This window comes from Chiloscyllium plagiosum, unplaced genomic scaffold (genome assembly GCF_037043375.1).
Source record: "Chiloscyllium plagiosum isolate Xiang-an unplaced genomic scaffold, Cpla_swu_hap1 HiC_scaffold_5, whole genome shotgun sequence".
Classification (NCBI taxonomy): domain Eukaryota; kingdom Metazoa; phylum Chordata; class Chondrichthyes; order Orectolobiformes; family Hemiscylliidae; genus Chiloscyllium; species Chiloscyllium plagiosum.
In genome coordinates, this window is record NW_028270143.1 from 78998296 (window position 1) to 80151728 (window position 1153433).

Sequence of the window (1153433 nt, forward strand, 5' to 3'; positions counted from 1 at the left end):
TCATGCAAAGTACAGCTGGACATATCCATCATTTCCGGGTTCTGATTTCCAGCATTGGCAATATTTGTCTTTGTAGCACAACGACCGCTTTTGAAGTCGTACACAGCGAAGCAATAGAGTGTAACACCAGCCGGTTTTTGTGTTTCGATGTTGCTATCCTGCGGGGAGGGGTTGGGGAACAATGTGTATGTGTAGACCCTCCCTATGCTTTGCCTGGGTGAGGTCAGACTGTCGGTGTGTCCCTTTAAAGGCAATTCAAGCTGTAAACTTCCGGTCCCGTGGTGTGTGACAGAAGGAAACTGGATGGAGAGCAGCTTGTTTCCCAGTTTCTCGTTGGGTCTGTTTGTGCTGGGAAAAGGCAGTAATGGACACAGCTAGTACTGGGCTCCCAAATACCGGAGGGAGGCAGGGGAAACCAGGTTATTAGCTGTGCGGAATACCAAGCATGTGCAAAGCTAACACTTGCAGGTCTACTGAAAATATTATTGTACAAAGCTGTTGCATATTGCATTGATCCTGATGCACAAGTGCCTCTGGACTACAGCTCATTCTCGTTGGCAGTTCCAAATCATTTGCTTCCCTGTTTGCTGCTGTGTGGGGTTTCTTTGCTGCAGCAGCTGCAGGTTTATTTTGGCTGAATCTGGGCTCTGTTGTGGCTGAAGCCGGCTGCACGGATGAGCATACAGCCTGCTCCCACAATCTGCTCCTGGAGCACCGTGCACCGCAGATCATTCAGCATCCCCCACCGCCCCTCAACTCCTGCCAGAGTTCACTTTGGTTCTGATTCGTATCTGTTTTTTTAAGAGAGAGAATGGCTTCTATCAGCCTGGGACTACATTTCTCGCGAAAGAAGAGCTTGGCGAGGAACGCTGCAGTGGAACGGAAAAACCTCATCACCGTTTGCAGGTAAACCGAGGCTTCCTGCCTGAAACATTACTGCCCTTTGTCTGTCATTTCTCCCGGTGGGATCGGTGGGGCTTGGCTTCAGAGAATCCCAGTGAAGCTAACAGATTGTGTGTGTGTGTGTGTGTGTGTGTACGCGTTACTTCCTTGCAATTTCTGTCCCTTAACATTGGTTTGCTGGCCGCTAATCTGCACTGTTATAAAATAAAGCTCTTGATTTCAAGGGCTATTTTGCATCATTTTGTTGGGTGAATTACTTTGGGGTTGTGTGCAGTTCCTCATGCAGTTGTCCCAGTCTGTTCTATAAGCTGTGCATCGGATACTGTCAAATCATGGAGTGAACCTTTCACAGACACACTGATTGTTCCCACTCTATTTTTTAAAAAAACTCAATATTGTTGAGTTTACTACATGTCCATTTGTGTAGGGCACTTGCCAAGTTTTTTTTTGTGACTGGGACCATCCCACAACCCAGCCCCTTTCAGTGAATCCCAATCCTGGTGCCAGTGTCTTTGTGAAGGACGGGGTAATCAGGAGGCGACATGAGGCGAATGGGACAAACCAGATTCTGGATCAGTGGTGCTGGAAGAGCACAGCAGTTCAGGCAGCATCCAAGGAGCAGCGAAATCGACGTTTCGGGCAAAAGCCCTTTATCAGGAATAAAGGCAGTGAGCCTGAAGCGTGGAGAGATCAGCTAGGGGAGCCAGTTTGTCGAGTCCTGCAGAGGAGGTGCCTGCCTCAGTGGTGTGCACTGGCTGCAGTGTGTTCTCACTGCAAACGAACTGGATCAGGCTAAGAGTCCGCTTGCTGGCAGCTAGGGAACCGCTCGGAGTGAAGAAGGGGAAGAAAAATCATGTGCTGTTAAATTTTCCAATTGGCTAATCGAATCCGATTCAAATATTAAGATTGGATCAACAAAGTTGAGGCTCGGTAGATTAATGTTTAGCCCCTGATTGTTGCAATGACTGTCCACACGGTGCAGGGCCATTTCTATTCCCTGTCTATCAGCTTCCAGCCATAGAAATGTATAAGTGCATTTTGCTGCTGACCCGAGGGTTACACTGAGCACCAGGAGGTGGAAGTGACCGACCGGGAAATAGCAGGGCTCTCTTCTTTCCCCGCCTGCAGCTCGAGGTCGGACAGCTCCCTGTGGGTTTGCTGGATGTTTTTGTTGTCACCTTGCGCTCTCGTTTCAGGAATACTTTATTCCCCCTCCCCCAATTAACTAACTTCATCTAGAAGTTAGAAATATTTTTGTCCCGTTTCATTCAAGGTGTACAAACACTGACTTGTGTTTCCCCTTCCTGCTGTGCACACGCAGTGACTAATCGATATTGCTTAATGTGAGTAAATGGTGCGATTGGAATGCTGTACAAGATACTTAAACCGCTTCCTTTCATAAGTAAAGGACCGGAGGGCTTCTCTGGTAGTGAAAATCCTACTACGGATTCAAATATTTTGTTTGACTCCAGAAAGTATTTCATCCGAAAGCGAAATCTTGTCCATCCAAATCCAAAGATGTGCTGGTCAGGTGAATTGACCATGCTAAATTGCCCATAGTGTTAGGTGTATTAGTCAGGGGTAATTATAGGGTAGGGGAATGGTCTGGGTGGGTTACTGTTGGAGGGTCTGTGTGGACCTGTTAGGCTGAAGGGCCTGTTCCCATACTGTAGGGAATCTAATCTGATCCACTCCGTCAACCTTGGTCCATGGTAACTTTTGGTTCACCAGTACCTCCACTTGAATTTCCCATGGCTGTGTTTAAATCCCTTGGTGACCTTTCTCCCCTATTCTCCTGGTAAAAGTTTTGAAGAACTCTGGAGATCCTGGAACACTGGGCTGTTACACATTTTCACTCAGGCCACTATCAGTTCCTTTTCCTGTAGTTATCTGGACCCGAGTATTTAAAATTTCCTGTCTAAAATTCCACCATCCCTGACTGAGACATTTTCTAATCAACCGGATCAGAGATATTATCACATCTCTTGAGGAAGTGGGTCTTGAACGCAAGCCTCCTAGCTCAAATGTAGGGAGACAACCATTGTATCTCGAGCCCTCCAGCCCTTTTTGTTTATATCCAGACCATGCTCTTATGCACAACTGAACAGTTTTCTCATCACCAAATCGCCAGTAGTTTTATTTTTCATCTAATAACCGTTGCCAGTAAACTCATCAGTGCTTTTCAATTGAATAATTTATGTGCAAAATTTATTAGCTTGCGCTGCTCTTAACAAAGGGAACTCTCTAACCTGACCTATAATATGTTGCTTGTACCTGCCTACTAACTGTCATTTTACACTTGACTACTGTAAATTGTGCATTTAACATGTTCCATTTTGGAAAGGCAAATGAGGGCAGGACTTGTATGCTTAATGGAAAGTTCCTGGGGAGTGTTGCTGAACAAAGACCTTGGAGCGCAGGTTCATAGTTCCTTGAAAGTGGAATCACAGATAAGGTAGTGAAGAAGGCTTTTGATATGCTTTACTTTATTGGTCAGTGCATTGAGTATAGGAGTTTTACCTGCACATCCACCAATATCATTTATGGTATCCATTGCTCCCGATGCGGTCTCCTCTACAATGGGGAGACTGGACGCCTCCTAGCAGAGCGCTTTAGGGAACATCTCTGGGACACCCGCACCAATCAACCCCACCGTCCTGTGGCCCAACATTTCAACTCCCCCCTCCCACTCTGAGGACACGCAGGTCCTGGGCCGCCTTCACCGCCGCTCTCTCGCCACCCGACGCCTAAAGGAAGAACGCCTCATCTTCCGCCTTGGAACACTTCAACCCCAGGTCATCAATGTGGACTCCACCAGTTTCCTCATTTCCCCTCCCCTCACCTTACCGCAGTTCCAACTTTCCAGCTCAGCACTGTCCTCACTGTCCCCACTTGCCAATCTCCCTTCCCACCTATCTGCTCCACCCTCCCCTCTGACCTATCACCTCCATCCCCACTCCCATTCACCTATTGTACTCTTTGCTACCTTCTCCCCAGCGCTTCTCTTTTTTCCCTCCCCCCAATTTATTTCTCCTGCCTGGAGGCTTCCTGCTTCTATTCCTGATGAAAGGCTTTTGCCCGAAATGCCGATTTTCCTGCTCCTTGAATGCTGCCTGACCTGCTGTGCTTTTCCAGCACCACTCTCTTCTAAACTATAGAAGTTGGGAGGTCATGTTGCAGCTGTACAGGGCATTGGTTAGGCCACTTCAGGAAGGATATTGTGAAACTCCAAAAGGGTTCAGAAAGGATGTTGCCAGATTTGGAGGATCTGAGCTATAGGCTGGTACTATCCTCCCTGGAGCATTGGAGGCTGAGGGGTGATCTTGTAGAAGTTTATAAAATTGAGCAGCATGGATAGGGTAAATAGATAAGGTCTCCTCCCAGGGGTGGGGTAGTCCAGAGGGCAGGTTTAGGGTGAGAGTGGTAAGATTTTAAAAGGGTCTTGAGGGGCAACCTTTTCACCGGGTGGCATGTGTATGGAATGAGCTGCCACAGGAAGTGGGAGGCTGGTGCAATTACAACATTTTAAAAGGCATCTGGATGGGTATATCAATAAGAAGGGTTTAGAGGGATTCAGGCCAAATACTGGCAAATGGGATTAGATTAATTTACCATATCTGGTCAGTATGGACAAATTGGACTGAAGGGTCTGTTTCTGTGCTGTACATCTGACTCTTGTAAGATGGCCCAAGGAATGTATTTGGAACATTATCAAACAAAATTTGATATTGAGCCAAAATTTGACACAGTATATTAAAAGGTTTTTCTGCATTGTCATTATAAAATCACATTGACCTCATACAATGCCTTAGACACATTTAAGTTTGTAACCTTAAAATATTGCATAATATCAGCTGTATGTCTCCTTTTTTCTGTAATTGCTCTTGTGAAGTGTCTGAAGATGCTTTGTTACATCGAAGATGCTGTTTAAAGTGTTCAATTTTCAGTCGGATTATCTCCAATTATGAAGTTGTATAAAGTGTATGGACAGAAGATCTGTTGATCTATATAGACCAGGGAGGCCCCAGATTTGTGGTTTGGCTTGAGCTGAACTGGTCAATCTCAGCGGAGTTGGTTGCCCAGATCGTATAACTTACCTCCAGTTGATTGTGTTCTGCTACGGTTCTTTGGACCATGCACATGTGCAAAGAAGTCATCCCTCCTGCTTAACTGTTTCCATAATATACCCTGCCTTTGCTCGTGTAAAGCAATAACATTGTGAAGAAGAGCAGTGGGTGACAGTGTCTAGAGTGCCACACTGTTTATTAGTGTTGTCACCTGTTTGTTTTAACCTGGACAAAAAAAATTAAATGAAATTCTCACATTATAGGTAACAAATTGTTAGGCGGGTTGGATCGAAGGTTCTGTTTCCATGCTGTGCATCTCTGACTCTGAGCTGTAAATTTGCTTTCACTTCTTCTTCTGTTGCTTGTGTGATAGCAATTAAGACAGAAGAAATGGGAAGTAAAAGTAATATGTCCTAATCTTAATCATACGATGGTGGGAAATGTTACCTAATCTTCCTCTTGTGACTTATTTAAAAAGTATAAAAATAGATTAAAAATGCTTTAAATATTCTTATTCTTCCCTTCTCCCCACTTCATTGCAGCCTGGTGATCTATGGCATTATGTAATGTTGGCTCTTATCATCCATGAGTCGAGATTAGAGTGGTGCTGGAAAAGCACAGCAGGTCAGGCAGCATCCGAGGAGCAGGAAAATTGATTTTCCTGCTCCTCGGATTCTGCCTGACCTGCTGTGCTTTTCCAGCACCACTCTAATCTAGACTCAGGTTTCCAGCATCTGCAGCCCTTGTTTTTACCTCTTACCATCCATGAGAATAACTGAAATGACTATGCTGCCAAATGGTTGAATGTCATATTACCTAGTTCATGCATGTTAAGATGTATTGTTCTTGATCGGATAGTTGTGGTTGGACTGGGTTTTGCAGTTATGTACCTTGTGAGCTGTTAGCTGGGTTCCAGTTTTTCCACTCCTGTGACCTTCATGGAACCTCCCTGGTTTGCTTTAACAAGCTTGCAAAGTGGGGGAAACTGCACCAAATACTGTATGGCATCGCAATCTTTTTTGAACCTCTTGAAGGTCTTTACGTAGAAGTGGTGAACCTGTCACTTATTGACTTTGCCCTGGGTGTCTTTCTGGTTCTTTAGGTATGTTACCTCCAGAGCTACAACAATATTTTACATGTTATATTTATATAATGCCTTTAATATTATCAAAAATCTCAAGGGTGCTTCAAAGGAGCATAAAATATAACAGTCAGTGATCCTATTGGACAGATGACCAAAAGCTTATGTCAGAGGTTTTGCGGAAGAGACATGGAAAAGGATGAGGGGGCGGGGGGGGAAAACCACTTGTAAGCTTGGGACCAAGGTGAGTGATTTAGGCACGCACAAGATTGAGAGTTGAAAGAACATTGGGAGTTCTTGGGTTGTGAAAGATTTTTTAAAAAATATGTAGAAAGAAGTGAGTGTGAGGAAGAGTTTGAACATCAATTGTCATTGAAAAACATTATATAACTAGTCATGAGTCATGTGTACCTGATACTGTGCATCTTGTCAAAATGTAATTTGAAACCAGCAAGCTGTAGCCATAATGGCTAAACCTAATCTGTGAGGAAGCCCAAGTTTGTGTCTTATCAAGCATATATACTGCTGTTCACTAAATAGTTAGCTTGTGTACCCTGCTAATAAGGAAAAATACATTATTTTTGCAGGAGAAATTGCTATATGATGTATTTAAGTATGCATTATTCATACCTCAAATATGGTGCAATGTGACATTAAAATATTCTTTTGCTCTCATGTTTCCCCTTATGGTATCTTTCTCCTCTTAAGTTTTGGAATAGTTTCTTTTTGTTTTTCACATTGACAGATCAAACAAAAACAGGACACCAATGAATAGGCCATTCAACCCTTGAACCTGTTCTATTATTCAATTAAATTGTGGCTGACCTGTATCTTGACTCTATTTATGAATGTTTTGATGCATATTCCTTTGGCCTTTGTGTATCACAGTTTTATCTATTTCAACTGATTCAGTATCCCTGGCTCTTTAGAGAAAAGAGAGAAGCCTAGCAAAGCCTGAAAACTAAGTGAGTGTCTTGTCTATTGACTGGAGAAGTGTCAGCAAACGTCCTGTTTGTTTTGTTTGGGATAGGCTCAGTGGAATCAAAAAAGGCACTTGAGTGGCCAACATTTGACCCTCCGAGGACACTAGCAGCAGAAGCCTATTTAAGAACTGCTTTTTGAGGTCTGGCAGCTCCTCACTCTCAAATTGCAATGGGGGATTGAATTCTATGCTGTTGTCGGTAAGGTTTTCGGGCAGAGGATTTGCCAAGTTTGGTTGCAGAGTTGAAGCTGAGCTATCAGGGTTTCCCTGCAGGCTCCAGAATCTTATCTCCATGGCATGTTTGTCTAACTAGATCTGTGCTTGGAAGTCAGTCTGATGGGCTCAGCTTGCTGTTGAACGAGGAATGCTGTAGGAGACTGGCCACGCAGGAGCAGTTAAGGAACCCATTGGTTAACCTTTCAGACAATGAGAACTGATGGATCCCTAAACCTGCAGTGATTTGACAGAGGGGTGGCACAGGATGCGTGATGCTTGGGTGCTGTTCCCTGGCCTGGTGGATGGGAGATTTGAGGAGAAAGTGAGGTCTGCAGATGCTGGAGATCAGAGATGGAAATGTGTTGCTGGAAAAGCGCAGCAGGTCAGGCAGCATCTAGGGAACAGGAGAATCGACGTTTCGGGCATTAGCCCTTCTTCAGGGATGGGAGAGTTGGTAGTGTTGGGGATGGGTATGAATGCTATGTCAGGGAACTAAGAAAGCATCATTGCTCCTTCGGGTCCACACCCAATGCAGTCAAGACACTTGCCTTTTCATTGAAGCTGCCCTTGCTTCTCTGGAAAAGTCAAAGTTCAAGTGTAAAATGTATAAGGCCTCTGATCTCTATATATTTAAGGCATAATAAGCCTGTTAGCAGGTTGGGTACCTGTTCATCTCTGGGGCAGTCCCTGTTAAGTTCTAATAGTTTGAGGTCAGGTTTAAGATTGGTACAATCCACTTCCTGTGACCCCAACCCAACCATATTTGGGGTTAAAGTTAGCCCTTGTTGTCTAGTTCCATAACATCATGGCTACTTTTTAATCACTAGGATGTGTAAGATACTTTTATATGACCTGATATCCCTCTGACTGTACACTGGAATCCCAGTCATCAAGCATAAAAAAGGCTCTTAAGTACATCAAGTCTACACCAGTCGAAAACCATCACTTAACTTATCCAATCAGTTTTTCCAGCACTTGGCCCATAGCCTTATATGCATTGGCATCATAAGAGTGCCCAACTAAATACTACAAAAAAATGTTATCAGGGTTTCTGCCTCTACCACCTTTTGCATTTCTGCTCCCAGGCGGACCAGTTCAAAATACGTACAACACAGATGGCCTCCTTCTTCAAGGACCGCAATTTCCCCCCCGACGTGGTCGACGGTGCCCTCCACCGCATCTCCTCCACTTCCCGCTCCTCCGCCCTTGAGCCCCGCCCCTCCAACCGCCACCAGGACAGAACCCCACTGGTCCTCACCTACCACCCCACCAATCTCCATGTACAGCGCATCATCCGCCGTCACTTCCGCCACCTCCAAACAGACCCCAGCACCAAGGATATATTTCCCTCCCCTCCCCTATCAGCTTTCCGTAGAGACCACTCCCTCCGCGACTCCCTTGTCAGATCCACACCCCCACCGACCCAACCTCCACTCCCAGCACCTTCCCTTGCAACCGCAGGAGGTGCAACACTTGCGCCCACACCTCCCCCCTCACTTCTCTCCAAGGCCCCAAAGGAAACTTCCATATCCGCCACAGATTCACCTGCACCTCCACCCACATCATCTACTGCATCCGCTGCAGCCGGTGTGGCCTCTTCTATATTGGGGAGACAGGCCGCCTACTTGCGGAGCAATTCAGAGAGCACCTCTGGGCCACCCGGACGAACCAACCCAACCACCCTGTAGCACAGCATTTCAACTACCCCTCCCACTCCACCGAGGATATGCAGGTCATTGGACTCATCCACCGCCAAACCACAACAACGCGACGGTCGGAGGAGGAGCGTCTTATCTTCCGACTGGGAACCCTCCAACCACAGGGGATGAACTTGGACTTCACCAGTTTCTTCATCCCCCCCCTCCCCCCACCTTGTCTCAGCTGAATCCCTCCAGCCCGGCACCGCCTTCCTGACCTGCAGTCTTCTTCTTGACCTCTCCGCCTCCATCCTACTCCGACCTATCACCCTCACCTTGACCTCTTTCCACCTATCACATTTCCAACGCCCCTCCTCCAAGTCCCTCCTCCCTACCTTTGATCTTCTGCTGAACACTCTCTGCTCATTCCTGAAGAAGGGCCTGTGCCCGAAACATCGAATCTCCTGTTCCCTGGATGCTGCCTGACCTGCTGTGCTGTTCCAGCAATAAAGTTTCAACTTTGATCTCCAGCATCTGCAGACCTCACTTTCTCCATGTAGTGAGTTCCACCACCTTCTGGGCAAAAAGAAATTCCACACATTCCTCCTCAACCTCCTTGACTAGTCTGTCTATTTGTTTTGGGCCGATTATTCAAAACTGATGTAGTCTGACCAAGCCTCTGTATAATTCACAAAAAACTTACTTCCTTCTCTTTCATCTGTCCATTGACCTTTAGAGCTTATGTACACGTTTGTACATCTGAATAAATCCCTCTGTTCCTGCACAGCTCCTTGTTTCTCTTTAAACTAGTCAGGTTTGTCAGCCTTGATCTGAGCTTAACCATCTTCTACTTCAAGTTGAAATCCACCAGTTTTCTCTGCTTGCCTAGTCTATTATATGACTATATAACTTTATGCTTGAGTCTACACATTGAATCAAAGCAAGTCCTGAAGACTAAGTGGCACAGAGGCAGACTGGCTTGGCAAAACTGAAAAATCTTTGACAACCCATGCTACATTTATCTTTATAAATGCATTTTCTGTATGGAGCTTTAATAGAGCTCCTTATGCTGTGGATGTTTGAATAGGTTCAGTTCCTTAATATTAAATTTTCATAAGCCTGGGATGTGAAGATGCCATCAGCTCAAAGTCCATTCCTGTCAAGAACTAATGCTCCATTCATGAAACTTGGGCTGAGATTTTTAACTCCCTCTAAGTACACTTGCACAGTTGAAATAGAAGTCTTAGCAGCACTTGAATAAACCCAATATATGCCTATCAGGTTATTACAAATGATTCTATTAAAGTAGCTGGGAAATGTTGGATATTTTCTTATTGCACAATGACAGAGGCCAAGGTGAAATCTGCAAGGTTGTAATGCTGAAGAAAGCATGTGTGGTGTACTGGGGGCATGCTGGGCGGACAGGTCAGAGGTTGAAGCCATCTTCTGTTTACATAATTATTGCATTATTGAGATAGTGAGAGTGTCCCCACCTCTGACCTAGGAGGCCTGGGTTCAAGTCCCACCTACTCCCAGATGTGTGAATTAACATTAAAGGAATAGGTTATTTAGAAAATTTATCTGAATGCTAAAAATGTGGGAATGGAATTCTCCTGCATGAATATCCTCCCAGATATGGGTACATTGCATAAATTGGCAGCCCTTTATAGTAAGCTTATGCAAACGTATTGTCCATGTTTTAAAAAGTTGCCTTTTTTCTCTGAATGAGCAAGTGCTTTCACCAGAGAAAACCTTAATTGTAGATTGACACACCTCCTTATTTAACATTGTTGGTATGATTTCTTTCACTGGACTTGACTAGAAATTAATGTAATGTTTCCTTTCCAAAGGTATCATTTCTGTCAAATGCTCAATAGGATTCTCAGTCTTTGAGATTAATATGTAATAAGGTTCGTAAACCAGCTTCTTTCATTCAAATTTCAAACAAACTTTTGTTATTCAGAAATGATTTGTTTTCTTTTCTCCTGAATGATTTTACAAACTGCACATTCAAGATCACTTGCTCCCACTTAAACTAGCTTTTCGCTATATTTATGACTGTTACCCGACACTTCAATTATGGAATACAATCGATCTCACTTAGTCATCGAGATGTACAGCATGGGAACAGACCATTCGGTCCAACTTGTCCATGCCAACCAGATATCTTAACCTAATCTAGTCCCACTTGGCCCGTATCCCTCTAAATGCTTCCTATTCATATGCCTTTTTAAATGTTGTAATTGTACCACCCTCCACCACTTTCTCTGGCAGCTCATTCCACGCACACACCACCATTTGTGTGAAAGTGAGGTCCCTTTTTATCTTTTTTTTTCTCTCTCACCCTAAACCTATGCCCTCTGGTGCTGGACTCTCCCACTCCAGGGAAAAGACATTGTTTATCCTATCCATACCCCTCATGATTTTATAGTCCTCTATAAGGTCACCCCTCCGCCTCCACTCCAGGGAAAACAGCCCCAGCCTATTCAGCCTCTCCCTATAGCTCAAATCCTTGAAACCTGGCAACATTCATGTTAATCTTTTCTGAACCCTTACAAGTTTCACAACATCCTTCCAATAGAAAGGACACCAGAATTGCAAGTGATATTCCAGCAGCAGTCTAACCAATGTCCTCTACAGCCGCAATATGATATCCCAACTCCTATTCTCTATACTCTGACCAGTAAAGGACAGCATACCAAAGGCTGTCTTTACTATCTTATCTACTTCCACTCTACTTCAAGGAACTATGCACATGCACTCCAAGGTCTCTTTGTTTAGCATAGAGTCATAGAGATGTACAGCATGGAAACAGACGCTTCAGTCCAACCCGTCCATGCCGACCAGATATCCCAACCCAATCTAGTACCACCTGCCAGCACCCAGCCCATATCCCTCCAAACCCTTCCTATTCATATGCCTTTTAAATGTTGTAATTGTACCAGCCTCCACCACATCCTCTAGTAGCTCATTCCGTACACGTACCACCCTCTGTGTGAAAAAGTTGCCCTTTAGGTCTCTTGTATATCTTTCCCCTGTCACCCTAAACCTATGCCCTCTAGTTCTGGACTCCCCGACCCCAGGGAAAAGACTTTGACTATTTATCCTATCCATGCCCCTCAATTTTGTAAACCTCTATAAGGTCACCCCTCAGTCTCCGACGCTCCAGAGAAAACAGCACCAGCCTGTTCAGCCTCTCCCTGTAGCTCAGATCCTCCAACCCTGACAACATGTAAATCTTTTTTGAGCCCTTTCAAGTTTCGCAACATCTTTCCGATAGGAAGGAGACCAGAATCGCACGCAATATTCCAACAGTGGCCTAACCAATGTCCTGTACAGCCGCAACATGACCTCCCAACTCCTGTACTCAATACTCTGACCAATAAAGGAAAGCATACCAAACGCCGCCTTCACTATCCTATCTACCTGCGACTCCACTTTCAAGGAGCTATGAACCTGCATTCCAAGGTCTTTGTTCAGCACCACTCCCTAGGACCTTACCATTAAGTGTATAAGTCCTGCTAAGATTTGCTTTCCCAAAATGCAGCACCTCTCATTTATCTGAATTAAACTCCATCTGCCACTCCTCAGCCCACTGGCCCATCTGGTCCAGATCTTGTTGTAATCGGAGGTAACCCTCTTCGCTGTCCACTACACCTCCAATTTTGCTGTCCTCTGCAAACTTACTAACCATGCCTCCTATGTACACATCTAAATCATTTATATTATCTGAAATGGGACTGCAAGTTGTACAGTTGGTGCTTGATCTACTGGAATGGAGCAGATGCGTTCAATCTCCACTGAGAGAAAGTAGACCAGGGTTATGCAAGGCAGTGTTAACAAACTATATTTTGAATTTGGTGAACTTTGAGAGTCTGAGTTTCAAAGAAAACTGTAGGCTTTAAAATGGTGGCAATCTAGTTAAGAATTTTTCTTTTGTTTTAAAAAAAAACTCAATTTATAAAGGTTAGGAATGGTTTTCATTTCGAACATAATGGTATCCCACATTTCAGCTTTATCAACTCCAATAATAGTGCCAGCAATGTGACTGTTCAGTTTGAATATGGCTCAACTCCAAAAAGCCATAAATGTCCTGCAGCTAAAGTAATGTTGAGATTATATGGTGGCCTATTACTTCAAGATGGCAGTTCTCGTGCTCCCAATAAATAAGTATTGAATAGCTCATCCTTTTTCTATATCGAAGTATCAGTGGTTTAATATTTGTCATGATTTCTGGCTGCTTTAAAAAGAAAATCACTTCAGGAAACGCTTATTAAAAGCAAGTTGTGCCAAAATAATGAAGGATTCAATGTCTTGGACAAATGGTGTTTTGGTCTGACATTGTAGTAAAAGGACTAATTTTATTCAATGAACTTGTATTAATTTTGCCTTGAGTACACTTCACAGTATTACATTTTAGACTGAGTCGCAGGTGATCTATCTTAGCTGATGGAAATAACCTTATCATAATTATATTCTTTGTGGAATGTATTATACTCCGAAAGGTATTTAATTTTTTAAAATGAAAAATTAGACTGACTTGGAATCACAATGAAACAGTGAGGTTCTTAGCTTGGCATCTCTACTTAAGCAAATTGAAATACCCCACACTGTTTTGTGTAGATAACATAATACTGGTGATGAATATAAAACTGTATTGAATTAACTCCAGATGTGCATGTGTCTCCTGCTGAATTTCAATCCAAACATCCCCCTTTTTATCCACTTTATACTTGCAGTTATCTTTCATTTTACTGTATACATTTTGAGCTCCAAGTTACCATTACGTGCAGACATGACTGTTCCTGTGCATTAGCAACTGCTTGTTATTCCAGCTAGTCCCCTTTTTTTTTGTTTCCATGCATGGCACACAAAAGGTAAAGTGGCTGTATCTTGTGATTGTGAACATGTGGGCTGTTGGCTTTTTCTCCATTGTCTGCTCGTGGGATAATGTGCTCTCTGACTTGATTTGAAAATCTTTTCAGCTGACTCTGCTAACTTGCATTTGCTGTGTTTGGCAAGGCAGTCTTTTCATTGTATGACTTTTGCATCAAAATTTTGTTTTTCTACAGTCCTTCCTCCTCTGTCTTGCACTTTTTTTTTTGAGTCAGTTGGCGTGGCCTCCAAAACACTGAATCGCATTTTGGAGAATTAAAGATTATCAATTTTGAGATTTTAACTTATTTTTACTCCCAAATAGCTACGCTTTCACATCTAATACCTGAAATTCTGACTGCTAATGACTATTGCAGTTCTGCTGTAGCCAGTGTTGGGACTACAACCATTCAAGTGATACGTTAACGATCTGGACGAAGAGACTGAGGACATTGTTGCAGAAGACACAACGATAAGTGGAGGGACAGGTAATGTTGAGGAAGCAGGGAGGCTGCAGAAGGTCTTCAAGAGGCTGGTAAAGTGGGCAAAGAAGTGGCAGATGCAATAGCGTAAGTTTATCCATGATTGTAGGAGGTATAGAGATGTAGACTATTTTCTAAATGGAGAAGGGATTCAGAAATCTGAAGCACAGAGTCCTAGTTCAGGATTCTCTTAAGATTAATGTACAGGTTCAGGTGGCAGTTGAAGCACATGTAATGTTAGCCGAAGTTTCAAGAGGGCTAGAATGCAAGAGCAGAGATGTACAGCTGAGGCTATATAAGACTCTGGTCAGACCAAATTTGGAATATTGAGTAGATTTGGGCCCCATATTGAAACAAGGATGTGTTAAGGGAGGGGTTCCAGAGGCCACTTTAAAAGAACGATTGCGGGGATGGAGGGCTTGTCATATGAGGAGTAATTGAGGACTTTGGGTCTGTACTTGATGGAGTTCAGAAGAATGAAGGGAGAATCTGATTTAAAGTTAGAATACTGAGCAGCCTGGGTAGAATGAACATGGACAAGCTGTTTCCGCTAGTAGGAGAGACTAAGACATGATGGCACAGCCTCAGTGAAATGATGGGCGGCAGAGTGGCACAATGGTTAGCACTGCTGCCTCACAGCGCCAGAGACCCGGGTTCAATTCCCACCTCAGGCGACTGACTGTGTGGAGTTTGCACGTTCTCCCTGTGTCTGCGTGGGTTTCCTCCGGGTGCTCCGGTTTCCTCCCACAGTCCAAAGATGTGCAGGTCAGGTGAATTGGCCATGCTAAATTGCCCGTAGTGTTAGGTAAGGGGTAAATGTAGGGGTATGGGTGGGTTACGCTTCGGCAGGTCGGTGTGGACTTGTTGGGCCGAAGGGTCTGTTTCCACACTGTAATGTAATCTAATCTAATCATGACCCTTTTAGAACTGAAATGAGGAGTTTCTTCACAGAGGTTAATGAATCTGTGAAATTCATTGCCACTGAAGGCTGTGGCTGTGTATTAAAGACAGAGGTTCTTGATTAGTAAGGTGATTTAAGGGTGACCAGGAGAAGACCGGAGATTGGGAAACACATAAACCATGATTGAATGGTGGAGCAGACTGAATGGCTTAATTCTGTTCTTATATGTTATGATCTTGCTATAACATTGGTCTCTTTAAATTTATTTGACTTCTCTGTGAGCATTGTTCCAGAACTTAAGCTTTGTATTCAAGCTTTTCACTTTTGGATTGGTATCTGATTTAACTTCACACAGGTCTGTGAAGTTCATAACGTTGCAGAAAGCACCTAGTGTCCATCTGGCACTTCAGATTAATTTTGTACATTCTTCATCGCAATAGTTTAAAAACCACTTTCCTCCTTTACACTCTGCCAACCTATGAATCATTGAAATCTTTGTCTGACAGGTCTCCAGTAACCACACATGATTTTGTCTGAATCACTGTCTGACATCTTTATAGGCTTGAATATCTGCTTCCTAGCTAAATACGGTGTACAAAATAATTTAGCTCTATGCAGTTAAACCACTTTTTTTTCCATTCTGGATATGTTTTCCTTTGTGATGACCTCTACAATATTTACAACTTGACTGTCACCCTTGTTTTTTTTTCCTGTTGGCTCATCTGTGGATTGTTATTGCTTTTCTGTACGTTGTACTTGAAAGATGCAGGCAGGTTTTCAACTCAGTGGCCAAGCCCTCCATATTGTAGGGACACTCACCTGTTCTCCCATGTGCATGCTATCGCTGTTGCTTCTACAAGCTCTGACCTTCTGAACATATTTATAACCTGCTTCAAGAGTCAGATTCTTTCTTGTTTTGTTTTGTTAGCACTGTCATGGTAGGTTTCTTATGCTTAAAATAGTTGTCTTTGAGTTAGCTTCTTTTTCTAATTGCCCAATTTCAAGGTTCTGCAAGCTGTGTTAGTGCTGTTTTGTATTAATCAATGGACTCTCTATTGCCTTGGTCCCTATCATTAAGCATGTAAGCTTGTTTGGAGTTCAGAATACCTTCAAAGCTTCCAGCATTTGCATTTTTCTGCTCTTCAGAGATTTAGATCAGAACATACTTTGAAACAGTCTCTTCCCAACAATGAATTTTAAAAAAGTGTTGTGATTTGTACCTTTTTTTAATTTTACTTGACAAATCTGTTCCTATTTCACAAATCTGCTTTTGTGTATGGAAAAGCATTTTAGTTTTGCTTCATGTCCTTCATCATTTGAACAGGAACTGATAGGGGAAAAGAAGTTGCCTTTTTTAAAACTTGTTTTAACTGTAGCTTTGATTTTAATAGCAGCTGACAGCTTTGTATGTTCCTGTGTCCCCTCGCCATTGGCTGTGCTTTCCTATAGCTCAGCAACATCTCCTCAGTGCGATGTCTGACACTTTTTTGAGTATAGCCCTGCACTGAATTTATCATGAGGACTTTGTTGAAGTTAGCTTTAAGATGTTCACTTGCAGTGTATGTGCTTCACGATTAATTTGATTATGACAGACGAAGAGGGACATCTATTATTTGAATGGTGATATGTTGGGACATACAATTGGATTGGGAGTCCTTGTACAACAATCGGTGAAAGTAGGCTGGCAGATGTAGCAAGCAATTCGGAAGGAAAATGGTACACTGGCTATCACTGCAAGAGGATTTGAGTTCAGAAATAGGGATGTCTTATTGCAGTTGTACAGGCCCTTGGTGAGACTGCACCTTGAGTATTGTGTAGTTTTGATCACCCTACCTAAGCGAAGGTATACTTACCACAGTGGGATTGCAGCCTGTGTTCACTAAACTGGTTCCAGGAATGACAGGATAGTCATGTGAGGAGAGATTATTTCTACTGGGTTTGTATTTACTTGAGTTTAGAAAGGTGAGAATGGATCTATTTGGAGCATATGTCATAGGAAACATCCTGCCTGCATCTGGTCTATGATTGGGGATTCTAGAACCAGGGATCACAGACTCAGGATATTGGCAGGTCGCATTTAGGATTGAGATGAGAAAGATTTCTTCACCCAGAAGATGGTCAGTCTGTGGAATTTACTACCAGAGAGAGCTGCTGTGTTCGAGAAAGAAAGAGATTAGATAAACATTTAGAGGTCAGATAAAGCAGAACATGGCTTTGAGCTATAGAATAAACCATGATCATATTGAATGGCAAGTTATGGGAGACTCTGATCTCCCATAACTTTGTATTATAGTATGCTATTGGAGCTCCATTCTCCAGTAACTCCTCCCTAAATTATTTTCCATTACTCCTCCTGCATTCTTTAAAAATCTGCTGAAAAAATGTATCAGTTTGTTTGTTCAGCAATTGTGGGTAAGGTGTTTTTGTGCAGAATTAATATATTCTTTGGGAGTTCCCCTTTTATGTACAAATTACACTTACATTAAAGCAAGTTATTATAGCTGAGGCCAGTCAATACAAGTAACAGATTCAGTAATTTCTTTGAACCCATTGAGTAAAAACAGCTGAGATGACCTGTAAGTATCTCACAGCTGTGTTAATTCATTTAGATTTGTACTGAGCACTAGGATTGTTGAAAAAGCTATGTACTAATAATCTAGTTGCACCATTCAATGTGATCTGGAATGCATATAATTACTGTACTGTTTGGAATAATTATAAGCAAGATTTGCTATTTTTGCAGGATAAACAAACTGAATCACAAAGTAATTCCTGGAATGTTGATAGAAATCCCACGTAATTAGAATGGAAATAAGATGAGTGGTTTACAACAGTGGAGTAAGTTATGTTTGTAATTAATAAATTATAACTAACAATTTTACTGAAAGCATTGATATCATTTTGGGGTGTCTTTTTAAAGTAATTTTGGATTTTAAAAATTGGCTGTTTGAATATATGTCTGGATGATGCAACTGATGTATAATGCCTGCGAAGATTTAATGACGAATTTTTTTTAAATTGAGAATTTGTGATTTAAATTTTGGGAAATTATGATATTATCAGTGTATAATTAGTTCTGAATGAAGGTAATCTATGAAATTGGTTGTGCTATCCTTTTTTCATTTTAAAAAATTGATTATGCAAATAGTAGTTGTAAGTACGTATGACTTGCTGTAGTTGAAAATGAGCCATCGGGAGATTTACTATGCCTCTATTGCACAGACCAATGTGGAACATTTACTTGAGAAAAACTATAATAGGAGAGAGAACATTTATTTTAAGATTGAATTAAGTGTGAGGCATGTTAGCGGGCAGTTGAATAATACAAGAATAGAGTTTGGCTTGTCAAGGATCGATCAGCATAAATTTATTTTCAAATGGATTTTGCTGATTAATTTAATGTGGTGAGCATGACTATACTATAGCATTCCTTTGTCACCTAAATGATGAGCCTCTTATGGTGACTTGAGCTGTTGTTCTGAAGTCTGGGAGATCTTGATAAATGCTCAGTTGTTGGTATTTAAATTTCACTTAGCAGAATGGGCTTTGTGAAGGCTGCTATCTTTCACTCTGATTCATGGTCAAAAGTTGCATGACACCAGGTCATATTCCAACAGGTTTATTTGAAAACACAGGCTGTTGGAGCCTCTCTTTTCCATGTGCTAGTGAGGCCCAACAGCCTGTGTTTTCAAATAAACCTGTTGGACTATAACCTGCTGTCATGTGGTCTTTGACCTTGTCCAACCAAGTCCAACACTGGCACTCCACGGCTGATTCACTTTGTAATATTGATCTCCAGGTTTTAGAACAATAAATCAAGTCACTGGAAAAGTCATCTGGGCCAACCAACTCACCTGCAAAGTTCTGAAGCAAGTTCCCTCCACCTCACTATTGAAGAACTGTTTCTTGGGTGAAGTTTAGTATGCTTTCCGTTTTATTGGTCAAAGCATTGAGTAGAGTTAGGAGGTCATGTTGCGGCTGTATGGGACATTGATTGGGAAAATTTTGGAATATTGTGTGCAATTCTGATCGGTTATGAAACTTGAAAGGGTTCAGAAAAGATTAACATGGATGTTGCAAGGGTTGGAGGATTTGAGCTGTAGGGATAGGCTGAATAGGCTGGGGCTGTTTTCCCTGGAGCATTGGAGGCAGAGGGTTGACCTCGGAGGTTTATAAAATCATGAGGGGCATGGATAGGATAAATAGACAAGATCCTTTCCCTAGGGTGGGGGAGTCCAAAACTAGAGGGCATACCTTTTAGGTAAGGGGCAACCTTTTCACAAAAGGGTGGTGCATGTGAAAGAATGAGCTGTGAAGGGACGTGGTGGAGGCTGATAAATTGCAACACTTAAAAGATATCTGGATAGGTATATAAATACGAAGGATTTAGAAGGATATGGGCCAAATGCTGGCTAATTAGGTTAGGATATCTGGTCGGAAGGGCTCATGCCCGAAACGTTGATTCTCCTGCTCCTTGGATGCTGCCTGACCTGCTGCATTTTTCCAGCAACACATTTTCAGCTAGGATATCTGGTCGGCATGGACGATTTGGACCAAAGGGTCTGTTTTTGTGCTGTACATCTGACTGTAGAGTATTTTGCAGAATTTATGAAAATGCATGACATTCAGACATTTAAAAAAAAAACACATTTCTAATATCAAATGGTCAACTGTGACCACGTTCATTGATTCTAGTTCCTGAATAGCTACGACTCTGAAGAACAGTCTGACTGTGTATGTGACTGATTTTAAACAGTCTTTTCTCAACTGAAGAACCAGCTACTGCACGTACATTACTATCAAGATGAGGTTCAGCAAAGTCCACAATTTTAAAATGATCAAAGCCAAGTGACTTATGAAGCTTGGATTTTATTAGATATGAGTAACACAGAATGATCTTCCACCAAGTTCATGTGCAAAGCTAATCAGCTACTAATTTGACTAATTATTGGACCCTTTCAGATAAGGGGAATATTTACAGATTACAAAGTAAAAGACCAGTAGGAAATTAAAAGAAATCAAATTAAGAACTAAGTAAACAAGGGCAGCACGGTGGTTAGCACTGCTGCCTCAGCACCAGCGATCCAGGTTCGATTTCAGCCTCTGGTGACTGAGTGCGTGGAGTTTGCATGTTCTCCCAGTGTCTGTGTGGGTTTCCTCCCACAGCCCAAAGATGTGCAAGTCAGGTGAATTGGCCATGCTAAATTGCCCAGTGTTATGTGCATTAGTCAGGTGATGTGGCCCTGACAACTGACCAATTCAGGGGACAGGAGAGTGTGACAATGAGAGAGGCAGGTAAAAGGATCCAGGAGGTAATGCTGCCTCACTCTTGACCTTGCCTAACAGGATTGAGGTTCTTGCTTTCTTGGGGGATGCGCAACTGATCATAGCACCATAATACAGGGAGTCATTTGTGGGGGTGTAGGGAGTGTGGAAAGAAATCAGAGATATGGTCAAGGGAACAGACACTTCTGTGTGGCCAGGATTGAAAGTCCTGAAGACTCCTGTTGTCCGCCTGGTGCCTGGGTTCAGGATATCTCAGCTGGACTGCAGAAGGACTTGAAGTGGGAAGGGAAAGATCCAGTTCTCGTGGTCCATGTTCCAATAATATTGTTGGAATGAGGCCCTGTTAAGGGAATATGAGCAGCTAGGTGCTAAATTATAAAGCAGAACTGAAAAGGTAATCTCTGGATTACTATTTGAGTCATGAGCAAATTGAGAGATTTGACAAGATTAAATCAGCAAATGCATGGCTCAAAGATTGACCTGAGACAAATGAATTTGAATTGTGGGTCATTGACATCCATATTAAGGGAGGAGGGAGCTGATCTGATGGGATAGGCTCTACCTGAATCATGCTGGGATCAGAATTCAAGGACTTGGGAGTCCTAATTCACAATTCTCTTAAGGTTGGCATGCAGGTTCAACTGACAGTTAGGAAGACAAGTGCAATGTTAGCATTCACTTCAAGAAAACAAGAGCAGAGATGTACTGCTGAGGCTGTATAATACTCTAGTCAGACCACATTTGGAATATTGTGAACAGTTTGGGCCTTGTGTTTTAAGGAAGGATATACTTGTTGAAGGTGGTCCAGAGGAAGTTTACAAGAAGCATCCCTGGGATGAAGAACTTGTTGTTTGAGGAGCAGTTGAGGACTCTGAGTCTTTATTCGATGGAATTTAGAAGGATGGGTGGGAGATGGATCTGATTGAAACTTACATTCTATCCAAGCCTCTCTGTATTCTGTATGTGGAGAAGATGAGGATCTTGAGGGCACAGCCTCAGAGTGCAAAGACACTGTTTTAGAATTGACATGAGGAATTTCTTCAGCCAAAGGGTGGTGAATTGTGTGGAACTTGATGCTGCAGAAGGCTGTGGAGGCTAAATCCTTAAGTGTGTTTAAGATTGAGACATGTTCTTGATTAGTAGGGGGATCAAAGGTTGTGTGGAAAAAGGTAGAAGAATGGAATTAAGTAACATAGGAATAGATTCCCTATAGTATGGAAGCGGGCTCTTTGGCCCAACCAGTCCACATCGACCCTCCGAAGAGCAACACACCCAGACCCATTCCTCTACCCTACATTAACCCCTAACTAATGCACCTAACACTACGGGCAATTTAGCATGGCCAATTCACCTGACCTGCACATCTTTGGATTGTGGGAGGAAACCAGAGCACCCGGAAGAAACCAACGCAGACACTGGGAAAATGTGCAGACTCCTCAGTCTCCTGAGGCTGGAATTGAACCTGGGTCCCTGGTGCTGTGAGGCTGCAGTGCTAACCGTACCGCCCTATCAACCATTACTGAATGGCAGAGTAGAGATGATCGGCCAAAATAGGCTAATATTGCTTTTAGACCAAAAGATATAATTATCTGGCTTACTTTTCAGTACTTAAAATTATAATATTCCTAGATGTATGTCTTCCATAAGAAGGAAGAATTAAAATTGCCTTACTGAAGGTTGGATGCCAAAATGCACAGTTGCATGTGTCAAGTTTACTACTTTTTTGTTTTTCTCTTTATTTTAGCAGAACATTCCACCTATGATACCAGATGTGTGGTCATTTGAGAATGTGTTGGATGGCTCAGTAATTATGGACTCCCATTTGTAGCAAAGTTGGCAAGGAGTGTGAATTGAAAACTACTGTATGCAAAAAAAATGTTTAAGCTTGGCTTCCTGCTGGAAATGGATGATGAGCTTTTAAGCTTCCATAGTTATGATTTGGGGCTGGGTTTAAATTTGGCTTATTGGGGTGGCTTTTTAAATGGCGACAATTTCATTATTAAAGATAGAAGTGGAAACTTTATCTTGTACCTTAAGATTTGCTAGTTGGACCAGTTATTGGTGAAAACAGTGCGAGTTACTGACTGCAGTTGGACCTCCATATAAAGACGTTGTTACTAATTGTCCACTTTGAGGCCAGAAGCAAGTGAAGTGAGTTTTTTTGTAAAAATGGCTGTTACTATTAACAAATGTAACATGTTTATTGCTGTCAAATACTTTGGCATCTATTAGCTTTCTTTCAGAACATTCTTGATATAACTTTTTGATATTCGAATCTGATTCTATGACTTGACTGAATTGAGCTTCTCCCACAAGAAGAGTCAGTTGTGAGCTAATTGACATGCAATACAGGATTGTTGGATGTTTTGTAAAAGTAAATTTATTGAGTTTCTGATTGAAAATTCTGCTGAAAATGGCATTTGAACTTGAACCAATCAGTTCAATTCAAAAGAAAGTGAGGTCAATGTAATCCTGATTGTTTTGCTTTCAGCAACTCGCAGACATCCAGATGTGCACTTACCTACAGACAAATTAAATTAATTCCTAATTTGAGTGATTTTCTCTCTGGTGCTTTTGCATATTGCTTAATTACCCCACTAATTTGAAATCATTATTTGTTTGCATGAATAGTATTTAAAACTACTTTGGAAACTGTACATATTCTCTGAAGGGCTAACTTATTGCCAGCATGATATTGGAATCTGTAATCACTCCAAACTAATTACTCCACTGGCTGTTTTACTATCCCTTTTCTGCACCCTTCCTTCCCATTTCACTCGTATTGTTGTTGAAACCAGAACTGGACATGATGCTGGACTATTAGGGCAGCATGGTGGCTCAGTGGTTAGCACTGCTGCCTCACAGCGCTAGGGACCTGTGTTCGATTCTATCTCTTGGTGACTGAAGTTTGCACATTCTCCCCATGGCTGCATGGGTTCCCTCCCACAGTCCAGCGATCTGCAGGTTGGGTGGATTGGCCATGGGCAATGCAGGGTTACAGAGATGGGCTAGAGGGCTTGGTCTGGATGGGATACTCTTTTAGAGTGTCAGTGTGGACTCAATGGGCTGAATAACCTGCTTCTACACAGTAGGGATTCTGTGGTTAATGCTGTCAGAATTCCAATGAGATGATGCTATTTGAGCACAAGCATTTCTTAGGTCTCTGCCCCTCTATTGAAGGTTTGAAAGCAGTTGACCAGCAGTTCAAGATTGTCGAAAAAGAATAGTGAACTGTATCCTGAGTTTGAAGCCACAAATGTTTCATGTCTAATTCTGAAACTTAAAAATAAAGAACACGGACTACACTTTGAAAGGGATTAAATTATCCTGAGTTTCTGCATAGCACTTTATCAAAATCTCTTGAGTACTTCAAACTGAATTCCTTTTTTGTTGTTGAGGGGCTGGGGGAGGTGAATGCAGCCACTATTATGTAGTAAACATATCCCTCAGTGTTGACCTAGTTCTAAAAGGCAAGGTTCACTAGCCAAACAATACATCAATGTCACAGCAAAATATGTTGACTCATGTAATACGTGATACAAATGACATGCTTTTTAGCAACTCAACAAACATTATCTACCTCTGGATAGAAAAATCTTGGCCACAGAACCCCTCTAAGTACAGGTTAAAAACTCAAAGTCTAATAACATATGTCCAGTGTTTGATTTTATTGAGAAATATATTCAGTGGGTGCTAGAGACCAGACCAACCATAGTAGTTGCTTGTACAATTGCTAACTTTGCTTGCATATGTTTCTGAAGAATTCACCATGGGGTGACTTGTCATCACAGCCTTGGTCTAATCAAAAAAGCCTTTTACAACTATTTTAGACACATGTTTATGATGTTCCTCCTGTGTTTCTAAGGAATCCATCTTTACTTTCTGCAGATGATTCGGCAATCCTAGCTGACTAGGAGAAAGTGAGGACTGCAAATCCTAGACTGCTGACAATCCTAACTGGTAGCAGAGGGGTTGATATATGCTAAGAAGACCTTTTTATTCTTCGACCCCTAGTTGACAAATTGATTGAATCCATTGCAGGCAGTATGGCTATAGAAATGTTCAGTTGAGAGCACAAACAAGCTCTGTTGAACAATCTTTGTGCGTGCTAGAGGTTGACATTGATTTGGATTCTGGGCATGTCTTTCCAACAAATGAGTAAAAAATATCAGCCAGCCATTTTTCAACCCATCACCTCACTGCAGCCCCAATACAACAATGAATACTGTGTATATTTTCTTCCTACTTTTATGCACATGCAGTATATTACCATTATTAAGCACTGAAAACCAACTTTTGAAAATTGATATTTTAAAATCCTAAAATGTATGACTTTTCCAAATAAAATCTTTATCTGGTCATGTGTAATTACTCCTCCAATCCCTGTATATAAGTGACTGACTCATTTTTTTTTCCCCCTTTTTTTTTGATTGGATGCTGGTGTTAATAGCTCAAAATGCAGCTGCAAGTTGGTTATTTCTGGCCTTCTGAGTAGATTAGCTTTTGCAGTGTCCCTCATCTAGGACTTAAGTGGTGACTTTAGGGGTGAATTTCTGCCCCACTTAATTCCTGTACATTTGGCAGATTTAGTATGGTTGAAATGAGAAAGTGGGCTCATGGGAATCAGTACTAAATCCCTGTTATTTTATAAGGTAAACTCTCTTGACATTTTTCCTCTGGCTACAAACCTGCCTATTTTGTGTAAAATTGTTTAATTTGCTGTTTGTATTGAAATGTGATTTTTCCCATTTGTAATTACCAACTGTTTAACTCTCCGAATCACTGACTCTGTGAAAGTGGTTTTGTTGTTTGCTGGCTGATGTGAAAATGTAGTTCTGAGTTACATTACCCATTGGGGAAAATCCCAAAGGCTGAATGCTTGATTAAAATACAAGATGTCTTTTCAGTGGGAAATACTTAATTGCTTCTCCATGATACTCTTTCTGGGATCTGAAAATAGTCCTGAGTCCTTTGTCGTGCCCAATAGTGTCTCGCAGTGAGATGGCCATGAAAGAAAGAAACAATATGCCTAGTTTGTACAAACCATGCTGATCACGGGCAATACAAGCATATGTATGGTTTGTCTGTGACAATGATATGAGTTAGTCACTCTATTTGCCATCTCCTATGTCTGCTTTGCAGCTGTATGAGGAAGACTTCTTTCTGGTCAAATAAATCCACTAACTCTCAGCTGTCCATTGAAAGTGAAATTCTTGCAGATTCTTGAACCTTAATCAGTCTTTATCAGCATTGTCCTTTTAAGAACTGTGGGAGAAAGAGTGAAGGTGGGTGGCAGACTGCCTGAAATTTAGCTCCTTGTCCTTTATGGTGAGAGGCTCCTAACTCTGACTACTCTGAACAACTGATGTCCCAGTCCCTGGACAGGTACAAGAGGCTGTTCTTGACTTACTGTATGGGACCCCTGACTGTCTCACATGTGAGACCGCGCACTGCTGACAAACATGACAGTCTTCCTGGCATTATGTCTGCACTAAACAGCATAGCATTATGGCAGTATTTTGAGCCTGGCACCTCTAGTTTAGGGGTAACCTAAGGCGGGAATGCTGTGAGCATTCAAATGAGTGATACTAGGACAGCAAGCAAGCAGCCTGGAACTGCAGCCTGGTCCTGTCCATGAACTGGGTGCATGTCTCTGACCATACAATGTCCTTGCTGCAGCACTACAATGATAGTTGCTGGGATGCCCCAAAGTGCAGCATTTTGAAGTGTAGCAGTATACCATACATGGAACAGAGATGTGGCATGAGGATTCTTTGGTGCTAGCCACTGTCTGTGGACTTCAGATGCACATGGCCAGTGCCAGTGTGTGTGCCCTGAGATGTTGATACCTGGCATCTAACATTGCCCTTTCTGGAGCAAGTGATGAGCTGGAGTCTATAGGTGCCTTCCATGTTAAGAATAGCCAGTGTCCAATCAGCCCAAGGTAGTTGATAGGATTAAAAAGTTGAATATTAATGAAGTGGGATTTGGCGTTAATAGGGTTATTTACAAACAAATCCCACAGTTTATACTGCAGGAAATTATTATTTGTATAATTTTTAATGATATTTGGGGTGAATCTGTCTGGTTTTTGAGTTAGTAATTGGTTGATTCTTCTGTGTGACTTGAGTATATCTGTAACCATGGTGATTTAAAACAAAAACGTTTTGAAGCCTGGCTAGGGAGTGAATGGCTTTTTTGGACTTTTGTTTCTTTGTTTGTGACTGAGCTTAGTAAATAATGGGGCCTTCCTCCAAAGGCTTGTTAGTTTTGGAATCTGTAATTTAAAAAAAACTGAAGGCTCATAACAGATTTTTCATTTCAAATTTAACTTAGAGTATTTTATTCCTGAGAAGATCTTGGAAAGGGTGATTGTTTCAAACAGTGATTCTGAGAAGGGAGTTGTAGATTTAGTGAATTAGATTACCTTGGTGTAAAAATCCCAGTCCAGAAGTGTCCGGTTTAAAAACCTGAAAATGGCTATTTAGCTGAGTATATTCAAATTATTTAATCTGTGCTGGCTCCAAGAAGAAACTTTCACAGTTCCAGTCTAGAAGTTGAAGTCCAGTGACTTAACCCTACAGAGGTATTGGGTACTGATATTGGTATAAGTATTATATAAATTGTTTTGAGTGCTGTACCAGGAGTGATGTTTTGAGAACTATATCATAAACGTTTTAGGCATACTACAAAGTCTGTTTTATTTCCTTTTCAATTTATGAAGGAGAGTTGTGGGACCAATGGGATTATACTTGTGTTTAAATCTTTTGAATTGATATTGAGTAAAAGGTGGTAGTCATGTCATCTTAGGTAAAAACAATGACTGCAGATGCTGGAAACCAGATTCTGGATTAGTGGTGCTGGAAGAGCGCAGCAGTTCAGGCAGCATCCGAGGAGCAGTAAAATCAACGTTTCGGATTCCCGATGAAGGGCTTTTGCCCGAAACGTCGATTTTACTGCTCCTCGGATGCTGCCTGAACTGCTGCGCTCTTCCAGCACCACTAATCCAGAGTCATGTCATCCTGTTTTTTTTCCCCTCAGCTGAAGCAAAATGCTCAGACAATGTAGTTTTACCTTTTTATTCCGGGCCCTGGAGGGAGAGAGGACAATTGCCCATGTGCATAGAAACATGAGTTTTCAGTCGTCTCTGGAACACCAGTTTCTTGATGAACTATATAGTTTTTTTATAGGGAGGAGCATCCAGATAAGGCAGCATACATATTGATTGGGTGACCACTACAATCAGCAAGTGTCAATAGTTAAGATTAAGCCATTTGTTATGCAATAAATGTTCGTAACCTTAACTGGCTTCACATAATGAATACTTTTCACCTTGTTAAATTGACCTTGCATACTGAATGCTTCCAGTATTGTTAAATGGCTCTACATAATGAATGCTTTTCCACCTTGTTAACCTGGTTACTCTTGTCTCCAGCACCCCATTGTTAACTAAGTTCTTATCTGATCTGAGTCATCCTCAGCTGAACCTCTTGTTTCACAAAACTCAGAACTTAACTCCTTCCCTGTCTGCTTATACCCTATAAACATTCTCAACCATAGTCTTATTAGAGGCAACTGGTGGTGGTTTAAGCTGAGGCTGTTCATGCCTCCGGTGAGGGAAGAGGTTGAGAAGGCGAGTCCTTCATGGTGAATGCAGCTGGTGTGGGAATTGAACCCATGTTGGCATCACAGTATTTCAAATCAACTGTCTAACCCACTGAGCAAAACCAACTATTGTGGATAGACTGATTGGATAATTCTGTTTTGTCGTCACTTCTTTTGTATTAAACTTCCATTTTATTGTTAAAGCAAAATTTGAAACACTGCATCTTTGTTTTAGGAAGAGACCATTTTGTTAAAATAACCAACAACTAAAATTGTGATCTATCAAGGTGGGATCCTATTTGGGATCTGATTTTACTGATAATATCAGCTAGGATTATAAAATCCCTTTTTAAAATTCAACTCCTCACTACCTAAGAATTCTTGACATTTGAGCTTAGTTGTTGTTGCATTTTTAACTTTGTACAAAAGGTCCAGCAAAGCCTTTTTCAATTCTACACCATTTCTTGCTGCAGTCCATGTTGTTCAGGTCCCTACAGTATTTAGTCCACAGGTTTAGCCAAATAGTTTAGTTGATATGGGTTGGTCTCGCATGCTGTTGCATTAGTTAAGTGTGCCAAGTAAGGAATCACTGATTTGATGTGGTGCCTGTAGAATGAATGGCATCAGCATAGAGTGCAAAGTACTGAATCAATTTGGGCCCATAGAAGTCACTAATGTTATATGACACATCCTTTGTTATATTTTGTAGCCATACTCTGAGCATTTCTTATTGTATGCATTTTTGTTTTACTCATTAAATCCAATTCCAGAAATGGTAACAATGGCAGCAATCATTGATTTGTTCTTGTTTTTTAAAAAATCTGGTTCGCTAAAGCAAGAGAGGCAAAGAAATAGTAAATGGAATATAATGTGCCAGATTGTGAGATAGACTGGTTTCTAAATGGAGTGAGACTTGAGAAATCTGCAGCACAAAGGGACTTTGGCAGTCTTTAATTCAAAATTCTGAATGCGAGCATGTTGGTTTAGTTTGCGGTTAGGAACTGCAATGTTGGCATTCATTTCAAGACTGCTAGAATACAAGAACAGGGACGTATTGCTGATAGAAGTAAATTACTTCAGATGTTGGAACCTGCACTGAAAACAAAACTGCTGGAAATCGGTGGGTCAGGCAGCATCTGTGGAGAGAGATCAAGCTAACGTTCCGAGTTTAGATGACTTTGTCAGAGCGCTGAAGAATAGTGTAGACTCCATGTTAGCTTGATCTCTCCACACGGATGCTGCCTGGCCCACTGCAATTTCCAGCATTTTTTGTCTTCAGATCTGTTGCTGATGCTGTATAAGGCTCCAGTCAGACTGCATTTGGAACAATGAGAGTAATTTTGGGCCCCATATCAAAGGGAAGGATGTGCTGGCATTGGAGGGGATTCAGAGGAGGTGTACAGGAATGACTCTGGGAATGAAGGGCTGCCACATGAGTCGTTGAGGACTCTGGCTTTGTAGTTGATGGAATTTAGTAGGATGAGGGGAGGGGGCAGGGGATCTGATTGAGGCTTGGATACTGAGAGGCCTGGATAGAGTGGCCAAGGAGAATATGTTCCCACTAGTAGGAGAGACTTGGGCCTGAGGGCACAATCTCCGTGTGAAGGGATGACCCTTTAGAACTGAGATAAGGAGAAATTTATTCAGCCAGGAGATGGTGAATCTGTGGACCTCATTGATTTGACCTCCCAAGTCCCTCTGCAGCTTTGTCTCGATCTTGAATACACTCCCAGGTGCTTGATTTGCTAGGGGATCAAGGGAGGAGAAGGCAGGAGAATGGGGTTGAGAAACCTATCGGCCACTATTTTGAATGGTGGACTAAATGGCTGAATTCTGCTCCTGTTTTATAATCTTGAAGTCCTTTTTTAGAGAAGGAAACCAGCTGTCCTTATCTGCTCTGGGCAAAAGTGAAGACTGCGAGTGCTGGAGATTAGAGTGGTGCTGGAAAAGCACAGCAGGTCAGGCAGCATTCAAGGAGCAGGAAAATAGATGTTTCAGGCAGAAACCCTTCATCAGGATTCCTGGATGAAGGGTTCCTGCTCCTTGGATGCTGCCTGACCCGCTGTGCTTTTCCAACACCATTCTAATCTTGACTCTTATCTAGTCTGGTCTACATGTGACTCCAGCTGGCAATATGCCTGAACCTTAATTACCCCCCTAAAATGGCCCAGCAAACCACTAAGTACACAGGAACTTGGGGATGGGAAACAAATTGTGGCTCAGCCAGTAATGCTGCCATCCGATGAAAGGGGTGCCAAGTTAGGATTGAGATGAGGAATTTCTTCTGATGGTTGAGTCTTTGGAACTCCTTGCCACAGATGTGGAGGCAGACTCCTTGGGTATATTTAAGTCTGAGAAACATACGTTCTTAAACAGTAGAGGAATCGAGGATTATAAGGAAAAGGCCGGAAAGTGAACGTGAGGTATATCCGGTCAGCCACAACCCTATTGAATAGCTCAGCAGACTTCGATTTGTATTTCTTATAGTCTTATGAAACTTTTCTCATTCCCCGATGGGAATTGGACAATCTTGTGATTTTCATCAAAGAGCAAGGTCAATTTACCAAAAATTACTTCTAATTGCCTTTATGGAAGCTAAACTTGGGCGAATTGGGCATTATTTTGTTACTGAGATGACTACTTTTAGAGGAGACTAAAAGCAGACTTTGCTCCATTCAGTTTGCGAGCTGGCCATCGATCGTTATAATTCTCTGCCTACTCCCATGCTGATCTAAGTGCCTTCAGGCTCTTGAACTGTCTTGCTGAACCTCAGTGAGAACTTGAAAAACGGCACTCCATTAAGAAAAGCTTCTGGAATTGCTTAAATCTTGTTACATTCCCAACTTTTTTTTTCTATTTCTGACAAAGGTCAAATGTTAGCAGTTTCTATCTCCGCAGGTGTTGCCTGATCTGACTATTTCACACATTCATAGTTAATTTCAGACTTTCAGCATCTGCAGTATTTTATGCCTTTTTTTAGTCGCATTTAATCACATTTATGATTAGATTAGATTTAGATTACATTACAGTGTGGAAACAGGCCCTTCGGCCCAACAAATCCACAGCGACCCGCTGAAGCGCAACCCACCCATACCCCTACATTTACCTCTATATCTAACACTACGGGCAATTTAGCATGGCCAATTCACCTGACCCTGCACATCTTTGGACTGTGGGAGGAAGCCAGAGCACCCGGAGGAAACCCACGCAGACACTGGGAGAACGTGCAAACTCCACACAGTCAGTCGCCTGAGGCGGGAATTGAACCCGGGTCTCTGGCACTGTGAGGCAACAGTGCTAACCACTGTGCCGCCCACCGTTTATGTTGTCTTTCTGCCAAAGCAGTAATATTATTCAAACTATCTAATTTTCACACCTTATTGCTTATTTTTCTGTCGTCCTCCATTCATCCTATCTTGATAACCACCGGTACCTCTAATTTCCTTTCCATAGTATTAGCTATTGCAAGATCCTAGAGCAATTTAGGAATTTGCCAGTACCTTTTTTTTAGTTTGGTTTTGATTCTTGAGCTGGATTGTTTGCCTAAAACAATATCTCCTAGATAAATTGTTCAGCGTTGGACAATTGTAGTGGTTGTAGTGCAACAGAAATCATAGAATGTGGCCTCCAATATACGAATTGAACAAATAATTCCATCTATTTAAAAATAGAAAGAGGACATTCGGCCATTCTCTAAAGCAATAGCCACAACAATGACCATTTCAAAGGAAATGCTTATTCTCTTTTCCCCCCAAACAAGATCACATTGGTGTAATCTGCAGGTTGTGGGAGATCCTTATTTTAGTCCTTTTAAATTCTGTTAATCTTTCACAGAAATGTTATGACTGATTCCCATTGATGGAATCCTGGATTTAAAAACTCTGACCCTGCAAATTAAACAATGAGAAAGCTTTACTTGGTCGCAGGCTTGGGATATCTCCTATTGTGGTTGGATGTTTTCTTTCCTGGGAAAAAAAAATTCTGGGCTCTGTTTTTGCTTGTTGTCATTTTTCAGTTTTCTTCCTGCATGACTTTATGACAGAAATTGTGACTCTCTAACCATTAGTTTACCTTTTTAAACTTCCTGTACCTTCATCTAGAACCCAGGTAAGAGGTGATGTTAATTGTGAAAAACGCCAGTCCCACATTCATATTAATCAAATTCCACTCAATTTGTTGTTCCTAATAAAATGTCTGTCAACTGAGTATCAGTTTAACTGTTATATAACAGTTACTGCTTTCGAGTGTTCAAATTCTTGACCTGATGTGTATTTTGCTGAAAATGTCGCTGGAAAAGCGCAGCAGGTCAGGCAGCATCCAAGGAGCAGGAGAATCGACATTTCGGGCATGAGCCCTTCAGGAATGAGGAAAGTTTGCCAAGCAGGCTAAGATAAAAGGTAGGGAGGAGGGACTTGGTGAAGGGGTGTTGGAAATGAGTTAGGTGGAAGGAGGTCAAGGTGAGGGTGATAGGTCAGAGTGGGGTGGGGTGGGGGGGGCGGAGAGGTCAGGAAGATGATTGCAGGTTAGGAAGGTTTGAGGGTTGGGACTGAGACAAGGTGGGGGGAGGGGAAATGAGGAAACTGGAGAAATGAGTACATCCCTTGTGGTTGGAGGGTGCCTAGGCAGAAGATGAGGCTCTTCTTCCAGCCATCGTGTTGCTATGGTCTGGCGATGGAGGAGTCCAAGGACCTGCATGTCCTAGGTGGAGTGGGAGGGGGAGTTGAAGTGTTGAGCCATGGGTTGGTTGGTGCGGGTATCCCAGAGGTGTTCCTCAAGTAGGCGGCCTGTCTCCCCAATATAGAGGACGCCACATCGGGTGCAGCGGATGCAGTAAATGATGTGTGTGGAGGTGCAGGTGAATTTGTGGCGGATGTAGGAACACGACGGCTGGAGGAAGAGCGCCTCATCTTCCGCCTAGGAACCCTCCAACCACAAGGGATGAACTCAGATTTCTCCAGTTTCCTCATTCCCCCTCCCCACCTTGTCTCAGTCCCAACCCTTGAACTCAGCACCACCTTCCTAATCTGCAATCTTCTTCCTGACCTCTCTGCCCCCACCCCCAATCCAGCCTATCACCCTCACCTTATAACCCTCACCTTAACCTCCTTCCACCTATCGCATTTCCAACGCCCCTCCCCCAAGTCCCTCCTCCCTACCTTTTATCTTAGCCTGCTTGGCACACTTTCCTCATTCCTGAAGAAGGGCTCATGCCCGAAACGTCGATTCTCCTGCTCCTTGGATGCTGCCTGACCTGCTGCGCTTTTCCAGCAACACATTTTCAGCTCTGATCTCCAGCATCTGCAGCCCTCACTTTCTACTCATGTGTATTTTACCTGTATTGTTTTGATTTTGCAGGTTTTCTGTCAAGACTCTAATTGATCGCTCCTGTTTTGAGACCATTGACGACTCGTGTTCAGAATTTACAAACTTTGCAGCTATTCTGGAGCAAGTCCTGAGTCACCGCCTCAAAGGTAACTTTGTCTGCTCCATGCATCAATGTGGGCACAAATATGAATTGCCCAAATAGGTTGCAGTGGTTTATTGTGTAAACATCAAGAGTGGGATCAGGACTTTGTGTGGAGATAAGTACATTACCTTTTGCAACTTGAAGATTGTATTAAAAATTCAGACTGAACAGAAATTGTACTTTGTGAATATAAAAAACATTAACTAGTAACCTTGCTGACATTTTCAAGGTTTTTAAATTTGAGTGAACTTAAGTAAAATCCATTTTACTGCTGGCATACAAGAAATGGCAAGTTCTGGGGGAGGTATAGCATGTCAAACACTTACACTGACTAATGACTGGTACCATTCCCAGTTTATACAATGTGTTTTGAACATTTAAGTGTAGGATGTTGAAAAAATACATTTTATTTTTTTTGTTGATTTGGGTTTAAACATTACCCACCAACTCCTGTAAATCATCTAAAATACTGGAGTGTAACTGTTCATGCCTGTGAAGTTACTGATTTTGGCAGGAAGAAACTAGGAGCTGAATAGATAAAGGAGGCCTGAATTATGGCTGTACATATCATAGTCCCAAGTTCTGGAAGAAATTAAAACAAAGTGGGAAAAGGAATGTCGAAACAGTTAGCAAATATAACTTGCCTGTCCTGACTGAAAAGGTCAGCAGAAAAAGAAAGCAGTTACCTGAATCTGGATGAAGATATCCTCAAGCCAGCAGTAATAACTTGTAACTATCAGAAATGAAGTCCAGTTCCTCTTTGTTAACAAGTACATTGTGTTTGTTACCTTGTTAGTCAGACTTGTTTATACAGCATTTTATTTTTTGGGGAAAACAAAACCAGCCTGATAGTAACCTCTTTCCTTTTAAATACTGTTGTTTTCATGTGTGGTAGGAGAGGGGTTAATTCTATAGTCCACCTATAGGATGAAAATATTTCACAAATAATAAAACTTTAAGACAAATGAGCAGTAGTATGCCACTGGCCCATCGAGACTGTTCCATCATACAATGAGATCACGGCAGATCTGATAATCCTCAACACAACTTTCCTGCCTATTCCCTGTACTCCTTGATTCCTTTTACTGATTTAAAATTTATATCTCAGTCGTGAAAGTACTTTTAAAGATAATGACTCTGCATACTACTTCAGGAAGAAATTCAGTGACTACTCACTGAGACAAGAAATTCCTCTTCCTCTTCCCGACTTTCTTCCTCTTTACCTCCACCTTCTCCCCGCCCCCCCCCCCCCCCCCCCCCCCCGTCTCTGGGTAACCCCTTACTCTGAAATTGTCCTCTTGTCCTAGACTGTTCCACAAAGCAAATCAACCTGTCCACATAAACTCCATCAAGCCGCCGAAGAAACTTACGTTGCAAAAGGTTGCTTTTCATTTCTTCCAAACTCTAATGAGTACAAGCTCAACTTACTCAACCTCCCATTGTATGAAAAAATCTTGGGGCTGAGATGGAGAAAAAGAATTTCAGAATGTTCTTTTTTTAATATATCAATATGCTGAGGAACAAACCAGAGGGCTGGGTACTGTACATTGAGAAAAGGGTAAATAATCTTGTTGTGTGGTACTTTGGGGAAGAGTGACCATATTATGGTAGAATTCATTATTTAAGATGGAAAGTGAAAGAGTTTAATCTAAATATAGGGAACGGAGTGTATGAGGCATAACTTAGCAAGATAACTAAACTGGTTGACTGTGGGTAAGCAGTGGTTCATATGTAAAGATGTGCATGACTTGCAACAAGTATCCATTCATGGCACAAAAATAAAGGTTCAGCAGGTCTGGCAGCATCTGTGAAGAGAAATCAGTTAACGCTTTCATGACAGGTGCTGGTTTCATTATAACCTGTAGGACAATGGTTCAGTGGTCAGCACTACTGCCTCACGGTACCAGGGACCCGAGTTAGATTCCAACCTCTGGCGACTATGTCTAAGTGGAGTTTGCATGTACTCCCTGTGTGCGTTAGTTTGCTCTGGGTGCTCTAGTTTCCATGGAAAAATGTGCAGATCAGGTGGATTATCCATAACATCCAGGGTTGTGTAGGCTAAGTGGATTAGCCATTGGTTATGCAGGGTTCAAGGGATATGTTGGGGAGTGGGTCTGGGTAGGAGGCTCTTTGGAGGGGTTCGTGTGGACCCAATGGGTCGAATGGTCTGCTTCCACACTCTGGATTCTGTGATCACTACTGAGTCTGGCTGTTCAATTTGAAATTTTTTAAAATGGATTTAATTGAATTTACATTTTACATCTCCAGTGGTGAGATTTGAACCTCTATCTGAGCTATTCTTTTGTGACAACCCTTAGTTCAGCACACAGAGTCATAGAGATGTACAGCATGGAAACAGACCCTTCGGTCCAACTTATCCATGCTGACCAGATATCCCAACCCAATCTAGTCCCACCTGCCAGCACCCGGCCCATATCCCTCCAAACCCTTCCTATTCATATACCCATCCATATGCCTCTTAAATGTTGCAATTGTACCAGCCTCCCCCACTTCCTCTGGCAGCTCATTCCATACCCGTACCACCCTTTGCGTGAAAAAGTTGCCCCTTAGGTCTCTTTTATATCTTTCCCTTCTCACCATCAACCTATGCCCTCTAGTTCTGGACTCCCTGACTCCAGGGAAAAGACTTTGTCTATTTATCCTATCCATGCCCCTCATAATTTTGTAAACCTCTAGAAGGTCACCCCCTCAGCCTCCAACGCTGCAGGGAAAACAGCCCTAGTCTGTTCAGCCTCTCCCTATAGCTCAAATCCTCCAACCCTGGCAACATCCTTGTAAATCTTTTCTGAACCCTTTCAAGTTTCACAACATCCTTCCTATAGCAGGGAGACCAGAATTGAACACTGGTTAGGCTACTTTTAGAATACAATGTCCTGTCCAGCTGCAACATGACCGCCGAACTCCAACACTCAATGCAGTGACCAATAAAGGCAAAGACCAATCAAAGCAATGTAATGGGAGTCATCTGCAAAGCTTTCCTGGGTAATATTGTATTAAATCTAGTAATCTGGGTTGAATTGCCAACGCTTCCTTTGCAAACATCATCCACTTCCTAAGCATGAATATTTTATTTTTATTCAAAGTCACAGGGCAAAGGTATGCCCTTGCAATGTGCCTTAATTGAAATCACAGGAAACCTCTTTGCTGCACAGTGTGATTTATTTTTCAATTTGTTACAGCAGTGATATTATGACTGGTATAATTACCAATTGATAAATTAGGGGATAATGTTTTTAGTGACATTGAACTCTCAATGAGGAGAAACTGAATTGAATTTTCCCAAAGCTTTTTTTAAAAAAATGTAGGATCCATAAAACTGTTGGAGAGATGAACCCATCTCCACAAGGCTGGCTAGACTTTGGGCAGCATTTATTCCATTGAGTTAGCAGGTCCCTAAAACATCCTAAGAATTTGGGGTAAGCTACATTGCAATGCTGTCCTTGAAACAGTTGATTTGCTGATCAGCAATTCTGACTTCTTTCTACAAGACTTGTCAATGGAAGACCTGCATTTATGTTTAATGAAATAGAGCTTCCAGTGAAATAAAACTTTAAAAATCAGTGTAGTTTCAAACAAATTTTATAACTGACTTGAAGTTACAGTATTGAGTGAATCATGGCTAATTTACGTGGAATTTTATTTCCATGGCTAATGTACTTTGTCTTATTTTAAAATATAAGCTTGAGGCTGTTCATCTTCATTAATCATGCACAAAGACAGTTTTCTCCTATTCTTTTCATGTAATAGCAATTTATCAGCTTGCTTAATCCAGGTGATGTGAAGGTACTGAAGTTTGGTCCTCTAATTTAAGGAAAGATATTTCACTTTGGAGGCAGTTCAGAGAACCCCTTTGTCTGGAGGGGTTGCCTTAATGAGCAAAGGTTAAACAAGTTTGGACTCTCCTCACTAGAATTTAGATTGGGAGGTGGTCTCATTGAAACAGAGGATTCTGAAGGAGCTTGACTGGGTAAATGCTGAGAGCAGGGTTCCCCTTATGGGAGAGTCTAGGACCAGAGGGCACAGTCTTAATAAAGGGAGACCAATAAAGAAATGTCTTCTCTCAGGGTTGAGAGTCCTTATATATATTTAAAGCTGAGAGATTCTTGATCAGTAGGTGAATCAAGGGTTATGGGCAAAAATGCTGGAAAGAGGAAATGAGTGTTGAATCAGCCTTGATTCTATTGAATTGAGGGGTCAAGCGGCCAACTCCTGTAGCTATTTCTTACAGCCTTCTGGTCTCATTAATCCACAACAAGGTCACAACCATCTCATCTCAAATAATGCTGATTTTGCTAGTGCTGATCTTGCCAAGCACATGCCCTGTGCAATGTAGCCTGTATGCCTCTAAGTCTTTTTGATCTGTACATCCTTGCTTACTATGATCTGCTTGTACTGCTCATAAGCAAAGCTTTTCACTGTGGCTCAGCACATGTGACAATCAATCAATCCCTTTTGCTTAAAATAAGCAAAGTGTATTTTTTGGGCCTGTTCAGTCATAGACATGTACAGCACAGAAATAGACCCTTTGGTCTAATTCATCCATGCCGACCAGAGTATCCTAACCTAATCTAGTCCCATTTGCCAGCACTCTGCCCGTATCCCTCTTAAACCCTTTCTAATCGTATACCCATCCAGATGCCTTTTTTAAATGTTGTAATTGTACTAGCCTCCACCACTTCCTCTAGCAGCTCATTTCATACACATACCACCCTCTGTGAAAGTGTTTCCCCTTAGGTACCTTTCTATCTCTTTTCCCTCTTGCCCTAAACCTATGCCCTCATGTTCTGGATTTCCTCCATCCCAGGGAAAAGACTTTGTCTATTTATTCTATCTGTGCCTCTCATGATTTTATGAACCTCTATAAGATCATCCCTCAGCCTCTGACCCTCCAGGGAAAACAGCTCTAGCCTATTCAACCTATCTCTATAGCTCAAATCCTCCAACCCTGGCAACATCCTTGTAAATCTTTCCTGGACCCCTTCAAGTTTACAACATCTTTCAGATAGGAAGGAGAAAAGAATATCATGCAATATTCCAACAGTGGCCAAAACAAAGTCCTGTACAGCTACAACATGACCTCCCAACTCCCGTACTCCATACTCTGACCAATAAATGAAAGCACACCAAATACCGTCTTCACTATCCTATCTACTGTGACACTTGAGCCAGCACTCCAAGGTCTCTTTGTTCAGCAATGCTCCCCATGACCTTGCCATTAAGTGTATAAGTTCTGCTAAGAATAGCTTTTCCAAAATGCAGCACCTCACATGTATCTAAATTAAACTCCATCTGCTGCTGCTCAGTCCAGTGATCCATCTGATCAAGATCCCATTGTACTCTAAGGTAACTTTCTTAGCTGTCCACTATACCTCAATTTTGATATCATCTGCAAACTCACTATCTATACCTCTTATGTTCGTATCCAAATCATTTATATAAATGATGAAAAGCATTGGACCCAGCACCAATCCTTGTGGCACTCCACTGTCATGGGCCTCCAGTCTGAAAAGCAACCCTTCACACCACCCTCTGCCTTCTACCTTTTGAGCCAGTTCTGTATCCAAATGGCTAGTTCTCCCTGTATTCAGTGAGATCTAACCCTGCTAACCAGTCTCCCATAAGGAACCTTGTCAAACTCCTTACTGAAGTTCATATAGATCATGTCCACCGCTCTGCCCTCATCAATGCTCTTTTGTTACTTCAAAAAACTCAATCAAGTTTGTGAGACAGGATTTCCCACATACAAAGCCCCAGTCCTTGCCTTTCCAAATACATGTACATCCTGTCCCTTAGGATTCCCTCCAACAACTTGCCCACCACCAATGTCAGGCTCACCGGTCTATACTTCCCTGGCTTTTCCTTACCACTTTTCTTAAATAGGGGCACCATGTTAGCTAACCTCCAGTCTCCCAGCACCTCACCTGTGACTATTGATGATACAAGTATTTCAGCAAAGTGTCCAGGAATCTCTTCCCTAGCTTCCCACAGAGTTCCCGGGTACATCTGAACAGGTCCTGGGGATGTATCCACTTTATGAATTTCAAGACATCCAGCACTTCCTCCTCTGTAATATGGACACTTTTCAAGATGTCACCAACTATTTCCCCACATTCTACATCTTTCATGTCCTACACTGTAAAATACTCATTTAGTATTTCCCCCAACTCCTGCGGTTCCACACATAGGCTGCCTTACTGATCTTTGAGGGGCCCTATTCTCTCCCTAGTTGCCTTTTTTTTTTGTCCTTAAATGTATAAAATCCCTTTTGGATTCTCCTTAACCATATTTGCTAAAGCTATCTCATGTCCCCTTTTTGCCCCCCTGATTTCTCTCTTACTCCTCCTGCCTTTATACTCTTCTAAGAATTCATTCAATCTATCCTGTCTATACCTGACATATACTTTTTTTTAACCAAAACTATAATTTCTCTAGTCATCCAGTACTCCCTGCACCTACCAGCCTTTCCTTTCACCCAACCAGGAATATTCTATCTCTGGACTCTCGTTATCTCATTTTTGAAGGCTTCCCATTTTCAAGCAGTCCCTTTACCTGTGAACATCCAATCCCAATCAACTTTTGAAAGTTCTAGCCTTCCTCCAATTTAGAACTTCAACTTTTAGGTCCGGTCTATCCTTTTCTATCACAATCTTAAAATTAATTGAATTATGGTCACTGCCCTGCCTTATTTCCCAAGAGTAAGTCAAGTTTTGCACCTTCTCTAGTAGGTACATCCACATACTGAATCAGAAAATGTTCTTGTACACATTTAACAAATTCTTCTCCATCTAAACCCTTAACACTATGGCAGTCCAGTCTGTTTGGAAATTTAAAATCCCCTATCAGAGCCAACCTATTATTCTTACAGATAACTGAGATCTCCTTAGAAATCTTTTTCTCAATTTCCCTCTGACTATTGGGTGGGGGTGAGGGGTGTATAATACAACCCCAGTAAGGTGGTCATCCCTTTCTTATTTCTCTGTTCAACCCAAATAATGTCCCTGGATGTATTCCCAGGAATATCCTCCCTCAGCACAGCAGTAATATTATCCCTTATTAAAACGCCATTCCCCCTCCTCTCTCGCATCCCTTCCCATCTTTCTTTCTATAGCATTTGTATCATGGAACATTAAGCTGCTGGTCCTATCCATCTCTGAGCCACGTTTCTGTAATTGCTATGACCCCAGTCCCATGTTCCTAACCATCCCCTGAGTTCATCTGCCTTGCCTGTTCAGCCTCTTGCATTGAAGTAAATGCAGTTTAGTCAGTCCTACCTTATTCTCTGCTTTGTCCCTGCCTGCCCTGACTGTTTGACTTGCTCCTTTTTTTTTCTCTACTGTACCAGTCTCGGATTGATCTCTTTCCTCACTATCCCCTTGCTGCGTCCCACCAGTCCCCAACCTTACTCGTTTAAATCCTCCTGAGCAGCTCCAGCAAACCTCCCTGCCAATGTATCAATCCCCTTCCAATTTAGGTGCAATCCGTCTTCCTTGTACAGGTCACTTCTACCCCAAAAGAAATTCCAATGATCCAAGTATATGAACCCTGCACTAGCTCCTCAGCCACACACTCATCTGCTCTGTCCTCCTATTCCTGCCCTCACTAGCTTGTAACACCAGGCGTAATCCAGATATTACTACCTTCAAGGATCTTTTTAAAAAAACTCCTGCTTAACTTTCATTGTTCTCCCTTCCTCTCTTGTGTCATTGGTTCTAATGCGTACAATGACCACCTCTGGTCCCTCTCCCCTTGAGAACATTCTGCACCCTCTGAGACATCCTTGATCCTGGCACCAGGGAAGCAAAACAACACTCTGATTTTTTTGCTTCTGGTTGCCGAAGTGTCTGTCTGTAGCTCTGACTAGAGTCCCCTATCACAATCAATTTTGCTTGGAACCCAATGTGCCCCTCATTACGTTAGAGCCAGTCCTGATACCAGAAGCTTGGCTGTTCATGCTACATTCCCTTAGTTTCCAAAACAGCATTATTGTTTGAAATGGGGATAGCCACAGAAGACTCCTGCACTACCTGCCTACCCCTCTACCTTTCCTGAAGTTAACCCATCTACCTGACTGTGCGTCTGCGGCTTTTCTCCCTTCCTATAACTGCCAACCATCACAGCCCCAGCTCTTGTAAATTTCTTAATGCCTCTAAGTGCCCCTCCAACCCATCCATGTGACCTGATAGGGTTTGCGACTAAAGACACTTCCTGCAAACATAATAATCTGTAACGTGGAAACTCTCCCATCCAACAGGAAGAGCATATCATTCTACTAGAGGCCATCTTTGCTCCTTCACAATCTACAGACTCCGAAAACAGCACTGTCTTTTTGCTCTAAAAAAGTGCTCCAGGCTAACTTAGTATTTATAGTTTGTGTTTTATTGAGATCTGTCTCGATTAAATTTTAATAATATAATCAACAAAGAACCCACTCTACTCACTACTGTAGACTTACAGTAAGGTAACACTTAAAAACTGTGTACTTACCTTTGCTGTAAGCTGTCCCACACAAGCTCCTCCAAGGTCAGCTATGAAATTCACTGTTTGTTTTCCAAGACTCTCACCTTGAACTCTTCCTCCCTCCTGCCTTCAATTAGCAAGAAATGCGTTTGGGCTTTCCATCTCAGCAACTTTAAAGATGTAGATCCAGAATTACCATCATTAAAAATGAATTTGTTTGGTTGATTACCTGTCATTTATTTGCTGCAAATGTTGTCACCAGAATTTGATAAGTGTGTGGAAAAGAAAGGAGCCAGCTAATCTTTATAAATGTGGAAGCAGTCCTATCAGACTTGAAACGTTTTTCTCATCATGGTTGCTATCAGATCTGCTGAGCTTCTCCATCATTTTCTGCTTTTATTTCCGCTTTCCAGCATCCACAGTATTTTGCTTTATTATGGTTTTGTAAGTGGTGGTCATTGCTACTTGCTTAGCTGAGTGATATAAAATTGGGTGTTATCAGTTCTACCTCTGAACTGGTAACTATATATTGGGTGATTTTAGCTATTCAGCTGTCCAATTTCTGCTGGGTGGACAGCTAAATTTCCTGTCTGCAAGTTGAAATGGGTTGAATTTACTTGCTGTGTTAGAAATGGATATCTCTGCACCTGCTGCTACCACCAACCTGCTTACTCCATCGGTTTTCTTGATTTTAAAATACTCAGTTGACTGATATCATAGAATCTCTACAGTGTGGAAATAGGCCTTTTGGCCCAACAAGTCCACACCGATCCTCTGAAGAGTAACTCATCCATACTCATTCCCTGACCCTATTACTCTACATTTACTCCTGGCTTATGCACCTAACCTACAAATCCCTGAACACTATATGGGCAATTTAGCATGACCAATTCACCCAGCTTGCACATCTTTGCATCGTGGGAGGAAACCCACCCAGACACGGGAAGAATGTGCAAACTCCGCACACTGTCGCTCAAGGCTGGAATCAAACCTGGGTCCCTGCACTGAGGCAGCAGTGCTAACCACTGAGCCACTGTGCTGCCCAAAGTATGAAGTGATTTCTGTTCATCCTTGTCAATGAATTGCTTCCTCAGTGCATGGCTGACTTTGCTCCTTCGTCAGTTAAATGTCAGCACACCAGGATAAAAATGTATTTGAACTTTGTTTCTTTACTTCATGGCCCTAGTATTTAGGGCTGGTGCAAGGTTTGGCACTGGAATGGGGTGAAGGGAGGGAATTGACTATAATGATGGGTGGGATTATGCATGGGGGTGCTGGAGGGGTTGTCATGGGGAGTACTGGTGAAGCCACGCCCTTTGAGAGGAAGTTAATGTTGTTCTGGGGTTGCAAGGCTCTGTGCTAATGTGTTTTTGTTAGCTACTGAGCAATGGTCGTGTCACTTCATCCAAATATGGGGCCAGCTTTGCGACCGTTTGTAAAACCTGAGAATAAAGAATAGGACTTTTGTATGTTTAGTATTCACAGTAATAATGCCTGAGGAAGATTAATGGGCTAAAACCCACTAAATCTGGATGAGCTCACTGTAGGAGGAAACCAATCAGCGATTATTAATTCCATTTCAATAATGAAAACCCACCACTCTCTCCTATAGAGCACTGATTTTGTTCTTCAAGCAAAATTACTTTTATTTTCCCCAAACTGTCACTGTCTTTTATTCCATTAACTCAATGCTTGTTTTGTCTTTTGCTTTTCAAATGCAAGGAAAGGTAAATGGGCTGTATCCACTGCTAACCTGTCAGCCAAGATAGGAGGATTTTTTTCCCTGCCCCCAACTTTTGAATTGGCTCTCAACGATCTGATTGATTGTCATATACGTATTAGCTAAATTGAAAGAGCTCATCTCTTTGAAGCTAGCTGTGAACAGTGGGGTGCAAGCTGGGAAATGTGGAGCTGAGCAACTCAGGCAGTTCCGGCTTGATGAGCAGTGAACCTTTCCATATTATTGCATAGTTCAACACAATATCAATTTATCAACGCGATAAAATGTCAATGCTATTTTATTTGTGGAGATATGCTCCTCCTTTGAGCTTCTGTCACCAAGCCCCAAGAACATACTGGGTGGACATAAGTTTCACCTATTCCAATCTGAATTATGACCTTTATTGCATGGTTCATCCATTTTCTTTGCCTCTGTCTCTGGTGTCTTTTCTCCCTCCCCACTTGCTCACTCATACATGCTCTCATCACCTCATTGTTTAACAACCCACCCCCCCCATTCTCCCCTGGTGCCTGTGATTAGCGTTGGTATAGGTGGGTGGCTGCATTACGTGAATCCAAAACGAGCATTTCAAGAGACTAAAATAAAACCATATAATGCAGATTCTGGAAATATGAAGAAAGAACTGAAAATGCTGGAGAAACTCAACAGATCTGGCAGCATCAGTAGAGTGAGAAACAGCTCTTGTTTTAAGTCCAGTATGACTCTTCGGAGCTTTCAAGAACACTTCTATCAGATGTAATGTTCCTCTCTTCACAAATGCTGCTAGACCTCTTTAGTTTCTCCAGTATTTTGTTTTTATAAGACGTGTGTAAGTGGAAATAGGAACAGGGGCCTTAACCCCTCGAGCTTACTATGCCATTCAGTAGACCATGACTGTTCTGCCATTCCTCGCATCCACTTTCCTGCCATTTCACCATAACACTTGATTTCTTGACTGATCAGGAATCTATCTTAACCTCGAATATACACAAGGTCTCTGCTCCCAGAGTTCCCTTTGGCAAAGAATTCCAACCACTTGAGAGAAGAAATTTCTCTTCCTTACAGTTCTTAACTTAGAATCAGAATAAAGGGCACCATGCCCTCTGGTCCTAGACTCTCCCATGAGGGGAATTGTTCTCTCAGCATTTACCCTGTCAAGCCCTTTAAGAATTCTTTCACTCCTCATTCTTCTAAACCCCCGTAAGTACAGTCCAACCTGTTTAAGATTGCTTACAAGCAAAGGCTAAATTCAAGAGATGCCTTGGTGGTGAAATTGGTTTATAAAATGGAAACTTTGTGAAATGATGGCGGTGGGTAGCCTCAGGTAAGTTCCTGTGCTGATTTTGGGAAGTGTGATTTAGAAAATTTTAGATTATACTGCTTGTTTATTGCGAACAAGAGGTAATTGGAAAGATATGTTCTAAGCCAAATGTCTCCAGTTTGGCTGACATTACATTATTATTAATCCTGCCTGCAACAACTGAACCATAATAGTTGCTCAACTCTACTCTCAAGTGTGCTAGCAATAATGGATAAATTGAAATGTAAATTTTTTTTGTGTTAAGGGGGAGATGTTTTACCCTAATTTTTACATCTCGTTCTTGAGATTGAGGCTTTGATGTTTGGAGTACTGTTTGAATATGTGCATTGTTAATAAAGTTTAAACATCCTTGAAGTGATGAGATGGGGTTTAGTGTATTAGAAACTAAAGGCAAAAATTATGCTGTTGCTTGGCAACTATGGTCACACTGCAATACACTGAGACATGGCAAAATAAACCCAAATGGAAGGGTGGTCAATACCCATGTGAATATAGGGGACCGTCTAGTGGAAATTCTGGCAGAATGTTGGAAACTGTGTTTGGGGATTCTTTGTTTGGTTTGAAGTTTAAGTAATAGTGAGTTTGGTTTGCAGTTTCTTTTATCGGAAAGATACCGCTGAAAATGCATCTGATGCACGTGCAGAAATTTACTGGAAGGAAACCGGTTGAAGCTGACAGTCTGAGTAAAAAGACATTGTATGGACTTGGTTGTAGATCTTCAATGGCTATTGATGTTTGTTTGTAAAGATGTTTCTTTTTTTTTAAAAGAAAAGTGAAGTTCAAATTCTTTTCTGATGTATTTAATGAACTATTTCTAATCTATTTTTGTCTAATGCAGAATTGATCATGTTCGTTTGTTTAATTTTTTTTCCTTTTGGGTAAAGGTTTACTGACGTATGACTGGTGTGTGTGCTTAGTAGTTGTTTTTGTTAAAAATAAAGTTGGGTTCATCAAGCCAGCTCTCTAGGATTTGACTTGTCCAGTACTAATACCAGCTAGGATCATTACCTCTACATTGCTAATTATGTTACCAAACTTGTAATTCAGAGCCTTGAGCTACTGTTCTCAGATTCTGGGTTCAAACTACATGGCTGGTGCTAAATTTATGTTTTTTATTAAATTGCATTCAACCTGAGATTCAAGGATGGAGTAATGGCAAACATGTAACCATTGATAATTATTATGAAAAACCATTGAGTTTGCTATTTTTTTTTTTAAGGGAAGGAAATCTGCCATCCTCAGCTGACCTGGTCATCATATGACTCAAAGAGAAAGTGAGGACTGCAGATACTGGAGAGCCAGAGACTAAGTGTGGTGCTGGAAAAGCACAGCAGGTCAGGTAGCATCCAAGGAGCAGGAGATTCAATGTTTTGGGCATAAACCCTTGATCAGAAATGGTCAAGGTCTTATGCCCAAAATGTTGATTCTTCTGCTCCTAGGATGCTGCCTGACCTGCTATGCTTTTCCAGCACCGCACATTTTGACTCTGCTGTGGATCTGAAGTCATACATAATGTGGTTGATTCTTAAGTGCCCTTTGTATTAGCCGAGTAGATCAGCAAAGTATACAAACCACAAGGTTTATAATAAGGAATTAAACTGGATGGATCTCCTGATATCAACCTAGGAGCCAGAAATGCCAACGCAATCTCAGCCCTTGCAACTGTGCAAAGTCCTCCTGTATAATATCCAGGGAGCTAGTGCTAAAGGTGGAAGAAATGTACAGTAGACTCAGGCTGTTATGTAAATCGTGGTCATACTCATGGAATCATACTATACAAACACCAATATATTACCTCTGAGTATGACCTGTCCCATGGGCAGAGGTAGTTGAGAGTGTGTTGCTGGAAAAGCACAGCAGGTCAGGCAGCATCCGAGGAGCAGGAGAATCGATGTTCCGGGCCAGATGCTGCCTGACTTGCTGTGTTTTTCCAGCAACACACTCTCAACTCTGATCTCCAGCATCTGCCGACCTCACTTTCTCCACTGGCAGAGGTAGTGTGACTGATATGTTAGGAAGGAGTTGCCCTGGACTCCTCAACATGGATTCCAGACAACATGAAGTCTTGAGGCATTAGGTGAAAGATGGACAAAGGCATCCCCCTGGTCACCACCTACAGACCCCTTCAGTTGATGAATATGGACTGTTTGGCCACTTGGAGGGATATCAGAATGAGGGCAAGTCTCTATTTGACTGAATTTTCAGTAATCTGCTTGTCACAGACACATCTGATCCATGACAGTAGCAGTGAACACTGCTCCATCCTTAGAGATGAGGTCCCATCTCTACATGAAGGATGCTCTTGATTGTGTTGTGTGGCACAGTTTACTTGTTTGTGGGCATTGCTGGTGAGGCTAGTATTTATTACCCTGGAGGAGGTGAGACTGGTGAGCTGCCTTCTTGAATCACAGCAGGGAATTGTTTTTTGGGGACCTCCATAGTGCAGTGAGGGAGGGTTTGAACCTAGTGGCAGTGAAGGGAAAGTGAGAGATTTCCAAAGGGGAAGATGTGTGGCAAATTGCTGACGATGTTCCTATTCACCTGCTGCTCTCGACTATCAAAGATTCTATTGAAGGAGCTCTTACTCGGTGTGAAATGGGGCAGACTTTGATCAGATCTGGTTACTCAAAACTGAGCATCTTGAAGCACCAGCAGGAGAATTGTATTTGACCCCAAACTATAACTTCATGGCCCACCATGTACTTCACTCTCAGTAACATCGAACTGGGTGATCAAATCTGGCTCAGTGCAGGAAACACGCCAGGATCAGACCTAGGGTATGTCTTTCATATGAGGTCACCCTGGTGGAGCTATGGTATAAGCCAACTTGCATGCCAAATGGTGGGAGTGGCATGCAATAGGCTTAAGCAATTTCACAATTGACTGATCCAATCAGTCCTGCCGTGTCCAGTGGTGGTGGAAATTGAGCAACTGGCAGGAGGAGGAGGAGGCTACCTGTCCTCAGCAGTGGAGCATCTCTGTGCAGCAGTGCAAAAGACAGGGTTAAAACATTTTTGTCCAGTTTCAACCAGAAATTCCAAGTGGCTGATCCATCCCTACCTCTGAGACCCTGAGCATCACAAGATGGTCTTCATCTGTTGCTAAAATGTGGCATAGGAAAGGCACAGCAGGTCAGGCAGCATTGGAGGAGTAGGAAAGTCGACATTTTTGGATCAGGACCATAGAACATAGAACATTTACAGTGTAGTACAGGCCCTTCGACCCTTTATGATGTGTCAACCTGTGAAACTAATCTGAATTCCATTTTCGTCCATATGACTATCTGATGGCCATTTAACTGCCCTTAAAGTTGGTAAGTCTGCTACTGCTGCTGCTACTACTACCCCTTCATCAGGGCTGACTGTTTCCCAGTCTTTAACTAATTTGATTCATTCGATGTGAGATCATGAAACTGCTCATGACAATAGATACTGCAAAGACTATGCACACTGACAACATTCCTGTAGTTGTACTGAAGATTTGTGCTCTAGAACTTGCTGCATCCCTAGTCAAGGTGATCCAGTATATCAGCTACACTGCCTAGCAATTGGAGAGAATTTGGCTTAGTCATACAGCATGGAAATAGACCCTTCTCAGTCCAACTCATCCATGCCAACCAGGTTCCCAAACTAAACTGATCCTATCCCTCTATCCCTCTATCCCTCTAAACCTTTTCTTATTCATGTACTTACCCAAATGTCTTCTAAATGTTATAACTGTACCTGCATTTACCACTTCCTCTGGTAGTTCATTCCACACACGAACCATCCTCCGGAAAAGATTGCCCCTCCATTTCCTGGAAAGTTGCCTGCAGTGAAGCAGGGCCATTCTAATGTGGCTGACTACTGACCTGTGAGCCTCCCCTCCACCTCATCAGCAAAGCAATGCAAAGAGTCATCAACAGCATTGCCACATTATACTTGCTCTGCATAATCTGTTCACGGCTCCTGACCTCATTACAGCCTGGGTCCAAATAATGACGAGTTGAACTCCATGCACTAGTTGAGTGAGTGTCTTGCCATAGAGGCAATATTTGGCCAAGGATAGCATCAGGGAGTGTCAGCATAACTGCAGACAGTGGGCATACCCCAGGCCTAGCGTGCTAACCTTTTGCCACGCCACATGATTCCTTTTGCTGTTGTTCTCAGTCTTGATCTCCTGCTTACCAGGTGTCCACTTCCTGGCTGCTTTCTGTGCCTGTTGAAAACAAGATAAGTGTATTGAAGCTCATTTCAGCAGGAGCTGTAGGAAAGCTGAACTTGTGAATTTTCTTTCTGGAAGTCCAATCAGATTGGAGCCAGAAAGAATGCAAGCATAGGAACCTACCTGTTGAAAAGTGAACTTCAAGTGCTCTCCAATGTTTTCCTTGGAAAAGGAAGAAGGGTAGTCTTGCCTTACCCAAATAGATTTCCTTCTGTAGAATTCTTGTTGATGCTCACTTTGTTGTCTTGGTATTGAACAACTGATACTCTGGTCTGTATACCTTCTGTTTGTGGCTTCAGTCACTGGCATTGGCTTAACAAAAAATAAGGTAAATGAGAAATATTACCACTTCCACCTCCGCACTATCCAAGTGCAATGTTTCCAGAAACATCTGCAGGATTGTCCAAAGAAAGCTCAGTGATGCAACCCATTCTGGCTGAATCATAAAGCAATTGTAGTCAAAAGCAGATTACAAAATGAGGAGAGATTTGACCATGCTCTGAAGTATGTTTGTAGGCAGGATTTGCTGGTGGTTGACCATTCTTCTGAGGAGTGTTGACCCACTGACTGAGAAAATGACCAGGTTGTAAAAACGATGGGCAGAGCTCTTTAACCAGATCATTGGTAAGCCCTCCTCCATAAATGACCAGGTTGCCATCAGTTGTCTTAATGAACCTTCCACTCTAATTCGAAACACGACAAATACAATCAAACTCTCTTGTCTGGTGGCAACGTGCCAAGGGCTGACTCTATTCCCAACTAAGGTCTACAAGGCTGGAGATGACTATCTGGTCAGGAGGTTCACTGAACACTCCATTCATGTGAGGATGAGGAGCTAACCCATAAGAATATGAATATCTCCATTATCCACCTGTAGAAGTGGAACAAAATTGACCAAACCTGACAACCATAGAAGAATATAACCCCTCTCTGTCACCAGCAAAACCAGCACCAAAATCCAGCAGAGCTGCTCAGTGCTACATCTTGATCTTCATCAGGATCTATTGCCAGGGACTGTGTGGTCTTTGAACAGAGCTGGTGTTTGCGATTACAGTGCACACTTCTAGGAGAAATGCGACATTTGATATTTTGACACATTTTGCTTTGAAGACTTTGGAAGGTATTTGTAAAGTATAGCTGCCTTGAGACATTCTGACCACCCGTTCTATGACCATCCTGGATGCTGGTGAATCTTCTGACCCATTCCCAGTCAGTAATTGAGTTGACGAGAGCTACATTCACTTTCCCTTTTTAAATGGGGTGTGGGCATTACTGTCTAGGCAAGCATTTGCTGTTTACCCCTAATTGCCCTTGAACAGGCTGAAGCTGCCTCGGCAGCTTCACAGGATGGTGACAAGTCAAATTGCTGTGGGTTTGGAGCCACATGTAGGCCAGACCAGGTGTGAACAGTTAAGTCCTTCTTCTGAAGGATGTTAGTGAACCAAATGGGCTTTGAAAATTAATAATGTTTACATGGCTGCCATTGTAGCTGGTTCTAATTCCAGAGTTTTAGTTCAGATCTCACCATCTGACTTTGTGGGATTTGAATACGTTTTTGGAGCAGTGGTCTGGGGCTCAGAATTAGCACTCCTAATGGCAGCATCACTATGCTAATGCCTTCCTAATTCTGACTTGCTCCACTCCATGCTTTTCTCCCACCATACTTTCTGATATGCTGTTGTTCTGTTCGCCGAGCTGGAAGTTTTTGTTGCAAACGTTTCGTCCCCTGTCCAGGTGACATCCTCAGTGCTTGGGAGCCTCCTATGAAGCGCTTCTGTGGTGTTTCCTCCGGCATTTACAGTGGCCTGTCCCTGCCGCTTCCGGTTGTCAGTTTCAGCTGTCCGCTGTAGTGGCCGGTATATTGGGTCCTGGTCGATGTGTTTGTTGATGGAGTTTGTGGATGAGTGCCATGCCTCTAGGAATTCCCTGGCTGTTCTTTGTTTGGCTTGCCCTACAATGGTAGTGTTGTCCCAGTCGAATTCATGTTGCTTGTCGTCTGCGTGTGTGGCTACTAGGGATAGCTGGTCATGTCGTTTCGTGGCTAGTTGGTGTTCATGGATGCGGATCGTTAGCTGTCTTCCTGTTTGTCCTATATAGTGTTTTGTGCAGTCCTTGCATGGGATTTTGTACACTACATTAGTTTTGCTCATGCTGGGTATCGGGTCCTTCGTTCTGGTGAGTTGTTGTCTGAGTGTGGCTGTTGGTTTGTGTGCTATTATAAGTCCTAGTGGTCGCAGTGGTCTGGCTGTCAGTTCAGAGATGTTCTTGATGTATGGTAGTGTGGCTAGTCCTTTGGGTTGCGGCATGTCCTCGTTCCGTTGTCTTTCCCTTAGGCATCTGTCGATCAACAGATGCCTAAGGGAAAGACAATGGAACGAGGACATGCCGCAACCCAAAGGACTAGCCACACTACCATACATCAAGAACATCTCTGAACTGACAGCCAGACCACTGCGACCACTAGGACTTATAACAGCACACAAACCAACAGCCACACTCAGACAACAACTCACCAGAACGAAGGACCCGATACCCAGCATGAGCAAAACTAATGTAGTGTACAAAATCCCATGCAAGGACTGCACAAAACACTATATAGGACAAACAGGAAGACAGCTAACGATCCGCATCCATGAACACCAACTAGCCACGAAACGACACGACCAGCTATCCCTAGTAGCCACACACGCAGACGACAAGCAAATGAATTTGACTGGGACAACACTACCATTGTAGGGCAAGCCAAACAAAGAACAGCCAGGGAATTCCTAGAGGCATGGCACTCATCCACAAACTCCATCAACAAACACATCGACCTGGACCCAATATACCGGCCGCTACAGCGGACAGCTTAAACTGACAACCGGAAGCGGCAGGGACAGGCCACTATAAATGCCGGAGGAAACACCACAGAAGCGCTTCACAGGAGGCTCCCAAGCACTGAGGATGTCACCCAGACAGGGGACGAAACGTTTACAACAAAAACTTCCAGCTCGGCGAACAGAACCACAGCAACGAGCACCCGAGCTACAAATCTTCTCACAAACTTTGAACTTTCTGATATCTTCAACTTTGTGAACTTGACATCAAAGTCTGATAATGTCTGGAGTCATAGATGAGCAATTTGCTGTCCATACAAGTATTAGTAGTCCAGGGACACACTTTTCATTTTCCTGTTTGCCAGTGACTGCAATAGTAGAGCGTTCAGAGTTGGATATGCCAAATAGGGTGGACTTGTTCTGCAATGTATGTGACAACTTCAGCTTTATGATCAGTACAGAGAAAGTGGGAATAACGTGCTTACCTCAAGCCCCAGAATTCAGTCTGATCAAACTTGGTCAACAATGGAGAGATTCATTGGTAGCGCACACTTTTGCACAGTCTGTCTTGGTGACAAAACACAATTGCCAAAGCTAGTATAGCTTTTGGCAGATTTTAAACTGCAGTCTGGGAATGTAGAAGAGTAAGAATGCCTATTGAACAGAGTTTACAGATGTACCAACCTGCATGCCCCAGACTATGCATGTGTGACTTTGAACTTGAGTATCTTGCCAACGTCATGCAAATGATCTTAATCATTTTCATTTAAGTTGCCTTTGTAAACTTCTAAAGATCAGATGGCATGACAAAACATCAACTTCTTTCCTGAGCTGGCATGCTGAGTGTCTGTACCATTACTGAGAGTCACAGTTGTGTTGGGCTGGTCATCTAACCAGACTGCCAACCACTTAGCAAAGCAAAGCCTCTATGAAGAGCTTGTGCTGGAATGTGGTCTAATGCAAGTCAAAGGAAGTGAGCTCAGTACCCTGGAATGGAAACAAGTCATCCTCGCCCCCTCGGGCTGCTTTAAAAGAGAAGAAGGAACAAGGTCCTATTCTGTTTGGTCAAGTTGCCCATTACAATAAGGGGCTTAGATTTTAGATTGGTTTAGAGGTGATTTGAAAGTGTTCTTCCCGCCCCCCCGCCCCCACCCCCTCCCCACTTTTCCAGAGGACTGTGGGGATCTGAATCTCTGTCTGAGAGGGTGGTAGAGACAGAAACCTTCAACCTTTGCAAAAAAAAATACCTAAGGAATGACTCTTTCTTGCAGATGGTGGTACGTGTATGGAATGAGCTGCCAGAGGAAGTGCTGGAGGCTGGTGCAATTATAGCATTTAAAAGGCATCTGGATGGGTATGTGAATAGGAAGGGTTTAGAGGGATATGGGCCAAGCGCTGGCAAGTGGGGCTAGATTAGGTTAGGATACCTGGTCAGTATGGATGAATCAATTTCCATGCTGTACATCTCGATGACCCTATGACTTGAAGTGCTGTAACCTACCAATCTAAGAACCAAAACCTGATTGGCAACTTGTTGGCTGTTGTGGGCACAGATAAATTTCTGATTTAGTAAGAAACTCACAACAAACAATTAGAATCGGTTATTAAATATAAACTTGCTATTACCAATATCTGAATGTAGGGTTTCATGTTTAACAGCTAACTGTCCTTTTGTGTGTGAGAGAGAAAGAAACAAGTCCAAAGGACACATTACTGATTTTTATCTGGAAAAGCAAATGAAAATTTTCACTCAAGTGCATATTATGTTTTCATGGTTCTTTTTCAGAATCTGCATTCTTGCTAAACCTGTTACCTACACCTGAACGTTTCTAATGCAAGATCTGGATTCTGCTCCCTGTGGCTGCACAGTTAGGGAGCGTGCCTTCTGAACTTTAGTTTTAGATTAGGTTCCCTGCAGTATGGAAACAGGCCCTTCGGCCCAACCAGTCCATACCGACCTCCGAAGAGTAACCCACCCAGACCCATTTCCTTCTGACTAATGTACCTAGCACTATGGGCAATTTAGCATGGCCAATTCACCTGACCCGCACATCTTTGGACTGTGGGAGGAAACCGGAGCACCCGGAGGAAACCCACGCAGACACTGAGAATGCGCAAACTCCACTGGAATCGAACCTGGGACCCTGGCACTGAGGCAGCAGTGCTAACCATTGAACCACTGTGCTGCCCTAGTTATATAGGATTAATAGCTGTGTGCTAATAGTTGCACCGCATCATCAGTGATTCCAGATCACATTGAAACTTTCCACACAGGTTACAGTTGCAGAGATGTCTTGCTTAAACTTCTTGCATATGGTATAAATTGTAATATAAGTTGTTTTTCTTGAACATTGTGACAGAACAGAGTTTCTGACTAACACCCAAGTGTCAATTCGATGCTAAACATCTCTCACCAACACCCCTGCATCATAAGTGGCTGTGTGTTGGCCTTGTCTGCTGGAAGCTGCACTCGCCTGACTTGATGATCTTGGTCATTGTAGTTGTTTTTGGGCCCAGATAACCATGTTGGAAAGGACAAACTGTGCTTTTGCGTTTGTGCTGTGCTGTTTCAGGAAGGGAACTTGAAGCCAAGAGTGATAAAGCAACAGCTATTGCAAACCAAACTTTCCTTCCCCACCCCTCCCCTCAGCATTCTAAAGGCTGGATTTTCTAAGATAATGATGACCAGTTCACTGTACTAATTGGAATGACCCAGTGGTTAGCACTGCTGCTCAGGTTTGATTCCAGCCTCTGATAACTGAATTTGGGTGGAGATTGAACATTCTTCCTGTGTCTACATGGGGTCCCTCCTGGGTACTGTAACTTCCTCCCACAGTCCAGAGATGTGCAGGTTGAATCGATGGGCAATGCTGACTTATCCTGGGTCATGCAGACAAGGTGGATTAGCCTTGTTAAATAGAGTTATGGAGGCAGGGAATGGGAATTGTGTTACATGCTCTTCGAGGGTCAATACAAACTTAATGGGCCGAATGGGCTCTATCTGCATTGTAGGAACGCTATGTTTTTTTTTTCTTAGATGTAATTTTAACTGGCAAGGACTGATTCAATCAAATTGATTTTTATTTATTTTTCCTCTAGACCATTGAACCTTAATGCCACTAAATGGGCAGATGTCTGATTTTAGAAATTGATATATTCATCATTAAACTTGCATGTATCCTTGGAGACTGACTGACTGACTGACTGGATTCTGGCCGACTGTGCAGACAAGCTCTCAATTGGATTCTGCTCTAGAGCTTTGAACCTAGACAGTTCCTCTTGGAGATGGATTGCACAAATTCATTTCCCATTGCTTTATAGTGGATTTGAATTTTCAACTAACCAAGCTAAATTCATGTAATAATCTGTGAATCTTTCTGGCAGAAGGAAATGTCTTTGCCTCTTGAGGCTCGGAGAAGAATCTGACTCGTATATGCCAATTATTGAGATTAGAGTGAATTTAGAAAAAAAACAATTAAGGTTAAAACAGGGTCTTTATTAGGTAGGCCAATGGGCTGAGAAGTGGTAGATGGAGTTTAATTCAGGTAAATGCGAGGTGCTGCATTTTGGGAAAGCAAATCTTAGCAGGACTTATACACTTAATGGTAAGGTCCAAGGGTGTGTTGCTGAACAAAGAGACCTTGGTGTGCAGATTCATAGCTCCTTGAAAGTGGAGTCACAGGTAGATAGGATAGTGAAGAAGGTGTTTGGTATGCTTTCCTTTATTGGTCAGCCTATAGAGTACAGGAGTTGGGAGGTCATGTTGTGGCTGTGCAGGACATTGGTTAGGCCACTTTTGGGATATTGTGTGCAATCCTGGTCTCCACAACAAAGATGTTGTGAAACCTGAAAGGGTTCAGAAAAGATTTACAAGGGTGTTGCCAGGGTTGGAGGATTTGACCGATAGGGAGAAACTGAATAGGCTGGGGCTATATTTCCTGGAGCCTGAGGGGTGACCTTTATAGAGGTTTATAAAATCATGGGCATGGATAGGGTAAAGATACAAAGTCTCTTTGCAGGGGTCAGGGAGTCCAGAACTAGACGGCATAGGTTTAACGTGAGAGGGGCAAGATATACAAGAGACCTAAAGGGCAATTTTTTCATGCAGAGGGTGGTGTATGCATGGAATGAGCTGACAGAGGAAGTGGTGGAGGGTAGTACAAGTGCAACATTTAATAGCCATCTGGATGGATAAATGAATAGGAAGGGTTTGGAGGGATATGGGCCAGGTGCTGAATTCTATAATGTAACTGTCTAAAATCGTGAAGCTGGTTGTCAAACTCCATTTTTACTCACTATGAATGAAGTTGTCTTTAGATGTTTAATATGGTAGCAAAGATAGGAGAGTATAGACATGGAAAAACACTTGAGTTAATGGCATTACTGGCATTGACTCTAGTTTTCTTGTATGAGTCAGAAGGCTGTGCATTTAATCTCCACTTTGAAATTTGAGCAAATAATCCAGACTGGTGCCTTTTTGCAGTAGTGAGATGTATGATGGAGTAAAAGATTTGCTCCCACTGGTTGGGTGCGTTAATTCATGTTATCCACTGCGGTTGAGGAGAATTGTGTGAACATTGCCTCAAATATCTAAATATAACTTGCAAGATTGGTACAATGGGCAGGGAGAAGATAAGCAAGGTAGTTGGAGAAATGTAGAGAGAATGCAAAATGAAATATCTGGGGTTGAGGTGGGTAAAGAGCAAAATAAAAGGGTTAAGCAGACAAAGTATGAGTAGACTGAAGAATAAATGGAAAAGATGGAGTTTGTGTGAAACATATTCAGGAGCGTAGAAATACAGTGATAGAAAGCTTTCTTTTATGGGGAAAAGGAAATCTGAGGTTTTTTTTTGGTGAGTTCTTGTGATGGGTATCAGCTTGGGTCTGAATGGCTGAGCATATGCTGACCCTTTTAATGTGGTTTACATGTAAAGATGCATTAGATAAGCTGACAGATCAGGTATGGTAGTGGCATACAAGGATGTTAATCCCACCATATAGCATCCTCACTGTGAGTGAGTGACTGGAGGGGAGCGAAGCCTACCCTGCAAGTTGGAAAAAGTGATGCTGGAGATGAGGTCTGTGCAGTGTGTTCATTAGTAGAATAGCTCAGCCTGAATTTCTTTACTGCTATTAAACAGGTGAGAAGTAACATTTTGGCTGAAACATGGTGAGATGCGGAAGCAGGAAGTGATGAGGGAAAGTTGAGAAGTGGCTTCCAGGCTTGAGTGAGAATATAATTGTTATCTACCACTATTGCAGTCAGTCATCAACTAACTAATAACTTTATTAAAGAAACAAATTGTGCAAGCTTGAAGACTTAATAGAAAATGCATGCAAATTAATCTAGGAAAACTGATTAAATTGGGTAAAAACCAGGACTGCAGATGCTGGAAACCAGAGACTGGATTAGAGTGGTGCTGGAAAAGCACAGCAAGTCAGGTAGCATCCAAGGAGCAGGAAAATGGACGTTTCAGGCAAAAGCCCTTCATCAGGAATAGAGGCAGGAAGCCTGCAGAGTGGAGAGATAAATGAGAGAGAGGATGGGTAGGTGTGGGGAGAAAGTAGCAAAGAGTACAATAGGTGAGTGGGGGTTGGGGACGAAGGTAATAGGTCAGAGGAGGGTGGAGTGGATAGGTGGAAAGAAAGATAGGTAGGTAGGACAGGTCATGGACAGTGCTGAGCTGGAAGTTTGGAACTGGGGTAAGGTGGGGGGAGAGGAAGTGAGGAAACTGGTGAAGTCCACATTGATTAAATTACCTGTTTTTGCTTCAGAATAACTTGTCAAACATACGACGTTGTTTCCTCATTTAAACATTAAAATATTGTATTTTGGTGTCAAAGACCACATGGTTTGGGTGCAGGGAAGTGTCTCAAATTTGTGAAATTGGCATTGCGTTCAGAAGCTCATTTTAATATGCTGTCTTCACATTTTAACACCGATTTATGTGAGTTTTCATGCACACAAATAACATTAAATTTCAGTGATACAGACACATTTTTCACTTCAATGTTCAGTCCATGTTTTCTTAACTTCCTGAAATTTGCCAGTGAATCAAGACAGTGTTAATTATGGGGCCGAAGCTTGCTTCAGTAAATATGCTCACACTTGGTGAGTCTTCTCACTTGCAGATTGGTGATTAAAGATTATATTCACAGACTTTGGCTGAGTGCACTGGCCCCTCTGCCAAAACAGAGTGCATCATTTTCAGAGCTCTGACATCATCTCCCTTTCTGCTCATGCTTGACTTGCATTCTTCTGTAAATGTGCTAAGGACACTTTGAAGGCCAGTCAGTAAATAAGACCTTTGTTGGCTGCTGCTCAACAGCTCATCTTTGTCCATTTTGAGCAGAGTTTAGATCAGGTTGTACCCTATCGGAAGGATGTTGTGAAACTTGACAGGGTTCAGAGAAGATTTACAAGGATGTTGCCTGTGTTGGAGGATTTGAGCTATAGGGAGAGGTCGAATAAGCTGGGGCTGTTTTCCCTGGAGTGTTGGAGGCTGAGGGGTGACCTTATAGAGGTTTATAAAATTATAAGGGGCATGGATAGGATAAATAGACAGAGTCTCTTCCCTGGGTTGGGGGAGTCCAGAACTAGAGGGCATAGGCTTGGGGTGAGGGGAAAGATATACAAGAGACCTAAGAGGCAACTTTTTCACGCAGAGGGTGGTACGTGTATGGAATGAGCTGCCAGAGGAAGTGATTGGAGGCTGGTACAATTGCAACATTTTAAAAGGCATCTGGATGGGTATACGAATAGGAAGGGTTTGGAGGGATATGGGCCAGGTGCTGGCAGGTGGAGTAGATTGGGTTGGGATATCTGGTCGGCGTGGACAAGTTGGACCAAAGGATCTGTTTCTATGCTGTACATCTCTGACTTTATGACCCTCTGACTATAACTTGCCTGCTCCAGTCTTCACCAACTGTTCGTTCTTGTGTGAGAAAGCCAGTTGTAAATGCAACTATTCTTACTCTTCTCATGGACATGTGTCTGAGTTTGTGCATCCTCTCTGAGCCATTGATCTTCTCTGAGGACCTGTTGTCAGCAACCCCACCGATGCATGATGCACCAGTGAAGGCACAGAGATAAAAGACATAGGTTTTACCTTGCAAAGTTTTTTTTGAAATTGTTTTTAAAGTGTCATTCAAGGTGATTTAACAGGATCAAAGTACCGTGTGAGATGTGGGTAGCTTTTATTTAATTGTACCATCCAATAGAAATGCCAAGTCCTATCTCCAACCGTTGGGGATATTGAAAATCTACCTCTCCTGTTCTGCTTGTGCTGTGCTCATAAGCTGCAAGATTGTTAAGGATAACCTTTAATTATCTGCCCCTGCCTGGTTGTTCTATGTTGGTACATGAAGAAGCTATGTGCCTAATGTGGATTGAATTGGTGGATCTTGTAATGGTGTGTGTGATCCCCTTAGTTGCTGTGGTTTTCAACTGCCCTGCTGAAATCATTTAAAGTATTTTCTGCACTGAATCCAGGAATCATCTTTTAGTTTGTGCAGCAAACATCCACTGATGTGGATGAATATCAGTGATAATAACAGTGTATTTATGTGGTGTGTTTAATGTAATCACAGATTATTATAATAAGACACTCGGCCACATTAGATATTGGGGCAGGCAAACAATGACTTTGAACAAAGTACAGTAGTAGGTTTTAAGGGGTATCTGTGAAAGAGGTAATTAAGTTTTTTAAACAGCAATGCAAAAGCAATTTTAGAGCTTGTTGGCCCTGACCCGTGAAGGCATAACCACTAATGGTGCAGCGATTTAAAATAGAAGTTATTGTGGAACTAGAGGAGGGCAGGTATCTCTGGGTTGTTGGGCTGGAGAAGGTTACAGAGACGTGTAAAAGGGAGGCCACGATGGTGAGATTTAAAACCAAAATTTTAAATAGGTTTAATGGCTGGAAGCCAGTGAGCACTTGTAAAGGTGCAAGACATTTAGTGAGACTCAGGATGTGGCAAGCAAAGTTTTTTGAATTGCCTCTGCTTAGAGAGAATGGAACATGAGAGACAGGCCGAGTATGTATCAGAATAGTCAAGTCTACAGGTAAGAAAGACCTGGATAAGGGTTACAGCAGCGGTGCTGGAGTCAGGTAATGGAATTCAAGTGGAAATAAACTGACTTAATGATGGCACATTGTGGTTGGAAGCTGAACTTGGGTTAAATATGCCACTGTTTGTGGTGATGTGGAGGGGCTGGTGTTGGACTGGAGTGGACAAAGTTTAAAAATCGCACAACACCAGGTTATAGTCTAAACAGATGGTTTTTTTTTTTAGAAGTACTAGCTTCCAGAGTGCAGAGTGCTTCCAAATAAACTTGTTGGTCTATAGCCTGGTGTTGTGATTTTTGACTGTCAAAAGTCTGATTCAGGAAGTGGGGTTGAGATACCAGCAAGTGAAGAGTTTGAGGGTCTTGTAGAAGCCCGAACAATAGGTGAATTGTGTAAGAAGTCTAATGAGGTCAAAGTCAAACCCGACATATGGAACAATATGCTACATTTTCCAACTAGGTTCCTGCTGTTGAGATGAAACTGTGAATAAGCACTTCGCTGCTGCCTAGCAACAGGGTATTATTGCTTGCTATCGGCCTGACTAAAACTGAATCTTGGCTCATTTACCTACAGCTTCCTAACCTATCACCTGCTGTGAGGAAACTAGACGTTGCTAATTCCTGACCCAGAAGTGTGAACAGGTACCTGATACACAGCCTGCTCCCCTAACGACTGCTGGTGTCTCAAGGTGTTATACATCACCAGCCACATGCAGCCCTCATCCATGGGCAATGGCATCAAAAACCTGCCAGCCTCCCAGGACACGCGTGGCACATGTGTGATCCACTTGCTGGACACTTCTGCACTTTACTGCTGCATCTCTGGGCACACTAGCAAAGATCGTTACAATTCTGTTGCAAGGACACTTTGCACAAAGGCAAGCACTCAGTTCACACACTGGATTAGGAAGCATCTCTGGGCTGTTTGTTCACTGTTTGCTCATGTTGAACCTTTTTTGTATTTTATCCCCTAACCCTACTCCCACCAGCTCAAGCTATTGGGCTGTCAGTGCTTTTGTTTTGTTTGACTTAGACACAAATCCAAGGAGTATGTCATGGTTCAGAGCAGCCCTCAAATCAAGTCCAGGGCGAGACACTTCATTCATGTCCTGGCCAAAACAAAATAAAGGATAGCCTCTGATACCAGTGTAGGGACCAGGACATGGTTAATCAGCCACTTGGAGTCGTTACTGTCAGGATCCTCTCCTCGTAAGGAGTGAGCAATTAAATTGTCAGGCAGCCCACCCTTCTTGGCTCTTTCTATCCAATATGGGACTGTTATCTCCTATAATAGAAAAGGAGGCACTGAATGAAATGAAAATGGGAGGCACAGCTGTCAGTGCTCAATTGCCCCAAGTGAGTGAGTTGATGGTGTTGGGTTTTGGGGTGGGTGAGAATGAGTGAAGGAAGATGTATACAGTAGCAAGAGTGGTAGATCATAAGTCTTGGTGGGAGGTGGGTACAATAGCAGTGAGTGTGTGAGGTATTAGAGGGAAAACAATAGCACTCCGCTGTGACTGAGTGGAGGTGGTCAGTGATCATGTTTCTACACTACCAGGCATTCCTCCAGGTAGCCGAGACTGCATGGACGTGGTGGCGCACACTGTCTGAACTGGCATGGTCTGGCGTTATGGCCTTGACTTTCCCTGGAACAACAATGTTTGACCCTCCTCTGTATCACATCATGCACCAGGACTGAACATTGTAAACTCAGCTTTATAAACACTTTAATCAATTATAACCTCCGGTTTCTGGCTAGGCATTTACGAGGTCAATGCTTTTTTTCAAAATGTGATTAGGTCACTTGTTTCTGAAGACAAATTACCTTTACAGAACTGAAAGCCATCTTGCTCGTTTTAAAATTTTTTAAAAAATTTTGAATAAATTTCAAATTCCTGAATTATGTACTTTATTTTATCACAACCTGCAAGTTAAGTTATGGTGAGGTGACTGAGTGAAAAAGCTGCTGTTGCACAAATTTCAATTGTATCCAGGTTTCCCTCATGTTCCCAGTCTGTCACTGGAATTAAAATCAGGGTGAACGTTCTCCTAGCCTGTCATATGTCCTAGAACAGACATTTGCTGTATCTTAAAATGTATGTATCATGAATTATAATTTTTTGAATAATTTATTATTGCATTTTCTTTGAAGGCTATTTCACTTCACAGTGAGGGACAGTAATATAAATTTGTAAAGAAAAGCAAAATAAAACAAGAATGTAGAAGCTTTTTTTTTCTGACCATATCACCCTTTTTAAAACTAATTTTCTTAGGCAGTCTTGTTTTAATTGAAACTAATATGCCTTTGTCCATCTCAGCAAATTTTGTGTTCGCACAAAGGAAACGTATTTTAATATTCCCTTTCATCACGATTTTGACCTTTCTGCTCAAGGGGAGTCAAAACTGAAGGAGTCTGACACAATATGACGACTCACATGATCAAAAAAGGAACTTTTTGCAATGAACATTCCAGTGATCTCTCCAATCTCATCTCAAACATGAGGCTGTATTGATGTTGCCTTTGATTCTGTTGTAATAGCATTATGTATTGTAGTCTGAGAAAATGATATTATCTTTTTTATTTAAACAAAAAAAAACACTCTCAGCATAAAGGAAATTAAATCTAGGCTGGTATTATGAAATTTCAATTGTTACACTCCTTTTTTAATCTAATTGACGCACATTCAAAGTATCTCATTTATTGTTCTAGCATAAGTCAAATCTGTCGCAGGCAAATTGAGCTTTCAGCAGCTTGTGCTATCTCCCTAAATCATGACCAAAATCTGTTGCTCTGCTTCATTTAACACGGTTAACTGTACAGTTTTCTTTCCCTTTTTGTATTGCAAGTCTTTCTACTTTCTCTCCTGAATTTCTCCCCAATATTATTACTTTTACTGCAATGTGAATTAACATCTGAGCCATTTTATGTAAGCCCTGATGAATAAACCAGGATATACACAGGAACGGCACCATTGTCTGCTCAGTTTGGTTAGTGCTCTAAAAGATATCATTATATCAGTGAATGAATGAGCATGAATAAGATTTTGACTGAAGTTCTTCCCCACCCTATAATCAGAGACACCAAATTATATTCACCCAAAGGTTTTAATGGCGATTTTGAAAGAAAACTCCAGTTTTATAAAATCGATTGAAGCAATTCTATGTCAGCAGCCCATTGCATTATTTCAGTAGCTTCATCATTTAACTCCTTTCATTTTGACCTTCCCTGACTGAAATCAGTCAGTTGGAACTAAAGCAATAGCAATCATATTGCTACAATGAGCAATCAACTGTCATACACCGAACTGAAGGAGAATATTTTCCTGACTGATTGCTGTGTTGCTGGTTTAATGCTTGTGTTGCGATTTCCTTCAGTGTGCTGCTCCTTTTGAGCATCTATAACAGGGTTCTCATAATTACAGATTGTTTTTATACACTCTTCCAGCCATGGTTAGGATCAATGACTCATTCTATGATCCTTTTTAATACATTTCATCATTTCATGGATCAGTAACTTTATAGCACTTGAATTCTTCACCAAATTTTCACTTAAGATGTTGACAAAAGATTCCTGCTCTGAAGTTTATTGAAGATTTCCATTTTTTGCATAACAGCAAACATTAATTTTCGGAGGATTGTCCTAAGCACTCAAGCATTCCGTAATTGCTTCTTTCTCAAGGGCTCTAACAGCCCTTTATAATGCCAGTATTATTATGATCTTTTGCACTTTTCAGAGATGCTTTTCTTACAGGAGTTGGTTTATTAAACTAGAATGATAGCCATCTGCCTGCATTTTTTAAAAAAAACTTTAGGGAAATACTTTAAAACATTGTTTTTAATATCCAAAACAACTTAACCTCATTGGGTTATGAAGTCTGAAGAAAACCTACAAGTGTATTATTTTCATGACCCACCAAATCTGCCTGTGTGCAGTATATTCAAAGTGGACGATGAATTGAGTACTCCTGCCTGTATATTCTATTGCCTGTTCAATCAGTAATATCTGTGGAATAAAATAGCCAGGGTATGCACTTTTATGATGAAATCTGCCTTGTACTTAATTGTATTGTATATCACTTGGCAGCCCTGCTGGCAGAACATGAGAAGAAAATAACTACTAGAGAATGCTGCTGTGTTAACATTTATCAGTACGTTGATATGTTTGATGTATATTGGTTTGAATTCTTGTTTTTAAATTTAGGATAAACTTGGTTTCACCACAGTTGCATACAGGCTTTAGAACTTTGTAATATCATACAGTTGCATTTCATTGTGCATAAGCTCTGTCCAAGACAATGCTATTTTTAAAAAGAGATGCGAGAGCAATGCAGAATCCTGAAGTCTAGCCATATGAATGTTAGTAACCTGTGCAGAGAGCTATGTGAGTAGAATTGAATGGTAGCGTTTATGAAACAGTCTTTCAAAAATCCAGTCGTAAAATTAGACCCTCATATCTCTGCATACCATGTATTGTAGTATTTAGTAACAGTGTTATGAAGATGTCTGAGCTTAAAGACCATTATTAAACCCTTGCCTTCTCCTCCACATGTCTGACTAACTCCATGTATATCTGCTTGGATTTACTAATCCTTGCCTATTTTCCCCAACTCTTGGGTGATTTATTTTTCTCTAAGCCTGCAAGTGAATATTGGCAGCCTAATCTGTACTGGGTGTTAAGTGTATAAATTGGATTGTGTTTGCACATTGGGGGACACTCCATTGGATGATGAGTGCATTTTATAGTGTGTAAAGCGTACAGAACATTTTTGTTTTTAAGCTAAAGATCATTTTAACATTTTCATTGCTCTTGGGAGGCATTATGGGATAGTTTGATATGTTGGGGTTTGGTGCAGTTTCTCTTGCTGTGTTGTGCTGCATGTTTGGGATAAAAGTACATTATTATTTGAGTGTTCAAGCTGCTGACTATATTCTTCATGTCAGCCTGTCAACTCACTATGATACTTTGCAAATGTAATGCAGGCTGAGCATACTAATGGAAATGTGCTGACCCACAGTTCTGAATGTCCAAGAAAAATCTTTGAGCGTAATCAGCCATGGTTGCATTGAATGGCAGAGTAGGCTCGGTTGGCCGTATGTCCTACTAAAGTGAACTACTGCAGATGCTGGAATCTGAAATAAAAACAAAATGCTGGAAATACTCGCCCAGTTCAAACAGCATCAGTGAAGAGAGAGTGTTACTCTTATAGGTTGGAAATTATCCTCCTCCATCAGAACTGAGGGAAGGCAGCACAGGATATTAATTCACTATTCACTTTATTATCTTAAAGAATCTTTCAAGCTTTTGTTTTTATTTGAAAGTGAAGTTGCTAATTATATAGACTGCGTTTTACTTTGTCTGGTTCTCCTATTTCTGTTACAGGTCAGATTAATTGGTTTGGTTACGAAAGCCCTCGAAGCTTCTGGGACTTCATCCATGTGGCATGCGGCAAGGTTCCCCATAACTGCATCAGCAGCATTGAAAACATGGAAAATGTGAGCTCATCAAGGGCAAAGGTTAGAAAGCTGTTGTATTTTTGTTACGTCATCTGCAAACAAGGGTATCAATATCAGTTTTTATATTATGCAAGACCCTGTGATACTGCCTGATTGCGTTTACACAGCTAGTTCCAATCCAAAAGTAAACACGAAGGATGAGGGCTTAGAAGCATGTGAAAATGAGGACAAGACTGTGTTTTGGCTTTTGTTTTAACCTAGATAAGATTTTATTTTATTTGTAAGATAAATGAGTCTCCCACGGATTTCTAATCTTAACACTTCTAGTTTTTAAAAAGGATGTTTGAGAGCAATGCAGAATCTTGAAGGCTAGCGGTATGAATGTCAGCAACCTGAACTTTAATGTTTGATATCTGTGTCATGCAAAGCAAATGACAGATTGGTTGGAGAAAGTAGGAATGAAAGGAGAGCTTAAGTAGCTTTGGGAATCCAAAGAAATCATCGTTGATATAGTGTAGTTGAAAGTGGGTACTGCAGATTAGTCAAGATTAGAGTTGTGTTGGAAAAGCACAGCAGTTCAGGCAGTATCCAAGGGGCAGGAAAATCAACGTTTCAGGCAAGAGCCCTCATTGATGTGGTGTCGGTCATGTCTAATTTTGAAATTTAAAGTTGTGTTGTGAAACTGTACTATTCTTTGGTCTGTGATTTTCATGTTGGTACTTGTCCCTGTGGTAGGTGGTCACCATGCTGCCAGATTACATCAGTTAAAATAATATATTCAAGCCAGTCAACAGTGTAATGCAGGGTGGCAAGATGGCTCAGTAGTTAGCACTGCTATCTCACAGTGCCAGGGACCCAGTTTGATTCAAGTCTTGGGCTACAGTCTATGGTGTTTGCACATTCTCAACATGTCTGCGTGGGTTTCCTCCGGGTGCTCCGGTTTCCTCCCACAGTCCAAAGATTTGCAGGTTAGGTGAATTGGCCATTCTAAATCGCCCACCGTGTTCAGAGATGTGTAGGTGTGATGTATTAGTCAAGGGGAATGCGTCTGGGTGGGTTACTCTTTGGAGGGTTGGTATGAACCTGTTGTGCTGAAGGGCCTGTTTCCACACTGTCTGGATTCTAATTCATGCAGGACAGCATTCTTAAACATACACATAACCTGTTCGTGCTGGGTGACTGGGTTGAAATTAGGTCTTTGAAAATGAACATAGTCGGGGACATGGAATGGACCAACGGGTTTTTGAGGGGGAGGCATTTGATGAGTGAATGAAATTTAATGATTGACAACATACAATTAGCTGTTGTCAAGGGTTAGTTGAACTTTATAAAAGAATAAGTGGGGGGGTGGCATAAGAGAAAATACATCACCTCATGTTGGAAAAGGTTGGCTGGGGGCTGTGGTGAGTGTTTTGAAGGTGGAAGGATGCAGTCTTAATAATGAGGAATGAAGCTTAGTTCTGATTTGTCTTGGGCACCAACGTTTTACCTGGTTTGGTCCCACGGAGCGGTTTTCTGTGGATCAGACAGATGGTGACTAAAAATGGCAATTTACTGTGAGGAACATATTGTTTATTTCGGGGGGGGGAAGAGAGAGAGAGGAGGAGGGGTGGGGAAAATTCCGTTGGAGAAAGTTGCACTATCTATCACTACTAATTAGTAGGCAGCCTGATAGTGAGAATGTGGTCATGGTGTTAACAGACAATCTCAGAATTATTTCTCATCATATTAGATGGAGGTTATTTTGTATCTGCAGTCTTGTCTTCTCTCCATCAATACCAATCATCTTAAGCCGTCTTCCCCTGTTGGTCTCCCTCTTCCCCTCTAGCAATAAGTGCAACGAGATCACTTCAGCTCCCCGTTTTGCTTTGCTTGTGTATGTTTTGCTCACCAGACCCACCTTCTCTACTTGCCCCCTTTTGTGCGAACTCTGAATTAATAATTTTAGCTCTTATCACCCCTCCTGCATGGTCTGGACTACTTTTATTGACAAGACATAACTTTACTGTCTTCCTAAAAGTGCTGTTTTTTTTCCTTAGCTACCATGTTAACTGGCATTACTCATAGTTTCCTCTTTTCTGTTTCTATTCCCCCTCTTTATCAAATCCAGTTTCTCCATTGCCCCTCGTGCTAAAAAAGCTTGACCCCTCCATCTATTGTAAACTCCTGTCCCATCTGAAATGTCTCATTTTAAACCTTTTCTTTCTATAATCATTTGAATGAACTCAGATTGCAAAATCGCTGCCTAATGTTTTCCCAATTTATTGTTTAAGTCCCTCCATGTTCATATGCCTGTCCATTACTGAGCTTTTGTTAACATTGCAAATTATGCCCTGGTTGACTGTGACAAAGGGCAACAATCCCTCTGTGATCACTTTGTTTTATGTGTGGAATTTGATGCAGTTAATCTCAAAATTCTCCCCTAAACTCTGCCAGTCATTCACTGACCAGAGTGAAACTGTGCTTGCCTGTTTTCTATCATTCTGGTCAAAACAAGAAAACCAACAACAATGGCTTCCTTCCCTACTCCCACACCATTTACCTTTGGCGCTACCCAAGGATTTATTTCTCAACTGTATCCTTTCTCTCATCAACATGTAGCCCCTCAGATTCTGAAACCATGACATTAGTTTAGTGTATGCTGAACATACCCATCTCTTCCTCTCTTCCACTTGATCCTTATTAGACCCTATCTGAGGCCAAGCTGGACTCTTGTGGCTGTTTGTATTTTGAGCACACAATAAGCTTCTGACTGCACATCCACATCACTAAGGCTGTCAGTTTGCACCGCTGTTATTATTTGAGATTGACTTGCTGATGATATACCGCTTTGGATACTGTTGGGGGGGACAGCCTAGTAGGGGTAAGCTGCAGTGACCGGGTCTCTGGCACGAGGTCCGGTTCTGAGGCTCAGAAGGGAAAGGGGGAGAGGAGGAGAGCGCTAGTTATAGGAGACTCTATAGTTAGAGGGACAGACAGGCAGTTCTGTGGACATGGGCGAGACTCGGTTGGTTTGTTGCCTCCCGGGTGCCAGGGTCCGAGACGTCTCGGACCGTGTCTTCAGAATCCTTAAAGGGGAGGGTGTGCAGCCAGAAGTCGTGGTGCACATTGGCACCAACGACATAGGTAGGAAGAGGGGTGGGGAGGTCATTCAGGAGCTCAGGGAGTTAGGCTGGAAGCTAAAAGCTAGGACGGACAGAGTCGTCATCTCTGGGTTGTTGCCGGTGCCACGTGACAGTGAGGCAAGGAATAGGGAGAGAGTGCAGTTGAACACGTGGCTGCAAGGATGGTGTAGGAGGGAGGGCTTCAGGTATTTGGACAATTGGACTGCATTCTGGGGAAGGTGGGACCTGTACAAGCAGGACAGGTTGCACCTGAACCAGAAGGGCACCAATATCCTGGGAGGTAGGTTTGCTAGCACTCTTCGGGGGGTGGGGTTCAAACTAATTTGGCAGGGGGATGGGATCCGGACTTGTAGTCCAGCAAGTAGGTTAGCTGTTTTTCAGGATGTCCAAGAATGTAGGGAGACTGTGGAGAAGGTAGCACTGACAGGGAATACTTGCAGACACCGAGATGGGTTCAAGTGTGTATACTTCAACGCAAGGAGTATTAGAAATTAGGTGGGTGAACTTAAGGCGTGGATCGGTACTTGGGACTACGATGTTGTGGCCATCACGGAAACGTGGATAGAAGAGGGACAGGAATGGTTGTTGGAGGTTCCTGGTTACAGATGTTTCAGTAGGATTAGGGAGGGCGGTAAAAAAGGAGGGGGTGTGGCGTTGCTAATTAGAAATGGTATAATGGCTGCAGAAAGGCAGTTCGAGGGGGATCTGCCTTTGGAGGTGATATGGGCTGAAGTCAAAAATAGGAAAGGAGCAGTCACCTTGTTGGGTATTTACTATAGGCTCCCCCAATAGCAGCAGAGATGTGGAGAAACAGATTGGGAAACAGATTTTAGAACGGTGCAGAAGCCACAGGGTAGTAGTCATGGGCGATTTCAACTTCCCAAATATTGATTGGAAGCTGTTCAGATCAAATAAATTGGATGGAGCGGTGTTTGTGCAGTGTGTCCAGGAAGCTTTTCTAACTCAGTATGTAGATTGTCTGACCAGAGGGGAGGCTATATTGGATTTGGTACTTGGTAACGAACCGGTTCAAGTGATGGGCTTGTGATGGGTGAGCATTTTGGTGATGGTGACTACAATTCTGTGACTTTCACCTTGGTTATGGAGAGAGATAGGTGCGTGCAACAGGGTAGGTTTTACAATTGGGGGGGAAGGGTAAATACGATGCTGCATGACAGGATCTGAGGAGCATAAGTTGGGAGCATAGGCTGTCAGGGAAGGATGTCGTTGAAATGTGGAACTTTTTCAAGGAACAGATACGATGTGTCCTTGATATATATGTACCTGTCAGGCAGGAAAGAAATGGTCCTGTGACAGAACCGAGATTGAATGTCTAGTAAAGAGGTAGAAGGAGGCTTGCATAAGTTTGACGAAACAAGGTTCAGACAGTGTTGGAGGGATACAGGATAGCCAAGAGGGAGCTGAAGAAAGGGATTAGGAGAGCTAAGAGAGGGCATGAAAAATCTTTGGCGGGTAGGATCAAGGATAACCCCAAGACCTTTTATGCATATGTGAGAAACCTGAGAATGACGAGAACGAGGGTAGGTTCGATCAAGGACAGTAGTGGGAGACTGTGTATTGAGTCGGAAGAGATAGGAGAGCTCTTGAATGAGTACTTTTCTGCAGTATTTACAAATGAGAGGGGACCGTATTGTTGAAGAAGAGAGTATGAAATGGACTGGTAAGCTAAAGGAGATACTTGTTAGGAAGGAAGATGTGTTGGGCATTTTGAAAAACTTGAGGATAAACAAGTCCCCGGCCTGACGGGATATATCCTAGAATTATGTGGGAAGCAAGAGAGGAAATTGCAGAGCCGTTGGCAATTATCTTTTTGTCTTCACTGTCAACGGGGGTGGTACCAGGGGACTGGAGAGTGGCGAATGTGCCCCTGTTCAAAAAAGGGAATCGGGATAACCCCGGGAATTACAGGCCGGTTAGTCTTTCTTCGGTGGTAGGCAAAGTAATGGAAAGGATACTGAGGGATAGAATTTGAGTATCTGGAAAGACACTGCTTGATTAGGGACAGCCAGCACGGATTTGTGAAGGGTAGGTCTTGCCTTACAAGTCTTATTGAATTCTTTGAGGAGGTGACCAAGCATGTGGATGAGGGTAGAGTAGTGGATGTAGTGTACATGGATTTTAGTAAAGCATTTGATAAGGTTCCCCATGGTAGGCCTATGCGGAAAGTCAGGAGGCATGGGATAGTGGGAAATTTGGCCAGTTGGATAGAGAACTGGCTAACCGGTCGAAGTCAGAGAGTGGTGGTAGATGGTAAATATTCAGCCTGGAGCCCAGTTACAAGTGGAGTTCCGCAGGGATCAGTTCTGGGTCCTCTGCTGTTTGTAATTTTTATTAATAACTTGGGAGAGGGAGTCGAAGGGTGGGTCAGTAAATTTGCAGACGATACGAAGATTGGTGGAGTTGTGGATAGTGAGGAGGGCTGTTGTCGGCTGCAAAGGGACTTCGATATGATGCAGAGCTGGGCTGAGGAGTGGCAGATGGAGTTCAACCCTGTCAAGTGTGAGGTTTTCCATTTTGGAAGGACAAATAAGAATGCGGAATACAGGGTTAACGGTAGGGTTCTTAGTAAGGTGGAGGAGCAGAGGGATCTTGGGGTCTATGTTCATAGCTCTTTGAAAGTTGCCACTCAGGTGGATAGAGCTTGTAAGAAGGCCTATGGTGTATTAGCGTTCATTAGCAGAGGGATTGAATTCAAGAGTCGTGAGGTGATGTTGCAGCTGTACAGGACCTTGGTAAGGCCACATTTGGAGTACTGTGTGCAGTTCTGGTCGCCTCACTGTAGGAAAGATGTGGAAGCTTTGGAGAGGTGCAGAGGAGATTTACCAGGATGTTGCCTGGAATGGAGAATAGGTCGTACGAGGATAGGTTGAGAGTGCTAGGCCTTTTCTCATTGGAAGGGCGAAGGATGAGGGGTGACTTGATAGAGGTTTATAAGATGATCAGGGGAATAGATAGAGCAGACAGTCAGAAACTTTTTCCCCGGGTACAACAGAGTGTTACAAGGGGACATAAATTTAAGGTGAAGGGTGGAAGGTATAGGGGGGATGTCAGGGGTAGGTTCTTTACCCAGAGAGTGGTGGGGGCATGGAATGTGCTGCCTGTGGGAGTGGCAGAGTCAGAATCATTGGTGACCTTTAAGCGGCAATTGGATAGGTACATGGATGGGTGCTTAAGCTAGGACAAATGTTCGGCACAACATCTTGGGCCGAAGGGCCTGTTCTGTGCTGGATTGTTCTATATCGATGCCTCTTGTACCTCGAGCCATACCAATCTAATGCAATCTAAGCAGCTTTGAATGCTCTACTGTGTATAAACCTGCAATTATTCAGAGCTCTGTTGCCGATGATTGAACACTCCAAGCCCTGCTCGCCGATTTCCTGTGCATGTCAATTTAATTAGCTTGTTGTTTGTTGCCTGAACTTTAAAAGTTTGCTTTTTTTTAATCCGTTTTCAAATTGCCTCATGGCCTTTCCCTTCCAAAGTCTGTGAATTCCTTCAGCCTTTTTCTGGTCTTTTGAGCATTTCTGATTCTAAGTTTTCACGGTTTACTGCCGTCTATCTAGATGCTTAGGCATTAAGCTTTGGAATACCCTCCTTACATTTCCTCTGTAGAAACAGCCTCATTTGCTTTTTGTTTAATATTTCCTTGTGTGGCTGGCTGTCAAGTTTTGTTTCATAATGATCCTGGGAGAGCATGTTGGAATGTCCTGTCTTTATAGAGCACCATTTATGTAATGTCAGTTGTTGCAGATGACAGGAAAAAAAAATAGGAAATTAGGGAACACTGGAAGTGATACTTTAAATGTGAGCATTTAGAAGATTGTGATGAAACAAAGTTAATGTCGATCTTGAATAGATGATCATAAAATGGTCAGAGGGCTTGCGCTTTCACACTCTCAAATTCATTTCCATTACTGTTTTGAGCATTAAAATACTTGTTGGTCAGCACCTCATCTTTAACTGGATTTTTTTCCACTGAGCTGAACATCAATCCTTAAGGTGATGGGTTCCTGTTATTATTAGCCATTATAAGAGGGTTGAATTGGCCTGCATGACCTGCTGCTGATGCTATTTGGCAGTCTCCACATGAAGTGTATGAGGATGAAGGTTAGGTTTAGGTGAGGATAACATTGAACTTGGCTGTGATACCTCCATGTTTTAAGAACCTGCTGATTGACATTTTTTGTCTCTCTCAAGTATATACCTGGACAAGTGACAGTTTCATTCATCATGCGAGGAATGGGAAAAATAGATACGGTGACAATTATAATTCCATTGTCAAACTGGATGAATTGTAATGTGTTGCACTAAATGTACATTAATTTGTTCAACCTCGATTTGTCAGAATACTCTTTTACGCATCCATATGAAACAAATTATCAAATGACCAAATGGTTTTGAATGGCACTGTGTCACAAAGCAAACTCGTGCAGCTATTACAATCAGGTTGTTTGACATTCAGATACCACATTTTACAAATGCCTGGGTTTCTGAGCACCTCCTGGTGACAAATCACACCCTAATGAATCATACTGTTGTGGTATTGTTGCACCAATTAGAGCAGGGATTGAACGGTTCTTCTTTCCCACTGCTCATTTGACTACGACCGGTTTATTAAGTATTTGCTAGTTCAGTGGGTGTTTTAACAGTTTTGAGTGCTGTGACTGTAAAATACAGTTGTGTTGTGCAAGGTTTTGCTTTAAAGTTTTTTTTTAAAAAAAAGTTATGCTCAGGATGCATTCGAAAGAAGCTGCTCTGAATCATTCTTTCTAAATCACTCATGTACAGCAAATGTTTTGTAAATAAGCTGCGAAGTGGAACGATAAATTTTTTTTCAAAAGAATTCCAAAAATGTCACCTAGGTACAGGCTTGGTAGTTTTGATGCCTTGCATGGTTTCTGACTGGGCTCATGAGTCTTTCTGGATTGTGTGTATCAGCTTTTGTTCTGGAGTCAGTATCTGTTTGGTTCTTCCAGCACTACCTGCAGCATGTAGAGGGTTACACACAAAAGCAGGACTCTAGCTTCAGCAATGATGGAGAGGGAGAGACTGTGTGCAATTGGGAATCTGACCAGATACTCAACTGTGGTCATAGTAAGTTAATAAAATTAATGCTGGAATAATTCCCTTCTCAACCAGGGTCCATTGTCCAAAATGACTTTTGTGTTCTGGCTGCTCCATACCAAGGAATAAATAATTCATCAGGATGCTTTGCAAATAGGTCTCTGATTCTTCTAAGCTGATTTTTAATTTTCTCCTCATTCATAGGATGTGAGCATCGCTGGCTAGGCCAGTAGTATTGCTGTCCCTAATTGCACAAAGGGCAGGTAAGAGTTAGTTGTGAGTGTGGAGGCACATGTAGGCCAAACCAAATAAGGATGGCAGATTCCCTTCCTTTTAAAAGGCATTAGGGAATCAGATGGGTTTTTTTTTCTGGCAATCAACAATGGTTTAATGGACATCATTAGTCTCTTATGTTGAAAGATTGGAGCGACTGGGCTTGTATACCCTTGAGTTTAGAAGATTGAGAGGGGATCTGATTGAGACGTATAAAATTATTAAAGGATTGGACACTATGGAGGCAGGAAACATGTTTCCGTTGTTGGGTGAGTCCCGAACCAGAGGACACAGCTTAAAAATAAGGGCTAGGCCATTTAGGACAGAGATGAGGAGAAACTTCTTCACCCAGAGAGTGGTGGGTGTGTGGAACGCTCTGCCCCAGAAGGCAGTGAAGGCCCAGTCTCTGGATTCATTTAAGAAAGAGTTGGATAGAGCTCTCAAGGATAGTGGAATCAAGGGTTATGGAGATAAGGCAGGAACAGGATACTGATTTGAGGATGATCAGCCATGATCATAATGAATGGTGGTGCAGGCTTGAAGGGCAGAATGGCCTACTCCATCACCTATTGTCTATTAATTCCAGATTTTTATTTAATTCAAATTCCACAGTCTACTATGGTAAGATTTGAATGCAGGCCCCCAGAATTTTAACTTGGTCTCTAAATTAGTCTAATGATAATACCATCACCTCCCCCTTTCTTTCTGATTTAATTGTTTGTCTTTGATCGACTTTTAAACTCATGGGTCCCCGCAGACTTTTTTCTGGGATGACAGGACTATCTTATGAAGAGAGATTGGGCAAACTGGGCTTACACCCTCCAGAGTTTCAAAAAACAAAAGGTGATCTCTTTGTTAACCTGCAAAATACATAAAGGGATAGACAGAGTAGGTACAAGTAAGATGTTACTCCTGATTTGGGGAGTCTAGAAACAAAAGCATGATTTCAATCAAGGAAGGTGCCATTTAGGACAGAGATAGAACTGGATGTAGGTTTGCTCGCTGAGTTGGAAGATACATTTCCAGACATTTCGTCACCTTTCAGTGGACCTCCAGGCGGCGAAGCATTGTTGATACTTCCTGCTTTCTATTTGTATGTTTGGGTTTCTTTGGGTTGGTGATGTCATTCCTTGTTTTTTTTTTAAAGTGGGTGGTATATGGACTCTAACTCAGTGTGTTTGTTGATTTGAGTTCTGGTTGGAATGGCATGCTTTTAGGAATTCTCATGTGGGTCTCTGGCTCGTTCTAGGATGAATGTGTTGTCCCAGTCGAAGTAGTGTCCTTCCTCATCTGTATGTAAGGATACTAGTGAGAGAGGGTCATGTCGTTTTGCAGTTAGTTGATGTTCATGTACCCTGGTGGCTAATTTTCTGCCGGTTTGTCCAATGTAGAGTTGTTACAGTCCCTGCACAGTCCTTCCAGCTCAGCGAGCAAACCTACATCCAGAACCTCAACCTGAGCTACAAATCTTCTCAAAACTCAGAACTTTTTTTTCTTGAGGAATTATGAATCTTTGAATTTTCTACTCCAGAAGGCTGTGGAAGCTCAGTCTTTGAGCATATTTTAAAGAAATGAACAGATTTCTGATTATGGGTACAGAGACTGGTGTTAGTAAAGCATTGAAATGTTTGATCAACGATGATCATATTAAATAGTAGAGCAGGCTGTACAGGCTGATTTTGTCCACTTCTGTTCCTGTATTCCTGACTCTATTCCAAAGGATTTGGAATATGTAGGATGTAATTATGCAAATATTTAGCCATTTTAGAATCTGCATTGCTATGTCATTTGTAATACTGTTGCTTTACCAATAGTTTCAGCCCAATAAGTAAGGTCATTTTCAATGAATTTATAACAGTAAATTGCTCCTTCATATTCTTTTTTGATTTGCTTGTAGCCTTTGACACAATTAACCACTATCCTCCCCAATGTGTCTCTACTGTTATCCTTCCATGTCTAACTCCATTCGCTCGCAAGTTGAATTTGCGAGCGAATGGAGTTAGCAACTGCAATGATTTATCCAAAAAAAGTGGCACCGGAAAAGCACAGCAGGTCAAGCAGCATCAGAGGAGCAGGAGAGTCTACATTTTGGCCGTGAGCCCTTCAGCAATGTGCAGGTGGCCCAAGGAAGCTGAGAGATGAATGGGAAGGGAGTGGGGGCTGGTGGGAAGGTAACTGGGAATGTTATAGGTGGATGAAGATGGGTGATGGGTTGGTGATAAGATAGTGGATAGGTAGGAAGGAAGATGGACAGGTAGGACAGTTGAAGAAGGTGGTGCTGGGTTGGATCTGGGAGAAGGTGGGGGAAGGAGAGATAAGGAAACTGGTGAAATCGACATTGATTCCGTGTGGTTGGAGAGTCCCAGGTGTCAGATGGCTAGGATTTGGTGGTGGTGGCGGCCCAGGACTTGCTGCCCTTGGCGGAGGGGGAGTTGAAGTGGTTGGCCACAGGTGTGTGTGTGTGTGTGTGTCTTGAAGGGCTTATGCCCGAAACATCAACTCTCCTCCTCCTCAGATGCTGCCTGACTGGCTGTGCTTTTCCAGCACCACATGTTTTGACTCTGGTTTCCAGCATCTGCAGTCCTCACTTTCCCCATCACAATGATTTATTCTCATGTACTCACATCAATATCTCTTGAGTACCTTGGGAATCTATCATCAGAAATGTTCCCCCCATGACTTTTATTTTCACCTATATGAGCTACCCCTCAATAACAGCATTCGCAAACACATATGGTCTGTTTTAGCATACATGCACCATTTTGCTGAGTCTCTCCCCTCCTTCAGATCTGCCATGCTGCTTGTCCAATATCCGGTGCTGCATGAAAATCTCCTCCTGTTAAATATTAGAAAAGTGAAGGCATGGTTTCTAGGCATTGAAACAAATTCTGCTTCCTGGCCCCACCTTTTACCCATTTCCCTTGGAATCACCTGAGGCTGAACTATTATCTAACTTGACACAGTTTCTGACCACACTTGCATATCACCATAACTGTGTACTTCCTACTCCCTATCAGAGCTCAATTGGTCTGTTACTGAAATTCTCACTGATGCCTTTATTACTTGTTGACAGGTCCTCTGCACTCCAGGCCAGCCTGTACTCCTGCAACCTAGACTTCATCCAAAATCCAATTGTTGATACCCCTTATCACATCAAATCTCATCTCTTACCAGCCCCCCACTCCCAATGCTTTACTGGTCCACATGGGCTTCTCTTATTAAAAAATCCTGATTTTAAAAATTTTCATGTTTATTTTCGTATTGCTCATCGTAGCTATAGAGTTTCTTCCTTTCTGCTTTGCAACCCCTCTCTTGTTTATACTGCTGCTCAAAATCCTTTCTCTGACCAAGCTTTCTCTCACCTGTCTTAATGCCTCCCAGTGTGGCCTGGTATCCAATTTAGTTTCAGGATGCACTTGCAAAATAAGTTGGGATGCTTTACTGTTTGACTGCTTTGCTTTGGCATAGCACTGTGTGTGGCAACATTAGATACTTTTCACAGTACTTCTGTTCTTGAGTGCTTGTGACAATAAAATCCCTGATGAATGGCTCCTGCCTGAAACGTTGACTCTCCTGCTGCTCAGATGCTGCCTGATCTGCTGTGCTTTTCCAGCGCCGTACTCTTTGACTCTGACTCTGATCTCCAGCCTCTGCAGTCCTCACTTTCTCCCACCATAAAATCCAAGTCTAAATCTTAAAAATCTGTATTTTAATGCTGCATAAAAACAAATTGTTTTTACAAGTTGTCAATACAAACACTTTGTCTTTTGATTTTTAAAAGTCCTTGCTGTTGGCTGACAATGTTTTGTCCAAATGGGCTTTTGTCAGTCATCTTCTGTGTCAGTCTGATCAGCTATCTGCATGAGGTCAGTTAGACTAATGTAAGGAATCCCTTTCTGTCTAATTAGAACGACTACTTAGAGTTTTGCAGCATTTACTTAAAGCTCTGATGTTTTACTGTCGGTAAGTTGTAGGAATTGTATCCCACGTAGTATGTAAAACACTAGCTCCCAGTTGGCTGCTTTGGATGACTTGTGATCATATGCAGTTGTCAGCTCAATGAACAAAAAAGTGATGTAGCTGTTTGCCCCAATACATTTTTAATTCTGTTCTGCTTCTGTTCTGTCTCTTGTAACTCGACAGGGTAGAGCGTGGATCCGAGTTGCGCTCATGGAGAAGCGTCTGTCTGAGTATATCTCTACTTCCCTGAGGGACATCAAAACGACCAGGTCTGTACAAATTATCCCTGTGATGTGACATCTTTATAGCATGAAAAACTAACAAAATTGAACTTGGGTTGCCATAAAATAATTCCTCTTGTTTGTTCTTTTTATAAAAAAAAGCAGTCTGTAGCCTGATGACACATGATTATATACTATCCATGTTGTTTCATGAACCAGAAAATTCTAATAAGAGGCAGATGTTTAATAGTCCTCTGAATTGTTTAGCTAGAAAAACATTACGTTTCACAGTTGATTTTAAGTATATATATATATAGCATTAAAACTGATTTTTATATATAGCATTAAAACTGTGCTTTAAACTGTTGGTGCCCTACAAGCAATACAGGCCTGAGAAACCTTTGTTAAAATTTCTCTTGAAGGAGATATTATGAAGATGGAGCTATTGTCCTTGGAGAAGAAGCAAACATGCTGGCTGGCATGCTGCTTGGGCTCAATGCTATTGATTTCAGGTAACTGACCTGGTTTATTCCATTGACTTTACCTGAAAGTCTTGAATACAATAATATGTAAAAGATAAGGGATCAAGGGGTGACAGTGGGCGAGTGGTATTTTCACTAGACTCTTAATCCAGGAACCTGGGTTTAAATCCTGATGTGGCAGATGGTGGAAATTGAATTTAATTAAAATTTGGAATAATAATGACCACAAAACTATTGCCAATTTTTTGGGGAAAAAAAATCATCTGGTTCACTAATGCTCTTTGGGGAAGGAAATCTGCCATCCTTACCTAATCTGATCTACCTGTGACTCCAGACCAATAACAATGCTGTTCTCTGAGCAGTTAGGGAAAGCAATAAATACTGGCCTGGCCAGCGATGCCCGTGTGCCATGAATGAATTTGCTTTTTTCTGGTTGAAAAATGTGCACACCTAGTTCACCTTCTGTTCTTCAAATGCAGATTAAACATTAATGTTGACAAGCAGCCAGTAAGTCAATCCATTTTCTGCTCGCACTGTACACATTAACAGTGAAAGTTGAAAAAATCTTTGGCAATTGTGATGTCTGACTGTACCCAAAGGTATACAATAACTAGCAATGTTCCTGCTGAGTTGTAAATGTGCATGTCCATGCAGTAGTTGGAAGGTAGTACATAAACAAACTTTTTGTTTCAGGTTGAGTATCTTGCATGCATGGCCATGCAAAAAACCTCATCTTTTTTCATGGCAGGGTATATTGAAATCAGAGGGTGCATGACACCAGGTTTTAGACCAACAAATTTATTTAAAATCTCAAGCCTTTGGCATGCTGCTCCTTCATCCACCTGACAATGGAACAATACTCTGAAAACTTGAGATTTCAAGTATACTTGTTGGTCTATAGCCTGGTGTGGTGTGACTTCTGACTTTTTCCACCCCAGTCCAACATTGGCACCTCCACATCATGCAAAATAGGGCCGGCACAGTAGCTCAGCGATTACGCACTGCTGCCTCACAGCACCAGGGTCCCAGGTTCAATTCCAGCCTCGGGCAACTGTCTGTGTGGAGTTTGCACATTCTCCCTGTGTCTGTGTGGGTTTCCTCTGGGTGCTGCGGTTTCCTCCCACAGTCCAAAGATATGCAGGTCAGGTGAATTGGCCATGCTAAATTGCCTATAGTGTTAGGCGCATTAGTCAGACGGGAATGAGTCTGGGTGGGTTACTCTTCGGAGGGTCGGTGTGGACCGGTTGGGCCAAAGGGCCTGTTCACACAGTAGGGAATCTATCTATATATATATAACAACGGGGGTCGTATTGACCTGATTCAGATTAGGGGAAACCGACTGGATGGAGAGACATGGGTTCTATTAGTCGGCTGCAATTTGGGGATGCAGTTAGCCTTTATTTGTTCACAAGTATTTGGAGCCATTCAGACTGCTCTAATTTTGCAGTAATAACCACATTGATAGGGAAATGAACTAAACCTGTATAAATCATCATTTTGGCCATAGAACATAAAATAAGAAGCAGGCACAGGAGCAAGTCCTATGGTTGACCTACTGTTGGGAAATAAGGCAGGGCAGGTGACTGAGGTGTCAGTGAGAGAGCACTTTGGGGCCAGCGACCATAATTCTATTAATTTTAAAACCGTGGAAAAGGATGGACGGGATCTAAAGTTGAAGTTCTAAATTGGAGGAAGGCCAATTTTGATGGTATTAGGCAGGAATGTTCAAAAGCTGACTGGGGGAAGACATTTACAGGTAAGAGGACGGCCAGAAAATGGGAAGCCTTCAATAATGAGATAACGAAACTCCAGAGACAGTATATTCCTGTTAGGGTGAAAGGAAAGGCTGATAGGTATAGGGAAGGCTGGATGACTAGCGAAATTGAGCTTTTGGTAAGCTCTGTCAGGTATAGGCAGCAGAAATCGAGTGAATCCTTTGAAGAGTATAAAGGCAATAGGAGTACGCCTAAAAGGGAAATCAGGAAGGCAAAAAAGGGCCATAAGATAGCTTTGGCAAATCGGGTTGAGGAGAATCCAAAGGGATTTCATAAAATATCTTAAGGACAGAAGGGTAACTAGGGAGAATAGGGCCACTCAAAGATCAGCAAGTCGGCATTTGTACAGAATGGCAGGAGATGGGGGAGATACTAACTAAGTATTTTGCATCAGTATTTACTGTGGAGAAGGACATGAAGGATATAGAATGTGGGGAAGTCGATGGTGACATCTTGAAAAATCTCCATATTACACAGGAGGTGGTGCTGGTTGCCTTAAAATGCATAAAAATGGATAAATCCCCAGGACCTGATCAGACATACCTTTAAACCTCTGTGGGAAGCTAGGGAAGTGATTGCTGGGCTCCTTGATGAGATATTTGTATCATCGATAGTCGCAATAAGGTGCCGGAAGACTGGAAGCTGGCTAATGTACCATTGTTTAAGAAAAATGGTAAGGACAAGCCAGGGAGCTATAGACTGGTGAGCCTGATATCGGTGGTGGGTAAGTTGTTGGAGGAAATCCTGAGGGATGGGATGTACGTGTATTTGGAAAGGCAAGGACTGATTAGGGATAGTTTGCATGGCTTTGTGTGGGAAATCATGTCTCACTAACTTGATTGAGGTTTTTGAAGAAGTAACAGAGGATTGATGAGGACAGAGCAGTGAACGTGATCTATATGGACTTCAGTAAGGCGTTTGTAAGATTCCTCCTGGTAGGCTGGTTAGCAAGGTTAGATCTCTTGGAATACAGGGAAAACTAGCCATTTGGAAGCAGACTTGACTTGAAGGTATATCAGAGGGTGGTGGTGGAGGGTTGTTTTCAGATTGGAGGCCTTGGACCAGTGGTGTGCACAAGGATCGGTGCTGGGTCTGCTATTTCATTTATATAAATGACTTGGATGGGAACATGAGGTATAGTTAGTAAATTTGCAGATGATACCAAAGTTGGAGGTGTAGTGGACCATGAAGAAGGTTACCTCCGAGTACAGCGAGATCTTGATCAGATGGGCCAATGGGCTGAGGAGTGGCAGATGGAGTTTAATTTAGATAAATGTAAGATGCTGCATTTTGGAAGGCGAATCAGGGCAGGGCTTATACAGTTAATGTAAGGTCCTGGGGAGTGTTGCTGAACAAAGAGACCTTGGAGTGCAGGTTCATAATTCCTTGAAAGTGGAGTTGCAGATAGATAGGATAGTGAAGAAGTCATTTAGTATGCTTTCCTTCATTGGTCAGAGCATTGACTATCGGAGTTGGGAGGTCATGTTGTGGCTGTACAGGACATTGGTTAGGCCACTTTTGGAATATTGTGTGCGTTTCTGATCTCCCTCCTATCGGAGGGATGTTGTGAAGCTTGAAAAGGTTCAGAAAAGATTTACAAGGATGTTGCCAAGGTTGGAGGATTTGAGCTATAGGGAGAGGCTGAATAGGCTAGGGCTGTTTTCCCTGGATTGTCGGAGGCTGAGGGGTAACCTTAGAGGCTTATAAAATCATGAGGGGCATGGGTAGGATAAATAGACAAGGTCCTTTCCCTGGGGTGGGAGTCCAGAACTGGAAGGCATAGGTTTAGGGTGAGAGGGGAAAGATATAAGAGACCTAAGGGGCAACTTTTTCATTTAGAGGGTGACGTGTGTATGGAATGAGCTCCAGAGAAAGTTGTGGAGGCTGGTACAATTACAACATTTAAAAGGCATCTGGACGGGTATATGAATATGAAGGGTTTAGAGAGATTCTGGATTAGTGGTGCTGGAAAAGCACAGCAGTTCAGGCAGCATCTGAGCAGCAGTAAAATCGACGTTTCAGGCAAAAGCCAAATGCTGGCAAATGAGACTGGATTAGGTTAGGATATGTGGTTGGCATGGACTAGTTGGACCTAAGGATCTGTTTCTGTGCTGTGCATCTCTATAACTCTATATGACACCTTGAAACTGCTATAATGTACATTTAAGATAATCAGGATGTAGGCAATAGGGAATAGAATTAAGCCATTTAGCCTCACATCTGCTTTGATGTTTCGAAGGATTATGGCTGATCTGACCCAGGCCTCAACCCCTCTTTCATGCCAGCTTCTCATAGCCCTCTACTTCTATTTCAAAAATCTATCTAGCTGCTCTTTGAATACTTTGCTATTTAGATCCCACAACCCTTTTAAAGTAAAGAGTTCTACTGTCTGAGAGAAATTCTTTTGGACCTCAATTTTAAATGAATGTCTCTTTATTCTGGTAACTTTGCTTCCTTAGCTCGAGAGATCCTCACTAATGGAAACTTCTCAACCACTCCTGTGTCAAGGCCCGAGAATCATGTGTTTCAATCATCCCTCATTTCTTAAACGTTAATGAATAAAGGCTTGATCTGTTCAGTAGTTCTTGATAAGACAACTTCTTCTCCTAGGAATAAAGCTACTGAATCACTTTGAACTGCCTTCAATGCCAATCCATCATTTTTGAAATTTGGAGACCAAAACTGTGCATAACTGTACAGTCTCACCATCCCCTTAATCAGTTGTAACATGACTTCCTTATTTTTAAAATCTAATCCCCTGGGAATAAAGGCCAAAATTTTATTCGCCACGTTAATCGCTGAAGCAGCGTGCTTGAGAAGGTGGTAGTGAGCTTTTGCCTTGAACTGCTGCAGTCTGGTGTAGGTAGACACAATGCTCGGAGGTGCTAGTGGCAGAGTAGTATTAGTGCTGGATCATTAACCTGCAGACCAAGGAAAGTTTCAGGGGTTCCAGATTAAAATCCTGCCATTGCAGGTGGTGGCATTTGAAATCAATAAAAGATCTTCTGTATAAAAACAAAAGGTGTAATGATGACCATTAAATTTGTGCATGGTAGGAATTATTGGGAAGAAACATCTGGTTCACCAATACTGCTATACTGCTGCATGTGGTGGTAGGGGAGTGAATGTTTGCTGTGTGAATGTTGGGATTTTGGCTAGAACACCAAGAGAAACCTCCTTGCTCCTCATTGTATAGTGCAATGAAGCTTGTATGTCCACCCATGAGGACAGGTGAGACCTTATTTTAATGTTTAAATGGAAAAGTGGCACCTCTGAGTTTGACACCCCTTTAGTATTGTGCTGGAGTGTCAGCCACTGTTGGTTTAGCTTCCTCTTTCCAGTAGAGGGGGTTATCTATTTCTCTTGGAACCAGTCACGCTCTCTCTCTCTGATTCGATCATCTCTCACTCTAAGCTATTCTCTCTGATATTCTCACCAGCTGTTTTTTTGTCCTCTTCCGATTTTTTTTTCTCTTCCTGCAATATTGGGCAATGTGTGAAATCTGTTCTTTACTGTTCATGCATTTTGTTATCCAATTTCTTGCCATTTCTCCTTTTTCTGTCTTTAATCCATTTAATGTCTTTGGCAGGAAGAAAACTGAGAATGCAGTAATCAAGTTTATACTTCAGATTGAACTGGTCTCCAGCCTGATAGTATTTTCCTGGCAGTTTTATTATGATTGCTCATCAAGGCCAATAGTATCTACTTGAGCAGAAACATCCTCAATTTTCTCTTGTACCACTGTGCCATTTACAGATAAATTGCTAGAGTGACTACACTACTCTACACAAAATTAATTCATTGCGAAAAATTACAATTGAGCATTCTTAAGGTATAAAAGTCACTATATCAGTTAGTTACTTTTTACCTTCATAATTTGCATATCAATATGGTCCCCTCGCATAAGTCTTATCTCCAAGATCTTTCAATGTGAGTGTCAGAATTTGCTAATTTGGTGATTAATTTCTGCCTTCAGAGTGGGGGTCGGATCGCTGCAGGAGGATTTATATTGAGCAACTGAAGTTGATGTTTTAGTTGCTCCAAACTAAAGCATGTACTCCGTTCATCTGTGCAGGCTTTGTTGATCCACATATTTATGTGAAGGTCTTTACTGAGGCATTCACTGTGAGACTGCCTCCTCTTGGGGATTGAGCATCACCTAAAAGGGTCTGCCTGCAATTACCTATTTATTCCTGCTACATATGAAACCCCTCACTCCACATGTTGTTATGCCCAATTCCCAAAATGTGTTTGTGTATTTACAACTTCTATGGAAAAGTGAACACTTAAAATTGCACCACATAATGAACAAAATATAGAAATGAAACTTTCAAAAAAAGTCTTTGAGGTGCAATCTGTTAAATAACTGGCCTGGATGTAATAAATAAACTCTACCTTTTTCTTTTAGCTTCTGCTTAAAGGGTGAGAGTCTGGATGGTAATTGTCCTGCTGTTATAGACTACACTCCATATCTAAAGTTCACACAAAGGTAGTTTTATTCTGATTTGTGTATTTTCTTTTCTTCAATGTGTTTAGATCAAGTAATAAGAATTAAAATCTCAAAGCTAAGATTTTTCCTAAAATTTTCAACTTCCATTTATTCGTATTACACTAGTGTCCCAACTGATGGACATAAATATATAATGATTTGCCTGAGATTGTGTACTGATATTTTCTGGATTACATTTGCAGACTAGTTAATCGTGAACCTAAACTATCTTAATTACTTGGACAATAAATTACTGAATTGAGGCATTAATGTTCAGAATCCAGAGTGCTCTGTTTGCTTCTACACTTTATAGTGCCTCCAATCTGGGGATCTCGTAAAATCTGATCTGTTGGTTCTTGGCTTGATCTCTGCAGTTACTGAGGCTGCTTCATTGGAAGTCAAAGTATTCTGCTTGAACTTGCCTATTCTGAGTAATCTCATCAATTAGAAGTCTAATAATGGCCATGAATCCATTGTTGATTGCTAGGAACAAACCCATCTGGTTCACTAGTGTCTTTTAGGGTGGGGAAACTGTCATCCTTACCTGGTCTAGCCTACATGTGACTCCAGACCCACAGTAATTTGGGATGGGCAATAAACACTGACATAGCCAGTGATGCCCTCATCCTGTGAATGAATGTTTTAAAAAACCTCTAGCATCAACCTTGAATCTGAATAATTTGCTATTCACCAAAAATGTCACACTCCGTTGTCAAACAACTGCTTTGAAGGTACAGGTCTGTATGATCTGGACTGGAATCTGTGCCATATTACAGCAGATCTGCTATCAACCTTCTCTCTTTTTTTTTTCCCAAGGAGAATAGGCCCAAAGTCTCCAATCTATTTATGTATGTGAAATTCCTCACCCCTGTAGCCATTCCCTCAAAGCCTTACTATACTCTCTCTAAAGCTTTCATATCTTTTCTGAAGTGTATGCACAGAACTGAATGTTGGGCAGCAGTTGAGGCTGAAACAGTATTTTATGCAGGTTTAATCTAATTTCCTGACTCTTGTTCTCTGTGCCCTAATAGATAAAGTCACTGTTTAATGTTCTGTGCTGTGTCCTGTCCTGCCACTTCCCTAATCTCTCTGCACACACATTTGTGTCTATCTGCTCCAACCCTTCAGAATTGTAATCTTTTTAGTTTGTACTGTCTGTGTTCATAGAATCATAGTCACTACAGTATGAAAGCAGGTCATTTTGGTCCTTCGAGTTCACACCATCGCTCTGTAGAGCATCTCACCAGACCAACCCCCTACCCTATCCCTGTAACCCTATATTTCCCTTGGTCAATTCACTTAATCTGCATATGTGTGGACTTTGTGCCTCCTACTAATAAATCATTTCTCATTTTCTGCATTAAATTACACCTGTTCCTTGCCTGTCCAATCGTTCAACATTAAATATCTTTGAGGTTCTTCGCTGTCCTCGTGTTTCACTATATCTCAAAGTTTTATATCATCTATAATTTTGAAATTGTGCTTTGTACATCAAAGTGTAGGTAATTAGTGCATATTAAAGGCAGCAGGAGGCACAACATCAACCCAAGAGAACTCCAACTATAAAGCTTCCTGCTCTTCATAAAATAACCTTTTTAGGCTCGTCTCTGTCCAATTTCTTCATATTAGAATTAGTACAATCTGTTTTACTGTGAGCACTAACTTTTGTCCAAGGTCTATTGCATACCATTTGACCAAATGCCTTTTGAAAGTCTGTGAACACCCTATCAACCCTCTTTGTAAATAAAATGCAAGCAGTTAGCTAAATACAGTCTGTTATCTTAATTGGTTTTCTTTAACCTACATTTTCCCAAATGACAATTCAGGATAAAATTAATAATCATTTCAAGATGCTTTGAGGTCAAATACTTACAATTTTCTGTCTCTGTGCTGGTAATTGGAGAATTAATTTACTGGTGTTTCAGCTAAATCTAATTCATGAAATATCCTGTTGCAAAGCTCTGACAGTATCAGCAGTGATGAGGAAGAGTTGCGGACTCTCGGAAGCAGCGGCAGTGAAGGCAGCACCCCTGAGAACATCGGTCCACCTTTCATTACTGACCAACACAGTTGGTACAACAAGTGCAAACGAGTGGAACAGAAGTTCAGGCTTGCGCTGGAGCAGAAGGTAATTCTCATCGTTGATCTGGTGATGGTGCTTTTCACTAATGAGGCGTACCTGCCCTAATTCTCCATTTGATCTGTTTCTGATGTAAATGTTTCCCTTCTTAAGGGTGCTGGAGCTTTCTCCATTTCTTATGGCACAAAGGTAGAATCAGCAGTCCCAGTACAAACCTGTAACCTTCCATTTGGGTAATAGCATCAGTGAAATAGAATATGGTCAGGATATAAATAAATTAAATAAAGAAAACGATTAATGATGAGATTCAAACCTCCGTCTGAGTTGAAATTGGAAAGATGAAAAATTTGCTTGTGGGTGAGTGAGGAAGTAACAAAAAGAAGGAAAAGTTGAAACAAATAATCTGAAGAAGTTGATGTGCTAGAACCTTTGGCAAACATTAAGATTGAGAAGTCCCCAGGGCCAGACCAGATTTATCCTAGGCTGCTCCGGGAAGGGCGAAAGGAAGTTGCTAAGCCGCTGGCGAAGATCTTTGCTTCCTCACTCTCCACAGGAGTCGAACCGGAGGATTGGAAAGAGGCGAATGTTGTTCCTCTTTTCAAGAAGGGTAATAGGGAAATCCCTGGCAATTGCAGACCAGTCAGTCTTACGTCTGTGGTTAGCAAAATTTTGGAAAGAATTCTGAGGGATAGGATTTATGACTATTTGGAAAAGCATAGTGTGATTAAATGCAGTCAGCATGGCTTTGTGAAGGGCAGGTCATGCCTCACTAATCTTATTGAGTTCTTTGAGGAGATGTCAAAAAAAGCTCATGACGGTCGAGCAGTGGATGTGGTGTATATGGACTTCAGCAAGGCATTTGATAGGGTTCCCCATGGCAGGCTCATTCATAAAGTCAGGAAGTATGGGATACAGGGAGATTTGTCTATCTGGATTCAGAATTGGCTGGCTGACAGAAGGCAGATTGGTTGTAGATGGAAAGTATGCTGCCTAAAGAACAGTGGTGAGTGGGGTCCCACAGGGCTCTGTTCTTGGGCCTCTGCTCTTTGTAGTTTTTCTAAATGACTTGGATGAGGATGTTGAGGAGTGGGTTAGTAGATTTGCAGATGAGACAAAGGTTGGAGGTGTTGTCGATAGTATTGAGAGCTACTGCAAGCTGCAACGCGACATAGACAGGATGCAGAGCTGGGCTGAGAAATGCCAGATGGAGTTCAACCTGGATAAATGCGAAGTGATGCATTTTGGAAGGTCGAACTTGAATGCTGAACCTAGGATTAAAGACAGGATTCTTGGCAGTGTGGAGGAACAGAGTGATCTGGGTGTGCAAGTACATAGATCCCTCAAAGTTGCCACCCAAGTGGATAGGGTTGTTAAGAAAGCAAATGGTGTTTTGGCTTTCATTAACAGGGGGATCGAGTTTAAGAGCCACAAGGTTTTGCTACAGCTCTACAAGTCCCTGGTGAGACCACCCTTGGAATATTGTGTCCAGTTCTGGTCGTTCTACTATAGGAAATATACAGAGGCTTTGGAGAGGGGGCAAAGAAGGTTTACCAGGATGCTGCCTGAACTGGAGGGTTTGCCTTATGAAGAAAGGTTGAATATGTTTGAACTTTTCTCTGGAGAGAAGGAGGAAGAGAGGAGGCCTGATCGAGGTGTACAAAATAATGAGAGGAATAGATAGAATCAATAGCCAGAGACTTTTCCCCAGGGCAGGATTGACTGGTATGAGAAGTCATAGTTTGAAGATATTAGGAGGGAGGTATAAAGGAGGCATCAGAGGTAGGTTCTTTACGCAGAGAGTTGTGAATGCGTGGAGTGCGTTGCCAGCTGTGGTGGTGTAAGCAGAGTCACTGGGGACATTTAAGCCACTGCAGGACATGTACATGGATAGCGCGAGTTGAGGGGTGTGTAGGTTAAGTTACTATATTTTACATAAGGATTAAACCTCGGCACAACGTCGTGGGCCAAAGGGCCTGTTCTGTGCTGTACTTTTCCATGGTCTAAATTAAAGACGTAAATGCCTTAGACTATTTCAGGGTTAAAATGAATGATGAGCAAAATAAGTTGAACCGAGGTCAAGTTTTGTGGTTCCAAACCAATAGGTCAAATCGAAACTCTACAGGCCTGCCACTGGTGCTGGACAATTAAACCAATCACTAGAGGAGGATGTTCCACAATTATCCCACCTTAAATAATCAGGGAGCTCAGCACCTCACTGCATAACATAAGCTGAAGCATTTATGACCATCTGTAGCCAGAAATGCTGAGTGGATGATGCAACTTAACCTCTTTTTTCAGTGGTTCCCAGTCCTTCAGATACCAGGCTTCAGCTGATTTTACTTAGTCCACTTAATATCGGGAAATGGCCAAAGAGTACTGGACGTGGCAAAAATTTGGGCCCTGACAATAATCTGGCATCAGTACTGAAGACTTGTACTCCAGAATGTACTATATCCTAGCCAACCTGTTCCAGTATAGCTACAACATTGGTAGTAACCAACCAATAAAGAAAATTGCCGATGTATGTCCTATACTTAAAATAGCAAGACAAATCGAACCTGCAATGTCAGCCTTTTCTTGATCAGAAGTCAGGACTGGGCAAGCCAATGAATACTGTGACTACAGGAGTATGATGATGTACTCCACGTTTGCCTGGATGTGTGCATCTCCAACAACAGTCTGGAATGTTGACACCATCCAAGACCAAGCCACCTATTTTATTAGCACCACATAGACAGATGTTCAGACCCTCCACCACCATCACTCAGTAGCAGCACTGTGTACCATCAATAAGATGCACTGCAGAAATTCACCAAGGCATCTCAGAAGGCACATTCCAAACTCATGGCCGCTTCCATCTGAAGGGGCAGGGATATCCTGAACACCAGCACCAAGTTCCTCTCTAAGCCACTCACCATCCTGACTTGGAAATATTTCACTGTCCCTGAAACAAGTTAGAGTTGAGTTTTTTTAAAAAAAAAGGAAGAAGGATTAAAGTATTGCAGGCTGTGTTTTTCAAGCTGTGCGTAAAAGCAAAACCAGGTTGAAATTGCTGAGATACAGCAAGAACAGTATCAAACCATGGACTCGAGAGGTTTGTTTTTAATTGAATCCCCACCCTGTTGTTCTCAATTGCTGTAAAAGCAATTAAGTTACATTACTAATCCTTTGTCTCAAATACCAAATTCCTTGCTCCTGCAGATCCTACTCACCACCAAAGTTAAAAATAGAATGCTCTTCTACACATGCTGAAGTATCTATGTATGAAAACTCCAGTCTTGTGGCTATATGTTGTGAAACTTGAAAGGATTCAGAAAAGATTTACAAGGATGTTGCCAGGCTTGGATAATTTGAGCTATAGGGAGAGGCTGAACAGGCTGGGGCTGTTTTCCCTGGAGTGTCGGAAGCTGAGGGATGACCTTCTAGAGGTTTACAAAATTGAGGGGCATGGATAAGATAAATAGACAAAGTCTTTTCCCTGGGGACAGGGAGTCCAGAACTAGAGGGCATAGGTTTAGGGTGAGAGGGGAAAGATATAAAAGAGACCTAAGGGGCAACTTTTTCGGAGGGTGGTAAGTGCATGGAATGAGCTGCCAGAGGAAGTGGTGGAGGCTGGTACAATTGCAACATTTAAAAGGCATTTGGATGGGTTTATCATTTGCAGGATGAGGGTTTTACTGGGCCAGCATTTATTGTCCATCCCTAATTGCCCAGTCATCCACACTGCTGTGGGTCTGGAGTGACATGTAGGCTAGACCAGGTAAGGTTGGCATTTTCCATCCCTAAAGGACATTAGTGAACCAAATGCATTTTTCCCAATAATCCAAAATGGATTAATCAGTTGGCTCTTGATTCCAGATTTTTATTTAACTTAAATTCCGCTGTTTGCCTTGGTGGGATTCAAACCCAGGTCCCCAGAGCATGTGGGTCTCTGGATTAACAATCCAGCAATAATACCACAAGGCCATTGCCTCCAGTTCTTGAACTGTGAAATTATGTGCCTGCTGTATTTATAGAGCAAAACAAAGTCTAATCACAAATAGATACAGGAAAATAGGCCCTTGTCTTGATATAGTGCAATGTATCCTTGAAGGACCACCTCCATTTTGCTGCTTTTCGTTAACTGTCTTCAGCCTCCAACTGTCTGACCCTCTGGTCTATGCAGTTCCTAACTGGACCCTTGGATGAGGCATTTCAGTTCCCAGCTTCAACTTTTCAAAGTTTGCCATATCTTGAGTTTGAAGCTCCTAGCAGGCTGATTTTGTTGGTCGATCTTAAAATTGGAGAGCTGAAAGTACATTCAGCTTGTTCGTTCTTTTTATTTGTTCCAAGCAATTGGTTTCTGAATACCAAAATGGATAGTTGCTAGATCACACCAGTGTTTTGCACGGTGCGAAAAACATGATTGAATTTTTTGTTTTGTCTTTGTTTTCCCTCCTTTAGTTATCTAAGCTCTGCTCACTTGCTAAGACAACTTGGGCTGAGATCATAAATGAGTTTCAGAGGGGAAGGATCTTGATATCTTTGGTACTTCATGCTGTGTGTAACAATCCGTTCATACCCTTCATCAGCTATTTCTAGTATCTTAAGCTGATCTAATCAAATAGTTGATCCACAGAGCCACTGTTTTATAGTCACAGAACAAAAACAGGATTTACTGTAATATTTAACAGTAATTTAGGAATTGCTTTTTCAACAATGGCTAATAATTGTCATTTGCATGTGGCAGTTGAATAACTGAAATTAGAATAACTTAATTTTGAACAGATTTGAGGTCCGCATTCTACAATTACATATCTCCTCACCAATAATGCAAATCAGTAACTTTGGTATTCAGAGTACAGTGCTTCACAAAGTGTTTTTTCTTCCATTAGGATCTGCAAAGCTCACAGCACTTATGTACTTATATGTAACTATGGTGACATTATTATAATAGTAATAATAATAATCAAATTGCACATAATTATTGAGATTTATTTTAATTTGAGGATCTATGGCTTGTAAACCTTTTCACAGCTATACAACAATCCATTAAATACCTGTATTGGAGCAGAATCTTCTACTGGAAAATTGTATTTTTGTGGCTTCTAATGTTATCAACACACAATTTCAGTCATGATCTCTATTATAGTGGGTTCCTGGAACTGTTTGCTTTCAGTGCAAATCCATCTAAAGACAATTTCACTAGTGAGGAAAGAAATAAACTTGCACTCAGGAGATGAACTTTCAAAGTCACCTTTCATGTTTTATCTGTTTTAACTGCTTTTTAAATTGCTTTCCACATTTCTCACTGTTTGGAGAATGCAAGTATAACATCCGTATTAAATAATGTCCCAGCTTTTGTGGGAGTTGAGAATGATTCCACTCAAATGGCAGTCTGTAATAAATAGGTGTAATTTTGGTTTGAGTATGGATCATTACTTTCAAAACTTGCAGTAAAAGAAATTTCTGAATTTGTCTTAGTGATGTGTGTGGGCACTGCATTTTGAATTGTCATTATCTATTTGATTTGTAGGGTTACCTGGAAGAATTGGTACGCCTGCGAGAAGCTCAACTTGCAGAGTCAGTTGCTCAAAACAAACTTGTTCTACAAAGGATGGAAGAGACTGATCTGAACCACAAATTTGAGAAAGAACAACTGGAGTTCATTATCCTGGAGCTGCAGGATCAGCTGTAAGAAACTAATTGAGCAGCACAATTCCTATTAAAGAACATTGGGTGGCTCTTTATATCCTCTTTTTAATATAGCATTTATCAGAGGCACTTGAGACAGTGCGGAGAAGAGGCAAGAGGCATATTCCTTGTGTCAGGGTTTATAGTTATGAAGATAGACTGAAGAGAATTGCAATACCTGCAGCACAAGCTTTTCGAAGGTGGATTTGTAAAGCTGTGTAAGATAGTTTAAAGAGAAAAAGACAAATTCAGAACACTGCTATTAATTAAATGATATAAGGGGGCAAAGCCTTACTATAAAATGGTTAAATGCATACTCACAATTGAATTATTCAAAGCATGGACTTGCAGATAATGAAACAACTAATTCTAAAGAACAACTTCCTGTAACACAAAATTGGAAAGAATATTAGCTATAGGTTCTTTTCTGGACAAAATGGGACATCTTGAATGGATGATTTTTAATTTTGGATTAATGGTGCTGGAAGAGCACAGCAGTTCAGGCAGCATCAGAGGAGCAGCAAAATCGATGTTTCGGGCAAAAGCCCTTGCCCGAAACGTCGATTTTGCTGCTCCTCGGATGCTGCCTGAACTGCTGTGCTCTTCCAGCACCACTAATCCAAAATCTGGTTTCCAGCATCTGCAGTCATTGTTTTTACCTGGATGATTTTTAAGTTAACTTTTCAAAAAAATTTCCATATATCACTCTTTTGAATGCTAGCTTGGTCAGTAGTAATGCTGCTGAGCCATTCATGGTATTACATATTGAAGTCCTCCACCCAGAATATGATGACCACAAGAGAAAAACCCATATGTTTCAGTAATGTCCTTATGGAAGGAAACTGCTGTCCTTACCTGGTCTGGCCTACTTGTGACTTCAGGCACAGCAATCTGGTTGGCTCTCAATTGTCCACTGGGCAATTAAGGACGGGCAATGACTGCTGTCTTCGCCAGCAAAAACAAATCATTCCAATGATGGGCTACATAGAACATTACAGCGCAGTATAGGCCCTTCGGCCCTCGATGTTGCACCGTCCTGTCTTGCCAATCTGAAGTGCATCCATCTACACTATTCCATTTACATCCATATGCCTGTCCAATGAAGACTTAAATGAACTTAAACTTGGCGAATCTACTACCATTGCAGGCAATGCATTCCATATCCTTACTACTCTGAGTAAAGAAACTACCTCTGACATCTGCCTTATACCTACCTCCCCTCACTTTTTAAAGCTGTGTCCCCTCGTGTTTGCCTTCCCTATGCTTGGAAAAAGGCACTCCCTGTCCACCCTATCTAACCCTCTGATTATCTTGTACGTCTCTATTAAGTCACCTCTCAACCTTCTTCTCTCTAACGAGAACAGCCTCAAGGCCCACAGCCTTTCCCCGTAAGACATTCCCTCCATACCAGGCAACATCCTAGTAAATCTCCTCTGCACGCTTTCCAAAGCTTCCACGTCCTCCTTATAGTGCGGTGACCAGAACTGTACACAATACTCCAAGTGTGGCCGTACCAGAGCTTTGTACAGCTGCAACATAACCTCCTGGTTCCGGAACTCAATCCCTCTATTAATAAAGGCCAAAACACTGTATGCCTTCTTAACAACCCTGTCAATCTGGGTGGCAACTTTCAAGGATCTATATACATAGACACCGAGATCCCTCTGCTCATCCACACTCCCTAGAATCTTACTCTTAGCCCAGAAATCTGCATTCTGATTACTCCATCCAAAGTGTATCACCTCACACTTGGCCATGTTAAATTCCATTTGCCACCTCTCAGCCCAGCTCTGCATCCTATCTGTGTCTCTCTGCAACCTACTACATCCTTCATCACTATCCACAACTCCACCTACCTTAGTGTCGTCAGCAAATTTGCTAACCCATCCTCCTATGCCCTCATCCAGGACATTTATAAAAATGACGAACAGCAGTGGACCTAACACTGACCCTTGTGGTACGCCGCTAGTAACTGGACACCAAGATGAACATGTTCCATCAACTACAATCCTCTGTTTTCTTTCAGTAAGCCAATTACATATCCAAACTGCTATGTCTCCCACAATCCCATTCCTCTGCATTTTGTATAATAGCCTACTGTGGGGAACCTTATCGAACGCCTAGCTGAAATCCATATACACCACATCAACCGGTTTACTCTCATCTACCTGTTTGGTCACTTTGTCAAAAAACTCAATAAGATTCGTTAGGCATGACCTACCCTTCACAAAACCGTGCTGACTGTCCCTGATCAGATTATTCTTTTCTAGATGGTTATAAATCCTATCTCTTAGAACCTTTTCCAACACTTTACCAACAACTGAAGTGAGACTCACTGGTCTGTAATTACCAGCGTTGTCTCTACTACCCTATTTGAATAGAGGAACCACATTTGCTATCCTCCGGTCCTCGGGCACTATTCCTGCAGACAATGATGATTTGAAGATCAATGCCATAGGTTCGGCAATCTCTTTCCGAGCTTCCCAGAGGATCTTAGGATAGATCCCATCTGGCCCAGGAGACTTGTCTATCTTCACATTCTGTAATAATTCCAATACCTCTTCCTTATGAACCTCAATTTCTTCTAGTCTAGATGAAAGTATCTCTGTATTCTTTCTCGCCAACATAGAAAATGACAATGTTGAACACTGTTGAAAAATATTTATTTAGTATTTCTCCTATCTCCTCTGCCTCCACACACAACTTCCCACTACTATCCTTGATTGGCCCTAATTTAACTCTCGTCATTCTTTTATTTCTGACATACCTATGGAAAGCCTTAGGATTAACCCTGATCCTATCCGCCAACAACTTCTCATGTCTCCTCCTGGCTCTTCTGAGCTCTCTTTAGGTCTTTCCTGGCTTCCTTGAAACCTTCAAGTGCCCTAACTGAGTTATCACATTTTGCCCTATCATAAGCCGCCACCGCCTTCTTGACCATAGATTCCACTTTCTTAGTAAACCACGGCTCACGCGTTCTATAACGTCCACCCCGTCTAACAGGTACATACTTATCTCGGACACACTGGAGCTTTTCCTTGAATAAGTTCCACATTTTTAATGTGCTCATCCCCTGCAGTTTCCTCACCCAATCTACGCTTCCTAAATCTTTCCTAATTGCATCGTAATTTCCCTTCCCCCAGCTGTAACTCTTGCTCGGTGGAGTACACCTATCCCTTTCCATCACTAAAGTAAACTGACAGAATTGTGATCTCTGTCTCCAAAGTGCTCACCTACTTCCACACCTAACACCTGGCCAGGCTAGTTACCCAGTACTAAATCTAATGTGGCTTCACCCCTTGTAGACCTGTCTACATACTGTGTCAGGAAGCCCTCCTGCACACACTGGACAAAAACTGACCCATCTGTAGTACTCGTACTATAGTGATCCCAGTCAATATTTGGATAGTTGAAGTCCCCCATGACAACTACCCTGTCTCTCTCTCTCTCCTATCGAGAATCATCTTTGCAATCCTTTCCTCTACATCTCTGGGACTATTCGGAGGCCTATAGAAAACCCCCAGCATGGTGACCTCTCCTTTCCTGTTTCTAACCTCAGCCCATACTACCTCAGTTGATGAGTCCCCAAACGTCATTTCTACAACTGTAATATTGTCCCTGATCGATAATGCCACACCTCCCCCTCTTTTACCATCTTCTCTGTTCTTACTGAAGTATCTGAATCCTGGAACCTGCAACAACCATTCCTGTCCCTGCTCTATCCATGTCTCCAAAATGGTCACAACATCGAAGTCCCAGGTAACAAGAGACAAAAGTTTATTTATAGTTCTTTGAAGTGACATAGCTGCCTCTTTATTAAAAATATTAACTTTCTGCTGCTATAAAATTGATTGTTTTTTCCATTGCTGAATTTTGTGAAGATGAGTATAACCCTTATATATAGTGGAAATAAAGGATTGAAATGAAGTGTGTAGAGCTGTTTATCATGCACATTTCTATGGTGATGTGACAGCTACGTTTCTGCATAGAAATGAAACTTATGGGTATGTGGAGGAGGCACAAGTTTCATTTTTCATGGTAACTACTGGACTGAGTGTACTGCATAATCACATAATTAACAATGCAATAGCATACTCTGTGCACTGACTCATGGAAAACCAACACTAGAAATTGCAGTATGACATCCATTGCAAAGGCTAATTATTTTTAAATTCTTTAACATCTTTTAATAACCTAGATTTTTAAATCGTGTCCAAGTGTGATTTGTGAATGAGTGCTGTAGAAGATGTTTTTTGTGAGTGATTTTAATCTGTGCTAACAGGAAAATGGGTCTTTGCGCAGATACATCACTAGATTCCAGTTTGTCCAGGCCACTGATCCCTTTATAGAGTCATAGAACTATACGTCATGGACACAGATTCTTTGGTCCAACTCATCTGCACTGATTAAGTATCCTAAATTGATTTAGTCCCATTTGCTGATTCTTGGGTCATATCCCTCTAACCCTTCCTATTCATGTACCCTTCCAGATGCCATTAAATTTTGCAATTTTGTCCACCTGCAATACTTCCTCTGGTAGCTTGTTCCATACAGTCACCATCATCTACGTGAAAATTTTTTCCCCTGGTCCCTTTTTAAATCTTTCCCTTCTCACCTTAAACCCATGCCTCCTAGTTTTTGGACTCTCCCACCCTGGGGAAAAAAGACCTTGGCTATCCATGCATCTCACGATTTTATAAACCTGTGTAAGGTCAACCTTCAACCTCCTACACTCACTGGGGTGGGGGGTGAAAAAGCCTCAGCCTGTCCCTATTAGCTCGAACTCGCCAATCTGGCAACATCCTGATGTGTTTTTTCTGTACCCTTTCAAGTTTGACAATATCATTTCCAAAACGGAGACCAGAGTGAATGCGATATTCTAAAAGTGGCCTAACCAATGTCCTGTAACACCACAATATGATATCCCAACTCCTAGACTCCACGTACTGACCAATGAAGGCATGTTTGCCAAACGCCACCTTCACCACCCTGTCTACCTGCCACTTCATTTTCAAGGAACTATGCACCCTGCACCCTTAGGTTCCTTTATTCAATAACACTCCAAGTCCCAATATTAAGTGCTTATGTCCTGCCCTGATTTGCCTTACCAATATGCAGCAGCACACATTTAAACTCCATCTGCCACTCCTTGACCCATTTGACTCATCTGATCAAGGCCTCATTGTACTCTGAGATGACCACCTTCATTATCCACTACAACACCAATTTTATGTCATCAGCAAACTTACTAACCAAACCACCTATGGTCACGTCCAAATCATTTATATACATGATGAAAAGCAATGGACCAATACAGTCCTTGTGGCACACCATTGTTTCCAGTTTAAAAATTACCCCTGTACTATCACCCTCTGTCTCCCAACTTCAAGCTGATTTTACGTCCAATTGTCTTACTCACACTGGATTCCATGTGGTCTAACCTTGCTAACCAGACCTCTGAGGAACCTTGAAAATGCCTTGCTGAAGTTTGGCTAGACAACTTGTACTGCTGTGCCTTTACCAATCTTCTTTGTCACTTCTTCAAAACACTCAGGCTCGTGAGACATGATTTCCCATACACAAAGCCATGTTGACTATCCCTAATCAGTCTTTGCTTTACAAATGCATCCAAATCCTGTCCCTCAAATCCAACATTTTACTCATCGCTGACGTCAGGCTCACTGGTCTATAGTTCTCTTTTCTTTCCTTACAGCCTTTCTTAAATAATGGCACCACATGAGCCAACCTCCAGTCTTCTAGCACCTTGCCTGTGCTTATCGATGATACAAATATCTCAGCAGGAGTCTAGCAATCCCTTCCCTTGTTTCCTATGAAGTTTTAGGATACATCTGATCTGGTCCTGGGGATTTATGTACCTTTGTGTTTTAAGACATCCAGCACCACCTGTTCTGTAATATGGACACTTCTCAAGATATCACTATTTATTTCTTCAAGTTTGCTAACTTCCTTATCTTTGTCTACAGTAAATAGTGATGCAAAAAGCTATTTAATATCTCACCATTTCCTGTGGTTCCAGAAATAGATGGCTTTGTTGATCTTTAAGGGGACCTGTTCTCCTCAGAGTTACTCTTTCCTTTGTATTTGTAGAATCTCTTTGGATTTTCCTTAATCCTATTTACCAAAAATATCTCTCTCCCTTTTTTATATTCTCCTGATTTCCCTCTTCAGTATACTCCCACTGCCATAATACTCCTCTAGGGATTCACTCGATCCCAGCTGTCTACATCTACCATGTGCCTCCTTTTCCTTTGACGCAGCCTCAATTTCTCTCGTCATCCAGCATTCCCTATGCCTGGTGCTTTGCCCTTCACCCTAACATACTGTCCCTGGATTCTCAATATCTCATTTTTAAAGGCCTCCCATTTTCCAAATGTCCCTTTACTAATGAATAGCCTCTCCAATCAAGTTTTGAAAGTTCCTGTCATATACTTGATTGAAAACTGTTCATCTTTCGTTTCTATATAGTAGATGCAGTCTTTGCAGATTTTGTTTCTGCAACATGCTTAATTCCAAACTTTTAATGCACCTATTTGTAAAATTTTATCACCCATCATACTTCCAATAATGAAATAGTTGCTTTATTGAAAATACATACACTGCAATTCCCACTCTATGTGCAAGAGTGGAGTATAGAAATCTCACTGTAGGGAGGCCTGTTACCTTTGAACCAAAGGCTTTCAGCTCTCTATTTGATTGGGTTCACTGGTCAGTGCTTAAGTTTTACCTTGTTTTGGCAGGCACTGCTATGTTAGTGCAGTATAGATATGAGAGATATGTAATTGTTTTTCCAGATAACTAAACAAACAAAACAAGTCAAATTAAATTATTTTGCATTTCCCTGTTCCCTCTATTAGTTCCCCAGTTGCATTCTCGAAGAGTTCCATTCATTTTAAGTACACTCTTTTTACATACGCATGGAGTGCTTGCTGTTTGCTTGTATATTTTAGCCAATTTATTTTCGTAAGTAATTTTCTCCTTTTTATTGGATTTTTAATCTTTCTTTTATAAAATATCCCAATTCTCTGGCCTACTAGTTCCTTTCACTGTTTTGTATTTTGTAAGTAGGAACATAGAACATAAGAACTAGGAGTAGGCCATCTGGCCCTTCAAGCCTGCTCCACCACTCAGTAAGATCATGGCTAATCTTTTCGTGGACTCGCTCCACTTACCTGGATTTTCACCATATTTCTCAATTCCTTTTATTTTTCAAAAAAGTATCTACCTTTAGCTTTTAAAAATTATTGAAGTAGCGTGAACAACTTTCCTGGGCAAGGAAATTCTTAGATTAACAACCCTCTGGGTGAAGAAGTTCCTTCTCAGTTCAGTTCTAAACCTGCTTCCTCTAATAGAACATAGAAGAATACAGCGCAGTACAGGCCCTTCGGCCCTCGATGTTGCGCCGATCCAAGCCCACCTAACCTACACTAGCCCACTATCCTCCATATGCCTATCCAATGCCCGCTTAAATGCCCATAATGAGGGAGAGTCCACCACTGCTACTGGCAGGGCATTCCATGAACTCACGACTCGCTGAGTAAAGAACCTACCCCTAACATCTGTCCTATACCTACCCCCCCTTAATTTAAAGCTATGCCCCCTTGTAATAGCTGACTCCATACGTGGAAAAAGATTCTCACTGTCGACCCTATCTAAACCCCTAATCATCTTATACACCTCTATCAAGTCACCCCTCAACCTTCTTTTCTCCAATGAAAACAACCCTAAGTGCCTCAGCCTTTCCTCATACGATCTTTCTACCATACCAGGCAACATCCTGGTAAACCTCCTCTGCACCCGTTCCAGTGCCTCCACATCCTTCCTATAGTATGGTGACCAAAACTGCACACAATACTCCAGATGTGGCCGCACCAGAGTCTTATACAACTGCAACATGACCTCAGTACTCCGGAACTCAATTCCTCTACCAATAAAAGCCAGTACGCCATATGCCTTCTTCACCGCACTATTTACCTGGGTGACAACTTTCAAAGATTTGTGTACATGGACACCAAGATCCCTCTGCTCCTCCACACTACCAAGTATCCGACCGTTAGCCCAGTACCCCATCTTTTTATTACCCTTACCAAAGTGAATCACCTCACACTTAGCTACATTGAACTCCATTTGCCACCTTTCTGCCCAGTTCTGCAGCTTATCTATATCCCACTGTAAACTGCCACATCCTTCCTCACTGTCTACAACTCCTCCGACTTTCGTATCATCCGCAAACTTACTCACCCAACCTTCTAACCCCTCCTCCAGGTCATTTATAAAAATGACAAACAACAATGGTCCCAAAACAGATCCTTGCAGAACACCGCTAGTGACGGCACTCCAAGATGAACCTTTGCCATCAACTACTACCCTCTGTCTTCTTCCAGCCAGCCAACTCCTAATCCAAACCTCCAACTCACCCTCAATGCCATACCTCCGAATTTTTTGCAGTAGTCTACCATGGGGAACCTTATCAAACGCCTTACTAAAATCCATATACACCACATCTACTGCTTTCCCCTCGTCCACCTCCTTAGTCACCTTCTCAAAGAATTCAATAAGGTTTGTGAGGCACGACGTGCCCTTCACAAAACCATGCTGACTATCCTTGATCACATTATTCCTATCCAGATGTTCATAAATCCTATCCCTTACAATTCTCTCTAAGACTTTGCCCACAACAGAAGTGAGACTCACCGGCCTATAGTTACTAGGGTTATCCCTACTCCCCTTCTTGGACAAGGGAACCACATTTGCTAGCCTCCAATCTTCTGGCACTACTCCTCTAGACAACGAGGACATAAAAATCAAGGCCAATGGCTCTGCAATCTCCTCCCTTGCTTCCCAGAGAATCCTAGGATAAATGCCATCAGGCCCAGGAGACTTATCTATTTTCAACCTTTCCAGAATTTCCAACACCTCTTCTCTACATACCTCAAAGCCATCCATTCTACTTAATTGTGACTCAGTACTCACATTGACAACAATGTCCTGTTCCTGATTGAATACTGACGAAAAGTATTCATTCAGTGTCTCCCCAATCTCTTCAGCCTCCACACGCAACTTCCCACTACTATCCTTGACTGGACCTATTCCTACCCTAGTCATTCTTTTATTCCTGACATACCTATAGAAAGCCTTAGGGTTTTCCCTAATCCTACCAACTAAGGACCTTTCATGACCCCTCCTTGCTGCTCTTAGCTCTCTCTTCAGGTCCTTCCTGGCTACCTTATAACTCTCAATCGTCCCAATTGAACCTTCACGCCTCATCTTTACATAGGCCGCCCTCTTCCATTTAACAAGGGATTCCAATTCCTTATTAAACCACGGCTCCCTCACACGACCCTTTCCTCCCTGCCTGACGGGCACATACTTATCAAGGACACTCAATAGTTGCTCCTTGAACAAGCTCCACATATCAATTACGCCCTTGCCTTGAAGCTTACTTTTCCAGGCCACACATCCTAAGTCATGCCTCACAGCATCATAATTTCCCTGCCCCCATCTATAACTCTTGCCCTGTAGTGCACACTTATCCCTCTCCATCACTAGAGTAAAGGTCACCGAATTGTGGTCACTGTCCCCAAAGTGCTCACCTACCTCTAATTCTAACACCTGGCCTGGTTCGTTACCCAGAACCAAATCCAGTATGGCCTCACCTCTTGTTGGCCTATCTACATATTGTGTCAGGAAACCCTCCTGCACACATTGGACAAACACTGACCCATCTAACGAACTTGAGGCCATATCCTTTTTTTTTTTTGTCCTGGTTTGACCTACACATGGAAACAACCCAGCCATTTCTAGTTTATCGACTTTCCATTCATAATTTTGTTTCTATAAGATCCCCACCTCCAGTGCCAGTACATCCATCCTTCAGTAAGGAGACCAAATCTGCACACACTACTTCAGGTGTGGCCTCACCAGCACCTTTGACAGCTGTAATAGTACTCTCTGCTGTTAAACACAACCCCTTTAGCAAGTAATTTAGGAAGGACAAAATTCTATTTGCCTTCCTAATTACTTGTACCTGCAGACCAACCTTCTGCAATTCATGCACAAAGGCACCCAGGTCCCTATGCAAATTAGCATGCTGCAATTTTTTACCATTCAAGTAGTAATCTATTTTGCTGTTACTCCTGTCACATTTACTAGCATTGTATTCCATTTGCCAGACTTTTGCCCACTCACTCAATGTATCTATGTTCCTCTGCACACTTTGCTCTGCCACTCCTCTTCGTGTCATTGGCAAATTTTGACGCCGTACACGTGGTCCCCAACTCCAAATCATCCATGTATATTGTGAATAATTGTGGTCCTGGCATCAATTTTGTAATGTGCTAGAATGCCCAGTTGTATGCTATACCTTAAAATGCTGTACAGATTTTACATAAGTCCTCCAAGTGCAAAGTCATTCTGGGCATGGTTCTCTCCATGTTGGAGGAAGCCAGTAAGTGAAACCTGCATCACTGACCTGCAGAGGCAGTCTGGTCCATCAAGTGACAAAAATAGTGATCTGTAACATTTACAAATTATGCAGTCTTTTCCTGGGTTGGGGGTGAGCTTTTATACCAGTTCTGTTCCTGTATTAATTATGCAAGCTGTTGGTGAGTCCACCTCCTGAATACTGAAATTTGGGGCACCTTACTTAGGGAAAGATGTCAGTGTGTAGGAGATGATTCAGAAGAGAAGTTAATACCTGAAACAAGCTTATGAGGATTGATTGGACAGACTGGGCTTGCTCTCCCTGAAGAGTAGAAGAATGAGGAATGACTTGTGTGTATAAGATCCTAAATATTCTTGATAAGGTGAATGTGGAAAGGATGTTTCCTCTTGTGTTTGAGTTGACAACTAGGGACCTTGTTTTGAAATTAAGGGCCATCGTTTCAGGACACAGATGACAAGAATCTTTTTCACTGAGGATTGCGTGACTTTAGGACACTGTCACAGAATGTAGTAAGGCAGTGGTCATTAAATATTTTCAAGACCTGAGGTAGATAGATCCATAGGCAGGGGAATTGAGGGTTTTTGGGAATGTGGAATTTGAAACAAACTGATCAGTTGTCATTTTATTGAATGGTAGAGCAGGCTCAAGGAGTAGTAAAGAGTATTTCCTACTTCTATTTCATATGTTCTAAGTAGTTCAGGAAAGCTGTTCATTCTTTTCCTTGGAGGCAGTCATATTTTCTCTTTACAATGTTATTAAGGTTGAGGTGGAAATGTGTTGCTGGAGAAGCGCAGCAGGTCAGGTAGCATCTAGGGAACAGGAGAATCGACGTTTCGGGCATTAGCCCTTCTTCAGGAATGCATTCCTGAAGAAGGGCTAATGCCCGAAACGTCGATTCTCCTGTTCCCTAGATGCTGCCTGACCTGCTGCGCTTCTCCAGCAACACATTTCCATCTCTGATCTCCATTATCTGCAGATCTCATTTTCTCTATTAAGGTTGAGGTGGCTACCAGTGACTGGTGGAATTTACATGGGCTACCAGAGTTTAGTTATAAATAGTTCAAAGCCTCCAACAATGTAAGTGTAGTATTTGCTGCTGTTTATCTTTACTAACTTATGATTGGTTAAAATGTTCACTTCTTAAAGCTATTGTCAGAGATCTGAACCATAAATCAAAAATTATTAAAATCTAGAAGTAAAATAATTGCATTACTAGAAATGAGTTAATGTAGCAATGTGACTGGTAATTATAGATGTTAGTGTTTTCCATTTTGGCTTGTAACAGTGAGATCACAGTCATGCTTTGGAAAGTAAATAAATATTTACTGTTGAAAAGTAGCAGAACCAAGTATCTCACATATCTCTAGGAGTAGCTGCTAGCTATTACTGAGTAATTTTGGTTAATCTGAGAAGTTTGTTTTCTTGCTGCAATCTCATTCCACACCTTGACTTTCAGGGCAGTGTTAAAACATAATGATTTGAGATCAAGACAAGAATTAACTGCACACCTCACTAATCAGTGGCCCTCCCCAGGAGCACTAGACGCAGATGCTGTTGCTTTGGATACACTTCTGTATAGAAAACAGTGTGGACAATGGGATGAGTATGTTTACATTTTATTTTAACACTCCAAGTTTGACTTGTTCTGGTTGTGATTATTCTAACTTCAAAATCACTTGTCTTATCCTGTCTTGCTCTGGTTCACCTGAGGTTTTTATTTGATCATAAAAGGATGTTTTCTTTTCTGTCTGAAAGATTTGGATTTGTAATATTAATATTACTGTCTCCACTACTGTTGCCTGACCTGGGCATTTTCAGCAATTTCTTTTTGTTTTGTGTTTCCCAGCATTTGCAGTATTTTGCTTTTTTTGACATTTAATTGTCCTTTTGTAAATGATTCAACTTAAGACTTGCATACTCTGGACACTTTTGTTTTCATACAAAAATCATACCAATATATTTTAAGTGTATTTCTTCTCTTCCATTTTGGAAGAGTAAACAAAATTTTTCAGATCAGATACTGATTTATCTATCACTGCAACTTGTGGGAGAATCTAAAACTAGGGGTCATTGTTTAAAATTAAGGAAGCACCCAGTTAAAGTAGAGATGGGAACATTTTTTGTCCCCCACAAGATTTTATCTTTGGAATTCCCTTCCTCCAAAAGTTAATGGATGCAGAATCTTCACAGAAGAGGTAGAAAGGTTATTGGTAACCAAGGTAATGGAAGATTATTGGGGATATGTGGGAATTGAGATTAAAATAAGATCAGCCATGATTGAATTGAATGGCTGAGTAGGGTCAAAGTGCTAAGTTGCCTCCTCTTGTTCCTTGTTTGTGTGTTCATACGTCATCACCAGACACTAACCGGCAGTAATATATTCAACTCTTTATTTTTTTTAAATTGCCCTTTTGATATGAGGTATGTATTCTTCGGTTGACAAAATGTCTAGTTGATATTTTGTCATGTGTATTCTAAGTATTGAGTGTTTGTGAAAATGAGGAAATTTTAATTTTAGAAAATGTGAGTTGGTTTAGGGAGCATCGGAGGCTGTTGTAGCAGTTTGAAATCATGAAGGGCATGGATAGACTAAATAGACAATGTCTTTACCCTGGGGTGGGTGAGTCCAGAGCTAGAGGGCATAGGCTTCAAGTGAGTGGGGTACCCAGGGTTAAGTTTTTTATGCAGTGTATGGTGGTACGTGCATGGAATGAGCTGCAAGAGGTGGTGGAGGAGGCTGGTACCATTGCAACATCTAACAGACATCTGATTGGTATATGAATAGGAAGGATTTAGAGGAATATAAGCCAATTGTCGGCAAATTGGCCTAGATTAGGTTGGGCTATGTGGTCGACCTGAATGAGTTGGACCGAAGAGTCTGTTGCCGTATTGTACAGTTCTTTGACTCTGCATTGCATGTTGTTAATGTGTAATAATTGCAAAAACCAACTTTCTGCCCACAACCTGTTTTTCAGAATTTGTTGACAGCTGTTAATTCTCCAATCTTAATGATTACACAATGATTAAACCATCCTCTACATTGCATTGTTCAGTCAACTAGTCAGTTACAATAACAAAAATCTCAGTCGATTTTTCTAATCATTGTATAAAGTGTGGTATCGCAGCATTTGAGGTATAGCCAACAGCTAAACGTAAGTCCAAACTACTGTAACCAGTTTTGAAGGAAATGTCTACTTATAAATTAAGTGTTACTGTTGCTCAGTAAATTCTTGCACGGTCATCAATTATGTAGTATTGAATTCTACAAATGAAATATCTTGTTGGATTTTAGGAAATAAGTGTTCTGTTCGAGAAATTTACTAATCTCACACAAGAATTGGTGAAACAATAATGTTTGTATACAATCTCAAGAAGTAAACAGATAATTTGCATTGGGAGCTAAGTATAATACAGCATACTCCGATCATTTTGCTTCAGAATGCCTAATGGGTCATGGACTTAATGTATCGCATCCCGTTGAGGTATATAATCATTTTAGGCATGAATTATAGAGAGCAGTTAACAATATGCACCCCCCCTCCCCCCCCAAACACACACGCACTTATATGTCACAACACAATATACGATCTGCATGCTTGTGACTTAAAGACATGGTGAATTAAGATTACTTTTACACGTTATTGGCAAGCTTCTAAAGTGATGTTGATTGTTTTTGCAGCCACAGTTTTCAAAGTTTGGAGCAGCTCTCTGCAGAGATCAGTCTTTCTTCAACTTCACTAGATCCGTTACATCCACAAAAAGAGGGGGTGGGAAGGCATGGAAACTCAAAAAGTGAAGGTAAGATTTAAGGCAGGGGAGGGGGGGGTACGAAGTGGCATTGACATCTTGACCCAGGATCAACTCAGCATTAAATACTTACAAGTGCTTACTTTATGGACTGAAATCTATTTGTATTCAGTGTAAACAAGATGTCAACTATACAGAATTTATGACCCAGGGTGTATAGTACAAAGTTATTGCATTTATTGTCCCAGTTAGCCAAACACAACGGAAGCTTATCTGTTTGTAAATACCTACAGCTCAACTAGCTGACTTTTAGTTTTAACTGGGGTTTGTACTTGTGCTGACTCAGAAGCACAAATCTAGGCTGATATTTCAGTCGAGCAGAGGAGGAGTGCTGTACTGTGGAGGTGCTGTTTCTGTTTCTGATTTTTATATACCCACACTCCTAAAAAGAAAAAGGGTTGGATATATTAGCTAATATTCATGCTGGAAGATACTAATTTTTAAACAAAGCTGATATCTGAACATTGTCACTTCGCTGCTGTTTATGGGAGCTTGTTGGGTGCAAACTGTCTGTTGTGTTTCCTGTGTTTCCTGCAGTGACTACACTTCACTAATACTAATAACCTGCAATGCGCTGTGGCATATCCTGACATCATGAAAGGCAGGTCATTCTTTTTTATTCGGACCAATATCTGACAATCCCAGCATATTTGCACATACACTTCACAATTCCTGAAAGGGAGTGGGCTGGGGGAAGATCTGTTTGATGACCACTGAGAGTAGTAGCAATCGTGTTGTAAATTCTTTGTGTGTGTGAGATGGGGTAGAAGGTGACTACCACTTTGATAATGGGGATTTTTTTGGTCACTTTCAGCATGATGTCACCATCAAGTACTTCCCCCACCTTTCCTGGTCAATATTCTGAAGGGACCAGATGAAAGTGAGGACTGCAGATGCTGGAGATCAGAGTCGCATGTGTGTGGTGCTGGAAAAGCACATCAGGTCAAGCAGCATCCGAGGAGAAGGAGAATCGGCGTTTCGGGCATTCCTGATGAAGTGCGTTTGCCCAAAACAACATTTGATTCTCCTGCGCCTTGGATGCTGCCTGACCTGCTGTACTTCTCTAGCACCACACTTTTGATTATACAGGAACCAGTACATCTGCAATCATCTTCTCTTGGATCATTTCCAATATCTCTCTTCTCCCCAATCCACTGCTCCATACCCCCCCCCACCCCCACAGCACTTCCCTGAAAGCACCGAAGATGTAGCAGTTCCTTTTTACCTTCTCCTTTCCCAGTATTCAGGGACCTACATATTTCTTGCAAGTAAGACAACTGTTTATGATTCTTCTTTCACTGTAATATACTGCTCATGATGCAGTCACCTCCACACTGAGATTAAACTTCTGTGAGCACTTTGTAGAATACCTCCTCAAACCTTGGTCCGAGCCTCTGTGGCTGTCTGTTGTTTTAATTCTTTGCCTTGCACCAATTCTGTCCTTGGTCTTCTACACTGATTCCATGAAGCTCAATGTCAACTTGTAGAACGCCATCTCTCTTGGGTACTTTCCAGTCTTTTGGACTCCATATTCTTGAGTATAACAAATTTAGACCACAACCTCAGCCCCCTTTTTTTTTTGACTGGAGCATTGGTGATGCCCCTGCTCTTCCCACATATGGTTTTTTTTAAACTCATTTATGGGATGTGGGTGTCACTGACTGGGCCAACACTTATTACCCCATCTCTAATTGCCCAGATGGCGATTAAAGTGTCAACTACGTTGCTGTGAATCTGGAGTCGCATGTAAGTCAGACCACACAACAGCGGCAGTTTTCTTCCCTCAAAGACATTAATGAACCAGGTGGGTTTTCCTTTGACAGTAGTTTCATGCTCCTCATTTGACTCCTAATTAATGAAATCAAATTCCACCACCTTCCATGGCAGGATTTGAACCGGAATCCTCTGGGTCACTGGATTAATAGTCTCGTGATTAATACTAGTAGGTCATTGCATCTCCTAAAGTCATCGTCGTCCTTCCGGACCATGAGGCTGCGCTCTCATTGGAGAGTGATGACTGACGGGTGATGATTTGACCTAAGGGTTGCCATACCTTGGGTGTGGGTGAGGCTGAGGAGTCCTTATGGCAATCTCAGATGGTGCGGAAATTGAACCCAAGCTGTTGGCGTGACTCTACTTCACAAACCAGTCATCCAGCCAATTGAGCTAACTAATTCCCCCAAGTTCTCTCGGCTCATCTTTTTATTTCTATATTTTTGCCTTGCATCATTTTTTTATTTGACCTATTCTGAAAATTCTTCATCCTGACAGACCAACCCTTTCCCTTCCTATATCCTTGCTTAAAACCTGTCCTTTCACTGAATTTTTCCTAGCTCAAACATTGAAATGAAACTTAGCATCGATGGAAAGAGAAGCAGAGTTGAGTGACCTGAGTATTCCAAGCAATTTTTAGAGTCTTCTACAGCATGGAAAGAGATCCTTCAGTCCAACTAGTCCACACAACATGGTTTCCAACTAAAGTAGTCCTACTTGCCTGTGTTTGGCCCACACCCCTCCAAACGTTTCCTATTCATGTACTTCGCCAAATGTCTTCTAAATGTTGTAACTGCACCCGCATCCACCATTTCCTCTGGTAGTTCATTCCACATATGAACCATTCTATTTTTTTTTAAATTGACTTTTTTTTTTATACAAACTTATTTTCTTCTTTTTAATCTTGCCTCTCACCTTAAAATTATGCTGCCTTCATTTTGAACTCCCCCCATCGAGGGAAAAGATTCTTGCTGTTCATCTTATCTATGCCCCTTGTAATTTTATAAACTTCTATAAGGTCACCACTCAACCTCCTTTACTCCAGTGAAAAAAGATCCCTGCCTATTTTTATAATTCAAACCCTCCATTCCTGGTAACATCCTGGTCAATCTTTTCTAAGTACTCTCTCCAACTTAATGACATCCTTCCTATAGCAGGACAACCAGAACTGCACACAGTACTCCAGAAGAGGCCTCAATGTCCTGTATTATGTCAACCCTGATACTCAAAGATCTGAGCAATGAGTGCAAGCGTGTTAAACATCATCTTAGCCACCCTGTCTACATGTGACACAAATTTCAAAGAAGTAGGTACCTGAACCCCTAGGTATCTCTGTTCTACAGCGTTACCAGGGCCCTACCATTAACTATGTAAGTCCTGCCCTTGCTTTTTTTTAACCAAATGCAATACTGCACATTTATCCAAAATAAACTCCATCTGCTGCTCAACCGATTAACCCAATAGACCAAGAGGTCTTAAGATAACCACCTCCACTGTCCGCTATACCATCAAATTTTGTCATCCGCAAGCTTACAACCATACCTCCAATATTCTCATCCAAATCATTTGTATAAATAACCAACAAAAGTGGACCTAGTACTGATCTCTGAAACACCACTGGTCATGGGCCTCCAGTCCAAAAAGCAATCTCCTCCACCAGCCTCCATCTCCTGCTATCAAGCCAACTTAGTATTCAATTGGCAAGCTCACCCTAAATCCCACGTGATATAATTTTATTCATTTGTCTACAATGTGGAACCTTATCAAACGCTTTACTAAAGTCCATGTAAACAATGTCTACCACTCTGCGCTCTCAATATTTTTGGTTACTTCCTCAAAAAAAACTCCAAGTTCTGTGAGACACAATTTCACTTGCGCAAAGCCATGCTAACTATTGCTAATAATGCTTACCTCTCCAAATGATGTAATTACTATCCTTCAGAATCACCTCCAACCACTTACCTACCACCAATGTCAGGCGCATCAGTGCATAATTTACAGGCTGCTTCTTACGGCCTTTCTCAAAGGCACAACATTAGCCACCTTCCAGTTCTCCAACACCTCACTCGTAGCTATAGTTGATACAGATATTTCTGTTAGGGGTCCTGCAATTCCTTCCTTCCCACAACATCCTGGAATGTGTTTGATCAGGTCCCGGAGATTTATCGACCTTTTTTGTTTACCAAGACATCCAGCACTTGCTTTTTAATGTGAACTGTTTTCAAAGCATCAATATTTATTTCCTGATTTTTCTAGCCTCCACTTCTTTCTCCACAATAAAACCTGATGCAAAATATATCTCCCATCTCCTGTTGTTCAATATATGATCTTGTTGATTTAAGCATCCCTATACTCTATTATTGCTCTTTTGCTCTTAACGTATTTGTAGAATCCCTTTGGATTATACTTAACCTTATCTGCCAAGTTTATCTCATTGCATCCTTGCCCTGATTTCCCTCTTAAGAATGCTCCTACACACTTTGAGACTTATTTGCTCCAAGTTGTGCATATCTAATACAGGTATCCCCAGCTTTTTGAATGTTTGCTTTATGCAATTTTGCTTTGAATGAAAGACCTACATTAGTATCTGTATTTGTGAATCCGAAGAGGATTTTTACTTTTACAAAAAGTGGTGATACTTTTTTTCCATATAAATCATACACATTTATTAAATATTTGCTTGTGAATAGTTTCCTGGGAACACTCTACTTTCGGATAGCGAGGGCTATCTGTATATGATTCCTATTCTTACCAGAACCTCAATATCTTTATTCAGCAATTGTTTCCTACTCTATTAAGAGTGAAGCCTTATCCTTCACACTCAATAGGGACATAATGCCTCTGAATTCTTGTTATCACACTTTGAAAGCCTCCTACTTGTCAGTCGTCCCCTTACCTGCAAACAGTCTAGTCGAATCAATTTCTGAAAGTTCTTGTCTCATACCATTAAAATTTGACTTAGTCTAATTAAGAAATTTCAGCTTTATGGAAGGCTTATCCTTTTTCATAAATATATTAAAACTAATAGAATTATTATCACTAGTTCTAAAGTGTTCCCCTACTAACACTTCAGCCACTTGCCCTGCCTTATTTCCCAAGAGGAAGTAAAGTTTTGCTGCTCCTCTAGTAGATATATTTACTACTATGGTAAAGAAAATTTTCTTGAACACATCTAACAAATAACTCCCCATCCAAGCCTTTATCATAATCGCAGTCCCAATCAATGTTTGGAAAACTAAAATATAATTTTTTAAAAATTAGAAAAAGCATTGTGTAAGATGTCAAATTTCTGGCATTCATAATTTTGTGCTTTTGTATTAGACTGCTAAATGCTGAGGATATAATACTGGAGGAAGTTTTAGATTTTTTGGGGAGGAGTAGGGGGAATTTGTATTTTAAAAGCTAGACCCAGATTTGAAGACAAGTGCTGTAATTTAAATTACCTTAGAGATAGTGAGGATGGGTCAGCAGAAAAGAGATGTGTGCATGCAGAATTTAATGCCAACAAACCTTTTCAAAAACCTTTTTATAACTAATTTTGTAATACAATGACTGGCTCTGATTTGTATATTTTTCCCACAAATTTTCACTCCACAGCGCATAAGTTATGTGCTTGAGTTTTATAATAAAGTGAAAACTGTAAAAATAAAGGCATTGTTTTATTTCTAGGGAAGGAGGACACTCCCTCATTACTTGGTTTGTGTGGATCCTTGACTTCCATGACAAGTTACAAGTCTCTTACAAGCCTCAAGTCAAGTGAATGCCTTGCAAGTCCCAATGCTGAGATTACAAGCCCAGGACTCACCCCATCTTAGGGATTATGTTACCAGCAAAGCAAGGACAAAGCTAGCACCTTGTGCAATTAAGTGACTTTCCAAACATTCAAATCCTGAAAAGCATGGAAACTTGACTTGATAAGTCCAAGCTGATTTTATTTAACTAGAAAACCCAATTGAAAAGACATTTGCTACTCAGTGATATCTTTAGCATCTGCAGAAGGCTTTGTCCTTTTGTGCAGAGTGCTTTACTTGGGCATTTGCTTTGGAACTTATTCTAGATATGCAAATGTAATCCATGCCAGCTTGTGTTGAAATTTCTTTCCCATAAAATGTCTGCTCTAAGATATCCTCCTCCTTGTGAAAGAAAACACAATTCTTGTTGTTTGCGCTGGAGTTACTTTATAGAAACCTGAGATACTCGTGAATTTATGGAGCAAAGAGGTTGTCAAATGTGTAATTCATTTCATTGCTTAAAAAGAAAAGCTGCTACTTTTCCTAGAGAATTTAAAGTGTAAGTATTCTCTGTTCCTTGTCCTAATTAAAATTGCAGACTTCCAGATGTATTTCATTTAGATGTTGCATTTATTATTTTTTTGGAAAGTCTTCATCCAGCTTTACATTGAGAGTCTTTGGATCAAAGCCATTTCCCACAGATCTGCAAGTGAAGGTGATTCCCTAACCTGTTTTTTTGGTAATGATTTTAACTAACTTGATCCAAGATGATGCCTTTAACATTCTGACCGGGCTTAGATGTGTGAAGGTGTAGGTTGGATTTATGAAATGTGAAATTTTTAAGTATCTCTCTCACATGAGAATGTAAATGACGAGCACGTTTGGTGTTAATTTAAGTGCAGTTGCCAGGACATTTTGTGTTCATTATTTGGGAATATTTACTATTAATATAAAGTCAGGAACAAACATTATAACCTAATGCACTGGTTCAAGTACTGCACCCAATATTGTAATTGTTCAATTCCAATGTCATTATATTGACAAAATTATGACCTTTTCCTGTCCCTAAGAAATATTGTGACAGAGTGTCGTGCAACAAACAACAGCAAATTTGAATATATTAACAGATGATGGGTGCAAATTTTGTTAACACTGATTTAAAGAGTTAAAAATAGAACCGCCACAAATACAGATACATTCTTGAAAGTATAGATTGTGAAAACTATTGAATAGTTGTTAATTGTAACTAATAGGTAGGAAATTTTCTAATACTTTACAATTTTAAATTGAAGTCTTTGATCTTGCATTACATGTATGTTTGTAACTGTCGATTTGTGTGATGTTTAAATCAAATTAGCCTAAAGTCTCAGCAGTTCCTCACTTGTTACTTTGAATTATTTATATGCAAGAATAAGTATTCACAATGGGTCATATATACAGGGTCTTTTATTTAAAAGAATGTTGAAGTATAATCCTCTCTCTCTGATTTTAGTGTTTACTTTTAAATACAATCCCATTGTATTTGTAAACATTTTTTGTTCTATATTGAACTAACATGGAGTTGTTGGTACAATGTACATAATGCATGATGAATCTGTTTACTTTCTGTACCAATGGGTGTTTACAGGATCTTTATTTAATCTAATTTAATTAAGGGCAAAGTCAAATTTTACTTGCATATGCTTTAAATTTTGTCTTGATAATTTGTGTCTTAAACTGCATGTATAATAAAATGAAATTAATAACTTCTGTAGTTTGACAGATCAATTTACAGTTGTAACCTAAATATCTGCCCTGATTTTAATATAACTGAGTTTTGAACAATGGACTGAACAGGCTGGATTTTGCAGTTGGCAGCAAAGTAACAACACACTCTCTGTGGGCAGATGCAAGCATAGTGAACAGATTGTTCATAGACTCTCCTACTTCATAACATTGATCACATTTCACCTTATTTTCTGTCAAATGCTTTGAGATGTCCAGTAGTCATGAAAAACACTATACAAATTCAAGTTATTTTTAAAAATGTGCCAATGTACTGTAATTAGAGATTACTTTGTGTGATTTCTTTACAGACAAGTTGCAATAGACAAGGCAAGCAACAGCCTGTCTCTTCAACCATTCAGACTGAGGAATCCTCACAAACATACAGCTGTTAAACCCAGAGTATAAATTTGTAATTTAATATAAATTCATGTACAGAAAACAGGATTGAGGGGGGGCAAGGTGCTTTTTTTTTAATTTTTAAGATTCACCAACAATAATTAAAGCATCTCTGAAGAGGTGAAATAAAGCTGCAGACTATTGGGCATACCTGGCTCATGACCATCCAAAATGGCAAAGGTTCATTTGCAAAACCATCAATCATCAAGAAACGTTTCAAAGAAATATAAAGATGAAGTTTTAAAGAGAGTACACCATTCTCTAAACAACTTATCTCTAACCTTGCAAGCAGCATATGGCAGAGTCTGCAGATCCCAATTGGTCTCAACACCCATCTATCTCAAAGCTGCTTGTTCAGTGGGTTTAAGATTTTGGTTAGGCCATGGTTAAGATTGTGTGTTCAGTTCTGGTTGACACATTACAGGTAGGATGTGGTGGCTTTGGAAGGGGTGCAGAAGGGGTTTACCTCTAATGCTGCCTGGATTAGAAGGTCTGCACTATTAGGAGAGGCTAGAAAAACTTGCGTTATTTTCTCTGGAGTAGTGGAGGCTGGGAGGAGACTTGATAGAAATGTAGAAAATTGAGATGCGTAGGTTGACTGTCAGAATCGTTTTTCCCGGGGGTGAAATGTTGAATACTAGGGGGCATACATTTAAGGTAAGAGAAGTTCAAAGGAGATGTGAGGGGAAAGCTTTAAGAATGTTAGGAGTCTGGAATGTGGTGGTGGAGGCAGATATGATAGGGGCATTTAAGAAACTTTTAGATAAGCACATAAATATGCAAGGTATGGAGGGAAATGGACCAAGGGGAGGCAGAAGGGATTAGTTTAATTTGGTGTGATGTTTAGCACAATATCATGGGCCAAACAGCCCATTCCTGTGCTGTACTGTTCCATGTTCTAAGAGTCAAGGTAAGTCATCCTTGATCCTGAAGTATTCTCGAAGAGGAGGTTAACACAATTGACTAAGGATTTTGCCATTAGGCTTTTAAAGTTTTGTGGTGCAGCTCTTTTTAGTTGAAAAGCATGAAGTGTCAGCCATGTTAATCCATACAAAAAGATCAAATCAAACAACCCACAATTTGTGTAGTGAATATTGTACTCATGGTATCCAGATTTACTTGTATATGTAAAGTAGAACTTCACTGCCTTTCAATGGGTGTCCTGCACAGCTAGTAAAACAATGGGAAAGAAGGGGGAAGATGTTTCTTTACCTTAACTGTGTGCCTTTTTTTTTCTGCATTCTGACAAATTTAGCCTTGGTATAGCTGTACTTATTCATTACTCTAGTAGCAAGCACACTTTCATAATACCATGGTTGCAATTTAGTGAAAATGGCTACGATTTTAGATAATTTGAAGTTTAAACATTCAGAATTTTCAGATGGTTGCTTAGACAGCAAAGGTTATTTTGCACATGGCTGAGGGGTGACCTTTTATAGAGGTTTATAAAATTGTGAGGGGAATGGATCGGGAAAAAGACAAGTCTTTTCCCTGGGGTGGAGGAGTCCAGGACAAGAGGGCATAGGGTTAGGGTGAGGGGAGGAAATATTTAAAAGGGACCTAAGGGGCAACTTCTTCATGCAGAGCGTGGTGATTGTATGGAATGAGCTTCCAGAGGAAGTGATGGAGGCTGGTATAAATATAACATTTTAAAAAAACATCTGGATGGATATGTGAATAAGAAGGGTTTCAAGGGATATGCGCCAAGTGCTGGCAAATGGGACAAGATTAGGTTAGGATATCTGGCCGACATGGAAGAGTTGGACGGAAGGGTCTGTTTCCATGCTGTACATCTGACACTGATATGGTTTATGTATATATTAAAAAGGGGACTTAGTTCTAGTGAGAAAGAAATATTATAATTTCAACTGCATTACATGGACTGCACTGCCAACCAAATTATAATTCAATTTTGTATATACTATTTATTTTATTACATTTTTTCAGCATTTTGTATAGACTAAGCTTCTCCACATAGAAATTGTGCCAGTGTCAACAGAATAGACTGAGAAACCAATTATTCAATAGATGCAGTCCCTGGATTGCAAATGATACAGGGTGATTGGAAAACAGCTGTACATAAGTACAGGAAAAATTAATATGTATCTTTAAAATTCAAATGTGGGATCATGTTTGTAAGTATGAGTGTTCATAAGTTGGACTTCCTTAAATCAGGGATGTTCAGTAGTGTTTGATCTGCTAATGGAGTTATTTTAGGATTCTGGTGGTTGATGCCCTGGGAGATGATAAACCCCAATTCTTAATTTACCAATCAGAAATTAGTATGTCTTTTCTATTTATTTGTGGCGTATGAGGATTCTGCAGCAGAGTGGTAATATCCCTTCTTCTGAACCAGGAGGCCCTGGTTCATGTCTATGTGCTCCAGAGGTATGTAATAGCATCTGAACAGGTTGATTAGAAAAATAGGCTTTTTTAAAAAAAATCTTGCCTTTGACAAGGTACTGCATGGTACATAGTTGAGTAAGGTTACATCTCACGGGATCCAGGGTGAGCTGTCCAATTGGATACAGAATTGGCTAGAATGTAGAAAACAGGATGGTGGTAGAGGGATATTTTTCAACCTGGCAACCTGTGACCAGCAGTGTGCTCTAGGGATCTGTGCTAGGTCCGCTATTATTCATCATTTATGTAAATGATTTGGTTGAGAATTTAGGAGGTATGTGAATAATACCAAGATTGCTGGTAAGTTGGACAGTGAAGGTGGTTATCTGAGAAAAGATCAAGATCTTCATCAGCTGGGCCATTGGGCTGAGGAACAATAGATAGAGTTTAATTTAGATAAATGCAAAGTGTTGCATTTTGGTAAGTCAAACCAGAGCTGAACTTGCACAGTTAATGGTAGGGCCCTGGGGAGTGTTATAGAACAAAGTGATCTATGGGTACAGGTTCATAACTCCTTTGAAAGAGGAGTCACGGGTATACAGTGTGTTGAAGGCTTTTGGTATGCTTGCTTTCATCAGTCAGAACAATCAGTATAGGAGCTACATAAGATGTTAGTGAAGCCACATTTTGGAGTACTGCATGCAGTTTTGGTCGCCCTACTATAGAAAGGGTATTGAACTACAAAGACCGCAGAAAAGATTTACTCGGGTGTTGCTCTTTTGACAAGGTTATTTTATCCTTGGTTTTCCTTTTGAGTTATAAAAGCAGGGGTTCTGATGTGTCTGGTTTGTAAGGGTTTTAGGGCCAATTTGATTATAGCTAACAGACACTGCCTCAGGAAAAAGGCTTTAAAGTTTCTTTTAAAAGATTGTACAATATGGGGAGTAACCATTTCTCCCAGCTCAGCTTTTCTGGTTGGTTTGTTTTTGTTTGTAGTAGCTGCTGCTCAGGTTTTCGCTGGGAACCCAGAGAAGCTGCTGAGCCCAAAGAAACAACTCCATGCTGATCCTGTGTCTCTCTGACATCTCTCCTGTATGAACCTGTGTTTCATTTTATCTTTTTTTTTGCCAAGGGGGTATTTATGGGAATGTTGCAGGTATTTGGAACAGCTTCATTAACTTGTGATAGAGTAGATTTGAGGTTTCAGATAAGTTACTCTAAATTGTTTTCTTTTGTTTGTGTATGAATAAATTCTGTTTTGTTTAAAACGGAGTGGTTGGACCAGCTGCATCCCTCCTAGAATATCCAGTCTACACCTGCTTAAAACAACAAGAAAAGTTAGAGGCTGGGCTACCTCCTTGAAATGTTTTTGGGGGGTTTGGCCTGGTCCATAATAGGTGCTAGCTGGACCATAGGGTTTGAGTTAGAAGGAGAGGTTGGATAGGCTAGGATTTTTTTTTGCCCTCTGGGGTGTAGGTTAATAAGGGGTAACTTTTTAAAGAGTTCTATCAAACCATGAGAGGCATAAATAAGAGAGGTTGTCAGTGCCATTTCCCCGTGGTAGGTGACTCTGAAACTTGAGGGCACAGATTTAAGGTGAGAGGAGAGAGATATAAAAGGGGCTAGAGGGACAATTTCTTTTCCACACAGGATGGTGAGTGTCTGGCTTTGGCTACCAGAGGTAGTTGTGTAGGTAAGTACAGTTTGTTATTTAAGAAACATTTGGATACATAGATGGATGGGATAGGTATGGAGGAAAATGGACCAAACACCTAGAGAAATGGGGCTAGATTAATTATGGAAAACTGGGCACATGGACATGTTTCCAAGCTGTAAACGTATGTGACTCGGGGCATTGCTGGGAAGGTCATCCTTAATTGAACTCCTGATGATGATGAGACATGTTCTTTGAACTGCTGCTGTGTACATGAGTCCCAGGATTTTATCCAGTCACAGCCAAAGAATGGTGATAAATTCTAATTCAGGAGGATGTGCCTGTTGAATGGGAACTCTCAAATTATGATATTCCTGTGCATCCATTGCCCTCTTCCAAGTTTTAGTTGTCAAAACTATATCAAGCAAGCCTGATCAGTTCTGATGATATGTTTTCTTTAACAGAAATAGATTGCTGTCACTGTGCACCAGCAGTGGAGGGACTGAATGTTTAATGTGATGGATGGGATACCAATCCAGCTGGCTGCTTTTCCCTGGATGGTGTCAAGTTTTTTAAGGGTTGTTGGAACTGCACTAATCCAGGCAAGTGGGGACTGTTCTGTCACACTCCTGACTTATGAGTTCAATACAGGTTTTGAAGGGTCAGAATGAATTTCTCACCTTTTTTAAAATCCTCAGCTTTTGACCTGCTTTTGCGTTCATATGGTTAGTCCAGTTATGTTTCTGACCAAAGGGAGCTCCCAGGATGGGGAAATTCACTGACAATAATGCCGTTTAACGTCAAGAGGAGATTGCTAAGTGTCACTCTTGTTAATGTTGTTCCTTATCTGTTGCTGTTGTGGGGAAAATCACCAGTCTGAGTCAGAATCGGGATTCAACGGCAGAGTTTATTGTACAAAGAAACTGGAGGTTTGGTGGGGGGAGACATCCGCCAACATGGCTGTCAGCTGTGAGCCTGCTCTCACCCTCTGAGCACATGTCACGATATTTTATACATTTCATGTTGTAATGGTCTAGATATTTAGTCTGTATTTGTGCAGCATGGTTTGTTTATAGAAAACATTAGAGTCCTTGTCAGTTTCAGCAGCTACGCAGAAGTCCATTGCTACAGTAATTGGTTGTGATCGTTCTTCCTGAGAAGAATCTGAATTATAAACACTTGTATACAGGCAGTCTCAGGTAGTTAACATTTCTATTGAAGGTGGTAGCTGGACTCAGACACTTTGGCGGACAGTAGACATTACTAATGTGTATTCTCTCCCCCAACAGCCTTTAAACTAAATGTGTTCTGTGTCTATTGTGCTGGTATCCTGTTGGCCTCAGGCAGTATCTGTCTGTGCTTTGCTGTATTTTTCCATGTAATAGCTCAGTGGCCATCTTGTGTGCTAAGTGACCAACTTGTGACTCAGCAGCCATCTTGGGGCATACTGACACAGGACACACAGACACATGTCAACTCCCACTTCACTGCGACATGCAGACCTGGCCTACTTTAGTAAGGAATTGTGAATGTGAACATTGTGCAAACATCACTGAAGATAATGGAATTTGTATAGCAATATTCTACAAATACTATTACAACACCAGAAAGGCAACTGATAAAGAAGCTGAATATGCTTTAGCCTAAGACACTACTGCAGAAGTTCCTCAGTAATGTCCTAGGATTAAAATGATTGACTGACCGCCAGCAACTGTCTGTCTTGGTGCTATGACTTCAGTTTTCCAAGTGTTCCTTGATGTTAGAAACAGTCCCTTTTCAGAATTCAACTTTTATACATATTTGGACTAAGGCTGCAATGATGTTTGAAGCAGAATGGCCATGATGGATCCCAGTACCATCAGTGAAACCTTCCATCACTTCGCTGCTCAAATGTAATACATACGTAATCCAGCAGAGGCTAGTGTTGGAGCTCCACTGGAACAGCTTAATTAAGGTGCAGCTAATTCTAGAACACCCAGGCTCCACTCCTACAATGGGGATGTTGTCAGGGCCCATAGCCTTTGCTAAATCTAGGTCCTAATAAAAATAATTTTGTGATATGGAGTGAATTTAATTCATTGCAGGTTGGTATCTGTAATGCTGATGACCTTAACTCCTTGCACTGAACAATGTGCCATACTGACTGCTGAGACGTGGACATGAAAGTCATTTAGTACAGAACAAGATACCAGAGATTTTAGAGAAAAAAAATCAGCAAGGAATGTGTTGGTAGATTCTAGATGCCCAAAGCTAATGAAATTGTGCCAGAGTTAAAATGATTATAGCTTAAGCGGCATAACTCAGATGTACAGTGTGGAAATAGACACTTTGGTTCAACTCGTCCAGGCTGACCAGATATTCCAACCTAATCTAGTCTCACCTGCCAGCACCCAGCCCATATTCCTCCAAACCCTTCCTATTAAAGCTGCCTCTTAAATGTTGCAATTGTACCAGCCTCCACCACCTCCCCTGGCAACTCATTTCATACACGTACCACCCTCTGTGTGAAAACGTTGCCTGTTAGGTCTGTCTTATAGCTTTCCCCTGTCACTCTAAACCTATGCCCTCCAGCTCTGGACTACTCCACCCTAGGGAAAAGACCTTATCTATTTATCCTACCCATTCCCCTCATGATTTTATAAACCTCCATAAGGTCACCCCTCAGCCTCCGACGCTCCAGGAAAAAAGCCCCACCCTGTTCAGCTTCTCTCTATAGCTCAAATCCTCCAACCCTGGCAACATCCTTGTAAATCTTTTCTGAACCCTTTCAAGTTTCACAACACCCTTCTGATAGGAAGGAGGCCAGAATTGTATGCAATATTCCAAAAGTGCATATGGAGCTATGAACCTGCACTCCAAGGTCTCCTTGTTAAGCAACACTCCCTAAGACCTTGCCATTAAGTGTACAAGTCCTGCTAAGAGTTCCTTTCCCAAAATGTAACTCTCATTTATCTAAATTATATTCCATCTGCCACTCCTAAGCCCATTGGCCCATCTGACCAAGAATCTGAGGTAACCTCCTTCACTATCCACTATCCTCCAATTTTGGTGTAATCTGCAAACTTACTAACTAAACTTATGTTCATATCCAAATCATTTATTTAAATGACAAAAAGTAGTGGATCCAGCACAGCTCCTTGTGGCACTCTACTGATCTCAGGCCTCCACTCTGGAAAAGTAACCCTCCACCACCTTCAAATGGCAAGTTCTCCCTGTATTTCATGAGATCTAACCTTGCTAACCAGTTTGCCGTTGGGAATCCTGTCGAACATCTTACTGAAGTCCATATAGATCATGTCCACTGCTCTGCTCTCATCAATCCTCTTTGTTACTTCTTCAAAAAACTCAATCAAGTTTGAGACGTGATTTCCCACACACAAAGCCATGTTGACTATCCCTAATCAGTGCTTGCCTTTCCAAATACATGTACATCCTGTCCCTCAGGATTCCCTCCAACAACTTGCCACCACCGATGTCCGGCTCATTGGTCTACTGTCCTTACCACTTTTTTCTTAAATAGTAACATCACATTAGCCAATCTCCAGTCTTCTGGCACCTCACCTGTGACTATCAATGATACAAATATCTCAGCAAGGGGCCCAGCAATCACTTCCCTAACTTCCCACAGAGTTCTAGGGTACACCTGTTCAGATCCTGGGGATTTATCCATTTTATGCATTTCAAGACATCCAGCACTTCCTGCTCTGTAATATGGACATTTTTCAAGATGGCACTTTCTATTTCCCTAAAAGACCTTTTCCACAGTAAATATTGATGCAAAATACTCATTTAGTATCTTCTTCCCCCCCCCCCCCCCCTCCAATATCTCTTGCGGCTCCACACAAAGGCCACCTTGCTGATCTTTTGAGGGGCCCTATTCTCTCCCTAGTTACCTTTTTGTCCTTAATGTACTTGTAAAAACTCTTTGGATTCTCCTTAACCTTAATTGCCAAAGCTATCTCATGTCCCCTTTTTACCCTCCTGATTTCTCTCTTAATTATACTCCTATGACCTGTCTATAACTGACATATGCTTCCTTCTCTTTTTTCTTAAACAAACCTCCATTTCTTTGGTTATCCAGCATTCCCTATACCTACCAGCCTTTTGTTTCACCCTAACAGGAATATACTGTCTCTGGACTCGTTATTTTATTTCTGAAGGCTTTCCATTTTCCAGCCGTCCCTTTACATGCAAACATCTGCCTCCAATCAGCTTTTGAAAGTTCTTGCCTAATACCGTCAAAGTTGGCCTTTCTCCAATTTAGAACTTCAGCTTTGAGATCTGGTCTATCCTTTTCCAGCACTATTTTAAAACTTAGAATTATGGTCGTTGGCCCCAAAGTGCTCCCCCACTGACCCCTCAGTCACCTGCCATGCCTTATTTCCCAAGATGTACCTTCTCTGGTAGGTACATCCACATACTGGATCAGAAAATTTTCTTGTGCACACTTAAAGGGTTTAGATGGAGAGGAATTTAACACTATGGCAGTCCCAGTCTATGTTTGGAAAGTTAAAATCCCTACCATAACCATCCTATTATTCTTACAGATAGCTGAGATCTCCTTACAAATTTGTTTCTCAATTTCCCTCTGACTATTAGGGTGTCTATAATACAATCCCAATAAGGTGATCATCCCTTTCTTATTTCTCAGTTCCACCCAAATAACTTCCCTGGATGTATTTCTGGGAATATCCTCCCTCAGCACAGCTGTAATGCTATCCCTTATGAAAAACGCCACTCACCCTCTGCTTACCTCCCTTTCTGTCCTTCCTGTAGCATTTGTATCCTGGAACATTAAGCTGCCTGTCCTGTCCATTCCTGAGCCATGTTTCTGTAATTGCTATGTTATCCCAGTCCCATGTTCCTAACCATGTCCTGAGTTCATCTGCCTTTCCTGTTTGGCCACGCATTGAACTAAATGCAGTTTCAATCCTACCTCGTTCTCTGCTTTGTCTCTGCCTGCCTTGACTGTTTGACTCACTACTTTTCTCAACTGTACCAGTCTCAGTTTGATCTCTTTCCTCGCTTGTATTTCCTGATTCCCATCACCACCTTACTAATTGAAATCCTGCCGAGCAGCTCTGGCAAATCTCCCAGTCAGTATATTAGTCCCCTTCCATTTCAGGTGCAATCTCTCCTCCTTGTACAGATCACATCTTCCCCAGAAGAGTTTCCACTGATCCAAAAAATGTGAATCCTTCGCCTATACACCAGCTCCTCAGCCATGCATTCATTTGCTCTATCTTCCTATTCCTATCCTCACTAGCTCATATCACTAGGAGTAATCCAGATATATTCACAGGTAATTAAAGACTGGCACATATCAATGTGAAGAGCACAAATAAGGGTTTGATTAAATTGGCCACCACAGTGAAACCAGGCAAAAGTGAGGACTGCAGATTCTGGAAACCAGAGTTTAGATCATAGTGGTGCTGAAAAAGCACAGTAGGTAGCAACATAGCAAATCCGAGGAGCAGGAAAATCAACGTTTTGGGCAAAAGCACTTCACCAGGAATAGAGGCAGGAAGCCTCCGGGTGGAGAGATAAATGGGGGACGTGGGGTTGGGGAGAAGGTAGCAAAGAGTACAATAGGTGAATGGGGGTGGGGATGGAGGTGATAGGTCAGAAAGAAGGTTGGAGAAGGGGTTGATTGGTGCGGGTGTCCTGGAGATGTTTCCTGAAGTGCTCTGGGAGGAGGTGTCCAGTCTCCCCAATGTAGAGGACACTGCATTGGGAGCAACGGATACAATAAATGACCAGAACCTCATCACCTCAGGAGATCTCCCATCCACATCTTCGGGACTGGTGGATGTTATACGTGGCATTCCAGGCAGCATTTTGTGTGGTGCCACAAAGGTTCTTCCAGAAAAAAAAAGTTTGGTGTGTACAATATTGGCATAGATAGATGGCCAGCTAATGACAGTAGGCGTAAAGTAACTTTCTGACTAATGTAATAAGTTATATGCACTAGGGCCTCAACAATTTACAAATTCTGTGACTTAATGAAGGGACCAAAGACACTTTCTAAAGGTGACAACAACACAATAGGAAAATAGATTTGAACATGATGTAATATACTTATCTTTTTGTAGCCTGCTTAAGTAAGCGGGCAAAGATCTGGCAAATGGAGTATAATGAAAATGTGAAGTTGTGCATTTTTACATGAAAAAAAAGCATACTACTTGAATGGTGAGTTTTCATAGACGTGAGCTGCAGAAGGATTTGGGTGGTCTAAATGTATGAAATTGCACAAGGTTAGTAGGCAGGTACAGCAAGTAATTAGCAAAGATGATAATGTTATTGCTAATTGAGATAAATGGAATGCAAAAGAAAGATGGTTATGCTTCAGTTGTACAGAGCATTGGTGAGACCATGGAGTAATGTGTACAATATTGGCTTTCATATTTAGGTAGAAATATAAATGGAAGCAGCTCTGATGTTTACCAAACTAGTACCTGCACTGGCTTGTATTTGCTGGAGTTTAGAAAAGCAAGTGGAAAATTGATTGATTGAAACAAAGGTCCAGAGGCATTTTCATAAGGTAAATCTAGAAAGTGTTTAATTTTGTGGGAGAATCCAGAAGTTGGTGTCACCATTTAAAAATGGGCAACTTCCTATTTGCAATGAGATTTTTTTAAGTTTTCACCATTCAGGACAGTAAATCTTTGGCACTCAGTTCTTAAAACATGGGAGCAGAATTCATAAATTTTTTTTTAAAGTAGAGATATATAGTCTCTTGGTAAGGAAGGGGGTAGATAGGAATGTGGAGTAATTTTATACAGCATGACCCTACTGCGAATGGTAAAGCAGGTTTAGAGGCATAAAATGGCCTAGATTGGCTCTTTAATCCATACGTTCCTATGAAAGACAGAGAACCTTCCATGACATTGCAGCAAGCATTCAAATCTCTTAAAACTTCAGATTCTTAAATATGTTCCTAATCAACCAGCTAAGATGTTATTAGAGAAGGTGGGACTTGAACTTGAGCCTCCTGGTCTAAAGGTAGGGATGCTACTACTACACTAGAATCTTTGTGATAATTTTAAAAATTATTGTATTGTTCCAAGCTAGTATCTAATTAGAAATAGTAGAGTGCACAATCTATGAACACCATTACTCTTTCCCTATCCTCATTAACCAAATTGTCAAAGCAAGCTCATGTACATCTTTTCACAGCTCAGTTTTTCTCCTTGAACTTGGTGTCTTATCTGCTTTTAGGAAGGTGAAACATAAATTCCTTTGAGAAAAATAAAAGGATAAAAATATTAACTCTCAGATGTACTCTATACATGTGAGTACATTACTAAAACCACAAAGACTTAAGGTGTGTAATATTTTATTTTACAAAAGGTATATTTGGCACCAAGTCACATTTCTCAACAAACAAAATTCCACAAATTAATATTTACTAGACTGGTTTCAAGAAATCTTCATTGCAATAAGTTGACTGTTCTGAAACAATTTTGTTCATCTGATTTGGCAGATTTCATTGCTTACTTATTTGTAATAAGATCATTTTGTGTTAGTATTGCACTTAAATTTCTACAGTTGCATTTTAAACATCCACTTATAATAAGATACAACTTCAAGATCCGCTTCTTACCTCTCTAGGTTGCGAAACTTTAGATGTGGAGTTACAATTGTACAATACAAAATACATAATTGGTTCCTATTATTTTTCTTTAATGGAAATCTCATTATTTCTGCAACTTTCACATCATCGTGACTGGACCTTTGAATGTAAGCCACAACAATGAATGCATTTTAGTGAATGTAAGCGCAAAGAGTCAGAAAATGCATTCTACAAACAATTCATTTCCATCTGCGTACTGCTTGATTTTCCAAGGTCACTCCTTTGTACAACAGGTAGTAGGTCATTTTGAACCTTTTGTCAATTTAACTTGGCAAGAAATGCATTTCCATGTTTTGATTTCTCCAAATTCCAGTTGCATGGATTCTCTCAACTGATGTCTGATTGGAGATCCCCTTTTACTTCCCGCTCTCTGTTTATTTTACGAAAAAATGATTTTCCATATTCATAGGAACTGATCATTATAGCACAAGCTGGTGCTACCTTCATTAAACGAGGCAATAAACCTGGAGAATAAAGTAGAAACGATTTACATCCAGAAGACAATTATTTACTAAAATACTCATTCTTACACACATACTAAATTAGTACAATTATTACATAAGTAGTCATAGAGCCATACAGGATGGAAACCAATGCTTTGGTCCACCTTGTCTGTGGTAAGTAAAGGACATGTATAAAATTTGGATTGATGGGCTAAACAGAGTGCTTCAAGGTGAAACATCCAACAATGAACAAGAGGTCATAGTTTTAGGCTAGATGATGGCAGATTTAAAACAGATGAATTATTTTTCTCAAAAGGGAAGACAACTATTGTGTGTTGGGCACTAGAACACTGAAGTTAAGGAAGATAGAGACATTTTTAATTAGTAATGGTTTAAAAAGTGTTTTTGAGTGCAACTACGTGCTAGATGGAAGAAACCCTTCTGAGTACGGGGTGTACTGATTGATAGGTTATTGCACAAAATTGTGAACAAACTACAAATGAAATAATTATTGCTTATGATTAAAAAAATACAGAAAATTAGTTACTTCCTGCAAGAGCCAAATGTGGAGTACACAACAGAAACATATCCCAATACTGCAATGACCTAATGGTTACAACGCAAACTCAAATTTATTGATTAAACAACTTTAGTCCATATGCAAGATTCATACACACTTACCAACAAATAAACCTCTAAATCCAGACTCAGTTACAATTCTTTCCATTATTTTCCAGGTGGCAGTTAAGGTTTTTTGTGACTCTGGAAAATAAAGTAATCATCACAGATACATGATTGTATGGCATCAGACAGAGATGATACTTTGAAATTAGGAACATGATATCTATATTAGAGGACAATTGAAACCTATTGTTGGCTTCTTTGGCCACGTATAGAGAGTCTGGTGGTGGAATAACTAGTAAACATATCAGCTTGATTCAGCATATGATTTGGCTAGATGATAGATTTCTAACCTTATTATACAACTTGAGCTTAATATCCAGAATGATAGTGTGGGGCTGAGGGAGATGTTTTATAGTCAGAATTGTAGTTTTTTTTGATAGAATTTTTGCTCCATATTTTATATGGCTAGGAGTTATATAGCATAGAAACAGACCCTTTGGTCCAACCAGTCCTTGCCAAACATAATCCCAAACTAAACTAGTCTCATTTAACTGTTCCTGGCCTATTTCCCTTCAAACCATCTCCTATTAGTGTACCTCTCCAAATGCCTTTTAAAAAGGTTGTAATTGTACTTACATCCACCACTTCCTTGAAGTTCATTCTACACACAAACCACTGTTTAAAGATAAATTGCTTTGTGTACTTTATATCTCTCTTGTCTCACCTTAATATTCCACCCCCCCCCCCCCCCCCCCACCACCACCAAGTTTTGAAATCCCTGATCTTAGGAAAAAGACAACTACCATTTGCTCATTATTTTATAAACTTCTATAAGTTTACTTCACCAGCCTTTTGTTTTCCAGACCCAGCAACATAATGGTAAATTTCTTTTGAACCGGCTCCAGCTTAATCACATCCTTCCTATAATGGAGTGACCAGAACTGAACACAGTATTCCAGAAGAGTCCTCACCAAGGTCCTTTACAACCTCAACAGGACTTCCCAATTCCTCTGCTCAAAGCACTGAGCAACGAAGGCAAATGTGCCAGAACCTTTTTAACCACCCTGTCTGTGATGCAAGCTTCAAAGAAATATGTGCCTGCAGCCCTAGGATTCCCTGTTCTGCAACACCACCCAAGGCCCTACCATTAATTGTATATACCCTACCCCTGTTTGTTATACTAAATGTAATACCTCTTATTTATCCAGATTGAACTCCATCTGCTGTTTTTCAGTCCATTGACCCATTTGATCAAGATCCCTTTGTAATCTTAGAAAACCTTCTTTACTGTCTACTATAACACCAAAATTGGTGGCATCTGCAAACTTACTAACCACACCTTCTATACTCTCATCAAAATCATTTATATAAATGACAAACTAAAGAGGACCAGAATTTCATGGGGTTCTTTTGGAGAAGAATTAGACGGCCTTCTGCTATTCTAACCAACATTCCTGCTAACCTTAAAAACTAAGACTGTGTGGATATTTGTTTCATTGTTGTTTGTGGGAAAATGGCTGCAGTTCTTAGAGGACGTGATTGTGTAGTGATATTGTTACTGGACTAGTAGTGGCAATGTTCTGGCAAGTAGGGTTCAAATTCCAGCACAACCAATGTTTGAATTTAAAATTCCTTTTTAAAAAAAATCGAGTGAAAACTTTAAAAATTACCATGGAACCATAGTTGATTATTGTAAAAAATCCACCTGGTCATGAATGTCTTTTAGTGAAGACAACCCCCACATTACCTCAGACATACTGCAACAGGGTCAACTCAACTACCTTCTTAATGGGTTGCTTGGCCATTTGAGTTGTATCAAAGTCTCAAAAGGAATGAAACTGAACAGACCAACTGGCATTGATTTTGGAAATGATGCCCAAGTATATCTTGTACACAAAAACAGAATAAAATTCAAAAGCTCCAGTCTTCTCTTGAACCAGCAATAAAATGATGCAAGGTGTCATCAATAGTGCTACAAAACACCATCTGCCCAACGATGCAGTGTTTATTCCATCAGAGCCATTTAGAGTGGTACTCCAAACATGGACAAAAGAGCTAAAGCTAGAGGTTAAATGAGAGTGACGGCCCTTGGCATCAAGCCACATTTGATAGACATTGACACTGAGGAACCATAGCAGAAGTAAAGTCAATGGAAATCAGGGGAAACATGCTGTTGCCTGAAGTCATGTCTAGCTCAAACTGAAATGTTGTGGTTGAAAGGTCAGTCTCAGGACTTCCCTGCAGGAGTTCCTCAGTATAGAATCCTAGATCCCATCATCGCAAGCTGCTTCGACAGTGACCTAATCTGTGTCATAAAGGTCAGAAGTGGAAATGCTCACTAATCATTGCGGTGTTCAGCACTATTCGTGACTCCTTAGATACAGAAGCAATCGGTGTCCAAATGCAATAAGGTTGGGAAAATATCCAAGCTTGTGCTAACATAGTGCTAGGCAATGAATCTCCCACAAGTGAGAATCCAGCCATTAGTCCACGACATTGCCCTCACCAAATCCCCACTATCAATAGCCTTGGGTTATCATTGACCAGAAACCAAACTTGATGAACTATCTAAAAACTGATATGGAGGTGCCAATGTTGGACTGGGGAGAACAAAGTTAAAAATCACAGTACCAGCTTGTAGTTCAACACGTTTATTTGGAAGTTCAAGCTTTCGGAGCACTGCTCCCTTCATCAGATAGCTAGAGGGGCAAGATCATAGGGCAGAATTTATAGTAAAAGATCAAAAAGTGTCATACAACTGATGTGATGTATTGAACAAACCAAGATTGCTATTAAGTTTTTAAATCACTTAGAATGGGAATGCAGGTTTCGAATTATTAATTTGTAAATCTCAACTTCTTTCAAGTCACAGTCCTGTGATAATTTAAGGTTTTATCAGTATAAAAAAAGGTGACATCTCAGCTCAGACAATGCATTAAAGGTGAGAGGTTGGAGTCTGTCTGTATTCCAACCTTGAGTCAGAGGGAAAGAATGTGTGTATGTGCGTGCATACTTGACAGTGTGTGTCCATGTGCATGCGAGAGAGAATAAGCATATACTCACATGCACACCCTCTCACAGGCATGTACTCAATCACACTCACGCACACTGTCAAGTGTGCACACGCACACACACGTCTATGGGGTGAATTTGCATTTGCAGATAATTTTTGAACAAAATAGAATGTATATAATCTGTAGGCAGTCAGAGAGTCAGAGATATATAGCCCGGAAACAGATCCTTCGGTCCAACTCATCATGCCGACCAGATATCTTAACCTAATCTTAATCCATTTGCCTGCACTTGGCCCATATTCCTCTAAACCCTTCCTCTTCATATATGCAGCTAGATGCCTTTTAAAATGCTGTAATTGTACAAGCCTCCACCACTTCCTCTGGCAGCTTACTGCATACACGTCCCATCCTCTGCCTGAAAACTTTGCCCCTTAGGTGTCTTTTATATCTTTCCCCTTTCATCCTAAACCTATGCCCTCTAGTTCTGAACTACCCCCACCCCAGGGGACAGACCTTGTCTATTTATCCTATCCATGCCCCTCATGATTTTATAAGCCTCTCTAAAGTCACCTCTCAGCCTCCGATGCTCCAAGGAGAACAGCCCCAGCCTGTTCAGCCTCTCCCTATAGCTCAAATCCTCCAACCCTGGCAACATCCTTGTAAATCTTTTCTGAACCCTTTCAAGCTTCACAACATCCTTCCAATAGGAAAGTGACCAGAATTTTATGCAATATTCCAAAAGTGGCCTAACCAATGTCCTGTACACTGCAACATGACCTCCCAACTCCGATACTCAATGTTCTGACAAATAAAGGAAACATACCAAACACTTTCTTCACAATCCTTGTGACATTTTATAAATTCCCACTTTGGAATTCGAACCAGTCTGACTCAAGGTTGGGACACAGACAGACTCTAATCTCACACTTTTAATGCACTGCTCGAGTGGAGATGTCACTTTTTTTGTAAGTATTTTTACTGAAAAGAAAAACATGAGTTTTCTTTTACAAAATTAAGACAAAAATAGTGTAACCACTTTACAGTATAATAACAGCATCAACATAACATTAAGAAAACTAACTAATTAATCTACTCTACAAACCACCAAATACAAAATAAGATATAAGAAAGAAGACTCTATATATAAAAAATAGACCACAGTATTGTACATTACTAATAACAAAAAAGGTAAATAAATAAATATGCATTCAAAATAAAATTATATCAAGTCATAACAAAACCCGTATTTATATGGGATTCTTCCTCCCAGTGGCCCCCCGAACCAACAAACACCACCCTCATGGCTAAACAAAGGCCTTAGGCAGTATGGGCAATACATCTGCATCGGTGTATTCAAAAAGGGCCGCCATGTATTATAAAATAATTCCTTTTATTGATGCACTATATTCGTAAGGAAGTCCAGGGGAATATATTCCATAACCATCCTATGCAAATTTGAAAGTGCAGAGGGAACTTTCCGATACCCAACGTCCTAAAATGTTTTCCTCGCACAAAAGGAAAAGATAGTAAATAGTTTCTCCCCATATGCATCTAGAGAAGGAAAATTTGGAAAGCCCAAAAGGAGAGACACCGGGTCCAACCCGATCTCCATTCCCAAAATCTTTGCCAAGGCACGCGCTACACTGTCCCAATGTCTACGAATCTGATGGCGTGTCCACAAACAATGAGTGAGAGCACCAACTTCTATTTTACATTTTGGTCACATTAGGGATGCTTCAGCCTTGAACTTTGCAAGCCGCTCTGGTGCCATATGAGCCCTATGAAGTATCTTCAATTGAATAGCCTGAGCTCTATTATAGATAGAGATCTTCCTGGCATTTTCCCAGATATCCTTCCACATCTCTAAGGAGATTTCCATCCCTAATTCTGGAGTCCAGTTTTATATAACCATTCCATGTCCTTCGATACCTTATTATCTAGCGAGTGGTAGAGAGTACTGACCGAGGGTGCACCATCGGCCGAAGAACTCTCCTTTCCATATCTGATTTGTATGGATTAGTCATCAATGTGGTCCTTTTTTTGTATGAAATCTCATACTTGAAAATATCGAAAAAGGTCCTTGCAGCCCGAACTTCTGACGCAACTGTTCAAAAGACATCATGATCTCCCCATCGAACAGATCTCCCAAACAGGAGATGCCTCTGGACTCCTAAGTTTTAAATCCAACATCAGTCAAGTCTGGCTGAAATCCCAATGTTCCCACTATAGGAGTAAAAGGGGAGTATTTTGTAAGTTACTCTCATCTTGTCGTATGACCTGCTGTGCTTTTCCAGCACCACTCTGATTTAAACCCTGGTTTCTAGCATCTGCAGTCCTCACTTTTCCGGTCGTATCATCCTCCAAGCTTTGTTTGTATTTAGCACAATCGGGTTTCTACAATGATCCGTAATAACTCTTACCTTATCCATAAATAATACAGTGATGAGGGGACATTTTGTTTGGGAAGCATCAATAACCAACCAAATTGATTGTGGATCACAAGAGAACCAATCAGCCACATGGGATAACAGAAAACTCAGTCGGTACTTTCTGAAATCCTGAAAATCTAGACCTTGTGGGAGCTGCAACTTATCTAATTTAATAAGAGGCTGTCTATAATTCCAAATAAAGGAGCCAAGCCAACCATAAAGCTTACGCAGCACCTATCTCAGCAATATCAAAGGAAACATTCTCATGGGATATAATAGGTGAGGGAGAATATTCATCTTGACCAAAGCTATTCTTCCTAGCCAGGATATTGGCAGATCTTCCCAGCGTTGGAGGTCCTGCCTTATTTTCTCCAATAAATGCACATAATTAGCTTTACATAGCTGACCAAATACTGGGGTAATAAAGCTACCTAAATAGAGAAACCTCCCAGTTACTACCAAAAGGGGAAGCGGGATCCATCCGCAAGATTAGATATGCTGGTAAGACCTCCTAATGGCATGGCCTCTGATTTCATAAAGTTAATTTTGTAACCTGAGAACATACCAAATAAGTTAATCACTTGAATTAATCAGGGCACAGATATCGATGGATCATTTAAGAAAAGGACATCGTCCGCATAAAGAGTGATTTTATGCTTCCCTGATCCTACCTCCGGGGCCATTATATCATGGTCAGTTCGGATAACTTCCGCTAGTGGTTCAATCACTAGTGTAAATAGTAGTGGAGAGAGAGGGCATTCTTGACAACCACTTCTATCCAATCTTATGCCGTTGGTAATCACCGCTGCTTTCGGGTCGTGATATAATATTGTGACCCACTTGGTAAAGACCTCTCCAATGCCAAACTGTTCCATTGTATAAAAAAAGATATGGCCATTTAACCTGATCGAATGCCTCCTCTGATGACTAATCCTGATATTGCTCTCTGCTGGCAGACTTGTACCATGTTTAACACTCTTCGGATATTATTAGTAGATCTGCGACCCTTAATAAACCCAGTCTGATCCTCTTATAATAAATGGTAAGACTCTCCCCAGTCTTAATGCCAACATTTTTGAGAGAATTTTAAAGTCCACATTCAGTAAGGAGATAAGGAGATGGGTCTGTACGAAGTAGAGTCATCTGGGGCTTTTCCTTTCTTAAGAGAGAGAGATATTTGTTTCTCTCAGGGAGGGTGGGAGACTAACCTGACTATGTGAATAATTTTATTTATAGAACTCGGCCTGAAATCAGTCTGGTCTGGGCGCTTTACCGCTCTGGAGCGACCTCACCACTTCGTGAAGTTCCTGGATTGTCCAGGGTGGGGTGGGGGCCTTCAAAAGCGACACCTGCACTGAGGTTAAGCCCGAGATGACCAGATTTTTAAAACAAGACTCTATCTTCCTCACTCTATCCTCACAGCTCTCCGACTTATACTCCGAAGTAGAACTTTCTAAAAGCTGCATTGATCTTTTTAGGATCACAGGTCAGGGTACCAGCACCTTCTTTAATAGACTTAACGGATGGGGGAGCCTTTTTCTTTCTGGCAAGGTATGCTAGATACTTGCCTGGCTTATTGCCATGTTCAAATAATCTCTGCTTCGCAAATAGTATCTCCCTCTTTACTATTTGAGTAAGTGTGGTATTCAAAGTAGCCCGGAGGGCTGTAATCTGCTGTAATTTAGTAATGGCCGATCAACATATGCTGTCTCAGCTGCCTTCAGGCGAGCCTCGAGCAGACGCTGTTGTTCTCCCTTTCGCCTTTTCCGGATTGCAGAATCTGAGATAACTAAGCCATGCACATATGCCTTAGCAGTCTCCCACAGCACCGATGGGTTACTGGCCATACCTCAGTTGATGCCCCAGAAAGTTTTAAACTCCTGTGAGAAATATGCTATGAACGGACGATCCTTCAATAGGAAAGGGTCCATACGCCAATGTCGTGAACCCATCTTGTCATCACTAGTCTTGGCCTCCATATACACTGCTGCGTGGTTGGAAATAGTTATATTCCCCATTTTACAAGACAATATCGAATTCAGAAAGGCTGAGGGGACAAAAGTCAATGATTCTGGTATGGTGCTTGTGTGGGTTAGAAAAAGTAAAATCTCTAACCTCAGGGTAAAGATATCTCCACACATCTACCAGCCCCAACTCCCTATTCAGATCAGCCAACTGCCTTGATTTCAGAGATATACCCGCACAGCTCCTAGGTATCCTGTCCACCTCAGGGTCATTAATATAATTATAGGGGAGATTTTAATTGTGTGACGCACCCTGAGAGCCATCAACGTGGAGAGCGCATCTGTTACAAATTTAAAAGGATGTGCCGAGGGGGCAATATACATTCACAATCCCGTACTCCTCTCCTTACATTAGGGCTTTAAGTAATATATACTGTCCGAATTCATCTTTTATCTGGCTTAGCATTTGGAAGGGAAGATTCTTCTAGATAAGAATGGCCACTCCCCTACTTTTTGAGCTAAAAGGTGAAAAGAACATCTGACCAAATCCTCCCTGCCGCAGCTTCAGATGCCCCTCATCAAGTAGATGTGCCTCCTGTAAAAGGGCTACATCAACCCTCTGCGTTTTAAGACTTGATAGTTTTGTTTTCCTTTTAATTGGCTAGTGGCTCCCTTTGACATTCCAGGGGCATCATTTAAATAAATGACTAGCCATGATCGCTCATGGAAGTCCAAGACTCCTAGGAGGAAAAACCCCACTCAAAAATCATTGAGTAAAGACTATAAACAATTCACATAAATTTAAAAATACAACCTTTAAAACAACTAAATAAAGACTCGTAGTAAAAACATAAGACATAAGGCACTCCTTCCTTCCTGTAACACTTCCCAGCTAGAGCCTTGCCCTCAGCCCAGACATTACAAAGTAAGATAAAGAAATGCCAATGTCTTAATACAAAAATTAGATATGGGCAACCTCTGCAGGTAAGACCCCTGTGGCGTGCGGGGGGGGGGGGCGGGGGAATAAGAGCCTGCCTGTTGCAAACTCCATGATCCTTTACCTTTAGTCATTTTAAAATGTATAAAACTGCTAAAGCTTGATGCAGAATGACTGCAGCTGCTGGGGAAAAAGCTATTTTTAATGGTTTAAAAAGTGAGGGGAGGGTAAGTACCCCACTTTGCCTGGGTCCTGTGCAGAGCTCAGCTCAGCAGACTCAGACCCATGGGATCGCTGCCACCCAGAATCCACCCCCCCCTCCCCAAGATGTCACTTTTAAAAAAAACTGATAAAAAGTTAAATTATCAAAGGACTATGACTTGAAAGAAGTTCTGGGATTTACATATTAAATCAATCAAAACTTGCATTCTCATTCTATATGATTAAAGACTTAACAGCAATCCAGGTTTGTTCAATACATCGCATCAGTTGTATTACACTTTGATCTTTTACTATAAATTCTGTGTCCTATGACCCTGCCACACCTGACAAAGGAGCAGTGCTCCAAAAGCTTATACTTTCAAATAAACCTGATGGATTATAACCTGGTGTTGTATGATTTTTAACTTCATCTAAATACTGTAGCTACAATATCAGGTTGGAGGTTAAGAATAATTCACCTCCTGACTCACCAAAGCCTGTCCACCATCTACAAGGCACAAGTCAGGAGTGGGAAATGTGTTGCTGGAAAAGCGCAGCAGGTCAGGCAGCATCCAGGGAACAGGAGAATCGATGTTTCGGGCATAAGCCCTTCTTCAGGAAGTCAGGAGTGTAATGGAATACTTCCCCACTTGCTTGAATGAGTGCAGCTCTGACAACGCAGAAAAACTTGACACCAACCAGGACAATGCAACTCATTTAACTGACACCACATCAACAAACATTCATCTGTAATATCTTAGCGGCAGTAGTGTGCACCATTTAAGAGAGACCTACTGCTGATATTTACCAAGGATCCTTGGACAGCACCTTCCAAACAAGCAATCATTGCCATCTAGAAGAGCAAAAGCAGCAGATGTGTGAGAACATCACCTGAAAGTTTTCCTTTAAGCCACTCACCACGCTGACTTGGAAGTATATTGCCATTCCTTTGCTACCACTGGGTGAAACTCCTGGCACTCCATACTAAACAGCAATGCAGTTGCACCTACACAAAATGTACAGTCGTAGTTCAAGGCAATGGCTCACTGCTACCTTTTTTAGGAAGACCAGGAATAGGCAATAAACTGCTGGCCCAGCTAGCAAATCTCAAGTCCTCCAAATGAATTTAAAACATAACAGGTCTTTAGTTCCCTAAAGCTATTCTGGTGAATTCTGATGAACGATCAGGGATCTGTAATGTTGACCTGGATTTTTCAATAAGTCAGGGTAACTTGGTAGCTCTTTAAAATGCCAGACGACCCCAATTTCAGGATTTCTAATTTTTGGGAATGCCTTTTCGGGATTGAACGCTGGTTCGGTCGTGAAACTGACCAGGCGTGTCTTGGTCCATCACAAGTTTTAGAGTTGTGCCACTTTTTTCTTAAAAATAGTATGGCTCCCATCGTACCTCAGAGTGGTTGTGGGCCATAGTCTACAAGAAGGAACCTTTTGAAAGTTATGCCTCCGCCGTATCTAATATACCCCCATTACTGCCATTGCTCCTCATGCCAGGCTGTGCCCTGGCACATCCCCATGTCAAGCTGTAGCACATCTATACCCACTCACCACAATATACTTACAGAAAATGTCTCCTATGTGATAAAAGGATATATATAAAAGCTTATTAAAAATGTTAAATCCACTCATCATTTTCTACTTACTACACACCAGTAAAATTGCCGATCATCTGGACTATTAGTTGCAGAAAATAAGTCAAACAAAATTCCTGGGTCAAACATAACTCAAAGTTACATACTCATTGTGTTCAGCTCTCCAAGTTCAATTTGTCTGCGGGTTTTCACCACATCAAATGGTAAAGTCAATACAGCTGCAATCTGAAAGAGATGATCATATTGGCAACATACTACTGCATTCACGCCTATTTTCATACAACTGAACAAGCAAAGTTTTAAATTATTTTGAGAAATTAGATATCAGGTTGTGACTGGTTGTCTTCTTCATAGATAAAAGGGAAGCTGTTGGAAATAAATCTGCTGCAAGGTACATACTCCCATCCCTCTACATATCCCACACTTTAGCCACTATGAAATACTTTGAACAGGCAGAATAATGGCTTTACTGTGGCCTTTCTACCCTACAATAAGGTGGCTTTGTGCACCAAACAAAAGGGCATAGAAATCCAACCAGCCTCTCACTATAATTGTGAAGTATTATTGTCTAACAAGGTGGCAGGGCCACAAAGTGTGGAACGAACACAAAATTTGGATGGGTCATTTGTGCCTGGAGAATGCTCAGTTCCTAGGGTATCATTACATCAAAATGTCCCTCCTACCTATCTCATTGGAGAATGTAATGTAACACATTACACTATCTTATAGAAGGTGCTAATGTAACATGTACTATTAAGAAGCTACGGGTCGGTTAGCCTGACCATGGTAAGATTTGAGAGTCCATTATCAAGGATGAGATTGCAGTGTACTTAAATATGCATGGTAAAAAGAGCCGAGTCAGCAGAGCTTCATCAAGGGGTCGTCATTGATGACAATGAAATTCTTTGAGCCAGTAACAAGCAAGTTAGATAAAGGAGAGCCAGCTCATGTGATCTGTTTGGATTTCCAAAAGGCCTTGGACAAGGTGCTGCACAGGAGATTGCTAAACAAGATAAGAGCCCCTGATGTTAGGGTCAAGAGACTAGTATGGATAGAAGATTGGCTGACTGTCAGAAGGCAGAGAGTGGAATAAAGGGATCATTTTCAGGATGGTAGGCAGTGACAAGTGAAGTTCTGCAGGAGTCCAAGTTGGAACCATAACCATATACATTAATCATCTGGACAAATGAACTGAGGACATTGTTGCTATGTTTGCAGATGACACAAAGATAGCTGAAGGGACAGGTAGTGTTAAGGAAGTGGGTGACTGCAGAAGGACTTGGACAGGTTAGGACAGTGGGCAAAGAAGTGACAGATGTGACACAATATGGGTATTGTGAGATTATGCACTTTAGTAGGAAGAATAGAACCATAGACTATTTTCTAAAAAGGGAAAGGCTTCAAAATCTAAAGCACAAAGGGACCTTAGTCCTAGTTCAGGACTCTCAAGGTTAGTATTTCGGTTTTGCTGGCAGTTAGAAAAGCAAATGCAATATTGGCATTCATTTCAGGGCGGTTAGAATACAAGAGCAGAAATGGACTGCTAAGCTCTGGGTAGACCACATTTGGAATATTCTGAGCAGTATTAGCTCATTGTCTAAGGAAGGATATAGAGGGGGTCCACAGGAAGTTTACAACAATGATCCTGAGAATAGAGGGGACTCTGGGTCTGTGCCTGATGGAATTTAGAAGGATGAGGGTGGGGGGGATCTATTTGAAACTTACAGAACACTGAGATGCCTGGATAGAGTGGACATGGAGAAGTTGTTTCCACTAGTCAGAGAGACCAGGACCAGAGGCCACAGCCTCAGAGTGAACGGACAACCCAGGAATTTCTTAAGCCAGAATTTGTGGAACCCACTGCCACAGAAGGCTGCAGAGGCCAAGTCATTAAGTGTATTTAAGACAGAGATAGACAGGTTCTTGGTGTAAGGGGATCAAGGGTTATGGGAGAAGGAAGGAGAATGGGTTTCAAAAACATAGCCATGATCAAATGGTAGACCAGACTCAATGGACTGAAATGCCTAATTCTCCTCTTACGGTCTTATACATTTCCTCAAGATTGGCAGTAGTAGTACATCCAAGCATAACATAGTCAAGAAAATAAAGAAACAACCAGAATATCCTAAAGCTGGTAACCAGAAGCTTAACTGAAAGTTATTCTAGGACAGGTGACAGTTAGATCTTTAGCCTTAAAACTAGTCCAGGGTCCAAATTACAAAATGTGTCTTTCCTCATATGGTGAATTCCATTTCAGGCATGCTATACTTCAGACATACTCCAAGGAAATTTTACCACACTATGTTTAGCACTGTAGATGTAACAGAATGCAGATTGCATCCAAACTACACAGACAGTTTAAATTTTAAAATCTAATTGCAACCTTTATTCTTTCAACTCATTATTCCAATTATAAATATTCTGATAACTTGCTGATATACTGCAAAAACGATATCACACTTGGATTCGCAGCAGCTTTGTAATGCACTGAGAGATGCAATGTCAGAACTGTTTATATGTGAGCAACTATATTTAACCTCCTCAGCATTGTTTTGAAGATGCAGAAGTTAAAACACAAGCTACATACCCCAACTTAGACCACCACACACTACAGAGTAATCTGACCTTTAAAGGATGAAATTTGGTCAGCAGTTTTAACACTACCTTCTGATATACGATGTTCAGTACCAATTTAAAATAAAAACAAGCTTTTTTTCTAGTTTAGTTAGGGATAGTTAAGTGGCAGCCAAGTACATAGATTTTGAGAAGATTTACTTCAAGGGTATTTGATTAGAAGTGTTTTCATTGGTGATGTTCAGAGCTGACCTTGAACAAAATTGAATACAATTTAGTAATCTCTGTAATATGACTTCTACTTGTAATGTGTGATGTAAGATATATTAAAATATATATAAATAATGTAACTTTAGAGGTTGGATTTTGAATAAGCTACATGAGAGATTTGGTCTGTGTGTTTGAGGGGGTTTAATAATTAACTTGTCAGTTTTTCTGAAGCCTTTTTAAAATAAAAACAGTATGAGAGAACCTTCTTGAAAGAGCAATAGTAAATTGTTTATGTTGGGAGAGTTTTACTAGCAGACAGTAAAATATTGAAGAGCACGAACTTGCTTTCAATTAGAAGAATCTGGAGTTTTTGTGCTCAAGAGAACCACCCACAGTTTATAAAGATTTTAGATTCAGTTCACAGAATATCTACTTGAAGTTGCTTATATGCAAGTTTCTTCTAGACAAAGGAGATGGTTTTGAAAAGTTAGGAAAATGGTTATCGCAGCATAAAGATTTTAGTTTTAAAACTCCAGACAAGAAGCATTTGTTTGAACCCCAAAGGGGTCATTCAAAGCTGAGAAAGTCTAAGCTCAATTATATGTCTATTGGAGGACGAGAAGACTATCAAACTTTCAAGATTGAAAGTTGAAAGAATCAATTCGGTAAAACCAATAATTGTGTTAGAGAAAGGATTTAACTGTAGTGTTTGAATACAGTAAAAGGTACAGTATTGAGATAAATGGCATATTGCACTTTTATTGTATTTGAAATCTTTCAAATGGACTCATATGTAAATCGCTTGGTTTATTCATTTTTATCTGGTTTTTGGATAATAAACCTGTTTTATTATTAAAACATGATCTGTAGTATTGCTTGCCTGTTTTCAATTAAAGGCTATGTTCTTAAATACAAGAAAAACGATCCAGCAAGTTAAACTTCAGTCTAGAATTGGAGTTCTCCAATTATAACATCAGCTGGGATCACAAATCTTGAATCGGATTCTGGTGCTATCTATAGAAAATCTTTATCATCCTGTAATGACGTCACCAAGCAAACTGTCATGAAGCATTTTCAGACAGCAAACCAGAAAGTAAAATGCCCTCATTGTCCTTCATTTCCTATCGTTTTACAATGCAATAAAAAGATGGGTCACACAAATGTGACGAAGGAAGCTATCATATTAAAGTTAATTATTATGATGTTATGGAAAATCTTTACCCTGATGTGGAATGCCAAATTCCCTAATATATAAACTAATTTTACAGGCTAGAGGGGTTACTCAGCAATAATTATGAATTGGAAGACATTAAAAACCAATTTAGACTTCATTCATCAAGTTTTTTTATTTTGTGCATTGAGTGGGTTTAGCAGCAAATTTGAAGCAAACATTTTACGGACAGCAACGTCTTTATTTATACACTAGCTTCACAACTGAAATGATGCCTAAATGGTGATAATTTTGCTGCCATTAAAATGGGAGAATCTAGGCCACTGGTCTTAAATGTTGTGCTTATGAATGATGAGACCATATCTATAAGATACAGTGCAATTTTACACATCCTGGTTCGGAATCTCAAACTTCAAATCAGCAATTTCAGCAGAAATACTAGATGAAGGGTGTAAAAAGATGTTTTGCTATTTATAAAAAGAGCACTTACTTTTTTTTTGTATTTTTGCTGTGGACTGAAATGGAAAATGAAGTTTTGAAAGCGAATTATTGTGCAATGGATTGCTGCACTTTTTAAAGTCAGGTTACTAACACTTATTGCAAGTTGCCTTTATACTGCTGCTAGAAAAGGTTAATAACAGACAAACTTGCACTAGGGGTGTACAAAGAAAGATTTGGCCAACCATGAATAGCTGATTGGTCTGTGGAGTGGTAACCAGTTGTCGATGACAAAAGCTTTCTGCCTGCCAACAACTAACCCAAGTAACCAAAAATAAATAAGTAACCAAAAATAAATACACATGGCTGTGAATGATATGGTGGGGAACCTTTGAAAGAAGGTGATGTCTCTTTCTCTCTCTCTCTCTCTGCACTAAACAAAAATCTAAATCCTGAAGAAAGCCCAGTTGTTTTTCTTTATCAGTTGCTGTAAACTGGGGCTTTCAACCATTTACTGAGAGACTTTGTAATTTTGTGAACCAGTGATTCTGTGCCTCCTACAATAAGGCAAAAATATATAGAGAAGACAGACTCATTAATAGCAGTGTTCTGACAAGCTGCAAGATTAATTCAGTGAACGCTGTGGAAAGTGGTCCAATGAACTTCCTTCCAGTTTTTCCACTCCACCCACAACACCAAGGTCTTTCTGTCTGAATGTTTCTGAATGGAGTGTGCAGGGGCAAGTTTTATAAGGCAGTGAGCAATTTTAATGAATAGAGATGTATGTTAATTGTTAAAATTGTTTACCTGTAGCTAGAATCTTCATTTGTAATAAATAATAATTCTTGTTAAGTACAAAAACCTGGTCCATGCTTTCTTTTAGAATTTCTAACAGACAGGCAAATTGGGGAACTGTGTGAACATTGATAAATCTTCTAACTTTTGCAATGATGCCAGGAATAGCAAAACTTTATTTCCGGTGTAATATCCCAGTGAGGTGTGACATTAGGGATTACAGCGGTTATGGTACACAAGCAAGCCAATGTTCACATATTCCTGGTGCCTATCATTAAACACATTAATTCATTCTCCGAAGTCACAGAAAAGCAGAAAAAAGGATTTTGGGATGAAAGATATACAATTCTGAAACATTTACACAAGAGATTGAAAAAGATTGTGCTGAAATACGGTAATGGCACAGTAGATTTCCATAGATAAAATGGAACAATTATGATCAAGTAATGATAGTATGGACAACCTCTCAAACAACTTCAGTATTCAGATTGACATTTTCCATAAACATCCTTTCAGGATATCTCAGGTTTTCAAATTTCAAGAACAACATGCTAAAAGAAAATACCAAAACTCTTAAGTATTTCACTACAAAATTAAACTGATAATTCTCTGAGTATTAATGGGCATGGAAAATGTTTTATAGGATGTTATATTTTGTTATAGTTATTTATTATTTTAAATTTTTATATAATAAATATTTGTGTAAAGAGCAAATTTAATATTAACCACATTGCAAGAAAATCATGACCTTTAAAATGTTGAATTGTAAATAATTACAAAGACTTTGTTAGTACAGATTTGTGGAGAAAAACATTTGGTTTCAACTGGTCATCTAAAATGACCAATTGTACCCTTCACTTAATATTTACATAACTGGAATCAGACTTACTGCGCCTGATGTTGCTCCTGAGGAAAAACTGATCGTTAATGTAGGTTCATTCTTATTGTATTTCTTGCATAACTGGCTCTTCATCAGCTCATAATTAAACCAGTAAATTGCTGTGGGGGGACACAGTTGTATTAAAACTATTGCAAAGCTCACCATTTCCAGGCAACACACCTTCTCGTTACAAACCAATCATACACCCAACAAAGTGCACGCAGACTAATGTGGAAATCCATCAGTTATTTTTGATTCAGCAACCGTTTTCTTTTCAAGCATCTGCTCAATATAATTTAATTGCCAAGGAGAAATGAAAACATTGTGCAGTTACATTTGTAAATGGCCAACATTTCATTCTTACACTGCATTACTGATCTAGTAACTTATAATAAGCACCTCAGCAAACACAAGCAATGCTGTCATTTGTCTCAATTAGAAATCAAGTGCACTTTTTCCTGATAAAATAATAAAAGACCAGATTGAAAATGGATTTAATTAGTAGGCCTCGAGTGATACTGTAGCTAAATCAAAGTTAGAGCAATTAGAGGCAAGGCACAGAACAGAAGTGAGATTCTGCACAGAAAGAAAAATAAAAAGAATGTACTCTTCTTTCCAAAGTAACCTCAAGTGCGAGATCATACCTGACGAATGAAATGTGCCAAAAACACTGCCACCATATTGTGTATAGCTCATTGCATGGACTACCTGGACCATACGGTATATAACAAGTCTAACTGAGATCCATCAATACAGGATTAAGGGATGTTGCCATTAATTTTAATTCAAGACAATTTATTGCAAAAGAAGGAAAAAAAGAGAAAGTTAGACTTTCCTGTCCATGACTGACTCGTAACCCTGATCTTTTGTGGCTACTGCAGTCAATATTGTGGCGAGACCCTCCCAACTGTATGCCACTGTGACATTACCTCTGATAGGTCTTTCCTGCTGCTGAGACAGGACATACCTGGGGATGGCTAGATATTAATTTTAAGCTAAATTCAGTGTGAATGCCAGTCAGGTTATTACTTAATCGGACAGTGGGATAGCTCTCCCAATTTCTCACAAGTCCTCAAATGCTAGCATGGAGAACTTTACAGGATCAAAAGGGTTGTGTGCATCACCATTAATTCCAGTTCTTTGGTCAATGCTGACTGCTCAGTCTGGTTTCATATCTTTTATCAGACTTTGTAGTGATGAGGTGGAACTGAGTAGGTTACTAGACTATTTCAGAGGGCATTTATGGCTCAACTAAGTTGCTGTGAATCTAGAATCAGAGATGTACAACATGAAACAGACCTCTTGCCCAACTCATCCATTCCAACCAGATATTCTAACCTAATCTAGTCCCATTTGCCAGCATGTGGCCCATATTGCTCTTAAACCCTTCCTATTCATTTGCCACTCCAGATGTTTTTAAAATGTTGTCATTGTACCAGCCTCCACCACTTCCTCTGGCAGCTCATTCCATACATGTATTACCCTCTGTGTGAAAAGGTTGCTTCTTTGGTCCCTTTTAAATCTTTTCCCCTCTCAACTTGTGCCCTCTAGTTTTGAACTCTCCCACCCTGTCAAAAAGACCTTTGCTATTCACCCTATCCATGCCCCTCATGATTTTATAAATTTCTATTAGGTCACCCATCAGCCTCAGCTGCTCCAGGGAAAATAGCTCCAACCTATTCAGCTTCTCCCTATACCCGAAACCCTCCAAACTTGGCAACATGCTTATAAATCTTTTCTGAACTCTTTCAAGTCTCACAACATCATTCTATAGTAGAGAGACCAGAATTGCATGCAGTATTCCGTTAGTGGCCTAACCAATGTCCTGTATAGCTGCAACATGACCTCCCAACTTCTATACTCAATGAGTTGGCCGACCAGGTGAGGATAATAGATATTCCTTCTCCAAGATATTAGTGGACTAGATGGAATTTTATGGCAATTGTCAATGGCTTCCATTGTCATCACTAGACCAGCATTTTAAATCCAGATTTATGAATCAAACTCAAATTTAATTATTTGCAATGGTGGGATCAAATTTATGTCCATAGAGCTTTAGCCTCAGCCTCTAGACTATTAGCAAAGTGACTGGAATACAACTTCATTACCTCCCCAGATACCATTGTCCCTCTACTTCATACAAGTCAATTTAAAGATTGCACACTGTTCACAATAAATCCGTAGCATGCTCCTACATTAGTGAACAACCAAATCTCAAATTAACTTTACGTCAAAAGGTCGAAGAAAATCAAGCTCTTTGTTATCCATATTAAGAATAGCAAAAAAGTTACTGTAATTAAATTTAAATGGCTGACTATAATTAATACTAAATACATTCAAAATTAAATAAACTTGTCTGTCGAGTAGTGGTCTAAGGGCATGAATAGCTGTATAAATATCACCACCTAGCAAAGACAAAAGGATTGTGTAATAGTACATATCCCCATGCAACTAAGATAGAACAAAATAATAGAAGTCCTCTGTTCAATCGTGTGCCTCATTACCTTTACCCAAGTTTTGGATACACATAAATGCTGGTTTGTGGATCTGAGAGATGGTTCAGATACAGGAATGATTAATAATACTTAATCCAAGTAGTGTATTTAGTTTACATGAAAGGCATCCTATGTCTGTTATATCACAATTTATCAAACATCCCTCCACATATCCATGTTATCTGTGAGGAAATGCTCATCTAAATCCACTGCTTCTTAAGATTTTGGGAGAGGTACATCATGTGTGTGTCATGTACATACGTGCCTGTGTGTCGCATGTATAACAGAAAAGGTGGAGTATGATGGAAGCAACCAGGCCCAGAATGATTGTGAGGACGTATGAACACTTTCAACTTCTATTTGGTTACTTTATTGGTGAAAAAAAATTAACAAATATTCTTAATAGAGTAAATTGATGGGATAGATTGCAAAAAATGGATGTGGAAGCATCAAGCTTGATAAACGACTTTTCTCATCCCAACTCTTTCTTACATTGTACAAAGTCATGCTACCAAATAGCAGTAAAACAGTCCCTCAGGAAAGAAAATCACTTTCCCCTCAATAACCAGAATTCATACCCATTATCCTTAATTAAGGAGGTTTGTGGATGGTTGATTATGTTTGTTCCAATTGTAATTTGCCTTTGTTTACCATTTATATTTCTTGCAACAGAAAGGAATATCCATTTCTACAGCAATAATTTAAACAAATTAATTTGAAAGATTAAAGTTGTTTTGGTACTCAATACAAAGGTTTTTGTTACAAATATAGAAGCACAAAAAATAGGAGGAGTAGGCCATTTGTCCTTTCAGGCCTGTACTGCCATTCAAAATCAAGTCTCATCTTCCAATTCAGTACCCTGTTCTGGCTTTCTTCCCATATCCCTTGACCACTTTAGCCCTTACTGCCATATCTAACTCCTTGAAAATTCAATGTTTTGACCTCAACTATAGTCTCTAGCAGAGAATTTCACAGGCATAACCCATAATGTTAGACTGTGACCTCAGGTTATGGACTCCCCTTTCTGCATTTACCCTCTAGTCCCGTTAGGATTTTACAGGTTTTAATTTGATTTTCCAGGGTTTTAATTTGATTTTCCTTCATTCTTCTAAACACCAGTAAATATTAACCTCTCCAGTCTCTCTTCTTACATCAGTCCTGCCATTACAATTACTTAAAGGACACAGTCAATTTCCTGCTGTTTTATTTCTTTTTATCAAAAGACAAAAAAGATTACTAATAGGATTGAAAAAAATGTTTTTTAAATGAAAACAATTTATTTCTCCCACATCTGAATGTACTATTTTTTAGATAAGATTCTAATTAATCAAGGCAATTACAGGTCTAAGTAATTTAATACTTAAACTCAAATACCATAACAAAGTCAAAGGCAATATCTTTTACTGTATTAGACCCTTTGTGTTTAAATAGTAGCCAAAATAAATCAACCAGCATGGATTATGCTGATTTTTTTGGCTTCAAAAAGCCAAACTTTCTTAGTGACTTAGTCAACATTTATTTCTCAACCAATATCAGCATAATAGATTTTTGAACATTTATTTAAATTTGTTTGTGGGACCTTACTGTAATTGCTATTGTTATTCTAGCTGAATGCAATTGTCTGTGAGGGATCAAATCTCTAAATGCAAAGGCTTGGTTTTTCATATATTATGACAAAATGATAATTATAATCTGCATATTCAAAGCTATGAAAGTTTAGGAAACCTCAAATTTCAGTTGCAGAAATGTTATACTCTGATCATGCCTTCCCCCAAGCACTACCTTTATTAAAATGTCTTTTTGGTCAGCCAGAAGGCATTATTTCATCTCCTCCATGGTTTCATTGCTAACGTACGTCATTGCAAGGAGTGGGGCTAAGAAATCAATGAGTGCAAGAGGGCATGGTGAGAATCAGGACGATACAACATAGACACAGAAGTATAAGAAATAGATTCAAGAAATGCATTTTCTCGTCTTTAAAGGCATTAATAGGAATAGGGAAAGAATTAGACTATGGCATTGAAGTAAAGGATGAGCTATGATTTTACCAAATGGCAGGACAGACCCAAAGGGCCGAATGGCCAAATTCTGTTTCTTGTTTCTATGTTAATCACACGGTACAGAAGAGGCCCTTCAGCATAGCAAGGCTGCACCAACAAAAGCTACAAGAAATCTACACTACTTCCACTTTTCAGCACTTGGCCTACAGCCTAGAATGCTAGGACATTTCAAGTGCTCGTGTAAGTACTTTGCAAAGGTTGTGAGGTTACCCACCTCAACTCCTTTCCAGACAGTACATTCCAGATTCCCTCTACCCCAGGTGAAAAATGTTTTCCTTAAATCCCCTCTAAACCTCCTGCCTTTCATCTTAAATTTGTGCCCTATTACTGACCCTTCAAATAGGGAGAACAACTGCCTTCCATCCAGCCTGTCCATGCACTTCAATTTGGTACCCTCTCAACCTTCTCTGCTCTAAATCAAACAAACTGAACTTGTACAGCCTCTCTTCGCTCTTGCAATGGGCATGGTACCTGGTAATAATTTGTGCATGCAGCCAGCAAGCCCACGCTATCAAATGAATGTGTACCCACTGGGATAGGAAGAGTCAAAAACTAAGGCAGCCAACACCTTTTAAAGGTGAAGTGCTTTCAGATAAAGATTATAGAACAAGCGAAAGAAGAAAACGGCCGGAGGAGCAGACATCAAAATTCTCTAATGCGTTTCTGAAAGTTTGGAACAGGAAAAAGGGGGGGTAGACTGTTGTAAGTCAATGGCAAGAGCACAAAAAACATAGCTACAACATAAGGAAAGAGATTTAATTCTTTAACCAAACTTGGTTTAGATGAGAAAATTGCTGAATTACTTTTAAGGCAAATTTCCAATCAACTACTTTATAACAGATTTTACCAGAAGCATTAATTCTTGGAGCAGTTGGTAGTCGCAAATGGCTTTCATTAGACTAACCTGAGAATGGCACATCTCTGAGCACTGTGGGTCCCCAGCCCCTCCAGAGAGAAAGCCATCCATCTTGCGCTACTGCGATCTTAACAACACTACCCAGTTCTCTATACGTCAGCTTACGAGACTGGCTTTTTGTTCTGATTAGCTCCAAGGGACTTATGACAGTTACTGCACCCACTGAAACACAAGTAAGCACAAAGATTAGGAAAATACAATCATTATATTATATAAAATCAGGAGTATTAAAAAGGCAAAGTTGTCATAATCCCAAAGGACCACAGGGCAGCTGTTTTAGAGAGATTTGAAACCACTGATTATAAGACAATTACTATTATTTTACTGTCTCCACCCTGGTTTTTGTGTTAATTGGAGTTAGGCAGTACTACTACTTTACATACAAATTGTCAGATATTAGGTAGCATTCCTATATAAGTATATAGAATTGATTTAAGTATATATGTACGTTGGTTTTAACACTGGGGGATACAGTTGAATTAAAGAAATGAATGTGCAAATAATGGGATAGAATGTAACCATAAAATATTACATCTAATAGGAATGTAGCACGTGTCAGAAACAGCACTATTAAAAAAATGTAATTTCCTACTGAAGTAGATATAGATAAAAAATATTAAAAGCACCTGATTTTACAGCAAAATCAAATTGAAACTTTAAATGTTTCAATATAGAATCATAGAGATGTACAGCACGGAAACAGACCCTTCGGTCCAACCCATTCATGCCGATCAGATATTCCAACCCGATCTAGTCCCAACCTGCCAGCACCCGGCCCATGTCCCTCCAAACCCTTCCTATTCATATACCCATCCAAATGCCTTTTAAATGTTGCAATTGTACTAGCCTCCACCACTTCCTCTGGCAGCCTCATGATTTTATAAACCTCTATAAGGTCACCCATCAGCCTCCGACACTCCAAAGAAACAGCCCTAGACTTATACCACGATATTTTATGTCAAGCTGAAGTATATACTTTGTAAATGCAACAGATGCTTTTGATGCATCAGTTAGGACAAATAACCTTCAATCTGTCATGGTTAAATGATTCAGAAACCCCTCTTTTTGAGATGGTCCCCAATTGAAACAGAGATCAAGTCCAAATGGGGTGGTTAAACAAATTCCCTAATTGTTTCACGAGACTTCTGATAAAGTACCCCTATTTTGGTTGCTAAAGAAATGGAAGCAGATTGGAAAAAAAAAATCAAACATAAGGTGAGATGGTCAAGTTTCATTCAGTAGCACAGATAGAATGTAAAGAGCTATGACAGCAGTACAGGTAGAGCCAGAGCTTCCCATACAATGTACTGGGATATAACGTAGTGATTAGACAAATGCAATTCTGGGGAAACCTAGACATTGAGATGATTGTGAACTGACATAAGGCGGTTCTGCTAAGTGACTATTTTGGTGATAACCATATTCCACAAACTTGTATAGAGTGATGATGGTGTCAGAGGTGACTCAATTACTTGGATACTAGACAAAATTTTAAACAGACCAAAATCTATTGGGTAATTAGGCAGAAAAGTACAGTGGAACTATCCAAAGTAACCAATTCTAATTCACTTTCATGGTGACTCCTCAGGAGCATCAGAAGTTGTTGTTTCTGAAACAATTCCCATGTAGCTCCTTGTTGCAGAATTTCCCTGATGTGCATTTTCTTTGTCTGTGTGGTCTCTGATGACTTACCAAATAGGAGATTTGTCTAATCATCTGAGATCCAGCACTATAATTAAAATTTAATCTATGAACTTTACAATGACCAAACTTTGCCAATGCCTGCCACCCTGTGGAGTTTTCTTGGTCTGATGTCCAATTAGTGAAATCCTCATATCTCTAATTCTAACATTAATCATTTGTAGAACTGCTGTGCAAACAACGTTCTAGACATTGCCCATGAGAATATGAAAGCATACAAGGATAAGCCAAGAATATAATATTTCCAAGAAATCATCCTTTTGTAACTTAGTTAATTGAGCAGCATTTAAGCTAGGTGACGTACACAAAATGCATAATTTTGTTAAAATCAACAGCAACAGAACACATTAAAACAAGTTAATTGTTAATTATTTAACAAGTATCCTTATCAAGCTAGGTTACATTCCAAGGTCATAAGAAGAAGAAGAAATAGGCTATTCAATCCAGCAAGTCTGTTCTGCCACTTTTCTGCCCTATCTCAACTCCTAATTCCAAAACGGATTAAAAATCTGTCTGTCTCATTATACTTAAAGAATCAGCCTTCACAACCTTGTGCAGTTAACAATTCCAAAATGCGACTATACTCAACAAATGTTAATCTGTCTTAAATGGGCAATGCTTTATCAGAGATTATGCTTTTTGGACCAAGATTCTCCCATAAGGGGAAACAATCTCTTCCCAACTACCTGGTAAAACTCCCTACAGATCTTGTATGTTTCAATAAAGGTCTCTTCCCATTCTTCGGAACTTCAAGGAGTACAAGCCCAACCACTCAACCTCTCCTCATAAGAAAATCCGCCAGAGCCTGACTCAACCTTCTCTGGACTGACTCTCAGACAAGGGAAGCAAAGCTACTCACAGTATTCCAGCTGTTGTCTGACTAGTGCCTTGTACAGGCCTCATTCCCATTTGCCCTCACTATTGCCGGTTGAACTCCATAGAATCATCGAATCCTACAGCACGGAAACAGGCCATTTGGCCCAACAATACCACACCGATCCACCAAACAGTAACCCATCCAGACCAATTCTCCTACCTTATTACTCTAAATCTACCCCGACAAATGTACCTGAACACATCCCTGAGCACTATGGGCAATATAGCGTGGCCAATTCACCTAACCTATATATCTTTGGGCTGTGGGAGGAAACTAGAGTACCCAGAGGTGCACAGTCACCTAAGACTGGAATCAAACCCGGGTCCCTGGCGCTGTGAGGCAGCAGTGCTAACCCCTAAACCACCATGCCATCCTTGTGTGCTAGCTTTTTGTTATTCATGCACAAGGAGCTGTGAATCCATATGTGCCACAGCTTTCAGCTCTTTTACCCATTCTGCCAAAGTGCATAATCTCACATTTTCTCACATTATATTCCATTTGCCAAATGTTTACCACACTAACTTAAACAGTCTGTATCCCTCTGTCCACTCATGTCATCCTGTCTACTTGTCTTTGCACCTACTTGTGTTAACTGTAAACATTCACTTTCCTCATCCAAGTCATTAAAGATATTACAAATAATTGTGGTCCCAACACTTATTCCGGTGACATTCCACTAGTCACAGGTTGCTAAACTGACAATACCCTCTTTATTCCAACTTGGTCATCTGTTCTGGAGAAGGGTCACTGGACTTGAAATATAAACTCTGCCTTCCCACCACATAGGCTGCCAGACCTGCTGAACTTTTCCAATAATTTCTGTTTTTGTTTCAGATTTCCAGCTCCTGCAGTTCTTTTGACTTTGTCATTTATTAGTTAGCCAATTCTCTATCCACGTTAATATACTAACTCTAACACCATGTTATATCTACCTACAGTCAGAGAGGTACAGCACGGAAACCATGGGCGGCACGGTGGCACAGTAGTTAGCACTGCTGCCTCACAGCGCCGGAGACCCGGGTTCAATTCCCGCCTCAGGCGACTGACTGTGTGGAGTTTGCACGTTCTCCCCGTGTCTGCGTGGGTTTTCTCCGGGTGCTCCGGTTTCCTCCCACAACCCAAAGATATGCAGGTCAGGTGAATTGGCCATGCTAAATTGCCCGTAGTGTTAGGTAAGGGGTAAATGTAGGGGTATGGGTGGGTTGCGCTTCGGCGGGTCGGTGTGGACTTGTTGGGCCAAAGGGCCTGTTTCCACACTGTAATGTAATGTAATGTAATGTAAAAAAAAACAGACCCTTTGGTCCTGTTCCCCTTTATCTATCTTGTTTGTTACTTCCTCAAAGAGCTGTAGTAAATTTATTAGGAATAATTTCTGAATGAATCGATGCTGACTCTGCTCAAAATAAATTATGCATTTCTACATGATCCGCTACTTCATCCTTTATAACGGATTCCAACACTGGAGTGTAGGAGGTTGAAAGATGACCTCACAGAAGTTTATAAAATAATGAGGTATAGATAGGGTTAACAGTAGTTGTCTTTTCCCTAGGATGGGGTATTTCAAGACAAGGGCCACATTTTTAAGGTGAGAGGTGGGAGACTTAAAACAAAAAGTGGCAAATGCTGTTTTTACACACAGAGGGTAGTTCACATGTGGAATGAACTTCTTGAGGAAGTGGTGGATGTGGGTACAATTACAATATTTATTTGGATAAGTACATGAATAAGAAAGGTTTGGAGTGACATGGGCCAGAAGCAGGCAGGTGGGACTACTTCAGTTTGGGATTACGTTTCGCATGGATTGGTTGGACCAAAGGGTCTGTTTCCATGCTGTAGGACTTTGGCTCTGTGAGGCTACCTGGCTCAGTTACTTATTTATTTTTGTCTCTCTCCCTTTTTCAGTCAGCATATTATATATACAGTTTCCGGTTCTCTCAGACCTTTCCTGAACATAATTATTCATGGAACATTATTGCTCTTCCTACAAGTTCATCCACCATCTCTGTGGGCTATAACTTTTACATTCCTAAGATGCAGTTGACACGATCCAAGGGACTTATCAACTTTTAGGCCTATTAGTTTCCCTAGTACTTTATTTCTAATAATAGTTATTGTGTTTATTGCCTCTCCATTGCGCCCCCCCCCACCCCCCATTCCCGACCCACCCTGTCCCCCCGAATATTTAGTATTTTTGGAATACTTTAAGTGTCCTCTACTAGGAAGACTTGTGCAAATATTTACTCAACTCCTCTGACATTATTCATTTCCCAGGCTTGTTCTCTAAGGGGCTTAAGTTCACTGAGGGCCTAAATAAAAGAGCTGTTACTGTTTTATATTATTGCCAGTTTTCACTCATTTCTTTTGGATGATTCCTTGTTGGCTTTAAAATTTTATTAATCTACTGGTTTAACCACTAATCTTTGTCACACTATATGTGTTTTTATTTTTCAGTTTGATACTTCCCTGAACACTCCAGCTTATCCCCTTAGACTCCTTCTGCCTTAATGGCACATACTTTTGCTGTGAATCGTGAAGTGTTTTCTTACATGTTTGGCATTGTTCCTCAATCATCTTTTTTACTAAACTTCCTTCCCAGTCTACTTGAGCCAACTCATCCCTCATCCCTACATAATTACCTTTATTTAGGTTTAGCAATGTTGTTTCTGATCCAAGTTTCTCAAATCGAATCATTTGAATTCTATCATTTTATGGACATTATTCCCTAGGGGAGCACTTACTTGGAAATCATTTATTAAACCAGCCTCATTGAGGGTTTTCAGATCCCTAGTTGGATCCACAACATATTGTTATATGAAAGAGCTCCGAATACTTTGATTCTTACTCATCGCTACCTTTGATACTTTGATTTGGCTGATCTATATTATGATTAAAGTCCCCCATGTACTACCTTGTTTTTAAAAATATGCCTTATCTTCTGATTTGTTCTCTGTCCTACAGAACATACACTGTTAGAGGCCTATTGTCCATTCAGATTGGTGACTTCTTCCCCTTGTTGTTTCTCACCTTCATCCATTGATTCTACATTATCCTCTTTCTTGTGATCATACTTATCCATCTCTTACTAACAAAGCTACATCACTACCCTTCCATTCCTATCTGTCCTTTCAAAAAGTAATATATCTTCAATCTTCTTGCAACCACAGCTCTGTAACAGATATAAGATAAGCTCATTAACCTCTCTTTATGCAATTAATTCAGTTATTTTGTTCTGAAAACTATGTGCATTTAAATAGAAACATTTAATTTTGCCTATTCCCCCTTGACTCTACGTGCTGCTATTTTCTTTTGCTTCATTACCCTACCAGTTTCTTTCCAACTCTGGGTTTCATTCTCAAAATAACTGCTCTCCATTGCCATGATATCATTTTGCTTTGTAAACCTATGTATCCCCCTCCCAGGCACTAACCCCATGAATTAATTTAAAGCTGTCTATAGTACAACTTATATTTGCAGCCTATAACAGTCTGACAAAATACCTAATTACTACAGGCTAAATTGTAACTATCAGTGGACTGACAGATGGAACACATTACGTGAAGCTGTGGGAGCTGCAGACATTGTGCTGAATTAGGGAGGGGAAAGTCACCTGGACACTCCTCCAGGTGATGCATATACTCTTTAGCTTAGGTAGTTCAAATTTGATCCGTGGCCATAGGTAAAGCTGGTATGCGGATCTAGGGTCAGTGGTGGAGCCTCAGTCCCTTTAACTGTCAAACAGTTACAAGGTTTTTTAAGCAGCTTGGAGGAGAGTGGAGACTGTAAACTGACCATGGTACTGTGGTACAGGAAGTCATTCAAATGCAGGGAGGAAATGGGAATACAACAGTGATGAGGACCGTATAATAGATGGATAGATACAGTTCTCTCGATTTGTGAACGCAAGTCCCGAAAGCTGTGTTCTCTCCACGGTGTCAGGGTTAAAAACACCCCAGGGCTATAGAGGAAACCAACAACATTGATAGGACTAGAAAGGAGGTTTTGTTGAAAGATTTTGAACAGTTAAGAGCTAAATTGAAAACCAGAACCTCTGACAGATACAGTCATGGATGGATGCATTTGCAATTAGGTAAATGGGTAAAGATGAGGTAGGAGTACATTTTCCTCTCATTAGCTCCTTTACTATCTGCCACTGACCAATCAGCTGTGGCTTTTAGGACTCAGATCGATGTTATATGGTACTGTTGAGCCACTGCTGATGGATACTGAAGTCCTCCACCCAGAGTACATTGTGCAGCCTTACCACCCTCATTGCTTCTTCCAAGTGAAGTTGGAGAAATCCTGGTTAATCTGCCAAAGGGAGTGAGCATGAGTAGGTGACAATCAGGAGTGTTTTTTCCCACCCCTCTGTATTTTTAATCTGAGGCCCTGAAACTCCATGGAGTCTGGAGTCAGTATTGAGAACTCCCATGGCAACTCCCTCCTGACTACATGCCACTCTATCATTACCTCAGTTGCAAAACACCAGCTTGTGATATAGTAATAGTGGTCTCTAAGCTACAATTCCTTGAGTAATATTAATCAAGCAACAGCCTCACACAGTTAGTGGGACAACTCTTCCAATTTTGGCACAATCCCATCAGTGTTATGGGTGACTTTACAAAGTTGACAGGGTTGGGTTTGCCATTGTTGTTTCTGGTGTCTAGACCAATTTCAGTGGTTTAATTCCTGATTAATTGTTGCTGTTTAACTGTGTTTTTTAAGAATTAGAATCCCGACAGCGTGGAAACAGGCCCTTCGACTCAAGTCTACACCGACCTGCCAAAGAGTATCCCACTCAAACCCATTCCTCTACATTTACCCTTGACTAATGCACTGAATCTACACATCCCTGAACACTATGGGCAACTTAGCATGGCCAATTCACCTAACCTGCACATCTTTGGACTGAGAGGGGAAACCGGAGCACCCGGAGGAAACCCACACAGGCACAGGGAGAATGTGCAAACACCACACAGACAGTTGCCCAAGGCTGGAATTGAACCAGAGTCCCTGGTGCTGTGAGGCAGCAGTGCTAACCACTGTGCCTGGGTTGAGTGGCTAGTCATGCCATTTCAGAGGACAGTTAAGAGTCAACCACATTGTTTTGGATCGGGTGTCTTATGTAGACCAAAGCAGGCAGGGTAGACAAATTTCCTTCCCCATAGGGCCTAGTGAACCAGGTGAGTTTTTAATAACAATCGACAATGGTGACATGGTCAACATTAGAGTAGATTTTGAGGCCAGACTTTTGTTACTGAACTTTAATTTCATCACCTGACATGGTGATGTTCAAAGGTGTTGGACTTGAAATGTTAATTCTGTTCCTCTTTGTACAAATGCTTTCACATCTGCTGAGTTTCTCCAGACCACCACATAAATTAACAGCCTGTTTCCGCATACTCACTCGTTCTGCTCGGTTTCCCGAATAACAAAACCTGACTCCACCTTCAGGTCTCAGATACAAGTTTGGTAGGAATGGCAATATTAACTGAGTATTGAGTGTAGAATCCTACTTCATGACTTTTTTATTTGAGAAAAAATGTAATACATAAATAATGCACGACTAGACAAGAAAATTCTGGCACGTGGATGAATCAGTTATGAGTTAAGCACTCAAATATCAGACTTGGTGTGAAAATACATAATGTTACTTTGTCCAGCTGAAGTTGTCCAACTATTAGTTGATTTATTAGATAACACTGACACCAAAATTGATGTTAGAATCAGACTTACACCATTCATTTCCTTTTATCTTAAGTAGAATAATGATAAAGACTAAAAACAGTTCAGTAGCATTCACAGTCAATAAAAAAAAACATACCTCGAGCTAAAGCTCCAGCTATCAATGGAATGTAGGCACCATCATATTCTAGCTTGTATTTCAAAAAGGCCCGTAACTGGTCATAACAAGTGAAGTAAATAACTGTTGCAGGTACCGCCATTACTCTGCAAGATAATATATTGTGACAAATAATTAATTAGACTGATTTTAAGTGTGCTAACATAACATCACAGTCAAAAAAATCATTGTAGTGCAGGAGGCGGACATTTAGCCCATCATACCCGCACAGGTTCTTCAAGCGAGTATCATTACCTCATGTCAATCTCCTCTTTTGCCCCCATGCCCTTACATAAAGTTTCTATCCAAATAATCATTCAATACCTTCTTGAATTCTTCATTTGAACCCCATCATATCTGAGCCATGTCTTTCACATTCTAACTATTCACTGTGTGAAAAATGTTTTTCTCACACCATCCTTGCTTCATTTGCACAGCACTTTAAAGCTATGCCCTCTTGTTCTAGTTTCATTTATGACTTGGAACAGCTGCTCTGATTTCCAACCTACTCATGATTTCAAAAACCTCTATCAAATCTCCTCTCAAAAGGAGAGCAGTTACAACTTTCTCGATCTATTCCCATAACTGAAGTTTCGCATTTCTGGAATAATCATGTAAATTGCTTCTCCACACTGACCAATGCATTCATATCTTTCTTATGTAATGTCCATAACTGTACATAATACTCCAGATGAGCTCTAACAAGTGTCATATACCAGTTCAACATCACCTCCTTGCTCTTGTACTCTATGCCCTTATTAGTAAAGCCAAGGACACGGGTTGCACCTGAGCTGGAGGGGTACCAGTATTCTTGCAGTGAGATTTGCTAGTGCTAAGCAGATGCCTGTTAGCTCTTCATAGAACGTCAGCAAGCTAGATAAGCACTATTTCCACTTCAGAAATCCATGCTGACTCTTCCTAAACGACCCACCTTTTCAATGTGAATGCTAATTCTTTGCCAAATAATTGTTTCTAGATGCATTCCTATCATCGAAGTTAAATATATGGGCCTGTAAATTGTTCGGTTTACCCTTAAAACCTTTCTTGAATAAGGCTGTAATGTTTCTAATTCAGCAGTGTTCCAGCATGTCCCTGAGTCCAACGAAGGCAAAGATTATGGTTAGTGCCCCCACAATTTCTACATTCATGCTACTCAAACTCCTTCAGTGTATCTCATCCTGACCTAATAACTTGAAACCTTTAAGTACCAAGTCTATCTAAGACTTCTTCCATATTAATTTTGAACCCTTCTGGTGAGAGGAACTTCTTGCTCATAAGTGTATCAAATATCACCATTCATTTTTCTTCATACTGTGGTAAAGTTATCCTTTAACAATTGTTAAATACAAAACGATTTTCAAAAATTTACTGTACAACACTTCCAAGGTAATGACCAGATATTTGTACAGATCGATCATTATAGCACCAATATATTTTAATATGAAGAAACTATCTGCTATGAGAGATATTAATAGGTTATCAAGTAGAAAAAAAAAAGTAAAAGATAGCTCATTGCATCATAGGCACAAAGGTTCCAAAGCAAAAACAATAAATAGGATTTGAGGGCTCCAACCCCAAAGGCCGGTGACTGGTAAAATGTGCCTTTAGTTTTAGCCAAGTTAAAAGGTAGTGGTAAAGATGTGTGATGGGTCAGTTATTTTTCTCTTAGTTCAAGCATCCTAATAGATTTGAGAGCTACAAGGACAGAGCTATACAAAAATATTTTTTAATTAGCAGCTGAGATTCAAAGCAGTGTATTATATATCACAAAAGACAATTTTAACTAACAGTTTAATTTAGCGAACTTCAATTTAATGCAATTGAAGGCTATTGTAGGTAATTAATAGTAACAACATTGTTGCTTTCTGCTGATAAAAAAATTATTGGGAGTTTTTAACGTGGAACCAATATACTTGTAGAAAATGAATCATGAAGGAATGATAGAGTTTGTGTTGCAATTGAGACTACTTCTGTTCCTCGAGAAGTGGTCCCTATAATATGCACTGTAGAATTCAGTCGGAAACTGCCTTCGCCCTGACAAATTATTTCACTGCGCCATAAGTTGACTGGTTGAACTTGCTGGTTAGCATATTGCTTTATACCAAAAAAAAACAAAATGCATTACTAAATTTGAGGATAGGACATGTCAGTTTGGGCTAAAATTAACAGTTCCCCTCAAGATATTTGTGACTTGGTTACATTAGTTTGTATTGTTGAAAACAGGATACAATATTGTTGACACATCTTGTCCATAATCTAAAGAAAAACATATCATTTGTTCACAATGAAACAGAACTCTGGGAGTTAAAGGAAATAAGAGATGGATGACTTTAATTACAGATGTAGGGTGACACCTTTTGATTTCTACCTGTCGCCAAAAAGCAAAGTTAACTTGGATCATTTCCTGGATAAGGGATGAGAACTGGAAACTCCAGACTTTGTAAGGACAGTTTCACCTATGCTTGTGTGATTTCAATAACATCAGAAATCTTTGACAACACAGCTCAATACTACAGATTATAATCCTAAACCTCCTCTTGCCTAATCTCCAAAAAAATGAGAAGTGCTCATAGATTTCCTTGTCACCAAGGTACAACCTGAGTTCCCCCTTCCACTAAACTGCCTGATCAAACTTCCTTTAATGTCCCTCCTTGCCTTTTGCCATTTTCTCTCATGAGCATTCTGAGCTCACCTTGTCCATGAGACCCACCTGCTATTACCTCGATCCCTGTTCCCACTAAACTATTCATCACCTAAAATACATTTGTGGCACCCATTTAGCCAAAGTTTGAACACCTCTCTTTTCAGGTGTTGTCCCTCTCTCACAATTTGCTATCACCACCCATTTTCTGCTGTTGTCTGGATGGATGGGATTATTGTCAGTGGCTCCATTTTCTTGAGCAGCAGTTTGAAATTAGACCAGTTAGTTTGCAGCCTTGACGTTGAATTTGATTATGAGATAATCTCCTGGCCTCATTTATGGGAAGGGATTTATGAAGGGGAAATCATGCTTGACTAATCTTCTGGATTTTTTTGAGGATGTAACTCTGAAGATGGACGAGGGAGATCCAGTAGATGTAGTGTACCTGGACTTTCAGAAAGCTTTTGATAAAGACCCACATAGGAGGTTAGTGAGCAAAATTAGGACGCATGGTATTGGGGGCAAAGTACTAACTTGGATTGAAAGTTGGTTGGCTGATAGGAAACAAAGAGTAGTGATAAACGGCTCCCTTTTGGAATGGCAGACGGTGACCAGCGGGGTACCGCAGGGATCAGTACTGGGACCGTAGCTTTTTACAATATATGTTAATGATATAGAAGATGGTATTAGCAATAACATTAGCAAATTTGCTGATGATACTAAGCTGGGTGGCAGGGTGAAATGTGATGAGGAGGTTAGGAGATTACAGGGTGACCTGGACAAGTTAGGTGAGTGGTCAGATGCATGGCAGATGCAGTTTAATGTGGATAAATGTATGGTTATCCACTTTGGTGGCAAGAACAGGAAGGCAGATTACTACCTAAATGGAATCAATTTAGGTAAAGGGGCAGTCCAGAGAGATATGGGTGTTCTTGCACACCAGTCAATGAAGGTAAGCATGCAGGTACAGCAGGTAGTGAAGAAGGCTAATAGCACGCTGGCCTTCAGAACAAGAGAGATTGAGTATAGAAGCAAAGAGGTTCTTCTGTAGCTGTACAGGGCCCTGGTGAGACCACACCTGGTGTACTGCGTGCAGTTCTGGTCTCCAAATTTGAGGAAAGACATTCTGGCTATTGAGGGAGTGCAGCGTAGGTTCATGAGGTCAATTCCTGGAATGGCGGGATTACCTCACACTGAAAGACTGGAGCAACTGGGCTTGTGTACCCTTGAGTGTAGAAGACAGAGGGGATCTGATTGAGACATATAAGATTATTAAAGGATTGGACAATCTGGAGGCAGGAAACATGTTTCCGCTGATGGGCGAGTGACGAACCAGAGGACACAACTTAAAAATACGGGGTAGATCATTTAGGACAGAAATGAGGAGAAACTTCTTCACCCAGAGTGTGGTGGCTGTATGGAATGCTCTGCCCCAGAGGGCAGTGGAGGCCCAGTCTCTGGATTCATTTAAGAAAGAGTTGGATAGAGCTCTCAAGGATAGTGGAATCAAGGGTTATGGAGATAAGGCAGGAACAGAATACTGATTGAGGATGATCAGCCATGATCATATTGAATGGTGGTGCAGGCTCGAAGGGCAGAATGGCCTACTCCTGCACCTATTGTCTATCCCTCCCACTGATCATCTCTTTCCAGCTCACAAGCAAACAACTTTGTCCCTATTTCAGCTGATCTGTTGCTGACCCCCCCTCAGCCCAGCTTTCACTTCCTCTTGATTTAACTATTCCGATGGATTTCTTGCCGGCCTCCCAATTCTACCCTTACATAAACCGTAGGTCATCAAAATCTTTATCATGGTCATGCCTTCGGTTGGCCAGGCTCCAAGCTCTGGAATTTCGTTTCTCCACCTCTTCTGTTCATTAAGGTACATTTTTAACCTACCACTTTGACCAAACATTTGGTCATCTGACCTAATATCTCCTTATGTGGGTCACCATCATTTTTTGTCTTATAACTCTCCTATGAAAATAAACAGTTTCACATTTTTGCACATTATGTCAGACCTTTGCCCAGTCAACACTCTGTAGTGTACTTATGCCCTCTTCACAACTTCCTAGCTTTGTGTAATCAGCAAATTTGGCAACAATACTTTCTAACATTTCAGCCAAGTGCAAATTATTTATATATAAAAATTGTTGAGATCCCATCACCAATCCCTGTGGCATGCCACTCATTATCTCTTGCCAAACTGATAATGACACACTGGTGTCTAAATTCTGCTTCCTGTTAGCTAACTAATCTTTTATTAATGTCAGTACAATACACCCTATACCATGATATTTAAATTTCTGCAACAGTAATGGGTGGATTTCCAAAGGAATTGAAATAGTTTCAAAGTCTGTACCTGTTAAATAAATAACTACTCAAAACGTAGATATATCAACAAACAATACATTGGCCAGAAGAAATCTTCAATAACTTGGGAAAATAAATCGTATTTATACACAAAACAGACTAAGTGACTTGCCAAGTTGATACTATGGATGGTTTATGATTTAGAGCAGATCAGGAGGGAGAATATAGATTTTGTTACACACTTTAAATGACAGCTTGGAGAGATGCATGGATCACCTCGTAAATGCTCTAGAAAATACAGTTCAGAGATTAAGGACCATCTACATCAGAGTATGCAAGGGGTTTGCGGTGCAATCCCAGTAGCAAAATATAAAGATCTAAAGGACAATCCTAATACTTGCTCTCAGATGCCACTAACACCATGGAGAGGTAGAGATGTTGTCAATAACCAAAGTGAGATCAAGCCTCTAGTGCAGCTGAGTTAAGCAAAAGCCAAAAGAATACAAATACAAGCCAGGATGCCTTAAAAATTTTCAGGACCATGAATGGTGCAAACAATAGGTTGCAACAGCTGGGGCCTAGAACTAGACCCTACAGTTTTGAGAGAGGAGTGATTAGTATTAAAAGGGAATGTTTCTCCCAGAATAGAAAACATTTAGGGGAGTATTTGAGTTCAGAGAATCAGCCAAGAATATGAATAAATGAAAATATAAACAAGTATATACTTTCCTGAAGTAGAAGAAAAAGATGTTAATTTACTGTATATAGCACTTTTCAAAGCCTACAGACAAAGCATCTTTGAACTGTAGCCACTATTGTGTAAGAGGTTGTGCAATTTCCCAAAAGACAGATTCATGAGATGCTAAATGGGAAAAAGACTCAAAATAATTAATTGATTACAGTACTGGTAGACCTGCTTTGTCAGCAAAGGTGCTAATCACAATTATTAGTTTTAATAAAAAACAATGGGAAACAGTGATTCTGTTTCAATGTCTATTAGAGGTTTAGACAAATATTCAAGAATGAAATTTCTGAACTAGGTAAGACAGGACCTTAGTGGCGGTGAAACAACTATCAGAAACTGCAATACTGACCATGAATTAAGCCAGAATTTAAGAGCTTTCCAAAATATACTGAGTAACTTTAGAGGAAGCAGGGTTCAATCTTTCTCTTGTATTCATTCTCTCGCTTTAAAAAAAATGCAGCTGAAGTACAAAAGTGATTTCAGAAAACAATACCGGTGAAGTCTAATGATATGAACATTAATTAGGATTAGATGTCTTAAGTGATACCAGACAAATAAACTGTTTAACTGTTATGGTAAAAATAGAAATGGCTGAAAAGAATGTAGGTTCTTTATTGGAATTAGAAGAGAAATGCCATCCAAAAATCTTTAGGATAATTGAGGTTCGAAGAAGTTTGATAGGTAGAATTTAAAACAGAATATTTTGGGCAGGGATCAGATACAAAGAAGACAGCCTTTTCTAAAAACAATTATTTTTGTCAGCTCTAAAGGTAGATATACAAAGATGAAGAAGGAAGACAAAGTTAATTCAGACTGATGAGGCAGCAAGTCTGAACATGATTAATTTGAACCAAAATGCAGTATCAGATGCAACAGGCTTTTTTTTTAAAAAAAATGAAAATCACACAACAGTAAAACTGCCAACTATCCAAATCAAACCAAATTGTTTACCCAAGTATTTGCCTTCACAGAATCACAGATTAGCATAGCACAAAAAGGATACATTCAGCCCCTCAAGTTTGCTCTGGCAGTCTTGAAAGGTCTATTCAGCCATGTGCTCACTCCTCTACTACTGCCACATATCTGAAATTATTTTCTCCAAGTGCTTTATCCAATTCCCTTTTGATTAATTGTGGTGCATCTGTTTTCATTAGATGGTCAGGCAATGCATTCCAAATCCTAACCATTCCCCGCATTTTAAAAAAGCTGTTTACCCTCATGTTTGGTCGGGTTTGTTTTTGTCAATCACCTTCAATCTGTTCACCTCTGGTTATTGATCATGTGGCCATTGGAAGCAATTTCTCTCAGTGAACTCTGATTTTCAGATTTGATTAAAATGCCCTCGTAGCCTTTTCTGCCCTAAGAACAAAAGACTCAGCTTTTCCAAGTCTAAGAACAAAAGACTCAGCTTTTCTCATCTCTGCAACAATTCTATTGCATTTCTTCTGTGTGCCCCAAGTATCTTCACGTCCTTCCTGACATATTGTGCCTAGAATTGGACACAATTCTCCAGTTGGAGTTGAATTAGTGCTTCAGAAAAATTTAGTAAAGCTACCTGGCCTCACACACAATGGGCAGGATTTAGCTTTGTTGGGTTGGGTGGGGGAGCAAGCAGCAGCAACTCACCATTTGAAGAACTAGTGGGAACCCACATCACCTTTTAATAGAAGATTATTACTTCAATGCACTCCTGACCTCCCACTGAGTTAAGATCCTCAGTGGGTAGAAATCTTGCTTCAGAGATTATGAGTTGATAAGAGCTTGGGAGCTGAGAAATATTAGGAAAAAAAGGCAAAACAAAAGTGAGGACTGCAGATACTAGAGATCAGAATCTAAAAAAAGTGTGGTGCTGGAAAAGCTCAGCAGGTCAGGCAGCATCTGAGCAGGAGTATCGATATTCCATGGATACACCCTTCACCCTTATTCCTGACAAAGGGCAGAGCCTGAAACGTCAATTCGCCTGCTCCTCGGATGCTGTCTGATCTGCTATGATTTTCCAGCACCACACTAAACAGCTAAGAAATATTGGCTGCATTATTGGAAGCTTGCACAGATGATCAGTGATGGGTCATCCAGATTCATTTAAGTAAGGTGAAATAGCTTCTCAGGGAAGGAAGGAGAGGGGGCGCAGAAAAAGAGTTGAGAGACAGTCAGCCACAAGGCTCGGGATGTTGACATCACAATCACCACAGGGCCTCCTGCCACAATGCTAAATCCCTCAATCAGGCACAGAATGCCCAAGAATAAAGGGACCCTCTGAAGGTCACCAGTAACCTTCCCAGATGATAGGTTGCCTGCCATTTGCTGATTCGATACCAGCAATTGTGGAATGAGGCACTCAGCTGGCCTTTGGGAAAGAAGGATGGCCGAAAGCCTTCTCGCTCTTAACTTCAGAGGGAAGGCAGGAAAGCAGCTGAACCTCCATTCAGAAAGACTCAATCACAGCATGTACATGTCTTTGAACCTGCCTTCCAGAGGTTGAAGTGGCGCTCTGGATTGCATGTATTTTATTACATGTGTTTTCAATCTAACCTGTTATCAGGTTCTTGCTGTAAAGTTATTGCACTTGGCTTGTATTAATCTTTTCATTCCGCCTACCAGGATATATGTTTCACACTTTTGCATGTTGATTTTCATCTACCACATTTCTTTCATATCCACCAGCATTCCTCCAATTCATGGAATTCCTTCTATAACATCATTGTGGGTTGACCACAACACATGGATTGCAGCAGTTCACCATCTTCTCGAGGGTATCAATGGTCAGGCAATAAATGCCAACACAGTCAGTGACATCCACATCCAACAAAAAAAATCTTATTGAAGGTTATTTCTACTTTCAAAAACAAACCAGAACTAAAATCAATACAACTTCATTAAGGAGATGACACTAAGTGTGTGCTCAGTAGAATCCACTCCTCCCAAGAAAATCCTTAAGACCATTGGTGCAATCCTGAAACATGTGGACTTTTCAATATCTTGGGAGTTTGTTCTCAATTAAAGCAGATTCAAGGGGCCGAACAGCCTAATCATGTTCTTATGGTAGTTCGCAAGTTCAGCCTTTGAATGACGAAAGAAGAAAAAAGGTTCAGGATCTCAAGAACAAGACAAAGTTCATGGTTTACCGAGCAATAGTAATCTCTGCAACCTTGTACGCTTCAGAGCGTTGGACAACTTGCAGCAACCAGTTTTTGTACTTTTGAGGTCCCACCAAAGAAGCATCCACAGCACACTCCAAATCTGACAAGAAAGGTTGTTCAACAACAGCGCTGTCTCCCAAACCAACACGCTTGGCATGAAAGAGGCTGATTGCTAAAACCAGCACTGGACAATTTGTTTGCCTAACAACAGAATTCCCAAACCAACTGCTCTGTTTGGAACTTGGTTATGACAAGAGGCTCCCAGAAGAAAAGCAGAAAGTCTTTAGCAAAGTCCTTAACATATCCATGAAGAAGTTCAAATATCCCCACAGACCAGGAACTCCTGGTTTGTGACCAGCCAAAATGGAGATGGTTCATTTGGGAAGGTACCAGACATATCAAGACAGCTCATCGGGAACACCCAGAGGTGTAGTTGAAGATTTGGAGGTGGAAAAACCTTTATTTCCATGATTTTCTTCAGAGGTTTCAGTACCTTATTCTTCACGTTGTCTTCTATATTTCTACTTGATTGAAATAGGGCTATAAGTCTTTGATTGTTTTAATATGCCTCATTAGGTTTTCAATAATGGGTATCTTCTTGAGTGTCTGCTCTCTCCAAATGTACTGAATTTTAAGGGGGTTTGTTGTAGCTCAGCTGGGCTCAACTGCCACACTGGCTGGAGTTACCATGAAGGAATCTCCTTCTCAACCTCTCTCCTTTCCTGACTGTAGTGACCCTCAGGTTACACCACCATATCTTTCTGACCCGATAAGACTATGGTGACTTTACCATTACTAATTACACATACAAGGCAACGCACAGAAATAGACCGAATAGTCCAACCAGTTTATGTTGTGGTCACTCTCAGTGTCAAAATACTGGTCATATTTAGGACTCTTTTCCTACTTTCCTTTTCCTTCATTTTTCTGTACAATCCAAACTTCAAAGCTGGCAGTTTTGGCCTTAATCATTAACTCTCATTAAGTTCTTTGAGAAAGTGACCAAACAGGCAGATAAGGGTAAAGCAGTTGCCGTGGTGTAAATGGATTTCAGTAAGGCGTTTAATAAGGTTCTTCACGGTAGGGTACTGCACAAAATCCAGAGGCATGGATTGAGGGTGATTTAGCGATTTGGATCAGAAATTGGCTAGCTGTAGGGAGACACAGGGTGGCGGTTGATGGGAAACTTTCATCCTGGACTTCAGTTACTAGTGGGGTACCACAAGGATTAGTTTGGGTCCACTGTTGTTTGTCATTTTTAGACATGACCTGGATGAGGGCAAAGAAGGATGGGTTAGTAAAATTGCAGGTGACACTAAGGTCGGTAGAATTGTGGATAGTGATGAAGTATGTTGTAGGATACAGACAGACATAGATAAGCTGCAGAGCTGGGCTGAGAGGTGGCAAATGGAGTTTAATGCAGAAAAGTATGAGGTGATTCAGAAAAGTGTGAGGTTGAGAGATGACTTAATTGAGATGTATAAGATAATCGGAGGGTTAGATAGGTTGGACAATGAGAGCCATTTTCCTCGGATGGCGATGGCTAGCACAAAGGAACATAGCTTTAAATTGAGGGGTGATACATATAGATCAGATGTCAGAGGTGGTTTCTTTACTCAGAGAGTAGTAGAGGCATGGAACGCATTACCTGCAACAGTAGTAGATTCGCCAACTTTAAGGGCATTTAAATGGTCATTGGATAGGCATATGGATGAAAATGGAATAGTGTTGGTTAGATGGGTTTCAGATTGGTTCCACAGGTCGGTGTAACATCAACGGCCGAAGGGCCCGTACTGCACTGTAATGTTCTAACCATTAATTCCTCAGCCTCACAACTCCGTGTAAAGATGATGGATTTCTATTCTACAGCTCCAATGTTTCACCTTGTATCTTTTTTCCATTGTTCTTAGTCATCTACTACCAGAACATCTGGTGTCCCATTCTTTCATTATTTTCAACATTCTAACTAATGTATTCCACAATCTGCACTGGACACAGCACTCTAACTGAAGTCATACTAAATTGTATATGGGTCATCATTACCTTTTAGCTTCAGTACTTCATACCACTTGAGATAAAATATATTTAACATACTGGAACTCTGCCTTCTTCTTTAAGTCAGTAACTGATCTACAGGTTAGCTTTCTCTGTATTTGTTTTAATCATTTCAAATATCTGTTTTAAACAAACATCTGCCCAGGATTTCAAAGGCAAGATTCAGATTAGTTTCTCACTAATTGCAATTTTCATCAACAAGGCTGAAGCACAGTTAGACACATAAATGCCCCTTTATATTTTAAAAATGCAACACTGCAGGTCAAGTTTCAGCATTACATAAGTAACCTTACAATGTTGGAGGAAGTCCACTCCAGAGTGACTTCGGTCCCTCATTACGAACAATTTGAATAAATGCATCCTAGAACACAAAGGAGAAAAAAATCCTTGTGTTATGCCAAACAATAACTTAAAATAAAACAGTCAAAAGCAAATCTGTCACAATATCTAGTAAAGCATGTTGTTTGCTTTTTCATTGAAAACACTTGGTAAAGTGAACATTATTCAGTTGGTAATAATGCATTAGCCACATAGCTTAAATCAGTGGTTTATTTCAAATATATCAGTAGCATACAACATTTGGATGATATGTCAGTCTGATAATAAATGCATATATGTGGAAACAAATCCTATAGATAAAATGGTTAATTTGCTTTGGTAGCGAATCTAAGGGGGTCTGCCAATAATAAGGCTTAGCCCTCCCTATTTAGGCTTTTTAACAGAGTGTTTCAAGAATGCAAGTTAATAACATTGCGAAGAGGGACAAGATATTTAGGACCTGTGTGAACTGGGTAACCAAACATGCATCTCTTTAATTAATCAGATCCAAGTACTGTGAAATTAATGGAACAAGAAGTGAGAAGGAAGTATAAAGCACAGGTGACAAATTTAATGACAAATCAGATAAGAGAAAGAGAAATAAGTGTGAGGTAAAAGATTAGATTGACAGAGAGGATAAGGAAAAATAATAGGTTTGAATTTTTAGGTAATTAGTAATATCACTGACCAGCTATCGAAAAGTCCAGGCTAATGCTGTGAGCACATTGTTTTTTACAACAATTGTGTAACTGTCTTGGTTATAATTCCTGATTAAACCAATTTGCTCACTAATGACCTTTAAATCGGTAGAAAATCTGCTATCCTTGCACGTGCAAGCCCACTTCTGACTCCAAACCTATATAACATGGTGACTCTAAAATGTCCCTCTGAAATGGCCAAGCATGCGGCTTAGTTTAAAGCCAAATTATGGACAGGAAACAAATGCTGTCCTTGCAATGATACCAAAATTTCACAAAAGAATTAAAACTCCAACAATAAGTAAAGCTTTATGAGATGAGATACATACTTGTGTTAATTTTCACTGCCATGGAGGTTATTCAGAAGTAATTAACGCTAATTCCATCATTAATAGGATACTTACAATGAGATAGTATTGCCATAAAGAATTTTGTCTATTTCCAATTCAAACTCAACAGCAAGAAACCATTTTTGAGAAGCCAACAGCAGTGGTGTTTCTTAGTTAGCAACTTTTGGAATTCCACTTTTGAGCATGTGTGAACTTGCTGCAGGATTTGCAGGAAAGAATGGATCTGGGACACATCAATTGTAGAATGAAAGACTGGCAGTACAAATGGGAACTGAACATTGGACTGCTTTTAAAAAATAAACAATGCAGGCCTAGTCAAAGGTATATTTCTCAGTAAGGGGAAAGATAGTGAAAACTAATTCAGGAGTTTCCTGGATAACAACAGAGATTAAGAAGAAGAAGAAAAAAAATGTATTATGAGAAATGTCGAGCAGATAGTACAATGGAGAACGAGGTTGAAAATAGAAACTTCAAAGGGCAAGTAAAAAAGGAAATACCGAAGTTTTTTGTAGCAGATAAATAATAAAGCATGGTAAGGCGAGGGCTGCGGCAGATCAGGGACCAAAAGGAGATTAATTCTTGTTTAGCACATTTAAAGAAAAGATACTTCAGACATTTAGATTTAAAATTAAGAGGGAGGAGGTGATATGATAGGCAGTTTATACTTAAAAAATGATTTGACTCAAGGACCAGACGTAACAACTTCTCTCAAAGTTAATATCACGTTAGGTGAATGCAGGTTAAGGAAAGCCAGAAATGATTTCTTATTTCTGCTATTCACCCAAGATGAATAAAGGGCTTTTGCCCGAAATGTTGATTTTCCTGCTTGTCAGATGCTGCCTGAGCTGCTGTGCTTTTCCAGCACCACACTCTTGACATTCAACCAAGATCATGGCTGATTTGCCCCAGGCCTCAACTCCTCTTTTGTCACCACCTCATCCTGGATGGAGGGACCTTGGGTTCATGTCACATTACAGGTGATCACCATTGCACTACACACACACACATATATATATATATTCCTACACACACACACACACACACACACACAGACAAGGACCCACATGCACACATATATTTTGTGTGGTGAATTTTTTTGGTACTTGCAGAGTAACATTGCACTTTGCTCAAAAACCACATACATTCATGTAGAACTCTAAGCTCAAAAACTGCATGAATTTATGTAAAACTCTGTTATCTCACTTTTTAGATTGGAATCAATCTAAACATCAGGTCATAGACAGAGAACACAGGGGGCTAACACCTTCAACATATTGTCTAGCTATCACCATTGTTAACAGCTAACCAGAGAATGCAACTTTAAAAAAAAGGGTTTTGTGATTTACACATGAAAGAAGTGAAACTATCACTGTATTCTAACAGATGAAAGGCTTAACAGACAATCAATTTTTCAATGTATAATTTCAGTTACATCACACTGCAAATTTTTGCTATAAATTCTGTTACGATCGAGCCCTCCACAATCACCTGATGAAGGAGCGTCGTTCCGAAAGCTAGTGTGCTTCCAATTAAACCTGTTGGACTATAACCTGGTGTTATGTGATTTTTAACTTCATCCTGGAGGAATCTTGATATTTCAAAAATCTACCTTCTCCTTAAGTACCTTCAGTGGCCAAGCCGCCTCAGTCCTAATTTGAACTAATCTGACTTGAAGGAACTTTAGCAAATCTGGGTCAATGGGGATCGGGGGAAAACTCTGTTAATTGGAGTCATATCAAGCATAAAGGAAAATAGTAGTTGGACATTGGTCATCACGACTCTAGGACATCTGTGCAGTCGCTGCTCAAAATAGTGCCTTAGGCCCAACCATCATCGGCAGTTTCACTAATGATCTTCCTCCCATCATAATGTCAAGAATGGGGACATTTGCTGACGCTTGCACAATGTTCAGTATTATTTCTGACTCCTCGGATACTAAAGCAGTCCCTGTCCATTTTCAGCAAAATGTTGATAATAGCTGGACTTTAGCTGGTACTGATACATTATGAGCAACATTATTGAGCAACCACGCTTGCAGGGAACATAAAGACTGACACTAAGAATTTCTAGAGGTGCATGAATTGAAGAAGTTAGTAAAGACAAATGTAGGTCCCCTCCAGACAGAAATGGGAGTATGCATGACAGGGTACAAAATGGCTGAGCAACTAAATACATACTCTGGTTCTGTCTTCATAATAGAGGACAAAAATCAGATACCAGAAATGTTGGAGGATGCAAGATTTATTGAGAGGAACGAACTGAGGGAGATCAGTATTAGTAGAGAAACGGTGCTGGGCAGATTGAGGGGATTGAAGGCAGATAAATCCCCAGGGCCTGATAATCAACAACCCAGAGTACTTCAGGAAGTCACCCGAGAAATAGTGGATGCACTGGTGGTCATCTTCCAGTATTCTTTAGACTCTGGAAGAGTCCCTGTCGACTACAGGGTAGCTAATGTAGAAGGTAGAAATGACAGCCAGACTACTGAGACCCCTCGGAATCCTAGTAGCACACAAACCCACCAACACTCTCAAACAAAAACTAACAAACTTAAAAGACCCAGTCCAACCCATGGACAAAACCAACGTCATCTACAAAATTCCATGCAAGGACTGCCACAAACACTACGAGGAGAAAGTGAGGTCTGCAGATGCTGGAGATCAAAGTTGAAACTTTATTGCTGGAACAGCACAGCAGGTCAGGCAGCATCCAGGGAACAGGAGATTCGACGTTTCGGGCACAGGCCCTTCTTCAGGAATGAGCAGAGAGTGTTCAGCAGGAGAAGATAAAAGGTAGGGAGGAGGGACTTGGAGGAGGGGCGTTGGAAATGTGATAGGTGGAAAGAGGTCAAGGTGAGGGTGATAGGTCGGAGTAGGATGGAGGCGGAGAGGTCAAGAAGAAGACTGCAGGTCAGGAAGGTGGTGTCGGGCTGGAGGGATTCGGCTGAGACAAGGTGGGGGGGGGGGGGGGGGGGGGGAGAAGAAGAAACTGGTGAAGTCCAAGTTCATCCCCTGTGGTTGGAGGGTTCCCAGTCGGAAGAAGGAAAAGATGGGGGGAAAAGATGCCGAGATGAGGTATTCCCATCCACCGCCTCCAACCTCATAGTCCCACAACCCCACACCGCCCGTTTCTACCTCCTGCCCAAAATCCACAAACCTGACTGCCCCGGACGACCCATCGTCTCAGCCTGCTCCTGCCCAACCGAACCCATCTCGGCATACCTCGACACGGTCCTGTCCCCATTAGTCCAAGAACTCCCCACCTACGTTCGTGACATCACCCACGCCCTCCACCTCCTCCAGGATTTCCGCTTCCCCGGTCCCCAACGCCTCATCTTCACCATGGACATCCAGTCCCTGTACACCTCCATCCCCCATCACGAAGGACTCAAAGCACTCCGCTTCTTCCTTTCCCGCCGTACCACCCAGTACCCTTCCACCGACACCCTCCTTCGACTGACCGAACTGGTCCTCACCCTGAACAACTTTTCTTTCCAATCCTCCCACTTTCTCCAAACAAAAGGAGTAGCCATGGGCACCCGCATGGGCCCCAGCTATGCCTGCCTCTTCGTAGGGTATGTGGAACAATCCATCTTCCGCAACTACACTGGCCCCACCCCCCATCTTTTCCTTTGCTACATTGATGACTGTATCGGCGCTACCTCGTGCTCCCACGAGGAGGTTGAACAGTTCATCCACTACACTAACACCTTCCACCCCGACCTCAAATTCACCTGGACAGTCTCGGACTCCTCCCTCCCCTTCCTAGACCTTTCTGTTTCTATCTCAGGCGACCGAATCAACACGGACATCTACTACAAACCAACCGACTCCCACAGCTCCCATCCTGCCCCCTGTAAAAACGCCATCCCATTCTCCCAATTCCTTTGTCTCCGCCGCATCTGCTCCCAGGAGGACCAGTTCAAAATACGTACAACACAGATGGCCTCCTTCTTCAAGGACCGCAATTTCCCCCCCGACGTGGTCGACGGCGCCCTCCATCGCATCTCCTCCACTTCCCGCTCCTCCGCCCTTGAGCCCCGCCCCTCCAACCGCCACCAGGACAGAACCCCACTGGTCCTCACCTACCACCCCACCAATCTCCATGTACAGCGCATCATCCGCCGTCACTTCCGCCACCTCCAAACAGACCCCAGCACCAAGGATATATTTCCCTCCCCTCCCCTATCAGCTTTCCGTAGAGACCACTCCCTCCGCGACTCCCTTGTCAGATCCACACCCCCCACCGACCCAACCTCCACTCCCGGCACCTTCCCTTGCAACCGCAGGAGGTGCAACACTTGCGCCCACACCTCCCCCTCACTTCTCTCCAAGGCCCCAAAGGAAACTTCCATATCCGCCACAGATTCACCTGCACCTCCACCCACATCATCTACTGCATCCGCTGCAGCCGGTGTGGCCTCCTCTATATTGGGGAGACAGGCCGCCTACTTGCGGAGCGATTCAGAGAGCACCTCTGGGCCACCCGGACGAACCAATCCAACCACCCTGTAGCACAGCATTTCAACTCCCCCTCCCACTCCACTGAGGATATGCAGGTCATTGGACTCATCCACCGCCAAACCACAACAACGCGACGGTCGGAGGAGGAGCATCTTATCTTCCGACTGGGAACCCTCCAACCACAGGGGATGAACTTGGACTTCACCAGTTTCTTCTTCTCCCCCCCCCCCCACCTTGTCTCAGCCGAATCCCTCCAGCCCGGCACCGCCTTCCTGACTTGCAGTCTTCTTCTTGACCTCTCCGCCTCCATCCTACTCCGACCTATCACCCTCACCTTGACCTCTTTCCACCTATCACATTTCCAAAGCCCCTCCTCCAAGTCCCTCCTCCCTACCTTTTATCTTCTCCTGCTGAACACTCTCTGCTCATTCCTGAAGAAGGGCCTGTGCCCGAAACGTCGAATCTCCTGTTCCCTGGATGCTGCCTGACCTGCTGTGCTGTTCCAGCAATAAAGTTTCAACTGCCACAAACACTACATAGGACAAACAGGAAGAAAGTTAGCTACCAGGATACACGAACACCAGCTAGCCACAAAAAGACACTATCCTCTCTCCCTCGTAGCCCTACACACGGATGAAAAAAAAACACCATTTCGACTGGGACAACACATCTATTCTGGGACAGGCTAAGCAAAGACATGCCAGAGAATTCCTAGAGCCCTGGCACTCCAACCACAAAACCATAAACAAACACATAGATCTAGATGCCATCTATCAACCCCTCAGAAAACGAACAGGAAATGACATTACCACAAACTCCAGGAACCCCATCCAGGAGAAAGATATAAATAGAAAGCAGGAGACAACAGCTTCGCTTCACTTGGAGGTTGCCACTGATGATGTTACCTAGCCAGGTAATGAAACGTCTGGATATCAAACCTACAGCTCAGCGAGCAAACCTACACCCTAAATGTTACTCCAATATTCAAAAAGGGAGGTAGAGAGAAACCACAGAATTATAGACCAATAAGTCTAACATCGGTAGTGAGGAAAATTCTCAAATCCATTGAGGACTTTATAGCGGAGCATTTTGAAAGCAGTGGCAGAATCAGACAGTGTCAGCATGGATTTATGAAGGGGAAATCATGCTTGACAAATCTGTTGGAATCCTATGAAGATGTAACTAGTCAAGTTGACAAGGAGGAGCCAGTTGATGTGGTATTTTTGGACTTTCAGAAAGCATTTGATATAGTACCGCATAACAGATTGTTGTTCAAGATTATAGCATATGAGATTGGGGGGATGTATTGAAATGGATAGAAAACTGGTTGACAGAGAGGAAACAAAAAGTTGGAATGAATAGGCCTTTTTTAAATTGGCAGGCAGTAACTAGTGGGGTGCCATAGGGATTGGTGCTAGGACTGCAGCTATTCATAATACATATTAAAGATTTGGTTGAGGAAACAAAATTAAACATCTCAACATTTGCAGATGACTCCAAGAAGGCAGATTACTATCTGAATGGCTATAAATTGGGAGAGGAGAATGTGTAGTGGGACCTGTATGCACCAGTCACTGAAAGTAAGCATGCAGGCGCAGCAGACAGTAAAGAAGGCAAATGGTTTGTTGGCCTTCATTGTGAGAGGCTTTGAGTACAGAAGCAGGGATGTGTTGTTGCAGTTATACAGGGCATTGGTGAGGCCACAGCTCGAATATTGTGTGCAGTTTTGGTTTTGTTTTCGGAGGAAGGATGCTCTTGCTTTTGGGAGAGTGTAACAAAAGTTTACCAGGCTGATTCCAGGGATAGCAGGACTGACGTATGAGGAAAGACTGACTAGGTTAGGATTGTGTTTGCTGGAGTTCAGATGAGTAAGGGGGTGGGGAAGTCTCAGAGACTGATAAAATGCTAACAAGAGTAGACAGAGTGAATGCAGGGAGGATGTTCACTATGTTGGGTGCGTCCAGAATCAGGGGGTCACAGTCTGAAGTTTCAGGGTGGATAATTTCGGACAGAGATGAGGAAACATTTCTTCACCCAAAGAGTGGCAAGCCTGTGGAATTCATTACCACAGGAAGTAGTTGTTGCAGGATTAGGCTGTTGGATTGGAAGATCAGTCATGATTGTGATGAATGGCGGAGCAGGCTCGAAGGGCCAAATGGCCTCCTCCTATCTTCTATATTTCTATTCAATCCACACAACTGCTAGTCAATGATCATTTCCAACATCAAATAATCTAACCATCATCCCTATAAGTTCAATAATATTATCCATCACTGAATCCCTAAACTGTAAGCATGAGGATGTTCATTTCAACCAGAAACTGAATTGATCCAGCCAGCAGTTGCAAGAGCAGATGAGATGTTCGGAACCGCGCAGCAAATAACTCAAGTCCTGTCTCAATGCCGGTGTACCATCTGCAAAGCTTACGTGAGGAATGGCTACTCTCTATCTGCTTGTTATGGTACAGCTCATAACACTCAAGAAGCTCGATATCATCCAAAAAAAAAGCAGCCCAACAACATAGACTGCAGCAATTCACAAAAGCTGCTTTTACAACACCTTCCAATCCCAGAATGTCGATCACCACCAAGGCCAAACAGATGCAAGATGACAACATCATTTGCAAGTTCCTGTCCAAGTCATAACCATCTTGGACTTGGATAATATTGACAATTCCTTTACTGTCACGAGGTCAAAATCCTGAAATGTTGTTCCTCACAGCACCTTGGGTGTCACTACACCACAAGGATTGCTACAGTTCAAGAAGGTAGCTCACCACCACTATCTCCAGTGCAATTTGGGATGGGCAACAAAATGCTGGTCTAGACAGTAGAATGAATGAATAAAAAGGAAGAATTAACCTGTTTGAGCTTTTTAAAAGAGGTTGATTAGAGTTCTGGTGTTGATGTGGTATACATGGTTTTCCAAAAGGCTTTTGATACAGTACTACACAACACACTTATGAGCAAGACTACACCTCATGGAATGTAGGCATAGTAGTAATGTGGACATATGTTTGAGTGACAGAAATCAAAAATAAATGATGAACAAATGTCTCCGACTGGAGATAAGCTTGTAATGGAGTTCCCGTGAGTCAATGTTTTACATGAATTCCCTGCTCTTTCTGAAATATACTAATTACTCAGACTTGTGTGTACTCAGGGCACAATTTCAAAATTTGCAGATGATCCAGCAATCAGAAATATTGTGAATTGCATTAGACAGCAGATGAAATTCAATGCAGAGAAGTGTGAGGGGATTCGTTTGGAGGAATAATCTAGAGTGATCATATAAAATACTCATTGGGAAGGGATTAGAAAAGAAGTAGCATGAAAGGGAGAATTAAATAGCAGAAAAGAAGAATATAAAAATGAAGTAAATGAAGAATGCTATAGGGTGCAGGCATTAAGATATTTAATCATGTAGCTGGTGATCATCCTTAAAGTCCAACTATTTTCACAATGGGAAATTAATATAGATAAATGAAGGTGATGTTGCTAGAGTCCAAGGATAATTGGGCTACTCTCTCATTAGAGAGATGAGCAGTAATGAGTTTAAGCTGAAGGTCATCACACCTCAGCCGACGGAAGAGCTTGAAAAGGAGGGACATTCATGGTGAAGTCAGCTGGTGAGGGAACTGAACCTGATAACTGAACCAGCAGCCATGCGTAACATCAAATTCACCAAAAGATTTCACATGAAAATTGCATCATTAAATAAACAAATACATCGGCAAGTAACAGAAAAGCTATCATAAAGCAACAGTCAGGAAATAAATTAAATGCAGATAATTTAATGATTCACAGATGTTGTGAAAATTCATTAATAAACTGCAGCAATTAACTTATTGTTAAGTTTTCCACATTGCAGCAATACATAGAAATAATGATAAATATCATAAATGTGGCTTTAGGAAAGGATATGAACTGTGAAGAATACAGTGAGAAATAACAAGTAGCAAGTTAATGGAACACAATTTGCAAGGCAAACACCAGACTACCACAACCGTTCTTTAATATTAAATAAGTAAACACACACATACAGATTGAAACAGGAAACCTTTAAATAGATAAACGGATGTTGGTTAACAGACAAGAGATAAGAAAGTAAATCAGTCAATAGAAATTAATTAACTGACTGAAGGTAACTATATGAAGCTGTTCCGTACAAATTCGTCCATATTCCACTGCATTCTTCAGGTCCAGCACTACTTCCAAGGACTTTGAACATACCAATCATGAAAATTCTCTTGATGGTTTTTCAGAAATTTCTCACTTCTCTTTACACACTAATTTTCCCAGTCTATATGAAGATCATCAAAACTTCCAGTTAAAATTGACATATATTCCTTTCATCCGTTGTCTACAGCTAATAATCTTCCCAGTATTTGGTGACCTATAGTATAATAGCTGTTTTTGCTTAATTTTAGCGATAAAGTTTCTGTCTTTGATCTCTCATTTGCTTCATGCCTATCTAGTGTTCTCTAATAATATCTTTAATAAGTTCTGTTATCCACATAGTAGCCCTCCCCTATATACTTCCTTTTTCAATAACGTCTATGGGAATGCCAAATGCCCAAACCTCTCCTTTTCCAGTTAGTTCAGTGTTAATTCTGCTGCCTTGCACCTCTGTGCATTTACCTGTCTGAACTCACCCACTACAATCTGCTTTTCTCAATCCTCCTTTTCAGTCTTCTTTCTGAACTGCTCTTGATTCAAATGTTTATCTGGTTCTCCCAGAGATAGAATCAGAGAATGCCTACAGTGTAGAAACAGGCTATTCAGCCCATCGAGTCCACACTGACTCCAAACAGGGTCAGACCCACTCCCTATCCTATCCGCATAATACTGCATTTTCCATGGCAAAACCACCTCATTTGCACGTCCCTGGACACTATGGACAATTTAGCATGGTCAATCCACCTAAGCCGCACATCTTTGACTGCAGGAGGAAACCAGAACACCCAGAGGAAACCCACGGAGAAATGGGGAGAATATGCAAACTCCACAAAGACACCCAAGGGTGAAATCAAAGCTCGGTTCCTGGTGCTGTAAGACAGCTGTGCTAACCACTTGGCCACTGTGTTACCCTGTACCACTCTATACCTTGTTTCTTGTGCTCAGACCATTGTGTATAGGAGTCGGGATGTCATGTTGAGGTTGTACAGAATGTTGGTGAGGACACTTTTGGAGCACTGTATAGGCAGTTCTGGTTGCCCTGCTACAGAAAGGATATTATTAAATTAAAGAGGGTACAGAAAAGATTTACAAGGATGTTACTGGGAATGGAAGGTTTGAGTTATAAAGGAGAGGCTGAGACTTTTATGACTGGATCTTTTTGAATTCCCCAAGAGATTAGGGAATCTTGCTTTCTCTATGGCAATGATTCAGCCAGAGATGATTTTTCAAACTATCAGGTCCTATTTTTCCTATAGTGTAAATTGTTGAAATTTGATACTTTTGCATTTGTCCTAATGAGTGCAAGATTAAAAGCTTCAGATTGCTTTCTTCATGGAGACAAATATTCACTAAATTCAAAACCAAATTTGGATAAATGACAATTTGTTAAATTTATTCTGAGCATATGGTTATTGTTACAAAGCTCACATTGATTGTTCATTTTGAGTCCCATGGAGAATGTAGTAGTGAGCTTTTTCCTCAAAGTACTGAAATCCTTTTATTTTGTAGTGACCTTCTGCATAGTGACTCAGCTGTGATCAGGAAATAATTTACATCCATGTTAAGATGTAATAGGATTTGGAAATAGCGATACCACTGAACTTGTCCCTCTTACGTGCACATCTGAAGTAATCTGTAGTTAGTGTGCCAGGTGAGTTACCAATCAAGTGAACTGTTGCACTTTCGATGATATTGAGCTTTTTAAGTACTGTTGCAGTTACAGCTGGATGAATGATAAACATTCTTGAGGAGCAAGAATTTTTTTTTAAAACCTCTCTATGGCTCATGAGCTACAATGCAGTGCTCTTCTAGGTTAAAAAGATGTGGTTATAGCATTTGTTGAAATGTCCATTACTTGGTAATTGTGCACTAACAACATTACCAGCTGTTTATCAAGGTGGAGATTATCTTTTAGATAAAATATTGCCTGACAGAGGATGTCGAGACAATTTTTATACAGGATATACTTTTAAAAACGAAACTTTTGCACATGTATAGGGGTAGAATGGGTCAATTTTGTGTGTAGCAATGGGTTGATGTAGACAGCAATGGAGACTGGAAGGTACAAAGCAGTCCACTGGACTCAGGAATCTGTGGAGATTCTAGAAAATAATGTTCAAATCAGCAGGAAGCATGGGTTGAGGCATAGAGGAATAGAAACAGTGAGTGTTGGTGTTAGTCCTAGTTGGAGACAATCTGGTAAGCTGTTGGGGTAATATCACATATTAATACAGACAAGACATGAACAATAGGTAAAGAATGAAGAGACCCAGAAGTTGAGAGATAAGGAGGTCATCAACCTATAGCAGCTACAGGAAGTGTTGAGTGATCAAGCCTTCAAACCTAAGCAGTAGGAGAGTAGAGAGAAAACAAATGCAAGGCCATGGAGTAAAGGCAAAGAACCTCATCTTTGGAATAGTGGAATTATCTGAATAAAAGAAGCGGTGAGGAGGATTAGGGAAGCTGCATAGCAACACCTGGTGGTGTGACAAGGTAATTAATACAATTAACTCTTCACATTTTATCAGTGGAATTCCAATGATAATGTTTCCTTTTATGTTGAAAATGATTTATGTTCTCCAGACAAGACTTTGAACAAATAATCCTATGATATCATTTCTGCACCTTCATAACTTTGGTTATTGAATATCTTCTTTTGTCGGATTCATTCATGGGACATGCATATTGCTTGTTAAGCCAACATTTAATGGATGTTTCTAATTGCTCTTGAAGGTGGTGGTGAGTTACCTTGTAGGTCTGCTGCAGTCAATGTGCTGTAGGTAAAGACACCCATTGTACTGTTAAGCAGAGTGTTCCAGGATTTTGACCCAGTGATAGTGAAAGATTGGCAAGATGTTTTCAAAGTAGGATGGCATGGTTTGGAGGGGAACTTGCAGGCGGCAGTATATGTATTTGCCTGCCCCTACTGCCCTTGTTCTTCCAGGTGGCAGAGGTCATAGGTTAGGAAGGCGCTGTCAAAGAAACCTTTATGAGTTGTTGCACTGCATCTTGCAAATTATACTAATGTACACAATAGGAAATAGTGTTTAAAATGTTAGAAGGGCCACCAATTCATCTGACTCATTGAAATGCATCCTCCCAAACCATAAATTCTTCTGTTTCAGTACTGGCTTAAAACTTGTTACATTTCTTAAGTTTTCAAATGCTGATGAAAGACATTGATCTAAGACTAATTTTCTCTCCTCACAGATCTACCTGACCTACTGTGTGTTTCCAGGATTACCTCTTTTCATTTCAGATTACCAGGAACTTGATTTGTTGACCATGTCTATGAAGGATCTTAGCAAATATACAAAGGAAGCTCGATTATCAGAAGTACTTGAGCAGGCAGTATTTCGTTCAGCTAATCAAATTCCGGATAACATAATTTAGCTAAGCATCGGGACCTTGCGATCTTGCTGGATAATCCAATATTCGGATAATCAAATGCCAGATAATCAAGGTTCCTCTGTATTTCTGAGAATACAGTAATTGTAAGAATACCTATAAAATTGTTCTCTCTAATCTTCCGTACAAAATCATTCTTCAGTTTCCAAGTGATATTGCTTTTGCATATAGTGACTGGCAATGGATACCTACATCAATAACGTTAAAAATCATACAACACCAGGTTATAGTCCAACAGGTTTAATTGGAAGCACACTCGCTTTCGGAGCGATGCTCCTTCATCAGGTGGTAGTGGAGGGCTCGATCGTAACACAGAATTTATAGCAAAGATTTGCAGTGTGATGTAACTGAAATTATACATTGAAAAATTGATTGTCTGTTAAGCCTTTCATCTGTTCGAATACAGTGATAGTTTCACTTCTTTCATGTGAAAAATCACAAACCTTTTTTATTTAAAAAAGTTGCATTCTTGGGTTAGCTGTTAACAATGGTGATAGCTAGACAATATGTTGAAGGTGTTGGCCCCCTGTGTTCTCTGTCTATGCCTAACCAATGTCCTGTGCTGTCACAACATGACCTCCCCATTCCTATACTCAATATATCAACCAATAAAGGCAAGTGTACCAAATGCCTTCTTCACTACCCGGTCTACCTGCAACTCCACTTTCAAGGAACTGTGAACCTGCACACTGTTCAGCAACACTCCCCAGAATCTTAATAGTAAGGTGTACAAGTCCTGCCTTGTTGTGCCTTACCAAAATCCAGCACCTCACATCTATCGAAATTAAACTCCATCTGCCACTCCTCAGCCCATTGGCCCATCTGATCAAGGTCCTGTTGTACTGAGATAACCTCCTTTGCTGTCCACTACGCCACTAATTTTGATGTAATCTACAAACATACTAAACATACCTCCTATATTCACATCCAGATCATTTATATAGAAATTGATAAAAAGTGCTGGATCCAGTGCAGATCCTCGTGCACATCACTAGTCACAGGCCTCCAAACCGAAAAGCAACCCTCTACCAGCACAGTCTGCCTCCCATCTACTTAATCTAAGTTCACTAATGAAATACTGTACAAAGTCTGTTGGTCTAATAGGATGGCAATAAATGGATATTGTTGTGTAAGTATAGTAGAATGTCACTGAGTCTGATCATATGACGTAATGATGATGTCTGCCTCTTTTGGTGAGAAACATATTAGTTTAACCTTGTTGCTTGCAGAGTAAATATCTCCTTAATAAAGCTCCTGCTGTTTAATACTTCAGCCTCCTGGTCCTTCTTGAAATGTAACAGTTATAATCAGTCTGAATATGAGAAAAGGAGGGAAGATTTTCTTGCACCATGGCTAACCTTTATCTCACAATCAACATCACCAAACCAGATGAGGAGCTCAGTGATAGCTGTGGAACCTTGTCCTGCAAAGCTGACTGCTGCATTTTCCTGCATTGTAACAGTGATCCATAATTCAACACAAATCCAAAAGGATGCTATGATCCCAGCTGATGTTATTACTGGACAAGTCAGACCCCAGACTGAAATCTGGTTTGATAGATCATAGTGTGTTTTGTTTTGGTTTTAACAGGGTTGTCTTTCACTGAGACATAAGCTTGCACTGGTGCAAATTTTGTTTCAACAATAAAACAGAAATCTATTAACAAAAGAAATGAACCAATTTGTTTACATTAAACACATACTTAAAAATCTTTAAATAAATGGTTAAAAATATAATCTCATTAATCCTGAATCATTTCCTTACAGATCCTCAAAACACCCTTTTACAGCTCCCAGTATCATACCCACTCCAGAGAAAAATCTTTTTCTAATACCTCGTTAGGCTTAATTTAACTGTGACTTCAACACTAAGAAAATCATGCATTTCATAAAGAAACTAATATACTTACAAACGTTCCTTTGAATTGCCCCGGTGCTTTGTACCAAGCAGCATTATTTCCATTCTCACAGACACACAGATGGTCCATCAGACCATTGCAATACACAAAACATTTTCCTAACGATTAAAAGTATTTAAAATTAGTATACATTTACAGATTAATGCCATGTACAAAAATTCATAGCCCTACTGGACCAGAGGGTTGTTCTCTCATCAGGGAGAGAGATAACTGATGGTGGCTTGACTTGACGGTCACCATACTTCAGGGGAGGAGAGAGGTTAAAAAGAAGAGTCCTTCATGACAACTTCGGATGATGTGGGAATTGAATGCAGGCTATTGGCAATATACTGTTATCACAAACCAGCCACGTGAGCTAACAGACCCTCTGAGTAAAGTTACCATAGTCCCAGAAGACCATAGGGCTCATTAGAGAGAAATGACTGGTAGTGATTTAACCTGAAGGTCACTACACCTCTGGTGAGTGGTTGAGAAGGAGATCTCTTCATGGTAACCTCAGCCAGTGTGGGAATTGAATCCATGCTGTTGGTGTCATTCTGCTTTGCAATCTCATTGTTCAACCAACTGAGCTAACCAATTACCTGTTCTGGCATGGGCCAATGGAATGTTGGCAAACACTGGTAGCACAGAATTTTCAACAATTTTAATAGATCAGTAACCAAAGAGAAGAGTGGAATTCATTTCTATTTTTCCCCAGTTCAGTAGCATATAAGTTAAAAATGCACAGCACAGTCATAAATGCTGTAGTTTCAAAACATTTGATGCAGCCTAGACAATTATTTTAAATCATCAAACAAAACATGGTAGTACTCAACTCCTCAATAAGGGAGATGTGAAAAGCTGTACTCTACTTTGTTCAAATTAAATATTTAGCTTGTATTTATTACCTTTATAAAACGGAGTTCTCTGTGCTTGCAGCCGTATTTTAATAACATCAAATGGTGTAACTGAAAAGCATTTTAAGAAGATTCTTCAAGTAATAGACAAAATGATGGTATGTTAACAATCAAAAACAGGTATACATAAAAATATTGCCCAATTCTAAACTTAAATAATGCATTTAAAGACAAAGACAGGCAAATTTAACCATAGAGAATCTGGTATACGTAAGAAAAAAAAAATTGTTTGACATTAAAAACAAATTCTAAAAACTAAGCTCCAATACAGAAATATATATACAGCTGAGAAATACCACATATTGCGAATTCCATCTGTTTAAGGACCCACTCACATCTGCAACTCTAGTCAAAAGTTCAAGAGGAACAAAAATACACCAGCAATTTGCTATAACCATCACAGCACATTGACCAAGCTTTCATCCAAGAAAGAGTACCCACTCGAAATTTTTTTTGAAGTCAAAAAGACTTCAAAGAGATTTGATAATGCATGTTGATACAGCATCTCTGGTAAAGTTCAATATTTGTTATATTCCGTCTCTCCTCAATTTTTGTTTGCCAGTAAACTTCAATACTGCCCTCTCAGTTTCCAAGTCCATACAGACACAGATTATAATTAAACTGAAGTCTATATAGACAAATACTTATATTTGAAATACAAAAATTTAAATAGTAAATGTACATTCTTACCAATCAATGAAGTCATGAAAGCACCTGAACATGAAGCTATCATTTGTTGGATAGGTGTAATTCCATTTGTGCCCAGGTCTGACTGACGGACAGCCATTTTGCTTCAATCTACTGTACTGCAAAGAAAGTATGACATGAGATCATTATTCCAATATTCAAAGAAATAGTACTGGCAATTCAGATGGTTATACTACTATTAAGAATTCTATTTAGTACTGGTCACAGTCTCCACATCTCAAGAGCTTTTGATCTGTCCAGATATCTCCTTAGGTCTGCCAGTGTGAATGTTTGGTAACTCAGCTTTGAAGCACATCGAGATATTTTACTTAATTAAAGATACTAAAAAATATTGCACACATTCAGTTGTTGTTATAAAAAAATGCTTTTTTTTGTTCTATGAAAATATGGCAAGAATTCACAAGTTATATCATACTTGGGTATTAAGTTATCTTCATATGGAAAGTCGAGTAACATGCCCACAAGTAAGGATTGTAAATTTCCAAATTCATTTATTTTTGGACCAGCTAGGGACTAGCTGTTAACAGGGCGCTTGACCTTAACAACTGGGCTACATTTGAACCCTAGTCCCAGAACTGAAAATCCAATAGCAATCCAATCAAAATACAGTTTGAAGTTGTGTTGCAATTTTGTTGCAAAGAAAAAGAGACAAATCAAAATCAGCCAATTAGAGTAGAGTATAGTGGTACAGAATCAAAGCAATATATATTTTTTATAAAAAGCAGGACAAATCTAACCCAGCAAGGTTATAGAAAGAAGTTAATCACAATGAGAGTGGAAAAAGCTCAGCAATAACAGTTCTTAAACACTCATTCCAACTAATACACTATAGATTCAGTGTATATTATTTACAAAATACAGAGTATTAATTCACGAAATTAAAAAAAATCACAACACCAGGTTATAGCCCAACGGATCTTTATTGCCAGTACTCACGTTCAGAGTGCTGCTCCATCTTCAGGTAGCTGTGCAGCAGGATCATAAGATACAGAATTTATAACAAAAGATCACTGTCACACAACTGAAACAATATATTGAACCAACCTGGATCTAGGTTTGTTCAATATATCATTTCAGTTGCGTGACACTGATTTTTGCTAGACATTCTGTATCTTAAGATCCTGCTCCATGGCTACGTGAAGAAGGAACAGCGCTCCGAAAACGAGTACTGGCAAAAAAGACCTGTTGGACTATAACCTGGTGTTGTGTGATTTTTAACTTTGTCCACCGCAGTCCAATACTGGCATCTCTGCATCATTAATTCACTAAGACATTTTCAAACCTTCCCAGAGTTGCAAACTTTACCAATCAAAAGCAGAAGGGCAGTTTACTAATGGAAAACCACCTCCAAATCAAACACCATTATGATTGGATAAATATTTATACATAGAGGAAGTGACAGGATAGAGTTAGATAAAGTGATCTTAGTAACCAAAGAGAATGCTATGCTTGAAAACAAGCAATATGCCAAGCTTCTGATGCAAATTAAGTTGGCCAGCAAGAACAGTGGAGTTAAACCCAGAAAGAGACATGCAAACAGGACTCAAAGGCGACGTATTTAGGTAATTGTATGATTCAGCATTTCCAAATGAAGCAGTATCCATGAGACGTGTCTTTATGGAAACTATGATTAGTCATGGCACCTTAAAAGGAAGGGAAAGCTAGAGTGGTTTAGGTAGAGAATTCCAGAGTTTACAGTGCAATTTAAAACTGGGAATGCTAAAGAGACTAAAGTTCAATGACTGCAGATATCTCAGAGGACTGAAGGAGATTACAAAAAATAGTGAGGAGAGACACCAAGGATGGATTTTAAATCCAACACCTGCTTTTCAAATCAAGGTGTTGCAGATCAGTTAGAACAGGTGAACAGGAACTGATACTCAAAAGGACACAGCAGAGTTTAGATGACTTTAAGTTTATGGAAGGATAAAAGATAGAAGGTTGGCTAGATATACATTTGAGTGTTTAAGATTGTAGGAATTAAAGTATAAACAAGTGCTTTAGCAGCAAATGATGTGAGACAGAGGCAGAATCAGGTGATTTTACAAAGGCGAAAATAAGCAAACACGTGGGTGGAAACTCACTTCTGAGTCAAATATACATATTAATTTCAAAACTCTTTCTCTAATGTTGGTCACTACAAAAGAATATGGATATCTGGCCAATTACATCATCATTTTGATAATCAGCAAAGTAATAGAAGAGGTCATTAAGGCTTTTGAGGCACAGTAGTAGGGACCCTACCTTTGAGTCAGAAAGTTGGGTTCAAGTCCCACCTGTTCCAGTGAAATGCCATAACTTGTATGAACAGGTCGATTCAAAATATTTAGAAGAGGTTATCAACAAAACCATCAACTTATTTCACAAAAACCTACTAGCTGATGCACAGTTTAGATTCCACAACAGCCATTGGACTCATACACTCATTATAGTCTTGGTCAAAACATGGAAAAAGTGCTAAATGAAAAGCAGCATTTGACAAGCATGGCATCAGGAATCAATGTAAAACTGCAGTCCTTGTGTCAGGGGCAATTTGTCATTTGTTGCAGTTATAACTAGCACCAAGGAAAGTGATTGCAGTTGTTATAGATCAATAATATCCCAGGAAATTGTTGCAGCAGATCCTCAGAATAAATGTTATGGGTACAATCATTTAAGCTACTTTATTAATGATATTCTCTCTACCATAAAGTCAGAAATAAGGATTTTTGCAATCATTTGCCACTTCTCAGATACTGAAGCCATATTTGCTTATATGCAGCTTGGTCAAAATTTAGGTTTGAAAATGTGTTGCTGGAAAAGCGCAGCAGGTGGATGCTGCCTGACCTGCTGCGCTTTTCCAGCAACACATTTTCAGCTCTGATCTCCAGCATCTGCAGACCTTACTTTCTCCTCAAAATTTAGGTTTGAGCTTACAAGTTGCAAATAACATTCAGGCTTCACAATATGTCAAGCAATGATCATCTCCACTAAGAGAGAATTTAACCATTTACCAGAGACATTACCATTGCGGAATCCCCTACAAACAACATCCAGAATAAAGCAGCCCTGTTAATCAGCACTATGCCTAACTTTGGAGCTATATCACGTCCTCCAGCACTGGCATCAATGGCAGTAATGTACATCCTGTTTCATTTGCTAGTCAACATTTGCCCGACACAGTCATAATCACAAAATAATATCTTGTCAAATCATGCCTCAGATACCTCATCCTCACCAAAATGTCTGCCACACTCATATCTGTCTTTGATAGTATCAGTTAGGGTAACTATGATATGGTTCTCGTGAAGACAAAGCCCTGTCTTCACACTGTATTGTGTAGAAATACCACCATGCTAAATGGGATAATTTTCAAACAGAGCTAGCAACTCAAGACTGGACATTCATTCGGTCCTCTGGACCTTCAACAGCAGCAGAATGGAACTCAAACAAAATTTACAACCATATGGCCCAACACATCCACCACTACATCATTTCAATGAAGTCAGAGATGAACCCTGGTTCAATGAAGTGTGCAGGAGAGCATGCCAGGAACTGCACCAGGCACACCTTCACTTTCAGTGAAGCTACAACATAGGACAACTTGTGTGCCAAACAGCGAATGAATTGGTAAAGCTAAGCGATTCCACAATGAACAAGTCAGATCTAACCTCTCCAGCCTTGTCACATCAAGGCACATAAACACTAGGTTACCAGAGCAGATCAGAGACTAGAAATTCTGCAGAAAATAATTTACCTATTGACTCCTTATAGTCTATCCACAATCGATAAGGTACAAATCATCCAATTGCTTGGATGAGTGTCGCTTCAATAACACTCAAGACAAATCCTGCTGGATTGGCATCACTTCCAAAAATTTTCATTCCCTCGTCACAGATGCTCGGTAGCAGCAGTTTGTATCATCTACAGGATGCACTGCACAGGTTCACCATTGCTCTTCAGCACCTTTCAAACTCAAGACCACTACCAAATAGAAGGACGAGGATAGCAAATGGGAACACCATCACTTGCAGATTCCTCTCCAAGCAGTTCGCTATCCTGGCTTGTAAATATATTGCCTTCCTTCAGTGCTACTGGGTCAAAATCCTGGGAACTCCATCTCTAGCAGCACAGTTGTATGTTTCAAATGGACTTCATCAGTTTACAAGCACAACTCACCACCACCTTTAAGCAGATGTGGGGATCTGTAATAAATGCATGTTCAGCCAGCAAAGCCCATGTCCCCTGGAGGAATTTTTTAAAAAGTTACTTCATAACCCTCACAGACTAATCAGAAATGTTTGCTGGCTGGAATAGATTCAACTTTTGAACGAGCATAATCTTGTAACAGATTTCAAACAAAGCAATGCTTTTGCTTAGTGTCAGTGTCAACCTTCTTATAGAGATCATTGAAGTAATAAATGTAAAAATCATTGATGAAAACCTGTCTATTTTAGTCAAAAAAATCCAAACAACTTCATTTATATTGAAGCTCTAGCTGTTCACAAACATGAAAGTTTCCTTACAGATAACACAGAATGGTTTGGAAAGATAAATAACTTAATCACTTACTCCTGCTAAAAAGTAGGCCTTCTTTGGCAGACTATACAACAACCAAGGTGACCTTAGTGATATGAAAATATCTGTGCTGTGACATGGGCACAACTCAAAGTCTTTCGCGAATGATGTTGTGCTGTTGTAGTAAGCTGCACAAAATTCATGGTAGTGTTCTATCAGCAAAACCAATAAATTTGAAAAAGATTTTATGTTCACAAAGTTAACTATTTAAATTAGATTATGGTTTGCTTATTAACTTTTCTCAGTTTAAGCATGCTTAGCTGAGTCAATAGGCAACTCTCGGTGCCAAACCTTTAGGCAGAGTGGACATGGATTGCCCTGAACAAGATGGGCTTTCAAGCCAAGGTTTACTGTCTCCCAACTTACACTTTTGTTGTTTCTCCGTAGCAAAGTGTTTGCTCTGACAGTGATTACTATATTCAGGCCTTTTGAGTGAGGCTTCTCCAATGCACTGTGGTGAGAATTGTACAGCACAGAAATGGACCCTTCGTTCCAACTCTTCCATACCAACCAGATATCCTAAATTAATCTAGTCACATGTCAGCATTTGGCCTGTATCTCTCTAAACTTTTTCTATTCATGTATTAATCCAGACGCCTTTTAAATATTGTAATCACTTCCTCTGGCAGCTCATTCCATACACCTACATCCCTCTGCATGAAAAGGTTGCCCTGTATGTCCCTTTTAAATCTTTTCCCTCTTGCCTTAAACCAATGCCCTCCTGTTTTGAACTCTCCTACCCTGGGTAAAAGACCTTGGCTATTCACCCTATCCATGCCTCCATAATGTTACAGTACTCTATAAAGTTACCCCTCAGCCTCCAACCCTCCAGAGAAAGTAGCCCAGCCTATTCAGCCTCCCTGTATAGCTCAAACCCTCCAACTTCAGCAATATTCTTTTAAATCTTTTCTCAGCCCTTTCAGGTTTCACAACATCTTTCCTATAGCAGGGAGATCAGAATTGAACACAGTATTCCAAAAGTGGCCGAATCAAATGTTCGTATACACGTAACATTTCATCCCAACTCCTATACTCAAGGCACTGGCCAATAAAGACATGCATACCAAACACTGTCATCAATACCCTAACAACCTGGGACTCTACTTTCAAAAATCAATGAACCTGCACCTAAGGTTATCTAGAGTACAACAGGACCATCATCAGATAGGCTGAGGAGTGGCACTTGGTGTTTAATTTAGGTAAATGTGAGGTGTTGCATTTTAGTAAGACAAATCAGAGCAGGATTTATATGGTAAGGTCCTGGAAGTGTTGCTGAACAAAGAGACCTGGAAGTGCAGGTCCTTAGTTCCTTGAAAGTAAATATTGTGGGCGGCACGGTGGCACAGTGGTTAGCAATGCTGCCTCACAGCAGGTTCAATTCCCGCCTCAGGCGACTGTGTGGACTTTGCACGTTCTCCCAGTGTCTGCGTGGGTTTCCTCCGGGTGCTCCGGTTTCCTCCCAAAGTCCAAAGATGTGCAGGTCAGGTGAATTGGCCATGCTAAATTGCCCGTAGTGTTAGGTAAGGGGTAAATGTAGGGGTATGGGTGGGTTGCGCTTCGGCGGGGCGGTGTGGACTTGTTGGGCCGAAGGACCTTTTTCCACACTGTAAATAATCTAATCTAATCTAATCTAAATAGGATAGTGAAGATGATGTTTAATATGGTTTCCTTTATTGGTGAGAGCACAGAGTATAGGAGTTGGAAGGTCATGTTGCTGCTTTACAGGACATTGGTTAGGCCACTGTTGGAATATTGTGTGCAACTCTGGTCTCCCTCCTCACAGAAAGATGTTGTGAAACTTGAAAGGGTTCAGAAAGATTCACAAAGATGTTGCCAGGGTTTGAACTATAGGGACAAGCTGAATAGACTGGGGCTGTTTTCCCTGGAATGCCAGAAGCTGAGGATATAGAGATTTCTAATATCATGAGAGGCAAGGATAAGGTAAATAGATAAGGTCTTTTCCCTGAGTTGGCTAAGTCCCGAGCTACAGGGCATAAGTTTAGGGTGAGAGGGTAAAGATTTAAAAGGGACTTGAGAGGCAACATTTTAACCTAGAGGGTGGGGTGTTTATGGAATGAACTGCCAGAGGAAGTGATGGAGGCTGATACAATTACAATGTTTAAAATGCAGCTGGATGGGTACATGAATAGGAAGGGTTTAGAGGGATATGGGCCAAGTGCTGGCAAATGGATTAATTTAGGATACCTGGTTGGCATGCACGGGTCTGTTTCCTTGTTGTACATCTCTATGTTGCAAGTACTGGCTTGCATCTGTTCTTTAAGACTATTTAAGTTGAGTAAGATGATCAATGCTTTGATACCCAATATCTAAATTCACAACTCAGATATGGAAGCTCTCTGTAATGATCCTATTCCCAGGAATGACGCTGGGGCTACAGCTACATAAAATATATTATGCGAGAGCAAGAGAGAATGGAGATGACACTAAGTTAGAAACACAGAAAATCTGCGAAACACAAGAGCTGAAAGCTGTAAATGATTTGGGGGATTAAATGTTTATGTAAAACAAGAGTAGGTGCACATTAACAAAGCATAAGCTAATATGCTTTGAATATAAGAAAACTCTGGAAAAAAGTAAGCAGTGATGTCTAAGAGCTAAAACTATTTTAACTTTAAAGTCCAAAAATTCAAAGTTTGGGTGAAGATTTGTAGCTCGGGTGCTCGTTGTTGTGGTTCTGTTCGCTGAGCTGGAAATATTTGTTGCAAACGTTTCGTCCCCTGTCTAGTTGACATCCTCAGTGCTTGGGAGCCTCCTGTGAAGCGCTTCTGTGGTGTTTCCTCCAGCATTTATAGTGGCCTGTCCCTGCCGCTAACGGTTGTCAGTTTCAGCTGTCCGCTGTAGTGGCCGGTATATTGGGTCCAGGTCGATGTGTTTGTTGATGGAGTTTGCGGATGAGTGCCATGCTTCTAGGAATTCCCTGGCTGTTCTTTGTTTGGCTTGCCCTATAATGGTAGTGTTGTCCCAGTCGAATTCATGTTGCTTGTCGTCTGTGTGTGTGGCTACTAAGGATAGCTGGTCGTGGCGTTTCGTGGCTAGTTGATGTTCATGGACATCGACCTGGACCCAATATACCGGCCACTACGGCGGACAGCTGAAACTGACAACCGGAAGCGGCAGGGACAGGCCACTATAATTGCCAAAGGAAACACCACAGAAGCGCTTCACAGGAGGCTCCCAAGCACTGAGGATGTCACCTAGACAGGGGACGAAACGTTTGCAACAAAAATTTCCAGCTCGGCGAACAGAACCACAACAAGTTCAAAAATCTTTAAAAGAACCAAATGAAAAAAACATATCATCATAGAATCCCTGCACTGTGGAAAAAGGCCCGTCAGCCCAACAAGTCTCCACCGATCCTCTGAAGAACAACCCACCCAGACCCATTCCCCTACTCCATATTTACCCCTAACTAATGCATCTAATGTACACATCCCTAAACACTATGGACAATTTAGCCCAGCCAAGTCACCTAAACAGCACATCTTTGGATTGTGGAAGGAAACCAGAGCACCACATTTGGAGGAAACCCATGCAGACACGGGGAGAATGTGCAAACTCCACACAGTCACTCAAAGTGGGAATTGAACCCAGGTCCCTAGCGCTGTGAGGCAGCAGTGCTAACCACTGAGCCACCGTGCTGTCCATAAAGTGCTGTTCCTTTAGCTCATGAATGAAAACTAAATCAAGTCTAAACTGTTTCTTTTTTGGAATCAAATTAACAAGTCCAACATAATTGTATGCCAAGTATACCTCAAGGCTAAATGCCGACACTGACCTTCAAATTCTTTGATCACTTTACTCGCCTCTTACTAGTCTGTACAATTTTATACTGATGTAACATTACACAACATGGCAACTATCACATTGAAAAGCAAATTGGGAAAGAAATCTAATCAGGCCATATATGTAACCAATTAACTTATGATCAGTTGATCGTTGTGGGATTCAAGTATATCAAGATTTACTACAATTACTGCCATGTAAACTATTGCGTTGTTTCTGAAAGATATGACAAACACTTTGTGAACGGAAAGCTTTCTCTACAACATTAGATTAGATTACTTACAGTGTGGAAGCAGGCCCTTCGGCCCAACAAGTCCACACCGCCCCGCCGAAGCGCAACCCACCCATACCCCTACATTTACCCCTTTTACCTAACACTACGGGCAATTTAGCAGCACTCAAACAATGCTGCAGGAACAAAGACAGAAACAGTAACTAATGCATAGTTGAAACACTTGTCACAACAATACAAAATTAAACTGTAATCATTGAATATAATGTAAAAACAAAGTAGCTGCTGCAACTCACTATCTTCTGCACATGTTGGGGCGGCATAAAAGCTAGCATATTTTGTTATCAGAACATTTTCATAAAATCACACACCCAAAATTGTACTGTAAAGTTGTCCCAGCTTCAATTTATTAAACAAGAATTAGTTTCACAATCACTTATGTAATTACAGATCTAAATAATTTATAAAATGAAAAAGGTTCCCAAACTTAGGAGGCAAAAATATCCAATTTGAGACAGTAAACGTTACTGCAATATTTGGCAGTATGATAAATGTAATCAATTTCAAACCAAAATTGCGGTATAAGCAAACACTGACATATTGCAATATAAAACTATTTTGTATTACATTTTTGTAACTAAAAAAATTAAAACTAGCAATTAGTTTAATGAAAAATATTTTCGTCATAAACTGAAATATCATTCTGGTAAATTACATTTGACAGGCGAGCCGAAGTGAACAGTACTCTAAACACCATATTTCTTTCAATTACTGCCATGTAAACTATTGAGATGTTTCTGAAAGATATGACAAACACTTTGTGAACGGAAAGCTTTCTCTACAACATAACAGCACTCAAACAATGTTGCAGGAACAATTACGGTAACGGTGCAATCACCAAAAACAAGTAGCCACATCAAGTTAGCTGAAGTAAATTGTGTGTGATTCGGTGCGGCAGGGAAGACGAAGGTTGGAAAACGATTTCACCGTCGTGACTTTTTCACCTCAACGAAATGAGAACAGACCAGTCTGGCAGGTCAGTTCAAACGAAATACAACGGGAGCCAAACGCAAAGCCTCAACTTTGGCTGGCTAACAGACCGACGGCATTAGGGGTTGCTTACCGACTCAAGGTGATCACCAGACTGTGGGGATGGGGTTGTTTCCAGAAGAAACTGCGGGGCCTGAGCTGGAATAACCATCCCCCCACCTCTCCTCCCCCCCGCCCCTTTAGGTCGTTCACACACGTGGCTCGGAAACTGTCAGTGTCACAGCCGGAGGCCTTCGTCCCGCTTTATCACCTCAAGCCTGAACCCGGGACGTGCCGAGCGGCCACTGGCGGTCACAAGGCGAACCCGGCACCGAAAATACAACCGCCGGCACATTCGCCATTTGATTCACCTTGGGCAACCCCGCTTCCTGTTCGGCGGACGACCCCCCAACTCTTCATCCGGATTTTCACTCCGCGAGCGAAGCCCTGGATTTACTCGACGCTTTCGTCGGAAACCTGGCACACGTGGTGAGTGTGGAAAGTGCGGGACTGGTAACGGGGGTGGCTTTACTTAGATCGCTGCCATTGCGCGAGCGGCGGGAAAAAGGAAAACAAAAGACCTTGGAGAAAGTGAAAATAGAGCGGTGGAGAAAGAGAGAGAGAGAGAGAGTCAGTGAGTGATTGACAAAGAAGGAAAGAAAGAGAAGGAACCGGAGGAAGGAAGTACTGCCGGTGAGTGTGCTCCAGGCCCGGGGTCTGATTGAAACCGCGAGAAGGCCGTTAAAGGAGATGGCGGCGGCTCGTTTATTCGAGAGCGGTTCTCTCCCGCAGCCACATTGTCCCAACGTTTAAAGGAGGACTTTGGCGGAAAGATAACCTTAGTTCTTCCCTCCTGCGGTGTTTACCTGTGCTGGTTCAACTTTTTGTTTTTGGCGCGGGGATTCTTGGGGAAAGAGGCCACTCGTCCATCGTCCCCTGTGCTGGCTCTTTAAAAGTGTTCTTTCGCCACTCTCACCCCCACCCCCGCCGCTTGTCCCCTTGACTCATACGTTTAGCCCTTCACAAATATATGTCCACGTTTTCCCTTCGTAGGAACATTTGGAAGTTTCTAACCCAGATTCCGTCCTGCTCAGTCAAGTGGTTTTGCACGATCGTTTCGAAGAAGAGTAACCTTGACCTACTCTTGGGAAATAAGGCAGGGCAGGTGACTGAGGTGTCAGTGGGGGACAGCGACCATAATTCTATTCATTTAAAAACAGTGATGGAAAAGGATAGACCAGATCGAAAAGTTGAAGTTCTAAATTGGAGAAAGGCCAATTTTGACGGTATTAGGCAAATACTGATTGGGACAGATGTTCGTAGGTAAAGGGACGGCTGGAAAATGGGAAGCTTTCAGAAATGAGATAAAGAGAATCCAGAGAAAGTATATTCCTGTTAGGGTGAAAGGAAAGGCTGGTAAGTAAAGGGAAAGTGGATGACTAAAGAAATTTGAGGGTTTGGTTAAGAAAAAGAAGGAAGCTGATGTCAGGTATAGACAGGACAGATCGAATGAATGTTTAGAAGAATATAAAGGCAGTAGGAGTAGACTTAAGAGGGAAATCAGGAGGGCAAAAAGGGAATATGAGATAGCTTTAGCAAATAGAATTAAGGAGAATCCAAAGAGTTTTTACAAATACATCAAGGACAAAAGGGTAACTGGAGAGAATAGGGCCCCTCAAAGATCAGCAAGGCGGCTTTTGTGTGGAGTCGCAGGAGATGTGGGAAATACGAAGCGAGCATTTTGCATCAGTATTTACTTTGGAAAAGGGCATGGAAGATATAGAATGTAGGGAAATAGATGATGATATCTTGAAAAATGTCAATATTACAGAGAAAGAAGTGCTGGATGTCTTGAAATGCCTAAAGGTGGATAAATCCTCAGGACCCGATCAGGTCTACCCTAGAACTCCTTGGGAAGTAATTGCTGGGCCTCTTGCCAAGATATTTGTTTCATAGATAGTCGCAAGTGAGGTGCTGGAAGACTGGAGGTTGGCTAACATGGTGCCACAGTTCAAGAAGGGTGGTAAGGACAAGCAAAGGAACTATAGACCAGTGAGCCTGACCTCGATGGTGGGCGAGTTGTTGGAGGGAATCCTGAGAGACAGGATGTACATGTATTTGGGAAGGCAATGACTGATTCAGGATAGTCAGCATGGCTTTATGCATGGGAAACTATGTCTCACAAACTTGATTGAGTTTTTGAAGAAGGAGAAAGTGAGTTCTGCAGATGCTGGAGATCAAAGTTGAAACTTTATTGCTGGAACAGCACAGCAGGTCAGACAGCATCCAGGGAACAGGAGATTCGACGTTTCGGGCACAGGCCCTTCTTCAGGAAGTCTATTTGAAGAAGTAACAAAGCGGATTGATGAGGGCAGAGCGGTAGATGTGATCTATATTGACTTTAATAAGGTGTTCGACAAGGTTCCCCATGGGACACTGGTTAGCAAGGTTAGATCTCATGGAATACAGGGAGGTAAAAACAATGACTGCAGATGCTGGAAACCAGAGTCTAGATTAGAAGGGTGCTGGAAAAGCACAACAGTTAGGCAGTATCCGAGGAGCAGTAAAATCAGCGTTTCGGGCAAAAGCCCGAATAGATCAGGAATAGATGAAGGGCTTTTGCCCGAAACGTTGATTTTACTGCTCCTCGGATGCTGCCTGAACTGCTGTGCTTTTCCAGCACCATTCTAATCTAGACTCTGGAATACAGGGAGAACTAGCCGTTTGGATACAGAACTGGCTCAAAGGTAGAAGACAGAGGGTGGTGGTGGAGGGTTGTTCATCAGACTGGAGGCCTGTGATCAGTGGAGTGCCACAAGGATCAGTGCAGGATTCACTACTTTTTGACATTTATATAAATGATTTGGATGCAAACAGAAGAGGTACAGTTAGTAAGTTTGCAGATGACACCAAAATTGGAGGTGTAGTGGACAGCGAAGAGAGTTACCTCAGATTACAACAGGATCTTGACCAGATGGGCCAATGGGCTGAGAAGTGGCAGGTGGAGTTTATTTCAGATAAATGTGAGGTGCTTCATTTTGGGAAAGCAAATCTTAGTAGGTAGACAGGATAGAGAAGAAGGCATTTGGTATGCTTTCCTTTATTAGTCAGAGTATTGAGTGCAGGAAGTTGGTTAGACCACTATTGGAATATTGCACGCAAATCTGGTCTCCTTCCTATCAGAAGGATGTGAAACTTGAAAGGGTTTAGAAAAGATTTACAAGGATATTGCCAGGGTCGGAGGATTTGAGCTACTGGGAGAGGCTGAACGGGCTGGGGCTGTTTTCCCTGGCACGTTGGAGGCTGAGGGGTGACCTTATAGAGGTTTACAAAATTATGAGGGGCATGGATAGGATAAATAGACAAAGTCTTTTCCCTGGGGTGGGGGAGTCCTGAACTAGAGGGCGTAGGTTTAGAGTGAGAGGGGAAAGATATAAAAGAGACCTATGGGGCAACCTTTTCACATAGAGGGTGGTACGTGGATGGAATGAGCTGCCAGAGGAAGTGGTTGAGGCTGGTACAATTGCAACATTTAAAAGGCATTTATATGGGTATATGAATATGAAGGGTTTGGAGGGCTATGGGCCAGGAGCTGGCAGGTGGGACTAAATTGGGTTGGGATATCTGGTCGGTATGGACAGGTTTGACTGAAGGGTCTGTTTCTGTGCTGTACATCTCTATGACTAACCGTGTTTATTTTGGTGTCTGGCCAATTCCTCATTCAGCATCACAAATGCGTGGATCAGAAATTGGTGTGGGAGAAATGGGTTTCGATTCATAGGACATTAGCACTAGTACTGGGGAAGAAGGGACTTGTTCCATTGGGGCAGTCTTCAAATGGACCATGCTGGGACCAGAGTCTGAGCAAATGGCATAACTCGAGCTGTAGACAAGGCTTGAAACTAATTCGTGGAGGGAGGGCTTAGTTATAGGGGAAACTAGAAAACCCGAATTAATGGAGGAGGTAAGAGTGCAAAAATCAGGAGAGGTTCTCAAAATCTCCAGCACAGACACAAATTGAACAGTATATTGAAAGGCTTAGCAATCAAACTTCAAGCACACTGGGCAAACAAATGACAATGAGAAGAGGGACAGTTAATACAGGACTGATGGTGTTGTATCTGAATGCACGCAGTTTAATGGATAAGATAAATGAGCTTGTGGCACAGATTAAAATTGGCAGGTATGATGTGGGCATCACGGAGTCGTGACTGCAAGGGGATCTGGATTGGGAGCTGAATATTCAAGGATTGAAAAAATAGGCAGGTGAGGTTGCCTTATTCGTAAGAAATAAAATTAAATCAATAGTAAGAAACAAAGTAGGGGGTCAGATGGTGTAGAATTGAGGAATCGCAAAAGGTAAAAAAAACATAGTTGGAGTTACATAGAGGCCTCCAAACAGTAGTCGGGGGCTGGGGTGCAAGATACACCAGGAGATAGAAAATATGTTTAGGAAAGCCAAAGTTACAGTGATCGTGGGTGTTTTCAATATGCAGCTAGACTGGGAAAATCAGCTTGGTAGTGGATTACAAGAAAAGGAATTTGTGGAATGTCTACGAGAATGGCTTTTTGGAGCAGCTTGTGGTGGAACCCACTAGGGAACAGGCAATTTTGGATTTAGTGTTGTGTAATGAGGCAGACTTGATAAGGGAGCTTAAGGTGAAGGAACCCTTCGGCAGCAGTGACCATAATATGATTGAATTTACTGCAATTTGAGAGAGAGAAAACATAAAATCAAGGGTAGTGGTATTATTGCTGAATAAAGGCAACTACAGTGGTATGAGGGAGGAGCTGGGTAGAGTCGACTGGGAGAGGAGCCAAGCAAGAAAGACAGTAGAAAAGCAATGGCAGGGGCTTTTGGGAGTAATTCAGGAGTCAAAGCAGAGATACATCCCGAGGAAAAAGAAACATGCTATAAGGCGGATGAGGGAACTGTGGCTGACTCGGGAAGTCAGGGATAGCATAAATGCAAAAGAGATAGCATATAATGTGGCGAAGAGCAGTGGGAAACCAGAGGATTGGGAAGCTTACAAAGACGAACAAAACAAATGAGGGAGAAGATTTAAATAGGAGGGTAAGCTAGCAAGTAATATAAAGAAAGACTTTAAAAGTTTATTCAGATATATAAAGGGCATTTATTGATAGAACATAGAACAATACAGCGCAGAACAAGCCCTTCAGCCCTCAATGTTGCGCCGACTGTGGACTATTCTCAGCTCGTCCCCCTACACTATCCCAAAATCATCCATGTGCTTATCTAAGGAGTGTTTAAATCTCCCTAATGTGGCTGAGTTGACTACCTTCGCAGGTAGTCCAGGCATTCCACGCCCTTACCACTCTCTGCGTAAAGAACTTGCCTCTGACATCAGTCTTAAATCTATCACCCCTCAATTTGTAGTTATGCCCTCTCATACAAGCTGACATCATCATCCTAGGAAAAAGTCTTTCTCTGTCTACCCTATCTAATCCTCTGATCATGTTGTATGTCTCTATCAAATCCCCCCTTAGCCACCTTCTTTCCAATGAGAAAAGACCCAAGTCTCTCAGCCTTTCCTCATTGATGTTGGAACTGTTTCCCTTGAGAAGGGTAAAAGGAGATTTGATAAGTTTCAAGACCATGAAGGGTCTGGACAGACCTATATATGCTTGTTCCCATTCAAAGGAATCGAGCATGGGAGGGCACAACTTTAATAACTGAATACAGTGAGAAAATAAACTCTTTGTTACAGCTAGTAGTTTGGACTGGACTGCCTGGTGGCACATTCACTTGAGGCCTTCAAGGGCTTGCATAATTTAAGTGGAAACAATATGCAGAGCTGCAAGGAAAATGGTATTTCAATAACACTAAGATACAATGTTCCATGAGTGAAATGGTAGTGTGATGATGCAGAGAACATGGGTCAAATGGTTGCCTCCTGCAACATACAACACATATTCTCATAAGAACATATGAAATGGGGATAAGAGGAGGATGTTTAGCCCCTCAAGCCTGCCCTACCATTCAACAAGATAATGGCTAATCTTCCCCAGACTCCTGTGCTCTTTCATGTAAGTGTCTTATCATCCTCAACTCCTTGATATTTCAGTGAACCGCTTTTGAACTGCCTTAATGTCAGGATATCTTTTCTTGAAAATGGGGACCATCACTTTCCATAGTACTCCAGATGCAGCTTCACCAATACCCTGCACAGTTGTGACAAGACTTCACTATTTTAAACTCCAAGCCCTAGAACTAAAGCTCAAAATTCCATTTGGGCTTTAATTACTCAGCTGCATCTGCATATAACTTGTGTTTCAGGCAAAAAACACCAGAATCCCTCTGAGCTGCACTTTTCTGGCATCTCTCTCCATTAAGTAATCATCTACAATTTTATTGTTCTGACCAAAGCGTGGGACCTCACTCTTGTGTTAAACTCCTTCTGCCAAGTTTTAGCCTATTCACTCAACTTATCCATAACCCTTGTAGAATCTTTGTCCTTACAAAATAGGCAGAAGGGCTGGTTTTAATATTAGATGTATAGATGGATTACCTACAGTGTGGAAACAGGCCCTTCAGCCCAACAAGTCCACACCGACCCTCCAAAGAGTAACCCACCCAGACACATTTCCCTCTGACTAATACACCTCACACTTTGGGCAATTTAGCATAGCAAATTCACCTGACCTGCACACCTTTGGACTGTGGGAGGAAACTGGAGCACCCAGAGGAAACCCACGCAGACACGGGGAGAATGTGCAAACTCCACACAGACAGTTGCCCGAGTCTGGAATTGAACCTGGGATCCTGGTGCTGTGAGGCAGCAGTGCTAACCACTGAGCCACCGTGCCGCCCCCAAATTTATCAGAAAATTTGGGTAAATTATATGCGCTCCCTTCTTCCCGCGACCCTCTCCAAGTCATTAATATAGACATGAAATAATTAAGGACTGATCCTTGTGGCGTTTCACTAGTTACATCTTCCCAACCTGAAAAAAAAGCCCACTACAGTAATCCCAAATCTCTGTCTTTTGTGTATGAACCAATCCTTGATATCTGCTAATAGATCACCCCAGTACTGTGAACTCCTATTTGTGCAATCTTCAATAGGATCATCCAGATATCCCATTAGATTTTATCCCTAATATTCTAGATTTATTCCTGATCCTTTCAACTCCCCAACCATTGTTATACTGATCTGTATGGATAATTATTTTTTTGTTAATTAGTTTTGTCTCGTTTCTAGGGACCCTCAACTGAGTAACTGGATTTTTAATATACTTCTCTCCTTTATCAATTTAGTAATTAGAATGATCTAGAAAACAAAAACTCTGCGATGTGATGGAATTCACCTTTTATACTGTTAAATACAGCAAATCCTTTTTAGCAATTGGCTTACTGTCCTGAAAAATAAACATGGGGTGTGAAGAAATTCATCCAACCATAATTGGCCATGAGTTGATTATTAACTTGTATTTTGATCCCATGTACACATTGTCTAGATATCGCATACAGCATTTCAACAATGAATGCTTGGGATGTGGTTATTGTAGGCATCGTTGAATTTTATTGCCCAACCTTAGATGCCCAGGGAAGACAGTACTGACCCTTTTCCTGACATGTTGACATGAACAGTTGTCATTTTGGTCAGACTGTTGCTTTTTCCTAAAAGAGCCTTTGAGAGTTAGCTGGGTTCCATAACCAATAGCTTCATGAGTGCTTATTTTTAAACCCAATTAAGAGCTTTTATTTTAGAAACTGAATTTGTATTCTCAACTTACGATGTGTTAACCATGTTATCCAGATAATTAGTCCAAAGTTAAGAATCTAGTCATAGAGTCATTGAGATGTACAGCATGGAAACAGACCCTTCGGTCCAACCTATCTATGCCGACCAGACATCCCAACCCAATTTAGTCCCACCTGCCATATCCCTCCAAACCCTTCCTATTCGTATACACATCCAAATGGCTCTTAAATGCTGCAATTGTACCAGCCTCCACCACATCCTCTGGCAGCTCAATCCATACGCATACTACTCTGCGTGAAAAAGTCGCCCTCTAGGTCTCTTTTATATCTTTCCCCTCTCACCCTAAACCTATGCCCTCTAGTTCTGGACTCCCCGACCCCAGGGAAAAGACTTTGCCTATTTATCCTATCTATGCCCCTCAAAACTTTGGAAACCTCTAGGAAGTCACCCCTCAGCCTCCAACGCTCCAGGGAAAACAACCCCAGCCTGTTCAGCCTCTCCCTGTAGCTCAGATCCTCCAACCCTGGCAACATCCTTGTAAATCTTTTCTGAACCCTTTCAAGTTTCACAACATCTTTCCGATAAGAAGAAGACCAGAATTGCACGCAATATTCCAAACAGTGGCCTAACCAATGTCCTGTAGAGCCGCAAAATGACCTCCCAACTCCTGTACTCAATGCTCTGACCAATAAAGGAAAGCATACCAAATGCCGCCTTCACTATCCGATCTAACTGCGACTCCACTTTCAAGGAGCTATGAACCTGCACTCCAAGGTCTCTTTGTTCAGCAACACTCCCTAGAACCTTACCATTAAGTGTATAAGTCCTGCTAAGATTTGCTTTCCCAAAATGCAGCACCTCGCATTTATCTGAATTAAACTCCATCTGCCACTTCTCAGCCCATTGGCCCATCTGGTCAAGATCCTGTTGTAATCTGAGGTAATCGTCTTCGTTGTCCACTACACCTCCAATTTTGGTGTCATCTGCAAACTTACTAACTGTACCTCTTATGCTTGCATCCAAATCATTTACGTAACTGACAAAAAGTAGAGGGCATAGCACCGATCCTTGTAGCACTCCATTGGTCACAGGCCTCCAGTCTGAAAAACAACCCTCCACCACCATCTTCTATCTTTGAGCCAGTTCTGTATCCAAATGGTTAGTTCTCCCTGTGTTCCATGAGATCTAATCTTGCTAATCAGTCTCCCATGGGAACCTTGTCGAACGCCTTACTGAAGTCCATATAGATCACATCTACTGCTCTGTCCTCGTCAATCTTTTTTGTTACTTCTTCAAAAAACTCAAGTTTGTGAGACATGATTTCCCATGCACAAAGCCATGTTGATTATCCTGAATCAGTTCTTGCCTTTCCAAATACATGTACATCCTGTCCCTCAGGATTCCCTCCAACAACTTGCCCACCACCGAGGTCAGGCTCACTGGTCTATAGTTCCCTGGCTTGTCTTTACCGCACTTCTTAAAGAGTGGCACCACGTTTGCCAACCTCCAGTCTTCCGGCACCTCACCTGTGACTATCGATGAAACAAATATCTCAGCAAGAGGCCCAGCAATCACTTCTCTAGTTTCCCACAGAGTTCTTGAGTACACCTGATCAGGTCCTGGGGATTTATCCACTTTTAATCGTTTCAAGACATCCAGCACTTCCTTCTCTGTAATCTGGACATTTTGCAAGATGTCACCATCTATTTCCCTACAGTTTATATCTTCCACATCCTTTTCCACGGTAAATACTGATGCAAAATTTTCATTTAGTATCTCCCCCATTTTCTGTGGCTCCGCACAAATGCCGCCTTCCTGATCTTTGAGTGGCCTGTTCTCTCCCTAGTTACCCTTTTGTCCTTAATATATTTGTAAAAATCCTTTGGATTCTCCTTAATTCTATTTGCCAAAGCTATCTCACATCCCCGTTTTGCCCTCCTGATTTCCCTGTTCGATCTATCCTGTCTATACCTAACATATGCTTCCTTCTTTTTCTTAACCAAACCCTCAATTTCTTTAGTCATCCAGCATTCCCTATACCTACCAGCCTTCCCTTTCACCCTGACAGGAATATACTTTCTCTGGATTCTTGTTATCTCATTTCTGAAGGCTTCCCATTTTCCAGCCATCCCTTTACCTGCGAACATCTGCCTCCAATCAGTTATGTTATTCAATTTCAGGATTTTTTTTATTTGTGGGATGTGGGCATTTCTGTCTGGGCCAGCATTTATTCTTTATCTTCAATGATCTTGAGAAGATGGTAGTGAACTGCCTTCATGAGGTGCTACAGTCTATTTGCTGTCAGGAGAAGTGCGATGCCATGAGAAAGGGTTAATCCAGGATTTTGATGTAGTGCCATTGAATGAACAGTGACATATTTCCAAGTCAGGATGTTGAGTGGTTTGGAGGGGACCTTGTAGATGATACTGTTCCCATGTGTCTGTTGCCATAGTCCTTCCTAATGGTAGAAGTTGTGGTTTTGGAATGTTCTAAGGAGCCTTTATGAATTTCTGCAATGCATCGTGTAGATGGTGTACACTGCTGCTACAGAGAAATCGGTGCTAGAGGGAGTGAACGTTTGTAAATGTGGTGCCAATTAAGTGGGCTGCTTTATCCTGTGTGGTGTCAAGCTTCCCAAGTGTTGTTGGAGTTGCATTCATCCAGACAAGTGAAAGATTCCATTACAATCCTGACTGTGTCTTCAGACTTTAGGAAGAGAAGATAACTCTTTTCTCATGCTTTTCTGTTTAACAGCAAATCTTGAAGAAAGTCAAGGTTCTGATGTCCAAAGTTTGCTGTGATTTACTGATAACTGGCATTGCTGCTAATGTCATGTGGCATTCAGCATTTTTGTTAAATAGATCTTGTCTTAATCCTACCATGGTTCTTTGAATCTAGAAAGTTGTTAGAATGTTATTAATAAAACTTAATTATTCACTTTATTGTTTACAAAGTAACTTCAGAATGTGTTCCATATATTCAGATTGAACCTAGTTTAAAAATATTTTCTGGAACCATAGCATAATTTGTAATAATATATGTGTAAACACCTTTTAGTTAGGTAGCCATGTGCAGAGGATACATGTTGCAGATCGCTAGAAACCTTGTATTATTAACCTGCTTAGATTTGGGGAGGTCTGTCAATTGTTTATCTCACTTGTTTTTTGGTGTAAATGATTTAGACATAGCTATGGGGAGCATAATAGTGAAAGTTTCTGACCACTCAAGTGGGATGTTTGGCTAACAGCAAGTGAACTCTAAGCTACTTCAGGAGGATGTAGATAATTTGTGGAAATTGGCAGATGCAATTTAAGAAGGAGAAATTTAAGAGAAGAAAGTCAAGAATTCCAAGTTTGCTTAAAATTAAATTTGGGGCGTAAATGGCATTAAAGTGGCCAACGTCAATTATCAACTGATAGCTGCACTTCAGAAAGTGATGGGCAACTGCTTCCTTAAATCACAGCAGTCCAAATTTTGAAAATATACTTGAACTTGTCTATCTAGAAAAATTGCAACATTTTTAACAACCAAATAAAACAGGAATAGTGATATATATCCAAGTTGGATGGTTGAGTTGTTCACCTATGCCTTCTGCGTTTTCACTGGTAGATGTCGTGATGCCCAATGGGAAAAAAAAAGAAAGACTATAGATGAACAATGAGCCACTTGGTTTAAATATTCAGTTCTTGTAAATGTTACCTTTCTGGTCTGTTGTGTTTCATAAATAGGGAAATTGAATGCAGCAATTTCTGTCATTCTGTTAGTCCATAACCTGACAACTGAGAAAGGGTTGGCCCAGGAAATCTAGAATCTAGGTTAGAGTGGTGCTGGAAAAGCACAGCAGTTCAGGCAGCATCCGAGGAGCAGGAAAATCGACATTTCGGGCAAAAGCCCTTCATTAGGAATAGAGGCAGAGTGCCTGCAGGGTGGAGATAAATGAGAGGAGGGTAGGGGTGGGGAGAAAGTAGCATAGAATACAATGGGGTGGGAATGGAGGTGATAGGTCAGGGAGGAGGGTGGGGGAAAGTAGTGAAGAGTACAATGGATGAATGGGGGTGGGGATGAAAGTGATAGGTCAGAGAGGAGGGTGGAGTGGATAGGTGGAAAGGAAGATAGACAGGTAGGACAAGTCATGAGGACAGTGCTGAGCTGGAAGTTTGGAACTGGGGTGAGGTGGGGGAAGAGGAAATGAGGAAACTAGTGAAGTCCACATTGATGCCCTTGGGTTGAAGTGTTCCGGGGTGGAAGATGAGGCGTTCTTCCTCCAGGCATCGGGTGGTGAGGGAGCAGCGGTGAAGGAGGCCCAGGACCTCCATGTCCTCGGCTGAATGGGAGGGGGGATTGAAATGTTGGGCCACAGGGCGGTGTGGTTGATTGGTGCGGGTGTTCCAGAGATGTTCCCTAAAGCACTCTGCTAAGAGGCGTCCAGTCTCCCCAATGTAGAGGAGACCACATCTGGAGCAACGGATACAATAAATGATATTGGTGGATGTGCAGGTAAAACTTTGATGGACATGGAAGGCTCCTTTGGGGAGGGAGGAGTCATGGGCGCAAGTTTTGCAATTCCTGCAGTGGCTGGGGAAGGTGCCAGGATGGGAGCTAATTAATAATCTTGTTATGATAGATCCTTCAGGAAAAAGTGGCTATAATATGATTAAATTCATTACTGTGATGGAAATTGAAGTAGTCTAATGTGAAACTAGGGTTCCTAAAGCTAAGCAAAGGAAACCATGAAAATGTGACGAATGAGTTGGCTATGATAGACTGGGTATCTTCATTAAAAATAATGACAGTAGAGGAGGTGCAAGGTAATATTAAAGGAATTATTTAAGCTTTTTATTCTTGCACTCATCTGGATGGTGAAAATATCATTTAAAGGGGAAAACCAACATCAGAGTGTGGTTGGAAAATGGACTCTGGTGAGGTTTTGCCATAAATAATGTGTCAATTAATGTTTGATGGTTAATAGCTAGGTTTAATTTAAACTTTAGAGTTGCTGAACTGACTAATCATTAGTTATCTGAAGAAGGGCTCATGCCCGAAACGGATTCTCCTGCTCCTTGGATGCTGCCTGACCTGCTCCACTTTTCCAGCAACACATTTTCAGCAATCATTAGTTATCACCCACTGTATTCTGTTTTTGAGTCGAAATAGGTGCAATGTGAAAACATGTTCTGCCTACAATATTAATAGTGTGTTAATGTACATAGCTTCCAGAAAATGAAAGTACGCTGTTCTGCAAGCCCAAGTGATGATACTAAATTGGTTATCAGCAAAGTGCTTTGCAGACTTGATATTATCCAATAAATGTCCATTTAGAATATTATACCGTAAAATATATAAGTACAATTGTATATTGAGTCTGTTCTGCTGTTAATGAGATCATGGCTGATCTGATAATCCTCAGCTTCATTCTCCTGTCTTACCTCCATCACCCTTGAGTCCCTTACTGGTTTAGAAACTGTCTATCTCAGAATTGGATATACCAAATGACCCAGATTCTACAGTAAAGAATTCCATGGGCTCACTACTCTCAGTGAGAAGAATGTCCTTTCATCTGTGATTTAAATGGATGACCCCTTATTCTGAGACTATGCCTTCTGGTTCTGGACTCTCCCAAAAGGGGAAACAAATTTTCCACATCTGCAGAACTATATATAATTGTTAGATGGGTATCGCCATACCTTGCTCGTTGTGAACAGCCAAAGGGGCATTCTGTTTGATACAATCTGACAGTCTTTTGTGTATATGGTCTACATAACTGACATTGCAGTGACACTGAAATTCATGTTGCTCATTTGTGTGATAGGCAGAACATCTTTTTGGCTTAACAGCAACATCCTGTTAGTGGCAAATACCACTTGTGTTGCTGCTGTGTTGTGTCAGTGTGGAACATCAAGTTTCACTTGTTGCTCAAATTTTGGAGATACCTTCACCTTGTAGGCTAATATGAGGAGGGGTGAACACTTTTTGGTATAAAAAAATGACTGCCTTGAGCAGAATGGAACCTATTAAGACTTGTAAGGAAATTCTTCTATGCAACTGGAAGTTCAAGTATAGCAAACATATTATTTGCTTGTTGGAAATATGAGAAGTGGAGATTGTGTCATTGTATCAAATGGATTCTTATGGATTCCAACAAAGGTGCTTGCAAGAGGTTGGCATCTTGTGAATTTCATTCAGCACCACCTATTTGGGCATACATGGTGTTTTGAAAATTGAACTCAATTATGTAAGTTGCTCAGTTTATAAGTTTAATGAATACTAACTCACAGGGTGATGGTACTGGGTCCAGAATGTTATGACATAGTCCTGCAATGCACATGTCTATGGCTTTCTTGAGAGTTACATTGACGATGTCAAATGAGCATGTGGAAATTGTTTTGCTATTAACTTGCAAATCCTGTATGGTTTTTACAAATATGAAGGAATCCATCATAATATCAGTGGAAAACTTGCTTAAACCGGTGGCACTTCATATCAAACAACATATCCTTTCGGCTGTCGTGAACTGTTCACAACAAGCAAGGTACTGATCGTGCACAATAAGCTCACAGTTGCAAAACACACAATACAGAGTTCGACAGTCACTGCGATTCAGCAATACAGTAGCAACTTTGTACAAGGCAGTAATTTGGTTATTCATTACTGTAAAGCATAGATTAATGAGAATAATGCTCAGAATAAACAATACTAATTGCACTGGAGATGCAAAGCTTTTAGTATTATATAAAGTTGTAGTAGAGTAATCATTCAAAGACTGTTTGACTGTGTTGTGCATTTTGCAAGCATGAGTTTGTTGGGCACGATCAGTACCTTTCACCAGGTTGGTGACCTGTCTATACAGTGTGTTCAATGCCAAAAGTATAACAGGCTGATTAAAAAAGTTACATGACATTACTTTCAGGCATTAAACCTTGAAATGCTTTGTGGCAGAATTGAGGCTAAAAACATTGTACACTTAAGCAAAGAGCAGATAAATCTTTAAAGCTGAGTAAGAGAGAGAGAACGATTGAGACAGCTGGTCCGTATGATTGAATAGCAAGGAGCTAATACATAGCTGATGCACAAAAGTTATCTCCTATAGTATAAACATGTTCTTTTTTTTAAACTTAAAACATTTTCATGTTTGTTCTAAAACAGGTTTTTGTTTGGACTGGCATGTAACTGAGTCACTACTCATATAGCCAGAGAACATGGAAGGAATAACAAATGTGACATAATTGCTAAATAAACAGAAAGAACTGCAGATGCTGTATAAATCAGAAACAAAAACAGAAATTGCTGGGAAAGCTCAGCAGGTCTGGCAGCATTTATGAAGAAAAATCAGAATTAATGTTTCAGGTCCAGTGGCCCTTTTGCGGAAAGGTCACCGGACCCGAAACATTCATTCGGTTTTTATTTGGTATTTAACTCATGGGGACCTCTCTTCTAGGTATGCCCACCTTAAAGACGTTCTGCTCTTTCCTCTGACACAGTTTTGAGGAAGGGTCACTGGACCTGAAATGTGACATATTTATGTTTGTTTGCTATAGAAGATCTTCAACAATTGTAAAACTGTCTAATAATTATCTGGTTAACTATTTCCAGATACATTATAAACAGCAATGGAATAGAAAAATGTGATTTTTCTTGAAAATGAAACCTCGGATCAAAACTATAGACAACAAGTTAGTGCCCAACCGTAAGTATGTATTTTTAATACTGAATCAGAGGTTTTCTTTTGTGTGATTTTATGATACTGTTGTGTAAAGAAAGTGCAGTTTTATTTTTCAGGAAGCCAATAAATATTTTAAAAACTTGTAATCCTGAAATGGACACCAATATTATATTTCATAACATATCTAGTCATTGTTTATTCCATGGTCATTTACCTAAAAAAAATTCTCAGTATTCCTTGTACGGTTACGAGCAGAATAAAATGAAGATATTGAAGCTACACACTTCACCTATGCTGCTCATATTTTCATGCTTTCACCAGTTGCAATTCATTTTTTTTGAAGACCATTATTTGGTGGGACGTTTTCGTACATTTGTACAACACAAAAAGACAAAACATGAAAGTTTAACATGTCCAACTAGTGTCATCAATTGTTCCATAAACCATAAGATCTAGGACCAGTGCTAAACCATTTCACTGGTTGCGTTTACTCCTCCATTCAATGACATCATGGCTGATCTGATGACATTTGACTCCAGTTTCCTGCCTTTTTCCTATAACTCCTGAGTTCCTTGATTATTAGAAATTTGTTTATCTCAAATTTGAATGTACAACATATAAAACAAGCCAGCATCTGTGGTAAAGAATTGCTTATGTTCACTATCTTTTGAGAAAGAAAATTCATCCTTGTCTGTATCCTAACTGGGCAACCTCTTACTCTGACATCATACCTTCTGATCCTAAACTTTTTTGCTTTTGTCTTACAGACTGGGGTTCTTTCCTTAGAGCTTTCAATAATTTGATAACAGCAGCTTTCACAGCCACATCGCTTTCTACCTTAAAAAAAAGTCTAAACCAGTTAAATCTTCACTTTTTCTTTGTTTCAGCATTCGCTTTGTTTGACTGGCATGGCACCAGCCTTCCTTTGATTACCCCTGCATAAGGCATTTAGTGAATGTTGAGACAAGGTAACAAATTCTGACGTTGGAGAATCGACTTCAATGTCTGTCAGATCAGCATTTTGACTATCTTTTGTCTCTGACATTTTTGTTTTTGAGTGAATGTATGTTGCTTTGGACCCACAACACATGTCCATAGAAAAAATTATTAGAATAATTCCATACTTTGCTTTACTGAAATCCTAGTTTCTCTATCTTAATCATTTTTAACTTTTTGCATGTGCTCAACTAGCCTATATTTCTCAATCGTCTTTTTAAGTAGCTAACGCACATAAGAATAAGCTATTCAATCACTTAAAATCTGCTGTAGTCAATTAGATTATAGTTGATTATATCTCAAATCTTTTTTCCATTCCAAAAAAAACTCCTGAAAGCTTTAATTGTCATGTCACTTGTATTATTTTGCAGAAAGTTACAGATTTCTGTTATTCTTTTGTTAAAGTGAGCTTCCTAATTTCATTCTGGTTGGTGTAGCTCTAATTTTGTTGTTTATAACCCCACCCAAGGAAAGAGATTATATCCTTTTAAAATACTTACGTAGTGAAAACATCTGAATCAGGCCACCTCTCCTCATCTATCTCTGGCTCTCTCTCCTTCTGTTTACCTGTTTGCAGACTTTGACATGGTTATCTACACAATCTTTTCATATGCTGTCCACTGTTGTTGGTTGGGTGGACTTTTGTCATTTAGTTCCATTCTAATTTATCTAATGTAGCCAGAGAATTACTTGAAATTGCTTCCCTTCCAGGTTCTGCATCTCTGGTACACCTCAGTGGTAGATCCTTGGTACTCTCCTGTTTCTCATCTGCATGCTGCACCTCTGTTATCATTTGAGGGATACTGTTAGTTTTCACATGTATGCTGACAACACCTAGTTCTATTTCACCATGATATCTCTTGACCCCTCTGCTATCACTAGATTATTGGTCTGCCTATCATATATCCAACACTAAACGAGTAGGAGTTTCCACAAACAAAATATTGGGAAACTGAAGCTATTGCTTTTGATTGCTTTTATTCTTCTAACACTGAACTCCATCCTCAATTTTGACCCCAGTCTGAGGTCAAGCCAGATCGTTCACATTTGGTCCAGAGATTAGGTCCAGATCTCTCATTTGTGCCATTGCTAAGACTGTCTATTTCCACCTTTTGGAACTTCTTCCTGCCTCTGCTCAAAACCTACATTTATGCTTTTATTACCTTTTAGATTCAATTTTTACAATGCACCTCTGGCTGGTCTCCCACATCCTAACTTCCATAAACTTGAGACATCCAAAACTTTATTGTCTGTATCTTAGCTAATAACTCATATTTCCCTCTTGCTCCTGTGTTTGCTGATTTACAGTGAATCTGGTCAAAAACAATTTTGATTTGAAAATACTCAGCGTTGTTTTCAAATTCCTCCTTAGTCTTGTTCCTCCCTTTCTGTGTTATGTCCTCCATCCCAAAGCCTTCAGATTTCTGATTTTTTTAAATTCCAATTTCTATGGAATAATCTCCTAACAGTTCTCTGCCTGTCTACCTTGCTTTCCCCAGTCAAGGTGGTCTTTAAAACCTGCCTCCTGCACCAAGCCTTTTGGTCATCTCATCTAATATCTCCTTCTGTGGCTCAGTGTTATATTTTGTTTTATACTGCTCTTATGAAGTGTTTTGGTATGTTTCATTATGTTAAAGGTGATAAAGAGATATAACGTTTTGTTGACTGAAGTGAACTTCCTCATTTTTATTCCAGCACTCCTAAGGTAAAGATCAACAATCCATTGTCTTTTTTGATTACTGTTTATTTCCGTCTGCTATCATGCGAATAGAATTTTATTCTTTTCCATCTTATTTTCGAGTTATAATTTTCAACACCCCAATTCCTTAGTCAGAGAACAGTCAAGTGCACAGTTCCTGAGCCTTCATAAGTTGTACTTGGAGCAATGGGCTATGAAAGGTTTCCATATAAAATCTTTGATCATGAGTTAGATGCCTTGATTTAGTTGACACCATGTATCATCATGGCATCAATCAACATTGTGTTACATTTCAATTTCAATTATCATTAAAGCCCTTAATTTTCTTGTAAAAATGTTTAATTGTAGAATTTTCATTATAGGATTAACAGTACATGGAAAATCTGGAAGAATTAAAGGAACGCTGAAGACATCACAACGAGCAGCTAACAAAGTGGCAGATATCAAATTAAAGCCGTTTACAGGGAAAGTTTTTTACCTTGATTTGCCTTCAAATAAAAGTACTCAAAATTTAGAGAGGGATCTACAGAATCTGGGAGGGGTATGTTCACATTACAAAAATTACTACTAATTTTATTATCTAAACTGACAAATTTGATTTCCCAATTTGCAGTGTAAATTATTAACTAACCCTTAATGTTGTTTTGTATGTAATTGTATTAGTAACTCAGCAATTAATCAGCTTAGTTTTGATGAGTCCTTGATTGGTGATTAGTATGTTATGGTATTTACATAGCTCAACTGGCTGCTTGAATTTGTCTTTTAATAGTAATACACTAAAGACATGATTGTTACCTTCCCAATGCGAGTCAGATATTTGTTCGGCCTTGAATGCAATACAGCAGATGGCTGAGTTTATGATCGACATTTCAGCTGTTTTTTTTAAATCTTTGATCTAGTTATTGTAATACAGTAGTGCCTCGACTTACGAACTTAATCCGTTTCGGGACCCGATTCGCAAACCAAAAAGTTCGCGAACTGAATCAATTTTTCCCATTGTTCGACTAGCATAAGAATGCTTGGATGTAGCAACGAACGCTGTTCACAGCACACGCGCCAAAGACGAACTGAATGAGATCACACGGGGCCAGAGAGCTTTTGCGTTCAACAAGCACGTAGCAAAGAACAATGAAACCATGTGGTCGCACATGGGCTTTTTGTGTTCGTATCTTCGTTTGTACCTTGAATTTCGTACGTGCGTTGAAGCAAAATTTTACTTACAATCCTGTTCGTAAACCGATTTGTTCATGAACGGGGTCATTCGTATGTCGAGGCGCTACTGTTCTTCAAAGGCTTTAATTTATTCGGCTGTGGAGTCTTTGCTGAAATAATTGCACAGTGATGTCTTAAATTATGAATATTTGGCTGAGCTCCAAACCATAACAGACTCTGCAGGGGCTGTTGTTACAGATACTGAGGGGAGACTAGCAGTTTTGTTTAGATTGGCAGTTCTATGAGCTCTTAAGGGGATAAGAATATTTTTCAAGTGGAGTTTGAATAATTTTCTTATTATAAGGCTCATTAGTTCTCTCTATAGTGGATGAATTAGGGTTGGGGGAGAGGTGGTAAGGAGAAGGAGGAGGAGAGAGGTTAGGAGGGTTGTGCAGGCTAAGATACTTGCCACTCATTTACAGAATTGTGCTGACGTCCAGCAATTTGAAGCAGACCTTCAAATCTACATGCTTCTGTATCTACCTGCCTCAAGCCAACTTGGGAAGTGGCTGCCTCAACTCCAAACTGCTCCCTTTACCTCACTGTAGAAAGTGTGTGGTGGGTATGACTGATGGAGGCAAAAGCGAGATGCTAAGAAATCTCCTAGCTTACAATCTTTTTCCTTAGAGGGAACACTCAATTCAGACTTTGTAAGGATTGCATTCATATCAAAAAATAAACTTGTAGGTTGAAAAACATGAATGGCTTTCTTATGGTCAGATAATTTCTGATCTGATAGATGTAATGGAGGGCTGGCTGTTGCATATTTGTAGTAGAAGAAACTAACACTCTGATTTCACCGCTGACCAAAAATTAATTGCCACTATGATAATTTACTAGTTTCAAATGAATACTTCACTATTATACTTTTCATGTCATTTCAGTGTTAAAATTGCAGTTTCTGATTTTATTCTGTCCAAGGTGTACTATCTGCTACCTTTGCCGTACTACATGGAATTCTCTCCATAACCCTTTATCTCTTTACTTTCCTTTAAAATGATCTTTAAAAATAATCTTTTAGTAAGGTTTTTGGCTCAGTTGTGTTATCTACTTTAATGGCTTGGTGTTTGTTTATGATCACTCCTTACAAGTGCCTTGGGGAATTTTGTGTCAAATGTGCTACATAAATGTAAGTTGCTCTTGTCAAAAATTAGATCATAAGACATTTGAGCAGAAATTAGGCCATTCAGCCCATCGAGTCTGCTCTGCTATTCGGTCATGGCTGATAAGTTTCTCAAACCCATTTTCCCACTTTTTCCCTGTACTTTGATCCCCTTCACAATCAAGAACCTATCCATCTCTGCCTTATACATATTCAATGACCTGTCATCCACAGCCTTCTGTGGCAATGAATTCTGTAGTCACCACTCTTGGGCTCAAGAGGTTTCTCCTTATCTCCGTTCTGAAGGGCCTTCCCTTTACTGTAAGGCAGTGCCTTCAAGTTTTAGTCTCTTGCCAATGGAAACATCTTCTCAATGTCTGCACTGTCCAGGCTGTTCAGTACTTTGTAAGTTTCAATTAGATTCCCCCCATATCTTTGTAAACTCCATTGAGTATAGACCCAGAGTCCTCGAACATTCATCACATGTTAAGCCTTTCATTCCTGGGAACATTCTCATGAATCTCCTCAGGACCTCCCCCAGGGTCAGAACATCCTTCCTGAGGTATGAGGCCCAAAATTGTTCACAAAACTCTAAATGTGGTGTGACCAGTGTTTTATAAAACATCAGAAGTACATCCCTGCTTTTATATTCTAGTCCTCTCAAAATAAATGCCAATGTTGTATTTGCCTTCCTATCTACTGACTCAACCTGCAAGTTTACCTTAAGAGAATCCTGGACTAGAACTCCCAAGTCTTTTTGCACTTAAAGATTTATGAAATTTTTTCCCCGTTTGGAAAATAGTCTCTGCCTGTCGTCTTCCTCCCAAAGTGCACGAGCTCTCACTTTCACACATTGCATTCCATCTTTCATTTCTCTGCCTACTCTTCTAACCTGAACCTTCCTGAAGAAGAGCTTATGCCCGAAACGTCGATTCTCCTGCTCCTCGGATGCTGCCTGGCCATCTGTGTTTTTCCAGCATCACATTTTTCAACTCTGGTCTCCAGCATCTGCAGTCTTCACTTTCTCCTAACCTGTCCGAATCCTTCTGCAGTTTCGTGCCTCTTCAGTATTGCCCATCTATCTATCTTTGGATCATCTGCAAACTTACCCAGAATGCCCTCAGTTCTTTCATCTAGATCATTATTGTATAAAATTAAAAATTGTCCTAACACTGACCCTTGCGGAATACCACTAATCACTGGCTGCCATCCTGAGAAGGATTGTTTTATTCCCATTCTCTGCTTTTTGCCAGGCAGCCAATCCTCTATCCATGCTAGTACCTTGCCTCTTAAAACCATGGGCCCTTATCATATTCAGCAGCCTCCTGTGCAGTACCTTGTCAAAGGCTTTCTGGAAGTCCAGGTAAATAATATCCATTGGTTGTCCTTTGTCTAACCTGCTTGTTACTACCTCAAAGAATTCTAACAGATTTGTCAGGCATGACCTCCCCTTGATGACACCATGCTGACTTTGCCCTATTTTACCATGCACCTCCAAGTATTCAGAAATCTTATCCTCCACATTGGACTCCTGAAATCTTACTAACAACCAAGGTCAGGCTAATCGGCTTGTAATTTCCAGTCTTTTGCCTTGCTCCCTTTCTAAACAGGTGTGATTACTTTAGCAATTTTTCTGTCCTCTGGGACCCTCCCAACTCTAGTGATTCCTGAAAGATAACCACTAGCGCCTCCACCATCTCTTCAGCTATCTCCTCTAGAACTCTGGGGTGTTGTCCCTCTGATGATTTATCCATCTGCAGACCTTTCAGTTTTTCTAGTACCTTCTCCTTGGTGATGGCCACCATACTCACCTCTTGCTCCCAACTCTCTTAAAGTTTTGATATATTACTCATGTCTTCCACCTTGAAAACTGACACAAAGTACAGAGGAACCTCGATTATCCGAATGACACGGGCAGTGAGTATTTTGTTCGGATAATCAAATGTCAGATAACATAGTTTAGCCAAGCATCAGGACCTTGCGATCTTGTTTGGATAATATGAAATTCGGATATTAAATGCGGGATAATCGAGGTTCTTCTGTATTTGTTAAGTTCCTCCAACATTTCTTTGTTCCCCATTGTTATTTTCCAGTGTCCTTTTTCAGCTGCCCAATGTCAACACTTGCCTCTCTTTTGCCTTTTATATGTCTAAAGAAGCTCTTACAGTCTTCCTTTATATTACTGGCTAACTTACATTCATATTTAATCTTTTCCCTCCTTATTTCTTTTTTTAATTCAGAATTACTTCAGAACCAGGTGCTTATTCTGCAATGATTTAGTGAGCTGCAAATTGGAATGCCATCAGCACATTTCTTAAAAACTCTAATTAGGTTTTCTTTTCTGTTTTATTTAAATACAGACAATTGAAAAATTTCTCAGCAAAGATATTAATTACATAATTTCTAGTCGAAATGAGGCCAAGTTTGCCCAGGCTGCTGGGAAAAACTCTCCCATACCAAGCCCAGATTCAGTTCAAAACACTGGGAACACATCTCCCCATCTGAGCAGTCGGAAAGAAAGCCATGAAGGAAGCCCGCATCGAACTTTGGAAATGGTATGTTTAAGGGTGTGCGCCTAACTAAATTCTGCTAAAATTTACTAAACTTGATAATGGAAACTCAAGAGTTTCCTGAGAACTTGTTAATTTGAGCATTTTAGAGCACTAATATATAGAATGTAATTCAATTTATTTTTATTTGTGGTTAATCAGTTAATGAATATCCTCATCTTTGAACAGTAACATAACATTCTGACTTTATGTTACAATTCATCAAAAGGGAGAACAATTCAAAACTTGGCCATGATTTTGCTGTGACTATGAATGAGTGGTACCGTCATTCATTTAATTATTAAGTGCCCGTAGACTTCGTCTTATATTGGAACATATCGTAATTTGGAATTCATATCAATCATTATTGTAATCTGTTTCTTTAATCAACTGTGTTGAAAAGTTCTTAATGAGGACACAGGATTTGAAATAGAAAGAATAAATTAGAATAGTTAATTTAGCACTGAATGATACACAGAAAGTGAAATAGAAACGGAGAGAAACTTGGAATTAAGAAAGGGAATAGGGGGTGAAGAAGTTACATTTATTATTTATACAATCTTGAATGACAGAATTAAGGAATGATGCACCACATTTGTAACAGTTAATTTGACCTGGGGAGGATATTTGGCACTAATTGGGACTTTATTTCTACATTTCAAGAGCAACCTACTTGAGAACTTTGTTTGGAACTTTATTAATAACCTTTCATGTATTTTAATTGTATCCCCTAAAGCAATATTAAAATACAACTTCTGGACTAGTGTGGCAAGCCAGATAACAATGTACTGATTTCTACATTTTATCATGTGTTTGTGGTTTGCAGTGGTGATTGTCCCATGTACTTTGTTTTTTAAAATAACATTGATCGCTATTTTGAGAGAAGAATCCAGGCAAATATCTTTTCAAAATAATACCACTCTTTAGATGGAAATGATTAATGAGATTGAATTGTGAAGTTCTTTATTCTAAAGTCAATGTGGAAGCCCTGTAGTTTTATCTTCTCTCTGCATTAGTTAGCACTAATTGTGAGGATATACATCTGTTCCATGCAATACTATTGTAAATAACAAGTGTGTAATTTTTTCTGGCCTTAGAACTGCTGTGGCAAAAAAAGAATACAAGTTGTGTTGCCTTTATACAATCTTTGAATATATCCCAAAACACTTATCTCACTGCTTTTGATCACATCGTGATTATCTGATGTTTGCTCCTTTATTTCTTCTGTTTTATCTTTCCTTGCCCCACCTGATGTAAATTACATCGGGACATCATCTGGATCAATGGAATTACATATTCACAAGTTGTTTCTGTTTTGATGCGGAAGTGTTTTTGAATTTGACAATGTGTTGAAACTAAATTAGTCTAAATTTAAACAACAAACTAAATTAATGAATTTTAAAACCATTTGAAGCTTATGATTCTGTGAGAAATATCATCAAAAGTGCAAAATCTGCTTCCAAAGTTGTTGATTCAATAATTTTCAATTGACAGATAAGCAGAGGAAAAAGTTTTGTCAAGAAAGTTATCCAGGAACAGGTAAGCTATTAATCAAGAAGGGCTTCCTGAAGAAGGGCTTATGCCCGAAACGTCGATTCTCCTGTTCCTTGGATGCTGCCTGACCTGCTGCGCTTTTCCAGCAACACATTTTCAGCTATTAATCAAGAAAACAAGTTGAAAAGAAACCAGCTCCTTCATTTTGTTTTAATGCCAGAAGTGATCTATTTTGAAATTAAATGATAAAACAAGTAGTGAGCTCTGATTTCTTTTTTTCTGTCATTGAGTATTTGAATTTGCACAATATATATTGTCTGCCTCCAACTGTGTTCACATTTAGCTTGCTCCCAGTCAGACATGTGCTAGAATTAGCCAATCAAAAGTTATGAGAGCCAGCTGGGGAGTGTCTGATTGGGCATACTGTTAAGTTCGAATAGTATTGCATGATTTTCAGTACATAGAAAGTAATTAACCTCCTATATGAACCTGCTGCAAGCTAATGAAGATGTGTTTAGCTCTGTGACGTTGATGGATTAAAGTTAGTTACACATGAAGGAAAGCAAAAAGAACTGTTGAATTAATTTTAAATTTTTTTTAAAAAGGGTTTTTGCATGTTTTGAATAAACGTATGCTCCTAAAACTAAGTAGTTCCCCCCCCCCTGCCTTACAGATCTAGCATAGATACAGGGAAGAGAAGCTACTGTGTCTGTGGGACAAGAAAAAAAGGGGCTGTATGTATGGTGGGATGAGAAGCAATGGTTGTGAAGTGTGTGTTGGGGGAGGTAGGGTGAGAAACCTCACTATCCTTCAGGGAATATGGAGAGCCTGAATGTTATTTTTTTTTCTGGCATTTAGGGATCTGTTAATTTTCAACAATTCTTTTTTTTAAATATATATTTGAGATGTGGGTTTCACTGGCAAAGTAGTAATTGTTCCCCATCTGCAGTTTCCCATGAGAATGTAGTGGTGACTTAAAATGGGAGGTCACATTAGTAAATAATTTGTGATTCTAGTCTTTGCCTTCACTTCACATAATCAGCAAGGTCATGTCCTGTTGTAAGCATGGACTTCATCCAGGTATTGCATGTATTAAATTTTAATTGAATACTGTAATACTAAGATCACTGGGGATTTGATATAAATAGATTAGCCCACAGTCTTAATGGCAAAAGAAGCTGTAACAAAGGGAAATGTTTCTCTCCATTTGTGTCTAACAATTCCACCCATCTCAAGTGCCCTAGATGTATTCATATTTCACACGTCATTAAAAAATTACATGATTCCTTGATGCAGACATTCAGACCCATCTGTTTTTGAACAATCTTGTTCTTGTCCATACAAAGTCATTACACCAACCATCGTCCTTCTCCCCCCCGCCCCCCCAACGCCGTTCTCTACTATCTCCCTCCTTTCCCCTTGCTGCCCACATACTTCTTTCTTCTTTGCTTTGTTATGAACCGGACCGAACTCCTTAAAATATATTAGGAAACGTTTAGGGTCTAGACTATCTTCTTATTTTAAAGGCAAGTTCCAGGCGTTCGCTTGGGGTACAATTTGGTCAAACTACCAGCCTGTAGTCATACACTGTCGTTAAAATGCAACAAAACAAAGAAGAAATTGAAATAACTTAATTCTGTTGGAAAACTTAACAGAATACTAGATTATTTAACTACTAAACTGAAACTGTTACAATGTAGTAACAATCCACAAACACACCTTTGGCAAAGGCAAATTTAGTAAAATAGATTGTCTCGTGCAATTCTATAGTACAGGAGGAAAAACATCAAGAGAAAACAGAGAGACACATAGAGTTGCATAACACAGAAACAGACCCTTTGGTCCACTTCGTCCATACCAATCAGATATCCTAAATTAATGTAGTTCATTTGCCAGCATTTGGTATGTATCTCCTTACACTCTTCTCTTTTGTGTACCCACCTGGATGCCTTTTAAATGTTGTAATTAAAACAGCCTTCACCACTTCCTCTGGCAGATGTAGCAGGGAGAAATTCCAAACGCTGGTTCTAGGCCCCAGCAACTGCTCCTGAAAGCAAAAACTAAAAATCCTGATTCAGTAGTAGTTGACCCCATCCATTAAGGTTGCTTCCATTGTTCCAACATTTTTTGTTTTGAAAACCCAACTGTTTACTTTATTGGCTTTGGAGCTGACGACCCATCACCTCTGTAAAAAACCTTTCTTCATTTCTTAAAAAAAGAGACAAAATACATGTCTTAAAACCATAATATCAACACAGCTGTCATTGTGAAGTGTGGGAGAACTGTACAACAAATAATTAAGATCAAAACAAAAATTACTTATAGTCAATATAAATATTGATTTTGTAAACAGTATCTAGTCATTTCATTGTATGTATTTGAGATGAATTCTGATGTTTGTTTAGAGGTAGCTTTTGTCTGAGGGGTGATTCCAATTTATACTGAAAAGGTGTTGCTATTGCACATATCTAGTAAATATTTGAGACATTGTTTCAACAATATGTTGTATCTTATTTAATTAAAATTCATAAATGTTTGTAGTATTTATTTTTGTTGTACCATTTTATGAAATATTTGTGATAGATGTTTACACTTTTTGCTTCTTCCAAATCCATATCCTTCCTTTCTTCTGCCCCTCAATACAGGAATTTGTTCCTGGAAACAACATCCTTTCAAATGCTCTCGCTTGGGGAGTGCGAATACTATATGTAGATGATATCCTTTCATTACATTTTGTTTTGCAGTGGTTGATATGAGTTGAAATGTAAATTCAATGTGAGATTATTGCTATAAAAATGAGAACTGCCTGGATAGAAGATTATTGGTGACTTTATCCCAACCAGCAAGATTTTTAAATGTTCAACTCAGTTATTCATTAAGAATTCTAAATTCTACTACCATAATATTTTTGATGATAAGTGTCGTGTATGGATTGTAAAGGTTTGAATGAAATGTATGATCGGTGCATTTCCAGACTAATTCTTGGCATAGTTGTGTTTCTGAATGCCTATCCTCCTCTAATTCTTGCTTAAAAAAATTAGCGAATGATTTCACTGTGACCATCAGGTTGGCTCCTTCTGACAGTTGTACAAACTAAACTTCTGTTATCTTCGTTCACTACAAAATGAGGTACATGGAGTGTGCTACACGTGGGCACATATAGTAATTCTGTTGCACCATATCAGTTTTCTGACCAGAGTTCATGAAATTAAAAATGCATTTAATGAAACCTGACGTTATAACAGAGGCCTAAATCATGCAATCTTTCCATAGTTAGATTCCAATTTTGCTATTTGAGTTTATTTTTGATTTATGAGACCTTAACATTAATTTTAGATGTGAAAACTTATATTTCAAGAAAGAAGGAGTCATTTGTAACCACAAACTCTGTTGCGACAATCAATGGGGTAAGAAGGCAACAATACTTTGCACGCTTGGATGGTTAGCCTTGATTAGAGCATTTTGTGGAAAAGTTTCAGATTTCTAGTGTCTGCAATATTTTGCTTTTATTAGAAGATTTTCTATTTTGTTTTCTCACTTAATAATGGTGTGAAAGGCAAGAAAAGATTATGACAAAGTAATGCAGTGTGTTAAGATTGCAGTGTCAAATAGAAAATGCAACTTCAGGCATCTCCACCTTGTTTACACATGAGTATATTTACTAGTGAACTTAAAGAGATTGAAAGGACTGCTTCCAGCTGTTTTTTCACTGATGACTGAATCCAGAATTCAATTGCCAAGGCTTAGTATCACAAGTTTGAGAACTTGAAGTTTGAAATGCATGTTCATTTCTAATTTTGCAACCAGTATAACAGGCAAGCCATGTTCATCCAAATATGTTGAATATGGACAATAAATGAATTGCTTCTTTGTTTTGCTTTGAAGAGCAAAATTTATCGAATGTTTTGTTTTTATTTAGGCCAAGTCTAATCGAACTACCCAATCTAATAGTCATAGAACAAAAGGTACGTATTTTACTCCCAACACTTCTTGCATAGGCTAGATGCATAATTCTTTATCAGGATGGAAGGAGAAATGGGTGGTGAGTATTATTGAAGAAGCAGTTTAATACAAAATTGTAAGGACTGAAAAGATTGTACACCACTCACTAAGGCTCTTTTGCCAGCAAATACTAAATCTGTGACTTTACCACCTAGAAGGACGAGGGCAGCAGATACAAGGGAATGCTACCATGTTCATGTTTCCCTTCAAGACACACACTATCCTGACTTGGAACTATATTGCTTTTCCTTCACTGAAACTGTTCCAAATAGGATTGTGGATATACCTGTGCTACATTGACCAACTGTAGCTGTACAAGAAGGTGGCTCATCACCACCTCAAAGCAGTTTGAGATGGACAGAAAATGCTCCCCCAGTCAGTGATGTGCACATCTGTGAAAAGAATCGGTTGTTTTAAAAAGCAGGAAGGAAATGTTGGAATGTTCAGTTCAAAAAGACCAATATTGTGGAAGCATTTGAAAATTGATAAGGGACTTGAGGACATTAGGGTATGAGTAAAATTTTCCTGAGGGAAAAAAAATGGAAAAACTTCCAGCTAAGGACTTAATGAATGTGTAAAAAAAAACACAGAGGCACAAGGTACTCACTAAATCCCACTTGCCATCTCCAGTACCTCTTCCCTTCCCCATAACAGCAGGCATTTCCAATTAGTGCATCCTGTGAACAATCTTGCTTGGTAACCTTGACATTAATACTATATTTTTTAAAAAGAAAGAAACAAACTTAAAATAAATTCCATTCATTCATAGTTTTTGCAAAATAATGAATAAAGTGTGAAATACAATCTCAAAATGCCTTGTAATGAGAACTATTTTTATCATATTCAGTGTCTGTTAGTCAGTGGCATCCCATTGTGTACCACTCCTTTCTATGATGTATTACACCCTCCAACTCTGAGCAGTGCTTTTGGAGAGCTAGTCAAGAATTGAAAGCTGACATCTGCTACCTTCTCAACATTATATTGGCAATACATCTGTATAGTACACGTTTCTGTCACCAGTTCAGTGGCTGTGATTGTGAATAAACTATACTACTTTGCTACTATTGATCTGTTTTTTCTTCTCAATTAATTTAGGTTGTTCCTCTTTAATTTTGTTGAACTCTGTCTGTTACCAGATGGTATACTGACTTATCCTTGTTCTCCTTTCACTTTAAACCCTACATGACATTGTCCATTATAGCCAATTGTTCCTTTCAGTTACTTATTCGACTTAATTTCCCAAAACTAACTGCCAATCAGTGTAATCCCTGTAATAAAACATACTAATTTGGGAATCTGATCAGTATATGATCTGAAGGATATTTCGTGACACTTATTATTTCTGCCACACATTGACTTGGTATTAAAAAAAGGTCACCCATGATTGGATGGTATGCCATTTTTCTGAAAGCAGTTTCTTATCTGATTTATCAGAAGCACCATACCAGAATGTCCACTAGTATTTTTAGGCAGTTTGATAATCTGGTATCCCATTTTGCATGGATTTTAATATGCTAATTCCTTTTTAATTTCATTGTATATAGATTTCTTAACATGTGGAAACTATCAATTTAAACTGATGTTTGAGACAATTGCTTACACATTCAGGAGAAAGTGTTAGAAAACTGTTTTTCATTAAAAAAAGTTCAGAAATAATATAGAAAAAACATGATATCAAAGTAAATAGAGATCATTCATTTTGCTTACCAATTCTCAAATTTTGATTACTTTGAGGATAATGTTTTGTGGATTTGTATTGTATATCTAAAATGTTTTTTAATTTAAAAAGCAGGAAAACTGAGGAAACCTTTTATCAAAGTCGAAGCAATGAACCGGTAAGCTAATTGTATCACGATTAAAGTATGTTCCTGATTCAAACACTCTTCTCAATATCAGATTGACATCGCATTAATAGTTTGAAATGTGTTTCAGTTTAGTGAAGCAATTTACTGAGTGAATTTAACCCTCAAGAGAATTTCTGTTTGTAAATTCTAACAAATAGTTCACGTAATAACAGAGTAAACAATGCTACAATAGCCATCTAAGATAAAAAATTAATAACATCTTTTAAAGTAAATTTTTTTGTTTTCTGCAACCACTGTGGGTGTAAATCAAAAATGCTGGTCTTGGATGTTAATACCACAACAACAAAATTTGCAGAGGTGAAAGATATGTGCATTAACATTTGTGGTGATGCTTTTGAATACCTTTGAAAGGAAGAACTGATGGTTGTAGACAATAGAGTTAAGCGATGTTTGGGGGAAAGAAAACAAGTTAGCTGCATTCCTGCTAAAATACTTTGACTGATGGCACGATTATCTATCAAGTTAAAGACCAACTTTCTGCCATTAAGAGACAAAAATACCCCTGGACTGTTTTCTGACAGATACACAAAGCAAAGGAGAAAAAGGTTAGTGAGACCGATGTTTGCAAATTCATTCTAGATAGTGTTAAAATCACAGCACCGGGTTCTACTCCAACAGGTTTATTGGGAATCACTGGCTTTCGAAATGCTGCTTCGTCAGGCAGTTCATCAGGCATAACCATCTGATGAAGCAGTGCTTTGAAAACTGTTGATTCCAAATAAACCTGTTGGACTATAACCTGATGTGTGATTTTTAACTTTGTCCACTCCAGTCCGACACCGGCCCCTCCAAATCATTCTAGATAGCAGTCTCTACTGTTTCCTTAAGCTTGATGCTTAAACGGCAATCCGTTGAAATTTTCAGTGCTAATGCAATGTAAGAACTCATTCTAACAATATCTTATGGGAACTTCAGCAACACATCCTCTTGGCTAAAGAAACATAAATGTAGAGAATACAAATAAACAGTTTTAAACTAGAATATCACCTCACAGAGAGTAAGAAATACAAAGTGTATGCGATTTGCACTCTTAGAATTGTTTAGAATGTTTGTTTGGCATCCCAATTCAGTTAATTCCTGACTGAGACTGAAGTTTTAAGATAGCAAGACTTGTTACTATCTAATAATTTATTTTGCATTGAATTTCACGTTCCTTTCTTTGATTCTTCTGGATGTTTATTTTGTTTATGCCATTTGTACTGAATATTGGTGAATGCACGTTTTTATGAAGGATATTGGTGATTCGGGCTTGTGATACATTTTGATTAGTATGGTGTTGGATAACTTGAATTTTACTGCATATGAAATATACTTGGAAGAAACATTCCCGATATCACTGAATCTAAAACCATTGACCTTTATTTTCATGGTGTCGGAGGAATGTGAAGTCTGCACACCTGACCCGTAATGAACAAATGCAGGTCCTCCAAATCTTAAAAATATGGCTTCATTTGGATAAAACCTCGTGGAAATTTGGATGCAACTGGGTACCCATGGGAACAGTCCTGGGAGTTGTCTGTAACCTTCTGGCACAGGCAGGAATGCTACCCATTGAGCCACTGTTCATATTTGAAATATAAAGTTTTAAAACATTGCATGCACTATTCTTTCTGGTCAGCTCCTGTGCTGAACCATGTAGAACTTTGAGCACAATTTTTTAAATGTTAAGGTTTTTTCCAGAGATTAGTCCAAGACTTGAGTTGCCATTGACAATCTTCTGGTGGCAGAGAATGTCATGGGTTGGAAGCTTTAAAACCATTCTGGTAATAATCCTGAAGACTTGTGCTCCAGAACTTGCTGAGCCCCTTGTCGAGCTGATCCAGTATAGCTGCAACACTGGCATCTGTCTGGCAATGTGGAAAATATGTCCTGTGCACAAAAAGCGGGATAAATCCAACCTGGCCAGTTACTGGTCCACCAGTCTGCACTCAATCATTAGTAAAGTGAAGAAAGGTATCATCATCATCATGATAGCAAAAACCACTGACACTTATTTTGGAATCTGCCACTCACCTCCTGACCTCACTACAGCCTTTGTTCAAGCATGGACAAAAGAGCTGAATGCTTGAGGGGAGGTGAGTATGATATGAAGGTTCATTTGATCATTTGATTAATGACCCTTACCAAAACTAGAGTCAATAGAATCAGGGAAAACTGCTGATGCAGCATATCTAGCACAAATAGATATGGTTGTAGTAGTCTGAGGTCAGGCATCTCAACTCCAGGATGTCGCTGCAGGAGTTCCCAGAGTGGTGCTTTGGACCCAACCATAATCAACTGGTTCATCATTGACCTTTGTGTCATTGTATAGTCAGAGGTAGGGATATTTGATAACTGCTTAATGTTCAACACCAGTCACAACACCTCAGATACTGAAGTAGTCCATGTCCAAACGCAGCAAGAAATGGACAATATTCAGGCTTGGGTTTAGAAGTGGCAAGTAATATTCATGGCACACAAAGTGCCAAGCAATGACCATCTCTAACAAAAGAGAATCTAACCATAGCTCTAAATTATAAATCTAATCATAAATTTAAGTACCCATTATTTTCCCCTCCACTTTCTCTGCTCTGTGGAGGTTGAAATAGAGGCAAGTAAATTGGGTCTGATCAATGGTCTTTGGACAGTCTGCGCTCTATTTGCTTTTTGTGTAAAAAGGGATTTTAAAGATCCTTGATCTACCATCAGCTGCTAAAGGTTAAGATAGTAAACTTATCATTTTCTTAATTATTTGAAATTTCTGTTTTATTCAGTCATTACAGACCATTGTATGTACAATTAGATTACTACCCAGAGATCAACTACCTTGGTTCAAACCCCTGGAGTCCTTTTGATATGGACAAGAAAAGCAAGACCAATGATAAGCAGAATAAAGGAAGGGCTAGGTAATTCACCTTGTTGTTTTCAGTTAATTGAAAAACACAGTAACAATAACATTTCAGCTTGTTTATTAACATATAATCAAAAATGTTTGTTGTTATGATTTTGTTTTAGTTTTCTACCTATGCATCAGTAATCTACCGTTTATGTGTGTTTGAATTAGGAGAATCCAGTTAATAGTGAACCCGGAAGGAAGAAAAAACATTTTTTAAGCTTAATGATATTTACATGTCACAAATTGGAAACATGGATGAAAAAATATTCCCTCTGTCTGTTGCTTAGGCTGTAAACCATAACATAGTTTTTACTGAATATTGAATAAATAACTAAATATTATACAAGCTCAATAAGTGGTTTACAGTTATTGCCGATTTAACTGAACTGGAATTTGGAAAACAAAAATGATTCTTCTGCCCTGACCCTAGTGATTTGTCGCTTTCTGACCTCCCTATGTTGTCAACTTTAGAATAACTGGTTGGTGAGCTGAATGAGGTGCGCAAAGTAGGCAAGCAATATTGTCATTGGCCTAAATGTGATTTTGTTTCACAGCAGTGTAGTTGACTGTTGGCCTAGGAATACCCCAGCAAACCATTCAATTCAAGAGCAGTCAAGGATGTGCAACAAAGCTAGCATTGCCAGTGAAACCCACATCCCTTTTTTTTTAATTGTTTTACACTAAAGATGAGGTTGTGATAAGTGCCCTTATTAATAAGTGCATGACATTCTATGAAATATGAGCAGAAACAGGCAATTCATCATTTCAGACTAGCTCCGTACTTCAGTGAGATTGATATTCTGGGGAAGGTGCAACGTAACCTAGTTTTTCTTCAGTTTTTGAAAGTAAGCATGCAGGTGCAGCAGGCAGTGAAGATGACAAATGGTATGTAGGCATTCATAGTGAGAGAGTTCGTGTACAGGAGCAGGGATGGCTTCCCCTAATTGTATAAGGGTGTTGATGAGACCAGACTTTGAGTACTGCTTACAGTTTTAGTCTCCTTATCTGCGGAAGGATGTTCTGGCTTTGGGAGAGAGCGTAACAAATATTTACCAGACTGATAGATGTGATGACAGCTGATATATGAAGATAGACTGGAGTTGAGAAGAGTCAGGGGCACATCTCATAGAACCCTGTAAAATTCTAATCAGATTCACTGGGTAAACGCAGGATATTCCTGATATCTAGGGATATAGGACAGGCCATTTAGGCCATCATTCTTTTCACCCAGAGAATGGTGAAATTTTGGAATTCTCTGCCACAGAAAGCAGTTGAAGCTTGTTTTCAAAAAGGAGATATATATAGCTCTTAAAGCTAAAGGGGAATGGTGGCATAGTGGTTAGTCCTGCTGTGTCACAGCGCCAGGTTCGATTCTAACCTTGTGCTACTGTCTCTGGAGTTTGCACATTCCCTGTTTCTGTCTGTATTTTCACCAGATGTTTTGTTTTCCTCCCATTGTCTAAAGATGTACAGGTTATGTGAATTAGCTGTGCTCAATTGCTCTGTGGTGTCCACTGATCTGCAGGTGAGGTTGATTGGCCATAGTAAATGTGGGGTTACAGGGATGGGATGTATCTAGGTGGGATGCTCTTTGGAGGATCTGTGCAGACCTGATGGGCCAAATCTGCACTGTGGGGATTTTATGATTTTGTGAAAGCAGAGACAGGGTACTGAGTTGGGTGCTTAGCTGTGATTGTATTGAATGGCAGAGCAGGCTTGAAGGGCTGAATGGCCTATTCCTGCTCTTATTTTCTCTGCTGTTTTCCCTTTGTTTTTAATGTTTAGAAATCCACCATACTTAATGACTGGGCCTCCCCTGTCTTCTAGGATAAAAGAATTACCAATATTCACCAACCTCTTAAGAGAATGAAAACTAAAATCAGGAGGATTTCAATGGCCTGTCCTTTAATCTGAGACCATGTTCTAGACTGCCTTTCCCCAATCAAGGAAAACAGTCTCCCTGCATTTACCCTATAACAACTTTGTATTTTTGAGATCACCTTTCATCCTTTTAAAGTCCATAGAATATAGAACAGGTCTACTTAATTTCTCTATCCCAGGTATGAGTTTGGTGAATCTCTTGTGACAAGTATATCTTTGGGGAGACCAAAACTGTATGCAATGCGATACCAAAATGTGACACTAACAATATGTAAGTAATCAAATTTAAGAAAATGGTCTCAATTAGATGTCAGGAAGTGTTCTTGGGGTTAATCTTTTGAAGTGACTGTTGAGCATTCAACTTTGTATAATTTCTATAACTTGAAGTGTTTGGATATATCCATCATTTAACTAATTGCCAGAGTATGTCAAAAATATAAAAACAATGTTTTAAAAATGCTATTATTTGAAAATAAACACAAACTGTCATGCTTCCTTTTCTATTTATCTCTTTGGAAGCAGAAGTAAATGCCACAGAATAGCATGCAGTGAAAAGAATGGCAAAATGGATGCAAAAATCACAGAAACTTTGAAAGAGAAGAAAAAGAAGGGTTACTGTGAATGCTGCATGATGAAGTATGAAGATTTAAAAATTGTAAGTTTTAATTTCCAACTGTGTTCATTATTTTTGCATAGCTTGCACGATGTAGAGGTGTTATAATAGTTTAGGATCAACAGATTAAATAATTCTAGTTAACTAATTCTGAAAAAGGAAAGTGAGCACTTTAAAAGTCAGATGAACAGGGATAAAAACAGAGAATTGCTTTAACCATCATCCTGTGACCATGTCAAAAGTGGCATAGTAAAAAGCAGAATTGCTACTATGGTTATGGATACCATTATATCAAAATCCCTTGTGACCTTTTGGGTAATTTGATACATAAAACCACCAAGTACCTGTTTAAACTAGTCATTTGTTCATATTAAATAAGGCCACTGGAGGGAGCCAGAAAACCTAAGTAGCTCAAATTTAATCTTTGAATATACATTGTGTTAAAGGTGTAATGTTAAGGTGAGATGGCAAAAAAGGCAGGGAGCCATCATTGTTGTGGCAAAGAAAAAAGCTTTTGTCCAGAGTGAGTGTGAGTGGCAGAACAATGTACAGCTCTGCCTGAAAGCAAGATCATGAAACATCAGTCAAATTCATGGCAAAAAAAATGTAAAATACGGGGCAGTGTTTCTGATTTGGAATTGTTAAATTCGCTGTTCCTTGCTTTTGTGTTGAGGTTCAGTGGAACACTGCAGCAGGCAACGAACACACTTTATCACTTAATTTCTCCTGCCCTTGGCCAGATGTTTTCCTTTCTTCTTTCTCCCCTTTTCTCCTTTAATGGCATAAAGCACACCACATTTTCTTTCCAACTCTTATTCTCTGCATTACCTTGCTTTCACATTAATTCTTCTGTACTCTTTTCCAGCATCTGAAAAGTGAACATCATAGGAAATTTGCGGAGAGCACAGAATTTAATGTTGTGGATAAAATAATTTCTCAGTTTGATTGTGATTTTATAGAACTCCAGAGAGACAAGCTGAAAAGGTAAAAATATTATTTTTTCCATCCCATTAATTGATACACGATGTAGATTTCAATTATATTCTGAAAAGTGGTTTTTATTCTGGTCACACCTTTCTGATTTTCAGGTGCATCTTTTCTTTGTACAGAGGAATTTCTAGGAACTGCACAAGCTGATGAAAATATGTTGTTACTACCTTCCCAAATCATAGTGTGGTTACAGAATAAAAGGAAGCCACTTGCTCAGTTGCATCTATCTCAGTCCTCTACAAGCAATCTGCCATTCCAGTGACTAACCCTTTTCCCTTAACAATGCATTTTTTCCTCCTTTTGTTCCCTTTTGAAAGGCATGGTTGTGTCAGCCTCCGTCACCATTTCTAGTTATGACCTCTTGTCACATGTCACCTTTGATTCTTTAGCCAATAAAAAGTTATGACATATTACCCCAAGGATCACTGCATAACTGTCTGCATTCAGTAGAATTGTTTTCCTTTTTCATTCCATTAGGGCCAGCTTTCAGTTCTTGTGACATTTCTGGATATTAAATATGTCATCATTGATCATATTTGGAGTTGATAGGAAATTCTTTAACTGATATTTTTAATAAATTAAAGGCATTTTAGTAGATTTATCAAACTTAATTTTAAATTATGGAACTGGTTCTCACATTTTTTTATCACAACACTATGGTAACCTCAGCAACCTCTTATGCTGTGTTTTTGTGGTTGCTTTCCTACTGTCCAAGTAAAACAGGTACACCACCAGCAATGGGTTATCCTCCAACTGAGTAGTCATTAACTTTATCAATGCAGTGCTCTTCCCATAGGCAGTGCTTCACAGAACTTAGTAAAGGAACAAATGCTGAGCTATCTTAGTCTGATCAAAGGAAAATCAGCAGTCTTGATGGTAAATGGACTCTAAAATAAGTGACATTCAGGAGGGCTGCTTGATATGGATGATTGAGAAAATTGACAAGACTCATGTTTTGGCAGTTATCAGAACATTGTACTTGCTGTTGAAACCCCTTCTCTGGACATTCTTTGAACAAAGACAGAAGGTGCACGTTCTTTGCATTATGTTCAGCCGGTACCTGAGATTTAAACTGTCTTCTGTTCTCAATATGACTGCAATATTTTCCATGTTTGCTCTTATTTTAATTATGGTATCATTGCATCCTTTATGCACACCTTTGCTACCCCCATACTTTGTTTTTCCATAACTTGCTTCAGCGATCTTCTTTAAAAGTTCATTCTTTGTATGTAAGTGTTTTACTGCACACACAGACTTCATTTTTGTGGATTCTAATTGCCTAGATAATGAGGTGATGTTGAGCTGTTGCCTTAAACTGTTGTTATGATTTGATACAACTGAGTAGATTTGCAAACCATTTCATAAGACAATTAAGAATCAACTATGTTGATCATGAGTCTGGTCCATTATGCCTGTACACACATTGCAGGGTTGAGTCCAAGGATATACCTTTTAGAATTCTGACCTGTTACACCTCTGCTCCAGGATAATTGGAGTGAATTGTAAGAAATATGGCTCTCTTGTCTGGATCACACTTCTTAAACTTCACTGCTTCACTCCTTCTGAGTGAAGTTTAAGAAGTGTGATCCAGACAAGAGAGCCATATTTTTAATCTCCTTTCGAATTCTCCTGTAGCCAGGAATATTAAATCAAATTTTAAGAGCTCTTGCAAGCATATACAGACAAGAAGAATAGGTCGCTTGAGGCAGAAAGAGGAGAGATTGCCATGTGGAATAAGGAAATACATGTGAGAGACAACGAACAAATGTTATTTTGACTTCGAGTTGGGAGCCAAATTTAAAAACAGAAATAGAGGGTGATCTAATGGTTAATAAGAGTGTGGAAGAACTACTGGAGAAACTTGCAATTGTAATCTAATCCCCTAGACCCTATCCTCTGTATTCTAGGGTTCTACAAGATAGCTGTAGAGATAGTGAATGAGTTGGTTAGGATTTTTCAAAATTCCTTGGATTATAGAATGGTCTCAGTTGATTGGAAATTAAATGTAACAGCTACACAAAAAAAAGAAAGGGAACTATAGGCTGGTTAGCCCTACATCTATTGTCAGGAAATGCTGAAGTTGTAACAATGTGCTTACAAAAGCACTGTGTGCTCAGACCAATCAACATAGTTTTATGAAAGGAGATTTGTATTTGACAGATTTTGAGGATGTAACTGGTGGGGTTGATAAAAGTGAATCCTTAGATGCATATATTTGCATTTCGAAAAGGCATTTGATATGGTGCCACATTAAACTTCAATACACAAAATAAGGGTTTATGTAGTTGGGGGTTAATATATCAGTATGGATGGAGGATTGCTTAACTGACAGGAAACAGAATGAATAGGAAAACGTTCAAGTTGGCAGGCTTTTACGAGTAGAATATAGCAATGGTGAATGCTGGCTGTGCCTGTTTGCATACAATAGTATTGACTTTGGCAACAGACAGTTACATACCTAAGTTTGCTGATGAGGCAAAGCTAACAGGAATGCTAGCCTTAAGGAAAACACTGAAGTTGTGACTGCAACAAGCTGGCTGAAGGAACATGATATGGGTTGTTAACTTTACACATGATGGAAAAGCAGAATATTTTTGAAAACGTACAAAATTTGCAAATGTTAATTTAAGAGGGAAATTACCTGTATAAGGAGCACAACTTTAACATGCAATACAGCAAACAACTAACCCAGTAGATTCTATGTTGATCTTTATTGCAAGGAGATTGGAGTATATGAATACAGAAATTTTGCTCCAATTGTAAAGGGCTTTGGTGAGACTGCATCTGGAGTACTGTACAGTTTTGGTTCCCATATTTAGGGGAAGATGCTTTTATATTGGAGGTAGTACAATAAAGATTCAAAAATTGGTGTTGGGGATGAGAAAGTTCTCCAACGATGAGATGCTGAGTATATTGGGGTCTTCATTTTCTGGAGATTAGAAGAATGAGGGGTAACTTCATTCAAATGCACCAGATACTAAAAGGACTTGACCAGTAGATACTCAAAGATTATATGGCTGAAAATCTAGAATGTGGACACAGTTTCAAGATGTTGATCATTTAGAACTGAGATAAGGAAATGTTTCTTCACGCAGAATTCTAAATCTTTAGAATTGTCCATTCCAGATGTTTGTAGATGCTGCATCATTGAATATATTTAAGGTTGAGAGCAGATAAGAAAATGGAACGTAAGTTGAAAATCCGTGACGATCATATTGAATGGCTGATCAGGCTCAAAGTGCCTCTTGCTCCAACTTATTATTAAGTTCTGATCGTGTTTCTTAGCCCTTTCATTGTATTTGTCTTTCTCCTCTGAAAAATGTTTACTGCATTAAAGATTGTATATAAATGCGATTTTTCATTCTAGGTTATGTCCTCTGTGGTTCCATAATCTCATACATATTAATCTCTTGGGATTCTTCATCAAACAGAATTTAATAATCCATTTAACATGATGGGAAGAGTAATTTTACAGAACGGAGTCTCTGGCAAGGAGCTTCTTTCACTCAACTCGGAAAGCTTGTGGTTAAAAATCCTGTCCCAAAATGACTGCCATTGTAATTTGTTCTTAGTCTTTATTTACGTTGACTGTTGTGAGAAAATACTTTTAACAGATTTTTCAATTGAATTTAGTGCTTAATGTGCCTATATGACCTTTAACTCGCTATAGATTTAATGTATAACAGTTTTTTTCCTGCCTACATTTGGTCTTTCTGTACTCATGTTTCTCTTTCTAATATTGGTTTTAGTTGCCAAAAAAAGAAAATGCTGGAGCAACGCTGATGTTATTCATCTTCTAAAGAGAAGATGCAGATTGCTTCAATTACCTTTATATGATTCTTTATTTAAAAGAGTTGAATTTATTGATATGTTTCAAATCAATCTATTTATCCACTGTGCCTTTCATAGTAGCAAATCAGATCAGTAAGTCTAGTGTGCCATTTTGTGATTAAATCCATAGTCTGTCACTTTTTATGAATATTTAATTGATTAAATAATTGGAAAACTTAATTCTCCTATTTTAACAAAAGTGTTTTGTTTATATTTAGGTCAAAGTGCAGTATTGGTGTACACACCAATGATTTCACCAAGATAAGTATTGCGGGAACATGTGAAGAATTTCGAAGACCATATAAGGAGCACATGGAAGGAAATAAATCTTCAATAATGTGCAACAGAAAGGATAATGAATATGTCAGTGGATGGGAAACTAAACCAAGTACTTTGTCTTTCCAAGGAAAAGAAATTGTTTCTTCAGGTATCCTAAATTCACCTAGCCAGATATTGCCTTTGTCTACACCAAGTCATGTTAGCATTTCTGAAATGCTGCTTCTATCCACTTCTGTTAACAACAAGTTCGTTGGGGAAGGAACACCTGCAGTTAATTTTGAAAATCAGAAGAAAGAAACAACTTGGCGTAGTTTATCTTTGTGCCAAGACAATGAAGGTGGTTCCATAATTTCAAACGTCGGTATGTCAGAACATTTGCATCAGCTTGGAAAGTTATCAGTTGATAAGTCTCCACCTGTCACTGAAGAATCATCATGTAAGCACCTGTTTGATCAGAATGTGTGTGAGATTAGACCACAACTAAATTCCGCTGTGTGTTCTGACAGTGATGAAAACAAAACAAGGCTACATATGTCATCCAAAAATAATTTGCAAAATAAGCGCAAAGAACTGGAAAGTCCAATCCTAAATGTTCCCAAACATTCTAGGGTAAATGATCATGATGCACATGAGACTACAGCAGCTCTTGTTGAATGTTCTTGCAGCCCTCTGCAGACACAATTGGCTTTTGATAAGGGAGGGAGTGAAGAATTGGTACATGAAAAAATAGCACCTTCGTTTAATATAGCTGCACATCAGAAAACTGAACTGGGTTCAATTTCTCGAACTATATTTTCTTCACCCTGTACAAAACTGCATCGAAAAGTGAGATTTTCAGCTATTTCTGGAAGAAATAAAAAGAAGGCTCAAGATCATAAAATGAAAATAAGTTCACTTGCAAAGGAGAGATGCTTAATTGAGGAAGGTGAAGCTTCCAACTTGCCATTGAAAAATTTACTGGAGTTATTTCAAACTAGTGAAAACAGTGGTTCAGAGTTTTCGGGCTTTACAGATCATTCGTCACAGAGAGTGTCAGGGATGTGGGGTAACCATCAGCCAGAGAACATCCTTTCACTATTTGCCCAATCATCATCGTTGTCATCTTTTCTTGGTTTCTAGTGCAATGCTTATTTGTTTAACGAATGACATGAAGGAACTACAATTTTATTCATGTTCTACTTTTACCATGGGTCTACTCTGGTTATATGTAGGTTTTTCAATTTGATGACTTTAATGTGTCTATTAGGACTGAAAATGAAAAATAAATGCTATCTACCTACCAACCACTTGAAGAACAATGAGCCCATTTTACCATTTTTTTCATTATTCTATATAACCATCTTGTTTTTAACCAATAACATGATCAATTTGACCTAAAATTTTGTCCTAGATACCCAACTTTGTCAGTAAAATTCAAAAATTATTATTTTTTTTATTTGTTCATGGGATGTGGGCAGCACTGTCATTTGTTACTCATTCCTGATTGCCTTAAAAAGGTGATGGTGAAATGCTGCTTCTGCCTTGCATTACACATAATTGCAAGGTTTTTTTAATAAAAGTGTATAGCCATTGCTGAATTAATTTAAATTCTTATCAATACAAAACTTTTAAATGCACCTATAGTTGCAATTGTTCTTGGTGTAAAAACACAACCTCAAAACATGGAATCAACAATTAATACAAAACTACAGAGGAATAAAGTGACTGAAGTTATAGGCAGTCCCTGGGTTACAAATGGTAGTATGTTTGTAGGCCAATTTGTGCACAAATCAGAATGCATTCAGGGCAGTATAATACATCCATTCATAAGCACAGCCAAATGTTCACATGTTGATCCTAAATATTAAAAATCAATATGGGACCATCTTCATATGAATGAGCGTTCTGAAGTCAGGAACTGCCTGTTAGCTTTTTCTTTCGTGACTTGGATCTGGATCTGATGGGACATCTGGGATCTGTGACTGATGAAAACCTTCTCAACTATATAGAGCTAGTTTGGTTAATAGCCAAATTCAGGCTCTGCCTGTGAAACGGCAATGCAAAGTTTGGCAATCTTACTTTAATGAAAAGCATAAGAGATGGGGATTTCAAATGCCACATTTATATTGTATGGAGCTCTTCTTTAAGACAGAATTGAGTGGCGCTCAGTTCTGAAGAAGGGTGATTGGACCTGAAACGTTAACTCTGATTTCTCTTCACCGATGCTGCCAGACCGGCTGAAATTTTCCAGAAATTTCTGTTTTTATTTGTAATTGAGTGACATTGTTACAATTGGATACACACTTAGTCTGAATGTAGCCTCTTACCTCAGAATATTGATGGTAACACTGGATCCTTAAAAATGCACAATGATCCATTCACAAAGCTAATATCCATGATTTGTGATCATTTAAAATTAATAAAGGTGGAACTGCTATTTAATCCCTTTGAAAGAGATGGCTTCCGCAGAAGTGCATGAAAAATAACAATTTTCATTTGGAGGTGCCGGTATTGGTCTGGGGTGTTCAAAATTAAAAATCACACAACACCAGGTTATAGTCCAACAGGTTTATTTGGTTGTCAACCGCCTGATGAAGGAACAGTGCTCTGAAAGCTAGTGCTTCCAAATAAACCTGTTGGATTACAACCTGGTGTTATGTGATTTTTAAGTTTTTCAATCTTTGTTTGTATACCCTCTTTTAACATGTAAATATAGCAAGATGCTTTACAGGAGGAATTATTAGAAAACGTTTGAAGTCAAATCTCAGAAGGAAGTTTTCGTATTGATAGCCAGGGAATCAGAGAGAAGGATTTAAAGGGACTTCTTAGGTGACAGATGGACAGTTTTAGGGAAGAAATTTCAGAACTTGGAGCCTAGATGGCACTAGGCTATAGAGGCTAGAATATTTCTTTTGAGCTACCAAATCTTAATCCGATTATTAATTTGAGCTCTGTTTTTGGGAGGAGAATAAAATCTAGCTCAAGTCCCTTTTGGTTGTTTCTTAGAAAACTGATTATTTAGTTCAACACAGTTCAATGTGAAAATATAATAATGAGGGAACTCACTAAGTTACCAGAGCTTGTATCCCATCAAAGGTGAAGTGAGAAACTGAGCAAAAAGATCTAAAGACAACAGGGTAAGTTGGTTGTACGCTGAGAATAATTTTTATGCTCTAACCTCTGCCATTAAGTGTATTTGTTTAAATAAACTGCACTCTATGCCTTGTGGCTATCCAGATTTTAAGTGTACTTCACTATATCTGAGTGAATTGCATTGTGCCCTTCAATTTTATGGTCCAAATAATAAATTCTTAAGATTGCTATAAAAACATCCAAGTACCAAAAATCAAAGATACTTTCAACTGTTGCTTCAACCAGAATAAAACATAATTTGGCACAAATTAAATTTAATGCAGGTAAAGCAATTGGAAATCCAATCATAACAATAGTTGTCTGACATCTGTTGAAAGTTGTGCTCTATTTATCACCAATCCTGTAATGCATTTGATTTATCTACTTTTTACTTAATGTAATTGAGTTATTCATGGTTACTTTAAACATGTTATTCATGTTTTTGAATTAGAATAAAATATTGGATATTTTAAAGCTGTAATACTAAATATTTTCAGCTCGTTGTGTAATTAACTAATTGACAGAAAAGTGACCACAGGACTCTATGTGCATTTAAATATTTCTCCAAAACGGTGTCAGCAATTATAAAGGATTGAATTTTTAAAATCTGTTTTCAGAATGGCTAATATCATCTACTTGGTTAACCATTTGCACCAAGTTCTCTAAATCTATAGAGAATGAAAGTATTTGGTAAGGGTTCTCTGGGATTTTGTATAGCAAGGTGAAAGCATGAATATTTTGTTTATTAACAAATGAGTATTAACACTCCTCTTTGCAGAAGAGCCCTACCTGAATGACAAGTGCAAGTACAGGTCTCTTAGTATGAAACAAACATTCTATTCAGTTTCTTACCTATATGAGGACTGGATCCCTTACAATATCTATAAAGCAAATTGTGATGTTAAAATCATCGGTAAGCATCATGTTGGAAGATGTCTCAATTTATTATTACATAAATTTGTCCAAATATAGTAGCTGTGAGCATTCTAATTTGTCAACCTATTTATATATTCTGTTCTGTTTTGTTCTGTATGCACCTACTTTGCTGCTTGGGCTGAAGGTTGATATCTGTTATAAAACTGATTTTTAAAAAATAAATTCGCTAATGGGATATTGCACTGCTGGCTGGGCTAGCATTGCCTACCCCTTTCCCTTGAGAATGTGCTGGTGAGCTACCATCTTGAGTGTCTGCAGTCCACTTGCTGTAAGGAGACCCACAATGCTGTTAAAACAATTGCAGGATTTTCACCCAGTGATACTGAAGAATGGTTATATATCTCCACATCAGGATGATGAGTGGCTTGGAGGGACTCGTGTAGGTGTTGGTATTCCCAACATATCTGCTGTGCTTTTCCTTCGGGATGGAAATGGTCGTGCGTTTGTAAGGTGCTATTGAAGGATATTTGGTTAATTTCTGCAGTGCATCTTGTAGATGCTGCACAGCCTAAATACTGAGTGACGGTGGTAGAGAGAATGCATGTTTGTGGACGTGGTGCCAGTTAAGCGTGTTGCTTTATTCTTGACAATGCAAAGTTTCTTGAGTGTTGGAGCTGTACTTGTCCACACAAATGTGGTGTATTCTATCACGATGAGAGCAAATAATAGTACAGCACAGGAACAGGCCCTTTGGCCCACTAAGATCATCCACACATGCCTTTCTGAACTAAAAGTTTTGCCTCTGTGTGGTCCATATTCCTGTATTCCCTGCCTATTCATGTACCTATCAAGATGCCTCTTAAACATTTCATTGTCATTGTATCCACCTCCACCACCACCTCTGGCAGCGTATTTCAGGTACTTACTACCCTCTGTGTAAAAACCTTCCTCATGCATCTCCTTTGAACTTACCTCCTTTTAATTTAATCCTATGTCCCATAGTAATTTAAATTTCTACCCTTTTAAAAAGACTCCGATTATCCATTCTATTCATGCTGTCATATAATTTTGTAAACTTCTATTAGGTCACCCCTCATTCTTGGATGTTCAAGCGAAAGTGAACCAAGTTTGTCCAATCTCTCTGTAGCTAATACCTCCAAACCAGGCAACATCCTGGTAAACCATTTCCGTACCCTTTCCAAACCCTCCATATGCTTCTGGTATTGTGATAACCAGAAGTGTACATATATTCAAAATGTGGCCTAACTGAAGTTCTGTGCAACATGACTTGTCAATTTTTATACGCTATGTCCTGACTGATGAAGCCAAGCATGTTAAATGCCATCTTGATCATCTCATTCACTTGGGTTGTCGCTTTCAGAGAGCTGCAGACTCCTGACTTGTGTCTTGTGGAAGGTGGGCAGGCTTTGGGGAATCAAGAGTTGTGATAGTTGCTGGAAGACTCCCATCCTCTGATTTGCTGTTGTAGCCGCAGTATTTATGTGGCTAGTCCAGTTCAGTTTCTAGTCAATGGCAACCCCCAGGATGTTGAAAGTTGTGGGTTTAGTCATGGTATCACCATGAATGTCAAAGGCACTGGAAATTGTCATTGCCTGGCGTTTGTGTGTCATTAATGTTACTTCCCACTTGTCAGCCTAGGCCTAGATATTGTGCAGGTCTTGCAGCATTTGGACATGGACTGCTTTTGTGTCTGAGGACTCCTGAATAGTACTGAATATTGTGTAATCATTGGTGACCTTGCCCACTTCTTACTTTTTAGTGGAGGGAATGTCAGTGATGAAGCATATGAAGCTGGTTGGATAGAGGACTCGATCTTGAGGAACTCATGCAGAGATGTCCTGGAACTGAGGTAACTGACCTCCAACAGCCATCTTCCTTTGTGTCAGATGATTCCAACCAATGGAGAGTTCTTTCCCCTAATTGCCATTGACTCCAGTTTTGCTAAGTCGTCTTGATGTCACACTTAGTTAAGTGTGGCTTGATGTCAAGGGGTGTCACATTCACCCGCACCTTCGGAATTCAGCTCTTTTCTCCAGGTTTGAACCAAAGCTAATGAAATTAGGATCTGAATGACCTTGGCAGAACCCAAAGCTGAGTGTCACTGAACAGGTTATCGCTGAACAGGTGCAGCTTGATAGCACTGTTGATAGCACCTTCCATCAATTTACTGATATTTGAGAGTGGACACATGGGATGGTGATTGACTGTGTTAGATTTGACCTGCTTTTTTGCGTACAGGACGTACCTTGGCAATTTTCCACATTGGCATTTGCCATCAATGTTTAGATGTACTGGAACAGCTTTGTTAAAGGTGTGGATGTTATGGAACATACATCTTCAACACTGTTATCAGACCCCTTTGTTTTTGCAGTATCCATTACATCCACCCATTTCTTGATATCATGTAAAGTGAATTGAATTTACTTGGCTGGCATCTGGGATGCTTCGATGGAATACCAATCATCCATTTGGCACTTCTGGCTGAAAATTGCGGTGAATGCTTCAGGCTTATCTTTTGCATTGATGTGCTGAGCTCCCCCAGTATTGAAGATGGAGATACTTGTGTAACCACCTCCGCTAGGGAGTTTATTGTCCACTACCATTCAACTTTGGATGTGGCCGGATTGCAGTGCTTAGATCTGATCCATTGTAATCACTTAAGTCTGTCCATCTAATCTTGCTGTTTATGCTTTTATGCAAGCAAAAAACCCTGTTTTGTAGCTCCACCAGGTTGACACTTCATTTTTAAGTATGCATGGTTCTACTCCAGTCATACCCTGCTGCATCATCATCGAGCCATAATTTATGTTGTGAATTTCTTGCAATTTTTAAAATAAAGGCTCCAACTTTGATTTATACATTTAAAATATTTTAAAATATCATTTTTGTGTTGGAAAGTACCTAAAGGACTTTTAAAATATTTGGTATTCTTAAACAAAAACCACAGTACTTTATTTCTTTGTGTATTGATAGTTGATTTGAAAACTAGCATGTTAAGGCAGTGCTGTTTTCTGGTATTTTTGATGTGTTGTAAATTTGTACACAAATATTTCTCTGACAGAATTTAAACAAAAATAAATGAACCCTGTCCCAAATGAAATGGATTTTTTTATCTTGGTTTGACTAAACCTTGAATAATTATTTATTTTGTGCTGAAGTTTGTATCTTTACTTAAACCTAGATGGCTGATCTCCAAGTGTTGATCAAATTGAGAATATGCAGAATGAAGACCTTGACTTCAAAAGCTGTTCGAACTAAGCTTCTCTCGATCTTTCTGCTGTAATTGTTTTTCTTTTCATGGTCACATGCTGAAGTTCATTCCATTATACTCTGAAAACAAACTTTTAAGCTTTTTATTTGCACGAGGCTTCAGCATTGACCCGTCTCCTGATCAGGTGTATCCCTTGAACTCTGGTTCTGTTCTAACTTTGAGTCTTTTATATTCACTTCTGTATTTCTCCCATATAGCATTTGAAAATCTTCCTGTATTTTCTTGATTCTTTGTTATATATGTAGAAAATTAAAATTTGCCACTTCTTTTGCTTTCTTGCATTAATAGTGACCTTGGTAGAAACCAACTCCTTAACCCAGTCAATCTATTAGCACTTTAAAGAGACCAGAAATTAAACAAGAAATTTAAAAATCTGAAAAACAAAATACACAGTTGCACATTTTGTTCCTTATAGTTCATGTAAATGAATGGTTTGCCATTGCCTTCCAAAGAGATCAAGGGTATTCTACTGCATTCCTAACTGGTGCCTTGTAGGAGTGGACAGAATTGAACCCATCTTGACTTTGAGCAGCAGTGAACAGCATCATTGTGAATTCCTCACTCTTAGCTTCCTGGAGGCCATCATTGACCAGAAACTAAACTAGCCACACAAATTGCAATGGAGTTCTACTGTTGTAGTGCTGGCATCCCTGTTTTTTTTTTATTCACTTCATGGGATGTGGGTATCGCTGGGTAGACCAGCATCCATTTCCCATTCTAAGTTGCTCTTGAAAAGATGGTAGTGAGCTGCCTTCTTGAGCCGCTGCAATCCATTTGGTGTAGGCAGACTACAATGCCATATGAGAAGGATTACAATATTTTGACCCAGTGACACTGAAAGAACAGCAATCTGTTTCCAAGTCTGGTGGTATATGACTTGGAGGGAACACTTGGCGACACGTACCTAACTAGTTACAGATCTTGCATTTCTAATGTGGCTGAACTGGTTGTGTATCAACTTGTAAATCCTTCCAATATACCTGATGTCAGGCCACAAGAATGGAAGTATATGCTGGTCAGCCACCCACCAGAAGGCAATTCAAATTGTCACAGTACTTCTACCACTAGCATAAGCAAATCCAACTGAAGACCATGGTCCAAACAGCAGAAAAAGGTGGAAAAAGGGCAATTTTAATGGTGTGATGAAAAGAACAGGTCAAGGGCTGGAAATTACATGGTGAGTACCTCATGTACAGACTTCCCCCAGGTATTGATTCACCAAATTCTGTCCACTGCCTACAAGGCACCAGTTAGGAATGCAGTAGAATACCCTTCATCTCTTTGGAAGGCAATGGCAAACCATTCATTTACATGAACAATAAGGAACAAAATGTGCAACTGTGTATTTTGTTTTGCAGATTTTTTAATTTCTTGTTTAATTTCTGGTCTCTTTAAAGTGCTAATAGATTGACTCTGTTTCAGACCTCTGGATCCACTCAAATGTCTTTGTTCTCAGCCTCAAACCATTGCTTCTTTTCTCCTCAGCTTTGTTCCACCTTCCTCTTCAATCCACCTATAAATATTCTACCTTCCCCAGCCCAAACTCCTCTCTACATTCTAATTCTTTCAAAATGTGAATTCAAGCTTTCTCATACCTAGGCTCTCATTTCTATCTCCTATTACCACTCATTTCAGCTCTACATGTTTTACTTGTATCCGTTTAGTTGTTACACTTCAAACCACCTCCTAGATGCCTCTAAGTCACCTCTCTGACCCATACGTTGCAGCCATCTTCCAGCACCAGTCCATGTATCCCTCATACTCTAACCTCACTCAATTCCATATGCACATACCTAAAACACGTTGACTAATAATTCACAAATAAGGAATAGCATTTAATCATTCTGAACTAAAGAATATTAATTCTAAGAAAGTTATTTCATGTTCTTTATGGGTATTCCTCTTCACCGTTGATCTTAGAGGTGGCGTACTGATACAAATGTCATTAGGGCTACCGATTTGCAATTTAAATTTGTTTTTCCATAAACTGTCATTGATTCAATTTGGTTGTTTATTTTTCAAAGCTGGCATGCCGATGCCATCTATTGGCCATATTGTGTATAGACTGTTTTCATATTATCTATTGAAGTCATGCGCCACTATTGCATTCAATGAATATTGATTGATTTTTTAAAAAAATATGGTGATGGCATGAGCAAAGTTTAAAAATAGAAAAGCATTTCTCAGGAAGCATTCAGTAAAATGGCATTTGGATGGCAGCATGGCTCAGTAGTTGGCACTACTGCCACACAGTACCAGGGACCCAGGTTCAATTCCAATCTTGGGTGAGTTTCTGTGTCCATACATTTTCCCCGTGTTTATGGGTTTCAGATGGGTAATCTGGTTTCTTCCCAAAGTCCAAACATGGGTAGGTTAGGTGGGTTGACTGTGGTAAAATGTGGGGTTATGGGGATAGAGTAGGGAACAGGGTCTGGATGGGATGCTGTTTAGAGGGTTGTTGCTGACTTGATGGCACAAATGACCTCTTTCCAAACTAGCAGGTTTTGAGAAGATTTGTTGAGGTTCTTGATATAGGTTTGCTTGCTGAACTGGAAGGTTCATTTTCAGACGTTTCGTCACCATACTGGGTAATGTCTTCAGTGAGCCTCCGGACAAAGCACTGCTGATGATTCCTGCTTTCTGTTTGTATGTTTGGGTTTCTTTGAGTTGGTGATGTCATTTCCTGTTCTTTTTCTCAGAGTACTAAATGGGGTCTAAGTCAATGTGTTTGTTGATAGCGTTCCTGTTGGAATTCTTGTGTGTGCCTTTGTTTGGCTTGTCCTGGGATGGAAGTGTTGTCCCAGTCGAAGTAGTGTTCTTCCTTATCTGTATGTAAGGATACTAGTGAGAGAAGATTATGTTGTTTTGTGGCTAGTTGATGTTCATATATGCTGGTAGCTGATTTTCTGCCTGTTTGTCCAATGTAGTGTTTTTAAACTGTTCTTGCATGGCATTTTGTAAAGGACATTATGTCTGTATAGGGGCTTTCAAGTTCATTAACTGCTGTTTTAGTGTGTTGATGGGTTTTTGGGCTACCATGATGCCAAGGGGTCTGAGTGGTCGAGCAGTCATTTCTGAGATGGCTTTGATGTAGGAGAGAGTGGCTAGATGTGTTTTGTCTGCTTGTTTGGGTTTGTTGCTGAGAAATCGGCGGACTGTGTTCATTGGATACCTGTTCTTTTTGAATACACGGTATAGGTGATTTTCCTCTGGGCTGCAGTGTGTGGTGGCTTGTTGAAATAATGATCTGATGCAGCTTCCTTTGTGGATGTTGGGATGATTGCTTTTGTAGTTCAATATTTGGTCTGTACGTGGTGTTCTCCTGAAACCCAAACATACAAATAGAAAGCAGGAATCATCAGCAGTGCTTCATCCGGAGGCTTGCTGAAGATGTTTCCCTAGTATGGTGATGAAACGTCTGAAAATGAATCTTCCAGCTCAGCGAGCAAACCTACATTCTCTTTCTAAACTTCGGGATTCTATGAAAATACAGTGTTTAAAATTCAATGATTCTTGTCAAGTTTTGAAAATTCAGAATGATCTCAATCAGTAATCTGCATAATATACCGTATTACTCAGGTACACAAACACATGCAAAGCATAATTTTGAAGAGGTATTCTGCCACTCTACTTGAGGCTTGAGGGCTCTGGGTCTGGACTCTTTGGAGTTTAGAAGGATGAGGGTGGTGGGATCTGTTTGAGTGTGAGGCCTAGATAGAATGGATGTGGAGAAGATATTTCTGCTAGTAGAAGAGCCTAGGATACGAGGGCACAGAGTCATAGTGAACGGACGACTATTTGGAACTGCACTGACAAAGAGTTTCTTCAGCGACCGGATGGTGAATCTATGGAACTTGTTGATGGTTGTGCAGGTCAAGTTATTGAGTGCATTTAAGACCATCATAGGTTCTGATTAGAAAGGGGATCAAAGGTCATGGGGAGAAGACAGGAAAATAGGGTTGAGAAATATATTAGCCACAATCAAAGCCAAATGGCCTAATTCTGCTCCTATGTCTTATTGCATTCATTGCAGGATAACCTTTTACAAGTCAGTCCTGTTCACTCATTCAGATCTTGAAATTGTGCTGTTCATTCAAAATCAATTTTTGCAATTGATGTAAAAAAAAATCCAGACTAATGGAAGAGGTTCATCTGAAAAATTTAAGTCTTGTAACATTTTTGCTCATGAGGTGTGGGCATAGGTAGCTGGCTAGCATTTCTTGCCCATCCCTAGTTGCCCTTGAGAAAGTGATGATGAACTGCTGCCTTCATGTGCTGAATTCCACATGCTGTAGGTTGAGCCACAATGTCTTCAGGAGGGAACTGCAGTATCTTGACCCAAAGACAGTGAAGGAACAGTGATAAATTTCTGTGTCAAGATAGTGAGTGGCTTGGAGGGGAACTTGCAGATGGTGGTGTTCCTATATATCTGCTGCCATTGTTCTACCATATGGATGTGGTCATGGGTTTGGAAAGTGCTGTGTGAGGATCTTTGGTGAATTTCTGCAGTGCATCTTGTAGATAGAACACACTACTGAACTTTTGTGGTGGAGGGAATAGATGCTTGTGGATGTGCAATGACGCGGGCTGCTTTGTTTTGGATGGCGTCAAACTTCTTGAGTGTTGTTGGAGTTGCACCCATTCAGACAAAGGGAGAATATTCCATCACACTCCTGACTTATGCCTTGTAAATGGTTGACAGGCTTTGGGGAGTCAGGAGGTGAGTTACTCTCTGCAGTATCCCTAGCTTCTGTCCTGTTTTTGTAGTTAATTGCGTTTATGTGGCAAATCCAGTTGAGTTTCTGGTCTATGTTACCTCTCAGGATGTTGATAGTGAGGGATTCAGTGATGGTAACACAATTGAATGATATGGGACAATGATTAGATTGCCTCTTATTGGAGGTGGTCATTGCTTGGCTTTTGTGTGGTACAAATGTCCTTTGCTTTTTGTCAGCCCAAGCCTGGATGTTGGCCAGATCTTGTTGCATTTGAACATCGATTGCTTCAGTATCTGAGGTGGCATACAGTGTTAGTGGTGGTAAGAACAGTGATTAGTTGAGTAAAGGTTCTATGAAATATTTGAAAGCTCACCTGCATATAAAGATGTAAAAACAGCTCTCAACAAGGGTAAAATAATTTTTTCTTAAACATTCAAACCCATTGTTTGTTGTAACTATGACTTCAGCTGCGTGGCACTTGCTGTTGAAACACCTTTTGCTCCACTTTTAAGAAGTAACTTAAAACCCTTTAACTCTTTGACCAAGTTTTGATCACCTTTTCTGATGAAAAATATTGTTTGTTAACACAATTGTGAAGTAGCTTAAGACATTTTACAATGTGCTTTATACATTCAAGTTTTGGCTGTTAACCATTTTAGCTGTGCTCTTATTGCATTCTCATCCAGGGGCAACTGTGTTCTGGGCTGAATGCAACACTAGCCATTAAAATTATGCTTATGGTAGTAATGTGTGTGTGTGTATATATATATATATATATATATATATATGCATTGATATCATTTTTAAAAATAAATAGAGCATATTGCATCAAATTTTACTTCATTGCCTTTCAAAATGAAGGCACAGGATTTGAGTTGACATTGCTGTTCATTTTGATAAATGCCAGTGACCTGAACTTGAAAGCCCATGTTGAAGACCAAAACCCAGTTTTGTCCTGCATTAAAAGTTTCTCCAAAAGTTTCCCCACTACAGGCACTAATTTTCTGACCTGTAGTTCCCAATTTTTCTTTTACCTTTTTAATATTATTGTAGGATTAAATTTCCTCATTCCTCATGGACAATTCCTTTATCTAAGGAGAATTGAAAAAGTGTGATCAGAGTATCCATGATTTCAATGTTTACTTTTCTCAGCAAGCTAAGATATATTACATCCAAATGAAGATAGTTCTGTTTAATGAAGTGCCAACTTATTTGAGCTCCTCTCTTTTTAAGTTAGACAATAGACAATAGGTGCAGGAGTAGGCCATTCTGCCCTTTGAGCCAGAACCACCATTCATGCTGATCATCCTCAATCAATGTCCTGTTCCTGCCTTATCCCCATAACCCTTGACTCCACTATCCTTAAGAGCTCTATCCAACTCTTTCTTGAAAGTATCCAGAGACTTGGCCTCCACAGCCTTCTGGGGCACAGCATTCCAGACACCCACCACTCTCTGGGTGAAGAAGTTTCTCCTCAACTCTGTTCTAAATGGCCTACTCCTTATTTTTAAACTGTGTCCTCTGGTTCAGGACTCACCCATCAGCAGAAACATGCTTCCTGCCTCCAGAGTGTCCAATCCTTTAATAATCTTATACGTCTCAATCAGGTCCCCTCTCAGCCTTCTAAACTCAAGGGTATACAAGCCCAGTCGCTCCAATCTTTCAACATAAGATAGTCCTGCCATTCCGGGAATTGACCCCGTGAACCTACGCTGCACTCCCTCAATAGCCAGAATGTCTTTCCTCAAATTTGGAGACCAAAACTATACACAATATTCCAGGTGCGGTCTCACCAGGGCCCTGTACAGCTGCAGAAGAATCTCTTTGCTTCTATACTCAATTCCTCTTGTTATGAAGGCCAGCATGCTATAAGTTTTCTTCATTGCCTGCTGTACCTGCATGCTTGCTTTCATTGACTGATGTACAAGAACACCTAGATCTCGTTGTACTGCCCCTTTATCTAACTTGACTCCATTTAGGTAGTAATCTGCCTTCCTGTTCTTACCACCAAAGTGGATAACCACACATTTATCCACATTAAACTGCATCTGCCATGCATCTGTCCACTCACCTAGCCTGTCCAGGTCACTCTGTAATCTCCTAAAATCCTCCTCACATTTCACCCTGCCACCCAGCTTTGTATCATTAGCAAATTTGCTAATATTACTTTTAATGCTATCATCTATATCATTAATGTATATTGTAAAAAGCTGCAGTCCCAGCACTGATCCCTGCGGTACCCCACTGGTCACAGCCTGCCATTCCGAAAGGGAGCCGTTTATCACTACACTTTGTTTCCTGTCAGCCAACCAATTTTCAATCCAAGTCAGTATTTTGCCCCAAATACCATGCACCCTAATTTTGCTCACTAACCTCCTATGTGGGACTTTATCAAAAGCTTTCTGAAAGCCCAGGTACACTACATCCACTGGATCTCCCTTGTCCATCTTCAGAATTACATCCTCAGAAAATTCCAAAAGATTAGTCAAGCATGATTTCCCCTTCATAAATCCATGCTGACTCTGACCTATCCTGTTACTACTATCCAGATGTGTTGTAATTTCATCCTTTATAATTGACTCTAGCATCTTTCCCACCACTGAGGTCAGACTAACTGGTCTATAATTCCGTGCTTTCTTTCTCCCTCCTTTTCTTAAAAAGTAGGACAACATTAGCCACCCTCCAATCCGCTGGAACTGATCCGGAATCTATAGAACATTGGAAAATGATCACCAATGCATCCACGATTTCTAGAGCCACCTCCTTCAGTACCCTGGGATGTAGACCATCAGGCCCCGGGGACTTATCAGCCTTCAGACCTAACAGTCTCTCCAACACCATTTCCTGGCAAATATAAATTCCCTTCAGTTCAGGTCCTTCAGCCACTAATAATTCTGGGAGATTGCTTGTGTCTTCCCCAGGGAACAAAGATCTTAAGTACCAATTCAACTCTTCTGCCATTTCTTTGTTCTCCGTAATATATTCACCCGTTTCTGTCTTCAAGGGCCCAATTTTAGTCTTAACCATTTTTTTGCCTTTCACATACCTAAAAAAGCTTTTACTATCCTCCTTTATATTTTTGGCCAGTTTACCTTCGTACCTCATTTTTTCTCTGCGTATTTCCTTTAGTTGTCCACTGTTGTTCTTCAAAAGCTTCCCAGTTCTCCATTTTCCCACTCATCTTTGCTATGTTATACTTTTTCTCTTTTGACTTTATATGTTTCTTAACATCTCTCGTCAGCCACGGCCATCCCTGCTTCCTCTTAGGATCTTTCTTCCTTTTTGGAATGAACTGATCCTGCATCTTCTGCATTATACCCAGAAATACCTGCCATTGTTGCTCCACTGCCATCCCTGCTAGGGTATTGCACCATTGAACTTTGGCCAGCTCCTCCCTCATAGCTCCATTGTTCCCTTTATTCAATTGAAATATTGTCACTTCCGATTGTACCCTCTCCCTTTCAAATTGCAGATTAAAGCTTATTGTATTATGGTCACTACTTCCCAATGGCTCCTTCACTTCGAGGTCCCTGATCAAATCCGGTTCGTTGTACAACACCAGATCCAGAATTGCCTTCTCCCTAGTAGGCTCCAGCACCAGCTGTTCTAAGAATCCATCTCAGAGGCACTCCACAAACTCCCTTTCTTGGTGTTCAGTACCATCCTGATTCTCCCAGTCTACCTGCATGTTGAAATCCCCCATAACAACTATAGTAATATCTTTCCGACAGGCCAATTTCAGCTCCTTATTCAACTGACACCCTACATCCAGACTTCTGTTTGGGGGCCTGTAGATAACCCCCATGAGAGTCTTTCTACCCTTAGAATTTCTCAGCTCTATCCATACTGACTCTACATCCTCTGATTCTCGGTCCCCCCGCGCAAGGGACTGAACATCATTCCTTACCAACAGGGCCATCCCACCCCCTCTGCCCGTCAGTCTGTCCTTATGATAGCACGTATAGCCTTGAATATTCATTTCCCAGGCCCTGTCCACTTGAAGCCACGTGTCCGTTATCCCCACAACATCGTAACTGCCAATTTCCAAATCAGCCTCAAGCTCATCCATCTTATTTCTAATGCTTTGTGCATTCATATATAGTATTTTTAATTTGTTACTGCCCTCACCCTTCCTATCAATCCCTATTTCACTCAACCTTGCGGCATGATCCCTTTTTGAGTTTTCTGCTCTTTTGATACCGTTGTCTATCTTGACTTCTCTTGTTCTAACTTTCCCTTCAATTTCCTTCTTAAACTTCCAGTTTGTCCCCTCCCCCCGCTATTTAGTTTAAACGCAGCTGTGTTGCAGTAGCAAACCTGCCTGCCAGAATGCTGGTTCCCCACCTATTAAGGTGCAACCTGTCCCTCTTGTATAATTTATCCTTACCACAAAACATACCCCAGTGATCCAAGAATTTAAATCCTTGCTTCCTGCACCAGTTCCCCAGCCACACATTCAAATCCATTATCTCCCTGTTCCTGGCCTCTCCAGCCCGAGGAACTGGAAGCAAACCGGAGATAACCACCCTGGACGTCTTGCTTTTCAGCTTTCTTCCGAGTTCTCTGAAGTCTCGCTGTAGAATGTCCCTCCTCTTCTTCCCGACATCATTTTGTGCCGACACTACCACCACCTCTGGCTCTTCACGTTTGCCCTTGAGGATTTCCTACACTCTGTCTGCGATGTCCTTAATCCTGGCACCAGGAAGGCAACACACCATCCTCAAATCCCACCTGTTGCCACAGAAACCCCGTTCAGTTCCTCTCACTATGGAGTCCCCTATTACCACGGCTCTGTGTGATGTCTGACTCCTCGGCTCTGCCTCCACGCCAATGTTTGATTGGCAGACCTGACTGCCTCGCGGACTGACACTGTCGTCTGTCTCTACTGTTTCCAAAAGATTCAACCTGTTCCTGACAGGTACCTCCACTGGGGTCTCTTGCACTTGTCTCCTCTCAGCCTTCCTCATCGTCTTCTCCCTTCTACTCTCTTCTGGTATGGTCGGTGTAATAACCTCGCTGAAGGTCCTGTCCAGAAAGATCTCGTTCTCTCGGATGAGCCTGAGGTCATCGAGTTTTTTCTTCGGTGCTGCAATATGCTCTGTCAGAAGTTGAACGTGTACACACTTTCCACAGTTATACGAGCCAGATACACCAGAGTCCTTGACCTCCCACATCATGCACGTAGCACACTGAATCAGCTTGGCAGTCATGTCTTCACCCTCTTCAACTGTGGCGTAATCACTTCACTCAACCTCCTTGTCGAAGACTCCAGAGCTAAAGACTCGCTCTTTTCTCAACAGAAACTTCCCTGGACCCCGTTTTTCTTTTGGTGCAAGTCTGCGGACTTTTAATTTAGGTTAGAGGAGGAGGGTAGGAGGGAGGCCCTACTGTGTAGGACCTGGGGTTTAGAACACAATCACTTAAATAACAATCACTCACCTTCCCAACTGCCTCTGCACTCCGACTTCACTTTCGCCCAGCTCCCACTGCTCTCTGCTGCAAAAAGTTCTCCGTTTTCTCTATTCCTACTCTATTTACAGTGGCATTGTCAATATCCTCCTTAGTGCAGTCCTCGTTAAGCACCTCAACTTCTACAAGACAACCTTTTTTTAAAGTATTAGAAATGTTGAAGCACAGAAAGACGCTATAAGTATCCTTGCAAGTTACTGTGCTTCAGCTGCAGCTCTAGGTTTCTCTTAATGCTGAGTTTGGAGGAATTTTGCCTAAGCCTCCAAATTGGACAGTGAATTTCAGATAATACCATCCAATGGGAGCAAAGGTTTTTTTTCCTCATCCCATCTAATCTCTCTACCAGTCACTTCAAATCTGTGGTCCTGGTAATTGGTCTCTCCAGGGAAACCAGTCAATCCTAACCAATGTATCCAGCCTTATTATGTTTTACATCATAATTAAATCCACTCTCGGCCTCCTGTTGTATGGGAAACAGCCATATCCTATCCAATCTTCCATAAATAGTTGCCACCTTCAGCCCTGGCAACATTCTTATAAATTTCTGTACACTCTATAAGAACGAAATTATGGCCTTCCTGTTAAGACCATAAGACATCGGAGTGGAAGTAAGGCCATTCGGCCCATCGACCCACTCCGCCATTCAATCATGACTGATGAGCATTTCAACGCCACCTACCTGCCCTATCCCCATATTCCTTAATTCCTTGAGAGATTAAGAATTTACAATCTCTGCCCTGAAGACATTTAACGTCCTGGCCTCCACTGCACTCCGTGGCAATGAATTCCACAGGCCCACCACTCTGGCTGAAGAAATGTCTCCTCATTTCTGTTCTAACTTGACCCCCTCTAATTCTGAGGCTGTGCCCACGGGTCCTAGTATTTCTGCCTAACAGAAACCAATTCCCAGCATCCACCTTTTCTAAGCCATGCATTATCTTGTAAGTTTCTATTAGATCTCCCCTCAACCTTCTAAACTCTAATGAATACAATCCCAGGATCCTCAGCCGTTCATCGTATGTTAGGCCTCTCATTCCAGGGATCATTCGTGTGAATCTCCGCTGGACATGCTTCAGTGCCAGTGCGTCCTTCCTGGACACAGTATTCTAAATGGGGCCTAACCAGAGCTTTATAAAGTCTCAGTAGCACATCGCTGCTTTTATATTCCAACCCTCTTGACATAAACTACAGCATTATATTTGCTTTCTTAACCACAAACTCAACCTGCAAGTCAACCTTTAGAGAATTCTGGACCAGCATTCCCAGATCCCTTTGTACTTTGGCTTCATGAATTTTCTCAACATTTAGAAAGTAGTCCATGCCTGTATTCTTTCTTGCAAAGTGCAAGACCTCTCATTTGCTCACGTTGAATTTATCATTGGACCACTCTCCTGAATTGTCTAAATCGTTCTGTAGCCTCCCCACCTCCTCAGAACTACCTACCTGTCCGCCTAACTTTGTATCATCAGCGAACCTCGCCAACATGCCCCCAGTCCCTTCGTCCAGATCATTAATATGTAAAGTGAACAGCTGCAGCCCCAACACTGAACCCTGCAGTACACCACTTGTCACCGGCTGCCATTCTGAAAAAGAACCTTTTATCCCAACTCTCTGCCTTCTGTCAGACAGCCAATCCTCGGTCCATGCCAGTAGCTCTCCTCGAACACCATGGGCCCTCATCTTACTCAGCAGCCTCTCGTGAGGCGCCTTATCAAATGCCTTTTGGAAGTTTAGGTAGATAACATCCACTGGGTATCCCTAGTCTAACCTACTTGTTACCTCTTTAAAGAATTCTAACAGGTTTGTCAGGCACGACCTCCCCTTATTAAATCCATGCTGACTTGTTCTAATCTGACCCTGCACTTCCAAGAATTTAGAAATCTCATCCTTAACGATGGATTCTAGAATTTTACCAACAACTGAGGTTAGGCTAATTAGCCTATAATTTTTCATCTTTTGTCTTGATCCTTTCTTGAACAAGAGGGTTACAACAGCAATTTTCCAATCATCTGTGACTTTCCCTGACTCCAGTGATTTTGGAAAGATAACAACCAATGCTTCTGCTATTTCTTCAACCACCTCCCTCAGAACTCCAGGATGCAGCCCATCGGGGCCAGGAGATTTATCAATTTTTAGACCTTTTGGCTTTTCTAGCACTTTCTCTTTTGTAATGGCTTCCATATTCAACTCTGCCCCTTGACTCTCCTTAATTGTTGGGATATTACTCATGTCTTCCACAGTGAAGACTGACACAAAGTATTTATTAAGTTCTTCAGCTATCTCCTTATCTCCCATCACTAGCTTTCAATTTGGAGCAGCCCAATGTCTACTTTTGCCTCTCGTTTGTTTCTTATGTATTGAAAGAAACTTTTACATTATTTTTAATATTACTGGCTAACTTACCTTCATATTTGATCTTCTTCTTCCTTATTTCTCTCTTTGTTGTCCTCTGTTTTTGTAGTCTTCCCAATCTTCTGATCTTCCAGTGCTCTTGGCCACTTTTTAGGCGCTTTCTTTTTCTTTGATACATTTCCTGACTTTCTTTGTCAGCCTTGGCTGTGTAATTTGCAACCCCCCACTCCCCCAATGCCAGGTAATCTCACTTTTCTTATCTAATGCTGTTTCCCACCCCCCCCCCCCCCCCCCCCCCCCCCCTCCGAACCTAGAAACTTCTGCCATTGTTGCTCCACTGTCTTCCCCACTAGGCTCTGCTTCCAGTTGATTTTCGTCAGTTCCTCGCTCAGGCCCCTATAATTATCTTTATTTAAGTGTAACACCATTACATCCAATTTTGCCTTCTTTTTCAAACTGCAGACTGAACTCAACCATATTATGATCACTGCCTCCTAAGTGTTCTTTTACTTTAAGATCTTCTTTAAATTCTGGCTCATTACATAGAACTAAGTCCAGAATAGCCTGCTCCCTTGTGGGCTCCATCACAAGCTGTTCCAAAAAGCCATCCTGTAAGCATTCCATGAATTGTCTTTCTTTGGATCCACCGGCAACATTATTCACCCAGACCATTTGCATATTGAAGTTTCCCATGATCACTATGACCTTGCCTTTCTGACATGCTCTATCTATTTCCTGGTACATCTTGTGCCTCTTGTTCTGGCCACTGCTGGGAGGTCTATACATAACTTCCATTATGTTTTTTTTTGCCTTTGTGATTCCTCAACTCCACCCACACAGACTCCACATCATCTGACCCTATGTTATTCAATGCCATAAATTTAATTCCATTCTAAACTAATAAGGCAACACTGCCCCCTCTGCCCATCTCCCTGTCTTTTCAGTAAGTTGTAAATCCTTGGATGTTTAACTGCCAGACCTGAACCCCCTGCAACCACATCTCTGTGATGTTTACCACATCATAATCATTCACCATGATTTGTGCTGTTAATTCATCTACTTTGTTACAAATACTACGAGCATTCACCTTAATGCTAATTTTCTTATCCTCATGATTTCCATCTCGTCTAGTAGTATGTCCTAAGTTATCCTTCCTTTTTGCTTCAGTCCTAGCCTGCCTTGAACTTAAACCCTGAACACATGCTAACGTACTACTTATCTTTCTACTTGACTCCATACTCCCTGTTGCTTTCCCTTTCCTTCTCTGCGACTCTCAAATTTGAAGCCTTAGTGACCACCTTATTTATACTTTTCGCCAGAACACTGGTTCCAGATTGGGACGGTCTCCACCTGAACCATCAATACAGATCCTCCTGGTTCCAAAAATGATGCCAATGTCCCATGAAATGGAATGCCTCTCCCACACCAATCTCTTAGCCACTTGTTTACTTTCCTAATTTTCTTATCCCTATCCCAATTAGCATGTGGCTTGGGCAGTAATCTGGAGATTATGACCTTTATGGCCCTGTTCTTCAATTTCTTTCTTAGTGCGTGATATTCCACAAACAGGTCCTCCTTCCTAGCTTTGCCTATGTTGTTTGTGCCAACGTGGACCACAACAATTGGATCCTCTCACTCCCACTCCAATATCCTTTCAAGCCGGTCAGAGATGTCCTGCACCCTGGCACAGGCAGGCAGCACACCATGCGGGACTCCTGATCCGGCTCACAAAAGATACTATCTGTCATCCTACTTATTGAATCCCCTATAACAACTACTTGTCTTTTTGCTCCCCCCCTCTTGAATGGCCTTCTACACCATGGTGTAGTGGTCCGCTGGCTCATCCTGTCCACAGCCCTTTTCCTCATCCATACAGGGAGCAAAAATCTCATACCTGTCAGATAAGGTCAAGGACTGAGGCTCCTCCACTCCTGAACTCATAATGCCCCCACCTGCCTCACTTATTGTCACACTCTGTTGTTCCTGATCACTAACTGAATTTGAATTACTTAATCACGCGGGTATGTCTGCCTCCTGAAGCAAAGCATCCAGGTAACTCTTCCGATGTGCCATAGTGTTTGAAGCTCAGATTCCAGATCATCAACTTTGAGCCGGAGTTCTTCCAGCAACCAACACTTGATGCAGATGTGTTCACAGTGGGATCAGCCAGCTCCCACATCATACAGCTACAGCACATTACCTGTCCAGCCACCTCTACTTATTTAATTAACTTTGTACAAATTTATGAGTTAAATAATTTCTAGTACTTCTGTTATCTTATTCAATTAACCAACTAATGGTAAACTTTTCTATGATGCACAAGAAATATCAATTGAAACACCTTACCTTAGCAAGACACGAGAATCCTTATTTTTGGTTAGGGGAGGTGGGAGACAAGTGTAGTGTCTCAAGATTCAGCTGCTGCCAAAATATATACCTGAAACTCCCAAGCTAAGTTTTTATATTTAAAAATTACCTTTCTGTCGGGCCACTCCAACTGCTGCCGATAAATTAAGATAATGTGATAACTGTACATGCAATTTCAGTTATTAGTTAGACAATGTTTTCGTTCCAACATTGCATTCCTACTCGTGTATCCGGTACTTTAGCCAATGTAGTAAAACACCCCATATGCCTTCCTCACGACCTATACCTCCCAGCCCTGTCACCTTCAAGGATGCCAGATATGCATTCCAAGGTCTCTCACTCAACCCGTCTCAATACCCTCACATCAATGGACCTTCAAAGCCAAATGCAGCTACTCTGAGGTTCCCCACACAGCAATCGACACCTGCAAGCCAATCACAGTGTTATCTTTCAGTTCCAGAAGTCGTGGCCACGCATGGATATTGGAAGCCCCTGCAGTCAGAATGAAACTTAAAGAAAATGCTACTTTCATTTATTGTGCATTTTATTTTTCCCTCCCAAATCCATAACCTTCCACTCCTCTGGATTAAATTATGTTTGCTACTTTTCCTCCCAATCATCCAAACCAGTGCCATCTTTCTGCAGGTGACAACTATCTTACTTGGCGAATTTTTGTGCCATTTGCAAATTTCCAAATTGTGCTTTCCATACTTAAGTCTAACTGATTACCTTATCATTGTTTGTGATATATGGTATTGTCATTACAAAGATGGGGAGACAGACGACTGGTGATGGTTTAACCTGAGGGTTTACATACCTGAGGTGGAGTGGAGGTAGTCTAGAACTACTCGGCATAGGTTTAGGGTGAGAGGGGAAAGATATAAAAGAGACCTAAAGGGCAATGTTTTCATGCAGAGGGTAGTGCGTGTACAGAATAAGCTGCCACACGAAGTGGTGGGGAGGCTAGTACAATTGGAACATTTAAAGAGCGTCTGGATGGGTACATGAGGGAAATGCTGGCAAATGGGACTAGATTAGTTTCTGAAATCTGGTCGGCATGGACTAGTTGGACCGAAGAGATTGTTTCCGTGCTGCACATCACTATGACTCTAGCTCTCCTCCAAACCACTCACCAGCCTGACTTGGAAATATATCGCCACTCCTTCAGTGTCACTAGGTCAGAAGCGTGGAATGCTCTCCCTGTGGGCATTGTCAGTCTGCCTAGAAGCAGATGGACTGCAGCGGTTCAGGAAGGCACCTCACCATGACTTTCTTGAGCAGCAAAGTATAGGCAATAACTGCTGGCCTGATCAGCAATGCCCACATCACATGAATGATTTTTAAAAAATAAAATCCAACCCCTGAACCCTGTGAAGCACCACTAGAAACTGTTTTCACTTCACAAAAACAGCCATCGCCGTTCCCTTTTGATCTAATTCATTCAATGACAGGGAAAAAAAAAATTTGTCACGTTCTCCTGTATCTTATGGATTTATTTGTTCTGTCCATCTGGTATGTGGGATCCTGTCAAATGCCTAACTCAGATCCATCTAGAAAAAAAAATCTCTGCATTACCCGGATCAATTCTCATTGTTATTTCCTCAGGAAATGTAATTGACTTACTGATGACATTTCTTTTATGAAACCATGTTGTCTATACCTTATTAATCCAGAAATTCTTTCTTAGTAACAGGTAATCCTGTTAGTGTTGATTCTGGTCATTTGCCCACCACTGGCCTATTCCTTGCACTATTTTTGAATAATGGTGCAACATCTGCAGACCTCCAGTCTTCTGGTATCTCCCCTGCATCTACAAAGAGAACAAAGAATAGTACAGCATAGGAACAGGCTGTGTGGTCCACCAAGTCTGTGCCGACATGATGCCTTTCTAAACTAAAACCCTTTTGCCTCTGTGTGGTCCATATTCCCTTATTACTTGCCTATTTATATATCTGTCAAGGAGCCTCTTAAATGTTGTTATTGTATCCACTCCATCATCTCCTTTTCAGCACATTCCAGGCAATACTACCCTCTGTTAAAAACTTGCTTCACACATCTTTAACTTAAGCCTATGTCCTCCAGCATCTGTCATTTCTACCGCAGGTAAAAGTCTCCGACTATCATTTCTTCTATCAGGTTGTCCCTTGTTCTTCAACATTCAAGTGAAAACAAATCAAGTTTGTCCAATCTGTCCTCATAACTAATACCCTCCAAACCATGCAATATCCTGATTTCTGTACCCTCTCCAAAGCCTCCACATCCTTCTGGTTGTGTGACGACCAGAACTGTCCACAATATTTAAAATGTGGCTGAACTAAAGTTCTACACAACTGCATCATGACTTCCCAACTTTCATACTCTGTGCCTTTACTGATCAAGGTAAGCATGCTATATGCCTTCTTGATCATCTCATCCACTTGTGTTGTCACTTTCAGGGAAATGTGGGATCTGTATGACTAGATCCCTTTGTATGTTGATGCTACTAAGGGTTTTGTCATTTACTGTATATGTCCCTCCCGCATTAAATCTTCTAAACTGCATCAACTCACATTTGTCTGGATCAAACTCAATCTGTCATTTTTCCATCCAAGCCTCCAGCCTATCTATTATCCTGCTGTAACCTTTGTGTCATTTGCAAACTTACTAATCAGGCCACCGCCATTCTCTTCCAAATCAGCGTCCCACCACTGGTTCCTGCAGAACGCCACTAGTCACAGACCTTCAGTCAGAGAAACTGCTTGCTATGATTAAGCCAATTCTGTATATCTCTGACTAGCTTGCAGCTGAACCCATTTTGTATCAGCTTGCTATGAGGGACCTTGTCAAAGGCCTTGCTAAAGTCATATAGACAACATTTACTGCCCCTCCCTCATCGATCATCTTTGTCACTTCCTCAAAAAACTCAAACTTGATTTTGTGAAACATGACCTTCTGCACACAAGGCCATGCTACCTATCACTAACAATTTCATCTAGTAAGGATTTGAAAATCATCCTCCAAGCATCTGCTATTTCCTCCCTGCCTGGCTTTTCAGCATACATTTCATCTGGCTGCATTCTTTATCTATCTTCAAGATCAGTTTCTCCAGCGTTTCTCTTTACGTAATATTTCGAAGTCCTCCCTTGAATTAGAATGCTTGCATTGTCTCTTCCCTTTGCATAGACTGATAAAAGTATTTGTTTAGAAGTCTGCCTATATTTTCATCTACATACAAGTTACCATGTGCATCTCTGATTGGCCCGACCCTGTCCATAGTCATACTCTTGCTCATAATGTACTGATCTTCTGACTTTCTTTAATTTTACCGGACAATATATTTTTGTACTCTCATTGTTCTCTCTTTTTTTCATCATTGGACATACCTGTACTCTTGGCTGGGTTTGAAACATGTAGGACGGAACTTCGGTTGGAATCCAAAGCCGGAGATTGAGACAGTCATTGAGGAAGAAGGTTGTGAAAGCATTTTGGCAAACACTTTATTAACCACCGATCGAAAAATGGAAAGGAATGCAGGTGAACAATCTGAAAGATTAAAACAGAAATCCCACGGGAGAGAAAAACAAAGCTGCTTAAAGATTGGTATACTTGGAGGAGAGGTGGCTGTGATTTAAATAATCGAGAAGCAAAAAAATGCTGCCATGGCTGGAAATCTGCAATAATAAAAACACTCATTTGATACTTTGTTCAGTAAACCATCCCTCTTTAAATTGTAATTGATTCTTAACAATGCTACATCTCTCATTTTTATTCCCTTCTCAATCCTGCTTGAAAACTATCCATTGTGCTGCCATCGTTGACCCACTTGAGCCAAGGTTCTACCACAACAACGATATGCTGCTGCGTGGTTGTATGTCGAGTGAAACTCCCGGGACGCTACCTGCAAATAATGAAGTTCTCAGAATTCCCACAAAAAATAGGGAAAAAATCCAGTCGACCATCCAATCAACCAATTGTCAATTGTCAGCAAAGTGATACAAAACTGCCCCTTCTCAATAATATCCTCAGACCAGCCAGCTCTGGAACTCATTACAGCCTTTGTTCAAATGTGGATATAGAAGCTGAATTTGATGATTGACGGAAGTGACTGTCATTGATATAATTGCAGCATTTGAGTCAATTTGGGACCAAGTTTTGCAGTCAAAAGGAATCATGGGGGAAGCTCTCCAGTGTTTTGATTTACAGCACAAAGGAAGCTGAACATGGTAATTGAAAACAATCATCTAGTTTCAGAATAGCACTATAGGAACTCCTCAAGACTATAAAATAGGCAAAATTATTTTCAGTTGCTTCATCAGTGATTCTTTTATTTATGAGGACAAGAATGAAGTTGTCTGGCAAGACTTGCAATTCCTCAAATAATGAAGTAGTTCATAGTCTTGTGCAACAAGACCTACACAATCTTCAGTTGATTGAAAAGGAAACTAACTTTCATGTTACAGACACGATGGGCAGTCATCTCAAAATAGGGAGTCTAACTACTTCCTTAGAGTGTCAATGGTGTAACCATTGTCAATATTCCAATGTTAACATCACAGAAGGCGATTTTTATTTACCCAAAATTTACTGGACGAGCCACATAAATGTGTTTAGAGGCTTGGGGGTGGGGGTGTTCTGCAATGATTAGCTCATCTACTGAAGAGCAAATAAGGTCTGTCACTTCCATGGTCTGATTCAGCTGAAACAGTATTTGAGAAGCTGAACACTACTCAGGCCAATGCATTACAGTGATCAACAATGCATCCACTAACCTAAACACACTTTCTTGCCTGTGGAATGCAGGCAAGTTATAGAGTCATAGAGATGTACAGCATGGAACATTCCCTTCAGTCCAAATCATCCATGCCAACCAAATATCCTTACCTAATCTAGTCCCTACATGGCCCATAAGCCTCCATACCCTTTCTATTCATATACCCATCCAGATGCCTTTTAAATGTAACTGAACCAGCCTCCATCACTTCCTCTGGCAACTTATTAAGGGTTCTTGGAGAGTACTTCCAAATCCATGGCTTGCAACCCAAAAAGATAAGGGTAGCAGGTCATGGGAATGTCATTACCTCCAAGTTCCATCTAAGTCATCCATCGTCCTGGATTGGATAAATAATGCTATTTCTTTCATGGTCATGGGGTAAAAATTGTATCATTCCCTACCTAATGGCTCATGGGACTAACCTTAACATATTAGTGGCAATTCAAAATCAAGGTCCACCAATACCTTCTAATGAGCAACAGAGTTGGGCAATAAATGCTGGCTTTTTGTGAGCCCGTGTCTTAAGGATTAATTAAGAATAGTTGTGATTATTTTAGTTATAGATCCCTTTATCTCTGTTTTCTCCCTTCACATCCTAGCTTGCAAAGCATAACACGGTACACCAATGTACCTGGTTTAATAGATAACAATATCTGGAATTTCATGAAGTTTAGTGATGCTGGAGTTTTAGAGGTTCTCATCTGGGGTTTGACAGAAATGCTTTGGGAGGCTGGCTTTATTGTGGTGTAGCATGGGGAGAAGATTGTCAGGGAGAGGGGTGATTAGATTAGATTCCCTACATTGTGGAAACAGGCCCTTTGGCCCAACAAGTCCACACCGACCCTCTGAAGAGTAACCCACCCACACCCAATTCCCTCTGACTAATATACCTAACACTATGGGCAATTTAGCACGGCCAATTCACCTGACCTGTACATCATTCAACTGTGGGAGGAAACCGGAGCACCCGAAGGAAACCCACACAGATACTGGGAGAATGTGCAAACTCCACACAGTCGCTTGAGGCTGGAATCGAACCTTGGACCCTGATGCTGTGAGGCAGCAGTGCTAACCACTGAGCCACGATTTGGATGTTATGATTAGGAGGTGCCGCCCTGTGATGTAGGGAGTAGATCTTTGATTTGACAGTACTTGATCCATTGAAATGGTTGGAAAAGTCCAGATATTTAACGTTACTAGTCAAACAAACTAGAAGTGTGTGCATTTAGAGAGAGATGGTCACCACAGAGACAGGATTATATTATTATCCCTGTAATTTCAATTCAATTTAGTTTCCTGCCTCTTTCCAAATGTTTCCTTCGTTTCTATTACTGTTGCACTGCCCCTCTTGGAAAATTATTGTTCAGTTGGTGATACATCAGACTTCTTGAAGTTCTAGTTGTGTGTTTTTGTAGCCTTGGTTCTAAGTCATGATTTGGAGGTGCCACTGTTGGACTGGGGTGGACAAAGTTAAAAATCACACAACACCTGGTTATAATACAACAGGTTTATTTGGAAGCAGTTACTCCTTCATCAGGTGGTTGTGGAGTATAAGATCGTAAGACACAGAATTTATAGCAGAAGTTTACAGTGTGATGCAACTGAAATTATATATTGAGAAAGACCTGGATTGTTTGTTAAGTCCCTCATTTTTTAGAATGACTATATTGATATAGGAGCAGCACTTGAAAGCTAGTGCTTCCAAGTCAACCCCTGTTGGACTATAACCTGGTGTTGTGTGAATTTTATCTTGGTTCTAAGGATACTGGGATTGTCTTCCTCTCTCACAACATTATGGTTTGGATGCACAAGGATCAGCAAATGTAAAATTTAACTCCATGTTTACATTATTGCACTTAACTCTGAATTTATTGACAAGAGATCCTGTTGTTCTACTTGAAGATCTCTGTACTAACAGTATAATAACAATTCTTTTCATATTCTCCAGATCCACAAAATAAGAAACAGTAAGGCAGAAAAAAACTCCCATAATATCATTCCATCAGGACTTCACAAACCACCTTATAACCATGAAAGATTTTTAAGTATCATCATTGTTATAATAAAGGAAAAGATGACTGAATTTCCTGAGCTTCAGTGGTTCGCTTGACAGGGTTTGGAATTGAAAGATGTTTGAGGTACAGGTATCCAGAGCTTCAGATTTATATTAAGCTATATTCGTTAGCTGTGTATTACAAATGACAACACTTAATTTATCATTTTGGCTTGCTTAATCAACAGGAATCAAAATTCCCTTATTTATATAATGATTGGAAAACAGGAGTAGGCCATTTATCCCTTTCAGCATGTTCTGTCTTCAATTAGGAAATGGATGATCTGCACCTCAAGTCCATTTATTTGCCTTGTCTCTGTTTTCATAAACACATGTAGCTAAATTGACCAAATCTCAACAGTTTTTTGGGGACAATGTTCCAGATTTCCATAACCCTTTGTGTTAAGAAATGCTTCCTGCCATCACTCCAGCTTAAATCTTGGCCTCTTCTGATGGTCTCCAACATCACCGATGTTGGTCTTCAAACAATTTGATACGTCAATCGTGGGGAAAAAGCTAGAGTCCATTACAAAAGAATTACTAGCATTTAGAAAACAAGGGCAAGATTTATCAGAGCATGGATTTATGAAGAGGAAGTCATGCTTAATAAATCTACTGGAATTCTTTGAGGATGTAATCAGTAGAGTTGATGAGGGGGACCAGTAGATGCGGTTTATTTGAACTTTCAGAAGGCTTCGGCAAAGACTCATATAAGAGATTAGTGTGGAAATTTAAAATGCACAGGATTAAAATTGTGTATTGGGATGGATAGAAAACTATTGTCAGACAGAAAACAATTAGTAGGAATAAATGGGTGTTTTTCTAAATAGCAAGCATTGATTCATGGGATACTTCAGGGATCTGTGCTAGGATTCCAGCTATTCACAACATATGTTCATGATTTGAATGAGGGAACTAAATATTTCCAGATTTGCAGGTGACACAAAACTATAGGGAGGATAAGCTGTGAGGAGAATGCAGAGATACTTCAGTGCAATTTGGACAAACTGAGTGAGTGGGCAAAATCATGACAGATGAAGTATAACATAGATAAATGTAAGGTTCTCCACTTCAATAGCAAAAACAGGAAGGTGTCAATATCTAAATGGTTAAAAATTGAGAGGGTCAATGTTCAATGAAATTTGAGTATCCTCATACATGAGTTGTTTAATGTGGCCATTCAGGTGCAGCAGGTGGTAAAGACGGCAATAGTATGTTGGTCTTTGTAGCAAGAGGATTCAAATATAGGGGCAGGGATGTCTTGCTGAAATATGCAGGCATTTGGTAAGGTCACACCTGGAATATTGTGTGCAGTTTTAGTCTCCTTATCTGAGGAAGGGTGTTTGTGCTGCAGAGGGAATGCAGCGAAGGTTTACCAAATTGATTTCTGGGATGGTGGGACTCACATGAGAGATTGAATTGGTCAGGATTATATTCACTGGAGTTCAGTAGAGTGACAGGAGATTTCATAGAAACCTATAAAATTCCAACAAGACTAGATAGGGTAGATGCAGAAAGGAAGTACCCAGTTGCAGGAAACTCCAGAACCAGTAGTCATAATCTATGGATGTGGAATAAATGAGGAGAAACTCCTTTACTGAGTGAGTGTGGAATTTGCTACCACAGAAAACATTGACAACCAATACATTGTATGATTTCAACAAGGAACTGAATACAGCTAAAGGAATCAAAAAATAGGGAAAGATCAGGAACAGTTTATTGAGTTTGATGATCAACCATGATCATATTGAATGGCACAGCAGATTTAAAGGGGCTGAATTAGCCTACTGCTGCTACTATATTTCTAGTACATCTGGACAGAATTTGATTGAGTACATTATTATGAAGCTCGAACAAAACTGGAATCATAGGGAAAACTGTTCACTGTTTAGTGTCATATCTATCTCAAAGGAAGATATTTGTGGTTGTTTGATGTCAATCATCTTAGCTTCCTGGACATCTCTACAGTTCCTCAGTCTGCCATCTTCAGCTGCTTCATTAATGACCTTTCCCCTGTCATAAAGTCAGAAGTTGGGATGTCATTGATGATTATACAATGTAAAACAAAATTCACAGTTTGTCAGTTAATGAAGCAGTCTCTAAATGCAGCAAGATGTGGACAATATCCACACTTTACCGAGAAATAGCAAGTAAAATTCATATCACTCAAGTGTTATGAAATTACCATCTCTGACAAGAAAGAATTGATCCATCACTTTTTGGTGTTCAATTGTATTGCCATCTCTGAATCCCCTACAATCAACAGCCTGGGGATTATCATTGAGCAGAAACTCAACTGTATCAGCAATATGCATGCTGTGGCTGCAACAGCAGGTCAGATGCTAGGAGTTCTGCAGTGAGTAACTCACCTCCAATTCTTCCAAAGCGTGTCCACAATTTATAAGGCACAAGTCAGGAGTGTGACTTGCCTAGACAGATGCAGGTCTAAGATCACTTACTCTCATCAACTTCGCTAGCATTAAGTCAAAATCCTGGTTCTATCTATTTTTCTATCCTTTCAGTACTTCGGGTAGCTCTATACCCACAGGAAATGAGCGATTCAAGAAGACAGCTTAGCATCACCTTCTCCAGGCCAATTAGGTGTGCGCAATAAATACTAACCTGCCCAGTGCTTCCCACATCCAACGAATGAATAATAATTTTAAGATTGTGCTTCCTTGTTCTGGAACTCACTATAAGATGAAAAGCTTTCACATGGGATCTGCTCTGTCAAATTCTGAAAGCATCATAAATGTATCAATTAAATAAGTCCTTAGTCAAGGAAATACAAGGCTAGACTGTGCAACTTATCCTCATAAAAACTCGCTAAGTCCTGGTATCAATCATGAATCTGTGCTGCATCCCCTACAAGGTCAACACACCCTTTCTAAGGTGCAGACTGATACCACATTTAGGAGAAAGTGAGGACTGCAGATGCTGAAGATCAGAACTGAAACTGTGTTGCTGGAAAAGCGCAGCAGGTCAGGCAGCATCTAAGGAGCAGGAGAATCGACGTTTCGGGCGATTCCTGAAGAAGGGCTCATGTCCGAAACGTCGATTCTCCTGCTCCTTGGATACTGCCTGACCTACTGCGCTTTTCCAGCAACACATTTTCAGCTCTGATACATTTAGTCTACTTGAGAACAATAGCAGATTTTGGTTCAATGTATTATTTAAACACACTGACCTGTCATCATTAATATTCTTGCAGCACAGTCCAAATCAATTTGAATGCTTAGGAAGTGATCTGCAAAAATAAATTATTTTGTGCACAGAATGGTACTAAATAAATTTCAGAATCTTATTACATGAATTATACACACTGCTAACAATCGAATTTGGATGTATGATTGTTCGAGAAATCTTTCAAAATTAAAAAAAAATCAGAAAAATTGGACTTTTAGTTTTTTGCATCTCAGGGTGTGTTTGTATCATGAAACTATTGATGAAACTACCTGCAGTGCGCTGCAAAATCAACACTTTTGGCCTTCGAAGTGAATTCACTTTCTCAGTAATGATCTTTGAAAGGGTTCAATAGATTAAAATATTAACACCAGCGTGTGATATGTCCTTTCATATTACTATTACCTCCTGCTGCAGCTTTGCCAGTCAGTGCATCCTCTAAACCCTGGTTTGGGTGCTGCTGCCCATGCTCAGTGAGGGCCCTGAGCTCTGCAGCCGGCGAGATGTTGCGATGAGATTGACGTGGACGTGCGGGAGCAGGAGTGAGGAGGATCTGGCTGTCTGCGAGCGACCAGATAGAGAAAGGAGGAAGAGGAGGAGGGAGGGCAGGAACGCGGGGAACCTCTACAGATGCTCACTGCCATCTAGTACTGCAGCCTGCACTCCGAGGGAAGCAGAGCAGAGAGAAAAAAAGATACCACGGGAAACAATACGAATGAAATTTGAAGTAGATCCAGTTAAGAAATATTGCGACAAAAAAGGGGAAGATTGCATTGTGTTATTTTCTCCTACAGGGCGATAAAGAATATGAAATATGAAGCCTTTGCCATCTCAGATCGTTTTATATCTGTATGGAGTAGTCTATCTCCTTCATTGTGGCAGCGCCACTAGCAAACCCGGTAAGATTATCAAACAAAAATCTGCGTCTTCTCAATATTTGCACGTTAGGCATTTTCCTGGGCGGGCTGTTTTGTGTATATGTGTGTGTGTGAGAGAGAGAGAAAGCAGGAAAGGCTGAATGACTGATTAAATATGGAATTATCCGAGCGGTTTTGCGACCTCATACTGTCTGACTTGGTTTTATTTTAACTTGAGCTGAGTGAGGGGTTAAGGAGGGAGGGGATACGGGGAGGTTAAACATAAAACACTGCCGGTCACTCGAACAGCACTGACAAACAAGTGTGTTTTCCGGGAAACCGTGCAGGTTCGCCTGAAGGTGACAACGCCTGGAGGAGAAAGGAGGCGGCGGCAGAGCGCATCTTGGAGCAGCCTGAGCGAACCACGCCGCTCCGGCTCCTCCAGCGGCCGGTCAGCGGGCAGCAGCTCGGCCTGGATACCCGAGTGACCGGGGCACAGCAGCAGGCAGCCTCGCAGCCGGTAAGGTGCCCGTTCAACGTCCAACCCCGTTGATTTACATTGATTCAAATGTGCACACACAAACAGAGCTCTCTTTCTCTCTGCATCTCCATTCCCCAGAGAGCTTTGCATTTTGAAAAAAACAAGCAAATTAAAAACCCCTCTGCATCCAAAATAGGCTTCACTCAATTAATTATGATTTTGTTTTAAGAGCATATAATTCCCGAGCACGCGATTTGCATTCATTATTTCATTTTTAAACAAAAATATCGTCCAGCCTTTGTGAATTGAGTTTGCAGAACATTTCAATGCGTTTTTTTTCCAGACTGCATTGCACTTTTTTTTTGCTGACGGCTGTCTATTACCTCAATTGACCGGTTTACTAAATGTTGCTGTTTGATTTTTTTTATTGCAGTCCACTCATATTGCCCAGGCTACCTTCCAGGTTGATGCATTTAACTCATCCTTCATTCTTGACGTTGAACTAAACCAGTAAGTATGCCGGGGGAAAAAAATAAACGACTCTTTAGTAACACAGCCTACTCTGAAAAGATTATTCTGTTTTTAAGCTTCAAATGTCTTGGTTTTGACACGGACAGTTGTTTCAGGGGCAAGTTATATTTGGAAGTTTGTGATTTGTTGTCGCTCTTCTGTTGCGATAATCCTCACTGATTCAGTTTTCCGCATTAATTAGTTAAATTTCCCAATGATTCTCACTCCTTGTTACTGTGGGCTTGTCCAGCTCCTGTTGGCACAGTGTTGAGCTCGCTTGCTGTGGTCCAGTGTGATCGAAAGTTCACGGTGAGGGATCTGTGGGAAAACTTTAATTCCGGGGGTATAAACATTACAGATGCATTGTAAAGCTTCCGTGGAATCGATAGAACTTTTAAAGTAAACCTCACTGAAACTTTACTGAATAGTGTGATTTTAAAAAAAATAAGCACATAAGGAATAGGATCAGAAGAAGGCCATTTGGCTTCTTCAGCCAACTCTGCTATTCAACTGGATGATGGCTGATCCGACATTCCTCACACCAGCTTCCCGTCTATACCCCAATAACACTTGATCACTTGATTTCCTACTGATCAAGAATCTATCTATCTCAGCCTTCAATAAACAAGCACTCTGTCCCCACAGTTCTCTGTGACAAAGAGTTGGAAGACTCACAACCCTCTGAGAGAAGACATTCATCCTCATCACAGTCTTAACTTCGTGCCCCTTTATTCTGAGATTGTGCGCCATAGTCCTGGACTCTCCCATGAGGGGAAGCATCCTCTCAGCATTTACCCTGCCAAGCCCTTAAGAATCTTATATGTTTCAATGGGATCACCTCTCATGCTTCTAAACTCTGGTGATTAGAGAACCAGGAGAAAGTAAGGACTGCAGATGCTGGAGATCAGAGTCAAGAGTGGGGTGCTGGAAAAGCATAGCAGGTCAGGTAGCATCTGAGGAGCAGCAGAATGGACGTTTCGGACATAAGCCCTTCCTGATGAAAGGCTTTTGCCTGAAACGTCGATTCTGCTGCTCCTCGGATGCTGCCTGACCTGCTGTGTTTTTCCAGCACCACACTCTCAATTCTGATTAGAGAACCAACCTGTTTAGTCTTTGCTCATAAACCATCCCTCCAAAGAAGGGATCATCCTACTGAACCTTCTCTGAACTGCCTCCAATGAAGTGATATCATTCCTTAAATAAGGGGGCCATACTGCTCACAGTACTCCGTTTGTGGTCTCACCAGCATCTTGTACAGTTGCGGTAAGACTCCCCACCCCTTATTCACTAACCTGCTTGAAATAAGAACCAGGAGAAAGTGAGGTCTGCAGACGCTGGAGATCAAAGCTGAAACTTTATTGCTGGAACAGCACAGCAGGTCAGGCAGCATCTAGGGAACAGAAGATTCGACGTTTCGGGCACATGCCCTTCTTCAGGATTCCTGAAGAAGGGCATGTGCCCGAAACGTCGAATCTTCTGTTCCCTAGATGCTGCCTGACCTGCTGTGCTGTTCCAGCAATAAAGTTTCAGCTTTGAAATAAGAACCACTATTCCGTTAGCCTTCCTGATTACCTGCTACACCTTTGTGCTAGTTTTTGGTGTTGCGTGCACTTGTACCCTTTTTGATGTGGCTTCTCTCCATTTAACTAACTCTGTTCTTTGTTCTCCTCTCTAAAATTAATGACTTCAAATTTTCACCAAATTTTCACACATTATATTCTATTTGCCAACTTTTTAGCCACTTACTTAATCTATCAATATCTCTCTGAATCCCTTTCTGCCTTTCCACCCACTTTTGTGTCGTCTGCAAATTTGGTTACAGTACATGTGTAACTGTACAGGACATCCTCCACGTCATTAATATGTATTTTCAACAGTTGTCCATTTGGAACCCCACTGGTTATAGGTCACCAACCTGAAAAAGAACCCCTTATCCTCACTCACTGTTTCTTGCCCATTAGATATTTTAAAAATTGATATACTACCTCCAATACCATGGGTTCTTTTATTCTACATTTTTTGTGAGGTACCTTGTTAAATGTCCAAACACAGCACATCCAGTGATTTCCCTCCAGCCACTTTGGTTGTGATCTCTTCAAAAAACTCTAATAAATTCATTAAACATTAATTCCCTTTTATGGAACCAGGCTGACTCTGCTCTGCTTGATTAGATTATGGCTTTCCAAATGTGCTGCTGATACTTTCTTAATTGTTGATTCCAACATTTTTTCCAAAAATAGATGTTAGGCTAATCAGCTTATGGTTACCCGCTTTTTGAGTAGGGATGTCACATTGGCAGTTTTCCAGTCTTCCAGTACTTCTCTGGAATCCAAAGAATTCTGGAAAATTACAACCAATGCATCCACTACTTTTTTTAGGATCCTAGAATGGGGGAAGCCATCTGCCTTCAGCCCAATTTATTTGTCAGATGCTACTTTTTTAGCGATGGTAATAGTCCTTAATTCTTCTCCCATATTATTTTGTATTCATTTGAAAAGTCCTTGAGACCTCTGCATATATTATTTAAATTACATGTGTCCACAACCGCAATAAAAATGTGAGAGAGCACCAAGTTCTAAGACTTTGAAATATAAGACTCGGCAGCAGGAGAACACATTTGGCCTTTTGAGCTTGCTACATCATTCAGTAACATCATGGCAGATCTAATCAAATTTTCCTGTTTGTACTCCATAGATTTTACTCCCTTGTCTTTCAAAAATAAGCAATATGCATCAGATTAAAAAATAATTGAAGAGGATTACATGAAAATGCCCAAATAAATAACTCTAATAGTGTAATACTGTAAAATATACCTAGATGAGGTGCTAAATAATTTTGACATAGGGTATGACACAATGCAAGTGTTTGAACCTCACTACATAGTAGCGATACTCCTGGCCTTTCATTGACATGTCTGATATTCAGAAATAACGTTGAATCTTCAAGGCAGAATTTCAGGAAGTTAGCTTCTAAAATTGGTAGGATTCTTCCTCAATATTAATTGTTTTCATGCATTCCAATATACATATTGAACTGGTCTCAGGAGAGCCCCTGCTCCCACTTCTGAAAGGCAACTATCAAAAACAACATTCTAACTACTTAAAATATTCTATTATAATATAGCATGAGAGATCCTGTGCTATAAATGTGTAAAATATAGAATGCAGAATTACCAAGATATGACCTTTAAGGAAGGGGCAGCAGAAATAGTGTATTATTTATAACTTATTTATAATGTTTCAAAATTCCCTGGATGTGGGCAAGGTTCTAGTGGACTGGAACAATGCTAATATAACGCCCTTATTCAAAAAGGCAAGGAGGCAGGAAGTAGGAATCTACAGCCCAGTTAGTTTAACATGTGTTGTTGGGAAATTGTTCAAATCCATTTTTAAGGAAGCAATAACAGGACATTTGAAAAACCAAACACAATCCATCAGAGTTAGCATGGTTTTATGAAGGGTAGATCATGTTTGATTTTTTTTTAAAGTTCGGTGAAAAGGTAACAAGCAATATGGATAAGGGGAGGTCCTGACTTGCAGTAATCCGGATTTCCAGAAGGCATTTGATAAGGAACTACCCAAAGTTACTACGCAAGTTAAAATCACATGGAATTATGGATAATGCATTAGCTTGGATTGACTAATGACTAGAAAGCAGAGAGTCGGGATAAATGGTTCTTTTTCTGGTTGAAAAGGCACAGCCAGTGAGGTGCCACAGAATCTGGTCTTCAGGCCCCAACTATTTACAGTCTATATTAATGATATGAATATGGGATAGAAAGCATTATAGCCAAATTTGCACATGACACTAAAATAAGTGAGAAAATAAGTTCAGTGAAGAAATAAGGATTTACAACTGGATATGGATAGGTTAGGTGAATAAGCCAAAGTTTGTGGAATTTGCTACATGGTGGATGCTGGGACATTGAGTACATTTAAGGAAGAAATAGGCAGCTTTTTAATTAGTAATGGGTTGAAGAATTATGGAGAACAAGCAAGAAAGGGGAGTTCAGGTTGAGATGAGATTAGCCACGATTGCATCAAATGGTGGGGCAGGCTCAAGGAGCTCAGTTGCCTACTCCTGCTGTCTAGTGATTATGTTCTTATAGTGTGTGAGATATACTTGGACCTAAATGGATAGGAATCTAATGATTGTCTTTCCATGTGTCAAAATTGAAAATATTGTTATGCATTATCTCCAACTCAAGTGATTTTTCTGAAGATGAAACATCATTTGTTGAATGCATTTGAGATAATTAAAAAATGACTAAGCATTTAAGAACCAGTCTGTTTCGACTTTGAAACCAAAGGACACCCTCATTCCTACTCAGGTTCCCTGATGTTACTACTATACCTCTTAGTAAGCTGACATTTTAGGTGTCATGTCTGAAATTTTGAAAGAAAGTTGTCTCAGTTTGCTCACCAAACGGCAATAAATGGGAAATGACAATAACAGTTTCATTGCAATGTTTTTTTCAGTAGATCATATTATAGTAAAATCATGATAAAGGCAGCAGATTTTGCTGTTTATTACTATTCTAATTTTGTACAGACTTTAATTTTGTTTTGAAGAGGTTTGAGCATATTTCTAATGGATTTCTTTAGAATGAAAATGATAACAAAGTGTTCATGCGTATGTAGGTGGAATAGTCATGAATGTAAACTGTATGAGGATAGTTGATCATGGTTTAAAAGAATAGTCAAGACTTTAATTATTTGGAAATAGCCTAGGTGTTTTGCATGAGAATAAAGGGAGGAGATTGTCAGAACAGACATTAGACTTTTTGGGTATTGCTGAAAAAAGACACATCTTGTCCAAGCTTCTCATCTTGTATTAATCAGCACAATTCGCAAGACATACAAAAGTAAAGGGAGGCATTAGTACTATATGAGAGGAGAGTGCTGATTGATTGGCAAGTGGATTCTGATTGGTCGAAGCATTCCCATGTGGAATGATGACTGACAGTAAACGTCCAAACTTTGTTTAAATTTTAAACCATGAAGGCTGATATGTTAAGGCATTGTCCTGAGAAATGAACCAAAGAATGGTGGTTATCTATTTGTTGAGTTGGAATAGGTATAATCTGTGTAGATATTCTGTCCGGCTGCAAAGTTCAGGGCCCTGGTTATTAATATATGCGGCTTGGAGTACAGCGAGTGTTTCACACAGTGAGCCTGCCCAATATTCCTAAATTTGTTGTCAATTTCATTATTTGACAACGTCAGGTTACTTAGCGAATGGTGTCCAATCACAGAATCAGATCTAATGCTGGATAGCGTTGTGAGATTTTCAAGCATGCCCTGATTATGTATGGTCAGTATCTTGCTTGTTATTTGATACAATCTACTAGTCTTGGGGAACAGATGGCCTCCATACCTAGTTTCTCACTGGCACTGAAATTCATACATCAGCTACTCATTTATCAGATAGGTAAAATGTCTTGATGGCAGCATTCCTTTTAGTGTCAAATGCCACTGTTATTGCTTCTGCAAAGTAGCAGTGGGAAACAACTAGCTCAATATGATGTTCAAACATGCAATATAACTTACCCTTCTCGTATAATCTGAAGTAGAGTGGGTACTTTTCAGTACCAGACTGATAGCTTAGGCTTGGAGAAAGTGAGGACTACAGATGCTGGAGATCAGAGCTGAAAAATATGTTGCTGGAATAGCGCAGCAGGTCAGGCAGCATCCAAGGAGCAGGAGAATCGACATTTCGGGCATAAGCCCTTCTTCAGGATTGCTGAAGAAGGGCTTATGCCCGAAACGCCGATTCTCCTGCTCCTTGGATGCTGCCTGACCTGCTGCGCTTTTCCAGCAACACAGTTTTTAGCTCTGATAGCTTAGGCTTGATCATATGTTTAAGCAATACACAGTGAAAAAGTGTAGCCATGATCCTGGAGGATGACTTAGATACACCCTATTTCAGCACCATATAGAATAAATACCTTAAGCCAGGTTGCTGATAAGGCCAATATAGTCATTATTAAATGATGACTTGGTCATTTAAATTTTGACTAGGTTGTTATTATGGTATCTAGTTTGGCTTTCTTTTGAGTTACTTTGTCTAACCTTAGTTCAGAGATGAAATGTCTGAACATTGACTTTTAAAGATTGATGTTAAACAAATATGTATTTTATTCTATATTTGCATACTTAATAATAAGATATTTATCGAGTGTTGATGATTTTTATTCACTGTGACGTGAAGTTTGTGATATATGTATAATGATCATTTATTTTGGATTTTTAACAAGTGGCATGTGGGCTTAGTGTGTGAGTTTAATGTTTAATTTGCAAGTATTTTAGAAAGGCTTTCAAAAAGATCCATCATGGTAGGCTCATCCAGAAGATTGTGATGCATTGGATCCACGGTGACGTGGCTGTTTGGATTCAGAATTGGCTTGCCCATAGAAGGCAGAGGGTAGTAGTGGAAGGGTGTTGGAGGTCCATGACTAGTGGTATTCCACAGGGATCCATTCTGGGACCTCTGCTGTTGTGATATATATAAAAATGATTTGGCTGAAAATGTAAAGGATTTTCCAAGCAATCATCAGGTTCGTAGTACATCAGGTTCCAAGCGATTTATTGTGATAGTGATAGGAGACGCTCCAGTCAGAGGCACAGAGAGTGAAAGGTGCAGTTACCAAGGGAAGATAGTTAATTGAGGAAAAGGAAATTATGATGCTATCAGACAGGAGTTGGGAAGCAAAGACTGGGAGCAATTGTTCCACAGAAAGGGCACAGCAGACATGTGGAGACTATTTAAGGAGCAGTTGTTGCGAGTGATGCACAAATTTGTTCCTCTGAGACAGGTAAGAAGGGGTAAGATTAAGGAACCATGGATGATGAGAACAGAGGAACTTCTCGTCAAAAGGAAGAAAGTAGCGTACATAAGGTGAAGGAAGCAAGGATCTAGCACAGCTTTAGAGGATTACAGGCTTGCTAGAAAGGAGCTCAGAAATGGACTGAGGAGAGCCAGGAGGGGGCACGAAAAAGGCTTGGCAATAAGGATTAGGGAGAACCCAAAGGCATTTTACTCGTACATGAGGAATAAGAGAATGATCAGGGAGAAGGTAGGGCCGATCAGGGATCGCGGAGGGAACTTGTGCGTAGAGTCTGAGCAGATAGGAGAAGCCCTAAATGAGTTTTGTGTTTCGGCTTTCACCAAGGAAAGGGACCTTGTTGTGAATGTGAACTTTGAGGAGCTGGGATACAGTCTTGATCAGATCAAGATTGATGAAGTCGATGTGCTGGAAATTTTGGCAAACATTAAGATTGATAAGTCCCCAGGGCCAGACCAGATTTATCCCAGGCTGCTCCGGGAAGTGAGAAAGGAGGTTGCTAAGCCGGTGGTGAGGATATTTGCCTCCTCGCTCTCCACGGGAGTCGTACCGGAGGATTGGAAGGAGGTGAATGTTGTTCCTCTTTTCAAGAAGGGTAATAGGGAAATCCCTGGCAATTACAGACCAGTCAGTCTTACGTCTGTGGTCAGCAAAGTTTTGGAAATAATTCTGAGGGATAGGATTTATGACTACTTGAAAAAGCATAGTGTGATTAAAGGCAGTCAGCATGGCTTTGTGAGGGTCGGGTCATGCCTCACAAATCTTATTGAGTTCTTTGAGGTGTCAAGACAAGTCGACAAAAGTCGAGCAGTGGATGTGGTGTATACGGATTGCAGCAAGGCATTTGATAAGGTTCCCCATGGTAGGCTCATTCATAAAGTCAGGAAGTATGGGATATAGGGAGATTTGGCTAGTTGGATTCAGAATTGGCTGGCTGACAGAAGGCAGAGAGTGGTTGGAGATGGAAAGTATTCTGCCTGGAGGTCAGTGTTGAGTGGGGTCCCGCAGGGCTCTGTTCTTGGGCATCTGCTCTTTGTCGTTTTTCTAAATGACTTGGATGAGGATGTTGAGGGATGGGTTAATAAATTTGCAGATGACACAAAAGTTGGAGGTATTGTTGATAGTATAGAAGGCTACTGCAGGCTGCAGCGCGACATAGACAGGATGCAGAGCTGCGCTGAGAAATGGAGATGGAGTTCAACCTGGATAAATGTGAAGTAATGCATTTTGGAAGGTTGAACTCGAATGCTGAATATAGGATTAAAGACAAGATTCTTGGCAGTATGGAGGAACAGAGGGATCTGGGTGTGTAAGTACATAGATTGCTCAAAGTTGCCACCCAAATGGATAGGGTTGTTAAGAAAACATATGGTGTTTTGGCTTTCATTAACAGGGGGATTGAGTATAAGGGCCGCAAGGTTTTGCTACAGCTCTACAAGTCCCTGGTGAGACCACACTTGGAATATTGTTTAGATTAGAGTGGTGCTGCCTGAACTGCTGTGCTTTTCCAACACCACTCTAATCTAAACTCTGGTTTCCAGCATCTGCAGTCATTGTTTTTACCTTGGAATGTTGTGTCCAGTTCTGGTTATCCTATTATAGGAAAGATACAGAGGCTTTGGAGAGGGAGCAAAGAAGGTTTACCAGGATGCTGCCTGGACTCGAGGGCTTGCCTTATGAAGAAAGATTGAATGAGCTCAGACTTTTCTCTCTGGAGAGAAGGAGGAAGAGAGGAGACCTGATTGAGGTATACAAGATAATGAATGGAATAGATAGAGTCAGTAGCCAGAGACCTTTCCCCAGGGCAAGATTGACTGGTATGAGGAGTCATAGTTTGAAGATATTAGGAGGAAGGGATAAAGGAGACATGAGAGGTAGGTTCTTTAGGCAGAGAGTTGTGAATGCATGGAATGCATTGCCAGCTGTGAAAGCAGAGTCATTGGATACTTTAAGCGACTGCTGGACATGCACATGGAAAGCAGTGAGTTGAGGGGTGCGTAGGTTAACTTATTATATTTTACATTAGGATTAAACCTCGGCACAACATCGTGGGCCAAAGGGCCTGCTCTGTGCTGTACTTTTCTATGTTCTATGTTCTATCTCATGGAATAGAGGGAGAACGAACCATTTGGATACAGAACTGGCTCAAAGGTAGAAGACAGAGGGTGGTAGTGGAGGGTTGTTTTTCAGACTGGAGGCTTGTGACCAGTGGAGTGCCACAAAGATTGGTGCTGGGTCCTCTACTTTTTGTCATTTATATAAATGATTTGGATATGAGCATAAGAGGTATAGTTAGTAATTTTGCAGATGACATCAAAATTGGAGGTGTAGTGTACAGCAAAGAAGGTTACCTCAGATTACAATGAGATCTTGATCAGATGGACCAGTGGGCTGAGGAGTGGCAAATGGAATTTAATTTAGATAAATGCGAGGTGCTGCATTTTGGAAAAACAAATCTTAGCAGGACTTATACACTTAATGACAAGCTGCTGGGGAGTATTGCTGAACAAAGAGTCCTTGAAAGGGTTCAGAAAAGATTTACAAGGATGTTGCCAGGGTTGGAGGATTTGAGTTGTAGGGACAGGTTGAATAGGCTGGGGCTGTTTTCCCTGGAGTGTCAGAGGCTGAGGGGTGACCTTATAGAGGTTTATAAAATCATGAGAGGCATGGATAGGATAAATAAACAAGGTCTCTTCCCTGGGGTAGGGGAGTCCAGAACTAAAGGGCATAGGTTGAGAGTGAGAGAGGAAAGATATAAAAGAGACCTAAGGGGCAACTTGTTCATGCAGAGGGTGGTACATGTATGAAATGAGCTGCCAAATGAAGTGGTGGAGGCTAGTACATTTGTAACATTTAAAAGGCATCTGGATGGGTATATGAATAGGAAGGGTTTGGAGGGATATGGGCCGGATGCTGGCAGGTGGGACTAGATTGGGTTGGGAAATCTGGTTGGCGTGGATGAGTTGGGCCAAAGGGTCTGTTTCCGTGCTGTACATCTCTATGACTCTTTGATAAATTAAACTGCATTTATGTCAATGCAAGAGGCCTAACAGGGAAGGCAGATGAACTCAGGGTATGGTTCAGAATGCTGGGATATCATAGCAATTACAGAAACTTGGTTCATGAATGTACAGGACTGGCAGCTTAATGTTCCAGGATACAAATGCCAGAGGAACGATAGAAGGGGAGGCAAGACAGGAGGGGGAGTGGCATTTTTGATAAGGGATAACATTACAGCTGTAATTAGGGAGGATATTCCTGGGAATATGTCCAAGGAAGTTATTTGGGTGTAACTGAGAAATAAGAAAGGGATGATCACCTTATTGGAGTTGTATTACAGACCCCCTAATAGTAGGAAATTGAGAAACAAATTTGTAATGAGCTCTCAGTTGGTGTAAGAATAATAGGGTAGTTATGGTAGGGGATTTTAATTTTCCAAACATAGACCGGGACAGCTGTAGTTGGAGAGGAATTTAAGTGTGTACAAGAAAATTTTCTTGTTTAGTACATGAATGTACCTACTAGAGAAGGTGCAAAACTTGACCAACTCTTGGGAAATAAGGCAGGATAGGTGACTGAGGTGTCAGTGGGGGAGCACTTTGGTGCCAGCGAACCATAATTCTATTAGTTTTAAAATAATGATGGAAAAGGATAGACTGGATCTAAAAGTTAAAGTTCTAAATTGGAGGAAGACCAATTTTGATGGTATTGGGCAAGAACTTTCAGAAGTTGATTGGGGATGGATGTTCATAAGTAAAGGGACGGCTGGAAAATTGGAGGCCTTCAAAAATGAGATAACAAGAGTCCAGAGACCATATGATTAGATTACCTACAGTGTGGAAACAGGCCCTGCAGCCCAACAAGTCCACACCGACCCTCGGAAGAGTAACCCACCCAGACCCATTTCCCTCTGACTAATGCACCTAACACTATGGGCAATTTAGCATGGCCAATTCACCTGACCTGTACATCTTTGGACTGTGGGAGGGAAACTGGAGCACCTGGAGGAAACCCACGCAGACACGGGGAGAATGTGTAGACTCCACACAGACAGTCGCCCAAGGCTTGAATCTAACCTGGGACCCTGGTGCTGTGAGGCAGCAGTGCTAACCACTGAGCCACTGTGCCACCCCTTATGTTCCTGTTCCTGTTCCTGTTCGGGTGAAAGGAAAGTCTGGTAGGTGCAGGGAATGCTGGATGACTAAAGAAATTGAAATTTTGATTAAAAAAAAGGCATATGTCAGGTATAGACAGGATGGATCAAGTGAATCCTTAGAAGAGTATAAAGGCAGTGGGAGTATACTTAAGAAGGAAACCAGGAGGGCAAAGGGGGACATGAGATAGCTTTAGCAAATTGGATTAAGGAGAATCCAAAGGTAGTTTATAAATATATTCAGGACAAAAGGAAACTAGGGAGAGATGAGGACCCCTAAAGATCAGCAAGGCAGCCTATGTGTGGAACTGCAGGAGATGGGGGAGATACTAAATGAGTATTTTGCATCAGTGTTTACTGTGGAGAAGGACATGGAAGATATAGAATGCAGGGAAATAGATGGTGACATCTTGAAAAATGTCCATATTATAGAGGAGGAGGTGCTGGATCTTTTAAAACGCATAAAAGGTGGATAAATCCTCAGGACCTGATCAGGTGTACCCTAGAACTCTGTGGGAAGCTAGGGAAGTGATTGCTGGGCTCCTTGCTGAGCTATTTGCGTCATCGATAGTCACAGGTGAGGTACTGGAAGACTGGAGGTTGGCTAACATGGTGTCACTATTTAAAAAAGGTGGTAAGGACAAGCCTGGGAACTATGGACCGGTGAGCCTGACCTCAGTGGTGGGTAAGTTGTTGGAGGGAATCCTGAGGGACAGGACTTACATGTATTTGGAAAGTCAGGGTTTAATTAGGGATAGTCAACACGGCTTTGTGCATGGGAAATCATATCTCACAAGCTTGTTTGAGTTTTTTGAAGAAGTAACAAAGATCATTGATAAGGACAGAGCGGTGGATGTGATCTATATGAATTTAAGTAAGGTGTTTGACAAGGTTCCTCATGGTAGACTGGTGAGCAAGATTAAATCACATGGAATACAGGGAAAATTAGCCATTTGGCTATAGACCTGGCTCAAGGGTAGAAGACAAAGGTTGGTGGTAGAGGGTTGCTTTTCAGACTGAAGGCCTGTGACCAGTAGTGTGCCTCAAGGATCGGTGCTGGGTCCACTACTTCTTGTCATTTATGTAAATGATTTGGTGTGAAGTAAGTACGTTTGCAGATGACACCAAAATTGGAGGTGTAGTGGACAGTGAAGAAAGTTACCTCAGAGTCACTTGATCAGATGGGCCAATGGCTGAAGAGTGACAGATGGAGTTTAGTTTAGATAAATGTGAAGTGCTGCATTTTGGGAAGGTGAATTAGGGCAGGAATTATATACTTAATGATAAGGTCCTGGGGAGTGTTGCTGAACAAAGAGACCTTGGAGGGCAGGTTAGTAGTTTCTTGAAAGTGGAGTCTCAGGTAGATAGGATAGTGATGAAGGCATTTAGTCTGCTTTTCTTTATTGGTCAAAGCAATAAGTACAGGAGATGTGAGGTCATGTTGCCGCTGTACACGGCATTGGTTCGGCCACTGTTGGAATATTGTGTACAATTCTTGTCTCCTTCCTATTGAAAGGATGTTGCGAAACTTGAAAGGGTTCGGAAAAGATTTACAAGGATGTTGCTAGGTTTGGAGGATTTGAACTATAGGGAGAGGCTGAATTGGCTAGGGCTGTTTTCCCTGGAGCGTCAGAGGCTGAGGGGTGACCTTATAGAGTCTTTTAAAATCATGAGGGACATGGATAGGGTAAACAGACAAGGTATTTTCCCTGAGTTGGTGGAGAGTAGAACTAGAGGGCATAAGTTTAGGGTGAGAGGGGAAACATTTAAAAAGGACCTAAGGGGCAACTTTTTCACACAGAGGGTGGTGCATGAATGGAATGAGCTGTCAGAGGAGTAGTGGAGGCTGGTACAATTACAACATTTAAAAGGCATCTGGATGGGTATATGAATAGGAAGGGTTTTTGAGGGATTTGGGCAAAGTGCTGGCAAATAAGACTAGATTAGTTTAGGATGGACGCATTGGACCGAAGGGTCTGTATCCATGTTGTACACCTTTATGACTCTATGACTCTAATCAGCATGCAGACAACATAAAAATTGATGGAATTATGGATAATGTAGAAGGTTGCCAAAAGAAGGAACTGAATATAGATCGGTTGCACATATGGGTGAAGAAATGGCAGATGGAGTTTAATCTGGGTAAGTGTTAAATGCTGCAGTTTGGGAGATCAATATTAAGGAAAAGTATACAATTAACAGCTGGATCCTGATTAGCATTGATGTATGGAGGGATCTTGGAGTTCAAGTCCATAGCTCCCTGAAAGTGGCCACACAAGTAGTTAGGGTGGTAAAGAACACGTGGTATGCTTGCCTTTATTGGTTAGGGAGTGTCATACAACAGTTATGTTGCAGCTTTATGACACTTTGGTTAGGTCACACTGAGGGTATTGGGTTCAATTCTAGTTACCATATTACAGGAAGGATATGAAGGCTTTGGAGAGGGTGTAGAAGAGGCTTCCCAGTGATGCTGCCTGGATTAGAGGGTCTGAGCTATAAGAAGAGACTGGAAAATCTTGGATTGCTTTCTCTGGAGTGGCAGAAGCTGAGGGGAGACTTGATAGAAGTCTCTAAAATTATGAGAAGTTTAAGATAGGGTTGACGGTCAGAATCTTTTTCCAAGAGATAGAATGTATTCAAGGCGAGAGGGGAAAATTCAAAGGAGATGTGAGGGGCAAGCTTTTTACACAGAGAGTGGTAGGAGTGTGGAATGCATGGTCGGTGTGGTGGTGGAGGCAGAAATAATTGGGGCATTTACTAGACTTTCAGATAAGCACATGAATATGCAAGAAATGGAGGGAAATAGACCAAGGACAGGCAGAAGGGGTTAGTTTAATTTGGCATTATGTTCAGCACAGTATCGCGGGCTGAAGAGCCTGATCAGGTCCTGGGGATTTATTCATCTTTATGCATTTTAAGAGATCCAGCACCTGCTTCCCTGTAATATGGACAATTTTCAAGATATCACTATCTATTTCCCCACATTCTGCATCTTCCATGTCCTACTCCACAGTAAACACTGACACAAAATACTCATTTAATATCCCCCCCATCTCCTGCAGTTCTACATGTAGGCTGCCTTGCTGATCTTTGAGAGGTCCTAATCTCTCTCTAGTTACCCGAAGTATTTCTGTTGCCACGGTGATTTCTTTTAGAAAGCAGTCTGAGGAATTGTTCTTTTTAAATGTGACAAAGTAAACAGGCAGCATGATGACTCAGCAGTTCGAACTGCTACCGCACAGCCCCAGAGATCCAGGTTTGATTCCTGCCTTGGGCGACTGTCTGTATGGAATTTGCATATTCTCCCTGTGTTTCCTCCAGGTGCTCTGGTTTCCTTCACAGCCCGAAGATGTGCAGGTTAGGTGAATTGGCCATGTTAAATTGCCCATAAGTGTATTAGGTGTATAGTCAGGGGTAAATATAGGGTAGGGGAATGGGTCTGGGTGGGTTGCTCTTTGGAGGGTTGATGTGGACTTGTTGGGCTGAAGGGCCTGTTTCCATACTGTAGGGAATCTAATCTAAACAGTTGTGCATTCAACTATCAGGTTAGAAAGTCGAGAATTGATTTTCTTTTCCTTTTGATTAGGGGAAATCCCATAGCTTGGAAAAAGTAGTTTTCAGGTTTTGATATAGCAGTTTTGCAGAAGCCTTGCTAAAATGTGCACATGTGCATTGAAAGAAAGGAGACTGTTTAGAGAAGGGGTTATTTGAAGCTGATAAAGTTGAAGCTTTGTTTGAAGACGCTAGGAAGAGACTAACAGAAATTGAAACCACAGTTAAATTAAGCCCTTTAGATATCAAAGAGAAGAGAATCCTATCCACCAAAATGTGAGAATTTTGGGATAATGGGATTATTGTTTACTGTGTTTTGAAATCCTTAAACTTGCATAATGTGCAAATAGTTTGGTGGTTTATTTTGATTTAACCTTATTTTGTGTAATAAACCACATCTGCGGTGTTGCATGCTTGTGTTTCAAGTGTGTATGGAATAACGTGCCAGAGGAAATTGTAGCGGCAGGTACAATTACAATATTTAAAAGATATTTGGAAAGGTACATGAATAGGAATAGAAATATAGCCAACTGCAAGCAAATGGGATGAGTGTAGTTTAGGAAACCTAGTCAGCATGGATCAATTGGACCAAAGGGTTTGTTTCCATGCTGTATGACTCAATGACTGTATGTGAGACCACCTTGCTTAAATCAAGCTAAAGTTCAGTCTAGGATCTGACTTATCCAGAAATAATATCAGCTGGGATTATAAGATTACCATTATTACTGCATCAAATAGTACTTCTTTTGAGTTGTAACAGGAATATAATAATTACACATTATTCAGCATATTTCATTTCAAAACTGCAATGTTACAACTTCAGCTGGGTCTGATTTGGTTTAGGTAGTAGCAATGGTCAGATGATTGACAAAGTTCGATGCAGTTAATTAGCAGTGGCAGTCAAGTTCTTCCTGTTTAATGTTTCAGTTAAAGTTAATGTAACAATAACAATATCACATCTTTTACTTAGGGAACTGTTTTATTCCGAAAAGAGAAACAGCTATTTCTATACTGGATGATAATTCTGTTTTCCTCTGAAATATACTGGTTTAATTTTTCCTCTGGTACACCCAGTGACCAAAGAATCAAGCTTATGAAATTTTGTCAGCAAGATATTTGTAAGGAAAGTTAATGAGCTCAATGTCATCCCTCTGCACTATATCCATTCTATGAAGTTATGCAGAACACATTCTAGAACAATCAGCATCTATAGACCCTGCAGACCCTTGGTGATTATTTACTGAACCACAGGAGAGGGCTGTAAATTTCTACTATGGGCAGGGGAGAAGGAAGGAGAAATTGAGGACTGCAGATGCAGAGTTGAAAAGTGTGGCACTGGAAAAGCACAGCAGGTCAGACAATATCTGAGGAGCAGGAGAATCGCGTTTCAGGCGTTAGCCGTTCATCAGGAATGTGGGGTGTGGGGAAGAGGGATGAAAGATATCTCGGAGAGTAGGGATAGAGCTGGGGGAAGGTAGCTAAGAAAGTGATATGTCAATGTAGGTGGGGGTGAAGGTAATAGGTCGGGGGGGAGGGTGGAGCGGATAGGTGGGAAGGAAGATGGACAGAAGGAAGAGCGCAGTGCCGAGTTGGAGGGTTGGAACTGGGATGAGGTGGGATAAGGGAAGATGAGGAAACTGATAAAAGCGATGTTAATGCCGTGTGATTGGAGGGTCCCGAGGCAGAAGATGAGGCATTCTCCCTCCTTGTGTAGGGTGGCTTGGATTTGGTGGCGGAGGTGGCCCAGGACTTGGATGTCCCTGGTGGAGTGGGAGGGGGAGTTGAAGTGATCGGCCGTAGAGGGGTGGGGTTGTTTGGTGCGTGTGTCCCAGAAATATTCCTTGCAACATCCCGCGAGTTGGAGTCCTATCTCCCCAATGTAGAGGAGACCACATCAAGAGCAATGGATAGAGTAGATGAGGAGAAGGAAGATCCTGAATCTACCTCAATTGAAATGTGGATTGAACCCTATGCATTCCCCACAAATCCAATCCATATATTCGCTGTCTTGCCAGCTGAGGCAAGCAACCAGCCAATGAGAAAATTATTGATAATTTTGATCTTTTCAACATAGCAGTACTATGAATGATAGTGCAGACTAAAGTGCAAGTGTCCTGTGTTTCAATAAAATGACTGCCAAAATTACAGATGTGATGGACAAATTCAATTACCATGCTCCCATTACTAAAATATAACTGCGATGATTACCTATTATGTTATGTTATAAATGTCAATGTTCCTTTTGGTTCTGTAAACCGAAGTGCTCATAGAATTAAAACTGACTACAGAATATCTGCTTGCAATGTTTGTAGACCTACCATTATCATTATGAATATTCAATACTGCATCCATCGAAACTTTTTAAACTCTCTTCATCTTTTAAGTAGTTTAATGTATCTATTATTTGTAAAGTTAAAAATCACACAACACCAGGTTATAGTCCAACCGGTTTAATTGGAAGCACACTAGCTTTCGGAGCGCCACTCCTTCATCAGGTGATTGTCAAAGTCATTTCTTGATCTGCTAACTTTTATGAGGTCCCAGGTCCTGCCTTTCAGTAATTTGTTATACCGTTATAGTGTAGACTGCTGGAGTTGAAGCATTCATCAGTGACAAAACAGCCTGACAAAGTTCATGGATTGATATTATATTCAAATATTAGAATGTTTAATATCATCAAAGGTGAGTGCCATCACTACACGATGGTACATATCAAATCATCCACAATAGATGCACTTTTGTCAGTGCTTTTTCATAGAGATTACTACAGAAAAGAGAAACAGACTTGCCATTATCACACAAGGTTACAGATTTTCTCTGACAGTTTTATTTGCCTCAACAACCCCAGGTCCCTGTGAACCTTAGTCAGGCTTTTGATTACCCATCAGTAAGGACATAGAGCACAAGACCAATGAAGTTATGTTAAACTAGTATAAATCACTAATTCATCCTAAAACTGAATTATTGAAATGAATCTGTTTTTTGGCTATTGAAACAGTTTTGTTCAGTTTTTTGGACCATAACATGTAGGAGCATAAATAGGCTATTTGGCCCATTGAGTCTGCTCCACCATTCAATTGGGATCATGGCTGATCTGTTAGTCATCAGTTTGTCTTTTTTTTATTGAAGGCAAGTCCAGTTTTGCTGTCAGCCTTTATTTTGTGGAGTTTAGTGTCAAGGTATTGTTGTGTGACAACTGACACCAAGTGTTCCATTCTTTGGCGTGGTAATGTATATGAAACATAAAATTGCCAAAGAATATTTACTGCAGATAATTTTTATATATATTATCACGGAGGGTACAGTTTGCTATTAGCATTTACTTGACATCAGCATTAAGATAATCAGTGATGCCTTACAGGGTAAAACCTGTACAATTCTGTATTTGCATCATTTGAAAAGCATCTTGAATCTTTTCCTTTTGCACACACTGGGCAGGAGATTTCAGATGACATGTTTCCCGAAGTGCCATCTGAAGAATTGGCAGAGAGTGGACCTCACCAATCATGGCAGCCTCATAACTTTCCTAATGCTATGAGATGTGTCAGTTGACTAGAGACAGGAAGTGGAAGTCTTGCCTTTAGGTTTAGAAATGCCTGAAAGAACAGTGGCCATGGCTGTGTCCAAAACCAGGAGTGCATGGTTTTTGACATGAAGGGAAGTAGTGGCCTGGAAGAGTAGTGGGGTGGATGGGGAAGTAGGGGTTTTGGGGACAGGAGTGTAGGGGGTTCTGATGGAGTGGCAGTGAATGAAGCAGCAACTTGGATTGAGGAGGGTAGATGGGTTTACCTGAGGCCCTTCTCTTGTTTTCTCCTCTCATCAACTACATAGTTAAGGCTGCATGAGAATAGTCATTAACCCTTATCCACCTCCCTCATCTGTAAAATTCCAGCCAGGTCTGGAGTGCTTTGGAAAGGTGGCCAGAGAAATTTTACTGCAAGTGGGGCCATAAAGGTCTACCCCCCCTATTTTTGTGCTAAGAATATACCTTTTAGGGATGAGAAAAGCGTAGCTTGTATTTAATTGTTCTTTAGGATGCCTGTGAAAGCATGTTTGAATTTGATTTCGAAGTTTTTGCCATATTCAGGGAGTTTCTTTAACTCAAGAATGTAATCTGCTCTAGTCTTGTTTGATATCTGCTTCCTTTTTGTCTGAATGCCACTCTCAATGTAACTTGATTCTTAATATGCCATAATTCATGGTTAGAAACAAAAAAAACTGCAAGATGCTGGAATCCAAAATAGACAGACAGGAGGCTGGAAGAACACAGCAAGCCAGGCAGCATCAGTAAGTGGAGAAGTCGACATTTCGGGTGTAACCCTTCTTCAGGACTGTATAATGATCATATATTATTCAAATTAGGGGAAGAAAGTCATTTAGCCCTTCAAACCTTGGCCATCAGCCAATATGATCATGGCTGCTCTGTTTGTGCTCAACTCTATTGTCTGTTCCTGATAACCTTTGATCCCCTTGACTAACAAGAATCTATGCATCACTGTCTGAAAAATATTCAGTAATCCTGCTTCCACTGTCTTCTGAGGTAGCAGGAAGCTAGAAGGACAAAGCAAGCCAAGCAGCATTGGGTTATACCTGAAACATTGACTTCTCCACCTCCTGAATGCTGCCTGGCTTGCTGGGTTCTTCCAGCCTCCTGCTTGTCTGCCTTGGATTCCAGCACCTGCAGCTTTTTTTTGTCTCGACTGCCTTCTGAGGCAGTGAGCTTCTAAGTCACACAGCCTTCTGAGAGAAAAAATATGTTTCCTTATCCCTGCCTTTAAAGGACAAGCTCTAATTTTAATTTAGTGTTCTCAAGTTATGGATTCACCCACAAAAGGAAATATCTTTTCCATGTCCACCTTGTCAAGCCTATTCAGGACCATATAAACTTCAATCAATCACCCCCTACTCATCCTAACTCTAGTGAAAAAAAGACCATTCCTGAAGAAGGGCATGTGCCCGAAACGTCGAATCTTCTGTTCCCTGGATGCTGCCTGACCTGCTGTGCTGTTCCAGCAATAAAGTTTCAGCTTTGATCTCCAGCGTCTGCAGACCTCACTTTCTCCTGAAAAAAAGACCAGCCTGCCCAATCTTTCATCATTAGATCACCCATTCATACCAGGTATCAATCTAGTCAGCCTCCTCTAAACTGCCTCTAATGCATAATTTGAATCAAGAATCAAATTAATTTTAGCATATTCTAAACTGCAAGGGCAGCAGGTGCATAGGAATACTACTTTCTGCAAATTCTTTCCAAGCCGTAGATCATTCTTAATTTGGAACTTTATTGCTGTTCCTTCGCTGTTGCTGGGTCAAAATCCTAGAATTCCCATCCTAACAACAGGGTGGATGCATCAATACCCAAAGGACTGCAGCAGTTGAAGAAGGCAGCTCACCATCACTATATCATTTATTACAAATGGGCAATACATGCCGATTTGGTCAATGAAACTCTCATGCCATGAACATTTCCATGAACATGTACATCAAGAACATTTCTGAACTGACAGCCAGACTACTACGACCACTAGGACTCATAACAGCACACAAACCAACAGCCACTCTCAGACAACGACTCACCAGGACAAAGGACCCGATACCCAGCATGAGCAAAACCAACATAGTGTACAAACTCCCATGCAAGGACTGCACAAAACACTACATAGGACAAACAGGAAGACGGCTAACAATCCGTATCCATGAACACCAACTAGCCACGAAACGACACGACCAGCTATCCTTAGTAGCCACACACGCAGATGACAAGCAACATGAGTTCAACTGGGACAACACTACTATTATAGGACAAGCCAAACAGAGAACAGCCAGGGAATTCCTACAGGCATGGCACTCATCCACAGATTCTATCAACAAACACATCGACCTGGACCCAATATACCGGCCACTGCAGTGGATAGCTGGAACTGACAACCGGAAGCGGCAGAGACAAACCACTATAAATGCCGGAGGAAACATCACAGAAGCGCTTCACAGGAGGCTCCCAAGCACTAAGGATGTCGCCTAGACAGGGGACGAAACATCTGCAACACAAATTCCCAGCTCAGCGAACAGAACCACAACAACGAGCACCCGAGCTACAAATCTTCTCACAAACTTTGAATTCTCATTTGATGTTTGAACTGAATATGAAAAAGCAATGGGGAAAGATGAAACGTTTACTTTGTTCTCATTCTAGGCTGCTCTTTCATTTATGTGAAATTACATTATCTTGTATTCCATTTGGTGAACATGATTTTTAACTCATTTGCAGATTTTACCACATTTACATTGTTGCTGCTTTAATTGACAGCTTGCCAGTTACCAGAATTAACAATATGGGAATCATACTACTTAAAGGGTAGTTACATTATAACATTAGCATTATAAAACCAATCACAGCACCATCATCCTCCCCCCAAACTGAACATAAAATAAACTCATGCTACAGTGTTTTTAAGTGAATTATTAAGGAGGAAAACCAATTTTAATAACCTTTTAAACTCTTCATACCTCCAAACTCATTTACCCCCCTATGCTATAGCCATTAGCTTCTAAAATTCACCCATCTGCATGAAAAACATATCTGCGCAGGATCTCAAGAAGCTCACAATGCTGTCAGTTTCTCCCTACACAAGATTGACTGGATTATGGACCCTATTCCCTCTCCGATATGAAAATTATTGACAATGGAAGCGGAGTTGAGAATTCAGGCTCCCTTGTTTAGTGGCCACTATTTTCTGGTCTCTTCTCTATTTGGTCCAAATCAAGACCCTGAAAATTTGAGGACCTACTGTTAGAACTAAATTCTGACAAGCGATGATTGAGCTGATGAAGCATTGACTGTTCATGGACTGTATGCAATATAGGGAAGGCAGTGATCTTGGAGGGGTATTATCATTACACTATTAATCCAGCAGACCCAGGTAATGCTTTGGGGATCTGGGTTTGAGTCTTGCCATGGTACATGGTGGAATTTGAATTCAGTAAAAATTTGGAATTACAAGTCTAATGATCAGTGGTTGGGGGGAAACCCATCTGGTTCACTAATGTCCTTGAGCGAAGAAAACAGGTATCTTTACTTGATCTGGTCTACATCTGACTCTAAACCCATAAGAATTTGGTTGATTTTTAAATGCAGTCTGGGCAAGAAATGATGGCCTGGTCAGTGATACCCACATCATGTGAATAAGTAAAAGAAAATACCATATCTAGTTAATCTTCTCAAGTAAATTTCATTTCGACAACTAAGTCACTTTAAGATAGAAAATGTTTTTCTGTGTTTAAGGTACAGCAAATGCTGCCAGTGTACTGAACAGCTAAGAGACAGGCTGTTTCAAAATCTAACAATTGGCTGTTAAATGGATATCTGAGTTCTGGTTGCTGTTTTGACAACAATTCAAATTTAACCAAAAGTTTAAATTATGCCCAGGATACCAGAAACCAATTGAAATTGAATTTATTGAATTGGCAATATCGGACCTATGAGAGGGTACGATTTTGGGAATATAAAAGGGAAGGACCTTTTGTAAGTTAGTTAAAGCAACCGCCATCCAAAGGAGTAAACATCTTGCTCTCAAAGTAAATCTCAGAAGGCACTATCCATTGAAGGTGCCTTTTCCAGTAAAACGTAAGAAGATGACCCAGAGAGAAGATAGCAGAATCGGAAGGCTGGAAGCAAGCAATAAATTCAGAAGACCGGAAGAAAGACAACATAAGAGACAGTCTGGACTTGGAGAGATTAAGTTGATTTAATGTTTAATAATTGTGTTATTGGAACATCATTTTATAGAGTTGGAGTCAGATAGTGATTAGCTTGGATTTATTAATAGCTTTTGTTTAGTGTTCATTTTTAGAGTTAGAAAAATAAATGGCTTTTTTTTCTTTTAACAGTAGAAATCGGAGTTTTCTTTCACCCACTCACTTTAAGCAGATTACGAGGTGAGGCCAGCTTCTCTGGGTGTTTTAGTTTTAATTAGCAGAGGGGTTTGACACAGGCCGACCTTAAAATGTCTCTTTTGTACATTTCTATTTTATAGCTTCAGTTAATCCCATTCTGTGTTTTCAACAGTACTGAAGCCATACTGTCTTCATTTTTTTGAGGATTCAATCATTCCAGATCCATGCATTTAGCTAATGCCCAAATACATATTCCAATTCCAATGCTTTTAACTTAGTATCTTAATCTATATTTTATTAGCATCACTATTAATAGTTTGCACTTATTTCATTATATGTCATTTTTTATACTGATGAATCTCTGCTGAAAATATTTAGACACAACTACAAAATGATCGTATCTCAACGCACTGCTAAAGACATAAGATGTAAATGGTGGTTCTTTGTACTGTCAAGTTGTCTTGTCAGGTAATAGACTTTCTTGCATATTGGTAGATTGGGCTGGTTCAAACTGCAATGTCTGGTCCTTTGGCCTAATAGTCCTAATTTGGAGCCAGGTTTTGGCAGTCAATAAATTTATAGGTTCCATTTGGTTTGAAACCAGGAAGATTGTGGGGACACAGAGAAGTTAAAATGATTGCAGAGTGGAGAAAAGATAGAATAGCAAAGCAAAGCCAGATGAAGCCAAAAGATGCTTTTCAAAATATTTCTATTAGAACTTTCCATTTCAGAGGCATGAAATGGACAAGATTGGATGACCACTTGATTATTAGTTACATTGTGGAAACAAATTTATTGTGTATATCCTGTTGAAATGATCTGGTCTTTCTTACATTCCTACTGAAGTTGAAAGTTCTACCCTTATTTTTAATTATGAATTTTAAAATAGTTTATTTTAATCATGCATCATTAATATTATTTAGTATAGGACTGATATCTGAGAAGCATCATTACAGCATACCAAGGCTTTATTGCATGGTTTACAAGTAAAGATTCAGTCAGCTTTCATCTACCATTAATCTCGTCCCTGTACATCCGCAGTGTAGTGTATTGTTTGAAAATTTGCCAGTTTTAAATGATTATTCATCAAAATTAGAAGAACTGTTTCTTTACATCATGAGAAAGCTTTTCAAGAAAGCAAATCTGTGATTCTTCCTGGTGACTTAGTCCATTTCTTATTGCTTCACTCATCTTTAAAAGACTTAATTACCAGGTCCTGATTATAGCCCAAGACTCTGTTCATACATAAATATCCCTTAACAATGCAGACCTCTGTTGAAGGTGAGATCCTCAACACTACTATGATTTCACTACCACGGATAATTCAGTAGAAGTAGGCTAAAGCTTTATAATTAATTTGCAAATTGTCAAAGAGATTTGACATCAGGATTCTGGTGCCAGCTTATTCTGTCTAAAACTGTTTTAACAGTGGAGTTGCCAATCCGATGAAAAGATTTTCACGATGACATGTCTGGATTAACAGAATCATTTTACTGATTTGCATTCATTAGAAAATTGACTGGAATGTCATTAAATCTCAATGTCAATAGGGCTAATCGAGTCTGTGGAACTTGAAGGTTAGGTTGCAGTTGGTTGTACATGCATGCCATTAAATTAGTACCAGTTAATTTATAGAAAATAGTTGCAAATTAAAGTATTTATTCAGCTGTTTGTATTTTCTAATAATAATATTTCTGCTTCGAGTCCATGATTTGCATATTAGTTAACTGTATTTTAATCTCTGTGGCTAGAAAAAAGGGAAAATATTATGTACTGGCATTTATACAGGCAATAAATTCACAGTATTTTATCTTAGGCATAAAAATGAAATTTTGACTAATTATGACAGTAAAGGTAAACAGCAGGTGCTACAGGTAGAGAAGTACAAATATTGAGGGGCAATTTTAACTTAATTCACCTGACAGAAAATGAATAGAATTGAGTAGAATTGTGGCTTCTCCTCCCTCACAGTCCACAGTGCTTTTTGTTCTTTTCTCCAATGAGTTTGATGATGAGGAGTGATGATTGAATCATGTGGTAAGTTGGCAGGTGACTAACTCATAGGAGGAAGACTGGCCTGTGATTGTCCTTTCTATCCTATCCTCTGTTGAAGCCCTGAAGTGGGTATTTACTTAAGAGCTGCATCCCACTTCTGCTGGTTTTATCCCACTGGTGGGCGGATAGACATACTGTGCACACCAATCCATGTAGGCTTGCTTATGAGAGTTTCAGTTAGGGTAGTTACCATTGAGGGTCCTCAGGCCTGATTAAGGGAATTGGCATCCGGAAAAATGGAGCTTGCTAAAAGCCACCCTCTTTCCTTCTCTGCTGACTTTTTTAAGCTCCTATCTCCTGCAACTCTCACCCACAAAATTCTTTCCTGCCATTAAAACCTGTGACCTGGGTTCCAACAATGATACTAAGCCTTGGGTTGTTGTACCAGTACCAGCTCTGCCTCCTCCTAAGTGGCCCTGCCAGTTGTTGAGCTGTCCTGGCCAGTCAGGTAAAGTACAAACACGTAGCAAGCCTCTACAAAAATCGATGATGTGGAGCTCTTTCCAACTCCCAAACTGGCAAGCAAGATGTATGATGGCTGTATTAAGTTTGGCTCAATTTTAAATTGTATTTATTTGAATGGAGAAGAAAATTGGTTAGGATCAACTCCTACCTGATCTTGCTGTTTTTCCACTACTGAGTTAAGTGAAAACACCTCATTGTATGATCAGCAATATGTGTCTGCTATTTCTGAGAACAAACTAAGCATCATTCAGAACCTAAAATTACAACTTACATTAATCAAGCTTCCAAAGCTCCAAAATGGTTCAAATAAGATCATAAAGCATGGGAACATTTAGCCCATCAAGGGCCGTTTAGCCCATCAAGTCTGCTCTGCCAGGGATCATGGCTGATCTGATAATCCTCAATTCCGCATTCCTGCCTTTGCCTCATAACCCTTGTTTCAATCACTGATTAAAAATCTGACCACCTCATTTATACAGGCAATAAATTCACAGTATCCATAACACCAATTTTTCTTGTGTCTACGTTTGACTGTATATCTGTGTAGGGGGCATTCTATAAAACTGTTAGAGCTTTCACTAGTAGAGTTATATGTTGACAGTTCATTATTGTTTACCTCTAATTAGAATCTATTTATTAGTAATTAAGTGCAGAAACCTAGTCTGTGCTTTCTGTCAACTTGTGAATAAAAAGGAATTTTGAGCTCTTCAACAAAATCTTGAACTTTTGTGATGTTTCCAGGAATAGTGGGGCTTGACTTCCAGCATGCTACCCCAGTGAGATGTGACAAAATGAGGAGAATGTTCTGTCTGTCAGTCATCAGTATTTAGAATTCTCTTCCCCAATGATCAATGGAGCTGCGTTGATCAAATTCATTTTAGTCAGAATTGAATTATCAAAGTTAGCTCAGTTGGCTAGATGGCAGGATTGTGATGTATAGTGACACCAACAGCATGAGTTCAGTTCCAGTACTGGGTAAGGTCACCATGAAGGTCCCACCTTCTCAACCTCACTCCTTACCCAAGGTTGCTGACCGTCAGGTTAAATTCAACACCAGCCACCTCTCTAATGGGGGTGCAGCTCTACTACCCACTAAAAAAAGGCAATTTGAACTTAAATTAATAATGCAACATATGTAAACACAGATTAGAAGTATGTTCAAAAAGATAAAAATTTTAAAAATATAGAAATCAGTCACTGAATTGTTTGTGAAGTTTGGATAGTTGAACACTGCAGTGGTGATAGAATTAGTACTACAGTGTACTAATGTTCAAACCCAAACTGGTACATGTAAAAATGTTCAATACCACTAGTATACTCCAGTAGAGTTGAAACTATGATCTGATATCTTTGAGTCCAGAATTCTCAACATGAAATTCACAGCAGCTCAACATTTTCTCCAGAGGACTTCTATATTGGATATTTGGTAAAACAAATGCCAGGGCACACTCCTTGGGCATCAGTCACATGCACCCCACATTCATGAACTTTGGCATCTGACAGGTGCTTCATGGCACATCTCCAATGTGCTTATAGTGCGCTTTCATACTTTAATGCTGCACCTCAGGCTGCATCAGCAACTATCATTGTAATGCAGCAGCAATGACACTGGGTGCTCAGGGACACAAACCCAGTTCATGGACTGGACCAGGAAACATGTGTGGCCAGTTTACTTGATGTCATTGCACTGACTCACTTTAAGCCTACCTAGACGCTCACAGCATTCCTGCCTTGTATTGTCTTGTCTTCCCTTTTTGTGCTTTGTCCCCTCAGCTGAAGTTATCTGGCCTACAATACTGCTATTTTGATGTGGTATTTAGCACAGGCACCAACCCAGGAAGCCTGTCATAGTTATTGGTCAAATCAAGGGAGATAGCATTCACTCAGGGGTTCCAGACCAGGGGCAGCCTCGAACGCCGGTCCAGGGCTTAGACATGGTCCGAAGTTTCTTTTTGTTAAAATTGGCATTTCATTGATAATTAACAGGCAAGTTTCACGCCTACTTTTACAAATGTTCAACAGACAAGGATTTGTAAGTGAGGTAGTTCAGGGGAATGCAAGTTTTGCACTTTGCAAGCATCTATCACTCTTAATCCATCATGAGATAAAATTGGTTTAGATTGGTACTCCGAAACATGCTCAGTAAATTAGCAGACTTCAGTAGGGAAAGAATCAGCCACAGAATGGAATCCGCTACTAACTTGCTGTGAAACCATCTTAGAAGCATCAATGCATGTAAATGGGCCTTTGCCATGGCTTTGGCAAAGTTAAATTGTTGAAGCATGAACAGTTCTGAGGAAATTGCAGATCAATCATTCCTTGGTAGCTTTCCTAACTCGGTTAATCTGTTTTCCCACACCTTTTGCTCTTCCCCACAGTCCCATGGCAAATCATTCATAATAATTGCTGGCATGCTACAAAAATATTAGTCATCAACTCACTTAGAGACCTGCTTACTGGGAAAGTATGATAGGAACATAATAATTAGATATTCCAACTATATCCCTGGCTGTAAACAGTTGCATTAAATTTTAAGCCAATTACTGCATACATTGGAAAGCTGAAATATAAACTCAGCAGGTCAGAGAAAAACAGCTGAGAAAAACAGTTGATGATGTTGCAGATCTGCTGAATGGTCAAAGATTGGAGTTCAGACAGTGTTCATTTTAACTAATTTTTTTTAAAATCAAATGATTCTCAACAATTTTAGCGAACTTGAATTCTACTTCGCATTTTTTACTGGTTGATTGGTCATCTTGTCTGGTGTTTATACTTTTAAATCTTGCTAACTGAGGATGTCACTACTCCGTTGATAGATACCTAGGAGCATAATAGCATTTAACCCTGAATTACTGAAAACCATTTGTTTAAGGCAGCAGTTACTATAAAATGTGTATTACGTAATGTTTATAAAAGCAAAAATCTCTTACAATAAATAATTAAAATGCTTTTAGCTTTCATTCATGTGCAAATGTGGGCTTTGACTAAATATTTCAATTTTATAAAACATATACTATAATAGTTACACTACTGATACAAGGACAGTAGAATATCACAACCACTCCCAGATGAGGTTCCCCAGTTTGCTTACAGATGGGACTCCCCAAATCATTTAGCTCCTGATTGAAGATGGACGAACTGGTTCCACACTCTTGGTCACAACAAGGTTAATTTAAGAAGGATCTCTTCCCTTGTGAATACCTTTTTTACAAACCAAACAAATTTGTTTTAAAAGGAAACAATTTAATGAGCCTTTCCTCAGTGACAAAAGAGTGAGTTTATTAGTTCCTAAATATGAGAAGAAATAATAATGCAGCACACGTCCACACAGATTAGAAATAAAACGTACGTCTAAAAGAAGATAAAACTTAAGAAAATCAAACAGTCTCTAATTATTTTGTGAAGTATTAATAATAGAATGCTTCCACTGTTACACTGGATGGTACAAGAAACGTTGACATTGATAATTGAATGATTAGTTTTGAGATCCTTGCCTTATTTGTGGATAACTGAATATTTTTGTCCTGGTCCCTTTTGATAATGGATATCTGACAACACTCAGGCCGAGAGATGCAATCTTCTTCTTCTCCCTGCAGTACATGGTTGTTTAATAGCTGCTTTGAACTGTGACCTTCACAGCACGCTAGTTCACACAAAACGACATTGGGCCACCAACACAAACAGACCAGAGGTTATAATCCATTTTGACCCCTATTTCATGTTTTGCTGGAAGGTTAAAACACAAACTGTCTGCAGGAAACAGCTTCCCTGTTGAGAGGATGTTCTTGCTAACTCTTTCTTCTTGGTCGTTCTGTTTGAATCTTTCCTCAATCTGTACATGTGTGACATTCTGTGTGTCTAAACAGGGTCTTGCTAGATAATCACTGAATTTACATCTACAATTATCGTTTGGCTTTAGTGATCTTCCTTTGAAAAAGACTCATTTTGGGATTAACAGTTTAATATGTCCATAAGTACTTTGAGGTTCTAAACTACCTCAAGATTCCTCTCTACCATCGTTGTGGCAGAGTGTTCCCTTTGTCAGTTATTCAATTCTGTCACTCCTCTATCATAGTCACATCTTTACTGAGAAGAGAGTACTTTTCACAAGGATATTAGAATTTATACATCTTTCAGCAACTGCTCTGGCTCAGTGGAGTACCAGATCACTGAATCACCTATATTGGAGATCCATGAAATACTATTTGCAAAATTCAGTTCTTCACCTAAACCTCAATGTAGGTCCAAAGCAGGACAGTGATGGTCACAGTGGCAGCTGAGTGCTGAGGTGGGTTAGTTGAACGATCCACTTTGATCCTTTGAGACTTTATCCTAATTGGTTGGTTAGCTTTTGGCCATCTAATTATTACATCTCAGACTTTTCAAACCCATCCATTGACCATGCTGCTTCCATGCCTCCATGCCAATTTAATGCCAACTCATGTCTCCATCCACTGATAATGATAACTCATTTCCTCCATGCCAGTTCACACTTATTTACACCATGTACAAAATGTGTGGATCCAATGAATCTAACAGTAGTAGCAACAAGTGTGAATCCACTTAGTGTTATCATGAAGTTGGAGGAGTGCACTCTTTTCTGCTGTTCCCACTCACTGGATAAAATAAATTTTAAATATAAATATAATCAGATGGTGATACATCCAGTTACATAGATTTCAGGCTGTGTCAGGTCCAGTATTAGGAACATATCAGCCAGGTTTCTTTATCAACAACAAATATTTGGATATTACCAAAGATAAAATGCGCCAACAAAGATGCAGATTATTGATAAACAGTTTAGTTCATGCATAAATGTATAATGATATATGACCTACCACTTTAATATACATTCTTAACACAGTTCCACCTCTGAGAAGAAATGAAACATCTGCAGAAGGGTAACTTTAAAGTTCTTTGGCCAAGTGTTATTTAAGCTAATGAAAAAAGAACAAGTCCCTCATTGTCCCAAATAGTGTTCTGATGTCAAAATTCTGCTCATACCACCTACCAGACAATTACATCCATTTTATACAAAGCTCGAACTGCCATTAAATCAGAATTTTGCGGAATTATATTTGAGTACAAAAGATAAAGATTGAGCATTTTAAAATTTGGCACAATTAACATTTTTGCAACAATGCAAGGATTCTAGAGCCATTTTAAAGTTGCAGACAGGACCTAAGTCTGGATTTGATGGTTTACCATAAGACTGCAGATAGTGATTCCACAACCTGCACTCTCAACCTGGGTCCATAGTAGAAGCAGGTATCTCCGAGCTCCCCCTGTCTGTTTTTAAGGCAGGGCAGTTGCTACAAGTTGACTAAATGGGAATAATCACTTTTTAGGTTCATATTCATGAGAACTTGCCCCCTAAGGCCCATGGGCAATCACTAATTAATTTCTTTGTGGAGCTCAATGAATGTGTGTGCCCTTGATAACAGGCAAGGGTTTGCTCAGTTGGAACTCATCACCTGAGTCCTCAGGTCCTTTAGTGGTGCATTTGTAGTGCCTCAAACCCCTGGACTTGGAGGCCCAGGTTCAAGTCCCATCTGCTCCAATGATATGTAATACAATAAATGGGTTGATTTGAAAAATAGGCTAAATAAACACATTTTATAAAGTAGACACAGTTGCATTTAATGAGCTTTGTATATAAATATCTTTTTGGCTAGGTGGGTGATGGGTGGTAGTTTGTAGTTTAAAAAAAAAAGAATAAAAAATTACGATTCTTTAGTGGGAAGGTCACTTAGTTGTGTGTGATAATACTTCTGGGTGTAAAAGTGAAAAACAAGCCGACCCAGGTGGTGCTTCATAGTTTAAAAAAAACAAAAACAAAAGTCACAGTGATTTACTAGTGGGAAAGTCACTCAGTTCTGGGTATAAATGTGGGAAAAAAAGCAGACCCAGGAATGGGTCTCCAGAACTGTCTGTCCTAGGCTGGAACTAGCCTACATGTGCTCTATTTTGATGTTCAGCAGTAAATGATGCTGCTTTCCAGTCAGGTTTACTGAGTCATTACAAGGAAGCTGAGTGAGTAAGAAGTGGATGTAGCCATTTACAGGACAGGAATGGTAATGTTAATATTTTATGCAGGAAACATAATGGTTGAGTTCTATAAGGTTATGTTTATGGTGTAAAGCCTCCCTGGAGTAGGCAGCAGACAGAAAATCCAAACTCCTTCTACCAAAATCTTTGGCAGAACAAAGGGGTCATCCAGCAAGATCGCACGTGCCTCATCTAAATGAAATATTTTTGTAATTCAAACCTATGTTTGATGTCTCAACTTTGGTTGAACCTCCCCTTTTCCATAGTAGTTAAAAGGAATTGGCCAGGTCTGCAGCAGTGTAAATCTTCAGTACTGTCCTCTCAGTTACTGCTAAGTTTGGTTTTAATCATTGAGCATTTCTCTAATTGTTCACTAAGCCAAACAGAATTGACTTTCAAGATTAAACTTGATAGTTATTTGTACATTTATAACCTAGTTAACAGCTTTTAATGTGGATTCAGAAAAGGAACTGAAATTGCTGAAAGCACTCAGCAGATCAGCAGGCATCTGTGGAGAGAGAAGCAGATTTAACAGGCTGAATTTTACAGGCCACCAATGGGCAGGAAAACAGGCAGGAAGACCTTTAAAATAAGGTGCATGCTTTTGGAGGGGTATATCCTGCTGGCCAATCCACTCCACCACTGTCATCCCACTCTCTCTGATGTTGGTAAGCCCCTTGCTCCATTGCACAGTACACCCTCAGCACCAATGACTGAGTGAAAGTCGGTGGCTGAGTGTAGTGAGTAAAAATGAGTAACAGTGATTGAGGCTGAGTAATTGGGAGAGGGTAAATGGCTGAGAGAGGATGAGTGACTGACTGAAGGTAAGTGAGGGTGAGTGGCTGACAGAGTGAGCCTTGGTGGGTGTGAGGGTGCCCAGATGCAGCCCATTCAAGGCATTCTTTATCCAAGTGATTTTCTGCATACTGTTATCAAGGCCAATATTGGGAGCTCCTCAATTCAGCATTGCAATCTCCATCTCATTGATTGTGTATTGAAATGTCGTAAGCTTTCTGTATAATACCAGCTGTTGTCAGGCAGCAGTGTAGTTTACTGGTGTCCTGTGAGTATCCTAGTTACTTTACTCATTGCCCCATTGATGTCAGTATTAGGTGTTCCAGGTGACCATACTTCGTTCTCCATACTTTTTGTATCTTTGTGTACAGTTCAATATGTAGAGATGTTGGCTGTGTTATATTGTTTTGTGCAAAGGTAATTGAGAAATGGAATACTGAACATACATGTGCCTGGAATGAAATCAGTACCTTCAAGCCTGTGAAACATGTACTTGGAATGGAAACAATAGTTACTATCACTGTGAGCCTGTGGTTGTTCGAGAAAAAATATTTACAATTCAACACCAGTACCAAAACCAAAGCAGAATAGCCATAACCATAACAATGTTCATGCAATGCAGAAATATTGCAGTAGGCCTTGTGCCAGCTGACTGAGTTCACATGCTAACCGTTTCTTTGATTCAAAAAAAATTATTAACCCATTTTCTAATCGATCTATTCAAAGTTGTTATTACATACTTCTGGAGCAGGTGGGACTTGAACCCAGGTCTCCCTGGTCTAGGGGCAGGGACGTTACCTCTGCATCACAATGGGGCCCACACAGGTTAACTATTCCTTGTAAACCACTGAATTGGAATTAAATGCAAATTGATTCAGAGTCATAGATTCATACAGCACAGAAAGAGACCCTTCGGTCCAATCAATCCATGGCGAACAAAATCCCAGATTAAACTAGTCCCACCTGCCTTCTCCTGGACCATATCCCTCCACACCTTTCCTATTCATATATCCATCCAAATGTCTTTCGAAGGTTGTAATTGTGCCCGCATCCATCACTTAGAATCGTAGAGATGTACAGCACAGAAGCAGACGCTTCGGTCCAACACGTCCATGCTGACCAGATACCCTACACTATATTAATCTTGTCCCATTTGTCAGCACTTGATCCACATCCCTCTAAACCCTTCCTATTCACATACCCATCCAGATGCCTTTTAAATGTTGTAATTGTACCAGCCTCCACCACTTCCTCAGGAAGTTCATTCCACATGCGAACAACTCTCTGACTTAAAAGGTTTTAAATCTCTCTCCTCTCCCGTTAAAATGCGTCCCCTAGTCTTGAAATTCCCCATCTTAAGGAAAAGACAACCACCATCACCTCTATCTATACTTCTCATTATTTTATAAACTTCTTTCAGGTCACTCTCAACCTCCTATGCTCCAGTGAAAAAGGCCCCATGCTATCCAACCTTTCTTTATAAATCAAACTTTCCATTCCTTGCAAGTTCCTGGTAAGTCTCTTCTGAACCCTCTCTTTGGCTTAATAATATCCTTCCAAAATTGAGCGAACAGAATTGGACGCAGTATTCGAGAAGAGGCCTCAGTAATGTCCTATACAACCTCAACATAACATTGCAACTCCTGTGCTCAAAGGGCCATATGCCTTGTTAACCATCCTGTCTGTATGTGATGCAAACTTTAAATAATGATGTACCTGCACACCTACTCATCTATTTTCTACAACACTACCCAAGGCCCTACCATTAATTGTATAAGCCCTATCCTTTCCTAGTGTCCAATAACTGCTGGCCCTTCTAACTATCTTCTTCAACAGTTCCAAAAACTGAATATCTATGTGATGGAGGTATAGCCACCGAAGACTTCTGAACTACCTTCTTACCTTTCCTGACAGTCACCCATTAATCTGACTGATCCTGCTGGGTAATAACTTTTCTAAGTCTACTAGCCATCTCACTCCATGGCTTCAATAACATTAAAAGCAGGATGTTTCAATAACACTTATATATAAAATAAACTGCCCTCATTAGTTACAGAAAATAATGTTAAAATGGAAAAAAAATTAAAATATGTGTATCAAACATATAAAATATAAATAAAATCAACTACTTAGCTGATTAACTGAATAAAAGATGATTCCTCTTCAGTAAATTTCTCGAAGAGAATTCTTTTCCAGAGCGAACCACGTGTAGCATTCTCCAGAATGAAAACACAACTCCTTATTTTAAAAAGAAGCTATTTGGTTTTTCAACAAAAAGCTTTGCAATGTGAAAAAAACCTCAAAAATGCTTAATGACTTCTCTAATTTCTGAATTTAGAAAAACAAATACTTCAGCTGTGCACTGTAGATTCTGCAAAGCCTGTTTTTAAAAAAAAAGTCTGTTTGAAAAAAAGTCTTTTTTTTGCTTTTTTGAATGTTAACAGAATGGAAAAGAAAGTACTAAATTAGTAAACTATTATGACTATAATAACTGTAAAAAAACTATAATAAATCTTTAATTAAGCCTGCAATCCCAGCAGTAGCTGCAAGATCCACACTGCTCATACCAAGGATTATCTGGGTGAATGTTTTAGTTGTTCCTGGCACACATCAGTTATTCCAGTTTGATGCAGGACACATAAAGTTATAGGTTTCAACCATCTTCACATGATTGGTTCTTCTGAGAATTTTTTTGATGGACCATGTACAGCGAGTTTTGAGAAGATTTATAGCTCTGGTTAAGGTTCTGGATGTAGATTTACTTGCTGAGCTGGAAGGTTCGTTTTCAGACATTTCATCACCATACTAGGTAACATTTTCAGCGAGCCTCTGGATGAAGCATTGCTGATGATCCCTGCTTTCTCTTTATATGTTTGGGCTTCTTTGGGTTGGTGATGTCATTTCATGTGATGATGTCATTTCCGATGGTGACATCAAATCCTATTCTTTTTCTCAGGGGCTGGTAAATCAGGTCCAAGTCAATGTGTTTGTTGATAGAGTTCCGGTTGGAATGCCATGCTTCTAGGAATTCTCATGTATGTCTCTGTTTGGCTTGTCCTCGGATGGATGTGTTGTTCCTGTTGAAGTGGTATCCTTCCTCATCTGTATGTAAGGATACTAGGGAGAGACGGTCATGTTGTTTTGTGGCGAGTTTTTGCCTGTTTGTCCAATGTAGTGTTTGTTACAGTCCTTGCATGGTATTTTGTAAATGACATTAATTTTGCTTGTTGTCTGTATAGGGTCTTTCAAGTTAATTAGCTGCTGTTTTAGTGTGTTGGTGGGTTTGTGGGCAACCACGATGCCAAGGGGTCTGAGTAGTCGGGCAGTCATTTCTGAGATGTCTTTGATGTAGGAGAGATTGGCTAGGCTAGATTTCTGGACGTGTTTTGCCTGCTTGTTTGGGTTTGTTGCTGAGAAATCTGTGGACTGTGTTCATTGGGTACCCGTTCTTCTTGATTACTAGACTGCCAGACTACTTAGACCCCTTGGCAGTCAGAGACCCCTCATTCCTACCCAACCCCCCCCTCCCGTATCTACCTCATGCATTGTTCCACTTCCAGAAGCGAGAGTGTGATGCTGGAAAAGCACAGCAGGTCAGGTGACATCTGAGGAGCAGGAGAATCGACGTTTCAGGCATAAGCCCTCCATCAGTCCTTGTTGATATTCACCCATATTTTGCATTTGATTTCATAGTGTCACTTTGAATTTTCCAGGCAGAATTTACTTTTTGCTGTAACAGATGGCTGTGGATGCATTCCTTAGTGGGTTAGGAATAGCTGGAGAAGAAATTTGCTGAGAATAAAAGGCATTGTAATTAGAAAACTTAGTCTCCCTGTTTGCTGTATCATAAATGTTGTGAAGGAGTAAATAAATTAATAAGCAACGATGACCATTTGTGGTCATAGGTATATTGAATGGTGTTTATGCTACTCTTAGGCCTTCTCACGCCCAACTTCATCTAGACAATAGACAATAGGTGCAGGAGTAGGCCATTCTGCCCTTCGAGCCTGCACCACTATTCATTATGATCATGGCTGATCATCCTCAATCAGTATTCTGTTCCTGCCTTATCTCCATAACCCTTGATTCCACTATCTTTGAGAGCTCTATCCAACTCTTTCTTAAATGAATCCAGAGACTGGGCCTCCACTGCCTTCTGGGGCAGAGCATTCCACACTCCCACCACTCTCTGGGTGAAGACTTTTCTCCTCATTTCTGTCCTATATGGCCTAGCTGTTATTTTTAAGCTGTGTCCTCTGGTTCGGGACTCACCCATCAGCGGAAATATGTTCCCTGCTTCCAGAGTGTCCAATCCTTTAATAATCTTATATGTCTCAATCAGATCCCCTCTCAGTCTTCTAAACTCAAGGGTATACAAGCCCAGTCTCTCCAATCTTTCAACAAGATAGTCCCGCCATTCCAGGAATTGACCTCGTGAACCTAAGCTGCACTCCCTCGATAGCCAGAATGTCTTTCCTCAAATTTGGAGATCAGAACTGCACACAATATTCCAGGTGCGGTCTCACCAGGGCCCTGTACAGCTGCAGAAGAACCTCTTTGCTTTTATACTCAATCCCTCTTGTTATGAAGGCCAGCATGCTATTAGCTTTCTTCACTACCTGCTGTACCTGCATGCTTGCCTTCATTGACTGGTGTACAAAAACACCCATATCTCTTTGTACTGCCCCTTTTTCTAACTTGACTCCATTTAGGTAGTAATCTGCCTTCCTGTTCTTGCCACCAAAGTGGATAACCATACATTTATCAACATTAAACTGCATCTGCCATGCATCTGTCCACTCACCTAACCTGTCCAGGTCACCCTGTAATCTCCTAACATCCTCCTCACATTTCACCCTGCCACTCAGCTTTGTATCATCAGCAAATTTGCTAATGTTACTATTAATACCATCTTCTATATCATTAATATATATTGTAAAAAGCTGCGGTCCCAGCACTGATCCCTGCGGTACTCCACTGGTCACCGCCTGCCATTCCGAAAGGGAGCCGTTTATCACTCCTCTTTGTTTCCTGTCAGCCAACCAATTTTCAATCCAAGTCAGTACTTTGCCCCCAATACCATGCGCCCTAATTTTGCTCACTAACCTCCTATGTGGGACTTTATCAAAGGCTTTCCACTGGATCTCCCTTGTCCATCTTCAGAGTTACATCCTCAAAAAAATCCAGAAGCGTGATTTCCCCTTCATAAATCCATGCTGACTCTGACCTATCCTGTTACTGCTATCCAGATGTGTCGTAATTTCATCCTTTATAATTGACTCCAGCATCTTTCCCACCACTGAGGTCAGACTAACTGGTCTATAATTTCCTGCTTTCTCTCTCGCTCCTTTCTTAAAAAGTGGTATAACATTAGCCACCCTCCAATCCGCAGGAACTGATCCTGAATCTATCGAACTCTGGAAAATAATCAGCAATGCATCCATGATTTCTAGAGCCACCTCCTTCAGTACCCTGGGATGTAGACCATCAGGCCCCGGGGACTTATTAGCCTTCAGACCTAACAGTCTCTCCAACACCAATTCCTGACAAATATAACCTGGTGCACATGACTTTTTCTTCCTTTCTTATTTGTTCATCCAGATTCCTTTTAAATCTACCACTGCTGTTCACTTCAACTAGTCCTTACAATAATGAGTTTCACATTCTGCACATTATTGTCTATCGTACCTTATTGAGAAAAATAAAGATAGGAAGGCTGATGGGCAGGTTGTCAAACTAAACACTGTAATGTTGGGCATGTGTGATTAAGGAACCCTTATAGTGTAGTATAAGATCTTATACTAAAACCTCAGAATGTTCACTATTTAAATATATTGATGGAGACTTACCCCACAAAGGCAGTTGCAGCAGCAGCAGTCTTGTTTTTAGTGTCCAGTCTGACTGCCCCGGAGAGGGGGTGGAGGTGGATTGGCTGGCATGGGGGCAGTATTGAACGGGGTTGGGGGTGCAGGCAGGGTCCCGGGTGGGGTTGGGGGGTGGGCACTGTTGGATGTGGGTAGGAGGTTGGGGGGCGAGGGGGGAAGTGTTGTGGGAGCGGGGCTGGACGGTGTTGGTGGGCGGGGTAAAAACAATGACTGCAGATGCTGGAAACCAGATTCTGGATCAGTGGTGCTGGAAGAGCACAGCAATTCAGGCAGCATCCGAAGACAGGCAAAATCGACGTTTCGGGCAAAAGCCCTTCATCAGGAATAAAGGCAGAGAGCCTGAAGCGTGGAGAGATAAGCTAGAGGAGGGTGGGGGTGGGGAGAGAGTAGCATAGAGTACCAATGGGTGAGTGGGGGAGGGGATGAAGGTGATAGGTCAGGGAGGAGAGGGTGGAGTGGATAGGTGGAAAAGGAGCTAGGCAGGTCGGACAAGTCCGGACAGGTCAAGGGGACAGTGCGGGCTGGAAGTTTGAAACTAAGATGAGGTGGGGGAAGGGGAAATGAGGAAACTGTTGAAGTCCACATTGATGCCCTGGGGTTAAAGTGTTCCGAGGTGGAAGATGAGGCGTTCTTCCTCCAGGCGTCTGGTGGTGAGGGAGCGGCAGTGAAGGAGGTCCAGGACCTCCATGTCCTCGGCAGAGTGGGAGGGAGAGTTGAAATGTTGGGCCACGGGGCGGTTTGGTTGATTGGTGTGGGTGTCTCGGAGATGTTCCCTAAAGCGCTCTGCTAGGAGGCGCCCAGTCTCCCCAATGTAGAGGAGACCGCATCGGGAGCAACGGATACAATAAATGATATTAGTGGATGTGCAGGTAAAACTTTGATGGATGTGGAAGGCTCCTTTAGGGCCTTGGATGGAGGTGAGGGAGGAGGTGTGGGCACAGGTTTTACAGTTCCTGCGGTGGCAGGGGAAAGTGCCAGGATGGGAGAGTGGGTCGTAGTGGGGCGTGGACCTGACCAGATAGTCACGGAGGGAACGGTCTTTGCGGAAGGCGGAGAGGGGTGGGGAGGGAAATATATCCCTGGTGGTGGGGTCTTTTTGGAGGTTGCGGAAATGTCGGCGGATGATTTGGTTTATGCGAAGGTTGGTAGGGTGTAAGGCGAGTACCAGGGGCGTTCTGTCCTTGTTACGGTTGGAGGGGTGGGGTCTGAGGGCGGAGGTGCGGGATGTGGACGAGATGCGTTGGAGGGCATCTTTAACCACGTGGGAGGGAAATTGCGGTCTCTAAAGAAGGAGGCCATCTGTTGTGTTCTGTGGTGGAACTGGTCCTCCTGGGAGCAGATATGGCAGAGGCGGAGGAATTGGGAATACGGGATGGCATTTTTGCAAGAGATAGGGTGGGAAGAGGTATAATCCAGGTAGCTGTGGGAGTCGGTGGGTTTGTAAAAAATGTCGGTGTCAAGTCGGTTGTCATTAATGGAGATGGAGAGGTCCAGGAAGGGGAGGGAGGTGTCAGAGATGGTCCAGGTAAATTTAAGGTCAGGGTGGAATGTGTTGGTGAAGTTGATGAATTGCTCAACCTCCTCGCGGGAGCACGAGGTGGCGCCAATGCAGTCATCAATGTAGCGGAGGTTGCGGGCAGTGTCTCACATGCTGTGTTCTGCTGCAGTCTCCTGAACGGGGAGCAGACTTTTAAAAACTCCGAGCCCCAGAGGAAAGGCATTTAATCGATTAACCGAATAATCAATTATTCGAACAAAATACTGCCTGCCCAACTCATTTGGATAATCGAAGTTCTCCTGTGGGGATATGGTATTCAGGCTGTTGTGGCACAGTGAAAGTGTCCCTGCCTTGGGATAGAAGGCCCAGTTCAAATCCCACTTGTGCCTCAAATGTGTCACATACCCAAACAAGTTGATTAAAAAGTGATCAAGATTTGATTGCCTGTTCAATTATAGTGCTAGTGAGCAATTAAGGACTCTTGTAGCACAATGACAATGTCCAGAAGACCTGTGTTCAATTCCTACCAGCTCCAGGAGTGTGTCAGAACATTTCTAAATAGGTTGATTAAAAATATCAACTAGGAGAAAGTGAGGACTGCAGATGCTGAAGACCAGAGTTGAAAAATGTGGTGCTGGAAACCACAGCAGGCCAGGCAGCATCCGAGGAGCAGGAGAATCGACGTTTCAGGCATAAGCAAGGGCTTATGCCCGAAACTTCGATTCTCCTGCTCCTCGGATGCTGCCTGGCCTGCTGATTAAAAATATCCACAAGGATTTTAAAAGGGGGTGCTTCTGGTGCAGTGGTAGTATTGTACCTTGACCAGAAGGCCTAGATTCAAATCCAAGTCACACCTGTTTCAGAGATGTGTCAGGACATTCAAATAAAGGAAAATGTATTGTGGATGCTGGAAATCTGAAAAAAAACACCAAAAATGCTGGAGAATCTCAGCAGATCAGACATTTCTGCCTCAGAGTAGTCATATCAAACTCAATGTTAATTATTTCTCTCTCCATGGATGCTCCCAGACTTGCAGAGTTTCTCTAGCATTATCTTTGTGTCATAGCATATCTGAACAGACTGATTGAGATGTCAATAATGGTGGAGTTGGTAAATTGAGTTACATTGGTCCTGTTTTGCAGGCAGCTTGAGGACCCAAAATTGCACATAAGAAGCAGTCCCTTAAAGGACAACAGACATATACTCCATGCCTGTAAGGTCGTGTGGCTATGGGAAAATAGAACTTCAGGTATCACTGTGACAGTAATACGATTAGTCCAACCTACCAAACCATTGATGATTTATGAGAATGGTTGATTACAGTATGCCAAGCTGAGCTATATATTTGGAATCGTATCCTTAGCAATAGAGATAGATACACATTCTCAAAGGAATCATGTGAAGGGCAAAAATCTTTTGCAAGTTGAGGACATGTTGGAAAGGCAAGACCAGAATAATCTGGAGAGGTTAACAATGGATTAACAATGGTTAACAAAAGATTACAGTGAAGCATGGATTAAATTTATTATCAGATCATGGATTCATTCTGTATAAAGATGCATAAAACAGAGGCTGAGAGCTTGGTAAGGCAGCATTTGAATGCTTTTCAATTAGTGGGGCAAATCAGTTTTAAAGAGCTATTTGATGCTTCATGCTCTTTTATAACTGTGCCCATTAATTTATTATTCTCTGGGTGAATGTTATTTCAGAGGACTACTGCTTCGATGCAAATGATTGTTGCAGCTTAGATAATGATCATGATGAATGATGGAATAGGCACGAAGGGCTGAATGGCCTCCTCCAGCTCCTATCTTCCATGTTTCTATGATAACAATTGGTTATCGTTAAAATCGACCAGTATTACTCAGTAATTACAAGACATTCTGTTCTCTTCCTTGAATACTTGGTACAATTTAAGTCTAATAAGCTTATTTGATTTTGAGCACTGATGATTGCTGGCAACACATCAAAACTGAAACTATTCCCAATTTAACCTCCATTGAAGCCATATCCTGTTGGAACAAGAACATACTGGGTCATGAAGAAGAAGGGACTGTGAGAGGTTTAGACCATGGATATCAAGTAGGATTGAGACCGGTGGATTGTGAAAGGGGAAATCAGACCAGGTTATGGATTGAAGTTGAAAACAGTTGTGTGATTTGGAAGCAGCTGGGTGATAAAAACCGAGGGAACAGAGAGTGGCTAAGGAGAGTTTCGAATGTTTGAAACTAGGAGGTGATAGCATTCAGATAGAATTGCGTATAACCACATGAAAGTAACATGTATCTTTTTTTTATCTTTTCCACCCAGTGTCACTATTTATATCAGTAAACACTGAATTATTTCACTATCGGACTTTTTTGCAAAGCCTTTGCGTTTGGTCTGAAGCATTTTGCCACTTCTGCTGATTGTAGGGACATTATACATCCTTCATTCTAAATTGAAATTTTAATAATAGTTAAGCCAGCAACTCGTTTATTTTCTTGGTAAATGTAACCATGCTGTGCACTGAAGGAGTTGAGACCCAGGAGTGGAAGGCAGAGAAGGCAGGGGAGTAGTTATGCAGAAATTGGGGATTGATTAGACATCAGATACAATTGCACAATTTATAACTGGCAGCAGTAACTGAAGGACTCAGCATGCGAAGCTGAGCTACATACTTGGAATCCTACCCTTAGCAATAGTGATAGATACACATTCTCAAAGGAATCAAGTGAAGGGCAAAAATCTTTTGCAAATTGAGGATGTGTTGGAAAGGCAAGACCAGAATAATCTGGAGAAGTTAACAATGAAGAACAAAAGGAGAGAATTATATCTGTGAGGAGTAAGATTGTGATAACATTTAAAAACAAAACGGTTATTTTATGGGTAACTAATAGTATTTGTTGAAATGGTTATAATTTAGTCCATTTGCTTTACTATAAATAATTTTTGAGTGATTTTAAAATTCTTTGATTAATTGTTTTATTTGATGATTTGACTAATCAGTTATGAATTTGTGGTGTTCTGATTAATTTTCAGTCCTGTAAATAGGAATAGTCACTGTTAATGGTGTCACACGAAATAGTTAGAGCACATTATCATCAGAACGTGCAGTTTTACATCTGGATTTGCAAAATTCATTGAAAATGCTGACTGATAATTCCTCCAGCTGTCAGTTTTCTTTTCAGTCTGAAAGTTGTAATTTGCCAATCATAGGTTGGCAAACAAAACAAGAATGACTCATCTAGTATCTAGTGATTTGTCTTTTGTACCCTTCAGGGCAATCCGTTATGTAGAATCTAGTTTGGTTGTTTTTGAAGTTGAATTATGAAAGGACATATAGCCTTTTTGAGTGAAGCAAATAGGAAGCAAATGGAAGGCAGCAGACAAAAGGGCTTGGGACATGAGGACTATTCTACTCATTGGTGTCTGGATGCTAATCCTTGCAGGAAATGAGAAGAACTGGCAGAGGTTTCAAGAAGGATTAAAAATAAAGGGAATGACATAAGAGAGAGGAAGATGCAGAATTTGAATGACTCACCCAGAAGGGAAGGGATATCCTAATTGGGCAGGATGATTGGAAGGGGACTGGCTGGTGGGAATGTGAAGCCACAGCAGGGTGTTCAATGGAAGAAAATACTCATGACTTGGGATGGGAGATCCTGAGGACCACATTTCCCCTACAGCATCACCATTCTGTAGACTGCAGCTATTAGCATTTCTGATTCTTGCCTCACATTGGCAAACTATCCACCACTTCCTATGCAAAACACAAGAAAAATATTGCAGATGGTAGAAGCAGAAAAATTGAAGGAGAGGAAGGAGTGACAGTATGCCACCAGTAGTGGAGGGAGTAACTAAAGCATCTGAGTGTTCCACTCATCGTTACTCACATTACATCAAATGTGCAACACTGAAACAAGCAATTGGCTGGTGTTGAGACCACACACAGGCCTCCTCGCACCCATCTTCATTAACTTTTATTAGCAAAATCTTCTCTTCCTTTCTCACTTGTGTTTACCTAGTTTCCATTTAATGTATCTTGGCTGTTCACTGAAAGCACTCCTTTGTGTAGTAAACTTCATATTCCGTTCATTATCTGGGAGATATTCTGTTGGATTCAGTATTAACAACTATGTCTAACTGCTATTGTTAAATATTTTTATTTGCTCTAAATGTTTTGTTGATTAACTGCAAAGTTTTTTGAATTAAACAGTTCTGATTTCTTTGTGACCCAAAAACGACTGTGCACAAACGATTTATTTGTTTTGTTTTTGACCTAGATTCAGTAAAAGTTAAAACCCTAGATTGAGAAAAAGCTATTTATTTTCTTTTGAGCATGTAGGTTGCTTTGTTTGGCAGCCAGCTCTGAAAGTTGTCTAGTGCATTGTGGAATGAGAAAGTGATATATGGGGTGAATTTGTCTGTATTGCAAAATGAGTGATTTGAGAATCGGCTTCTGCTTTTACTTTTCCATCTGCTTTTCTCCTGTGTTGAAGTCAATAGGAAAGAAAGTACGAGCTGGTGTTAATCAAAAAGTTAACCATTTTATATTACTGCCAAGGTCCTGTTTATAGAATCCCTACAGTGTCCACACCAACCCTCCAAAGAGCATGCCACCCAAACCCACCCTTCTACCCTATCCCTGTAACCCTGTATTTCCCATAGCTAATCCATCTAGCCTGCACATCCCTGGATACTATGGGCACTTTAGCATGGTCAGTCAACCTAACCTGCATATCTTTGGAAGAAACCAGAGGACCCAGAGGCAACCCATGCAAACATAAGAGAATGTAACTGTTTGATATGGAGGAAATAGCCTCTGTGGCCTTTATCATCACTTTCCTTTTGTCCATGTCTATATTTGACAAGAGAAGTAGTTGTTATAATAGCAGTTGCACAAAGCCTCATGACTCACAAGAAAGACAAGAAAAATTCTGTTTTACAGGGATTTCCAATTTCTATCAGAGCCACCTTCATCGCTATGCCCTGATTAAGTACGGAATGGGAAGGCTCTGAGGTAGTCTTTCTATCCAATGTCATTTCACAGCATTATTACTTTCCTGTTGGTATACACAGAGTTGTGAGAGCATGGAATGTGTTGCCAGCAGCAGTTGTGGAAGCGAGGTCATTGGGGATATTTAAGAGACTGCTGGACATGCATATGGTCACAGAAATTTGAGGATTCGTACATTAGGTTTACCTTACATGAGGATCAATGGTCGGCACAACATCATGGGCTGAGGGGCCTGTTCTGAGCTGTACTGTTCTATGTTCTAAGTGGGTTGATAGGGCCTAGTGGGGGAATGGGGTGGGGGTGAGTAGTTGTTGCATGAAAAGGCTGAAATGCAAACCCTGTTGAGTTGCTTGAGGGAGCCCATTTGGGTGAGATGCTCACTCACAGGCACAGAGTGATCGAGAGACCCAGCAACTGAAGGTGGCTTCACTGGGAGCTTCTCCTGTCCTTTCTTCTGATATTCTCACACCCTCACAGCAGATCATCTTACTAGCAATCCTGTCCTTGCAACCTCTTTTCTGTCTCTCATCCACCTGTGGCCATGGACCTTTGGTGAGTGACTTGCCAGCAGTGATCATCATCTCTCACCTGTTGCGCTAATGTCAGGAAGAAGCTGCTGGCCAGTCAGAGGCTTGCATATTTCAAGGGGAGGGGGTTTCTGCCCCAGGTTCCGTGATCCGGGGGAAGGTACAAGGCTGGCTACCTCGGCCTCTGACAGGTACTTAACACATTGGGTGTCTCCTGCAATGATGTGACAAAGGTCTCTTCTGCTGGTGGGTGAGACCCCCCACCTGTGAGACTGCTTGGATTAAACTCTGACCTTTGTTTCCAACCTTTTTCAGGTTCAATCAAAATTTCCTGAAGTCAGTCTCATATCAGCCAGCACTCAGCATCAAGGCATCAGCCTGTAAAGTTGGAGAGACGTAGGAGCAGAAGTAGGTCATTCAGTCCATCGAGTCTGCTCTGCTACTCAATGAGATCATGGCTGATCTGATAATCCTTAACTCCACCTTCCCACCTTATCATTGATTATGTTACTAAAGAAAAATCTGTCTATCTCAGCCTCGAATCTACTTAATGGCCCAATTTTGATCACCATTTTTGGTAAATAGTTCTGCAGATTCACTATCCTCTGAGAGAAGAAATTCCTTCTCAACTCTAATTTAAATATGCAACCCCTTATTCTAAGATTATGCTCGCAGCTCCTAGACTCTCCCACAGTGGAAAACAACTTTTCCGCATTTACCCTGGCAGGACCCTTAAGAATCTTGTATGTTTCAACAAGGCCACATCTCATTGTATCATATTTCAATACGTCCAGCCTACTCATCCTCTCATCATAAGACAGTCCCCCATGCCTGGTAGTCTATGTTTTTCTGCTTTAATTGCACTTTTCTTAAGGTAATTACTGTGTTTCCACTTTTCTTAAGGTATTCCTTCCTCCAGTTTAGAAATTCTGGGACACAAACAGTGGGATTCATTAACAAAAAAGATGTATTTGAAGTAATTCTGCCTTGGCTTGACATGAGCATTTTTGACTTTTGAGTTCACAGATTGTGGGATTCAAGCTGAATTTCAGAATTTGAACTCTTCATTCAGGACTGAATGTATCCTGATGAGCCACTGTGTTTCATATGAGATGCTAAACAAAGGGTCCAGGTACACGCAGCATGTAGCATGACACTACTGTATTTAAAAAAGGATGGGAAAACTTCTGGTGTCCTGGCTAACCTTTACCCCATAATTAGTATGATTAAAATTGATGAAATTGTTATTGAATTCAGTGGAGTTTGTGGGGCCCTATTCTGGCAAACAATGTTTAACACCAAAAATTAAGAAACTAAATTAGATTTTCATGTAACTACTTCCATAAAAGAAGACAGGGAAACCATGCCCAGTGGAATTGGTCAGATTTCTAAACAGTTTTCATGGTTGGACTGCTTTATAATTCTGATCAGAAAGGATAACAAATCTGCTGCTGCCTAGCCAGTCATATAAAGCAAAATTGTGATAAGGAAGCAAATTCATTGAAAAACACAGATGATCAGATTTTCGAAGCTTGGAGGAGCATTTATTAACTCTTTGAAGTGGCCTACATTATCCTTTGTTTAATGGTAGGCTTATCCACTTAGTGGCATGTATCTGTAATCAGAACATATATTATATTGCTATTGGTACTTCAAAATGGCATCACGTGGTGTTAGACAATCGAGTTTTATAATTCTTATATTTTAGGTGTTTATATTTTTAGTTGTGAGAATATGACATTTAGGTCAGGGATTAAAGTGTGGAGTACAAAACCTGATTAGGAACTTTGCAAGTCACCCTTATCTAAATGCAAATGAAACAGCCTTGCGTTAATTACATTTAAACGTCTTACAAGGTCAGAGTTGGAAGTGGGAAAACAAGGAACATTACTGTAATGACCAACTGAAATCTTAATGGAACCAGAAGGTCAACACTTATCTCAATAAAATATTTACATTATTCATGTAGTTCCCAGGAGAACATAAGTTGAAAATTAGTTGTAAACAATAGTTCCGTGCCAAGGCCAGCAAAATTTGTAAACTTCATTAGAAATTTAAATTATTAATATAGTGACATAATTAATGAGAGTGTTTTGCATATAAAAGTTGATTTACATTTTTGTTTGGAACATCCTAAAGTAATCCACGTTGCCATGTAGATGGACTAAAGAGGCCACAGAGTTCTTTCTGCATATCTGAGTGTATTTCATACAAGACATTTGCAGGTTTGGACTTGGGGCAGTTGTAGCACCTGGAGAGAGAGAGAGAGAGAGAGAGAGAAAGGGAGAACTGCTCGCAGAGTCAGTTTGGAAAGCTGTAAAGATGCCATGCAAGCGACTGAAAAAGAAGCAGTCTGTATTTCAGTTGTAGAAAAAGATAAAGACAACTGTACCTCAAAGGGAAGAGCAATACAGTGAAGCTTGTATCTTAATTAGAGAAAATCCTATTACAGTAGGTTTGCAGATGACACCAAAATTGGAAGTGTAGTGGACAGTGGAGAAAGTTACCTCAGAATACAATGGGATCTTGATCAGATAGGCCAATGGGCTGAAGAGTGGCAGATGGAGTTTAATTTAGATAAATGTGATGTGCTGCATTTTGGAAAGGCATATCAGGACAGAACTTATACACTTAATGGTACGATCCTGGGGACTTTGCTGAACAGAGAGACCTTGGAGGTTCATAGTTCCTGAAAATTGAGTCACAGATAGATCAGATAGTGAAGAAGGCATTTGGTATACTTTCCTTATTTGGTCAGAGCATTGAGTATAGGAGTTGGGAGATCATGTTGTGGCTGTACATGGTATTGATTAGGTCACTTTCAGAATATTGTGTGCAATTCTGGTCTCCCAGCTATAGGAAGGATGTTGTGAAACTTGAAAAGGTTCAGAAAGATTAACAAGGATGTTGTTGGGGTTGGAAATAACAGGGGCTATTTTCCCTGGAGCATCAGAGGCTGAGGGCTACTTTGTAGAAATTTATAAAATCATGACAGACATGGATAGGGTGAATAGCTAAGGTATTTTTTCCATGATAGGGGAATCAAAAATAGAGGGCATATGTTTAAGGTGAGAGGGAAAAGATTTAAAAGAGACCTAAGGGGCAACTTTTTCATGCAGAGGGTGGTGCATGTATGGAATGAGCTGCCAGAGGTGGTGGAGGCTGGTACAATTACAGCATTTAAAAGGCATCAGGGCTCAGGAATGGGAAGGGTTTAGAGAGATATGGGCCAAATGTTATCAAATAGGACTAGAACTGATTAGGATATCTTGTTGGACCAAAGCGTTTGTTTTCTGCTGTATAACTCTATGACTATGACTCTAAGTTATTAATAATAAAGACATTATAAAAAGGTGCAAGTCACATGACTCTGAAACTTTGTGCCACCTTCAACAATAACATGTATCTATATGGCACTGCTGATGTAATAAAATATCCTGGGGTGCTTTAGAGCACCGTATAAAGCAATAAATTGACCCCAAGTAACATAAGGAATTGGTAAAGCTGTTGACAAAAAGCTTGATCAAAGAGGAAGATTATAAGAACCATCTTGTAGAAAGAAACAGAGATAGGCAAACCAAAGAGGTTTAGGGAGAGCTTCCAGAGCTAAGTACCACCTTATTCAATGCAAATGTTTTGATGTGTAATAGCGTATCAGGCAGTTTTAGCAATACACTAGTGAAGGGATCTTCATGAATCATCAGACCTTCTGTTTCAAAATCATTTTATTGGACATTTGTTTAAATAAACTACATTCCATATATCCCCACTAACAACACCCTGAGTTTACCATTAGGAACATAGGAACATAGGAACATAGGAACATGGGAACATGGGAACATGGGAACATGAGTACATGGGAACAGGAGTAAGCCATTCAGTCCCTTGAACCTGTTCTGTCACTCAGTGGCTGAATTGTGGCCTAATTCCACATAGCTGCTTTTTGGCCAAACTCTTAATACCTTTGCTTAACAAAAATAAAATCTATCTTAGATTTCAATCTAACAATCTGTTGCCATTGTGGAAGAAGGTTCCCTTTGTGTGTGGAAATACATCCTAACATTTCCTTATTGGCCTGGCCCTAAATTTTAGACTATGCCTCTTTGTTCTAGAATCCCCAAACAGTGTAAATAGTTTATCTTGTTAATATTTTGAAGATGTCAATCATATCACCCCTTATCATTCTAAATTCTAGAGAAAACATGCCCAATTTGTTTTAATCTTACTTCATGACTTAAGCTGTTTATCATTCTTGTAAATCTACGTTATTAGCCTTCCAAGGCCAATATATCCTTCCTAAAGGATGGTATCCAGATCTGCTCACCATCCTCCAAATAGGGTCTAACTAGGATTTTGTAAAACTGCAGCATAATTTTTGCATCCTTAAAATCCAGTCCTCTACATATAAAGGCCAGAATTCCATTAGCATTCTTTATTATTTTCTGCACCTGTTTTGTGGCATTTTATAGAACTATGCACCTGAACCCCCAAGTCTCTTTGAATATCCATGGCATTTAACTTCTAGAAAAGTATCCTGATCTAGCCTTCTTTCAGCCAAAATGGATAACTTCACACATCCATATGTTGGACTCCATCTGCCACAGTTTTGCTCATCCACTTAGCCTGTCAATATCCCTTTGTAATGTTATGCCATCATTAACACTACAATGTTGCATAATTTTGTGTCATCAGCAGATTTGGATATATGACTTTTTATACCATTATCCAAGTCATTAAAAAATAATATGAATAATTGAGGTCCTTCTGGGACACCACTGATCACATCTTGCCAATTTGAGCCTCTACCCTTTATCCCTATATTTTGTTGCCTGCCACTCAACCAATTTCCCAAGCATGTCAGTAATTTGCCCTCAGTTCCTCAGTTAACAGTTTCTTATGTGGGATTTTATCAAATGCCTTCTGGAAGTCCAGACCAACAACATCCATTGGCATTCCACTGTCCATTACCTTAGTCACCACTTCAAAACATTCAGAGAGGTTTGTCAGGCATGAGCTGTCTCTCAAATCCATGCTGGGTCGTCTTGATTAACTGAATTTTCAAGGTGTTCAGTTATCCCATCCTTGATTATAGATTCCAACAATATCTCCCCCACTGATGTGTCTAGGAACTGATCTGGACTAGCCATACAAATGCAGTGGTTACAAGAATAGGTCAGAGACTAGGAAATCTGCAGTGATAACTCACCTCCCAACTCTCCGAAGCATGTCTACCATCTGCAATGCACAAGTCAGGAGTGTGATGGAATACTCCCTACTTGCCTGGATAAGTGTAGCACCAACAACACTCAAGGATCTTCCAGGACGAAGCATCATATCCACAGACAGCTACCCTCCCCCACCCACGCTCAGTAGAAGCAGTACGTACCATCTACAAGATGCACTGCAAACATCCTTACTCGACACCTACCACGCTCCAGACCACTTCCATTCAGAAAGACAGGAACAGCAGATACATGGGAACATCAGCATCTTCAAATTCCAGGCATGTCACTTACCATCCTGATTTGGAAATATATCTCTGTTCCTTCACTATCATTGGGTCAAAATTCTAGAATTCCCTCCCTAATGGCATTGTGGGGCTATCTCCTATAGTACATGGACTGTAGCGGTTCAAGAGCACGGCTCATGATTACCTTCTTAAGAACAACTAGGGATGAGCAAAAAATGCTGGCACATGGAACAACACCCACATCTCATGAATGAATATAAAAAAGAACCTACATGCATAGTTTTGTTAAATTCTGTGGCAAGGAAATGTTTAAATACAGTGCACTAATAGTTCCGCGAGAACGCTTTGACATTCAGGAGCGATTACTTAGAGCTCTTTCCTGTGGCCTGAAATTTTGCATGTATTCTGTAATTTATTAAGCAGATGACTGCAGCCAATTCCATGGGCTTCAGAGCTGAACAAGGTGCTTTGCCCTGAGCTGAAGTAACATCCCTCCATAACTGCACGGAAACCTTTATAGAATTATAAAATCTGTTTTTATGCTGAGGTATATTTTTAAACATGACACTGAAATTAAGACTAATGTCCACAGTCATAGATATCAAAAAAGTTGACAAACACAGCAGACTAGATAATTAGAGAAACACTGATCAAACAGTCAGAAATTGGATGTTTACTGATGATTATGTGGTTGTCAGTAAAATTTACAACTCTTCGAATACTGCAACAGTCCAACCTGCATTCAGCAAGACCTGGACAACATTTGGACTTGACTTACTTGCTGGCAAGTAAAACTTGTGAAACACAATTGACAAGCAAATGCCCATTCTCAGCAAAATAAATTAACCCTCTCTTCTCGAGGCTCAATGACATTGCTTAATCCCTCATTGTCAACATTCTAGTGTATTACCATTGACCGTAAACTACCCTGACTAGCCACATAAGCACTAGGATATAAGCAAAGACCTGTGGCCACTAATTCACCTTCTAACTGACTGAAACCTGACAAAATCTAAACGTTCCAAGCCGGTAATGTGATGGAGTACTTTCAACTTGCCTCAATGAGCGCAGTTCCAACAACACTTAGGGAATTTGAAACCATCCAATACAATGATTTGGAGATGCCGATATCACTTGATGAAGGAGCTTCGGTCTGAAAGCTAGTATGCTTCCAATTAAACCTGTTGGACTATAACCTGGTGTTGTGTGATTTTTAATCCAATATAATAGTAGCCCATTTGATTGGCATCCCATCTACCACCTTAAGCATTCATTCCATCCATTGCTAACTGCCAGTGGGAGCTGTGTGAACCTTGTACATGATGCACTGCAGTAACTCACCAAGGTTCCTTTGACAGCACTTTCGAAACCCCAAGTTCTACCGCCTACAGGACAAGGACAGGTGCATGGAAACACCACCACCTACCAGCTACGTACTCACCTGACAATATTGCCATTTCTTCACTTTCACTGGGTCAAAATCCTAAAATCCCTTTCTGACAGCACCATGTAAACCTATAACACATGGAGTGGTATGATTCAAGAAGTCAGGTCATGGATGCCCACATTCCATGAATGAATAAAAATAGATAAGGTTGCATTTTAAACCTCTAAAGTGATAGGACAAAAACAACTGAAAACAGTAGGAACAATACAATTCTGAAATCCTGGGAATGAACAGGTTTTCATTTTGTGATGAGTCTTCAATGTAGTGAGTTTACATTTGAAGAGAGACTTTCTGAGCTTTTGCCTGTTGATGTGCCCATGTGCTTTGTGAAAAATTGTTGGCAATGTCTGTTATTTTCTAATGACCCTGCCCATGCATAAGGATATTCTACACATGTATGATTAAAGATATACGTGCTTTCAGGAAAATTTTAAAATTTAAATGAACACTGACTAATGTAGTTTTGTTGAAATTAAGAAGGATCAAGGGAATGAGTAGAGATTTGCCTTCAGAGATGTTTTGAGGTAAGCAGTCCTTTTGTGCACTTTTCTAGAATATTATATAAATTTTCCAAGTAGAAATTGGAAAATGAAACTTATAAACAAGAAGTAGAACATAGAACAGTGCAGCAGAGGAGCAGGCCCTTCGGCCCACCATGCGCCATTCTAAACTAATCACATTGGCCTGCACATGGTCCATATTCCTCTATTCCCTGCCTGTTCATGTGTCTGACCAAATGCCTCTTAATTATTCCGTTAAATCTAATTCTAAAATTACACTTGTTCAGTACAAAATTAACTGTGACTGTTTTGATTAAAGAACAATTAACTTAGTTTCATAATACAAAATTATTGGTCAGTTTAATAAACCTTATTTCCATTGGCTCATGGCTTAGTGCCTGTACAATCTGTCCACAAAACATATTGACACCACTCAAAAGTTGTGATTATATAATAGGGGTCTTTTGCCTGAAGCAGTTTCCAATCCTTTAAATCTTGCTTCAGTTACCAAGTTCGAATGGAGTATCGAATATAGCAGGATAGGACAAAAGCAGTTTATTTCTATTCATCTAAATTAGGCAGCACCAAACCATGTAACATATGCCAGTTGAGTGTACTTGGAGAAATTTTGCAATCAATTTCTCTCAATTACTCTGTGGTAAAATGTGCATGGGTGATTGAAACTATAGCTGAAATCTTTAATGTCATATTTCTTCTTGGCCAGAAATGTACAATAGCTTGGTGTTAATTACATTTACATTATGGCTGTTGAAATAATCTCATAGTTTCCCAGCTTAGCAAGCAATTCGGACAGCAAATTGGTATATTGGCCTTCATTGCAGGAGAACTTGTTCAGAAGTAGGGAAATCTGACTGCAGTTATACAGGATCTTGGTGAGACACCATATCTAGAGTATTATATGGCATATTTGTCTCTCTACCTAAGAAAGGATATACTTGCTTTAGAAGGAGTGGAGTGAAGACTCATTTGGCTGAGACCAGGAATGGCAGGACTGTCTTATGAGAAGAGATTGGTCTGACTGGGCTTGTATTCACTAGAAGGACAAGAAGGGATCTGATTGAAATGTATAAAATTCTTACAGGGCTGGACAACCGAGTTGTGGGGAGGATGATTTCCCTGATTAGGATCGTAGAACCAAGTAAGGCGGAGTGAACTGGCTCCCTTGGTAGTTCATTCTCTCTCTTCTCCCCCCCCCCCCACCCCCCAACTTGGTTGGATACAACAAAATTGATTTTAGATGGATCCTTCTCTTGTGAATACCTTTCTTCCAGACCAGAATGAACTTATGTTCTAAAAGGAGCCAGGTTTTCTGGAATTAACAAAATGAGAGTTTAGTAATGACTAACTCCAGGAAGAAATCCTTTATTGGTCAGAATATTGCATACAGCAGTTGGGAGGTCATGTTGTGGCTGTACAGGACATTGGTTAGGCCACTTTAGGAATTTTGCTTGCAATTCTGGTCTCGTATTAGAAAGATGTTGTGAAGCTTGAAAGGGTTCAGAAAAGATTTACAAGGATGTTGCCAGGGTTGGAGGTTTTGAGCTACAGGGAGAGGCTGAACAGGCTGGGGCTGTTTTGCCTGGAGCATTGGAGGCAGAGGTGTGACCTTATAGAGGTTTATAAAATCATGATGTGTAAGTACACAATATCTCTTCCCTGGGGTGGGGGAGTCGAGAACGAGAGGGCATAGGTTTAGGGTGAGAGGGGAAAGATATAAAAGAGACCTAAGGGGCAACTTTTTCATGTGTGTATGGAATGAGCTGCCAGAGCAAGTAATGGAGGCTGGTACAACTGCAACATTTAAAAGGCATCTAGATAGGAATATGAATAGGAAGGGTTTGGAGGGATATGGCCAGGTGCTGGCAGGTGGGACTAGATTGGGTTAGGATATCTGGTCGGCATGGATGAGTTGGACCAAAGGGTGTGTTTCTGTGCTGTACATCTCTATGACTCTAGTAATGCAACACAGAAGCAGTTAAGTTAGAAATAAGAGGTAAGTCTAAAAGATACAAGGTAACAAAAGATATAGAGATCAGTCTCTGACTTGTTCATGAAGAATGGATAGTTGAACATTGCAGTGTTGCAGTGGGTGTTTCTGGCATTGTTGATGTCAGCAATTGAGCAGTCGATTTTGAGCTCTTGGCATTACAGATTGATTAAAACCCTTTTACCTGATTCCTTTCAGCTGTGGCTGACTGGTGGCACTCAAGCTGAGTTTCTTTTTAATTCCTTACCTGGAGGGCAGGGTGGTCTCCATACAGCACTACACTACCTGTGGTCTCCATACAGAGAGAAAACCAGGCACCTGGAGAGAAACAGAGAATGCTGGAGAAACTCAACAGGTCTGACAGCATGTGTGGAGAGAGAAAAACATGGTTAATGTTCTAAGTGCAGTCTGACGCTTCATTGGAACAGGATCTCCCTCCAGCTGCCCCTTCTCTAAGGGAGGTGCCAATGCATTCAGAGGGAGCAGGAGCATATGCCTACGACTCAGAGGCTTCCCCTGTGCCGTTCTGCTACTGCATGCTGCTGGCTTGTGGACTGTGATGTTGACCAGAAACAGCCCTCATGCATCACACCCTCCCTTTCTTCTCCAGAGGAGGCAAGGATTTTGGATATGTCAGACCGATCTATTAAACGTGTAAACATTGACCTGCTCTTGGGAAATAAGGTAGGGCAGGTGACTGAGGTGTCAGTGGGGGAGCACTTTGGGGCCAGCAACCATAATTCTACCAGATTTAAAAGAGTGATGGAAAAGGATCGACCAGTTCTAAAAGTTGAAGTTCTAAATTGGAAAAAGGCCAATTTTGACGGTATTAGGCAAGAACCTTCGAAAGCTGATTGGGGGCAGGTGTTCGCAGGTAAAGGGACGGCTGGAAAATGGGAAGCCTTCAGAACTAAGATAATGGGAATCCAGAACAAATATATTCCTGTCTGGGTGAAAGTAAAGACTGGTATGTATAGGGAATGCTGGATGACTAAAGAAATTGAGGGTTTTGTTAAGAAAAAGAAGGAAGCATATGTAAGGTGTTGACAGGATAGATCGAGTGAATCCTTAGAAGAGTATAAAGGAAGTAGGAGTATACTTAAGAGGGAAATCAGGAGGGCAAAAAGAGGACATACGATAGCTTTGGCAAATGGAATTAAGGAGAATCCAAAAGGTTTTTACAAATATATTAAGGACAAAAGGGTAACTAGGGAGAGAATAGGGCCCCTCAAAGATCAGCAAGGCAGCCTTTGTGTGGAGCCACAGAAAATGGGGGAAATACTAAACGAGTATTTTGCATCAGTATTTACTTTGGAAAAGCATTTGGAAGATATAGACTGTAGGGAAATAGATGGTGACATCTTGCAGAATGTCCAGATTACAGAGGAGGAAGTGCTGGATGTCTTGAAACGGGTAAAGGTGGATAAATCTCCAGGTCCTGATCAGGTGTACCCGAGAACTCTGTGGGAAGCTAGAGAAGTGATTGCTGGGCCTCTTGCTGAGATATTTGTATCATCGATAGTCACAGGTGAGGTGCCAGAAGACTGGAGGTTGGCAAACGTGGTGCCACTGTTTAAGAAGGTGGTAAGGACAAGCCAGGGAACTATAGACCAGTGAGCCTGAACTCGGTGGTGGGCAAGTTGTTGGAGGGAATCCTGAGGGACAGCATGTACATGTATTTGGAAAGGCAAGGACTGATTAGGGATAGTCAACATGGCTTTGTGTGTGGGAAATCATGTCTCACAAACTTGATTGAGTTTTTTGAAGAAGCAGCGAAGAGGATTGATGAGGGCAGAGCGGTAGATGTGATCTATATGGACTTCAGTAAGGTGTTCGACAAGGTTCCCCATGGGAGACTGGTTAGCAAGGTTAGATCTTATGGAATACAGGGAGAACTAGCCATTTGGATACCGAAGTGGCTCAAAGGTAGAAGACAGAGGGTGGTGGTGCAGGGCTGTTTTTCAGACTGGAGGCCTGTGACCAGTGGAGTGCCACAAGGATCGGTGCTGGGTCCTCTACGTTTTGTCATTTACATAAATGATTTGGTTCCGAGCATAAGAGATATAGTTAGTAAGTTTGCAGATGACACCAAAATTGGCAGTGTAGTGGACAGCGAAGAGGGTTACCTCAGATTACAACAGGATCTTGACCAGATGGGCCAATGGGCTGAGAAGTGGCAGATGGAGTTTAATTCAGATAAATGCGAGGTGCTGCATTTTGGGAAAGCAAATCTTAGCAGGACTTATACACTTCATGGTAAGGTCCTAGGGAGTGTTGCTGAATGAAGAGACCTTGGAATGCAGGTTCATAGTTCCTTGAAAGTGGAGTCGCAGTTAGATAGGATAGTGAAGAAGGTGTTTGGGATGCTTTCCTTTATTGGTCAGAGTATTGAGTACAGGAGTTGGGAGGTCATGTTGCGGCTGTACAGGACATTGGTTAGGCCACTGTTGGAATATTGCATGCAATTCTGGTCTCCTTCATTATCAGAAAGATGTTGTGAAGCTTGAAAGGGTTCAGAAAAGATTTACAAGGATGTTGCCAGGATTGGAGGAAATGAGCTACAGGGAGAGGCTGAACAGGCTGGGGCTGTTTTCCCTGGAGCATCAGAGGCTGAGGTGTGACCTTTTAGAGGTTTACAAAATTATGAGGGGCATGGATAGGATAAATAGACAAAGTCTTTTCCTTGGGGTTGGGGAGTCCAGAACTAGAGGACATAGGTTTAGGGTGAGAGGGGAAGATATAAAAGAGACCTAAGGGGCAACTTTTTCACACAGAGCGTGGTACGGGTATGGAATGAGCTGCCAGAGGAAGTGGTGGAGGCTGGTACAATTGCAACATTTAAGAGGCCTTTGGATGGGTATATGAATAGGAAGGGTTTGGAGAGATATGGGCCGGGTGCTGGCAGGTGCGACTAGATTGGGTTGGGATATCTGGTCGGCATGGACGGGTTGGACCGAATGGTCTGTTTCCATGCTGTACATCTCTATGACTCTATGACTCTAACTGTTTGATGAAAGTAAGCAGTGATATCAGCTCCTCAGTGTTCATAGCCCTCATTGTCACTGCAGATGTACAATGAAATATTCAAATCACTCATGGGTCACTCCTAAAACTCTCACTCCTGTCACACCCTTCATGCTATCCTCAACTTGGACTGGCTTAATCATCGGTTAATAGTTAACAATTAGTAAGATACAACAATGGAACAAGGATCCAACTTCACCTGGCACCACCTCTGTCATCTTCAAGCCCATCTGAACATCACTATCTGCCTTCTCTCTGTGATCCTTGAGCCTCCCACAATGAATTTTGAACTTGTGATAAGTGGATGTATCATTTTCCCCCTTGACCCTAATCTCTCCCTCATCAGAGAGTTCCTCCTAAACCTTCCCTCACCATTCCTCACCAGCCCTTTCAGAGCTCCCATTACCCTTAACTGCAACTGAACCTGTGCTCAAACTGTGTTGAGCTCCCTCAGACCTATGACCATGGACCTAATCATGACAGACAGCTTCCTCCTGCTGACGCCCAGAACATAACAGAACTGAATCTGACTTTTAGCTCCTCATGTGAGATCTCAAAACTGCTGACCCACACTGACTGAACCCAAGATGCTAGACCCTTGCTGTAAGTTTTCATGTCCCAAACCCTACGTGGTCCCCTTCCTTGAAGATCTCTGTGTGCTAACGCTACAGGTCTCTGACTCACCCCTCCCCTCAAATCACCCTTGCTCATTCTGACCCTCCATCCAAGCTGGCAGTCTCCTGCTTCCTTGTCCTGTGCCACAGGTGTCCATAAAAACAACCACCTGTGTCAGATCCAAACAGACAAACTCCACTTAAATAACCATGAACCAGGAAGCACAAGTTGACTATGTTTCTGCTGATATGATGTTGAAGGTAAGACTGAATTTGAAAAGATTGTAAGACAGTGAGTATTCATGGGATGTAAATGTGATGAAGATAGGAGACAATCTTCAGATAGTATGTGGCCTCACTTGCTGCCAACTTATTCTTCAGACTATGGCACACTCAAACATTAATTGTTTCTCTCTCTTAAACTTGAAAAGGTTCAGAAAAGATTTACAAGGATATTGCTGGGGTTGGAGGGTTTGAGTTATAGGGATAGATTGAATAGGCTGGATCCATTTTCCTTGGAGCATCAGAGGCTGAGAGGTGACCTTATGGAAGTTTATAAATCATGAGGGACATGGATAGGGTGAATAAGTCAAGGTCTTTTCCTCAGAGTAGGGTAGTCCAGAACTAGAGGGCATAGGTTTAAGGTGAGAGGGGAAATATTTAAAAGGAACCTAAGGGGCAACTTTTTCACGCAGAGGGTGGTGTGTGAATGGAATGAGTTGCCAGAGGAAGTAGTGGAGGCTGGTACAATTACAATATTTAAAAGGCACCTGGATGGGTATATGATGAGGAACGGTTTAGGTGGATATGAGTCAAGTGCTGGCAAATAGGTTTCAATTAATTTAGGATATCTGTTTGGTATGGACAAGTTGAACCAAAGGGTCTGTTTCTGTGTTGTACATTCTATGTCTCTATGACCGCTACCAGTATGCTATGTTCTGAGTATTCCGTTTTTTTGTAAGCACATCTAACATATACCGCAAAGATTGGATTCTTGTTGAGACAGATGTCTTGAAGTTTGTTAACAACATTAACTGTTTACACTGTTAGAAGATCATAGAGATATACATGGTCTAGGTTCTATGCTTCTGATGTTATGGCTACATTACATGACTGTAACACTACACATAGATGATTGCAATGACTACATACTATGCTGACTGTTGCACTATGCTGCTAAATGTGAGATGAGGGCATTCATGATGCAATGTCACCTAGTTTCTTAAATATCCATTGCATTTCTGGGATCTGTGAAAAAATGCAAAGTGAAGTGACAAGTGTGGGAGAATCTGTGTTCATATTCTATTATGTGAAGCAGTAACATTGAAGAATGCTGTTTGTGTTAATTCATGTTCAGCACATAAAATATCATCCTGTAGCTCAGGCACTGTTTTCCTTTACATATTGTATCAATCCAGAGCTCAGTTGTTTTCCAAAGTGTTAGCAACTTCAGCACCACCTTTCCAAAAGTTCAAACTGTGTTCAAGTGTTCATTAAAGTCCTGGAGACTAAATAAAATAAAGTCTGACAAAGCTTGTATCTGGAACATTACTGTACGCAGAAAATGGATGATCTGCATATAAGATCATTTGAAATCTCAACCATTGTCTTTCCAGAGCTTTAATTAATTTCTTTTCTTTAAATTGAGACAAGTTACAATGTACCAATAACTTTTATATTGTGGTATGGAAAAATTTCTTGAGGCTAATTGTGGTGTACAATAGAGGAAGTTGAATTTGAAAAACTTAGGAAAGAAATCTGTGTTCTTATTACTAAAAATGTAGAAGGAGTTAATTCTTTTGGGAATCAAGATGAGTAAGAGATGGCTGCTAAATGGCATCTTGCCAATAATGTTGCTTTTTATAACAGTATTTAAAATGAATGGATTAGAAAAGGCAGTGTGTGCACACTTACATTCCTAATATCCACTCTCAGAGGATGAACTCTACATCCACTGAATATCAGTCATTGTGATTTGCAATGAGTTATATTGTGAATGTTTGAGAGTAGGTGGTATAAATATGTTTGCTGATAGTTCACATAGCCTTATAAAAAGAAAGGATGTCTTTAGAATAATGATTCAGTGTTTTTATGCTAAACTCCTCTCACTTATCACTCCTACTTTCCCCACCAATATGGTTGAATCTTAGCAAGAACTGGAGTGTTGAAATAACTGTTCAGAGGCTGCCATCCCATCACTAATTACCTTTTATTTACAAATGTGTAGCCTTTGACAATTACCCTGACTCTCTTTGAGTCAGGCATTCAGGGCCTCAGTATTTCCAGTATTTATCCTTTTTATGTCAACCAGGTCTCCCTGAATGGACCAGGTGAACAGCCACAATTAGGGAGCTTATATTCTTTGATGTCCAGCTTGTTGACCCCGTTACAATCACTACAAATGTCATTTTTGCTGGGTTTCGTGGAAGGTTTCTCTCCATGAGGCCAGGGAAGTGCTCTTATGCTGTTGTGCCAAACTCATTTCATTAACAAGTACCACACTGCTATGTCAGCTCTCTTGTCAATGCTAGCTGGAGTCTCCCACTCACTTTATGCAGAGGTACTCAACACTGCTGGGATATATCAAGAGCCCTGGCTCCGGTGCAATGTTTAAGAGGCCATTGTTTGCCCAGTCAAATGCCTGCACAATTGGAGACATTTGCCCAGATGCAGCAGATGATTGGTTCTCAGCTTTGTGCTCAGGGATAGAGAAGTGTTGATGGATGGAACGGTGCACAAGTGGGTTGTCCTCTTTCCCCCAGGACCAGCAGAGGAGGCACCAAGGATTATGCTCTGCCACTCTCACTGTTGAATACAACACCTTCCTTTTCTTGAAATTGCCACAACCCACCCCCAGGTCTCCCCATCCTGCTGACTCTGCATCCCACTGTGCTGCCTGCTCACCCACTTGGGATGCCTCACATCTGCGCACACACACACACACACACACACACACACACACACACACACACACACACACACACACACACACACACACACACACACACACACACACACACACACACACATGTCACCTCACTCACTTTGTCCCATTCCAGGAGAAAAGAGCCCAGAATAGGGCTTAAAGAGGCAGGACGAGTGGTTAGGTGCCCAACATTCATCTCCTCATCCCCTATCAGGAGAAGAATCTGACCCTGATCTCTCTAAGGGGACGAGTGACTTTGCCAAACCTTTGGACTGATATCAGTGGCTGTACTTGACTTATTGTGTAAGGATCCCTTGCCTGCGGGGGTTATCCCCAGACTTGACTGACAGCTATTGCCCTTAGACTTTGAGATATGGCTGTTTGCTTGAGCAAATGTGGTGACTTTGGCATGCATGTAGCTGGCATAAGGCACAGATAATACACTGACATAGCATGGTGCCACACAGCAACATGTCTACCCCATTGACTGGTGACTGCTGACAAACATGACAGCTTGTCTGACTTGCAGCCTGCCTTTTAGGCCAGGTTGAGGGACCAAAGTGGGAAAATGTGAGGTAATTTAAACACTTAACTGTAAGGATCGCGATCAATGCAAAGGAGACTTCAGCTGAGTGCGACAAATGTTGAGTGAGTAAACTGGAAATTTGGTTAAAATGAGAATTTGTTGCAAATGGGGACAGAGATGCTTGAATTAAACTGTCCAGGGTGAGATGTGAATGGGAGAGGATAAAAGGTATGGATCAAGAGGCCGATCTGCAGTGAGACCAGTCATGGAGTGACTTCACAAACCATAGTGTCAAATGAGAGGAAGGATAGAAGCTGCTTAGTGAGGAAGCTTGGTCTTTAAACTAAAAGTAAGTGTGTTTAGATCAAAACAATTTTCCTTTTTATTTAAAAGCTAATTAAATATAGGATTGATACTGGTGATTTTTTAAAAAAAACATTATCATTACAGTAAAGTGTAAAGAGTAATTTAGAAAATAAGCCAATATGATAGTGATGTTAGGACAGGTGATGTGTGGCTCCTGCATTATGTGGAGGCTGCTGGACTCCAAGGTGATCCAGAGCAAACCTAACACAGTAAATGTTAGGACTTTGGATCCGAGTCGAGGAGCTGGAATCCAAGCTGCAGACATTGCACCAGATCAGGGAAGGGTGAAAGCGAGTGGATATACTCTTCGGGGTATGCAGTTTAGATTTGGTCTATGATTATACCACAGGTGGATAAGACTGCAGCTGAGTTATGAGCACCGAATAGCTTTCATTTTAGGAGCTTTGGTCCTGCAATAGTCCAACAATAACAAGACTCCTGCAAGCTGTGTGGACAAGAGAGGGGACTGCAAGGAATTGAGCGAACACTTTATGGCACTATGGTACAGGCAGCCAGTGCGATGGAGGAAGGAAATAGGAATATAGTAGTGGTAGGGGATAATATAATTGGGGGAATAGATACTTTGAACAATTAAGAATTAAATTAAAAAGCAGAACTTCCAAGGTAATCATCTTAGTATTACTACCTGAGCCATGGTTACTCTGGCATAAAATATTTAGAATCAAGCAGTTAAATTTTAGAGGTTGCTATGGGTAGAATAGATTTCAGTTAATGGGGAACTGGCTCCAGTGCTAGAGAAGAGAGCTATTCCAGTGAGACAGGCTTTATTTAAACCATGCTGGGACCATTCTGAATTAAATAACTAGGGCTGTAGAAAGGGAGGGGAAATGTAGGCTTACAAATGTGGTGGCACTACAGGGAATCTGTCTGGTTGATGATATCCAAAGTGGGACAGAACGGGACAGATTGTGTTAACATAGAGAAACAACAAAGGTAAAAAGGAAAAATTAATGGCTTAGAGTTTTGGGACTACAGTGACACAGGCATATCAAGTAGGGAGGTTTTACTGAAAATATATACGTACCAGTCAGACAGTAACTGGAATACTGTGAACAGATTTGGGCCACTTATCTGAAGAACGATGTGCAGTTATTGGAGGCTGTCCAGAGAAGGTGCATTATGCTGATATGAAGTATGGAGGGACTTGTTTATGAGTAGAGGTTATGTAGGTTAGGCCTGTACTCATTGGAATTTAGAAGAACGAAAAGCAACCTTATTGAAACTAACAAGATGCTTAGGGGATTTTACAGGCTACGTGCAAAAGGTTTGTTGCCCTTTTTTGGAGGATCTAGGACTGGAGGGCATAATCTCAGAATAAAGGGTTGTCCAAAGATCACAGAAATGCGGGGAAATTTCTTTGCTCAGAGGGTAGTGAATCTGTGGAATTCTTGACTGTAGAAGGCTTAAAGTCTGGATCATTAAGTAGATTCAAAACTGAGATTGACAGATTTTTAATCAGTAAGGTAATCCTGGGATATATTGATAAGGCAGTGAAATGGAGTTGAGGATTATCTGAGTTACTCAGTGGGCTAAATGGCTTACTTCTGCTCTGGCATGTTATAGTCTGTTCTGAAAAGCTCCTTTCTAGGAGAGAGATGGTACTGGCTTCTGATCCTAATTCGGACTTCTCCAAACTGCACTAAAAACATGCAGTGCCTAAACTTTAATCACTCTTGCTTATCCTGAACTGAAAACAAATTGGTGTTCTTCAATGTTTACTCCACCTGTCATTAACCACCCCAGTAGAAAAAAATTTCTGTTAACGCTGCAGGGATTTATTTTCTCTCTGACATACACTGGATTGGACCATTGTTCTGAAAAGATTGTCTGGCCTAGTTTGTTTTAAAAACTTTTCTCAGAAATGTGCCACTATTTTAAAATCCAAACCCTAAAATATGATAGATCACACACATTTCATTGTATTGTTTCTTTCTCTGCTAATTATTTGAGTGGTTCTGGAGAGGAGTAAGACTTAGAATGGCAGAACAAATGGTTGAATATAAGATTTTTTTTTTATTTTTAACAATCTTGCTTTCATGTCTGTGTATGCCTACTATTTTGTTAGAATCAATGGAATAAAGTGTGGCCCTTTGTCATCACTATAGAAGTTGTATTTGAAACATGTGAAGGATTGTGTTTTAAAATGCAGAACATCAGCCAATGTATAGATTTTTGGAAGCAAATAAAGCGTTTTGGCATTTAACCAGCCAACATCAAACAGCATTTAACATTTTATGAATGATTCATGCTTGATAACTGTGCTCCATTTCTCTGGATGGTTGAAGACTTATAAAAGGCTTCATGTAATTACTGTAATATTTGAAATGTCCCACTTACATTAACCCAATGTATAATTCTGTAAAACAAATGTGTTTGTCCTCAAATGTACCACAAATGGTAAGTCATTGTTTGCTTTAAATTTAAACGTCAGTAGACATTTCTGGTTAATCATGTGATCTGCCTATACCCTACAGTATTTGACTGATTAACTAGAAGGACAAAGATGAATGCCTTTGTTAGAATTACACAATGAAGAAATCTTGTACAATGATTGCTTCGAATCTCAATTACTTACCTGAACCATAATGTTAAAGCCATTACAGAAAAATAAGTTTATTTTTTTCTCATTGGTGACAGATTAAGGCCTTGATTTCAACTTCAGACCACTTTTAGCCAGTTCAGCTGTATCTCCTGCTCCAGGAGTGAATCCAGCTACTACACTGTTTCAAGGCATCAAATTATTAGTACAGTGTACTTCACTTTGACATCTCCTCAACATCCCAGATTTCAAGCATATCTTCCCATAAGTACTAAATAAAAATGTATGGACCTGACACAATCCACCTCACTTGCTATTGTCTGAATCTGACATAATCCACCTCACTCCCTCTGGGCTAGACCTGTCACAATCCACCTCACTTCCTATTGCCTGGCCCTGTCACAATCCACCTCACTTCCTATTGCCTGGCCCTGTCACAATCCACCTCACTTCCTATTGCCTGGCCCTGTCACAATCCATCTCACTCCTTATGGCCTGGCCCTGACACAATCCACCTCACTCCCTACTGTCTGGCCCTTTCACAATCCACCTCATTCCCTATGGCCTGGCCCTGTCACAATCCACCTCACTCCCTACTGTCTGGCCATGTCACAATTCACCTCACTCCCTATTGTATGGCTGTGTTACGATCCACCTCACTCCCAGTTGTTTTATTCAGTCACAGTCCACCTCATGCCTGTGGTCCGCTCCTGTGGTCTGCTCCCACCTCACTCCCTGTGATCTGATCCTCTAGTGGCCTTGGTTGCTGTTTTTCCCACTAGGCTGTCATTCCAGTGAGTCTGAATTTTAAATTTTGAGTCTGACATACTGTCAGGAATCAAGTGTTCTCAAATGCAAATGAACTAATATTGAAATTGTTGGTTGTAAGTTATTCAAAATAGTTATGTAAGATGTTCAGGACAAACTGCACAAGTCATTGCTCGTAATCATTTTCTAAGTCGAGCTTTTATTTGTCAGTTTTAATGTGGTACGCCTGTTGTATTTGTTGCAAAAAAAATCAGTATCAAAGTAATATTGTGCTGAACTAAACATTACTGAGACATAAATGGTCTGGATATTGTGTAGAATGATGCAAAACTGTCAATGTTCAACATCATTATTCCTGTGAAACTGAGAGCAACGTTTGGGCCATACACAATTGCAAATCCTGAAGTCACATAGAACATAGAACATAGAAGAATACAGTGCAGTACAGGCCCTTTGGCCCTCGATGTTGTGCCGATCCAAGCCCACCTAACCTACGCTAGCCCACTATCCTCCATATGCCTATCTAATGCCCGTTTAAAGAGGGAGAGTCCACCACTGCTACTGGCAGGGCATTCCATGAACTCACGACTCGCTGAGTAAAGAATCTACCCCTAACATCTGTCCTATACCTACCACCCCTTAATTTAAAGCTATGCTCCCTTGTAATAGTTGACTCCATAAGTGGAAAAAGGTTCTCATGGTCAACCCTATCTAAACCCCTAATCATCTTGTACACCTCTATCAAGTCACCCCTAAACCTTCTTTTCTCCAATGAAAACAACCCCAAGTGCCTCAGCCTTTCCTCATACGATCTTCCTACCATACCAGGCAACATCCTGGTAAACCTCCTTTGCACCCGTTCCAGTGCCTCCACATCCTTCCTATAGTATGACGACCAAAACTGCACACAATACTCCAGATGCGGCCGCACCAGAGTCTTATACAACTGCAACATGACCTCAGGGTTCCAGAGCTCAATTCCTCTACCAATAAAAGCCAGTACGCCATATGCCTTCATTACCGCACAATTTACCTGGGTGGCAACTTTCAGAGATCAAGATCCCTCTACTCATCCACATTACCAAGTATCCGACCATTAGCCCAGTACCCCATCTTTTTGTTACTCTTACCAAAGTGAATCACCTCACACTTACCTACATTGAACTCCATTTGCCACCTTTCTGCCCAGCTCTGCAACTTATCTATATCCCGCTGTAACCTGACACATCCTTCCTCACTGTCAACAACTCCACCGACTTTCGTATCATCCGCAAACTTGCTCACCCAACCTTCTAGCCCCTCCTCCAGGTCATTTATAAAAATGACAAACAGCAATGGTCCCAAAACAGATCCTTGCGGAACACCGCTAGTAACTGCACTCCAAGATGAACCTTTACCATCAACTACTACCCTCTGTCTTCTTCCAGCCAGCCAATTCCTAATCCAAACCTCCAACTCACCCTCAATGCCATACCTCCGTATTTTTTGCAGTAGCCTACCATGGGGAACCTTATCAAATGCCTTACTAAAATCCATATACACCACATCTACCGCTTTACCCTCGTCTACCTCCTTAGTCACCTTCTCAAAGAATTCAATATGGTTTGTGAGGCACGACCTGCCCTTCACAAAACCATGCTGACTATCCTTGATCACATTATTCCTATCCAGATGTTCATAAATCCTATCCCTTACAATTCTCTCTAAGACTTTGCCCACAACAGAAGTGAGACTCACCAGCCTATAGTTACTAGGATTATCCCTACTCTCCTTCTTGAACAAGGGAACCACATTTGCTATCCTCCAGTCTTCTGGCACTATTCCTGTAGACAACAAGGACATAAAAATCAAGGCCAATGGCTCTGCAATCTCCTCCCTTGCTTCCATGAACTCACGACTCGCTGAGTAAAGAATCTACCCCTAACATCTGTCCTATACCTACCACCCCTTAATTTAAAGCTATGCTCCCTTGTAATAGTTGACTCCATAAGTGGAAAAAGGTTCTCATGGTCAACCCTATCTAAACCCCTAAACCCCTTGCTTCCCAGAGAATCCTAGGATAAGTGCTATCAGGCCCAGGGGACTTATCTATTTTCACCCTTTCCAGAATTTCCAACACCTCTTCCCTACATACCTCAAAGCCGTCCATTCTAATTAATTGTGACTCAATATTCACATCGGCAACAATGTCCTGTTCCTGAGTGAATCCTGACGAAAAGTATTCATTCAGTGTCTCCCCAATCTCTTCAGCCTCCACACGCAACTTCCCACTACTATCCTTGACTGGACCTATTCCTACCCTAGTCATTCTTTTATTCCTGACATACCTATAGGGAAAGCCTTAGGGTTTTCCCTAATCCTACCAACTAAGGACTTTTCATGTCCCCTCCTTGTTGCTCTTAGTTCTCTCTTCAGATCCTTCCTGGCTACCTTATAACTCTCAATCGCCCCAATTGAACCTTCACGCCTCATCTTTACATAGGCCGCCCTCTTCCATTTACATCGTGGACAGCATAGAATTGCTGTCACTGTCAGCAATTCTATGCTTCTGCATTGCGTATTAGTTTTGACTAAAAAGGCAGTCAAAGATTGATCAGGGATAGGCAGGAAAGTGAAATTGTGGCCACATGCAGATCAACTATGAAACTATTGAATGATGGAGCAGGTTCAAGGGCTGAATGGCCTATTCTTGCTCCTAATTTAGATATGTAAAAGCCCTTGAAAAGTTACACTTTGTCCCTGCCACTGTCCAGTTACGTGTCTGAGTACCCACACTACAGAGGATCCACCCTTAAAGAGGAATTGAAGGGCTGTCACTGGCTGTGCACCAGTGGGTGAGATCCCTGTTGCCTTCGTTAAATCCTTTCCGATTGTTTCTGAGGTTCAAAGTTGCTGGAGAGCTTTTCCTAAATCAACCCCCTGCTGAAAAATATTATGGATGCTGGACATTTGACAAAAAGAAAATGCTGGAAAAATTCAGCAGGATTGACAGCATATGTGGAAAGTGAATTGTTGTTAACAGGTGGAATTCTATCGGAATGGGAGGGTATCCAAATGTCAGGATGATACACTATACCTGAACCCATGAAGTAGTGAATAGAGTGTACCGTATTGAAAGAAAGATAAGCAAAGCACTATTACTTATGGAAATAATTTACATCTATGGAGGCAGAGTAGGGAAAAGATAAAAGGAAAGGGTTAACAGGGCAGGTTTGGGAAGATGCAGTGAGACAGTTTGTTGGGTCGGTTAGGAATGGATCAAGGTGTCAGAGAGAGAACAGACCATTAGCAGCTGAAATTCGGGGGTGGGGTGGGGGAGACCTGTTTGGTGGTGGCATTCTCCTAGAAGTGACAGAAATAGCGGAGGATGATTACTTGAATGCTGCACCTGGAAGAAATTTAGGAACTGGAACAGATGGACTAAAAGGTCTTGTAAACTACAGTCAGGGACCAGGGAGATGGAAAATGGGCCTTGAATTTCTTTTCTTTTCCAAGCTACTTAACAACTTCCCCCCCCCCCCCCACCCAACCCAAATCCTGTGTGTTACTTTTACCATTTAAGATTCACTAGTTTATTTTCTTTAATTGAAATATTACATTCATAATACAGCTTCCATGTACTTTGAATGTTTATGGTTTTTAAATATCTGTTACTGAAAGGCTGTAATGGTGCAGGGGTAGTGTCCCTACCTTTGATCCTTGAGGCCTGAGTTTACCTGCTCCACACATGTATCATAACATGTCTGAATAGTTTGATTCAAAATATGCTCATCATTACCAGAGAACTCTTTCTGCCACAGTCCTAGTGTCCCTGTCTCTGAGCCAAGGTACACAGGTTCAAGTCCCACCCGTTCCAGAGATGTAACATAACATCTCTGAACAGGTTGTTGAGAAAATATCTTCATCCATTACTGACACCATGACAGTGTGTCTCAGTTTCAATGATAAGAAGTGAATGTACTGAAAGAAGCTTATTTTAAACAAGCGTATCTACAAAATTAATTGGCTTGAAGTTGAAAAACAAACCTTTGTTCTGACTTCCATTGAGACCAGTAAGTTTATTCACAAGACTGGACAGTGAAACAGGGAGTAAACCATGGGGTTCATTCCCCCAGTCCAACAAGGGCCATTGTTTACATGGAGTGGTTAAATCCAATTATCAACTTGAAAGAAGCTAAGAAGACTGACTTCTGATCATTGATGTACTACTGTGCATGTTTAAAATATGTAAATAGATATCTTGTTCACACGTTTAAAAATGCCAACCGTGACATACCTTCATGAAATTATGGCTCTCCCAAAAATGACAGAAATTCTCTGGGTGGCTCAGTGTCTCGTGGTTAGCACGTTGCTTCACAGCACCAGGGACCCGAGTTTGATTCCGTCCGTGGGCGACTGTCTGAGTGGATTTTGCACATTATTTCCGTCTCATGGGTTTTCTCCCATACTCCAAAACTGTGCAGATTAGGTGGGTTGGCCATGCTAAATTGCCCATAGTGACCAGGGCTATGTAGGCTAGGTGGATTAGCCATGGGAAATGCAGGGTTAGAGGGATAGGGTAGGGGGGGGTGGGTCTGTGTGGAATGTTGTTCGGAGGGTTGCAATGGTCTCAGTGGACTAAATGGCCTGCTTCCACACTGTCGGGATTCAATGAAACAAATACTGAAAATCTCAAAAGTAGGGACTTGCTGTAGCCTGATGAGAAGTCAGAAACTGAGTTTCAAATCCACACTAAAGTCTCACTTCCAGTATCAAGGGACTTCTGCAATGCCAGAGGTGCTGCCTTTCAGAATGTGAAGGCCTGGTAGTATGCAAACACTGCCGATTCACATATACACTCACAATGTTGTTTAAATTTAATTCTCCAAGGCTAGAAACTAACTCAGCAAACTGCGTAAGGGACCATGTCAACTGTGTGTTCAGTCACATTGTTTCAGCTACAGAATTAATTTCATCTTGGGATTTTTTAAAAATATAATGATAACTTGCTTAAATTGTTGTTAAGATTATTATGTTCCATTAACATAACTACTCAAGTAATACTCAATATGTTAGTGGAAGAAATAGATGCCAAGACTCTTAAACTACCTACTGTCTAAATCTAAATCTACAACTATGATGGAAAATGCTTCATGTGCTTGATTTTTGTCATTATATTGGCAGTAAAATCCCTCTACCACACAAAAAAAGTTATTTCTCAATACAATCCACAAAACTCACTCATCACTTGTATTGCTTGGAACACTTCTTGTGACCACCTCTGTAGTTCATCGATCAGTTTAAAGAGAGAATTTATCAGTTAAATCATTGGTAGACAGTTACAGTGTTGGATGTTGCAGGAGTCGATATGTTCTTCCCTAGATCTCTTTGCATCTGCCCAAAGATAGGGAGATATCAATTTCAGAAACCTTGATTGTATGAGTCTTGATACAGTCGTTCCAGGTTTTCCCAGGTGAATGATCAGTATACAGCTAGTTAAAATTGCACATGTTTTATATAGAACAGGAAGATTTCCCAAAATGGTATGTGTGGAATATATTTGCTCAAGCCCTAGCCCTGGCTTGCTGTGTCTTAACAATGGGGGATTGGTAAAGTATCTCTGAAGAAGAGGACACTTGGAAGATATCGCAACTTTCCTTCCTCGGAACAAGAGAATCGGGAGAGCAACTTTGAGATCCATACAAATAATTTAGACCTCTTTTGTCAAAATCTTCCAAATTATGAAATTGTCCTCTGGAGCATCATCCATCCTGTAAACACTCCTATTGTAATCTGGTGCCTGTGAGAAATATAGTTGTAAAGCTGTCTGAAATTGATCAGAGCTCTCATCCGGCTGCTTTGGGTTCTAAAGAAATTATGTCGTGGATTTAACATAGTTGGGTTTCATCAGATCATGTCAAGCAAATTTATGTTGACATTGTGTACCTGTACCTGAAAACTGCTCACAAAATCTCCACACTGCCCCCCAACCCCATCATGTTAAATACTTCAATGGGATGATCATGTGCAGAATAAACTTTTTAAATTGCTGCAACACTTCACAACAAACCTGCAAATATTTGCACTTGGCACAAAATATTACCATCTGTACTCATGTAAAAGTCAACCCCTTATTTTTGGCCAAAATATCTTGCATTTTCCATATATCTCATGCAAATGTTAACCTTACTATATCGCATTATAAACCTCTTACAAAGGAAACTACATGTTCCCATTAATCCACTTCAACGAAATCACATTCATTCATTCATACTAGTAACTCTACTCATTGCTCTCTTTACTATATCACATCTCTATTCATTCGTTTATTCATTTATAACTCTACTTAGTCCTTTAGGTTTACGACAGCACGTTTTGATGAATTAATTAATTATTTCAAACTGAAACTAAGTCTATCAGTATTATTGCACTTTGTTTACTATACATCCAAAAGTTAATATCATTAAAAAGTTAATTATTTTAATTGCGCCATTATATCTGAATAAAAATGAGATATATTAGCTACATATATCTTTAATTCTTTGACAAATTTGTGAATGTTGCTAAGGTTCATTACATATGAGAGTAAATGGGAGGGAAACGGAAGAGTTTGGCGGGAAAGTTTAAGATGCTTACACATTCAGACTTTAATAAATGTTTCATTTTAAGTGTGCCATTATACCAGGCCAGGATCATCTTGAACAGTGTGATTTTGCATGATTTCAATGAATCTTTGGCATGTTAAATTTTCGTACCCGGTGTATATAAATAAAATTTACTACCTTCTTGTTTCACTTGCTTTTATCCGGTAATTACCTTTACCATAATTCATTATGTTTTTCTTCTTTGCCCGAGATTAGTTGTGTAATCAAATCGACTTCTGTTAATAATACAGTATTTCAGCATGAATTTCAGCCCCTCAAAATTAGTGCCAGTGTAATAGTCGACCTGAGAATTTAACCTTAAAAATAGTCTAAAAAATTCGACTTTTACATGAGTATGGTATTTTACATAAACTCCTTGTGGTAATGAAAATATCACTTTGTAAGTAGATCTCATTAATGTAAAATTCTTCACCATATTAAATATTTCACTATCGACTAATTTACTTACTTTTCTTAATTCCTAGTGATTTGCTGTCCTCCCAGTATGTGGAGCACACTGTTGATGCAAGGGGAAATTCTGTTCAGTCTAGGGTAAGTCTGACATGAATTGGGTTTTTTTTGTGTTAGCTTCAAAATATCACACGCTGTACAAGACTTCTCAGATTTGATCGGATCTTCAAATGTTTTTGGGAATATTCACAGACTGTCTCCGCACTAGAGGCATATATTGTCTAAAATGAAGCAAAATTAAGCAGATTCAGCAGTGTCCACTATTATCTTGTGTTTTCAAATGCTTTTAATCCAATGTTATTCTTAAGAATGCTCATTCACATGTGTTTTATGAAGACATAGTATCTATAAATGCGTATTAATACTGTTTTTCATTCCTTTAAATGTATTTTACGAAGCTATTGTACATTTATGTGCAATGTATACATATATTTTAAGAGTGTAAAATTTACTTGGACATTTTATGAGTCAGTGGTCTTCTGATTGCACAGTGCTATGGTAGCAGTGATATATTCACTCAAGGTATGACACTGGAAATAATGTAGGCACCTTGCTTAATCTTGGCTTCTGGTGTCATTTAAGATTGGGTTCAGGTAGGAAAAGTTTGTCATGGTCATTGTCTTTCATATGAAAGCAGAAATTGCTGGAGAAACTCAACATCATCTATGGAGAGCAAGCAGAGTTAACATTTTTGTTAACTGAAGTTCACAAAAAAGAGGTTATTGAATCCAAAGCACTGACTTTGGTTTCTATCCACAGATGTCAGACCTGCTGAGTTTCTCCAGCAATTTCTACTTCTGTTTCAATTTTCCAGCATCTCCAGTTCATTGTTTTAGTCTTTCACATTTACTGAAGAAGCTACATTGTTTTCTTTAAAGAGAAGATTGAGAAGAGATTTGATAGAGTTGTTTAAATTCTTGGATTAAACAAAGTAGGTAGAAAAAAAATTGTTTCCGTATGCAGAAAAGTCAAGAAGTGATGGACACAGTTTTAAAGTGATGAACCTAAGATAATGAGGAAAGCCTCATTTTTTTTATGCAGCAAATGGTTACAATCTGGAATGCAGTTTCTGAAAGAGTGGTGCAAGCAGATTTGGTTGTGGATTTAGGGAAAAGAATAAGAAAACAAAATCTAGGGCTTCTGGGAAAAGTTGGAGTATTGGGACTAGCTGTATTGATCTTGTAGCCTTATTTGTTGTTGCTGTTCAATGAACCTATGAGTGGAACATTCATGAGGCACAGGGAATTTTGTTTTGTCAGCCAGCGGAGAGCCAGCATAAGACCAATGCTGCCTTTGCCAGGGATGGTTCGTTGACTACATGCCATCCAGACATTGATGGCACTATCAATGGGCTTTCACCTGGAATCAGGATCCTAAGAAAGTAAATCCTGCCCAGTGAGAGCTGCCAACCTGGCAGTTCCATAGAGAAGGCCATGTTTGATGCAGGATTTACACTCCATCAGAGTGTTAGGTTAATAGGGGGTGTGTGAAACAAACTATTAATATGGGGTTCCCCAGTTGCTGGTTGCAGGAAGGTGAGGTGGGCGGTGGTTCAGGATTCTGGCTCCCAGCAAATACTCCCCTACCTGTTTTGCAGGCCCTCAACCAGGCAATGATTGCCTTTGATTGTGAGACCTTCTCCCCTCTATATCCCCCACCGCGGCCCCGATGTGACAAGTTGCCCACAAGACGCCAGTAATCATGCACCTCACATGATGACAGGCCCCAATTCCAACTGGGTTAATCCCAACAGTAGTGAGCTGACACCCATTAGTCATCCTTAAGTAGACACTCAAGGGCCTCAGTTGGCAGTGAGGCAGGTCAGTTCATAGAATCATAAAATCCTTGCAGTGTGGAAATAGGCCATTTGGCCCGATAAGTCCACACAGACCCTCTGAAGAGTAACCCACCCAGACCCATCCCCTTACCGTATCCCTGTAACCCCCAAGGCTAATGCACCTAATCTACACATCCTTGAACACTGTGGGAAGTTTAGCATGGCCAATATACCTAACTTGCATATCTTTGGATTGTAGCAGGAAATCGGAGCACCCGGCAAAAATCCATGTGGAAAAGTCAGCTGACCATGGACTTTCCACTCCAGAACTTAATTTCAGTGGAGGGGAGAAGATTGTGGGGGTTTGACTGCACCACCAGTTGGCCTTCCCAATTCCAAATTTACCAGCTCCAGGACTTCTATGGTTTCAATGCTTGGGGAGAAGGCAGTGCACCTGAGAACTGATCCGTAACATTTCTGGTCCATGTGGACTTGAATCAGAGGCACAGAACCAAATCCCAACAGTCATAAGGTTTCAGGAATCATAGTATGTGTTGGGTAATACAGGTTCATGACTATAACTATTCCTGTAAATCATTCATCCACTGTCCCATGCACGAATTGCATATAAAATCTCTGACTTCCTGATTTTTGCCAATAAACATCCAATTATATAGTTAATCTAATGATTATTTACATTTACACATATATTATGTGATGTTATTATACATAGAATCCTAGAACTTACAGGACAGAAGGAGGCCTTTGATCTATTATGTCTGGACCAGCTCCCGAAAGAGCTGCCCAGCTAGTCCTGTTCTCCAGCCCATCTCCATAGCCCTCTAAATACACCACTTGCTAATATATTTCCAGTTCTCTTTTGAAACCTACTGTGGAAGCCCCGCCAGCACTCTCACAGGGAGCACATTCCAAATCCTAACAACTCTGAGTAAAGAAGTTTCTCCCACTTTTCAGTCCTAGTTCTCTTGCTGACAGTGTTGAAATTGTGACCCCTGGTTACTAGTATCAAGTACTAATATCAAGTATCAATATTAGTATCAAATACTAATCTCAAGTATTGGAACCAGAATATCCTTCTTACCCTGTCAGTATTGTTCATAACTTTGAACACCTCAATAAGGTAACCTGCTAATCTTCTCAGCTCCAAGGAGAATAAACCCTAATCTTTCCTTTTTTTTCCAAAATCTATCATTGGTGGTCATTTTAGTAAATCTCCTTTGAACTCTTTTGAGTGCTTTAATATCTTCCCTTAAATAAGATGCCCAAAACAGAACACAATATTCCAAATGTGGTCTGACCAATGATTTGTAGAGATGTAGCATCACTTCCTTGCTTTTTTACAGGTATGCCTGTATTTATAAACCTAAGGATCCAATAAGCCTTCTTAACAACCGTTTCAACTTCCGAGCCACCTTCAGAGAATCATGCTCCCGTACTCCCCTGAAAGCTATACCACTGAGCCTGTGTTGTCTCTCCATGTTTCTTCTGCCAAAATGCATTACCTCACATCCTTCTGCATTGAAATTCACCTGCCAGGAATCTGCCCATTTGGCCAACTTGTCAAGTCACTCAGTATCATCCTCATTATTCTCCCTAACTTAGTATCATCTACAAAATTAGATATTTTGTTCTCAATACCCATCTTCAAATCGCTTATGTAAATCAGGAAAAACACGGTCCCAACACTGATCCCTGGGGAACACCACTTTCAGTTGATCTCCAATTTACTGTCTGTTTCTCAACTTCTAATCCATGCTGCCAAGGACTTACAATCCCAAACATTTCTCTTTTGCTAAACATGTGGCACCCAATCAAATGCTTCCTGCAAGTCCAAATGTGCAACATCCACAGCAGTGCCCTCATTCACTATCCGTGTCACCTCATTAAAGAACTCAGTGAAATTTGTCAGACAGGACCTTCCCTTGACAAAGCTATATTGACTGTCTCGTATTAACTTAGTTTTCTCTAAGTGTATATTTGTTTTATCCAGTATTCTTCTCTCTATCCGTTTTCCCAGTATTTTCATCAAGCTGACAGCTCTATAGTTTCTTGGGTTATATCTTGTCCCTTTCTTAACGGTATCACATTTGCAATCCTCCAATCCTCCGGGACTAATCCTATTTTTGGAGACGCCTGGAAAATTTATGTCAAATGCTTCACCATTTGCTCCCTTATCTCTCTCTGCAATCTAGGATGCATCCCATCTGGACCTGGTGACGTCTGTACCTGGAGTATTGCCAGCCTTTTTAGTACCTCTTCCTTATTAGTAAGTTTGCCTTTGCCTTTGCTTCAGTGAGCAGCTTGCCCTCCTTGTTTCTTATGGGCCCCATTCTATCCTTCACTAATCTTTTACTATTAATATTTATAAACCTTTTGATTAAGGCTTTCTAATATAGTGCAATTTCTAAAATCTCATGACTTTGTAAGTTGTTTGGAATTTGCTAGCATGCCCCTTTTTCAGCCACTAATGGAGCCAGTAGGAAGATTTTTTCTGTACTGTCTTCAGCGACACTATATTAGCTGGTTATGGGCAGTGTCAGAAAATTAGGGGGACATGATTTATGCCTGCAAAGGAAATTCATTCTTTGGTTATGCAGGTTGCTGGCAATTTACCACTCAGATATATTGGCTACTTGTGCACTCCATTACTATCCAATGAAAAAAGTTCTCTAAGTCCTCGTGCTATTACAGCTTATCTTTTTTTTATCTGGTTAATGGTTTCTGTAAAGCATAAGATCCTTGAATACTGCCAGAGTAAGAACAGATATGTTAAGATGACTCAGCAGAACTAGCTGAACTGACTATGTCTTACTTTATACTGAGTCTGCACAATGCCAGATTACATGTATCGACAATATGTCACTGCAGGAGTCCTTGGAAAAGACTGATAGTACTATCCTTATTTGTATATGTAAATTAAAAGCAGCGTCATTTAATGTGGTCTTTCTGATTCCTAGGTAATCCTATCTCATTCTGCTGATAATAGGTAATTGAGCCTTATGCACTGCCCACTGCCACTGATACCACCACTAGCAAACAACCTGAGCACTGTACAGCACAAAGTGCAATTTAATTGATCAATATAATCACTACAAAAGGAATAAGCTCCTGAATTTTGGCAGGCATTGACTGCTAGTTGCTTTAGAAGACAGAAGAAGCAAATGCATATAGGGATGAAGTAGCTGGATTCCTGCAATGTTAGATTTGGCTGATACAAATTGATTGTCAGGATGATTGGAAGTAGTGGTGTGGACTCCACCTTATTCAAAGCAATGATTGTGGTGTTGCTGGCAATTTGTTTCTTGATAGCACAAAATGTTTCAGCTGCTTATCAGGCTTTTTGGAATATGGAAACAGGAGATAACTTGGAGAAGACCAGATGATAGAATTGTGCTAAAGCATTTACCATTACCTTCTAGGACATGAGTTTGATTATATTTTAAATTGAGGAGAGAAAGATCTCTTCCATGTTGACTGCAGAAGTTTGAAGTGAAATGTGCTTTGACCAGCTTCTCTCTCGTTCCTAATTGGGTGGATGGTCCCACAGGGCAGCCAAGCAACAGTTCAACATAATTTAATCTTGAGTACTCCATTACCCATCTCAGCTATGTCCTATTCTACCAGTAGAGGTGGCAGTATCAGCAGAAGGAGTTCCTTGGGAATTGTCAACATTGACTCCAGATTCTATGAAGTTTTGTAGTATGAAGTTTAACATAGGCAAGGAGACTCCTGCTTATGACCACCGACTTTCTGGAATAGAGTGGAGCTCCTCGGATGCTGCTTGAACTGCTGTGCTTTTCCAGCACCACTCTATTCCGGAATCTGGTTTCCAGCATCTGCAGTCATTGTTTTTACCTATGACCACCTACTATCATCCCTCAGCTAATGAATCTGTCCCATGTTAAATACTACTTGGAAGAAGTGCTCAAGAAGCATTAGGCAAAGAATTTAGTCTGGATGGTGAGACTTCAGTGTCTGCTGTCCAGAGTGGTTTGGTCGTACCATTGTTTCCCAAACTGGCCTTGTCCTTAAATGGACTAGAGTCAGTGATGATTCAGTGGAACAAAATTGGACATCCCTGGGTCACTGTGAACTATCAGCAGCAGAATTTCTTACAGCCACAGCTTGTAAGCCTATTGCTTGACATATCCCCCCATTCTACAATTACCATCAAGCCAGGAATTGGATAGGTGGAGGAGGAAATGAGGTGCTAACCTGGTAAAGCAATAACATAGCTACTTTGACTCATACCAAATACAAAGGAAATTGACTATGTTTGTTAGAGGTCAATCAGCTCAGCCCTAGAACATCGTTGCAGGAATGCCTGTGGCCCAGCTGCTTGCACAATAGAACCATTTATGACTTTTCAGATACTGAAGTAATCTCTGCCCATGTACAGCAGGACTTGGACAATTTTTAGGCTTAGGCTAATAAGTAACAAATAACATATGCACCATTGAGTGCCAGGCAATGACCATCTCCAAGAAGAGAAAAATCAGCGCTTCCTATCACATTCAATTTCAATGTCATTACATCACTGAAATCCCCACCATAAAAATATTGTGGATTGCTTATTGTGTTTACTGAACTGGACCAATAATATAAATACTGTGACTACAAGCCAGTGAGAGGCATGGGGATTCTGCAGTGAGTGACTCACCTCCTGACTCCCCAAAACCAGTTCACTACCGACAAGGCACATGTCAGCAGTATGATAGGATAGTCTTCATTTGTTTGAATTACTGAGCTGTAATGAACTCAGGAAGATTAACAAATTCCAGGACAAGGAAGCCACTTAATCACCACCCTATCCTTCACTTTAAATATTCACACTTTCCAACACCAGTGCACATTGTGCATTATACACAAGAAGTATTGCAGTAGGTTGACCAGAATCCTTTGACAGCTCCCTCCAAATCCAGGTGGAAGGCCAACAGTATAAGAAGCTTGGGAACACCATCAACTGCAAGTTCCGCTCCCAAATCATACGTCATTGGAACTAGATTGCCATTCCTTTACTGTCACTGCGTCAAAAACCTAAACCTCCTTTCCTAACAGCATTATGGGTGTCCATACAACTGCACTGATTCAAGAAGGCAGCTCACCACTAACTTCCCAGCAGCAATTCGGACAGACCAACAAATGCTAGACTTGCTAGCAGCATTCACATTCCATGAAAGAATTAAAAAGAGTGGGCACATTTCTGGATTGTCAGAGTGCCTATAATTCAACACTGTCAATGGAATCTGATCCTTTGGAGATCAAAAAGATGCTGATACAGGAAGTAAGATACACGATTAAGTGCTTTTTGTATCTGTTGGTAAGCTAGTGGTGATGGAATTTTACCTCTATTCAAAACAGTGTGGTCACTGGAATGCATACTTATAAAATATAATACAAGCAGTACAGCTTCTCTCATATTACCAAGCACAAGTTTAATAAAATAAAAAGTACATACTTCTGTATCCATTTTATCTGTTGAACAGTTTGCTGAAATTTGATTATTTGAGAGATCTGCATTGCTGAAGCAGCGTTTTATTGATCTGAACGACTAATGTGATTTGATAACAGTTAACCTTATGCCAGGATGAGACTTATTGCATAAATAATTCAAATAATCCAGTAAGTGTAATGTTACCAGAGGTTTTTCATAGTGAATGCCCATGCTCTCAGAGTAAACAAGCTATGTTTTGTCTCCAAAATAATTTTTGATTTTGTAATTTATGGTTGATAAGATGGAAATCCTCTTTGAAAAGGCATAACAAACTCTCAAAATGTTATAAGGGGCATTGAAACTCCTTCCAATGTAATTAAAAGATTATTGGGGCATACTGGGAAATTCTGGAGTCTGCACATGCTCAGAATATGACATCTTTTATTTTTCTCCTTTATTTTCTGGAAATGCTACCATACACAACTGAATAATTTTACCCCATCACCAAATCACCATGACTTTTTTTCAGTTAAACACTAACCATCACCAGTAAATCACCTATGTAGCCAATTAGATATTTACATGCAAGGCCTGTTACAGGCAATGCAAGCTGTCAAAGGAGGTAGGGAGAGGAGGAAATCAAAATTGGAGTTGGAGAGGGAAATAAAACACTGTTTCCTCCATGTTGCCCACCTCTCTCTAAAGGCATCGGGAGTATTGGTGGACACTACATGCTCTCTAAGAAGACCTGGGCATGAACATAACACAGAAGAGGGGCAGACAGCCAGCAGGCATCAGATTAGAGTCCATACAGTGTGGAAACAGGCCCTTCGGCCCAACCAGTCGACACTGACCCTCTGAAGACTAACCCACCCAGACCCATTTCCCTCTGGATGATGCACCTAACATTATCGGCAATTTAACATGGACAATTCACCTGACCTGCACATCTTTGGACTGAGAGGGGAAACCGGAGCACCCGGAGGAAACCCACGCAGACACGGGGAGAATGTGCAAACTCCACACAGACAGTCACCCGAGGCTGGAATCAAACCTGGGACCCTGTTGCTGTGAGGCAGCAGTACTAACCACTGATCCACCATGCCGCCCCCTTCCACAGGCCCACTGCCTGAACCTGTTAATAGCCAGTCTGGCCAGGCCCAGGTGCAGATCCACAAGGAGGTTCTCTGATCTGCCCACATCCCTCCGCACCAGATGCCAAAGATCAAGAGTGCAGGCTGAAGTGCAATGAGAAATGCAACAAAAGATTTTTCAAATAACTAAAACATGGCTGCAAATGCCCATCATCTGTATATTCATATATGGTCCATGGACTCCAGAGTGCTGCAAAATGAACAGTTGATGCTGCATCTTGTATGTTGAAATTAGTGATTAATGACTTGTGAACATCATTAAAGAGATCACATTTTCCCCCTTTTCTGTAAAAAATAAACTGTGACAACATTTGTCAGGTGAAATTTAAAAAGTCAAATTAAAATTTGATCCTGGACTTGGGTTAATGAAGCTCTCTGCTCCTTTAAGTGTCCATTGAGTTTGAAATGCCTTAATGTAATAGCGGACACTGGCTGCTCTATTTCCAGGGACAGCTGAGCATGAGTATCACCACAGGAACAAGGCAGGCATTCTGGTCTGAGATCCCAGTTGACTGTGCGCTGCTTGGACCTCTGACTGATCACCATGCCAGGCCTAGGAGCAGCTCCAGGAGAAAGTCTTTCAGTTTGACCACTCCCCTTTGTTGCTGGTCAGATACCTTGTCTCTCTGATTGAAGGGTGACCAACTATTGAGGAATAGCCCCTTTGAGCCATGGTAGAAGGGCTGGCATACTTCAATTAGACAGGAAAAACTGACAGAGTTGAGAGTGTGGTGCTGGAAAAGCACAGCAGGTCAGGCAGCATCCGGGTAACAGGAGAATCAACGTTTCTGCAATAAGCCCTTCATCCAGGCAGTAGAATTTGCAAGCAAGATTGGAGTCTGTGAATCTGATTAGAGCTTGTTGCATTGGAGTGTCCTCTGCAAACTTCTGTGCCTCAAATCTTCAATACAAATTGGGAGGTTTTTCAAATAGTGAAGCCTGAGCTACGGTCCTCTGCCTTTTCGGGATGGTGACAGTGTGCCAGAGTATCTATGGATAGTGATACCGCGCCGGAGTATCTCTGGATGGTGATACCGTGTTGGAGTATCTCTGGATGGCGATAGCGTGTCGGAGTATCTCTGGATGGTAATACCGTGTCGGAGTATCTCTGGATGGTGATACCGTGTTGGAGTATCTCTGGATGGTGATAGCGTGCCGGAGTATTTCTGGATGGTGATAGCATGTCGGAGTGTCTCTGGTTGGTGATAGCGTGCCGGAGTATCTGTGGATGGTGATAGCGTGTTGGAGTATCTCTGGATGGTGATAGCTTGCTGGAGTATCTCTGGATGGTGATAGTGTGCCGGATTGTCTCTGGATGGTGATAGTGTGCCGGAGTATCTCTGGATGGTGAAAGCGTGCCGGAGTATCTCTGGATGGCAATTTCGTGTCGGAGTATCTCTGGATGGTGATAGCATGTCAGGGTATCTCTGGGTGGTGAAAGCGTGCCGGAGTATCTCTGGATGGCAATTGGATGCTGGAGTATCTCTGCATGGCGATAGCTTGCCGGAGTATCTCTGGATGGTGATAGCATGTCGGTGTATCTCTGGATGGTAACAGCGTGCCGGTGTATCTCTGGATGGTGACAGCGTGCCGGAGTATCTCTGGATGGCAATAGCGTGTCGGAGTATCTCTGGATGGTGACTGCGTGCCGGAGTATCTCTGGATGGCGATAGCGTGTCGGAGTATCTCCGGATGGCGATGGTGTTCCGGAGTATCTCTGGATGGTGATAGCATGCCGGAGTGTCCCTGGATGGTGATGGAGTATCGGAGTGTCTCAGGATGGTGATTGCGTGTCGGAGTATCTCTGGATGGTGATAGCATGTCGGAGTGTCTCTGGTTGGTGATAGCATGTCGGAGTATCTCTGGATGGTGATTGCGTGTCGGAGTATCTCTGGATGGCGATAGCATGTCGGAGTGTCTCTGGTTGGTGATAGCATGTCGGAGTATCTCTGGATGGCGATAGCGTGCCGGAGTATCTCTGGATGGCGATAGCATGTCGGAGTATCTCCAGATGGTGATAGCGTGTCGGTGTATCTCTGGATGGTGATAGCGTGTTGAAGTGTCTCTGGATGGTGATAGCATGTCGGTGTATCTCTGGATGGTGGAAGCATGTCGGAGTATCTCTGGATGGTGATAGCGTGTCGGAGTATCTCTGGATGGTGATACCGTGCCGGAGTATCTCTGGATGGTGATTGCGTGTCGGAGTATCTCTGGATGGTGATTGCGTGTCGGAGTATCTCTGGATGGTGATACCGTGTCGGAGTATCTCTGAATGGTGATTGCGTGTCGGAGTATCTCTGGACGGTGATAGCGTGTCGAGAGTATCTCTGGATGATAGCGTGTCGGAGTATCTCTGGATGGTGATAGCGTGTCGAGAGTATCTCTGGATGATAGCGTGTCGGAGTATCTCTGGATGGTGATAGCGTGTCGAGAGTATCTCTGGATGATAGCGTGTTGGAGTATCTCTGGATGGTGATACCGTGTCGAAGTGTCTCTGGATGGTGATAGCGTGTCGGAGTATCTCTGGATGGCGATTGCATGTCGGAGTGTCTCTGGATGGCGATAGCATGTCGGAGTGTCTCTGGATGGCGATAGCATGTTGGAGTGTCTCTGGATGGCGATAGCATGTCGGAGTATCTCTGGATGGCAGTTGCATGTCGGAGTATCTCTGGATGGTGATAGCGTGCCGGAGTATCTCTGGATGGTGATTGCGTGTCGGAGTATCTCTGGATGGTGATAATATGTCGGTGTACCGCTGGATGGTGATAGCATGTCGATGTATCTCTGGATGGTGACAGCGTGCCGGAGTATCTCTGGATGGCGATTGCGTGTCGGAGTATCTCTGGATGGTGATAGCGTGTCGGGAGTATCTCTGGATGGTGATAGCGTGTCGGAGTTTCTCTGGATGGTGATAGCATGTCGGAGTATCTCTGGATGGCGATTGCGTGTCGGAGTATCTCTGGATGGTGATAGCATGTCGGAGTGTCTCTAGTTGGTGATAGCATGCCGTTGTATCTCTGGATGGTGACAGCGTGTTGAAGTGTCTCTGGATGGCGATTACGTGTCAGAGTATCTCTGGATGGTGATACCGTGCCGGAGTATCTCTGGATGGCGATTGTGTGCTGGAGTGTCTCTGCATGGTGATAGCTTGCCGGAGTATCTCTGGATGGTGATAGCGTGTCGGAGTATCTCTAGATGGTGATAGCGTGCCGGAGTATCTCTGGATGGCGATAGCGTGTCGGAGTATCTCTGGATGGCCATGGTGTTCCGGAGTATCTCTGGATGGTGATAGCGTGCCAGAGTATCTCTGGATGGTGATTGCGTGTCGGAGTAACTCTGGATGGTGATAGCCTGTCGGTGTATCTCTGGATGGTGACAGCGTGTCGGAGTATCTCTGGATGGTGATAGCGTGCCGGAGTATCTCTGGATGGTGATAGCGTGCCGGAGTATCTCTGGATGGCGATAGCGTGTCGGTGTATCTCTGGATGGTGACTGCGTGCCGGAGTATCTCTGGATGGTGATAGCATGTCGGAGTATCTCTAGATGGTGATAGCGTGCCGGAGTTTCTCTGGATGGCGATAGCGTGTCAGAGTATCTCTGGATGGCGATGGTGTTCCGGAGTATCTCTGGATGGTGATAGCATGCCGGAGTGTCCCTGGATGGTGATAGCGTGCCGGAGTGTCTCTAGATGGTGATAGCGTGCCGGAGTGTCTCTGGATGGTGATTGCGTGCCGGAGTATCTCTGGATGGTGATAGCGTGTCGGAGTATCTCTGGATGGTGATAGCATGTCGGAGTATCTCTAGATGGTGATCGCGTGTCGGAGTATCTCTAGATGGTGATAGCGTGTTGGAGTATCTCTAGATGGTGATAGCATGTCGGAGTATCTCTAGATGGTGATAGCGTGTCGGAGTATTTCTGAATTGTGACAGCGTGCCGGAGTATCTCTGGATGGTGATAGTGTGCCGGATCGTCTCTGGATGGTGAAAGTGTGTCGGAGTATCTCTGGATGGTGATAGCGTTCCGGAGTATCTCTGGATGGTGATAACATGTCGGAGTATCTCTGGATGGTGATAGCTTGCCGGAGTATCTCTGGATGGTGATAGTGTGCCGGAGTGTCTCTGGATGGCAATTGTGTGCCGGAGTATCTCTGGATGGTGAAAGCGTTCCGGAGTATCTCTGGATGGCAATTTCATGTCGGAGTATCTCTGGATGGTGATAGCATGTCAGGGTATCTCTGGATGGTGAAAGCGTTCCGGAGTATCTCTGGATGGCAATTTCATGTCGGAGTATCTCTGGATGATGATAGCATGTCAGGGTATCTCTGGGTGGTGAAAGCGTGCCGGAGTATCTCTGGATGGCAATTGCATGCTGGAGTATCTCTGCATGGCGATAGCTTGCCGGAGTTTGTCTGGATGGTGATAGCGTGTTGAAGTGTCTCTGGATGGTGATAGCGTGCCAGAGTATTTCTGGATGGTGATAGCGTGACGGAGTAACTCTGGATGGCGATAGCATGTCGGAGTATCTCTAGATGGTGATAGCGTGTCGGAGTATTTCTGGATGGTGATAGCGTGCCGGAGTATCTCTGGATGGTGATAGTGTGCCGGATCGTCTCTGGATGGTGAAAGTGTGTCGGAGTATCTCTGGATGGTGATAACATGTCGGAGTATCTCTGGATGGAAATAGCGTGACGGAGCAACTATGGATGGTGATAGCATGTCGGTGTATCTCTGGATGGTGACAGCGTGCGGAGTATCTCTGGATGATGACAGCGTGTCAGAGTGTCTCTGGATGATGACAGCGTGTCAGAGTATCTCTGGATGGTGAGAGCGTGCCGGAGTATCTCTGGATGGCGATAGCGTGCCGGAGTATCTCTGGATGGCGATAGCGTGCCGGAGTATCTCTGGATGGTGACTGCGTGCCAGAGTATCTCTGGATGGTGATAGCATGTCGGAGTATCTCTAGATGGTGATAGCGTGTCGGAGTATCTCTGGATGGTGATAGCGTGTCGGAGTATCTCTGGATGGTGATAGCGTGTCGGAGTATCTCTGGATGGTGATAGCGTGTCGGAGTATCTCTGGATGGCGATAGCGTGTCGGAGTATCTCTGGATGGCGATAGCGTGTCGGAGTATCTCTGCATGGTGAGAGCGTGCCGGGGTATCTCTGGATGGTGATAGCATGTCGGTGTATCTCTGGATGGTGATAGCGTGCTGGAGTATCTTTGGATGGTGATTGCGTGTCGGAGTATCTCTGGATGGTGATAGCATGTCGGAGTATCTCTGGGTGGTGGTAACGTGTCGGAGTGTCTCTGGATGGTGATAGTGTGTCGGAGTATCTCTGGATGATAGCGTGTTGGAGTATCTCTGGATGGTGATAGCGTGTCGGAGTATCTCTGGATGGTGATAGCGTGTTGGAGTATCTCGAGATGGTGATAGCGTGTTGGAGTATCTCTAGATGGTGATAGCGTGTCGAGAGTATCTCTGGATGGTGATAGCGTGTCGGAGTTTCTCTGGATGGTGATAGCGTGCCGTTGTATCTCTGGATGGTGACAGCGTGTTGAAGTGTCTCTGGATGGCGATTACGTGTCAGAGTATCTCTGGATGGTGATACCGTGCCGGAGTATCTCTGGATGGCGATTGTGTGCTGGAGTGTCTCTGCATGGTGATAGCTTGCCGGAGTATCTCTGGATGGTGATAGCGTGTCGGAGTATCTCTAGATGGTGATAGCGTGCCGGAGTATCTCTGGATGGCGATAGCGTGTCGGAGTATCTCTGGATGGCCATGGTGTTCCGGAGTATCTCTGGATGGTGATAGCGTGCCAGAGTATCTCTGGATGGTGATTGCGTGTCGGAGTAACTCTGGATGGTGATAGCCTGTCGGTGTATCTCTGGATGGTGACAGCGTGTCGGAGTATCTCTGGATGGTGATAGCGTGCCGGAGTATCTCTGGATGGCGATAGCGTGTCGGTGTATCTCTGGATGGTGACTGCGTGCCGGAGTATCTCTGGATGGTGATAGCATGTCGGAGTATCTCTAGATGGTGATAGCGTGCCGGAGTTTCTCTGGATGGCGATAGCGTGTCAGAGTATCTCTGGATGGCGATGGTGTTCCGGAGTATCTCTGGATGGTGATAGCATGCCGGAGTGTCCCTGGATGGTGATTATGTGCCGGAGTGTCTCTAGATGGTGATAGCGTGCCGGAGTGTCTCTGGATGGTGATTGCGTGCCGGAGTATCTCTGGATGGTGATAGCATGTCGGAGTATCTCTAGATGGTGATCGCGTGTCGGAGTATCTCTAGATGGTGATAGCGTGTTGGAGTATCTCTAGATGGTGATAGCATGTCGGAGTATCTCTAGATGGTGATAGCGTGTCGGAGTATTTCTGGATTGTGACAGCGTGCCGGAGTATCTCTGGATGGTGATAGTGTGCCGGATCGTCTCTGGATGGTGAAAGTGTGTCGGAGTATCTCTGGATGGTGATAGCGTTCCGGAGTATCTCTGGATGGTGATAACATGTCGGAGTATCTCTGGATGGTGATAGCTTGCCGGAGTGTCTCTGGATGGTGATAGTGTGCCGGAGTATCTCTGGATGGTGAAAGCGTTCCGGAGTATCTCTGGATGGCAATTTCGTGTCGGAGTATCTCTGGATGGTGATAGCATGTCAGGGTATCTCTGGGTGGTGAAAGCGTGCCGGAGTATCTCTGGATGGCAATTGCATGCTGGAGTATCTCTGCATGGCGATAGCTTGCCGGAGTTTGTCTGGATGGTGATAGCGTGTTGAAGTGTCTCTGGATGGTGATAGCGTGACGGAGTAACTCTGGATGGCGATAGCATGTCGGAGTATCTCTAGATGGTGATAGCGTGTCGGAGTATTTCTGGATGGTGATAGCGTGCCGGAGTATCTCTGGATGGTGATAGTGTGCCGGATCGTCTCTGGATGGTGAAAGTGTGTCGGAGTATCTCTGGATGGTGATAACATGTCGGAGTATCTCTGGATGGAAATAGCGTGACGGAGCAACTATGGATGGTGATAGCATGTCGGTGTATCTCTGGATGGTGACAGCGTGCGGAGTATCTCTGGATGATGACAGCGTGTCAGAGTGTCTCTGGATGATGACAGCGTGTCAGAGTATCTCTGGATGGTGAGAGCGTGCCGGAGTATCTCTGGATGGCGATAGCGTGCCGGAGTATCTCTGGATGGCGATAGCGTGCCGGAGTATCTCTGGATGGTGATAGCGTGTCGGAGTATCTCTGGATGGTGATAGCGTGTCGGAGTATCTCTGGATGGCGATAGCGTGTCGGAGTATCTCTGGATGGCGATAGCGTGTCGGAGTATCTCTGCATGGTGAGAGCGTGCCGGGGTATCTCTGGATGGTGATAGCATGTCGGTGTATCTCTGGATGGTGATAGCGTGCTGGAGTATCTTTGGATGGTGATTGCGTGTCGGAGTATCTCTGGATGGTGATAGCATGTCGGAGTATCTCTGGGTGGTGGTAACGTGTCGGAGTGTCTCTGGATGGTGATAGTGTGTCGGAGTATCTCTGGATGATAGCGTGTTGGAGTATCTCTGGATGGTGATAGCGTGTCGGAGTATCTCTGGATGGTGATAGCGTGTTGGAGTATCTCGAGATGGTGATAGCGTGTTGGAGTATCTCTAGATGGTGATAGCGTGTCGAGAGTATCTCTGGATGGTGATAGCGTGTCGGAGTTTCTCTGGATGGTGATAGCGTGCCGTTGTATCTCTGGATGGTGACAGCGTGTTGAAGTGTCTCTGGATGGCGATTACGTGTCAGAGTATCTCTGGATGGTGATACCGTGCCGGAGTATCTCTGGATGGCGATTGTGTGCTGGAGTGTCTCTGCATGGTGATAGCTTGCCGGAGTATCTCTGGATGGTGATAGCGTGTCGGAGTATCTCTAGATGGTGATAGCGTGCCGGAGTATCTCTGGATGGCGATAGCGTGTCGGAGTATCTCTGGATGGCCATGGTGTTCCGGAGTATCTCTGGATGGTGATAGCGTGCCAGAGTATCTCTGGATGGTGATTGCGTGTCGGAGTAACTCTGGATGGTGATAGCCTGTCGGTGTATCTCTGGATGGTGACAGCGTGTCGGAGTATCTCTGGATGGTGATAGCGTGCCGGAGTATCTCTGGATGGCGATAGCGTGTCGGTGTATCTCTGGATGGTGACTGCGTGCCGGAGTATCTCTGGATGGTGATAGCATGTCGGAGTATCTCTAGATGGTGATAGCGTGCCGGAGTTTCTCTGGATGGCGATAGCGTGTCAGAGTATCTCTGGATGGCGATGGTGTTCCGGAGTATCTCTGGATGGTGATAGCATGCCGGAGTGTCCCTGGATGGTGATTATGTGCCGGAGTGTCTCTAGATGGTGATAGCGTGCCGGAGTGTCTCTGGATGGTGATTGCGTGCCGGAGTATCTCTGGATGGTGATAGCATGTCGGAGTATCTCTAGATGGTGATCGCGTGTCGGAGTATCTCTAGATGGTGATAGCGTGTTGGAGTATCTCTAGATGGTGATAGCATGTCGGAGTATCTCTAGATGGTGATAGCGTGTCGGAGTATTTCTGGATTGTGACAGCGTGCCGGAGTATCTCTGGATGGTGATAGTGTGCCGGATCGTCTCTGGATGGTGAAAGTGTGTCGGAGTATCTCTGGATGGTGATAGCGTTCCGGAGTATCTCTGGATGGTGATAACATGTCGGAGTATCTCTGGATGGTGATAGCTTGCCGGAGTGTCTCTGGATGGTGATAGTGTGCCGGAGTATCTCTGGATGGTGAAAGCGTTCCGGAGTATCTCTGGATGGCAATTTCGTGTCGGAGTATCTCTGGATGGTGATAGCATGTCAGGGTATCTCTGGGTGGTGAAAGCGTGCCGGAGTATCTCTGGATGGCAATTGCATGCTGGAGTATCTCTGCATGGCGATAGCTTGCCGGAGTTTGTCTGGATGGTGATAGCGTGTTGAAGTGTCTCTGGATGGTGATAGCGTGACGGAGTAACTCTGGATGGCGATAGCATGTCGGAGTATCTCTAGATGGTGATAGCGTGTCGGAGTATTTCTGGATGGTGATAGCGTGCCGGAGTATCTCTGGATGGTGATAGTGTGCCGGATCGTCTCTGGATGGTGAAAGTGTGTCGGAGTATCTCTGGATGGTGATAACATGTCGGAGTATCTCTGGATGGAAATAGCGTGACGGAGCAACTATGGATGGTGATAGCATGTCGGTGTATCTCTGGATGGTGACAGCGTGCGGAGTATCTCTGGATGATGACAGCGTGTCAGAGTGTCTCTGGATGATGACAGCGTGTCAGAGTATCTCTGGATGGTGAGAGCGTGCCGGAGTATCTCTGGATGGCGATAGCGTGCCGGAGTATCTCTGGATGGCGATAGCGTGCCGGAGTATCTCTGGATGGTGACTGCGTGCCAGAGTATCTCTGGATGGTGATAGCATGTCGGAGTATCTCTAGATGGTGATAGCGTGTCGGAGTATCTCTGGATGGTGATAGCGTGTCGGAGTATCTCTGGATGGTGATAGCGTGTCGGAGTATCTCGAGATGGTGATAGCGTGTCGGAGTATCTCTGGATGGTGATAGCGTGTCGGAGTATCTCTGGATGGCGATAGCGTGTCGGAGTATCTCTGGATGGCGATAGCGTGTCGGAGTATCTCTGCATGGTGAGAGCGTGCCGGGGTATCTCTGGATGGTGATAGCATGTCGGTGTATCTCTGGATGGTGATAGCGTGCTGGAGTATCTCTGGATGGTGATTGCGTGTCGGAGTATCTCTGGATGGTGATAGCATGTCGGAGTATCTCTGGATGGTGGTAACGTGTCGGAGTGTCTCTGGATGGTGATAGCGTGTCGGAGTATCTCTGGATGATAGCGTGTTGGAGTATCTCTGGATGGTGATAGCGTGTCGGAGTATCTCTGGATGGTGATAGCGTGTTGGAGTATCTCGAGATGGTGATAGCGTGTTGGAGTATCTCTAGATGGTGATAGCGTGTCGGAGTATCTCTGGATGGTGATAGCGTGTCGGAGTATCTCTGGATGGCGATAGCGTGTCGGAGTATCTCTGCATGGTGAGAGCGTGCCGGGGTATCTCTGGATGGCGATAGCATGTCGGTGTATCTCTGGATGGTGACAGCGTGCGAAGTATCTCTGGATGGTGGTAACGTGTCGGAGTGTCTCCGGATGATGACAGCGTGTCAGAGTATCTCTGGATGGCGATTGCATGTCGGAGTATCTCTGGATGGCAATTTCGTGTTGGAGTATCTCTGGATGATGATAGCATGTCAGGGTATCTCTGGGTGGTGAAAGCGTGCCGGAGTATCTCTGGATGGCAATTGCATGCTGGAGTATCTCTGCATGGCGATAGCTTGCCGGAGTATCTCTGGATGGTGATAGCGTGTTGAAGTGTCTTTGGATGGTGATAGCGTGCCGGAGTATTTCTGGATGGTGATAGCATGTCGGAGTGTCTCTGGTTCGTGATAGCGTGCCAGAGTATCTCTGGATGGCGATAGCATGTCGGTGTATCTCTGGATGGTGACAGCGTGCGAAGTATCTCTGGATGGTGGTAACGTGTCGGAGTGTCTCCGGATGATGACAGCGTCTCAGAGTATCTCTGGATGGCGATTGCATGTCGGAGTATCTCTGGATGGCAATTTCGTGTTGGAGTATCTCTGGATGGTGATAGCATGTCAGGGTATCTCTGGGTGGTGAAAGCGTGCCGGAGTATCTCTGGATGGCAATTGCATGCTGGAGTATCTCTGCATGGCGATAGCTTGCCGGAGTATCTCTGGATGGTGATAGCGTGTTGAAGTGTCTTTGGATGGTGATAGCGTGCCGGAGTATTTCTGGATGGTGATAGCATGTCGGAGTGTCTCTGGTTCGTGATAGCGTGCCAGAGTATCTCTGGATGGTGATAGCATGTCGGTGTATCTCTGGATGGTGAAAGCATGTCGGAGTATCTCTGGATGGTGATAGCGTGCTGGAGTATCTCTGGATGGTGATTGCGTGTCGGAGTATCTCTGGATGGTGATAGCATGTCGGTGTATCTCTGGATGGTGACAGCGTGCGGAGTATCTCTGGATGGTGATAGCATGTCGGAGTATCTCTGGATGGTGGTAACGTGTCGGAGTGTCTCTGGATGGTGATTGCGTGTCGGAGTATCTCTGGATGGTGATTGCGTGTCGGAGTATGCCTGGATGGTGATAGCATGTCAGAGTATCTCTGGATGGTGATAGCATGTCGGAGTATCTCTGGATGGTGGTAACGTGTCGGAGTATGCCTGGATGGTGGTTACGTGCCAGAGTATCTCTGAATGGTGATAGCGTGTCGGAGTGTCTCTGGATGGCAATTGCGTGTCGGAGTATCTTTCGATGGTGATAGCATGTCAGGGTATCTCTGGGTGGTGAAAGCGTGCCGGAGTATCTCTGCATGGCGACAGCTTGCCGGAGTATCTCTGGATGGTGATAGCGTGTTGAAGTGTCTCTGGATGGGGATAGCGTGCCGGAGTGTCTCTGGATGGTGATAGCGTGTCGGAGTATCTCTGGATGGTGATAGCGTGCCGGAGTATCTCTGGATGGTGATAGCGTGCCGGAGTATCTCTGGATGGCGATAGCGTGTCGGAGTATCTCTGGATGGCGATGGTGTTCGGGAGTTTCTCTGGATGGTGATAGCATGCCGGAGAGTCCCTGGATGGTGATTACGTGCCGGAGTGTCTCTGGATGGTGATAGGGTGCCGGAGTGTCTCTGGATGGTGATTGCGTGCCGGAGTATCTCTGGATGGTGATTGCGTGTCGGAGTATCTCTGGATGGTGATAGAATGTCGATGTATCTCTGGATGGTGACAGCGTGCGGAGTATCTCTGGATGGTGATCGCATGTCGGAGTATCTCTGGATGGTGGTAACGTGTCGGAGTGTCTCTGGATGGTGATAGCGTGTCGGAGTATCTCTGGATGGTGATAGAATGTCGATGTATCTCTGGATGGTGACAGCGTGCGGAGTATCTCTGGATGGTGATCGCATGTCGGAGTATCTCTGGATGGTGGTAACGTGTCGGAGTGTCTCTGGATGGTGATAGCGTGTCGGAGTATCTCTGGATGGTGATAGCATGTCGGAGTATCTCTGGATGGTGGTAACGTGTCGGAGTATGCCTGGATGGTGATTACGTGCCAGAGTATCTCTGAATGGAGATAGCGTGTCGGAGTGTCTCTGGATGGCAATTGCGTGTCGGAGTATCTTTCGATGGTGATAGCATGTCGGAGTATCTCTGGGTGGTGAAAGCGTGCCGGAGTATGCCTGGATGGTGATTACCTGCCAGAGTATCTCTGAATGGTGATAGCGTGTCGGAGTGTCTCTGGATGGCAATTGCGTGTCGGAGTATCTTTCGATGGTGATAGCATGTCGGAGTATCTCTGGGTGGTGAAAGCGTGCCGGAGTATGCCTGGATGGTGATTACCTGCCAGAGTATCTCTGAATGGTGATAGCGTGTCGGAGTGTCTCTGGATGGCAATTGCGTGTCGGAGTATCTTTCGATGGTGATAGCATGTCGGAGTATCTCTGGGTGGTGAAAGCGTGCCGGAGTATCTCTGGATGGCAATTGCATGCTGGAGTATATCTGCATGGCGACAGCTTGCCGGAGTATATCTGGATGGTGATAGCGTGTTGAAGTGTCTCTGGATGGGGATAGCGTGCCGGAGTATCTCTGGATGGTGATAGCATGTCGGAGTGTCTCTGGTTGGTGATAGCGTGCCGGAGTATCTCTGAATGGTGATAGCATGTCGCTGTATCTATGGATGGTGAAAGCATGTCGGAGTATCTCTGGCTGGTGATAGCGTGTCGGAGTGTCTCTGGATGGTGATAGCGTGTTGACGTGTCTCTGGATGGGGATAGCGTGCCGGAGTATCTCTGGATGGTGAAAGCATGTCGGAGTATCTCTGGCTGGTGATAGCGTGTCGGAGTGTCTCTGGATGGTGATAGCGTGCCGGAGTGTCTCTGAATGGTGATTGCGTGTCGGAGTTTCTCTGGATGGTGATAGCGTGCCGGAGTATCTCTGGATGGTGATTGCGTGTCGGAGTATCTCTGGATGGCGATGGTGTTCCGGAGTTTCTCTGGATGGTGATAGCGTGCCGGAGTATTTCTGGATGGTGATAGCATGTCGGAGTGTCTCTGGTTGGTGATAGCGTGCCGGAGTATCTCTGAATGGTGATAGCATGTCGCTGTATCTATGGATGGTGAAAGCATGTCGGAGTATCTCTGGATGGTGATTGCGTGTCGGAGTATCTCTGGATGGTGATAGCGTGTCGGAGTAACTCTGGATGGTGATAGTGTGTCGCTGTAAATCTGGATGGTGACAGCGTGCCGGAGTATCTCTGGATGGTGACTGCGTGCCGGAGTATCTCTGGATGGTGATAGCGTGTCGGAGTATCTCTGGATGGTGATAGCGTGTCGAAGTGTCTCTGGATGGTGATAGGGTGCTGGAGTGTCTCTGGATGGTGATAGCGTGTCGGAGTATCTCTGGATGGTGATAGCGTGTCGAAGTGTCTCTGGATGGTGATAGGGTGCTGGAGTGTCTCTGAATGGTGATTGCGTGTCGGAGTATCTCTGGATGGTGATAGCGTGTCGGAGTATCTCTGGATGGTGATAGCGTGTCGGAGTGTCTTTGGTTGGTGATAGCGTGCCGGAGTATCTCTGGATGGTGATAGCGTGTCGGAGTATCTTTGGATGGTGATAGCGTGTTGGAGTATCTCTGGATGGTGATTGCGTGTCGGAGTAACTCTGCATGGAGATAGCGTGTCGGAGTAACTCTGGATGGTGACAGCGTGCGGAGTATCTCTGGATGGAGATAGCGTGTCGGAGTATCTCTGGATGGTGATAGCGTGTCGGAGTATCATTGGATGGTGATAGTGTGTCAGAGTATCTCTGGATGGTGATTGCGTGTCGGAGTAACTCTGGATGGAGATAGCGTGCCGAAGTATCTCTGGATGGTGATAGCGTGTCGGAGTATCTCTGAATGGTGATAGCGTGTCGGAGTATCTCTGAATGGTGATAGCGTGTCGGAGTATCTCTGAATGGCAATTGCATGTCGGAGTATCTCTGGATGGTGATACCGTGCCGGAGTATCTCTGGATGGTGATAGCGTGCCGGAGTATCTCTGGATGGTGATAGCATGCCGGAGTATCTCTGGATGGTGATAGCATGTCGGAGTATCTCTGGAAGGTGATAGCGTGTCGGAGTGTCTCTGGATAGTGATAGTGTGTCGGAGTATCTCTGGATGGTGATAGCATGTCGGAGTATCTCTGGAAGGTGATAGCGTGTCGGAGTGTCTCTGGATAGTGATAGTGTGTCGGAGTATCTCTGGATGGTGATAGCATGTCGGAGTATCTCTGGAAGGTGATAGCGTGTCGGAGTGTCTCTGGATAGTGATAGGGTGCTGGAGTGTCTCTGAATGGTGATTGCGTGCCGAAGTATCTCTGAATGGTGATAGCGTGTCGGAGTATCTCTGAATGGCAATTGCATGTCGGAGTATCTCTGGATGGTGATACCGTGCCGGAGTATCTCTGGATGGTGATAGCGTGCCGGAGTATCTCTGGATGGTGATAGCATGCCGGAGTATCTCTGGATGGTGATAGCATGTCGGAGTATCTCTGAATGGTGATAGCGTGCCGGAGTATCTCTGGATGGTGATAGCATGCCGGAGTATCTCTGGATGGTGATAGCATGTCGGAGTATCTCTGGAAGGTGATAGCGTGTCGGAGTGTCTCTGGATAGTGATAGTGTGTCGGAGTATCTCTGGATGGCAATAGCATGTCGGAGTGTCTCTGGATGGTGATAGGGTGCTGGAGTGTCTCTGAATGGTGATTGCGTGTCGGAGTATCTCTGGATGGTGATAGAGTGTCGAAGTGTCTCTGGATGGTGATAGGGTGCTGGAGTGTCTCTGAATGGTGATTGCGTGTCGGAGTATCTCTGGATGGTGATAGCGTGTTGAAGTGTCTCTGGATGGTGATAGTGTGCCGGAGTGTCTCTGGATGGTGATAGCGTGTCGGAGTGTCTCTGGATGGTGATAGCGTGTCGGAGTGTCTTTGATTGGTGATAGCGTGCCGGAGTATCTCTGGATGGTGATAGCGTGTCGGAGTATCTTTGGATGGTGATAGCGTGTCGGAGTATCTCTGGATGGTGATTGCGTGTCGGAGTAACTCTGCATGGAGATAGCGTGTTGGAGTAACTCTGGATGGTGACAGCGTGCGGAGTATCTCTGGATGGAGATAGCGTGTCGGAGTATCTCTGGATGGTGAAAGCGTGCCGGAGTATCTCTGGATGGCAATTGCATGCTGGAGTATCTCTGCATGGCGATAGCTTGCCGGAGTATCCCTGGATGGTGATAGCGTGCCGGAGTATTTCTGGATGGTGATAGCATGTCGGAGTGTCTCTGGTTGGTGATAGCGTGTCGGTGTATCTCTGGATGGCGATAGCATGTCGGAGTATCTCTGGATGGCGATAGCATGTCGGAGTATCTCTGGATGGTGATAGCATGTCGGTGTATCTCTGGATGGTGATAGCATGTCGGAGTATCTCTGGATGGTGATAGCATGTCGGAGTATCTCTGGATGGTGATAGAATGTCAGAGTGTCTCTGTATGGCGATTGCGTGCCAGAGTATCTCTGGATGGTGATTACGTGCCGGAGTATGTCTGGATGGTGATTACGTGCCGGAGTATTTCTGGATGGTGATACCGTGTCGGAGTTTCTCTGGATGGTGATGTCATGCCGGAGTATCTCTGGATGGTGATAGTGTGCCGGAGTGTCTCTGGATGGTGATAGCGTGTCGGAGTATCTCTGAATGGTGATAGCGTGTCGGAGTATCTCTGGATAATGATAGCATGTCGGAGTATCTCTGGATGGTGATAGCGTGTCGGAGTATCTCTGGATAATGATAGCATGTCGGAGTATCTCTGGATAATGATAGCATGTCGGAGTATCTCTGGATGGTGATAGCGTGTCGGAGTATCTCTGGATAATGATAGCATGTCGGAGTATCTCTGGATGGCGATTGCATGTCGGAGTATCTCTGGATGGTGATAGCGTGCCGGAGTATCTCTGGATGGCGATTACGTGCCGGAGTATCTTTGGATGGTGATTGCGAGCCAGAGTATCTCTGGATGGTGATAGCATGTCGGAGTAGCGCTGGATGGTGATAGCGTGTCGAAGTGTCTCTGGATGGTGATTGCGTGACGGAGTATTTCTGGATGGTGATAGCGTGTCGGAGTATCTCTGGATGGTGATAGTGTGCCGGAGTATATCTGGATGGCGATAGCATGTCGGAGTATCTCTGGATGGTGATAGCGTGCCGGAGTGTCTCTGGATGGTGATAGCGTGTCGGAGTATCTCTGGATGGTGATAGCGTGTCGGAGTATCTCTGGATGGTGATAGCGTGACGGAGTATTTCTGGATGGTGATAGCGTGTCGGAGTATCTCTGGATGGCGATTACGTGCCGGAGTATCTTTGGATGGTGATTGCGAGCCAGAGTATCTCTGGATGGTGATAGCGTGTCGGAGATCTCTGGATGGCGGTTGCGTGCCGGAGTGTCTCTTGATGGTGATTACGTGCCGGAGTATCTCTGGATGGTGATAGCGTGTTGTAGTGTCTCTGTATGGCGATTGCGTGCCAGAGTATATCTGGATGGCGATTGCGTGCCGGAGTATCGCTGATTGGTGAAAGCATGTCGGAGTATGTCTGGATGGTGAAATCATGTCGGAGTATCTCTGGATGGTGAAAGCGTGTCGGAGTATCTCTGGATGGTGATAGCGTGTCGGAGTATCTCTGGATGGTGATAGCGTGCCGGAGTATCTCTGGATTGTGATAGCGTGTTGGAGTATCTCTGGATGGTGATAGCGTGTCGGAGTATCTCTGGATGGTGATACCGCGCCGGAGTATCTCTGGATGGTGATTGCGTGTTGGAGTATCTCTGGATGGTGATAGCGTGTCGGAGTATCTCTGGATGGTGATTGCGTGTTGGAGTATCTCTGGATGGTTTATTGCGTGTTGGAGTATCTCTGGATGGTGATTGCGTGTTGGAGTATCTCTGGATGGTGATAGCATGTCGGAGTGTCTCTGATGGTGATAGCATGTCGGAGTATCTCTAGATGGTGATTGCGTGCCAGAGTATCTCTGGATGGTGATAGTGTGCCAGAGTATCTCTGGATGGTGATTGCTTGCCAGAGTATCTCTGGATGGTGATAGTGTTCAGGAGTATCTCTGGATGGTGATAGCGTGCCGGAGTATCTCTGGATGGTGATAGAATGTTGGAATGTCTCTGGATGGCAATAGCGTGTCAGAGTATCTCTGGATGGTGATAGCGTGTTGGAGTATCTCTGGATGGCGATTACGTGCCGGAGTGCCTCTGGATGGTGACAGCGTGGTTGAATATACCTCGATGGTGATAGCGTGTTGGAGTGTCACTGGATGGCGAATGCGTGCCAGAGTAACTCTGGATGGCGATTGCGTGCCGGAGTATGTCTGGATGGTGATTACGTGCCGGACTATCTCTGGATGGTGATAGCATGTCGGAGTATCTCTGGATGGTGAAAGCATGCCGGTGTATCTCTGGATGGTGATAGCATGTCAGAGTGTCTCTGGATGGCGTTTACGTGCCGGAGTATCTCTGGATGATGATAGTGTGTTGGAGTGTCTCTGGATGGTGATAGCCTGTCGGAGTTTCTCTGGATGGTGATAGCATGCCAGAGTATCTCTGGATGGTGATTACGTGGCGGAGTATCTCTGGATGGCGATTGCGTGCCGGAGTATCTCTGTATGGTGATAGCGTGTTGAAGTGTCTCTGGATGGTGATAGCGTGTCGGAGTATCTCTGGATGGTGATAGCGTGCTGGAGTATCTCTGGATGGTGATAGCGTGCTGGAGTATCTCTGGATGGTGATTGCGTGTCGGAGTATCTCTGGATGGTGGTAACGTGTCGGAGTGTCTCTGGATGGTGATAGCGTGTCGGAGTATGCCTGGATGGTGATAGCATGTCGGAGTATCTCTGGATGGTGATAGCATGTCGGAGTATCTCTGGATGGTGGTAACGTGTCGGAGTATGCCTGGATGGTGATTACGTGCCAGAGTATCTCTGAATGGAGATAGCGTGTCGGAGTGTCTCTGGATGGCAATTGCGTGTCGGAGTATCTTTCGATGGTGATAGCATGTCGGAGTATCTCTGGGTGGTGAAAGCGTGCCGGAGTATGCCTGGATGGTGATTACGTGCCAGAGTATCTCTGAATGGTGATAGCGTGTCGGAGTGTCTCTGGATGGCAATTGCGTGTCGGAGTATCTTTCGATGGTGATAGCATGTCGGAGTATCTCTGGGTGGTGAAAGCGTGCCGGAGTATCTCTGGATGGCAATTGCATGCTGGAGTATATCTGCATGGCGACAGCTTGCCGGAGTATCTCTGGATGGTGATAGCGTGTTGAAGTGACTCTGGATGGTGATAGCGTGCCGGAGTATCTCTGGATGGTGATAGCATGTCGGAGTGTCTCTGGTTGGTGATAGCGTGCCGGAGTATCTCTGAATGGTGATAGCATGTCGGAGTGTCTCTGGTTGGTGATAGCGTGTCGGAGTGTCTCTGGTTGGTGATAGCGTGTCGGAGTGTCTCTGGTTGGTGATAGCGTGTCGGAGTATCTCTGGATGGTGATAGCATGTCGGAGTGTCTCTGGTTGGTGATAGCGTGCCGGAGTTTCTCTGGATGGCGATGGTGTTCCGGAGTTTCTCTGGATGGTGATAGCGTGTCGGATTATCTCTGGATGGCGATGGTGTTCCGGAGTTTCTCTGGATGGTGATAGCATGCCGGAGAGTCCCTGGATGGTGATTGCGTGCCGGAGTATCTCTGCATGGTGATTGCGTGTCGGAATAACTCTGGATGGTGATAGCATGTCGGAGTATCTCTGGGTGGTGAAAGCGTGTTGGAGTATCTCTGGATGGTGATTGCGTGTCGGAGTAACTCTGCATGGAGATAGCGTGTTGGAGTAACTCTGGATGGTGACAGCGTGCGGAGTATCTCTGGATGGAGATAGCGTGTCGGAGTATCTCTGCGTGGTGAAAGCGTGTCGGAGTATCTCTGGATGGCAATTGCATGCTGGAGTATATCTGCATGGCGACAGCTTGCCGGAGTATCTCTGGATGGTGATAGCGTGTTGAAGTTACTCTGGATGGTGATACCGTGTCGAAGTGTCTCTGGATGGTGATAGCGTGCCGGAGTATCTCTGAATGGTGATAGCATGTCGCTGTATCTATGGATGGTGAAAGCATGTCGGAGTATCTCTGGCTGGTGATAGCGTGTTGAAGTTACTCTGGATGGTGACTGCGTGCCGGAGTATCTCTGGATGGTGACTGCGTGCCGGAGTATCTCTCGATGGTGATAGCATGTCGGAGTATCTCTAGATGGTGATAGCGTGCCGGAGTATCTCTGGATGGCGATAGCGTGTCGGAGTACCTCTGGATGGCGATGGTGTTCCGGAGTTTCTCTGGATGGTGATAGCATGCCGGAGTGTCCCTGGATGGTGATTACGTGCCGGAGTGTCTCTGGATGGTGATAGGGTGCCGGAGTGTCTCTGGATGGTGATTGCGTGCCGGAGTATCTCTGGATGGTGATAGCGTGCCGGAGTATCTCTGAATAGTAATAGCATGTCGGAGTGTCTCTGGTTGATGATAGCGTGCCGGAGTATCTCTGGATGGTGATAGTGTGCCGGATTGTCTGTGGACGGCAATTGTGTGCCGGAGTATCTCTGGATGGCAATTGCGTGTCGGAGTATCTTTGGATGGTGATAGCATGTCAGGGTATCTCTGCGTGGTGAAAGCGTGCCGGAGTATCTCTGCATGGCGATAGCTGGCTGGAGTATCTCTGGATGGCGATAGCGTGTCGGAGTATCTCTGAATGGTGATAGCATGTCGCTGTATCTATGGATGGTGAAAGCATGTCGGAGTATCTCTGGATGGTGATAGCGTCCGGAGTATCTCTGGATGGTGATTGCGTGTCGGAGTATCTCTGGATGGTGATTGCATGTCGGAGTATCTCTGGATGGTGATAGCGTGTCGGAGTAACTCTGGATGGTGATAGCGTGTCGCTGTATCTCTGGATGGTGATAGCTTGCCGGAGTATCTCTGGATGGTGACTGCGTGCCGGAGTATCTCTGGATGGTGATAGCATGTCGGAGTATCTCTGGATGGCGATAGCGTGTCGGAGTGTCTCTGGTTGGTGATAGCGTGTCGGAGTGTCTCTGGTTGGTGATAGCGTGTCGGAGTATCTCTGGATGGTGATTGCGTGGCGGAGTATCTCTGGATGATGATAGCGTGTCGGAGTATCTCTGGATGGTGATAGCGTGTCGGATTATCTCTGGATGGTGATAGGGTGCCGGAGTGCCTCTGGATGGTGATAGCGTGTCGAAGTGTCTCTGGATGGTGATAGCGTGTCGGAGTATCTCTGGATGGTGATAGCGTGTCGAAGTGTCTCTGGATGGTGATAGCGTGTCGGAGTGTCTCTGGATGGTGATAGCGTGTCGGAGTGTCTCTGGATGGTGATAGCGTGTCGGAGTATCTCTGGATGGTGATAGCGTGTTGAAGTGTCTCTGGATGGTGATAGCGTGTCGGAGTGTCTCTGGATGGTGATAGCGTGTCGGAGTATCTCTGGATGGTGATTGCGTGTCGGAGTAACTCTGGATGGAGATAGCGTGTCGGAGTATCTCTTTATGGAGATAGCGTGTCGGAGTATCTCTGGATGGAGATAGCGTGTCGGAGTATCTCTGGATGGTGATAGCGTGTCGGAGTATCTCTGGATGGTGATAGTGTGTCGGAGTATCTCTGGATGGTGATTGCGTGTCGGAGTAACTCTGGATGGAGATAGCGTGTCGGAGTATCTCTGGATGGTGATACCGTGTCGGAGTATCTCTGGATGGTGATACCGTGCCGAAGTATCTCTGAATGGTGATAGCGTGTCGGAGTATCTCTGAATGGCAATTGCATGTCGGAGTATCTCTGGATGGTGATAGCATGTCGGAGTATCTCTGGATGGTTAGAGTGTGTCGGAGTATCTCTGGATGGTGATAGCGTGCCGGAGTATCTCTGGATGGCAATAGCATGTCGGAGTATCTCTGGATGGTGATAGCGTGTCGGAGTATCTCTGGATGGTGATAGCGTGTCGGAGTATCTCTGGATGGTGATAGCGTGCCGGAGTATCTCTGGATGGTGATAGTGTGCCCGATCGTCTCTGGATGGTGAAAGTGTGTCGGAGTATCTCTGGATGGCAATAGCATGTCGGAGTATCTCTGGAAGGTGATAGCATGTCGGAGTATCTCTGGAAGGTGATAGCGTGTCGGAGTATCTCTGGATGGCAATAGCATGTCGGAGTATCTCTGGATGGTGATAGCGTGTCGGAGTATCTCTGGATGGTGATAGCGTGGCGGAGTATCTCTGGATGATGATAGCATGTCGGAGTATCTCTGGATGGTGATAGCGTGTCGGAGTATCTCTGGATGGTGATAGCGTGTCGGATTATCTCTGGATGGTGATAGGGTGCCGGAGTGCCTCTGAATGGTGATAGCGTGTCGAAGTGTCTCTGGATGGTGATAGCATGTCGGAGTATCTCTGGATGGTGATAGCGTGTCGGAGTATCTCTGGATGGTGATAGCGTGGCGGAGTATCTCTGGATGATGATAGCATGTCGGAGTATCTCTGGATGGTTATAGCGTGTCGGAGTATCTCTGGATGGTGATAGCGTGTCGGATTATCTCTGGATGGTGATAGGGTGCCGGAGTGCCTCTGAATGGTGATAGCGTGTCGAAGTGTCTCTGGATGGTGATAGCATGTCGGAGTATCTCTGGATGGTGATAGCATGTCGGAGTATCTCTGGATGGTGATAGTGTGTCGGAGTATCTCTGGATGGTGATAGCGTGTCGGAGTATCTCTGGATGGTGATAGCATGTCGGAGTATCTCTGGATGGTGATAGCATGTCGGAGTATCTCTGGATGGTGATAGCGTGTCGGAGTAACTCTGGATGGAGATAGCGTGTCGGAGTATCTCTGGATGGTGATAGCGTGTCGGAGTATCTCTGGATGGTGATAGCGTGTCGGATTATCTCTGGATGGTGATAGGGTGCCGGAGTGCCTCTGAATGGTGATAGCGTGTCGAAGTGTCTCTGGATGGTGGTAGCGTGTCGGAGTGTCTCTGGATGGTGATAGCGTGTCGGAGTATCTCTGGATGGCAATTGCATGCTGGAGTATCTCTGCATGGCGATAGCTTGCCGGAGTATCCCTGGATGGTGATAGCGTGCCGGAGTATTTCTGGATGGTGATAGCATGTCGGAGTATCTCTGGATGGCGATAGCATGTCGGAGTATCTCTGGATGGCGATAGCATGTCGGAGTATCTCTGGATGGCGATAGCGTGTCGGAGTATCTCTGGATGGTGATAGCGTGTCGGAGTATCTCTGGATGGTGAAAGCATGTCGGAGTATCTCTGGATGGCGATAGCATGTCGGAGTATCTCTGGATGGCGATAGCGTGTCGGAGTATCTCTGGATGGTGATAGCGTGTCGGAGTATCTCTGGATGTTGATAGCATGTCGGAGTATCTCTGGATGGCGATTGCATGTCGGAGTATCTCTGGATGGTGATAGCGTGTCGGAGTATCTCTGAATGGTGATAGCGTGCCGGAGTATCTCTGGATGGTCATAGCGTGTCGGAGTTTCTCTGGATGGTGATAGCGTTCCGGACTATCTCTGGATGGTGATAGTGTGCCGGAGTGTCTCTGGATGGCGATTGTGTGCCGGAGTACGTCTGGATGGTGATTGCGTGCCGGAGTATCTCTGGATGGTGATACCCAGTCGGAGTGTCTCTGGATGTTGATAGCATGTCGGAGTATCTCTGGACGGTGATAGCATGTCGGAGTGTCTCTGGATGGTGATAGCGTGTTGGAGTATCTCTGAATGGTGATAGCGTGTCGGAGTATCTCTGGATGGTGATAGCGTGTCGGAGTATCTCTGGATGTTGATAGCATGTCGGAGTATCTGTGAATGGTGATTCCATGTCGGAGTATCTCTGGATGGTGATAGCATGTCGGAGTGTCTCTGGATGGTGATAGCGTGTTGGAGTATCTCTGGATGGTGATAGCATGTCGGAGTGTCTCTGGATGGTGATAGCGTGCTGGAGTATCTCTGGATGGTGATTGCGTGTCGGAGTATCTCTGAATGGTGATAGCATGTCGGTGTATCTCTGGATGGTGACAGCGTGCGGAGTATCTCTGGATGGTGATAGCATGTCGGAGTATCTCTGGATGGTGGTAACGTGTCGGAGTGTCTCTGGATGGTGATAGCGTGTCGGAGTATGCCTGGATGGTGATAGCATGTCGGAGTATCTCTGGATGGTGATAGCATGTCGGAGTATCTCTGGATGGTGGTAACGTGTCGGAGTATGCCTGGATGGTGATTACGTGCCAGAGTATCTCTGAATGGAGATAGCGTGTCGGAGTGTCTCTGGATGGCAATTGCGTGTCGGAGTATCTTTCGATGGTGATAGCATGTCGGAGTATCTCTGGGTGGTGAAAGCGTGCCGGAGTATGCCTGGATGGTGATTACGTGCCAGAGTATCTCTGAATGGTGATAGCGTGTCGGAGTGTCTCTGGATGGCAATTGCGTGTCGGAGTATCTTTCGATGGTGATAGCATGTCGGAGTATCTCTGGAAGGTCGATTGCATGTCGGAGTGTCTCTGGTTGGTGATAGCGTGCCGGAGTGTCTCTGGTTGGTGATAGCGTGGCGGAGTGTCTCTGGTTGGTGATAGCGTGCCGGAGTGTCTCTGGTTGGTGATAGCATGTCGGAGAGTCCCTGGATGGTGATTTCGTGCCGGAGTGTCTCTGGATGGTGATTGCGTGCCGGAGTATCTCTGGGTGGTGAAAGCATGTCGGAGTATCTCTGGATGGCAATTGCATGCTGGAGTATCTCTGCATGGCGATAGCTTGCCGGAGTATCCCTGGATGGTGATAGCGTGCCGGAGTATTTCTGGATGGTGATAGCATGTCGGAGTGTCTCTGGTTGGTGATAGCGTGCCGGAGTATCTCTGGATGGTGAAAGCATGTTGGAGTATCTCTGGATGGCGATAGCATGTCGGAGTATCTCTGGATGGTGATAGCGTGTCGGAGTATCTCTGGATGGCGATTGCATGTCGGAGTATCTCTGGATGGTGATAGTGTGCCAGAGTATCTCTGGATGGTGATTGCTTGCCAGAGTATCTCTGGATGGTGATAGTGTTCAGGAGTATCTCTGGATGGTGATAGCGTGCCGGAGTATCTCTGGATGGTGATAGAATGTTGGAATGTCTCTGGATGGCAATAGCGTGTCAGAGTATCTCTGGATGGTGATAGCGTGTTGGAGTATCTCTGGATGGCGATAGAATGTTGGAATGTCTCTGGATGGCAATAGCGTGTCAGAGTATCTCTGGATGGTGATAGCGTGTTGGAGTATCTCTGGATGGCGATTACGTGCCGGAGTGCCTCTGGATGGTGACAGCGTGGTTGAATATACCTCGATGGTGATAGCGTGTTGGAGTGTCTCTGGATGGCAATTGCATGCCGGAGTATCTCTGCTTGGTGATACCGTGCCGGAGTGTCACTGGATGGCAAATGCGTGCCAGAGTAACTCTGGATGGCGTTTACGTGCCGGAGTATCTCTGGATGATGATTGCGTGCCGGAGTATCTCTGGATGGTGATTGCGTGCCGGAGTATCTCTGGATGGTGACTGCGTGCCGGAGTATCTCTCGATGGTGATAGCATGTCGGAGTATCTCTGGATGGCGATAGCGTGTCGGAGTACCTCTGGATGGCGATGGTGTTCCGGAGTTTCTCTGGATGGTGATAGCATGCCGGAGTGTCCCTGGATGGTGATTGCGTGCCGGAGTATCTCTGCATGGTGATTGCGTGTCGGAGTATCTCTGGATGGTGATAGCGTGCCGGAGTATCTCTGAATAGTAATAGCATGTCGGAGTGTCTCTGGTTGATGATAGCGTGCCGGAGTATCTCTGGATGGTGATAGTGTGCCGGATTGTCTGTGGACGGCAATTGTGTGCCGGAGTATCTCTGTATGGTGAAAGCGTGCCGGAGTATCTCTGGATGGCAATTGCGTGTCGGAGTATCTTTGGATGGTGATAGCATGTCAGGGTATCTCTGCGTGGTGAAAGCGTGCCGGAGTATCTCTGGATGGCAATTGCATGCTGGAGTATCTCTGCATGGCGATAGCTGGCTGGAGTATCTCTGGATGGCGATAGCTTGTCGGAGTGTCTCTGGATGGTGATAGTGTGTCGGAGTATCTCTGGATGGTGATAGCATGTCGGAGTATCTCTGGATGGTGATAGTGTGTCGGAGTATCTCTGGATGGTGATAGCATGTCGGAGTATCTCTGGATGGTGATAGTGTGTCGGAGTATCTCTGGATGGTGATAGTGTGTCGGAGTATCTCTGGATGGTGATTGCGTGTCGGAGTGTCTCTGGATGGTGATAGCGTGCTGGAGTATTTCTGGATGGTGATTGCGTGTCGGAGTATCTCTGGATGGTGATTGCATGTCGGAGTATCTCTGGATGGTGATAGCGTGTCGGAGTAACTCTGGATGGTGATAGCGTGTCGCTGTATCTCTGGATGGTGATAGCTTGCCGGAGTATCTCTGGATGGTGATAGCATGTCGGAGTATCTGTAGATGGTGATAGCGTGCCGGAGTATCTCTGGATGGTGATAGCGTGTCGGAGTGTCTCTGGTTGGTGATAGCGTGTCGGAGTGTCTCTGGTTGGTGATAGCGTGTCGGAGTATCTCTGGATGGTGATTGCTTGGCGGAGTATCTCTGGATGATGATAGCGTGTCGGAGTATCTCTGGATGGTGATAGCGTGTCGGATTATCTCTGGATGGTGATAGGGTGCCGGAGTGCCTCTGGATGGTGATAGCGTGTCGAAGTGTCTCTGGTTGGTGATAGCGTGTCGGAGTATCTCTGGATGGTGATAGCGTGTCGAAGTGTCTCTGGATGGTGATAGCGTGTTGGAGTATCTCTGGAAGGTGATAGCGTGTCGAAGTGTCTCTGGATGGTGATTGCGTGTCGGAGTATCTCTGGATGGTGATAGCGTGTCGGAGTATCTCTGGATGGTGACAGCGTGCCCGAGTGTCTCTGGATGGTGATAGCGTGTCGGAGTATCTCTGGATGGTGATAGCGTGTTGAAGTGTCTCTGGATGGTGATAGGGTGCCGGAGTGTCTCTGGATGGTGATAGCGTGTCGGAGTGTCTCTGGATGGTGATAGCGTGTCGGAGTATCTTTGCATGGTGATAGCGTGTCGGAGTATCTCTGGATGGTGATTGCGTGTCGGAGTAACTCTGGATGGAGATAGCGTGTCGGAGTATCTCTTTATGGAGATAGCGTGTCGGAGTATCTCTGGATGGAGATAGCGTGTCGGAGTATCTCTGGATGGAGATAGCGTGTCGGAGTATCTCTGGATGGTGATAGCGTGTCGGAGTATCTCTGGATGGTGATAGTGTGTCGGAGTATCTCTGGATGGTGATTGCGTGTCGGAGTAACTCTGGATGGAGATAGCGTGTCGGAGTATCTCTGGATGGAGATAGCGTGTCGGAGTATCTCTGGATGGAGATAGCGTGTCGGAGTATCTCTGGATGGTGATAACGTGTCGGAGTATCTCTGGATGGTGATACCGTGCCGAAGTATCTCTGAATGGTGATAGCGTGTCGGAGTATCTCTGAATGGCAATTGCATGTCGGAGTATCTCTGGATGGTGATAGCGTGTCGGAGTATCTCTGGATGGTGATAGCGTGCCGGAGTATCTCTGGATGGTGATAGTGTGCCCGATCGTCTCTGGATGGTGAAAGTGTGTCGGAGTATCTCTGGATGGCAATAGCATGTCGGAGTATCTCTGGAAGGTGATAGCATGTCGGAGTATCTCTGGAAGGTGATAGCGTGTCGGAGTATCTCTGGATGGCAATAGCATGTCGGAGTATCTCTGGATGGTGATAGCGTGTCGGAGTATCTCTGGATGGTGATAGCGTGGCGGAGTATCTCTGGATGATGATAGCGTGTCGGAGTATCTCTGGATGGTGATAGCGTGTCGGATTATCTCTGGATGGTGATAGGGTGCCGGAGTGCCTCTGAATGGTGATAGCGTGTCGAAGTGTCTCTGGATGGTGATAGCATGTCGGAGTATCTCTGGATGGTGATAGCGTGTCGGAGTATCTCTGGATGGCAATAGCATGTCGGAGTATCTCTGGATGGTGATAGCGTGTCGGAGTGTCTCTGGATGGTGATAGCGTGTCGGAGTATCTCTGGATGGAAATTGCATGCTGGAGTATCTCTGCATGGCGATAGCTTGCCGGAGTATCCCTGGATGGTGATAGCGTGCCGGAGTATTTCTGGATGGTGATAGCATGTCGGAGTGTCTCTGGTTGGTGATAGCGTGCCGGAGTATCTCTGGATGGTGAAAGCATGTCGGAGTATCTCTGGATGGCGATAGCATGTCGGAGTATCTCTGGATGGCGATAGCATGTCGGAATATCTCTGGATGGTGATAGCGTGTCGGAGTATCTCTGGATGTTGATAGCATGTCGGAGTATCTCTGGATGGCGATTGCATGTCGGAGTATCTCTGGATGGTGATAGCGTGTCGGAGTATCTCTGAATGGTGATAGCGTGCCGGAGTATCTCTGGATGGTCATAGCGTGTCGGAGTTTCTCTGGATGTTGATAGCGTTCCGGACTATCTCTGGATGGTGATAGTGTGCCGGAGTGTCTCTGGATGGCGATTGTGTGCCGGAGTACGTCTGGATGGTGATTGCGTGCCGGAGTATCTCTGGATGGTGATACCCAGTCGGAGTGTCTCTGGATGTTGATAGCATGTCGGAGTATCTCTGGACGGTGATAGCATGTCGGAGTGTCTCTGGATGGTGATAGCGTGTTGGAGTATCTCTGAATGGTGATAGCGTGTCGGAGTATCTCTGGATGGTGATAGCGTGTCGGAGTATCTCTGGATGTTGATAGCATGTCGGAGTATCTGTGAATGGTGATTCCATGTCGGAGTATCTCTGAATGGTGATAGCATGTCGGAGTGTCTCTGGATGGTGATAGCGTGTTGGAGTATCTCTGAATGGTGATAGCATGTCGGAGTATCTCTGAATGGTGATAGCGTGTCGGAGTGTCTCTGGATAATGATAGCATGTCGGAGTATCTCTGGATGGTGATAGTGTGTTGGAGTATCTCTGGATGGTGATAGCGTGTCGGAGTATCTCTGGATGTTGATAGCATGTCGGAGTATCTGTGAATGGTGATTCCATGTCGGAGTATCTCTGGATGGTGATAGCATGTCGGAGTGTCTTTGGATGGTGATAGCGTGTTGGAGTATCTCTGAATGGTGATAGCGTGTCGGAGTGTCTCTTGATGGTGATTGCGTGCCGGAGTATCTCTGGATGGTGATACCGTGTCGGAGTGTCTCTGGATGGCGATAGCATGTCGGAGTATCTCTGGATGGTGATAGCGTGTCGGTGTATCTCTGGATGGTGATAGCGTGTCGGAGTATCTCTAGATGGTGATAGCGTGTCGGAGTATCTCTGTATGGTGATAGCGTGCCGGAGTATCTCTGGATGGTGATAGCGTGCCAGAGTATCTCTGGATGGTGATTGCTTGCCAGAGTATCTCTGGATGGTTATAGCGTGCCGGAGTATCTCTGGATGGTGATAGCGTGTTGGAGTATCTCTGGATGGCGATTACGTGCCGGAGTGCCTCTGGATGGTGACAGCGTGGTGGAATATATCTCGATGGTGTTAGCGTGTTGGAGTATCTCTGGATGGCGATTACGTGCCGGAGTGCCTCTGGATGGTGACAGCGTGGTGGAATATATCTCGATGGTGTTAGCGTGTTGGAGTGTCTCTGGATGGCGATAGCGTGCCAGAGTATGTCTGGATGGCTATTGCATGCCGGAGTATCTCTGCTTGGTGATACCGTGCCGGAGTGTCACTGGATGGCGATTGCGTGCCAGAGTATCTCTGGATGGCGATTGCGTGCCAGAGTATCTCTGGATGGCGATTTCTTGCCGGAGTATGTCTGGATGGTGATTACGTGCCGGACTATCTCTGGATGGTGATAGCATGTCGGAGTATCTCTGGATGGTGAAAGCGTGTCGGAGTATCTCTGGATGCTGATAGCATGTCAGAGTGTCTCTGGATGGCGTTTACGTGCCGGAGTATCTCTGGATGATGATAGTGTGTTGGAGTGTCTCTGGATGGTGATAGCCTGTCGGAGTTTCTCTGGATGGTGATAGCATGCCAGAGTATCTCTGGATGGCGATTACGTGCCGGAGTATGTCTGGATGGCGATTGCGTGCCGGAGTATGTCTGGATGGTGATTACGTGCCAGAGTATCGCTGGATGGTGATAGCATGCCAGAGTATCTCTGATGGTGATTACCTGCCGGAGTATGTCTGGATGGCGATAGCGTGTTGGAATGTTTCTGGATGGCGATTACGTGTCGGAGTGTCTCTGGATGGTGATAGCGTGTCGGAGTATCTCTGGATGGCGATTGCGTGACGGAGTATCTCTGGATGGTGATAGCATGTCGGAGTATCTCCGGATGGTGATAGCGTGTTGGAGTATCTCTGGATGGCGATTGCGTGACGGAGTATCTCTGGATGGTGATAGCATGTCGGAGTATCTCTGGATGGTGATAGCATGTCAGAGTATCTCTGGATGGTGATAGCTTGCCGGAGTATCTCTGGATGGTGATAGCGTGTTGGAGTATCTCTGGATGGCGATTGCGTGACGGAGTATCTCTGGATGGTGATAGCATGTCGGAGTATCTCTGGATGGTGATAGCATGTCAGAGTATCTCTGGATGGTGATAGCTTGCCGGAGTATCTCTGGATGGTGATAGCATGTCAGAGTATCTCTGGATGGTGATAGCTTGCCGGAGTATCTCTGGATGGTGATAGCGTTTCAGAGTATCTCTGGATGGTGATAGCATGTCAGAGTATCTCTGGATGGTGATAGCATGTCGGAGTATCTCTGGATGGTGATCGCGTGTCGGAGTATCTCTGGATGGTGATAGCATGTCGGAGTATCTCTGGATGGTGATTGCGTGCCGGAGTATCATTGGATGGTGATACCGTGTAGGAGTGTCTCTGGATAGTGATAGCGTGTCGGAGATCTCTGGATGGCGATTACGTGCCGGAGTATCTCTGGATGGCGATTGCGTGCCGGAGTATCATTGGATGGGGATAGCGTGCCGGAGTGTCTCTGGATGGTGATTACGTGCCGGAGTATCTCTGGATGGCGATTACGTGCCGGAGTATCGCTGAATGGTGAAAGCATGTCGGAGTATCTCTGGATGGTGAAAGCATGTCGGAGTATCTCTGGATGGTGAAAGCGTGTCGGAGTATCTCTGGATGGTGATAGCATGTCGGAGTATCTCTGGATGGTGATTGCGTGTCGGAGTATCTCTGGATGGTGATAGCGTGTCGGAGTATCTCTGGATGGTGATAGCGTGTCGGAATATCTCTGGAAGGTCGATTGCATGTCGGAGTATCTCTGGATGGTGATAGCGTGTCGGAATATCTCTGGAAGGTCGATTGCATGTCGGAGTATCTCTGGATGGTGATAGCGTGTCGGAGTATCTCTGGATGGTGATAGCATGTCGGAGTATCTCTGGATGGTGATAGCGTGCCGGAGTATCTCTGGATGGTGATAGCGTGTCGGAGTATCTCTGGATGGCGATTGCATGTCGGAGTATCTCTGGATGGGGATAGCGTGCCGGAGTATCTCTGGATGGTGATAGCGTGCCAGAGTATCTCTGGATGGTGATTGCTTGCCAGAGTATCTCTGGATGGTGATAGTGTTCAGGAGTATCTCTGGATGGTTATAGCGTGCCGGAATATCTCTGGATGGTGATAGCGTGTTGGAATGTCTCTGGATGGCAATAGCGTGTCAGAGTATCTCTGGATGGTGATAGCGTGTTGGAGTATCTCTGGATGGCGATTACGTGCCGGAGTGCCTCTGTATGGTGACAGCGTGGTGGAATATATCTCGATGGTGATAGCGTGTTGGAGTGTCTCTGGATGGTGATAGCGTGTTGGAGTGTCTCTGGATGGTGATAGCATGCCAGAGTATGTCTGAATGGCAATTGCATGCTGGAGTGTCTCTGGATGGTGATACCCTGCTGTAGTATCTCTGGGTGGCTATTATGTGCCAGAGTATCTCTGGATGGCAATTGCGTGCCGGAGTGTCTCTGGATGGCGATTGTGTGTTAGAGTATTTCTGGATGGTGATAGCATGGCGAAATACCTCTGGATGGCGGCCAAGGCTGAGAAAGACAGAATATGCAGTTAACAGCCCATGCAGATGAAATGAATAGCTCTCCATGATCTTGTCCAATCCCTTCACAGATTGAGAGCCTTGAGCCATTATGGTACATTGAGCTGCATGCATTTCTTCACCCTGTGTTCATGAACCCTGATTCCCACTGCCTCAATGAACTTCTTCAGTTAATTATTGGGAAAACCAAAGTCATTGTCTTTGATCCTTGCTTCAAACACCATTCTGCTGCTGCAGGCTTGACTTATTTCCCTGGCAACTATATGACACAAATTGTTTCCAAACTTGGTGTCATATTTTACTACATTTTGAACTTCCATGCTGTCACTGAAATCATCTATATTTTCACATCTGCACCATGCTGCTGATAACATACATTGTTATGCTCACACTTGACTCTTCCAACAATGTCAACTTTCCACATTCTACCTTTTGCTAACCTGAGGACATTGAAAACTCTGCTTTCCTACTTGCATCAAGTTGCATTTGCTTAACATCCTTGTGCTCTCCAAATGAGATTAGCTCCTGATTCAGCCACGCCTTGATTTTAAAGTGGTTGCTTTCAAATCATTCTATGGTCTTTCATTTGACATTTGCAATTTGTGTTTCAGCTCACAACTCAAAGCTTCTTTCTTAAGAAACCTGATCTCTGTCGTCTCCTGCAGCCCCACGCCTGATGAGAACTCCTGAGATTAAATAGAGAGGTTGTTGTTCTGGCCCCATGAGCACCTTTCATTTCCATTGCTCACCATCAGTGACCTCCCTTTAGCTCCCAAGGCCTGAAGCTTCAGATTTGCCTCTTTGCCTCATTACCTGTACTGTCACCTTTAAAATGCTCCTTAAAACGTGCCTCTTTAGAAAAGATTTTGATCATCTGGTATAATATTGTCTGATGCAATGCAAAGTCTTACGTAATAAACCTTACCTGAAGTGCTTAGCAACTTTTTAAAAATCAAACTAAAGGCATTATATGAATGCAAAATGTTGCTATTGCTACACCTACTGCCTGAAAGTTGATTCAGCAAGGGAAATGATGCACGGAGACCCGAGGTGTCTTTGAATTGCAAGTTGTCTGTTGACAGGTGAAGAATGGGCATTTGTCAGTTGAAGGTCTTACAGTGAATTCTAGTTCTTCAACCTCTCCCTGCAGCATGCCACTGTCCCTGCCTGTTTCACGAGGGCCAACATCATCCCTGTGCCCAAGAAGCATGTCTCAATGACGACTGCCCAGTGGCCCTAGCTTTGGTGGTCATGAAGTGCTTTGAAAGGCTGGTCATGGCATTGATCAACTCCAGCCTCCCCACTACTCTTGACCCACTCTAGTTTGCCTATCGGACCAACAGATCCATGTCAGATGCCATATCACTTGCCCTTCACTTCTCCCTTGAAACATCTTGGCATCAAGAACAGCTACGTAAGAATCCTACTCATCGACTACAGTTCAGCCTTCAACACTATTATCCCCTCGAGACTGATTACTAAACTTAGTGATCTCAGACTAAGCTCTACTCTCTGCAACTGGATCCTCAGTTTCCTGACCCACAGACCACAATCAGTGAAGATTGGTGACAATATTTCATCCTCACTAACACTCAATACTGGAGCCCCTCAGGGGTGCGTACTCAGCCCCCTACCGTACTCACTGTATACATGACTGTGTTGCCAAATACCAGACTAATGCCATTTTACAAGTTTGCTGATGGCACCACATTGTCGATCGACTCAGACCAGCGACGAAACAAACTACAGATAGAAGGTGGAAGATCTGGCAAAATGGTGCATTGAGAACAACCTCGCTCTCAATGCCGGCAAAACCAAGGAACTCATTATTGACTTTCGGCGGGATGTTACTCATGCCCCCCTACACAGTCCAAAGATGTGCAGGTTAGGTGAATTGGCCATGCTAAATTGCCCGTAGTGTTAGCTGCAGGGGTATATGTAGGGGAATGGGTCTGGGTGGGTAAGCTTCGGCGGGTCGGTGCGGACTTGTTGGGCCAAAGGGCCTGTTTCCACACTGTAAGTAATCTAATCTAATCTAAATCTACATATTAACAGCACAGAGGTGGAACGAGTAGAGGGTGTCAAGTTCCTGGAAGTGGTCATCCACAACAAGCTTTCTTGGACTCTTCATGTGGATGCACTGGTTACAAAGGCCCAACAACATCTCTTCTTCCTCAGGCAGCTGAGGAAACTTGGCATGACGGTGAATACCCTTGCCAACTTTTATAGGTGCGCCATCGAGAGCATTCTGTCTGGATGTACCACTACCTGGTATGGCAACTGTACCACTCGAGGTCGGAGACGGTTATAGAAAGTGACATCATCCTGACAATCACAAAGGCCAACCTCCCATCTATAGAATCCATTTACCGGGCCCGCTGTCAAGGAAAGGCCACTAGCATTCTCAAAATTCCATCCCACCCTGGCAATGTTTTTCTCCAATCTCTACCATCAGGGAGAGGTACAGAAGCCTGAACACATGCACCAGCCGGTTTTGTAACATTTTCTACCCTACTATTGTTAGAATACTGAACGGACTCACAAACTCTTAACATTCGCCTGTACCTGTGTTTTTGTTTTTGGCGGTGTATACCTATTATTTACTTAACTATGCTACTTAATTCTGTAATCTGCCTGTATTGCTCACAAGGCAAAGCTTTTCACTGTGCCTCAGTACGTGGCAATAAATTCAATTTAATTAGATTAGATTAGATTCCCTACAGTGCAGAAACAGGCCCTTTGGCCCAACCAGTCCACACTGACCCTCCAAAGAGTAACCCACCCAGACCCATTTCCCTCCGACTAATGCACCTAGCACTATGGGCAATTTAGCATGGCCAATTCACCTAACCTGCACATCTTTGGACAATTCAGATCTTGTGAAATAATTTGCCTAGAACCTGACCATAAAAACGATTCACATTTAAGCCATTCTTCATACTTGTCTTCTCTTAAAATCTAATTTATTATTGCCTTATTTGCCACCAGTGTATTCCAAAAATATGTCATCTTGTTGAACTGCCTTTCTGAGCCTGATCCAGGTGCATTTCATTCCCTTGGGAATGTTTCTGTGAAAGTGCAGTTCTATCTTTCACCAAGTGTGCATTCTGGACACCAGAAGTTGGGAACCTCAAATGCTTAAGGACATTGTGATATCTCTTTCTTTGATTCTCATGCTTGGTTAAATTTAATTTTGATTATTCTCATTAATTTGTGGTTATATAAATGTCAGAAAAACCAAAACTACTTTAAAAAAAAAAATGCAAGCAAGTAACTGTATTTTTTTCTCACAATTATGTAAAGATCATCATAAATGTACATGCATGGAGTGTATGTGAGTACAACTGCAATTAATATTGTATCCTCAGAATTTTTACAGCTGAGTAAATGAACAGATTTAGGAAGAACAGTCACACTGTATAAGCTTATTGTAGGCTCAACTGAATATAAGATCATAACAACATTGGAGCAGACGTAGACCAGACAAACCGTTGACCCATAATGGTTGAACATTTATATCAGCTCTACTTTTCCACCCTGTTCCATATCTCTTTATTTCTTCAAAAGACCTCAGTCTTTTGTGTGTATATGGAATGAACTGCCAGAGGAAGTGGTGGAGGCTGGTACAATTGCAGCATTTAAAAAGCATCTGGATGGGTATATGAATAGGAAGGGTTTAGAGGGATATGGGGCAAGTGCTGGTAAATGGGATTAGATTAGGATATCTGGTCAGCATGGACAAGTTTTACCTAAGGGTCCGCTTCCGTGCTGTCCATCTCTATGACTCTAAATATATTGGTTGACTAATCAACCACAGCTTAGAGGTTAGAGACTTCCAAAGCATCACAATCTTTTGAGCGTAGAACTTTCTCTTCATCTGAGTTCAAAATGGCCAACTCTTATAATTCCCTGGTTCTAGACTCTCAATCCAAGCAGTTCAGGCAGCATCCGAGGAGCAGTAAAAACAATGTTTTGGGCAAAAGCCCTTCATCAGGAATAGTGCCTGAAGGGTGGAGAGATTTATCTCTCATTTATTTCTCCACCCTTCAGGCACTCTGCCTGTATTCCTGATGAAGGGCTTTTGCCCGAAATGTCAATTTTACTGCTCCTCAGATGCTGCCTGAACTGCTGTGCTTTTCCAGCACCTCTAATCTAGAATGTGCAAACTCCACACAGACAGTCGCCCGAGGCTGGAATCGAACCCAGATCCCTGGCGCTGTGAGGCTGCAGCGCTAACCACTGAGCCGCCCACCTTGATGTCTTCAGTCAGATCACCCCTTAACTGTATAAGTTCTCGAGCAAAAGCAGGTACAATTTTGTATAATCTGTCCTCATAACTTAAACCCTGAAGTGGGGTATCATTCTTGGACACCAAGTTGTACATCCTCCAAGGCCAGTATATCCTTCATAAAGTGTGATGCCCAGATCTGCTCACAGTACACCAGTTGGGATCTAACCAATTTGCATAACTGCTGTATAACTTCTGTATCCTTACACTTCAATCCTCTGGATATTAATGCCAAAATTCCATGAGCTTTCTTGATTATTTTCTGCACCTGATTGAGGAATTTTAAAGATCTATACACATGAACCCCCACCCTCAAGTCTCTTTGGGCATCCACTGTAATTAACTTCGTACCATCTAGAAAATATCCTGATCTGTTGTTCTTCTGTCCAAAATGGATAACCTCACATCTGCTGACATTGATCTCCGTCTGCCACACACTTAGTCTATAAATATCCTTTTGTCACTTTATGCTATTAGCTACATTGTTTACAATGCATAATTTTGTGTCATCAGAAAATTTGGATATGTGACTTTTCATGCCATTGTCCAAGTTCTTAATAAATAATGTGAACAATTGATGCTCTAACACAGATCGTTTTGGGACAATACTGGTTACATCCTGTCAATTTGAGTACCTACCCATTATCCCTACTTCCTGTTACCTACCATTCAGCCAGTTCCCCAGCCGTGTCAGTAATTTGCATTCAATTCCATGGGCATCCATCTGAATTAACTGTCAGTTAAGTGGGACTTCATCCAAACGTCTAGATAAACAACATCCATAGACATTCCCCTATCCACTATCTTATTCACCTTTGCGAAAGTAACATGTTTCTTTAGAAATATTTGAATATGTTTACTTCCATAGCTGCATTTATTCCCAGAACACACCAGATGGCCTCCTTCTTTAGAGACCGCAATTTCCCTTCCCACGTGGTTAAAGATGCCCTCCAATGCATCTCGTCCACATCCCGCACCTCCACCCTCAGACCCGACCCCTCCAACCATAAGAAGAACAGAACGCCCTTGGTGCGCACCTTCCACCCTACCAACCTTCGCATAAACCAAATCATCCGCCGACATTTCCGCCACCTCCAAACGGACCCCACCACCAGGGATATATTTCCCTCCCCACCCCTATAAACACTACTTTTAGCTCTGCCCCACCAACTCATTTGTCATACACTGTTTCCCTCATTCCCCATAATCACGTATTTATTTCTGGTTCCCTTTTTAGCTCCTTCCAGTTATGATTAAAAGTCTTGTTTCTCTGCCCACAGATACTGCAAAACCTGTTAAGCATTTCCAGAATTTTGTATATTATTCCATGACTTTTCAAGAGCTCTTTTTGCACTTCCAGGAACAATATGTTCCCTCTACCCAATGATACCCATGAGTTGAGAACCTGAGTCACTCAGTCTTCTGAAGGATTAGTGATTTTATAAATATTCACAATGTTATCTGTATGAAGGCACAATACTGCTATAAATCTGAATCAAACACAGGGAATACTGGAGAAACTTAGATGGTCTGGCAACAGCTGCAAGAGAGAAACAGAGCGATTGTTTCGAGTCTGGTATGACTCTTCAGAGAAGTAGCTAGATTAGATTACTTACAGTGGGGAAACAGGCCCTTTGGCCCAACAAGTCCACACCAACCCGCCGAAGCACAACCAACCCAGACCCATTCCCCTACATTTACTCAACACTATGGACAATTTAGCATGGCCAAGTCACCTAACCTGCACATTTTTCGGTTGTGGGAGGAAACCGGAGCACCCAGAGGAAACCCACACAGACACAGGGAGAATGTGCAAACTCCACACAGAAAGTCACCTGAGGCGGGAATTGAACCCGGGTCTCTGGCGCTGTGAGGCAGCAGTGCTAACCACTGTGCCACCGTGCAGCTGTTCCGACTGCCTTCACCTACCATGTCTCATCCAACTGTGGGCTAAGTCTTTCAATAAGATTGATTTCCAGGCAATGACCTGATAGATGACAGCAGCATATGGGATAGTTGCATATTTCAGGGCCCGCTTAAGTTTCTGACTGATCTGCTCCCTGTGGGCCAGGGAAGTGACAACTTTTCAATCATATCTATTACAAACTGTGGTGAATCTTGTCAAGTATTAAATATTTTGGAGAAAATGATCTTAAATGGATAAATTCTAGGATCAGGAATCCTGTCATATGATCTCTAGCTGGACTTTGCATTGTAAAAGGTTTGAGAACCATATTTCTTCAGCACATAGATTCGAACGATAAAAGCAAATGCCCCTTTCCTATTGCGCTAAAGGATACAATGTCAGGCTGGTTTTTTAATCACTGCCTGGGATAGTCATGTAAATATCAAAAGATGAGGTCCTTATTTAAACACATATATGTCTATGTCAATTGATTTTTAAATGCATAATGCTGAGACAGTCACTGTTTCAGTGATTAATACCTTCATGGCTGTGTGTTGATTGCCAAAATTTATTTTAAATTTGAAAACTTTTTATCTGGTTGTTACACCAGCAGCTTCTTATAGCCCAGGTAATGCTTTCTGATAGCTATTTGCAGATAGTACCATATGCCATAGGACCACGTGATGTTACCTGGTGGCTGCAGTGATAACTGAAGAAATCAGATTATACCAGTTGTAACAATGAAGTCAGTTTAGAGCAATGAGAGACTGGCCTGTGTAGTTCATCTGATTAATACTGTTTTTAACCTTTAGTTTTGTTTTTTGGTATGAGGTAATGCCTCAGATATGAACATTAGGGTCTACTGAATGCATGCAACTATGTATTCTCTCCTCAGGTACCTGATATATTATGAGCATTTAGAAATAATTTTGTGCTTATTTCCTTTTGGGTCTAAGTATTCCATTCCTTCTTTTGTGATAAACCCTTTATTAATATTATGATTCATTGTCGACAGCTGGTCTTCCTTACAATCTGTTTTTAAATGTCCCTTAAGAGATCACAATGTTCTCAATGTCAGAGCCAGTAGAAGGAACAGACTGATTTTAGTGAATAATTATAACAGCTACCTGTGCTTCTTTTAAATTTTACTATTAAATATAACCTCTCCAGTTGGTTCTGTGATAAACTGTTGTCTCAGAATTTACTTTTTTTCCCAAAAGTCACGAGTGTTGATTATATTGAGACTGTCACAATCAACTGTAGATGAATGCACTATTACTTTAGCCTCTCCACACTATGGGTCAAAACATAAGCTGAATAAAATGTTTTCTGCGTTGCTGAGATGGCTGACAAAATACTATCAGGTTTTAAATAACAAAGATCTATCAAACATGTTTCTTAATAAGTGCAATTATTCATTTATTATCAAAACAAAACTTATTCAATGAAGATGCAATAATTGATTAACATCCCCTGTCAGTAATATTGAAGTATAAATGCATATCCCTCGAAATAACCCCAGGACACAAACACACTTTAGGAAAAAAGAAGAAAAAAGTTTTGATTTCTCTGCAGAGGTTGAATTTCTGAAAATAACAACAGTTTTCTAATGAGGCAAAGGAATAAAGCATAGAATATTCTAATGTCTGTTCCTCTCTGATGTTCTGGTATATGTGGTCGAGACACTAATGCACAGTTGACTCTAAGAGTCCTGGTGAACAGCTTGCTCAAGAGAAATGATATTGAGAAGTTCCTGCTCGCACTCTTTCAAAAGAACAACTCGGTTTCTCCCTGAAGATGGGGTACTGGGCTAATGGTCAGATACTTGGTAGTGTGGATGAGTAGAGGGATCTTGATCTCTGAAAGTTGCCACCCAGGTAAATAGTGCGGTAATGAAGGCATATAGCGTACTGGCTTTTATTGGTAGAGGAATTGAGTTCTGGAACCCTGAGGTCATGTTGCAGTTGTATAAGATTCTGGTGCGGCCACATCTGGAGTAGTGTGTGCAGTTTTGGTTGTCATACTATAGGAAGGATGTGGAGGCACTGGAACGGGTGCAAAGGAGGTTTACCAGGATGTTGCCTGGTATGGTAGGAAGATCGTATGAGGAAAGGCTGAGGCACTTGGGGCTGTTTTCATTGGAGAAAAGAAGGTTTAGGGGTGACTTGATAGAGGTGTACAAGATGATTAGGGGTTTAGATAGGGTTGACCATGAGAACCTTTTTCCACTTATGGAGTCAACTATTACGAGGGAGCATAGCTTTAAATTAAGGGGTGGTAGGTATAGGACAGATGTTAGAGGTAGATTCTTTACTCAGCGAGTCGTGAGTTCATGGAATGCCCTGCCAGTAGCAGTGGTGGACTCTCCCTCTTTATGGGCATTTAAACGGGCATTGGATAGGCATATGGAGGATAGTGGGCTAGTGTAGGTTAGGTGGGCTTGGATCGACGCAACATCGAGGGCCAAAGGGCCTGTACTGCGCTGTATTCTTCTATGTTCTATCCCTGAGAGTCAACGTCAGATGTTGACTATAACAAACAGAGAAAGGATATCTGTTGACCGGTTCATAATTACATTCTATCAAACAGCATTCACAGTCTCAAGGAACAGGCTTTGCTATTTTTTACTTTCCAGACTGACTGTATTTGTTATGACTTATCTGAAACTGTAAAGGAGTGCAAACTGTAACATATTTGCAAAGCAGATCCTTGGTACTTCTGGACCTATGTCAGACGGCAGTGAGTTTAAATTTAAAGCTTTCTCATTCAATTAAACGCAACTCCCATTGGGAGAAAGTGTGGTCACATCTTTGTGTGAGTCGCATGTGAATGTGTCATATTTATTGAATATTAGGGGCTGAATTTTCATCCTCAAGGAGGGTAGTGGGAGTCAGAATTTCCTGATTGCCCTACCCACCATGGAAGCTAGTGCCCACAAGAATGAGATCTTCATTTCTGGGGGAACACATGCCTGTTGGAAATAGGCCAGCCTGATCTAAGAAATAGGTGGCATGGTGGCTTAGTGGCTTAGTGATTAGTACTGCTGCCTCATAGCTCCAGAGACCCAGGTTCGATTTTCCCCTTGGACAACTGTCTGAATGAGTTTGCGCATTCTCCCTGTGTCTGCGTGGGTTTCCTCCGGGTGCTCTGGTTTCATCCCACAGTCCAAAGATGTGCAGATGAGATGGATTGGCCATGCTAAATTGCCCATAGTGTCCAAGATGTGTGGGCTAGGTGGGTTAGCCATGGGAAATGCAGGTTTACAGAGAAAAGGGTGGGGAGCGGTGAGTCAGGGTAGAATGTTCTTTGGAGGGTCAGTGTGGACTTAATGGGCCAATGGCCTATTTCCACGCTGTGGGGATTCTATGAAAGGTAATAAAAAGAGCTGTGAGGTGGGCTATTTAAAAGGCCCAGTAACAATAAAACAGAAAGACCCTGTAGTCCTCACCGTTCACACTACATCACACCCACGTGCTGCTTATCTCCTGTCCATGCAATCTCATGTCTCCCTCATTCCACCTTCCCCTCTCACCAATACCCAGGTCACCACATGACAGTCTATGTTCCTCCACCAAACCCTCGTGCCACATGTACTTCCCTAAGCCATGTGGCATTATGATACCCATTCACCCACCATGCATTGTAAGGATGCAATGATCCCCACAGTGACAGGAGCATGTGTGCAAAAGAACTTTTAAAAAGTCATTTATTGATAAACTGTCACATTATTGAAAAAAAATATCAATTCTGAGCACAAGCCTATACACTTGACACTTCAAAATGTTAAAAGTGCGTAATGATGTCAGAGAGCCCAGACAACATTATACTTGGAGTACCTGAGTCTTTGCTTGATAAACAGCTTTCGCTGTCCTATTCCTGCAATGAAATTTATAATGTTTATTTACACAAGATTAAGTAGTTTCAAGTGCTTTTTAAAGCTTCCTTTTAACACTTTGACTTTCACAACAGCACTCATTGCTTTTATAAAACATTTAGTAGGTGAACGGATATGCAGATAACATACCAAAAGAACTGTGATTGCTTTGAATCAGAAACAAAAACAGACATTGCTGGAAAAGGTCAGCAGGTCTGGCAGCACCTCTGAAGAGAAATCAAAGTTAATATTTTGAGTCCGGTTACCCTTCCTTTGAACTGATACTCACAATGGGGTCTCCTTTACATTGGAGAAATGAAGGGCAGATTAGGTGACAGCTTTGCAGAACAGCTACATTCTGCCCACAAAAAGGACCCTGAGCTTTCAGTTATAGAGTCATAGAGATGTACAGTGCGGAAAACAGACCCTTCGGTCCAACTCGTCCATGCCAACCAGATATCCCAACCCAATCTAGTCCCACCTGCCAGCACCCAGCCCATATCCCTCCAAACTCTTCCTATTCATATACCCATCCAGATGCCTTAAAATGTTGCAATCATACCAGCCTCCACCACTTCCTCTAGCAGCTCATTCCATACACGTACCACGCTCTGTGTGAAAAAGTTTCCCCTTAGGTCTCTTTTATATCTTTCCCATCTCACCCTAAACCCATGCCCTCTTCCCCCACCCCAGGGAAGAGACTTTGTCTATTTATCCTATCCATGCCCTTCGTGATTTTATAAAACCTGTATAAGGTCACCCCTCAGCCTCTGATGCTCCAGGGAAAACAGTCCCAGCCTGTTCAGCCTCTCCCTCTAGCTCAAAAACTCCAACCATGACAAGTTTCAAGTTTCACAACATCTTTCTGATAGGAAGGAGACCAGAATTGCATGCAATATTCCAAACGTGGCCTAACCAATGTCCTGTACAGCCACAACATGACCTCCCAACTCTGACCAATAAAGGAAACCATATCAAACACCTTCTTCACTATCCTATCCACCTGTGACTCCACTTTCAAGAAATTATGAACCTGCACACCAAGGTCTCTTTGTTCAGCAACACTCCTGAGGACCTTACCATTATGTGTATAAATCCTGCTAAGATTTGCTTTCCCAAAATGCAGCACCTCACATGTATCTAAATTGAACTCCATCTGCCATTTCCCAGTCCATTGGCCCACCTGATCAAGATCCTGTTGTAATCTGAGGTAACTTTCTTCACTGTCCACTATACCTCCAATTTTGGTGTCACCTGCAAACTTACTAACTATACCTCTTATGCTCCCATCCAAATCATTTATGTAAATGACGAAAAGTACTGGACCCAGCATCGATCCTTGTGGCACTCCACTAGTCATAGACCTCCAGTTTAAAAAAAACCCCTCCACCACCACCCTGTCTTCTACCCTTGAGCCAGTTCTGTATCCAAATGGCTAGTATTCCATGAGATGTAATCTTGCTAACCAGTCTGCCATGCTCCAGTGAAACACAGCAGAAGCTGGGAAAACAACACCTTATTTTGCACTTGGGGGCGCTGGACTCTCTGGACTCAATATCGAGTTCAATAATTTTAGAGCCTGAGCTCCTCCATGTCCTAGCCTCTACCATTCACCTTGCTATCACCGAGACTGACACTACATATTGCTAGCCACTAACAGTCTCCATTAACTGTTATTCACCCTCCCAGCCAGGTCATTATCAACTCATTTGTCTGTCCCACTGTTCTCTCCTTTGGGCTCTATCCCACCTATTGTTTACTCCTTACCCCATCCCTCCACCCTATCTTCTGTGTATAAACTGACATTTTCTTAGCCACTATCAGTCCTGAGGAAGAGTCACTGGATCTGAAACATTAACTTTGATTTATTTTCATAGATACTGCCAGACCTGCTGTGCGTCTCCAGCAACTTCTGTTTTTGATGCAAATAGCATATGTTGGCATGTAAAGCATGAGGAGGACCTTTGAAACTTAGCTCTGATATGCTGAGAACTACGACTCTTTAAGAACAGGCTTGGCTGCGTGAACATTGTGGAAGATTTGGCCATGCCTTTCTTCAAATTAGAGCTGGTCAGGTCAGGACCCCTAGTTACAGGCTGGTGGCCTGAACCAACCTGCACCTTCATAATTGAAACAGCAAAGCATAAATCAGAAACCCCAAGAATGGGATTTAGAATCTGGTATTTGGAGTCTTTCTCCGTTTTTTAAAGCTCCCGAGTCATCCTGACTCAGAGAAAATTAAGGCCTTCGTAATTGTCAGCATTTCACGACATAATGAGTTCTATTTTAAGACCATAAAATATAATAGCAGAATTAGGCCATTTGGCACATCAAGTCTGCTTCACCGTGTCTGATATGTTTCTCAGCCCCATTCTTCTGCCTTTTCCACGTAACTCTTGATCAAGAACTAATCAAGAACCTATCTATCTCTGTCTTAAATACATTCAGTGACTTGCCCTCCACAGTCTTCTGTGGCAATGAGTTCCACAGATTCCCCACCCTCTGTAAGAAGAAATTCTTCCACATCTCAGTTCTAAAGGGTCATCTCTTCACTCTGGGCCTGTGGCCTTGAATCCTAGTCTCCTCGTAGTCGAAATGTCTTCTCCACATTCACTGTACCAGGCCTCTCAGTATTCTGTAATTTTCAATGAGGCCCTCCCTTCATCCTTCTAAACTCCATCGAATACAGACCCAGAGTCCTCCTCATATGACAAGTCCTTCCTCCCTAGGATTATTTGTATAAATATTCTCAGGACTCCCTGCAGGACCAGCGCATCCTTCCTTAGGTCTAGGCCCATAACTGCCCACAATATTCCAAATGTAATCTGAGCAGAGCTTTGAAGAGCCTCAGCAGCGCATCCATGCTGTTGTATTCCAGCCTTCTTGAAATAAATGTCAACATTGCAATTGCCTATTGAACTGCCAACTGAACTGTATGTTAACCTTATTAAAATCTTGAACCAGGACTCTGAAGTCCCTTTTGTGTTTAAGATTTCCAAATCCTTTCCCCATTTACAAAATAAACTATGCCTCTACTCTTCTTACCAAAGTGCATAATCTCACACATTGTTATCCATCTGTCACTTCTTTGTCCACTCTCCTAGCCTGTTCAAGTCCTTCTACCGTCCCCCACCTCACTTGCTTAACACAGTCTGTCCCTGCACCTATCTTTGCGTCATCTGCAAACTTGGTAACAGTTTGTTTGTCCAGATTGTTATCATATACTGTGAGCAGTTGTGGTCCCAACACTAACCCCTTTGGATCTTGTCACTGGCTGCAATTTATTAACATCATTACCAAATGAATTTTCTTGTAACTATTGATTTTTTTTGGTGGCAAGCTAATGTAGCTTTCTTAGCCGTGTAATACAATTAAATATTATTTCACTGCAGACTATTTATAATGGAGGACTTTAATTACCTGAAACATCAAGTATAAAGGGAAAAGAGAAGCAAGATTTCCAAGTGTTCATATTTGATCATAGTATCATAAGCGGTGGAACAAGATATGGAGAAATGCAGAGTAATAATGATTGACGGGTAATTCAGTCAGGTAACAAAGAATCTGGCCGAAGTAAATCAGAGTCAAAAGACTGGGAGATAAAACTGTGGACTAACATTCTAAATCTGTGGAGTAAAACTGTAAAAAAAAATTCTCTCTCTCAGTGAGGTGAAAATGAGGGTGGTATATAGATGCCATACAGAATTGTATCAGCACTGCTTACTGCTGAATTTGTATAATGAATTGGATGAGAGCCAATTTAATTGAGTTGAGAATTGATCTCACCCAGTAAATTGAAATTAAAGATTGGCATGCAGAAGTGCAACTAAACAAAGTGCTGCCTTTACAGAAGGAGATAGTTTGGATAAAGTATTGTTTGGAGAAAAGGTATTAAATACAAGGCCAGAGATCCCTAGATGATGAAATGGATAGCAACCAATATGAAAGTACAAAATGGTGAGTATCACACAGACATCAGATTGATAATGTGAGAAACAAGCTGAATATAGAAAATTTAGCTGAGAAGAGAAAATAAAATAAGAAAACAGCCATTTGATAAGCAAAAATAATATTTACAGATTAGTAGAGAGAACAGTTGTACATGCACTGCATCCCTTTCAATGCAACAAAATACATGAGAACCATTTGCTGGGTTATTTCTCAGGGCAATGCCTTGACCTAACAGACTCAGCCTGTTTAGTTTAAAATTTAAACAAAATTTGGCAATTAACTATCAGTCATTATTGACTAATACATGTTCCATGGCAACAACTATCCATCCGAATCCACTGCCAACCAATCAGCAGTCACCACTCATACAGTTGGTTTCTGTTTAAATTGGTATTGGTGGAATTTTCCAAATGCAAGTTGAGAAAATGTGTCATTTATTTTACTCTAAATAAAAAAAGTGAAAAGAGGGGCGGCACGATGGCTCAGTGGTTAACACTGCTGCCTCACAGCAACAGATTCCCAAGTTCGATTCCAGCCTCGGGTGACTGTCTGTGTGGAGTTTGCACATTCTTCCTGTGTCTGCGTGGGTTTCCTCCAGGTGCCCCGGTTTCCTCCCGCAGTCCAAAGATGTGCAGGTCAGGTGAATTAGCCATGCTAAATTGCCCATAGTGTTAGGTGCATTAGTTCAGAGGGAAATGGTTCTGGGTGGGTTACTCGTCGGAAGGTCGGTGTGGACTGGTTGGGCCGAAGGGCCTGTTTCCACACTGTAGGGTATCTTATCTAATCAGTATGAGGAGAGACAGGCAGTAAACACAAAAGGGAATCCAGAGGTCATCTCATTCTTTTTTTATCTACATATAAGAAAGGTGGATCAATCAAGGAAAGCTAGATTTATTAACAGCAACTTGTGTTCCATGAATCTGATTGAGATTTTCTGTGAGTTAACCAATGAGTTAGAAAAAACTTACAAAAAACATTGGAACTGGTAGTACATAATGGACTTGTTGACGGTGCAGTCTTCACTGCCTTTCTTGATCTCTGTTAGTGACTTAAACTTATGCCTGCAAAGCACAATTTCAAAATCTGTGAATGGCACAGAATCTGGAATCATTGTGAAATGTAGAGAACATATGATAGACTTCAAATGGGCACAGATTTCTTGATGAATGAGCACACATGTGGCAGAAGAGACTTAATGCAGAGACGTGAAGTGATACATTTTGGTAGGAAAGATGAAGAGAGGAAATAACCACAGAATTATTATGGTGTGACAGGAGGCCATTCAGCCCATTGTGATTTTGGTTTAGTGATAATCTGCCTTTTTCCTGTCATGCTGTGCATTATTTTTATTTAGACAATCTCTGAAGTGCCTGAATTGAATGTGCCTTCCCCACATTTCCAGAGAGTGCATTTCAGAGCCTGACTGCACATTGTGTGATAAACTCTTTCTTCACCTAGCACTTATGTCTTTTGCAAAGCATTTTAAATCTGTGCCCTCTGGTATTTGATCCACTTATGAATGGAAACAGATTTTTCCTATCTAATCTGACCGATTCCCTCAAGACTTTGAAATTCTCTATCTGATTTCCTCTTAGCCTTTCCCTTCCCAAGGAATACAGTCCCAACTTCTCCATCTCCAATCTACTTTTTAAAAAATCAAGGATTTTCTTCCATACCTTTTCAAGTAGGTATTTCCAAAGACTCAAGATCTTCGAAGAGAAAAGTAATTCATCTCTGTCTTAGCTCCTGATTTTTAAACAGTGACCCCTAGTTCTAGATACTCCCATAGGAGATACCCTGTCTATATTTATACTTTCCTAACTCCTCAGGGTCTTATGTGTTTCAAACAAATCATCTCTTATTCTACTCAACTCCAATGAATACAAGCCTAGCATATCCCAACTTTCCTCATAAGACAACCATCCTCCCACTCAGTTATTAGTCTAGTAAACCTTCCTTGAACTGTCTCCAATGCATTTACATTTTTCCTTTAAAAAAGGTGACCAACACAATGCACAATGGTCCAGATGTTGTCTCACCAATGTTTTGTGAAGGATAACCTCACAAATTTTGTACTGTATTCTGGTCCCCATTGATAAATGATTCATGATATTTTTGAATAAGGGAGTAACTTCAATATCTTCCAATCTAATGGGATCATCCCAGGATCAAGGGTGGTTTGGAAAATTCAAATCAATATGTCAACCATCTCATGAGGCAATTCTTTTAACACTCAGGATGAAGTTAGCCAGGTCCCATGCACTTGTTATTACCATAGTTTCAACAATTTACTCACTACCACTTCTCTGGTTATCCCCTTGACAATAAACAATAATATTCTACTAAGTGAGTTTTGGGAAGATTTGTAGCTCAAGTTGAGATTCTGGATGTAGGTTTGTTCGCTGAGCTGGAAGGTTTGTTTTCAGTCATTTCATCATCCACCAGGTAACATCTTCAATGAGCCTGTGGATGAGCCCACTTTCTGTTTATATGTTTGGGTTTCCTTGGGTTGATGGTGTCATTTCCTGCAGTGACATCATTTTCAATTGTGATGTCATTTCCTGTTATTTTTCCCAGGGTGTGTTAAATGGGATCCAAGTTAATGTGTTTGTTGATAGAGTTTGGTTGGAATGCCATGCTTCTAACATTCTACTAACTTCCTAAATACTTGTTATACCCGCAGACGAACCTTTTTGTGATTCATGCATGAGATTAACCAAATCACTCTGCATCTCAGAGTTCTCACTACTTAGATGAAGCTTTTTTTTTTGCCAAAATAGATGAATTTATATTTTCCCATGTTATGGTCCAATAGTTATATCTATCCTCCTGCAACCTCCAAATGCCCTTTTCACAACTTATTTCCCTATTTAGCTTTGATGACACCTTCCCAGAATCTGAGGAACTTTGGAAAATTAAACCCAACACATCAGCTATCTCACTGGCCATTTCTTTTAAAATGCTAGGATGAAGTCCATCAAGACCCCAGGACTTATCAACGCACTGCTTCAACAATTTACCCTGTCCTGGTGATTGTAATTTTCTTGAGCTTCTCCATCCCTTCCATTTCTTGATTTACAGCTATTTCTGGATTGTGACTTGTATCCCCCACACCATTGCAAAAAATAGTTCAATTCATCTGCCATTTTTTCTCATCACTAATTCCCCACTTTCTATAGTTCTACACTCACTTAATCAGTTTTTAAGCAGCTGTTAATGCATTATCTATTTTTATATATTTCTAGTTAGCATTCTCTTCCAACATTTCCCTTATTCACTTTGTAGTCCTTCTTTCACCTCTTTGTCAATCTTCTGACTTGCCACTCATTTTTGCAAAATTATATGTTTTTCCTTTATATTTAACATTTTAGTCAACAATGGATGATGGGTTCTCCTCTCCCTTTAAACTTTTTCCTTTTTTTGGAATATATCTGTTCAATAGCATATCTGTTTTAATACCTGTCACTATATCTCTATTGACCTATCCTTTAATATGATTTGCTAGTTCACTTCATTTAGCTGTGCTTTCATGACTTCACAAATGTTCTTATTCAAGTTAAAAGTCGAATAAAAACATAAAGGAGCAGAAGTAGGCCATCCAGCCTATCGAGTCTACTCCACCATTCATGGCTGCTCTGATATTCCTCGATTCCATTTTCCTGGCTTTTCCCCATAATCCTTGATTCTCTGACTGATTAAAAACTGCCTGTCTTAGCTTTGAATATAGAAGACCAAATACATTGGTGTAGAAACCTAAGACTCATTTTGTGTCCATCAAACTGAATGTAAAAGTCAGTCATATTATCAAGTTGCTACCTAGTGTGTCTTCACTACAAGGTCATTAAATAATCCCTATTTGATGCACAATACCAGATCTCATTAAGCTTGCTCAATGGTCGGGTCCAGATGTGTTGTTCTATGAAACCATTCCAAAAATGTTTTAAGAATTCTTCATCACTTTTGCTAATTTGATTTTTCCAGTCTCTATGTAAATTAAAATCCTCCATGATTAACATTGTACCTTTCTGTCAAGTTCCCATTATTTCTTCCTTTCTATTCCATGCTACTATGTGTTTACTATGAGGGGCCTGTAAACCATTCTTACCTTTCTCATTCCTTATCTCTACCAAATTATCTCTTTGTCTTGATTTCCTTAACTTGGGTCAACCCTTTCTATTGTGCTAATACCATCTTTAATTAATAGAACCACCTCTCCAGCATTTTCTAGTTACCTATCTTTCCTAAATATCCTGCATCCTTCAATGTTCAGCACCCAACCAAGTCATTCTGCAGCCATGTCTCTGTCATGGTTATTTGATCATGCTTATTTATAGCTATTTGTGCTTTCAGTTTATCTGCTTTGTTTTGAATGCAACATGCAACAGAATATGTTAGATTTGTCTTTATGTTAATTTTGTAACTTCAAGCTTTGTTGTTTAACTGTTGCTTTACCCTTAGGTTTATATTCTGTAGTGTCATGGTCAGTTTATTTTTTGCTTTATAAATATCTGTTTGTATCTATGCAAAATTTATTGAAGATGGGACAACATAGTCAGGACGTGCTTAATAAGGCAGACGGGTTCCCGGATGTTTTTAAAAGAGGCATAGAGCGAAAAAGCAAGGAGGTTGCATAGAATGAAAACGCAAGGGAAGTTTGGGATACTTCATTAACTTCTTGTTCTGCAGTCAGCTGGAGTATCGTTGGACCTGAAGCCTGGGATTCTGTATTTTTGTTTTATTTGTTTCCTAATTCAAGACCCTGTCAGGAGGACCGGCCTTTGCTCAGCTGAAAATGATTCTGTTCAACAAACTGGGAGTTTTGAGTCCTAAAGAGATTAATGAAAGTTGGGTGCACCTAAAAACATTATATCTTGGGTTTTGAGTCACTGGCACTGGATTGAGAGAATGTTGGAGGGTAATTATGATCCGATAATTTATATTTGTTTCTGCCACTTTCTGCTAATTTTCTGGAGTTTTTTTTGTAGTTATCTTTTGACTGCTGTTCTTAGCTAACAGATATTTGAAAACACAAGATGGTGAAGGGTAGTACTGGACTCAATCTTTACACATTTTTACCAGCAATTATTTACAAGGATACACATTGCAAGCATGTGTTTCTCAACCCAACAATCACAGTTTCAATCTGTTCCTCATTATACCTCTTTTGTCGTAGAAGTAAATCCCCAGTTAATGCCCATTACCTGCAATTATTATATACTTGGAGGGAGTTCCAGGGTGTTGATGCAACAATGATGAAGGATGTATTTCCATGTCAGGATGTGTTTGATTGTAAGGAACCTTATAGGTGGTAGCTTACCTCCTTGCTTGTCTTCCTTGTCCTTCAAGGTTGTCAAATTCACTGGTCTGGCAATTGTGGTTGATGAAGGCTTGGTGAATTGCTACAGTGCATCTTGTAAATGATAAACACTGCCACCACAAGGTGCTGGTGGCAAGAGTAAATATTTGAGGTAATGGGTGAGGTGTAAATAAATTGGAGATCTTTGTTCTAAATGATGTCAAGTAAGTCATCTTCAGTGTTTTGTACTTATATGTACTTATCCTATTATCTAATTACACTCCTGACTTGTGCATTGTAGATGATGCAATAACTTCTGTCTGTATTTGTAGCCACGGTATTTTTGTGGCTCATCCACCAGTCACTGCGCTCTGGTGGAGGTAATGGATGTTTACACTGGTGGGCAAGGAGCTGATCAACTGGCCTTTCTTCTCATTCATACATGTTGGGCTGAATCTTAGGATTTTTAGTTGAGTTGTATTTAGCCTTCCCAAGGGCTTTTCACACAAGGCCTTGCAAGTTCTTACGCTGGACCTTACCAAACTCACCTCATTAGCTACCTACCCACCCACGGATCCTTCATGTCTGATTGTAGTCCCATTTTATGTTACATTATTCCTGTAACATATTGTCAGTCAGCAGATATCCTGGAATTCACTGGCATTCCTCGCATCTGCATCATATTTAAAAGTCTGTTGTGCACACGGTCAAAAACTGTCAGTGTGGAACTGTCCTGCACAGTTCCTGACACAGCCCCGGATATGGCAGTCAGGGGAAATGGGTGATTTAATTTGTGGGCAGAGTCTGGAAGGTCCTGCTGGATGGGGCGGTGCACAAGGCAGGACTTCCTCTTCCTCCAGGATCAGCAGATGAAGCCATGACACTAGACCATATCAGTCTGGTCTGAGGTTACTACCTAAGTCAGTGCAGTCTCTGCTGTCTGGAGGAATGCCCAGTACTGAAGGAAGAAGGTCATTTCTCCACTTTGCCATACTCTTCCCCCGAACTTCACATTCGGCTCCTGTAACAAAATTGCTGGAAAAGGCCAGCAGGTCTGGCAGCATCTGAGGAGAGAAATAAGAGTTAATGTTTCAGGTCCAGTGACCCTTCCTCAGAACAGTTGGTGACTGAGAAAAAATTGTTTTTAATGCAGAAGGTAGTGTAGAGGGGGAGGGGGTAAGGAGTAAACAAGAGGTGGAGATAGAGCTCAAAGAATGAGAAGAAAGCTGGACAGACAAAGGAGTGGATAATGATCAGCCTTAGAGAATGAATAGCTACTAATGAGGACTGCTAGTGGCTAACAATAGGTAGAGTGTAAGACCAGACCATGTGATTACAAAGCCTGGTGTATGGGTTTGGGGTAAGGACATGGGAGAAGGGAACTCAAGCCATACTAAGTGTAGATGGGTGATTTCTTTGCAGAACACCTACATTCTTTCCAAAAAAAACCCCTGAGTTCCAGTTGCCTGCCAATTCAACACACTGTGTTCCCTGGCCATCATCTCTGTCTCAGGTTGATGCAGTCCTCCATCGAAGCTCAGTGCAAGCTGGAAGAACAGCGCCTCATTTTTCACTTGGGAACTCTACTGCCTTCTGGACTCAATATCAAGATCAACAATTTTAGGGCATGAGGTACCCTCTGTCATGGTCTTACCCCAACAGATGTAAACATTTGTCCATATCCATTTCTCTACATTGAGCAGAAATGCATTTCTCCCCCAGTTGCCCACTGTCTATTCTATTCACTATATTAACAGCCCTTGAAATATAGTGACCTGTTTCTGAAGCCTGACATCAGCCAGATTTGATTTTACATCTACATAAATAAATTAATTTTGATTGAGTTAAAATCTTGCTGTAAAATCTCTGACCAGTACTCCTGCAGAGAACCTGCTCCTATATCTTTACTTGTATTTATTGACTGTCATTGTCCTTCTGAGATATTTTCAGGTGTTTCCTGTTGCCTTCACCATCAGCTAGTTTAGCTTTCAAAACCAGATTTACTTCCACTCGTTTAGCATACGTTCCAAGAGCTGCTGCAGATAGTTGCGAACCCATTCATTTAAGTGTGAAATTTACCTTCCCAGCAGTCCCCGGTCCCTGGTTCTGGAACATTCCCTGTAACATGTTTGGACTGCGGTAAACTGCAGGTAACTGAAACCATGGAAGCTGGACCCGCGGATACGGCGGTTGTCCTGTATTACCTTCAACATTCCATACTTTACTTTGTTTGGTATAGCAGTCAGTTTTCCATTGTATTTACTACTGTTCCTCATCATTGATAGCAAGTCTGTCAAGTGCTCTGTCTCCATAAACACATGATGGTGCAACCTGAGCTGTTTTATGACCAAATTTTAAACAATTGAGTACTTAACCATCCGGAAGGAGCAGCAACTGTGTATAGTTCTAAGCGAAGCACATTAGATTAGATTAGATTCCCTACAGTGTGGAATCAGGCCCTTTGGCCCAACAAGTCCACACCGACCCTCCGAAGAGTAACCCACCCAGTCCCATTTCCCTCTGACTAGTATACCTAACACTATGGGCAATTTAGCATGGCACATCTGACCTGTTCACTCCAAGCAAAAGTTTGTATTCTTTGTATATTTGCAAAAGTAAGTACTGCTATTCAGTCTCCTGCAAGTCTTATGTTGGCAAATGGTGCTTTTGAGTCCTCCGCTAGCAGGAAGAGAAATTATGCTGTGCACTGCCACATACCTTAGACTTACAGAAAGAAGATTTGTGAACAACATCTAGGGAAAATGACTGAAAGTGCAACATGGTCTTATATTTTTAATACCTTGGGACGCCTCCCTAGGACTCTTGGGCAAGGCTCCTGTGAGGACTGCCATGTAATATTGCCACAATGTAATTGACCCTTAAAAGCCCTGTGAATTGGTCTAGCAATCCAATCAATTGTATCAAATTGCTCCAGATTCTCATTAAGGAAATGAGATTGGATTGGCCATCAATATTAACCCAAATGACATTGACAAACCAACGTTAGAGCAAAATATTGGGATTGCTGAAGATCTGGAGTCAAAACTGAAAGTACTGGAGAAACTTAGCAGGTCTAGTTCCAAAGCAGAGTCTTTGGCCTCCAAACCTTAATTCTGTTTCTCTACAAAGACATGCTGAACGACTCCTGCAGAGTTTCTCCCTCATTTTCAGTTTTCATTGGCAGCATTTTTGCTGCCAACACAGGTCAGACCTGTCAACACTGACACCGGGGTTGTGCCAAACTTGGGAGAGCTGTCTCACAAAGAAGTCAAGCAGCAGCCTGAAACGGTTATCCTTACAGAATGATGCCTTAGAAAAAATGTCCCAGTCACCATCATCAGCTTACGTGGGCATACTTCAACAGAAATAGCAGCATAGAGGGTGGAAGGGAGTTGTCCTGTGAATCCTGAACATTGATTCCGGATCCTATGAAGTCTAATAGCATCAGAAACCAATGCTGATTGATCAGTCATCCCCTGTTTCCCAACCCTCAGCTGAATAGGATTCCATATTGAATACCATTTTGAAGAAGCGCAGAGACTGATAGAGGCATACAATGTACTTTGAGTGGGGGACTTCAACATTTATCACAAAGCGTGGCTTGGTTTTTCCATCACTGTTAGAGCTGACCGAGTCTTAAAGGACACAGTTACTAGACTGTATAAATGGCATTTGCTAAGGGAACCAACATGAACAAAATCTTACTTGACCTGATCTCCACATTTTGAAGATGTACCATACCTGGGGGCGGCACAGTGGCTCAGTGATTCGTACCGCTGCCTCACAGCACCAGGGATCCAGGTTCGATTCCCTCCTCGGGCGACTGTCTGTGTGCAGTTTGCACATTCTCCCCATGTCTGTGTGGGTTTCCTCTGGGTGCTCCAGTTTCCTCCCACAATTCAAAGATGTGCAGGTCAGGTGAATTGCCCATGCTAAATTGCCCATAGAGTTAAGTACATTAATCTGAAGGAATGGGTCTGGGTGGGTTAATCTTTGGAGGATCAGTGTGGACTTGTTGGTCAAATGGCCTATTTCCATACTGTAGGGAATCTAATCTAATTACAGTATTAGCAAGAATGACAACCACACATTCATTGGAGATCAGAAGATTTGTGAGAAGATTTGTATCTCAGGTGCTTGTTGTTGTGGTTCTGTTCGCCGAGCTGGGAATTTGTGTTGCAGACGTTTCATCCCCTGTCTAGGTGACATCCTCAGTGCTTGGGAGCCTCCTGTGAAGCGCTTCTGTGATCTTTCCTCCGGCATTCATAGTGGTTTGAATCTGCCGCTTCCGGTTGTCAGTTCCAGCTGTCCATTGCAGTGGTTGGTATATTGGATCCAGGTTAATGGGCTTATTGATTGAACCTGTGGATGAGTGCCATGCCTCTAGGAATTCCCTGGCTTTTCTCTGTTTGGCTTGTCCTATAATAGTAGTGTTGTCCCAGTCGAATTCATGTTACTTGTCATGAATTCATTGGAGAGCTGGAGTCCTATTCACATAGAAGATACTGTCCCTCATGTTGAATAAGATTGTCATTCTGTTAAATGAGGTACAATTAATACAGATCTAGCAAATCAAAAATAGGCATCTCCGGGTCACTGTGGGCCAGCAGCAGTAGAATTGTATTCAACCACAATCTGTACCTTCATGCCCTGTCATATCCCTCACTTTACCATGGCTAAATAGAATATACTGTGAACAGTCTCTCGCAGCTCTGCTTTTTTTAGAAAAGCCCACAGTTTTCATCAACCTGTTCAGAGGTGTTATGACATACCTCTGGAGCAGGTGGGACTTGAACCCAGGTCTCCTGGTTTTGCATGTCTGCTTTTTGCTTTGATACCCAGAAGAGCTAACACAGCTGAGCTTTCCCACCACCAAAGTCAGTGTGATTCTTTTTCTTGTTTTTTTTGTTTTCCTTTTTAAACACGAACCACCACCAGCAAAATGCTCGTGTAGCCAATTAGATATTTCCATGCAAAGCATGTTAAGAGCTCATGTATTTTTTTATTCTCAGAATGCTATCACATACGACTTTCCCACCACCAAATCATTGTGACTTACTTGTATTTTTTTAAACTACTAACTGCCACTATCCATTGTAGGTAATTAGATATTTACAGGCAAACCCCGTTAAGAGCAACGCAAAACATTCAAAGGGAGGGGGAAGTAGGGAGAGAGGGAAATGAATATATCTGCTTTAAAGTTTGTGAGAAGATTTGTAGCTCGGGTGCTCGTTGCTGTGGTTCTGTTCGCCGAGCTGGAAGTTTTTGTTGCAAACGTTTCGTCCCCTGTCTAGGTGACATCCTCAGTGCTTGGGAACCTCCTGTGAAGCGCTTCTGTGGTGTTTCCTCCGGCATTTATAGTGGCTTGTCCCTGCCGCTTCCGGTTGTCAGTTTCAGCTGTCCGCTGTAGTGGCCGGTATACTGGGTCCAGGTCGATGTGTTTGTTGATGGATGTGAGCTAGAAGTCTGTCTAGCTCATCATGTTGGTTGATTTAGTGAGTTCACCATCTTCTCATTACTGATCCATTACTGTCCCACACAGACCCGGGACCAATTCTGATCCACGGTCACCAGGGTTTTCCTCCATCAATTCACTTTAGGCACATTTCATGTACAGTTCAGATAGAAGCCATTTCGCCGATTGAATCTGTGCTGACCCTCCGAAGAGCATCTTGCCCAGACCCATCTCCCCACCCTATCCCCATAACCCCCACATTTAGCCTGGGCCAAGCTACCTAACCTGCACATCTCTGGGAAGAAACCCCCCATGCAGACATGGGGAGAATGTACAAACTCCACACAGACAGTCGCCTGAGGTTGGAATTGAACCCAGGTCCCTGGTGCTATGAGGCAGCAATGCTAACCACTAAGCTACCATGCTGCCCCAAATGTGTCAGCTTTATTAAGCTTTTTTTTATTATAACCTATTTTCTAATAAGCCTGCTCAGTTATATTGTTACCTCTGGAACAAATAGAACTTTGAACTTGGGCCTCCTGGCTCAACAGTAGGGATATTACCACCACAAGAGCCCATGTGTCTGTTTCTTTTTATATTCTTCAGTGTGATTATGCCCAACTGAGTGAGCTTCCAACCACCAAAATCACTGTGATTATTTTTTGCTTCTTTTTGTACTAATAACCACACTGGTAAAAATACTCATGTAGCCAATTCACTTTGTACATGCAAAGCCCATTAAGGGCAATGCAAACCATTAAAGATGGAGGGGAGGTAGGGAGATATTGCAGGTTATAGAGGGTCACAGATAAGCTACAGAGCTGGGCTGAGTGGTGGCAAATGGAGTTTAATGTGGAAAAGTGTGAGGTGATTCGCTTTGGAAGGAGCAACAGGAACAAAGAGTACTGGGCTAATGGTAAGATTCCTGGTAGTGTAGATGAGCAGAGAGATCTCAGTGTCCATGTACATGGATCCCTGAAAATTGCCACCCAGGTTGATGAGGATGTTAAGAAGGCATATAGTGTGATAGCTTTTATTGGTAGTGGGATTGAATTTTGGAGCCACAAGGTCATGCTGCAGCTATACGAAAGTCTGGTGCGACCGCATTTTGAGTAATGCGTACAGTTCTGGTCACCGCATTATAGGGAGGATGTGGAAGCTTTGGAAAGGATTCAGAGGAGATTTACTAGGATGTTGCCTGGTATAGAGGCAACGTCTTATGAGGAAAGGCTGAGGGACTTGAGGCTGTTTTCGTTAGAGAGAAGAAGGTTGTGAGGTGACTTAATTGAGACACATATGATAATCAGAGCATTAGATAGGCTGGACAGTGAGAGCCTTTTTCCTTGGATGGTGATGGCTAGAACAAGGGGTCATAGCTTTAAATTGAGCGGTGATAGATATAGGACAGATGTCAGAGATAGTTCTTTACTCAGAACAGTCGGGACAAGGAAAGCACTGCCTGCAACAGTAGTAGACTCACCAACTTTAAGGGCATCTAAATGGATGTTGGGCAAACACATGGATGAAAATGGAACAGTGAAATTTAGATGGGCTTCAGATTGGTTCCACAGGTCGGCGGAACATTGAGGGCTGAAGGGCCTGTACTGCGTTGTAATGTTCTATGAAAGAGAGAGAAGACTAAATCAAAATGGAGTTGGAGGGAGAGATAAAACACTCCCTCTCCCTAAATGCTCCTCCTTGAGGGTGGGTCTGCTTTGTTTTATTTAACTTATGAACAGTAAATCAACCAGAGATTTACTCCACACCTCTAAAGCTGGTGGGACTTGAACTTAGGCCTGCTGGTCCAGGGATAGGGACCCTACCACTGTGCCACAAGAGAGCTCATGGTCTCGTGAAGAGTTCTAATTGGACAGCGCCTGTTACGATGGGACCTCATACTCAGTAAGCTTCACAAAGAGCTTAATTAATGATTCCCCATGGGCTTTAAAGGGGTAATCACAGTTCAATTCTAGAACTTCCTTCACAATAGTATGGTGCCAGTACCTCAACACATGGACTGCAGCGGTTCAAAAGGCAGCTCTCTATCGCCTTCTCAACAGTTAAGCCTGGGTAAGTAATTACTGGTTAAGCCAGCAATGACCACATCCTGTGAACACATAAAAAAAACGTAAGAGCATGAAATATTTTCTTGAATAAAATATGGGGAACGTCAGCTACATTTCAGTTTCATACATCAAATTCATATGCTGAAAGTATGCTCAGAGGAAGCTATCATGCTAGCAACTGAGCTGGAAGCATTCTAGCAGAAGATTTCAATCTGTCTTCATGAGAGAGGAGGACAGTTCCTGTTACAGAGCAGATGTCTTCATCAAGTGTTGAGCCAAATTCTGTTGTATGGAAGTATGGATTGTATACATGAAAAAAGCTGTGGGCTTAATTTTTCATTGTATTTCGATCTAGAAAATTAATTTGGACCTTGGATTTTCGACGTAGACATTAAGTTTGTCACGTTTTATATGGGGAATTCATTTCTCAAAGTTAATCTTCCCATAAAGTTCTTAACGTTGTTATTTTATATTGAGGAAATTCAAGGAAATATTTTGTGGATTGCTGTGACTGACTGTGTACAAGTTGTATTTGCTATTTGAGAACCTGGGGATTTGTTTGTTTCAGATGATTTTAATTTTGTGAGCTATAATTGTTAATTGTAGTTCAGATGCATCTTTCCATTTGTAATTTTTCGACCTTAAGCCAAAAGTCATCTTCATATTCAACAATTGATTTTTCACATTTAAAACTTAACAGGACAGATTTGGATTAGAAATTCAGGGGATGATGTAAAGATCACTCCATCCTCTGAGTATTCCTGCTGAATCTGTTTAGTAACAAAGATGGTGCTGAACTCTTCAACTTTCGTGGCCTTGTTGCCTGTCTGTCAGAACCTCCATCAGAACTTCTTCCTCCAGGTGCCTTTATAATAGTTGTTGTCACTAAACTCCCAGGTGTACACACCTGCCACATGATGCTCTGTGCCAGGAACACAAAAACACAACCCCCTTATTCCTTTAAACATTTGTGATGTTTTAATTTTCATTTACAGATCTGTATCAATATATTAAATGTTTATTTCTACCACTCGTCCCAGTCCCACCCTCAGTGAACATGAGGAGGTTGGAGTGGTGAAGACCCCTTGATAAAGAATTGCATCAGTTTAGAGGCACATTTCATATTCGGATGATGGGTTTCTTTGCCCTCGGAGTATACCTCTGTGGTGGTTTTTTAGTCAATTTGGGCTCGTACAGAGGCTTTGGGAGCCGTATTCATATTCAGTAGATCCCCACTGATTTTCCAGGATGGAATTCCTGGCAGTGATATGGAGACAAGAGTTCCTGGTTCCAGAAGTTCAGGTCTTTATATGGCACTCATTATGAGCCATGGAGAAGCGTATTTACTCCAACCCCTCACACAATCTCAGGCTTTCTTTCTTGCATTTATTGCTTCCATCTCGCTCTTGTTGTGAACAGTAACCATCTCATCCATTGCCCAATCTGAAGCCTGCTCTGCAATCCGCTATCTCTCACTGAATCAATGCCAGAGATTGTTCTCAAGGTACCTCAGTTGTAACTTATTGCTGCTGGCTTTCCTGGATAGTAACCGGCCAAGTCTGTAGGTTTGGCCAGCTTTTCGGGATTAAAATGGGATTGGCTGTAGTAGAGGGAGCTGTGGTTGGGAGCTGGGACGAGTGGTAGGAATAAACATTTAAGATATAGATACAGCTCTGTAAACGAAAATTAAAACATCACAAAAGTTTAAAGGAATAAAGAGGTAGTGGTTTTGTGTTCCTGGCACAGAGCATCATGTGGCAGGTGTGTACACCTGGGAGTTTAGTGACAACAACTATTATAAAGGCACCTGGAGGAAGACGTTCTTATGGAGGTTCTGACAGACAGGCAACAAGGCCACGAAAGTTGAAGAGTTCAGCATCATCTTTGTTACTAAACAGGTTCAGCAGGAATACTCAGAGGATGGAGTGATCTTTACACCAACCCCTGAATTTCTACTCCAAATCTGTCCTGTTAAGTTCTAAATGTGAAAAATCAATGAGGTGGGGTGATTGGGCACACACACAAAAGAGTGCAATTGTCATAACGTCTCGCGTTGAATTTTTCCCTGTGCTACTGCACTCTGTCACCACCTCACTGTGGATATTGGAGTCTGAACATGACTGAGGCTGACTTTTAGACTGCCCTTGCTGTAATATTTAACCTTGTATTATTCTTCCAAACGTCAGTGCTGAATGATTATTGTATGGCTAATAATTAAAAGCCAAGTGATTTCATACATTTCTCCAACGGGTTCTCACAGCAGAGAGAATTTATTTTCCTACATTTACAAGTGTTAACAGAAAAATTAGCAGGAGTATTAAAAACCTATTTCAAAGAACAGCTATATTGGACTTGAACCGTTAATGCTGTTTTTCTCTCCACACATAATGCCAGGTCTGCTGAGTTTCTCCAGCACTTTCTGTGCTTGTATTAAACAACCTCCCAGATAAGTGTGTGCTGACCAATTGAGCATGATTCATGAATACAGGAGAACAGACTCTGAGTAACTAAAACAGTTTTGAAAGATTTATAATGAAATTGTGAAAATTCTGACCTTTAAAAACTTACCATAGATGTATTTGTGGTGTAAAAATGCCTGTAGGATTGCACAGCCATACTTTTGAAGCTTAGAAGCAAAGAGTGACATGTATATGAAGAGATCTCAATTTTAAAGTGGAATATAATAACATGCTCCATATTTGCTTACTGTAACCACAAGTTTACATAACTTGAGCATTGCACAAGACACATTTTATCAAAGTTTTTCATGTTGTACCCATCACAGCAATTTGCAAGAAATACCAAACTAAAGGGAAAACAAGATTTATACTGTCTGAGTGGAGAATGTTCATTGTTTAGCAAGTTGACTCTGATTCTTCAAAGTATTTCTATGAGATATGAACCAGAGTATAGCTGCTAGCTTTTTGTTGAGGTTGAACAAGTGCAGTGCATGTGCATGTACTTTATGTCTGCAAAGAATAGGGCTGTGTGCATTGAAATATATAGGTTCTACTACCTGCAAGTATGCCACATTGTAAGTCTGAATGATGATCCTGAATTGGTTTTCAGTGTAACTCCACATGAACTGTAAACAAAACTCTGCATTGCTTTCCAACAATTACTTGAAATACAGTTAGTGGATTCTTATTTCTTTTTCTGCATTCCTGTGTCATCTGTCACCTTAACATAGAACATAGAACAATACAGCACAGAACAGGCCCTTCAGCCCACGATGTTGTGCCAAACATTTGTCCTAACTGATCATCTTATAAACCTCTATCAAGTCACCTCTCATCCTTCGCCGTTCCAATGAGAAAAGGCCTAGCACTCTCAACCTATCCTCGTACGACCTATTCTCCATTCCAGGCAACATCCTGGTAAATCTCCTGTGCACCCTCTCCAAAGCTTCCACATCTTTCCTACAGTGAGGCGACCAGAACTGCACACAGTACTGCAAATGTGGCCTAACCAAGGTCCTGTACAGCTGCAACATCACCTCACGACTCTTGAATTCAATCCCTCTGCTAATGAACGCTAATACACCATAGGCCTTCTTACAAGCTCTATCCACCTGAGTGGCAACTTTCAAAGAGCTATGAACACAGACCCCAAGATCCCTCTGCTCCTCCACCTTACTAAGAACCCTACCGTTAACCCTGTATTCCGCATTCTTATTTGTCCTTCCAAAATGTACAACCTCACACTTGACAGAGTTGAACTCCATCTGCCACTCCTCAGCCCAGCTCTGCATCATATCGAAGTCCCTTTGCAGCCAACAACAGCCCTCCTCACTATCCACAACTCCACCAATCTTCGTATCGTCTACAAATTTACTGATCCACCCTTCAACTCCCTCTTCCAAGTCATTAATAAAAATTACAAACCCAGAACTGATCCCTGCGGAACTCCACTTGTAACTGGGCTCCAGGCTGAATATTTACCATCTACCACCACTCTCTGACTTCGACCGGTTAGCCAGTTCTCTATCCAATTGGCCAAATTTCCCACTATCCCATGCCTCCTGACTTTCCGCATAAGACTACCATGGGGAACCTTATCAAATGCCTTACTAAAATCCATGTACACTACATCCACTGCTCTACCCTCATCCACATGCTTGGTCACCTCCTCAAAGAATTCAATAAGACTTGTAAGGCAAGACCTACCCACAAATCCGTGCTGGCTGTCCCTAATCAAGCAGTGTCTTTCCAGATACTCATAAATCCTATCCCTCAGTACCCTTTCCATTACTTTGCCTACCACCGAAGTAAGACTAACCAGCCTGTAATTCCTGGGGTTATCCGTATTCCCTTTTTTGAACAGGGGCACAACATTCACCACTCTCCATTCCCCTGGTACCACCCCCGTTGACAGTGAAGACGAAAAGATCATTGCCAACGGCTCTGCAATTTCCTCTCTTGCTTCCCACATAATCCGAGGATATATCCCGTCAGGCCTGGGGTACTTGTCTATCCTCAAGTTTTTCAAAATGCCCAACACATCTTCCTTCCTAACAAGTATCTACTCTCGCTTACCAGTCCGTTTCATACTCTCCTCTTCAACAATACGGTCCCCTCTCATTTGTAAATACTGCAGAAAAGTACTCATTCAAGACCTCTCCTATCTCTTCCGACTCAATACACAGTCACCCACTACTGTCCTTGATCGGACTTACCCTCGTTCTCGTCATTCTCATGTTTCTCACATACGCATAAAAGGCCTTAGGGTTATCCTTGATCCTATCCGCCAAAGATTTTTCATGCCCTCTCTTAGCTCTCCTAATCCCTTTCTTCAGCTCCCTCCTGGCTATCCTGTGTCCCTCCAACGCTCTGTCTGAACCTTGTTTCCTCAGCCTTATGTAAGCCTCCTTCTTCCTCTTTACTAGACATTCAACCTCCCTTGTCAACCAAGGTTCCCTCACACGACCATTTCTTTCCTGCCTGACAGGTACATACATATCAAGGACACGTCGTATCTGTTCCTTGAAAAAGTTCCACATTTCAACAACATCATTCCCTGACAGCCTATGCTCCCAACTTATGCTCCTCAGATCCTCTCTTGCAGCATCGTATTTACCCTTCTCCCAATCGTAAAACCTACCCTGTTGCACACACCTATCTCTCTCCATAACCAAGGTGAAAGTCACAGAATTGTGGTCACCATCACCAAAATGCTCACCCACTAACAAGCCCATCACTTGTCCCGGTTCGTTACCAAGTACCAAATCCAATATGGCCTCCCCTCTGGTCGGACAATCTACATACTGAGTTAGAAAAGCTTCCTGGACACACTGCACAAACACCGCCTCGTCCAATCTATTTGATCTAAAGAGCTTCCAATCAATATTTGGGAAGTTGAAATCGCCCATGACTACTACCCTGTGGCTTCTACACCTTTCCAAAATCTGTTTCCCAATCTGTTTCTCCACATCTCTGCTGCTATTGGGGGGCCTATGGTAAACACCCAATAAGGTGACTGCTCCTTTCCTATTTTTGACTTCAGCCCATACTACTTCCAAAGGCAGATCCCCCTCGAACTGCCTTTCTGCAGCCATTATACCATTTCTAATTAGCAACGCCACACCCCCTCCTTTTTTAACCACCCTCCCTAATCCTACTGAAACATCTGTAACCAGGAACCTCCAACAACCATTCCTGTCCCTCTTCTATCCACGTTTCCGTGATGGCCACAACATCGTAGTCCCAAGTACCGATCCACGCCTTAAGTTCACCCACCTTATTTCTGATACTCCTTGCGTTGAAGTATACACACTTCAACCCATCTCTGTGTCCGCAAGTATTCCCTGTCAGTGCTACCTTCTCCACAGCCTCCCTACATTCTTGGACATCCTGAAAAACAGCTAACCTACTTGCTGGACTACAAGTCCGGATCCCATCCCCCTGCCAAATTAGTTTAACCCCCCCCCCCCCCCCCCCGAAGAGTGCTAGCAAACCTACCTCCCAGGATATCGGTGCCCTTCTAGTTCAGGTGCAACCCGTCCTGCTTGTACAGGTCCCACCTTCCCCAGAATGCAGTCCAATTGTCCAAATACCTGAAGCCCTCCCTCCTACACCATCCTTGCAGCCACGTGTTCAACTGATTTTAGCTTAGGGAGAATCGTTAGGCAGGACTCTGTTCCCTGCTCTTCTTTGAAATAGTGTCTCGAGATCTTTTACATGAGTCGACAGATCTGAAAGGTTGCACCTGTAACAATGCAGAACTCCTTTAGTGCTGCACTGGACTGCCAACCTATCATTATCATGCTCAAAACCTCGAGTGCAACTTCTTCTGACTCTGAGGTGGGACTACTATCAAAAACACTTATGCAGAAAAAGGCAAGGCCTAACAACAGGACAATTTAGACTTGAATGTAAGGATATGTGGTGCTGTATGTTTGCTGAATGTAACATCTTCTGATATGGAAGATATCCTGGGTAAGTTTTTCTTTAAGCCGTTTTAGTGTTTGTGATTTGTGAGCATTTCTTCATTTACTTGTTCACTTGAATTTTTTGTCATTTTGTTGGGCCAGCAGAAGGCTAATCATGAGATGCTCTAAATTAAATGAACACGTATGCAGCAAGTGAACCAAGCTCATAGTAGATGATTATACAGCTCTTTCTTGACGCATTTCCCTGTGTTGCCAATAATAGTCATAGAGCTGTACAGCACAGAAACAGACCCTTCAGTCCAACTTGTCCATGCCAACCAGATGTCTTGAACTAATCTTGTCCCTTTTGTCAGCATTTGTCCCATATCTGTCTAAACCCTTCCTATTTATATACCCATCCAGATGCCTTTTAAATGTCGTAATTGTACCAGCCTCCACCACTTCCTGTGGCAACTCATTCCACACATGCACCACAATCTGCACAAAAAAGTTGCCCCTTAGGCCCCTTTTAAATCATTCCCCATATCACCCTAAACCCATGCCCTCTAGTTCTGGACTCCCCCACCCCAGGGAAAAGATCTTGGCTATTTACCCTATCCATGTTCTGTAACTTCAATGCCAGTAAACTAAATCTTTTCATTAACGGCTTCCATTTCATTAAGGAGGCTACGAGCAACATCACATGCTGCAAAATTTGCTCAAGTTTTAACAATTGTGATGAATTTCACCCAGAGTGGCTGAAACAATCTTCAATATTTTAGAAGAATCAGCAACATTGAAATCAAACAACTTACATTATTTTAAATCAAGTCAATTTACCTATCTCCCATTTTAAACAGATCCGTAAACAAAAATTCCAGATCCAGATGTGGATCCTCAGCTTTCATTATCTGTGCACCATTGCATTTCCTTGATATCTATCTATGAGGTTTTGAGATTTTCTCTTCTTGACAGATTAACAGCTGAAAACATTACCATGTCGAACTTCAACACTAAAGGAAATTACAGGCATGATTGAAATGGATACTAACTGTGTCAGTGACAGTGCATGATACATTAAGGTTTCATTACAATGGTTTACAATGTGTGAAGCCATTGAAAAGTGTAAATTTAACTAAGCTTTCAATTCTACATTACATCTTTATTGTCTCAGCCCTTGCTGAGTTCTGATTTTGTTTGAGATGTAGCAACCGAGCTGTAAGGTTTGGTGAGACCTTGGCATGAGCAAGCAGCAGATGTCGAACAGATTGAAAAGCGACATGTTGTGCCACAGAATCTGACACCATCTATCTGGTACAAAATAGAGTTGAGTAAAGTCCATAATGATTTCTTATAGTGCATGTTTCCTGTACATTGGGCTGTAATTCACTGTCAGCCCTAGAGTACTGTTGTCCTCAGGGAGAATGCTTTTGAGATGTACATAACTGTTTTTCAAAAAAAATGTACTGTGTATGTTTAGAAATCCAAAACAAATGCAGAAAATACTGGAAGAAATTTGGTAGGATTGGTAGCATCTGTGGAGAGAAACAGAATTAACGTCCAGTATGACTATTCTGAAGAAGAGTCTGAAGAAGACACATTAATCCTCTTTCCACTTACCTCATGATTCAAAACATCCATTTCATCAGAACTTGAACAGAATGTCTCCTGTGGTGTTGTTCCATTACTTGTACATCACAAAGACTCCATTTTATTTCTCTAAGTTAACCTTCTCCATGTTTCAGTCTTTTTGAGCTTTCTACCTGCTCAGTTGAAACAACTTTTTTATAATGTTCAAAAAACAAGAGCTGACAGATTTTCTTCTTTTCTTCAAATGTGGCATAAGTTCCCTTAACTCGTTGCATCATCTTTAAGTTGAATCTGCTGCATTTCAAGGCTGAACAATCCCACTATTTTTTCCTCTCCCCATGTTCCACAGAGGCCCCTGTAAATATAATTACATTCTTCATGTAAGGTATCTCCTTAGAAAGCTTTCCTTAAATTATATGCATGTTGGATGTATATTTGCTTGCTGAGCTGGAAGGTTTATCTTCAAATGTTTTGTCACCATACTAAGTAACATCATCAGTGAGCCTCTGGTGAAGCACTGGTGGTATGGCCCGCTTTTTCTTTATGTGTTTAGGTTTCCTTGGGTTATACAGATGAGGAAGGACACAACTTCGACTGAGACACCACATCCACCCTAGGACAAGCCAAACAGAGACATACATGAAAATTCCAAGAAGCATGGCATTCTAACCGGACTTGGATCCCATTTACCACCCCCTGAGAAAAAGGACAGGAAATGACATCACAGGAAGTGATGTCACAAACCTAAGAAAACCTAAACACGTAAATAAAAAATGGGGTATACCACCAGTGCTTCACCGGAGGTTCACTGATTTTATTACCTAGTATGGTGACGAAATATCTGTAAACAAACCTTCCAGCTCAGCGAGCAAACTTACAACCAGAACCTCAACCTAAGCTACAACTCTTTTCAAAATTGGCTACTATATGCTTGTATATAAAATGACCACTATAACTAGGTTATATTAGAGATATTACTTTGCTGATGGCGTACATTAGTGTAATTATAAAATGTTTAAATACAGTATATAAAGTCAATTCAAAAAAGATAAATATTTGCATTAAGATGTCTCCAGAAATTAGCTTGATAAAGGTTTACAGTACTGAATAGTATGCTGAATAGTAATACTTGGACTTTAGAATAAATAAACTATCTAAGTTAAGAAGCTTTCAGTGAGATACAAAAATTTCTTTTTCTGGAAATACCACAACTCTTGAAGCTGGTTTATGCCATTGTTACTTCTACATGTGTAGAAATATGGAGAATTATTAAGGAACCAAAAGCTTGGCAAGTTACATTGAATGCACACTTTTTTTCTTTCAGTTGACATTATTTAGATCTGTGTGTCAGATGGATGCTTGCAAATTATATTAGCAGCGCTATAAGATGTCGTTGTATTTACTCGACTGGCAGATCAGGCAAGTAAAAATTCAAACTAGAGGAAAAAGTGAGGACTCAGGTCCTTGGATGCTGCCTGACCTGATGCGCTTTTCCAGCAACACATTTTCAGCAAAAATTCAAACTAGTCAATCCAGTCTAAACTTCTTTTGGAATTTTCACACAATTGCATTGTAAGGGATTTCTACCCCAAAATTTAGAGAAAATATGTATTTGACCATTAATAAGCTACACTCATAGGGCAACATCTTCTCAAAGCTTGAGTTTGCAGGAGAGAAACCTGTAGTCTATGATGATGATAATGCCCAATGAATTTTCAGGCTGCTGATTTTCTGCCAGTCGGCTTTCCACTAAAATTCAGACTAGTCATGTAGAAGCCCTGACTGCCAATAGCTGTTAAAGGACAGCAGCTCCAGAACTCAGCACTGCCTTGCTGCTGGTTATGTGTGGATGGTTAAGGACAGAGTGTGGAAAGTATCCGCTGGCACAGATTTCAGGGTCGGGCTATTTTTCTTGTTTCACACCATTCACTTCTCAGTTCTCCACATGGGAAGCTAGTGGGAAATTGCAGATCTCTATGGTTGACCACTAAAACAGTGCCATTTGCAGGATCAGAATCATTAAATATCTCCAATCTGGGAAGGGATGGGCATTTGGAGCACAGGAAGTCTGAAATTTGCTTGCAGAGTGTGAAGAGACATTGTTGGTTGGTTCATTGTTCATGAAGAAAACCTGTACTTTGTCATTTTTTCCTCCCAGCTAGTTCTGACTGACCTTCAACTTGTAAGAAAGCTGCATTAAATTGTGTTCAGGTCTAAGGAAAATTAGTCATATTGGACTTGAAATGTTAACTTGGTTTCCCTCTCCATGGAGATTGCCAGAAGTGCAGCATTTCTCCAGCACATTCTGTTTTCATTTCAGATTTCCAGCACATTTTGTCATTATTAAGCTAATATATGTTATGCCCATGCCAAAATGTGATGGGTGCTGGGGAAAAATATTCAGAGAAAGTCGTGCCAGATGTTACAATATTGTCACAAAGGCAGATGAAAATGCTGCAAATGGTTCTATGGCTGGCTTTTGCAGAAGTGTCTGGAGAAGATCCTTAAGGTTCCTAGTTTGGAAAGTTGATAAAATTCATTTTGAGCTTGCACTGAGAGTTAGTTGTCAGGGACCAGTGCCTAGAGATAGCTGTTAAGTGAATTTCCTGCACTCCAGTATTAAACTCAGGTTGGTTTCTCAATTGGGTGTCCTGGAATAGGCTCCAGTAAGGGAAAGAAAGCGGAAGGAAACTGGCTAGGGGGGTGTGTACCCTGCGGTTCAGAAGATCTGAAACCTGCTGTTGAGAAAGAGACTGCAGAGGAGAGCAAACAACAGCAGACAGTATGAGGAAGGCAAAGGCACGAACCAGTCAGCAGAGTGTAACAAAAGACGGCAAATTTATATGTAAGATTGCCAGTGCCTGGGGAGACAGCCACATCAATCTCTAATGTACTGGCTGAAGAGATCGCAACAAATTGTGTTGGTGAACATCAATGCCTGTAGCGTTGAAGGTTACAATGGCCCTGAACATTTTTGCCTCAGTCTTGCTCCACATCAGGTAGAGAATTCTGTGGGGTATTACATTATATTGTCCATCGTTACATTAAGATTTTTGTAGATGCTGTATTTAGGCTGTCATGAGTTTATTTCATTGAGTAAGGGCAACACCAGTCAGGCAGACCAAGTTAGAGGCCTTGGCAACATTGTTGGATTTCCAAAGGGGCAAAAGGTCATCCATATTGTGTAATGTCTCACAGCTAGTACGCACATCAACTTTAAGAAATATTTTCATGATAGCAAGCTACCAGATAGTATCAAGGTTTCAGTCACCACCTAACAGGGGCCACTTGGAAGTCTGACATGCTGAGGAAAATATCTTGCAGTTGTAACTGGGTTGTCAGTCCTGGTCCAGATATGGCAGTGCCTGTGATTGTAACGTATATGTCGAAGTAATAGAAGTCTATCTCAAATAATAGCAGTCTATCTGTAATAGAACTCTGTCTACAGTACTACATATTTATGGTTTGGGAGCAAATGTGAGTATTGCCTCACCAGGAATGATCATCCTGTTGACAGTAAAAAACAATTTGTGACATCTGTAGCAGATCATGAGAACAGAACATACATTGCATTCATTCATAAAGATACAATTCACAAATCCCAGATATCAGATCAATCCATTACACCCACGTTGCAATACCAGTTCCTCCTGGAACGTCAGGGGCATTTGGAAAGAGGGACATTCTATCAATATCCAAGTTTTGTGTGATTCAAAACTAAGAAGAATCCAGGTGTGTGGACATTATCCGAGGACAAATGACAATGGATACACACTTAGACACTCTCAAGTACAGGGATGTTCACCAGCCAGGAACCAATGCATAGCAGGCTTCTGGGTGATAAAAGGAGATGGCTAGTGACCAACAAGGAAGCCACACATTAAGCCTGAGGATGTATAATGACAGTCACACATCATTGCGCACACCAGCGATCTACTCAGAATGTGCCTTAGATGTTTACACAAATCAACTGGCACTCTGCAATCTGAACCTGCTGGAGTGTCACACCTGGGCATTTTCTGCTGTACTTTATACAACCTGTCCATACACAGAGGGGTAGCCCTGGCACAGGAGGATAGATGGAGTCCACCCTGCCTCTGATGTCTATTCTGATGTTGAGGAGGACAAACCATGACAGACTGCTGCACAAACTGGTCTGCAGGAGGCTGTAGATAATACTGGGAGACACAAGATTCTTATATACAACTAAAATTCGAATCCTGAAGAAGGGCTTATGCCCGAAACGTCGATTCTCCTGTTCCCTGGATGCTGTCTGACCTGCTGCGCTTTTCCAGCAACACATTTTCAGCTAAAATTCCACTAGCACTGTCTCTTGCTCAATAACACCATCTTGGCTACAGTCACCTTTGTCTGTTATCTGCCTCTCAATAACACCAGAGCAATGTATGCAAAGGTCAATGTAGAGTCCCCACCTAATGCTGAACAGAGGGATGCAGATGAACACAAACTCCCTCAACAGCATTCAATCAATCCAATTCAAAACCATAATGTCATGCCTATGTAGTGCACGTATGTAGCCAGAGCATCACATTACAATTATTTAATAATAAAATGATAACTCTCAAATATCAAAATCACCCATATAGCCCCATACATGACTACATGTCCTGTACTTAACTCACTGAGTGTGAGACCAGCTCGGTGTATGGGACAGTGCTGAGTGTAAGACCAGCTCGGTGTATGGGACAGTGCTGAGTGTGAGACCAGCTCGGTGTATGGGACAGTGCTGAATGTGAGACCAGCTCGGTGTATGGGGCAGTGCTGAGTATGAGACCAGCTCGGTGTATGGGGCAGTGCTGAGTGTAAGACCAGCTCGGTGTATGGGGCAGTGCTGAGTATGAGACCAGCTCGGTGTATGATGCAGTGCTGAGTGTGAGACCAGCTCGGTGTATGGGGCAGTGCTGAGTATGAGACCAGCTCGGTGTATGATGCAGTGCTGAGTGTGAGACCAGCTCGGTGTATGATGCAGTGCTGAGTGTGAGACCAGCTCGGTGTATGGGGCAGTGCTGAGTGTAAGACCAGCTTGGTATATGGGGCAGTGCTGAGTGTGAGACCAGCTCGGTGTATGGGGCAGTGCTGAGTGTGAGACCAGCTCAGTGTATGGGGCAGTGCTGGATGTGAGACCAATTTGGTGTATGGGGCAGTGCTGAGTGTGAGACCAGCTCTGTGTATGGGGCAGTGCTGAATGGAAGACCAGGTCAGTGAATGGGGCATTGCTGAGTGTGAGACCAGGTCAGTGAATAGAACATAGAACATAGAAGAATACAGCGCAGTACAGGCCCTTTGGCCCTCGATGTTGCGCCGATCCAAGCCCACCTAACCTATACTAACCCACTATCCTCCATATACCTATCCAATGCCCGCTTAAATGCCCATAAAGAGGGAGAGTCCACCACTGCTACTGGCAGGGCATTCCATGAACTTACGACTCGCTGAGTGAAGAACCTACCCCTAACTTCAGTCCTATATCTACCCCCCCTTAATTTAAAGCTATGCCCCCTTGTAATACCCGACTCCATACGCGGGAAAAGGTTCACACTGTCAACCCTATCTAACCCCCTAATCATCTTGTACACCTCAATCAAGTCACCCCTAAACCTTCTTTTCTCTAATGAAAACAGCCCCAAGTGTCTCAGTCTTTCCTCATACAATCTTCCTTCCATACCAGGCAACATCCTGGTAAACCTCCTCTGCACCCGTTCCAGTGCTTCCACATCCTTCCTATAGTATGGCGACCAAAACTGCACACAATATTCCAGATGCGGCCGCACCAGAGTCTTATACAACTGCATCATGACCTCAGGACTCCAGAACTCAATTCCTCTACCAATAAAAGCCAGTACGCCATATGCCTTCATTACCGCACTATTTACCTGGGTGGCAACTTTCAGAGATCTGTGTACATGGACACCAAGATCCCTCTGCTCATCCACACTACCAAGTATCCGACCATTAGCCCAGTACCCCATCTTTTTGTTATTCTTCCCAAAGTGAATCACCTCACACTTAGCTACATTGAATTCCATTTGTCACCTTTCTGCCCAGCTCTGCAGCTTCTCTATATCCTGCTGTAAACTGCCACATCCTTCCTCACTATCAACAACTCCTCCGACTTTCGTATCATCCGCAAACTTGCTCACCCAACCTTCTAACCCCTCTTCCAGGTCATTTATAAAAATGACAAACAGCAATGGTCCCAAAACAGATCCTTGCGGAACACCGCTAGTGACGGGACTCCATGAAGAAACTTTGCCATCAATTACTACCCTCTGTCTTCTTCCATCCAGCCAATTCCTAATCCAAACCTCCAACTCACCCTCAATGCCATATCTCCGTATTTTCTGCAGTAGCCTACCATGGGGAACCTTATCAAACGCCTTACTAAAATCCATATATACCACATCTACCGCTTTCCCCTCATCAACCTCCTTCGTCACCTTTTCAAAGATTTCAATAAGGTTTGTGAGGCACGACCTGCCCTTCACAAAACCATGCTGACTATCCTTGATCACATTATTCCTATCCAGATGTGCATAAATCCTATCCCTTACAATTCTCTCTAAGACTTTGCCCACAACAGAAGTGAGACTCACCGGCCTATAGTTACTAGGGTTATCCCTACTCCCCTTTTTGAACAAGGGAACCACATTTGCTATCCTCCAGTCTTCTGGCACTACTCCTGTAGACAAAGAGGACATAAAAATCAAGGCCAATGGCTCTGCAATCTCCTCCCTTGCTTCCCAGAGAATCCTAGGATAAATGCCATCAGGCCCAGGGGACTTATCTATTTTCACCTTTTCCAGGATTTCCAACACCTCTTCTCTACATACCTCAAAGCCATCCATTCTACTTATTTGTGACTCAGTATTCACATCGACGACAATGCCCTGTTCCTGAGTAAATACTGAAGAAAAGTATTCATTCAGTGTCTCCCCAATCTCTTCCACCTCCACACGCAACTTCCCACTACTATCCTTGACTGGACCTATTCCTACCCTAGTCATTCTTTTATTCCTAACATACCTACAGAAAGCCTTAGGGTTTTCCCTAATCCTACCGACTAAGGACCTTTCATGTCCCCTCCTTGCTGCTCTTAGCTCTCTCTTCAGGTCCTTCCTGGCTACCTATAACTCTCAATCGCCCCAATTGAACCTTCACGTCTCATCTTGAGATAGGCCGCCCTCTTCCATTTAACAAGGGATTCCAATTCCTTATTAAACCACGGCTCCCTCGCACGACCCTTTCCTCCCTGCCTGACAGGTACATAATTATCAAGGACACTCAATAGTTGCTCCTTGAACAAGCTCCACATATCATTTACACTCTTGCCTTGGAGTCGACTTTTCCAAGCCACACATCCTAAGTCATGCCTCACCGCATCATAATTTCCCTGACCCCAGCTATAACTCTTGCCCTGTAGTACACACTTATCCCTCTCCATCACGAGAGTAAAAATCACCGAATTATGGTCACTATCCCCAAAGTGCTCACCTACCTCTAATTCTAACACCTGGCCTGGTTCGTTACCCAGAACCAAATCCAGTATGGCCTCACCTCTTGTTGGCCTGTCTACATATTGTGTCAGGAAACTCTCCTGCACACATTGAACAAACACTGACCCATCTAACGAACTTGAGCTATAGCTTTCCCAATCAATATCAGGAAAGTTAAAGTCCCCCATAACAACCACCCTATTACTGTCACTCATCTCCTGAATCACCTTCCCTATCCTTTCTTCAATGATTCTAGGACTATTAGGAGGCCTGTAAAAGACTCCTAACAGGGTGACCTCACCTTTCCTATTCCTAACCTCAGCCCAAACTACCTCAGATGGCAAGTCCTCATCCATCGTCCTTTCCACCACTGTAATATTATCTTTGACAAGCAATGCCACACCTCCCCCTCTTTTACCCCCACCTCTGACCCTACTAAAACATTTAAATCCTGGAACCTGCAACAGCCAATCCTGTCCCTGTTCTAGCCATGTCTCCGTAATAGCCACAACATCAAAGTCCCAGGTACCAACCCACGCTGCAAGTTCACCTACCTTATTTCGTATACTTCTTGCATTGAAGTATACACACTTCAAGCCACTTTCCTGTTTACAGGCACCCTCCTTGGAAATTGATGCCATGTTCCTAACCTCCCTACACTCCAGGCCCTGCACCCTGAAGCTACAATCTGGGTTCCCATGCCCCTGCAGAGTTAGTTTAAACCCTCCCCAAGAGCACTAGCAAACCTCCCCCCAAGGATATTGGCAGTGCTGAGTGTATGACCAGCTTAGTGTATGCGACAGTGCTGAGTGGGAGACCAACTTGGTGTATGACGCAGTGCTGAGTGTATGACCAGCTCAGTGTATGGGCCAGTGCTGAGTGTATGCTGAAAATGTGTTGCTGGAAAAGCGCAGCAGGTCAGGCAGCACCCAAGGAGCAGGAGAATCGACGTTTCGGGCATGAGCCCTTCTTCAGGAATCGCAGAGTGCTGAGTGTATGGCCAGCTCGGTGAATGGGGCAGTGCTGAGTGTGAGATCAGCTCGATGTATGGGGCAGTGCTGAGTGTGAGACCAGCTCGGTGTATGGGGCAGTGCTGAGTGTGAGACCAGCTCGGTGTATGGGGCAGTGCTGAGTGTGAGACCAGCTCGGTGTATGGGGCAGTGCTGAGTGTGAGACGAGCTCGTTGTATGGGACAGTACTGAGTGTATGACCAGCTCAGTGTATGGGACAGTGCTGAGTGTAAGACCAGCTCGGTGTATGGGGCAGTGCTGAGTGTAAGACCAGCTCGGTGTATGGGACAGTGCTGAGTGTAAGACCAGCTCGGTGTATGGGGCAGTGCTGAGTGTAAGACCAGCTCGGTGTATGGGGCAGTGCTGAGTGTAAGACCAGCTCGGTGTATGGGGCAGTGCTGAGTGTAAGACCAGCTCGGTGTATGGGGCAGTGCTGAGTGTAAGACCAGCTCGGTGTATGGGGCAGTGCTGAGTGTGAGACCAGCTCGGTGTATGGGGCAGTGCTGAGTGTAAGACCAGCTCGGTGTATGGGGCAGTGCTGAGTTTAAGACCAGCTCGGTGTATGGGGCAGTGCTGAGTGTGAGACCAGCTCGGTGTATGGGGCAGTGCTGAGTGTGAGACGAGCTCGTTGTATGGGACAGTACTGAGTGTATGACCAGCTCAGTGTATGGGACAGTGCTGAGTGTAAGACCAGCTCGGTGTATGGGGCAGTGCTGAGTGTAAGACCAGCTCGGTGTATGGGACAGTGCTGAGTGTAAGACCAGCTCGGTGTATGGGGCAGTGCTGAGTGTAAGACCAGCTCGGTGTATGGGGCAGTGCTGAGTGTGAGACCAGCTCGGTGTATGGGGCAGTGCTGAGTGTAAGACCAGCTCGGTGTATGGGGCAGTGCTGAGTGTAAGACCAGCTCGGTGTATGGGGCAGTGCTGAGTGTAAGACCAGCTCGGTGTATGGGGCAGTGCTGAGTGTAAGACCAGCTCGGTGTATGGGACAGTGCTGAGTGTAAGACCAGCTCGGTGTATGGGGCAGTGCTGAGTGTAAGACCAGCTCGGTGTATGGGGCAGTGCTGAGTGTAAGACCAGCTCGGTGTATGGGGCAGTGCTGAGTGTAAGACCAGCTCGGTGTATGGGGCAGTGCTGAGTGTAAGACCAGCTCGGTGTATGGGGCAGTGCTGAGTGTAAGACCAGCTCGGTGTATGGGGCAGTGCTGAGTGTAAGACCAGCTCGGTGTATGGGGCAGTGCTGAGTGTGAGACGAGCTCGTTGTATGGGACAGTACTGAGTGGATGACCAGCTCAGTGTATGGGACAGTGCTGAGTCTGAGACGAGCTCGGGTGGATGCTTCCTTTCAGTAAACAAAGAGGGTTGCCAGAACATTTCAGAGTTACGGAAATATGTCCCACCAAGAATACCATGCAAAAAAGTAGTGTAACTATAATTTTTAAAAAAACATCAGATGCTATTTAAGAGTTCCCTTAAAACTTGCCTTATATTCAAAGCACTTACAGCAAATCTAGCAATGGTCCTGAGTTATAGACGATGCTCCTTTAAATAATTTTGTGGTAAATCTGGAAAATTAATGATGTTCATGCATGAAGTGCATGCAAGCACTTGTTATAGTGTAAGTTTCAGAACTTTTATAACCTTTTTATGGATTGAAAGAATGAGCCAAAAGTCTGTCTGGAATAAAAGGTTAAGGGACAAGGATAAACAGTTATTCAGAGATAGAAAGCAATTAGCCATATCTCGGAGAAGAAGGAGTTGAAATTATGTAAACAAAACTGTTTTAACAATGTTCTGAGGAAGTATCACTGGACCTGAGATGTTAACTCTGATTTCTCTCCACAGATGCTGCCAGACTTGCTGAGCTTTTCCAGAAATTTGTGTTTTTGTTTTAGATTTCCAGTATCTGCAGTTCTTTTGAGTTTTTTTTCTGTTTTAACAACAGCTTGATAACTGGCTGCCTTATACCACAAGGGTAAATGATTGCCCTGCAGAAGAATTTAAGGAGTTAATAATAGGCAATGTTTCAAACAGACAAGCCTATGCCAAGTGTAACAAGGAATAGGGAAGCTACTTCTGATGTGAAAGCAAGCTGCAGTTTGACAGCCCCATAGGAGTGGTCAGTATTTTAGATGAAAGAATCTGAAGGATCATCAATAATGTCACACCATAAATGTAAAAGAGAAAAAGTAGTATAAGAATTCGACTCCAGGAATGTTCAGCAGCAGAACTTCAAAGAACAACACTGCACAAGGATTGAACCTTGACATCCAGAGACTGGCAGTGTTTATTGGAATCATAGCAACATTCCACTGTTAATCGGGTAATAGCCAAGTTAGGGTGTGAAGCTTAACTTGCTTATTTGAAGAGTCTTATTTTGGTTGCTACATCTAATAAGGTTTAAATAATTGCTTCAGAATTTGATTGTAAGTGCAGTTTCTTAGTAAGTAGCCAAATTAAAGGTAATTTACCCACAACTCACATAAACTAATTTAAAGTGTGAGGCTTAATTTCATCTTGATAAAGTATTACCGTAAGGTTGTCACTTCCAATTCACTGTATATTACTTCCCAGCACACATGGCTGGGGAATTGGCCCTTTAATATGTAAAATGTAAGTGATGCATAGCAGAACATGAACACTGATGTTTTTGCCCTCAACAGATGTACGTCCATTGAAAAATATGGAAACAACAGATTGGGTGTGCTAATTGGCCATTTGCTGAGAATCTCATTATGGGAAGAGGTGACTTGAAGGAATGTTTAATTAATTTTTATAAAGATTCAAATGACATAAATCATGCAGTGTAGCTGTTTATCAAATTAAGCTGTGGCCACAATGCTACATTGCAGATGTGACTGGAATGAGGAGATTCTGTTTCCTAATTTGTGGTTACCATCGAAGGCGGGTGATCCATCAACTTATTCAAAAAATTTGGTTAAATATCCATTTAGTAAAGGACTGAAAGCTGTAAAACTATTTATAGAAGCATCAGTGATTCAATAATATATGAAATGCTATGGCTGTACTTCGGGGGGAATTATGAGATTATGTATAGTTGAAGAATTTTAGTTGTAATATTGTTTTGATTTACTGCACTTTTGCAAAGATCATCTGACTGAAGCAAAAAAATGTTTTTAAATGTTGTCTTATAGCAATTTTACTTGCATAATTTGCCTCATCGTGGAAGCTTAAATGAGTTGAAGGGAAGGTACAGACTGAAGAAAACATACAGTTGATCTTTTGTAGTACTTGAATATTGAATAATGCTGAAAAATATTCATGTTGTCAAAGGTTTTTGTCTTATACTCATTAAAACATTGCAAGTACAGGTTGACACTACTTTATCCGAAATCCAAAAAGCTCCAAAATTAAAAGTATTTATCCTGAACTTTTTTCTCAATAAGCATGTTGTTTGGCATGCTAACAGTTAACTCAACTCCACACCCACTCAACCCATGTCACTCAGGCATGACATAGCGGTGTGGCCCAGCATTGGCAGGCGTCAATTCTGTCTCAGTGCTTATAGTAATCACAAGTGCGTCTGCTCTTCAGTAATTTTTAAAAATTTTACTATAAAAATGTCATTTAATCCTTTATCTGAAAAATTCTGAAATCCAAAGGATAGCTAGTCCTGAGGGTTTTGGATAAAGGATTGTCTACCTGTAAAACCAATTTAAATGGAACAACATTTGTATATTGCATGGGAAGAGTATGTTGATTGGTTGACAAGTGGATTCTGCTGGTTGGATATACCATCAGAGACAATGTAGCAGTGAGAAGATGACTGACAGCTAATTGCCAAGCTTTGTTTAAATTCAAATCTGCAAAGTTGATGCTAACTTGGTAAAAAACTAGTGAATGGCTGTCATCTATTTTATTCAGTTGAAACAGGCACAGTGTGTATACAAGATCTTTCTGTCTACAAAGAACAGGGTCCCTTGTTTTAAAATATGTAACCTTCAGTACACACATGTACACCATGTTGTGAGCCAATTTTCAATCTGAAATTGGTTGCCAGCATAATTCTTAGCACAGTTGTGATTAATGAGCAAATGTTGGCCGATCATGGAATTATATATAATGAGCATTGTTTAGAGTTTTGCAAGGTGCTCATAAGGTGTAGTTATTACTTTTCCTGTTGGGAACAGTTGAAGAGACAATGCTGCTTGGTATGCTCTGCTGGTCTCTGCAACATAGGGCCTATATACCAGCGTAGACATTTCTATATCACCTTACTCATTTGTGTGGCAGGCAGATGTATTTTTCAGTTGATGATGGCATCCCGTTAGTGGTAAGCACCACTTCTGTTGGTCCAGGATATTCCTTTGGCTGTTCACAATAGGTAAGGTGACATGGGGCAATTAGCCTTTGACCAGCATTTTACATGTGACCATATTCAATCTGTATGCATTGCATATGGGCGAAGAAGATTGCAGATGAAGTATAGCTGCAATTTCCAACTGCATGCTTCATGGTATGTCCTTCAATGTCCTGGTGCCCACCAGATGTGGATCCTGCACTTTCACCGATCACATTGATGCTGATCTGATCCTGACATCAAAATGGGCCTCATTGGACTTATTGGCTGACGCTGCACAGATTTTGCCATTAGCCCACATAGCTCAGAATCCTTTCAGATACCGCCTACAGTGTCCTTCATTAGATGTGATTCTGCAATTGGACAGCATTTGTTAAATAATCCTGATTGTTCCAGTACCCTTACACTGTGACACACTTGTACATATTTTAAAATAGCTCCCTGTTCTTTGCAGATAGAAAGACGGTATACATACAGTACGCTTGTTTCAATGGAACAAAATAGGTGACAGCAATTCAAAAAAGGTAAAATTATTTAAATTTAAACGAAACTGCAAGCTAACTGCCAGCTATCATCCAACTTGTGCATTCTTTACAACATTGCCTCTACCAATCAGCATCCACTTACTAGTCAATTAGCATACTCTTCTATTATAGTTTAAAAATGCTGTTCCACTCGTACTGGGATTATTGTGAACCGTTCTAAGAGTGCAAGTTGAAGTATTTTGACAAAATGTGCCTTTTTTCACCAGTACTCAAGTTGATCATTTCTTGTTTCATATTTCTGTTAATCATGAATTTATTACAGGAGACATAAACTGTAAATGCTTCTGGTGGTCATTTAGAATTTAGGTCCCATCTTATAGTCAGTGGCTTATCTTAATTAATTTGTGGGACGTGATTGTCAATGGCGAAGCAACCATTTATTGCCTACCTCTATCTGTCCTTGAGAAACTTAAATTGGTTAACACATCCAATTGTATAATTTCTAGACCTCAGAAATCTGTTCATAAACATTCTTAGTACTGTGGTGCTTGAAATCAATTTCTGGAATTTCACAGCTAATGTTTGGAGTGTAAGAAGTATAATTCTTAAGCCTGTGCATGTATTCAGTTTCATGTCGATATTATGGAATAGTCTGAATTGTTTACATTTTTAACAATCTTCAGCGCTTCCTTTATTAAATGAAAGTGGTTTAAACTTGCAGGACAATCAGTAAATAAAATAAATGACTTGAATATGTAATATCTTTTCCTGCAACTACTAGAAAATTAGTCCTTTTGAAATGCTAAAAAAAAAAGCTGGCATAACTTTTTCCACCTCAGACTAGCTGATTATTATACATGTTAAACTGTGATTTAGATTAGTTTAGGTATTGTAGCTATAACCCAAATAACTGGGTAATCCAAGATGGAAGACAGGATAAATTTCTGGCTGTAACAGGCTGCTCCTTTTTTGAGGTATTTGAGTTGTTGCAGGTGATTTCCTCAAATTCCAGGAGCAGCAATTACTGTTTTATATGGTGTTGCATTGTTTTGGAACTTAGGAGAAAAAAAAAGTCAAACAACGGCACTTTTAAAAGGGAGAGGAACAGGCAAAGGTAGCATATGGTGAGGTTAGTCCAGGAGAAAGAGAGAGAGAAACTCACACTGCTAACTGACACAGCAATGAACCTGTGCAGTTATTGCCTTTGCTGTTGAATTCATGTATTGCTGGACATCGGAGTGCGTCAGGGAAAATTAACAAACAGCGAAATTTACAATTAATCTTGGAGGAACCTATTTGGGAGAGATCACAGCACAGAGACAGATAAGTGAATAGTTTTGAGTGTGGCCTTGGGGCCTTGCCTTAAGTCTGCAATAGTGAATAGAGTGGGTTCTTTCTTGATTATATGTTTTATTGAGATGATTAAACATAAAAATATAAGTCATAAGTATTGAGTTAGCCTGGAGCAATATTTTGTAGAGGAATAAGACGGGGCTATTTTCTGGGTCTGCAGATTGGAAGAAGCAAAAATGGCCCTTGGTAGAGTGATATGCTCTTCTTGTCCAATGTGGGGGTTTAGGGAGAGTTTACTTGTTACTGAGGATTACATCTGCAATAAATGCCGTCGGTTGTGAATCCTATCAGATCGAATGGAGCAGTTGGAGCAACAGTTAGAGGCAATGGGGAATTTACAAGAGCAAGGTGGTGTGATGGATGGCAGTTATAGTGAGAGAGAAAAGTCACAGATACAGTCACATAGATGAGTTAACTCTAGGAAAGGTAAGAGAGACAGGCAGGTAGCGCAGTAGTCTTCTGTGGCTTTCTCTATTTGAAACAAGCATGCTGTTTTGTAAAATCTACGGGTGATGGATTCTCAGGGGAATGTTGCACGAACAGCCAAGTTTCTGGCTCTAATGCAATGAGGGGTATCTGTGTTCTAACAGATTGATTGTGTTAGGGGAGTCTCTAGTCCAAGGCACAGACAGATGTTTCTGTGCCCAGCAGCAAAAAATCTGAATGGTGTGTTGCTTCCCTAGTGCCAGGATCAAGGATGTCTCAGAGAAGGTGCAGAATGTTCTCAAAAGGGGAGAGGGCCCAGCAGGAGGTCATTGTACACATTGGAACCAACAACATAGGAAGGGAAAAGGTTGAGATTCTGAAGGGAGAATACAGAGAGTTAGGCAGGAATTTAAAAAGGAAATCCTTGAGAGGAGTAATATCTGGATTACTCCCGGTGCTACGAGGATAGAGCAGATGAATATGTGGCTGAGGAGCTGGAGTATGGGAGAAGGATTCACATTTTTGGAATCTCTTTTGGGGTAGAAGTGACTTGTACAAGAAGGACTGATTGCGCCTAAATCGGAAGGAGACTAATATCCTGGCAGGGAAATGTGCTAGAGCTCCTCGGGAGATTTTAAACTCGTAAGGTGGGGTGGGGGTGTATGGGGGAGGGTGGGGGTGGGATCCAGGGAGATAGTGAGGAAAGAGATCAATCTGAGACTGGTACAGTTGAAAAAAGAAGCGAGTGAAACAGTCAGGGCAGGCAGGGACAAAGCAGAGAACAAGTTAACTAACAGGGAATGCAGATGAACTCAGAGCATGGTTAGGAACATGGGACTGGGATATCATAGCAATTACAGAAACATGGCTCAGGAATGAACAGGACTGACAGCTTAATTTTCTAGGCTACAAATGCTACAGAAAGGAAAGAAAAGGAGGCAAGAGAGGAGGGGGAGTGGTGTTTTCAATAAGGGATAGCATTACAGCTGCACGCAGGGAGGATATTCCCGGAAATATTACATCCAGGGAAGTTATTTGGGTTGAACTGAGAAATAAGAAATGGATGATCACCTTATTGGGATTGTCTTATAGACCTCCTAATAGTCAGAGGGAAATTGAGAAACAAATTTGTAAGGAGATCGAAGTTATCTGTAAGAATAATAGGGTGATTATGGTAGGGGATTTTAACTTTACAAACATTGACTGGGACTGCCATAGTGTTAAAGGTTTAGATGGAGAGGAATTTCTTAAGTGTATACAAGACAATTTTCTGATTCAGTATGTGGATGGACCTACCAGAGAAGGTGCAAAACCTGACCTACTCTTGGGAAATAAGGCAGGGCAGGTGACTGAGGTGTCAGTAGAGGAGCATTTTGGGCTCAGTGACCATAATTTTATTAGTTTTAAAGTAGTGATGGAAAAGGACAGACCAGATCTAACAGTTGAAATTCTAAATTGGAGAAAGGCCAATTTTGAGGGTGTTAGGCAAGTACTTTCAAAAGCTGAGTGGGCGCAGATGTTCACAGGTAAAGGGACGGCTGGAAAATGGGAAGCCTACAGAACTGAGATACAAAGTGTAGACAGTATATTCCTGTCAGGGTGAAAGGAAAGGTTGGTAGGTATAGAGAATGCTGGATGATTAAAGAATTTAAGGTTTTGATTAAGAAAATGGAAGAAGCATATGTCAGGTATAGACAGGATAGATCGAGTGAATCTTGAGAAGAGTATAAAGGCAGTAGGAGTACACTGAAGAGGGAAATCAGGAGGGCAAAAAGGAGACATGAGATAGCTTTGGCAAATAGAGTTAAGGAGAATCCAAAAGGTTTTTACAAATACATTAAGGACAAAAGGGTAACTAGGGAGAGAATAGGGTCCCTCAAAGATCAGCAAGGCAACCTTTGTGTGGAGCCTCAGGAGATTGGGGCAATACTAAATGAGTATTTTGCATCACTGTTTACTGTGGAATAGGACATGGCCGATATATAATGTGGAGAAAGAGATGGTGACATCTTGAAAAATGTCCATATTACAGAGGAGGAAGTGCTGAATGTCTTGAAACGCATAAAAGTGGATAAATCCTCAGGACCTGATCAGGTGTAGATTAGAGTGGTGCTGGAGACGCACAACATGTCAGGCAGCTTCCAAGCAGCAGGACAATCGATGTTTCGGGCAGGAACCCTTCATCAGGAATGAAGGGCTCCTGTCCGAAACGTCGATTTTCCTGCTCCTCGATGCTACCTGACCTGCTGTGCGTTACCAGCACCACTCTAATCTTGACTCTGATCTCCAGCATCTGCAGTCCTCACTTTTCCCTAGTTGATTTTAACCTTACTGCAAATCATCTTGCAAGGATGCCTACCTGATCAGGTGTATCTTAGAACTCTGAGGGAAGCTAGGAAAGTGATTGCAGGGCCTCATACTGAGATATTTGTATCATCAATAGTTACAGGTGAGGTGCCGGAAGACTGGAGGTTGGCTAACGTGGTGCCAATATTTAAGAAAGATGGTAAGGACAAGCCAGGGAACTATAGACCAGTGAGTCTGATGTCGGTAATGGGCAAGTTAGTTGGAGGGAATCCTGAGGGACAGGATGTGCATGTATTTAGAAAAGCGAGAACTGATTAGGGATAGTCAACATGGCTTTGTGCATGGAAAATCATGATTCACAAATTCTTGACTGAGTTTTTTGAAGAAGTAACAAAGAAGATTGATGAGGGCAGAGCGGTAGACATGATCTATATGGACTGGGAGACTGGTTAGCAAGGTTAGACCTCCTGGAATACAGAGAGAACTAGCCATTTGGATACAGAACTGGCTGAAAGGTAGAAGACAGAGGGTAGTGGTGGAGGGTTGTTTTTCAGACTGGAGGCCTGTGACCAGTGGAGTGCCACAAGGATCAGTGCTGGATCCACTACTTTTTGTCATTTACATAAATGATTTGGATGTGAGCATAAGAGATATAGTTGGTAAGTTTGCAGATGACACCAAAATTGGAGGTGTAGAGGACAGCAAAGAACGTTACTTCGGATTACGGTGGGATCTTGATCAGATGAACGAATGGTCTGAGGAGTGGCAGATGGAGTTTAAATTAGATACATGCAAAGTGCTGCATTTTGGGAAAGCAAATCTTAGCAGGACTTGTACACTTAATAGTAAGGTTGCTGAACAAAGAGACTTTGGAGTGTAGGTTTATTGCTCCTTGAAATTAGAGTTGCAGGTAGATAGGATAGTGAAGAAGGCATTTGGTATGCTTTCCTTTATTGGTCAGAGTATTGAGTACAGGAGTTGGGAGGTCATGTTGCGGCTGTACAGGACATTGGTTGGGCTACTGTTGGAATATTGCATGCAATTCTGGTCTCGGAAGGATGTTGTGAAACTTGAAAGCATTCAGAAAAGATTTACAAGAGTGTTGCCAGGGTTAGAGGATTTGAGCTTTTGGGAGGGATTGACTAGGCTGGGGCTGTTTTCCCTGGAGCGTCAGAGGCTGAGGGGTGACCTTTTTGAGGTTTATAAAATCATGAGGGGCATGGATAGGATAAATAGACAAAATCTTTTCCCTGAGTGGGGGAGTCCTGAACTAGAGTGAGAGGGGAAAGATATAACACAGACCTAAGGGGCAACTTCTTCTTGCAGTGAGTGATATGTGTGTGGAATGAGCTGCCAGAGGAAGTGATGGAGGCTGGTACGATTGCAACATGTGAAATGCGTCTGGGTGGGTGTTATGAATAGGAATGGTTTGGAGGGATATGGCCGGGTGCTGGCAGGTGGGACTAGATTGGATTGGGATATCTGGTCGGCATTGATAAGTTGGACCGAAGGGGTCTGTTTCCATGCTGTACATCTCTATGACTGTATACCTAATGTCAATTCTGACAATTTCCAGTGAAATCTCCAAAAAAACATGGTATGATGCATAGTGACACTGATTTGTTTTAATTACAGGTTGGCGAACACTGTTATTACCATGGCAAAATCCAAGGAAATCCAAAATCCTCTGTGGCCATTTCAACATGTTATGGACTACAGTAAGTGGCAAATGATTTAGAAATTTCACATTGAATGTTGTTTTGAATTGCTTTGTTCTGGCTTCATCCTGGAATCTGTAGACATTATAACATGGAATCAGTCGGGTTTTGGGGTCTGTGGGGGTATCATTTATAAAATACGTTGCATATATTGGGTACGGTGGCTCAGTGCTTAGCACTCCTGCCTCACAGCACTAAGCGATCAGGTTCAATTCTCCCCACAGGCCACTGTCTGTGTGGACTTTGCGCATTCTCCGTGTCACTGTGGGTTTCCTCCCACAGTGCAAAGATATGCAAGTTGGGTGGATTAGCCATGGAAAATACAGGATGAGGGGTAGGAGGGTGGGGGTGGGTGTGGGTGACATGCATTTTGGAAGATTGGTGTAGACTCGATACACTGAAGAGCCAGCCACTTGGAATTCTATATCAAGACTTTATGCATTGTACAATGCTTGTGAGGAATGGGAGCGGTTCTGTATCTTGAATTCTACTCTGTTGTATTGAGAGGCTGTTAAAGTTATTTGATCTTATCCTTGCTTCTATCTTCCTTCAGTATTTACATGGGTGTGGGATAAAATTTTGATGTTACTCAACTTACATAGATACCCAGGATGAGGCAGTGGATATTTCTAGGGGAAAAAAAAAGAGTCAAGGATAGTTACTTTCTAATTTCACAGGAAGTTTTCCTGAATGAAGCAAGCTTATCAAAATTTCAGGTAAATCATAATAATTTAGTTCCCCATCTTTCAGAGTCATGAATGTTGTAAGAATGGATAATAATTTTAAAAGCATATCAATCGCTGTTGCTTGTGTCCACGTCGAAATGCTGAGAGATCTGTGAACATTTTGGAGACATTATTCTAATCACTCTGTCTTATGAAGAATGATATCAATTTCCCTTTACATCTTGTATGAAATACACTTCAAAGTGAGATGGTAAGTTGCACATTTATAAAAAAGGTAACTCAGCAGAATTTTGTTTGGTTTACTGTAGTTTGAACTCAGCAAGCAGGAGATGTAGGGAAAAATGATTGCATGCAAATTTGAAAATTCAGAAGTTCTCTTTTTTTTTTAACAAACATTGACCAAAAATATGCCTGTCTGATTTTATAGGAGATACACAGTGAACATTGATAAAACTTTTTAAAAAATCTCATTGCACTGCAATACACAAGCAGCATTGTTCTTGTAAATCACGCATTATAAAGATTCATTGTAAAGGTTCATAAATTTAAAAATAACTCTTATTGCATGGGATTTATATTTAGGACACTACCACTAAGATGATAAACAATAAAAGTGCTCTGTCTCGGGTAAATCACTGACGCACACTTGCTGAGTGTGCCCAATGCATTTCTGAAGACACCACTTGGACTGCAGCTGATATCCCATTCAAAGATCTCTGAGCTACCAATGCCACAGTCCAGTCTGCGCTACACAGTGTCTCATAGACCTAATGGATGTCCGTGTACAGTTTGTGCATCCATGTACCATGATGTTGCAATGTTGCACATAGCTATGGAGAAGCGTGTCAGTGCAGTGATAATCACCCTGTGCCACCATATCTAAAATTGCATGAGGATCCACCTAGGGGAGAGTATTTGCACTGTTACCTCATAAGATGTGAAGTTAGTTCTTCTTCCTCATGCACCTGAGGGCCTGTAGTGGTAGGAGGATAGGGTGCCCTTGGTTGGACATTTGCACATGCTGCACACACAAGAAGTGATGATGAGAGGGGGCCGAGGAAAGTAGAAACCTCTACAGCATTGAAACTGTCCAGTGTCACTCAGTGTGCAACACAACAGAAGATGTGAAGTCCTCAACAATTGAAGCTTTGGTTTCATCAGGCCTTGCAGCCTTCACTCCCATTATCATGGTTATCTTCAATGCATCCCAAAATAACAAGGACCCATACCAATGCTGCATTCTAACACTTGACACAGGCTTCCAGTCACCATCTGCTTCCTGCCACTCAGCCAATTTGGATCCAGTTCCCCACATTACCCTGCAACCCATGGATTCTAAGTTTCTTAACCAGTCTCCCACATGACACCTTGTCAAAAGCCTTACTGAATTCATGTTGACTACATCAACTGCACTAGCCTGATCTACACATCTCGATACCGCTTTGAAAAATTCAATCAAGTTTGTTAGAAATGATCATCCCTTGACAATGCCATGCTGACTGTTCTTGGTTAATCCTTGTCTCTCCAAATGGAGTTTAATTCTATTTCTCAGAATGTTTTCCAAAATCTTCCCTGCCACTGATTGTAGACTCATAGGCTTACAGTGTCCTACCCCCATTCTTATATAATGGTACCACATTTGCTATCCTCCAGCATCTCTCACCTTTCTGTTGGTCTAGAGTCACGTGTAGGCCAGGTAAGAATGGCAGTTTTTCTTCCCTAGAGATTCTTAGTGAGTCAGATTTTTTTAAACAACACTTGATGATTGTTTCCATGGTCACCATTACTAAGACTAGCTTAATATTCCAGATTTATTCACTGAATATGAATTTTTCCAGCAGCTATGATGGGATTTGAATCCTTGGCCCAAAAGCATTAGCCTTGGCCTCTGGATTGTTAATCCATTGATGTTACAATGACACCCCAGTCTCTTTCCACCCTGCTAGGCCTATGACTACCTTGAGTCATCAAACCTCCCCTTGGATCAATGGAAAGCTTCAGGACAACCAGCATCCTCAGTGTCACCATCTGTGCGAGTTCTGCACTTGACTTGACGCACTTTCTTCACATCCCTACTGGCTCTAATTGGACAGAAAACAAATCTTCATACCAGTCAAAGGCTCACCTGAAAACTTATCCGGATCTTTTTTCTTGCCTCCATGGTGAAATCTCAAGATTCCAAGACTTATTGAGGTTTCTTTTTCCAGCTGCTGTGAAAGTAATGAAACCTGGCAATCGCAATTATTTGTTTTATGATTAGATGTTTTGTTCTAATTTAGCTTCTGATAATTAAGGTTTACCTTGGTCGACTATGATATTTGTAATTTTAATCATTTTCTATAGTTAATTTTTTTCAATTAACAGTCAAAACGAATGAATTTACTATCTGCAATTATGAATTGTAATCTTAACTTTCTGTTTTCAATTTTTCCTAAGTGCAGTATGCTAGACAGCAAAGCTTGATAAATTGTTTGGGAGAAACTACTGAACACATCATTGTGAGGGAGAAGAATTAACATGAGTAGTTTACAGTTATTAACACAAGCACTTCACAAAACTTGGCACTTCAACCATATATGTTAATTCAGCTCCTTCACACTCTGGTACAATGACTTGCTTAAGACAGTTCACTAAATGATGTAATCAGCAGTCATTCTTCCAATAAAGGGGGATTGAGTCAGTGCCACAGTGAGTAGGGAGAGCAGGTGTACAACTGGTCCAGTGGGAGGAGGAGGAGGTTTTGCAACCAGTTCCTAGAAATATGACATTTATCACGCTTCTGTGTATAGTGAGCTTAAGAATGAAATTGTGACTATATTTTAAACAGTTTGGTGCCCCCCAAAGAAAAGTGAATGCTTTGACTAAGATAATGAAAATAATTTTTTAAGTATTTCAAGATAGGATCTTTAAGGGTCTGCAGGATCAAATTGATACCATCAGGTTTGCTGTCCTGCTGATCAGTGAACATTTAGATCCAAGACTCCATTCAAATGCTGTAACTGGATTCCACTTTCATCATATGAGCTATTGTGTACACTCATATCACTCTTGTTCTGTATCCATTACAAGAACATACATGACAAAGCATATAGGGCAGGTTTGCAATAATAAAGAGTTGGAAGGAATTCTAACTCCAAATGCAGCTTGTAGATTCTTCTTTTAGTTGCACATCTGAGAAGATTTCTACTTGTTACTTTAAAGCTGATGTTTTGGGCAAAGTCTGTGGACTTGCAAAGCCAATAAACTAAATCCTTCTTGTTTGACCAGTCATGTGAGTAACTTTATGAGCTGCAATTCTGGGGATAAGATTCTGATTTCAGTAACCATGTGATTTGCATACTTGCATACACATTGCATGTGGGCACATCTTCTTCCATAGGCTCATTCTATTCATAATTTAGTCTTCATTTTCAAGTATAAATTCCTTTGGCATGTTTGGTTTACACCTGAAATTAAAGTGCTCTCTGCCTCAAAATCTTTACATCAAAATAGTGTTGGAAATTTAAGTCAAACCTTTTCTCAAAATGTCAAAACTACAGAAACCCACAATGATGGGTTCCTTTTTCCCACTGTCCATAGGCCTTTAAATTCCATGCATGAATAATCACAACAGTTTGATATACTCATTTAATCTTGTTTGTGTCCTACGAACTACTGCATGGTGGGATTGATTTCAACATGCAAAGAAGAGGATAATTATGTAAGTTATCACTGGATCTTAGAGATGTGTGTCCTACCCTTTAGTCAGACTGAATGGCATGTCATTCTACAATCCTGTGATAAAGAGCAACAGAATGGATTGCAAAAAGAAACAATTACAGACCTTTGCTATCTTACCTTGTTAATGCAAATTTAATAGAAAACAACATTTCTGATGTTGTTTTTCACTATAGTCTTTAATGATTTTCTAATTGATCCAAGTGATTTCAATTAAAAATTATATTAATTCAGTTTAGAATGAGGGATTTTTGGTGTGGAGATTAAATTCAAGAACTTTGTACACAAACAAATTCTACATCATATGTCAGTGCATCTGGTTGTGCTCCATTAAAATATTTGTACAAATAATATTCTCTAAATGTGGTGCCTCAAATGTTTGGAAGGTGAAAGATTGTTGAATTACAACTGATATGCAAAAGCTTTTTGCATAATTGTTTTGTTATTATTTATTATATTATTTTGCTTATCATTTACACACTATTTCTGTGCGTCTCTGCATGGTTTCAGAACCATGAAATGGTAGGAATCTGTATTGCATTTCAGAATAAGCTTATTCAGAATAGTACTAGTAGCAATAAATGATTAACTTTTATGAAATAGAGCTTCAAAATATAAATTATTTGGATAACACTGGTAGAAAGCTCGTGTGGATTACTTCAATACTATAGATGTAGAAGACTAACCTGAAGTATGGGGAGGATACTAACTAAGTTTATGGATGACATGAAGATTGGCTGGATGATCACCAGTGAAGAAGAAGAACTTAGGTTACAAGAGGATATAAACAGACTGGTCAGATGGATAGATCAGTGACAGAATTTAGTCCTGATAACTGTGAAGTAATGTACTTTGGAAGACGTAAGGGAGTACTCAATGAATAGCAGGACCCCAGGACGCTCAGAGGAACAAAGGGATCTTGCAGTACTTGTCTACAGATCCCTGAAACCAACAGAGCAGGCTAATAGGGTAGTTCAGAAGGAATGAGAAAGTGAGGACTGCAGATGCGAGAGATCAGAGTCAAAAAGTGTGGTGCTATAAAAGCACAGCCAGTCAGGCAACATCCGAGGAACAGGAAAATTGACAATTGGAGCATAACCTCTTCATCAGGAATCCTGATGAAGAGCTTATGCTCAAAACATCGACTCTCCTGCTCATTGGATGATGCCTGACCAGCTGTGCTTTTCCAGGATCACACTTCTTGACTCCACTTAAAGGCAAATGTCCCATATTCCTACTTATCAGTCATGGCTGAGATTATAAGAGCAGGGAGGTTATATTGGAACAGGACTTAGATTAGGCCACAGCTAGAGTACTGTGTGCAGTTCTGGTCACCCCACTATAGGAAGAATGTGATTGCATTGGAGGGCGTGCAGAGGAGAATCACCAGGATGTTGCCGGGGTGCAGCATCTTAGCTATGAAGAGAGACTGGTTAAGCTCGGATTAGTTTCTTTGGAGCAAAGAAAGTTGAGGGGGGGACCAGATGGAGGTCATAAGATTATGAGAAATAATAGAGAAAACTCTGAAGGAAAGGGTAGATAGAAAGAACCTGTTTGCCTCAGTTGGAGGATTAATAACAAGGGGCCATAATTTTAAAGTGAAAGGCAGGAGGTTTAGAGGGGATTTGAGGCAAAGCTTTTCCACTAAGAGGATGATGATGGGGTCTGGAATGCCCTGCCTCTCTAAGTGAGGCCAGAAGCTTCACAATGTTTAGAAAGTGTTTGAATCAAGTGTCATAATATTCAATGCTATGGGCCTAATGCAGGAAAGTGACAGCAGTGTAGGTAGTGGTGTATTTTTGCTGATACAAACACTGTACTGTATGATTTGATGATTCTATGACTTAAATTTCTGATGGGGACATTAAAAATGTTGTTTCTGATTTTCTATTCAAATACATTGTACAACTTGAGTTATGTGCTTGCAATTTTTGCATGGTTTCCTTCTGCCATAGGTGCTTGGAAAAACCCCTGGTACATTTTAACTTAATCCAGAACCACAGTTTTGATATTATGGTTTGTTAATTTTTGAACATATAAAATGAATCTAACAGGACAATACTACAGAAGATACAGTGCAGAATTTCAAATCTGAAGGCAAAACTCAGGCACTTTTTTCAGACTTGGGAGTACTTATCAGAATTCTAAGTAACTGACAAGATTTTGGGTGCAAAATGCAGTGCCGGTGGGTTAACTCTATGTAACAGGTTAGCTGGAAAGGAGGTAGGAGTGGAAGTAATTGGATAACACTTTCAAGGCATTGGCATATGAATGATGGGCCAAATGGTCTTATTCTGCATTCTAAAATTCCAAGTAAAGTTTAAATGAAATTTCTAGTCTTTTAAAAACCCCTGCAGATTTGCAATAATTAAGACTTGTTGTGCTGTATTGCTGTGCTTAACAGCCAAAGGAGTGGTTCCGTAGCTATTTAGAATGTGATCCGGCTTCAAAATTGACATTTTTAATCAATGTGTTCCAGTACCTCTGGGGCAAGTGGTACTTTCTGGCCTCGAGCTAAGTTCACCGCTGCACCACAAGAGCAATTACTTATAGAACATAGAACGTAGAACAATACAGCACAGAACAGGCCCTTTGGCCCTCGATGTTGCGCCGACCTGTGAACTATTCTCAACTCGTCCCCCTACACTATCCCAAAATCACCCATGTGCTTATCTAAGGATTGTTTAAATTTCCCTAATGTGGCTGAGTTGACTAAATTAACAGGTAGGGCATTCCACGCCCTTATCACTCTCTGCGTAAAGAACCTGCCTCTGACATCTGTCTTAAATCTATCACCCCTCATACACGCTGACGTCATCATCCTAGGTTATCTACATTATATACTTGCTGTAAAGGATTGCAGTGAAAGTTAGGCTTGCTATTTTATGTCAATGTGGAAAATTTGGGGATATTTTTAATCTGCGCATCCAGTTTAGCTTAATTGGTTAGATTGATTAGAGTTTGAACCAGATTTCCCACAACAGCTCTGCCCTCAACCTTACTCAGTAAAAATAATCGCAGCACTTGGCCATTAGAGTCCTGAAGAAAAACTTTAATGTAAGCCGCTAGTTGGTAAATTGATTAGATTGGCTGCCTATTCTACATTCTATACATTTTTCAATTGTGTGGATTAGGTTGAAATGATCTCCATAGTTTGTTTAGAATATTAAAAATATACTGGAAAGACTAAGACATTTTTCACCAGAGTATAGGATGTTGAGGGGTGACCTTATTGAGGCTTATGAAATCAAGAAGGGCATAGATAGTTGAATGACAAGGGATTTTTCCCCTATAGGTTGGGAGAGTTTAAAACTAGGGAGCATCTTTTTAAGGTGAGGGGAGAAAGATTTAAAAAAGGACATCAGAGGTAACTTTTTTTACACAGAGTTGTTAAAGTGTGGAATGAACTTGCCAGAGAAAGTTTTGGATGCAGGTACAGTTCGTGTTTAAAAGACATTTTGATAAGTTCATGAATAAGACATATTTAGAGGGATATGGACCAAACACAGGCAGTGGGACTAGTTTAGTTGTGGACTAGTTGGACCGAAGGATCTGTTTCCTTTTGTATGATTCTATAACTATATCACTTTCGCACATGAGATAGAAGATTACAGTTAAGATTTGATTATTGGATCATTTCAGGTCAGCAGTGTTCCATGCTGATGAGATTTTATCACCATTATTTAGTATATTCACATCCATTTATAGCAGCTACTTCTTCAAGGAGATTTGTTTTTGCTAGTTGGACACATTCCCAAAATTCCCACTGTAAAAAGGTGTAAACATATCATTAGCTTTGGGTGAAAAGAAGTGTCCAATAGGCATAATCCTCTCATACCTCTCACATTGCCTTGAATAGTTCTGTATTTGATGTAAATGACATTGATTGCAGGTCCCATATTATTGCTGTTTAAGTAAAAGAAAGGCCCTCCAACTTTGAGATATCAAGTTTGGTTGTTGTAACAGAAACTTGCAACTTATTTAAGAGGAAACCTGGCTCTGCCCCTGAAACAGTGTATTCTACAGGGCTATGGACCATTTGCTAAAATGTAGAGTTAGAATGGGCAGCTAGTTGGTACATGATGGGCTGAATAGTTTCTTTCAGTACTGTCGCATTTTTGTAGTTTGATGATGTTATCGCCTGAGAAAAACAAAAACTGCCACTTGCAGTGAGACTTAATTTGCAGTGTTTTAATCTATGTTTTGTTTTCTGGTGCATCTGAACATTAGGATCTTGGAGTTACCAAGCTTTAAGTTGTTGCCTGAAAAGGAGTACTCAAATCTTTTACCTAGCTATTCTCTTGAGTGACAGACAAAAGGCAAGGAACCGATCCGGAACTTAATTAAACAAACCCTTCTTTTAAACTTTTAACTTTTTAAGTACCAATACTCAATATAAAACATACAGTCAGTGTAACATTTACTTCATCTAACAACTTCAACTTCATCTCATCTCATTTAACTTCACTTTACCTCACTTTAATTTAGTTCATGTTTAACCCTAACTCTTAATTTGATTCAATATGTTTGGCATCATTCAAATACTGCACTACATTCGAGTGAAGAGTCAACTTTGTTCTCTATGAAGGTCTCACTTCATGGTTCTTTGTCCTCTCTGAAGGTAACTTCAGAGCACATGCTTTTCTATTCTCTTCTGGAAGCTTCTTTGCCTCTGAGAAAAATTCCTTTGCCCTGTTTATTTATTTGAAAATGTGCTCCATTCCAGAAAGATCTCTTGCTCCCAGCCAGTGAATTGATAAAAGCCTGATCACATTGTTCAGGCTTGTGTCCCAGCCAATCAAACCTACTGGTAAACAATTCCCAAATGTTTACGGCAAGTTGTAAACAGAGATATTCCATACACCATATAAAGATTTAGATTTTAGATTTAATTACAGTGTGGAAACAGGCCCTTCGGCCCAACAAGTCCACACCGACCCGCCGAAGCGAAACCCACCCATACCCCTTACCTAACACTACGGGCAATTTAGTATGGCCAATTCACCTGACCCTGCACATCTTTGGACTGTGAGAGGAAACCGGAGCACCCGGAGGAAACCCACGCAGACACGGGGAGAACGTGCAAACTCCACACAGTCAGTCGCCTGAGGCGGGAATTGAACCCGGGTCTCTGGCGCTGTGAGGCAGCAGTGCTAACCACTGTGCCACCGTGCCATCCACAATAGCAGTGGTGGCAGTATGTCTAGACGTGGAGGTACTGGGGTAAAACTGGGGTGGATAAAGTTAAAAATCCCACATCACCAGGTTATAGTCCAACAGGTGTAAGACATATCATGACCCTGCTCCACAGCTACCCGATGAAGGAGCAGCACTCTGAAAGCTAGTACTTCCAAACAAACCTGTTGAACTATAACCTGGTGTTGTGGGATTTTTAAGTATGTCTAGAGACCACCATGTCACTTGCCTTATTTGGTCAACACAGGAAGCTACAGGCCATGATCAGAGTTTAAACCAGCTTGACCAGAATTCCCAGCATGCTTAATTATAGCTCTTAACTAGTCTTGTCAGCATTTCTGCTGCTGGCCACCTGACCACAAAGTGGTACTTCCAAAGTCCTCCTGTATCTTTCATTTAAAGAATTTTACACTTGGACATTTTGTCATATTCTATTCATTGCTTGAATACCTGACAATGTTTAATTAACAAATTGGTAGCACTTTACTCCTCCTGCTGTGGAAAATGGAATAGTTGCCCCATTTACGAAGGTGATGAGTCAATTATTCTGGAACCCATTTGTTCATATATCCTAAGGTTAACTAATTTATTGGAAGCCATATGCACATTAAGTAACTCAATTATTTAAAAATAAAATCATTCAAGGGGCATGCATGATGCTTATATAGTTGAGTTGATTGCCTGTACCTGATGGCCCTTGAGAAGGTGGTACTCCATTACATTCCTGATCCAATGTGAAAAAAATGTTCCTACGGTGTTGTTAGATGGACAATTCCAGTTCTGAGTCAGATCTAGGGTTCTGAGTCAACAAGAATAAAGGAATGGTGGTATGTGGTTAAGTCAGGATAGTATGTGGCTTAGAGGGATCTCTTATCAAATAAATCACCAAATGAAATGCTTCCTAAGGCAAATTTTCACCTAAAGTATTTTGTTGCAGTTGTCTGCAGTTGGGAGAGCTGAGAAGAATAATTTACTCACTAATTATTCAAGTACAATAGCATGGAGTTGAAGGGAATTAGAGTGGTTTCCATTTGGTTGTCCAGCCCAAAGGTAACCTGGAAAAAAGATGCAGAAAAATTATGAGACGCTTAAGTATGCATGAAAATTATTATTAAAAATAAGAGTCAGGAACATAAAAGGTAAATTCCAAATGCACTTGTACTTGGGGTTGAACTAAGAAACTACAAGCTACAGCCAGAGTATTCGACTTGCATCTATCCAGTTTTGTTTTCAGTAAGTTGGGTCTTTGTTCTTTCATTATTCAGATGCTACCTTTTATTTGAAGAACAGACACATTAAGGCGATAATTGTAGAGGGCTTCCAGATACCTATACCAATTGCTGCAACCTTCAAAGTTAACAAAGATGTATATAACTGATGTCAGGGAAGGTGAAAACCTATTAGCAAACTTTGGTGGAACAACCAACACCTAATTTTGAGCTAGTGGACAGTCAGGAAGATGTCAGGCTGGCACATGGTCATGATGTTTCCCTTTTGAGTTTCTGATAATGGATCAGTGTCATTTTTTTCAGCACCAGAAGTGTTAGAACATCTTTTCGGTGGCCCAGGGCAGCTGATGGCATAAATGCAGTCAGCACATTATCAGGAAATCATAGCTGCATGCATCACACTTATAATGGAATTGTGCTTGGCAGCATTGATTGGTTTTTATTTATGGACATTTCTGAAGAAAATTCTGTTCTCTTTATAATGCCTGTAATGGAGTTTTGTGTCCTGTTCCTGGCACAGAAGCGAATGTTTGTGAAAGTTCCCCAGGTTGGGCTTCATAACCTCTGTCAGAATTATGTTGAACAAGTGGAAGAAACTTTGTGAAAATCCCAAAACCTTACAAAGAATTTTTCTCATTTTGTATCCTCAGTGGTATGTTCTATGATGGAAACTACACTTATTTGGTTGAACCAGCACAAAGAAATGATCAAAATACTTTGGTAAGTCTTATTTCTTAGACTATAAGAAATTAGGTTTTGGATTAGTGGTGCTGGAAGAGCATCCGAGGAGGCTGCCTGAATTGCTGGGCTCTTCCAGCACCACTGATCCAGAATCTGGTTTCCAGCATCTGCAGTCATTGTTTTTACCTATGAGAAATTAGGTATTGTATTATAAATTATATATTAATTTTGAGGTACAAAATTATTAATTGCTCCTTTTCCTGCTAAAAGCTCTCCTTTCAAGAGAAATACAGGTGTCCATATAAAATGGCAGTCCTGAAGTCTTTCTGTAATAATAGTGTCAAGGTTTGAAGGTTTCTGTTTTCTTCAATTTTGTAAAGTTACAACTTCTGATAATGAAGTAAACCAGTAGAATTATGAAAATCAAGTTAGTTAGACAAATTGTGGGTAATGCCCAAAATTGATCTGTGATATATGCTGATACCTCTGTTTTGTATTATTTCTTCTTGGACTCTTCATGCCTTTTCTCTTGAAAGCACTCTTTTTTTAGCTGGGAAATCACTCCATGGGTGGTATTTGCCTGTGGGCACATCATTCAAATAGCCATTTTTCAGGTGTCAGCCCAGAAAAGGCAGTCATTGTGCTATGTTCCCATTCAACATTTACTGTGGGAAGCTCACTAATAATCAAGCAAGAGCACCAAGCCTGGAAACATTCCCCTATGAGGAAGTTGCAATCAAATGTAGACTTTCTACAGAAAGAAACAAACTCAGTCCACATCAAGTACTGAAATGGGGACGTCACTCTTTTGTGTTTCATCGAGATGAACACCGCCCAACAGAAGGTTGTTGGCGAATCTGCTCTACTCCAAGGAGTGTTACTTGTCTCAAGGGAGGACGTCCCACCTCCAAGAGCTGCTGGCCAGTTAAATGGCTGGCAGCTATCTGGTCCCAGCAATGTCACTGGGTAATTGCGACTCCGTCCAGTCCCCAACTAGTGATCGTAGCACTCTCAGAGGGTTGTGAGTCTTTACAACTCCTTGCCACAGAGAGCTATGGGGAAGAGTCCGTGTATATATCTAAAGATGAGATAGATAGATTGGTTCTCGATAGTAGGGAAATCAAAGTTATGGAGAAAGGGTAGGAAGGTGGACATGAGGAATGTTGGATCAGTCATGATTTAATTGACTGATGGAAAAGGCTTAAGGGGCCAAGCAGCCTACTCCTCTTCCTGTTTCTTATGTTCCACTGGGGAGATTTTTGGCAGGTCCGTGCTAGAGTCCTGGCAATCGAGGGTGGAGCGACAGTGCACAGGCCACAGGGGAGTGGGCAACTCTAAGGAGAGATGGCCCAGTTACCAGATCTTGGTGTGGCGTTGAGGGAAAAGAATAAAAGGGAACCTGAGGGGCAACTTTTGTACACAGAGGGTGGTAAGCGTATGGAATGAGCTGCCAGTGAAAGTGGTTGAGGTGGGTACATTAACAACACTTAAAAGACATTTGGACAAATGTGTGGATAGGAAAGGATTGGAAGGATATGGGCCAATTGTGGGGAAGTGGTGTTAGTGTAGATGGACATTTTGGTCGGCATGGACCAGTTTGAGCCAAAAGGCCTGTCTCTATGCTGTAGGACTGTATGACTCTGTGATAAAAGACTATTTGAGTGTAGCAGAAATTGGCCATTCAGCCCATTGAGTTTGCTCCACCCTTCAGTGACATACTAACTGGTCATATAATCCTCAACTTTACTTCCTTACCTTTCCCCGAACCCGTAATTCCCTTACTGATTAAAAATGTTACCCTTTTTGCTTGTGTTGGAAGAATCCCTTCCTTCATGACTGTAATGTAGACATTTCCATTTTTTGGAGCTTTAATAAAACATTTCCCAACATTTACACTTTAATTCTCTCCTGAAAAATGTTTGCATTACACTTTAAATTAACTGAAGCTGAGACAACCTTATGTTGTCTCTGACTCCTTGATCCTGGATTACATGAATTTCTGTATTGGCCCTGTTACTTCAGTAGCCATGCATCATAGCATCTGGCCGTTATGAGGCAAGCTCGATCTGAGTTGTAATTTATTTTTTAATTTCTCATCCTTTCAGCCAGAAGAACCGCACCATTTAAAGTTGCCCTTTTTACCAGCCACATTTAGTTTTAACTCACGCATGATATGTGTTCAATAACTAACTGACTTTGGCCTTAGGACCACTTTCACAGACTCCTGTTTCACAGAGCAATCTGTATTCCTGCACTGGAGCCGCAGATTTCTGAAATGGTCTGAAATGCTTTAATTTGTTATTTGAACTATTCTTCAGTATTGAGTGTTGCCGTTTTCTTGAGGTTCACTGTCCTCAGCAATCAGCAGTATCTGTTTTACCTTGAAGGTTGACAGCATAATTTGCCTCATTGAGTTGGTGCTGCTAATTTAAATCTTTAGATCATCATGTTGTATGTGCTACCATCTGTATCTTCTCAGTGTGTAGCTTTTCTAGGGGATTACATGGCCTCATGTGGAAGAAGATAGCCAAACAAAATTGCTTTCTGCAATTATTTACACTTTATAAGAATAGTTACTATAAAGATGGTTAAGAGAACCTCGCCTTAGCTCTTTTCCCTCGAACCACAAACTGATCCCCATTAGTTCCTGATTCCTCATTCCATACGCTTACCACCCTCTGTGTACAAAAATTGCCCCTCAGGTTCCCTTTTATTCTTTTCCCTCGAACCACAAACTGATCCCCATTAGTTCTTGCCTCCCACATTCATCAAAGCAGCTTCCGCACATGGCACTCAATCAAATGTAACCCTTTCTTTTTTTTAGACCTATGTAAAATATGACAGTCCTCTGACTCTGTGCAAAGAATTTGAATTGTTCATGTAGGGTAGGGCTGTCATATCAACTTTCCATCAGCAACTCAGGACATGCACATTTATAGATGTTACCCCAGCCCTGATTAATAACTTGCCTTTTCCTGGGCTTTGGGCCAGCAGCCTAGATGGATATCAATGGAAGTCCCATTGTCCCACTTCTAGTGCTGCAATGAGGACCTGCTGTTTGTCAGGTTTTTAATAAGGCAGCTCAGAGCTGATCTCCTTGGTTGGTAGAAATGCGCATCCATTCCAATGATTCAGCTAAAGCATTTTGATTTCATGCTGATTTATTGCACACCCACAGGTTGCAGGCAGAATTGAAAGTCAGTGAACATTTTTGAAGTTCTGCCCTTTCAGGCTTCACATGAATATTTGACATTTTTCTCAAAGGTATTTCAAATTTGCTTAAAAATTTAATATATGTGCACTCCAGATGTGTCGGTGTTAAAGCTTTTCAAAGAGGTCAGCAAGAGTTAAACATAAACAAATTTATCCAAAACATACATAGGAGCATCTGCAAAATGATATATCAGTTTTGTTCTAGTTTGTCATTAGTTGTATCATTAAAATTGCATTATTTGAATATTGCTGAAAAGCAACTCATTTTGTCGAAGTTGTCCAACAACAATTCACAAGAAATACCCAATATTTATGCGGTATTAGGGGAAAGTACTCAGCCCAATGTTGTTTTCACTTTCATAAAAACCAACAGAACTACAGATGCTGTAAATTAGAGACAAAAACAGAAATTGCTGGAAAAGCTCAGCAAGTCTGGCAGCATCTGTGAAGAGAAACCAGAGTTTTATTTTAGATTAGATTCCCTACAGTGTGGAAACAGGCCCTTCAATCCACACCGACCCTCTGAAGAGTAACCCACCCAGACCCATTTCTCTCTGACTAATGCACCTAATACTATGGGCAATTTAGCATGGCCAATTCACCTGACCCGCACATCTTTGGACTGTGGGAGGAAACCGGAGCACCTGGAGGAGACCCATGCAGACACAGGGAGAACGTGCAAACTCCACACAGACAGTCGCCCGAGGCTAGAATCAAACCTGGGATTCTGGTGCTGTGAGGCAGCAGCGCTAACCACTGAGCCACCGTTAATGTTCAGGGTTCAGTGACCCTTCCTCAGAACGAATTTCTCTTCACAGATGCTGCCAGACCTGCTGAGCTTTTCCAGCAATTTCTGTTTTTGTTTTTCCTTTCCATGGGTATTGCTTACAAATTGTCTTCAAGAGTGCAAGACAAAAAGTTTCAACGTGTCTTTTTCAGCACTATTCTAATTCTGCACTACCAAGCAACTAAAATTACATTCATAATTTCTTTTGCACCACAGATAAATTGGCTTCTATCTATGTTGTAAATGCCTGTGAATTGGTGGTTCTAACATGTTCTCAATATCCTGTAAGAGTTAAATTCCTAGCAGATGTTTTCCGTGCTTCTCTGTGGATAAGTTTTATGAGGGAAGAGAAAAAATGCATTTTTCCAATTAAAGATGAACTTTGTAAATAATTAAAAGCACCAGGTTCCATCACATTTTTTTAAACTGTAGAATAGACCTTTCATTGAGGTTTCCCCAACATTGAATAAGATCATTGCTGATCGAACACTTCAGTGCTTTATACCCAAACCATACAACATTCTGAGTAAAAATATTTTGTCTCATCTCAGACCTAAATGACATCCTCCTGATTTGTAAATTGTGCTCCTTGGTTCTAAGCTCCCAAACCAGGGGAAACATCTCACCTGCATCAACCCTGTCTATCACTTTAAGTGTTTTGTAGGTTTCAATGAGATCACCTCATTTTTTGCAACTCTTTGAAAAAGATAATACAGGCTTAGTTTGCGTAATCTGTTTTCATAAGACAGTGTCACATCCTGGAAACAAGTCTAGTGAACCTTTGTTCACTCCCTTTATGACAGTAATAAGGGGATCAAATCTATACACAGTACTCCAGATGTAGTCTAATCACACTCCTATACAATTGAAGCAAAACTTCAATTCTCCTGTTCTCAAGTCCTCTTGCGATAAAGACTAGCATTCCACTAATTTTCCTCATACCTTACTGCATATTAGCCATTCGTAACATAACCACAAAGACAACTTTATATATTTATACTTTCCAACCTTTTACCATATATGAAGCATATCCTACTAAAGTGGATAACCTCATTTTTTCACATTTTGTTCCATCTGCTGTATTTTATCCATTCACTAAGCCTAACCACAACCTCCTGAAGCTGCTTTATATCTAATCGTAAGACACAGAATTTACAGAAAAAGTTTAGTTTGATGTAACTGAAATTATACATTGAAAAATATCTTTATTGTTTGTTAAGTCTCTCATTTGTTAGAATGACCATGTTAGTTTCACTTCTTTCATATGTAAATCACAAAACTTTTTTTAAAGGTTATGTTCTCAGGTGAACTTTAACAATTGGTGTCAGCCCAGATAATGTGTTGAAGGTGTTAACCCCCTGTGAGCTGCTGTCTGTGCCATAATGTTTAGGCTAATTCTAATCTAAAAATGAATTAACAGAATCTTACATGGATTCATGCAGTTTTTGAGCAAAGTACAATGTAACTCTGCAAGTACAAATTTGCCCTACAAACATATTTGTGTATATGTGCATGTGGGTTTGTGTGTGTGTGTGTGTGGGGGGGGGGGAGAGTGGAGTGAGAGGTTGTGAGTGTGTGTGTGTGTGTGTGAGAGTGTAAAGGGGTCGAAGTCTGTGAGAGGATGCATGTGTGAGTGTGGGAGTGTGTGTGTCTGTAGGAGTGTGTGTGAGTGTCTGTGTGCGTGTCTGTGTATAGGAAAGTCTGTGTGTGTGTGTGTGTGTAGTTAAGTTCGGTACCCAAGGGAGGGCCTCAGCCGGGGCCTTAGGTTCATGTCACACTCCAGGTGACATACGCACACACGCACACTCCTACACACACACACATACATTATTTTACACACGTATACACACACAAACACATATACGTTTGTGGGGTGAATCTGTACTTGCAGAGTTGCATTTTACTTCGCTCAAAAACTGTACGAATCCATGTACGATTCTGTTAATTCATTTTTAAAATTAGAATCCGTCTAAACATTAGGGCACAGACAGCAGCACACGGGGCTAACACCTTCAACAAATTATCTGGGCTGACACCAATTGTTAATGTTCATCTGAGAATGTAACTTTTAAAAAAAATGTTGTGATTTGCATATGAAAGAAGTGAAAATAACATGGTCATTTTAACAGATGAGAGACTTAACAAACAATCAAGGTATTTTTCAATGTAAAATTTCAGCTACATCACACTGTAAACTTTTACTGTAAATTCTGTCTTACAATTGTGTACTCCACAACCACCAGATGAAGGAGCAGTGCTCCGAAAGCTAGTGATTCCAACTAAACTTGTTGGACCATAACCTGGTGTTGTGTGATTTTTAACTTTGTACACCCCACTCCAACACTGGCATCTCCAAAAAGTTACAAATTTGGAAATATTGCTTTTTGTCCTCACCTCTGAATTATTGATATGTATTGTGTACAATCATTCCACAATGCAGGATTCTCTCAAGGTCACACACCTCTTGTACTAATGGCTATAATTAATGTTGATAGGAAGCGTCTGGCCCAAACTATCTGTGGAGTAATTTTGAAGCAAGGCATGTCTGGACCCGAGTGAATTTAGGACAGGAGTCAACTAGATTTCAGGGCCAAAACTTTGCAGAGATTAGTACAAGAAAGGAAGGTTCACATGTGGGACTATCTTTCAATCACTGGTCAATCTAAAATCATTTTCCCATAAGTTTATATGACTGCAATAACAATCAAAACATTTAGCATTGTGGCATATACTCTGAGAAATATGCTTGTAAAATGATTGTTGATTGACAGCATCATTTATATCCTCTTACTTTACTCATACCCTAAGTTTAACTTATCCTTTCCCTCCACCCTGTTCTCAACTTTTTTTAACTCCTTCAAATGTATTTGTTTGTACAACCAAATTATGAGTTGGTGATAAGATTATGCCACTTCCAAAGTGAAACACATAGATTTTTGATCTGTTCATTTCCTTTCAAATTTGAATAAATGTATATTTAGGGTGTAGGTTTGCTCACTGAGCTGTAGGTTTGATATCCAGACATTTCATTACCTGGCTCGGTAACATCATCAGTGGCGACCTCCAAGTGAAGCGAAGCTGTTGTCTCCTGCTTTCTATTTATATCCTTCTCCTGGATGGGGTTCCTGGGGTTTGTGGTGATGTCATTTCCTGTTTGTTTTCTGAGGGGTTGATAGATGGCATCTAGATCTATGTGTTTGTTTATGGTGTTGTGGTTGGAGTGCCAGGCCTCTAGGAATTCTCTGGCATGTCTTTGCTTAGCCTGTCCTGGGATAGATGTGTTGTCCCAGTCGAAATGGTGGTCTTTTTTTTCCGTGTGTAGGGCTACGAGGGAGAGAGGGTCGTGTCTTTTTGTGGCTAGCTGCTGTTCGTGTATCCTGGTGGCTAACTTTCTTCCTGTTTGTCCTACGTAGTGTTTGTGGCAGTCCTTGAATGGAATTTTATAGATGATGTTGGTTTTGTCCATGGGTTGTACTGGGTCTTTTAAGTTTGTTAGTTTTTGTTTGAGAGTGTTGCAAATGTATATTTTAAAAGCAGTTTAAAAACTTGGCAGAAATGAAAATTGGACCTGCTTTTGATGAAAAATGCGAATGTTTTAATGTGGGTTCTTCCGTTGTTCATTTAAGTTCAATCTAGACTTCAAGGTTTCTTTAAACCTTATTTATAATCAATACATACATGATGATACAGCAGCAGAATCCTAGCTGTAAGCTGCACTGGTTCCTAAAACATGACTGTTGAAGTCACAGTTATGATGTAGGCTTGAAGGGCCTAATTGGCTTATTCCTGCACCTATTTTCTATGTTTATATCACCATATGCCTCAGAGGCTATCTGCATATTCATTAAACCCTGTCTCTAGACAAAATGTTGCACTGGGTGCGATTCCACTGGATCCATCAAGTAAGAAAAACATGCCAGAGTAAAAAATGTCCTTCATGCTTACCCATGGAACATATTGTATTACTTTCACAGTTCAATAGCTGTCTTTACAACTCTTTTCACTTAAGTGGTGCAATATTTTTAATTAAAAGGTAGTAAACTACCCATTGTAATGATTGCAAACAATCAGTATCCCAAGACTTGGGCTTCAGTTGGACCAGAACCAAAGCCTGCTTCCAAAGTGTGTTGAGTATCTTTTTAGATTTCCAATGAGGATTCAAAAATGAATTTAAATATCCTTACTGTCAAATAGAATGTTCACATCATTTTGATTGCCAAAACTACTTCTAAGAAGCTATCTCATGAACAATACTTCTTGAACCACTCTCCCCTCCCCAACAGTGACTCTCAACTATCTGTAAAAGGCAGATTCACGTAGAATTTGAATACTGTCTTAATTTCTTTTGTACTGCTTACATAGATGTACATGAAGTGGCACTGTGAAAAATCATTTCTAGTTCTTAATTCTCTCTCTTTTTCTCAGTCTCATTTTTTTTGACATCATGTAACACACATTTTTCCTTCTAAGTGTCAAATATACAGGGTTACATATCTTTCCTACAGGGCGCATGCTGGAGATTAAAGTCAAGAGTGTGGTGCTGGCAAAGCACAGCAAGTCAGGCAGCATCCAAGGAGCAGGAAATTCAACATTTCAGGCAAAAGCCCTTCAACTTATTTTGTTAGAATGAAGACCCTTGCACAGATCACCTATTCTGACTCAGGACCTCAAAACTGCAGTGATTACTACCTCCCCTAAATTTCTTTCGTGTCAAATAGTTGGATTTGGAGTTACATAATCTTTAGTTCTGATCTGTGGAGGTTCTGGTTGAACTTCCATCAAGTCAGTGGCACCTACATTTGGAGCTTCTGTGCAATAGAGAATGATAGACATTTGCACATTCCAGATTTGGAAAAAAATAATGCCAGGATTTCTTTGGAATTCTGTCAGTCCCCCATATGATTATGACAACAGTGAAATTTCTGGAAAGTGGTAGCAATTCAGTCATAAGAGTTATCCAATGTTTCTAGGAAACTCCTTCCATCCCTTTTAAGATAAACAATGACAAAGAGGAAAAAACAGGATTAATTTATTATACTGAGACATCCCGCTCCTTTGATGAAGTTAGGGGCTGAAATTTTACTGGAAAATTATTTAAGGGAATATATGGTACATCAGAAACAGTGATTAAATGATGACTGATAGAAATTTTAACAGGCTTTTGAAGAAAGGAAGATGATATAACCATCAGAGTTATGGTTTCTGTGAAAGAATGAAGTTTAATGTAGGCTACAGTGGCATTGCCCACTGTTTGGAGATTCAGGCAGATCCCCACAATGCCAACTTTCAGGAAGGCCCATTGGATGCAATTCCAGTCTGGCACTTAACTGTGAGCCACAGGCCTTCCCTGGGATCAAGGACGCCAGGGTTAATATACTGCCCGCTGTGAGCAGCCATCTAATCGGAGGCCAGTAGGTCTTAGTGTGTGATGGCAGGCAGGAGGTCACAGGATTCAACGGGAAATGCAGAGGGTGGCTTTCAGTTGACTGTTCCTTTATATTGAGTGTCCAACAGGCGGTGGCATACTGGTAATGTCACTAGACTAGTAATCCAGAATCCCAAGCTAATGTTCTGGGGACGTAGATATGGATCCCACTATGACATAATGAAATAAACTAGTCTAACAGTGCAACAGTGTCAATTGTTGAAAAATCCATCTTATTCACTAATGCCCTTTAGAGAAGGAAAGCTGCCATTTTTACCTCATGTGACCTATATGTGACTGCAGAGCCACAGCACTGTGGTAGCCTTTTAACTGCCATCTAGACAAATAGGGATGGGCAGTAAGTGCTGGCCTAGCCATTGATGCCCACATGAACAAAAAAAAGAGACCACTGCCCCTACCCGCACCTGCCCTAGACGCCTGCAAAGGACAGTCTGTTTCTTCTCTATTATAGATTTGATGAAAATTTCACTCCTGTTATTCCAGTGAAAATAATGACCACATTGAATTTGCTCTGATCTCTGACCTCAGTCAAATTGTAAATGTAAATTGTACTTCTGTCGCACTATATTATAAACAAGGCTTTCAAAAAATGACTCCTACTCAGTCTGGGAGATATTTCACCCACAAGTTGAATGATAATCAGTTTGAGTTACAACATTTTCTTTATTGTTACTGCAATGCTTCGTGATTCATTTGGAATTTTTTTAGCTGCTAAACAGTGGTCAGTTCGAAGATTAACAATCTCTATCTGTAATTTACATCTATTACTGTACAGGCGCAGCATTTTAACCTTGAAGAGGTTTATACTGCCAGGACCTATAAGTTACTTTTATCACTCTTGAGATTCAGAATCAAACCTGTATACTTGTGCTAGTTGTTAAGTCATGAGGCACTTTGCTGTTTAGTGCTTCATTTGAGTCAACACCAGCTGCTGTTGAGGCCTCAATTCGGTGCTTAGAATGATCTTACCCAATTCTTTTGTGCCTTACATTAATTTATCACTCCCAAATGATTTTATGATTCACCTTATCAAATAATATGCTCTTCAATTCTGTAATTATGTATTTAATTTACCTTCAGTGCGGTGGACTGAGATTGGCAAAGCCCAAATTCATTGCCCATTTTGAATTGAGTGGCTTGCTAGATGACTTAAGACAGCAGTTACGTGTCAAGAGTGAGTCAGGAGTTACATATTGGCCAAACTAGCTAAGGGTAACAGATATTGGGAAGGTAAATAACTTTTTTAGTTCTGAAAACTGGTCACTGGACTCGAAATGTTAACTCTGTTTTCCCTTTGGAAAGAAAGTGGAGAGTCCACTGGAAATCCATGCAGACATGGTAGAACATGCAAACTTCACAGTCACCCAAGGCTGGAATCAAACCCAGGTCCCTGGAACAGTGCTAACCACAGAGCCACCGTGTCCTGATCAGAAAATTCACTGTGAATTTGCGAACTGGTGAATGGGCTAAAGACCTAAAAACTGTCCCATTAATTCTGGAGAAGCAAATTATCTAAAAATTTGAACAGGCTCGGCAACATGTTTAAAGCTGCAACTATTCAGCGGTTACATTAATAGTATTGTTCACTAAAAAGATGCTGCCATCTGTCTTAAAAAGATACTTTGCCCACACACAATTGAGTAATGGTGTGCATTAATTTTAGTACCATTGTAATGTCAGGGACTTATGCCATGTGTTGCAGCAATGGCTGATTGAATCGAATTGCAGTTTTCATTTGTTATTTGTAATAGGGAGAGTACTGAATCTTTTCAATCAGCTGCGCTTGCAAAGTACAAAACAAAAATCTACTAATGGATGTAATTCCATGATTAGGCTGCACTTGCTGAACATTCTTGAGTGCACGAATTGCTAAAATAACAACCAGTATAAGATAATCAGTCAAGCTTATTTATGCTTTCCAGAACTAACATGCATTCATAGATAATGACGCATTCTCTCTAAAAGGAATGTCTTCCAACCTTGCGATCATTTAATTACCTGGAAACTTGGAGAACCTACAGTTGCTTTCACCTTAGCTAATCAGAGTTAACTTGTCAATCAGTCAGCATTCCTTCTCTCCTGTAATATAAATTCTTGTGACTGTTAGAAATTTGGCATTCTTGCATTTTTCCTTAAAGGCTTCACTGACATATCTCAGTTCAGCAATGCCGAATAAATTTCTTCTCTTTTCTGACCTAAGTATTTGACCTTTCATAATAATACTGTGGGCCCCATTCATGTTATAGATACTCCAGGCAGAGAAATCAACCTTCCAATGTCTACCATTCAAAGTCTTGTATATTGAAAATGGGATGATCTATCATTCTTCTGAACTCCAACTACTCAGCCTGTCATCATTAGAGAGCCTCGTAATTATAGGAGCCACTCTAGTGAATCTTTGCACACTAGAAACCAATTCAATTCTATTTCAGTATATTCTTTCGTATAGGTATGGTCCAAGCATTGTATATTATTCCTAGCAGCACTGCTGGGACTGCCTCCAATTGACCTTCAGCATTTGGAGACGGGCTGACAGACCATATGACAGAAATAGGAGAAAGTGAGGACTACAGATGCAGGAGATCAGACTCGAAAAGTTTGGCACTGGAAAAGCACAGCAGGTCAGGCAGTGTTCGAGAAGCAGGAGAATCGATCTTTCAGGCATGAGCACTTCACCTCGATCCCAGGGCTTTACACTCAAAATTTAAGAGGTTTTATGTACTTTTCCTGCTTTGTGCTACCAATTTTTCTTAGGGGTGGCTAATTGGGAGGGGGAGGAGGATGGTGGAGGGTGGGGGTGTGGTGGAAGTCAACCTTGCCTGGGGTAACACCACAGGAAATGACATCATCAACCCAAAGAAACCCAAACATATAAATAGAAAGTAGGAATCATCAGCAGCGCTTCATCCGGAGGCAGACTGAAGATGTTACCTAGTATGGTGATGAAACGTCTGAAAATGAACCCTCCAGCTCAGCGAGCAAACCTACATTCACTGCTTCAGCTGTCATCACACCAAAGCCCTGTACAAGTATATCCAGACATTCTTATTCTGGTACTGTGGATTTTCAGGAGGTTTCTAATAAATTTCTGCACAAGAGATTGATTAGCAAACTTAGATTAGATTAGATTACCTACAGTATGGACACAGGCCCTTTGGCCCAATAAGTCCACACCAACCCTCTGAAGAGTAGCCCACCCAGAACCATTCCTCTACATTTACCCCTAACTTATGCACATCACACGATGGGCAGTTTAGCATGGCCAATTCACCTGACATGCACATCTTTGGATTGTGGGAGGAAACCCACACAGACACAGGGAGAACGTGCAAACTCCACACAGACGGTCGCCCGAGGTTGGAATCAAACCCAGGTCCCTGGTGCTGTGAGGCAGCAGTGCTAACCACTGAGCCACCGTGCTGGCCCGGTTAGAGCACTTAAAATGAAAGGAAAATACTGGTATGGATTAAGCATCAGGTGGAAAACCAAGTGTTGGAATTAATAGAACATTCTCATATGAGCAGGTTGTGACTAATAGGGATCAGTACTTGGGCCCCAGCTGTTATCAATATATATTTATGATTTAGATGTTAATCCAGAATGGATTATTTCTAAATTCGTGGATGAGACAAAGCCAGACGGGAATGTGTCTTGAGAGGAAAATGTAAAGTGGCTTCAAGCGGATTTGGACAGATCTAGTGTGTGGACAAGAACATCATGGTTGTAATACAATGTGGAAAAAATGTGAGGTTATTCATTTTGTTTAGAGGACCAAGGTGCAGAATATTTTGTAAATGGTAAGAGGTTGAGAATTGTAGGTTGAAAAGTGTGCATGTACAAATGGAGCTTGATATCCTCATCAGTACACCACGGAAGGCTGACATACAGGCATGACAAGCTGTTAGGAAGGCTAATGGAATGATAGTATTTATCTCAAGAAGATTTGAGTACATGAGTAGTAAAACCTTACTTCATTTTTCCTTTAATCTTGGTTAGAACACATCTGGTGTACTATGTGAAACTTTGGTCTTTTCTCAGGAGAGGGAAATAGTGTCTGAATATTCTAAGATTTCAAAGGAGGAAGGTAATCTCATTGAAACCTACAAAATACTTAAAAGGATTACACAGGGCAGCATGATGGTTCAGTGGTTAGCAATGCTGCCTCACAGCACCAGGGACCTAGGTTCAATTCCAGTCTTGGGTGACTGTATGGGATTTGTACGTTCTCCTCGTGTCTGCGTGGATTTCCTCCTGCAACTCAAAGATGTTCAGGTTAGGTAGATTGGCCATGCTAAATTGCCTATAGTGTCCAGGGATATGTAGATTGGATGGATTAGCCATGGGAAATGCAGTGATAGGGTAGGTGGGGTGAGTTTGGGTGGGATGTTCTTCAGAGAGTCAAGGTTGACGTGTTGGGCCTAATGACCTGCTTCCACTCTGTATGGATTTTATGGCGTATGCTGGTAAGGTGTTTCTCCATATTGGGGAGTCTGGGACCATGGGACAAAATAAGGACTAAGTCACTTAAGAACAAGATAAGGAAAATTATTTTTGCTCAGAGGGTTGCGAGCCTTTGGAATTCTCTATCCAAGGGACTATGAACAATCAGTTTTTGAATATGTTTAAATTAGAGATTGACAGATTTCTAGACACTGATGACATATAAGGGACAGGACGATAGTGTGGGGTAAAGGTATTGGATGATCAGCCATGACAATGTTGAATGATATGTCAGGTTCAATGGGCTGAATGGCCTAATCATTTTCCTATTTTCTTAATCAGAAAGAGGAGCATCTTACTCTGATCAAATAATCATCATGGGAGTGACCCTTTTCAGGGAAGGAACAAGCAAATATGAGACAAACTGACAATGATAGCTTGCATGCATGTTATTAAACAACCTGAACATATGAGAGGTAATGGTTGAAATGCATGTGCAGACTTTGATGAAAGTAGGACTCAAATTAGGACAGTTCTGGTCATATGTTATAATTTTCTTTGTTGACCATATATATTGTCATGGGTAACTGGAAACAGAAAATGATAATGTAAGTACTTTTTTGGTAATTTTATGTTAAAAAAAATGCCTGGAGAAATACATCCATACACACCATACTAGCTAGCTTGCTGTAGTTATGTGACCTCTTTCTCTGCTGTAACTTTCTTTTAATTTAGTTTATGGCAGCTATTAACCACATTAGTTCAAACACAAATGACAGGTGGACATGGGAAGGTGTTGCTGGCTGATGGGTGGGATTGCAGGCAGAACTGGGCGAAAGGGAGGGGATAGCCCTGATTGGTGAGCCCTCCAGATAACAGATCACTCCATCAGGCCCTGATGCACACCCCCCACTGGGATATCCTCATGGCAACTGGTGGAATGGCGTCTTCAAGACAGCATTAATTGCAATAGGCATAGAGTTGAGAAGGTCAACTATAAGCCTTCTCCACAATAGACTTACTTAGGCAGGATCGGAAAGCGGCGGGGACTCATGGCTCACCACCCTGTCTCATTCAACAGGGATGATAGGACGGTTGGTATGGGGGTGGCATGAAATTCCATCCATTTAAGCTCGAGGCATGAAGGTTTTTTTGTTTTCAGAAGGCTATTAATCTTTGTAATTCTGTAATCTCAAGAGCAGTGAACACCAAGCATTTAAATGTATTTAACATTATTGGACTTTTCATCCATGAAGAAATCAAGGGTTATGGGGATCAACTGGGACGTGGAGTTAACGCCATGATCAAATGAGTCATGATCTGATTGAATGGTGTAGCAGGCTGAAGAAAGCAAAGATTTACTTCTGGTCCTATTTGTTCTGTTCTTCTTTTGATCACACAGTGTTATATACAATTGTGCATGTGGAGGCGGAAGATATTGGGGAGACACTGAATGAATACTTTTCTTCAGTATTCACTCAGGAACAGGGCATTGTTGTCGATGAGAATACTGAGGCACAAATAAGTAGAATGGATGGCTTTGAGGTATGTAGAGAAGAGGTGTTGGAAATCCTGGAAAAGGTGAAAATAGATAAGTCCCCTGGGCCTGATGGCATTTATCCTAGGATTCTCTGGGAAGCAAGGGAGGAGATTGCAGAGCCATTGGCCTTGATTTTTATGTCCTCTTTGTCTACAGGAGTAGTCCCAGAAGACTGGAGGATAGCAAATGTGGTTCCCTTGTTCAAAAAGGGGAGTAGGGATAACCCTAGTAACTATAGGCCGGTGAGTCTCACTTCTGTTGTGGGCAAAGTCTTAGAGAGAATTGTAAGGGATAGGATTTATGCACATCTAGATAGGAATAATGTGATCAAGGATAGTCAGCATGGTTTTGTGAAGGGCAAGTCGTGCCTCACAAACCTTATTGAATTCTTTGAAAAGGTGACGAAGGAGGTTGATGAGGGGAAAGCGGTAGATGTGGTATATATGGATTTTAGTAAGGCGTTCGATAAGGTTCCCCATGGTAGGCTACTGCAGAAAATACGGAGATATGGCATTGAGGGTGAGTTGGAGGTTTGGATTAGGAATTGGCTGGATGGAAGAAGACAGAGGGTAGTAGTTGATGGCAAAGTTTCTTCATGGAGTGCCGTCACTAGCGGTGTTCCGCAAGGATCTGTTTTGGGACCATTGCTGTTTGTCATTTTTATAAATGACCTGGAAGAGGGGTTAGAAGGTTGGGTGAGCAAGTTTGCGGATGACACGAAAGTCGGAGGAGTTGTTGACAGTGAGGAAGCATGTGGCAGGTTACAGCAGGATATAGAGAAGCTGCAGAGCTGGGCAGAAAGGTGGCAGATGGAATTCAATGTAGCTAAGTGCGAGGTGATTCACTTTGGGAAGAATAACAAAAAGATGGGGTACTGGGCTAATGGTCGGATACTTGGTAGTGTGGATGAGCAGAGGGATCTTGGTGTCCATGTACACAGATCTCTGAAAGTTGCCACCCAGGTAAATAGTGCGGTGAGGAAGGCATATGGCGTACTGGCTTTTATTGGTAGAGGAATTGAGTTCCGGAGTCCTGAGGTCATGATGCAGTTGTATAAGACTCTGGTACGGCCGTATCTGGAATATTGTGTGCAGTTTTGGTCGCCATACTATAGGAAGGATGTGGAGGCATTGGAACGGGTGCAGAGGAGGTTTACCAGGATGTTGCCTGGTATGGAAGGAAAATCGTATGAGGAAAGACTGAGGCACTTGGGGCTGTTTTCACTAGAGAAAAGAAGGTTTAGGGGTGACTTGATTGAGGTGTACAAGATGATTAGGGGGTTAGATAGGGTCGACAGTATGAACCTTTTCCCGCATATTGAGTCGGGTATTACAAGGGGGCATAGCTTTAAATTAAGGGGGGGTAGATATAGGACTGATGTTAGGGGTAGGTTCTTCACTCAGCGAGTCGTTAGTTCATGGAATGCCCTGCCAGTAACAGTGGTGGACTCTCCCTCTTTATGGGCATTTAAGAGGGCATTGGATAGGTATATGGAGGATAGTGGGTTAGTGTAGTTTAGGTGGGCTTGGATCGGCGCAACATCGAGGGCCCAAGGGCCTGTACTGCGCTGTATTCTTCTATGTTCTATGTTCTATGTTCTATGTGTCCTAATGCTGTCATGAGAAATATAAAATGCTTCAAATCAAAACTAAAAACAGAAAAGTCAAAGAGTGTGGTGCTGGAAAAGCACAGCCGGTCAGGCACCATCCAAGGAGCAGGAGAATCAACGTTTCAGGCATAAGGCCTTCCTAATGAAGGGCTAATCCCAAAACGTCAATTCTTCTGCTCCTCGGATGCTGCCAGACCTGCTGTGCTTTTCCAGCACCACACTCTTTGACTCTGATCTCCAGCATCTGCAGTCCTCGCTTTCTGCTAAAACAGAAAAGCACTGACAAGACGTTAACCTCAAGTTGTTAATCTGTTTTCAGATGCTGAGTGACTTGCTGTGTACTTTCAATGTTCTATTTTTAATGCAGACATAGTGAAGGTATTGATTTCTGTTCAGAATTGTGTTTCCCTTTTCCTTCACAGGATGACACTGAGCAGCATTTAGTTTACCAGATCATTGGCCATGACACTACTTTGCAGTTTCTACAATTTGGTAAGATCACCAGGATGTGCAGTATCTTTCAGAATTATCAAACAGAACCTTAGCACATTTGTGAAGACTTAATTGGCATGATAGAGTAATTTTGCACCAAAGTCACATGAGCACATATATGAGATCAAAGTTGATTGGGTATGTTGAAATTCTGGCATTACATATACTGTATTTGATATTATGTACTGTAATACAGTGGCTTAACCCAATAGGAATGTAACAGTCTAGTAATATCACTAGGTTATTAATGCTGAGACTCAAGTAATGTTCTAGCGACATGGGTTCAAATTCCACTATGGCAGATGCTGGTGTTTGAGATCAATAAAAAAAATCTGGAGTTAAGAGTCTAATGATTATCGTGAATCGGTTCTCAAATGCAAGGAAGAACCCATCTAGTTCACTTGTGTCCTTCAGGGAAGAAAACTGTTGCCCTTACTTGGTCTGGCTGGCATGTGACTCCAAACCCACAGCAACGTGGTTGACTCTTAACAGCCCTCTGGGTAATTAGGGATGTGCAATAAATGCTGACCTAGCCAGCAATGCATCTATCCTGTATTTGAATAAAAACGAAGTCTATATCATGGCTTCCTTCCAGATAGGTGAAATAAACTGCTGTTTTATTATTGGCATTTTACACCACTGCACAAAGTCAATAGAACCTTCACAGTTTCTCATATACTCGCTTAAGTATTTGCTGACTTTGAGTAAACAGCTCTTGGGGGTAGAACGGCTTCAGTGCTTTACCATGCAGTGTGCACCGCACCAGGAGGCTGGAGGATGCTGAAAATTGGGGCTCAAGCCAAAGTAATAGATCTATTTTGGCAGTCACTAGAAGGTTTATAAAATGCCCCTGACTCAATAGCAGTGGCCTAAATGCTCATGCCAGGCCACCCAATGATAAATTGATCAGTATTGCACAAAGGTTTTGTTTGAAGCACAGGCCTAATGCATACAAAATTTCTTGCTCTTGGAAAAGCAGAGAAAAAGGAACCATACATTTGTCCATCCACTTGGTAGGGACATTATGGGAGGCAGATACTTTTTTTTAAAAATAAGCATTTTTGCCGTGCATTTTCAAATGATACATTCTTGAAAATTATTAATTTATACAACTAGAAATTACTGTTGCTAATACTGGAAGACTAACTATATACAGCATTGTATCCCAATTAGTGAATATTAGTAATACTTCCACTTAATAGACAGATGCTTTAGCTACCAGTAAAAATAATTGGATTAGAGTTGCTGCAGAGTGGTAATGGAGTGAGACACGGAGCAACTCAATTTTAACTTTAATTCCTCCTAGCAATTTCTCTCATTTTGAAGAAAGAAACCATAAAGTAGTACTCTTTGAAATAACTATTATATTAAAATATTCTAGCACTGTTTCAAAGTCATTTTCAGAAAAAAACTGCTTCATATACCACCAGCAGTATGTTCAGCAGTTGATCTCAATGACAGATGTGATTGATAATACTGATTCTGATTCTGATTCTGATATGACAGCTACTTTAAAAGCTGACCACTGACATTTCATTGAGTAATTAACCCTAAATATTGATTAAACGTTGTTAATATGAAAAATGTTTTGTAATGCATAGGTTTTTCAGAAGATACTGAGAGGAATGATCACTTTGATGCTCGGCGTACTATCCTTTTTAGGAAGAAAAGACAGGTATGTTCAATATGTTTAGTAATGAATTTATCAATGTCAAATAGGAAGAGTACAACAAGAATAGTCTTCTCTTTTGATATGTACCTGGAATTTCAGTTCATTTTTCCTGTTTGATTGGAACTTTGAATTACAAATTACTGTGGTTGGAAATGAGAAAGGCTGTGGCAGTATTCACGCAGTTCTGTGGCAGTATTCAGCAGAGTCTGTCTGAATGGTTCGCATGGCGATAGATCAAGGTTGGAAAAAATCATTGGGCCAGTTTTCCTAACCTCTGCCCCTGGTGTGGGTTGACCAGTTTTTCAAACTGGGACATTTGAAGAAAGCAGAGCTCCATCCATGATGGATATGTTAGGAATCTGTGTACGGAATAATCGAGGTTATTTAATTACAACAAATTGGCATAAACACTATGTCATATGAGAAGAAAATTACTAAGCACCACTCCCATCTCTACTGCTGCAGCATATAGACCAAGAATTTGGGCTACAGCATACAGTTAATGGGGAAAGTAAACTTGTTTCTCTTTGATTCACAATTCAGTTTATCAAAAGGTTGGATCATGGAGAGAAGGTCCTTTGTAATTTGCATTAGCAGCAATGAGAGTTGTGCTTGCTTTCAATGTGCAACTCATTAACAGTGTTAGAAAAGACTTGCAGTATGCAAGCACCAAAGTCTCACTACATGCTGTGGTTCTACCTGCCTCCAGTGTTGTGAAGGATGGTTTGCTCTCTATGCCACGGTATGCTGAAAGTAGTTGGATTGTGCCTTGCAGAAGGTTTTGTATAGAAAAGCACCTTTGACCACAAGCCCATCAGGGAGTGGTCCGCACATAAAGGCGGGAAAGGAGAAGGCCAATCCTGTTGGATAGTTCCCTTAGGCAGATTGGCAAAATCATTTGGCAAAATGTCTCATTGCCCAAACTTTCCAACAAGTGCTAATGCATACCCTAGCTGGTAGCAAGAAGGGCACTACCTGTCTGGCGTTTCATGCGTATATTGACCCTGCCACTGCACCTTGCCCTTGAGATGGAGACTGCCACAGTCTCTTTGGAATGTACTTTCACAAACGTGTTTTTTTGTTGGAGTTCATCTCTAGCAGCTCCATGACACAGGACTTTGTGCTCTACGGGCTGTTCCCTGGGATGCACACCGAGACAAACATCAAGACCATCAACTCGGTGAAGACACTCTTTGCTCTGCCGGAAATTTGATAGTCTTCCATGCAAAGAGTTGCCTTTGAACAAATGTTGCAAACTGGCAAATTACAAGGTCCAGAACTTGTGCTGCGGAACTAAATCTTGGGACAGCCACTGCTGAGGCGCAGTGAAGAAAGGCCACTTTCTGCTATAATGTACTGAGGGACTTTTAACCTATAGAAGCCCTCTTAGCTTTTGTTATAATATGTAAAATAAATATGATCAGAAATTATAAATATGTTCCAATTTTGCATTTGAAAGGAGACACCTAGCAGTGTAATTCTCAAATTAAAATATGGTATTTTTGTTGTATTTCTTTTAATGTACTTATAGAAATTTATGAATCGAATATATTTTTTGCAAAAGAAAATGTAGACAGTGCTAAAATAGTATTACCTCTGTCTGTTCCCATGAACCTGGTGTTAAACTTGTAAAAACACAACTCCCTTTGTTAATATTTAGTTTTGTAATGTTAAAACCTAAGCTGGCTCTTAGTGGCCTTGTGGTTTATCCCTTCCTACTGTGGAATTCAGAGAATGAGTCACTAAACACTGCACACACTTGTTTCTTTGCATTTTAATATTTTCTCAGCTGACAGTTGCCTGTGGCTCCTTATTGCAATTGCGGCCAAATAATTAGTAGTTGCATACCATCAATGTCTATGATTGCAAGCATGCGCTTACTTCTAGTGAATCTTTTTTTCATCTTCCCTCTGGTTTTGGCGTACATCCCAAAGGAACACAATACCAGTTGCAGTATTTGATTCTACATCTAACATATCCTTTGCCCAAATATAGCATTCTCATTTATTTCTGTACTCCACGCCTTTTGATATAAAATTCAGACTCTCATACTTTTTCCATTACAACTTTATTAGTTTGTCTTCCACTTCTAAAGATTTACGTTCATCCATTTTTAATTCTCACTGCTGCTATATTCCTGTGAATAGATTAGATTAGATTACTTACAGTGTGGAAACAGGCCCTTCGGCCCAACAAGTCCACACCGACCCGCCGAAGCGTAACTCACCCAGACCCATTCCCCTACATTTATCCCTTCACCTAACACTACGGGCAATTTAGCATGGCCAATTCGCCTAACCTGCACATTTTTTGGATTGTGGGAGGAAACCGGAGCGCCCGGAGGAAACCCACGCAGTCACGGGGAGAATGTGCAAACTCCACACAGTCAGTCGCCTGAGGCAGGAATTGAACCCGGGTCTTTGGCGCGGTGAGGCAACAGTGCTAACCACTGTGCCACGGTGCCACCCACTAGTATGAACCCATGAATATTAAAAGCTCCCTTTTTACATTAACTTAAACCTGAATCGTTTCTCCCCTTTATCGAAAAGCTTAGGAGAAGCAGTTTATATATACAAGGCAACGTAGCAGCTCATGAGATTATACTCTGCAGAGTGCTGCCTCTGTTATAATAAGAAATTTTTGCTGGATGTATACACAAGACTTATGCCCGTTTAATGCCTTTCCACGCCTCTGTTCCTGTCTTACCGCACAGTTAGTCCATCTCTTGGCTCCTAGTAAACATTAACCCAGGACATCCATTCATTTCTTGAAATTATTTCCAACCTGCTTTGCAGAAGAATAATCTACATTGAACAGTGAGGGCAGTGCTTAGTTGAGTGTTAAGAGAAAATATGTATATACAAAAAGGTGGATCAAACTCTGCCATTTGCCAAGCTTTATATGATCGTCAAACTTCATAAAATCACACAGTGATTCTGCATCATCCTCCAACACCATTTCAAAATAATGTTCAGAGTCCAAAGCTCAGATATCAGTTTCAAATTCATTATCCACAAACCATTAATATATCAAAATTGGTATTTCTGTGCAAGAGTATTTGTAGCAGTGAGTAGGATCTGCAGGAGACAGCACTTGGACTTTCTGTTACAGAGGATACAGTTTTGCCCCATCTGTTAGTTGTGAGAAGGGTATATAATGATTTTCTGCATTTTAGAGCTTATCAGTCTCTCGTCATTTCAATAATGGAGAGATACTCACCACTTTCTTGCCACCTCAGCCATTAAATGCCAGGCAGGAAGGTCCTTGTGAGACATTCTCAACTCATCACCAATTTAGGCCCTAACGTAGTCAATTCAAGGGCCTCAATTTATCAGCAACCAAGTAACTTGCCTGCATAGGAGATGAGAAACAAATTATTCTTTGTCCCCCTTGGATCAAAGGTCTGTTCTCCTTGCGAAGACTAACCTGTTTGGTAATCTGCAATGGTTTTAGTAATGTGAAATCTTCTTTAGATTGTAAAAGTTCAGATAAAGCTTCATCAAGTAACCCTAATGCTATATGGTCCCATATGAACTTTGTTCAATGATCCAAATTAACAGTTGTCTGTGAGGTGATACATATTTATGAATGAATCAGTGGTTTCCTTAGCTCCTGGTTGCTCTGTTTAAACTGTGGTGTACAAGGGTGTTTTAATTACCTAAAACAGGAATCAAAAGCCTGTTATATATCATGATATTTTTGCCCTATTTAATAAAAATGGTATTGCCAATGCTGACAGTCATACACAACGGTAAATTGATCTGTCCTTTGTCCATGTTTTTACTGATACTTGAAGCAGTGTGCTATCAGCTAAACCATGGGTTCCATTTGTTCCAATTCAAGGCCTGGTCTGGGATCTGTGCATAATCCAGAGGGTCTGATAAAGTTTGTCCATGGTCAAGTGTACTCAATATGTGGACAAATATGACTGATTTTTTTTTACTGCACTTTTTCTAGTATTCCTCTCGTACACTTTTCTCTCTCTGTAAAGATCTCCAACTACAGTAATCTATTGGTTGGCTTTCTTACAGCTTTTTGTGTTCCTTTCTGCATGCTTTTTGCACATTCTGTCAGTATTGTGTTGGTGTCCCTCACTATGGTACCTAGGTGGTCCTTGCTGTCCTTCATCTACTACTCCCTGTGGCTGATAAGCCATTTTTCTGATTTTTTTTTCCCACGTATTCCTAGGCTGGATTTACTTTGTACTTTGTATTATCTTTGTATTACTGCTGGGCTTCACTCCACACAATATTTGGGGCAACATGGTGGCTCAGTGGTTAGCACTGCTGCATCATAGTGCTGGGGACCTGGGTTCGATTCCCCACTGAGGCAACTGTCTATGTGGAATTTGCATGTTCTACCTGTGTCTGTGTGGGTTTCTTCTGGTTGCTCCAATTTCCTTGCACAGTCCAAAGGTGTGGAGGTTAGGTGGATTGGCCGTGGGAAATGCAGGGTGACAGGGTAGGGTGGGGGGTGGTTCTGAGTGGAATGGTCTTTGGCTTCCACATTGTACAGATTCTGTGATTTGCTATTTGCCTCAGGTTTTGTTTGTGTTGTCAACATTACCACCATGTAGTAAGATCAGGTCCACCATCAAGTGAACATTGATGGGCTTTATTGAACATCACAATATAAAAAGAACATTTCTGTAACCTTACAGACCAAGGATCCTGTACAATGTAATCTGATGTCACGATAACATATCATCTTATGCACATGTTCAGGAGCTATATTTAAAGTTATAATTAACCCTTAACCCCACAAAGGGAGAAGATAAGTTTACTGCTTAAACCTTGCCCCATTACTTGTCCTTTTGTTTACCAAGATAAGCTCAGCCACAGCCAGTGTTATGAAAGTAGGCGTGAAGAGGACACTTGAAGGCTACAAAGGCATATAGCTAGGTTAGGTAAGTGGCCAATGATCTGACAAATGGATTATAATATGGGAAAATGTGAAATTGTCCTTACTGGCAGGAAGAATAATAAAGAAGCATGTTATTGAAATGAGAGATTGATAAGCTCTAAAATGCAGAGAATCTGAATACATTTGTGCATGATTCGCTAATATCAAGATAGATAACATAAGCTTCTTTCAATATATGAAAAGGAAAAGAGAGTCCAAAGTAAACATAGCTCCCCTTAGAGAATGATGTTGGGGAAATGATAATGGGGAATCGGAAAATGGCAGAGAAATTGAATAGGTAATTTGTATCGGACTTCATGGGAGAAAACACTAAAAGCATTCCAAAAATACTCAATAATCAAGATGCAAAAAGGGAAGAAATGCATATGATAACTATTACTAGAAAAAAGGTCCTAGGGTAACAAATAGGGTGAAAGACCGATCTGTCACCTGGTCCTGATGGGATGCTTCCCAGGATGTTAAAAGAAGTGGCTACAGTGAGATGGATGCACTGGTAAAAATCTTTCAAGAATCCTTAGATTCTAGAACAGGGCCAATGTAACTCTGTATTCAAAAAGAGAAAGAGACAAAAAGCAAGCAATTGTAGGCCAGTTAGCCTGACAACTGTTATTCGGAAAATGGTAGAGTCAGTTATAAAGGACGTAAAACCAGACCATTTAGAAGTATGTAATATAATCAAGCAGAGTCAACATAGCTTCATCAAGGGAAAATTATGCCTTGCAAATTTATAGAATTCTTTGAGGAGGTAACAAGCAGGATACAGAAAAGGGAAACAGCGTATGTAACATATTTGGATTTCCAGAAGGCATTTGATAAGGTACCGCACCTTAGGCTGCTTAGTAAGAATAGAGCCCATGGTAGTCTGGAAAAGTTATTATCATGGGTGGAGAATTGGCTAAGGGGAGGCATTTTCTGGTGAAAACCTGTAACTCGTGGAATACCACAGGGATCACTGCTGATGTCACACTTATTTATAACATATGTTAATGACTTGGATCAAAGAAGTAAATGTACGACAGGCAAGCCAGCTCCTTTTCCACCTATCCACTCCACCCTCTCCTCCCTGACCTATCACCTTCATCTCCTTCCCCACTGACCTATTGTACTCTATGCTACTCTATCCCCACCCCCACCCTCCTCTAGCTTATCTCTCCACGCTTCAGGCTCTCTGCCTTTATTCCTGATGAAGGGCTTTTGCCCGAAACGTCGATTTTGCCTGTCCTCGGATGCTGCCTGAATTGCTGTGCTCTTCCAGCACCACTGATCCAGAATCTGGTTTCCAGCATCTGCAGTCATTGTTTTTACCTCGTTGATTTTAACCCTACTGCGAATCCTCTTGCAAGGATGCCTGCCTTGAAGAAGTTTTCCTCCTCTCTCTACAAGAATCTCAGGGAGTCTCTCTCTCACTGCAACTCCCAGGTCATTTCCTCAGCCCTGAAGCTCTTCCGACCTGCCCAGCTCCTTTTCCACCTATCCACTCCACCCTCTCCTCCCTGACCTATCACCTTCATCTCCTTCCCCACTGACCTATTGTACTCTATGCTACTCTATCCCCACCCCCACCCTCCTCTAGCTTATCTTTCCACGCTTCAGGCTCTCTGCCTTTATTCCTGATGAAGGGCTTTTGCCCGAAACGTCGATTTTGCCTGTCCTTGGATGCTGCCTGAATTGCTGTGCTCTTCCAGCACCACTGATCCAGAGGCAAGTTTGCAAGTCATGCGAAAATAGGTGAGTAGGCAAGTGATGAGGATGATACAAAGAGTCTGCAGAGCAAGATAGACGGTTAAGTGAGTGGCAAAAACTTGGCAGGTGGAAAATGTGTGGGAGGATGTGAGAGAATACAATTTTATAAAGAATGGAGGAGTTGAATATTACATAAATTAAGAAAGACTACAAAAAGCTACTTGGGATAAATCACAAACAGCTAGCATACCAGTTAAACAAATAATAGAGAAGGTAAATGGAATGTTGGTATTTATTTCAAAGGGAATAGAGCATAAAATAGAGAGAACTTGCTAAAACTATGCAAGACACTTGTTAGACCATGAGTTTTGGTCATTGTTTTGGTCCCCTTTTCTAATAGATATATACTGGCATTGGGGGGCGGTCCAGAAAAGGTTCATAAGATGGATTCTGGGTATGGAGAAATTATCTTAGGAGGAGAGGTTGACTAGGTTGGGTTTATACTCATTGGAATTTAGATAAATGAGAGATGATTTTAGTTAAATATGCAAAGTTCTTAGGGGACTTAATAGGATGGATGTGTAGATGTTGTGTTCCCTTGTGGGAGAGTCTAAGACCAGATGTTATAATCTCATAGTGATGAGACACCTCTTTAAGGCAGAGATAAAGAAGAACTTCTTCTCTCAGACTGTAGTGAATCTGTGAAATTCTTTACTGCAGAGGGTTGTTGAGATTGGGTGGTTAAGTAAATGCAAGGCTGAGACAGACTTTTACTCAATAAGTGAATCAAGGTTCATGGGCAGGAAAGTGGAGTTGAGGATTATCAGATCAGTCATGATCTCATTGAATAGTGGAGCAGATTTTATGAGCTGAGTCACCCACTTTGCTCCTACATCTTATAGTCTTAATGTCTAAAGTTTAGTATGTTGGCACAGCAAATAATTAGGAAAATTATTCGAATGTTATCTTTCATTGCAAGTGGAACTAAATACAGCTGTAGGGGTTTATGCTTTTGTTATCCAAGGCATTGCTGAAACCATATTTGGAGTACTGTCTACAATATTGGTCTCCTTCTTTAAAGAAAAGTGTAAATGTATTAGGAACAGTTCAAACAAGGTTTACTAAGCTAATACCAGGAATGAATGTGTTGTCTTATGGCAAAAGGCTGGGCAGGCTACACTTGTAGCCACTGGAGTTTAGAAAAGTAAGAAGGAACTTGATTGAAGCATAAGATCCTGAAGGGCTTGACAGGATGCATGTAGAAAGGTTATGACTTGTGGAAGAGTTGAGAAACTAGAGGTCACTGTTTAAAAATCAGAAGTCACCCTTTTAAAACAGAGATAAAAAGTTTTTGTTTTGTCTTACAGAGGATCATGAGTCTTTGAAACTTCCTTCTGCGAAGGAGGTGAAGTAGAGTTGTTGAACATTTTCAATGCAGACTTAAATAGATTCTTTATAAGCGAGGGGATGAAAGGTTATTTTAGAGAGGTGGGAATTTAGAGTGATCAGATCAGCTATGATCTTATTGAATAATGGAGCAGACCATGTGGCCTTTCCCTAATTCTGATTTTCATATGCTGAGTTTTTCCTTGACAGTGTTCTTTTTTACCAATATTAATGAGTCTTCCTGGCTACCCACTTTATTCATCATGGCCCAGATGCCCCAAAGGCAAACCTGATGCAGAATCTTTCATTGAAGGAGTGCTTAGGTGGCAAGGTAAAGAGATTCCTGTCATTATTTCCAGGTATTTTTCAAGGTTTATTTTGTTGAGTATCTTCTTATTTTGCACTACCAAAATAAAATTGAATTAATTACTCTGGCATGAGTTTCTTTTTATAAACCCTTGCTGGCTCTTCACGTTATTTTATCTGAAATGCCCTGTTAACTTTGTCCTTGGTAACTAATTCCATCATTTTACTGGTAATGATGTCAGATTAACTGGGCTTCAGTTTTACTGGATACTTACCAGATCTATTTTGAAATGAATGCTATTATTCAGGACTCTAGCAGCAGCTTTTTATAGTGAATCCCTAATTAAACCTCTTCATTCTATTGCCTGTATATCCTTGTTTTATTCTTTTAAAAAGGTTTTGAAAATTCTTTTGGGTTTTCCCTCAATTGTCCCTTACTATAATTTTATATAAACAACCTGTAATATTATAATACCTTATTGTAATCTATTGTAGTCATTAAGAGAGCTTGTTTCCAATCATTGAGCTTCTGTGCTACAAGTAATCAATAAGCAGTAACTAACAAACTAAATCACATACAGTGAGCAAAAACAAAGTGCAGTTACACACTCCACTTTATGCCTATCCATTTTACAGCTATTCCTCTTCTATTAGGTTCATTAGAATTTCCTTTCTTATCCATTCCCTTTTTTGATGACGACAATTATTTTGCACATTTGGAAGTCTGTGACTCTTGTTGCTCTTAACAGTAGTAATTTATTGGTGGCTTAAATCCACGTTATGAAAGCATTACCAGTCTTCTTTGTGAAATACTTGATCACTGACATTTGTTTGACCTAGTGTGTGTGGTGAATTTTCCTGAGTAGTTTCTTTTCGCTTCTCTCATTTTATACTTTACACCCTTTCCTGTGGCACCTTTCCGTGCATACGTAGGAGATCTACACCTGCCCTTTCACCTCCTCCTTTCTCACTATCTCAGGCCCCAAATGCCCCTTTCAAGTGAAATAGCAATTTTTCACCTTGCAGTTTTCTATACTGTACTGATTGCTCATGATGTGGCTCTCACTACATTGGGGAAACACAGGACAATTGCTTCACAGAACATCTTTGTTCTGTCCATTGAAACTCCCCGACCTCCTGATTACTTGTTATTTGAATTCCCTACCTTGCTCCCATGCTGACCTTTTTATCCATGTTTCTGATAGTGTTCTACAAATACTTAGTGCAAGCTCAAGGTATTTTTCTTATTATTCAACTCAGCACACCAACCCTCTGAACTCAACATTGAGTTCCACACCTTTAGATCCTAACTTGTACACCCTTGCCATTCTGTGCATTAGCTTTTGTCTTTTTTTTGCTGTATCTTTGTTTTGCTCAGATGGCCTTACATGTTTTCTTTCTTTATCTCCTCATGTTACATTAACATGATTTTATGTAGAAAATCCCAGGTCATTTCAACACAGCCTTTGTTTCTTCACTATATCCTTTCTGGCTGTTGCATCATGAAATATTTTATTGTTTAATTTCCCTGGTCTGCACCCTATACTGATCTTTGTTCTTCCTGCCCCTTCCCTTTACCACAAGATTAAAAACTCTTGTATTTATATATATATTTTTTATATTCACACATGGGATGTAGCTGTTGCTGGTTGGGACAGCATACATTGCCCATCCCTAGTTAGCCTTACAGAGGTGGTGGTGAGCTGCCTTCTCTCAATTCCTTTTGTTGGACTTCTGGACTGCACATGTTTCTGTCACTAATCCAAATTATACTTCATCCACTATAGCTTGAAATATGTAGCTTTGTATCTTGCATTTGTTTTTTTTAAGTGAGAGTGGTAACGGCAATATTGACATACAGTTTATTACTGAGCAGTTCTGTTTCTCGTTGCAGATACGTCGAATTCGCCGGAATGTTCAAGACGAGACAAAGTACATTGAGCTGATGGTTGTTAATGACCATTTTATGGTAAAGGCCACATTTAATGTGGTTCAGGATTATTTGACCTTTGATTCTTCGACACAGTTTGTAGAATAATAATTTACTGGAGTAAATTGTAGCTTATTAATAAAGTTATAAGGAGTGAGTTATAGCTTTCCTCAAACAAAAGGACAACACAGGAGCAAAGCTGATACCAAACTGTAAGTGACAAAGTTCAGGAATCAACAGTGAAGAGATTGTTGAAGATGTTGCTTTTTTTAGAGGTTACAAAGGGCTCAGTGGTTAGCGCTGCTGCCTCACAGTGCCAGGGACCTGGGTTCGATTCTAGCCTCGGGTGACTGTCTGTGTGGAGCATTCTCTCCATGTCTGCGTAGGTTTCCTCTGGGGGCTCTGATTTCCTCCCACAATCCAAAGATGTGCAGGATCGGTGAATTGGCCATGCTAAATTGCCCATGGTGTTCGGGGACCTGTAGGTTCGGTGCTTTAGGCAGGGGTAAAGATAGGTCAGGGGGAATGAGTCTGGTCAGTTATTCTCTGGAGGGTCACTGTGGACTTCTTGGGCCTAACGGCCTGTTTCCACACTTTAGGGTTTCTATGATTCTAAGGTGAAATGATGGGTAGCGGGGAACACTGGATCAAGAAGGGACTTCCAGAGAGGAGGGCTGCAATGGTTGACAAATTGATCTTTGAATTTGCACGCAGAGAAAGCAAGGAATGACAGGCTGCAGGATGACTGCATTGTTAGAAAACATTCCCTAAGGAAAGTGAGAATGAACAAAATGATCTGTTAGTGCACCAACTGGAACTTTGACAAAGATAGGATCAATAAAAATGCAAGGTTTACTGTCACAAAGAGATCAGTGAATGATGGTGAAGAGATTGATGATTAGAAAACTCGTTGTCTGAAGTACTCAGGGTACTGAGATAAGAACTTCTCAGGACTGGAACTAAACTGGAGAATTTTAAAAAGTTAATGGAAGGAAGTGTTGGACCGAATCTGAAATGGATTTGAAAGCTCAGTTCAGAACTAAACAAGACACCCTGGTAATGTAGCAACTGGTATATGCTGGGTGTCATAATGTCCCATTAGTGTCAATCAGCAGTCCATTTCCACTTTCAGAGGAGGCTATCATGAAATGGTCAAAGTGCCTTTCTGTTTCAGGTGGTAGGCTCCTTTTAATATGCAGATTAGGATCTCATTACTTAATAGAAATCAGGCTCCCAAGTTAGGATAGATCTGCTTAGATCTGGTGAATGAGGCCTGAAAATATAAGATTTATTTTTCTGGGGCTAGGAAAAGTAGGGACATTCCTTTGGGATCCCAATATCATCCCTTTGATCGATGTTATTAAGCAAATGCCCTCCTGGACTAATTTTGTTGCTGGCATGCCCCTGGACTAATTAATATTGAGCTGACTTAAATCCAGCAAGCTGCAGTGGTCCATCTCTTGGAACTTCTAAATACATCCGTTGAACTGAGTGGGTTGCCAGAACAGTGGGCTGCAGTGGACACTCTGAAGTTAAAGCTGACTGAAAATTTGGAGATGAATTAAGATTCAAATTATTAGTGGATACATTTGGATCATGAAGGATAAGCATTGGAACAAAATGGAATAATGCAGTCCAGTGAACAGTGAGATAGGTCAAAGATGCCTGAGAAGAAAAGCAAGCTGCTGTTGTACTCACAGAAGACGTCATCATAGTTTATTCATGAGACAGATGCATTTTTACACAGTACCAGTAAAGGCAATGAGCCCTTTATCTCTTTTGTTTTTGGGATTGCAACAATATCTGTAATTATTTTAGCTGAAACATTCCTTAAAATATATTCATTGTTAGCGAAACTACATTTCCAATATCATTGCAAAATGATCCCTTATGAATTCTAAAATCGTGAATATGTCCAAATGTATTACATTGGACATTAAAGAGAAAGAGGGCATTTGGCCCACTGTGCCTGTGCAAGCTTTTTGAAAGAACAGTTCAATTAGTATCACCTCAGTGTTTCAAACCAATTGTTATAAGACCAAAAATGTCAGTGGCCTGAACTGTGAGGCCAGAGCCTTTTCTCTGAACAGGGAGTTCCAGATTATCTTGTTGAGTAGGTTCTTGAACCATTTAACTGAGCCGGCTGGACAGCTGGTTTGCAGTGCAGAGTGACACCAACAGCATGGGTTCAATTCCTGCAATGGTTGAGGTTACCGTGCAGGACACTCCTTCTCAACCTGTCCTCTTGCCTGAGGCATGGTGCCCCTCAGGTTAAACAACAAGTTGTGTCTCTCTAATGAGAGTCTGGTAGGATTTTGGCGACTTTACCTTTAGCAGAATGTTGGCACATCTAACGAGATGAGATTTAAAGTTTGGGGGAATTGCTGAGAAATCCGTGGGATCTGTCTTGATCGCATTTCCAATTTATGTGCACTGCAGGTGTCCAGCATGTATATATTTTTTCTGCATGTTTGGATATAAGTTGTGTGTATATTTAAGTTGTGTTACTGCTTTAAAGTTGTGAAGTTTATTACTATTTGTTCAAAACTGTGGCTATTGTGGCTTTATTCTCTCAGTAAATCCCCTAGATCTCGTGTTTTTTACCTTGATTTATTTATTGTCATGTGTAATTTGCTACAAAATACAGTGAAAAGTGTTGTATAGTATCACCACCCTTTGGTACCACAGAAAACACAGAAAAATAAATCAAAACATGGAATATAAAGGCAAAATAATAAGGAAATACATAAGTGTTCAACTTTACAGTCCTTCTTGTTAAGTGCTCTGTTGTGGGCCATGGGCCTGGTGGCCAGGCACGAGTCCCTTCACTGCACCACTAAGGCAGGAATGAAAGTCACCACTGTTTGGTGCCATCTCACCTCCACTGACACTTTCACCACTATGAGTCCTTGCTGGACCTTGCCAATGCAGATGGCACAGTGCTGCCAGTTACTACTCAGATTGGAACATAAATCTGGTAGTTTGGGCTGAGATGTGATTGCAACAGTTTATGTGTTAGTGAATATTTTTCCATTTTGTCCTTCCTCCTGATAGTGATTCCCTGTTAAAGCAGTAGAAATACATTTTAGCAAATGGATAACATTTTAAAAATTAATTGTGTGGCATAGTTTGGTAAATATCTGTGGACTACTCTGTTACTTTACAGTTGATGCAAGATTTGAATTATGCAAGTTAACATTTTATTTCCCTTTATAGTTTAAAAAACATCGTTTGTCGGTGGGCCTTACAAACAATTTCGCAAAATCAATTGTGAACATGGTGGATATGGTAAGTGTTGATCACTGTTCCCACAAAACACACAAACAAAGAGTCGGAGCTGAGGATGAATCACAGCAGGTTTATAACAAGGAAGGAAACAGCACAGTGACCTCACAGCACCAGGGAACCAGGTTCAATTCCAACCTCGGGCAACTGTCCGTGTGAAGTTTGCATGTTCTCCCCGTGTCTGTGTGGTTTTCCTCCGGGTGCTCCAGTTTCCTCCCACAGTCCAAAGATGTGCAGGTTAGGTGAATTGGCCAAGCTAAATTGCCCGTAGTGTTCAGGGATGTGTAGGTTAGGTGCATTAGTCAGGGGTAAATATAGGGTAGGGGAATGGAGCTGGTTGGGTTACTCTTCAGAGGGTCAGTGTGGACTTGTTGGGCCAAAAGGCCTGTTTCAACTCTGTAGGGATTCTAATTCAGAAACTATTTGGCATGTCATGTCTGTGCTGGTCCTCTGAAGGAACAATTTGCTTAAACCTATTCCCTGATGTTTTCCCACAGCCCTGCAGATTTTGTCTTTTCAGATAATGATCTAATTCTCATTTAAACCCTTAATACACCCCACCTTTACCACTGTAGCAGGTAATGCAATCCACATTGTGACCACTTGCTGTGTGAAAAAGCTCTTTGCATGATGCTCTTGCTTCAGTTTCCAATTACTTGAACTAGTTGTCCTCTCATTCTTGAGTCTTCCATCAAAGGGAACAATTTTCTGTGCCTATTCCATTCAGACTCCACTTGAATTTGAATACCTATGTATGAATCTCCCCTCAATTTTCTATTCTCCAAGAGAAACCGTCCCAATTTCCACAATCTCACTAAGTAACTGAAGTTCCTCATTCCTCAAATCATTCTCATGAATCTTTTCACACTCTAACGCATCTGTGTCTTTCCTAAGGGGTGCTGTCCAGAATTCCAGTTGAGGCTTAACCACTGTTTATACAACTTTAGCATAGTTTCCATGCTTTCGTATTCTGCGCTGCCATTGATTAAGTCAGGATGTTGTATTCTTTCTTAATCACACTCTAATTCTAATTTGCCACCTTCAATGATTTATGCACACGTACACTGAGACCCCTTTCTTCCTGTATACCGTTTGATATTGTATCCTTTATTTTAAAATGTTTCTGAGCATTCATCCCATCAAATAAATCACTTCACATTTCTCTGGATTAAATTTCATCTGCCACTTGTTGGGGGGGATGACTTACCAGGGGAAAGCAGTCGGGCACCTGCTGCTCAGAAGGGAAGGGGGAAGAGGAGCACAGCAGTAGGCATTGGGGACTCGATAGTTAGGGGGACAGATAGGAGGTTCTGTGGGGACTAGAGAGACTCACGGTTGGTGTGTTGCCTCCCGGGTGGCAGGGTCCGTGATGTCTCTGATCGTGTTTTGGGGATCCTTCGGGGGGAGGGAGAGCAGCCCCAAGTCGTGGTCCACATTGGCACCAACGACATAGGTCGGAAGAGAGATGGGGACTTGAGGCAGAAATTCAGGGAGCTAGGATGGAAGCTCAGAGCTAGGACAAACAGAGTTGTTTTCTCTGGTTTGCTGCCTGTGCCACGTGCTAGTGAGGTGAGGAATAGGGAGAGAAACGTGGCTACAGGGATGGTGCAGGAAGGAGGGTTTCGGGTTTTTGGATAATTGGGGCTCTTTCTGGGGTAGGTGGGACCTCTACAAGGAGGATGACCTTCATCTGAACCAGAGGGGTACCAATATCCTGGGTGGGAAAGTCACTAAAGCTATTAAGGTGGATTTAAACTAATACAGCAGGGGGATGGGAACCAAAATTGTAGGACAGATAAAGAAGAGGATGAGAGTAGGGAGTTCCAAAATCAAGTATCTGACACTGGCAAGCGAGAACCTGGCTTGAAGTGTGTGTACTTCAATGCGAGGAGCATCCGAAATAAAGTGGGTGGACTGGCAGCGTGGGTTGGTACCTGGGACTTTGATGTTGTGGCCATTACGGAGACATGGATAGAGCAGGGACAGGAATGGCTGTTGCAGGTTCCGGGATTCAGATGTTTCAGTAAGAACAGAGAAGATGGTAAAAGAGGGGGAGGTGTGGCATTGTTGATCAGGGACAATATTAAATTTGTAGAAAGGATGTTTGGGGACTTGTTAACTGAGGTAGTATGGGCTGAGGTTAGAAACAGGAAAGGAGAAGTCATCATGCTGGGAATTTTCTATAGGCCTCCGAATAGTCCCAGAGATGTAGAGGAAAGGATAGGAAAGATGATTCTCGATAGGAGTGAGAGAGACAGGGTAGTTGTCATGGGGGACTTCAACTATCCAAATATTGACTGGGATCACTATAGTACGAGTACTATAGATAGGTCAGTTTTTGTCCAGTGTGTGCAGGAGGGCTTCCTGACACAGTATGTAGACAGGTCTACAAGGGGCGAAGCCACTTTAGATTTAGTACTGGGCAACGAGCCTGGCCAGGTATTAGATTTGGAAGTAGGTGAACACTTTGGAGACAGCGATCCCAATTCTGTCAGGTTTACTTTAGTGATGGAAAGGGATAGGTGTACTCCACTGAGCAAAAGTTACAGCTGGGGGAAGGGAAACTATGATGCAATTAAGAAAGATTTAGGAAGCGTAGAATGGGGAAGGAAACTGCAGGGGATGAGCACATTAAAAATGTGGAGCTTATTCAAGGAAAAGCTCCTGTGTGTCCGAGATAAGTATGTACCTGTCAGGCAGGGAGGAAGATATAGAAGGCGTGAGCCGTGGTTTACGAAGGAAGTGGAATCCCTGGTCAAGAAGAAGAAGAAGAAGGCTTATGTTAGGACAAAATGTGAAAACTCAGTTAGGGCACTTGAGGGTTACAAGGAAGTCAGTAAAGACCTAAAAAGAGAGCTCAGAAGAGCCAGGAGGGGACATGAGAAGTTGGTAGATAGGATCAGGGTTAACCTTAAGGCTTTCCATAGGTATGTCAGGAATAAAAGAATGACGAGAGTTAAATTAGGGCCAACCAAGGATAATAGTGGGAAGTTGGGTGTGGAGTCAGAGGAGATAGGAGAAGCACTAAATAAGTATTTTTTGACAGTGTTCACTATAGAAAATGAAAATGTTGGCGAGGAAGATACAGAGATACTTGCATCTAAATGAGAAGAGATTGAGGTTCACAAGGAAGAAGTATTAGAAATACTGCAGAATGTGAAAATAGACAAGTCCCTGGGCCGGATGGGATCTATCATGGGATCCTCTGGGAAGCAAGGGAAGAGATTGCCGAGCCTTTGGCATTGATCTTCAAATCATCATTATCTACAGGAATAGTGCCTGAGGACTGGAGGATAGCAAATGTGGTTCCCTTGTTCAAAAAGGGTAGTAGAGACAACCCTGATAATTACAGACCAATGAGTCTCACTTCAGTTGTTGGTAAAATGTTGGAAAAGGTTATAGAGAGAGGATTTATAACCATCTAGAACAGAATAATCTGATCAGGGACAGTCAGCACGGTTTTGTGAACGATAGGTTGTGCCTAACGAATCTTATTGAGTTTTTTGACAAAGTGACCAAACAGGTAGATGAGAGTAAACCGATTGATGTGGTGTATATGGATTTCAGCAAGGCGTTCTATAAGGTTCCCCACAGTAGGCTATTGTACAAAATGTGGAGGAATGGGATTGTGGGAGACATAGCAGTTTGGATCAGTAATTGGCTTGCTGAAAGAAAACAGAGGGTTGTAGTTGATGGAACATGTCCAGTTACTAGCGGCGTACCGCAAGGGTCGGTGTTGGGTCCACTGCTGTTCGTCATTTTTATAAATGATCTGGATGAGGGTTTAGAAGGGTGGGTTAGTAAATTTGCAGATGACACTAAGGTCGGTGGAGTTGTGGATAGTGACAAAGGATGTAGTAGGTTGCAGAGAGACATAGATAGGATGCAGAGCTGGGCTGAGAGGTAGCAAATGGAGTTTAATGTGGACAAGTGTGAGGTGATTCACTTTGGACGGAGTAATCGGAATGCACAGTTCTGGGCTAATGGTAAGATTCTTGGGAGTGCAGATGAGCAGAGAGATCTCGGTGTCCATGTACACAGATCCCTGAAAGTTGCCACCCAGATTGGCAGGGATGTTAAGAAGGCATACAGTGTTTTGGCCTTTATTAATAGAGGGATTGAGTTCCGGAACCAGGCGGTTATGCTGCAGCTGTACAAAGCTCTGGTACGGCCACACTTGGAGTATTGTGTACAGTTCTGGTCACCGCATTATAAGAAGGATGTGGAAGCTTTGGAAAGGGTGCAGAGGAGATTTACTAGGATGTTGCCTGGTATGGAAGGAATGTCTTATGAGGAAAGGCTGTGGGCCTCGAGGCTGATCTTGTTAGAGAGAAGAAGGTTGAGAGGTGACTTAATAGAGACATACAATATAATCAGAGAGTTAGATAGGGTGGACAGGGAGAGCCTTTTTCCAAGTATGGGGACGGCAAACACGAGGGGACACAACTTTAAAGCGAGGGGAGACATAAGACAGATGTCAGAGGTAGTTTCTTTACTCAGAGAGTAGTAAGGGTATGCAATGCTTTGTCTGCAACGGTAGTAGTTTCGCCAAGTTTAAGTGCATTTAAGTCGTCATTGGACAGGCATATGGATGTACATGGAATAGTGTAGGTGGGATGGGCTTCAGATTAGTGTGACAGGGCAGCGCAACATTGAGGGCTGAAGGGCCTGTACTGCGTTGTAATATTCTGTGTTCTACTTGTCTGCACATTCCACTAAACTATCTATGAACCTTTGAAGTTCTACACTATTCTCTTCATGAATCACATTATCTGCAAGTTTTCAATATCTAAACATTATGAAATTGTATCCTATATCCAAGATCTGGGCCACTAATATAGATCAAAAAGAGCAATGGTCTGAACATCAAGCCCTGGGGAACTCCACAATCCTTCAGTCTGAAAAATGCTACCACTGTATTGTTTGTTTCTCGTCACTCATCCAATTTTGTAGCTATTTTGCTGTTGTCCTTTTTGATCCATGCATTCTGACTTTTTCTGTGTGCTATTTTATCTAATATCTTTTAGAAATCCATTTGCACCACATCAGCAGTTTTATCCTTCTCAACCCTCTCTGTTACTTTATCAAAATACTCCAGCAAGTTAGTTAAACACAATTTCCTTTAGCAAATCCATGCTGATTTTGCTTAATTAACCTGCCTTTGTTCAAGAAACTGATCATTTTCTCTTGAATTATTATTCCTAGCAGCTTCTCACCACCAAAATCAAACCAACTGGTCAATAGTTTGGGTTTAACTTTATTCCCTTTTTTGGACAAGGGTGAAATGTTCACAGTTTTTGAATCCTCTGGCACTGCCTCTGATTCTGAAGAAGATTGGAAAATTGTGGCTAGTACCTCCACAATTTCCAGTCTCATTTCTTTCAGTATTCTTAGATACAGCTCCTCTGTTTCCATGTAAAAAACCACTTATGGGCGCCTAATCACTCCTCTGTCCTCCTCTTTCAATACTTTCACTACTTATATAGACATAGAATTCTTTTGAACTCCTCTTTCTGTTAGCTGCCAATCTTTTCCATACTATTCCTTTGTTTTTCTATTTTTTTGAAATCCCCTCTGAACTTTCTTTCTTTGGCCTGTTTCTTAATTGTATTATCCACCAAACATATGTCAGAGGAAAAAAACAGAAAGTGTTGGAGAAACACAGCAGATTTGGAGGCATCTATGGAGAGATAAACAGAGTTAACATTTTGAGTCCAGTGACCCTTCAAGACCTTTTGAATTTCTCTGGCACTTCCTGTTTTTTTTCTTGATTTCCAGCATCTGCAGTTCTTTTTTTATCCTCCTTTTCTGCATTGCCTTAAGCTGTATCGCCCTTGTCATCCAGAGAACCCTGTATTTCTTTCCCCTTTGTGGGAATACAATGGGACTATACTTGAAGTCTCTATTCTTTAAAGGAAGCCTTTTTTTAGTTACAGTATTGCCTACTAATCTTTGATACCAATTGCACTAGCCCCTTAATTCTTCATTATTTCTGGGATATTTTATATTTCCCCCGTGAAAACAGATATATAGTATTTGGTTAGTTGCTCTGCCATTTCCTTATTCCCCATTATGAATTTTGATGCATTTGTAATGGATCAGTATTTGCTTTTGCTAATCTTTGCCTCTTTATATACTTATAGAAACTTATACAGTCCATTTATGTATTTCTCATTATTTTATCGACTTTCTGTTTTCCTTTCATTTGGTCCTTCTTTTGCTGAGTTCTAATGTGCAAAATCCAAGGGCTTACCTTTTTCTTTGTAACTTTATATAATCAAATGCAATTGTTGATTTTTTCACGAGTCATGATCGTAACACTTTGTTTCCTGGCTTTGTTTTTGCATTGAAGGAATATATTTTATCTTAAACAACAAGATTGGATATTGTAAACTTTGTATTGGTTGTTTAATTATTAGTCATTGCCCGTCTAATGTCATACCTTTTAATGTAGTTTCCCAATCCATCATCATTCGGTGGAAAATCTGTGAACATTCAGGAAATGCTCGTTATTTGCCACTTGCAGCACTTTCTACTAATTTTCTTTGACCAAGTTAGAACTGATGAGTGATCAAGAGATAGCCCTGAAAAAGTAGTTTCATGTAGTTTTAGTACCTTGCAATGTATCCTTCAATGATATTGCATTTGGTTACGGAATGTACTTTGCACCACATGTAAACATTTTTAATAAGTATATGTACATGTGTTGATTTGTATTGTCATATTGTCATATCAGATATTCAAGGAAGAGCTCAACACCAGAATTGTACTAGTGGCTATGGAAACGTGGTCAGTTGACAACAAGTTCACCATAGATATGAACCCTCAAGTAACTCTACGAGAGTTTATGAAGTACAAGAGAGATTTCATTACAGTGAAGAGTGATGCAATTCATCTATTTTCGTAAGTAGCATATTCAGATATTTCATCAAAATACTGTGAGATTAATTTTTATGTAGGCTGCAAAGAGTTAAACGCTGATGTCATTCAGATATCATCTGCTTGAAACATTATTTGTAACAGCAGTAAACAATCACTTTGTTAGTGAATTTGTTTTTTTCTTGTGATTGTACATTCACTTAAAAAAATGGCCTTCTGTCTGAGCCGCTTTTCAGAAACCCAGGGTCAGCAAAAGAGCATACTACCAGCAAAAGAGAACTTTGAGGAAACAACTGTCATGTTAATGTGGAAGTTACCAATTCACTCTGGGATTTTGGAGGGGATTAGGAGCAACAAATTAGACATTTTCCTTAGATAATGCCCAGTGTTTTTGTGATGCCTTGAGCCAAGTATCAATACCCAACTCAGAGCAACCTTCCCAGCATTCACTCTACAGCTAACAAATAGTTTTGGAAAGTGCTGAACTTGTGAAACAAGTTTGACTTATGTACATGTTTGTAACATAGAAGATGTAGAAAGTTTTTTTTTAAATAAAGAAAACCTAACAATATCTAACCTTGGAAAGGAAATTAGAAGAGGCAACAATCTGTTGATTTTAAATCTGAGATAGATAATATTTTATTAAGCAAAGGTTTTAAGGGATACATGCCAATGACAGGTTTATGGCGTTAGGCCACAGATCAGCCATAATTTCATTGAATAATGGAATAAGTTTGAGGGGCTGAATGGCCTACTTCTGTTCCTATGATACTATAGCAGAAAGTTGGATTTGTGGGTTTTGAGGGGTTTCTACAGGAATTTCAAGATTTATGGAGGTAAAATGATTTCAGGAGGGAGCTCCAGAGATAACGTGAATAAGATATATGAGAGGATGGAGTCGTAGGACTGAAGAGCCCAGAAATGAATGAATCATTTAAGGAGTTTACAAAAGTTAGGAATACCTATATTGAGGATTGATTTTGAGCCTGACAACAAAGATGTAAAATCGAATGGGTTGGAAAATAGGTATCCACCAGGATTAATGGAGCTAGGAGTGATAGGCGAGCAGATTCTTAGTACAGAGCTGAATACCAATGGCTATATTATGGATAGAAGGCCAAGAAGGAAGCTATTAGTGCAATGGACTCTTGCAATTGGAAGTGACAAAAATGTGCATGAGGTTTTTGGCTGGAGTGCAATCGAGGTGAGTGTGGAAGCAGACAATGTTACAGATATATACACAAGTATATTTGCAGATGACAGCAAGGTTGGTGGTGTAGTGGCCAGTAAAGGTGGTTATCTGGAAATGCGGTGAGATTTCGATCACCTGGACCAGTGGACTGAGGAATGATGGGTGGAGTTTAATTTAGATAAATGCAAGGTGTTGCATTTTAGTGGGTCAAATCAGGGCAGGACTCACACAGTCCATGGTACAGCCGTGGGGAGTGTTATAGAACAAAGAGATCTATGGGTATAGGTTCATAGCTCCTTGAAAGTGGCGTCACCGGTAGACAGGATGGTCAGAGCACTGAGTATAGGAGTTGGATTGTCTTGTTGCAGCTGTACGAGACGTTGATGAGGCCACATTTAGGGTACTGCATGCAGCTCTGACCACCCTATTATTGAAATGATATTATTGAATTAGAAAGAATACAGAAAAGACTTCCTAAGATGCTACCTGGACTAGAAGGTTTGATGTACAAGGAGAGGTTTGATAGGCTGACAGTTATTTTCACTACAGGATAAGAGACAGAGGGTTGACCTTAAAGGTCTATAAAATCATGACAGGCTTAGATAAGGTAGGGGAGTCTAAAATTTGTGAACGTAGGTTTAAAGTGAGAGGGGAGAGATACAATAGGGTCCAGTGGGACATGGGGAGTGTCTGGAATGGGCTGCCAGAGGTAGTTGTGGAAGCAAGTACAATTCTGTCATTTAAAAAATATTTAGACAGTTACATGGATGGTGTAGGAATGGAGGGATATGGACCAAACAGAGACAAATGGGTCTAGTTTAATTGTGAAAACTGGGCAGCATGGGTAGGTTGGGCCAAAGGGTCTGTTTCAATATTGTAGACCTCTATGACTATGAGTCTAAGTGTACTTGGTGTTAGAGAGTATGTGAAGTATGAAGCTCAGCACATGCACAGCCATGCTGCCAAGTTTGTGCATAGCTTTGTTATAAGTGAGTGGCTTGGACGAGAGTTGACATCAGCGGCAAAGCAACAGAGCTTATGATTGACAATGAAAAAATGCTTGTGGTTTCCTAATGTTTAACTGAAGGAAATTATGGTTCATTCAAGATTTTATGTCAGATTCAAAGAGGGCAGCTGTCTACTTTCTGCCATCAGTGATGTCAGGTTTATCGAACTCTTCCAGCCTCACAGTTGCCTTTGTAACAGACTTCTGGATGTGGATTTAGGAATCCTGTGCTTACTCATTGTGAGTTCAATACAGGGCAATTTCTCCTCTTTCAGGGAAGGGTAGAATCTTCACGGCACATAAATGGTAGTATTTGTTTGGTGAAATGTTTAGGGGTCTGAGCACAGTGAGCTATGGTGCAATTTGTGGCAGAATCAGAACAAAGAGACTTTGGAGTGTAGGTTCATAGCTCCTTGAAAGTGGAGTCACAGGTAGATAGGATAGTGAAGAAGTCGTTTGGTATGCTTTCCTTTATTGGTCAGAGTATTGAGTACCGGAGTTGGGAGGTCATGTTGCGGCTGTACAGGACATTGGTTAGGCCACTGATGGAATGTTGCGTGCAGTTCTGGTCTCCTTCCTATCAGAAAGATGTTGTGAAACTTGAAAGTGTTCAGAAAAGATTTCCAAGGATGTTGCCAGGGTTGGAGGACTTGAGCTACAGGGAGAGGCTGAACAGGCTGGGGCTGTTTTCCCTGGAGCATCGGAGGTTATAGAGGTTTACAAAATTATGAGGGGCATGGATCAGGTAAATAGGCAAAGTCTTTTCCCTGGGATGGGGGAGTCCAGAACTAGAGGGCATAGGTTTAGGGTGAGAGGGAAAAGATATAAAAGAGACCTGCGGGGCGACCTTTTCACACAGAGGGTGGTACGTGTATGGAATGAGCTGCCATAGGAAGTGGTGGAGGCTGGTACAGTTACAACATTTAAGAGGCATTTGGATGGGTATATGAATAGGAAGGGTTTGGCAGGTGCTAGCAGGTGGGACTAGATTGGATTGGGATATCTGGTTGGCATGGACGAGTTGGACCGAAGGGTCTGTTTCCATGCTGTACATCTCTATGACTCTACAACAAGGCTGATCTTGACGTTGAGAGCCTCTCACTGTCATAAAGTAGCATTGAAAGTTTCTTGCTAGGCGGCAGGGAGTTGCCAGTGAAGGTGGGTTATAACTTGCTAAGTACCTTGTTAATGGCCCAATTTACCTCATGAATATTCAGCTTCATAAATTACCAAACGCGCCAAATAAGAGGAACCCTCCGTGGGAATCAGAGTGGGTACTTGGTGACTTCAGCTCACTGCTTGCTCTGAAGGTCCTTTATGTTCTGCATGACCAAAAAGCATTTCAGGACCTGATCGACAGTGGTCCAACCACATGCACCCCTTGACCACAGTCATTGGCATTCAGCACTTGTCAATCCCTCACAGTCATTTTGGCGCCCATTCAATACAGTTGCAGGCCACTCAGGAAGCATTGGCTTACACTGCATGTTGCATTGCAGCTAGCATTGAAAGGCTGCAGCAGGGAGAGGCACATCACTCATGGATGGCTTATCTCTGTCCAATCTCAGGGTTGTTCACTTGCTGCCTTAGCACTTGACCACTTAGTGCCTACCTGCATGCTCACAGCATCCAAGCTTTGCCTTGCGATGCCGTACCATGCCTGTTAGTGCATTGCTGCTTCAGTTAGAGACAAAGGTGCTCATTATTGCTGTGCTGCCATGCTCTTTTGTACAGACACACAGATGGACTGCTTATCTGTAGGGATCTGTCTACGGGTGAGCAGAGGGGTTAGGCATCATCTTGCTATATGGCACGAGACTTCAATCTGATACCTGCACCATGTAGCAACTAGCTGTACAGCCAACACAGTGCACATTTATTCAACCAAGTGGACAATTTGGAAACTGATGGGGTCCACTGCTGTATCTGGTCACCAGGCAAAGCCCAATGCTTTCAGTGTCCACCATGAACTGTGTTCCCTTCCATCACTTGCCTTTTCTAGATGTGAAATGCAACTGGAAAATGGTTGGGACAACACCAGGAGAGAATCAGTGTCACTTTGACGGTTAAAGTGCGTGATCCACATCTCAGGGAGAGGTCAAAGACTTAGGGCCCCTCAGGATGCATGGAGTGTGCAGAAAGCCCAGAATTTTCCAGCCTGACTTCATTTCCTGGGATGAAGAACTTGCAGTACTTACATTGGCTCTATATTCCCAGGATTCTGTGATGGTACAATGCCGGATGCTGAAGCAGGTCCTGAAGGCTGTGGGAGTGGGAGGCCATCCTATCCTGGTGACTGTGAAGGTGACAGCTGCTGTGCATTTCTGGCTGATAGGGTTTTTTTTTTTAGATTAGATTACTTACAGTGTGGAAACAGGCCCTTCGGCCCAACAAGTCCACACCGCCCCGCCGAAGCGCAACCCACCCATTCCCCTACCTTTACCCCTTACCTAACACTATGGGCAATTTAGCATGGCCAATTCACCTGGCCTGCACATCTTTGGACTGTGGGAGGAAACCGGAGCACCCAGAGGAAACCCACGCAGACACGGGGAGAACGTGCAAACTCCACACAGTCAGTCGCCTGAGGCGGGAATTGAACCCGGGTCTCTGGCGCTGTGAGGCAGCAGTGCTAACCACTGTGCCACCGTGCCGCCCACTAAGGTTCTTCTAGGCAGTGATGGGTGACCTGTTTGGGACCTCTCAGTTGTACACTCACAAAAACATGGTGACAGTGGCTGAGGTCATCTGTGGAAGATCACACCGATGTCATGGTCAGTGCTGCAGCCCAGGCAGTAGGATTTAGAAACATAGTTGGCTTCTCCCAGGTGCAGGGTACCATTGACTGTAAACACACGACACTGAGAGGGCCATATCACAACCCTGCAGAATTCATCAGTCGGAACGGCTTCCATTCAGTTCATGTCCAGGTGATCTGTGATCACCATTTACCAGTTTCTGGAGTTGTGTGCCCGCTACCCTGCCATCTGCAACGACACCTACGTCCTAGAGCACTCTTATATACCTGCTGAATTTGAGGGTGATGGTGCCTTACAAGACTGGTTACTTGAGGACAAGGGCTCCCCAATTTAATGACACCATTGTGCAATCTCCATCTGTTACAGAGCACAGATACATGCTTTGACCAGGGCTGAGGTGAAGCAGACAATGGTGCTGCTGGAGATGTAATTCTACTGCCTGGAATCCAGTCTGGGGGAGCCTTCCAATATTGTCTGAACAGAGTGTGTTAGTCATTCCTGATGAAGGGCTTATGCCCGAAACGTCGACTCTCTTGCTCCTCCAGTGCTGCCTGACCGGCTTTTCCAGCACCATACTCTCAACTCTGAACAGAGTATGCTGCTTTGTATAAATGGAGCAGGCAAAGTGGTGAAGTGCTGGATGCTGAGGAACTGGGCAATTGGAGAACTCTTCTATGGAAGATGACAAGGTTATTGGGAAGCTCTGCTTGTAAGTAACAGAAGTCAGCTACAAGCCAGACATGATCTTGTTGACACCTGGTTCCTGTAGATGAGAGCTGGGTGCTGTAGACCATCGGAGAGTGTAAAACAGTCATTGGTTGTCACACCTTTCTTTGGTTTGCTTTGTGAGGTAAACTGCAGCCTCTACTGGTTTTGTTTGTGTTCACTTTTGCTGGCTGTAAATAAAAGCACATGTTTGGATTTGACGGATTGTCACTGTCCAGAAAACAATTGGTGGGTCTGCAGTGTAACCTTGGGAACAGAGTAGTGGTGACTAAGGGAAAGTGTTCAGATGGGATGTAGCTACAGATAAGGACAGGTAGGACGTGTTGCCTGAATGGTGAGAGAATGGGTTTGTATGAGTGAGGGACTGTCAGCCATGTTGGCTGTGTGGCTGTTGGACAATGACCTCGCTAGCCAAGGGCAATGTCAGATTGCCAACACTCCTCCATGTGTACAGTGGCCTTTCAAAATGGCAAGGACACAGGCCCAAAATCAATGGATTGGACATCCACCGAGTGGCAAGTTGTGATTGGAATCAGACTTGGCGGATGCCATAGGGTGGCGTAGCAAGTTAATGAGGTGTATTTGTTAAGATGCAGCGAAAAATTCTTGCTGCAATAAGCCTCTCAGTGAAAATCATTCCAAAAACTCAACAGAGCTCATACATACTGAGAAAAGTAAAATTCAGTCCATTGTTAGATTTCATAAAGACTGCTACGATCCGCAAGGATATTTCTGTTCCTTGCAGTGTTATATATTTTCCAAAATAAGGTTTCTCTCTTTACTCCCTTCCTACATCATTTCCTTTCAAATACTTCTTTCATTTTAAATATTAAGTTGACTGTTCATCTTGCTTTCTCAATACTTAATAAAAAAAAACCTCTGCATCAATAGGAAAGAGATACTATTATTGTTGAGTCCCATATGGGTTTCTGTGATAAATTGACATTGCTAAAGTGTGATACTCTGAGGAAGATATTGGTATCCTAAGTATAGCCTGATTGATAAATAACCTCCAAATTTTGGAAAGTTGGTTTATGGTTCAAGTTAGAACTGTTTTTTTAATTGGTAACTAATTAGGCTCCCTACTCATTAAATAAAACAACCCTTCAAGGGGATATTAATGCTAATAAGACTGCTGAACCCAATAAGCTCTGCTGTTATGAATTAGTGAGATGATTTGTCAAAATCCCATAGATCTCGCTTCTTCTGCCCCATGTGGTATATCATTCCAAGTATTCATTATTTTCTTGAATATAATGAAAGATAAATCTCAGGATTATGCAATACTGCTTTACTTTAATGTGACATTGTACTTGAAACAAGAGCTGATCACAGCACAAAGTATCAACAATTAACAAGATGATGATCCTGACGATTTTGTACTGTACCTTTATGTAATGTGGTCTGCTTTTTAAGTTACGCATCAAATTGTCCAGATTTGGAAAATGATCATTTAGCCATCAGTCTGTATTTTCCCTTTGCAAATTCAATTATTTTCATCATATGCTTATGCTGGTTCTTAATGAGAATACAGTTAGATATGTTCGGTCTGTATCCTCTAGAGTTTAGAAGAGTCAGAGGTGACTTAATTGAAACATGTAAGATCCTGAGGGGACTTGACTGGGTAGATGTTGAAAGGATGTTTCCTCTGGTGGGAGAATCTCAAACTAGTCATCATAGTTTAAAATTGAGGGGGCTGCTCTTTAAAACAGATAAAAAAAACATTTTTCTCTCAGAGGATTGAGAGTCTTTGGAATTCCCTTCCTCAAAAGGCAATGGATGCATAATTTTAAAATATTTTTAATGTAGAGGTAGACAGATTCCTGATTGACAAGGAGATGAAAGATTGTCGGAGAAAGGCAGAAATGTAGAGTTGAGGATGAAAGCAGATCATCCGTGATCTTATTGAGTGATGGAGCAGGGTCAATGGGCAGAGTGGCCTACTGTCATTCCTTGTTTGTGTGTTTGTTTGTACATGTGCAGAGGAACCTCGATTATCTGAATGAGATGGGTGGGCACTATTTCATTCGGATAATCAATTGTTTGGATAATCGACTTACCTTAAACAAGGGAAACTATACTGTTCTAACGCTGTGCTGCACCAGAGAATTTGTTCAAATCTATAATTTTAATGAGTCTGCCACTTAAACAAACTAATCCTTGCAGTCTGCAAATTACAGGTTAGAATGTGAAGGACTTACCATCGCATAAATACTGTATATCAAATCCCAGCATTAAACAAGGTCCTGAACAGCTCCTCTGATCACAAGAGCATTTGTCAGTTTCCAGGAACACAGTCTCATGATAGGAAGACAGAAGCTCTGCCTCAATCATGTGTTTATGTTCTCGGCCATTTTTTTTTAAATGAACGGCCCAAGAAAGTGAGGGAAATACAGTTCTGTGAAACATTTACTTTTATAAAGGGCTGTGTGACAACCCTTACCTTAAAAATATCCAGTTGCTGACGCTTGAGCTGCTTGTGTTTCTTTGTTTTTGCCAGCATTTTCACATGTCCTTCAGTACAAGTAAATCGAATACACTTACCTCTTTGATGTAACATTTTTGTGGGACCTTGAAATTCTACTTTGGATAATCTGAAATTTGGATAATCAATATTCGGATAATTGTGGTTCCTCTGTATGTGAAACTTAATCTACACTTTATCTACCTATCGATATTCTTCAGTAAAGCTTGTAGTTACATCTATCCTTTTAGTGGCCCTGTTTAGATTGCATCAGTAAAGTTGACAACTATGTTTAGTTTCTAAAGGCAAATCATTTCAATGAAACAGAATCAGCATGACTCCAAGCAGTGACACCTTAAGGATTAGAACCGACCACTCAACAATTAAGCTACTGTATATGAAATAGCAAACTGATATTTTAGTTACCCTCTGCTCAGTACACTCTGTGTACACTCTGTGAAAGCTGCTTCTTTCACAGTCAAATGCATCAATTTATGAATAAAACAGCAATGAAATCACCAGTTTGCACCTAATTTAAGGGCTGGCATCTTTAAATCTTTTGAGCATCTGACTGCAGTTGTCATATGAAAGCCTTTCAGATAGACTGTCTCTTTCTTTAGTAATGCTGCCAGTTTGAAGCCTGGCATTATCACAGATGAGAAAAAGAACATTCTTTCCAAAGATTACTCATGTTGTTGTGTTATACTTCACGGAAGTCAACAATGGTTTTGCTTATGATCCCAACAACGATTTTGCTGTTAAGGAGAAAAAAAATGCAATTGTTAATAATCTGAAATAGTGAGCATTCATAGCAAGACTATGTATTGTGGTCTATGAAGAAGAGTCATTTTCACCTTGAGTGATGAAGACCTTTGAAGGTAATACAGTTAATGACAAATAGATAGCAGAGTGGGTTAGAATGGCAGTGTCACAGAAAGAAACTGATTTCAGATCCAACCCAGACTTCTACACGGAAGTATTTATCCTTTAAAGCATGTTATGAAACGATTTTCAATCTTAATCTACTTTCTGTTGCTTCACCCATCAGATGCAAACTCCTCTAAGATGCGAAAAGAACAATTTTATTCAACAAGCTTAAAATATTGATCATTGTGAGAAATGGAGTGACAGAGTAGCAGCAATATTGTAATGAGATATATTGTTATTTTAGGGTAGAGAAAACCCTCATTCATTGGAAAATTGTTGCAAGAATGCTTCATGCTGACATTGTGCCATAGTTGAACCTGCTCCAATCTAATAAATCTGGTAAAAAGCATTTTAACTCCCTCTCGGAGTGTATTTCTATTTGAATTCTTGCTACCCTTAATAGAAGGAGGTAGTCGAGGAAGAAACTGAAGGAGAGGTTTTGACAAGATGGGTGAAGAATGACGGAGACTATCTCATTGGGGAAACTGCCACATTCTAAATGAGAGAAGAAAAGGGGGGTGGAAAAGAGATAGTGAATAGGGAGAAGGATAAAGAGGAATGGAAGTGGAAAAAGCAACGTAGTAAGGGAAGGGGGAAGAAAAGGGTGCTTTAGGAGGGAAATGAGATGAAAGAGAAGGGAAACAAGTGAGGGAAACTGTTGAGGATCAAAGGTGGCAGATATCAGTGAACTCCTGTATGGCAAGCGGTATAGCTTTCTTTTCACGTTACCTAGCTATCCTGGTGGGTCCCAGGTTTTGTCTCAGTCAGGTGGAGAACTAGGGAAGTCTTCTGAATAGAGGACACAAACTTAAGCCCAGTGAAAAGTTTTGGTGAGAGTAAGCTTCCAGTGAGGGGAAGGGCTGGTGGCAGGCAGATTCCAGTGAGTGAGAAGGCACTAGAGGCAAGATGACAATACAGGGCTGGTTTCAGTATTAAGGCTGATAGAAACTGGCACACCGGGGATAGCTTGAATCATAATGGAATGAGATCAGGAGAATATTGGCTTAAGAAGAATTAGCTGGCAGAATTTCAGGTACTGCAGGTGGCTGAGAATGATTTGGAGTGTCATCAACAAATGATGCATAAAATGCAACTTGTATACACATAATTTGTATTCATTATATGATAAACCTCTTCTGTTGATACAATTCCTGTCTGTGCTATTTAACAGTTTATTAATCTTTTCCATTATAAATCTCTATGTCTGCATGGATTATATTTTATACTCAATATATGAGGCTTGTTTTGTTGAAACCTCATCAAGTGCCTGAATGAAATTAGACCATGTATTGTGGTCTACGAAGAAGAGTCATTTTCATCTTGAATAATGAATACCTTTTGAATGAGGTCGAGAAAGGCTCTACAAAAACTGTACTTGGGGTGCAAAATGTCTCCTGTTAGAAAAAACGGATAAAACTTGATGGGGTTAAAAAAAATTTGCCTTCTACAAACGATTCTGGGTAATCCAAGATGGAGGATGGGAAAAATTTCAGGCTGTAACAGCTGCACCTTTTTTAAGGTATTTTAGGTGTTGGAGGTGATTTCCTCGAATTCCAGGAGCAGCAATTACTGTTTTATATGCTATTGCGTTGTTTTGGAACTTTGGGGAAAAAAAAGTCAAAACAACAGCAGTTTTAAAAGGGAGAAGAACAGACAAAGGAAGCACATGGTGAGGACAGTCCAGGAAAGAGGGAAAGAAACCAACACTGCCTTTGCTGTTTGAATTCATGGATCGCTGGACATCGGAGTGCGTCTGGGAAAATTAACAAACAATGAAATTCACAACTGATCTTGGAGGAACTATTGAGTGAAGTTCACAGCACAGAAGCAGATAAATGTATTGTTGTTTTAAGTGTGACCTACAGAAAGTCTGGAGGAGTAAGCAGAGTGGGTTCTTTCTTGATTATATGTTTTTGGAGATATGTCTCTTTATTAAACTTAAAATATAAGCCATAATTTAACCTGGGGCAGTGTTTGTAGATGAATAAGACGGTGTTATTTTCTGGGCCTCTATATTGTGAAGAAGCAAAAATGGCTTTTAGTAAAGTGAAATGTGCTTCTTGTCAGATGTGGGAGTTTAAATAGAGTTTAAAGGTTACTGCGGATTTTATCTGCCAAAAATGCTGTTGGTTGCGAACCTTAACAGATCGAATGGATCGGTTAGAGAGACAGTTAGAAGCAATTAGGAATTTGCATTAACAACAGTATATGATGGATGGCAGTTATAGGAATGGGGGAAAGTCTCAGGTACAGTCACATAGATGGGTTAATTCCAGGAAAGGTAAGAGAGGTAGGCAGCTAGAGCAGGAGTCTTTTGTGGCTATACCCATTTCAAACAAGTATGCTGTTTTGGAAACTGTAGGGGAAGGATGGATTCTCAGGGGAACATAGCACGAACAGCCAAGTTTTGTGGTATTGAGACTGACTCTAATGCAACGAGGGGTACGTAGGCTTCAAAGAGATCAATTGTGCTAGGGGATTTTATAATCATCTAGCAAGCAACAATTTGATTTCAGATAATCAACATGGTTTCGTCAAGGGTAGGTCGTGTCTCACAAAGGTCATTGAATTTTTTGAGAAGGTGACCAAGCATGTAGATGAAGGTAGGGCAGTTGACGTGATATACTTGGACTTCAGTAAAGCCTTTGATAAGGTTCCACATGGTAGGCAGTTGGAGAAAATGCAGAGGCATGGGATTGAGGGTGACATAGCAGTTTAGAAACTGGCTTTCTGGAAGAAGGCAGCGAGTGTTGGTTGATGGAAAATATTCAGTCTGGAGTCTGGTTACTAGTGGTGTGCCACAAGGATCTGTTTTGGGACCATTGCTGTTTGTCATTTTTATAAATGACTGAGACATAGGCATAGGTAAGATGGATTAGTAAATTTGCAGACGACACTAAAGTCGGTGGAGTAGTGGACAGTTTGGAAGAATGTTACAGGTTGCAGGGGGACTTGGATAAACTGCAGAATTGGGCTGAGAGGTGGCAAATGGAGTTCAATGCAGTTAAATGTGAGGTGATGCACTTTGGGAAGAATAACAGGAAGGCAGAGTACTGGGTCAATGGAAAGGTTCTTGGTAGTGTGGATGTGCAGAGGGATCTTGGAGTCTATGTACATACATCCCTGAAAGTTGCCATCCAGGTGAATACTGCTGTTAAGAAGGCATACAGTGTGTTAGGTTTCATTGGTAGAGGGATTGAGTTCCGGAACACGCAATATCATGCTGCAACTATACAAAACGCTGCTGAGGCCACACTTGGAATATTGTGTACAGTTCTGGTCGCCCTGTTACAGAAAGGATGTGGAAACACTGGAAAAGGTGCAGAGGAGATTTACCAGGATGTTGCCTGGTCTGGAGGAAAGGTCTTATGAGGAAAGTCTGAGAGACTTGGAAAGAAGAAGGCTCAGGAAGGATTTGATAGAGACATATAAGATGATCAGAGGATTAGATAGGGTAGACCGTGAAATACCTTTTCCTAGGATGATGATGTCAGCTTGTATGCGAGGGCATAACTACAAATTGAGGGGTGATAGATTTAAGACAGATGTCAGAGGCAAGTTCTTTAACCAGAGAGTGGTAAGGGCGTGGAATGCCCTACCTGCTACGGTAGTCAACTAGCCACATTAGGGAGATTAAAAGAATCCTTTGCTAAACACATGGATGATATTGGGATAGTGTAGGGGGGTGAAGTGAGAATACTTCATAGGTCGGGGCAACATCAAGGGCCGAAGGGCCTGTTCTGCGCTGTATTGTTCCATGTTCTATGTTCTATTCTCTAGTCCAAGGTATAGACAGACGTTTCTGTGGCCAGCAGCAAAAAATCAGAATGGTGTGTTGCTTCCCTGGTGCCAGGATCAAGGATGTCTCAGAGAGGGTGCAGAATGTTCTCACGGGGAGAGGAGCCAACAAGAGGTCATTGTCCACATAGGAAGGGAAAAGGTTGATAGTCTGAAGGGAGATTACAGAGAGTTAGGCAGGAATTTAAAAAGGAAGCCCTCAAGAGTAGTAAGATCTGGATTACTCCCGGTGCTACGAGCTAGTGAGGGCAGGAATAGGAGGATAGAGCAGATGAATGCATGGCTGAGGAGCTGGTGAATGGGAGAAGGATTCATATTTTTGGATCATTGGAATCTCTTTTGGGGTAGAAGTGACCTGTACAAGAAGGACAGATTGCACCTAAATTGGAAGGGGACTAGTGTACTGGAAGGGAAATTTGCTGGAGCTGCTCGGGAGGATTTAAACTAGTAAGGTGGGGGGGGGGTGGAACCAGGGAGATAGTGAGGAAAGAGATCGATCTGAGACTGGTACAGCTGAGAACAGAAGTGAATCAAACAGTCAGGGCAGGCAGGGACAAGGTAGGACTAATAAATTAAACTGCATTTATTTCAATGCAAGGGGCCTAACAGGGAAGGCAGATGAACTCAGGGCGTGGTTAGGAACATGGGACTGGGATATCATAGCAATTACAGAAACATGGCTCAGGGATGGGCAGGACTGGCAGCTTAATGTTCCAGGATACAAATACTCAGGAAGGATAGAAAGGGAGGCAAGAGAGGAGGGGGAGTGGCATTTTTGATAAGGGATATCATTACAGCTGTTCTGAGGGAGGATATTCCTGGAAATACATCCAGGGAAGTTATTTGGGTGGAACTGAGAAATAAGAAAGGGATGATCACCTTATTGGGATTGTATTATAGACCCTCTAATAGTCATAGGGAAATTGAGAAACAAATTTGTAAGGAGATCTCAGCTATCTGTAAAATAATAGGGTAGTTATGGTGGGGGATGATAACTTTCCAAACATCGACTAGGACTGCCATAGTGTTAAGGGTTTAGGTGGAGAGGAATTTGTTACGTGTGTATAAGAAAACTTTCTAATTCCATATATGGATGTACCTACTAGAGAAGGTGCAAAACTTGACCTACTCTTGGGAAATAAAGCTGGACAGGTGACTGAGGTGTCAGTGGGAGAGCACTTTGGGGCCAGCAACCATAATTCTATTACATTTCAAATAGTGATGGAAAAGGATAGACCAGATCTAAAGGTTGAAGTTCTAAATTGGAGAAAGGCCAATTTTGACAGTAATAGCCAAGAACTTTTGAAAGCTGATTGGGGGCAGATGTTCGCAAGTAAAGGTACGGCTGGAAAATGGGAAGCCTTCAGAAATGATATAACGAGAATCCAGAGAAAGTATACTCCTGTTAGGGTGCAAGGAAAGGCTGGTGGGGATGGGGAATGCTGGATGACTAAAGAAATTGAGGGTTTGGTTAAGAAAAAGAAGGAAGGTCGAGTGAATCCTCAGAAGAGTATAAAGGAAGTAGGAGTATACTTAAGAAGGAAATCAAGAGGGCAAAACGGGGACATGAGATAGCTTTGGCTAATAGAATTAAGGAGAATCCAAAGGATTTTTACAAATACGTTAATGACTAAAGGGTAACTAGGGAGAGTATAGGGCCCCTCAAAGATCAGCAAGGCGGCCTTTGTGTGGAGCCGCAGAAAATGGGGGAGATACTAAACGAGTATTTTGCATCAGTAGTTACTGTGGAAAAGGATATGGAAGATATAGAATGCAGGGAAATAGATGGTGACATCTAGCAAAATGTCCAGATTACAGAGGAGGAAGTGCTGGGTGTCTTGAAACGGTCAAAGGTAGATAAATCCCCAGGATCTGATCAGGTGTACCTGAGAACTCTGTGGAAGCTAGAGAAGTGAGTGCTGGGCCTCTTGCTGAGATATTTGTATCATCGATAGTCACAGGTGATGTGTTGGAAGACTGGAGGTTGGCTCACGTGGTGCCACTGTTTAAGAAGGTGGTAAGGACAAGCCAGGGAACTATAGACCGGTGAGCCTGACCTCGGTGGTGGGCAAGTTGTTGGAGGGAATCCTGAGGGATAGGATGTACATGTATTTGGAAAGGCAAGGACTGATCAGGGATAGTCAACATGGCTTTGTGCGTGGGAAATCATGTCTCACAAACTTGATTGAGTTTTTTGAGGGAGTAACCATGAGGATTGATGAGGGCAGAGCAGTAGATGTGATCCATATGGATTTCAGTAAGGCATTCAACAAGGTTCCCCATGGGAGACTGATTAGCAAGGTTAGATCTCACGGAATACAGGGAGAACAAGCCATTTGGATACAGAACTGGCTCAAAGGTAGAAGGCAGAGGGTGGTAGTGGAGGGTAGTTTTTCAGACTGGAGGCCTGTGAACAGTGGAGTGCCATAAGGAGCGGTGCTGGGTGCTCTACTTTTTGTTATTTACATAAATGATTTGAATGTGAGCAGAAGAGATACAGTTTGCAGATGACACCAAAATTGGAGGTGTGATAGCGAAGAGGGTTACCTCAGATTATAACAGGATCTTGACAGATGGAGTTTAATTCAGATAAATGCGAGGTGCTGCATTTTAGGAAAGCAAATCTTAGCAGGACGTATACACTTAATGGTAAGGTCCTTGGGAGTGTTGCTGAACAAAGAGACCTTGGAGTGCAGGTACATAGCTCCTTGAAAGTGGAGTCTCAGGTAGATAGGATAGTGAAGAAGTTGTTTGGTATGCTTTCCTTTATTGGTCAGAGTATTGAGTACAGGAGTTGGGAGGTCATGTTTCAGCTGTACAGGACATTGGTTAGGCCACTGTTGGAATATTGCATGCAATTTTGGTCTCCTTCCTATCGGAAAAATGTTGTGAAACTTGAAACGGTTCAGAAAAGATTTCCAAGGATGTTGCCAGGGTTGGAGGGTTTGAGCTACAGGGAGAGACTGAACAGGCTGGGGCTGTTTTCCCTGGAGCGTCGGAGGCCGAGGGGTGACCTTATAGAGGTTTACAAAGTTATGAGGGGCATGGATAGGGTAAATAGACAAAGTCTTTTCCCTGGGGTGGGGGGAGTCCAGAACTCGAGGGCATAGGTTTAGGGTGAGAGGGGAAAGATATAAAAGAGACTTAAGGGGCAACCTTTTTACGCAGAGGGTGGTACGTGTATGGAATGAGCTGCCAGAGGAAGTGGTGGAGGCTGGTACAATTGCAACATTTGAGAAGCATTTGGATGGGTATATGAATAGGAAGGGTTTGGAGGGATGTGTTGGGTGCTGGCAGGTGGGACTAGATTGGTTTAGGATATCTGGTCGGCATGGATGGGTTGCAGTTGCATAAGACTCTGGTGCGGCCGCATCTGGAGTATTGTGTGCAGTTTTGGTTGCCATACTATAGGAAGGATGTGGAGGCACTGGAACGGGTGCAGAGGAGGTTTACCAGGATGTTGCCTGGTATGGTAGAAAGATCGTATAAGGAAAGGCTGAGGCACTTGGGGTTGTTTTCATTGGAGAAAAGAAGGTTTAGGGGTGACTTGATAGAGGTATACAAGATGATTAGGGGTTTAGATAGGGTCGACAGTGAGAATCTTTTTCCACGTGTGGAGTCAGCTATTACAAGGGGGCATAGCTTCAAATTAAGGGGGGGTAGGTATAGGACAGATGTTAGGGGTAGGTTCTTTACTCAGCGAGTCGTGAGTTCATGGAATGCCCTGCCAGTAGCAGTGGTGGACTCTCCCTCATTATGGGCATTTAAGCGGGCATTGGATAGGCATATGGAGGTTATTGGGCTAGTGTAGGTTAGGTGGGCTTGGATCGGCGCAACATCGAGGGCCGAAGGGCCTGTACTGCGCTGTATTCTTCTATGTTCTATGTCTGTTTCCATGCTATACATCTCTATGACTCTAATTAAGATCTACACATCCTTCACAGTTTGGCAGAATATAACCTATTATGGCAGTGAGTCTCAGTGCTGCTCCACACTACCATCCAGTGGCCAAAGTGCAGATGTGCAGGCAGATCCAAACAATTCTTCATGTATTCTCCAGCATCACATCTTAATGGAAATTCGATGGATGTATTTCTCAGAAAACATTAAAATCACTTTTTGACTTATACTTCAACTCCAAAAATTCTGAAACTTCTGAAAATTCTGAAAGAAAAAAACATTTTGTCAAAAACGGAATCATAGGTTGCTGAAAAATCTCAGCTGATCTTGCAGCATCTGTGAAGAGAAATCAGAGTTAACATTTCAGGTTTCCTCAGAACCCAGACCTGAGGAAAGGTCACTGAACCAAATGTTAACTCTGATTTCTGTCCACAGATGCTGCCAGACCTGCTGAGCTTTTCCAGCAACTTCTGTTTTTGGTCCTGATTTACAGCCTCTTCAGTTCATTTGGGTTTTATTTAACGTTTTGTCAAAGTCTTTTTTTTTTTACTATACTCAAAATGGATCAAATGATTATTTACATAAATTACCTAAGGTTTGTTTCATTGAATTTGCAGTTTTCTATATTTTTGATATCATAGATTTACCAAATTCCTGGGATTAGTACAGGAGTTTGGGAGAACCTGTGCAGTGATTCTAGTGAGAAACCACCAACTCTTGCAGGTCACACAGAGTGACACCTCTAACAACACCAATATCAATTACTGCGCCACCATTTGGAAGTTCAGGCACTTGATGAGGTTTCAACAATACAAGTCTCACATACTAAGTATAAAATATAATCCATTTGGACATGAGGATTTGTAATGGAAAAGATTAATGATCTGTTAAATGACACGGACAGGAATTGTATCAGACAAAAGAGGTTTATTATATAATGAATACAAAATATGTGTATACAAGTTGCATTCGTGAAGAACATAAACAAATCATACTCTGGTTGAGCTACAATACAGCCGCATGGAACTGTCAGTGGTTCCATTCATGGATCTGCTGTGTGTTCACCACATTTTGTGTGTCCTTGAAAGGAATCATACTTGTAAAAGTAACGGCACCAGCAATGTAAAGTTGTTATTTGTTTGGTACATCTTTTGAAATACATCTGAAATTAAATACTGTTTTCTTTATTTTAAGGGGAACTATGTTTAAAAGCAGCCAGAGTGGAGCAGCATACGTTGGTGGAATTTGCACACAGTCTAAAAGTGGCGGGGTGAATGAGGTAATCTTCTGTTCTGATAAATGTTGACCTGGGAAGTTGCAAGAAGGACTGTGCCGATGAAATGGTGAGATGCAGGTTCACTAGATTTCCAAACTGGTTTGTGATCTGCTGGATGTTAGAATTGAGACCAGCTGCCTCCTAATGTGGAATTGATAGAAGCAGTCAGGATATAAATACAGAAATGGGACATATAGTTCTTCAAGCTTGTCCCCCCATTCAGTAACATCATAGCTACTACACAACTAACTCCATGTACCTTTGTCCAATGTAAACCCATCCATCTCAGGTCTAAGATTAACACTTGAGCTTTGATTACACTTTGAAGTAGAGTGAGCAGTCTATAGTTTTCAGAAGGGAGCTTCAGACTTCTTTAACCTTTTGCATAGAAGGTTTTTCCAAACTTAGTGCTTGAAAGATCTGGCTCTGAGTTTTAGGCTGTCAATTTCAGAAAATAAAGAGCCATGGACACGTTACATCACAGAAAGAACCATTCAGCTCAGCATGTCTGTGCTATCTGAAAAAAGACTCTGTCTTCAAATCCTACCTTCCTTACCGTGTCTGTGACCTTGCAGGTTAGAACCCTTCTGGTTCAGGTTCTTCATAAATGAATTGAGGGTTTCTACCTTCATCACCAAACCGAGAAATGACTTCCAGACCCTGCACCTGCTGTGGAAATGTTTTTCTTCCTGTCTCCTCTAACCCTTTCACAAATCGTATTATATATGTGCCCCCATGGAAGCAGGTTATTCTTGTCTGCTCTATCTATGCCCCTCATAATTTTGGACATCGAAATAAAGTAATTTTGATGTAGGTTTGCTTGCTGAACTGGAAGGTTCATTTTCAGATGTTTCGTCACCATACTAGATAACATCATCAGTGAGCCTCTGAATGAAGTGCTGGTGGTATGCCTGGCTTTCTATTTATATGTTTAGGTTTCTTTGGGTTGGTGATGTCATTTTCATTGATGACGTAATTTCCTGTTCTTTTTCTCAGGGGGTGAAATGGGATCCAAGTCAATGTGTTTGTTGATTGAGTTCCAGTTGGAATGCCATGCTTCTAGGAATTCTCGTGCATATCTCTGTTTGCCTTGTCCTAGGACGAATGTGTTGTCCCAGTCGAAGTGGTGTCCCTCCTCATCTGCATGTAAGGATACTAGTGAGAGAGGGTCATGTCGTTTTGTGGCTAGTTGATGTTCATGTATCCTGGTGGCTAGTTTTCTGCCTGTTTGTCCAATGTAGTGTTTGTTGCAATTCTTGCAAGGTATTTTGTAAAAAACATTAATTTTGTGTGTTTGTTGCAATTCTTGCAAGGTATTTTGTAAAAAACATTAATTTTGTTTGTTGTCTGTATAGGGTCCTTCAAGTTCATTAGGTGCTGTATTAGTGTGTGGGTGGGTTTGTGGACTACCATGATGCCAAGGGGTCTGAGTAGTCTGGCAGTCATTTCCGAGATATCTTTGATGTTGTGGAGAATGGCTAGGGTTTCTGGACGTGTTTTGTCTGCTTGTTTGGGTTTGTTGCTAAGAAATTGGCAGACTGTGTTCTCTGGGTACCTGTTCTTTTTGAATACACTGTATCGGTGATTTTCCTCTGCTCTGCATAGTTCCCCTGTGCTGCAGTGTGTAGTGGCTTGTTAAAATAATGTTCTAATGCAACTTCGTTTGTGGGTGTTGGGATGATTGCTTCTGTAGTTCAGTATTTGGTTTGTATGTATTGTTTTCCAGTAGACGCTGGTTTGAAGTTCCCCATTGGCTGTTCGCTCTACTGTACTGTGCTTGTCGATTCATGGTCTGTTGCATGACTGAGTAAAGTTTCTTGGCATGAAATTTCCTGATTGTATTTACGAAGTCTTGTGGGCATCATTAATCATTGCTTTAAGAATTTTGTGGCCATTTTGCTCTGCTATTCTTTTGGCTCGTGGGGTGTTAAGGGGAGGGTTGTATTTGAGACATTTAAGTAGTACCTGTTTCCTTAGGCATTCATGCAGGAGGTACAGCTGTTTGCAGGTGGCGCTCTCCAGCAGTCTCTGTGTTTATGTTAGGTTTATAGCAGTTGCAGTATTTTACCTTTGCCCTGGATATAAAGGTCAGCCTTCTGTTAGCCTTTTAGTTTATTTTCTCTGCTTGTTCTTGATATTTTAACAATCCATAAACACTGACACCCCCCAAATTTTCTTTGGACCTCCACCATTTTTAAACTCCAGAGGTGAAGTGGGAGTGACTGTGTTTGATATCAAGGCTGCATTTGACTGAGTGTGACATCAATGAGCCCTAGTAAACCGACAGGCAATGGGAACTGAGGGAACACCCACCTGGAGTTAGAGTCATACCTAGCACACAAGTAGGTGGTTGTAATTGTTAAAATCAATCAGCGGCATGGTGGCACAGTGGTTAGCACTGCTGTCTCACAGCGCCAGAGATCCGGGTTCAATTCCCACCTCAGCCGACTGACTGTGTGGAGTTTGCACGTTCTCCCCGTGTCTGCGTGGGTTTCCTCCGGGTGCTCCGGTTTCCTCCCACAGTCCAAAGATGTGCAGGTAAGGTGAATTGGCCATGCTAAATTGCCCGTAGTGTTAGGTAAGGGGTAAATGTAGGGGAATGGGTGGGTTGCGCTTCGGCAGGTCGGTGTGGACTTGTTGGGCCGAAGGGCCTGTTTCCACACTGTAATGTAATCTAATCTAATCAGCACCAGGGCATCTCTTCAGTAGTTCCTCCGGATAGGTTCCGAGTCCTAACCATATTCAGCTGCTTTATCAAGACTTGTCCTTCCATCTAAAGTCGAAAATGGGTTGTTCACAGTTAATTGCACAATGTTCAGCACCATGCGCGACTTCTCAGATACTGAAGCAGTCCATGTCCAAAATAGCAAGACCTGGAAAATATAATTGGGCTTGGGTTGACAAGCATAAATCAGGAGTGAGATGGATTTTTCACAACTTCCCTGGATGAGTGCAGTTCAACAACACTCAAGATACTTCACACCATCCAGAATAAAGCAGCCCACTTAGAGTCATAGAGGTGTACAGCACAGAAACAGACCTTTAAGTCCAACTCGTCCATGCCGACCAGATATCCCAACCTAATCCAGTCCTATTTGTCAGCACTTGGCCTATAACCCTCTAAACTACTTCCTATTCATATCCCCATCCAGATGTCTTTTAAATGTTGCAATTGTACCAGCTTCCACCACTTCCTCTGGCAGCTCATTCCATACACGCACCACCCTCTGCATGAAACACCTGCCCTTCGGTCTCTTTTATATCTTTTCCCTCTTATAAACCTATGTCCTCTAGTTCTAGAATCCCCCACTCCAGGGAAGAGACTTTGTCTATTTATCCTATCCATGCCCGTCATGATTTTGTAAACCTCAGCATACAACACTCCAAGGAAAATGGCATCGAGTCCACAGATACTCACTCCCTCCTCCACCGATACTCAGTAGCAGTAATGTGTGCTAACTACTGGATGTAGTGCTGAAATTCACCAAAGGGTGCTTTGACAACACTTTCCAAACCCATGACTGCTACCATCCAGAAGGACAAGATAACAGACACATTAGAACACCACCACCTGCATGTTTCCCTCCAAGCTACTCACCATCCTGACTTGGCAATACATCACCTTCACTGTCACTGGGCAAAATCCTGGAGCAGCTCTGCAATGGCATTGTGGGTGTACCTACACTAAATAGACAGCAGTGGTTCATGAAGGCAGCCCCACCACCTTCTCAAGGCTGACTAGGTTTGAGCAATAAATGCTGGCCCAGACTGTGATGCCCGCATTCCATGCATTTTTTTTTAAACAAAGTGAAGCTGGGAGTAACTTTCACACATGCATCCTTTTTTGTGAGTAGATGTTAGCGAAAAAAACCAGAGACCTGAGGGAGAGAAATTACCAAGCAGCCATACTCTAAAACAGTTCAGTAAAATCTATTAAATAGACTTAGCGACTTAAGAAAATGTAACCTTGTTATTTTGATAGTGTATAGTTTGTTAAAATATTCCTTTATTTGTGACTAGTTAAGAAATTAATGATCAAACGTTCAGCATCACTTCCCTCTTAAGTCAGTATGAGTATGTACCCGCATGTCTATTAAATCCTCTGTGACAGTCAGCAGGTGGCAAGATTCAGCTGGTATTCCTTTCTCACTTTTAATGTTGTGTGTGGCATTATGCTGTTTTGTTTCTCATTATTACTTTTACGTTAAAGCTTCTAAGTTGTTGATTATTGCTGTTGCAGTTGCAATATCAGCAGTTCACTGCTAAGAGTGCCAAAAGAATGCATCCATTTTCTGTAAGTTAGTGGTAGATTACAGGCTGCAAGGGAATTCCAAGTATTTTATGATCCATTTAACAGCAACAGACAGTTCAGTGACATGTAACTGAATTGTCTAAACATAAACCAGGAAACATAAGTATTCTCTCACTGTAATAGAAAAAGTTATGTAAACTGCACAATTGTGGTAAGTGGCATTGCTTGCAAAGTTGCTTGCTGTAAGATTCTGCAATTTACAGTCTAAGCAGATAAAGCTGCTGTTATGAGTAGAATACTTGAAGTTGAGAAATGAAATGATTAGCTTGTTAGCATTTTGACATGAAAGTATTTGTAGAACTTCAACTTCCAGGTAAGGAAGGACAAGCGTTATGCTGCACTAATGTTTCAATATTTTAAAAATTTCAGCTATGAATAAAGTCTATTCTGAGAAGAAAATCATTCACACTGATCATTTTGATGGATGCGCATTTTCATTATGACAGCTGTGAATCAGCTTCCTATAGTATCTGCCCAAATCGTTTTGATTTAATGGTTAAGATCCTAAAAGATAAATGACAAGGAAAATGAATTTCATATTTTAGAGATTCTATGGGTATGATTTTAATCCATTTAAAATCATTTGCTTACAGAGTTAAAATCAGACCCTGTGTTTCCAGACTTCAAATATTCGTGAAAAAAAACTGCAAGAACTGCAGATGCTAGAAATCCAAAACCAAAACAGAAATTGCTGGAAAATCTCAGCAGGTCTAGCAGCATTTGTGGAGAGAAATCAGAGTTAACATTTTGGATCCACTGACCCTTCTTCAGACCTGTTGGATCCAAAATGTTAACTCTGATTTCTCTCCACAAATGCTGCTAGACCTGCTGAGATTTTCCAGCAATTTCTGTTTTTGTTCAAGTATTTGCCCTCTGATTATTAACCTTTGTTAATGGAAATACATCCTTCCTATATGCTGTGTCAAGTCCGATGATAACAATATATACCTCAATTAAATCCTTTCAGCCTTACTTGATCCAAAAAGAACAAGCACAGTCAATCTTTCCTCAACTACAATGTTCCATTCCTGGCAACACCTTTGTAATCCTCCTCTATATCTGGCTACTTCAATCAAATCCTCCCTATAATACGGTGAACAGAATGTTATCAGTTCTCCTCCTGTAACTGGTGTGACTCTTTTTCACATACTTCTTACCTGCTGCTATTCTCTAGGTGTCAATAAACAAAAGGAATCTCTCATGCTTTTTTGCCCACATTATCTCTCTGTCCCACCCTCTTTAGGGATCTGTGGACATGTTCTCTCAGAGTCACTGTCATACAACATAGATACAGGTCCAACACGCCTATGCCGACCACAAACACCAAACAACATTAATCCCATTTATTTGAACTTGATCCATAGCCTTCAATACCTGGGCAATTTAAGTGCCTATCCAGATGCTTCCTAAACATTGCAGGAATACCTGCTTCCACCACCCTCGCACTCAGCTTGTTTCATATTTCTGTCACCATCTGGATGAATTTACTTTTTCCTTAGATCTCCTCTAAACCACTTACTTTTCATCTGAAACTTGTGGCCTCAAGTCTGGACTCCTCCACCTTGGGCATGTTCATCTTAACCATGCCTCTCATGATTTTATAAACCTCTATTATGTCACCCTTCAGCATCCTAGGCTCTAGGGAGGCAACTCCCAGCCTATAGACCCCCTCCTTACAACTCAACCCTCCAGTCTTCTTCATGCCCTTGTACCCTTTCCAGTTTAATGGCACCCTTCCAAATATTTTCTCACCCTCTTTCGAGATTTTATGCAGAATCCTACTAATTATTGTGTATTGTCTTGTCTGTTAGTCCTCTCTGAAATGCATTATGTCACAAATACCTATTAAGACCTTCTGCAGTAAAGAAAACTGAAAAGTGAAGACAGATTTTTACTGATTTTTGACGATATCTGATGCTTTGTTTCAGTTTGGAGGTGCTGGTGCAATGACTGTCACACTTGCTCAAAGCCTGGCACAGAATCTTGGCATCTTTCCAGATAACAAAAGAAAGAATGGTAAGCTTTTGCATTGTTAACATATTTAAAAGGGATCTTCTGCATGCCCCAGATCTTTATTTCAGAGAAATAAATCTCAGTATAGTATATTGGAAAATTGTCGATCTTATTCTTATTGCTATCTCAATTTTAGATGTGCCGATAATTTTGCCAAGAAAATGGAACAATCCTGTTTATTAAAGGAAGGAGTAAGGTATATAAGGATAAGTCTGTGCATTGCAACTTACAAAGAATTGTCTAGCAAATGTATGAGGTCCAGCAGTGCTTCCACTGTCCACCTCATTTACTGCCCTTAGCAACTGTTAATAATGTTAACTCTTGAGCCAAATGAAGCTGCAGGAATTATAATCCTTAATAATTGGAAGAAAAAGTCAGTGAAATTAGAACCTGACTATGTAAGACAATTAAATATGCTGCAGGGTACAATGATTATTCATGATGCATCGCTAAGCTAATTTAATTAATCCAAATGCTCCCGAAAGACCAAAATGTCCTAATTCAACAACTTGTCCAATATCTTCTCAAAACATGTAGTGATCCTGCACTTCGCACATCCATCTTCATATCTCCCAGCAGAGGATAAGGTTCTAAGAATGTTTGTACTTCCTGACAGCTGTTTTGACTCTAGCCATTTTAGAAACATACCTCCAGATCTACAACAAGCATCTATTTCAGATCTCTAAATCCAGTACATCTCTTACTTTCATACTTCTAAAAACTTAAATCACATGCCCAGTGAACCAATGTTTCTCCTTAGTAAGCAATCACAGTCACAAGAACTAGGCCATACCCTTTGCAGGATCTAAGTGTGAAGGTGTTATTTCTTTTTCAGTCTTCCAAAGGATGTGGACATCACTGGCTAGGCCAGCATTTATTGCAGGTCTTTTATTGTCCTGGAGAAGATATTGATGAGTTACCTACTTGTAACACCCACAGTGCTGTAGAGAGGGAGGTTCCAGGATTTTAACACAACAGTGAAGGAATGGTAATATTGTTCCAAGTCAGGATATCGTGTGGCTTGGAGGGCAACTTGCAAATGGTGGTGAGCTGATGTATTGGTGAGTAACTGCAGTGCTGCCATTGTGCATCAGTGGTGAAAGGAGTGACTACAGGCAAAATGCTACAGATGCTGAAAATCTGGAACAAGCACAAGGAATGCTGGAGAAACTCAGCAGGTCTGGCAGCATCTGTGGAGAGAGAAACAGAGTTAAGGTTCTGAGTCCAGTATGAGTTCTTCCAAATTTCAGTTTCTCCGGCATTCTTTGTGTTGGTTTGTGCAGGGAGTGAATGTTGACAGTGGTTGCTGGGGTCCCAAACAAGCTGTTCACTTTGTCCTGGAATGAGCACAGAAAGTGCTGGAGAAACTCAGCAGGTCTGACAGTTTATGAGGAGAGGGTTAGTTCTTTGATGTTCCAAAGAAGTGTTATTAGACTCAAAACATGAACTCTCCTACTCTCTTTGCAGGTGCTACCAAGTCTACTGAGTTTTTATAGCATTTTGTTTTATTTAAATTCTCCACCATCTGCAATTTGTTTTTATTTGTTTTGACCTAGATATTGTCAAGCTTCTTGCGTGTTCTTGATGCTTTTATCCAGGCACAAGGAAAATATCCAATCACATTCCTGACTTGTCCTTAGTAGATTGTGTACAGGCATTGGGCAGGGGTGGTGAATTGGACACTGCTGAATTCCTTGTCTCTGACCTACTCTTGTCAGCCCAGTTAATACAAGGATGGTCCAGGTCAGCTTCAGGTTGATGGTAAGCTCAAGGGGTTGGAATTCAGACGTAGCAGTGTCAAAGGTCGAAGGGTAGATTTTTTCTGATTGAAAATGGTAATTGTCTGGATGTTCCTAGGTTAACTGTGATAGCCTCTGTTCAGAATCTCAATAACATCACTGGATACAAAGTCCAGAACTGTTCAAAAGATGGATTAAATCTGCTGTCAGTGATAGTACAAATGGGTAATGGTAAATCAACACTCTATTTTGCATTCACCCAATGTTATTTTTCATTTTAGGTAGTGTAAAAAAAAATTGGACAGAGTATTAAATAGACTACTATTTTCTAGTTGCCTGCATTCGCTATGGCACAGTACTAACGTCACCCCTACTGCATCGGTACAGGTATATCAAAACCTTAGTTACCAATTGTGGTGCTCATAGTATTGTACTTTAATTCAGCATAATCTCAATAACATGCATACTGTCCCTATAGCTATCACATACTTCTTAACTGCTCTATTTTCCTAACTGATGCTGGTATCAGAAATAAAAACAGAAATTGCTGAAAATACTCAGCCAGTCAGATACCATCAGTGGCATGAGGATCAGTCGCTGGATTGTGTAGCCCACCAACCATGTGTAAGCAAATGAAGCAGAGAATCCCTAGTGTGGAAGCAAACTACTTGGCCCATCAAGTTCATACCAGCCGTCCAAAGAGCATCTCACCCAGATCCACCCAACTACCCTCTCCCTGTAACCCTGAATTTCCCATGGCTAGGCCACCCAACTTGCACATTCTACTATGGGCAATTTAGCATGGTCAGTCCACCTAACCTGCACATCTTTGGACTGTGGAAGAAAACCGGAGCACCCAGAGGAAACCCACGCAGACACAGGGAGAATGTCTTTATGGAGTTTGCGCAATCACCCGAGCGTGGAATTGAACCTGAGTCGCTGGCGCTGTGAGACAGCTTTGCTACCCACTGAGCCACCGTGTCACCCTGAAAGCTAATTTAACGTGATAACAAGCTGCTTCTGCCAAAATAAGACCATTCAAGCTTTCTTCTGCATCACTTGCCTGACACCTCCATCTGTAGGTGATGACCCTCTTAGCTGACAGCTCCTGAGGGTGGGACTTTCTCTCGAGTGAGGATGCCTGTAGGACAGGCTTTTAATGGATGACTTGGTTTCCATGAATTTTCTTTCAGAGGTGGATGAGGGTGGAGCCATTTGATCCCTTCCTCCTTCCAATTTCTGATCAAGGTCAAAACTGGAGATGGCAGAGATATATGGGCTTTGCAGTAAAGTAGGAGGGCAAGATCATGGAGTCATACAGATGTGCAGCATGGAAACAGATCCTTCGATCCAACTTGTCCATCTGACCAGAGATCCTAAATTAATCTAGTCTCATTTGCCAGCACTTTGGTAAGTTCCTGGCGAGTTTGCTGAACAAAGAGACCTTGGAGTGCAAGTTCTTAGTTCCTTGAAAGTGAGGTCACTGGTAGATAGAATAGTGAAGAAGTGTTTGGTCTGCCTTCTTTTATTAGTCAGACCATTGGCCAGGATTGGAGGGTTTGAGCTATAGGCAGACGCTGAATAACCTGGGGCTGTTTTCCCTGGAACATCGGAGGCTGAGTGTTGACCTTATAGAGGTTTATAAAATCATGAGGGGCATGGATACGGTAAATAGACAAGGTATTTTTGCTGGGGTGGGTAAGTCCAGAACTAGAGGGCATAGGTTAAGGGTGAGCGGAGAAAAATTTAAAAGGGACCTAAGGGGTAACTTTTCACATAGAGGGTTTTGTATGTCTGGAATGAGCTGCCAAAGGAAGTGGTAGAGGCTGGTACAATTACAGCATTTAAAAGGCATCTGGATGGGTATATGAATAGAAATGTTAGAGAGAGATAAGGGCCGAGTACTGGCAAATGGAACTAGAGTAGGTTAGGATATCTGGATGAGTTAGATTGAAGTGTTTGTTTCCGTGCTGTACATCTCTATGACTCTATTTGGCCCAGTCTCTACCACTTACTCTGGCAGCTCATTTCATACACAAACTATGAACCTGTACTCCAAGTTCTCTTTGTTCAGCAGCAGTCCCCAGGACCTTACCGTTGAATGTCTAAATGCTGCCCTGATTTGCCTTTCCAGTGGGCATTGAATAAAATAGAAGATCTATGATCAGGTGGATCAAATGGCAAATGGAACAATCCCGCAAGCTAACAGGAAACTATTATGGGATTGCTCCAGAAGAGCACCTCCCTGAAGAAAAGGCAGCAGAGTTTATGATCTGAAACTGGGAGTTCAGTGAAGTCAATGAAGTTCTAAAACAGACAAGCAGGTACTGGCTGTTCCTCAAGATTACATTACGTCTCATTGTGACAGGGATGCAGAGTAGATCGAGGGGAACCAATAGATGTGTCGTATTTGGACTTCCAGAAGGCATTTGACAAAGTACCACACAAGAAGTTGTCATAAGAGAAGAACCTCGATGTTGGAAGTTCTATATGAACACGGATAGAGAATTGGCTATTGGGCAGGAAACAGTGGGTGGGGATAAGGCATTCTTTTGCAGGTTGGCAGATGATTGCAGTAGGTAGGAATTAACTCAAACAGGTGAAACTATTTTTACTGGAGTTTAGAAGAATGAGAGGTGGTCTCATTGAAACATATAGGATTCCTGACAGGGTAAGTGTTGAGAGGATGTTTCCTATCATTGGTTTAGGACCAGAGGACACAATAAAGTGGCATCAGTTTAAGACTGAGGTGAGGAGGAATTTCTTTGCTCGGAGGATTATGAGTCTTTAGAACTCCTTGTCATAAAGTCCTTGTGTATGTTTAAGGTTGAGATAGATAGATCCTTGATCAGAAAGGGAAAGGGCAGGAAAGTGGAAGTGAAGAATGTTGATCAGCTTTGATCCTATTGAATGACTGAGCAGGCTGGAGGAGCTGAACGTCCTGCTCCTGTTCCTCCTCTTTCCTCTAGTTATTTGGTTAAGAAGCTCAGAGTTATATTTGTGGTTCAGAAGGAAGTATTCTGCAATGTGCTCACCCAATCTGTGTTTAGCATCCCCAATGTAATGGAGGTTGAATTGAAATAGTGAGTAGACTAAACAAAGTTGAAGGACATACAGGTAAACTACAGTTTTACTCGAGTAGATTGTTTAGGTTCGGGAATTGGAAAAGTCCAAGGTAAAAGACAGGTGTTATAATGGTTGAGCTTACACAGTAAGGTATCATGAGAAAGAGTTGGTATTAGGAATTATTAAGCTGTAGATCATAATTTCACAGTTAAATACATGTTTAATGTTTGCTTTTGCTTCTTCTGTATTTATGTAAAACAACTATGGTAACAGTGATAGCCAAATATAAATCCATACCAATCAGTACTCGGGAATCATTATAAAAGAATGAACAAAAGGAGCCATGTGGCCTCATGTATAATTGAATAATTAATTGAGACTGGAAATGTGTTGCTGGAAAAGCACAGCAGGTCAGGCAGCATCCAGGGAACAGGAGAATCGACGTTTCGGGCATAAGCCCTTCTTCAGGAAGGGCTTATGCCCGAAACGTCGATTCTCCTGTTCCCTGGATGCTGCCTGACCTGCCATGCTTTTCCAGCAACACATTTCCAGCTCTGATCTCCAGCATCTGCAGACCTCACTTTCTCCTAATTAATTGAGACTACCAAATGAGAGACAAGTGAAATACTGTAAAACAAAAACTAATTCTGTATGCAAAACAAAGAATCAAGCTGTAAGTTTATGAGCAGAGCGTGAAGCACTGTGTAGGAAATTGTCATCTTTTATTCAAGAGCCGAGCGCAGTAAGGTATACAATTATAATGCACCAGTGTTTCCCCAGCAGACATTTTATTGATTGCTAAATGCAAGAATAATATGGACATAATGTAGAGAAATGCTGTGGTCACCAAGTGAATGTTTCCTTTATTCATTTCTGGGATGTGAAGATCTCTGGTTTGATTGCCCCTCAGAAGGAGGTGATAAGCCACCTTCTTGAACATTGCAGGCCATTCAAGTGTCTTTCTGTCTGCTTTTCTTCTCTGATTTAATGCTGTCCCTTTTATTTATTTATAAACCGTTTGCTATTGTTTATTTTTTTGCTTTCTCATTTCATTAGGAAACGTGTTGAGCATATTTTGTAAAGTCCCTGATTCGCCCTTCTTTTGGAATCAAATTTACAGAAACCACTGACCAGGTCCTTCAGTAAACAAGCACGGATATTTATTACAAAGAAGTGAATTCTGATCACAAGTAAACAGCTATGTACTACCAACGTATGGTTTTATCAGTTAAAACTCTAAGTCCCTTTTATAACCCAACACAAAAATACAAACACAGACAAACAAACAAAAAACATCAGTTTTACTGATGAGGGAAAATAAGGGTAGGAGCCAGAGTTCACCAGAAACAGTCCACAGGCATTGCTGAGGTGGTCATTTTGCCTGTCAAGATTTTCTGTACTTTGACCACTTTCTCCAGGTTTTTTTAAACTTCTTTACAGGAGACATAGGCCAATTGGTATATTAATAGTAAAGTCTCTTAGTTACTGTTGAAAGGCAACAACTTACAGCAACTGGTGGCTTTCTTCAGGCTTCAGGTATTTTTATTGCATAGAGAGAGGCAGAGATTGAATAGAGGGAGACAGAGAGAGAGAGAGAGAGAGAGAGAGAGATGCACCTTCCCGTCCAATAGTCTGAAGCTGGCCAATGTATGGTTCACACCCACAAGCTGTCAACTGCCAAGGCATCATTCAGAGAGTTAATATTAGGCTGATGCATCCATGGTCAGAATTGCACAAACCAATTAGCTACTTGTTGCTCGTCAGATCTCACTCTGTATACTCACCCCTGGTGCAGTTGCCACAACTCCCTTCTCTCCAACTGCTTGAACAAAGTAGCAGGATAAACCACACAAAAAGTGAATTTTAGTAATTTTTTAAAAATGCGTTTATTCCTTCCACAATCGTTCGGTTTTAAAACAGTCCTTTTTCGATTTCAGTCCACAAGTAAAAATGCAGAAAATGAAATTATATGGTCTTTACACGGCAATATATTTCCAAAACAGGATGATGTGTGGCTTGGAGGGAAACTTTCAGGTGGTGGTGTTCACATACATCTGCTACCCTTGTCCTTTTAGGTAGTAGACCTCAAAAGTTTGGAAGGTGTTGCTGAAAGAGCTTTTATGATTTGCTGCAGTCCGTCTTTTAGATGGTACATATTGGAACTATGTAGATTTAATGCTGGAGGGTGTGTGCCAGTCTGCCAAACTGCTTTAGCTTGTTCAGCTTCTGAGGTGTTACACTTTGCCAGGAAAGTGATGAGTATTCTTTTTGTAATGGTTGTCTTGAGTTCAGTTTTACAATTATTCCTTCAGACATTTGCAGGGAGAATCTATCCTAGAGTAGCTAGAACAGAACTTCTGAATACAAGAAACCCATTTTTATATACAACTGGGAAGATAGGGACAGGAGAAGGCCATTCAGCCCCACCACCCTGCTTCATCATTCAATAAGACCACGGCTGATCTGTGGCCTAACTCCATATGCTTGCCTTGGATCCACATCTCTGACACATGCTTAAAAATGTTTGCCTATCTCAGACTTAAATTTAACAGTTGAATTAGCACTGACTGCCATTTGAGGAAGAGAGTTCCAAATCTCCATTACTCTTTGCATGTAGAAGTGTTTTCTAATATCTCTCCTGAATGGCCTGGCCCTAATTCTTATACAATGCCCCTTGATTCTAGGGTCTTTAACAAATGAAATAGTTTATCCTTATCTTCTCTGTCTTTCTCTGAACACCTCGGTTAGATCAGCCTTTAACCTTCTAAACTCTCGATATTAGAGGCCTAATTTGTCTAACCTCACCTCCACCTTAACCCCTGAAGTCCAGATATCAGCTTTGTAAACTTGCATTGAATTCATTCCAGGATTGAAACATCCTTCTAAAGTGTGGTGCCCAGATCTGCTCACAGTACTCTCAGTGGGGTCTAACTAGGGTTTTGCATAACTGCTACATAACATTTTCAACCTTAAACTCCAGCCCTTTAGATATGAAGGCCAGCATTCCATTAGCCTTTTTGACTACTCTCTGCACCTGTCTGTGACATTTTAAAGAGCTATGCACTCAAACCCCCAATATTTAACTTTGTGCTCTCTAAAAAAAAAACCCTGATCTATCCCTTTTCAGTCTGAAATGAAAAGCCTCATACTTGATTATATTAAAATTCATTTGTCACAGCTTTGCCCATTCACCTCATTTATTAATATCTTGTTGTAATTTTATGCTGTCATCTACACTGTCTACAATGCCCCCCAGACATGTCAGCAAGTTTCGATATTTGACTTTATATGCCCTTATCCAAGTTATGAATGAAAATTGTAAATAATCGAGGCCCCCAAACAGACTCCTGCGGGACACCATTAGTCTCATCCTGCCAATTGGAGTATTTATCCATTATTCCAACTGAGTTTTGTGCCACTCAAACAATTTCCTATCCATGTCAGTAACGTACTATCAATTCTGTGGGCTTCCATCTTAGCTAACGGTGTCTTTGTTTCCCTTAGTCACTCTTTTTAAAGAGTGGAGTAACATGCGGAAATTTCCAATGTAGAGTTACAACTCATAAGTCCAGGGAACTCTGAAATATTACGTTTAGGGCATCAAAAATGTGCTTTCCTACCTCCTTTACCACCTATAGATAGAAACTCTCAGATCCTGGGGGTCTGGCACCCTTCACTTCCAATAATTTCCCCATGATTGATGATTTACTTAAACTAATTTTGTTTAGACACAGTCCAATTCTCTATTAATTTCATCGGCACTTCTATGAATACTGAAAATAATCGTTCAGTATGCCTGCCATTTTCCCATGGTCATGAACAATATCCCTGCTCTCAGCCTTCAGTGAGCAAATAGTATTCTTATCACTTTCCCTTTATGTAACTATAAAATCTCTTCTTAAAGTCTTTTATGACCTTTGCAAGTTTCCTGTCATAATCCTTTTTGGTTGCTCCTGTAAACCACTTTGTTGGCCTTTATTAGTCTTTGCATTTGTCCCATTCTGTGAGATCTGTACTGTTGTTTATGTTTTAAAAGCCATTTCTTTTAATTTTATGCTGTGCCTTACTTCCTTATATCCATGGCTGTTTATTTTTGTCAGGTGGAGCTTTTCCTTCTGATTAGCATTACATGTTTCCAGTCATGTACACCATTCATTATTCGAGTTCCAGTCATGTCCATACATAATCACGTGAAAAATAGCTGTCTCCAGTCTCATTGGGTTGATCACTCAGCACAGTGTTAGAAAAAGGGATGTGCCAGGTTACAGATTGAGGTCAAATACAATTCTTCTTCTGCTGATGAGCTCACATTTTGAACTGCTAAATCTATTTCAGAATCAAATTACAGAGAATGACATTGTAATTGTGTGCTCCTAACACAGAACCTTCCGTACTGAGGTAAATCTGGAATCTGGGGTGCTCCCATGGTGGTAACTGATATTGAAGTATTGGTAATTTAGACATGGAAAGTATCAATCCACACAGACTATTAATAGGCAGATTGTGAGGAACATTTGCTTGAATTCCCAAAATAATTTCCCAGCAGGTAAGACTTGCAAATGGAACTGTAATTTTCATAAAATTATCCATATTACTTTTAAAGAAAGAAATACTCACATTTATATCATGTCTTTCATGATCTCAGGTCATTTTCAAATGCGTTACAGCCAGTAAAGTCCTTTTGAAGTGTTGTCAGTGGTGTTAAATTGGAAATGTGTTATAATATCTTAGAGTTAAATTCTATTATGTGCAAATAAAATTATATAAACCTTTAACACTGGTGCATAGTATCAATATGTTAGATGGTAATTCTCCACAGGTATAAAATAATTCTGGTACAAAATATATGAATCTGTAACATATTGTTACAGTAATGGATTATTGTGGCTTATGAACTTCATACAGGAAATCACTTAAAACAGTGACCCAGTGTTGACATGGACTGGTTGCAAGTGGGTTTCCCTCCAATTTGTGTACAGGACCCATGCCAGGATGCCAGCTTGATTGAAGGAGTTAGCTTCCTGCTGGGCAGGTAGTTCAAAGTCAGAAACCTGTTGGTGTAGTTGTGGGAATATGGAGATAGTGCGACACTAGGGGTGCGCATGGAATTGGGTGAGCTGTTCCATCTGATTTTGTCTGATGGAAGGGGGAATGTAAGATTGGTAGGTGTGGAAAAAGCATTCCTGCTTCTCTTGCTCCACTGACAGTGCATTAAAGGGCAGTCATTTTTACCAGACCACTCAGTGTTAAATTTGCAAGGTAGGTTAACTGTGATACTGCCAAACTCACTATAATATTTAAGGGACTAGTCCATCTTGTGACAATGCTGTCACTTTAAGAGGTTATTTTGTCAAGAGAGATTGTATGGTAGAGGTATCCAGTTGTCTGTTACAAAGTAAACAATTTGAGAGGCCTTGGGGTGTTTTAAAGTTGGAACATTGGGGTGTGGCCAGCTCTGACAAACCAAGCTTTCTAGTGTTTTTTTTAGCTTTTAGGTTTAGTTTTGAGCAGAAGCCTTTGGGTCTCAGAAAAGTTGGACCTTCAGTGAATGTCTCCTGGATGCTATTCTCTCTGAATCTTTTCTTGATTTTTTTTTTCCCCTACTGGTTTGGAGAACTACAAATGAGAACCTGTGTTTGAATTTGCCATTTTGCCAAGGGGCATGTTTATGAGATATTACTATATTGTTAACAGTTAATTAGTATTGTATCTATTATTTGGTTGTTTTCCAAAAGTTAAGTTATTCTAAATTCCTCTTTCTTTTGTTTGTATTTTAATTGTAGTATTTAACTAAATTGTGTTTTGCTTAACGAGAGTAGTTTGACCAGAGGCATTGTATCTGAAACACAGCACTTTACATCTACCTTTAAAATAAGAAAAAGTTAGGGTCTACGCTACTTTCCAAACATATTTTGAGGGGTTTGGTCTGGTCCATAACAGTCTTCTAGGAGTAAGTAGGCTAAAAGCTCTAGTCCCACTTCAATTAAATCAGGAAGTAGATAGGTCCCAAACTATTCATTTGTACAAAACATTACCGTATCCCAAACTTCAGCATTGGGTAATAGTGCTATGAAGTTAATGACTCCAGCTTACATTTTCACCTAGTCAGGCCAGTACAAAGAAATAAAAAAGAATATTAATGTAATTCCAGAAGAATTTGACAGAAGATACACTTTAAAAACAAATTTTAAACATCATAAGGACAACAGGTTAAAGTCATCATTAAAAAACTGAAAGATGTAAAGGGCGCTGACATCCAAAATGAATCTCTTTTACCAGCTCTGAAAGGCAGACTCCAATACCTATTGCTGAAGACTACAGTCTATAGTGTATTCGACTTATAATGCAAATCATTAACTCCTTATTTAACATTATTCAATATTCATTGACACGTGTAGGATTGCATTAATCTAGCAGTAAATGAGGCTGCATTAACATTGAAAGCTTAAAATCCCCATTCCTGTGTGTATAGTATTCATATCACATTCTGAAATAAACATGTTTTAATATCATCTCCAGTAGCCACATTCAAGCCATATGTGAATATAAAGGAAATGACAGAGAAACAATGCTGAAAAGAGTCACATAGGATTGTCATGGAGGTTATTAATGACTGTTTCATTAAAGGTAGAAAGTACAGTATGATCAATAGAAGGAAGGGATCGACTTTTAGACTAATGTTATGCATTTCCAAAGTTTGATTCTATTGTGTGGATATAAATTAAGAGTTTCAGCGTTGATTACAATTTGAAATGTTTGTTCTTTGTTCTAACTTGTTTGGTGGCTGCAAAGTAAATAAGGTTCTGTAGTGTCATCAAAGATGAAGATAAGTATATTAAATGATTAAGAATCCACTCTAATTTATTAACCTGTTTTCTTAACAGAATTGTGAAACAAATGATGGAGATTCATTTATAACTGAGCTTTTTGTATTGTCCAGGGTATCTGTAAATTGATGTTAAACTGTAAAAAAGGCATGCTGCCTATTTGAACAAAAAGAGATTTTTAATATAGAATATCATTCTTCATGTCAGTCTTTGAAATGATTAGAGCTATGTTACATATATATTAAAATATAAGTAGTCTTTTTTTCTTGCAGGTGATTGCAAATGTGAAGACCAATGGGTCGGGTGCATAATGCAAGATTCCGGGTAGGATATTAAACAAAGTATACCTGTATTAAAATCCTGTAAAAAGAAAACAGTAACCATCCTAGTGTCTGATTTCTGAGAAATAACCTGATCATTATATTTCATGTTCTTACGGTATGGTAATTATTGCCCTATAGAAATTGTGGCAGCTGATTTGCAACGTCCCACAAACAGCAATTTCTTTTGTATTCATTCACAGGATTAGAAGTCACTATCAAGATATCATTTATTGACCTAATTGCATTCAACTGAGTGACTTGTTTGACCAAATCTGATTGCAGTTAGGAATTAACCACTTTGCTGTGGGTCTGGAGTTATATGTAGGCTAGACGTGATAAGGACAACAGATTTCCTTACCTAAAAGACTGAAGTGAGCCAGATGACTTTTTGCAATAGGCTGAGTTTCATTGTCATCTTTCCTGATACTAGCTTCTTAATTTCTGATTTATTTGAATTGCATGTGGGGTATAGATAAGGTGAATGGCAGGTGTCTTTTCTTTAGGGTGAGGGATTTCAAGATGAGTATATTTTTAAGATGAGGAAAAAAAGATTTCAAAAAGACATGGGCTCAATTTTTTTAAACAGTGGTTCATATGTGGAATGAACTTCCAGAGGAAGTGGTAGATGCATGTACAGTTGCAATGTTTAAAAGACACATAAAAGATAAGTACATGAATAAGAAATATTTGGAAGGATTTGCGTCAGGAACAGGCAGGTGAGACTAGTTTAGTTTGGGATTATGTTCGGCATAGACTGCTTGGACCGAAGGGTCTGTTTATGTGCTGTATGACTCTATGATATTGAAATAACTCAAATTCTGTAATGAGATTTGAGCTCATGTCTGTGAATCAATAATCCATTATTTTGCATTACTAGCAATATAACTAATCCACTACTAATCTTTAGCCCAAATGGTAATAACACAACAATCTTTTCTTCTGAAGTTCAATATTAGCAAAACATGGAACAGGTCAAATGGCACTCATTTTAATTTCTTATCCAAGCATCTCCAGCAATGTGGAACTTCCTCGGTATCAGTACACATGTTCTCTCTTTATGATAAATCCTTACTGTGTAAGGGCTGCTCATCACAGCTCATTGATGACATGATTTCATAACAAAGCAAGTTGCAGAATTGGATCCCAAGAAGTACCTTAGCCAATATGAGGATTAGATCTGTGCTTTTAACATTATGAAGCACCACACTGCAGTCAAGTGAGCTGACCCACCATAATAGCCTAAATGACATCTCTCTGGTGTAGGATGTATATGTAGAATGGCAGGAGATGGGTGCGGTCCTCAATGAATATTTCTCCTCTGTGTTGACCATGGAGAAAGATATGAAGACTTGGGAACTTGGGGAGTTAGTGGTGATATCTTGGGGACAGTCCATATCACAGTAGAGGAGGTGTTGGATGTTTTAGAGTGTATGAAGGTGGATAAATCTCCTAGTCCTGACCAGATATATCCATGAACACTGCAAGAGACAAGACAAGAAATTATGGGCTGATATTTTTGCATCATTGTTAGCCACAGGTGAGGTCCCGGAAGACTGGAGGGCAGCAAATGTTGTGCCATTATTCAAGAAGGTCTGCAAAGAAAAACCTGGGAAGTATAGACCAGTAAGCTTCACATCTATGGTGGATAAGTTACTTGAGATAATTCTGAGAGGTAAGATATACATGCAATTGGAAAGACATGGTTTCATTAGGAGTAGTCAACATGGCGTTGTGAGTGAAAGATCATGACTCACAACTTTGTTAAAGTTCTTTGATGAAGTGACCAGGAAGGTTGCAAAGCAGTAGACATAGTCTGGATGGATTTCAGTAAGGCCTTGGATAAGGTTCCACGTGGTAGGCTACTCTGGAAGGTTAGATCACATGGAATCTGGGGTGAGCTGGCAAATTGGAAACAAAATTGACATGATGGTAGGAAGCAGAAGGTAATAGTGGAAGGATGCTTGTTGGACTGGAGGCCTGTGACTAGTATGGTGGCTCAGGGGTTGGTGCTGGGCCCATTGCTGTTTGTTATCTGTACCAATGATTTGGGTGAGAAAGTACAAGGCATGATTATTAAGTTTGCAGATGACACTAAAATAGGTGGTATTGTGGACAGTGAAGAAGGTTATCAGAAATTGAAGCAGGACCTTGATCAGCTGGGGTAGTGGGCCAAGAAATGGCAAATAGATTTTAAGATAGATAAGTGTGAGGTTTTGCATTTTGGAAAGTCAAATCAAGGTAGGAGTTTCATGGTGAATGTAGGACCTTAAGAAGTGTAGTGGAATAGAGGGATCTTGGAGTTCAGATTCACAGTTCTCTGAAAGTGGAGTCACAAGTAGAAAGGGCAGTTAAGAAGGCTTTTGGCACATTGGCATTCATCAGTCAGGGCATTGAGTATAGAAGTTGAGAAGTTATGTTGTAGTTACACAGAATGTTGGTGAGGCCACATTTGGGGTATTGTATTCAGGTTTGATCACCTTGCTTTATGAAGGATGTTATTATTGTGGTTCTGTTCGCCGAGCTGGAAGTTTTTGTTGCAAATGTTTCGTCCCCTGGCTAGGCGACATCATCAGTGCTTCGGAACCTCTTGCGAAGCGCTTCTTTGATGTTTCCTCCGGTGTTTATAGTGGTCTGTCCCTGCCGCTTCCAGTTGTCAGTTTCAGCTGTCCGCTGTAGTGGTTGGTATATTGGGTCCAGGTCGATGTGTTTGTTGATGGAGTTTGTGGATGAATGCCATGCCTCTAGGAATTCCCTGGCTGTTCTCTGTCTGGCTTGCCCTATGATAGTAGTGTTGTCCCAGTTGAATTCATGTTGCTTGTTGTCTGCGTGTGTGGCTACTAAGGATAGCTGGTCGTGTCGTTTCGTGGCTAGTTGATGTTCATATATGCGGATTGTTAGCTGTCTTCCTGTTTGTCCTATATAGTGTTTTGTGCAGTCCTTGCATGGTATTTTGTACACTACATTAGTTTTGCTCATGTTGGGTATCGGGTCCTTCGTTCTGGTGAGTTGTTGTCTGAGCGTGGCTGTTGGTTTGTGTGCCGTTATGAGTCCTAGGGGTCTCAGTAGTCTGGCTGTCAGTTCCAAGATGCTCCTGATGTATGGTAGTGTGGCTAGTCCTTTTGGTTGTGGTATGTCCTCGTTCCGTGGTCTTTTTCTTAGGCATCTGTTGATGAAGTTGCGCGGGTATCCGTTTTTTGCGAATACCTTGTATAGGTGTTCCTCTTCTTCTTTTTGCAGTTCTGGTGTACTGCAGTGTGTTGTGGCCCTTTTGAATAGTGTCCTGATGCAGCTTCGTTTGTGTGTGTTGGGGTGGTTACTTTCATAGTTTAGGACTTGGTCTGTGTGTGTGGCTTTCCTGTATACCCTTGTAGTGAATTCTCCGTTCGGTGTTCTCTGTACCATCACGTCTAGGAATGGGAGTTGGCTATCCTTTTCTTCTTCTCTCGTGAATCGGATTTCTGTGAGTGTGGCGTTGATGATCCGGTGTGTTTTTTCTATTTCCGTGTTTTAATGATTACAAACGTGTCATTGACATATCTGACCCAGAGTTTGGGTTGAATTTGTGGTAGGACTGTTTATTCTAACCTTTGCATAACTGCCTCTGCTATGAGTCCCGAGATTGGTGATCCCATGGGTGTTCCGTTGATTTGTTCGTATATCTGGTTGTTGAATGTGAAGTGTGTTGTGAGGCACAAGTCCAGTAGTTTAAGTATGCCGTCTTTGTTGATAGGTTCAGCGTCCTGTTTTCTGTTCTGTATGTCCAGTAGGTTGGCTATTGTTTCTCTGGCTAGGGTTTTGTCAATCGAAGTGAACAGTGCCGTCACGTCGAATGATATCATGGTTTCTTCTTTGTCTATGTGTATATAGACTACAAGTGTATACAGGAAAGCCACACACACAGACCAAGTCCTAAACTATGAAAGTAACCACCCCAACACACACAAACGAAGCTGCATCAGGACACTATTCAAAAGGGCCACAACACACTGCAGTACACCAGAACTGCAAAAAGAAGAAGAGGAACACCTATACAAGGTATTCACCAAAAACGGATACCCGCGCAACTTCATCAACAGATGCCTAAGAGAAAGACCACGGAACGAGGACATACCACAACCAAAAGGACTAGCCACACTATCATACATCAGGAGCATCTCGGAACTGACTGCCAGACTACTGCGACCCCTAGGACTCATAACGGCACATAAACCAACAGCCACGCTCAGACAACAACTCACCAGAACGAAGGACCCGATACCCAACATGAGCAAAACTAATGTAGTGTACAAAATACCATGCAAGGACTGCACAAAACACTATATAGGACAAACAGGAAGACAGCTAACAATCCGCATACATGAACATCAACTAACCACGAAACAACACGACCAGCTATCCTTAGTAGCCACACACGCAGACAACAAGCAACATGAATTCGACTGGGACAACACTACTATCATAGGGCAAGCCAGACAGAGAACAGCCAGGGAATTCCTAGAGGCATGGCATTCATCCACAAACTCCATCAACAAACACATCGACCTGGACCCAATATACCAACCACTACAGCGGACAGCTGAAACTGACAACCGGAAGCGGCAGGGACAGACCACTATAAACACCGGAGGAAACATCAAAGAAGCGCTTTGCAGGAGGCTCCCAAGCACTGATGATGTCGCCAAGCCAGGGGACGAAACGTTTGCAACAAAAACTTCCAGCTCGGCTGTGTTACATTTCTGATACCAGTGTTAAAGATGTATCCTCAGATCGAGAGAAAAACTTGGAATACTTGGAGTGGAGGAAATCAGTTGTCATCATTCACATATGGGAAACGTGAATATATTTTACCTAGATTTCCAGAAATAATTTAGTAAGTTAGCAATGCAAAGCTTATTGCAGAAAATAAGAGCGCTTGGTGTTGGGGTTATATATTGAGATAGATAGAAGATTAGCCAGCTAACAGGAAACTTTTTCATTTTCTGGTTGGAAAGATTTAAAGAAGTGGCAATGATCAGTCCCGAGACATCAATTATTTACAATTTCTATAAATACTCAGTGAAGGAACTGAAGGTACGGTTGCTAAATTTGCTGATGATACAAAGGTATTTACTTGTGAAGAGGACATAAGGAGATTATAAAGAGATAGAGATAGTTAAGTGAGTGGGCAAAGATCTGATAAATGGAATAGAAAAGTTGCAAAACGGTTAATTTTGGCAGGAAGATTTAAAAAGCATTTTATCTAAATGGAGAGATTTTGCTGAACTTTATAGTGCATGAATTGTGAAAGATTAGTCTGCAACCATGAAAGGCATTGAAGAGGCCTCACCTGGAATACCATGCACAATGTTGGTTATCTTATTTAAAGAAAATGCTAGTTCAGCAGAGGTTTATGATGGTATTTGCTGGAATTTGGCATATTGTCTTGAGGAAAGGTTGGAAAGGCAAGGTTTGTATTCACTATAGTTCAGAAGTGTAAGAGCCAACATGATCGTACAAACCCTGTGCACTTGTGGAAAGGTATAACCAATACTACATTGTTACTGAGGACAGTGCCCTACACAGACTAAGCGGTGGACTAAACCACCTTAAACGTTGCAAATGAGGAGGCTGATACTTGCCTTCGGGGATTTGCATTTATTAATTGAATAAATAATCACTATCTGGTAAGGCCATTTTAAATAACTTTCCAGGAATTTATTCAGACATGTCTGTCATTATGTATAGAAACTTAAAAGAAGTCACCTGACTGTCCATAGCCCCCTTTACTGAAATAGGTCACCTGACAGGCTCCTTTGACTTCCTTTTAGGATCTAGCACCACTGTCTAGTTTAACAGACATTTGGATTAACTCCTCCAATTTGCATGAACTCTGCACCACAAAAAGCCAGGCAAAAATGCCCACATTTATGTTGGATTGTTAACCTTTAAATTGCTGGAGGTCTGATTGTAAGAATACGTTAAATGGACCTGCACTGTATAAAATTGTAGAACTCACACTAAACCAGAGTGAACAGTCTGTTAGATCACAATCTGCCCAATCTGCATGTTTCCAGTCCTTTTTTTTATTCAGTTCATCTATACCATGGAACCCAATTTCAACTAGTTCAGTTTTTTTTAACAGATTTGGATGTATAAAATTATCATTTGGAAGCATGTTTAACATTTGAGGCAGGATGAAACATTTTCAGATTACTTGCAAACAAAATGCATGGATATTCTTGTTGTGTGAGGTAAAAACCAGCAGGTGGCAGAGTATCCCTTTTTCTGTGTATAAAATTTCCCATTCCCTGTCTAAGTTATTAAAGGGTAATTATTGTATTCTACTCTTAAGTGCTAAATCGACTGACTGTCTACAATTGCCAAGTGACAGAAGGTCAGAAATGATACTTTATCTGATGCCTTTTTAATGGAAAATGAGGGTGCAGTTACCCACTAGGATGAACCACAGATCTGATCACCTCTGAATAAAGTACAGAAGAAATTTACAGTATTGCTTCAATGCACAGAAACATCAGACAGATTAGTGAGGCATTATTCATCAATCTGAACGTGATGTTTGCAATGGAAAACTGTCACCCATTTGACAAGATACTGCAGTTCTTCCACACTGCCAGATTCCCTAGAGTTGGTGACTTCATTAATGATATCCCTGTAGACATACAGGTCTCAACTCTCAAAGTCTTATTATAAATGCACTGCATAGGGTTCTGCTGTACCAGTGAATCTCACTACTGAGGCATCAATCAAGATTTCTTTATTCTCAGAAAATTTGTGGTGTCTGTCTTTTGTTTTATTCTTCAATTGGATGTGTGCATTGCTGGCTCGGCCAAAATTTATTGCCTTTTGCTCATTATCCATGAGCCGTGAGCCACCTTCTTGAACTACTGCAGTTCATGTGGAGTACGTAAACTTCAATGCTTTTAAGAATGGAGTTACAGGACTCTTACGAAGCAACAATGAAGGAATGGTGTTGTAGTTCTAAGTCAGGATGTTGAGTGACTTGTAAAGGATCTTGCAAGCAGATGGTGGTGATCCCATGTACCTGTTGTCCTAGTCCGTCTAAGTGATAGAGGATACAGATTTAGAAGAGGCCTTTGAAGGAACCTTGGTAAATTTCTGCAGGGCAAATTTTAGATGGTACACACTGCTGCTACTGTGCATTGGTAGGGAATGGAGTGGATATTGAAGATTTTAGCTGGGGTGCCAAACAAGCGGGCTTCTTTGTCCTGGAAGGTGTCAAGCATTTTGTGTTGTTAGTGCTGTGTTCATCCAGGCAAGAGAAGAATTTTGCATCCTGACTTGTGCTTACAATTGCAACATTTAAAAAGTATCTGGATGGGTTGTCAGGCTTTGGGAAGTCAAGAGGTGAGTTTGTAGCCCCTGATATGTTCTTGTAGCCACAGTATTTAGGTGAATCCAATTCAGTTTCTGATCAGGGTAATGCCCGGGATGTTGAAATTGGAAAATTTCAGTGATGATAATGCTATTGAATGTGAGAGGGAGAATAATAGACTCTCTCTTGATAGTGTTGGTCATTGCCTGGCACTTGTGTGATACTAGTGTTACTTGTGTTGTCCAGGTTTTATTACATATGGATATGGACTGCTTCGTGTCTGAACAGTCATGAATAATGCTTACTGTACAACGTTGTAATCCAGATACCAAAATAACGTTCTGGGGAGTGGGGTTCAAATCCTGTCACAGCAGATAGAGTCATGGAGATGTACAGCACGAATGCAGACCCTTTGGTCCAACTTGTCCATGCTGACCAGATATCCCAACCTAATCTAGTCCTATTTGCCAGCACTTGGCCCATATCCCGCTAAACCCTTCCTATTCATATACCCATCCAGATGCCTTTTAAATGTTGCAGTTGTACCAGCCTCCACCATTTCCTCTGGCAGCTCATTCCATACGTGTACCACCCTCTGTGTGAAAAAGTTGCCCCTTAGGTCTCTTTTATATCTTTCCCCTCTCACCCTAAACCTTTGCCTTCTAGTTCTGGACTCCCCCCACCCCTGCGATAAGCCTTTTTCTATTTATCCTATCTGTGCTCCTCATGATTTTATAAACCTCTATGAGGTCCCCCCTCAGCCTTTGACAGTATGGGAAAACAGCCCCAGCCTATTCAGCCTCTCTACAGAGCTCAAATCATCCAACCCTGGCAACATCCTTGTAAATTGATTCTGAACCCTTTCAAGTTTCACAACATCTTACTGATAGGAAGGAGACCAGAATTGCACACAGCATTCCAAAAGTGGTCTGGAATTTGAATTCTATAAATATCTAGAATTAAGAATCTGATGATGACCATGAATCCATTGTCGATTGTTGGAAAACCCATCAGGTTCACTAATGTCCTTTAGGGAAGGAAACTGCAATTCTTACTTGCTCTGGACTACATGTGACTCCAGACCCACAACAAGGTGGCTGACTCTTAACTGCCCTCTGGGTAATTAGAGATGGCCAATGAATCATGTTTAGCCAGCAACGCCCTCTTCCTGCAAATGAATAAAGCGAAAAGCTATCAATTAACACTCTGTTCTTCTGACCTTATGTTGGAAGGAAGTCATTGATAAAGGAGCTAAACATGGTTGGGTCTCGGACACTACACTGAGGAAATCCTGCAGTGATATCCTGGATTGTCATGATCAACCCCGACTTCATTTGTGCTAATTATGACTCAAACCAGTGGAAAGTGTTCCCCCAGTATCTCACTAGCTGCAGTTTTGACAGCGTTCCTTGATGCCACACTTGATCAAAAGCTGTCTTGATGTTAAGAACAGTCATTCTTACTCCAGCCCTTGCACTCAACTCTGCTGTCTATGTTTGAGCCACAGCTGTAATGAGGTTAGGAGCCAAGTGGCCCTTGTGAAACTGAGCATCAGAGATTTCCAGCTTCCACAGTTCTTTGTTTTATATCAGCTAGCTGGCTTTTACTGAGCAAGTGCTGCTTGATAAGTGTGTCCACTACCCCTTGTATCACTTGAAGTAAAAATGAGAATTGAAAAATAACTTCTGCCTTAGCTTTGAACATTAGAGAGCCACAGTAATATAAATTGATATTTGAAACTGTGGATATCTGAAACAATGCAACAGATGAAATAAGATATTGTACGACAGATGCAAAGAGGATATTCCTGATGGTGGGAGTGTCCAGAACCAGGGGTCACAGTCTGGTTCTGGACAGAGTTGAGGAGATATTTCTTCACCCGAAGAGTGGTGAGCCTGTGGAATTCATTACCACAGGAAATAGTTAATGCCAAAACATTGAATGTATTGAAGAGGCGGCCAAATGTAGCACTTGGGGCAAACAGGATAAAAGGTTATGGAGAGAAAGCAGGATTAGGCTATTGAGTTGGATGATCAGCCATGATCATGATGACTGGCAGAACAGACTTGAAGGGCCAAATGGTCTCCTCATGCTCCCATCTTCTTTGTTTCTATGACAGCGGTACCTAAGCTCATCATTGCTACACACTGCACTTCATTTGAAGAAGCTTTACCTCAGAACAGAAAGAGAAGGTGTTTTGATGACTCCTAAAGAAGAGGAGACAGCTCACTACCATAAAGATAATCCACTGAAACACCTTTATAACAGCCAAATAGTACACCAGGCTCTCATAGATAAAAGTGTTCTCATAGCTGAGTGCCTGAGATATCCTTTTTGTCTAACAGCTGCACTATTCTCTATGTTACTTCAATTACCATGTCTATTCAAGCTTTGATCTACTGGGATAAAGTGAATCCAGATTTAATATTCTAGCACTTATGAGTTATACGCACTTAGAGGACTCCAAATTACACACACCCTTTCTTGTGTGGCAAGGCATTATTTCTGCCTGTCACTTTTCAATGCTGGTGACTCTATCCCAGATATAAGGATTGGAGCTGTTTCAGAATTAGAAGCAGATGGCCTGTCAACCAGCCAATAAACTCTCGTAGCACAGTGCTGGCTTTAGGGTGGAGAAGGCCTTATCAAACCGAAGACAACTAAGCCTCAAAATAACAGGTAACGGGGCACATGGGAGATGTTAATTTGTTCCTTCCAGGAGTAATTACAATATTCCTTCACTTCTGACCTTATATAAGGCCCACAATTGAATGCATGTTTACTCCAAATACAGGATTGCAGGGGAACAGTGTTAGATCTCTGAACCCAGTCATCCCTCAGCAACAGTTGCTGGGACATGGTTGAACATGTATAAAGAACCACCTGTACCCCAGATTAATATTTCTGTTGCAAGGTCAATTGAGGGGAAAGTACCAACTCAGCAAGGTCAAGCTGCACTTCCACCCTCCTTGGCCACCAGACTAACTGTTTCTCAGTGTTTTACTGTAGTGTTTCCTCTTGTGAGGTTACACAAGATTTCCCTTCTAGGAGCTAATCTGATGTACTTTGGTGCCTCTAAAGTGAGAGGACAAAGTTAAATATCTGGTTTCTGGGTTTCAGAGGAAGAAAATACTCTTTTGTTTTACCTTTAAATATTATACCTACTTGTTCTCGGCCATGAGATGGATAAAGACCTGATCCTGGGTCAATAGATGTGAAACTAGAAAAGCACAGCAGGTCAGACAAGTATCCAAGGAACAGGAAAATCAATGTTTTGGGCCAAAATCCTCCGTCAGACCTGATCCTGCTGCGTTCAAATGCCTGGTGACAGGCTTCTGACTGGTTTCTGTCAGATACATTATCTGAGGAGTAAGTGGATAGGCTTGAAGTTTAGCCTCCTAAGAGACAGAAAGCATATATGTATCGATTCCAGCAATACCAATGCTGCTGTCATTTGCACGCCATGTGCACGAATCTTTGTGGAAGTGGGTCGTTGGGAAGCATTCATATTTGGAAGGGTTGCATTAATCAGTCTCAATCCCATCCCACAGATAAAGATAGACAAAAACATCGAACATGCATTAGTGCCTAAGATCTTCTCATCCTCATACACATCAGCATATCTGTACTATAAGAATGAATTCTTTTTCTCAGTGGGGCATCTGTAGGTGTTGTAAATGTATCCCACCAGTGAACTGCATTTGCCATTAGTTGCACAAATTGAGGCCATGCTGTTCTTCTTGACTGTGCCTGCTCTCTGCAAGAGCAGCTGAGCTTGTTCCACTCACTGGTGCTTAAATAAGTCTCTTTCGAACTTATCCACCTGACCCTAATATAGTGTATTCCAGGGGCTTAAGAAAGCTTTCACCCTGTAGTGATTGTAACAAAGTCAGCAGGTGGACCTCATGGAATATGAGTTCACTGATTGGGACTGTTAACCTGGTCCGATTAGGGAGCCCTGGCTGCCAGAAACAACCAGGACTATCAGATGTGCTGTTCAGTCAAGGAGCTGGCTCTGAAGTAGCTGAATTAGTTAGGTAAAAACAATGACTACAGATGCTGGAAATCAGATTCTGGATTAGTGGTGCTGGAAGAGCACAGCAGTTCAGGTAGCATCCAACAAGCATCGAAATCGACGTTTCGGGCAAAAGCCCTTCATCAGGGATAAACTCACCACGTGGAAATAAAGGGTGACTTGGTGATGGGATACTGGGATCTGTGAAGTTATTTCACCCCCCTTGTCGCCATTTTTTCCTTTTAAATCAGTGATCCCTAGTTGTTGAACCTTCTCCCAATAGGGAGCAACTTTGCTCTTTATCCGCTATGTCTAGACTCCTCATTTGAGCACTACTTTCAAATCTCCTTTCAATCTCCTCTTCAAAAATGAGAACATCCCCAATTCACTAGTCTGTTCACAGTCATCGGGCACCCACCCTGCAACCAAGGATGGTCAGGATCTGAAGCAATTGTCAAGCTTAATTTAAGTACTCTCAGCCTCTCTAATACCTCCTGTTTCGCAAGTTTTAGCTTGTTAAGTGTCTGAGCAACTTCCTATTGCATTAAGACTTTGACAACATTGGCTTTGTTCATAAGGACAGATGCAAAGCACAGGCCTTCAGCCTGTGTAGCAGAAGTCAACGATTCCCTCCTGTTTCCACACTGAGGATATTATTTTGAGACAAATGGCAAACTGTTCAAAATTCAATGTTGCATAACTGCCAACAATTGAAATTCCATGCCATATGTGCCATCATCTTATGAAAAGCACACACAGTCAGCATTTTTTTCTGAGCCATCATATATGACTGTTATATGACTCCTAGAAATGAAGGACTAACTGAAGGCCTATCCCATGAAGCCATTACTTCACTCTTTGCTTATATCCTCTTCAGCTTACTGCATCGGAGAGCAATTGAATGATTTATGAAAACGTTAACCTTGCCCCAGCACAGAAATGTTGTGATCCATTGCTGTCTGGATTATATGTTCAGCAAATTCCCTTACATAACTGTAGTCACCCATTACTTTCTGAACTCCATATGACCTGTGATGCTGGTCGTACTGTGTTCACTTTTCTCTTCCAGCCTAACATTATTTTGCTTTTCAACTGGATTATGACTGCCTGGATCACCAACTAAAATTTCCTTCAACCTTCTTGTAAAGTTTCTTCACGACGGTTGAGACTTTCAACTACACTATGTTGCTAATATTTACTTCAGTCCTTAAGTTTTCTGAGAGTGTCTTTGATTCCAACCCTCACATTGATCTGCAAAGCTACACAACGTCATCCTTTTTTCAATTAGAATATTTCCCTAGCTTTAGAGCCCACTTTTGAAATTATGCCATACAAATATTTCAAAAAGCTCAATGATCTGAGGAGGGCCAAATACTGCTAAACGTTGTGCAATCATCAGTGAGCATCCTCATTTCTGACCTTAAGATGGAGGCAAGGTAATTAATGAAGCTGCTGAAGATGGTTGGCTGGGGACACTGCCCTAAGGAACTCCTGCAGAGATGTATTGGAGCTGAGATGACTTAAAAATAACATAGCTATCTTCCTTTGTGATCAGTATAACTCCAGCTAGTGGAGAGTTTATCCCTGATCCCCATTGACACCAGTTTTGCTTGACATCCTTGATGCCATAATCAGACAAATGCTTCCTTGATGTTAAGGGAATTTACTCTCAACTCATCTCGGGAGTTCAGCTCTTTTGTCCCTTTTTGGACTAAGCCTGTATTGAGGTTAGGAGCTGGGTGGCCCTGGTGGAAGCCAATCTGATATCAGTGAGCATGTTATTCTTTTGCTTTTGCCACTTAATATTGTTGTCAGTGGCCATTTCCATTACTTTGCTGATATTCAAAAGTAGACTGAAAGAGCAGTAATTGGTCAGGTTGAATTTGTCCTGCTTTTTATGGACTGGATATACCAGGGTAATTTTCTACACTCTCCTCAGAAAATTAGCCTCAAGCTCTGGAATACTAAATCTTACATGTGCCACTTCCACCCCGCCCCCCCCCCCCCCCCCAGATTGATCATGTTAAGATGTAACCCATGTCAAGACAGCAGGAACTTGGTGGGTAAGTCAAGTCATTTAAGCCATTATGATTGTCCACCCATTGGGTTCCTGCTCAACAGGCAGGATTAAAGTCAGGGCAATAACGCCCCTCCCCCAAGTCCCTCCTCCCTACCTTTTATCATAGCCTGCTGGGCACACTTTCCAACGCCCCTACCCCAAATTCCCTCCTCCCTACCTTTTATCATAGCCTGCTGGGCACACTTTCCAATGCCCCTCCCCAAGTCCCTCCTCCCTACCTTTTATCTTAGCCTGCTGGGCACACTTTCCAATGCCCCTCCCCAAGTCCCTCCTCCCTACCTTTTATCTTAGCCTGCTGGGCACACTTTCCAACGCCCCTCCCCCAAGTCCCTCCTCCCTACCTTTTATCTTAGCCTGCCGGGCACACTTTCCTCATTCCTGAAGAAGGGCTCATGCCCGAAACGTCGATTCTCCTGCTCCTTGGATGCTGCCTGACCTGCTGTGCTTTTCCAGCAACACATTTTCAGCTCTGATCTCCAGCATCTGCAGTCCTCACTTTTTCCAATTGCAATTAATAGGCAACATGCATCTTGGAGTGGTCCTTACGAATATAACTATATAAATTAATGAAGCAAGAAAGAATAGGATAAAGTAAGTATTCGCCATTATTATGTGGGGAAGCGGGAAAGTTTCTTAATTTTGCTCTACTTCAAATATGTATTTAAATTCCTGGAACTTTAACAATGACCTCTTCAGTTTTTTAAGGACAGAATGTTTATAGGTCCTTTCCCCAAGCTGGGTTTCCCTTCCCATTATGTGCTATGCTGTCCTCCAAGAAAGCAATCATAGAGTCATAGCATGGAAACAGACCCTTCGATCCAACTCAACCATGCCGACCAGATATCCCAACCCAATCTAGTCCCATCTGCCAGCATCCGACCCATATCCCTCCAAACCCTTCCTATTCATATACCCATCCAGATACCTTTTAAATGTTGCGGTTGTACCAGCCTCCACCACTTCCTCTGGCGGCTCATTGCATACATGCACCAACCTCTGCATGAAAAAGTTGCCCCTTAGGTCTCTTTTATATCTTTCCCCTCTCACCCTAAACCTATGCCCTCGAGTTCTGGACTCCCCCACCCCAAGGAAAAGACATAGTGTTAAAGGTTTAGATGGAGAGGAATTTCTTAAGTGTGTACAAGACAATTTTCTGATTCAGTATGTGGATGTATCTACTAGAGAAGGTGCAAAACCTGACCTACTCTTGGGAAATAAGGCACGGCAGGTGACTGAGGTGTCAGTGGGGGAGCACTTTGGGGCCAGTGACCATAATTCTATTTGTTTTAAAATAGTGATGGAAAAGGATAGACGAGATCTAAAAGTTGAAGTTCTAAATTGGAGAAAGGCCAATTTTGACGGTATTAGGCAAGAACTTTCAAAAGCTGATTGGAGGCAGATGTTCGCAGGTAAAGGGATGGCTGGAAAATGGGAAGCCTTCAGAAATGAGATAACAAGAATCCAGAGAAAGTATATTCCTGTAAGGGTGAAAGGGAAGGCTGGTAACTATAGGGAATGCTGGATGACTAAAGAAATTGAGGGTTTGGTTAAGAAAAAGAATGAAGCATATGTCAGGTACAGACAGAATAGATCGAGTGAATCCTTAGAAGTGTATAAAGAAAGTAGGAGTATACTTAAGAGGGAAATCAGGAGAGCAAAACGGGGACATGAGATAGCTTTGGCAAATAGAATTAAGGAGAATCCAAAAGGGTTTTACAAATATATTAAGGGCAAAAGGGTAACTAGGGAGAGAATAGGGCCCCTCAAAGATCAGCAAGGCGGCCTTTGTGTGGAGCCTCAGAACATAGGAGAGATACTAAATGAATATTTTGCATCAGTATTTACTGTGGAAAAGGATATGGAAGATATAGATTGTAGGGAAATAGATGGTGACATCTTGCAAAATGTCCAGGTTACAGAGGAGGAAGTGCTGGGTGTCTTGAAACGGTTAAAGGTGGATAAATCCCCAGGACTTGATCAGGTGTACCCGAGAACTCTGTGGGAAGCTAGAGAAGTGATTGCTGGGCCTCTAGCTGAGATATTTTTATCATCGATAGTCACAGGAAAGGTGCCGGAAAACTGGAGGTTGGCAAACGTGGTACCACTGTTTAAGAAGGGTGGTAAGGACAAGCCAGGGAACTATAGACCAGTGAGCCTGATGTCTGTGGTGGGCAAGTTGTTGGAGGGAATCCTGAGGGACAGGATGTACATATATTTGGAAAGGCAAGGACTGATTCGGGATAGTCAAAATGGCTTTGTGCGTGGGAAATCATGTCTCACAAACTTGATTGAGTTTTTTGATGAAGTAACAAAGAAGATAGATGAGGGCAGAGCAGTAGATGTGATCTATATGGACTTCAGTAAGGCGTTCAACAAGGTTCCCCATGGGAGACTGGTTAGCAAGATTAGATCTCATAGAATACAGGGAGAACTAGCCATTTGGATACAGAACTGGCTCAAAGGTAGAAGACAGAGGGTGGTGGTGGAGGGTTGTTTTTCAGACTGGAGGCCTGTGACCAGTGGAGTGCCACAAGGATCGGTGCTGGGCCTCTACTTTTTGTCATTTACATAAATGATTTGGATGAGAGCATAAGAGGTACAGTTAGTAAGTTTGCAGATGACACCAAAATTGGAGGTGTAGGGGACAACGAAGAGGGTTACCTCAGATTACAACAGGATCTGGACCAGATGGGCCAATGGGCTGAGAAGTGGCAGATGGAGTTTAATTCAGATAAATGCGAGGTGCTGCATTTTGGGAAAGCCAGTCTTAGCAGGACTTATACACTTAATGGTAAGGTCCTAGGGAATGTTGCTGAACAAAGAGACCTTGGAGTGCAGGTTCATAGCTCCTTGAAAGTTGAGTCTCAGGTAGATAGGATAGTGAAGAAGGCGTTTGGTATGCTTTCCTTTTATGGACAGAGTATTGAGTACAGGAGTTGGGAGGTCATGTTGCGGCTGTACAGGACATTGGTAAGGCCACTGTTGGAATATTGCGTGCAATTCTGGTCTCCTTCCTATCGGAAAGATGTTGTGAAATTTGAAAGGGTTTAGAATAGATTTACAAGGATGTTGCCAGGGTTGGAGGATCTGAGCTACAGGGAGAGGCTGAACAGGCTGGGGCATTTTTCCCTGGAGTGTCAGAGGCTGAGGGGTGACCTTATGGAGGTTTACAAAATTATGAGGGGCATGGATAGGATAAATAGGCAAAGTCGTTTCCCTGGGGTCGGGGAGTCCATAACTAGAGGGCATAGGTTTAGGGTGAGAGGGGAAAGATATAAAAGAGAACTAAGGGGCAACGTTTTCACGCAGAGGGTGGTACATGTATGGAATGAGCTGCCAGAGAAAGTGGTGGAGGCTGGTACAATTGCAACATTTAAGAGGCATTTGGATGGGTATATGAATAGGAAGGGTTTGGAGGGATATGGGCCGGATGCTGGCAGATGGGACTAGATTGGGTTGGGATATCTGGTCGGCATGGACGGGTTGCACCGAAGGGTCTGCTTCCATCCTGTACATCTCTATGACTCTATGACTTTGTCTATTTATCCTATCCATGCCCCTCATAATTTTGTAAATCTCTATAAGGTCACCCCTCAGCCTCCGACACTCCAAAGAAAACAGCCCGAGCCTATTCAACTTCTCCCTATAGCTCAAATCCTCCAACTCTGGCAACATCCTTGTAAATCTTTTCTGAACCCTTTCAAGTTTCACAACATCTTTCTGATAGGAAGGAGACCAGAATTGCATGCAATATTCCAACAGTGCCCGAACCAATGTACTGTACAGCCACAACATGACCTCCCAACCCTGTACTCAATACTCTGACCAAAAAAGGAAAGCATACCAAACACCTTCTTCACTATCCTATCTACATGCGACTCCACTTTCAAGGACCTATGAACCTGCACTCCAAGGTCTCTTTGTTCAGCAACACTCCCTAGGACCTTACCATTAAGTGTATAAGTCCTGCTAAGATTTGCTTTTCCAAAATGCAGCACCTCACATTTACCTAAATTAAACTCCATCTGCCACTTCTCAGCCCATTGGCCCATCTGATCAAGAACCTGTTGTAATCTGAGGTAATCTTCTTCACTGTCCACTACACCTCCAATTTTGGTGTCATCTGTAAACTTACTAAGTGTACCTCTTATGCTCGCATCCAAATCATTTATGTAAATGACAAAAAGCAAATCTTATGACTCTAGAGGACCAAGCACCGATCCTTGTGGCACTCCACTGGTCACAGGCCTCCAGTCTGAAAAACAACCCTCCACCACCACCCTCTGTCTTCTACTTTTGAGCTAGTTCTGTATTGAGATGGCTAGCCCTCCTTGTATTCCATGAGATCCAACCTTGCACACCAGTCTCCCATGGGGAACCTTGTTGAACGCCTTACTGAAGTCCATATAGATTGCATCTACCACTCTGCCCTCATTAATTCTCTTTGTTACTTCTTCAAAAAACTCAATCAAGTTTGTGAGACATGATTTCCCACGCATAAAGCCATGTTGACTATCCCTAATCAGTCGTTGCCTTTCCAAGTATATGTACATCCTGTTTCTCAGAATTCCCTCCAACAACTTGCCCACCACCGACAACAGGCTCACTGGTCTATAGTTCCCTGGCTTGTCTTTACCCCCTTTCCTAAACAGTGGCACCACATAGGCCAACCTCCAGTCTTCCGGCACCTCACCTGTGACTATCAATGGTACACATATCTCAGTAAGAGGGTCAGCAATCACTTCCCTAGCTTCCCACAGTTTTGAGATATTTGATGTAATAATCAAGGCCCATCCTGCATCCCCGCATGTGTATGGAAATCAACATGCAACATGCATTTGGATATTATTAAAATATTCTTAGTTGACTTAGACATGTAAATGTAAAAGTTCCTGTTGGAAGATTTCTTCCGATTGGAAAGCAGAAATTTTGCCCTGTAGTGTGTATATGTTAGAAAAGCTAGTAAACACCTCCTGTACAAGGTTATGTGAGTATTTGTCAAGTAGTCTTGGTCTAACCAGGATACCCATGTATATCTTATCCATCTAATGTTGAACTTTAAAAGGTGCTAACTTCCTTCCTCATTGCTTCTTGTTGCTCTGGATGTTGAGCACAACTTTGACCCTTTCTCACTCCTTCTCTGTCAGTCTTTCCTTCAGTCCTGAAGAAGATTGCCTTCCAGTGCCCAATACTAAAACCTCATTTGTCTCAATTGAAGAACAAGCAGCAAATCTTTGGTATTGAATGAAGAAATTCTTTCCAGTTTCTGCCATATTTGCCTACTTGCTTTAAATCTCCTCAATGCAGGAAAAACAGTCTCCCGTTTAAGATTCACTGCTGTGCTGGACATGGTGGCTGCCTCTTTGTGAGCTCACAGGTGAAGACCCAGAACACTGCACTGTGTAATCAGAGTAGTTTCAGTCCATTATTCTTATTTCTTATGAGTATAAAAATTACAGATTTCCAGTCCTCTATTTGGTGGGTTGGGTCAGCATACCCACACTGAGCTGCAAAAAGGTGCAAATGTTTCTCAGAGGAAAGGCATATTTTTAAAAAAAAACTGCAACAGAAGCTGCTGGAAAAGCTCAGCAGGTCTGGCAGCAACTGTGAAGACAAATCACGTTTCAGGTCTGGTGACCTTTCCTCAAAGCTGGTTATTATGTTAATTAGTTATTATGTTAAAAAAAGATTTTTGACAAGCTTTCAATGTTGTCAAGGTTCAGAACAAGGTTGTTAATTTGCACACAGTAAATTTCCACAAATGTATTCAAATTGATAACTTGGCTGATATTTAATTGAGTCGTATTCTTTTTGAGCAGGAAAGAATTCTCTTGCTTTTTCCCTAACTTATGCAATGAGATGTGTTACATCGTATGGAGAGGACAGTTATATTGTTGGTTAAATTCCTCATCTGAAAAATGAGATACTTCCAAAATTGAAACTCTTGCTTAGTACTGCATTGAAATGTCAATGTAAATTATATACTTGAGTTTCTGCTTTGCTGTATTTAAGAATTATGTGATACTGAGGACAGTGTAGACAGAACTTCATACCTATTAGTTAGGATCTGAAGACAGACTCTGGATGTTTCTTCCCTCTGCTGTTCTTACGACCCAAACCTTGTAATCACTGATCAGAGGGCTGTTGTCAGACAAAACCTCCGTAACTCAAAACATTCTTGGTAGTGCTCATTTTCCTCTTGTCCCTCTTACTACTTCCAAAAAGTAACATTTTGTTGCTCAGCTCAAGAACATGCCATACTTGATTTTCAAGTTGCAAAGTTGTCCTGATATCCCAGTTATAGTGGTCTGATTTACATTTCAGTTTATTGTCCCAGAAATGTGTGGCTCTCTGACACAGTGTAGAGTTTTGAGAATAAACATCCCAGAATTGCAATAAAATCATTACAAACCTGTCACTTGTGTGGTGACTAATGATAGGGTTTGAGGAAGACATTGTTTAGCACTGCTCATTTACAGCAAATCACAAGTACATCCACCAAATTGCTGACAACAAAAGATGGTAATAAAATGCATTTGAATATGAAAGGAACAAACATGAAAGTGCATCACTGTGATATCACTTCATGTGTGGAATAATCATTTATGATTTCAGTTAGAGAGGACTAATTTCAAAATTTGCCTAATAAATTAGGCCTGATTATCACAACTACTTAATATGCTATTATCTGATCTTCAATAACTCAATTTACATATAAGAATTAATTTAAGTAATAAATTCATTAACATTCTATTCTTATTCATGTAACAGTTATATCCTTCTGAATATGTAACTAGAATTAGGATCACAGAATTATTTACTGCGGGGATAGGTGAATTGGTTCATTAAGTGCATACTGATTTCTTTCTACACATAAGTGTCCTGGTCTAATCCCACTGTCTTGATCACACATTAATTTTTTTTACTTTTTGCAGCAGTCTCAACATTTTAAGAAAGTATTTTATATGTGATCTGCTTCAGCAATAGTTTATAGCAGATCTAACCATGATTTCCATCATCTCCATGTCTAGGGTTCACTGGATTGTTTCCAGAACTGAGGGGTTTGTGTTAGAAAGAGAGATTGAGTGGTTTAGGCTTGTCCTCTCGAGTTCAGAAGAATGAGGGGAGATCTAATTAAAGTACATAAGATGCGAAAGACAAAATAGACTTAGAAATGATGTTTCATCTTGTGAGGAAATGTAGAAAGAGAGTTCATAGTTTTAAGAAATGGGGCAGATTTAAAATAGAAATGGGGAGAAATTTATTCTCTCAAAAAGTCATGAATGTGTGAAATTGACGACTTCAGATTGTGGTGGATGCTGGGACATTGAGTAAACCTAAGCAGGAGATACAGAGATTTTTATTTACTAATGAGCTGAAGGGTTATGGAGACAGGCAGGAAAGTGGAGTTGAGGCCACAAAGAGATCAACCACAATTGTACTGAATAGTGGGGCAGGTTCGAAGGGAATGAATTGTTTACTCCTGCTTTTAGCTGCTAAGCCCTTTTGACTATCTACACAGCAGAAGGAATGTGATGAAATACTGGAGGAGTGCTGCTCTAGTAACAGTCAAGGATAAAATCAACACATTTGATTGACACAAATCATTCAACTGATTTTCTCCTTGCAGCACTAGCACCACTGTGACATGAATATATACTGTCCACAAAATGCACTACAGCATCTAGACAAGGCTATAGTGACAGCATCTACTAAACCCACAAGCTTGATCACTGAAAATCATAGCGGGCACATGGCAGCTTCACTGTCTGCGACTTCCTGTCCAAGGTACACAACAGGACTCGATTTTCTTTTCTCTCGTGTAATCTTGAGGTTTTCCTAAGGACTGCTTTTTGATTTTTGGTAGCCATGTTTGATTTTTCATTCTCATTGACTCATCATTATGCAATGCCATTAGATAGTGACAATGCTGTCTGTAGTTGTGTTGACCAGCAGAGTATTTGAATTCACAGTGAAGTAGAATGAGAATAAAATGTCAATATCTTCAACAATTATCAATCTTCTGTAAAATTAAAACCTGTAGTGCATAAGGAAAACATTAATTTCTAAGACCCACTGTACAGAAATGGCAACAGGCATAATTAACACTGTAAAATGAAACAAAGAACTGCAGGTTCTGGAGATCTGAAACAAAAGCATAAATTGTGAGTAAAACTCAGCAGTTCTGGTAGCTTCTGTGGGAAGAAAGCAGGGTTAACGTTTTGAGTTCAGTAACTCTTCATCAGTGTTGTTTTTTTTCAAAACAGCTGACAAATTATACATATAAAGGGCTATTGCCTTAAACATATCTTCTGCACACTGGTGAATTCACTGTTATTGCATTTGAATCACATTTACACAAAGTTGAAACATTTTAACCAGACAGTTTTCTTTATTGCATCACACACCTCAATCTCAGATTTAAAATAATAATTAACTCTCTGTATTCATTATCATAGAATTCATTGCATTTCCACTTCCTCTGTCCACCTTCTTGCACCTTCCCTCCCAGCCCTCCTCCAATTTCCAGCACATAATAGCACATTGAACTAGAGATTCCATATTTGTTAGGATCTTACTGCCTCAGTGATTTCAACATAGCTAATTATCTCTTTGCTAATCATGTCAAACTATTCTCTTTCTTTTGCAGCCCTCCCTTGCAGCCTCCCTCTCCACCTACCCCTTTTAGGAACAGAAGTAGGCCATTCAGCCCCTCAACCCCATTCCACATTCGATGAAATTATGGCTGATATGCAGCCTAACTCCATATACCTGTTGTTTATCCAAATCTCTTAATAACTTTGCTGAACAAAAACTTAGCTACCTCAGATTTAAAATTAACAACTGATCATGCATCCATTGTCGTTTGTGGAAGAGAAATCCAAGCATCTACCACCTCTTTTGTGGAGAATTTCTCCCAAACATCTCTCTTGAATAATCCGGCATAGTCTAATTTGCAGACTATGCCCCTAGTTGCAGAATTCCCAACCATTGGAAATAGTTTATCTTTATCTACCCTGTACTTTCCTGCTAAAATTTTGAAGATTTTGATCAAGTGACCCCTCAATCCTTTAAATTCTAAAGGAAACGGGCCTAATTTCTAAGATATTTCCTCATTATTGAATTCCTGAAGTCCAAGTGTCATTCTTGTAACTAACTTCGTTCTTCCCTCTGCACTTGCAACCCCCTTATCCATCATGTAGTTCTCTCTCCCTCCAACACCTCTTGCGATCTCCTCCATCTCCACCCCTTTTACAGTCTTCTCCTCCTTCATTCTTGCAGTTTCCTCTTCTGCCACCACACACCTCCATCCTTGCCACAGAGCCTTTTTCTCCTCTTCACCGCATTTATAACCTCCTTCATCCTCTTTCATCCTGCTCAAAGCTGTCTTCCTCAAAAGACACAGTCCACAGCAAAACAGTGGCTGTAGCTCCCTCAGTGATTGTCACCACATACATTCCTGGCTGCTGACTTCCCCTCCAATTGCAGTGTGTTTATCTCCCACATTTGTTGATGATAGAATCACTTGTGGTCCTATTAGCAGACAGCATGGCAAAGGACCACGCTGTGATTGGAGGAGCAGCTCCTCATTCATTTTATCAGTTTTGTATATGGCAGCAAATTTCTGCCATGGATTGCATCCGTGGTTGAATTTCCCTGGATGTTTAGGACTTTTGTGGAAGAATTCACCTGCTGCCTTTTGTATTTTGAATCCTCTTGCACAAATTGCAAATTTAAAAGGCATCTGGATGGGTATACGAATAGGAAGGATTTGGAGGGATATGGGCCAGGTGCTGGCAGGTGGGACTAGATTGGGTTGGGATATCTGGTCGGCATGGTTGAGTTAAGCGAAGGATCTATTTCTGTGCTGTACATCTCTATGACTATGACTCTGTAACTGTCCTGACTCAGAAATATGTCTCTGTTCCTTCACTGTGCCTTAGGGAAGATACTGGAAATTTGTCTGTAACAGACGCAACATTGATAACAGTGTTCTATAAAGATGGTGCTTCACTAACTTTTCAAGGGAAACTAAGGAACAGACAATAAATTTTAGACTTGCCAGGCACCCACAGCTTATGAACAAATATAAAAAAAGTGGACCAAACAGCTCCACTCCTAACCTGTCTTTTTCTAACTGATATCATGGAGGCAGGGGTTCTTTGCCTGGATGTACAATTCCTGCTCTCAACCCTGTGGCCCACCTCTAACTGGGCTGGTCTTCCTGATCAGATAATTGGTAGCTAGCAAGCCCGATAATTCTGATGAATTCCTGATGAAGGGCTTATGCTCGAAAGGTCGATTCTCCTGCTCCTTGAATGCTGCCTGACCGGCGGTGCTTTTCCAGCACCACTCTCTCGATTCTGATACTCCAGCATCTGCAGTCCTCACTTTCTCCTAGGTAGCAAGCCTGCCCAGCCAACAGGCTGCTTCAACAATACTCAGCAGCAAAACCTATCCCACTCATCTTCTTAACATTTTAGAAATGCATTGATTCATGAGATGTGCTGTCACTAGCTAGCACAGCAATTATTGCTCATTCCTAGTTACCCTTAAGAAGGTTAACTTGAACAATTGTGGTCCATATTGTGTAAATATGCACACAGTTCTCTTAGCCAACAAGTTCCAGGAGTCTGACCCAGCGACAGTAAAGGAACAAGGATGCCCCATGTATAGTACCAGTTCAGGATGGTGTGTGGCTTCAAAGGGAATTTTCAGGTGATGGTGATCTCATGCATCTACTGCCTTTGTCCATCTCAGTCGCAGGTTTGGAAGGTCTAAATGAAGAAGCCTGTATGGCTTGTTGCAGATCATGTATATAATACTTGCTGTGTGCCAGTGATTGAGGGAATTAATATTTCAGTTAGATGTTAATTTACTTTCTGGTAGATGGTAACCCACACAGGATGTATGAAACAGGAGCGAGGGCAGGCCATTTCGCTCCCCAAATCTGCCCTACCATTTATTAGGATGAAGGTTACAACTCCTCTTTCATTTCTGTTCATCATTGCCCTCAACTTCTCGATATCTCAACAATTTATCTTCTCTGCAAATGCTTTCAGTGATCTGGTTTCCACAGCTCTTAGGGTTACAGACTCCTAGACAAACATAGTTCTCTGGTAGAAGTAATTTGTTTCCATCTTAGTCTTATATGATTATACCCTTATTCTGCAATTATGTCCCTAGTTCAAGATTATCTCAGTAATGAAAACAGCTTCTCAATATCTATCCTACAAAACCCTTCATTGTTTAAACTTTACATATTCCTGTTAAGTCAACCCCTTCAATGCAGGAATCAACATCGTGAATCTGTTTTGAACTGCCTCCAGTACCAGTTTAACTTCCTTTAAATACAGGGATCACAACTGTACACGGTATTCCAGGTGCAGACTTACCCACGCCCGTAGAATTGTAACAAGACTTCCTGGTATTTAAACTCTATCCCCCTAGCAGTACAGGCCACAATATAGTTTGCCTTCTTAACTCCTTGTTGCACGTGTATGCTTTTTTTTGTCTTTGATGCACAAGAATCCCAGAACCCTCTGTGCTGCTGTGATTTGGAGTCTTTCATAATTTAACTAATAGTTTGTCTTTTGATTTTTCCTATCAAAGTGATAACCCGACAAACATCCTACAAATGCCAAATCTTTGATCATTCACTCAACCTATCTATATCACCTTGCGGATTCCTTATGTCTTCATCACAGCATGCTGTCCCACCTATTTTTATATCATCAGCAAGTTTGGATACATTACACTCTGCATCCTCCTGTAAAACAATAATGTAGGTAGTAAGTAAATAAAATCCTAGGACCTATCCCTGTTGCATTCCACAAGTTAAGTCTTTCCAGCCTGAAAAAGACTCATAGAAACATAGAAGATATGAGTAGGAGGAGGCCATTTGGCCCTTTCAGCCTGCTCCACCATTCATCACAATCATGGCTGATCATCCAGTTCCTTAGCTTAATCCTACTTTCTTCCCATAACCTTTGATCCCATTCACACCAAGTACTATATCTAGCTGCCTTTTGAATACATTCAATGTTTTGGCATCAACTACTTCCTGTGGTAATGAATTCCACAGGCTTACCACTCTTTTAGTAAAGAAATATCTCCTCAACTCCAATGTAAAAATCTACCCCAAATCCTCAGACTGTAATCCCTGGTTCTCGACACACCTACCATCTACCCGACATTTATGGTGTCTAGTCCTGTTAGAATTTTATAAGTCTCTATGAAACTCTACCGCCCTCCCCATTCATCTGAACTCCAGCAAAAACAATCCTAACCTCATCAATCTCCCCTCATTCGTCAATCCCGCCATTCCTGGAATCAGCTGCACTGCCTCAAGGGCAAGAGCATCCTTCCTCAAAAAAGAGACCAAAGCTGCACACAATATTCTAGGTGTGGCCGCACCAAGGCCCTGTATAACTGGAAAAGCATATCCCTGCTCCTCTGCTTGAAACCTCTCTTCATGAAGGCCTAGGTACCATTTGCCTTCTTTAACGCCTGCTAAACCTGCATGCTTACTTTCAGTGACTAGTGCACAAGGACACCCAGATCCCACTGCACACTCCCACTCCCCTCTCTCAATTTACAGCCATTCAGGTAGTAATCTGCCTTCTTGCTTTAGCTTCCAAAGTGAATAACCTCGCATTTATCCAAATTGTACCTTATATGCCATTGATGTGTCCATTCACCCAATCTGTCCAGATCATGCTAAAGGACCTCTACATCCTTGTCACAGTTCACCCTCCCACCCTACTTGGTATCATCTGCAAACATTGAGATGTTATATTGTGTTCCCTCCTCCAAATTATTAATATAGATTGTGAATAGCGGGGTCCCAGCACCAATCCTTGTGGTACCTCTTGTGCCTGCCAATTTGAAAAGGACCCTTTAATTCCTACTCTTTGTTTCCTCACTGCCAACCAGTTTTCTTTCCATCTCAATACACTTCACCCAATCCTATGCGCTTTAATTTTGCACAATAATCTCTTCTGTGCGACTTTGTCAAACACTTTCTGAAAGTCCACATCGACTGGCTGCCCCTTGTCAACCCTACTAGTTGCACCTTCATAGAATTCCAACAGATTTGGTCCAGCATGATTTCCCCTTCATAAATCCATGCTGGCTCTGTCTGATTCTGCCACTGCTTTCTAAATGCTCCGCTATAAAGTCCTTAACAGATTTGAGAATTTTCTCCACAACCGATATTAGGCTTACTGGTCTATAATTCCCTGTTTTCTCTCTACCTCCTTTTTAAAATATTGAAATAATATTAGCTACCCTCCAATCTGCAGGAACTTGACCAGAGTCTGTAGAATCCTGGAAGAAGATCACCAAAGCATCCAATATTTCTGGAGCCACTTCCTTAAGTACTCTGGGATATAGATTATCAGGCCCTGGGAATTTATCTGCCTTCAATCCCCTCAATTTTTCCAGCACCATTTCGCTACTAATATTTGATCTCATTCAGTTCTTCCCTCTCACTAAATGTTGCATTCTCCAACATTTCTGGTATCCGATTTGTGTCCTCTATTCAGTTGTTCAGCTATTTCTATGTTCCCTTCTTTGACTCATTGATTTTGGCTCTCTGTCTTCTGTTTGTTAACTAATTCTCTAGACATGCTTTTACATTACTCCCTATACCATGAGCTCTTGACTTGTGCAGTAACCTTTTAGGTAGCATGTTATGGAACTTGTATGTTGTGGAATGGTTATTGGCTGGCACTTGTGTGTTTTAAAAGTTGCTTCAAATTTGGACGGAGTTATTAAATGACACTTTAGATCTAAAATTGATATGTGTATTAAGAATGTATGCACTTTTTTCTCTTTTACAAATCCTGTGTTGTATATTTTATGATATCTGTTGGGTTTTATTAGTTCATTATTCATTATTATAGATCACAGAGATTTATCATAAAAAGTAAATGTTCAGCTTTTCTCTGCTAATGTTTTACTTGTGGATGTTTTTGTGTAACATAAAAATGGGAAATTTTAAAGTTCTTCAGTTTTAACTCTGTTATCCAGATAAATTGTCTCATCATTGAATTTTATTCTGTTTTTCCATTCATCTACCATAAAATCTATTCTTAAAGTATAAGTGATTAAGTGGTTGTTAATTGCTTTCAACTGCAGTACAATGATGAAAGGGTTATAATGTACAGTAGTTAAGTATTCTGTTACTTACCTGACTGCAAGTATGTATGCATGAATATTTATATTCAGTAATTAGTTGCTTTGATGATTTTCAACCTCGTTGCACAGTGCACCCACAATCAAATTTGTAAACACAATACCAATTGATATTCACAGTGGCATTAGCTGTTTCACAGACTTAATCATATAAAATCTTTCTGTGTTTTTTTATTTGTTTAATCTTTGTTATGAGGCTGCTGAAACTGGTGGTCGATGGTTTTATTGCTGAGGTTACTTGGACAGCTTGAGTCTACTTCAGAATGAACTCCTTTCAGGTTATAAAAGAAACAGAACTGCATATGCTGGAAATATGAAACAAAAACAGAAATTGCCAAAGAAACTCATCAGGTCTCGCAGCATTTGTGGAGAGAAAGCAAAGTCAATGTTTCCAGTACAGTGATGCTTCTTCAGAACACTCTTCGCCAGTTTCTATTTTGTCATTTTAGACCATGTTTTACTGTAAGATGGGCTATCAAGATTCACTTTCTCTTCCATCCACAGATGTCACATCTGTCTGCCATTAACATAGTTATAGGTTTAGAGATTAATAAGTTAGTTAACCAGAGTAATGGTAAATCCACTGATATGCTTTCTTTATAGCAATATTAGAACAAATAATATTTGGGTAATTAGTCAGTTAATCTTGGTTAACATTTTTGAAGCAGGTAGTCCTCAAGTTATCAACTGTTGGTATCCTAGTAAAGATTCCCATTTTCAACCACAATACTAAAAGTACATCACTCATCCCATCTGTCCTACTGGAGTGGATGTGGTGAAGATGTTTCTGCTAAGCTGGAGAGACTAGGAGCCAAGGACACAGCCTCAGAATGAAGGGGCGGCCCTTTAGAACTGAGATGAGAAGGAATTTTTTTCAGCCAGAAAGTGGCGAATCTGTGAAACTCATTGTCACAGAAGGCTGTGGAGGCCAAATCACTGAGTGTATTTAAGACAGAAATGGATGAGCTCATGATAGGTAAGAGGATCAAAGGTTATGTGATGAGAAGGCAGAAAAATGAGGTTGAGAAACATACCAGCAATGACCGAGTGGTGGAGAAGACTTAATGGGCTGAATGGCCTAACGCTGTTACTATTTCTTACGGCAGGATGGCCAGCCAATTGGAGACAAGTTGAGAGGCAGGACAGGCAGAAGGATGGTGACAAAAGATGCACGGAGGGGCTGCCAACCTGTTTAGTCTATCAGGGGATACTCAACAGGAACAGCAGCTGCTGTGGGTTAACTGACTACAAGTAGGAATCGACTGACAGAAAGTGAGGACTACAGATGCTGGAGAGTCAGAGTCGAAAAGTGTGTCACTGGAAAAGCATAGCAGGTCAAGCAGCACCTGAGGAGGAGGCGAGTCAATGTTTTGGGCATCAGGATGATGGGCTTATGCCCAAAACGTCAACACTCCTGCTCCTTGGATCATGACTGACCTGATGTGCTTTTCCAGTGCCACACTTTTCAATTCTGCAATTAAGAAGCCAATTACTTGGACTATACTCGCCATTTTGCCGCTGTCAGAACAGCTCTGCCATTTGGGGAGTCTGCCTGCAGCATCAAGGATGTCTCCCAGAGGCTTTCTGGCCCGTGCCATTCTTCCTTGAGGCTCCATGGCACAGGGTAAGGCAACTGCCTCTCAGAAGCAGTGGCCATGCATGCAACACTAACGCTGCTACTGGAGGTGGTCACCTTTCTGAACACCAGTGCCTACCTGGCCCCAGTACGATGAAATACTTCACTGAATCTCCTTTGTGGATGCTTCAATTTGTAGCTGCTCTTGCAGTCTAATTATTAGCATTTCCACTGATTTTTGTTACAGTGTGAGGATCTATAACCATGGTAATTATATTTCATAAACTAATTATTTTCTAAAACTCTAATATATCCTACTTTACACCTGCAGGCTTTACCTTCCACGGAAATTTTCTCAGTGCAATATAGAAGATTACCAGGAATTTTTGAACAATGGTGGTGGTCACTGTCTCTTCAATAAGCCTACCCGAGTAAGTATCAGGAATTGTATGCTTCATTTGGCTGTGGTCTCTATTGGTTATGACATCTTTTCCTAATAAAGTGAATTTAAGAAACACAAATATAAAGGTTTTTTTTTAGTTATATACTATGTTACGGCCATGTCGACAATAATTTGATCAATAAGCATTTTCTTACCTGCTTCAGTTCTACAAGAAAATAATTAAAGATTCATAAAATTACAATTATATATTTTGAAGTTTGAGTGTTTGGTGGAATGGCTGTATGAAGGTATTATTGACCTTCAGAAATGGCAGAGCCAAGCAACAGGGAGGCTTGTGGATATCAGAAATGACATTCTGAGGAAACAAGAAGGGTATTGCATTGCTGATCTTTGGCGAAACAGAGACTTTGAAGTAACCTATGAAAAATATCGACAACAAGATTACAGATAACGTATTATTTTGAATCATGACAGATCAAAACTGAATTTTAGGAATAAAAAGGGAAACTGATGAGAAACCATTTGATCCAAAGGTAATCAGATCTGAGAGTCAGTTAGCAGGGAAGCTCATTGAGGTGTATGAATGGAAATGGCTTCCAAGTAATTTTGGAGGAAGAGGAACTTGACAGATATCCAGAAAAGGTTGTTTAATTTATAAGAAAATATATATTGTACAATCTTTTCCTGCTCCTTAAAATTTTTTACTGCTGCATATTGAAAAGATTTATTGAGAATTTGCAGTTCCATTGAATTTCTTTGTTGGAATTATTTACAGAAGCCTTAAGAAGGAAAGCAGAAATGCCAGCTACCTTATCTCTCCTTGCCAAGGAGCTTCCAGTGGCAGAGAATACCCTCACAGCGCCTTTCTCTTTTCATGGATAGCTTGCTGTCATACTGAGTTTCTGATCTAAATTGCAGTCCAAAATTACCAGTAGGAGGCATCCTGTCTTCCAGGGATCCTACTAGTCGTAGGAGCAACAGATTTATACAGATCACTGGGGGTGGTGCTGTGTCTGAGTGGTGAGCACTGCTGCCTTACAGCACCAGGGACACAGGTTCTATTCCAGCCTCGGGTGACTGTGTGGAGTTTACACATTCTCCCCATATTTGCATGGGTTTCCTCTGGGTACTCTGGTTTCCTCCCACAATTCAAAGATGTGCAGGTTAGGTGAATTGGCCGTGCTAAATTGTCCATGGTGTTCAGGGATGTATAGGCTGGGGTAAATTTAGGGGAATGGGTTTGAGTGGAATATTCTTCAGAGAGTTGGTGTGAACTTGTTGGGCCGAAGAGCTTATTTCCACACAGTAGGAATTCTAATACTGACCACTTGTCACCTATATTTTATTTTTTGATCTAGGAAACCAAAAAATAAGTTTTATTATTGCTGAAAAAAATCAAGTGCTTTGAAACTTTTAGTTTTGCACCTATCAGGGCATTAAAATACCAAGTGGAAGATTTTTATATGTTATGGGAGGGCATGCTAATCAGTTGGCAAGTGGATTCTGATTGATCGAGACATTTCTGTGGAGAATGTTCCAGTTAGATGATGACTGACAGTTAACTATAAAAGTCCTGTTATTTTTAAATTGACTCTAATTGGTCTAGGCTTTGCCTTGAGGAATGAACCAGCAATAGACTGTCCCCTATGTTTTACATTTGGAACAATCCCAGCGTGTGTGTTACATTTTCATTCTGTTTGCAAAGTGCCATGTGTATCAATATATGCAACTTCTAGTATGTCCAAGTGAACCATCCTGCAAGCCTGACTGTGCTTGTTTCAGTTGAATAATATACACAACAGACAATCTTTACCAATGACAGTTAACCTGCATTCCTTAATTTTAAAAATATGTACTCTGTTAACTTATAGCCATCATTTAGTTCTGCATTCGTAATGGTAATGCCTTTAACACTTAAAGTTCATTAGCTAATTAGTGAGCATATACTCCTCGTAAAATTATTGCTATCTTTACTTTGATATTCTTTTGATTTATCCTTGACAGTACAGGGCTGAAAGCTTTGACAAAATGAGTTTTATTTTTCAGCAATATAAGTTCTGTACTACCAGAAAGAGCTTTTCATCATTTCTAAATCAAAAATTACGTTTGTAAAGGATGACAGAAGATTGCATGATGATACAGACTGTGATTTCAGTTTGTAACAATGATCAAAACCCTTTAAAATGAATGGGCTACCATCAGTGCTACAGTCAGTATTTCTCCAGTAAATAAAGCAAAATATTTAGTCTATTCGTTGTGATACAACTTGATGAGGAGAGGCAGTGTGATTTTTAACTATTATGTTCTCTTACTAATACAGCTTCTTGATCCTCCGGAGTGTGGCAATGGATTTGTAGAGGCAGGAGAAGAATGTGACTGTGGTTCAAAAGCTGTAAGTAGCAATATTAGAACATATTTCTACTTCATGGAATCTATCAGTCAATTTAGTGATTTTGAACTGAAACTTGAATTAAGGATTTGTTAATGAGGTTTATTATTCGAAATCTGTTTACTTTGCTGCCAAGCTAATTCAATGATATCAATGATGGAGAATATTCCCATGCAGCAAGGAGTGTCAAAATGCAGTAGAACAGTCGTAATAGGGAACTCCATAGTCAGGGGCACAGATAGATACTTCTCTGGCTGCACAAGGGACTCCTTGCAAAAGGATGCCTCCCTGGTGCCAGGGACAAGAATTTCTGGAGAGGAAGGGGGAGCAGCCAGAGGTTGTGGTACATGTTGGTATTAACAACATAAACAGGAACAGTGATGAGGTCCTGCAAAGGGAGTTAGGAAGGTGAAAAGCTGGACTTCGAGAGTTATAAACTCAGGATTACTCCCTGTGCACGTGTCAGAGAGGCCTGGAATAGGAAGATAATACAGTTAAATCTATGATTAAAGAGCTGGTGTAGGAAGAAGGCCTTCAGGTATTGGATCACTGTGAAGTCTTCTAGGGCAGATGGGAGTAGTACAAGAAGACAGGTTGCCCCTAAACTGGAGGGGCATCAATATCCCTGGCAGGGAAGTTAGCTAGTGCCACTCGGGAAGGTTTAAACTAGTGTGGTGGGGGTGGGAACCAGCGCACTCGGTCTGCAAGTGACATAAATGAGGAGGAATTAGAGACTAAAGCCTGTAACACACAGAGAAAGACTAAATATGGGCAGATTACTGAACACAGTGGGACTGTTGGTCTGAGGTATATTTATTTTAACATAGTTAAGGCAAATGAACCTGTCTTGAGCTTGACTGGGGTTCCATTAGCACCAAGGGATTGAGGATGGGGTGTGTCTTTTAGGTGTGTCCACTCAGGTTTCTTGAAGCAATATCTAAACATCCAATTGGGAAGGGGCTATAATAGACCCAGTACTGGGGAATGAGCCCAGCCAGATGATTGAAGTATCAGTGAGAGAGAATTCAAAAACAGTGACCATAATTCCCTAAATTTTAAGTTACTTATGGATAAAGGGATTCTCAGGCTTATTTGTAGGCCAGGAGAAGGGGTGTTTCAGCTATCCCAAGCAAGCAAACCTCAGGCACATCCCACAATTGATGAATGTGCACCACCCATTCCTCAAGTACCCAACCTTGTGATCTCCTACTCATCCACTGTCTCTGACTCCACCACCTCCTGATGTCTGACCCTTCCCACCTCCTGATTTCTGACTAACCTCTATTCACCAATTTAGACCTTACCCGACACAAAAGATAACTCCCCTATCTGATCTCCAACAATCCCATCTCCCCATGTGTGTCTCCCAATTCACGAGCAACCTACTGCACACCCACTAATTCCATCCTCTATCAAATCCCTGCTCCTCCATCTCCTACTTATGTGAAATCCTCTGGCTTACTGCTTTCCTGCCTGATAGGCATATGGCCTGACCTTTAGAATGGCTGAGAACGAACAAACATGCTCTAACAATTTATAAATGCATTGTGATTAATTTTTGTGGGACATCCAATACGTCTGTGTTTCCAAGCTTGTAGTTGGTTGTTGGTATAGAACTTGAATATTGCAGGTAAAGTACATTTTGTCAAGGTTTTATTTTATCTTGCATGCATCAGGATAATTCACAAGAAATGTCAAAGTAAAGAGAAAACACTGAATATACTGTAAGAAAGTGCTGATTGATTAACAAGTAGACTCTGATTGCCATCATGTTGCCATGGAGAACAACCAGTTAATGGTAACCAACAGTTAAATGCAAAGCTCTGTTTAAATTGTGTGTCATTTATTGTGTTGTATTGTAACAGTTGCTTGTAGATACTCTTTCTGATGGTAAAGAAAAGGTCCCTATGTATATCAGTAAATGCAAGTGTGCCATTCTCCTAACCTGACATTCTCCTAAATTAGTTGTCAGCATAATATTGCACATAGTTGTGATTATCCAGCAAATCTTGTCCAGTTTCAGAAACAAATTAAGTGCTGGTCAGTGTTGTGAGGTTTGCAAGTGACTGACTCAGAATACAACCCGTATCTTGCTTGTTTTAAACAGTAAAAGGGAAATGCTGCTTAATATGATCTGCTGATCTTTGGGATTGTAGTCTACTTACCTGGCATCACACCACAGTGAAATTCATATATTACATTACGCATTTGTATGCTACATAGAACATCTTTTTGGTTTGACAATAGCATTCTGTGAAATGTGAACAACACTTGTGCCATGCCTGGCTATAGTAGCGTGAAACAGCTGGATTCACATGTTGCTCAGAATTAATACACAGGATGCAGATGACAGCAATTCACTGGTTCATTTCTCAAGGTAATAGTGTGACAATCAAAGTCTATCTACCCTGTTTAAAATTCACACAAACTTTGTCAGTTCACAGGCTGACATCATTAACTGGTGTTTTCTTAATGGCAACTCCGGTACGACACAATGTCCATTTTCCAATCATTCAACACCAATCCTCCTCTCATATTTGTTAAGTGCTGTTTTCTCTTTACTTTGGTGTTTCTTGTAAACTGCCCTGATATGTGCAAGACAAAATCTTTGACAAATGTGTTTTATTTTCAGCAATACCATCAAGCTTCTTGTACATAGATCCTTTGCCCGCCCCAAGAATTGGAGGCAGTGAGCCATGAGCTTTACAACAATAAGATCAAGAGAAATAAACTTCAGATAAAACTGTTTGAGGATCTTGTTCTTGTCAACAGAGATGATACAATCAGAAACATTGTAACAAGAGCAACAGAAGCAACAACTACAGTTTCTGATTTGCGGACGCCAGTGTTGGACTGGGGTGTACAAAGTTAAAAATCACACAATGCCAGTTTATAGTCCAACAGGTTTATTTGGAAGCACTAGCTTTCAGGTGGTTGCACAGGCAGCATCCATGGAGCAGGAAAATTGATGTTTCGGGCAAAAGCCCTTCATTTGGAGTAGAGGCAGGGAGCCTCCAGGGTGAAGAGATAAATTGGGGTGGGGGTGGGGGTGGGAAGGTAGCAAAGAGTACTATAGGTGAATGGGGGTGGGGATGGAGGTGATAGGTCAAAGGGGAGAGTGGAGCAGATAGTTGGGAAGGGAGATTGGCAGGTGGGACAGGTCATGAGGACAGTGCTGAGCTGGAAGGTTGAAACTGGGGTAAGGTGGGGGGAGGAGAAATGAGGAAACTGGTGAAGTCCACATTGATGCCCTGGGGTTGAAGTGTTCTGAGGCAGAAGATGAGGTGTTCTTCCTCCAGGCGTCGGGTGGTGAGGGAGCAACGGTGGAGGGGGCCCAGGACCTGCATGTCCTCAGCAGAGTGGGAGATGGAGTTGAAATGTTAGGCCATGGGGTGTTAGGGTTGATTGGTGCGGGTGTCCCAGAGATGTTCCCTGAAGCGCTCTGCGAGAAGTCTCCCCAATGTAGAGGAGACCGCATCGGGAGCAACGGATACAATGAATGACATTGGTGGATGTGCAGGTAAAACTTTGATGGATGTGGAAGGCTCCTTTGGGGCCTTGGCTGGAGGTGAGGGAGGAGGTGTTGGCACAGGTTTTGCAATTCCTGCAGTGGCAGGGGAGGGTGCCAGGATGGGAGGGTGGGTTGAAGGGGGGCATGGACCTGACCAGGTAGTCACAGAGGGAACGGTCTTAGCGGAAAGGGGAGGGGAGGGAAATATATCCCTGGTGGCAGGGTCCGTTTGGAGGTGGCGGAAATGTCGGTGGATAATGCGGTTAATGCGAAGGTTGGTAGGGTGGAAAGTGAGGACTGGTGGGTTCTGTCCTTGTTACGGTTGGAGGAGTGGGGTCTGAGGGCAGAGGTGCAGGATGTGGATGAGATGTGTTGGAGGGGGCGGTAGGAGGAGGTGTCCTCGAGTTGGCATCTGAGTCTCCCTGCCTCTATTCCTGATGAAGGGCATTTGCCCGAAACATCGATTTTCCTACTCCTCGGATGCTGCCTGATCTGTTGTGCTTTTCCAGCACCACTCTGATCTAAACTCTGGTTTTCAGCATCTGCAGTCCTCACTTTTGCCAATGTCCTGTACAGTTGCAACATGACCTCCCAGTGCTCTGACCAATAAAGGAAAGCATACCAATTGCCTTCTTCACTATCCTATCTACCTGCAATTGAACCTTCAAGGAGCTATGAACCTGCACTCCAAGGTCTCTTTGTTCAGCAACACTTCCTAGGACCTTACCATTAAGTGTATAAGTCCTGCTAAGATTTGCTTTCCAAACTGCAGCACCTCGCATTTATCTAAATTAAACTCCATCTGCCACTTCTCAGCCCATTGGCCCATCTGATCAAGATCCTGTTGTAATTTGAGTTAACCTTCTTCACTGTCCACTACACCTCCAATTTTGGTGTCAGCTGCAAACCTCTTATGTTCACATCCAAATCATTTATATAAATGACGAAAAGTAATGGATCCAGCACTGATCCTTGTGGCACTCCACTGGTCACAGGCCTCCAGTCTGAAAAGCAACCCCCCTACCACCACCCTCTATCTTCTACCTTCAAACTAGTTCTGTATCCAAATGGCTAGTTCTCCCCATATTCCATGAGATATAAAATTGCTAACTAGTCTACCATGGGGAACCTTGTCGAACACCTTACTGAAGTCCATATAGATCACATCCACAGCTCTGCCCTCATCAATGCTCTTTGTTACTTCTTCAAAAAACTCAAGTTTGTGAGACATGATTTCCCACACACAAAGTCATGTTGACTATCCCTTATCAGTCTTTGCCTTTCCAAATACATGTAAATCCTGTCCCTCAGGTATCCCTCCAACAACGTACCCACAACCAACATCAGGCTCACTGGTCTATAATTCCATGGCTTGTCCTTACCACCTTCCTTAAATAGTGGCACCACGATCAGCCAACCTCCAGTCTTCCGGCACCTTACCTGAGACTATCGATGATGCTAGGAGAAAGTGAGGACTGCAGATGCTGGAGATCAGAGCTGAAAGTGTGTTGCTGGAAAAGCGCAGCAGGTCAGGCAGCATCCAAGGAGCAGGAGAATCGACTTTTCGGGCATGAGCCTGAAGAAGGGCTCATGCCCGAAACCTCGATTCTCTTGCTCCTTGGATGCTGCCTGACCTGCTGCGCTTTTCCAGCAGCACACCATCGATGATACAAATATCTCAGCAAGGGGCCCAGCAATCACGTCTTTAGCTTCCCACAGAGTTCCCAAGTACACCCTAGTGGAAACTTAACCACTTTTATACATTTCACGACATCCAGCACGTCTTCCTCTGTAATATGGACATTTTTCAAGATGTCACCATCTATTTCCCCACATTCTATATCTTCCATGTCCTTCTCCACAGTAAACACCGATGCAAAATATTCATTTTGTATCTCCCCCCTCTCCTGCAGCTCCACAAAAAGACTGGCTTGCTGATCTTTGAGGGGCCCTATTCTCTCCCTAGTTACGTTTTTGTCCTTAATGTATTTATAAAAACCCTTTGGATTCTCCTTAACTCTATTTGCGAAAGCTATCTCATGTCCCCTTTTTGCCCTCCTGATTTCTCTCTTAAGTATACTCCTACCGCCTTTATGCTCTTCTAAGGATTCCCTCGATCTCTCCTGTCTATAGCTAACATATGCATCCTTTTTTTCTTAACCAAAACCTCAATTTTTCTCAACATCCAGCATTCCCTACACCTGCAGCATTCCCTTTCACCCTGACAGGAATATACTGTCTCTGGACTCTCATTATCTCATTTTTGAAGGCTTCCCATTTTCCAGCTGTCCCTTTACCTGCAAGCACCTGCCCCCAATCAGCTTTTGAAAGTTCTTGCCTAATACTGTCAAAATTAGCTTTCCTCCAATTTAAACTTCAACTTTTAGATCTGGTCTATCCTTTTCCATCACAATTTTAAATCTAATAGAATTATGGTCGCTGGCCCCAACGTGCTCCCCCACTGACATCTCAGTCACCTTCCCCTCCATATTTCCCAAGAGTAGGTCAAGTTTTGCAATTTGTCTAGTAGGAACATCCACATACCGAATCAGAAAATGTTCTTGTACACACTTAACAAATGTCCCTCTATTTAAACCCTTCACACTATTGCAGTCCCAGTTTATGTCTGGAAAGTTAAAATTCCCTACCATAACCACCCTATTATTCTTACAGAAAACTGAAATCTCCTTAAAAATTTGTGTCTCAATTTCCAAATGATTATTAGGAGATCTTTAATATGATCCCAATAAGGTGGTCATCCTTTTCTTATTTCTCAGTTCCACCCAAATAACTTCCCTGAATGTATTTCTGGGAATATCCTCCCTTAGTACAGCTGTAATGGTATCCCTTATCAAAAACGCCACTCCCCCTCCTCTCTTGCCTCACTTTCTGTCTTTCTTATAGCATTTGTATCCTGGAACATGTAGCTGCCAGTTCTGTCTATCCCTGAGCCATGTTACTGTAATTGCAATGATATACCAGTCCCATGTTCCTAACTATTCTCTGAGTTCATCTGCCTTCCCTGTTCTGCCTCTTGCATTGATGTAAATGCAGTTTAATTTATCAGTGCTACTTTGTTCTCTACTTTGTTGCTGCCCGATCTGACTGTTTGACTTGCTCCCTTTCCCAGTTGCACCAGTCTCAGATTGATCTCTTTCCTCTCTATTTCCCTGGGTCCCATATCCCACCTTACTCATTTAAATCATCCTGAGCAACTCTAGCAAATCTCCCTGCCAGTACACGAGTCCCCTTCCAATTCAGGTACAATTTGTCCTTCTTGTACAGGTCACTTCTATCCCAGAAGAGATTCCAATGATTCAGAAATGTGAACCCTTCTCCCATGCACTAGCTTCTCAGCCACATATTCATCTGTTCTATCCACCTATTCTTCCCCTCACTAGTTTGTAGCACCGGGGTTAATCCAGATATTACTACCCTCGAGGACCTCCTTTTTAAATTCCTGCCTAGCTTTCTATATTATCTCTTCAGAATCTCATCCTTTTCTCCTCCTGTGTCATTGGTTCCAATGTATACAATGACATCCTGCTGATCCCTCTCCCCTTTGAGAACATTCTGAACCCTTTCTGAGATATTCTTCATCCCATCCATGTCTTCCTTTCTCTTCATTTTTGCCAATTATTCCCTTACCTGGAGGAATTGAATCATTTGTAGTATACCTCCTCTCCTGGCATGGTGGTCTTAGATTTAGATGGTCTAGTGTTAGGTTTCCCCACCATGGGTTCACTCCATGTGACGCAGTTACTGTGACTCTAGCTGATGGTAATATCAGACAAATTAGATCCATATAGAACATTGTTTATATTTTTCTTTTTGTTTACCCTGGACTTGCATTTATGAACAAATTTACAAGAAGCTGCCAATGTATTTTTAACAAAAGAACATTTTATTGTATGAAAGAAGACATAATTATATTGTGAATGAATTTATTGATACCATGCAATTTCACTGAATCGGCAATTATTAATCAGTATTCCTGGTAATAAATTCTGTATATCTTGCACAATTATAGCAAAATGCATATTTGATTTGTCAATAATCTTGATCTTATCCTTATGGTTTCACTACTCAATTATATAGCATGGATTTGTCTATTTTAATTTTACTGTGCATTTGTTAATAAAATTGTGCGACAGAAAGCTGAGTGTATGTGTTCTTTGATAAACGTACAATCTAGGAACAGGACTATATCCCTCAGTCCTTTGATCTGACTCCACTATTCAAAAAAGTCATGTTTGATCTGATTTTAGCCTCAGTTCTACATTCCCTGCATACCCCTGATAATCTTTCATTCCATTCATCATGACAGGGAAAGGTTAATGAAAGTGAATGTTTGAAAAGTTTCATATTGAATGATGATAGATGCTGCTTAAAACTACAGATTCACAGTACATTTTGTTCTGTATTGTGTGGATGGTATTTTCAAATAAAATCAAAGCACCTGGCAAAAATGACATAATTGTAGCTGCACCCATGACTTGTAAGTGATTTCTGTTGGACAGCACTGGTCTATTACATTGCATAAAACACTCACCCTGAGCAGTAATTATTGCCGTGTATGTACTTATAATTTCTATTTAAATTGCCAATGCATAAAACAAGTTATTTTGTATCTGAACAGGAATGTAGCAAGGAGGGAGAAAACTGCTGTATAAAGTGCACTCTTGTGAAAGGAGCCAAATGCAGCAATGGACTTTGTTGTAAAGATTGTCAGGTAAATTTTTTTATGCCAGTGATTGTGTGTTAATATGTTGGTTAAGATGACTTTATTAGCCCAAAATTACTTAAATTAATTAGGAATGGATGATAAATGCTAGTGACTTCTATTATCTGTCTGAGTATTTAGGGTCAATGGGAAGTCTCTTGTTTACATAATTTCCTACACGTTGTGCAATCAGAACTATGACCTTAGATGCTCTGAAAAAGTATACAACTGAAGAGTCATACCAGACTCAAAGCATTTGCTTTGTTTCTCTCTTCACAGATGTTGCTAAACCTGCTGAATTTCTCCAGCATTCTCTGTTCATTTTGGAATTTTGTCTTTAAGCAAACAGTGCAAATGGATTTACATCCCTAAAAGCTAAACAGATCAAGGACACTTAACTCAGCAAACACCCAGTCATAGTGGGAGAACAATCAGCTAGTATTTTATTTTATCAAAATATAAGATTCACCTTTTCGTTTTCAATAAACCAACTTCCTATTCATAAAACATGAGAGTAAATCTGTCACACAAGTTCAGTTATTATTCTATGTTGCTTATCAGAAAGATATTTTTGTAAAAGTATTGGTTTTGAATCCTTGTTTATTTAATTGTTCAGATGCAATTATTTGAGTGAATTGAGTGCCTTTATGATGAGCACTGTTACTGTTTGAAAGTACACATACACACTTAGGTAGGTTATTTGAATAAAGATCTAGCCGCACTAAGATGCAGAGGTTAACACATTACAATTGTGCTTGTTTACTGCTAAAGTAAATGCACTTTTTCATTGCTTCATTATTTTTTGTAGGTAATAGAGTTAGTTTTGGTATTGAGATCTTTTCAATGTATTCATTTGGTATTCTTCATTCAAGCTACAAGTAAGCCCCAGTAAGCACTGTGCGTAGACAAATCATTATTCTAATCCATTTATATTAACTGACATGTTTTGAAAAAAACAAGCTCTCTCTGGACTAGCTGCTTTGATCTATGTTATTGATGTTCCCCACAAATGCCTTAATACATTTAATGATGTTCTGAAGAAGGGTTATTGGCCCCGAAATGTTAACTCTGCTTTCTGTTCACAGATGCACCCAGACTTCCTGAGTTTCTCCAGCAATTTCTGTTTTTTGTTTCAGATTTCCAGCATCTGCAGGATTTTTTTTTGGTTTAGATTTGGTGTCTTGCCTGGACATGGATATACAATCAGCTGAGAAGAACATGCTTTCATGAGGAAACCTGACACAGCCCAAGCAGAAATATCTCCTGCTTTTTGACCTGCCTTCATATTTGGTCTCAAAATCTCAGGATTCTGTCCTATTTTGTCCACATTGCTAATTCAATGTTAATTTTTTCAACATTCAAAAAATGACCATTACTTAATTAAAATTCAGACATTGACTATTGTTTGTCCCTTTTGCAGTTTCAACGAAATAGCTTTGTGTGTCGCGAGGAAGTAAATGATTGTGACATTCATGAGACCTGCACTGGAAATTCTAGTGAGGTGATTTCTTACCGTGTATTTAATGTAAAATGTATTTTATGGAAAGCCCTTAAAATTAAAAGGAAACGGGACTTGCATTTGTCAGTAGCTTTCCCAACTCAGGATTTTGCAAAATGTTTTATATCCATTGAGATATCTAAAAGGTATAGTCACTGTTATAATGTAGGAAACCTGATAACCAGTTTGAGGACAGCATGTTGTAACAAACAGAAGTGTGGTAGTGAGCATCATAATCTCTTTGTGATGTTGATTGAGGGATAAATATTGACCAGGACATTGGAGATAACTCTCCTATTCTTCTTTGGGAACTGTACCAATGAGATTTGACATGTTGAATTAGGAAAGCAGGCAGAGTTACAGTTTAACAGTGATCTTATTTACAGTAGTGTAGCATTCAGCCATTACTGCAATGGAGTGTCAGCCTAGGTTATTGTTCTGAAAACAACAAATGCTGGAGATCACAGGGGGTCAGACAACATCCATGGGAAGAGAGCAAGCTAACATTTGGAGTCTAGATGACTCTTCATCAGAGCTGAAGTAAAATGTGGAGGGTACAACATTTATTTATATAGTTTAACTATAGCATTACTATAGCATCAATGCTGTCCCCTCCACACTTTACGTCAGCTCTGAAGAAGCGTCATCTAAACTCAAAACATTAGCTTGCTCTCTTCCCATGGATGCTGTCAGGTCCTTTATGATCTCCAGCATTTGATGTTTTCAGTGCAGATTACAACATTTGCAGTAATTTGTTCCGAGGTTATTGTGCTCCTCATCTGGGCTGGGTTTTGAACCTACAACTTTTTACACTTTTCAAATGTTAATGTATGAATGCTTAATATATTTCTATCAACTTTGGCTGCCTGTGCGTTAATATAGCAAGAGCGGAGTTTTACACAAAAAAATGTAGTTATATAGTGATATTCAAAAAGCTGTGATACTCTGTGTAGATCACTGATGCTGTCTAGGCAGTTTTGTGTTTGTGATTGATCTACATAATACCATGAGCCAACCAAATCACTGCATTATTGTAGGAGAACTCAAATTGTTTTTTAAAAAGTGTATCAATTTTGTTTGTCTTCCTCATGTGATTCATGCAGAATATTAACAAGTATAATGTGTATAAATCCAGATTGCTTGATCATATCAGCTGGAGTATTTTCAGAAAGTGACCAATGCTGTAGATAAAAGGGAACCAATGAATGTGTTCTACTCACATTTCAAAACAGCATTTGAAAAGGTGTCATGTCAAAGATTATTGTGGAGAATAAAAGCTCATAGTGTAGGCAGGGTTAGCATATTGGCATGGATAAAAGATTGGCTGGTTAACATGAAGTAAAGTGTACGTGTAAATGGGCCTATTCGGCAGGTTGGCAGGATGTCATGAGAATTATGCAACAGGAATTGGTGCTGGGACCTCAGCTGTTCACCATTGATAAAGATGAGTCAGATGAAGGTCATAAGGTATGGTTGCCAAATTTGCTTATAATAGAAATAGGTAGGAAAGTGATCTGTGAAGAGGTCCAAAGATGTGCAGGTCAGGTGAATTGACCATGCTAAATTGCCCGTAGTATTAGGTGCATTAGTCAGAGGGAAATGGGACTGGGTGGGTTATGCTTCGGAGGGTCAGACTGAAGGGCCTGTTTCCACACTGTAGGGAATCTAATCTAATCTAATCTAATCTCAGGACAAAAGAAGGTTACAAAAATATCTAAATAGTTCAAATGCCTGGGCAAAGATACGGCAAAAGGTGGTAAAATAGGAACTTTCCCATTTTGGCATGTGGTGAGAGATTGCAGAACTCTGAGATGCAGAGGGATCTGGCAGTCCTAGTGCTTAAATCACAGAAGGTTAGTATGCAGATCCAGCAAGTAATTAAAGCTAATTAAAGTAAATAAAGCTAATGTTATCACTTATTACAAGGAGAAAGGAATGCAAACATTGACAGATTCTACTTCATTGAAAGAGAGCATTGATGAGAAAGCATCTGGATTGCATTGCACAGTATTAGTTACTTTAATTAAGGAAAGGTATAAATGCATTTTTCACAAATGCAGTGATGGTTTAGAAAAGGTTCACTTGAGTAGTACCCGGAATGGGCAGTTTATCTCAGAGAAGAAGATGAGCAGGCTGCACTTGTATTTGCTCGTGTTTAGAAGAGTAGGGGGAAATTAATTTAAAGCATACAAATTATCATGGCTCTGGAGTAAATATGGAGAAGATGATTCCTCGTATGGGAGAATCTAGAACTAAGCATCACTGTTTGAATCAGGTTCATCTGGATATACCTTTTTCACTCAGGGGCTCATAGGTCTTAGAAACTCTCTTCCTGAAAAGGTAATGGAAGCAGTGACCTTGATTAGTCTAAACACGAGTCAGTAGATTCTTGTTAAGCACGGTGGCAAAAACTTCTCACTGTTGACAGGGAGGTGGATTTGAGGTTCCAGTCAGATCAGCCATGATCTTACTGAATAGCACAGCAGGCTTGAGAGGCTGAATGGCCTCCGCCTGCTCCTAATTTGAATGTCACCTCTGGAAATATTTTGTGTCATCCCTTAAACCTCGTTCTTCTTTTTTAAAGTGTCCACCAAATGTGCATAAAATGGATGGCTACGTCTGCGGCAGTGATCAGGTACATACTGGAGTTTGACTGCTCCTTTAGTGAATCAGATTCCTCTCTCAAAGGTTATCTTCTCTGGACTTACCTTATCGCATTTCTTTCAGGGGCTTTGCTATGGTGGGCGATGTAAAACCAGAGAACGACAATGCAAATATGTGTGGGGAGAGAGTAAGTATAATGTCTGCATTGTAAGAAAAGCAAAGACTTTCATCTTTTTGCTTATTCATTCATCCAGAGTTTGCTTTTTATTTGCAGCTTTTATGCCAGTATTTTGAATTGTACTGCATGAGTTATCAAATTGGAAAACAAATCATATTCTGTAGGCAGTCACTTTTCACCTTTCACATTGGAATTTGTCATTTTATTTGTACATCTTTCAAAGTTTTCAATGTTTATATTTATTTATGCAAATTTATTATTCCATCTATTTTATAGTGCTGCCCTAGAAACACATAGGCCCACAAGGGTAACAATGGAAACAATCCTAAACCATTTTTAAAGGTGGAGACATCACTCTTTAGAATGAGGGTTTCCAAAGAGTTCTTCCTCATTAATTGTGGCAAGTGGGCGTCACTGACCAGACCTGCATTTATTGCCCTGGGGAAGGTGGTTTGTGAGTTGATTTAGTGTCATTCAGTTATATAGCAAGGAAACAGATCCCTCAGTTGAACTCGTCCATGCTAACCAGATATCCCAATCTGATCTTGGCCCAATTGCCAGCACTTGGCCCATATCCCTCTAAACCCTTATTATTCATGTACTCATGCAGATGCCTTTTAAATGTTGTAATTGCACAAGCGTCCACCACTTCCTCTGGCAGTTTATTCCATACATGCGCCACCCTCTGCATGAAAAAAATTGCCCCTTAGGTCCCTTTTAAATTTTTCCCCTCTCACCTTAAACTTATGCCTTCTCGTTTTGGATTTCCCTACCGGGGGAAAAAGATCTTCGCTATTCATCTTATCCATGCCCCTCATAATTTCCTTGAACCATTGCAATCCGTGCAATGTAGAGACACCCACATTGCTGTTAAGATAGGAGGATTTTTACCCAGTGACAATGAAGGAATGGCACTCCAATTCCAAGTCAGGATAGTGTGTGGTTTGAAGAGGAACCTGAAGGTGGTATTGTTCCTTTGCATCTGCTGCCTTTGTACTTCAAAGCGGTCCGCCTGAGAACAGGGTTCGGGGAGCAGTGTTGTATACTGGTGTTGGGTCAGAAAGGATTAATACCAGGGAGAGCATTAACCACTGTCCAATATGACCATTTTACATAGAGTGAGAGAACAACTTTGGTTTTCGAGGGAGGAAGACCTAACATCAAATTCTTCCTCATAGGTCTTAGTAATGATGTCTGTTAAGCCAAATATAACTGGTATCTCATTGCTATCATTCAATAGACTACATCTTGTTTAAGACAAGAACCCCTTCTCAATACATTACCAAGTGGTTTCCCTCCATCGCAATAGACTTTCGATCCTTACCAAGAAAGAAGATAGTGGTGCCAGCAAAGTCTACCAGTTGGACCATACATCATGATGATAAAAGCAAAATACTATAGGGACTGGAGACCTGAAATTAAAACAGAAAATGCTGCACAATCTCATCAGATCTGGCAGCACTTCTGGAGATAGAAAAACATAGTTAATGTTTCAAGTTCAAAGTTGCTTCTTTGAAACTGAAGTAAGTTTCAAAGAAGAATCTTTGGACTCGAAGCATAAACTCTGTTTCGCTCTCCACAGATTTTGCCAGCTCTGTTGAATTTCTCCGAACACTATGAAAAGCTATGATGAGGTTTCATTTTACTACATGGTGACTTGGGATATGAACTCCATTTAACTGCTTTATGCAAAAAGGTGGTATTCATGGAGATCTGAATATTTCTTCAAATCTACAGTTTGAGGAAGGCTGCTTGTACATTTGGCAGCCAGAAGAACTGAACATTTGAGAACCCTGGATGAGAGAAACCTGTGGCAAGTTTCAGCAAGGCAGGATCTACAGCCCTTGGTAAAAAGCATTTCAGACCCGATAAGAGGTGTGTAGCAGAGGGTGAGCTGGGTACTCCATGGAACTGGAACACTGGTCATACCAAGACAGTTATAAACTGCATTAGATGTAAATATTCTGAGGAGTGATCCTCAGTCAAGATTCAGCTGGCGATCAAACGAACATCGGTGGCTCCCTGAGTAAAATTGAAATCCCTGTTGGGTAAAGGTGAAGCCTGCGTTATGTTAGAAGTAAAGTACACAAATGGAGGATTGCTGCTATAGTGAGTTGTCACCATGAGTCATGGCAATAGAAAAGGAAGCCATTTAAAATGAGGTTGCAGACTTTTATAGTCATCAAGATGGCGGAAGTGAAGTAGGGCTCCTGAGCTGGGGTTTGTCTGGTCAGAACGCTGTTCCTTTTTTTTCTTTCTTTTCTTTCTTTTCTTTTCTCCTTTTCTTCACTTGCCTCTTGTCCTAAGCTTGGAAGATATCGGCGGCAGTGAGTGGGCCTGACACAGACTGAGCCCAGCAAGGTGTTGAGTGAGCCTTAATTTCTCGGGGTGAGCATGGGGCCTGGTTAGGGAATCGAAAGCTGTACATCGAATCTGCGAGCGAGGCCAGGCAGTGAAAGATGACACCTGAGGATCAGTGATTTGACTGTTGGTTGGGTCCGGTGCTGATGGCAACAAAGCAATGGTGGAAGGGCATCACAGTGCCATCGACGAGGTGGGCCCGATTGCGAGAGGTGTGATCCTGGCATTGGTGGGTCCAGTGCAGGCAGCGGCGAGGACATGACGGAGGAGAATCGGCCTAGCAGTGAAAGGTGGCACCTGAAGAGTGGTGACTTAAACATTGGTTGGGTCAGGTGTAGGTGGTGGCATAGTGGTGGAGGAGGGATGTCGGTGAAGGTTTCGTTGATTATGAGTTGTTTCAGGACTGATGGACTGTCTTTAAGCTATATCTTTTCTTATTCTTAAAACTATTCAAAATGGCGCTGGATCATGTCGACAGTGAAAAAGCCTTTTACTGTATTTTACTGTTTTTTTCACTAAAATACATGTGACAATAAATTTGTTTATTCAAATAAATCATTCGTTCATTCAGACCTGTGAAAATTACAAAGCCAATATTAAAGTGATAAACAGCAATTTAGAAACCAAAGCAAATGAAGACATGGTCACCCTAATCCTACCAGACCATTAGAGAGAGATGCCTGATGGTGGTTTAACCTGAGGCCCACCATACTTCAGGCCATGGGAGAGGCTGAGAAGGAGAGTCCTTCATGGCAATCTCAACATATGCAAGAATTGTACCATGCTGTTGGCATCACTCTGTATTGCAAACCAGCCATCCAGCCAAGTGAGCTGACCCACCCCCATAAGCTGTTGTGGTTCTGTTCGCCAAGCTGGAAATTTGTGTTGTAGACGTTTCATCCCCCTGTCTAGGTGACATCCTCAGTGCGTGGGAGCCTCCTGTGAAGCGCTTCTGTGATGTTTTCTCCAGCATTTATAGTGACTTGTATCTGCCGCTTCCGGTTGTCAGTTCCAGCTGTCCACTGCAGTGGCCGGTATATTGGGTCCAGGTCGATGTGCTTATTGTTTGAATCTGTGGATGAGTGCCATGCCTCTAGGAATTCCCTGGCTGTTCTCTGTTTGGCTTGTCCTATAATAGTAGTGTTGTCCCAGTCGAACTCATGTTGCTTGTCATCTGAGTGTGTGGCTACTAAGGATAGCTGGTCATGTCGGTTCATGGCTAGTTGGTATTCATGGTTCCCATTCCTATTCATGATGGTACAGAGAACACCGAATGGAGATTTCACCACAAAGGTATACAGGAAAACCACACACACAGATCAAGTCCTAAACTATGAAAGCAACCACCCCAACACACACAAAAGAAATTGCATCAAGACACTGTTCAAAAGGGCCACAACACACTGCAGTACACCAGAACTGCAAAAAGAGGAAGAAGAACACCTATACAATGTGTTTGCCAAAAACGGATACCCCCGCAATTTCATCAACAGATGCCTAAGGGAAAGACAACGGAATGAGGACATGCCACAACCCAAAGGACTAGCCACACTACCATACATCAAAAACATTTCTGAACTGACAGCCAGACTACTGCGACCACTAGCACTCATAACAGCACACAAACCAACAGCCACTCTCAGACAACAACTCACCAAAACGAAGGACCCGATACCCAGCATGAGCAAAACCAATGTAGTGTACAAAATCCCATGCAAGGACTGCACAAAACACTACATAGGACAAACAGGAAGACAGCTAACGATCCCGCATCCATGAACACCAACTAGCCACGAAACGACATGACCAGCTATCCTTAGTAGCCACATACGCAGATGACAAGCAACATGAGTTCGACTGGGACAACACTACTATTATAGGACAAGCCAAACAGAGAACAGCTAGGGAATTCCTAGAGGCATGGCACTCATCCACAGATTCAATCAATAAGCACATCGACCTGGACCCAATATACCGGCCACTGCAGCGGACAGCTGGAACTGACAACCGGAAGCGGCAGATACAAATCACTATAAATGCCGGAGGAAACATCACAGAAGCGCTTCACAGGAGGCTTCACTGAGGATGTCACTTAGACAGGGGATGAAACATCTGCAACACAAATTCCCAGCTCGGCGAATAGAACCACAACAACGAGCACCCGAGCTACAAATCTTCTCCCAAACTTTGAACACCATCATAAGCAAATAAGGACCAGTAGAAGAAGAAACTTCGGAGACTGTTGAGATCACAGCAAAGGTAGGACACCCATTATTTAAACCATGATGCAGACAATGGAACTTACCCTGGTAAAGCACATGAGAAATAATGGAAAGTATTAGTAACACTGCAGATAGCAGGAATTGTCTGCAAAAAACTGATAAAGGAACTGGATTCATCTTTCGAGCCATGAAGAGTGGGATTTATTCAGTAAAGCCTTTAAGGAAATGGAATTGGTTATTCATTCACTTGTCTTCACTCCTCCCTCAAACATCTTGACACCAAGAGCAGATACGTAAGAATCCTACTCATTGACAACAGTTCAGCCTTCAACACTATTATCCCCTCGAGACTGATTACTAAACGTAGTGATCTCGGACTGAGCCCCACTCTCTGCAACTGGATCCTCAGTTTCCTGACCCACAGGCCACAATCAGTGAAGATTGGAGACAATAATTCATTGTCACTACCACTCAACACTGGAGCCCCCAAGGGTGTGTACTCAGCCCCCTACTGTACTCACTCTATACCCATGACTGTGTTGCCAAATACCAGACTAATGCCATTTACAAGTTCACTGATGACACCACAATAGTTGGTCGAATCTCAGAGGGCGACAAAACAGACTACAGATAGGACGTGGAAGACCTAGAAAAATGAGGCACTGAGAACAACCTGGCTCTCAATGCCAGCAAAACCAAGGAGCTCATTATTGATTTTCGGCGGGATGTTACTCATGCCCCCCAACACACTAACAGCACAGAGGTGGAATGAGTGGAGAGTGTCAAGCTCCTGGAAGTGGTCATCCACATCAAGCTTTCTTGGACTCTTCATGTGGATGCACTGGTTACAAAGGCCCAACAACATCTCTTCTTCCTCAGGCAGCTGAGGAAATTTGGCATGACGGTGAAAACCCTCACCAACTTTTATAGGTGCGCCATCGAGAGCATTCTGTCTGGATGTATCACTACCATGTATGGCACCTGTACCATTCAAGATCGGATATGGTTACAGAGAGTGGTGAACTCGGCCCAGCCAATCGCAAAAGCCAACCTCCCATCTATAGAATCCATCTACCAGGCCCACTGTCAAGGAAAGGCTGCCAACATTCTCAAAGTTCCATCCCACCCTGGCAATGTTTTTCTACAACTTCTACCATCAGGGCAAAGGTACAGGAGCCTGAACATGCACCAGCCGGTTTCGTAACAGTGTCTATCCTACCGTTGTTAGAATACTGAATGGACTCACAAACTCTTAACATTCACTGTACCTGTGTTTTTGTTTTTGCCACTGTTTACCTATTACTTACTTATCTGTGCTAATAAACTCTGTGATCTGCCTGTATTGCTCGCAAGACAGAGCTTTTCACTGTGCCTAGGTACACGTGACAATAAATCCAATTCAATTCAATTCTGCAGGCAATGAAATTCAATCAGTGAATCTATTAAGGAAACAAAGACAGGTAGCGAGATTCATTCAAATAGACTATATTAAAAGTATGAGTCCTCCAATTTACTCAGAAATGTAGGAAAAGCCTTTAGCACAGCAGTAAACAGTCACAGCATTGTTATGTTGCAGAATTAAAAGCTCTTAAAGTAAGAAAAATAAATATTCATGTAGGAGGATATTGGCAGCAGAAATAATATTGCTAGGAAGGTTTAATTTCAGAGATGGATTAAATAAATGCAGAATTGAACATCTTGAAGGATGCAATTGTTAACATACATAATTGATTCTAAACTAGATCAAATCAGAAGATATACAAGTTAGCACACTTTCATTTTCTATTGAAACCATGGACGATAGCATTATAGCCCATCAAGAGGTAAAAGAATATTTAAAAAAAAACAAATAATTCCTAAAAGATTGGTAAAGATGGAAAAATTAGTGTACAAGAGAAAGCTGAATATATAAAACTGACAGGAAAAGTTTTTGATATTTTTTAAAAAGTAGAGTTAATAAAGTAAGTGTAGGTCCTATCGAAAATGAGTCTGGGGAATTAGTAATGGACAATAAGATGTGGCCGATGAATTGAAAAGATATTTTGCATCAGTCTTCACTAAAAAGGATACAAGTAAATTGGTTCTGTATAGCAGCATGTCAAGGAAACAAACAAACATTGGAATTTGACTCTATCCAAACAAACTAAAGACACCACTTACTTGAACCAAACTATATTTACATTCATTTGTGGCACTAGGAGGATCCGAAAACTGAACTCACCCCCAGTTAACTTCAGCAGGAAGACCTAAGACAGTAGTCTTCCCCCACTGTGCCCTGTCAGCAGCTGCCCCAAGCTTTAGTGCAAGTAACATCTCAAAAATAACAGTAAATTAGGAATTGAAAGGCAGTGAGGAACTCAAAAAATTTATAATTACTGGAGAAGTAGTACTAAGTGAATTGTTGAAAATGCAAGTTGACAGGTTGCCAGATCCTGATGTATTTCACCTGAAGAGATCTTAAAAGAAGTAGCCAGTGAAATAGTTTGATGTGTTGGATTTAATTTTCCAAAATTCATTGGATTCAGGAAAGGTTCCTTGAGATGAACAAATAGCTAATTTAACTCCTTTATTCCAACAGGGACGTCGCAAAAAGCAGGAAACTACAGGCCAGTCAGCTTAACATCTGCCATAAGGGAAATGGTGGAATCTATTAAAGATGTTATAACAGGATCCTTGGATGATTTAAGACCATAAAATGTAGGAGTTGAAGTAGGCCATTTTGCCTATGAAATCTGTTCCACCATTCAGAAAGATCGTGGCTGACTTGATAACCCTCAACTCCATTTTCCTGTCTTTTCCCTTTGATTTCCTTACTGATTAAAATTCTGTCTCTCTCAGCCTTGAATATATTTAATGACCCAGCCTCAGCAGCCATCTGTGTTAAACAAAAATCACTAACCTCACAAAAGAAATTCCTCTTCATCTCTGTCTTAAATGTATGACCCCTTACTCTGAATTATGTCCTTTCACTGGGGGTGTCGCCTGGACGGGGTGGGGGGGGGGGGGGGGGGGGGGGTGGTGGGCGAGGCGTCTGCAACACGGGTTTCCGGCTCGGTGAACAGAACCACAACATCTCGTTCAGAGTATATAGCATTACTATTCAAGGAAGTGGGGAGCCAGGAAGCATAAAGCTATTATCTAAGATTGGGAAATTGCTAGAATTCAGTAATGTAGCAGGTCATTTAGAACATCATAATGCAAACAGGCAGAGTCAACATGGTTTTGTAAAAGGGAACCTGACAGGTTTATTACAGTTCTAGGTGAATGTTAAAAATATGGTAAAGAAGAGGGATAGCAATATTTGGATTTACAAAATGCATTCAAAAGGATGAATAAACAGTTAATTGACAGGATACAAGCTCATGTTGTTTGGGGGGCTATGTTAGCATGGATAGAGGGAGGTGACACCCTAGTGGTATTATAATTGGACTGTTAATCCATTGACCCAGCATTGATCTAATAGGGTGGCTCAGTGGTTAGCACTGCTGCTTCATGGTGCTCGGGACCAAGGTTTGATTCCATTTTCAGGTGACTGTGTGGAGTTTGTATATTCTCCCTGTGCCTAGTGCGTGTTTCCTCTGGGTGCTTTGGTTTCCTCCCACAGTCTAAAGATGTGCAAGTTAGGTGGATTGACCATGGTAAATTGCCTGTAGTGTCCAGGGATGTGCAGGTTAGGTGGGTTTGCCATGGGAAATGTAGGTTTATAGGGATAGCTTGGGAGGGGAGGGAATTGGGTGGGATGCTCTTCGGAGGGTCGGTGTGGACTCAATGGGCCAAACGACCTGCTTCCACACTCTGGAATCTATGACCCAGGTAACATTCTGGGGATCCAGTTTCAAATCCTGCCATGGCAAGTAATGGAATTTGAATTAATTAAAATTTGGAATTAAGAGTCGATTGTGGGAGGGCGAGCGAAAGCCCATCTAGTTCACTAATGTCCTTTACGGAAGGAAATTGCCATCCTTACCTCCGTGTGACTCCAGACCTACAGCTATATAATTGACTCTTAACTCAATTAGGGATGTGCGATAAATGGTAGCTGTGCCAATAATGGCCTCATCCTCCAATAAAAAAAGGACTGGCTGACTAACAAGAAACAGAGTCAGGATAAAAGGTCATTTTCAGATTGGTGAACTATTAACTAGTCAAGTGACAAGGGACCAGTGCTGAGGCTTGAACTATTTGCAATCACCATTAATCACTTGAATGAAAGGTCAGACTGTATTGTAATTAGATTTACTGATGGGATAAGGATATGTAGGAAAGCAAATTCTGAGAAGGATAGGAGTTTAAGAGAAATGGATTGGTTAAGTTATGGAGTATAATGTTGGACAATGTGAGGATGTACACCAGTAGAAGAATAGAAATCCCAGGTTCGATTCCAGCCTTGGGCTACTGGCTGTGTGGGGTTTGCATGTTCTCCCCGTGTCTGAGTGGGTTTCCTCCGGGTGCTCCGGTTTCCTCCCACAGTCCAAAGATGTAGGTGAATTGGCCATGCTAAATTGCCCATAGTGTTAGGTACATTAGTCAGAGGGAAATGGGTCTGGGTGGGTTACTCTTCAGAGGGTTGGTGTGGACTGGTTGGGCCGAAGGGCCTGTTTCCACACCGAAGGGAATCTAATCTAAAAAAAAATTTCCTAAAAGCTAAGTAAGGAAATTTCAAAGTAGTCAGGCAAGAACAACATATATTTGTCAAGGAGAAGTTATGTTTAACTAATTTATTGGAGTTCTTTGACGAAGTAACTGGTGCTATGGATAAAAGGGAGCCAGTGGATATTCGAACTTAGATTTTCAGAAGATACTTGATATCAAATGCAAGAGAAATTGAATGCAAGATTCGGGAGGTCATACATATTAACCTTCTGTGATTCTTGCCCTCGGACAACCTTGCACCATTTTTGAGGACGAAGACAATCGATTCTAGATTACCGAGGAGATGAAAGATTACTGGGGGATCAGCCATGATCTTATTGAAAGGTGGAGCAGGCTTGAAGGGATAAGTGACCTATTCTGGTTCCTTGTTTGTACATTCATATATAAGAAACAACAAATAAAAGCCTTGAAAAAGCAAGATATTCTGGGGGAATTCAGCATCGAAGGACATCCATAGTTAATTTCATTGATGATTTCTGCAAATTAATTACAAAACATGTGACTAAAGTCAGAATTCATGAGAAACAATTGTTGTTGTTAATGCTGAGTCTTTGTTAGATTTATTACAGATAAAGAAAGATTTGATCTTAGAGAAGGCCATACACATGGTGAGTGAAGCAGAAATCTAAAAGCAACACAGATCAAACTTAAGAGGAGAATATCGATCATATCACAGGAGATGAGTAGAATCCATTCAGTTCTAAAGAAACAGAAACACATGTATCTGCATGTTGAGGTATATATTGAGAATGTAATGAATGCAGTGTCATAGAAGCCACTCTAAGATGGGATGACACAGTCAGGACATGTTCAAGAAGATATCTTCTGGCCTAGTGATCTAGGCAACTGTCAAGAAGAAGCAGCTTGGTTCAGAAATCCAGGATGTTGCCAAAAAATAAAAAAAAAATTGCTCCAGATGTTTCAACAAGTCAACACCCTCCAAGAAGGAAGCAAATGAAATTAATGGTCTTCCATTTATTACAATGGAGGAATTCCCTGCTTCAGCAGGAAATACATGCTCTGTGAAAGAAACCCTGGAATTAAAGCATCCTCCACTTCTAATGGATTTACAGACATCAAACTATCAAGAGCAGAATCAAAGTCAACAGACTTCAACCCATCTGGGGAGAATTGTGAAATCTTCAGATAGCCTGAATTTGTACAGTTCGAAACTTAGGGAGAAAATACTTGGAGAGATGTTGTATAGCAATGTCTAAACAGGTTAATGTTTGGGAGTGCATTAAGCACCACTCAAATAACATCACATGGACTTGGGAGATCAACTTTGGATTTTGAAAGAGTAGGACACTCATGCCAATATGATCAGTCTAACGTAATTGGGATCCTCTCTGCTCATTTTTCTTGGTGTCTGAGCAGGGGAGCAGTGATGCAAGCCAAACTTTTCTTGAGGAAAACCATGGGAGAAAAAAAAGGATCACATCAGGAAGTCTTTCTTTGACTCACTTTCTGCTTATCTATTTCCTTTTCATTTCTCTCCAACATTTCAAACTGCTCATCTTCTCTATGCCTGTATCACTTTGTCTAATTAATCCCCCTGCCTGCACACCCTCTTTTTGTTATTTTCATATGCTTGTCTTAAGGGAGTAAATGATAGAGCTCTCAGGGACGAGAATAAGCCAAAAATGTTAAAATGAAGGAAGTGATTTTAAACAAGGTGATGGAAGTGAGCACCACGGCAAGTGTTAAAAACATCTTGTATGTGCTACTGTTAGCTGCAGAATCAGATTAGGATATCGATCAGTACCTTCAAAGAGAATGTTAAATTAATAGTTTCCTCTTGCTTAAAATATTGCTAAGTTATGTGAACGCATGATATACAACTTCTTGCTTTGTTGGAAGTTGACTGTTATGATATTGGACAATGCTGCCATCTTCTGGTATATTCCAGCTTCACCTCTGAGGACACCTGTGCAGATTTGTCATCAGTAGTCATTGCAGTTGTCTTCTTTCTTCAGCTATCTTCTCTTTCATCTTAACCTAACCTTGAATATATCTTAAGTCCAGATCCTACTGGATCACTTCAGCTATTAAATAATTGTGGTACATTTTATAGTGTGTACTTCTGTGCGACAAAGATGTTCCATTTTGGACATTTTGACATGTTTCCTAGTGTCGTCTGGGACAAAAATGGTACTTCCTGTTTTATAGCCCAGTGATGAGCACCCACACCACTGCAGACACATCACTGTGCCACAAAACTAACCTGGCTCAAATTGTGGCACAGAGCCCCTGATGCATCCTCCTGAAGCATCAGAGAGGCACTACTTTGCAATTTGAGTATTTCAGTTAGTCTCTTCAACCCTTTGGTGTCCAGACCATGGTTAATGTTAAACTCCTGTGTGGTTCCCTTTCCTACTAATCATGGAGTAAGTAATCCTGTTCTGTTCAGATATGCTTCTACTAACCATATGTGGGAACTCCTGGAATTGGAATTGTCCATCCTTGCCTCACAAAAATGGCCATCTTTGGGGTGGATGGATGTAAGACTTCTAATCACCAATTATGACATTTTTAATGTTAGGCCAAGTGTATTGGAATAGTTGAAGATTTACATATTTTAATTTGACTGTTGTTGACACATTAATCATTAATTTCTGATTTTGTTATACAGTATTCCCTTTTATATATTTTATTTGAGCTTAAATGGATCTTCAGCAACATCAGTAATTCTATAATTGTTCATCTCTTTCATTTCATGATGTCAATTTCTTTGTATTTTTGGATTGCTTGATGGCTTTAGGAATGCCTTTTCCAACTTTGTTTCTTACGTTGTTGAAATAGGTTTTATTTATCATTTATGTCAAAATTATTCCCACTTGCTAAAAGTGAAAATAAGTCCAAACATTTGTTTATTAGAAGCAAGAGCTGCAGACAAATTATGTTATGAAAAGCTTAACATTGAAGGGACAGAGAAAGGAAATTGTGGCAAAAACAAAGACACCTGGATCCAATGCAATAAACAGTAAGTAAACTTTTTATCTACATTTCAAGTGCAATAATATTTTAATTGAAATTTTGTGAGATCAGACCAAATTGTTTCAAAACAATTCAAAATATAATAAATTACTTTGGAAGTGAAATGGTTGTTGCAATTTTGACAAAAATGAATCCTTTAATTGTTATGAAAATGGACTGGTGCAAATTCCAATAATGAGACTAATGAGTTCAAGTCAGAGCAAGTTTATTACATTTTGAGGTAAACTTCGGGATTTATAGTCTAATAAGGGTTCTAATATATTCATCCTGCATCATGACTGGATAGTGGACAGATTATGACTTCACTTGTACCTTTGAGCTTTGGGCTATTCATCCCTGCATTTCTCTTCCATAATTATCTTTCATCTTGTTAGCCTTGTCTCTAGATCTCTCCACTGTGCACATTTGATTTGGAGGCCATCTTGTATCCCAGCTCTTATCCAATCCTTCCTGAAGAAGGGCCTGTGCCCGAAACGTCGAATCTCCTGTTCCCTGGATGCTGCCTGACCTGCTGTGCTGTTCCAGCAATAAAGTTTCAACTTATCCAATTAAACCCTCACTCCCCCTAGTCATCTTCTGCCAGTGATTCAGCATTCTTCTCTTGATCAATCAGGATCAAGAAAATGGCTGTTGCTAACCTTTACTTAATAATGAAATACTTTGTGTTTACTACTATTTCTAAAGGGCTTTATAATCCTACAGTCTCTTATCTTGTAGAGTGAGTAATCTACATCACATTCTTGTCTTTATTTTATGCACAGTTCTCAGATAGCTTCAAGGTCTCAGCTTTCTGCTGAATGAAAACTTGACAATTTTCCCATGGTCCTACTAACTCAGCATTTTTCAGAAGAATCCACACATGCCTGCCATCAGCTACCAACACCTCAACACAGACACATAAAACTTGCCTAATCTTCTGGCCTATCACTAACCTTTATACCTCCTTATACGTCTCTTTTAATTTTATCCCATCCTTAACTTTATTAGTTTGCCACAGATGAAAGATTCATATTATAGAGCTTTTCCTTCTCAATGAACTATATCTTAGTTACGAAATATCCCATTAAATGTCTACTGCAATGTCCTTACCTTCAAATTGATTTTCCATTCCCCATTAGCCAACTCTGTCTTCATTCCATTATTATTGCTTTTACTTCAATTGAAGGTGCCAGTTTCTGACCAGATGTTTTTACTCGCACACTAAATATTAAATTCTATCACATTATGATCAATTTTACACAGAAGATTCTTTATTGTAAAGTTCATGAATTAATTATGTCATTATACACTGCCAATTTTATTTGTCTATCCAAATCTCTATTACCTCTATCCAAACTGGTTCTACATTTTGATCCTCTGAAACAAGATTATTTCTTACTATTGTACCAATCTCATTCTTTATTAACAGAGCTATCCCACCTTCTTTCTCTTTCATCCCAGACTTCTGAGATATTGAAACACTTCAATTTTCTGATCTCAGAAGTGTTCACTTTTGTAACCGTGTCTCAGTAATACTTATCATTAACTTTTATTTCTATCATTATAATCTTAAATCAAGTTTTCTAGTTTACCTGACCCAACTCATTCCTCGTTTCAACTTAATTGGGATCATTTAGGTTTAATGATCTAGCTCCAAACTCAAGTATTTCCTAATAGAACTCAATGTAAACTTTTATAGTATGGCCACTCTTACCCAAACAGCCGCCTACTGTGATAGCATTGATTAGCCTTATCTCATTACACATAATCGTCAAAAATAATCTCTTCCATGGTTGGTTCCATGACTTACTGTTCCAGGAAACAGTCTGAAATGCATTTTATATGCTGGACTTTATGTTCCCTGTCTTTTTAGCTAAATAAAAAAGCAGTTCACCTAGGGAGTATGGCAGCCATGCTGCACTTAACATTTCATTAGCTGAGGCAGGATTTCCACTTCTCAGGGAATGAAAGTCCTATTTCAGAGGGCTGCTTGCCTATCAGATGGCTGGCAATACCATGGTTTTAGCAGCACCAGGCAGAAGTACTGATCACTATTGGGACTACAAGCAGTTCCCAATGGAGATCATCACTGAAGCCAAACGCCAAGATAATTGGAGGGAAGCGAATTTTATCAGACTCAAACCAGCAAGCAGTACAACCATGTCTTTGTAAAGCTGCTTAGATTAAAGACGTTTAACCTCTGTTTGTACCATTCATTTTTCTGTTTTGTTTCAAATGCTTCTTGTATTGTTACATTTTCACATTGGTGTAATAATGATGCAATTTTATATTTTGCTCCAATTTGCATTCTGGTATTGTATTTTGTAAAAGGAAAAATATTGAAGTTCACAACACCTCTTTACTGAAGTTATGGAAATAAATTTCTCCACTCAGTAGCTTAACTAATTTGAATTTTATGGCTGTTTATTTAGTTCAGGTGTCACACTGGTGTGTAAAACATGCAAAATGTACAACTTGAAATTGAGAAATGTAATGATTAGATTGCATGTGTGAAAACTTAATATGGAAACTTAATCTTCCTTTAACATGGACCTGACTATACTTATGATTTAATCCAGAGACGTACTTTGTGGCTATCTGCTGTGCGATGATACCTCTGGTGTGCCAAGAATCGGAGAACTCTCAGGTGATGTGACTGTCTCTACCTTCTTACAGAAGCACAAGCATATCAACTGCAGGTAAGTCACTATATTTCTGATGCCCAAGTGACAAGATAACAGATAGAGAAGATTCCTTCCTGTAGTTATGTCTTATCTAGTATTAATGACAATAGACAATAGGTGCAGGAGTAGGCCATTCTGCCCTTTGGGCCACACCACCATTCATTATGATCATGGCTGATCATCCTCAATCAGTATCCTGTTCCTGCCTTGATTCCACTATCCTTGAGAGCTCTATCCAACTCTTTCTTAAATGAATCCAGAGACTGGGCCTCCACTGCCTTCTGGGGCAGAGCATTCCACACACCCACCACTCTGGGTGAAGAGGTTTCTCCTCGTCTCTGTCCTAAATGGTCTACCCCTTATTTTTAAGCTGTGTCCTCTGGTTCGGGACTCACCCATCAGCGGAAACATGTTCCCTGCCTCCAGAGTGTCCAATCCTTTAATAATCTTATATGTCTCAATCAGATCCCCTTTCAGTCTTCTAAACTCAAGGGTATACAAGCCCAGTCGCTCCAATCTTTCAACATAAGATAGTCCCGCCATTCCAGGAATTGACCTTGTGAACCTACGCTGCACGCCCTCAATAGCCAGAATGTCTTTCCTCAAATTTGGAGACCAGAACTGCACACAGTATTCCAGGTGTGGTCTCACCAGGGCCCTGTACAGCTGCAGGAGAACCTCTTTGCCTCAATCCATCTTGTTATGAAGGCCAGAGTGCTATTAGCTTTCTTCACTACCTGCTGTACCTGCATGCTTGCCTTCATTGACTGATGTACAAGAACACCCAGATCTCTCTGTACTGCCCCTTTACCTAACGACTCCATTTAGGTAGTAATCTGCCTTCCTGTTCTTGCCACCAAAGTGGATAACCATACATTTATCCACATTAAACTGCATCTGCCATGCATCTGTCCACTCACCTAACCTGTCCAGGTCACCCTGTAATCTCCTAACATCCTCCTCACATTTCACCATGCCACCCAGCTTTGTATCATCAGCAAATTTGCTAATGTTACTATTAATACCATCTTCTATATCATTAATATATATTGTAAAAAGCTGCGGTCCCAGCACTGATCCCTGCAGTACCTCACTGGTCACCGCCTATCATTCCGAAAGGGAGCCGTTTATCACTACTCTTTGTTTCCTGTCAGCCAACCAATTTTCAATCCAAGTCAGTACTTTGCCCCCAATACCATGCGCCCTAGATTTGCTCACTAACCTCCTATGTGGGACTTTATCAAAGGCTTTCTGAAAGTCCAGGTACACTACATCCACTGGATCTCCCTTGTCCATCTTCAGAGTTACATCCTCAAAAAAATCCAGAAGATTAGTCAAGCATGATTTCCCCTTCATAAATCCATGCTGACTCTGACCTATCCTGTTACTGCAATCCAGATGTGTCGTAATTTCATCCTTTATAATTGACTCCAGCATCTTTCCCACCACTGAAGTCAGACTAACTGGTCTATAATTTTCTGCTTTCTCTCTCGCTCCTTTCTTAAAAAGTGGTACAATCTTAGCCACCCTCCATTCCGCAGGAACTGATCCCGAATCTATCGAACTCTGGAAAATAATCAGCAATGCATCCACGATTTCCAGATTTACAGGAATAAATTAACCTTTGATAACTATGGTGAAAATTATCCATCAGGAAAAGAAATTCTAAAAAATTTCACTGTAATTTTTCCCCTCAAGTAGATCATAGGTGCAGCAAGGCCTCATACACTGATGCAATTGGCAAATTAGCCATTTTGAGAAACTCTACTAAATGAATAAGTTTTTGTTCTCTGGAGTTCAGGTCTTATTGAAATGTAAAGGGTTTGTAAATGTAAAGGATCATTTCTGGTTCCCCCTCAGCCAGGATTTTTGAAAGTGGAGTCTTGTCACATAAACCACATGAAATCCTCCCATACGCTCCCTGCCCACCAATTTGTCTCCTGTAAGGGCAAAACCCCAACCAAGGATAAAGACTCAAGAGGCAGGCACATGGCAGTCTTTATTCCTACTCAAGCAGTTACCAGATTGTGCAGGGAGAGGGCCAAAGACTCTGCCCCCCCAAGTTTGGCTTCAAAGTGAGAACTCAATTATTCTCTTAATTATTGGCTCAGATCAGAAGAGAGATCAATGAGGGATCTGTTTTTTAGAGTGAAATACAATTTTTTTTTACATTTTGTGTTACAAAAGTCACATACAGCGTGGTCACTGTGTCCTTTCCCTTATTCTATATATCCAATCCTGTGAAAAACCTAATCAATGTTGGACAATCCTAGGTTTCCATGATCTCATGGTGTTTAATACACACTGTGATCACTAGGCCTTGGGATCTTGCTTAGCACCCTATTAATTTGCATTCCAAAGTTAATTGGCTGTACTCCTTCGGACATGTCCTAGTCTTACTTATCTCTAAGAACTGCTTGAATTCTATTGTTCATTGTATTCATTTGCTATCTCTATCAAGTTCTGTCACCCCTCCTACATTTTCCCACTGTCCTAATTATCTGTAAAAAATACAAAAGACAGTTGATTCTCATTAACTGCTGTAAGTTTCATAATATTATTCTTGATGATAAAGTTAATTCAATCCACATTTCACAGTAGGTTAGTGAGGCATCAGGCAGAGCAATTTTAGTGGGCGGCACGGTGGCACAGTGGTTAGCTTTGCTGCCTCACAGCGCCAGAGACCCGGGTTCAATTCCCGCCTCAGGCGACTGACTGTGTGGAGTTTGCACATTCTCCCCGTGTCTGCGTGGGTTTCCTCCGGGTGCTCCGGTTTCCTCCCACAACCCAAAGATGTGCAGGTTAGGTGGATTGGCCATGCTAAATTGCCCACAGTGTTAGGTAAGGAGTAAATGTAGGGGTATGGGTGGGTTGCGCTTTGGCGGGTCGGTGTGGACTTGTTGGGCCGAAGGGCCTGTTTCCACACTGTAAGTAATCTAATCTAATCTAATCTAATCTAAAGTCCTTAAATAGACAATCAGTGGCCACTTATTGGCCTCATTCCATCTTAACCACTATGTAAAGCAGGGAAAAATGGAACAGAGGCACATAGCCTGGCAGATTTCACTACACAGAGTGCTACCGAGTAGCAAATGGGCTGTACCTGCTTTTGAGGGGCCCCTGTTTGCATGGGAGGCACCCCCACATGATTGCACAGTCCTTGAAACTTCCCCTGCAGACCCCATCTTCCTCTCTCACTAGGGTCTTCCAAAATCTTAGGCTTACCTTTAAAGCTGGGCTCCGTCAATCTTTTCTTGGACGGTTAGGGGAATCTGTCTGCGGTTCCAGTCACCGCCACCACTTAGTCATCGAGCTACTGGGACTGTAGAGTTTCTGGCCAATTAGACTTCCCAGCAGCTCCTCAATGGAGATGTAAATTCTACTCTGAAAAAAATCCAGATTGCTCCCAGTATAATATCACAACTGGGTTTTGAATAGCACGTTCAAAACTGACTTTTCAGTCATAGAAGGAATTAGCAGCGAATACTGCACCCCATAAAATCCACCTCAATAAACACATCTTTCAGTCAGAAAGATAGAAATCTTTGATCTTCTGTGCCCAAATAGTTACTCATTGAGTAGCTTCAAACCAAAGAATTTTTGTACACAAATTAAAATCAAAGAATATGGGGATAAGGTGGATAAATAGTATGAATGTTGGAGCAGATTTGGGGGCTGAGCGACCTACGCATGTTCATTTCTTAATCTCTTAAGCATCAGATGCTAAGGTGCCATTAATGCATTTGGTGCAGGTAGACCTCATGTTTTACATCATCAAAGAAATCAGTATTGCCCACCACCCTCCAATGTGCCAGTATTAATTACTAGAGACAAAAATAGAAATTGCTGGAAAAGCTCAGAAGGTCTGGCAGCATCTGTGGAGAGAAATCAAAATTAACATTTCAGGTCAAGTGATCCTTCTTCTGAACTGATGTTAGCTAGGAAAGTGTTAGTTTATATGCATAAGATATTTGTGCAGATCAAGCAGCTCAGTGTTCTTCCTGTATTAGGTGGCACGGTGGCTCTGTGATTAGCATTGCTGCCTCACAGTGCCATGGACCCAGGTTCGATTCCCATCTCGGGTCACTGTCTGTGCGGAGGGTCAGTATGGACTTGTTGGGCCAAAGGACCTGTTTCCATACTGTAGGGAATCTAATCTAATCTAAAAGATAGGGAGGGTGGAAGGAGTGAAGAGTAAATGAGAGGTGGGCTTAGAGCCCAAAGAGAGAGAGAAACAGTTGGAGAGAGAAAGATGTTGATACTGATTTGACTAGAAGAGTGTGTAGCTGTTAATGGGGATTGTGAGTGGCTAACATTGGGTGGTGTGTGATAGCAGACTGTGTGATAACAAGACTGTTTTTTTGGGTTAGGGTAAGGACACAGGAGAGCTCAAGCCCTAAAGTTATTGAACTCACTAATGAGTCTGGAGGGCTGCAGTGTCCCCAAATGGAAAATAAGATGCTGTTCTCCAAATTTGCGCTGAGCTTAGATGCAGCACTGCAACAAGCCTGAGACAGAAATGTTGGCCAGGAACCAGGGTGGTCTCTTGAAGTGGCAGGCAACTGGAAGCTGAGGGTCTTTTTTTGCAGACAGAATGAAAGTGTTCTGTGAAGCAGTTATCCAGTCTACGCTTCGTTTCCCCAATGTAAAGGAGACCACACTGTGAGCAGTGAATGTAATAGACCAGATAGTATAAAGTCTAGATAAAATGCTGCTTCTCCTGGAAGGTGTATTTGGGTGCTTGGATACTGAGGATGGAGGAAGTAAAGGACAGGTGTAACATCTGCGGTTGCAGGGGACATTGCAGGGGAGGCTGTGGGTGGGGGCGGGGTTGGGGATTGCAGGGGGGGGGGGGGCAGTGGTGTTGGGAGGGCAGGAAGAGCGGACCAAGGTGGTCCTGGTCCCTGTGGAAGGCAAACAAGGGAGGGGAATGGAATATGTGTCTGGCAGTGACTGGAGGTGATGGAAATGGTGTCTAATGATCCTCTGGATGTGGATGCTGGTGAGATTGTAGGTGAGGACAAGGGAGACCCTATCACTGTTGCAGGAGGGAAGAGAGTGAGTAAGGGCTAAAGTGCGAGAGATGGATTGCCCCCAACTGAGGGCCTGTCAACCACATGCTGGGCGATCCTCAGTTGAAGAATAAGGTGGACAATATTGATTACTACTTCACTTTCTGTCAGCTTTTCTTTTTATGATAAGCTAAGCTTCTTTTAGATCTGCTCTTGCACTGGATTTTATGCTCCTTACCTGAGTATGCTACTAGGACAGCACTTCCTAAAGTGCAACGTCATTTTGGGCATTGAGCAAAATTTAGCATGTCATCTCCCACAATGTAGGTGACAAGTGAATCAACATCACAATCATGTACCAAATACTACTTGGAAATCTCCCATTCTCTTTCACCAACAACCAAGGGATCATTTTTGACTGTGACAGTAAATTGATGATATCAAATCACATTATCCATGGTAACAAGCCCTAAAGGGAAATAAAGTTGAGTGGAATATGCAATCATGTACTGACTATAACAAAAATGAAAATCTCTTTTAGACTGCCTTAAACAATCAATGATAGCAGTTAGCAGTGACTGCCAGTAGTTTCACAGTGGAATCAAATCATTTCATATGATTTGCTCATTTAGTCATTTTAATTAAATCCATTGTCAGTCTTGATTAGGCATACATTGTGCTCAATGGTGTTTACAATTAGTTACAATTCTGATGCTTATTAAACACTTACTTTGCATTTCAGTTCAATTGTTATGTTTTGCTAAGTGACATCATTAAATTTAATTTTATACCCATATGCTTTTAAATAAACTATTTATCATGCAACTTCCTATGCAGTTTTACTGAATAGAATGTGCAAATTTTTTTTGCAGTAAAGTATTTGAATGATTTTAACGTAAAAGAACTTTTAAGAAAAGGAGACAGCAGCTGAATTTTAACATTCCCATCATATATCTTCATTTCCTTTCTTTTCTAGAAGGACATATAATTGTTTCTTGAGGCCACAAACACTGTCCACTTGAATGGCTGCAGAAGGTTACAGAGATAAGGAGGGATGCAGGGGCAGGAGGAGGTGACAGAAATAGAGAGGCTTGTAGGGGCTAGAGATAAGGAGCGATGTAGGGGCCAGAAGAAAATACAGAGATAGGGAAGGCTTTGGGGCTGGAGAAGGTGGGAGAGATAGGGAGGTTTGTAGGGCCTGGAGAAGGTGACACAGATAGAGAGAGATGTAGGGATCGGAGGAGATAACAGAGGTCCGGAAGGATGTAACGGCGAGAGGAGATTACAGAGATATCACAGTTCTCTTGTGATAAAGATTATCATTCCATTTGCTTTCTGAATGGTAAATCATTCCAGAATTCCATTATTTTCTGAGTGATAAATGAGTGCCCTTTTTGATCATAATTGTTAAGATATTTGAAACCTTGACGAAAATAAATCCTGAGCCAAGTGTGGTGGCCAACTTGGCCAGCTCCCTTCACAATTCTGAATTTGTTTTAATCAAAAAATTAACTCAAGAATTTAACCTTATAGCCTCAGCGACAGTCGTACTAAAGCTAGAGACAAAAAAAAACCTCCAGCTGCTGGAATCCAAAGTGGACAAGCAGGAGGCTGGAAGAACACAGGAAGCCAGCATCATCAGGAGGCAGAGAAGTTGATGTTTCTGGTGTAATCCTTTTTCGGGAATGGGAGCGGGTGTAAGGGGAGTTGTAGATAAAGGGGAGGGAGCAGTGCTAATGTAGGGAGGGCAAACACACGTGGAGGCTATGACCTGGTTAATTGATGGGAGGAATGAATCCAGTTGGTAGCTGAAGGAAGGGATCGATCAGAGCAATCGAAGGGAGGGGGAGGAGCTGGGAAGGGAGTCGGGGGATGGGAAGGGTGGTCATTTGAAATTGGAGAACTCAATGTTAAGTCATCCAGGCTTAGGCTGTCCAGGTGGAAGATGAGGTGTTGTTCCTTCAATTTGCGTTTTGTTTTGTTGTGGCAGTGGAGGAGGCCAAGGATGGTCATGTTGGTTTGGGGATAGGAAAGGGAATTAAAATGGGTGGTGACTGGGAGGTCAGGTCGGTCCCTGCGGACCCGGCTGAGATGCTTGGCGAAACATGTCCTGGGTTTACAATTAGTCTCCCCAATGTAGGGAAGACCACATCATGAACACCTGATTCTGTAAACTAGGTTGGAGGAGAGGCAGGTGAACCCCTGTCTCACCTGGAAGGACTGTTTGGGGCCCTGGTTGGAGGTGAGGGGGTTGGTGTGCTGGCAGGTTTTGCACCTTTTGCATTTGTGGGGAAGGTACCTGGGGGTTCGGAGGGGTTGGTGGGGAGGGTGGCATGAACCAAGGACTGTCGAAGGGAATGGTCCTTGTGGAAGGCAGAAAGGGATGGGGATGGGGATGGGAAGATGTTCTTGGTGGTGGGGTCTAGTTGGAGTTGGCAGAAGTGTTTAAGGATGATGCATTGGATGCAAAGTCTGCTGGAGTGGTAGGTGCGGACAAAAGGGAGCCTGTCTTTATTCTGTTCGGGGGGGGGTTTAGAGCAGTAGAGCAGGGAATGGAGGAGGTGCAGTGGAGGGATGTCTGAATGACAGAGGAGCAAAAAGTACATTGTTCAAAATAGGTGGACATCAGGGATGCTTGGGAGTGGAATGTCTCCTCATCTGAGCAGATGCAGTGGGGGGGCGGAGGAATTGGGAGAACAGGATGGAGTTCTTGCAGGAAATTGGGTGGGAGGAGGTGTCGACCAGGTAGTATTGGGAGTCTGTGGTTTAAACAAAATGTCAGACTGGAGACTGTCGCCGGAGATGGAAATTGAGAGGTCAAGAAAGGGGAGGGAGGTGTCCAAGGTGGACCAAGTGAATTTGAGGGCAGGGTGGAAGTAGTGCGCAAAGTTGATGAACTGCTCCAGTTCAGCCTGGGTGCAGGATGCTGCACTGATGCAATAATTGATATAACGGTGGAAGAGTTGAGACACAGTGCCTGTGTAAAGCTGCAGGTTTCCTACTGTTTGATAAACAAACCCAATGTTATGCTGCTGACTGCACCCTGCACTAGTATCAAGAACAACGTAAGGGAGGAGGTCGGAGTGTCCCCTTACTCAGACATCGGAAATGATTAATATAACAACATGGGAACAATCCGTCAAGCCTGTTCTTCCATTTAATATTTTCATGGCTGATTGAACCCCTCAATGGCTTTCATCCACAATAACCATAAACCTGTATACTATAGGTAATCAAAAATCTATGAAACTCTTTCTTAAAGATACTCAAAGTCAAAGTTCTCATAACCCTATGGAGTAGAGAATTCCAAATATTTACCAGCCTCTGAGCAAGAACCTATGTCCTCATCTCAGCCTGAAGAGACATCCCACTTATATTTAAATTGTGCTCCTGACTCCCTAACCAGGGGAACATCTTACCTGCATCTATCAAGGTTCAATGAGATCACCTCTCATTCTTCAAAACTGTGAAGGACACAGACTGACTTTGATCAATCTTACTTCATTGGACAACCTGCCATCCTGGGAGCAAGTCTAGTGATTTTGTTGCACTTCCCCTACAATAGTATCCTTCCTGTGGTAAGGGATCCTAAATTGTTCACAGTGCTTCAGGTGCGGTCAAAACAATTGCTGCACAATTGAAGCAAGACTCCACTACTCCTGTACTTAAATCCTCTGGTCATAGAGTCATAGAGATGTACAGCACACAAACAGACCCTTCGGTCCAACTCATCCATGCTGACCAGATATCCCAACCCAATCTACTCCTACCTGCCATTACCTGGCCCATATCCTCCAAACCTTTCCTATTCATATACCCATCCAGATACCTTTTAAATGTTGCAATTGTTCTAACCTCCACCACTTCCTCTGGCAACTCATTCCATACACGTATCACCCTCTGCATGAAAAAGTTGCCCCTTAGGTCACTTTCATATCTTTCCCCTCTCACCCTAAACCTATGCCCTCGAGTTCTGGACTCTCCAACCCCAGGGAAAAGATTTTGCCTATTTATCCTATCCATGCCCCTCATAATTTTGTAAACCTCTATAAGGTCACCCCTCAGCCTCCGACGCTCCAGGGAAAACACCCCCAGCCTGTTCAGCCTCTCCCTAAAGCTCAAATGTTCCAACCCTGTCAACATCCTTGTAAATCTTTTCTGAACCCTTTCAAGTTTCACAACATTATTCTGATAGGAAGGAGACCAGAATAGTACGCAACATTCCAATAGTGGCCTAACAAATGTCCTGTACAGCCGCAACATGACCTCACAACTCCCGTATTCAATAGCTGAAAATGTGTTGCTGGAAAAGCGCAGCAGGTCAGGCAGCATCCAGGGAACAGGAGAATCGACGTTTCAGGCATAAGCCCTTCTTCAGGAATGAGGAAAGTTTGTCCAGCAGGCTAAGATAAAAGGTAGGGAGGAGGGACTTGGGGGAAGGGCGTCGGAAATGTGATAGGTGGAAAGAGGTCAAGATGAGGGTGATAGGTCAGACTGGGGTGGGGGCGGAGAGGTCAGGAAGAAGATTGCAGGTTAGGAAGGCGGTGCTGAATTCGATGGATTAGACTGACAAGGTGGGGGGAGGGGAAATGAGGAAACTGGTGAAATCCGAGTTCATCCCTTGTGGTTGGAGGGTTCCTAGGCGGAAGATGAGGCACTCTTCCTCCAACCGTCGTTTTGTTGTGGTCTGGCGATGGAGGAGTCCAAAGACCTGCATATCCTTGATGGAGTGGGAGGGGGTGTTGAAATGTTGAGCCACAGGGTGGTTGGGTTGGTTGGTGCGGGTGTCCGGTTGGCGGTTGGAGGGGCGGGGTTCAAGGGCGGAGGAGCGGGAAGTGGAAGAGATGCAGTGGAGGGCATCGTCGACCACGTCGGGGGGGGAAATTGCGGTCCTTGAAGAAGGAGGCCATCTGGGTTGTGCGTTTTTGGAACTGGTCCTCCTGGGAGCAGATGCGGCGGAGCCGAAGGAATTGGGAGAATGGGATGGCGTTTTTACAGGGGGCAGGGTGGGAGGAGGTGTAGTCCAGGTAGCTGTGGGAGTCGGTCGGTTTGTAGTAGATGTCCGTGTTGATTCGGTCGCCTGAGATAGAAATAGAAAGGTCGAGGAAGGGGAGGGAGGGATCTGAGACTGTCCAGGTGAATTTGAGGTTGGGGTGGAAAGTGTTGGTGAAGTGGATGAACTGTTCAACCTCCTCGTGGGAGCACGAGGCGGCGCCGATACAGTCATTGATGTAGCGGAGGAAAAGGTGGGGGGTGGGGCCAGTGTAGTTGCGGAAGATGGACTGTTCCACATATCCTACGAAGAGGCAGGCATAGCTGGGGCCCATGCGGGTGCCCATGGCTACTCCTTTCGTTTGGAGGAAGTGGGAGGATTGGAAAGAGAAGTTGTTCAGGGTGAGGACCAGTTCAGTCAGTCGAAGGAGGGTGTCAGTGGAAGGGTACTGGTCGGTACGGCGGGAAAGGAAGAAGCAGAGGGCTTTGAGTCCTTCGTGATGGAGGATGGAGATGTACAGGGACTGGATGTCCATGGTGAAAATAAGGCATTGGAGACCGGGGAAGCGAAAATCATGGAGCAGGTGGAGGGCATGGGTGGTGTCCCGAACGTAGGTGGGGAGTTCTTGGACTAAGGGGGACAGGACGGTGTCAAGGTATGCGGAGATGAGTTCGGTGGGGCAGGAGCAGGCGGAGACAATGGGTCGGCCGGGGCAGTCAGGTTTGTGGATTTTGGGCAGGAGGTAGAAGCGGGCGGTGCGGGGTTGTGGGACTGAGGTTGGAGGCGGTGGATGGGAGATCCCCCGAGGTGATGAGGTTATGGACGGTCTGGGAGGTGATGGTTTGGTGGTGGGGGGTGGGGTCATGGTCAAGGGGGCAGTAGGAGGAGGTATCTGCGAGCTGGCGTTTGGCCTCAGCGGTGTAGAGGTCGGTGCGCCAAACTACTACCGCGCCTCCCTTGTCTGCTGGTTTGATAGTGAGGTTGGGGTTGCAACGGAGGGAGTGGAGGGCTGCATGTTCCGAGGGTGAGAGGTTGGAGTGGGTGAGAGGGGTGGGGGAGTTCAGGTGGCGGTTAATATCGCGGCGGCAGTTGGCTCATAGCCAGGACAGAACCCCACTGGTCCTCACCTACCACCCCACCAATCTCCATGTACAGCGCATCATCCGCCGTCATTTCTGCCACCTCCAAACGGACCTCACCACCAAGGATATATTTCCCTCCCCTCCCCTATCAGCATTCCGTAAAGACCACTCCCTCCGTGACTCCCTCGTCAGATCCACACCCCCCACCAACCCAACCTCCACTCCCGGCACCTTCCCCTGCAACCTGCAAGACTTGCGCCCACACCTCCCCCCTCACCTCCCTCCAAGGCCCCAAAGGAAACTTCCATATCCACCACAGATTCACCTGCACCTCCACACACATCATCTATTGCATCCTCTGCACCCGATGTGGCCTTCTCTATATTGGGGAGACAGGCCGGCTACTTGCAGAGCGTTTCAGAGAACACCTCTGGGACACCCGGACCAACATTTCAACTCCCCCTCCCACTCCATCAAGGATATGCAGGTTTTTGGACTCCTCCATCGCCAGACCACAACAAAACGACGGTTGGAGGAAGAGCGCCTCATCTTCCGCCTAGGAACCCTCCAACCACAAGGGATGAACTCGGATTTCACCAGTTTCCTCATTTCCCCTCCCCCCACCTTGTCTCAGTCTAATCCATCGAATTCAGCACCGCCTTCCTAACCTGCAATCTTCTTCCTGACCTCTCCGCCCCCACCCCAGTCTGACCTATCACCCTCATCTTGACCTCTTTCCACCTATCACATTTCCGACGCCCCTCCCCCAAGTCCCTCCTCCCTACCTTTTATCTTAGCCTGCTGGACAAACTTTCCTCATTCCTGAAGAAGGGCTTATGCCCGAAACGTCGATTCTCCTGTTCCCTGGATGCTGCCTGACCTGCTGCGCTTTTCCAGCAACACATAATACACTCACAACGGTATAATAAAAAACTATTTCTAAATTAAAAAAATATAAAACGTATTTAAATGGAGATTTTCCCCCTTGTTCCCAGGGGGTATCTCTTCCTTTCCAAAGGTCCATCATATCCTCTCCCAACCAGTGCCCCACCCTTGACCCAGGCGCTCCTCACTAGGATGGGGAAAATTCTAATATACTACAGAGCTAGAGTTAACAGTGAGCACCCTACCCCCACCCACACCAACACCTGGATATATTTGTTAATGTTAATACCATGTATAAACATATATAACTATACAATTACAACCTCAACAAGTAATAATTAAATATAATAATACAAAATAACAAGGGAAAACAACCCTGCTCCTAGGTAAAATAAAGGGGGGGATATAAATCGGAGTGGGGGAAAGGCAAACCAACATCAATTATCTCTTACAATTTATCTAAGAGAGTCCAAATATTCCTTGGCCTTTTCTGGCGATCCGAAGTTATACACGGATCCTTCATGGTTAAAGCGTAGCATCGCTGAGTAGCATAAGGAGTACTGAATATTTAAGTCCCTTAAACACTTCGCCTCATCGAATGCCTTCCTCTTTCGGACCAGAGCTGGGGAAATGTCCTGGAATAACATGATCTTGGATCCTTTATAGATCATGGCTTGGGGATCTTTTCCAAGATTTCTAGAGGCTTCTAGGAGTATCTGCCTCCTTATAGCTCTGCAGCCGGAACAGGACCGGGCGGGAGCGCTGGTTCGAGCCGGGCCCGCGTCTTGCAACCCGGTAGGCCCATTCTACCCTTACCTGGCCTGATCCAGCCTCCAGATTTAACAGCTGTGGAAGCCACTGTTCAAGGAACGCTGTAAGCTGGCCTTCCTCTTCCCGTTCGGTAAGGCCCAACAAACGAATATTTTTTCGACGAAGTCGTCAATGTGGTTCTCTAAGGTTCGCGAGTCCAGACCCGATCCACAGCCGTTTGCGCTGTAGTTTCGGAGGTCGCGGCCTTTAGCTCCGCCCCTCCAACTCGGCGCTCGATTTCCATAATGTCTCGGTCGTGCTTTTGCAGCGCGGCCGAGAGTGAGTCCCATCGACTTCGGGATTCTTCAATAAAAGCGTTGATCTTCACATCCAGTTTGGAGATGATTTCCACAAGGCTCGCCAGAGTTGGTAAGTCCCCCGGGGCGGCTGCGGATGCCTCTGCTGCAGCTGGAGAGGGTGGGGGAGGGGTTCCTGCCTGCTGAGACCTGCGGGCTCCCTTCCCTTTAGTCATTTTTACTGAAGATTAAATTGTTTAAATTCAATACTAAACAACTAATTAAATTAAACAGCTATTTTAAATGATTTGGTGAGTGTGGTGGGGGTGGGTGACCCACTTTGCCCAAGTCTTGGGAGGAGCACTGTAGACTCAGAATTTCTGGGTTGCCACCATCTTGGATCCCCCCAACCTTTCTAACATTAATGTTCAAAGTGTCTGTATCTGAGCTTGTGGGTGGCTTTACCGATTCTTCTCTCAGGCCTCTGTGCTGTTGTCCTCAGAGATTGAAGAAGCTGTTTCTGGTTGCTCCAGGGAGCTGGTGAGCACTCCACTGGTCCCTGAAAGACAAAAGGGAGAGAAGGCTTTGTGGACAGTGGTTACAAATGGTGTGCAATGAATGGCATTGAAAAGTGGGCTTCCTGTGAAAGTTGAACCCTTGGGTGTAGTCCTTCCCGTGATTTATCCACTTCCCATGACTTTGTGAGATTTGTACACATTAACACCTATATCAAATATGACCTCTAAAAATGATAAATCATTTATTAGTTTCTACTTTGCAATATTGATCTTTTTTTTTCTAGTGGTGGCCATGTCATATTAGATGAAGTCACAGATCTTGGATATGTGCAAGATGGAACCCCGTGTGGACAGGACAGAATGTGTATCAATCACAAGTGTCTTCCTCTGAAATCATTTAATTTCAGTATCTGCCCTGGAGCTAGTGGTGCAAGAAAATGTTCAGGACATGGGGTAGGTTAATAAAATAAATTCCATCATTCAACCATTAGTGGCTATGCTGTAAACTGAGTAATTAGCTTCATCAGCTGGTACTTGTGTCAGATTTTCTCTTTAGTTCTCCTAACAAGAATTTAGAAATTATATAATTGTTCTTGATCTAGGAAGTGCCAGTAACTGACTGGCAGAAGAATAATGTAGCTACTGCCTCTAATCATATTTAGAAATTAATCTAGTCACTGTTAAACTTTGATAAATGGTTTCAATTTCACACATTTTGTATCTAAACACTCCTAACAAAGCAGGTTAGTTAGTTAAGACAAGTTCAGTTCAAAAATAATGAAACACTTGAATTAAAAATGTAAAAATCAAATTGTGAACAATTTCAGAAGAATTTCAAACCATAACATTATATTTAGTCAAAGATTCAGGGAGTATTTTGAAGTCATTTTATCTCATTGCTTTTATTTGTAAAACTGTGAATTAGTATTTCAAAATATATTCATCAGCCATTTGAATATATGGAGGTTGTACTTTGATTATGAATCCGCTGTGTAAACATACATAAAGTAACACTGAATTCAAATTTTTCAAAAGATTAATGTATAATGCACCAGTTTAAGGTTTTGTGATATGTGTGAGCTTTCAAGCCTGCCTGATGTCGGTGTGATGATCCTAAGAAATACTTTACACTCATGCTTTAGGAGTTTTTCTCTTTGCCTTAGGAGACAGGTTACCATATATGTCACTCAGTTTTTCAAAATACATGTTTTGCAATGTAACAACCTACAAGCTGAAGTCTTTTAATGGAACATTAAAAGTGCCTTTTAAATTCTCAAGTGGAGTTTTTTGTATCTATATTTCTGATGTCAAACTCAGCAAGGTAAAGTGACAAATTATTTCTTGCATTCTTATTGGTCAAGTTATGCATTTATGAAAAACTATGTGGTCATTTATAAAGCAGACTTGATTTGTTACATGCAAAATAGTCATAAATTCTTCATTCATCATTTGTTACAGGACGATCACTCAAGGTTCTATTTGGTGATACTGCTTGCCCTCCTGATATGCGGACATTGGTAGTCCAGGACAATAAAACATAAACAGCTATCTAATTGTAAAATACAGTGAAAGAGGAAATCACATTTAAACTTTTCCAAATATGTTACATAAGTTAATATATGGCCTTTCTTCATTCGTATTTTGGACCTATCTGCCTATTATGTTTAGATATGCTATCTGTGTACATGTTTACAATTTATTTTCTTTATGTAATGCTGCGTTTGTATATATAAATAGAACTGATAAAAAAAATGTTTTGCAATCATAGCTGAAACTGGTGCCATAAGTATTCATGGATTATACATTTTAGCATTTATCTTAATATTTCCCACTGAACATCCTTTTGCCAAAATAATTCTCCAATGTTTTCATTTATTTACGATAGCTTAGTCTTGTATTTAAGCATTAATTAGTATATTAAAATAGAATCTTAAACAACTCCTCCCTCACTTGCAGATGTTAAAAAAATGCATTCAAACATAATAGCATTTTCTTCGCTAATGTTTTCTGCTTCCATTGCAAAATAAGATTCATTTTCTATACAATGTGCACATCTGCCATATTGCAGAAAATGGTAAGTAGTTTTGAGCTTAATTTACAAAACAAATGTAAAAGTAGATGATATGTTACAATTCGCAATGAGACAAATTAAATATCTCCTCAATGACTAAATTCCCCTTATCCATAATATATTCCATTCATCATGTACACTTAAAATAAATTTTCAATTTTATTTCAGAAAAATGAGTTATCATACAAGTGAATAGAGCTGAGTAATTCTTTGTTTGGAAGTTTAAGCAACACCGTGTATGAGTCATTTTTTTAGAGGTTCACCATCACCTTCATGCCTTAAATGTGAATCAAAATTGTTATATTTTTATTAATAGAAAATTCTATTTTAAAGCAATCTATTAGAATACTTCCAGGTTTAATTCACATTTTTTCATAGAAAAATTTTCTAGTCGTGGAAATTTTGTCCATCATCTTGAAAATACCACAAGTGATATTTCCCACTGAACATCCTTTTGCCAAAATAATTCTCCAAAGTGTTCATTTATTTACAATAGCCTAGTCTTGTATAGAGATTCTGGTTCGGTAGACTTGTCGGAATGAAAATCTTCTTAGCATCTTACTTCTCCGTGAACATACTGGATTTTAGAAGATGTAATGTGAGTAAACTGCTGACCAGCAGCTTTCCAATCCAAGGTTCTTGAGTTGAAATGAAAATGTGTTGCTGGAAAAGCGCACCTGGTCAGGCAGCATCCAAGGAGCAGGAGAATCGATGAAGAAGGGCTCATGCCTGAAACGTCGATTCTCCTGCTCCTTGGATGCTGCCTGACCTGCTGCGCTTTTCCAGCAACACATTTTCAGCTCTGATCTCCAGCATCTGCAGTCCTCACTTTCTTCTTGAGTTGAAATGTTAACTCTCCTTCTCTCTCCACAAATCCAGCCTCAGCTGCTGAGCATTTCCAACACACACAATCTTTTTTTCAAATTTCTGCAGTATTTTCCTTCTTTCGTACTGCTAACTGTTCAGTTATAGGAACATTTTCGCTACTTCAGAATTTTCATTAATGCTTCCATAATAATTTTATCTATAGTCTTCATACTATTTTTTAATACTTTCATGGTGAAGACCAGCAATGACAATGTTATTGAACAATTCTAGTTTTGGTCAACAAGCAAGACAATTCTAAAACTTGAGTGTATACAAAATTACCCTAAACATTTCCACCTCAATTTTCTGAATATTAGAGACTATTGAAGAGTGGAGTAGTTCGTGCAAGGAGCAACACCAGTTCAAAAGATAGAAGTGCTGAGTCACGGATCCATCTTTGTCTCCTCAGAGCTCCTCAGCATCACAGACTCTATGCTGCAGTGAGTCCCTGTGGGCAATGTTGCCCTGAGAGCATTCCAACAGTCTTGCTGATTTGTGTTTCAGAACCTACCATGTCCTGAGTAAAGCTGTTCCATAACATCTACAAAACTGACAGCTACTTAATAAGGCTAGAAAATTGTCCACATATGTCCTGTACACCATGCAGGATAAACCAACCAGGCCAATTACAGCCCCTTCAACCTACTCATCAGTAAAGGGATGGATAATGTCATCATGCACATGCTTAGTGATAACTTGCTGACTGATGCCCACTTTGGGTTTCACCAGAGTTATTCAGTTCCTGACCTCAGCACAGTCTTGATTCAAACATAGACAAAAGAGCTGAACTCCAGAGGTGAAGTGAAAGTGACTACCCTTGATGTCAAGGCTGAAGTTGACCGAGCGTGGCATTAAGGAGCCCCAGTAGAACTGGAGTCTATGGGAATCAAGGAGAATTTCTTCACTGGTTGGAATTTTCTTCAGAATAATATAATATAAAACAAAAGAGTAGGAGCAGGCCATTCATCCCTCAGACCATTCTGTAAGATCATGACTGATCTGCCACAGATCTCAACTCCACTTCTGTGCCAGCTCCGCATCCCCTTCTCAATATTTCAAAATTCAATCTACCTCCTCCTTAAATACTTTCAGTGATCTATCCTCCACAATTCTCTGGGGTAAAGAGTTCCAGACATTCGTTGTCCTCTGAGACAAGAAATTCCTTTGCGTATGTCTCATTGTGCAATTATTTCAATTACAAGGGTTTCAGGCCTTGGTCAGGTCAGTATTATAAACCACCTGCTTGAGATGCCAGTCAACTGCAGAATAGCTATATGTTGAATGAGACTATTTTCTGAAGCCACATTGGTAACAGGTAATAGATAACAAAGCACGTGGATAAAATCCAGAACAGCAGATTAATGAGAAAGGAAAGTCAGAATTTAATTGCAAATGGATTTTGGCAGGCAGGTGGTCAAGATGAGCACATTATGTGCCTGATGTTGGCAGCATGGGGCCTGATGATGTGAACAGATCTCACCACCCCCAGTGTGACAACATTTATCACAATTTCAACAGTTTTTGCCTTCAAGGAACTCAGTTACAAAACATTATAAAACGCTGAGGAATATTATCAAGCAAAATTATAGAAAAATAGCCAACAGAGTTTTTAACTATACCTTACTGCATTTATCTTTATTTATTCATGGGAAGAGGCCATTGCTGATGATACTAATACTTATTGCCCGGGTTTAATTACACTTGAGACAGTGAATTGATTTCTTTCATACAACAGAGGTAATTTTTGAGGTCCATCCAAACTGGGCTATTCAAACTGAGTAACGGCATCACATTTCCTTCTCTGAAGAACATCAGTGTGAAAACTTTGATAGTTTCCTGGTCACCATTATTGACACTAGCTTTTAATTCCTGATTTCTTGAATAAATTGAATTTAAAATCTCCTGTGACTGTGGTTGAATAGTGAGATGTGTTGTAGGAGGGGACGCATACATGGTGAGATGAGAATGTCCCTGATACTGAAGTTGGACCAGACTTCCAACGTGGTCCTGCTAACCCCAACTGTCCCCAGGGCAGGAATGAAAGAGAGCTGGAACATCTTTAGATCCATCAGTTAGTTAATTGCAATATAATTGAGGTTGTTAAGAAGCTCTGATGAGGCGTTTTTACATGGTATTCTAAATTCATGGCAATAGAACCTGTTAGGCCTGTCTGTAACTTACCACAGTAAATGCACAGTGGAAAGAGTTTCTTCAATGAAACTAGCCACCTTGGATTTTTTTTGATGAATGAAGCTGAGGAACCCCAGGCATGGCCATCGAGAGGCTGCAATTTGAAGCATTTCTTCTTTCAGAGAGAGTTTTCACTACTTGACAAGTGATTTGCCAACTTCTAGGAAGGTAATTCACCTGTCTAACACAACGACATGCCTCTGCTGCCAGCATTACAGATGGCATGGGTACAATCTATTCATTCCCACCTTGCTTCACTGCTGAGGATCACGGGCAGAGACTGTGCCATCAATGTGCACCACAAGCAGCCACCAGATCAATGCCAGCAGTAGCTGCTTCCCTCTCAATTGCAAGCCCTTCCACATAGAAACAGAGATGCAGCTGAATGAGGGAAGCTCTCCTCAACACAGGCAGAGGACCAGCTCTCTCGACATGTTTGAGCACAAGTAACTCAGGCTATCACAGCCAGTTATTGCTCATAGCTGGAGACTTCTGGAACACAGACAATTTCCCAGTGGAGCTCATTGTGGGTGACCAATAATGCGCATGTCAATGGGAGGTAAATGCCCCCAAAGTGTCCCATTGCTGCATTACCCTCAAAACCCTGGTCTCTGCTTTGAGCCCTTTTCTCCCAAAGAGAAGGAGAGAGAGCAGAGAGAAGTTAGTAGTTTATATAGAGATAAGGTGACCATCCCACACCTGGGTGTGAGAGTGCAGTTGGCTGAGTGTGATTGTGAGTATTGGCTACTCAGATGAGAACAGGAAGTGCCTATAAGAAGAGGAATTAGTAGAGAAGCAAGTTGCATATGCCTAAAGGATACTCGGCGGTGGAAAGGTGGGTTATAGTTACATGGGAACATCACAACCTACAAGTTGTCCTTCAAGCCATACATCATCCTGATTTGGACATTTACTACTGTGGGTATACCTGCACCCCAAAGACTACAGCGGTTCAAGACCGCAGAACACTACCACCTTCACTAAGACAATTAGAGATGAGCCGTGAATGCTGGCGTAGCCTGTAGCATCCTCAGTCCACAAATAAACATAAAATATCTGGATATTTCAGGATGCTGACTAGTTAAATGAAAACATTTTGAATCTATTAAAACGTTTTAAATTCACAATCTATGATTCGACTATTGTTAATTAAATATAAATTGCAATCCATGTGGAATAACATGGCACAGAAATAATAAATGGTCTGGTACCCATTCAGTATCTCATGACAGAGAGAATGTAATGCAACTTTTTAATGTAAGTACGCTATTTTGCCAAGAGTTGTAGTTTTATTCTTTTATTTTAATTTCAGTAAGATTTCAGTAGAAAATGATTCCATGCTTAAACAAACAGTTACACAAAGTAGGCATGTACATCATGAAATATCCTTACAGACTTTCAATATCTACTTAATGTTATAATCTTATTTTTCTAAATACTAATGAGACAAAACTGCATAGCATGTCCTCACTAATAGGTAAGTGAAAATTTATTTTTATTTTCCATTAGTGAGCAGAATTTGTGTAACCCATCCTCACCAATGGGAGATTTAAAATTCAATCCATGTTCTGACAATGAGGGTAATCTACCTCATTTATTCTCCCTGGTGAAACATTTAATAGCTTTTCATACTATACTAAAACCTATATCTCAAATTATGAACTTTTCAACATTACAATAATTGCCAAATTGCAATTGGTAAGTAAGTATGCATAGCTCATGTGTTGTTTAACAAATGTTCATAACAAAACTAAACACACCATACTAACTTGGAATAATCATTGGAATAAGCACATTTCTTAAAGAAAAATGTTAGATTTTGAATGGTTTAATCTAATGAGTTAAAACTAATGAGCTTTGACAAAAGGTCAGTTAGACTCGAAACGTCAGCTCTTTTCTCTCCTTACAGATGCTGCCAGACCTGCTGAGATTTTCCAGCATTTTCTCTTTTGGTTTCAGATTCCAGCATCCGCAGTAATTTGCTTTTAAAACTAAATGCAGTCTGATTATGCAGTCGATAGATCTATAAAAAGAAAGTTAGGTTTTTTTTAACTTCTGTCATGGAAATGGGTGTCACTGGCCAAGCCAACATTTGTTGCTCACCTTTAATTGCTCTTGAACCGAATGGCTTGTTAGGCCATTCCAGAGGGCAGATGAGAGTCAATCACATTACTGTGGGTTCACAGTCACATGTCAGCTAACTGGGTAAGGATGGCAGAATTTCTTCAATAAAGGACGTTAGTGAATTAGATGGGATTTCATAATAATCAATAAGAGTTATCATGGTCGCCATTACTAACTACCTTTATAATTCCAGATTTTTAATAAATTGCACGTAAACTCCACCAGGTGTTATGGTCAGATTTGAAGCCCAGAAAGCTGTGGACGCTCATTCATTCAGTATATTCAAGACAGCCACCAATAGATATTTAGTACAAAGGGTATTAAGGAATAACAGTGATGTAGTGGTAATGTCACTGTCTAGACATTCAGTGGCCCAGGCTAATATAGCAGATGTGGTTCAAATTCTACTGTTGTAGTGATTAAATTTAAATTCAAATAATTTAAACAACATCTGAAATTGAAGCCTAGTGTCAGTTATGGTCACCATGAAACTATTGTCAGTAAAAGAATTCTGTTTTCTAATGCCTTTCAGGGAAGAAAATCTGCCATCCTTCTCGCTTTAGTTTATATGTGATTCCAGATCCACAGCAATGTGGTTAATTCTTAACTGCCCTCTGGGATGGCTGAGCAAGCCACTTGGTTCAAGGCACTTAGGAATGGGCAACAAATATTCCACCTGCCACAATGACCATTTCCACAAAGAATTTGTAAAACTTAATTGCTACAGGGATATTGCAAGAAAATTGAGTTACAGTAGAATATCAGCCACGATCTTATTGATTGGCAGAGCTACTACTATTTTGTATATTCTTATGAAACTTCTATTTACAGTCTGGTGAATAATCTATTAGTATATAGAACCTTACAAAGAGAATCTGTTCATCAACAAGAATACAGCATATTAACAAATTTTCACTGTAATTGTAAACTGATAAGCATTTCCCTAAGAGCAAAATGTACCAGTTAATTTGTTTTACTTGACAAGGTTCTCAATCACAAATCATTCTCTCTTCATTATTAATTGAGGTGATCAGACATGTATTGATTACTGTCTACTCAGTTCTATTAAACTTTTTTCTCTGGAAGCACCATGGTGTGATATTTAGCTGAATAGTAACAGTGCTTAAAATGCATTTTAGATTAAATTTAGTGATAGAAATGTTATTCCTTGTTAAAGCAGTTAAAATGATTATACCTTTTTGAGTATTTGCAAATTGAGCATTTGTTGATAGTCTAAATATTGTATAGGAAGAAAAGACTCTGCTCATCAGAGTGAAATAATTTATTTTGTTGAACTGATAAATGGATTTGAACAGTGTGGAATACAATTGTTTTAGAAACAATGCTAGTTTTTTAAAAAATGAAAAGTTTTCCTTAGATGTTTCCATCAGCAACATAATGTGTTGTTTAACTCTGTGGTGACTGGAGCCCCTGAGCAATTAAACATAGCATCCACCGTACTTGCCATTTAATTGAACATAGAACATGAGAAATAGGAACAGGAGTAGGCTATTTTGCTTCTCCAAATCTGCCCCGTCATTCTATAAAATTATGATTGATCTGCTCCTGGCCTCAACTCCTCTTTCATGCCAGCTCATCATAGCCCACAACTCCTTGCTATTTTAAAATCTCTCTGCCTGAAAGGAATTGTATTTTGAGAAGAGGCTAAACAGGGTGGGACTCCACTTACTAGAGTTTAGAAGAATGAGAGGTGATCTCATTGATACATATCGGATTCTTAAGGGACTTGCCAGGGTGAATGGTGAGAGGATGGGAAAGTCTTAGGACCAAAGGGAATTGTCTCAGAAATCAGGGGGGGGGGGGTCAGTTTAAGACTGAGATAAGGAGGAATATTTTCTCTCAAAAGGTCATGAGTCTCTGAGAATCAAGAGTACATGAAGAAAGCATCAAAAGTGGATTTGAGAAGTATTGGGTCAGCTATGATCCTATTGAGTAGCAGAGCAGGCTCAAATGGCTAAACATTCTGCCCCAGTTCCTATTTCTTATGGTCTTATAACTGGAAATTTCTTCATGTCTCAGTTCTAAACAAGTTTATTTTTATTCTGTAACTATTACCCCTAGTTTGAGATCCCTCAACCAGTGGAAATATGTTCTCACCAACTACTCTGTCAAGCCCCCTCAAAATAGTGTATGTTTCAATAAGATCATCCCTCATTATTATAAACTCAAATGAATAAAGGTCTAATCTGTTGAGATGATATTAATAAGTCAATCTCTTTGTTCCAGGAATTGGCTAGGTCAGTCTCTTTTGACCTGCTTTCAATGCCAGTGTATACTTTCTTAAAGTTGGGGACCAAAACTCTACACAGTACAGTGGGGCAACCTCACTAACTCCTTGTACTAATGTGACAAGACTTTCCTATTTTTATATTCCAACTTCCTGATAATAAAGACCAATGTTCTATTTTGCCTTTTTAAATGCTTGCTGCACCTACATGCTAACCTGTGCTTCATGTGCAAGAACACTCAGATCTTTCTGTGCTCCAGTCTCATTTTGGGGTGTCTCTTCATTGAAAAACAGGGTTCCTTTTGATTCTTTCGATCAAAGTGAAGACCTCACCCCTTCCTACATTAAACTTTATCTGACAAGTTTTTGCCCACTTACGCAATCTGTCTCTATCCTGTTGCAGATTCCTTTTGTCTTTTTCACAACATGCTCTCACATCTACTTTTGTTTCATCAGCAAATTTGGATGCATTACACTTTGTTCCCTCCTTCAGATCATTAGTCTAAATATTTAATAATTTAGACATTGGAGTTGATCTTTGTGGCTCTCGACTAGTTATTTTTTTCCAACTTGTAAAACACTAATCTTCTTTGTGTTAACCAATCTTCAATCCATGCTAATACATCCACTATCCTAAATTCTTAATCTGTGCAAGAATCTTTTTAATGTTATTATCTTGCATAATGCCTTCTAGAAATCACATACCCCTGGGGTGGCACAGTGGCTCCGTGATTAGCACTGTTGCCTCACAGCGCCAGGGACCTGGGTCGATACCCGCCTCGGGCGACTGTCTGTAGGGAGTTTGCACATTCTTTCTGTGTCTGCATAGGTTTCCTCCAGGTGCTCCGGTTTCCTCTCACAATCCAAAGATGTGCAGGTCAGGTGAATTGGCCATGTTAAATTCCTCATAGTGTTCAGAGATGTGTGGGTTAGGTGCATTAGCCTGGGGTAAATATCGAAAAGTAGGGGTGGGTGGGCTACTCTTTGGAGGGTCAATGTGGACTTGTTGGGCTGAAGTGCCTATTTCCACACAGTAGAGATTCTATAAATTTTACATCATGTCAGATCTGTGGATCAATTCCATTTACCCATCTTTGACCCCTGCCTAAGGGTTGGTTTTGGCATTTACATAAACAATAGGTGATAAACCTTCTAAACTTTTAATCTTAAAGGAATTTGCACAATTCAAATGTCCAACTGCAGTCATATATTAGGAAATATGGTTGCATTTTGAACTTTTTAACGTGTTTAAATTCATTGATCAAATTGTTAATGTTACAGAATGGCAAAGTTGAACAAAGCAATTGATTGCTATAAGTCTGCAGAATAAATTATAAATGTACAAATGCTGGAAATGCACAGTAAAGATAGGAAACACTGGATACACACAAATATACTAGTCAACATAGGATAGCAGAAAGGAAGAGCTCAGAGAGACATGCTGTAAGGTTTGGAGATTCAGGACCACAGTTACCCTATATGGAGGCAGTCAAACATTCATAAGTTATTTTTAGATTCTGTATTAAGTTTGTTGAAAAAAACAGCAGTTTAGCTCTGATACTGAGGTGATTAGAGAGAAAGAGTGTACGAGCTCTGACAATTGAGGATGGTCCACTCGGTGCCAAAAGCAAAGGAGGTAGTTGGCACAAATTCTATTGATGTTATGAAAGTTGTGAAGGCAGCATCCTGCTCTCTAGTTAAAGAATTCAAGAGCTCTTCCCTGGGCCTTACTCTGCCTCTTTTGGTCTATCTTACATCTGAAGAAGACAGCTGCTGGTACAAACCACGTCCTGACTCTGAGCAGTTGTTGGTAAACACTATTTCTAAGAGTTGGTAGTTTACCTTCCCACTATGACAATCATGCATTTGCCTCTTAGCCAAAGGTCATGGGACAACTACCCACAACGTCAGAATAGCCATCACCCCCACGCGCACCCCAGCTCAAGGTCAGCTTACATTTTATAATAATGGACCCTTCTGTTTTAACCAAATAATTTGGGGGCACCAGACATCAATAAGCTGCATAACTTCTTTCTATAACTTGCCTTTTGACCTTCTTTGATAGATGCTGTTTATATTTGGCCTATAGAGAGAGATTCAAAGCTGACTCAGCTAAATTTATTCCAAGTTTCAAACTTGGTAAAAGGAACTTGAGGGTCCTAATTTCTTATGACATCTAAAATGTAATTTTTCTCTTCACAACTTTTTATTGGTGTAATATATGCTTCCAGCATTTTCTGTTCTTATTTGTGTATTGAACAGGTACAGGATGGGAGAATGGAACTTTGCTTATTAACCTATTTTGAATCTAACCCAGAATGATAAAATTATATTCCTGTTTTCTGTTGTGCAAAGTGAAAAGCTTGGATAATCTCTAATGGATAGCACATAATCACACACCATTAGTACAAATCAATGCTAAATTTGACAATGACACACCTGCCTTGAACTCAAGGCTTGCTAAACTTTACCTGAGAGACCTTCACAGTGATCCTCAATGTTATAATTGCCTATTACTGTGCGTGAGACCTCAAACATAATTGTAATTGCTGACATTCAACAAGTGAATAAAAAAGTCACCATTACTGTATAAATATTAAAATTAACATTTTAGTTTGTATTCATAAATTTCCTGGAAAATCAGGAATCGGCCTCCAGGAAGCTGTTCAGTCCTCTTCCGCCTGCAGGAACCTGAAACATAACCGGAAAATCCCATTTACCTTTTTCAAATAGGTCAAAATAGGCATATACTTTTGGTTATCTTCATTCTCCCCCCACAAAAAGTGACCTATTATTGGGGTGGATGAAGGGACTGGAATTCTAGTTGATTGGACTACTTTCAGCACTTGCAATGTATAATCCAGGTCCCAGCAAGGGCTGAAATGTAGGATCAGTACCATTTATGCACCTCTCAAATGCATTGCTCCAAATAATATTTTGCGAGCACGGATTAATGAAATCAAAAGTAAATGACCAACATTTTAATAGCCATTTTCAAGGTTGTTGGATAGTCCACTGTCTTTGTTGTGGTGTGAGTAGGAAAGATTCTCTCATTTATTTTAACAGGCCTCATTAGGCTTTGAAAATATGACATTTGGCCAATCAGAACACAGTTATATGGATAAAAACAAATTTACTGTGAAAAAAAGAACAGTCCTGCTCATCAATTGATGAGTTAGATTAAGCTCTACTTTTAGCACATTTTCAGAAGGCTCATGAAGTTATCCTTATATATATAATTTACTCGTGAAATCAAGAAAGTTCACAACATTGAATTTTGGATGTCAGTATATTAAACATGGTGCTGGATTAAAATCCTCTGCATCAGAGGTAACCATTATAACATAGAAGTTTCCAGAATACAGTGTACAAAATAATAATGTCCTATTTTCAAAGCAAATGTTTTCTGTTTAACAATTAACTTCATCCATACCATTTTAGAGCTCATATTAACATAATGGCAACTGGTTAATTGAATAATGTTTTGATTCATTGGTAGTATTATTGTGAGTTTGGACCAGCAATTAAAAACAGATGTAATCTTGTAGATATACTGTTTAATTTTGATATTTCATTTACAGACTTGCAGCAATGAAGGAAAATGTATGTGTGACCTAGACTGGGATGGTGCTGACTGCCATATATATGCACCAAAGGAAGTAGCAGAAGGGCAAGGTTTGTGTAAATTATGTACTAGTGTGCTCTTTGCAATGACTATGAACATTTTTACAGGTAACAGTCCCATTTATAGAAGCAGAGTGAGGGCATTCAGCCCCTCAGACTTGGTGTGCCATTGTTTGAGATGTTCGTTAATCTAAACCACTTTTTCTTTGGATGGAAACATGTGGGGGCCTGAATGATGTGAACTACTGATTTGTGGCAGAATCACGCAAGAAATCCGCAAGGCCTGTCTCAATGTTGAGAACAAACTGCTGCATTGCTGGACAGTGAAGTGAGTTTGTTGCTGGGCAGCGGTGAATTGTCAACTAAGGGAGATTAGTAAACTAACTAAAGCTTGCTAAATGCTTTATTTATGCCACAATTCTCCTTGTAAATATTCAGCTTCCTGTCTTCCCAACCACACCGAATAGACACCGAGAATTCTTGATATGGAGATCAGTGTGACCAGCCTCCATGTCACTCAGCACCAAACAGTATCTTAGAACATGGCCACATGCCCCTCATTCATGACATTGACATCCAATGAATTTCATCCATTTGCCAACCCTCACGACCCTCATAAAATCGCTTCAGTCCACTTGCAGGATGTTTAGATTACTTACAGTGTGGAAACAGGCCCTTCGGCCCAACAAGGCCCCACTGCCCCACCGAAGCGCAACCCACCCATTCCCCTACATTTACCCCTTACCTAACACTACGGGCAATTTAGCATGGCCAATTCACCTGACCTGCACATCTTTGGACTGTGGGAGGAAACCGGAGCACCCGGAGGAAACCCACGCAGACACGGGGAGAACGTGCAAACTCCACACAGTCAGTCGCCTGAGGCGGGAATTGAACCCGGGTCTCTAGCGCTGTGAGGCAGTAGTGCTAACCACTGTGCCACCGTGCCGCCCACATGTCTTTGAAACACCATGGGACACACTAGAAGCTAGCATTGTTGCTGCAAGTACACTTTACATACAGGAGCCCATAGCCAGTTCACAGATAGGACCAGGCTGCATTTCAGGGCTGCTTGCATGCTCTCTTAGTACCTTGGGTGTTAGAACATTGGGACTTCAGCCAGAATTGAAGGCTATCAGTAGTGCTTCATTGTTGCACTCTTTTGCACAGAAATACAGACAGACTGCTTGTCAAAGGGATCCGTCAGGGCTTGGACAGGAGTTGAAGGGATATCTTGCTGTATGGCACATGGAGACATCAATGTAGCAGCTTCCTGTGTAGCAAATACACTGCACATTTATTCAACTGATGACCATGTCAGAAAGTGGATGGGGCTAATCCTCAGCCCAGTCAAGGAGGCGCCATTGTCAGACAGAGGGTCCTGGTAACGAGTCATAGGTCCAGTCCACACATTTACAGGGGTTTGCCATGGTCAAATATTTATTTAGGACATTCATGATCAGGGTCTGTCTGTCTACAGTCTGGGGAGTGGGCAGTGGCCAGTCCTGTAGGGCCATCAGAAGCAATCAATGGAAATGTGTATTATCATTCAGGAGAGTGCAGTGGTCAGGGATCTGATCAGTCAAATCTAAGGGCTGCTTATTGAAAGTGGTCAGAAGTCTTGGTGTGAATTCAGTTCTGGGGGGTGGGGGAGGGGGTCCATCCATTGATCAGTGATCTGTAGAACAGGGGACAATCACTGCCAGAAAGACTGGTGGCAGGATGTATGTACAGAGGTAGGAACAATGACAGTAATAGACAGAAACTCTCAAGGTGTAGGGGGTAGGCGGAACAGAGTCAGAGGGCATAGTAGGCACAGCAGTGGGGGTTATTGACTGTGACTGTCACTGTAGGGGGTGGTGGAGAAGAACAGGTTGGACATCATTAAGGCGTAATTTCGGGGTTCAGGTGGCAAGGAAGACAGCTGGAGGCACAGTTCCGTGTGGTAGTGAGGGGCTGAGGCAATTCCTAGCATGGGCAGAGAAAGTGTCACTTCAGTGGAAGAGAGTACAAGCTTCACATCTGGACAGTAGGGGATTGAGTACACAAATACGTGAAATATATTCACAAACTGCAGCTGTGATCATTTGCAATCATTCCATTGTCTGCTTCCAATACGTGCAGAGTGAACAAATGCTTCAAGTGCTGATCAAAGACAAATTGCGTCATGCACTTGGTACTTGCAAATTGAACAATGCCATCTCTATGATGTGGAAGTTAGTAGCAATGACATAAAAGGAGAAGATTGCTGGAGAAAAGTGTCTTGTCGGTTGTGAAACTTGCCAAGGGTTCATTATATCTCCTGTTCATTACAATGGACTCTACTGAATTCAATGATAAATTGAATATTTTATGTCAATGTGGGATGGGAAGGTGATCAGAGTACTGTAGGCATTTCCTTTTTAATGTAATGTGTTGACTACTGAACTAGCATAGCAAGTCAACATGCTGTGATCAGGAACCTGGTGGAACAGACTATGGGGTTTCCTGATGATGCTGTTCTGTTGCTTAGAGTAGTCTGGGAGGCCCCAGTATAGTCTGGATAGGGTGTTCTGCATCATCCTGATGTGCTGTGCTCAGCATAGTTGGAGCAGGCAGTGAGGTGATGTGATAGATGCGTGAGGAAACAGGAAAGGCAAGCAGTCTTCCAGGAGGAGGAGGACGAGGAATGTAGAGAGGAGAAACTCTGCATGTCCGTGACAGGGCTCAGCTGCATTGCACTCTACAAACCAGACAGGACCTGATTGACATCCGGTTCCAGTAGATGAGAGCTGGGTGCAGCAGATCATCATGGAATATAAAATAGTCATCATTTAAGATGCCAGCATTTGGTTTACATTATGGAGGTGAACTGCAGCATCTGTTCATTTTGTTTGTACTTGCTGGCTGTATATAAAAGCTCATGTTTGAAATTGTGCAAGTGCTTGCCCATGTGTGATGTTCCCCTCCTAAATAGTGGCACAGTGTGGATGTCCAGGGGGCACTGGGGACAGAATAGTGCTGACTTAGAGAGGATCTTTAGATGGAATGCAGCTAAGGCTAGATAAACTGTGGGCGCATTGGATATTAGATTATCTCGATATGTTACGTCTCAACATCTTAGATATGTTTAAGCATATTAGTCTAAAGAAAAGCTGTCCATTATATAGGAGGAGAAAGTGAGGACTGCAGATGCTGGAGATCAGAGCTGAAAATATGTTGCTGGAAAAGCGCAGCAGGTCTTCAGGAAGGGCTTATGTCCGAAACGTCTATTCTCCTGTTCCTTGGATGCTGCCTGACCTGCTGCGCTTTTCCAGCAACACATTTTCAGCTCTGTCCATTATATAGCCCAAGCTATATAATCAAAGAAGTTTAACCATCCTAATTTCTTTAGTGTTATACAGACCCATCGTCTCAGCCTGCTCCTGCCCAACCGAACTCATCTCGGCATACCTCGACACGGTCCTGTCCCCATTAGTCCAAGAACTCCCCACCTACGTTCGTGACACCACCCACGCCCTCCACCTCCTCCAGGATTTCCGCTTCCCCGGTCCCCAACGCCTCATCTTCACCATGGACATCCAGTCCCTGTACACCTCCATCCCCCATCACGAAGGACTCAAAGCACTCCGCTTCTTCCTTTCCCGCCGTACCACCCAGTACCCTTCCACCGACACCCTCCTTCGACTGACCGAACTGGTCCTCACCCTGAACAACTTTTCTTTCCAATCCTCCCACTTTCTCCAAACAAAAGGAGTAGCCATGGGCACCCGCATGGGCCCCAGCTATGCCTGCCTCTTCGTAGGGTATGTGGAACAATCCATCTTCCGCAACTACACTGGCCCCACCCCCCATCTTTTTCTTCGCTACATTGATGACTGTATCGGCGCTACCTCGTGCTCCCACGAGGAGGTTGAACAGTTCATCCACTACACCAACACCTTCCACCCCGACCTCAAATTCACCTGGACAGTCTCGGACTCCTCCCTCCCCTTCCTAGACCTTTCTGTTTCTATCTCAGGCGACCGAATCAACACGGACATCTACTACAAACCTACCGACTCCCACAGCTACCTGGACTACACCTCCTCCCATCCTGCCCCCTGTAAAAACGCCATCCCATTCTCCCAATTCCTTCGTCTCCGCCGCATCTGCTCCCAGGAGGACCAGTTCAAAATACGTACAACACAGATGGCCTCCTTCTTCAAGGACCGCAATTTCCCCCCCGACGTGGTCGACGGTGCCCTCCACCGCATCTCCTCCACTTCCCGCTCCTCCGCCCTTGAGCCCCGCCCCTCCAACCGCCACCAGGACAGAACCCCACTGGTCCTCACCTACCACCCCACCAATCTCCATGTACAGCGCATCATCCGCCGTCACTTCCGCCACCTCCAAACAGACCCCAGCACCAAGGATATATTTCCCTCCCCTCCCCTATCAGCTTTCCGTAGAGACCACTCCCTCCGCGACTCCCTTGTCAGATCCACACCCCCCACTGACCCAACCACCACTCCCGGCACCTTCCCTTGCAACCGCAGGAGGTGCAACACTTGCGCCCACACCTCCCCCCTCACTTCTCTCCAAGGCCCCAAGGGAAACTTCCATATCCGCCACAGATTCACCTGCACCTCCACCCACATCATCTACTGCATCCGCTGCAGCCGGTGTGGCCTCCTCTATATTGGGGAGACAGGCCGCCTACTTGCGGAGCGATTCAGAGAGCACCTCTGGGCCACCCGGACGAACCAACCCAACCAACCTGTGGCACAGCATTTCAACTCCCCCTCCCACTCCACCGAGGATATGCAGGTCATTGGACTCATCCACCGCCAAACCACAACAACCCGACGGTCGGAGGAGGAGCGTCTTATCTTCCGACTGGGAACCCTCCAACCGCAGGGGATGAACTTGGACTTCACCAGTTTCTTCATCCCCCCTCCCCCCACCCTGTCTCAGCCGGATCCTTCCAGCCCGGCACCGCCTTCCTGACCTGCAGTCTTCTTCTTGACCTCTCCGCCTCCACCCTACTCCGACCTATCACCCTCACCTTGACCTCTTTCCACCTATCACATTTCCAACTCCCCTCCTCCAAGTCCCTCCTCCCTACCTTTTATCTTCTCCTGCTGAACACTCTCTGCTCATTCCTGAAGAAGGGCCTGTGCCCGAAACGTCGAATCTCCTGTTCCCTGGATGCTGCCTGACCTGCTGTGCTGTTCCAGCAATAAAGTTTCAACTTTGATCTCCAGCATCTGCAGACCTCACTTTCTCCTACAGACTATATTTGCCAAAGGAGATAATAGTGACGTGCCTATAGCTGATGTTTACTTTCTTCTTATCCCACTGGAATCTTTTGCGTAACATGTTTTTGTATTACAAGTTTATTTCCTTTCATAATGTCATGGGTGACATAAAGTCATGCGACACGGAAACAGGCCCTATGGCCCAAATTGTTCATGCTGGCCAGGTTTCCTAAACTGAATTAGTCCCATTTGCCTGGGCTTGGCGTGTATCCTTCTAAACCTTTCCTCTTCACGTACCTGTCCGAATGCCTTTTAAATATTGTAAGTGCACTTGCCTGCACCGCCTCCTCTGTCAATGCGTTCTATATAAGCACTACCCTCTGTGTGAAAAAGTTGTCCCTCAGGTCCTTTTCAAATCTTCCCCCTCCCCCCACCTTAAACCTATGCCCTTTAGTTTTGGACACCCCTACACTGGGAAAGAAACCTTGAATTTTCACTTTACCTATGCCCTTCATTATTTGAAACCTTTATAAGGTCACCCCTCAGCCTCTGAACCTCCAGGGAAAAACATTGCAGCCTGTCCATCCTTGCCTTTTAACTCAAACCTTCCAGTCTTGTTAACATCCTTGTAAATGGTTTTGAACCATTTCCAGGTGAATAATATTCTTCCTATAGCAAGGCGACCAGAATTGTACACAGTACCCCAAATGTGGCCTTATCAATGTCTTATACAGCTGTAACATAATGACCTAACTCCTTTAATCAGTGCTTCTACTGATGAAAGCAAGCATGCTAAATGCCTTCTTCATCACCCTGACTGCCTGTGTTGCCACTTTCAAGGAATTGTGCACCTGCACCCTTGGGTCTCTCTATTCACAAACACACCCCATGGCCCCAACATTAACTGTGTATGTCCTGTCCTGGTTTGTCTCACCAAAATGCAACACTTTGCATTTATCTAAATTAAACTTCATCTGCCAGTCCTAGGGCCACTAGCCCAGTTGATCAAGATCTCTTTGCACTCTTTAACAACCTTCTTAACTATCCACAGTACCATGAATTTTGGTAATCTGCAAACTGACTAACCATGACTCCTATATTCTCATCCAAATTGTTTATATAAATGACAAACAACAGTGGACCCAGCACCGATCCTTACAGCTTATCACTGGTCACAGGTCTTCAGTTTGAACAACAACCTTCTAACATCACCATCTGTCTCCTACTGCCAAGACAATTTTATATCCAGTTGATTAACTCTCCCTGGAACCCGTGTGATCTAACCATATTAACCAGTTTACAATGTGAAAACCTTGTCGAAGGCTTTGCTAAAGTCCATGTAGACAATGTCTGCCATTCTGCCTTCATCTATCTTCTTGGTCACATTTTCAAGTTTTGAGACATTATTTCCCATATACAAAGCCATGCTGACTATCCCTAATCAGTCCATGCCTTTCCAAATACATGTAAGTCCCATCTCTCAGATATCATTGGTTTTCTTTTTGCACAGAAAAATAAACTGAATAATGGATTGTGATCCTCAAATACTAATTAAATCAAAATTCATATTCCATTTATCAATGAACATAGCCATTTATACACAGCAGTTCACAAATTATGATTTGTTCCTTTGTGTTGTCAGATTTTGGAGCTGTGCTAACTTGTTTGAGTTTACTAGGATGACAGTATACACACTGTAGCAAGGTTTATAGTGTTGGCTTTTGTGTGGCTAAAAACCAGGTTCACTCAGAAACAAAAGATTGTGGATTGTATCTCTCAGAGCTACATACTTACAATTCTAATGTCCACACCATTTATCTGTTGGAGAAAGAATTCTCAGCTTGATCTTTAAAATGAATAGTTTGACTGAAGCTGTCAGATAGAGAGAGACCAGCATGACTCCATACCTCTTAAAGGTAAAGTTGCCATAATCCCAAAGGACAATAGGGTTGTTCTCTCATTATAGAGAGGACAAATGGTAGTAGTGCCTCAAGAAAGAATGATGTTGAGAAGGCAGAACCTTCATGGTAACCTCAGTCATTACAGGAACTGATTGGTATGACTCCACATCATGCACTAGCTGCCCAGCTAATTGGGTTAGCCAACTGAACCCAAAGAATATAAGATTGAGGACACTGAGTTTAACAGGGCCATGTTTGGAACTGTGCACCAAAAGAATGATGAGGGAATGACTAGCCAAAACTAGAGATGTTTTTGAGCTCAGAGCAGGGATGCAGTTTGCTTTGGGGCACAATGATTGAATACAGTGGTCACGGGTGGGAGGTTCTTTTCCAATTCATCATTAAATTCTAAGTAGAGCTGATAAAAATTGATCAAATTGTTAGTTTTTAAAATATTAAAGTTAGCAACTAAGCTGTAAAAACAAAAAATAATAGGAAGTATTATTCAAGCAATGAAATTATTTTGGTCAGATGCAGTTGCTGCCGGGAAGGCAAAAAAAACCCAGCAGTTAATTTTCATTTGTTTAACAGATTATAGAAATGATTATAGTAAAATAACAGTGGCCTTAGCTGGTCTAGACAGATAAGAAATGGTTTTATTAACATAATAACTTTGCTAATTGGAAGAGCAGACATGATCAGAATGTAATTACATTTTGCCTAAGGGAAGGTGATTCATTAAAAAACTGTTTCGCAATGACAACAGTTATAAACCAGAAAGACAAAGAGATTTTAATTAAGCACTATCTCCTGCATTTTGAGTGAGAATATATTGCACATTGTATCCCCTTCTTATTTGTATTAGAACTTACACATTTACACATGCTACATCTAGCTAATATTGTGAAATGCAATTGCTTTACATATGTTAATTGAGTGGATTTACAAACTGGTTCATTTTGTTAGTATCTTTGGAAATACGGCACATTGGACCATAATTTACTGACAAGAAATGGTGAGGCAGATGATGTTCACCATTGCAAATGTCAAACCTAGCAACAAATTCAGGCAAGGACAAATATGCAATTACGCAATTAGGATATCCAAAAGTTGTCGGCCATGTTAATGACATCTCCCTGACAGGCTACACCATTGAAATGCATTGATTATTGTACAGTTGCTGCATTTACACAGTAAGTATGAACTAAACTCACCACATAAAGTTAAGTCTTGTCCATTTTAAGCAAACTTTTATGATATGAATTTTAATTGCTGTCAAGCAATTTATCTCGCACTGAAAAATAATTATCATATGTGTGGGGCTCATTCTTTCACCATTCTTAATTTGAATTTTAAAAATGCAATAATTTAAATTAATAGTTTCAAATTTAAATGCAGTCGGATGTATTTGCTGAATGTAACCACGCCAAGTGGATGCCTGACTGTGGCCAGGCTCCTGTACCGTGTGTGAACTCTGCCCTTGACTGACAATACCAAGACTTTCTGACTGTCAGCAGCTCTCCTTGACTTGGTAGAGGATTACCCACCACATCCTTTCACACATTGCCATTTGCTTGCGATATCAAGGTAGTGTGATACTCATGCAGCACTGCCACATGCTGGAAGTGTGAGATTGACATAGTACTATACCATCTAATAAGATTTTCACTCCTTGAATTAATCACTTCTGACAAGCATGACAAGCTGTCTTGGCTCTGCATGTATGCTAAACAGCAAATCAGTTTGGCAGTATTGTGAACCTTTAGGCTCTGGCTGAAGCATCAATGCGTAAAAGTCATGGCACGTCAATTCAAGGCAAGATAGTGATGCTGTGAGCGTCCAGGTAGGCACTAAGTAATTAAATACTAAGACAGCGAACTAGCAGCCTTTTGATGCAGCTTGAGGTAGGTCAAAAAGGTGTGGCACTGAAAAGCACAGCCAATCAGGCAGCATCCAAGGAGCAGGGGAGTAGACATTTTGAGCATAAGCTGATGAAGAGCTTTTGCTTGAAATGTCTATTCTCCCGCTCCTTGGATGCTGCCTGACCAGTTATGCTTTTCCAGTGCCACACCTTTTGACTCCGATTTCCAGCATCTGCAGTCCTCACTTTCTCCTAGACTGTGAGTTGACTGCCTGTCCTTGTGTGCAGAGTGACCTTGCAGCAGCATGTCAATCTGTAAGAATCCTGTGAGTGGATTAAAGGGGTGCCATGAGTATTCTGAGATGCTGCCAGGTGACCGTGGAATGTGCCTTGAGATGTTACCAGGTGTCCCAAGATGGTATCTTAGAGGATCAAGTGGCAAGCTGGAGTGGCAGTCTACCTGGGCTGACTTTCACATTGGGAATTGTCAACATCTAGGTTCCTCGCACTGAATGGTAGGATAGGAAGCTGCATGTTAGCAAGCTTTGGTGTTAATGAGGCTGCTAACAAGCAACAATATTGTTTAATGAGCATCTCACCATTCCTCCTCAAGAGTCTCATATCACTGTCTGGATCTTAAATGCAGCAAGTTGCTCCCGCCATTGAGTTCGATCTCTCAGGACCTGTAACACTATTCTATTCTATTCATCATAATTCATGTTGTTCAGGCCCCAGTAAGGTTCTGTCCATTATTTTAAACATTGTAATTGGAGAGCCACAAGGCAGAGATGTGCAATTGTAATAATATTGAGTTCATACAGTGTGGTGGAGTATGCGCTGTACTGAGTGGCCTTGGTACAGTACTTGTTTGTTTTGTATTATTGGAGATAATTCTACTCACAGCGACAATCTCAAACCGATCCTTATAGTGCACAATTTCTGTCAAAAAGTCTTAGTTTTAAAAGATTTCACAACTTTTGTTTTTAGTTGTTTCTTTATTTTTTCTTCTTGTGGTTTTGTACATTTTAAAGAATTTGATGTAATTATGATAAAACAACCTTTTCGGAATTTTTAGTCCTTATAATCTGAATTGCTGTGATCTTCAAGGACTTGAAATTTGCAAATCCTTTGTGCTTGTTTAAATTGGCCTTTGTCGTTTCTTATTAATTTACCAGAAAATGCATATTGGAAAGAAATTGAACAACGTAGGACTTCTGTGTAGGAGTTACATAGTTCATGTGCATTCTCTAAGATCTCTACCTAAGTGTGACACACAAATGAAAACAGCTCATGCAAGTCTGAGATTTTAAGAAATTTTGAATTGACCATTCTGACTCTGAATATCAATATTTTGTGTGATTCTTAGTCATTTTCAAAGTATTACTAATACAGTTGTTTTGTATAATGAAATAGAGAAAGTTAAGAATTGCTTGGCACATTTAATTATATTTTGTAGTGTTAAATATTAAAGAAGAAATACTATACTGGGACAACACTACCATTACAGGGCAAGCGAAACAAAGAACAGTCAGGGAATTCCTAGAAGCATGGCACTCATCCACAAACTCCATCAACAAACACATCGACCTGGACCCAATATACCGGCCACTACAGCAGACAGCTGAAACTGACAACCGGAAGCGGCAGGGACAGGCCACTATAAATGCCGGAGGAAACACCACAGAAGCGCTTCACAGGAGGCTCCCAAGCACTGAGGATGTCACCTAGACAGGGGACGAAACGTTTGCAACAAAAACTTCCAGCTTGGCGAACAGAACCAACAGCAGAAATACTATATATAAATAACATTTATTATCTAATAGACTTCTAACACATAGAAGCCCCCTTTAATTCATAGCAAAGTTCCTTGATCAGTTACTGTAATTGTGTCAGAAGATCAGCAGAGGTCGAACTTATGTACCCTCTAATAGCTGGATCAAAAATGTCTGTTTCCAATCTACTTAGGATAGAGTGACAATGTGAAAAACTTTGACATGAAATGAAAAAATATGGATAATGAACAGGTTAAATTGAACCAAGTTACTTGCTGATTTCTCAGATTAATTGGGTGTGTTTCCTTTCTGTTATCATAGGATCAATTCGAACCAATATCATTATTGGTGCCATTGCAGGAACCATTTTGATGGCAATTCTCGTGTTGGCTGTTGCAGCATTGTTTTACAAGTAAGTCTCAAAACATGACCAACTCAAGTTGCTGTCTGATCTCCTTGAGCTCATTTCCAAAATATATTGCGTGTAAAACAGCTACAAATGCACTGGAATTTATGCTTTCAGGATTTTTAAAATTATGTTGCACTTACTAACATTATTAATTTTGTTACCTTCAGTGCCACAAGAAACAGTAATTATGTAACATTTCCGATGCATTTTTTTGAGTTCATGCTACTGGGAGGGAGGTTCACCCACCAGCTGGACAATAGAAGCTGGATATTGCATCCAGTGGTGAAGCAACGACACTCATCATTGACTTAGGCAAAAAGATCTGACTGCCTCTGCCATGGACATCTCCATTTCCAATGGTAGGTTAAATCTGTTGCTACATCAAGGAATCCACCGGCAGTGATTTCAACAAGTTGGATAAAGGAACCTGCCATGGGCCAAACATGGACAGAGAAACACTGAAATCAAAGGGGAAATGCAAGTGGCTGCCCTTGGCAACAAAGCGACATTTGATCGAATGTGCCATCAGGCAATGAGGCAAAACTGAAGTAATAGGGAATTGTGATCGACTGTTTTATGTGGTACAAAGGAAGAGAATTGTGGTTGTTGGAGATAGGACATTACCTTCTACAACAAAGCATTTTTAGCTCCTTCATCAATAACCTTCCTTCCATGAAGTCAGAAGTCAGGATGTTCACTGATATTGCACAATGTTCAGTTCCACTTGTAACTCCTTAATAAAACTATCCATGCAAATATGCAGCAGGACCTGGACAATTACCCAGCTGGTATATAACAAGTAACTTTTACACCATATAACTGGCTGTCTTCAACAAGAGAGAATCTAATCATCTCATGTCAACATTCGACAGTGTTACAATTGCTGAAATCCTGTCAATGGGGAAAAGCCCATCTATTGACCAGAAACTGAATGAGCCATATAAATACTGAATATTCTGAGGTGAATAACTCACCTGCTATCTCCTCAAAATCTTCCAACGTTTATAAATCAGGATTTTGATGGGATATCGTGCATGTGCCTGGATGAGAATGACTTCAACAACATTCAAACGTTTTGACACTGTCTAGAACAAAGCAGCTTGTTTAACCCTCAACCTACCTTGTAACTTACACATTTACTCCTTCACCACCAACACACTGTGGCAAAAGTGTGCACTACACACAAGATGTGCTGCAACAAAGCTCTTTCAACAGCACCAACCCAAATTCTACTTATCACATGTACGATCCAGAAGCTCAAAGTCAGCAGATGCATGAGAATACCCCTGCAAGCTCCCCTTTCAGCCATGCTCCGCAGCCTTTGAAGTATATCGCTGTTTCTTCACTCTCAGTCCCTAATAATACTTTCACTGTACCTACAGCAAATGGACTGTAGCAGTTCAAGAAGGCAGCTCGCTACCACCTTTCAAGGGCAATAAGGGATGGGGAAATAAATGCTAATGCAGCCAGCAATGTTCATATCCCACAAATGACTGATAATGCTGACCATCAGTGAGAGGAGATCGCACCCTGTGGAGTTTTCGACCAACCTGATTGGGTCGAAGGGAATGGTGACGGGGCAAGTCAAACAATTAATCAAAGTTTTGGCTGTGGCAGATGAGCTGTTGTACTAAAGTAAAAAATAGAAAAAGCAAAGGAGAAAAAAATAAAATTAGAGGACAGCTACATTTATAACAAAACATTGTTCAACTTGTGTTGAATCCAAAATGCTGGAAAGTGCTAATCATAAGTTTGTTGCTGAAGCATACATTGAGCTTTACTGAAACAGTACAGCTGGGCAAGGACAGAGATATCAACATGAGATTGAAGTAAATAATTAAAATGACAAGTTTTCACCTTCCTGGAGCAGTCCAGTTTCTGGATAGGATCACATTGTTTCGGCTCCACATATCAGCAAATATGGTTCATTGATGTTGACTTTTCCATTGATAATCCAACCAAGATGGTCATTCATTTCCAAAATTCCTTAAAGCCAAATTCAGAATCATGCTTCTGAAGAATATCCATTGCCTTCAGTTTTTAAATAGAGACATGAAATTGCTAATTGCAATCTATTGCAAAACTTCAGCAATCATTTAGTGGAATGTACAGGAATGCAAGATTGATTAATCCAAAATAGTATTTGAAATCAAATGATTCATTATGACAGTTCATCATAACAATTATTAGCAATCGAGTTTATGAGCTAATTTTTTTGTCATGAACATGCATTAAGTTTTTTTTATTTGTTTGCTCCCTCTGCTTCATGTTTGAAAGAAACTACCGAGAAAGAAGGTATGTTTGTTTAATTTTAGAGTGATACTGTGTGCTTTAACATGTTGCTTTTTAGAAGTGACTAAAATCGTTCATTAACAGTTTATAACTGATCATCGGGGTTATCTTCCCAATGCATCTTTGCTTTACCCCATTGTACTGCTGCCTTGTCCTCCTCCTTTTCTTCATCTTTCACTTTTTCTTTCCCTGCCACACTCTGGTTCCAACTGGGAGAGCAGAGAATTTGGCGCACAGGCTTCTCATGGGTGGCTTTCAGTGTCACTCTGGGGTCAGCTGTGAGAATAGTTCTTCTGTGTACCACAAACAGACATGCCAGTAACCTGCCACCATAATCGGTGCCCTATTCTCTGAGTGCTTCACCAATCAGAATGGGCAAGGCTGACAAAATGTAGTCGAAATTACAACAGACAAGTCTGAATGATAGTTAAGATTGGAATGCAAGCTTGCAACCCACTGGGTTGGGAATCTGACATTCCTCTAGAGCTACTGGGCTACCTGTCATCAGATAGATCATGAGGGAATACACCCATTGACTGCTTCACTTTTAAGCTTGTCCAACTAATTCATTTACAACTTTATCTTTACAGCTTTCATCTTCCACATAGCCTGCTTTTGAATATGTTGCTTGTGATACCATGCAGCATAACATCAACCAAATTTGAATTTTGAACGCAATTCTTTGATAGAATGTTATGAGGTATGGTGGTTCTAGATGTACTTGTTCCGGGTTTGATGGCTCTTCTTTCCCCTTCTCACTGTTTGTAGGCAAATGCCACAAGGAGACTATGTCAAAAAGCCTGGGGAAGCTGACTCTTTCTATAGTGACATACCTCCTGGAGTCAGCTCAAACTATTCAGCATCTAGTTCTAAGAAAAGGTCTGCATTTCTTTTTCAACCTATTCTTTTACAAGCAACAAGCAGATTGAGTTAATGACATAGCAAATAGAATAAAGCAAACATATATGGAGCTTGAGCTTTCAACCATTTTAAGCCAATTTCCCCCTGTGTGTGTGGGGTGCTAATGCAAAAGCTGGTCTTGTGCCCAATTCTGAACTATATCCACTTTAATGCAGGCACCAGAAAACCTGAATTTGGCTTGAAGGAAGGTGAACAGCAAGTTGAAATGGCCAGGGTTTTTTTTTGTTTCTTGCCAAACATCTTTGCTGTTTAGAAATAGCGGCATGATAGATAGCTGTGCTGAGGTGAGTCCCAAGTTTAGGAGTGGCATTTGTAGTGTTTTGCCTCAACTACACTGTTTCAGTTTGCACAGAGATTGATTCCGGGAGTTTAATCAGGTCTTCCTTCTTTTCTAAGCTTCACTTCCCTCCTGCCAAATGACAGAAGATAATAACAAGATCTTCCAAGTCTCTTGAATTTTTTTTAAGACTGAGTTTTTGAGCCATGGGGTTAAATGAAAAGAAACTTGCAGCATATAAGTTTCTGACAATGTTGTGTACGGGTTAAAGAGTCCTAACTACTGGATTGTTCAGACTGTATTAGGAGGCCAAAGAGAAATGGGAGTAGAATACTAGAAAGAAGACAACTCATGTGAAATGAAATAAAGAGCAGACAAACAGTAAGTATTCACAGTGGCCACGATTAGGTTGTTTCTTTTTTAAAATAAAGGTTTTGTTTTATCAGATTTCTCTTTTGGCCTCACTCTCAGCATGCCCTGTCATTGTCTCTACAAAACACATAGCCCGGATTCACTAAACAGCGTTCTGTGTTCCACCATCATGGGTCAGCACTTCGCATTTTGTTACCCCTTACACACCATGCATAAGTGTACCAGTCATTGCCAAATCGGCCTGCGTATTGATGAGCATGTCTGGACTCACAATGTAGGCCCTCACCACATGCCTTGAAAGTCTGTACTGATCGATCTGCTGTTATTCCAATTCTGGAGGGATATCATTCACTCAAAACAATTTAGTGATTCGTGGAAAATGAGTGACATGTGCAATTACCTCAGGAGTGCTGCTGTACATTTATTCTATCTTTGTACAGACCCTGAAATGGCCATGAATGTAGGCCAATATGGCCCTGTTGCATGTATAAAGAATGAGCACTTGCTGACAATAATGCAGAGCACACAAGGGGAAATTGTGAATGAGCATAGCACTCCATGACTTTGCACATGCGCTATCAAGGCCTCTTTCCTTGCTTGTGAATCAGCTACAGTGTAATGATCTGCATGCACCAAGGTAAGCACACAAAACGTCTCTCACCAAAGGCTGCTCCTTTCAGCTAACCTATGCAAGTTTTCTGATTTAAATTTTCATGGTAATAAACATTTAGATGCAGCAACATCTCTATTTTGGTACCTTAGTACTCTACGCTGGAGAAGCCAGAGGACAATTGGACTTTGTAAGATATAAATAGAGGATCACTTCACATATCCATTTAATATTTCAGATCAAATGGACTGTCTCATTCATGGAGTGAACGGATTCCAGATGAAAAACATATTCCAGATGTCTGTGAAAATGGTCGACCACGCAGTAACTCCTGGCAGGGTTAGTGTTATTTATCTATGTGTATATATATACCTTATATATTTATATACCTACAATATATTGAAGAACATGACCTGGATTTTCTAGCCAATGTCAGAGAAGATGCGCCTGCTACTGACTGCGGTTTAAACTCTCCATGTACCATGTAGCAAAAAACCGAATCGGGGCCAAGTGATGGGTATAATTCTGATGATGCCATGCTCCTTCATTGTCAAGGTTGGAAGCCAAACTGCTAAATATCTATCTTCATATCATTGACTTAAATTTGTCAAATCCAATATCGCAAGAATCCCTGATAGTGACAGTGTTCACCTTGTCCTTCATCACTCACCGCCTGACAATACTCACCACCCTCTAACAAAATTCATCCTCACTTACCCCAACAAAGCTTTTCCTTCCCAACAATTCTAACCACTCTGTGGATCATGAAAATGCTTACCCTCCCTCAGTTCCCTATACTCCGTGACAGTGCTCACCCTTTGCCTGCCCCACAGATAACACCCCTGCATTCCCCAGCAACATTGACTCTTACAGCATCATCCCAAAAGGAACTAAGGATTCCAAAATCAGGAAAGACGGCTTGTGCAGAAGGGAGTGAGCAGTCTCCAGAAGACAGTGGAGTGGTCGATGAGCTGAGTGACAGTGAACATTATCAAGAGAGAGAGGTTATATTGCTGGTGAGGCAGGTGAACAAAGCCGCAGTAGCAGGTGATAGTTGTTGAACATTGTTGGGTGTGTGCCAAAGCAGGATTGAACATTGTGGTGGAGTCCTTGTATGTTGCCATTCTATCAGATATTATTACTGTTGAAGTCACAGTTAACATAAGCCTGACAAGGAGTTAGAAAAGATTTTTCTCTGGAGTGGGTACTATACTGTACAAGTATACTTTGGGAAATGTAAAAGAGAGTTTTGAGGATTTATAAAGAAACGTTTAGGGATTAATGGGATTTTACTTTTACCACAAATCCCCAAGGCCTGGTTATCTACATCCCAGAGTACTTAAGGAAGTGGCTCTAGAAATAGTGGATGCATTGGTGGTCATCTTCCAGGATTCTAAAGACTAGAAGAGTCCCTGCAGATTGGAGGATAGCTAATATTACTCCTATATTCAAACAGGGAGGTAGAGAGAAACCAGAGAATTATAGACCAGTAACCCTAACATCAGTAGTGGGGAAAATTCTCCAATCCATTATCAAGGACTTTATAGCGGAGCACTTAGAAAACAGTGGCAGAATCAGACAGAGTCAGCATGGATTTATGAAGGGGAAGTCATGCTTGACAAATCTATTGGAATTCTATGAAGATGCAACTAGTAGAGTTGACAAGGGGCAGCCAGTCGATGTGGTATATTTGGACTTCCAGAAAGTGTTTCACAAACTCCCACATAAGAGATTGTTGTGCAAGATTAAAGCACATGGGATTGGGGGAGGTGTATTGAGATGAATAGGAAACTGATTGGCAGGGAGGAAACAATAAGTAGGAATTAATGGATCCTTTTCAAATTGGCAGGCAGTACCTAGTGGGGTGCCACAGGGATTGGTGCTGGGACCCCAGCTATTCGCAATCTGTATTAATGATTTGGATGAGGGAACAAAATGTAACATCTCAACGTTTGCAGATGATACCAAGTAGGGTGGGAGGATGAACTGTGATGAGGATGCAGAGGTCCTTCAGCATGATCTGGACAGGTTGGGTGACTGATGAAGGGCTTTTGCATGAAACATCGATTTTCCTGCTCCTCGGATGCTGCCTGACCTGCTATGCTTTTCCAGCACCACTCTAATCTAGACTCTGATTTCCAGCATCTGTCGTCCAGGTGCCTGGTTGGGTGAGTGGGCAAATCAATGGCAGATGCAGTATAATTTGGATAAGTGCGAAGTTATTCACTTTGGAATCAAAAGCAAGAGAGCAGATTACTACCTGAATGGCTGTAAATTGGGGGAGGGGAGTGTGCAGTGGTGGCTGGATATCCTTGTGTACCAGTCACTGACAGTAAGCATGCCGGTGCAACAGGCGGTAAAGAAGACAAATGGTTTGTTGGCCTTCATTGTGAGAGACTTTGAGTACAGGAGCAGGGCTGTGTTGTTGCAGTTATATAGGGCCTTGGTGAGGTCCCACCTAAAATATTGTGTGCAGTTTTGGTCTTGTTTTCGGAGGAAGGATGCTCTTGCTCTCGAGGGTATGCAGCAAAAGGTTTACCAGGCTGATTCCGGGAATGGCGGGATTGTCGTATCAGGAGAGATTGACGAGGTTAGGATTGTTTTTGCTGGAGTTCAGATGAATTGTGGGGCGGGGGGGGGGGGGGGTGAAATCTCATAGAGACTTATAACATTCTAACAGGACTAGATAGGTTAGATGCAGGGAGGATGTTTCCTACAGTGGGTGTGTCCAGAACCAGGAGTAACAGTCTGAGTATTTCGGGTAGACCATTTAGGATGGAGATGAGGAGGCATTTCTGTACCCAAAGAATGGTGAGCCTGTGGAATTCATTACCGCAGGAAGCAGTTGATGTCAAAACATTGAATGTATTCAAGAGGCAGCTACATGTAGCATTTGGAGCAAATGGGATCAATGATTATGTGGAAAAAGCAGGATTAGGCTGAGGAATTGGATGATCAGTCATGATCGTGATGAATGGTGGAACAGGCTCAAAGGGCCAAATGGCCTCTTACTGCTTTTCCAGTCAATGTTGAGGAAGTTAAAGCCCCCATAATGACCACCCTGTTCCTTTTATTCCTACCCAGAATCGATTTGCCAATCCTATCCTCCACATCCCTAGAACTTTGCAGAGACCTATAAAAAAACTCCCAGCAGTGTGACCTCTTCTCTCCTGTTTCTAACCTAAGCCAATACCACCTCAGTGGACGAGTCCTCATCAAAAGTTCTTTCAGCCACCATTATACTGTCCTTGACTAACAAAGCCACACCTCCCCCTCTTTTAAACCCTGGAACCTGCAATGTCCATTCCTGATCCTAGGGTGGATGATAGGAAATTGTTTCCGTTAGGCAAGGAGACTAGGACCTGTGGACACAGCCTTAGAATTAGAGGGGGTAAATTCAGAACAGAAATGCGGAGACATTTCTTCAGTCAGAGAGTGGTGGGCCTGTGGAATTCATTGCCACAGAGTGCAGTGGAGGCTGGGACGCTAAATGTCTTCAAGGCAGAAATTGATAAATTCTTGATGTCACAAGGAATTAAGGGCTACGGGGAGAATGCGGGTAAGTGGAGTTGAAATGCCCATCAGCCATGATTGAATGGCGGAGTGGACTCGATGGGCCGAATGGCCTTCCGCTCCTATGTCTTATGGTCTTCCCTATCCATTTCTCCAAAATGACCCCAACATCAAAGTCCCAGGTATTTATCCATGCTGCAAGCTCACCTACCTTATTCCGGATACTCCTGGCAGTGAAGTAGACACACTTCAAACCAGTTTGCTGTCTGCCAGCACACTCCTGTGACTGTGAAATCCTGTCCCTGTCCTCCCTACTCTCATCCTCCTGTGTACTGGAACTACACCACAGGTGCCCATTGCCCTGCTGAACTAGTTCAAACCCACCCGAATAGCAGCAGCAAATTTCCCACCCAGGATGTTAGTACCCCTCTGGTTCAAGTGAAGACCGTCCTGTTTATAACTGTTTCATTTCAAGAAGGACCAGCAGGTTGTAGTATTAAACAGCAGGAGCTTTATTAAGGAGCTATTATTCTACAGGCAGCAAGGTTTGACTAATAGGTTTCTCACCAAAAATAGCAGATATCATCATTATGTCACATGATCAGACTCTTAAAGTGACATCCTACTATACTTACACAAATACACAATATCCATTGTTAGACCAACAAGCTATGACTGTACACTTCCTTAGTGACCTTACATTAAGTGCATCAATGACTATGGGTGGTGCTGATATGTATTTGGAGACAATTGCACCTGATCTCTTCCCATGCAACACTTTCTAATTTGCAATCTGTGTAGTATATACCTGCATGGAATTAGCTGTACTTATTGCAGAGTGTTACATTATCAACCTCAAATATTATTGCCACAATTGCAATATATCTAGATTATATATAGGACTAACAAGGATTGAAAAAATAATGCAGTTTAAACTCACAAGTAAGTATTTCAGTTTGTCTTGTTTTTATCACATCTACATCCATGTCATTCAAATATTTCATTATAGATACCAGAGATAAATTCACCATGCTCCCAAAGGACCATAGGACAGCTCTCTCACTGGAGAGAGATGACTAGTAGTGGTTTAACCTGATTGCCACCATACCTCAGGCAAGGGAGAGGTTGAGAAGGACAGTCCTTCATGGTAACTTCAGCCCTTTACTGATGCTAATACTATTATGAAAGAGCTTGTATTTATGAAGTACTTTTCAGGTCTTCAGGAGATCCCAAAACATTTTACAGCCAAGTACAAATGAGCCAGGAAACAAGGGAAACATTTCCAGTTTTCTTCAAAATCGTGTCATGTGACTTCTTAAATCCACCAAGCAGTCAGTACCTTACTTCAGTGTCTCATCTGAAATTCATGGCAGCAGCATCTCTCCATGCCCTGAAACATCAATCTCAATCATCTGCTCAAACCTCAGGGATAGTTTTATACACTGTCGGGTTGTAAATCACAGAGAGTACTACTACTGAACCAAAACTGCTTAATGTATGACTGCACACTAATGATGGTGTTCTCAAATATTAGGGAAATTAGCAAGTTTAGCGGGTGCTACAAAAGAAAATATTTTAGTATCGTTCAGAGTAACTGAGTTAAAGCGGATGAGATAGAGTAAAGGCATTTACTTCTTGAGCTACCCTTTAAAACTTTTTGTTAGATAATCCCACATGTTTTAGTTATCTGATTTAATATCCAAGGATAGGAGAGCTGGTGCAGTTGTTTGAGGAGAGCCATTACTAACTAATGGAGCAATTACCTTAGTTAAGTGATTCATTTTCAGCATTGAGGCAGATTACTGACTGATGCAGGACTATAGGAACCACAGTGTAGATCTGCCAAAGGGCTCTGCTCATTCTTCCAATCTCATGGTCTAGTACTTCCCTCTTCACTTGGTTGTACGAGGTTCCTGTTTTCAGTTCTAGTGTTGCCCAACCTCGTTGTTCTCTTTCTCCCTCTTGGTCTATGCCCCCCAATTGTCCTTTAATTACCGAAAGACCATAACTGTAAGAAGTTGGAGCAGAAGTGAGCTGTTCAGCTAATCACCATTTAAGTAATGCTATCTTTCTGATTTAATACCAAAATGTATAACTTTATACTTATCGACATTGTACTGGATGTGCCACGTATTTGCAAATTTAAATTGTCCACATCACCCTGAAGCCTCCTTGTATCCTCCACACAACACATTGTTCCACCTAATTTAGTGTCATCACCAAACTTGAAAATCTTGCACATGATACCCTCATCCAAGTCATTTTTCTATATTGTGAACAGCTAGGACCCAAATGCTAACCTTTGCGGCACAGCACACCACCTGCCATGCAGAAAAAGACCCATTTATTCCCACTGTCTTTCTGGTCTGTCAATCAATTCTCAAACCAAGCCAATACATTACCCAAAATCCCATGTCCTTTAATATTGCCCACTCGTCTCTTATACAAAACCTTATTAAAAGCTTTCCTGAAATCCAAATGCACCACAACATCCTCAAAAAATTCCAGTGGCTTAGTTCCCAATCATGCTGATTTTTCTAATCCCATTAATGTTTTACCAAGTGGTTTGTAATCATGTTTAACGTTGTCTAATATTTTCCCCACTACTGATGTTAGGCTGACTGGTCTATAATTCTCTGTTTTCTCTCCATCCTTTTTTCCTTCTATAAATAGCAGAGTTACATTTGCCACCGTCCAACCTGTAGTAACAGCTCCAAACTCCATTTTGGAAAATGACCACTTCTACAAATAGAGGGTGGTAAATGTTTGGAACTTTATTCTACAAACAGCAGTGGATTCAGGAAGAGTTGTTAATTCTATTTTTTTATTCATTGGACGTGGGCATCACTGGCTAAGCCAACCCATCCCTAATTACCCAGAGGCATGTAAGAGTCAACTATATAGTTTTGAATCTGGATTCACATGTAAGCTAGAGCAGATATGACAGATTATACGACAAAGTATATTAGTGAACCAGATGGGCTTTCCTGACAATCAACAATGGTGTCTCAATCATTATTTTAATTTCAAATCTTAATTTCAACTCTTAATTTCAAATCCAAATGCCACCATCTGCCATGGTGGAATTTGAACCCATGTGCCTTAACCATTACCTGGGCGTCTACTAATATAGCGATCATACCATTAGGTCATTGCCTCCCCTGAGGAAGGTACATTAATAAATAAAGATATTAAGGATATGGGCCGCCCATATGGGGTTAAGCCACAAATCAGCCATGATCTCACTGTATGGCACAACAGGTTCGAAGGGCTGAGTGATCTATTCCGTTTCTATGTTCCTTTGTTCAATACATCTGGTATTGAGTACTTTGGGATGTATATTATCAGACCCGGATGATTTGTCAGCCTTTAATCCCATTAATTTCTCTAGCATTTTTATACAAATAATTTTCTTTCATTCCTCCCCCTTCCTATACCCTAATATTTCTTGGAAGTTATTTGTGTCATCTTTTGTGAAGACAGAACCAAATTATGAGCCATTTCTTTGTTTCCAATTTATTTTCTCCTATATTTAACTGTATAAAGAGATTTACACTTGTGAGTACTGATTTTTCTGTCTTCACATATTCAGAGATGATGTGGAGATGCCGGTGTTGGACTTGAGTGGACCAAGTTAAAAATCACACAACACCAGGTCATAGTCCAGCAGGTTTATTTGGAAGTCAAGCTTTTGGAACATCATGGTTACCATCGACACCAAGAAGATCGCACATATCGACACAGACATCAAGTTTCTGCAGAAATGCAAGAAAGCAGAAAAGATCCCAAAAGGCTAGCTACCTGGTGAAGCAACAGCGCTCCGAAAGCTTGTACTTTCAGATAAACCTGTTGGACTATAATCTAGTGTCATGTGATTTTTAGCTATATTTAGAGAAACATCTCTGACTTTTCCTGATTTATTTTCTTCAGGGAATTTAGGAGCCAATCGAAAGAAAAATAAAGGAAGAAAGTTTAGACCACGTTCTAATTCCACAGAGTGAGTACAGGACTTTTTTAATTGGTTATGTGACTACTGTATAATCTCTCAACAAGTGGAATTTCATTCATTGACCTCTTAGCTATTTGCCTTCTTCATTTTTTCTTATTGAATTATAACTGGGTGAAATAATTTAAACTGTCTGTTTGAAGGTTCAGAATGATTACCTTTTGGGTTGTATACATAGCTTTCATACCAATGCAGATTTTGTAGTTTGGTTAAGAAAAAATATTTCTTAGAATTAATTGGACCAGTCTTGTTACATGTCTCGCTGAATGTTCACTGTACACAGCCCAGAACTTTATAGCAAAAAAAGAAGTTCTGCTTTCAATCTTCTCCACATATCATGTCCAAATCTTAAACTTGATAAAAGTAAATAGTATCTGTTGTGTGTGTGGTTTGTGTAACCATGTGTACAAGCAGGCTGGATAGAGTAGGTTGAGAGAAACTGTTACCACTTATAAATGCGAAAAGAATGAGAGGGCATAGGTCTAAAGTGATTTCTAAAAGAAATAAAGGTGATATTAGAAACTACTGGGTATGGAATGCATTACCTGGAAGTGTGGTAAAGGCAAGTTCAATTGATGATTCAAGAGGGCATTGGATGATGGTTTGTATAAAAATAATGTGCAATAATGAAAAAAAAACAGGAGATTGGCCGGAGGTCTTAAAGGGGTAGGTGGTGTTTGCAGTGGAACATTTAGGCAGGAAATCTCGACGTGATCTACATGAACTTCAGTAAGGCATTCAATAAGGTTCCCCATGGGAGACTGGTTAGCAAGGTTTGAGCTCATGGAATACAGGGAGAACTAGCCATTTGGATACAGAACTGACTCGAAGGTAGAAGACAGGGTGGTGGTGGAGGGTTGTTTTTCAGACTGGAGGCTTCTGACCAGTGGAGTGCCACAAGGATCGGTACTGGGTCCACTACTTTTCATCATTTAATGGCAAGGTCCTAGGGAAAATTGCTGAACAAAGAGACCTTGGAGTACAGGTTTATAGCTCCTTGAAAGTAGAGTCGTAGGTAGATAAGATAGTGAAGAAGGTGTTTGGTATGCTTTCCTTTATTGGTCAGAGCATTGAGTACAGGAGTTGGGAGGGCATGTTGCGGCTGTACAGGACATTGGTTAGGCCACTGTTGGAATATTGCATGCAATTCTAGTATCCTTCCTATCGGAAGAGTGTTGTGAAACTTGAAAAGATTCAGAAAAGATTTACAAAGATGTTGCCAGGGTTGGAGGATTTGAGCAATAGGGAAGGCTGAATAGGCTGGGGCTGTTTTCCCTGGGGCGTCAGAGGCTGAGGGGTAACTTTATAGAGCTTTATAAAATCATGAAGGGCATGGATAAGGTAAATAGACAAAGTCTTTTCCCTGGATGGGGGAGTCCAGAACTAGAGGGCATAGGTTTAGGGTGAGAGGGGAAAGATATAAAAGAGACCTAAGGGGCAACCTTTTCACACAGAGGGTGGTGCGTGTATGGAATGAGCTGCCAGAGGAAGTGGTTGAGATTGCAATATTTAAAAGGCATCTGAATGGGTATTTTAATAGGAAGCGTTTAGAGGAATATGGGGCAAGTGCTGGCAAATGGGACTAGATTAGTTTGGGATATCTGGTCAGCATGGATGAGTTGGACTGAAGGGTTTCTGTGCTGTACATCTCTATGACTCTACAAGAAATACTGGGAAAAGGTACTGATATTCAAAGAAGTCCCCAGCAGTCCACAAGAGGGTAGAAGTAGCCTAACACAGCTTGATCTTATAATTACAAGTAATCCAATGTTGAAGAACCAGTCTCCACTTCCCTCGAGGTGGCAAAGTTGTTTGACTGCGTCGTCCTCTTGATCCCTCCTTCAAATTGGTAAAGGATGGGCAGCTGAAGGACTGCCTAACTGAAGGACTGAAGGATGGAAATATCTGGAGAGAGTTGAGGAGGCTTTAGTAATCCTTCTATGGTGTCCAGATGATGGGAAACTATTAGACTCCTAGGGTGAAGGAAGGGAGGTGACTGTGAACACGGGAGAGCATGTGGACCTTGTACTGGGTAGGAGGCACTGTCCAGTAAAAGCAGTTTTAGTCCTTGTTGTCCTTTCTCCATGGTTTGCCTCATAGCTGATCCCACTCAAGAGTTGCTTCAAAGCTGTGTTGGATTGTGACCAGGCTAGGCACTTCAAAATGGCTAGAAGTGGGGAACATACCTTCAGGAAGAAGCTCAGGCTAATATAAAGCATTGGGACTTCCCCTAAAGCGATATTTTGCAATATAGAAGCATCACATCTGATTGACACAAAAGTTTTTTTCCATGACCACCTTATTGAGGGGTGTGATTTGATTGATGTTTCTTCCATTTAAGGAGATAGGGTCATCCCTTTTCATGGCTGGGTCAAGCTGCCCCTATCTGACCTTAATCACATTTTTCATGGCCTAAGTTTCTGGTAGTTCTTAACCTGATTGACACTCCACTAGAATTAAGGAAGTTGAGAATGCCTGTCATGCTGAGGTCTGACATTTTATGTATTTGGGCAATAAACTCATCTTCACCTCGACAGTTGAGGAGACTCTTAAAGATTAGACACCATCTTCATCCGTTTGGCTTTGTTTAACTTGAAAGTCAGACAGAGAAGTGCAAACGTTTCCTCACAAAGATATGATATCTTGCATACTTTGTTACCAAGGAAGACATTTCACCTGACTATGAGAAAATCCACATGGTACATATGTAGCACAGAGAAACTACGTGGATTCTTAGGGCTAGCTGGTTCTTATAGGAAGTTTATGTAAGGCCATGCACAGTTGCCCATCCAGTTTCATAACTTGCTGAACAAATCAGAGAATGCTGAAAATGTTGAAGAGAGCAAATGTATAAGTCATGATACTTCAAGACTTCATAAAGAATTGGATTCCCAGCATGTGAAGGCCCCCTTTGAGCCCTCAAATAGAAGCTTATCTCATCACTTATCCATGGATACCCAGACTTCCATTTCCCTTTCATATTGGAAACTAACACCAGTTTCCTGAACCTAGGAGCAGTATTATCACAGGCTCAAGGTCAGAAAAGAGTGTTATCATCTCTGCCAGTCAGACTCAATTTGAATGAGAGGTATATGGAGAATTGCTCCAGTATGAAACATGAACTTGGAATGAGCTGTTTCCCAGAAGTTCAGAGACATTGGATAGAATCTTACAGGGATCTGGACACTGCAAGCTATGGCAAGCTTTGTGGCAGAGATAGTCAAAAGTCCCAGCGAGGCCCATCCTGACGTCAGGAGCGATACTTCTGGCAAGTGGTGAGGTGAGATTTTCTCTAGGCAGAGACAAATTTCCAATTAAGAGGGATTATTACTTGATAAATGCTCAAGTTATGAAAGGCTCAATTTGCCTCAATAATATTCAGCTTCCTATCTTACCCAATGCAGCAAAAGAAAACATGCCATGAAAATCAGAGCAGGTATTTAGCAATTTCAGAGCTGGCTACTTGCTCTGAAGGACCTCCACTTGTGTTTGAATCTAGAATTAGAAATCACAGCTTAAAAGTAAGGGGAGGCCTATTTAAAAGAGAATTGAATAAACAATCTTTCTCTCAGAGGGTTGTGAGTCTTTGGAGTTCCCTTCCTGAGAAGGCAGTGGATGCAGAATCTTTAAAAGTTTTTAAGGTAGAGATAACGCAATTCTTGATTGCAAAAGTACTTTCAGAGTTGAAAGACTTTCAAGGATATACAGGAATGTACATCTGAGGTTAAAATCAGCCGTGATCTTATCAAATGGCAGAACAAGTTTGAAGAGCCATAGGGCTGAGTGATTCCTTATTCCTTTGTTCTGTACATCAAAACTGTATCGGAAGGCACAATTCATGGGCACTAGCTGGATGCAACCCTCATCCACTGACATTGACATCCAACATTTGACAACCCCTGCCCTTGTTTCCCAACTATCATGGCACCTCTTCAATACACGAGCAGAGCACTCTGGAGGCACAGGCTGATATTGCAGGCACTCCAGCAACTAGCATTGACACTTCAGGCTCAAACAAGCACCCACCTGAAGGATAGGACCAGGCTGTAGCTCAGGACTGCTCTTTTCCTCTCTCAGTACTGTTTTACTTCCAAACCCCACTTTGGGAGTAACTTTAAAATCTGCACATACGCAAGTAACGTACAAAATTCTTTGAGAACAGATGTACTGGATAAAGTTTTGATCTGTTTTATAATGTGAAAGGTTTTCATTAACGTGTGAATGTGTTTAATTTCATTTATTTGTTGTGTAAATCAATGACCAATAGGTAATTTATATTTGCTGGATAGATTCATCAGACCATGAGGTCTCACTGGGACTTGGTCCATGATGTGTGGAGAACACTGTCACTGGAGATGCATTCTCAATTAATAATTATGTTAATAATTATGTTATTAAACTTTAATCAAACTGTTCGATGCTTCAGATTTTCATTAATTAGCTAAATAATCCTTTCAGAGTTGAAAATTAACAGTTCCACAATCTTATTGGACTGCCAAATATTTGAAAGGAATTGTTTTTCAGCTATGGGTATTATTGTCTTAAAGCACTGCTTCGGAGTAAGAAGCTTTAATCTCAGTTAACGTTTATTATAGTATGTTTTGTAATACTGCTTACTTTTGATGTACTTTTGCAATTCAAGTAATGGTAAAATGATACGTACATTACAATAGCTTTCATCTGAACTGTTTTTTCAGCATGAGCCAAGTATGCTTGATGTTGAAATCTCTAACAGACTGCAAATGAGGTTGATGTTCTATAATGCAATGTATTTGATTCTGTATTTAGTAGTTATTTCCAAAGCACAGCAAAATTTGAGTGCTGGTTTTTTGGAATTGCACTGGTTAGGATACCCTGCCAGAAAATTGCATTTGATCTTTTGCTGTTGCAAACCAGGAGTGACAGCTGTATGAAAACTTTATATGCTCATGGTTCCAGACTAATCATCAGTTTGTGCCAAGTGTCCTATACCAGTTTTTTGTGTATCCAATAGTCAAACCAACATTTATAAACAGAACCAAATTTACATTAAAAGTTATTTTACCTGCCTGAATGTGGAACTAAATGGCCCATGTTTGCCCTCCTCCTTATTGTCTCTCTAAGCCTCCGTCAAGGCTTCCCATTAGTCTAAAACCAGTAAGCCAGTTTGATGTCATCCTTCTGCAAGTCTATTTCCACTTGCAACAAACGTTTTACCTAGATCTCACACCATAGCATGTGCAATCCAACATCTGGACCAGTATTTTGGTTTGAAAGACCATTTGTGACACCAGAACTCACGGTTACTTATGAGCAGCATTTCATTATTATTTCACTAAAGTAATTACATTACCATAAATATTTGTTTTTGTCTTGTATTTTGCACTCGGACAATAGTTGGCAACATGGAGTTTTGCACACTAGTTTCATACATTGTAAAATGGGTAATGCGACATATCAATCATATCTGTATTGACAATCCAAGAAATAATCTTGGTAAATAGTAGCAACTAATAATTTTGTAAATTAGTCAGTATGTTAAACCAATAACAACCACTGTTACTTATACAGTACTTCTAATATTATACGACATGCCAACTTGCTTCACAGACATTATTCAGCAAAATTTGAAATGAGCCTCATACGAGGATACAAGGGCAGATGATCAAAACATTGATCAATGATGCAGTTTTTAAGGAGTGTTTTAAATGAGAGAAGAGGGGTGGAGAGTCAGCAATGTTTAAAATAAAAATTCTCGAGCTTATGGTCTTGGTAGCTGAAAGCATACACCTCAATGCTGGAACAATTAAAATTGAAGGCTCTCAAGATTCAAGAATTAAAAGAATGCAGATACAAAGGTCATAGACCGGAAGATATAGGAGCAAAGGTATAGGCATGGTGGCTCAGTGATTAGCACTGCAGCCTCATAGTGCCAGGGACCTGGGTTCGATCCCAGATTTCGGGTGATTGTCTGTGTGAAGTTTGCATATTCTCCTAGCGTATGCGTGGGTGTGTTCCCGTTTCCTCCCACAGTACAAAGCCGTGCAGGTTAGGTAAATTGGCTGTGCTAAATTACCAGTAGTGTGCAGGCTAGATGCATTAGGCATGGGAAATGCAGTGTAACAGGGTAGGGGGTGGGGGTGGAGTCGTTGGGCCGAATGGCCTGATTCCACACTCTGCTTCTCTCTCCACTGATACTGCCACACTGTAGGGATTCTACAAAATCTACTGTACAGTCTCATCCTAACTAATGGACTCTAAAATCTTATCGATCCCTATGGTCAGGCTAACCGATCTATAATATCCTCTACCATGGTCTCCCTCCCTTCTTAAACAGGGGTGTTACATGAGCCATTTTCCAATCCTCTGGGACCCTCTCTGATTCAGTGATTCCTGAAAGATCACCATCAATGCCTCCACAATCTCCTCAGTCATCTCCTTCAGAACCCTGAGGTGCAGTCCATCCTATCCAGATGACAAAGTATTGTGAAGGTGGAGGCAATTATAGAGAAAGGAAGGCCAAGATTATGGAGAAATATAAAAACAAATATGAACATTTTAAAATCAAGGTATTGTTCAACAGAGGGCTAACATTCTAATATAAGTTGTCAACTGTGGGTGCTGGAAACGAACATAGAAATTGCTGAAATATCTTGGCAGGTGGAGTAGTATCAGTGGAGAGAGAAGCGGAGTTGATATTTTGAGTTTAGTCTGACTTCTACAGAACTTAATAGAGTTAATATACACCAGTGAGAACTGGCCTTAATGGTCAATGGTGCTTGGTGAAAGTAAAGACAGGAGCAGCAGTGATTTGGATGACTTCAAGTTAATGAAGAATATAACAGTGAAGGAAACCTTGGCATAAATAAAAATGAGGTAATGTTGTGGTATTGAAATGAAGTAGTTTTTGTGATGGTCCAGATAAATGGTAAGTAACTCATCTTAATGGGTAGGTATAGCATCAAGGTTGTAAACGATCTTATTTAACCTCAGTAGCTAGGAAGGTGGAGTTTGCAACACAGAATTAAGAAAATGGCTTAGGGTATAGGTTTGCTCGCTGAGCTGTAGGTTTGATATCCAGACGTTTCATTACCTGGCTAGGTAACATCATCAGTTGCGACCTCCAAGTGAAGCGAAGCTGTTGTCTCCTGCTTTCTATTTATATCTTTCTCCTGGATGGGGTTCCTGGGGTTTGTGGTGATGTCATTTCCTGTTCGTTTTCTGAGGGGTTGATAGATGGCATCTAGATCTATGTGCTTGTTTATAGCATTGTGGTTGGAGTGCCAGGCCTCTAGGAATTCTCTGGCATGTCTTTGCTTAGCTTGTCCCAGGATAGATGTGTTGTCCCAGTCAAAATGGTGTTTTTTTTCATCCGTGTTTAGGGCTATGAGGGAGAGGGGGTCATGTCTTTTTGTGGCTAGCTGGTGTTCATGTATCCTGGTGGCTAACTTTCTTCCTGTTTGTCCTACGTAGTGTTTGTGGCAGTCCTTGCATGGAATTTTGTAGATGACGTTGGTTTTGTCCATGGGTTGGACTGGGTCTTTTAAGCTTGTTAGTTTTTGTTTGAGAGTGTTGGTGGGTTTGTGTACTACTAGGATTCCGAGGGGTCTCAGTAGTCTGGCTGTCATTTCTGAAACTTCTTTGATGTATGGTAAGGTGGTTAGGGTTTCTGGCTGTGTTTGGTCTGCTTGTCGTGGTTTGTTCTTGAGGAATCTGCGCACTGTGTTATTTGAGTATCTGTTCTTCTTGAATACGTTGTATAGGTGGTTCTCCTCTGTTTTTCGACACCTTTGTCATCACAAAACGAAATAAGATAGAAGAGACATTTAACATCCTCAACAACATCCTCACAGGCATAAAGTTCACCAAGGAGTAAGAAACTGACAACAAACTCGCATTCCTGGACGTCACAGTCGAAAGAAAGGACAAGGGAGAACTACAAACCTGCGTATACAGAAAACCGACAAACACTGACCAAATGCTCAACTACACCAGCAACCATCCTAACACACACAAACAAAGCTGTATCAGAACACTATTCCAACGAGCCACCACACACTGCAGCACAGACGAACTTCGAAAAACAGAGGAGAACCACCTATACAACGTATTCAAGAAGAACAGATACTCAAATAACACAGTGCGCAGATTCCTCAAGAACAAACCACGACAAGCAGACCAAACACAGCCAGAAACCCTAACCACCTTACCATACATCAAAGAAGTTTCAGAAATGACAGCCAGACTACTGAGACCCCTCGGAATCCTAGTAGTACACAAACCCACCAACACTCTCAAACAAAAACTAACAAACCTAAAAGACCCAGTCCAACCTATGGACAAAACCAACGTCAACTATAAAATTCCATGCAAGGACTGCCACAAACACTACGTAGGACAAACAGGAAGAAAGTTAGCCACCAGGATACATGAACACCAGCTAGCCACAAAAAGACATGACCCCCTCTCCCTCATAGCCCTACACACGGATGAAAGAAACCACCATTTCGACTGGGACAACACATCTATCCTGGGACTGGCTAAGCAAAGACATGCAAGAGAATTCCTAGAGGCCTGGCACTCCAACCACAACGCCATAAATAAGCACATAGATCTAGATGCCATCTATCAACCCCTCAGAAAATGAACAGGAAATTACATCACCACAAACCCCAGGAACCCCATCCAGGAGAAAGATATAAATAGAAAGCAGGAGACAACAGCTTCGCTTCACTTGGAGGTCGCCACTGATGATGTTACCTAGCCAGGTAATGAAACATCTAGACATCAAACCTACAGCTCAGTGAGCAAACCTACACCCTGAACCTCAACCTGAGCTACAAACCTTCACAAACCTTGCGAAGACGATGGCTTTGATCTTCTGAATATATAATTGGAGGACACTTGTGCTTATCCAGTGATAAATATATGTCAACATGTGAATCACAGCAGGCTATAGGTTAGGTATTTAGTGGTGAGTACATCAAGTAACTCATTTCCTGTTTCCTCAATTCCTGTCCACTCTTCAAGCTATTCCACCATTCAGTAAGTGAGTCCACTTTCTTGCCTACCTTCAATATGCTTTGAGTCCCTTATTAGTCAATAATCTATCTAATTCCACCTTTAAAATATTCAATGACCCTGCCTCCACTGTTCTCTGGTGAAGTTAACTCCAGAGACTTTCGTACTCTGAGAGAAAAGGATTCTCCTAATCTCTGAATTAATGCCTTATATGAGATGCCTTAGTTTTAAACAATGTCTCCTCGATAACATCTCTCCCAGAAGAAAAAAACGTTCTTTCTGCATTCACCCTGCCAAGTGCCTTCAGGATCAGATATGATTCTATAAGATCTTCAAATTCTTCTAAACTCCAGTGAATTCATAGAGTCATATAGATGAATGGAAACAAACCCTTCGATCCAACCCGTCCATGCCGACCAGATATCCCAACCCAATCTAGCCCCACCTGCCAGCACCTGGCCCAAATCCCTTCAAACCCTTCCTATTCACATACCCATCCAGATGCTTTTTGAATGTTGCAATTGTACCAGCCTCCACCACATCCTCTGGCAGCTCATTCCATACACATACCACCCTCTGTGTGAAAAAGTTGCCCCTCAGGTCACTTTTATAATCTTTCCCCTCTCACCCTAAACCTATGCCCTCTAGTTCTGGACTCCTCCGCCCCCGAGAAAATACTTTGTCTATTTACCCTACCCATTCACCTCATAATTTTATAAACATCTATAAGGTCACCCCTGAGCCTCCGATACTCCAAGGAAAATAGTCCTAGCCTGTTCAGCCTCTCCCTATAACTCAAATCTTCCAAACCTGGCAGCATCCTTGTAAATCTTTTCTGAACCGTTTCAAGTTTCGCAACATCTTTCTGATAGGAAGGAGACCAGAATTGCACGCAATATTCCAACAGTGGCCTAACCAATGTCCTGTACAGCTGCAACATGACCTCCCAACTCCTGTACTCAATACTCTGACCAATAAAGGAAAGCATACCAAACACCTTCTTCACTATCCTATCTACCTGCGACTCCACTTTCAAGGAGCTATGTACCTGCACTCCAAAGTCTCTTTGTTCAGCAACACTCCCTAGGACCTTACTATTAAGTGTATAAGTCCTGCTAAGATTTGCTTTCCCAAATGCAGCACCTCGCACTTATCTGAATTAAACTCCATCTGCCACTTCTCAGCCCATTGCCCCATCTGATCAAAATCCCTTTGTAATCTGAGGTAACCTTCTTCGCTGTCCGCTACACTTTCAATTTTGGTGTCATCTGCAAACTTACTAACTATACCTCATGCTCACATCCAAATCGTTTATATAAATGACAAAAAGTAGATCCTTGTGCTTCACCATGAAGCTGTCTAAACTTTCCTCAAAAGACAGTATCTTAGAATTTTACACGAGAGAAGGAGGCCATTTGGCCCATCATGTGTGTGTCAGCTTCAGAAGGAGCTATGCAGTTGGTCCCATTCTCCAGCCCTCCATGTGTAGTCCTCTAAATGAATCCATTCATCTCAGAAATGCATCAAACAAACCTTCTCTGAACTGCTTGTCAACCAATTATGTACTTAAAAAGGCAATCAAAACTGTATAAAGTACTCTAAGTGTGGTCTCACCCATGCTTTTATCATTAAAATAATTAAAATATCTCAACTGTTTTATTCCCGTTCTCTTGTATTAATAGACAAAATTCCATTTGCTTTCCTAATCACTTCCTGTATCTGCATATTAACATTTTGTGATTCAGGTAGCAAGACTCTGAGATGTCTCTGCAGCTCAGTTTTTCATTCTCTCTCCAATTAAATAATATACCATTCTCACATTCTGATCACACTATTCTTGCTAGTGTGGAGTTCACATTTTGCCACATTATACTCCATCTACCATATTTTTGTTTAACCCATCTATATACATCTGCAGGCTCCTTATATCCTCTTCACAACGTAATCACCCACCTTTTAGAGTACCATCTGTAAATTTAACAACTGTACATTCAGTTCCTTTAACCAAGTCACTGATATAGATGGGAAATAGTTGACGCCTCAGCATTGATCCCTTTGGCATTGCACCAGTTATGTCTTGCCAAGATGTCAGGTAAGTAGTCTGATAATTCAGAGACAGCACAGGAGTCAGTTGAGATGGTGTAATGATGTAGGACTGGGTATTATCAGCAGATGATGTTGTTGAGGGATAGCATGTGGATGAGAAATTTAGGAGGTGACCAAGGAGAATCCTTGGGGACCAGTGAAAAGGGTAATTGAATAGGAAACACTGGCATGCAGATACTCACTGACTACCATTTGAAACTTGAAAGTTGCAGCAGGTGAGTGCAGTCCCGCTCAAATGGATGACAGTGCAGATGTGTTGCAGGAAACCGCTGATCAACCCTGTCAAAGACTACAAATATGTCAATAAGATTGAGGAAGGAGATTTATCTCTTTAACAACTTTCTTCAATTGCCTGGAGGAGTGCAACTCTAACAACTCTCAAGAAGCTCAACTCACAATCTTAAACTGAAAACAAAAATGTGCTGGAGATTACAGCAGATCAGGCAGCATCCATGGACAGAGAACAAGCTAACGTTTCAAGTCTAGATGATGCTTCGTCAGAGCTGAAGTGAAGCGTGGAGGGGGCAGCATTTATGGCTATAGTGGGAAGGTTTGGGGGAGAAATGATGTGGATAGTTCCGATTCAGTGATCAGAATGTGAGAATGGCAAAACAATGGTGCGTCTAACTGCCAAACTGAGAAAACAGACAGGGGAGGGGAGGGGAGAGAGGACATGCTGACAGAGAATACAACCAGGAAAGCTAAAAGAAAGGGAGGGAATGGGTTCACAATCTGAAGGTCTTGAACTTAATATTGAGCCCAGAAAGTTGGTTTTGTTTTCAGTATAGATTCCAGCACCTGCAGTAATTTGCTCACCATCTGAAACAGTCATTCTCTCCAGCACCAGCATACAGTGACAGCTGTGGAGACCATCAATACGGTTCACTGCAACAACTCATCAAGACTCTTTTGTGGGTACAGTTTCAACATTTAAAAGACACTTGGATGAGTACATGAATAGGAAAGATTTATGGGGCAGGAGTAGACGGGTGAGACTAGTTTAGTTTGGGAATATGTTCAATACGGACTGGTTGGACCAAAGGGTCTGTTTCCGTGCTGACAGTACAACAGCATCTTCCAAACTCATAGCTTCTACCACCTGTCAGAACAAGGGCAACAGATACAAATGGTACCACAAGCTCCAGGTTCCGTTCCAAGTAAGACCATGCCCTGATTTGGAACAATCTCGCTGTTCATTTATTATGACAGTGTAAAAATCCTGTAACTTCCTTCCTAACAGTTCCATGGTGTATCTACTCACCATGAACCGCAATGTTTAAGACAAGTGGCTCACCAGCACCTTCTCAAGGGCATTCAGAGATAAGGTATAAATGCTTGTCTAGCCAGTGACTCCATTGTCCCATGAAGGAATTTTTTTAAGAAGTTACATAGGACATCATTTGTGACTTTGATAGGACCCATTTTGGTAATGCGACAGGGGCAGATACTTGATGAGATGGACCATGTCTACTAATACATGAAAAAATGTCTGTTTTCTAGCCACAGAATGCAACATGTTCAAGGAGCTTGTGCTACTTGAATTTTGCAGCCACTGGGAAAAGTGCAGAATAGTGCAGCTATCTTGTGAGGTTGGCAAAACGCTGGAAGACTGCTTATTCTGTATCCTTGCTAGTTGTAAAGCAAGAGGATTGTGCTGTAGTCTTTAACAGAGGTAATTTCTGATTTAAGAGGCTATTAGTGATGTTCACCAGGTTATACAGAAAATGAAGTGATATAATATTCCACAATTATTTGAAGTTTTGATTGTTCTTAATTTATTGTTCCAAGGTTTTTCTTCAATAGAGTAACAACAGCCTCGGCACAGTTCTCTGAGGTCATTTTCTTTGCAAGTGAAAGTAAAATTTAAAATATCCTATTGTTAAAACAAATCAGCAAATTAAAGAGAATGAATACATTCTGCAATGAATTCATGCTATCATGTATGATGTGCAAAATGCCACAAATAATTGTCGTATTCAAGACTGGAATTTAATTTAAATATAACTTGAAAAGCTGGCCCCATGTCATTGTTAAGTGAACTGTGCACGCTTTGATGTAGCTTGGATTGTGACATTTGTCTGCATTGCAGTTTTCTGAGAAGATCCATAGTGAAGTATGTGGCACATTCACTTGTATTTTGGTGAAGAAAGAAGCTCTTTGCTAAGCTTTGCTATGATCTCAGATTTCTTTTCTTCTTCTTCTTCCATTTTCTTTGTGCCCACCAATGCTTTCTGCAGGTATTTAAACCCATGGTACAAAAGAGAATATAATGTAGCTAAGTGGGTAGAAGATGTGAATAAAAACACTGAAGGACCGTACTTTAGGTATTTCTGAAATCATTGTATTTTTTAAAATGTATTTATTTCCAGAGCTGTTGCAGCACATTATGACTGGACCTGCTGCCTTGTATAAAAGTACAAGCTACTGCAGGTGGAAGTGGCCCTTGTTCATTTGCTGCCTCTGATAACTGTCCAGCTTCATGTGCAATTGCAGCTCCTGTTTGCATCCAGTGCTGAGGTCCCCTATGTAGAATTGCCGTAGTGCATGCTTCCTCCAGCACCACCATTATTTTTTTCCATTAATAAAAATTACTCAGTGAGTTAACAGGATTGCCACTAGCAATACAGAAATTGGTGTTTCCAACAGATCATACAGCACTTTAGTATCCACATTGTTCTACCCACTGCTCTGATAATGTCATTTTCACTGTACACGATATCCTGTTGGACAATTACATCTGCAATAAAATTCTGCTCTTATGCTGCAATGATGTGCATAATGTGCCATCAGGCAATGCAACAGGAACATGGGTGAAGGGTGAGTGCAAAACTCTACATACCAAACTCTAGTGGGTTTACATATTTTCACTGCAGATTTTTCAACAAATGTTCTTGATTTCAAACTGACGGTGAAATTATGCAAATACCAGCTACCTGCTAAGCTTGTTTTGAATCACTCTACTCTTCAGCTGATTTCTTGTATATGCATTCAGTTTATTGTTAGTAATAATTATTTTAATTCAGGATTCATATTTCTCCATGTTTATGGCATAGAATGGTTTTGTTCTTTGATTTCTTAGTCACATTGCTACCCTGTAAGATGTTTGGATTGTGTCTCAAAGAAAAGCATCCTTTGGATCTCATCTAATGCTTCTGTGTTACGCTACATACAGCACACCTTAAAGGAGGAGCATCTGGGCTGGAGAAACATTTTGACTGAATTTCACTTGTATATTTTTCAGTCCATGCTGAGAGAGAACATGCAGAGCGTAATGCAATAACCCAAAGGCTTGTTAGATCCTTGGTACAGGAGAATTGGTGTAGTTGAATTTAATATCCCAGACACTCCATCCGCTGATTACTTGGTTAAACCTGTGAGAGATAATTATAAACACAACTATGGAGAGGAACAGATCATGCCCCCTTTTTACATGAAAAACGCACTGCACTTTGTTCAAAATGAAGACCGATTGGTTATATCACTTTGTATTTTCAAACTTTCCAGTCATTGTGAAAACCATACAATGCCGTGGAAATGTTTTAAACTTCATTTTTAATCTTTTTAAGTGAGCAGAGTACTGAATAGTAGCTGTTAAGTTCTTTACTATCAGAATTGGATTCATATTAATTAGCCTATGGAGCTCAGTGCATTTGGAGCATAATTGAAAAAGGAATTATTCAATCATGTCCAAATAATAAAGACAAGAAGTCCATGTACAGTGCTGATGCATTAATCAAATCAATATGTTGAAGAAAACTCTATGGTCCAAATTCGATGCTATTTTACACAATCCAAAATGCAGCTACCTTGTTCAAGAGCAGGAAAAGAAAATGTGAAACAAGCAAATGACCCAATACTTCTCCTGAATGCTGTATGACACATGATTCTTCTGATTCCTGTATCTAGCAGAGGGCTGGTTTGGGCCCATTCGGGCCCTTCTTGCATAAGTATTTTCACTCAGATGGGTCAAAAAATTGGAACCTGTTGCCATGGGTACCTTCAGTGGAGGGGTGTACAACTCTCTTGAGGGAAGAATGGACAGCCTTTCCACTGTACTGTCAAAACAAATTGTGACTGAGTACATTTATATTGATAGAGTCAATACTTCTTTTGCAATGAAGTATTAACACAGCCACAATGGCAAGCCAGAAACATATTGTGTAATCAGTTAATTTGCAAAATAGATACTCAGTTTGAACCAACTGAATTATCGGGTCAATTTTCCACCTCCTGGGCCACTGCACATAAATTAACTTCATATCATATTTTAATACACTTGCTTATCCATATACAGTACTTAAAATTATATGATGGAAGCGTATTAAATATAAAATTAGCATAAAATCATCAGACAGGACACCTTAAGCAAGTCAGAGAAAGATGTCACTTACCAAAATTACATTTAGAATCCCCTGTAGTCTGGATATTACTGGAGATCTGGTGGACTGTTTATGTACTTAAACCTCCCACAAGGAGTGTGAACATCAGTATCAGGAATCACTTGTGAACATTTTCAAAGCTAGCTGAAAGATAAGAAGAAACTGAATGATGGCAGCTAGCTATGACCCTTCCAATAGATGACTCACAATTTACCCTATCATGGATTCTTATAACTCATTTAAGGCTATGAGGCAAATAAAGTAACAAATTTTAAATCTTCAACAGAAGAAAAGATTAAGTAGAACTTTGCACTTCAGTTTCCCTATTTGGGTTGAGCCTGGAATTACAAGAAAAGGTTTTTAAATGGTCTTAAATTCATGCAGTGTGCTAAACATCACATGCTACCCAGTTAGATATGGAACAATTAACCTCTATCTTAGGCTCTTTAATAGCTAGGATTACAACCATTATATATTTTCAATGCAGTATTAATAAATTAGATTAATTTTATATTTTGTGTCTTTATCCAGAAACCGTATTCCATAACTAGAAACATGCAAATCGCTTAGTCATGTCCTTTCTCCCATGTGCTGCGTATTAACTGTGTAGATTCTGATACAGTGATGCATGTACTGTAACACACTGCTGATTGTGAGTCTGTGGATGATCACTAGCTGTCACATGGAATGGCTGCCTACTAACCTGCTTATACCCCATTCATTCACTATTCTATACTGAGGCCTGCTGTTGCTTTCTTCACTGTAAACAGTGCAGAACTGACAGGATTTAAAATTTTTAAAATTCTGTTAATAATGTGGCAATATGGAAAATAGTATGATCAAATATTTATTATTTAGATATAATAGAAACTGCACAGCATTGCTGAGAACTAATTGAAATTATTTGACAGTACGTCTGAAATAAAATGATTGCCTCCAGTATACTAAACTTGATCCTTATTATATTGTGGTGACAAGATTGCCTATTTTTTAATACAAACATGCAAACCTATGTTTAGTAGCATGTAGCACTTATAATAGACTCCACAAACTAGTCTAAAATAGCCTAATATAGTAGGGTTCTGATTGGTGTGATGCCAGTTCCCTCTTCAGGTTTAACTCGAATGTTTGCAGTCTTAGTAGTGTTGTGACAATAGCCTGTCACTGCCGTCCCATATTACCTGGTGACATATAGTTCACATTCAGGGCTGTTTGTGGCTCTTCAATATACCTTTTGCAGAAACCAAATACAGAAGTGTCCTTATTCATTTATAACATCTCAATGGCTCTCAGAAATGAAGAGCAGAAATAAATTCTTGAAGGTTCTCCTTTTGTTTGGATGGTCAAACTTAAAGACGGTTGAATTAGAAGAGTATCCTTCATAGTTGATTGGCTAGATTTAATAACTTAAGCTACATGCAATTGCATTATTGCTATAAATTCTCATTTGCACCAATCTTGCCAGCTTTATGGCTGACCTTGGGTATGTCCTTGCAACAGTGAGCTATTCCTTGTAAAACATTAGAAACATGGAACATTATAACATAGAGATTTATTAGAAAATATGGTGCCAGGCTACAGTGAAGGAGCAGAAAGACAGATCTGTAGGACTCATACAGGTCATTACAGAAAATTATGATCCATCTAAAAAAAAGAATTTGCATTTGTTCTTAAGTAAAATTTTCTTCATTTAAAAAAAAATTGTGTTTTTTTTTGGTTTACATTTTAAAATCCTAATGTTATCCATGTTTGCAAATTATTTATTTTCACGACCGGTATCCATGTAATTGCTAATGAGATGAATTAAAAACAGGCTCCCTTTTAATAAATATAATTTTATTTCACCCAGAAGATTCCTTCAGAAGGATAACATTTTACCTTCTTCTCCATATAGGAAACAAAAACCTGAGATTGAGCATTAATACCAGAGCAATAGAGAACAGCTCTTAAATCATTCTGTTTTATGAAAACTCAAATATTGGTCAAGAGCCCATTTTAGTGAGTTTCCTGGATGGATTCTCTCTGCAAGTGTTTTCTCGTGCTATCTTCCAAACTTGCCGCACTACTTTTACATCATTACCCCTGTGGTGCTCCACTGATCCCTTTATCCAACTTGGAAGCACTAGTCTCTGCCAGGATCCCCCTGGATTCCTGGCCCAGTGGCATCTTTAAAGCCGAGCTGTGCAACCAATCAAGAATTGGCAGGCCACATCTGCCCGACATTTGTTGTTTTATTTGTTCAGAATGTATCAGACAGAGGGCAATTACTACCTCTCTTTGCTGACAGGGACCTGTGCTGCTATCTTCTCCCACTTCTTAATCCCAAATAGATACTTGCAATATTAAAAACAATGCTCTTGGAATGTATACTTAGTTTTTGCCCCTCAGTGGCCTGAAGCCTTGAACTACCATTCAAATATCATGGAGTTACAGGTGGGTGATCCAATAACATGCAATTATTATCTGGGGCCAGCCAGCCAGTTAGCAGATTGATTGAAGTCACCCAGCTGATTCAATCCACAGTCACCTTCTGCACCCAGCAGCACAGCTCCAGCTGGCAGTTTAAAATAGACTCCTGTTAGTTAGTTCAGCATCGTATCTACTGAGCCTCCAGCCCCAAAGCTTACTATTGGAGGTTAATTCTGCTTATGACTCTTTGTGGAGAAAATCAGAGAGGGATCAGTACTCTCTTTAGAGATGTACAGCACGGAAACAGACCCTTCAGTCCAACCCGTCCATGCCAACCAGACAACCCAAATCAATCTAGTCCCACCTGCCAGCACCCAGCCCACATCCCTCCAACCCCCCACCCCCACCCATACACCCCTCCAGATGCCTTCCAAATGTTGAAATTGTACCAGCCTCCACCACCTCCTCTGGCAGCCTACCCCACACATGCACCACCCTCCGCGTGAAAAAGCTGCCCCTCTGGTCCCCTCTAAGTCTTTCTCCTCTCACCCCAAACCCATGCCCTCCAGTTCCGGGCTCCCCACCCCGGGAAAAGACATGGGCTATTCATCCTATCCATGCCCCTCATGATTTTACAAACCTCAGAGTCCTGCATGACGGAAACAGGCCCAAACTGGTCCATGTCAACCAAAATGTCCATCCACGCTAACCCCATTTCCCTGCACTTGGCCCATATCCTGCTAAACCTTTCCTATCCATGTATTTGTCCAAATGCCTTTTAAATGGTGTTACTGTGCCTGCCTCAACCACTTCCACTCATTCCATATGCGTACCACCCACCATGTAAAAATGTTGTCCCTCAGGTTCCCTTTTATTCTTTCCCCTCTAACCTTAAACTGATGTCCTCCAGTCCTTGATTCCCAATGCTGGGGAAAAGACTGAGTGCATTCACCCTATCCATGCCTCTCATGATCTTATACACTTCCATAAGGTCCCCCCTCAGTATCCTACGCTCAAAAGCAAAAGGTCCTATCTTGTCCAACCTCTCCCTATAACTCAGATCATTGAGTCCTGGCAACATCCTTGTAAATTTCATCTGCGCTCTTTCCAGTTTAAGAACATCCTTCCTATAGCAAGGTGACCAAAACTGAACACAATACTCCAAGTGCGGCCTCACCAACTTCTCTTTGTTAACTCATTTTAAAACTGCTTGCTATCTGCTTTGATATTTCTGGTTAGCTTTTTCTTGTACTCTGATTCTTTTCCCACTTAATTAATTTCTTTTTTGCATTGCGTCTATCTTCTGACCTACCATCTGCATTTGTAGAATGATATGCTTTTAATTCAGTCCTATCTTTAACATTTCTAGTTAACCACGGATGATGGGTCTGTCCCTTGGAAGATTTTATACTCATTAGAATGTATCTATTTTGTATATTTTGAAATATCCTCTCACATATCTGCTATTACATCTCTATTGACCTTTATTTTGTCGTATTTTGCCATTCACGTTGAATTCATCAAAAATTTGGAATTATGAATCTCACGATGTTCATGAAACTGTTGTCAGTTATGGCAACAACCCATCTGGTTCACTAATGTTCTTTAGGAAAGGAGACTGCTGTCTTTATCTGGTCTGATCTACATGTGACTCCAGACCCACAGCTTAACTCTTAACTCCCTTTGGGCAATTAAGGACAGAAAGTAAATGCGGGCCTAGCCAGAGAAGCACACCTCCTGTGAATGAATAACAAGAAACTTTAGTTAGCTCTGCCTTCGTGTCCTCAAAATTGACCTCAGTTAATTTTTTTCAAGCAATCTTGGACCCACGCCTCTCTCTCTCAAACTAAAGATTTAATCATATTATGATAGTCATAATAATAGACAACAGGTATTTACCTTTGAATTTAATGCGATATTTAACAGCTGAAGTTCACATTTTGCAAGTTCTCTGCATCTCAGCAGGGTCAGTATGGCGTGGACAATGCTTCTTTAGTGAAACTGATAGGTTGGAAAGCTTTCAAACAGTGAAACTGAATAAGTGAGAGACAGCTGTATTTCTGAGAGAGTGCTTTCGCTGCTTGACAAATGATTTCCAACAGCATGGAAGTCTGTTCATCAGTCATCGCCTGTGCTTGATCTGCACTTGTCTGCTGTCAGCCCAGCACCATGATATAGGAGCAGCTATGGGCTCCAACTTGCACCTCTGATGCGGAACAAGAGGAGCAGCTGGAGCAACAGCAGCAAAAACTGCCTTCTCTTCACTCCACAGGGCAGAAGGGATGGACCCAGAAATCCAGCATTAAGGAGGTAAATCCCTCAAGCAGTGTTTACAGACAGAGAATCATTTTCAGACATGTGCCTCAGGAAGCTCACTGGGAAAGACTGTGGATGATGTGTTATCTCATTGCCCTTTCATAACCTCCTGATTCCCTTGAACCTCTTCGTGCACTGTGTCTGGGTTGGAGAGATTATTCCCCTATTGCTCACTTCCTGGACTGTTTCCATCCACAATTGCTTGGATAGAGAGGCTGGCCCCTTCTTCCAGTATTTGGCAAATATCACCTCACTTCAGTCCCTCAGCTCCCATAACAGGATCTCCAAGTAGGAGTCAGTTTCTTTTTTTTATTCATGCGTTTGCTGAAGTTTTAGGAATCAACATATAGTTAAAGTATTTTTAACCCTGCCAAGATCTCTGTAATTAGAAGTTCTTCCTTTGCTAGATTAGATATAACATGGCATCTACCCTTTCTGATGGAAAACCTAGAGGTGGGATGCTAATGGCAGGATTGCGATCGAGAACCACAGCAAAGCCCACATCAAAAGCAAATGGTCTTCTCACTCATTACCTATTGCTGTGACATGAAGCTCAGTTTCATTGAGTTTCCACCAATGACTCTGAGAATGTTGGGGAACATATTTTTCATCTTCATTCATGGGCATTATTGGAGTAACATATAGAAACATATAAGCTAGAAGCAGTAGACCATTTGATCCCTTGAGCTTGCTCCTTTCAATATGATCATGGATGATCATTGAGCTCTATACTCTAATCCCACCATCCTCCCATATCCCTAGATCCTTTTAGACACCCTCCTTGAAAACACATCATGTTTTGGCCTCAACCGCTTTCTGTGATTGTGAATTTTGCAGGTTCACCACTCTCTCAGTGAAGCTATTTCTTGTCCTCTCGGCCCCAAAGGTTTACCTCTTTAATCCTTAAACTATGATCCCTGGTTCAGGTACATTTTTCCTATACTTAGCTTGTCTAGTCCTGTTAGAATTTTATAGCTATCGATGAGACACCCCTCATTCTTTTAATCTTCAGTGAATACAATCGTAACCAATTCAATCTCTAGTCCTGTTATCCCAGGAATTAATTTATTTTGTAGCATTTATTTCCCATCCTTAATTTCTCAAGATGATAATGTGGCTGTATTTCTAACAACTAGGAGGAGTAGGGATGTTGTGGTAATGTCTAGTAATCCATAAGCCCTGGCTATTACTTTAGGGGCATGGGTTCCAATGAATTTAAATTCAGTTAATAAATCTGGAAGTAAAAGCTAGTAACTGATTGTAGAGAAAACTCATCTCATTCACTAATGTGTTTTAGTGAAGGAAATCTGCTATGCCTATCCTGTCTGACCTACATGTGAACCTAGACCCAGGGGCAATGTGGTTGACTCTTAACTGCTCTGTAAGATCAATTCATTTGTCAGGTAAGTAGGGGTGGGCAGCAAATGTTGGACATGGTGGCCACATCATTTGAACAAATAGTGAGAAAATAACAGCTTCAACTAGTCTCTCTCCCAATCCACAACATAACCAGAGAGATATATTCCCCAAGAAAAATAGGAACTCAGCAACATGTGCAAGTCGATTCACATTTTGCAACACTACTTTGTTGTTCAGTTGCATTAGAAGTACAATGGATATTTGGAAAGCAGTAATGTTTGATGTTTGCTGTGAATTTTCTTTCAGTGAACTAAAAACAGCAACTTCCATTTATTTAGCACTTCCAACAGAGAAAATACGTCAAAATGCTGAGGCATAGGGACAAATTATTAAAGCTGATTCACGTGAGGCAATACAGAGGAACCTCGATTATCTGAATTTCGGATTATCCAAGCAAGATTGCAAGGTCCCGATGCTTGGCTAAACTGTGCTATTTGAACATTTGATTATCTGATCAAAATACTCCCTGCCCGTGTCGTTCGGATAATCGAGGTTCCTCTGCATTGGGAAAAGTGATCAAAACGTTGATCAAAGAGAATTTGTTTAGTCGGCTCATAAGGCAACAGAAGGAAGTGTAGGGGTGGGTAAGAGAAAAATTCCAAAGTGATAGCAAAAAGTGTGGCCCTAAAATAAAATTGGGAGAGCATCATTCTAAATTTGATTTATGTTGAAAAACTTAACAACCTTTGAATAAAGCGTGGGCTAATAAGGAAGCTTGGGCTAATAAGGAAGCATATTTGTAAATTTCACACCTTAATATGATTCTCTTCATTAGCTACTTCCAGGTTAAGTAATCACTTCAGGCAATTTTAATATCAAGCATAATGCTACTAATGCTGCTTATTTTGAGTTTTGCGTAATCATAATTTTTGTTTGCTGGTCAAAATTTTCTTCTGCATTGATTCCTTTGTCTGGTCTTGAACCCGTGCCTTTCATACTTGTGTCTGCAATGTTTGCTGCTTGCTTTATTCACTTACCAATATATATAGTTTCTTGTGTTTGGTCTCACCTTATAAGTAACAAGCCTTACCTTATAAATACAAACCTTTGCCAGATGCATGTAAACAAAGTGATCTTGATTTATTTCCTCTCTTTGTATTGCCTATGATAAATGTTTAACAATCAGCCAGCAGTATGATGTACCAGCCTGGTCTGTACTAAATTAACACAATTTTTCTTCTCTCATACATCCTATACCACAAAACATTCCTTGATTAGGGCATTTTGTTCCTAAACATGCACTGATTTGGCTCTGCATCAGACCACCTGCAAATACCAGGACAGTTAATAGCTTGAATTAATCTTCCTGCAGGGAAGTTTCTTACCTGCACTTCACCATTGCACAACACGAGTGCAGATGGATAATAAAATGCATTTTATAGAGAGAGTCCACTTTTATCACATAATAATTGTCTAATAGTCAAAAATAACAACGAAAAAAAAATCCCTTTACCAAATTACCAGTTTATTGGGTGTTTTTCAATTAAACTCCACCAGCACTGATACAGATTCAGTACTCTGGCTGCTATTCTCTTGAGGATGTCAAAGGCTGTGTTGATTTTTGATTTTTCATCTTAGGACTTTGTCTCCTTCTAAGTCACATTCATCATCCAATGGGTCCATTGCTTCTAGTAGGAAATGCCCATACCCAATGCCACCTCTTCCAGATGAAGAGGCAAAAGTTGGTCGACAAAGTGCACGGGTAAGTAAATTGTAAATGTGTAATCAGTTTCTGTGGTAATAATTTGAACAGCTTTCATTAAGATAAACAGATATGGAATTTATTTGAGCACAGCTCATCAGTTGGAACACTGAATTGATATGGCATTACGTATGTCAATGAACACCAAAAATATTTGTAAATATCATTTATTACCTGAATACCATAGTTCTCTACAAATAACATCATGAAGAATAACATTCCCATTTATAAGCAGATCTGATCCTAAAATAGTTGCCCTAGCCATCAGTAAAGTTATATTTATTATGTGGCAAACTATAAAATGAAAGAATATGAATTTTAGTTTTCTCCAAGTAGTATCCTTGATTATTTAAAGACTGCCAAATCATTGTGTTTGCATTCATTAAGCCACAGGGCAGGTTGGAGATTCAGGCTTAAAGACGATCAGAGCCGAATTGGGGAAATTAAACTCTGTGCTATTAACAATACGCTGAACAGCACGTGAGCTGTCTAACCAACTAAGCTGACCAGCAATCTCAAAATTCAAATCTATTTGATGAAATGAAGTGTCTTATTGTATATTAAATCTGTGACTCTTAACTTAAAGATATCAAATTCTGTCTTGCAACTTCTGGTACTAACCTTCTGGTGCATGCATAAGTGAAGAAAACCAAAGGACAAAAATAACAAAAATGTTCCTGAAATATTTTTATTCAGACAAGGAGATGGGAAAACTCTTCATCTTCCAAGCACATCATGTTTGATGTTGTTAAATGGCAATTCTTATATGGACTGTTTGTAGAAGAATATGAAAAAAGACATCAGAATTCATTATCTTTCAGTCAAAATATTAAACAGTACATTGCCACTCAAATAGTGAAATTGCAAGAAAATTCAGAAACAGTATAGATTTCTGTTGTTATGCTTGATGGTTGGCATTAATAAGATACTTTAAACCTTGTTTGTTCCAACTGTATTATAGTGATCACAAACTAAGGTGCTCTACTTGTCTCTAAATTACTATTGCTCCTACACAACTGTATACATGTGAAGGCTGAGACGAACAAATGTTGATTTATATCTTTTTAATCTTTACACCATATTAACAGTTTAAAAATACTTCGATTGTACAACTTATTGTAACATTTTCTGTTCATTAATTTTAGTCACGACACATTCAACTGTATGTACTTTAAGTACAAAGGAGAATTTGGGATCAGTGAAGCTTATTATCTAGGTTTCTACATAGTAGCAGTAGCCCTACACTTGTTGATCTTTTCAGCATTGTGATTTGGAAAGGCTTGAGATGTTGTTGAATTAGGGGCTGGAAAGTATAGAAATAATGAAAATGAAATCGAATTTGGATAAATAAGCAAGTGTTGCCTTTTGATAAAAACTGAATAGTTTTCTTTGTCTCATTTGTAAAACCATTCTAATATATGTTTATGTTTCTTCCACAGCTCTGGGAGACCTCCATTTAGACTTCTATTCAGTGGATCTGAGCTACTAAAGATTTCCATTTTCTTCCACTTTTATAAAAGGCAGCCTTATGTCAATGTCTTTTAATTAATGGCTCTCTGGAGCACCAGTGAGCTTTTTGGAAGATAGGAGTTGAAAACACATACTCCGCTGTCTTCAAAGAGCTACTAAATAGAAAATACTGAGCAGATTCTGACTCATTACTAATAAAACAATTGACAATCTATTGATGGAGAGTCAGAATTCTGTGGAAAGCACAGCACTGACAGTGATCTGGGAATGGAAAATCCTCCTGAAACAGTCAATTAAAAATAGCCTTGCCATTTATTCTCATTTGTTATGGTGCTTAGTCCGGTGGAAGAAGACAGAGAGAAGCTATTTTCAACAAGATTTGGTTGACTGCCCCATGCACAGATTCACTGGACTGAATAATACTGAATGCATGAATCCGTTATGAAACCAATTCTATTAATCTCTAACAACAAAGTGCTTGCAGAAACAAACAAGAAATGTATGATTTTGGCAAAGGCTGCTTTGGGTTAATCTGTATAACAGGATTTTAAAAATTGCATCTGTAAGGGTTTTTGTGGAAAACAATGGTGTATGCAACTGAAGACCCGATTGGTCTGTTTGTATTCATATCTTTGATACTGGCAGAAGCGCTTGCTCTGAAAGTTTTTTTGTAAATATGTACAGTTTTTACATATTGTCTGACAAACATGAACCAGTGGAAGTTTGCAATGTTAAGCTGAAACAGGGTCATACCTAGCTTAATATTACAGTTTCATCTGATTAAATGGGTGTCTTGTGTAAAGGATTAAGTCTCTTTGAAATTGCAGCAGGTACAAATTATCAATTATTTCCCGATAACTGATCATTTAATTTAGTCGAGATCACCAGTAATCATAAGTATTGTTCAAAGTATGGACTATTAAAATTTATAATTCATAGTTATGTCTTGCACGTACAAATAAAATTAGCAAAGTAAATGGATAATGTCAAATGTTAGACACACACTGTTATTAAAGAAAGGGCTAGGGTGTGCCTTTACTATCAGCTGTATTTGATCAAACATGATAACTTTACAACTAGATATCAAATCTTCATGTTGCATTTGTTAGATAATCATGATCTATGTTCTACAGTTAATCAAATATGCCTTCCCCTTAAACAGGCAACATATTCATTCAGCCCAATTTCCATAACTCTTTTTAATAAGAACAGTAATTAATTTAATCAGTGGCTCATGCTGTCAGCATATCTTCAACAGTTGGGGGAAAATTTCTAAAAAATTAAAAAGCGAATGAACAGCTTTGGTTTGAACAATAGGATAGGTTTTCAACTTACTGCCTGGGCATGAACCAGCAATTGTGGCAATCTTCTGATATCTTTGAGGAAACTCAAAACATGTACAAAAATGCAGCAAAGAAAATACTATTTTACAGTGGTATAACATTGCAGTAGAGCGTGACTATTCATATGCAGCAATTCTATGGAAGAACCATCCACTTGATCGCAAACTCTGCTTTTCTTTTCTGACATCCTTTTGTTTCTCAAATGATTAGCTATTTCCCTAATGAAAGTTGTTATTGATGCTCCTTCTATCATCATTGCTTTTGTAGGAATTCCAAGAAACTTCTGTGTCATTTTTTTTTCCTCCCCGGCCTCTCCCTTTGTTCATTGGTGACTATTTTAAATATAGAAATAGTTCTTCCCCATTCACTGTACTGAACCCCTCATAACCTTTAAACAACTCAACCAGATCCCTTCCTGACCTTATTTATTCAAGTGAAAGCTTTAATGCCCCTTTATTCCTAGTTTCAATTTTGCAATTACTCTGTACATTTCCTTGCCACATTAATCTAACTATGGCCTAACCAATAATCTGTAATGGTTTAGGATTTCCTTTTTTTTGTTTTTTTGAAGATCTGTTTATAAGTCACAAACTAAGATCCTATGCTAGGTGCATATTAGCCTAAGACTGCTAGCAGTGAAGATTAATGGTGAATTAAACTTTGAAAGTACAGATGCTACAATTCTCTTGGGTCAGTTCAGTTAATAGACTTAGAACTAATTATTTTTGGAACTTGGGAGTTTATTGTCCTAGTTAACTTGCAAGTTTACTTTCTTGAACCATTGCTGTGTGTGAGATAATGGTGCTTTATCTTGAATAGCTACTGGGATTTACTACTGATATGTATTACTAACAATTGTTTTTGATGATTCACACAATTTTTACTTTCTCTAGGTTACCTTTACCACTCACAAAGGATTTGGACAAAGTGTCGCTCAGCCTTTGACACATCCAGCTTCTTCTATTTCATGCTTTCCTAAATAGCTTCCCATCTTCTTCCTTCTGAATGTTCAGCTCATTTAAACTTCTGCTGCTTACATTCTATCCTGCACCAGATTTGTTCACTCATCACTTTTACCATTAGCTTATATATCAGCAGTGCTTCCTCCAAAGTTCACATTCTAGTATTCTCCCCACGCTATGTCTCTGCCAGTCCCTTCACCCGTCACCATAGACTTTTATTAGATTTAAAGTCACTGCTGCTCCAGCATGTTTTTTGTGGCATCCCTTATTTCATTTCATCATTGTTGGATATGTGTTCACCTGCCTGGACCTCAAGCTCTGGAATACATTACTTTAACTCCACTGACTCACCACCTCCCTGTCCTGCATAAAACTCAACACATTAAACAAGTTTTTGGCTACTCATCCTAACTCCTTCTTCATTTTTATGGATTAAAGACTCAAGATAATGCTGAACTGTTATATTTAGCTGCTTATTTCCAATCTTCAGTTGAATGATTTATAGGTCATTCTCAATATTTGTATAACTTGTATAACATCTCTGCTAATCTTGACTATTCATTCAGACAGGCAAGTGGTTGAGACATTCTCTCAATTATTCTCACGAAAGGTTATAATAAGAATTAGACGTGAAATTCCTGAGGTCACGATCCTGACAATTAATGTGATGATACACAACAGCACTAATTTTCCAGCACCAACTTGAGGTGGAGGAATGTAAACTCTCAATGTTTAGAATGTCCACCCTCAAACTCTATCCCTGACAATCATTTGCCTTATTATGATTAGACATGTACTACCAAATCTCCACTGTTTTCCAAGTGGATATTTCAACGCCCACTTGTTATAGTGGGAGACAGTGAAACTCAACATAGAATTTCAGAACATATAGATTTACATCAAGAAAACCATATAAAGCATTGGTAGTTTGATTTTGAAATTTCCACCTAATTATTAGCAAATAATGGTTGTATAATTTAAATTGTTATTGGTGTTGTCACTGAAGTCACTTTATTTCTTGAACCTACTAAGATATCTTGACAATCTCAGAATGTGTTAAACGATTCTATTTTGATACTGTTATACTTTTTAAAGATGTTTGCTTTCATGATACGATAACTGCAATCTTTCTCCTCATCCTTTTTTTTGGTCATCTCAGTAAGCCTATCACAAAGTATTAGAATTTCCTTGAGTTGCTTGTTTCACCACTGAATCTTCAGTACATCGCCTATTGTGACAGGCAAATGGGTATTCTGCTGCCCTTTCTGTGATAGCACTGCTTTCACTGAGAGAAGCACCTCCAAGGACGCTCCAAAACAACAATTTTTGTTCCTTTGGAAGTTAAACTTTAAAGTGCTAGATGTGTGTCTGTCAAGACTTTGTATTATGCTTTCTATTTTAAAAAAAAAGTTTGATCATTTCTTCATCTACAAAGAGTTTCAGCATTTTCCACCAAGTGTGAGCAATAGAGTTTAAACTAAATTAGTTTTAAGAGTTTGAAAAGTAGGCAGGAGCATTCATTGACCGGCAGTGCAGGTGAGAAATGCCCAGCTTATGCTGACTGTGGGACAGGTCCTATCAGTCATCCATTTGGGATCGGTTTTTAAATTGTCTCAACATCAAATTCCAACAGGCAAGGTAATATGGGAACAATTGCAGCATTTGATTTCATTATCTGAGTTCTGGCACTTTAGACCTACTTGCTGGAGGAGATGAATGCAGTAAAATCATTCCTTCTACTTTCGATATGACTGAACTGTAATCCTTGAATTGCATTGCATCACTATTATCAACATATGATGTGAATTTCTATATGTAGAAGCAGCTAACTTTGTAGATATTAAATTATATGTCATTATATAACAAAGTACATTTCTGTGAAACAATTAGAATGGCTAAACGTTTGCATTTGGTACTTACTTACTGTTAGGGGATATTGAAAGTGTATGATAAATTGTCCCTTATATTTTCAGCCGCTTTGTCTGTACTGCATACACCAGTGCATACTGAAAAATATTGTTTGACATTTACCATATATTCTGCATGTCAAAAAGGTAACAATGTCATGTCACTTTATAATTTATGGAATGCCTATTTTTTAAAAACTGAGATCAGCTTCAATATTCATCTTTGACTATAGTGATGTAGCTGACATTGTAACAGGCTGGTTATAATGCTAATCATTGAAGCAATGTTGTATTGAGACTGTTGGCATTTTCATTTTTACACTTTTTAATCCATTTTATACTTGCTCCAAATGCTTCTGTAGAATGGCAAAAGAATGTTGCACCAATTACACAATTGTATCTTGCTGATCTAGAAAAAAGCTCATTTTCTTTGGCTGAGTAGTAAGCTTCTATTGGCCGTGTACATTATCACACATTGTATATAATGCGACACTGATGAATTCTCATGCTTTTCTGAAACAATGCTGTTGTAATATATTATCTTAATAAAAAAAAGACCTCCAGTTAATCTGGAATTTGATTTGCCTGTTAATGTCATCCCTGGATTGGAATTTGTTTTTTTTTTAATTTTGCTGTTCAATTAGTTAAAAAAAATTGGGATAGTTTTTAAACTTGCTGCCCAGCCATGAATCTTCTAAGTCAACTGCCCATTATGGAGCTTACTTGATATCCATTTTAGTGAGATGATTTTGATCTTCCAGGGCATTTCTCATAAATAGATTAGTTTCTTACTGCTTATTGCTGTGTTGGTAACAGGTATTTAAATCTCATGAAATGAAACTCAGATTAGGCTGGAACTTTGATATTTATTACTTTCCAGTCAAGCAATTTAATATGCACTATTGCAGGATGCCTAATGAGATCATTCACTGGATTTGGTGCAAAATTTCAACCATTTACTGTGGTTCCCTTGCAGCCTATTGCTATAAATCACAAAATTTATTAAAGTAAAACAATACACAATCTGACAATTGGAAGATTATTCGGTATACAGGTTCACTGAGATTGTTAGGGAAGCCTGAGGAAAATAGACCAGCAGCCTGACACCCTTATTGAGAGAAAGTGAGGACTGAAGATGGTGGAGATCAGAGTCGAGTGTGGGGTGCTGTAAAAACACGGGTCAGGTAGCTACCGAGGAGTAGGAGAATCAACATTTCGGGCATAAGCCTTTCATCATTCCTGATATGCTTTTCCAGCACCACACTCTCAACCACACCATCCCTGCTGATACAACAGGGAACCACTCAACCTATGGAACAAGAAAGACGAGATAAGTCACTGAAGGTTAATGCATTAATTTTTCATTAATTTGCTTTTTATTACTTGATTCTTGAAGCACATTAAAATGTGTATCAAACCATTTCCATGGGGACCCACTTCTGTTGCATTCTCCTTTGTCAATTTGCAACTCCATCCTAATACGTATTTGTTGCTTATATTTTTTTCTCATGCCCATGGACAATTGCTATATTCATCATCAAACGTCTTTTCCAAGTAGAGAGCGCCAATCTGGATTAGTGGTGCTGGAAAAGCACCTCGGATGCTGCCTGAACTGCTGTACTTTTCCAGCACCACTAATCCAGAATCTGGTTTCCAGCATCTGCAGTCATTGTTTTTATCCAAAGACGATTCTAAACAATTTCTTGTCATGCAATGTCATGTTTCTAAACCTTTCAAACGGTGGGACTATGAAGTCTCGATTTTAATGCTGACAATAGGAATAGATGTGGTTGAATGGTGAAATTCTGAAAATAGCAAGCTTTTATTTCCCCAGTAATATTGATCTGGAATGAATGACCTAAAAAATGATGGAAACAGACATCATAACTTTTTAAAATGGAAATAGCTGAATACCCGAAAAGGAAACATTTGCAGGCGTCCAAGTAAGGAGCAGAGTTGTGACACCAAAAAAATAGCTCTTTAAAAGGCAACAGGTGTGAATAGACAAATGATCCCATTTTGTGCTGCATGAAGCTGGGTATTCATAATCAATTGAGGAAGTAAATGCAAGTGTAGCAGTATTATTAAGATCAGGCTTCATTGAGCGACTTGCAACTAGTCCTTCTACTTTTCCTCTGGCAAGCTTCTTGACCCACGTGAAATGAATGACAGCATAAGTCTTCCATCTCTCCAGTATGGAAGATTTGTCCCAATAATTGCTGACTTTACTAGTTCTAGGTACATTTGAAAGTACTTGAATGTAAGCTCTGTAATTTTTCAAGGCGATGCTGTTCATTTTCTAGATCATCTTGATCATCTAATGATTTCCGAATGCAGTTTTTCAGTTCTTCAATTCCATATTTAGTTGATGCAGATACTGGGATTATGTGGTGAAACTGGATTGGTCTTATGGGAGTCACCTTTTCTGGCAATAAATGATAGAAAGCTACAGGGAAACAAGAAAATAAATCAAGATGGAATTAACAGAATAGTTCATTAGATTTGTTGACTAATAATGACAGAACTTGAATTCAAGAATAGAAATGTACAAGTTACAAAAAATTGTGGAATTTAGAACATTAAAAATGTTTGTTGGATACCTGGCATTAAGTGTTTGTATTTAAATAACATGACCAGGAACAACATTGCGTTATTCAGCCCCTTGAGATTGCTGTGCCATTCAATAAGAGCATAGATGATTTATCTGTAACCTCAAATCCACATTCCCTCCTATTACTGAAACTATTCGCCTATTCACTTAATAAAAGTCAGTTTACTTATTGAGGATACAGAGGAGATTTCTCAGGGTGCTGATTTAGAGGGTCTGAGATATAAAGAAAGACTGGATAGGGTAGGTGTATTTTTTTGGCACGGCAAAGGTTACAAAAGTGACCAGATAAAAGTATTAGATTACAAGGGACATGTATGGGTGGCCAGGAAGGCACTTTTGCATTAGTAGAGAGGCCAACAGCTGGGCGGGGATGGGGTGAAACATTTAGAATAAGAGGTAGAAGGCGAGAGCAAGTTGAGAAAAAACTGTTTTCACCCAGAGAATGGTGGGAGTCTGGAAATGACTGGCTGATTTGATCATCTCCAACTCCTCCTACGTTATCCCCACAACCCTAGATTCCCTTTCGGCTTAAACATCTGTTTACCTCCGCCTGTAATGTACTCAAATACTTAATCTCTACAGCTCTCTGCAGTAAAGAGTCTGACAGATTCACCCTTCAAAAAGAAACTCCTCATCTCTGTCTGAAATTGGTCACCCCTTCACCTGAGATTATACATTCTGGTCCTCGACTCACCCACAAGTCCATATCCAATATGTCCAGTCCCCCTAAGAATCTTATGTTTGAATAAGATCTCCTCTCTTTCTGCAAAACTCCCAATGAGTGCAAGGCCAATCTACACAACTTTTCCACATATGAAAATCTCTCCATACCCATAATCTAGTGAGCCCTCTAAGAAATTCCTTCAATTCTGGTATATCTTTCCTTATCTTTCTCCATTTTAATAATATTCAGCTACTCTATTCTTCTGCCAGCCTGCAAAACCTCACATTCCGCCACAGTATATTCCATCTGCCAAGTGTTCTTCCATTTACTTAACCTGTTTATATCCCTCTGCAGACTCAGTGTCTCCTCACCATTTGCCTTCCTGCCCATTTTTGTGTTTTCCTCAAAGTTGGCTATAGTACTTTTACTATCCGCCTCTAAGTAATTTATATATCCCAACTATAAAATTACTGTGACCCCAGCGCTTATCCCTTTGGCACTCTACTAGTTACAGTTTGCCAGCCTGAAAATTACCCCCTTATCTCTACTCTGTATTAACCAATCCTCTAACCATGCTAACACATACCCACAACACCATGGGTTCTAATCTTATTAAGTTGCCTGTGTGGTACCTTATCAAACACCTTCTGAAAATTCAAATATATGTTACATCTGCAAGCTCCCCTTTAATCTTGCTTGCTATTCCTTCAAAGAATTCTAAATAATTTTGTCAGGCATGATTTTCATATCATGAAGCCATGCTGATATTTGATTTTAAATGCTATGCTATTACATTCTTTGTAATATACTCTTAAAGTTTTCCCAGTAAGCGATGTTATCTAACCATCTCTCCTTGACTTTCAATGGCATTACCATTGCTGAAAACACCACTGTTAATACTCTGGCTATTAACATTGACCCGAAACTAAAGTGGTCGAGAAGAATAGGTTAGATTACTTACAGTGTGGAAACAGGCCCTTCGGCCCAACAAGTCCACACGGCCCCGCCGAAGCGCAACCCACCCATACCCCTACATTTACCCTTTACCTAACACTACGGGCAATTTAGCATAGCCAACTCACCTGACCTGCACATCTTTGGACTGTGGGAGGAAACCGGAGCACCCGGAGGAAACCCACGCAGACAGGGGGAGAATGTACAAACTCCACACAGTCGCCTGAGGCGGGAATTGAACCCGGGTCTCTGGCGCTGTGAGGCAGCAGTGCTAACCAACCAAGGTTGGCTAGAAATTCTGTAGAAAGGAACATCTCATGTCTCCTCAAAACCTGCCCAACATTCATATGGCACAGGTCAGAAGTATGATGACATACCACCCAATTGACTGGATGGGCACTACTCCAATAACCCTCAAAACCTGGACACCCTGCTCGAATAGCACCCCATCCACAGTTTTAACAATCACTCTCTTCAGCATCGATACGTAGTAGCAGTAGTGTGTACCATCCATAATATGCACTACAACAACTCAGCATGGCTCCTCTGATAGCCCCTTCCAAACCTACAACCTCTAACACCAAGAATGACAATTGATACAGATATATAGGAATAATCACCACCTACAGGTTTTCCTCCAAACCACACACAATCCTAACTCAAAATCATATCACCCCAAGACTGCAGCATTTACAAAAGCAGCTCACCATCACCTCCTTAACAGTAATAAGGTATGGGCAACAATGCTGGCCTAGCCAGTGATGCCCACAATCTGGAAAATGTGTTCCATGTAACAATCAAAAGTTGATATATCTGCTGAACTCCTGCCATGCCCTAGCAATCTGAGATGGTGCTGTCTCAGTACACTACTGTTGCAAATTTCCCTGCTGACAGCTACCTCTTCAATCTGACATGGACATCAAATTGATCTCCCGCAGCTTTCCTGCCAAATGTAATGGGCCGAAGCTTCAAAATCCCAGTAACACAGTGCACTTATTCATGTGAATATGAGAATGTACATTGGCTGATTGTCCTCCACGAGTCAATCTGAAATCAAACCCTCTGCAGTCCTCACTTTCTCCTCCAATCTGAAATCAAACCCACTTAGGTAAACTTAAGTGGGTGTGTTGTGATTCATTAAAGAATTAAAGATTATTTTCTTTAGTATTACATTTTGGTAATTGCAATGAATTCACGTATTGATATGGAAAGGATCTTGGGTCCAATGGGATTTGTGCTGTACAACCTTTGATTCTAATTACCTTCAGGCTTCTGAAGCTGTTGCATCAGCTCTTTAAACTTCTCTTCAGCATTCTCCAAATCCATTTTGTTTACAGCCAAAAGAGCAGGCTTAGATAAAAGCTCTGCTTTATATAACTCCAACTCCTGAACACGAAAGAAAAATGAAATGGTCAGTATAATCAATAGCCTGCTGTGATTCTGAAACTCATACATTACAAACTGAAAATAAGATCAGTGAAAGACATATGCTCAGTGATGTGGCATCCCTAGTTTTGGTGAAATACATTACATTGGGTTTCCCAGAGTTTTTGTTTGTACTTTTTGGGGGAAGGATTAAAAGGAAATGGTTTCACTTCAGGCCTTGGATAGGGAGGAGAGAGGATGTAAATAGGGAGGTGCTGCATCTTCGACATTGGCTTAGGTGAGAGTAGGGAGCCAGTGTTAGATCGATTGAGCAGAGGACCGGGGTTATGGAAGAAGTCATCCCTTTGGAAACCAAAAAAGGAGGAGGGGGGAAAGATGTCTTCAGTGGTACCCTCTCAACAGTGTCTTTCTTATCCAGTTCTGACAGATTTGAAGCCAGGCTCAGAACTAGGATTCTGTGATAGCTGCAATACTCTCATTTTGCCCAACCTTGATTACAGTACTCATGGACATACTTCCATGATTACCTCGTCCCTGCCATTCCATCCCCCAGTCTTTCATGTTCATTCTCCGTGCTAAAATGGGGTAGGAAACTACAAAAGAGGTTGCAAAGCTCTCCACTGCATGGCATTGACACAAGAGTGCAACATTTGGGAGCAGCCAACAGAGACAGAAAGCATAACACACCCCTACTTTAGCAGGGGAACATGTCCAGTCATAAATATGATAACCAAGGAATTAATAAAATCTTGCAAGGCATCCTGAAAATGACAGCCATGCAACACAAAAAAACAATAGACAGATAACATGTTGAATAAAATGGTTCCCAAAATATAGAACAAGTAACTCACTTTACAAATACTGGTATTCAATATTACTCATACTACTTTCTCTAGTTTCATGTTCTTTCTATATGAAGGTCATCATGACAAGACTAGCTTACCTTTGTTAACAGCTGTATAGCTTCAAAAGCTGTTCTAAAAGGGGCTTTGTAAGAAAGCTGAAATCCAGTTACATCTACCTAAATGAATAAATCCAGAAGGGAATTTAATAAGAGTTGTGCACAAGCATTGATTTTGCCACAATATTTTCAAATAAAACCAAGATTTGAGAGGGTTCAAGTTTAAAGCAAAAAACTACAGTTCCTGTGGTGTAAGTTTTTTTTAAAAAATCTTTCAACCTAAAGTCACCTGGTCAACTATACTTAAAGAAATGAATTTTTGTAATATTGTTGATTGACAAATAAGACGTTAAACATGCAATTGCTCAGATATCAAAGTATAAAGTCAAATTTTGACTTTTCACAGTGTCTCACGGACATTCTAAAAATAAGGGGGAAGTAACTTTAGGTTCATGCAAGCTGCCCATTTACTGTTGACTGGACCCACACTGACATATCCAACACAAATGTTGTCATAAGAGGGAACCTATGACTGGTTACCTCACGATAGACAGCCTTCAGGTTTGCCTTCAGTGGTAAAACAATGTGTCAACATTCATTAGCTAACTTCACACTTGTGGAAGAGGCCTTTGATCCACATACTGGTGGTGGCTGTAGCACAGTATCCCACAAAGAAATAACCATTTCCAAACAAGAAAGGGATAAAGAAGAAGAAAAACATGTACACAAGTCATGTGATTTGAATATTTCTATTACTGTATGAATAGTGGTGTCCTGATGTGACATTATTTCCAAACAGGATAGAAATTATGACATTTCTTTCACAAGCTGTCATTAAACAATCATGGATAGAGCTTCCAAAGAGTGCGGTGGTCAACTATACAACAGTTAATTTTTAATCATAGTGGCTGTTCAGCTTATAACTGAGTACCACAATTGTGTAAAATGTAATTTATGCTGTTTTGAAATAAACATTATCTGCTACTGTATAAGTGATATATTTGCTCTGTTTTCAGTTACAGAGGAGATTTACAAGAAAGGGAGAATTTTAGCTATCAAATTGGATAGGCTGGGGTTGTTATAAAAAGGAGTTTGCAGGGGTATTTACGTAAGCGTTTTCAAATTTTGTGATGCCTAAATAAAATGGATAAGAAGGACTTATTTCCCTTAGCAAAACATGAAAGCACAGATAACTTAATTAGGGGAAAATTAGTGTAAAACTGAGGAGAATTTTTCTTTCATCCAGGGATTGACGAGATTCTGAACTTGCTACCTTTAAAATGATCAAGATAGACCCCTCACCAGATTAAGGAGAAATTTATAAGTGCATTTGAAATTCTGCAATCTAAAAGATTACCAAAGCTGGCAAGTTGGATTAGTTAATTTTTTGGCAGTCTAAACGGAACAGGCTGATTGGTCTCCTCTAAGCCAAAACTCTTCCAAATTTATGCTCCAATACAACATTAAATCAGCATATAGGTCATTCAGTGAAGCAAAATGAAAATACTGTACATATTGGAAATCTGAATTAAAAACAGAATGCTGGAAATTTTCAGCAAGTCTTCAAAGTGACAAAAGGTCAACCCTTTCTTTCTCCACAGATGTTGCCAGATCTGCTGAGGAGATCCAACACTTTCTGGATTTGATGTTATCCAGATTTGATGTGCTATTTGCAGTTTTGAATTCCCCAAAGGAGCACACAGGAAGAACATAGCAATATTGCATCATTGTGGACATGAATTCCATTTTTGGACAATACGAATTTGTTCCATCCTCAAATATTTCCCAATGAAATAAAGCAAAATGTTAACCGCATGGTTATAATTCTTTCAATAATGATTTTATTGCAGTAATTTCAGGTATCCAATTTGAAGTTTTTCCATGCAATGCAAATTATGAATATTTTAACATGAACAGTATTAAAGATTAAATGGAGCAATGCTGTATTAAACAATGAATTCTGATGTTGAATTAATTAGAAAAAATATTCAAAATAAAAAAAAAATTTCTTACCACAAAAAGCAGCTGCTTGGTCCTCTCCACGTGTTTAAGAAATTTGTGACCCATCCCTTTGTTTAAATGTGCACCTTCAACCAAACCAGGCAAATCAGCCATCGATATCTGTGACAATAAAATATACTATGACTTTCACAGAGTGCATTTGATTGGTATCATGTAACTTCAATAAACTACTCCAGGCAACTTGATGATATGGCTAGTTTGGGAGATTCAGGGTTACTTTAAATACAGGTGAAAGTACATCATCATAGAAATCTGGATAGAAACGTGCATGTAAATAAATATTTTCCAAATAATACACTTTTCTCTTATTCATTTATTCCTTTTGATCACAATTGTCCCCAACTCCCTAAAGGTAGCACGGCAGGTTTATAGGGTAGAGTCATACAGCACGGAAACAGATCCTTCAGTCCAACTCAGTCTACAACGACCATGTTTCCCAAACTAAACTTCCCCCATTTGCCTCGAAACCTTTCCTATTCATGTACCCGTCCAAATATCTTTTAAATGTTGTAACTGTACCTGCATCTACCACTTCCCCTGGCTGTTCCTTCCATATACAAACCACCCTGTGTGAAAAAGTCCCCCCTCAGGTCCCTTTTAAATCTTCTCACTCTCACCGGAATCCTGTGTCTTCTAGTTTAAACTTCCCAACCCCAGGGAAGACACCTTTGCTATTCACCTTATTTATGCCTTCCTCTAGAAGGTCATCCCTCAATCTCCTACATTCCAGGGGAAAAATGTCGCAGCCTATCCAGCCTCTCCTTATCTCAAATCCTCCAGCACAGGTATCAGTGTAAATCTTTTCTGTACCATTTCCAATTTAATAATATCCTTTCTATGACAGATCAACCAGAACTGCATGCAGTACTCCAATAGTGGCTTCACCAATATCCTGTACAGTTACATGACATCCCAACTCTTATATTCAAATGTTCAGACCAATGAAGACATGCATGCCTAGGTTAAGATGGCATATGGAAAACGTATAATCTATACCTTGACTGATGAAATTAAAAACCAGGAACTGTATCGGACTTTGGTTAGGTCAAAGTTACAACACTGTATGTAGTTCTTGTCTTTGCAGTATAGGAAGGATTGCACTCGACAGGGTGCAAAGGAGATTGATGAGGATATCGAGTGGGATGCAGCTCTTTAGCCATGAAGACAGGTTGGGTAAGTTCAGGTTAGTTTCTTTGGTTCAGAGAAGGTTGAGGGAAAACCAGATCGAGATAAATAAGATAATGAGAGGCACGGACAGAGTGAATAGAAAGCAACTGTTCGCCTTAGTCGAAGGGTTCATCAACAAGGGGGCATAATTTTAAAAGTGAAAGGCAGAAGATTTAGAGGGATTTGAGGAATTCTTTTTAAACCAGAGTGTGGTGCGGGTCTGGAGTGCACTTCATGGGAGTATGGTTGAGGGGGTTAACCTCAACCTTGAAAAGGTTGGATGAGGATTTGAAACATCATAACATTCAAGGCTATGGGCCTAGTGCTGGAATTTAGAACTAGTGTAGCTTTTGCAGCACTGGATCGAAGGGCCTCTTCAACACTGTAAGACTATTATTTCATGATAACAAATACAATCAAATAAAATCAGGCCCTCCCACTAGCACTCAAGGCACAAAATAAATTTAAATAAAACTATGTTCTTTTGATGCAGTTAACATAGTATGGTCACATTTATTACTCATTAATAATGACTATGAAAATTGGCTTTCTTCCTGAAGAAGGGCTCATGCCCGAAACGTCGATTCTCCTGCTCCTTGGATGCTGCCTGACCTGCTGCGCTTTTCCAGCAACACATTTTCAGCAGCTTTCTTCTTGAGCCACGCCAATCTTGTTCTGAGTGTTGTTAGGTGGAAAATGAAATGATTCTCAGACAGTGAGGAAGAAGAAACATTTTCATAATGTCAGCCTTATGCGTGATTCAAGAGGACTTCAAAGAACAGTACAGCACAGGAACAAGCCCTTCGGCCCATTAAGCCTGCGCCGACACATGATCCCTTTCTAAGCTAAAATCCTTTTACTTCTAGGTAGATTCATATGTGTCTCTTAAATGCTGCCATTGTATCCATCTCCACTATCTCCTCTGGCAGTGCATTCTGGGCACCTACCAAACTCTTTAAAAAAAATCACCTGTAAACTCAACACCTTTTACCATAAACTTAAGTCCCCAAGTAATTGATATTTCTACCCTGGGAAAAAGACTCTGACTATTCATTCATTCTCTCATAATTTTATAAATTCTAACAGGTCACCCCCTCATTCTTCGACATTTAACTAAAAACAAAGCAAATTTGTCCGATCTCTCCTCATAGCTCATACCCTCCAAATTAAGCAAGATCTTGGTAAACCAATTCTGTACCCTCTCCCAGCCTCCACATCCTTCTGGTAGTGTGGCAAAGAACTATACAAAATATTCCAAATGTGGCCTAACTAAATTTTAGCTGCAACATGATTGGCAATTTTTATACTGTGTCCCAATCAATGAAGGTAAGCATGTCATATGCCTTCTTGACAACATCATTCACTTGCGTTACCACTTTCAGGGAAGTGTGGATTTGTATGCCTCGACTTTTCTATATGTTTATGCTACTAGGGGTTCTGCCCTCATGCATTGAACATCCAAAATGTATCACCTCACATTTTTCTGGAAATGAACTCCATCTGTCAGCCTATATTTTTTAAAATTCATTTGTGGGACTTAGGTGTCACTGGCTGGCCAGCATTGACAGCCCAACCTTATTTGCCCTTGAGAAGATGGTGGTGAGCTGCCTTCTTGAATCACTGCCGTTGACTTGCTGTGGGTTGACCCACAATGCCAGTAGGGATAGAATTCCAGGATTTTGACCAGCGACTGTGAAGGAACAGCAGTATGTTTCCAAGTCAGGGTGCTGAGTGGCTTGGAGGGGAACTTGCCGGTGGTGGTGTTCCCAAGTACCTGCTGCCCCTTGTCCTTCCAGATGGAAATGGTCGTGGGTTTGGAAGATGCTGTCTAAGGATCTTTGGTGAATTTCTGCAGTGCATCATGTAGATAGTATACACTGCTGTTACTGAGCACCGGTGGTGGACGAATTGAATGTTTGTAGATGTGGTGCCAATCAAGAGGGTTGCTTTGTCCTGGATGCTGTCAAGCTTCTTGAGTGTGGTTGGAGCTGCACCCATCCAGGCAATTGGACAGTATTCCATCACACTCCTGACTTGGACCTTGTAGATGGTGGATAGACTTTGGGGTGTCAAGAGGTGAGTTACTCGGTGCAGTATCCTTAGTCTCTGACCTGCTCTTGTAGCCACTGTGTTTGTACGGTGAGTCCAGTGAGTTTCTGGTCAGTGGTAACTCCAAGGATGTTGACACTGGGGGATTCAGTGATGGTAATACCGTGGAATGTCATGGGGTGGTAGTTAGAGAGTCTCTTGTTAGTGATTATCATTGTCTAGCATTTGTGTGGCGTAAATGTTACTTGCCACTTGTCAGCCCAAGCCTGGATATTGTCCAGATCTTGCTGCATTTGAGCATGAACTGCTTCAGTATCTGGGGAGTCACGAATGGTGCTGAAACTATGCAATTATCAGTGAACATCCCCACTTCTGACCTTATGACAGAGGGAAGGTCATTGATGAAGCAGCTGAATATTGTTGGGCCTAGGACACTACCCTGAGGGACTCCTGCAGAGATGTCCTGGAGCTGAGATGACTGACCCTCCACAACCACAACCCATCTTCCTTTGCGCCAGGTATGACTCTAACCAATGGAAGGTTTGCCCCCATTACTCACTGATTCCAATTTTGCCAGGACTCCTTGATGCCATACTCGGTCAAATGTGCCCTTGAAGTCAAGGGCTATCACTCTCACCTCACCTGCAGAATTCAACTCTTTTGCCGATGTTTGAAGCTAGCTGTAATGAGATCAGGAGCTGAGTGACCCTGGCGAAACCCAAACTGGGCATCACTGAGCAGATGCTGCTCAACAGCACTGTTGATTGCCCCTTCCATCACTTTACTGATGACCGAGAGTAGACTGATTGGGCGGTAATTGGTCGGGTTGGATTTGTCCTGCTTTTTGTGTATAGGACATATCTGGATAATTTTCCACATCGTTGAGTAGATACCGGTGTTGTAACTGTACTGGAAGAGCTTGGCTAGGGGAGCGGCAAGTTCTGGAGCACACATCTTCATTACCATTGCCGGAATGTTATTAGGGCCCATTGTCTTTGCAGTATCCAGTGCCTCCAGCCATTTCATAATATCACGTGGAATGAATCGAATTGACTGGAGACTGGTATCCATGATGCTGTACCACTGAAGGTGCCAGAGATTTATCATCCACTCGGCACTTCTGATTTAGATTGTTGCAAATGCATCAGCCTTATCTTTTGCACTGATGTACTGGGCCTTCCATTGTTGAGGATGGGGATATTTGTGGAGCTTCCTCATCCAGTGAGTTGTTTAATTGTACACCACATTCATGGGTGTGGAAGGACTCAGAGCTTAGAACTGATCTGTTGGTCATGGGATCGCACAGCTCTGTCAATCACTTGCTGTTTATACCGTTTGGCATGCAAGTAGTCCTGTTTGGTAGCTTCAGCAGGTTGACACCTCATTTTTAGGTAAGTCTGATGGTGCTCCTGCACTCTCCATTGAATCAGGGTTGATCCCTTGGCTTGATGGTAATGGTTGATTGGGGGATATGCCAGACCATGAGGTTGCTGATTGTGCTGGAATAGAGGGTAGGAGAGAGAGAGCGAGAGAGAGAGCAAGAGAGAGAGAGTGCGAGAGAGAGAGAGAGAGCGAGAGAGAGAGAGAGCGAGAGAGAGAGAGAGCGAGAGAGAGAGAGAGCGAGAGCGAGAGAGCGAGAGAGAGAGAGAGCGAGAGCGAGAGAGCGAGAGAGAGAGAGCGAGAGAGAGAGAGAGCGAGAGAGAGAGAGCGAGAGAGAGAGAGCGAGAGAGAGAGAGCGAGAGAGAGAGAGCGAGAGAGAGAGAGAGAGAGAGAATGTGAGAGAGAGAGAGAATGTGAGAGAGAGAGAGAATGTGAGAGAGAGAGAGAATGTGAGAGAGAGAGAGAGAGAGACAGACAGAGAGAGACAGACAGAGAGAGAGAGAGAAAAGGAAAGCAGTGAAGGTGGATAGGGGGGAAAGAGAGAAACCAAAAGAGAAAATGCTGGAAAATCTCAGCAGGTCTGGCAGCTTCTGTAAGGAGAGAAAAGAGCTGACGTTTCGAGTCTAACTGACTCACTTTGACAAAGGGTCAGTTAGACTCAAAACGTCAGCTCTTTTCTCTCCTTACAGGTGCTGCCAGACCTGCTGAGATTTTCCAGCATTTCCTCTTTTGGTGCTGGAATACAGTTCTGCTGCTATTGATGGCTCACAGTGCCTCATGGATACCCAGTCTTGAGTTGCTAGATTGGTTTGAAGTCTGTCCTGTTTAGCACGGTGATAATGCCACACAACACGATGGAGGATATTCTCAATGTGAAGGCAGGACTTTGTCTCCACAAGGACAGTGCGATGGTCACTTTTACCTATACTGTCATGGACATATGCTCTGCAGCCGGCAGATTAGTAAGGATGAGGTCAAATATGCTTTCTCCTCTTGTAGATTCCTTCACCACCTGCCACAGACCCAGTCCAGCAATTATATCCTTTAGGACCTGATCAGCTCGATCTGTAATGCTGCTGCTGAGCCAATCTTGGTGATGAGTATTGAAATCCCCCACCCAGAATACATTTTGCGCCCTTGCCAACCTCAGTGCTTCCTCCAAGTGCTGTTCAACATGGAGGAGTACTGATTCATCAGCCGAAGGAGGACAGTACGTGATAACCAGTACAAGGTTTCCTTGCCCATGTTCAACCTGAAGCCATGAAACTTCGACTTCAGACCCCATGATGTCAAGGATTCCCAGGTCAACTCTCTCCTGACTGTATACCACTGTCTGCATGTTTGATGGGTCTGTCCTGCCAATGGGACAGGACATATCCAGGGATGGTAATGGTGCTGTCCGGAGTTGTTATCTGTAAGGTACGATTCCGTAAGAATGACTATGCCAGGGTGTTGCTTGACTACTCTGTGAGACAGCTTTCCCAATTTCGGCACGAGCCCCCAGATGTTGGTAAAGAGGTCTTTGCATGGTCGATAGGGCTGTTTGTGTTTTTGCCATTGTCTTTTCTGGTTGCAAGGTCGATGCCAGGTGGTCTGGCCGGTTTCATTTCTTTGTTGTGACTTTCTAGCAATTGATACAATTGAGTGGCTTGCTAGGCCACTTCAGAGGGCAGTTGAGAGTCAACCACATTGCTATGTCTCTGGAGTCACATGTAGGTAAGACCAGGTAAGGATGGAAAATTTCCTTCCCTAAAGGACACTGGTGAACCAGATTGGTTTTTCCAACAATTGACAATGGTTTCATGGTTATCAGGTGACTCTTAATTACAGATTTTTTTAAAATTGAATTCAAATTCTGCTATCTGCAGAGGCTGGACTTGAACCCAGGTCCCCAGAATATTATCCTGGGTTTCTAGATTAATAGTCAAGTGATAATACCACTAGACCACCGCCTCCCCTTCTATATATATCCTGCTGTATCCTCTGGCAATCCTTTTCATAATTCACAGCTCCCCCAATTTTTGGGTCATCCGCAAGCTTACTAATCAGGCCACCTCCATTCTCCTCCAGATCATTTATATATTATAAACAAGAAGTGAAGGTGCTCTCCTTCTCCATTTTGGTAGGATAGTGGACTGTGAGGACTTATAAGACTGAGATAGAGGCATTCAGTCAAACTAAGTTGAGAGCTTGCTACAGCCCTTTACAGAGGAAAAACTAGAGTTCAGTGACGGTGGCACTGATCAAGTGAATCTCTCCATCTTTATTGATGTTAATCATCAAGTGTTATTGTGGCAGCCATATCAAGCCAAGTACTGCATTTTCCTTCATAGCCCTGACTTAATCCTTGTGGACAGGAGAGGGGAGATCATTGAACTAAGCCACTCATTGCAGGACACCCGATTGGTCTGATAATTGCGGTGATGAAATTACATATCCTTTTGATCAACAGTGGTGTCCTCTGTGCCTAGCAACAGGGATTTCAAACCTCAACATGAAGCTTTAGAATCTTTAGTACAGCCTAAAATACTGATACTCCTCTTCCATGAGAGACTTCATTAAATCTAGTAGTGCCTTACCATTATTTGCCTTAAAACTAACAATTTCATTGTGACATTTTCTAATACATCAAAAAAAATTAATCAAGCATGAAATGCCATACTGGCAATACTTACCTGTTTGTAATCACTGTACATTAACTTGCCAATTTCTGGTCTCATGGTAGTGACTGAAAAATAAAAATAAAATTAACATAAATAAAGCTAAACAACATATGGGACTGAGACAGAGAATGGGGCAAGATGAACTGCTCATTTGGAAAGCCTGCGCTAGTGAAATAAGTCAAATAACCTCCTTTTGTTCTCCTATTACAATGGACTGAGTCTTCCACTATCCAAAGTCATGACCATCCACCATCCAAAGTCCAGCTTAGGTTGCTGGAGAACTGGAGGAGCCATACTCCTGACATTCATACAGGCACCGCAATTGTCTGGAAAGTTTAAATTTCTGACAGGCTTATTTGCTTCGAATGGGAGATTATATAAATGTCTTTCACACTGATTTTGGAGTTAATTTAAACAGATTCTTACCCTAGAGGTGCTACAAAGTTTAATCTCTGGTGTAAATCAGTAATTAACAGCACAATCCTAAATCACCACCCTTACATAACCCCCACATGCCCAACCTTGTGACCCATCCAACCACCGCCCTGGACCCAACCACTAAATCCACCCACCTCATCTCATCCACCATCTTACTCACTCGCTCACCCAAACAAACCTTGATCCCACTCCAAACCACTGTCTAATTTGTACTGAATATATATCCCAGAATTCCCTCCACCCACATCATCATTAAAAGCCATTGTGTACCTGAACAAGCACTGTCAATTTAAAGCTGTCCTGCAAAGGTTGCTGTACTCTAGACATCCCAGACAGGGGAAAATTGGGGTCCCACTGTGCAGCTAAGATTCTGGAGGTCCAGATGGATAGGGTGGTGCCAATGTGGAATTTCATCTTCCGAAGCCAGCAGTGGAGGGCACAACACCAGACTATGCCAGCCTGGTCCAAGGTTGCTACCACGGCTAACTCATTCTCAGCTGTTTGGAGTTATGCATAGTAGCATAGGAACAAGATTGATGCCCTTTGTCAGGGTACGTACCACCATCCTCTCTCTGATATCTCATAATCGCACTCTCTCTACCACTGTATCACCACTCACAAGACTCATGATCTACCGCTCTCTCTCACTTCCACCTACCACAACATTAGTAATGCTACATACTCACCCATTCAGGTCACCTCCCCACATGCACCAAAAAGAATAATTGCGCCACCCACTTTCATCTCCCTTAATACCTGACTCACTTACACTCAAGGGGAAAACAATCCACAATAGTGCAGAAAGAGTCAAGACAGACGCTTTGCTGCCCAACCTCCGGCTTCTCATTCCTTATGTGGAGAGCATCCTGACTTTGAACACGGCCTGGCTAGTATTGGAGGCTGCCTTGACTTACTCAGCTGGTACCATCTGAGCACCCAGGACTTGACTGAGGCCTGCTGATAACTGTGAAAAGCTTCATAGCTTTATGTCTGCATTAAATGGCAAGGCAAGGCAAGATAGCAGTAATATGACTCTGGTATCTCTGGCTGAGGGGGCACAGCACGAAAAAGGAAATGCAAGAGAGATGCTGTGAGCATCCAGATAGGATTGAAGTAAGTGAACATTATAGCAGCAAGTGAAGAGCCCAAAGGTGCAGCCTGGTCCTTTCCATGAACTAGGTGAGTGTCTGAGTATTCAGTGTCCTTGCAGCAGCATTACAATAACAGTTACCCATGCTAACAGTCATACAGAATTGAAGAGCAGAAGTGCCTGTAAGTGAATCAGAGATGTGTCACGAGGTTGTTAGAGGCTGGCTCATGTAGGCTGCCAATGCTCTTGAGCATGGGGAGTATGTGGTCGATGCCCTGAGATGTTAGTGCTCAGTTTCCAACATGAAGATTATTCAGAACAAGTGGCATGCTGAATCCATCAGGTGCTTGTTCTGGTTTTCTTGTTCAGCTTTCCCAATATCTAGCTTCTTTGGCAAGCTTGAGGGGAGGGCAGTCTGAATAGTAAGTTCTGAAGAAGAGTCACACCAGACTCGAAACGTTTACTGGTTCTCTCTCCACAGATGCTGCCAGGCCTACTGGGTTTCTCCAGTGTTCTGTGTATATTTAAAAATTAATGATTATCCTCAATTGGTATCTCACTGCTGCCTAGCAAGAACCATGCCACTTGTGGAAAAACATACAAGACAGAGAGGATCCCAATGTTGAGATGGGCTTTGCCACATTTGTTGCCCGATTCTGCCATACATCTTGCTATAAGCCACATTGCTCAGAACCTTATGTGAGTCAGCCTAAGGTTTAGGTTTTGGAATGAAGAGATTTGATATGGCACCTGGAACACAATAAAAGCGATGACACCGAGCACAGTACTTTTCATCAGAAACTGTTCATGTTCGAGGAGGCAACATGATAAGTTTAAAACGAGGGGAACGGCAGATATTAGATGGGAAATAAATCTTTAAAAGAACAGTTCTTCTATTGTTACACTTACATGGATAATCTGCAATCTTAGGTTTGGCATGAGACAGCTGACTCAATAATGAAGATTTCCCTGCATTTGGAAACCTACAATTAATAGGAAAATCTGTTATCTGAAGATAGCAACTTAAACTTTAAATAATTTGCTTATTCTTTTTAAGTTAATACAGCACTAAATGGCACAACACAAAAATCAGCGTGCAATTTAAGTTGTGGACCCAAATTCAATGAAACACAAAATGTATCCAACTTTCATTCAACATAGTTCTTCAAAGTTAATAAAGCAGAACAATTTGAAAGTCTAGTAATTGTTATTACATTAGCCCCAGGGCTGCACATTTTATTTTCTTTGTCTATTCCATACTCTATTTATGCTGTTAGTACAGATTCAATCTGCATGACATTTATGCAAACTGAATCCTCTCCATCTTGTATATTATTCAAATGTCCATCAGATGCAAACAGAATGGAGCAATCTCATTAAGCCATACAGTCACAGAGATGTCCAGCATGGAATCAGACCCGTCCATCCAACTCGTCCATGCCGACCAGATATCCCAACCCAATCTAGTCCCACCTGCCAGCACCCGGTCTATATACCTCTAAACCCTTCCTATTCATTTACCCATCCAAATGCCTCTTAAATGTTGCAATTGTACCAGCCTCCACGACTTCCTCTGGCAGCTCATTCCATATGTGTACCACCCTCTGTGTGAAATAGTTGCCCCTCAGGTCTCTTTTATATCTTTCCACTCTTACCCTAAACCTATGCCCTCTAGTTCTGGACTCCCCCACCCCAGGTAAAAGACTTTGTCTATTTACCCTATCCATGTCCCTCATAATTTTGTAAACCTCTATAAGGTCACCCCTCAGCCTCCGATGCTCCAGGGAAAACAGCCCCAGCCTGTTCGGCCTCTCTCTGCAGCTCAGATCCTCCAACCCTGGCAGCATTCTTGTAAATCTTTTCTGAACCCTTTCAAGTTTCACAATATCTTTCCAATAGGAAGGAGACCAGAATTGCACTCAATATTCCAACAGTGGCCTAACCAATGTCTTGTACAGCCACAACATGACCTCCCAACTCCTGCACACAATACTCTGACCAATAAAGGAAAGCATACCAAACGCCTTCTTCACTATCCGATCTACCTGTGACTCCACTTTCAAGGAGCTATGAACCTGCATTCCAAGGTCTCTTTGTTCAGCAACACTTCCTCGGACCTTACCATTAAGCGTATAAGTCCTATTAAGATTTGCTTTCCCAAAATGCAGCACCTCGCATTTATCTGAATTAAACTCCATCTGCCACTTCTCAGCACACTGGCCCTTCTGGTCCAGATCCTGTTGCATTCTGAGTTAACCGTCTTCGCTGTCCACTACACCTCCAATTTTGGTGTCATCTGCAAACTTACTAACTGTACTTCTTATGCTTGCATCCAAATCATTTATGTAAATGACAAAAAGTAGAGGGTCCAGCACCGATCCTTGTGGTACTCCACTGGTCACAGGCCTCAAGTCTGAAAAACAACCCTCCACCACCACCTTCTGTCTTCTACCTTTGAGCCAGTTCTGTATACAAATGGCTAGATCTCCCTGGATTCCATGAGGTCTAACCTTGCTAATCAGTCTCCCATGGGGAACCTTGTCGAACGCCTTACTGAAGTCCATATAGATCACATCTACTGCTCTGCCCTCATCAATTCTCTTTGTTACTTCTTCAAAAAACTCAATCAAGTTTGGGAGACATGATTTCCCACGCACAAAGCCATGTTGACTATACCTAGTCAGTCCTTGCCTTTCCAAATACATGTACATCCTGTCCCTCAGGATTCCCTCCAACAACTTGCCTACCACCGAGGTCAGGCTCACCGGTCTACACTTCCCTGGATTGTCTTTACCGCCCTTCTTAAACAGTGGTACCACGTTTGCCAACCTCCAGTCTTCCGACACCTCACCTGTGACCATCATGATACAAATATCTCAGCAAGAGGCCCAGCAATCACTTCTCTAGCTTCCCACAGAGTTCTCGGGTACACCTGATCAGGTCCTGGGGATTTATCCACCTTTAACTGTTTCAAGACATCCAGCACCACCTCCTCTGTAATCTGGATATTTCGCAAGATGTCACCATCTATTTCCCTACAGTCTATATCTACCATATCCTTTTCCACAGTAAATACTGATGCAAAATATTCATTTAATATCTCTCCCATTTTCTGTGGCTCCACACAAAGGCCGCCTTGCTGATCTTGGAGGGGCCCTATTCTCTCCCTAGTTACCCTTTTGTCCTTGATAGATTTATAAAAACCCTTTGGATTCTCCTTAATTCTATTTGCCAAAGCTATCTCATGTCCCCATTTTGTCCTCCTGATTTCCCTCTTAAGTATACTCCTACTTCCTTTATACTCTAAGGATTCACTCGATCTATCCTGTCTGTACCTGACATATGCTTCCTTCTTTTTCTTAACCAAACTCTAAATTTCTTTAGTCATCCAGCATTCCCTATACCTACCAGCCTTCCCTTTCACCCTGACAGGAATATACTTTCTCTGGATTCTTGTTATCTCATTTCTGAAGGCTTCCCATTTTCCAGCCGTTCCTTTACCTGCAAACATCTGCCTCCAATCAGCTTTTGAAAGTTCTTGCCTTATACCATCAAAATTGGCCTTTCTCCAATTTAGAACTTCAACTTTTAGATCTGGTCTATCTTTTTCCATCACTATTTTAAAACGAATAGAATTATGGTCGCTGGCCCCAAAGTGCTCTCCCACTGACCCCTCAGTCATCTGCCCTGCCTTATTTCCCAAGAGCAGGTCAAGTTTTGCATCTTCTCTAGTAGGTACATTCATTACTGAATCAGAAAATTGTCTTCTACACACTTAAGAAATTCCTCTCCATCTAAACCTTTAAAACTATGGCAGTCCCAGTCAATGTTTGGAAAGTTAAAATCCCCTACCATAACTACCCTATTATTCTTACAGATAGATGAGATCCCCTTACAAGTTTGTTTCTCAATTTCCCCCCACCTTACTAGTTTAAATCCTCCCAAGTAGTTCTAGCCCAAATTTCCCTGCCAGTATATTAATCCCCTTCCAATTTAGGTGCAATCCGTCCTTCTTGTACAGCTCACTTCTACCCCAAAAGAGATTCCAATGATCCAAAAATGTGAATCCTTCTCCCATACACCAGCTCCTCAGCCATGCATTCATCTGCTCTATCCTTCTATTCCTGCCCTCACTAGCTCGTAGCACTGGGAGTAATCCAGATATTACTACCCTTGAGGACCTCCTTTTTAAATTTCTGCCTAACTCTCTGTAATCTCCCTTGAGAGTCTCAACCTTTTCCCTTCCAATGTCTTTGGTTCCAATGTGGACAATGACCTCCTGCTGGCCCCTCTCCCCCGTGAGAACATTCTGCACCCTCTCGGAGACATCCTTGATCCTGACACCAGGGAAACAACACACCATTCTGATTTTTCCCTGCTGGCCACACAAACGTCTGTCTGTACCTCTGACTACAGAATTCCCAAACACAATTGATCTCTTGGAAGCCGACGTACCCCTCGTTGCATTAGAGCCAGTCTCAATACCAGAAACTTGGCTGTTCGTGCTACGTTCCCCTGAGAATCCATTACCCCTACATTTTCCAAAACAGCATACCTGTTTGAAATGGGTATATCCACAAAAGACTCCTGCCCTAAGTGCTGACCTCTCTCACCCTTCCTGGAGTTAACCCATCTATGTGACTGTATCTGAGACTTTCCCCTCTTCCTATAACTGCCATCCGTCACATACTGTTGCTGTTGCAAATTCCTCATCGCTTCCAACTGTCTCTCCAACCGATCTACTCGATCTGATAAGATTCGCATCCAACAGCATTTATGGCAGATATAATCCGCAGTAACCCTTACACTCTCTTTAAACTCCCACATCTAACAAGAAGTACCTATCACTGCAAAGGGCATTTTTGTTCCTTCACAATCTACAGACCCGGAAAATAACACCATCTTATTCCTCTACAAACACTGCCCCAGGTTAAATTAATAGCTATGGCTTATATTTTAAGTTTAATCAAGAGACTTCTCTCCAAAAACATAATCAAGAAAGAATCCACTATACTCACGACTGCAGCCTTTCTCTTGGACAGACTTAAAACAACAATTAACTTATCTGATTCTGTGCTGTGAACTTCACCCAACAGTTCCTCCAAGATTAGTTGTGAATTTCACTGTTTGTTAATTTTCCCAGATGCACTCCGATGTCCAACGATACACGAATTCAAACAGCAAAGGCGGTAACTGAGCAGGTTTTCTCTCTCTCTCCTGCACTGTCCTCACCATGTTCAATTTATTAAAGGTATAGCAGCTGACAGATGTTAGCTTTCAGTCAATGATTGCTGGCACTGGAGTCACATCAGTTTATTATCTTATTTACTGCAATGGTAGTGTCACAGTTTGTTACCTTTGAAAGATCATGGAGTGAAATCACTGATCTTCACAGCACAAAAGGAAATCATTCCATCTCTCTAGTCACACCCTTGACCGTTCCCAATGGTCCTGCTAAATTTTCCTTTCCAATAATTAACAAGTTCAGTTTGAAAGTCAAGACTGAATCTGCCCCACCACCCTCAGCTAATGCATTAGAGATTATAACCACACTGTAAAAATGATTTTCCTAATCTGTGTATAACCAGGTGTCTAGAGCAGTATGCTGAGAAGCCAGCTAGGGATTGGGCTATTTTATATTTAGTGTTGTACAATGAGAAAGGATTAATTAATAACTTTGCTATAAAGCAGTCTTTGGGAAATAGTAATCATATTATTTGGCATTAAGTTTGAATGCAATATAGCTCATCCTGAAACTCAGGTATTAAATCTGAAGAAGGGAAGTTATGAAAGGCAAGTTGGCTAAATTGGTTTAGGGATAGATACTAAAAAATTTGATAGTAGACATGCAAAGGCTAGTGTACATTCCTCTAAGATACAAAACCTAAAGGAAAAGGCAAAAAGAAATTAGTGGAGACAGATCAAAGGAGGTGGCTTAAAAAGATGCCAGAAAAATGCCTAGAGAGGAAAGAAGTACAGGATTTGAAGAAACATAGAACCAAAGGACAATCAAGAAGTTGACTTAAAAAGTGAAAAGAAAATCACAAAATTGCTACAAGAGGCCTTTTGCCTCAATGTGGCTCCATAAACTCTCAGAGTTTTGACTTGATGCTTCTCTAATGCCTTTTCCCATAATCCCACATATTGGATAATTTTTACATAAAAACAGTGCCATCTTGAATGCCTCAGTTGAACCTGCATCCACCATACTTCCAGTTGGCACATTCCAAACCCAGACCAAGTTTTGTCTCACCTCAGATTTACTTCTTTCAGAAACATTTTAAAACTATACCCTCAAGTGCTTGATCTTTTATGACTGGGGACAGATTCTCCCTATCTACTCAGATTCCTCCTGATTTTGAAAACTTTTATTAGATCTCCTCTTAACTTTTCCCTCTCCAACAACAACAGTCCCAGGTTCTCCAATCTATCCGTATAACTGAATTGCTCATGCTTGGAACCATCCTCAAAACTATTCCTCCCTCTCTCCAATATTTTCACATACTTCCTAAAGTGTGGTGCCTGGAACTACACAGTCCTGCACCTGAGGTCTAACCCTCATAAATGCAGCATAACCTCCCTGCTCTTGTACTCCATGCCTCTAATAATAAACTGTATATGAATGCAAACTAATGAGGAACATAAAGGTGAATACTAAAACATATGTGAAGAAGAAAAGATTAACTATGTCAAATGTGGACCATTTACAGATTCGGATGAATTTATAGATGAGAACAGCAAAATGGCACAAAAACTAAAGTTATTTTATATCTGTGTTCACAGAAGATACAAATGATCTCCTATAAATACTGGGCAACCCTCAGAATTGTGAAACTGAGGGACTAAAAGAATTTGGTATTAGTAAAGAGGTTCTGGAACAGTGGTGCTGGAAGAGCACAGCAGTTCAGGCAGCATCCGACGAGCAGCGAAATTGACGTTCGGGACTTCTGGCAAGGACAGTCTCCAATATCTGGGCTTTCTAACAAAACCACCAGGTCACCCAACCAAATCTCCAAGGCTAACAGGCTTCATTATGGGGAGCCCAACTATGGGACCTGGGCCTGCACTCAGACATCGTAGAAGGCGAAGGAAGAAACAAAACCACTTGAGGCCTGGAGTCACTTCTCACTGTAGGTAAAGCCTCATGTTTCCTGATGAAGGGCTTTTGCCCGAAACATCGATTTCGCTGCTCGTTGGATGCTGCCTGAACTGCTGTGCTCTTCCAGCACCACTAATCCAGAATCTGGTTTCCAGCATCTGCAGTCATTGTTTTTACCTCATTAGTAAAGAGGTACTATGTGAAAAGTTAACTGGATCGAAGGTTGGTAAATCATAGAATTTAGAATTTATTTAAGTCATTGAACTTACAGTACAGAAGGAGAACATTGAACCCATTGTGTTTGTACCAGTTCTTGAAAGAACTACCCAGCTAGTCCCATTCTCCACACCTTTCTCAGTACCCTGTAAATATATATCTCTTTTGAAACCTCACATAGAATCCTCTTTCTCCATTCTCCCAGGCAGTGCAGTGCATTCCAAATACTAACAATTCTCTGAGTTAAGAGGTTTCTCTTCATCTCAATCCTAGCTCTCTTGCTGATAATCTTGAAATTTTCAACCCTAGTTACTGACATACCAACCAGTGGAAACAGAATATCCTTCTTTACCCTGTCAACATTGTTCATAATTGCAAATACCTCAATAAAGTAACCTCTTAGTCTTCTCTACTCCAAGGAAAATAAGCCCAATTTCTGTAATCTTTCTTTGTATTTAAAATCTCTGATTCTTGATATTATTCTAGTAAATTTCCTTTGCCAAATCTCCTAAATCTCCAGGGCTTTACCATTCGTCCTTAAATAAGGTGTTCAGAACTGAACACAATCCTCCAAATGTGGTCTGACTAATAATTTGCAAAGGTATAGCATTACTTCCTTGCTTTTGTACTCTATGGCTTTATTTCTAAATCCAAGGACCTGTAAGCCTTTTTAATGACTATTTAAACTTACCTGACCACCTTCAAAAATACGAACCCTGAGGTCCGCTACTGTATTCCCCTCAAAATTGGGCCATGAAGTCTGTATTGTCTCTCAAGTGTTTCTCCTACCAAAATGCATTCCCTCATAGTTCTCTGCATAGAATTTCATCTGCCAAATGTCTGTCAATTTGGCCAACTTGTCAATCCCCCTTTAAAGTCAATTAGCATCATCCTCACAATTAACTATTCACCCTACCTTAACATCATTTGCAAATTGAGATTTTGCCCTCAACACTCATTTCTAAATCATTTATATCCATAAGAAAAAGCAAGAGTCACAACACCAATCCCTTGGTGTTATGGACCATACCAAATGCCTTTCAAAAAAACTCAAGGTGATAGCCTAAACTCTAATATTTATCTTATATAAATGGCAAGTATAAGGTATTGTGTTCCAGATATAACGCGATTGGTCACACTACTCAGCTTAAAGCAAAACACACTTTATACTTACACCCAATTAAAATACAAACAGAAGAAAGAAGAATCGGCATAACTTTAACTCTACTAGAAAACTGAATAATAGATTATTTAACAATTAAACAGCAACTGTTCCAATACAGTAAACACACCATTGGCAAAGACAAATTCAGTAAAATAGATTGTCTCTATTGAGAAATGTTTCTCCAGACCAAGAGAAAAGAACAAAGAAAATTCTGGCACACAGAGAGAAGTCAAACATTTTGCTTTTAGAGAGAGAGATGTATGGCAGCTTCAAAACTCCAATAACTGTTGAAAGCTAAACTAAAACTAGGTTCTGCAGGAACTTGACTCCACTTAATGCTTCTTCTATTGTACCAATTTTTTTTTAAAACCCAAGGCCTCACAAGCGGTTTTCTTTATCGGCTTCAAATAGACAGCTCTCCATCTCGGTCTTAAAACTTCTCTTTAAAAAAAGGACAAAATACACCCTTACAAGCTCTTAAAAATGGGTATGATGATGCTGCAAGGTTATGTTAGCCTTTGTTCTTCTTTTCAGGAGGTCATATAAGCACAGGTTCCAAAATGTCTGGGGTTGAAAGGTTTTAGGGCCAATTTGATTATAGCTGAAATACTGCCTCAGGCAAAAGGCATTTAAAGTAAAAAAAAACACTTGTACAATGAAAGGCGAATGACCGGTTCTTCTAGCCCAGCAATTCTCTGGTTTGCTTTGGTTTTGGTAGGCTAGCTATTCACTGAAAGCAATCAGGCAGTTGAAAAAGCTGCTGGACCCAAAGAAGCTGGTCCTGGCTCAGCCTCCTGTCTCTCTCTGACTTCTTTCCTATAAGACCTTGTGTTTGATTTTACCTTTTGTGCCAAGGGGCATTTCTGGGGATTGTTGCATGTATTTGGAACAGCATCATTAAATTGATATAATCTGTTCAGTTTTCATATAGGTTAAGTTATTCTGTATTCTGTTCTCTTTTGTTTGGGTTTCATTCGGTTATCTTGTAAATAAATTCTGTTTGTTTAAAACAAAGTAATTTGGCCAGGTGCATGCCACCTGGAATATCCATGTTATACCTGTTTAAAGCAGTTGGCAAAGTTAGGGTCTGGACTATTTTCTTGAAATATTTTGAGGGAGTCTGGCCTGGTCCATAACATGGGATGTTAGGTTCTTTTCCTGAGGTTTCGCACACAAATTGCAATTTGCACACATCAACTTCTGCAAACAGTTAAAGTTTATTAAAGTCTGTACAAGCTAGGTGACCCCCTTTGCACCGACCCCCCCCCCCCCCCCACCGACCCCCACAATCCCCTTCGTAGGTATGTGAGGTTGAGTCAAAGTGAGGCCCTGAACAAAGAAAATATATCCCCTTTATCTTGGTCAGTTGGTCATGCCTCTGATGCTCTGGCAACTCCCCCAGTCACATGCCACTCAAGACAACCCCCAGTCACTCACAGTTACAAGTTACCCCAGGTACAATGGCAGGATGAGATCATCCTAAAGAGATAATGCAAATGCTAATAGCTAATCCTGGGGAATCTTTATGCAAACAATTTCCTGACTCAGTGCTTCCCCAAGACAATTCAGGTGCTGCATACCTAGCTTCAAGAGATGGCCAGAAAGCATTTCTGGATGGAAGAGATTGAATGGTAGTTTAACTTAACAATAGCAGGGGAGTAGTAGCAAATGACCATCTAAATGAAGTCTGAATTACAATGGATAGTCATCTGCATTCTTTCATGATTGTTGTCCCCACCCAAACACAGTGCAGTTTAACCCTTTAATTTACAGTAATGTCCAGAGAGATATTCTCATTTAATCTTTTAACATTACAAGGAAATACCACTTTCAACTCATCGCCAATTTGAGAACCTACCCCCCCCGCCCCTTTCTTATCTTTTAGTCAACTTAGAATCAATGCCATCAAGGACCCTCAATCCTAAACATTTCTAATTTTCTAACTATATGGCACCATATAAAATGCTTTCTGAAAGTCCAAATACACACCACCCACAGCACTATCCTCACTCGCTGCCTGTGTCACCTCACCAAAGAACTCAATTAAATTTGTCAGACATAACCTGCTCTTGCAAAGCCATGTTGACTATCTAGTATTAAATTATTTTTCTCTTATTATGGACTCCAATAGTCTTCTCACTATTGAAATTAAGCTGACAGGTCTGTAGTTTCCTGGGGTATCCTTTTCTGCTTTCTTAAACAACAGTATCACATTTGCCAATCCTCCATTCCCTCGGGATAATCGCGTGTGCAGAGACACCTGGATAAATTCTGTCATCGGCACTGCAATTTGCACCTTTCATTCTCTCAGCAATTTAGGATGCATCCCATCTGAGCCTGACGACTTCTCTACCCGAGGTGCTGCCAGCCTCTTTAGCACTTTATTTGTCAATATATTGCCTAGTTGTTCAATACCATGCCATTATCACCATTTTCTAATTTGGTAAACAGAGAAGCAAATTACTCATTTAGTACCTCTGTCACACCCTTTACTTCGGTGAGTAGCTTAACCTGTTTATTCATTATGGGCCTCATTCTATCCTTCGCTAATTTTCTACTATTCATATGTTTAAAGAATGCTTTACTATTTGTTTTATCACAGCCTTTTCTCACGCTTCCTCCTAGTCTTCCTTATTCCAGCCTTAGCCTCTCTACTGAATTTGAGATACTCTTCCCCTGATTTCTAGTGCTATTATTATTCTGCTATGCATCATATATCTCCTTACTTTATCACAAATATCTTTAGTCATCTAACCTTGGTTACCCTGTATTTATTTCTCATGGGTAATTTCCTAGTTTTCACCCTACTCATCTTTCTTTTGAAATTGTCCCAAGTTTTCATCCAAAATGAGTTTCCAATAAACTGCTCCAGTTGAACTTTTAAACTCCTAAAATCTGCCATTTTCCAATCTGGAATTTTAATCATGAACTGATTTTTAGCCTTTTCCAACTGAATATCGAACATTACATAATGATCACCATTTCCCAAATGCTTCCATACTCTGACATTCTCCACCTGTCCTGCCTCATTTCCTAATGTCAAATCCAGCACAGTTCCCTCCTGCCAGGAATGCAAATGGATAGTTCCACAAAGTTCTCCTGTACAGTTTCCAGGACCATATGCATCTCATCCCAAAATGCTGAAGGAAAAGGATAAAAAGAATAAATGTATGCATTGCTAGAAGCAACAATAACTGACAACCTGTACTTCTCACATAGATGCAATGGTCAAGAAGGCACAACAATGATTCTTCTTCCTCAGGTGGCTCAGGAAATTCAGCATATCCATAAGGACTCTCACCAACTTTTACAGATGCACCATAGAAAACATACTACCTGGGTGCATAATGGTCTGGTACCAGAAGTGCTCTGCCCAGGACCATAAGAAACTACAGAAGGTTGTGTGCACACCCCAGAGTATCATGGAAGCCAACCTCCTATCCACAGACTCCATTTATACTTCTTGTTGCCGTGGAAAGACTGCCAGCATCAAAGACCCTTCCCCCAGTTACGCTCTCCTACAACCTCCTTCATCAGGCAGAAGATACAGTAGCTTGAACATACGCACACCAACAGGTTCAAGAACAGCTCCTTCTCTACCATTATTAGACTGATGAATGAACTCTAACTTCAAATAATATTGATCTTGTTAATGTTGATCTTGCTTCGTGTACCTTCTATGCAGGGTAACCTCTATGCCTCACTCTGTCTAAGCACCAATGATCCACCTGTCTTTGCTTGCTATGATCTGCCTGTACTGCTTGCAAACAAAGCTTTTCACTGTACTTAGGTACATGTGACTACAAAAAATCAAATCAAATCAGGTGGTTACTTTTAAAAACACCATTGTATCTAGAAAGGTTCCTGTGAACTGGAAAGTTGTAAATGTAACCCCACCATTTAAAGAAGAATGGAGAAATACAGACCTGTTAGTTTGATGTCAGTAGTAAGCAATGTTAGAATCTATTACAAAGGATATGATAGCTCGACAGTTAGAAAGGAATAATAAAATTGAGCAATGTAGATTTATGAAAGGGAAATCATGCTTGTTAATCATGTTGGAACCTTTTTGTGGATAATACTTAATAAAGGAAAACCAGTAGATATAGTGCATTTGGCTTTTCAGAAGACATTTGATAAAGTTCCACACATTAGAAAATAAAATTACAGCACATATGAGTGGGGAACATATACGAGCAAGGATTAAGAGCAGATACTAATGATATCAAGACATAGGGAGATATTGCAGGCAAGTGGCACTGAAGTAGATGATTATACATCATCGAGTTGAATGGTGGTGCAGATTCAATAGGCTGAATGAAACATTCCTCTTTGCCTATTGTTCCAATGTTAGGAGTGACTCCATCATTCAACTTATACTGTCCTCTGGTTCACAACCCTTTCACAAATAGCTTCTCTGTCAACTTTGTTGGATCCCACATGCCATTACAAAACTATCAAATTTTCTCTGAAACGCCTCTTCTCACAGGAGAACAACCCCAACACAAATCAATGCTGGCTTTCCTTAATTGATCCACTTTGTATTCAGTGCTTGAACATACAAACTCCCCAGAAAGTCTTGCAGCACAGTTTTATTGTCCCTATCGTTAGGCCAGACAATATAGTTTAAATTCCACTTGAACTGGATGTGTTAAAACACATCCAAACATGAGGATTAAGAATAACTACAAGTGTCCTGGAACTATTCCAAAATAGCTTCAGTAACATTTTTAATCAGAGAAGTGTAAATTAGGAACAAGAACAGAAATTGCTGAAGAAGCTCAACAGATTAAAACCAGCTCTGAAAAGTTACTGGACTCATTAACTCTACTTTCTTCCTACAGATGCTGCCAGATCTGCTGAGTTTCTCCAATGATTACTGTTTTTGGTTCAGATCTCTTGCAGTTCCTGGTTTTATTTATATGCAAATTAGGAATGACAGACACACATATAACACACATTTCAGATTTTATCTTCCAGCGTCCACATGCTGGAATTTTGGTTAGTTTAAAAAGCCTTTTGAATAAACAACAAATATCTTTTTCCCAAATAAAAAGTACTCAGTAATCAAGTGAGAGTCCTTGGTCAGTGATACTCTTGCCTTTGATGCAACATGTTATAGGCTAGAATGGGACTCAAAAATTTGAGAGCAAAATCTATAAAGTCACTTCAGCATAGCACTGAGAGAATGCTATACTCTAGCAATAACAAACTAAATCAATATCCCCTTATATCATACAGCACAGCAGAACTCCTTCAGCCTGTTTTGTCTATACTGAAATTAGATACATCACTACTTATGCTAATCTCACTTTTCCACATTAGGCCCACAGCCTTGAAAGTTGTGACGTTTCAAGTATTCATCTGGGTACTTAAAAAGGTTGAGAGGTTACCCGCCTCAACTACCCTCCCAAGGTGGCTTGATAAACATTTACCTAACATTATTATTCTTTTTTTAAATTCATTCACAGAATAAGGGCATTGCTGGAGAGGCTGCCCATCCCTAATTGCCCAGAGGGCAGTTTAAGAGTCAACCACATTGCTGTCCTTCTGGAGTCATCTGTCAGCCAGACCAGGTAAGGATTGCAGTTTCCTTCCCTAAAGGTTTTTTTTCCATCAATTGACAATGGATTCATAGTCATCATTAGATTCTTAATTCCAGACATTTTTAAAAACCGAATTCAAATTCTACCATTGGCCATGGCGGGATTCAAACCTGGGTCCTCAGAATATTACCCAGGTGTCTGGATTAATAGTCTCGTGATAATACTACTAGGTCATCACATCCCCTGTAATCCAATGCTATTCCAACATTGCTTAAAAAACAATGTTATCACATCACACTGCTTTTCTGGGACCTTGATGTGCACGAACTGATCCTCCCATTTATTACTATTATGAAAAGACTTCATTTAAAATGTCTATAATTCACTTTGGTACATCTTTTGGTCCTGATGATGAGAGAGATGCTATATAGATTTATTTTCAGTCTTTACTTCGAAGTCAATCCTAAACAATTATAATAAAACCTTCAAAGTAAAGTTAGGTTAAGGCTTTCCAAAATTTTGGTGGTGCGAGATCCAAGACGCTAATAGCTGGGTGCTAATAAGTTACAACAGCTGGGCTCCCACTTTAACAAGCCTTCATTCTCAAAAGTTCTTGCTCAAGAGTTATGACAATTTTTAAGCCTCAAAATGGGGTCAACATGGGGAAAAAAAAAATTGGGAAGCAATTGCTATACATTACTCTAACTTATTTGTTACTACATCCTTAACAGAACTGTGAATATACCGACACCAAATGGACTGCAGCAGTTGAAGACGACAGCTCACTACCATCTTCACAACTGGAGATGGACTACAAGTGTTGGCCCAGCCAGTGCGTCAACATCACATGAATTCACAAAACAAAATAATGTTGAGAAAAGATGAGCTAAATACTAATATTTAAAATATATACCTGGAACTATGTTTCAAAGGACAATTCACTGAGGAGATGGCACTAGATACAACAGCAAAGTTGCACTTTTAAGGAGCAGGGAGTTTAGATGTATATGGATTTTAGTAAGGCGTTTGATAAGGTTCCCCATGGTAGGCTACTGCAAAAAATACAGAGGTATGGCATTGAGGGTGAGTTGGAGGTGCCGTCACTAGCGGTGTTCCGCAAGGATCTGTTTTGGGACCATTGCTGTTTGTCATTTTTATAAATGACCTGGAAGAGGGGTTAGAAGGTTGGGTGAGCAAGTTTGCGGATGATACGAAAGTCGGAGGAGTTGTAGACAGTGAGGAAGGATGTGGCAGGTTACAGCGGGATATAGATAAGCTGCAGAACTGGGCAGAAAGGTGGCAAATGGAGTTCACTGTAGCTAAGTGTGAGGTGGTTCACTTTGGTAAGAGTAACAAAAAGATGGGGTACTGGGCTAATGGTCAGATACTTGGTAGTGTGGATGAGCAGAGGGATCTTGGTGTCCATGTACACAAATCTTTGAAAGTTGCCACCCAGGTAAATAGTGCGGTGAGGAAGGCATATGGCGTACTGGCTTTTATTGGTAGAGGAATTGAGTTCCGGAGTCCTGAGGTCATGATGCAGTTGTATAAGACTCTGGTGCGGCCGCATCTGGAATATTGTGTGCAGTTTTGGTCGCCATACTATAGGAAGGATGTGGAGGCACTGGAATGGGTGCAGAGGAGGTTTACCAGGATGTTGCCTGGTATGGTAGAAAGATCATATGAGGAAAGGCTGAGGCACTTGGGATTGTTTTCATTGGAGAAAAGAAGGTTTAGGGGTGACTTGATAGAGGTGTACAAGATGATTAGGGGTTTAGATAGGGTCGACAGTGAGAATCTTTTTCCACGTATGGAGTCAGCTATTACAAGGGGGCATAGCTTTAAATTAAGCGGGGTAGGTATAGGGCAGATGTTAGGGGTAGGTTCTTTACTCAGCGAGTCGTGAGTTCATGGAATGCCCTGCCAGTAGCAGTGGTGGACTCTCCCTCATTATGGGCATTTAAGCGGGCATTGGATAGGCATATGGAGGATAGTGGGCTAGTGTAGGTTAGGTGGGCTTGGATCGGTGCAACATCGAGGGCCAAAGGGCCTGTACTGCGCTGTATTCTTCTATGTTCTATGTTCTATGTGAGTTACACAGCCTGGAGAATCTTCTAAGAGAAGTTACATTGCCCAGTTTGTGACTGGAAAAAGATGACTGTATTTTTGAACTCAGAGAGAGACCTGCATAAGAAGTAACTGCTCTCTCTGTCTTTCTTTGCAAGTCCTCTCAACAAAGTGTGAGTCAGCTGAAAACCATCAAAAGTCAAGCTTATCACTTAGGGAGAGTTTTTGAAGTCAATTTTCTTGGAATCTCACTGTCTGAAGCAAAGGGAATTCAGTCAATTACAGTATTCCAGGAAATCACCCCAGTGAAAGCAGTTTGTGGGTGCAGAATAATTTTGCTCTCAGAACAACAATGGGACAATCCATAATTTTTTATGAATTCAACTATTATTGACCACTGCACTTTAAACTTAACGCTGCACAGAGTTTTCATCTTTTTGTTTCTCCTTAGATTTACATGTGATTCAGTTTTATTTTTAAGAAAGTTACTGCATAATCTAAATTGCTGGTTAATAATCTTCAAACAAAGATGCAAAGAAGTTTGTTTTTCGTAACCAATTAGTCATTTTTTGTTGACTGAAGAAACCTGGCTGACTTGTTTTTAATACTGAATCGGATGGCCCGAAATCTATATATAATTGGCCATATCTCAAACCTGGTTAAAGTAAACATTTGTTGTAAGTAGTGGGACGAGACAAGGAAACAGCACACCTTAAAAGTTTTCTTTGTTAGTTCACAGACCCAATACCAGACCGTCAGACTTTTGTTAAGACAGATGTCTTGATATTTATTTGCGACATTATTAACACAGGTACAGTATCATAGACTGCACACATATAGCCTGGGTTCTGTGCTTATTAATATTATTGAACATCACATAGATGGCTTACACATAGCTGACTGACTGAAACAGATATAGATTTTCTGTCAACATACTAAGCTATGTATTTTTCAGAGCAACATAGCCCTCTGGTCCCAGTCTTTCTCACAAGAGGAAGCCCCATTTCCAAATCCACCGTATCAAGTCTCTTAGGAATCTTATATGTTTCAATAAGGTTAACCTCTCATTCTTCAAACGCCAGTATAGGCCCAACTTACCCAACCTCTGCTCGTATGTCCATTTACAAGTAGAGGAAAAAGCCATCAAATTATCCACAATTAAATAGCTCCTTTTAAAAAAAAAATCACTTGTTAAAAAGACAGGAACTAGAAAGTGGCCTATTCCAATTGAGATCATGACAAATCTTCTAGCTCAACTCCACTTTTCCCGTATCCCTTAATTCCCTGAAAGCTCAAAAATCTATCAGTCTTAATCTTGAATATACTTACTGAATGAATATCCACAGCCCTTGGGACAGATCGTTTAAAAGATTCACCAAGTGAATAAATGTCACCTCATCTCAATTCAAAATGATCTCCCCTTTATGACTATGACCCCCTGAAGTTCAAAACTCCAGATAGAAAAGACAAACTCTCAGCATTGACCCTCTCAAATCCTTTCAGAATTTTATACAAGAGGAAACAATTTCTGTTTTCAATCACCAAAAAGTGGGAAAATATTATTTTCATTACATTCATCTTATAGCATGCCTGTTCATGTTGCCAAACTTCCAATTACCTTGTTGTTAAAAAACAGGTATCATACACAAAGTTCTGAATCAACATCAAAATTAAAATGAGGAAACATCATTCAACAAATTCTATACATCCATTACTTGCAAATAAAATAAATCAGTAACTGAGAAGGGAACAATGAAGACAGATATGAAATCCAAACTTACCCAACCAATCCTACATCAGCTACAAGCTTCAAATCCATCCGTATAATTCTGCTTTGGCCTTTAGAAGGCAAAAAGTTAGTCATAAATGAACCACCACGACCGCCATGGGCTACAATAACTCGATCTCCCTTTTTGTTTAATTCACCTAGAAAATAAAAATGGCTCCAAATATCTGCACAACAAATAGCAATAAATCACAAACACTTCAATTTCTTTTTTTTTTAATTCAATTTTCTAACGATCTTCTGAAGATGTCAATACAGAGGAACCTCTATCATCCAGCATTCAATTTTACGAATTTCAGATTATCCAAACAAGATTGCAAGGTGCCGATGCTTGGCTAAACTATGTTATCCAGCATTCGATTAATCAAACAAAATACTCCCCACCCATGTCATTCGGATAATCGAGGTTCATGTGTACTTAAGTTCCCATTATTCATACATGACACTGCTAAAACTTATTGTGGGAGAAGTCGACTGTATTAATACATTATTTAATTAGCAACTATTAATGAATTAACATCTATTAGAAATGGCAGGGCAGGTGATGTGCAGCAAATGCAGAGTGTGGAAACCTCTGTGTGCCAGCATGTCCTTAGACAAACACATCTGCAGTAAATTCTTGCGGTTACAGCTCAGTCAAGTCAAGCTTCAGACACTTGACGCATCGTTTTGGGGGTTGGGGAAGAGACACCTGGTCACTTTATTCCAGCAAACAGTTACACCTCCAGGATAGGTTTTGCTGATTTGGTCAGTGAGGCAGGTGAAAGTACTCAGAGGGCAGGAGTACAAAAACCTCTAACATGTTTGACATTTTCTCAGCTTGTTTGCATGAGAGTGAAGGAGTGCAGGGTGGAACTGGACATGGCACCATGATACAGGGAGCTAGTCAAGTGGGATAAGAAGAAGGAATAAGTAGTGGGTATCAGGAACTATAAAGTGAGGAGGAACGACTCTGTCCTCTGCTGCAAAGAGCATGAGTTCAAACAGTTGTGTTATCTGCTCGGTGACATAGTTTCGGATATCTGCCCAGGGTTGAAAAAAAAAAACTTGGAAGGGAAGGGGAAGATCCAGTGGTAATGGTCCAGTCAGTACCAACAGAGGTAGAACTGGGAAAGAAGTTCTGCTGACTTAAATGAGAAGGTGCTAAATTAAAAGTAGAACCTCAAAAGTACTTTCAATTTAATACATGATCCATGTGCAAATTAGTACTGAATGAACAAAATCAAAAAAGTGGATGAGTGGCTCAAGGACTGGTGTTGGAGAGGGAGTTCCCATTTGTGGGTCACTGGCATCAGTATTGGGCAAAGTGAAATCTGTACCGTTAGGACTATCTACACCTGAATCCTCTGGGACAGATGTTCCCATGAGCCACATAACTAGAAAGTAGAGAGGTCTTTAAACTTTATTAAAAAAAAGGGTGAATGAGTAATCAAGCTTGAGTAAAAAGAACAAAGAAACTTTACAGCCCAGGAACAGGCCCTTCAGCCCTACAAGCCTTAGCCAATCCAAATCTACTATCTAAACCTGTTGCCCAATTCCTAAGCATTTGTATCCCTCTGCACCCCACCTACTCATGCATCTGTCCAGACGCCTCTTAAATGAATCAACCGTGCCTGCCTCTACCACCTCTGCTGGCAATGCGTTCCAGATGACCACCACCCTCTGTATAAAGTACTTGCTGCGTGTATCCCCCTTAAACTTTTCACCTCTCACCTTGATGAATGTAACATATGTGAAGTCAGAGTCAAGGCAGGAGAGCAACATATTAATGTGGAAAATAAATAGTTGAAAAGTGAGAGAGAAAAACAAAAAACTATACCAGCTATCTAGACTGGATACTACAAAGGTAACAAAAGAAACAAAAGTAAAGTCTCTGTATCTGAACATGCATAGCATTCAAAAACGAAGCAAATTAATCGATCATGCAGACTGAAGGGTGAATAAATGCAATCTGGTAGGCATTACAGAGATATGGCTTCGGACCTGAATATTGTCAGTACATAACATTCAAAAAGAATAAGAAACTAAGTAAAGACAGAGGGTTAACTGTCCTAATCAAAGTTCATATTGCTGCAATAGTTAGAAATGACCTTGGTTCAGATCAGGATGTAGAATTGGTTTTGGTGGAGATGATAAATAGTAGGGGGGAAAAAAGTCACTAGTTCAAGTGATCTGCAGGCTCCAAATAGCATGCAACAAGAACTATTGGGTGCTTGCGATAAAGGGACAGCAATAATTAAAGGTGATTTTAACCAATACATAACTCGGGGGGAAATAAACGATCAATAATAGTAGCTTGGATGAAACATTCATGAACTGCTTTGAGAGGACAGGAAAACTAGACTTGCTATTGTGTAATGAGGTAGCATTCGCTAATGACTTTAGAATAAAGATACTTCTAGGTAGCAGTGATGTGACTGATTTTACATTTAATTTGAAAAGGGAGAAGATGAGGTTTATAACCAATATTTTAAACTTAAACAAAGGCAAATTTTTAAGTATGGAAGTTGAGCTAGCTGAAATGAACTCAGGTATTATGCAAACAGATAAAGAAGTTGTGATACATGTTCAAAGAGTTATTTCAGAATACTCTCAGTAAGTATACTCTTACAATAAAGAAAAATTATCAGGGGGAGGACTACCATTTGTGAATAACTAAATAAGTCAAAGCAAACATCAGGCTTATAGAAACAAATCTTATAACTGAGACAAGATGAGTGGCAGGTCAGACAAATGGTCAGAATATAAAGAACAGCAGAGGGACTAAAGATTAATGAGGTCTAATAAATTAGACTGCAGAGGAAGCTACCTAGGAATGTAAAAATAGAGTTTTTAATAAGTATTTAACAAAGAAAAATGTAAGTGAAGGGAGTATTGGTCCCCAAGTGGGTGAGAATGGTGAGTTAATATGCTCCTCTATTAGAATAGCTCCTCCAGCTTTTAACACAGCAGCAAGAAGAGAGGGCAGAGAGAAGCAAGGGCTGACGGGAAGGATAAGTGTTTCTTTTTTAGGTGGGTGTGAATTGGTCACACCACAGATTAGAATTGCTGAGGGAAACAGTGAATAGGTGACCAAAAGGCAGAGAAAAATAGGAAGGCAGTGCAGGTGTCCCCCTGAGGTCATCTCCCTCCAAAACAGGTATACCATTTTGGATACTGTTGGTGGAGATGGCTCACCAGGGGAGAGCAGCAGTTGCCAGAATCATTGCATTTTGGCAGGCTCTGCTGTTCAGAAGGGCAGCAAAAAGACTCGTAGGGCCATAGTCATATGGGATTCTATTGTAAGGGGAGGATATAGGTGGTTCCGTGGCCAAAAATGAGACTCCCGGATGGTATGTTGCCTCTCAGGTGCTCGGGTCAGGGATGTCACCGATTGGCTGCAGAGCATTCTGAAAGGGGAGGGTGAACAGCCAGTTGTCGTGGAGGCACCATTGATATAAGTAAAAAATGAGGTGAGGTCCTGAAAGCAGAATTCAGGGAGCTAGGAGAGAAATTAAAGAGGAGGACTTCAAAGGTAATGATCTCAGGATTGCTACCAGTGCCACGTGCTAGCCAGGGTAGAAATGAAAGAATAGGCAGGATGAACATGTGGCTTGAAAGATGGCATAGGCGGCAGGAGTTCAGATTAGTGGGACATTGGGACCGGTTCTGGAGAAGGTGGGACTATTACAAATTGGATAGCCTACACCTGAACCAGACTTGAACTAATATCCTTGGGGGAGCTTTTGTTCCTGCTGTTGGGGACGGTTTAAATTAATGTGGCAGGGGGCTGGGAACCAGAAGAGAAGACTAGTAGACAGTGAGGTGGCAACTAGAGACTTGAAGGAACAGGATCATGAAGCTGGTATTACCAAGGGGAAGAGTAGGCAGAGAGCAGATGAACGCAAAGGAATTGGTGGTCTGAAGTGCATATGCTTTAATGCAAGTGGGTAAGGCAGACGAACTTAGGGCTTGGATTGGTGCCTGGGAGTATGACTTTATTGCAATCAGAGACATGGTTGAAGGAAGGCCATGATTGGCAACTAAATGTTCCAGGATACAGATGCTTCAGACAGGATAGGGAAGGAAGGAGTCGCATTGCTGGTCAGGGACGATATCACGACTGTGCTAAAGGAGGACACTATGGAGGCTTGAGTAGTGAAGCATTATGTGTAGATCTAAGAAATGAGAAGGGTGCAATTACATTGTTGGGGCTGTACTACAGGCCTCCCAACAGTGAGCGTGAGGTAGACGAACAAATCGGTAAACGGATTATGGAAAGATGTCAAGAAAACAGGGTGGTGGGGATTGGAGATTTTAATTTTACCAACATTCACTGGGATACACTTAAGTGTCAGAGATCTGGATGGGGCAGAATTTGTAAGGAGCATCCAGGAAAGTTTTCCAGAGCAGTATGCCAATAGTCCAACTAGGAAAGGGACCATAATGGACCTGACGTTGGGGAATGAGCCAGGCCAGGTGTTAGAAGCTGCAGTGGGGGATTTCTTTGGGAATAGTGACTACAATTCTGTAAGTTTTAGAATACTCGTAGACAAAGATGAGAGTGGTCCTAAGGAAAGAGTACTAAACTGGGCCAAAGCCAATTATATCAAAATTTGACAGGAGCTGGGAAATATGGATTAGGGGCAGCTATTTGAAGGGATGTCCACATTTGATATGTGGAGGCTTTCAAAGATAGGTTGAAGATAGTGCAGGATAGGCATGTCCCTTTGAAAACAAGGGATAGGAAAGGCAAGATTCGTGAACCATGGATGACAGGAGAAATTGTGCAACTAGCCAAGAGGAAAAGGGAAGCGTACATAAGGTCCAGGCAGCTAAGAACAGAATGGGCCTTGGAGGAATATCGGGAGAGTAGGACCAATCTTAAACGATGAATCAAGCTGGCTAAACGGGGTCATGAAATAACTTTAGTGAGCAGAATTATTCATATATAAGAAGCAAGAGGGTAACTCGAGAAAGGGTTGGTCCACTAAAGGATAAGGAAGGAAGGTTGTGTGTCGAACCTGAGAAAATGGGTGAGATTCTTAATGATCACTTTGCATCAGTGTTCACTGAGGAGAGGAACATGATGAATGTTGAGATTAGAGATAGACGTTAGTTTACTCTGGATCACATTGACATAAGGAGGGAGGATGTGCTGGGTAGGCTAAAGGATATTAAGGTGGACAAATCCACAGGATCGGATGGGATCTATCCCAGGTTGCTAAGGGAGGCAAAAGAGGAAATAGCTGGGGCCCTGAGCGATATCTTTGTAGCATCCTTAAACACAGGTGAAGTGCCGGAGGACTTGAGAGTTGCTAATGCTGTCCCCGTTCAAGAAGGATAGTACGGATACAGACCAGTGAGCCCAACGTCAGTGGTGGGGCAAGTTGCTGGAGAAGGTACTGAGGAGTAGGATCTATTTATATTTGGAAGAGAATTGGCTTTTCAGTGATAGGCAACATGGTTTTGTGCGGGGAGATCATGCCTTACTAACTTAATAGAGTTCTTTGAGAAAGTGACCAAGTTGATAGATGAATGAAGAGCTGTAGACATCATATAAATGGTCTTTAGTAAGGTGTTTGATAAGGTTCCCCATTGTAGACAAATGGAGAAAGTGAAGCCCCATGGTGTGCAGTGTGTGTTAGCTAGGTGGATAAAGAACTGGTTGAGCAACAGAAGACAGAGAGTAGTTGAAGGGAGTTTCTCGAAATGGAGAAAGGTAACCAGTGGTGTTCCACAGGGATTAGTGCTGGGATCACTGTTGTTCATAATATACATAAATGATCTGAACGAGGGCATTGGTGGTCTGATCAGTAATTTTGCAGATGACATGAAGATTGGTGGAGTAGCAGAAAGCATAGGAGACTGTCAAAGAATACAGGAGAATATAACTAGACTGGAGAGTTGGGCGGAGATGTGGCAGGTGGAGTTCAATCGGGCAAATCTGAGGTGATGCATTTTGGAAGGTCTAATTCTAGAGCGAACTACACTGTAAATGGAAAGGCCTTAGGAAAAGGTGATGAGCAGAGAGATCTGGGAGTTCAGGTCCATTGTATTCTGAAGGTGGCTACACAGATGGATAGAGTGGTCAAGAAGGCATATGATATGCTTGCCTACATCGGACGGAATATTGAGTACAAGAGATCGTAGGTCATGTTAAAATTGTACAAGACTTTGGTTCGGCCGCATTTAGAACTCTGTACAGTTCTGGTCGCCACCTTATCAAAAGGATGAAGACGCTTTTGAGAGGGTGCAGAGAAGGTTTACGAGGATATTGCCTGGGATGGAAGGTGCTAGCTATGAAGAGAGGCTGAGTAGATTAGGATTGTTTTGATTGGAAAAAAGGGGGAACCTGATTGAGGTCTACAAAATCACAAAGGGTATAGACAGCACGGATAAGATTTTTTCCCATGGTGAGGGAAGCAATTATGAGAGGTCACGCATTCAAGGTGACAGGAGAAAAGTTTAAGGGGGATACATGCGGGAAGTACTTTACACAGAGGGTGGTAGGTACATGGAACGTGATGCCAGCAGAGGCTGTAGAAGCAGGCACGGTAGATTCATTTAATCTACGTCTGGACAGATGCATGAGTAGGTGGGGAGCAGTGGGATACAGCTCCTTAGTAATTGGACGATAGATTTATACAGTGGATTTGGATCGGCACAGGCTTGGAGGGCCGAAGGGCTGTAAATATCCTTTGTTCTAACAGTAAATAATAAAGAAATGGCAGATGTAATAAATAAATATTTTGCTCTATATTCACCATACAGGGTATAAAATACAATCCAGTATAACTGCAAATCAAGAAGTTAAAGGAAAAGTGAAACTGGTGAAATTATACTCATTAGAAGAGCAGTACTGAGTAAATTATGGAGCTGCAGGTTGTTAAATCTCGTGGTCTTGGTGGACTTTATCCCAGAGTCTTTAAAGAGTTGGAAAATTAGGTTGTGTTTGTATTGGTGTTAAATTTCCTAAATTCATTAGATTCAGGAAAAGTTCTATAAGTGTTGTGTTTCTTCATGCATTGGAATTCACAAATAGATTTCATTATGATTAGACTTAAGACTATAATTTATACCACGTATATACTGAAAGTACACTAACACTAATGTTTTGTATTAGCACAATGCAGAGAAAATAGCACACAATGAAGTTTGTTAAAAGATATTTTAACAAAGCAAAAGAACTATTTGTACTTAAAAGCTGGTATCAAGCCTGATCAATTTTAAAAACAGTCCTCACCTATTACCTGCCCATCATCATTAGTGATTGAAATTCCAACTGGAGCATGAATTTCACAACCATTTCCCTTTACTCCCTTAAGTGATCGAATGCTAGAAATTGTAAAGAAAAAAAGCAAAGTTAGAGCATGTGCTATTTTATTATTCAAAAAGCTTGACTTTTATTTCTTAATTTTAATTGCTTATTGCATATAGATTGTGCAAACTAAATCAGTAACAATACCATAAAGGAGGAATTCATGGAGTTTGTGTGGGATAGTTTTTTGGATCAATATGTTGAAGAACCAACAAGAGAAAAGGCCATCCTAGCCAGGGTATTGCATAATCAGAAAGGAATTATTGACAATCTAGCAATTCTTCATTAGGATTGAGTGCCGTGGTTGATTCTGAGATGAAGGCCCTGAATCTAAGTAGAGAAAACTAAGATGGTATGAGGTGCAAGCTGGCTTTGATAAATTAGGAAACGTTATTTAAAGGGATGATGGCACTTAGGTAATGGCAAACATTTAAAAACTGTATGGAGGAACTACAACAACTGGTTATTTCTGTCTAGAACAAAAATAAAATAGGAAAGGTGGTCTGAACATGGCTATAAAGGGAAATTAAGTGCAGCACTAGATCCCAGGAAGGAGCATACAAAGTGGCCAAAGAAAGCAGCAACCAAGAATTGGGAGCTTTAAATTTCAGCAAAGGAGAACAATGAGATTGATTGAGAGAGGAAAATCATCCTTTACAGTCAGACACAGAGGAATTACATCGGTGAACACAGAGATAGCAGACCAATTAGATATATATCATGATTCGGTCTTCACAAAAGAGGACAAAAACAACATCTCAAAATGTTGGAGAACACAGGATCTGGAGAGAGGGAGGAACTGAGGTCAGTATTAGCAGAAAAATGGTGTTGGAGAAATTGACGAGACAAAGGCCAATAAATCCCCAGAACTCAATATCCCAGAGTAGTTAAGGAGGTAGCCCTAGAAATAATGGATCCAATGGTGGACATCTTTCAAGATTCTATAGACTCTGGAACAATTCCTATGGATTGGAGGGTAGCTAATGTAACTCCACCATTTAGTAAAGGAGAGAAAACAGGGAATTATAAACCAGTTAACCAGATATCGGTAGTGGAGAAAATTGTAGACTCCATTATAAAAGATTTAATAACAGAGCACTTGGAAAATAGTAACAGGATTGGGCAGAGTCAGCATATATTTACAAAAAGGAAATCATGCTTGACAAATCTACTGGACCCTTTTAAGGATGTAACGCGTTGAATGGATAAGGTGAAAGCAGTGATGGAGTTTCGTTGGAAGGCTTTTTGAAAGGTCCTACATAAGAGATCAACATGTAAAATTAGAGTGCATGGGATAAGGGTAGTATACAGAACATAGGATACAGAACTGGTTGACAGGGGGTTGGAATAAATTGATCTTTTTCCAATTGACAGGCAATGACTAGTGGGCTTTAGGAACCAGTGCTTGGACCCCAGCAACTCACATTATAAAATACTGATTTAGATAAGGAATAGAGCAGAGGATGGATACCTCATAAAACATATAAAATTCTAACTGGCCTAGACAGGGTAAATGCAGGAAGGATGTTCCTGATGATCAGGGAGCTCAGAATCAAGAGTTACAGTTTAAGGCTATGGAGCAGGCTACTTGGGATTGAAATAAGGTGCAATTTATTCACCAAAAGAGCTGTGAGCCTGTGGAATTCCCTACTGCAGAAAGCAGTTGAGGCCAAAGCACTGCAAGTTTTCAAGAAAGAGTTAGATGTTGTTCTCAGGGCTGAAAGGATCAAGGGGTATGGGGAGAAAGCAGGAACTGAGTTAGATAATCATACTGAATGGCAGAACAGACTCAAAGGGCCAAATGGCTCTCTCCTGCTCCTTTTTTCTATGTTTCTACGTTTACTGCTTGAGTTCAGTATTCTAAACTAAATGATCATTGGAGGGAACACAGTTTTTAAGGCATATTAGTACTTGTCAAAACTGCCTTTTCAGCCATTGCATTCCAGATAGGATTTCCCTCACTTTAATTTTATCATATTTATACTTGTCTTTTAAGAAAATTCTTTCTGTACATCCAACTCTATTTTCCTTTACCATTTCGGACATTATTACAATTGAAACAATTATCAAGTTTCCAAAGGTTAAAGCAAAATATGCAATTTTTTTCAATCATTATGTCCTTGAAGATGTCAACTTCTCAAATTTAATGGATATCTTACTTAATTTAAGACTCAGGTTCCAGTTCTTGTTCGACATAAACTGCAAAAATACATTGTACTCATATTACCTCAAACACATAAATGAAGTAGAAATGATTTATTTCAATGAAAACAAATTACAAAGTTATAGTAGAATTTCTATGAAAGTAACTTAAATTGAGCTGAACTCTCCCGGCCATTCATGGCATCATTATATCTACTCCATAACAATAGCTGAAACTTAATTTCAAGCAGACAGTAGGTGAAATAATAAATCAAATACAGCTACTTAGACTACTTTATCTGTACTGACATCTAAAATATTACAGTGCATCATGTATAGATCTGTTTAAAAGACTATTTCCAGAAACTAACACTTTTCCTCCTGTCTTCAAATTTATAATTTACTTCTAAGGTTCACAGCAGGCCAGCATTACACCTCTGAGGGACACATTTTCATATTTTAATCAAGAAATAACTGCAAGCAAGCTATTTTAGCCACTGCAAAAAAAAAAAGGTCTTAGGTGTTGTACTAAATACAGTAAAGGCTATGTTCCAACAATCTCCCAGCTTCAATTCTAAGTATTTGTGCTAAACAGCCATACTCCTAGGCAAGCTGCAACATTGGTATTGACATGACAAAACAGAAAAGGACAGAAACCTATCCACAAAAAAAAAGAACATAATCAATCAAAATCAGCCATTTTGTGGCCCATCACTCTACTCTGGAAGCTTACCACGGTGCTGGAAGCTGTTATCAATAATACTGTCAAGCAGCATATGCTCATTACTAACCCACTCACAGAATTTCAGTTTGGGTTCCACTGGAATATTTAGCTCCTGGTCTCATCACACTTGATCCAAAACATGGACATAAGAGTTGAATTCAACAGGTCAAGTGAGATTGACTTCCCTTGACATCAAGATAATTTTTGACCTGGAACGGCATCTAGAAGCCCAGGCAACTTGAAGTCAATGAGAGTTAGAAGAAAATCTCTCCACTGGTTTGACACACACCTCGCACAAAGGAAGATAGTTTAGGTTGCTGAATATCAATCATCTCGCTGTAGAACATTGCTGCAGTAATTTCTCAGGGCAGTTTCTCAGATCAACCATTTAAGCTGCTTCATTCGTGAGCTTCCCCACGCCATAAGGTCAGAAATGGTAATATTTGCTAATGACTGCACAGTGTTCAAACATATGCAACTCTTCACAACGAAACAAGTCATGCATCCATGCAGCAAAATCTGGACCACTGTTAAGTTTAAGCCAACTAGTACTGTGTAACATTCTCACTACACAGTTATCAGGTAATAACCATCAGCGATAAGCCAGAGTTGAACCATTTTTCTTGGATGTTCAACGGAATTTGTCATCTCCAAATTCCACATGACCAAAATCCTGGGGTCAACACTGACCAGAAGCTGAACTGGACCAGCTGCATAAATTATAATAGTGGGGCAAAGGCAGGGAATTCTATGAGAAGTAACTCAGCTTAGGACTCCCCATCATATCATCTACAAGACACAAATCAGGAACATGATAGAAGCTTTTACACTTGCTGTGTGACAATATCATCATGCAACAAGCTTGATGTCAGCTAGGACAAAGCAGAGATCTTGAAGGATTGTAAGGTGGAATTATATTCATAATCTAAAAAGAAGTCCAGTAATGTAGAATGAAGCAGTCAAAATTGTGTTGATGTACAATTTATTTCATTAATATTACAAAAGAAAACATTTAATATAAATACAATTGCTAGGCAAGAGCTGCCGGTCATTGACAGCTATATGAAATAACATTTTCAACATTTTAAATCACAGTTCATAAATATGCCCAAATCATATAAAAGGGAAGAATCAAGCCCATTTGAAGTGGTATACTGTGATTAGTAGGGCAGAGTTTGAACTTTTAACCTTAAGCTTATTGCTAAATACTCCAGTTATGAGGTCTTTTCACAAGTTAACATCATACCTGCTGTTAGCACCAACACCAGCCACAAAACGTTTACTTGGATATTTATCCTTGATCTTTTTTAAGGACATTCCATCTTGCGCTACAACCCAGACGTCACCACCTTTACCACCTTCACCCCCAAGTCGAAGAAGTCCCATTCCACCACTCCCGCCACGAACATAAATTCTGAGATTGTCAATAAAGCTGCCATACTACAAAATAAAATTATTAGAAAGAAAACACTGAATAATGCCTCCCAAATACTGCACAGACTGAAATTTATTCAAATCTTTGTATTAATATTTAGCAATGGTCTACATGATAAAAGCAATCAAATTAACAGCTTCTAAGAACCAAAAATGCCCTTTTTAATCAAGAAATTGATGTTTACTTGTGGAAATATTTTAACTGACACATCACACAAAGCTACTAATGTAAACATTATATGCAGAACACATTGCAAGCACGTTTCCATCTCAAATTATTATGTGGAATGTTAACACTCTGTAGCCAAATTAAGTGCCACAAAAGATGTAGGTATGTAGGGTCTGGTGGAAAAGTATTGATTGCTTTGCTCTTAAGTGTCATAATCCAGTAAATGTTTTTAACTTCCAAGTTAATCAATTTGGAAACAAATTGCATTTATATTCCAGATGGATTAAAAAAATGTTAAACTTCAAAATGAATTTACTGATCATACTGCAGCTCAATTTTGAAGTGTACGAGACCAGTTGGACCAGTCTGTGTTATTCACATTAGTTGTAGCATTTTATTTTGTTACTACATTACATTGCATTCTGGAATAATATTTTTATCATAGAAAGAAATGCTCCAAGATGCTTCACATATCTGCATGAGAATGTTAAAAGTTTGGTCAAAGAGATAGATTTTAAGACAGCACTCAACATGAAGAGAAGTAGAGCTTAGAGTCATAGGTCATTGAAGGTACAATGGTGAGGCCATTGCATGAAGCACAAGAGGCCAGACTCAAAGAAACAGAATGCAAATGTGAAATGTAGTACCAGAGATAATTAGAGATATCGGGAGGGTGTCAGCCAAGAGGGATTCAAAATAATGAACATAACATTTAATTTGAAGGAACAAAAACCAATGAAGCTCTGTATGACAAAGAGGTGATTGCTTAGCACATTTGAAAAATGATATTTTGGTTGAGCTGAAGTTAAGCATCCTAAAATGCTTCATCTATTCTAAGCAGGTCACTGTTGTAATTTAGGATCAGGATCTCAAGGATTCAGGTCATGGGGCCACCCAAAAGAAAGAGCAGTCAAATTTAACAGGGGTGAAAGCATGCAGGTGGGTTTCAGTGGTAGCTGAACTAAAGGAATAACCAAGTGATGTCACAGAGGAGAAATAGATGATTTTTGTGATAGGAGTGTTAGGTGGTGGAAGCTAAGCTAAACATGTTACAGTCAAAAGCAAATATTTGAGAGAAGTCTGCTTCAACCTGGGACAATATCTGTGTTGGAGGGAGAGGCGGAAGGATAAAATTGTTAAACTAATAGTTTTACCCAATTCATGCTGTGAAAATCCTGTACAATTTTTATTGGATCTCCTCTATTCCAATGGAAGATGGCCTAAGACCTCCTGATAGCCACAGATTTTTCCTATGCCAAGAGCAAAGTCCTAACATGTGATGTAGATGAACCCAAGTGCAGGTCAAAGGCAACACAGGTTTGACCTGTGAATTTCACAACATAACTAATGGCTGGAGTCATTGACATGCATCCATGAGGCAGAACTTGGTGGATACCACACTCAGACGGGGGGGGGGGTCACGCCACAATTTGGGGGGCAAGTAGGCAAATGAAGAATGAGTGACCACCAGACAATCCAAGAGTGCCAGGCAGGTATTGCAGCACTCCCCAGAGATTCCATTGCCTAATTGGTTTTACATTCCAGATACTGGTGAGTGCCAGAATTGCTCAAAGGTGTGCAACATGAGCTGAGTCCATGGGTACTCCAGGGTAGTTGTAGAGGGAAGAAAGACAATGGGCAAGACAGCAGTTCTTATAGCGGATCCTTTAGTTACAGCAACAGACAGGAGTTTCTGTGGCCTGCGATGTGAATCCAAAATGGTTTTAGGATTTGGGTCGTGGATGTCATAGAATGATTGCAGCTCATTGTTGCAGCAGGTCATGGTCTACACTGGAACCAAAGACAGAGGTAAAAAGAGAAATGTGGTTCTGCCAACAAAATTTTTATACTTAGTTCCTGAAATTAACAAGTAGGACCTTCAATTTCTAGATTACAATTGGTATCATGCACAAGTGAGTACTTAAAAAGGAAGAAAAGACAGATTAATTTGTGGCTGGAAAGATGGTGCAAGAGAGAGATCTTTAGAGTCCCAGGACACTGGGACCGATCTCAGATTAGTCGATGGGCTGCATCTGAACAAAGCTAAAAGTAAGTTCCTGTGGAACATTTTACTCATGCTGTTAACTAATTTAGCAGGTTTGTGAGAACATGGAGAAAGTACTAGAGAACTACAGAAACATAGAAAGAAAAGCATCAGAAATGCACTCAGTCATTCGAGCCTGCTCCACAACTCAATATGGCCATGGTCGATCATCCAACTCAGTATCCTGTTCCCACTTTCTCACTATATGGGCGCCAAGGTGGCTCAGTGGTTAGCACTGCTGCCTCACAGTGCCAGGAACATGGATTCGATTACAGCCTTGGGTGATTGTCTGTGTGGAATTTGCGCATTCTCCCCATGTCTGTGTGGATTTTTTCTGGGTGATTCAGTTTCCTCCCACAGTCAAAAGGTGTGCAGGTTAGGTGAATTGGCCATGCTAAATTGCCCATAGAGTTCAGGTAGGTGTAGGTTAGGTACATTAGTCAGCGGAAATATACAATAATAGGGTAGGGGGAGTGGGTCTGGGTGGGATACTCTTCGGAGGGTTGGTATGGACTTGTTGAGCTGAATGGCCTGTTTGCACACTCTAGGGATTCGATTCTATTCCCTTAGATCCCTTTAGCCATAAGAACTACATTTATGCCCTTCTTAAAAAACTGTCAATGTTTTGTCCTCAACTGCTTTTTTGTGATAAGAATTCATAGGCTCGCCACTCTATGAGTGAAGAAATTTCTCCTGATCTCAATCACAAATACCCTAAGGCTATGACACCTGGTTCTGATCTCCCCGATAATCAGGAACTTCTTTCCTGCCTAGTCCTGTTAGAATAGAACAAAGAACAAAGAAAATTGCAGCACAGGAACAGGCCCTTTGGCCCTCCAAACCTGTGCCGATCAAGATCCTCTGTCTAAACATGTCACCTATTTTCTAAGGATTTGTATCCTTCTGCTCCTTGCCCATTCATGTATCTGTCTAGATACATCTTAAATGTTGCTATCATGCCCGCCTCTAGCACCTCCGCTGGCAATGCATTCCAGGCACCCACCACCCTCTATGTGAAGAACTTTCCACACATATCTCCCTCAAATATTTCCCCTCTCACCTTGAACTTGTGACTCCTTATAATCGAGTCCCCCGGTCTGGCAAAAATCTTCTTGCTATCCACCCTGTCTATATCTCTCATGATTTTGTAGACCTCAATCAGGTTCCTCATCCCCCAATCTCCATCTTTCTAATGAAAATAATCCTAACCTACTCAGCCTCTCTTCATAGCTAGCGCCCTCCATATCAAGCAACATCCTGATGAACCTCCTCTGCACCGTCTCCAAAGCATCCACATCCTTCTGTTAATGTAGCAACCAGCACTGTATGCAGTATGCCAAATGTGACCGAACCAAAGGCCTACACAATTGTAACATGACCTACCAACTCTTGTACTCAATGGAGGAGCACCCTGTATGCCTTCTTGACCACCCTACCAACCAGCGTTGCCACCTTCAGGGTCCAATGGACCTGAACATCCAGATCTCTCTGTATATCAATTTTCCCTAGGGCTTTTCCATTTACTGTACAGTTCAGTCTTGAATTGGATCTTCCAAAATGCATCACCTCACATTTGCCTGGATTGAACTCTTGCAGAATGTCATACACGTCTACAAGATCCCCCTTCATTCTTCTAAATTGCAGTGAATAGAATCTTAACAAATCCAGTATCTCTTCATATGCCAGCCCTGCCATCTCAGGAATCAGACTGGTAAACACTCACTGCATTCTCTCCACAGCTGGAACATCCTTCCTCAGATAAGGAGACCAGAACTGCACACAGTACTCCAGATATGATCTCATCAAGGCCCTGTACAATTCCAGCATGATATCCCTACTACAGTAGTTGAATCCTCTTGCTTTAAAGGCCAATATACCATGTGCCTTCTTCACTGTCTGCTGCACCTGCAGATATAGAAGGACATCCAGGTCTCCTTTCCTTATGTATTGCCATTTAGATAATAATTTGCCTTCCCGTTTTTGCTACCAAAGTGGATAACCTCACATTTATCCAACTTATACTTCATCTGCCATGTACTTGCCCACTCAATCAGCTTGTCCTAAAGTAGTAAAGCACCTCTGCATCCGCCTCACAGTTCACCCTCTCATCCAAATTTGTGGTGTCTGCAAACTTGGAGCTGTTATATTTATTCCTTTCATCAAAATCATTATTATATATTGTTAATAGCTGGGCTCCAAACACTGGTCCCTGCAGTGTCCCACTAACCACTGGTTACCATTTGGAAAATAACGTATTTATTCCTACTCACCAGCCAGTTCATTACACGATAATCTTTTAAGGAGGATCATATGAAAAGCCTTCTTAAAGCCCAAGTAAACCACATCCAATGGCGCTGCTTTATTAACTCTACTCATTGCATCCTCAAAAGATTCCTGTAGATTTGTCAAGCAGGATCTCCCTTTTGTTCATCCATGTTAACTCTGCCCAATCCTGTCACCATTTTCCAAGCCCTCTGCTGTTAAATCTTTCACCTGCACATCCACCAATGTCATTTACTGTATCCATTGCTCCCGATGCAGTCTCCTTTACATGGGACAGACAGGATGCCTTCTCACAGAGCGCTTTAGGGAACATCGCCGGGACACCCGCACCAATCAACCCCACCACCCTGTGGCTGAACATTTCAACTCCCCCCCCCAACAACTCTGCCGAGGATATGTAGGTCCTGGGCCTCCTCCACCGCCACTCCCTCACCACCTGCTTGGAGGAAGAATGCCTCATCCTCCACCTCGGGACACTCAATCCCAGGGCATCAATGTGGACTTCACCAGTTTCCTCATTCCCCCTCCCCCCACCTTACCCCAGTTCCAACCTGTCAGCTCAGTACCATCCTCATAACCTGCCCTACCTGACAATCTTCCTTCCCACCTATCCGCTCCCCCTCCTCTCTGACCTATCAACTTCAAACCCACCTCCACCCACCTATTGTACTCTTGGCTACCTTCTCCCCCCCATCACATCCCCCCTCCCATTTATCTCTCCACCCAGGTGGCCCCTGCCTCATTCCTGATGAAAGGTTTTTGCCCGAAATGTCGATTTTCCTGCTCTTCGGATGCTGCCTGACCTGCTGTGCTTTTCCAGCACCATTCTAATCTAGACTGTTAAATCTTTTATGATGAGCCCTAGCATTCTCTCTACTACTGATATCAGACTAGTAATATCAGAATGTATTAAATAATAAGGGCAGCAGATAGCACAACAATAGAAATTGGCATATCAATACGTGCAGTCAGAGTAACACAGAAAGTAATGAAGTCAAAATTAGAGTTACATTGCACGTATTTGAATGCATGGGGGATAATTAGTAATACTGGCAAGTTACAGGCAAAGATTTCTATGTGAGATTATGATGTTGTGGCATGAACTGAGATGAGATTCAAGTGGGGTTGGAAACAGTGTTAAATATTCTCGCTTACAAGGTGTTTGGAATAGTTTAGAAAAGAATAAAAGGAGAAGGGGAACATCGTTCCATGTAATTGATAGACCACCCAATGGTTATAAAGATATAGAGTAACAAATCTGCTCAAAAATTACAGATAGGTGCAAAATAGTTATAATGCGAGATTTTAATACCCGGATATAGACTGAGATAGTGAAGTGTAAAAGTCAGGGAGGAGCAAGCATTTTAGACTGCATTCAGGAGAATTTCCTGAATGCGTATAGTGCAAAAGGCAAGGAGATACTGTTCTTGGAAATAAGATGGGCCAAGTAGAACAAGTGTCAGAGAAGGAACATTTTGGAAGCATAAAAGATATGAGTAGGAGACCATTCAACTCCTTGAGCACTGCTCCACCATTCAATATGGTTATGGCTGATCATTAAGCTCAAATACCTTAATCCCACCAAGCCCCAATATCCCTTAAGCCATAAGAGCTTTATTTACCTCGTTCTTATGGCCTCAACCACATTCAGAAAAAGATCCATTTATTCCTATTCTTTGTTTGCTGTCTGCTAATTAACTTTCTACCCACCTCAGTACACCACCCCCAATCCCATACACTTTAGTTTTACACATAATCTCTTCTATGGGACTTTGCCAAAAGCTTTCTGAAAGTCCAAATAAACCATATCTAGAGGCTCTGCCTGATCAACTCTACTAGTGACAATGTCTTAAAAGGTTAAGGATAATGGTGGAAAATGACAAGAACAATTCAGAGTAAAAATAAATCAATTGTTTAGAAGCCATCTTCGACATGGAGCTGGGCTGAAAAGGCAGGAACCAAATGCTGGCAGGAAAAACTGTCGCTAATCAATGGGCTACATTCAGAAAGAATTTGTATTGGGTACAGACAAAGTACATTCCCTCAAATGGAAATGGTAGGGCAATCAAAACGAAATCCCTCTTGATATGAAGGAGATAAAAATTAAGTTAAGGAAGAAATAGTGCTTACAGGACAATTGTCAGGCAGAAAATACAATTGGGAACCAAGCTGAATACAAAAGCTTCAGAGGGAGATCAGAAAGCAAATGAGAAGAGAGGTTATGAAAAAGACTGTAATCACATACCAGACAATCTAAAAGTCTTCTAAAACACATCAATAGTAAAAGAAAATGTTGGGCTGATCAGAGACCAAAAAAGGGATTTACATGTACAGGCAGGAAGCATGGCGAAAGGACTGAATGTAGATGCTTCTCAGGCCATGGTAACCAAGGAGGAAACACAGACTCTAAAATGGTTTAAAATTGTCAAGAAAGTATCAGATAAACTGTTGGTACTTCAAGTTGATAAGGCAGCAGTACAAGATTTGATGCAACCAAAGATATTGAAGCGAACAAGAGCAGAAATTGCAGAGGCCCTGAAAAATATCTTTCAAGCTTCCCTCATGTCAAGTGGTAAAGGACTGGAGAATTGCAAAACATTACTCCCTTCTTTTAAAAAAAATGGTTCAGCAATGACAAGCAAGTCAGCTTAACTTCAGTATGGGGAGACTAGTAGAAATATTGTGAGATAGAATTAATAGCCAGATGGATGAATGTGTGCTGATTTGACACAGCCAGCATGGATTTTTAAAGAGAAAATCACATGCAACTAACTTTCTGGGGCTTTTTAACAGCTAACAGAGTTTGAGGTAAATTGCTGTTAATATAATGTACATCGAATTGCAAAAGGCATTCGATAGAATGTTGTACAATAGACCTGTGAGGAACATTACAGATTATGGAATGAAAAGGACAGTCACAACATTAATACAAATTTAGAAGAGAGATAAGCAGCAGCATAATGATTAGTGGGCATTTTCCAGTGTGGAAGAAGGTTTGTGATGGATTTCCTTTCACATCAATATTGCTCTTTCTGATAGAAAATACTTAGCTGGTGTGTGGGGAACAATTTCAAAGTTTGCAAAAACTTTGCTGAGTTGTAAACTGTAAGGACAATGTAGAATTTTGAAATTCTACATTGATACATTGGTGTAGTGTGCAGACAGGTAGCAGATGAAGTTCAATATGGTGACATGTAAGAGAACATGAAGAGATATTATAAAGGATACTGTTCTAAAGAATGTGAAAGGATGGAAATCTGGGTATATATGTACATAAGTCACTAAAGGTACCTGGTCAGGTGGAGAGAGCTGTTAATAAAACATACAGTATGTTAGGTTCATTAATGGAGGACAGAGTACAAGAGCAAGGGGATTATGCTGCACCTGTATCAAACACTAGTCGGATCTAGGAAAAAGTGAGGACTGCAGATGCGGGAGACCAGAGTCGAGAGCATGGTATTAGTCGGACTTAACCTGGAGTATTATGTACATTTTGGGCATTACATGAAGGGCATGAAGAGTGGCAGAAGAGGTTTACAAGAATGGCTCAGGGTTGAGGTAATTCAGATATGAAGAAAGACTGTACTTGTGAAGAGACAGCTTTCCTTAGAGAGGAAAAGGAAAAGAAGAGACTTGGCAGAAGTTTTCAAAGTTGTGAGGGATCTGACATGAAGGAACTTCTCTCACTCTTAAAAGGGTCAAGAACAAGAGGGCCTTTGCCAAAGAAACAAATGTGAGATTAGAAGAAAAAACTTTTTCACACGACCAGTGGTTCAGGTCTGGAATGCATTGCCTGGCAGACTAATGGAGGCTGATTTAGCTGAGAAATTGAAGACATGATTTGGAGATACCAAAAAATTGAAGAGGGCACGAGTTGATTGTTCTAATAAAAACAATGCGCAGCAACGCAGGAGAATGGCATAAAGTTAAAATACTCAGATGGCCCACACCATGGGCTAAATGGCCTCCTCCCACAAACAGTGAATGAGTGAAATCCCTACCTTGCTCAGAACCGAGAGCCCACACCGCACCATGACAACCCGTCCGACCGGAAACACACTTCACCATGACAACCCGACCGACCGGAAACACACTTCACCATGACAACCCGACCGACCGGAAACACACTTCACCAGGACAACCCGACCGGAAACAATTGCACTGCGCCGCCCCCCCCCCGACCGAGAGCCAATAACTATTCGTAATGGTCAGCCGTCAGTCGACAGCCAATATTGTTTATAATCTGAACAGATGTTTAAGTGTCAAGCCTGAAACGGAATTACAAAGTGTTCGATAAATTTATATTTCAGGAACGCCAATGGTCTTTGGTGTGTGCGTCATTGTTATCCTCCGGAGGGGTGTGGGAGACCATTGAAACGGTTCCGAGGGTCAGGTTCGGTAGCTCAGGTCACTCCCTGTTCTTCAAAACGCGACTAGTTTCATTCTAGTCAGAAAGAAAATCCTTAAAAATATTTTGAAACCCCCAAGGTAGAACACCTCCAAAGTGGAGCAGCGACTTCTGAAGGCGTCTGGTGCTTTATTGACACGAACAATAGGGTTTCCTCCGGATGCTCTGGTTTCCTCCCACAGTCCAAAGATGAGCAGGGTAGGTGAATTGGCCCGTGCTAAATTGCCCGTAGTGTTAGATACATTAGTCAGAGGGAAATGGGTCTGGGTGGGTTACTCTTCGGAGGGTCGGTGTGGACTGGTTGGGCTGAAGGGCTTGTTTCCACATTGTAGGGAATCTAATCTAATATGAATTACCATAATTGGCAGCATTGGTCAAGAAATTAGAACAGGTTTCTGTTCACCGTGGACTTTTAGTGCTAATCATATAGCAGTTCTCAGACCTTTGTTAGCAATAAAATTAAGAAAACGATGAATAAAATATAATTACTCTGATTCGTCGATTTCACAGAAAGTTTGTGACTGATCCAGAACTGTTCAGGAATTTCTTTTGATATTTGGGAGTTAACAAGACAACAACAACGTAGTACAAGATTGGGCTTGATATTTGAAACCTTACCTCCACAATTTACCAATGTCAGATGACAAGTTGCTTTATGAGTGTCTTTATTTCCCATAAAGTTCAAGTGTTCCATTTCCAACATCAATGTCCCTCACCTTGATGGGCAACATAATTTAGAATCATACAATTATTACAGAACATTGCTAGTGGACTGTGTCAAGTTTCTTCACTGTTGTTGGTCATTGCTAGGCAATCAAGAAGTATTCAGTCACATTCCTCTCAGATGGTGGACAAGTGTTGGGAAGTCAACAAGTGAGTTACTCAGTGCAGGATTCCTTGCCTCTAACTTTCGACCTGATCTTATAGCCACACCACACTATGTCTCGTCCAGTTCAGTTTCTGGTCAATGGTAACCCCCACAATGTTGATACTGGGGGATTCTGTGAGATAATGCAATTGAATTCAAGGGGAGATGATTAGACTATCTCTTTTTGGAGATGGTCATTGCCTGACACTTGGGCAATGTGAATGTGAAGTTGCTATTTACCAGCCAATACCTGGATATTTTCCACTTTTTCTGCATTTAGACATGGACTACTTCAGTATCTAAGGAGCCTCAAGTGATGCTAAAAAAATGTACAAAGATCAGAAAACATTCCCACTTCTGACCTTATGATGAAGGGAAGACAATTGATGAAGCAGCTGAAGATGTTTGGGCTCAGGACACTAGCCTGAGGAAATTTTGTAGATGCTTGGAGCTGAGATGACAGATCTCCAACTACCACATCCATCTTCTTATGTGCTCGGTAGGACACTAAACAGTTTTCACCCTGATTCCAATTAACTCCATTTTTGCTAAGGCTCCTTGATGCCACACTCAATCAAAAGTGGCCCCGATGTCAGGAGAAGACACTTTCCTCTCACCTCTAAAATTCAGCTCTTTTGCACTAAGACTGTAATGAGGTCAGCAACTGAGTGATTCTGGTGGTACCCAAACTGTGCATTAGTGAGTAGGTTAATGCTAAGGAAGTGCTGCTTGATAGCACTGTTGATGACACCTATTATTTTGCTGATGATCAGTAGGAAGACTGATGGGGCGGTAACTGGCTGGGTTGGAATTGCTCTGCTTTTTATTTACAGGACATGTGTCCATCTTGTCACATATATGCCAGTGTTGTAGCTGTACTAGAAGAGCTTGGGCAGTGTTGGAGAAAGCAATTTCCTGGCAGTTACGTGGTATGAATGTCACTTGACACTTGTCATCTGAAGCCATATATTATGCAGGTCTTCTTGTATGTGGGCATATATTGCATCATTAGTTGAGGTTCCACAAGTGGTACTAAACATTATGCAGTTATCAGTTAACATCCCCACTTCTGACCTGATGAACGAGGTGAAGATAGTTGGGCCAAGGCTCTCATAGAGTCATAGAGATGTACAGCACGGAAACAGACCCTTTGGTCCATGCCGACCAGATATCCCAACCCAATCTAGTCCCACCTGCCTACACCCGGCCAATATCCCTCCAAACCCTTCCTATTCATATACCCATCCAGGTGCCTTTTAAATGTTGCAATCGTACTAGCCTCCACCACTTCCTCTGGCAGCTCATTCCATACATGTACCACCATCTGCGTGAAAACTTTACCCCTTATGTCTCTTTCCCCTCTCATTCTAAACCTATGCCCTCTAGTTCTGGACTCTCTCACCCCATGGAAGAGACTTAGTCTATATATCCTGTGCACGCTCCTCATGACTTTATAAACATCTTTAATGTCACCCCTCAGCCTCCAACGCTCCAGGGAAAACAGCCCCAGCCTATTCAACCTCTCCCTATAGCTCAAATCTCCAAAGTGGAGATCTGAGACGACCTTGGGAATCCCTTGTGGACTCAGACCTCTCTCTTGATTCGTCCCGGAGATCGTACTCATTGGAAGTCTGGAATAAAAGCTTCTTACAGGCAGTTTAGTTTAATTTTAGTCATCCCCTTTATTCACTAATAGCATCACTGTTACAACATAACATTGATGCCTATAAACTAAACTAACTAGGTTCTAATAACCTAGGACAGTAGGGTACCAGCTCTTCAAGTGCCCCAGCAGGCTACTCTGATGTACTGATACAAAGTAGCTTCCTTTATACAAACGTTTGAAAAAAACATTGCATGTTCTTAATTTGACACATAACAGTGAAAGACAATAATTCGTAAGGAAGGAAAGTTAATTGACAGGTTTGTGTACGCTTGACTAATCAATCCTACAGGTCCTAAGCCATTCATCAGGTGGGAAAAACTTACCCAGATGAGTTTGGCACCTGCTAGCAAGATAAATTCCTATCGTAAAGAGGTACCAGTCTGAGCTAATTGGAGAGTTTGTAAGATAACCTTGCACAGCTCACATGTCAGATACAACTGTTTTACACAATGGCTTCTTAGCAAGTAGGGGCAAACTTTTGGTCATAAAATGGCTTCCTGACACATTGTGCCAGAATCTCTTCAATGTTAGGTTTAGAATAATTTCTAAGCTCAGAGCAGACTCCTGCTTTTTAAGCACTGAATCATTCTGTGCCTGAGGCTGAGATGTTAGTGTAAGGTTGCATTTAAACTGATTCATTAGTCTTTGAATTAAACATGCTTTCTTTTCAGGGTTGTGATTCAAATTCAAATAAGACATAAGATCTGATTAGTTAGAATTGACTGTGGGGCATTCTGTAAGGTCTGTAGAGTGGTCTGCAAGAACAGCAAGTAAGTTAAGGCTTCATCAATATTACCTTTTACTGAGCTTGTATTTAATAGCTGGTAATGGCTACTCGATATCATTATAAAGTCCCAAAATGCAATTAAATTCAATCCATTACAGATAAGCCAGTTAATTTTCTACTGGCTCCAACAGCCTCAGCACTAAAATGGTCTTTCACTCGAGTGTCCTGTTGAATTCTCAAGTCAGGGTTTTGTAACAGCAAAGTTTTTTTTTCTCTCTGTGTCTGCCCCACTTGCAAGGGATAATAAGAATCCATTATAATTGACAGCATCTGACCATTAATTACAAAGCTTTTGATAGTACCGAGTTTTGTTTCAGGGTCAGAATCAAACACTGTCATTAATTTCACAAGGGAATGGCTGTGAATGTTATCACTTGGTTTCCTGTTCACACAGATTCACTGATGCCAAGGCAAATGCTCTTAACTGCCTTACAGCATCCTGTCATCACTTGGTGAGCCCAGATGTCCCTATCTTCTGCATTCCTTGAGTTCCCCCTTTTTTCTGAGCCTTCCTGCCTGTCCATTTTCTAGTGCATTAAATGTGTAATATAATTCAGCATTACATTTTAGTCTAAATGGTTAAAGACAAGTTTTAAGACTATAGACTTTCTCACTGGCAACATCCTTGTAAATCTTTTCTGAACCCTTTCAAGTTTCGCAGCATCTTTCTGATAGAAATGAGATCAGAATTGCAAGCACTATATTCCAAAAGTGGCTTTAAACGTCCTGTACTGCTGCAACATGACCTCCCAACTCTTGTACTCAATAAAGGAAAGCATATCAAACGCCTTTTTCACTATCCTATCTACCTGCGACTTCACTTTCAAGGAGCAATGAACCTGAACTCCAAGGTCTCTTTGTTCAGCAACACTCCCTAGGACCTTACCATTAAGTATATAAGTCCTGCTAAGATTTGCTTTCCCAAAATGCAGAACCTCACGTTTGTCTAAATTAAATTCCATCTGCCACTCCTCAGCCCATTGGCCCATCTGATCAAGACCCCTTTGTAATCTGAGGTAACCTTCTTTGCTGTCCACTACACCTCCAATTTTGGTATCATCTGCAAACTTACTAACTGTACCTCTTATGCTCGCATCCAAATCATTTATATAAATGATGTTAAAGTAGTGGCTAGTTCTCCCTGTATTCCATGAGATCTAACCTTGCTAACCAATCTCCCATGGGGAGCCTTGTCGAATGCCTTACTGAAGTCCATATAGATCACGTTCACCACTCTGCCGTCATCAATCCTCTTTGTTACTTCTTCAAAAGGTTCAATCAAGTTTGTGAGACATGATTGCCCATGCACAAAGCCATGTTTCCTATCTCGAATCAGTCCTTGCCTTTCCAAATACATGTACATCCTGTCCCTCAGGATTCCCTCCAGCAACTTGCCCCCACCAATGTCAGGCTCACTCGTCTTTAGTTCCCTGGCTTGTCCTTACCGCCCTTCTTAAACAGTGGCACCACGTTAGCCAACCTCCAGTCTTCCAGCACTTTACCAATGACTATCGATGATACAAATATCCCAGCAAGGTGCCCAGCAATTACTTCCCTAGCTTCCCACAGAGTTCTAGGGTACACTTGGTCAGTTCCTGGGGACTTATCCACTTTTATGCATTTAAAGACATCCAGCACTTCCTCCTGAGGAATTCCTGCAGAGATATGCTTGGACTGAAATGATTCACTTCCAACAACCACAACCATCCTCTTTGTGTTTGGTTTGACTCCACCCCGAGGAGAGGTTTGCCCCTGATTCCCATTAACTTCTGCTAATGAAAACAGTTTCTTCCTATTTACTTTGTGCAGATTCCCTCATTATCTCAAATACATCAATGAAACTTCTTCATCCTCCCCTTAAGAGAATAGCCAGAGCTTCTCCAATCTATTTGTATAACTGAAGTCCTATCTCTCTGGAACCAATCTAATAAATCCTTACTCCATTCTCTATAAAGCCTTCACTTCCTTAAAGTACAGTGTCCAGATTTGAACACAATCCTTCATGTGAGGCTGAACCATTGTTTTATACATTTTCATCATGATATTCTTCCTTTTGCACTGTCTGCCTCTATTCATATAGTCCATGGCCCTGTATGCTTTCTGAAAAGTTTTATTAACCTGTCCAGCCAATATCAACAATTTATGCACAGAAATACCTATCTACCTCCCCGTCATTCATAAAGACCCCCGAGTCACACAATAACTCTCAATGTCATTCCCTCAGTCAATGACACTGGCCCCCAATCACTCACACTGTCCCCAATCATTTACACTGACTCCAAATCACCCACATTAATCGTCAATTGTTCATACTGACTCCTAATCACTCACACTGAACCCCCAACCACTCACACTGACCCCCAACCACTCCCACTGACCCCCCAACACTCACAGTGACCCCCATCCACTCACACTGATTACTAATCACTCACACTGACCCCCCATCACTCACAGTGAATCCCAACAGTCATACTGACATCCATCACTCACACTGTCCCCAACACTCACAGTGACCACCAATACTCACACTGATTTCTAATCGCTCACACTGACCCCCCAACACTCACAGTGAATCCCAACAGTCATACTGACATCCATCACTCACATTGTCCCCAACACTCACAGTGACCCCCAACACTCACATTGATTTCTAATCACTCACACTGACCCCCCAATGCTCACAGTGACCCCCAACACTCACACTGATTTCTAATCACTCACACTGACCCCCAACACTCACACTGATTACTAATCACTCACACTGACCCCCAACACTCACAGTGAACCCCAACAGTCATACTGACATCACTCACACTGCCCCCAATCATTTACACTGACTCCAAATCACCCACATTAATCGTCAATTGTTCATACTGACTCCTAATCACTCACACTGAACCCCCAACCACTCACACTGACCCCCAACCACTCCCACTGACCCCCCAACACTCACAGTGACCCCCATCCACTCACACTGATTACTAATCACTCACACTGACCCCCCATCACTCACAGTGAATCCCAACAGTCATACTGACATCCATCACTCACACTGTCCCCAACACTCACAGTGACCACCAATACTCACACTGATTTCTAATCGCTCACACTGACCCCCCAACACTCACAGTGAATCCCAACAGTCATACTGACATCCATCACTCACATTGTCCCCAACACTCACAGTGACCCCCAACACTCACATTGATTTCTAATCACTCACACTGACCCCCCAATGCTCACAGTGACCCCCAACACTCACACTGATTTCTAATCACTCACACTGACCCCCAACACTCACACTGATTACTAATCACTCACACTGACCCCCAACACTCACAGTGAACCCCAACAGTCATACTGACATCACTCACACTGCCCCCAACACTCACAGTGACCCCCAACACTCACACTGATTTCTAATCACTCACACTGACCCCCATCACTCACAGTGACCCCCAACACTCACAGTGATTTCTAATCACTCACACTGACCCCCCAATACTCACAGTGACCCCCAACACTCACATTGATTTCTAATCGCTCACACTGACCCCCATCACTCACACTGACCCCCCCATCACTGACAGTGACTCTTAATCACTCACACTGACCCCCCTTCACTCACACTGACTCCCAATCACTCACACTGATCTCCAATCACTCACACTGACCTTCCCTTCACTCACACTGATCTCCAATCACTCACACTGACCCCCCCCCCAAGCCACTGCAAAATTGCACACAGTATTAGAGATGAGATCTCATTCAATGCTCTGTATAACTGAAGTGTAACTTCTTTTATGTTCAATTCCTCTCATAGTAAAAGTTAGTATTCAATTGACCTTCTAGATTACATGCTGTACCTACATACTAGCCTATTGTGACTTGCACTAGAACACCAAATCCCTCTCCACCTTGGAATTCAGCAGTCTTTCTCTATCCAATATTCTGCTTTTCCATTCTTCCTTCCAAAGTGAAAAGCATCACTTTTTCCCACATTATGCACTACGTGGAGATAGTATATTAACATGGATAGAGAACTGGCTAAATAACGGAAGTTAAAAATCACACAACACCAGTTTTTGTCCAACAGGTTTATTTGGAAGAACTAGCTTTCAGAGTGCTGCTCCTTTGCTAGGTAGCCAGTGGGGCTGGTGGGGCAAATCATAGAACACAAAAATTATAGCAAATTTATCACAAATTCTGTATCCTACAAACCTGCCCCACTAGCTATCTGACGAAGAAACAGCACTCTGAAAGCTAATACTTCCAAATATATCTGTTGGGCTATAACCTGGTGTGTGATTTTTAACTTTGTCCACCCCAGTCCAAAATTGGCACCTCCACTTCATAACTAACAGAGAGTTGAGATAAGGGAGGTATTTTCAGGATGGCAACCTGTAGCCAACATTCCCTTCAAATTGCATGAGCAGCCACTCCATTGTTCCATGGATGGCGATTGGTATCAGCACGTCTTTCTTGGCATTGATTTCCAGTTCGAGATGTCACTGCCATGCACAGGTCTCAGAAACTCATTCAGCTGATAAGAAAATTAGAGGGAATGCTGCTTGTGACTAGTAGTGTGCCACAGGGGTCAGTGCTGTGGCCACAATTATTTACAATATCTGTTAATGACATGGATGAGGAAAGTAGATGTACTATAGCCAAGTTTGCAGATGACACAAAAACAGGAGGAAAGGCAAGTGGTGAGGATGCCAAAAAAGAGGCTGGGTGATCTTGACATGTTTGGTGAGTGGGAAAAAGGTTGGCAGATGGAATCTAATGTGGGAGTATGTGAGGTTATACACTTTGATACGAAGAATAGAGGAGGTGATTTTTTTTTTAATTGGAGAAAGAAGGCAAAAAGCTACAGAATACAAAGATTTGGAAGTCCTTGTCTATGAATCACAAAAACCTAGCATCCAGGTTAAGTGGGTAAGAGGGAAGACAAATGGAATATTGGCATTTGTTTCAGAGGAGTTGGAATACAAAAGAGGGAAGGTTTTGCTAAAATTATGCAAGCCACTAGTCAGACCATAGCTGCAATACTGTGAACTATTATGGACTCCTTATCTAAGGAAAGATAGACTGGTGTTGGAGGCAGTCTGGACAATGATCATTAATCTTGATACCAAGGACGTAGTGACTGCCTTGTGAGGAGAGGTCAAATAGATTTTTTTGAAATCACGCAAGTGTAACGGTGCAGAAGGAGACAATTTGCTCCATTATGCCTGCACCAGCTATCCAAATGAGCATTGTGGTTCACTGCCATTCTTCTATGTTTTCGAGTCTCCTTGCAAATTGCTTCTGATCAAATTAGTTAATTTTCTTGCCTCAACCAACACCAACACTTTAGGAATATAGAAACAGGAACATAAGAAAAGACATAAGAAATGATAAACAGCTTCCTTCATAACACTACAATTAGGATACAATTTTTCACTTGATTCACCTTGATGAGATTCATCAAGATTGGGCCTGTACTTGTTGAAATACAGAAGAACGAGAGGTGACTTCATTGAAACAGCCAAGATTTGACTGATTAGAGTTGAAGAAATTGTTTCCCCTTGCAGATCAGTCAGGAAATCAGGGCATAATCCCAGAATAAGGGCTCGCACGTGTAAGTCAGAGATGAGGAAAAGATTTCTGCTCTCAGATGGTTCTGAATCTGTAGATATTTTTTACCATAGAGGGTGTTGAGGCTGGATCATTAGTATAATCAAGGCTGAGGTTCCTGAAGTCAGGGAACCAAGGAAATTAGGGAAAAGGCAGGAAAGTGGAGTTGAGGATTGTCAGATCAGTCATCATCTCATTGAATGGCAGTGCAGACTCAATGGGCTGAATGGCCCATATCTGCTCCTATGCCTTATGGTTTTAACAAAACCATGCTGACTCTTCCTGATTATCTTGAGATTTTCTAAGTATGCAACTATAATCTCTTTAATAAACTAGCTAGCCTACAGTTTTCTTTCTTTTCTGGCTCCCTCTCTTCTTGAATAGAGGAGTAATATTTGATTAGATTAGATTCCCTACAGTGTGGAAACAGACCCTTCAGCCCAACCAGTCCACACTGACTCTCCGAAAAGTAACCCACCCAGACCCACTTCCCTCTGAATGATGCACCTAACACTATGAGTAATTTAGCATGGCTAATTCACCTGACCTGCACATCTTTGGACTGTGGGAGGAAACCGAAGCACCCAGAGGAAACCCACGCAGACACGGGGAGAATGTGCAAACTCCACACAGACAGTCACCCGAGGCTGGAATTGCCTGAGGCTACTGCCCAGTACCACATTTCCTGGACCTAGGGAGTTTTGGAAAATTAAAGCCAACAGATTTACTACACAGTAGTTACATCATTTAGGACCCTAGGTTGAAGTCCATCTACACCAGAGACTAATCAACCTGCAGCTTAATCAGCTTGCTTAGTACTGCTTCCGTTCTGATTGTAATTTTGCTAAGTTCTCCTCTCCCTTTTGTCTCCTAATTTACAGCTATTACTGGAGGTTTTTGTTTCCTGTGTATTGAAGACAGAAACAAAGTGTTTGTTCATTTTACCACCATTTCCTTATTACTTACTGTTAACTCCCATTATCACTCTCTCGAACAGGGCTCTCACACTGTGGGTTGCAAGCCCTTGTGGGATCAGCCGACAAAATCCATGGGTCATCACACCCAAGCCAGTGATTGTGGCCATGAAGTATAGCAAGACCGAAGACAGTGATTGCAGAAGTGCTAACATTCAGGACTGGATTCATCAACTGAGTACTCTGTCAATTGAGTTGGTCAGTTGCTAAAGTAGAGTTGATAAAGTGTGGAGCTGGAAAAAGCACAGCATCAAAGGAGCAGGAGAGTCAATGTTTCAGGTCAAGACCCTTCATCAGCAGTGGGGAGGGGGAAGGGGGCTGCAAAATAAATAGAGAGAGGGGGTGAGGCTGGGAGAAAATTAGGTGGGATGGTAATAAGTGGATACAGGTAGGAGGAGTAATGGGATTGTTTCAGGATGTATTGGAAGAGCTTCAGAGTGGAGGAGATGACCAGGGGATTACAGTGAAAGAGAGACCCACTGAGATCTTTGCGGAGAGAGGAGGGAAACCTCTTCAAGGATGGCATTCTTGGCAGAGGCTTCACAGTATGGTTTTCAGCAACTTGGAGATAGTGAGGACTCCAGGTGCTGGAAAGTCAGAGTCGATGAAGTGTGGTGCTGGAAAAAGCCCAATCAATAATCTGGTACAAACCACCTCCATTGACAGGCTAATCAGCCAATGATTGCTGTTGTTCTGGAAGCACCAATCATTGTGTGGAAGCTGTTTTTGCTGACCTGCTTCTTTACAGCCATTTAGTCAGTTATGATATAGCTTAAAACCCCTTGTCCTGGGTGGCCCCTAGTATGGTCAAACATTCTGCTTTTCCCACATAACTTCTGCTTGTTTATCTGCAGCCACCTGTTAAGCAAAACTACAACCCAGCCAGACGTTATCAACTGGTGAACATATCTGCAGTATATTGACTCAAGGTCTGAAAACAATAGCTTGTTATATACAATCCTGAGAAACTGTCAGCTTGGCATCTGTTGTAATATACAAATCCACAGTGATCGGGAGCACTTTGGAGTAGCAACAGACCGTGATTAGGAAAGGTGTGCTCCCCATGATATCATGCAATAAAGTTTGTCAATGCTCAAAGTCTGAGTCTTGAATATTTCTTCGACATATTGGCTCAATAGGACGCACAGCAATCAGTGATGTTCCTCCTTTATTTCTTGCCACCCTTATGTCCCACAAAAGTCTGTTGGAGTGTGCTGGAGCCCACTCTACCCAGTGATTTTAATGTGTCTGCAACGGCTGTTTCAAATTCTGCTTCTCAACCCCACTAATGTCTGCTTATTGATGTAGCCTGGTTGTAAATGGTTTCTTTCCTCTGCAATATGCAGGATCCACTCCCCAAACAGGCTAACTGCAAATGAATTCTTCTCCTTGCTCTTGATACCTGACATACAAATTCCAATGCAGCCTGGCAACAAGTAGCAAGTGTGAGTGAGAGTAAGTGAGCATGTGTGACAGAGTGAGCAAGTGTAAGAGTGAGTAAGCATGTGTGACAGAATATCAGTGGGTGAATATGGGAAAGAATGAATTAGTGTATGTCAGAGAGAACAAGTGTAAACGGGTATCAGTGGTAGAAAGTGAGTGAGTGTGAGAGTAAGTGAATATATGTGAATGAGTAAGTATGTGTGTGTATAAAACAGTGAGAGTATATGGGTATAGATGACAGGGAAGGAGAACGACTGAATGAATCAGTGTGAGGAATTGTGTATGTGTAGCAGAGAGTGTGAATGAGTGTGTGAGAGAGACAGAGTGAATAAGTAACAGAGCGGTTTATGTGGTGTATGTGAATTCCAGTAAGGCATTTGATAAGGTTCCGCACAGGAGGCTTTTGCACAAAATACGGAGAAATGGAATTGAGGGTGATTTAGCGGTTTGGATCAGAAATTGGCTAGCTGAAAGAAGACAGAGGGTGTTGATTGATAGGAAATATTCATCCTGGAGTTCAGTTACTAATGGTGTTGAGAAAATGTATAGGGCATAAGCAGGTAGGGAAAGAGTTAAGTTTTGAGAACCAAGAGGTTCAGCTGAGCATGACTCAGATCAGATAAGAACTTGCAGTTAACCATGGGGTGCTGGAGGCAAGGGTAATGGGTTAACAAGGTGGAAAAGCATTTATTATATACAGCCATTTAACAATATTGGAAGCATTCAGTATGTAAGATCAGTTTAACAAGGTGAGAAGTATTCATTATATGAAGCCAGTTAGGGTTAAGAACATTCATTGTGTAACTGGAGATGGCTTAATCTTTACTGTTGATGTTCACTGATTGTAACAGTCAATCAATATGTATGTTTCCTTATCTGGATGCTCCTCCCTATAAAATGACTATATAATTCATTAAGAAACTGCTGTTCAAGAGAGAAGACTGAGAACTCATATTTCTGTGCACATGGGCAATCGTTCTCTCTCCCTCCAGGGCCCGGAATAAAGATGAAGGAGGTAAAACTACACTGTGTCTCTGATCTTTTACTGTTGCTTCAACTGAGGGGGGTAATGGGACAACAATATTGGTGTAGTCGGCAGGATCCAAATTAATGCTTACAATCGGATGGTGTTAGCAGCCACCCGGAACATCGAAACGGACAGGCCCACAAGGTAAGATTTTAAACCTTGGTCCCTCTCAATATTCCCGTCTGCCGGAGACTGTACCCACATTCAATCGCTCCCTATTCTACAGATTCCTCGAACGGTAATTAGTTTAGCTGAGAGACACAGTTTCGCAAGCGCGCTGGCAGGCAGAGGTTTGAGTTCTCTGCGTTCCTTGGGGGCGAGGGGGTGTGTGAAATGGGGTGTAATTGAGGTTTGAGACCTCTGTGCGGTACTGGGGTTTGAGTTCCCAGGTTGAAGTCCAAGCGCAATACTGATGTTCGAGTCTCTTGGGGTGGCTTTGTTTGAGGTTCAGGTCCTCTATGCGGTACTGGGGTTCAAGTCACCTGGGGTGGATTTGGTTATGGTTCGGGTCCTCTGCGTGGTACTGGGGTTCAAGTCCCCTGGGGTGGGTTTCATTGAGTTTGGAATCCTCTGCACGGTACTGGGGTTCAAGTCCCCTAGGAGGGATTTGGTTGTGGTTCTGGTCCTCTGTGCGGTACTGGGGTTCGAATCCCTTGGGGTGGGTTTCATTGAGGTTGGAATCCTTTGCATGGTACTGAGCTTCGAGTCCCCTAGGGTGGGTTTGATTGAGGTTTGGGTCCTCTGTGCGGTACTGGGGTTTGAGTCTACTGGGTTGGTTGATTTGAGGTTCAAGTCCTCTGCACTGTGCTGAGGTTCGAGCTTTCTGTGTTGAAGTGAGTTTTGAGTTCTCTGTATTTGAGGTTTGAGCTTTCTGTGTGTAAGTGAGCTTTGAGCTCTCTGTGTTTAAGCGAAATTTGAGCTCTCTGTGTTTAAGTGAGCTTCGAGTTTCCTGTGGTTAATTGGGATACAAGTTTTCTGTGTTTAATTGGGATTTGAGCTTTCTGTGTTTAATTGGGTTTGGGTTTTCTGTGTTTAAGTGGGATTCAAGCCCCTGCGAGGAGTAAAGTGAGAACGGGTTAAAGTCTCGTAGTGGCAAAATTTGAGGCTCTGTGAGTCTTTGTTCTGGGGAAGAGAGTGGCTTAGACTGTGGCGCCAAGTGATCAGCTGCGAGGGCCTTCTCTTTTTATCAGTATGGTTTCAGGGAGAGGATGCAAAAAAAGAAATGAAGGTGAGAAACGCTGAACTTAAGGTTGTACTAGTACTTGGGTTGAAGGAGGAGAGATTCAGTGTAGATTGTGCCTTGTTGAGAGTGTTTGATGTTTAAAAAGTTTGGTTTGTTAAATACTGGTTTGAAAAATCCTTTTAAGTAACTGTTTTGCCTTGTTTGAATCGGATGTTATATGGGCTGTGTAATGGGGCAGATTTTGTTTGTACATTGGAATTGTGCAACATTATGTCCTTTTTAAAATTATCAAACTTGTAACCTTAAAACAAATTGGTTGAGTGTCTTGAGCCTCTGATTTGTCTGAAATTCTACAATGCCTGTTTTAAAAAATAGTTGGGTCAGTGGTCATGCTTTAGCCAGATGAGAGTATTGTATTAAAATATCTTTGCTGCTGTGTTTTAATGCAGAGTAAACACAAAAAGAAGAGTGCATTTTTGTTTGTTGGTTTGTTAGAATTTTCCAGAGAATATTAGAACTTGCGACTGAGCTGTTTAAATTCTGTTAATTATTGTTAAGCCTTCATTGGCCCCTTCATATTGCAAAATCAAAGAATGTTGATCTCTTCCAAAGTTGCCACTGTAATTCCGAGTGTTTTATTTGCAAAGTTTCATTTAGAGAACATATTTTATAATATTCTGCATTTGTTTCCCACAAATATTTGAGATTTAAATCCGAACTGAAACTGCCTCTTCTATTGCTAAAGCAGAAGAAACATTTTGTTGTTCCCTTGCTGTTCCAGACTTTTGAAATACCTTTACTGACAGCTTTCACATTAGCCAAGTATGAATTTGTTAAAGGAAAATAATTTTTGAATAACCAGAATGGGGTCCCCCGAGGGTTTGATTTTAGGACCATTGATTGTTGTTTATAAATGACAAAATTGTTTAGGCAGTACAATTTAGAAGTTTATGGATTATATAAAACTTGATAATGTCATAAATAGTGAACAGAGTAACAGACTGCAAGATGACTGAGAATGTTGAAATAGGCAGACACAATTTAGTGTAGTTAAATATTGACCGTCTTCACACTGATAACCACCTTGGCAAGGAAGGAATGAGAGAGGAAATGCAAAGATACTTTCAGCAGCTAACATCTTCTCTAGAGTTTCTCCATTCGCAGGTAAAGCATGCCTTCGGACCACAGTCCATCCCTCCACAACCTGATCCAACAGATTCAATCAGCTCCCCAGTCATGAGGATGAAAAGTGATGTAGTTAACAACAGTGAAGAGGAGGACGGTACACTTTTTGTCAGTGCCCTTCCTACGGACATTAAACCACTTGAGCTTTACCTTGTCTTTTGATCATTTCAGGGATATGGAGGTTCACTGATCAAGCTAACATTAAAATAGCCAGTTGGCTTTGTTACATTTAACAGCAGAGCTGGGGCAGATGCAGCAAAGAATGTGAATGCTGCGTTCACCTAGCCTCCTGCTGCAGCTGCTGCACTTCACGCTCAGATGTGCTGGTATCCTCCAGCTGAAGCATCTCCAGAAGGATGGAAGTCTCATCAGTTAAGTATTTAACTGCCCTTGTCCAAGAATGCAGATTTCTCTATGGAGTGATGCAGGACAGACTGAATTTTGTTTTCAGGTTGGACTTTATTAAAGGAGATTTTGGAGAACTGGCTCATTTTCACTTGAATTGGAGGGCATGGAGTGGTCACTAAGGACTGTGGATTTAAGAACTTTACTGGTGAATTTTTTTCCCACATGGGAGGATTCTTCAAATTCTATTTACTGTAATGGACAAGTAAATTTTGTTGTTATAATCACTGCATGTTGTGTATCAATAACTTGCTTAAGTACTGGCTGTCAGAGTCTCACGAAAGCTGGTAATGCCATCAGTTATAATGAAATGATAAAAGGAGAGAATGAGAAAGTATATAGGGTATAAGCAGGTAGGGAAAGAATTACATTTTGAGAAACAAGAGGTTCAGCTGAGCATGACTCAGGCCAGAGAAGAACTTGCAGTTAACAATGGGTTGCTGGAGGCAAGAGTAATGGGTTAACAAGGTAGAAAAGCATTCATTATGTAGAGCCATTTAACAATATTGGAAGCATTCAGTTTGTAAGGTCAGTTTAACAAGATGAAAAGTTATCATTATATGAAGCCAGTTAAGGTTAAGCACATTAATCTTTTACTGTTGATGTTCGCTGATTATAACGGTCATGCAATCAATATGTATGTTACCTTATCTGGATGCTCCTCCTTGTAAAATGACTGTATAATTCATTAAGAAACTGCTGTTCGAGAGAGAAGACTGCAAACTCGTGTCTCTGTGCACATGGGTGATTGTTCTCTCTCCCTCTAGGGCCTGGAATAAACATGAAGGAGGTAAAACTCTACTGTGTCTCTGAGCGTTTTGCTTTGACTGAGGGGGGTAATGGGACGACAGTGTACTGCAAGGATCTGCTTTGGGTCCACTGTTATCTGTCATTTTTATAAATGACCTGGATGAAGGCATAAGATGAGGAGTTAGTAAATTTGTGGATGATACTAAGGTGGGTAGAGTTGTGGATAGTGATGAAGGATATTGTACATTACAGAGGGAAGCTGCAGAATTGGACTGAGAAGTAGCAAATGAAGTTTAATATGGAAAAGTGTGAGGTGATTCACTTTGGAAGGAGTAACAAGAATGCAGAATACTGGGCTAATGGTAAGATTCTTGGTAGTGTAGATGAGCAGAGAGATCTTCGTGTCCAGGTACATAGATCCTTTAAAGTTGCCACCCAGGTTGATAGGGTTATTAAGAATGCATACAGTGTGTTAGCTTTTATTGGTGGAGGTATTGAGTTTCGGAACCATGAGGTCATGCTGCAGCTGTTCAAAACGCTGATGTGGCCGCACTTGGAGTATTGGGTACAGTCCTGGTCACTGCATTATAGGAAGGATGTGGAAACTTTGGAAAGGGTTCAGAGGAGATTTACTAGGATGTTGCCTGGTATGGAGGGAAGGTCTTATGGGGAAAGGCTCAAGGACTGGATGCTGTTTTCGTTAGAGAGAAGAAGGTTGAGTGGTGACTTAATTGAGACATATAAGATAATCAGAGGGTTAGATAGATTGGACAGTGAGAGCCTATTTCCTCGGGTGGTGATAGCTAGCACGAGGTGACATAGCTTTAAACTGAGGGGTGATAGATAGAGAACAGATGTCAGAGATAGTAAAGGGTGTGGAATGCACTGCCTGCAAAAGTAGCACACTTGACAACTTTAAGGGCATTTAAATGGTCATTGGATAGGCATATGGACGATAATGGAATTGTGTAGGTTAGATGGGCTTCAGATTGATTTCACAGGTTGGCGCAACATCGAGGGCCAAAGAGCCTGTACCGCGCTGTAATGCTGTATGTTCTGTGTTTTATAATATGTTAACACCTGCTCAATGCTTAACTCCTCTCACCCTTGCTCTCACAACTTTGGCTTGGGTTCCAGACGACTGTCAATCCTCTAACCTGGTCACAGGAGAGAAAAGTTTAGAAGCACTGCTCTTGAAAATCAATCTTACTAACACTTTTTCAACCTATCAAAACTCTTACTGTTTGTTTTTACATTACTAGCTAGCTTTCTCTCACATTCTAATATCCACTGAATAATCTTCTAGCCATTCTCTGCCTATGTTTGTATTCTCTCCAATCACGTGACCTGTAAGATATGTGGAAAAACTCCTGAATTAAAAGTCTCCTGAAGACTATTAAGCCACTGTTGATTGTTCCAAAAACCCATCTGGTTCATTGATGTCCTTACCTAGTCTGGCTTATAAGTGACTCGAGACTTAGTAATGTGGCTTACTCTTAACTAACTCTGAAATAGCCTGGCCAGCCATTCAGTTGTATCCATCCATTAAAAAATGTCACAGGAATGAAACTGGATAGATCAGCTGTTATTGACCTCAGCAAAAACAGCCTATTTTTATACTCTGTTCCCTTTGAAATAAAGGCCACCATTCCATCTGCCTTTTCCATTTCTCGCTGAACTTGTGTGCTAACTTTGTGTGATTGATACATGAGGATACTCTAAATCCCTTTGTGCTACAGCTTGAGGCAGTCTCTCTCTACTTAAGTAATATTCAGATTCTATTAATCTTTGTATCAACGTGTCAACCTGGTGAGGCTACAGTATAGGACTAATAGCATGCCAAATAGCATAAGCAGTAAGTGATAGACAGAACTAATTAAGTCCACAACCAATGGATCAGATCAAAGCTCAGCAATCCTATTACATCCAGTTGTGATTGGTGATGGACAATTAAACAAATCTTTCCATCCTCAATGATGGTTCAGCCCAGCACATCAATGCAAAAGACAGTTATGTCTTTGTATCCATTTTAAGCCAAATGTGCCAAGTGGGATTAGTACTGGGATCAGTTCACTGTTAACTAGGAGTTCAGAGTTCAATGGAAAGAACTGTCAGGTAAAGCATGTTGCTGGAAAGAACATTGGAACGGGTTTTAAGAAGATTTGTAGCTCAGGTTGACGTTCTACATATAGGTTTGCTCACTGAGCTGAAAACGAACCTTCCAGTTCAGCGAGCAAACCTACATCCAGAACATTGGAACTCAACATAAAATAGGAGGTACAATCTGAGAATTTAAATTAGCATTACAAGTGGAGGTTGTTTTTTTTAAGTGAAAGGTTTGTAGAGGAAGCTGCTCCAGATATACCTGCTTTGCTTGTTTGAACTCATTTATATAAATGATTTGGATGTGAGCATAAGAGATATAGTTAGTAAGTTTGCAGATGACATCAAAATTGGAGGTGTAGTGAAAAACAAAGAGGGTTACCTCAGATTACAACAGGATCTTGATCAGATGGGCCAATGGGCTGAGAAGTGGCAGATGGAGTTTAATTCAGATAAATGCGAGGTGCTGCGTTTTGGGAAAGCAAATCTTAGCAGGACTTATACACTTAATGGTAAGGTCCTAGGGAGTGTTGCTGAACAGATTCACGGCTCCTTGAAAGTGGATTCGCAGGTACATAGGATAGTGTTTGGGTATGCTTTCCTTTATTGATCAGAGTATTGAGTACAGGAGTTGGAAGGTCGTGTTGCGGCTGTAAAGCACATTGGTTCGGCCACACTGGAATATTGCGTGCAATTCTGGTTTCCTTCCTATCGGAAAGATGTTGTGAAATTTGAAAGGGTTCAGACAGGTTTGCAAGGATGTTGCCATGTTGAGCTATAGAGAGGTTAACTAGGCTAGGGTTGTTTCCCTGGAGTGTTGGAGGGTGAAGGGTGACCTTTGAGTTTATAAAATCATGAGGGGCATGGATAGGGTAAATAGGTAAAGTCTCTGGGGTCAGGGAGTCCAGAACTAGAGGGCATAGGTTTAGGGTGAGAGCAGAAAGATATCAAAGGGGCAACTTTTTCATGCAGAAAGTGGTATGTGTATGGAATGATCTGCCAGAAGAAGTGGTGTAGGCTAGTACAATTGCAATATTTAAAAGGCATCTGGATGTGTATATGAATAGGAAAGGTTTGGAAGATATGGGCTGGGTGCTGGAAGGTGAGACTAGATTGGGTTGAGATATCTGGTCGACATGGACGAGATGGACCGAAGGGTCTGTTTCCATGCTGTACGTCTCTGTGACTGTATGACTCTAATTGTAAAGGGAGTACAGGAGCAAAGGGACCATTGTGTATGTGCACAAATCATTGAAAGTGGCAGTACAAATGAAGAGAGTGTAAATAGAGCATAAAGTGTCCTCAGCTTTATTAATAGGGGCATAAAGTAGAAGAGCAAAGAGGTGATGTTGAACTTGTAAAGAAACTTGTTAGACCTCATTCAGTATTGTGTACAATTCTTATGCAAAAGATGGGAATGCATCAGAGAGAGTGCAGAAGCACTTTACAAGAATGGTTCCTGAAATGAGAAACTTCAACCAGGAGGATAGAGTCACAGAGATGTACAGTACAGAAACAGACCCTTTGGTCCAACTTGTCCATGCTGACCAGATATCCTAAATAAATCTAGTCCCATTTGCCAGCATTTGGCCCATATCCCTCTAAACCCTTCCTATTCATATACCCATCAAGATACCTTTTAAATGTTGTAATTGTACCAGCCTCCACCACCTCCTCTGGCAGCTCATTCCATACACGTACCATCTTTTGCCTGAAAGAGATCTCCCTACGTCCCTTTTATATCTTTCCCCTCTCACCTTGAAACTATGCCCTCTAGTTTTGGATTCTTCCCACCCCATGAAAAAACTTTGGCTATTCACCCTATCCATGCCCTTCATGATTTTATAAACTTTTATAAGATCATCCTGCAGCTTCTGATGCTCCAGGGAAAACAGCCCCTGCCTATTCAGCCTCTCCCGTTAGTTAAACACTGCAACCCTGGCAACATCCTTGTGAACCTTTTATGAACTCTGTCAAGTTTCACAACATCTTTCCTATAGCAGGGAGACCAGAATTGAATGCAGTATTCCAAAAGTGGCCCAATCAATGTCCTGTACAACTGAAACATGACCTCCCAACTCCAATACTCAATGCGCTGACCAATAAAGGCAAGCATACCAAATGCCTTCTTCATTACCCTGTCTGTCTACGAACCTGCTGTCAAGGATCTATGAATCTCACCTCAAGGTCTTTTTGTTAGATTAAAGAAGATAGATTGAAGAAGTTGAGACTGTTCTCTTTGGAGAGAAGAACACTGAGAGGAGATCTGATAGAGGTTTTTAAAGTCATGTGCAGGCTGGATAGAATAGATAGGGAGAAGCTGTTCCCATTAGTAAAAGGAACAAAATTAAGAGTGCATAGATTAAGCTTTTTTTATTCATATGGTAACGTGGGCGTTACTGGCTGGCCAGCATTTATTGCCTATCCCTAGTTGTTCTTGAGAAAGTGAACTGTAGTCCACTTGTTGTAGGTTAAGCCACAATGCCTTTAGGGAGAGAATTCCAGGATTTTGACCTGGCAACAGTAAAGGAACAGTGATATATTATCAAGTCAGGATGGTGAGTGTCTTGGAGAGGAACTTGCAGGTATATCTGCTGTTCCAATACATCTGCTGCCCTGTCCTTCTAGATGGAAGGTGCTATCTAAGAATCTTTGCTGAATTTCTGCAGTGCATTTTGTGGATAGTACACATTGTTGCAAATGAGCATTGGTGGTGAAGGGAGTGGATGCTCGTGGATATGTTGCCAAACAAGTGGACTGCTTTGTCCTTATGGTGTTGAAACTTTATTGCTGGAACAGCACAGCAGGTCAGGCAGCATCCAGGGAACAGGAGATTCGACGTTTCGGGCACAGGCCCTTCTTCAGGTTTCGGCCTGTGCCCGAAACGTCGAATCTCCTGTTCCCTGGATGCTGCCTGACCTGCTGTGCTGTTCCAGCAATAAAGTTTCAACTTTGATCTCCAGCATCTGCAGACCTCACTTTCTCCTTTGTCCTTATGGTGCCAAACTTCTTGAGTGTTATTGAAGCTGCACCCCTCCAGACAAATGGGGAATGTTCAATCACACTCCTGACTTGCGTCCTACAGATGATGAACAGGCTTTGGAGAGTCAGAAATTGAGTTACTCACTGCAGTATTCCTAGCCTCTAACCTCTACTATGTTTATGTGGTGAGTCCAGTTGAATTTCTGGCCAATCGTAACCCCCAGGTTATTGGAGATAGCCAATGCTTGGCATTTGTGTGGCACGAATGTTACTTGCTACATGTCAGCCCCAGTCTCGATATTCTCCAGAACTTGTTGCATTTGAATATGGATTGCTTCAATATCCGAGGAGTCGTGAATGATTGAAACATTGTGCAATCATCTATTAACATCCCCACTTCTGACCTTACAAGGGAAGATCATTAGTGAAGTATTGATTGTTGGGCCTTGGACACTACACTGAGGGAATCCTGTAGAGATGTGCTGGAACTGAGATGACTGACCTCCAATAATCAAACCAACTTCCTATATGCCCGGTGTAATTCCAACTAGTGGAGAGCTTGCCCCGATACCCATTGATTCCAGTTTTGCCAGGACTCCTTGATGCCACAATAGATCAAATACAGCTTTGATGTTAAGCGCTGTATTGGAAGGGAATGTGCTGAACAAAGAGACCTTGGAGTGCAGGTTCATAGCTCCTTGAAAGTTGAGTTGCAGGTAGATAGGATAGTGAAGAAGGTGTTTGGTATTCTCTCCTTTGTTGGTCAGAGTATTGAGTATAGGAGTTGGGAGGTTATGTTGTGGCTGTACAAGACATTTGGTTAGACCAGTTTTGGAATATTGCATGTAATCCTGGTCTCTTTCTTATCGGTAGGATGTTGTGAAACTTGAAAGGGTTCAGAAAAGGTTTACAAGATGATGCCAGGGTTAGAGGATTTAAGCTGTAGGGAGTGGCTGAACAGGCTGGGGCTGTTTTCCCTGGAGCATTGAAGCCTGAGGGGTGACCTTATAGAGGTTTATAAAATCATGAGAGGCATGGATAGGATAAATAGTCAAAGTCTTTTCCCTGTGCTGGGGGAGTCCAGAACTAGAGGGCATAGGTGTAAGGTGAGAGAGGAAAGATATAAAAGAGACCTAAGGGCCAAAGTTTTCATGCAGAGAGTGGTGCATATATGTAATGAGAGGGCAGAGGAAGTGGTGGAGGCTAGTACAATTGCAACATCTGAAAGGCATCTGGATGGGTATATGAATAGGAAGGGTTTAGAGGGATATGGGCCAATGTGCTGGCAAATGGTACTAGATTAGGTTGGGATACTGATCGGCATGGACAAGTTGGACTGAAGGGTCTGTTTCCGTGCTGTACATCTCTATGATTCTAGATCTCTATTGCTGTCACTCTCAACTCACCTCTGGAATGCAGCTCTTTTGTCCATGTTTGAACCAAGGCTATAATGAGGTCAGGAGATGAGTGGTCCTGACGGACCCCAAGCTGGGCATCACTGAGCAGGTTATTGCTAAGCAAATGCTGCTTGATACCACTGTTATCACTCTACTGATGATAGAGAGTAGACTGATGGGATGGTAATTGGCTGGGTTGGGTTTGTTATTCTTTCTGTATTCATAACATACCTGAGCAATTTTTCATATTGTCAGGTAGAAGCCAGTGTTATAACTGTACTGGAAGAGCTTGGCTAGGGCAGTGGCAAGTTCTGAAGCATCAGTCTTCAGTACTATTGATGGAATGTTGTCAGGGTCAATAACTTTTCTAGTCTCCAGTGCCTCTAACCATTTCTTGATATCATGTGGAGTGAATCAAATTGGTGAAGACTGGTATAGTAATACTATACTAGCCGCAAAATATCATCCACTCGGCACTTCTGGCTGAAGATTGCTGCAAATGCTTCAGCCTTATCTTTTGCACTGTTGTGTTGGGCTCTTCCATCATTGTGAATATTAGCAAAGACTTCTCCCCCAGTTAGTTGTTTAATTGTCCACCACCATTCACAAATAGATGTGGCAGTTGTGGTTCAGTGAAACCAAAAGAGAAAATGCTGGAAAATCTCAGCAGGTCTGGCAGCATCTGTAAGGAGAGAAAAGAGCTGACGTTTTGAGTCTAACTGACCCTTTGTCAAAGCTGTGATTCAGTGGTTCCTCACAATGCCAGGGACCTGGGTTCGATTCCAGCCTTGGGCAACTGACTGTGGAGTTTGCATATTCTCCCTGTGTCTGTGTGGGTTTCCTCCAGGTATGGGTTTCCTCCCATAGTCCAAAGATGTGCAGTTTGGATGATCTAGCCATGCTAAATTGCTCATAGTGTTAGGTGCATTAGTCAGAGAGAATTAGGTCTGGGTTGGTTTACTTTTCATAGCGTTGGTGTGGACTTGTTTCGTCCAAGGGCCTGTTTCCACACTGTGGGGAATCTAATCTTCTCTAGATCTGATCTGTTGATTTTGGGATTGCTTGGCTCTACTTATCACTTTCTATTTATGCTGTTTGGCATGCCTGTAGTCCTACTGGTAGCTTCACCAGGTTGGTACTCATTTTAGGTTTGCCAGATGCTGCTCCTGGCATAGTGTCCTGCACTGTCCATTGAACCAGGGTTGATCCCCTTGCTTGATTGTAATGGTTGAGTGGATGATATCAGGCTACAGGTCATGCTGGAGTAGAATTCTGCTGCTGTTGATGGCCCACAGTTGCTAGCTCTGTTTGAAGTGTGTCCAATTTAGACTGTCCCATGCATCTACACAAGAAACAAGGGTCAAGTGCTGAAAAAACTTTTTTCAATTAGTAATTAGTATATGGAATGCATTGCCTGGTAGAGTGGTGGAGGTAGGTTCAATTGTGACATTCAAGAGGGTGTTGGACAAGTAATGGGATTAAAAACTACTGTGATACATGTATGGGGAAAATATATGTATGGGGGAAAAATAGGAGATTGGCTCCAGTTGCACATTTGAAGACTCCCTGCAGGCACAACTTCTGTGATCCTGAGTTGGCCACGTTTCTAGAAGGATCTCGAAGCACTGTCGATGGGAAGTTCAACTTCGGAATAATACAGATATGGTCGGGAGGGGCGGTGCGGCTATTGAGTGTAGGGGTCTGCATCTGACTAGTGGGAGTGCTAAGAGAGCCCGGCCGAAGCTGCAGCGGATCACCGTCTGACACTGCGTCCATTGCAAGGGCAGGTCTAATTTGTCATTAGCTTGTGCTTTGTGAATGGAGGTGCTTTGTCTTCGCATTAAAAAAGACAGCACAGGAAAGTAGCTCGCAAGTTCACGTGTTTTACAAGTTATACTGCCCTGGTCGGAATCTGTGCGTGGTGTCAGGCTGAAACATTGGGTGGTGATCAGTACTGAACAAACTGGCATTTAAATTGTTACCGTCAAACAGAAACTCCGAAGCAACGCGTGTTAGTATCAATGGTCCCGACGTGAACTTCCACATTGAACAGTTTGCCTAGAGAAAGGATTTTTTAAAAAAGATCTAAAATGGAAATCTTCTGCCACGTGAAGATTCAAAGTTGCCTCTACAACGGAAAGGGCTCTGTCTAACAATGTACCAATGGATAAAGCTTGGCTTACTTCGGGCACGACAGCTCACCGATATATGTGTGGGGCTGAAATTCAGGCTGTCTGTTCCACGGGACAAGTCCAAATATTGCAACAAGTACAGCTTCGAATATTTTAGGTCATCCTGCTGTCAGCTACTGATGGGGCAGGGTGGATCAAGATACTTTTGTCATGCTGCTCTATCATAAACATAAAATGAATCGCCGCAAAGTAACCAGAATGTGTTCCAGTTCATTGATCTATCATCAGTTTCATTCCCGTGCTCGGGTTGGAACATCGATACACAGTCACATCACTACACTGTATTCAGTCCGAAACCTGGATTTTCCTGTGGGCTACAGCCCTCCAAGTAGATGGGGGTCCTGAGGCCAAATTCCGCCGAAGCAAGCCTGCAATCTTCCCGGACCTGAGTCAGGGGAGTGGCGGGTTGCTTCACATGCTGTACTGAGCAGAAAACCAGTCTCCCACTGGGGAGGGTCGGGGTGGGCAGTAACAGTTCGGGGCCTGACCGTTCCCCAACAGCAGAGGAACTCCGGGGGCGGGGGCAAGGGGTCATTTTCTGCCTGTGTGGAAGGCACTATATTAATTGAGAGGTGGTTGCTGGAAGTGGCGGGTAAATGAAGCCCGGTGTGTTTGGCGGGATGAGCCGTGTGTGCATTGCCGAGAGCTCTCAGCCGTACACGTGAACTGCTGTAGCCCCTCACACTGTGCAGTACCCTGAACCTCCTCCACCTAATGTGCGGTAACATCCGAATTTACTAACTTTCTGGGGGAGGGGAGTGGATTTGCCTTCTCGGTTCACCGACTCTCATAAGAAAATAACTGTTATTTCACACGATTGGCCACGGGCTCCTTGAATAATTACGCTTTGAAATGAAAGAGATGCTGGAGGGCTGATAATCACATCAAGAAATATCTGAGAGAGGTTGTCGCCTACTTTCACTCGAACTCTTCAAAAAGACCCTGAAATTCCGGAAGTCCTTTCCACTGGCGGCTGGGGCACGGGTATCAATTTTGCATGGCGTTCAGGGTGAATGGCTCATGGTGATGCAGCAGAAAACCGGATCATTTTGCGAAGCAAATTGAGAGAAATTGAGCGACACACACACACACACACACAGCCTGACGCAGAGACTGTGGGCGGACTGTGGTATATATACACCCGCCGCGAAACGGGCTCCAAACGCCCAACTCCAGGATCCCAACCGTGCAACAGCCGAACGAAGCAACTTCTCTTGCGGTTCCTCAGCGACCAATAACCACCACAGCGTTGCTGAATCTGCTCATGTCGCCCTGATTTACAGCCTGAGAGAGTCGAACACTTTCAGCGTGAGTATGACTCCTGCCACGGACCACACAGGGAATTATCAGTGTTTCACTGGGCGAGATGTTCGGAAAACGAGTCTTCATTTTAAAGTGGGTACTGCAGATGCTGGAGATTAGAGTCAAGATGAGAGAGGTGCTGGAAAAGCACAGCAGGTCAGGCAGCATCGGAGGAGCAGGAAAATCAACGTTTTAGGCAAAAGCCCTTCATCAGGAATGATTTTATTCATTTTAAAGTGTGGAGCCTGATTCCCTGTTGTACAGGCGAGTGTAACGCCGTGGTGTTATTGTGAAACAACCTGATCCGATATGGGACGAGGAAGGGGGTATTTGAACTCAGACCTTCTGACCCAGAAGCAGGGACGCTGCCACTTTTCTGCATGAGCCCCTCATTTGCAGGTTCTTTACAAATTGCCCATTATATTACAGATTACCCAACTTGTACTTTAATTGCAATCTATTTTCCTCAAAATTGAGGGGTTATACCCACCAGGGAAGAACTGTCGAAGGACCAGTCTTCTATTTCACAGAGGGCCCGCGGGGTGACCTGTTAAAGACCTAGATTACAGCAGATGTTGTTGGACAGCTGTAGGGCCGACGTTTCCATTAGCTGAAACCAAGCCTACGGTACAAGGTGGTGGTGAGGCCACACCTGAAGTACTCTGAGAAGTTTTGGTCGCTTATTTAAGGAATAATCTCATTTCATTGGAGGCAGTTCAGAGAAGGTTCGCTAGGATGACCCCTGCTATGGAGGGATTGTCTTATGGGCTGAGGCTCTACTCACTGGGATTTAGAAGGTGGTGATCTCATTGAAACATTCCGAATTCTGAAGGGGCTTGACGGGGTAAATGCTGAGAGGATGTTTGCCCTCATGGGAGAGTCTGAGGCCAGAGGGCATAATGACAGCACCGATTTAAGACTGAGATGAGGAGGAAGTTCTTCTCTCAGAGGGTTGTGAGAGTCTCCCAACTCTGTCACAGAGAGCTGTGGGGACAGAGTGCTTGTGGACATTTCAGGCCTGATGAAGGGCTCCTGCCCGAAATGTCGATTTTCCAGCTCCAGGGATGCTGCCTGACCTGCTGTGCTTTTCCAGCACCACTCTAACCTTGACTCTGATCTCCAGCACCGCTGACCTCACTTTCTCCCAAATTCCTGATCAGTCGAGGAAATCGGGGGTTACGGGGGATGACAGGAACATGGACGTGAGAAACGTCTGATCACCCTTGATCCTAATGAATGCGGGAGCAAGTTGGAAGGGTCAAACGGCCTACTCCTGTTCCTATTCCTTGTAGCTTTATGGCCAGAAGGCTAAAACGGATAAACCCAGTAGTAAATTCCGGAGAAGTTTCCTTACCCAGTGAGTGTGGAGTCTCCCAGACAACGCATATTACTGAATTCGAAGAGAGGGTAGGTAAACCCCACGGTAGGTGCAGAGGAGATTGTAAATATTGATGGGCGAGACAGAGAAGGATGGGAGAAGGCATGTCCAACGCCTAAACTCCAGCGGGAAACTGCCAAGTCAACCGAGTTGTTTCTGTGTTGCAAAACTACGGTTTTTAAATATCACTCTGCATCCTCACAGTGTCCGGATTTCTGCATGTCGGTGAAAGTCTTGTTTTTGTGGCTTACTCATTCTTCGTTCGCAATTTATGGTACGTGTTTTTTGTAACTGCTGTATCGCTGTTTCACTTAAACGCATGTGAAATTGTATCTGTCAAAGTTCCCTTGTTTATCTGGATGTGGATCGTATGAGATTGTCATGGGCTATTAACCTGATTGCTGAGAGAAAGACTAGATCAGAGACAAAAAAAAACCCGACAGATGCTGGAATCCAAGGTAGACAGGCAGCAGGCTGGAGGAACACAGCAAGCCAGGCAGCTTCAGGTGGTGCAGAAAGGCTAGGTCCAGTCCTGCATCTCGCTATCTTTGACAGAAGTCACACGACGGCAGGTTATAGTCCAACAGGTTTATTTCAAACTACAAGCTTTCGAAGCGCCCCTTCATCAGGTGAAGTGTACCAGGAAATCCGATACATATAGCTTGTAACTGGATGTATAGACTTGTGGTCAGGTGGTGAGTAAAGCTGGAAGTTTATTTTCCAACATCTTTTGTGCAGAGTATGTACAATACTGCCGAACAAAGTTTTATATAGAAACACGGCAGGTAGAAACTTTCAATAGGCTAGTTAATATAGACCAAGGCAACACAGAGGTCGCGAAGTGAAACGTGGACAATGGTCTGGAATTGAAACATTAATCTCACCTTTTCTCTCTGGACAGAAATGGAGTACTTCACATCCATTAAATTCTCCTCTGATTTCAGATTTCCAACGCTGTAACTTCGTTTTTGTCCATTTACAATATCGAACCAATTTTATGACAATAGCTTTAAATCCATCAACACATGACATCTCATGAAGTTCCAAATAGGGATTTTAAAAAGTTTGAGTGGACTTGTTAGGGTAGGCGGAGAAAGGTGTTTCCCCTTGTGGGAGAGTCTCAGGCATAATTTCAGAATAAGAAGTCACCCATTTAGCAAAGGAGATGGGGGTTAGGGTTCGAGGATTTTTTGGGGACCTCAGACGGGGTGAATCCGTGAAATTCTTTACGGCAGTCGGCTGTCGAGGTTGGACCATTAAGTATGTTCAAGGCGGAGTCAGACATTAATCAGTAAGGGAACCAGAGATGATAAGTGGAATTGAGATGCGGATCAGCCATAACTTCTTTGAATGGCCAAGCAGACTCGATCGGCTGAATGGCCTACATCTGTTCGTTGAGTTAGTGTCATGTATTATAAATGAATTATAATTCATTTTATATTTTGCATTGACAGTGCACCGGACGACTCCTATGTGTTAACCTTTGCCTCCAAGGCATGAGGATAATTAATGTCTGCATTTGGTTTCCGACCTGTTGTCTGGCACCTTGTAGATGTTCAGAGATTTCAGTGTTGTGATCTGTGTAAAGCAGAGCCCATCCCATAAAGTGGTTGTTGAGATGTCAGTCACCGCCATTCCTTCAGTCTGAGGGGGCTCGACATTAGTTTCTGTGTTCTCATTCTCGCCATTCATTATACCGCCAGCTTAGATCTGCTGCCCCCTCCTGGTGTGCTTTGGAAGAAGTGGAGAATCACAGGGAGGACAGGTGATTTCAAACTAGCCCTTCCTGGTGATGCAGCCTGGTGGCGAATCTAACCGAACACACCCCTGGTCTCTCATGCACTTACACCGGAGATGTCCATGACACGATTACAAGATACAGTTCTGTACAAATCAAAAATAAACGACCCTAAAGTTTCCAGCAGCAATATTCAATCGAAAGTCAAGACTGCTAGTCAAATCCATGAGGCTGTTGCATAATTTTAGAATTAAATTCCACTTTGCGGTCGAATATTCCCCGAAGCTAATTTCCACCATCTAATATAAAAACAATTTTTTGTAATGTGTTATCTTGCGATCGGCGCCTTTCTTTCGTTCAGCGTTTGGAGTGGTGTACAAAGAACACTGCTAAAACCTGGAACTGGTGGGGACCCAGGGGGATCTGATAGCCGGGCGACATAGATCATGAACAGACACAGAAGGTAATTCATAAGGCCAATGGAATTTGACACAATGTCCAGAGAGCTGGAATAGAAAAGACTAGGCATTATCTAACGCTGTACAGGTCCTGTAAACCAAAAGTAAAAAGTTCCAAGCGTTCCATGTTTGACTGGGAAGCATTACCTCTTTGTCCCCACTGATACTGCTGAATTCCCCTAGCACTTTCTGTTCTTACCCTTGGTTAGACCATGCCTGTGAGTGCTGTGAACAGTTCTGGACACCACCCCTCTGAAGGGAAGGCAGGGTGAATGTTACAGCACTACACATGGATTTTAAACGTTACATGAGGAAGAGTAATTGTTGTGTTCCATTGAATTTAAGAAAAGGTTGAGGAGTGATTTGATTAACTTTCTCAAAATATTCAGAGGAGTAGACAACAGAGATAGAGAATAATTATTTCCATTGATTTGGGGAGTTTAGGTCGAGGGAGCTCTGTCAGAAACTAAAGCCAGACTTTCCAATGAGGAAAGTCATTGCCTCAGGATTAAAGGTAAATGGTAAGTTGGACACCAGGTATTGGCCACCAGGTTTATTTGAAGTCACAAGATTTCGAAGAGTAGCTCCTTTGTCAGATGAAGTGAGAGAGAAGCACACAGACACAGAAATTATGGGCAGAGAGATCAAGGGCAGAGGGATCAGAAGATCATACAAATGGTGTGAGTGCAGTGTCAAATAATAAATCTTTGCAGGTGACCAAGGGTGTTAGATGGTGTGAGTAAAATGTCAATTTCTGAATAACATCAGACTTACTATGGACTACTCTTAAGAATCAATCTCATTCTTGAAAACATACATCTCCATCAAGGACGGGTCCCCCATGTCAGTACCTCACTCTACCATAAGCCCACAGAAAACCGCATGACGCTGCACTTTACGAGCTTCCACCCTAAACATATTAAAGAAGACACATCTCCTACAGAGAGGTCCTGTGCATCCTCAGATGAGAAGGAATGGGATGGGCACCTAGAGATTTTGAAAGAGGCCCTGTTAAGAATAGGGCATGATGCTCAACTCAGCAATCGTCAGTTCCAACAGCAAAAAACCGCAATGACCTTCTCAGAAGACAGACATAGGATACAACCGATAGAGTACCTTTGGTCATCCAGTACTTCCCCGGAGCAGAGAGACTACACCATGTTCTTCGCTGCCTTCAACATGTCATTGATGACGATGAGCATCTCACCAAGATCATCCCTGCACCTCCACTTCTAAACCTTCAAACAACTGCTAAACCTTAAACAGACCATTGTTTGCAGCAAATTACCCAACCTTCAGGACAACACCAACCACAACACCACACAACCCTGCCACAGCAACCTCGGCAAGACATGCCATATCATCGACATGGATGCTACTGTCACACGTGGGAACACCACCCAACATGTGTGTGGTAGGTACTCATGTGACTCGGCCAAATGTTGTCTACCTCATACTCTGCAGGCAAGGATACCCCAAGGCATGGTATATTGGTGAGACCATGGGGCCACTACGACAGCAGATGAATGGACACCGCACCACAATCACCAGACAGGAATGTTCCCTCCCAGTTGAGGAACACTTCAGCAATCAAGGATATTCAGCCTCAGATCTTTGGGTAAGCGTCCTTCAAGATGGCCTTTGAGACACACAACAGCATAGTATCGCTGAGCAGAAACTGATAGCAAAGATCCATACCCATGAAGACAACTCAAATGTGATCTTGGGTTCATGTCACTATATATGACCCCACCACACTGTTCTTATCAGTAAAGTCTTCCTTCCTGTCCTACCACCATGATAAATTGTTATGATCTCTCTAACTTAACTAGTTTGTACAGTTTTGGATTACTTAGTATGTTGGTTAGACCCTGGGCATGCGACTCTTATATCTATCATGTTATTCCAGTCAAATAAAAACCGAAAGAACTGTGGATGCTGTAAATCGGGAGCAGAGGCAGGGGTTGCTGGGGAGGCTCAGTGGGTCCAGAAAAATCAGAGTTAATGTTTTGAGTCTGGTGACCCTTCCTCTGATTTTCCTTCCCAGATGCTGGCAGACCTGCTAGGCTTTTCCAGCAGCTTCTGTTTGTGTTCCACGTTATTGTGATCTGTGACACTGTAATCTTTTGCTATAACTTCCGTGTCTTATGATTCTGCCCCACTAGTTACCTGAGGAAGGAGCTGCGCTCTGAAAGCTAGTACTTCCAAATTAATCTGTTGGACTATAAGACCATAAGACATTGGAATGGAAGTAAGGCCATTCAGTCCATCTAGTCCACTCCGCCATTTAATCATGGCTGACAGCATTTCAATGCCACTTACCCACACTTTCCCCATAGTCCTTAATTCCTTGCGAGATCAAGAATTTATCAATCTCTGCCTTGGAGACATTTAATGTCCTGGCCTCCACTGCACTTCATGGCAATGAATTCCACAGGGCCACCACTCTCTGACTGAAGAAATGTCTCCTCATTTCCATTCTAAATTGACCCCCTCTAATGCTATGGCTATGCCCACGGGTCCTAGTCTTCCCACCTAACAAAAACAACTTCCCAGCATCCACCCTTTCTGAACCATGCATTATCTTGTAAGTTTCTATTAGATCTTCCCTCAACCTTCTAAACTCGAATGAATACAATCCAAGAATCCTCAGCTGTTCATCGTATGTTAGGCCTACCATCCCAGGGATCATCCGTGTGAATCTCCGCTGGACGCTCTCAAGTGCCAATATGTCCTTCCTGAGGTGTAGGACCCAAAATTAGACATAGTATTCTAAATGCGGCCTAACTAGAACTTTATAAACTCTCAGAAGCATATCACTGCTTTTATATTCCAACCCGCAATGACATTTCTTAATCATGGACCCAACCTGCAAGTTAACCTTCAGAGAATCCTGGACTAGCACTCCCAGATCCCTTTGTCCTTCAGCGTTATGAATTTTCTCACCGTTTAGAAAATAGCCCATGCCTGTATTCTTTTTTCCAAAGTGCAAGACCTCGCATTTGCTCATGTTGAATTTCATCAGCCATTTCTTGGACCACTCTCCTAAACAGTCTAACTCTTTCTGCAGCCTCCCCACCTCCTCAGTACTACCTGCCTGTCTGCCTAACTTTGTATCATCGGCAAACTTTGCCAGAATGCCCCCAGTCCCTTCATCCAGATCATTAATATATAAAGTGAACAGCTGGGGTCCCAACACTGAACCCTGCGGGACACCACTTGTCACTGGCTGCAATTCTGAAACAGAACCTTTTACTCCAACTCTCTGCCTTCTGTCAGACAGCCAATACTCAATCCGTGCCAGTAGCTCACCTTGAACACCATGGGCCCTCATCTTACTCAGCAGCCTCCTGTGTGGCACCTTATCAAACGCTTTTTGGAAGTCTAGATAGATAACATCCACTGGGTTTCCCTGGTCTAACCTACTTGTTACCTCTTCAAAGAATTCTAACAGGTTTGTCAGGCACGACCTCCCCTTATTAAATCCATGCTGACTTGTCCTAATCCAACGCTGCACTTCCAAGAATTTAGAAATCTCATCCTTAACGATGGATTCTAGAATTTTACCAACAACCGAGGTTAGGCTAATCGACCTATAATTTTCCATCTTTTGTCTTGATCCTTTCTTGAACAAAGGGGTTACAACAGTGATTTTTCCAATCATCTGTGACTTTCCCTAACTCCAGTAACTTGTGAAAGGTCACAACCAACGCCTCTGTTATTTCCTCAGCCACCTCCCTCAGAACTCTAGGAAGTAGCCTATCTGGGCCAGGAAATTTATCAGTTTTAGACCTATTAGCTTTTCTAGCACTTTCTCTTTCGTATTGGCTATCATACCCAACTCTGCCCCCTGACTCTCCTTAATTGTTGGGATATTACTCGTGTCTTCCACTGTGAAAACTGACACAAAGTACTTATTAAGTTCTTCAGTTATTTCCTTATCTCCCATCACTAGCCTTCCAGTATCAATTTGAAGTGGCCCAATGTCTACTTTTCCCTCTCATTTGTTTCTTATGTATTGAAAGAAACTTTTACTATCATTTCTAATATTACTAGCTAACTTATCTTCATATTTGATCCTCTCCTTCCTTATTTCTCTCTTTGTTATCCTCTGTTTTCGTAGCCTTTCCAATCATTTGATTTCCCAGTGCTCTTGGCCACTTTTTACACGCTGTCTTTTTCTTTGATACATTTCCTGACTTCCTTTGTCAGCCTTGGCTGTCTAATCTCTTCATCCCCTGCCCCTGGAAAATCTTTATTTTCTTTGGATTTAACCTCTGTACTCTGTCCTCAATTACACCCAGAAACTCCTGGCCTTGTTGCTCTATTGTCTTCCCCACTAGGCTCTGCTTCCAGTTGATTTTCGTCAGTTCCTCACTCATGCCCCTATAATTACCTTTATTTAAGTGTAACACCATTACATCCGATTTTGCCTTCTCTCTTTCAAACTGCAGACTGAACTCTACCATATTATGATCACTGCTCCTAAGTGTTTCCTTACTTTAAGATCTTTTATAAAGTCTGGCTCATTACATAGCACTAAGTCCAGAATAGCCTGCTCCCTTGTGGGCTCCATCTCAAGCTGTTCCCAAAAGCCATCCTGTAAGCATTCCATGAATTGTCTTTCTTTGGATCCACCAGCAACATTATTCACCCAGACCATTTGCATATTGAAGTTCCCCATGATCACTGTGACCTTGCCTTTCTGACATGCTCTATCTATTTCCTGGTACATCTTGTGCCTCTGGTTCTGGCCACTGCTGGGAGGTCTGTACATAACTCCCATTATGTTTTTTTTTGCCTTTGTGGTTCCTCAACTCCACCCACACAGACTCCACATCATCTGACCCGATGTCATTCAGTGCCATAGATTTACTTTCATTCTTAACTAACAAGGTAACCCGCCCCCTCTGCCCACCTCCCTGTCTTTTCGATAAGTTGTAAATCCTTGGATGTTTAACTGCCAGTCCTGAACCCCCTGCAACCACATCTCTGTGATACCTACCACATCATAATCATTCACGATGATTTGTGCTGTTAATTCATCTACTTTGTTACGAATACTATGAGCATTCAGGTGAAGTGTCTTAATGCTATCCTTTTTTATCATTATTAGAGATATTGGAATTCATAAGATGCCCTAAGTTATCCTTCCTTTTTGCTGCATTCCTAGTCTGCCCCAAGCTTAAACCTACCTGCACACATGCTATTCTGCTGCTTATCTTTCCATTTAACTCCATGCTCCCTGTCACTTTCACTTTCCCTTCCTCCCGACGCACAAGCTTAAAGTCCTACTAACCCTCCTATTTATCCTTTTTGCCAGAACACCAGTTCCAGATCAGTTCAGGTGGAGACCGTCCCATTGGTACAGATCCTCCCAGTTCCAAAACTGGTGGCAGTGCCCCAATGAATGGAATCCCTTTTTTCGACACCAATCCCTTAGCCTCTGCCTGATTTGGTCAGATTATAGGTCATCCCTTCGCTGGTTATTCAGCAATTGATACTTTACTCACATTGTCTGATACCCTTGGTCACCTGCAGAGACTTTATTAGATGACACTCCTCCACTCACACTATTTTGTATGGACAGTGTGATGCTGGAAAACACAGCTTTCTGTGTCTATGTGATTTCCTCTCATTTTACCTGACCAAGGGGATACGCTCCGAAAGCTTGTGATTTCAAATAAACATGTTGGACTGTAACCTGGTGTTGTGTGATTTCTGACTTTGTACACCCCCCCCCCCAACACCAACATCTCCACAACAAACCAGACAGTGATCATGCTTTTGGTTGTCAGATGGCAAAGAAGGTGAAGTAAAGGCAGGTATATGGAGAGAGGTCCAGATCAGAGCTCCCATTGAATGACAGAACAAGCTGTGTGTGGGTGTGTGTATGTTTGAAAGGGTGGAGGGGACAGGTGTCTAGGGACACTGCTTCCCTTCTGTTTTTATGCTCCCACTGTTGGGGTCTGTGCTCCTCGAAAAGTATCTCATATTTTTCCAAGAACATAAAGATTAGATTCCCTACTGTATGGAAACAGGCCCTTCAGCCCTCTGAAGAGTAACCCACCCAAACCCGTTCCCTTACCCTATAATTGGATTCTCTTTGGAAGGAAACCAAAGCAAACTCCACACAGACTATCAGCTGAGGCTGGAATCGAACCAGGGTCCCTCGTACTATGAGATAGCTGTGTTAACCACTAAGCCACCGTACCACCCAGATTCGAGTATATTTATAATCGTTACACACACAGTTAAATGAGACATCATAGCAGCTTTCATAACAGCAATCATTAACTGTCCCATTTTATTTTCTTGCTGGTTTCAAATGCAGTCGCCTGTTTGTTTTTGCATTGTTAGACCAGCCTGTATATAGCATGCAGTGCCTTGGCGGCAGCTTGTCCCTGATGCTGATCTGGATGCTGACGGTGGTTCTGGCCCAGAAAAGGAACACAGACCCAATGAGCCTGGGGGAGATCGACCCGCAGTGCTGGGAGAGCTCCTCTCTCGCCCTGGTCGAGATGAAGAAGCTGCGGGTCGCCGAGACGGTCAGCGGCCTCTGGGACTTCATGATCTACCTGAAACTCTCGGAGAAACCCAAACACTCCGCCTTGTTCATTGACCTGGCTCAGCTGTTCTGGGATATATATGTGGACTGTGTACTCTCAAGGTCTCATGGACTGGGCAGGAGGCAGATCGTTACGGGATATACCCTGATGTACCCACAGTACACGACAGGTAACTCATCCCATTCACGGGGCACGTTCAAAGAAATCTGTTCGGAGCTTTCAGGGTTAGTCTCGGTTTCCCCGCACCTGTCACTGTACTCTTTAACTCAAATCCGTTGCCTGCATTTCAACTGAACACTTTTCACTCTGTCTCCCGAGATACATGTGATAATAAAAATACCAAAGTGACATTGACGGCTAGATATAAGACATTAACAGCTGAACATCATTCCAAAGGCACACAAATGCAATTCTTAAACAAAATCCGATTCTTGCCGAATTCAAACAGAAGGCTGTTAGAGAAAATCGATGAACACTGCATGCTTGCTGCTGGCAGGTCGAGGTTTACAATTGGCATACAGTGATATTGTTGGGCATCTCTCTCGTTAATCACTTCTTACTGAGATGTATAACAGAGCTCTGAGATTCACGTCCATTCTGATGTTTTTGTTTATTGCAGGGTTGGCACGTTCAAGTGACAAGCAATTAAAGTTCTAATGCCTGCAAATTCCCACAAGAACTTGAGTCTTCGGAATACCAACTGTCCCGCTCAAGTGAAGCAAGATTGTCTGTTCTACGCGTTGTATCAATGAGCGTGTGGATAATTACTTCTCTTTAATATTAAACAGTAGCCCTCACGTGGGTTGACGCAAACTTGTAATTAAAATAGTCTCTTTCAAAGTCGGCGTTGTAATCTAATACTTGAAGCGAAACAAAATTAATCGGAAGAGATTATTTTCTGCTGAAAATATCCTGAGTGGATAAGGGATCAAATCCATCATGAGATATCAGCCCCATTCACACAGCAATCCACTTACTACACCGTGAAGCTTTGAAACTGTTCTGACACTTTCTAATTGCAGAGACGTAAAAGAAGTTGTACTTGGTTCTGATTAGTTGTGCTTTCTTATAATATCTCAAAGCATGTATGAAATGTTAAATCAACTGGCCAAATCAATAACTTATTTTTAAAAATGTGATGCAAAATCACTAACGTGATGCAAAAATGATGGTATAGCTTTGGTTGGAGACTATCAACTAACACCCCAGATCAAGCCCCTTTCTTTAACAATGGTCACTCCAGCACAGAGTCATATAACTTTACACCTGAGACAATATTTCAGCCTCATTTGTTATCATTGAGTCCCTATAGTGTGGAAGCAGGCCATTCAACCCATTGAATCAACACCAACCCTCCAAAGAGCATCCCACCCATATCCATCTCCTTACTCTATTCCTACATTTCCTATGGCTAATCCACCATCCACCAAGGCTTGCACAATCCTTGGACACTATTGGCAGTTTAGCATGATCAATCCGCCCAAACCTGCACATCTTTGGAATTTGGGAGAAAACCGGAGCACCTGGAAGAAACACACACAGACACAGAGAGAATGTGCAAACTCCACAGTCACATTCACCCAAAGGTGGAACTCAAATCTGCTGCTGTGAAGCACAGTGCTAACTACTGAGCAACCATGCCACCTGTTATTACCATTGGTGACCTGTCCTATTAATAGGCCAGACTCACCAGAGGTAGGGGCACAATATATCCAGGCAGTGAGGAATGGTATTGAAAGTCCTTAACATTGACTCCAGATCAAATTAAGTCTGTTGGCTTAATGAAACCTTCTGTTGATTACAACCTACCAGTGAGGATTAGGGCAACCCATAGGTGTTCTACATGTACATGAGGAATAAAAGAATGATCAGAGAGAGGATAGGGCCAATCAGTGATAATGAAGAGAACTTGTGCCTGGAGTTTGAAGAGATAGGGGAGGCTCTAAATGAGTTTTTTGCTTCATGATCTTGTTGAGAGGGACCTTGTTGATAATAAGAACACCGTGGACGAGGTTAATAGGCTTGAACAGATTGATATTCAGGAAGTGGATGTGCTGGAAATTCTGGAAAGCATCAAGATAGATAATTCCCCAGGACAGGACCAGATATATCCAAGGTTACTACGGGACACAAGAAATGAGATTGTTGTTCCTCTGGCAATGATCTTTGCATCCTCATTCTCCCCGGGAGTAGTACTGGCTGATTGGAGGGAGGCAAATGTTATTCCTCCATTCAAGAAAAGGAATAGGGAAATCCCTGGGAATTACAGATCAGCCAGTCTTACGTCTGTGAATCATAGAATCTGTACAGTGTGGAAACAGGCTATTCAGCCCAACAAGTCCACACCAATCCTCTGAAGAGTAACCCACCCAGAGGCATTCCCCTGCATTTACCACTGACTAATGCACCTAACCCACACGTCCCTGAGCACCATAGGCAACTTAGCATGGCTAAGTCACCTAACCTGCATTTCTTTGGATTGTGGGAGGAAACCCATGCAGACAAAATGTGCAAACTCCACACACAGTCATCCGAAGCTGGAATCAAAACCAGGTCCCTCGTGCTGTGAGGCAGCAGTGCTAAACATTGACCCACCTGTGATAAGCAAGGTATTGGAAAAGCTTCTGAGAGATAGGACTTATGACTATTTGGAAAAACATTGTTTGATTAAAGATACTCAGCATGGCTTTGTGAAGGGCAGGTCATGTCTCACAAGCCTGATAGAGTTCTTTGAGGACATGACGAGACAAGTTGACAAAGGTTAAGGAGTGGATATGGATTTCAGTAAAGCACTTTTTTTTAAGATTAAGTTAGATTTCCTACAGTGTGGAAACAGGCTCTTTGGCACAACAGGTCCACACCGACCCTCCAAAGAGTAACCCACCCAAACCCTTTTCCCTCTGATTAATGCATCTAATTGACAATTTAAGCATGGCCAATTCACCTGACCTGCACATCTTTGGACTGTGGGAGGAAACCGGAGCAACCGGAGGAAACCCACGCAGACACGGGGAGAATGTGCAAATTCCACACAGACAGTCACCTGAGGTTGGGATCAAACCTGGGATCCTAGTGCTGTGAAGCAACAGTGCTAACTACTGAGCCACCGTGCCGCCATCACCGCTATCACCATCGAGACAGGGCAATCCTGATTGAGTTTGTGGAAGCACATGCAAAAAGCAGAACCAGGCATATTTGAAAATAAAGTGCCAATTTGATGAAGCTACAACATGGGAATATAAATATGTAGAACAACACAAACAGGATATCAAGTAACTAAACAATACCATAACCAATGATCAGGTGAAAATTGTATAGTCCTGCCATGTCCAGTCATGAATACTGGTGGACAATTAAACAGTTAAAGAGAGGAGAAGGCACTATGAACACACCCACTCACAATGATAATGGAGGCCAGTCTGTGAGTGCAAAATCCAAAGCTATATTGTTACAACCAAGTAGCATACATGATTCTTCTCTGCCTCCTGTAGAGAGCCCCACCGTTAGAATCTTTAGCCAATTCTTGTACTCCAAGTTGATATCGGCCAGAATGCAAAAGCTTCAGGCCATGACAATAAACTGACTTAGTGCTAAATATTGTACTCCCTAATAGCTACACCCTGAACAAGTCTGTCGAGTATAGTTAAAACACAGGCACCCACTGATAATGTGGAAAATTGTATCAGCGTGTCCTGTCAATAAAAAGCAGGAAAAATTCTAAATGGTGAATGATCACCTCCAGTCTATTCCTAATATCCGCAAATTACTGGAATAAGCCATTAACACTGTTATCAAGCTACTCCTACTCTTAAATAGCCAGCTCACCTTTGTTCAGTTTGCATTCCTTCAGATCAATTCTGCTCCAAGCTATACTACAGCATTGTTCTATGTGAAAACAAGAACACTAAATTCCAGAGCTGAGTTGAAACTGCCTTGATATCAAAGAGGCAATTCACCAAATGTGGCACTAATAAACATCAATGAGAATCGGAGAGAATCTTAGCACAAACAAAGATGATTGTGGTAGTTAAAGACTAATCATCTCACTCTCAGACATTGCCATGGAGGTCCCTCGGGGCAATGTAATAGGCACACTAACATTAGTTGTTTTGCCAGTAGCATTTTCTCCCTTAAAAGACCAGACATGGGGCAGCTTTCTGATGATTGCACACTGTTCAGTTCCACTTCCAATTCTTCACGTAATTAAGCAGACTGTGCTTGGGCAATGCCTGTGCTTTGGTTGACAAGTAGTAAGAAACATTTGTGCCAAGGTAAAAATTAGAAGTGTGGTGGAATATTCACCACTTGCCCTGTGGTGTGGCTTCAACAACATTCATAAAGTTTAATATTTTTAAAATGCTTATGGGTCTACTCTTCATTTTGTTTATATTCATTCATGGGGTGTGAGCTTTGCTGAGTAAACTAACATTCATGACCTCAACCTGCTTGAGCAGCACCTTATCCACTGACAATGCATTTTCACTCTTCACCATTGGCATACTGTAACTGCAGCATGTATTCATTACACGATGCATGACAAAGCAGCACCTCCCAAATTTGTGGTCTTCACCACCAAGAGGGATAAAGGCAAAGGATGCTACAGAATGCCATTATCTCCAAATTCACAGACTACCCAGTTTGGATATCTATCACAGTTCTTTTAGTCTCCTTGCAAAACCACTTCACCTGGACAGATATTTTGTTTTAGTATTCTCTCATTTATTAGTCCACTTTTCACCTAAGTGGTTATTTTTCACATATAGAAAGATCAGAGCATCAAATGAAATTAAAAAAAAAACAGCTTGTGGAGAAATACACTTTGAAATCATTTAGGATCCTGTAACAAAGGTTATAAATGGATAGGCTAAAATAGCCAAATAACCTTGCACACTGTCTTATGTTCTTGCAAAATCACATGGACTATCACTCCAGTGTAGTGACAACTAATATTTTTAAAATGCTTATGGGTCTACTCTTCATTTTGGTTATATTCATTCATAGGGTGTGAGCTTTGTTGAGTAGACTAGCATTTTGTTGCCTGTTCTTAATTGCCCTGGAGAAAATAATGATGAGCTGTCTCTTTAAATCACTGCAGTCCTCTATGTGTAGGGACACTTGCAGTGCTGTTAGGAATGCACTTTCAGGACCCAGAAATAATGAAGGAGCAACAATTATAGTTCCAAGTCAGGTTGGTGTGCAGGTTGCATGGGAGTTTGCAAGTGGTGGTGCTTCAACGCATTTACTCCCCTTGTCCTTTTATCTGGTGAGCTCTTTTTAAACTTATCCAGTTTATTTTAAATTTACAAAACTGTATTGCGAAAATACATACTACGGAAGCATTTAGAAATTAGCAAAATGGAGAACGCTGTCTGCCTTTTCAGTCCAACTTGTCCATGCTGATGTCCAGATATCCTAGTCAGGAAGAATAAGTAAGGCACTGCCTTCCCAGAACCTCTACCACTACCTGTATCATTACGTATAAATTCATTCTAATGTAATAGCATAAGGCAACCTGTATAATTGTTTTGCAGACAGTTTTGCTTACAGGAAATAACTTAATAATAGCAGTGAATAATTCAAAAGCTCAAATGCAGGTCAGTCATTCAGACAGTAATGTTATTTTTATAGACACCGTAAAGATTACAAGTATATTTTGCTTTGTGTTTGTTCACTGTCCTGAGTTCAAACTTCATTCATGCATGTTTAAACTTGTGTCTTTTTGGTGTGGTGTTAAAAATTGTCTGGTGAGTCATTTAACTGCCATTGGAATTGACAGTGGTGAGGAACATCATTCACTTCTGTAAATGCAGAATGTCCAGAATTATTCTTTAGAGTGGAATAAAGTATACTTGTGGCTGGGAATATCTGTCTAAATTTTTTCTGAGTTCAGATTTGAAGCTTATCATTGAAATAATGCCATATGAGCTTATTGCCTGCTAAAGCAAGACATCTTATAGTGCAGTGGATTGTGTTGCCACCTCTGAGTCAGAGTCTCTAGGTTTAAGTCACAGTCTAGAGATAAATGGCCAATGAAGGTGCATTCATCTTGCAGCAAAACAGGTTGCATATCAACCTGCAAAACCCTCCAGCATGTACCAATGGCAAGTGGTCATAGGAGAGATTCATAGAGTCATAGAGTCACACAGGCTCTTCGGCCCACCATGTCTGTGTTGACCAACAAATACCAAACCACACTTATCCCATTTACCTGCAAATTGTCCGTAGCTTACTATGCCCTGGCATTTTAAGTCATCATCCACCCTCTCAGGCAGCACGTTCCATATATCTCTACCTCCCTCTGGATGAAAACATTTCTTTTCATATCTCCTTGAAACCACTTACTCATATGCCTAAATATTTGCCCTCCAGTCTTAGAAATGTCTGGCATGGGGAAGAGATTCTCAATATCTACTCTGTGCCTCTCGTATTATGTATACCTCAATCAGATCCACCCCACAAGCTCTCTCTGCTCCAAGGAAAGCAGACACAGGTTTTTCGCATCAACCCATCTACCTTGTACCTGTCTAGCTTGTACAGGACCCACCTTCCCCAAAAGCTGTTTCAACCATCCAAAACTCTAAAGCCCTCTTTCCTTTAGACAAACTTTCATCTGACCTATCTTTCTATTCCTACACCCAGTAGTGCATGGCATTGGAAGCAATCAGAGATTATAACCTTCATAGTCTTCCTCTTTCATCTACTACCTAACTCTCTAAACTCCTGCTGCAGGACCTCATTTCTTTTTTATCCATGCAGTTGGTGCTGACGTGTACCATAGCAGTTCATGGCTGTTCACCCTCTCCCTTCAGAATACTTTACAGCCGCTCTGAGAAATCCCTGATCCTGGCACCAGGGAGGCACCAGAAGAAGAATAAATAAGGCACTGCCTTCCCAGAAACTCCACCACTACTTGTCCGTTAAATATAAATTCATCCTAAAGTAATAACATAAGGCAACTGTTTGGAATTGTTTGAGAGTTTTCTTTGCTGCCACAGAACAGTCTGTTGGTTCCCCTTAAAAGCGAGTTCTCTATCATTAAAGCACTTCCAGTCATTTTTCTCCCCTCCTGTGTGGTAGAGCCAACTGTAGTGCCATAAATGCAACCGATGCTGCTGCTGCTTTCCCGAGAGGCCATCCTCCCAATAGCGTCCTGGTCAACTACTTGCTGGAAAGAAGGTTGGAGTCTCTAACATCACTATCAATAATAAAGTGTATTCCTAAATGAATTATAACACACAAGCACTAGTAAAATCTATCAAATACATTTTATTTCACTATTACTATGCAAACAGGATTACAGTAAATAAATAAAAGTCTTACAAAGGCTGGATTCAAGTGGGCTCAATCATGACTCTTTAATTCAACCACAGCCTCAATTTTGCCTCAGAATTGCCTAATGAGTCATAGCAATCAGATGGAATGGCTCATCCATTCTGTCAAAGGCAAGGTTTCTAAGTATGACCATGACCTGGGTTACAAAAACTGTCAAAATATATGAGCCTGTAATAAACATAGGAATGGCAAGTAGACCTGAGAAGCCTTTTCCAAGAGCTCTTCCTCTAAACTGAAGATCCAGCTGTGGGATTTGAATGGCCTGCAGAGAGGCATGTTTTTCCAAGGAGGAGGAGGAAACTTTACCGACTAAGCCAACTTGGACAGACATTTCCAAGGAGGCCAGGCGAAAATGTGTTTGGAGACTGTGAGGTAAGGAGCTTTGAAGTCCCAAGTACCAAGTCTTGCTTTCTGACCTTACTTCTCTGAATTGTCCTGTATACCAATCTTCAGAACAACCTTGCAGCTGCTCATTCTTCAATTCCTCCATTTGAATAACTAACTCATAATCACTTGCCACACATGTTCATTCGCTCCTCTCCACCCAAGCTCCAACTCTGCCTTTTGAGTCCTTCCTAAACTATGACAAAGTATTGAGTGATTGGTGCATTTGCATTCCAAAACCACTTTGTTCCTCTAGTCAACTAAGACATGCAGCTTTCAAGTAATAAATGACCTCCCTATTTTTCCACCAAAATGAATGACTATATATTTATGCATGTTGAACTTCATTTTGGCAATTACGTGCCTAGTCTGCCAGGTCATTAATGTGCTCCTCTAATTTATTGCGGTCCTTCTCAATGTTGTCTTTCTGTCTTGCCCATCCGCCAAAACCCAGTATGGTGCCATCTATGAATTCAGAAATCGTCTTTTTGATTCACAAATCCAAACTGTGAATCTAAATTATGAATAACAGTGGTCCAAGTGCTGATCCTAATAGAACACCAGTTCCCACTTTAAAAGAATAGCTATCCTTTACTAGTACTCTCTGCTTTGAGCCATGAATGCATCAATTCTGCTGCTTGTCCCCTATCTCTACATTCTGTAAGCAATCTTCCTTTTCCCAATGCAGCCATGAATAGGATAGCACCTGGTGAAGGACAAGGTCATGTACATAACTAACTGCGACAGAAAAGTATCTGACAGAGGAGGTGGGATGGCAGATCATACTGAATTTGCATGTAGAGTTCAACTGATCTTATTAACCTTGAAGGACCAGCATGAAGTTTAGTTGCAATGTGAACATACAACTCAGGAGAAGGAGTAGGCCATTCAGCTCCCTGAACTTGCTCTGCCATCCCTTAAGCACATGGTTGATCCAATTATTCCACATTCCTGCCTATCCCCAGATAATCGTTAATAAACAAAATCAGAAATTGATGGAGAAATTCAGGAGGTCTGGCAGCTTCTATGGAGAAACAGAGTTAATGTTTCAAGTCTGATGTGTGATCATACATATTCTTCAAAAAGTCATACTGGATTTAAAACATCAAACCTATTTCTCTCTCCGTGTATGCTGCCAGACTTGTTGATTTTCTCCAGCACTTTCTGTGTTTGTCTCAGATTTCCAGCAATCGCATTGTGGTGCTTTTACTGAGGCAATTAGTTGGAATCTGATGCCAAACCAAAATCTTTAAGTTTCTTCCAACAAATCTATTAAGAAAATGTAATATCTCCAAATTCAACATTGCGAAAGTTTTTACTGTACATTTCACACTTTTCCAAATTTCTTTTCTGCAGAGTTTACAAATCATTCTGAGACATGTTACAGGTGAAGTCATAAAATAATACACACAGACAATGGCACAGACATATTTGTATTTCTAAGTTACATTTCACATAATATTGTTTCGTTAACGGGTATTTGCAGATCAATATTGGATTTGAATAATCATATGGACCTACAAACAAGGAACAAGAGTAGGCCACTGGGCCCTTCCAGTCTGCTCCACCATTCAATAAGATCATGGCTGATCTAATTTTAACCTTAACGCTACATTCCCACATATTTCTGATAATCTTTTATTTCCTTGATAATCAAGGTTTTATCAACTTCTGCCTTAAAAATATTTAAGGATTCTGCATCCCCTGTCAATGAGGAAGCAATACCAAAGACTGTCAACTCTGAGAGAAAAAAATGCTTCCTTGTCTTTAATCTAGCACCCCTAAATCGCGATTGTTCCCTTAAAGACACATTCTTTTCATGTCCATCTACCCAAATCCTCTCAGGATCTTGTGTGTTCCAATTAAGTCACCTCTGACTCTTTTAAACTCCAGAGGATAAAGGCCTAGTCTTTCTTCATAAGGGAATCCAGCCATTCCAGGTAATAGTCGAGTAAATCTCTTCTGAATTTCTTCCAATGCATTAACTTCCTTTCGTAAGTATGCTGACCCGTACTGTACACAGTACTCCAGATGCATAGTACTCACCAATGTCCTGTATAAATGAAGCATAACCTCCCTACTCTTCAATCACAGCATAACAAAGAATGAAATTCTGTTAGCTTTCCTGATTATTTGCTGTATCTACATACAAACCTTCTGTGATTAGTGCCTGAGGATACCCAGATTCCTCTGCATCTCAGAGTTCTGCACCCTTGTATCATTCAGGTAATGTTCCTTTTTATTCATCCTTCCAAAATGGGCAATTTCACATTTGCGTATTTTGTACTCGATTTGCCAGATCTTTACCCACTCAGTTAACCTATCCATATCCATCTGCAGGCTCCTGATATCCCCTTCAGCACTTGCTTTCATACCTATTTTCATGTCAGCAGCAAATATAGCTACTATAACTTTAGTGCCTTCATTCAAATAATTATGTAAATTGTAAAGAGGCCCCAGCACCAACCTCTGTGGTACACCGGATGTGACAACTTGCCAGCCTGAAAAAGACCCATTCATTCTTATTCTTTGCTTTATGTTGACCAGTCATTCTTCTAACCATGCAAACATATTACCTCAGCACTTTGAGCTTTCATTTTCTGCAATAACCATGGATGATGCACCTTATTAAATGCCTTCTGGAATAAATATACTGGTTCCTCTTTATCTATAGTACAGGCTACATCTTCAAAGAAAAAGTTCAAAAATCTCCAATAACTTAGTTACACATAATTTCCCTAAGGTAAAACTGGGTTGGCTCTGGTGGTTTGCCTTGAACTTATCCAAATGCCCTGTTCAAATGTCTTTATAACATAGCTTCTAACATTTTGCTACTAACAGTTGATTAGCTAACTGGCCTGTATTTACCTGCTTTCTGCCTCCCTGCTTTTTTGAATAAAGGAGTTACATTAGCTACTAACAATCTAAACAAACATTTCCTGAATCTAAGTAATTATGGAAAATCAAAACTAATGTATTAACCATTTCATGAGCTATTTCTCCTTTAAGACCCTAAGATGGGTTCTGGGGACTTGTCAACTTTTAACTTTGAACAACTTACACTGTACTAAATTTCTGGTAATTGCAATTTCCCCAAATTCCTCCTTTTCTTTCAATTCCTGATTTTAGTTATTCCCAGGATGCTCCTGTATCCTTTTTTGTGAAGACTGACACAAAGTACTGTTCAATTCTCCCTGTTACATCTTCATCTATCCTACTAATTCCCCAAATTCAAAATCTAATGAATAAACACTTGCATTGTTACCCTTTTCTTGTCTAAATAACTGAAGAAACCCTTCCTATCTGATTTTATGGTTTTTGGCCAACTTTCTCTAATTTTTCCTCCCTTATCAAACTTTTAGTTACTCTTTTTTTTATATTCAGTTCAATTGTCTGGGTGAGTGCACATTATTACTGGGCCTTCTCATTGTGGATGTGAAGGGGCAAGAGAGTTATGTTGGGGAGTCACTGGCATGTGAAAAGTGGAATAGGGTTGGCAACTTTACATACTTTCTGTAATTGTGCTTGTGTTAGGGAATGTGATCGGAAAGTTTTTAGGGAAGTACTGGATGCACCTAAGGAAGGAAATAGAAATTATACTACCAACATAATCGAGAAAAGGTAGATCTTGAAAGGAGAAATCAGGCCATATTTTTAGAATAAAGTTCAAAAGAGTACAAGAATTAAGATAAAATATAGAATTAAGATAAGATATAGAATGGAGAGTGAAGGACAAGTACAATTCTGGAGAAACTATATCACAGGAATCCTTACATATTAAATCACGGAAGCAGCATGCAATAGACAGGACTAAACCCCAAACAACAGGTCAGACCCTTGCTTGGCAATCCTGCTACAACAACTTGCTATAGGCGGTGAGCAATTAAACAACAAGCAAGAGGTGGAGGTTCCCCAAATATCCCCATCCTCAGTGATGAGGCAATCGATAATCCTGGTCTCGTCAGGAGGTCCCCAGCATTACAGAAGCCAATCTTCAACCAATTTGATTCACTCCATGTAATATCAAGAAATGGCTGAAGGCACTGGATATTGCAATGTTCCCTGACAACATTGCACAACCATAATGAAGACTTGTACATGAGAATTAGCTGCATCTCAAGCTAGGCTCTTTCCAGTAAAAAGTTCTGTGAGTAAAAAGGATAAATTAATTCTATCAATTACTATCTCATCTATCTCCTCTTGATCACAAAGTGAGGGTGTGGGTAATCAATAGCTGTACCAAGCTGTTCTTGCAAAGAACTAACTTGGTCATTGATGCTCTGTTTAGCTTTGCCAGGTCTCTTGATTCCTGCCCTCATTGTCCAAATATGAATAAAAAAGCTGAATTTCAAGGTGAGGAAAGATTGACTTCTCTTAATGCCAAGGCACCCTTTTACCAAGTAGCTCCAAGGAGCTCAATCATAACCGAAATCAGTGAGAACCAAGAGGAAACCTCTTCACTGGTTGGAATCATACTGAGCTCAAATGAAACTGGTTCCATTTGCTGGAGATCAATAATCTCAGTCCCGAGTCATCACTGCAGGAGTTTCTCAAGGTAGTGTCGAACATCTAACCATTTAACTGTTTCACCAAGGACCTTCCCTCTGTTGTAAGCTCAGTGAACTCTTGGATACTGAAGTAGTCTATGCCCTTTTGGACCAAGATATGGGTTGACAAGTAGCAAGTAACAAGTCAGGCAGCATCCAAGGAACGGGAGAATCGCCGTTTCGGGCATAAGCCTGTTCCTCTTCCATGGATGCTGCCTGACCTGCTGCACTTTTCCAGCAACACATTTTCAGCTCTGATCTCCAGCATCTGCAGTCCTCACTTTCTCCAGCAAGTAACAAGTCCCAGACAATTGAAACATACAAAATAAGAACAGCAGTAGGTCACTCAGCCTTTCGAGCTGAGACCATGGAGCTGGAAAAGCACAGCAGGCCAGGCAGCATCCAAGGAGCAGGAGAATTGATGTTTCAGGCAAACTCCCTTCATCAGGAATGAGGCCTTTCGATTCTGCTCTACCATTCGAAATGTTTTTGAAAAATTCACTTGTGGGAAGAGGGCATCTCTGGCTAGAATAGCATTTATTCCCTATTCCAGAGGCCTGTTAAGAGTTAACCACATTGTTATGGGTCGGAAGTCACATGTAGTCCAGACCAGCTAAGGATGACTGTTGTTATCCCTAAAGGACATGAATGAACCAGATGACTTTTTCCTCTGACAATCGACAATGGATTCATGGTCATCAATAGAGTCTTAATTCCAGATTACTTTTATTGAATTCAAAGTCCACCACTTGCCATGGCAAGATTTGAATCCAGGTCCCCAGAATATTACCTTGATCTCTGTATTGATAGTCCAGTAATAATACCACTATGGCATCACCTCCCCATTATGATTGATCATCCAACTCAATACCTTGTTCCCACTTTCTTCCAGTACCCTTTGATCCCTTTATCTCCAAAAACTGTATCTAACTCATGAGAATATTCAATGTTTTGGCTTGAACTACGTTCTGCGCCAGGAAATTCCATAGGCTCAGCTGGGTAAAGATATTTCTCTTCTTTTCAGTCCAAAATGGTTTACCCATATCCTTAGACTGTGAGCCCTGGTCTGGACAATGGCCAACTTAAACAATCTAACCATCACTCCTTGATGTTTAATGGCACTTCCATTGTTAAATCTCCCATTATCAACATCCTCAGGTTATCATTATCTGAACTGAACCAGTCGTATAAATACAGTAGCTACAAGAGAAAATCAGAGGTCAGGAATTCTGTGGCAATTAGTTAACCTGCAGTTTCCCCAATACCTGTCCATCATTTAAAAGGTTCAAATCAGAAATTTGATTCTGTATTTTCCAGTTGCCTGGATGAGTGCAGTTCGACAATATTCAAGACTTGAATACCAAGTAGGACAAAGCAGCCCTCTTGATTGGCACCATATCCATCCCTTTTGATATTCATTCCTAGTAGCAGCAGTGTGCATCGTTTACAAGATGCACTGCAGTATCTCAGCAAGTCTCCTCCAATTACATCTTTAAAATCTGTGACCTCAGCCAATTAGATGGACAAGGGCAGCAGACACATAGGAGCAGCACTGCATCCAAGTCATATAGTATCCTGAATATGTAGCCATTTTTCAATGTTGTAACCCATTCTCTAATCGCACTATGGATGTTTGTCCTCTCAAAGGACAGCAGGAATTCAACATTACCTCTTAAAGGAATTAGGGATGCTCAATGAATCCTGGCACAGCCAGCAACATCCACACTGAATGAACAAATACACAAATAAAACAGAAGCTGTTTTGGTGGGCGGCACGGTGGCACAGTGGTTAGCACTGCTGCCTCACAGCGCCAGAGACCCGGGTTCAATTCCCGACTCAGGCGACTGACTGTGTGGAGTTTGCACATTCTCCCCGTGTCTGCGTGGGTTTCCTCCGGGTGCTCCGGTTTCCTCCCACAGTCCAAAGATGTGCAGGTCAGGTGAATTGCCCATAGTGTTAGTAAAAAGGGGTACATGTAGGGGTATGGGTGGGTTGCGCTTCGGCGGGTCGGTGTGGACTTGTTGGGCCGAAGGGCCTGTTTCCACACTGTAAGTAATCTAAACTAATCTAAACTAATCTAAAAAAAAGTAATCTAAACTAATCTAAAATAAGCTGGAACATGTTGAGACTTAATGGACATAGCAGTAAAGGGACTATAAAAGAAAATAAGGCTTAAAGTCAATGATCAATGTGGTAAAATAAAATCCCTGAAGCTTAATAATAACCAGTAACATTGTGTATAATCCCAGACAAGATATTAAAAAAATTACAAACTTCTGAATTAGTTGGAGCTCATGCGGGTGGAAACCGGGGATGCCAGTGAGGAACTCACCATTGCCATTCAGGGCAGGATCTTTCCACATCTTACGGACGTAACAGATGACATTTTTTAGGGTTAACAGACAAAGGATACATGCAAGGGGATCAAGAGTGGAACTCTGAAGCAAAATCAGAAGATTCTCTAGGGGTCTAGGAAAAATGATTGCCAGGTTCGGTAGTGAAAAAATGCCTCAGAATGTAAGAGCTGTTTTGAAGCAGGATTGCAATTGATGACTGAAGGCTCTTCTAGACTTCACTACTCTGCAAGGTCAATGGTTGTCTTGAGGACAATGCCATGTTAGCAACAGATGGCGAATATGCCCTTTGCCTTTAAGAGTAACAAAAGTGATATTTTTATAGAGATTAATATGTTGACAATCCTCTGAACACAGTTGTGATGTTACTGTCACCTCAGTAGTCCTGTGTTTTACTAAAAGGTCAGACACTGTACTGCGTAATGCTTGTTTCTCTGCATCCTTAACATTACGTATGATGTGTTAACAAATATGGCTTAACAGTTACTAAGAGGTTGTGTTACCTGAGCTTGTATGGAGATCCAAACAACTCAGATTAGAGCAGCTGTCTCTGTTAAAGATTACTCTATCTTTAATAGAATAGTCTATGGAAAGTTTCAATGATCCTTTCTGATTCGACAGTTCATTACACAGTTGGCACTTGCAGTGTTATGCTTCATTTTAATAATGGTATGTTAAATATTGTATCCATTGACTATGTATGAAACTCAACAAACATTCTGATAAGTGTAAAATTGTTATTTGGTACTGGAAGATTAACATGTTCCATTTTCAAGCTATTAGTTAGAGGCAGATTTATCTTTACTTTCTAAATGATAAAATAAGTTGATGCATGCAAAATACAAGGTTACAAAAGCTTAATTATTCAGTTTCTACTAATTATCATCAGAAATTAATTTTATATAAATGCAATATGGAAGATTCAATTTCATGAAATAGTGATGAAGTGATTGTCTTTGGGTCGAAATAAAGGCGTCAGAATCAATCTGACTCAATCAGAAACACAATTGTGAATAAAGCCTCAAGATAATTGTTTATGTAGCTTATAATTTTAGGCTTAATATTTGCAAACACTAAATGCAGTTATTAGAAATTGTTGAACATTTTAATCAATATAAATAGGTAAGAAATCAGATCTGTTCATGACAAACTTGAATTGCATTATTCTGAGTAAATCAAAATTATAGGATATAAAAGTAATTTTATGGTTGTTTGGCTTTCATGTTAGCAACAGTACAATTAAGTGACTCAAAGAGATTTGATTAACATTTCATATACAACAGAGATGCATTAGTTGAGCAACTGATATAGTAATTTGCAATGGCTCACCAAATTCTGAACTATTCAAGAGTTTGATTAGATTTTTCAGTTTCACAATGAAAACAAGCAGTGAATATTCAAAAATCACACTCAAAACTTTTCCTTTTTACATGATTGACATTTACCCATTGTAAGTGATATTGTTTTGCTTGCTATTGCCTATCCATAGTCATCCCCTCAATATAATTCCCTAATTTATCATAGCCAGCTCACGCCTCATATCATCGTAGTTTCCTTTATTTCGATTCAGAACTCTAGGCTCAGCATCAATTACTTTACTGTCCATCTTAATGGAGAATATTGCCATATTATGGTCTCTCTTCCCCAAGGGTTCTTGGGCAGCTAGACTGCCAATTATTCTTTTCTCATTACACAATATCTAATCTAGGACGGCCTGTTACATAGTTGGTTTCATAATGTTTTGATCCAGAAAAACCATCTCATACACATTTCAGCAATTCCTCCTCTATGGTTATAATTGATTTGATTTGCCTAATCAATATGCCGATTAAAGTTGCCCATAATTACAGCTGTATCTTTATTGCTTGCATTTCTAGTTTCTTTTTAATGCCTTCCCCAACATTACCACAATTGTTTGAGGGTCTTTATCCAATGCTCAATTGTTTCCTTCCCTTGGTGTTTCTCAGCTGTCAAAAATCACACGGTACCAGCTTATGGTCCAACAGATTTATTTGAAACCACAAGTTTTCGAAATACTGCACCTTCTACAAGTAGCTAGTGAGACAGAATATATTGGACGCAGTCCTGGGTAAGAAACTTGGCTATCAGCCTCTGCTTGGCAACTCTGCGTATCCCGAAGTCCACCTTGGAGGATGTTCACCTGAAAATCCAAGGCTGAATGTCCTTGACCACTGAGGCATTCCCCCACTGGGAGGGAACACCCCTGTCTGGCGACTGTTGCATGGCATCCACTCATCTGTTGTTGTAGCGTCTGCATGGTTTCGCCAATATACTATGCCTTGGACCATCCTTACCTGCAGCTTATGAGATAGACAATGTTGGCCAAGTCACATGAGTGTCTGCTGTGCATGTGGTGCGTGGTGTCCTCACGTCTGATAGTAATATCCATGTCAATGCTCTGACAGATCTTGCAGTAATTGCCAAGACAGGGTTGTAGTCGATGTTGTCTTGAAGGCTGGGGAGTTTGCTGCGAACAATGGTCTGTTTAATGTTTGGTGGCCGTTTGAAAGTAAGAAGTGGAGGTGTAGGGAAGATCTTGGCGAGGTGCTCACCATCATCGATGATGTGTTGCAGGCTGCGAAAAAAAAGATGTAGTCTCTCCGCTTGTGGGAAGTACTGGACAACTAAGGGTCCCTATCGGTTGCATCCAGTATCTGTTTTCTGCTCAAATCTCAGGGATGGGTTTGATACACTATAGGGTGGCACATTGGAACTAGCGATCGATAAGTTGAGCATCATATCCTGTCCTTAAGAGGATGTTCTTCAACACCTTCAGATATCCACCATGTTCCTCCTCATCTGAACAGATCCTGTGTATGCATAGGGTGTCTCCGTAGGGGATAGCTATTTTGATATGTTTAGGGTGGAAGCTCGAGAAGTGCAGTATTGTGAGGTTATCCGTGGGCTTGCGGTAGACTGAGGTACTGAGGTGTTCGTCCTTGATGGAGATGCCTGTGTCCAAGAATGAGACTGATTCTGCAGAGTAGTCCATGAAACTTATTGATATCATTATGTAGCTGTTTCAGTGATTCCTCGCTATGAGTCCAAAGGAAGAAAATGTCATCAATATATGTGGTGTAAAGTGTTGGTCAGAGCTTCTGTGCAGCAAAGAAATCTTGTTTGAACTTATGCATGAAAATGTTGACACTTTGGGGTACAAATCTGGTTCCATGGCTGTTCTGTGGGTCTGGATGAAGAACTGGTTGCCGAAGGTGAAGACATTGTGATCGAGGATGAAGCGGATGAGGTGTTGGATGGTGCCTGGAGATTGGCAGTTGGTATTGAGTAATGAGGCTGTTGCAGCAATGCCATCATCATGGGGGATGCTGGTGTAGAGTGCTGAAACATCCATTGTGACGAGGAATGTTCCCGGTTCGATTGATCCGTGCACACTGAGTTTCTGCAAGAAATCTGTAGTGTCGTGACAGAAGCTGGGGGTTCCCTGTATATTCTCTCCCTCTCTCTCTCTGCTTCCACACCCCCCTCCCTCCACCCACACATACATACACAACTTATAAACCTATGGGGTGAATTTGCATTTGCAGGTTTGTATTTGCAGATACATTCTATTTTGTTAATAAAACACAATCTGTAGACAGTTAGTCAACGTGGCATTTTATAAAGTCCTACTTTGGAAATAAAACCAGTCTGACTCAATGTTAAGACACAGACACACTGTCAATAAGGCCTCATACCTAAAATGCATTGTCTGACCTGAGATGTCATCTCTTTTATGCTGATAAAAGCTTAGGTTATCTTGTGAAAGTGACTTGAAAGAAATTCTGGGATTTACATATTAATCAATTGAAACCTGTATCTCCATTCTAACTGATTAAAGACTTAACCACCATCTAGGTTTGTTCAATACATTTACGTCAGTTGTATGATCCTTTGATCTCTTTACTTATAAATTCTGTGTCCAATATATTCTCTTACTAGCTACCTGAAGAAAAAGCAGGGCTCTGAAAGCTTATGGTTTCAAATAAACCTGTTTGATTATAATCCAGTGTCATGTTATTTTTGACTTTGTCTACCCCAGTCCAACACCAGTACCTCCACATCATTTCTTAGCTGTACCCATGCAGTTTCCACTAATACCTAACATCCTTCCTGAGTATTGGGTTATTTTCCTATTTAAGCAGCAAGGCAATTGCACTTCCTTTTCCTTTTTTGTATGTCCTTCCTAAAAAACCTGTACACCACTGGATATTTTGCTCTCACTCCCGGTCACCTTGCAGCCACACCTCTACATTCCTAACTATATTATACTCATTAGTATTTATTTGTGTGACTAATCATCCACTTATTGCAATTCAGGAAGTGGAATATTAACTGCTCTGTTTATGCTGGAGGTATTACCTGCCTATTGAGTGCCACCAGTTTTTGTTCATGATTTTTCATAATTTTTTTCTTTGACTTTTTTTGAAGTTCACTTAAAATTTATATGGCGCCAAATCATTGAAGCCCTATAAATAACTGTAGTCATTTGAAAATAATTTGCAATGTAGAAATTTGTTCTTTATTAACTAAAAATTCAAACATGATAAAAGTCTACAAAATGTACCCTTAGAGATTTTATTTTAATCAGTGTCTAGAACTCATTTTACAGATACAGAACATGAGGTATGTTTAAGTTTGCTTCCATCTTTCATTGTTGGACCATCTCTGCACGTTCCTGTTATCTTAAGATTTGGAGATGAAAATGGACCTCCTAGTAACTCCTTTGATGTGCTTTCGATTGACATGAAACGTCCCCAGAAACCCTAATGGGAAAATAGAGACACATATTCACCAAAGAGCTTCCATTGTACTGTATGTTGATGGTACAACCTTTGTAAAACAGACTTCGTTGCTGAACTGGACAATAATGAAAATACCTCAGTTGCATATATCTTCCAAATGAAGTGAAATTGAAATGAAATCATTATTTTAACAAGCTTCTACAATTTAATTTTTCATGAAAGTGGTTCTTATAATTTTATTGATTCTTTGTTGATGATTAATTTAACTGGTTCCATACATTCTTTCTAATTGCTATGCATGACATTATGTTAAACTTTATTTATACTCACTTATCTTCTTTTATAAAAATTATTTAAAAATATGAAAATATTCAGCAGATTGATAATACCTATGGACTGAACAGACAAATTAGCATTTCATTCATGGACCTCTTAGAACTTGAACAGCCACGAATGAGTCCTTGCCCATGAAGCACAAGAAGTTAGCTTACAAGGATAGCAGGTAATTGGGAAGGTAGATTGTTTCGTGGCCCTTTATTTCAAAGGCAATGGAGTGTAAAAATAGAGTGGTCCTGCAAAAACTATCCAAGTACTGATCAAACCACAGCTGGAATACTGTGATGTGAACAGTTTTGGAACAGTTATCTAAGGAAAGATAGCTTTGGAGGCAGGCAAGAAAATGTTCACCAGGATGATCCCCAGGACTGTCTGATAGGAGAGGAGTAATTGAATATGTCCTCATTGAAGTTTAGAAGAATGAGAGGCACCTTATTGAAACAAAAGATCCTTAGGGGACTTGACAGGGTAGATGTGGAAAGTCTGCTTCCCTTGTGGGAACAACTGGGACCAGAGAATAGTATCACCCATTTAAGACAGAGATGAGACATCAGAATCTACTTGGCAGCAGAAATCCAATGAATTTCTCACACTTCATATTGAAGCTGAAGATGGAGGTGAGAAGAGGTTAAGAAGATGTTTTACAGTAGAGAAATAAGCCAGGTGTTATTTGGAATAGTGGACAGTTTTTAATAAATATTTACATCCCTCATATCCTTTCAAGCATGCATTATTGGACTTAAGGAAACTGAGATGAGGTTAATACTAGAAGAATTTTCAGAGTGAGACAGAGTAATGGCTATACTGGGGACTAGGCCATCAAAGCTTGAGGTAAGGTGTCGTTTACTAAATCAGTAACTTGAGAAATGTCATGACAAATGGAGGGTTAAATGGTACACCGTTAGGAATTTAAAAGGCAGTTATTTGTGAAATAGGGAACCAGTTATTTTCAAGTGACAGATACTGTAGGAGGTAGATTTGGGAAATGGAAGAGCGATACGACTGGAGAGATCTTATCTGTGATTCATATATTGGACACTACAAGGGAAAGGCTGTGAATAAGTGTTGGGAAGCTTTAATGGAGGATGAAATTTGGGAAGAATAAGAAGGCAGTGAAATCAGAAGAGAGAGGATAGCATGATTTTAAAATGATGACAAACAGTAATGTATAATCCAACTAAAAAAACAGATTACAGGTTGTTCTGCTTTAACACGTGTTTTGTCAGCACTAAGTGACTATAATGCAATTAATGAATTGTGGATGTTGTTTGGATGACGCAAACTTTCTACTGAATGTGTGTAGCAATTTTCTGTTAGCAATCTTCTACAACACAATTTTCTGTAGCGCAAGGTAACAGAGAAACCCAACTGTCGTGTTATTACAGAATGACATGTGCTACCACTTTTTGAAACTCACTGATAACTAATCGTTTGGTAATACAGAACTTTAGCATTGCTGAAAAAGCCTCATTTTATTGAAGCTTTTTGTCTTACACTGACAAAGAGTCAGAGGTTATTTGGCCCAGAATGCCTGCACGAGCTTTTCAAATAAGCATCATTACCTACTGCCAATCTCCCACTTTGTTTCCATGCCCTTGCATGTTATCATTAAATAAACAATCATCCAGTGCCCTCAACTGAATTTGTCTCACCACACATGCAGGCAGTGCATTCCATACCCACTGCTTTTTGTCATTAAGAGAAATGATTTGGAACATAGGAGGTATGGTCAGTAGGTTTGCAGATGACACTAAAATTGAAGGGGCAGTGAACAGTGAAGATGGCTATCTTAGAGTGGGAGATATGGTCAGTAAGCTTGCAGACAACACTAAAATTGGAGGGGCAGCGGACAGCCAAGAAGGTCATCTTAGAATACAGAGACTTTGATCAGATGGGCCAATGGGCCGAGTAGTGGCACATGGAGTTTAACTTAGACAAATGTGAGGTGCTGCATTTTGGAAAGGCAAATCAGGGCAGGACATTTCTACTAAAGGGGAAGTTCCTGGGGAGTGTTGCTGAACAAAGAGGTCTTGAAGTGCAAGTTCATAGTTGCTTGAAAGTAGAGTCTCTGGCAGACAGGATAGTGAAGAAGACATTTGGTTTGCATGTATTTATTGGTCAGTGCATTGAGCATAGGAGTTGGGAGGTCGTGTTGTGGCTGTACAGGACGTTGGTGAGACCACTATTGGACCACTAGTGCAATTCCGGTCTCCCTGCTATAAGGAAGGATGTTGTGAAACTTGAAAGGGTTAAGAACAGATTTGCAAGGGTATTGCAAGCGTTGGAGGAGTGGGGCTAAAGGGAGAGGCTGAGTAGGCTGGGGCTGTTTTCCATGGAGTGTTGGAGGATGAGGGGTGACCTTATAGAGGTTTATAAAATCATGAACAACATGTATAGGGTAAATAGGCAAGGTCTGTTCCCCAGGTTAGTGGTGTCCAAAACCAGAGGGCATAGGTTTACGGTGAGAAAGGAAAGATTTAAAAGGGACACAAGACGCAACTTTTTCATGCAAAGGCTGGTGCATGTATAGAATGAGCTGCCAGAGGAAGTATTGGAGGCTTGGTACAATTACAACATTTAAAGGCATCTGGATGGGTATATGAATCGAGGGATATGGGCCAAATGCTGGCAAGTGGGACTAGATGTATTTAGGATATTTGATCAGCGTGGACGAGTTGGACTGAAGAGTTTGCTTCCTTGTTCTCCAGGTCTATGAAAGTTATTCTCAAATCACCCTCCCTTCTTTCGCAAAAAACTGCCCTTTCCATCTGTCTTGTTACCTTCAATGATCTGTGCACATAAACACTCAGGTCCTTTTGTTCCTGCACCCCCTTTAAAATTGTACCCCTACACTTTACTGTCTTTCTGTGTTCTTCCTACCAAAATGTATCATTCACAATTCTCTGCATTAAACATACCCACCACCAATGTGCCTGCTCCACCAAGGTGTCTACGAATTGTTCGAGTTCTATGCTGTCAACCTCATAGTTTAGAATTATTCCAATTCCAATTATTTCAAAAATTCAAATTCCAGCATGTACTCACGAGGGATTTAAGCCCAGGTGCCTTGATCTTACCTGGGTCTCTGGATTACTAGCCCAATGACAATATCATTATGCTGGCACCTCCCCAGACACAAAGAGCATAATTCACAACAAATATTAAAGTAAAGTAAAAAGAACACTTATATTCCATGAGACGAGAGCCCTGACTGGTTGGCAAGTGGAATCTGATTAGTAGGGGCATTACCATCGGGTGCTGACTGGCAATTAACTGCCAAGTTCCTTTACGTTTTACATCAGATATATTGATTATGATTGTTCAAGTATCTAATACTGGAACAAGCAAGGTACTGACTGTACTCAACCATCTCCGTGCTTGCAAAACTCAAACCAGTGTCCAGCATTAGATGTGAATCTGCAAGTGGTTACTGTTTGTTAAATAATTCTGAAAGTGCAAAGAACTGTGCTAATAACCAAATTTAAGATTGTTAGTCAGGCATGCAGTGCAGTGTACTTGCGTGTACTGGAAACTACATATGTTAGTACACACGGCCCTACTCTTTACAAACTTAAAAGCCCGTACATCGACTGTATCTGTTTGAATGCAACAAAATAGATGATACCCATTCTCTGGTTCCTTTTCAGGGCAATGCTTTATCCATTCAGTCAACTTCTCTGATTTAAAATTGAAATAGAACTTGTCAATTAGCTGTCAGTCATCATCTAACTGGTGCATTCCCCATGCCAATGCTTTTACCAATCATTATCCACTTCCAGCACTTTTGTCTTAGACAGTATAAATGTTGTTTTCACCTTACTCTGATGTTTCTTATAAATTGCCTCGATGAATGCAGCATAAAAACCTAAGACAAAACGTGTCTTTTTTACAGAAATATTCATTAACAAGTGCCAATGTTGGAAGTGTGAGAGTTACTTACAGTTGTGTGTAAACCTGCAATTTCAGTCTTATGGATAATGCTACTCAAATCTTTATTCTTCACCTTGGACAATTCTATGCTGCGTTCTTGATCCTTTTTAGCTTTCTAAACACAGAGAGATTCAATTAAAATGGTAATAATGACAGTTATAGGGAATGAATTAGTAAAATTAGTAAAAGAAATTATGTATACAAGAATATTTTGCTAACCAACTTGAATTTAAATTAAGCAAAGTAAAGGGACAAATCTCAGAATGCAGAACTTGAAAAAGTTTATTTTAAAATTGTGTTATCCCTGTGGAGACCTTCCGTCACAGGAGTCCCTCAAATTGAGACCATCTGATATGCTATTTCCACCATTTCCCTCACTGCCGTTAGCCCAACAGACTAAACTTCCTTGAAAGAATCTCCTGCCCAAGCCCTGAACTCATTTTTTTCTACTTTCACTCTTTTCTTTCCTCATGTCCTCTGCAAACTTACCTTGTTCTTGTGACACACATTTTGCTTTTAATGACCACCTTGTTGCGAAACTGCTAACTAGCAAACTTCCCTTCTTGATCCCCATGTTAGTTGATTTTTTTAATGGCTCTTTGATTTCAGGAGTGGAAATCTAGTCACAACGTTACTGCACTAGCATTTCAGATGCCTGAACTAATACTATAGAAATAAAAGTTCAAACTCCAATTAAGGTAGTTGCTGCAATTGAAATTCAGTTCATTAATAATTCTGGAGTGAAAAGAAGACAGTTGCACAAATGGTATCCATGTAACTATTGGAATGTTTAAAAAATAAGGATGATGACATCTTTACCTACTCTGTTCTGCATGCAAACTAGACACACAGTAATGCCGCTGAATCAACTGCACTCTGAAATGGCCTGTTAAGCCACCCAGCTGTGTCAAACCCCTATGAAAAATATCAAAGAAGCATAGGACCGAATGGTTACCTGTAATTGACTTAAGATTTAAATTGACTGGAAATTACAAATGTTCATTCTAGCCAGTCAGCCCTGAAATATTCTTCCTCTTGAACCTCTGTGAAGTTGTGTTAAAATCTGGAGAAGTATCACTTAGAAGGTCAAAATGTCTGAGACCATTAGTATTTACAAGTTCCCCTCCAAATGGGGAACTATGCTATCATTCCCTTGCTATCACTGGTCAAAATCCCAGAACTCTCTTCCTAATAAGAGTGTACCTCCATCACATGTAGCACAGCAGATCAAGAAGGCATCTCATACCACACTCTCATAAATATAATTAAGGATGGACAAGCAGTATGGTATTCCCAGGAACCTTCACATTCCAAGAATGAATTAAAAAGTGATCTCTCTTTCTTTCCAATCTGTAGTCATAACTCTAGCTTCTTTTTAAAAAGCCCTTAGCCCCATCACTTTAGCAAACTATTATCCTGAAGGTTTTATCACCTCTGAGATTCTTGCTCACCTTTCCCAGAGATCCATGCTTGAATGTCTGTAATTAGGTGTCTGTCCCCACCACTGTAGGGAAATGATTTTTCACAAGTCACAAACAGCAACCTACTGTTGCAATCTCTAGTAAGACTGCGAAATTCGTGTTTCAATCTGGAAAGGATGAGTTACTTTTTTCTTGTTCAGGCAAAATTTGAAATCATGGGAACTAACTAAGAGAATAAAAGTGCAAAGTTCCATGATTTTCAAAAAGACTCCAACTATATAAAGTTTGTAAAGTAAAACTATTTACATCTGCACATATATTATACATCCATTGAATACTCCACAGAACATATCACACAGCAGATGCAGTCAAGATAGGTACCATGGATTTCTCAGTATCCCTCTCTAATCTTACTAATATTATTCCATTATATTTGATTCCAAATCTTCACTTTCAAACAATTAGTTTTATAACCCTCTCAAACACTGCTCCATCATGGTACGCCTTAATGAATGTGCATGTCCTGATTGTTCAATCCCTTGCCTTTATACTGTGTTCCACTGGATTCGTGAAGCTGCATTTCAGCATTTAGTCATGGGATCAATTTCAGTTCTTTTACCATCATTAACCTGGTACTACCTCTGAATTTCTCCCAGGTCCAATATTTCTCAACGAGATCAAGGATCTACTGATTGTGGGCTTCCTTCAATTCCTTCACCATTATTTAAGCTGCATTAAACTGTCAGTGGCTCAGATCGCTTCTTCTAAGCCCTAACTCTCTCCAATTCAGATCATGCAGCCTTCTATTACTTTCTTAACTCCCCGGTATTACTCCTCAGGCGCAAGTGCATGGAACAATCAATGGATCTTCAATTTCTTCCTGAACCCCAGCTTCAGCCGCTGCCTTCTCAACAAAAGAGCTAACAAGAGCACTTTTCCATCAGGAAAGTAATTCCACTACTTCTATCCATTTGACTCATTCATCTGCCATGTGACTCCCCTTATATGACTGCCTTGCGTCGCATGGTCAGGTTTTCATACCACCACCACTACTATGCAACACTCTGAGGATGACTGTGCACTTATAACGAAATTCTGTTGCACAAGTGAATAAACAAACCCTACATTCCCATAATAAGGCATCAACAGAGATCACAAGTAAGAAAAACTTCATATGTGACATTCATTGCAGACTTCAGCTTTCCAGAGCTGGCTTGTTGGTCTATCAAAGGAGGGTCTGCAGTCAACAGCACTTGATCTTAAATTGAATCATTTGGCCTCATCAAAGCTGTGAGGCTGCATTCCCATTATCTTCTGCATCTGGAAGGATACTTTACAGTCCTTGAAGTTACTCGACTTGGACAACAGATTTTGATAATCACCAAGTTAGATACACCTCCAATCTAAAAGGGAGTCAAGAGTTTGAGAGGATGAGGGGCTGGTGATGGGGCAGATAGGAAACTATAGTTAAGGATGAGATCAACTATGAACATAGAACATAGAACAATACAGCACAGGACAGGCCCTTCGGCTCACGATGTTGTGCCGAACATTTATCCTAGCTTAAGCACCTATCCATGTACCTATCCATTGCCGCTTAAATTGCCGCTATGATTTTATTGAAGGGTGGAGTAGGCTCAAGGGCCAACTGCTGCTTCTAATTCCTGCATGTTTTTATCAATTGGCCAGCCTTCTAATCTTTTCTTTTTAAATGCTTAATAGATAAATTTTCAATCAACGAAGTCTGGCATATATTCAGTTTTTCACAGGTTCAACAAATGTATGGATTTTAAATCAATATAAAAACCAAACTCCAGCACTAAAATTACCCACTAAAATCACCAAAGTGAAAACTAGAGAATTTGAGCTACAATGTTGTAGTGCTATCTCCTCCCCAAATTTGTAACAACAGTAATCTTAGTGGGAGCAGTGAATCATGACATTTCTTCATGAAAGGTGAGGTTAATCATTGAATAAGTCATGCTAAGATGAAATGTTTGAAAGTCAGGGCTGAATGCTTAAATCGAGCAAGCTAAAAATTCCAGTTGTATGTTTCTGGGAGAGAATGGGTTATAGTATCAAAGCATATATTGAGTTTCCAATTTCCTCACAGTTCAATACACAAGATAATGAACCATTTAAAAGATGTCATTTTTTTAAAGAATAAAATGTACTATAACGATATTTGTTTCACTAAATAAACAATCCTTGCCTTCAAGGTTTCATAGTTTGATGTTCTGGCCACATACTCCTGCCACGACTTCTCGAACATATCTCTTTGTTTGTGGTTGTGTTGTATCTTTGAAAAATAGTTCGGAAAAAATGTTAAATAGTACTAAACAAAACTAATATACTGTAAAGATTAAAAATTTGAAATAATACACATGCACTTACAAAGACTCATCCTTTGTTTTAGACAACCAACCTATTCAGACATGTTATACCAAAAATCTGGAGCAGGTGGGACTTGAGCCTAGTCCACCTGGTCCAGAAGTAAGGGCACTATCACTGCACCCCAAAAGTTTCCTCTGCAAAGTGACAATAGTTAATAGATTCGTTAGAGGATTCATGTTCAGCATGTTGTCCTTCATCAAACTTCAACATTTTCCAAATTGCACAGCACTGAGGGAACATTGCTTTAGACTCCCCAAAGCCTTTCCACTACCCACCTTTATTAATAAGAATGGAAAAGAAAAAAAAATCTCCTTCTTCCCAAGCGCCAGTCTAGTGAATATTCTCTGAACTTTAACCTTATGCAAGTCTAAATAAGGATATCAAAAGTCTATCCTAGTTGTGGTCTTACTAAATTACTGTCTAGATTAGAGTGGTGCTGGAAAAACACAGCAGTACAGGCAGCATCCATTCCTGATGAAGGGCTTTTGCCCGAACCGTCGATTTTACTGCTCCTCGGATGCTGCCTGAACTGCTGTGCTTTTCCAGCACCACTCTAATCTAGACTCTGGTTTTCAGCATCTGCAGTCATTGTTTTTACCTTACTAACTTACTGAACAGCTGTAGTTCCTAGAATTGTACATAGTGTACAAACATAGAAAAACCAACAGCAAAAAGGAGAAGAAATGGTACAAAAGCAAAATTAAAATCTCTTTATTTAAATACATGTGATATGAAGAACAAACTAAATTAAATAAAGCTCAGACAGAGGGAATGATCATGAGACATGGTTACGAGGAGATCAAAGCTGGGAATTAAAGATTCAGGGTATGTGACTTTTCAAAAGGTCAAACAGGAAGGAAAGGTGGTGAGGTAGCTTTGTTAGTATGAGATGGAATAAGTGTAATAGCAAGAAATGATCTTGGATTGAAAGATGTAGACTCCATATGGGTGGAGGGAAGATACAACAAGGAGAGGAAGTCACTGGCTAGATTAGTCTATAGGCACCCTAACAGGAGCTATGCTGTAGGACAGAGATTAATACAGGATATAAGGAGGGCGTGTAAAACGTTGGTACATTATTCATGGGTGACATGCATATTCATGGAGGTTGGGAACATCAAATTAGCAGAGGCAGCTAAGAGCAAAAATTCATAGGAGGTATTCAGGTTAATTGCCAAGAATAATTTATTGTGGATTCAAGAGCAAATTATTGCAGATGCTGGAATCTGGACTGAAAACAATAAATGCTGGAGATCACAGCAGGTCAGACAGCATCCATGGAGAGAGAGAGAGAGAGAGAGAGAGAGAGAGAGAGAGACAGAGAGAGAAAGCAAGCTAATGTTTTGAGTCGATGACTCTTCATCAGAGCTGGCAAAGTGTGGAGGAGTCAGCATTTATGCTGTAGGCTGGGGGAGTGGGGTGGGGTGGTTGTGGTGGTGGTAGGGTGAAAAGTGCTGGTGGAGAAAAGATGTTGATAGTTCAGATTAAGTGATTGAAGTGTGAGAATGGCAAAACAATGGTGTGTCTAACTGCCAGACTTGAAAGAAGACAGTGCCACTGGGGTGGAGGTGGGGAGAGAGGACGTGATGACAGAGAATGTAACAAACTAAAAGAAAGGGATGAAAGGGGAGTTGATTCACAATTTGAAGGCGTTGAACTCAATATTCAGTCTATAATGCTACAAAGTGTTAGTCTGAAGATGAAATGTTGTTCCCCCAGTTTGTGCTGCAATTCGCTGGAGTACTGCAGCATGCTGAGGACAGATAAGTGGACATGCGAGCAAGACACTGTGTTAAAATGATCAGCTACGGGAAGGTTAGGGTCATGCTTGCGCACAGACTGGAGGTATTCTGCAAAGCAGTCACCCAGTCTGCGTTTGGTTTCTCCAATGTACAGTAGGCCAAATTGGGTGCAGCAAATACAATACACAAGATTGGAGGGCTTACAGGAGAAATGTTGCTTCACCTGGAAAGACTGTTTAGGCCCTTGGATGGTGAGCAGGTGAAGGGGCAAGTGTTGCACTTTCTGCGGTTACATGGGAAGTTACGTAATGAAGGAGGGTTAATGTTGGTGATCATGGAATGGACTAGGATGTCCCAGAGAGAATGATACCTGTAAAATGCAGACAGGGAGAGTGAGGGGAAGATGCTTTTAGTCATGCCGTTTTGCTGCAATTGTCTGAAATGGCAAAGAATGATCCTTTGAATGCGGAGGCTAGTGGAGTGAAAAGGGAGGATGAGGGGGACTTGATCACACTGCTATGAATGATGGCATGTGGCAAGGGGAGAAGCACAGGTGATAGGTCGGATGCAGTAGAGGACCGACAATTGTGGAAGAACAAAGCCATGTCAGCAGCGCTGTTTTGGGAGGTGACATCATCTGAACAGATGTGACAGAGGTTAAAAAACTGGGAAAATCGATCAAGTCCTTGCAAAACGTGGGGTGTGACAAGCTAAAGTGAAGGTAATTATAGGAGTCAGTGGCTTTGTAGTGAATAGCAGTGGACAGTTTATTCCCTGAAACGGAGATAGAGAGGTCAAGGAAAGGAAGGGAAGTGTCGGAAATGAACAATGTGAAAGTTATTGATGGATGGAAATTGGAAGCAAAATAAACAAATTTTTCAAGGTTCTGGCAGGAGCATGAAGCCACACCGAAACAGTCGTCGATGTATCAAGAAAAAGAATCATGGGAGGGGGGGCCAGTGTAGGTCTGGAACAAGGATTATTCCACGTACCCTTAGAAGATGCAGACTTGGACTCCTCTGGTGCCCTCCACCATATTGACACTTTCCAGTTCCCTTGTCTTAACTGCCTTCTGCTCACCATGGATGTCCAATGCCACTATACCTCCATTCCCCACCAGGATGGTCTGCGAGCACTCGGCTTCTGCCTCAACCAGAGGCCTGAACAATCACCAGCCACCACCATGCTCCTCCGCTTGGCTGAACTTGTTTTCTCATTGAACAATTTCTCCTTTAATTCATCTCAATTCTGCAAAATCAAACGAGTGGCTATGTGCATAGTTCCAGTTATGCTTCTTTATGGGGTATGTGGAACAATCCTTGTTCCAGTCCTACACTGGCCCCCTCACACAACTCATTCTTCGGTATATCAATGACTACTTTGGTGCTGCTTCATGTTCCCGCCAGAATCTTGAAAATTTCATTCATTTTGCCTCCAATTTTCATTCTCCTATAACTTTCACATTGTTTATTTCCAACAATTCCCTTTCTTTCTTTGACCTCTCTGTCTTCATTTCAGGAAGTAAACTGTCCACTGCCATCCACTAGAAAGTCACTGACTCCTATAGCTATCTCCACTACGGCTCATCACACCCTACATCTGACAAAGACTCCATCCTATTCTCCCAGTTCCTTCACCTATGTTGCATCCATCTGGATGATGCCACCTTCCAAAACAGCGCTGCTGACATGGCTTGCTTCCATAACTGTGGTTTCCCACCCACTGTAGTTGATACGGCCCTCAGCCATATCTGACTTATCACCCATGCTTCCACCTTCACCCTTTTCCATCACTCACAATAGTATGATCAGGGTCTCCTGGTTCTCACTTTTCATCTCACCTGCCTCTGCATTCAAATGATCGTTCTCTGCCATTTCAGACAACTCCAGCAGAATAGCACCATCAAACACATCTTCCCCTCACTCACAATGTCTGCATTTTACAGGGATCGTTGCTTCCAGGACATCTTAGTCCATTACTCACACACCAATACCACCCTCCTCCTCACGGCACCTTCCCATGTAACTGCAGAAAGTGCAACACCTGCCCCTTCACCTCCCCTGTTCATCATCCAAGGGCCTAAATAGGCTTTCCAAGGTGAAGCAACATTTCATCTGTACCTCCTCCAATCTTGTGTATGGTATTTGCTGCACCCAATCTGACCATTGGGGAAACCAAATGCAGATTGGTTGACCGCTTTGTAGCCGGTCATTTTAAAAGAGTGCCCTGTTCGCATGCCCACTTATCTGTCCTCAGCATGCTGCAAAGTTCCAGTGAATTGCAGCGCAAACTGGGGGAACAAAATTTTATCTTCAGACTAGGCACTTTACAGGATTACGGATTTAATGTTGAGTTCAACACCTTCAAGTTGTGAACCAACTCCCATTTCTTCCCTCTCTTTTAGCTATATTTGTTACATTCTCTGTCACCATGTCCTCTCTCCCCATCTCCCTCCAGTGACACTGTCTTCTCTTTCCAGTCTGGCAATTGTTTTGCCATTCTCACATTCCAATCACTTAATCTGAACTATCAATATCTTTTCTTCATCAGCACTCTACACCCCACCACCGCCACAACCACCCCACCTCCACTCCCCCCAGATTACAGGATAAATGCTGCCCCCTCCATACTTCACCAGCTCTGATGAAGAGTCATCGAGACTCGAAACATTAGCTTGCTCTCTCTCTCTCTCTCTGTGTGGATGCTGTCTGACCTGCTGTTGTGGATTCAACCAGGGATCAGGCTATTCTTATCTGGTAATCTACAATGCCGCAATTATCTCCAAGTAAAATATTCCCTCGGAATATACTTTACCCTGGGGTGGAATAGGCTGGAGTGGATTGGGAAAGGAGTTTAGGATAAAAGATCGTTGAGGAACAATGGCAGACATTTAAGAAAATAACTTACAACAAAGATAGTCAAGGATAGTATAAGGGCGGCTGAAAGAACATTTGATGAGGACTCGTCTACTGAGGTAGTGTGGGCTGAGTTCAGAATCAGGAGAGGAGAGGTCACACTGCTTGGAGTTTTTTATAGGCCTCCGCAGAGTTCCAGGGAGGTGGAAGAGAGAATTGGCAAAATTATTCTGGGTAGGAGTGAAAGGAACAGGGTTGTCATTCTGGGGGACTTTAACTTCCCCAACATTGGCTAGAAACGCTATAACTCTAGTATGTCGGATGGATCAGGTTTTGTCCAATGTGTACAGGAGGGTTTCCTCACACAGTATGTCAAAGGGCCGACAAGACACTGGATCTGGTACTTGGTAATGAACCAGGCCAGGTGTTTTATTTAGTGGTAGATGAGCACTTTGGAGAGAGTGACCATAATTCAGTTACGTTTAGTTTAGTGATGGAAAAGGATAGGTACATGCCACAGGTCAAGAGTTATCGATGGGGCAAGGGCAATTATAATGCGATTCGGCAAGAATTAGGATGCATAGAATGGAATAGCAATATGCAGGGGATGCAGGCAATGGAAATGTGGAGCTGATTTAAGGAACAGATATTGCGTGTCCTTGATAGGGTATGTCCCTGTCAGACAGGAAGGAAGTGATAAGGTAAGGGAATCCTGGTTTACTACAGAAATTGCATCTCTTGTTAAGCAGAAGAAGGAGGCTTATGTGTTGATGAGGCAAGATGGTTCAGATGAGGCGATGGAGAGTTACAGATCAGCTAGGAAGGTTTTAAAGAGAGAGTTAAGTAGAGCAAAGAGACGACGCGAGCAGTCTTTAGCAATCAGAATAAAGGAGAATCCTAAAGCTTCCTATAAGCATGTGAGGAATAAAAGGATGACTATGGTAGGAATAGGGCCAGTCAAAGACAGAAGTGAGAAGTTGAGTGTGGACCCTGTGGAGATCAGAGAGGTGCTAAACGAACATTTCTCATCAGTTTTCACTCAGGAAAAAGGGAGTATTGTAGAGGAGAAGAATGAGGTACGAGATATTAGACTAGAAAGGATCACGGTTAGTTACGAACAGGTGTTACTAATTCTAGAAGGAGTGAAAGTAGACAAGTCCCCAGGGCCGGGTGGGATTTATCTGAGGATTCTCTGGGAAGCGAGGGAGGAGATAGTAGAGGCTTTGGCTTTGAAATTTGAGTCGTCATTGTCTACATTAGGACCAGAGGACTGGAGGATTGCAAATGTTGTGCCCTTGTTAAAGAAGGGCAGTAGAGATGACCCAGGTAATTATAGACCAGTGAGCCTTACTTCTGTTGTAGGAAAGGTTTTGGAAAGTATTATAAGAGATAAGATTTATAATCATCTAGCAAGCAACAATTTGATTTCAGATAGTCAACATGGTTTCGTCAAGGGCAGGTTGTGTCTCACAAACCTCATTGAGTTTTTTTGAGAAGGTGACCAAGCATATAGATGAGGGTAGGGCAGTTGACGTGGTATACATGGGCTTCAGTAAAGCCTTAGATAAGATTCCACATGGTAGACTGTTGGAGAAAATGCAGGGGCATGGGATTGAAGGTGATTTAGCAGTTTGGATTGAAACTGGCTTTCTGAAAGAAGGCAACGAGTGGTGGTTGATGAAAAATATTCAGTCTGGAGTCCAGTTACTAGTGGTGCGCCACAAGGATCTGTTTTGGGACCATTGCTGTTTGTCATTTTTATAAATGACTTAGACGCAGTCACAGATGGATTAGTAAATTTGCAGATGACACTAAAATTGGTGGAATAGTGGATAGTTTGGAAGAATGTTACAGGTTGCAGGGGGACTTGAATAAACTGCAGAATTGGGCTGAGAGGTGGCAAATGGAGTTCAATGCAGCTAAATGTGAGGTGATGCACTTTGGGAAGAATAACAGGAAGGCAGAGTACTGGGTCAATGGAAAGATTCTTGGTAGTGTGGATGTGCAGAGGGATTTTGGAGCCCATGTACATAGGTCCCTGAACATTACCACCCAGGTTGATAGTGCTGTTAAGAAGGCATACAGTGTGTTAGGTTTCATTGGTAGAGGGATTGAGTTCTGGAGCTACAATATCATGCTGCAACTATACAAAACGCTAGTGTGGACACACTTGGAATATTGTGTACAGTTCTGGTCACCATATTTCGGGAAGGATGTGGAAGCATTGGAAAAGGTGCAGAGGAGATTTACCAGGATGTTGCCTGGTCTGGAGGGAAGGTCTTATGAGGAAAGGCTGAGAGACTTGAGTCTGTTCTCATTGGAAAGAAGGGTATGAGGGGATTTGACAGAGACATACAAGATGATCAGAGGATTAGATAGGGTAGACAGTGAAAGTCTTTTTCCCTAGGATGATGACATTAGCTTGTACGAAGGGGCATAACTACAAACTGAGGGGTGATAGGTTTAAGACAGATGTCAGAAGCAGGTTCTTTACTCAGAGAGTAGTAAGGGTGTAGAATGCCCTACCTGCCAATGTAGTTAACTCAGCCACATTAGGGAGATTTAAACAATCCTTGAATAAGCACATGGATGATGATGGGATAGTGTAAAGAATAGTTCACAGGTTGGCGCAACATAGAGGGCTAAAGGGCCTGTTCTGCGCTGTATTGTTCTATGTTCTATATACCACATGAAGGGAGAAGAGGGAAGTGAAAGTGCAGTTGCCAAATTTGTGAATGATGGACAAGTAGATGAAAAGGAAATTGGTGAGGAATGGCACAGAGTCTGCAGAAGGAAACAGACGAGATAAGTGAGTGGGAAAACAAACTTTGGCAGATGTCCTTATTTATTAGTCACTGAAAGCAAGCATGCAGATGCAGCAGGCAGTGAGGAAGGTAAATAGTATGCTGGCCTTTAAAGCAGGGGAATATGAGTACCAGAGCAGGGATGTCTTGCTGCAATTTTACAGCAATTTTAAGATCACACCTGGAGTCTTGTATGTATTTTGGTCTCCTTTCTTCTGGCTATGGAAAGAGTGCCTCAAAAGTTTACCAGATTGGCTCCTGGGCTCACTGGATGCACAAATGAAGAAAGACTGGACGGGTTATGATTTTATTCTGAGAGTTTTGAAGAATGGAGGCAGGAGTCTCATAGAAACCTATAGAATTCTAACAGGACAAGACTAGGTAAATGCAGGAAGGATGTGTCCAATAACTAGGGAGTCCGGAACCAGAGGTGACAGTCTAGAAGAAACTTCTTCACTCAGAGAGTGATGAGCATGGGAAATTCTCTATCACAGAAAGTTGAGGTCAAATCATTGAATGTATCCAAGAAGGAGATAGACATAGTTCTTAGGGTTAAAAGAATAGGTCTAGGATGAAAGCATGAACTGGGTTAAAAGTTGAATGATTGGCCATGATCATACTAAATGGCAGAGCAGACCCGAAGGGCCAATGGCTTACTCCTGCTCTAATATTCTATGTTTCTATGTAAAAGCTTAGCACATAGATAAAGATGAAAATTTCATACAAGAGCGTACTTGCATCAAACTCAACATGGTAATAAAAGTTAAACAACTTTGATATGGGAGCAAGTTAAAGTCTCCACAAAATTGGAAATGAAATGGGTTGGGTTGCCATTTCCCAGCTGTTTTACATCCAATCATACCAGTGGAAATTATTGTCAACAGCCAGAACATTGGTGAAATTTTGAACATTGATAACGAATGAGTAAAATACTCATTTTGCAATAAAGCCATAACAAATAATTAAAATATTGAGGGGGCATCATTTTAAGTAAAGGGCAAGAGGTTTAGAGGGGATTTGTGGAAAACATTTTTAACCGGAGGTAATGGAAATCTGGAATTCACTGCCTGAGAGGGGAGTGGAGGTAGGAAATCTTACAACTTCAAAAAGTATATGGAACAACACTTAAAATGTGAATGCATTCAATGCTTTGGGCTAAGTGTTGGAAAGTGGGATTAGAGTAGATCGGTTGGTGCAGACTTGTTGGGCTGAAGAGCCTTTTCTGTGCTGTGTGACCATTTGACTCAATATATTTCAATAATACATATCTTAAACACACTAACATAATAAATGCTATGCTATTAAAACCCAAGACTGTTTACCTCTGAATACATTTTCTGTTCATCGTATTTATCCTGTTTTTCTTGGTTTTCAAGTATGTCAGTTTGATAGTGAGCAATCTGCCTGCCAAGATTCTCATAATGCTTCAAAATAATATGCATGCTGTCGATGTCCACTGCAATTGGATGGACTGCTTCCTGCTTCAATTCCTTCTCAATTTCACTCCATATGCATCCTACCTGGTAATAGAATTTGCTCTTAAGTTGAATGTTACATAAATTTGTTATAAATATTATTCAGTAGGTGTCCTACTGTTGACTATTCTCCTCCATTCAATTTCCTCTGTGGTTCACTTTGTGGCACCAGTGTATCTGAGTTTCATTTCACTGCATCCCATTAAACAACCAGATTTTGGCTAATGGAACCTTTCTCTGCAGCTGCATGGTCACTTTTATTCCATGGATTTTCTTTAGTTCCTATCCTATTCATCATCTTACCAGCAACAGCAAGCCTGAGACGTACAATCATGTACACATCAATGACACCCAACTTTCATCAGCCAAATTATGCTCTAAGTAGTAATGACAAGCACAAATCATACTTTAGAACTATACTTGCCATAGATATTCTTTGGACTTGCACATGACAAGTTCCCGTCAGCCCAGGGTCAAAATAGCTTAACTCCCACTATAAAATCAACAACAATCACTATAATAATCTGGGCCTATGCAAACTGGATGAAGAATTGTCTTGTTTTTGGCCAATTAAGCAGAATGTACAGCACAGAGTCTAAATCATGAAGTCAGTTATAATATTGAATTCAATGTCAAATCTAATAAATAAAGCAAAATAAAGAAAGGAAAAAAAAGGATTGGATTTGTAGAGATAAATGAGACCAAAAAAACATTACACCAATTATTAAAATCAGAATGAATGAGGCCCCACACTTGTAAAAGGTAATTTTCAGTGCCAGAGAATTTGCTCAATAATTTAAACTTATCACACCAGAAAAAGGGTGCACGCACAGCAATGAACAAGTTAATCTTAAAGTTAGAAAGAGGATTTTTTGGGCCAGCTATATTCACGATAGACAAAAGTTTAAATAGATAAAATAGAATGGAAAAATTAGAGTTTAAGAAATTAACCCACCCTTATTATATGGTTTCTATGGGAAGTGATTTTTATTCAGCATATTTTCCTTTAGCATGCTGTTTTAAAAGAATGGATTAGGAATGCTAATCATCAGAAAGCTGAATTTGTATCAATAATGCTATTTACAAATATTTGCTGTACATTCATATTTTGAAATCACCTTACCATGAAGTCTAGGTATCGATGTACAATGGCAAGTGTGACATAATCATGTGCAGACAAACCAGGTAGATCTTCAAAACCTTTGGAAATATATATTTGTGCAATAATTTTACAATTAAATAATCACATTTACACCAACATTTTTAAAAATATAAGCCTAATTAATTTGTTGTTTATTGTAACACAAAATTCAGAGAGACATCTCTCTCTATTAAAGGTGTAATTTGGGTTCTTTTTATTAATACCATAGTCATCGACAGGTAAAACTGAATATGGACAAATGTTGACACTTTTATAAAATTCTATTGCAACAGATTACAAATCTTAGTATGTCTCACAATATTTCACATGCAATGATCAGTGCAAAAAGAGAATGTTAATGAACACATAGATTTACATTCATTTTGTAATTTGGATTTTTCACAATGTTTAATCTATTTTTATTTGCATTATGTTTAATTAGCTAATAATAGCTTATCTTCATACCTAATTTGCAGAAAATAGAATAAATTTTCACCCTTGAATTTTCAGCAACATCAATTACTGCAGGACTGAGGCGATTGGATGGTAAAGTGATTGTTCCATATTCATCCTGTGTAATTCCAGTCAGAGGCTTTTTGCTATCTAAATTGGTTAAACAAAAAAAGTTGAAACAAAGAATATAATACCGAAGACTGCAGTTGAATGAGAAAATTAAATGCACAATTACAAGTTACATCCATGCCTCCTGCCCCCACAGTTTTTGTTCTCTGGTTTTGCTCAAGACATTTAACTTGGAAATGTAGTAAAATAGTAAAGAAGGTAGTAATAATAAATGTCAAGAATCATAGGCAGGCTGGTGAGATGGGTGGACACATGAATTCGAATGCAGAAAATTATGAGGTGATAGATTGCTACTAGAATGAGGAAAGACAGTACACACTAAGGGGTACAACTTTAAGAATATTCAGACCGAGGTATTTATGCTTAAAATTTCTGAAGGTGTTAGGACAGATGAACAAAGCAGGTTGTAAATCCTCCCACAACTTCTGGGAAGGATCTCTAAGAAAGAAGAGGATACTTTGCAGTGAATACAAAACAGATTTACCAGAGAGAAAAGAAAAATTAGGGTTTAGAGACTTTAGTTACAAGGATGGTCTGAAGATGCTAGAATTATTCTCTTTACAACAGAGGTGATGAAAATGAGATTTGACAGAGGTAATTACAATCATAAAGGATTTAGATTGATTCAATAAAGGGTAACTATTTCTAACATTTGGGGACACTGATTTAAGGTGACTGGCCAAAGAACCATATGTATATGGCAAAAGACATTTTATGCAATTAAATGATTGGATCTTAGAATTCAAATAGAGTGGATCAGAATGCATAGGATGTTAGAAGCAAATTTAAGAGCAGCTTTAAAGTGGATTTTGATAAATACTTGAAGGGGAAAAGTTTGTATGGATACAAGAAAACGGACTAGGAATAACTGGATTAGCTCTTCCTGAAAGTCAGCACTGATTTCATGGACAAATAGCATCTGACTAACTGGTGCTATTCCATGATTCGATAAAAATGTGTCAATTCTGGTTACTTTAGGTATTGCTTGAAGGCTTATGATCAAGTTAGCTTATCTGCATGCTACCACCTGTGTCAATAAAAATAAAATCAGGCTTTGTAGATTATTTTATGGGGATAGATTTCGTCACTTACAATTTCTCACCTTCATTAAACTATATGTTAGACATTCCAGATTTTAGGAGTTATTATACAAAATTTCACATATTTAACTTTGTGTAAAGTAGATCTAGTCAATCTTGCATCAGCATACTCATGTGTATGACTTGATCTCTTTGAATGCTATTTCTATGAATTGAAAACGTAGAGACTGGATTTCTATCACACTGGATTTTTACATGGATTTCTATCACAAATATGTAGGCCCTAAAGTTCTGATTGGGGCCAGGACAGATTCTATTTTGGGGTTTCCAAATTGTGGAGAAAGTAATTTTGTTTGGTGTACTCATTTTCAAGTGGCTAGCCCCAAGAGTATCTCTGTTGCTTGTTTTTACTGCACCAAGGGGGCAGGCCTAGTGAGTTTTCTGGGGTATGGGTTTATAACCATAAATTTGTTAAATCTAGGATTAAAATGAAATATGTTTTTGGCAATGGTGATAATGAAAACCTATATAGTTTACTAACGCCCTTTAGGGAAGAAAACATCTTTACCTGCTCTTGGCTGAACCCAACTAACAGCAATGTAGTTGCCTTTTAAGTGCCCTTGAAATGGCCTATTAACTCTCTCAGTTATATTCAAGAAAGCAGTTTACCAACATCTTCATAAGGACAGCTGGGATGCGTAACAAATACTGCGTTGTTGAAGATAAAATGCATAAAATAACAATCCTTGTTGACAGCAAATGTAAAAAGGTGATGTATTTAGCATGCCCTCAGTTCTGGGTCCAGTAAAGTTGCAAGACTAAGCAGCCTTTGGTTAATCTGTAGTCGTGGACAGATGAGAGGCTGGTCCTCAAAATACTCCTCCTCAGAATGTGATTTCAGTGCTTGACATATGATTGGAAGGTACTTCATCTGCCTTGCACTTCACTCACTTTCAGTGCACTTCCTTGCTATCAGCCTTTCATCACAGCATGGGAGCAGCTTGTGATGAAGTGGTTTTAAAATATGTAGATGTTTCTTTTGATAGTCTTTAACTGCAACAGAAAATAATTCCAGTGGCATGGCTGGAGATTGGATCTCTCGGTATGTGTGAGCACCAGCGCCCCAAGAAGCACACAGCAGATTATTTCTGACATTTGTGACCATGTGGATCAAGGCTTGCTTTCCAATTGGACATACGCTACCAATGGCCATCAAGGTGTCTGACATTGGAGAGCTGTACCACTCCCTCTCACTGCACTCTGCCATTCTCTGTCTGTTGCTGAGTTGCAAACTTGCATTTCCGCAAAGAGCAAAAGCAGGGAGGTATGCAAAGGCTTGTGTAGAGGGGAAGAAAGATTATAATATGTGTAAGTAACGGGTGCAAGAAGGTAATTAGTGAGAATGAGAATGAGTGTTGAATATTGGTCGGACATATGAGTCATAGAGGTCCACAGCACAGTCAAAGCCCATTGAGTCTGCACCGGTCAAAAACACCACTTAACTATTCGAAACCCATTTTCTAGCATTTGGCCCATAGCCTTGCACCCCGTGGCATTGCATATGTACATCTAAATACTTCTTAAATATTATGAGAGTTCCTGACTCTACCACACTTACAAGTAGTGAGTTCAAGATTCACACCACCCTCTGTAATGAAAAAATGCATCCTCAGATCCCCTTTAAACCTCCCTTCCCTTACCTAAAATCCATGTCCTTCTGCAGAAAGGAATGAGTGGAGCTGCCAGGTGTGAGTGCCTGAGTAGTGCTGTGCAGAAGAATGCTGGGGAACTCAAAGTGTGGGTTCAGCAGCTGTAATTCTGGACCCATTCCCACCAACAAACTGCCTAGATGCTCTTGGTGAACGGATTCCAGCAAAGTGGTGTTGTTGACTTTCCCAGCCACTCCATTCATGCTTGTTTGGTTAGAGAAGCTATCTGTTTTCCCACCCTTGGCAGATTTCACCTGTCCATCCTTCAGATTCTGCAGCGGCATCTCCAGGTAGGAGTATGAGAACTGGGAACAGCGAGGTCATGTCTCCAATCCTGCTGTTACTACAGCCATTAAATTTCTGTCCATTTGACCCACCTCAGCCCATAAAAGTGAGATCCTTTCAATTAGAAATCTCCCCTTTGAAAAGTTACATTGAATGACACGTAGCACAGGAACAAGCCACTTGGCTGAACCAGTCTTGGCCAGAGTTTTATGGTGAATTCAAGGCCATTCTTATTCTTTCTCATTTAAACCCATCATTACAACCATCTATTTAATCCAAAACCCCATTCCCAAGTGCTTGTCGAGGTTTCCATGAAATGCATATTTGCTGTTAACTTCAATCACTCTCTGGGTTCCACACTGTTAGCATTCTTTGAAAAACTCTTTGGCTCAGTAAAAGAGCCAGAGCAAAGCTGGCTTGTGATTCTGATTGGTACTTGAAATTTCAGCAGAAGGTTTTCAAAATTCCATCCAACAAAGTTGGAACATAGCCTTGATAAGTGACAATCATATGGTGAGAATATCAAGTGCATAGTGTAGAATGACATGCTTGATTACAAAATTTATCTCTATAATTGTCTTAATACCTACCATTACCTAATATTACGCAACAGTTCAGTGAAAGCAAAAAGATAAACTCTTTGACTACGGACTAAATGTGTATTCAGAATTACAATTAACCAGATATTGCCTGTGACAGAAAGGTAGAAGCTTAAAGTCGACTCTAAGATTTAAGCACACAATCTAGCTTGACACTTTATTGCATGGCTGAAAGAGAGATATTATCAACATCCTTTGGATGAGACATTAAGCTGACATTTTGCCTACCTGTTCACGGTCTTGTGGTCTTACAAATTTCTTTGAGGAAGCTCTCCCACTGGTCTGGAAAGAAATTCTGCTCTCAACAAAATAAAAACTAAAACAGATCAACTAATGATGCTTTGATGCCTGTGTGAGTTTGATGTTTACAAATTGGTTGCCATTTGTCCTACAGAATAACTTTGGCAGCAATTAAAATATAAATTCTTAATTCTTATAGTGGAGCATTTCGGATGTCTGGAGGATATGGGAACAATAAAACAAACTAATGTTCTTTCTTTCTATTTCTGCTTGAAAAGTAATTTGTTTTTGTGATGCATTTTGAAATGTCCTGAAGACATGATAATGCACTATGAAAAAAATGGATTTTTAAATTTATGGCTGAGTGATTTGAAGAGCTAAACAGAATTTCTACAATACTTGAGAAAAGGATCTACTAGGTCTAAGTCTGATGTTAGGCTTCACTTCCTGGGTTTTAAAACGCGCCTTTCAACCATGTCACAGATCAATGAAACATAGAAACCTTACTAAGGGAACTCAGCTGTAATTATATAGCACCAAAATTCTTCAGAATTCTTAAGCAAAACCAGAGGCCAGAATCTTAGAGTCAGGGGTCACTCAGTTAGGGCAGAGAAAAGGAGGAATTTATGGTTTCAAAGGGTGGTTGGTGGAATTCTTTAACGCAAAGAGTTGTAGAAGCTCAGTTAAATACATTCAAAGCTAAGATAGATTTTTAATCTATCATTCCCCACATCCTTGCTGGCCTGACACACCTTCTACCTCAAAACTCCTTTACACATCAGCCATACCTACCCTAAGCACTCCATCAATTACCTGGCCACCCCCCATCCCCCCTACTTGGCACCCTTTCCACCTCATACCTTAACTACCTTGTACCCTAATCCCTTAACCAGCTGCCACCCCAACCCCACACCTTTACCCACACATTCCTGATGAAGGGCTTATGCCCAAAACATGGACTCTCCTGCTCCTCAGATGCTACCTGACCTCCTGTGCTTTTCCAGCTCCACACTTTTCAACACTTTCCTTACACACTCACCATTGTTCAGCAGCTGTTAAAGTGTCTTGCTGCCAGTGAACACTTAAATCTCACAATATACAACAATGACTGCTGTTAAAACATAGCCTGACTGCTCCCCTATAATCCTACACTGCATAGGAACTGTGGTCATTTCAGCTTTGATTTGCATTTTTAAATGAGCCAGGATTGGAATTCCCAGTTAGAAATGCAGAGTTAAGCACTAACGTAAAAATATTTGAGCAGAGCAGCAATCTGACTATAATTGTCACTCCTCAGAATATTGGAGGACTGTGAAAATGGATTTATTTCAAGTTTTGGAACTACATGTAGTGATTTCTTGAAAAGAGACCATTGAAAAGTCACCGTAAGCATTAGAGGTTTTTTTTAAAACAAGGCTTTCTAGAAATCTCATGACTGCTAAGATCTGGTTGCTTTTGTTAGGGAACGCTGCTGGGGCTGTTTTGAATAGTGACTTGAGGGAGTGGTTTTGGTATCTGGTTTCAGTTGGGGTCAAAAACATCTGAAGAAGGGCTGCCCAGCTGATTTCTCCCATTTCTGTAAATAAGCCCTCTTTTGAATTTAGGATGAAACCTATTTTTCCTTCTGACAGAATGAGTGAAGGAACACTTCAATATTCTACTTCCTGAGCAAGATGTGTCTGCAAAACTCTAGAGACAACCGTGTAATTAGCAACTTGATGATGCATGTCAGATCATCAGCCAACAGATTTGAGAACATTCCAAATTTTATCATTTTGCCTTGAAGAGTAACCTATGTGTAAAGTTTTTTTTGCCATTCAATGCAGAGAAATCCATTTTTTTCTCTTCTTTCCTGAAGTATTTGTTTTTCCATGCATTTTGAGGATATTTAGGGGGATAAACATTTATACTTCTATATTATTGACTGTATTTGTTAACTTAATATTGTACCTTCAATGAATAAGTTTTATTTTTGTTATAAACCAATAATTTTGTTTATTTAGAAACCTGGATGATATATCTTTTTATTTAAAATCTGATAAACACAATGTGTTTGTTTAGCCATCTCTGTAACTGGGCAAATCTATTTTTATTATGTGCTATGAACCACAGAGTAGTGGGACTTGAATAACAGTGAACTCCTTTAGCTTCATAATAGTACAAGGACTAGATGACACAATTTTGTAGTTTTTGGCGGGAGATGCAGTGAAATGTGCAAGAAAGACTTGAACCTTGGCAATCCTGGCTGACAAGTAAGGACATAACCACCATACCACAACAGGTCTAGTTTTAAGAGCTTACCACTGCATCCATATTAGGATCTGCCATCTGGATCCTTAATGACCATTTTAGGGAAACCCGCTGACAAGTGACTGTTCCCACAAGGGACAATCTTGCGATACCCATTTGAACCTGATGACAGTAGGAAAAACCCTGGCCTGGAGTAAATATGGTTTTACAAGAGGGATGTATTAATCGTTCAGACATGCTATCATTGAGGCAAAAGCTGTGTAATCTAATTTGCTTCCTTGGCCGACACTGAATGTTATTAAATGTTTAAATTCTTTGTTTCCATTCAGTGACTATAATTATATCATGTCAGTCAAATACTCAACACTATTTATTTTTGTGGTAACTTCTTTTACTTGGTGAAAATTTAGTTAATGGAGAGGACCTCCCTCTGGAAGTAAGAACAGAAACTTAGGACCATTTCTGGGTCACAAACCAATGAGCATGGAGTGGCGGTTTCAGAGGCATACCGCTTAATTGGCCCAATGATGGACGTGGCAACCAATTATTGGTGGAGAAGGTGGGTTTAATTCAAGCGTGGACTTGATATAAACTGAACATACCAGCTATTTTTTCAGCTATTTCATCATTAGGTCTTTTATATAGAAGAGCACAGAAGCTTTGAATTAAGAATTTCTTGGGAGAGCCAAATGATAGTATTTAATTCCTACCTAGCATTGAAAATTGAATTAGGAAGCCTCAGCACTGCACTTTCCAAGCTTGTCCTCATGATTTCTTTCTGTGTCTTTCAAGTGTCCCATAGATGCAAACTTCAAAAATACCAGTGTAACTTCAATACCATCACTGAACCAGGTGCATTAGCAACGGAGCTCAAAAGAAACACTGACATGTTACAAGTACACCCTCCCTCAGCGCAGGTGTATTACATCAGTGGATGCTTGTGTGTGGCTGGAAGAAGGTAACACTAGCTGATGAACATAGTACTGTTCTGCATGGGAAGGTTTCAGTTGGGGAAGCTGTTGTGGTCAGTCTCTCCTGAAGTGGGGAATACAGACACAGCTCTGTGCACTGGGCACAAATGCAGGATGTCAGGAATAACAGGAAGTGAGATGCTACCTAGACCAGCAGCAACAAATATGCTGCAATTTGGTGTGTGAGATCATGGGTTGCTTTTGGAGGTTTCCAACCAGCTTATATGTGCCATCAGGTTCCAGAGCTTTGAGCAGCTGAGATCCTACATTGAGAAAATAACTAACGTTACAGAGAGCTAAATGAAGCAGACCTTAGAATTCATGGAAGAGCTGGAAATGTGTTGCTGGAAAAGCGCAGCAGGTCAGGCAGCATCTAGGGAACAGGAGAATCGACGTTTCGGGCATTAGCCCTTCTTCATGGAAGAGCTGCACACTGACATGCAGAGATCATGACATAATACCCAGCTGGATTTCTCAATTGGGGTATTTGTTTCTGATGTTCTATCAAAAGCTAATTGGTCCAGTCCTTCTGACCTTTAGATAGTTGTTTATATAAAATAAGAAATTCCATGTTGTTGCTGCTGCACTCAGTACTTAAATATACGCACATGGTCACAGACTACAAGAATGTTACTGATTAGCAGCATGTTAATTATGTTTTATTCATTCAGAGGGCATTGCTGGGTAGGCCAGCATTTATTGCCCATCTGAGAGGGCAGTTACCATTGGACCCACATGCACACATATATTTTGTGTGGTGAATTTGTACTTGCAGAGTTACATTGCACTTTGCTCAAAAACTGCATACATTCATGTAGAACTCTGAGCTCAAAAACTGCATGAATTTATGTAAAACTCTGTTATCTCACTTTTTACCTTAGAAGCAACCTAAACATCAGGTCATAGACAGAGAACACAGGGGGCTAACACCTTCAACATATTGTCTAGCTATCACCACTGTTAACAGCTAACCCGAGAATGCAACTTTTAAAAAAAGGGTTTTGTGATTTACACATGAAAGAAATGAAACTATCACTGTATTCTAACAGATGAAAGGCTTAACAGACAATCAATTTTTCAATGTAAAATTTCAGTTACATCACACTGCAGATTTTTGCTATAAATTCTGTGTTACGATCGAGCCCTCCACAATCACCTGATGAAGGAGCGTCGCTCCAAAAGCTAGTGTGCTTCCAATTAAACCTGTTGGACTATAACCTGGTATTGTGTGATTTTTAACTTTGTACACCCCAGTCCAACACTGGCATCTCCAAATCATGGGTTGGAGATGTGTGTGGCAAAACTATTACATAGAAAAAGCATGCTGACAATTCATATTGACAGGGAAAATTCATGGTAAAAGTGATATAAGTGTGTTTTCGCAGAGAAGTATTGCTAATTGACTAATACAGTACATTTCCAAGGTAGCTTGGAATTTTCTAATTCAAAGATGTAGCCACATTCATAACTACCAGAAGAGCTAACCCAATCATTATCTTAACTGGAGATCAGATTGGAAGGGAGTGCGTTATTCCTCAATAAGTACAATTGACTAAGACAGATTCCCTTGGGCAGGTTCTCTTTGGATAGGTATGTCTAGTGTCAGCTTGGTTCAACTTTAGCACTTCCAACAATTTGAAGACTGGATTTTAGCACCACTCCAGGACTTGAGCATACTGGACTGAGTGAAAGCTGCCTCATCAGATGTACTATTCAAGAGATGAGACAATAAACCAAGGTCCAATTTTCCTCTAAGATCAACGTAAAAGATTCTACAGCACTATTCAAAGAGGAATGGAAGAGTTCTTCTTCAGTCCAAGCCAAAGTCCATCCATCAGCCAATATCACCAAAAGCAGATTAAGAATAGTTTTTTTAATGATGTTTGTTGGACCTTTTTTGTGCACACACTGAAGTTTGTAGGCAAGCATGATAGCAAAGCATTGACTTCAAAAGTACTGAAATGACTGTGAAGTTCTTTGGAGCATCCTAGAATGACTCAAATAAAATATTTTGATAAAATAGTAAATGAATAGTTTGGCTTGTGGTAGCTGTAGCATGCTTGAGAGGTAAAAAGTGACTTTGAAACCCAGAAATATTAACCTAATAATGAGTGGTTCTCCATTTCCTCCTACAAAATAATCAAAATCTGTTTTTATGGATTTTGGTTGCTACAACTACAATTGAAAAACCCAGACGCCAGAGATAGAAAATGTATGGATAATTTGAAAACATTGTGAAACAGATAAGGCAAAAATAAATGCAAAAAATTGTGCTAGAAAAAATAATAGAAGCACAAGTCCAAGACTCTAAACTGCAGCTGCACATTTTGAATGCAGTCACATAACCTTTTAGGACATAGGTTGATGGTGTAGCATGTGCAAATCCTGTATTATTCATTTTAAAAAGACTCAATTTATGTACGGCACAGTACCACTGAAAAACATGGGAACATTTATCTGTGCACTATGAAAATAGTTTTAAAATTCTATTTGTATAAGATGCCTCGGCATAATTATCTGCTTGTGAAATAATGGGCAGAAATAGTGAGACAAACCTAAAGTCTAAGTACTTAATCTCCTGCCATTTTCATGTCTATGCTACAGGTTTGGTGCTGGCAGAAAACTACTTTCACATTGTAATCTTAACATTACAGGAAGTTTTTCACATGCATTTACCTAAAATTCTTCCATGGTCATCCCGCTTGACTCGCATTTGTTTCTCCTCTTCCCTCCAAAGTTGTAGGAGAAGACTAGCTGCTGTAGAATCATGTTTTCCACGCCACACATTTATGTGATAAGCCGTTTTTGGGTTGTCACATAACTCAAGTAGGGTTCCGAGTACCAAACTATGCATGCGCTTTGGGCTTGCCTTTGCAAGAAAACAGAAAAGGCCCACTTGACAAAGTTCAAGTAAATACATTTTTAAAATCAAATTAGCAGATAAATACAAATAAAGACCTTCAAATTATAATGTATCTTTTTGCCTTGCTAATATAATCATTCAACCTCAAACTCTATGGCACAAATCTACAATTCTGACAATACTGAGAATGAGAAACATTAAAGTAAGGAATTAGAAATGCCAATAATATACATTATTTATATTTCTCGTGTATGGAGTTGACTGTTAATCTTTCTTGGTCAAACCTTGTCAAATTATAATTATAAAGCATCTTTGATGTTGAAAAACAGAATTATAATAATGTCTTCTAAGATACAAAGAAATTGTTATTGTGTAACTTCCTTCCAAAGAATGTCCTCAGCATACCTTCATTATGGCTCCACATCTAATTCTGTCTTTAAGTGATAATGAGGATGCACTGGTCTTCTGAAAAGATAGAGAAAAGGAAGGCGAAGTGGTAGCACTAATTAGGGAAGACATTGAACTGTTTGAAAGACAATGTCCTGGAAGGAAAAATTGCCAGAATCCATTTAGTGAGAGTTGAAAAGCAAGAAAGATATGATCACTGTATTTGCTTATTCGAGACCTCCAAATAGTAAGCAAGAAAAAGGAGCAAATCTGCAGAAATTATACAGGTGTGGAGAAATGAAAGAGTGTTGCCACTGGAAGAGTTCATTATCCAAATATCAGCTATGCTAACATCAGAGTAAAGGAAAAGGGGGTGTGGTGGAGGGAAGAATTCCTGAAATGTGTTCAAGAGAATTTCATTGACCAATATGCTTTCAGGCTAACTAAATCCTCAATTGTTACTGATGGGATTTGAGCTCGGAAGTTTTAGATTCAAAAGCTCAGTAACATGATTACCACATTATCCATAATTTTTAATGTTTACCTCAAGCAAATCTAAGAGAAGAAAAATGCCTCCCATTTCAAGGAAGCTGTCTTCAGCTGTGTAGCACCCAACAATGCAGCACCTGTAATAAACATAAAATAATTGCATTTAACTTTTTCATTACTGCTTTATCTGCTGGATGACTAATAAGTAGACATGTGCAAATTTATTCATCCTACTGCCATTTTCATTTTTGGAAAATATATCTTAATTTGTATTAAGTTACATGACTCCACTTCAAAAGTATTTCTTTGGTGGTAAGGTGCTTTTGCAGATCTTGAGGGTGGGAAAGATGCTTCACGCACACAAGGTCTTCTTTGTTTTTTGTTGTATTTTTCCCTGCCAATCAATTTTGCATGAAAAGTTGCAAAGACAGTGAAAATGCCAAATCTGAGTGCTAACAACAGGTTGCTTAAATGAAATACCTATTTCTTCAATCATGTTGATTGCTACTTATGCCCATTATATTTTATAGCATTGTATGCTATAAAATTATTTTAGTAATTTGCATCTTTTATCTTAAGACAGTAACTCATGCTACTGTATGGCAAATTTCAGTAATACCTTGCTGTTTGTGTTCAAAAGAAGTGTGCTTTAAGTAACATAACCACCTCAGCCAACATAGCAACAGTTGCTTCCTTGTCCTTGTTTACTATAATAATCCAAAATATTTGAAATCTCCACGATTATTGGGTGGCAAAATGTTTGGATGAGTAATACCAGAATACCGATCAACTGAACAAATATGAACAGTGCATCTCAGCAATTTTGATAAGCATGAGGTTAGCTGAAACTCTGCTCCCACCTCCTTATTTGTAGTAAGTACGGTTCTGAAGAAGGGTCACTGGACCCAAAACATTAACTCCGATTTATTTCCACAGATGCTGCCTGACCTGCTGACATTTTCCAGCAATTTCTGATTTTGTTTCAGATTTACAGCATCCACAGTTCTTTCGGTTTTTTTAAGCTCAACTCACTTCAGACTTCCTGACTCGACATCCCCTCACCCTGGGCCTGACATTTCTACAACATTATCAACCCAACAATCCTTCATCCCTGACCTGTGCTCATCTCCACATCCCATACTGCCACTAACCTCTTCACAGCCTTGATATCTCATCTCCAACCTGACCTGACAACTCTAACCAGACATCCCAATCCCCAGAACTTGAGTGTTGGTTCCGTAATACTACAGGAATGCGTGTGTGTGTGCGCGTGTGGGTGTGCGCGCGCGTATGCGTAGTGTATGTGTGTCTATATATGCATGGTATTCCACTGATACCAGTATTGCCCACCTGCTCAGGCTCATGCTGCCTTATGTGTACACTTTCTGGATCTCCATTGGCTTCCATATGAGAAAACCATCCTTGAACCTTTCTACCCTGGACTTAGTCGTGGGGTGTTATGAAGATAGTAGGTTTTCAGCCCTCTCTATTCCCACCCAAATAAATGGGAACCTGGCCATCCAGTGTGCCTCTTTGGGGAGAATTTAATTTTACCCTTTGTTTAAGTCACAGCTTGTTTTCCGACTTTTCTTCGCATTGTCAGAAAGTTTCACAAGAATTCACACTGTTCCTTTATCCAACTTATTAGTGATAGATAATGCGAGATAGTCGAGGCTTCAGCACTGATATCTGGGGTATCACAATATTTACAGTTTGTCAACCTTAAAAAGATTCAGTATGCGGAAGATTACATTTTTTGGCTAGTGCAAGTTGCATTGAGTTTGGTGGAGAGAAACTCACCATGAGGCTGGGTGTCTTTATCTTATCAAACTTGCCACTTTATGCTTTAATTGCCATTGGCAATCCAGTGGCATGTATCACTTTGTACCACTGAGCTACTGTGCTGCCCTGTTTACTGGAGTGATGCATAGGAGAGTGGTCTTCTTCTGGGAGGGCTGCCAGAGAATGCTGTGCCACTACATGATGTCTGTCTGGTCAGAGATTGCCACATAGGTTAGTGCCCTGTTCAAACTGTGGGGGAAGCAGGTAAGAGTTCTGGAAGAAGGTAAATAACCTTCTCTGTGCCACACTTTGTTCTCTGTCAATTTACACTTCATTCTATCTCTGCTACTGTATTCATCTGCCACCAAGGCTTCTGTTCTTTGCATGCAATATCTTGCATCACTTACTCCATCTTAGAATGAGCTGTTCCAAGTAGTCATCACTCACTGGACATCTACTACAAGACCAGCATCCCTTGCTGCCACATCATCTTCAAGAGCCCAAAGTGTACCTGAGGGAGCACTGGCATCTGCCCGGCTCTTAGCCGGTGACTAGACAGAGATAGCTGGCAAGGACAAGTTGGCACTGAGGTTGTCCAACAAGAACACGGAGGTCTTAGAATCATAGAATCTGGACAGTGCAGAAAGAGGCCATTCAGTCCTTTGAGTCGGCACTGATCCTCTAAAAAGCATCCCACTGAGAACCACTCCACCCTATCCTCTTAACCCTGCATTTACCAAGGCTACTCCACCTAGCCTGAACTTCCCTGGACACTATTGGGGTAATTTAGCATGATCAATCTACATAAGCTGCACATCTTTGGACTGTGTGAGGAAACTCGAGCATCTGGAGGAAACCCACTCAGAAGGGGAGAATTCCATGTGGACAGCAACATAAGGCTGGAATCGAAACTAGGTCCCTGGTGTGGTGCAGCAGCAGTGCTAACCACTGAGCTACTGTGCCACCCTGTTTAATGGAGTGATGCATAGGAGGGTTGACAGAGAATGCTGTGCTGCTACATGGTGTCTGCCTGGTCAGAGATTGCCACGTGGGTTAGTGCCTTGTCCAGACAGTGGGGGACCAGGTAAGAGTGCTGGAAGAAGGTCAATAACCTTCTCTGTGCTACCAGGGTAAATGCCACATTTTGCTCTCTGCCAACTCACACCTCACTCTATCTCTGCTACTGTATTCTTCTGCCACCACGGCTTCTGTTCTATTGCATGCAATATCTTGCATCACTCACTCTCCTTCCCTTCTCATCTTGCTACAGCATTAGCCCTGAATCCTCTGCTTCGTCACTCCCTCAGAACACCTCAACAACTTCCCTTCCAATGCACCACCGCATTCACCCCCTTTATGTCATTACAGGAAAAGACATCTCACATCAGGGCAGAGTCAGGATGGCCCGGTGTGAAGGGAGGGACAAGAAGACCATGTCTGAACCATTTCATAGAATCACGGAATCCCTACAGCGTGCAAACAGGTCATTTGGCCCAACAAGTCCACACCGACCCTCCAGAGTAACCCATCCAGACCCTATTCCCTACCCTCTACATTTATGCCTAACTAGTGCATCTAACCTGCACATCCCTGAACACTATGGGCAATTTAGCATGGCCAATTCACCTAAACTGCACATCTTTGGATTGTGGGAGGAAACCAGAGCACCTGGAGGAAACTCACACAGACATCAGAACGTGCAAATTCAACACAGAGAGTCGCCCGAAGTTGGAATCGAACGGTGGTCCCCGGCGCTGTGAGGCAGCAGTGCTAACCACTGAGCCACCATTTGGGCAAAAAATTCCCAGGGTCACTCCACCATATCTTCATAATTAGTGGATTTGACTGCAGAGTAAGCCTCCTCCACCCCTACATTTGCACAAAAGGAGAAGTCAGTGAGGCGCATTGGGAGGGAGAGGAGAAGAAGAGTTTTGTGATCACATATGCGCGGCTCACAGCTGACACTTATCTACAAAGTTTGAGTTTGTAATAAAGTTTGTTTATCACCATTCATGTGGCTGTTCATATCTCTGTGTAAGGCCTAGGTGCTTCATTGTGCTCTTTGGGTGCACTCCTTGCTCCCATGGAATGTGGTATGGCGGAGATATTCAATGAATGCATGTGTGCGTAGTGTTAACAACATGTGTTCTTGCATTGGCTCATTCTGACAAGTTGGGCCCTCTGCCTATCAGCATTGCTCGCTCTTTAGATGACTGTCTATTTCAGACAGTTCCCCAGTAGTGATGGTGCCAGCAAGGTTCAACATACAGTGAAGGTCAATGCTGCACAGTGGCTAAGTAGTACACTGCCTGAATGCTGTGTACTCAATATTTCATTTGTATGACATCAATGTCCTTACTCTGTGAATTCTCAGTGACTAGTTGTAGATGCAGCTGCCTCCTTCATACCTTGGCTCACTTACTTCTCCCAGCATGCGAGAACATTTCAAGTCATCGTCCTGGACATTATGCAATTTTGGTGTGCTTCATGATTTAATTGGCAGTGCGTGGTCCTCTGCCTTTGGCTTTCAGCCTCAGCATTAACATGCTATTGAGATGCTAACATCACCTGCTCCCGCTCACATACCCATTTGCCTACTCCACAGGCTTCACACTTACCCAGGTCATCAGCCAGGCCAAGTAAATGCATCTACACTTGCCTTACTTCCCCCACTGAATCCCCATTCTCCATTTTTCCACCTCTAAATAATGGCAAAGGGATAAATGTGGTCTACTCCCTCGACTATTACTGGCCAATATCTGCACAGACCTGACTGGTTGCCTCATGTGTTTCAGACTGTGGCCAACTTCCCTTCAGCCTAAGTCTGGCCCCTATAGAGACAAAGGGCTGACCATGACCTGCACCTTGAAGCACAAAGGCACAGACCCACTGTGGTGTGATGTTTGACCGTGGCTGAAGCCCACAACTGGCATGGATGGCTGCCCCTGATTAATTGCTCTGGACCCCCTTGCTGATGGATGCCTCCATAGAGTTGGTGGTAACCTGACATTGCTCACTGATATATAAGAAGAGCTAGGTGAGCTTGGTTGAGCATGGCTATGCAGCATGGCCACCTGCGTGTGTACAGCACTAACTGCAAGTGCAATGGCAAGGGCAGGCATGTATGTTGCTGGCAGGCTGCTAGGCACCATGTGAATCTGTGCTGGAACAGCTAGCGAACAATCCTGGTGGGCAGCCTGATGCAACAGTGATCTGAGTATCTTTCCCTATGCAGTTACTGTATCTGATGTGGCTGCAATCTGTTGGTTGTTGGTGTCATACATTTCAAATGCATGAGACTGTAGGGTGCATTGTCAGGGCATTGCAGATGCCAAGATGATGATGATGCCTCCCTGAAAGTTGGGTGCCAATATCCTTGGTGAAAAGGTGCTTATGAGTCTCATGCTTATGCCATGTTCTGCATTGGGGCAGTGGACAACAAGGAAGTTATTTGGAGAAAGCAGTGAGCTGAACCAGATATCTATTGGTTGCTCTTTACCCACACTGCATGTTACAGCTTCAAAGAACTGGCTCAAAGAAGGGCACTATTAGTTGTTAAATATTCTTGGATATAACGTATTCAATAAACGTAGGAAAGTGGGAGAGGTGGGAATATTGATAAAGAATGACAGAAAGGAGAACATTACATCATTGGAGAGAGATTGTGTTCCAATAGGTCATGGACAGAATTTGTTTGGCTAGAGCTAAGGTTCAACAATGTTGTTGGAGCACTCTACAGCTCACCAATCAGTGGGAAAAATGTACACGAACAAACTTTCAAGAAAATAACAGAGAAATGCAAAGGGAGACGTTATCTGAATGTGGACTGACATAGCAGTAAAAGACAGAGTGGGGCAATAGTGGCTACAGTATTCAAGAGAATATTCTATAGCACTACATTTCCACTCTAACTATTTTTGGTAGTGTAGATGAGCAGAGAGATCTTGGTTACATAGATCCCTGAAAGTTGCCACCAAGTTGATAGGGCTGTTCAGAAGGCATACAGTGTGTTAGCTTTTATTAGTAGAGGAATTGAGTTAGAACCATGAGGTCATGCTGCAACTGTATAAAACTCTGATGCAGCCGCACTTGGAGTATTGCATGCAGTTCTGGTCACCACATTATAGGAAGGATGTGGAAGCTTTGGAAAGGGTTCAGAGGAGATTTTCTAGGATGTTGCCTGATATGGAAGGAAGGTCTTGCGAGGAAAGGCTGAGGGACTTGAGGGTGTTTTCGTTAGAGAGAAGAAGGTTGAGAGGTGACTTAATTTAGACATATATGATAACTAGAGGGTTAGATAGGATGGACAGTGAGAGCCTTTTTCCTCGGATGGTGATGGCTAGCATGAGGAGACATAGCCTTAAATTGAGGGGTGTTAGATATAGGACAGATGTCAGAGGTTGTTTCTTTACTCAGAGTAATAGAGCCATGGAACACATTACCTGCAACAGTAGTAGATTCGCCAACTTTAAGGGCATTTAAATGGTCATTGAATAAACATATGGACAAAAATGGAATAGTGTAAGTTAGATGGGCTTCGGATTGGTTTCACAGGTCAGTGCAACATCGAGGACTGAAGGGCCTATTCTGTGCTGTAATGTTCTATGAAAGGGGCACTGCTAAACTGTTTCTTAGGAATGAGATGAGCCAAGTGGAACAAATATTAGTAAAAGAACACTTAGGGAATTGTGATCATTGTATCATAAGATTTAGATTGTTGTAGAAAAGTCAAGGAGTGAAAGTGTGAAAATAATTAACTTGAGGAAAGCCAACTTTGATGAGTAAGAATAGATGCAGATGTTGGAGAGACTGTTAGGTCTGAAGGTTGATAAGTCTCCGGGGCCTGATGGTCTGCATACCAGGGTACTGAAGGAGGTGGCTCGGGAAATCGTGGATGCGTTGGTGCTTATTTTCCAGAGTTCAATAGATTCGGGGTCGGTTCCTGAGGATTGGAGGGTGGCTAATGTTATACCACTTTTTAAGAAAGGTGGGCGAGAGAAAGCAGGAAATTATAGACCAGTTAGTCTGACCTCAGTGGTGGGAAAGATGCTGGAGTCTATTATAAAGGATGAAATTACTACACATCTGGATAGTAGTAACAGGATAGGAGAGAGTCAGCATGGATCTATGAAGGGGAAATCATGCTTGACTAATCTTCTTGAATTTTTTGAGGATGTAACTATGAAGTTGGACGAGGGAAATCCAGTAGATGTAGTGTACCTGGACTTTCAGAAAGCTTTTGATAAAGTCCCACACAGGAGGTTAGTGAGTAAAATTAGGGCGCATGGTATTGGGGGCAAAGTACTAGATTGGTTTGAAAATTGGTTGGCTAATAGGAAACAAAGGGTAGTGATAAACGGCTCCATTTCGGAATGGCAGGCAGTGACCAGTGGGGTACCGCAGGGATCCGTGCTGGGACCGCAGCTTTTTACAATATATGTTAATGATATAGAAGTTGGTATCAGCAATAACATTAGCAAATTTGCTGATGATACAAAGCTGGGTGGCAGGGTGAAATGTGATGAGGATGTTAGGAGATTACAGGGTGACCTGGACAAGTTAGGTGAGTGGGCAGATACATGGCAGATGCAGTTTAATGTGGATAAATGTATGGTTATTCACTTTGGTAGCAAGAACAGGAAGGCAGACTACTACCTCAATGGAATCAATTTATGTAAAGGGGCAGTACAGAGAGATCTGGGTATTCTTGTACACCAGTCAATGAAGGCAAGCATGCAGGTACAGCAGGTAGTGAAGAAGGCTAATAGCATGCTGGCCTTCATAACAAGAGGAATTGAGTATAGAAGCAAAGAGGTGCTTCTGCAGCTGTACAGGGCCCTGGTGAGACCACACCTGGAGTAGTGTGTGCAGTTCTGGTCTCCAAATTTGAGAAAAGACATTCTGGCTATTGAGGGAGTGCAGCGTAGGTTCACGAGGTCAATTCCTAGAATGGCAGGATTACCTTACATTGAAAGACTGAGGCGACTGGGCTTGTATACCCTTGAGTTTCGAAGATTGAGAGGGGATCTGATTGAGACGTATAAGATTATGAAAGGATTGGACACTCTGGCAGTAGGAAACATATTTCCACTGATGGGTGAGTGCTGAACCAGAGGACACAACTTAAAAATACGGGGTAGACCATTTAGGACAGAGCTCAGGAGAAACTTCTTCACCCAGAGAGTGGTGGCTGTGTGGAATGCTCTGCCCCAGAGGGCAGTGGAGGCCCACTCTCTGGATTCATTTAAGAAAGAGTTGGATAAAGCTCTCAAAGATAGTGGAATCAAGGATTATGGAGATAAGGCAGGAACAGGATACTGATTAGGAATGATCAGCCATGATTATATTGAATGGCGGTGCAGGCTCGAAGGGCTGAATGGCCTACTCCTGCACCTATTGTCTATTGTCTATTATCTGACTTAGATAAATAAGAATCCAGGGTTGGATGGCAAAATTATAAATGAACAATGGATTGTCTTTAAAGAAGAGATAGTTCAGAGTAAAGGCATACTAACATATAAGTGAAAGGTAAGGTAATTAAATGCACAGCTCCCCCCAGTTGACAAAAGAGATGGACATTAAAATGAAGAATAAAAATGTGTTTATGATGGATAACAGGTGGACAACAGAGTACAACAGAGAATTAAGCTGAATGTAAAAGGTTCAGAGAAGGATTAAGTAAGTGAAGCAAACAGTGAGTTTAAGAACAGATTGTACACTTAAAGGCACCAGGATCAGATTCAACTGAAGGACACTATGGGAAGAGAAAATGAAAAACTTGGAGACACTTGTCATAATTTTCGAGTCTTCCTTAGATTCAAGCATGATGTCAGGGAACTGGAGAATTTCAAATGTCACACCGTTGTTCAAAAAAGGGCGAAGCCAAGCCCAGCGACTACGTACCAGTTAGTTTAATTTAACATACCAGCTAGGGAAACTTGCGGAAATAGTAATTTGTGAGAAAATTAATAGTTACTTGGGCAAATGCAGGTTAGTTAATGAAAGCTAACGTGGATTTATTAAAGATTAACTGTATTCAACTAACATGCTTATATTTTTGTCAGAGAGAGTTGATGAGAGCAATGCTATTGGTGTGTTTTACATATAGTTCCAAAAGATGTTTGTTAAAGTTCCACAAAATAGACTTGTGAGCAAAATTAGAGCCATGCAATAAAAGGAACAATAGCAACTTGAATACAATATCTGTGAAATGGGTGGACGAATGGCAGATGCAATTCAACACAGAAAAATGTGAGATGATTCAATTTGTTGAAAGACTGTGGAGGGCAATAGAAAATAAAGGATACAATTCCAAACGTGGTACAAGGATCAGAAGGGAGGTGGAAAATATGTGCATAACTGATTGAAGAGTGGTAAATAAAGCATAACACATTTAAGTCTCATTAATATGGGCATAGAGTACAGAGCAAGAATGTTATATTAAACATCTAAACTTGTTCATTCTGAACCTACATTACTTCTAATCTCTCCAGCAGCTATGTGGATCTCCCTGGCTGTGGTAGGCAGCTTGGAGGGAATGAATTGTGGGAGTTTGGGAAAATCTAAATCTTTAGAATGCATAGCAAGGCAATAAAATGTGCAAAAAAATTTATCAGAGTGACTTCAGAAATGAGGAATTTATGTTACATCATTGGATGAAGAGAAGGTTGAGTGAAAATGTGATAAAGTTATTAAAATTTTTGAGGGCTCTGGACCGAGTTGAAAGGAAGAACTATTCCCATTAATGGAAGGATTAAGAATTAGAGTGCACGGTTTTAATGTCGCAAAAAATATTTTGCGAGTTGTTAGGATCTGAACTATGCTGTCTGAGAGCTTGGTGGAGGAAGCGCAATCAAGAGGAACTGGATTATTATTTGAAGAGGAGGAGCATATAGGGCAGTGGAGAAAAAGTAAAGGATTGACATGAGTGAAATTGCTCTGTCAGAGAGACAGCACAGATATGATAGCCTAACTAATCTCCTTTTATTCAGCAACCATTTTGTTATTCTGTCATAAATTTGCCAAAAACAACTTTTCTTTTCCATAATAGGAAGAATTTTGCTTTATAAATTATCCTGCTACTACTTCCTTAATAGTAAGGAATTAGCTATTTTTGTCTCTCTGGTTAAGACTGTAAAACGTGAGTGAGTAGATAAAGAAGATTAAAGGAAATCAACTTGAAATATTAAATTATGGGGCTGTATATCATGTGTGTTTTTGGCAGGGGGGTGGATGTAAATTAGGACGAGTGCCTAGCCCACCACCTTCCTATCCACCTCGAGGTAACCCCAATGGGCTAGATGGGCACTGAAATCAGCAACTTGGCCACCATTTGTAATAGGTAATTCTGAATCAACTGAGCTTGCTAAAAGCTCAACTGACTCTAGTATTAGTGTGTCCATGCCATACTATAGTTGGTGTGGGCAGCCAAGCAGGAGTGAGCAGCTTTTTAAAACAGTTTTAAATTAAAGAACAGTAAGTAACAGAGTACTCTATTTTGAGCCTGTTTTTTGTACATCAGGGGCAATGGCTTCCCAAAGATAGTGTTCACCCCTCCTTTCTATCTGCACAGTCTTTTAAAACTACACTTTTACCCCTTACCCTCCTCTCTCAGGGGTTTTTAGTTTATCGACTCATTCCGAGGTTACAGGCTTCTTCTGCCATCATTTATTACCAATTGCAGTTGCCTTCAAGAATATAGCTATGAAAAAGATGAGAAACCTCTCTCCTACCCAAAGTCCTCTGACTTAACTGGATCTGAGATTGCATCAGACCTCTTTGGTGGGCCTGTCTGCAGTCCCTCAGTTTCTGAAGGTGGGACTGAGAGGCAGAAGTCCTGCTGTGTACCAATTTAGTCTGCCTCTGGCCTTTTATGAACATGGAGCAGGCTTGTTTTTGGTCAGTTAACTTTCTGCTAAGTTTTTATTTTCATTCATAAAACCTGGCTCCTTTTCTCTCTACAGATCTTGCTAAAATGTGCCAAGCATTTCCAGCACTTTTTGTTTCTATTTTATGTCATTAAGATACCTGTTTTATTCTTGGTTCAGGCAAGCTTAGCTGATTTCAGCTGGACAGTTAGAGTGCTTTAATTGACAGCAACATCCCATCACTTCAGTTCAATGTCTTCCATGGGAAATGTGTGTTTTGAGGATAGAATTAAGCTCAGTAATAAACATCTATAGTAAAATAGTCTTTTGTCAGTTACTGGTCTAACTATAGAGCCTAGCCAAGGAACTGAATCTGAACAAAAATGTTAATGTCTTCAAGTTAAGAGGATGAAAGAAACAGTGAAAAAATTATTGGGAAAAGCAAAAAGGAGAGCAGTTAGCAGTGGAAAGGTGAAAGCTGATCTTAATGGGGTTAAAAAGGATATGATTATTGTTTCAATCCTAAAATGAGCTAATAATGAAAAACAATTATTTATATTTAAAAATTCTTAAATTAGATGGTCATGAATTTTAAAGCTTGCCTGGATGGGTGCAGCTTCAACGACACTCAAAAAGCTTGACACCATCCAGGACATAGCAGCCCACTTGACTGGCAGCACATCCACAAGCATCAACGTCCAGTAGCAAAAGTGTGTACTATCTGCAAGACACACTGCAGAAATTCACCAAAGATCCTTAGACAGTATATTCCAAATACAAAACCATTTCCATCTAGGACAAGGGCAGCATTTACATAGGAACACCAGTGCTTGCAAGTTCCCTCCAAGCCACTCACCATCCTGACTTGGAAATATATCACCGTTCCCTCACTGCAGCAGAGTCAAAATCCTGGAACTCCCTCCATAACAACATTATCTGCCAATATACAGCACAGGAACTGCAGTGGTTCAAGAAGCAGGTCACTACCACCTTCTCAAGGATAACTAGAGGAGAGGCAATAAATATTGGCCAGCCAGTGATGCTCACAACCCATGAGTGAATAAAAATCATTGTCCTCTGAAATTGTTTTGCACTCACAACATTGATATATTGTTGATGTAGGCTTCTTATTCATTGAATAACAAAGCCTCATGCACTACATTAATTACATCACAAACATTAAAGTACAAAAATATTAAGAGATAAAACACAACTAATAATGTGAGATTTCATGATAAGTTTGCAAATAACACAATAACAGTGTAAATTATACCCTTATAAAATATCTTATACAAAACATAATATTATGTTACTTTGTGAATGCATTAAGTAAACTATGTGATAGTGAGGAATGCTGATGCTGAAGAAGTCAGAGTCGAAAAAGTGTGGCATTGGAAAAAGCACAGCAGGTCAGGCAGCATCTGAGGAGCAAGAGAGTTTTATCAGGACTGGGGAGGGTGAACGGGGGCTGAGAAATAAATGGGAGGGTGGGGCTGAGGGAAAGGTAGTTGGGATGGCGATAGGTGGGCAACAGTAGAAGGTGATTGTGATAGGTCGGTGGGAAGTGTGGTGGCCTTGATTAGGTGGTAGAGGAGGCCAGTTCTGTGCTTAATCTGCAGTGAGAAACAAAATAGATACTGAGAGAAATTACAACTGAAATTATTTACTGCAGCATTATAACAAGGAACTTACCAGACACAATCTACTATTGCCAGTATTAGCTTGTTGTGACCCATGCCACTATAGAACTTATTTGGGTCAATCTTTAATAGCTTGATGAGAATATCTACTCCAAAGGCACCAAAAAGTTCCTAATATGCAATGAAAGAAAGCACTGTGGTTATTTCAAATTAAACAGCAGACTAATTTATTGCACATGCTAGAAATGTGCAATAAGAATCAAAACAGTGCTGGACACACTTTGCGAATCAGGAAGCAATTATAAGAAAAAAAGAGGCTATTTCACGTCATATGACCAATTATCATATCAGGCATTATATACATTATTTGATTCAATGCAGAAAAGTTTCAATTTCGCATTGAAATGCAAATTTAATGTTAGAAGACCATATTAACTACAAAGCAAATTGTAGTTGATAGACAGTCTCACTCTAAACTCTCTTGGTATCAGGTTGGGTTCTGGTTCCAGATTTATATTATAACTTTAGCACAAGGTTAATATATGATTGGAAGTTAAATAGAAAAATGAATCAGGAAACTTCAGCGCATACTAAATGTAGAATTAGAGGTGATGGCCTAGCGGTATTATCTGTAAATTATCAATCCAGAAACTCAGATAGTGTTCCAGGAACCTGGGATTGAATCTCACCACAGTAGATGCAGAACGTGAATCCACTAAATATTTTGAATTAAGGATCTAACAATGACCATGAAACCAGTGTTGGTTGCAGAGGAAAACATCCCATCTGATTCACTAGTGTCCTTCAGAAGAGGTCCTCTGTTACCCCTACTTGGTCTTGTCTACATGTGACCCCAAACCCATAACAATGTGGTTGACATTTACATCCAAAATTTCCTAGCAACAATCACCGGTCTCAAAAAAGAGATGAACCCAGATAGACCACCTGGCATTGATCTAGGGCACTGGAAATGACAACAGCAAAAACACAGTCCTGTTGATCCTCAAAAGCCCTCCATACATCTGGGGGCTAGTGCTAAAATTGAGAGAGCTATCACAGAATCACAACAGTAGAGAAACAGGCCATTTGGCCCAACATGTCCACACTGACCCTCCGAAGAGCATCCCACCCCACCCATCTCCTATATTTTCCCTGTAACTCTACTTTTCCCTTGGCTAACACACCTAACCTATATATCCCTGGACACTATGGGCAATATTTCATGGCCAATACACCTATCCTGCACATCTTTGGACAATGAGTGGCATACAGAGCATGCAGCGGAAACCCACACAGACACTGGGAAAACATGCAAACTCTACACAGACAGTTGCCCAAGGGTGGAATTGAACGGTGAGGCAGCAGTGATAACCACTGAGCCACCATGTCTCTCACAGACTAGTCAAACATCAGCATGGTATAGTCAAATTCTTGGATTAAATCATATCTTATAAACAATGTCCCAGACATTATAATTCCTGGATATGTCCTGACCTTGATATTGAGTTTCATGGCATCAAATCAAATATGGGCAAGGAAACATCTTGATGATTACCACTTAACATCCTTCCCCAGCTAATGAATCAGTGCTCTTTCATGTTGAAAACACTTAAGGATGGAATACTTCAATGTCCACCACAAAGAGCGGCTCGGCATTTATACTAGTGATAAAGCTGGTCGAGTTCTGAATGACATGTCAAGGACCACATGGTTGTCAAACCATATAAGCAGCAAGTGATAAACAATGCTAAGTGTTGCCACATCCAATGGATCAGGTCAACACTGCAATCCTAACATATACAGTTGTGAATGGTGTGGATGTTTAAACAACTCACTGGAGAAGGAGATGCCACGAATATCTGCATCCTTAATGAAGGGAGAGCCCAGCACATTAATACACAAGATAAGGCCAAAACACTCACAACAGCCTTCAGCCAGAAGTACTGAGTGGATGATTAATCACAGCCTCTTCAAGATGCCCCAAGCATGACAGATGCCAGTCTTCAGCCAATTCGATTAACTCCACATGATATCAAGAAATAGTTGCATATGCTTTGGACCCTGCCAACATTCCAGCAATAGTACTGAAGACTTGTGCTCCAGCACTTGCAGCACCCCTAACTAAGCTGTTCCAATAAAGCTACAAAGTCAACAATTACCCGACAATGTGGAAAATTACCTTGATGTTCCTGTATACAAAAAGCAGGACAAATCTAACCCAGCTAATTACTGCCCCATCAATCTACTCTCGATCATCAGTAAAGTGATGGAAGGTGTTATCAACAATCGTTTCAATCATCAGCTGCTCAGCAATAAGCTGTTCAGGAAAGCCCCAGTTTCGGTTCTGCCAGGGCCACTTAGCTCCTGACTTCATTATCCTCTAGTTCATACATGGACAAAAGAGCTGCATTCCACAGGTGAGGTGAGAGTGATACCCCTTGAAATCATTTGACTGAGTTTGCATCAAGTAGACCTTGCAAAAGTGGAGTCAGTGACAATTAGGGAAAAATTCTCCAGTAGCTGGAGTCATATCTAGCACACAGGAAGATTGTTGTGGTTCCTGGAGGTTAATCATCTCAGCTCCAGAATAAGTCCACAGGACTTCCTCAGGGTAGTATCCTATACCCAACCACATTCAGCTTATTCATCAATGACTTTCTCTCCTCATGCCAAAGGGCATTTAGATGGCCATCGGATAAACATTTGGATGAAAATGGAATAATGATGGTTAGATAGGCTTCAGATTGGTTCCACAAGTTGGCGCAACATTGAGGGCCGAAGGGCCTGTACTGCGCTGTAATGTTCTATTCTATTCTATATTTTCAGAATTGTAATGTTTGCTGATGATGAGCAATGTTCAGCACCATTCATGACTCCTCAGATACTGAAGGAGCCCATGTTCGAATGTCAATACAGTATTCAGAAGGTTGGCTGCAGAAACTTAAGAAGCATAATGGTGTAAAATATCTGAAAATCTGCGGTGAAAAGTCTTCTGCTGACCATGAAGTAGTAGAAAATTAAATTGATGAATTTGCTAAGTTGATATCTGAGCAAAGCCTTAGTCCTGAACAAATTTACAATACTGATGAAACAGCTCTCTACTGATGCTATGTGCCGAGAAAAAAATGAACAATGCCTGATGAGAGGGCACCAACAGGTTTTAAGTATATTAAGGACAGGTTAACTATTCTTGGATGTGCCAATGCTGCAGGCACACACAAGGTGCAATTGGCAGTGATTGGGAAAAGCAAACAACGGAAATGTCTGAAAGGTGTACACAATTTATCTGTGCATTAATATGCAAATAAGAAAACATGGATAACCCAAGAAATATTTTTCGACTGGTTCAATAACCACTTTGTAGCAGCGGCACAAGCTCATTGCAGGCAAGCTGGACTAGAAGAAAACTGTAAATTTTATTGTTCCTGGACAACTGCTCCGCATATCCCCTTGCCATATTTCTTGTGAAAAGTAATGTTTTCAGCATTTACTTGCCCCTAATGTGATATGTATTACAGCCTTATGACCAAGGAATTTTGTGCTCTATGAACAGCAAGTATAAAGACTATTTTTTAAACAGTATGCTTGCTGCAGTCAACAGAGAGATAGGAATCCAAGACTTCCTGAAAGAGTTTAGTGTTAAGGATGCCAATTATGCAGTTGCTAATGCTTGGAAGGATGCTGATAAATCAACATGAACAATGCTTAGCACAGACTCTGGCCTACAATGATGTTTCATGTAAATGAACTTACAGGTGAAGACTTCGAAGGATTTCGTGTCACTAAAGAGAAAAAGATGATAGCAAACCTTGTAAGTTACGCACAAAGTTTATCGGACTAAAGTGTAAATAAATTACAGGAAGTTGACATCGAAGAAATGCTGAACGTTGACAATGATGCACCTATCGTACCTTCCTTGAATGATGGGAAAATTGCTGATATGCTGATATGTGTGACGATAGTAGTGATGATGATAATGACTTAGTCAATACAGTTGAAAAAGTCCCCATAGACAATTTGGCGAAACTGTGTGGTCCACTAATTGCTGGCCTTGAACAACATTCATTTATCAGTGAGCAAGAGATTATGGCAATTTACTCAATTAAAGAGAGATTGCTTAAACAGAAACCTATGTTAATGAGACAGACGACACTTGAAGAAGTGATTAAAAATGCCGTCTGCCATAGTGCAGAAGCTGTGTATGTTTAAATTTTACCAAATGTTTTTCTTGGAATGTTTTTTCTGGAAATAAAATGTCCTTGAGTATTTATGGTCTATGTATTTCATTTATCAGTATATTACTCTATAAAAAAACTGTGTTAGTATTTCTAGTCTTTATTTATACTTAGTGTGAGTATTCATACATTTTTGCTGCAGTATTGATGTTTGATTATGGGGTGCTGCCTGTCTGAATTCCGGAAAATTTTGGATAAAGGATTGTCTACCTGTACTAAAATAAGAAACATTAGGATACTAGGAATGCCAATTCTAGCAGGGAGTTAGACAAATGAATCAGGAGCAGAAGTTGATCATTTGGCTCATCAAGTCTGCTGCATCATTCAGTGAGGTCATGTCTTATATGATAATTCCTAACTTCACTTTGTTATCTTATCCCATAATCCTTTGAATCTCTTACTGGGTATAAAAAACTGTATATTGCAGCCTTGAAAATATTTAAAGTAGCCTTAAACCAGCCTTGAGATTCACTCCCTCTGAGAGAAAACAAATTCACCTCTCCATCTTCCCGCCTCAGGCGACCGACTGTGTGGAGTTTGCACATTCTCCCCGTGTCTGCGTGGGTTTCCTCCGGGTGCTCCGGTTTCCTCCCACACTCCAAAAATGTGCAGGTTAGGTGAATTGGCCATGCGAAATTGCCTGTAGTGCTAGGTGCAGGGGTAAATGTAGGGGAATGGGTCTGGGTGGGTGCGCTTCGGCGGGTCGGTGTGGACTTGTTGGGCCGAAGGGCCTGTTTCCACACTGTAAGTAATCTAATCTAATCTAATCTAATCTAATCTTAAGTAATCGATCCCTTATTCTAAGATTATGTCCTCTGGTCCGAGACTCTTCCACAAGGAGAAGCAACTTTTCTGCACCTACCCTGTCAAGTCCCTAAAAATATTACATGTTCAATAAAGTACCCTCCCATTCTTTTAAATTCCAACGAACACAGGTCCAGCCTCCTCAACCTGTCTTCATAAGACAATCAATCCTTCTATTTCAGAATCAACTCAGTGAACCTTCTCTGTACTGTCTCCAATGCCAGTATTCTTTTCTTCAGACAAGGGACAAAAACCGTTCACAGTATTCTCGGTGTGGTCTGGATCGTGCCTTCTGTGCATTTACTGGTGCCTACTCAATGTATTTTAGCTGTGGCATAATATACTGTGATGTGGAGGTGCCGGTGTTGGACTTGGGTGGACAAAGTTAAAAATCACACAACACCTGGTGATAGTTCAACAGGTTTATTTGGAAGTACAAGCTTTCGGAACGTTCAGTGGAGACAGAATTTATGATCTTTTTGATCTTTTACTATAAATTCTATAGTATTATACTATAAATAGTATTTATTTACTATAAATTTCTATGTGTTCTCTGATCCTGCCCCACTAGCTATCTTACGAAGGAGCAGCTTTCCAAAAGCTTTTACTTCTAAATAAACAATCAACCCCACCGCCCTGTGGCTCAACATTTCAACTCCCCCTCCCACTCTGCCGTGGACATGCAGGTCCTGGGCCTCCTCCACCGCCGCTCCCTCACCATCCGATGCCTGGAGGGAGAACGCCTCGGAACACTTGGACCCCAGGGCATCAATGTGGACTTCACCAGTTTCTTCATTTCCCCTTCCCCCACTTTACCCCAGTTCCAACCTTCCAGCTCAGCACCGTCCCCATGACCTGTCCTACCTGCCTATCTTCCTTTCCACCTATCTACTCCACCCTCCTCTCTGACCTATCACCTTCATCCCCAGCCCCATTCACCCACTGTACTCTTTGCCACCTTCCCCCACCCTCCTCTCTGACTTATCACCTCCATCCCCACCCCCATTCACCTATTGTTCTCTATGCTACTTTCTCCCCACCCCCACCCCCCTCTCATTTATCTCTCCACTCTGCAGGCACCCTGCCTCTATTCCAGATGAAGGGCTTTTGTCCAAAATGGCGATTTTCCTGCTCCTCAGATGCTGCCTGACCTGCTGTGCTTTTCGAGCACCACTCTAATCTAGACTCTGGTTTCCAGCATCTGCAGTCCTTGTTTTTACCCTGTTGGACTATAACCTGGTGTTGCGTGATTTTTAGCGTAATATAGTTAGCTCCAGTGCAACAAATAAATTGAATTGAATTGAATTGAATGGAGCTGATATTGTAGTCCACAATCCAACAATATGAAGTCAGGCAATGCAGCCTCAATTTGAATCTATGCCTTAGCATTCTTCAGTTTAATAGGCAAAGTGCTAGTTAGTATATACTGGGAAGAGGCACAACACACTTTTAAGTTATAAAGATAGATAACTCACCTCTTATTCAGAGGTATGCATGTGACTCAGGGCACAGTGTAGACATGTTTGAACTCAGTATGCTATTTTGCCAAACCAGTCACAGCTGAGCTGCATTGTTTAATATTTACATGAATATTACCTTTCTATGAATATCATTTTCACATATGTTGGATAAGATGATGAGGATGTCAGTTTGCATATCCAAACTAAGTTTGGTTTCTTCCTCTGAGCTGTTCGTCATGATTTTCAGAATATCTATTAAACATTAATTAAACATTAGGTCACTCAGATTATAAAAATACTATAAAACAACTTTTAAGAAAAACACTGGAGATTTAGAGTCATAAAGTCATAGAGATCTACAGCACAGAGAAAGGCCCTTTGGTCCACTGCATCTTTGCCAGTCTAAAACAACTGAGGTAAAACAAAGAACTGCGGATGCTGGAGATCTGAAATAAAAACAGAAATTGCTGGCAAAACTCAGCAGGTCTGGCAGCACCTGTGGGAAGAAGAGTCGAAAAGTGTAGCACTAGAAAAGCACAGCAGGTTAGGCAGCATTCCTGATGAAGGGCTTATACCTGAAACATCGACTCTCTTGCTCCATGGATGCTGCCATACCTGCTTTGCTTTTCCACCGCCACATTTTTTGACCCTGATTCTCTAGCATCTGCCGTCCTGCTTTCTCCTCTACTGGAAGAAAGCAGAGTTAACATTTCGAATCCAGTGATTCTTATTCAGAACAAAATGATCTTATTCAGGTAGAAAGTGTTCTATTTTCTGTGATGCACTTGAGCTAAATGTGACAATGATGTGCTCCATTACCTCAACCTATTCTGCCTAAATCACAGAATCGTAGAATGTCTGTTGCACAAAAGGCTAGTTAGCCTACTGTCAGCTCTCTGGAAGGCAACTCAACTAGCCCCGCTCAACAGCCTTTTCCTTGTCGCTCTGCAATTTTCAGATTAGATTACTTACAATGAGGAAACAGGCCCTTCGGCTCAACAAGTCCACACCGACCCTCTGAAGAACAGCCCATCCAGACCCATTCCCCTACATTTACCCCTTCACCTAACACTACGGGCAATTTAGCATGGCCAATTCACCTAGCCTGCACATTGTTTTTGGACTGTGGGAGGAAAGTGGAGCACCCGGAGGAAACCCGCACAGACACAAGGAGAACGTGCAAACTCCACACAGACAGTTGCCTGAGGTAGGAATTGAACCCGGGTCTCTGGTGCTGTGAGGCAGCAGTGCTAACCACTGTGCCACCCACTAAATTTCTTTTAGTTTCAGATAATTATCCAACTCTCTTTGGAAGGCCTTGATTGAATCAACCCCTGCCTTCCTCGCAGATAAATAATTTCAGATCCTGGGGGCACGGTGGCACAGTGGTTAGCACTGCTTCCTCACAGCGCCAGAGACCCGGGTTCAATTCCCACTTCAGGCGACTGTGTGGAGTTTGCACGTTCTCACGTGTCTGCGTGGGTTTCCTCCGGGTGCTCCGGTTTCCTCCCACAGTCCAAAGATGTGCAGGTCAGGTGAATTGGCCATGCTAAATTGCCCGTAGTGTTAGGTAAGGGGTAAATGTAGGGGTATGGGTGGGTTGCGCTTCGGCGGGGCGGTGTGGACTTGTTGGGCTGAAGGGCCTGTTTCCACACTGTAAGTAATCTAATCTAATCTAATTTAATCTAATCCTAACCGAAATTGTTTTTCCTCGTATGAACTTTGTTTCTTATGCCATTCACCTTAAAGTGGTATACCCTGATTTTTGGATCCTAAACAACAGTAATGATTTATTAAACACTGGCACCATTACCTTATCTTGGAAATTAGAAAGTAAATTCTCTTCTACACAGATTTTAACAAAGCAATGACAAACAGACTAATGTAGGCAGTGTCTGATAAATGAACATTTTTAGAGTCAGTACTCACAAATAGTCATAAAGGTCCTGAAATTCTAATGGGGAGATTGTTGTTGCATTAGCCGAGACTGGAATTGTGAATCGGGACAAGGCAAAATCCTGATGCAGTTGACTCTACGGGAATTGCCTGGGCAATTGGAATTTTCTTTGAGTGGTTACCCTGTATCTGAACCTCACTGAAAGAGTCCTTTAGAACTGGGGATATCTGGGAATTCCAAATTATTTTTGCGAATGGTTACCAAGGAAAGGTAAAAAATTTAAAAAAGCACCCTCTGGCAATACAAAATTCCCAGTCCCTGACCTGATCCAGCCAGAGCAGAAACCCTCTGACTGCCACAAAACCTCCACCAAACTGAACCCCTAAAAAATTGAAACCTCTTCCCTTAAACCAGCCCTGTGGATCAAACAGTTCCAATCTCTCGCTGACTTGACCTGACACTACTGGATTTGACCTTACCCCTCAACCTGCCTTAAACATTTGTCAACGTACTTGGCTCCGCACCAAGCACCCTACATCTTTTACCCACTCGGCACCCTACCCCATCAACCAACTGATATCCTATCACATCAAAAAGCTTGCACCCTACCACCCTCAGCTAATTGACACCCTACGTCTACCCCATCAGCCACCTGGCACCCTACACCATTCACCCAAATGGCACCTTACTCCCTTACAAAACCCAGAAACATGGTCTCACCACTCATCTGGCTCCCTACATCCTCTCATCTCCCTGGTACCATATATCTCTCTCCTACCTGGCACCTTATTCACCTAATCCCCTCTTCCAATTGCTACCGGACCTCACACTTACCTAAAACTTACCTTCTCTCAGTAGCTTTTAAAATTTCTAATGGATCTTTAAGCTAATTCAGACACCAAGGTAATGTTCTGGGGACCAATTTTGAATCCCACATTGGTAGATAGTGGAATTTGAATTCAATGAAAAGGTCTATGATTAAGAGTCTGATGATAATGATTACGAAACCATTATCAATTGTCAGAAAAATCCATCTGGTTCATTGATGTCCAATAGGGAAGGAAACTGCCATCCTTACCTGATCTGGACTACATGTGACACTCACCTTAAAAATGTGCCCCCTAATCTTGAAATTCTACATCTTTGGAAAGAGGCAACTACCACCACTCTATCTATACCCCTCATTTTATAAACTTCTATCAGGTCACCGCTCAACCGCCTAAGCTCCACTGAAAAAAGTCCCAGACTATCCTGCCTTTCTTTATAACTCACCTTTCCATACCGGGCAACACCCTGGAAAATCTCTTTTGAACTCCCTCCAGCTTAATAATATCCTTCCTATAACTGGGGCAACCAGAACTGAACACAGTATTCCAGAAGTGACCTCACCAATATCCTCTTCTAAACACAAGTCAGGGTGTAATGGTATACTCTTAATTTACCTGGATGAGCGTAGTTCCAACAATACTCAAGAAACTCAATAGCATTCAGTTTAAAGTGGCCCACTGATTATCGTCTCTAACCATTAGTTTAAGCAACTACTCCCTCCATAATTTGGAGATGCCGGTGTTGGACTGGGGTGTACAAAGTTAAAAATCACACCACCAGGTTATAATCCAACAGGTTTAATTGGAAGCACACTAGCTTTTGGAGCGACGCTCCTTCATAATCACCTGATGAAGGAGCGTCGCTCCGAAAGCTAGTGTGCTTCCAATTAAACCTGTTGGATTATAACCTGGTGTTGTGTGATTTTTAACTCCCTCTATAGGTAGTGAAAAGCAACAGGAGTATACCACAGCAACTCACTAAGCCTCCTCTGACAGTACCTTCCAAACTAATGAAAGACAAGGGCAGCAGGCTCATGGGAACAGCACTACCTACAAGCCTCCATCCAAGTCACACACCTTCCTGACTTGGAACGATATCATCATTCCTTCATTGTTGCTGGGTCAAAAAACCCAGCACTTTCATCCTAACCGCACCATAGGTGTAACTCACCAACTAAATGGCAGTGGTTGAAGAAGACAGCTCAGTATCACCTGCTCAAAAGTGATTTAGCTTGGGCAATAAATGTTGACCTTTGTGGCAACATTTTTATCCAGGAAATTTAAGAATAAAACTGTGACTGCTTTAAGATTTATCAATGATTGTAATGTTAAGTTCATATGAACTTTCAAACTATTAAATTTTTATAACATGTTACCTGGTCAGTGAATTTCTTAAATCAATTAATTTGACTTCTCGTGTCCTCCACAAAGGATATCTTTATTATTCTATTGAGCAAATCTGTAGACCTTAGCCAATATGTGAATTTTACTGTTACGTTCATTATTTCTACACTCCACTTGCCTATCATACCAGTATCTTTAAATTATTGATGTTTCTGCATTTTTACCAATATCACTTATTAACCAGAATTTCTTTAATGCACTCATTATGTTCCCATCCAGCTCCTCCAACTAAAAGTCATGCTTGCCGTTCTGTACTACCGAGTGCAAGTCACGCATCATCTTTCATATGCACTTGTGAGCATGGGTACTCTATTCACTATAACAATACTTGATGGCATAGTATTGCTTCATGAACAGGAAGGCATAATTTACTCTTCTGTTTGTCCTGAGTCAGCTAATCACAGCTAGACTGCTTGTTGAACAGATGTCGTACTAGAACAGAACTCAGTGAACCAAGAAATGCGAATGAAAAAGTCAGTCAGGATTTGAACTCCGGATTACTGCAGCCCTTTCCTATGAAGCACACAAGTTTGAGCCTGAGTGAGAATAGCATCAACTTCAAACGTGATGTTGTTAAAGTCAAGCTGCCAACTTACTTTCATAATTTGAGTTCATTTAAGGTTGGATGTTTGAATTAGGTATGTGAATGTTCCTAGAACTTTTAAAGCCATTCTCTAACTTAATTTGAGGAGAACAGTGGGAAAAAAAGGGTGAACAAAAATATATGCTGCATTTCATATTCTCAGAATATCTGAAAACACTTCATGACAAGTATAATCACCATAATTTTGTATGCAAATGCACCTACCAAATTATACACAATAAGGTACCATACAGTATATTAGATTAATAGCAGTTAATATATTTCACTGTAAGGTACTAGCTGAATGTTAAATACTGGTCAGGGCACCTCACAAATGCACCCAAATTATTTGTAATTCTATATTTAAATTTACTATTAGATTAGAATTGAATTGCGAAAGTACTTTACCTAGAAATTGAGAAATAACTCCTTGGTCGTGTAAGTTCTGGTTTATCAACTCTTCACCAAGGGATGCCATAGATCTTAGGAGTCTTAGACAGTAGCGCATTTGAGCTTTCTTACTGCCATGGCCACCAGTAGCATGGAATGAATTGCCTTTACCATAATATGGATCTGGGAGGGAAACAAATTGTGGTACTGATGTTTACATCTGTTATTCTGAATAACTAAGTTTATTTGAGGTTCAAATTTGTGGAAAGAAAAAAGTGAAAAGTGCACAAGGTTTTTAATGTTCATGATGCAGCCCATCAAAAACATGCTCCACATATGGAATAAGTGTAAATCTATACTGCATTCATACTCAACATTTGTCTACATCAAATGAGTTAAATCATCTTTGGTAACATACCGATCATTGAAACATACCGATCAATTTTAAAGCTTCCATTTTAAGGTTTTCCATTACGTGCAGAAAATTTTAAATTTACTGGGACTTAAAAGTACTTACTTTGACTTATGCACCAATCTAACAGAAGCAGCAGACGGGTATTTCCTTGGCATTTCATGTAGTCATCCACCATGACTGGAGCCAGTGAGATCAAAGTAGCCAAGGCATGAAGCTGAAGCTCTTCATACTGGGCAGGAGACCAATCCCGAACTCCAGGATTCTCATTTGGTTGAACATAATGAAACAGGGCTAGTAGTGCTCCTCCTTCACTAAGTAGCTACTGGGTAAAATACACATGTAGAAAGACAAATTTAAAATTTAGATCACTCTCATCTTAAATCAGGTCAAATAATGGTATAAGAATCTCCTATCTTCTAAAGCCCTCCCTCAACTGATGATTAAGTACGCTTCCTCATTGAACACCACTTGGAAAAGGCAGGGGCCAAGATTAGAGTAGTGCTGGAAAAGCACAGCAAGTCAAGCAGCATCTGAGGGGCAGGAAAATCGATGTTTCGAGCAAAAGCCCTTTCATATGGAGGGCTTTTGACAGAAATGTCGATTTTCCTGCTCCTCGGATGCTGCCTGGTCTGTTGTGCTTTTCCAGCACTACTCTAATCTTGACTCTAATCTCCAGCATCTGCAGTATCCACTTTCGCCTACTTGGAAAAGGCACCAAATGTTGCAAGAGCACATAATGTACTCTTGACATGCAACTTTAATGTCCCTCTTCAAGAGTGGCTTGGTTAAGCTGAAGGACCTATGTCTTAAACTGGACTCATGACAGTGGTGGGAGAACCAGCCTGATTTGATCTCATTCTTACCAATCTACTGGTTGTAGATACATCTGTTAGCTGTTGTATTGGTAGGAATAGCCACAGAACAGCCATTGTATGGTTGAAGTCAAGTCTTTATAGTCCATTGTATTGTGTGACAATGATCAGAGATTAGGTATTTTGCAGTAAATAACTCACCTTCTGATTTCCAAAAGCCTGTCTATTGTTTGTAAGGCACAAACAGATGGTGATGGGATACTTCCAACTTGCCTGGATATGTCCTGTTTGAAAAACCCTCAAGACACACCTTTGGTGACTAAACTGACAACCTTAAACATTCATTGCCTCAATCACTGACACACCACTGACAACATTTTCAGCTGTCATTGTAAGTTCCCCTCCCTGACTTGAGAATATAATGTCATTCCTTCCCCATCCCAAGGTCAAACTTCTTCCTAATAGCACTGTGGGACTACCTATGCACATGGGTTGAAGCGGTTCAAGGTAGTGGCTCATCATCACTTTCTCAAACCCAATTACTGATGGACAATAAATGTTGGCCTTATCAGTGATGTCCAAATCCCAAAAATGAAGAAAATAAAACATTTTGAAAACCAAAATTAGGAAAGAATTTAGTTTTACAGCTTGCTGCTATTTATGAGCTTTGTAAATAGCATTTACTTCATGGTCAACAACATCTCATGTTTTCAGTACATCTACTTGCCACTTGTATATGTAAAGTTTTACCTGTATAGAAGCAAGGTCATTTGTCAAAGCAACGAGTAAATTGAAGAATATTTTTTTCATTTCAAAATCTTCATGATTGCTGGAAATTTTAATGCCTTGAACCAATGGGTTATGGCTCTTTACTAAAAGAAAAAGGAAAGGAAACAAAACAAATGAGAGAAATTTGCATCAATATAACACATTATCAATCCTCAGTGTCCCAACAAACATTGCATTTAACTATTACAGTGCAGGCAACCTCAGCAACCAATTACACAAAGCGAGGTCACACATAGCTGGTATGAGATCAGTTTTTAGCTGGTATTACTTAGGGGAGGATTGTCTGTCACAAGTCTGACATCAGTGGTGGGCAAGTTGTTGGAGGGAATCCTGAGGGACAGGATTTACACGTATTTGGAAAGGCAAGGACTGAATAGGGATAATCAATATGGCTTTGTGTGTGGGAAATCATGTCTCACAAACTTGATTGAGCTTTTTGAAGAAATAACCAAGAGGATTGATGAGGGCAGAGTGATGAATGTGATCTATATGGACTTCAGTAAGGTGTTCGACAAGGTTCCCCATGGGGGACTGGTTAGCAAGGTTAGATCTCATGGAATACAGGGAGAAATAGCCAATTGGATACAGAACTGGCTCAAAGGTAGAAGACAGAGGGTGGTGGTGGAGGTTTGTTTTTCAGACTGGAGGCCTGTGACCAGTGGAGTGCCAGAAGGATCGGTGCTGGGTCCACTACTTTACGTCATTTATATGATTTGGAAGTGAACATAGGAGGTATAGTTAGTAAGTTTGCAGATGACACCAAAATTGGAGATGTAGTGGACAGTGAAGAGGGTTACCTCAGATTACAACAGGATCTTGACCAGATGGGCCAATGGGCTGAGGAGTGGCCGATGGAGTTTAATTTAGATAAATGACAGCTGCTGCATTTTGGGAAAGCAAATCTTAGCAGGACTGATACACTTAATGGTAAGGTCCTAGGGAGTGTCGCTAAACAAAGAGACCTTTGAGTTGCAGGTTCATAGCTCCTTGCAAGTAGGGTCATGGGTAGATAGGAAAGTGACTAAGGTGTTTGGTATGCTTTCCTTTATTGGTCAGAGCATTGAGTACAGGAGTTGGGAGGTCATTTTGCAGCTATACAGGATGTTGGTTAGGCCACTAATGGAATATTGCATGCAATTCTGGTCTCCTTTCTATCGGAAGGATGTTGTGAAACTTGAAAGGGTTCAGAAAAGATTTACAAGGATGTTGCCAGGGTTGGAGGATTTGAGCTATAGGAAGAGGTTGAATAGGCTAGGGCTGTTTTCTCTGGAGCGTCAAAGGCTGAGAGGTGACCTTATAGAGATTTATAAAATCATTAGGGGCATGGATAGGGTAAACAGACAAGTCTTTTCCCTGGGGTGAGGGAGTCCAGAACTGAGGACATACGTTTAGGGTGAGAGGGGAAAGATATAAAAGGGACGTAAGTAGCAACCCTTACAAGCAGAAGGTGGAACGTGTATGGAATGAGCTGCCAGGAGGAAGTGATGGATGCTGGTACAATTGCAACATTTAAAAGGCATCTGGGGGGATGGGTATATGAATAGGAAGGGTTTAGAGGGATATGGGCCAAGTTCTGGCAAATGGGACTAGATTGGGTTGGGATACCGGGTCGGCATGGACGAGTTGTACCGAAGGGTCTGTTTCTGTGCTGTACGACTCTATGGATGGTGAAGAGTATGCATATTCTGCAACAAGTGACTCCCCAAAACTTTATCATCACTTACACGGCACAAGTCAGAATGACATACTCTCCATAACCTCTTTGAGCTACTGCACTCAAGAAGCTCAACACCATCAAGGTCATAGCAGCTGCTTGATTCACATGCTATGCAATTCAACAACTCACCGAGACTTCTTTAACAATATATTCCATAAATTATAACTTTTAGCATCTCAAGGGATATAGAAAGTAGTAGATGGGAACACTACCAAATGCAAATTCCATTCCAAGTCACACTCTAACTTGAAATATATCATGGTTACCACCATTGCTTCATTCACTTATGTGAAGAGGGCAGAGAGTTGGGTGTGAGAAATGCAATGTATGGTCAAGAGATATTTGTGGAGGGTGATTGAAGCCTGGGTGTGTGATGGTACAAAGATGAAGGTGAGTGTGAGGGCTTCAATCCATAGCAGTTACATTGCTCATCTTTCTAGAGGTCCTTGTGCCTCTTGGAGCACTGTCTCCAGGTTTGAGTAACCACTCTATTGCTATTCAGATCCTCAGTGTTTTAATCATGCCTGCCTTGGTTAAAAAGACTGGATTCTTCTCACATTCTTGGCAAACCTCATTTCAATCCCTTTGGTCCCACAGAACATCATTCAGGTATGCATCCAAGACCTTGGGAGGAGGCTGTAGTGTGAGGACAGGTGTGGGCGTGGGAGGGACATTCTGACCAGCCTCCTTTCTAATCTGTAGCTCCTGAAGCTACAGATGTCATTTATAGCTGAGTGATTGTAAAACCTGTTCTGGCTGCATGAATTGGAAGTTCTCCTTTGAGAGGCTTGGTAAGTCATCCTGTGGAAATGGACTGGTAATGCTGTTGTTCAGTAAAAGAACTATGGCAACGCTGCTTCACTGACAAATGAATTTTTGGTCAATTACTGGCTATCTAACTGTGTGAGGGTCTGATTTGATAAAATCCAGCACATTAACTTTATTTCACTTTCCAAGGACAGAGTATGAACTGTTAAGCATTTTCAGCATATTCTGTTTTTTGTTTTGGGTGGCTACTTGCCCCACTTTTTTTCTCCACTGTCCCATATAAATTTCTAACTCATCTTCTTTGAGGTCTGAACAGGTTTTTGGCACATGCCTTTTGGATACTCTGAAGTTATGGAGATAGTGGCAAAAGAATACACTGCAGCAAGGATCTTGATGCCCTCCTGTTCATTCATATCTAATTTCATGACCTATTTTAAGCAGGAAATGTCAACTTTGCTAGAACACAGAGTTAAGAAGGAATTTAATTTGATAAGAGGAGGTAGGAAGTCTGCAAAAGGATATAGGCAGCTTATGTGAATGGGCAAAAACATGGTAGATGGACTACAAAGTAGGTAAATGTGAACTTATCCAGGGTTCAATTCCCACCTCAGGCAACGGTCTGTGTGGAGTTTACACATTCTCCCCGTGTCTGGGTGGGTTTCCTCCGGGTGCTCCGGTTTCCTCCCACAGTCCAAAAATATGCAGGTTAGGTGAATTGGCCATGCTAAATTACCTGTAGTGTTAGGTGAAGGGGTAAATGTAATGGGTCTGGGTGCATTGCTCTTCAGAGGGTCGGTGTGGACTTGTTGAGCCGAAGGGCCTGTTTCCACACTGTAAGTAACCTAGTCGAAAAAAATGTTGCAATTGTACCAGCCTCCACCACATCCTCTGGCAGCTCATTCCACACACACACCACCCTTTGTGTGAAAAAGTTGCCCCTTAGGTCTCTTCTATATCTTTCCCCTCTCACCCTAAACCTATGCCCTCTAGTTCTGGACTCCACCACCCCAGGGAAAAGACCTTGTCTATTTACCCTATTCATGCCCCTCATGATTTTATAAGGTCACCTCTCAGCCTTCGACGTTCCAGGGAAAACAGCCCTAGCTTATTCAATCTCTCCCTATAGCTCAAATCCTCCAACCCTGGCAACATCCTTGGAAATCCTTTCTGAACCCTTTCAAGTTTCACAACATGCTTCTGATAGTAAGGAGACCAGAAATGCACGCAATATTCCAAAAGTGGCCTAACCAATGTCCTGTACAGCCGCAACATGACGTCGCAACTCCTGTACTCAATACTCTGACCAATAAAGGAAAGCATACCAAACGCCTTCTTCACTATCCTACCTACCTGTGACTCTACTTTCAAGGAGCAATGACTCTGCAGTCCAAGATCTCTTTGTTCAGCAACACTCTCTTGGACCTTACCATTGAGTGTATAAGTCCTGCTAAGATTTGCTTTCCCAAAATGCAGCACCTCGCATTTCTCTAAATTAAACTCCATCTGCCACTTCTCAGCCCACTGGCCCATCTGGTTAAGATCCTGTTGTAATCTGCGGTAACCTTCTTCTTGGGAAGCGTGTCATGAACCGCGGCCTCTGAAAGTTGTAGACTGACTGGCTCAAATAATATGGACAATAATGTTTACTTTATTTTTCTCTGTAATTTGCCTGGTTGTCAAGATTTTTTAAATATATGTGCGTCCTAATTTTCTTTTCTTTTTTTCTCTCTTCTTCCTTCTCTCTCCTCTCCGTTATCCTTTGTTCTTTTTTTGCATAATTTCCTTTATGCATTTCTCCCTTGGTATGGGATGGGGGGGAGCGGTTGGGGAGGCGGGGTCACGTGGTTATTTATTTCTTTTCTATCAGGTGTGCCTAGGGTTAAAGCATTGATGGGATGGGTTGAGTGCCCACTTTTAACTTGCTTGTTATAAGATGTGTGTAACGTTTTCTTACTTTGTGCTATCTGGGACTGGGGAATAGCTTCAGCTGGAAGAAACTATGGAGGGGTTAGTGGGTAGTATGAGCGTCCCCTGTGGGCAAGGGGGGAAACTCTCCTTTCATTTGTGTTATATGATTTCTTTTGTTGTAGAAGTAGCTGTTAAAAGTTTTGATTTGGTAGCTTTAGTAGTTATATTTTTAAATTTATACAAACTGTTGCCATTTTCACTCAGCGCGTTATGAGTGGGGTTCTTCCTCCTGGGGTCATGGACTGTCTCAGACGGCTATGCCTAATCATTCATTTAAATGGTGCACTGGAATGTTAAGGGGAGTCATTCACCAATTAAGAGAAAAAAGATACTGTCAAGCCTTAGAAAAGAGAGGGTCGATGTAGCCTTGCTGCAAGAAACACACTTAACTGATAAGGAGCATTTGAAGTTGCAGCAGGGAGGGTTTAGACGGATTTTTATCTCATCCCTTAATTCGAAAAATAGAGGAGTTGATTTACTAATCAGAAGAATCTCCCATTTCAACTGTTAGACCAAATTAAGGATGAATATGGATGGTTTATGATTCCTAAAGCTTTAATACATGGACAGGAATATGGGATTTTGAATGTATATTGCCCACCCCCTTAAACTTTTAACAGATGCGCTTTCCATGTTGATTGAAATTATAGGGGGACACTTTAATTGTATAATTGACCCAGAAGTGGACAGGATATCTTGGGGCCTTGTGGATATGTCCCCGCAATCCAGCCAGTTGGTGGATCTGAACAGGGAACTGGGGTTGGTGGACGTATGGAGATGTCTTAACCCCGAAGGTAGGGATTTCACCTTTTTCTCTAATCCACCTAAGTGCTATACTAGGATTGACATGTTTTTTGCCCCATCAACCTTTGTGAATTCCGTGTTGTCTTGCAGGATCGGGAACATAGCCATTTCTGATCATGAAGCAGAGTGCATGGAGGTCAATGTCGGTGGTAACGGGACAGGCTTGTGGCACTGGCGCATGGATCCTTTCCTCTTGAAGTTTATAGAGTATTTTCCGCGGGAATTTAAAATCTTTTGGGACATTAATTTGGGTATGGCCAGTAATCCGTCGGTGCTCTGGGAGACTGCAAAAGCCTATGCACGGGGTTTGATTATTTCTTACTCGGTGACCCAGAAGCAGCAGAGGGGAGAGCAGCAGTGTTTGCTCAAGGCTCCCCTGAAGGCAACTGAGACAGCATCCTTTGACAGACCATCTGTAACCAAATTGCAGTGGATTACAGCCCTCAGGGCTACTTTGAATGCTGTGCTCACCCAGACAGCAAAGAGGGAAATCTCATTTGAGAAACAGAGGTGATTTGAGTATGGTGATAAACCAAGTAGATATCTAGTGTTCTTGGCCAGAAAGAAGAATGCCCCCCAATCTATCACATCCATGAGAGAGAGTGCTGGTACTCTTATCTGCAATGCCAAAAAGATTAATGCAGCATTGAGGAAGTTCTACTTTGAGCTGTACTGGTCGGAGGGCTGTGAGGACAGATTGGCAAAGGTGGAGTCCTTTTTTAAGACCCTGGACCTTACAGGTGTAACTTCAGAGCAGGCGTCTTTTCTGAATGCCCCTCTGACAATCCAAGAAATATAGGAGGTGGTGAGGCAGCTCCAGAGTGGTAAAGCGCCCGCCCCTGACGGATTGCAAAGTGAGTTTTACAAGGCATTTAGAGACAAGCTAGCCGGGCCACTGTTGGATATGTACAAATTACTCATACAGTCAGAATTGCCTCCCATCCTCTCTGAGAGAAGCAAATATTTTACTTAGTCTCAAGAAAGGGAAAGCCCCAAAGGATTGCACTTAGTACAAGCCCATATCATTACTGAACGTGGATTTTAAAATTCTGTCAAAAATGTTGGTGTGAGGTTGGAGAGGGTTTTGCCCTTCATTGTAAAGGAGGACCAGTTAGGTTTGATTAAGGGTCGAAGGTCTACTAATAATATTAGACGAGTATTAACCATGCTCCAGGTATGCCAGCAAGGGTCGATTCTGGGCTTGCTAGTCTCCCTGGATGCAAAGAAAGTGTTTGAAATGGTAGAGTGGCTTTATCTCTTTTATGTACTGGAGCGGTTTGGTCTTGGAGGGGTTTTGCCAGGTGGCTGGCAGTGTTATATAGTGACCCAAGAGCAGCGGTTCGCACTAATGGTATAAGGTCGGACAATTTTAGTATTGGTAGAGGCAGCCGACAAAGGTGCTGTCTCTCATCATTATTATCTACATTGGTGATTGAGCCGTTAGCAGAGGCCGTCCGGAGGGACCCCAACATAATTGCCCTGGAGTTAGGATCAGGCAGGCATAAGATCACCCTTTGCATAGATGACATTCTTCTCTTTTTAACTGATCCAATGACATCTGTGCCCCATACAAGTGATTAATCTATTTGGTTCAGTTTTGGGTATAAAATTAATTTTAATGAAATCGGAGGCCATGCCTGTGGGGGGCTTTACTAGAATATCCGATCTTTGGATGGAACCCATTTCCCTTTCTGGTGGTCACAGGGAGGTTTCTTGTATATTGACATTTTAATCAACCCAGCCTTTGATCAACTATTTAAAACTAACTTTGTGCAGTTGCTAAAGAAGATAAGACAGGACCATCGGCGCTGGGAGGATCTTCCGATATCCTGGTTGGGTAGAATAGTTCTGGTCAAAATGAATGTTCTTCCTTGTTTATTATATGCCATGTGAATTCTCTCTTTGATACTGCCCAGGCAAGCACCACTGAAGCTTTAAGTTGGCTTGGATCTTTCATCTGGCATCATAGGTGGCCTCTTTTTAAGCTGGATAAATTGCAGCTTTTGCATGGGATGAGAGGTTTGGATTTCCCGGATTTTAAGAAATATCAATTGAGTTCCTTACTATCCTATGTTGCTGACTGGGCCTGCCAGGACCTGCAATGAATCTGTTGGACATCGAGGCTTCCCAGGCAAAATGCCCCCTCATCAATTTGTTGTTTATGGACAAGATGAGGACCATTGCAGAAACCCGATTATCCTTAACACGGTTAAAGCATGCAGAATAATGTGACAAGGTGAAGGTAACTGACAAAATACTGGGGTTGATGGACTCTGGCTTTAAGGTCTGGGAGTCTCCTGTTTGGGAGATTTATTTGACGGGGAAGCCACAATGTCTTTCGAGCAGCTGAGTCAGAAATATGAGCTTTCTAGGAGGGGCCTCTTTCATTACTTTCAGGTTACGGACTTTATACAGAAAAAGACTACATTGATCGTTAGTCCCTATAAGTTGGATATAGAGAGAAGGGTGTTTTGGTCTACAGGTGGTCTCTCGATCTTCCTCTATCACTTGTTAGGAGGTAATGTTTTGAAGGGCATTAAGTGGCTGTGTGCAGTCTGGACTCAACAATTGAGAGTGGAAATTTTGGCAGAGGCGCGGGAGGATATTTGGGAGAATGTAAGGAAGATTTTGATTTGTAATAAGACGCAGGCCACAGGGCTCATTTGGCACTGGACCGGCCTGTGAAATTTAAAACAGCAGCATCCCCAATGTACCCCAAATATAAAACAGATGTTGGCATGCTTACTTATTGCTTGTGGTCATGCCACAAGCTTCGTAGGTATTGAGGTGTCATAGCAAGTGTTTTGGAAGGGGTCTTGGGAACTGAGGTTAAGGTGGATCCAGTGTTCCACCTTTTGGGCTTGTCAAATCTCCCTTGTTTGGACATGCATGGGAAGAAATTGTTTAGTATTCTTTCATTCTGTGCGAGGAAGAACATTCTAATGAGCTGGGTGTCGGAGAATCCTCTGGGATTCTCGGGGTGGCGTAGATTAGTTATGGAGAACATCCCCCTGAATTTCCTTACAAGTATGGTGCACCAGAAAATTGAACTGTTTTATAGAACGTGGCGGCCCTTTCTGAATTATATGGACGCAGAATTAATGGCTATATTGGTCAGGGCCTTTGTGTAGTCATGAGGGCTGTGTCTGGTGGTCCGGTAACCCCTGGGAGAAAGAATCCCGAACAAATATGGGTATGCCTACTGATGCTCCCGGTGGTGGTGTGCTTTGTTGGGAATGTGTTGAGTGTGGTAACTTAACTGAATGTAATTTAATTTACCTTGGTTTAACTTGCTCTAATTTAGTACTTTTAAATTATTTTTGAATTGTAGTTTTTGTAGATTGTTTTTTCTCTCTCTCCTCAGTGGTTTGTGGAGTAGAGTAGTAATTTGTTTACTGTTATTCTTGTTATATTATAAGGTTGTTATACTGTTTCGTAGTGATTTTGTAAAAAATTTAAAAGCTTTTTTCTCAATAAAATTATTTACAAAATAAAAAGCAAGGTTTAGTGGATCTTATCAAATTGAAAGGAAATTGAGTGAGAGGAACTACTTGATAGGGACTCCAGACAGAAAGAAATCTCAGAGTGTGTCATGTGAATATGTTCAAAAGGTATTTTGACAGGGAAGGAAAGCAAGATGAGAAGGTATTGATGATTACAGCACAGAAGGAAGAACCAAGTTCAGAGGATTCTGAATTGGACATTCCTCAAATTAAAATGGACAACGAGGAAGGTGTCAGAAATTGGGATAAGCTATTGAATTACCTTCCTGAGAAAAATCTAAATGACCTAAAAGAGTTAGTACTATCATGTGGAGAGATATGCTGAAATAACCTGGGAAGTACTAATCTAATTGTGCATGATGTAGACATAGGAGATGCTGTTCCGATTAAGCAACATTCTTATAGGCAAAACCCTCTAAAGTTGGCACAGATTCAGAAGGAGATTGAACACATGTTCCAAGACAACATAATTGAATTGAGTTACAGGGACTGGAGCTCACCTATAATAATGGTGCCAAAGCCAGATGGTACCCAACTGTATATGTGGACTATTGGAAAGTCAATGCCATTACAAAAACATTTCCAATTCTGCGGTTGGAAGACTGTGTTGAAAAAGTGGAACAAGCAACTTAGATTTCTAAGTTGGATTTGTTCAGAGGCTACTTGCCCGTACCTTTGTCAGAAACAGCAAACGCAATTTTGGCTTTCGTAATGCCAAATGGACTGTATCAGTTTAAAGTCATGCCATTTGGTATGAAAAATGCTCCAGTCACATTTCAGAGACTAACCAATAAGGTCATTGCCGGATTACTTAACTGTGTGGTGTACACCATGACCTGGTGATTTTTAGTCACTCATGGAAGGAACATTTAACGAACTTGTTCGATCAACTTTGGAAGGCAGGTTTGGTGATAAATCTAGCTAAAAGTAAATTTGCCAAAGCTCAAGGCGCCCTTCTGGGTCATGTTATTGGACACAGACAAATGGCCCCATGGGATGCAAAAATGAAAGTAATTGGGGAATTTCCCATACCATCAACAAAAAGAACAGTTACTGGGATTGAGTGGATTTTATTGAAGCTTTATGCCAAATCTTAGCAGTGTGGTTGCTCCACTCATTGAATTGTTAAAGAAAGACAATTGTTCAGTAGACAGCAGACTGTCAGAATGTGGTTAATAGCCTGAAAGTTGTGTTAACCACTGCCCCAGTATTAGCCACACCTGATTATGCAAAGCCTTTCAAGTGGCCAACGATACGAGTGATGTGGGTGTCAGTGCAGTGCTCCGACAGGAAGACAACAAGAAGAAAGAAAGACCTATCGGATATTTCTCCAGGAAACTGAACATTCATCAGCAGAAATATTCAACAGTTGAGAAATAGACTTTGAGCTTGGTTTTTGCATTTCAACGTTTCAGAGTTTATATTACTAGTAACACATCTGAGACAATTATGTGCAATGATCATAATCCATTGAAGTTTGTGGAGAAATTTAAGGACAAAAATGCTAGATTGTTTAGATGAAGCCTGTTGTTACAGCCATTCAATTTGAACATTGTGCATGTGGCAGGTCGAAAAATGTGATTGCCGATGCATTGTTGAGACTCGAACGAAAAACAGCGGCGTTCGATGGTGGGAGAACCAAAGACTGAATCCGAATGTAGTTGTGCGTGTTTAAAGTCAGTGTAATGCATATGTGTGATTTAGAATACTAACCAATATTTTTTGGGATTTTAAAAACGAAGCCATCTTTGTTGATGGGTTTTTTTTAGGGCGGTAGATGTGACAAACCTGTTCCTTTGACAAGGTTAGATTGTCCTTGGTTTTTTTTCAGAGAGGTTGTAAATGACCCAAGGTTCCATCATGTCTGAAGTTTGAATGGTTCATTGGGGCCTTTTTGTTTACCTCGAACAGATAATGCCTCCGGCCTAAGTCTTTCATTTCTTAAAAAAATTGGTATAATCAAAGGAGAGTGGCCAGCTAGCTGTGGAGCTAGCCTTCGTTTAGATTAGAGTTAGTTGCAGCAGGGTATGTGTGAAAAAGGCTGCTAAACTCTCTCCACTGACATGAAACCTGTAATTTTTTTGTGCCATTTTTAATCTTTATGCTCAGGGATCTGTTTATGGGGATTGTTGCAGGTATATGTGGAACAGCATCATTAAGTCGGGATAGTCTGTCAGATTTGGATAGGATAAGTTATCTGCTATTCTATTTTCTGTTCTTTGTGTTTCATTCCATAATTTTATAAATAAATTCTGTCTGTTTAAAACCTGGCAGTCAGACCAGCTGATTCACTCCGGGAATATCCACTATACACTTACCAAAAAACAAACAGCAAAGGTTTTGTCTGGGCTTCCTGTTTAAAAATGTTTTGAGGGGTTGAGCCTAGTCAAAAACAAACATGCAAGATCTTGAAGGGACTGGATAGCAGGAGGGAGTTGTTCTCATGGGGGAGACTACAACTGGGAGACATCGCTAAGAATGAGAGGTCTTTCTTTTAAGAAAAAGACAATGAATTTTTTTTTGAAAGGCTCATTAGAGTGGGCAATTATTTTCCCCAGTAGACTGGGACTTTTACGTTTATTCCAGGCTGACTTAGATTTTTGATAGACAAAAAGTGTCAAGGGTTTTGAGGTACAGACAAGAAATGTGAAGCTGAGACAACTAGATTAACCATGATCTGAGTGAATGGAGGAGCAGGCTCTAAAGGGCCAAATGGCCTACTCCTGCTATTGTTTTTCTACCCCACAAATACTTCTGAAATTGAGAACATTCTAGAAACAGATTCTAGCAAGGAGTTCTAACGTAGGAAAGTGATAGTTTAATATTTTCATATACAGTAAATAAGAAACATTTGGAGACTTGGGGCTGGATTTTCATCTTTGAAGCATTATGAGTTGGAAAATTTTATAGCCTTGGTCCACGCACCTCAAGAGAAAGTGCTTTCAAAGACGGGATTTTTATCGCTGAGGGCAGGTGTGGTCTATAGTCAGGCCAGATAACCTAGATAGGAGTTCAGGGACAGCTACAGGTTCCTAAACCGTGCTTAATAGGGTTGCCTTGGAGCTTTAGGATATTGTCCCAGTTGTAATGAAAAATTAAGGCCATGTAGCACTCATCAATTACTTCCTTCACTCCCCACAAACTCCCCATTCTCCATCAATGTCACCTCATGTCCCCTCCACCTTTTTCCCATAGCTCCTCTGCATGCCAAGCTACATCCCTCCACAAACCCACCATGGGCTCCTCATGCCGAACTATGGCATTCTATGGCCACTTAGTCACTATACATGATATAGAACCAGTACAACCTATACTGACAATAGAACATGTAAAAATGAGCTTTAAAAAGCAACCATTAATTGTTAAGTTTCCACTTCCTTAAACAATCATTTGCCACAAGCGAATAAATGAGTTACTTATTCAGAAAATAGCAATAGCAGAAGTTGCTAGCCCATGAAATCTCTTTATTTGTGTAAATAAACATTGTGCAGTTTTCAGAAGAGAACAGAGACACAGAGCAATTACAGAAGCTTGGGCTTTCAGACAAGAATGCATAATGAGACATAGATGGCTAATGGGTGTCATGGTTTTCATTATAACTGGGACAAGGTTAAACAGCACCAAGGTACAACTCTGATATACACTATAATGTAGAGTGGGTAAATGGAAATGGAAATGCCATAGCTTGCCATGGAGGATATGAAGAACCATAGGAGATGTGGGCAGGGATGCAAGGCTTGATATGGTAAAATCTTTTGAACATAACTTACAAAAGGTTCTCTCATACAGACTAAGCTTCACAATACATTTGAAGTGCAGGGAATCATGATTCTTTGAAAAACAGCCCAACTCCATGAAAACTGCAGATGGTTAGGGACTTATTCTAAATATGGAGCCAGCCAGATTGCAGATTAGTGTATCCTTTAAAGGTTCTGGTGAAAATTGGAAGGTCTGGGAATGGGGTTATGATCCCAGATGTTGGTCCAAGCTGCCAAATTCACCCCAACACACTGTCTCGAGGAAAATAAAAATCCAGCCCAATAAAAGATATTAAATACATTAAGGAAATACATGGAAAAATAAATGTATCTGAAATTTCCATTCTTTTTGTGACAACTGGGTTTCAGGTCTGTTTTTTTTAATAGTGGCAACAAATAGTGGAAAAAGTACCAAATTTCAAAATATCAAATCAACAATTCAAATATTCAAACATTTCACAAAATTTTAATGTAAATCTAGTTGACTCACTATTTTCCTCATGACATTATTAAAATATGAACATAAAAACAATGGAAGAAAAAGCATCAGCCAATTGAAACTGGATTTCTGCTAATAGAAAATTCTTACCTTCAGGGAATGCAGCAAACATTATCAGTAGCTTAGTAAAGCCAGTTTCCTATTATACAAAGACACTTTTAGAAAGCTTCCAAGCAAACCATTTCCCAAAATCATTTTATTCCAAAAGTTTGATATTATTAACAAACTAATGCCCCTAAATAACAACTGTATCACTGAATATATAACATAATCTACCTCAATTAAGTTAGGAAAATATTTAATTTTTCTATTCATTAATACAAAAACATATGTACATGAATTTTATGTGTCAATGTTTGCATTTCAGAATACAACTTACAATAAATGGAATCATAGAATGCTCTGCTAGACTTGTAGTTATTACGAGCAAATCGTTTCGCAGCTGGCGTTCGGAATTGCTATGACCATTTATCATTTGGTTCAAAAAGACTTCTTTCAAAGCACTAAAGATAAAAAAGAACTAAATTAGTATTATTTTAGTATAACACATACAAAACAAAGTAATGTTTTATAACATACAGCAAAATAAATCCCTGGTAATACACTTGGTCATACATCATAGTGCATATAGAGGTACTAGCTGTCCGTTCTTTCCATTAGGAAACAGAACATCTTATGTGCATTGTTAACATGTTAGCAAACAGCCTGTGTTACTCTCACCAGAAAATATCACCAATGACAGCTCTGTTTATTTCTTCTATGAGCATAAACCCACAGTAAACCATCACTTGTTAAACTATAAAATAAAAGCATAATACTAAAGATGCTGGAAATCTGAAATAGAAAAAGAAAATGCTGGAAAATATTCAGCAGTTTTAGCAGCATCTGCACAGAGACAAACATTTAACATTTCAAGTCAAATATTACTTTTCTTTGGAAATGAAAGAAGGTAGGCTTGTTAAACCATAGCAGTTTAAGTGACAATCGGATTGTGAGAATCTAGCTTGCTGGAAACACCAAATCTCTTCAAGGTTTTATGTGTTTTCGGTAACTATCAAGTTAATTTTGTCAGGCATTTAGTGGGACTATATAGTTTCCTATTGTAGAAGTGAGTGCATGAACGTATAAGGTACAAAAGAGCCAAATATATTAGTCTTTTGTTAACTCCTTCTAATATTTATCCAATGATCTGCTTTGACATAAATCTTAGAGATTTACCTAATAGAGTACTTTGAAATTTGAACAAAGGCATCAAAATCAAATAAAATTACACTTCAACTAACATCCGGAAATAGTACTTGAATAACTGCTTTGGTTTGTGTAATTATTTGAAAATACTCACCAGATACAGTCAAAATCACTCAGTTGATTAATAAGCTCCTTTTCAGAGGCTTGTTCGAGTAAGTTCCATAGGACTGCAGATGAGCAAAACAAAAGTTGGCCAGTTGGATCTGGATCGTTTAGGATGCGGCAGATTTTATTTGCTGCCAGTGCATTCAACATCAGGTTACAGTTCACAACTGGAATCAGACAAACAAGTCAAACGCTATAGTGAGCGCATCAGTGATATTATAGTTAAGATTGGCAATTAGCTTCGACAAGATCTTCAATTGTACATAAGGTATGCAACTTCACAAAGTTTCAAATACATGCAATTCAAAAAAATACTTGGGGTTGAATTTTCCCAAAATTTGGCTAAGTGTTAATTTCAGAAAGCTTCATGGAGTGTTTCCCGCCCTGAGCCCTGCTAACTTTTCTCATACAGGTTTACATAACTCAGCTCATTAAATATGTACCATCTGGTCATTTAGCTGATTTTGGAGGTATGCCGAGAATAAATTAGTCAGATTTACCACCTTTCAAAATGTGGTCTAGAAAAGCACTACAAATTTATTTCTTTTAAATCAATTTAGCCATATTTTCTTAGCTACTTTAGTGTAAGGGACAGAAATTTTCTTTTTATAAATATTTTTATTGAAAAGCTTTTACAAAACATTTATATATAAAGAGAAAAAAACCCCATCAAAACAGAAAAAAAGGACAAAGAACAAGGCCATAACATAGTATCATTGTTACTAAACAACTTATTATTCTACCAAAACAAACCTATCTACTTAACTAAAATTAAACTACAAACATATTGAATAAATACTAGCTTAAATTACATTCAAGTTACTTAAATTAAATAATGTCTTACTACTTTATTCTATCTTACTCATCACACCTCCACTAAAGCTCCCATCCCTGGAAGTACCCCCCTACAGTACCCATATTCTTTTCCTTCCAGTCTCTTCCTCCCGGTGCCCCACGGGAACCCACAAAGATTCCCACGGCTATACCATGGCCCTGGCTAATATTGCCGACAAGTCAGTTTCAATATAATTTTAAAAGGGCCGCCACGTCCTATAAAACTTCTGTTTTGTGGTGCACCATATTTGTGAGGTAATCTTGGGGGAGATGCTCCATCACCAGCTTACGCCACTCCATAAGACCTGGTGGTTTTCCCGACGTCCAATTTAGTAGAATGTTCTTCCTCGTGCAATGGGCAAGGATATTACACAGTCTCTTCCCACGTTCCCCCAGAGAGGGCAAATTTGGCAGTGCCAAAAGAAGAATTACTGGATCCATGTTAATTTCAATCCCCAGAATGTCCTTTAACTCCCTTACTATAGCACTCCAATATCTTTGGATCTTGTAACATGACCAATAACAATGTGAGAGAATGCCTATATTAATTTTACATTTGGGACATTCTAGTGACACTCCTCTTAGCTAGCCTTTCTGGTGCCATATGACCCCTGTGTAAGATCTTCAATTGCATAGCCTGTGCTGTTACACACTGAAATGTTCCAGATATCTTCCCATATCTCCGGTGAAATGTCCTGTCCTAACTCTCGGTTCTAGAGTCCTCCCATATCCCCCAGAGCACAGCCTTTCTGTAAATGATATAAAGTACTAAGTGAAAGAGTACTCGCACACTGGAGTACCGTTTTCTCCACATCTGATTTATAACGTTGGGTCAGGAGTGTGGTCTTCCTCTGTATATATTCCCTTACCTGGAAGTATCGGAAAAGGTCCTTATTGGATAACCCATATTTCTGACTTAACTGACTGAATGACATCAGGACCTCTCCCTCGAACAAATCTCCCAAACACAGAATTTCTTTGTTCTCCCATGTCTTAAAGCCAGAGTCCATTGCCCCAGGTTTAATCCTTGGGCTCCTACCAATGGGGTAAATGGTGAAATTTTAAACCAATTGCCCTCATCTTGCCTCATTATCCTCCAGGCTTTCACTGTATTCAAGATAATTGGACTATTCCATTGCTGGGTCACGGATTTCATCTTGTCCATAAATAATAAATTAATTAGAGGACATTTCGACTGTGAGACTTCAATATCGAGCCATAATGATTCTGAAATACCCAGTCACCAACATATGTTAACAGAGCACTTATTTGATATTTCTTCAAATCCGGAAGATCCATCCTTCCCTCAGCTTGCGAAAGTTGTAATTTAGTGAGTTTAATTAGAGCACGCCTATGGCACCAAATAAATGACTCCAGACAACCATTAATCCTCTGTAATTCTTATTTAGATAACAGTAATGGGAGCATTCTCATGGGATATAACAGTCGGGGAAGGACAATCATTTTAATCAGGGCTATTTGGCCCAGCCATGATAACGGTAATCCCTCTCATTGCTGCAAATCCTGTTTTATCCTCTCTAGTAATTGTACAAAGTTAACTTCATACAGCAGGTGGAAGGAAGGGGAAATAAAAATTCCCAGATACAGAAAACCTTTTGGTGACCACCTAAACGGGAATTGTATTTTATCCTTCAAGTTAGGCATCTCCACTAAGCCTCCTATAACCTGAAAAAATACCATATGAATTAATTGTTTGAATCAGTCGAGGAACAGACTTCTCTGGATCAGCCAAGAATAAAAGGACGTTGTCAGCATATAAGGTAATCTTATGTTCCCCCATTCCCACCTTTTGCGCTATTATTTCAGAGTCCCTTCTAATAGTTTCGGCTAACGGTTCAATTGCCAAAGTAAACAGCAGCACTGATAAAGGGCACCCCTGTCCAGTACTTCTTCTAATATTAAAATTATTTGACTTAACACCATTTGTAATAACTGCCGCCTTAGGATCCTTATAGAGTAGTGCTACCACCTCGCAAAGGATACCCCCAAACCAAAACGCTCTAGAACCTCAAATAGATACGGGGCATTCTATCCGATCAAAGGCTTTTTCTGCATCTAAGGAGACCACCAAACCCCAGAATCAATCTTTGCTGACACACCTGTACTGTATTCATTACTCTCCTAATATTGTTAGAGGAACTACGGCCCTTAACAAAACCTGTCTGGTCTTCTTTTATAATATGGGGCAGAACCTTCTACAATCTCAGAGCCAACATCTTCGATAAAATTTTAAAATCTACATTCAGTAGCGAGATTGGTCTATATGAAGTACATTCTTCAGGGTTCTTCCATTTCTTTAAAATAAGGGAGTTATTAGCTTCCCTAAGAGTAGACGGCAGGCAATCCTGTGTATAAGAGTATTTGTACATCCCCAGAAGTGGTTCCACTAATATATTTCTGAATTCCTTATAGAATTCAGTTGGGAATCCATCTGCCCCCAGTGCTTTGCCACCTTGGAGATGTCTTATTGCTTCCTGCACTTTCTGTACTATTAGAAGTGCATTCAAAAGGGAAGCCTGCTCTTTATTCTCATAGTGGAGATCGAGATTTTCAAAGAAGGACTGCATTCCATTGTACTATATTCGCTGCCCTCTGACTGATATAGCTCTGCAAAGTATTCCCTAAAACTAGCATTGATCTTTTTCGATTCATGGGTAATCGTACCAGCCTTCTCCCTAACAGAGCTAATAGATTGGGAGGCATTTTTTTCTCCTATCTAAATAAGCCAGATATTTACCAGGCTTATCTCCGAATTCGAACAGTCTTTGTTTGGCAAAGGAGACCTCTGTTTTAGCCATTTTTGTGTGTATTGAGTCAAGGGCAGCCGGAGAGCTGTGACCCACTGGAGTTTAACCAATGACGGTTTATTATAACATATTTTCTCAGCTACCTTCAGTCGGGCCTCCAGCAACTCCTGCTGCTCCTCCCTCTGCCTTTTCCTAATTGTCGAATATGAAATAATCAAACCTTGTAAATATGCTTTAGTGGTCTCCCAAAGTATTGCCGGATTACTAGCCGTACCTGAATTAATATCCCAAAAGGTCCTGAATTCCCTTGTAATATACTCAATAAATTTACTATCCGCTAACAAAAATGAATCCATGCAGGAGTGACGTACATTTACTCCACTGCCCTTAGCTTTAATATCTAAGTATATTGGTGCATGATCCGAAATAGCTATATTCTCTATTTTACATGAAAATATTCTGTCCAGACCGTCAAATGGCATAAAAAACATACCAAGTCGCGTATGACATTTGTGTGGGTTGGAATAGAATGTGAAATCTCTTCCGTTAGGGTGGAGATACCTCCACACATCCACGAGTCCCAACTCATCGCACATGTCCACCAACTGTTTAGACCGTGCGGGCGTACCTGCCAGGCCCTTTGGCACCCTTTAAAATCTCTGGATCTATAAGGCGATTAAAATTCCCTCCTACGGTCGTACGACGAACCCCAAGATTCATTCATTTAGCCATTGCATTAATTAGAAATTTAAGAGGGGGCGCCGGGGGACAAAATACATTCAGAACATCATATTCTTCTCCATTTATAAGGGCTTTCAAAATAATAAACCTTTCATGATCATCCTTGATCTGCTCCGTTACTTGGAAGGGGAGGTTCCTTCTTATCAGTATAGTTACCCCTCTACTCTTAGAACTGAAGGATGAGAAAAACACCTTTCATAAACCCCCCCGATGCAGTTTCAGATGTTCTTTATCAGTTAGGTGCGTCTGTTGCAGTATGGCAATATCCACCCTTGCCTTCCCGAGGCTCGACAAGACCTTTTCTCTTTTAATAGGGGAATGACTCCCTTTTATATTCCAGGTGCACCACCTGAACAAATCATTAGTTATGGTCATCTAGGACAGCCCGGGGTTTCCAAGGAGGAAGGAATTTATCTGAGGCGTGACGAGTTACAAAGATACTAATTGTATAAAATCTAAAAGCTTTTCCTATAGGAACAACTACATCTGAAAAAAACACTACATTTAACTGAAACTAATACCTAAATAATCCCCCATTCACTCGAGATCTTCCCCCCCCCTCCCTGCCAATAGAGGGCACCCTTCCCAATACTTATTACCATCTTAACCCCGTCTAGCTGAGGTTGTGCCCTAGCCCCAGGCAATTCACAAATAAAAAAACTTGTTATTTACATTCAGAAGCAGTGGATATCCAAATCCAACCCCCCCCCCCCCCCCCCTCCACACACACACACACACACACACACACACACGTCTTAGTAACAAATATAGTCACCCCAAATGCAGGCTCAAAGAGACAGCATTAAAAGAAAATCCTAGATAATACCCGGCTAACAGCTAACCGATATATAAAATAGTTCCAATTTTACAAATTTACAACAATACCATACATGTACAACCAATAATCACAAAAAAGGGGAAGTGGGAAAGGGGGAGAGGGAAATAGAAATGGGGGTAATTCGAAAAAAAACCCCAAACCAATGTCCGCAATAATGCCCTCTCTCCTCCCATCCCAACTCAGGTCCTTCGTTTCAGAGACTTTACAAAGTCCTTCACCTTTTTATCAGAGTCAAAGTTATATACCGTCCCGCGCGTGGGTGAAACGCAACACGGCCGGGTACCTCATGGAGTATTGGATTTTTAAGCTCCTTAAATTTTATTAAACATTATCAAATGTTCTTCTCCTCTTGACTGGGGCTCCTGAAAAATCTTGAAGAAACATTATTTTTGAACTTTATACATTAAGACTTCCTTCCCAATCTTCTTGCTGCTTCCACTATTAACTGCTTTTCTTTATATACAGGAGCTGCACTAGGACCACACTGGGGCGCTGATCCAGCCCGGACCTGTGTGTTACAATCCGGTGGGCCTGCTCCATGCTTACCAGGTCTGACTCCAACTCTAACTGCAGGAACTTCAGGAGCCATCCCTGCAGGAAGCCTGTGAGATCTTCGCCTTCTTCACATTTTGGGAGGCTCACGATCCGTAAGATTTTCCTTCTATTTTGATTTTCTAGATCATCGACTTGATCCTGAAGGACCTGAACCTGGCCTTCCAGCGTTCGGGTCCTTCCTCCCAAGACCTCCGCCAGGGTCTCCGATGCCATGGTCCTTTCCTCCACTGCCTCCAATCTTCTGTCCAGGAGCTAGATTTCCTGCTCATGCTTTTTTAGCATGGCAGACAGTGGCTCCACTGCTGCTTGAATTCACTCTCCGAGTTTAGTAAACTCTGAGAGTAAGTACTGCTGTCCTACTAAATCTGGAGGGGCCGTCTCGGGAGACTGAGTACTGGCTGCAGGCACCCCCGGTGTACTAGGGAAGTGCCCTGTCTGCTATCCTCCTTTAGGCCCCTTTCCTTTACCGGTCTTCATCCTGGCCTGAAGGTGTCTCAGGTGATTTCAGCAGCTCAAAATAATCAGTAAGTTTAAATTAATACTTTTTTCTTCTTGCGGTGGTTGGAAAGTGGGGTAAAGGTCCACCTTGCCCAGGGGTATGGCAGAGAGCCCAGCACAGCAGATCACTTAGACTGCCGCCATCTTGGATCTCCCGGCAAGCTTAGGGACAGAAATTTTAAGAAAAATCAAAATATTTTTGAGGTGAGACAATTTGTATAATTAAATACAAACCAAAAACTTGGTCAAATTTTTTTGACTACTGTTTAAGGTTAAATTTATGAAGTCGACTATTGCATGGATACTACTTTTGAGGGGCGGAAATTCTCGCCCTTCAAAATTCATACCATATCATTAGCAGAAGCCAACTGATCTCTAAATAAATTAAAAAAACAACGAATTACGGTCATTCTGAAAACGAGGAGTGGAGTGCAATGGCTGGCACATTGGAAGACGCAAAGCGGAGCAGGACAGCCGGTGGACTGGCTCACAAATATTGATCTGTTATCTGTCAGGAACTAGGGTTGACTTTTACATGGGATATCTGGAAAATTGCAGATTTTTTTGCCAAAAATAAGGGGTTCACTTTTACATGAGATGGACTACTACTTGAGCGTATATGGTATAGGTAATATTGTAGGCATGATATGATAGAAAGCCAATTTTGTAGGAACCTAGCTAAGAAGGTAAACTGTAGAACTGAAAAACTTTCACAGTTTGAATAAATACTCTCAATGTGATAAAGAGCAATGAAGAAAACATAAGAACATGCAATGCCTGTTTATTGACAAGGATATGATAGTGAAGTGTTAACATGTCAATGACAAGTAAAAGACAAAGATAAATCTCACACAGCACCAGGTTATAGTCTAACAGGTTGGACTATAATCTGGTATTGGGTGATTTTTAACTCCAGACCAACACTGGCACCTCCACATCAAGTAAAAGACAGGCAAAACTCAGGAAGAGGCAAAACTCGACCTACTATTGGGAAGTAGGGCAGGATAGGTGACGAGGGTGACAGTGGGGGAGGATTTTGGTACAAGTTAGTAAGTTTGCAGATGACATCAAAATTGGAGGTGAAGTGGACAGCGAAGGAGGTTACCTCAGATTACAACAGGATCTGGACCAGATGGGCCAATGGGCTGAGAAGTGGTAGATGGAGTTTAATTCAGATAAATGCGAGGTGCTGCATTTTGGGAAAGCAATTCTTAGCAGGACTTATACATTTAATGGTAAGGTCCTAGGGAGTGTTGCTGAACAAAGAGACCTTGTAGTGCAGGTTAATAGCTCCTTGAAAGTGGAGTCGCAGGTAGATAGGATAGTGAAGAAGGCTTTCCTTTATTGGACAGAGTATTGAGTAAATGAGTTGCGAGGTCATGTTGCGGCTGTACAGGACATTGGTTAGGCCACTGTTGGAATATTGCGTGCAATTCTGTGAAATGTTGTGAAACTTGAAAGGGTTCAGAAAAGATTTACAAGGATGTTGCCAGGGTTGGAGGATTTGAGTTATAGGGAGAGACTGAACAGGCTGGGGCTGTTTTCCCTGGAGCGTCGGAGGCTGAGGGGTGACCTTATAGAGATTTAGAAAATTATGAGGGGCATGGATAGGATAAATAGGCAAAGTCTTTTCCCTGGGGTCAAGGAGTCCAGAACTAGAGGACATAGGTTTAGGGTGAGAGGGGAAAGATATAAAAGAGACTTAAGGGGCAACTTTTTCACGCAGAGGGTGGTAGGGAATGGAATAAGCTGCCAGAGGATGTGGTGGAGGCTGGTACAATTGCAATATTTAAGAGGCATTTGGATGGGTATATGAATAGGAAGGGTTTGGAGGAATATGGGCCGGGTGCTGGCAGGTGGGACTAGATTGGGTTGGAATACCTGATCTGCATGCACAGTTTGGAGCGAAGGGTCTGTTTCCATGCTGTACATCTCTATGACTCTATGACTAAGAGACCATAGTTCTATTAATTTTAAAACAGTTATGAAGAGGGACAAAACTGGTCCATAGGTTCAAGTTCTAAACTGGGGCAAGATGAATTTTGATGGAATAAAACAGGAGCTTGCAGAGATTGATTGGAGTAGTTTGTTTGCAGGGGAAGGGACCTGTGGCGAGTGGGAGGCCTTTAAATGTCAGATAGTTAGAGTTCAAGGTCTCTATGTTCCTGTGAGGGAGAAACGCCGGGTTGACAAAAATAGTGAACCCTGGATGACAAGAGATTTTGAAGCTTTGACAAGAAAAAAGAAGGAAGTATGGCTAAGGTACAGACCGCTGGGATCAAGGGAATCCCTGGAGGTATATAGGAGATACAGGAGTTTACTGAAAAAGGAAATCAGGAGGGAGAAAAGGGGAATGAGACAGCCATGGCTGAGAAGATTAGGGTGAATACAAAGAGGTTCTTTAAGTATTTTAAAAGAGAAAGAAAAGCTACAGAGAGAATAGGACCCCTCAAGGACCAAAGTGGACATGTATGTGTAGAATTGCAGGACATAGTCGAGGTCCTCAATGAATATTTCTCCTCTGTGTTTCCCAGTGGAGAAAGACATGGAGACTTGGGAACTTGGGGAAGTTAATGGTCATATCTTGGGGACTGTCCATATCATAGTAGAGGACATGTTGGATGTATTAGAATGTATGAAGGTGGATAAATCTCCTAGTCCTGACCAGATATATCCACGAAAACTGCAAGAGGCCAGCACGGTGGGCGGCACGGTGGCACAGTGGTTAGCACTGCTGCCTCACAGCACCAGAGACCCGGGTTCAACTCCCGCCTCAGGCGACTGTCTGTGTGGAGTTTGCACATTCTCCCCATGTCTGCGTGGGTTTCCTCCGGGTGCTCCGGTTTCCTCCCACAATCCAAAAATGTGCAGGTTAGGTGAATTGGCCATGCTAAATTGCCCATAGTGTTAGGTGAAGGGGTAAACGTAGGAGTATGGGTCTGGGTGGTATACACTTCGGCGGGTCGGTGTGGACTTGTTGGGCCGAAGGGCCTGTTTCCACACTGTAAGTAATCTAATCAAAGAAATTGTGGGGGCCCTGGCTGACATTTTTGCATCATCGTTAGCCACGGGTGAGATCCCGGAGGACTGGAGGGTAGGGAAGGTTGTGCCCTTATTCAAGAAGGGCTACAAAGAAAAGGTAGGGAACTATAGACCAGTAAGCTTAACATCTGTGGTAGGTAAGTTACTTGAGAAGATTCTGAGATAAGATATGCATGCATTTGGATTTGATTAAGAATACTCAGCATGGCTTTGTGTGTGTGAGATCATGCCTCACAAATTTGCTAGAATTCTTTGATTAAGTGACCTGGAAGGTTGATGAGGGCAGGGCGGTAGATGTCTATCTGGATTTCAGTAAGGCCTTTGATAAGGTTCCACATGGTAAGCCGCTCTGGAAGATTAGATCGCATGGACTTCAGGGAGAAAGTGAGGACTGCAGATGCTGGAGATCAGAGCTGAAAATGTGTTGCTGGAAAAGCGCAGCAGGTCTGGCAGCATCCAAGGAGCAGGAGAATCGACGTTTCGGGAATGAGCCCGAAGAAGGGCCCTCCTGAAGAAGGGCTCATACCCGAAACGTTGATTCTCCTGCTCCTTGAATGCTGCCTGACCTGCTGCGCTTTTCCAGCAAAACATTTTCAGTGCATGGACTTCAGGACAAGCTGGCAAATTGGATACAAAATTAGCTTGATGGTACGAAGCAGATGGTAATAGTGGAGGGATGCTTGTCGGACTGGAGGCCTGTGACTAGTGGAGTGCCTCGGGGTCAGTGCTGGGCCCATTACTGTTTGTTATCTATATAAATGATTTGGATGAGAATGTAAAAGGCATGATTAGTATGTTTGCTGATGACACTAAAATAGAAGATATCGTGGACAGTGAGGAAGATTATCAGAAATTGCAGCAGGACCTTGATCAGCTGGTGAAGTAGACCAAGAAATGGCAAATCGAGTTTAATTTTGATAAGTGTGAGGTCTTGCATTTTGGAAAGTCAAATCAAGGGAGGAATTTCATGGTGAAAGGTAGGGCTTTAAAGAGTTTAGTGGAACAGAAAGACCTTCGGTTCAGCTGCACGGTTCTCTGAAAGTGTAGTCACAGGTAGACTGGGCAGTGAAGAAGGCTTTTGGCACAATGGCCTTCATCAGCCAGGACATTGAGTATAGAAGTTGAGAAGATTTGTTGCAGTTGTACAGAACAGTGGTAAGGCTGCACTTGGAGTACTGTATTTAGTTTTGGTCACCTTGCTACAGGAAGGATGTTATTAAACTGGAATGAGTGCAGAAGAAATTTACAAGGATGTTGCAGGACTCAACCATCTGAGTTATAGGGAGAGGTTGGACAAGCTAGGATGTATTCTTTAGAGTGTAGGTTACTGAGGGAGGATCTTATAGAAGTTTGGAAAATGAGAGACATGGATGGGGTGAATGCACTCAGTCTTTTCCCCAGGGTTGGGGAATCAAGGACTAGAGGGGATTAGTTTAAGGTTAGAGGGGAAAGAATGAAAGGGAGCCCGAGGGGTAACTTTTTTATACAGAAGGTGGTACGCATATGGAATGAGCTGCCAACAAAGTGGTTGAGGTGGGTACATTAACAACATTTAAAAGGCATTTGGACAAATACCTGGATAGGAACGGTTTAGAAGGATATGGCGAAAGTGAGGACTGCAGATGCTGGAGATCAGAGTCAAGGTGAGAATGGTGCTGGAAAAGCACAGCAGGTCAGGCAGCATCCGAGGAGCAGGAAAATCAACGTTTCAGGCAAAAGCCTGGTTTCCTGATGAAGGACTTTTGCCCAAAACATTGACTTTCCTGCTCCTCGGATGCTGCCTGACCTGCTGTGCTTTTCCAGCACCATTCTAAGCTTGACTTAGAAGGATATGGGCCAAGTGCAGAGAAATGGCGTTAGTGTTGCTGGTCATTTTGGTCGGCATGGGCCGGTTTGGGCCAAAGGGTCTGTCTCCGTGCTGTAGGATTCTAAGACTCTATGACAAGTAAACAGTAAAAACAAGGTAAATGAACTATGAGAATTAAGGATATAAGCTGCAATGTAGTGTGTTAGAGTCAGAACTTGATGAGATTTATGAGGTGTCTTCGGCTTATATTTATAAATAAAGTCTGTGCTAGCTGTACACAAGACTTGATGTAGCTTTTAAATTACCTCAAATATATTCCAGGAAAAGATCTTGAATACTCAAACTCATAGTAATTATCATACTAGTGCAAACAAACTAATCCTACAAAGAAACAATATATACTTGAGTAATAGTTAATCTCATGTAAACGTCGACCCCCTATTTGTGCCCAGAAAATTTGGAATTTTCCATATATCTCATGTAAAAGTCGACCCTTGTTCTTCACAGACAACAGATCAACATTTGTGAGCCAATCTGCCAGCCGGCCCACTCCACTCTGGCTTTCCAGTCTGCTGGGTGCCTTACTCCACTCTGGGTCTTCCAACGTGCCGGCAATTGCACAATGCTCTGGGTTTCCAGAATTACCTTAATTCATTGTGTTATTTTATCTTTATTCGTTTAGAGATCACTTGGGCTTCTGCTAATGACGTGGTATGAATTTTGACTGGCATGAATTTCATCCCCTCAAAAGTAGTGTCCATAGTTGACTCCAAAAAGTACAGGGCGACCCCCATATCCGCAGAATCGTTTTCCGCAGTTTCAGTTACCTGCGGTTTACCGCAGTCGGAACATATTATAGAGAATGTTCTGGAACCAGGGGCCAGGGGGCTGCTGGCAAGGTATGTTTGCCATTCAATTGAATGGGTTCACTCCTATCCGCGGTTTCGGGCTTCTGTGGTAGGTCCTGGAAAGTATCCTCCGCCAGTACGGGGGAACTACTGTAGTCAAAATAATTCAACAATGACTCGAGTATATACAGTAAACACTTTCCTTTTCCATACATTTGAATATATCACTCAAATGTAATAGCTATTTTTCAGGTGATTCTGCCAAACCTAGGAGGGAAAAATAGTATCTTTTAAGTGGATAACTAAATGTCCTCATACAAAGGATCTTCATACAAAGCAGGATTCAGGAGACTCAGAAGGAATAATTGAATTCGTTCAAAAAAAATGGGCACAGAGATAGAACTGATTAATCTGTGTCCATTAGTACTGATGCAAATAGAAAACTTGCAGCTGCCTGCTTATTTAAATAATATCCATTTCAGTAATAAAAGCCTTGCATGCATTATTAATGCATGTGTCAAATGAGCCCCAAAGTTATGTTAGTTTAACACAACTTAGTTATCCCAATCTCATTGAAACACCTCTTAAAAACAAGGTACTCTAGATGTAGCAGATTTTGGAACAGTCAGAGATAACTGTGCAGAAAGATGAGTGGAAGTGGCACAAGAGATCTGCGAATGTGCTCCAAGTTTCTCAAAACAGGATGAGAGCCTTAGACCAGGAGGTGAGCAGGAGACTAGGAGACCTTCCAGGTGGACACTAAGAGTAGGTTAGGTAGAGGTAACTGTCATGTTCAATGCTAACAGTTGAGCCCTGAGGACCCAGATGCAGCATCCAGAAATATACAATGACACCCACAAGTGGTGTAACCTTCATAGCTTCATCTCAACAGCATACAGATTTGGTAACGTTGGTGAAAACCTCACATTCATATTTCAGCATCTGTCCACTACTCAATTATGACAGGCACATCAGCCAAACATATTGTACCATATTTACCAAGGATATTTTCCTCTCTCTTGCTGAAGGTGAAACATTAACTTTAGAGGCAGCAGCACCACAGGCGTGGGGGAAAGAAATGCCTACATTTTCTCAACCCTAAGGCACAGATAATACTTGCCGTATGTTTATCCAGATTATCTCAACAGCATTGGAAGATTTACAATAGCCCATGATGTATAGGAAAAGGGGAGAACAACAATTTCTGCACAGTATCAGAGTCCCAATATTCTTACATAATACATCAATGCAACATCTATGATTAATGGTATTGTGAATGAAAATTGCTACAATAAAAATAATTATTGTCTGATATATTTCAAAACTGATTTTATTTTAAATACTGTAGATATTTTGCATAGTGGATAACATAACAAACATCTTCCTTAAAAAATGGTAACAGAAATCGGAATAAGCTAATATAAATTGAAGTATACTTGAAACAGTTCAATAGGTACTTACCAGATGAACGTGAAAGACACTGCAAGGTCTGGATTATCTGTAACTTGACCTTTGGTTGGTTTTCAACCAGGGTAAGCCCCATGACCAGGGTTTCTACCACACCACTCTCTTCAATCATTTGCATATTGTAGCTTTTACTTGTTGGATAATATTCTGAAAAAAAAAAGTGTTAATTAAAAATATGTCTGAATAGTAAAACAAGTCTTCTTGAAAATAACTTACTTGCATTCAATCAAGATTATAGTAAAACTAAGTAATATTGACACTGTAAACAAACCTTTGGAAAAAGTTTAATGGATACATTATACCAAATACCTTCAATTTCCTGTCTGGGCGAGTCTTTTGAATACAGTCTCATGATGGAGTCACAGATTTGTAATCGGACCTCTGCATTGCATACCCTCAGTAAGTAACCTGTCAAAAAGTTAGTGAGAATTACTGTGTTACAAAAGTTTATTTTCCTTACTTGAAAGCTTAATTTTGATCTCAAATTATTGTTTAGTTTCCATATTTTTCAGCATCTGGACTATTTATAATTAATAGGCACTTTTCAGGTTATTAAAAATGTACTAAGGGAAAACTGTGGATGGATAGGCAAGTAGTCCAAAACTGTTAATGTTATTAAACTTGTTAATCTACCACAGCAAATAAAGTCAATATTAGCATTACAGGCATTAGCCTATGAATGTAATCTGTTTCCTCCAAAATGGAGTTCGTTATCAACAGTTTCATTCCCTTCAGCCCTAAACATGACTTCTTAAATATACTGGTGTAGATTTATTCCTTAACTATTTGGATATTAAACATTCAATACATAAATATGGAGAAGAATACATAAATACTATTTTAGTGCAGAATGTCACACAAGTATAGCAGAATGCAAACTTACCGCCACGGGGATTATTTGGGGTGTTTGGCACAGAAGCATTTAGGGAAGCTATGTAACCATATGGAGAATTGTGAATGGGGTGTGATGAAGAAAGCTAGCAGAGGTATGTTTGAGCATAAAATCAGCATGGAACTGTTGAGATAAATGGCCTACTTCTGTACTATATTTAATTAATAAAAGAACTTGTCTAACTTTTTTCTCTGAACTAAATGGATTGAAATTCCAGCACACTTTGAAAGGGGTGTCCAAACCTTTCCGTCAGACATTCTATTCTGCACACTCTAATGAGTAAAAATGAAAATCCATCCCATGAATTCCACATTAAAACCTAAGGTAAAAAGTTCAATTTGTCTATGATCACATTTCTAATACTACTTATAAAGGGAAGCAAGGAAATTCCCCAAATGGAGGGATAGTGGAGAATCAAATCCATCAATGCTCAGATGTAACTTATATGCATTTTCTTATGAATTACAAAATAGCAATATTAACGGGCCGTTGCTTTGCTTGAGAAGGCTGCCTGATTAAAAAAAAAGTTAGTAGAGAAATCAATATAAAAGTGATTTGTTGTTGATGCTATTCGTGTTGTTATTTATTCAGATAGGTAACACATAGTGCGATACATAAAACAAGAATTGGCATTTACATTAGCATTACAATGTAGATTTTTCAGCAGTAAGACCGTCAAAATGTTTAGCATTTTTTGAGCAAACAAAACGGTGCTGACATACCCATTTGCGAAATAGACTCCGACACAACTTGGGCAAAAGTGGACTCATCAGATGATTTCTCCTTTAGAAAGGGTAAGCTGATGAAAACAGAAGTAATGCCAGATCATTTTATTTTTAAATATAAAATTCAGGTTGTATAAACATCACTAATATATTTTATTAAATAATTTTTACACTATAAAACCTTCAACAAGCTTATGCATTTAAAGATATCCATTCCTTTGTTTATGTTTTATGTGTTCTTTGAAAGGTGATCATGCTGGCAAGGCCAGAATTTGTTGCTCATTCCTAAGTGGCCTTGAGAGGGTGGTAGTGAGCTGTCAATTTTGAATTGCTGCAGTCCATGTGGGCAAAGATGTAAACATTGTTATGCGAGGAAATGTATTCCAGGAATTTGAACCACTGACAGTAAAAGTTGTAGAGATGTATAGATTCATGTCTGAATGGTGTGACCAGGAAGGGAATTTGCAGCTGGAGTTCTAGAATATAAAGTTTACGGGTTTGTAAGATGCTGTTGAAGAAATTTTGGCAGCAGTGCCACAGTGGAAGAAGTGAATGTTTAAACTGCTGATTAAGTGGGCTGCTTTGTCTTCGATGATGTTTAGCTTCTACAGTGTTGTGGAGCAGCCTTTACCCAGTTAAATGAACAGTATTCCAACACACTGTAGGAGCAAATTACTACAGATGCTGAAAATCTGTACTGAACATAAAAAATGGTGTAAATCACAGTGAGCCAGGCAGCATCCATGGAGAGACAGTAAGCTAAGGTTTTGAGTTTAAATAACTCTTCATCAGAGCCGCTCTAGATTTGAAATGTTAGACTGCTCTTTCTCAATGGGCACTGCAGATCTGTTGTGATTCACAGCATTTTTGTTTTTAATATTCTAACACACTCCTGAATTAGGCCTTGTAGATGATGGGCAATCTTTGTGAGTCAAGAGGTAAATTACTCATTGTGGAATTCCCGGCCTCTGACTTGAAATTGTCTTACATAATCCAACCAGAGATCTGGCTACTTTGGATCTGGTGGAATTTCGCATTCAGTTTGAGAGTGAGATATTTTGGTCAGAAACAACTATACAAAATTTAAATAATGGTAAGTACAAAGGAACAAAGACAGAGCTGAGTGGAATGGACTAGTGAGAAAGGAGTTTAGCAGCAAAATCAGTTAAGGAACAATGGCAGACATTTAAAAAACAAAGGTCATGGCTCACATTGAAAATACATTCCAGTGAAAAAGAAGGATTCTAGGAATGGGATAAATTCTGGATTGCAACACACTGAATTATAAAAACTTATGGCAAAGATTAATGGTTAGTCAAAGGATTACCATTGGGCTCAATAGGTTCCATTCTAAATTTCCATATTATTTCAATAGCTCTATCCATATGTATTATACTTGAAAGGGTTCAGAAAAGATTTACAAGGATGTTGCCAGGGTTGGAGGATTTGAGCTATTGGGAGAGGCTGAACAGGCTGGGGTTGATTTCCCTGGAGTGTTGGAGGCTGAGGGGTGACCTTATAGAGGTTAACAAAATTATGAGGCGCATGGACAGGATAAATAGACAAAGTCTTTTCCCTGGGGTCGGGGAGTCCAGAACTAGAGGGCATAGGTTTAGGGTGAGAGGGGAAAGATATAAAACAGACCTAATGGGCAACTTTTTCACACAGAGGGTGGTGCGTGTATGGGTTGAGCTGCCAGAGGAAGTGGTGGAGGCTGGTACAATTGCAACATTTAAGAGGCATTTGGATGGGTATATGAATAGGAAAGGTTTGGAGGGATATCGGCTGGGTACTGGCAGGTGGGACTAGATTGGTTTGGGATATCTGGTCGGCATAGACGGGTTGGACCGAAGGGTCTGTTTCCATGCTATACATCTCTATGACTCTATTATATGTATCATGGGGAAATATTTTGTTGAAACTCCTCTCCGTCACTATGTTTTCTCAGTAAGTAATTTCCTCAACAAGTATTAACATTATTACCTTTATTGCACATTATAAGCTTTATTTTTTTCCTTCATCTTGCTCTCCAGCTGAATGTATTGGCTTTTCAAGTCTTAATGTTTGTGTTAGAAAGGCCTGTTTCATGACTGCTGCCTTTTAGTTTTAAAACATCCAAATTCCCTGTGAAGCTCATCCAACTTATTGTTTTGCTTCAGTGGTTGAACTGAACTTTTGTTTTTACCATTTTCTGTCAACTGGGGCCTATTCAGTCCCATGTGAATCCATTCCTCTAATTTGTCTACTAGTCAGCCTCCAGCACACAGGTTGGGACCAAAATACTCATTCCTTTGCACATTATCGTGATACTTGTAAATTTAAGAACATTCAATTCACCTAAATTGATAATGTTGAATGCCTTATTTTAAAACTTTGGCCATATTTTATTGGTAAATTCTTAGATTAACATAAAATTTGCATACTAGAAACATTCTGCAATGTTTTAGTCTTTACAATCGCTAGTTTGAAGACTGAGGTGGAAATTATGGATTATTTTTTGAGCACAGACTTTGACTATACTTCTAGAATTTGACTGTAGTTGTGTATGTCCTTCAAAACTTTTCATTGTGCACTGAAATTCAAGCTCAAATTCTCAAGATGTGCAAAGCAGGATGCTGTGAACAGCAGGCCTTAACTCTACCATCAAAAAAACATCTAAGTTACTAAATCCATTTGAGTGTTTCAGTGATGGTAAATAACAATGAAAGACAACTACTTACCCACACAGTTTGAGGATTTCACATATTGGCTTTATATAGGCACCCTGATCTTTTACTTTTTCTGCACAAAGATTAAGAATTTTAAAGACTAGAACCAAGTCTTTAATTGGCTGTTTACAAAGGGAAGTTAAGGCACAAAACTTCATAATAGTTTAGGAACATAGGATCCATCAGGTTTCCCATCTACGGGAATTACTTGTTGTGGTCTACATTACCTAACCAGTTTAGAATCCTGAGAACAATCAAATCACCTCTCAAGCATCTCTTTTGCAGTGAATACACTCAGTTTATATAAAAGCTCCTGATAATAGAAAGTTTCCCTCTTTTCACAATGTTGCTTGGTCTTTCAATAGCTCCTTCTTTTACTGTGATGAACAAAACTGTACAAAAGATACACATACACTTTCAACTCTCTACTAAGCAGCCTGCTTAATTAATTGAAGGTGTCACTCCAATTTTCAGACCATGCTACAACCATTACGCTTTCTACATTCTGGCTACGCGATGAGAATGGTCCTCAATTTCACCCCCTTAGGTTCAAAGTATAATGATATGTGGACAACTGGTTTAGCCGTTCACTGACAAATCTAGCTGGAGCATATAAAGTCGTACTGAGTCTTGCTCTTGGCTACTAAATCTGTTCATTATTCCAGGATCTTCACAGAATGTGAAGATAATCCCTGACGTTTTTCTCTAATTCAAACAATCATCTTAAACCACTCCTCCGATCTCTTCTACTTCATCTTCCAAAATTCAAGATCAAAGAGTTCTGAACTTCTTTGTTGCTGAGATTGTAACTATCTAATTTGCTGTCATTGCTACTTCCCTCTGTATCGCTAATCCATTGGACAAATATTCACTAAGGTTCCCACTGGCCTAGTCTTGAGCATGGATCATTCTGTCATTTCTCTTCATAACTCATAGATTGGGGAGGACAGTTGATGTGGTGTCGGTGGACTTCAATAAAGCCTTTGATAAGGTTCCACATGTTAGACTATTGGAGAAAATGCAGAGGCATGGGATTGAGGGTGATTTAGCAGTTTGGATTAGAAACTGGTTTTCTGTAAGAAGGCAACTAGTGGTGGTTGATGGAAAATATTCAGTCTGGAGTCCGGTTACTAGTGGTGTGCCACAAGGATCTGTTTTGGGACCATTGCTGGTTGTCATTTTTGTAAACAACTTGGGCAGAGGCACAGGTGGATGGGTTAGTAAGTTTGCAGATGATACTAAAGTCAGTGGAGTAGTGGACAGTGTGGAAGAATGTTGCAGGTTGCAGGGGGTCTTGGATAAACTGCAGAATTGGGCTGAGTGGTGGCAAATGGAGTCCCATGCAGATAAATGTGAGGTGCTTCACTTTGGGAAGAATAACAGGAAGACAGGATACAGGGTCAATGGAAAGATTCTTGGTAGTGTGGATGTGCAGAGGGATCCTGGTGTCCATGTACATAGATCCCTGAAAGTTGCCACAGGTTCATAATGCTGTTAAGAAGTCATACAGGGTGTTAGGTTTTATTGGTAGAGGGATTGAGTTCTGGAGCCATGATGTCATGCTGCAACTGTACAAAATGCTAGTACAGCCTCAATTGGAGTATTGTGTGCAGTTTTGGTCGCCCCATTACAGGAAGGATATGGAAGCATTGGAAAAGGTGTAGAGGAGATTCACCAGGATGTTGCCTGGTCCGTAGTGAAGGTTTTCTGAGGAAAGGATGAGGGACCTGGATCTGTTCTCATTGGTGAGAAGAAGGCTCAGAGGGGATTTAATATAGACACACAAAATGAACAGTGGATTAGATAGGGTGGACAGTGAGAATCGTTTTCCTAGGATGATGACATCTGCTTGTACGAGGGGGTGTAGCTGCAAATTGAGGGGTAATGGATTTAAGAGAGATGTCAGAGGCAGGTTCTTTACTCAGAGAGCCCTGCCTGCCAATGTAGTTAACTCAGCCACATTAGGGGCGTTTAAACTGTCCTTAGATAAGCACATGAATGATGATGGGATAGGTTAGGGTGATGGGCTTAGATTAGTTCACAGGTCGGTGCAACATTGAGGGCCAAAGGGCCTGTTCTGCACTGTATTGTTCTATGTTCTATGTCTCCTCATGTCCTCACTGAGTCACCATGTCCTTGAGTCCAAATCTTGTTCCTTTGACTCTATTCTCACTAAGTTGCTGACCACCCAACTTTTCCTATGACTCCCATAACAGTTAATATTGTAAATGAGTCTCTCTCCTCGAACAGTCACCCTCCTCTTCCATCCTGACATTATCAACCTTCTCCTTAACGCAAAACTTATTGACCCTCTGTTCCTGCAAACTATCTTTACATTTCCAACCTCCTTTTCCTCTCCAAAGTTCTTAAATACTTTGTGGTCTCTCAAATCTATGCACATCTTTCCTGGAACTCAATGATCCTCTTCAAATAAGTTTCTGCCTTGCTACAAATAGAAGCACCATAGTCACATTGTATGTGACTGACAAAGATAAACTATCCAACTTTCATCATCCTTCCTAACCTGCCTCTAGCCTTTGACATGACCGCCCATACTATCCTGCCCTAATATTTCTCCACTATTGTCCAGCTGGATAGAACTGCTATCACCAGTTTTTATTCACACATGCCCAGCCATAGGCACAAAATCATATGCAATGACTTTTCTTCTCAGTACTGCCTTGTTACCTCTTTGTATAGCCCAAAGATCTATAACTTACTCTTTCCTATTTATCATCTACATGCTGTCCTTCAATCATATTAGCTGAAAGCACTACGTCAGTTTCCACATGTACGCTGACCACTTGTTTTGGAACATCACTATCTGTAAATTCTTCTCCTAGCCACATACCATCCTGACTTAAAACTTTGTCGCCACCTCTTCACCACTGTGGGGGCAAAATCTTTCAAATTACTCCCTAACAGCATTGTGAGCGTGTTTACACCACATAGAGAGCAGTGGTTCAAGAAGGCAGCTCACATCACCTTCCAACAGGCAATTAGGGATGAACAATAAATGCTGCATGAATGATTAGAAACAGATACAGGTTGACTTCACCATTGTCTTGATCCTTCCACTGTTTCCAGATTTTCACACTATTTGTTCGACATCAGTTTTGCATGGGCAGGAATATCCTTTAACGAAACATTTGAAGACCTAAAGCATTGTTGGGGATCTCCAACACAAAATCTTTAGCCACCAATTTCAGACCACTCTCTGGCAAAGGTCTAAGGCTAAATCATTCTGCTCACAATTTTGGTAGCAAATGTGACCCCAAAGTAAGTTTCTGATCAGATATCCATCCATCACTAAACTTGCTAATATCCACCATAATAATATTGCTCAACCATAACCCTGCCTCAGCTCATTTTCTGCTGAAATCTTCATCCTTTTCTTTGTTAACTTCAGACTTGACTATTTCAACATACTCCTTGCCAGCCTGTTACACTCTACACTCTGCAAAGTTGAGTCCATCCAAACCTCTGCTGCCTGAAATGTAATTCACACCAAGTCTCATTCACCCAACAGAGCTCACTGGTTCTGGTTAACTTTAAAACTAGGAAAGCTAGTTCTTTGTGGGGGGTAATCCAGAACAAGGGATTTTTTTTTTCACATCACAACAAGGTCATTTACGAATGATTCAGGGAGCATTTTTTCATATCAAATGTAGTGGAAATATGGAACTCTCCTGCAAATTCCTATGAACCCTGGATCATTTGGAAACTTTCCATACTGAAATCGATAGCAGTTGATTAGGTAGGAATACCTTTGAGATACAGATAGCCAATAATCTGAAACAGGGTCATGGTGTGAACACCCTATTTCATGTAACACAATACTTCAAACTATACTTAATACTTCAAACTAGACTTAATGAATACAACGATAATTAAGTGAACTGTCAATTGCAAAAGGATACAAAACCAAACTGATAACGTTTCACCAGCCTCTTCAAAGCATGCAGATGTCTATCAACAAGGTTGCACTGCAGAAGATACAAAGATAGGTTTACACACAGAAATGATCTCAAATATGATGCACGTAATAATATTTGATTGATAAGAAGTTAAGAAGGTAAGAAGTTTCTAAGCTCCAGTTAAATTAGCTGCATCATAAAAGACTCAGTGATACCGCTGATTAATAGTTAAATTGAAAAATGAAAGCATATGAGAAAATAACGTAAGTTACCTATACTAGCAGTTTGAGGTATAAGATAGAAGAAAAACTAAAATTCTATTACATGCATAAAAACGAAGGACTGTGGATGCTAAAAATCTGAAAAGAAAACAAAAAATGCTGAAAGTACTCAATATGTCAGTTTAGAGGAACTCGAAAATGATAGGAATGCAATACATTTTGAGCAAGTGACGTAAGAAGTGTAATTTTCCATTTTGCTGTGTGGCATGGGTGATGATGAGAAGGTTTGGAAGATGCAGCGAGAATGAAAAAATCTGAATAAGTCTTGATATTGAGAAAATAGTTTGTGACTTTCCTTTTAGGTTTTTAGTGGTTATTTCAGAATCTCACTACTGAGTGGTGCCCACCTTATTTCAATACATTTGTATCTTATTATTCACCCAACTCACCTTATTCATATGCCACTTCTTCTCTTCATCCCTGTGAAATTAGATTATGTAAATTCCCAACATGGAAGTCAGAGCAGGAATGTGGCGGCAGCATCTTGTCTGATTAACTTGCCTGCCATTCAGTTGTAGGGTGGCTCAGTGGTTAGCACTTCTGCCTCACAGCACCAGGGACCTGAGCTCGATTCCACCCTCAGATGGCAGCCTGTGTGGAGTTTGCACATTCTCTCCGTGTCTATGTGTGTTTCCTCTGGGTGCTCTGGTTTCATCCCACAGTCCAAAAGATGTGCAGGCTAACTGGGTTAGCCATGGAAAATGCAGGGTTACAGGGTATGGCAGTGGCTCTGGATGGGATGCTCTTCAGAGGATCGGTGTGGACTCAATGGGTCAAGTAGTCTGCTCCCACACTTTAGGGATTCTATGAATTGCATATGCAGCACAATGTCCCTGTATGCTCCATATCTACCTTGTCTGTCCTCCTTGACGCTTCATTCACGCAAATCGTCATCAGCAAATCACTAACTATGATACATCATTGGTGGCTGTTTTCGGACAAGCTCTCACACCCCTTCACATCTGATTTTAGAGCTTAGGGATAACTATGACTTACATGCTTCTGTCAAGTCATGTTGCACACAGAGACACACATCTAATGTGTAGTGTATTGTATGGCTCTTAGCTTGCTTTCTTAGTGCTCTCTCACTCTAGGCTTGCAGGTTGCCACCCTCTATGGCAAGCATATGTTTTATCATAGCAAGATCTTGTCATTGGAGCACTGAACAATCAAGGTAATGGGCATGTCTCTGTACAACATCATGCCACATCAATGTCAGACCTCCAGTGTGTTCCAGAAGATTACACAGCAAAAAAACACTGCACCTGCTTTAAGCCAATCATCATATCTGAGAGTCAAAGTGGACCAGTTCTCAATGGGTTCAAAGTGGAGTACCTTCAGTCAGAGAGTACCTTCACACTCATTAGAAGGCCTCATCAAGTTCCAGTCTAGGGAATTGGTCATGGTTAATCAGGCCAATGTTTCAATGGTTCAGGGCCAAAGGGAGTGGCAATGAGACAAATAGAACAACAGCAGAGGAGGTGTGAATGGCAGGATTCTGAATAGCTATAATCTTTAAAGTTAAAAAAAAAGAAAGCAACGAGAGAGAGAGAAACAAACTAGCTAATGAAAGAATGTGACAGCAGTGGTTATGATCGAAAATTGATGAAGTCAATGTTGAGCCTAGAAGACTGTAAAGTGCTCAGTCAAAAGATGAGGTGTTGCTTTTCAGGTTTATGTTGAGCTGCATTGGAACACTGCCAGAATCTAAGATCAGAAAGATCAGATTGGGAGTAAAATGGAGAAATAAAATGATAGGCAACTGAAAATATAGGGTGATGCTTTCAGAGTCAAAGTAGGCTTAGCCTGAATTTAGGTAAAAATAAGGACTGCAGATGCTGGAAACCAGAGTCTAGATTAGAGTGGTGCTGGAAAAGCACAGCGGGTCAAGCAGCATCTGAAGAGCAGGAAAATCGACTTTTCGGGCAAAAGCCCTTCATCTAGAATAGAGGCAGGGTGCCTGCAGAGTGGAGAGATAAATGAGAGGGGGTGGGGGAGGGGAGAAAGTAACATAGAGTACAATAAGTAAATGGGGGAATTTGGCCTCCCTAATATAGAGGAGTACACAAAAGTATAAATCATTGTTTCATTTAGGAAGAATATTTGGATCCTTGGATGGTGAGAAGAGAAGAGAACTAAGGTCAAATGTTATATCTTCTCCACTTGCATGGAAACATGCATCAGGAAGGCAAAGGATTGTCAGGATGACTGATGAATAAATGAATGTATTGTGAAGGAAACAGTTCTTTCAGAATGCTGCAAAGGGAGAAAAGGAGATGTGTTGGTGATGATGTCATGCTGGAGGTGGTGGAAATTGCACAACATAACCTGTGAATTATGTTATTATATTTCTTTTCTGCAATGAATACATAAGAACGTAAGAACTGGAGCAGGAGTAGGCCACCTGGCCCTTCGGGTCTTCTCCACCATTCAATAAGATCATGGCTGACCTTTTAATGGACTCAGCTCCAATTATCCACCCTCTCACCGTAACCCTTAACTCCTTTATTGTTTGAAAAAAAATCTATCTTAGTTTTAAAAACATTTACTGAAGTAGCATCAACTATTTCACTGGGCAGGGAATTCCATAGATTCACAACCCTCTGGCTAAAGAAGTTCCTTCTCAATTCAGTCCTAAATCTGCTCCTCCTTTTTTTGAGGCTATGCCCTCTTGTCTAGTTTCACTCGCCTGTGGAAACATCCTCTCTCCGTCTAATTTATCTATTCCCTTTAGAATTTTACATGTTTCCGTCAGATCCACCCGATTCTTCGAAATTCCAATTAATATAATCCTAGTCTTCTCATTCTCTCCTCATAAGCCAACCCCCTCAACTCCAGAGTCAACATAGTGAACCTCTTCTGCATATCCTCTAGTGCCAGTACATCCTTTCTCAAGTAAGGAGACCAAAACTGCATACAGTACTTCAAGTGTGGCCTCACCATCACCATATACAGCTGCAACATAACTTCCCTGTTTTTAGAATCAATCCCTTTAGCAGTGAAGGACAAAGTTCCATTTGCCTTCTTAATTACCTGTTGTACCTACAGACCAACCTTCTTTGATTCATGCACAAGGACACCCAGGTCCTTCTGCACAGCAGCATGCTGCAACGTTTTACCATTCAAGTGGTAATCCAAGATGGAGGACGAGAAAAATTTCTGGCTGTAACAGCTGCTCCTTTTTTGAGATATTTCAGGTGCTGGAGGTAATTTCCTTGAATTCCAGGAGCAGCAATTACTGTTTTATATGCTGTTGCATTGTTTTGGAACTTAGGAGGAAAAAAAAGTCAAAGCAACAGCAGTTTTGAAAGGGAAAGGAACAGACAAAGGAAGCACATGGTGAGGTCAGTGCAGGAGAGAGAGAGAAAGAAACTGACACAGAAGTGTACCTGCACAGTTACTGCCTTTGCTGTTTGAATTCATGTAAGGCTGGACATCGGAGTGCATCTGGGAAAATTAACAAATTCACAACTAATCTTGGAGGAACTTGTTTGGGAGAGGTCACAGCACAGAAACAGAAATAAATATTTAAGCAAGGCCTTACAGTAAGTCTGCAGTAGTGAGGAGAGTGAGTTCTTTCTTGATTGCATGTGTTATTGAGATATGTCTCTTGATTAAACTTAAAATATAAGCCATAACTATTAATTTAACCTGGAGCAGTGTGTTGTAGAGGAATAAGGGGGCACTATTTTCTGTAGATTGTGAAGGAGTAAAAATGGCCTTTATTAGAGTGATATGCTCTTCTTGTTGGATGTGGGAGTTTAGGGGGAGTTTACGGGTTACTGAGGATTATATCTGCAATAAATGCCATTGGTTGCGAATCCTATCAGATCGAATGGATCAGTTGGAGAGACAGTTAGAGGCAATGAGGAATTACAAGAGCAAGGGAATGTGATGGATGCCAGTTATAGGAAGGGGGAAACGTTGCAGATACAGTCACATAGATGGGTTAACTCCAGGAAAGGTAAGAGAGGTAGGCTGTTAGTGCAGGAGTCTTCTGCGGCTATCCCCATTTCAAACAAGTATGTTGTTTTGGAAAATGAAAGGGGTGATGGATTCTCAGGGGAATGTAGCACGAATAGCCAAGTTTCTGGCAATGAGACTGGCTCTAATGCAATGAGGGGTATGTTGGGTTCCAAGAGATCAATTGGGTTAGGGAACTCGCTAATCTGATGTGTAGATAGACGTTTTTGTGGCCAGCAGCGAAAAATCAGAATGGTGTGTGGCTTCCCTGGTGCCAGGATCAAGGATGTCTCAGAGAGGGTGCAGAATGTTCTCAAGGGGGAAAGTGGCCAGCAGGAGGTCATTGCACACATTGGAACCAACGACATAGGAAGAGAAAGGTTTGAGGTTCTGAGGGAGATTACAGAGAGTTAGGCAGGAATTTAAAAAGGAGGTCCTTGAGAGTAGCAATATCTGGATTAATCCTGGTGCTACAAGCTAGTGAGGGCATGAATAGGAGGATAGAGCAGGTGAATGCATGGCTGAGGAGCTGGGAGAAGGATTCATATTTTTGGATGATTAGAATCTCTTTTGGAGTAGAGGTGACCTGTACAAGAAGGACAGATTTCACCTAAATTGGAAGGGGAATAATATACAGGTAGGGTGATTTGCTCGAGCTGCTTGGGAGGATTTAAACTAGTTAGGTGGGGAGGGAGGGGGGTGGCACCCAGGGAGATAGTGTGGAAAGAGATCAATCTGAGACTGGTACAGTTGAGAACAGAAGCAAGTCAAACAGTCAGGGCAGGCAGGGACAAAGCAGAGAACAAGGTAGGACTGACAAATTAAACTGCATTTATTTCAGTGCAAGTGGCCTAACAGGGAAGGCAGGTAAACTCAGGGCATGGTTAGGAACATCGGACTGGGATATCATAGCAATTACAGAAACATGGTTCAGGGATGGACAGGACTGGCAGCTTAATGTTCCAGGATACAAATGCTACAGGAAGGATAGAAAGGGAGGCAAGAGAGGAGGGGGAGTGGCATCTTTGAAAAGGGATAGCATTACGGCTGTACTGAGGGTGGATAATCCCAGAAATACATCCAGGGAAGTTATTTGGGCGGAACTGAGAAGTAAGAAAGGGATAATAACCTTATTGGAATTGTGTTATAAACCCCGTAATAGTCAGAGGGAAATTGAGAAACAAATTTGTAAGGAGATCTTGGTTACCTGTAACAATAATAGGGTGGTTATGGTAGGGGATTTTAACTTTCCAAACATAGACTGAGACTGCCATAGTGTTAAGGGTTTAGATGGAGAGGAATTTGTTCAGTGTGTACAAGAAAATTTTCTGAATCAGTATGTGGATGTACCTACTAGAGAAGGAGCAAAACCTGACCTACTCTTGGGAAATAAGGCAGGGCAGGTAACTGAGGTGTCAGTGGGGGAGCACTTTGGGGCAAGAGACCATAATTCTATGAGTTTTAAAATAATGATGGAAAAGAATAGACCACATCTAAAAGTTGAAGTTCTAAATTGGCAGTATTAGGCAAGAACTTTCCAAAGGTGATTGGGTGCAGATTTTCGCAGGTAAAAGGGATGGCTGGAAAATGGAAGCCTTCAGAGATGAGATAACAAAGTATATTACTGTTAGGGTGAAAGGAAAGGCTGGTAGGTAAAGGGAAAGCTGAATGACTAAAGAAATTGAGAGTTTGGTTAAGAAAAAGAAGGAAGCATATGTAAGGTATAGACAGGATAGATTGAGTGAATCCTTAGAAGATATAAAAGCAGTAGGAGTATACTTAAGAGGGAAATCAGGAGGGCAAAAAGGGGACATGAGATAACTTTGGCAAATAGAGTTAAGGAGAATCCAAAGGGTTTTTACAAATACATTAAGGACAAAAGGGTAACTAGGGAGAGAATAGGGCCCCTCAAAGATCAGCAAGGCAGCCTTTGTGTGGAGCTGCAGAAAATGGGGGAGATATTAAACGAGTATTTTGCATCAGTATTTACTGTGGCAAAGGACATAGAAGATATAGAATGCAGAGAAATAGATGGTGACATCTTGAAAAATGTTCATATTACAGAGAAGAAAGTGCTGGATGTCTTGAAATGCATAAAGGTGGATAAATCCCCAGGACCTGATCAGGTGTACCCTAGAACTCTATGGGAGGCTAGGGAAGTGATTGCTGGGCCTCTTACTGAAATATTTGTGTCTTCAATAGTCACAGGTGAGGTGCCGGAAGACTAGAGGTTGGCTAATGTGGTGCCACTCTTTAAGAAAGGTGGTAAAGATAAGCCAGGGAACTATAGACCAGTGAGCCTGACGTCTGTGGTGGGCAAGTTGTTGGAGGGAATCCTGAGGGACAGGATGTACATGTATTTGGAAAGGCAAGGATTGATTAGAGATAGTCAACATGACTTTGTGTGCGGGAAATCATATCTCACTTACTTGATTGAGTTTTTTTGAAGAAGTAACAAAAAGGATTGATGAGGGCAGAGCAGTAGATGTGATCTATATGGACTTCAGTGAGGTGTTCGACAAGGTTCCCCATGGGAGACTGGTTAGCAAGGTTAGATGTCATGGAATACAGGGAGAACTTTCTTCTGCAAAGTTTCACAGTCCTCTACACACTTTGCTCTGCCACTCATCTTAATGTCATCTGCAAACTTTGACACACTACGCATGGCCCCCAATTCCAAATCATGTGTAAATTGTGAATAATTGATCCCCGAGGCACCTCACTAGTTACTAATTGCCAACCAAAAGAGCACTAATTTATTCCCATTTTTTGCTTCCTGTTAGTCAACCAAACCTCTATGCATGCTCATACTTTACCCAAAACGCCAAGCTTTTGTATGTTTTACAGGAAAGGATAATTCAAAATTATATTGAATGCTGACAAAAATCATGACCAAAATGGTCATGAAAGCAATAATTCTGTCACTATAAATTAGTAAAGCTTGACATCACTGTTGGCTATGAGACTTTCTTAATGCTCATTCTTGGGATGAGTTACAATGATGTGTGATTCAGAAGGATGTGCAACAGTGGAATATAAAGTGACATTTAAAGATATTTTTTCTTAAATAGGGGCTTCATATTCTCAAATTCTCAACTATCATCCGAGTTCTGTTAATTTGTCAGCAGCATTTACTTGCTAGCAGATTATATCCATTGCATTTCAGTCCAAATACTCTGCAACTTTTCTTTAACCGACATAATTTGTCATAAATTACAACTGAGTTTCAGGTATTATACTGTTAACTTCAGGCAGTAGAAAATCATTTGGTTTTTGACCAAAAAATGGCATTTGATATGAAGGGAATTACATTGAATAAATAATTTAAAAACAGTCCAACTGCTCATGTTTGAGTTTATGCTCCAGTCCAGTCTATTTCTTTGTTTAACCCAAGCAGCTTAATGCTCTATTTAGATTAGATTAGATTAGATTACTTACAGTGTGGAAACAGGCCCTTCGGCCCAACAAGTCCACATCGACCCTCCGAAGAGCAACCCACCCAGACCCATTTCCCTACATTTACCCTTTCATCTAACACTACGGACAATTTAGCATGGCCAATTCACCTAACCTGCACATCTTTGTGATTGTGGGAGGAAACCAGAGCACCCGAAGGAAACCCACGCAGACACGGGGAGAATGTGCAAACTCTACACAGACAGTTGCCTAAGGCGGGAATTGAACCTGGGTCTCTGGCGCTGTGAGGCAGCAGTGCTAACCACTGTGCCACCGTGCCGCCCCTATTGCCGTGTTCCAATATACTTTTGCACCATTCTCAAACTGTAACACAGTATGTTAATCAGCAAAGGGATCACAGGATTATAGTAGAAATATTTACAAACTTATCAATTCATTGGAAGGTACCAATTGAAACAGATCATGTAATTTTAGGAAGACTTGTTTTTTGATAGAGTAAATACCGTATATACTCGAGTAATAGTCAATCTCATGTCAAAATTGACCCTCTACTTTTGGCCAAATAATCTGGAATTTTCCACATATCTCATGTAGAAGTCAACCCTAGTTCTTCACAGATAACAGATCAACGTTTATGAGTCAGTGTGCCAGCTATCACGTCCCGCACCAGCTTTCCAGTCTGGTGGTTGTTCCAGTCCGCTCCTGGCCTTCCAATCTGGGTTTTCAGAATTACCATAATTCATTATTTATTTTTATTTGTTTAGAAATCAATTGGTCTTCTGCTAATGATATGGTATGAATGTTGACAGGCATGAATTTCAGCCCCTCAAAAGTAGTATCCATGTAACAGTCGACCTCATAACCTTAAAAAAATTTGACTATTATTCGAGTATATACAGTAACTGGGAGCAATTGTCAACTGTTCATTGTAAGGAGTAATATACAATGGGAATGTGATATTTGTGAAGTATAAAGAAGGAATGTTCCGCTCTGAATGTTGCCTACAAAAAGAAAATAGTGTTTAATCAATAGTAATTTACAATAGACCAATTAAATTATTGGTCTCTATGGAGATTGTAATGTTGGCTATGACTTTTCAAAACCCCCCAGATTCTGTAAGGATCTCTGCTGACTGGAAGTTAGCAAATGGTAACACAGCTATTCAGGAAAGGATGATGAAAAAAATCAAGGAACTGGCCAATTACCCTGACATCAATCATCCTGGAAATTGCTAGAATCGATTGATACTTATTAATTTTTTGTGGGTGTAATTTCTGAGGTAGATAAACAGTTGAAGTTGCATATTTGGATTTTCAAATGGCATTTGGGAGACAGAGATGGAAGTGTAGTGGTAATACCACTGGATTGGTAATCCAGAAACTCAGATAACATTCTGGGGTATGGGTTCAATCCTGCCATTGTAGATGGTAAAATCTGAATTCAAATCGGGAATAAAAAGTTAACCTAATGACTATGCAACTAATCACTATCAATTATTATAAAAACCAATGAGCTTCATTAATGTCCTTTAGGGAAGGAAATCTGGCTTACATTTAACTCAGATACGAACTGAAAATGTGTTGCTGGAAAAGCGCAGCAGGTCAGGCAGCATCCAAGGAACAGGAGAATCGACGTTTCGAGCATAAGCCCTTCTTCAGGAATGAGGAAAGTGTGTCCAGCAGGCTAAGATAAAAGGTAGGGAGGAGGGACTTAGGGGAGGGGCTTTGGAAATGCGATAGGTGGAGGGAGGTCAAGGTGAGGGTGATAGGCAGGAGTGGGTGGGGGCGGAGAGGTCAGGAAGATGATTGCAGGTTAGGAAGGCAGTGCTGAGTTCGAGGGATTTGACTGAGACAAGGTGGGGGGAGGGGAAATGAGGAAACTGGAGAAATCTGAGTTCATCCCTTGTGGTTGGAGGGTTCCCAGGCAGAAGATGAGGCGCTCTTCCTCCAGGCGTCGTGTTGCTATGGTCTGGCGATGGAGGAGTCCAAGGACCTGCACGTCCTTGGTGGAGTGGGAGGGGGAGTTAAAGTGTTAGGCTACGGGGTGGTTGGGTTGGTTGGTCTGGGTGTCCCAGAGGTGTTCTCTGAAACGTTCCGCAAGTAGGCAGCCTGTCTCCCCAACATAGAGGAGGCCACATCGGGTGCAGAGGATGCAATAGATGATGTGTGTGGAGGTGCAGGTGAATTTGTGGCGGATATGGAAGGGTCCCTTGGGGCCTTGGAGGGAAGTAAGGGGGGAGGTGTGGGCGCAAGTTTTGCATTTCTTGCAGTTGCAGGGGAAGGTGCCGGGACTGGAAGTTGGGTTGGTGGGGGGTGTGGACCTGACGAGGGAGTCACGGAGGGAGTGGTCTTTTCGGAACGCTGATAGGGGAGGGGAGGGAAATATATCACTGGTGGTGGGGTCCGTTCGGAGGTGGCGGAAATGACGGCGGATGATACCTTGTACATGGAGGTTGGTGGGGTGGTAGGTGAGGACCAGTGGGGTTCTGTCCTGGTGGCGGTTGGAGGGGCGGGGCTCAAGGGCGGAGGAGCGGGAAGTGGAAGAGATGCGGTGGAGGGCATCGTCGACTACGTCTGGCGGGAAATTGCGGTCCTTGAAGAAGGAGGCCATCTGGGTTGTATGGTTTTGGAACTGGTCCTCCTGGGAGCAGATGCGGCGGAGACGAAGGAATTGGGAATATGGGATGGCGTTTTTACAGGGGGCAGGGTGGGAGGAGGTGTAGTCTAGGTAGCTGTGGGAGTCGGTCGGTTTATAATAGATGCCCGTGTCGATTTGGTCACCCGAGATAGAAATGGAAAGGTCTAGGAAGGGGAGGGAGGAGTCTGAGACGGTCCAGGTGAATTTGAGGTCGGGGTGGAAGGTGTTGGTAAAGTGGATGAACTGTTCAACTTCCTCGTGGGAGCACGAGGCAGCGCCGATACAGTCATCGATGTAGCGGAGGAAAAGTTGGGGGGTGGGGCCAGTGTAGCTGCGGAAGATGGACTGTTCCACATATCCTACGAAGAGGCAGGCATAGCTGGGGCCCATGCGGGTGCCCATGGCTACTCCTTTGGTTTGGAGGAAGTGGGAGGATTGGAAAGAGAAGTTGTTCAGGGTGAGGACCAGTTCAGTCAGTCGAAGGAGGGTGTCAGTAGAAGGGTACTGGTTGGTACGGCGGGAAAGGAAGAAGCGAAGGGCTTTAAGTCTTTCGTGATGGGGGATGGAGATGTACAGGGATTGGAGGTCCATGGTGAAGATAAGGCGTTGGGGACCGGGGAAGCGAAAATCATGGAGGAGGTGGAGGGCGTGGGTGGTGTCCCGAACGTAGGTGGGGAGTTCTTGGACTAAGGGGGACAGGACCGTGTCGAGGTAGCAATGTGGTTGAGTCTTAACTGCTCTCTGGGAAATTAGGAATGGGCAGCAAATGCTAGGCCAGCTAATGACATCCACATCCCATCAATGAAACAAATTAAAATGCCACACAAGTTAAAAGTCCACCAAGCTGTTATTGATATATAATTACTGGAAGATTGATTAATGTTTTCGAAGAAAAGGCAAATAGAGTATTTTCAAATTGGTAGCTGTGACAAGTGGCATGTTGCAACAGTCAGTGCTGGGACCTCAGCTATTTACAATTTATATCAATGACTTAGATAGGGAGACATAGATTGCAGATAAAAGTTAGGCATGAATGTAAATTATGATAAAGACACAAAGAGGTTGGAAAATATAAAGATTAGGTGAGTGGGGAATTATGAGGCAGATGGAATTGGAGGTTGTTCACTTTTATTCTGTTAGAACCAAGGTATGGCTTTAAGTTTCATCTATAGTTTGTATTTGTTTGTGTACCAAATGGAGACGTGGTTATCCTTTCATTTTTAGAGTTGTTTTTGTGAGCTAGGTGCTGAGGTATCAAGAGGTCCTATTTATAAGCATGCATTTTTAATGAGGTTTTGCAACCCTTGAAGAGATGATGGTTTGGTGGTTTAGTGTACTTAAAAAAGTAGAGAAAAAACTATGCTGCTGCCTAATGACAGGAGTCGATGTGGGGGAGGTTGGAGGGTGGGGGCATTTTGGCTCAGGGATTAGCACTACTGCCTCACAGCACTATGGACCCAGGTTGGTTTCCACCCTCAGGTGTCTGTGTGGAGTCTGCACATTGTCCTTGTGTCCGCGTGGGTTTCCTCTGGGTGGTCTGGGTCCTTCCCACAATCCAAACATTGCAGATTTGGTAATTGGCCATGCTAAATTGCCCATAGTATCCAGGGATGTGCAGGCTAGGTGGATTATAGAGTCACAGAAATGTACAGCACAGAATCAAACCTTTTGGTCCAATTCATCCATGCCAACCAGATATTCTAAATTAATCTAGTCCCATTTGCCAGCATTTGGCCCATATCCCTCTAAACCCTTCCTATTCATATACTCATCCAGATGTCTTTTAAATGTTGGAATTGTACCATTCTCAAGCACTTCCTCTGGCAGATCATTCCATACTCGCACCAGTCTCTGTGTGAAAAAGTTGCCCCTTAGGTTCCTTTTATATCTTTCCCATCTCACATTAAACCTATGCCCTCTTGTTCTGGACTCCCTCACCCCAGGGAAAAGACCTTGCCTATTTACCCTATCCATGCCTTTCATGATTTTATAAACCTCTATAATATCAGCCCACAGCTTCTGATGCTCCAGGGAAAATAGCGCATTCTGTTCAGCCTCTCCCTATAGCTCAAATCCTCCAATCCTGGCGACATCCTCGTAAATCTTTTCTGAACCTTTTCAAATTTCACAACATCCTTTGTATAGCAGGGAAACCAGAATTGCTTGTCGTATTCCAAAAGTGGCTGAGCCAGTGTCCCATATAGCCGCAACATGACCTTTCAATTCCTATACTCAATGCATTGACCAATAAAAGCAAGCCATGGGAAATACAGGTTATAGGATAGGGGAGGTAGGTCTGTGTAGGATGTTTCTTGGAGGGTTGGAATGGACTTGAAGGGCTGAGTAGCCTGCTTCCACACTGAAGGGATTCTACAATCTATGCTACAGTGAGTCCAGAAATATAAAATAAACATCCAGTCAGTGCATGTGTATGTGTGTCTGTTAACACAAGTAGGTTCAGTGAACATCAGGAATTCAAATTTATGAGACATTAAAGACAAAAAAAGGCCATTTCATTATGAATGTGTAGAAGTATACTGTACCTTTAGGATAGTGAAGGACTTGGCAAACACATCAAGTGCTAGAGAATTTACAATGTAACATTTGGTTCAGAACAGATAGCACTGCTGAGTTGCTATGAGACAAAAACAAATTCAAATTTTGCCAATCAGTTTAAATTATACCCCAAAAATACCAAATTATAATCAAGTTTGAATTTAGTAGTGTAAGGAGATCTCAGCTATCTGCAACAATAATAGGATGGTTATGGAAGGGGATTTTAACTTTCCAAACATAGACTGGGACTGCCATAGTGTTAAGGGTTTAGGTGGACAGGAATTTGTTAAGTGCGTACAAGAAAAATTTCTGATTCAGTATGTGGATGTACCTACTAGAGAAGGTGCAAAACTTGAACTACTCTTGGGAAATAAGGAAGGGCAGGTGACTGAGGTGTCAGTGGGGGAGCACTTTGGGGCCAGCGACCATGATTCTATTAGATTTAAAGTAGTTTTGGAAAAGGATAGACCAGATATAAAAGTTGAAGTTCTAAACTGGAGAAAGGCCAATTTTGATGGCATTAGGCAAGAACGTTCAAAAGCTGACTGGGGGTAGATCTTTGCAGGTAAAGGGATGGTTGGAAAATGGAAAGCCTTCAGAATTGAGATAACGAGAATCCAGAAAAAGTATACTCCTGTTCGGGTGAAAGGAAAGGCTGGTAGGTATAGGGAATGCTGGATGACTAAAGAAATTGAGGGTTTGATTAAGAAAAAGAAGGAAGCATACGTAAGGTATAGACAGGATAGATCGAGTGAATCCTTAGAAGAAAGTAGGAGTATACTTAAGAGGAACATCAGGAGGGCAAAAAGGCTTTGGCAAATAGAAGTAAGGAGAATCCAAAGAGTTTTTACAAATACATTAAGGACAAAAGGATAACTAGGGAGAGAATAGGGCCCCTCAAAGATCAGCAAGGCGGCTGTTGTGTGGACCGCAGAAAATAGGGGAGATACTAAACGAGTATCTTGCATCAGTACTTACTGTGAAAAAGGATATGGAAGATATAGAATGTAGGGAAATTGATGGTGACACCTTGCAAAATGTCCACATTACAGAGGAGTAAGTGCTGGATGTTTTGAAATGCGTAAAGGTGGATAAATCCCCAGGACCTGATGAGGTGTACCCTAGAACTCTGGGAAGCTAGAGAAGTGATTGCTAGGCCTCTTGCTGAGATATTTGTACCATCAATAGTCACAGGTGAGGTGCCAGAAGACTGGTGGTTGGCGAACGTGGTGCCACTCTTTAAAAAGGATAGTAAGGACAAGCCAGGGAACTATAGACCAGTGGGCCTGACCTCGCTGGTGGGCAAGTTGTTGGAGGGAATCCTGAGGGACAGGATGTACATGTATTTGGAAAGGCAAGGACTGATTAGGGATAGTCAACATGGCTTTGTGCGTGGGAAATCATGTCTCACAAACTTGATTGAGTTTTTTGAAGAAGTAACAAAGAGGATTGATGAGGGCAGAGCGGTAGGTGTGATCCATATGGACTTCAGTAATGCGTTCAATTAGATTCCCCATGGGAGACTGGTTAGCATGGTTAGATCTCATGAAATACAGGGAGAACTAGCCATTTGGATGCAAAACTGGTTCAAAGTTAGAAGACAGAGGGTGGTGGTGGAGGGTTGTTTTTCAGACTGGAGGCCTGTGACCAGTGGAGTGCTACAAGGATTGGCGCTGGGTCCTCTACTTTTCGTCATTTATATAAATGATTTGGATGCGAGCATAAGAGGTATAGTTAGTAAGTTTGCAGATGACACCAAAATTGGCAGTGTAGTGGACAGCGAAGAGGGTTACCTCAGATTACAATAGGATCTTGATCAGATGGACCAATGGGCCGAGAAGTGGCAGATGGAGTTTAATTTAGATAAATGCGAGGTGCTACATTTTGGGAAAGCAAATCTTACCAGGACTTATACACTCAATGGTAGGGTCCTAGGGAGGGTTGCTGAACAAAGAGACCTTGGAGTGCAGGTTCATAGCTCCTTGAAAGTGGAGTCGCAGGTAGATAGGATAGTGAAGAAGGCATTTGGTATGCTTTCCTTTATTGGTCAGAGTATTGAAAACAGGAGTTGGGACGTCATGTTGCGACTGTACAGGACATTGGTTAGAATATTGCATGCAATTCTGGTCTCCTTCCTATCGGAAAGATATTGTGAAACTTGAAAGGCTTCAGAAAAGATTTACAAGAATGTTGCCACGGTCGGAGATTTGAGCTGTAGGGAGAGACTGAACAGGCTGGGGCTGTTTTCCCTGGAGTATTGGAGGCTGAGGGGTGACCTTATAGAGGTTTACAAAATTATGAGGGGCATGGATAGGATAATAGACAAAGCCTTTTCCCTGGGGTGGGGGAGTCCAGGACTAGAGGGCTTGGGTTTAGGGTGAGAGGGGAAATATATAAAAGAGACCTAAGGGGCCACTTTTTCACACAGAAGGTGGTACGTGTATGGAATTAGTTGACAGAGGAAGTGGTGGAGGCTAGTACAATTGCAACATTTAAGAGGCATTTGGATGGGTATATGAATAGAAGGGGTTTGCAGGGATATGGGCCGGGTGCTGGCAAATGGGACTAGATTGGGTTGGGATATCTGGTCGGCATGGACGGGTTGGACCGAAGTGTCTGTTTCCATGCTGTATATCTCTTTGACTCTATGACTAGTATATTGACAAACTTAAAAGCCCATGACACAATCCAATGCTTTCGTGGTATAAGACCGGGCAAGATTGGACAGTTGAGAGGAGAACTGCCAAGCCACCAGCATCTAAAGACTGCCTGAAAAATAGCTCTCTTAACGATACCTTTATCAATCAGTAACCTTTGAAGCAGAGTCCCCAAGAAGAAGAAAGGAAGAAAGAACTATAGAAAAGAACCAAAAACTGCCTGGGTTTGAGATCAGAAGTTTTGTTTTGTAAGTCTTAATTTGGATTTTTATCAGATCAGTATTGTAGAGGGAAAAGTAAAAGATATGTTAGAGGAAGGAGTTGTAAATAGTTGTTAGTTAATTATTCTCTGTTATACTTTAAGAAATAAAGTTGTTAGTTTTTACTTTAAATAGTTATTGACCTCTTGAAGTTTCACAGATTACTGCATGGGATAAATCTTTTCTGTGTTGCTGGTTTTAAATTAGCAGAGGGGTTTACCCCGTGTCGTAACAGTTTAAAATGGTGATTAAATCCAAGTGCTTTTTAAAAAGTAAGCAGTAGTGATGAGTAAATAAAAGTCTAGATTAGAGTGGTACTGGAAAAGCACAGCAGTTCACGCAGCATCCGAGGAGCAGTAAAATTGACGTTTTGGGCAAAAGCCCTTCATCAGGAACACAGGCAGAGAGCCTGAAGGGTGGAGAGATAAGTAAGAGAAGGGTGGGGGTGGGGGTGTGGAGAAAGTAGCATAGAGTCAGTGGGAGAAGGACTCCCTGAGATTCTTGTAGAGAGAGGAGGAAAACTTCTTCAAGGCAGGCATCCTTGCAAGACTAAATAAAAGCCTTCATAATATTTTAGAGTTTTGAATGCAAACCAAATAACATACAGTAGAAATCATTTGGGACTCACTGGAATCTACTTACTGAGAATCGATCTTCTATTAGATTAACAACTCGATTCAAATCCACAGGCCTGATATCCTTGAAAATAAGAATAAAAGAAAATGAACTAGAGTTATATTGTGATTTATGCATTATCTTCAAACATCCTTTCTGGCGGGATTAATAACATGCATATAATAAGCATATAGTTCAAGAAAGGAATACAAATGGTATCACAAGCCAAAACTAAAAATCAAGTGAATGTTTCATCATAGTTATCTAAATATGAATATTAGATTGCAACCTTTCTTCCATACAGAGAGTGCTCAATATTAATGAAATACTTTGAAAATAATTAAGAGAATAAGTAGCCCTATGATGTTAAACTAAATTTCATATTTCCACGTGAGAACAAATCTCAAAGAAACAAATCATAGAATCATACAACATGGAAACAGACCCTTCAGTCCAACCAGTCCCTGCTAACCATAATGGAGGAGAAAGTGAGGTCTGCAGATGCTGGAGATCAGAGCTGAAAATGTGTTGCTGGAAAAGTGCAGCAGGTCAGGCAGCATCCAGGGAACAGGAGAATCGACGTTTCGGGTTCCTGAAGAAGGGCTTATGCCCGAAACGTCGAATCTCCTGTTCCCTGGGTGCTGCCTGACCTGCTGCGCTTTTCCAGCAACAAATTTTCAGCCCTGCTAACCATAATCCCAAATGAAACTAGTCCCAACTACCTGCGCTTAGCCCATATTCCTCCAAACATTTCTTATTTATGTATTTGTCCAGAAGTCTTTTAAACATTGTAACTGTACCTCTTCTTCTGGAAGTTTATTCCACACATGAACTACTCTCTGTGTAAAAAAAAAATGACCCTCATGACTTTTAAAAATCTTTTTCCTCTCACCTTAAATATATGCCCCCTAGTTTTGAAATACCCTCATCATAGAGAAATACATCTGCCATTCACCTTATTTATAACCCTCATGATTTTATAAACCTTTACAGGTTCATCTCTCAATTTCCCACGGTCCAGTGAAGAAAGTCCCAGCCCATCCAGCCTCTCCCTATAACTCAAACAGTCCATTCCTGGCAACATCATGGTAAAAACTCTTCTGAAATTTCTCCAACTTAATAATATCTTTCCTTTAACAGAGAGTCCAAAACTGGATACAGTATTCCAGAAGCGGTCTCACCAATATCCTGTACAACTCCAACATAATATCCCAACTCCAAAACTCAAAGGTCTGAGCAATGAAGGCAACTTGTTAAATGTCTTTGAAACCACCCTATCTATATACGATGCAAACTTCAAAGAATTAGGTACCTGAACCCTTGGGTCTCCATGTGCTGCAACACTACCTAAAGCCCTACTTTTAATTGTATAAGTCCTGCCATTGCATTTTTGACAAAAATGCAATACCTTGCATTTATCCAAATTAAATTTCATCTGCCAGTCTTCAAACCATTAACCCAATTGATCAAGATCTCTTTGTAATCTTAGGTAACCTTCTTCACTGTCCAATATACCACCAATCTTGATGTCATCTGCAAACTTACTAACCATGCTTTCTATATTCTTACCGAAATAATTTATATAAATGACAAAGAAAAGTGGAGCCAGCACTGATCCCAGTGGAACACTACTGGTCGCAGGCCTCCACCACCACTCTGTCTCCTGCTATTAAGCCAATTTTGTATCTAATTGGCAAGCTAACTTTACTCATTAGTCTCCTATGTGAAACCTTATCAAAGGTTTTATTCTTTATTACTTCATTGTTTATCACAGTTTATTATTTGTTGCAGACTTATGTGCAATGATTTCACACAAAGCTCATAGTCCTTATCCAGGCATGAACACAAAGGACAGAAATATCTCTATCTTTTGAGGCATGCTGGGAATGGCTGGGGAACAATTTGGCATTTGGAGGCATCTGGAGAAAAGGTCAACATCTCCACACTGCCACAGAATATCAACAATAACAGGAACCTTAATGGATGCAGTTGCCCAGCAGATGCTGACTAAGAAATTAAAGAGCTTGACCACAGCAAGATCAATGTGGTTCAAAGGGAAGTTCTTTCCACGGCCAGAGTCAAACTAAACACAAAGGAAGATGGTTGTGGCTGGTGCACACCAGTCATTACAAACCTCAATATTGATGTAGTTATTTAGTGAAACATCCTTTGTCTAACCATCTTTAATTAACTGCCTTTTCAAAATGATGGATTTTGCTGTTTATTGGCAATTCCAAACTGTCCAATTACATTCACAATACCTTCAGTAATTAAGCAACATATTCCAGCTTACAGTAGGACAAGTGGACAGCTACCAGACTTCAGATGACAATTTGCAAATAACATTCACACTATGCGATGCCTGGCTTGATATTCAACAACATGGCTGTCACCAAGATTCCCAACTTCAACATCCAGAGGGTTACCACTAGCCAAATGATTAACTGCACCATCATATTGACTCAGCACTGACAAAGACAGGGCACAGTTTAAGTTTTCTATGACTTCCTGACCTATCAAAACCTTTCCACACCCACAGGTACATATAAGGAGTGTAATAGAAAGTTTGACACTTCTCTAAATGGACGCAATAGCATTTACGGAGTGTGACAACATCTAGTGATATACTATATCAGCATGCTTATCATTCGACCAAAGTGATTACTGAGGTTGCAATATTTATTGTCTACAGGATAAGACTACAAGACATAAGGGTAGAAGCAGGCCAAAGATGTGCAGGTTGGATGGGCTGGCCATGCTAAATTGCTCTGTAATGTCCAGGGTGTGCAGACTAGGTGAATTACCCAAGGTCAGTGTGGGTTACGGATACAGGGTGGAGGTCTGGGTCTAGGTGGATTGATTTTCGGTGGGTTGAATGGCGTGTTTCCACACTGTAGGGTTTCTATGATTCTAATAGGCCATTCAGCTCATCAGATCTGCTGATTCAATAACATAAGGTCCGAAGTCACATGATACTAGGTTATATGCCAAAAGGTTCATTTGAAATCACAAGCAGTCAAGGACATTTAGCCTCCGGATTTTGAGTAAGCATCCTCCATAGCAGCATTCAAGATACACAACACAGAATCGTTGAGCAGAAACGGATAGCCAATTTCCGTATCCATGAAGATAGCCTCAACTGTGATCCTGGGTTCATGTTGCGCTACATGTAATCCTATCATACTGTTCTGTATTAGTAAAATCTTACGTATTGTTCTGTTTTGACATCATCACCTTTATGAGCTTTCTACTTTAATTAGTTTGTTCAGTTTTGGATTACTTATTACTTTGGTTAGACCCTTGGCATATGATGCTTATAGCTATCATGTTATTCCAACCGTTTGGTTTGTCTCCAGCACTACCTTGTTTTTAATTTTTTGTAATTATCTCTCTGCTTCTATTAATTGGATTACAGGTCATCCCTTCACTTGCTATTCAACTGTAAACACTTTGCTCAAACCATGTGACACTTTTGACCACTTGCGTGACTTATTATTCAACCTGTCGATACTCCACTCATACCACTTGTACATTTTGATCTCTCTGCTGCTTAGTGATCTCTCTGCCTACTAGTTATGTCCCTGTATGCTTTTCTTCACTTCATCTGACAAAGGAGCCGTGCTCCAAAAGCTTGTGATTTCAAATAAACCTGTTGGACTATAACCTGGTGTTGTGTGACTTCTGACCTTGCCCACCCCAGTCCAACACTGGCACCTCCATATCATGGTTACCATTCAATTAGATACTGGCTGATCTCTTAATCCTCAACTCCACTTTCCTGCCTTGTCCCCAAAATTTTTGATTCCCTTCCTAATTAAATATCTGTCAATCTCAGCCTTGAATATACTAAATGATCCAGCCTTGAAAATTGTGTGCAGTAAAGATTCACTACCCTCTGAGAGAGAAATTACACTTCACCTTTGTCTTAAATATGTGACCCCTTATTCTGTGATTATATAATCTGGTCATGGACTCTCCCTCAAGGAGAAACAACCTTTCTGTATCTAATCTATCAGGTCTCTTAAGAATCTTGTATGCAGTCTCGGTGGACTGAAGGGCCAGTTCTGATACTGTTCTGTTCTCTGTTCCACCCTCTGGAATTTCCAGAATAACTGGCAGCTGCTGGGTGAGTGTAGCTGCTCTCCACCCAGTCAGTCATTTTGGCCAGTGCATACACACAGCATTAAAGGGGATGGGGGTGCAGGGGTGACTTACTGGCAGAATTCCTTCTGCTTGTCACAAAACAACTATGCCACCCCCAAGATTTTTTTATTTCAAAAATATACTTTATTCATAAAAATCTTTATATACATAGTCACTAGAGCAGTTCAATTCTGTATTCAAGTATGCATAACAAACAAATCCAAGGATTGCTTACTTATACTAGACTCTATTTGCATATATATGAGGCACCGGGAGAGTCTGATAACTGAATGGACCCCCATTGTACTATGGCAGAAAGATTTCAGATGGTGATCTGTGTGCCTTGGCAGCAGCTGTCCCTAGCTTTAGTGTGTCCCACAGCATGTAATCCTGTACCTTGGAATTTGCCAGTCTGCCGCACTTGGTCGAGGTCAACCCTTCGGTCTGGAAGACCAACAGCTTTTGGGCAATCCAATGAGCATCCTTCACCAAATTGATGGTGCTCCAGGTGCAGTCGATGTTTGTCTCAGTGTGCGTCCCGGGATACAGACGTGGAGCACAGTCCCAGGTCACAGAGCCGCCTGAGTCGAACCCCAACAAAAACACTGCATCTCTCTCCAGGTTTTGTTGCAAAGACACATTCCAGAAGGAGAGGTGTGACAGTCTTTACACCACCCCTTGCAGCTGCTTTAAGGGTAGCATATGGTAGCACACAGAGTCCGGGTGTACATGAAGGATCTCACATGTAGTATCCTTCTCACCACCAACCAAGCAAAGTTCGGGTGATGAGGAATTCTGCCAAATAACTTTGGCAGTCTACTCAGAGAACACCTGACAAGATCCACCATCTCCTCTTCTTGCATGGTCTTGAGGATGCCACATGCTGACCACTTCCTGATGGACGTGTTTTTCTTTGCAAATTCTCTCCATGAAGGACAAGTGATACAGAATGGTCCAACCCCTCACAACATCAGGGACAGGTAGAACCTTAGTACACGGTGACACTTGGTGTTTGCATACCGAGGGTCTATGCACCTTAATGCAACCGCAAACAAAGGCGGCCATCAGGATAAGGGTAGCATTGGGTATGTTCTTCTCCCTCTTATCCAGAGCTTTGAACATGGTGTCCTTGTGGTTCATCTTTTATCTCCAGATGAAGTGGAAGATGGCTCAGGTTACTGCAATGGTGCTGGTTCAGGGAATGGGCCAGATCTGCATTGCATACAACAGAGAAAGTACCTGACACCTGGTGACCAGGTTTTTACCCACAATGGAACGGGAACGGTGCTCTCAGTAGTCCAGTCTCTGCCTTACCTTGGCAATGTGTTCCTCTCAAGTTTTTGCACACATCCCAGCCCCTCTGAACCATATTCCCAGCACCTTCAGATAATCTGTCCTGATGGTGAAGGGGATAAAGGACCTGTTGGCCCTTGCCCTTGCCTTGGTTTATCTTGGTGCTCAAGGCCAGTTCAAACTGGTTAGAGATGCTCAAAAGTCTGTGCACTGACAGGAGATTCAAGCAGAAAACAGTGACATCATCCATGTACAGGGAAGCTTTGACCTGCTGGCCTCTGCTGCCTAGAATAATCACCCCACTCAGACTTACATCCTTCCTGATGGACTCAGCAAAAGGTTCTACACAACACACAAACTCGACAGGAGAGAGTGGGCAGCCCTGCCTGACTCTGGATTTGATTGGAAAGCTCTCTGATTCCAACTTGTTGATTGATCTTGCACAATCGATGTTGGTGTTGATCAGTCAGACCCAACTGCAGATTCCCTCCCCAAAGCCCACTTTGTAGAACATGTCTCTCATGTAGGTGTGTGATACCCTGTTAGAAGCCTTCTCCTGGTCCAGACTGATGAGGCAGGTATCCATCCCCTCTGTCCAGAACATATGTAATTGAATCCTTGAGGAATGTTAGGCTCTCAGAGATCATCAAGCCTGGTGCAGTATAGGTTTGGTCAGGGTGGATCACTGACCCCCAGGGCAGATCTGACCCAGTTGGCGATGACTTTTGACAGGATTTTGCAATCTGCATTCAGCAGTGAAATTGGTTGCCAATTTCTAATTTTCTCCCTCTCCCCCTTACTTGTAGATGAGTGTGTTGATTCTTTTCCTCATGGATTCACAATGCTACCTGTCAGAAGCATACAGGTAGTTCTCCTATAATGCCGTAGCTGCATTCCAGAAAAACCTCACTTAGTAGAAAATCTCTTAATAGAAATAATGGAGCCCATGGGAAAAGTGGGTTGGGGGCAGACCAGTAAAAGACATCACGCACGATCGCTCTAAAATCACCCAAAAATATAACACAAAGGAGCACAGCCTGAATGAAGGTTGAAATCATATTCATTTACAAAACAAAAATAAATTTAACACAATACATTAAAAAAAAGTTTAAAAAGCTGCACTCAATACAGTACCTCTCACAGAAAGCTGCTCTATCGGCATGTGCAGAATGGCATGAAGACCAGAACTCACATCGCGCAGGCACAGAACAGCACAGAGACTTTGGCACAAATGCAGAATTGGACGATGTCCGGCACTAATGTCACACATGGGTGGACACCAGGGCATGTGCAGAATGGCAAGAACACTGGCACATGTGCAAGGTGTGGAGATTTTGGCGCACACATCGGCACATGGGCAGAACAAGGTGCGCAAACCAATCCCTGCTGGAATTACGCTATTGCCAACAGAGGTAAGCATTCTCCAAAATACCGTTCCCTAATTCTTCAGCGACATTACAGCCCAATTGTCCTGCCAAAAACACATTATACCAATCTACCTGTACTGTCATACACCTCCAGCAGCTCCTGACCAATCAAGTCCACAGAGCTGAATACAACTCGGCCGGTATGCTGAGGACTTCCAGGAGTATTATTATTTTCTAAGGACTTGAGGGCCTTGGTCAGCTCATCCAGAGATGACGGCTGTCCAACCTCTCCCGCATACTGCCGTCTGTGACCTCCATGACAGAGGACAGAAATGATGGGAGGTGCACATCCTTGGGCTTCGTGCTGTTCAGTCTAGCATAAAAGGATTTGCTGATCTTCAGGATGTCAGATTGAGATGATATTACTGAGTCATCTTCTTCCTTCATGCTGTTGGGCACAGAGCTCGCCTTTGTGCACCTTCTGGAAGAATAAACGTGAGTACAATTCATCCTGCTTCACAACGCAGACCCTAGACCAAAAGATTATCTTGGAGTCCTCCAAGGCAAAGAGTGAGGCATGCTGGCTGTTCACCTCCTGGAGATCCTCTGTGACATTGATCCCCATCATCTGCAGCAGGAGTAAGTTCAGCATGCTTTTCTGGAGTTTGGAAAATTTTCCCATCTTTCTATCGCCTTCTGAACACCTTTGAGGATAAAGAACCTTGTGATGTTCCCCTTGACTGTTTTCCATGAGACCACTGGAGATTCAAAGAGGGGCTTCACAGTTCTCCAACCTGTGAAATCGCTTTTGAGTTCTTCAACATTTTCTGGGGTCAACAGTTTCACATTCAGCTTCCACGTTCTCTTGATGGTTTGCTACTTGTCCTGAAGATGACAGTCGGCTAGCAGGAGACAGTGGTCAGAGAAGAACAATGCTTAATATTGGTGGATCTGATGAAGAACATTTGGGACTGCAAACAGGAAACCTAACCTTGGGCAGATAGACCTGTCTGGCCATGACCAGGCATCTCTATGGTGCACTCCGTTTGCTAGGGTGCTGAAGATGTTGTGCAGCTCGACGAGTTTAACTGTTTCCCAGGAATCCGACACACTTATTGTTTTGGGAGGGGTTTGATAAATGAGGATGGATGGACTGCACAAGAGAGGGGCAACCTGGGAATCATCTACAGTTTAGTCACATCTGCCAGATTCATTCCCATATGTATGTGTGAATATATATGTATGCAAATGTATGTGTGTAATATGTCATTGTGCTTATATGTATAATATGTGTGTATGTCTGTATGTGTATACATGTGCGTGTAACATGTGTCTGCATATATGTGTAATGTGTGTGTATGTCTACGTGTGTATATATGTGTGTGTGTAACATGTGTCTGTGCATATAGATACATATAGGTAATATTCTGGAGACCTGGATTCGAATCCCAACACTGCAGATGGTGGAATTTGAATTCAATAAATATCTGGAATGAAGAATCTATGATGATCATGAAACCATTGTTGATTGTTGGAAAACCTGTCTGGATCACTAATGTCCTTTAAGGAAGGAAATTGTCATTCTTACTTGCTCTGGCCTACATGTGACTCCAGACCCACAGCAACGTGGTTGGCTCTTATCTGCCCACTGTGATGGGCAATAAATGCTGGCCCAGCCAACGAAGCCCTCATCCCGCAAATGAATAAAAATGTATGTGTAATGTATGTGTATGTCTATATGTGTGTATGTGTGCATATATATGTCTCTGTATAGCTACGTATATATGTGTATATATATATCTATATATATATATATACAATGTGGATGTTAACAGGGATGTGTGTGTGATGAAGAGACAGGGACATGAGTGGGTTGTTGCTGCGGTTGTTGTTATTTTCTGCAGGTTTGTTTTTACCTGTCTGGTTGCCAGGTCGCTGTCCCTGATGATGTGCCTCACCACCGGGATGCTCCTCTTCACACTCATCCCGATGCCGCTGGACAGGCCGCTGAGCCGAGGCCGCGGGATGAAGAGGCCGGAGAGTTGTTTTGCTCGCCCTCTCTCAATGTTTGTTTGATGGCGGCTGCTCTCGCCGTTGCCATGGAATCGTTGATGCCGTGTTGCTATGGAAGGAAACCCCACTGCCGGAACCACAGTACGGCGGCCGAGGTGGCCCACTCCCGCAGCCCTACCGCGGGGTGGCGCTGCGATTCACCCCCCCCCCCACGCCCGACTCCACTACAACCGCTACAACAACCTGCATTTCCATGGTTACAGCTGGAGACATTCAGATTAAACTTTTGCAATGGGCCGAACACATACACACATACGCACACAGATGATTTTAAAACACCGTTCAAGAAGTCGGAATTCATAAAGCACTCAGAAGCAAAGTACTGCAGATTCTGGAAATCTGCAACAAACACAGAAATACTGGAGAAACTCAGCAGGTCTAACGGTATCGATGGAGTGTGAAACAGAGTTAATGTTTCAAGTTGGATATTAATCTTCATCATAATCAGAAATACCCAGGTTGTGCCCAGTGGCATAATTCCTTAAATACAGATTGCAGTCTGGTCAACATTTTTGGTTTTAGATACTAATAAATCATACCACATTGTAGCAGAAAGTGACCATTTCAATACGAGAAAGTCTCATTTCTATTCAATGCTATTGATTATACACCATCCCTCAACTGGCTATTGAAAAGAAACACAATCAACCACATAAAGGCTAACTACCAGAGCAGTTCAGAGTCTAGCATACTGTGAGGAGTAACTCACCACCTGACTCACCAAAGCCTGTCCACCATCTATAAGGCACAAGCCAGGAGTGTGATGGAATACTTCCCACTTGCCTGCATGAGTGCAGCCCCAACAACACTCAAGAAGATTCACACTATCCAGGACAAAGCAGAACAAGCTTGATTGATACAATTTCCACAAGCATCCACTCTCTCCACCATGGATGCTCAGTTGCAGCAGTGTGTACTATCTACAAGATGCACTGCAGAAATTCACCAAAGACTCTCAGACAGCACCTTCCAAACCCACAGCCACTTCCATCTAGAAGGACAAGAGCGGCAGATATATTGGAACACGCTCACCTTCAAGTTCCCCTCCAAGCCACTCACCATCCTGATTTGGAAATAAATTGAACTTCCTTCACTGTCGCTGGGTCAAAATTCTGGAATTCACACCCTAATGGCATTGTGGGTCAACCCATAGCAGGTGTACTGCTGTGGTTCAAAAAGGTATCTCAACACTACCTTCTCAATGGCAACTAGGGAAATAAATGCTGGCCAGCCAGCAAAGCCCAAAGCCCACAAAATCAATAAAAAAAAAATAGTTCAGAGGCTGAATATTCTGAAGCATGTTGCTCAGGAACAGTAGTCAAATCTCCTCTTGCCTGGTTAGGTGCAGGTGTGACCGTACTCAACAAACTTGGCAGTAATCAGGCCAAAGTTGTCTAACTGGCAACTCTTACACCACATAAACTTCTACTCCCACCATCACTGGCACAATGTGGCTGACTTTCCATGAATTTCCACAGCTCAGAAAACATCACAAAGGACATGGATCACATGTATTATTGCAGGGGAAGTCGTTTGCAACAGTATTATCAGAAGACTAGTAATCCAGAACCCGAGACTAATATTCTGGAGTGTAAATTTAAATCCCACCATGTCAGATAATGAAATTTGAATTCTGTAAAATCTGGAATTAAAAGTTAACCTGATGGTGACCATGTAGCCAATGTCAATTGATTGACTTAAAACCAGGTTGAAACACTAGTGTCTATTAAGGAAGAATTTTGTTTTCACCTGGTCTGGGCCACATGTGACACCAGACCAACAGCAATGTGGTTGACTCTTAATTACCCTCTGGTAATTAAGGGACAGGTAACAAATGCTGCTCCTTCATCAGGTGGTTGAACCTGATGAAGGAGCAGCGCTCCGAAAGCTAATACTTCCAATTGAACCTGTTGGACTATAACCAGGTCTTGTGTGATTTTTAACTTACTTGAGAAAGGACGTGGTGGCATTAGAGACAGTTTAGAGGAGGTTCACAAGGTTGATTCCAGGGATGAAAGGGCTGTCGTACAAGGAGCGGTTAAAAAACTTGGGCTTGTACTTGCTGGAGATCAGTAGAATGAGAAGGATCTGATTGAGGTGTATAAAATGCTAAAGGGGGTTGATGTGGTGGTTGTTGAACACATGTTCCTCTTTGTGGGACAGTCTCGAACAAGATAGCATACATATAGAGTGAGAGGAGGTGGATTCAAAACTGAGATGAGGAGAAACTACTTCTCTCAGAGGGTTGGGGATCAATGGGACACACTGTCCCAAAGTGCAGTGGAGGCAGAATCAATCAATCGATTCAAGCAAGAAATGGATATGTTTCTGATGAAAAGCAGGATAAAGGGCAATGGGGAGCAGGCAGGAAAGTAGAGTTGAGATCAGGATAAAATCAGCACTAATTGTGTTAAATGGCAGAGTAGGTTTGAAGGGCTGAATTTCCTACTTCCGTTCACAACTCCCATGTTCCATCTTTTTCGCATCAGAGAGCGGCGGGACATGGACGGAAGTGAAGGCAGAGCACAAAGCCGGTCGGGAAGGTAGTGATTGTTATTTGAGTGTGTGTGTTCTAGACCCCAGGTCCTACAAAGTAGGGCCTCCCTCCCTCCCTCCTCCTCTAACCTAAATTAAAAGTCCATAGATTTGCCCCAAAAAGAGGGTTCAAGGAAGTTCCTGTGGATTGAAGAGTGAGGCTTTAGCTCTGGAGTCTTTGACAAGGAGATTGAGTGAAGTGATTATGCCACAGTTGAAGAGGGTGAAGACATGACTGCCAAGCTGGTTCAGTGTGCTGCGTGCTTGATGTGGGAGGTCAATGACTCTGATGTGTCTGGCTCGTATATGTGTGGAAAGTGTGTGCACATTCAGCTACTGACAGAGCATATTGCAGCACTGATGAAAGAACTCGAGGACCTTAGGCTCATCTGAGAGAACCAGATCTTTCTGGACAAGACCTTCAGTGAGGTTATTACACCAATCATACCAGAAGAGAGCAGAAGAGAGCAGACGATGAGGAAGGCAGAGAGGAGACAGGTGCAAGAGACCCCGGGGGAAGTAACTGTCAGGAACAAGTTGAATCTTTTGGAAACAGTAGAGACAGATGACACTGCCTGTCCGAGAGGCGGCCAGGTCTGTCAATCAAACGTTGGCGTGGAGACAGAGCGGAAGAGTCGGACATCGCACAGAGCCGTGGTAATAGGGGACTCTATAGTGAGAGGAACTGACCGGGGTTTTTGTGGCAGCAGACGGGATTTAAGGATAGTGTGTTGCCTTCCTGGTGCCAGGGTTAAAGACATCACAGACAGAGTGCAGGAAATCCTCGAGGACGAAGGTGAAGAGCCAGAGGTGGTGGTACATGTTGGCACAAATGATGTCGGGAAGAAGAGATGGAACATATTACAGCGTGACTTCGGAGAACTAGGAAGAAGGCTGAAAAGCAGGACGTCCAGGGTGGTTATCTCCGATTTGCTTCCAGTTCCTCGGGCTGGTGAGGCCAGAAACAGGGAGATAATGGACTTGAACGTGTGGCTGGGGAACTGGTGCAGGAAGCAAGGATTTAAATTCTTGGATCACTGGGGTATATTTTGTGGTCAGCATAAATTCTACAAGAGAGACGGTTTGCACCTTAATAGGTTAGGGACCAGCATTCTGGCAGGCAGGTTTGCTACTGCAACACAGCTACATTTAAACTAAGTAGCAGGGGGGAGGGGACAAACTGGATGTTTAAGAAGGAAATTGGAGGCAAAGTTAGAACAAGGGAAGTCAAGAAAGATAACTATATCAATGAGGCAGAAAACTCAAAAAGGGATCATGCTGTAAGGTTGAGTGAAATAGGAGTTGATGGGAAGGATGAAGGCAGTAACAAATTAAAAATACTGTATATGAATGCACGAAGCAAAAAAAAGACAAAAAGGGGTGCAGGCTCGAAGGGCAGATTGGCCTACTCCTGCACCTATTGTCTATTGTCTATAATGCTAGCATTCATTGTCTATGTTATATGGATTAACACATAGAGAAGACCATTTCATAATGGCAGTGGTGCTTGTCCCACTTTAAAATAGAAATTTGTTTTTTCTCTTTTTCCTACAACTTTGTGGAGACATTACTAAATGACTATTAAAGAATTATAAATGGTTCACTTCATCTGACTGCCAGGGATAACTAGCTCTCAGTCCGATTCGCCACTCACTAAACACCATCAAATTTCTAAGTGCATACACCATAAAACTAGTCATTAAACATACTTGTAGCTTATGACTTAAATCTTCTGAACTCTGGACAGTTGGGTGACTGGATGTACAACCAAAGGCACACTTCACAATGCCTCGGAAGTCTGAACAATTGACTTCAAGAGATCCATCTGCTCCCTGATATCTACCAAAAAGGTGTCCAACTCTGAGTTGGAAATTCCACCTTACTTATCTGGAAAATACCCAAGAATTGTCAGACAGAAAAGTCATGGTTGAACTCCTAGGCAAATGCACATAATGAACCCCCTCTCCCCAGTTCCTCCCTTGACAATCTGACCATGTCACTGGACTCCCCAGTTCCCTTGCCTACCACCATCCTAGGATTTACCATTGACCAGAAGCTGAACTAGACTTGCCATATAAATGCAATTGCTATCGGAGCAGGTCATTCTGTGATTACCATTGCCTGTTCCCCATCATGAGACACAATTCAGGAGTTTGATGGAATACTCTCTGCCTGCCTAGACAGGTGCAACTCCAACAATACTAAAACAAAATGCCGTCTTGACTGGCACCTTAACCACTGCCTTAAAAATTCACTCGCTCCACCACCTATGCACAATGATGCACTGCAACAACTCACAAAGGTTCATTCAATAGCACCTTCCAAACACACAAACTCTATCGCAAACGCTATCATCCAGAAGGACACCAGTTGCATCAGAACACCACCATCAATGAGCTCCTGACATGGAATTATATTGTACTTTCACTGGAGCTGGTCAAAATCTTGGAACTTCTTTTCTAACAATACTGTGGGTATACTTATATCAGATGGGCTCCAGTGATTCCTGAGGGCAGCTCACTGCCACTTTCTCATGGAACATTAGGGAATACACATAAATGCTGGTCTATCCAATAATATCCACATCTCATGAAAGAATTTTTTAAAATCTGAGACATCAGCACTAATTCTTGTGGCACTCCACTAGTTACAGCTTGCCAAATTGAGAATGTCTCAAAAGTTTTTTAAAAATTGGTAAACAGCAAAATTCATAGCTGACCTTGGAGGATACTGTGTGGGAGCACTCACAGCACAGGAGCAAATGGTTCTTAAGCGTAACATTTGATTTCTCTTTTAAATAGTGAATAGAATGGGTTCTTTTTGGTTATATGTTTTATTGAGAAATGTCTCTTGATTAAAATTTAAAAATATAAAACATAGGTACTAAGTTAGCTTGAAGCAGTGTTTTCAGAGCAGTAAGATCTATTTTCTGTAGATTGTTAAGGTGCAAAGATATCCTTTATTAGAGTAATGTGCTCTTCCCTTCGGATGTGGGAGATGAGGGAGAATTTCCATGTTACTATGATTATGTCTGCAGTAAGTGTATTTGGTGGCCAATTCTATCAGATTGCATGGATCAGTTGGAGCAGCAGTTGGAGGCGATGAGGAATATACAGGAGCTAGGACGTGTGATGGATGGCAGTTATACGAAGAGAGAAAAACCACAGGTACAGTCAGGTAGATTGCTTACCGACAGGAAAAGTAGGAAAGGAAGGCAGATAGTACATGAGTCTCCTGTGGCTATCACCATCTCAAACAAGTTTGCTATTTTGGAAAATGTAAGGGGTGATAGACTCTCAGGGAAATGTAATACAAACAGCCAGGTTTCTGGTACTGTGACTGGCTGTAATGTAACGAGGGGTACATCAGGTTCCAAGCAATCGATGGTGATAGGGGACTCTTGTGACAGAGGCATAGACAGACGTTTCTGTGGCTGAAAGTATAGAAAATAAAGAGCATGAAAGCATGGGAAGAGTTAAAGCATGAAGACTACTGGCAATCTGTGGTCTGCGGCAGTCAAGATGGGATAAGAATAGTGGAATGCTCTTACACCAATTAGCAGAGTAAGATTAAGGCTGAAAGATCACTATGGCGAGATGAGATAATAGTAAGTAAAGTTTTCCTGTTAAGAGTTATTATGACAGATTTGGGACCATAAATATTTGGGACATGACATTAAAATAACTAATTAATAGTTAGTAGAGTCAGCTTGAGACAGGAGACTATTGTAATAGGTGGAATAGCTAAATATATATCATGACAGGTTAGTCTGGAATGGAAGATCACTGTAGCAGAAGTGATAATAAATATCTAATTATGACATTAGGAAAATATTAAGTAGGGTCTGGAATGAAAGACCATTGTTGCAAAGAGTTAGCAATAAATATCTAACCGTGACATTAGAATAACATTAAGTGGAATGCACAACTAAAGAGATAATAGGAACTAACATCATTAGTTTATTGTGAAGCTAGAGTGAGGTCTTTGATTAGTATAGTTGGACATGCTGATAAGCTAACAGAAACATGATAAAAAAGATATAAAAATCCACAGACCCTGAGCTTCGTGGGCATTCGAGAATCTGCTTTCTCAGTGTCACGGTTTTTTGGTTGCAGATAAAAGACCTACTTCTTGAAGAAGTCTCTGCATTTCCTGGTGATTCTACATTTTCTCCACAACAAAAGCAAGAAATCAGAATAGTGTGTTGCTTCCCTGGTACCAGGATCAAAGATATCTCGGAGTGAGTGCAGAACATTCTCAAAGGGGTATGGGACCAGCAGGATGTAGTTGTACACATTGGATGTTCTGAAGGGAGAATATAAGAAGTTAGGTAGGAAGTTAAAAGGATTTCCTCAAGGGTAGCAATATCTGGATTACTCCTGGTGCTAAGAGCCCATGAGGGTAGGAGTATGAGGATAGAGCAGATATTTGTGTGACTGAGGAACTGGTGCAGGGGAGAAGGGTTTACATTTTTGGATCATTGGAATCTGTTCTGGGGTAGGTGTGTCCTATATAAGAAGGATGGATTGCACCTGAATTGGAAGGGGACTAATTTACTGGTAGGGAGATTTGCTAGAGCTGCTCAGGAGGATTAAAGCTAGTAAGGTGGGGGTGTGGGACCCAGAGAGAAAGTGAGGAAAGAGATCAGTCTGAGACTGGTACAGTTGGGAAAAGGAACAAGTCAAACAGTCATAGAGATGCACAGTATGGAAACAGACCCTACGGGCCAACTTGTCCAAGCCAACCTGATATCCAAACCTAATCTAGTCCCACCTGCCAGCACCCAGCCCATATCCCTCCAAATCCTTCCTATTCATATACCCATCCAAATGCCTTTTAAATGTTGCAATTGTACCAGCCTCCACCACTTCCTCTGGCAGCTCATTCCATATATGTACCACCCTCTGCGTGAAAAAGTTGCCCCTTAGGTCTCTTTTATATCTTTTCCCTCTCACCCCAAACCTATGCCCTCTAGTTCTGGACTCCTGATCCCAGGGAAAAGACTTTGCCTATTTATCCTATCCACACCCCTCATAATTTTGTAAACCTCTATAAGGTCACCTCTCAGCCTCCAGGGAAAACTGATCAAGATCCCGTTGTAATGTGAGGTAACCTTCTCCGCTGTCCACTGCACCTCCAATTTTGGTGTCATCAGCAATCTTACTAACTATACCTCTTATGCTCACCTCCAAATCACTTATATAAATTATGAAAAGTAGTGGACCCAGCACCGATCCTTGTGGCACTCCACTGGTCACAGGCCTTCAGTCTGAAAAACAACCCTACACCACCCTCTGTCTTCTACCTTTGAGCCAGTTCTGTATCCAAATGGTGAATTCTCCCTGTATTCCATAAGACCTAACCTTGTTCACCAGTCTCCCGTGGGGAACCTTGTTGAACGCCTTATTGAAGTCCATAGAGATCACATCTACTGCTCTGCCCTCATTAATCTTCTTTGTTACTTCTTCAAAAACCTCAATCAAGTTTGTGAGACATGATTTCCCATGCATAAAGCCATGTTTACTATCCCTAATCAGTCCTTGCCTTTCCAAATACATGTATATCCTGTCCCTCAGGATTCCCTCCAACAACTTGCCCACCACAGACGTCAGGCTCACTGGTCTATAGTTCCCTACTTGTCCTTATCACCTTTCTTAAACAGTGGCACCACATTAGCCAATCTCCAGTCTTCCGGCACCTCACCTGTGACTATTGATGACACAAATATCTCAATTCGAGTCATGGCAGGCAAAGCAGAGAACAGAGTAAATTAAACTGCATTTATTTCAATGCAAGAGGATTAACAGGGAAGGCAGATGAACTCAAGGTTTGGGTAACATAGGACTGGGATATCAAAGCAATTACAGAGACATGGTTGAGGGATGGACAGAACTGGCAGTTTAATGTTCTAGGATACAATTGCTATAGGAATGATAGAAAGGGGCAAGAGAGGGGGAATGGGTTTTTTTAATAAAGGATAACATTACTGCTGTATTTAGGGAGGATATTCCTGGGAATATGTCCAGGGAAGTTAATTGGTTGGTATTCAGTAATAAGAAAGAGATGATTACCTTATTGGGATTGTACTATGGACCCCCTCAAGTCAACAGGAAATTGAGAAACAAATTTGTAAGGAGATCTCAGTTATCTGTATGAATAAAAAGGTGGTAATGGTAGGGAATTTTAACTTTCTAAACATAGACTGGGACTGCCATAGTGTTAAATTGGAAAGGAATTTGTTAAGCGTGTACAAGAAAATTTTCTGATTCAGTATGTGGATGTACCTACTAGAGAAGGTGCAAAACCTGACCTACTCTTGGGAAATAAGGCAAGGCAAGTGACTGAGGTGTCAGTGGGGGAGCAGTTTGGGGCCAGTGACCATAATTCTACTAGTTTAAAAATAGTGATGGGAAAGGATGGATAGGATCTAAAACTTAAAGTTCTAAATTGGAGGAAGGCCAATTTTGACAGTAAAGCTTATTTAATAATGGATTGCAGCATTTTGTTTGTGGCATTTATGCCAAAGGGCTAATAGAACAGTGCACAACTGATCTACCTTGTTGATTATCAAAAACATTAAAACAGTGACTTGATTGTTTCTCTCTAAGTAACGAAAGGCACTGTGATTATGACACTACCGATTTTCTTCCAATCACATGACCTGCATTTCCCAGTATTTTGGTAGATAGTTTGGGAGATTAATATTACTTTATTATACTCAATACTCTGGGCACTCTCCCATGTTATCTGGCAAAAATCTAATTTAATAAATTAGCTTAATAAAGCTGGCAGCTTTAAGCTTCATTCTATTGTAAACTCTAAACCCCCAAATCCCATTCAGCATCTACTGTTAATTGCAAATTAATCACATGATATTTGACCCTTAATTATTCTGGTTCTCACTGATTAAATTAAACATTGTTACTAATGTGGTTCTTGTGCCTTTAGTTTTAGGAATATTCATTCTGTGTAGGATCCAGCTTATGTATTTCTACTGTCAGTTATTTTCACTCACTACAGCTCTGTCAGACAAATCAGCATGATAAATTAGCTACTGCAATACTGGAGACTGTATGTATAACTAGAAGATATAGTTTTTGCCTTTATTGTCGACTGCAACCCTGACAATTCAAGCGGCTAATGCCAGTGGCAATGTCACTTTGACCACGAGAATGTCTAGTATCACTGGCCTGTATAAGCTTCTCTTAATCTTGAGAGAATGCTGTCAGTTAAATCTATCTCTGATGATCAGAGTTTGTTGCGATCAAATGGGTAAAAAGAATAATAACAGAAATCACATTTTCTCATATATTTGTATTGATCTGAACGAAACAAAATGCCCACTGATAACATTCACTTTCCTTTCGTTCTGTTGCTCAGCTATTCACTCATTTTGATGCTCATTCACTCATGAATCTAGGTATTGGTTGTGGACATAGCAAGCTAATTTCACACTGTCTACAATTTTATTTAATCTTAAAACCAGATGTCAGATGTTAACTTTGAATTTTTTAATCTGTCCGTGATCTCTAATTTTAAACAATGATGTGTCTCTCTGAATTTACAACCTGAATTCAATCTTTGTTCATCTGTGTGTGTATTTTGGCTGCCCCTCCAGACGTAAGTTATTACTTCTACTTTCCTTTGTTTTACTGCATCCATAGTCTCATTCTGTTCCTTGCTTCCTGTTACTCAGTTATGTCATCCTCTTTCCCGTTGACTCACCTATTTCCTGCCTGTCATAATTAATCACCACTCTGTTTTCTAATTCTTCTGCCACTTTCCCAAACTTTTATCCTTATACGGTAAACCGATAGTTGTCCCTTGTCTGTCTTCACTTTCTCTATTTTTGGCATTTTTGCTGCCATTTCACAAAAAAACAACCACAACTACCCCACATTTAAATACACTTCCTTGACATAACTTTGGAAGCTAACCTCAATAACCACCTTGCTAACTCATGGACCACAAACAACACTACCTCCTGGAACTCTGAATCAACTATCACAGCTACTCCAGAACAATTTGTTTTTACCAAAAGTAATGCTCTTGTCAGCTCTGATCTTATGATGATTACATTCATAGCTTTGCTTTGAGTGAAATATGGTTCAGATGTAGCAACACCATGTGCCTGGTTGAACTTCCAACTGCTGACAATAGTTAACATGACATTCCTACAGCATGGAAGCAGGCCATTAGGCCCATCGAGTCCAAACCGACCATCCAGATCCACTGCTCTACCCTATCGCTAACCCTGCATTTCCCAAGGTTAATCCACCGAGCCTGCACATCCCTGGAGATTATGTGCAATTTAGCATAGCCAATCCACCTAACCTGCACATCTTTGCACTGTGGGAGGAAACCAGAGCATCTGGAGGAAGCCCACACTGACACGGGGGGAATGTGCAAACTCCAGTCACCCCTGAGGGTGGAATCAAACCCAGGATCCTGGCACTGTGAGGCAGCAGTGCTCACCACTGAGCTACCATGCCTTTCCACTACGTATGACACCAATACGCTCCTTATTGTCATTACACTTCGAATATTTCTCTTCCATTGAACACTTCATCCTACTGTACTCCTATCAATTTCCATTAAAATCCATTTTCTACTAGAATGCCATCCTGAATTTGTCAGAAAGATAGCTCCTCTATTTTCCCTCCCCCAAGCATTCCAATGAGCAAGTTCTCATTGTCACTGATTTCAATGTCTCTTTCTCCTCTGAACTTGGATCGTAAAGAGTGAAATAGGTTTTTGTTTTTTATAAGTTGTTGCTTTTTTTTATAGGTAACTTGCTTTTCTTAAAGGACAGAAATTAATTATTTTTAAGCAGTGAGACAAAATAGCAATTTGAAGAAATCCTGCCTCTTAAGTGAAATGGCAAGGGAAGCTACGTGATAACATAATTTCTGAAATGTGCATGAAGTTGAACTTCATGATCTACACAAATGGGGCCCAGGTGCCAGAAGCAGGTAGCATATCAGATGAAAAAATCCACACTCACAGAAGGACAGTCCAGTTTTTGGCAAGGTCCAGGTCACCTGAGTTGTCAAAAAGCTTTGTGTAGATTCCAATCAAGAAGAGGCATGACTGAATTGGCACTGAATATTTACAAGGTATAGCACTGGATCTATCCTCACAATGAAGCTGAGCCATGAGGAGGTCAGTATGCTAGTGTCCACACTTGGTGGCTGTCCAGATTCAAGTAAAAACATGTCATTCGAGGGTTTGAGGACAAACATCTACACTCCCGTGGTCCTCCAATGTGACACCATCCTGCAACACACCAACCGTCACCATCTTAGTGAACCTCCAACCCACTGTGAAATAAAAAAAACCCATCTATCAGCTGAAAAACAACGATGCTTCCTGCACAGATAGAATTCTTCCTGAATGATTATAGTATGGTGGACTTGCACTCTTGACACTAATCCACACTGGAAGGAAAAGAGCATGCTGAGAGATTTCAGAGGAGCCATAACTGTGATTATCTTCAAGAAAAGTGACAGGTCCAACTTTAGAAATTACAGAGGAATTTCCTCACTGCCACCACTGGAAAGGTCATCATGAGAATCCTCCTCAACTGCCTCTTCCCAGTGTCTGAGGAGCTCCATCTGCAGTTTTAATGTAGCTTCCACCCATCAAAAGACACAATGGTCATGATTTTCAGTGTGTGACAAATCCAAGTACAGGAAACAACACCAATCTCTGTACGTGGCCTTCCTCAATCTCACAACTCTGCCACCTGTGAGGGATAACATCCTCCTCAAATTCAGCTGCCGTAGAAATTTATCACCACACTCTATCTGCTTCACGATGACATGCAAGTTGTGATCCTCACTAAGGGATCCACCACAGACTCAATATGAGCGTAAAGTGGGGTAAAGCAGATTGACATCATCACTTGAATGCTTTTCTCCATCTCCATCAACATTCCACCCATCTCCACGAAGTTCGCCACTAGAATGGAGCTAACCTACAGGAGGAGCAGGATACTGTTCAACCTTTGATCCTTGCGGGCCTGAACCAAGACCATTCAAACTTCTGCCATTGAGCTGTAGCACACAGCCTGGGTGCACCCTCTGAGGTTGAACTATAAACCATCATCGACACATTCATCATGGCATATGGAAGAATAGGCCTTAGACTAAACATCGAAAAACAAAGGATCTCTACCCAGTTGCTCCTACCACACAGCAACTTCCCATCAACCATCAAAATCAACAGGGACCCCTTGTACAATGTCAATGATTTCCCATTCCTCGGGAGCCTCCTCTCAGTGTGACATTGATGATGAAATCCAACATTGACTCCAATGTGCCAGTGCAGCCTCCGCATACATGAGGAATAGTGTTCAAAGTCCGAGATCTCAAATCCATCACCTAGCTCATGGTATACAGATCACCCCCTGGTGCCCACTCTCCTGTTTGCATCAGAAAATGTGCTCCGTGTACAGCAGACAGCAGAAAACCCTGGAGAGTTATTACCAACACCGTCTTTGAAAAATCCTGCAAATCTACTCACAGATCAGCGTACCAATGTTAGAGTCCTCTCCCAGACCAGTATCTCCAGTATCGACGTCAGGCACACCCAGCATTGATGGTGGTCCACATTGGCTGCCTGCCTGACACAAGACTCCTTAATCAAGTGCTCGACTCTGAGTTCTGCAATAGCAAGCGATCACTAGGAGAGCAGAGGAGATGCCAGAAAGACACCTGAAAGCCTTCCTAAACACATGCAACATTCCCATTGATACATTGGATTTGCCTGTGTTAGAATGCACAAAATGGAGAAGAAACATCCCCAAAGACACCAACCACTTTGTGCCTCATTGAGTGGAGCATGTGGTGGCCAAGAGTGAGCAGAAGGAGCACACAGAATCCAGAGTGTCCCACCCTCTTGCCTCAAACAATACCTGGGGCAGAGTCTGAAGCTCCAGGATTGGACTATTCAACCAGCAAAGAACCCAGTCCCCTGGAGTGAAAACTGGTCATCTTTTCTCCTGAGGGATTGAAAAGAAAGAGTAAGGGAACACCACTGTCAGTGCTGTGTATTTGGTTTGGATGAGGCATTAAACTGAAATTTGCACACTTGGCTGGATGTCAAAGTTTCTATGGCATTATTTCAAAGAAGGGCAGAGGGTTATCCATAACATCCTGATCAATAGTTAAAAACAGATTATATGGCAATATCAAAATGCAATGATTTGGATGTGAGCATGAGGTATAGTTAGTAAGTTTGCAGATGACACCAAAATTGGAGGTGTAGTGGACAGCGAAGAGGGTTACCTCAGATTACAACGGGATCTTGATCATTTGGGCCAATGGGCTGAGGAGTGGCAGATGGAGTTTAATTTAGATAAATGCGAGGTGCTGCATTTTGGGAAAGCAAATCTTAGCAGGACTTATACACTTCATGGTAAGGTCCTAGGGAGAGTTGCTGAACAAAGAGACCTTGGAGTGCAGGTTCATACCTCCTTGAAAGTGGTGTTGCAGGTAGATAGGATAGTAAGAAGGGGTTTGGTATGCTTTCCTTTATTGGTCAGAGTATTCAGCACAGGAGTTGGGAGTTTATGTTGCAGCTGTACAGGACATTGGTTAGGCTACTGTTGGAATATTGCATGCAATTCTGGTCTCCATCCTATTGGAAGGATGTTGCGAAACTTGAAAGGGTTCAGAAAAGATTTACAAGGATATTGCCAGGGTTGGAGGATTTGAGCTATAGGGAGAGGTTGAATAGGCTGTGGCTGTTTTCCGTGGAGTATTGGAGGCTGAAGGGCGTCCTTATAGAGCTTTATAAAATCATGAGGGGCATGGATAGGATAAATAGACAAAGTCTTTTCCCTGGGATCAGGGAGTCCAGGACTAGAGGGCATAGGTTTAGGGTGAGAGGGGAAATATATAAAAGAGACCTAAGGGGCAACCTTTTTACACAGAGGGTGGTACGTGTATGGAATGAGCTGACAGAGGAAGTGGTGGAGACTGGTACAATTGCAACATTTAAGAGGCATTTGGATGGGTATATGAATAGGAAGGGTTTGGAGGGATATGGGCCGGTTGCTGGCAGGTGCGACTCGATTTGGTTGGGATATCTGGTCGGCACGGACAAGTTAGACCGAAGGGTCTGTTTCCGTGTTGTACATCTCGAAGTCTCTATGACTATGAGTCATTGCTCTGCCTGTTTGAGGACTATGCATTCTGACTTCCTATCTCTTAATTTTACTTTCTGGCCTAGTTCCAAGCTGATAAATTTTTATTTATGCCTGAAGTTATAAATGTTCCTATTTTTTGTGTTTTGGTCATCCTCATTGTCCTACCACTTCCATGGTCTTGCAATGTAATATTTGATTTGAGAGTTTGCTGCAGTTAATGGGTGTGCGGTCTTAGTCTTCTGTCCAGTAAGTATCCATTTTCTGAGGGGGTTGCCCCTTAATCCAGTGAATCTGAACCTAATCACTATTCTTAGTCAATAACATGCTTTTCACTCCTACTTTGACTTCTCCATTGGCCTGTAGATGGCAAGGAAAATAAGTGATGTGGTTCATTCCAGCTTTTGTCATGGACCGCTTAAAGGATTTATTCACAAAATGTGCACCAAATACAGAATGCCTATAGTGTGGAAGCAGGCCATTTGGTCCATCAAGTCCACAGTGACCTTCTGAAGAATATCCAACTCAGACCCACCCCCTTACTCTGTATTTACTATGGCTAATCCACCATTGCCTGCACATCCCTGACACTATGGGCAATTTAGCATATCCAATCCACCTAACCTGCTCACCTTTGGACTGTGGAGGAAGCCAGAGCACCTGAAGAAAACCTATGCAGACATGGGGAGAATATGCAAACTCCACACAGACAGTTGCCCAAGAGTGGAATTGAATCTGGGTCCCTGACACTCTGGGGCAGCAGGTCTAACCACTGAGCCACCAGATTTTAAACAATTTATTCTGGAACATGTGCATGATTCCCTTTAGTAATCTGTGTCGCAGCTGTCGGAGTGTGAAGTCTAGTAACTTCTAACCATCTGGAATAGTAGTCTGCCATGATCAGATGTGATTTTCACTGTAGGAAATCTAATCTAATCTTTTCCATTGAATTTGGAAAAGATCTAGTCCCAGTTTTTGCCATGGCTTTGTCAAGGAAGTATTATTAAAAATTAATAAATGTTCTGTTGGTGTTTGGCTTTCCATTTCCTGGTATGTAGGACAACATACAGAAATCTCCAATTTCTTGTGAAATTCTTGGCCATTTTACAGTCTATTGTGCATGCATTCCATACATGGTTATTACCAAGTCACCTTCATGGATTCTACAATGAACTTCTTTCCACATAACGTCCAGTTTTACAAGCTGTGATTAAAGACTAGAAAATCATCAACTCGTGTCACTGCCTTCTTTTGTTTATGATACTTTTGTAAGAGTTGATTATTTAGACTAGAATTTGACTAATCTTCTTGGCAGAATTTCCTAATCTGAGCATGTGCTACAACTGCCTTTTGTACTTCGTTTATTTATTGTAACTTCTTCTCAGAAAGACAGCATGGTGGCTCAGTGGTTAGCACTGCTACCTCATGATGCATGGGAGCTCGGTCCGATTCTGCCATTAGGTCTGTATGGAGTTTGCACATTCTCCCGTGTCTGCGTGGCTTCTTGTGGGTGCACAGGCTTTCTCCCACAGTTCAAACATGTGCAGGTTAGGTGGATTGGCCATGCTAAATTATCCATAGGGTGTAGTAGGAATTGCAGGGTTACAGGGATTGGATATGGCAGGTGGGTTTGGGTGGGGTGCTCTTTAGAGGGTCCGTACGGGCTGAGTGGCCTGCTTCCACACTGTAGTGATTCTTTGAGTAAAGAAGTTGTTATGACTTATGAAATAAAGACAAAGTCTTCTGCTTCAACCTGATCCACTGTAACTGTGGAGAACATGTCAGCTAGTACAAACACTGTCATATAGTCATAATGTATCAGTGTGATACTGAAACTCTGGATCTGTAATAGCATTTGACTGACACTTTGGAGTCTGATAGTGTCACCATGGGGTTGTCAACTGTCTCACTGAACAATCAATCCTGTCAGGTAGTCTAAGTTTTATTTACCTCCCCATGTTACTGCCAGTGCCTCCTTCTCCATCCCTGTACAGTATAATGTTGTTCTCTTTCAGTTAATCTTCTTGGTGTAGACTGGCTCTACCTTTATTCTGGATATGCATGACAGCTGTTCCTAAGCCGAATAAAGGTGTACCTATGGTCACTGCCATGGGAAATCTGGGAATACAGTATGCCAACAAATCTGAAGATGTTAACTTTTGTTCTTGCTTCATACTTTTGTTCGGTAAAACCAATGACTGCAGATGTTGGAAACCAGAGTCTAGATTAGAGTGGTGCTGCAAAAGCACAGCAGTTCAGGCAGACATCTGAGGAGCAGGAAAATCGACGTTTTGGGCAAAAGCCCTTCATCAGGAAAGATCCTTTTAAAGTTCTGCAAATGGGCTCAAGGTTGCAATGTCTACTTGGTTGACAACTCCCAGAAATTTCTCGACATCATTCACAGTCTTTGCTAGTGGAAAGTCAGTGATGGCTTTCCTATATCAAAGACGTATATATAATGAAACAAAGATGCTGGAGATCTGAAATAAAAACAGAAATTGCTGGTGAAACTCGAGCCTTATCTATGAGGAGAAAACAGAATTAATGTTTTGAGTCCAATGACTGAGTTTGTAATATGAAACATATAAATGTTTAGACCTCTAAATAATTCCAAACACATGAACACATGCATATGGACACAATTAAAAAACATTTTGGCCAGTGAATCTTAGTTTTTGAAGGCAAGAAGGATATGATTTGAGATGTTCATAAGACTCTCCATCTTACATTATCATATGCAAAGATATTAATTGTTGAACACATGCAATTGTCCCTGAGGACATTTGCAGACATAACAATACAGGAAAATATCGTTGAACTCTTTCCAAGACCTCTGACATGTGAGCTGGACCAGGACTGCCGGTACCATATTGGACCCACAAAGGTTCTTTTCCTGAAACAGGATTGCTGACCTAGAAACCCCCTTGCAGGCAGCAGTTTCTCCAGAAGTGATAATCCAAACAACTACAAGCAAAACAAACTCTTTCCCATTCTCCAAAGTGATTCATGAAAACAAGACTAGCAATTACCTGGAACTAAAAGGGGAGGCAACAGCCTAGTAGTATTACCACTAGACTATTAATCAAGAGACTCAGGAAATGTTTTGGGGACTTGGATTCAAATCCCACCAAGGCAAATGGTGGAATTTAAATTTGATAAAAATCTGGAATGAAGAATCTAATGATGACTGTGAATCCATTGCTGATTGTTAGGAAAACCCCATCTGGCTCACTAATGTCCTTTAGGGAAGGAAACTTCAATCCTTACCTGGTCTGGCCTACAATTGATTTCAGTGCCACAGCAACGTGGTTGACTATTAATTGCCCTCTGGGCAACTTTGGATTGTCAATAAATGCTGGCCTTGCCAGTGACGCCCTCATCCCATGAATGACTAAAAAAAGTTCCAGTGTATCTTTTTATTGCATTTCTGAATAAAAATTCCGATATCGCCACAGAACTTGAGATGAATTCATTTGTATACAAGCATAAAGAACTCAATTGCTGAAAAATAATTAAATATGAAGAAGCCTTTATTACAGTGGGCTGAAATATCGCTGAAGGTGATGAGGTACTACAAGGAAGGCGAGTAGAGCAAAATTGCCTGAAATGCATACTTAACATTGTTAACAAACTTGACTCATAGACTGGTGTATTAAAATAATGCTGTTAGCCATTTAGTTTAATGAACTGCACACCTTCAGCGAGATTTCCAGATTACCATCCACTGAAGACATTGGAAAGACTCCTCTCTGGACTATGTCACTTGATTTGGTTAGATCTACACATTATCTGAGCTCATGATTTGGCTTGGGAATTATTACAAGCCCTGATCACCACATGTGGGATATTGCTCATCAGTGGAGCACTCTGTTAAGCTCTCCTTTAAATTTGAGAGTGTACAGACATATTGGTTTATTGTTCTGAATCAACATAATGTCACATATTTCTTCGGCTTATCTAGGCTCCGAAACAGCTGTGGGAATCCTTGACAGAATTCTGTTCCATTGACGTATTGCAAGACCAAGTCTCTATTGCAACATAGATAGTCCCATTTGCACCATGTGGTGAAGAGTGAGAGAGATCTAACTTTGTCCTTAAAGGACTGTGCACCTTGATCTTGTGTTTACTTCTTGATGACTGGAAAACCTGTGTCTTCCCAAATGATCTGCCAAGATTTTAACACATATGGCAATGCCTAGTTTAAACTCTGTTTTGAAGCCTTTTACGTCAAGTATGACTGACCAGAATCCCAATTTTCCTTCTTCTAAGGAATCTGTTTTTAGTAACTTTATTTCCAATTTTTTGAATTGGCTGCTTTTTATGGACTTCCTTTTGCTTTTTCCATTTGCCACCTGAAACTCTGGTGAGCCAACTTCCTCCATGCTTCTGCCGCAGTTTCCCAAGGTTCTCCAATATGGCCTGTCCAAGCATGGATTGAATCTCTCCTGCCTTTGTAATGTTGTCTTCTGGACTGGTGCACCCTTCCTTGTGCCCTGTTTACATCAATCAACATTAACCTGGCCAAGGAAACACTGACTACACTATTAGAAGACCCAAAGATAAATACACCAGACACCACCAACTTCATCAACAAGGGCAGTGTCGTCAAGCTACTGGACCTATGCCTTACCACACACTTCACCTTCAACAACAAAACCTACAGACAAACTAATGGAACACCATGGGATCTCCGATATCAGGGTTCTTAGCAGAGGTAGAAAGTGAAGAAGGGCCTGTGCCCGAAACGTCGAATTCCTGAAGAAGGGCCTGTGCCCGAAACGTCGAATCTCCTGTTCCCTGGATGCTGCCTGACCTGCTGTGCTGTTCCAGCAATAAAGTTTCAACTTCTTAGCAGAGGTAGTAATGCAGAGACTCGAACGAACAGCTCTGCCAACCATCCAACCCAAACTTTGGGTCCGCAACATGGATGACGCCTTTGTTATCACTAAATGAAATAAAATAGAGGAAACCTTCAAGACCATCAATAAAACCCTTACTGGCATAAAATTCACTAAAGAGAAGGAAAACAACAACAAACTGCCATTCCTAGATGTCACAGTAGAGCAAACAGCCAATGGGCAACTTCAAACCAGCATCCACAAGAAACAACACATACAGACCAAATATTGAACTACAGAAGTAATCAACCCAACATCCACAAACAAAACTGCATCAGAACATTATTTCAATGAGCCAACACACACTGCAGCATAGAGAAACTATGCAGAGCAGAGGAAAATCACCTATACCGTGTATTCAAAAAGAATGGGGCCCAATGAACACAGTCCACCGATTTCACAGCCACAAACCCAATAAAGCAGACAAAACACGTCTAGAAACCCCAGCCACTCTCCCTATATCAAAGACATCCTGGAAATGACTGCCAGACTACTCAGACCCATTGGCATCATGGTAGCCCACAAATCCACCAACACACTAAAACAACAGCTAATGAACCTGAAAGACCCTATACAGACAATAAGCAAAACTGCGACACATTGACAGCTTTCAATTCACAGGCCCTAATCACCTTCTATTCACCATGGACATGCAATCTCTTTACACCTCCATCCCACACCAAGACGGCTTGAAAGCTCTTCGCTTCTTTCTCGAAAAGAGGCCTGAACAATCTCCAACCACCACCACTCTCCTCTGCCTGGCTGAATTTGTTCTCTCTCTCAACAACTTCTCCTTCAACTCACCCCATTTTCTCAAAGGAATGGGCACCCGTATGGGTCCTAGCTATGCCTGCCTTTTCATGGGGTATGTTGAACATTTCTTGTTCCAGGCCTACCCGGGTCCCCTCCCACAACTGATTTATCGGTACATCGATGACTATTGCGGTGCGGCTTCATGCTCTCGTCCTGACCTGGAAAAATTCATAAACTTCGCTTCCAGATTCCATCCCTCCACCTTCACCTGGTCCATCTCTGACACTTGTCTTCCTTTCCTTGACCTTTCTGTCTCCATTTCCGGCAATTGTCGATCCACTAATATCCATTACAAGCCCTCTGACTCCCACAGCTATTTGGACTATATCCCTTCTCACCCTACGTCCTGTAAGGACTCTGTCCCTTTCTCTCAACTCCTTTGTCAGCTTTGACAAAGGGTCAGTTAGACTCGAAACGTCAGCTCTTTTCTCTCCTTACAGATGCTGTCAAACCTGCTGAGATTTTCCAGCATTTTCTCTTTTGGAAGCAAAACTAATGTCATGATATTTACAAAATATCGTGCAAGAACTGTAACAAACACTACATTGGACAAACAGGCAGAAAAGTAGCCACCAGGTTACATGAACACCAACTAGCCCCAAAACGACATGACCCTCTCTCACTAGTACCCTTACATACAGATAAGGAAGGACACCACTTCGACTGGAACAACACATCCATCTTAGGACAAGCCAAACAAGGGCACGCACGAGAATTCCTAGAAGCATGGCATTCTAACCAGAACTCTATCAAGAAACACATTGAGTTAGACACCATCTACCACCCTCTGAGAAAAATAACAGGAAATGACATCACCACAGGAAATGACATCACCAATCCAAAGAAACCCAAACATATGAATAGAAAGCAAGTATCATGTACACTGCTTCGCCTGAGGCTCACTGAAGATGTTGAGGAGAAAGTGAGGTCTGCAGATGCTGGAGATCAGAGCTGAAAATGTGTTGCTGGAAAAGCGCAGCAGGTCAGGCAGCATCCAGGGAACAGGAGAATCGATGTTTCGGGCATAAGCCCTTCTTCAGGAATGAGGAAAGTTTGTCCAGCAGGCTAAGATAAAAGGTAGGGAGGAGGGACTTGGGGGAGGGGCATTGGAAATGTGATAGGTGGAAAGAGGTCAAGGTGAGGGTGATAGGTCAGACTGGGGTGGGGGCGGAGAGGTCAGGAAGAAGATTGCAGGTTAGGAAGGCAGTGCTGAATTCGATGGAAAGTCGGGGGGGAAATTGCGGGGGGAAATTGCGGTAGCGGAAAGTGGAAGAGATGCGGTATCGGGAAGTGGAAGACAGCTACCTGGACTACACCTCCTCCCACCCTGCCCCCTCTAAAAACGCCATCCCATTCTCCCAATTCCTTCGTCTCCGCCGCATCTGCTCCCAGGAGGACCAGTTCCAAAAACGTACAACCCAGATGACCTCCTTCTTCAAGGACCACGATTTCCCCCCCGACGTGGTCGACGATGCCCTCCACCGCATCTCTTCCACATCCCGCTCCTCCGCCCTTGAGCCCCACCCCTCCAACCGCCACCAGGACAGAACCCCACTGGTCCTCACCTACCACCCACCAATCTCCATGTACAGCGCATCATCCGCTGTCATTTCCGCCACCTCCAAACGGACCCCACCACCAAGGATATATTTCCCTCCCCTCCCCTATCAGCATTCCGTAAAGACCACTCCCTCCGTGACTCCTTCGTCAGATCCACACCCCCCACCAACCCAACCTCCACTCCCGGCACCTTCCCCTGCAACCGCAGGAGGTGCAAGACTTGCGCCCACATCTCCCCCCTCAGCTCCCTCCAAGGCCCCAAAGGAAACTTCCATATCCGCCACAGATTCACCTGCACCTCCACACACATCATCTATTGCATCCTCTGCACCCGATGTGGCCTCCTCTATATTGGGGAGACAGGCCGCCTACTTGCGGAGCGTTTCAGAGAACACCTCTGGGACACCCGGACCAACCAACCCAACCACCCTGTGGCTCAACACTTCAACTCCCCCTCCCACTCCACCAAGGATATGTAGGTCTTTGGACTCCTCCATCGCCAGACCACAACAACATGACGGTTGGAGGAAGAGCGCCTCATCTTCCGCCTAGGAACCCTCCAACCACAAGGGATGAACTCGGATTTCACCAGTTTCCGCATTTCCCCTCCCCCCAACGTGTCTCAGTCAAATCCATCGAATTCAGCACCGCCTTCCTAACCTGCAATCTTCTTCCTGACCTCTCCGCCCCCACCCCAGTCTGACCTATCACCCTCACATTGACCTCTTTCCACCTATCACATTTCCAACGCCCCTCCCCCAAGTCCCTCCTCCCTACCTTTTATCTTAGCCTGCTGGACAAACTTTCCTCATTCCTGAAGAAGGGTTTATGCCCGAAACGTCGATTCTCCTGTTCCCTGGATGCTGCCTGACCTGCTGCGCTTTTCCAGCAACACATTTTCACTGAAGATGTTACCTAGTAGGGTGATGAAACGTCTGGAAATGAACCTCCCAGCTCAGCGAGCACACCTACATCCAACACCTCAATCTGAGCTGCAAATTTTCTCAAAACTTGCTACACTCTACTTTCTCTCATCAACTTCAATTTTATGTAGTATTTTTAACTGACAAAATGTCCAACAGCAATTTAGAGATTAGTAGTGAGAAAAATGAGGTCAAGACAGGTTAGCAGGCTAAGACAAAAGTATGGGAAGATTTGTAAAGAAATGATAGCAGACTAGAATGAATTAAAGGCAATAAAGGAAATCTGGAAAAAATGACAACATGAAAATGATTCACAGGAATTTTGTAAAATAACCGGAAAATCCAATTGTTTTCTTTTCCAATTAGACAATTTTAGAGAGGTTGGCTTTTTTATATTCCTGAGTTAGATCTGTATTAGGCTATGAAAAACACCACTTACTCTTTGATACATATCCGAAATCAGTTTGGCAGCAATAGGTTCCTCAGAAATTCAATAAAATTTCAGTACATTTATGTCCTTAACTAACAAAAACTTGCAGTTACATAAGATCTTTAACATAATTAAAATGGTTCGCAGTCATCAAAAGCAAATTCCAGCAGCAGAAAGGTTAATGTCAATGCATCCAGTAAAGGATATAAGTTACATTATTTTGAAAGTTTATTATCAGCAAAGATAATCTTGTTATATTAATTTGTAGCCAGGTGACCAAAGTGATTCGAACACATTCTGTTTATTTTATGGATACAGCAATAAATGGATGAGATCAAAATACACACCGGAATTGTACTGATTATATATGAAAATGGGAGAAAGTGAGGACTGCAGATGCTGGAGACCAGAGTTGAAAAGTGTGGTGCTGGAAAAGCGCAGCAGGCCAGGCAGCATCCTAGGAGCAGGAAAATCGACGTTTCGGGCATAAGCCCTTCTTCAGGAAAGAGGCTGGTGTGCCAAGCGGGCTGAGATAAAAGGTGGGGGAGGGGCGGAATTTGGGGTGGTTCGCTGGGAATACGATAGGTGGAAGGAGGTGAGGGTGAGGGTGATAGGCCGGAGAAGGGGTCGGGGCGGAGAGGTCGGGAAGAGGGCGGTGCTGAATCCAGGGGTTGAGTCTGAGATAAGGTGGGGGGGAGGGGAAATGAGGAAGCTGGAGAAATCTACATTCATCCAGTGTGGTTGGAGGGTTCCTAGGCGGAAGATGAGGCGCTCTTCCTCCAGGCGTCATGTAGCCAGGGTCTGGCGATGGAGGAGATCAAGGACCTGCATGTCCTTGGCGGAGTGGGAGAGGGAGTTAAAGTGTTCAGCCACGGGGCGGTTGGGTTGGTTGGTGCAGGTGTCCCAGAGGTGTTCCCTGAAATGTTCCGCAAGTAGGCGGCCTGTCTCCCCAATGTAGAGGCGGGGTTCAAGGGCGATTGGAGAGCGATTGAACCCCGCCCCTCCAATCGTCACCAGGACAGAACCCCACTGGTCCTCACCTTCCACCCCATCAACCTCCATATACATCGTATCATCCGTCGTCATTTCCGCCACCTCCAGACAGGCCCCACCACCAGGGATATATTTCCCTCCCCACCCCTATCAGCGTTCCAGAGAGACCACTCCCTCTACGACTCCCTCGTCAGGTCCACACACCCCCCACCAACCCAACCTCCACCTTCCCCTGCAACTGCAAGAAGTGCAAAACTTGCGCCCACACCTCCCCCCTCACCTCCCTCCAAGGCCCCAATGGATCCTGCCATATCCGCCGCAAGTTCACCTGCACCTCCACACACATCATTTACTGTATCCGCTGCACCCGATGTGGTCTCCTCTACATTGTGGAGACAGGCTGCCTACTTGCGGAACATTTCAGGGAACACTTCTGGGACACCCGCACCAACCAACCCAACTGCCCTGTGGCTGAATACTTTAACTCCCCCTCCCACTCTGCCAAGGACTTGCAGGTCCTTGGCCTCTTCCATCGCCAGACCCTGGCCACGCGATGCCTGGAGGAAGAGTGCCTCATCTTCCGCCCAGGAACCCTCCAACCTCACGGGATGAATGTAGATTTCTCCAGCTTCCTCATTTTCCCTCCCCCCACCTTATCTCAGTCCCAACCCCCGGATTCAGCACCCACCTCTTAACCTGCAATCTTCTTCCAGACCTCTCCGCCCCCACCCCCTCTCCAGCCTATTGCCCTCACCCTCACCTCCTTCCACCTATCGTATTCCCAGCACCCCTCCCCCAAATTCCACCCCCCCCCCACCTTTTGTTTCAGCCTGCTTGGCACACCAGCCTCATTCCTGAAGAAGGGCTTATGCCCGAAATGTCGATTCTCCTGTGCCTCATATACGAAAGTGGTCAAACAGGCACTAATCGAGAAGCATATATTTTCAAAGCAGATTTCTCCACTAATAAAGTTTGTTGAAATATAAAAAGTGTTTGGAAATGTATGGCAAAATTTTCTTTTCCTTTGGATGCCAAGATGCCTGTCCATCACCTGCAATGCACACGTTAGGAATGTGATGGAATACTTCCCGCTTGCCTGGATCAGTGCAGCTCCAACATGCTTAAGAAGCTTCCTACCATTCAGAACAAAGCAGCCCACTTGATTGCCGCTACATTGACAAACATTCATTCCCTCCACCATTGACAGTCAGTAGCAGCATTGTGTTCTATCCACAAGATGTACTGCCAAAATTCATTAAAGCTATTCAGGCAGCACCTTCCAAACCCACAGCCACATACATCCGTAAGACAGAGGCAACAGATTCATAGGAAAATCAACACCCGTGACTTCCCCTCCAAGCCACCCACCATCTTGACTTGAAAATATATTCCTATTTCTTCACTGACACTGGGTCAAAATCATGGAATTCACTCCCTAAAGATATTGTAGGTATTGTTTGTGGACACAGCAAACTGACTTCACACAGTCAACAATTTAATTTAATGTTAAAACAAGGTCTCAGATGTTAACTTTGAATTTTTTAATCTGTCTCTGCCTTGTAGTTTAAAACCCTGATGTGTGTGGGACAAAATACAGGTCTCAGCCTCCCCATGACATGACCACAAAACAGACAACACATAATGTCTGCATTCAGCCACTGAGCCTACCCACAATGCCTCATATTGGCCAAACCAGCTGCCCTAGACATCACACATACCTCAGGACATGACTCATCCAGCCTCAGACCAAGAGAATATACTTCTTCAGACTAACTGATGATGAGCCTGTCCCTCCACATTAGCCCAGCATCTCTGATGTCCTTAGGGCACAGCTGCTCCTACTAGGAGTCAAACCTTCACAATGTTGAGGGGCACCCTCAACAATACGAACACATTGGTATCAGGATGAACACATTGGTAACACCTACTCCAGTCAAAGATCGGAATCTCCTGAGTCAATTAAGAAACTCATGGCCAGACCACGGACTCTTGAATCTTTGCAATGAATGAACTTAATTTCTCATTGTTGGTACAAAACACCCCATTGTCTCATAACTCACACTACATTGTTTTAAGGGTATAAAACTCCATCATATTCTCTGTTCAGGGAAGAAGCTGTGGTTGCTTCTGAACAGCCTGTCAGTGACTGTTTCAGTGGGGGTCAAATCTCCTTCTCGATATCACTGTCTGCTAAATAAATCCTTGTCAGTTCTCAGGCCAATCCTTGTGTTTGTGATCACTGATTAATTGGGCTAAATTCTCTGACAATGTGTCGCTCAGAGTTTATAATCTGAATTCAATCTTTGTTCATCTGTGTGTGTATTTTGGCTGCCCCTCCAGACGTAAGTTATTACTTTGACACGCCTTTGTTTTATTGCACCCACAGCCTTGCTCTCTTCTTTGCTTCATGTTACTCAGTTATGTCATCCTATTTCTCTCCTCGTAAATTGTTGACTCACCGATTTCCTGCCTGTCATAATTAATCACGACTCTGTTTTCTATCACTTTCCCAAAATTTTATCCTTATATGGTAAACCTATAGTTGTCCCTTGTCTGTCTTCACTTTCTCTGAAGAGCCTATTTTAGGTATCTTTGCTGCTGTTTTACAAAGAAAAACAACCACAACTACCCAACTCTCAATACACTTCCTTGACAAAACTTTGGAAGTTAACCTCGATAACCACTTTGCTAATTCATGGACAAATAACACTACCTCTTTGAACTCTGAATCAACTACCACTGCTACTCCAGAACAATTTGTTTTTATCAAAAGTAATGCTCTTGTCACCCCGATCTTAATATGGTTACATTCATGGCTTTGCTTTGAGTGTAATTTGGTTCAGATGTAGCAACACCTTGTGCCTGGTTGAAGTTCCTACTGCTGACAATAGTTAACATAACATCCATGCAGCGAGGAAGCAGGCTATTAGGCCCATTGAGTCCACACCGATCATCCAGATTCACTGCTCTACCCTATCGCTAACCCTTCATTTCCCATGGTTAATCAACCTAGCTTACACATCCCCGGAGATTATGTGCAATTTAGCATAGCCAATCCACCTAAACTACACATCTTTGCACTTTGGGAGGAAACCAGAGCGCGCAGAGGAAGCCCACATTGACACGGGGGGAATGTGTAAATTCTCCTTAGATTGAAATCAAACCGGGGACCCTTGCACTGTGCTGCAGCAGTGCTTACCAGAACTACCATGCCATTCAACTAAGTATGATACCAGTATGGTCTTTATTTTCATTACACTTCTGATATTTCTCTTCCATTGAACATTTCATCCTGCTGTACTCCTACTAAAATCCATTAAAGTCTATTTTCTACTAGAATGCCATCCTGAATTTGTCAGAAAGATGTCTCCTTTTTTTCCTTCCACCAAGCATTCCAATGAGCAACTTCTCATTGTCACTGAAGTCTAATGTCCCTCTCTCCTCTGAACTTGGATCCAAAAGAGCTAAATAGATTTTTGTTTTTTTTTTCTGTGAAGGTGACATGTTTTTCTTAAAGGTGAGAAATTAATTATTTTTAAGCAGTGAGCCAAAGTAGCAACTTGAAGAAATCCTGCCTCTTAAGTGAAATGGCAAGGGAAGCTACGTGATAACATAATTTCTGAAATGTGCATGAAGTTGAACTTCATGATCTACACAAATGGGGGCCAGGTGCCAGAAGCAGGTAGCATCTCAGATGAAAAAATCCACACTCACAGAAGGACAGTCTAGTGTTTGGCAAGGTCCAGGTCACCTGAGTTGTCAAAATGCTTTGTGCAGATTCCAATCAAGAAGAGGCATGACTGAATTGGCACTGAGGATTTACAAGGTATAGCACTGGATCTATCCTCACAATGAAGCTGAGCAATAAGAAGGTCAGTATGCTAGTGTACACAATTGGTGGCTGTTCAGATTCAAGCAAAAACATGTCATTCCAGGGTTTGAGGACAAACATCTACACTCCCGTGGTCCTTCAATGTGACACCATCCTGCAACACACTAACCGTCACCATCTTAGTGAACCTCCAACCCACTGTGAAATAAAAAAAAATCCATCAACTGAAAAACAACTAGGCCTCCTGCACAGATAGAATTCTTTCTGAATGATTATAGTATGGTGGACTTGCACTCTTGAAACTAATCCACAATCCCATTGCCTTTTACTGGAAGGAAAAGAGCATGCTGAGAAATTTCAGAGAAGCCATAACTGTGATTATCTTCAAGAAAAGTGACAGGTCCAACTGTAGAAATTACAGAGGAATTTCCTCACTGCCACCACGGGAAAGGTTATCATGAGAATCCTCCTCAACTGCCTCTTCCCAGTGCCTGAAGAGCTCCATCCACAGTCATAGTGTAGCTTCCACGCATCAAAAGACACAATGGTCATGATTTTCAGTGTGTGACAAATCCAAGTACAGGAAACAACACCAATCTCTGTACATGGCCTACCTCAATCTCACAACTCTGCCACCTGTGAGGGACAACATCCTCCTCAAATTCAGCTGCCGTAGAAATTTATCACCACACTCTATCTGCTTCACAATGACATGCAAGTTGTGATCCTCACCAAGGGATCGACCAGAGACTCAATACGAGTGTAAACTGGGGTCAAGCAGACTAACATCATCACTTGAACGCTTTTTTCCATCTTCATTGTTACAACATTCCACCCATCTCCACGAAGTTCTCCACTAGAATGGAGCTAACCTACAGGAGGAGCAGGATACTGTTCAACCTTTGACCCTTGCGGGCCTGAACCAAGACCATTCAAACTTCTGCCATTGAGCTGTAGCACACAGCCTGGGTGCACCCTCTGAGGCTGAACTATAAACCATCATCGACACATTCATCATGGCATATGGAAGAATAGGCCTTAGACTAAACATCGAAAAACAAAGGATCTCTACCCAGTTGCTCCTAGCACACAGCAACTTCCCATCAACCATCAAAATCAACAGGGATCCCTTGTACAATGTCAATGATTTCCCATTCCTCGGGAGCCTCCTCTCAGTGTGACATTGATGATGAAATCCAACACTGACTCCAATGTGCCAGTGCAGCCTCCGCATACATGAGGAATAGTGTTCAAAGTCCGAGATCTCAAATCCAGCATATAGCTCATGGTGTACAGATCACCCCGTGCTCCGTGTACAGCAGACAGCTAAAAACCCTGGAGAGTTATTACCAACACCGTCTTTGATAAATCCTGCAAAGCCACTTACAGATGGACACACCAATGTTAGAGTCCTCTCCCAGACCAGTATCTCCAGTATCGACATCAGGCACACCCAGCTTTGATTGTGGTCCACATTGGCTGCCTGCACGACACAAGACTCCTTAATCAAGTGCTCGACTCTGAGTTCTGCAATAACAAGCGATCACTAGGAGAGCAGAGGAGATGCCACAAGGACACCTGAAAGCCTTCCTAAACACATGCAACATTCCCATTGATACATTGGATTTGCCTGTGTTAGAATGCACAAAATAGAGAAGGAGCATCCCCAAAGACACCAACCACTTTGTGCATCACTGAGTGGAGCATGTGGTGGCCAAGAGTGAGCAGAAGGAGTACACAGAATCCAGAGTGTCCCACCTTCCTGCCTCAAACAATACCTGGGGCAGAGTCTGAAGCTCCAGGATTGGACTATTCAACCAGCAAAGAACCCAGTCCCCTGGAGTGAAAACAGGTCATCTTTTCTCCTGAGGAATTGAAAAGAAAGAGTAAGGGAACACCACTGTCAGTGCTGTGTATTTGGTTTGGATTAGATTAGATTAGATTACATTACAGTGTGGAAACAGGCCCTTCGGCCCAACAAGTCCACACCGACCCGCCGAAGCGAAACCCACCCATACCCCTACATTTACCCCTTACCTAACAGTACGGGCAATTTAGCATGGCCAATTCACCTGACCCTGCACATCTTTTGGACTGTGGGAGGAAACCGGAGCACCCGGAGGAAACCCACGCAGACACGGGGAGAACGTGCAAACTCCACACAGTCAGTCGCCTGAGGCGGGAATTGAACCCGGGTCTCAGGCACTGTGAGGCAGCAGTGCTAACCACTGTGCCACCGTGCCACCGGATGAGGCAGTAAACTGAAACGCATTTGCACACTTGGCTGGATGTCAAAATTTCGAAGGCCAGATGGAGAGGAATTTCTTAAGTGTGTAGAAGACAATTTTCTGATTCAGTATGTGAATGTACCTACTAGAGAAGTGCAACACTTGACCTACTCTTGGGAAATAAGGCAGGGCAGGTGACTGAGGTGTCAGTGGGGGAGCACTTTGGGGCCAACGACCATAATTCTATTTGTTTTAAAAGAGTGATGGAAAAGGATAGACCAGATCTAATAGTTGAAGTTCTAAATTGGAGAAAGGCCAATTTTGACGGTATTAGGCACGACCTTTCAAAAGCTGATTGGAGGCAGATGTTCGCAGATAAAGGGACGGCTGGAAAATGGGAAGCCTTCAGAAATGAGATAACAAGAATCCAGAGATATTCCTGTCAGGGTGAAAGGGAAGGCTGGTAGGTATCGGGAATGCTGGATGACTAAAGAAATTGAGGGTTTGGTTAAGAAAAAGAAGGAAGTATGTGTCACGTACAGACAGGATAGATCGAGTGAATCCTTAGAAGAGTATAAAGAAAGTAGGAGTATACTTAAGAGGGAAATCAGGAGGGCAAAATGGAGAAATGAGATAGCTTTGGCAAATAGAATTAAGGAGAATCCAAAGGGTTTTCCAAATATATTAAGGACAAAAGGGTAACTAGGGAGAAAATAGGGCCCCTCCAAGATCAGCAAGGCAGCCTTTGTGTGGAGCCACAGAAAATGGGGGAGATACTAAATGAATATTTTGCATCAGTATTTACTGTGGAAAAGGATATGGAAGATATAGACTGTAGGGAAATCGATGGTGACATCTTGCAAAATGTCCAGATTACAGAGGAGGAAGTGCTGGATGTCTTGAAACAGTTAAAGGTGGATAAATCCCCAGGACCTGATCAGGTGTACCCAAGAACTCTATGGGAATCTAGAGAAGTGATTGCTGGGCCTCTTGCTGAGATATTTGTATCATCGATAGTCACAGGTGAGGTGCCGGAAGACTGGAGGTTGGCAAACGTAGTGCCACTGTTTAAGAAGGGTGGTTAGGACAAGCCAGGGAACTATAGACCAGTGAGCCTGATGTCTGTGGTGGGCAAGTTGTTGGAGGGAATCCTGAGGGACAGGATGTACATGTATTTGGAAAGGTAAGGACTGATTCGGGATAGTCAACATGGCTTTGTGGGTGGGAAATCATGTCTCACAAACTTGATTGAGTTTTTTGAAGAAGTAACAAAGAAGATTGATGAGGGTAGAGCAGTAGGTGTGATCTATATGGACTTCAGTAAAGTGTTCGACAAGGTTCCCCATGGTAGACTGATTAGCAAGGTTAGATCTCATGGAATACAGGGATACAGAACTGGCTCAAAGGTAGAAGACAGAGGGTGATGGTGGAGGGTTGTTTTTCAGACTGGAAACCTGTGAGCAGTGGAATGCTACAAGGATCGGTGCTGGGCCCTCTATGTTTTGTTATTTACATAAATGATTTGGATGCGAGCATAAGAGGTACAGTTAGTAAGTTTGCAGATGACACCAAAATTGGAGGTGTCGTGGACAGCGAAGAGGGTTACCTCAGAATACAACAGGATCCGGACCAGATGGGCCAATGGGCTGAGAAGTGGCAGATGGAGTTTAATTCAGATAAATGCGAGGTGATGCATTTTGGGAAAGCAAATCTTAGCAGGACTTATATACTTAATGGTAAGGTCCTAGGGAATGTTGCTGAACAAAGAGACCTTGGAGTGCAGGTTCATAGCTCCTTGAAAGTGGAGTCGCAGGTAGATAGGATAGTGAAGAAGGCATTTGGCATACTTTCCTTTATTGGTCAGAGCATTGAGTACAGGAGTTGGGAGGTCATGTTGCGGCTGTACAGGTCATTGGTTAGGCCACTGTTGGAATATTGCGTGCAATTCTGTTCTCCTTCCTATCAGAAAGATGTTGTGAAACTTGAAAGGGTTCAGAAAAGATTTCCAAGGATGTTGCCAGGGTTGGAGGATCTGAGCTACAGGGAGAGGCTGAACAGACTGGGGCTGTTTTCCCTGGAGCGTTGGAGGCTGAGGGGTGACCTTATAGAGGTTTACAAAATTATGAGGGGCATGGATAGGGTAAATAGGCAAAGTCTTTTCCCGGGGTAGGGGAGTCCAGAACAAGAGGATGTGGTGGAGCCTGGTACAATTGCAACATTTAAGAGGCCTTTGGATGGGTATATGAATAGGAAGGGTTTGGAGGGATATGGGCCGGGTGCTGGCAGGTGGGACTAGATTGGGTTGGGATATCTGGTCGGCATGGACAGGTTGGACCGAAGGGTCTATTTCCATGCTGTACATCTCTATGACTCTATGACTCTATTATTTCAAAGAAGGGCAGAGGGTTATCCATAACATCCTGATCGATAGTTAAAAACAGATTCTACAGCAGTATCAAAGTGCTGTTTGTGGAATCTTGCTGTGCGTAAATTGGTGCAATGAATCTTACATAACAACAGTAAATAGACTTCAGAAATGTTTTACTGCCTGTTAAGAAGCTGTTAGACATTCAGAGTTGAGAGTGTGGTGTTGGAAAGACACAGCAGGTCAGGCAGCATCCGAGGAGTAGGAGAATCGACGTTTTGGGCATATGCTCTTCATCAGGTGTGAGGATTGTGGGCCAGGGGCTGAGAGATAAATGGGAAGTGGGTGGGGCTTGGGGGGGAAGGTAGCTGAGAATGTAATAGGTAGATGAAGGTGGGGAGAAGGTGATAGGTTGGAGAGGAAGGTGAAGCGGATTGATGGAAAAGGCAATGGACAGGTCAAGAGGGCGGTGCCGAGTTGGAGGCTTGGGACTGGGACAATGTGGGGGTGAGGAAAATGAGGAAACTGGTGATATCCACATTAATCTCATGTGGTTGCAGTGTCCCAAGGTGGAAGATGACACACTCTTCATCCAGGATCCTTTGGGGGCTCCCTTGGGCCTCACCTTTCACCCCACCAACCTTTGCCATTTGCATCACCCTCCGCCACTTCCGCCACCTGCAAACAGACCCCGCCACCAAGGACATATTTCCCTCCCCATCTCTATCAGCATTCCAGAGAGACTATTCCCTCCGCAACTCCCTCATCAGATCCACAGTCCTCACCGCCCTCATTTCACTCCTGGCACCTTCGCCTCCCACTGCAGGAAGTGCAAAACCTGCACCCACACCTCCCCCCACCTCACCTCCGTCCAAGACCCCAAAGCATCCTTCCACACCTGGCAGAAATTTGCCTGTATCTCCACCAATGTCATCTGCTGTATTCGTTACACCCGATGTAGTCTCCTCTACATCGGGGAGACAGGACACCAACTTGTGGATGGTTTCACAGAACATTGTTGAGACACTTGCACCAAACAACTGCACCGCCCCGTGGCTGAACACTTCAACTCCCCATCCCACTCCACCAAGGACATGCAGGTCCTGGGCCTCCTCCATTGTCAAACGTTTTCCACCCAACGCCTGGAGGAAGAATGCCTTGGGACCCTGCAACCACATAGGTTTCTGCCTCATTCCTGAAGTGTTACGACCACTCAAGGCAATGAGAATGAATGAACTTAATAAACAAACTTTCCGCACCAACAGTTACATCTAATGGAATTGTATCCTTTTGATATGTGTACATATGGATCCCAAATATCTGCCCTAACCATGCTGGTTGGTATGCAGGGAGTCCACTCACAATGTTGTAAAATCTTATGATCATACACTGAGTTCACTGAATAATGTTGGAAAACTGGAAGAACAACCAACTTAAATCTCTGCTCCTACCTCATGAAACTTCAATTCTCCTGCTCCTCGGATGCTGCCTGACCTGCTGTGTCTTTCCAGCACCATACTCACGACTCTGATCTCCAGCATCTGCAGTCCTCACTTTTTCCTGTTAGATGTTCAGTCTTCATTAAAATGTAATATAAATGCAAATATTTCTTTCTATCAATGTTTGCCTCTTCGGCTGTGCTGAAGTTACCACAATAGACAATAATCATTTTAGCAAACTGGAGGTTTCTGAAAAGAATGTCATGTAGTGTCTTTGTTGTGTCCCTCAACCAATTCCTTTCAATGGAATTAACTTCAACAGAACAGTACAGCCAAGACAAACCTAAAAACTGAGAAGTATTCAGCAGACAAACAAATTTGCCCATTTGCTTTGTGCCATAGGCATTTTTTACTCTATGATTCATTGGCTTAATGTTTTACAGATGTTTTCTTGTGGTAGGTTAGTAATAGGCTATAAATATGTAGTTTCACATGATGATTGAGGAGTATTCATGAAAAGAATGGCTAATTTCATTCATATATCTGCTAATGACATATAGTATGTGCTTGCGTCTGCATTTTGTTGCTTATCTATTTTTATTTCACAATCAAAATGCCGGTAACCTGCAATTTCTGATTGAACTGCTCTACATTTTCAGCAGTTTCTGCTCTTACTCCATAGGTACTACGCTGTGGTCTATGCATTGTCATTTTGATTTAATTTCTGCCTTTCATTACCCTGCGTACCTATCGTTACTTTGAGCAATAAGTTTTAGCTTCTTAAAAGTGCATGTGCAGCCTATATTACAATAAAGAAGAAAATAGGAAATGTCATAAAAAGATTGAAGTGCTGCTTTATGCATTCATCTTATCAGAAAAATGAATCATCCAAGGTACATTACAAAGAATGGTATAACAAATAATAACAGAATATATCAAAAATGAAATCATGGTATTTTATTCAATCAATTTTAATGTTTTGAAAGAAAAGTAATTAATATTAGATTTTAGTATTAAATTGGTATTAAATTTGAAAATAACCAGTGACAAGTAAATGCTGGAATTCAAAAAGGTGGGGAAATGATGGAAGCTTTGACTGACTACATCATGGCAATTAGACAAAAAAATCGATTCATAGTGAGAACCTCTTAAGCAAAATACACATCTGATTGTAAAAGGCATTTCAAGGTGAGTCAAGTCCACTTAAGTTCACTGAGTGCTTGATTTAATATACGTGATGTAGGAATTCTGGGCATGTCAATGACATTCTATTCTATAAAAGTTTGCATTTTTAGCTGTATTGAAGAAAAAAGCTGATTTTTTTGTCCTATTATATTCAATATTTTCTTTTCTCAAACATGAGGCAGGAGCAGAGATTTAAGTTGGTTGTTCTTCCAATTTTCCAACATTATTCAGTGAACTCAATGTATGATCATAAGATTTTACAACATTGTGAGTGGGCTCCCAGCATGGTTAGAGCAGATATTTGGGATCCATATGTACCCATATCAAAAGGATGCAATTCCATTAGATGTGACTGTTGGCATGGAACGTTTGCTCATTAAGTTCATTCATTCTCATTGCCTTAAGTGGTAGTAACACTTTTCTGTTCCTTCTGAACATTGCTAATGGAATTCAAAAAATGTAAGGAGTCATTGCTCTGCCTGTTTAAGGACTCTGCATTCTGACTTCCTATCACTTAATTTGACTTTCTGGCCTGGTTCCAAAGCTGATAAAGTATTTGTTTATGCCAGAAGTTATAACTGCTCCTCTTTTTTTGTCTTTTGGTCATCCTCATTGTCCTTACACTTCCATGGTCTTGCAAAGTAATGTTTGGCTTGTGGGTTTGCTGCAGTTATTGGGTGTGTGGTTTTAGTCTACTGACCAGTAAGTATCCATTTCTTGAGGGGGTTGCCCCTTAATCCACTGAATCTGAATCCTAATCACTATTCTTAGTCAATAACATGGTTTTCACTCCTATCTTGACTTTTTCATTGGCACCATTATTTCACAGAATGCCTATAGTGTGGAAGCAGGCCATTTGGCCCATCAAGTCCACACCAACCTTCTGAAGAATATCCAACTCAGACCCACCCCCTTACTCTGTATTTACTACGGCTAATCCACCATTGCCTGCACATCCCTGACACTATGGGCAATTTAGCATAGCCAATCCATCTAACCTACTCATCTTTGGACTGTGGGAGGAAACCAGAGCACCTGGAGGAAACCCATGCAGACATGGGGAGAATACGCAAACTCCACACAGACAGTTGCCCAAGAGTGGAATTGAAACTGGGTCCCTGACACTCTGGGGCAGCAGTTCTAACCACTGAGCAACAAGGTTTTAAACAATTTGTTCTGGAATATGTGCATGATTCCCCTTAGTAATCTGTGTCGCAGCTGTCGGAGTGTGAAGTCTAGTAACTTCTAACCAGCTGGAATAGTAGTCTGCCATGATCAGATGTGTTTTCCATTGAATTTGGAAAAGATCCAATCCCACCTTTTGCCATGGTTTTGTCAGGGAATTATTATCAAAAAATAATAAATGTTCTGTTGGTGTTTGGCTTTCCATTTCCTGGTATGTAGGACAACATACAGAAATCTCCAATTACTTTTGAAATTCTTGACCATTTCATAGTCTATTGTGCATGACTTCTATACATGGTTATTACCATGTCACCTCAATAGATTCTATGATGAACTTCTTCCCTCATAGCGTCCAGTTTTACAAGCTGTGATTAAAGACTAGAAAATCATCAACTCGTGTCACTGCCTTCCTTTGTTTATACTTTTGTAAGAGTTGATCATTTAGATTAGAATTTGACTAATCTTCTTGGCAGAATTTCCTAATCTGAGCATGTGCTACAACTGCCTTTTGTACTTTGTTTACTTATTGTAACTTCTTCTCAGAAATGGCAGCATGGTGGCTCAGTGGTCAGCACTGCTACTTCACGATGCATGGGAGCTGGGTTCGATTCTATCCTTGGGCGACTGTCTGTATAGAGTTTGCACATTCTCTTTGTGTTTGCTTGGCTTCCTCTTGGTGCAGCAGTTTTCTGCCACAATCCAAACATGTGCAGGTTAGGTGGATTGGCCATGCTAAATTACCATAGGGTGTAGTGGGAAGTGCAGGGTTACAGGGATAGAATATGGTGGGTGGGTCTGGGTGGGGTGCTCTTTGGAGGGTCAGTGTGGACTCAATGGGCCAAGTAGCCTGCTTCCACACTGTAGTGATTCTATGAGTAAAGAATTTGTTTTCACTGATGAAAATGATTCTACTTTTGAAATAAAGACAAAATCTTCTGCTTCAACCTGATCCACTGTAACTGTGGAGAACATGTCAGCTGTGAGCTGAGATCTCCCTGGTACAGACTCTGTCATATAGTCATAATGTATCAGTGTGATACTGAAACTCTAGATCTGTAATGGCATTTGACTGACACTTTGAAATCTAATAGTGTCACCATGGGGATGTCAACTGTCTCACTGAAAATTCAATCCTGTCAGGTAGTCTAAGTTTTACTTATCTCCCCATGTTACTGCCAGTGTCTCCTTCTCTATCCCTGTAGAATATAATGTTGTTCTCTTTCAGTTAATCTTCTTGGTGTAGACTGGCTCTATCTTTATTCTGGATATGCATGACAGCTGCTCCTAAGTCTAATCAAAGTGTACCTATGGTCACTGCCATGGGAAATCTGGGAATACAGTATGCCAACAGATCTGAAAGTGTTAATTTCTCTTCTTGCTTCTGAAATGTTATGGTTTGCTTAATAGCTTTGTTGACTTTTTCTCAAAAGATCCTTTAAAAGTTCTGCAATTGTGGTCAAGTTTGCAATGTCTACTTGGTGGACAATTCCCAGAAATCTCTGGACATCATTCACACTCTTTGGTAGTGGAAAGTCATTTGCAAAGACATTAATTGTTGAACACATGCAAATATACTCAGGGATAACAATTCAGGAAATATCAGTGATGGCTTTCATACATCAAAGACCTATATATATAATGAAACAAAGATGCTGGAGATCTGAAATAAATACAGAAATTGCTGGAGAAACTCCAGCAGTATCTGTCAGGAGAAAACAGAATTAATGTTTTGAGTCCAATGACTCTTCATCAGGACTATTTAAAATTATTATGAGGATGTATTATTATCCCTGAGTGTTGGATAATGTGCCCCAAGAATCAAATATACATTTTTGCAAATTAGCACTTCTCATTCAGTGTGAGGCCTGTTCTGCAATGCTGTCAGAACTTTATGAATGTAATGGTCGTACTCATGTTTTATATTGCCACGTGTAAGTTTTTCATCCATTTGGTAAATTACTCCTCTCTCACCTTCCAGAGTGTGTGATATTATTTTGTTACGGTTATGATGGGAGGTATATATTATCTTTCTCTAGTTCCACTACTCCACAGGTCACAACATTAATTTAATTGATTTACCAAGTTATTGATATGGTCAATCACATCTTTTTGATAAATTGGACTTGTATACAACAGGAGAAAGTGAGGACTGCAGATGCTGGAGATCAGAGCGGAAAATGTGTTGCTGGAAAAGCGCAGCAGGTCAGGCAGCATCCAAGGAACAGGAGAATCGACGTTTCGGGCATAAGCCCTTCTTCAGGAATGAGGAAAATGTGTCCAGCAGGCTAAGATAAAAGGTAGGGAGGAGGGACTTGGGGGAGGGGCGTTGGAAATGCAATAGGTGGAAGGAGGTCAAGGTGAGGGTGATAGGCCAGAGTGGGGTGGGGGCGGAGAGGTCAGGAAGAAGATTGCAGGTTAGGAAGGCGGTGCTGAGTTCGAGGGATTTGACTGAGACAAGGTGGGGGGGAGGGGAAATGAGGAAACTGAAGAAATCTGAGTTCATCCCTTGTGGTTGGAGGGTTCCTAGGCGGAAGATGAGGTGCTCTTCCTCCAACCGTCGTGTTGCTATGGTCTGGCGATGGAGGAGTCAAAGGAACTGCATGTCCTTGGTGGAGTGGGAGGGGGAGTTGAAGTGTTGAGCCACTGGGTGGTTGGGTTGGTTGGTGCGGGTGTCCCAGAGGTGTTCTCTGAAACGTTCCACAAGTAGGCGGCCTGTCTCCCCAATATAGAGGAGGCCACATCGGGTGCAGCGGATGCAATAAATGATGTGTGTGGAGGTGCAGGTGAATTTGTGGCGGATATGGAAGTATCCCTTGGGGCCTTGGAGGGAAGTAAGGGGGGAGGTGTGGGCGCAAGTTTTGCATTTCTTCTGGTTGCAGGAGAAGGTGCCGGGAGTGGAGGTTGGGTTGGTGGGGTTGTGGGCCTGACCAAAGTCAGTCAAGACATTTATCCAATCACACTACAGGGTGTTGATCATGCAGGTCAATTGCAGTCAGTCAGTGGATTATAAGTAGGTCAGTAGGGTACTGTTGAAACATTAATTCAGGGGCTGTGCCCATTTTCCCTGCAATGAAACAAAAGGAGGAATTGAGTGTGATGGAAATGAATATAAGAATAACCTTGGAGGAGCAAGGGAGGTTCCCAGTAGTGGGCGGTACGGTGGCACAGTGGTTAGCACTGTTCCCTCTCAGCGCCAGAGACCCGGGTTCAATTCCCGCCTCATGCGACTGACTGTGTGGAGTTTGCACGTTCTCCCCGTGTCTGCGTGGGTTTCCTCCGGGTGCTCCGGTTTCATCCCACAGTCCAAAGATGTGCAGGTCAGGTGAATTGGCCATGCTAAATTGCCGTAGTGTTAGGTATAGGGGTAAACGTAGGGGTATGGGTGAGTTGCGCTTCAGCGGGTTGGTGTGGACTTGTTGGGCCGAAGGGCCTGTTTCCACACTGTAATCTAATCTAATCTAAATAGGAAGTGCAAAGGTCATGAAGGAATTTATTGGACAAGGGTGCTGTGAATCTTTGAATGGACAAGATGCATGCAATGCTGTGGGTCAGACTGCATCAGTCCTGTGGAGATCTGTGTCCTGTGGTGGTATTAGACTGAGTGATGGCCCTGTGAGTATAAGGTGGCTGACAGAAGATAGTAGCACTTATTCTTGTGGAGCGCAGAAGACCATTGATATTCTTGCAGCAATTCTTGCATCCCTTTTCACTCAGACTATTCAGGCTGGGTAGATCTGTTGATGTGGTCCCCTTTGCCAGTTAGTAGGTCAAAAGTCACTAATTTGCTAGCAGACAACAAGCTGGTTTGAAGTGTGTCAACTTCAACAGCAGGAGCATGCAGAATAAGGTAAGTGAACTTGAAGCATAGACAGGTACCTGGGACCTTGATGTTGTGGTCATTTTGGAGATATGAATAGAGCAGGGTCAGGAATGGATGCTGTAAGTTCCAGAGTTTACATCTTTTATTAAGATCAGGGAAGGTGGTAAAAGAGGGGGAGGTGTGGCTTTGTTAGTCAAGGACAGTATAACGGTAGCTGAAAGAACTTTTGACAAAGACTCGTCTACTGAGGTATGGGCTAAGATTAGAACCATGAGCGGAAAGGTCACACTGCTGGGAGTTTTTTCTAGGCCTCTGCAAAGTTCCAGAGATGTGGGGAGAGGATTGGCAAAATGATTCTGGCTAGGAGTGAAAGGAAAAATGAAAAGGGTGGTCATTATGGGGGACTTTAACTTCCCCAACATGACTGAAACTGCTATAACTCTAGTACGTCGGATGGATCAGTTTTTATCCAATGTATGCAGGAATGATTCCTGACACAGTATGTCGAAGGGCCAACAAGAGGGGAGGCCACACTGGAACTGGTACTTGGTAATGAACCAGGCCAGATGTTCGTTTAGTTGTAGGTGAGCACTTTGGAGACAGTGACCATAATTCAGTTAGGTTTAGATTAGCGATGGAAAGTGATAGGTACAGAGGCAAGAGTTATAGATGGGGGAAGGGCAATTATAATGTGATTAGGTAAGTCCTAGGAGACATAGAATGGGGTATCAAAACGCAGGGGATGGGGACAATCAATACGTGGAGCTGGTTTAAGGAACAGATATTGCATGCCCTTGATAGGTATTCCCTGTCAGGCAGGGAGGAAGTGATAAGGTAAGGGAACCGTAGTTTGCTAAAGAAATTGCATCTCTTGTTAAGTGGAAGAAGGGGGCTTATGTGACGTTGAGATGGTTCTGATGAAGGGATGGAGAGTTACAGATTAGCTAGGAAGGACTTAAAGAGAGAATTACGAAGAGCAAGGAGGGGCCATGAACAGTCTTTAATAGGTAGAATAAAGGAGAACCCTAAAGCTTTCTATAGGTATGTGAGGAATAAAAGGATGACTAGGGTAGGACTAGGGCCAGTCAAAGACAGAAGTGGGAAGTTGTGTGAGGACCCTGTGGAGATTGGAGAGGTGCAAAACGAACATTTCTCATCTATTTTCACTCAGGAAAAAGAGAATATTGTAGAGGAAAAGGCTGAAATATGGGCTATTAGACTTGAAACAATTGAGGTTAGTAAGGGGGAGGTGTTATCAATTCTAGAAGGTATGACAGTAGGTAAATCCCCTGGACCAGATGGGATTTATCCAGGGATTCTCTGGGAAGCTAGGGAGGAGATGACAGAGCCTTTGGCCTTGATCTTTGAGTCATCATTGTCTATAGGTTTAGTACCAGAGGACTGGAGGATTGCAAATGTTGTGCCCTTGTTCAAGAAAGGCAGTCGAGATGTCCCAGGTAATTATAAACCAATGAACCTTAGGTCTGTTGTAGGAAAAGTTTTGGAAAGGATTATAAGAGATAGGATTTATACTCATCTAGCAAGCAACAATTTGATTGGAGATAGTCAGCATAGTTTCATCAAGGGCAGGTCGTGTCTCACAAACCTAATTGAGTTTTTTGAGAAGGTGACCAAGCGTGTGGATTAAGGTAGGGAAGTTTACATGGTATACATGGACTTCAGTAAAGCCTTTGATAATTTACACATGGTAGGCTTTTGCAGAAAATGCAGAGGCATGGGATTGAGGGTGATTTGGAGTTTGGATTAGAAACTGGCTTTTTGTAAGAAGGCAGCGAGTGGTGGTTGATGGAAAATATTTAGCCTGGAGTCCGGTTACTAGTGGTATGCCACAAGGATTTGTTTTGGGATCACTGCTGTTTGTAATTCTTATCAATGACTTGGATGCAGGCACACGTGGAAGGGTTAGTAAGTTTGCAGATGATATTAAAGTCTGTGGAGTGGAAGAATGTTGCAGGTTGCAGGGGGAGTTTGATAAACTGCAGAATTGGGCTGAAAGGTGGCAAATGGAGTTCAATGCAGATAAATGTGAGGTGATTTGCTTTGGGAAGAATAACAGGAAGGCAGGATCCTGGTTCAATGGAAAGATTCTTTGTAGCGTGGATGTGCAGAGGGATCTTGGTGTCCATGTACATAGATCCCTGAAAGTTGCCACCCAGGTTGATAATGCTATTAAGAAGGCATACGGTGTGTTAGGTTTTATTGGTAGAGGGACTGTGTTCCGGAGCAGTGATGTCATGCTGCAACTGTACAAAACGCTATTGTGGCCTCACTTGGAACACTGTGTATAGTTCTGTTCAGCCCATTACAGGAAGGATGTGGAAGCACTGGAAAAGGTGCAGAGGAGATTTACCAGGATGTTGCCTGGTCTGGAGGTAAGGTCTTATGAGGGAAGGGTGAGGGACTTGGGTCTGTTCTCATTGGAGAGAAGAAGGCTAAGAGGGGATTTAATAGAGACATACAAGATGATCAGAGGATTACATTGGGTGGTCAGTGAGAGTCTTTTTCCACCGATGATGACATCAACTTGTATGAGGGGGCATAGCTGCAAATTGAGGAGTGATAGATTTAAGACAGATCTCAGAAGCAGGTTTTTTACTCAGAGTGGTAAGGGTGTGGAATGCCCTGCATGCCAATGTAGTTAACTCAGCCACATTAGGGGCAATTAAACAGTCCTTGGATAAGCACATGAATGATGATCGGATAATGTAAAGGGATGGGCTTAGATTAGTTCACAGGTCGGCGCAACATCGAGGGCCGAAGGGACTATCCTGCGCTGTACTGTTCTATGTTCTACAAGGACTGCTATCCTCTCTAATGTCCCATACACTAATACTTACAGGTCCCTGCCCCGAAAGCCTTTCTCTGCAGCATTGAGTGTTGAGCACTCCAGTTTGAGAATTAGTTCTTGCCTTACAATTTCTGAAGTGCTCTGCAGCTAGATTTTAAAGATCATGCCAGAGGCTTCTAAGTCTGAAATCCCAGCAGTGGCAAGCACTTAAGTCCTTCTGGTATGTGATTTCTGAAGTAATGTGTCCAGTAGCTTGCTTGCATACGTAATGAGGTGAAAATTAGATGACTGCATGAGAAAATTTGCCCAGGCCTTGGTGGACTGGATGCCATGAAAATCAGTCTCTGCTAAAGTCAAATGGAAATTCATCCTGTAATTTTTATTGCACATAATGACTAGTGTGTCATCCACTCAAATATCAGACTGAAGTGTAAATTACAACACTGATGTGTTTAATGAAAAGTAATAAAACTAATACATATATAGCTTACATAAATAGCTATATGATAATTATGAATGCTGCACATTACTTACTGTTGTGCCAAAAACTGTGCTGAATTTATGTGATAATGCAATGATATACCATTTAGTCCATGGTAAGTAACAATTCCTTTGAAAATTTGATCTACATTTTTACACCAATTGCCATGCTTCTATAGTGATTTACTCTTGCAAATCCTAGTTTCATTGTTCTGAATTCTTATTCTACTGTTGGAACATTTTAAATTCCTAAACAAAAATCAAACATGAAATGAACACTAAAATTACTTTGTTGTCAAATCAGTTGCATTAATGTTATTTTGTCCTTCAAAACGTTTTGATTATTATCATGTTTTAAAATAAATTCAAAGTTAAGGAGCTATATCTAATAAACACAACTTACGCACATGTAATAGAACAGAAATTTAATGAAATGGTCATCCTAGTTTACCAGAAGCAGAATTTTAGAAAAAACAAATGCCAGTACAGACTAAATCGCCAACCACGTATCTCATCACACTGTCTGGTACAACAATATAATTACATCCTGAGCCTTTGGCGAGCAATCTCCATTTCCTTAGCAATAATTTCCTTAAATTGTTAAATAAACTTAATTTTCACATTATTATACAGAAAATACATTTTAGCATGGCATTTGAAGTAATGATTATAAAGAGCATTCCTGGCAATGCTCGAGACAGGTAAGGTTAATCAAATTTTCTCCCAAGTAAGCAACAGAACAGGAATAAAAATATTTAACAGATTCTTCCAACTGTGTGCAGACATCATATTACTAAAATGTTTACCATTACTAATCACTGCACTTTACCATTTAAATACTGAACTAATTTAATGTATTTAACTTAAAATCTGGCATAAACAAAACAGACAATTGAATCATCTCCTTCTACTTATGAACTGAGTTCATCTTTTGAGATAAACCATGAATTCTCACAAACTATTCACTAGTCTACAATTAATACAGAATCCATCATTAGCCAGCAGGCAAAGAAACACAGAGGAAGTTCCAAAGATGATTTGTCTATAACTTACAGCGTATTTAAACAAATTTAACACAGAGGTCTCAATTTCATAAACTTGAATGGCTTTGAATAGAATCAATGTTTGGCAAAATGTCACATAACAGTTACTCTTTCTGGAGATGCTTGAAGAAGTATTGTTGAAGTATCATTTGTGAATTGGCTCTTTTCCAAACCCTTGCGTATTTTCCTCAATCTTCTCTTGATACATGGAAGCAACAAAATAAGTTTCCCAAGGATAACAGTGAAAGGCAGAATAAGAGCTAGTATAAAGTTTGGCGGCATGTAAAATCTGTAGTACTGCTCCTCAAAGGCTCGTTTCCATCCATAAATCAGAACATGGAAGGTGCTGATAAGAAGGGCCACATAACCAAGTGTAGACTTCAGGAGAAAAAAAGAGATATTACTTTCTTAGTAAGATCTATTGTAACTATTTTTTTCACTATTCACTTTATGAAATGCTGCTCACAATGTTTCTCTAAATAGTAGCTTTTAGTTGAATCATATGCTGTGAGGCACGAATATTAATACATTAATTCTGGATCATGTGCTCTTCTTTCTAAACATGACACACAGGTCCTTTAAATGGAAACAATGTAGGAATCCATAATGCATCAGTTTTTACAGGATTAAAGAACTATAGGAGGAAAATAAAAGAGTTTTGTCCATGATGCATTATTAATTGGATTCAATCTTGCTGCTCTTCCAAACTTCCAGGATTGAAACTAAGGGCAATTTGATAAAATATTTATGGTGGTATCAAAGATGGTCTTGCTGACATTCATGTCACACACAGGTTTAGTAGGCTGCAATGATATACTTCCACCTGCTAAATATTGGTAAACATTTAATGCAATTATGTGCTTATTATCCACTATTTACCTCTGGATTTCAGGATAGTTATATAGGTTTTAAGCACATAAAGGTACACTCTTTTTAAAGGTGATGGAAAGTCTGCTTTCAGAACTAGAGAATATTCTTGCTGAAGATTATAAAAACCCAAAAATTGCAATGGTGGAAGATGTAATTTTGTCTCATGGTATCTACATTAATACCCTGTTTATAACTGGTGTTTAGAATCATCTGGGTCAGATTTTATTAGATTAACATATGCATTTCTGAGGTATAATTTCTATGTAATTCATTTATTACAAATGATAATGGATTTATTCTCGTATAGCTGGAACTGATGAGACAACTGTTGTATTATGCTGTGCAGGCTTTAAATGTTCATACTTTGAACACTGTGTTTAAATGAATGCAGGAGAAAAATAAGTAACAGTAAATGAATCCAAGAATACCACAGTAGGGGCAGAAATATCCTCTGTCTTGGGAAATCTTCAGTTTCAGTGTACAAAATTGTGAGATTGCAATAAATTCACATAATATCACAGTAATAATGCTGGTTGGATATATGATTACTGTGGTACAATACTACACATACACAGGTGAGACTAAATTCTTTTAAAAACTGGTTTTGCTCAGCCATATCACTTTTTCCCTAATGTTCTCTTTGCCCATTACAGACAAAATCATTTTTTTTCTCGTCCTGTTTTGCTACTAAAGGTAGGCAGAGGCAGGAGCATGGCTCCCACAGCTGTTCCCTGCCTGAGCTCCCAGTGTTCCCAGCAATTCCTGAAGGGCTTTTGCCTGAAACATCGATTTTCCTGCTCCTTGGATGCTGCCTGATCTGTTGTGCTTTTCCAGCACCACATCCTTGACTCCCAGTGTTAGTCCCAGTCCATGATCTGATCAGCTCAAGTCTCCTAGATTCCTGGTTACTGGGGTCTGATATACCTCCTATCCCAAACTCTGGGGAGAAGAAGTGTTTTCAATTTTGTTAGTCTATTTATCTATAATGAATATATCTCAAAACCTAATCAAATAATTCAATAAAATTCAGTACACAGCTACAACATGGCTTAAAGAATAACTGAAGTTATAGATCCAAACCCTGGAATTCCTTAAAGGATCTTTTAACATTGGGAGAAAAGATAAATTGACTTCTTTGAGCAATGTCATGTATTATTTTATTTAGAATGTTTTAATCGTTTTAGAATGTTGCAGGTTGTTTTAGCTACTTTGATGGCATTTGTCACATCTATCAAATGCAAGCAGAGTTTTCAGTGCATATTGTTGAATGTGGATTGGCCTGATATTTCCTCAATGAGATGGAAGATTATAATAAAATATTAAAAAACCTTTGAAGTTATAGAGTGCACAGCCACACAGAGAAAAGTCACAAGGAAGAGATGCGTGATTGTAATAACAGTGTTAACACTGAGTGCTATCTTCAAATGTTTTTTCCTAATTCACCATTTAACTTTTATTTCAACTATTCTCTGATTTAATTTATTTTAACTAACATCCTTTCCTTACCTTTCATTAACCAGCTGTCAACTCTGAAAGTAAGATTGCTATTTATCTCAAGGCTACACATATCATAGATTCTAGAGTGCTACAGTGTAGATGCCAGCCAGGTAGAATAATTTGAGCTGACAGCAGAGAAAAAGACCATTCATCCCATCATGCTTTTGCTAGATTTGTGAACAGCTATTCAAAATGGACCCACATCCTAACTTCTTCTCCATAATCTTATGAAATAGTCCTCTTTAATTGCATTTTGTAATTTCTTAGCAATTGATTCCACAACCCTTTCAAGCAACATGATGGAGTCTTAACCTTCCATATAAATTTAGACTGATTTTTCCCTTCATCCTTCATCTAATTCTTTAAATTTATGACATTTTCTTCCTCATGTATTTTGGCAGTCAAATTAGAAAGGAATGCAAATAAGGAAAATACACCCGAACAACACTGTTTCCACATTTACACCAAGTAATACTGAACAGCAGGGACATTCAAATATTCTTGAGCATTCATAGTGTTATGCCAGGTTTCCAAATTGGCAGAAAAATTGCATTTTAAAATGCTTTTGAGAATACTTGGGTTTTCATTTCAATATTGTATAGAATACAAACACTTTCCAACAATTCAAATAGTGTGAGACCTCCCAAAAGGGCATAGAAGCTCAACCAGACTGATCCCAAGAGGAATTTATCGGCCTTGCTGTCCCAAGACACCTTCAATAATTTCAGTGTCATAAAATTTAAAAACAGGAAAGAGGCTTTTTTAAGAACATCTACCTATTTGGAACAACAGAAGTCCAAAACACATCAACACTGAAAGACTTTGAAGAAAACTTATAGTTTTTAATTAGTGATGTTTCTTATTCTCAATAATAGACCAATTTCTCCATGATAAATTCCAGGACTTAAGGATAAGCAAATCAGAGCAGGACTTATACACTTAATAATAGGATCCCAGGGAGTCTTGCTGAACAAAGAGACCTTGCAGTGCAGGTTCATAGTTCCTTGAAAGTGGAATCGCAGGTGGATAGGATAGTGAAGAATGCGTTTGGTATGCTTTCCTTTATTGGGCAGAGCATTGATTATAAGAGTTGGGAGGTCATGTTGTGACTGTACAGGACATTGGTTCGGCCACATTTACAATATTGCATGCAATTCTGGTCTCCTCCCTATCAGAAAGATGTTGTGAAACTTGAAAGGGTTCAGAAAAGATTTACAAGGATGTTGCCAGGGTTGGAAGATTTGAGCTATAGGGAGAGGTTGAATTGGCTAGGGCTGTTTTCCCTGGAGCGTCGGAGGTTGAGGGATGACCGAATAGAGGTATATAAAATCAGGAAGGGCATGGATAGGATAAATAGACAAAGTCTCTTTCCTGGAGTGGGGGAGTCCAGGAGTAGAGGGCATAGGTTTAGGGTGAGAGGGGAAAGATATAAAAGAGACCTAAGGGGCAACTTTTTCATGCAGAGGGTGGTACAACACCTCACCCTAGTTCCAAACTTCCAGCTCAGCACTGTCCCCATGACTTGTCCGGACTTGTCCTACCTGCCTATCTCCTTTTCCACCTATCCACTTCACCCTCTCCTCCCTGACCTATCACCTTCATCCCCTCCCCCACTCACCCATTGGTACTCTATGCTACTCTCTCCCCACCCCCACCCTCCTCTAGCTTATCTCTCCACGCTTCAGGCTCACTGCCTTTATTCCTGATGAAGGGCTTTTACCCGAAATGTCGATTTCGCTGCTCCTTGGATGCTGCCTGAACTACTGTGCTCTTCCAGCACACTAATCCAGAATCCATATATGGAATGAGCTACCAGAGGAAGTGGTGGAGGCTGGTACAATTGCAACATTTAAAAGACATCTGGATGGGTATATGAATAGAAAGGGTTTGGAGCGATATGGGCCAGGTGCTGGGAGGTGGGACTAGATTAGGTTGGGACCGAAGGGTCTGTTTTCATGCTGTACATCTCTATGACTTTATGTGAGTAAATAACCTCACACCAATTTCATTATTCCATTTTACAATAGTTTAGTTTTAATTTTCGGAAACTGTTGGAGGATGGCAATGTCTTGAAATGTAGCATAAATTAAGAAATAGAACATCAGCAGCTTGAGTTCATTTAGGCATCTGATTTTAAAATCTGGACGAGTGAATGGCAATTATTCTGTTATCTATCTCAGCGATTTCTCTCAGCTTAATGTATCTGTGTATAAAGGAACTCTGTTTTCAACTATATTCTTTGAAAATCCCAGCAACACCTGTCCTCCCCATAACAATCAGAGAGGTACATCAAATCAGAGTTGTATACTCTAATTAGAAGATATTTTCTCCAACCAGAAAAATAAAGGAGTGCTTGATAGTAATTTTATTATAATCCAACTGAAGTAGAAGACTGAGATTAAGACATAAGGATAGAATTCTAGCATAAGCATGATGGGAGCTGTCAGCTCAAATGAGTCTATTTGGCAGGCATCTAGAATCTATGATATGTGTAGCATGAGATAGATAGTGATCTTACTTCCAGATTTGATTGCTGGTTAACGAAAGGTGAGGAAAGGGTGTTATTTGAAATAAACTAAATGAGAATAGTTGAAATAAAAGTTAAATGGTGAATTAGGACAAAAAAACATTTGAGAGGGGCACTCAGTGGAGTGATATCCCTGCCATTATTAACACATAGAGGAAGTTTAAACTATTCTGTGCATTTGAATGGGAGCCAGGCAGTGAGATACCATTTTCTGACAGCAACTGCTGCTGGTACTGTCCTGTGGTGCTGCCTGTAAATAATACCTAGCATTATGTTATGACCCATTATCTTAGTGGATCATCGTAAACCAGGCCTTGCTGTTCCCAAACTCATACCAAATGTTAGAAGGTATTTTCTAAACTATATGCAGTGCCCCAATTTACCTGACTTTCAGACCACAGGAACATAGGAACAAAGTAGGCCATTCAGCCCCTTGAGCCTGTTCTGCCATTCAATGAGAACACGGCTGATCTGTGGCCTAAATCCATATACCTGCATTTGGTCCATATCCGTTAATAATTTTGCTTAACAAAAAATATCTATCTTAAACTTAACATTAACAACTGACAAAAGTTGATAGAAACTATAGACCAGGTTTAAGTACTGAACAAAAACTATTAACTATTTGAAGTAATTAGAGTATAGCTACTGATAGACAATAGACAATAGGTGCAGGAGTAGGCCATTCTGCCCTTCGAGCCTGCACCACCATTCAATATGATCATGGCTGATCATCCTTAATCAGTATCCTGTTCCTGCCTTATCTCCATAACCCTTGTAAACAGATATAAATCATTGGTATATAAAACTACTAATTAAAACTATAATCCCCTTATAAAATCCCCTTTACACACACACACAGACATGCCAGCCAGTGGGTTTTGCTTCCAATTCAGATGTTGAGATGATTTTTCTTTGCTTGGCCAGACCCTTTGTGTTCAGTTTCCCTTCTCTTTTCATTGGTTGCCTCCATTGGTTGTAAGAAGTACAGAGTGACTGATTCACTTGAAAAATGTCTAAGATTTATTAACTCAATACGTCTCACAGCAACACTGCAGGAAAGGTAATTGGTTTTCTTCACGTTTAATCTGAGTTTTTACAACAGGCAGCTTCCCCTGGGGAGATCAATTGCATACATTTCTATGTCTTTATCTCTCTCTGTGTCTCTGTAACTTGTTTCCAGTTCCAGCCTGCTCTGTTGACTGAGAACCAATTGGCTACACTCATAAACAACCTGTCGGTTCCTAATCATTTGCACATAGCAGGAATCCATTGTCACACAAAAAAGGTTCACAACAGATAACAAATTCCTTGCCGTGAAATTATGCAAATATTGAGATAAATTCCTAGATTTGAAAAAAATTCTTTCTCACTGCAGTCCACAGTTTTTAAAGACACAAAAATTAAGACACTGAACAGTAAAACCGACAAATTTATCTTCTCCTTTTGTGGGGTTAAGGGCTAATTATAACTTTAAATATAGCTCCTGAACATGTGCATAAGATGATATGTTATCGTGACATCAGATTACATTGTACAGGATCCTTGGTCTGTAAGGTTACAGAAATGTTCTTTTTATATTGTGATGTTCAATAAAGCCCATCAATGTTCACTTGATGGTGGACCTGATCTTACTACATGGTGGTAATGTTGACAACACAAACAAAACCTGAGGCAAATAGCAAATCACAGAATCTGTACAATGTGGAAGCCAAAGACCATTCCACTTAGAACCACCCCCCATTCTATTCTGTCATCCTGCATTTCCCATGGCCAATCCACCTAACCTCCACACCTTTGGACTGTGGAAGGAAATTGGAGAACCCAGAGGAAACCCACACAGACACAGGTAGAATGTGCAAATTCCACACAGACTGTCACCTGAGCATGGAATCGAACCCAGGTCCCCAGCACTATGATGCAGCAGTGCTAACCACTGAGCCACCATGTTGCCCCAAATATTGTGTGGAGTGAAGCCCAGCAGTAATACAAAGATATGGGTAAAGTACAAAGTGAATCCAGCCTAGGAATATGTGGAAAGAAAGTCAGAAAGATGGCTTATCAGCAACAGGGAGCATTGGATGAAGGACATCAAAGACAACCTAGGTACCGTAGTGAGGGACACCAACACAATACTGACAGAATGTGCAAAAGGCATGCAGCAAGGAACACAAAAAGCTGTAAGAAAGCCAACCAATAGATTACTATAGTTGGAGATCTTTACAGAGAGAGAAAAATGTACAAGAAAGGAATACAAAAAAAAGTGCAGTAAAGTAAAAGAAATCAGTCACATTTGTCCACATATTGAGTACACTTGACCATGGACAAACTTTATCAGATCCTCTGGATTATGCACAGATTCCAGACCAGGCCTTGAATTGGAACAAATGGAACCCATGGTTTAGCTGATAGCACACTGCTTCAAGTATCAGTAAAAACATGGACAAAGGACAGATCAATTTACCGTTGTGTATGACTGTCAGCATTGGCAATACCATTTTTATTAAATAGGGCAAAAATAAAGAGATTGCAAAATATCATGATATATAACACAGGCTTTTGATTCCTGTTTTAGGCAAGTAAAACCATCTTGTACACCACAGTTTAAACAGAGCAACTAGGAGCCAGGGAAACCACTGATTCATTCATAAATATGTATCACCTCACAGACAACTGTTAATTTGGATCAATGAACAAAGTTCATATGGGACCATATAGCATTAGGGTTACTTGATGAAGCTTTATCTGAACTTTTACAATTTAAAGATTTCACATTACTAAAACCATTCAGATTACCAGACAGGCTGGTCTTCGTGAGGAGAACAAATCTTTGATCCAAGGGGGACAAAGAATAATTTGTTTCTCATTTCCTATGCAGGCAAGTTACTTAGTTGCTGACAAATGGAGGCCCTTGAATGGCTGTTAATTGACTACTTAAGGGCCTAAACTGGTGATGAGTTGAGAAGGTCTCACAAGGACCTTCCTGTCTGGCAATTAATGGCTGAGGTGGCAAGAAAAAGGTGAGTATCTCTCCATTATTGAAATGAAGAGAGACTGATAAGCTCTAAAATGCAGAGAATCTGAGTACATTAGTGCATTGATGAGCCAGCTCACTCATTATATATTCTTCTCACCACTAACAGATGGGGCAAAACTGTATCCTCTGTAACAGAAAGTTCAAATGCTGTCTCCTGCAGATCCTACTCATCACCATAAATACTCTTGCACAAATGCTGAAATACCAATTTTGATATATTATGAAATGGTGTTGGAGGATGCAGAATCACTGTGTGATTTTATGAAGTTTGATAATCATATAAAGCTTGGCAAATGGCAGAGTTTGATCCACCTTTTAGTATATACATATTTTCTCTTAACAGTCAACTAAGCACTGCCCTCACTGTTGAATGTAGATTATTCTTCTGCAAAGCAGATTGGAAATAATTTCAAGAAATTAATGGATGTCCTGGGCTAATGTTTACTGGGAGCCAAGAGATGGACTAACTGTGCGGTAAGACAGGAACAGAGGCGTAGAAAGGCATTAAATGGGCATAAGTCTTGCGTGTACATCCAGCAAAATTTCTTATTATAAGAGGCAACACTCTGCAGAGTATAATCTCATGAGCTGCTGTGTTGCCTCGTAAATAATTTCTCCTAAGCTTTTCAAAAAAGGGGAGAAAAGATTTGGGTTTAAGTTAATGTAAAAGGGAGCTTTTAATATTCATGGGTTCATACTATTCAGAGGAATATAGCAGCAGTGAGAATTAAAAATGGATAAACGTAAATCTTTAGAAGTGGAAGACATACTAATAAAGCTGTAATGGAAAACGAATGAGAGTCTGAATTTTATATCAAAAGGCATTGAATGCTATATTTGGGCAAAAAATTTGTTTGATGTACTCCAAACATCAGAGTACATAAAATAACCTAACACTGCAACTGCTGCAGCTGAATGGAAGCTATTCCAAATGAACAGCCAGTCAAAACTTTTTCTTAAAGTTTCCATCTTCCTTTTTATTAGAAAAGATTAATCATGTCTAGACATGTACATGTTTAATACATTTTATTTAGAACTGTTCCTTCACAGGATGTGTCTATAGCTTTCATTGCCCATCACTAATTGCCCTTGAGGTGATATTAAGCTGCCATCTCAAATTGATAGCCATGATGTGGAGGAGCCGGTGTTGCACAGGAGTGGACAAAGTTAAAAATCACACAACACAAGTTATAGTCCAAAAGGTTCATTTGAAAGTACAATCTTTCAGAGCGCTGCTCCTTTATCAGATAGCTAGTTGGGCAGGATCATAGGACACAGAATTTATAGTAAAAGATCAAAGTTTCATACAACTGATACTATCTATTGAACAAACTTAGATTGCTATTAAATCTTTAATCATTTAGAATGGGGATGCAGGTTTTGATTAATATGGAAATCCCAGAACTTCTTTCAAGTCACAGTCCTGTGATAATTTATGGTTTTATCAGTATTAAAAAAAAGGTGACATCTAAGCTCAGACAATGCATTAAAGGTGTGAGGTTAGAGTCAGTCTGTGTCTTAACTTGGAGTTAGACTGGTTTTATTTCCAAAGTAGGAATTTATAAAATGTCACATGGACTGACTGCCTACAGATTGTGTGCTTTTTGAACAAAATAGAATATGTCTGCAAAGACAAATCTGCAAATGCAAATTTATCATATAGACTTATCTGGGTGTGTGTGAGAGAGAGGGAGAGTGAGTGTGAGTGTGTGCACATGTGAGAAAGTGTGTGTGTGCGTGCTTGATATGGTGTGTGCACAAATGTGATAGAGTATATGCCTGTGAGAGGACGTGCGTGTTACTGTGAGTGTGAGAGAGCGTGTGTATGAAAGAGAGTCTGTGTGAGTGTGATTATATGTAAGAGTGTGTGTGTATATATGTGTTTGTGTGTATGAGTGTGTAGTGGGGTCACCTGTAGTGTGACATGACCCAACATCCCGATTGAGGCTGTCCTCATGGTTATCAGCCTCTGCTCAGCAACCCTGCATTGTTGTGTATTCTGAAGTTCGCCCTGGAGGACGGTCAGCTGAAAATCAGAGGCTGAATGTCCTTGACCACATACTCACTCTTTCTCGCTCTCACACACACACACACAAAGCTAAGTCTGTGCAGAGAATTTGCATTTGCAGATTTGTATTTGCAGATATATTCTATTTTGTTCAAAAAGCACACAATCTGTAGGCAGTCAGTCCATGTGACAGTTTATAAATTACTACTTTGGAAATAGGACCAGTCTGACTCAAGGTTAGAACACAGACAGACTCTAACCTCACACCTTTAATGAACTGCCTGAGCTGAGATGTCACCTTTTTTTTTATACTGATAAAATCTTAAATTCTTTTGGGATTGTGACTTGAAAGAAGTTCTGGGATTTACATATTAAGCAATCGAAACCTGCATCTCCATTCAAAGTGATTAAAGACTTAACAGCAATCTAGTTTTGTTTAATACATTGCATTTGTTGAATGACACTGATCTTTTACTATAAATTCTGTGTTCTATGATCCTGCCCCATTAGCTACTTGACGAAGGAGCAGCTCTCCGAAAGCTTGTACTTTGAAATAAACCTGTTGGACTATAACCTGATGTTGTGTGATTTTTAACTTTGAATTAGTAGGATATGTATAACATAAAGATTGTTTTCTACAAGTATTCACTCTCAATAGTTCATTGTATCTTACAGTAGCGAAATCTTGTATGAACTCATCTAATTCAATAACGTTGTTTACAGAAAGAGATCTGTCAATCCTACCTTTTCTCGCTTATATGTGACTCAAGATCCACAGCAATGTGGTTATCTCTTAAATTTGTCCTGAAGTAGCCTAACAAACCCCTCAGATATAGCAAACGGCTTCAGAAAAGTCAATAAGGAATGGAACCAGGCCTATAAGCCAGCATCGATTTGGCACTGGAAATGAGAGATTTTACTCTCAGGACTGTGGACTGTGAACACCTCTCTCCACAGATGCTGCTGGACCTGCTGAGTTTCTCCACCATCAGTTTTTAGTTCAGATCTCCAGCATGTGTGCTACTTTGCTTGCTTTTCTGTGTTTTATCCAGTGCCACTTTTCTTCCAGGTAAGCACATCTTGGTGCTGCTCTGCTCTTCTCTCAAATAGGATTTATATTTTAATCTCTGTGTATAGAGTCATAGAGATCTACAGCGCAGAAACAGACCCTTCTGTCCAAGTCATCCATGCTGACCAGAAATCCTAAATTCATCTAGTTCCATTTGCCAGCACTTAGCCCATATCCCTCTAAACCTTTCATGTTCATGTACCCATCCAAATGCCTTTTAAATATTGTTAATATCCCAGCCCCCATCACTTCCTCTGGCAGCTCAATCCATACATGCACCGTCCTGTGTGTGAAAAAGTTGTCCATTAGGTCCCTTTTAAATCTTTTCCATCTCACGCTAAACCTCAGCCCTACAGTTCTGGACACTCCCAACCCAGGGAAAAGACCTCGTCTATTTTCCCTATCCTTGCCCCCCCTCATGATTTTATAAACCTCTATAAGGTCACCCCTCAGCTTTCGATGCTCTAGGGAAAAAAGCCCCAGTCTATTCAACCGCTCCCTATAGCTCAAACCCTCCAACCCTGGCAACATCTTTGTAGATCTTTTCTGAACCCTTTCAAGTTTCACAACATCCTTCCCAGAGGAGGGAGATTAGAATTGCACACAATATTCCAAAAGTGACCAAACTATGAATCTGCACTCCAAGATCTCTTTGTTCAGCAGCAGTCCGCAGGACCTTACCATTAAGGATATAAGTCCTGCCCTAATTTACTTTTACAAAATGCAGCACCTCATATTTATCTAAATTAAATTCAATCTGCCACTCCTCTGCTCTTTGGCCCATCTGATCAAGGTCCTGTTTTACTTGGAGATAACCTTCTTGATGGTCCACCACACCTCCAATTTTGGTGTTATTTGCAAACTTACTAACTATACCGCCTGTGTTCACATCCAAATCATTTATATAAATGATCGAAAAGCAGTGGACCCAGCACTGATCTTTGAGGCACATCTTTGGTCACAGGCCTTCAGTGTGAAAAGCAACCCTCCACCACCACCACTCTCCTCTACCTTCAAGGCAGTTTGTTCACATTCATTGCTTTCTATCCCCCTCCTTGGTGTTTCATCAGTTCTTGCTTTCATAGCCTCACCTCCTTTTTCAGTGACTGTCTCTGGCTCTGACTTAGCTAATGTTTGTTCCAACAGATATTCCATCCTTCATGCTTTGAATCCACCCAGGACTACAGCTATCTCCGAAAATTAAATAGTCTTAAGATAGTAACTCACACAATATCTTGAGGTCCACACTTATTGTCATGCACCACTACATGCATACTCTTGACCTCTGTCTCCATCAGCACCAGCTCATGTTATCTCAAAGTTGTTTACTCCCTCATCCATTTCACTCTTCACTTAATTTGATGATTTATTTAATAACATTTTATTTTCCTTTTAGCTTTTAAGGAATGCCAACTGCAACAACTCACAGATGCTGATGCCCTCTGGATTTTTTCTCTCCTTCTCTCTGATCCATCTCTTCTTCTACACCCACATCTCATTGTGTATTCATCATACTGTCTGATCTTTCCCTCTCTGATGCCAAATGATCTGTCCTCAGCAAACAACCTTTTACCCCCTTCCAACTCCCCCTAAACGAACTTTGTTGGAACTCCTTATCCATCACTACTGTATCCACTTAGGCATAGAGCTGTACAGCATGGAGACAGACTCTTCAGTCCATCTTGTCCATGCCAACCAGATATCCTAAATTAATCTAGTCCCATCTGCCAGCATTTGGCCCATATCCCTCTAAACCCTTCCTATTAATATACTCATCCAAATGCCTTTTCTTAGAACCAACTCCAATATCCATAGGTACCTGTAATGAAACATCAGAAACACCCAGCTGTGCAGGTTTTCTGCTGGATCAACAGCTGTGCAGGTTTACTCCTCGTTTGTTTCACCTCCCGCATGCTTTCTGCTCTCTAGCTCTTCGTCCTTTTTGAAACAAAAGCGTTGGTGTTTTGATCTTTTCTTTCCCCCAAAGTTCCAAAACAATGTAACAGGTTATAAAACAATAATAACTGCTCCAAAAATTCGAGGAAATCAGCTCCTACACTGAAAATACCTCAAAAAAAAAGGAGCAGCTCCTGCAGCCACAATTTTTCCCTGTCTTCCATTTATGATTACCCAGAATGTCTCTTTGGAAACAAGTCCTTTCCCTAATTCATAGAATATTTCACCCATCTCCAATACTCCCCCTCCATCCAGACCAGCATTCTGGTTTCTTAACTGCATTTGATCACTTTATCGAGAACTTTCACCGTGACACAAACTGACTTAATTTCTCAGCTCACCTTTCCTACTCTCAACTTTTTCCACCTGAATTTGTTGAACTCCATTCCCTCAGGTCTAATTTTCAGTGCGAAGCTGTTCTCGTTTGGTGTTCACAGGCTGAGCGCCAATTCTCAGACTCTTTCTCCTATCTTCTCCTGTACCATGAACTCACTACTAAACATCAAGCTGTTGGTTCCAGGAATGCAAATGACCTCATCACCTCTGACAATCTCCCCACTAAGTTTCAGGCCTCATTGATCCCCCAAACCTACACAGCCTGCTTCTGTCAACTGTTCAAAATCCACAAATAGGACTGAACTAGGAGACCCATCATTTTAGCCTATTCCTGTGCTGTCGGTCTTATTTCTTCCGATCATGATTCTACACATTTCCTCTTGTTCCCTTGGTTGCAACTTACATTTGTGATTCTTCTGATTGCTTTATGTTGGTTCCATGACTTCTAGTTTTATGGTCCTAGCCCTTCACCTAGATGTGTAATCCTGCTAAACTTTCATCCCCCATCAAGATGGTCTGAAGACTCCGCTTCTTCCCTAAAGGTTTCATGCAGGTTTTACCATGAAAGTCATTATCGTCCCTATCCAAAAATAGCTGGCTTGCCTGGCTGTGTGAGTGTGCAAATTCTGTGATATTATTCTTCAGAAACCTATGTTCTGCTCAGGCAGCTACAATCAGACAGATAATTCATGAGAAATTACACTCATAGACTAATGACAGCATTGGAATATGTGTAAGGGATGTGTCTATACCATTTAACATTCAAAAGGGACAAAAGATATGCAATCATGTACAGAAAATAGACTACAATTTTAAAGATTTTTAAAAAAAATTACCTTAATTTATTCTGTCTAATAAGATCAAGACAGTGCGGTAACTTGTTATGAAATCCTCGAAACAGGTCACTCATGCAGCACTCATTTTGTTTATAGGCATATAGCCTATCAATGTATTTACGGCATCTATAATAAGACCATAAGAAATAGGAACAGGAGTATGCCATTTGGCCCAACAAAACTGCTCTGCCATTCAATAAGATCACTGTTGATCTGACATTCCTCACATCCATGTTGCTGCCCCTTCACTGTAACTTTTGATTGCCCTACTGATCAAGAATCTATTTATCTCAGCCTTAAATATGTAAAAGATCCCTCAGCTCTGTATGGAAAGGAGTTCCAAAGACACTCAACCCTCTGAGAGAAGCAATTCCTCTTCATCTCAGTTTTAAATTAGCATTCCTTAATTTGGAGACTATCTCCCTTGATCGTAGACTCTCCTATAATGCAGTATAAAGAGAATTGCTCAACTTAAATTCAATTTGAACTTAAATGAGCTCTGTGAACAAAGCATTCCCCAATTGTACAGTTAAGTGCTGTGTACATCAGACATCTGGCCTGATAATATGAGACTCCGGTAACTGATACATTGTATGAATCCAACTGTGGCGTTCAAAGCTCAATTTTAATTTTACAGCAACATCTGTTAACTCAAAATACTTAGAACTTCAGCAGGCATATAGTGCTTAACTAATAATTTGTTAATAATACTGAGAAAAAATAATTAACAAGTTGATCTTTTCCTTACCCACTTATATAACCGGAATCTTTTGCTTAGGAACTGTAACGCGATTTACCTTTATCAAAACGAAAATGTATTTGACAAATACTTCAATGGTTTTGGTTAAAATGTACAAGAAAGGATGAACAGTGCATTCTCTGAAGGCTTAAATCTGAAGTGCACATTCAGATACAATGAGGAGGTATCTTCCAGTGTAGCAAGTTTAGTAGTGAGAGACATTTAATCAACAGGAAGTGGGCAAGTTAGTATCCTGCCTCCTTCCTGATTCAGTCCAGTTTAGGCCCTGAGACAACCTTTCTACCCTCATGTCTATTGAGGTCCTCAACTGTGCAATTAGTGTTGGCATGTTAAGCACTTGAGTAGCACATGATGTTGGACTCTCTTTTAAAAGAGGCGACCGAAGGCTCTCAGCCAGTTGCTCACACCTCATTGTATCCACAAGATCCTACCAAGTAACTGCAAAATTATCTCAGTAGTTCAATAGCTTTAATTTTGAATGGCAAACGGATGAAGAAGATAATTTTACCAATCTTAGCCCATCCAACCAGACAACTTAATATCCATTCTAAGGTTTCTTCCTTCACTACATTACTTTAACAATGTTCATTCTTTGCCAAATTTTCAGCCCTAAAGTTATCTTTTGGATGTGTGAATCTCTGTCCCTTCTTGCAATTTTAAATCATGTTCATGTTAATGTTTGTATTTCTCTAACGATCTTCTTAAGCCCTGGGCAAACACTTTTCTATGCCAGTTTAATGCTGAAAAGTACACATTCTTTCAGTCTTTCCTGATAATTCAGTTCCCAGACATCGACAATCAACCTCCTTGTCTCTGCTGCAAATGTCCTGATGACTGCAAGACAAAATGTAGCAAGACTTGGACAACATCCAGGCTTGGGCTGAAAGTAGTAACTAAGATTCATGACATCATAATGTCAGATAATGACCACCTCCAATAAGAGACAATTTAACCACCACCCCTTGACATTCAATGGTGTTACATCACTGAATCTCTGAATATTAACATTCTAGGGGTTACCATTGACCAGAAATTGAATCGGACTAGCTGTATTAACCTAGTGGTTAGAAGAGCAGGTCAGAAGCTATGAGTACTACATCAAGTAACTCACTTCCTGACTCCCTTAAGCCTGTCCACTATCTACAAGGCACAAGTCAGAAGTATATGGAATACACCCCATTTGACTAGATGAGTGCAGCTCCAACAACATTCAAGAGACTTGACATCATGCTGGAAAAACCCTCCTTGATTTTTTATGAGTACAAAAACATCCAATCCCTCTACCACTGACACTCAGTAAGTGGTAGTGTGTATCATTTTCAATATGCACTTCAGAAATTCACTGAAGATCCTGAGACAGCACCTTACAAACCCACAACCACTTCCATTTAGAAGGACAAGGGCAGCAGATACGTGGGAACACCAGCAACTGCAAGTTTCCCTCCAAACCACCTTCGATGGTCCTTCTCTATCACTGGGTCAAAATCCTATAATTCTCTCCCTAACCTACAGCACATGGACTGCAGCAGTTCAAGAAGGCAGCTCACCACCACCTTCTCAAGGGCAACTGTGGATAAATAAATGAGGGGCTAGTCAGCGATACTGACATTCTATGTGTGAAGTTTTTTTTTCCAAAAAGAGACTTTTTATCAGCAACACTTATTTGGAATATTTATCATTTTGTACTTAACCGCAGTTTTAAGTCATTTGTGCTGTAGAAAGCTTTCACCTCGTCTTTAAATAGAATCTATCACACTGAAATAGGCCATACAGTCCAAGTAGTCCGTGTCAGTGTTATGCTTCGGTTCAGCTTTCTCCCAGTTTATGAACTATTCTCCACTGTGCCATACATTCCTTTATGGTCTTCTTCATATATCAAGCCTTTCTGCGGCACAGTGGCTCAGTGGTTAGCACTGCTGCCTTATAGCGCGAGGGACCCGGGTTTGATTCCAGCCTCGGGTGACTGTCTGTATGGAGTTTGCACATTCTTCAGTGTATGCATGGGTTTACTCTGGGTGCTCCAGTTTCCTCTCACAGTCCAAAGATGTGCAGATTAGGTGGACTGGCCATACTAAATTGCCCATAGTGTTCAGGGATGTGTAGGTTAGGTGCATTAGTCAGGGGTAAATATAGGATAATAGGGTAGGGGAATGGGTCTCGGTGATTTACTCTTCTGAGGGTCAGTGTGGACTTGTTGGGCCAAAGGGCCTGTTTCCACACTGTAGGGATTCTATGATTCTTAAATGTAGCAATGCCAGTTGTTTTGATCAATCCAAGTAGCAGGAATTAGGGGAGGAAACTGCCTTGTGGTATTCTTACTGGACTATTAATCCAGTGATGCAGGTAATGTCCTGCAATCTCACAACAGCAAATTTGAATTCAATAAAAATTTGGAATTAAGAGCCTATGACCATGAAACCATTGTTAAATGTCAGGAAAACCCACCTGGCTCACTAATGCCCCTTAGAGAAGGAAGCTGCCATCCTTACCTAGTCTGGCCTACATGTGACTCCAGAGCCACAGCAATGTGGTTGACTCTTGAACTGCCCTCTAGGCAATTAGGGAGGGCAATAAATGCCGGCCTAGCCACCAACACTCTCATCTTGTGAATTAATAAAAAAATGTTTTTTCACCTCCGCTCTTGTGTTGGCCTGGAAATGGGACAAGTGCTATTTCTTCTGATATGCATTTTCTTGTAAAATTTTCAGAAAATCCATTTTTTGTCTTCTGCAGAATCGATAGACTGGATTCTTTGACTTGAGTTTTTGCATGTGAATGAGTTCAGTAGTGGGAACCTGGTTCTTAGCTGTTCATGTTTGTTCCAAAGGCAACTGCCCATATAAATTAGCAGCTGTATCCACTCATTGTAGGATTTTGGGGAGGTACTTGTCAGAAACCAGAAGTGTGCAGTTTAGACCTTATGATAGCAGATTTGAACCTGGAAGTTCATTTGGATAACCAGGATATCCTCTCACAGAGGGAAGGCACTCTTTTGAATGTGGTTCCAGGTTACTTTTATGAGATGTCAAGTGCTCCTTGGGAGAGGTAAAGCTCCATTTGGAGAGGTCAAGTGCACGTGGGGACTGTTAAACATTGAAAGAAATGCATGTAAGATGTACATAAACGCACTGAAACTGTCAAGGTTTTCAGAGAACTGTGAAGGTATGAAAGAACTCTTAACAACACATTTGAACTGTCAAAAGTTTTCAATGAATGTAGTTTTTATCTGCCTACTAAAAAAATGTGCAGTTTTGCTACTCTGTTGCTATGCTCACATCTGGCTAAGGGCTATAATTATACGACTTGCATTGCAACCTAACATTATCACAGTGTGGTGCCTGTTAAGTGAACACTTTAATTGTCAGCTGCAATTGGTTATAGAATAGAAATATTTGTTTTCATTATAGAATAAGTACCAAGTGAAGTGTTTGTTTCCATAATAGATTAACTGAAGAAATTTTGATATATTGAATACATTTTAATCACTTAGTACTTGTTTTAAATTGTAACTTCATTTATAATCACAGCACTTAATTTTTTGACAGCATTGCTTCTGGGATCTGCCCAAGGTCAATACTAGTTCGGCTGGAATGGTGGGGTCATGGGAAAAGAATGGTGGGTAAGGGCCTATGTCGGCATGACTTGGCTGTAAATCAGCATGGATCTAAAGGAAGATGGGATGAATGGGACTATGAGTTTGCATCAGGGGTATGAGTGGTCATGGGGATGAGTGGAGGAGCATAGAGTAACATGAAGGCAATGAGGAGTTATGTGGTTAGGATTAGAATTATGAGGGGTTATGAAGCAAACTTCCTTCTCAGCTTCATGGCCACGCAACTGCTGGGAGGTTCCATGCATTCCAATTGGTATGGTGATGCATTAACTTCCTTCTATATAAGGGACTGCCATACTCAGAGACAGTGAGGACTGCCGATGCTGCAAAGTCAGAGTCGATAAAATATGAAGCTGAAAAAAGCAGCATCAAAAGAGCAGGAGAGTCAACATTTCGGGCAGGACCCTTCATCAGGATTGGGGAGGGGGAAGGGGGCTGAGAAATAAATAGAGGGAGGGGGTGGGATGGTGATAGGTGGATGCAGGTAGGAGGTAATTGAGATTGGTCAGCGGGAAGGATGGAGCGGGTAGTGGGAAGATAGATGGATAGGTTAGGTCAGGTCAGAGGGGTGGGGTAGGGTGGAGAGTGAGGGCTGGATCTGGGGTGAGTTGGGGGATGGGAAGATTTGGAAGCTGGTGAATTCTATGTTGAGGCCATAAGGTTGTAAGCTCCCAAGGCAGAAGATGAGGTGTTCTTCCTTTCACCTTGGAGGTCCTCACAGAAGGAAATAACATTTCAGGGAACATTGGTATGAGGTGACATAGGTTGGCATGAGGGGTAACACTGGAAGCATTTTTTGTTTTAAACATATTTTTCAAAAATACCATCAACATGGTGCCTGTGCAACAAGACCAGCCTTGTGTCTAGCTTGCCTCTGCACCCAGCAGCCTTAACTCTCATTCTAATGTCACCCAGTCTAACTTTCGGCCACCCTGGAACAAATCAGACCTTCCAGGCCACTTTTTCTCTGGTTTGGGATGTCCTGACTCTGTGCTCCTAATTCAGAAGTGAAAATAAGCCTCACTATTTGAACTTGAAAGTCTGATGCAAGTAGCCAAGTTGAGGAAGGGTTGGAGGATGTCACTCCCAACTCAAAAATAAAAGGGCAAGTGTCCTCCTGAGCTGCTTCTGCAGTACGCTTGCTCAAGTTACAGCAGGAGTCTGCAAGGGACACCACAAATTGCTGGTTTGGGTTCTTCCTAAAATTAGACTCACATTTCATGATTACCCATCTATTTTGCATCTTGGAAAAAAGACAGGAGTTTTAAAAAATGCTTATTGGCTTCTCACTTGCTATTGGAAATCATCTACTTGCAACAGATAAACCCTTCCAACCCTCTTGGTGTATATTTCCACCTAAATGTTTGTAAAGCAATGGACAATTTGAAACAATGTTTAAAAATAGCAATTAGATTAAATTCAAAAAGTTGCACATAATTAATAAATGAAATGAAAGACAAACATACATGAATAAAGTTGAACTCCCTCCAATTCAATGAACTGCTGACTGAAGGGATAGATGTAACTGCCAGCAATGAGAGAAGACCCAGACTCATAATTCCAAAGGAAATATACATTTCCATTCTCCATACCTCCTCTTCATTCCAGGAATTTTCAATGTTGATGTGAACCTATGAAACAATCACAATAAGTCCCTCAGATCAATTCAGACATTTATTTTCAAACCACCCACTTTAATCAAAGCTTGTAAATTCATAAAACTCTCAACACAGATGACATAAATTAGCTTCACCACTGGACATCTAACAATTAATAATTAAATCAGTGCTAAGATCATAAATTACATATTTTTTATACAAACAGAATAATTTGCAAGACACTATAGGAATAATACTTCATATCACAAGGTAAACAATACATAACACCTGGTTTATTGTGTCTTCTTATTTTACTGTACTTTAAAGTATGTTAATACATGAGAAGTAGAGATAATTCTGAAGAAAGTGATGAAATATTGGGTAAGCACAAGACTAAATTGGAACAGAAAACACTTGATTTCAAATTATATGCCCTGTGGGCACTGAATTGTTATGAACTATATTCCAGGCAAAACAACGGCTTGTCATTTGGATTGCAAAATTTAATTTCATTCTGTTCCTATTTCTAGCACCATGGGTGAGTTAATGTATGAAATGGCAACCACACTAAGCATTCTTATTGTGGCATGGGCACTAAGAATGTATGGTATAAACATGCAGAGTCAGCAGATGATGACGTCAATCAGCATATAATACTGAGTTAATGTCAGCCGTGCCCTTATCAACCACAATGCTCCAGCTAATGCTATTTCACATTCACATGTTGCTGGTCAGCCATTCAGCAACAGGAGTGATCACCAGTAGCCCCAAACTGAACGCTTATTTAAAGGTACTATTTGAAGGGAGTATCAATGGGTTAGTTGCTGGTTAATTTATTCTAGCTGCTGCTGTGTTTTGCCTGCAACCAACTTTGGTTGGTAAAGTCGACAAGTCAATGTGTTGAGGCTTACCTGTTATTTGAGTGGTTCAGAGTTTTCAGAATCCTTAGTACACAGCATAACATTGAGATTGAGGAGAAGCAGGACAAGTTGCTTAAACAAGGTGGAGGAGAGGAGAGTAACAGCTCTCAGCAGGAGGCCATGTGTACCGAACATCTTCAGGAAGTAGATCTCAATATCAACCTTAGCAATGAGTAGTATGTGCAATGTCTTCATTTTACAAATGGATGCCCACTGAAATCTGCCACTTGGCGTTAGGTGATGGACTGTTCCAGGATGTTTCAAGGCTGGAGTAGGCAACATTTCTAATATTTCTGCCTACTGCTCTTTAAGGGAGGTCACCGACAAGCTGTAGCCAGAGTCAGAGTAGGGGCAGTGTGCAAGTAGCTTTGCCAGGTTAGTGGGCTTGGCACTGGTACAGCACCTTAAGTTGTGGGTAAGGCACTTTACAAATATGAGCTATATAAGATTGTTACGTGTCTGAATTATTTAAAAATTTCTTGAGTCTGCCTCATAAAAGGCCTGGTAATAACATGGTTGTTAAGGATGAAAAGAAAACCCTGTTTGCTCGCTGGAAAGAGGATGTAATGTATTTGTACTTCAAGACAATGGCATCAAAATCTGTGTTCAGAGTGGTTAGAAAGCTATTGTCTAATGTCCCAGGAAGGTGTTGAGAATATGGGCTGTAAATAGCTTTAAATTGTCCATTTGTTTCTGATATAGAGAATAATTGGGCTCTCAGGGATAGCTAATTAGCTTTACTGCCTGGATACAAGGTTCCTGTGATTTGCATTGCCATAGAATTTTGAAAGGGATGGTGTTTCCAAGACATTCCTGAAACTCTCAGACATTGACAGTTGGCCAGAAATTAGGAGAGGAAATAACCATAGGCTGAAAGTCTCTACAATACACTCTGCAGAACAAAAATGCGGCTTACAAAGAAGACAACATTTGTGATAAGTTGCAATGAAACTGGAGGTATCACTGGGCTTGCAGTAAAGGGGGAATCACAAAGAAAAACCCTCACCATGAATGATAGTTCTGAGGTTAAAAGTTAGCAGACTGTGAAAGCAAAGGAACAGAAGTAAGAACTGGCAACTATGAATCACTTTGAACTGGGTCCAGGAAAATCCAACGTCTGCCTAAAGAATACTGTATACCTGTGAATTGTGTTTTTTTCAGTGTTGCATTAAAAGTGAAAGGGGAAATTGGAAATTTCTGTTCTGCTATTTAAAATACAAGCTGCCCAGTAAAATAAAGCTTCATTTTTCGAATGGTATAATAAAAATCATTAAACATGAAATCTGAACATGTCATCTTATCAGACTCTAGATTAGAGTGGTACTGGAAAAGCGCAGCAGTTCAGGCAGCATCCGAGGAGCAGGAAAATCGATGTTTTGGGCAAAAGTCCTTCATCAGGAATAGAGGCAGGGAGCCTGCAGGGTGGAGAGATAAATGAGAGGAGGGTGGGGTGGGGAAAAAGTACCACAGAGCATCATTTTATCAGTTGTCAATTGGAAGTTAGAAATTTTTTTTTAAAGTTATTGGTCGGTGACAAGGATCATAACAACATCAAAATGTGGAAATGAATCTCAACCACTAAGGGTTCAATTTCCTGAATGTCCAGTTGGTATCTGATCAGGCCCAGCACAAGATACAGGTGAATGCCTTGTATCCTGGTGGCAGTCATGAACCTTCATTACTCACTAGTTTGTGGTGCCACTTTCCAGAAAGGCTTAACTGACTGTGGTTTGGGTGAATCTAATTCTAATTCCACATACAACATTTTCACATCTTGTTTTGCTTGTTACATTCCAGTACTCTCTAAATTGAAATATATAAATAAAATTCACAACAATCACTCCAAACCAATGTAACAAAAAAATCCATCCAATATTCCACACAATAGCCAAATTAGTATACTGTCTTCACACTTGGATTGTGATTATATTTGTCAGTCCTGATGCTCTTATGCAATGCTATCCCAGTGGCTATAGCACTGCTGCTGTTGAAGGCTACTAACTTTCAGTGATGATTTGGAGGTGCCAGTGTTGGACTGGGTGGACAAAGTTAAAAATCACACAACACCAGGTTATAGTCCAACAGATTTATTTGGAAGCACTAGCTTTTGAAGCACTGCTCCTTGTGACAACCACCTGATGAAGGAGCAGTGCTTCGAAAGCTAGTGCTTCCAAGTAAACCTGTTGAACTATAACCTGGTGTTGTGTGATTTTTAACTTTGACTTTCAGTAAGGGAGACTTGCAGGACAACCCAAGAAGCTCTGGTCCTAGAAATCTTGGCTTGAGACTGGAATATATTTATTCACTCTCCTCCTTCTTTCTTAAATAATGGGATTATATCTGCTAATTTCTAATCAGCAGGAACCTTTCCACAGTCTATAGACTCCATCATTCCATCCAGTTTCTCTATTGTTAATTCCTTCAACATTCTGGGATGAAGCTCATGTGGTTCAAGCCATGTAGTTCAACTCTCAAATCAGCTTTTTTTTAAAGTTCCATGGTGTATAACTCTATAATCCTAAAGTCTTTTAGTTCCTAGTTGTGAGTCTTTTCATTGCATTTTTTGTTAAAACGTTTGTAATTACTTTGATAAAGGCAGATACAAAGTAACTGTTTCATGTCTCTGCATTTATCTGTTCGCCAGTATAAAGGTTCGTGACTCATTTTAATGGACCAATATTTGTCCTTATTAACTGTGTTCTTTTCATGTATCGATGGAAGCTTTTACAGTCAACCTTTTTTTTGCTAGCTAGCATTCATATTGTGTTTTCCTTTTCTCTGTCAGTTTCTTGGTTGTCCTTTTCTGGTTCCTAAACTGCTTCCAATAATTCAGGCTTACCATTATATCTGGTATTTTTATAAGCCACATCCTTTGATCCAATCTTTCCCTCCTGTTTTGTGCCTCAGAGATTTGTTCTATTTCGTATTTTTTTTAAAAAATATTAACCATTGTCTGGTCCTAGACCAAATTTTTCATGTATTTTCCTCAATTTACCATAATCAGCTTGCCTTTCATACCATCATAGTTTCTTTCGTTCAAATTTAAGATCTGACTTTCAGAATGAATTATGTCACATTCAAATTAAATGCACCATTATATCTCATTATGATCACTATTTCCCAAAATACTCCTGCTCAGTAATCTTTAGCCTTTTCTCATTACATAACACTAACTCCAAAACTGCCTGATTCCTAAATACTTGCTCAGACCTCTGTGCCAGACAACCATTTCACACACAGTCCATTAATTCATCCTCCACAGTCATTGCGCTGACTTGGTCAACTCAATCTATATGCAAATTGATGTCACCCATTGTTACTAGTTTACTCATGCTATATACATCTCTAATTTCCTGATGTATGACATGCCCTACATTAGCATAATGGGTTGAAGGTGTATAAACAGTTCCTAGCAATGTTTGCTTCTCCTTGCTGTTTTTGGTTATCCCAAACTTACTCTGCAGCTTGATCCTTCAAATTAAAATTCTCTCTTTCTACCTCTTATTAGGGGTAATACTCTGCCTCCTTTACCTTTTTGCTTATCAATCCTAGATGTAGAATATCAAATGAACATAGGTTCAACTGTTCAAATACTCTAAATAAGACAACCTCCTTGTCTCTCGATTAGTTGAGTAAGCCTGCTCCAAATGCAATTGTGTCCTTCGTTAAATACAGAGACCAAAACTATTTTGGCTTTACACCACTGCAGCAAAGCATCCCTGCTTTTGTATTCCATTTCCTTTGCAATAAGCAACATTATTTCATTGGCTATAGTTGCACATCAAGTTTCTGTGAGTCATGTACTAGGAACATGTGTTCACTGGTACATCAGAGTTTTGCAATCTCTTTCCATTTAAAAAGTACTTTCTTTTGCTAAATTTCTTGCCAAATTGACACTTTCTGACATTATACTCCACCAAGTAAATTTTTGCTCATTCATTTAACTTATCTATATCTCTTTGCAGTGCCTATATTATGATAACAGAGACACTATAAATGGCTTCATTGGTCAGGATTGGGGCTGACAGAATTATCCCAAGTTCTCACTTCTGCTAGAAAGTGCCAAGGTGTGGATGTTGGCTAAGCACAATAATGATCTCAGCTGTAGTACTTCCAGTGGTTAAACATAGCTTATGCCACAATTTTTCACAGTGAACTTCACAAAAGCATGAGTTTTCCATTTGTCTGGGCCAAGTATTTGAGAACACGCTGTTCAAAATATTGTGTTTCACGCTGTGCTCTGCATTGGGGCGGCACAGTGGCTCAGTGGTTAGCACTGCTGCCTCTCAGCGTCAGGGACCCAGGTTGATTCCAGCCTTGGGCGACTGTCTGTATGGAGTTTGCACATTCTCTCCGTGTTTGCGTGAGTTTCCTCGGGGTTCTCCGGTTTCCTCCCACAGTCCAAAGATGTGCAGGTTAGGTGGATTGGTCATGCTAAATTGCCCATAGTGTTAGGTGCATTAGTTAGGGGTGAATGTAGGGGAATGGGTCTGGGTGGGTTGCTCTTCAGAGGATCGGTGTGGACTTGTTGGGCCGAAGGGCCTGTTTCCACACTGTAGGGAATCTAATCTAATTGGATTGTTTTTTTCATTTTGCATTGGAACATGTAAGATCCTAGATAAGCTTATACAGTTAATTTTGAGAAATAAGTCTTTCCCAAGATGGAAGAGTCAGGAATGATACCCAGGTTATTGCTTGGTTAAGATTATTCAGCAATTCCTGGGGGGTCAAGCTTGGCCTCTGCCTAAAGTTGATGCAAATAAATGAAGTTATTAAGTGGTATGAGAATGAATTATTCTAGTTTCCCATCTCATTTTCCCCTATCCTTGTTGAGCAGCCCCAATGTAGAGATGCTGAGAATAGATAACATTGTTAACCAGTTTCCAGATTCTCTGTGAACTGTGTGCCAGCTGTGGCCAGGTGTGCCAGCTGAAAATGAAGCATCAACTGTGTGCCAGCTGTGGCCAGGTGTGCCAGCTGAAAATGAAGCATCAAAAGTTACACTTCCATATTTTTGGTACTTCTGGCCCAGGACATTTTCAGCTGAGTTTGAAATCTACTGGTTTACAATTTCTGTCCACAGCTAGGAAGTCTTGGTCACACAGTCAGATTCAGGTTTGCAGAACTGCAGCTGCTCTTTTCTTTGCTGGGCCTAAAAAGAGAGTAGTGAAGGCAGAGAATAGGCAAAAGGGGAGTGGAGGTTTGTGAACATATTTTCACTTGGTCGCCTTATGGCTTGTGAGAGCTTGTTTAAAACAGTGGAATCAATGGACTGGGAATTGGCCAGCTAACATGTTGACCACAGCAGATTAATGATCCAGGGCCAGCTTGAAAGCAGGAAAGATGGTAACATCATCTCAGGAAATGAAGGGAAGAAATAAGGTAAATAACATAGGCTTTTAAGAAGAAGCTAGGCTCAGATTATTTGCTTTACCTGTTGATAAGCCATATTGAGGAAGAAGTATCGTTCTGAGCGACGCATTGGAAGGCAGAGACTGTAGATGGTGTGAACTGAGGCAAAAAAGAAACTCAAAAGCCCCAACTGCTTACGACACTGCAGCCAATGTTCCAGCCAGGGAGGAAAACGACGATATTTAGTTCCAGAATTCAGCTGGAAAGCAGATGCCAACAAACCTGCCAAGTATACAAGTGAGAGGAGAGTAATCGCAACCACAGGCAAGGTCTTGTTCACCATTTCAATTGGAATTTTATAGAAGTCACTCTGTTTGTTCTTCACATAGGGGTGAACAATGTCTCGGATGAATGAATATATATAGAAGAATATGGATAAGCCAATTGCCACAAGCACGGGGCCTTTCCAGAGGGTAAAGAGATGAAGGGGCATGTTTTCAATCTCCTTTGCTGAAGCCAATGTTCCCATATCAACTGGGGTAAAGTCCAGCTGCCGAACAAGTTCAATGATCTGCTGCCGGGCTTCCACCACATTGCTGCAAATGTAAATCTGATAGACAACAGACAATTAAAAAAAGTATCAATGCTTTTGAAGGCAACATTTTTTTAACATAATCATTAAACACAAACTTATTTTTGTGCTGACCTATTGCAAGCTAAAATAAAATTTTAGATTCTTAAATCAAGAATCACAGTAACCAAGTCACTTTACCACAATCTTCTTTATAAACAAAACAAAGAGAAAATATAACAACAACTTCACGTATTTTAAAAATATTAAGAGATTTTGTTCCATTCTTAATTATAGAAGACTTTTGATCAGAAAAGAAAGACCTAACTTTAGGAAATGGAACTGAATTTATCTGGCAAAAAATCAACGAATTGTAACATGGAATGCAACCTTCTGTTCTCGCTGCCTGTGAACCAGATTTATAGTAGGGATGGTGGTTAACCTGAATCGACCACTTTCCCATCTCCACCATAATTAATGTCTGGACAGGAACGCCTATGATCAACATTCCTACTTGTTGCCAATTGAAGTACTTTAATTACCATTCTGTCAGACTACTCTTCAACATTAGTGAGCTGATGCAAGAGTTCAATGACAGTGCTTTCAAATGACACTTCCAAAGATGTAACTTGCTCACTGATGCTCAGTTTGAATACGACCACACCAATTGGCTCCTGACCTCATCACAGCCTTGGTCCGAATATGAACAAAAGGGGTTGAATTCTAGAAGTGAAATGACAGTGACTGTTCCAGTCATTAAGGTAGCTTTTGACTGAGCGTGGTATCAAGGGTCCTTTGCAAAATTGGAGTCAATGGGCATCAAGGGGCAAACCTTCTGCTGACTAGAGTCATACCTGGCACAATGGAAGGTGATTGTGGCTGCTGGAGGTCAGTCATCTCAGCTCCAGGATATCTCTGCAGGAGTTCCTCAGGTTAGTCATGTAGGTCCAATCATCTTCAGCTGCTTCATCAATCAACTTCTCTCCATCATAAGGTCAGAAGTGGGGATCTTTTACTGATGATTACATAATATTCAGCACTTCCGTGGGTTGGGGGGCATATCATGGTGGCTTTTTGCTAAATTTCTATTCCACAATGTAATGTGAAGATTTTGGTTGCAAACTTTACAGTTGGATAAAGTTATATACTACAGAGCTCCATATTGTAGCACTAATGACCTCCTTCAGAAACTCCATGGCACATTGTGTCAGGGCAATAACATAAATTAAATAACATCAATTAAAATTAAATTTTTTGATATTTCCCACAGGTCATTTGTTCATGCATCCTACATAGATATCACTGTTTTGAGAGTCCTTGAGGCCTGACTTTAAATGTGAAGGTAACATGGGAGAGCACAAATGCAGTATTGTTAGCAAGCTCAGCAAGAACTACAACCTCCAGCGGCTACCACACACAGCCTCCAGAGGAAGGAGCAGCAGGTGAAGATCTCCGAAGAAGGTAGAGGAGACGAGTTAACTCCATATCTACAGACCTTACTATTATTTTCTACAGTTCTTGGAAAGACAATGCGGCTGCTAGTTGGGTGCCCCAGGCCACGATTATTGAACTGTGCGATCTACTGGAGGAGGTCTTGTGTTCAAAAGGATGGGATGGCAATTCCAGCGGCTATCACATCACAACTACCTTGAAGTTTTATGCAAACGGCTTGTTCTAAGGAGTAACTGGAGAACTGTGCAGCGTCCCCAATTCTTGACACATAAATGCATCTGAGATGTTATTGAAGATATTTTCTCCAGATCACAACTATTCATATCCATCTCCCATGACAAGGGGAGTCAATCAGCTTGGGCAGCAGGATTCTCAACCATCTCTGGTTTTCCTTCGGTGCAGAGCATTATCATCTGTACCCATGTTATTTTGACAGTGCCCTATCATTGACCTGCATCTCCTTGTCAATGGAAAAGTCTTCCACTTCATCAATGCTCAAGTTATATATGCCCATTAATGCCAGGTTTTGGGTTTAGGCACTAGATATCCTGAGTGCTGCAATGGTATTTATATACTAGACAGTTCACCAGTTTATGTTTCCTTCAAGATCTTTGGAGCATACAGGAATGGCTGCTGGGAGACAAGGCTTTCCCTGTTCAAAAGCAGAATGAGAACCTTAACGGGAGAGACCTTCAAGAGCGCATAGCAGACAATGCATCATTGAGCCCAAGAGGTAAGAGAGAACCTAATTAAATCCACTTCCAGGATGAATAGCCAGGTTTCAATCTTATTTAATTGTGTTAATATGGCAAGCAGCCCCTGCTTAGTACAAACAACACGTGGATCTTGCTTTTGTTGCAGTCTCTCACCTTTTCTGTTGCTGAACAAATATTTCACGATCCATCTGAGTGTGCACTTCATATCTTTGAACCTACTTTCAAGCTTCCACACATTACAAGTCCTACTGACCATTACGGAAAGAGCAGCAGTGCATCAGTACAGTAACATTATTAGTGCCAAGTTTAGGTAGTTTTTAATGCTTCAGTTAACATATCTATCTTAGTTTGCAGGAAAATCTCTCATGATATCTAGCAGGTTGAATATAATACCAAGGTATTTTCTTTTGACCCTTCCACTATCGGCTAGCCTTCATAGTTTCAGACGGAACACAGATTGCTAGATTGCCCGACAGCTGGAGTTGAGAGAAGCAACTTTGTGCAGCTTTTTTTAGCAGATCACTGCGTTATTAGGGAGATGGACATGTGAGTTCATTGTACATCTTCTAGCCTTGAATGACAGTGTGCTCCCTTAAAAAGATGATGGACAGAATGGAATTTTCCCTCCAGTGGTGTATGTAATTATCACTGATTCCGTACACTCCTTGATATGATGGGGGTAAGCATGGAATGATGTATGCCAAGCCCTAGTACAATAATTGCATATTGTGTTTGCCTCAGTGTCCACCTTAAATGCAGCACCTTGGCTGCAGTCACTAACATCACAGCTCAAGGATACCTTCGTCTGAGGCTATCTGCTGTCAAGGAGTTGGTTGCTTGTCAGTTGCTAAATAGAGTCATAGAGATGTACAGCACGGAAACAGACCCTTTGGTGCAACTCGTCCATGCCGACCAGATATCCCAACCTAATGTAGTCCCACCTGCCAGCACCCGGCCTATATCCCTCTCAATCCTTCCTATTCATATACCCATCCGGATGCCTTTTAAATGCTGCAATTGTACCAGCCTCCACCACTTCCTCTGGCAGCTCATTCCATACACGCACCACCCTCTGCCTGTGCTTGGCCAGTACAAATTCTTTCATCCTTATCATGTCTGAAGAGGCTGTTGTCTCTCACATGGATGTGACTTAACCAGATCCACTACTTCAAATGACATTACAGCAGTAATTTTAACAGTCTAACTCAAAATACATTTACAATGGTATTTCATCTATGACACCTGTGCACCTCAAGTTCTTTTTTTCCTCTCCCTTCCTTTACTTCTCAGTCCTAACTTCCACAGTGGGATTGGAGGGAGCTGCTCTGTTGATAGTTCGGTTCTGCTGGAAGACTTGGGGGTCCTTCCTGGGGTATTTGGACTTAGAAGGCCCAGTCCTACTCAGACATGTCCTGCCCAGATGCAGGGTCACCCCTCTCAGCTTGAACTGCTGCTGTTTGGGAATCACAGGAGGTGGAAAGGTGGAAGGGAAGGGCACTGCTGGACTGTTCTGAAGGGAAGTTTCTGGGGGTTTTGAATGTGTCTCTTCCTCTGTGTTATTGCTGGTACCATCCTGTCTCCCTGAGTGAAAGGATGATCTGGAGTGAGGTCAAAGTCTGTCGTCTCCTTGTTGGCATTAATGCTGAATACCTATGGTTACAATGATGGGAGGGCAAGTCCAAGCAAAAATCTGGCAGATTCTGAGCGTGCTGGATCTGGGTCTCCATGATGATCACTATTCTGCCAATGGAGACATACTGACGCATACATGTTGGAGCTAGCACAGTCTGATAACATTGAAAGACTCTGTCATCCTACTGTTTAACTAGTAAGTTCCTCTGACAAACCTGCCTGTTGCCTGTCTGTGCATTTTAACAAAATCAATAATAGCTGATACTTGAAATTGTCTTTTGCCTGCAGCTGAGTTGGTGCCTGGTCTCCGGCAGCCCTCTGGGCACCAAAGATATGGGCTGTTTCCCCTTGATAGCTGTGGTGACTTATTAATGATGTATTCAGAACACTGTCCTCCCAAATCTAATCTTACTGCAGAGAAATCATGGCATTAACCTGGGTTGTTATCTCAATCCAGGCTGGCTGTGTTTGGTGGCATTGTCTCCTGCAGCAAGAAAAAGCACTGCCCTCCTCTCCACCATTCCATTTACCAGAACTCCAGAACCCTGTCTCAAAGTGGAGAACTATCTTGCCTTTCGGGTTATTCCTTCAGTGATAATAGTGGAGCACTGCAACGTGAAGGGCTGTTTCTGGCATCTGAAGTAGTGTATGGGTGAGATTTAAGTATGGTATCAGTAACATCAATACTTGCAGGTCCTGGTAGTGGTGAGCCCTTCTGCCTCTTCTGTCATGCAATTACATGACAGGGGTGCTAATATCCCAGTTGGAAAGTTAGACTGGCAGAGAGCAGAGCATTGTAAAAGAAACGCCACTGTGAGCCATGCAGACTGTGTACCATCACAAATACTTTAATGGAAAATGGGAACATTTAGTCCTTTGACTTTGGAGGTTTACTTATTACAAAATAACATATCTTTAAAAATGTAGCTTAGTTTATAAAATGTAGTTTTGGCCTGACAGTAAAATGACTTTAGCACTGGTTAGAGAAAATTGATCTCTTCATTATTAGCTTTAGACGTGAGTCTGAGCTCAACGGGTATATGCTTGCTTCTGTCACATGATAATGGATTTAACTCTGGTCCAGACACCTCAGCAGACCAATCCAATCTGACACTTTAGATGAGATATTAAACTGAAGCTCTATATGTGCAGTCAGCTCTTTTAAAATATCCCCTGACAATATTCAACAGCAGGACTCCCCGGGTTCTGATGTATAACTATTCTTTTAAGCCAAAATCATGAAAGTGTATTTTTGGTCAATAATAATAGCAATAGTAATTGGGATCTTGCTGTGTGCAAACCAGCTACCATATTCTACTACTCCTCAAAGTACTTTTCTGGTAGTGACGCACTTTGGGATATCCTGAAGATATGAAAGATATTAAATAATTGATAGCTAATCTTTATAAAAATGTGGTAAAGTGAACTTTTAGGTGAATCGTAAATTCCTAAAGAAAATCTATTAAATTTTACCAACAAGAGTCAGCAACCGCGACAATACACACTGGCAAAATTCTATTAACCTGATTTCTGGTCAAAAACAGTTCTCTAGATTTGCAAATTACATGAAGGATAAAAATACATGACCCAGTTTCTTCACTGTACTATCACACAGTGCAAACTTGTTTCTTTGATAATGAATACATGGATTTTATTTTATGACACTCATTCTTGGTGTATGGGTATTGCGGGCAATGCCATCATATTTGCCAATCCCTGGCGGTGAACCAGGCACAATTGAGTAACTTGTAGGGCTTTTTCAAAGGCATTTATGAGTCAACTATATCAATGCTGGTCTAGAGACAAATATAGTCCGAACAGGGCAGGGGTGGTAGATTTCATTCCCTGAAGAACATTGATAAATTATTTGGTTTAATTCTAATTATGAAGAGTAGGGAAGAAAACATTTTGAACCACAGGCCAAATAGACAAAGAAGTAAAAGCACTTAAACTGGGACTAAACACATAAGTTTAGTACCATTGCATTGGTTAAAGATTAAAGTCAATGTTTTGTGGAATTAAAATATTTTGTTTCAAAGGTGGTGGAGTAGATTTACTTAAAACAACTTCTTTGATAACATGGGTTGCATATCTAAATGTGGGAGCTTGAGTTTGATGAATGCTGAATTCTCAGTATTTTTAACTCATGCTAATTCGAACAGTAATTGACCAGATATCAGAGTTTTGCAACTGGTTTGAAATGGCCAACCTAGCGCAATCATACCTGTCGGTTAGCATCTTTTGGACCAAACTGCAGTGCCCAGGCAGATATTACATTAAAGCCTTTTACCACAGTGGAATTTGGAAATAGTGAAGCAAGGTACTCTGCGTTGGCTTCTGGGTATTGGTTTATTCGTACATTGTTACTCACATCCACGAGGATTTTGCCTATTAGTAAGTGCTTGAGGTCCCATAAGGAGGTATAGTGCTCTCGATGCATAGCAACAAATATAAGATTGGTTTTCAAAACAGCATCTTCCTGATGCACAATTTCAACAACTGGAGGGAAGAACCCAACAGCTCGTTTGGGGTTTCTGCTCCCTATTACAACAGCGTACCCAGATCGGATTAATCTGATTGCAAGTGATTTTGCAAAGTCTCCACTTCCTAAAATCCCTATGGTAGACTTGGATGCTTCCTTAAAGCCACTCATGTCATTCGGTAAGAAGGTCTCACTGGCGTCTTTCATATTCCTCATAATGGAGATGGAATCCATTGCTGAAAGACAGAAACTGTTATGATGGGTTGGGAGAGGAGAGAAGAGAAAAGGAACACAATTATTCCAATACATTAACATTTCACAGATGCTTTACTTATTTATATGTTTGATGATTGCAAAAAAAACGAATGACAGATTTTGAAGGATATTTTTGATAAATATTCTGAATTGTATTGAACTTAACTGTATCTGTAATTTGGTTGAAATCCTATTATTGGATTTGAAAAGGACAACTCCAAAAGCAGAAATTACACTTCAAAATACTCCAAAGGATTGGTCACATATTTCAAAAGGGACCATCACATTCGTCCATTGCCCTTTTCCTGAGATTATATATACTATAATTCCACTCACTTAGCCCTACTCATAAATGCACACACACAGACTGCTGGTAACATAATACATCCCATTCTTTTCCAGTCTACTTAAATAGACAGCTAGGGATTAGACATGTGACAACCTGCATGAATTCTAACACCTCTTTCAATGTCAATATTTAAAATAATATTTCAGATAAGAAAATTGTGAAATTTTACTTCCTTTCTGAAGAACTGAATATTGCTGTAAAACTGTCACCTGCTTATTAAACTTAAACTTTATCATGGACATTTAGTAGATCTCCAAGTCCATACAAATTTTCACTATTGCAGTCTGTTTGACAGAGGACATACTCCTTGTTTTTATTCATCTCACTACACTGACCTCAAACCAAGTCAGTAACCAAAGTACCATGACCCCATATGCAATCATCTCACATAAATCTTAGATGCAGAGAATTCCAAAGACAACAACAGCATGTGCCATATTTAGGTTATTTTTGTCATAATGATGAGGAAATAATACAAACTTTATAATGAAAATGGATACTATGGACTTAAATATTGATCTCACTAACTAGATATTCAAACATGTTTTCAGATCGTCCAGTGCTTTATGCTTCAAAACATCATTTAAGATGTGTCTGGACAGATGCATGAGTAGGTGGGGAGCAGAGGGATACAGATGCTTAGGAATTGACCGACAGGTTTAGACTGTACATTTGGATTGGCTCAGGCTTGGAGGGCCGAAGGGACTGTTCCTGGGCTGTAAATTTCCTTTGATCTTTGTTCTTTATCACAAGCACAACATAACACATGCATTTTATACCCCATATTCAATGAGAAAGTTTTTTGAATTCAGCCCTAGCAATGCAACTTCAAAACATAAAGCAGAAGATCATTCCTCTTACTCTCACTGGGCACTATAATCACAGCATAGATACTAATCAATTCACTGAGGCAAGTTCGAAGTAAACTTGAAGTCAGACTGGTTACTGATGAAAATATTAACTGCTTAATGCATGACACAGACATACTGTCCATTTCTGCAGCATCAAGCAGATGGCTAAATGCAGCAACTGATTTGAATTTTTCATGTATTAGCATTAATATATTTTCAACATACAGACACAGATCCACTGACTTATAATTACAAAACTGCACCACTCTTTAACAGATGATTACGTTAATTTTATGAAAAGAAATAGTGAAAATTGTGAGTACGTAGGAAATAATACTTACCTCAAAAATCATCAAACATTTTTACCCACTTTAATACAAAGTGGGGAAGAGCAGCAAAAGACAACAAATTGCATCTATGAGCAGAAAGCAGGAATTTCTTACTGACCTTGTTGTAAAGGCTCACCACCTCTTTTACTGATCTCTCCGCATAAATACTAGGTATGCTTAAAGGAAATATGATCTGGTAGGGAAGAAAAGAGGTCATTATTAACATTAGGATGCATTTGTGACTTTGAGAAATATTTTCCTTGTCCTGAATGACTGTTTTCTATTTTGAAGAGAACACCAGGGACTCATCTGCATGCATCCAGTGTTCTGTCCAGCATCGCGTCACAGATCTACAGACTGAGTCATTTACCAGCCCCACGTTTTCTTTCTCCTGCCCTCTTGTCTCTCCTTCATTTTCTTTTGACTCGGGGATTCATTAATGAATCTTAAATATTGGTTCAGCAATTACTGTCAATGGAAAAACCATAATAACCTTCAGTTTTAGATCATTACAAAAAGTTAAATTCATATTACATTTGGATTAGCAATAGACATTCATTATATCAAGACACTTTTAACTAACATCTAACAAATAGTACATGCAGGAACTATAACTTCACAGTTATTCTACTTTAGTCTTAGCTCCAATTACAATAGATTCAACTGCATATTGTCTGTTTTGTTTGATAAATACATTACAAATTAGCAATTGATTGAATTAATTACCGTCCATTGCCCTGCAAAAAACTAATAAATTAACAACATAAAACAAAAACACGATATAACTTGAGGCACTGCACACATTTTTGTTGCAGGTATCAGAAAGAATGGTAGAGAAAACTGACACGAAAATCCAGAATCACAAAACCATTATTCCATGACACATGATATAGATTTTTAATTGAACAGTCGTTTTATTATTACAAGCTTTTAGTGTTTTGGCACTGGAACTATTTAGTGCATTGTGCTTATGAGACGGAGGTGGGAGAAGAACAGATCAAATACTCAAAAATTAATTCCCTAATATTCAAATTTTCAATAAATATACTTCACCTTAGCACATAGAACAGTACAGCACAGGATCAGGTCCACCATGTCTGTGCTAACCATGATGTTTTTCTAACCTAATCCCATTTGTCTGCGCATGTCCCATCTGTATCCCTTCATTCCCTGCCAGTTCATTTGTCTGTCTAACTGCTTCTTAAATGTTGCTATTGTATCTGCTTCTTTCAATTCACCCGGCAGTACATTCCAGGCACCTACCACCCTCTGTTGCCCCACACATCTCCATTTTAACTTTCCCCCTCTCACCTTAAACCTATATTCCTCATATTTGACATTTTCATCCTGGGAAAAAGACTCTTGACTATCTCTGCCCTCATAATTTTACATACTTCTATCAGGTCACCCCTCAGCCTCCAATGCTCTAGTGAAAACAATGCAGTTTGTCCAACCTCTCCTTATAGTTAAATCAGGTAATGTCCTGTTAAATCACCTTTGCACCCTTCCTATAGTGCAGCAACAGAAATGCAGACAATACTCTAAATGTGGCCTAACTAAAGTTGCAACATGACTTGCCAACTTTTATACTCAATGTTGAAGCTGAAGAAAAATGCCTTTCTTTACCACCTTTTCAGTGGTGTGTTGCCACTTTCGGGGAGCTATGGATTTGTACCCAAAGATCCATCTGAAATCAATGCTCCTAAGGGTCCTGCCATTTACTGTATAATTTCCTGTTGCATTTGACCTCTCAAAATATATCGTCTCACATTTGTCCACCTGCTTTCTCAGCCCAACATTCCAACTATATTCTTTGATAACCTTCCCCATTATCCACAACTTCACCGATTTTTGTGTCATCTGCAAAATTACTAATCACACCACCTACATTGTCATACAAATCGTTTATATTTATTACAAACAACAGAGGTCCCAATACTAATCATTGTGAACACCACTGGTCACAGATCACCAGTCAGAAAACTATTCCTCCACAGCTCACCCGCTGTCTTCTATGATCAAGCTGATTTTGTAACCAACTTACCAACTCACCATGGATCCCACATTATTTAATCTTCTGGACCAACCATTCATGAAGTTAGTAAAATTCTTTACTAAAGTTCACTTAAACAACATCTGTGACTTGCTCTCATCAATCGTCTTTGCCATTTCCTCAAAAAACTCAAATTTGTGAGACAAGACCCCCCTGCACAAAGCCATGCTGACTATCCCTCGTGAGTCCATTCTTTTCCAAACGTGATTAATCCTGTCCTAAGAATCTTCTCCAAGAATTTCCCTACCACTGATGTAAGGCTCACTGGCCTATAATTTATGGGATTATCCTTGTTGCCCTTTTTAAACAAAGGAATAATGTTGGCTATCCTCCAGTCTTCGGGGACGTTTCCTGTAGCTAAAAATGCTCCAGCAATCTTCTTCCTTGCCTCTGATGAAGAGTCATCTAGACTCGAAATGTTAGCTTGCTTTCTCTCCATGGATGCTGTCTGACCTGGTGTAATTTCCAATATTTTTTTGTTTTCAGTTCCTCCCTTGCCTCACTTAGTATCCTGAGATAGTCCCATAAGACATTGAGGACGTATCTACCTTAACATTTTTCAAAACATCAACATCTCCTCCTTAGTATAAACATGCCCTAGAATTTCAACATACCCTCCCGTCACGTGAATACCAACATTAAGGACCTCACACACTCCCTCTGGCTCCACACATAAATTCCCTCCTTTGTCTTTGAGTGGACCAATCCTTTCCCTAGCTACCTTCTTGCTCCTAATTCCTTGCCAGGGTGAGAAATTCCCTGGGATTCTCCTTAATTCTACTTGACAAGGAATTTCATAACCAAATTTAGCCATCCTAATTCCTTGTTTAAGTTTTCTCCTGTTTCATTTATATTCGTCAAGGACCTTGTCTGATTTCATTTTCCTTAAACATAAGTATGCTTCTTTTTCCTTTTTGATTAAATATTCAATATCTCTTGTCATAGAATCATACAGTCAGAATCATACAGCAGAGAAACAGATCCTTTGGTCCAATCAGTCCATGTCGACTATAATCCCAAGCTAAACTAGTCTCACCTGCCTGTACTTGGCCCACATCCCTCCAAACATTTCTTATTCATGGGCTTATCCAAATATCTTTTCAACATTGTAACTGTATCGACATCAACCACTTCCCCTGGAAGTTCATTCAACACGTAAACTACTCTCTGCGTAAAAAAATTGCCCTCAAGATTTTAAAAAATCTTTCTCCACCTCGTCTTGAAATCCCCCACCCTAGGGAAAAGACACCTGCTATTCACCTTATCTATACCCCTCACAATTTTATAAACCTCTGTGAGATCACCCTCTCAACCTCCTACACTCAAGTGAATAAAGTCCTAGACTAACCATGCCCCTCATGATCCCCTTAACTCACACCCTCCATTCCTGGCAACATCCTGGTAAATCTCTTCTGAACCCTCTCCAGCTTAATAAAATCCTTCCTCTAAGCGGGCAACCAGGACTGCACACAGTACTCCAGAAGAGACCTCATCAACATCATAAACAATCTCAAGATAACTTCCAAATTTCTGTACTCAAAGGTCTGAACAATGAAGGCAAGTGTGCTAAACATTTTTAATCACCTGCAAGCTTCAAAATATTATGGACCTGAACCCTAGGTTTCTCTGTTCTGCAACTCTACCTAAGGCCCTACTTTTAATTGTATAAGTCCTGCCATTGTTTGTTTTACCAAAATGCAATACCTCATATTTATTCAAATTAAACTCCATCTGTCAATCCTCAGTCCATTGACCTAATTGACTGAGATCTCTTTGCAATCTTACATAACCTTCTTCACTGTCCACAATTTTAGTGTGATCGCAAACTTACTAACTTACAAGCTATATTCTATCTAAATCATTTATATAAATGACAAACAATGGCTTTGTGCATGGGAAATCATGTCTCACAAATTTGATTGGGTTTTTTGAAGAAGTAACAAAGAAGATTGATGAGGGCAGAGTGGTAGATGAGATCTCTATGGACCTCAGTAAGGCGTTCGATAAGGTTCCCCATGGGAGACTGGTTAGCAAGGTTAGATCTCACGGAATACAGGGAGAACTAGCTGCTTGGATACAGAACTGGCTTAAAGGGAAAGACAGAGGGTGGTGGTGGTGGAGGGTTGTTTTTCAGGCTGGAGGCTTGTGACCAGTAGAGTTTCACAAGGATCAGTGCTGGGTCCTCTACTTTTTGCCATTTACATAAATGATTTGGATACGAGCATAAGAGGTATAGTTAGTAAGTTTGCAGGTGACACCAAAATTGGAGGTGTAGTGGACAGTGAAGAAGGTTACCTCAGATTACAACAGAATCTTGACCAGATGGGCCAATGGGCTGAGAAGTGGCAGATGGAGTTTAATTTAGATAAATGTGAGGTGCTGCATTTTGGGAAAGCAAATCTTAGCAGGACTTATACACTTAATGGTAAGGTCCTAGGGAGTGTTGCTGAACAAAGAGACCTTGGAGTGCAGGTTCATAACTCCTTGTAAGTGGAGTCGTAGATAGGATAGTGAAGAAGGCGTTTGGTATGCTTTCTTTGATTGGTCAGAGTATTGAATACAGGAGTTGGGAGGTAATCTTGCAGCTGTACAGGACGTTGGTTAGGCCACCGTTGGAATACTGCGTGCAATTCTGGTCTCCTTCCTATTGAAAAAATGTTGTGAAACCTGAAAGGGTTCAGAAAAGATTTACAAGAATGTTGCCAAGGTTGGAGGATTTGAGCTACAGGGAGAGGCTGAACAGGCTGGGGCTTTTTTCCCTGGAGCGTCTGAGGCTGAGGGGTGACTGTATAGAGGTTGACAAGATCATGAGGGGCATGGATAGGATAAATAGACAAAGTCTTTTCCCTGGGGTGCGGGAGTCCAGAACTAGAGGGCATAGGTTTAGGGTGAGAGGGGAAAGATATAAAAGAGACCTAAGGGGCGACGTTTCCATAGAGGGTGGCACGTGTATGGAATGAGCTATACACGTGGTGGAAGCTGGTATAATTGCAACATTTAAAAGGCATCTGGATGGGTATATGAACAAGAAGGGTTTGGAGGGATATGGGGCAGGTGCTGGCAGGTGGGACTCAATTTGGTTGGGATATCTGGTCAGCATGGACTGGTTGGACCGAAGGGTCTGTTTCCATGCTGTACATCTCTATGACTGGCTGCTCCCCTTTCATTATACAGGTTAATTCTAAAAACATAAAAGTTTTGCCCTAAAGTCTCATCTGTTTACATATAAACAAAAAGGCCTCCCAATACCCCTTTCTCTTTGTATCAAACTAGTAGATTTGGACCCCTCTGAAAAAAACCAAGGACACAGTATCCTTGAGAAAAGGAACAACTTTGAAAAAAATGGACCAGCTTTTTGACATGTCTTCTGATCCACTGCTGATCCCATTACTGCAGAATACATACTGAGACATCTTTCAAATGAACCAACTGTATGAATGAATTCAATTCTTCAACATCAATCTAACTCTTCAGTCTGGTGTCAATGGACAGTAATAATTATATTCTGAATGAGGATATTCTGCATTTGAGCTGTTTAAAAAAATAATCTATGAAAAATTTTACAATGGGATTTTCGATATTTGTCATTCTGGTGAGCATTTAAGGCAGTTTGATGGACCACAAATAAATTAAATATATGTTATATTCAATAAGCAGATGGAATATTTTCAAAAGGCATAATTTAATACATACTACAATCACAGAGCTGTGCATCAGAATTATTACAGCACAGTAGGAAGCCATTCAACTCACTGTCTCTCCAAGTCACATCTCTGGAAATTGGGTTTACGATTGTGACATTGGGAGACACACTTCCATCATTTGCAGGTATAATCTACTACAGTGGCAAGTAATTTTACTCACTTTGTTTCTAGACATATTTCATTCATACTTTGTAATGTGAGACTCAAGCGCATGGACTCAAACGCATGGACAGCCCAAAAACCATGACGTCAGGATTCTTTATTCCATTGGTATCTGGCCTTTACAAATATGCAGTGAAATGAAACAATTATGTGATTAGCAAGTTTGATTGTGCTATGGTGGCTAGAATGTTTGGGTCCACATTACTTGCAGCATGCTCTTCTTGCATTACCGATCCAGGAAAATGGCAAGTTTCGGGTGACAGCCAACATTTCTTCAAGATAACCTCCTCAGCTTTTATTGATGCTTTCCATGGGGTCCAGTCTGTGCAGCAGATCACCACATTGCAGTCTACTGTGGTCAGGTCTCCAGGAGTTGTACGATCAGCAGCATTTTCAGTTGCTGCTTCCCAGCCAGTCATCTCTGAGCCATCTACCAGGAGTAGGCTTCCTCATATTGCATATATTCCCTGGATTCACAACCAACTCCAGGGTACTCATTGTTTTGCTCTTCCGTATGAGCCATCAGGCATCCCAACTTCAGGTTCCATTATACAATTTTAGCCTGAAACAACTCCCACTCAATGAACTGTTTTCTGAGGCTGCTCTCCAGCCTATTGGTTCAATAATATTGGTGCGACCATGTGTGTTTGATGACTCAGTAGGATTCAGGATACCGGGCTTATTCTGACCACTAATACTGATTTGGAGGAATACTCTTGCTCTGATTGGGGAAAGTCAGTCCAATCAGCACTTCTATTATTCAATCAATTTTCTTCTTAGTGTTCCTTTCTTGGCTCTCGTGGATGCCATCTTGAACTCCTAGGTTAGCTCATGTGATGCTTAGCTATTCATTCATTTACCTGTCCATTTCCATCAGTAGATGTGGTGAGCACAAGGAGATGGAAGGTCTGGGTCTTGTCCAAAGAAAAGATAGCCTGTGGGTGAGGACAGGGTGCCATTCCAAAACAAACCATGTCCAGGAGCCACTCAGGCTATTTTTGATACACAACAGTCATGCAGAGTATGGTTGAATTATTTTCACTGTTCACTTCCTCTGGATGATCGGGCGTGGAGCCTCTCTTGGCAATGCCATAGACCTTGCAAAGCATCTGGAGGATCTTGCTCTCAAAGTTGTGACCCTAGTCACTCTGAATCAGATGTGGGTACCTGAATGGATAAACGAATCACACTCACATTAGGTCAAGTCCCTTTTGAAGAAATGCCACCTACTGCCTGGCTCTATACAGGATGCATAAATAGTTTCACATTTGGTGATAAGATGTGGCCAATGCGCTGGTTAGTGCCTCTGTATCTGACTGTAGTGGTGGCTGTTCCACCATGAATGCCACTTACTCCCTTGGGTTGAGGCCGTTGGATGCCATAACTAGCTGTGCATCTTTCATCCATCTTTAACCACTGGTACATCGGTCTGTCCAGTAAGCTGAAGTATTCAAATTGAATATGCATGCAAGAATACAGTTCCCTTCCTCCGTAGCATCAAGAGAATACGTGTGTGTTTTATCTGAAGGGCCAATTTCCACTGCTGATGCCTGAGACTTCAAATATACTGAAACTGCTTTAGCTTACCTCACAGATAATACCAGATTCTACTCCTCCACGATCTACTGCATTTCGACCAAGCAACTTTCAACGTCAACCATCATAGCTTGATGCATGTGCTATGTAACCTTGCCATCACAGAAGACCCGAAGATCATAAATCAGGGATTCTTTATTCCACTGGAGTTTAGGCATTTACAAACATGAAGGGAAATTGAAGTTAAATTTGGAAAACTGAATTTATATGGAATTAAACAAGTACCTCACATCTGGATGAGGAAACCTTTTGGCTGTCTCATGCTCTAGCCATGGGCCTCTTTTTGACAAGTGCATCCTTTCTCCAGACAGGTTCTGCATGAACTCCACTGTTTGGCACCCTCCCTCTCCATTGACACTTGCTGGAGGCCCTATTCCATTTTGAAACTCCGGTTAATTTCAAATGTAACCCCAAGTGCCTTGTTAGCTTTACTGTCAGGCTGCTAGGCACCCCATTAACAAGGCACCATCAGCCTAATCACACCTGGCAAGAGAAAATTTACGTTGATTTTATCAATGTTTTTATTAAGGTAAAAGAAGTAAATATTTGCAATAATGCTTTTATCTCTGGACAATCATTACAGGTTTGAATTTAATTTAATCTACCAGTATCAGCAAGTCACATTTTGCAATGTGGGAACTTGAGGGTGCACTGTTCTAACTAAATTGAATGAAATAAGAATTACCATGCATATAAAGGTAAATTTTTTATATATAAAAGAAAAAAGTGCTGTTTTTGAATTTATTAATTTCATATCGAAACTATCCACCAATCAATGCAATCTCCAAGCACCATGGATGTATCAGGAACTGAGAAATGCCATCTGGCTCTTCAAATAACACCACCTCTGAGAAGCAATTCAAAACTACTCCCAATGGCTTGCTCCATAGTGACTTCGCAACTTGATATGTACAAGAGACTGAATAAATTGAACGACATTGCAGTTATGGCGTAAAAAGTGTAAGTATTTTATATATAATATATATATATCTCCCAATACATGTGACAATAATAAATCAAATCAAATAATATCATTTAGTCCAGGGAAGTGATTTTGAACTATAGGCTAGTGGATTTTCCTCTGTATATGTGAGTTTAATAATTAACTTGTCAGGATTTCTAAAGCCAGGCATGTTTAAAAATTTTACATGAGAGAGGGAGTCCATGGAGGGCTAATGGGAATTTGTTTGCAATAGAAAGGTTTTACGAGCAGACAGAGTAAATATTGAGGAGAGTTTTCTTGCCTTCAGTTTACAAAGGTCAGGATCTTTTCTTTCTTCAGAAAATAACTCATAGCTTGAAAAGCTTTTACTTTCAGTTCACAAAGGTCCTGGATGAAGTTTGATATGAGACCCTTACTATTGTTCTTTTATTTTCCTTGCATTTTTTCATGGAACTGCAAGCCAAAATTAGGGTTAGTTAAACATTGAATAGCTGCATGTTGTTTTTAAAAAAGGAAGAAAACCAAACACACGTTTGTTGTTGGTGGCTGGTTTGCAAGATAATACAACTTGCTTACTAACCAAAGGATCACAGTGGAGTATTCAACTGCATGTATCATCATGCGGAGATCTGGCAGCTGACTGCATGTTGAGTTAGTCAATCAAAGGAATACCAATACTAACTACTAAACTACTGAGAATACTAATTAAAAAGAAGAACAGAAGGGAGTAAACTGGCCCTGACTGGTTTTGGTGGGTACAGAGTCATTGTGAAAGCTGTGGGATCGGCTGCTGCATTTTACTTTCTAGTTTCTATTGAAAAAGAATAATCAGATGTTCCAAGAAAAGAATCCCGGTGTGTAAGAAATACATAAATAATACATAATACGTAAGAAATAGATAAATAATTCTGGAAGTTTATCGACAGTCCACACTTGTCAGTCACTTTGAAATTAGACATACATAAATGTCTTTGAACAACTCCTTATCCAGGGAGTAAATGAAGGCAACATCCATCATTTATTTTCTTTTTAATTTATCCATTAACTATGTCGGCCTGTATGTGAATGGGGAATAAGATCAAAGAACATTGGGCTGATATCACAGACATTAATTTGATTACCGCGTTATTTAGGTTTGCCCTACTTAAGTTACAGTATTAATAAACTGTTAAGTTTTGTTTATTATAAACTTGGTGTCTGAGATCTATTTCCTAAAGTCTAGTTAGGAACAACTGGGAAATTTTGAGGGTCACTGAATGTTTTAATTTCGTAATGTTGCAAATCTAGTGATTTGGTTTGGCTTATTATCCCTGGTCATAACACAATGTATAGAGAAAGGAAAGACTTCAGAAAAGTAAATAAGTATATTTTATCAGTGTGAAGTTGAAAGCTCCAGACCAGAACTGTTTGGTTAAAACCCAGAAGGGTTATTTGAAACTAAGAGGTCTCAGGACAGTTGTGTGACTTATCAAGGAAAAGTGTACTGAACTCTCGAGATCATGAACTGAAAGGAACAATTAAGTCAAACCTGTAGAAACGACAGTGAAGGAGTAAGTGTTTGAGTCTGGTGTTTGAGTAAGTGGAAAGTGATGCTGCTGGGATAGATGGGCTTGTATTTTTACTGTGTATTTCAGTGTCTTTCAAATAGAGTGAAATGGAAATAGCTTGGCTTATTTTGTGTAATAAACTTGCTTTTGATTTATTATTGTCACATGTACCTAGGTACAATGAAAAGTTTTATTGTGTAAGGATTGTGTGCTTATCACTTTATTAACAAAAAAGTGATCTTATCCAGATTTTAGTCTTGGTTCTGATTTGTCCAGTAAAAACACCATGGGATCCTAATATAGCTTCCCAATGAATTAACAAGGTCGATGTAGCTCCTGTTTTTTCTCATATTATTCAAATGGGAAAACAATCTTTTCTTCAGTTCATATTGTCAAATAATCTCATTTTTTTTGTGCCTTCAACTAGAACAGTTTATTCAGTCACAGGATTACAGATTTTAATGGAACAGTGCACGTACAAGGCCTGAAATTTTAATTCTATAGGATGGAAGATTATCAACTCGAAACATTAAGCAGAACATCAAAACTCCTCTGGAAATGAGAACGTAAGATGGGAAGTGCAGATAATAATTTTTAATAACTCCAAAGTAGAAGGAGTTGACTTTCATCATCTTGAAACTTACATCGAGAATTGCAAAATCACATTATCGGAACAAATCTATGAGCAAAAAAGTGATATATTTGTATGATCAAGGATTTCCAAGATGCCAATTACTCAGGTCCATCAATTTCCTCTGTTCCAGAAATCCTAGTAAACCTGTCTGTTGGCAAGTGAAGCCAGAATCAATTGTAAAAGTAAGGCAAATCAACTTTTAGTACAAGTTAATAGCAGTCCCCAGTATGCAACAATGGTTTGCCTTGTGCTTACAAGCACCTTCCAGTAAATGTGGAAGTTGATTAAGATTAGCCAATATTTTCCTTGTTTTAACCTACTATACACTAGATGTGCTGCTCAGATGGGTCAAACAGTGGCAAATAGAATTTAGTCCTGAAATGTGTGGGGAAGACTAACAAGTTGAATGATAGGACCCTAGAAATGACAGAGGATCAGAGGTTCCTTGGCGTGCATGATCATAGAATCATGAAGACAGCAGGGAAGGCAAAATTAAGGTTAAGGAGGTATATTGGATACTTGCCTTTATTAGTCAAAGAAATGAATACAAGAGCAAAGAGGTTATGATGGAGCTGTACGTAATGTTAGTTAGGCATTTCTGGAGTCCTGTGTGCAATTTGGTCACTACACTACAGGAAGGATATAACTTCACTGAAGAGGGTGCGGAGGTGATTTACCAGGTTGTTGTGTGAGCTGGAACATTTCAGCCATGAAACAGATTAGATAGGCTGGGTTTTTTTTCCTTGGAGCAGAGAAAGCTAAGGGACTTAACAAGATAGAGAGGTAGAGAAACTCTTCAGGGCAGCATGGTGGATCAATGGTTAGCCCTGCTGCCTCATAGCACCAGGGACCAGGGTTCAATCCCAGCCTTGGGCGTTGTTCGTATGGAGTTTGTATATTCTCCCGGTGTCTGCGTGGGTTTCTTTCGGCTGCTCTGGTTTCCTCCCACAATCCAAAGATGTGCAGGTTAGGCGAATTGGCCAAGCTGAATTGCCCATAGTGTCACAGGGATGTGTAGGTTAGATGCATTAGTCACGGGTAAATGTAAAGTAACAGGGTTGCGGAATGGATCTGTATGGTTACTTTTCTGAGGGTCGGTGTGGACTTGTTGGGCCAAAGGGCCTGTTTCCACACAGTAGGGATTCTATGATTCTAATTCATCCTCTTAGTAGAACAGTTAATAACCATGCGTCACAGTTTTATGGTAAAGAGGAGATCTGAGAAAAACAAATTCACCCAGAGGTTTGTGGATAGCCACTGCATAAAAGGGCAGTAGATGCAGGAACCCTCAAGGTATTTAAGAACTATTTAAATGAGCACTTGGAACACCATTACAAACAAGACTACAGGCCAAGTGCTGGAAATGAGTTCAGAATAGATGCATGTTTGATGACTAGCACAGATATGGTGGACTGAAGGGCTACCTTCCACATTGTGCAATCTGGTCACAGTACTCCAGAAGTGGCCTAACATTATGTACAGCTCCACCATAACCTCTTTGCTCTTGTATTCATTGCTTTGACTAATAAAGGCAAGTATCCAATATACCTCATTAATGTTTGTGAGAAGATTTGTAGCTCGGGTGCTCGTTGTTGTGGTTCTGTTCGCCGAGCTGGGAATTAGTGTTGCAGACGTTTCGTCCCCTGTCTAGGTGACATCCTCAGTGCTTGGGAGCCTCCTGTGAAGTGCTTCTGTGATCTTTCCTCTGGCATTTGTAGTGGTTTGAATCTGCCGCTTCTGGTTGTCAGTTCCAGCTGTCCGTTGCAGTGGTTGGTATATTGGGTCCAGACCGATGTGCTTATTGATTGAATCTGTGGATGAGTGCCATGCCTCTAGGAATTCCCTGGCTGTTCTCTGTTTGGCTTGTCCTATAATAGTAGTGTTGTCCCAGTCGAATTCATGTTGCTTGTCATCTGCGTGTGTGGCTACTAGGGATAGCTGGTCGTGTCGTTTCATGGCTAGTTGGTGTTCATGGATGCGGATCGTTAGCTGTCTTCCTGTTTGTCCTATGTAGTGTTTTGTTCAGTCCTTGCATGGGATTTTGTACACTACATTGGTTTTGCTCATGCTGGGTGTCGGGTCCTTCGTTCTGGTGAGTTGCTGTCTGAGAATGGCTGTTGGTTTGTGTGCTGTTATGAGTCCTAGTGGTCGCAGTAGTCTGGCTGTCAGTTTTGAAATGCTCTTGATGTATGGTAGAGTGGCTAGTCCTTTGGGTTGTGGCATGTCCTCTTTCTGTTGTCTTTCCCTTAAGCATCTGTTGATGAAATTGCGGGGGTATCCATTTTTGGCAAATACATGGTATAGGTGTTCTTCTTTCTCTTTTTGCCGTTCTGGTGTACTGCAGTGTGTTGTGGCTCTTTTGAATAGTGTCTTGATGCAACTTCTTTTGTGTGTGTTGGGTGGTTGCTTTCGTAGTTTAGGACTTGGTTTGTGTGAGTTGCTTTCCTGTATACCTTTGTGGTGAATTCTCTGTTAGGTGTTCTCTGTACTAAGGACCCGACACCCAGCATGAGCAAAACCAATGTAGTGTACAAAATCCCATGCAAGGACTGTACAAAACACTACATAGGACAAACAGGAAGACAGCTAACGATCCGCATCCATGAACACCTACTAGCCACGAAACGACACGACCAGCTATCCCTAGTAGCCACACACGCAGATGACAAGCAACATGAATTCGACTTGGACAACACTACTATTATAGGACAAGCCAAACAGAGAACAGCCAGGGAATTCCTAGAGGCATGGCACTCATCCACAGATTCAATCAATAAGCACATCGATCTGGACCCAATATACCGACCACTGCAACGGACAGCTGGAACTGACAACCGGAAGCGGCAGATTCAAACCACTACAAATGCCAGAGGAAAGATCACAGAAGCGCTTCACAGGAGGCTCCCAAGCACTGAGGATGTCACCTAGACAGGGGACGAAACGTCTGCAACACTAATTCCCAGCTCGGCGAACAGAATCACAATACCTCATTAACCTTAATTCTGCCTTTCCTGCTATCTTCATGGATCTATGGACATGCACACCAAGGAACTTCTGATCCTCTGTCATTTCTAGGGTCCTATCATTCAACTTGTTAGTCCTCCCAAAATGCATCACCCCACACATTTCAGTTGGCCACTGTTTAACCCATCTGAGCAGCACTATCTATAACTGCATGACTCTATGATTAATACTCATTCAGCTTGGCAGATTAAAAATACCTTCTTTCAGTCTTGTATGGGCATTTCATATACTTTAAGAACTATGGGCTGAATTAGACTTATTTGCTATCAGTTTTGCAGATTTTTGTTGGTTTCTCTGTATGTCCAAGCAAGTTTTCTCACTGCCTCATACCAAACTTGCCTCATTAACTACCTACTCTACCCCTACAGTGCTCCTCTTGGCCGATTCTAGGGTGGTTCTTCCACTTACCATACCCAGAACAACTCACTCTGTTGATACATTTCAGAATGGACTGGCATTCTATAAAAGGCTGTTCAACACCCGGAAAAAACACAGACCCTTATACTTGGTACATGGTAGAGAAGGGAAATTAGTTCTCTGCTTTGTGGAGGGGGTTCTGGAGGTCCCTCTGGACGGGAGCATTTTGACTCACTGAGGTAGTGCGTTGTAAGTCATGCCTGACTACTCCCAGAGTCACAGCAGATGTCAAAGTTTTCTTTTGAAAAGGTACACATAATGCCTGAGTATTCCTTCCTGCAATTGTTCCCATTTCTATAGTCTCAATTGGACTTCCCAGGACAATGTATGAAGCTATGACTGACTTTTCCTCTTGCCAAATCATTGCCCAGAAATAAATCAACTCCGCCCAAAGGTAATTTTTTGACTACTCCTAACAACACTACTCCAGGAACCACATCAAATTCCAAATGGACTTTGTACAATGGAACTGGGATATATTCTCTACCTACACCATTTACTAACACTTTGGTTGTCAATTAACTCGGTGGACAAAAAACTAAATTTTTCTCCATCAAGAGAACTGAGTACCCTCTCTGTCTCTTAGCATAGTTATGGATTTAGATTCTTTCTCTGAACAAAAACGAGATTTTTTCTTTTTAGATATAACCCTTCATATGTCTCAATTATTCTAGGTACTTCTTCTGCACTTACAGCAGTGTCTACCACCAGTCTCTTAGTTGTAGTTAAAACTACACTGTAAAAGGCTCATGCTTTACCACTCTCTCAGTTGCCTGCAACATCTTACTTCACTTGCCCTTACTCACTCCAAATTCCAATATCACTAACCCTGCATGCCCCCTATGCTTCCTGCTCACTTACTCGGGTCACTTCCCCACCTGCACCAGCAAAAGCACTATCAGCTTTGCCATCCCCTTTCATCTCATTTAATGACTGCCTCTTTCTCACTCCAGAAGTAAAACAGTCCACAATAAGACAGATAGCATCAAGATGGATGGTGGACTGTCCAATATTCAACTCCACATCCCTTATTGGAAAAGGATTCTAACTCTAATCATCCTGCCACTTGCTTGTGGCAAGTGCAAGGATAGACAAAGCCTCAGGATTTGTCTTGCGGGTTGCCCTTGACTTATTGTGCCAGGACCCTCTAAGTGAAGATTATGTCCCTTGACTTGACTGAGGACTGTTAATAGCCATGACAAGCTTTCCTGGCACAGCAATATAGCAGTACTGTAAACCTTGACCTGGCTGAGGGGCAAGGTGCAACAAAAAAAACCAAGACAGGGGATGCTGTGAGCATCCAGGAAATGTCAGAGTAAATGTACGCTAAGAGAGCAAGAGAAGAGCCCGTATATGCAGCTTGGTTTAGTCCATGAGCTGGATGCATGGCTCTGCATGCAAAGTGTCCTTGCTGCAGCACTGCAACGAGAATTGCCATTGCTCCCAAGATGTTGAATTGAAATACAAAAGCATCCTGTAAGTGGATGTAAGTTAGAGATGTGCAATAAAGGTTGTTAGAGGCTGGTATATGTCAAGTGCCAATGTCTGGGGGCATAGGCTGCGTGTAGCTTGTGCCTATTGTGCCCTGAGATGTTGGTGCTTAATATCCAACATAGAGGTCCTTTGGAGAAAGTAGTGAGCTGGACTTGCCATTTATCTGTGCTGACCTCCATGTTAAGAACAATTGACATTTAGTTTGCTTGTGGCAAGTGCAAGGATAGAAAACTGCACATTATTAATAGCAAAACTCACTTCAATAAAGGTTGGTACCAAAGAATAATCTCCCTTAAAAGAAAATCACTGCTGCTTAGAAAGAAACTGTTCTTGACATTTGGAATTTAGTTTAAAAATGCAGTGAGTTGCTCTCAGCATCAAGACAGACCTCTGTAGATTTCTTGTGTGATTCTGCCAGATTTCCCATGATAGCCCATGTTGTTCATGCCCCAAAAGAAAGATTTAAGGTAGCAGCCAACTCATTTGATTTGATCAAATGTTATTTGATTTATTGTAGTCAGATGTACCCAAGTACAGTGAAAAGCTTTGCTTTGCGAGCAATATAGCCAATCATAGCAGACAAGGACATACAGATCATGAGGTACTTAGACAGAACAAGGAATACAAGGTTACAACTGCACAGGAGGTGCACAAAAGAAAGGTCAATATTAAATTTGAAATTAGACAAATCCATTCAGCAATCTGATAACAACAGGGAAGAAGCTGTTCTTGAACTTGTTGATGTGTATGTTCAAACTTCTGTATCTTCTGTCTGACGGAAGAGGTTGGAATAGATTATTATCAGGGGGGAGGGGGTCTTTGATGATGGTGGCAGCCTTTTAGCAGCAGGAAGAAGTGTAAATTAGAGTCTATTGATTGGAGCTTGGCTTCTGTGATAGTCTGGGCTATGCAACAACTTTCTGTGGTTTCTTACGGTCCTGGGCAGAGCAATTGCTGCACCAAGCAGTTATGCACCCAGATAAAATTATTTCTATGGTGCATCTGTAAAGGTTAGTGAAGGTCCCACGGACATTTCAAATTTCCTACGTCTCCTGAGGAAGAAGAAGTGTTTTTGTGCCTTCGTGACCATTGCATCCATGTGGGAGGTATGGGACAGACTGTTAGTTACTATCACTCCTAGGAACTTGACACTCTTGATCCTCTTCACCTCAGCTTTGTTAATGTAGATGGGAGTGTATCCTCTTCCTTTCTTCCCGAAGTCAGTGATCAGTTCTTTTGTTTTGCTAACACAGAAAGAGAGATTGCTATAATTGCACCATGTCACCAAGCCCTCTATCTCCTTCCTGTATTCTAACTTATTATTGTTTGATATCCAGCCTACAATGCTGGTATCATCAGCAACTTGTAGATGACCTTCATATGAATTTGGCTACACGTGGGTGTACAGGGAGTACACTTGGGGGCTGAGTACCCATCCTTGCAGATAACCAGTGTTGAGGGTTATTGTGGAGGAATTGCTGCTGTCTATCTTTTCTGATTGCGGTCTGTGGGTCGGGAAGCTGAGGATCCAGTTGCAGAGGGCTCGGAGATTTAAGATTAGTCTGGTAGGGATTATGGTATTGAAGGCGGAACTGTAGTCAATGAGTAGGAGCCTGATGTTGGTGTCCTTGTTATCCATATGTTACAGGGATGAGTGAAAGGGCATCCACTGTGGACTGTTTTGCTGGTAAGCAAAATTGCAGGGACTAGGAGCAAGCTGGGAGGCTCGACTTGATGTGGGCCATGACTAACCTCTCAAAGCACTTCACAATACTGGAGTTCAGCACCACTGGGCTGTAGTCGTTGAGGCATGTTGCAAATGCTTTCTTTGGTACTAGGATGATGATGGTCTTCTTGAAACAGGTGGGGTCTTCAGATTGTAGCAGGTAGAGCAACATTTTGGCATCCAGCAATCTTCGCAATCATTGTTGAAGGGTGAAGCCACTGGTTCATTAAATTGTCTATAGTTCTGCATCTTTTTTAACTCTTCCAGGAAGTTGGGGTGGGCGAAGAGATGGGGGAATGGTAAAGAAGGAAACAGAAAAGATGGATACAAGGATATCACATTCAGAATGGAGAGAATGCATTTTTGAATGATGTCTTTTATTAACCTGGAGCACAGCAAGTAATGGAAGAGATGCAGCATAAATTCATTACCAGGAACGAGAGGATACAGTCATGGATACTGAAGAAGATTTGGAAAATAAGTTCACTTCAGGCAAGGACTGTGGAGATCTAAAAGTGTTTCAACAATGTTTATCAAAAAATAAACACTGATGTTAATTAGTAGAAACAGAGGAATTAGACAATACAGGAGCTCACTAATAGCTGTACAAACTAATCTTTATGTAAACAATTCTTATTTTTCACTAAACAAGACAAACTAGGATGATTGAAGCGTCTGGATTTTAACTGTTTCCAGAGATAACCTTGTTTCTACGAAGTATTTTATAGTCAAGTAAAATATTTTAACATCCACACCACAGCTGTGAAGAGCAGATACAGTGTGTTTGCTCAAAGTGATTCATGACCTGCAAATTTGTTTGTGTAGCTCCATTTTAATTTGCACAATTATAATTTGCTTCAATTTAAAAATAATCAGGTGCAAAATTTTGATCGAGGAGTCTCTAGTAATTTAAATATTTTATTTATATTAAATATTTTCATATAAAAATTGCTGCAAATTGCTTAAGTAACAGTAATAAAGTTGCTAACCAAATACAGAGAAAAATGAAGTACAGAAAACAATCAAGGATACTTAGATGGGTGAAACTCAATTCAGTCCTCTGTTATTGCAGGACCCTAACTTGCATTTGAAGTGTTGATTGTCTGGAGTGATAGAGTCAAACAACAACCGCTTGCTGTTCTTGTTTTCACCTTCCTAGATCTTTTTTTGTCTTCTTTGCTTTGTTCCCTCTTTGACTCCTGGCCTCTGATGACCTCTGGCGAGGAGCGATGATCCCTAGCTTGGCGTGGTGGTCTCACGGTATGGCGTCCTTCTGGCCTCCTGCAGCAGCCTCCTGGTGCAGTGTGTCACCGGCGTGGTGTGGAGCCAGCGCCCAGTGCAGACTGGAAGTTCAGTGCCATCATGATCTGCTGTTACTGAAATATCTTCTGTAACGCTGGATATTTTATTTCTGTAACAAATCTTGTAATATAGAAGCTGTGCCTAGGTACTTTTGTATCTAAATCACAGATGTAATTAGTGATGTATAATTTTTTTACTGTACCTCATTATTGTCACGTATATTCAAAGTCCATTCTATTCTTTGTTGCAATTAGATTGAAGCTCCTTTGAGGCATGTCAAAATTCTACTGTTTTTCGAAAGTCTGTACTGAGTTGTTTTGTACTTGATTCATAAATAATTTATAAGTAAATACAAGTCTATTTTTGAAATAAATAAAGTTGATTGTCGCTGGAATGAAAGGCTGAAGTTGAAGAGTTGTGTTCAATAGCTGCAATGGATTCTGCAGTTGAATAGTCCGAATTTGCCTTTGACGGTAAATTCACTCGGATGGGCATTTTTGGGAGGTAAGTGAAGGTCTTTTGGCTTTGTGGCTCTTTGCTGCACTTTAAAATTGCCTGGACTCCTTTTCAACATAACTGTGATGATTTCTGGAAACCCTCCTCCATAACTTCCAGATGCAGAGAGGTGGTCCAACTTTCACACCCCATGGCACCTTCCCTTGCAATCACAGAAGCTGGCGCACTGGCCCGTTTACCTTCTTCCTCACCATCCAAGACTGCAGACTAAACTTCCAAAAGTAATTTACCTGAACTTCATTCAATCTAGTCTAACATATTTACTGCTTACAATCTGGTCTCCTCTACACTGAGGAGACGAAATGCAGTTTTGATGGGTTTTATCAAACACCTCTGCTTCATCAGGAAAAGTTACCACAAGCTTCCAGTTACCTGCCAATTCAACACACCACCATGTTCCTATGCAAACATTTCTGGCCTATTGTAGTGCTCCAGCAATACTTGGTACAAACGGGAGGAACAATACCTCATCTTCCACCTCGGTACCTCACAGCCCTCAGGACTCAACAAGGAGAACGAGCACCTCCTTCCATGTTCATTATGCACCTCCACAATCCCAAGTCCTGTCTATATTGGTTGCTAGTAGCACAGGAAACCCATTTTCAACAACTCAGACCCTGCTATCACCTATTCAGTTCCTCTTCTTCCCTGACTGGCTATCAACAATCCCGTTGTCTTCTTACCTTTGCTTCTCTCTCTCTCTAGGCAACATCGGTACTTGTCTCAGTCCTTCCCTCTTCCCCCAGCCCAATCATCAGCATGAATACAACCATTTCCTTGCTGTTTTCAGTTCTGAAGAAAGGTCACTGGACTCGAAAGGTTAACCTTATTTTTCTCTCCACAGATAGGGGCTGAAGGGTGACTTTATAGAGGTTTATAAAATAATGAGGGGCATGGATAGGGTAAATAGACAACATCTTGTCCCTGGGTTGGGGGAGTCCAGAACTTGAGGGCATGGGTTTAGGGTGAGAGGGGAAAGATTTAAAAGGGACCTAAGGGACAACTTCTTCATGCAAAGGATAGTGTGTGTATGGAATGAGCTGCCAGAGGAAATGATGGAGGCTGGTACAATTACAACATTTAAATGACATCTGGATGGGTATATGAATAGGAAGGCTTTGCAGACATATGAGCCAAGTGCTGGCAAATGGGACTAGATTAATTTAGGATATCTGGTTGGCATGGATGAGTTGGACTGAAGGGTCTGTTTCCGTGCTCTACATCACTATGATTCTATGACCGGCTGAGTTTCTTCACCAATTTCTATTTGTGTCTTGACCAATCAAAAATTCTTTATCAGAAAATAATACTGAAGGCATTTAGATAAAATGTAATTCTATAGACATGTTCACTCAAACAATGAACTATGAAATCTCTTCTGATTTTAGCCAGATTTTACATGTGAGTATATGACTTAGGAACAGCAATAAGCCATTCAACCCCTCAAGCACATTCCGCCAGCTGCTAAGATCATTGCTGATCTTACCGTCGTTTCTTGTGACTAGATGGCAATCTGTAACTAGTGGTGTGCCATAGGGATCAGTACTGGGACCACAGCTATTTGCACTATATACTGATGACCTGGATGAGGAAAGTGAATGTAACCAAATATGCAGATGACACAAAAATAGGCAGTAAGGCAAGTAGTGATGATGTCACAAAAGACCTACAGAGGGATATAGACAGGATGAGTGATTGGAAAAAAAAAACTTGGTGGATTGAATTTAAAGTGGAAATTATGAGGTTATGCACTCTGGAAGAAAGAATAAAGGAAATGAATATTATTTAAATAGAGAAAGACTAGAATGGAGAACAAAAAATAGCCGACAAATAATGTGTTCAAAAAGGAGGGTACAAAGAAAATACCAGAAATGTTGGGGAATACAGTTTAGTGAGAGGAAGGAACTTAAGGAAATCAGTATTAGTAGGAAATTACTAGGTATTGTTGGGAAAATTAGTAGATTTAAGGTCAATAAATTCCCAGGGTCTGAATAATCCACATCCCAGAGTACTTAATGAAGTGACCATTTAAATAGTGGATGTACATGTGGCCAACTTCAAAAATTCTATGGATTATGGAACAGATGCTACAGATTTTAGGTTATTTAATGTAACCACACTGTTTAAAAAGGGAGGTAGAGAGAACCAAAAATATAGACCTGTCAGCCTGATATTGGTAGTAGAGAAAATGCTAGAGTCTATTATGAAAGATTTAATGGCTAAGCACTTGGAAAACAGTGGCAGGATTGGACAGAGTCAGCATGGATTTATGGAATTGGAATCATGCCTAATACATTTACTGAAATAGTTAGAGAATGTAACAGAGTTGATGAGGGGGAGCAAGTTGATGTGGTTTATTTGAACTTAAAGCGCATGGGATAGGAATAATGTCAAGCCATTTAGAAAACTGGGTCACACTGGGAAACAAAGAGTAGTAATAAACAGATCTTTTTCTGAATGGCACGCAGTGACTAGTGGGGGACTGCAGGGATCAGTGTTTGAACCCAAGCTATTCACATTATACAATCATGATTTAAATAAAGGAACTAAATGTAATGTCTCTAAACTTGCAGATGATGCAAAGCTGGGTGAGGGGGTCATCTTTGACAAGAATGCAGAGATGCATTAATTTGAATTGGACAAACTGAGTGAGTGGCAATTGCATAGCAAATGAGTGGATAAATATTGTAAAATATGGATAAATGCAAGGTTATTCATTTAGAGCAAAAACTGGAAGGCAGATTATTATCTGAATGTCTATAAATTGAGAGAGAGGAGAGGAATGTGCAATGAGACTTAGGTGTCCTCATGCATCAGTCAATGAATGTAAACATGCAGGTGCAGCAAGCAGCCAAGAAGGCAAATGGTATTTCAGCCTCCATAGCGAGGGGATGTAGGAACAAGGAGGCCTTTGTGCAATTGTAAAGGAGGCCTTTGTGCAATTGTACAGGGCCTTGGTGAGACTACTTCCGGAAGACTCTGTACAATTTGGTTTCTTTATCTGAGGAAGGATGTTCTTGATACAGAGGAAGTGCAGAAAAAGTTTACCAGACTGACTGCTGGGATGGCATGACTGATGCATGATGACAGGGCGAATCAGTTAGGATTATATTTGCTGACTTTCGGAAGAATGAGTGAGGTACCTCATAGAAACCTATAAAATTCTAACAGCACTAAACAGGATAGACACAGGAAGGATGTTTCTGATGGCAAAGGAGTCCAGAACCATAGATCCAAAGAGTATTGGAGCTCTACAGCATGGAAACAAACCCTTCCATCCAACATGCCCATGCCAACCAGATATCCTAAATTAATCTATTCCCGTTTGCCAGCATTTGGCGCATATCCCTCTAAACCCTTCCTATTCATATACCCATCCACATGCCTTTTCTGAGAACCAACTCCAATGTCCAGAGATACTTGTTATGAAACATCAAAGGCATTCAGCTGTGCAGGTTCTCTGCTGGATCACATCGCTGTGTAGGTTTACTGCTCATTTGTTTCACCTCCCACTTTGTATCGTTCTCTCTCTTCCTCCTTTTTTTAAAAAGTGCTGTTGTTTTGATCTTTCCCCCTTAAGTTCCAAAACAATGCTTATAAAACAGTAATTATTGCTCCAAAAATGTGAGGAAATCAGCTCCAACACTGAAAATACATAAAAAAAAAGAGCAGCTCTTACAGCTACAATTTTGTCCCATCCTTCATCTTGGATTACCAAGAATCCTCATAAGGGGTCACAAGCTAATGATATTGGGGAAACCATTTAGGACTGTGATGAGGAAAAAATTCTTCATCTACAAGTAGTGAGCCTGTGGACTTCAGTGTCACAGAAAGCAGTCGAGGTCAAAACATTGTATGATTTAAAAAAGGTACGAGATATAGCACTTGAGGCTAAAGAGATCAAAGGATATGAGGTATAAAGCAAAAACAAGTTATTGCAGTAGATGATCAGCCATGATCATAATGAATGGCAGAGAAGGTTTAACGGTCTGAATGGCCTACTTTTGTTCCTATTCCCTACGTTTCTACAGCAGTCGCAGGCAGGAGAGTCGACGTTTCGGACATAAGCCTTCCTGATAAAGGGCTTATGCCTGAAATGTTGACTCTCCTGATTCCTGAATGTTGCCTAACCTGCTATGCTTTTCCAGCACCACACTTTCCGGCTCTGATTCTCGAGCATCTGCACTCCTCAAATTCTCGCATGTTTCTACAACACAGGTATCTGGGAGGCCTCGTCCATAAATCTCAAAAAGCTAACATGCAAGTTCAAAAAGTACTAAGTAAGGTAAAAGGGAATATATTTATAAATAGGTAATTTTGCTAAAACCGAACATGGCACGAGTCACAGCTGGAATACTGTGAGCAGTTTCGGGCCTCTGATCTAAGGTGAGATCTTCCATCATTGCAGGCAGTCAAGAGAAGGTTCACTAGGCTGATCCAGGATGTGGAGAGACTGTTTTAAGAGGACAGATTGAGTATGTGGGGCCTGTATTCACTAGACTTCAGAAGAACAAGAGTTGATCTTATAGAAATATCTAAGATTTTTGTGAAATTGACAGAGTAGAAACAGAGAGGTTGTTTCATCTTGCAGGAGAGCCTAGGACAAGAGCCCCTAATCTCAACAAAGAGTCACCCATCTAAGATGGAAAAGTGGAGGAACTTCATCTCTCAGAGTAATCCATAGAATTCTTTACCATAGCTAGTTGTTGACATCATTGAGTATATCCAAGGCAGAGATAGACAGTTATTAATCAGTTGGGCAGACAGTCAGAGAGCTGTACAGCATAGAAACAGATCCTTCAGTCCAACAAGTCCATGCCAAGCATAGAGTAATAGATTCATAGAGACATACAGCATGGAAACAGACCCTTCGGTCCAACTTGTCCATGCTGACTAGATATCCTAAATTAATCTAGTCCCATTTGCCAGCATTTGATCATATATCCCTCTAAACCCTTCCTATTCGTATACCCATCCAGATGCCTTTTAAATGGTGTGATTGTACCAGTCTCCACCATTTTCTCTAGCAGCTCATTCCACACATGCATGACCCTCTGTGTGAAAATGTTGCTCCATATGCTCCTTTTTAAATCTTTCCCCTCTCATTCTGAACCTCTGCCCTCTAGTTCTGGACTCACCTACCCCAGGGAAAATATCATGTCTATTTACCCCATCCATGTCCCTCAAGATTTTATAAACCTCTATAAGGTCACCCCTCAGCTTCTGACATTCCGAAGAAAACAGTCACAGCCCATTCAGCCTCTCCCTGTAGCTCAAATCCTCCAACCCTGCAACATCCTTGTAAATCTTTCTGAACCCTTTCAAGTTTCACAACATTCTACTTCAAGGAGGGAGACCAGATTGCACACAATATTCCAAAAGTGGTCTAACCAATGCCCTGTACAGCTGGAACATGACCTCCCAACTCCTATAATCAATGCTCTGGCCAATAAAGGAAAGCATACCAAACACCTTCTTCACTATCCTATCGACTTGCGATTCCATTTTCAAGGAACTATGAACCTCCACTTCAAGGTCTTCTTGCTCAGCAACACTTCCCAGGACTTTGCCATTAAGTGTATAATTCCTGCCCTAATTTGCCTTTCCAAAATGCAACACCTCACATTTATCTACATTAAACTCCACCTGCAACTCCTTGGCCCATTGGCACATCTGATCAAGATCCTGTTGCACTCTGAGATAACCTTCTTCGCTGTCCACTCCACCTCCAATTTTGGTGTCATCCGCAAACATACTAACTATTTCTCCTATGTTCACATCCAAATCATTTATATAAATGACAAAAAGCAGTGGACCTGGCACCGATTCTTGTGGCACACCACTGGACACAGGCCACCAGTCTGAAAGGCTAACGTCCACCACCACCCTCTGTTTTCTACCTTCGAGACAGTTCTGCATCCAAATGGCAAGTTCTCCCTGTATTCCATGTGGTCTAATCTTGCCAACCAGTCTACCATGAGGAACCTTGTTGAACGCCTTACTGAAGTCCATATAGATCACGTCCACCATTCTCCCTCATCAATCCTCTTTGTTACTTCTTCAAAAACACTCATGAGACATGATTTCCCCCATACAAATCCATGTTGACTATCCCTAATCAGTCGTTGCCTTTCCAAATACACATAAATCCTGTCCCTCAGGATTCTCTCCAACAATGTGCCCAACACCGATGTCAGGCTCACTAGACTATAGTTCCTTGGCGTTTTCTTATCACCTTTCCTAAATAGTGGCAATACATTATCCAACCTCCAGCCTTCCAGATGTCCTAAATTAATCTAGTCCCATTTGCCAGCATTTGGCCCATTTATCTCTAAACCCCTCCTATTCATATATCTATCCAGATGCCTTTTAAATGTTATAATTATGTCAGCCTCCACCAATTCCTCTGGCAACTCATTCCATACACGCACCAGCCTTTGTGTGAAAAGGTTGCCCCTCAGGTCCACTACCCTGGGGAAAAGACCTTGGCTAATCACCCTATCTATGCCCCTCATGATTTTATAAACTTCGATAAGGTCACCCCCCCAGTCTCCAACACTCCAGGAAAATAGCTTCACCCTATTCAGCCTCTCCCTTTAGCTCTATCTGTCTAACCCTGTCAACACTGTTGCAAGTCTTTTCTGAACTCTCACATTCCACAACATCCTTCCTATAGGAAGGATACAGAATTGAACCAGTATTCCAAAAATGGCCTAACCAATGTCCTGTACAGCCTCAACACCATGTCCCACCTCCTATATTCAATGCACTGACCAATAAAGACTAGCATACCAAACACTTTCTTCACTGTCCTGTCTACAATCAAGAGTTAAGGGGAAAAGAGAAGAAAGTGAAAAGTGGAGTTGAGAATGATCAGATCAGCCATGATCTAATTGAATGGCAGAACAGACTCAATGGGCTAAATGGTGTGCTTCTGTTCCTACATCTGATGGTTTTATGGTCTACTTTTTTGTTGTCCTCTAAACCTTTTGATATCATTACCAAGAATCCATCCAACTCAGCCTTAAAAACATTCAGTGATCCTATCTCCACTGCTCTCTAGGGAACAGAATTGCACAGATCAAGAAAGTCTTCTCTCCATTTTAAATTCAGATTCTTTATTTTTATATTGCATCTCCTTTTTCTAATCTTTCTCAAAAGTGAAACACCATCTAAGCATCCAATCTGCCAATGCCCCTCAGAATTTTGTATGCTTCATTAAGAGTACCTCTCCTTCTAAACACTAATGGATATAAGCGTTTGCTTAATCTGTTCAAACTTTCCTTATTAGATAACCCCTTTATCCCAAGAATCAGTAAAGTGAACTCATGTTAGTATATCTTTTCTCATGCTGAATATTAAAGAAAAACATGGTAATTTAATTGACTTACTGCATGCTGTTTTTGCTGGAAATTTAATATAATTTAGTTAAGGAGTTCTGATTTATCACTTCCTTACAAATTTCTTATTTGCACCAACCAGTTGCATATAATTTTCTTATGCCAAGTAGTTTTTTCAGATCTATATCTTTGCACCTGCAGATATTCATGTGAAGATTTTGTAGGTAACAATTCAATGACAAGCTGATCTTATGTAGCATTATTTTAATTATGTCAAATTCCACAATTAAATGATGTGCGATTTTTAAAAGTGCTTTTAAACTTTACCCATTTTCTTGTCAGAACTGATCATACATATCTATTTACCACACGAGTTATTTGCAATGTGGAGCATTTTTGGACATTGTAAAAGATCTTCACGTGAGTCTTAATTTAGTAGAACAAAATAAATGTGAGAATGGATGAGGCCAGAAGCTTCAAAATTTTCACATATTAATGTGGATCTTAAAGGAGTGGAGGGTTGTGAACTAGCAGAGATGTTTAGGGAGGTGCTAACCAATATTGGAGAAAGATAAAGAGGAAACTATAAGTTTAGAATCTGAGAAACAGAGTATATTACTGGGTGGTGAGACAATGTGTGGGGTTGGAAACTGATAAGATGGGGAAGGACAAGCTGTGAAAGATTGTAAATATGGGCTTCAGATTTTTAAATTTGAGCTGTAGGCAATCAAGCCTATGCAAGTGTTCCATATTCAGTTTAAGCATGGTTGACTTGTATCTCAAGTCCTTGATTCTATATCCATTAACTAAATCTAGCAATCCCAGCTTTGAAATTTTTAATTGCCCTGGCCTGAATCCAATCCAATACCCAATAATAGCACAAAATGAAACAAATATGTACTAAAAAAAAAATCATCAACCCACAATATATGTGATGGATTTACTAAGTGTAGGATTCAGTTGTAGAGAAATGAGATATTGTTGAGAACAGATTTAAGTTCCAGAAGGACAACAGAAATGGGATAGTGGCTTGTGGTCAGAAAAACAGTTATTGGAAATGTCTTCACTGGGTTTTCTTAAGGAAAAAAAATCTGTATAGAACAAAATAGAATGGAAAATACAAAGTTTATATGTTATAATCTCACATCAAAGGTCTATTGACAAAAATTTACAAGTCCATAATTGTCCAACGTACAGTGAGTTTAGTTCCAGAGATTAAAAATGCATGGAAACGATGGAGATAGAGGAAAGATGTAAACAGAGGTAATCCATAGGTAGTTCACTGGAGTGTCATCAAACAAAATTTGATATTAAGCCATTTGGAGATATTGGAGCAGCTGATCAAAATAACAGTAGATTTAAATGATCACCTCACAAGAAGTGTTGAGATCTAGTGAATTCAAAGATTAAGATTGTGACAACTGAAGGTACAACTGTCAAAACCGGGTGATAACAACTCAGAATACTTGACAGGCCATAATTAAGGACGATAGATATCAGTGAGGTTTGTAGGACTAGAGGAGATTACTAAGATAAAAGGTGCAAGATTATGTAGGGACTTGAAAACAAGGATGGAAATGGAAATAGAAGTTTGAACACTTGACCTTGCTTTGTCTGTCACAGGCAGCAGACCTGTTATTTTGGTTAACATGCTTTTTGGTCAGTTGATGTCCGCCAAAAATGACCATACTTCTGATCTTTCAATCTAAATTCTACATGAGCAGAATTTCCATTTTATCAATACAAAGTACAAATGAGGTGCATTTGATGGAGCATTAAACACCTGAAGAATATTTTGTAAAGAGCCAAGGTTTTAAAACCGTTATTGCCAGCTCAGTAACACTGCACACATTTGAAGTCCCAATAATACACAATTTACCAGGTCAGAACTCTATTAAGCTTCTGGCTTCTTATCCAGCTAAAACTCTATATTTGTTGTACTATTGCATTAGGTCATTGACAGCAACTGAGCAGGAAGAATCACTGCTATCTTCATCCCCGATGTTATTAAGTGAGGATTCTTACTCACCAGCAGCACCCCTGCAACACAACTGCCTGATTCAAGGAGGATTAAGGGTTTATCTCAAAAATGAAATTGGTGCGAATCTGCTATTACCAGTGGTGTCACTCTTATTCTAAGGAAACTTCAGTTTAAATGGACTGTTGTAATCAGTTGGCACTTACAGCTATGATTTAAAAAATCTAATATGAGAGGTTCTGGAGCTTCCTGTTAGCTAATCTATGGTTATTCTAGTAAACAGAGGTAACAATTTGTCTGAATTGGCTTCCAAGATCTTAGTGATAGCTCACCGCTTTCAGCCTGATCTTGATGCTACTACAATCCCGGAAGGCATCGTTGCTGTCGTAGCCGACTGGAAGATCTTCGCATTTCTTTTGCCGGTGACGTTTCCTGAGCTCTCTTTTAAAGGGAAATAACTATGAATGTGCTTTAACCGTTAAATACCGTTGTTGATGGGCTCGGCGACATAGAGCCGCGAGCCCCGAGCTGACTCCAACTGCCGTGAGAACCTTTACCCCGAGCTCGCTCCAAACCCGGGTCCTGCTCCATTCCAACCTTCACTGACTGGGGAGGGGGGGAACAACAAGTTTTACATTGCAATAGTTTCAAAAGAAGCCATTATTAGAAGGCAGACAGTGAAAAGTTGGAAACATAGTTACATTAAATTCTATTCTCATTAGTCTCCAGTTTAAAATAAAACATGTAATCCGTTTAGTAAACCTGCAATGAGTCTATTACTCCCCGGCGAATGGATTCGGCGGACAGCTTCCCCGCTCTGTTCCAGCAATGAGACGCCTCCATGTGGCGCGCTCCCTAGACTTGGCGCTGCTCGTGGAGTCTCCTGCAGAAATATTTGCTCCTCCTGCCTGCAATCTGTTATCATTGCTCGCTGCTTGGTGAAAATCCAAAGAGACAATGTTGTAACATTTATTCGCACTACAGTGATCGAAACTTCCATTGATCCTTCTCCCTCGTTCCTGCACAAAGGCAGAAAGGGTGAAAAGACCGGAGCTGTTCCCAGTCTTGAATTGAATTTATTGTCACGTGTACAGAGGCACAGTGAAAAGCTGTCTTGCGAGCAATACAGACACATCACAGAGTTAAGTAGCATAGATGAGTAAATAATAGGTAAACAGTGGCAAAAACAAACAGAAACACAGGTACAGGTGAATGTTCAGAGTTTGTGAGTCATTTCAGTATTCTAACAACATTAGGGTAGAAACTGTTTTGAAACCAGCTGGTGTGTGTTCAGGCTTTTGCACCTTCGCCCTGATGGTAGAGTTTGCAGAAAAACATTGCCAGGATGGGATGGATCTTTGAGAATGCAGGCGGCCTTTCCTTGACAGCGGGCCTGGTAGATGGATTCTATTGATGGGAGGTTGGCCTTTGTGATTGCCGCGCCGAGTTCACCACTCTCTGTAACCGTCTCCAATCTTGAATGGTAAAGTTAACATATCAGGTAGTGATACATTAAGACAGAATGCTCTCGATGGTGCATCCATAAAAGTTGGCAAGGGTATTTGCTGTCATGCCAAATTTCCTCAGCTGCCTGAGAAACAAGAGACATTGATTAGATTACCTACGGTGTGGAAACAGGCCTTTTTGGCCCAGCTAGTCCACACCGACCCTCCAAAGAGTAACCCACGCAGACCCATTTCCTCTAACTAATGCACCTGACTCTACAGGCAATTTAGCATGACCAATTCACCTAACCTGCACATCTTTGTGACTGTGGGAGGAAACCGGAGCACCCGGAGGAATCCCACACAGACACGGGGAGAATGTGCAAAATCCACACAGTCACCCAAGGCTGGAATTGAACCCAGGTCCCTGGTGTGGGATATAGGTAAAGTAGTGTTACTTCTGCAATCATAATTACTTATGCAAGGTAAATGAACTCACACCAATGTATAATTGTTTCAGCCAAGAGCTGAGTCAACAGGAATGAAAACTATGTGAAGGAAATACATAATTGTTTTTGTATTCTCTAAAATGTGCATGCAAGAATGAAATGTGCCTGCAAACAATGGTAGATGTTACAGACAGATAAGGTGCTGTGAGGGGAGGAGGTTAAGCTAGATGTGCCTGTACAAATAGTAGTTATAAGCATCTATTTCCCGCTTCTGCAAAAACAAGAACAAACCACAATCAAGAAGTCATGAGGTCATAAGATCATAAGTAAGGGAAACAGATGGTAGTGAAGGAGGATATACCTAACAATGGACCACGGTGGGATGTGGCCAAACGGCCTTGTGAGGCCAGAAATAAGCATTTTGTCACAGACAAGGCCGAATAAGGCAAGAGATGAATAAGAGTAATGGGCGCCGGTCTTAGAGAGGTGGGAGATGTAAACAGGGGAGGAGCAATGGGATGAAAGAATAGGAACCAAATTACATAAATATTGTGTACTAGTTGAATTCAGTGTTTGTGTGTCCCTGCCTTGAGGACAGTGGACCCAACACCCCTCTTGTAAGAATGAAATAAATGACACTATTGATTCAGATCTTTTCTTGAACTGAACTTATTGCAGTGAGTGAGCTTCGTTTCTCACACTGGCACTGTGAGGCAGCAGTGCTAACCACTGTGCTGCCGGTCATTGCATTTATCATCGTAGTCTAAAGGCTGTGATTTTACAGTTGCAAATGAAAGACAATAAAGCAATTAAGACATGCAGTATTATCCAAACTTAATTACAATCCTGAAACCAGACTGGGGCAGTTTGGATGGGCGAAGATAGAAATTGGAAATATAGTTTCAATTGAGGAGGGAAACGGAACTGAGGGACCGAAAGGCACACTCCTGTGTTCTTAACAATTGTTTGAAATGTTGAAATTTTACTCAGCATTTCATCATAAAGAAAATATAAGTGATTTTAAGAAAAACTAAGGTGTTTCCTTTTCTCATGAACAGTGTTTTAGTTCATATTCAAGGGTCGGCTTTCCAATCATCGCTTAGCGTTTGCACCACAAAATCGAGCCCCTTATCCCACATACAGACTCACAAAAAAAAACTGATTAATGATTCTGTCACAAAAAGCGATAGGTTTAAATACCAGGCTGTGGCTCATAAATGTCAGTCTGTTGGTTCTGATTTAAAAGACTTGGCAGCATGGAAAGCAACGAGGTAAAAACAATGACTGCAGATGCTGGAAACCAGATTCTGGATCAGTGGTGCTGGAAGAGCACAGCAGTTCAGGCAGCATCCGAGGACAGGCAAAATCTGAGGACAGGCAAAATCGACGTTTCGGTTTATTCCTGATGAAGGGCTTTTGACCGAAACGTAGATTTTGCCTGTCCTCGGATGCTGCCTGAACTGCTGTGCTCTTCCAGCACCACTGATCCAGCATGGAAAGCAGCTGAGGGTGTGTGGTGTCTAAAATGTATACATCCATTGCCGGGGTTGTTCAAGGAAAAGAAATGACAAGTGTGTTTACAGAAAAAAAATGACACAAGATACTGTGGGTGTGGGGTATCTGAAATGTTGGAAATGCTCAAGAGGTGAGGCAGCATCTGTGGAGAGACTAACAGAGTCAACAGCTAGATTTTGGGATTAATGGAGAAGCGATGGTCTTCACCTGACCTCAAGCACAGATTTGATACGCCAAAGGGCCTCTTATGTACTGTGTGATTCCATGATACAATGATCTTATGATTTCTGTGACCTGGATTTCCTCCCTTTCCTGCTCTTATTTTAAATACGACACCTTGTCAAGCAGATCTGAAGGCCTTCAACAGTGTTCAGGTGGTGGCATAGTGTTAATATCATTACACTAATAATGTACAACCCCAGGCTAATGTTCTGGAATTATGAGTTGATCCAACATGGCAGATGTAATAGTTAAAACAATTTTTTAAAAAAGAAATCTGTATTCAAAGCACTTGTTGCAACAGCAATATCAAAAACTATCTGGTTCACTGATATTCTTCGGGGAAGGAAATCAGGCCTGATTTGGCCTACATATGACTTCTGACCCACTGTAATGTGGTTGACTCTCAACTGCACTTAGACTCATAGAGATAGACAGCATGGAAACAGACCCTTCAGTCCAACTAATCCATGCCGACCAGATATCCCAACCCAATCTAGTCCCATCTGCCAGCACCCAGCCCATATCCCTCCAAACCCTTCCTATTCATATACCCATCCAGATGCCTGTTAAATGTTGCAATTGTACTAGCCTCCACTACTTCCTCTGGAAGCCCATTCCACACATGCACCACCCTCTGCGTGAAAAGGTTGCCCCTTAGGTCTCTTTTATATCTTTCCCCTCTCATCCTAAACCTATACCCTCTATGTCTGGACTCCCCTAACCCCAGGGAAAAGACTTTGTCTATTTACCTGATCCATGCCCCTCATGATTTTATAAACCTCTATAAGGTCACCCCTCAGCCTCCGACGCTCCAGGGAAAATAGCCGTAGCCTATTCAATCTCTCCCTATAGTTCAAATCCTCCAACCCTGGTAACATCCTTTTCTGAATCCCATCAAGTTTCACAACATCCTTCTGATAGGAAGGAGACCAGAATTGCAAACAATATTCCAAATGTGGCCTAACCAATGTCCTGTGCAGCCGCAACATGACCTCCCACCTCCTATACTCAATACTCTGACCAAAAAAGGAAAGCATACCAAACGCCTTCTTCACTATCCAATCTACCTGCAACTCTACTTTCAAGCAGCAATGAACAGGCACTCCAAGGTCTTTTTTTTTCAGCAACACTCCTTAGGACCTTACCATTAAGTGTATAGGAACTTTTAAGATTTGCTTTCCCAAAATGCAGCACCTCGCATTTATCTAAATTAAATTCCATCTGCTACTCCTCAGCCTATTGGCTCATCTGATCAAGATCCCATTATAATCCGAGGTAACCTTCTTGGTTGTTCACTACACCTCCAATTTTGGTATCATCTGCAAACTTACTAACTATACCTCTTAAACTCACATCCAAAACACTTATATAAATGACAAAAAGTAGTGGATTGAGCAGTGATCCTTATGGCACTCCATTGGTCACAGGCCTCCAGTCTGAAAAACAACCCTCACCACCACCCTCTGTCTTCTACCTTTGAGCCAGTTCTGTATCCAAATGGCTAGGTCTTCCTGTATTCCAGGAGATCTAACCTTGCTAACCAGTCTCTCATTGGGAACCATGTTGAACGCCTTACTGAAGTCCATATAGATCACATCTACTGCTCTGCCCTCATCAATCCTTTTTGTTACTTCTTCAGAAAACTCAATTAAGTTTCATGACACTTGGTAATGACTTGGACAACCAGATCCCAATGCATCTTAGCGCACTGCTTTCTCTTACCATTTAGACAATATTCTTTTCTATTCTTCCTGCCAATATATCACATGATTCCACATTGTACTCTATCTGTCAGATCTTTCCCCACTCACTTAGCCTATCTGTATCACTTTATGGCCTCCCTATGCCTGCTTCGTAACTTAGTTTCCAACCCATCTTTGCATCATCAATAAATAACAGGGGCAGTTCAGTGGTTCGCACTACTACCTCACAGTGCCAGGGACCCAGATTTGACTACACACTCGAGTTTGCACACTCTCCCCATGTCTGTGTGAGATGGCTCCGAGTTCCTCACACAGTCCAAAGGTGTGCAGGTTAAGTGGATTGGCCATGCTAATTTGCTCATAGTGACCAGGGATGGGCAGGCTAGGTGTTAGCCATGGGGAATGCAGGGTTACAGGGATGGGGGAGTGCGGGACAATGTGGGCCAAATGGTCTGCTTCCATACTGTAGGAATTCTATGATAATTCCATGAAATGTCATGACCATTCCTTCAATACCTTTATGCAAGTCATTAATATTAAATGTAAAAAGTTGAGGCCCAGCACTTACCCCTGTGACACAGTAGTTATTACATCTTGCCAACCATAAAATTTCTTATTTATGCCTACTCTCTGCTTTCTGTTAGCCAGATTCATATTTAAAGTTAGATAGATTGTTGTTAAATAAGGGGCTGAAAGATTATGAGGAATAAGCAAAAATGTGAAGTAATCAGACCAGCGATGGTCTAATTGAATGGTGGAGCGGGCTTGAGGGGCAAAGTGACCTCCTGTGCTTCTACTTTGTATATTAGGCCCAACCATTTTTACCTGTTTCATTCATAAACATGCCTCTAAGGTCAGAAGTTGGTTGTTGCAATATTAATTTTACAGGTTCAATTCCATTCACTGCTCCTTGGATATTGAAACAGCTCATGTCTGCATCTGACAAGATCGACAGAACATTTCTTGTATCATAAATTTCCAATTTCCTTGTTATTGTTTGTTCCACAAATACCAGCTAAAGAATATTTTAATCAAGACAGAAACTAACTACTGCCCCTTGCCATATAGTGGAAGGAGTAACATTGAATTCTCCTCAGCTCATTGATCCCCAGTTTTGATCTATTCTAAATTCTGTTTAGAGAATCTAGTGCCACATGAGTGTAGGTTAACTTCATTGGCTGGACAGCTGGCTTGCAATGCAATAGCATGGGTTCAACTTCTGTACTGGCTGAGATTACACTGAAGGTCTTATATAGTCTCGCCTGAATTGCAGTGATCCTCATTTTAAACACTACCAGTTGACTCTCACGAATAAGAAAGTTGTCCTCTGGGACTAGGGTGATTTTACCTACTGCCACACAACATGATGGAGATAACCTCAATGTGAAAACAGGACTCCAAACCATTGTGTGATGGCCCCTTTTACTGTCAGGAAAGAAGCATCTACTATTAGTTAGTTTGGCAGAACAACGTCAGGATTGTTATTCACCCATGTTGTTTTTCTCACCGGCTGTCATAAACCCAGTCTATCAGTGTTCCGACAAAGCCTGTTGGTGATATACATTGAAGTTCCCAATCTAGATTACGTCCTGTGCCCTTACTGTTCTCGGTGATTTTTCAAAGTGATGTTTTAGATTAGATTAGATTACATTACATTACAGTGTGGAAACAGGCCCTTCGGCCCAACAAGTCCACACCGACCCGCCGAAGCGAAACCCACCCATACCCCTACATTTACCCCTTACCTAACACTACGGGCAATTTAGCATGGCCAATTCACCTGACACTGCACATCTTTTTGGACTGTGGGAGGAAACCGGAGCACCCGGAGGAAACCCACGCAGACACGGGGAGAACGTGCAAACTCCACACAGTCAGTCGCCTGAGGCAGGAATTGAACCCGGCTCTCAGGCGCTGTGAGGCAGCAGTGCTAACCACTGTGCCACCGTGCCGCCCACTATGTTTAGCATAGGTTCCTGAGTTGAGGGAGGTGGTCATCAACAGGATGTCTTTGCCCATGTTTGGCTAATGCTGTGAGACTTCATGAGATTCTAACTCAATGTTTAGTCCCAATTGTATTATGGCTTACTTGGATTTGTCCTGCTTTTTGCATGCAGGACATGCCCAGGCAATTTTTCACATTGTCGGGTAGATGCCAGTGTTGTAACTACTAGAACAGCTTGGCTGTTCTGGTGCACAAGTGTCCAGTATTATTGTCAGGGCTCATAACCTTTGCAGTATCCAATGATTCCAACCATTTCTTGATATGATGTGGAGTGAATTAAATTGGCTGGTGTAGCAGCCTCCTGGCTGCTAAAACACAGAAAGATTGGTAACTTGGCCAAACAGTAAGGAATGCTGGGTACATTGGCCAAGTGAAACTCTGAAATCATAAAGCCCACACACCACACACAGTGCAAATACAGCAGCCACGTGCTAGTGAAATGAGCATAATGCAAAAGGCAAGAGTTATTCTGGACAGACACCCAAAACAACCTATCCACTAAAGAAAGGAGTGCCCAGACATAAAGGCACTGGGTCCTGTTAAACAAATAAATTAACAATGGCCTGCCAACTAAATTATTGACTCTTGTATCAAGCTATTAAGTGTATCTCCCTGATTTGGCCAGCACTATAGGAAGTTCCAGAAAACCATCTAAAGGGTATAAAAACATGGAATTCACCTGCAGACCTTTCTCTTGAAACCACTCTCGGAATCTCTGGAAACGTCTGAGGCCTTCCAAGTTGCTAGATCTGTCCAAAGTCTGTCCTATTTAGAATGATGGTAATTGATTGATTGATTGTTGCTTTGTTTCTGAGCAGCACAAGCAGATCATAGTAAGCAAGGATATGCAGATCAAAGAGTGAAAAAATTCTTGGACAGAGTGAGGCATACAGCTTACACGGCACAGGGCATGCAATGTCAACATTAACAAAATCAATATTATTTGAAGTTAAGGGGTACATTCATGAGTCTAATATCACCAGGGAAGGAGCTGTTCTTGAACCTGTCGGTGCATGTTTTCAAGCTTCCGTACCTTCTGCCTGATGGAAAAGGTTGTAGGAGAGCATTACAGAGGTGTGATGGGTCTTTGATGATGTTGGCAGTCTTTCTGTGGCAATGAAAGGTGTACTTGGAGTCCTTGGATGGAAGGGTGGCTTCCCTCGTGGTCTGGGCTTGCACACAACCTTCTGTAGTTGCTTCTGATGTTGGGCAGAAGCAGTTGCCATACCAGGCACCCTTGATGAGGAGGTGCCGGTCTTGGATGTTGGACAAAGTTAAAAATCACACAACACGAGGTTATAGTCCAACAGGTTTATTTGGAAGTACAAACGTTTGGAGTGCAGCTCCTTTCTCAGGTGGAGCAAGATCATAAGACACAGAATACATAGCAAAAGATCATAGTGTCCTACAACTGATGAAATATATTGAACAAACCTAGATTGTTGTTAAGTCTTTCATCTTTTAGAATGGGTGCAGATTTTGATTGATTAATGTGTAAATCCCAGAAATTCTTTCAAGTCACATTCCTTAGATAACTTAGTTTTTATATTAAAAAGATGACATCTCAGCTCAGACAATGCATTAAAGCTGTGCGGTTAGAGGCTATTTGTATTCCCACTTTGGAAATATAACCAGTCTGACTCAATATTGAATAATCAATCGAAAACTGCACCCATTCTAATAAAAACCTATTCAGTTGATGTAGGTAGGGGAGGTGTTCTCCTTTCTTTCTGAAATCAACGATCAGTTATTTTATTTTGCTAACAATGAGAGAGAGGTTGTTATCATTGCACAACGTCACCGAGTCCTCTATCTCCTTTCAGTATTCTGACTCACCATTGTTTGATATCCATCATACCAAAGTGGAGTCGTCAGCAAATTTGTAGATGGTGATTGTTCGGAATTTCACTGCACATTCGTGCCACACAACACAATGGAGGATATTCTCAATGTAAAGGCAGAACTTTATTTCCACAACAGCTATGTGGTTACTCTTACCGACACAGCCATGGGCAGATGCAGTTGCAGCTGGCAGATTAATAAGTGTTACGACATGGGGTACACCCTTCTGCTTAATTTAAACCAGCAACACAGAAAAGATTTATCCTGTGCAGTAATCTTTGAAAATTCGGGAGGCCAAGAACTAGTTAAATTAAAAGTAACAACTTTATTTCTTAAAGTATAACAGAGAATAATTAACTAATAACTATTTACAACTCCTTTCCTTTTCCTTTCCTACTTTCCCCTTCTACGATACTAGTCCGATAAAACCCCCCAATTAAGATTTACCAAAATTCAACTTTTCCAAAAGCAGCTAGACATCGAATCTTCTTTCCTTCTTATTAGGGATATCTGCTTTGCAGGTTACTGATCAATAAAGGTACCTCTAAGAAAGCTATTCTCGGGGGAGCCAAGATAGCGGATGAGAGGATCGTGTTGCAGAGCTCCGCACTGCAGCACAAGCGGGACTAACTATTAACCCGCTTATCCCAGACCATCGCGATATCCTGGGACTCTAGAAAATTTGTGGAGTCCCAGGAAACTGAAAAATTAACTTACCTGTGTTTCTTGCTGTCCAGAGATGCTGGAGAAGGGAGGAGGAGCATCCGAGGCTGGGCTCACTGCCCAGCCTATAGGATCCTTGGACTTGATTACTTACCAGGCCATTGTGAATGAGCTTCCGAAATCTCGCGAGATGCTGGGTAAGTAGATAGAGCAGAAGCTGGTACCGATCTCTACCACGCTGCAGAAACATGAACAGCAGTCGGGAGGCCTGGAGGAGAGGACGGATGAGGTTGAGCACAGAGTCGCAGTGGTAGACGCTGATGCCAGTTCCTCTAAGGATAGGATCCAAGCCCTAGAGACGCAGATCTGTAGTTTGCGTGACCAAATGGATGATCTTGCGTGACCAAGTGGATGATCTTGAGAACAGGGGCAGGAGAAAAAATATTTGAATCATCGGTCTGCCTGAGAGTAAGGAAGGTGAGCAACCTGCAGAATCTATTGAGGACTGGTTGCCGAAATTTCTTAACTTGGAGACTGACATGAGAGGCTTGAAGATCGAAATGGCACACCAGGTCATGGAGATCAGGTTTGGGTCAACATCCTCGTCCTCTCCAAGTGCTATTTCATCACTATAGAGATAAGGAAAGAATTGTGGAAGCTTCCAGAACCCATGGCAAGGGTCTTAAGGCCCTAATTTATGAGGGCTTTAAGATCATGTTCTTCCAGGACTTCTCAGCAGTGGTGATCCAGAAAAGAAAATCTTATGACGGTGTCAAGAGAAGACTGAGGGAGCTTGGATCCAGTACTCCATGAGGTATTCGGTGGTGCTGCGGATCACCTTAGATGGATTTGTACATCTCTTTGACACGTCGGAGAAGGCAAGAGACTTTGTGGAAAAATTAACCTAATCTGAACAATGGTATGTACAAATAGTAGTGTTGTTTGGAAATGAGGAAAAAAAGAGGAAGTCTGGTTGGAGATTTCTTTTCCTTTTTTTTCAACTATTGGTTTAATAATTTGGTTTAAACTATGTTTGGCGGTTGAGATGTGTACTTTCAATTTCTAAGTCATACCAAAGGATGGGTGGGGTATTTATCCCCTTTTCTTTTATAAAAATGTTTTATTTTCTTTATTCATATTGCCATTCTATGGTGCATTTACTTTCTTTTCTGTTTGTGTTTGCGGTGCGGCACGAGCTAAGAGGAGGGAAAATGGTTAGGATGGATTGATGCCTACTTATAGGCAATTTGGGATGGGTAGTTGCCTCTTTTGAGCATGGAGTGAGTTCCCCTATTCAGTGCCATTTATATGTTTTTTTTGGTTTTTGTTGTTTTTAATCTTTGATAGTTTTGTAGGTTTGTTAAATGTAGTGGATTTAGTTTATGTAGTTTTTATGTTGGTTGGATTATGTGACACTAAGGCTCAGCAATTTGTGGTTCGAGTTCCTCCTTTCTGGAATTTGAACGTTACTGCAGAAGGTTACGGCTAATGACTTAATTAAATGCTGTACCTGGAATATCAAGGGAAATCACTCATCAATTAAGAGGAAAATGGTACTTTTGAGTCTTAGAATGGAGAAGGTGGATATTGCTCTGTTACAGGAGACACACTTGGATGATAGGGAACATTTGAAACTACAGCAGAACGGCTTTGATCGGGTTTACTTTTCATCATTTAATACCAGAAGTAGGGGAGTGGCTATATTGGTTAGGAGGAATCTCTCATTTAAGTTACAATAGTGTGTTAAAGACACACACAGGAGGTTTGTAATTCTTAAAGCCTTGATAAATGGGGAAGAATATGATGTTTTAAATGTTTATTGCCCTCGAGCTCATCCCCTCAAGTTTTTCATAGATGCGTTTTCTAAACTGATCAATCTCATTAGAGGGGGAGATTTTAACTGTCTCATGGATCCCACAGCAGTCAGGTTGCCCAAAGGACCCTCAACACCCTCTGTACAAACTGAACAACTAGTGGACCGCTGTGTGGAGTTAGGGTTGGTGGATGTCTGGAGGCATCTCCGTCCAACAGGCAGGATTTTACATTTCTTTCCAATCAGCACTGATGTTACACCAGGATTGATTTTTTCTGACCCCTGTGGCAACCCTGGACTTAGTGGCATCTCATACGATTGGTAATATTACCATCTCTGATCACGCTCCAGTAAGCCTGTTCATTAAGATTATGGACATTACAGTGGGTTCAAGGCACTGGCGAATGGATTCCTTTATCCTCAAGGATAATATGTTTATGGAGTATTTCTCTAGAGAATGTTGGGCGTTCCTAGACATTAACTTAGACTCAGTTAGTAGTCCATCTGTCCTTTGGGAATTTGCCAATGCCTATGCCAGGGGGTTAGTTATCTCCTACTCTGCCAGTAGGAAGCAGCATGAGGGTGAGCAGCAATGTCTCCTCTAAACATGGTTGAAGGCAGCTGAGAAGGCTTACTTTGACAGGCCCTCGTTGGTCAAGCTACAGAGGATTATGGCGCTGTGGTCTGCACTGAATTCCATGCTCACATAGACAGCAAAGAAGGAGCTTAACTCTACAAAGCGAAGGTTATATGAGCATGGTGACAGGCCAGGCTAATACTTAGCATATCTTGTCAGGAAAAGAAATGCCCCACAAGCCTTTACATCGATTAGGGAAGGGTCTGAGAACTTAACATGTGACTCCAAAAAGATTAATGTGGCATTCCAGAGATTTTACTCTAACTTATACCAATTTGAGGGTTGTGAGGAGGAGCGGACTAAAATGGAATCTTTTTTTAAGGACCTAGCGCTCCTGGGCATGACCCCTGAACAAGAGTCCTTTTTCAATGCCCCCTTATCAGAGCAAAAGGTGCAGGAAGTTTTGAGGCAGCTTCAGAGTGGAAAGGCACACGGTCCCTGGTCCTGACGGACTTCCCAGCAAATTCTATAAAGAATATATAAACATACTGTCAGGCCTGATGCTCAATATGTTTAATGACTCATACAGCCATGATTATCTCCTGCCATCTCTGAGAGAGGCCAATATTTCACTTATTTTTTAAAAAGGGAAGGTCCCGGAGGACTGTGCTTCATACAGGCCCATTTCACTTTTCAATGTGGACTTTAAAATCCTTCTAAGACTCTCGAGTTAAGGCTGGAGACTGTGTTACTCACTATTGTTAAAGAAGATCAGACAGACTTCATAAAGGGCTGCAGATCCTCCAATAATGTTAGGAGGCTGCTTAATGTAATTCAAGCATGTCAACAACAGTCAAAACAGGGATTGGTGATTTCTCTAGATGCAGAGAAGGCATTTGACTGAGTTGAGTGACCATACGTTTTCTATACTCTGGAGCAGTTTGGCTTGGGCGAAGCCTTTATAAGATGGGTAAAGATTCTCTTCAGTGACATTCTTGCTGCAGTCATTACCACTGGGGTACAATCAAGTAATTTTAACACTTTTAGGGGCAGCCAGCATGGCTGTCTCCTTTCGCCACTGCTTTTTACGTTGATGATTGAACCATTGGTGGAGGCCATTCGTAGGGATCCCAATATATCAGCTCCAGAAGTGGGGTCAAAATTACGTAAGATTTTGTTGCATGCGGACGATGTCCTAATTTTTTTGTCAAATCCAGCAGTTTCAGTGCCTTGCCTGATACAATGCAGCTGTGCATTTGGCGTCTTTTCGGGGTACATGATTAATATTGCTAAATCAGAGGCTATCCTTATGGGTGGTCTTATGAAAGGTCTTGAGGGCGAATATCAAATCCCATTTAAGGTCACAGTGGGGTTTTGTGTATTTGGGCATATTTATTACTCCAGTTCTGAATCGGCTGTTCAAAGCCAATTTTGTTCAATTATTTGATAAAATCAAACAGGATGTTCAAAGATGGGAGGTGCTTCCGGTCTTGTGGTTGGGTCAGATAGCGCTTATAAGATGAATATTCTCCCCGTTTGCTATACGGATGCACCCCCTGATTTTCAATAAGCAAACATTCAGGAGACTGAACGGCTGGTTCAGCTCCTTTATTGGGCATCATAAACGGCCCCTCATTAAATTAGCTAAACTGCAACTGCCTCACAGATAGGGGGGAGTGGACCTTCCAGAGTTTAAAAGCTGCCAACTAAGCTTGCTTTTATTCTACATGAGTGATTGGGCTTGTGGGGACCCTTTCTCAATATGGTTAGATATCGAAGCCTCCCAGGCAAGGTGCCACCTTACCAGCTTGCTGTTTTTTGACAAAATGAGGACAGTTAGGGAATATTTCCATAACCCAATAGTTATCCATACTGTTAAAGCATAAAGGACAATTCAGCAGAGGGAAGGCAATATTGGCAAAACATCTGCTTTTACACCTTTAGTGGGTATGCCGGGTTTTCAACCAGGGGATGATGGATTCAGGATTCAAACATTGGGCAACGAGGGGTGATTTATTTGAGGGAGACACAATGATGTTCTTCAATCATTTAGCACGGAAATACGAGCTATCTAACAAGGACCTCTGTTTTTTTTTTCAAGTTAGGGATTTTATTCAAAAAAAGACCACTTTTGACTGATCCCTACAAATCCGACATAGAGAGGAGGGTGCTCAGTGCTAAGAGTACACTTTCTGTCAGCACTTTATATCCTCAGTTGGGGGCTGCCCCCTCAGATGAGTTCGATTGACTCTGCCAGGTGTGTGTGAGAGAGCTAGGTGTTGAAGTCTTCTCAGAGGCATGGGAAGATATTTGAGAAAATGCAAGGAAGGTATCAATTTGCAATAGGACCCAGGCTTTACAGTTAAAGGTTCTCCACAGTGTCCACTTGGCTCCGGACTGTTTGTCAAAATTTAAACCAGGGGTATCTTCAACATGTCCCAAGTGCAAGGTATGTATGGGCACACTTACCCATTGTCTCTGGTTTGTGGTAGGCTTCAAACATACTGGAGTGCTGTGGCGGGTGCAATGGAGTGGATTTTGGGAGTAAGGGTGGAGAAGGACCCAATTTCTCTTCTTCTGGGCCTGCCCAGTGTGTTCCTTGCAGATGCACCTAAGAAAAATCTTTTCAACATCCTCACATTTTGTGCAAGAAAGAATATCTTGCTAGGCTGGGTATCTGAAAACCCCCCCAGCCCTGTCGGGTTGGTGGAAGATTGTTATGCAGCACATTCCCTTGGATTTTCTCACAAGTATGGTACACCACTGAGAATTTCTATAAGACATGGCAGCCCTTTTTGGAATACCTGGACACAGATTTATCTGCCACACTAATAGGGGCTTTTATATAGCCATAACGATCGTACTTTACGAGTCCAATATCCAGGGAGGAGGATCTGTGAACGTATGAGTGTCTTGTTTGGCTGTGTTATTACTATTTATTAGTTTGTTGTGGTTATTATTTATTTAGTTTAGTAGTTATTCTATATTTCTGTATATATATTTATACATTTGTATATGAGGGTGGGTTGGGTTTTTTAAACTTTTTTTCTTGTGTTCTTTTCTCATACTGTTTGAATTGTGTTGTTTTGTATTTGTTGTAATATAAAAAGATCTATTTTTTCAAAATAAAAAAGTTATTCTCTGGGCAGTCTGCAGATGTCGCTGGCTTGGCAGTTCTCCACCCAACTGTTCAATTTTCCCGAGTCTTATACCCCCAAAGCATCGGATTGTGTCATTGGCTTTTAAGATTGTCAACATACTAAATTCAAACCTGATTGGAGTTTAGCATTTTTTTGGGTATAACTTAAACTGATTGGCCTAATTCAAATCTGTTTTGTCATTTCCAGGCAACACAGCTAATCCAGCTTTCGACCAAGTGTTACATTGTTACCTTATTAAGACCATTTGGTGCTGTCAGGTAGTTCTGCTAGCTTTTAATTCTCTTAACGATACAGCACACCCATATCTTCATAACAGTAAGGATGAGGTCAAGTATGTTTTCTCACATTTCTTCCCTCACCACCTGCCACAGACCCAGTCTAGCAGTTATGTCCTTTCAGACCCACCAAATTGATCTGTAGTATTGCTGCCGAGCCACTCTCAGTGGCGGACATTGAAATCCCCCACCCAGATTACATTTTGTGCCTTTGCCACTCTCAGTGCTTCCTCAAAGTGTTATTCAATAGGGAGGATGGTATATGGTAATCAGCAGGCAGTTTCCTTGCCTACATTTAACCTGAAACCATGAGACTCCTTGAAGTCCAGAATCAATGTTGAGGACTTCCAGGAATATTCTCTTCTGACTGTCTATCATTGTGCCACTATCTTTGCTGGGTCTTCCTGCTGGTGGGACAGGACATATCCAGGGATGGTGATGATGGCATCTGTGACATTGTCTGGAAGGCACGATTCCATGGGTTTGACTACGTCAGGTTGTTTCTTGAGTAGTCTGTGAGGCAGCTCTCCCAATTTTGGAGGATAAAGTGAGGACTGCAGATGCTGGAGATCAGAGCTGAAAATGTGTTGCTGGAAAAGCGCAGCAGATCAGGCAGCATCCAAGGAGCAGGAGAATCGACGTTTCGGGCATGAGCCCTTCTTCAGGAATGGCTCATGAAGAAGAGCTCATACCTGAAACATCGATTCTCCTGCTCCTTGGATGCTGCCTGACTTGCTGCGCTTTTCCAGCAACACATTTTCAGCTCCCAATTTTAGCACTAGTCCCAGATGTTGTTGAGGAGGACTTTATACGGTTAACAGAGCTGTTTCTGCCGTTGTCTTTTCTGCTGCCTAGGTTGATTCCTGGTGGTCTGTCCAGTTTCACTTCTTTGTTGAGACTTCATAGCGACTGATATAACAGAATGGCTTGCTAGGCCATTTCAGAGAGCATGTCAGAGTCAACTACATTACTGTGGGTCAGGAGTCACATGTAGGTCAGGTGAGGATGGTAGATTTTCTTTTCTAAAGGACATCAGTGAGCCAGATTTTTTTTTAATGACTCTATAATTGGTAATGGTTCCATAGTCATCAGTAGATACTTAATTTCAGATTTTTAAAATTCAATCCCACCAGTTTCAGAGGATCTAGTGTCATACACAGGCCAGATTAGGTAAAGATGACAATTTATTTTATTAAAAATAGGAAAGCTGTTGGGTTCTTAATGGTAATGCAATAGCTGCTTGAGCTACAGATATTTAACTAACTGAATTCATTATGCATTTTGAACTTGTCTCTCTAGATTGTTAGTCCAGTAACTGTATCCATTATGCAGGTATCAATGTAATATATATTTACAGTAAAAAGCATGTAAGCTTAGAGTATATGATACAAAAACAAATATATTCTGTATGCATTTTACAAGTAAATATAATCATTGAGAGTAACTTTTAATACAGAATGCACAGTCAATACCTTAAATAATAAAACCAATTTGTTTGTTACAGCCTTAAAACGTTTTTATTGTTTTCATAAAATCCCTAATGTAGAAGCAGGCCATTAGCTCATCGAGCCCAGATCTACCCTCCAAAGAGGAGCCCACCCAGACCCGCCTCTGCTTTTCTCACGGTTAATCCACCCATCCCCGGAACACCATGGGCAATATAACATGGCCAATGCACCCAACCTACTCATCTTTGGACGTTGGGAGGAAACTGGAACACCCAGAGGAAATCCACGCAGACACACAGAGAAATGTACAAACTCCACAGAGACGGTTACCTGAGGGTGGAATTGAACCTGGGTCCCTGGCACTTGAGGCAGCAGTGCTAACCACTGAGTCACCATGCCACCCTTAAATATTCAAGCCTGTCATGAGTAAAATTTAGAATCTTCTGATCCATAGTCAAGTGCGGTATTATTTGGGGAAGTGTTTATATTTCTTGCCATTATCAATTCAGTCAATAAATTAAAGGACAACTTTAAAAATAGCTATTACATCAACAACACCCACCAAGTTGGAACTCCACATTTAGGTCCACTTCGGGTACAGATATGAGGAGAGCAATATTTAAGCAGTCTGTGTACAAAAACAGAAATTGCTGGTGAAACTCAGCAGGTCTGGCAGCATCTATGGGGAGAAAGCACAGTTAACGTTTCAAGTCAGGTGATTCTTCATCACTTGTCCTTCCAGATGGATGTGAGGGACACATTAGCTCTGCTTTCTCACCATAGATGCTGCCACACCAGCTGAGTTGCCAGTTGCACAACATTCCCTTTGATGCTGTACAATTATAAAATACAAGTGAACTGGAATACCGCATATTGTCAGAAAAAAAAACAAATATGGAGCACAATGTTCAAAATAATCTTTTTGTCAGACAGTTTAGAACAAGAAAATGTTAAAATATGATCACTATGTCTCAACATGGTCACTTTGATAGAAAAAGCAGATCATTCTAAGCCCTCAAAATATCTAATGCTGGTATGGGACCATATGTGAAATAACTAAAACCTCCAAAAGAAATAATTTATTTTCTGGTCTTTTTACTGGGAATTATTCTGTTTCATGATCAATCACAAGTCAAGCTTCAATATTGGCTAGTAAAACAGATTAACTCTTATTTGGATACATAAAGGAAACAGTAAAATTTTCAATATGTCAATGATCAGCATGCATGCTGACTGAATATTTTAAAATAATTAGTTATCTCAAATTTTGAAAGGAAAGGAAGACAAGTTTTCTTTTGTAGTATTGTTCTCTCATCATAGCAGAACAAAGCTTTCTACATTTAAATGATGCATTAGGAAATATTTAACAAGAAGAAAGCAGTTCAGAATGTGGGCCCTTCTTTACTGTCCACAAAGACAAACATGTGCTGTGCATGTATCATAACAGCCAACTGCAAGAATTGTTCTTTTGCACTGAGGTTATTAAGAATCTTCTGCCATTCTGGTTAATCTTTCAGCAGTAGCCTGATCTTCCATGACATCAATATTACATTTAGATTCCTTTTTATACCTTGACTTCCATTCCCATCCTCGTCGAATTCTACCTAATCTTCTTGCAAGACATGGGAATAGAAATACTGTTTTGCAAAGCAAAACTAAAGTAGGTAAAAAAACTGCAATGATAAATGTTGGAGGTGTATACCAGACGAAATACTTGAGCTCTACCCACTTTCTCCAGGCATATACCAGAGCATGAAGAGTGCATAGGAATAATGCACAATATCCCATCTTTGACTGAAACACAGACAAAGTACAAAATAATTAATGTGCTCTTAAAAGAATAAAAAAAACTTTTTGAGTATCATAAACAACTTCCATCAATTTGTCACACTAGGATACATACAAAGTAAGCAGTCCTCCAAAGTGAATACTAATAGGAAAAGAAACTAATCTTCTGCAATTCCAATCTGAATTTGTTTTTATGTATTACATTATTTTGCATCAGCAAACACATAAAGGTGCTCAAACATTTGCACACAATGCAAATTTATCAGTGGTTGTAACAATAGAGGTTAAATAGGGATGGTTAAATAAAAACTTTCCGTATGTCACGATTCAACCTGGCTTCTTACTGACTTTCCTGAGTAACTATTTTATTGAACTTTCTGATTTAAATGGGGACTTTTGGAGAGTTTCTGGATAATGGATTTGCCCAGTGGAAAATTCAAATTCCTGGGCCGTTCCTTCAGAGTGTGCTACTATGGGAGCTCTTCAAGCACACAACTTCTATCTGCACTGGCATGATGATTGAATGGATAGTGGAAAATCTGGGCCAAAATTTCTGATGAATCTCCTCTATACTGCAATTGGGGAGGATTGTAGGAGCCCCTAACTCTCTGGCATTAACACTTGTAATTGGAAATTCAGCATAATGATAGACAATCCAACCCATACCCCTCACTTTATTCCTGTGGTGCTACACATGAATGGTTTGACCTAAGTCATTTTGCATGAGTTATAAAGGTACCTGTATACACTGGAATTCTTTCCAATTTAGTGAATTGCTGACCGAAGGAACTGAAGTCACAGTCAATATAGCAAGAATTGCAAGACCCAAAATTCCTAGAGAAACATAAATTTCCATTCTCCAAACATCGTCTTCAATCCAAGCATCTTCTTGGTTTTGTTTCACCTGTTGCATCAATATACAAATGGAATAATTCCTTATTTATGACAAAAAATCTTTAATATGTCGTAGTTGAAGTAAATGTTTGAGTGTTAAGAAAAGGCCAAATACCAAAAACTTTATTTAACAAAATATACATCATGTCTAGGGGAGTGGGGAGAAAAACATGAAGCTGCCTTAAAAGCAAACTAAATGTGAATTTTGTGTATTGTTCCACAAATTCCATATACCTCAACTGCTTCTCAAATTAGATAATTTCAACAGGCAGCTTTTCAATGTGAATAGTTTTCCTTTTAGAATTTTTGTGATTATTATAATAGGTTTGTAGGTGTGCAGCAGTTATTTGGATCACTTGTTTACCAGAAAGTGTATGTGTGAGGTGGGGGATATGGTTGGGAGCTGACAAACTACTCCCTACAATTAACTTGCAGTTCACATCACTGGTGATCTTGCGCTGGAGAAGAGCAGAGCGATCTATTAAAGGTGAGAATGACAAAAGTGAACAATCTGGGGCTTGTTACAGCTGCCAGCAGCACAACATTAAGTCATTATTTATTGCTGCTGCTGACTTGAAGTCTTGGGAGGGTACTGAGGGTTGAATAAAATATCAAACTAGAATAATATAAGTGGTAGTACCACATGGCTCTAGTACCTGAGCATTTGGGCACTTGTTTGAAGCTGTTGGCATTCTGCTTTCTTGCCTGCTCCATCCGATTTTGGGAATCGCTGTCTGTCTCCAGGCGACATCAGCACTGCTAGTTGGGTGTTGAGCTTGTCTCTGGCCCAATCCAGAGATAGTCATAGTTGTAGAATTATACAGCATGGAAAGAGACCCTTCAGTCCAACTTGTGCATGCTGACCAGATATCCTAAACAATCTCAGTCTATCCAATCGCTTTTCATAACTCTAACCCATTTGCCAGCATTTGATGCTGAAATAGCAGCAAATGGTCAGATTTTGGACATGGTCTAGGATTTAGGTTCTTAAATCTCCGATGGAAAATACATCTCCTAACATTTTTTGTACCTTTTCATCAGTGAAAATATAAGCACTTGAAACACCTATGTTGATTGTTTCTCTGACTTGTCTACTCAGACTGTCAACATTTAATTATTTGTAACATTGCTGTAGATATTTTTAAAATGTTTGTTCTGGAGATCCAAGGTAGCGGCAATCCAGTAGGTCTGCCCTGCTGACCTCTGCACCATAACCCAGGCAAAGTGGTGTATTTACTCTCCCTTTCTTAATTACTATGGCAAAAATCAGCAGCTTTAGATCCCCAGGATTGCTGTGTGTCAGTTTTGCTGATTAAGGAAGATGACCAAGGAAAAGGACAACAAGCAGAGCACTTCCCTGCAACAATGGACACGCCTGGAACCGCATCGCGGCTTCCGCGAATGCCCCAGGGGACTTACCTGTGGAGCAGAGCCTGGTCTTGGAGCTCGTGAAACTCCGAGAGAAGATCGATTCAGCAATGGAGGAGACCCGGGTCAGGATGGAACTGATCTTGGCCATGCTGCAGAAGCATGACCAGGAGATCCAGCGGCACGGGCAGTGTGCGTGGAGGTGGAGCAGCGGACTGCAGCTTCCAAATCCATGGCAGAATCCTCGGCAGGTAGGGTCCAGGTCCTGGACCTTAGTGGAGCAGGTCGACGACTTCAAAAATTGAGGCCATTGGAAGAACATCCACCTGATCGGTCTGCCGGAATGGGAGGAAGAAGGCCAGCTAGTCAGTTTTTTGGAGCAATGGCTCCTGCGGATTTTGGGGCTGGAACGTGGTGCAGGCCAGGTATGGGTCGAGTGGGCCCACCGGGTCACAGTGCTCAGGCCCAGATCGGACCAGCACCCCCACCCGGTCCTAGTTTGACTCCACCACTATAGAGACAAGCAAATGCTGTTGGAAGCTTCCAGAGCACTGGGGAAGAATCCACAAGCCCTGATATAAAAGGGATCAAGAATTATGTTCTTCCAAGACTTTTCTGCCGTTGTGATCCGCAAGAGGAAGGCCTTTGATGAGGGAAAGAGGAGGCTGAGGGACTTGAATATTCAGTATTCTGTAAGATATCCGGCAATATTACATTTCAGCAACGGAGGGCCCGTGTTTAATTTTGACTCATCAGAAAAGGCAAAGGACTTCCTGGGCACCTTAAAATAGACTGGCTCAAATAATATAGACAATAGTGTTCACTTTGTTTTTTCTGTGGTTTGCCTGGTTTACCTGGTTTTGTTCTTTTACTATGTAGGGGTCCCCTTTTTCTTTTTTCCCTCTTCTCCCTTCTTTCTCCCCTCCCATTATCCTTTGTTTTTCTATCATTCTATTTTCTTTTCCCTCTCTTGGTATGGGATGGGGCGGGGGGATTGGGGGAGGTGGTTACCAGGATTGCTTAGGGTCAAAGTATAGATGGGACGGGCTGAATGCTCACTTTTAATTTTGTTATAAGATGCATGTAATTTTTTTTAACTTTGTTTTGCCTGGATTTAGGGCGTGGCTTCAGCTAGAAGGAAACATGGAGGGGTTAGTGGGTTGTGTCAGTACTCCCTGTGGCAAAGGCAAAAGTCTCCTCTTATTTGTTTTATATGTTGGTTCATTGTAGAAGTAGTTGTTAGAAGTTTTGATCTGGTAGGTTTTGTAGTTGTATTCTCAAGTTGAAACGAACTGTTTACTGTTTTCACTCGGCGCGTTATGAGCAGGGCTCTTCCTCCCGGGGGTCACGGACTGTCTCGGACGGCCATGGCTAATAGTTCATTTAAATGGTGCGCCTGGAGTATTAAGGGGAATCATTCACTGATTAAGAGAAAGAAGACACTTTCAAGCCTTACTACAAGAAACATCTAACCGGTAAGGAGCACTTAAGGTTACAGCAGGGAAGGTTCGGCTGGGTGATTTTCTCATCCTTTAATTCTAAAAGCAGAGGAGTTGCTATACTCATCCAGAAGAATCTCCCATTTCAGCTGTTAGACTAAATTAAGGATGAATATGGGTGGTTTATGATCCTTATGGAAAGGAGTATGGGATTTTGAATGTATGTTGTCCCTGGCACACCCCCTCAAATTTTTAATGGATGCACCTTCCAGGTTGATGACCTTTGGAGTGTGTCATATGATTACAGGGGGAGACTTTAACCGTCTTATGGACCTCGAGGTAGACAGGATGTCCAGGGGTCTCATGGGCTTATCCCTGCAATCCAGGCAACTGGTGGACCGGAGTGGCTAGCTGGAGTTGTTGGATGTGTGGAGATGTCTTCACCCTGAGGTTAGGGACTTCACCTTTTTCTCTCACTTACACAAGTGCTACACCAGGATTGACATGTTTTTTTGCTCCATTGGCCTTTTTGAATTTGGTGCTGTCCTGTAGAATTGGGAACATCACCATTTCTGACCATGCAGTAGTGTACATGGAGGTTAATGCTGGAGGTAATGGGACAGGCTAGTGGGATTGGTGTATAATCCTTTCCTCCTGAAGGATAGCAAGTTTACAGAGTCTTTTTCGCAAAAATTTAAATTTTTTAAAAATTCAGGTATGGCCAGTAACCCATTGGTGCTCTGGGAGACCGCCAAGATTTATGCAAGATATTTGATTATTTCTCACTTGGCGACCCAGGGGCGGCAGAGGGGAGAGCAGCAGTGTATGCTTGAGGCCTGGCTGAGTGCAACTGAGAAAGCATACTTTTACAGACCGTCTGTGACCAAGTTGCAGCAGATTACAGCCCTCAGGGCTGCTCTGAATGCTGCGCTCTCCAGAGGGAGATCTCCTTTGTGAAACAGAGGTTATTCGAGTATGGTGAAAAACTGACGTATCTGGCCTGAAAGAAAAAAGTGATGCCCAATCTATCACACCCATCGGAGAATATGTTGGTACTCTCACTTGCGATTCCAAAAATATTAACATGGCATTCAGGAAACTTCACTCTGAGTTGTACCAGTCGGAGAGCTGTGAGGACAGATTGGCAAAGGTGGAGTCCTTTATTAAGACCTTGGACCTCCCAGGTGTAACTTCAGAGAGGCGTCTCTTTTGACTGCCCCTCTGACAATCCAAGAGATACGGGAGGTGGTGAGGCATCTCCAGAGTGGTAAAGCGTCCGGACCAGATGGATTTCAGAGCGAGTTTTATAAAGAGTCTATAAACATGCTGGCTGGGCCAATGTTGGATATGTACAATTATATTTACAGTCAGGACTGCCTCCGTTCCTTTCTGAGAGAAGCAAATATCTCCCTAAATATCAAGAGAGGGAAAGCCCCAGAGGATTGTACCTTGTACAGGGCTATATCATTATTAAATGTAGATTTTAAAATTTTGTTGAAAATGCTGGCATCAAGGTTGGAGAAGATCTTGCCCTCCATTGTAAAGGAGGACCAGACATGGGGGGTAGGTGGGGGAGGCTCCGTCTTGTTAGAGTACCCAAAGTTGGGGGTGCAATCCAATACCCTTTCAGATGGTCACAGGGAGGCCTCCTGTACTTGGGCATTTTTATCACCCCTGCCTTTGATCAATTATATAAAGCTACTTTTGTGCAGTTGCTAGAGAAGATGAGGTAGGACCTTCAGCACTGGGGGGGAATCTTCCGATATCCTGGTTGGGGAGAATAGCTCTGGTGAAAATGAATGTTCTTTCTTGTTTATTATATCCCATGCAAATGCTCCCTTTGATGCTGCCCAGGCAGGCGCTACGGAGGCTTAACAGTTGGCTCAGTTCTTTTATCTGGCATCACAGGCGGCCTCTTATTAAGCTTGCCAAATTGCAGCTTCCACAGCTGGTAGGAGGTGTGGACCTTCCAGATTTTAAGAAATATCAATGAAGTTCCTTATTATCCTATGTGGCTGATTGGGCTTGCCAGGACCCGCGGTGAATCTGGTTGGACATCTAGGCTTCCCAGGCAGATTGTCCTTAATACAGTTAAAGCATGGAGAACGATGCGACAAACTGAGGGCAATTTACAAAAAAACTTCCCTTTTTTCTCCCATAGCAGGAATACCAGGATTCTGGCCTGGATCGATGAATTCTGGCTTTAAGCTTTGGGAGTCCAGAGACGTTTTCTGTTTGGGAAACTTATTTGACGGGGAGGTCATGATATCTTTCGAGCAGTTGAGCCAGAAATACGAACTATCTAGGAGAGACCTCTTTTGTTATTTTCAGATTAGGGACTTTATACAGAAAAAGACTACATTAATGGTTCGTCTGTGTGGAGAGGAGAGTACTCCGGTCCACAGGTACTCTTTCAGTCAGCACCATCTATCATTTATTAGGAGGTAGTGTCTCGAAGGACATGGAGCTGCTGTGCGGCATCTGGACTCAGGAATTGGGGGTGGAGATCTCGTCAGAGGCATGGGAGGATATTTGGGAGAACGAAACAAAGATTTTGATTTGCAATAGGATGCAGGGTATGTCACTGAAGGTACTCCACAGGGCTTATCTGGCATCAGAGTGGCTTGCAAATTTTAAGACAGGAGCGTCTCCAATGTGTCTCAAATGTAAAACAGATATTGGTACTCTGACTCATTGCTTGTAGTCATGCCACAAGCTTCACAGGTATTGGGGCACTATAGCTAGTGTCTTGGAAGGGGTCTTGGGAACCAACGTCAAGGTAGACCTGCTGTTCCCCCTCTTGGGCTTGCTGAATCTCCGCTCTTTGGACACGCATGGGAAGAAACTGTTTAATATTCTTTCATATTGTGCGAGGAAGAACATTCTGATGAGCTGGGTGTCGGAAAATACCCCAGGAATTTCGGGGTGGCGTAGGTTAGTTATGGAGCACAATTCCCTGGACTTCCTTGCAAGTATGGTGCTCCAAAAAATTGAATTCTTTTATAAGATGTGGCGGCCCTTTTTGAACTATATAGATGCAGACTTGTCAGTGATATTGGTCAGAACTTTTGTGTAGCCGTGAGGGCTCTGTCTGGCAGGCCAGGAGCCCCTGAGAGGAAAAATCCCGAACATATATGGGTATGCCAAGTGATGCTCCCGGTAATGGGGAGCTTTGGTGGGGTTGTTCTGAGTGTTGTAACTTAGTTTAATTTGCCTTTGTTCAATTAGATTTAATTTAGTTTTTTTGTGTTTATTTATTGATTGTAGTATGGGTAGGGTTTTATTTTCTTTATTCTTTCTCTTTGCTTTTAAACTGTTTGTGGAGTAGAGTAGTTGTTTGTTTACTGATATTGTTATATTATAAGATTACTATACTATGTTGTAGTTATTTTATAACTGTAAAAAAATCTAAATCTTTTTCTCAATAAAAATATTTTAAAAATAAATGTCTATCCTACCAGTATAAGCAGATTCTCCAGGGATTCTTTCAATCATTCGTTAAATATATGTTCAATTTTTCATAGATTAGGGCCCATTTCCTTCATGACAGCAGTAACTAAACATTAGAAGTATTCCATTGGCTGCAAAGTGTTTTGAGACCTCCTGTAGTCATGTATGGTATGATATGAATGAAAGTCACTCCTTTCACTTTACTAAAATTCCCAAGATTCTCCTAAAGTTCAGCAAGAGCCTGATTGAAATGTCCAAAAATGCCGCCAATGGACTAGGCACTCCATCTTGCCATTTCCTTACTACAGAGAATTGCAAATCCGTACCATTGCCTAAACCCACGTCACAAACAACCTCCCCCACACTTTTGCATCACCCCTTGGTGTCATGTCCCTGCAAGAATTGCAAAAAAAAAATCAGAAACCCAAAGCACCAAAAAAACTGAAAGCTCATCTATATTTCCTTGTGAACAAAAACTAATCAAAACAACAGACCACATTGACCATGACTTGTATTTTTTGATATTGATCTCTCCTGTTCTCTGCTTGCAAATCAGCACTCATGAATACATGATGAACAGTAGGACCCTGAGAAGCACAAAGGATCAGAGGGACCTTAGTGTTCATGTCCACTGGTCCCTTAAGGTAGTTTGTTCAGGAAGATAAAGTGGTTGTGAAGGCGTATGGGATACTTGCTTTTATTAACTGAGGCAAAGAGTCTAAGAGCAGGGAGGTGAAACTGGAACTATATAAAATGTTGGATCAGTCACTGCTAGAGTATTGTGTTTACTTTGAAATCACATTTATATGAGTGAAGTGTTTGCACTGAAGAAGATGCCAAAGAGATGTTGCCTGTGTTGGCAAGTTTTAGTTATGAGAAGAGATTGGATAGAATGGGATTGTTTTCCTTAGAGCAGAGGAGTCTGAGGAGGGACATGATCGAAATGTATAAAATGATGAGGGGCATATAGGAAGCAACTTCTCGCTTTGCTGGGAAGGATCAATGACCGGGGCATAAATTTAAGTTAGTGGGCAGGAGATTTAGAGGGGATGTGAGGAAAAATATTTTTAAACCAGAAGGTCATGGGAACCTGGAAGTTAGTGCCTGGAGAGGTGGTAGAGGTAGAAACCTTCATAACAATTAGGAAGTATTCAGGTGTGCACTTGTGATGTCGAGACCAAGTGCTGGAAAATGGGATTAGAAAATGAGGATTAGTTAGTTATTGTTTTTGACCAATGCAGACTCAGTGAGTCAAAGGGCATTTTTCTGCACTGGGGTAGACCCCTTTGACTTTTACATTACTGATTCTCTTTTCAGATTTTTCATTCAAAAGGGAATTTTAATTTATCTAAACATATGTTGTTATTTTTAGTTTAAATTTCCTCTGGTCACAATAATGGGCAATAATCCACTCTTCTGGTCCTTGACCATCCTGTATGAGTGAGAAATTATTTGTACTGAGAACTGTTTAAGCCTGATGTATTTTTTTTTTGTGTTTAGCAGGCTTACTGATCTCATTCTTCAGTAAGAGTCATACATCTTCCAATGTTCAGATCAGGAGGTGGTTAAAGTGTTCCATGAATGTTGAATTCCAGGGTCCAATTGTTTGAAAAGGAGTCAAATACCAGTGGCAAGGAATATGGGCACTGTCGATTGTAACAAGGGACCTGTGTGCACCAGAAACCTCTGAATTGGTGCAGTTGAGGTGTCCCACTGTCATACCAGTTGATTTGACATTATATTTTCTTAAACACAGGACAAATTTTCTTTGTGATGCAGTTTCTGCTGCAAGAAGGATTTAGCACTAGCATCTTTTACTTTTTTAATGTATCTATATAACTGAATATTTTTTCCCATCAATAAATCGCCTGAGGTATTTTTCATCTATTAACCACCACTAGCAAATCTTCCATGTGTTCCAGTCGATTAACTTAAATGCAAGACCCATTCAGGACAACACAAACCATCAATGGTATTTGTACTTTTTAGAAAGGACCAGGCAATCACTTGCAGAGGAAATGGGTTAAGTGCTTATGCTGAGTTTGTGGAAGTTATGTGCTGTGTCTTTGGAGATTTCTTTTTGAGAGCTAGTGCTTAAAAATCAGAGGGAACCCAGAAACTGCTATGTGAGGTATGGAGGCTGTGAGAACAAAACGTTGATACGGAGAAGCTGCTGTTGAGACAATCACAGAATTGTTACGATGTAGAAGGAAGCCATTTGGCCCATCATACCTATTCCAGGTCATTAAATGAGCATCATTACCAAGTAACAATTTCCTACTCTTTCCCTGCATTATTTTTATCAAAATAGTCATCCGATGCCCTCTTGGATGCTCAATTGAAACTGTCTCCACCACACTTCTAGGCAGTGCATTTCATACTCTAACTACTTGCGGAGTGAAAAAAGTTGTTCCCTACTACATTCTTCCTTCTTTTGTACTTCACTTTAACAAATATTTCCTATCTATTAGAGTCATAGAGATGTACAGAATGGAAACAGACCCTGTGGTCCAACTTGTCCATGCCGACCAGATATCCCAACTAATTCTAGTCCCACCTGCCAGCACCCGGCCCATATCCCTCCAAACCCTTCCTATTCATATACCCATCCAAATGCCTTTTAAATGTTTCAATTGTACCAGCCTCCACCACATCCTCTGGCAGCTCATTCCATACACGTACCGCCCTCCATGTGAAAAAGTTGCTTCTCAGGTCTCTTTTATATCTTTCCCCTCTCACCCTAAACCTAGGGTGGGCGGCACGGTGGCACAGTGGTTAGCACTGCTGCCTCACAGCGCCAGAGACCCGGGTTCAATTCCCACCTCAGGCGACTGACTGTGTGGAGTTTGCACGTTCTCCCCGTGTCTGCGTGGGTTTCCTCCAGGTGCTCCGGTTTCCTCCCACCATCCAAAGATGTGCAGGGTCAGGTGAATTGGCCATACTAAATTGCCTGTAGTGTTAGGTAAGGGGTAAATGTAGGGGTAGGGGTATGGGTGGGTTTCGCTTCGGCGGGTTGGTGTGGACTTGTTGGGCCGAAGGGCCTGTTTCCACACTGTAATCTAATCTAAATCTAAATCTAATCTAAATCTAAAATTGCCCATAGTGTTAGGTAAGGGGTAAATGTAGGGGTATGGGTGGGTTGCGCTTCGGCGGGGCGGTGTGGACTTGTTGGGCCGAAGGGCCTGTTTCCACTAAGTAATCTAATCTATGCCCTCTTGTTCTGGACTCCCCCATCCCAGGGGAAAGACTTTGCCTATTTACCCTATCCATGCCCCTCAAAATTTTGTGAACCTCTGTAAGGTCACCCCTCAGCTTCCGACGCTCCAGGGAAAACAGCCCCAGCCTGTTCAGCCCCTCCCTTTAGCTCAAATCCTCCAACCCTGGCAACATCCTTGGAAATCTTTTCTGAACCCTTTCAAGTTTCACAACATCTTTTCAATAGGAAGGAGACCAGAACTGCATGCAATATCCCAACAGTGGCCTAACCAATGTCCTGTACAGCTGCAACACCTGTACTCAATAACTCTAACCATTAAAGGAAAGCATACCAAACACCTTTTTCACTATCCTATCTACCTGCGCCTCCACTTTCAAGGAGCTATGAACCTGCACTCCAAGGTCTCTTTGTTCAGCAACACTCCCTAGGACCTTACCATGAAGTGTATAAGTCCTGCTAAGATTTGCTTTCCCAAAATGCAGCACCTCGCATTTATCTGAATTAAACTCCATTTGCCACTTCTCAGCCCAGTGGCCCATCTAGTCAAGATCCTGTTGTAATCTGAGTCTGTCCCCTACACCTTCAATTTTGGTATCATCTGCAAATTTACTAACTGTACCTCTTATGCTTGCATCCAAATCATTTATGTAAATGAGAAAAAGTAGAAGACCCAGGCAATGATTCTTGTGTCTCTCCAGCCTGCTTATGATTTTGAAAACCTCTATCAGATCTCCTCTTAGCCTTCTTCTCTCCAAGGAGAATAGTCCCAACTTCTCCAATCTATCCTCATAATTGAAATTCCTCATTCCTAGAAGCATTCTTGTAAACATTTTCTGCAATCTCTCCAGTGTGTTCAGATCCTTTCCATAATGTGATGTTCAGAACTGTACACAATACTCCAGCTGAGGTCCAATAACTATTATACAAGTTCAACATCACCTTCTTACACTTGTATTCTATAGCCCTATTAATAAACCAAGGATGTTGGATGATTTAGTTGCTGTTCTTTCTAATTGTCCTGCCACACTGAATGATCTGTGCAGATATATACCGGGTTTCTCTGCTGCTTCACCCCCTATTTTGTATTGTTTTTTAATGTTTTTCCTATCAAGATGCATTATCTTACATTTCTCTGCAGCGAATTACAACTATCTCCCCTCTGCCAACTCCATTAATCTTTCTATGTGCTTCTGGAGTTCTGCAATGTCCCCTTCACAGTTCACAACTCTTTTCCCATATCCCTCAAAACCCTTCCTATTCATGTACCCATTGAGATACCTCCACCACTTCCTCTGGCAGCTTGTTCCATATCACCCTCTGTGTGAACATGTTACCCTTCAGATCATTTTTAAATCTTTCCTTTCTCACCTTAAACCTGTGCCTTCTAGTTTTGGACTCCACCAACCTTCGGAAAAAGACCTTGGCTATTCACTTTATGCATGTGCCTCATGACTTTGTAAATCTCTTTAAGGTCACCTCTCAGCTTCCAATGCTCCAGGGAAAAAAAGTCCCAGCCTATTCAGCCTCTCCCGATAATGCAACCCTCTACTCCCAGCAACATCCTTGTAAACCTTTTCTGCATCCTCTCAAGTTTAACAACATCTTTCCTGTAGAAGGGTAACCAGATTTTAACACAGTATTCTAAAATTAGCCTAAAATTAAAATGTCCTGTACAGCCACAACATGTCATCCCAATTCCTATACTCAATGCACTGACCAATGAAGGCAAGTGTACCAAACACCTTCTTCACCACTCTGTCTACCTGCGACTCCACTATAAAAGAACTATGCACATGGACCTTTGTTTCTCTTTGTTTGGCAAACTCCCTAGGGCCCTTTCATTAACTGTATAAGACCTGCCCTGATTTGCCTTGCCAATGTGTATCACCTCACATTTATCTAAATTAAACTCTATCTGCCACTCCTCAGCCCATGGACCCATCTGACCAAGGTAATGTTGTACTCTGAGATAATCTTTGTCAGTGTCTACTACACAAACTTATTTTGGTATCATCTGCAAACTTACTAACCATATTTCCTATATTCGCATCCAAATCATTCATATAAACAATGAAATACAGTGGACCCAGCATTGATCATTGTGGAACACCACTGGTCACAGGACTCCAGTCTGAAAGGCAACCCTCTACTACCACCCTCTATCTCCTATCGGCAAGCCAACTTTGCGTCAATTGGCTTATTCCCCCGGATCCCATGTGATCAAACCTTACTAACCAGTTTACCATGTGAACCTTGCCAAATGTTTTGCTGAAGCCCATATAGACAACATCTACCGCTCTGCCTTCATCAATCTTCTTCGTTACCGCTAGGACCTCCAGGTCTCTACTGGCAAAGTTAGAATCTAATTAACCTCTCAGACATGGCAATGAACATCAATACATTGTGAAGGGTAATTCCTAACAGGCAGCATTTGAAATGGTGCACAACTAGATTTAAATACGGCACCTGTGGTGTGAATGCTGGAAGTTCCTGGCACCAGCAACAACAAGAACTCAGCCTTTGCTGAGCATGGGTTACCATGCGGCACTGAGGAGGCAGGGTGCACACCTTACAAGACGAGAAGTGGAGAATTGTATGAGAAAAGTCTCCAAGGTTCAAGGAAGGAATCCCTCCATGAAATTCCTCCCAAAACCAACACTTGGCCTAGATGTGGGAAAATACAGTCTATGATAGAGTCATAGAGTCACAGAGATGTACAGCACGGAAACAGACTCTTTGGTCCAACCCGTCCATGCCGACCAGATATCCCAACCCAATCTAGTCCCACCTGCCAGCACCCGTCCCATATCCCTCCAAACCCTTCCTATTCATATACCCATCCAGATGCCTTTTAAATGTTACAATTGTACCAACCTCCACCACTTTCTCTGGCAGCTCATTCCATACACGTACCACCTTCTGCATGAAAAAGGTGCCCCTTAGGTCTCTTTTATATTTTTACCCTCTCACCCTAAACCTTTAGTTCTGGATTCCTCCACTCCAGGTAAAAGACTTTGTCTATTTATCCTATCCATGCCCCTCATGATTTTATAAATCTCTATAAGGTCATCCCTCAGCCTCCAACGCTCAAGGGAAAACAATCATGTTGAATGCCTGCCATCCTGCCAGAATGCATTCACTATACACTGTCTATTTCCCCATCTTTAGCCCTCTAATAGCAGAGGAGTCAGATACTGACTGGTCAGGAACAAATTCAATGTTCTGGGTCAGCTGTAGGGTGCATAGCTCTGCAACGGACACTGCACAATCCTGATTGTAGTATAAACGTGTGCAATTACATGAAGTTTTAGAAGGAACTATACATGGAAGCCAAAGTTTGAAAGGGAACATTTGACAAGAACTATCTACTATAAAATGTGCTGATGACCAGTTCCCGCTCCCCCCCCACCCCCACTTCACCCTTCCCTCTCCCAACCAACCAATGCATCCACAGGCCCACTCACCAAAGATGAAAAGGGCATGCATACAATAAAACTTAAAGCCTGAATGGCATGGTGACTCAGTGGTTAGCATTACTGCCTCACAGTGCCAGGGACCTGGGTTCAATTCCAGCCTCAGGCGACTGCCTGTGCAGAGTTTGCACATTCTCCTCATGTCTGCATGGGTTTCCTCCCACAATCCAAAAGTGTGCAGGTTAGGTGAATTGGCCATGCTAAATTGTCCATAGTGTTCAGGGATGAGTAGCTTAGGTGCGTTAGACAGGGGTAAATGTAGAGTAATAGGTTTGGGTGGGTTACTTTTAAGAAAGAAAATAAAACTTAAAGTCACATAACAATATTACCCAGAGGCAATCACCAAGTTCAAACAACAGTTTTGCTGCTGAGACCGTCAGACAGTGGGGCAGGTGGGGTGGGATTGGTGTTGGTGGTTGCTACAGTGACCTACGATTCCTTCACAACATCATTAAACTCAGAGAACAACAACTGTACCCACCATCAGCAAATTATTAGGCCACACACATCCACCATGCCCTCTCACACAGTTGGCTACTATCCAACAATAGTAACCACCCATATAAAAATCTTCTCATTAACATTCTTATCCAAAGAAGATCCACATTTACAAATCAAAATGAACTAATTGCCATTGTGCATTTGATTAGTGCCTGTCCTAGTGTGCCTTATATAGTGCTATCCCTATGTCTGAGGTCTGGCACATAGAAGGCTGCTGACTTTCTCTGGTGAAGTGGAGTGGGTGGCGTGGGGGCTGGGAATAGCAGATGGACATATAGGGCCTGGCTCGGGACTGCATCAACTCAGCACACCTTGCAGCAGCAATCTGAGACACAAGCACTGGTGAATCAGGTGGTACAGCAAAAATGCTGTCATCCTGACAGAGACCAACGCCCTGTTCCAATGGTGTCCCATTGTGTAGCATCTCTACAATCCTAGTAATCCGCTTGAGGACATATCGCTGGACTTTTGCAAAAGCCCCCTGAGCATTGGGCTCTGCTGCTGCCATGATGGCACCAGCCATGACCTCTCTCTTTCAGTTTGCCTAGAGAGATGTTTCATTTGCAGTCTGTTGGTGAGTACCTTGGTGCCCTCGGGGATGATATACTTGGCCAGCTCCCCGGGCAGTAGCAGGCAGATTGTGGTCTGGATGTCCCAGGAGGAGATGGTCTGCCACTTGCTGCATCAGGTGAGGCAGGACATCTTGCAGGCAATGTGCTCAAAGATGGCATTGGCAATTTTTTTTTTCATAGAATCATAGAAACTTTACAGTGTGGAAACACGTCATTTGACCCATTAAGTCCACATTAACCCTCCATAGACTCAACCGCCCTACCCTATTCCTGTAATCCTACATTTCCCATGACTAATCCCTGGGCACCATGGGCAATTTAGCATGTCTATTCCATCTAACCCACACATTTTAGGACTGTGGGAGGTAACCCACACAGACACAGGGAGAATGTGCAAACTCTACACAGATAGTTGCCTGAGGTAGAATTGAACCCGGGTCCCTGGCGCTGCAAGGCAGTAGTGCTAACCACTGTGCCACTGTACCACCCAATAAGTTGATGTCATTCAGGGTGGAGGAGAAGTTGCTGGTATCTGGCATCTAGATGTAGATGCTGTAATTCTCCTTCCAGCTCATCTTGTGCTTCTTCGTGCCTTTAACATTCTTGGTTGCTGTTTACTTGGGACCCTTTTTGGAATCCTGCCCTTGGCTGCCATTTCAGACATATTATGGGTAAAGGTGGAGCTGTACTGAGTTCAGACATCAGGTAGCTTCTGCCAGTACTGCAGCAGAAATTGAGAAAGCAGCTACCAGATGGTCCTTTACATCTGGATCTCTAACAGGGTTAAGTGGAGCTAACAAAATATTCACTCACTTCGGAAGTTAGTGTCCTGCTCACCTGATGGCCCAGCCAGCAACACCCACATTCTGTACTCAAACAAAACATACAATAAAATTAATCATGTATTCAAACTGGGAATTCCAACAGGTTGTTTAGATCGGTTGGCCCAATGTCTTACAGATGGGGATAAAACAATATCTGGATAGATTTCAGAGCCACATAAGTGAATACTCCAAATTAATCTACTGCCTTTGAAAAAAAACACTGAGTACAGATTAACCCGAAGTTAAACAATAAATTCTGGCACAGCAGTGTACATAAGGAACTTTGCAGAAAGAGCAGATTTAACAGTGTGTTAATAATTTATTTGACAAAAGCTAGTAGATGCAGCAATTTTTTTAAGCAATACCATACTGTAATCATGCTCAAGAGTGTCCATGATATTTGAAAACTTGCAAAATCCATACTGGCATTGGAGATAAAATGTCAGTTTGGAAGGCCAAAGGGTGTTCTTTTAAGATCAGGGTGAAGGTCTGTTTCTGAAAGGGAGGGGTTCTGTAGGAGCAGATTTAAACAAAAAGTAATGGGATTTAAGTAATTTAGTTTTGACACATGAGAGTATAAACTAAGGAAGATGAACTGAAAAAAAATGACAGAGGTAGAAAAGCAGTGGGGAAGTTTAAAGCAAAGGTTAAAAAAAAGCTTCCGAAAAAATTGATTTCTCTAAGGCAACAAAATAAATTAGCCAATATGGAATACTAACTGAAGGAAAAGAAAACAAGCCATCAGCTATGTAGCAAACAAAGAAGGACGATGACAAAATGGAACATAGAAAGTCAAAATTTAAGAAAAAATTGGGAAAACAGACAAGCTGTGAAATTGAATGCAAAAGCAATAATATGGACACACAGAAGTATCAGGAGGGAGAGAACAAAGGATATTGAAGGTAAATTCTCAGATGAAGGCAGGAAAATAGTAGAAATATTAAATAGTTACTTTGGTTCTTTATTTACCAGTGAGATGAACAAAATACCAATGACATTAGAAGGGTTTAAAAAATAGACGTTTGTGAAATTGAAAGTAAGTAAATTATTTCTCAAATGATGTCAACAAGGTTCCACATGAAAGACTGTTACACAGGTTTCCAGAAAAGACACAGGTCGTAGGGAGTAATATATGAATAAAGGATTGGTTTGCTGACAGGAAGTAGAGAGTATGGATAAATGGTCTCTTTCAGGATGGCAAACTGTCACTTGTGGAGTTCCACAGGGATCAGTATCGAGTTTCCAACTATTTACAGTGGATACAAATAATTTGGATAAGAGAGCCAAATGTGTAGTCATTAAATTTGATGGTGACATCAAGATAAGTAGGAAAGTAGTTATCAAGATGAGGTTGAGCTTTTGCAAAGGTACATAAATGGTTAAATGAGCAGGCAAAGTTTTGCAGTTGGAATACAATGTATTTAAATGTGAACTTGTCTATTTGGCAGGGAGTTTGGAAAAACAATAACTATTTAAATGTGTGGGTCCTAGTGCATGAATCACAGCAAGTTTGTATGCAGGTATAACAAGTGATTAGAAAGGACTATTGGTGTTTCTAACAAGGTGAACTGAACATAGAATCGGGGAAGTTTTACTATAACCACACAGGGATTTGAATACACCACATCTGGAGTATCCTGTTTTGGTCTTATTTGAAAAAAATATCTAACTGTTTAGAAGCATTTCAGTAAAGAGTCACTCAACTTATTCCTGTGATGAAGGTCTTGTCTTATGAAGAAATACTAGCCATATCCATTGGAATTTAGAAGAGTGAAAGGTGACCTTATTAAAACATACAACACCTTGAGAAGACTGGATAGGGTGGAGATCAGTGGGATGTTACCTCTTGTTGGTGGGAGACTAAGACTAGGAGACAGAGTTTAAGAATAACAGGGCTTCATTTTAAGACATGGCTAAGGAGAATTCTTTCTTCCGTCGGAGTGTTGTTGGAGTGTGGAATTCTTTTCCCCTGAAGGCAGTGGAGATTGGGTCTTTACAGTTATCCAACACTGAGTTCAATAGATTTCGACAGAAATATGAGTCAGGAATATGGGCACAAAGAGGAAAGTGGAAAGGATATCTCAACCAGCTCAGCTACGAACGTTTTGAATGGTGGAGCAGGCTTGAAGAGCCAAACAACTACTCCCGTTCTTACGAGACCACTATCACATCAGAAAGGCAAGGACATCAGATACGTGAGAACATCACTGGCTGAACGTTCTCCTGCAAGCCACACTAATAAATCCAAAATAAGTTGTAAGCTGAGATTTAACTGAGAATTTAGATTGCTTCTCCTGAAAGAGGGCTATTTTACCCAAATCAGGCAGTCATGGGTAAAATTAAGCCTTACTCCATGATGTGAGCACATAATCTTACTTGATATTTAGACATGGATAATGAGGGGCAGGGGGTGGGAATCTGAGCTATATACCGGTGGTGAGAGTTGATGGAGATGAGGCAATAACAAGAGGTATTGCAGCCAGTGGGAAGGAATTTCCTGGGGAAGAACCAAGGGATCGGTTAAAGTGTGTTTGCTTTAATGCAAGGAGTATCAGGAATAATAGTGATGAGCTTAGAGCATGGATCAGTACCTGGTGCTATGATGTTGTGGCCATAACAGAGACGTGGGGTTTCTCAGGGGCAGGAATGGTTGCTGGATGTTCCATGGTTTAGAACATTTAAAAAGAATAGGGAGGGGGGGATAAGAGGAGGGGGTGTAGCACTGCTAATCAGACAGGGTATCACAGCTACAGAAGTTACCATTGTCGAGAAGGGTCTGCCTACTGAGTCAGTATGGGTGGAGGCCCATAGGCCCCCAATAGCAGCTGCAGGCCCCCCAATAGCAGCAGGGAGATAGAAGAAAGCATAGGTCGGCAGATTTTGGAAAAGTGTGAATGTAGTAGGGTTGTTGTAATGGGTAAAAAGGAGAAAGTGAGGACTGCAGATGCTGGAGATCAGAGCTGAAAATGTGTTGCTGGAAAAGCGCAGGTCAGGCAGCATCCAAGGAGCAGGAGAATCGACGTTTCGGGCATGAGCCCTTCTTCAGGAATTCCTGAAGAAGGGCTCATGCTCGAAATGTCGATTCTCCTGCTCCTTGGATGCTGTCTGACCTGCTGCGCTTTTCCAGCTACACGTTTTCAGCTTGTTGTAATGGGTGACTTTAACTTTCCCAATATTGATTGGAACCTCCTTCAAGCAGATGGTTTGGAAGAAGCTGTTTTTGTAAGGTGTGTTCAGGAAGGTTTCCTAACTCAGTACGTTGACAGGCCGATGAGGGGAGAGGCCATTTTGGATTTGGTGCTCGGCAATGAGCCCGGGGCAGGTGTCTGATCTTGCGGTGGGAGAGCATTTTGGTGATAGTGACCACAACTGCCTCACATTCTACATAGCTATGGAGAAGGAGAGAAGCAGGCACTATGGGAGGACATTTAATTGGGGAAAAGGAAACTATGATGCTATCAGACGTGAGTTGGGAAGCCTGGACTAGGAGCAATTGTTCCATGGAAAGGGCACTATAGACATGTGGAGACTGTTTAAGGAACAGTTGTTGCGAGTGATGCATAAACGTGTTCCTCTGAGACAGGCAAGAAGGGGTAAGATAAAGGAACCTTGGATGACAAGAGCAGAGGAGCTTCTCGTCAAAAGAAAGAAGGCAGCTTACGTAAGGTGGAGGAAGCAAGGGTCTTGCTCAGATTTAGAGGATTGCAGGCAGGCGAGGAAGGAGCTCAAAAATGGTCTGAGGAGAGCCAGGGGGGGGCACGAAAAAGGCTTGGCAGGAAGGATTAGGGAGAATCCAAAGGCATTTTACACATATGTGAGGAATAAGAGAATGATCAAAGAAAGAGTAGGGCCAATCAGGGATAGTATAGGGAACTTGTGTGTGGAGTCTGAGGAGGTAGGGGAAGCCCTAAATGAGTTTTTTGCTTCTCTCTTTACTAAAGAAAAGGACCTTGTAGTGAATAAAACCATTGAGGAGCAGGTAAGCATGCTAGAACAGATAGAGATTGAGGAAGCTGATGTGCTGAAAATTTTGACAAACATTAAGATTAACAAGTTGCCAGGGCCAGACCAGATTTGTCCTCGGCTGCTTTGGGAAGTGAGAAATGTGATTTCTTCACCGCTTGCGAAGATCTTTGCATCCTCGCTCTCCACCGGAGTCGTACCTGAGGACTGGAGGGAGGAAAACGTAATTCCTCTCTTCAAGAAAGGAAATAGGGAAATCCCCGGCAATTACAGACCAGCCAGTCTCACGCCTGTCGTCTGTAAGGTGCTGGAAAGGATTCTGAGGGATAGGATTTATGACCATCTGGAAGAGCATGGCTTGATTAAATGCAGTCAGCATGGCTTTGTGAGGGGCAGGTCATGCCTCACAAATCTTATTGAGTTCTTTGAGGATGTTACTAGACAAGTTGATGAGGGTTGAGCAGTGGATGTGGTGTATATGGACTTCAGTAAGGCATTTGATAAGGTTCCCCATGGTAGGCTCGTCCAGAAAGTCAGGAGGAATGGGATACAGGGAAATTTAGCTATCTGGATACAGAATTGGTTGGTCGACAGAAGACAGCGAGTGATAGTGGAAGGAAAGTATTCTCCCTGGAAGTCAGTGGTGATTGGTGTTCCACAGGGCTCTGTTCTTGGGCCTCTATTCTTTGTAATTTTTATTAATGACTTGGATGAGGAGATTGAAGGATTGGTTAGCAAGTTTGCAGATGACACAAAGGTTGGAGGTGTCGTTGACAGTATAGAGGACTGTTGTAGGCTGCAGCGTGACATTGACAGGATGCAGAGATGGGCTGAGAGGTGGCAGATGGAGTTCAACCTGGATAAATGTGAAGTGATGCATTTTGGAAGGTCGAACTTGAAAGTTGAGTACTGGATTAAAGACAGGATTCTTGGCAGTGTGCAGGAACAGCGGGATCTTGGTGTGCAGGTACATAGATCCCTTAAAATTGCCACCCAAGTGGACAGGGTTGTTAAGAAAGCATATGGTGTTTTGGCTTTCATTACAGGGGGATTGAGTTTAAGAGCCGTGAGATCTTGTTGCAGCTCTATGAAACTTTGGTTAAACCGCACTTGGAATACTGTTCTGGTCGCCCTATTATAGGGAAGATGTGGATGCTTTGGAGAAGGTTCAGAAGAGGTTTACCAGGATGCTGCCTGGAATGGAGGGCTTATCTTACGAAGAGAGGTCGACTGAGCTCGGACTTTTTTCATTGGAAAAAAGAAGGAAGAGAGGGGACCTAATTGAGGTGAACAAGATAATGAGAAGCATAGATAGAGTTGATAGCCAGAGACATTTTCCCAGGGCAGAAGTTGTTAACATGAGGGGTCATAGTTTTAAGCTGTTTGGCAGAAAGTATAGAGGGGATGTCAGAGGTGGGTTCTTTATGCAGAGAGTTGTGAGAGCATGGAATGCGTTGCCAGCAGCAGTTGTGGAAGCGAGGTCATTGGGGATATTTAAGAGACTGCTGGACATGCATATGGTCACAGAAATTTGAGGGTTTGTACATTAGGTTTACCTTACATGAGGATCTATGGTCGGCACAACATCGTGGGCTGAAGGGCCTGTTCTGTGCTGTACTGTTCTACGTTCTATGTCTAACACTGCCAGGGTGCTGTCTTTTGAATGAAACATTAAATCAAATGTCAATCAGTCCACACAAGGGGACATAAAAATTTCCATAGCACTATTTGAAGATGATAATCTGTCTATCCCTCACTCAACATCACAAATATAACATGGTCAGTTATCCCTGGCTGTTTGTGAACTTTTGATGTGTTCAAATTAGCTGCCATGTTTCCCTATATGACAACAATGGTTTAACAAAAAAGAACATGGCTTATGACGTTCTTTAACACATGCTAAGGTCTTGAAAAGAGCTTTTAAAGCCAAATGCTCTTCTTTCATTTATTTTTGTTCATTCGTGAGATGAGGGCATGGCTAGTTGAGTGAATATTTATTGCCCAGTCCATAGGATAGTTAAGAGTCAGCCACATTGTTGTGAGTCTGGAGTCACATGTTGGCCAGACCTGGTAAAAATGGCAGTTTCCTATCTTAAAAGACATCAGTGAACTAGATGGGTTCTTCTGGCAATCAATTTGTGGTCATCATTAGACCCCTAATTCCAGACTTCTATTGAATTCAAATTCCGCCATCTACAATAGCAGGATTCAAAGTTGGGTCTCCAAAACATTCCTTGGGTCTATGGATTAACAGGCTAGCAACATTACCACTAGGCCATTGCCTCCCCTATTTTATATAGTAATCTTTATTTGGAAGGTAAGGCTATCTGGCCTACGACATGTCCATGCCTTGGCTGGCTTGCCAGCAGGTGCTTCAAACAGATGACTGAAGGATTCACTCCCATAGATAGTTTTGACGGGGCTGGTAAACATTGTTCAAGACTGGAACTGACCTCTGGTCTCATAGCTGTTCTTTAGCATCGTACCTACAAATAATTCATGATAGATACAAACTCTATATCCACAAACATTTATATGTTACTTCTAACGTAAAACAAGACTTTAAAACTTTAAAGACTTTAAACGGGAAAGGATGAGAATGATGGTTAAGTGTCATGTTAAAAGGAATTTGTGCAGGTAAAAGACCAAGAAAGATTGTGACAACTTCTTTTGGAAGGGTGTACAAAACAGGGAGTAAAACAAAATGTATCCAAATTGCAGATCCACTGGACTGAATAAGTGCCCAGGAAAGAAGAGATGGAAACATTAGTGGAATAGAACATACATGGGGAAGGTTTCTCAATAACTTAGGCAATGTTACGAATGGATCTAAAAATGAAGACAGTCCAGGAGTCAATAAACACAAGGACAGACAATCACAGGAGCTTATAAGTCAAAGCAGCAGGCCAGTGGATTATTTTGCAGGTACCGCGAAGGTAATTTGAGACATGATGAAGTTAGTGAAATTTGAGAGGAAAGAAAAATACCAGGAGGTTTCAGTCACACAAGAAACCAAAGAGAAGAATTCCAGCAACAAAGGAGAGGAGTGAGACTTAGTCACAAATCATAAACATTGAATAAATTCAGGTATGGATCAAAAACAATTCGTACACTACCAAGTTCAACCAAAGAGGTTGATGCAGTCAGGAGGCTTTGTTAGCAAACAGTTAAATATGATGGCTCCAGTTTTGCCAATATTAAAACTGCAGCAATTTCCAAGACGTGATCAGCCAGGCAGATTATAGAGTGAAAGCTCTCGATTATGATAGTGATAAACATTGTACAGTTTGATGCGACTAGCATGAAATTGAGATTGTGACACAGTAATGATGTAATCAATGAGTAGTTATATATATGGAATAGGAACAAGCAAAAGAAAAGGAGCTAAACTTCTGTAGGGTGGATCTATAAAATTGGAGAACAAATCATTCAAAGCAACATATAATCTTAATTTGGCTAATCAAAGCTATAAAGCAGACAAATTGATTTTTAGTCTGAGACTAGACTCAATCACTTAATAATCATATTAATTATGAGTAATAAAACAATAAACAACAATCAGGCTTCTGTGATAATATTTTCTGATGTTAACCTAGTGACAAAAGTTAGAAGCAGAAATTATTGAGTCTATTGATGACCGATTGTTAAATTACTACAGAATTGAGACCAACTATTTTCAAAGAATGTGTTAACACTGCAAGACCAAATATTATTCATTAACTTCTGGCATTTGGATTGAAATCTACTTCATAGTGTTTCAACAAAATCTATGGTTGTGTGAAATGATTGAATAGCTGTTACTCCCATAATAGGTGTAAGTGTGCAATGCAAAACAAATGCTCAGAAGTAGTTATAAATTCAATCACATGAACCTGACAAATGAAGAAAATTATGCTGAGGCATTAACTTCTGTAACTTAAGTGGCATTTTATTTAATTTTGACATTACTGGTGGTGGAAAACAGGAATGTATTCTACTCCCCAGAATAAGTTTACATTTATAATTAAGAGAATTCACAAAAAAAAGTGTTAAAAATAATTAAGTTAATAGTTATTCTTATTCTTACCTGCTGATATGCCCAGTTGAGTAGTTTGTATCTGTATGATCTTCTCATAGGATAGCAGAGACTGAAGAATGCATGCAGCACAGCATAGAAGAAGCTGATAAGTCCTAGTTGTTTTCGTACCAACATCCAGTGAGCCAGCCATTGAGGAAACTGTCGGTATTTGGTCCCATAATAGAGCTGAAAAATGGCTGCCAAAATTCCTGGTAAATACACTGAAGCCAAAAGTATAATGGCAACCACTGGAAGCATTTTGTTCATGGCCAAAATGGGAATTCTGTAGAATACGTTTTTGCTTTCAGTTATATAGGGGTGAATGATATCTCTCAGTAAAGTATATACGAAAACAACAACGGACAATCCCCCAGCTAGCTTTACAGGAAAGTGCCAAAGTGGGAAAAACTCCAGCTGGCTATCAAGCTGTGAAGGATATTCAAAGTCATCAAAAGGAGGATGTTTTGGCCATTTTGAATTTCTTGTTGATATCCCGGAATTCTGCAACACAAATTAGATTTTGATTCAGTGAACAAAAAGAAGTAGGTGGCTTTCAAACTAGCAGAATTTTCCTTTGTTTCATTTTATAAATATGGAACTTGAATAACTGGGCAAGTTGTCTACACAGCTGTACAGCTTTAACATAACTATCCTCTGCTATAAGTAGTAGTACTCATTCCAAAAAAAATCAGAGGTTTTCTTCTAACTGACACAACCTATAATTGGGAATGGGGACAGGCGTGGAGTTCTGGAACAAAATGATCAATCAGATGATTCATGTAATGCTCATATGCAGAGTCACAGGGTTTTTACAGTGCAAAATGAGGTCATCCAGCTCATCATGTATGCGCTGGCTCTCCAGATGACCATCCTCTCCACGTAATGTTGTACATTCCTCCCTTTCTAAAGAACCATTTAATTCCCTTTTGGATATTGTTTGGGACATTCTTGAAGAAAACTTCAACTGCTACGGCATTCCTAACTCTGTGATGAGTGACAATGGCCCTCAGTTCATGAGTGAAGAACTCAGCCGTTTCATAAATGATTGGGAAATTCAACACCTTACACCACCTTCATTCTATCCCCAGTGAAATGGAAAGGCTGAATTGGCTATCATAATTAGCAAAGGAGTCATAAAACAATCGGGCAAATCCAATACATACATACTCATGGCAATTCTCAAGTGGAGAAACACAACTACTGAAGGCATTAAAAGGAGTCCACTAAAAAGGACTCATAGTATGCAGCACTCAAATATTCTTTCAGTAGCAAGACGTTATTAAAACCAGAAGTACTATAAAGCTGGGGAGGGTTCAGAAGAGCTTTTCGAAGATGTTGCCGAGTATGGAAGGTTTTAATTATGAAGAAAGGCTGGACAGGCTAGGATCTTTTTCACCGGAGCATAGGGGGTTGAAAGGTAACCTAATAGAAGGTTATAAAATAATGACAGGTATAGATAGAGTTGATGGTAGTTATCTTTTCCCCAAGATGGGGAATTTTGAGACTGGGAATTTCAAGACTGGGAACACATTTTTAAAGAAGAGAGGAGAGAGATTTAAAAAAGACATGAGGCATTTTTTTTTAAACACAGTGTGGTTTGCATGTGGAATGAAGAAGTGGTGGATGTGGATACAATTACAACATTTAAATGACAATTTGATAGATACATGAATAAGAAAGGTTTGGAGGGATATGGGCCAGGAGCAGGTAGGTGCGACTAGCTTAGTCTGGGATTTAGCATGGACTGGTTGGACAGAAGGGTCTGTGCTGAATGACTTTATGACTCAATGACTAGTAACAGGTGTGAATGGCAAAATCAAGGTGAAATGACAGAAAGCCAAATTTAAACTTGCAACAGTTGAGCATTGGGGATCAGTCAGAAAAGGAAGCTTCATCACTCTCAACAAAAATTAGCTGAAGTGGCAACTTTGGGCCCATGTAAGCAGTTATCGCCTTAATCTTATATGGTGGATCAAATCATAACTGCAGGCACATGCTCAGAACTGGAACAACTGTTCCTCAAATGCAGGCAGCCGCACAGGAAGAGGTGAATTCATCAGTCTTAGAGGTCCACAGCAATCCAAAAACAGCAATGGAACACCAACAGTTATCGCAGCAACAACAAGTGACACAGGAATGATGCTCCCCACAGGAAGCACATCACTTGGATGTACAGCCAACAACAATGTGTATATGCATCATAAATAAACCAGCACAATTTAAACAGTGTGGGTGGAATCTTACCAAGCTCTAAATGATGAGATGAGTGGCAAAATTTACTGAGATGGTAGACTCAACGTTGAGATCATCTTGCTGCAATGTCTCTGTCTTGCTCAAAAGACATAGCATGATCCTTGCACTGGTGTGTTGAGTTCCCATTGATGCTCTTTATTAGGGAAATCAGGGTCAGGATCCTCTGCTCATAAGGTGTAAGGAACTGAATGACAGATGGTGTGTTATCTTGACTTTGTCTGTCTTATTCCGTAATGTTTTATTACTAGAATGAGGGGGAGGCATCTGTTACGGAAAATCGAAGTGGGAGGCACAGTTATTACTGTTGGTGCGGGTTTCCTAGAGCAAGAGAGTTGGCAGTGCGGTAGGCATGCAGAGTAAGTGGTATGGCAGTTTGGGACGGGTCACAGTGAGTGGGGAAGTTGTTGCAGGCAATAATGAGAGTGATAGAACATGAGCCTTGGTGAGGGATGAATGCAGTAGTAAAGATAGGAATGAGTATGAGATATCAGAGAGAATCACAGCACTTGTGCAGGCAGAGTGGAGAAAGGCAATGATCAAATGCCTGGCATTCTTCCAGATGGCTGAGACTGCTTCAGTGTGGGTGGCTACCTCAGACCAGGCTGGTATGGCCTGGTAATGTGTTCTCTCCACAGATACTGGGGATACTGCACTGTCTCATCCAGCAGAACCCTGCCCACATCATGGGGTGCTTATTTCCCCCTGTCTTCCATGTTCAGGGCAAACGTCAGGAATCATGCAAGGCAGCTCCATACTGACAGTGTTTGTCCAGGTGCATCTTGGCCTTTTTAATACATTGTCGCCCCGTATCTCCAGTGAGTGGTGTGTTGCTCCAGGAACAGAGCATGATGAGTCGGGACATAAATAGGTCATGATTCTCGCTATGAGGGCTTGAACGAAGCTTGGTAAGATATGGTGAGCAAACGGGTTTGGCCTCATGGCAAAAATTGTTTCATCAAACATGCACAACTTGCACTTAGAATTAGAAACAGAATTAGAATTATGTTGTATTGTCATGCGTATTCGAGAACAAAAGGTATAGGCATACAGTGAAAAATGTACAACGTCCACCACACATGGTGCCATCTTAGGCAGAAAGTACCTAGTTACAAACCACAGGTACTAAAATAAATTAGGTACAAAAATTAGGTAAATTACAGTCCTTCATTATGTTAAATTAAAAAAAAAGTTAAAAGATAAACATAGCCAGAAAATGGTAAGATTCCTCCATGTGTGTGTATAATACATGTGCAGAGACTGAGGAGGATAACAAACTGCCAATGCACAAGATCAGTTCTATTAACACCAGTTGGATAATGTAGTTAATTCAAAATGTTCTTGATGAAAAGGGGGATTTGAATGAATGAATGAATGAATGAATACAATGAAATAAATTTCAAAACTGTACTATTGTTTGTCCTGGCTAACTGCAGTCATGTGAGCTCTACCATGAGGCACTGACAGAGGCATCCATCTCGTAGCCAGTTTCAATAAAATCACAGAATGTTGGCTTGATGGCTCATAACAAACTCCCCACCACACTCTCAGGAAGTGCACTTGACCACTTGTTGAGTGTAAACATTTTTCATTGTTTCACTTTCACTTTTTCATTAATTAGTTTAAATCTGCACCCTCTCATTCTTAGTCCCTTCATTAGCGAGAACATTTTCTCCCTATTTATTCTGTCCACCCTCCTCATGATTTTAAATTCTTCAATCAGATGTCCTCTCATTCTTCTCTTCTCCAAGGAAAACAGTTCAAGTTTCTCCAATCTATCTTCATAACTGAAATTGCCCATCCCTGGAATCATTCTCTTAAATCTTTTCTGAATACTGCCTAATGCCTTCACTCCTTCCTTCATCCATGGTGCTCAAACTGCAAAATCGAACTAGTGTCTAAATAAGTTCCACATAACTCCTTGCTCTTGTACTCTGTTAATAAAGCCTAGGATGTCATATGCTTTGTTAACTGCACTACCAACCTGTTACATCACTTTTACTGTCTTTTTGCATATATTACCCAAGGTTCCTCTGCCCCATGCTCCTTTTAGTGTTGAGTCTTTTATTTTACTGGCTCTTCCTTCCAAAAATATATTATCTCACACTTTGCTGTATTTAACTTCACCTGAGACCCATGTGTCTCTCCACCAATTTCTAATGTTGTTCTACACTATTCCCTAATGTTTTCAATGCTTCCAAGCTCCTATCATCTGCAATTGCACAAGTTCAACAAGGTCTAGGTAATTAAGCAGTAAAAACAAGCATTCGAACATGAACCTTTGGTGAAATTCACAGAAAAACCTCCCCCCAGCCTGAAGCACATCCATTAAGCATTACTCCGTTTCCTAACACTCAGCCAAATTTATATCCATGGTGCTGCTATCCCTTCATATTCTATGAGCTTGGCCTTTGCTCACAAGTCTGCTGTCTGGCACTGTATCAAATATTTATTGGTAGCCTGCATGAACCACATCTATAAAATTGCCTTAATCAATTCTTTATTACCTCTTCAAAACAAAAGTTCCAGGAACCTAAAAAAGATTTACATCAATGACATCCGTTCTTAATGAACCCATACTGTATTTATCCACATCCCTATTTATTTTGTCCTGAATTGTTTCTTGATTTTCCACTGAAGTTAAACTGACTGATATTGTTTGGATTATCCTTATACCCCTTTATAAAAGAAGGGATAACATATGCAATTCTCCAGTCCCTTGAAACCATCCCTGAGTCTAAGGAAGACTAAAAGATTATTGCAGTGCATCTGCAATTTCCATTCTCACTTCTTTCAGTAAACTTGGATATCAGTTCCAGTGGAGAAAGTGAGGGCTGCAGATGCTGGAGATCAGAGCTGAAAATGTGTTGCTGGAAAAGCGCAGCAGGTCAGGCAGCATCCAAGGAACAGGAGAATCGACGTTTCGGGCATAAGCCCTTCTTCAGGAAGTCCTTGTTAACTTTAAATACAAACAGCTTACACAATTCTTCATCTTTGTCTATCTTAAACTTTCAGTGACTTAATTTCTTTCTCTTTCATTGTTGCCTGCATAACATCTTTTTCCTTGGTAAAGATAGATGCAAGGTCTTAGTTTAATACTTCAGTCTTGCCATCTGCTTACACATCTAAAACCCGTTTTGACCTGAATCAATCTCATTCCCCACTTTCCTGCCTTTTTACTATTTATAAAATGACAGTGGATTTCCCATGTTAGCTGCCAGTCTCCTTTCATATTCCCTCTCTGAGTCTCTTGTTTGCTTTCTCACCACTTCTCAGAGTCTTCTATATTCACTCTGGTTCTCAATTGTACATCTGTCATAGCACAATTTTTAATTCTATCTTATAATTTCTACCTCTTTCTTTTTCATCCAAAGAAGTCTGGATTTGTTATCTACCCTTCCATTGATAGTACCTGAACCATCTTTTCTTTAAATGACAATAGTGTTGGTTGTTGGTGGTGCAAGGCAAAAGTGAGTAGTCATGGGGTAAGAACCAAAATATGCGTTGCGAACAGGTAGATGGCAGAATGACAACCGACTAAAACAACTGGTGATGCAACAAAAATCAGGAAAAACGGAGCAAAATAGGACACAAAAACAGAAATTGCTGGATAAGCTCAGCAGGTCTGGCAGCATCTGCACAAAGAAATCAGAGTTAACATTTTGAGTCGAGTGACCCTTCCTCAGTTCTTTCAGGTGTATCAAAATAGGGTAGACGTTGTGGTCTGAAATGATTGAATTCAGTTTTGAATCCTGAACACGACAAAATGCCAAATAAAATGATGAGCTACTTTTCCTCAAGCTTCTATTTAGTTTCACTGGAATACAGCAGATGGCTGAGGAACAGACGTGTCAGACAGTGAAGAATTAAAATGACAGCTGATCAGAAGCTCAGGACCACAGGATTCTACTTGAGGATTGAAAAGAACTGTTCCACAAAGAGGCCACATAATCTACATTTAGTCGCACCATTGTAGTGGAAATTGCACTGTAATCGATAACCACAGCTCACCAAATTGAAAGGCATACAACATAAATCATTTTCAAAAAACCAACAAACTGTGGATGCTGAAAATCTGAAATAAAAAACAGAAATTGCTGGAAAATCTCAACAGGTCTGGCAGCACCTGTGGACAGAAATCAAGTTAACATTTCGGGTCCAAAATGGCAGCGAGTAAAAGGATTTTTTTGTACAGAAGAGGGTGTGGGGAGAGTGGGGACGAACTGAATAATAGGTGGAAGTAGAGCCCAAAGAGACAGAAAAACAGTTGGACAGACAAAGGAGTGGGTAAAGGTCATTCTGGGGGAGTCAACAGCTGCTAAATCTCTTGCAGATGGTGGATTGTTTGGGGTCTTAGGCAGTGAGTGGAAGGTGAAAAAAAACTGGAGTTGCATCAAATTTGTGTATATTGAAAGAAGACATGGGAAGGCAAGGGGTTGTTAGGGAGATTGAAGAGTGAGTCAAGGTGTTGCTGGAAAGAATTGTCTCTTTAGGATGATGAAAAGTATTTAACGTCACTTTGAGATGCAGGAATATAGAAGCTAATGGAGTAATGGAGTTTAGGGGAGGCGATGGCCTTATGGTATTATTGCTGGATTGTTAATCCAGACACCCAGGAATGTTCTGCAGATCTGCATTTGAATCCTGCCATGGCAGATGGTGGAATTTGAATACAATAAATAGGAATCTGGAATTAAGAGTCTATTGATGATCATGAATACATTATCAATTATTGTAAAAACCCATCCGATTCACTAATGTCCTTTAGGGAAGGCAGTTTGCCATTCTTCGAGGGGAAAGTGAGGACTGCAGATGCTGGAGATCAGAGCTGAAAATGTATTGCTGGAAAGGCGGAGCAGGTCAGGCAGCATCCAAGGAGCAGGAGAATCGACGTTTTGGGCATGAGCCCTTCTTCAGGAATGAGGAAAGTGTGTCCAGCAGGCTAAGATAAAAGGGAGGGAGGAGGGACTTGGGGGAGGGGCGTTGGAAATGCGATAGGTGGAAGGAGGTCAAGGTGAGGGTGATAGGCCGGAGTGGGGGTGGGGGCGGAGAGGTCAGGAAGAAGATTGCAGGTTAGGAAGGCGGTGCTGAGTTTGAGGGATTTGACTAAGACAAGGTGAGGGGAGGGGAAATGAGGTTTATAGTAAATGTCGGTGTTGAGTCGGTCGCCCGAGATAGAAATGGAAAGGTCTAGGAAGGGGAGGAAGGAGTCTGAGATGGTCCAGGTGAATTTGAGGTCGGGGTGGAAGGTGTTGGTAAAGTGGATGAACTGTTCAACCTCCTCGTGGGAGTTCCAGATTTTGTTGGTCTGAACGTAGTCCGGAGTCCGTGTGGGGTCAGTCGGTTCCGTAGGCAGGTGCTCCCACGAGGAGGTTGAACAGTTCATCCACTTTACCAACACTTTCCACCCTGACCTCAAATTCACCTGGACCGTCTCAGACTCCTCCCTCCCGTTCCTAGACCTTTCCATTTCTATCTCAGGCGACCGAATCAATACCGACATTTACTATAAACCGACCGACTCCCACAGCTACCTAGACTACACCTCCTCCCACCCTGCCCCCTGTAAAAACGCCATCCCATATTCCCAATTCCTTCATCTCCGCTGCATCTGCTCCCAGGAGGAGCAGTTCCAATACCGTACAACCCAGATGGCCTCCTTCTTCAAAGACCGCAATTTCCCCCCAGACGTGATCGACGATGCCCTCCACCTCATCTCCTCCACTTCCCGCTCCTCCGCCCTTGAGCCCCGCCCCTCCAATCACCACCAGGACAAAACCCCACTGGTCCTCACCTACCACCCCACCAACCTCCATATACATAGAACATAGAACATAGAACATAGAAGAATACAGCGCAGTACAGGCCCTTTGGCCCTCGATGTTGCGCCGATCCAAGCCCACCTAACCTATACTAACCCACTATCCTCCATATACCTATCCAATGCCCGCTTAAATGCCCATAAAGAGGGAGAGTCCACCACTGCTGCTGGCAGGGCATTCCATGAACTTACGACTCGCTGAGTGAAGAACCTACCCCTAACTTCAGTCCTATATCTACCCCCCCCTTAATTTAAAGATATGCCCCCTTGTAATACCCGACTCCATACGCGGGAAAAGGTTCACACTGTCAACCCTATCTAACTCCCTAATCATCTTGTACACCTCAATCAAGTCACCCCTAAACCTTCTTTTCTCTAATGAAAACAGCCCCAAGTGTCTCAGTCTTTCCTCATACGATCTTCCTTCCATACCAGGCAACATCCTGGTAAACCTCCTCTGCACCCGTTCCAGTGCCTCCACATCCTTCCTATAGTATGGCGACCAAAACTGCACACAATATTCCAGATGCGGCCGCACCAGAGTCTTATACAACTGCATCATGACCTCAGGACTCCGGAACTCAATTCCTCTACCAATAAAAGCCAGTACGCCATATGCCTTCCTCACCGCACTATTTACCTGGGTGGCAACTTTCAGAGATCTGTGTACATGGACACCAAGATCCCTCTGCTCATCCACACTACCAAGTATCCGACCATTAGCCCAGTACCCCATCTTTTTGTTATTCTTCCCAAAGTGAATCACCTCACACTTAGCTACATTGAATTCCATTTGCCACCTTTCTGCCCAGCTCTGCAGCTTCTCTATATCCTGCTGTAACCTGCCACATCCTTCCTCACTGTCAACAACTCCTCCGACTTTCGTATCATCCGCAAACTTGCTCACCCAACCTTCTAACCCCTCTTCCAGGTCATTTATAAAAATGACAAACAGCAATGGTCCCAAAACAGATCCTTGCGGAACACCGCTAGTGACGGCACTCCATGAAGAAACTTTGCCATCAACTACTACCCTCTGTCTTCTTCCATCCAGCCAATTCCTAATCCAAACCTCCAACTCACCCTCAATGCCATATCTCCGTATTTTCTGCAGTAGCCTACCATGGGGAACCTTATCAAACGCCTTACTAAAATCCATATATACCACATCTACCGCTTTCCCCTCATCAACCTCCTTCGTCACCTTTTCAAAGAATTCAATAAGGTTTGTGAGGCACGACCTGCCCTTCACAAAACCATGCTGACTATCCTTGATCACATTATTCCTATCCAGATGTGCATAAATCCTATCCCTTACAATTCTCTCTAAGACTTTGCCCACAACAGAAGTGAGACTCACCGGCCTATAGTTACTAGGGTTATCCCTACTCCCCTTTTTGAACAAGGGAACCACATTTGCTATCCTCCAGTCTTCTGGCACTACTCCTGTAGACAAAGAGGACATAAAAATCAAGGCCAATGGCTCTGCAATCTCCTCCCTTGCTTCCCAGAGAATCCTAGGATAAATGCCATCAGGCCCAGGGGACTTATCTATTTTCACCTTTTCCAGGATTTCCAACACCTCTTCTCTACATACCTCAAAGCCATCCATTCTACTTATTTGTGACTCAGTATTCACATCGACGACAATGCCCTGTTCCTGAGTAAATACTGAAGAAAAGTATTCATTCAGTGTCTCCCCAATCTCTTCCGCCTCCACACGCAACTTCCCACTACTATCCTTGACTGGACCTATTCCTACCCTAGTCATTCTTTTATTCCTAACATACCTATAGAAAGCCTTAGGGTTTTCCCTAATCCTACCGACTAAGGACCTTTCATGTCCCCTCCTTGCTGCTCTTAGCTCTCTCTTCAGGTCCTTCCTGGCTACCCTATAACTCTCAATCGCCCCAATTGAACCTTCACGTCTCATCTTGAGATAGGCCGCCCTCTTCCATTTAACAAGGGATTCCAATTCCTTATTAAACCACGGCTCCCTCGCACGACCCTTTCCTCCCTGCCTGACAGGTACATAATTATCAAGGACACTCAATAGTTGCTCCTTGAAAAAGCTCCACATATCATTTACACTCTTGCCTTGGAGTCTACTTTTCCAAGCCACACATCCTAAGTCATGCCTCACCGCATCATAATTTCCCTGACCCCAGCTATAACTCTTGCCCTGTAGTACACACTTATCCCTCTCCATCACGAGAGTAAAAATCACCGAATTATGGTCACTATCCCCAAAGTGCTCACCTACCTCTAATTCTAACACCTGGCCTGGTTCGTTACCCAGAACCAAATCCAGTATGGCCTCACCTCTTGTTGGCCTGTCTACATATTGTGTCAGGAAACTCTCCTGCACACATTGAACAAACACTGACCCATCTAACGAACTCGAGCTATAGCTTTCCCAATCAATATCAGGAAAGTTAAAGTCCCCCATAACAACCACCCTATTACTGTCACTCAACTCCTGAATCACCTTCCCTATCCTTTCTTCTACGTTTCTAGGACTATTGGGAGGCCTGTAAAAGACTCCTAACAGGGTGACCTCACCTTTCCTATTCCGAACCTCAGCCCAAACTACCTCAGATGGCAAGTCCTCATCCATCGTCCTTTCCACCACTGTAATACTATCTTTGACAAGCAATGCCACACCTCCCCCTCTTTTACCCCCACCTCTGACCCTACTAAAACATTTAAATCCTGGAACCTGCAACAGCCAATCCTGTCCCTGTTCTAGCCATGTCTCCGTAATAGCCACAACATCGAAGTCCCAGGTACCAACCCACGCTGCAAGTTCACCTACCTTATTTCGTATACTTCTTGCATTGAAGTATACACACTTCAAGCCACTTTCCTGTTTACAGACACCCTCCTTGGAAATTGATGCCATGTTCCTAACCTCCCTACACTCCAGGCCCTGCACCCTGAAGCTACAATCTGGGTTCCCATGCCCCTGCAGAGTTAGTTTAAACCCCCCCCAAGAGCACTAGCAAACCTCCCCCCAAGGATACTGGTGCCCCTCAGGTTCAGGTGTAGACCATCCTGTTTATAGAGGTCCCATCGTCCCCAGAAAGAACCCCAGTTATCCAAAAACCGGAATTCCTCCCTCCTGCACCATCCCTGTAGCCACGCATTTAAGTGTTCTCTTTCCCTATTCCTCGAATCTCTATCACGTGGCACGGGTAACAAACCAGAGACAACAACTCTGTTCGTTCTAACTCTGAGCTTCCAACCTAGCTCCCTGAAAGCCTGTCTAACATCCTCGGCACTCCTCCTACCTATGTCGTTGGTGCCAATATGGACCACGACTTCGAGCTGCTCCCCCTCCCCCTCCAGGACCCGGAAAACACGATCAGAGACATCACGTACCCTTGCACCTGGGAGGCAACATACCAAACGTGAGTCTCTCTCGTTCCCACAAAACCGCCTATCTGTGCCCCTAACTATCGAGTCCCCAATTACTACTGCTCTGCTCTTCTTCACCCTTCCCTTCTGAGTAACGGGGACAGGCTCCGTGCCAGAGACCTGAGCCCCGTTACTTACCCCTGGTAAGTCATCCCCCCCACAAGTATCCAAAACGGTATACTTGTTCTTGAGGGGAATGGCCGCAGGGGGTCCCTGCACTGGCTGCTTCCTCCCAGTCCCCCTCACTGTCACCCATCTATCTGCCATCTTTGGAGTTACTACTTCCCTATAACTCTGATCTATGACCCCCTCTGCCTCCCGAATGATCCGAAGTTCATCCAACTCCAGCTCCAGTTCCCTAACACGGTCTTGGAGGAGCTGGAGATGGGTGCACTTCCTGCAAGTGTAATCGGCAGGGACGTCGATGGCATCCCTCACCTCATACATGTTGCAGGAGGAACATTGCACTGCCTTCACTGCCATCCCTCTAAAGCTAACTTTTATTTTAAAAAAAAACTGGGTCTAAAGAATACAACAAGCAAAATTCAGCACTTACCTACTTACCACAACAGGTGTTATTATTAGGTTAGAGGAGGAGGGCGGGTGGGAGGCACTACCCGTGTAGTGCCTCGGGTTCCTCTCCTTCGCGCTTTTAAATGATACATTGTACCATCCGCCGTCATTTCTGCCACCTCCAAACGGACCCCACCACCAGGGATATATTTCCCTCCCCTCCCCTATCAGCATTCAGAAAAGACCACTCCCTCCGTGACTCCCTCGTCAGGTCCACACCCCCCACCAACCCAACCTCCACTCCCGGCACCTTCCCTGCAACCGCAAGAAATGCAAAACTTGCGCCCACACCTCCCCCCTTACTTCCCTCCAAGGCCCCAAGGGATCCTTCCATATCCGCCACAAATTCACCTGCACCTCCACACACATCATTTACTGCATCCGCTGCACCCGCTGTGGCCTCCTCTATATTGGGGAGACAGGCCGCCTACTTGCGGAACGTTTCAGAGAACACCTCTGGGACACCCGGACCAACCAACCCAACCACCCCGTGGCTCAACACTTCAACTCCCCCTCCCACTCCACCAAGGACATGCAGGTCCTCGGACTCCTCCATCACCAGACCATAGCAACACGACGGCTGGAGGAAGAGCGCCTCATCTTCCGCCTAGGAACCCTCCAACCACAAGGGATGAACTCGGATTTCTCCAGTTTCCTCATTTCCCCTCCTCCCACCTTGTCTCAGTCAAATCCCTCGAACTCAGCACCGCCTTCCTAACCTGCAATCTTCTTCCTGACCTCTCCGCCCCACCCCCACTCCGGCCTATCACCCTCACCTTGACCTCCTTCCACCTATCGCATTCCCAACGCCCCACCCCCAAGTCCCTCCTCCCTACCTTTTATCTTAGCCTGCTGGACACACTTTCCTCATTCCTGAAGAAGGGCTCATGCTCGAAACGTCGATTCTCCTGCTCCTTGGATGCTGCCTGACCTGCTGCACCTTTCCAGCAACACATTTTCAGCATCAATTTGCCATTCTTACCTGGGTTAGCCTATATGTGACTCCAGACCCACAGCAATGTGATTAACTCTTAACTGCCCTCTGGGCAATTAAAGATGGTCAATGAATACCGGCCTAGCCAGTGACGCCCTCAGCCCATGAATGGGGAAAAGAAACGGACAAGGTAAAGAGAAAAGGAATTCTGCTTCCACATTTCTCTTTTCCTTGAAGACATTCCTTGAAACCCAAATCCTTGGGAAAAGTTGATGATCACCACTGTTACTTTCTTTTTATTAACCTTGATGTTAAATTGTGATCAATTACATGGCTGTGTAACCTCTTGGGACTTAACTAGGTCAAAGGTGCAAAATACAAGCCAACATTTCACTCTTTCACACAGTACTAAAGAATGTCAAGTGCAGTTCTATTCTTCATTGGATAAACATAATTAGATCAAACAATTTGCACTGTTGGTTCCATCACAATTTTGTAGGTAAACCTTAGTAGCAATTCTTGTTGTCAAGTTATTCTTTACCTCCATGGGCTCCCCAAATTGCCTTCGAGGTCACAAGCAAACATTCATTTGAAACTAAACAGTGAAGAAAGAAAAACAATGCAGATGTTGGAAATCTAAAGTGGAAAATGCTGGAAAACTTTAACAGGTCAGATGACAGGGGAGAGAGGAATATAATTAATATTGCAGGTTGGTGACTTTCAAATAGGACACAAGTTCTCTATCAAATTTGATCAAATTATTTACTGCACAACTGCTTGGCCATTAGAATACCTCTTCTCTTAGCTAAGATGAGGAGTTCAGCTGTGTTTGAGAGGAGGTGGTGGTGTGGTGTTATTGTCCTTGGTTAATCAGGAAGTCTGATAAATGGAATGAAACTGGACGGAACACTCAGCATCAACCAAGATATCTGTAAGGACAATAATTCCCGGTGAGCCCCGGTGATCCTGCAAACTCCTGACTTTTATGTGAAGGTTTATGCCAAAAAAGAAGAGCTGCCCCCTAGAATGGTCAAACAACAACCTGACAGTCATCGTCACGGAATCATGCCTAAGATACAATGCCCCAGACACTGCCATCTCTACCTGTGGGTATGTCCTGTCCCATCAATTAGACAGACTACCAGAGATGCCAGCACACTGGTATACAGTCAGGATGGAGAGGCCTTGAGAATCCTCAACATTTATTCCAGACCTCATGAAATCTTATGGCATCAGGTCATATATGACATGTTAAACTTCCTGCTGACTTGCTTCCTGAAAAGGCAATGAAAGCAAAATCCTGACAGATTTCTGTTAAGCAAGGGGGTGAAAGGTTATTAGGGGGAGGTGTTGAATCAGATTAGCCACTACGTATTAAATGGTGAAGCAGAGTTGATGGGCTGAATGGCCTACACCAGTTCTTAATTCATATGCTTGTATTGTGGAAACAGGCCCTTTGGCCAACAAGTCCACAACGAGTCTGAGAAGAGTAACCTATCCAGACCCATTTCCCCACACGACCACCCGACACTAACCCCATCTAAAGCACCTAAGCTACACATCCCTGAACACCGTGGGCAATTTAGTTTGGCCAATTCACCTAACCTGCACATCTTTGGTCTGTGGGAGGAAACCAAAGCACCCAGAGGAAACACACACAGTCACGGGGAGAACGTGCAAACTCCACACAGATAGTCGGCTGAGGCTGGAATCGAATCTGGGTCCCGGTGTTGTGAGGCAGCAGTAGTAACCACTGAGCCACTGTGCTGCCCATATACACAGTCATATATTTGTATAATTACCGCCTATTTCTATCCCCTTCAGCTGATGATTCAGTACCTTTCCATGTTCCATGTTCTTCCAATTTGGAGGAAACACTGAGCGTGGCACAGACACAGTCTGTAATCTAGGTACAGGACATCAACATTCACCACACTATTAGCTTGCAGCACACTACCAGCAGAGATGGCCGTGTCCGAAAGGGCGTAATGGCTAGACTGTGTCCGCAGCTAGTGATGAAGGAACCAGTGAGAAGGAACCAGTGAGAAGGAAAACAGTGAGAAGGAAAACAGTGATTCACACTTCCCTCACCAACATACTTGTGGCATGATGCATTGTCAATATCTGTGGGATAACGCGCATTCCTTATGAAGGTGAACTCCAGCCTTCACATTGAGAATATCCTCTACCGTGTTGTTTGAGACTACCACCATGCTGAATGGGATAGATTTTGAATAGACCTAGCAACTAAAGATAGGGAATCCATGAGGCAAATTGGGTCATCATCCAAGATAGTAATCCAACACAATCTGTAAACTATGGGCTAGCATATTTCCCATCTGTTATTACTACCAAGGTAGATACGAACCCTATTTCAATGAGGAGTGCAGGAGGGAATGCCAGGAATACCCTGGGTATACTTAAAAATGAGCATCTGGTGAAGCGACAACAAATAGTTGTGTGCTTGGAATTTCAGAACAAAGGTTTAGTTGACTGGACACTGGCCACTACTGATGGAGTGATTAAACTTTGTGAATGCAGAAGAGGCCAGAATTGGTTAACTGAAAATATTTCAGAGGGTTGCAAAACTTGAAGAGACACAAGAGATAGGGAGGGGCAACGCCAAACAGGAATTCAAAAATACGGATAACAATTTTAATAAGAAAATGCTGCTGCACAAGGAATCAATGTCAATAAATGTGTACGGGGGGAGAAAAGGATGTTCCAGTTAGGATATAGACAGTGGTGTTTGGATGACCAGAAGTTTTGAGAGGGTAGAATGCTGGAGATCAGTGAGGAATCTATGGGAGTACAAGTGTGTAATAATTCAGGAAGCCTGACTGAAAGGAACATTGTTTATTATTGAATAAACCCTCCCTGGTTTACATTTTAGATGATTTTTAAAATTTCATCATTTTTCCTAATCCACCTGTTCAGAGACATTATTGCACATCCCCAGAGCAGCTGGGACCTGAACCCAGGTCTCATGATTCAGTGATAGGGACACTACCTCTGCACCACAGGAGCGACCCTTGGATCTACTTTACAAAGGACTCAGGTGACAAGTTCCAGCTGAGCAGGCCATTGCTTGTTATCAAGGGAACTCAGTCAATGAGCTCCACAAGGAGATGAATTAGTGATTCCCAATGGGTGTGGAGGGGTTATCACATTCCCCAAACCACCCCACACCCCCCCCCCAACCAGATTAAAGGGCTGACCCTCGTTCCTGTGATGATGGAGTGACTTGCGTAGCTTTGCCAACGCCTTATTCCTGTTGTTTTCCAGGTCTGGTTAGAGGGGTATGTCTCTTCCATTAAGACCAAAGAGTCACTATAGGAGGTTCGTCCTTTGATGGCAACCCCCAACCGAGTTTCCTCCACCTTGGTCTCCATCACTGAGCCGGAGTCCTCATAGACCTCTGGTCCGGTCCTTGAATGTTTAGTGAACTAAGTTTCCCATCCACAAGTTAGTGCGAAGGATGCCAACAGTGGTGTGTCTGGCAAAACAATCGCTTTTGGGCAGGGTTTCCATTGACAGAGGTGGTCAATGTGTTTTTTTTGCTATCTTCTCCCCAGTTTTAACCATGTATGATACCAGCCACTCTTGGAGAATGTTCTCGGTTACCCTTTGAAAGATGACGCAAGCCAAAGATACCCCAAAGGGCAAGTGAGTGCACTCATACAGTTCCTTGTGAGTATTTTCAGTGACGTACTTCCCATATGACACCTCAAGCTCCAGTTGAGGCGTAGGCATGGCTGATATCCAATTTGGAAAGTGTGTGACCCCAGCCAGCATTACATACAAGTCTTCTGTGTGTGATATCTGTCTAAGCAGGAAGCGCTGTTGACCTTCAGCTTATAATCCCCACAAAGACAGCTTTAGAACTGCAACTATTGGCGCCGCCTGTTCAGCAAATTGTACTGGTTGCATGATATCAAGTTCCTCTAGATGTTCATGATGCCAATGTTCCTCCAGATGTTTCCATTCGGTCTCAACTTTGGCACGTAGGACATAGGGGACAAGCTGTGCCTTGAAGAATTTCAGTTGAGCTTCAGAGTCTACTTGGATCTTGACCCTGGCACCTTTTCTCTTGCAATCACCATCTTGGAACATTTCAGGATACTTCTCAATGACTTCATATGGATCGTCAGTACCCAATTTAAAGATCAGTTGCCAATCCGGGTGATTTTCTTCCCAAAAGTTGCGATCTGGCTCTTGCACCGCCATTATGGCAAGTAGGACAGTCTGCTGCCCATGTGTAACTGGGATTACATTGGTCTCAATAATACATTATGTCTCCCCAGTGTACATGGCCAACCTAGCCTGGGTGTTCCACAAGTTTAAAAGCAAGATGGCTCAGAGTTTTCTAAATGTTTGCACCTCAAGAATAGATACAGCAGCACCTGTCCTTACCTCTGTGTCTGGGGCTAGCCATTAACCTGGAATTTTATCTTAATTGAGAGCACTTTGGGAGCAGTGATGTAATTTAGCTATATGAATTCCTCCCCTTCGGGCTGATATATTTGCAAAGCCCTGCCGTGAGGTGGCTTTGCCCTTCCGTCTGGGTGGTATGCGTTTCCCCTGCTTTTGATAGCTTTGTCTGGGGTGAACTCAGTGAGCAAAATGTGGCATGGATATTCTTACTCCTCACGGTATTGTGCAGAAATTTCCTGCCTAGCTCTAGAACCTTGCAGCCTCCAGTTCCAATCACTCACTCTTGGTAACAAATAGGAGCCATGTGTATTATTCACTGGGGTCTTGGCTCTGTGGTGTGGAGGTAGCCCAAAGTTGAGGACAGTACCATCTATGTATCCCCGAAACCTCTGAGCCCCTTTTTCTGCATTTTAAAGAGAAAGGGTCAGTTCTATATCTTTCTTGAAGTCCAGACCTAGTTCAGTCGGTAGCTTCCTCGGATTCACATTACTATTAATTCCACAAACTAAGTAATACCTTAACATTTCCTGAAGTGTTAAGTCATACTCATTTTGTTCTGTCAATTTCCACAATCGCATCAGGAATTCAGTAACTGGATCCCCAGGAAATCTACCTGCTGTGCTAAATCTGTAATGCTGCAATATAACAGAAGGTTTAGAGTCATAGTGGTCCACTATCATATCTAAAAATTCATCAAATGTTTTGACTTGGAGGCTGACAGGTAGTTAAACTCTTTTTGATGCTGAAGTTGGCACTCCACAAGTGGTCAGGATGATGACTTTCTGTTGGTGATCTCCTTCTATTCTGTTGGCCTGAAAGAAGTATCTCATTCTTTCAGTGTAGTGGCGCCATTCTCCACTTCTGTAACAAAAAGTTCCAGTTTCCCAAACAGTGACATTTCCAATATTTCCTCACCAGAGTCTTACCAGTTTCATTGAAAGGCAAGGCTCTTCAAAACTTTTCTTTACTCGTCACTAATATAATAACTCAGGAAATCCGACTGGAAAGAAACACAACCTGTAGTTGAATATCAAAATAGGGCCACTACTCTTGGTATACATAGGGTCATCACAGTCAGGACAGACAGTTCTGCAGACTCATTTGTGGGCCTCTTTTATTTTACTTAATATCCCAAATTGCGCTTACACGCAACTCCATAGATTATTTTCTCATTCATCAAATCACAGTTTTTTTAATATATTAACCATCATCATTAAATCAACCATGTTTCCAATTGAATAATTTACATACAAAGCCCACCATTGCCATTCCAAACCATCAAAGATGAGGGAGAGATAGGGAGAGTGGGAAAGGGGTAAATCAAAATGGAGTTAGAAGAGCAAATAAAGCACTGTTACCCTATTAGGTATATATTTGAGTTCAAATTCCACAACTACAATGGGCCATCACCTCCCCACTGAGTTTTTTTTAATATATCTGGAAGTGCTATCGTGTACAACTAAACCTTTTTCTTCCCCACCAAATCATGGTGACTTTTCTATTATTAGCCACCACCAGTAAATTGTCGGTGTAGCCAATTAGATATCAACATGCAAAGCCTACTAGGTCTGCTTCACAATGGGCTCAGGTAATGATTTCCAGCTGGTCAGCCATCGCTGGTTACCAAGGCAACTCATACTCAATGAACTCCATGAGGAGATAAATTTGCAATTCTCCAAGGGCCTTGGAGGGGTTACCATGGATCTGAAAGTTACTGGGGTGGATTCAAACATGGGACATCTTGGATACATGAATATAGATTTTGAGACACACACATATTCAAGGAGTTAAGATGAGATGATAGATAACAAGGATTGTGGAATGATATATTTTTGCTTGAGAAAAGGGGTGAAAATGGCAGGTTGAGAGATTTGGTGGTTGGCAATGTCATTGGATGGAGGGAGTTGGAGGTCCCCCAAGCTTTTCTTTTGAGAAGATCATGGCTAATTGGATGGAGACTTCAAATCGACTTTCCTATCTTCTTGAGAAAATGTGGCAGAACTAGTTAATTGGATGACCTCCGTCTTAGTAGAATTCATGAGTTCCTTTCACTTGCTGTTGTAGATAAGAGAAGAGGAGACAGGGGAAAGAGGTTTAAGATGTTTAGCATGTTGGAAGTACAAAGCTATATTTAAAGGACTATGTGGAGGATGCTGGAAGACATGAAATTAATTGGACATATTTCTAGATTGAAATTTATCATTTTCTTTCTTCAAATTGTATTCAGCACTACATGGATTGTATTCAGCAGTACGTAACCCAGCAGCTAGTTACTGAAGTGAAAAGTTTAATGTGTGCTGTAAGTCATCTGCTGTTTATCTGAAAATCAAATGACTTTGGAAGAATAGCAAAGCAAATCAAGGAGAGAAGAAATAAGATGCACTACTTTAATTACTGGGGGAAAATAAACTGGCTGCGGTATTTCCAGGGCCTATAGCAATCCTCTTTGGTCTCAGAATTCTGTAAGCTAGTGAGTGGAGAAGATATATCAGAAACATCAGTCTCTCCAAAAATCCTGTTTCTTAGAAGAAGTCCCTGTGAACTTAATAAGGTTTACAAATACCAATACTTATGCTGACTTGGTAAAACCTGAGGTATTGGACTGTGACCAAATCTCAACAACTCCTATCCAAGTTAACTGGAATCAGCACTTGACATTTATCAATTGATCTAGGAGAGATATTATCAAGCTGGACAGGGGTCAGAAAAGATTTACCAGGATGTTGCCGGGAATGGAAGGTTTGAGTTATAGGGTGAGGCTAGATCAGCTGGGACATTTTTCATTGGAGCTTAGGAGGTTGAGGGGTGACTTTATAGAAGTTTTTAAAATCATGAGGGATATAGATAAGGTGAGTGGCAGGAGCTTTTTCCCTATGATGAGGGATTTCAAGAGGAGGGGGCGTTTTTTCAGATGAGAGGAGAAAAATTTAGAAAGTCCATGAAAAACAATTTATTGCACAGCAAGTGGTTCATGTGTGGAATAAAATTCCACAGCCAGTGGTGGATGAGAGTGCAGTTACAATATTTAAAAGACATTTAGATAAATACATAAATAAGGAAGGTTTGGAGGGATATGGGCCAAGTGCAGGCAGCTGTAACTAGTTTAGTTTGGCATTACTGGTGCATTAACCATTCACTGGTTAAACCAAAGGGTCTGTTTCTGTGCTGTATGACTTGACGACAGGACATTCTGAAGACAGAAGAAATCATAGTTTATTCTTTTTTTCTGGATCTTTAGCTAATGGGAGTTGCGTTTACCTCTTTTTCATAAAACCCTTCACCTCTGTAGAAATGTCATGTCTTGTCATGTTGTGTGAGTGCATGTATGTATGTGGCACAAACAGGATATCATTGTAATTTCAGATCATAGTATTAGGTGTTAATCAGTAGTTGCCACTACCTTAAGAATAAGTTTGATAAGTTGTTGATTAGAAAGGGATCAAAGGTTAAGGGTAGAAAGCAAGAGAAAGATATTAGCCATGATTGAATGGCAGAGCAGACTTCAGTGGGCTGAATGGCCTAATTCTGCTCCTATATCTCATGGTCTTTTGTTCATAATAGACAGATTATTTTTGAATTATTCAAGAAGTCTGGTCAAACTTTCTTTTTATTTTGGATTGCAATATGAAATAGTGGAATTGGTAATTTTGGTAATTGAATCATCAGTTTTCCATTAATTGTGTGACTGGTGGAGTGGTGGGGCTTGATTATCAATGCATTCCTCCAGCCATAACACACAATGCAAAAAAGAAACCAGTGTCTATCTTCACATTTTAGAACGATCCTGGAACATTGAGTGTTTTTAGTAGATGACAGCAAGACCCGATAATGCTGTTATGCAGCTGAGTCAGTTGTCAGTGAATAGCTGAATTGGTTGTCCACTACATCACAGATTTGATATGATTTACATGAAATCAAAATACTGTGGATGTTAGAAATCTGATACAAATTTAGAGAATGCTGGAGAAAGTCAATGGGTCTGGCAGCATTTGTGACAAAGTATCAATTCTGAAGAAGAATCATACCGGACTAGAAACATTATCGCTGTTTCTCTCGCCACAGATGCTGCCAGACCTGCTGAGTTTCCCCAGCATTTTCTATGTTTATTTGGTATGACTTAGTTTGGCCAGAAAGTATCAAGATCATTGTCATGTAGAAAAGATGTCAATTCAAGATAGAAAATTATTCCATTTCTTGTTGTTCATTATTTTTCCCTTTCCTCAGCTCTGTACTTTAGTATCAGTAGTGATTGGAACATGTATCCCTGCCCCTGGACTGAGAGACCCGGGTTCAAGTCCTACCTGATCCAGAGGTGTGTAATAATATTGCTGAACAGGTTGATTAGAAGAAAAGCTTAATAAAAAAAAACAGGTTAATAAAAAAAAACCAGGTGATTCAAAGATTCTCCTGACTTCAGGGGCTGACTCCATACTGGCTGGTCACAGCTAGTGTTCTGTGCTCATGTAAATAAAAGGTGACTTGGTGACAGGATGCCAGTCTCTATACAGTGTCTAACATTTTCCAATTTTGGTGGAGGTTCACTGATCTGAAATGGCTCTCCACGGTTACAGAGTCAAAAAAAGAGTGCACTGGAAAAGCACAACAGGTCAGGCAGAACCCGAGGAGCAGGAGAGTTGATTCTCTTGCTCCTCGAATGCTGCCTGACCTACCGTGCTTTTCCAGTGCCACACTTTTCAACTCTGACCTTCAGCATCTGCAGTCCTCACCTCCTTCTCCTCTCCACGGATACAGACTTATTGTTGAGTATTTACAACACTTTCATTTTCTTCTCAGATTTCAAAAAATACTTCTTAAAAAAAAATTCCCAAGAGCTGTTCTGCTGTACCTCTGTCATGTACCCAAATTTTGCATTTGGCACAAGATAACAAGATTGTTTCAATGCAGGTCAAATTGTGCTCAAACGTATCAACTGCCTTCATATAATTCAGTGGAGTTGTGTAACCACATACAACTTGACATTACTTATACTTTGAGAGAATGGTGTAGATTTAAAAATTGACAATAGCACACCATATTTTTCCATTTCATTCCTTTCAAAATCATAAGCATTCAAATTTCATTACTGACTGGAATTAGATTTCTCACTGGAAGAAAAATTAACAAATGGTGGTCAAAAGACAGTTAGTCAACAACACAACTCTCATTAAAGAGTACTTTCCTCCAAAATAGTTTAGTAAAAAAAATTCTAATCTCACTCATACATGTTGCAAAGCAATGTTCCATAAAATCACTTAGGGCTGTTTGTTGTTACAGCTAGTGGAGATCAGGTCAGGCCGATTAAAGAATTTGCACCTCTTCCATTATTATATCCTTTAAGAATTTGAAATCTTAGTTGTTACATAGGAACATTGAAACATAGGAACACGAGTAGGCCATTCAGCCCCTTCAGCCTGTTCCGCCACTGAATAAGATCTTTGCTGCTCTGTGGCCTAACTCCATATACAGTGTACCTGCCTTTAACCCATCTCCCTTAATACCTTAGATTAACTTCTGTTAAGCAATCTGAGCTTTAAAAATAACAACTGATCTTGCATCAACTGCCATTTGCATAAGAGAGTTCCAAACATCTTTGTATGCAAAAATGCTTCCTAACATCTCTCTTAAATGGTCTGGCCCTAATTTTTAGATTATGTGTCTAGTTCTAGAATCTCCAACCATTGGAAATAGGTTATCTATATCAACCGGTCTTTTCCTATTAATACCTTAAATACTTTGATAAAATTACCCCTTAGCCTTCTAAATTCTAGAGAAACAAGCTTAATTTGTAGAATCTCGCCTCATAATCTTACCTCCAAAATCCAGATATCATTCTTGTAAACCACACTGTACTCCCTCCAAGGACAGTATATCCTTCCAAAGGTGTGGTGCCCAAATCTACTCACAGTACTCCAAGGGAGTCTAACCAGGATATGTATAGCTGCACCATACCTCCTACATCCTTGTACTCCAGTCTTCAGGATATAAAGGCAGACATTCCATTAACCTTCCTGATTAATTTCTGCACATGTTTGTGGCATTTCCCTCTTTGTTTTCAATTGCATCAACACTAGAATCAAATATAGCAGTCTACACATTCTAATTTATTATAACATTGCCCGTATGAGAGCAGTGAATCTCCAGAATTGCTTCATCTTTAATGGAGGGGAATTAGCTTTACCCTTCCATTTTTGACAGAAGAGTTGAGCGAGGAGGTGGCATGCCTACATGCACTTTTGAGACAGAAAAACGGTGGAGCGAGAAGATAAAAAAAAAGTACAGGGATCCATCTCAACTCATCAGATAATGAAGACAAATTTGCAATGTTATTAGCATCCCTGCCTTTGAGTCAAATGGTCCAGGTTCAAGCCCTAACTGCTCCAGAGGTATGTAATAACAAAATATCTAAAAATTCATATGGAATGCTGAGCTTTATAATTAGATACAAACACTCAGGGGTTATCAGTTCAGTCTCAGGTGGAGCATTGGTGCTGATTTTGTAATCAGCAATTAAAGAGCATTCATTACTCTGACTGCTACTCAAGGGGTTTTCAGATTTTTGACCTGAAACTTCATATTAATTTGACATCAGTGATGTGCATTAACAGAGGAAATAAGAATATGATTCTCACTGAAACCTGCAGAGTTCAAATGGCAGGTATAACGTCTATTTAGATTGTGCACAAAAGAAAGGGAAAGAAAAACAAGTTCAAGAGAAAAATATTTTTACAAATGTTCAAAACTAGGATGGAATGTGACCCAACATTTCTGAAATTTTCACTGCTAATGAGGTTGTTTGAAAGCATGGAGTCATAGAATCGTACAGCTGTACAGCATGGAAACTGACCCTTCGGTCCAACTTGTCCATACTGACCAGATATCTTAAATAAATCTAGTCCCATTTGCCAGTCTTTGGCCCATATCCCTCCAAACCCTTCCTATTCATATACCCATCCAGATGCCTTTTAAATGTTGGAATTGTACTAGCCTCCACCACTTCCTCTGGCAGCTCATTCCACACAAGCACCACCCTTTACATGAAAAAGTTCCCCCTTATGTTGTTTTTAAATCTTTCCCCTCTCACTTTACACCTTTAGGTTTGGACTCTTCCCACCCTGGGGAAAAGACCTTGGCTATTCACCCTATCCATGCCCTTCATGATTTTATAAACCTCTATAAGGTCACCCCTCAGTCTCTGATGTTCCAGGGAAAATAGTCCCAGCCTATTCAGCCTTCCCGTGTAGCTCAAACCCTCCAACTCTGGCAACATCCTTGTAAATCTTTTCTGAAACCTTTCAAGTTTCACAACATCCTGACTATAGCAGGGAGACCAGAACCTCTGCCCTCAGACCCCACCCCTCCAACCGTAACAAGGACAGAACTCCCCTGGTGCTCACCTTCCACCCTACCAACCTTCGCATAAACCAAATCATCCGCCATTTCCGCCACCTCCAAACGGACCCCATCAACAGGGATATATTTCCCTCCCCACCCCTTTCCGCCTTCCGCAAAGACCGTTCCCTCCGTGACTACCTGGTCAGGTCCACGCCCCCCTACAACCCATCCTCCCATCCTGGCACCTTCCCCTGCCACTGCAGGAATTGCAAAACCTGTGCCCACATCTCCTCCCTCACCTCCATCCAAGGCCCTAAAGGAGCCTTCCACATCCATCAAAGTTTTACCTGCACATCCAACAATATCATTTATTGTATCCGTTGCGCCCAATACGGTCTCCTCTACATTGGGGAGACTGGATGCCTCCTAGCAGACCGCTTTAGGGAACATCTCTGGGACACCTGCACCAATCAACCACACCGCCCTGTGGCCCAACATTTCAACTCCCCCTCCCACTCTGCCGAGGACATGGAGGTCCTGGGCCTCCTTCACCGCCGCTCCCTCACCACCAGACGCCTGGAGGAAGAACGCCTCATCTTCCGCCTCGGAACACTTCAACCCCAGGGCATCAATGTGGATTTCAACAATTTCCTCATTTTCCCTTCCACCACCTCACCCAGTTCCAGCTCAGCACTGTCCCCATGACTTGTCCTACCTGCCTATCTTCTTTTCCACCTATCCACTCCACCCTCTTCCCTGACCTATCACCTTCATCCCCTCCCCCACTCACCTATTGTACTCGATGCTACTTTCTCCCCACCCCCACCCTCCTCTCATTTATCTCTCCACCCTTCAGGCTCTCTGCCTGTATTCCTGATGAAAGGCTTTTGCCCGAAATGTCGATTTTCCTACTCCTCGGATGCTGCCTGAACTGCTGTGCTTTTCCAGCACCACTCTAATCTAGACTCTGGGTTCCAGCATCTGCAGTCATTGTTTTTACCTAACCAATGTCCTGTACAGCCGCAGTATGACCTCTCGACTTCTATACTCGATGCACTGACCAATAAAGGCAAGCATACCAAAGCCACAGTTTATGATAAATTAAAAATTTACTTAAAAATAGCCCTAATTTTTTTTGGCATATTTAATGGTGGTGCTGGCAATGAATAATAGTCTGACAAAAATGTTTTTATAAAGAAGTTATCAATTAAACCTTACTGCTAAAAGGATATTGAAAGCAGATTCAATAGTAACTTTTCAAACATATTTGGAAAAAGGAAAATAATTTCATGGCTGCTAGCAAGAATCGATGGAGAGGACTGATAGATCTTTCAAAAAGAGCAATCACTGGCAAAAGGGATTAATTGGCCTCTATCTGTGCTGCAAACATTTATAATTCTATGAAATAAAGTTATTAAGTTCAACATGGCATTTAATCTTCTCCTTTCATGTCCAACTATTTTTCTCAGTTTAAGTACTTCAACCAGTTACACATTTGATTTAAATTGTGGCAACATTTAATTCAGATTCTAGTTGTCTCTGCAGTTTCAAATTCTCCTTTTTGAATAGCATTGTTTCTCTTAGTGGTTTTGAAATCTGTTAAATTACTTCCTCATTCTTAAAGGAGTGGCAAATCTATATTCAATTAAGAATCAGCAAGAACCTCAGTGCGACAGTCTTTATAGTTGCCCATTTACTCTCCACATAATCCCATCACAAGTTAAAAATGTGAATAAGGATACCAATATAATTTTCAAAAGTTTATGAACCAAGCTACTTTAAATGGTTAGACACCACAGTTCTAAAAACAAAAAAAATTAACAAAATTGTACTTTAAGAAAGAACAATAATATTCAACGTATGGTTAACAGTTAAAAAGATGAGCTCAAACTCAGCTTAAAGGCATAATAAATATGGTTCTGTCTAGCATACAAACAGTGGGCTGAGTCATTGCAGAAGTCAGCCAAGTGCCATTTTTGTTGAATTTGAAGGAGGTTTTCTCCTTAGTGCATTTTCTCAAGCTCAAACTTGCCTCATTAACTTCGTCAGGCCCCTAAAGCATCTCCTTGTCCAATACCAAACTGATTCTTCCACTTACCCAAGGTGGAAGTGCTCCCACTGCCAGGGTATCACTGCATTCTTGGTGTTCATGTGTTGCTGGAAAAGTGCAGCAGGTCAGGCAGCATCTGTTCCTTGGGTGCTGCCTGACCTGCTGCGCTTTTCAAGCAACACATTTTCAGCTCTGATCCCCAGCATCTGGAGTCCTCACTTTCTCCTCCTTCTTGGTGTCCATGCTATATTTAAAAGGTTAGAGTGTGTCCAATCAAGTACTATCAGTTCAGAACTGCCCTGTATGGTTTGTCACATTTGCTCTTCACATGGCAAATAAGAGAAATTGATGCTCTACTCTGTAGCAGGGATCTGGAATGTTGACGTACAAGTTATTGTGGAGGAGGCTATTCTCTTTGTCCTGGACAAGCAGTAGAGGTCACGCTCCAAACCCTGTCAGCCTGGTCTGAGGTTGCCATCCGGGTCAGTGCAGTCTGGAGGAATGCCCAGAAATGTCACAAGAAGATACAGTGCCAACATCCTCTCTTTTTCCCTATTTCACATTCACTCTATCTCTGCTACTGCACACACCTCCCACCAAGGCTCAGGCTCTTCTACCCTCAATTCTGCATGTATCGTCTTCCCTCACTCGCTTTCACTCACCCAATACCCCCACAGCACTGACCCTGCATGGCCTCTGCCTTAACTGTGCCAGTATTAACGCCTGTACCAGACACAGTCATCTCTCTCAATCTCTCCCTTTGTCTCATTCAAGGAGAAAATGTCCTAAGCAGGAAAGAAAGAGGTGCCTGACATTTAGTTCCTCATCTCCTATGAGGACAAGATACTGACCATGACCACCTTGACTGTCTGACTAATCAAATCCAAGTCCCCAGACAAATATCAGAGAAGGCCCTTGACTTACTGTGCTGGGACCCCCTGCCTGATGGGTGTCTCTCTTGATTGGACTGAGGATTACACTCTTCAGACTTTGAGACATGGCCAGCTGACTGAAGCATTTGCAATCCATTTGGCTTGTACATAAAGTGGTAAAGATGGAGATTGGCACAGTATAGTGTTGTATTCTGAAATGTTGGTGCTGGGTATCCAAGATAGAAGGCTAAAGGAGCAGACGACAAGAGTCACCAGGTAACTGCGCCAGAAATTTATGTCAGAAATTGTCAGGGTACAGTTTTCATCAGAGAGTGGGAGAACGAGAAATTGCATTCGAGTTTGACAACTGAAAATTAATCCCTTTTGGTATATTAAACTGCATCAAAATAAGAAAAAAATCATTACTAGTGCAGCTTTTTGCATGCTGCTTCCCTCTCCATTGTAATTTGCCCATCATTTATATTAAAAGATGATATGCCTCACTGTCCTTTGGACAAAGAATGGTTTACTGTGTAATTTTGCACATAAACATGATCATATCAGAAGCAAGAGGAATAACCTGCTAAAGACTTAATGTATAAACCACAAGGCTCTTGAAAATTCCACACCAACAGGACCATCATTTGGACATGCAATTTGAATACTGACCTTTTTTTGCCTCCACTACACGTGAGGCATTAGAACTCTTCAAATGGTTGAAACTAAAAGAATCTTAGGCTACAGTATTAGGGGATTTAGAGATCTTGGATACATAGTAACTAATTGACTTTTAAAAAGTTAAATTTTAGAGAAAGGATAAATACTTTCCGGTATATTTCGTGATGGCCCATTCAGATCATGTCACAATGCCAAATTGAAGTAAACAGAAATATATACTGTTTTACCGTTTTCGTAATATTTACCCCGATTGGTGACAATTCCATTCCAGGCGCTTCATCCCCATTATTATGTATGGGAGGGGCACTCTCAACATCCATGAGGAGTCACTGTTTACACCTGCAACAAAAAGACACAAATGTGCAGTCGTGGAGATTTTGGTACAAACTTAAACCTAGAACAAACCTTTTATAAACTTGATCAAAAAGAAGAGCAACACGAAAATAAAAGTTCAAACTTTTTTTAATACAGTTGAATATCCCAATAACATTGGACTGGAAGCTAACAGTAACACCAGGCGGTCCATCCCTGCCGAGTTTCCCATTCATGGTTCCCTAACCCGAGTTGTTCCCTTCCAGCTGGCAGCTGTCTAAACCTACACGGCCGAAAGTAATTGCACGTAGCAACATTCAAACACATACCCGACGTCTCTATCCGGCCAAAGTCAGCAGAGTGGACTAAGGAAGTATTCAATGAATGTTACTTCGCCGTGAAGTTACTGCCTCGCACTTCATAAACTATTATCAGGCCGAATCAAAGAGCTTCTAAATCAGGGAAAGTAACCCAGATGCGAGGCACCTAGACAGAACTCTACTTCCTGACCTCCAGGAATATGTGCCGTGTCCGTTGTCCGCTCTGCCGCTGGTTTATCCACACACCCGCCACTCACATTCTGCTAACACCACCCTCCAGCATTTTGATTGGTCCCGATATACTGTCAATAACACCCACGCTCCTGGAGTACAGTGCACCACTTCAAATTCAAGGGACAGTGGACAGTATAACATTCTCGCGTCTATTTTCAGCTAAACCAATGGCAACACGTTTTAAAAATCACATATTTGAAAGAGGAAATAAGTGCCCCTTCTGAAAGCCAACAGTTTAAAAGGATCAAAGTTTTTAACGAATCAAACAAGATAACATTGCCCGATGGGATGATTGCACATCAGATACCTGCGTGTTTCAGAACTTTGCTATTTATGTGCGGAGAAATACGAAGCCACTTTACGTTAAAGAGGTAACCACAGCCTCTTTAACATAGGAACAAGTAATATTTCCCCAAAGTGATGTGGGAGAACATGCGTTTCTCACGTTACAAAAGTGACTACAATAGTAACTGTACTTCAAATATACTCCATTGACTGTAGCAGCACTTTAGGACCTTGGCAAATGCATTGCCCAAGACTGCAAGAAATTACAGAACGTTGTGAACACAGCCCAGTTCATCACTTCCATCCACTGACTCCACCTATAGTTGCACTGAGAAAGGAACCAACATCATCAAAGACCCCGCCTACCCTGTTATACTCTGTACCACCCTCTTCCATCAGGCAGAAGATATAAAAGTATGAATATGCAGAACAGTTTCTTCCCCACTGTTATCAGACTTTTGAATGGACCTCTCAAATGATAATGTTGATCTCTCTCTCTGCAGCTGTAACAGTGTATTCTGTACTTTGCTTTGCTACCTGACGCACTTTGTATGGTACTATCTACCTGCCAAGCACATAAAATAACACGTTTCACTGCATTTCAGTATGTGACAACAATAAATCAAAACAAATCTGATCAACTATCAAGAAAAATCTAAATATGCATGAAGTACTGGTCTAGTTCTATATGGAATGCCATGTATAATTTTATTTATTGTATTTTGAAAAAGGCATCAAGGTTTTGGAGCTAGTACAGCAATGAATTTTGAAATTGACAACTGAAATTAAACAGTTGGGTTATAAGGAGAAGTTGCGATTTTTATACTGGAAAATAAAAGTTTCAGTACAATATGAAAGAAGTATTCATATGAAGTCAGAATTTTCGATACTTAAAGATTCTAAACCAAATCAGCATAACTCCAATTGGTTAAAATGAAACATGAAAAAAATTTTCATTGAACTTTTTTGTGTAAATTATATAGTTCTTTGACATAGGTTTTGGTTGCACTTTACTGGCTTTTTCAAGTCTCATTATTCTGGCATTTCAAAACTAAAGGTGAACAAATTCATCCAGATGTTGGTGACAATTTGGAACAGGTTTCTCAGGGAGGCAATCAAGCTGAAACTATCAATAATTTTAAGAGTTGGAGACACAACTGATGAGAAAACCCAATAAATAATAAAACTTCTGAACTGCATATCCAATTTATGAATTCAGGGCGCCAGCCAGGTGGCATGAGATTGTTCTCAATATGGACTACAGGAGTTCAATTTTTGAGGGCAATTAGGGATGGACAAGGAAAACTAGCTTTATTAGGGATGCTCACATCTCAAGAGCAAATGATCAAAATATCACTTGCAGAATTTAAAATCAGCTGGGGATGTGATTGCCAGACCCCTTGCTGAGATATTTGGATCATCAATAGTCACATGTGAGGTGCCAGAAGACTGGAAGTTGGCTAATGTAGTGCCACTGTTTAAGAAGGGTGGTAAAGAAAAGGCAGGTAACTATAGACCAGTGAGCATGACATCTTTGGAGGGAATCCTGAGGGACAGGATTTCCATGTGTTTGGAAAGGCAAGGACTAATTAGGTTTAGTCAGCATGGCTTTGTGCATGGGAAATCATGTCTCACTAACTTGATTGAGTTTTTTGAAGAAGTAACGAGGAAGACTGAAGAGGGCAGAGCTGTGGATGTAGTCTATATGGACGGAGGTGGGCATTGCAGATGCAGGAGATTAGAGTCAAGATTAGAGTGGTGGTGGAAAAGCACAGCTGGCCAGGCAGCATCTGACGAGCAGGAAAATCGATGTTTCGGGCAAAAGTCCTTCATCAGGAAGCTCTTCATCATCTGTAATCTATTTGGACCTCAGTAAGGCGTTCAACAATGTTCTTCATGGTAGTCTGGTTAGCAAGGTTAGATCACATGGAATGCAGGGAGAACTAGCCATTTGGGTACAGAACTGGCTCACAGATAGGAGACAGATGGTGGTGGTGGAGGGTTGATTTTCGGACTGGAGGCCTGTGTCACAAGGATCGGTGCTGGGTCCACTGCTTTTTGCCATTTATATAAATGATATGGTTGTAAACATAGGAGGTATACTAAGTAAATTTGTAAATGACACCAAAGTGGACAGCAAAGAAGGCTACCTCAGAGTACAATGGGATCTTGATCAAATGGACCGATGGGCTGAGGAGTGGCAGATGGTGTTTAATTTAGGTAAATGTGAGATGCTGCATTATGGAAAGGTAAATCAGGGCAGGAATTGTGCACTTAATGGTAAGGTCCTAGGGAGTGTTGCTGAACAAAGAGACCTTGGAGCGCAGATTCATAGTTCCTTGAAAGTGGAATCTCAGGTAGATAGGATATTGAAGAAGGTTTTTGGTATGCTTTCCTTTATTAGTCAGAGTATTGAGTACAGGAGTTGGGAGGTCATGTTCTTGCTGTACAGAGAATCGGTGAGGCCACTTTTGGAATATTGTGTGCAATTCTGGTTTCCGTCCTATCGGAAGGATGTAGTGAAACTTGAAAGGGTTCAGAAAAGATTTACAAGGATGTTGCCAGGGTTGGAGGATTTGAGCAAGAGGGAGAGGTTGAATAGGCTGGGGCTGTTTTCCCTGGAGCGTCGGAGGCTGAGGGGTGACCTTACAGAGGTTTATAAAATCATGAGGGGCATGAATAGGATAAATAGACAAGGTCATTTCCCTGGGAAGGGGGGTTCAGAAGTAGAGGTCATAGGATTAGGGTGGGAGGAGAAATATTTAAAAGGAGCAACGTTTTCATGCAGAGGGTGGTGTGTGCATGGAATGACCTGCCAGAGAAAGTGGCGGAGACTGGTGGAATTACAACATTCAAAAGGCATCTGGATGGGTATATGAATAGGAAGGGTTTGGAGGGATGTGGACCAAATGCTGGCAAATAGGACTAGATTAATTTAGGATACTGGTCGGTATAGATGAGTTGGACTGAAAAAGTCTGTTTCTGTGCTGTACATCTCTATGACTCTGTAACTCCATGAGCTAATTAAATAAATCTGGAATAAAAGCTAATTCCAATCATAGCAATCAGGAAACGACTGGCTTATTCATAAACACTCAACTGGTTCACGAACATCTTTTAGGTTTGGCCAAACCTGCATAAGATCATGTAGAGTCTGCATTAATGTCTCCATTTGTCTGAGAGAAGCCCTCATTCTTGGTGCAAGGTCCCACTGTGCTAAGACTGCCTGGTATTCAGCATATTAGGACAATCCAATATTGACAAAGATCATGCACAGACATCTGTGCTTGTCAAATGATGCTTAGAACCTAAAATATCAGAATCTTTGTGGAAAAACCGAACAGAGATAGACCTGAATGCATACTGCCATCACATGCATCTCAGCATGGACATTACTGCGCTAAGTGTTTAGGAAAATTCTAGCTGAATGAACATGGCAGTCTTCCATTTTCTGGAAGGACTTTCCAGTAAAGGAACAATGATAGTACGGAATGATCTTTGTGATTAAAAAGTGACTCTTTCATTGACTCCTCCTGTTGCACTTCACATCCAACAAATTACCAGGCAATCCACAGAATAGGTAGGAAATAGATCATCCTTTGCTGCCATCAAACTGGAGGAAAATTGCTTCAAATTCTGTCATTGATCTTCAGTATGCAGACGATATCTTAAGTGTGTATTCCCTTAGAAACCGAGATCCAAGTCATTGTCTGCTTCTTCCCTGAAGCAGACATGAAAATTGACTTTTCAATAAACAGTCAGAAAACTAAGGTTCTTTTTCATCTGTCCCCAGAGCACAATATTGATTAAGATCAATTGTGTGATCCTCAAAAATGTGGATCAATTTCAATATCATGTCAGCCTCCACACAATGAAAGCAGACATCGTTGAAGGAGTTCATCATCACTTCCAGGTTAGCCTTTGGCTAACTGAGGAAAGTGTATTTGAGCATACAGATTTCAAAGCTGAGACTAAGGTCACATTTTATTGGGCTACAGTGATCTCCAATGCTTTGGAGACTTAGCTAACCTTCAATTAATACCTCAAAGCATTAGGAAGGTTTCATCAATGATGTCTTTGAAAGATCCTCAAATCCAGGGGCAGGTAAAGTTGTCTGGCTAAGTCACTTGTGCACTTGATATCACACTCCTAAAACAACTAAAAAACTGCGCTACAGCATGAGATTCCCAGAAGGATTGCGGAAACAGTGTAGAGAAATTAAATTATCCTCAAGGCCAAATTTGTGACTGGCCAAAATGGAGAAAGTTTATTCATGAAGGCACCAAGAACATCAACAGACTTCATCAGCAGTACACATCACAGAAGTCAAATGGTCAGGGAAAGCACATAAGTCTCCAAACACCACATCTACCTGCCCCTTAAAGCACCACATGCCTGCTTGTGGTGGAGTCCTCTGTTTGCACATTGGTCTTATCAAAACCCATCAAACTGGAGTGGAAGTAATCCTCAATCCTGAAGGACTGTCAAAGAAGAAGAAATGTGGCTCCAACCCAGAACAATGTGGTTGATCTTTTGGAGATGCCAGTGTTGGACTGGGGTGTACAAAGTTAAAAATCACACAACACCAAGTTATAGTCCAACAGGTTTAATTCGAAGCACACTAGCTTTCAGAGTGCCACTCCTTCATCAGGTGGTTGTGCAACCACCTGATGAAGGAGTGGCGTTCCGAAAGCTAGTGCGCTTCAAATTAAACCTGTTGGACTATAACCTGGTGTTGTGTAATTTTTAACTTGGTTGATCTTTAGTTGTCTTTTAAATAGCATAAAAAGTCACTTAATTAGCAGCACCACCTTCTCAAGGATAATTAAATGCTTCTTTCACCAGGGCCCCCCACATCCTGTGACTAAATTAAGAAAGTTAAGCTAAAGTTGCAGCCAAAATTTAACACTGATAACAAAAAAAAGTTCTCATTACTGTAACAGCCACAGAGACATATATATTTTGTGCCTGACCTTGTGTTATCAGCTGTGGAGCTAGTATATATTGTATTTCTTTGAATTTCACGAAGAAAGAAGCTATTCATTCACTTTTACAACTTGAGACTTGCATGTTTGAGAGAATAAATAATATTTAATTATTGATTCTCTTTATCCTTTATCACAGTATAATTAATTTGCACCTTCATTGATATGTAACTGCTTAAAATTTGGATTCAACCAAAAGTAAAAGCAGATCTAGTTAGCTTACTGATCAATGCCATCAAGTTTCATTTGGCAAAATCTTAATTTAAGTCATTTTATCCCAAGAAAGGTTAAAATGGTTAAGGATGAAATAGTTTTACATTGTTAATGAAATGCAAATTTTAAGAAATTGGTCAATGGTAGTCAATAAATCAATTTATACACTACAACACATTTATAATTATGACAAAATAGCAATAATATAAATTTCATGTTTGCTTACATATTGCTCAACTTTTTGTGATCAGTTTCCCCTTAAGCAGGTCCACGTTCCTGATGATCAAGATTTTGCTGTTGCTATTCAATTGCAAGCATTCAGATAGTGCAACCAAAGGATGTAACACATTGGGGTCTCAGGCTACAGTCTGATATTGAGCCATGGTAAACTGGGGAGAGCAATGGCAAATGGGGTCTAATCCTTATAAGTGTGAGGTGATGCATTTTGGGAAGACTAATAAGGAAGGATAGGCACAATTAATGATAGGTCCCTATGGAGTACTGTGGAACAAAGGGACTTTGGAGTACAAGTTTATAGATCCCTGAAGGTATCAGCTCAGCTAGACAGGGTGGTAAAGAAAGCATATGAGATGCTTGCCTTTATTAGCCAGGGTGTACAATGTAGGAGAAAGGAAGTCTTATTGCAACTTTATGAAATATTGGCTTGGCCACAGATGGAAAACTGTGTACAGTTCAGGTTGCTACACTATCAGAAGGATGTGATTGCATTAGGGGCGATGCAGAGGAGATTCACCAGGATGTGCCCAGATGAAAAGTCTCAGTTATGAAGAGAGATTGGATAGGCTGGGTTTGTTTTCCTTGGAGCAGAAAAGGCTGAAGGGGGATCTGATTGAAGTGTACAAAATTATGAGAGGCATAGAGAAAGTAGATTGTGAGAATCTCTTCCCCATGGCAAAAATGTCTAAGACCAAACGGTATAAGTTTAAGGTGAGGGGTAGTGGGTTGGAGGAGATCTGAGAAAAAATAATTTTCACTCAGAGGGAGGCGATATGTGCAACACGCTGCTTGATGGTATGGTGGAGACAGGTACTCTCACAACATCAGGATCAGTACTTAAAATGCTAGGGCACAGTAGGCTATCGACCAAGTGCTGGTTAATGAGATTAATGTAGTGTGGTGTTTGTTGGGCCAAAAATATTCTTTTCAAATACACTCTAAATCTATCCACTACCCTAAAACTATGCTCTTTTGTTATGGAATCTTCAACTAACAGCAGTGGTTCACTTTCCTGTGCACTCTACATAGACCCCCTCAGACTTAAAATCTTCAGTTAGGTCTTACCTCAGCTTCTCCTGTTCTAAAGGGACCACTCTATCTAATCCTCATTTAGAGTTAAAATTTCTTAATTCAAGAAAGATCCTGGTAAATCTAGAACCAAAGAAACATACTGTAAATGCTGGAAATCTGAAATAAATAGCAGAAATTACTGGAAACAGCATACTCTGCGAAGAGAGAAACAAAGTTAATGTTTCTGTGACCTTTCATTGGAATTGGGAGGAGGTGGAAATGCAATATGTTTTGATTTTCATATATTTTGTGTGTAAATGTGTGTGTGTTTGCGCGCGCTCTGTCATGGTAATGTCACTGGATTAGTAATCCAGACCCACGATAAAACTCTGGGAATACTGTTTTGAATTCGACTGTAGTGAAATTTGAGTTCAATAAAGTTAATCTGGAATATAAAGCAGCCCTGGCAGCCATGTAACATTGAATTTCATTAAATAAAATTCTGTTTTATCAATGTCCCCGTTAGAGTAGGAAATACGCCATCCTTACCTGATTTGGCCTATATGTGTTTCCAGTGCCATTGACTATGGGCAATTAGGATGGACAAGAACTGCAATACCATCACTTCATGCCAAAATAACATGAAGAAAAAATAGTGCATTGACTAGTCAATGCAGTCTCTATCAATGGACTAATCAATGATTTAAACAGTTCCAACATAACCTTCCTATTTTTATGTTCTATACCACAGCTAATAATGGCAAATATCCTGGATGCTTTCTCGACTGCCTCATCCATCTTCAGGTGCCTGTGCACACCTTGAAGTCTCTCTGTTTCTCTACACTTTTCAATTTGCTACCATAGTTCAGAATTCCCCTCCCTTGTTTGTCTTCCCAAATGCAGTATGTTACATTCTTCATTTCGCAGAGTTCGACCACTTGATGAGGACTCAGGTTGTGAAACAAAATATCATGACTAAATACATACATGATTAAATTACCTCAAATAATAATAAAAGGTTTGGAACTTGTGTTAATTTGGGATCCATCATTTGACAATTTAGAACTTAGCATTAGCATGCTTTAGTTGAAGTGAAGTTAGATAGATGACTGGTAATGGTTAGTCTGAATTTCAATTTATAGCAATTTGACTATGACTATTATCGGCTTTCCTGTTTTCCTGAGACTATGGTTCTTATTATCATTCACTGACTTCGTAGAATAGCTAGATCACAGAAGGACATTTTTTTAACTCCTTTTGTCCGTGTCTAATCAGTAGGTATATATTAATGTCCCTCTGGAGGTGAGTTCTATGGGAGGGGATAGGAATTTAATTATGCAATGGGAGTGGAGATCTTTTGATTCCTTATGTCTGTGTCTACTCCCTGCAACAGTAAATCAGTAGCTATATTTTAATATCCCTCTGGAGGTGAGTTCTAAGGGAGGGGATGGGAATTTGATTCTGCAGAGCGAGTGGAGCCAGCCCCTTCACATGTTAAAGTCTAGGGCAGGAGTGTTATGCAAGCCCTCCACAAGCCTTCCTGCTGAACAGTAATTGTGGGCTTTAACTAGGTAATTAAAGGATCCATCTTGCCATTTCTTAATTCAGCAGTGGGCAGTGAATTCATGGGGTATGACAAGTAAACCTGCTTGTGGGCTGCCAAGGGAGTATCCTTTGTTCAACAGTACCTAATGCCTAATTGAGGGGCTGTTGAGAGCCAGCTCTCACTCTTGCTGCTGACTCCCTCTACACCTAGAAGATCAAGGACAGTAAATGGGAAGGGAAACCATCATCTGAAAGTTTCATTTTAAGCTATACAGCACCTTGGCAGCCAGTAATAGATCATTGTTCCTTCACTGTTACTGGGTTAAAACCTGGAACTCCCTTTTATTAACCATACTATTGGTGAGCTATTCCATGTAGACTACAGCAATGCAAGAAGGCAGCTCAATACCACTCTCATGAACATGCAGAATGTAGATATCCTTTCATTTGATCTACTCAATGTCTAGATCTCATTTGGCATCCAATGAAATTGCATGGATTGCATGGCTTTATTAATGTCCAAGATAAAGGAACACACTGTGGATGTTGGAAATCATAAACAAATATAGAGAATGCTGGAGAAGCTCAGCAGGTCTAGCAGCATCTTTGGGGAGGAAAATACAGTTTTGAGTTTCAAGTGACTTGCTTTTCATAAGTTCATAAGTCTATAAGACATAGGAACAGAATTAGCCCTTTCAGTCTGCTCCGCCATTCAATCATGGCTGATATACTCCTCACCCCCATTTTTCTGCCTTCTCCCGAGAACCCTTCAACCCATTACCTCTTAAAAATCTGTCTAACTCCTCCTTAAATTTACTCACTGTCTCAGCATCCACCGCACTTTGGGTTAGCAAATTCCACCGATTCACAACCCTTAGGTAAAATGTAGTTTCTGCTCAATTCTGTTTTAAATTTGCCTCCCCTTACCCTAAGACTCTCATCCCAGAATGTCCCACAAGAGGAAGCATCTGCTCCACATCTATTTTATCCACACCTTTTATCATCTCCCCTCATTTTTCTAAATTCTAAGGAGTATATAGGCCTAAACTGTTCAATCTCTCTTCATATGACAAACTCCTCATCTCCATTTTTATGTCATACGCAAACCAGGCCTATGGTACATTCACTTTCCTTATCCGAGTCATCACATAAAACATAGAATGTTACAGCGCAGTACATCCCCTTTGGCCCTCGATGTTGCGCCAACCTGTGAAAATAATCTGATGCCCATCTAACCTACACTGTTCCATTATTATCCATACGTATGTCCATGTCCACTTAAATGCCATTAACGTCGGCAAGTCTACTAATATTGCAGGAAGGCTGTTTCACGCCCCTGCTACTCTCTGAGTGAAGAAACTACCCTTACTATTTGTCCTAAATCTGTCACCCCTCAATTTAAAGCTATGTCCCCTCATATTAGCCTTCACCATCTGAGGAAAAAGGCTCTCACTGTCCATCTTATCTAACCTTCTGATTATCTTACAAGTCTTGATTAAGTCACCTCTCAACCTTCTTCTCTCCAATGAAATCAGCCTTATTACTATATATTGCAAATAATTGTGGTTGTAGCACTGATCCCTATGGCACTCCACAGTGATCAGATGGGTCAATGGGCTGAGGAGTGGCAGATGAAGCTTAATTTAGATAAATGCGAGATGCTGCATTTTGGGAAAGCAAATTTTCGTAGGACTTATACACGTAATGGTAACGTCCGAGAGAGTGTTGCTGAACAAAGAGACCTTGGAGTACAGGTTCATAGTTCCTTGAAAGTAGAGTCACAGGTAGATAGGATAGTGAAGAAGGCATTTGCTATGTTTTCCTTTATTGGTCTGAGTATTGAGTACAGGAGGTAGAAGGTCATGTTGCAGCTGTAGAGGATATTGGTTAGGCCACTTTTGGAATATTGTGTGCAATTCTGTCTCCTTCCTATCAGAAGGATGTTGTGAAACTTGAAAGAGTTCAGAAAAGATTTACAAAGATGTTGTCAGGGTTGGAGGATTTGAGCTGTAGGGAGAGGTTGAATAGGCTGGGGATGTTTTCTCTGGAGTGTCGGAGGCTGAGGGGTGTCCTTATAGAGGTATGTAAAATCATGAGGGGCATGGATAAGGTAAATAGACAAGGTTGTTTCGCTGGGGTGGGGGAGTCCAGAACTAGAGGGCATAAGTTTAGGGTGAGAGGGGAAAGATATAAGAGATCTAAGGGACAACTTTTTCACACAGAGGGTGTTACGTTTATGGAATGAGCTGCCAAAGGAAGTGGTGGATGCTGGTATAATTGCAATATTTAAAAGGTATTTGGATGGATATATGAATAGGAAGGATTTAGAGAGATATGAGCCTGGCGCTGGCAGGTGAAACTAGATTGGGTTGGGATATCTGGTTGGCATGGACGAAATGGACCGAAGGGTCTGTTTCCATGCTGTACAGCTCTATGACTCTATGACAAATTATTATAGGATGCCTGTAAAATATGTTGTTTTGCCCTCCATTTTGTATTGAAAGGATAAATGTAGTGAAGACCAATCTCTCTTCCAAACCTCCAGTTTATGTGAAGACTTTCAAAACAGTTCTGTAGCAAAATTATTGAGGAAGTGCTTCTGTGGATTAAATCAACTGAATAGTTTTTCATCGTGTTAATCTTGACTACTGCAAATATGAAATATACAAGGATTCCTGCCTCTAAGTATTATTCTTTAATCCATTTTGAGATTAAATGAGGCCATGTGGTTAAAGAGCAGGCTTTTAATGGCTTGCACATTAATAACTGACATGGAGCAAGTACCAATGAATAATGAATTGCGTGTTGTATGTTAACATGTCAGCCTTACAAGATCAAATTCCACATTAAATAAAAACAACTGTGAACTGCAATTATACTCCATGATTACGTAAGATCAGATTCAATTTCTTCCTTCCCGTAACATAATCATTTGCATGATTGGGTGAATAGAATTTCCATGTTTTGTACTAATGAGGGAGACTGAGCAAACTGCTTGTTAGCTAGCTTGCATCATGGGAGGATTGAGGAACATAGATACATTGTGGAAGTATAAACAGAAAGCATCTCAAAACACCCACAGAGTGGAGAAATGAACAAGTGATATCACAACAGGGTTAAGACAGTCCAATGCCTTGGCTCCAAAGCCCCTCTCTCACCTACAGGCCTGACACCGTGGATGAGAAGCCTACTTGACAGCCAGACCCAATACGTTCTGACCATCATTACGGAGTATTGCCACTTAACTGGCAATGTGGCATCTGACCTGTCTGGCACCCTGCCCACTGGGCACCTTATGTATGAGACACCCCCACCTACCTGGCACCTGAAACTTTAATCATCTACCACCCTAACCCCCCCAATTACAATCCATATTTACCAGTTAATGGGAGCTGTCAAAGTGTCAAGCTATGTTGCTGGACATTTAAATCATAGAACATGGCAATTGACTGCTGCAAAAGAAGATGTGGTTTATATTCCCAATTTCTTAGCTGCTGAAATCATGGATTCCTGAACAGGTTTGTAACTGTTCAGGAACCTCGAGCACATCTAAGGTTAAATGGAGTTCCAAACCTAATCATATTATCTAGAATTAGTATTCTCTTTTCAAACATTAAAAAGTAATCAGTCTGATTGTGTCTTTTACCATCTTAGTGTGTGTATCGTTAAACACACTGAATTGGCAAGCACATCCTTTTTAGAAGAAAACCATTGTGGTCAAACAAGGGATTGAGAAAGCAGAGCCTGCCTTACTCCCCCATTCACAGAGAGAAGTGATTGCTTTTGTCTAGAGCTGGCACCAATGCAACCGGCCAAAGGGTCTCATTCTGTGCTGCAGCCATCCTACTTTAGTGTTTACCATGCTGCCTTTATATCTTGATTGTTGTTCAAAGAGTGATTAAGGCTGTAGACGTGTCGCGCCGGATAACATGGTTTGTCCAGGATCCCCGCTGAGCTGCTGACCTTGTGTTGAGGTTACAGAAGCTGGCAAACCTTGAGGACATTTCTGCTGAATATGTTACAATTAATTTGTATTGCCAGTCTTCAGTCAGCGATTCAGGTTCTGAGTTGAGGCTTTGTGGATTTCAGCTCTACTCAGGACCTGAGAGTAGAATTGTTTTATTTAGTACTGAGAGGATGCTATACCTTGGGAGGTGCAACCTTTTAGAAAAGAACATACCGTGTTGTATTTGCTCTCTCACACATGGTCCCTATTCAGTGATGAACAACAATAGAAGTTGCTCCTCTTCCTGTTACCTCATACATTTTGAAAGCCTTTGATAGGGTTCATAGAAATCAGCTTCCGCTATTTTCAAGGGAAAAGCTGACACAACAGAGGGCAGCATGCAATAACGTAAAGAATCTTATCAATATACAAATGGTAATGCCAACAGGATTGAAACTTCCAGGATTGGCACTAGGAAATGAGGGAAGATACAGGAGCTGAGATTGCAATGTGAGAGTTGTGCAACTGGTTGGCACGCTTAGGGTCTTACTGCTATTTTAAACAGCAGCTAGGAGGCATACAGGTGACCCAAGCTTTTGCTTCTGCCTTTGTGACTTGCAGCTAGGTGACCTGAAGCTTCCAGTCAGAGAGACTATCCTGCATTAGTTTGTATGTTTGGGAGCAAATTGTGTTCCCTTGAACAAAGGCTCAGGAAATTGAGCAAAACAGAGTTGGGAAGTTCCCATTTATCTCAAAAACATAGTCCTAACGGCCCTGCAGCTTTGTCCAAGTGTAAGGCTAAGACTGTCTAGTGTCTGTATTGGAACACACTGATCCCTGCCTAGTCTAGTGCTGAAGTGATAGCAGTGATTTGAGACTCCAGCCCATTGAAATGTTGCAGGTGAGTGCCGCATGACAAGCAGTTTGCTGTTTTTGGACTGATGGCAGAAGCCATTGTAGGGCAGGATGGGAATCACAATGCTGATGCATACAGGAAAAGGTGTCAGCAGTTTGCTGAATTTTTGAGAAGCCAAAGGAATAGTTCTGCTGCTCCAAGCTCAACAGGATTTTAAAAATAATACAGACATTTGCTGATCAGATTTCCAGTGCCCATGGGCGAATTATCACTCTGCAATCTGTACCCATTTATCCTTTCAAATTACAATCATTAACTCCAGTCAGTAGAAGGTTAAATCAGTTGAAACTAGTTGAACTATTGCAACTGTATCTAACTGGTCACTAAATAGAATAGCCACTATGTGCTGTATCAACTGGGAAAGCCATTCAGAAAGCAATTGGCACCAGGTTTTGCAATCTGACTGTGGCTGTGACTGGTTGTAATTTACTGCAAACAGTCAACTTAACTGGGACCTGACTGGTTGAAGGAATCCAGACACTGATATTCTTCAATATAATAAAACAAAAAACTGTGGTTACAGGAAATTTAAAATAAAAACAGATATTGCTGGAGAAACTCTGGCAGCACTTGTAGATAGAAAGAGGAGTTAATGTCTCAAGTTAAATGACCCTTCTTTGGAACATCTTTCATCTGGCCCTCTGCATTCTGTGTGCCATATATGGCGATATCAAACTAGCGTTCCCATTCTTGTGTGTTATCAGATTAGAGAGAGTTGTGCATTTTCGTCCCTGTGCCAGCTCTTGAATACTGCCAACTACTTCCATATGATCAGATTTCATCATCTACTAAAGATGACCAATCGTCCTTCTTCATGTATAGGTCTATCCCAGAGTTTATGTTGCTCTGTGGGTACATGTGCACGGGTGCTAGCATGTGGGTAGGCTGGTCCAGACAGGCCTGGCAGTGCCCGGCAGGCCATGGAGGTAGTCGTGGTGTCGAGCAGGCTCCATGGTACAGGGACCTGGCAGACCCAAGAGTGCAGAAGGTCCACTACACCAGAGGCCACAGGGTGTGATTTGTCTGGGGTAAAACTCTGGGCTAATTGTTTGATTCAGGCAGGTTGTAGAGTCATAGAATCATATAGCATGGAAAACAGATGCTTTGGTCCAACCAGTCTATGCCAACTACAATCCTAAACTAAGGTAGTCTCATATGCCTATGCTTGACCCATATCCCCCCCAAACATGTCTCATTCATACAATTATCTGAATACATTTTAAACATTGTAACTATACCAATATCCACCTTTTCCTCTGGAAGTTCATTCCTCACATGAACCACTCTTGGTGTGAAAGAAATGCCCCTCATAATTTTCTGCTCTCACTTTAAAAATGTACCCCCTAGTCTTAAAATCCCCCATCTTAGGGCAAAGACACGTGTCATTCATCTTATCTATACACCTCACGATTTTGTAAACCTCTATAAGGTTGCTCCTCAAACTCCTACGTTCCAGTAAAAAAGTCCCAGCCATCCAACCGCTCTTCATTTCCAGCAACATCCTGATAAATCTCTTCTGAGCCCTCTCCAGCTTAATAATATCCTTCCTATAACAGGGAGACCAGAACTGGACACACGTGATTTGACCTTTCAGTGGGAAGATATTAAACATGTTACAAGCGGCTGTTTGTTGGGGTTAACAGGATGGTAAGGCTTGTGATCTCATTTTTAGGCCAGTACACCTGATTAACATTGATTTTCCCACATGAAAATATCCTGCCCTCTCTGGGGTAAACCAAGAAATCCAAAGGCAACATGAGTTCTATTTATGCCAGATTTTTGCCATTTCCTCATTTCTGAGTCACTATTAAGAGCAAATTGAAATAATCTATTTAAAAGTGTATATATATAAATTAAAAAACATTAAAACGATTAGAGGTCATGTTGTAACATACAACATTTAAATCAACGTAAATGATATTTTAAAAAGTATTGTTTTGTCTTATGCATATTGACCTTCCCTGTGCCTAAAGCGCCACCAAGTGTTCCCAGGCAGAATAGAATTATTGCCAATGTCAGAAAACAAAATATTTCAACAGAAGAGAAAGTCAAGAAATTGGAAAATGTGGAGCAGTATATAATATTAATCCAAGCTGAATCGACATGATAGTGGAAAAATGTACTTTCAATATTCAATTTCCATCATCTGATTCTCAATACCCAGAACATTTCATGAACTGAAGTGGTTTTAAAGGGTGGAAAAATGTGTACTTATAATGTTGACTCAGTTCAGGAAAACATCAAGAAATGAGACCCAATCTGAACTGAAATTAATGTGTTACCAAAATGATTGAAACCATTCAGATGAGTATACTGTTTGATTTCAACATTTGGAGAAGTTTACCACATTGGAATGAAAGCCATCTGCAGCTTATTCAGCTTTGGAGAAAAAAAAATGAAGCCAGAAATGGAACTACACAAAGGAACTGTTTTTTCAGGCAGTGATTTTGGGCAGAGACAAAGGAGAATATGGACTTGTAACAGGATAACTGGAAGGCAGACACATGAACGAGCAGAAATAGAGGGATACAGACCATGTGCAGGCAGATGGGATTCGTTTAGAATGGCATCATGGTTAGCACAGACATGATCGGCCAAAGGGTCTGTTCCTTTGTTGTAAAGTTTCATGTTCTTACTCAAGGCTGTCTACAAATTTCACCATTGCTGACCATTCAAACCATAAATGGCCTTAGATTAAAATTAAACACCTCAAAGATTCTGAGGACAATGTAAAACTGTCTTTTCTTGATTATTATTTTTGTCTTTGACACTATACCCTTTATAAACTTTGTATGTATGTGTGTGTTTGATGTCTTTTTTTCTCATGGTTAGTAAGGAGTAAAATTTGTTTTTCATCCACTCAGGAAAAGCTTATAATAGCCATCTTAATTTTGACTAGTTCTATGTTTTAATTGAATTGTACTTAGCTGCAAGCTAAATATAACTAAAAATCTTGTGGCAGCCAACTGGAAGGGTCAAAAACAGGGGAACCAATTCACCCTTCCTCACCAGGTTTTACAGAATGGAAAAGCGCTGAAAAAATGTTGCGAGAAAGCTCAAGCTGTGAACTAGAGGTATGAGAGGAGTAGGTGTAAGGCTTTGGCTAATTAACAGCTGTGATTAGGGATGTGTTTGGTTGAATATGCTTCATACCTCTAGCTCTGCCAAAACAGAGTAAAGCTTCAAAGCAGTTGGATATCTATTCCAACTTGATGCACTATTTTCAAGATATTCAGGTCATGTATGCCTCTGGAGGTGTTAGACTGATGTTCCTGCTTTCTGGACTGTCTCTGACTCTGGAGACATTTATAGTAGGTGCTTGTCTCCCTCTCCTCTTCAGAATCAATAAGTTTTGTGATGCATTTGCCTCAGTAGTGCAACTTCTTTAATTGGGAAAGAATATTTAATTGGCATAAACCAAGAGAATGATTTCTCAACCACAAAACTAGTCCTGACAATCTCTTATGTATGGCTGTTAGCTGGACATGTGCTACCTCATGGCACTAACTCCAGCGGATCCAGTGCTAAAATCTCATGGGGATATCTTGTTTCTGTAGTAACTAGACTAAAGGCAGGAAAATATAATTAGCTATGTGAGTTGGGAATCCAACACCTTCATTCAGCATCCTTTGGAAAACTGTGAACCAAATTGGACAGCAAAGGCTTGTGGCTGACTGGGGATATGTGGGGGGATTATGACTTAAAGTTAATTGTAGAGCAGCTTAAAACTGTCACTCAGCAGTTTTCTTAGGTAATCTACACCATTCAATGTTTAAAAAAAGGACAATGGGCCATTTTTACAAAGTTAAGTAATAGTGTAGATTGGGCCATTAAATCATTGATGTCTTATGATGGCTAATCTAATTACTCCACTTTCCCACCTATCCCTGATAACTTGACACCTCTTGCTTATCAAAAATCTATCTGTCTCTGCCTTAAAATAAATTTAAGGACTCTGCTTCCACTGCATTTTAAGGAAGAGAGTTCTAAAGATTTACCACCATGTGTAAGAAAAAAAGTCCCCTCATCACTGCCCTAAATGTGTAAGCTTTATTTTTAAACAGTGATCTCCACTGCCACATTCTCCTCTGAGAGGAAGCATTCTTTCCATATCCACCCTGTCAAGCCCCTTCTGAATCTTATACATTTCAATCAAGTCATTTCTTAATCTTCTAAACTCAAGCATAGCCTGTCCTTGCTTTCCCATAAGGCAACCTTCCCATTCCAGTTATTAGTTTAGCAAACCTTCCCTGAGCTCTTTCCAACACAGTTACATCATTCCTTAGATAAGAAAATGAATGTTGTACACAGTGCTACAGACATTAACACTTGTAACACCCTGCATAGCTGAAGCACAACCTCCCTACATTTATACTCAGTTCCCCTCAAAATAAATGAAAAGATTCAGTTAATATTACTAATTACTAACTGCTGTAACATATCAACCTTCTGTGATTCATACATGAGAACAGCCAGATTCCCCTACACCTCAGAACTCTGCAATCTCGCGCCATTTAGATAATACGTCATTCTGCTATAACGCAACAGTTGTGTTCCTCTGCGTTGTTGCGCTATAGAAAACCGTATTGTTGAAGATCACTAATAGAAAATTGCTAGATCCATTCAGTAGAAGGTTTGTGTTATCCAAACAACATCCACAAAGGGGGTGGAATGGTGGCTCAGTGGTTAGCACTGCTGCCTCACAGCACCAGGGTCCCAGATTCGATTCCAGCCTCGGACAACTGTCTGTTTGGAGTTTGCACATTCTCCCTGTGTCTGCGTGGGTTTTCTCCGGGTGCTCCGGTTTCCTCCCACAGTCCAAAGATGTACAGATTAGGTGAATTAGCCATGTTAAATTGCCCATAGTGATAGGTGCATTAGTCAGAGGGGGATGGGTTACTCTTCGGAGGGTCGGTGTGGACTGGTTGGGCCGAGGGGCTTGTTTCCACATTGTAAGGAATCTAATCTAATCTAATTTGTCAATTGTGTTACAGCCAATTTGAACTGATGAAATGCACATTATAGCAGAACGACCTGAATATTTCTTTTTTATTTTTCATGTGTAAGTGGACAATTTTACATTTCCCACACTATACTCCATTTGACAGGTCGTTGTCAATTACTGAACCTATCTATATCCCTTTGTAGCTTCCTTATGTCCTCTTCACAACTGACCTTCCTGCGTATCAACAAATTTATCCACCATACCTTTGGTTCCTTAATCCAAGTAAATTATTAAAATTATAATTTGTGAGACCCCCCAGTGTAAACTCCTGTGGCATTCACGTTATTACATCTTGTCAAGCAGAACATGACCCATTTATGACTACTCCCTGCCTCCTGCTAGCTCACCTGGTCTTCTATCCATGACAATGTGTTACTCCTTACACCAGGATTTTCCACAATAACCTTTTTTCCACTACCAGTAGTCTCCATTAATTGCCAACTAATCATTAAATTATTTATCAGTTGTTATTTTATATACATCTCAGTTTGAATAGACCATTTACATATACTGAATTTTGTCAGTATCATTGAAATCCTATCATTGACATCAACAACAGGAGCCAATGCTCTGATGACGTAAGCAGGTTCCAGAGGCCATTATCATGGGGCACCTCCTTAGACCATGGACTCGGGAAAATGGTGATCTTTTCCATTGCCCAATTTCCCTTAAAGTTTATCTGTCAGTCTCTCCAAGTAGTGTCAGACTCTTCTGATGAGGGTAAAGTGCTGGTGGATATGGAGTGTGGGCTTTAATTAGTTACTGAAGTGCCTCAAACGGCTGAAAAATAGAAATAGTTGGAAAAACTCAGCTGGTCAGGCAGCACCTTTGAAGAGAAAGCACATGTTTTAGATCCAATGATGTTTCTGGAGCATGGTAGGGGCGGCACGGTGGTTCAATAGTTAGCACTGATGCCTCACAGCACCAGGGACTCAGATTTGATTCCACTCTTGGGTGACTCTCCGTATGGAGTTTGCATACACTTTCTGTGTCTGCGTGGGTTTCCTCTAGGTGGTCCAGTTTCCTCCCACAGTCCAAAGGTGCGCAGGTTAGGTGGATTAGCCATACAAAATTGTCCAGAGATGTGTAGACTAAGTGAATTAGCCATTGGAAATGCAGGGTTGCAGGGATAGGGTAGGGGTGTGGGTAGGGTAGGATGCTCTTCAGAGGGTGGATGTGGACTCAATGGGCCAAAGGGCCTGCTTCCACTCTTTTGGGATTCTATGATTCTGATGAAAGGTCACTGGATCTGAAATGTTAACTCTGCTTTCTGTCTACAGATGCTGCCAGACCTGCTGAATTTCTCCAGCTATTTCTGTTTTGGTTTCAGCTTTTCAAAATTCGCAATTCTTTGTTTTTTGCTTTCTTTTGCCTCAGTTGGTTGTCTGATAGATGGCCACATGACTGATGTTCTGCCAATGGTAACGTGCCCTGGTGATGAGAAGACCTTGGACTCCATCCTGATATCTTTCCTGCCACATTGCCAGCTATTTCAGCTCCAGCCCAGCACCGTGGGCCTGGGTAAACTCAGGCTCATGTCTTTGTGATGATTTAGTGTATGCTCAGGAAAATAACAGCTAGTTAACAAACAATTCCTTACAGTAGCATAGAAATTGCTAGAAAAATAATAGTGAGTACATTGCATTACCAATATTATGACTTGCTGAAAAGAGATACACTATGATTTCTGATTTTCCACAATTTATTAACTGAGTTGTACCACTGCAATGTTAGCCCTGTCAAAATCAGAATAAAACTACCATCCTACAGGACTCTCTTTGTTTTGTGGGAGAAAGTGAGGACTGCAGATGCTGGAGACCAGAGTTGAAAAGTGTGGTGCTGGAAAAGCGCAGCAGGCCAGGCAGCATCCGAGGAGCAGGAGAATCGACGTTTCGGGCATAAGCCCTTCTTCACACTTTTCAACTCTCTTTGTTTTGTGTCAAGAGTGGGGGGTGCTGGAAAAGCACAGCAGGTCAGGCAGCATCCAAGGATCAGCAGAATTGACATTTCGGGCAACAGCCATTTATCAGGGTGCCTGACAAAGGGCTCTTGCCCGAAATGTCAATTCTCCTGTTCCTCAGATGCTGCCTGACCTGCTGTGCTTTTCCAACACCCCACTCTTGACTCATATCTCCAGCATCTGCAGTCCTCACTTTCTCTTTGTTTTGTGTCTTGGAAGGTCTTATTACCAATTGATCTCACCACAGGTATTTATGACTATTAATCCATATCATAAGAACCCTATCAATATGGTCCTGACATGCCACTCAAGTCTTTTTTACAGTAGATAGGGAACGACAAAGCTATGAAGTTTTAGATGTACAGCCAATAAATTATTTCTTGAAATTTAAATTTGTGGGCGGCACGGTGGCACAGTGGGCGGCACGGTGGCACAGTGGGCAGCACGGTGGCACAGTGGTTAGCACTGCTGCCTCACAGCGCCAGAGACCCGGGTTCAATTCCCGCCTCAGGCGACTGACTGTGTGGAGTTTGCACGTTCTCCCCGTGTCTGCGTGGGTTTCCTCCGGGTGCTCCGGTTTCCTCCCACAGTCCAAAGATGTGCAGGTCAGGTGAATTGGCCATGCTAAATTGTCCGTAGTGTTAGGTAAGGGGTAAATGTAGGGGTATGGGTGGGTTGCGCTTCGGCGGGGCGGTGTGGACTTGTTGGGCCGAAGGGCCTGTTTCCACACTGTAAGTAATCTAATCTAAATATGTTCTTCCCATTCCTTTCTGAGTATTATAAGGCTTTATTCTTCTCTGTTTATTTATCTCTAATTTACTATTTTTTAATAAACTGAAAGCATGCTGGAAATCAGAAATGAAAACAGATTGCTGGAAGGTCTCAGCAGGTCCGATAGCATCCGTGGAGAGAAATCGTAATTAATGTTTTGGATCCAGTGACCCTTCCTCGGAACTGATGTTAGTTTTTATGCAGAAGATAGGGTGGAGGGAGAGGTTAAGGAGTAGATGATAGGTAGGGATATAGCCCAAAGAGAGGCAGAAGAGCAATTGGACAAAGGAGTGGATACCGTTCAGCCTAGCAGAATGAATAGCTGCTAATGGGGACTATTACTGGCTAACAATGGGTAGTGTGTAATAGCAGACCATGCAATAACAAGGCCATGTTTCCTGGCCAACATCTCTGTTTCAGGCTTGCTGCAGTGCTCCAGCAAAGCTCAGCGCAAGGTGGAAGAATAACGCCTCATTTTCTGCTTGGAAACTCTACAGCCTTCTGGTCTCAATATAGAGTTCAACAATTTTTGAACTTGAGGCACCTTCTCGCATGTCCTTACCCCAACCCCCACTCAGGGCCTTATTATCACTCCTTTCTTCTGCCGCCTCTGCCTCCATGCTTACTTTTTCCATCGGGACTCCCACCCATCCTCTGAGGACCCCTTCTCCCGCCTTCAATGTACTCCACTCAGCCCCCTTACCCCACATCACCAATCCCCCATATTCCTGATGAAGGACTTATGAGTCTAGATTAGAATGGTGCTGGAAAAGCACAGCAGTTCAGGCAGCATTCGAGGAGCAGTAAAATCAATGTTTTGGGCAAAAGCCCTTCTGATGAAGGGCTTTTGCCCAAAACATCAATTTTACTGCTCCTCAGATGCTGCCTGAACTGCTGTGCTTTTCCAGCACCATTCTAATCTAGACTCTGGTTTCCAGCATCTGCAGTAATTGTTTTTACCACCTTGACGAACGGCTTATGCCTGTAATGTTGATTCTCCTGCTCCTTGGATGCTGCCTGACCTGCTGTGCTTTTCCAGCGCCACACTTTTAGACTCAAATCTCCAGCATCTGCAGTCCTCGATTTCTCCTTGTTATCACATTGTCTGCCATTATACACAATTCATTGTTAGCCAACATCCTATCTTCCGCATAAAAAAACTAACATTTTCCCACCTACTGTCAGTTCTGAGGAAGGGTCACTGGACCTCTCCACAGATGTTGCCAGATCTGCTAACATTTCCTGAAATTTCTGTTTTTGCTACTATATTTCTTTCATGTTATTCAGTGTTTCGTTCCCCATTTCTTTGTTCCATTGCCTTCAGCCATTAGCCATAACCTTCGCAAGGTTACAGATGTGCATTGACATCACTGCATTGACCCAGTCACTGCTGCAAAAGTAACAGGGTATCAGATGCACTTTTCATTAAAAAGAAATCCAGCAATTTTGCGGCACAGAATGCAGTCAGAAATGACAAATTGCCAACAATTACCAACTGATTTGTGTTTCACATTATCAGCCTTTCAAAGATAGGTACGTGTCACCAGTGGCCTCATGACTTTCAAAAACATGTTGGACATGCGTCATAAGTATGAATGAATCTCTCTGCTGATATTTAGGGCAGCTAATTCAGATCAGAAGGCCCCTGTTAATAAAATGATTTACGATCTTGTTATGAAACTTAACTCTAGAGTGCCATAAATGGGACAGTTGAAACTCCCAGAGAAATCTCACACAGCTGGTATTAAATCATTCTCAGCTGCTTTTAAGATGTTGAATTTACTTTTCTTAAATCTTGTTTTCTTTTCCATTGCATTTTCTTTCACAAATTTGACTCTAATTTACCTTTGTCCTTGTAACAAGTGTAACATAAACTTATTCCTATATAATTTTACTTGCTTTCCTGCCCAGAAATGTTGTTTTAATGAGTTGCTTATCTATTCCCTGAAATTCTTTGTCCTTTTACTCCATTGACTTCCTTATTTTCTCAGATATGGGTGATATTTCTGTTTTGCCTTCCAAAGTAAAAAGTGTAAGTTTTGATGAAAGGACACAGACCTGAAACACTAACTGGGTTCCTCTCTATAAATGCTGCCTGACCTGCTGATTTTTTTCATTTAGTTCTTATTATCATTGGTCTGTCCCCTGTTGTATATAGGAACAATAATAGCTACCTGTCAGTCCTTTGCTACTATTACTTCTTATTTAAAGCATTTATCCCTGGGAGAGAAGTTATTTTATGAGAATAAATTGGACAGGCCTGGGCTTGTATCTATTGGAAGTTAAAAGAAAGAGAATTGATCTCATTGAATCACATAAACTCTTGAGGAGGATTATCAGGGTGAATGCAGCAAGGATATTTCCCCTGAGAGACTAGGACTAAGGGGACACTTTAAAAATAAGGACAGTCTCAGACTTACTCCCGGTAAACATTGACTCTTGTTAGTCAAAGATATATTCACTTCTGACTTAAAATATTCAACTACCATGACTCCAGCACTTTCAGACTTACAGAGTAACAAGGTTGCTCAAATTTCTGAGAGAAAAAAATAACATTTCACACTTTAATGGGCAAAGCTTACTCTAAAACCATGCCCCTTAGTTCTAAATTACTCTAATACAGTAGTGGAAACATTCTCTCAGCAGCTGTCTAGTCAAGCACCCCACCTCCCAGACTTCGATGAGATCAGCACATATTCTTCTAAATGTGAATGAATATAGTTCAACCTTTCTTCACTCAACAACTTCTTCATTCCAGTAGTCAATTAAGTGAACCATCTTAGAAATACCTTCCATGCAAGTCTCTTCAGGTAAGGAGACCAAAACTTTAAGCAGTACTTTAGGTTTGGTCTTGCCAACTCCCTGGACAGTTGTAGTAAAACATATCAATGTTTACATTTCACCCCTATTTGTCTAATGTAAGAGTTGTGATGGATATATATTTAAATATAATTTATTTTGGAGTGTGGATTTTGAGTTAGTGGCATATGGGTTTTAGTCTGTTTGTATGAGGAGATTTAATGATGAATTTGACACAATGTCTGAAACAGCGATTTTCTTTATGAGAGAGTGCCCTCAGGTAATATTGGGAATTTATTCATATTTGGAGAGTTTCATAAGCAGGCAGAGTAAAAACAGAAGAGCATTAACTTGCTTTCCATGAGAAGAATCAGAAGTTTTATTTTGCTTCTGGAATAAACCCAAGGCTTGGACATCTTACGGTTGATATTTTAACCAACGTTCTGCGATAACCCATCTTTTGTTAATGCGAATTGGCTGTAATGTGACTGGGTTAACAGAGAATGCTTTTTTTGAAACGCAAACTTTTAAAGTGTGTGTTGGCTATAATGCGATTACATTGCCAACACTTTAAGTGTATTTTTATGCACAATTTTTGCATAGCATGGGATCGCACAAGAATGCAACTATTGCGTAATAGCAGAACTGCATATAAAAGTTCGACTTCTCCTGAAGAAAGGAAATAATTCAGTTTGGTAATTGGTTACCCTCAGTGTAATTATTAAATAGAAAATTCCAGATCATTTGCATTTGATTAGAACCTTGAAGGGCTTAGGCAAAGCTGAGAAAATCCAAGTTTGGTTGGATGAATATACAAGGAAGTGGCTATCAAACTCTCAACATTTAAAGAAACAATTAAATCAAACTTAAAGATGTGAAAGAGGAAGGAATTCTCAATCTGATGTTTGAATGTTATAATGTGATGAAATAGTATTTTGTGTTTCATAATCTTCCCAATTATGTTGTATGGAAATAGTTTGGCTTATCCCATTTTGCCTCTGTTTGTTATGCATAATATATACAATTCAATACGGCACAGGAACAGGCACTTCAGCCCACTAAGCCTGCGACATTTCTTAATCATTATTTGGACCTGTTACTAATTGCTCATGCATGGTATCTATCCCTCTGTTTGTCTGTGTCTACTGAGATATGACTCAAACATTGCTAAAATAACTACTTCCACTACCTCCACTGGCAGTACGTTCCAGGCACCCACCACCCTCTGTGTGAAGAATTTTTTGAATTAGATTTTGAATTAGATTTTGAATTAGATTACCTACAGTGTGGAAACAGGCCCTTCGGCCCAACAAGTCCACACCGACCCGCCGAAGCGTAACCCACCCAGACCCATTCTCCTACATTTACCCCTTACCTAACACTACGGGCAATTTAGCGTGGCCAATTCACCTAACCTACACTTTTTTGGATTGTGGGAGGAAACCGGAGCACCCAGAGGAAACCCACGCAGTCACGGGGAGAATGTGCAAACTCCACACAGTCAGTCGCCTGAGGCGGGAATTGAACCCGGGTCTCTGGCGCTGTGAGGCTGCAGTGCTAACCACTGTGCCACCGTGCCGCCCACGGAAGAATTCCTTCCTCTTTCACATCTTTAAGTTTGATTTAATTGTTTCTTTAAATGTTGAGAGTTTGATAGCCACTTCCTTGTATATTCATCCAACCAAACTTGGATTTTCTCAGCTTTGCCTAAGCCCTTCAAGGTTCTAATCAAATGCAAATGATCTGGAATTTTCTATTTAATAATTACACTGAGGGTAACCAATTACCAAACTGAATTATTTCCTTTCTTCAGGAGAAGTCGAACTTTTATATGCAGTTCTGCTATTACGCAATAGTTGCATTCTTGTGCGATCCCATGCTATGCAAAAATTGTGCATAAAAATACACTTAAAGTGTTGGCAATGTAATCGCATTATAGCCAACACACACTTTAAAAGTTCGTGTTTCAAAAAAAGCATTCTCTGTTAACCCAGTCACATTACAGCCAATTCGCATTAACAAAAGATGGGTTATCGCAGAACGTTGGTTAAAATATCAACCGTCAGATGTCCAAGCCTTGGGTTTATTCCAGAAGCAAAATAAAACTTCTGATTCTTCTCATGGAAAGCAAGTTAATGCTCTTCTGTTTTTACTCTGCCTGCTTATGAAACTCTCCAAATATGAATAAATTCCTAATATTACCTGAGGGCACTCTCTCATAAAGAAAATCGCTGTTTCAGACATTGTGTCAAATTTTCCCTGCACTTCTCCCCTAAATGTTCCCTCTCTCACTATTGAACCTGTGCCCTTTTCTAATTGACTTTTCCACCCTGGGATAAAGCCTCTGACTATCCACCCTATCTATGCCTCTTATAATTTTGTAGACTTCTTTCTGGTTGCTCCTCAGTCTCCCCCTTTCCAGTAAAAACTATCCAAGTTTGTCCACCCTCTCCTCACAATTAAAACCCTCCAGACCAAGCACATCCTGGTAAACTTTCTCCGCACCCTCTCCAAAGCATCTATGTCCTTCTGGTAGTGTGGCAACCAGAACTGTACACAATATTCCAAAAGTGGCCTAACTAAAACTTTATGGAGCTGTAACGTAACTTGCCAACTTTTATATTTGTTACTCTGCTGATGAAGGCAAAAATGCTGTATACCTTCTTGACAACCTTATCCACCGTGTTGACACTTTCAGAGGTCTATGGATCTGTACACACAGGTCCCTCTGTAATGCAATACTCTAAAGGTTCTGCCAATTATTTTACAATTTGCAATGGGATTTGATCTTCCAAAATGCATTACCTCACATTTGTCTGGATTATTTTCAAAAATTTCTATCTTCCATTTCTTTGCCCAAATCTATAATCTATCTATATCCCATGGTATCCTTTGACAATCCTTCTCACTGTCTGCAATTCTGCCAATTTTAGTGTCATCCGCAAATTTACTAATCAGACAAAGTACATTTTCCTCCAGATCATTTATTTATATTACAAAGAACAATGGTCCAAACTCTGATCCCTGCGGAACACCACTCGTTACTGATCTCCATTCTAAAAAGGATGCTTCCAGCGCTACTATCTGTCTTCTATGACCAAGCCAATTCTGTATCCAGCTTGCCAGAACAGCCTAGATCCCATGAGACTGTATCTTTTGTACCAGATTGCCATGAGCTACATTATCAACTGCCCTACTAAAGTCCATGTAGATAACATCTACTGTCCTTCCCTCCTCAATCATCCTTGTCATCTCCTCAAAAACTGGATCAAGTTGGTGAGTCTCAGCTTCCCTGCACAAACCCATGCTGCCTATCACTAACAATTCCATTTTATTCCAAATGTGAATAAATCCTGTCTCTCAGATTCTTCTCCAATAACTTGCCAACCTCTGACATCAGACTCACTGGCCTTTAATTATCAAGATTATCTTTGTTTCCCTTCTTAAATAAAAGAACAACATTGGCCATTCTCCAGTCTTTAAGAACCTTGCTTGAGATGGAAGATGATGAAAGATAGCACTAGCTTCAGCCTTGGTCATTCACAGCTCCTAATCTCCTTATAATCTCTCAATACACTGTCATCATTACCTCTTTATTGCTACCTTTGCTTCTGGAGCCATGACTCACCTTCTCTCAGCCCAGTATAAATACCTCCCTTTTTCTCCCCTTTTTTTAGCTTTGACAAAGCGTCAGTTAAACTTGAAACGTCAGCTCTTTTCTCTCCTTACAGATGCTGCCAGACCTGCTGAGATTTTCTAGCATTTTCTCTCATGAAAGATAGCTGTTGAGACCCCAGCTATTTCTTCCATTATCTCCCACAATATCCTGGAAAAGATCCCATCTGGCCCTGGGGACTGGTCTATTCAAATGCATTTCAAGACACCCAACACTTAGAGTCATATAGTCATGGAGATGTACAGCATGCAAACAGTCCCTTCAGTCTAACTTGTCCACGCCGACCAGATATCCTAACCTAATCTAGTCCCATTTGCCAGCACTTGGTGCATATCCCTGTTAAACCCTTCCTATTCATATACCCATCCAGATGCCTTTTAAATGCTGCAAATGCACCAGCCTCTACCACTTCCTCTGGCAGCTCATTCCATTAAAGCACCACCCTTTGCGTACAAATGTTCCCCCTTAGGTCCCTTTTAAATCTTTCCCCTCTCAGCCTAAACCTATGCCATTGATTTTGGACTCCCACCCCAGGGAAAAGACTTTGACTATTCACCTAATCCATGCCCCTTGTGATTTTATAAACCTCTATAAGGTCACCCCTCAGCCTCTGACGCTCCAGGGAAAACAGCCCTAGCCTGTTCAGCCTCTCCCTGTAGCTCAAATCCTCCTCGCAACATCCTTGTAAATCTTTTCTGAACCCTTTCAAGTTTTACAACATCTTTCCGATAGGAAGGAGACCTGGTTTGCATGCAATATTCCAAATGTGGCCTAACCAATGTCCGTATAACTGCAACGTGACCTCCCAACTCCTGTACTCAGTACTCTGACTAATTAAGGAAACCATACCAAACACCTTCTTCACTATCTTATCCACCTGCAACTCCACTTTTAAGGAGCTATGAACCTGCACTCCAAGGTCTCTTTGATCAGCAACACTCCCTAGGACCTTACCATTGAGTGTATAAGTCCTGCTCTGATTTGCTTTCCCAAAACGCAGCACCTCGCATTTATCTAAATGAAACTCCATCTGCCACTCCTCAGCCCATTGGCCCATCTGATTAATATCCCTGTTGTACTCTCAAGTAAGCTTCCTCATTATCCACTATACCTCCAATTTTGGTGTCATCTGCAAACTTACTAACTACACCTTTTATGCTCACATCCAAATCATTTATATAAATGACACCACTGGTCACAGGCCTCAGTCTGAAAAGCAATTGGCCACCACCACCCTCCATCTCCTACCTTCGAGCCAGTTCTGTAACTAAATGACTAGCGCTCCCTGTATTCTATGAGATCTAACCTTGCTAATCAGTTTCCCATGAGGAACCTTGTCAAATGCCTTACTGAAGTCCTTATAGATCACGTCCACCGCTCTGCCCTCATCAATACCCTTTGTTATTTCTTCACAGTGAGCCTGTGAAACATGATTTTTCACGTCCAAAGCCATGCTGATTGCCCCTAATCAGTTCTTGCTTTTCAAATACATGTAAATCCTGTCCCTCAGGATTCCCTCCAACAACTTGCCTACCACCGACATCAGGCACACTGGTGTATACATCCGTGGCTTTTTCCTTACCGCCCTTCTTAAATAGTGGCACCACATTAGCCAACCTCCAGTCTTCCGGCACCTCACCTGTGACTATCGATGATACAAATATCTCAGTAAGAGACCCAACAATGACTTCCCTAGCTTCGTACAGATTTCTAGGGTACACCTGATCAGGTCCTGGGGATTTATCCACTTTTATACATTTCAAGAAATCCAGCACCTCACTTTTATACATTTCAAGACATCCAGCACCTCTTCCTCTGTAATATGGACATTTTTCAAGATGTTATCGTCTATTTCCGCACATTCTGTATCTTCCATGTCCTTCTCCACAGTAAACACTGATGCAAAATACTCGTTTAGTATCTCCACCATCTCCTGTGGCTCCACACAAAGGCTGCCTTGCTGATCTTTGAGGGGTCCTGCTCTCTCCCTTGTTACCCTTTTGCCTTAATGTGTTTGTAAAAACCCTTTGGATTCTCCTTAACCATAACTGTCAAAGCCATCTCATGTCCCCTTTTTGCCCTCCTGATTTTCCTCCTACTGACTTTATAACCTTCTAAGGAGTCACTCGATCTCTCCTGTCTGTACCTGACATATGCTTCTTTCGTTTTCTTAAACAAAACCTCAATTTCTTCCTCCTTCATTGTGTAGATTTGCCTGAGAGTATTCACACAGCTTTCCCAAACCTCATAATCAGTCACATCCCGCTATTTGGTAAACATTGATGAGAAGTACTCATTAAGGATCTCACCCATTTTCTCTGGCTCCACATAACCTACCTCCTTTATCCTTGAGTAGGCCTCCTATTTCCCTAGCTACCCTTATGCTACTAATGTATTTATAAAATAGCCCAGGATTCTGCTTAACCCTGCTGACCAAGGTCATTTCATAACCCCTTTTAGTGTTCCTAACTCCCGGTCTTGAATGCCTTCTTACCTTCTCTACATTCTTCAAAGACTTTGTCTGTTTTTAGTTGCCTGGACCTTAGGTATAATCTTAAGTTTTATATTTGCAAACATAATTTGCAGCATTGTTTGCTTAAGTTTCAGTGACAGATCACCTCATTAAATAAAAATAAACAGAATGGAGTTTATTAAACCAGATTTCAGTCATTTGACATTTTGGTTATAACATCAGCTGGGATCAGAACACTTGCAATTGTGGCTAACAACATTCTGTTTACCCTCCTTATACTTTACTCCGAATGCCTGCTTACCAATGTTTTACAATTCATGAATGAGAAAATCCAGATCCATTTGTACCATAATATATTCTGCTGTTCCACTTCTCCTACCAAAGTGGAAAATCAACATTTTCCCTCATATAGTGTGTCTTCCAAATTTTAGTTGTTCATCTACCTTTGCAGATTCTTTGTGCCCTCTTCATTACGTGCATTTCTACCCATCTTTCTATCTTCATCAAATTTGGTTCATTTACGTTATGGCTGTTCATCCAAATTATTTTAGATTATAAATAGTTAAGCTCCCAGCACTGATCCCTCTAGTACCCTACTGAATTTACTTCAACTCCCCTTTTCCTGTTTGTTAGTTAGTCCTCTCTCCATTATGTCTAAAACCATGAGTTCTCCTCCTATGTAGCAGTATTTTATTCTTCCAAATCTCTTTTGAAAATCCATATACACCATATATACTAATTGTCCTTCACTCATCTTGCTTGTTACACTTGCAAAGGGCTATAACAAACTTGTGAAACATGACTTTTCTTTCACAAAACCATTTTGACTCTGCTTGATTGCATTATGAGTTTCTAAATATTCTGCTATTACTTCCTTCATGTATTTCAGCATTTCCCAAAGGCAGGTTTGGTTTGCTGGCTTGTTGTTTCCTGTTTTCTGCCTCCTCTGGTGCATAGTTCCTTGCAAGTGGAGTTGCAGGTAGACAGAGTGGAGAGAGCCATAGAATCATAGAGATATACAGTAAGGAAACAGACCCTTCAGTCCAACCTGTCCATGCCAACCAGATATCCCAACCCAATCTAGTCACACCTGCCAGCACCTAGCCCATATCCTTCCAAACCCTTCCTATTCATATACTCATCCAAATGCCTTTTAAATGTTGCAATTGTACCAGCCTCCACCACTTCCTCTGGCAGCTCGTTCCATACATGTACTACCCTCTATGTCAAAAAGTTGTCCCTCAGGTCTCTATTATATCTTTCCCTTCTCACCTTAAACCTATGCCCTCTAGTTCTGGACTCCCCCACCCCAGGGAAAAGACTTTGTCTATTTATCCTATCCATGCCCCTCATAATTTTGTAAACCTCTATAAGGTCACCCCTTAGCCTCCGACGCTCCAGGGAAAACTGCCCCGCCCGTTCAGTCTCTCCCTATAGTTCAAATCCTCCAACCCCGGCAACATCCTTGTAAATCTTTTCTGAACTCTTTCAAGTTCCACAACATCTTTCCGATAGGAAGGAGACCAGAATTGCACGCAATATTCCAACAGTGGCGTAATCAATGTCCTGTACAGCCACAACATGACCTCCTAACTCCTGTACTCACCGATAAAGGAAAGCATACCAAATGCCTTCTTCACTATCCTGCCTACCTGCGACTCCACTTTCAAGGAACTATGAACCTGCACTCCAAGGTCTCTTTGTTCAGCAACACTCCCTTGGACCTTACCATCGAGTATATAAGTCCTGCTAAGATTTGCTTTCCCAAAATGCAGCACCTCACATTTATCTGAATTAAACTCCAACTGCCACTTCCCAGCCCATTGGCCCATCTGATCAAGATCCTGTTGTAATCTGAGGTAACCTTTTTCACTGTCCACTACACCTCCAATTTTGGTGTCATCTGCAAACTTATTAACTGTATCTCTTATGCTCGCATCCAAATCATTTATGTAAATGATGAAATGTAGTGGACCCAGCACATATCCTTGTGGCACTCCACTGGTCAAAGACCTCCAGTCTAAAAAACAACCCTCCACCACCTTCTGTCTTCTACCTTTCAGCCAGTTTTGTATCTAAATAGCTACTTCTCCCTGTATTCCATGAGATCTAACCTTGCTAATCAGTCTCCCATGGGGAACCTTGTTGAACGCCTTACTGAGATCCATATAGATCACATCTACTGCTCTGCCCTCATCAATCCTCTTTGTTACTTCCTCAAAAAACTCAATCAAGTTTGTGAGACATGCACAAAGCCATGTTGACAATCCCTAATCAGTCCTTGCCTTTCCAAATACATGTACATCCTGTCCCTCAGGATTCCCTCCAACAACTTGCCCACCAACAACGTCAGGCTCACTGGTGTATAGTTCCCTGGCCTGACCTTACCACCCTTCTTAAATAGTGGCACCACGTTTGCCAACCTCCAGTCCTCCGGCACTTCACCTGTGACTACCGATGATACAAATATCTCAGCAAGAGGCCCAGCAATTAGTTCTCTAGCTTTCCAAAGAATTCTAGGGTAATGGTGATTCTCTGTATGTAATATATATCTGGATTTCTAGAAGGCATTTGATAAGATACTGCACCAAAGGTTAATGTAAAAGGTAAGATTACGTGGTGTTTGGCTAAATTATCAGATTGTGTAGAGAATTGGCTAACCAACAGAAAGCAGAGAGTCACGATAAATGGCATCTTATTCTGGTGGATAAGATGTAACTCGCGAGGTGCCACAGTATTTGGTCCTCAGTTCCCAATTATGTACAATTGATATTCATGACTTGGATGTAGGGATAAAAAGTGCTATAGCCAAATTTGCAGATGACATTAAAATTGGTGGGAAAGTAGGTTGAAATAAAGAAATAAGGAATTTAAAAATGAATATAGATAGGTTAGGTAAATGGGCCAAAATTTGTTAGATGACATTTAATATGGATAAGTGTAAGATTATCTACTTTGGTCAGAGGAATACATAGATAGGCAACTTATTATTCAAATGGAGTAGAATTTCAGGATGCCTTGGTGCAGAGGGATTGGGATGTCCTTATACAGGAATTGCAGAAAACTAGTCTGTAAGTAAACCAGGTAATAAGGAAGCCAAATTGAATGTTGTCATTTATTGTGAAAAGTATAGAGAACAAAAGTAGGAAAGTGTTCCTGCAACTGTATATGGCATGAACAAGACTGCACCTAGAATACTGCATACAGTTTTGGTCTCATTGCTTGAACGGGAATGGAGTTGTATTAGAGGTAAATTCAGAAGAAGCTCACTAGAATGATTCCAATGGTGAGGGGTTTTTCTTATGAAAAATGTATCTCAGAGTACAATGGAACCTGGATCAGATAGGCAAGTGGACTAAGGAGTGTCAGATGGAGTTTAATTTACATAAATGTTTTGTGGGGAACATCTTCTAGGAGAAAGTGAGGGCTGCAGATGCTGGAGATCAGAGCTGAAAATGTGTTGCTGGAAAAGCGCAGCAGGTCAGGCAGCACCCAAGGAACAGATGCTGCCTGACCTGCTGCACTTTTCCAGCAACACATGAACACCAAGAATGCAGTGATACCCTGGCAGTGGGAGCACTTCCACTTGGGTAAGTGGAAGAATCAGTTTGGTATTGGACAAGGAGATGCTTTAGGGGCCTGACATGAAGTTAATGGAGGAGTCCGAGGACCTGCATGTCCTTGGTAGAGTGGGAGGGGGAGTTGAAGTGTTGAGCCACGGGGTGGTTGGGTTGGTTGGTCTGGGTGTCCCAGAGGTGTTCTCTGAAACGTTCCGCAAGTAGGCGGCCTGTCTCCCCAATATAGAGGAGGCCACATCGGGTGCAGTGGATGCAGTAAATGATGTGTGTGGAGGTGCAGGTGAATTTGTGGCGGATATGGAAGGATCCCTTGGGGCCTTGGAGGGAAATAAGGGGAGAGTGTGGGCGCAAGTTTTGCATTTCTTGCGGTTGCAGGGGAAGGTGCCGGGAGTGGAGGTTGGGTTGGTGGGGGGTGTGGACCAGACGAGGGAGTCACGGAGGGAGTGGTCTTTTTGGAACGCTGATAGGGAAGGGGAGGGAAATATATCCCTGGTGGTGGGGTCCATTTGGAGGTGGCGGAAATGACGACGGATGATACGATGTATATGGAGGTTGGTGGGGTGGTAGGTGAGGACCAGTGGGGTTCTCAGGTTTGTGGATTTTGGGCAGGTGGTAGAAACGGGCGGTGCGGGGTTGTGGGACTATGAGGTTGGAGGCGGTGGATGAGAGATCCCCTGAGGTGATGAGGTTATGGATTCTCGGGGAGATGATGGTTTGGTGGTGGGAGGTGGGGTCATGGTCAAGGGGGCAATAGGAGGAGGTGTCCGCGAGCTGGCATTTAGCCTCCGGTGTAAAGGCTGGTGCGCCAAACTACTACCGCGCATCCCTTGTCTGCCAGTTTGATAGTGAGGTTGGGGTTGGAACGGAGGGTGTGAAGGGCTGCACGTTCTGAGGGTGAGAGGTTGGAGTGGGTGAGAGGGGTGGAGAGGTTGAGGTGGTTAATGTCGCGGCGGCAGTTGGCTATGAAGAGATCGAGGGCAGGTAAGAGGCCAGCATGGGGTGTCCAGGTGGATGGGGTGTGTTGGAGATGGGAGAAGGGGTCGTCAGAGGGTGGGCGGGAGTCCTGGTTGAAGAAGTAGGTGCGGAGGCGAAGGCGGCGGAAGAATTGTTCGATGTCTCGCCGCGTGTTGAACTCGTTAATCCGAGAGCATAGGGGAATGAAGGTGAGGCCTCTGCCGAGGACTGATCTTTCATCCTCAGAGAGGGGTAGTTCTGGAGGGATGGTGAAAACACAGCAGGGCTGGGAGCTAGGACCTGATGTGGGGCTGGAGCTGGGAGTGGGGGCGGGGTTAGGTGTGGTGGCGGGAATCGGGGCGGGGATGGAGATCGGGGCAGGGGTGGGGTTAGGCGTGGTGACGGAGATCGGCGTGGGACGGGGTTAGGCGTGGTGACGGAGATCGGCGTGGGGAGGAGATGCATGCAGCGTGGTGATCATACAGGTTAGTGATGTCACTGGGGGCGGAAGTGGCTGTGGCTACGGCAGAAACGGTGTTGTTCCCGATAGTCGTGGAGGCCGCGAATCTGTTGGCGATGGTCTTCCTGGCGATCGTGGAGGCAGTTGTCTGGGCGGTGATCGCGGAGGCTGCGAGGTCGGTGGGGGCGGAAGTGACGTCATGGTTCACGGCGGCGGTTGCTGCAGCGGCCGCGTGGTTAATGGCGCCTGAGTGATTTTGGAGGCCGATGGAAGATTCTGGAACAGTTGAGGAACCCAGAGTGTTGGGGTAAGTACATGAAAGTTTTTGGTACTTACTGTCTTTAATTTCCGATATGGCTAGGAAGGATTGTTTGTTTAGTGTATGGATTCTTCTGTGGATGAAGAACAGTAGAGGTCCTTTACAGGTCTGTGAGAGTGTTGTCCTGAGCTGGGGTAGGGCTGACTGCAGGGAATGTAGGTAGTGGCGCATGGCTGCAAGCGTGGAGCCGAGGATCCGGAGGGAGGTCTGTTGCTGGAGGCTTTGGATTTGTTGTAGGTACTGGTTGTCCTGGTTGGGTCCAAATTTTGTTGGTCTGAACGCAGTCCGGAGTCCGTGCGGTTCTGTAGGCAGGTGCTGAGGAAGGAGATGTGGCTGTGGTAGCGAGTCTGTTTGAGAACGTGGCTGAAGAGCTGGGGTGTGCAATGAGAGAGGGACTCACTGAAATCCTTGTAGAGGGAGGAAGAAAGCTTCTTCAAGGAAGGCATCCTTGCAAGAGGATTCGCAGTAGGTTAAAATCGAGGATTGGGACTGAGACAAGGTGGGGGGAGGGGAAATGAGGAAACTGGAGAAATCTGAGTTCATCCCTTGTGGTTGGAGGGTTCCTAGGCTGAAGATGAGGCGCTCTTCCTCCAGCCGTTGTGTTGGGAAAATCACCAAGCTTGGAGTCAGACTCGGGGTTCAACGATAGAGTTTATTGTACTTGGAAGTACCAGAGCTCTGGGGAGAGAAAGACACCAACAGCACAGTGGTCAGCTGCGATTCTTCTCTCTATACGGAGCACGTAAAAATACTTTTATACATCTTGTAATACACTAGGTCAGTGATGACGTTATTGTCTTTGTAACATAGTTTATTTATTGTAAACACTGCAGAATCGTTGATAGTTTTGGTGCAGTCATTGTCAGTTCCAGTGCAGCCTTTGCTAATTTCAGCACAGTTGTTGTCAGTTTCAGCATCTACATAGAAGTCCATTGCTGTAGTAATAGGCGCTAATCGCTCTTCCTGAGAAGGACGATTGCTGCAGCCCTGGGTATTAGCACTTTGCATTGAATCCATATCAAGCTGTTAGCATTTCTATCAAAGGTGTTGGCTCAACCCAGACACTTCTGCGGGCAGTATACGTTACTCATGTGTATTCTCTCCCCACCCACCTTAAACTAATCAACTCGGTTGTGAGTGCATTGTGCTGGCATTCTGGTGGCCCCAGGCAGTATCTGTGTTTGCTCTACTGTCCCTCTCCATATTGTGGTCCAGTGGCCATCTCATGTGTCAAGTGGCCAACTGATGTCTCAGTGGCCATCTTGTGTGTCCACGTGCCAGGTTTCACCCTGCCCCGTGCCATCTCCCACTTCTCTCCCCCCTTTATATGCAAAGAGGTGACTTTGGTGATCTCCTGCAGACCACCCAATTTACATGTAGAGACAGGTCATCTCTAGGAGCTCCTCCTCCTGAGGGGTATCATGGAATGCCAATTGCATTTGGGGGCTCTTCCGTGATGACACTCACTGCTGGTACAGTTCTTGTCAGCAGTGCCCTACAGCAGAGCTTTAAACACCAACGGCCCATACAGTATACCAGCATGAGTGCAATGAGGAGAACTATCCCGTGTGTCAAATAGGGTCCCCGAGATTTACCTATCAACCAATTTAGCCAGCTGTCTGTAATTGTGGCTCCCTGTCGAAAATTATTTAGCTAGTCTCGGATATTCCTGATAGCTTCTGTAATGCTATAAGAGTCATCATGGGTGATACAATTGTCACCAATAATTGAACAAATTCCTCCTTGCCGTGCTTATTGATCATCCACCACGTAATGTGTCTGCTGTGTGTAGAGTCTGAGTTCAGCCAACTCTGTATTAATTGCTTCCAGAGCTTTTGTGGTATTATTGCCTAAGACAGTCAGGCCACATACAAGGTAATTTCAGTTTTTGATGACACCTGCTGCGTCCCCAAAGATCGAGATCCCAAGAATCCACATCCCAATGATGACCCCAAAGTGGTGTGGATCTGCCAGTCAGCACAGAACTCCTGGCTGATGGAACGGGTCATTCTCCTTCTCTGGACATGTACCCTGCTGGGGCATGGTACAGTCAATGGGTGCAATCGTCCCTACTGTGAACAGCTTTGCGAGGTCTGGGGTATCTGTCGCTTAAGTCCCCTTAAATAGGTCTCCCGGGTGTTCCCCAAGCTGTGAGTATCAAACATGGATGTTCATGTGGCAGAGCTGACATGGTTGCCATTGCACTGACCACATATGAATTGTCTGCCTGCAGTCACAGTCAAGCATGCCTGCTCACTGCAGGTGCAGACGAACTGTCTCCTGGTGGCTGTACAGTGCTCATAAGTGCATTGTGACTGGATGCATGTCATTTTTGGGAAGCAGGGCATAAACGCATCCCCATCCCTGCCCTGTGAAACAACGTGGGAACGGGGTTTTAAATGGGTCTTCCCTTCCCTAGGCTGGGGGGCCCAGCCCCGTGGGCCGGTGATCCTGTTCAGCTGCACACACCTACCCTGGAGTCCCCGTTTGTATTTTTCTATCTGCCCTTTGCATGGTGCTCCTGAGTGTCCATTGTATAGAGGTCGCGAGGGGTCCACACCAAGGTGGCCACAAATAGGGTTTGCACAGACCATACCAGTGGGTAGCAGACAGTTCCGTACCCATGCAAACTTAGGTGAGTTTTATAGAAGAGGTTATCTTCAAATCCTGACATGCTCCTGACAGTCACAACACTTAAACACATTAAAACACTACAGGTACAGATGAACCTCAATTATCCGAATCTCAATTATCCGAATATCGGATTAGCTAAAGGGGATCTCAAGGTCCCGATAGAAACATTATGTCAAAGAGCTGTTTCAATCCTGATCGTGTCTTTTGTTTACAGGTACAATGATTAAAAATGAACTCGGCTCACTGAAATGCTGCTGAGAACAGTCCAAGCCCAGTCTCTAAGTGACTGACCTCCTGCCCTCTCTCCCCTTGCACTTTCCCTGGAGTTCTACACAGGGGTGTACCCTAACCCCCCCCTTCCCCAGATAATCTCTCCAGCATTGTCCTGTACAGGGCAGAGGTGGAACTATCGAAAGGGTGTGTGTGTGTGTGCGCTCTGTTTGGAGACTTACCCCACAAAGGAAGCAGCCGTACTGTTGGTGTCCAGTTCGGCTGCCCCAAGGGTGGGGGAGGGGGGTGTCAGCCGGGGTGGAAAGGGTTGGCGCGGGCGAGGTGGAATTGGATGGGGATGGGGCGGGCGGGGGGGCATGGGGGCAGATGGGGTTTGGGGGCAGGTGAGGGGGCGGGGTGGGAGAGGATTGGGTTGGGGTGAGCGGGGTGGGGTGGGAGCGGATAGGGTTGTGAGTGGGCGGAGGGAGTGGTGTAGGAGTGGACAGGGTTGGGGCAGCTGGGGGGTGCTGGGTGGGAGCGGACGGGGTTGGGTCTAGCAGGGGGGGGTCATGGTGGGAGCAGACAGGGTTGGGTGTGGGCAGGGGCTGGGTGGGAGTGGATGGGGGTTGGGGCTGGGTGGGGGCAGGGTGGGAGCAGACTGGGTTGGGGTTGGGCGGGGTGGGTGGGAGTGGACGAGGGAGAGCAGACATGGGGCTGGGTCTCATGTGCAATGCGCTTTTGCCTAGTCTCTTGAACGGGGAGCAGACTTCACAGAAAACTCCGAGCCCCAAAGGAAATCAATTAACCGAATAATCAATTATCCAAATGAAATAGTGCCCACCCATCTCATTCGGATAATCGAAATTCCTCTGTATAAACATCTTGCAATTAAATAAAGTTATCAGTCAAAGTTTTTGTTTTTGTCAGGAGGTGCAGTTGTGCTTCTTTGTGGTTTGTTCTGTTGTGATTTCGGTACTCCCCCCTGCGATGACCGTCTTGTCTGCTGTTCCTGCCTGCACCTGGGGAATGGTCAATGACAGAGCTGACAACCAGCTGCCCCCATTTGTAAGGGTAAAGAAGACAGGAGAATTTACATGCCTGCAGTAATAACAGGGAGGAAATGTGAAATGCTAGTAGACACAGGAACAGCCATATTGGTCACAAAGTTATCCTTACCCCGCAAAAATAAAATGATTTACTTAACTGGGGTAGGAGGGGGTAAGACACCAGCTTACCTAAGCAAAGCTACCCTCGTAAAAATAACTATATATATCCATATGAAATTCTATGTATGCCAAAATAACGAGGGCAACATAATGGGCAATGACCTCATGAGAGAATATAATGTTCTAATCGATTATGTGAAAAGAAAGTTGATTTGGCCCAGACTGGACGATCAAAAGACCGAGACTGAGAAACTTGCAAGTCACCTTGATACTATTAAAGTGGCTACAATTACCAGTCGGGACTGGAACCTCAAAAAAGAGTGGATTCGGAGTCATCTGCACCTCTGTCCCCAAAGACTGGGCAGAAATAAATTTAGATACAGGTCTAGTTAACATAAGCGTTCCCAGAACGGAGCATAAGCCCCACCAGCAATACCCAATAAAACCCAAAGCAGAAAAAGCTGTTGTGGAGATAGTGCAAGGACTAATGAGACAGGGAATCCTGAAAGCAACCACAAGTACAACTAATTCCCTAATGTGGCCAGTAATAAAGCCTGATGGGAGCTACAGGCTCACCGTTGCTTATACAGGACTAAATAAGGTCACCCCGAAATTGCACCCCTTTGTAGCAGACCCCTCCACCATTTTAAATGGCCTAGATTTTTACTGTTTTAGACAGAGCCAATGGTTTCTGGTTTATCCCGTTACACCCTGAGGCCCAGAATAAATTTGCTTTTACTGTAAAGGACAAAGCAGGGGAACTCAAAATCTTCACTGAGGTCCCAGCAGCAGGAAGCTGCGTCCTACTGTGAGCACTGCCTGACAAACCAGGCTTTGCCCCAAAATGGAATGAGCCATACGATGTGGTAATAAGTGGGGACACCTGTGCCTGTATAGATATTAAAGAAAAAGGCAAGTGGAAGCACTGAACCCAACTAAAGCCATTTAAAGAATCCTATGACCTCGGGATTCCTGCAAATCCGTGGTGCTCCGGGTTGTATTTGGGGGTGCCCTATGTTTTTCCCAGCACACTGCTTCTATGTAAACTATTCTTTTACAGTGGCTGCAGTATTTTACATTGGTCCCTGCTCTATCCCCTGCTCGTGGGACCCTACCTTCTCTGGCAAAGTGTCCCTGTCGGCCACACTTGTGGCAGGATCGTTTTATTCTACTCTCGCCTCCACTCCACGCCTTTATTGCAGGAGCTTCTGCCTCCTGCATCTCTCTAGCACACATGACTAGGCCATCATAATCCTGGGACATTATTACTCCCATTTTCGGGATGGCTTGGTGGGCGCTAGAGAGCCCATCTCTAAAAGCTCGGATGAGTGCCCGGTCCCCCCAATCTGGGTTTACTTGCCCTAAGCATTTCTGATAGATCCTAAATAATCATCCCCCATACTCAGAGGCTCCTTCCCCTTTAAGTTGTTTAGTGGTTGTGATCTTGCTCCAGTTTGTGGGTGCATTTTCTTGCACCCTCTGAATTTCTTCTTTAGAATTGGTGAAGGGGGTCTGCTGGGCATCTATCTCAGCTGTAAGGGCAATGGCATCTGTCCACCATCCTCCCCTAAAGTCTCAGGCTGCTATGGCATTGGATCTGCCAGTTACCTGCCTCCACTTGTCCGCTGGGCAAGCTGCCCGGACCAGCTGGTGTATGTCCCTACCCATACACTATCCAGCTCTTCCCAGAACCTGGACTTTGCGCTTTGTGGCTGCAATTTGCCCAGGGATGCCATAATTTGCTGCCTTTCCCCTGGGGTGGGGGGTTTATAATTCACTTTGGGCTGGAAGTCTGTTCCTCCTCTAGTAACTGGCGCTAAGTGATACTCTTGCGCAGTTCGTCCAACAGAGAGAACAGTTGGTCTCTGCTGGACGGTCTCATAAGGAGGAAGTGAATCCACATCTGAATTTTTGTGCAGCTTTCTTAGCTCCTGCTCTAACTCTTGTATTCTGTCCTGCAGCTCTTTAACTTGTTCCTGGCCCTTTCTCTACCTACTAGTGGAGGCACTCACTTGTTCAGTTAGGCCTGCTAATTGGTGTACTAACATTAACCTTATATTTTTAGTTTTATTCCATTTCTGTTTATCTATCTACTCTCTCTGTTGTGCTAATGTCTGGGATGGATCACAACTACTTTTCTTCATTTGCTCTGTCAACCTTTGTCTGTCTGCCTTGTATTTCTCAATAAAGGAACTTGAAGTATCCCCCTTAAAACTTAGATCTGCCATTTAGCAGATTGTGTATCCCCAGATACCATCAACAGTAAAGTGTTCCTAACCAATGGGGACTTCTCTACCTGCTGGCCAATAATACTGTCCCAGCACCATCAGTAGAGCCGTAGCAGCCTCCTAGCAAGGTGTGCTCTCTACCGGTGGGATTTCTCTACCTTCCCAGCCACCACCACTAGTCAGTACCTACCGGTTGGCTGGGAATGCTGGCTCAGTAGGGTGTGCGCTCTACGGGACTCCTCTACCCTCCTGGCCACCTCTACTGACCCAACGCCTCCCAATAGGCCCACATCTAGCCCAGTGTGCTCTCTACTGATGGGACTCTTTTACCCTCCTGGCCACCGCCACTATTCAAGCTCTGTCGTTCTACTACGCACTGACAGGGTATCATGGTTACTGTGTCCATGCTCCCCACCTTGGTAACATGTGCTCCACTGAGGTTTGGCTCTTGGTCAGAGTGATCAGCTCCTCTCTCACACATTGGAAATTACAAGTACAAACAGCACCCAATTTTTAACTGAAACTCTAACTGGACTCTGCATTGTTCGCCCCTGCAGAGTCCAATGTTACCTGACTTAGTCACATGTGCTTCACAACTCCTTGTGCCCTCGGCACCTCAATTCCCACTTCAAATCCCACTCTTCGCATGGGGTTACCCCTCTTAGCAACCAGCTTAGGGCAGGGCTTTTGAGACAGGCACTACCTTATCCTCTGGCTGTTTCAGCACAAGCAGCAGGTTCATACAACAGTTAATACAGTTAAACACTTATTCTCCACTGACATGCACTTAAATGTCTTAACTCAGTACTATAGCAAGTTACAATCGGTATACCTTTTAACTGTGTCTTTGGCCCAGCCTGACTCTTCCCATTTGCAGGTATAAATTGGTTCTTACCCCGGCTCCCCGATCATGGCCTTTGACCACAGCACCAGTAATAAGAACCCCACATGAGAACAGAGAACACAGGGGGCTAACACCTTCAACATATTGTCTAGCTATCACCATTGTTAACAGCTAACCCGAGAATGCAACTTTTTAAAAAAACGGTTTTGTGATTTACACATGAAAGAAGTGAAACTATCACTGTATTCTAACAGATGAAAGGCTTAACAGACAATCAATTTTTCAATGTATAATTTCAGTTACATCACACCGTAAATTTTTGTTATGAATTCTGTGTTAGGATTGAGCCCTCCACTACCACCTGATGAAGGAGCGTCGCTCCGAAAGCTAGTGTGCTTCCAATTAAACCTGTTGGACTATAACCTAGTGTTGTGTGATTTTTAACTTTGTACACCCCAGTCCAACACCGGCATCTCCAAATAATGCATAAATGTAGTGTGCGAAAGTATGATGCGAAAAGCAGGAGATTGGCACTAACTACTGATCCTCACTGGAAGAAGCTGGGAAAACACATTGACTTCCTTGTCCAGCCTGAACAATCCTGTGAAAGGGACAGGGGCGGGCTCTGGGAGGTTAGAAGGCGGTTCCTGTAGACTGCTGCAGTGAGATATCCGCGATGGCGGTTCGGGCTGCTTTGGTGGTGTTTGCTGTATTGACCGGGACAACAGGCAGACCTCTGCATGCTCAGTGCTCGGTGGAGTGGTAAGTTCATCAGGATCGAGTGTCGGATGTGACCATAGTGAATGCAGCCAGGCAGCAGGGAGTTGTAATGTATCCGCGAATTGAGCGAAATTCCCCAACGCAGAGGGCTCGCAGTCCCATGACTGCCTTCCGATGATCAGCTGATTCTCCCCGTTTTCTCGGCTCGATGGGCTGCACACTACACGGTTCTACCATTGACCATCACTGTAGTGGCAGGTGGGCGTGCTGGTTTGTTGATCGATACAGACTGTACTCCTTTTCTCAATTGTGTAAAATGTTTTGATGTGTTTTATGTAAGTCCTCGTCATGTGTATCACTATTAATAACTTGCTTATTTTTACCTGTAGGACATTTGGCATTCCTTGTAATAGTGTGTACCTGGAGTTAGTGACACAAATTAAAGCGTGGAGGACTGCTGATAACTGTGTTCAGGGGGGAGAGAAGTGCCTGTACACGGTAAGTGTTAAACGCTTAATCTTCGGTTGCTTCCCATTTAGTCAACCATCCTATCCAGTTTTTAGATGAAATACATTTACCCATCTCTTCTGAATGGAAAAATCGCAGCAGCAGTTGTTATAACTTAGATTTATGTAGCACCTTTACTGAGTAGCATCAGAGGAGATGGGATGTACTGAAAGAGAAAGTGGGTTTTGAAAATTGAGCAGTAAAGTAGGTTTTGTGTAAAATGTTTTGCAGTATTTTACTTTCATAATCACGTTTTTATAGTTTGTAATTTGTCAAAAAAAAACATCATTGGCCAAGTATAGTGATCACTGCTGATCTTAATAGTTGATCTAGGAGATCTAATGACCTTTGTGGTGAAGACTATAACTCTTTAAATGAGCATTGCCCCACATTGCACAGTTTAGAGTTTCTGCAGATCAAACCATTCAAGCTGTGGATCACGTCAAGAACATTTTCACAGATGGCAAACCTGGGAATGGAATGCACAAATACTTATTCATCATAGAATCCCTACAGTGTGAAAACAGGTCATACGGCCCATCAAAATCACACTTACTCTCCGAAGAACATCCCACCCCCCCCCCCCCCCCCCCCGCCAAATCTCTGTAACCCTATTTTTCCTATGGCTAAACGACTTAGCCTGCACACCCCTGGATACTCGGGGCAATTTAGCATGGCCAATTGACCTGACCTGCATATCTTTGGATTGTGGGAGGAGACCGGAGCACTTGGAGGAAACTCACACAGACATAGGGAGAATGTGCAAACTCCACACAGACAGTTGCCCGAGGGTGGAATTGAACCTTGTGAGGAAGCAGTGCTTATTGTTCTATTTCAAAAAAGAAGGGGACATACACATGGAAATACAAGCTGATTTATTATGAGTAAACTTGAAACTTAAGATGTTTTTAAGTTAATTAAAATATCATGTTTAAAAATCTGGTAACTACTTTAATCAAGATATTTAATAACATCTCACTTTCTTCAGGGCCAGGTTAGTTGTTCAATGATAGTTTTCATTCAGATCATCAGGTTTTTTTTTTAAAGTTTATACCGAATTGAATAAATCATAACTTTCAATAGTTTTGTTTTACTATTCATTCATAGGATGTGACTCGCATTTATTGCCTGTTCCTAGTTACCCTTGAGAAGGTGGTGTGTCTTCTTAAACCACTGCTGTTCACATGCTGTAGGTTGACACATAATGCCCTTGGGGAAGAATTCCAGGATTTTGACCCAGCGACAGTAAAGGAACAGCGATATATAGTGAGTGGCTTGGAGAGAAAGTTGCAGATGGTGGTCTAATGATAGCATTATTGAAAAAGTTTTGCTACAACAACTGACTTCTGTGATTGCTGGCTCTGCAAGGTAACCCCATTGCAGATTGCAGCAGGATAAGAGTAACAGACTGTAACTTCAGGCTGTGTGCCTTAATATACCTCTGTGCAAAATCTTCGAGTAGCACCGCATTCAGAAGGATAATGACAGTGAGGGCTGGCAGCTTGCTGTCAAAAATCATGACTTTGAGACAAATGTCTGGCATCTTGTAATGTAGAGGGATGAGGAGACGAATGGGAATTTGGGCAAATCCTTCTGAAACGAATGTGATACCTTCAGTTTATCTACGATTAACAAAAGTTGTTTGATGACTTTGGAAGTGTTTTATTACTTCTGCAGAGTAAGGTCAAATGACTGTCTGTTGAGTTGTGTGTGGAAAATCTTTAATGTCTCTTGACTTTTACTTGAAAATCACTCAAACTGATATTCCAACCTAGGGCTGTTGTCTTTATGGTTCAAAGACTGCTGTACCGGATTTGTTTTTCTATGTAATGTCTGCTCAGAGCAGTCTTGAACATTCATTATCTTCAATGGGGCAATTGGGTGAGATGAAGCAAAGAAACCCGAGTAAAAATATGCAAATGATCTGGATAGAAAATGGGTTAAAATTGACTAATTTTCCTGTGTCTTGATGCCAAAAAACTGTCTGACACCACAATGGCCTCAAATACTGCTGGAGTGAATGAAGCTGAAGCCATGAAGGGCCCACGTGCCTCTGGCAAGAAGGCCCTCAGCTTGTCAGGACCTTACAGCCAGCAATATACCTCCATGGTCGCCCAACCAAACCTCCAAAGCCAACTGGCTTCACTGCTGCTCAGGTATGGGCCTGGAACAACACTCAGACATATTGGGAGGGAAAGCAAGAACAAAAAAATCCTTTTGGGATATTATTAATTATATCGTCATCACATGTGAGTGGCCTATTGCTTATTTCTGGCCTGTTGCCTATTTTGGGTCACTTTTCTACATTGGGTTGATATTATTGGGCATAGATGTGCCTGAGCATCCAAAGAAACTCCTTGAGACATCGGAGCAGATTTAGGCCAATCGGCCCATCATGCCTTCTCCACCATCGCATCATGGCTGAAATGTTTCTCAACCCCATTCTTCTGTCTTCTCCTCATAACCCTTAGTCATCTTACTAATTAAGAACCTATCTATCTCTCATAAACACACACACTGACTTGGCCTCCACAGCCCTCTGCAGCAATGAATTCCACAGGTTAACCAGCCTCTGGCTGATGAAATTCCTCCTCATCTCAGTTCTAAAAGATCATCCCTTTTCTTTGAGACTGTGCCCTTGGATCCTCGTGTCTCCTCCTGGTGGAAGCATCTTCTCCATGTACACTGTATCCAGACATCACCGTATTCTGTAAGTTTCAATGAGATCAACCCTCATCCTTCCCAAACCCCATCAGGTACAGACCCAAATTCCTCAACCTCTCTCTATGCGACAAGTCGTTCATCCCTGGGATCATTCTTGTAAATTTCCTCTGGACCCCGTCCAATGCCAGGACACTTTTCCAAAGATACAAGGCCCGAAACTGCTCACAATATTTCAAAAGCAGTCTGATTAGTACTTCTGTGCTCTTTGTATTTTAGTCCTGTTAAAATGAATGCTACCATTCCACTTGCCTTCCTAACAGCCAACTGAACCTGCATGTTAACCTCAAGAGAATCCTGAATTCGAACTCCCAAGTCCTTTTGTGGATCAGATTTCCGAAGCCTTTCCCCATTTGGAAAGTAGTATACACTGCTATTCCAACTACCGAAGTGCATAACCTCACAAGTACCTCACACGAGAGTTTTATTTTTGTATTTGTGGAGCGAGAGGAGCAGATATGTTCTGCTAAGCTCTACTGCAAAGTCCATCTGGCAACTTGTCATTGGCCCTCTCTCTCCCTGGACTTATCAGATGATTGCAGACTATTTGTATACATTAAGTAATAAAATATTGGACATAATTGTGGTAATGATAGATTGTTGGACTTCAGTAAAGCCTTTGATAAGGTTCTACAATGGACTTCAGTAAAGCCTTTTATAAAGTTCCATATGGTAGGCTGTTGGAGAAAATGCAGAGGCATGGAATTGAGGGTGATTTAGCAGTTTGGATTAGAAACTGGCTTTCTGAAAGAAGGCAGCGAGTGGTGGTTGATGGAAAATATTCAGCCTGGAGTCCGGTTACTAGTGGTGTGCCACAAGGATCTGTTTTGGGACCACTGCTGTTTGTCATTTTTATAAATGACTTAGACGCAGGCATAGGTGGATGGATTAGTAAATTTGCAGACGACATTAAAGTCGGTGGAGTAGTGGACAGTGTGGAAGTGTGTTACAGGTTGCAGGGGGACTTGGATAAACTGCAGAATTGGGCTAAGAGGTGGCAAATGGAGTCAAATGCAGCTAAATTTGAGGTGACGCACTTTGGGAAGAATAACAGGAAGGCAGAGTACTGGGTCAATGGAAAGATTCTTGGTTGTGTGTATGTGCAGAGGAATCTTGGAGTCCATGTACATAGATCCCTGAACGTTGCCACCAAGATGAATGGTGCTGTTAAGAAGGCATATGGTTTGTTAGGTTTCATTCATAGAGGGATTGAGTTCCGGAGCCGCAATATCATGCTGCAGCTATACAAAACGCTAGTGCGGCCACACTTGGAATATTGTGTACAGTTCTGGTCCCCATATTTCAGGAAGGATGTGGAAGCATTGGAAAAGGTGCAGAGGAGATTTACCAGGATGTTGCCTGGTCTGGAGGGAAGGTGTTATGAGGAAAGGCTGAGAGACGTGAACCTGTTCTCATTGGCAAGAAGAAGGGTAAGAGGGGATTTGATAGAGACATACAAGATGATCAGAGGATTAGATAGGGTAGACAGTGAAAGTCTTTTTCCTAGGATGATTGCTTCAACGTGTACAAGGGGGCATAACTACAAATTGAGGGGTGATAGATTTAAGACAGATGTCAGAGGCAGGTTCTTTATGCAGAGAGTGGTAAGGGCTTGGAATGCCCTACCTGCTAAGGTAGTCAACTCAGCCACATTATGGAGATTTAAACAATCCTTAGATAAGCACATGGATGATTTTAGGATAGTGTAGGGGGACGATCTGAGAATAGTTCACAGGTCGGTGCAACATCGATGGCCGAAGGGCCTGTTCTATGTTGGTAAAATGTAACCACATTCTCCCCCTCCGATTCTCTTTTGATTTAATCCTTCCACTTGCTTCATCACTTAGACATTGCCCTTGTTGAGAAGTGCACTGCTTGTCACTGGCCACTCGGGTGTTTCCTTCCTTCCTGGTGGTGGAATATGAATAAACTTTTCTTCACTTGTTGTTCTTCACTGTGCCCTACACCTGCACATACACAATATGGGTGATGGGGAAAAATAAGCATTACCACTGTTAGGCTGTAGTGTAGGGGTTTATATTAAAAAAAGAGATTAGATTATTGGTGATGGAATACCAGCCTTGATGCAGTTATTTTACCCAAAAAAATGTAACCGCTTTCTTTTGTTTTGTGGTTTGTCTTAAATGACTCATGGTTCATCACATGAACTGTATGCTGCTCTTGGCTTTGTGGGGGACGTGTGTGTGTGCGTGTTTGTGTGTTTACTAAATAAATTAACTGAACAAACGCATTGCTGTGAGTGCTTTGCAGAGAGTTGATTTATTTGAATAAAAATAGAATGCAGTAATCCCGTGAGTCTTGTAATTATATATTAGATTCTCACTGACAATAAATTGAATAAGTTTTCTTTTTTGATATTCAGCGAATGTTTGGGACTTTCGGCATGATTTGTACTTCCTCTTAAGTAGCCATGCTCCTGTGAGCCTATATAGTAAATGCCAGCAAGGTATTTCTTGCAAGTCATCACAAACAATCTCACTCCCTCTTCTATTAATGCTTTTGGAAAGCACACACTAAGACTTGGATCCTGATTATCTACTTGGGCTAATAAAAAAAAAAACCCAACCAGGAAATGTAGCATTGTATGCATGATAAGGGTGCTACAGTTCTTCCATCTGAAAAAATAAAGCTATATAACTTCCTTGGGCTTTCTATGTCAATGTGGTATGATTTGCTGTACTCAGGACACAAAATCATCATCTTTCTTTGTGAGCTGAATCTTATGTTTTTTGTAAGGCTGTACCAGTTTTGATGAGGGTTTCTCTCTGGTCAAGTGCAATCTCTTGCCATATCTTACTGAACCCACCCCACTATCTATCCTCACCCAGCTCTAGCCCCATTTTAGCAAGCACAACTCCCAGGAAAACACACCACTCGTTAGATATATGATGAAAGACCAAGCATCTCTGGACCCCGTGCCATATCTGAGCACTGACATCCTGAAGTTGCCCTCCTCGGTGATGCACATTCATTCAGAAGATATCTGATAAGGGAGTGATCCAGAGGAGGGCCTTCCTCTTCCAGGAGGACCAGCAGAGGAGGCCACAACACCTAACCCTGACAGCCTGATCTGAAGTTGCCATCCAGGTCTTGTGATCTCCTTTGTGCAGAAGAATGGCCAGCTGTGCCAGAGGAAGCACAATGACCTCTGCTCTGCCAGGGTAAGTGCCTCACTCTTCTCTCTCTGATACACCACCCTCTCCCTGTCTCTGCTGCTGCAGCCACCTCCTACCAAGCCTCATGCTCTGTCACTCTTACTGTTGCCTTCAACATCTTTCCTCTCATCTGCCCTCCATATCACTAAGTCCACATATCCTTGTCGCTGCCATTTATTTATCTGGGACATCTCGTCACCTTAAACCTTCCCCCTCCCTTCTGCACCAGCACTAACATCTGTGCCAATAATTTTCAACTCACTCAATCCCTGCTTTTCTCTCATTCCAGGAGAAGACAGTCGACAGGAGTGCAGAAAGGACGTGGAAGGATGGAGGAGTACCTGACATCGGACTCTTCACCTGTTGAGGAAAGAATGCTTTCCATTGTGGAAGACTGGGACCACTTCTGAGGGGATGCTGATGCATTAATCTCAGGTGAACTGAGGAAGTACCACTCTTCGTTCCCCAGGAAAGCCGCTGTCAGTGCACACCACTTCTAACAGTTGGCTGTGATGTCTCTCTCCCTTGGGTTCTGTAGTTAACAGCAAGCTGTCTGTTACCCAAAACAGAAACGCCTCAGTCTGTCAGGAGCCATCTCCTTGACCTGTAAGGAAGACAGTACCAAGGTCTCGGGGGAACCATCAGCAAGGCACCGTGCAGTAGCTCAGATACTGAGAGCTCGACGGGTTGTTTGGGAGTATAAGCTTGTGAGCACCTCACTATGACATCTCCACAGCTGGTAATGGAAGAAATGCTGCAGGTCACTGGTACTTGGAAGCCAGACTGGGACCAGGCATCCCTTGGACATATCCACGCTGTGGGAGCTTAGCTGCCACAAGAAGGTAACCACCTGGCTGCCTCTATGGACAAGTTAGATTCTGCTACAGAGAGTCAGGTCCAGCACCGTCAAGGTCCGCTGGACAGATACAAACATCTACACTCCGTCACCCTAGTTGTTGGTCCTCTGAACCGAAGACTGAGTTGCAGAGCCTGGTGTGCCCTCGCAGACTCCCTCACAGGGAGATGATGATGTGAGGAGGAAGCACACCTGAGCTCCTTAGAAGCCTCCTGTCTGGAAATTTCAGAAGAGGCCAGGCCCTCCACCTCCAATCTATCCGTTCACCTTCCAATCTTGGACGTTGAAGCCAACGAGCTTCCACTTACCTTTGACAAGAAGACCCTCTGCACATCTGGCCCTCTAGCTAAGGAAGCAAGATGAGCAAAGTGTACATAAGACAGTGGGGTCTGCTGGCATCCTCACGGTCAGACATCACTATTCTTCCCTTTCTAAAGGTGTGTAGTGTTGAATGACGTATCAGTAATGAGTGGGGCAGATAGATCTGTTTAATGTACAGCGTCTGGGTCTGTGTGTACCGTTCTGCTGTCTAAAGGACCATCCATCAGTGGACCCTCCCTCACAGGTTAAGACACTTGCCCTGCCCATTTCAGGTATGGTTGCAGCCATTTCCTTCCTCATTGATATGATGGAAGGTGACATTGAATGCTTGATTGGCAGTGATTACCAGCTCCTACCTTGACTTGTCAGTGTGGCCCTGAATATCCATAGCCCCTTCCTAATGGAGTCATAGAGTCAAGAGCTGTACAGCAAGGAAATAGACCTTTTGGTTGTCTGTCCATTGCCTGTCATGATCTTATAATCTTTTATAAGATGGGCAATTTAGCATGGCCAATTCACCTGACCTGCACATCTTTGGACTTTGGGAGGAAACTTTTATAAGATCACCCCTCAGCCTCAGACGCTCCAGGGAAAATAGCCCCAGCTGTGGGCGGCACAGTGGTTAGCACTGTTGCCTCACAGCGCCAGAGACCTGGGTTCAATTCCCGCCTCAGGCGACTGACTGTGTGGAGTTTGCATGTTCTCCCCGCGCCTGCGTGGGTTTCCTCTGGGTGCTCCGGTTTCCTCCCACAGTCCAAAGATGTGCAGGTCAGGTGAATTGGCCATGCTAAATTGCCCGTAGTGTTAGGTAAGGGGTAAATGTAGGGGTATGGGTGGGTTGCGCTTTGGCGGGTCGTTGTGGACTTGTTGGGCCGAAGGGCCTGTTTCCACAATGTAATGTAATCTATTCAGCCTCTCCCTATAGCTCAAATCCTCCATCCCTGGCAACATCCTTGTAAATCTTTTCTGAACCCTTTCAAGTTTGACAACATCCTACAGCAGAGAGACGAGAACTGCATACAGTATTCCAAAAGTGGCTTAACCAATGCCTTGTACTGTCACAGCATGGCCTCCCAACACCTATACTCAGTGCCCTAATCAATAAAGGCAAGCATACCAAACGCCGCCTTCACTATCCTATCAATCTGGAGTTCCCCTCTGAAGTAACTATGAACCTGCACTCCAAGGTCTCTTTGTTCATCAGCACTGCCATAGACCTTACCATTAAGTGTATAAGTCCTGCCCTGATTTGCCTTTCCAAACTGAATCACCTCACATTTATCTAAATTGAACTCCATTTGCCGCACCTCGGCCCATTGGCCCATCTGATCAAGATCCCATCTGAAGTAACCTTCTTTGCTGTCCACTACACCTCCAATTTTGGTGTCATCTGCAAACTTACTGGCCATAGCTCCTATGTTCACATCCAAATCATTTATATAAATGACAAAAAGCAGCAGACCCAGCACTGATCCTTGTGGCACACCAATGGTCACAGGCCTCAAGTCTGAAAAAACAGCCATTCACCACCACCTTCTGTCTTCTACCTTTGTGCCAATTCTGTATCCAAATGGCAAGTTCTCCCTGTATTCCATGTGATCTAACCTTGCTGACCAGTCTACCATGAGGAACCTTGTTGAAGGCCTCACTGAAGTACATATAGACCACATCTGTCAATATGCCCTCATTAATCTTCTTCGTTACTTCTGCAAAAAACTCAATCAAGTTAGTGAGACACAATTTCCCACACATAAAGCCATGTTGACTGTCCCATGAAGCTTACAGGCTACATTCCTTCCCAGATCGCCATCCAACCTGAGCCCACCAACGTCTGCTGTATGAGGTGACCATGCCAGATGTAGACCATCCACTGTTTCCAACTCCTCCTCTTCTTCACCCCAGCCCCCCTCTTCAAGTTATGGTGCTCCTGATTGGATGAACTACACTCCTTCATTCCCCTATTCCTGTTCATGTTTTCCCATATACACCTCATAAAAATGAAGTTGCTGGCCCTTTACAAATGTCATTCCCCAGTGTAGCCCAACCTGCAGCCCCCAATCCTTACAAATAGATTGCTATGCTGTGCTCCACACCCCACTCCAAACACCGATGGATCAGGCCAACTGACTATGGCCCACCCCCTCGAGTAGCCTTATGGACTGTCCTAGTCCAGAAGTGGCTGAGTCACTGGATGATGCCTGTAAATCTTCCCAACTGGGTTAGCCCAATCCTGGACTGACTGGTTACTCTGCAACCACAGGACTGATTGTGACTAACTCCTAGAACTGAAGACGCACATACATCCTGACTAGACGTCTAATGGTGACCAATCTGCTCGACTGGTACAGGAGGCTGCCCTTGACTCACTGTGCTGACTGACGGTGCCTCCATGGACCTTGATGAGGATGTGCCCAGATTTGAGATCAGGCTGCTTGCTTGTTACATACGCAGGGTGTTTGCTGTGTGAGCTGCTGGCATGTGGTGCAGCTGTGAGGTAGATATAGGACGGTGCTGTATGGAAAGATGTAAACCCCCTAGACTACGCATTGCTGATCAGCAAGGCAAGTTGCCTGTACAACTTGGCAATGCAAGGCAAGAATGCTAAGGGCATGGTGAGTGTGCAAATGAGCAGCCCTGAGATGCAGCCCAGTCCATTCTGTGAACTGGGTGCCTTTCCCTGTGCACAGAGACCTGAACAGCTTTTCAGTGCTAATGCTGGTGTGCCTTGCAACGCAGATCTTTCTGTACTTCCTTTTATGTCCTGCAAGTGGATCGGAGAGGTATGATGAATGTTCTTGGGGATTGGTAACTATTTAATGCTAGTATCTGTGGATAGGGAGGACATGTGTCTGGTGCCCCTTGAGATGTTGCTTGGAGGTTCTTTGCAGCTGAAGTTGCCAGGTAAATGCTCAGTCCTCCACATTGAGAATTCTCGGCATCTCTAGTTTGCTCACAGCAGTGGCCGGACAGGAAGCAACAAATTAATGAGGTGAGATTGCAGTTAATAAGATTGTTAACAAGCAATAATAGACAACCCAACACTCCCTAGTGAGAATCTCACTTTGATGCCCAGAACTTAAAAATATGTGATAATGTAAACTTCAGATCTTTAATAACTGTTCATTGACTGAGATAAGTTGCAATAACTCTGTCCAGAACAAACTTAAGGGACAGGACAAACTGTTACACAGAGATTGAAAGCAATTAGCCATATCTGGAAGAAGAAGGAGTTGAAGCTATATAAATAAAACTGTTTTAACAGCAGCTTGATAACTAGCTGCCTTATGCCACAAGGACAAATGATTGCCTTGCAGAAAAATTTAAGCAGTTAATGACAGGCTGTGTTTCAAACATACAAGCCAATACCAAATGGAACAAGGAAGCTACTTCAGATAAGGAGGCAAGCTGCAGACTTGAGAGCTCCAGAGGACTGGTCAACAATAATGTCACACCACAAACTTGCAGGAAAAATTGTACAATAATTCAACTCCAGGATTCTTAAGGAGCAGAAGCTGGGAGAATAACTGCACTGGATTGAACCCAGGACCCATCCAGAGACAGACACAATTGTTTGGAATTGTAGCTACATTCCACCATTAATTGGATTGGGTTGTGAGGCTTAACTTGCTTACTTGAGGAATCTTATTTTGGTTACTATATGTAATAAAGTTTCAGTCATTGCTTCAGTATTTGATTGTGAGATTTCTTAACAAGTAGCTGAATTCAAGATCGCTTGTGGGAATTTTCTGCAACCATAATTGGATGCTATTGATGTCGAGATGTCTTGCTGACCTTCATGTGTGATTTTTGTCACATTTCTTCCTGTTGCCCACCTCATGCAGGCCATGATAAGATTCTGCCTTAAATCTGTGTTTGTCTATTCTCTAAACTCTACACACTGCCCTTCTCTGCTGCATGCTGTGGGCTAGGTTGCAAGGCCATGCACTGGTACCTCACTCCCAGGATTCTTAACACACTGTCTAAAGTGACAAATTTAAAAACAATATCACGCCACATCAGGTTAGGGTCCAACAGGTTTATTTGGAGGTACAGGCTTTCGGAGGGCTGCTCCTTCATCAGGTAGCTAGTGGGGTAGGATCATAGGATACAGAATGTATAGTAAAAGATCAAAGTGTCATACAACTGATGCAATGTTCTGAACAGACCTAGATTGCTGTTAATTCTTTAATCACTTAGAATGAGGATGCAGGTTTCGATTTATTAATTTGCAAAACCCAGAGCATCTTTCAAGTCATATTCCCAAGATAACTTAAGGTTTTATTTAAAGAAAAGTAACTTCTCAGCTCAGACAGTGCATATCTCGGGACTGTGACTTGAAAGAAGTTCTGGGATTTACATGTTAATGAATTGAAATCTGCAACCCATTCTACATGATTAACAGCAATCCAGGTTTGTTCACACATTGCATAAGTTGTATGACACTTTCATCATTTACTATAAATTATGTGTTCTATGATCCTGTCCACTGGCTACCTGATAAAGGAGTGTTCTGAAAACTTGTACACTTTCAATTGAACCTGTTGGACTCTAACCTGGTGTTGTTTGATTTTTAACTTTGTCCACCCCAATCCAACACCGGCAGCTTAACATTAAAATGATAAATGTTGGTTTGCATAGCTAACTTGATCTTGGCATCACAAACACCCACACACTGATTGCACTTGCACCAGGAATGCTGGTTTAATTTTCCCCATCTGTACCTTACCCAGGAGGAGCAGGCAGCGTTGGCATGCCCTTTGCTGAGATCAAGACTCTGTCCTGACTCATCTGGGACCCCTCACCCAATATCAGAGTAGGAAAGAAGAAAAGCTGGTATAGAAAATATCACGTAGCTGATCTCTCCGACCTCTCTCTCCGAAATCTTAATTATAGAATCATAGAGATGTACGGCATGGAAACAAACCCTTCGGTCCAACTCGTCAATACTAACCAGATATCACAACCCAATCTAGTCCCACCTGCCAAAACCTGGCCCATATCCCTCCAAATCCTTACTACTCATATACCCATCCAGATGCCTTTTAAATGTTGCAATTGTACTAGCCTCCACCACTTCCTCTGGCAGCTCATTTCATATATGTACCACCTTCTGTGTGAAGATGTTGCCTCTTAGGTCTCTTTTATATCTTTCCCCTTCCACCCTAAACCTATGCCCTCTAGTTCTGGACTCCCCCACCTCCGGGAAAAGATTTTGTCTATTTATCCTATCCATGCCCCTCATGATTTTATAAACCTCTATAAGGTCACCCCTCAGCCTCCAACACACCAGGGAAAACAGCCTTAGCTTATTCAACCTCTCCCTATAGCTCAAATTCTTCAAACCCGGCAACATCCTTGTAAATCTTTTCTGAACCCTTTCAAGTTTGAGTTGCACGCAATATTCCAACAGTGGCCTTCACTTGAAACTTGGATTCATTTTCTTAATGCCTCGGATATTCTTCTCTACATTGTGACTGTTAAACACTTTGTGACATTTTATTTGACATTAAAGGTGTCATATAAATACAAGTTGTTATTGTAAAGCATACCTACAATTTTTTCTTTGAGAGCTCATTTAAATGTTACATGGGAAATGCAAATTTGTCTTGTGGTACAGTGGTAGTACACTGAGCGGCCGGAAGGTCAAGGTTCAAGTCCCATCTACCCTAGAGGTGTGTTGTAACTTATCTGAACAGTTTGATGAAAGTAACTGCTGCTAGCAGCTCTAAGGAGAAAACATCATGGATTGACTTTCGTAGTTACCCGTAACTAATGCAACTAATGATACTAGTTGCTGAGGAAAGATCATCAACCTGAAGTGCTAACTGGTTTTCAACAGATGCCGTTGAGTATTTCCAGGGTTTTCTGTTTTTATTGGCTACTAATTTGTTAACTTTCTCCCCTTCTCATAGCTGAAGTCTGCAAATGAACATTATATCGTTGCTGAGCACACCACTCCAGTGCACAAATATGTGGATAACCTAACATTCAAACTGACTTCCTCTTTTGACAAGAGATCCTGCTCTGTCTCTGTAAGTAATATAACTATATTTTTGCACACCAACTCACAATGTTGTTAGCCACCAATAGGAACTATTCCTTTATACAGGATTCTGTTCTTGAAAAGTTCACATTTAATGTGTTTTGCCTGATTGCCAGTTGGTAATTGTTTGAACTAGAGACATTGTATTTAGTTCCTCTTTAAAATGTGCTGTGAATATTATATACATCCTGCCATGATCTTCTATGGGCCACCAGCTGTCTTGTCATTACCATTTTCCGTATTGAAAATAGAGTTTAAGCAAAGATTTAATAACATTTTAAAACACGAGGGAGATAGAAGAAAATAAATTCAAAACTTTAATGATCAGGTTAATGTCACTTACATTACTCTACATATTTTCAGTAGTTTTACGATAATAATGTTTTGTTGAGAAAGGAATTGCATGAGTTGAAAAAATACAAAGCACAAATAGATATTCCTACACCTATTGTGTTTAAGGATTAAGATGACACTTTATTCAAACCTTTACTGGAGAGACCATTTTGATGCTTTCTTCCACTAAGACCCTCCTTTTAAAAATTCATTTTTTTGTTCAAATTTTTGGTCCCCTACCATATTTTCTCTTTCAATGGTTTGACATGTTCTTTTTCAGAACAGAAGAACATGGAGCAGGAGTTGGAAGTTTAGCTCCTCAAGCCTGCTGTGCCATTTAATACGATCATGGCTGATCTCATCACGGCCTCATCTCCACATTCCTGCCCACTGTCCATCACCCTTCAACTCATTTCTAATTATAAATCTGCCTGTCTCCTCTTTAAATTTATTCATCGATTTAGCATCCACCACACTATGGGGTAATGAATTCCACAGATTCACAGCCCTTTTGAGAGAAGTAATTTTTCCTTATCTCTGTTTTAAATCTGCTATCCCTCATCCTAAAATTATGAGCTGTCATTCTAGATTGTCCCACATGAGGAAACATCCTTTCTGTGTCTATTTTGTCAATTTGTACTTTTAGCATCTTATGTATCTCAATTCAATCTTCTTTCATTATTCTTATCTCTAGAAAGTATAGGCCTAATCCCTCTTAAGACAAAACCATCATCTCTAAAATCAATCTAGTGAACATCCTTTGAATTGCTCCTAATGCAACAATTCCTTCTTCAAGGAAGATCAGAGATCATAAACTCCCTGCAGTGTGGAAACAGGCTACCTGGCCCAACAAGTATCAAAACTGTACACAATACTCCAGATGTAGCCTTGTATAGTTGCAGCAACATTTCTCTACTTTTACATTCTCTTCATTAGCAATAAATGCCAAAATTCCATTATTATCTACCTTATTACCTGCTGTACTTGCATACTAACTTTTGGTGATTAAGAGATGTGGACACCCAGGTCCCGTTGCATTGAAGTACTCAAGTTGTCTTTCTATTCCTCTGACCAAAATGGATATCCCGACATTTATCACTTGAAGTATATCTGCCAATTTTTGGTCCATTCACTTAGTTTGTAAAGTTCTTATGTCTGCATTGCAACTTACATTCACACCTATTGTATTGTTATCTGCAACACAATGTTCTTGATGACTCGCCAAGAAATATGTCTCTCGTTTCCATTTGTGTAAATGCTTTGGATTTTGGCATAAAAAGACTGATGTTATAAACTGCCTATATAAAGGGGCACAGTTGTGAGTGAGGAATTAACTAGTCAAAGGTACTTCTGCTTCAGTAGTTTTGACATCTCAGGCTAACATCTCTATTCCTCCAACATTTTGTTTTTTATTGTAAATATGGTTAACAAAGTGATAATGACCAGATAAACATCTTTATTCCGTGATGTTAATTAATAGTGTTGATTGGTATTAGTCAGGACAAAAGGGACAACTCCTATTTTTCTTTGAAGTTGTGACTCAGGATCTTTTGCATGCACCTGAACTGGTTTAATGTCACATCTGAAAATGACATCTCTAACAACATAGTGCTCCTGCAGTTCAGATCTAGAGCATCAGCCTCTGTCTTTGTGCTCAAGTCCTGGAGTGCGACTTGAAACTAGGGCCTTGTTGGAGTTATGGAGTTATGGAGTTCAACCTGCATAAATGTGAGGTGATGCATTTTGGAAGGTTGAATTTGAAAGCTGAGTACAGGATTAAGGATAGGATTCTTGGCAATGTGGAGGAACAGAGGGATATTGAGGTGCAGGTACATAGATCCCTTAAAATGGCCACCCAAGTGGACAGGGTTGTTAAGAAAGCATATGGTGTTTTGGCTTTCATTAACAGGGGGATTGAGTTTAAAAGTCGTGAGATCTTGTTGCAGCTCTATAAAACTTTGGTTAGACCGCACTTGGAATACTGCGTCCATTTCTGGTCGCCCTATTATAAGAAAGATGTTGATGCTTTGGAGCGGTTTCAGAGGAGGTTTACCAGGATGCTGCCTGGACTGGAGGGCTTATCTTATGAGGAGAGGTTGACTGAGCTCGGACTTTTTTCATTGGAGAAAAGGAGGAGAAGAGGGGACCTAATTGAGGTATACAAGATAGTGAGAGGCATAGATAGAGTCGATAGCCAGAGACTATTTCCCAGGGCAGAAATGACTAACACGAGGGGTCATAGTTTTAAGCTGGTTGGAGGAAAGTATAGAGGGGATGTCAGAGGTGGGTTCTTTACACAGAGTTATGAGAGCATGGAATGCGTTGCCAGCAGCAGTTGTGGAGGCAGGGTCATTGGGGACATTTAAGAGACTTCTGAACATGCATATGGTCACAGAGATTTGAGGGTGCATACATGAGGATCAGTGGTCGGCATAACATCGTGGGCTGAAGGGCCTGTTCTGTGCTGTACTGTTCTATCTTCTATCTATCTCTATCAATTGAGCCACAGGTTAACCATGGGTGATGTAGATGCTGAATATATTAGTAAAAGTGTCAGTTATGATCTAAACTGAAGCTGTATATGTTGAGAAAGCGTAACACGATGTATTCCTAAATGGTAAATTTCTTAACCAAAAAAGTGACCAGCAATATCTAGAGGTACAGATATTTTTAGATGTAAACTGTAAAGACAAGGTCATCAGTTAAATTAAATTCTTAATTTTATAAATAAAGGGTACTGAATATTGACTTTGAATAAAATGTTGATTAGACCACAGTTTCAGCATTTGGAGTTTGGGTGATAGCATTTTGAGTGATACTTAGAGCAATGGAAAGGGTGCAACAAAGGATCACTGGAATGACACTAGGATTCTGACATTAGCCTTCAAAGAAAAGACTTGAAAGTTGGATTTTCTTCTATAAATGGGAGTTGAATAGACGGTTTCAAAATTCAAAACAATTGATAAGATGGACAATGAAAGCAGTTTTAAACTTGTCTGTGAATTGGTAACAAGAAGACGTGTCAGATTTGTAAAAGAGGAAGCTTGAAATATTTTCATATTTTCTTTCAAGCCAGTATGGAGTGAAGAAAAATACCAAAGCAAAACTGAATTAGATAAGCATTTTAAAACAGCAAAGGCATGGATTCTTCATTTCCAGTTAAAATAGGAACAGAGGCACCAGCTGAATTTCCTGTGCTTAATTTTAAAGTTCCATGAGGAAAGATTTTCTTGGAGAAATGCTGGGTTTATTGAAAAATGAGATTTGATGGTTGATAATCAAAGGTCCCGAGAGAATGAGGCTAGGGAAATAATAATGGGGAACCAGGGAGTGGCAGAGGGGTTGAATACATATGTTACATCAGTCTTCAACGCTAAATAGTCAATAGCTTGTAGTAAATGGGAGGAAATAAATATAATAACAACCACTAAATGAAAAGTCCAAGGGAAACTTTTCTCACCTGGATGTGATAGGTTACATCTTAAGAATTTAAAGGAAGTTGCTCAGAAATAGTGGATGTATTGGGAGTAATCTTCCAACAATACTTAGATTCTGGAAAAGACCCAGAGGATTGGTAGAGTCCTAATGTAATCCCCTATTCAACAAAGGGAAGGACACAAAAATAGGGAAATATAAGGTAGTTAGCTTAACCATCTGTCATTGAGAAAATATTAAGAGTCTATTATAAAGGATGTAAGAACAGAGCATTTAGAAATACATAGTATAATCGGCATGGCTTTGTAAAGGGAAAACCATGCCTAACGTTTATTTTGAGGTGGGAAGAAGCAGGATCCATAAAGCAGAATTAGTTAACTTAAAACATTTAAATTTCCAAAAGATGTTCCATAAGGTACAGTATATGAGCACCCATACTCTTCATTGTCTGTATAGACTTGTGAGGTGAGCTCCGGGAATCTATCTTCCCCACTGTCCAACTATCCATTGCTTGGTTAGTTCTGCTATTTTATCTTCCTTTGGCACAAAATCTAGCATTGACTTTTTTTAAACTATAAATTGTTATTTTGTGGTCACTTAAGGATCTGTAAATTGCCTGGTGCTTTTCCTCATTGATGCATAGTTATTTGAAAGTTGTGTCACAGGTAGAAAGGGTAGTTAAGAAGGTTTTTGGCATGCTTGTCTTCATTGTTCAGACCATTGAGTATAGGAATTGGGTGACCATGCTGAGGTTGTGCAGGACATTGGGAGGTCACCTTTGGAGTACCGTGTCCAGTTCTGGCCATCCTGCTATATGAAGGATATTAATGAATTAGAGTTTAGAAAAGACTTACTGGGATTTTGCTAGGACTGCAGGGTTTGAGCTATAAGGAGAGGCTGGATAGGAGAGGGCTTTTACCACTGGAGCTTGGAAGGTTGACCTTTTATAGAGGCTTATAAAATCATGAGGGGCATAGATAAGGTGAATAGCAAAGGTCTTTTCCCTAGGGTGGGGGAGTTCAAACCAGGGGAAATATTTTTAAAGAGAGAGGAGAAAGATTTAAAAGGGAACCTGAGGAACAACATTTTCACACTGTGGATTGTATGTGGAATGAACTGCCAGAGGAAGAGGAAGAGAAGGGTATAGTTACAACATTTGAAAGACGTTTGGATAAGCACATGAATAGGAAAGGTTTAGAGAGACATGGACCCAAACGCAGGCAAGTAGGACTAGTTTAGTTTGAGAAACATGGTCGGCATGACTGGTTTCCGTGCTGCATGGCTAAGACAAAACTTGCCAGAAATTACATCCAAAGAGCTTGGATCAGCATCTAAATTTCAGCAAGTGCTATCTATTACTAACTTATAGCGCCAGACCTTCTGTGCTGTCAGACTGCATGTCTAACATTCAGTTTCAGATAAGCCACAATTTCCTTCAACTAAGTGCAGGAAAGATAAAAAGAAAGTTGTCAGCCCTTTCCAGGCCCCATCTTATTGGACTCTGGGCAGTGCAGTGGAGCCTGTATTTTCTACATTTCAAAGAATTTTATCTCTGTCACAATACCTTTATGTTGAAACTTGCCCATCTATTGCAGAAACCCTCACCTCTTCCTATGACTGGCACAGACTGAACTATTCTAGTACTTAACCTGAACAATTTCCAATCCCTTTATCTTTAGTAAGTTTCAATGTATCCAAACCTTGACCTTCTGCTCTGTAACATAGAAGGTACAGCATGAGTAATCAAATTCAGTCAATGGTCATTTGTAGGTTATGACAAGAAAATAGCGTTAAAATTTCATGGACTGCATGAAATCTTAACTGTTTCATTAATGTCATTTAAGAAAGGACACTATTTAAAGTTAAATCAGTTTATGACTTGCATGCCCAATATTCCATGCTTAAATCTTAATGCCCTCAAGGTAACGTGAAATGGGTAATAAATACTGCCTTGCTGACAAGTGTGTGCCCTCACTGCTACTGAGAACTGCAAGTTAAATCATCATCTTTTCAAATTTAAATTCCTCCATGGCATTGCCATTTCTAGCTCGTCAGTATTCCCTTGCCCTGAACAGTTTCCCAGGATACTTCATTTTTCTAATTCCCAACCTCATGCATTTCTTTTCATCATAGAATCCCTCCAGTGTGGAAACAGGCCATTCGGTCCAACAAGTCCATACTGACCCTTCAAAGAGTATTCCTCCCAGACCCATTCCCCTAACCTATTACTCTAGAACATAGAACATAGAACAATACAGCACAGAACAGGCCCTTCGGCCCACGATGTTGTGCCGAACTTCTAACCTAGATTAAGTACCCATCCATGTACCTATCCAAATGCCGCTTAAAGGTCGCCAATGATTCCGACTCTACCACTCCCACGGGCAGCGCATTCCATGCCCCCACCCCTGACATCTCCCCTATACCTTCCACCCTTCACCTTAAATTTATGTCCCCTTGTAACACTCTGTTGTACCCGGGGAAAAAGTTTCTGACTGTCTACTCTATCTATTCCTCTGATCATCTTATAAACCTCTATCAAGTCACCCCTCATCCTTCGCCGTTCCAACGAGAAAAGGCCGAGAACTCTCAACCTATCCTCGTACGACTTCCTCTCCATTCCAGGCAACATCCTGGTAAATCTTCTCTGCACCCTCTCCAAAGCTTCCACATCTTTCCTAAAGTGAGGCGACCAGAACTGCACACAGTACTCCAACTGTGGCCTAACCAAAGTCCTGTACAGCTGCAACATCACTTCACGACTCTTGAATTCAATCCCTCTGCTAATGAACGATAATACTCCATAGGCCTTTTTACAAACTCTATCCACCTGAGTGGCAACCTTCAAAGATCTATGTACATAGACCCCAAGATCCCTCTGTTCCTCCACCTGACTAAGAACCCTACCATTAACCCTGTATTCCGCATTCTTATTTGTTCTTCCAAAATGGATAACCTCACACTTGGCAGGGTTGAACTCCATCTGCCACTCCTCAGCCCAGCTCTGCATCATATCTAAGTCCCTCTGCAGCCGACAACAGCCCTCCTCACTGTCCACAACTCCACCTATCTTCGTATCATCTGCAAATTTACTGACCCACCCTTCGACTCCCTCATCTAAGTCATTAATAAAAATTACAAACAGCAGAGGACCCAGAACTGATCCCTGCGGAACTCCACTTGTAACTGGGCTCCAGGCTGAATATTTACCATCTACCACCACTCTCTGCCTTCGACCGGTTAGCCAGTTTTCTATCCAATTGGCCAAATTTCCCTCTATCCCATGCCTCCTGACTTTCCGCATAAGCCTACCATGGGGAACCTTATCAAATGCCTTACTAAAATCCATGTACACTACATCCACTGCTCTACCCTCATCCACATGCTTGGTCACCTCCTCGAAGAATTCAATAAGACTTGTAAGGCAAGACCTACCCTTCACAAATCCGTGCTGGCTGTCCCTAATCAAGCAGTGTCTTTCCAGATACTCATAAATCCTATCCCTCAGTACCCTTTCCATTACTTTGCCTACCACAGAAGTAAGACTAACAGGCCTGTAATTCCCGGGGTTATCCCTATTCCCTTTTTTGAACAGGGGCACAACATTCGCTACTCTCCAGTCCCCTGGTACCACCCCCGTTGCCAGTGAAGACGAGAAGATCATTGCCAACGGTACTGCAATTTCCTCTCTTGCTTCCCACATAATCCTAGGATATATCCTGTCAGGCCCGGGGGACCTGTCTATCCTCGAGTTGTTCAAAATGTCCAACACATCTTCCTTCCTAACAGGTATCTCTTCTAGCTTACCAGTCCATTTCACACTCTCCTCTTCTACAATACGGTCCCTCTCGTTCGTAAATACTGAAGAGAAGTACTTGTTCAAGACCTCTCCTATCTCTTCCGACTCAATACACAGTCTCCCACTACTGTCCTTGATCGGACCTACCCTCGTTCTCATCATTCTCAGGTTTCTCACATACGCATAAAATGCCTTGGGGTTATCCTTGATCCTATCCGCCAACGATTTTTCATGCCCTCTCTTAGCTCTCCTAATCCCTTTCTTCAGGTCCCTTCTGGCTATCCTGTATCCCTCCACTGCTCTGTCTGAATCCTGTTTCCTCAACCTTATGTAAGCCTCCTTCTTCCTCTTTACCAGACATTCAACCTCTCTCGTCAACCAAGGCTCCCTCACACGACCATTTCTTTCCTGCCTGATAGGTACATACATATCATGGACACGTCGTATCTGCTCTTTGAAAAAGTTCCACATTTCCACCACATCCTTCCCTGACAGCCTATGCTCCCAACGTATGCTCCTCAAATCCTGCCTTACAGCATCGTAATTTCCCTTCCCCCAATTATAAAATCTACCTTGTTGTGCGCACCTATCTCTCTCCATAACCAAGGTGAAAGTCACAGAATTGTGGTCACCATCACCAAAATGTTCACCCACTAACAAGCCCACCACTTGTCCCGGTTCATTACCGAGTACCAAATCCAATATGGCCTCCCCTCTGGTTGGACAATCTACATACTGCATTAGAAAAGCTTCCTGGACACACTGCACAAACACCGCCCCATCCAATCTACTTGATCTAAAGAGCTTCCAATCAATATTTGGGAAGTTGAAGTCACCCATGACTACGACCCTGTGGCTTCTGCACCTTTCCAAAATCTGTTTCCCAATCTGTTTCTCCACATCTCTGCTGCTATTGGGGGGCCTATAGTAAACACCCAACAAGGTGACTGCACCTTTCCTATTTCTGACTTCAGCCCATACTACCTCCAGAGGCAGATCCCCCTCAAACTTCCTTTCTGCAGCCGTTATACCATTTCTAATTAGCAATGCCACCCCCCCTCCTTTTTTCCCACCCTCCCTAATCTTACTGAAACACCTGTAACCAGGAACCTCCAACAGCCATTCCTGTCCCTCATCTATCCACGTTTCCGTGATGGCCACAACATCGTAGTCCCAGGTACCGATCCACGCTTTAAGTTCACCCACCTTATTTCTGATACTTCTTGCGTTGAAGTATACGCACTTGAGCCCATCTGTGTCCGCAAGTAGTCCCTGTCAGTGCTACCTTCTCCACAGCCTCCCTACAGTCTTGGGCATCCTGACACACAGCTAGCTTACTTGCTGGACTACAAGTCCGGATCCCATCCCCCTGCCAAATTAGTTTAAACCCCCCCGAAGAGTGCTAGCAAACCTACCCCCCAGGATATTGGTGCCCTTCTGGTTCAGGTGCAACCCGTCCTGTTTGTACAGGTCCCACCTTCCCCAGAATGCAGTCCAATTGTCCAAATATCTGAAGCCCTCCCTCCTACACCAGCCTTGCAGCCACGTGTTCAACTGCACTCTCTCCCTATTCTTTGCCTCACTGTCACGTGGCACCAGCAACAACCCAGAGATGACGACTCTGTCTGTCCTAGCTTTTAGCTTCCAGCCTAACTCCTTGAGCTCTTGAATGACCTCCCCACCCCTCTTCCTACCTATGTCGTTGGTGCCAATGTGTACCACGACTTCTGGCTGCACACCCTCCCCCTTAGGATTCTGAAGACACGGTCTGAGACGTCTCGGACCCTAGCACCCGGGAGGCAACAAACCATCCGTGAGTCTCGCCCATGTCCACAGAACCGCCTGTCCGTCCCTCTAACTAGAGAGTCCCCTATAACTAGCGCTCTCCTCCTCTCCCCCTTTCCCTTCTGAGTCTCAGAGCCACAGACCCCTTCACTGCAGCTTACACCTGCAACGCTGTCCCCCCCAACAGTTTCCAAAGCTGTATACTTATTTTTTAGGGGAACGACCACAGGGGAACCCTGCGCTGCCTTCTTCTTCCCCTTCCCACCTCTAACTGTTACCCAGCTACCTCTGTTCTCCGGCGTAACTATGTCCCTGTAGCTTCTATCAATCACCCTCTCAGCCTCTCGAATAATCCTCAGTTCATCCAACTCCAGTTCCAGTTCCCTAACTCGTTCGGTGAGGATCAGGATCTGACTGCATTTCCTGCAGACGAAGTCGGCAGGAGTATCGGTGGTCACCCCTACCTCAAACATCCTGCAGGAGGAACATTCCACCGCCTGCGCTGCCATGACTGTACACTTACCCCTACACTTACTCTACATTTACCCCTAACTAATGCACCTAACCCACACCTCTGAACACTATAGGCAATTTGGCATGGCTAATTCACCTAACCTGCACATCTCTGGATTGTGGGAGAAAACCAGAGGAAACCCACGCAGACACTGGGAGAATGTGCAAACTTTATACAGACAGTCGCCTGAGGCTGAAATCTAACCCGGGTCCCTGGAGCTGAGAGGCAGCAGTGCTAACCACTGTGCCACCACATCATGCATTATGTGTTCAATTTGTGAAGATCACATTTTGGGATGCCCTATCTAAATTTAATAATCTTTTTGTTTTATTTAAAGAACCTTCCTAAAACCATTCTGTTTGACTAAACATTTATTCATCCCTCTAATAATTTGTCCTTGGATACAGCTTTATTTTAGTTCCCCTGGCAGTGTTCTGCACTTTGTTTTTAGTTTGCTAAAGAGATAATAAAAATGCATTCTGAAGTAGAGTCATATTGGAATTAAAACATTAATTCTTCATCTCTCCACAATTGCTGCCAGACCTACTGAGTTTCTCCAGCACTTTGATTTTATTTCACATCTCCAGTATCCACAATTTTTTTTTTTGCTTTCATTAAAAAAAAGTATATTGTTAATCCAGATGGAAGTATCACACCATCATTGTTAATAGCCTAAAGATTTGTTTGTGAGGTGCATAAGTGAGATTTTTACATTCATTTCTTTTTAACAAAAATTTTTTTACAGAATAGCAGTGAATGAAATAGGAAATAACTTTAAGATATGAATTTGCTACTTCCTCTAAGCTCTTTAGGGTTATAGTTTGTATTGTTGACAAGAGTAGGAAGGAGAGAAATTGCAGAATTGATTTTTGGGAATGAGATCCCAATATCCTTTTAAGGAATATTTTTTCTCTCAACTACAGCATAGTGGTATTGTGTTCTTGGTTTTGGGTGGTTGATATGTTCATTTGCGATTTATTAGTAATATTATCCTTAGTTGCCCCGAGATGGTGAGCTGCTACCTTTTGAGATTTATTCAATTGAATAGTTCGGTCATTTCAGAGGGCAGATAATAGTCAACTAGGTTAATAAATGACTCCAGGCACTTAAGGATAATAGTTTTAATTCCCTGAAAGACATGAGTGAATCAGTTCATTGTTTACAACAATCCACCAGTGTCATGACCAATTTAGGAGATGTTCATTGTTTATTTTAGACAAAACTAGTTTGGGCTTTTTGTCTGATATGGTGGATTTTGACATTGCATCCTCAGGATTAGAAATCCAAATCTGCAGATTGTTAGTCCAATGACAACCATTAAATACCTTTCAAATGATACTTCAATTACTCTGTTCAGAAGTTCTTTCTCAAACTATTTCTGATAACACACAATTTTATTGAATTTAAATTTGTTCTGCAGTTTGATCTGATAACTAAGCTAGCTAATTAGTCTGATCCAAACTTTTGCAAAAATTTGAGCATATCAGAAAGAGCAATCTAAGATAGAGTGGTTTCTCTGAAAATCATTCCCATCTCTAGTGTTCTAGACAAGAGTATGACAATAGTTTTGATTGTTTTTTTTTTAAAAACTGTCCTATTTCTACTAATTAGTGTGCATTTTTGTTTCAGGGATTCTCTGTTTCTGAACTGTGGTATGCAGTCTTTGACTTTGGTACAAACTATTGCAACTTGCACAACCTTATTGAAGGTAAGATATGACAATAGCCATTAATACAAACAATTTTGTCATCAACAAGATAGTTTGTCTTTCCTAATTTTATTCTGTTTTGTTTTTCAGGTAGTGGCTTAGACACAGTTTCTGGTTACAGTGAATCAACAAACGATTCTAAGTGCACTCAGTACTCATCAGCTAATTGTACCATTTACTAAATAACATGTAATTCAGTAATAACTAGGAATAATCAGGAATCTGTACAATACTAATTAACTCAGGGATGCCAATTTTATGCACTTCTTGTTTAAAATAATTGACTTCTGAGTATTGTAATAAGTCTTTCCCCCAATAATAAACTAACAAGCTCTGAGGGATTGAATAAATAAAACAAGTTGTTGACACCATATTTAACAATTTCAGGGAGCAAATATGACTCAGTTTAAAGACCGTGGGTCCTTTTTAGTTTAAGTTGGAGCTTCATATCATTCGATAAAAATATAGGGAATCTGGACCACAGTATCAGCTAAAAGTGGTGACGGGAGAAGATAATAAATGGGAAGTTTCCTTGTTCATGTTTACTCTGAGTGGCTACAAGAGTTGGTTGGGGACTAGGAATCCTGTACACTGTCTCATTCCCAAAGCCTGTCCCCAGTATCTGCAAGGCACAAGTCAGGAATGTAATGGAATATCTCCCACTTGACTGAATGCATCTCCAACAACACTGAAGCTTTACATTGGCCAGGATGAAGTGGCCTGCTTGACTGTCATGTCATCCTCAAAGATCCACTGCCTGTACCACTGATGCTCAGTGTCAGCAGTGTGTATCATCTATACGATGCACTGTAGAAACTTACCAAATCTGCTACAACAGCACCTTTCAAACTGACAGCAACCATTATCTAGATGGATAAGGGTAACAAATACATCGGAACTCTGCAACTTGCAACTGCCACTCACTTTCCTGACTTGAAAACATATGCCATTACTTCAGAGTTGCTGGGTCAAAATCCTGAAACTCCTCACCACTCTCCCAATGGTCTACTTGCAGCAAATGGACTGCAGCAGTTCAAGAGTACAACTCGCCCCCACCTTCTCAGGGTAACCAAGGATGGGCAATAAATGCTGACCCAGCCAGTGATACTAACATCTTGTGAACAAATAAAAAGAAACTCTCAATGTAGAAAATGGATAAGATTCTTTTTGGAATGCAGTATGAAAGCACCTGGCTTTGTGATTATTTTCTGGTGCACTCTTAGATTGTAATTATTGAAATTGTGCTATTATTGATTCCTTTCTTCCCCCGTCCTCTAAACATCATGAACCTTATTTTTCCTTTTTGAAACTTTCATTTTTCCTGGTGGACTCAGCTCCTTCTAAAGCTTAGTATTATCTTTTATTATATTGTTTTCATCTATTATCTTTTTAATGTTAAATTATTTTGTCTGTTTCACATCTGTCATTTTCATCTTGCTTGAATTTGATTACCTGTATTCCAAAATGCAGAATGGTATTTCTGACAATAACAGACAATTCAGGCATATATGGCTTAATAAACATGCAAAGAAAAAAAAAGATTTTGCAAATATTTTCCTAAATTCGAAAGAAGATCTTCGTGAAGTTTGCTTAATGCCATACAACATTTGAGAATCTCTCAAGGGCATGGGGCAAAGTATTTTAGCAATTAAAGTTCATATGCCAATATTCAAAGGAAGAGAACACATCTCAGAATGTGGAAACTATAAAGGAATTAAACTTCTACCATCTACCATCATGAGACTGGGAAGGTTAGGTCAGTTTGGATTCATGGCTAGAACAAAACAGTTAGGGCATGTTTGGAATATTGTGTGAATTCTGCCAGAAGGACATGGCTGCTTTGAAGAGGTTGCAAAAAAGGTTCACTGGATGTTGCCTGATTTGGAAGCTTTTAGTTATGAGGAGAGGTTAGATAAACTCATTGTTTTCACTGGATAAATGTAGGCTGAGGGGTGACTTGATAGAGGTCCATAAAATTGAGAGGCATGGATAGGGTGGATAGTCGAGGCTTTTTCCCAGGTTGGAAAGGTCAACTATAAGAGGGCAAAAGTTCAAGGTGAGAAGGGGAAAATTGAGGGTAGAAGTGCAGGGAAAATTTTTCATCTGGACATTGTTGGGTGCCTGGAACACATTGCCAGTGGATGTGGTGGAAGCAGGCACATTAGCAACATTTAAGGCATGTCTTTGTAGACACATGAATGAGGCGGAAACAGAGGGATAGAAAGGGCAATAAGTAGTAGACCTAAATAAGGATTAGCAGTTGGCACAGGCTTGATAGGTTGAAGTGCCTGTCTTGAATGGTATTGTATTTATTGTATAGAACCATGACTGATATCATTTTCATTTTGAGAAATGGTGGAAAATACCATTGAGGCCAAAACAATATAAAGACTACATTCATCTACCTCGAGAAGGTTTGTGACCATGTAACTAGGGAAGGAATTTCTGGAGATGTACAAGGATTTGTTGAGCACCTGAGAACTGTGTATGATTGTTATAGGACATAGTTAAGGAATTACAGAAAATATTAAGAAGTTGTGTGATGTTAGTCAGAAATTTGACACTACCTGTCATCCTCTTTTGATTGGTGCATTCTCCATGGTAAAGCTTCCACCAAGTAAAGTTCATATGCCCACCAATCAGAATTTTCTTTCTCTTCAAATTCAACGTAAAAATATTTTCCTTTTACCTTGGTTTTTCTGTTTTATTATAAGTGCAAGATGAACAGCTTGATCAAATGTATATCTTTTCAGTGATTCTTTAACTTTCCCTTATACATACGAACAAGCACCAGGAGTCGGCCCCTCAAGACTGCTCTCCATTCAGTTAAATCGTGGAGGATCTAATTTTAGACTCCACTCTTTCCACCTGATAACCTTTCATCCTCTTTTGTATTTAAGATTTCTTTTTTTGTTTTTTAAAAATATTTAAATACACTACATTTTTGTGAAAGGGAAATTCCAAAGAGAATTTCCCTCCAGAGAAAAAATGTTCTCTCATCTCTGTCCTAAATGAATGCCCCCTTATTTTAAAACCATGACTCCTAGTTGTAGATTTCCCCACAAGAAACTTCCCTTTGATATTTACCCATTCAAGTCACCTATAAACTCGAGAGGATGCAGGCCTAACCTGTATGCCCTTTTCTCGTAAGACAATTCATTCATTCCAGGTATTAGTCTAGTAAACCTCTGAATTGCTTCCAACGCATTAACATCCTTCTGTGAGCATAGTGAACAGAACTCTAAAAGTGGTCTCATCAATATTTGTATAATTGAAGCTTAACCTCCCTATTCCTGCATTTAGCTCCCCTTTGATTAGCTTTCCTGACAACATTCTTTTCCTGTATATTAGCCTTTGTGATTCATGCACTAGGACACCCAGATCTCTCTGCATCTCAGAGCTCTGCAATCTCTCACCATTTAAACTTTTTATTCTTTCTGCCGCTGGACAATTTCAATGTTCCTTTTCTTTCATAAAATATTGAGTTTGGTTAAATTGAATGCTTTGTCTGAAGCCATCAGGAGAAACAGACATCAGATGCAATTAAATATTGATGAATGAGCTAGTTTAACCTGGATTTTGCCATCAGTAATGAAAGAAGAATGTGCCAGCCAGTAGCACTTCCGTAGCAACAACCTACTCCCTGATGCTCAGTCTGGGTCTTTCCAGGGCCACTCAGTTCCTGATGTCATAACACCTTTAGTTAAAATATGCATAAAAGAGCTGAATTCCATAGGTAAGTTGACAGTAACTGTCCTTGACATCAAGGCCACATTTGACCAAGTGTGACAACGAGAAGCCCTAGAAAAGCTGGAGTCAATGGGAATCAGAGGGAAATCTCCATGCTGGTTTGAGTCATACCTGGCATGAGACAGGTTGTGCTCATTGGAGGTTACTCATCTCCACTCCAGGACATCGCTACAGGAGTTCCTCAGGGTAGCGTGCGAGGTCTAACCATCTTCAGCTGCTTCAATGATCATCTCTCCAAAATAAGGTCAGAAGTGAGGATGCTTGCTGATGATTGCACAATATTCAGCACCATTTGTGACTTCTCAGAGACGGAAGCAGTCCATGTTCAAATGCAACAAGATCTGGACAATTAGGGCTGAGAAGTGGGAAGTAACATTTGCAGCACCCAAGTGCCAGGCAATTACCATCTCCAACAATGGCAAATCTAACCAATGCCCCTTGATATTCAATACCATTACCATTTATGAATCTCTTTACTGTTAACATTCTGGGGGCTATTATCAACCAGAAACTGAACTGGACTAACTATATAAATGAAATGGCCACAACAGCAACTTGTGACTCCCCAACTCCTGACTCCCCAAGGCCTGTCCATCATCTACAATGCACAAGTCAGGATTGTGATGAAATACTATATGCTTCCCTTGGTCAGTGCAACTCCAACAACACTCTAGATGCTCGAGTCAATCCAAGACAAAGCAGCTATTTGATTGGCATCACAATCACAAACATTCAGTCCCTCCATTATCTACAAGATGCAGTGCAGAAATTTACCAAGGTTCACTAGTGAGCACTTTCTAAACCTATGACTACTGCCGGGGGCTGCAGTTCACCACCATCTTCTCCAGTGCAATTAGGGGTGGGCAATAAATGATGGCTAGCCATGAACAAATAAAAAAATCTTGAAGGACAAGATATATAGAATCACCACCATCTGCAAGTTCCATTCCAAGCCATTCACCTGGTCTGGGAAATAAATTGCTATTCCTTCAATGTCAGAGGATTAAAATCCTGGAACTCCCTTCCTCAGAGCATTGTAGGTATACTTGCACCAAATGGACAGCAGTGGAGTGGTTCGAGAAGGCAACACATCACCATTTTCTTAAGGGCAACTAGGGATGGACAATAAATGTTAGCACAACCAGCACGTGATCACATCCCATGAGTGAATAAAATTAAGTACAGTTTAAACTGTTTAATTCTGATGTCAGTTCAATGGAATCTTTTAATGTGCAGCACCAGTGATGTTAGCAAGCTGGTCATCAACTAATCACAGTCAAGCATTTACATACAACCGACCACAAGAAGTTAAAATGGCCTCGATTTCCTTCACTTTTGTTTCGTGTCCTGCAAATTTTACAATTATAACCAGATTATAGAAGCAGAAATAAAAGATACATTTCTAAAAAAGGACTTTTGGAAAAAGGGGACTTTTTAAATTGTGTCATTCCAAAAATATTGAATGAACCTTCCTGGAGTAGTGAGGCTCGTTAGCAGTAATTATCAATTTAGTACACTGTTGAAAAGCTCAGTTATACTGGATTTAATGGGATGTAGCCTTTTTAGGGGTTGGTAAGAGATGCAAATAGCATTAAAGTTTTTCACCTAGGCTCTTCAGACAATATGTTTCAACCTTGTGGCTTCTACAACATAAAAAGACAAAAGCTGCAAATCCCCACCAAGACACACCCCATCCTGACTTGGAACTAAATTGTCACTCATAGAGTCATAGAGATGTGAATTAAAGTACGGAAACAGACCCTTTGGTCCAACCCATTCATGCCGACCAGATATCCCAATGCAATGTAGTCTCACCTGCCAGCACCCGACCCATATCCCTCCAGACATTTCCTATTCATATACCCATTCAGATGCCTTTTAAATGTTGCAATTGTACTAGCCTCCACCACTTCCTCTGACAGCTCATCCAATACATGTACCACCCTCTGCATGCAAAAGCTGCCCTTAGGTCTCTTTTATATCTTTCCCCTCTCACCCTAAACCTATGCCCTTTAGTCTTGGATTCCCCCACCCCAGGGAAAAGACTTTGTCTATTTATCCTATCCATACCCCTCATGATTTTGTAAATCTCTATAAGGTCACCCCTCAGCCTCCGATGCTCCAGGGAAAACAGCCCCAGCCTGTTCAGCCTCTCCCTGTAGCTCAAATCCTCCAACCCTGGCAACATCCTTGTAAATCTTTTCTTAACTCTTTCAAGTTTCTCAACATTTTTCCGATATGAAGGAGACCAGAATTGCACGCAATATTCCAACAGTGGCCTAACCAGGGTCCTGCACAGCTGCAACATGACCTCCCAACCCCTGTACTCAATACTCTGACCAATAAAGGAAAATGTACCAAATGTCTTCTTCTCTATCCTATCTACCCGTGACTCCACTTTCAAAGAGCTATGAACATGCACTCCAAAGTCTCTTCGTTCAGCAACACTCCCTCGGACCTTACCATTAAGTGTATAAGTCCTGCTCTGATTTGCTTTCCCAAAATGCAGCACCTCGCATTTATCTGAATTAAACTCCACCTGCCACTTCTCAGCCCATTGGCCCATCTGGTCCAGATCCTGTTGTAATCTGAGGTAACCCTCTTAGCTGTCCACTACATCTCCAATTTTGGTCACTGTTGTTGAGTCAAAATTCCTGACCTTCCTTCCTACCAGCATTCCTGGGTGTAGCTACTTCACTAAAGACTGCATCAGCTGAAGAAAGTGCCTTGCCACCATCTTGTCCAGACCAATTAAGGTTGGGCATTAAATGTTGGCTGAGCTAGTCACACACACATCCCTTGAATGAATTAATATTCTTAAAAAAATGTTTGCTGGGAGTGTCTCGAGAACACACCTTGTAGAGAACTGTAGAACCACACAGAACAACTCATGTCCTACAGTATCTTTCAAAACGTAGAAGATCTGTCTGTGTGTACCTTTTAATTTTTTTTCTTTTTTTTAAATCTGGAAGTTCTATCACACACAACCGAATGGCCTTTCCCACCATCAAATCACTTATGGCAACTTTCAACTATTAAACACCAGAAATAAAGTAATATTATGACAGTCACTGGACCCAAAATGTTAACTCTGATTTCTCTCTACAAATGCTGCCAGACCTGCTGAGCATTTCCAGCAATTTCTGTTTTTGTTTGTGATTTCCAGCATCCGCAGTTCTTTCGCTTTTTATTTAGCATTAAATTACCCTTGTTTCCGATTGTTCAATTTACATACAGAGCCGATTAATGGAAATTGAATACCTTTTCGTAAAAATAAGCTTCATTAGCATCATCAGTGTTTTGCTCGTAAAACTTGATTAAGTTTAATTAATTAATTGATTAAGTGATCATTTGTGCCCTTGCTTGAATGACCACATTGAACCACTAGATGGTGCTTAGCGATTACTTCAGCTGAGTTGTTTTTCTAACAGATAGATCGAACTCCCAACTGTAAAAAATAATTTTTTCATTCTTAACATAGATATTATGGTGCAATACTAATATTAGAGTCAATAAATTATTTTCTTAGGCCAACAAAATGTAAGTCATCTGTTCTGAAGCATATTCTTATACAGTATTTTTAAAAGGTTAATCTTTGAAAAGCTAATGCTATGTGCACTGTTGTTCTAGTTCCATTACTGTACTGGTCACAACATACAATAAAAATGTTTTTCCCAGTTATCAATATGGCCACTATGACTGTATCTACAGTAGGGTTTAAATAACAACAATTGAACCACCAGGTTTCTAAATAACCAGAATTATTGGTTTATTACCGAAACAAACTTGTTAGCTGGTACAATAATTAGTTAACCACAATCATATCCTTTAAATATTCCCAAAATACACAAATATACATTGTTTGAGCAAAGAGGGGGAAAAACGATTTTTCAGCAGAGATAGGCTTTCAGGAAATAAAACTGGGCAATAAGTTACTCTTGAAGACAAAAGTGTAAAGTATATAATGTGCCAAAGTCTGTAAGCCTGATATTTTGGCACATGTGATCACAAGTCAATTGTGATTGCCTCTGGACTCTCAGACACAGCTTGTTCAGGAAATACAATATGGAGAATTTTCTTAATATTTCAAAAGAGCAAATAGCTTTCACACTGAACCCGACAGTAGGATAATCTCAGAAATGGGAGAACTGGGGCAGCCCTTCCTTAGAAGCTTCTTGTCCCCCTCATTAATGACCAGATACCAAAGCTCTTCATCCCGCCCCTATTCAACAGGAGGCTGCTCCCAGCAGGAGGCTAAAGCAAAGTAGTTTAGAATAAATTAGATTATTTATAGTGTGGAAACAGGCCATTCAGCCCAATAAGTCCACACCGACCCTCCAAAGAGTAACCCATCCAGACCCATTTCTCTCTCGCTAATGCACCTAACACTATGAGTAATTTAGCATAGCCAATTCACCTAATCTGTACATCTTTGAGTTGTGGGAGGAACCTTGCATAGACACAGGGATAATGCGCAAACACAGACAGTCACCCAAGGCTGGAATTGAACCCACGTCCCTGGTCATGTGCAACAGCAGTGCTCACCACTGCACCACCATGCTGCCCATAGTTATCACTAGTCATGTCATTGCCAGGAAGCCTTGTTTAAAAAATTGTGAATACCCACTGAACTTTCAACAATCTCTTTTAAAGAAGCCATTATAGGTATTTACACAAAATTTGATATCAACACATTTTTTTGACATTCAAAACATATGTCCTCAAAGAAATATTAAGTATGAACTGTCTTTGTATTGCTGTCAATTTAGTTCTCATGTCTGCTCACCATAAGATACAGGGACATAAATTGGGAACAGAATAAGCAACATTGATCAAAGTGCACTCAACAATAGCAATATATTTTTCCTCTGCAGGCCACTGATTTTCTGTGAGTTACTCTGGCTCTACCATCACCACTTTGCAGGAAATGGGCAGAAACCCTGACTCTGCAAATCCATGAACAGGAACAGCTTGGAAGAATTTTGCCTTTTTATGATTGAATGCATGATCTTGCATTTTACATTGCCTTTTAGTTTAAATATTCAATTAGCAGATAGATTAGGTATCCCTGTTTTTATCTTTGCTTTTCTTATAACTTTTCAATTTCTACTTATTCCTGTCTGGATAAAGTTGCACATTTTCCTTTGAATGCTACTGCACTGTGTAGTGATAGAGACCCAGATTTTAACAATGCTGTACTGTGCAAATTCCATTGCACACATCGCTAGTACATTACCATCATCTGTGACTCTGTTTGTTCCACCTTGTAGAAATTCAATGAGCTTTTGACACAGTTCTCAATCTTGTCTTCAGATGTTGGTGTGAAAAGAATGGAAAAGGGAATAGCTCATTGCTTATATGAAGTTACTGGACATTTCCTTCCTCTTGGGAGCAGAAAATAATGTATACAGCTTAAGATATGTTCAAAATCTTACTGTTTTAATGAATTGTTGTCAATTCTATGGGCTAGAAGTTTATTTTACAATGCCCTTGGTATAGATTAAATCCTATTCAAAAGTTTCTTAAAGCTAGAATCTTAGAAGAATTTCTAGTATTTGTTAATTAGGGACGACACTAAAAATATACATCCAAGGTGACAATTACTTCCCAGTCAATGTTGAGTCGGATGAGCAGGTTCACTTAAAAAATGCACCTATAAGTTAACTTTAGTGAAAATGCAGAATTATATCCTCAGTATTTTCTGTGCAGAATGCTGGGAGCATTTAATTCTATTAACAAAAATGTTATAGCAATTTGATTACATAATCACTTTAAAAATATATGTTCATCAAAATTGCAAGGAAGAACTTTTCATATACAAGTATATACCTTGGAATGCTTGGAATCAGAATAATTATGCACTTTAGGTCCCCAATAGTTGTCAGGTTTTTAAAAAAAAATCAGTGTAACTCCAAAGAATACTTACCTTAAGTTATGAAATCTAATGTCTTGGTTTCAGACAACAGTGTTTCTCAAAATGCTGATTAGAGCATTGGTCTCCTTGTTTAAGGAAAGATGTAAATACATTAGAAACATTCAGACCAAGGTTCACTAGTTTAATACATGGAACAGGCATGTTGCCTTGTAAGGAAATGTTGGATAGATTGGGTTTGTGTCCTAAGGAGTTCAGAGGAGCAAGAGAGCATTTGGTTGAAACCTTTAAGAATAATCAGGGATCTTGAGAGGGTAGATGTGCAAAGGATGTTTCCTGTTGTGGGTGAGTCCAGAACTAGGCATTACTGTTTAAAAATAAAGGGTCACCCAATTAAGACTGATTAGAATTTTTTCGTGGTCATGAGTCTTTGGAATTCTCTTTGTTAGAAGGTGGTGGCAGCAGTGACTTTGAATATTTTTTTAAGCAAGTGTAGACAGATTCTCAAAAACACAAAGGGTGAAAAGTTATCAGGGGAGGCAGGAATGTGGAATAATCAGATGAGCCGTGATCTTAGTAAATGGCAGAGCAGGCTTGAGGCACTGAGTGGCCTACTCCCACACCTAATTCATATGTTCCAGACAAAAACAGGTTTTCATTTTTTATGCATTAGGTATTTTCTGTAATTTAAATTCAAACCCCAGTACATGCTTCTGTTACTTCTTTGCCAAATGAATTGATGAGGAAAAGCTGCATTAATATTAGCAGTTTAATATTCAAATACAAATTATTGTTGGCAGCTTTAATTCTGATTGACTTATCCATTTTGTAGACTGAGAATTGTAGTTTTATTTTTGATCTTTCAGTAAAATAAGACACTTACATTTGCTTTGATTAGCTGTGAATTGTTTGTACTATTTATACTTGCATGAAATTTCATGATTTACCAAAGCTGATGATCCTTTGCACTACTACTGTTAGAATGCGAATTTGCAAATAAATAAGAATCCATGTCATTATTCAGGTTGTCCAGAAATTGTTGCCAATCAGTCATAAATGTATCTCAACTTTAGGTGGCGGTGGAGTAGTGGTAATGTCACTGGACATAATCTAGAGTCCCTAATATTTAGGGGACATGGGTTTGAAACAGACTAAAATCTAGCCTAATGATGGCCATGTAACCACTACCAATTTTTGTAAAACCTAATCTGGTTCATTGATCCCCATCAGGGAAGGAAATCTGCTGTCTTCTGGTCTGGCCTACAGTGCCTTCAGATCCACAGTAATGTAGTTGACTATTAACTGCCCTCGGAAATAGCCTACAAGTTCAAGGACAATAAAGGATGGGCAATAAATGTGGGTCCCGTCACAATACCTACATTCCCTGAATTAATTTAAAATAAATTCTGGATTTTTTCAACGTGCATAGTTTACTTCTGTGCAATTTATACTTTTATTGAGGTGCAGAGTCTGGAATAAACATTGGCCTCTGGAATATTTGTCTTTTCTACAATGGCTTTGAATATACATCACAATGATTTTGATGAGATGTTGTTTCAGATGGAAAGTTGAACACTATAGTGGTCATTCAGTGCATGTTATACTGGTGTCACAAAGTTGGCATGCTGCCATCCTCAAGATGGCAGCAGAGTAGGACTCCTGAGTCAGAGCTCATCTGATCCAACATTCCATTTTTGTCTCTCTTTCGCATTTATTTTCTTTTTCTTTTTACCTCCCGTCCTCAGTCAGCATCGGCAATGTCCGGGGTGAAAGCCAGCTTGGACTTCCGGCCTCAATGTGAACCCAAACTCCCGGCCTCAGTGTGGACCCAAACTCCCGGCCTCAGTGTGGACACAAACTCCCGGCCTCAGTGTGGACACAAATTCCCGGCCTCAGTGTGGACCCAAACTCCCGGCCTCAATGTGGACACAAACTCCCGGCCTCAGTGTGGACCCAAACTCTCGGCTTCAGTGTGGACCCAAACTCCTGGCCTCAGCGTGGACCCAAACTCCCGGCCTCAGCATAGACCCAAACTCCCAGCCTCAGCGTAGATCCAAACTCCCAGCCTCAGCGTAGACCCAACCTCCCAGCCTCAGCGTAGACCCAAACTCCCGGCCTCAGCGTAGACCCAAACTCCCAGCCTCAGCGTAGACCCAACCTCCCAGCCTCAGCGTAGACCCAAACTCCCGGCCTCAGTGTGGACCCAAACTCCCAGCCTCAGCGTAGACCCAAACTCCCGGCCTCAGTATAGACCCAAACTCTCAGCCTCAGCGTGGACCCAAACTCCCGGCCTCAGTGTGTACCCAAACTCCCAGCCTCAGTATAGACCCAAACTCCCGGCCTCAGTATAGACCCAAACTCCCAGCCTCAGCGTGGACCCAAACTCCCGGCCTCAGTGTGTACCCAAACTCCCAGCCTCAGTATAGACCCAAACTCCCGGCCTCAGTATAGACCCAAACTCCCGGCCTCAGTGTGGACCCAAACTTCCAGCCTCAGCGTGAACCCAAACTCCTAGCCTCAGCGTAGACCCAAACTCCCGGCCTCAGCGTGGACCCAAACTCCCAGCCTCAGTGTGGACCCAAACTCCCAGCCTCAGCATAGACCCAAACTCCCGGCCTCAGTATGGACCCAAACTCCAAGTCTCAGCGTAGACCCAAACTCCCAGCCTCAGCGTAGACCCAAACTCCCGGCCTCAGCGTGGACCCAAACTCCCGGCCTCAGCGTAGACCCAAACTCCCAGCCTCAGTGTGGACCCAAACTCCCAGCCTCAGCGTGGACCCAAACTCCCAGCCTCAGTGTGGACCCAAACTCCCGGCCTCAGCGTGGACCCAAACTCCCGGCCTCAGCGTGGACCCAAACTCCCGGCCTCAGTATAGACCCAAACTCCCAGCCTCAGTGTGGACCCAAACTCCCGGCCTCAGTGTGGACCCAAACTCTCAGCCTCAGCATAGACCCAAACTCCCAGCCTCAGCATAGACCCAAACTCCCAGCCTCAGCGTAGACCCAAACTCCCAGCCTCAGCGTAGACCCAAACTCCTGGTCTCAGCATCGACCCAAACTCCCAGCCTCAGCATAGACCCAAACTCCCAGCCTCAGCACAGACCCAAACTCCCAGCCTCAGCGTGGACCCAAACTCCCAGCCTCAGCATAGACCCAAACTCCCAGCCTCAGCGTAGACCCAAACTCCCAGCCTCAGCATAGACCCAAACACCCAGCCTCAGTATGGACCCAAACTCCAAGTCTCAGCGTAGACCCAAACTCCCAGCCTCAGCGTAGACCCAAACTCCCGGCCTCAGCGTGGACCCAAACTCCCGGCCTCAGCGTAGACCCAAACTCCCAGCCTCAGTGTGGACCCAAACTCCCAGCCTCAGCGTGGACCCAAACTCCCAGCCTCAGTGTGGACCCAAACTCCCGGCCTCAGCGTGGACCCAAACTCCCGGCCTCAGCGTGGACCCAAACTCCCGGCCTCAGTATAGACCCAAACTCCCAGCCTCAGTGTGGACCCAAACTCCCGGCCTCAGTGTGGACCCAAACTCTCAGCCTCAGCGTAGACCCAAACTCCCAGCCTCAGCATAGACCCAAACTCCCAGCCTCAGCGTAGACCCAAACTCCCAGCCTCAGCGTAGACCCAAACTCCTGGTCTCAGCATCGACCCAAACTCCCAGCCTCAGCATCGACCCAAACTCCCAGCCTCAGCATAGACCCAAACTCCTGGCCTCAGCATAGACCCAAACTCCCAGCCTCAGCACAGACCCAAACTCCCAGCCTCAGCGTGGACCCAAACTCCCAGCCTCAGCATAGACCCAAACTCCCAGCCTCAGCATGGACCCAAACTCCCAGCCTCAGCGTAGATCCAAACTCCTGGCCTCAGCATCGACCCAAACTCCCAGCCTCAGCATCGACCCAAACTCCCGGCCTCAGCACAGACCCAAACTCCCAGTCTCAGCATAGACCCAAACTCCCGGCCTCAGTGTGGACTCAAATTCCTGGCCTCAGAATGGACACAAACTCCTGGCCTCAGTGTGGACACAAACTCCTGGCCTCAGTGTGGACACAAACTCCTGGCCTCAGCGTGGACCCGAACTCCCAGCCTTGAGGTGAAGCCTGTTGCGGTCAGGGTTGGAAGTAATGTTATTCTGAACTCTTATGTTTTCTAATGTATTGCTGGACTTTTTATTTCTTTATTTTTCCAAAATTTTCCCCTAAGAATTTGTACTTAAAAATCTGTATCTAGGTACTTTGGCACCTAAAACGATACCATAAGCAGTGACTTGTAAACTTTTCACTGTACTCATGTGAGTACGTGACAATAAAGCTAATTCAAATCAATTCAACGTACATGGCTGTCGTGCAACCATTTTTGGGGATTCTTCAATCTATTGTCTTTTACTGAAAGTGTAATGCTGGCATTATGTAAAGATGACTTCCAAGACAGGATTACATTTGACAAATATGATGATAAAGTCAACTGACTGAAAATACAGGGAATCTGTATTGGATGCTCCTTTCTGATTTGTATAGGTGGAGCATAGATAGACAAAGATCTTAAGAATTCACCACAAAAAAGTTCAAGAAATGTGGTAGCAACAGTGATACAGTTGTGTTTCTCCCACCTATATTTCTTCAATATTTTTGTTCCAACAAACAGAATTTCACCATTTTGCAGCTGAAAATTTTTCAGGAAAATTCAGGCCAATATCTTGAAACATCTTTTGTGGTTAGCACAGCTGTGGTGTCTAAGAAAGGACCGTGGGCCGCTAACGTAATTACACCAACTGTGCTTCTGTGGAATATTAAAGTAACACCTTCAAAATGCCTCAAAGTGTTGCCATAGGGAATAGTGAGTAAATGTCTATAAAGATTAGACTTGTTACAGCAACTCACTCAATGCGAAAAATGCCAGTGTTGTTTCTGAATCTGTGAAGATGCCAGATGGTGTCTGTTACAGCTGTGCAGTGAATTCTTATTGCAGTGAGACATTAACAGCAATGGGTTTGGACATGATTTTTGGTAGGACTGTTATCTTATTTTGTAATATCTTCAATGACAGCAAAAAAGACGAAGAAAAAAAATGTCCAGACTTGTATGATATAATTGAAAATTAGAAAACAATACTGCGACTTGTTATGACAAAGCAATGCATTACACTTTACTTATTAAAAATTAAGATGAATTGTACAGGTGGTTAAACCCAAGTTTAATAAACCTGACAAGCTTGTTCCTTAGTTTAAAAGTTCCTTTTAAAATTAAAATGCAGCTCGACTTACCCTTACATCATTGATCTCCACACCGCAGGCTCTCATTCCCATTAGATTTGCAGTGGAACAGTGACTGTGATAAGTGGAAATAACAATGTTAACAAGACCAACATATGTACACTTGATAAAATATTTAACATTGCTTAAAGAAGTTTAATGTCTGTTGAGACTTCTAAGCTAAAAGATAAGCCACTTAAGAGTACTGTATTTAAACTTTTCTTTTAATTGTTGACGTTTGACATCAAAGGACCTTAATGGATGCTTTCCCCTGTGAAAATTGCCATGAATAATGAAAATAGTTCTGCTGTGTGTTTGCACCACCAATTAAAATATCTCAGACCCCTGGAGAAGAATAAACTGCACAATAAATCTGAAGGAGGAGAATAAGTGGAAAGCAGCGGCTCTTAGTATTGAACATTATTGAACAGGCCAACAATAACACATATAAATCATTTTGAAAGGGAGAGTTAGATATCTGTTTTCTTTTACCAAGGTCAAACAGAACATGATCTTCGCCCAGAAAAGTTGTGTTTCCCTTTCCCTTTAAGCCCAATTTTGCTTCTTGTCTCACTGTAACTTTTGATCAAAGTAAAATTTCCTTAATTATTCTCCTGGATAATATTTCTTGTTCCATTGTTAATTACTGTGGAACCTTTTTAAGCTTAAATAGGAAAAACATAATATTTTATTTTCCTCCTTGTTCGAAAATAATGCAGATATTTTTCATGTTTTCAGTTGTTTGATGATGTAAAGGTTATGTTCTGAATTCTATTAGCCTTAGTCAACCCTACTTAGGAATGCCAATACATAAAGTTGTGGAGAAGTGTAACATATCTTGATATGCCAGAATATGTGGAGTTACTGGTTATAGTTTTATTGTTGTGGAAGCCAAGGAATACACACAGTTAGGGAGAGACAGCCCAGGACAAAACAATTGTATCTCCTATTGATGAAATCAGTAACAGAAAAAATGTTCAAAAACTGAAAAAAGACTATGCATTCTCCTGTTTTGCATAGCGCTGGAGAATATCCATTGATGGAGAGAATAAAATATGTTGCATTTTTTCAGAGTAAAGGAGGGCAATAGGAGATTGAAAAGATCTTAGAGACTGCACAGCCTTCAATTAAATCAAGGTTCAAGTGGGTGTTTCTCCAATTACAGGCACCTTGATGGTCACTGGAAATTCATGGTCACCTGTCCCAAAGGATGGACATCAAATTTCAGGAAACTGAAGATGTCAGCATTGACCTGTCAAGCAATTGTGAGCCTCTTCATGCATTGGTGCTCAGACATTTTGAGAGAGCTCATCCTCTACCTGTGCATCATTTGTTGGGGTTTTCCACTTCATTGTCCATTCTCTCTGCCTTAGGGAGCAGCACGGAGTTATTATTGCGCGTGCTGCTGCTGTTGGTATTGCTGTTTCTCTTATTATTCATCAAAGTGCAAGTGGAGCTGCATAAGTTGCTGCCATCCAGTGGTGAAGATTAACTGAA

The 1153433-nt window shown here is 41.4% G+C and overlaps 10 protein-coding genes, 1 long non-coding RNA gene and 2 pseudogenes across 43 annotated transcripts; 6 read left to right on the forward strand and 7 right to left on the reverse strand.

Annotated features, from left to right (window-relative positions):
- The first annotated feature begins 307 nt into the window (after nucleotides 1–307).
- rundc3b (RUN domain containing 3b) lies at nucleotides 308–114250 on the forward strand. Of its 7 annotated transcripts, none has more exons than XM_043690335.2 (12): nucleotides 308–906; nucleotides 33391–33506; nucleotides 65492–65625; nucleotides 78192–78277; nucleotides 78652–78741; nucleotides 84895–84975; nucleotides 86935–87103; nucleotides 92571–92728; nucleotides 104647–104793; nucleotides 106870–106988; nucleotides 107535–107598; nucleotides 112440–112558. In XM_043690335.2, the coding sequence occupies exons 1-11, from the start codon at nucleotides 812–814 to the stop codon at nucleotides 107549–107551; spliced, it is 1212 nt and encodes a 403-aa protein (XP_043546270.1). In that variant the 5' UTR covers nucleotides 308–811; the 3' UTR covers nucleotides 107552–107598; nucleotides 112440–112558. The 7 variants fall into 7 exon arrangements, with proteins under 7 accessions (XP_043546270.1, XP_087843469.1, XP_043546271.1 ...); XM_087987345.1 differs by lacking the exons at nucleotides 308–906; nucleotides 107535–107598 and adding exons at nucleotides 13871–14249; nucleotides 17888–17982 and having other exon boundaries at nucleotides 112440–114250; XM_087987343.1 differs by lacking the exons at nucleotides 107535–107598; nucleotides 112440–112558 and adding an exon at nucleotides 107812–112431 and having other exon boundaries at nucleotides 309–906.
- Nucleotides 114251–125980: 11730 nt separating this feature from the next.
- On the reverse strand, nucleotides 125981–195321 carry slc25a40 (solute carrier family 25 member 40). Of its 4 annotated transcripts, none has more exons than XM_043690344.2 (11): nucleotides 195297–195321; nucleotides 185286–185401; nucleotides 184587–184646; nucleotides 183691–183797; nucleotides 168660–168727; nucleotides 157455–157579; nucleotides 149044–149217; nucleotides 143594–143703; nucleotides 137663–137741; nucleotides 127419–127499; nucleotides 125981–126758 (listed from the first exon to the last, which is right to left on the reverse strand). In XM_043690344.2, exons 2-11 carry the CDS (start codon nucleotides 185380–185382, stop codon nucleotides 126622–126624), a joined length of 1038 nt encoding a protein of 345 aa, XP_043546279.1. In that variant the 5' UTR covers nucleotides 185383–185401; nucleotides 195297–195321; the 3' UTR covers nucleotides 125981–126621. The 4 variants fall into 4 exon arrangements, with proteins under 4 accessions (XP_043546279.1, XP_043546280.1, XP_043546278.1 ...); XM_043690345.2 differs by lacking the exon at nucleotides 195297–195321 and adding an exon at nucleotides 195020–195197 and having other exon boundaries at nucleotides 185286–185396; XM_043690343.2 differs by lacking the exon at nucleotides 195297–195321 and adding an exon at nucleotides 195020–195196.
- On the forward strand, nucleotides 195132–236997 carry dbf4 (DBF4-CDC7 kinase regulatory subunit). Of its 5 annotated transcripts, none has more exons than XM_087987347.1 (13): nucleotides 195132–195414; nucleotides 210242–210335; nucleotides 213369–213547; nucleotides 217681–217875; nucleotides 219364–219408; nucleotides 222009–222077; nucleotides 222699–222770; nucleotides 223283–223328; nucleotides 225155–225200; nucleotides 227984–228115; nucleotides 230506–230641; nucleotides 231465–231583; nucleotides 235639–236997. In XM_087987347.1, exons 2-13 carry the CDS (start codon nucleotides 210290–210292, stop codon nucleotides 236816–236818), a joined length of 2265 nt encoding a protein of 754 aa, XP_087843473.1. In that variant the 5' UTR covers nucleotides 195132–195414; nucleotides 210242–210289; the 3' UTR covers nucleotides 236819–236997. The 5 variants fall into 5 exon arrangements, with proteins under 5 accessions (XP_087843473.1, XP_087843472.1, XP_087843474.1 ...); XM_087987346.1 differs by lacking the exon at nucleotides 195132–195414 and adding an exon at nucleotides 195465–195618; XM_087987348.1 differs by lacking the exon at nucleotides 195132–195414 and adding an exon at nucleotides 195467–195618 and having other exon boundaries at nucleotides 225158–225200.
- Nucleotides 236998–248761: 11764 nt separating this feature from the next.
- LOC148149963 (uncharacterized) lies at nucleotides 248762–252906 on the reverse strand (annotated as a pseudogene).
- Nucleotides 252907–266382: 13476 nt separating this feature from the next.
- Nucleotides 266383–268432, reverse strand: LOC122550001 (uncharacterized). The gene is made up of 2 exons (XR_015757227.1): nucleotides 268276–268432; nucleotides 266383–266700 (listed from the first exon to the last, which is right to left on the reverse strand). It is a non-coding gene; the product is annotated as an uncharacterized LOC122550001 (long non-coding RNA).
- Nucleotides 268433–268520: 88 nt separating this feature from the next.
- On the forward strand, nucleotides 268521–658678 carry adam22 (ADAM metallopeptidase domain 22). 7 transcript variants are annotated; one of them, XM_087987353.1, is made up of 33 exons: nucleotides 268521–268769; nucleotides 269075–269247; nucleotides 269642–269718; nucleotides 341750–341816; nucleotides 435351–435433; nucleotides 446912–446981; nucleotides 464400–464469; nucleotides 466071–466144; nucleotides 476334–476408; nucleotides 479586–479657; nucleotides 486391–486557; nucleotides 504500–504584; nucleotides 510822–510909; nucleotides 522811–522862; nucleotides 552396–552495; nucleotides 554788–554859; nucleotides 563007–563099; nucleotides 564511–564591; nucleotides 567173–567223; nucleotides 567316–567379; nucleotides 579484–579589; nucleotides 582162–582281; nucleotides 596087–596255; nucleotides 608884–608977; nucleotides 620001–620091; nucleotides 622366–622383; nucleotides 623149–623259; nucleotides 624799–624899; nucleotides 632004–632070; nucleotides 645423–645509; nucleotides 645976–646002; nucleotides 655287–655410; nucleotides 656850–658678. In XM_087987353.1, the coding sequence occupies exons 1-33, from the start codon at nucleotides 268685–268687 to the stop codon at nucleotides 656868–656870; spliced, it is 2835 nt and encodes a 944-aa protein (XP_087843479.1). In that variant the 5' UTR covers nucleotides 268521–268684; the 3' UTR covers nucleotides 656871–658678. The 7 variants fall into 7 exon arrangements, with proteins under 7 accessions (XP_087843479.1, XP_043546283.1, XP_043546284.1 ...); XM_043690348.2 differs by lacking the exon at nucleotides 645423–645509; XM_043690349.2 differs by lacking the exons at nucleotides 645423–645509; nucleotides 645976–646002 and having other exon boundaries at nucleotides 268522–268769.
- Nucleotides 658679–661938: 3260 nt separating this feature from the next.
- gtpbp10 (GTP-binding protein 10 (putative)) lies at nucleotides 661939–716501 on the reverse strand. The gene is made up of 10 exons (XM_043690355.2): nucleotides 716394–716501; nucleotides 707709–707902; nucleotides 703522–703613; nucleotides 696292–696436; nucleotides 679327–679400; nucleotides 676902–676954; nucleotides 669622–669729; nucleotides 667651–667728; nucleotides 666584–666707; nucleotides 661939–663538 (listed from the first exon to the last, which is right to left on the reverse strand). The coding sequence occupies exons 1-10, from the start codon at nucleotides 716424–716426 to the stop codon at nucleotides 663327–663329; spliced, it is 1113 nt and encodes a 370-aa protein (XP_043546290.2). The 5' UTR covers nucleotides 716427–716501; the 3' UTR covers nucleotides 661939–663326.
- Nucleotides 716502–742442: 25941 nt separating this feature from the next.
- On the forward strand, nucleotides 742443–753633 carry LOC122550300 (protein FAM237A-like). Of its 2 annotated transcripts, XM_043691038.2 has the most exons (3): nucleotides 742443–742689; nucleotides 752618–752995; nucleotides 753446–753633. In XM_043691038.2, exons 2-3 carry the CDS (start codon nucleotides 752635–752637, stop codon nucleotides 753481–753483), a joined length of 399 nt encoding a protein of 132 aa, XP_043546973.1. In that variant the 5' UTR covers nucleotides 742443–742689; nucleotides 752618–752634; the 3' UTR covers nucleotides 753484–753633. The 2 variants fall into 2 exon arrangements, with proteins under 2 accessions (XP_043546973.1, XP_087842970.1); XM_087986844.1 differs by lacking the exon at nucleotides 742443–742689 and having other exon boundaries at nucleotides 752563–752995.
- On the forward strand, nucleotides 747140–748004 carry LOC148149964 (uncharacterized; annotated as a pseudogene).
- An 18207-nt stretch (nucleotides 753634–771840) lies between the features above and the next one.
- On the reverse strand, nucleotides 771841–888900 carry cfap69 (cilia and flagella associated protein 69). Of its 2 annotated transcripts, XM_087986845.1 has the most exons (24): nucleotides 888741–888900; nucleotides 880049–880105; nucleotides 863639–863704; nucleotides 859731–859840; nucleotides 857008–857084; nucleotides 855703–855801; nucleotides 855388–855540; nucleotides 841985–842162; nucleotides 841022–841145; nucleotides 840733–840781; nucleotides 827587–827708; nucleotides 826127–826343; nucleotides 825628–825792; nucleotides 820645–820760; nucleotides 814062–814180; nucleotides 801776–801857; nucleotides 801250–801309; nucleotides 800658–800850; nucleotides 790771–790908; nucleotides 790288–790364; nucleotides 789012–789209; nucleotides 780107–780193; nucleotides 776484–776588; nucleotides 771841–772228 (listed from the first exon to the last, which is right to left on the reverse strand). In XM_087986845.1, exons 1-24 carry the CDS (start codon nucleotides 888807–888809, stop codon nucleotides 772064–772066), a joined length of 2826 nt encoding a protein of 941 aa, XP_087842971.1. In that variant the 5' UTR covers nucleotides 888810–888900; the 3' UTR covers nucleotides 771841–772063. The 2 variants fall into 2 exon arrangements, with proteins under 2 accessions (XP_087842971.1, XP_043546292.2); XM_043690357.2 differs by lacking the exon at nucleotides 801250–801309.
- Nucleotides 888901–932950: 44050 nt separating this feature from the next.
- Nucleotides 932951–997879, reverse strand: steap2 (STEAP family member 2, metalloreductase). 10 transcript variants are annotated; one of them, XR_015757228.1, is made up of 9 exons: nucleotides 997368–997879; nucleotides 974517–975685; nucleotides 968970–969067; nucleotides 968718–968792; nucleotides 966558–967065; nucleotides 960045–960572; nucleotides 953559–953723; nucleotides 947720–947845; nucleotides 933832–933961 (listed from the first exon to the last, which is right to left on the reverse strand). XR_015757228.1 is itself a non-coding variant. In XM_043690364.2 (8 exons), the coding sequence occupies exons 5-8, from the start codon at nucleotides 967047–967049 to the stop codon at nucleotides 933677–933679; spliced, it is 1470 nt and encodes a 489-aa protein (XP_043546299.1). In that variant the 5' UTR covers nucleotides 967050–967051; nucleotides 968718–968792; nucleotides 968970–969067; nucleotides 974517–975685; nucleotides 997368–997875; the 3' UTR covers nucleotides 932951–933676. The 10 variants fall into 10 exon arrangements, 8 of the variants coding, with proteins under 8 accessions (XP_043546299.1, XP_043546302.1, XP_043546294.1 ...); XR_015757229.1 differs by lacking the exon at nucleotides 933832–933961 and adding an exon at nucleotides 946425–946529; XM_043690364.2 differs by lacking the exon at nucleotides 947720–947845 and having other exon boundaries at nucleotides 932951–933961; nucleotides 966558–967051; nucleotides 997368–997875.
- A 16002-nt stretch (nucleotides 997880–1013881) lies between these two features.
- LOC122550004 (STEAP1 protein-like) lies at nucleotides 1013882–1069338 on the reverse strand. Of its 2 annotated transcripts, none has more exons than XM_087987355.1 (5): nucleotides 1069234–1069338; nucleotides 1068306–1068399; nucleotides 1039709–1040200; nucleotides 1016681–1016845; nucleotides 1013882–1015947 (listed from the first exon to the last, which is right to left on the reverse strand). In XM_087987355.1, exons 2-5 carry the CDS (start codon nucleotides 1068378–1068380, stop codon nucleotides 1015636–1015638), a joined length of 1044 nt encoding a protein of 347 aa, XP_087843481.1. In that variant the 5' UTR covers nucleotides 1068381–1068399; nucleotides 1069234–1069338; the 3' UTR covers nucleotides 1013882–1015635. The 2 variants fall into 2 exon arrangements, with proteins under 2 accessions (XP_087843481.1, XP_043546304.2); XM_043690369.2 differs by lacking the exon at nucleotides 1069234–1069338 and adding an exon at nucleotides 1068702–1068899.
- Nucleotides 1069339–1111520: 42182 nt separating this feature from the next.
- LOC122550005 (uncharacterized) lies at nucleotides 1111521–1138648 on the forward strand. Of its 2 annotated transcripts, none has more exons than XM_043690374.2 (5): nucleotides 1111521–1111903; nucleotides 1112251–1112359; nucleotides 1125355–1125474; nucleotides 1136981–1137059; nucleotides 1137150–1138647. In XM_043690374.2, exons 1-5 carry the CDS (start codon nucleotides 1111818–1111820, stop codon nucleotides 1137239–1137241), a joined length of 486 nt encoding a protein of 161 aa, XP_043546309.1. In that variant the 5' UTR covers nucleotides 1111521–1111817; the 3' UTR covers nucleotides 1137242–1138647. The 2 variants fall into 2 exon arrangements, with proteins under 2 accessions (XP_043546309.1, XP_043546310.1); XM_043690375.2 differs by lacking the exon at nucleotides 1111521–1111903 and adding an exon at nucleotides 1111925–1112119 and having other exon boundaries at nucleotides 1137150–1138648.
- Nucleotides 1138649–1153433: the final 14785 nt, after the last annotated feature.

Coding starts and splice junctions, on each gene's coding strand:
- cfap69 (XM_087986845.1), bottom strand. CDS start 888,809: ATGAGTGTGAAGAGGAGCATCCCGGTGGTGAGGCACATCATCAGGGAC. Junction 857,085..859,730: donor GAAATCCTCAAACTGTGTGG/GTAAGTAGTTGT, acceptor TGTTTTCATCAG/CTTACCCTTTCTAAAGGAGA. Junction 840,782..841,021: donor ATTCTATGATTCCATTTATT/GTAAGTTGTATT, acceptor TTTGTATAATAG/GAAACTGGCTTTACTAAGCT.
- steap2 (XM_087987354.1), bottom strand. CDS start 967,049: ATGGATTCCATCTCCATTATGAGGAATATGAAAGACGCCAGTGAGACC. Junction 953,724..960,044: donor TCAATATGGCTTATCAACAG/GTAAAGCAAATA, acceptor ATTGTTTCATAG/GTTCACATCAACATTGAAAA. Junction 933,962..953,558: donor GGGAGTTCAACTTTATTCAT/GTATGTTTGTCT, acceptor TTTCTCCTGAAG/TCTACACTTGGTTATGTGGC.
- LOC122550005 (XM_043690374.2), top strand. CDS start 1,111,818: ATGGCGGTTCGGGCTGCTTTGGTGGTGTTTGCTGTATTGACCGGGACA. Junction 1,112,360..1,125,354: donor GAGAGAAGTGCCTGTACACG/GTAAGTGTTAAA, acceptor CCCTTCTCATAG/CTGAAGTCTGCAAATGAACA. Junction 1,137,060..1,137,149: donor CTTGCACAACCTTATTGAAG/GTAAGATATGAC, acceptor TTTGTTTTTCAG/GTAGTGGCTTAGACACAGTT.
- adam22 (XM_087987353.1), top strand. CDS start 268,685: ATGAAGCCTTTGCCATCTCAGATCGTTTTATATCTGTATGGAGTAGTC. Junction 486,558..504,499: donor GATGCAATTCATCTATTTTC/GTAAGTAGCATA, acceptor CTTTATTTTAAG/GGGAACTATGTTTAAAAGCA. Junction 645,510..645,975: donor ACTGAAGGACCGTACTTTAG/GTATTTCTGAAA, acceptor ATGTGCCATCAG/GCAATGCAACAGGAACATGG.
- gtpbp10 (XM_043690355.2), bottom strand. CDS start 716,426: ATGGTGCGGTGTGGGCTCTCGGTTCTGAGCAAG. Junction 676,955..679,326: donor TAAGATTGCAGATTATCCAT/GTAAGTGTAACA, acceptor TTTATTTTTCAG/TCACTACCATGAGACCAGAA. Junction 663,539..666,583: donor ACAGCTTCAGAAGCCTGAAG/GTAATTAGAATC, acceptor GTTTCCCTGTAG/CTTTCTATCATTTATTGCCA.
- LOC122550004 (XM_087987355.1), bottom strand. CDS start 1,068,380: ATGGATGTTGAGAGTGCCCCTCCCATACATAATAATGGGGATGAAGCG. Junction 1,040,201..1,068,305: donor TGGAATTGTCACCAATCGGG/GTAAATATTACG, acceptor TTTGTGTTGCAG/AATTCCGGGATATCAACAAG. Junction 1,015,948..1,016,680: donor AAGAATTCCAGTGTATACAG/GTACCTTTATAA, acceptor TCTGTGTTTCAG/TCAAAGATGGGATATTGTGC.
- rundc3b (XM_043690333.2), top strand. CDS start 812: ATGGCTTCTATCAGCCTGGGACTACATTTCTCGCGAAAGAAGAGCTTG. Junction 78,278..78,651: donor AGGGACATCAAAACGACCAG/GTCTGTACAAAT, acceptor TTTCTCTTGAAG/GAGATATTATGAAGATGGAG. Junction 106,989..112,439: donor TGGAAACTCAAAAAGTGAAG/GTAAGATTTAAG, acceptor TTTTATTTCTAG/GGAAGGAGGACACTCCCTCA.
- LOC122550300 (XM_043691038.2), top strand. CDS start 752,635: ATGCAGTGCCTTGGCGGCAGCTTGTCCCTGATGCTGATCTGGATGCTG. Junction 752,996..753,445: donor GTACCCACAGTACACGACAG/GTAACTCATCCC, acceptor TGTTTATTGCAG/GGTTGGCACGTTCAAGTGAC.
- dbf4 (XM_087987347.1), top strand. CDS start 210,290: ATGAAACCTCGGATCAAAACTATAGACAACAAGTTAGTGCCCAACC. Junction 222,078..222,698: donor TGCGAATACTATATGTAGAT/GATATCCTTTCA, acceptor ACATTAATTTTA/GATGTGAAAACTTATATTTC. Junction 231,584..235,638: donor CAGAGAGACAAGCTGAAAAG/GTAAAAATATTA, acceptor GTTTATATTTAG/GTCAAAGTGCAGTATTGGTG.
- slc25a40 (XM_043690344.2), bottom strand. CDS start 185,382: ATGGCTGTCCGTCAGTCAGACCTGGGCACAAATGGAATTACACCTATC. Junction 183,798..184,586: donor GAGAACTCCGTTTTATAAAG/GTAATAAATACA, acceptor TTTAATCGTTAG/GAAAATGTTTTGTGTATTGC. Junction 127,500..137,662: donor TGGAGAGCTGAACACAATGA/GTATGTAACTTT, acceptor TTTATTTTCCAG/AGTCACAAAAAACCTTAACT.